General features: G+C 42.7%; 7 protein-coding genes across 11 annotated transcripts; 5 read left to right on the forward strand and 2 right to left on the reverse strand.

Moving 5' to 3' along the window:
* Positions 1-20,998: 20,998 nt before the first annotated feature.
* Positions 20,999-120,878, forward strand: C9orf72 (C9orf72-SMCR8 complex subunit). 3 transcript variants are annotated; one of them, XM_073635860.1, is made up of 10 exons: positions 20,999-21,141; positions 56,366-56,840; positions 72,097-72,192; positions 88,006-88,070; positions 92,873-92,945; positions 106,162-106,278; positions 111,850-112,085; positions 115,663-115,720; positions 118,403-118,512; positions 120,307-120,878. In XM_073635860.1, exons 2-10 carry the CDS (start codon positions 56,397-56,399, stop codon positions 120,491-120,493), a joined length of 1,386 nt encoding a protein of 461 aa, XP_073491961.1. In that variant the 5' UTR covers positions 20,999-21,141; positions 56,366-56,396; the 3' UTR covers positions 120,494-120,878. The 3 variants fall into 3 exon arrangements, with proteins under 3 accessions (XP_073491961.1, XP_073491965.1, XP_073491966.1); XM_073635864.1 differs by having other exon boundaries at positions 21,002-21,150; XM_073635865.1 differs by having other exon boundaries at positions 21,010-21,145.
* An 80,246-nt stretch (positions 120,879-201,124) lies between these two features.
* MOB3B (MOB kinase activator 3B) lies at positions 201,125-341,971 on the forward strand. Of its 3 annotated transcripts, none has more exons than XM_073635874.1 (4): positions 201,125-201,333; positions 244,476-245,007; positions 319,253-319,455; positions 340,068-341,971. In XM_073635874.1, exons 2-4 carry the CDS (start codon positions 244,590-244,592, stop codon positions 340,095-340,097), a joined length of 651 nt encoding a protein of 216 aa, XP_073491975.1. In that variant the 5' UTR covers positions 201,125-201,333; positions 244,476-244,589; the 3' UTR covers positions 340,098-341,971. The 3 variants fall into 3 exon arrangements, with proteins under 3 accessions (XP_073491975.1, XP_073491983.1, XP_073491992.1); XM_073635882.1 differs by lacking the exon at positions 201,125-201,333 and adding an exon at positions 218,458-218,599; XM_073635891.1 differs by lacking the exon at positions 201,125-201,333 and adding an exon at positions 218,570-218,591.
* Positions 341,972-379,320: 37,349 nt separating this feature from the next.
* Positions 379,321-575,405, forward strand: LOC141148420 (RNA exonuclease 1 homolog). Its single transcript, XM_073635918.1, has 16 exons — positions 379,321-379,504; positions 432,054-433,237; positions 438,162-438,269; positions 438,409-438,607; positions 452,527-452,657; positions 475,102-475,239; positions 496,070-496,178; positions 505,870-505,905; positions 538,105-538,254; positions 538,585-538,698; positions 538,777-538,850; positions 543,481-543,591; positions 545,315-545,430; positions 551,364-551,502; positions 551,851-551,971; positions 573,685-575,405. Exons 1-16 carry the CDS (start codon positions 379,321-379,323, stop codon positions 573,771-573,773), a joined length of 3,003 nt encoding a protein of 1,000 aa, XP_073492019.1. The 3' UTR covers positions 573,774-575,405.
* TEK (TEK receptor tyrosine kinase) lies at positions 575,103-726,921 on the reverse strand. The gene is made up of 23 exons (XM_073635905.1): positions 726,688-726,921; positions 662,113-662,424; positions 650,992-651,102; positions 634,824-634,976; positions 633,786-633,917; positions 633,469-633,609; positions 629,859-629,984; positions 619,811-619,965; positions 618,745-618,889; positions 608,930-609,091; positions 606,963-607,103; positions 600,437-600,724; positions 596,906-597,202; positions 594,813-594,970; positions 589,839-590,049; positions 589,640-589,750; positions 587,331-587,521; positions 586,569-586,682; positions 586,138-586,208; positions 582,749-582,789; positions 579,278-579,374; positions 576,125-576,224; positions 575,103-575,444 (listed from the first exon to the last, which is right to left on the reverse strand). Exons 1-23 carry the CDS (start codon positions 726,737-726,739, stop codon positions 575,370-575,372), a joined length of 3,384 nt encoding a protein of 1,127 aa, XP_073492006.1. The 5' UTR covers positions 726,740-726,921; the 3' UTR covers positions 575,103-575,369.
* A 13,714-nt stretch (positions 726,922-740,635) lies between these two features.
* On the reverse strand, positions 740,636-929,152 carry IFT74 (intraflagellar transport 74). Its single transcript, XM_073635941.1, has 20 exons — positions 929,030-929,152; positions 922,780-922,913; positions 918,906-919,041; positions 915,061-915,109; positions 913,148-913,246; positions 901,280-901,340; positions 884,962-885,021; positions 880,787-880,848; positions 822,108-822,246; positions 819,327-819,389; positions 809,165-809,308; positions 804,954-804,994; positions 799,678-799,757; positions 790,404-790,457; positions 774,020-774,117; positions 773,711-773,837; positions 759,205-759,368; positions 754,021-754,146; positions 742,531-742,591; positions 740,636-740,957 (listed from the first exon to the last, which is right to left on the reverse strand). The coding sequence occupies exons 2-20, from the start codon at positions 922,900-922,902 to the stop codon at positions 740,842-740,844; spliced, it is 1,803 nt and encodes a 600-aa protein (XP_073492042.1). The 5' UTR covers positions 922,903-922,913; positions 929,030-929,152; the 3' UTR covers positions 740,636-740,841.
* On the forward strand, positions 842,554-875,505 carry LRRC19 (leucine rich repeat containing 19). The gene is made up of 5 exons (XM_073635930.1): positions 842,554-842,779; positions 848,010-848,087; positions 853,495-854,011; positions 863,350-863,574; positions 873,098-875,505. Exons 2-5 carry the CDS (start codon positions 848,019-848,021, stop codon positions 873,412-873,414), a joined length of 1,128 nt encoding a protein of 375 aa, XP_073492031.1. The 5' UTR covers positions 842,554-842,779; positions 848,010-848,018; the 3' UTR covers positions 873,415-875,505.
* Positions 929,153-937,624: 8,472 nt separating the features above from the next.
* Positions 937,625-974,700, forward strand: PLAA (phospholipase A2 activating protein). Its single transcript, XM_073635938.1, has 14 exons — positions 937,625-937,860; positions 945,196-945,389; positions 947,511-947,611; positions 948,653-948,773; positions 951,102-951,269; positions 954,351-954,486; positions 955,684-955,853; positions 958,554-958,711; positions 958,992-959,211; positions 959,365-959,427; positions 962,193-962,261; positions 962,848-962,949; positions 964,635-964,799; positions 973,986-974,700. The coding sequence occupies exons 1-14, from the start codon at positions 937,712-937,714 to the stop codon at positions 974,546-974,548; spliced, it is 2,379 nt and encodes a 792-aa protein (XP_073492039.1). The 5' UTR covers positions 937,625-937,711; the 3' UTR covers positions 974,549-974,700.
* Positions 974,701-982,308: the final 7,608 nt, after the last annotated feature.

Here is a 982,308-nt window from a genome sequence, read left to right on the forward strand (position 1 = left end):
AAAAGGCATTTAGCAGTTTATATTTAGTAAAATATTTACATTTCCATGTTCTGTGTACTGTGGGAAATCATATATAGTAAATGCAGGGTTCGGGGTTTAGTAACACTTTAAAGCGTAATTCCACTTTTGTTGAGAAAAAAACATTCCCCTCTGGGTGATCTATGTACAGTGCAAGGATTTTAACAAACTTTGTTATTCTGAAGAAATCCATGTTTATTCCTCTGTACCCCTGTGCAGAGTGAGTCTAATGGGAATGGTTTCATAATTATTAATCAGCTTGCGCACCTGTAGGCCTCTAATGAGGAAAATTGCAGGGTCTGCATACCTTTAGCCGTGATTTCCTATTGAAAGTATCTCACCAAAAATTACATTTTTGTTGCAGGGGATTCTGGTTTGTATCTTAGCGCGGACTTCTGGGAAAATTGGTGAGCCAATCACACAAGCAGGAGATGATGTTTCAGGGGGGCGGTCAGTACACATTCTGTATGCAGAACCCCTCCAGGTAGCCATATTGCATTTTCAGGAAATGACAGAGCTGCAGATTGAAAAGGAAAGGTCATTTTTAATACCATTCAATTACAATATGACTTGTGTCGTAATTGTATACGCTATATTATTTTTTCTTTATCTGCTTTTGTTTCTCCTACAAAAGTGGAGTTACCCTTTAAGTACTATGGTAAATAATGTTGCAATATATATGTTTATGTTTCTCCTGCACATACAAAGCTGTAACCCTACTGCTGACATTTATTAGATGCAGAAAAAAGAATTGCTAGTTGTGAGATTTTGCAGATCTGTGGAAAACAGTAAGCTGATTTCCCCTGGCATTAAGGTACGCCATCTATGTGCCAGCCTCTATATAAGGGGATCAAAGTGTAACTATGAGAAAAATAAAAAGGCATAGTTCACCTTTACCGATCAAATGCCTGAGCAGGTAAGAGGTGCCTGTAGCTAAAAACAAACCGCTTTGACTAAAGTTTAATAATGCCCTTGCTTTAAGTGTAGGCCATTTACACACCTCCTGAAGCATGACTGAAAAATTCTTAGAGATCGCATGATCCCGTTCTGCCTTGTTGCTGGGACTTTGCTAAGAGACTCTAATCACCTCCACTATCACAGAAACAAGCTCAGAAGCAAACCTACTCACGTGCGTTTTCTATCCCCTGTGAGCTCAGCGCTTGAGAGCTTGGAGCTCAGATTGAAATTCGCCTGTTCAATTTTTGATCCATCTATGGCCAGCTTTATACTGTTCCTGTATAATGTGACATCTTAGGAATGTATTCATTCCCACTTTTAAAGTTAGAGGTCCACTTTAAAGTGTGTTATATCATCTTTTTTTTTTTTTTCAACAATAATTTTTATTTATTTTATCAAACAAATACAAATCAATTGAAGTTGCTGCATATATTATACAACATTTGTAATACAAAAAACTTAGAAGGCATAAAGTACAGTACTGATATAAACCTTGATGGCCTAGTCCAGCCTACCCCGGTTGGGTTCAAGCTGTAGGACTGGAAGGTCACCACTTGCTTCTTACAGTATAAATTATGAGTATGGAAATAATGTTGGGAAAAAGTGTGTTATATCATCTTTATACTGTATACAGAACAGACCAAAGCTCAGGTGATGCCAGATATAAAGCTAGCTCGGAGGCAATTAAAGAACACCTGACCTAACCAAAATCCTCAAGGACTCACATATCATTTTACAAGGATTCTCGTAAAAAGATCAGGTAAAGCAGTAGGTCACTACAGAGACATCAAATGTACAGAAAAAGTTTCTGCTTGTCTGATTTGATTATCAGCTTAGTCAGTCATCTGTATTCGACCTATTAAGCATGCTGGAATAGTTAACATTCTTTGATCCTAGGAGATCAACCATTTAAAATCAAAAGTGTTTTCGGCTGATGTACAAGCCACTTCTTCATGTTAAATATTCATCCTTGCCTCCCAAGAGTTGAATGATATGTGCCCTGGTTCTCAAGGGTCAGAGTTTTTCTAATAATCCGAACAAGCTTTCAGTGCTTAATTGCTGATCTTTTTACAATCCTGTTACGAGGGCAAGATCTGAACGCAGATAAGCCTGCAAGATTAGGATGAACCCTTTCATGGCGAAGGCTGACAACTGTAAAAATTAATTTAACATCTAAGGATCACTTTGTGGGCCATACACTCGTTTTCAAGTGCCGATTTGGGGCAGCTGGGTGAGGATAGAACTGTGTAGGAGTTTTCTAAGAGGTGATATTAACTTATCAGATGTGCTAATTACAGCGCACAGAGATTTTCCAACTCATTGCTGGGGCCATATATTCCTTTTTCTCTAGACAAAGGGGAACAAAAGTATTTCACTGCATATACTTTATCACCAACACCTTCAACCCAATCAAAAAGAAGATTGGCAGAGCACCAACACTTTCAAGGACAGGCAGACGTCTGACTAGTCATAATAGGATTTTAAATAATCCTATCTGTCAGCAATTTGCTCTTTCTGCTATCGCAATGCTGTTTGCCAGGTTTTTAACAGGCAAAATAGGATTTTTGTACATACCGCAAAATCATTTTATTGACGTTCATTGAGGAACATAGGAATGCAATAATTTGTGGGCATTTGGGCTATGCTGCCTCATTCATGTAGAGCTCTCCCCCATAGATAGAACCACTGAAATGTAATTCTGCCCTGCACCTGTGATGACCCATCCTTACCCGAGAATACCAACAAACCTTACACGGTTTAAATGGGTTGGTTAGACCAGCCTTTTTCAACAAGGGTGTCCAGGCACTCTGGGGCGCCATGAGGTTTCTTCAGGGGTGCCTTGGCACAATACCTAGAAATTGATCAAAAATTGTATGCAAGCCAGCAGGTGGATTAAGCCTGCCTTTTTGTTATACAAAGCCACTAGTTTTCATTATGCATTATTACAACTTTCTAGACACTGGCATCCTAACAATCAATGACGTCATCAGTTGATAAGGAGGATGTCTGTCCCCTCCACAGAGACCTTGTTTGACCCTCCTGTGCCCCTCTCCCTCAGCACTGGGGTCACATTAGCTGACTGATGGAGAGAAATTGAGGGAGAACAGAAACATTGGAATACTAGTCAGTAACAGTGTATAAAAGTAAACTATTACAATGGTTTTTTACATTTTAGAATGGGGTGCCTTGAGACTGTCCATAATTTCAAAGGGTGCCTCGAGATTGCCCATAATTTTAAAGAGTGCCTTGACTGAAAAAATGTTGAGAAACACTGGGAGTTATTTACGAAAGAAAAATCCACTTTGTACTACTAGTGCAAACTACAAGTGCAAAGTGTACTTGAAATTGCACTGAAAGTGCACTTGGAAGTGCAGTCGCTGTAGTTCCGAGGTGGACATGCAAGGTAAATAAAAAAACAGCATTTTAGCTTGCACATGATTGGATAATAAAATCAGCAGAGCTTGCCCTCATTTCAGATCTACCCCTCGGATTTACAGCGACTGTACTTCCAAGTGCACTTTGCACTTGTAGTTTGCATTTGTAGTGCAAAGTGAATTTGCCTTTAGTAAATAACCCCCACTGTGTTAGACAACAGTTTAAAATATCACAGCAATGCAGGTAACTTGTTATATGCAGTACAGGGTGATATTGATTGTTTCTCACAATTGTTTGAGAAGCAACCAGTGCAAAAACATGCACTAATTGGGCGTGGGAGAGTGATACTGGCTTGTAACACAGATAAACAATCTAACACAGTACAGCAATACAAATAGCTTTTGCTATAGTAATACAACCTACCTACTGCAGAGATCACTTGTCTAACCACTGGCCAGTGGGACAATGTAGAGTGTTTGTGTGAGATGTGTATGTCTATGTCAGAGGGAGAGCGCAAATTACCATCAGTTTATCATTTAATATAGAGAGTTTGCCAGCAATAGTGGCCTTATGTTGGAGCCCTCAAATAAATGAACAATATGGTTGCCAGAGGCCTCTCACCAAAGATGCCTCCAGCTCTGGTCCTGAGCGGTCCCTCTGTGGGAGGTGAAAGGGTCCTTCCTCTTGAGCCAGCTCTCTGTAGCAGGCGGTAGTAGCTGGAACACGTGGTGACTCTGGGTAATTGGAACACACTGGAATGGTAGCAGTCTTCCCACACTGTGAACAGTAGCTCTCAGCACAGCGGCAGCCCACTGCCTGGTTGCTGCACACAGTTCAGCATGTGATTCAGATACAGTACACCTCTCCTGGCAGAACAGATCCTCTGCCAGCAGCTCATGATCAGTATCTCACAACACCAAACAGTCCAGTGCTTTCTTTAACTGCTTACCGACCGCCTCACGACGATAAACGTCAGCAGAATGGCACGGGTGGGCAAAAGGGCGTACAGGTATGTCCCCTTTAAGAAGCACGCCCGCCGCATTTTGCGTGACCATGACCGCAGGTCCCGCGGACTCAATGTCCACCGGGTGCCCGTGATCTTGTCACGGAGAGGTAGAATGGGGAGATGCTTTTGTAAACAAGGCATTTCCCTGTTCTGCCTAGTGACAGGACAGAGATCACTGCTGCCTGTCATCGGGAGCAGTGATCGCTGTCATGTGTGTTGAAGCCCATCCCCCCCACAGTTAGAATCACTCCCTAGGACACACTTAACCCCTTCAACGCCCCCTAGTGGTTAACCCCTTCACTGCCATTGTCATTTACACAGTAATCAGTGCATTTTTATAGCACTGATCGCTGTATAAATGACAATGGTCCCAAAATAGTGTCAAAAGTGTCCAATGTGTTCACCATAATGTCACAGTCACGATAAAAAAAATCGCAGATCGCCGCCATTAATAATAAAACAAAATTAATAATAAAAATGCCATAAAATTATCCTCTAATTTGTAGACGCTATAAATTTTGCACAAACCAATCAATATACGTTTATTGCGATTTTTTTTTTTAACCAAAAATATGTAGAAGAATACATATCGGCCTAAACTGAGGGAAAAAAATGTTTTTATATATATTTTTGGGGGATATTTATTATAGCAAAAAGTTAAAAATATATATTTTTTTAAAACCTGTTGGACAGAATGTGGTCTCCTTGGATCAGCTTTATCAAAAATTCTCCCAACAGGGGTCTATGACACAGGGGCCAGGAGAAGAAAACTTCTTAACCCTTTCAGCTTCCTTATCTTTAAGTTTTACTTCCATTCTTATTTTTCTCACTTCTCATTTGTCTTCACAGTTGAAAATTCTTTTTCATATTTCTTAATGTGATACTAAAGTATTGTTTTTGTTTGCTTAAAAATAACAAACATATTATACTTACCTGCTCTGTGCAGAGGTTTTGCTATTGGATATGCTAGTATGCTAATAAGTACCTCATAGGTATATGTTGTTTCTTTCTTTCTTTCTTTCCTTCTGATAACCGATACAATGTGCTTAGTCGGAAATAACCTGTTACTGACCGCCATTCCTCCTTCTTGTTTTGTTTTGATCTGTTATATTTTGTTATGCTCTGTTTTTCTCAATTCAGGCTCAGTTTGGAGAGAGCCATGCATTGGAGTATTACCATCCACAGGTTTTGTAAACCCTTCGGGGTATGTATTTTTGGCTCCATTCAATGTATTGCTGTATTTTCTAATGTCATTTTAAATACAAAACAATGAAACAAAAACTATGGGACATGTTTTGGCCTCCTCAAATTACAGAGAAGATCAGTTTTGACAGATGTGATTTTACTTGATTTTACTGGTTCTCCAGAACACAGAGCTTTTGATGGCGAGTCCTTAAGGGTTTTCTCTCCTTTCCCAAGGCCCTACATTCATTCCCGCTTCCCCTTCAACTTCTAACTTGGTGTTCTCCCGTGGGGTTCCTCTAGTAGGTCTCTCCCAAAGTTTTTGAAGGAACCCACATTTTACCACTGTATTTTATGGATTATGAATGAAAAGTGTTACTTGAGTTGAATCTGATGTGTTTTTTTTTCCAGTTCTTAAATTTGTAATTACTATGTTTAATCTAGGGAACTCAAATAAGTCATGTTCCCAGAGAGGGCTGGGAGATATACAGCGAGACTTGTTGATGGACGGTGATGTTGTGGAACACTCTCTCGTCTCTTGCCTTTTGAACTATGCGATCTGTTGTACTCTGATACCTTGTTTTGTCTTGGTTCTGTATCAGGATATGATTACACCTGTAATGTTTTTGGTTTGTTATTTTTTCAAAAAACTTGAAAAATAAAGAATTTATAAAAAATTAAAAATAATAATAAATGGTACCCTCACAAATCAGTGTACAAGGCATGGTAAGTGAATAATAAAGAAAAGATCTACTGCAGGGACATTACATGCGATAACTGATGACTATTTCTCTGCCCTCCACTTGCTTTTTTTGGCCACAGGTTCCGCAGTCCAGGACCCCTTTAAGCTGCTATAATGAAGTATAATGGTCACTGTAAGGACACCAAGAAAAAGCAATTGTTTTCTGTGTGTCCCATTCACACTGCAATGCAGCCTGGAGTGATAAAACACAGGCATGCTGTATTTTATTGAAGTGCACTATACAAGATCACATGTCACTGTACAGCAGTGCAGCGCATTGCGTTGATGTACAGTGACAAGAATGAAGTGTACTTTCGTACACTTAAAATATAGTTAAAGTGTTACTAAACCCAGGACCCTGCATTCACTATATCTGGTCTCCCACAGTACACAGAACATGGAAATCCAATACATTTGGTAAATATAAAATGCTAAATACCTTTTCTTATCAGCAGTATATAGCAGTCTTATGACTTCTTTCAGTGTCTGGTTAAAGCTTGCAGGAGGAGTTTTCATTCTACCCTGATTGTCCTATGAAGCTGCAGGATCCCTGACCCTCTGTCTGTCTGGACAATGCTGATTGGCCCTGTGCCGATCACATGCACCCTCCCAAGAAAAAAAAAACTCTCTAGCAATATACATCATACATACATCAAACTGAGCATGTGCAGAGTGTCCCCAAGGCTCTGTTTTATTAGGAGATGGATTGGGGACTGTGGAAGAAGGGGATGATCAGAGAGGGCAGGATCAGACAGCCTTTTTACACAATGCGCAGAATTATCCCTTAGGTTCTGCAGTGAGTATAACAAGCATGCTTTACTGCATATACACACTAATTTTACTTTTGTGGGTTTAGTAACACTTTAAGTGAGGAAAAAAAAAAGAAACTGTGTATGTGCTGTATCGCACACCGCCCCCTACTGTAGCCACTGTGACCCACAATAGGTTAGTGTGCCGCTCAGGCTCGATCAACATGGTGAGTAGCACGAGTAGCTCCGCATTTATTGCGGGAGTGCCAGCGCAGGATGGAGCTCATCCCAGCTCCTGTGATCACTGAGGTGAAAAGAGAAAAAGATCCCTAGTGCCACACATCCACAAAATCCTGTAGTGGTAATGAGAGTGGCAACCTCAGCCTGGGCTCCCCCAGGCCACGCCACCTACGTGTTTCGCTCCGCCCCCGGAGCTTAGTCATGTGGATGGATACCATGCGTGTGGAAAGTATATAAGGACCATTGGTAGTCACTCAAAGTGTATAAAGAGATGGCAGCTATATGTAGTTAATCATTCTGACTGTTGAGAGAGGAATGATGGGGAAAGGTGAGAAAAAAAATTTAAGGAATGAGGTGGAATCCGGAGAAAGGTAAAATGTAGGAAAAAGAAAGTGATGTGAAAAATAAAAAACAGAAAATAAAAATAGAAATGAATGAATGATGTGGAGAATGAATGGTGAAGGATGAGCAAAAGTGATAAAAAATAGAAATAAAGATAAAAAATAAAAAATGAAAAATGCTAAAAAATGAGAAGTGAAAATGATGATAGTAAAAGAAGCAAGGAATGAAAAATGTAAATAGTAATAAAAATGATGATAATGATAATAAAAAATAAAAATGAAATATAAAGATATGGAATAATGTGTATATGTGAAATGAAAAAAAGGTGGAGTGACAATAAATAAAAAACTAATGAAAAGTAATAATGAAGTGTATGTTGATCAGTGTTGCCAACCGTTAGTATTTTTACTGGCAGCCAGTAAAAAATGGGCACTTTTCTCCTGCCAGTAAATGCCAGTGACAGGAAAAGGCTGCCAGTAAAAAATATGGCTGTGACGCTTGGCCTGGCCAAGACCATTTGAGTGCCTTCTACAGTGTGTTCAGGCAGTGCTGGCGGGTGGCTGCTCTTGTGCGAAGCAGTGCCTGAGCATTTCGTGTGATGTCATAGTGCAAGGCACCCGAGCGACTGGAACTTTGTGTGTGTGACCAAGGCAAGCTGGGAGCGGGACTGACAGTGCTCCTAAGACTGGAGTGGACTGAAAGGACCAACTGGCGTGGAGAGAGACTGTCACTGTGACTCAGGAGGGGACGTGTCAGTGAGGTGTCATCATCATCTGTGCTTCTGCACACTGCTGTCAGTTTCACTGTGAGAGTCAATTTTATGTGTGTGCGCCGACCATTCTAATTTCTTGTCCTCCTGAGTCCTGTTCCTGAGCTACTTACTTACTAGTAAATCTATCGTATTTACTATCGTAAATAAAATAAGAATTTTTTTTTTTGCCTTAATATGTACCATAAATCACATTGCTAATTGCATATTGTAATTGTTTGTAGCCTAAATACTAAAATGTGCGCTTAAAACCAATGTTGTAACTTTTGGAAATGCCAGTAAAAACGTGGCTGTGCCAGTAAATTTTGGGTGTTGTGTCAGTAATTTTCAATCTGGTAGGTTGGCAACACTGGTGTTGATGGAGGATGCAAGTGAGTGTGTATGTGTGTGGAAAGATGCATTGAGTGGAAAAATGAAAGCAGTGAGATGAAAACAGCTATTGAGAACGGAATAGAACAGCCCAAATGTATAAGAGATGAATTGAAAAACCTTAATATAGCAAAAAAAAAGCCTAGTGGCTTATACTTCCTACAGGAGCCATTAAAAGCAAAAGAGTTTATTCTATTCTACTGTAGCCACAATGGACAGCTGTCGGAGAGGAAACCACATTGGTTTACCTCCCCAGTAGCTGTATGTTGTTTGTGAACTGGCCCTTCCTGTCATGCAATAATAGTGGATTCCAGATTCCAGTCAAACCTATTTTAAAAAATCATTAAACTTTTGTCCTCACTACTATTTTTCATTGCAAATAAAAGAGAGAACATAAAATTACCTACAAGCAAGCACACATTGGTCCCTTCAGTACATCCTATTTCAGTAACATTGCTTGCTAGGGTTTTAAATCCCTTTAAATGCTTCTTAGTGCATATCCCATAATATGTCCTGCAAATAATTTTGGAAGCTGCAACGGGAAAAGAAAACCACTTGAAATGAAGGATGTACTTATGCCCATCACCAGAATATAATTATAATGTATTGTATGACAAAACGGCATTAATATAAAGCATTATTACAGAACATAAAATATTTCTACTAATAAAATAATATCAAAAACTCTCAAGCTAGGTAGTGGGTTAATAGTACAGACTGTGATTTGAATTACAGGACTTGATGTGTGAATTATAGGATTTAGAATCGGTATTATGGGATTTAAAATTGAATTACTGCCTTTGTACCCCGTGGGCCCTGCATCCATTACAGCAGGGATTTAAATGATAGTTAAAAAGACAAATAAATATAGATTCTGGAGTGGGAAAAATGTTTAAAAATAAAAGGCAATTTCACCTCGACTGTAGGGTTTGATTATCTTCTTGTCATTCATAATCATCAATCAGGTACATTCTACAGGGGTTTTCTGCAAACATTGCTAGCGCTGTTACTTTATGTAAGTAAATAAAAGGAAGGATTATAGCCTTTTGTATGCATGCAGCATACTGCCAGATTTGCATGAATGACCAATTAGTGTTGGTGGATGGTTAAACATAAGCAAGTTTATGATCTGCAAATCCTGTTGGATTCCAATAAGGGAATCAAATATTACACTGGCGCTTAGTCGTTTGTTTATAAATGTTGTCACATAAGATTCACACACTTACATCCAAGATCACAAATTTTTCTAATCGGATTCATTCAGAAAAATGTGTTTAACCGGGGTGAAAGTTGCATTATTCTTGGGTGAAAACATTTATAAACAGACCCGTTAAGGCTTGCCATGACTTGGGATCCAACTTGTGAGACCCCAAGTCGCATGACGTGAATTCCCATGTTAATCAAAGAGAGCTGTCCTAATTAGCACTACTGAAGTCGCTCCATCTTTAGAAAAGGTTCCTGTATTACTTCAAGGTGACTTCTATCCAACTTGTGCCCAAAGACTTTAATGGAAGTTGCCTCCAAGTCGGATCCTCATTTTAAAGCGGAGTTCTGCCCCCCCCCCCCCCCAGCAAAAATTAAAAGTCAGCAGCTACACATACTGTAGCTGCTGACTTTTAATATTAGGACACTTACCTGTCCTGGAATCCAGCGATGTCGGCACCCCAGCCAATGTTTCCATCAGCTGTTGGGGGCTGCCACTGCCATTTATGGTTCTACTGCACATGCTGAATGGCCGGTGGCAGGGGAAGGAGGAGGAAGCCGAACTTCCAAGCGATCTTGCAACAGCAAGATCAGGTATAAAAAGAGGTACCCGCTCCAGCGATGTCAGCACCCCAGCCAATGTTTCCATCAGCTGTTGGGGGCTGCCGCTGCCATTCATGGTTCTACTGCACATGCTGAATGGCCGGTGGCAGGGGAAGGAGGAGGAAGCCGAACTTCCAAGTGATCTCGCCACAGCAAAGATCAGGTATAAAAAGAGGTACCCGCTACACTCCCCCCCCCCCCCCCGAAAGGTGCCAAACGTGGCACTGGAGGGGGGAGGCAGATAAATGGAGCTTACACTTTTGGGTGGAACTCCGCTTTAACCACTTCAGCTCCATAGGATTTACCCCCCTTGCCATGACCAGGCCATTTTTTTCATTACGTCACTGCGTTACTTTAACTGACAAGTGTGCGGTCGTGAGATGCTGTACCAAAAAAAACATTTTTTGTCCTTTTTTTACCCACAAATAGAGCTTTCTTTTGGTGGTATTTGATCACTTCTGCGGTTTTTATTTTTTGCGCTATAAACAAAAAAGACCAACAATTTTGAGAAAAAAAACAATATTTTTTGTGTAGCAGGTACCTACCTCTCCAGGCTAATTACATCAATGAGGGAGAGAGCTGCCTGCTAGCAGCTGCTTTTCTCTCACACACACAGAGACACACAGAACTGCATGCTCTGTAGCCTCCCTATTGGAAGAGACAGACAGCCAAACCCCTAGGAAATGCAGCAAAGCATTGTGGGAGATGTAGTCTGGAGGAGGAAGTGACTCTGTTAGCTGGATCAGCCCTGAACTACAGGACAGACAATGCAAAGCGCGCAGAACTGCCTGCTGGGAGGAGTGATAAAAGGACAGGCGCGACCTGCTTTCAGCTCTCCGGATGCCATTCAACACCTGCCAGCGGGAGGTCTGTGTGTGACTAGGAGTGAGAGACTGTGGCCTATACAGCGGAGAGCCGGATTTCCCGCCTCTGAGGGATCTTGGAGGACAGCCCTGCTATTGTAGCAAGCGGAGCGGCCTGCGTTCAGAGCAACTGGAAGCCACCTGCACTTCAGTCCATCGGGAGTTGCAGCATGGCGTGGTGGCGCCATCTTCACCAGACGGAGACACCAGGAGGGGATTCAGGACGGAGCCTCACAGCCATTGGGGTCTATTGTGGTGAGAGGGCACCTGCCCATTCCAATAGGGATTACAGTATTGCTGAGTGAGTTCTTTCTGCAGACTGCTGGTGAGACTTGTAGTTCCACGGAGGTGAATCTACTTCTTCACAGGCATCATATAGCTGGACTATAGGTCAGTACTGTATTGCACTCACATGTAAAGAGGAATCTACAAGTGGTGATATTTCTTCAGTTAAACTGTCAGCAGCATATCTTTTGTTCTACAGTCAATTTCTTTCCCTTTGTCTTTGTGGATTACAAATTACAACGGTATACTGCTGTTTAAACATCAGGCTAGCTAAAGATATCTGGAGTTAAAAAAAACTTTCACCATCTTCTTCTTTTACTAAGCATTGCTGCTCTACTCATAAGTTGAACTCTGAATTATAGCCTAGGGGGAGCCATTGAGTATATGTTAGACTTTACACTGTGTTCCTGAATGTAAAGATTATATACTACATTTTGGTTTGTGTGTTGAGGCCTAAGTGGGAAGGTATTTAATATATGTTTTGAAGATATTGAGTACCCATCCCTCTGTGCACCTGTTCACATATACTCTTTAAGGTGACTATAAGGTTATAAGTTATGTATATGTGCATTAAGTGATAACAGTTGTCAATCATAACTTGTGTTTATTCATGCTCTTTATTGTATTCCATTACTTATCTCAGTAAATTTAAGAACAGAATTGTGTTGTATATTATTATCAGGTTATTCCATTAACCATCTTGCTAGGTGTGCCAGAGGGTCTGAGACAGATCTTTGGGGTTGAGAGGCAGAGTAATGGACTGAACCAATAAAAACAGCTCCTTCGGGGGTGTTGCTACATCTGTTTCTAAAAAAAATTAAAAAATATAATTTTTTTCATCAATTTAGGCCAATATGTATTCTGCTACATATGTGTATATTGATTGGTTTGCACAAAAGTTATAGCGTCTACAAACTATGGGATATTTTTCTTTCTTTTTTTTTTTACTAGTAATGGTGGTGATCAGCGACTTATAGCGGGACTGCGATATTGCAGCGGACAAATCGGACATCTGACACTTTTGACAGTTTTTGGGGACCAGTGACACTAATACAGTGATCAGTGCTAAAAAATATGCACTGTCACTGTACTAATGAGACTGGCAGGGAAGGGGTTAACATCAGGGGCGATCAAAGGGTTTAATGTGTTCCTAGGGAGTGTTTGCTAAATGTGGGGCAGGTGCTTTAACTGGGGGAAGGTAAAGATCCTTGTTCCTGCTTAGCAGAAACACAGGATCAGTACATTCTCCTATCACAGAATGGCAACTACTTACTTTACACTCTGCAGAGTTCAGTGAGAAGAGCTTGTGGGCAGAGCTTAAGGTGCCCTGAAAAACGCTTAAAAAACGCTAATTTCTCGCTCATTTTCCATTCAAGTCTATGGGGACAAAAATGCTCAAATCTGCCTGAAAAGTAGCTCATGTACTTTTTGGAGGGACATGCTACAGATAACAAAACGCTCAAATGTGAACAGGGGCCATGGAAATTAATGGGATTTTGCTTGTTGAGCATTTCTGAGTGTCCAGCTTTGAGCTGAAAAACGCTCAAGTGTGAACAGGTCTAAGGTACAACTTCAGACTTAGAAGCAGGAAAGAACTCTTGCAGTTAATGCTCTGTATTCCATGGCTGAAATCTTTACACTGATGACACTTGGACACTTTAGACGCTCTCTTTGTTAGAAAACACCACTTTCCCAGGTGTACAGCATTAAAGAGGGAGTCCCGCAAAATTTTTTTTTTTAAAAGTCAGCAGCTACAAATACTGCAGCTGCTGACTTTTAAAATAAGGACACTCACCTGTCCCCGAATCCAGCGGTGTCGGCACCCGAGGCCGAACCGTCCCTCGGTCCTCGACAGCTGCCGCCGCCATTCTTTGTGAGGGAATCAGGAAGTGAAGCATTGTGGCTTCACTTCACGATTCCCTACTGCACATGCACGAGTCGTGCTACGCGTCCTTACTGGTCCTCGCTATCTCCTGGGACCTGTGTGTGTTCCAGCAGACAGCGCGGGGGGACTGGAAGAGGCATAGACTCCCGTGGGAGTCTATGCCGGAAGTGGGTGCAAATACCTGTCTTAGACAGGTATCTGCACCCCCTCCCCCCTGAAAGGTGCCAAATGTGACACTGGAGGGGGCGGGGTTCCGAAAAGCGGAGGTTCAATTTTTGTGTGAACCTCCGCTTTAAGGACCTGCGCCGGTCTCCACCAATCCAGCAATATGTCACCTCTCTCCCAGTGACTAATCCAGTGTTGCTACTGGATACAGGAAACACTTTTTCCCTTCTTCATACTTGTTCTCTTTCTCCTGAAGTACCTCATATATCTGACTCCCATGACTCCAAGATGGGTCCCTAGGCACTCCGTGCTGCAAATCTGGTCCCAGAAAGTGGGGCACCGACTGCTAGCACTTAACTCGCTCCACTACCAGAGTACCCGTCACCTTTGTCATGTCAACCATCTCTTGGCTGATTGGTTGCTTTGCATGTGACACAGATAATGTAGTCCTTGACAACGACGCATTAGCGTCCTCTGGATAGCACTCTGTACGTTAGACCCACATACTGTATCTTCCTCTAACTCAGTCCCTTGTTGTTGTTGTTGCAAGCCCTGCTCTTTTGATACAGTGTGCATGCACTCCTTTAAGAGACTACAGACCAGGCAAAGAAGGTGAACAAATAAAGATCATTTTACTGATGTAGCTTACAGATAACAGTAACTGTTCTCAACAGACATCTTCCACGCCGTTCCAATACAAAGCTCTCTAGTGCCCCATAAAGTGACTGTGCTTTAGCAATAAAGTCCAGCACTGGCAGTTGTAAGTCCATAGGGGTCTCTGGACTCCAGACCCCATTGGGAACCCCGATTGGGCTTCCATCACCCCCCCCCCCCCCCCAAATGGGGTGATAACTCCAGCAGAGTAACAGGCTAAATTTTGGCAGTAGTCTCAGGAAGCAGACCCAGGGGCATGGATTGGGACCCTTTTACATAGTATGGCCTGTAGGGGGTGGTAAACTTGCTGAAAATGGTGGGAAAAAAGATTGTTCCCCATTCTAGCTTAGTAACCTCCAGCTCACAGATCAGCCTAAGCACACTGTGCAACATTAAGGCATTTTAACATTTTGCACTTGACTGGCCCAATTGAGGGCACGAGCACAGACAGGAAAAACAACTACACAGAAAGAAAAAAACACATTAAATCCTTTGAAGGCACCTTCCTACAAGCTAGGAGCTGATTGGAGGGAAGGGATACCCCCCTCTCCTTTATACAGCACACAAGAACAGAAATAAGGCTGTCAGTCACAGGCTCACTAAAATAAATACACCATAATTCAGATTTTTGTTGTGGTTTCTGTTGAAAAAGAAAAGCAGCCTAGTAAACACGTTTAAAGACCATACATGCACTTACACTCAATAAATACATTACATTAATACAATTACATACAATCTTTTGGGATTTTTTTTCCGTGAATAAATAAACTCTAATGCTGATTTCTAGATTTAAGAAAGGCTGTTGGGGTTAATGTGTCCTAGTGCAAATAATTAAATATTGCGCAGGTATTATTATTATTATTATACAAGATTTATATAGCGCCAACATTTTACGCAGCGCTTTACAGGTAGTCACATCATTCTTTATGGAGCTATTTTTCTGTGAATAAATGTTCTAATGTTGATTTTTAGATTTTAAAATAGCTGTTGGAATGTTGTTTTTAAATTCGGGCCTAGTACTACTGAAACACTGTGTCCATGCTGTGTACAAGGCACAGGTTATGCACAACCAGCTAGGGGCCAAGTAAGTTCTCCATCTGCAAATCTAAATAATGTGCCTAAATTGCATGATTCAGTCTTTTTCCACTTTAAGAGTAGACCCCTGGGAATATTAGGTGTTCAGTCTGAACCACTGCCCATAGCTAGCACATTACGTACTCTGTAATAAAAATGTAAATAAATAAAACCTGCCAAGTCTCTACCTGTAGGTCCCGCTCAAAGTGTAGGCACAATTTTGGGGGCTTTTTTTAAAATTACACTGTAATGTTGATCTCTACAGTACATGTTTAAATTGCTGTGCAGGGCATTCAAATTAGGAACAAGTGCAAATAACTGAATACTATAGGCACTTTTGGAGTGTCTTTATTTGAATAAGATATACTCTAATGTTGATTATGCAAATTATTGCCATAAAAAGTGTTTGGGGACCCGGGTCCTGCCCCAGGGGACATGTATCAATGCAAAAAAAAGTTTTTAAAACTGACGTTTTTTCAGGAGCAGTGATTTAAACAATAAAAATGAAATATTCCTTTAAATATCGTGCCTGGGGTGTCCCCTTAGTCTGCCTATAAAGTGGCGCATCTTTCTCAAGTGTTTTACTGTGCTGCAGCAAAATGACATTACCAAAGGAAAAAATGTCATTTAAAATTGCTCACGGCTGTATTGCTGAATCCCGGCAATATAGATAAAATCAATGAAAAAATTGGCGTGGGTCCCCCCCCAATCCATACCAGTCTCTTTGGGTCTGGTATGGATTTTAAGGGGAACTCCACGCCAAAATTTAAAAAAAATATGGCATGGAGTCCCCCCCAAAATCTATACAAGGACCTCATCACCACAACCCTGGCCATTGGTTGTGGGGGGGGTCTGCGGGCAGGGGGGCTTATCGGAATCTGAAGCCCCCTTTAACAAGGGGGCCTCATATCCCGCCCCCCCTTGTGAATGGGTACCTCTACCCTTTTACCAAAAAAAGTGAGAAAAAGGTAAAAACGACAGGAGACAGTTTTGGACAATTCCTTTATAAAAAAAAAAGTGTCCTGCGATGTCCATCCATCTTTAATCACACGCCTGGACCCGAAAAATAGAGAAAAAACAAAAAGCTCCACCTCGATGGGAGGCGTCACGCCTACCGCTGTCTCTTGGCTTTGACAGGTGTTATCTAGGCAAGGGCCCATGATGTCAGAAGGGGCAGAGTCACTCGGTTTATGTCACCAGGTGGCCCCGCCCTTGCCTATATAACAGCTGTCACAGTCAAAAGACAGCAGTCGGCGGGATGCCTCCCATCGAGGCGGAGGTTTTTAGTTTGTTTCTCTATTTTTCGCATCTGTCTGCGCCATGATTGAAGATGGATGGACATCACGGGACACTTTTTTTAAAAAGATTTTATTAATAAAGGACTTGTCAAAAACTGTGTATTGTGGTTTTTACTTTTTGACACTTTTTTTGGTGAATGGGTAGGAGTACAATGTACCCCATACCCATTCACATAGGGGGGGGCTGGGATCTGGGGGCCCTCTTGTTAAAGAAGGCTTCCAGATTCCCATAAGCCCCCCGCCCACAGACCCCCACAACCAATGGCCAGGGTTGTGGGGATGAGGCCCTTGCCCCCATCAACATGGAGACAAGGTGCTTTGGAGGGGACCCCAAAGCAACCCTCCCCATGTTAAGGGCAAGCGGCCTGGTATGGTTGAGGAGGGGGGGGGGGGCGCTCGCTTGTCCCCCCCTATCCTGGCCTGCCAGGCTGCTTGCTCGGATAAAGGTCTGGTATGGATTTTGGGGGGGGGCCTACGGCATTTTTTTTAAATTTTGGCGCGGTATGGACTGGGGGGAGGGGGGAACCCATGCCATTTTTTTCTTAATTCTGTCATACGGTTCCACTTAACCACTTCAATACACTATATTATATACTGTACACTGCACTATATACCCTGCACTGTATTATATATACTACACTGACTGCACTATATACTCTGAACTGCAGTATATATACTATACGGATTGCACTCTGTAATGGACTGCACTATGTACTATGTAACTATGATAGAGCAGATTGTAAGTTGGTAATAGTAGTGGGTAGATAGAATAATATATAAAAAAGGTAAGTGTAGGCTGATCAGAGAGGCAGCCCTGGACCCATCAATAGTTAGCTAATTGCAAAACTGCTCAAGACTAAAAATATATAAAGATATAGATCTCACCAAATGGAAAGGTATGCCAAATGTATAGTCATCATAGTGGTTGTAAATTCACTACTGAGAAATCCTGTAATCCCCTTTCTTACAGAATGATATAATGTGCACACTAAGGGGGACACAGGAACAGGTAGGATCAACCAGGTTTTTTATAACATAGAAAGGGACAAGTGACACAGCACAAGCACTATGCTGTGTATCCTGTTTTAAAGGATCAGGATCATTGTTTTTTTTAATGTTTTTTTTAGGGTTACAACTACTTTAAATACATATATAGTTTTTTTTTATATATTATCCTATCTACCTAATACTATTACCAACTTAGTCTGCTCTATTAACATAGTTATGCCCACTATTTTTATCTTCAGTGTTGTGGTGTGATCAGAACCCATTGTCTTTATAACTGACTCGCATTCATCCAGTGCAGTAAAACACAGGTTAGTGCAGTATGTGTGAACAGGGTCTTCTTAGAGGCTGGGGTGAAGGACAGAATGAACAATACTTGACTTTTCTATGAGGTCTGCATGTAGGGTGACCACATGTCCCAGATTGCCCGGGACGGTCACGCATTTTTCGGGTCTGTCCCGGGCACCTTCATTCCCAGGACAATACAGTGTCCCGGAATACATTCACTGGAGATGAGGCTTAGGGGCCGCCCGCTGTGTGTAGGGAACTATTATTTCCCTACACAATACATGTAACTGACACTGAGAAGCCGCACAGCCCTGCCCAGGACACGCCCTCCACTCACATCACCTCTACGGCTGTAGAAGAGCAACCATCCCGCTGTATGACACCAGCCCGCCACTATCATCCCCGGCCCGCCAGGCTCCAGTGCTATCCACCCCGGTGTGTGTGTATGTTGGTGCAGCACAGGCAAGCCCTCTGTTTCCACGGGGCTTCCTGAAATGGGCAGAGAGTCTGGGGTAGCAGCTTCCAGGTAAGCTGCAGCTGCACCCCTCGTGCTATCTATACACTTGGCAATTTTGTTGAATGTTTTGGAGCTGAAGATGTGACCCCCACCCCCCCAAACTAGTGGAGAACTACAGGTCTCAGCATGAACCCATGAAATCTATAGGGTCACACCCTCAGATCTCAGGGGTTAATGCTGGGACTTGTAGTCCTTCAATTTTTGGGGGGAGGTCACATATGTAGATCTCAGGGATTCATGCTGGGACTTGTAGTCCATCACTTTTGGGGAGGAGTCACATCTTTAGAGCCGGTTCACATGGGGGTGACTTGTCAGGCGACCTAGCCGCCTGACAAGTCGCCTCCCGTTCTGTACAATGGAACCGTTCTAATCGGAGCGACGCAAGTCGCTCCGACTTAGAAAAAAGGTCCCTGTACTACTTTGGGGGCGACTTGCATAGACTTCTATACAGAAGTCGTTTTGCAAGTCGCCGTGGCAGTCGTGTGCAGGTCGCCTCGGTGAGGCGATCTGCAAGTCGTGCCGCTTCTAGTGTGAACCGGCTCTGAGACATCAGGGGTTTATGCTGCGACTTGTAGTCTTCCAATTTGGAGGGGGGGGGTCACATCTTTAGATATCAGGGGTTTATGTTGGATGTGACCCACCACCCCAAAAGTGAAGGACTACAGGAAGTGCGGTCACCCTATCTGCATGCTGACAAGCGGATCCTTTGTGTACTAAAACATCTCTCTATGTAATGTCACAAAGTTAAAATAGAAGTATGTGTTTTTTTTTTTTTTTTGTGTCATACTTACTTAGGTGGATGCAGTATCGGTCTGATGTTGTATCTGTCCTCTGGCGCCTCTGCACTGAGAACCGATTGATAAAACTGATCTCTCGGTTTTCACAGCTCCCCAAGCAGAGAGCTGTTGACTGTCAGTCACGGCTCTCTGCTCATCTTCCTCCTCGCTTATTGGAGCACTGAGCTGTGGAGGGGGCAGAGCGGCTGTCTCAGGCTCTCAGTGGCTCACTGAGAGGTTGAGCCGGGTGCCGGTCCAGGGATCTGGGCGGATCCCGACTCCGTGGTCATGATGATGTCGAGCCTGGACCGACTTCTGTGACTAGAGTTGCCACCTCATCCCTTTAAACCCGAGCACATATGAATTACACAGGTTCTGAGGCTAATTTAATACAGATAGTACACCAAGTAAGTTTAATTACCACCTTAATCAGCCACAGAACTTGTGTAATTAACCACTTGCCGACCAGTTGCCATTGTTGTACGGCGGCAAGTCGGCATGTTCCCACAAATCGCCATAGGTGTACGTCAACTCCTTTAGGGAGCCGTAGCAGGCGCACACGCCTGCTGTGCAGCGGGGCACCCGATGCACGTGGCCGCAATGTCCGCTGGCCACCCACGATCGCGGTAACGAGAGCTAGAACGGGCATCTGAGATCCCTGTTCTGACAGGGCAGTTAGAGAGAGATCTGCTGTTCCTAGTGATCAGGAACAGCGATCTCTCTCCTCCTCCAGTCAGTCCCATCCCCCCACAATTAGAAACACCTCCCAGGGAACACATTTAACCACTTGATCGCCCCCTAGTGTTAAGCCCTTCCCTGCTAGTGACATTTATACAGTAATCAGTGGCTATTTTTAGCTCTGATCGCTGTATAATTGTCAGTGTTCCCAAAAAAGTGTCAGATCTGTCCGCCGCAATGTTGCAGTCCCGCTTAAAATCCCAGATCACCGCCATTACTAGTAAAAAAAAAAAAAAAAAATGCCATAAATATATCCCCTATTTTTTTGACGCTATAACTTTTGCGCAAACCAATCAATATACGCTTATTCAGATTTTTTTTAACAAAAATATGTAGAATATATATTGGCCTAGACTGATGAAGATTTTTTTTTTTAATTGGGATATTTATTATAGCAAAAAGTAAAAAATATTGTTTTTTTTTTCAAAATTGTCGCTCTTTTTTTGTTTATAGCGCAAAAAATAAAAACCACAGAGGTGATCAAATAGCGCCAAAAGAAAGCTCTATTTGTGGGGAAAAAAAGGACATCAATTTTATTTGGGTACAACGTCGCACAATTGTCAGTTAAAGCGACCCAGTGCCGTATCGCAAAAAATGGCCTGGTCATTAAGGGGGTAAATCTTCCAGTCTGTAATTAATATATGTTCGGTTTTAGAGGGATGGGGTGGCAACCCTATCTGTGACGTCGGCAGAAAGTGGACTGCTGAAAATGGGTCACAGGAGTGCAAAACGAATTGCACTCCTGTGATCCATAGGAGTCAAGTACAGCCAAACGAGCTTTGGCTATACTTCTCCTTTAGGAGGTATGTAATCCCCTATTATTTGTGAATGAACGTCACATGACTAGGTAGTAAACTGAGAACGAGGCTTGGATCACGTGAAAACGAGGCTTGGATTACACCAAGCTTCTAGTGTGGTTTGTAGTTCACGATTCCAGTCTGAAAGGGAGGCTTGGAACGCACGAGTGCAATCTGGAAGTGAGGCTTGTTTAGAGAAGGAAGAAGAATTCCTAGTACACAGGTTCGGATGGATGTTCGGTAGGTGAGGTTGGTTGCATGTTTGTTTTATAATAGAAATAGAAGAGCCAGGTTTGGTGGGAGGAGGAAATCACTGAAACAGTTTGGTGTTATGAATCCCTCTGTAGTGGGGGAGACTAGCAGTGTATTCCATGTAAATCAGGTTGACAGTCATGTGCTCACAACACATACACTATGCAGTAGTCAGGAGATAATTGTATTGGTAGAGAAGGAATTGATGTAATATTCTGATAGCTGCGTCTCCCACCTCCTTGCTGTGCAAGTTGCATCAATGGTACAATCAAAGGAGAGATAGTTACAGCCACAGGATAACATGGCTGCTAGCAATGCGCTCAGGTACGTTCAGACTAGGATCTGAACCTATGTGGGTGAGCCCCTAAGGGACTGTCGCCTGCATGGACATTCCCTGCCCTTCAGCTGTGTGTACACATACGTGGGACTGCATTGCAGGGAATGCGTGGCTGCAGATGATTGGCTCCTATAGGTGAACGCTTCCTGGCAGGCGTGCACACATTGGTTCTGATCCCAGTGTAAACGCCTCCGAGTCATCCCTCTTGGCCACCAAACATGTTAGTAAACACAGTTTGTGTTGCAGTGTAGAAAAAAATTGGACCATAGGTCACGTTCAATAAATAGCAATGCCACCAAGCATGATCCATTCAAGGGTTGCACTGGCACCACCTGTAATGCACACAGTTGTGGCACAGTACTGCAGGCTATCAAGGGTTAAAACAGGCACCCAGGAGGGGACATATTGCCTCTGAGCTGTGGGTCAGATGCCTCTGAAAAGCGATCCACCACGAATGCATATGTTTACAAGCCCTAAACCCACGTTCACATCGGGCCGTTCTGACATGCGATATTATGTGTCAAATTTTGGAGGAGGATATGTGCTGGCTAAGGATGAGCTCGGACGTGTTCGCACACTCCATGTGCAGAGCCCGCCAGGAAGTCGGCACAGCGCTAATCACAGGCAGTGAGACATTTCCGATGTGCGGCTGCAGAGATCGGGAAATGTCTCACTGCCTGTGATTAGCGCAGCGCCGTGCCGACTCCCTGGCGGACTCTGCACGTGGAGTGTGCCAACACACCCGAGCCCAACCTTAGTGCTGACGTCACCACGCTGTCTCGCTAGGAGGACGGGAGATTGTTTGTAGCCAGCCGGCTTTGTTTTTATGCGCAAATTTTAAACTACCTACATGTAAGTGCAATATTGTTTTCTACTTAATAAAATATTTAGTTAGGCAATATTACACTATGGTGGCTCTCTCTTTCTGGGTTTTACTGCTGAGTGGGTTGCTGAACTAAAGGTTCTGGATTGTGCGGTGTCATCGGTGTTTGGAGATATCTATGTAGCCATCCATCCAGAGTTCATTTCCGCGATCTTCTGTGCAAGCAAAGGCCTTGGCAGGGCTATAGCCAGATGCCTGGTTTTGCTTGCCATCTGGTAAGCGAGTTTTTCTAAAGGTGGTGACTAAGGATGAGCTCCGGCGCGTTCGCATACTCCACGTGCAGAGCCCGCCAGGAAGTCGGCGCGGTGCTGCGCTAATTACAGGCAGTGTGACATTTCCCGATGTCTGCAGCCGCACATTGGGAAAATGTCTCACTGCCTGTGATTAGCGCAGTGCCGACTTCCTGGCGGGCTCTGCATGTGGAGTATGCGAACACGCCGGAGCTCGTCCTTAGTGGTGGCACACTTTGTTGAACGATCTCACTGTGTTGTTATTACTGGAAAGTAGGGCTGGGAGATTTTCTTAAAAAAAACTCGATTCACGATTCGAATTGAGTTTTTTTTTTTTTTTACACCACACTGGTCGTGAGGAGCTGCGGGCAGGAGTTTTTAGGCGAGGCCGCGGCCTCGGCCTAGTCCGCGGCGTCTGGCCTCGCTGACTAGGCTGAAGCAGCGGTCTCACCTGAAATCTCCTGCCCGCAGCTCCTCAGGACCAGCGCGGTGAAAAAAAAAAAATCTAAAAAAATCGATTTGCTTAAATTTTGAATCAATTTGACTTCTCAACTTGATTCAAGATTTAAATCGATTTTTTTCCCCAGCCCTACTGGAAAGTCTGGTCTATTATTCCACTTTTTTTTTTACTTATACAGAGATGATGATCATTTCTACAATCAAATGTTTATAAATTGGACTTACTAGCGCGGCTTCTCCATTCTATATGTCAAATCGCCAGCTGCTGCCGGCAACGACACCGTCCACATCAGTTCAACACCGCACCGATACCCAAAAGTAGTTCCTGCACTACTTTTGGCAACTTCGGGGGCGAATTCAATAGACATCTGTGCATGAACCCGCACAGATGTCTCTGAAATCGCTCCCGAAGTCGGACTGACATGCGGGTTTAAAATCATGTGAGTTTAGCTGCCTTCGCGTGATTTCAAACCTGTATCGGTGTGAACCTGGCCTAAAGGTCACAGTACGTTCCATAAATCTTTGTACAATCAACTTTAGATTTATCAAAACCATGTAATATGAAGACCTACTAATCTATCCAGGCCCTTGTACTACATAGTTGTTGGTAGGTCTAAGGCCCCTTTCACACAAGGCGTACTCCGTCCAGCGGATCCACCTGCTCAGCGGGGGATCTCTCCACTGAGCATGCTATGCAGAGCAGACAGGGAGAAAGCCCGCTCTTCTCTATGGGTCTGTTTGTTTCCATCCAACTGTCATCTGATCCAATCAGACAGATGGGGACCGGATCCCCATCCGTCTGTTCTTGGCAGATTGGTTGCCAGCGGGTGTCAGCGGACACCCACTGAAAAACGGACAGGCGGACCCGATTGGAATGTTTGTGTGAAAGGAGATTGTACAATCAGATTGAAATGTGTGTGCTGAGGTTAAGGCTCATGACACACAGGGAACTCTGCAGCTAGCCATCCTGCCATTGGCAATATGTCAAAATCGCCAGGGGCAGGAATGCTAAGGGGCTGTCTGTTTGTCCCTGTGGAATAGCTTCCTCTGTAGCTAAGGCAGCAAGATATTGCTCCCATTGCTAGCGATCAAGATTCAGCAGCATTCAGATCAACAACAGAGCGACATCTCGCTGCATCTGGATACAAGGAGAGCAATTCCATAAGGACAGACAGGCAGCCTTTTGAGTGATCCTACAACTGGTGACTTGTTGCTAGCAACAGAATCGCTTGTGTGCCATCGGCCCAACTAAATGACCTTGTTTGCTAAATCACTACACTTTTTCTGAATAAGATACTTCTTTTTTTTTATCCATTGCATGTCAGAACATCTCCTACAACCTCTTTGCAGCCATTTTGTGTCTACACACCCTTTAGGCTGGGTTCACATTGTGTGCAGATGCTCACAGCAGGGGTCCAGTGCATCCCTGTTCTCCGTTTCAGGCCCAAATTTTTGCCTGAATTCGGACCTGTATCTGACCCAAAGACGCAAAGGACACCTGTGCAATCTGCTCTTCGGCCTTCCCAGGGATGTGTGAACCGGTTCCATTGAGAGCTGGGCACACTCTCCTGTAATGCAAATTGGATGCGGAGAAACCCACATCCAATTACTATAAGTGTGAACCCAGTCTTAGAGATGGCTGCATGACATGATGACAACAGCAGATCATGCCTTCATAATATGTTTTGTAATCTCCATCAGAAGCCCATGTGACAGAGTGTCAATGCAGGAGGCTTGGACAGAGTCTCGTTACCCTTCAACCTGTTGTCATCAGTTTTACACAAATATGTGGCAGCATGGATGGGTTTTAAAGGCCTAGTTCACCCTTTGAAATGCACTTCTATTGATGAAAGAAAAAAAATTAGCATTTTTTAAATTTTTATTTATTTTTTGCATTGGAGCCTGCAAAGCATTACAACTTCGTGTGTAAAATGCTTAGGATCCTGCAGACTATAATGCCGCGTACACACGGTCGGACTTTCCGGCGGACTTGGTCCGGCGGACCAGAGTGTGCCGGACAATCCGCCCGTGTGTAGGCGCCAGCGGACTTTTCCGGCGGACTTTTTCCCCAAAGTCCGCCGGACCAAGATTTGAAACCTGTTTTAAATTTATCCGCCGGACTCAGTTTCGGGCGGAAAGTCCGCTCGTCTGTGTGCTGGTCCGACGGAAAGTCCGCTCGTGTGTATGCTGGTCCGACGGACCAGATACGACACGAGGGCAGGGTATTGCATCTTGTGCTCGCTGCAATAGGAAAAACAGATTTTCCTATTGCGGTGAGCGCGGGGCATACCAGGCCCTTAGGTCTGGTATGGATTATAAAGGGGAACCCCCTACGCCGAAAAAACGGCGTGGGGTCCCCCCTAAAATCCATACCAGACCCCAATCCGAGCACGCAGCCCGGCCGGTCAGGAAAGGGGGTGGGGACGAGCGAGCGCCCCCCCCCCCCCTCCTAAACCGTACCAGGCCGCATGCCCTCAACATGGGGGGATGCTTTGGGGGAGGGGGGCGCCCTGCGGGGCCCCCCACCCCAAAGCACCTTGTCCCCATGTTGATGAGGACAAGGGCCTCTTCCCGACAACCCTGGCCGTTGGTTGTCGGGGTCTGCGGGCGGGGGGCTTATCGGAATTCGGGAGCCCCCTTTAATAAGAGGGCTCCCAGATCCCGCCCCCCCACCCTATGTGAATGAGTATGGGGTACATGGTACCCCTACCCATTCACCTAGGGAAAATAATAAAACACACTACACAGGTTTTTAAAATAATTTATTAAACAGCTCCGGGGGGGTCTTCCTCCAGCTTCGGGGGTTCCTCCGGTTCCTCTTCTCCCGGCGTCCGGTTGGTTCTTCTCCGCTCTCTTCTCCCGGTGTTCCAGTTCTTCGGCCGGCTCCTCTGCTGTCTTCAGGTAGCTCTCTTGCCAGCAGAGGTCCGGGCTTCTGGGCTTCTTGGCTTCTTCCCTCTTCTCTTCTCCAGATGTTGACACGACGCTCTCTCCGGCTGGACTGCTCTCTGAGGGCTCCGTTGTGACTTATATAGGCGGAGACCCCGCCCCCTAATGATGTCACAGTCCCTGGGCATGCTGGGACTGTGACGTTTTAGGGGGCGTGGTCAACATCGCCCGGTGACCACGCCCCCTAAAACGTCACAGTCCCAGCATGCCCAGGGACTGTGACATCATTAGGGGGCGGGGTCTCCGCCTATATAAGTCACAACGGAGCCCTCAGAGAGCAGTCTAGCCGGAGAGAGCGTCGTGTCAACATCTGGAGAAGAGAAGAGGGAAGAAGCCAAGAAGCCCAGAAGCCCGGACCTCTGCTGGCAATAGAGCTACCTGAAGACAGCAGAGGAGCCGGGCGAAGAACTGGAACACCGGGAGAAGAGAGCGGAGAAGAACCAACCGGACGCCGGGAGAAGAGGAACCGGAGGAAGACCCCCCCGGAGCTGTTTAATAAACTATTTTAAAAACCTGTGTAGTGTGTTTTATTATTGACACTTTTTCCCTAGGTGAATGGGTAGGGGTACCATATACCCCATACTCATTCACATAGGGTGGGGGGGCGGGATCTGGGGGCCCTCTTATTAAAGGGGGCTCCCGGATTCCGATAAGCCCCCCGCCCGCAGACCCCGACAACCAACGGCCAGGGTTGTCGGGAAGAGGCCCTTGTCCTCATCAACATGGGGACAAGGTGCTTTGGGGTGGGGGGCCCCGCAGGGCGCCCCCCTCCCTCAAAGCACCCCCCCATTTTGAGGGCATGCGGCCTGGTACGGTTTAGGAGGGGGGGGGCGCTCGCTCGTCCCCACCCCCTTTCCTGACCGGCCGGGCTGCATGCTCGGATCGGGGTCTGGTATAGATCTTTGGGGGAACCCCACGCCGTTTTTTTCGGCGTAGGGGGTTCCCCTTTGTAATCTATACCAGACCTAAGGGCCTGGTATGCCCCGCGACGGGGCTCGCAAGGTGTCAGTCTTGCCGATAAAAGCGGCAAGATTGATTTCCTTTTCTAGTCCCGTCGCACATGAGTCACGTTCAAAATGAACGGACTTGTCCGTGTGTGGGCAAGTCCGTTCATTCTGAAAGTCCGCCGTACCTCCGGCGAAAGTCCGTCGGAAAGACGGGCGGACTTAGCCCGCCGGAAAAGTCCGGTCGTGTGTGGGCAAGTCCGTCCGTTTTAAAGTCCGGCGCACCTGGCGGACAAAGTCCGTCAGAAAGTGTGCCGGACCAAGTCCGCCGGAAAGTCCGACCGTGTGTACGCGGCATTAGACTGGAGGAAGTATTCATGGACTACCAGTGCAGTGATGTCACTGCATGTGTGCTACATTGCTGTCTATTAGTCCCTCTGCTGTCTTTGTAGTCTTCTATTCACAGATGTAAATGCATGAGGCAGGTGTGCTAACAGAGCCTTGCATAGCTGAACAAATGAAAAAAAAAAAAAAAAATACAAGATGCTGGGGGAAGAAGAATCTCATGATTTAGGTGAGAATGGGACAGCTGCAAAATGTGACAATGGTTCATATTACACCCTTAATATGGGTGTAACATGAAACATGGTCAGAAAGATAGAATTACCCATTTATCGCTTGCTGACCGCATATCTCTCCTGTGTCGGGTCGCGTACCTAGTGATCCAGCACTTTCGGGTAGGGGCCGTGATTAGACACAGCACAAAACCGATTAGCACGTGCTGGTCAATGGATGTCCGCCGGCACACCGCAGGGATGTGATGGATTTTCTTTCTCTGCAAAGCAGGGAATAAAATCTATCAGATCCCTTAGTAAAAACAGCACACATAGGAGGTTATTTACTAAAGGCGAATCCACTTTGCACAAGTGCAGTCGCTGTAGATCCGAGGGGGACATGCAAGGAAAATAAAAAACAGCATTTTAGCTTCCACATGATTGGATGATAAAATCAGCAGAGCTTCCCCTCATTTCAGATCTACCCCTCAGATTTACAGCGACTGCACTTGCAGTGCAAAGTGGATTTACCTTTCGTAAATAACCCCCATAGTACACACAAACACTGGTTACATACACATTTAACCCTTTGATTGCCTTAGATGTTTAACCTCTTCCTAGCCTGTGTCATTGGTACAATGACAGTGCATATTTTTAACACTGACCACTGTATTAGTGTCACTGGTTCCCGCAAAGTGTCAAATTGTCCACCGCAATATCACAGTCCCGCTATAAGAGCCCTTTCACACTGCCAGAGGGCCGTGTTAGCAGTAAAGCGCCGCTAGTGTTAACGGCATTTTAGTGGTGCTTTTCGGCTGCTAGCAGGGCGCTTTTAACCCCCGCTAGCGGCCGAAGAAAGGATTAAATTCGCCAGAAAATCGCTGCTGCTGAATTGCTTTGCAGGGGCTTTGGCAGCGGTGCCCATTCATTTCAATGGGGTGGTGGAGGAGCGCTGTATACACTGCTCCTTAACCGCTTCAAAGATGCTGCTTGCAGGACTTTTTCTAACGTCCTGCAAGCGCACCGCTCCAGTGTGAAGGTACTCCGACTCTCACACTGGTGGCTGCAGGGGAGGCGTTTTTCAGGCGCTTTACAGACGCTACTTTTAGCCCGTTAGCATCTGAAAAACACTTCACTGTCAAATGGGTCTTAGTCGCTGAACGCCGATATTAGACCCCTTTCACACTGGGGCGTTTTTCAGGCGCTTTAGCGTTAAAAAAAGCGCCTGTAAAGCGCCTGAAAGAAGCCTCATCTGCAATCCCAATGTGAAAGCCCAAGCCCTTTCACACTGCCAGCGCACGAAAAATGCTGGTAAAGCGCCGCTTAAGAGCCTTTTCACACTGGGGCGTTTTTAAGGCGCTGGGAGTGTGAAAGGGCTCGGGCCATCAGCGCACCCAGCCCGGTGGCAAAAACACGAAATCGCTGCAAAGAAGCTGCTTGCAGGACTTTTTTTGACGCCCTGCCAGCGCAGCGCCCCAGTGTGAAACCACTCGGGCTTTCACATTGGGATTGCAGATGAGGCTTCTTTCAAGCACTTTACAGGCGCTTTTTTTAATGCTAAAGCGCCTGAAAAATGCCCCAGTGTGAAAGGGGTCTTACTAGTATAAAAAGTAAATAAAAATTCCAGTATTCAGACCCCCTTAAATTTTTCACTCCTTGCTATATTGCAGCCATTTGCTAAAATCATTTTAAGTTCATTTTTTTTCCTCATTAATGTACACACCACCCCATATTGACAGAAAAACACAGAATTGTTGACATTTTTGCAGATTTATTAAAAAAGAAAAACTCAAATATCACATGGTCCTAAGTATTCAGACCCTTTGCTCAGTATTTAGTAGAATCACCCTTTTGATCTAACACAGCCATGAGTCTTTTTGGGAAAGATGCAACAAGTTTTTCACACCTGGATTTGGGGATCCTCTGCCATTCCTCCTTGCAGATCCTCTCCAGTTCTGTCAGGTTGGATGGTAAACGTTGGTGGACAGCCGTTTTTAGGTCTCTCCAGAGATGCTCAATTGGGTTTAAGTCAGGGCTCTGGCTGGGCCATTCAAGAACATTCACAGAGTTGTTGTGAAGCCACTCCTTCATTATTTTAGCTGTGTGATTAGGGTCATTGTCTTGTTGGAAGGTAAACCTTCGGCCCAGTCTGAGGTCCTGAGCACTCTGGAGAAGGTTTTCATCCAGGATATCCCTGTACTTGGCCGCATTCATCTTTCCCTCGATTGCAACCAGTCGTCCTGTCCCTGCAGCTGAAAAACACCCAACAGCATGATGCTGCCACCACCATGCTTCACTGTTGGGACTGTATTGGACAGGTGATGAGCAGTGCCTGGTTTTCTTCACGCATACCGCTTAGAATTAAGGCCAAAAAGTTCTATCTTGGTCTCATCAGACCAGAGAATCTTATTTCTCACCATCTTTCAGTCCTTCAGGTGTTTTTTTAGCAAACTCCATGCAGGCTTTCATGTGTCTTGCACTGAGGAGAGGCTTCCGTCAGGTCACTCTGCCATAAGGCCCCAACTGGTGGAGGGCTGCAGTGATGGTTGACTTTCTACAACTTTCTCCCATCTCCCGACTGCCTCTCTGGGGCTCAGCCACAGTGATCTTTGAGTTCTTCTTTACCTCTCTCACCAAGGCTCTTCTCCCCCGATAGCTCAGTTTGGCTGGACAGCCAGCTCTAGGAAGGGTTCTGGTCATCCCAAACGCCTTCCATTTAAGGATTATGGAGGCCACTGTGCTCTTAGGAACTTTAAGTGCAGTAGAAATTTTTTGTAACCTTGGCCAGATCTGTGCCTTGCCACAATTCTGTCTCTCAGCTCTTCGGGCAGTTCCTTTGACCTCATGATTCTCATTTGCTCTGACATGCACTGTGAGCTGTAAGGTCTTATATAGACAGGTGTGTGGCTTTCCTAATCAAGTCCAATCAGTATAATCAAACCCAGCTGGACTCAAATGAAGGTGTAGAACCATCTCAAGGATGATCAGAAGAAATGGACAGCACCTGAGTTAAACATATGAGTGTCACAGCAAAGGGTCTGAATACTTAGGACCATGTGATATTTCAGTTTTTCTTTTTTAATAAATCTGCAAAAATGTCAACAATTCTGTGTTTTTCTGTCAATATGGGGTGCTGTGTGTATATTAATGAGGAAAAAAAATGAACTTAAATGATTTTAGCAAATGGCTGCAATATAACAAAGAGTGAAAAATTTAAGGGGGTCTGAATACTTTCCATCCCCACTGTATATCCCATCCCATAGTTTGTAGATGCTATAAATTTTGAGCAAACCAATCAATAAATGCTTATTGGGATTTTTTTCTTACCAAAAACATTTAGCAGAATACATATTGGCCTACATTTATAAAGAAATTCGATTTTTTTTTTTTTTTTTTTAATTTATTGGATATGTTTTATAGCAGAAAGTAAAAAATATTATTATTATTTTTTTTTTTTCAAAATTGTCTTTTTTTTTGTTTTATAGTGCAAAAAATAAAAAACAGTGGTGATCAAATACCACTAAAAGCTCTATTTGTGGGAAAAAAGGATGTCAATTTTGTTTGGGTATAATGTTGCACAACCGGGCAATTGTCAGTTAAAGTAACAAAGTGGCAAAAAGCAAAAAATGGCCTGGTCATGAAGGGGGGTAAATCCCTTCAGAAGGCAAGTGGTTAAAGTGGTTCTAAAGTAATAAGGTTCTCTACCTTTAAAGCAGTAGCAAACCGCTGCAGGATTTAAAAACAGAAAAAAAAAAAAAAACACGTCAGACAATACCATAATGTGCTAGTATGCATCGCATAGAACGAAGCCCTTACGCTGAGATGGCTGACATCTTCCCCCAGTCTTTCTTCCGGGTTTGTGGGCTCCAGCACTGTGAGTGGCTGGAGCTATGATGACGTCACTCCCCCCCCCCCCCCCCCCCCCCCCCCCCCCCATGCTCGCGAGAGCCCTCAGTTCCGGCAAGAAGCTCTGAAGGCCTGGCACGGTATGCCGGACCTTCAGAGCGTGTGCGCCGTTGACGCGTGCGCTGTCAGTGGCTGCATCCATGATGAATATCTCCTAAACGTTGCATGTTTAGGAGATATTCATTTTCTCCAGAGGTAAGCCTTATTATATGCTTATCTGTAGGTAAAAATCACAAAGTGGGCTTTACTACCGCTTTCATACATTTCAGTGCCTGATTCTCCGTCAACCCCCCCCCCAAGTACTTACTCGAGTCCTGTATCGATCCAGTGTTGTGCTCATTTGCAGGACCTCCTCTCTCCACTCCCTCACAGGCTTGGTTGAGAGCAGCAGGAGCAATTGGCCCCCACCACTATCAGTCAAATTCAATGATGAGGGGGCGAGGCTGAGTTGTGCTGTGTGTGTGTGTGTGTGTGTGTCACAGCTCAAGCGTGAGCCCGCACATGTCACAATAGGTAGCGGCTTCCTATGGTGGTACATGCAAAAGAGGAGGAACGTTCTCCTGGCAGAAAAAAATGCTAAACGCTACTAAAACGCTCCTAACAGCTTTTTTCAAGCGTTTTTTTTTTTTCTTCGTGTACTGTTAGAAAAAAAATCTAATGCTCTAGTGCAAACAAGACTTTACTGTTTAACTGTACAACAGGGGTGCTCAACCTGTGACTCATGGGCCACATGTGGCCCTCAGAGCCCTCTGTTGTGGACCTTGACTTCAAACCAGGGAAGCGCACTTCTATTATATCCTGCGAGTTCAGTGTGAAAGCAGCCTTATGGGGGCTCAGGACAGTAAGGGCTTGATTACATTTGCAGTTTTGAGGGCAGTAAAAATCCCATAGTTGAGACGTGTTTTTACTACACCCCCAACCACCCCATGCACCAGGGGGCCCTGGTCACATTCTGCTCTACACTTGGAAAGGAGGGGGGGCATTTACAGAAACCAATCCCCTCCATTTTACTCCTGCAATCGCTGAAAGCCATCTTCTCTTCTCCCTCCTGCCAGCATTCAGCGGCTGTAGGAGGAAAATGTTCATTATGTTGTTCAAAATAGAAAATTTGAAATTCTGAGGAAAAAAAAAACAATGTGGGGGGGGGGGTGGCTGAGTACCACTTTAAGCTGGCCATTCAGTATGCAAAATTTACTCCATGGTTGGCCCAGTTGCAACCCTCCTGCCTGACGTTCTTAGATTGAAAAAGGAGCCGGACAGAAAATTGCAGAGTGGCTTCATCCAATCAGATCCAGTTCCAGTTACTGTTCAAATACTCTTGACAGCTGCGGGTCAGAATACAGTAGCTACAGTAATGGGTTTCTTTATCTGCACTGTGTATGAATCTGAATTAAAAAAAATCTGTGTATGGCCAGCATTCAACCCGCTGATTGAATGAAAGAAATTTACTTTCTTACCCCATCCACACACTCGATGTGGATGGAGGAATCCCAGCCGCTGATGCTTTGTATTTTGACTGCGGACAACTGTTGAGGCTGTGGTCACCTAGCAAGGGAGGGGGGACACACGGCTTTCCAAGCACACAGGTGGCGAGAACTTGTCTCTATGCCTCTGGGGTTCTCATCCTGGGTGCTCTGTGAATGGGTGGGGGAATGAGTCACCTCTACCAGTCGGACCACCAGTGGGCTTTTTTGCACTGACTCCTCAGTTTGATGTTGTGCTCTTGGGTCTTTTCCCGGAGGTCCTGGTTGATGCAAACATCGGCACGGACAAGGTGGCGTCAATGTCACACTCTGCATCAATACACTGGGCACCGTGTAAAGAGTCACAAGTCCTTGAACTGCACACACGGTCTTTCCTCAATCTTCAGGGTGATGCTTGGCATCATTCAACCCAGAAGAGGATAACTTTTTTTTTTTTTTTTTTGGGGTCTTGATCCCTTTAAGGGGGATAAAACAAAGAACTTTTTGAAAGTACTTGGGTTCTCACCAATGCTGGGTGAGCGGTTCCAGGGTGGTCCAGTTGGAGAGGAGAAAACTGAGTTACAGTTATTTCAGGATTGGCAAGTCCTCATTTGGGACCTGGAATTTGAAGGCTTGGACTTTAGATTGCAAAGAGCTTCTAACCCTAACTATGGTGACTGGGGTTCTGAAGGGGTTAACCAGCCTGCAGGATAGGCCTGAAGGGAGCAGGAAACAGTCAGCAGGTGCCTGTGAGATGAAGTGTGGAACAGCAACAGTTACCAGAGGGCTGTGGGCTGTTGGACCCCTGAAAGGGATGAGTGTTACTGGCAGAGAGCTGTAGTTTTGTTTGTATAGCACAGGCGACTGTCTATGTTGCCTAATGCTGACCAGAAGTTATTTCAGTTTTGCTTTTACAAACTCAGCTGGCTGGTGATTCCCCATATTGCAACAGACTAAAGTCCTTGTGTACAAGACCTTAAAGTGATACTAAAGGTTTGTTTTTTTATTTTCTAAATATGTTCCTTTAAGGTAGTGTACTGTTGGTTCACTTACCTTTTCCTTCGTTTTCCTTTGTAAATGCTTTTTTTTCTATGTGTGAATTTTTAACTTCCTGTTCCTCCTCTAGAAGCTTGCCCCCATCATCCAAGCAGTTCTGGCTGGGAGTTAGTCAGCGTGCTCACCCCCTCCCCTGGGACTACATCCCTGCGGAGCGACGCTGTGTGCGTTCACAGGCATGGGAGGCAGGGGAGCAAAAAAGCGGCACTGGGCATGCGCGATGCCGCTAAGCATCAAGGGAATTGTAGTTCCTTTGAAGCCGTGACGTTGCTGCAGGGAGCACGCTCGAAAACCCAGAAGTTGAGGAGAACATACAGAGAGGAAAGGAGGAAGTGCTGATAAAGCCTATTTATCTAACAGGTAAATAAAACATTTTGTCAGAAATAACCGCTAGATTCATGATCTATATAGCATATAGATCAGATATTGCCAAAAAATTTTTTAGCTTTACAACCGCTTTAAATTAGCTGCTAGCTACTAATTACTAGATAATTGGTCATACTGTTTTAACAAATGTAGAGACCTAGTGCTTCCGTGGTCACTCACAAGGGTTACCCTCACAGGGTTTTTCAGCATCCCTCTTCCATAGTCCCAACAAAACACTTATACATATATTTTTAGATTCATGGCTTTTCATCGCAAGATCCCCAAATAATATTATGAAATCTACAGATTTAAAAATATTTGAATTACATTTTTATGTTAAAACCGATTATGAAATGTTAGTGATTGGGTTTACGTATGCTTTAAAACTCATAGACATAAACACTTTTATTTTGCTTTTTTATTTATTGCAAGAATGTTATTTTTTATTTATTGCAAGAATATATATTTCCACAAACAGAGTGGTTGTGGAGGCTTAACTCTGCGTCCTGCTTTGTGGCTGTGTTTTCTTTTGTTGTTTTCTGAGTACTCTTTTATGTAATATATTTTCAAGTAAAGTGCTGCAAAATAACTTCAAAAATGCTTTTGTGCCTGACACTGACATTTTACAGCAAGGTCATCATTACCTACAATTCAGTACACTTAAAGCTTATTCATAAACTTTTTTTTTAATAGAGAAGTCCTGTCACATATTACACATTTTCAGAGCAAGGCTTGTTTTCAGTGGAAAGCTATAAAGCAGTGTAGAAAGCTTTTCGAGTATGGCAAAAAAACAAATAATTGTGTTACAGAACAAGTCATCAGTCTTATCCCTTTCATGACTAAGCCTATTTTTGAAATTTGGTGTTTACAAGTTAAAATCCATATTTTTTGCTAGAAAATTACTTAGAACCCCCAAACATTATATATATATTTTTTAGCAGAGAATCTAGAGAATAAAATGGAGATTGTTGCAATATTTTATATCACACGGTATTTGTGCAGCAGTGTTTTAAACGCAAATTTTTGGAAAAGGGACACTTCCATGAATTTGAAAAAAATCCAAACAGTAAAGTTACCCCAATTTTTTTGTATAATGTGAAAGATGATGTTACGCCGAGTAAATAGATACCAAACATGTCACACTTTATAATTGCACGCACTCGTGGAATGGCGACAAACTATGGTAGCTATGAATTTCCATAGGCGACGCTTTAAATTTTTTTTACGGTTACCAGGTTAGAGTTACAGAGGAGGTCTAGGGCTAGAATTATTGCTCTTGCTCTGACGATTGCGGAGATACCTCACATGTGTGATTTGAACACCGTTTACATATGCGGGCGCGACTTCCGTATGCGTTTTCTTCGCTGCGCGAGCTCGCGGGAACGGGGGCGCTTTAAAAAAAATTTTTTTTTTTTTTTTTTATTTATTTTTAGATTTATAAATTGTGTTTTTAAAAAAAAATGTTTTTTTTTTTTACTTTTATTGCTGTCACAAGGAATGTAAACATCCCTTGTGACAGTAATAAGTGGTGACAGGTACTCTTTATGGAGGGATCAGGGGTCTAAAAGACCCCCGATCCCTCCTCTGCACTTCAGAGTATTCAGATCGCCAAAAACGGCGATTCTGAATACTGTATATTTTTTTTTAAATTCGGCGCCATTGGCAGCCGAGTAAACGGGAAGTGACGTCATGACGTCGCTTCCGCGTTTACATTGAGAAGGCTGGAACGAAGCCGCCCACGGCTTCGTTCCAGCCCGCCCACAGCCGCTGGAGACAGCCGATTGGACACCGGGCCTCCCGATCGGGAGGCCCGGTAAGAGCGGCGGGAGGGGGGGGATGTCCCCTCCCGCTCCTCCGGTATAACAGCCGAGCGGCTTTTAGCCGCATCGGTTGTTATAGACGGGTAGCCGATCGCCCGCTCTAAACAACGGTACCGGGATGATGCCTGCAGCTGAGGGCATCATCCCGGTATAACCCCGGAAAGCCGAGTACGCATATCTGCGTACGGTCGGCGGGAAGGGGTTATACTGCATACACACCATCCGACTTTCCGCCAACAAAACCGAAGGATGTTAGCTCCAACTTGTCTTGCATACACACGGTCACATAAATGTTGGCGAACAATTACGAACGTGGGAAAGCGGTGACGTACAACACGTATGACGAGCCGAGAAATAGGAAGTTCAATAGCCAGTGTGGCTCCTTCTGCTTGATTCTGAGCATGCGTGAATTTTTGTGCGACGGACTTGTGTACACATTTGTTGGAGGAAAGTCCGACAGCAAATGTTCGATGGAGCATACACACGGTCGGACTTTCCGACAACAAGCTCACATCCAACATTTCCCATCGGAAAATCCGACCGTGTGTACGTGGCATTACACTTGTGTGATTACGTGTTAACGCGACTGCATTAAAGTGGATGTAAACCCTCACATATACCCAGTGAAGAAAACAAGCTCAGATGATACACAGAGATGAAACCAATCACCCTATTTAAGATTTACATGTATATCTGCTGTCTTCATCTTGATATATTCTTTAGAATTTTCACTTCCTCGTTCAGCACTGGGAGTGGATTTTTGGCTTAAGCCTGGTACACATAATCAGATTGTTGGCCAACAAAGCAACAGACTTTTGTCCGAAGTGTGTGTGCCAGGAACTTGTCTTGCATACTAACGGCACACAATTGTCGGCCAATAAACACAAACACAGTGACGTACTACGAGGAATTTCAGCTCTTGAGCGCCACCCTTGGGGCACCTTCTGCTAATGTCGTGATTGGTGAGCATTGATTCTGAGCATACGTGTTTGTACTTTCAACTTTTTTGTGATGGACTTGTGCACAAACGATAGGAAAATCTGTCAACAGACCGTTGTCCGCCGAAAATTTGCTAGCCTGCCATCCAACATTTGTTGGCGGAAAGTTGGAGAACAATTGTCTGATGGAGCGTATTACCAGTCAGATTTTAGGCCAACTGTCTGTCATCACAAAATTCCCTGCCGAAAATCAGATTGTGTGTACGAGGCTTTACACTGGGAGACAGCTAGTTAGAAGAAAGGCACACACCCCCTCTGCACATAGGCAGAAGAACGAAGATACTTTAAGAGCTGTGCTGTGAAAAGACAAGCTTTCTGCTAATCTATTTATAGCAACCTCCCACGACACACATTTTCAGCTGCTTTTATCTCCCATCTCGAGAAACTTGTCAGAAGTTATCATGCTGATAACAGAGGAACGAAACAGCAGAGACACATTGGACTTAGGGCTTTGGAGAGAGATATGTTAACACTACAGATATATGTGCATAGGTAAAATTTCATGAATCGGGGCTTACATCCACTTTAATTGCTTAAGGACCGGCCGCCGACGTTTGACGGCGGCACAATGGCTCTCCTGCACTAATTGCTGTGTACGGTGACTGACACAGGCTCAGTTGCGGGCTCGCGTCGGCACACTGTGGGAGCGTGCCCGTGGGTCAGGAGGACTCGATGTCCTCTGGTGGCCCCTGTTTGCCTTGTACACAGGCAGAACAGGGAGATGCCTATGTAAATAAGGCATTTCCTCATTCTGACAGGGGACATGACAGGGATCCACTGTTCCCAGTGGTCGGGAACAGTGACCTCTGTCATGTCCCAGTAAGCCCCCCCCCCCACAGTTAGAAACACTGTTAACCCCTTGATCACCCCCTAGTGTTAACCCCTTCCCTGCCAGTGTCATTTATACAGTAATCAGTGGCTATTTTTAGCTCTGATCGCTGTATAAATGTCAGTGGTCCCAAAAAAGTGTCAAAGGTGTCCAATCTGTCTGCAACAATGTCGCAATCCCGCTAAAAATTGCTGATCACTGCCATTACTAGTAAAAAACAAAAATAATAATAAAAATGCCATAAACCTATTCCCTGTTTTGTAGACGCTAGAATTTTTGCACAAACCATTCAATATACCTTTTATTTATTTATTATATATATCTCTCTCTATCTATCTATCTATCTATCTATCGCTATCTATTATAAAAAAAACATTTTTACCAAAAATATGTAGAAGAATACATAGTGACCTAAACTGATGAAGAAATTTTGTTTTTAAAAATAAATGTGGGATATTTACTATAGCAAAAAGTAAAAAATATTGTTTTTTTTTTTTTTTTTGTTTATAGCGCAAAAAATAAAAACCGCAGAGGTGATCAAGTACCACCAAAAGAAAGCTCTATTTGTGGGGGGAAAAAAAGGACATCAATTTTGTTCTGGTACAATGTCGCACAACCGCGCAATTGTCAGTTAAAGTGACGCAGTGCCGAATCGCAAAAACTGCTCTGGCCATTAAGGGGGTAAAACCATCCAGGCCTGAAGTGGTTAAGGCAGCCTATTAGTTGAATGGACTGCTAACACAATAAAACAAACCTAAAAACTGCACTCTGTTGTTGTGCACTACAATGCAGTTGCGCTGAGCTCATGTTGGTTTGGTATGTGGAGTGCCTTTTAGAATAATTGCAATGCTTTGCAGTAATGCACATATAGGTGAAGCCGGCCTACAAATACCCATAGACGAGATGATCATCCCACAGCCCAGCTAATTAGATCAAGAAACCTGTGAATTATGTGTAACATCTGCAGCTTACCTGTGGCCAATTGACCTTAAAGTGTAAGTTTTTACCTTTTACAGAAAATCTGTAAAGTGAACTTACACTGGACCCCTTGCCCATCGCACCTGGTCCCGCTGTACCTGAGACTGGCAATCTCCCGTACTGACACATTGTATAGCCGCTTTACCGGTCCAGGGATTTGAAATCCCTGCTGCTTTCTCTCCTCTTCAGCACTGACAGGACAGGTATACGGGTTCTGATTGGTCCGCGCCGACCAATTAGAATGCCTGTTCTTTGCAGTCTAGAGCCGAGTAGGAGATGCCCAGATTCCTTCTGATGTATGCAAGATATGTCAGAAGAGGAATCTGTAATCCTGTGGCCATGCAGCGCCGAAAAAACAAAAATGATGTGTAAACCCACCAGAAACATTGCAGACAGTACACAAAACATATCTATGTTGTTAAAACATAAATTTGATTCCTGTAAAATGAACTTTGTGGGCGGGGCAAAGTTACTATTGATTGACAGTTTGTATTGCAGACTTGGGATCTTGGTATTTGGTATTTTTTAAATTATTCAAAATGATTAGCTTGTGAAAAAACATCAAAGACTGACCTGCAAGCTGCTCTCTCTCTCTCGATATTACGGTTTTATAAACAATGCAGGCTTTACTAGGAGTAAGGGGGAGGAGCAGTTTCAGGTAAACATTGTTCTCAATCAAGTCTGTACGAGAAGGGGGGGAGGGGAGGCCCTAGGAGTGAAGGAGATCGTTTTCCGACTCCTTACTATGGTGCTGACGGGGGGGGGGGGGGGGGGGGGGTGAAGACAGACATGCATTCTGACCACGGTATCTTTCTTGGCTCAGCAGCCATGATAATCGTGATCAGTTCTCAGGGAGGAAGTTAGGACCTGGTAGGATCAAACAGGTATTTTAGGAGATACAGAGAAGTAATGAAAAAACGCAAAAACACCATGCTGCAGCTTGCATATTAAAGGGACAAGAGCAGCATTTTTTTTTTTGAGGGGTTAACAAACGCTTTAAGTCGCTGGGAATTTCTGATCCCCGGACCGGTAAAGCGGCTATACGATGTGTCGTGCGGAAGATCGCCGGCTTCAGGTTCTGCGGGATCGGGTGCGATGGGGAGGGGGTCCAGTGTAAGTTCACCCTAAAGATTTTTCTGTAAAGGTGAACTTACCCTTTAAGCCCTCGTTCACACTAAAAACGGCTTTGAAATTGTGCGAGTTCGTCTGAACTCGCACAATTTCAAAGCCGCATTTGAGTCCGACTTCAGGGACAACTCAAAAGACATCTGTGCGGGTTCATGCACAGGATGGAGAGTGATTCACAATTGGATTTAGGTCTGGACTTTGGTCCATTCTAACACATGAATATGCTTTGATCTAAACCAGTGGTTCTCAAACTGGGGGTCGGGACCCCCTTGGGGGTCAAATGATGATTTGCCAGCAGTCACCAAATCCTTGGCTGTTTCTGAAGCCCGCACCGATTTCCCAGCCTTTTTGCGGCCGCCTAGCAGGGCTGTCCCTGAAGCTCGCAGCCGCCCACTCAGCCTCTTCATAGCCGCCCAGTCAGTTCACGGCATGACTAGGGGGCAGAGACTAGAGGTCAGCTGACTGGTGAGGAATGTGAAGTGGGAGGGGCAGGAGGAGACCCCATCTCCTGATTTTGGCATAGGTGTCACTGCTACGAGATACCACAAAGTCGGAGACACAGTGAGTAACACTACCTGTGATTATAGTTGCCATTAAAAGTCCCCACTACAGTTCTCAGATCAGCAGATGACCTTGATCAAGAGCACCTAAGTTGGCTGATCAGAACTCCCTGCCAACATTGCCACTCATCCCATTCCCCCCCCCCACCAAGGAGTAACAGAAGGAGTAAAAATATAGAATACATGGAAGGGTGAGGAAAAGAGGGAGAGGAACAAAGAAAAAGGGAGAGAAAGAATAAGCGAAAGAACTAGAAAGAGGGATGGGGGGAAAATAACAAGAAATTAGGATAGAGAGGGATAAAAGGGAAAGAAAGGAGAACAAAGAGAAAGAGTGGTACATCCTAAAATGTACCATTATGGGTGTTTTTAATACTGTACGAGTGGACGGGACTCATGGAGCACTAAATGTCCGTGGGTTAGGGGCGTAAATTTTTTGTCTTGCCTTGGGTGCTGACAACCCACGCTATGAAAATAATTTTACGGTTGGGGGTCTCCACAACTTGGGAAATTTTATCAAGGGGTCACGGCACTAGAGAGGTTGAGAATCACTGATCTAAACTATTCCATTGTAGCTCTGGCTGTATGTTTGGGGTCATTGTCCTGCTGGAAGGTGAACCTCTGACCCGTCTGAAGTCTTTTGCAGACTCTAACACAGGGGTAGGCAACCTCTGCACTCCAGCTGTGGTGAAACTACAAATCCCATCATGCCTCTGCCTCTAGGAGTCATGCCTGCGATTGTCAGGGTCTTGCAAGGTCTCATGGGACTTGTAGTTTCACCACAGCTGGAGGGCCGAGGTTGCCTACCCCTGCACTAACAGGTTTTCTTCTAAGATTGCCCTGTATTTGGCTTCATCCATCTTCCCATCAACTCTGATCAGCTTCCATGTACCTGTTGAGGAAGAGCATCCCCACAACATGATGCTGCCATCACCATGTTTCAAGTGGGGATGGTGTGTTCAGGGTGATGTGCAGTGTTAGTTTTCTGCCACACATAGCGTTTTGCCTTTAGGACAAAAGGTTCAATTTTGGTCTCATCTGTCCAGAGCACCTTCTTCCATATGTTTGCTTTTCCCCCACATGGTTTCTCGCAAACTGCAAACGGGACTTCTTATGGCTTTCTTTTAACAATGGCTTTCTTCTTGCCACTCTTCCATAGAGGCCAGATTTGTGTAGTGCACGACTAATAGTTGTCCTGTGGACAGATTCTCCCACCTGAGCTGTGGATCTCTTCAGCACCTCCAGACTTCTTGGCTGGTTCTCTGATTAATGCTCTCCTTTCCGACCTGTCAGTTTAGGTGGACGGCCATGTCTTGGTAGGTTTGCAGCTGTGCCATATTCTTTCCATTTTTTTGGTAACTAATTGGATAGTGCTCCGTGAGATGTTCAAAGCTTGGGATATTTTTTTATAACATAACTCTGCTTTAAACTTCTCCACAACTTTATCCCTGACCTATCTGGTGTGTTCCTTGTATTTATACTGAGATTAAATTGCACACAGGTGGTCTCTATTTACTTATTAGGTGACTTTTGAAGGCAATTGGTTAGGGGTATCAGAGTAAAGGGAGCTGAATACAAATGCAGGCCACACTTTTCAGATATTTATTTATAAAAAAAAATTGAAAACCATTTATCATTTTCCTTCCCCTTCACAATTATGTGCCACTTTGTGTTGGTCTATCACATAAAATCCCAATAAAATACATTCATATTTTTGGTTGTAACATGACAAAATGTGGAAAATTGCAAGGGGTATGAATGCTTTTTCAAGGCACTGTACACAACAACACAACACCATCAATTAAATTTTACTAAAAAATGGGGTATAATCTTGTGGTTGTACTAACATTCAATTAGGTTGTTTTTTTCTGAAAATATGTGTTTGATAAATATTTGCACAAATATTGCATGGCATAAAAAAATTGCAATTGCCACTATTTTATTCTTCAGAGTCTCTTCTTTCAGAAAATGTATAATTGTTTGGGAATTTAAAGTAATGCTAGTAGTAGCAAAAAAATGCAGATTTTATTGTGTGTGAAAAATAACCACTTTTAGTGTTACCTGTAACAGTGTTTCCAGGAGTCTTCTCCCACCCCCTCATGTTAGTAAGAAGAGAATGATCCAATCCTACAAAAACCCCAACCACTACACCATAAATATAGGAGAAAAGTCCCAGGGTGGGGAAAAAAGGACGCTGCCTTGGAAGACTCCTTGAAACACAGTTAATGGTAAAACTTACGGTGGTTTTCCCAAAGCGTCTTTCAGGACAGCTACATGAGAAGATAAAGAAGTAACACTCCTACCTTAGGGTATTTCTCCCAAATGCCAAATCTTGGTTGGAGAGTAGTTCCACGTGATAACACTTGACAAAATCCTGCTTAGTGGACCAGACCACTTCTCTTGAAATCTCCCAAGATTCTCCTGCTCTCTACCCCCATGATGCTGCCAAAGCTCTGGTTGAATGTACCCTAATACTGGAGGGAGGCTGCTGGCTTAAGCTCTTGTAAGCAGTTTCATGCAAAGGGAAGTGACTCGGCGTGATGCACACGTGAGAACGTGATGTTCCTTGTGGAGGGAGGGGCCTGACCGTGCAGCCGAGGAGGGAGCACAACGTGACCCAGGAAGAGCCAAGGGAGACATGCAGCGTGAGAGGCTAGGGTGTCTCTGTGGATGAAGACCCTGAGCTCATTTGGTACTCGGAAACTAGCGGTCAGTCAGCGTAACAGGCGGAAGACTGACGAGTGATAGACCGCCAGAAGAGTGAGACATTTTGCTGCCACGCCCCTCCCACGCGCGCTATGATCCGTGAACGGATGATATGAAATGAGTGGCAGTTGCAGAGAAGCTGTGCGGAGGATACCCAGGGTGTCCTGGTGGGAGAGAGATGAGGCGAACGGCTGAGTTAGCTGACGGAGGTGAAAGCAGGGAAAAGCAGGACGAAGAGGAGGCGGCAAATAAAGAGGTGTTACTACAATCTAATCTGTACCTGAATAGTATAAGAGCTTGTATACACCTGCTTAAATGCACATTTGCCAACCGAAGCCCTGAGCCAGTGAACTAATCATACACCCGGGAATGTTACCATTCGATATCCCCTTTGAACTGTGTGTGGAGCTACAGGCAATCTAATCTGTTCTTGGATCGTATTAGAGCCTGCATATGTATAAAGCTATTAGTCTACATCTCCGTTCTGCTGCACTTCTACTATATTGAACTGTACTGTGTTTGCCCCTGCATATACCAGCTTATCTGCATCCCTGCTTAATTGTATATCTACCAGCTGATACCATGAGTAAGTAAACTAACCATAGGCTCGGGACTGTTATTATTTGCTATCCCTCAAGTACTGAAGTGTGGAGCTATTGCAACCTGTCTCTGAACTGAAATAGAGCCTGTCTATGCATAGATCTGCTAGTTTGGATCTCTGTTTCACTGCATTTTTTCCACACTGAAGTGTATTAGACTCGGCTTATGCATATACCTGCTTGTTTACATTCCCAACTACACTCCTAATCAACTGCACATTTTATTAGCTGATGAACTGAGTAACAGATCTAGCTATATAGCCGGGACTGTGATTTTGGCTACCCTTCTAGTGCTGGGTGTGCAACCACTGCAACTTTGCTCCTGAACTGTATATGAGCTTGTTTAGGTATAAAATTGCTAGTCTACATCCCTGCTCTGCTGCTCTTCTACCATACTGGGCTGTATTAGAGACTGCTCTAGCATATACCTGCTTGCCAGCACTCCTGCTTAATTTTAAATTCTCCAGCCGATGCCCTGTATAAAGGAACTAACCATACACTTGGAGGTGTTACTCTTCATATTCCCTGAGTACTATGTGAGGAGCTATTGCAATTTAATCTGTTCTTGGACTGTACATGAGCTTGCTTAAACATAAACCTGTTAGGTTGTATCTCTTCCCAGTTGTACTTTTTCTACATCTTCTACATTGAACTGAATCAAGTCTGATTTTGCAAATAAACTGCTTGCTTACATTTTTGCTTAACTACACAAGTACCAGTCGAGGCCCTGAGATGCTGAATAAAGTATATACCTGGGACTGTAACATTGGCGATCCTCTTAGGGTTGATAGCGGAGCTATTGTAACTTACTCTGTTCCTGAATTATATTAGGGCCTGCGCATGCATAATATCTGCTAGTTTGTACCCCCGTTCAGTTGCATTTTTTTTTTCTTCCCAGTCGATTCATCAAGTACTTGAATCTACTAGAAACTTGGGATGGCTTCTTCTGGTACCCTTAATTGGGCTGGGTGAGGTACTACTGCAATTTAATCTGTACCTGAACGGTATAAGTTCGCTTGTGTATACTTTACTTTAACTGCTTGCATCCCCGCTCAGTGTACTAACACCTGCCGAATCTTTGGGTACCTGAACTAGCTGGATACTTGAGACTGTAACTTTTTGTTACTCTTCCTCGAGCGGTCCCTGGTAGCTGTGAGGAAGAGAGGACCCAGAGGAGAGAAACAACAAAATATACTACGCCCAAACACAGAAACGACACACGAATTCAGGAATTGCTAAGAATAAAAGAAAGTAAACTGGGGAAATGCAGAAGTAAGGACAAAAAAACTAGTACAAAAGGCAGAAACACGAAGGGCAGTGACCCAAAAACCCCAAAAGATAAAGCAAATACTAGTACGATTAAAAAATATCTGACTAAGGAGATAAGCCCCAAGATGTGGAAAACAACAGCAGGGAAAACAAGATAAGAAAAAAGAACCGGCAAAAAAGACAGGAGAGAACTCCGATCATTGTAGAGAAGATATAAGTACTGAGAGTGAATTGGAGATTAGAAAAATGGATGAACAGAGTGCTGGAGCCCAAATGCCAACAAAATCAGAAATGGCAGAGATGCTATTAAGACTGGAGAATGCTATAAAAGTGGAAATAAATACTCTACGAGCGGATCTGGGGCAGGTGCTGGCACGGGTAGAGGCGACAGAAGAGAGAACAGAAAAAAAGGCTCAGGAATTAAGTAAAATAAAAGAGCAAGTTAGAATAATGCATCTAAACCAGAGGAAAATCCTATACAAACTGGAAGCCCAGGAAAATCAAAATAAAAGACAAAACCTGAGAATTTGTGCATTACCAGAGGAAAGAGGGGAAGATCTGAGAAAAATTATGAACAGGATATTTAATCCTGTGTTGGATAAAGGAGTGGAAGAAGGCCTTAAGATCGAGAGAATCCATCATGTCAGGAAACCAAAAATATTGCGGAGGATTGGCCTAGCGATATAATAGTGAGATTCCAAAGATACCAAGACAAAGCCGAAATTTGGGGAAAGATGAGGGTAAGACCTCCAATAAAGTATGAAGGGGTTGACCTTCAAATCTTTACAGACCTGGCACCCGAAACACTGGCTAGGTGGTGACTACTCAAACCACTACTAGAGCAAATGCGGCCACAGAACCTCAAGTATAATTGGGGATTTCCAGCATGCCTGATAGGCCAGAAGGATGGAAGATCAATGACATTAAGGTTTCTGGAAGATTTACAGGAAATTTTTAATAAATTGGATATACAAGTCCCTATAATCTTAGGATGGACAGAAGTAGAAAATAGGTTATAGAAGGCAGACGGACATGAGTAAAAGACTTGCATAGAGTTACAGGGGAAATAAAAAAAAAAAAGAATAAAAATTGGTAACTGTATATGGCTGGGGTGGGAGAGGGAGGAGGGTGGAGAAGGGGGGGAGAGGCGTGTCTCTCACAGAAAAATGGTAAATACCCATATAGATTTTATTACCGCCAGCTAGATGGGAGTCAACAGCCCTTAGAAGGCAGCACGATGAGAGTAAGTAAAAGGAGGGTGGAGATAAAAGAATGACAACAGTAAAGTTTATAACATATAATGTTAGAGGTCTGAATACGCCAACTAAGAGACACAATCTTAAAAGAGCTCAAACATTATAGTGCTGAAGTGGTGTTTTTGCAGGAGACCCATCTGTCGCAGGAAACGCACGTAAAATTGTTCTCCAAAGATTTCCCATTATGGTATTATGGTGACTCAACAGCAAAGAGAGCCAAGGGGGTGGCAATTGGATTTGCCAGGGGGACGCAGTTCCAACTGGAGGAAAGGATTACTGACCCGGAAGGAAGATATCTCTTCTGGAAGGGAAGTGTAGGTGGAACGGTTTACACGCTGGCAAATATCTATTGCCCCAATAGGAACCCAATAAAGTATCTAAAAGAGGTTATGGGGAAGTTAACGGATTTTAAGAAAGGAAATGTGATAATGATGGGTGACCTGAACTTCAGTATGGATCCTGAGTTAGATAGCACGTCCTGTGTGCAGGGGACAAAAAACGTATTGCTGGAAATGATTAAACAGAAAATGCAATCAGTGTCAATTGGTGGACGTGTGGAGGGTCCAGCACCCGAAAATGCGAGATTATACGTTCTACTCCCCCGTACATGGGACGTACTCCAGGATCGATTATATAATGGTAGACCACACATCATTGGAATTGGTAACTGAAACAAAGATAGAAATAGCCACGCTATCCGACCACGCCCCCATGACAATGAAAATAAGAGTAACTGGTATTTAAAGACCTCCTTATTCATGGCGACTGAATGAAGCTCTAATTCAGGATAAGAAAGAAGCAAAAAGGGTTAAAAAAGAAATAGAACAATATTTTCTGATTGATGACACAAAAGAAATATCAGATGCTACCCTATGGGAGGTGCACAAGGCCTACATTAGGGGTATCCTTATTGCCATAGGAGCAGGGAAAAAAAAGAGAGAACAAAAAATATGAAATCATTCATAGAAGATATATACAGATTGGAACAAAGACATAAAAAAACATAAAGGTCAACATCAGGAAATATATCACACATTAGTAATGGAGAGATGAATTAAAAGATCTGATGGAACTGGAGACGACACGGACATTCAATAGAATCTCAAAAGAAAGATACTTATGGGGAAACAAAGCGAGTAAACATTTAGCTAGAATGTTAAAAAAGAAAAAAATCAATAAATTTCATAGAAAAAATACAAAACAGGAGGGGGGAGATGGTATATAAGGCCAAGGAGATAGCGGAAGTGTTTAAGAGCTACTATGGGGCATTGTACTCTGTAAATCAGAAGAGACAACAGGATACAGAAAAGATAAAAGATTTCTTAAAAAAAGCTTGCTTACCCCAAATAAGTGAAAGTGAAAAGGATATGTTAGAAAAACCTATAACGGAGGAAGAAATCAATAAAGCTTTACAAGAATCGGCCTCGGGTAGAAGTCCAGGATCGGATGGTTTTACAACTTTTTACTTAAAGTATAATGAGATTTTAGTCCCCAAACTATGTCATTATATGAATGGATTGGGGACAGAATTTGGGATGAGTGGAGAAGCCCTGGCGGCCTCAATAACAGTTGTTTTGAAGGAGGGGAAAGATGGCACGCTTTGTTCTAGCTACCAGCCAATATCCTTGTTAAATGCCAATACAAAATTGTATGCTAAAGTATTAGCGACAAAGATGAAGGATTTGATGAATAGCCTGGTACACACGGACCAGGTGGGGTTCATTCCAGGGAAGGAGGGGAGAGACAACGGATTGAGAACGTTGCTTCTCCTCCCAGAAAATAAAAAAAAGGGGGGGTCCCCAGTTCTAGTCCTGTCGATGGACGCCGAAAAGGCTTTCGACAGGGTAGACTGGGGATTCATGATAGAAACACTGGAATCTATGGGAGTGGGCCCAAGAATGATCCAATTGATCAAAGTACTGTATAAACAACCAACTGCGACAGTAAACATCAACGGGATGCCATCCCCCTCCTTTGAAATGAGAAATGGGACGAGACAGGGATGTCTCCTATCTCCACTTCTCTTTGTGCTGTCCCTAGAACCTCTCCTTGCTACGATCTGAAGCAACCCAGATATAAGAGGTATTAATACAGGGTAGGAAAAACATAAACTGGCAGCGTTTGCCGATTTATGTGGTGTTCTATATATCGAACCCTAGGATGACAATGCCAAATCTTTTATTAAAACAATATGGAGAGTTGTCAAACTTTAAAATAAATCTTACAAAATTATAGATCCTCAATATAAATTTAAGTAAATATAAGAACCTGCAAAAGGAATTCCAATTGCCATGGAGGAAGGAGGTAAAATATTTGGGGATACGGCTAACCCTCATTAGACGAAATTAAAAAAAAGAAATAAAAAAATAGAAATAAGACCCCTTTCCTGGATAGGGTGCATTAACACCGTAAAGATGGTTATATTACCCAAAATAATGTACAAATTCCAAATGCTGCCGATATCATTACCACAATATTATTTTAAAGCACTAAAAACTATGTTAATGAAATTTATTTGGCAAAATAAAAAAACCTAGAATCTCATTTTCTGTATTAAGCCAAGGGAAAAAACAAGGGGGCTTGGGGGTCCCTGACCTTAAATGTTATAATGCAGTGGTGCTATCACGAGTAGTTGAATGGATAAAAGGTGGGTTAAGTTAGAGAATAATATGTGTGGTGCACAACTAAGAAGTATAATATGGAACACCCCACAATACAGGGCACTGGGTGTTAACACGCATGAAATGACACGTAACGCACTTAAAATTTGGGATTTGATTCACAAGCAAAGTAAGTGGATGTACAACTCACCTTTAAGTTTGTTGAAAGAAAATGATTATTTTAAACCAGGTAAAAGAATAATAGGTGGGAACTGGATAATAAGGGATAATGCACAATTAAGAGATATAATATGAAAGGGGAAAATGAGCACATTTCAAGAGATGCAACACAGCACGGATGTAATAGTGATAAATGAATGGCGCTACATCCAGCTGAAGCACTTCGTATAGAACTTGCCTCAACCAATAAGAACAGGAGATGAACTAACGCCGCTGGAAGGGTTATGTACAGTAGTGAATAAAAGAAACAATATCTCTAAAATTTATAAAATCCTAATAGAAGTGGAAGAACTGGAGGTCCCGCCATACTTTAACAAATGGGAAAAAGAATTGGGGATACGGGGTAAAAAACACAATATTGGAAAGATTTTGACACTAACACATAGCTCCGCTGTAGATATAAGGACGGCTGAAATTAATTATAAATGCCTCGCGAGGTGGTACGCAACCCCAGATAAAACATGTAAATTTCAACCGGGAGAATCCCCGGAATGTTGGTGAGGATGTAAGGCGGTAAGAACGATGGCCCACCTGTGGTGGGAGTGCCCTAAGATCCAAAAATATTGGAAAGAGGTTTTACACCTAATAACGGAAATTACTAAAAAAGAAATCCCGGAAGAACTGTGGATATGTTTATTTCATGGAGTGGAAGGCTCCGTCAAAAAAATACAAAGAGTCAATAATTCCCCACCTGTTGAGTGCCGCGAAAAGCCTTATACCCAAAAAGTGGCAAGAAGTAGAAGGCCCTAGGATCTGGGAATGGATAAATGCTATAGAAGATACATGTAACATGGAGAAATTGGGAAGTAGCGGGGAGAGAAAAAAGTGACGAGGTGATTGATAAATGGGAAAGCTGGAAAGAGTTCAAGAAGATGTGGAAATATGTGGAGGTAATAAGTTGGAGAGAGGGAGGAGGCCTGCTTTAATGGGTGAAACAGAATAGAATCAGAGTGGTGAGAGGGGGAAAGGAGGGGAGGATGGGGGGGGGGGGTGTTGGGGAGAGGGGAATTGGTATATATTCTGATGTAAAGTACGATGTGGAATGTAAATTGTGTGGTGTTGTGTGTTTTTTTTTTTTTTTTTTTTTTTTTTTTTTTTTATGTAGTACAACTTCCTTTTGTGTATGTTAAGGATTTCGGTAAAATTAAAAAAAAAAAAAAAGTCTCATGGATCCACCTGGCTAAACAGCTTTTGGAAGTCGAAAGACCTTTATTTGGTCCGCTAAATAGAACTATCTCATGGAAATGATATGAGAATTCCAAATACTTGAGGAGACACCCTCTTGCGTCCCTAAAATGAACGGAACTTCCTTCTCATTTTTAGGAGAGTTTTATAAAATGATGGAAGAACTACTAAATTGATGAAAATCTGAAGACACCTTAGGGAGATAGGATCTGGTCTGATAATAACCCTATCTTTCAAAACACACAAATAGGGATACATAAAAATCCCCCAAATCTTCTGGCTGTAGTAATGGCTAACAAAAATGCAATCTTTAGAGTCAGAACAGCTAGACAAAGGTTCAAAAGTCTCTTTAGTTAAGGCATGCAAAACTAGGGACCGGTCCCAGGGAGCCACTGCCTTTAACACCATAGGAGTACATCCTTGCTTAGTCAACAGAAATCTTTTAACTAAGGAATTTTCTGCCAATCTAAGTGAAGAAATGTCATCCGCCCACCAAGGATTCCTCTAAAGGGTCCAAAGCTTTATTTTTGTGGTCACATGGTTAACATATGGCAATGCTTCCTAGCCACGTAGGGCCCCTTGGTCAAGCAAGTGACACTTGCCTGATGAAGGGGCCATGTGTGGCTCCGAAACATTGTTGTATGTTTACCATGTGACCATAAAAATAAAGCTTTGGTTCCTTTTTAAGGAATCTTTGGTGTGATGATGTTGTTTCTTCACTTTGATTGTCCATGGTTTCCACCAGCCTATGGTCATTACAGCACCCAGCATTACTGAACAGCCATTTTCTTGAATGTGTGCGTGGGGAATATTGCGTGTGGACTTCTGCCAATTTAAGATTCAGGAAAACTGATAAAACTGCTGCCTGCACCGTAAGGGTGCTAGGCATCAGACACTTGTCTAGGACTGTGGGAACAGAATTGTTTCCCTGATTTCTTCTTCCGGGAAGAGGAAGGTCTTCCGGACCTTGGAATAAATCTTTCTAGTGCAAAGTTTTCAGCTAATCGGAATGGTATCAATTACCTTCTCTGAGCATACCTTGTTCCTGAGGATCTTCCTCTCAGCCTCCAGGCTGTCAAACCAAAGATATGTGGATTGGGATGAATCACTGGCCCCTGAAGGAGAAGGTCCTGCCAGTCTGGAAGGGTCCATGGAGAGAAGATCAGTAGGGACATAGAAAAATGAGCTTCTCTTCGCAATCAGAACAGAGGGGAGCCAGACTGAGTGCAGTATTAATCATGAATTTTAATAAAAACAAGTAGTAACTCACAAGTAAGATGACTGAGTTCAGCATGTGGTTAAAATCTAGTCCCGGAAGCTCTAGAGAGTCCTATTAGCCTTGGGAGCCTGGAGCGCTGATGGTGTTGCATGGGTCCAGGGAGAGCTGGAAAACAACAAGCAGCTGATCACGGCCGTGACGAGCGTGAACCGCAAGATGGTACCGGACGTTGCGTCATAGGAACAGGAAATACGACTGTTCACAAGTAAAGGGGCGATAATGCCTTTCAAAGCATCAGCTCCTTCATCAGACCGTCTGGCCCCCTCTGTTCCCTTTTCAATACAGAGTCCACTGTTTCACTCTAAAGCCTCGTACACACGGTTCAATTGTTGGAAGGGGATTGTCTGTTGACAGACTGTTGTCCTAAATTCTTATCGTTAGTACGCTCCTTTAGACAATTGTTTTCCAATTTTTGGCCAACAAATGTTGGATGACAGGCTAGTAAATTTTCAGCGGACAATGGCTCCACGTCATGCATGCAAACATGCATGCTTGGAATCAATGCTTACCAAACCTGAAATTAGCAGAAGGGGCCCAAAGGGTGGCATTCAAGAGCGGAAATTCCTCATAGTATGTCACTACGTTCGTGTTATCAAACGACAATTTGCTTACTGTTAGTATGCAAGACAAGATCCTTGCACAATCCCTTTTGACAAAAATCAGACGCTCGGTTGGTCAACAATCGTACCGTGTGTACAAGGCTTAAGGGTGCTGCCTCCAGGTGCTGATAATACAAGATTACAGACTATCCATGGACTATGTGTTTTAACATATTTATGTGTGAATGTTCACACACATGATTCATGCATACCAAGTGTATATTCCAGTTGCCATATATTTTTATGCTATCGCCTTTTATCTAGCGCCGCTGTTCACCATTGTAGCTTCTCCTCGGACAATGCAGGGCGATAAGAATTTTTCCTTCCCGTAGTTACAGGAGGCGAATAGATCTGTTTCGGATGTCCCACACCTGGCCATAATTTGTGCAAAAACCTCCAGGTTCAACTCCCACTCCCTCTGTTTCACTGAAAATTGACTAAGGTAGTCTGTCAGAATGTTATCTGATCCTTTGAGGTGGACCACCTTCAGAGAACTCAAGATCTCCTGGGATAGGGCTTGCAGAGAGGGGAAAATTGTGCCTCCTTGTTTGTTCGCATATGCCACAATGGTGACATCGTCTGAAAAAAGAAGATGTCTTTCCTTTGAATAATACCTGAAAACGCCTTTAAGGCATTGCCTGCCACCAGGAGTTCCCTGTAGTTGGAAGAGGTAAATGCCAGTTTCGGACACCAGGCCCCTTGAACTTGACGAGTCCCTGAATGAGCCTTCCCAACCCCAGGTACTGGTGCCCGTAATTCGGCATGGCGCCTCCTGATCCCAGGGGTACCCTAAACCTAAATTCAGAGGATTCTTCCACCAAGAGAGTCCCAAAGAATCTCCTTCTGGAAGAGCAACTACCCTGTCCGCAGAATTCTGTCCGTGATCCCAATTGTCTAGCAAAAAAATGTTGCAGGTTGCTTGAATGTTGCTGTGTCCAGGTTACCCCTGGGATGGCCACCATCGTCAGTCCTAAAATGTGCACGATCTGTCTGATAGAGACCTGCTTGAGAGGACTGAGCTTCTGTGCCGAAGACACCAATCTGTGCAGTATTGGATTGTTGGCACATAGGGGGATAGAGGATTTAAAATGATTAGCAATTGAGCGCTGTATAACATTCGTTTGTGATACATCTGTCAACATGCCTCTCTGAGCCTGTCATAAGGAAGCTGACAGGCTCAGAGAGGCATGCTGACAGCGGGTGCATCGTGGGTTGGACAGGGACAACCAAGGAGCCTGGATGTGACCCTGCATTATTTACTTTTTTTACTTGACCATTAGGGGGAAGGGGGACACTGATGGCAGAGTAATGCCCCATACACACAGTCGGATTTTCCGACGGAAAATGTGTGATAGGACCTTGTTGTCGGAAATTCCAACCGTGTGTAGGCTTCATCACACATTTTCCATCGGATTTTCCGACACACAAAGTTTGAGAGCAGGCTATAAAATTTTCCGACAACAAAATCCGTTGTCGGAATTTCCGATCATGTGTACACAAATCCGACGCACAAAGTGCTACGCATGCTCAGAATAAATAAAGAGATGAAAGCTATTGGGTACTGCCCCGTTTATAGTCCCGACGTATGTGTTTTATGTCACTGCGTTCAGAACGATCGGATTTTCCGACAACTTTGTGTGACCGTGTGTATGCAAGACAAGTTTGAGCCAACATCCGTCGGAAAAATCCTAGGATTTTGTTGTCGGAATGTCCGATCAATGTCCGACCGTGTGTACGGGGCATAAGAGTTGACTATGACCATGAAGGTAAGAGAGGACACTGACCAGCAGAGTAAGTGGGGACATGCGCCAATCAAACACAATTTTTCCAGCTGTCCTGTTTGATAGGAGTTGAACACTAGAACGGGAATGGCCAAAGATGGATTTAAATTTGGTCGGTCCCTGCTGAACCGGCTGAATTTTAATCCATCTATGGTCAGCTTAAGTTATACACAAACTGACAGCGTGGCTGTGATTCACGCACAGAGACAATGCATCTGTTGATGTGGTGAGGAAATCATGGAGATCTACTTTAACTTTTTCCCAAAAGAAAGTTATAAATTGTTATAAATGTTATTAAATCCTTGCTCAAACAGACCAATGTTATTTTCTGACATGTTCCGATTTACATTCTGCCAACTAGCACATGTGCACTGTATGTTATCTTCCAGGCATGTCTCTGGCGATAACTGTCACTGTTGCTAAAGTATTTATGTCAACTCTTTCAAGCCTTTAGATGGCTTGTGTCATATCTATTCACAGCACCATGGCAATTGCAGGTATAAATAGAGGCTAAGATGGTGCCATCCTTGGCAAATAGAAGGGTTTAATTAGGGGCTTTAACACTTGTGAGTTTGTTTGTGATGTCCTTTACAGGACTCTAAAGCATGCTGAGTTGAAAGAAGGGGATCCTTATTATGTGACCTGACAGTCATGTAACTAACCTCTCCACTAGTCACTAGTTCTCTCAATGGTACACTGCAGGCTCCACATAGCAGCCTGCATTTTATAAATGAGGTGTGAAATGCAGGTGGTTGTGGGGATTAATGCTGCATTTATCCAACAGAGATCAGATAGCTCTTGTCTTATGAGTGTACCATTGAGGTAGTCTTATTGGACAGTAGGATGGAGATTTAAAGGAAGGGCATATCAGATCTCAGTAACAAAGTGAATCTAAATCAGATTGATAAAAATTAACACCGTGCGTTTTTATTTTGCATTAAAAATGCATGGACAGTGCTCAACATGGATTCTAATGTCCATAGTTCACACCGACACGTGCATTTCAGTGCAGTCAACAAAAGTAGAACATGATGCATTTTTTTTCTGTATGGAAATATTCTGGAATGCTGCAAAACACATCAAAAAAACATCAAAATGCAAATATCCTTAACCACTTAACAACCACCCGCCCACATCCTACCACAGGCAACTGGCCTCTGTAGGCAAATCTACGTAATGTTACGTCGCTGCCTACTTCCGGGTTTAGGATGTGGGAGCCTGTCAGCAAATCTCCCGCCAATTATTCACTGAGACATGCTGATCAGCTGTGTACATTCACACCTGAGAGCTCTGTGTTGAAATTCAACTCAGAGCTCTGTACACAGTTTCTCATCCCTGCAAAGCTGGGATGTGAAACTGAGATCATTAGTAAAAAGCAACACACTGTACACATTTTTAGCACTGATCACTGTATTATTGACACTCGTGTTGTCAGTAGCAATTCGTTTCCCCCCCAGCGTCAATGTCCGATTGTCCGCCGCAATGTTGCTTTCCCGCTTAAAAGTCGTGGATCCCTGCCATTAGTAGTATAAAAAAATCATTCTAGTTTTATATACCATTGTTTTGTAGGCACTTTAACTTTCACGCAAAACAATCAATATACACTAATTGTTTTGTTTTTGTTTTTTTGTTTTTTTTAATCAGCAGAATACATTTTGGCCATAAAATGTTATGAAGAAACTTGATTTGCTTTATTATTTAATTGTATATATTTTACAGCAGAAAGTAAAGAATATAGTTTGTTTTTGTTTTTTTTTCAAAAATGTTCGGCGTTTTTTCATTTATATCGCAAAAAATAAAAAACCCAGTGGTGATCAAATACCACCAAAAGAAAGCACTATTTGTGTGAAAAAAAATTATATATAAATTTTGTTTGGGTACAGTGTTGCATGACTGCGCAATCGCCAGTTACAGTAGTGCAGTGCAAAAAAATGGCCTGGTCAAGAAGGGGGGAATATCTTCCAGAGCTGAAGTTGTTAATTAAGATGTAAAAGAAAAGATGGGAAAAAAGGCAACGTAACGCATCAAAATTGTGCATGCAGAAATGCATCCAGAACTCAGAAATTGTGGTGTGAACCAGCCCTTAAAATAGAGGACAGGTTTCCTGGAGCAATCCCATTATCCATGACAATAGAACTTTTACTCATACTATGGAATGGGGTGGGTAGAGTAGTAACTAACAGTAGTGTTTTTTGTTTTTTTTTAATTCATCAATTAAAACTGATTTATGCTTTCCTGATGCAGGAATGAAGCTGTCTGCCAATGAGATGTGAAGATGTCAGCCCTTTGTCCTCCACCTTCTCCAGCAGTAGCCAAGACTTTAATAAGCATAGATGGCTATTCACCTCTGTTGGCTGCCACATTTGCTTACTGGGATAACATCCTAGGCCCACGAGTAAGGCACATCTGGGCCCCGAAGAATGATGAGGAAGTGCTTAGCGATGGAGAGATTACATTCCTGGCAAATCACACTTTAAACGGCGAGATTCTGAGAAATGCAGAGAGCGGGGCTATTGATGTCAAGTTTTTTGTGCTTTCAGAGAAGGGGGTAATCATTGTTTCGCTTATATTTGATGGAAACTGGAATGGCGATCGGAGCACATATGGCCTCTCTGTAATATTGCCACAAACAGAGCTGAGCTTCTACTTGCCTCTACACAGAGTCTGTGTGGCCCGCCTCACACACATCATCCGAAAAGGAAGGATATGGATGCACAAGGTATGGCCATTTTTTTTTTTTTTAATGCATACTTATGTGCACTTTAAAGGAGCAGAATGCTAATGGTCTTCACAATATGAATCTTAAAGTACCCAACTGCACAAAAACAAGATCTTTAGCTTCATATTTAGTCTAAATATATATAAATTATATTCTGCGTGTACCCAAAATATTATGTGATGAATTGTGTAAATGTGCGAATGCTGCTGCTCGAGAATCAAAATACTAATTCAAACAATATATACACAAATGAGTGCGCAATCACAGATAATAAATTCTAACAAAAATTGCAATGAAAGGGGGGGGGGGGGGGGAGTGATCCACATAAACTTTCAATAAGTGTCCTCTAAAAAAATGAATTCTGACTCTAAAGAAAAAGTGTCCATAGGTGCCTTAGACCCCTTTCACACTGGAGCGTTTTTCAGTCGCTATAGCGTTAAAAATAGCGCCTGCAAACCGCCCTAAAACAGCTGCTCCATTCACTCCAGTGTAAAAGCCCAAGGGTTTTCACACTGGAGCGGCGCACTGGTAGAGCGTCAGAAAAAGTCCTGCCTGCAGCTTCTTTGGAGCGGTGAACTCGCCGCTCCTCCACCGCTGCTCCCCATTGAAATCAATGGGGCAGCGCTGCGATACCGCCGGCAAAACGCAGCTTTGTTTTCAGTTAAAACCGCCCCCGCTAGCGGCCGAATAGCACCGCTAAAACGACGGTAAAGCGGCGCTAAAAATAGCGCCGCTTTACCGGTGGTGGCACAGTGTGAAAGAGGTCTTAGTATGGAATCTTGCAAATCCACGCTATTATACGGTGTATGACAAACAAAGCCTCTTTGTTATGCAATTATCAATAGAACTGGAAAGCACAAACTAATAAAAACATTGCCCGCAGTTTAAAAAAAAAAAGAAAAATCAGTAGGGACACGGTAATAAAAACCTGGCAGAGGCTATAACCCTTCCCCACTCCATCCAACGTGAAATAATAAAAGTTTTGGGAGGGTTTGGGCTTTAATCATTTCCACAGGTCTTTATACCTGCCAGGGGACAGTTACACATCCTGATAATGCTGGCAATTATATATTGTAACTCGGTCACAGGTAAGAGAAGAGTGAGTACGCAGCACGTCATCGAAGTCTATGGAGACATATGAGTCATACAGATGGCAGTGGTGAATACTGTGGAATCGCATTACTGTTCATTCAGTGTACATCTCTTTCTCAGAGCACTTCAGCAAAATGCTGTATAGAAATCTCTATAAAATGACTTTGTCCTTCTTCCAGGCTTCCTGTATATTTTTTTACTCTTAGCTATACAACATAACTTAAAATAATGTATTTGGCATGTTGTACCCTTTTTAAAAGGGACATTTGCCATTGTTAATCAGCATTGTTGATAAATCTTTCATTGCAGTATAACATCTTGTAAACTCCTTTTTCATTGATTTCCTGAAACTTTTTTATATGTATACAGGAATGTTATCACAATATACTTTACATAATTGACTTAGACTTTAAATTTAATGGCTCCTTAAAATGATTGTTGTCAGCAGAGGAGCTTTCTACTTATTCATGGCCTCTAAAATCAAATCACAACAGGACATGCATGGTAAATTCCTAAAAGGTTACAGGAAGCAATTATAATTTATCGATATTTGGTATAATATAACGTATGTGTTGTCTTGGCTTTGAAAATATGGAACAAAATCATAGATTTCATTCAGCTTTTGTAGAGGGTACGTGGTATTAGCCTGCAGTGAGATAATGCTGCCAAGTGCAAGCAAATCATTCATAGCATTTCCTTGCCAAGGGATCCATTTAATAAATGGCAGAGTTTTTCCTGCCATAAGGTCTATTCACCAAGCTGCAGAAGATTTTCTTCTCACGGGGTCCATTCACTAATCCATTCACCAAGGTGAAGTTCTTCCTGCCATAGGATCCAATTAGTAAGTTGTAGGCATTTTTCCTACAATAGGGTCCATTCATAAGCTGCAGGAGTATATCTACTATATAAGTACTATAACTTCGTTTGGTACAGTTTGTCATGATGATTTTTTTTCTATTGAAAACCTAAATATTATTCAGACCCGGTCACACCTGGGCGTTTGTAATCGCGGGCATAATTGCTAAAATTCTGCCCGCAATCTCAAAACGCTCTGCAAAAACTGACAAATCACACCACGCTTGTTCAGGTGTCATTCATTTTCAGTGGCAAATGAATACGGGCGTGATTCTACCTCGATAAATCACAGCAAACCTTGACGGAGCAGAAGCTTATGTTGGGCAAAGAGCTTTGCTGCGATTACAGCACGATTTATCACACGACAATCGCGTCAGAATTGCACTCAAGTTTAGGTGCCATTGAAAATGAACTGCACCTAAACAAGTGTGGTGCGATTTGTCAGTTTTCCTGAGCACTTTGGGATCGTGGGCAGAATCGCGATGATTCTGCCTGCGATTGTAGGCGCCCAGGTGTGAACGAGGCCTAAGATATGCAGTCATTATTTTTGATAGCAATTTCACTCATGTTGGCAAAATCCCTCACTGATAGTGAAAGTTAAAGTATGGCTAATGTCTCATTCACACTTGTACAATTCCAAGGTTGCATGAAAGTTGAACCAGAGTAGTGCCTGAACTACTTTGAAGTCGCACATGTTTGAATTGACTTGTCGTGCGACTTTGATGTCAAAAGTCATATGACAACTCGCACCAATGTCAGTAGGGTGTAAAGGCTCCTGTATGATTGTCTAAACAAGTACCAAATGCAGTTACGTGTGATACCTTTCCTGAGCTGAATCCTTCATTTGTCTCAGTCTCCCCCTCTCGGACACTGCAGCTCACAGTATCACCATTTCTCTGGCTCGCCTTCTTCCAGTGGTCAATTATGCACTCCCTCTCTACACCTTTTAAACTGCAGCTTTCCTCATTGGAACACTAATGCCGCATACACATGGTCAGATTTTCCAACGGGAAATGTTCGATGGGAGCTCGTTGTCGGAAATTCCAACCTGTGTAGGCTCCATCAGACATTTTCCGTCGGAATTTCCAACAAATAAAATTTAAGATCTGGATTTCAAATTTTCCGACAACAAAATCCGTTCTCGTAAATTCCGATCGTGTGTACACAATTCCGACGCACAAAGTTCCATGCATGCTCGGAATCAAACAGAAAAGCCACACTGGCTATTGAACTTAATTTTTCTCAGCTCGTATGTGTTGGCGATTGGAATTTCTGTGCAAAATAACAAATAAATAATGAATAAATATGCAAGGTGATGCAAGAATGATACAAAAAGACCACAATAAAAGTGCATATGCCACTGTGCAAAATATTGGAAAATGAATATATAAAGTAATGAAAAAATATGATGAAAAAAAGTCCGCAATAATAAAAGAGAAGCTCTAAAAAGTCTCTACTTGTGAACCATATTTCACGAACACACAATGTGACTCCACTCAATGGCTTGTGCCCCCTTCACCAAGTGCAATGCAGGCTCACCTCCAGCATAGACCCCTAGGTGTCAAATGGGCTTTTTAAACTAATACTCTGGTTCCTTAAGGCAGGAATCTTCAAACTACAGCTCTCCAGCTGTTGCGGAACTACACATCCCATGAGGCATTGTAAAACTCTGACATTCACAGACATGACTAGGCATGATGGGGATTGTAGTTCCTGAACAACTGGGGGGTCATAGTTTGAAGTCCCCTGCCTTAAGGCAATTCCCCTTTAAGGATGGCTCAACATAGGTCACCAACAGCTCCAGAATGACATGGAAAGTTAAATATGCTTCCAATAGTGCAGTACCTGAGGTTTAAGTCTGAACACACCTCCCCACCTCAGCTTCATACAATGCAATTACATTTATTGATTAAAAACAAGGCATATAACAATCATCCAGCAAGTCTCGCATATTGAGCTGATAGTCCCACCACCAGGCTCCACCTCTACGTATTACGCCACCATCCACGTGGCTTAATCTGGAGAATAAGCCGAGCTGTCTTGGCAGGGTAAATTTGTTGAGCCACCCTTTAAGGGGAATTGCACAGTGTCTTAAGGAACCAGAGTATCAGGTTATAAGCCCATTTGACCCCTAGGGGTCAGTGTTGGAGGTGAGCCTGCATTGCACTTGGTGAAGGGGGCACAAGTCACGGAGTGGAGTCACATTGGGGTTGATTTACTAAAACTGGAGAGTGCAAAATCTGGTGCAGCTGTGCATGGTAGCCAATTAGCTTCTAACTTCAGCTTGTTCAAATTAAGCTTTGACCAACCCCATTGTGTATTCAAGAAATATGGTTCACAAGTAGAGATTTTTTAGAGCTTTTATCTGTTAGAAGATTCTCTCTTATTATTGTGGACTTTTTTCTTCATATTTTTTCATCACTTTATATATTCATTTTCCAATATTTTTTTACAGTGGCACATTCACTTTTATTATGGACTTTTTGTATCATTTTTGCATCACCTTGCATATTTATTAATTTTTTGTTATTTTGCACAGTGGCTTATGCACCTTTTATGAAGTTTGATTGTATATATTATCAATTTATTTATGTTTATTTATCTAGCAGCGCTACCACATTGATATAAAAACAGATATAAAATACCTATTTGGATGTGGGAACACATTGGTGGTAGCAGCAGCTATACTTATATTCTTATCACTGGGGCAGCGCACAACCATTCAATTGTTTTTCATGTGTTAGAATGGCCCAGTCAAAGTCTAGACCTAAATCCAATTAAGAATCTGTGGCAAGACTTGAAAATTGCTGTTCACAGATACTCTCCACCCAATCTGACAGAGCTGGAGCTATTTTGCAAAGAAGAATGGGCAAAAATGTCACTTTCTAGATGTGCAAAGCTGGTAGAGACATCCCCAAAAAGACTTGCAGCTGTAATTGCAGTGAAAGGTGGTTCTACAAAGTATTGACAGGGGGGCCGAATACAAATGCACGCCACACTTTTCACATATTTATCTGTTTAAAACTTTGAAAACCATTTATGATTTTCCTTCCACTTCACAATTATAAGTAAAGATAAATACATACCGCGCTAAAGGATTACATACTTGGGAAACCAAAGCAGCAACAAAAACCATCAAATATAACTATGGTGTAAATAAAGTAATAAATAAACGGTTCTTCTAGGTATAATGGCCACCCTATACTTAGTTGACCACCACTGCACCTCGGAAAATCAACCTAAATGATGATTATCATCGGTTGGTATAGCCTATCTATAGCTGCCACTTGGTGAGTATAAACTGTGCAAAAAGTATTCAAATCTGTGACGTGACAATGGTGCACTACACCCCACGTGACGAATTTAAAACGTGGCGCTATCTCCAAAAAACTTTTGTATTCCCACCTTTTACAGTGAATTACCTAATCTAGTGAACACACTTTTACGGGTGTATATTGAACTATATATACACATGAATAAATAAATTAATGAACCAAATGAAATAAAAAACACCAAATAAAACACACTACATAAAGTGACTTAGTGTTAACGCTGCTTACAATCATATGTGTCAATCCCTATACAATTGTTAAATACACACAATGTATAGCATAAAAGCAAATAGCAATATTTAAATGTCACACAATGACTATGTGACTAAAAATAAATAAATAAAATCTGTGAAAAATACACACATGTGTACAAAATGTCCGTGATCGTGATAAAAAAAAAACATCAACTGTGCCACAGCAAGTCCTTTATATTCCTGAAGTGTATTTAATCCTTCCACCACACCTATGTGTTCAGTGCTCCCTCTCCCAATAGACAGTCTCTCACCAGCTCCTTATGCCTCCACTTTCGTATGAGGCTATAAAGCATAGAAGTTTCAAGGCTACCGGTAGGGGTTAAGTGTATTCCATCCGGAGATTCGTTCCATATATAAATGAAAGAGAACTCCCAATAGTGTGATACCGTAAAACTTTTAATAATACACTCTTCAAATTACACTCCAAAAAATCCACTCACATTGTGCAAAAAATATAAAAGCACAGCAAATTCCACGGCAATCTGTAAACAGCAATACCAACACAGCAACTTGGATAAGCCTTCCTAGGGGGTATGCGGTCACGGCGGACCCTGCCACAGCTGGCGTGTAAGAAGTCTCTCTCACCCTCTCCTCGCCTGCCTGTCCGATGGATCCACCGTCTCCCCCGATAGGTGAACCGCAGAGCTTGCTTCCTCCTGTCACTAGTACGTGGTGTTTATCCTTCGCTCGGCCACGCCCCCGACATGTTTCGCTACACCTGTAGCTTAATCATGGGATAGGCCGCTCTAGACATCAGTCTCCCTTTATACCTCCTCTCCTCTCTAATCTGTTAGGGAAGTCAAAGTGCGCATGCGCACCCTTTGTGTTCCGCGCCTGCGCTCTCAGAGTGTCCCCGTGAGCGCAAACCCCCGCTAATCGCGGATGCCGGTCACTAGTTAATAGTTATTCATGTAGCGGTATCAGACTAACGCCACCCCTCTGCTTCATCACCATTATTTATGGCAACATCCCAGAGCGGTGGATCATCCAACAGCGCTGTAACATCCTGACATGTTTATCAAAGAACTCTCAGTGTGCTTCACACATAATTATATATCAATGTGTTCCAACATATATATTATATAAAATGTTATACAAAAATTGTCAATTCGGTTATTATTAACACAACCTATTGATATTTAAAAACTAAGTATCCGCAAAATGAATATATGACCTAAAAAAATATATAAAATGATAAGATAAAATGGACAAATGGAAATGGCTGGCAAAGATTACCACATACAAAATAGAATCAGACTTCTCTAATCTAGTTTTTGGTAAACCTAACATCATTTATTTTTTCTAAAAATATTTCAAAACAAATTAATTATTATTGTATATCTTAAAAAATGAAAAGACCCTGACTCCAAATAGTGACATGTCTGTAACCCTTTGGTTCCTATGCACAAATAGCAATTTCTGGAGTACCAGCTATCATTGCTCTTCATTACTTCTACAATTATGTTATTTACACTAATTGTCATTAAAAACATTAAAAATCATGTTTAAAACAAATATCACTTTTTTGGCAAATATTAGGCTCGTATTCATTACAGAGTGTGTGCATCAATTTTAAAGAGGGATCCTACACTCATCTTCTGTCAGACCTAAAGAGATTGATTGGTCAACTAAAAATCATTAATAAAGCAATTAAGGTCTAGTTCAATGTTGAGCCCTCTCGGGGTAAGACTTTTAAAAAGGAATATCCATTCCGTTTCTCTACGTGACAGATCTCTTACCCTATTGGAGCCCCTCCAAGAGGGATATATCACATCGATGCCACAAAATTGTAGCAGAGATGGGTCCTGTTGGTGTTTATCCTTAAAATGCATGGATACACTGTGGTACTTGTACCCATTTTTGATGTTGGTCAAGTGTTCGCTGATACGGATCTTCAACTGCCTTTTAGTTCTGCCAACATAATACAAACCACAGGGACACCACATAAGGTAGACCACATGTGTGGTGGTACATGTACTAAATTCTTTAATCTCGAACCTGTCACCTTCTCTGTTGGTGACACTTGTAATACCTCTATTACTAACCTTCACTGTTTTACAACAGACACACTTCCTGCAACAGAAGAAACCTCTAAAATTAAAGGACAGAGACCTTGGGTTTGGTGGATCCAAAATCTTTTTCACTATTTGATCTCCTATGCTTGGGGCCCTCCTATATATAAATCTCGGTTGGGCTGGTAGTATTCCTCCCAAGTGTTTGTCCTTACAGAGGATGTACCAGTATTTTCTATAGATATTTTCAATCTCTTTGTACTGGCAATGGAATCCAGATATAAAACTCAATTGATGTTGGGTGTCCTCTCTTTGTACTTCTTTTTCCTTCAAACATTGTTCCCTAGGGATTTCAGCTATTTCTTGTACAATTTTGGTTAGTACATCTTCCTTATAACCATTCTGAATGAATTTCTCCTTCAGAACATTCGATTGAACCAGGAAATCTTCCGTCAAAGTACAATTCCGACGGATCCGCAATAGTTGGCCCTTCGGAATATTTTTTATCCATGATGGATGATGTCCACTGGCCACAGACAAATAGCTCTTGCGGTCCGTCGGTTTGAAGTACACCTTGGTTCTTAACGTACCATTCACTTTCTCTATAGTGACATCTAAAAAGTTGATTATTTTATCACTAATCTGGTATTCCAATTTGATATTGTTTGTATTCCTGTTTAATTGTTCCAGAAATGCTTCCAAAGACTCCTTAGATCCCTCCCATATCAACAAGATGTCATCAATAATCCTTCGATAGAAAATCAATTGGGGTCTATTGATGTTGAACACACGTCTATCCTCCCATTCAGACATAAACAGGTTGGCGAGGCTGGGGGCATATTTTGCCCCCATTGCCACGCCAACCTGCTGGGAGAAGAACTGTCCATCAAACCAGAAGTAATTGTGGGATATGCAGAAGTCTAATGCATGTCCCACAAATTTCCTCTGTATAAACGGGATGTCATCCCGCTTGCTGAGTGCCCAATTAAGGGCCAACGCCACATCCTCATGTTGTATGTTAGTGTAAAGAGAAGCCACGTCTGCTGTCACTAAGTAAGATGTTACTGCAGGGTCAAATTTCACTGGTTCCAACAGAAGTAGCAAATCCGAAGTGTCCTTCAGGTAGGCTCTGGTCTTCACACTGGGTTGGAGAAATTTGTCTAAATATTCGCCAACAAAAAACTACGGTGAAAAAGAATGAACAGGGATCTACTAGCACCACCCAGAATGGGGACAACCAAGGGAGGAACACGAATTATAATGGTGGATATGGATACTCTCCTAGACCAGCACGACAAGGAAGGGGAGATTACAACTACCAAACACCTAGACCCTCCAGAAACAATACCCCACAAAGAAGGGGGGGTTATATTTATCAATCACCATATAGAGGCGATGAATTACGAGGATACAACCCTCCACAGGAATACCATCAGTGGAGACAGCACCCCCCACCGAAGCAGTACTCGGAAATGAACAATGCAGTCCCGTTGTATAATAGATATACAGGGTTGGAAGAGGAAGGCTATTATGACCCACAGTCATACAACCATTCTTTTTTAGGACAACGGGGGAGGGGAGGGAAACGGGGTACACCGAGAGTATACCCCCGAACACAACAACAGAGAGGGGGAGGAAGGCTTGGACCCCCGCACGTGCAAAATATGAATACAATGCCCCACCAAAAGAAGGAGGGGATGCAGGGCAGGAAGATCAAAGCAACCCAAAAAAACAGCTGAGGGACATGTAAACACGGGGATTTATAATTTGAGTGGAGTCACGTTGGACCACAAGGAAATGAACATCTTAAATCTGGGTCTTAAATGTGCACCGAAAAAGAAAATGAATAAATTTCAGGTGTACATTGATACACACAAGTTCATTCGTTCGATGAACATAAAGAAACATTTTTTAAACCATCCGGTGGAGGCAAGAATGAGGGCTTCGCTGGCTCCAGTTAACATAGATAGTGGCTTAAAGAACAGATCCATTTTTAATCCCCAAATTCAAAATAATCATTATGTGGAGGTGTTTAAAAACTTGGTATTGAGAGATATATTGAGGAACTCCCGATCAAGAAAGGGGTGAACCCTCATTACATTAAGGAGGGGATAGATTCCTTGGAAAATAGGAAAAACATCATTATTCGTCCAGCCGACAAGGGTGGAGGGGTGGTAATCATGGATAAGCAATTTTATCATGAACAACTGGTGGAGTTAATGAGTGATCAAAACACATATAAGAAATTGAAATCAATCCTACAGACTCATACAGTGTTCAATTGGCTGCACTAGTGGAATGGGGATTTGGGCTGAAGGCCCTAAACCCCAAAGAAAAAAGATATCTCGTACCGAGCGCAAATCGTATACCAGTGATATATACGCTACCTAAAGTGCATAAAAATATCCAGCACCCACCTCCACGACCTATAGTAAATGGAAATGGATCAGTAACTGCAAGGCTTGGCGAATATTTAGACAAATTTCTCCAACCCAGTGTGAAGACAACGAGAGCCTACCTGAAGGACACTTCGGATTTGCTACGTCTGTTGGAACCAGTGAAATTTGACCCTGCAGTAACATCTTACTTAGTGACAGCAGACGTGGCTTCTCTTTACACTAACATACAACATGAGGATGCGGCATTGGCCCTTAATTGGGCACTCAGCAAGCGGGATGACATCCCGTTAATACAGAGGAAATTTGTGGGACATGCATTAGACTTCTGCATGTCCCACAATTACTTCTGGTTTGATGGACAGTTCTTCTCCCAGCAGGTTGGCATGGCAATGGGGGCAAAATATGCCCCCAGCCTCGCCAACCTGTTTATGTCTGAATGGGAGGATAGACGTGTGTTCAACATCAATAGACCCCAATTGATTTTCTATCGAAGGTTTATTGATGACATCTTGTTGATATGGAAGGGATCTAAGGAGTCTTTGGAAGCATTTCTGGAACAATTAAACAGGAATACAAACAATATCAAATTGGAATACCAGATTAGTGATAAAATAATCAACTTTTTAGATGTCACTATAGAGAAAGTGAATGGTACGTTAAGAACCAAGGTGTACTTCAAACCGACGGACCGCAATAGCTATTTGTCTGTGGCCAGTGGACATCATCCATCATGGATAAAAAATATTCCGAAGGGCCAACTATTGCGGATCCGTCGGAATTGTACTTTGACGGAAGATTTTCTGGTTCAATCGAATGTTCTGAAGGAGAAATTCATTCAGAAGGGTTATAAGGAAGATGTACTAACCAAAATTGTACAAGAAATAGCTGAAATCCCTAGGGAACAATGTTTGAAGGAAAAAGAAGTACAAAGAGAGGACACCCAACATCAATTGAGTTTTATATCTGGATTCCATTGCCAGTACAAAGAGATTGAAAATATCTATAGAAAATACTGGTACATCCTCTGTAAGGACAAACACTTGGGAGGAATACTACCAGCCCAACCGAGATTTATATATAGGAGGGCCCCAAGCATAGGAGATCAAATAGTGAAAAAGATTTTGGATCCACCAAACCCAAGGTCTCTGTCCTTTAATTTTAGAGGTTTCTTCTGTTGCAGGAAGTGTGTCTGTTGTAAAACAGTGAAGGTTAGTAATAGAGGTATTACAAGTGTCACCAACAGAGAAGGTGACAGGTTCGAGATTAAAGAATTTAGTACATGTACCACCACACATGTGGTCTACCTTATGTGGTGTCCCTGTGGTTTGTATTATGTTGGCAGAACTAAAAGGCAGTTGAAGATCCGTATCAGCGAACACTTGACCAACATCAAAAATGGGTACAAGTACCACAGTGTATCCATGCATTTTAAGGATAAACACCAACCGGACCCATCTCTGCTACAATTTTGTGGCATCGATGTGATATATCCCTCTTGGAGGGGCTCCAATAGGGTAAGAGATCTGTCACGTAGAGAAACGGAATGGATATTCCTTTTTAAAAGTCTTACCCCGAGAGGGCTCAACATTGAACTAGACCTTAATTGCTTTATTAATGATTTTTAGTTGACCAATCAATCTCTTTAGGTCTGACAGAAGATGAGTGTAGGATCCCTCTTTAAAATTGATGCACACACTCTGTAATGAATACGAGCCTAATATTTGCCAAAAAAGTGATATTTGTTTTAAACATGATTTTTAATGTTTTAAACACGATTTTTAATGTTTTTAATGACAATTAGTGTAAATAACATAATTGTAGAAGTAATGAAGAGCAATGATAGCTGGTACTCCAGAAATTGCTATTTGTGCATAGGAACCAAAGGGTTACAGACATGTCACTATTTGGAGTCAGGGTCTTTTCATTTTTTAAGATATACAATAATAATTAATTTGTTTTGAAATATTTTTAGAAAAAATAAATGATGTTAGGTTTACCAAAAACTAGATTAGAGAAGTCTGATTCTATTTTGTATGTGGTAATTTTTGCCAGCCATTTCCATTTGTCCATTTTATCTTATCATTTTATATATTTTTTTAGGTCATATATTCATTTTGCGGATACTTAGTTTTTAAATATCAATAGGTTGTGTTAATAATAACCGAATTGACAATTTTTGTATAACATTTTATATAATATATATGTTGGAACACATTGATATATAATTATGTGTGAAGCACACTGAGAGTTCTTTGATAAACATGTCAGGATGTTACAGCGCTGTTGGATGATCCACCGCTCTGGGATGTTGCCATAAATAATGGTGATGAAGCAGAGGGGTGGCGTTAGTCTGATACCGCTACATGAATAACTATTAACTAGTGACCGGCATCCGCGATTAGCGGGGGTTTGCGCTCACGGGGACACTCTGAGAGCGCAGGCGCGGAACACAAAGGGTGCGCATGCGCACTTTGACTTCCCTAACAGATTAGAGAGGAGAGGAGGTATAAAGGGAGACTGATGTCTAGAGCGGCCTATCCCATGATTAAGCTACAGGTGTAGCGAAACATGTCGGGGGCGTGGCCGAGCGAAGGATAAACACCACGTACTAGTGACAGGAGGAAGCAAGCTCTGCGGTTCACCTATCGGGGGAGACGGTGGATCCATCGGACAGGCAGGCGAGGAGAGGGTGAGAGAGACTTCTTACACGCCAGCTGTGGCAGGGTCCGCCGTGACCGCATACCCCCTAGGAAGGCTTATCCAAGTTGCTGTGTTGGTATTGCTGTTTACAGATTGCCGTGGAATTTGCTGTGCTTTTATATTTTTTGCACAATGTGAGTGGATTTTTTGGAGTGTAATTTGAAGAGTGTATTATTAAAAGTTTTACGGTATCACACTATTGGGAGTTCTCTTTCATTTATATATGGAACGAATCTCCGGATGGAATACACTTAACCCCTACCGGTAGCCTTGAAACTTCTATGCTTTATAGCCTCATACGAAAGTGGAGGCATAAGGAGCTGGTGAGAGACTGTCTATTGGGAGAGGGAGCACTGAACACATAGGTGTGGTGGAAGGATTAAATACACTTCAGGAATATAAAGGACTTGCTGTGGCACAGTTGATGTTTTTTTTTATCACGATCACGGACATTTTGTACACGTGTGTATTTTTCACAGATTTTATTTATTTATTTTTAGTCACATAGTCATTGTGTGACATTTAAATATTGCTATTTGCTTTTATGCTATACATTGTGTGTATTTAACAATTGTATAGGGATTGACACATATGATTGTAAGCAGCGTTAACACTAAGTCACTTAATGCACTGTGTTTTATTTGGTGTTTTTTATTTCATTTGGTTCATTAATTTATTTATTCATGTGTAAATAAAGTAATAAATAAAAGAAGTTGCGTTAAAAAAATGAGCACTCACAATTAAAGTGACACAAAGTGCAAATAACAAATACTGCAAAGAATAGTGATCTTTCAGAAGGTGTCCATGTGCACATACAGCAATGAATATATATATAACACAAAATGAGGTGAGTAAATGGAAAGATGAATAAAAGATGAACAACTAAGTCCAATTAAAGTGTAAATTCCAATATTCGTCAGTCTTCACTGGAATGAGGAGATGATGAAGAAGTGAGAAGAGATGGATCACAATCTGAAGAGAAGGAACTCGGTGAGTAGGAACCCTTACCAGATCGGGTGGACCCCCTCAAGAGCGGGGTCTTAAGCGCAGGCAAAGTAAGCCCTCTGCGGGGACTGATGGATATCTGATGCCTCCGGCGTGTTCCAGTAGTGAACCGGGATCACTCCAGCATAGTGCTATAAAAAGACCCCACAGGCAGACACTCTGATCTGAAAAGATACATTCGGACTCAAAGCCACGAGTGTAAAAAAACAAAAAAGCTCCAATCGTGAAGTAACATTTTAAAAGGGAGGAGAGCCTTTATTGCTATTAAAACAAGCAATGACAAACCGCAATGTAACAAGTACAAAATACAAATAAAACAGCCGGCAAGCTAAAAACAAGCAAACACCCGCGTTCCGGGGTGACATGTGGCGTGATGGCATCAGCGCATAGCACCGCCTTACATGTTTCATAATACCTTACGTCTTCCTGGGGCCAGGCCCCCAGGAAGACGTAAGGTATTACGAAACATGTAGGCCCCAGGAAGACGTAAGGTATTGCGAAACATGTAGGGTGGTGCTATGCGCTGACACCATCACGCCACATGTGACCCTGGAACACAGGTGTTTGCTTGTTTTTAGCTTTCCGGCTGTTTTATTTGTATTTTGTACTTGTTACATTGCGGTTTGTCATCGCTTGTTTTAATAGCAATAAAGGCTCTCCTCCCTTTTAAAACGTTACTTCACGTTTGGAGCTTTTTTGTTTCTTTACGCTCGTGGCTTTGAGTCCGAGTGAATCTTTTCAGATCAGAGTTTCTGCCTGTCGGGTCTTTTTACCGCACTATGCTGGAGTGATCCCTGTTCACTACTGGAACACGCCAGAGGCATCGGATATCCATCAGTCCCCGCAGAGGGCTTATTTTGCCTGCGCTTAAGACCCCGCCCTTGAGGAGGTCCACCCGATCTGGTAGGGTTCCTACTCACCGAGTTCCTTCTCTTCAGATTGTGATCCATCTCTTCTCACATCTTCTTCATCTCCTCATTCCTTTGAAGACTGACGAATATTGGAATTTACACTTTAATTGGATGTTGTCCATCTTTTATTCATCTTTCCATTTACTCGCCTCATTTTGTGCTGTGTGTGTGTATATATATATATATATATATATATATATTCATTGCTGTATGTGCACATGGACACCTTCTGAAAGATCACTATTCTTTGCAGTATTTGTTATTTTTACTTTGTGTCACTTTAATTGTGACTGCTCATTTTTTTAGCGCAACTTCTTTTATTTATTGCTTTACAATTATGTGCCACTTTGTGTTGGTCTATCACATAAAATCCCAATAAAACACATATACGTTTTTGGCTGTAACATGACAAAATGTGGAAAATTTCAAGGGGTATGAATTCTTTGTCAAGGAGCTGTATATATTGATCCCTTGTTTTTGGAGTCTTGAAATGTTTTGTAACAGAGTGAAGATGTGATGAAAGCCTACGGACACGTAGGCCTAGAAAGTCTAGTTTTTGATTTGACATAATTATTTGTAGTGGAATCTTATTGACTCATATATCAGAACAAACCCTACATTTTCCTCCTTTTAAATTGTGCATCATATTGAAAACAAACTGCACTTCCAGCTACCTCTGCTGTGTTTTTTCCACAGGGTCAGAGTATAATTTCCATGCTGACTGGAGAAGTTATACCTGTAATGGAGCTACTGTCATCTATGAAGTCACACGGTGTTCCTGAAGACATAGATGTAAGCTTTTAAATCGCACTTGCTTGTAAAGAATATTTGCAGGTGTCTGGCAGTACAGGGTTTGATGTATTTCGGTGTCACCTTGTTCATAAATCACAGCTGGGGTTAGATCATAAAAATGTGGCTCTCTGCCGCCCTCTACTTTGTCTGCTGAATTTTACTACAAGCCGCAACGCTTACATGACACGTGTGATATATAGAGGAATATTTGTTAGAGATATGATCACTAAAGAAAGTAGGTTTTCTGATCATTTTTCACAGTAAAATAATTACATGCTCGGTTTATTTTACTCTTGTGCTGTTACTTAGATTTATTACATGATCAAGCTTAGTTAATAAGGCAAAGACTTCCAATTGCGAAAACGAGTCATAGCCAATCACAAGCTGCTCTAAATTAGCAGACGGTGTAAAGAGTGTGCATATCAACATTGCGTTTCGTACTCCCATAAGCAAAGTAAAACCCAAATGCAGTAAATCCCTGTGTTTTATGTATGTTATATATGTATATATCCTAAGCATAATTTAGGTTCAAGTACAATTCGTTTTGGAATATTTGTTACGCATAATCAACATTGTATTCAACACTTTCATAGACAGAGTCAGAATGCAGCAAGCAAGTGATGCATTCAACTCGTTAATAAAAAACATTTTGGTCCTTTTCAATTAAAGCTCAACTCCAGGCAGTGCAAAAAAAATTGAACCCCCCCCCCAGCTGAAAAATAATCTTTTGCCTATTTTGTCAAGGGGACAGGCTACACACATTAAGATTGATTTTATCCACTTGAAGACCAGGCTTTTTCTGACACTTTTTGTTTACAAGTTTAAATCCGAAACATTAAACCTATATTTTTTTTTTTAGCAGAGACCCTAGGGAATAAAATGGCGACCATTGCAATTTTTTATGTCACAAGTATTTGCACAGCGGTTTTGCAAATGTAATTTTTTGGGGAAAAATACACTTTAACCACTTCAGCCCCGGACCATTATGCTGCCTAAGGACCAGAGGACTTTTTCCAATTTGGCACTGCGTCGCTTTAACTGCTAATTGCGCGGTCATGCAATGCTGTACCCAAACGAAATTTGCGTCCTTTTCTTCCCACAAATAGAGCTTTCTTTTGATGGTATTTGATCACCTCTGCGGTTTTTATTTTTTGCGCTATAAACGGAAAAAGACCGAAAATTTTGAAAAAAAATGATATTTTCTACTTTTTGTTATAAAAAAAATCCAATAAACTCAATTTTAGTCATACATTTAGGCCAAAATGTACTCGGCCACATGTCTTTGGTAAAAAAAATGTCAATAAGCGTATATTTATTGGTTTGCGCAAAAGTTATAGCGTCTACAAGCTAGGGTACATTTTCTAGAATTTACACAGCTTTTAGTTTATGACTGCCTATGTCATTTTTTTTGAGGTGCTAAAATGGCAGGGCAGTACAAACCCCCCCAAATGACCCCATTTTGGAAAGTAGACACCCCAAGGAAATTGCTGGGAGGCATGTTGAGCCCATTGAATATTATTTTTTTTTCCCAAGTGATTGAATAATGACAAAAAAAAAAAAAAAATTACAAAAAGTTGTCACTAAATGATATATTGCTCACACAGGCCATGGACATATGTGGATTTGCACCCCAAAATACATTCAGCTGCTTCTCCTGAGTACGGGGATACCACATGTGTGGGACTTTTTGGGAGCCTAGCCACGTAAGGGGCCCCGAAAACCAATCACCGCCTTCAGGATTTCTAAGGGCGTAAATTTTTGATTTCACTCCTCACTACCTATCACAGTTTTGAAGGCCATAAAATGCCCAGCTGGCACAAAACCCCCCCAAATGACCCCATTTTGGAAAGTAGACACCCCAAGCTATTTGCTGAGAGGCATGTTGAGTCCATGGAATATTTTATATTTTGACACAAGTTGCGGGAATGTGACACTTTTTTTTTTTTTCACAAAGTTGTCACTAAATGATATATTGCTCACACAGGCCATGGGCACATCTGGAATTGCACCCCAAAATACATTTAGCTGCTTCTCCTGAGTATGGGGATACCACATGTGTGGGACTTTTTGGGAGCCTAGCTGCGTACAGGGCCCCGAAAACCAATCACCGCCTTCAGGATTTCTAACGGTGTAAATTTTTGATTTCGCTCTTCACTGCCTATCACAGTTTTAGAGGCCATGGAATGCCCAGGTGGCACAAACCCCCCCCCCCCCCCAAATGACCCCATTTTGGAAAGTAGACACCCCAAGCTATTTGCTGAGAGGCATGGTGAGTATTTTGCAGCTCTCATTTGTTTTTGAAAATGAAGACAAGAAAAAACTTTTTTTTTTCTTTTTTCAATTTTCAAAACTTTGTGACAAAAATTGAGGTCTGCAAAATACTCACTATACCTCTCAGCAAATAGCTTGGGGTGTCTACTTTCCAAAATGGGGTCATTTGGGGGGGTTTTGTGCCACCTGGGCATTCCATGGCCTCCGAAACTGTGATAGGCATTTGAAGAGTGAAATCAAAAATTTACGCCCTTAGAAAGCCTGAAGGCGGTGATTGGTTTTCGGGGTCCCGTACGCGGCTGAGCTCTCAAAAAGTCTCACACATGTGGTATCTCCGTACTCAGGAGAAGCAGCAGAATGTATTTTGGGGTATAATTTCACATATTCCCATGGCATGTTTGAGCAATATATCATTTAGTGACAACTTTGTGCAAAAAAAAAAAAAAAAATTTGTCTCTTTCCCGCAACTTGTGTCACAATATAAAATATTCCATGGACTCGACATGACTCTCAGCAAATAGCTTGGGGTATCTACTTTCCAAAATGGGGTCATTTGGGAGGGTTTTGAACTGTCCTGGCATTTTATGCACAACATTTAGAAGCTTATGTCACACATCACCCACTCTTCTAACCACTTGAAGACAAAGCCCTTTCTGACACTTTTTGTTTACATGAAAAAATTATTTTTTTTTGCAAGAAAATTACTTTGAACCCCCAAACATTATATATTTTTTTAAAGCAAATGCCCTACAGATTAAAATGGTGGGTGTTTCATTTTTTTTTTTCACACAGTATTTGCGCAGCGATTTTTCAAACGCATTTTTTGGGGAAAAAACACACTTTTTAAAATTTTAATGCACTAAAACACACTATATTGCCCAAATGTTTGATGAAATAAAAAAGATGATTTTAGACCGAGTACATGGATACCAAACATGACATGCTTTAAAATTGCGCACAAACGTGCAGTGGCGACAAACTAAATACATTTTTAAAAGCCTTTACAGGTTAACACTTTAGATTTACAGAGGAGGTCTACTGCTAAAATTACTGCACTCTATCTGACGTTCGCGGTGACACCTCACATGCATGGTGCAATTGCTAATTACGTTTGACGCCAGACCGACGCTTGCATTTGCCTTTGCGCGAGAGCAGGGGGGGGCAGAGGTGCTTTTTTTTTTTTTTTTTCTTTATTATTTTTTTGCTTTTTTATCTTATTTTTAAACTGTTCCTTTCATTTTTTTTTTTTTAATCATTTTTATTGTTATCTCAGGGAATGTAAATATCCCCCATGATAGCAATAGGTAGTGACAGGTACTCTTTTTTGAAAAAATTGGGGTCTATTAGACCCTAGATCTCTCCTCTGCCCTCAAAGCATCTGACCACACCAAGATCGGTGTGATAAAATGCTTTCCCAATTTCCCAATGGCGCTGTTTACATCCGGCGAAATCTAAGTCATGAAATGCTCGTAGCTTCCGGTTTCTTAGGCCATAGAGATGTTTGGAGCCACTCTGGTCTCTGATCAGCTCTATGGTCAGCTGGCTGAATCACCGGCTGCATTCTCAGGTTCCCTGTTGAGACAGGAGAGCCAGAGAAAAACACGGAAGACGGTGGTGGTGGAGGGGGGGGCATTCCCTCCCACTGCTTGTAAAAGCAGTCTAGAGGCTAATTAGCTGCTAGGATTGCTTTTACATGAAAGCCGACAGCTGGCTGAAAAGAATGATACCAAGATGATACCTAAACCTGCAGGCATCATTCTGGTATAACCACTCAGTCGTGAATGGCGTACCTGAAGACAAAAAAATGGTTAACAATAAAACACAGTAAACGTTAAAGTATAAAAAATTGCATACCTGAAAAGCAAACATGGTAAAACATAATAACAATAAAACATTGCAGAATAGAATACAGTAAAAAAGAGCAGAACAATAGAGAGAGAGAACAATAAAACGACAACTATTTTTTATTTTATTTTATATATATATATATATTTTTTTTTTTTACACTTTTTTTTTGTAACTAACTTTTATAACTGTAACGGGTTCCAGGTTCGGGTCTCTCAAAATGCGATGGCATCTTGGGAGACCCTGTGAAAGTGTGCCTAGTCTGTGCAATGCTGTACCCTACGCTAATACTCAACTAGTGAATGGTAGCGTTCAAAACATTCACCAATGCAAAGACCAGGATTGTCAGGAAAGGAGGGACAATAATAGTGGGTGTCACGCCTATATCCGCGCTTGCTGCAGACACAACATATTTTTTGGGGGGGTTCGTTGGGTAGGGGTACTCGGGAGGACATAAAGAAAATGCCTCTCATGCAGCCGACTGCATTTGGTTGGGGATGTGAATGGGGGAAGTACGGGCGCTGCAGAAGTGGTGAGTTCCCAATTAGGATTGGCGAATGCAGCAGGAAGGGCATGATGGGCACGACGGGCCTGTGTTTGTCTTTTTGGTGGCAGCGGAACTCTACTTGTGCTTGCCACCTCACCAGACTGAACTGCATTTATGGGACTCGCCACGTCACCAAGTGTTACTGCAGTGCTGGTTTGACTACGACCGGGGTGTACTAGGCCGCTGGTGCTTGCCAGTTCACCAAAATGCTACCAAAAAAACTGTTAGCGATCGCAGGGATCAGGCCTGACTCTGCGAACGCTGCAGTTATGCGTTTTGTAAGTGACAGTGATCGATCGATACTGCACTTGGGTGGGCTGGGCTTGGCCGGGCGGAGTGGCAAAACGCAGGTGCTAGCAGGTATCTGGGCTGATCCTGCTAACACGGCGTTTTTGGGAACCCTAAACTGCTGGGGACGCTAGTATAGATCTGATTGGATCAGATATTGATCGGTACAGATACTATACCACTAAGGGAGGCGTATGCTGCGTGCGTGGGTGTTAGCGGTACTGGCGCTAATCTGACACTGTCTAGGGCGACGCATATCACCCCCCGGCGATCAGGGGGCTAAACCTTTATTCGGTAATAAACGGCGGGTGCCCTGACACTATAAAAAATAAACGAACTAACCAGCGTCACCCGTAACACTTATATGGTGATCAGTGGTGAAAGGGTTAACTAGGGGGCAATCAAGGGGTTAAAACATTTATTAGGTAGTATATGGGGGTCCCTGTCGCTATAAAACGCTGACGGCGAACCTAAATATTTACGTCCCTAACTAACGTCACCAGTGACACTAATACAGCGATCAGAAAAATGATCGCTTGGCGACAGGGGGTGATCAAGGGGTTAAAACTTTGTTAGGGGGGTACCCTGGACCTAACTGCCCTACCACAGTAACTGTCACAAACTGACACCATGCAGTAATCAGAAAAAAAAAAAAAAACTGCTTGGTGTCAGTGTGACAGGGGGGGGAGGGGTGATCGGGGGGCGATCGGGGGTGTTTTGTGTGCCTGGCATGTTCTACTGAGTGTGTGTGTGTGATTGTGCACTCACATTGATGTCTTCTCTCCTTGGCGCCGGAACGGAAAATACCGAGCTGAGGAGAGATGACATCATTTCCTTTAGTATACAGCAGCAAAGGAATGTTCTGATTGGCCGGCGGCGATCGCAAGGGGGGGGCCACGAATGGATGGCCTCCCCCTCACCTCCGATCGCCGGGGGACAAAAGAGGACCGCCTCGGGCACCGGGGGGGGGGGTCCGATCGGACCCCCCACCCGCGGGAGGCAGATCACGTATATGTACGTGATTCTGCCTGCCCGTGCCGCCTTGCCGACGTACATCGGCGTGAGGCGGTCCTTAAGTGGTTAATGAATTAGAAAAAAAAACAAAGCACAATATATACCCCTTTTTTTTTTAAATGTGAAAGGTGATGTTACGTCAAGTAAATAGATACCCAACACCTTACGCTTTAAAATTGCGCACGCATGTGGAATGGTGACAAACTACAGTACTTAAAAATCTCCATAGGTGATGCTTTAAACGCCTTTATAGGTTGCCTATTTAGAATTACAGGGGTCTAGCACTAGAATTGTTGTTCTCACTCTAATGTTCGCAGTGATACCTCACATGTGTTGCACAAATACCATTTACATATGTGTGCACGACTTGCATGGGGATGGAGGCGCTTACTTTTTTTTTTTTCTTATTTATTTTACTTTTTTATTTTATTTTTTACACTGTCACTTTTTGAATTTACATTTTTTTTCGTTTGATCACTTTTATTCCTATTACAACATAAAAATATATAAAATTATTAAGGTAAAATTTTTACCTTTTTAAAACAAAAGATCCAAAAAGCAATTGATCTTTTGCTTTAAAAAGCCTAGACCAGAAGTGACGTTGCTGCGGTCCTCCAAGGTCAAAGAGGATCTACTCTTTGATCACCTCTGGGACTAGCTGGCTGCACCTTTTCTTGGGTGAGCCCAAGAAACACGGCGAGCAGTGGGAGGAGGGGATGCACTGGTTTTCTCATGAAAGCATTCTGAGCAGCTCATGAGCTGTTAAAATGCTTTCAGAAGCATTCCAGTGGCTCATAAGCTGCTCAGAATGCTCTAATAAGAAAGCCAGCCACCAGCTGTAAAAATAACAATACCGGGGTAATGGCTGATATCTTCAGCCATAATCCCAGTAAACCAATTCAAAGCCGCGATGTGTATATATACAGTACATCCATGTCCCTGCAATCATCCCATTTTGCTTGCAGTGACCGGTTGGGGTTTCCTGGGCTTTCTGACAGCAAGCTTCTGTTGCAGCTTTGTAAGGCTACCAATTGGTGTTCGGCTTATACTTTCTCAAAGTTTTACCAGGTTGATGCACAGGCCTCTACAAATGCAGGCATCAGCCACAGAGTCCTTTTGGGTCCACACTGAGTTGGATATTTGACCCTTTTGTTTGGTTTGTTGGGCCTATTAAAGTGGTTGTAAACCCACTTTTTGGACTTCTACCTATAGGTAAGCCTAGAATAAGGCTTACCTATAGGTAGTGGAAATATCTCCTATACATGCGCCGTTTAGGAGATACATCACTTGTAGTCTGCTGGAAATTCCAACGGCGCATGTGCGGGGAAGAAACGAAATTAAGTGCTGTTTCTTCCCTAGCCTATGCCGTTAATCGCGGCTCCTGTGCGAATGCGCGGGAGTGACGTCACGCGGCGCCGGTGAATAACAGAGCCGGAGTCCGCGGCCCGGAAGGAAGAGGGCCAGAAGATGGATGCTGCCCACACAGGGGACATCGCTGGATTCATACTAGCGATGCATACTAGCCTATTATGCTTTTCATTTGCAGGGTGCAGCAGCGAGCAAAAGAGGAAGTAAAACCCATCAGGGTTTACTTCCTCTTTAACACTGTCCTGTTTGTCCTGTTCATCCTTCTGTTGCTTGGCGACATCACAAGGTCTATGAATATCCAGTTTCTTGTACTGTACAATGAAGATAAATGGAATTTTGCCTTGCCTGTAAATTGCATATCTTGAAGGATAGTACAGGACACAGACCACCCTCCCCACTGTTCCTGTGTTACTTTGCATTGCTTGCTAAGGACTCACAGAGTGGTGAGGGGTATTAGGAGTATGCCTAGGGGGGCATGCCCAGCAAAGTTTTTCCAGTGTTTCAGGGTCAATGAAAATTGAGCTTGTGTCCTTTTACTTTGCGGATAAGATAAATAAAATTGCCCCCCACACTGCCCGGAGTTGAGCTTTAACATAATGCATAAAGACATGGTAAATGGAATGGCTTATGTGGAGAATAGGAGAACCAGTATGGGCAGATTAATGTGAAAGAAAAAAAAATAAAATGATATAGTGTGTGTGTGTATATAGATATAGATCTATGCAGAATACTGTGAATAAAGCTGAACTCCAGGCAGATATAAACAAAACTACCAATAAATGTGGTTATGTATTTATTTTAAAAACTTACACATCCACACTCTGTCTCAGAGAGGGAGAGAAAGAACTTGGCCAGTTAGGCGTCCTGCATGAGACCAGAAGGACTGGCTCGTTAGTCTGTTGCTGTTCTTTCACTGTCAAATCACAGGCTCAGGGCAGGGAGGTGATCAACCTGTGTTGCTGCATAAAGGTGTGCTTAAACCTGTGTTTCTTAAAGTGGAGCTCCAGGCTCTAAAGTAGCTGCTGACTTTTATTAAACACCCAATCACCTGTCCCATGGTCCAGCGGTGCACTCACCCCAGTAGTGTTTTCCCTGTGTCCTCCCTCGCCAACATCTTCACTATGGGCACCCGGCTGACAGCTTGCGGCTTCAGAGCCAGGCGCCCACTGCTCATGCGCAAGCAGCGCTGCGCTCTATAACTGGTCCCGAAGTCTTCTCAGACCTGTCGCATCAAAGAAAACTTTGGGAGGGAGAAGGAAAGGAGAACTTGCAATTGCCTAAGGTGATCGAAGCGGAATTGGGAGCGGGTATCTGTCAAAATCGGTAACCAGCCCCCCCTCCCCAAAAGGACCATTTCACAAACACACTCTGGCAGGGTTGAATAATTCTTGGAACTGGTCAGACAGAAATACAAAATCCCAATGGAGGTAATATGGCTTTAAAGTATAAGGCTCCATGCACACTGAAGCTCATAAATCGACATTTTTGGGAGTTTGGGCGGTTTTTTTTTTTGGTTTTTTTTAACAGCCCATAAACTCCCCTCTGTTATGCTATGTGTCCCACACATGGACGTTTATCAGCACGGGTGTTTTATGGGCTATTGTCTGAACGCCTTAAGATCGCGTTCAAGGGCAGTCCTAAAAACGCCAGATGCCGGTAAAGGCTGTTAAACGTGGTTTAACGCTGTAAACAGAGCGTTCAGCCTTGTCAGGCTTTTCTCTGCCTCTATTCAAAATCAATGGTTCCCTATGGGAGCCTGTTGATTTGAATAGAAGTCGCACTAGAAATCGGATCATGATGATCTCACTTGCGGTGTGACTGGTGTGCTGAGGATGTTGAAAGGGAACCCTTGCAAAAATGAAACAAAATTGGCATGGGGTTCCCCCCCAGAACGATACCAGACCCTTCGGTCTGGTATAGATTTTAAGGGGAACCCCGCATGGCAAAAAAAATGGCGTGGGGTCCCCCCAAAATCCATACCAGACCCTTATCCAAGCACGCAGCCCGGCAGGTCAGGATAGGGGGAACGAACTTGTTAAAGGGGGCTCCAGATTCCGATAAGCATCCGCCGCAGACTCCAACATCCACCGGCCAGGGTTTTCTGGAAGAGGCCCTTGCCCCAAAGCACCCACGACCCCATGTATGGGCCTGTTGCCTGGTATGGTCCGGGGGGGGGGGGGGCTCGCTCATCAACCCCCCCCCCCCCATCCTGATCTGCCAGGCTGCGTGCTCAGATAAGGGTCTGGTATGGATTTTGGGGGGACCCCACTCCATTTTTCGGCGTAGGGGTTACTACTTAAAATCCATACCAGATTTTACGGTCTGGTATTGCCCGGGGGGGGGGGGACCCACGCCGATTTTTTCTCATTTTGGCAGGGGTTCCCCTTCAACATCCTCAGCACACAAGTCGCATCATCGTGATCCGACTTGTGGTGCGACTTCTATTCAAATCAATGGGCTCCCATAGGGAACCATTGATTTTGAATAGAGGCAGGGAAACGAGGCTAAAAGCTAGCACGGCTAAACGCGTATTGACGCCAATGCAAAACTCCAAAATCGCGTTTTTAAAGCGCCCTTTTCCTGCCAGCAATCTGACGTCCAGAGCGACTTTGTGCATGGAACCTAATTAGGGCAACGCTTTTTTCGTGTCCAGTTGTGAACAGAGTGGAGAGGGATTAGAATGCCTTTTATGTTTCTTTTGCTGTCTGTGCTCCCATCAGGGGGATTCACCCTCTCTGTCCTGTTTACCATTATTAAAAAAGTGAAAGCTATAAAAATGCACTGATTACTCTGTAAATGTCACTGGCAGGGAAGGGGTTAACTGTTCCCTAGGGAGTGATTTTAACTGTGGGGGGAGGGGACTGACTGGGTGAGGAGACCGATCAATGTTCTTACTTAGTATGAACAACGATCGGTCTCCTCACCCCTGACAACACGGAGATCTCTCTGTCTGTTTACATGACGGATCTCCGTTCTGTCTCTGTGTGGAGCGACCGCTGGGCACACGCATCGGCTCCGACGTCGTGCCGTGGGCATGTGCGCGCACCCCCCCAGTGGTCAAAAGGCGAACCGACGCGGAGTCACAACTGCGCGGCAGCTCATCAGGAAGAGGTTGAACACAATGTATATAGGTTGCTAAGGAGGGGGCCGGGAAGCCGGCTGCCGTGTCCTTAACAACTGATGAGTCATCAGGTTCCCCGCTGACAGCTGAATGTAAAAAAAAACAGCGTGGCCCCCCCCAGGTCCATACCAGGCCCTTCGGGTCTATTATTGATTCGGAGGGGACCCCCCACGCCAACATTTTTTTAAAAATGGCGTGGGGTTCCCCCCCCCCACAATTCATACCACACCCTTATCCGAGCATGCAGTCCGACAGGTCAGGAAAGGGTGGGGACAAGCGAGCATCCCCCCTTCTGAACCATGCCAGGCCGCATGCCCTCAACATGGGGGGGTGCTTTGGGGCAAGAGGGGCTCTGTGCCCACCCCAAAGGACCTTGTCGATGTTGATGAGGACAAGGCCTCTTCCTGACAACCCTGGTCGGTGGTTGTCGGGGTCTGTGGGCGGTGAACTTAGCAGAATCTGGGGGCCCCCTTTAACAAGGGGGCCCTGAGATACCGGGCCCCCCATGTAAATGGGTATCGGGTGCATAATACCCCCTACCCATTCACCAAAAAGGCAGTAAAATGTAAAAAAAAAGGAACCGGTTTTTGATAATACCTTTATTAATAGCTCTGTCTTCTCCCAGTGCCACCCTCTCCGCGGCTGTCTCTTCCAGCCGCTGTCTCTTCCGGACGCTGGAAAGAAGAAAGAAATGGTTGAACATCCAGGACTTCCGATTGCCTTTTATTTTGTTTCACAAAGATAACACCAAAGACACCAAACTGTGGTCACGTAGATGTGTTTCACACATACATCTTGTGCTTAATCATTCCCTCTGCTGTCTCTTCCCGCCGTCTCTCCTGGTGCCTTCTCTCTCACCGCCGTCTTCCCCTCCCGCCACCATCTCCCTTGATTGCCTTCTCTCCAACTGCCGCCTTCTTCCTCAGCGCTGGTTACCCGCTAAAAAAAATTAAAAAGCCGCTGTTCTTCAGTTGCCAGCTTTCTCCGTTGTGTTGTTCGCTGTCTGGCATCTGTTATATAGCCATGGAGTGTGCCCATCAGACGACATCACCTGGAGAGCCCACCCCCTGTGATGTCACAGGGGTGGGCTCTCCGGGTAAAGTCATTGGATAGCCACGCCATATGGCTATATAACAGATGCCAGACAGCGGACAACAACACAATGGAGGAAGACAGCAACTGAAAAACAGCGGCTTTTTTTTTTTTTTTTTTTTTTTTAGCGGGTAAACGGCGGCAAGGAAGAAGGAGGCAGCGAGAGAAGGCATCTGGGAAGACGGCAGTGGAGAGAACAGCATCGGGAGAAACTGCTATTTAATAAAGGAATTGTCAAAAACCTGTGTGTTTTTTTTTTTTACATTTCACTGCCATTTTGGTGAATAGGTAGGGGTAATATGTACCCAATACCCATTCACATGGGGGGCAGCCTGGGATCTGGGGGCCCCCCTTTAACAAACCCCTCGCCCACAGACCCCAACAACCACCAGCCAGGGTTGTCGCAGAGCTCCCCCTGCCTCAAAGCACCCACCCCCCATGTTGAGGGCATGCAGCCTGGTACAGTTCAGGTGGAGGGGGGGCGCTCACTCGTCCCCACCCCCTTTCCTGACCTGCCGGCCGTGTGCTCGGATAAGGGTCTGGCATGGATTTTGGGGGGAACCCTACGCCATTTTTTTCATGTCAGACTGAAGGGCCTGGTATGGTCTTGGAGGGGGAACCCATGTCGATGTGTTTTGTTTTGTTTTTTTTGGACGTGGAGTTCCCCTTCAAGATCTTTAGAGCATCAGTCGCATGCCAAAGGCGGATCCGTTAAAGACGGCGATCTGACTTTAATCCGACTTCAGTGATATTCAATGGGCTGAAGTAGGATCAAGGTCAGACCAAAGTAGTGCAGGGAGCATTTTCAAAGTCGGACCGACTTGTGTCCGACCAGTTAAGACGGCTCTCATAGGGAAGCATTGATTTTCACACGTCATGCGACATGAGCTCCCAATGTTGGAGCGTTTGTTGTACAAGTGTGAACCCAGCCTAAAATCTTCTATCTTTGCTGTTTTAACTCTTGGATAGTTAAACATTTTTTTTCTGCCAGTAAATTCCTTATACAGCCCACTTCCTGTTTCTTGTCTGGTCATTAGCCTAGGCTTATGACATCAGCTCTCTTTCTCTCTCACTCTAGTGAGTTTCCCAGGAAGGGAGGGGGTGAGTCATAAGAGGGCCAATGAAAGCTGCAGATGTGTCTGTGTAAATCCAGGAAGTGAACAGGCAGCATCTTCAGCTGCCCACAGTTAAAAAGGATACAGTCAGATTCAGTAGAGGGAGATTTCTGTAGTATATTTGGCAAGTGAAGAATCACAGTATATATAAAATAATATGCTTGGAGGGAAGCTACAGAATGGCAAAGATGTTTTTATTACAAATTATGTGAGCAGACTGCAGTTCCTCTTTAAGGTCTCATGTACACTGCTGCTGGTAAACAGACGTTCAGAGGCAGTTGGATGCTTTTTTCAACTGCCCCTGAACTCATCCAATGTTATCTTATGTGTACATGTACACAGGTTTGTTTAATGTCGTTTTTAGGCAGTTTCGTTTATAGCCTTTTCTTTGAAGGCAAAAAAATTAGTTCAGACGCCGAAGTTTCCGACGCCAAACATGACTAAACGCAGTAACTCCCATTTAGCCACGTTTTGTTTACAGGCATTTTTCATTTTTGGCTATTTAAAAAAAAAAAAATGCGGCTAAATGCGGCATGTAAAGGCAGCAAAACGGACGTTTTAAACGTGGATTACTATCTGTCAAGTTAAATCGTTCAGGAGAGGTTGTAAATATGTCCCATGTACAAGCCTTACAAAGAAACCTCTTCCCATTTCATGCTGTCAGCAATGGCACCATATGGAAGAGAAATGTCGCAAGGAATGAGAAAGAGAACATCATTTCTTTACACAAGAAAGGTGAAGGTTACAAGAAGATCAGCAAAGCTTTGCTTATCAGTCAGAGAATACTGTAGCAAAAGTAATACAAAAAAATTAAAAATATGGAACTGCAACCATATCACAGAGATGTCCAGGCTATCCATGGAAGATAACGACTCGACAGGAGCGTCTTCTGATGAGAAGGGTTGAAGAAAATCACCATGCAAGTTCACTGCAGTTGGCTAAAGAAGTAGAAAGCCAAACTGGGGTGATTGTTTCCGGTGACAAAATACGATGTACACTGCAGAGGTGTACATGGCTGTTATCCACGAAGTAAACTTCTCCTAAAGCCTGTGTAAAAAAGGCCACCTAGAATTTGCCAGGGCCCATGCTGAAAAGAGTGATGAGACCAAGATAAATATTTTTGCAACTAATTGCTTCAAAACTGTAGGGCGTCACAAAGGTGAAGAGTACAAAAAAAATACATGGTGCCTACAGTACAACATGGTGGTGGCAGTGTCCCTCATGTTGGGCTGTATGAGTGCTGCTGGTGTCGGGGAACTACATTTCATTGATGGTATCATAATTTCACAGATATACTGCTCTATATTGAAAGATAAGATGATACCATCACTGCGTGCCCTTGGTCATCGTGTACTTTTCCAACGTGACAATGATCCAAAAAGCCACTGTTGCATTTCTGAAGAAGAACAGGGTGAAAGTGATTCAGTGGCCAAGTATGTCTCCTGATCTGAGCCCAATCCAACACCTATGGGGAGTTCTGAAGAGACAAGTTGAGCATCACTCTCTATCCAGCGGGAATTTATAGGGTACTGAAGTTTGTCGCTGTTTCCTGGGCGCACACAATTATACGGCGTGACGTATTCGATATCTATTTACTCTGCTCAACCTCATTTCTATTTTAGCGAAAATTTTGTAATTAATTGCTTTTATATGCCCCAAAATTGACTTTAGTGTATTTTTACCTGGAATTTTGCATTTCATAAACTGTTTTGCTAACACTACCACTAGTTTATTCTCTAATGTGTCTGCTTTCGGAAAAAATATATGTTTGGAGTTTTGCTTAATCTTTGGACCAAAAATGATCTTTTGAAGGATAAGTTTACGTCAAGGAACATGTTGCACCCATATTTAAGGGTCCAGCTCCAGCCCCCTTCTCCCCCTGAACCCCTTTCCCTGTAAGGCCCCATTCACACCAATGCATTTTTTCATGCTTTTTGCAGAATTGCAGGGAATTTTTTTAACATGGGTTCCTATGGAACATGTTCACATCAGTGCATTTTTGTGCCTCTGTGTTTTTGGAAAGGGTCAGGGACTTTTTTAAATGCGAAACGCTGCTTTTTAGCTTTTTTTTTTTGGTTCAATAGATTTCAATGGAAAAGCTGCAGAAAAGCATGTAGTGCGTTTTTGCCGCGATTTGGGTTTTCAAATCTGCCTAACAACAAAACATAACCGCAAAATCACAGAAATGCAGAAAGCACTGCAAAAAGCAATGTAGAAACGCTCAAAAGCAACATGCATAGATGTGAATCAAGCCTTGCAGTGGGCAGGGGATCCCCCCCAGCCGCTGTCGCATTTAAAATTTGTTGCAGCTGTGAAGGTGCTCCGCACGAAGAGCCATGTCATAAATTCACAGACATCTGTGAATGAAGCAGCTACAAGTCCTGTCTTCCACTGCGGCCGACAAACTTGTAGTACTTAGTGTTAAGTGCAGTCCACTCACTCTTTCTCCAGCTTTAACAGCCTGTATGGAGATACAGGCAGAAAGCTGAAGGGAGAGTGTGCAGGAGCCTGATGTTGCATCTACTGATTGCAGGTGCAGTGCTTTGCAGGCTTCTGTACAAAAATAATAAATGCGCATTTTTGTTTTTGTAAAAATATGTGCATTTATAAATTTTCCCAAAGGGTGAACTTAGCCTTTAAACACGTGTGCAAAAAAAAAAAAAAAATATGCACAAATATCCCTGGCAGCGAAAGGGCTAAAAAATACATTTATTGATGCGTTAATGAACATAAGCTACATTCATTTATGTCTTTTATATCTGCCTGGAACTTGGCTTTAACAATCCTAGCATTGCATAAAGGATACTGTCACAGCAGTGGGGAAATCTATGCAGCGTACAGATCTGCAGCATCTCTAGAGGACTGAACTCTGCTCTTTTCCACCAAATACAGAATACTCTTTTAGTCCTCTGTGGAGTAATGCTATTGTAATCAATAATGTCAGCCAAACGTGAATATTGTTGGTCTCTGCTGAGAAGAAGAGGCATAGTTTTCCATGTGTTAGTCTAATTTATTGCCACAATAGTCATTTCAGCTTTGGCCTTTTTCAGCCTTCTACAGTTGCTAAAAGGAAATTAACTTCTTTTTATTTAACACAATAGTAAGCTAAAAGGTAATTTCTCACAATTGTATGTTAAATTTTTCTTTTTCAGATTGCTACTACTGTTCTTAACGATGATGACATAGGTGACAGCTGCCATGAAGGATTTCTCAGCAAGTAATATTAAATATATTTTTGCTTATAAATTTTACTTACTTTGCAATATTGGGCTTTCCATGGTTCAACTAATAGGATCAGCAGTTATACTTTTTCTATTATGCCGTGTACACACGGGCGGACTTTTGAGCATCAAACGTCCGACGGACTTTCGTCGGAGTTACGACGGACTTGCCAACGACCGGACTTAAGTCCGTTCGAAAGTCCGGTCGTCTGAAACTAGAATAGGGAGGTTCATAGCCAGTAGCTGCCCTAGCGTCCTTTTTTGTCCGTCGGACTAGCATACAGACGAACAGATTTTTCGATCGGACTCAAGTCAACATGTTCTAAATCTAAAGGCCGTCTGATTTTCGACAGAAAAAGTCCGCTGGAGGTCCGATGAAGCCCACACACGATCGGATTGTCCGCTGGATTCGTTCAGTTGGACCAGTCTGGTCGAAAAGTCCACCCGTGTGTACATGGCATTAGATTCAATTATTTAAATGAAGATTATGCCGCGTACACACGATCGGACTTTACGGCATACTTGGTCCGGCATACCGGATTTCGTCGGACAATTCGCTTGTGTGTGGGCTCCAGCGGACTTTGTTTTCTCAAAAGTTTCACGGACTTAGATTTGAAACATGTTTCAAATCTGTCCAACGGACTCGAGTCCGGTCGAAAAGTCTGCTCGTCTGTATGCTAGTCCGACGGACAAAAACCGACGCTAGGGCAGCTATTGGCTACTGGCTATGAACTTCCTTGTTTTAGTCCGGTCGTACCTCATCACATACGAATCCGTCGGACTTTGATTGTGTGTAGGCAAGTCCGTTCATTCGGAAAGTCCGCCGTAAAGTCCGTCGAAAAGTATGCCGGACAAAGTCTGCCGTAAAGTCCGGCCGTGTGTACGCGGCATTAGAATGACACCAGGATTGCTTGACAGATCCAGCAGTTTTTTTCTTTTGGTTTCTAAAAATGATTCCCCACTAATCTTCAAATTAGCAGCAAGCATTTTTGAAATCTATTTCACTTTTTCTTTTTGTGTGTAAATCGCATTTGGTTACTTCCAGTTAACAGTGTTCTGTTTTGCTTCCTTTTTAGTAGCACTGTTGTACAATCTCATTTTAGTGATTCAGTGACCGAGTGAGTGATTTACTAAAATTGGAGAGTGCAAAATTTGATGCAGCTGTGCAACTTCTAACGTCAGCTTTTTTAATTAAGCTTTGACAAAATAATCTTGAGGCTGATTGGTTTCTATGCACAGCTGCAGCAGATTTTACACTCTCCAATGTTGGTAAATCAACCCCCGGAATCTGCTATTACCAGCTGCTATATGTGTTTTAAAGCGATTTCTCACATTTTTTAAAAACAACAAACATATTATACTTACCTGCTCGGTGCAATGCTTTTGCACAGAGCAGCACCCATCCTCCTCTTCTAGGGTCCCCAGCCTGTGCTTCTGTCTGATGTTTCTGAAACAGAAGGTGAGAGGAAATCTCTAAACGGGAACACTGCTTCTACTGTCAACAATAAAAAGTGGCATTTCCCCCCTCACTTCCTGCTGTGTATTCAGGACAGGAAATGATGAAAGATCTCCCCAGCAGGGACCCCAACAGCAATAAAAAGCCATTTCTAAACTTTCTCTACTCATTGGAAAACTTTTAGCTGGAGTTTTAAACAAAATACAGTCACCTTGCTCATTCGGGTCGTAATGACAGTGCCTTTGTAAAGCCCACCACCTAATCTCTTATAATGTCTTTTTCTTGTAGTCTTCCAAGATGGAACAGCCTGTGACTTCCTCCTGCGATGCAGTCTTCTGGTTTAGCGGCTAGTTGCTAGACCTGAGCACTGTTGCATCACAGAAGGGGCTCCATCACCACTCAAAGCTCTAAGGCTGGCTATATGTTATACAATTTTCCTTTAGATTTACCTTCAACTATGTAGTGCTAGGGCCTGCCGGATTTCATACAAATTGAAAGTGTTTAAGTTTGACCTCCATATTATATGGTTTAGGTAAATATAAAGGAAAATTGTAACTTTTGGCCAGCTTTACATTGGGTATTTTGGTGGCAGCTATGATGAGAGTCCAGTTGGGGAGCACTGGAGAGGGGTGTAAAAGGCTGGTGAGTGGGCTTTACACAGACCCTATAACTTTGCCCTGAGGAGGAAATATGATATATCTCATCTATGATATATGTACCGTACATCTCTGGAATACATATACCTTTCCTCATGTTTTATTCACTTAAACATGCTGCAAGTACAGAACAGTAACTGTTGATGTGTCAGAAATCTAGTGTGCGCCTACCTTCCTCTTTGACACGACAACACAGTGTACTTTTGGCTCTGATTTTCTAAGAAAATGGTGTCAGCCCTGCCTAGTTCACCCTTTCTTGTGCAAGGCAGACAGCACAGGAAGTTATCAGCTCACATGATTTCTGGAGATATCAACAGGTATTTTTTGTACTTTTCAAACAGCTAGAACAAAGTACTTTTTAATGGTATATTTAACAGACCAAAGAGATATTTATCTTTAGCATTTACATACTCTTTAGGCACGGATGCTCTTTAAGTGCTCTGACTACATATTTAACAAGTTCACAAATCTCTTTCTGCCTTGAAACTTTTTGCCATTCTCTGGCAATCTCTCTTGGATGTGCTGAAATACTATAGCTTCTTTGATGGTCATCTGTACATTCAGAAAGCTTGCTAAGCATGGTTAGTAGTGTTTGAAAGGTTCCCTTCACAACTAGGCTTTTTTTTAAATATAATCTTTGAAAACATCTCTATCAAAATAACTAAGTGGTTCTATATTGGTGCTGGGTACATATCTACAACCAGACATTTAGCTTATGTTTCTGAGAAATTACGGTCACTTTCATGTGTATTATTTAATAAAATTTTTCTTGTGTTGCATCCTTACTAGTTGTGTCTAAAAATTAAATTAATCATGATTTACAATTGTCATTATGTAATTAACTGTTGAACCAACAGGTCATAGCTGAATGCATATACAGATCACCAGATTGGATGACAATTTAATATGTAATGAGCTACTTGAAGTCACTGCATTCTGCGACTTTTTGCTACCTGAAGACACAGTGGTTGCTGTTATCTTGTAGTGCCTACAGAGCTACTGTGAATAATAAGTGTTTAAAGTATAAGTTCATCTTTTATAAAAAAAAAAAAGAAAATAATAATAAATGCACATATTTTTGAAGCCCTGCACAGCCACGCTGTTTTTAAATTGTGACAGCAGGTGCAGGAAGAGGATCCCCTGCCCACTGTCACAGGGAGGGGGGAAGAGGAGGCAGGATCTGGTACATGTTACAAGTTCCACCCTTAAAGGTGAACATAGCCTTTATTGCAATTATTTACCTAGTCACAAGTAAATAAAATACCTCTGCAGTGTGGTGTCGGATAGTGCTTGCTCTCTTACCTTTCCAGTGTTCCCCCTGCCTCTCAGTCAAGCCATTTTCAGCCTCTTCCTGTTTACATGCACTTGCTCTACAGTGGCTTCCTGATAGTGACAACAGTGGACCTGTGTCATCACAGCTGTTTTTAATATCTACCAAGACCATATGTGACAGGGTACAGGGAAAGCACAAGTAAAGACAATTGTCACACCTTAGATTGTGGCAGGATCAATTGGTATTATTTCAATGAAAGCTGCATATTTAGAAAGATTGAAAATTGAATTTTTGAAGCAGGCTGAGGACAAAGAACTTGTCACCAGGATTACATGTGTCTCCCTACAAGCTAATCTTTCCCATATTACTGAATTATTATGTTCTGCGCTGTTGAGGAAATCATCTTGGTAGAGACAGAGTTTTGCTTCCTGTTGTCAGAGCCTCTATCAATGAGAACAGTGAGCTGCACATTAATGACATTGCCAAACTGCACTCCAGATCACCTGAGACTAGAAGTCAGAGGCAGCAGTGCCTTAGATCTCTTACCTCAGATATACAGCTATGAAGCTGTAGGCTCAGGAATGCCTAGGCACCCTCACGTGCTACTTTATACACAGCGCTGTCACCCCAGGGTGTCAAACCAGTATCAAATATGTGAAATCACAATCTACTCTATATGTGCCCGGCTTGGTTTAGTTAATACCCACTACACCCTTGTATGATTGCTGCTATTCACCAAAAAACAAATGTATGGCCTTTGTGCTACATAAACGGCCTTTATGACAGCACTGTCTAGTGATCAAATCAAATATTACCAAGTGCAATTATAATATCACAGTATAACATCAAAAGCTGTGCCAATATAAAATGACAGTCCCAAAAATGCTGAACAGTTCAGTAAGTAATATTCTTCCATAACGTGCTCCGTGCCTAAACTAGCTTCTCGGTGCTCCACAAAAGTGCTCCGTGCCAACCACTGTGCTTCTACACACTCACCAGATGTAATTGACTTTATGCTTTTCAGCAAAAAAGTCACAGCATGCATATGGAAAACCATCCTGGGCCTTTAAACAACGGAATTCTTCTTAATTCTTCCTCCTCCGAGACCTGCATTCCACAGGTCAGAAATGACGTCACTGCATGTCCCACCCAATGTACGTTTCACCCAGCCATTCAGGAGACTTTTTTATTGGCACAGGTTTTGATGTGCCAATATAATTATGATTGCATATAGTTACCCTCGCATACTTAGATATGCACTTCTGTATATCAGGAGGAATTCAAAACAAAATGTTCATTTTTCAGGGTACTGCTTAGGAACAAAGACATTTCTAGATATTCCCTATAACATAGCAGATCTTCACTTTTTAAGTTCACATTCTTAATGATGTATGTTTTGTGTTTTCTTAACAGTGCCATCAGCTCCCATTTGCAAACATGTGGCTGCTCTGTGGTAGTTGGTAGCAGCGCAGAAAAAGTGAATAAGGTAAAAAGTGGCTTATACCTTTGCATAATCTAAATTAATGTAAGATGCATGCAAGAAAATAGATTCATATGTGCTGTTAACATGAAGGTGGGAGTAGGGGATAGAGGTAAAGGATGGTGGCATTAAGTTTTATTTGAAAAAGTATGCATTTTTACAATTAGGCTACTATTTTAAATGTGGTCAATTGCAAGTACTAAATATCCATGTCTTTAGTTGTTTGATGTAAACCCCACAAAAATTATCTGTGTAACATGAGCCATCTTGTTTTTATTCTCAAACAATAGGGTTGTTTTTATTATAGAAAATTGTCGCCTTCTTCTGTTTTATCCAGTATTAGTTTGTGACTTAAACCACTTCAAATCCCAGACACGTTCTTCTTTTTATTGCTAGAAAATTACTTAGAACCCCAAACATTATATATTTTCTGAAGGCAAAGACCCTGGAGAATAAAATAATGGCTGTTGTAATTTTTTATGGCACTTTTTATGACTATTATGATCGCTGCTGTTTGCGGTCTTTTTTCATACAAAAGCCGCTGTCATCGCTCCTGCTACACAGAGTGGACCGCTGCTCTCAAACTGAATCCCAAGACCCAGAGAAACCAATGGTACAATCTGTTGAAGTGGCATGTCCATGGCCCCAACTGCTCCCTCCCTTCCCTGCAGAGCTTGTGGCAACATTGACCTGTTGTATTTTCTTTTTTTTTTTTTTAAGGAAACGGTTTCTGACTCCCTTCAGTGCTTGCCATATAAGTAAGGCTACATTCACACTATAGTGTTTTGTGAACACACAAAAGACACTTGTGTTTGCAGTGCCATTCATTGTTAATAGCATTCCAAATGCGACAAGCATATGTGTATTGTTGCATAAAACAATAAACAACAAGTGCAGCAAATCGTGCAAAGCTTGATGCTCAGAAAGATGTATGAGCTACTTTGCCGCACAGAGGGCAGCCCATTGAAATGATTGGGCTGCCCTATTCCTGTAGCATGACAATGTGCACAAAAAAGTGCCTGATGTCATGCGTGGCTGCACCCTCTATCCATAAATGAGGAATTTACCTTTTTTGCAGTCTTTTAAAGCACAACTAAACCTACTACCCTTTACAGCCAAGGAAGCTGCCATCTTAGACCCTGTTTCTGCAGTTGCATTGTGCTGCAATTGTGAGCAGTATAGACACCAGCCATAAATTGGCTTAACAGTTCGATTGAGAGCATAGGCAACTGTGACGGTTATCATTCACATCATGCCCTAAATGTAACTGCTTGGAAAACTGTCAAATTGATGGATTTAGTTAGTATAACTTTCCTAAAGCGGAACTATGTTTTGCTATAATGGTACCAAATAAAAAGATCTCTGCAATCTTAGGCTGCTTTCACACTGCAGCACAGGTTCTGTCACACTGCAGCGCTTCTAAAATGTACAATGCGTTTTTAAAAAACACATAGTGCCTTTTAAATGTGTTGCACTACAGCGCATATTGGTGAATAGCTGGTTGTTAAGAATGCCGTAGGGTACCGACTCCTTTACCATCAGCTGATTGTTGGTTGTTAAGGAGCTGGAACCCGCTGGCATCCCTAACAACCAGTGATAATGTCTCCTCCTCCTGTCTCCTCCTTAGAGAGACAGTGGAATAGCCGACACCATCAGATATAATGGGAGGGGGGGGGGGGGCGGCTGGACGGGAGGAGCTGGAGGGCTAATAAAGATTACAAAACTCCTGCGCTACCTCATCTGGGGGAAGGGGGGTATGCAGGGTGCATTTTCTGCTGTTTTTAAGGAAGCCAGCATGTGCTGGTTGTTAAAGGAGTTGTAAAGTCAGAAGGTTTTTTTTTATCTTAATGCATTCTATGCATTAAGATAAAAAGCCTTCTATGTGCAGCTGCCCCCCTTGGCCCTCCTAATACTTACCTGAGCCCCATCTGTGTCCAGCGATGTCCACATGTGTCTCGGCCATACGGGACTCTCTCTCCTGATTCGCTGAAATACAGCAGCGGCGCTATTGGCTCACACTGCTGTCAAAGTCAGTTAGCCAATCGGGAGAGGAAGGGAGCAGTGCGAACCACAGCTCCATGTCTGAATGGACACAGGGAGCTGCAGCTCGGCTCGGGTGCCCCCATAGCAAGCTGCTTGCTGTGGGGCACTCAACAGGAGAGAGGGTCCAGGAGCACAGAAGAGGGACCCGAGAAGAAGATGATCAGGGCTGCTCTGTGCAAATCCACTGCACAGAGCAGGTAAGTATGACATGTTTGTTATTTAAAGCGTAACTCTACTTTTGTTGAGAAAAAAACATTACCCTCTGGGTGATCTATGTACATTGCAAGGACTATAACAACCTTTGTTGCAGATTCCTACCATTTCTTTTTCTGAAGAAATCCATGTGTGTTTTTCTGTGCCTCTGTTCTGAGTGGGTCTAATGGGAGTGTTTTCATAATTTTTAGTAAGTTGTGGCATTCTAAATGTGGGCACAGCCGGGCACCCACTGCGCATGCGCGAGCCGCGCCACGCGCTGTCACTGGCCCCGCAATCATCTGGGGCCGGTCACGTGTCCCAGATGATTGACAAGAGGGAGGGGAGAGAGGCGATCTCCCTTCCTGCGGTGAGGGAAGTGACGTCAGGAGCCCGGCACCGAAGACAGACTACGAGGGACCCCCTAGCAACAGGCATTTAGAGGTGAGTAAAAAAAAAAAAATTTTTCTCCAAATTTTTTTTTTTTTTAAAAACATTACTATTTTTTTTTTTTGGGTTGGAACTCCACTTTAACCAGCATAGTGACCTCAAAAACAGATGCCTTGGCTGTGTGGATGTAACGCACATCCAAGCAGTAACATGCATACAGGATAGATGAACGGCTGCCCACCCACCCTCTGACAGATGCATTTGCTCAGAACTGCAATTACAGGCGTACAGCCGCAGCACCTTTCATTATGTCATTGCTTAGTAAAAGCTGCTGGTCCTGGGTGTATGCAGAAATGTGTGACTACTAGGTACAGAAATCTGATTAATTCTGGTTTACAACTCTCTACACAGCTAATGTCAAAATTGTTTTAAATGGAGTGCAGCAACGTGGTATTGCTACCGTTGCTTGCTGTTGGACTTGTCTGCTCTTTAATAGAAAACTTGACATAGCTGAATAGAGCTGTTCTGTTCTGTAGTGAGCACAAGTTCATGTAAATAACACATTTCTTGTGACAACATTGCTTGTAAAGTCGTATACCAGCAGCGCAGCACTTGATCTCTGCGAAATGTTCCCTTTATAAGAAACGATTTACAAGTGTTCTCACAAAAGAGTGATTTATTTTGTCATAGCAATCAAAGCTACACAAGCTGAGGTCTGCTAGACAGGTGAAATGACTCTTCTTGACAACTGTATTTTAGAAATGGTTCCAATAAATGATAGCAGTTTGGAGCAGCACCCATTCAAATAAATAGGGACATGACAGGCTAGACTTTACTTAAACTTCAATTACACCTTTGTTGTAGGTTTTTGTTATTGTTTTCTGGCACACTGTTTCAGTTTATTGATATTCTTATTTTTTTTTTCTTTTGGAACTAATAAGGCGTGATTGGATAATTCTTTTAGGTAGATTTCACAGAAAGCAGTAGACGTTCAGCTCTAAAAACCAACAGTCAGTGGTGCAATAAACATATATACATAATAACAATACTTCCACCCAAAAAAATAAAATGTAAAGTCCACATTATTGATAAAAGTATACCAATAACCAAATATCAAAGGATCAGAAACCTGTGCTGCTATAGCCTTCGGCAACAAATGTGCCATCACACGTAAATCCTCCACACCACCATGGTAAAAGTGGGAGCTTACCAAAAAGTTGTGACCCCCCCCCCCCCCATAAATGAAAGAGTTGTTAAATAGCGCTTGTAGTTACATCATGCATCCGTATCAAATACCCATGGTCCCATCCTGTCCGATGTACTGTATACATAGAAAAAGAGAGACAAGAAGCTTTTATTTTAGTAGTGATGCAGTCCTTGTTTTGCATATGCCTCCTTTTCTTGGCTGTCATGTCAACTGGAAGTTGTACAGAAGCAAAGAAAAATACTCCACTACAGAGAACCAAGTTACTTCATCCATCTTGGTTAACATGTTAGTTGACTTCTAAATGTCACGAATACAGTAACTGCAGTCTATAATTTGTAAACCTATTGTCATTTTCACAAAACCTGTCCCATAATTCCTATTATTTTATTAGTTTTCAAAACAAAAAATGTATTAGTTATATTCTAAGAATGATGCAAAGGGATCATATTGTATGAAACATATTAAATAGTATAAAAGTTTCCCATACAAAACACGCTAGAGGAAAAAGTAAAGACATTTTTGGTGACCATAGGAAGCCCTAATGAGCTTCTGGTCCATTGTTCCAAGGTACCGTTACATTAACTGATGCCTATCGTTCCACTATAATAGAGGTGACCCTGTTACAAAATGCAGCTGTTCATGAAATCTCGACTACTAAGGCAGGCAAAAGTCTGGAATTAAAGACCGGAATTATACGAAGTCCTATTATTTTTTTTAAGTAGAACCAATTTTTTTAGAAAAAGGCATTTTTAGTCTGAATTTACATTCTTAACCACTTCAATACTGGGCACTTTCACGCCCTTCCTAACCAGCCCAATTTTCAGCTTTCAGCGCTATCACATTTTGAATGACAATTACTCAGTCATGCTACATTGTACCAAAATTACATTTTTATCATTTTTTTTCTCATAAATAGTGCTTTCTTTTGGTGGTATTTATTCATCGCTGGGTTTTTTATTTTTGCAATATAAGCAAAAAAATGGGAAAATTAAAAAATATATATATTTTCTTCTTTGTTTTAAAAAAAATCCAATAAAATCAAATTTCGTCATAAATTTAGGCCAGAATGTATTCTGCTACATGTCTTTGGTAAAACAAATCCTGATAAGTGTATGATAATTGTTTTTTGTGAAAGTTATAGTGTCTACAAGCTATGGAACGTATCACTGAAAATTGATTAATCCTGATATACTGACTGCCTATCTCAGTTCTTGGGGCCCTAAAATGTCAGGACAGTACAAATATCCCCTGAATGACCCCTTTTTGCAAAAATGACAGTCCAATGTATTTAGCAAGAGGCATAGTGAGTTTTCTTGAAGTTGCAATTTTTTGCCCACAATTGTTTGGAAAATTAAGATTTTTTTTTTCCTAACAAAATTGTCATATTAAGTTATTTCTCACATGGCATAGGCATACTTGCAATTACACCCTAAAATATATTCTGCTACTCCTCCTGAGTATGGGGATACCACATGTGTGAGACTTTTTTTTTTTTTACAGCCTAGCCACATACAAAGGCCCAACATCCAAGTAGCACTGTCAAGCATTCTAAAGGCATAAATTACACATTTAATTTCCTGACTAACTATCACATTTTTTAAGGCCCTGGAGCACCAGGACAATGGAATTACCCACAAAATTACCCCATTTTGGAAAGCAAACTCCCCAATGTATATTATACAAAGCATATTTAGTCTTTTGAACGTGTCATTTTTTCCCACAAGTTTTTGGAAATTGTGGGGAAAATAAATGAAAATGTATTTTTTTTTTTACACCAAGTTGTAAATTTCTTTAATATTTCTAACACATGGCATGTACATACCAAGAATGGTACCCTAAAATACATTCTGCTACTCCTCCGGAGTATGACGATACCACATGTGTGAGACTTCTCCACAGCCTGGCCACACATATGCCCAACATGCAAGTAGCACCTTCTAACACATAGCATGTACAAACCAAGAATTACACCCCAAAATACTGTCCCAGCACAGGCAAAACATTGGTCCAGACAGTCAAAGGAATTGTCCAGGCAGCTGGCAGAGATATGCCAAAGTATTGGTCCTTGCAGTAGGCAAGAACATGGTTCATATGCAGACTGTTCAGCTGGCAGGCAGAAGCATGGCCATTTCAGGTGGCAGCAGGAAGAACTATAAGGCTGAGGGCCTAGGTCAGGTAAGAATTGAGGGCAGGGGTAGATGCTTCTTCCCACCCAAATCTCTTCAAAGCCTCAGTCTCCAGACCCTAATCCGAGAAAACAAAAACCCGGGGAAAGCCAAAAAAGAGTTCTACACTCGGAAAGTCTATTCTGGAGCCCCTCACATATATGTGAGACCTATGTTGTCTTGAATTCCACTAATACAGTGGCAGGGCAAAAGATCAGTTCAGGAGGCAGGGAAAAAGCATGGTCATTTATTAGGCCAAGGTCAATTCACTTGGAGGGCGGAAACGTGGTTGGCAGAGGCATAGTCGATAAACAGTCTGGGTCATACACAGAAATAGAAATAGCAGATAGTGGAAACTGGAAAAATATCTTCAATAGTGTAGTGAGATGTGATAGATCCGACAGCACTCTCCAATACAGTGGCCTGGCTCGGAGGGGTGTTGTGAATAATGGTATCGGGTGTCACAGTGAATTCCTTTACTTGAACATACACAACATTTTTTGAGGGGTTTGCAGCCTGTTTGGGTAGTATTATTATTATTATTATTATTATACAGGATTTATATAGCGCCGACAGTTTAGGCAGCGCTTTACAACATTAGGGAGGATATCGGGGAAGTGTCTTTCATGAAGTCTGGCCAATGTATCGGAGCAAATTTGTTCACGGGCATGGCCATGCAGATAGAGAAGGGCTGTAATAATGTCCTCTTTAAATTCTAGGTAGGTTAGGGATCTTTGTGTGCACTTGGAAAAGATAACATATTCATTGTAGTGGGAGACTTGTGTGGAAATTATCTACATACAGGTGCTAACTTTCCCAAACAATGGTTCTATCAGTCGCCAGACAATTTGCCACTTGCCCCCATATAGGTAGGGCATCAGCTGGCTGTCTTTTTTTTTTTTTTTTTTTTTTCCTCATAAATTTGGAAATCATAGGTATAATTGGCCCTGTCGCATGCCTTGTAGAACTAGGGAGGTATTGTTTGATGCCAAGTCTTCCAGGTGAAGTGGACTAGGGATTCATCCACACAAATATTTATATCGGGAGTAAACATTTGCTTGAAGCTAGAGCAAAATAAATTGATTAGTGGCTGAATTTTGAATAGTTTGTCATAATCGGGATGGTTTCGAGGGAGGCACTGGGCATTATTATTGAAATGTAAAAATCTCATTATCAACTCGTAATGGGTTTTGGGCATCAAAGAAGAGTAGACTGTCATATGATGGATTGGTTGGGTAGACCAGTAGGCATGAACGTCATTTTTTTTTTTCCATGTTCAGGGTTAGTCCAAGGAAAATTTTTAATTCTTCCACTGTGAGGGGTTTACACACTAATGGGCGGGCATAGGAAGAATCGGGATTGCTGGCAATGTGTTGGCTGGCGTACAGATTACACTGCTCCACAATATAATTCAGCAGATCATCCATGAAAAATTAATGGAAAAATAAATTGGGATAACATTTTCCGTTTGTGTCTGAGGGACCGGCTGGGATGTAAAAGGGGTAATTACAGGTTCTGCCGAAGTAGTGGGCAGCCATGTAGGATATAATCATACCTCTGGGAGGCTAGTATGGGCCCTGGCTCGTTGTGGATAGGACACACTGGTACTAGCACCTGGCCTATCATTTGGGAATGTTGCCCTGCTTGTACTTGTCACTGCACAAGGACTTTCAGAACTACTGGTGGATGCCTGCCTATTATGTGGGAGTGCTGCGCTGCTGGTAATTGCCACAGGATTTATTGTGCTGCTGGTGGATGCCTGCGCCCCCTCAGATCTCCTGAGCCTTTTTGTTTGGATTTTGTCATCCTCAGTTTCCATTTCAGAGCCACTGCTTTCTACTAGCTCAGTTTTTGAGTCTAACAAAGAGAGTTCCCCGCTACTCTCGTCTGACATACTCTGGAGTATATGGAAAGCCGCCTCTCTGCTGAATAATTGTTTTTAGCCATGGTGATGCTTCTGCTATTCACTGATGTCACTGGGACAGATTTTTATACTATGTGACAGATGTTGATCAATGTGTAATCACTGGGACAAATATGTTACAAATGTTGATCCCTGGGACAGATGTGCGCCAGATGTTGATCCCTGGGACAGATGTGCGCCAGATGTTGATCCCTGGGACAGATGTGCGCCAGATGTTGATCCCTGGGACAGATGTGCACCAGATGTTGATCCCTGGGACAGATGTGCACCAGATGTTGATCCCTGGGACAGATGTGCACCAGATGTTGATCCCTGGGACAGATGTGCGCCAGATGTTGATCCCTGGGACAGATGGTTTTCACTGTGTAGGGGCGCTGTGACAGGACACTGGGGACACTAGCTGAGTGATCAGTGTGTGAAAAGCTGTAAAAAAAAAATGGCTTCCCGACTGGCAGCACAGATTGTCTTCTCACTGACAGGCTCTGTGTGAGGAGAAGCAGAGCCGATCGCCTGACAACCAGCTTTATTTACATTACATGATGGCAGTGATTGGACACAGCCATCATGTGATCAGGAGGGCCAATCACAGAGCCCTCCTGCCGAGCGGTGATGCACTGTGTCCAGGATACACCGGGATCGCACAGCTGGGCACAATTAGCAGGACGTTCCTGAATGTCCACTCAGAAGGACAAAGTGCCTACTCGGCCGTTTATGTGCAGTGGCCAGGTGGGAAGAAGTTAAAGCCCATCCCTAGGGAAATTAAAAAAGTATGGCCAAAGCTCTTTTGGCCATATTTCACTTGTGGGTCACAGGAGTGCACTTATTTATGCATTACTGAGAGTCGGAAGCAGCCGACAGTGGGTAAAAGCCCTCTGTCAGCTGACCTCCCAGAACCGCTCCAGACTCTGGAGGGATCCTGGCATTAATGTTAGAATCCACCCAGATGCCTTACAGGCAGCTAGGTCAGTCCCTCAGTATGCTGCTGAGAGACACTCCCTCTCCTGCTTGGCGCTCCAGTGAGTGCTGGAGGGGCCAAACAGAGGTATGACTTTTCTTGTAGTTGGTTACCAGGTTTGCACACATCTCAGGAGAGATTTTGGTCCACTCTTCTTTACAGATCTTCTGTAAATCCTTAGGGTTTCTTAGCTGTCTCTTGGAAACTCGAAGTTTCAACTCCCTCCAAAAATTTTCTATAGGTTTAGGGTCTGGAGACTGACTAGGCCACTCCATGACCCTAAAGCTGAGTTCCACCCAAAAATGGAACTTCCGCTTTTCGGAATTCTCCCGCCCCCCCCCCGGTGTCACATTTGGCACCTTTCAGGGTGGAGGGGGGAGCCGATACCTGTCTAATACAGGTATTTTGCTCCCACTTCCGGGCATAGATAGCCAAGCCACCCGCGGGTATCTACTCCACTTCTGGTGCCTTCTCTGTCCCCCCCCGCTGTCTTCTGGGAGACACACAGGTCCCAGAAGACAGCAGGGACCAGTGGGATCGTGCATGCGCAGTAGGGAACCAGGAAGTGAAGCCGCAAGCCTGATTACCTTACCGAAGATGGCGGCCCCTCCACCCGAGGGACGGGTCGGCTTCGGGTGCCGACATCGTGGGCACCCCGGACAGGTAAGTGTCCGTATTTTAAAAGTCAGCAGCTGCAGTATTTGTAGCTGCTGACTTTAAAATAAAAATTTGGCGGAACTCCGCTTTAATGTGCTTCTTCTTGAGCCACTCCTTTGTTGTCTTGGCGGTATGTTTTGGGTCATTGTCATGCTGAAAGACCCATCCATGACACATCTTCAGTGTTCTGGCTGAGGGAAGAAGGTCCTCATCCAAGATTTTACAATACATGGTTCCGTCCAATGGCCCCTCAATAAGGTAAAGTCGGCCTGTACCTTTAGCAGAGAAACGGCCCCAAAGCATAAGGTTTCCACCTCCATGCCTGACTGTAGCGATGGTGTTCTTAGGGCCATAGTCAGCATTTTCCTCCAAAGACTGCGAGCTCCCCTCCTCAAGAAGGCACATGCACAGTCATGCCAATTAACATCTAAAATTGAGCTCTTTGGCATTAACTCGACTCACTGTGTTTGGTGGAAGAAAAATTCTGACTATGGCTCAAGAACACCTTCCCTACAGTCAAGCATGGAGGTGGAAACCTGATGCTTTGGGGCTGTTTCTCTGCTTAAAGTACAGGCTGACTTTGCCGCATTGAGGGGTCATTGGGCGGAACCATGTAATGTAAAATTTTGGATGAGAACCTTCTTTCCTCAGCCAGAACACTGAAGAAGGGTCATGGATGGGTCTTTCAGCATGACAATGACCCAAATCATACCGCCAAGGTAACAAAGGAGTCGCTCAAGAAGAAGCACATTAAGGTCATGGAGTGGCCTAGTCAGTCTCCAGACCATAATCCTATAGAAAATGTATGAAGGGAGCTGAAACTTTGAGTTTCCAAGAGACAGCTAAAGAACTCTAAGGATTTACAGTAGATCTGTAAAGAAGAGTGGACCAAAATCTCTCCTCAGATTAAAATGGCAAAGTGTGGCCCTCATGAGGTGTGCTAGAAAAACAGTATTACTGATTGTAGAATTACTGTGAGTGACAATAACCCATAAACTAAAAACGAAAGAAAAAAGGGGGGGGTAACTCCCAAAAAAGGGGGTGTTGAGTCACAGATAATATTATGCTGGTGAAAGCAAAAACAAAACTACGTGTAACCTCTAGTGATAAATTTACACTCAAGTACATCTATCTAGGTGAGTGTGAGCTCAAAACCACAAAAAATACAGATAAAAGGAATATATATGTATATTAAATAACCTAAAAACACCAAATAAAGTGAAAGTAGATAACACCATATGAATCAAACTAATATGGATGTAGTTGAGATCAACTCAACTATATAGTGTGTCCATCAAACCAATCTATTGAAGTGTAAATACACAACATAAAAAAGTGGCATAATAAAAATAATGTCCGTGCGTGGAATATAGGCTCATTCAGGTGCCACTATAACACTGTAGGTACTCCAAATCTTCATAGGGGTCTCTACAGGACTATTGGGAACATTTCGGCATATAGGGTGACATCTTCTCCAGACATAATCTCAGGTAGGTAGAAGTAAAATGCCCTTACCAGAGGAGATGGACTCAGACTCACAGGCCATCGGCGGTGAGTCGAAAGACCTTGTACCATTAAACAGTAGGGTATATCTGGTTCCAATCCCGTTGGTACGCTTGACATGGCGGATCGAGAGGCCTCAAAGATTGATGTATCCCTGGAGAAGCTGGGTTGGACACAGACGTCCTGATGGACCAACCTCGATCATCCGCTGGGTTCCACTCAATCCTCGATGGTCCCCATAGTTTGACAAGGAAATAAAAGAAGAAGCTTCCACATAGTGTGAATCCGTTTGAAAATCAGGAATTTATTGGTATAAAAATTATAAAAATTTATATTCAACAAATAATAAAATCTGGGGCGGTAAAAATAGGGTTCACTTGAACCTAACAGAGCAGTAGACGATGGCTCTGGTAAAAAACGGATCCGACGCGTTTCGTCCTCTAAGACTTCTGCTAGAGATTCCTATGAAGATTTGGAGTACTTACAGTGTTATAGTGGCACCTGAATGAGCCTATATTCCACACACGGACATTATTTTTATTATGCCACTTTTTTGTGTTGTGTATTTACACTCCAATAGATTGGTTTGATGGACACACTATATAGTTGAGTTGATCTCAACTACATCCATATTAGTTTGATTCATATGTTATCTACTTTCACTTTATTTGGTGTTTTTCTAGCACACCTCATGAGCACCACACTTTGCCATTTCACTCACATTTACAATTAGTCTGATTGTTGTGTTGGCTGCCTTTTTCCTTTTGAGTTTGGCGCGGCTTTCACCACATTTATTTGTATTTCTCTCCTGAGATGTATGCAAACCTGGTAACCAAATACAAGAAAAGTCATACCTCTCTGCTTGCCAACAAGGGTTTCTCCACCAAGTCATGTTTTGCTTGGGGGTTAAATACTTATTATACTTGCTGAACTGCAACTTAATTTATAGCATTTGTTTTATGTGTTTTTTCTGCATTTTGGTTGTTATTCTGTCTCTATCATTTAAAATACACCTATGATAAAAATTATAGACCCTTCATTTCTTTGTTAGTGGGCAAACTTAAAAAATCTGCAGGGGATCAAATAATTATTTTCCCCACTGTTTAAGACCCCTTTCACACTGAGGTGTTTTTCAAGCGCTTTTGGTCTAAAAATAGCGTCTGTAAAGCGCCTGAAAAATGGCTCCCCTGCAGTCTCAGTGTGAAAGCTGGAGGTCTTTCACACTGAGGTGATGTGCTGGCAGGCAAAAACTCCTGCAAGCAGCATCTTTGGAGCGGTGGAGGAGTGAAGTATACACCGCTCCTGCCATTGAAATGAATAGTTACTGCTGCTGAACCGCCGGCAAAGCGTCGCTGCAGCGGTGCTTTGCGGTTCGTTTTAACCCTTTTTTGGCCGCTAGCGGGGGTTAAAAGCGCCCCGCCAGTGGACAAAAACTATGGTAAAGCGCCTCTAAAAATAGCGGCGCTTTACTGCCGACGCCCCAGCGTGAAAGGGATCTAAATGAAATGTCTCCTCTGATTTGGATGAGGTGGAAAGATGACATCACGTTCTTCACCTCAGCTATTCAGAGGAAATCTTGCATTTATTCCTAAAATACAACAGTGCTTACATTTGTTTTTTTGTTTTTTGCAACTGTTCCACAATTGGTTATTGTAAGGGGAATCCTTTAAAATGTATTTTCACATTATTCTTTGTTTATTCAATTTGACCTAATTTTCTCATTTAACTAGGAAACAGCTAGATGGCCTATAACTGTTTTATAGCAGTCGTAAAACAGCACTTTGCTTGAACAACTAGTGCAATGATAATTTGAGTGGAGTTTTTTTTATTTAAAGCAGACTGAGTTCAGTATTAAGGGATGGGGGCTTTTTTTGTCTACTGATGCTTGGAGGGAGGTCACCTTTCCATGTGTCAGCATAACTGAGATGAAGGTCAAAAATTCTTGTTAAAACAAGAAATATCCTTTAAGGATTCCTGCTTGTTTTTTTTATAATTTTGTTTAGATGTGCAGTAACCTGGCATTAAGCTCATAATTAATATACGTGTCAAAACCTGACTTTGGGTACAGTTGCAGTTCCCATCTGCAATAAAGCCCACCTTACATAAAAAAAAGTGTTTTTTGAAATATTACAGATATGCATATTTTGATGCATTAGGTATTACCTTTCATTTTTATTCTCTTACAGATGGTGCGGACGCTGTGCCTTTTTCTTTCTCCTGCAGAGCGCAAGTGCTCCAGGTTGTGCAGGTCTGAGTCATCGTTCAAGTATGAATCTGGCTTGTTTGTGCAAGGCCTGCTGAAGGTCAGTACATAAAGGGATAACTGTTTCAAAGGGGCATGATTTGTGCTGGTGTCATTCATTGATCTCTCACATCTGCTGGCTTTTCATCTGCTGATAGCTCAAAAGTTCCATTTCAGAGACACAAACTATATTATATTCCTGTTTTGCAGAGTTGCTCTCTGTTATTTTTTTTAGGAGGTCACTAGATTAATGTTTATAGGATTCAGAAAATACTAGAAATTTGATATTTTTTTTCAGTAATATTTGAAAAGGGCTGTCCTTCCTGAACTGAGATTTCATGTACAGTTGGATGATAGCAAATGTAAGTCTCTGTTCACACTGGGGAGGCTTCAAAGTCGCCCGACTCTAAAGCCACCCCGTACAGCACAACTTCTGTAATAGAAGTCAATGCAAGTCGCTCTGAAGTCCCCCCCCAGATGGTACAGGAACCTTTTTCTAAGTCTTTTTCTAAGAACGGTTCCATTGTACAGAATGATGGAGCGTGACGTGTCAGGCGGCTATGTTGCTTGACAGGCTTGGTTCATACTGATGCGACCTTATTGTTTACTTGTTTCTACAAAGATGAACTTTATTTTCAACGTCAATGTTTACATGTCAGTTTACAGCATAATGTACATGAATTAGAGTATTGGTATGGTTGCAAGAAAATAATTCACAGGTAATTGCACTATCAATAACCGTCAAGCATTCAACAGAATCTGGAAGCTATGGTTAGTAGACCTCTAGCAGGAGAACTCCCTCACCCAAACCAGTGAGTTCTAAATCGTTGCGATAAAAGGGGTTTCCCCAGGGGGGAAGAGTGGTGGAGGGGGAATGAGAAGCGTGGTGAGAGGGAGAGGAAGGGCATTGGGGGGGTGGAGGGAAGGAGGGGGGAGCATACGCAAACAGTTCCTGGTTCGTGATCCGCCCCACCCCATAGGGGTAGAGCTAGAAGTCAGCTTCTGGGCTGGGTGGAGATACCTCCAATGGCAGGGATCCCCAGGAGTCTATCTACGAGGACCATATTTTGTCGAATTTACTCGGACAATTCCTGTTAATATATGTTATCTTATATAGAGGCAATACAGAATTCAGGGTATTCCTCCAGGTGGTGATGGTGGGCGGCGCCCCGGATTTCAGTCTCAACAAAATTTCCCTACGGGCATAGTAGGTAGAGTATGCCATAAACAATTTTGTGTATTTTCCCACACTAGGGTCAGTGGTCACATTCAACAACATAGTTTCGGGGCATAGTGGGATAGAAGTCCCCGCTGCCTGGTTAACGTCTGCCTGGACCTGTTCCCAGAACCCCTGCAATAGAGAACATGACCATGTCATATGTATAAAGGAGGCCTCTAGGCCTCCACATCTAGGGCAGGCTGTGGACCTGTCTGGGTAGATAGCAGCCAGCCTCCTTGGCGTGTAATAGGCCCGGTGTAAGAATTTTAACTGCAGGAAGCGGTCTCTAGCAGAGATCATGTTTGAAACATAGGAAGAGACACAGTTCTCCCAATCCTCCTCGAGAGATGGCAAATCCCGTTTCCAGCTTGCAAATGCTTTAGTTAATTTATTGGGCATGGAAGCTGATATGTGAAAGTATATTGCTGATAGGGGTGCTATCAGGATTTTGGTGGTCAACAGTCGCTCTACCAGGTCCAACTCGAGGGTGGCACCGCTGGAAAACTGATGTTGAAAGGCATCTCTCATCTGCAGAAAGTGGAGAAACATCCAGTTGGGTAGATTGTACTTGTTTTTAAGCTCCGGAAATGTGCTCAACCTACCCTCCGTTACCAAATGTTTTAACCCCACTACGCCCCTAGTTGCCCATACCTGCGGGTCTGCCACACTACGTAGGTGGGAGAGATTAGGTTTGCCCCACAAGGGTGTATGGGGAGAAATTGTATCTGGAGAGTGATAAATCGCCCTGGCTGGTTGTGCGCATTAGGGTTGTCAAGTTGGGGTGAGCCTTGACTCCAAGAAACACTAAGTTACTATGGGCGGCATATGATCCCAGGATCGCAGCTTCCAAGGTCACTGTCAGGTTGTCCCTAGGTTGTGAGAGCCACCAACGGGCCGTCACTAGTACGGCCGCCCAATAGTACTGCTGAAAGTTGGGAAGAGCCAACCCTCCCTGCCCCACTGACAACTGTAGTGTGGACATTGCCAATCTTGGCACCTTGCCCAACCACAGAAAGGAGGTGACTATGGATTTTAACTTGTTGAAATAGGACTCCGGGATCAGGAGTAGGCTGTTTTTAAAAAGATACAAAAATTTTGAGAGGAAGTCCATCTTTATTAGATTTACTCTACCCACCAGGGTCAGAGGGAGTGACCTCCAGTCTGTGCAACACTTTGAAAACTGTGCTAGCAGGGAAGTCAGATTGAGATCCATATACTTGGCCACCAGCCCACCCATACGTATCCCCAGATACTTAAAGCTGTCCACCCAAACAAGCGGACTTTGCATGGGCGGTCTGGGCCTGGCGGGGTTCAAGGGGTAGATCCGTGATTTATCCCAATTTACTCTAACTCCCGACTATGACCCAAACTCATTAACCAACTGCAAGGCTGCTGGGAGTGAGGAGGAGACATCGTTCAGGTACAGGATAGTATCATCTGCTTATAAAGATATTTTCACCTCCACCACCCCCACATGAATTCCCTGGACCGCAGACTCAGTCCGAATCCGCAATGCCAGGGGCTCCACAGCCAAAGCAAACGGCTTGGGCGAGAGTGGGCACCCCTGTCTGGTAACCCTGCCCAGCGGGAAGTCTTGCAAGAGTGAATTGTTAGTACGCACCCACGCCCTTGGAGAGGCATACATCATGCGTAGCCATTTAATAAACGTTGGCCCTTACCTAAATTTCCGGAGAACAGCCCAGAGGTACTCCCATTCAACCGAAAGACACCACCACCCCCCGGCTGTCCCCCTGGGCATTATCCATATGTGTCAGCAGTCTACGTATATTTATGTCTGTCCCTCTGCCCGGCATGAACCCGGATTGGTCAGGATGGATTAAGGCTGTAATTACTGAATTCAATCGACCGGCCAATACTTTAGCAAGTATTTTTAAGTCAACAATTAAAAGAGATATTGGCTGGTAAGAACACAATTCAGGGTTCTTGCCAGGCTTAGGGAGGACAACTACCACTGCTTCCGATCTAGAGGGGGACAGGATGCCCCTCTCGAGTGCCTTCAGAAGACCTCATGATATGTGGGCAGGAGATCGTCTGCGTACTGTTTATAGAATTCCGCTGGATACCCATTTGGGCCCGGCGTCTTCCCACTGCAGAGATTTGACCGCCACTTGGATCTCTTTAAGGGTTAGGGGGCTATCCAACCTTAATCTGGCAGCATCTTAATCTATGGCAAGTCCACCCGCTCCAGATACGTATGCATCTTTTGTTCGGTAAACTGTACCCTAGGGTTATAAAGTTCATGATAATAAGCGGCAAACTGGGTGTTAAATTGAGAAGAATCTGTTTGAATCTCCCCACTAGAAGACTGAATTCAGGATATGGACGCTGGGGAGGAGTGTTCCCTCGACAGCCAAGCCAGCAGGCGACCACTCCTCTCTCCTTGCTCAAAAATCCTCTGGCTCTGATGGAGTTTGCTTGTTTCTATTATCGCTACATTTACTTGTGATTGCGTAACAAGTAATGTATAGTAAGAGAATTGTTAAGGTTAATTGGTAAAGGTAATAGTTGGCAATAAAACAATAAGTAACATAATCGTACAATCAGCACCATGAAGACATCAAAATGTTTTTGTATCAGTACCTTCATTAAATGTAACCATATTGCTACACTTAGAGGCCCCTCTCTTCTTTTTTATACTCGGCTGCGACATGACGCTACTCTTATATCAAGACATCGCTTGTATATCAAGGCAAAATTTATTAAAACATTTTGCTTGTCTTACAAAACGTTCTCAAACCAAGTTACTCTCAAACCAAGGTTTTACTGTACTTAATTTTTTTTTACAAAAAAAAAATTAATATTACCTACAGAAAATGACCAATAAAAGCAAAAAGTTGAGTTAAAATGATCATAAAATATGAACATTTTTCATGACAGGATACAGTACGTTTTTATGTATAGGTTTATCTATTTAAAACATGAAGGATCAATGCATTTTGCAATTGACTCGCGTCTCTTAAAGGACTCCCGGTTCCCTAGCAAAATCTCCCTGCCCTGCGAGACTACTCCAGTGATGGGGGAGCAACCATTGGCTACAAAAGGAAGCCACAGTCCAGATTCCAATCATCAGTTTTCCACACACACACACACACACACACACACACACACACACACACACACACACACACACACACACGATGCAGAAATGCATTTCGAGGAAGACCTCCCCTTCATCAACTTTGCAAGCAATAAGATCTTTTCATATGTTGAGAGGGAGACAGCTTTTGAAACAGAAACAAAGATATACCTGTGCCCAAATCCCAATAGCTTGTACAAGTACTGTATGTGATCCATCAAGTGCTAACCACATGTTCACAAAGCTAGAAAGAGTATATAGCAATGTGCAGAGGGTTCACCCAGAATTTCTAGCTTCTGGAACAGGATCATCTTTGTGGTGTTAAAGGTGCTGTAAACCCTTGTGTTTTTTAGCCTTAATGCATCCTATGCATTAAGGTGAAAAAACTTCTGACAGTGAATCAGTGACAGTGAAATAATAACTTTCCTTGCGAAAGTTAAAGATCCATGTGGATTGCTAATTTAGCAATGGAGAGGTCTTTACTCGCCGTGTCCAGCGCTTTTTCTTGTGAACCTGTTATGTTTATCTGTTACTTGATTTTGCGGATTAGGATTACTGTCAGCTTCTCCATGTTCACAGTAGACTTGGTTTGAAGCATGGTACAGATTTTAGCAAGCAGGGCTGTATCACTGGCAGCCTCAGTTGGGTCGCCTGGGGAGTGCTGCATGCTGTGCAAGGAAGAGATGTCAGTAGCTTCAGGGAATAGCTGCGAAGTTGCTAGCTCCCTTGGGACTCTAACCAAAACTTTTTCAAACATTTGGTGGACATTCACTTTGTCAACCTTTATTTCTCTTTGTCCCTAAAAATGTGAGACTCCTGTCTATGGGTAATGTAACTGTTTGACCAGCTAACTTCAAAAGTCTTAGGCAGGCCATACACGGTTCTAATTGTGTATGGGCAGGCTGAATGTACCATGTTTATTGATCAACTTGGGTACAACCAGCCTGATAGATTTTACCTGTGATTATTGCTAGTGGCTGCTATAGCAATAATCATTGTCTTCTGACGGCGGGGGCAGCTCCCCCCCACCCCCCCCGCCGTGAGATGACATTGGCCCAGAAGGAGGGATTCCCGCATCAACACTGACTGTGTTGACGGGGAATCGAGTAAATTTCTTTCCTGCAACCCGTGGGTGCAGGAAAGAAATTTGCTTTGTGTATGGCTGGCCTTAAATACAGCCTTTTAATCTGGTCAGTTGACAGAATGGGGGCTTATTATCACCTTTCACTGACCTCATTTCACACAATTGTTGCGTTTGTTGTAGAGTTCTCTTTAAATGGCTGTGAATGTATATTAATATTTTTGCTTATATTTAGGACGCAACTGGAAGCTTTGTGCTTCCATTCCGCCAGGTGATGTACGCTCCTTACCCTGCCACTCACATTGACGTGGATGTAAACACAGTTAAGCAAATGCCCCCGTGTCATGAACATGCCTACAACCAGAGACGCTACATGAGAGCAGAGTTGGCGGCTCTATGGAAGGCCACGTCAGATGAAGAAATGGTGGCAGATTCAATCATCCACACAGATGAAAGTTTCACTCCTAACTTGTAAGTAGAGCTGGTGTTTCAAGTCAATTTTCCTATTAATAATCATCTTCCTCCAGAATTTCCTTTTTAATAGACAGAGTTCCTGCTGTGAAAGCTCATATTGTCAAAAAGCTACATCTCTTGTTGTCTAGAATACATTAGCTGAGTGACAACTTAAGTGTATGAAAGCTAATTTGGACATCTTGTCAAAAAGGGCTGGAAAATAGTATTAATAGAGGTATGAAAACTACAGTTAACTGCTCAGTTGAGCAGATGAATGGATGAGTGCAGCGGGGTTGCTGGCAGTAAGCGAGTGTCTTGTGAAATTCTAATTTGATTATCTGCACAGAAAATCCAATTCCTCCTGAGCTAAAGTTGTCACCTCTCCACCTTAGCTTGGATAACTGCTGGGAAAGGGTTAGATGATTTAAATGCTCATTTATTGCTTATAGTAGTTTAAATATAGAAAAACCGTAAAGGATTGAGCTCAGCAGATGCTATAAAATTAGCACCGTTTGGCTCTCATAGAATGTTTTCTCTTTAAGCTTGACTGCACAAGGTCAAATTAAAAGCCTGAACTAGTTCAGGCATTGGTTATGACAATTCCATTGCACAATATGACTGATCATAGACTCAAGGTCAGTCAAAATGTTTTACAGTGTGCTGGAAAACATTTTACGGCCACATTCCGTTTTCCAAACAAATACTTTCATTGTTCATATAGCGCCCTAAACATTACACATATTGGTTTCATTGTCTTGCCAAGCACTGCCATTAAAAAGTAGGGCAAATGTAATTTTTCAGGACAAAAAAAGTGCTGATTCCTAGCTTTTTAAAAAAAAAAAAAGCTAGCAATCAGCACTACTCTGACAGTCAATACAGTCACATTAGCTGCTACATTCTCGTACTACAGGAATGTAGATTTTTTTTTTTTTTTACTTGGAGTTTCATTCTATCAAATTATAAGACAGAAGAAATTTATCTGGCTGACATCCCAAGGTTTGAAAAAATTCTGGGGCACTCACAGGAGAGAAATGTAGCTGTGTGTGTGCCACACCAAAATCTGGCTTTGCAAAAAGTTACCTAAAACGTGAACCCACTACTGAGTGCAGGAATCACTTAGCCACTATTGGGGGATTTTGGCTCCGTACATTTTTACTAGCTCATGTGCCAAAGGTGACTGCAATGCATGTGTGTGGAGCACCCCCTTTTAAAGCCTGTGTGTATAAGGCCTTAGCATGAAATGAAGAGCCTCTTTTAAGACAGTATGTAAAAATGTTTGAGGAGGAGGTCATGCTTTTCAACTAAATGGCAGTCTGACCGATTGTACCTGGGAGGGATGCCATGAACTGTTAGAGGTTCAGGTACAGTGCATCTGGAAAGTATTCACAGCGCTTCACTTTTTCCACATTTTGTTATGTGCAGCCTTATTCCAAAATGGATTCAATTCATTATTTTCCTCAAAATTCTACAAAGAATACCCCATAATGACAACATGAAATAAGTTTGTTTGAAATCTTTGCAAATTTTTTAAAAATAAAAAATGAAAAAAAAAAATCACCTGTACATAAGTATTCACAGCCTTTGTCATGACACTCAAAATTGAGCTCAGGTGCATCCTGTTTCCATTAAAAATCCTTGAGATGTTTCTACAACTTGATGGACATGATTTGGAAAGGCACACGTCTGTCTATATAAGGTCCCACAGTTAACAGTGCATGTCAGAGCACAGACCAAGCCATGAAGTCCAAAGAATTATTTGTAGACCTCCAAGAAAGGATTGTATCTAGGCACAGATCAGGCCTGTATGGTAGAGTGGCCAGACAGAAGCCATTCCTCAGTAAAAGGGACATGACAGACCGCCAGGAGTTTGCATAAGGCACCTGAAGCACGCTCAGACCATGAAAAACAAAATTCTCTGGTCTGATGAAACAAAGATTGAACGCTTTGGCCTGAATGGCAAGTGTCATGTCTGAAGGAAACCAGGCACCGCTCATCACCTGGCCAATACCATCCCTACAGTGAAGCATGGTGGTGGCAGCATCATGCTGTGGGGATGTTTTTCAGTGGCAGGAACTGGGAGACTAGTCAGGATCGAGGGAAAGATAAATGCAGCAATGTACAGAGACATCCTTAATGAAAACCTGCTCCAGAGTGCTCTGGACCTCAGACTGGGGCGAAGGTACATCTTCCAACAGAAAAACGACCCTAAGCACATAGCCAAGATAACAAAGGAGTGGCTACAGGGGGCCAACTCTGTGAATGTCCTTGAGTGGCCCAGCCAAAGCCCACACTTGAACCTGATTGAACATCTCTAAAGAGATCTGAAAATGGCTGTGCACTGATGCTCCCCATGTAACCTGATGGAGCTTGAGAAGTCCTGCAAAGAAGAATGGGAGAAACTGCCCAAAAATAGGTGTTCCAAGCTTGTAGCATCATACTCAAAAAGACTTGAGGCTGTAATTGGTGTCAAAGGCGCTTCAACAAAGTATTGAGCAAAGGCTGTGAATACTTAATGTACATGTGATTTTTTTTTTTGTTTTTTATTTTTAATACATGTGCAAAAATTGCAAGCAAACTGCTTTCATGTTGTCATTATGGAGTATTGTTTGTAGAGTTTTGAGGAAAATAATGAATTTTATACATTTTGAAATAAGGCAGTAACATAACAAAATGTTGAAAAAGTTAAGCGCTGTGAATACTTTCCAGATACACTGTAATTCTCAGTGGTTTCTTAGGAAGGCAGTGACCACTGACTGACTGCGGTGGAGTGCAGGGAGAAGTAAGATGGGAAATGAATGAAAAAAATCCTGTGTGATCTTAAGGTAGATGGGAGCCTGGGGTACAGAGAAAAACCATGTTGCGTGTTATTTACCAGCCTCCAATAGCCTTGTCTGGATGAAGTTCTGTCACATGTATAGTGTATGTGTGTATGTATATGTATATGTATATGTATATATATATATATATATATATATATATATATATATATATATACTACCACCTAGGTACCAGCCCATTAATTGCAGCAAGAGGTTCTTCTCCAGATCACTATAATCCTTAAAGGGCAGAGCCTAGGGAGGAGGACCACATACAGTGCCCAGAACTCCATATTGGGAGGGAACTTTAACATCTCAGCCATGCACACAGCCTGGCCGTCCCTGTGGGGTTCACTCGGAGCACTCCTCCCTGCTAAGTACTCACTCTTGCTCCATCCCTAGGCAGCAGAGAAACGCGAGAAGCAGCTTTGGAACCAGAGGTACCAAGCGATGACCTGGTTCAAGAGGGTTTTTTTCTTCAATTCCCATGATAACCTGACCACCAGGGATTGTTAAGCCTAGCCTCATTTGCTTATGAAATATATCCTTAAGTGACCAGTGAATATGCCAGAAATGAAAGGCTGTGCTATGGTAGCGTCACTGAAGTAAAAGCTACTTTATTCCAAATACAAACAAGCTGCCAGAACATCCCACCTTGAATCCGTTCTGCACTAATAGGGTTTCCCCTCAATTGACTTAATTTGAGAGACCATAAATGGGCTTTGATCTGAATTTATGCATTATAGTACTCTTCTTAAATACTTTTTTTCTTTATCCAGGAATATTTTTCAAGACATCCTACACAGAGACACATTTGTCAGAAACTTCTTAGAGCAGGTAATATTTCTAAGGAACCTCTATTTGGAAAAGGGGGGTGAAGTTTCTTACTGTTATTTATTTATACAGTATAACGCCATCATCTCTTCTGATGCCTGCAAATTATTGTGTAGTTTTGCTGTAGTATCAGCTATAGATGTGAACCTGGTGTGATGTTACCCATTTCTAGGATATTTATGAAAATGAATGGTGTACTCTGCTAAGTTTACAGCTAAGACCCCTTTCACACTGTGGCCGCCTGTGGCTTCGTTTTAAATCGCCGCTCGTTTTAGTAGTGCTTTACCACTATTTAAGTGGAGCTTTTGCACCACTTTTCAGCCACTAGCAGGGTGCTTTTAACCCCACTAAAAACCTTCCGTGTTGTGGCGCTTTCAAATCGCTTTTCAGACGCTTCAGGAGCGCTGCATTGTAATGGGCAGGGGTGTTTTGGGAGCGCTGTATACAGCGCTCCCAAACTGCCCCAAAGATGCTGATTGCGGGATTTTTTCTAACGTCCCACAAGCGCACCGTCCGGGTGTGAAAGTACCCATTGCAATGGGAGGCAGTTTTCAGGCGCCTTACAGCCGCTATTTCTAGCGCGCAAATGCCTGAAAACTGCCTCTGTGTGAAAGGGGTCTTAAAATGATACTTAACACACACTGTTTAATTTACATTGTCCCTTTTATTTCTCTATGTTAATGATGGTAATGTAATTATTTTAATAAAAAAAAAAAAAGAAATCCAAGTACCATACCTTTTTTCCTAATCAATATACAGCTGTCACATGACCCAGATCTTCCCCAGCCTGTCTGTAGGGAAACAGTGGCAAGGAGGGCTTCTAGTCTTCTGCTGCTGGTCACATGTTCAAAAAAAAAAAAAGTCTCTGGAATACAGAGTAAAAATAAATAATTAATATTTTGGCATGCAAATATATATATTTGAAATCGAATCTTTCTTATTTTTTGGCAATAACATGGTGTGAGTGTATTTCTGCCATTCACAGGCTGCGTCACGCCCCTCCAGCGTGTGTCTGAGAATAAGATGGAGGTGAAGCCTCCATTAATCTACATATAACATCACGCCCCTTTTGTGTTTAGCTGGTTAGTGGGCATGGAGGAGGATGGAGGGAGTGTGCTGTCATTTACCATTGTGTATACCCCCACATGTACAACTTTTTTTACCTTTACAAACACTTTAACCGAATAGCATTTAGTTAGCTAAAGCATTGTGTATCATAACATTTTCCTTTAAAGATTGTGTTGAACCTCAGTGCCGCTTATTGTTTTGCAGCCAGTTCTTGTATACACATGGCATTTCTAAGGGCTGGTTTCCTGATGACAACAGTGGACCATATCTATGTAATTTGTGCTGAAATGGCCACTTGTAGTTTCCATCAGAAGCACATGTGACAGGGTGAAAACAGGAGCACAAACAGGAGACAGAGATGAAGCGTTGTTATCCTTTATAGAAGTGTCTGAACAGGGACCTTCATGGCAGAATCATAAGCTAGTTTAATGAAAACTGCAGGAAATCACATTAGCATATTAAAGATTATATGAGATTTTAGTGCTGTGGTTTAATAATTCCTTAATATGTCTAATCTGTGCTGTTTTAACATGAGAATGCAGCCAATTCTTTTCCTCGTTGGCAGTGCCTCATAAATAAAATGCATCATTGGGTATGCTTTTATTCTGTGCAGTTCACTAGGATATTCTAGAGAGCTTCCTTTTTATCTCCAAGGCTCTTTCTATTATTAAAATTCATTTAATTTATCTTGTCAAATTTGAATGTTGTCATAGGCTTTTCTTTACCAATGTTATTCTCAATGCATTTTGTGAGAGTTTAATCAACCCTGTCCCGAAAATGAAATAGTAAAAATCTTTTCCTCAAAAAAGAAAATGGTATTCACCTACCCCACGCCTGGGACATCAAACTCTACTCTTATATTAAAAAGAAATTGTCCAAAGAAGTCTGCTGAGAACTGACTCTTCCAGGAGCATTGATATCCTGGTCCCCCACTGAGCTCTGTGGTTTGGTTGATTTCTTGGTCATCCAAAGTGCGCAATGGTTCTTCCCACCAACTTCCACATTCATTGGGGCGTGCCGCAGGAAAGGTGACTATTTATACTTTCCTTTTTACAGGGAACAGCTTTTTTATCATTTCATTTTTGTGACAGGGTTGTTTTTTTTTTTTTTTCATCCATGCCTACATTGTATTTTGTTCACTTTTCTCTCTGCATTCCACCATTTATTTAATAAGGCAGAACTAAACTGAGAGAAGTACTCACCTCCTTATTCTTGGGATGCAGTGGCTAAACTCCTCACCAGCCATTGTTATCTTCTCCCTGGCTATTTCCTTGTTGCAGGTTTTCTCTTGATTACGTTAGTGGTGGAATGACGTCATCCCGCACATGTGTTCGGGAGTCCGTCATTCCAGCACAGCTGGAGTGTGCTGAGAAGGTATACTGAGCTGCACATTCAATAGAAGATTGCCTGCAGACAGGTAAGTATTTGTTATTTCAAGAGAGATTGCATATCTCTTCTGCAATTTTTTTATTAATTACATTTAGTTCCGCTTTAAGTGCAATGGTCTGGAGTTATGACAAAATGAATGTATTAATATATAGATGGATATATTAGATAGCTTTTATTAGTTGAAGTGGTTACATTTCACCTGGAAAAAAACGCTCTTTATTTTTCTAGGTATTCCATTTGAAACCAAACTTATCTCTAAGAAGCACATTTCTGGCACAGTTTTTGCTAATACTTCACAGAAAAGCTCTTACTCTAATAAAATATATTGAAGATGACACGTAAGTTTTCCATGTTTGTTATTGCTACTATCATAATAAAGAAAAATGTTCTTCTAACGGAGGTCCGAGTGTCCTATTGGATTGCTATGACTCCACATGATACCCTCTACATCGCAGCCTCCTGTGCATATCGCAGCCCCCCATCACAGACTGACCCCCCCCAATCACAGACTGACCCCCCCCAATCACAGACTGACCCCCCCCAATCACAGACTGACCCCCCCCAATCACAGACTGACCCCCCCAATCACAGACTGACCCCCCCCAATCACAGACTGACCCCGCCTCCATCACAGACTGACCCCCCCCCAATCACAGACTGACCCCGCCTCCATCACAGACTGACCCCGCCTCCATCACAGACTGACCCCGCCTCCATCACAGACTGACCCCGCCTCCATCACAGACTGACCCCGCCTCCATCACAGTCTGACCCCGCCTCCATCACAGTCTGACCCCGCCTCCATCACAGACTGGCCCCCATCACAGATCCCCCTTGATAGTAGACTCCTGTCCTCATAACAGTACAGACCCTCCCCACAGAACTCTACCTTATTCACACAAGACGGAAAGCATAGCAGCCCTGGACAACGGGCGTGACTTTTCATGTTTAAAGGTAAGTTATTAATTGCTGGGACCACCCTGCTGTGTAACAACCAATCACCTGCTTCTTGACTTTAAACAGTCCCACTCTTTGTCCAGAGCGGCCGTGCTTTTCAACTTGTGTGAATAAGACTGGGGGGGGCTTTAGGTATTTGACAAGTATTAAATAGATTTTTATCATCTGCTAGTAGCGTAAAAAGTGTTTTCGTTTTTTCCTCTTTTGGTCAATTTAATATAAAACATTTCAGTAGAGTTTTTATTAAAACTATGTACCAAAAGTAAAAAAAAAAATAAAAACCATTGTTTGGCATTAAAAAGTCCAACTTATTTTTATTCAACTTTTTTTTCTTATCACTATCCAGGTGATAGGGGATCACTTCTTTTCTTTTTTTAGCGCAACATTTTGTATTTAATTAAAGAAGTCCAACTGTTAGTTCTTTGTTGTTTTTGTTTTTTTATTATTTTTAATTTTTATGTAGGGTTTATTTTTTCATAATAAGATAATTTGTAATAGTGGTCTATTGTTCTCCGTTATCAGCAAACAATACAATTATTATTGCAGTGGTCTTTTTGCTGCAGGGGAAGGGCAAGGCAGAACTGGATTAGCTTTGCCATGCTACAAGGTGACCATCTGAGCTCATAGGAAATCCCAGAGATGCCACAGGGATTTCTCACTCGCTTGCAATGTGTAAGCTTCCATACTGTTTGGTAAAGGAGGAACACAGTAGATCATAAAAGGGATAGTAGAGAATGTGCAAAATTAAACAGGTATTCTGCCACTGTGTATGTCTGGTGAGCATCTGAAAAGCTTGCTTCCCTATATGCACCTGGTAAATAATACGTAGATATGGCAAGGTGGTACTTCACTGACCAGCAGACTGATATGCATCCAGTGCTAATATTGGTTTCTTGAATAAATATGCCTTTTATAAAACCACTTGTGAAATACAATATTTCTTATTTTTTTTTTAAATTACAGTATATATATATATATATATATATATATATATATATATATATATATATAATTGTTGTAAATAAGATATTGGACCAGATCTAGCAGAAAATGACATATGTTGATATTGTATAGGCCTTCATTAATAGAACACCTTTGGTACAGGGCTAGAAACACAGATGTCTGAAAGCCCTGACTCCTATTGTGTTCTGATGTTTTGTTCTTTTGTTTTCTAGACAAAAGGGGAAGAAAGTGTTCAAATCTCTGCGCAGCTTGAAAACCGATCTGGATCTGACAGCAGAGGGCGATCTCAACATAATTATGGCTTTAGCTGAAAAGATCAAACCAGGACTTCACTCGTTTATTTTTGGGAAACCTTTTCACACAAGTATGCAGGAGCGGGATGTACTAATGACATTTTAACACTGAATCTCCACTTGAAAAGACTTTTAGAATCGTGCAGTATTCTGGGAAAGCTGGCGCCATTGTCTCAAGAAAGAAGATATTTTTACTTGCTCTAAGTGGTTTATGCAGTTATGCTGCCTTATTGTTATGTAGATTTACTAGTGATTTTTAGTGTTTAAATCGAAAGCTACTATCTCATTATTTTATTTCTCTTTTGTGAAGCATGCATAGTTTTTGTTGCATCTAACACACACTTTAAAAATCTGTAAGTCTGTGCATAATGTATTTATTTAATGTGAACAAACTTTACTAAGCTGAACTCCAGGAAGATATAAACGACACACATTAATGCAGTTCTGTATTTATTAACACATCATTAAATGTGTGTCTTTTTTCGTTTCAATATATTTTATTTCGAAATATGAAGAATACATCATATGCATAGATACATCATTGGTCTACATTCCGTAGGAAATACTGAAGTTCCATTAAAGGTCGGATAGTTCCAACAAGGATAAACTAGCGTTTCACATACAGGAAGAATATCATGTGCTGACAGGCTTTAATTTGAAAAAAAAAAAAAAAAAAGAAACAGTATTCAAACATAGCTCTGTATGCAGGTAGGGTCGGCCTAGAATTCAGAGACTGGAGGAATCAACAGAGGGGAACGCTCCGCCACCCCGATAGGGAACATGCTGTGGCTGAGGCTCCGTCCTCTGCGACCCCTCTCTTCTAGCACCTCGAGGCTCTATCTGCGGCTCATAAAAAACCTAACGAGAACCATTTTAGAAACAGTCAAAAAAGAAAAAATCCTGCCTCTTTACTAGAGAACTCATGGTGAACTAGAGATACCCTATGTGTAACTAGAAGAAGCAATAACTAATACCTTGAATGATTGTTTGTATAAACGAATGTAGGAACGAAATGTTTGTCTGTAAAACCTTAGAGGTTATGCATGAGGAACCAGTTTGAGAAGGGATCCCAACTCAAAGGGGTGTTGAGTCCCGTCTCTGGAGAGATACATTGAAGAGAAGAGAAGTGATTAAAGAGTATTCCTGAGGAAAGAGGAAAAGGAAGAGAGAAAGAAAGAAAGAGATAAGATAAGGGCAGGGAAAGAGAGGAAGCGAGTGGAGGTCGACTGGGGGTGATACAGCAGCATCTCTGTATACCCAGAGGTTATCAAATGAGAGTAACGCCCACAAAGGTTGCCCAAGGTTCCCATGTGAATTTGAATTTGTCCGAGCAATCTAGTATGACACTAGCCATTTTTTCTTGATTCATAATCCAGGATATCTTTCTTTTGGCTAAGCGGGTGGAAACGGAAGGTTGTTTCCAAGCCCTGGCCAGTGTGAGTTTTGCGCCCAGAAGAATGAAATAGATGAGGCGTTGGGAACTCTTGGGAGCCCCCTGTACTGGGGAGTTTAGGAGCGCAATGAGAGGTGACATTTGAATAGATAGTGAGGTAATTTTGTTGATCCAACTAAATATCTTGTGCCAAAACTGGCGTATTCTGGGACAACCCCACCAAATATGGAGCATATCCCCTCGTATATCGCAGCCTCGGAAGCATAGAGGAGACGTGGAAGGGAAAATAGCTGCCAGTTTTGAGGGGACTAAATACCATCTGGTTAAAACTTTCACACTAGCTTCCATAATGTTGGAGTTAAGAATGCCTTTAAAGGAGCGAGAAAAATTTCGGTGCCAGGTGTCAATTTTCCAGTGGTGTGCTAGGTCCTCTTCCCATTGAAGCATATATGATGTCTTAGCTTGTGCTGATGAGATTGCCCTATAAACCACCGATATGCCCCCCCTCTGCTCATCGGCCTGGCCGCACCATGATTCGTATGCAGTGATTAGGGGTCCATTCGGGAGTGTTTTGCACTTTTTCTGTAAGAAGCTGGAGATTTGAGCGAATCGAAAGAATTCTGAGGCAGGCATCTCTAAATTACTTATACAATAAGCTTTAGTGATAGGGCCCAGAGGTCGGAGAAAGTGTCCGATTCTGTAGAGGCCTTTGTCAAGCCACCATTTGAAGGAACTGATGTTAAGACCCGGTGGGAATTCAGAGTTTTGAAAGATGTGTTTAAGAGGTTCTATGGGTGAGGAGAGCTGAGAGTTTTTCCTTAAAGTATCCCAAAGAGCTAATGAATGTGAAAGCGTAGGGGCCATGATTGGAGGTCTCAGGTTTTTGGGGCACCACATAAGATAGTCTAAAGTATGGAGGGGTACTGCCTGTCTCTCAATATTTATCCAGTCCGGACGTTCCCAATGTGAGTAAACCACCGAGATCTGTGCTAGATGGGCAGCCTGGAAGTACCAGAGTAGGTTGGGGAGGCCCAGCCCCCCTTCCTTCCTAGATCTGAACAGGATTGATTTGGAGAATCTATGTCCTCCTTTACCCCAGACAAAGTGGATGATTTTAGCTTGAAATCGTTTTAAACGTGCTTTATCAATGGGGATTGGAAGGGCTCGAAAATAATATAAAATGCGTGGAAGGAGGGTCATTTTAATTGAGTTAATTTTGCCAAGCCAGGAGAGAGAGATCTTCCTCTAATTTTTTGTATAGCTGAGGGTAGTTCGCTTGGTAGAGGAGCTCGATTTTGGGGGTTAATTTAATCCCCAGGTAGGTAATATATGAGTCATTCCAAGTGAACCGGAAGCTCTCCCTGAGCCTGGCAAGGAGTGGATCAGGAATGTTAATGTTGAGAGCGTGTGATTTGTTATAGTTCACTTTTAGGCCTGTGATCGTTCCAAAGTCATCCAGGAGGCGACAAATATTGGGAAGCGAGGTTAGGGGGGACGAAACAAAAAGTAGGATGTCATCTGCAAATAATGCACATTTGTGGTGGTGGGGGCCACATTGGATGCCCTGGATATTTGGGTTGGATCTGATGGCTATTGCAAGTGACTCAATTGCTATGGCGAAGAGCAGTGGGGAGAGGGGACAGCCCTGTCTCGTGCCTCTGGAGATGGGTAAAGACTCAGAGTAAAATCCTTGCAGACGCACTTGAGCAGAGGGGTAAGAATATAGAGCATGCATGACATTTAGGAAAGAGTCACCAAAGCCCCAACGTCGTAGGATATTGAATAAATACGACCAGTGAACAGAATCAAAGGCCTTTTGGATATCTAGGGATAACAGGCAACCCTGTATGGGAGAGCTCTTATCCCAGTTAGAGTTAATGAGGGAGATTAGATCTATCGCACGTCGTGTTTGATCAGGGCCTTGTCTCCCGGGGATGAACCCCACTTGGTCCTTATGAACATATAAACTAATAAAGGAAGCTAGGCGGTCTGCAAGGATTTTAGTCAGTATCTTAAGGTCGTTATTAATAAGGGAAATTGGCCTATAGTTGCTAACCGAGCTAGTGTCTTTATTGGGTTTGGGAATGACTCTGATGTGGGCCATGTTGAGTGAGGAATCTAATTGTCCCCCCTGTCTAAGGGCATTAAAGAAGCGGGCCATATAGGGAGCTAGCGTGTTAGAAAACGATTTATAATAGGGGACCGAGAAGCCATCAGGGCCAGGTGCAGAATGTGATTTCAAATTCTTTATGACCATGCAAACTTCTTCCGCAGATATCGGGGCATCCAGTTTTTGGCGGTGATTATCTTTTAATGTAGGTATGTGAATATCATTTAGAAAATTATCTATCGCCTGCTGAGATGGACCTTGGTCACCGCTATATAAAGATTTGTAGAAATTTTGAAATTCTCCCATAATACGATGGGGATTTTGTGATAGGGTACCTCCTTGGATTCTAATTTTAGGGAGGGCCGGAGATCTAAATTGTGGTGACAGCCTATTAGCTAACATTGATCCTATCTCATCGCCTTGACAATAGAATCTATTTCTATTCCACCGAATCCATTTTTCAGCCCTAGTCGTGAGAGCCAGATTTAGTGCCATCCTGGCAGCGTCTAGTTTAGTAATGGGAACTGATCTTGGATCCGTCTTATGTTTTTTAGCCAAAATTGAAAATTCCCTGTCAAGCTGTTCGATTTCAGCTTTATTGGACTTATTGATCTGGGAAGCTATTTGGATTAGGTGCCCTCTGAGCACTGCTTTGTGAGCAGCCCATAAACAGGAGGGGCTAACATCAGGTGTGTCGTTGATAAGAAAATAGTTTTGTATATGCCTATCGATTTCCGTTGCTCTGAGTGGATCGCTCAGTATGGATTCATTTAGTCTCCATCGTCTATCTGGGTTCTTTCCCCCCGGGCGATTGAGAGTTAGAATCACCAAGGAGTGATCTGACCAGACCACATCCCTGATAAGTGCCTTGATCGTTAAAGGAACGGAGGTTGATGAAAGGAGAATATGGTCTATCCTTGCGAACGAACCGTGGGGGCTGGAGAAGTGAGTGAAATCCTGAGCAGTAGGATTTACTTCCCTCCAAATATCGATGAGACCGTGTTGGAAAAGCAATTTGGCTATTCGGAGGCTTTGTTTGGTAGGTCTAATTTGATGTCTTCCGGGAGGTCTGGACTTGTCCAGCCCCTGGTCGAACGCAGTATTGGAATCTCCTCCAAAAATCACCGTACCTTCCAAGAGTGGGGACATTTTTGTTAACATGTGTTGAAAAAAGACTAATTGACCCCTATTAGGGGCATAGTAAGAAATGAATGTGTACGAAAGTCCGTCTAAGTCCCCTACTAGTAGTAAGTACCTGCCTTCTGGGTCTTTATGTTCTGATTTTAAGGTGAATTTGCATCTTTTAGAAAAGAAGATGCCTACACCTCTAGTTTTATTTTCAGCGTTAGCTAAGAAAAAGGAGGGGAAGTTGGGGTGTATGAAGGATGGGCGGTAATTTATTGGGAAGTGGGTCTCCTGTAATAGTAAAACGTCAACCTTTTGGGTGTGCATATATTGAAAGACTTTGCGCCTTTTGATGGGGGAATTTAGGCCCTGTACATTATGAGTCACAACCTTGAGGGGTGTTTTTACTGCAAGACTATCAGCCATTGAGCAGAGGGGGGTGACGATCAGGCAACCCAGCAGCACTTACCATCAAGTTTCCTCGATGACCAAGACGAGTCACATGCCAATGTGGAGCTTCAGAGGGCATCAGGTAGTATCCATGAGCTTCCCCCCAATCGACCTCCGAGAAGAGACTGCCTGGGGAGAGAGAGAGAAGATTAGAGGAGAAAAGAAAGGCGAAAGACAAGGGAGTCTTCCGTAGGGAGGAGGTGACAGAAACCTCCATCTAGGGGCAAAGTGAATGTTAGAGTCCCTCTAACTGACAGGGACCAAACTTGTCCAGAGGATGGAGGAACTCTATCCACCAGACAAGAGGGGGTGCATGAACACCACCCCAGCAGGAAGGCCGTTAAAACTATGTTTACCAAACCATTGAAAAAATAAGAACTATAAACGTACGCTTATTGTAGGCTCTGGGCCCTTCAGTATATTTAAGACTAGTGAGTCAGATAGCTGAGGTTAGGAGGTGGTGGCACACATAACCTGAGCACTTGTTAAGGCTAGGCGGCGAACAATCTTATACCTAAGTTATAAAAAATAGGAGAGCTGGATCCAAAAGGGGAAATTAAGCCAATGGGAAGGGGCTGAGGAAAATGAAAAATTTACTTCACTGGAGAGATATATAAATATCAAAAAAAAAAAAAAAAAAAAAAAAAAAAAAGGGGCCCCCGTGTCAGGGGAAATGTCGGGATAGAGAAGACCTGTAGGACAGGCCGCCGAGGTGATCCAAGGATCACTCCCCACGTCCTCTTCACTACCCACCACCAAGGAGAGTGATGAGGGGAGGGCGTGTGCGACCCCAGTGCACGATGAGTGCTTTGTCCGGGGGTATTCTCATTCCCGGGTGCAGGCTCATGTGAGGCCATCTCATGAGAAGCGCCGTGTGACACTAAAGGTGACTTATCTAATGAGTAGGCAGCACATGGCGGTATTCTCCCTAAATTGTCATTGGCTTAAGACATTAAGTCCCGGGAGGAAGGTGAAAATGTTAGCGTCCGTGGCGACATAAGGTTCATGGCGGAACAGCTTCTTTAGGTTTCTTAAATCTTGCCGATTCCCACACTGGAGTCAGAGGGCTGGTAGGGAGGTGTCTTTTGACGGGGTTTGCAGGTCCTCCAGATGATTGAAGGTTTGCGTCCAAGCTGATGAGGCCTAGTTGGAGCAAGAGTTTTTCTCCCTCTTGGAGTGAGCCGAAGGTGAACGATTTGCCTTTCCAAATGAATTTTAGCTGGAACGGGAAGAGCCACCAGTATTTGATTTCTTTATCCATAAGTATTTGGAGCAATGGTTTTAAAGCTCTCCTCTTTTGGATGGTAGAGGGGGACAGGTCAGCGAAGATCTGCAATTGGTGACCCTGAAAAACAATTTTGGGTAGAGACCTAGATTTCCGCATCACCTCCTCTTTGACGGAGTAGAAGTGTGGTTTGACCACAATGTCACGGGGGAGGCCATCAGTTCTAGGTGGTTTGAGAGCTCTGTGGGCCCGATCTAGCTCCAATCTGTGCTGTGGAGTGTCAGGAAGAATGTCCTTGATGAACGCTTTGACGGTTTCAGGTATGTCTTTGTAAGATTCGGGTAGTCCCCTTAGTCTGAAATTGTACCTGCGGTTTCTGTTTTCAAGGTCGTCGATTTTAGCGTGCGCCGTCTCCAGCTGATCTTGTAAAATCTGTATGCAGGCAGTGTTTTGGTTAGTTCTGGAGGTGGTGGCTTCCAGGTGAGATTCTATAATTTCCATGCGAGTTCCAATGTTTTGGAGATCTGCTTTAATATCATTCGTTATCTTGTTAGCTGTGTTGATGAGGCCCCTGTCAAGTAGCAATGCAAACTTGTTAAACAAATCAGCTACATCCACCGGCTGGAGTGGGCCTGAATCCCCGGTCTGTAGTAGCTGGAGTGTCTGGGGAGGGCCTGCAGCCATGGGGGAGAAGTCCAGGCCAGCCAGTGAGCATCCTATGAGGGACTCAGTGGAAGCAGGAGATGTGGGGTCAGTAAGCTGGTGTTGCACAGCCATGTCTTGTGGCAGTAGGGAGGGTGAGGCTGCGTCCTGCATGTCAGCGTGACTCACTGAGGTAACACAGTGAGGAGCCGTCGCCATCTTGGCCGTTCCGGGCCGGGTCTGTGTCGCTTCAAATTCTGGCCGGAGGTTACGTCTCACGGCCTCGGAGTACATCGGGGGGGGTCCCTGGGGGTTCCGCAGCTCGTGGGGGGAGATCCAGACTGTCTAGACCGTTCGGTCTGTCCGCAATGCGGCCGATGCTGCTGGGGCGGAACGGAGCTCCCGGACTAAGCGTCCATGTTAGGTGCTGCCGCGCATGCGCCCTCTAAATGTGTGTCTTTTTATATGCAGGCAGTTTTAGTATCCTGGTCTTGGCCTCCTGCAGTCCCTGTACAGCAAAGCTCAGACTGGGTGAGGTAGAAGCTGCACACTGGGCCATTTAGGTGGGTTGCAGTGCTTATATGGCAACATGAATCAATCCAGTCGGTGCAGAGAGATAGGGTCATTAACCTGCTGTTCTGTTCCTTTCACTGCCCAGTAACAGAATGGGGAAGGGCCAAGACCTGTAAGTATTGAGAACTAAAGTATAGAAAAAAATAGCCCTCCCAGGCAGTGCTATATAAATCTCTAAGGCCCCTTTCACACTGCTGCAACCTAAAAGTTGCATGATTTTACTGCAATTTCAGGGAATGCCTGTGTAAACATGAGGTCTATGGACCTCAACTCGCATAAAAGTCGGACCAAAGTAGTACAGGGACTACTTTGAAGTCAGCACATATATATATATGGTTATCATTGGAAATCATGGGGAACAACTTTGCATGCGACTTTGCAGTCCCAAGTCGCACAAATGTGAAAGGGGCCTAAAATGTATTTACAGAAATGTAAATGCTTTAGCAGGAAAAATAGATCCCATCTTTTTTTTTTTTTTTTTTTTTTTTTTATTATAAGTGATAGCATAACTTCTGTTCTCAGCTGCATATAGCGCTCAGGGAGCTGAAACAACAGTACAATAATCTTCCAAGTGAATGGCTGTGTAGAAGGAAAGGGGAGGTCAGCAGAAGCCTGATCGTTGCGTTAGCTCCAGCACAGCCAGAAAACTGACCAGGCTGCGCTCTCCTGCTTAATGTGGCCAGTTTTTGATAGGAAAGCAGAGGCACCGACAGGAACACCAGGGATTTCACATAAAGGAAGCAATACAAAGAGAACAGGATATTTTTCCATGCAAGTACATGGTACAGCAGGCACATATCAGGAATATGAAATTTTGGGTTTATGTATTCTTTAATGAAGATTATTTCTGTGAAACAAAGACTTATTTGCACTATTTCCTTTTACACATGCTACCATTGCTAACTAAAGAACTGGATGTAACTCAAATTTTGCTCAATAGGCTAGCAATCATACCAAAATAAATAAACCCACTTGTTATAAAGGGGTTACAAGCTAGATGCACTTTGTATATTTTCTCAAAGAGACCACAATTAATTTCCAAGAGAAAACCTCACAGGGTTTACTGAATACGGACCTTCTCAATAAATGTAGGGCTGGACTGCTTACTGTAGGTAGAAGTGGGTGGTGAGGCAAGTGTAACATAATGAAACAAAATAAAATTTTATATCTGCGCTAAGTGATCAAGTGATATGAGTCATATGAAATTAGCCAATTGGTGACCTGCAGCTAAGCCCTATAACCCAGATATAGGGCATAAAATAGAGATGTAATTAATAAAGTGCAGCGCTAGGTTTGAGCTCAAAATGACCCTATGCATAAAAACATATAGTCGGTACAACACAGTATTGTAAATGTGCAGTATAGCCTAAACAACATATATTCAAATAAAGTGTAACTATATAGTGCAATGTGATAATTGGTGCTGTATGCAACCAGAATAATTGTTTATAGTGCAGTCCTATGCGACAATGCAAGATGCACAGAAGTGCAAAACAATAAAAAATAAGAAAAATGTTCATATATTGCTGGAATCCAATATAGTGACTTCAAAGTGCGGCATATAACGTAGATTGAGTGCTCATCACCGTGTTTCGCATCACCTCATTAAGATAAAAGGCTCACCAGAAAGCCTGCGACATCCCTTATTCAGGGGGGTCAAACAGCGGTTTTAGTGGAATAAAAGATTCACCGATGGAAAACCTTGGTGCTCCTCTCCAGAAAGATGCATAAACATCCGATCGAGTCCCAATGGTATAAACAGCAGGATAATGAAAAAAAGAAGACTTTGAAGTGACTATATTGGATTCCAGCAATATATGAACATTTTTCTTATTTTTATTGTTTTGCACTTCTGTGCATCTTGCATTGTTGCATAGGACTGCACTATAAACAATTATTCTGGTTGCATACAGCAACATTTATCACATTGCACTGTATAGTTGCACTTTATTTGAATTTATGTTTAGGCTATATTGTACATTTACAATACTGTGTTGTACCTACTTCATATATGTTTTTATGCCCAGGGTCATTTTGTGCTCAAACCTAGCGCTGCACTTTATTACTTACAAGTGTAACATAATACTGTTCCTCACCTCTGTTCCTTCAAGCTTTTCCTTCAGGTTTTTTTCTTGCAGGGTAAATTCCTTATCTTCCATTGAGGGATACTGTATTGTAGAATTGTCTATGGTGTGGGTTATACTGCTGCCTCCTTGATGTTTGGATACTGGCAAAAAAAATGGTAAACTAAGCAAATATCCAGCACAGCATAATCCTCCAAATCTTTCCTTAAGACTGCATTCACACCTGAGCGTAGCATCTTTGAGTGTTTTTCTGGCGTTTTTTGCACAACTTGTGCGTTTCTATGCAGCGTTTTTGAGCTTTGGCTTTTTTTTTTTTTTTTTTTTTTTTGAGCCAATAGACAGAACTATCATTTGTTACTAGGCATTTCAGCTTTTTTAGTTTTTCCATTAGCTTTTACTTCTTTTTCTATTATTATTCAATTATTATTATTTTTTGTTAGGGTAAGGGGTTAGGGTAGGATTAAGAGTTGGGGGTTGGGTTTAGGATTAGGGGTTAAGGTGTCGCATACCTTGGTTGGAGGCAGAGTTGACAAGAGGCTTCCCTTGCGGCTCTGGTCCAAGCACCCTTGAATATGGTGGTTCAAGGCTCAAAGAAGCACGGGTGCCAGTAGCTTAATAGCAAGTGACTGCCACAGTCAGGGATGTTGCCAAGGTGAGCCGGGGTCATACACGGTAACAGCAGGGTGGTCATGTATCAATGCACACTGGATATTAGCCTGAGCTCGACTGTGTTGCTGGTACACATGCGCTAGCATTAGCTGTATGGGAATGAGCAGTAGCTGCAGAATAATTAGCATTAGCTCTATGAGAATTAGTATTAGCTGAACTAGCTTCCTGACAGTGTTTATTTATTCATTCATTTTTGTTTAGGTTTAGGGTGTTAATAATACTACATATAATAATAATAATACACAAATAAAAATAAATTCAATAAATGAATACTAAGTAATGGTAAATAATTAACTCTAACCCTTACAAAAATAAGTGGTGTAGTGGGTAGCACTCTCGCCTAGCAGTAAGAAGGGTCGCTGGTTCGAATCCCAACCACGACACTACCTGCCTGGAGTTTGCATGTTCTCCCTGTGCCTGCGTGGGTTTCCTCGGGGTACTCCGGTTTCCTCCCACACTCCAAAGACATGCTAGTAGGTTAATTGGATCCTGTCTAAATTGTCCCTAGTATGTATGAATGTGAGTTGGGGACCTTAGATTGTAAGCTCCTTGAGGGTAGGGACTGATGTGAAAGTACAATGTATATGTAAAACGCTGCGTAAATTGACGGTGCTATATAACTACCTGAAATAAATAAAAATTAAATAAATAATAAACAAACAAGAAAAATTATTAATAATATATTTAAGGCTAGGAGTTCATTATTATTTATATATTATTACATATCATTCATTTATTTACGATGATTTTTAGCTATTTGTGTGTCGGTATACTTTTATTGATATATTTTTGCTATTTTATTTTTTAATTTGAGCAGAAAATTGCACAAAAGTGCTTGACAAAACGTGCAAATGGAATATTTCTAATAATTTCTATGGGAATAAAAACGTGCCAAAAACGCTCAAATCTATCGAGCTACAAAAAAACGTCAGAACTTTTTTGAGTTTCAGGCGTTTTGGCTTCAGGCAACTTGGAGTGGAGATGTGAACCATCTCCATAGAGAATAATCAATGTTTTCTCCTCCAGCGTTTTGGAGCTTTGAGCCTCAAGCTAGAAAAACACTGAGGTGTGAATGGGTTTTCTCAGTTTTTCTCTTCGGTCAAGTTGTTAACCTGTGGATATTTGCTTTTGGTATCTTCAATTGAGACATCAAATATGCTGCTTGAGCTGGTCTCTTTACAACATCTAGATCAGCATACCCTCAGCAATAGCTTTTGGAGGCTGGACTCTACGAAACTTAAATGTGTAGGCTAAAAAAACCTACATTGAGAGCAAACCTGGGTAAATGAATACACTGGAAATTACTTCACAGTTGTGCATTTATTTATTTTTTTGCTTTGAATATGTTTTTTATGGGTTTTAAGTACAAAGACAACAAAGAATCAAATGTACAAAACATTGGTGAATTGTGGGAAAATAGTGCATGAGTTGTGTCATTACGTAAGATATCCACTGATAAGAAAACACTGTCTATGAAGAAAACCAATAAAATACATAAATCGACACAATTCTGGAATCTCAACTTCAGTTTAAAGTGACACCACTGTCAACTACAGAAAAAAAAGCAAGCAAGCGACAAAGGGGTGGGACTTTAAGTGAAGCACCTGGTTTGCAATTCGATGGATTGGTGGATAGATAAAATGTTTAATAAATCATACACAATAGGTAACTTACATATTGCTGATGTCCATTTAAAAAGCAGTTGCACATGGTAATAACACTGTTAACATCTGGCAAACATTATAAGGTTACAAAATCCACCAATAGCATATAGAGATATACAGTTTCTGCAAGGTAGTGCCTGCATGACCTATGGCCTCGGTATTACTGTGTGATTAATAAAGCAAACCATATATAGGTGGTGTAAAATTAAAGCATGGCATCTGGTAGCTCAACGCGTTTTGTGGCTCGGTGCCACTCATCAGGAGCAGGTGTGCAGTGCATCTGTAATTTAAAAGTATAAGGATAGTCTATCGTATATAAATCTGAAAATGGATGAGGTAGAGATAACACACCCCCCCCCCCCCCCCCCCCCCGAAATACATGTGTACTCACTGGAATCCGTATGCTGATGGTGAAGAGCCATCCGTGGACATTGTGACCGGGAGCAGAGGTGGGCAGCCCAGCGACGACAACCAACACAGGCATCATTCGGGGTGGACCCGAGACTGTAGAGCACTCTGGAGAGGTGGGTGGTGGGTAAACCACCAAAATGGGGTTTGCTGGGGGAAAAAGTGATGAATGAAATTGAAAATGGTGGATAGTGGCTGGATGGAGTAAGAAGTGAATTTGTGCAGAGGTGAGGGAACCAAAATTATAAACTAATCAATGGAAAATGATGGTGAAAAAGTACCCGCCAAATTACTAAATCCAAAAATGAAGTGATAAATTAAAGGAATGGATGTTATTTATAAAGTGCAGAGTTACCTTGTGCTAAACGGTGGAGTGCCCCAAGTGTCTGATCCCCCCAGAAGGACGCCCATATAATCCATTCCTGATTATGGTATTGTAGAACGAAGAGGTTTTTTTTGGGACTTTAAATCATGGCCTGGTAAGGCCGCGTATTTCCATTCCTGTCAATGTGACAGAAAAAAAAGCAAGCACGCGACAAAGGGGTGGGACCAGGCCATGATTTCATTTAAAGTCCCAAAAAAACCCTCTTCGCTCTACAATACCACTGTCAACTAGAAGGGGCATCCGTCATCAGTGGATCCCAATAATAATGATCCGCACAGTGTGCGAATTTCAGGCTAATACCCGAATAAAGTGGGAGGCCGAGAAAGAACAAGAAGAGTGCCAGAAAGAGAGAATAATAGCAGAGGAAACGGGAGAGAAGGGAAAACCCAGAGGACGAAGTGAGTGGCTTGGTAACCTTAGTGACCACAGCATGAAGAGCTACAACCATTAAAGAGCAATATGCACATAGTAATCCAAGAGACCTTTTGCCTTCACAGAGAAATGCTTACAATGGTCTTTTTCCATAAGTTAGCTATGGTCAACTTGGGTGCCAGGAGAACAAGAGAGAACAGTTTTGCATAGTGCGATGGACCTTCTCCATCAGTTCATTCAAGAGAGCAATACGTGGGGATTGTGGAACTAGGTCCCCTGCAACCTTTCTTAATAAAGAATAAAAATAAAAAAAAGATTTTCTTAGTGTTATAAAATTTAGCAAATAAGTAATTTTTCGTCTTCACTGATGAGCACTACTAGGCGTTACTGATGGGCACTGAAGGGGCTGCACTGATTATCGGGGCACCGATGATCAGTGCTCTGATTATTAGTGTAAACAATGTACTCACTGTGCCCTATCCGACTTGGCAGTTACCGACTCTCCTTTCCTCACACATAGAGTGTGAGGAAAGGAATGCCATTAACCGACAAGTCTATTTACATGTGACTAGCTGTGATTGGAAACCGCTGATCACATGGTGATTGGCCCTTAACCGCGATCTGTGATCTGAAGGACACAGTGGTCACAAAGCGTGCCAAATATGTGCATGTGGGAGGACATCCATGGACGTCCTTCCCCCAGACCTGGAGAACTATGCTGTAGCTGTCTTTTGGCTATAGCATGGGCTGGAAGGGGTTAAACAGCATTTTTCAAAACTGGAGAGTGTATTTTGATCTACTTGAATCCTTTTGTGTGCATAACCTATTGTACTCAGAAAGTGAACTTGGCCTTTAAGGTTTTAATTTGAGTTGTCCATCCCATATTGGGATTGACTCAGATTTATGCATCCATTTCACAGTAGATTAATTCATTTGTGAGAAACCGTTCCATCTCCAGGGCAGAGCCACAGCCCCTAGTGCTTTTGGAAAAAAATGTTTAATTTTTGTTTTCAGACGTGATAGTCTCCAACAAGCTATTATGTTTGTCTATTGCATGGGCCTAATGTCTGTTCACATGTGTTAGAGTGCTTTGGCACTGGACCTGGGAAGCTAATGATACCCTTAAAATGACTCTGAACCTATATTTTTTTACATAGCAAATATATGTTATACAGTACTTACCTGCTCCTGTGCAATGGTTTTTGTACAGAGCCCTGATTCTCGTGTCCCCCGCTGGTGCTCCTGGCCCCTCCCCCCAGGCCGAGTCCCTGCAGGCTTGATCCTGCCCATGCTCTGTGTGTCCATTGACACAAAGGGTGTGCTCTGCCCATTCCCCCCCCCCCCTTTGCTCACTGGCTATGATTAGCACCTGGAGCCAGTGGCACCCGCTGTTGCCTCTCTGTCCAGTCAGGAGAGAAAGCTGCTGCTCTTGGGCACAGCACTGGATCATGATTGGGCTCAGGTAGGTATAAGGAGGGACTGGCAAGGGAACTGCATACAGAAGGTTTTTTACCCTATTGCAGCGAATGCATTAGGTTATATCTTTCTGCCTTTAGAATCACTCCAATTATTTAATTGACTCTCCCTTCAAGTTTAGATACCTCTTTAGCTCTGTTATTTCAGACCCCTCTGGTGGTGGGCGCTTGCAACTTCCCAACGAAAGAGGATTGTAGATGGGTTGGAATGACCTTATTCTCCCACTGTTTGTACAACAGTTCCTCTGAGCGGTACAATGTTTCTTTATTATTCATCCTGGGATACAGGCTTCACATCTATTACAACGCAGTCTTAGAGACTTAGACTATGGGTGATATTTGCGCAGGCTCTGCAGAAAAATAGCTAGTTTTTCAAGATTCCATAGAGTGGTCCAGCTTCATTTCCTTTTTGGTTAGTATTGTTCCACCTGTATTTTCTTTAAGGTGGATGACTGGTTCTCCTCCACATTGCTGGTAGAGGTCATTGCTCCTTCAAGTACCAGTTTCTCTTTGGAGTTGGTCAGTCGTGTTCTAGTATACCAGGTTGATCCTAGATATCTTCCCCTGATACTGTCCTTTTCCATTTTCAGTAAATTATTCATCAGGCTTCCATTCAGTTATTGCTTGTAGTAAATTTCCACATCTGGTTTCCCTAATGACTTCACCTACTCCTACATTGGATTGCATTTGGATGTCCAACATGTGTGTCTGCAATGGAGGATAAGAAAATACGATTTTTTTACTTACTGTTAAATAAGAAGTCAGTGGAGGGATGCAGGTCCAACACCTCTGTGTTTTATGCCTTATATACTGCTTGCTTATGAAACTTGGTAAAATTGATCATCCAGGGCTGCCTTATTGGTTTTTATTTCGCCAGTATCCAAATAGTCATAGACTAGTCTAAGATTCTGTATCTTCGATTGACGCCAAGAAAAATATTTTATAGTAAGTACCAAAACCAAATTTTGGTAGTGGCACCTTTTAAGAGGAGAATGACAGGACCTGCATGAAATTTCAACTCACACTTTATTCAGTTTCAGCATAGTCTGCTAAAATGTATGCGCTTACTGTTCATATTAGTAGCATTTGTTCTACAGTTTGCAGATAACAGCCAGTTTCACAAAATATCCAGAGGCACACTTTGTAGTGTTCACCAGGCACTACACCAGCCACATGGGATTCTTGCTGAGACAGGTCGTTCTATATAACTGTTGGATATTAGCTTTCACAGAAGAGAAGGTAACCACTTCCTAGAGCTTCTGTTGATGCATTTCACGCTGAGCCCTTACAGCGATCAGCAGTCCCATTTGATTTTTTTTTTTCTCAACCTGCAAACTCATGATTTATCAGGAGTAATCTGTTGCAGAGCACACTAAGAACACCCTGTTATTGGCAGAGCCAAGAGAACTTAACCCCTGCTTCTCTTAAGCTGACTATAGACAGTACAAATCTCAACCGGTTCAGCAGGATCGATTGATCAACTTGGTTATAACCAGCCCGTCGGATTTTACAGGCAATTATTGCTAGCGGCTGTCATAGCTAGTAGCAATTATCACTTTGTTCCCCCAGAGGACAGCTTCCCTTGCCCCCCACCAGGAGAACATAATAGCTTTGGAGGTGGGATTCCCGCATCAACACTGACCCTTGGTTGCAGAGAAAGACGCTCCATCTATGGCCGGCCTTTGTATACTTTTACATCTTCATTCTCCTCTATCTGCAACTATAGTATTTCATACTACATCTGGTGATGAGTGGGAGATATGTGTACTTAGCATCTAATTAGTGTTCAGAGAAGTAATAGTTATCTTAGCCTCCAAACATGTCAGTCTCCATCAAATAAAGCAGGCAGACTATAAGAGCAGCTCTATTGGAACCAAGGGCTAGCTGCACAGAAATAAAGAAATATCTAGAGCAAATTCTCAGATTCTGTCCGTGTGTGTGTGTGTGTGTGTGTATTTATATATAGATATATATATATACACACACACACACACACACACACTATTATGAACATGTGCTACTGTTTTAGACACCATGGGGGTCATTTACTAAAGGAAAATCCACTTTGCACTGCAAGTGCACTTGGAAGTGCAGTCGCTGTAGATCCGAGGGGGACATGCAAGGGAAATAAAAAACAGCATTTTAGCTTGCACATGATTGGATGATAAAATCAGCAGAGCTTCCACTCATTTCAGATCTTCCCCTTAGATTTAGAGCGACTGCTCTCCAAAAATGCACTTTCAGAGCAAAGTGGATTTGCCTTTCGTAAATAACCCTCCTTTTTTCTATGGACGCTTTGGAATTCTAGTACATGACAGCCAAATGTTCCCATTACGTATGCTGAATCCACTAGCTGCTTAGTGTTGTTACACAATGGTTGTGCCTTTCCATCCTGTTTCTTTTAGTGCAAGTTTACTGGTCAAGTCTGACTCACTGAAAACAATGTATTATTATTATTATACAGGATTTATATAGAGCCAAGAATTTTTACGCAGTGCTTTCTTGCTGTGAAATACTGGTGTTCACTAGAGAGAGTCTGTACACGTAGTAAAATATATGAAATATGGTACACAAGCATGTAAATGTTAGCAATATGCTCTCTCGCAGGTCATATTGCTATCCGAGATTCACCTTGATAGAAAGTGTAGGAAAATCTCCAACAGGGACACAGAGAGCAATTAATATCCACCGTGGGAACCAGACTCCTAATAATCTAGTTAAAAAAACTAGGTTTTTACTGCTGGCTGTGTGCTTCTTTGAGATTTCTTACCTTTAACAAGCTTGCAGTATGTTTAGCTAAAAAAAGACTAAAGCTTCCCCTAAAATTCTTATGGTCAGGGGCTTGGAGACATGCAATACAATACAGCGACTTTAGGAAGGGAACAGGAATGTAGCTACCTGGCCCCTCTGATGACCTTTAGGCCTCGTGCACACTGGACATTTTTACAGCTGCTGTTTTTGGCTTCAGATGTTTTTTTTTCTACAGTCAATAAACTCTCCAGCATGTTATCCTATGTGTCCATGTACACATAGGCTGTTATCAACTATTTTTGGCTGTATAAAAAAAACCAACACTAGTGGGTTCTGAGAAGAGTTTTTCAGCTATAAAAATGCTCTAACATAAAAAAAAAAAAAAAAACACACAAATGCTCAAAAACATGGCTCACCAGCATTTAACATTTTTGATCCTATTGAAAATTTAAAAAACAACGCTTAAAAACGCTAAAAAAATACTGAAAAACTTACTGCAAAGCTACTGGCGTTTTTATAATGTTATTATAACGTCCAGTGTGCCCGAGGCCTTAATATTGGCATTTGCTAGTCAGCATAAAGAGCCAGTCTCCACTTTGCACTGGGATTTCAGTGCTTAAAGCAAAGTCTAAAATTGTGACTCCAGTCCTAATATCTAATATTAACCCTTAGGACTTTTGTCCTATTTAAATACAAATTCCAAGTGTAGCAAGGTCCCAGGCCTCCTTTGGTCTGATGAGAACCTCTAGGGCCAGGGATAGCTGACATCCTTCTGTATGTAGTGGGTTGTGAGGTATAGTGGGTGTAAGATGGTTAAAGTTATTGGGCGCCAGACACTTCTTGAATGCAAAAGAGGTTTTATTTATTTTAACAGTCCTTTTTGTATTTTGGGGGGGAGAGGGGGTTAGGGCCAGGACACCCTTAGGTAGTTGTAAGATTAATTGGCAGACATCGAGAGGACAGCCATGCAGGGAAAGGCATCCAGCAAGACGCCACATCTGCATGTGCAGGAATGCTGTCTCCTATGGCAACAATCTTTAACAGTTCCAAACACAAGACTTAATCATTCCTTCACTTTCAGGAAAATTGCTCCTTGTAGATCTCCAATGCACTGAGCTCCCGGTCTTTAACTAGACCCACTGATTCACTATCCCTTGAGCTCCTTCAATCTTCACCGTGGTATCTTCCTCAAGCGCTTCTCTGCTGGGGCCCTAGCTTGGCACTCTATATACCTCTCAAGCTTCACCCACGCTTGCCTGCTCAGCCCCTAGCTTGACACACAAGGCTGCTCGCAAGCGTCACCTCTGCTGGCTGGGTCCCCAGCTAGTTTGGCTGTACTTCTCCTGTGGATCACAGGAGTGCAGTTTGTTCTGTGACCCGTCTTCAGCAGACAGCGGGCAGACATCACAGAGCCAGTCCTGGCTCGGGCAAGATTGCAACCATGAAGTCGAGATCCGCCCCCATGCCTGGACCAGCACCCGGCTCAGCCTTTCAGTGCCCCCTCCACAGCCCAGTGCTCCAGTGAGCGAGGGAGGGAAGAGCAGAGAGCCGGTAACTGACAGCGTCAGAGAACCAAGCGATCGGCGATGTTTGATCACTTTGTTCTCAGAGCCGGCAGGGGACCGATGCAGCAACCACCTAGGTAAGTATGAGTATAAGTATTTTTAATTTTTTTTTTAATTCAGGCGACTTGTAGCAGAGATGTGAACCAACTCCAACTTCACGCTACAAAATGCTGAGGTGTGAATGGGGCCTCTGGCAGCATTGCCTAGTCGACAGCCGCAGAGTTTGCACTTCTAAAAACAAGTAAGCATTGGCAGTTTTCTTGCTTTATTTTGACACATTCACATTACATTTACAAACACAACATAGATGCTTTTCTATATCCTGGAAAAAATGCAATTTATTTCTGTTTGGAGGAAAAAAAGAAAGCATTTAGAACTGGTAACATAACAAGGTAATAAAACTGGGTGGGTTATGTTATCCTTCTCTTGTGCCGCTGGTTATTCTCTAGATTGCTTGTTTGGTCTTTTTCACACAAATCAGTAAGTTATTCATTAACTGTCTTGCTCGGCACATCGCATAGGCTGTTTCTTATTTGTAGGTGCTTGGCAGGATATAAAAGGTTTGCGTTTCCATTAGACTTGGATGCCTATAACACATACCAGAATCAAATAGTTCAAAGCTATTTTGACATGATGGCATAAAATGGACAATCATGCACTCTTCCGTAATCAGCTGCAAAGATATTTACTTTGAAATATTAGAAAAAGAGTAGCGCACATTGTAAATCACGTTATCCTCTATTAGTTTAATGCTACTTGTTTTTTTTTTTTCAGGGTTTACAGCTACACTTCTATGTTTATTGTACATGTAGTAGTCATTTGCCAAATGTGCCTGCAAACCCATAAGACTGTAAATTTCACTTACCTAGTAATTCCTCTTCTGCAGACCTTCGACCAACACATACCAGCCTCAGGAGTCAATTAAACTATATGGAAACATTTATGTGTTTACAAGCAATACCTGAGCTAATTATGTTTATAGTACAAACTTGATAACAAGAAATTAGGCAGACCGCTTCATAAGAAAAACCCGCCTGGAGGACTAAAGCAAATGCAATTGCTGAGGAGGTGAAATTGACACTTTCCACACAAGTCCCTGAAAAATTGAGAAGAAATGTACTCTCCAGCCTGCTGTATTGTAATTGTTCTACCCATCGAAAAAGTATATAGGGAGTTATGAAAAGCGGCGACAATGCAAAATCAGCACAAAAGTAGCTAGGACTCCTATCTTAAAGTTTTACTAAACCCAGGACCCGGCATTCATTATACCTCGCCTCCCACAGCACGCAGAACATGGAAATGCAATCATTTTAGTAAATATAAACTGCTAAATACCTTTTCTCATTGTATCACAATCACGTCATAGCAGTGGCGTAGCGTGGGTTGTCAGCATCCGGGGCAAGGCAAGTAATTTGCGCCCCCTAACATGTGGACTTTTAGCACTCCCTGAGTCCCTTCCAACAATACAATAGTACTGACCAACCTGATTCCTTTTCTGACCATTACACACTACACTGACCACTATACTATACTGACCCCTACACTGAGAACTATACTGTCCACTACACTATACTGTCCACTACACTGAGAACTATACAGTGCACCACACTGACCACTATACTATCCACTACACTGACCACTATACTGTCTACTACACTGACCACTATACTAACCACTATACTGTCCACTACACTGACCACTGTACTGTCCACTATACTGTACACTTAACTGGCCACCATACTACACACTACACTGTCCACCATACTACACTACACTGACCACCATACTACACTACACTGACCACCATACTACAATGACCACCATACTACAATGACCACCATACTACACTACACTGTCCACCATACTACACTACACTGACCACCATACTACACTACACTACACTGTCCACCATACTACACTACACTGTCCACCATACTACACTACACTGACCACCATACTACACTGACCACCATACTACACTGACCACCATACTACACTACTACTGTCCACCATACTACACTACTACTGTCCACCATACTACACTACTACTGTCCACCATACTACACTACACTGTCCACCATACTACACTACACTGACCACCATACTACACTACACTGTCCACCATACTACACTACACTGACCACCATACTACACTGACCACCATACTACACTGACCACCATACTACACTACTACTGTCCACCATACTACACTACTACTGTCCACCATACTACACTACTACTGTCCACCATACTACACTACACTGACCACCATACTACACTGACCACCATACTACACTACACTGTCCACTATACTACACTACACTGACCACCATACTACACTACACTGTCTACCATACTACACTAAACTGTCCACCATACTACACTACACTGACCACCATACTACACTACACTGACCACCATACTACACTACACTGACCACCATACTACACTGACCACCATACTACACTACACTGTCCACCATACTACACTACACTGTCCACCATATTTCACTGACCACCATACAACACTACACTGTCCACCATACTACACTGACCACCATACTACACTACACTGTCCACCATACTACACTGACCACCATACTACACTGACCACCATACTACAATGACCACCATACTACAATGACCACCATACTACAATGACCACCATACTTCACTACACTGACCACCATATTTCACTGACCACCATACAACACTACACTGTCCACCATACTACACTGACCACCATACTACACTACACTGACCACCATACTACACTACACTGTCCACCATACTACACTGACCACCATACTACACTGACCACCATACTACAATGACCACCATACTACAATGACCACCATACTTCACTACACTGACCACCATACTACACTACACTGTCCACCATACTACACTACACTGTCCACCATACTACACTGACCACCATACTACAATGACCACCATACTACACTACACTGACCACCATACTACACTGTCCACTATACTACACTACACTATCCACCATACTACACTACACTGTCCACCATACTACACTACACTGACCACCATACTACACTACACTGACCACCATACTACACTACACTGTCCACTATACTACACTACACTATCCACCATACTACACTACACTGACCACCATACTACACTACACTGACCACCATACTACACTACACTGACCACCATACTACACTACACTGACCACCATACTACACTACACTGTCTACCATACTACACTAAACTGTCCACCACACTACACTAAACTGTCCACCACACTACACTAAACTGTCCACCACACTACACTACACTGACCACCACACTACACTACACTGACCACCACACTACACTACACTGACCACCACACTACACTACACTGACCACCACACTACACTACACTGACCACCATACTACACTACACTGTCCACCATACTACACTGACCACCATACTACACTACACTGTCCACCATACTACACTGACCATCATACTACACTACACTGTCCACCATATTTCACTGACCACCATACTACACTACACTGACCACCATACTACACTGTCCACCATACTACACTGACCACCATACTACACTACACTGTCCACCATACTACACTGACCACCATACTACACTGACCACCATACTACAATGACCACCATACTACAATGACCACCATACTACACTACACTGTCCACTATACTACACTACACTATCCACCATACTACACTACACTGTCCACCATACTACACTACACTGACCACCATACTACACTACACTGACCACCATACTACACTACACTGACCACCATACTACACTACACTGTCTACCATACTACACTAAACTGTCCACCACACTACACTAAACTGTCCACCACACTACACTACACTGACCACCACACTACACTACACTGACCACCACACTACACTACACTGACCACCACACTACACTACACTGACCACCACACTACACTACACTGACCACCATACTACACTACACTGTCCACCATACTACACTGACCACCATACTACACTACACTGTCCACCATACTACACTGACCACCATACTACACTACACTGTCCACCATATTTCACTGACCACCATACTACACTACACTGACCACCATACTACACTGACCACCATACTACACTGACCACCATACTACACTACACTGTCCACCATACTACACTGACCACCATACTACACTACACTGTCCACCATACTACACTGACCACCATACTACACTGACCACCATACTACAATGACCACCATACTTCACTACACTGACCACCATACTACACTACACTGTCCACCATACTACACTACACTGTCCACCATACTACACTACACTGTCCACCATACTACACTACACTGTCCACCATACTACACTGACCACCATACTACAATGACCACCATACTACAATGACCACCATACTACAATGACCACCATACTACACTGTCCACCATACTACACTACACTGTCCACCATACTACACTACACTGTCCACCATACTACACTGACCACCATACTACACTACACTGTCCACCATACTACACTGACCACCATACTACAATAACCACCATACTACACTACACTGTCCACCATGCTACACTGACCACCATACTACAATGACTACCATACTACACTACACTGTCCACCATACTACACTACACTGACCGCCATACTAAACTACACTGACCGCCATACTAAACTACACTGACCACCATACTAAACTACACTGACCACAATACTACACTGCACTGACCACTATACTACACTACAATGACAACCATACTACACTATACTGACCACCATACTACACTGTCCACTATACTACACTACAATGACAACCATACTACACTATACTGACCACCATACTACACTGTCCATTATACTACACTACACTGACCACCATACTACACTGTCCACTATACTACACTACACTGACCACCATAGGTGTCGTTAAGGTGGTTCTATTGAGGCTGGAGCCCTGAATGTGGGGCTAATAGCCCTGGGTGTCTAAGCGCCGGGTCCTATAGTGAAGAGAAAGGGAGAGTTTACCTGTGTGATTCAGCCGTTGCGGCGCCGCCCACTGCACTGACTGACAGGCGGAGTGATATGCCGACCAGCCTGAGGAAAGCAGCAGGAGAACGCCGGCGCGGCGACGCCCCCTTCTCCCTCAACCTCCAGGGTCACGCTGAATAAGGGCTATGGTGGCTGTGACTGGGAGTGGGACAGAACAACGATTAAAGAAAAAAATAAGTGTCCTTATCGCTCTGTCTCTGTGTTTCTCTCTCTCTCCTTCTCTCTCTCCTTTTCTCTCTCTTCTCTCTCCTCTCTCCTCTCTCTCCTCTATCTCTCTCCTCTCTCTCTCTCTCCTCTCTCTCTCTCTCTCTCCTCTCTCTCTCCTCTCTCTCTTCTCTCTTTTGATGGACACAGTGGCTGCATTTGACGGGGCACAGTGGCTTCATTTGACTGCCCCTTGGCTAATTTTAAATAAATAAACTTAGGCTTTAAGGGGGCAAGGGCAGGTAGGTCAGTGTGTGTCAGCCAGGTAGGTCAGTGTGTGTCAGCCAGGTAGGTCAGTGTGTGTCAGCCAGGTAGGTCAGTGTGTGTCAGCCAGGTAGGTCAGTGTGTGTCTGCCAGGTAGGTCAGTGTGTGTCTGCCAGGTAGGTCAGTGTATGTCAGGTAGGTCAATGCATGTCAGGTAGGCCAGTGTATGTCAGCCAGGTAGGACAGTGTGTGGCTGCCAGGTAGGTCAGTGTGTGGCTGCCAGGTAGGTCAGTGTGTGGCTGCCAGGTAGGTCAGTGTATGTCAGATAGGTAGGTCAGTGTATGTCAGATAGGTGGGATGGGATTTTGTTTGGGTGCAACGTTGCAGGACCGCGCAATTGTCAGTTAAAGCGACGCAGTGCCAAATCGCAAAAAAATGGCCTGGTCATTAAGCAGCCAAATCTTCTAGAGCTGAAGTGGTTAGGAGACAATGTTGACAGACCATCTTTTCATTTTCAATATTTTTATTCAGAAAATGTTGTAAAAATCAACATTAGTAAATTAGTTGCTTGTTATAAAACCGGATATTATTTGCTAACGTCACAGAAAAGTATATGTTGATATTAAACATCATCATCCACATATTAGACTTATGTTAGAAAATCAAAAAATTTACAATAAAGAAACACTGTATAACATGTATAAAGAAGCATCAAGCGATGAGATTACATAATATTCAGTTCCACCCCCGCTTGTCTCACTAGAGATATTGAAAACTTGGGAGGGGGAGAAATCCTCCCTTGTGTAGACCAAAATCCCAGAGATCGCTGCCGGGAGCCACTGTCGTGAATGTAATGTCAGCAGCCCCAGCAGACTAAGAGCTGTCTCTCAATGACATTATACAGTACTCCCCTTTACTTCTCCAGCAGCTACATAAATGATTATGTAGGGAGGGGAGGGGCAGTGGAGTTAGGTCAGTAGAGTTAGGTCAGTAGAGTGAGTAATTAGACACCCCCATAAGAGCAGAGGGCTTTGATTGAGCCCATTGATATCATCTTAAAGCGGAGGTCCGTCCACCCCTGAAAAAATTAAAAGTCAGCAACTACATATACTGCAGCTGCTGACTTTTAATAATAGGACACTTACCTGTCCTGGAGTTCAGCCATGTCAGCACCGCAGCTGATGTTTCCATCAGCTGTCGGGTGCTGCCGCCGCCATTGCCGGTAAGGGAATCCAGTAGTGAAGCATTACGGCTTCATGTCGAGTCCCTATTGTGCATGCACGAGGCACCGGTGCGCTCTCCTACTGGTAGCGGGGGGAGGAGGTAGCCGAGCTGTGACATACTTCGCCATGGCCCAGACTCTCGGAAGTGGGAATAGGTATCCTCTCCCCCCGAAAGGTTCTAGATGTGGCACTGGACGAGGGGAGGAGACAAATGAGTGGAAGTTCCACTTTTGGGTGGAACTCCACTTTAACTGATCCAAAAAAAAAAAAAAACGGCGTGCCCCCCCAAGGCCCTTTGAGTCTGGTATGGATCTTGAGGGGGAACCCCATGCCAATTTTTTTTTTTCAATGGCATGGAGTCCCCCCCAAAATCCATACCAGACATTTATCTGAGCATGCAGCCCGGCAGGTCAGGAAACGGGGGGGGGGACAAGCAATCGACCCCCCAGACCATACCAGGCCACATGCCCTCAACATGGGGGGGTGGGTGCTTTGGGGCTCCGTGCCCCCCACCCCAAAGCACCTTGTCCCATGTTGATGAAGACAATGGCCTCTTCCCGACAACCCTGGGCAGTGGTTGTGAAGGTCTGCGGGCAGGGGGCTTATCAGAATCTGGAAGCTCCCTTTAACAAGGGGCCACCCAGATCCCGGCCCACCCTATGTGAATGAGTATGGGGTACATTGTACCCCTACCCATTCACCAAAGAAAAAATGTGTAGTGTTACTAAAAACAAGAGACAATTTTTAAAAAGTCCTTTATTAAAAATGAAGAACCTCCCCCGTTGTAGCTCTGTGTCTTCTTCCTCTGGTCTTCTCCCTCTGCTTCTTCTCCCTTCACTTCTTCTTCCAATTCTTCTCCTGGTTCTTCTCCCTCCTTCTTCTCCCGGTTCTTCTCTGTCTACCAATGACTTCTTCCTCTGCCAACTTGGTCCTTCGACGCTAGCTCCTGCTGTTGTGTCAGGTCCAGTGGCTGCTAGTTCTTATGTAGCCATGGGACGTGGCCATCCGGGGTAGTCACCCAGAGACCCCGCCCCTCATGACGTCACACTGAGACCCTGCTCCCTGTCACAAGAGGGTGGGCTCTCTCGGGTTATGTCCCCAGATGGCCACACCCCATGGCTATATAAGGACTAGCAGACACCGGACCTGACACAACAGCGGGAGCCAGCATCTGAAGAGGACAGGGTCGGCGGAGGAAGAAGTCATTGGCGGATGGAGAAGAAGCAGGAGAAGACCGAAGGAAGAAGACATGGAGCTATGACGGGGGGCATCCTTCATTTTTATCAAAGGACTTTTCGAAAACTGTATCTTGTTTTTTGCAACACTACACTTTCTTTTACATCATCAGGAGGCTCCGTCCTCTTGTGATGTCACCACCCCATCATGGCACGTGTGGTGATGTCACAAGGGGGTGGGGCCTCAGGATGATGTCACCGGGTGGGGGGATCCAGTGAGGTTTTTTTTTTAATTTTGGCGTGGGGTTCGCCCTCAAGATCCATACCAGACCCAAAAGGCCTGGTATGGTCAGATCAAAGTCGGATCCCACTCATTGAAGTCGCATAGAAGTCGGAGATGAAGTTGCAGGGCAAAGTCAGATCAGAAGGCGTACGACTTTCATGTCAGATCAATGTGAACATAGCCTAACTGGTGCACACAGAATCTGGTGCAGCTCTGCATAGTAACCAATCCGCTTCTAGGTTTTATTGTCCAACTTTAACCGCATGCTGACTAGCCGCCGCAGTTATACTGTGGCAACATGGCTCAGCTGCGCAAATTGCTGGCATGGTATGTCGGTACCACCGAAGGCCACTAGGGGGAGCGTGCACGCTGCTCACCCACGGAGCCAATGCGAGTGCCCAGCGGTCGCGATCATCGCCGGGCTCCCGCGATCGCTCGGGGCATACCGGGAACCGGGATCTGTGTGTGTAAACACACAGTTTCCGGTTCTCTGAGGGGAGAACAGATAGTCTGTTCATACAGAGTATGAAAAGACGATTTGTCATGTCCCCTACACAGTCCCCTCCCCCCTTCAGTTAGAACACGTACTAGGATAGACTTAACCCCTTCACAACCCCTTCACTGCCCCCTAGTGGTTAACCCCTTCACTGCCAGTGACATTTTTACCATAATCAATGCAATTTTATAGCATTTATTGCTGTAAAAATGCCAATGGTCCCAAAAATGTGTGAAAATTGTCCGACGTGTCCACCATAATGTCGCAGTCCCGATAAAAATCGCAGATCGCCGCCATTACTATTAAAAAAAAAATTATAATAAAAAAGCCATAAAACTATCCCCTATTTTTGACCAAACCAATCAATATACGCTTATTGCGATTTTATTTTACTAAAAATATGTAGAAGAATACGTATCGGCCTAAACTGAGGAAAAAAAAAATTTTTATATATATTTTTGGGGATATTTATTATAGCAAAAAGTAAAAAATATTGAGTTTTTTTCAAAATTGTCGCTGTTTTTTATAGCGTAAATAATAAAAACCGCAGAGGCGATCAAATACCATCAAAAGAAAGCTCTATTTGTGGGAAAAAAAGGACGTCAATTTTGTTTGGGTGCAACGTCGCACGACCGCGCAATTGTCAGTTAAAGCAACGCACTGCCGCATCACAAAAAGTGCTCTGGTCTTTGGCCAGCCAAATGGTCCGGGGCTTAAGTGGTTAATTGTACAAGCTGAAGTTCCTAGTAGATGACAGGCTCAGCAATGGCATGCAGTGCCATGCTGCTGCAAGCAAAGCCAACAGGATATTGGCATGCAAAAAAACGGGGATTTACTCCAGAGATAAAACAATAATTCTGCCACTTTGGTCTGGCTGCATCTAGAGTATGCTGTCCAGTACTGGGCACTAGTCCTCTTGAAGGATGTGCTGGAACTGGAGAGAGTTCAGAGAAGGGCAACAAAGCTAATAAATGGACTGGAGGACCTCAGTTATGTGGAACAACTACAAGCATTAAACTTATTCTCTCTGGAGAAGAGACAGACGATTGAGGGGAGATATGATAGCGATATACAATTACGTTAATGGTAACTTTAGCATAGGGAAAAAACTTTTCAGTGGGAGGGAGTTTAAAAAGACTCATTAAACTGGAAGAGTAGCGGTTTAACCTTAACCACGTCAATACAGTGCACTTACACCCCCTTCCTGCCCAGACCAATTTTCAGCCTTCAGCACTCTCACAGTTTAAATGACAATTACTCAGTCATGCAACACTGTACCCATATGAATCTTGCGTCCTTTTTTTCACACAAATAGAGCTCTCTTTTGGTGGTATTAAATCACTAGTGGGTTTTTTATTTTTTGTGTCATAAATAAAAAAAGGCCGTACATTTTGAGAAAAAAAATGCCTTTTTCTTTGTTTCTGTCATAAAATTTTGCTAATTAGTAATTTTTCTTCATAAATTTTGGCCAAAATTTATACTGCTACATATCTTTGGTAAAAATAACCCAAATTAGTGTATATTATTTGGTCTTTCTGAAAGTTATGGAGTCTACAAACTATGGTGCCAATCACTAAAAATTGATCACATCTGATCAGGCCTTCAGTACATCAGGTGAATCTCATTTCTTGAGACACTAACAAGTCAGGAAAGTACAAATACCCCCCAAATGACCCCTTTTTAGAAAGTAGACATTCCAAGGTATTAGGTAAGTAGCATGATGAGTTTTTTCAGTTGTAATTTTTTCCCACAATTCTTTGCAAAATGAAGATTTTTTTTTTTTTTTACAAAATTGTCATATTATCAGGTTATTCCTCACACACAACATATGCATACAACAAATTACACCCCAAAATACATTCTGCCACTCTTCCAGAGTATTGGCGATACCACATGTGTGAGACTTTTACACAGCCTGGCCACATGCAAAGGACCAACATTGAAGTAGCACCTTCAGGCGTTCTACGAGCATAAATGACACATCTCATTTCTCAACCACCTATTACACTTTTGAAGGCCCTGGAGCACCAGCACAATGGAAATGCCCACAAAATGACCTTATTTTGGAAAGCAAACACCCCAACGTATAATCTATGAGGCATAATGAGTTCTTTGAACGTTTCATTTTTTTCCAGAAGTTTTTAGAAAATGTGGGGAAAAAACTGAAATCACATTTTTTTTACACAAAGTTGTAAATTTATAAGACATACCACATGTGTGAGACTTTTACACAGCCTGGCCACATACAGAGGCCCAACATTGAAGTAGTACCTTCAGGCGTTTTAGGATCATAAATTACACATCTCATTTCATTCCTACCTATCACACTTTTGAAGGTCCTTGAGCACCAGTACAGTGGAATTACCCACAAAATGACCCCATTTTGGAAAGCATACACCCCAAGGTATATTCTATGAGGCATGGGCTGCAAATAGTTACTCGGTGTGACAGACCTAGCCAGGAGAGAGACTTTTGGAGGGGACTGTATGCTAGCCTCTTGCCGATCGATCATGGGCCCTGGCATTTGGGGGAACAGTGCTCTTTGTGAGCTGTATGCCTGGGGACCCTTGAGGTGGTATTACTGGGGATTCGGGTCTTGGTCCCCCAGGACACACAGACTCTGGGGACCCTGGATTTGCCATATTGGAGTGGTGACTGATTCATACCGTTGGGACTCCTACTGTTAAATGCTAATGTCATCAATTCCAGCTACCTGTCTGTTGTCTGCTAAAATGTGTATTGTTTGTGTTTAATTAACTCTGCTATTGTGATAATGTTGATTGGATTTTCTGAACTACAAGACGGCCAGTCTGGCCTAAAGGTCATGTCTGAGTCATCTAGGCTGTCTAAAGGGATTAGTTAATTAGCTCATGTTAATTAGGTTAATTAGGTTACAGCTGTATTGTTAGAGTAATATGAGTCGGAGGTATGCACCTCCACTTTTAGTGTATGAAAGAGCCTGTATATTGCAATAAAAGAGATTCCTGTTTGAACTTACATACAGCCTGCCTGGTGTTTGTTCTGAGCTATCACAACTGGGTTAGAACGGCATATAGCTGAAGTTCTAATCCCGGAGCATTGGATGATCGAACCATCAGATGTTGCAATCTGATTCAATAGCTGCAGAGGAGTGTCGGGAGAGTGGAACCGAGCGAGCAAGGGGCTCATTACACTCGGGTACTCTTATGGGCTGGAGACAGGTACTCGGGTAACTTGATGAGCTGCAGACAGGTACTCGGGTACTCTGATGGGCTGGTGACAGGTACTCGGTTACTCTGATGGCCTGGTGACAGGTACTCGGGTACTCTGATGGCCTGGTGACAGGTACTCGGGTACTCTGATGGCCTGGTGACAGGTACTCGGGTACTCTGATGGCCTGGTGACAGGTATTCAGGTACTCTGGAGGGCGGTGACAGGTACTCGGTACTCATATGGACTGTGACAGGTACTCAGGTACTCATATGGACTGTGACAGGTACTCATATGGACTGTGACAGGTACTCAGGTACTCATATTGACTGTGACAGGTACTCAGGTATTCATATGGACTGTGACAGGTACTCAGGTACTCATATGGACTGTGACAGGTACTTGGGTACTCAGATGGACTGTGACAGGTACTCGGGTACTCAGATGGACTGTGACAGGTACTGGGGTACTCTGATGGACTGTGACAGGTACTGGGGTACTCTGATGGACTGTGACAGGTGCTGGGGTACTCTGATGGACTGTGACAGGTACTCATATGGACTGACAGGTACTTAGATGAACTGTGACAGGTACTTTGATGGGTGGTGACAGGTCCTCTTTATTGGGGGGGCAATCAGTCTGATTGGTGTACACTGTAAGCGGTAACGAGATGTTACTGCAATCTCCTCCTCACACACGATCGGTGTGTGAGGAGGAGGATCCGGTAACATCTCCCAGGAACACGCTGCCACTGACGTGCACGCGCAGCTCGTTCGAGATCGCGCGCATACGCCATGTAAAGTGGGGTGGTACCCCCTGTGATCGGCCGTGACTTCATCACGGCCTATCATGTGCTAAACAGCCATACCCAATGGCTGTTCACCCCCCTCGGTGGCGAGCGGTGTCTCCGTGACACGCCGCCACCAAAGGAACAGGGATGCACGCACACGATCACGCGCATTCCCTGTTTAAATGGAGGGACGTCATATGACGCCCTCCCAGAACGAGAGCCACGACGCCTGGTCGTCATATGACAGTTGGCGGGCGGCTAGCGGTTAAAGGATAAATTCACTTTTTTGAAAAAATAATAAATGCACATTTTTTTTACAGAGCCTGTAAAGCATTACACTAGCGATCAGCAGATCACCAAGAATCCATTAACTACCATGGCGCTCCACAGTAATGTCAACAGTAAAGCTGACAGCCGCAAAGGATGTCAGAGCTTGTAGTTCATTCACACACATAGCTGAGTGAATAAATGCGGTGGGCGTGTGGGCGGAGCCCTGCACAGCAGCGCTGATTTCAAAAAGTGACAGCTAGTATGGGGATCTTCTCCCTGTACTGCTGTCATGGGGGGGGGGGGGGGTCAGCAGCTGCAGCATTGGGAACAATGTTACATAAAAACGGGTGGAACTTGTAGCATGTTCCCAAAGGTGAACTTGACCTTTAAACTGCATGGAGGGTTCTTTACTGTCAGAGCGGTAAGGATGTGGAACAAGCAGTGGTATCAGCAGAGAGTGTCGATAGTTTTTTTTACACTATTAGATGGGCATCTTATCATTCTCAACCTATAGGGTTATGGGATTTATTATTGACATAAATACACACACCACTGGTTGAACAGGATGAATTGGTGTCCTTATTCAACCTTACTAACTATGTAACTATGTGACTAGATGAAGTTAGAAGCTGATTGGTTACCATGCACAGTTGCACCACATTCTGTGTACACCAATATTAGTAAATCTCCCCAAACAAATAAAAATTTGATCATGTAAAGGATTTATGTAAAGCAATTTTTGAAGTTGGTGAGAGGGTCTATTTAACACTTAAAAGACAAATGCAGGCTTACCAACTGATGCTAACCCATCCTCCACACCCCTCCTAATGTATAATGGATGAATCCCTTTTATACAGCCATGACCCAGTGTTTACATCTTCTTCATTATTGAAATTATCATGCCTGCAAGGAGTTCCTACTGACCTGCATGGGACAGGCCAAGGCTGGGGATCCTCAGATCCTATCAATAAATGTTAAAATACCTTCTAATCCCTTCCACTAGATTTTCACCTTAACTAGGGATGAACTGAATATAGGTTTTCGAATATAACCATTTCCTTTTGTCAATGGTTGCTAAGAAAGCAGTAGGTCTTGCACCCGCGGTGTCCTTAACAACCAATGAAATCACTCAGCCTATTCATTTACAGCGTCTTGAAAAAGTATTCACACCCCTTGATATTTTCCACATTTTGTCATGTTAGAACAAAAACGTTGATGTATTTTATTGGGATTTTATGTGATAGACCAACACAAAGTGGCAACATAATTGTGTAGTGGAAGGAAAATGATAAATGGTTTTCAAAATGTTTTACAAATAAATATGTGAAAAGTGTGGCGTGCATTTGTATTCAGCCCCCTTTACTTACCTCTAAACCAAAATCTAGTGCAACCAATTGCCTTCAGAATGATGTAACAAAATCAATAGATGGTGCTGCGCTCTAAGTGGTAACACAAACAGTGTGCAAAATTAAAGTGATGAATACTACAATTAACCAGATAATAAAAACAATAAATATTGTAACGTGCCATGCAGGGCCGGATTAGCCACAAGGCCACCGAGGCCAGGCCTTGGGGCGGCAGTGGTGTAGGGGCGGCGCCGCTCCTGCAGCGACTTAGCGGCCGCCCCCCCTTTCGTGCTGCCCATTAAAGTCTATTATGGGCACCAGTGCCCATAGAAAAGATGGCCGCGAGCCGTCCACGCAACTGCGCATGCGCCGTTCCGAAGCCGGCCGGGCTCGGGAAAGCTCGTAAGCGCTCGGACGGGCGGCGCATGCGCAGTAGCATGATTGCGCCGCCCGGCGCCATTTAAAAAAAAATTGAGAGTAGCTAGTAGTGTCAGCGGTGCGGCGGCGGGGAGAGAGATGACATCTCTCATTGCCCGCACCGCTGTTCCACCCTCCTCCTTCTGATGGCAGGCAGCATGGCAACATTGGCAAGGGACATCCCCATCTGGTGGCAAGGGACATCCCCATCTGGTGGCAAGGGACATCCCCATCTGGTGGCAGGCATGGTGGCAAGTGACATCCCCATCTGGTGGCAGGCATGGTGGCAAGGGACATCCCCATCTGGTGGCAAGTGACATCCCCATCTGGTGGCAAAGGACATCCCCATCTGGTGGCAAGTGACATCCCCATCTGGTGGCAGGCATGGTGGCAAGGGACATCCCCATCTGGTGGCAAGGGACATCCCCATCTGGTGGCAAGGGACATCCCCATCTGGTGGCAAGGGACATCCCCATCTGGTGGCAGGCATGGTGGCAAGTGACATCCCCATCTGGTGGCAGGCAGCGTGGCAAGTGACATCCCCATCTGGTGGCAGGCAGCGTGGCAAGTGACATCCCCATCTGGTGGCAGGCAGCGTGGCAAGTGACATCCCCATCTGGTGGCAAGTGACATCCCCATCTGGTGGCAGGCAGCGTGCCAAATGACATCCCCATCTGGTGGCAGGCAGCGTAGCAAGTGACATCCCCATCTGGTGGCAGGCAGCGTGGAAGGTGACATCCCCATCTGGTGGCAGGCAGCGTGGAAGGTGACATCCCCATCTGGTGGCAGGCAGCGTGGAAGGTGACATCCCCATCTGGTGGCAGGCATGGTGGCAAGTGACATCCCCATCTGGTGGCAAGCAGTGTGGCAAGTGACCTCCCCATCTGGTGGCAGGCAGCGTAGCAAGTGATATCCCCATCTGGTGGCAGGCAGCGTGGCAAGTGACATCTCCATCTGGTGGCAGGCAGCGTGGCAAGTGACAACTTCATCTGGTGGCAGGCAGCGTGGCAAGTGACATCCCCATCTGGTGGCAGGCAGCGTGGAAGGTGACATCCCCATCTGGTGGCAGGCATGGTGGCAAGTGACATCCCCATCTGTTGGCAGGCATGGTGGCAAGTGACATCCCCATCTGGTGGCAGGCAGCGTGGCAAGTGACATCCCCATCTGGTGGCAGGCAGCGTGGCAAGTGACATCCCCATCTGGTGGCAAATGACATCCCCATCTGGTGGCAGGCAGCGTAGCAAGTGACATCCCCATCTGGTGGCAGGCAGCGTGGAAGGTGACATCCCCATCTGGTGGCAGGCAGCGTGGAAGGTGACATCCCCATCTGGTGGCAGGCATGGTGGCAAGTGACATCCCCATCTGGTGGCAGGCATGGTGGCAAGTGACATCCCCATCTGGTGGCAGGCAGTGTGGCAAGGGACATCCCCATCTGGTGGCAAGCAGCGTGGCAAGTGACATCCCCATCTGGTGGCAGGCAGCGTGGCAAGTGACATCTCCATCTGGTGGCAGGCAGCGTGGCAAGTGACATCTCCATCTGGTGGCAGGCAGCGTGGAAAGTGACATCCCCATCTGGTGGCAGGCAGCGTGGAAGGTGACATCCCCATCTGGTGGCAGGCATCGTGGCAAGTGACATCCCCATCTGGTGGCAGGCATGGTGGCAAGTGACATCCCCATCTGGTGGCAGGCAGCGTGGCAAGTGACATCCCCATCTGGTGGCAGGCAGCATGGCAAGTGACATCCCCATCTGGTGGCAGGCATAGTGGCAAGTGACATCCCCATCTGGTGGCAGGCATAGTGGCAAGTGACAAGAGATGGTGGCAAGTGACACGCTCAGGGCTCCCAATGATTCTGCATTATGGTGAGTTGAACTATTTCAGTTTATATTACAATGTAATGATAGAAGTAATGTGTTTCAATCATCCTGACACCATAACAACCATGGTGCTGGGGATTATTGAAGCACTAACACCAGCCATTGCCTTGAAAAATTGCCTGCGAAAAATCCTTACCCCTCGCGCGCTCACCCTGAAGTATTTTTAGTCTGTACAATTAAAGCCAGTTATTTTCAGTGTTTTCATGTGTGGAGATATGTTTTTAATTGATCTATTGTAGAAGTCATCGATAAAGGACGTGGTGTGTGTGTGTGTGTGTGTGTGTGTGTGTGTGTGTGTGTGTGTGGGGGGGGGGGGGGCGGCATTGAAAGACCCGGCCTTGGGGCGGCAAAGGGAGTAAATCCGGGCCTGGTGACATCCCCATCTGGTGGCAAGTGACATCCCCATCTGGTGGCAGGCATGGTGGCAAGGGACATCCCCATCTGGTGGCAAGTGACATCCCCATCTGGTGGCAAGGGACATCCCCATCTGGTGGCAAGGGACATCCCCATCTGGTGGCAGGCATGGTGGCAAGTGACATCCCCATCTGGTGGCAGGCAGCGTGGCAAGTGACATCCCCATCTGGTGGCAGGCAGCGTGGCAAGTGACATCCCCATCTGGTGGCAGGCAGCGTGGCAAGTGACATCCCCATCTGGTGGCAAGTGACATCCCCATCTGGTGGCAGGCAGCGTGCCAAGTGACATCCCCATCTGGTGGCAAATGACATCCCCATCTGGTGGCAGGCAGCGTAGCAAGTGACATCCCCATCTGGTGGCAGGCAGCGTGGAAGGTGACATCCCCATCTGGTGGCAGGCAGCGTGGAAGGTGACATCCCCATCTGGTGGCAGGCATGGTGGCAAGTGACATCCCCATCTGGTGGCAGGCAGCGTGGCAAGTGACATCTCCATCTGGTGGCAGGCAGCGTGGCAAGTGACATCCCCATCTGGTGGCAGGCAGCATGGAAGGTGACATCCCCATCTGGTGGCAGGCATGGTGGCAAGTGACATCCCCATCTGGTGGCAGGCATGGTGGCAAGTGACATCCCCATCTGGTGGCAGGCAGCGTGGCAAGTGACATCCCCATCTGGTGGCAGGCAGCATGGCAAGTGACATCCCCATCTGGTGGCAGGCATAGTGGCAAGTGACATCCCCATCTGGTGGCAGGCATAGTGGCAAGTGACAAGAGATGGTGGCAAGTGACACGCTCAGGGCTCCCAATGATTCTGCATTATGGTGAGTTGAACTATTTCAGTTTATATTACAATGTAATGATAGAAGTAATGTGTTTCAATCATCCTGACACCATAACAACCATGGTGCTGGGGATGATTGAAGCACTAACACCAGCCATTGCCTTGAAAAATTGCCTGCGAAAAATCCTTACCCCTCGTGCGCTTACCCTGAAGTATTTTTAGTCTGTACAATTAAAGCCAGTTATTTTCAGTGTTCTCATGTGTGGAGATATGTTTTTAATTGATCTATTGTAGAAGTCATCGATAAAGGACGTGGTGTGTGTGTGTGTGTGTGTGTGTGTGTGGGGGGGGGGGGCGGCATTGAAAGACCCGGCCTTGGGGCGGCAAAGGGAGTAAATCCGGGCCTGGTGCCATGTGCTTAAAGACAGTGGAAACCTCAATAGTCAATTCATATAAACATGACAAAATCCAAAAAATATAAGTAAATGGAAATACCAAAAGAACAGTCTTAAAAAATATTGAATAGTAGTCCCAGAAAATAAAATGTCCTTATTTGATAGTAAAAAAAAAAGTGAAAATTGTGTTAAAATTCCTCTGATGTTCTGTGCAAATAGCAATGTCAACTGTGACTTTTCCTCCGTGCAAGTGTAGCAAACTAATCTGGTGGATGACCTTCGGTGCAAATATAGCATTGTAAACGGTGACTTTTTTCAGTGTAATAACACCTCAATGAGAGTTGGCCCCTTACCTTACCGCTGTAAGGTAACAGCGTGTGTATAAAGCAAATGCAGATCCCTGGTCCCACAGTGGATCCCTCTGCCGGCTTACTGTCACTGGCGTAGCGTGGGCCCATCTAAACAGCCTTTTAAGGTGTGAATATAAATGACGTAGAAGGTTCTGCCAGATCGATCAATAAACCATATAGAGAAAGACAAGGGGGTCCCACATAGTATAGTATGTAAAGTATAAGCTTTTTTATTTAATAGATCCAACTGCAGTACTCACATTTAAAACAAGATAAAATGAAAAACACCATGAGCAGCGAGCTCACACACTGACGTCACTTCCGATGCCTGTCTGTTCCGACGCGTAGCATCACAATCACATGACTTCATCAGGGAATAAGGGCAGGCAATGGAAGTGTCTTTAAATAGCCTTAGTGTGTGATTCAATCAGCGGCCATTTTCTAGTAGTCCAATGTTAATTCATATGGTGGCCGTTTTCCTATAGATATTGTCTTAGCAGCCATTTTCTTATAGTTTATTGTTAAATGGATGGAGACATGGCCATTTTCCTGTAGATATTTCTTAGTAGCAAATCGTAAGGTCGAACTCATTTAGTCTACCATTCCTAACATATTAGTGGACATGAGATAAATGATCTAGGGCAAAAGCTAGCGAAGGGTAAATAATCTTAATTCTAAATATATTAAAAAATATAACAAAGTGATCTATGAACACAGACCGCTAAAGGTAAAAAACCCATAATTAAAAGGGTATATATCGCTCAAGATAATACTAAATACCAGACGAAGGAATACACAGGGACACCGGAAGTAATGGCAGTGACATATTGAATGAATAAACAACAAATAGAAATAAAAATGCTAAAAAAAAGCATATTGGAGTAGGTAAATAAACCCAACAAATAAAGCTATATGTATCAGATCAGTAAAGAATAGAACGGGGTTCAGTCAATGTAAATAGATAAAAGAGCAGGAGAAAAGGCAAAAGGGTTGGGGTGAGACCTCCCCATGTTAAAAACCATTGATAAAACAATTAAGGTCGAACTCGATATTTAACACCCGAGGTACAAACGTGTCCAAAATAAAAATACATTTGTATTCCAATTGGCTGAGGGTCCTCACTTTATGGCTGCCTCGCCAGTGTCTTTTGTATGATTCAATCCCCCAAAACTTCAGGTGGGTAGGATCCTTATTGTGACATACAGCAAAGTGTTTTCACTATGTTTATGGAATCCCTTCAGAATATTCTGTACACGTTCTTTAATTCGTACTGTAAAAGGTCTTTTCGTACGTCCAATATACTGTAGTCCGCAACTACATTCCAAGGCGTAGACTTCCCCCTTAGTACTGCACCCTATGTAATCTTTCACCTCATATGTATTTCCTGTACTAGTGGATGTGAAATTAAATGTTTTTCATTAGGTCGTTTAGTTTTTGTACAAGCAAAACATCGTTTACATGGAAAAAAATCTTTATCCCTACTTGTCAGTGGATCTGGTATATTCTTGACATTATTATCATGGATCGTAGATGTACTACCGGGTGATCCAAAATGTATATACAAAAGAGCCCCTACGATTGTCAAGAATTGAGGCCCCATTTGTTTTGATCTATGAATTTGCGACTCAAGCAATCTGCTAGAACATTCTCGGACCCCGGCAGATAGGCCGCTGTAAGAGAGGTGACGTTCTTTTCGGCCCATAGGAAGATTTGCCAAACCACCCTGAAGAGTGGCAGACTCCTGGTGCCACCTTGCCTGGCTACATAAGCCACTGTGGTTCTGTTGTACGAGAGAACCTTGACTGCTTGGTCTTGTAACGTCGGCTTGAACCCCAGCAGAGCGCATCGAACGGCTTCCAATTCCAGAAGATTTGAATTCTGCGCTGGAAATGCCTTCCACTGACCCTGAACGTGCTGGCCCAAACAGCTGGCATCTGTCGTCACGACTGCTGCCTCCTGGAGATTTGAGTGGTACTCCACGTGACAGATTTTGAGCAATCCTCCACCAGGCCAGCAAATGTTTTATTGGAACTGGCATGCAGACTTTCTGAACCAATGAGTGGCGATCCCACTGGTGGAGGAAATTGTATTAAATCCTTCTTCGCCATCTGGCACAGGGTACCACCGGGATTGTGGAGGACAGAAGACCCAAGTACTGCATGCATTTCCTCGCTATCAGAAACGATTTGGACATCACGGCCTTTGTCCGGCTCTGAATTTCCCGAATCTTATTGTGGGGAAGAAAGACACGGCCCTGAATCTTATTGAATTTGACTCCTAGATATTCCAAAATCTGTGTCGGCTGCATCTGACTCTTTCGATAATTAATCAACCATCCAAAGCGTCTGAGTGTGTCGCAGGTTATTGCCACATGTTCTTGCAGAAGAGGCCTTGACGGGGCTAGTAGTAGAATGTCGTCCAGGTAGTGGAATATCTGTATGCCTTTGATTCTCAAGACCGCGATGACAGCCGACAAAACTTTTGAAAACGTTCTGGGAGCCGTGCAGAGGCTGAATGGCAGACATCAAAATTGAAAATGCAAGCCTTCTATTGCAAATCAAAGGAAGCGATGGTGAGCTGCATCTATGTGCATGTGTAGCTAGGCATCTGCCAGATCGGTTAGCCAGTCCCCTTTCTTCACCACTGAAATGATTGTCTGTAAAGACTCCATCCTAAACGATGCGATCTTCATAAAGGAATTCAGGGCCTTTAGATCTAAAAGGAGCATGAAGCCCTCTGAGGACTTTGCAACCAAGAATAAAGGGGAATACACTCATTTTCCCCATTCGTGTTTCGGAACTGGTGGAATCACCTGTGCTGTTACTAATTCCTTTACATATGCTAGTAAACATTGTCTCTTCTTTGGACAGATTGGAACCTGGGTATCCACGAAAAAATATTGAGGCAGTCTCCTTTTGAACTCTAATCGATACCATCTTTGAAAGATGTCCATAATCCAGGCATCATCGTCCGCCCAGACCTCCCCAAAATGAGATAGCCTCGCTCCTACTTGAGGGGCCAGAGCAGAGACACCTTCAAAAGAGCTTGTCTGAAGCTTTCGCGGCCTGATTGGCCTTAGGTTTGGCAGCCTTCGGGAAAGATGGACCAGCTCCTTTCCATTGTCTGAAGAACGGCCTACCGGATAGATACGCAATAGCTTCTCTGAACCCCTTTTTGGTCCTTTTGGAAGAACGAAAGGACTGACGCAGCCTTCTTCTCTACTGCGAGATTAGACCTGACTTGCCACCAGAGACCCACTGAATTGTTGATTGCAGCGTCTTGCCAAATAATAGCTTTCCATCAAAGGTAACAGAGTAAAGGTTGAGTCTGGAAGCATTATCAGCCGACCAATGCTTTAACCACCTCCCACCACCTCTCCCCAAGATCCGGCCTCTAATTTCGCTACTCACACTTTAGAGCCGCTGCCCAAGTAGTAAGTGCTGTAGCCGGCCTGCAGGCCACTCCCACCACTGAATAAATTCTCTTCAAGACTGTATCTATGGTACAATCCATGGGATCTTTAAAGGAAACTGAATCTTCCAGAGGTAGCGTTATATGCCGAGCCAGTCTTTGCAACGAGGCATCCACCTTAGGAGTAGAACCCCATAACTCAGTATCTTTGGTGCGGAAAGGATACAATTTCGAGACTCTATTGTGAATGTTTAACTTCTTATCGGGCCTTGCCCATTCATCTTCCTCTATCTCTTGAATTTCAAAAATGAGAGGGAAGGAATTGACTTCTTCAAATTTGGATAATATTTGCGCTGCTTTCTAGGAGACAAGGCCTCCTCTCGCCACTTCATAGCATCTTTTACTGCCTCCACTAAGGAGGGAATCAAAGAAAAATCAAAAGCATGAGTATCTGGTTCAACGTCTGACTCTGAAGACCCAGAGTCTTCTTTCTCATTTGAATTGAAGCGGAACGATGTTCCAGGCTCTGAATCTTCTGAAGTCGATGAGAGCGAAGGATGAGCTGATTTCCTGGACACTCTTCTCATCCCTTCTTTGACCGCAGCTTTAATGTAAGACTTTACTTGACATGCATCTGCCACATTGTCCTGGGCGGCTTCCTTCAAGCAAGAAGCGCATACCAACAGGACTTTTCTTCCTCCCGTCTTGGCGAGAAGGCTCTAGAAGAGGACCTTTGCCTGTGCTTGCTTCCCAATTTGTGATTACAGTGAGGTACAGGTGAGGGCGACTTGGAGTGCCATTCTGACAGAAGCTTATCCTGCTGCATGCCACTCATCTGATCCAATTTGTCACACCTTGAGCCCTTCTTCCTTCTTTGAAGATGGTGTGACGATGTGGCGTTTAGCCCACACTGGGCTCTTCTCTCTGTCAAGAGATAGAAGGATGCGCTCTTTTAACGCACAAAACAAACAACAACAAAAAAAAAAAAATTCAATAAAAAATGAAAAAATGTGTTTCTTCAGTGCTAGAGGCAGGCAGGAGAATTAGGAAAGACCTGCAAAGACACATTCCAAAATGAGATGCCACAGCTGCTAGGTTTGCCTGGCCACCCAGTGGGATATATCATTGTCTTGAGGAGAATTAGATACACCTTCATTCCACTATATGCTTTTGTTGTTATTGGCACATGGAACTACTTCCATGTTGAATTTTATGGACTATTCAATTCACTGTTTGATCATACATTGGTATAGTTTATTTCTTACACAGTAACTAGAAGCACATTATATATATAATCCAGCACGAAACTTTGCCTCTTTTGAGGAGTTTCCTGTCTTTAAGACAAGTCTCTTTCTCCTTGTGCAGGATCACTAGTCTTGTATCCACCTCCCTGCAGCTTTCTACAGTCTGTAGTGGGTGGGTGTGTTGTGCCCATAGTTCAGTTTTAATGTCCATAGTCTGGGAACAGGTGCATTTTAACTACTTAACGACTGCGCTATAGCCGAATGATGGCTACAGCGCAGCTCGATAACTCTGGGAGGGCGTACATTGATGTCCTCCTAGAATCTTGCTCCCGCGCGCCCCCTGGGGCATGCTCCCGGGAACATCCGTGACTGCCGGGTCCGGAGGAGCGATCACTTGTAAACAAACCGGCGTCACGTCCGGTTCCTCTCTCCCTCTCTGTACAGATCGGTACAAAGAGGGGAGAGAGGAGAGATCGGATGCTGCTGCAACGCTGTAGGCTGGATGTGTAGTGCCCACAGCGCTGATTTGTGCCCACTCCAGCCATTCAGCCAGCACTGAGCCATCCATACTGAGCCATCCATACTGAACCAGCCATCCATCCATCCTGAGCCAGCCATCCATCCTCAGCCAGCCATCCATGCTCAGACAGCCATCCATCCATCCATGCTCAGCCAGCCTTCCATAATTAGCCAGCCATCGATGCTCAGCCAGCCATCCATCCATCCATGCTCAGCAATACTCATCCATGCTCAGCCATCCATCCATACACAGCAATACTCATCCATGCTCAGCTATCCATCTATACTCAGCAATACTCATCCATCCATCCTCAGCAATACTCATCCATGCTCATCCATCCATCCATACTCAGCAATACTCATCCATACTCATCCAGCCATCCATACTCAGCAATAATCATCCATGCTCATCCATCCATCCATGCTCAGCCATCCCATCCACCCCAATCCATACTCAGCAATACCCAGCCATACCCATCCGTACCCAGCCGTACTCATTCATGCTCAGCCATCCCCATCCACGGCTCATTCATGCTCATCCATGCCACTAGAGTGCCTCACAAAAGTGTAATAGGTAGTCAAATTAGATTTGACATTTATGCCCCTAGAATGCCTGACGGTGCTCCCTGCATGTTGGCCATCTCTATGTAGCCAGGCTGTGTAAGTCTCACACATGTGGTATCGCAGTACTCAGGAGGAGTAGGAGAATCTATTTTGGGGTGTAATTTTTGTACATGCTATGTGTTAGAAATATTGTATAAATGAACAACTTTGTGTAAAAAAAAATGCGTTTTCATTTTCTTTACATATTTTCCAGAAACTTGTAGATAAAAATGACATATTAAAAAGACTCGATATGCCTCATAGATTATACGTTGGGTTGTTTTCTTTCCAAAATGGGGTCATTTTGGGGGCGTTTCCATTGTCCTGGTGCTTCAGGGCCTTCAAAATTGTAAGAGGTAGTCAAGAAATGATATGTGTAATTTATGCTCCAAGAACGCCTGATGACGCTCCCTGCATGTTGGGCCTCTGTATGTGGCCACACTGTGTAAAAGTCTCACACATGTGGTATTGCCATACTCAGGAGGAGCATTAGAATGTTTTTTGCGGTGTAATTTGTGCTATGCATATGCTGTGTGTGAGAAATAACCTGCTAATATAACAATTTTGTGAAAAAAAAAAAAGAAAAAAAATCTTGATTTTGCAAAGAATTGTGGGAAAAAAATTACAAGTTAAAAAAAAACTCACCATGCATCTTACTAAATACCTTGGAATGTCTACTTTCCAAAAAGGGGTCATTTGGGGGGTATTTGTACTTTCCTGGCTTGTTAGGGTCTCAAGAAATGAGAGCCGTCAGTACATCAGGTGTGATAAATTTTCAGAGATTGGCACCATAGCTTGTGGACTCTATAACTTTCACAAAGACCAAATAATATCCACCGATTTGGGTTATTTCTACCAAAGAAATGTAGCAGTATAAATTTTGGCCAAAATTTAAGAAGAAAAATGACTAATTAGCAAAATTTTATAACGGAAACTAAGAAAAATGCATTTTTTTGGTCTTTTTTCTTTTATAGCGCAAAAAATAAAAAACCCAGAGGTGATTAAATACCACCAAAATAAAGCTCTATTTGTGTGAAAAAAAGGAGAAACATTTCATATAGGTACAGTTTTGCATGACTGAGTAATTGTCATTCAAAATGTGAGAGCACCGAAAGCTGAAAATCGGTCTGGTTAGGAAGGGGGTTTAAGTGCCCAGTGGTCAAGTGGTTAAGCATCTCTGTCATTTCCCCAGTGTGTATCAGTCATTGTAAAGAGGTTCTGCCAAAACCTGGTGGCCACTTCTAGTGCTGCTTTCTGTTTTTTAAATTGCCTTCATTATTTCAATCACCACCTGTGCTTGATCTCTGGCTACATCCTTTGTTCCTCATTGCTGCAGTGGCACGTTTAAAGCGGTGTTCCGCCCTAAAAAAAAAAAAAAAATTTAAAAGCCAGCAGCTACACATACTGATGCTGCTGGCTTTTAACAATAGGACACTTACCTGTCCTGGAGTCCAGCGATGTCGGCACCGCAGCTGATGCTTCCATCTGCCGCCGCCATTGCGGTAAGCGCCCGGCAGTGTTGCCCTATGGCTTCACGCCGGGAACCCTACTGCACATGCGCGAGGCCCCGATCCTCTCTCCTTCTGGCCCAGCGACAAGGAGAGGAGGAGGAGGGAGCCCCGCAGTGATGTCATGGGCCACAGCCCGGACTCCCGTAAGTGGGAACAGGATACCTGTCAAAGACAGGTATCCTGTCCCCCTCCCCCCCGAAAGGTGCCAATTGTGGCACTGGAGGGGGGGGGGGGAGACAAATGAGCAGAAGTTCCACTTTGGTTGGAACTTCTCTTTAAGTACAAGAAGAAGCCTCACCATCTGTTGTTTTCAGGAGGAAAATTGCCACTCTATGGCAAACTAGGGATAGGTATACAGTTGCAAGTTTCTGGAAAATTATACATTTGGATATCAGAGATATGATCCTGTAAATTCATAAATATTTTTAAATCTTTTAGAAGTGGAAGTTATGTCTTAAGAGCAAACTTCAAAGTAGCCACTTTTACCTCTATTAGCCACAAAAGCCTCTTCCCTGTGCTTCCTGTATTCACTATGCAACTAAGGGCATTGATGCTAAATCCCAGCCTTTGTAAAGCTTACCCAGCATTTACCTCCTAAGTTGCCAAAGGATGTGTTTATTGGACAGGGGTGGGTAGGGTTTAGATCTAAGGAAACTTGAGCATTTAACAAGTAAAACAAGGATCAGATGGGCACAAAAGTGGTAAAATGAACAAAGTTCTAGCTGCCATATGCAATATCAGGTTCCTCAGCTGATCACACTTTGTGTATTGGGGTTATTTACTAAAGGAACATCCACTTTGCACTGAAAGTGCACTTGGAAGTGCAGTCGCTGTAGATCCGAGGGGGACATGCAAGGAAAATAAAAAACAGCATTTTAGCTTGCACATGATTGGATGATAAAATCAGTAGAGCTTCCCCTCATTTCAGATCTACCCCTTAGATTTGGAGCGACTGCACTCCCAAGTGCACTTTCAGTGCAAAGTAGATTTGCCTTTCGTAATAACCCCCAGTGTCTCCTTTAGATTGACAAACAACTATGTAGTGTCAAGACCTACCTACACAATCTGCTCCGTTAATATCCAATCAGGTAGGCATTTCTGCTACAGCCAGTTTGTAAAATTGTAAGCATTTTACCTTTTTTTTTTTTTTTTTTTTTACATTTCTGAAAAAAAAATGCTTTAAAAGCAGTACATAGTTACATTGGTTTTGTTGTTATTTTCTTTGTTATGATCTGCACTGAAAATAGTATTTTTAAATACATTTTTTTTTTTTAATAATACGCCTGAAAACCGCCCCTAAACAGCCTCCGCTGTTTGTTCAGTGTGAAAGCCCGAGGGCTTTCACACTGAAGCGGTGCGCAGGCAGGGCGGTGAAAAAAGTCCTGCAAACTGCTTTTTTGGAGCGGTGAAGGAGCAGTGTATTCACCGCTCCTTCACCGCTCCTGCCCATTGAAATCAATGGGACAGCGCGGCTATACCGCGGTAATACCGCGGCTATAGCCGCGCTGTACGAGCGGATTTAACCCTTTTTCGGCCGCCAGCGGGGGTTAAAACCGAACCGCTAGCGGCCGAATATCACTGCAAGAACGACGGTACAGCAGCGCTAAAAATAGCGCTGTTGTACCGCCGACGCCCCCACCGCCCCAGTGTGAAAGGGGCCTTATGTAAACATGTGAACAGGTCAGTACAATGATTAATGCCTCGTACACATGATATGAATATCGGACAAATGATCATCCTTTTTTTTGCATGCTAGTCTCATATCAAAAACCAATAGGTTACTAAAGCTACTAAAAATTCTTATACGACTGAATACAACTTCGGAAGTGTAGTAATGAGCATACGTGGTCTTGGTCACATGATTTTTTTTCGTACACGTACCATACTAATTACCGGAAAATTGTTTGTTCTGTTATCGTTTTTCTTGCTTGTCCCTTCAAATATTTTCGCATGAACTGTCTTGATCGGCTCTCGAAACTGTGTACTAATCAGATTTGGTCCGATTTTCTTATCGTGTGTACTAGGTATTATTGCAGTGACTTGTCCATTATCTGAAGATTCAATCAGACAAACTATAGCCTCAAAGCAAGCATTATTAACCTTGTTGTCTCTTTAGGCAACCTTTAGTTTTCTTGGAATTGTTTGTCATGTAAAATGATACTACACCTTAAAAAATGAAAATCAATTAACCCAAGGCCATTGACAGTCTCTCTTTAAAGCTGATCTCCATGCAAGTATCAAAAAGACTTGACTGGATGCTCTTGGAAACAGTTGCACCACTTTTAAATCATGCAAGATTCTTTGCTTCACATTTCTACGCTACATATTACTATTTGTTCATAAGACAAGCTATGAAAAGAAACAGCTGCGCACAGAGGCAAAGGCTTCACCCATTGATAAATATATAGTATCTGTGCCATACAAATTCAATTGGCCTCTTAAGTAGAAAAATTCATCTCCTTGCTCAGCAAGACAGAACTAAACGGTAGAGCAGGCAGCAACCATCACATGCAAGAGCACCAGCCCAGTACTGGCTGTAATTGACTCAAAATACTGCAGAGCGTAGAAGGCAGCCGTTCCAGGCTACTGAAGCGCATAATAGGTTTTGGTTAGGATCAACATCATCTTAGACTACGGGACAACAGACACTTTATCCACTAGAAAGCGGATCAGCTGGGTGCCTGTATTATTATTTTTACTCTGCATTGTCTCAGGTGCTCTCAGCTTGTTTGTTTTCTCTGGAGATATAGGCAAACATTGTAGTACAACAAAATGTTGCAGCTGTTATGAAGCTATTATTGCGTTAGTCCTGTTAATGCTACATGATGTCTGCTCCAGTTAGCCTGTTCAACCAAGTGTCCAAAGACATTAATGCAAGGTAAAAAAAAATAAAAAACAACATTGGTTCAGAAGTTAGTCTGAATCTCAGTTCTTTTTAAAGGAACCTTTTTAGGACTTTGTTGAAAGCAAAATAAGCCCTTTGAGGTATTTAGGCCAGGGGCCTTTACTATGAACATTGGATGTGTTTGATCACATGCTAAAATAACATGATAATCATAATCCTCCCCCCTTTTATAAGTGTAGAATTTCTAATATACAAAAAGGATAAGATTGTCTTCCAAAGCTCATCAGAATATGTAGAAACTTTCCTCCCATACAATATCAAAATCTGAAAGGTAAAAAGCTTGTAGTTGTTGCAGTTATGGTTGCCACCTCATCCCTTTAAACCCAAACACATATTAATTATACAGGTTCTGTGGCTGATTAAGGTGGTAATTAAACTCACTTGCTGCCTTATCTGCATTTAATTAGCCTCAGAACCTGTGTAATTCAAAGGTGTTCGGGTTTAAAGGGATGAGGTGGCAACTCTAGTCGCAGTGCTGCTTGAACTTGATCTCAGGACCTGTGCAATGTTGGTATTTTCATGGGATTGTACACCCCATTAACACCCATCATACCATAAGAACATACCTAAAATATAAAAAAAAAAAAAAACACACACAACAAGGATTGTGGAAAAATTTAGGCTGCGACCCCTTTATTGGGTTTAAAACAATTTTAATTATGAAATTAACTTTAACCTTTAATACCAAACAGAATCGCAGGTTGACTATTAACAGACCAACATGCTTAGTCACTAAGACTCAAGCAGCAATATCGTATACCAACCAAATAACAGTTTACCAACCACTGTTCACCCACAAAGTGGGCGACATTACCCAAAAAGATGGACCTTCAATATCAAACAGAACTGTTGGTAACCAATAACAGAACAACATGCTTAGTCAGTAAGACCCAAGCAGTAATATCTTATATCAACCAAGTAACAGCGTATCAACCACTGTCCACCCACAAAGTGGGTGACATTACCCACATAAAGAGGGACCGCGACGAGGGGGAATAACAAAGGGGAAGGAGGGTGGGAGAGCAGGTCAAAAGATCCAGAAGGAAGGCTGAGGAGAATCCAGAGGTGAGTCCAGCTGACAGACCTGAGGTAAATGCTAACTCCGCTCAGTGACAGGAGAGGATATAAGTTAAAGGGTACACTCATTGGCTAGATGTTTCCCGCCAAAGGATTTGTCACAATCCAGTGCTCAGCAGCTGAGGTAAATCTTCCTAGCAACAGCAGGAAGCTTGTCACCTGAAACACAAAACAGAAAGAACCAGCAAAGCAGTCATCGAGAGACATGTACTTAACAATGATCATAGCCCTCTATTAAGAGTAAAAGTTATTTATAAAACAAATTGGTGTTAGGGGTGACAATCCAATGGGGCCACTTCTCTATTTTATTCTTTCGTGACCCTGACATTTTAACCAGAGTCTCAGCTGATACCCCCCGACTCAGGTAGCACCATCGTTTCTGATGAAACTAGAGTCTGAGTCTGACACCTGTTCTGCCTTTGTTGGTCTTTTCATTACGCCCTTTGAAGGAATAGGAACATGCCAAAACACTCTACTGTGTACCTGGCTTCATGCTTTAAAGCTCCAGTATTCCAATATGTCCAGATGACCTTATCACAATTTTCTCAGGAGCTGCTAATCAGGAATGTAAACAGTAAGGGCCAGTTCTGCATCAAAAATGCATGAAAACTAGGTTATATGGTTTTCAATGGCATAGATCACACCAGTGTGCTCCAGTTTCAGTGCACTCCAGATCCAGAAAAAAAAATAGAACATACTGCTTTTTTCCTGCACTGAACAGTACTGAAATGCTGTAAAAGGCATAAAAAATGCACTGGAACGCACCAAAACTCACTGGAACACACATGTCCTTATTTAAGGTTAAGAAAAAAGAGGGGGGGGGGGGAAATGCACTGGACTGCATCAAAAACGCACTGGAATGCATCAAAAACACGCATGCAGAAAAGCATCTGGAACGCATCAGGACTGTGTTTCTATGGTGTGAACTGGCCCTTCAGCTTTCAAGAAATTAACTGTTTTGCAGCCTTGGTGCTTCCTATGGAGTAGTGATGAGCAGACTAGATTGGATGGAGCTTACGTGTTTTACACTTTCCCCTTTATACAGATCTCCTCCCATAATATGTATATTTGAAGTATGGGTTATCTGTGGATGGATGCCATTATGCAAAATCAATTTCATAGTGGCAGCCTGACTTTTCTCCTACGGATATGCAAACTAACCTTGGACTACTACTGTACAGCTATAGTGTGTATTATTAGCCCCAAAATAACTAGAGTTTTCACTGGCAATGGTTCAGCTAACTCACACATTAGAGTATAATTTCCTCTGTTGTGATTTGATTTAGTCCACTCAGGATATTAAACAGCACAGAAGTATCCATTTCCTGCAGATTACAGAGACAACCATTTTCAATAAAGCGGAACTTAACTGCATCTGAGAATCACCAATGCAAAAGTGTGAACAAGATATGGTGAAAAATACTCCTGCGCTTGTGAGATCGTTTGCTGTAAAACAAAGGTAGTATTGTAGTCAGAGATAGGACTGGGGGAGATGATGGAGCGTGTCCCGCTGCCTTAGCTGACCAGGGGTGGTCTGGAAAGGACTGTTTAGTAGGAAGTGGATGGAAGGCGCGTGATCAGACGCTTACATCAAGAAATGTATGGTTTATTTATGTAAAAGAATACAGACATATAGTTATATAGATATAAAATCATACAAATACTACATAATTTTATTAAAAAAAAAAGGAAAAACAGGTAACAAAATAAGTACTAGGAAGTTAAAATTGGGGTGTTCCCATATTGAGGCAGGTATTTAAGAAAGGCTGACGCGTTTCGAGGAAAACCTCTTCATCAGAGCCAGGAGAACTGGCGCACAGTCTGTATGGGCCGGTAGGCCGACATGTGTACATGGGGAGAGGTGGTGTGGCTAGTAGGAGGATGTGTCCTGTGATGGACAATTGATTATTCCAAGTTCCATACCCAGGTGTTCTAGATGGGGTATAAATAAGAACAATATATACCGTACACTACAGACTGGAGACGTAAGATAAGTTTACATTGAAAAATGCATTCATAAAATGATAAAAAGTATATAATATAAATATATTAGGAATAAAAATTACCATATCAGTACAAAAAATTAATGATAGGTAGTGGGATTTTGAAGCACAGAACATGAGATTGTAGTCTAAATACATACAAATGAAAAAATCTACGCATACATAAGTGTACACACACATACTTGTGTACACATACATGCATATACATACACGTGCATAATACAAACGCATGTAAATGCATTAAAAAAAACACAAAACAAAAAAAAAACAAAAACAAAACATATATGCATATGAGGGGGGGGGCGATGGTAAATGAAGTAAAAAGTGCACTGAGACACATTGAGAGATATTGACTCTCCGCATGGTAAAACCGGTTGTGCTTTTGTCCAAAGGACATGCGCATGCGTGTAAAAACTCTGCCAGCACGTAAAACGCTGTGCTGGAACAGATATGTGGAGGTATGCCCCTGTTCAATGAAAGCAAAATTGGGGGCACAAAGATGGCCATGTGGTTTGTGCAAAAACAGAAATGTGTTCATTCAAATGGAAATCCACAAAAATATATACAAAAATGCATATATCAAATGTACATAAAAATCTAAAACGCATATGCATATATATATATATATATATATATATATATATATACACATAGATAAAGAAACAATATGCACAAAATAAATATATGTATATATTCACATAAATCTGTGCACATATATATACACATACACACATATGCACACATATATATATATATATATATATATATATATATATATATATATATATATATATATACATGCACACATATACATGTCCACATGCATACACACACATGTGGAGACCACCCCTACACAGCATGTATTGTGTCTATGTAGAACCAGTGTCATGGCGGTAGGGTGGGAATGTGTAGTTTGTGCAACGCAATAGCGGAGAGTGGCGGGAGTGGATACGTTAGGGGGATAATCTGGTGTTGGTGACCAAATATTGGAGGTGGCAGACAGGTGGGCTGATGACAGAACGCACCTACCTATGGATGTAAATAGATTGTATTTTCTTTTTGCGGTGCTGTTAGGCTGTCAGATGTGCCTGTAGTGAAACATAAGTTGAGCAGGGAAAGTAAGCAAGCTCTTATGGACACTGCTGGGTTTAACAGGATAAGGAAGTTACAAAGACCATTGTGGCTAACCTGTCTCAGGAGAAGTGTGTAGACACAGCTGCAAACTGTAGAGATCCTTTGGAGTGGAGAGCCGTGTGATCCTGGCAGCAGAAGGGGGGGGAGGAAGAAGGAGGAGGTGTCCTTGAGGCAGCTGATGCCTGGATAGAAAGCGTCTTGCTGCCTAGGGATAGGAAAGGTTTTGTGATGTGGTTGTGCTGGGGGTTTAAAAGACTCTGGGGGGCGGGTCCGAGGGCATGAATGAAAAGGCTATTATTGAATCCAATTAAGCCATATAAAGTAATGTGATATGAAAAATGTGACTATGATTTGAATAGTGAACCGGAGGTATTTTGTGCAGAACATATACATATACATATATTACACACACATACACACATACATATATATATATATATACATACATACACATATACATATATACACACATATACATATACATACATATACACATACACATACACACACATATACACACACAGGTTTATATGGGTTGTATAACAGCAGAAGTGGATAATATGAGGAGAAATGGTGTACATGAAACTGCGGGGACAGGAGAGGGTATACAGGGTTTACTGTATGGTGGAATGATGGTGATGATATGAAGGGGATCACAGGTAATAAAGGGGGGGGGATGGCTAGGATAGAGGGGGGGGCAAAGCATGATGGTGATATTATGTATCTAGATGGCCCCGTGGATATCTAGATCTTCATTCATTCCATCGGGAACCAATGACCCAAGAGTGAAAATCCAGAATGATTCTTGTTTACAGAGTCTTCTGAATCTCCTCCCATTGTCAGCGTCTTTTTTGATAGCTTCAATGCCAAACACTTTGATGCCTGTTGGATTGCTGTTATGACATTCTCTGAAATGCCTAGGTACTGAATAGCTGTGGCATTTTTTATTTTTACTCTGATGGTACGTGTTACTATTGATTATGCTGCATTTGTGTTCGCTAAATCTTGTTCTGAGTGGACGTATTGTGCGCCCAACATACAGAAGACCGCATGGACAGATAAGACCATAGACTACATAGGAGGTACCGCAATTGATGAACTGTTTGATTTTGTGGTACTGGCCGTCGGACCCCATGATTTCTTTTTTGTGGTGTGCCATGAAGGCATAGGCTCCACAGTTTTTGGTTCCACACTTGTAGTTGCCTTTCTGGTGGAAGATGGATGCCCAATTGCCAGTGGGGGTCTTGGTTTGGTTCTGAGGTTTTCGTACTCTACTCGGAGCTATTAGGCTTCTAAGATCTTTGGATTTTCGAAACACAACTACTGGTTTGGGTGGTAGAACTGGATTGAGGATGGGATCCTGCTTGAGAATGTTCCAATTTTTCTCAATGGCTCTCTGTATGTCGAATGCTTTGGTGTTATATTGTGTACTGAATCTGATGGGGTTGGAGATATTGCTGTCGGTGGTCCTTTTATTGCCGCTTGTTTTGTTAGCCTCCATTGCCATAGTGACATCCCTCTGTCACTATGGCAATGGAGGCAATGGAGGCTAACAAAACAAGCGGCAATAAAAGGACCACCGACAGCAATATCTCCAACCCCATCAGATTCAGTACACAATATAACACCAAAGCATTCGACATACAGAGAGCCATTGAGAAAAATTGGAACATTCTCAAGCAGGATCCCATCCTCAATCCAGTTCTACCACCCAAACCAGTAGTTGTGTTTCGAAAATCCAAAGATCTTAGAAGCCTAATAGCTCCGAGTAGAGTACGAAAACCTCAGAACCAAACCAAGACCCCCACTGGCAATTGGGCATCCATCTTCCACCAGAAAGGCAACTACAAGTGTGGAACCAAAAACTGTGGAGCCTGTGCCTTCATGGCACACCGCAAAAAAGAAATCATGGGGTCCGACGGCCAGTACCACAAAATCAAACAGTTCATCAATTGCGGTACCTCCTATGTAGTCTATGGTCTTATCTGTCCATGCGGTCTTCTGTATGTTGGGCGCACAATACGTCCACTCAGGACAAGATTTAGCGAACACAAATGCAGCATAATCAATAGTAACACGTACCATCAGAGTAAAAATAAAAAATGCCACAGCTATTCAGTACCTAGGCATTTCAGAGAATGTCATAACAGCAATCCAACAGGCATCAAAGTGTTTGGCATTGAAGCTATCAAAAAAGACGCTGACAATGGGAGGAGATTCAGAAGACTCTGTAAACAAGAATCATTCTGGATTTTCACTCTTGGGTCATTGGTTCCCGATGGAATGAATGAAGATCTAGATATCCACGGGGCCATCTAGATACAGAATATCACCATCATGCTTTGCCCCCCCTCTATCCTAGCCATCCCCCCCCCCCATTACCTGTGATCCCCTTCATATCATCACCATCATTCCACCATACGGTAAACCCTGTATACCCTCTCCTGTCCATCGCAGTTTCATGTACACCATTTCTCCTCATATTATCCACTTCTGCTGTTATACAACCCATATAAACCTGTGTGTGTATATGTGTGTGTATGTGTTTGTGTATATGTGTATATGTATGTATGTGTATATATGTATATGTGTATATATGTATATATGTATATATATGTATGTGTGTATGTGTGTGTAACATATGTATATGTTCTGCACAAAATACCTCCGGTTCACTATTCAAATCATAGTCACATTTTTCATATCACATTACTTTATATGGCTTAATTGGATTCAATAATAGCCTTTTCATTCATGCCCTCGGACCCGCCCCCCAGAGTCTTTTAAACCCCCAGCACAACCACATCACAAAACCTTTCCTATCCCTAGGCAGCAAGACGCTTTCTATCCAGGCATCAGCTGCCTCAAGGACACCTCCTCCTTCCTCCTCCCCCCCCCTTCTGCTGCCAGGATCACACGGCTCTCCACTCCAAAGGATCTCTACAGTTTGCAGCTGTGTCTACACACTTCTCCTGAGACAGGTTAGCCACAATGGTCTTTGTAACTTCCTTATCCTGTTAAACCCAGCAGTGTCCATAAGAGCTTGCTTACTTTCCCTGCTCAACTTATGTTTCACTACAGGCACATCTGACAGCCTAACAGCACCGCAAAAAGAAAATACAATCTATTTACATCCATAGGTAGGTGCGTTCTGTCATCAGCCCACCTGTCTGCCACCTCCAATATTTGGTCACCAACACCAGATTATCCCCCTAATGTATCCACTCCCGCCACTCTCCGCTATTGCGTTGCACAAACTACACATTCCCACCCTACCACCATGACACTGGTTCTACATAGGCACAATACATGCTGTGTAGGGGTGGTCTCCACATGTGTGTGTATGCATGTGGACATGTATATGTGTGCATGTATATATATATATATATATATATATATATATGTGTGCATATGTGTGTATGTGTATATATATATGTGTACAGATTTATGTGAATATATACATATATTTATTTTGTGCATATTGTTTCTTTATCTATGTATATATATGCATATGCGTTTTAGATTTTTATGTACATTTGATATATGCATTTTTGTATATATTTTTGTAGATTTCCATTTGAATGAACACATTTCTGTTTTTGCACAAACCACATGGCCATCTTTGTGCCCCCATTTGTGCTTTCAGTGAACAGGGGCATACCTCCACATATCTGTTCCAGCACAGCGTTTTACGTGCTGGCAGAGTTTTTACACGCATGCGCATGTCCTTTGGATAAAAGCACAACCGGTTTTACCATGCGGAGAGACAATATCTCTCAATGTGTCTCAGTGCACTTTTTACTTCATTTACCATCGCCCCCCTCCCCCCCCCCTCTCATATGCATATATGTTTTTTTTTTGTTTTTGTTTTGTGTTTTTTTAATGCATTTACATGCGTTTGTATTATGCACGTGTATGTATATGCATGTATGTGTACACGAGTATGTGTGTGTACACTTATGTATGCGTAGATTTTTTCATTTGTATATATTTAGACTACAATCTCATGTTCTGTGCTTCAAAATCCCACTACCTATCATTAATTTTTTGTACTGATATGGTAATTTTTATTTCTAATATATTTATATTATATACTTTTTATCATTTTATGAATGCATTTTTCAATGTAAACTTATCTTACGTCTCCAGTCTGTAGTGTACGGTATATATTGTTCTTATTTATACCCCATCTAGAACACCTGGGTATGGAACTTGGAATAATCAATTGTCCATCACAGGACACATCCTCCTACTAGCCACACCACCTCTCCCCATGTACACATGTCGGCCTACCGGCCCATACAGACTGTGCTCCAGTTCTCCTGGCTCTGATGAAGAGGTTTTCCTCGAAACGCGTCAGCCTTTCTTAAATACCTGCCTCAATATGGGAACACCCCAATTTTAACTTCCTAGTACTTATTTTGTTACCTGTTTTTCCTTTTTTTTTTTTTTATAAAATTATGTAGTATTTGTATGATTTTATATCTATATGACTATATGTCTGTATTCTTTTACATAAATAAACCATACATTTCTTGATGTAAGCGTCTGATCACGCGCCTTCCATCCACTTCCTACTAAACAATCTGAGAATCACCATCTGAGCACCACAAAGCAAAAATGCAATTTCTCTAGTCATCTTCCAGGACGGCACACCTGAGAGATGAGAGGCTCCTCCCCACATGAAAAACAATCAATTGAGAGTGGTTTTAAGTCCCCACCCTTCCCCTTGATCCTCAGTTTTTGATTGTGTTTCTCTCTACACAGTGAAATGTTTGTTTTTTTCTTCTAACCAGATGACCGAGGGTCGAATAGTAACCTTGAGGTAGGTATAGGCAGGCCAGGCCTGGGGCTGAAATATATCCTGCAGGCTCCGGCTTTCTCACAGGTGGCCCAGAAACTGTATCAGCAATCCGGTCACTGGGGTGTGAATCCGCTGCTGTTATACACCGCTCACCATCTCTGCCTCTCAGGCTCCTTCTGTCTTCCTCCCTAAGCAGAGGACGACGGTGCAACCCTGGGAAGGGGAAGCACTGGAGGAGACGCCGACCAGTGTGGCGGCTGAAGAGAGCCCAAAGAGGCACCAGTTCACTACGGTGGACAAGTGGTGCAGAGCATCAAGTGTCTGCCTAAACCACCTCAGATGGTAAAGAGGAAGGTAAGGCATTGCCCCCCGTGTATATACTGACTGGTACAGTGCAGGACACAGCCTAATCTTGCAGCTCCCTAAGACGTCGTCAGGAAGCAACGCCATGTATACCACCACAGGCCATGTATACCACTGAACAAGTTATTAAAGGAGGGTTGGATGTGCAGTGGTTTGCAGGAACCTGGAGGGTTCAGGAGTAAGCTCCCCTGGTCAGCTGGTGCACCAGGAAATGCGGCCCTATTAGCCCAGCTGCTAGGAATCTATAAGCTGACCTTCTAACTTTTAACGATATGGCAGGGATCAAGCTTCTGTACGGCACAGGGAAGGCACAGTAAGGGTTCTCTTGTGAACAGATCCTCCTTTTGGGTTTTTTTGCTAGGGATAACATTTCAATAAGCTCTAACCTCCTACTCCACCTTTTACACAGTGGTTATATTTACAGTGCAGAAGGTAAGAAAAACTTTTTTGTTGGTTTGGATTACAATCCACCCAGTGACAGAACTAGAAGCGATTTACCATAAATCGCTTCCTCCAACCTCTAATTGAGGATTTTCTGCGCAAACCTCCGTAAGAACTACATAAGTAAACCAGTAGTTAACCACCTCAATACAGGGCACTTACACCCCCTTCCTGCCCAGACCAATTTTCAGCTTTCAGCACTCTCACACTTTGAATGACAGTTACTCAGACATGCAACACTGTACCTGTATGAAATTTGCACACAAATAGAGCTTTCTTTTGGTGGTATTTAATCACTAGTGGGTTTTTTATTTTTTGTGCTATAAATTAAAAAAACGTACATTTTATGAAAAAAATGCCTTTTTCTTTGTTTTTGTCATACAATTTTGCAAATTAGTAATTTGTCTTCATAAATTTTGGCCAAAATTTATACTGCTACATCTCTTTGGTAAAAATAACCCAAATTAGTATATATTATTTGGTCTTTGTGAAAGTTATAGAGTCTACAAACTATGGTGCCAATCACTGAAAATTGATCACATTTGATCACACCTGATGTACGGAAGGCCTATCTCATTTCTTGAGACACCAACAAGTCAGGTAAGTACAAATACCCCCCAAATGACCCCTTTTTAGAAAGTAGACATTCCAAGGTATTAAGTAAGTAGCATGGTGAGTTTTTTAAGTTGTAATTTTTTCCCATAATTCTTTGCAAAATGAAGATTTTTTTTTTTTACAAAATTGTCATACTAACAGGTTATTTTTCTCACAGAACATATGCATACAACAAATTACACCCCAAAATACATTCTGCTACTCTTCCCAAGTATGGCGTGAGACTTTTACACAGCCTGGCCAAAAATAAAGGCCCAACATTGAAGTAGCACCTTCAGGCGTTCTATGAGCATAAATGACACATTTCATTTCTCAACCACCTATTACACTTTTGAAGGCCCTGAGGCACCAGGACAATGGAATTGCCCACAAAATGACCCCATTTTGGAAAGCAAACACCCCAAAGTATCATCTATGAGGCATAATGAGTCATTTGAACGGTTCATTTTTTTTTTCCAGATGTTTTTGGAAAATGTGGGAAAAAAATGAAAACAATTTTTTTTTTTCACAAAGTTGTCAATTTATAAAGATATTTCTAACACATAGCATGTATATAGCAAAAATCACACACCAAAACACATTCTGCTACTCATCCTGAGTATGGCGATACCACATGTGTGAGACTTTTACACAGCCTGGCCACATACAGAGGCCCAACATTGAAGTAGTACCCTCAGGCATTCTAGGAGCATAAATTACACATCTCATTTCATTCCTACCTATCACGCTTTTGAAGGTCCTTGAGCACAGGACAGTGGAATTACCCACAAAATGACCCCATTTTGGAAAGCAAACACCCCAACGTATATTCTATGAGGCATGGGCTGCAGCTAAGTACTCGGGTACTCTGATGGGCTGGTGACAGGTACTCGGTTACTCTGATGGGCTGGTGACAGGTACTCGGTTACTCTGATGGGCTGGTGACAGGTACTCGGGTACTCTGATGGGCTGGTGACAGGTACTCAGGTACTCTGATGGGCTGGTGACAGGTACTCGGGTACTCTGATGGGGTACAGATAGGTACTCGTGTACTCTGATGGGCTGGTGACTGGTACTGGAGTACTCTGATGGGTGGTGACAGGTACTTTGAAGGGCGGTGACAGGTACTCTGAAGGGCGGTGACAGGTACTCAGATGGGCTGTGACAGGTACTCAATTACTCAGATGGACTGTGACAGGTACTCGGGTACTCAGATGAACTGTGACAGGTACTCAGATAAACTATGACAGGTACTCAGGTACTCGGGTACGCATATGGACTGTGACAGGTACTTTGATGGACTGTGACAGGTACTTTGATGGGTGGTGACAGGCACTTTGATGGGTGGTGACAGGTCCTCTTTATTGGGGGGGCAATCAGTGTGATTGGTGTACACTGTAAGTGATCCTTCTCACACACGATCGGTGTGTGAGGAGGAGAACCCGGTAACATCTCGTTACCGCTCCAGGAAGTCAGCACTGCGCTAATCACTGCCTGTGATTAGTGCAGCACAGTGCCGACTTCCTGGCGGGCTCTGCACGTGGGCTGTGCAAACACGCCGGAGCTCATCCTTAGTGGTAAACAGCCGCTGGCCAATGGCTGTTTACCAGCGGTGACGAGCAGTGTTCCCGGGAACACGCTGCCAGCGACGTGCATGCGCAGCGCGCTCACGATTATGCACCATGCAAAGTGGGGAGGTACCATCTGTGATCACAGCCGATCACGTGGTAAACAGCCTTGCCCAATGGTTGTTCACCCCCCTCTGTGATGAGCGGTGTCTCCATGACACGCCACTACCGACAGTACAAGGCTGCGCACACGATCGTTTAAATGGACGGTCGTCATATGACGCCCGCCCAGAACGAGAGCCATGCCGCCCGGCTGTCATATGACGGTGGGCGGGCGGCAAGCGGTTAATGATTGCTTGTTTAAGGCCTGCAGCTGGCAGTTTACCTCCAGGCTAATTTGGTGACCACCTCTTCTAGAGGCTGTCTTAATTGGTCTCTAGGGCTGGGCTCATTAAGACTTTAGATGCTGGAAGGGTTTGATTAGCCCCACCTATGTATGAGCTGGCTATGTTTGCTCAGATTCAGGGAGTGGAGGTAAGGTAGGACAACTGCTACTATAGTAGAGGGGTGTTCAACCACTTTAGACTTTCATTTTAGAATTTGTTCCTTCACTGGTGGTGAAGGGTTAGTATCTACAGCCCAGGCTATGCCTATGAAATAATTTGCCACTGTTTGGTTATTTCATAAAGGGATACACCATGACTCCTTCTTGGCTGCTCACCAGTAGACCTCAGTAGTGAAGGTTTGTCCTTGCTGGGGTGTTTTGTGGCACAGCAGAAATACACATTGAGATTTGTGACATATCTGCTGATAAGGGGTATATTGCTGTACCTATGGGCTCCCTATGAAACTATGAAACTAATTAGTGCCAACACTTCGGAGATAAAGACAAGGAGTGATTGAGTAGTTTAGTAAAATGAAATTGGGCAGGGCTCACACAACTCAGTACACAAAGATGCTGTGTGTTGTCAGCCAGCAAAAAGAAATTAGGAGCTGAGTACAGTTCAATCCACTTAATCCTGGTTCCACTTTACTGCTACCTGGATGTTCCCTGTTCCCTAGAGAGAAGTGATGATACTGGCAGAGTCACTGAAAGTAAAATGCTTCCTTAACTGTTGGTTATGTCCACACAAAGCTGATCTTTGTGTTTTGATGGTCTACAGCAGTGTTCATTAATGCACCCAGAGTTTATGAAGGTCTCCTTGACCAGCAACCTTCCATGACCATAGAAAATGTCCCTCAACTTTTTCTGGCAAACTGTACTGTTGTGGCAACCCCAAGGAGACAGTAACATAAATGTTTATAAACGGTATGACCTGGTAATCAGTAGTGGAAAAGTAACCGACGTGAAGATGAAAAGTGTTTCCTGCAACTGCAGCCATAATGCGGGAAACATAAATTCTGAATACAATACTATATGTAGGCTGTTGCAATTATTATTGATTAGTATAATTACATTCAATGCTTTGTTGTGTCTGCTGAAATTGAATAATCACAGGGACCTTTTACTTATGTTGATGTTTAGAATCAAGAGGGTTGTATGAATGTAAAGTATATGTTTAGAGGGAATGTATAATTAAAGTAAGTTGCTATTAAATGAATGTGCACTTGTAATGTGCACAGATAATTATATACTGTATGCAACAATTATACCTTTAAAAGACATTTCTCTACATACATGTGTATCCTGCTTTTACTTGGCTGCTTCAGTCTGTTCTGTTTGTTTTGCATATTTCCCATATGCATTACTTAGGCACGCTTTAATATGCATACATTCATATTAAATTCTTAATTACCAGTTCTTGTAATATACTGGGATTTTTTTTTTTATCTGTATGAGAACAGGATAATGAAAGCAAAGAAAAACAAATATTTCATGTCTGACATTATTTTTTCACCTATTAAAAGGGAAAGCACCGTTTATTTTCAGTAAACACTTATTTTGAGCTTTTATGGATGTTCATTGTCCCAAATTTCAGTTACTGTATAACATGTAATAATTTCTTGTAGTATCTAGGTGCATTTCACTGCAGTGTCTTAGGCTACCTGTTATACAACTGCTGAGAACCCCCCCACTCCCCCCAGAGGGAATGCATAGTTTTCAGTCAGAATTGAGTAATAGAGTGCACTAAAAGAGAACATGGGAGGGTACTTAGAAATCCAAACAAAACACCCTCTGGCACCTTGAAGCACAGAGCACTTCATAGGCAGGAACATTTGGCTTGGCAGAGCGTTCTTGTTTATGTATATGGGGGGAAAGAGAAAAGGGGCACACGCAGGGGTCACCCTGGCTGCTTATCTTTTGGAGACACACTCTCTGTGGAGACAGGTTTTAGTAATTTTTTGATCAGGGCATTGCTAGGTTTGTGAAAGACTTGGGGTACCCAAAGGGGAGGGGGGTGGTATGCTCGCTATGTGAGCACGCTGAACAATGAGTTTGACCCAATTGCACTAGGATGATCTTTGGGTTTATCACAGTTCTGTGAACAGGCCAACAAACTGACTATATTTGGTCAGTTCGCCCACCCAGAGACCCACAGCTGATGTTTATAAAAACACATTAGTGGGAAGTCTTTCATTTAGTGATGGTAGCACTTCCACCACTAAATGATGTTACAGATCTTCCGCTCCTTCTAGGGATAGTGAGTGACCTCCTTAGATGTGGTCATGACCATATTTGGTCAATGATGTTACCTATCCAGCTTATTTACATACAAAATTTGTCAAGGGATCTATCATTTGCAATGGGTGTAGTGGTGGGGGCTTCGCAGCCAGTCATCATGGTGGCGGGTAAACATCATTGTGTGGCACTCATTATTCTGACTCAGATTGTTGTGAAGCGACTATCCCTTGTGAGACCTCTATGCCTGGCCTGTATAAGATATAATCACTGAAGACGATCCTCATCAGATAGTTTGAACTCACCAAATACCGATACCATCCACAAGATGCTTTTATTCTGAACATCAGGTTACAGCAGATGACAGGATACAAACAGATGAATAGGTTTAGGTATTTATGTGGTCAAAAGATGATACTGTCTGTAGCTTACTTATGCAGAATACATGAACCCATGTTACATGTGGCCTGTTAAGCTGTCTCCATTACACAGGAAGTACAAAACACAGGAAGAAGGGTGGAGCATTACACAGAAAGGAAGTGTGTCATAAATCAGACAAAGAAATAACAAATAGGTGCATTACCACAAAAGGTCACTAGATGGCAGCATGTAAATTAAACATAAACGTCCATAGAAAATGGTTAGGAAAACAGTATATATCAATTCTATGCCCTGTTGGGGCAGCACACTCATCATGTTTGACATGGGTGACGTGATTGCACATGTGTGTGGGGGGCATATAAGGGAGACTGTGGGAACTGTTATGGTGAGGGATATCCTCTGGGTCTCCAATTATTTTGGGACAATGCCTTGTTAGAAATATTAATGATTTGTCATACACTTGGTTGTAGTTATGTGATTGATATTGCCTGGTGGACACCCCTTTTGTTGTACCTTGCATTGATTCACCAAGATTTGTCTGGGAGTACTCTCAATTAAGACCTGCTGTATAGAGCTCATATTATCACCTCCAAAAAGTAGCCTTCTTCCTGACCTGCTACAGTGCCTTGGAAAAGTATTCATACCCCTTGAAAATTTTCCACATTTTGTTATGTTACAACCAAAATCATAAAATTTATTTTATGTGATAGACCAACACAAAGTGGCACATAAATTGTGAAGTGGAAGGAAAATAAATGGTTTTCAAAACTTTTTACAAATACAGTTGTGCTCATAAGTTTACATACCCTGGCAGAATGTATGATTTCTTGGCCATTTTTCAGAGAATATGAATGATAAAACAAAAACATTTCTTTCACTCATGGTTAGTGTTTGGCTGAAGCCATTTATTATCAATCTACTGCGTTTACTCTTTTTAAAATCATAATGACAACAGAAACTACCCAAATAACCCTGATCAAAAGTTTACATACCCTGGTGATTTTGGCCTAATAACATGCACACAAGTTGACACAAAGGGGTTTGAATGGCTACTAAAGGTAACCATCCTCACCTGTGATCTGTTTGACCTTTTATACACACCCAGTAATTACAAGCAATGAGTTTCTGGACTCCTGACAGACCCTTGCATCTTTCATCCAGTGTTGCACTGACGTTTCTGGATTCTGAGTCATGGGGGGCCAGCTCCTATCTCTCCACAGTGACTCACCTGTTGATGATATCCTGCTCGTCAGTCCTGCCTACCTAAGCCGTCCAGTCCAGATGATCTCTGCCTTTGTCACATCTCTAGAGATGCTCTCCTGTGTTACTGTTAAAGACTTGCTTGGCTGAAATTCCTTCTGGCTCCAGATCCTGCTTGTTATTCTACTACGCTCATCTTTGGCTCCCTGACGTTTTGGCTTGTCTGACTATCCGTTCCTGTTCCTGAACTCTGGCTATGTTTTGACTATGCTTACTATGTTTACCTTTTTTATTATTATTATTATTATTATTTTTATTATTATTCAAGTGTGATTTACTGTATTTTTTGGCATATAACACTCACTTTTTCACCATGAAAATTGGGTGCAAATAGTGCGTGCGTGTTATACGCCAATACTTCAGTTTTAGCTGCCTCGGAGGTGACGGGGGGGGGGGGGGGACGAGCACCGTCAGATTACATAAAGTGAGAATCTCCTGTTTACTTGGCGGCCTCTGTAATAGGAACTCCCGTCTCCTGGGCCTCCATTGGACCACTGTTCTGTCTATCATAGGAGATTTTCACCGTATGTAATCTGTATGTAATCTGTCGGCGCTCGTCCCGCCCCCCTCCCTGTCCCCTCTGGGCTGCAGATGGGCATCGATCAGGCTGCACTGATGGCAATGGTGAGGCTGCTGCATTGATGGCAATGGTGAGGCTGCATTGATGTGGACTTATGAGGCTGCATTGATGGCACTTGTGAGGCTGCAGATGGGCATTAATCAGGCTGCATTGATGGCAATGGTGAGGCTGCAGATGGGCACTGATCCTTATTTTGCTTCAAAGTTCCTTATTTAAAATTTAAGTTTTTTCCTGAAACTTCCCTCTTAAAATGAATGTGCGTGTTATACGCCTGTGCGTGTTATATGCCGATAAATACGGTAACTATACTTCTGTCTCAGTCCGATTCATGGTTTCTGACATGGGGAAAGCAAAATAATTGTCAAAGGTTCTGCGGGAAAAGGTAGTTGAACTGTATAAAACAGGAAAGGGATATAAAAAGATATCCAAGGAATTGAGAATGCCAATCAGCAGTGTTCAAACTCTAATCAAGAAGTGGAAAATTAGGGGTTCTGTTGAAACCAAACCAGGGTCAGGTAGACCAACAAAAATTCAGCCACAACTGCCAGGAAAATTGTTTGTTTGGGATGCAAAGAAAAACCCACAAATAACTTCAGGTGAAATATAGGACTCTCTGAAAACATGTGGTGTGGCTGTTTTAAGATGCACAATAGGGAAGTACTTGAAGAAAGATGGGCTGCATGGTCGAGTCGCCAGAAGTGTCAGGGCTGGGCTCAGCCCTTCCTTCTCTGAGCTGGCTGCTCAGCTGTCGGCTAATTGCCAGCTCCTATCTCTCCACAGTTACTCAGCTGTTGATGATATCCTGCTCGTCAGTCCTGCCTACTTCAGCCGTCCAGTCCAGAGGAAATCTGCCTTCGCCTTGGTAATCATCACAGAAACTCCTGCGATCCTGTTCAAGACTTACTTTGCTGACATCCCTTCTGGCTCCAGATCCTTCTTGCTGTTCCACTACATTGATCCCTGACTTCTGGCTTGGCTGACTATCCATTCCAGTTACTGAACTTTGGCTATGTTGTAACTACGTTTGTTCTTTTTACTTTTATTATTGAACTAGTGTGATTTAACTGTACTTCTGTCTCGGCCTGATTTCATGGTTTCTGACAAGAAGAAAGCCATTACTACACAAATGCCACAAAATATCCTACTTACAGTATGCCAAACAACACATAGACAAGCCTGAAACCTTCTGGCACAAAGTCATTTGGAGTGATGAGACCAAAATTGAGCTTTTGGGCCACAACCATACGTGAAACGTGTCAAGCTGCCCACATCCCACCGAATAACCAGCACTAAGACATGGAAATAAACACATTTGTGCAACAGTGTAAGTATAATTTGTAGCTAGTCAGTGGAATTGGAGATGCTGTATATGGAGGCTCAGGGTCCTTTCACACTGGGGCGGTTTGCAGCCGCTATTGCGCTAATAATAGCGCCTGCAAACCGACCCGAAACAGCCGCTGCTTTAATTCCAGTGTGAAAGCCCTGAGGGCTTTCACACTGGAGCGATGCGCTGGCAGGACGGTAAAAAAAGTCCTGCCAGCAGCATCTTCGGAGCGGTGAAGGAGCTCCTTTACCGTTCCTGCCCATTGAAATCAATGGGACGGCGCGGCTATACCGACGGCAAAGCGCCTCTGCAGAGGCGCTTTGCGGTGGTTTTAACCCTTTCTCGGCCGCTAGCAGGGGGGTAAAACCGCCCCCGCTAGCGGCCGCATACCGACGGTAAAGCTCCGCTTACAATAGCAGCACTTTACTGCCGACAACGCCCCCGCCCCAGTGTGAAAGGACCCTTAGTACCATGAATTCAGTCAGTCTGTGTTATGTGATCATATGATATTGTGCGGTTTTAAATCTTTTTGTGATAAATCAAAATGTGTTTTTTGTACATTATGTTGTGGTTTGGCATCTAAAAAGCCCCATTCTGTATTTGTAAAGAATCTTAAACTTCTGTATATACTCTAGGAAATCATTTTGTGAACACCAGTGCAACCTACGAAAAGGTCATCTGCTTAGAGCAAGTGAAGCATTGATATTGTGTTATAATGCCTTCCCATCTCAAATGACAAACCTAACCGCAAATACCATATCACTGTCACACTATAACAGGAGACATATGATTCATAAATAAAGATCAAATGTCTGCTTTATGCAGGTGAAGTCTTGTTTTATTGCCTTGCAAGGAGACATGTTCCTTCAAGAAAGTGTTTCTTGCTTTACAAATGATATACAAATTCTCCACCTGGAATAACATCCTAAAGGGAGTCAAATGCGTTCTTGCTTACAACTGCAGTCCCGTATGCTTTTATGTTCCTTGTTCTGTGAACCACCGTTATCCCTGCTAACACACAGATTTTTATGGTTACAGTAAATAAATACAATAACCCCATCATGATATACAGCAATACACAGCGTATCTCTACTTTAAAATTTTATGTGCATTTTTATAATGTACATATACCAAAGATCCTCTAGCTTGTTCCATTTTATATCAAAACGTGCTGGTAGGTTCATTGGATTCCTCCCTGACTGCCCCTAGTTTATGAGTGTGGTAGGGATGTTATATTGTGATCTGCCTCTGGAGACTGATGTGAATGGATCCGTTTACAATGTAAAGTACTGTCATATAAATACAGTAAATAAATGTATACTAAAATAAAAGTACCCTTTAACGGAGGTACATCAATATAGTACTTGCTAGAGCTGCCTCTATTTGGAAAAAAGCAAGCTGCCTGGGTTTGGACAGACCTGTTTTAGTTTTGTAAATAAGAAGTGCAGCGCTAAAAATATACTTGCAATATATAACAGGTGCAAAAATTACTGAAGTGCATTCAGTGCAATCAATAGTGTATGAACAATATAGAAAATCAATAGCAAAATATTGCATAAAAAGGAATATGCAGAAAATAAAACATGTACTAATTAAAGTGCAATAAGTGCCACCAACTGCGCAAAACCTAAAATCCAGCTAGAGATGAATTTCAAGCATAAACACCAGTGCAATATACAAAAAGGGTGCAGGTCTCTTCAAAAGATCATATGGGACTAAAGTCCATGTGTAAAATCCATTGCTAAAACGTGTTGAAATGATGAACACCCAGCTATGTGACTCCAATCACCAAAGTAAAAATGGAGGCTTACCAGAAAGCCTGCGACCCCCCCTTGTTCAGGGAGGTACTTGACTGGATCTCTGATCCACTGAAGAAAAGCCCAGGTACTCTCTCAGGTGTCCTTAATTGGTATACCAGAAGGCTCTCAACAGACCAGGAAGTAGTGGCAAAAACCAGCCGTAGATCAGCTAACTGAAGTATATACGGAACAAAAAACTCCATAGTGTGATACTGTATCAGCTGCAAATTTAATAAAAAGCAATGCATTTACATCAGATTAGTAGAATGCAGGCAGATACATAAATCCAAACAAATCCCTAGTAAATGGCCAGGTTAGCAATCACGCATGCAGAGTAGCATGTGTACGTATCAGTCCCGCCGATCGTTTCGTCATAAATGACATCAGGGGTATGCACACACGCCTGAATCTGCACTATAAGTATCCCATTAGGGAGACAGGGAAGTGTTACCATAGGTCAGATGGAAATGGCCTACACAGCCATTGGTGAACAAGAACTGGCCCACCATAGGTTAAAAAAGATTGACTGATGCAGCCATTGGTTAAAAATTATGCCCATCAATAATGGTGTGCAATTCTTCCCTTTCAATTGAGAGGGAACAAGAAATAAAATATAAAATAAATGCACAGCTCCATTTTGTGATTCATAATAGAAATGCCTTATATAAATCATTTAGTATGGATTTAATGGATACGATTCCTCATCAATTCAATGTACTATACAAGACATTAACTGCTTGCCGACCAGCTGCCGCAGTTTTACTGCAGCAGAATGGCACGGCTGGGCAAAACAACATTACCTTATGTTGCTTTGCCTTTTGGCCACTAGGGGCGAGCCCGGAGCCCATGCGAGTGCCCTGCGGGCGTGATGACCGCCGGGCAATCGCTCGTGACAGAGCGAGAACTGGGATCTATGTGTGTGTAAACACACAAATCCTGGTTCTTTCAGGGGAGTAGAGACAGATCGTGTATTCATACTAAGTATGAACGCCAATCTCTCTCTCTCCTCCTAAACCAGTGATGGCGAACCTTGGCACCCCAGATGTTTTGGAACTACATTTCCCATGATGCTCATGCACTCTGCAGTGTAGTTGAGCATCATGGGAAATGTAGTTCCAAAACATCTGGGATAGCAAGGTTCGCCATCACTGTCCTAGACCGTCCTATTCCCCCTACAGTTAGAACACACCTAGGGAACACAGTTAACCCCCTCGATCGCCCCCTAGTGTTAACCCCTTCCCTGCCAGTGACTTTTATACAGTAATCAGTGCATTTTTATAGCTGATCGCTGTATAATTGTCAATGGTCCCAAAAATGTGTCAAAAGTATCCAATTTGTCCGCCGCAATATCGCAGATCACCGCCATTACTAGTAAAAAAAATTTTAAAAAATAATATAATAAAAATGCCATAAATCTATCCCCTATTTTGTAGACACAATAACTTTTGCGCAAACCAATCAATATATGTTTATTGCAATTTTTTTTAACCAAAAATATGTAAAATAATACATATGGGTCTAAACTGAGGAAAAAATGTGTTTTTTTTTTTTAAATGTTGGATATTTATTATAGCAAAAAGTAAAAGATATTGGGGGTATTTACAAAAAGCAAATCCACTTTGCACTACAAGTGCACTGCAAGTGTACTTGAAAGTGCACTTGGAAGTTCAGTCACTGTAGATCTAAGGGGGACATGCAAGGAAAATAAAAAACTGCATTTTAGCTTGCACATGATTGGATGATAAAATCAGCAGAGCTTCCCCTCATTTCAGATCTTCCCCTCAGATCTACAGTGACTGCATTTCCAAGTGCACTTGCAGTGCACTTGTAGTGCAAAGTGGATTTGCCTTTCGTAAATAACCCCCATTGTGTGTTTTTTAAAATTGTCACTCTTCTTTTGTTTATAGCGCAAAAACTGAAAACCGCAGGAGGTGATCTACCACCAAAAGAAAGCTCCATTTGTGGGAAAAAAATGAAGTAAATTTTGTTTGGGTACAGCATCGCATGACCGCGCAATTGTCAGTTAAAGCGACGCAGTCCCGTGTCGCAAAAAATGGCCTGGTCATTGAGCAGCCAAATCTTCCGGGGCTGAAGTGGTTAATTAATAAAATTGATGTATTATATTTATAAAATTGATACAGTATCAATTCAATAAAAATAAAGCAATAAAACTAATGGATAATATGAACCAATGATATATAAAACCAATAATACACATATGCATGCGCCATCTATATACCCCAAAGGGCATCTAAACTTTATTTTAATCTTAAAAAAAGGGAAGTAAGAACGGAAAAGAAAAATGAAAAAATATGTATGGAAAAGAAAAAAGAAAAAAAAAAATATATATAATAATATATACACACACACACACACGTATACATACAATATAAATGGATGCTAAGAGGATTAAGTCATGACAAAGGGAACACTCCAACATAGTAGAGGGGACATCAACTATTATTAATAAAACAGTTGATTGTAGATCCAATTGGTTTCAGCTCCAGAAATATTCAGTTTGCCGTTGCTACCACGCCAGTGGGGAACATATTTTTCAAGGGCAACAAAGGTAGTGCCCTTGGGGTCTCGGTTATGTTTCAAATCATAATGCTTAGAAACATTATGTTTGTCAAAATCCTTTCAGACGTTAGCTATATGTTCCGCCAATCTGATATGTAGCATTCACGGAGTGCACCCTACATATTCCAAGCCACATGGACACCTAAGAAGGTATACAACACATTTAGTCATGCACAAAATAAAAGACTTAATCGGGTAAGTTACTCCTGTGCCCACTGAAGTAAACCCAGTCATCTTTCTCCCCCGGTATGTATTGATTCTACAGGCCTGACATTTCCCAAAAAGGTAATAGCCTTTCAGATCTCCAAAGAAGGTAGCTCTAATAGAAGGGTTTAAAACATTGAGTACTACTGTATTTCTTAGATTGGGTGCTCCCCTAAAGATGACCCGGGGTTGGTCAGGCTTTAGAGGACTAAGGACACAGTCATTCTTTATGATTGGCCAATGCCTCTTGATTATCTTCTTGATTGCCCAATGATGGCTTGAGAAGGTAGTAAAAAAAGCTGATCCAAAATCGTCCGAATTTCCACCTCGGACTGGATTATCAGTTATCAATTGCTGACGATCCCTTTTCCCGTCTTCCAGTATGATGGAATCTAAAGCTTTTTAATTATAGCCTTTGGACAAAAACCTGGTTTTAAGAATGGATTCTTCCCTCAAATAGTCATCCAGAAGGGTACAGTTGCGATTTAAATGCAAAAGCTTTCCTTTAGGAACTTCACTTAGCCAGGGGGGATGGTGACAGGAGTCTAGTGGAATGTACCCATTCCTATCTGTTGGCTTCAAGAAGGTCGAGGTAACAATTTTACCCTCTTGTATTGAGATTTTCAGATCCAGAAAATGGATCTCAATAGGACTCGCCTCATGACTAAGGACTATGCCCCTGCTGTTGCTATTCAAAAAGGTCAAAAATGAATGAACTGATTGGAGGTCACCATCCCATATGAAGAGGACATCATCGGTGAATCTTTTCCATACAATTAACTCTGAACATCTATTACATAGAACTGTGCCATCTTCCCATTTCGACGTGAATAGGTTGGCCATACTGGGGCAAATTTTGCCCCCATGGCCACACCTTTTGTTTGCAGATAAAATCCACCATCTTGCCAGAAGTAGTTGTGTGACATGGAAAAAATCAAGCAATTCTAAAATAAAATTACTTTGTGCAGGGGGAACAGTGGAGTCCCGAGAGAGAAAGAATTGGACTGCTTCATACTCCAATTTGTGTGAAATGGCTGTATACAAAGATGCAACATCCGCAGTCACTAATAGATACGTGGGCTTCCATTCAATAGTATTTAAAATATTGATAACATGTTTTGTATCCTTAAGAAAAGAAGGAGTACCCATCACCAATGGCTGCAAGTAATAATCAATATATTTGCCTACTCGGGATGTAATGGAATCAATGCCACTGATGATGGGTCGTCCTGGGGGATTTACCAAAGTTTTATGAATTTTGGGCAGCGAGTACATAGTAGGCAATCTAGGGGCCAGGGGTACCAGATGTTCCTTCTCCTTTTTATTCAAAATGCCAATATTGAAACCTGTCTCTACAAGTACCGTATTTATTGGCGTATAACACTCGCCGGCGTATAACACGCACCCCAAGTTTAGGAGGGAATTTTAAGGAAAAAAACTTTTAGGGGGGAAGTTTAAGGAAAAAAAATGACATTTAAATGCCCATCAGTGCAGCCTTATCAGTGTCCATCTGCAGCCTTGTCAGTGTCAGTGCAGCCGTGTCAGTGCAGCCTTGTCATTGCAGCCTTGTCATTGCAGCCTTGCCCCAGTGCAGCCTTGCCCCAGTGTCCATTGCAGCCTTGTCAGTGCAGCCTTGCCCCCCAGTGCAGCCTTGCCCCCAGTGTCCATTGCAGCCTTGTCATTACAGCCTTGGATGGATTTAAAATTGGCGCCGCTGGGATCGCAGGGACTCGGCAGACCGGAGCAAACACCACTGAGATCGCAAGGACTGGGCGGTGCCGAGATACACATAGCCAAGTGTACTCGGCTCTTCTCGGCTCCGCTCACAGTCACGCCCAGTCCCGCCCTATAATGGACATAACACAGGTCCAATGGCGGGACTGGGCATGACTGTGAGCAGAGCCGAGAAGAGCTGAGTACACTCGGCTATGTGTATCTCGGCGGCGATCGCTCAGCTCCGCTCACAATCAGCGGAGATCAGCGTATAACACGCACCCACGATTTTCCCCTGATCTTAAGGGGAAAAAAGTGCGTGTTGTACGCCGATAAATATGGTATTTTCAGTTCCTTTTTAAATTTCAACGTAGGGTCCATGGGTAAAGGGATATACGTATTACTATCTGATAAGAGTCTCATAATTTCTTGTTGATAGGCCTCCTTTTCCAGAATTACAATGGCCCCTCCCTTATATCTGTTTTAGTTTTGACCATGCATGCATAATCGACCAATTTGATTGATCTTGAAATAAGAGCCTCTGCCAAATTTCCACACCTTGCAAGAGACATTGTATAGGCACAATCTGTCATGACCATGTCCATGACCCAAGTTGTTCAAAGTCTGAATGGATAACCATATACCCCAGATGTAATTTTCTCCTATGACAATGATGATTCTCATGAGAAAAGTTCTTAAAGCGGGGGTCCACCTATCTATCGTTTTTTTTTTTTAGTTCATTCACAAACTTTTCTTCTCAGCATTACATACTCACATATTGTGTGTAATATGTCCGCCTGTGTCAGATTTCGTCGGAAAGAATAACTTATATTATTCACTGCAGGCGGTTTCCATCTTCATTGTGGGCATTTGAAGCCCACAAGCATTTAATTCCTGGATGTGGTGAATGCTGTGCTCCCAGCATTCACCGCTCGTTCCCACACATGCTCAGTGGCATCCTGGGAAGCCTGAGACTAGCTCCCAGGAGTCTGGGAGAGGCTAGAAACACGCCTACTCCCACGGGAGGAGAACCAGGAAGTGCAAAGAAGAATAGAAAAATAAAACGTAATTACGGCGATTTAAATTTTTTTAAACAGCATGTCAGCATCTAGGCAAGGAAGAGAATACATACAGATATTGTTCAAAATTTGGGTGGAACCCCGCTTTAAAAGGAACCCATAAATGCCACAGATTGTGATGAACAGCCACAACTGGGACATTAATAAGCTGTGTTTGGAAAATGACTGGGTGACTTCTATTGTTCTCTGTTGATTATGAAGAGATAAGCTGGTACTCCATGAATTCCTATGTTGAGAATTTGTTCAAGATGCACTATTAAGTGGCTGGGCAAGTAAAATAGAAAACCATATGAAAGGCCTCATTTAAACTGGCCATATATGAATCTAAATTAGACTGTTTCAGCAGAGACTGTCTAAATTTCGATCCATGTATGGGCAGGCTGATTGTACCAAAGTCGATCTTTCAATCAGATTTTTGGCATGCAATGACTGCCAGCAGCTATAGCTGCTAGCAGTAATTATTGGGATATGCAAGGCCAGGAAGGCCTATTTGTGCAGCATTGTTTCCTTACTTTGTGAAGTTCCTGCACAGCGCGGCCAACTCCAGTGTGGGCATCTGAAGCCACAGTGTCCCTCTTCCTGGATTCCGTGCATGTTGGCTACCCAGCATGCACACTTATTTGCGGTGCAATCTTGGTCAGCTTTACATGCCAAGCTGACCAAGATTCTCCATAGATGCCAATGTTAAATGTTAGGGGAGCCGTGCCATGCCAAGCTGACCAAGAATTTCCATAGACAGACACCAATGTTACGGGAGCAGTGCCATGCCAAGCTGACCAAGATCTCCCAGGAGCCAAATGGAAAACCGGAAATGATGTACGGTACCACGCTGGCTAAAGGACTAAGTGAATTTAGATATAGGCATAAATCAGGTAAGTGAACAGAAAAAAAAATGCCAATTCATTTTAAGGATGCACATTAGTACTGCATGGTAAGGAGTGAAAAATGTGGGTGGCACTCCGCTTTAAGTTTTCTTGGCTGGTGCTTGGCAACTTGAGGTTTCAGCTCCCTCCATAAATTTTCTATAGGATTAAGGTCTGGAGACTGGCTAGGCCACTCCATGACCTTAATGTGCTTCTTCTTGAGCCACTCTTTTGTTGCCTTGGCGGTATGTTTTGGGTCATTGTCATGCTGGAAGACCCATCCACGACTCATCTACAGTGTTCAGGCTGAGGGAAGAAGGTTCTCATCCAAGATTTTACAATATATGGCCCCTCAATGCGGCAAAGTCGGCCTGTACTTTTAGCAGAGAAACAGCCCCAAAGCATAATGTTTATACCTCCGTGCTTGACTGTAGGAATAGTGTTATTAGGGTCATAGTCAGCATTATTTCTTCCTCCAAGAAGTCCCCCTCCTCAAGAAGGCACATGTACAGGCCCATCCGAAGTTTGCCAATGACTATCTAAACAATTCAGAGAAGGTTTGCAAGAAAGTGCTGTGGTCAAATGAGACCAAAATGTACCTCTTTGACATTAACTCGACTCGCCGTGTTTGGAGGAAGAAAAATGCTGACTGACTATGACCTGAAGAACACCAGTCCTACAGTCAAGCACGGAGGTGGAGACATTATGCTTTGGAGCCGTTTTTCTCCAAAAGGTTCAGGCCGGCTTTGCCACATTCAGGGGCCAAGTATTGTAAAATCTTGGATAAGAACCTTTCTCCCTCAGCCAGAACACTGAAGATGGGTCATGGATGGTTCTTTCTTCCCGCATGACAATGACCCAAAACATACCACCAAGGGAACAAAAGAGTGGCTCAAGAAGAAGCGCATTAAGGTCATGGAGTGGCCTAACCAATCTCCAGACCTTAATCTTATAGAAAATTTATGGAGGGAGCTGAAACTTCGAATCGCCAAGCGACAGCCAAGAAACCTTAAAGTGGTTGTAAACCCACAAGAAAAAAAAAACCTGCAAGGCAAAGGCATAATGAGCTAGTATGCATAGCATACTAGCTCATTATGTAATACTCACCTGAGATCAAAGCCCCCGCTGCGGTGCCCATACACAGCACTGGCCGGCACCATTTCTCCCCGGAGTTACTTCTGGGTATCGCGGCTCCGGCGCTGTGATTGGCCAGAGCCGCAATGATGTCACTCCTGCGCATGACCGCGGAAGCCGCCAGTAACAGCACACTCACTGAAGCAAACGGTATGTACATGCCATTTCTTCAGTGCGCATGTGCCGATGACTTCTGCACATGCAGACACAGGGGATATCTCCTAAACTGTGCAGGTTTAGGAGATGTCCAGGGTAGCTACAGGTAAGCCTTATTATACAGTAGGCTTACCTGTATCAAAAAGTGAATTGTAAGGGTTTACAACCACTTTAAGGATTTAGAGAAGATCTGTAAAGAAGAGTGAACCAAAATCCCTCCTGAGATGTGTGCAAACCTGGTCACCAACTACAAGAAACATCTTACCTCTGTGCTTGCCAACAAGGGTACTAAATCATGTTTTGTGTGGGGATCAAATACTTATTTTACTCACTGAACTGCAACTCAAGTTATAACATTTGTATCATGGATTTTTGGTTGATATTCTGTCTCTATCATTTAAAATACACCAATGGTAAAGGTTAAAGACCCTTCATTTCTTTTTAAGTGGGCAAAGTTACAAAATCTGCAGGGGTACAAATAATTATTTTCCCCACCTTACCTAGGTGAATGCAGCATCTGTCCCCTGCCAACTCTAAAAGTGAGAACTGAGCGCTCAAACACAGCTGAACGTTCAGTTCTCAGTGCTCTGTGAGTCAGTCAGCAGCTCTCTGCTCTGCTTCCCCCTGCACTCACTGGAGCGTGGGGCTGTGAAGGGGGCGAGAGCGGCTGTCTCAGGCTCTCAGCAGCTTGCTGAGAGCCTGGGACAGGTGCCAGTCCAGAGATCTGGGTGGATCCAGACCATATGCTTGCGATCTTTCACCAGCCTGAACTGAAGAGAAAGCCGCCATCCATCGGCAGCATAGCCAGGGTTTAAGTGAAGATGCTAGCACAGTTTGATACACAATCAAAAGAAATCCGGAATTCACTACAACACTTCACCTTTATTGATCCTTGAGGTTATGAGTAAGTGCTAGTCACAGCGCAAAGCGCATCAACTTTTACTGTACCCCGCACTGTCTGTGATGTCTTTTACATGAAGGATCAATAAAGGTGAAATGTTGCAGTGAATTGTGGATTTCTTTTGATTTTGTTTCCCCAGCCTGGACCAGCTCTGTGATGTGAAAATAACGGGTCACGGGAGTGCAGAATGGACTGTGATTCACAGGAGAAGTGCAGACAAATGAGCTTTGGCTGTACTTTTCCTTTAACCTAGTCTACCCAATTATCACGTTTAAAAAGGAGAACTTTAGGGATATTCAGTTTTGTCAGAATACTTCAAAATAAAACATTCACTTTTCTTAATTTGGATACTGATTTTTATGTGTTAGTTTTTGTAAGGTTCACTTGCATTTGTCTAAATTATCCCTAGGGGCGTACTCTGGCATAGCATGACCAAAAGCCTTGCTAATTGATTTTCACACTTCTCCTGTGCTTCTGTTAACTCTCGATAGATTCATTTATTAACGTCAATATAGCAAAAACCACCTGCTAGCTGTATAGACATACTGGCGCTAGAGGCTAACTTTGACTTATTATAATCACCATATGCTATAGCCTTACAGATTAAGATGATAGACTTAATAACAATAACAATAGATGGAAAAATCAAAAAGGCTTCCCTTGCTGCCAATTATTAAAGACACAAGGGTATGCACCACTGGAGCTTAACATGAATAACTAGTTCCACCCAAGCCTGCCCACCAAACCTTGACATTTGCAGAACTTGTTTTTCAGTCTATTTTTGAGTTAGTATGACAGCAAAAATACAGAATTCAGTGCATGTTCTACACATTTGGGGTTGATTTACTAAAACTGGTGCACTCAGAATCTAGTGCAGCTGTGCATGGTAACCAATCAGCTTCTAACTTCACTTTGTTAATTGAGGCCGGGTTCACACTGGTGCGACAGGACAGCCGTCCTACTTTGGATCCGACTTTGCCCTGCGACTTGGAGCCGACATACATCCGATTTTCAATGAACAGGAATCCGACTTGGATCTCCGCCAACACCAGGCACTGTGTTTAGTATGAATCTTGAGGGGGAACTCCATGCCAAATTTTAAATAAAAAACTGGCAAGGGTTCCCCTCCAAGAGCATACCAGGCCCTTCGGTCTGATACGGATTTTAAGGGGAACCCCCTACACCGAAAAAACGGCGTGGAGGTCCCCCCAAAATCCATACCAGACCCTTATCCAAGCACGCAGCCCGGACAGTCAGGAAAAGGGATGGGGATGAGTGAGCGCCCCCCCTCCTGAACCATACCAGGCCACATGCCCTCAACATGGGGGATGGGTGCTTTGGGGCAGGGGGGTGCCCTGCGGCCCCCCACCCCAAAGCACCTTGTCCCCATATTGATGAGGACAAGGGCCTCTTCCCGACAAACCTGGCCGTTGGTTGTCAGGGCCTGCGGGCGGGGGGGCTTATCGGAATCCGGGAGCCCCCTTAAACAAGGGGGCTCCCCAGATCCCGACCCCCCACCCTATGTGAATGAGGTACATTGTACACCTTGGGAAAAAAAGTGTCAATGAAAAAAGAAACACACTAGACAGGTGTCTAGGTGCTCCGCTATCTTCTGCTCTTTTGCCCGCTCTTTTGCTAGCGTTGGCCCGGTCTTCTCCATCGTCTTCTTCCCTCCGGTCTTCTTCCGATGTTGACACAACGCTCTCTCCCGCTGTAATGCCGTGTGCGCGGTGCACAACGACTTTATGATGTCACGGCCCAGGGCATGATGGGGCGGTGATGTCATAAGGGGCGAGGTCACCGGGTGACAACACCCGGTGACCACGCCCCATGCCTATACAAGTTGTTGCGCACCACGCACACGGCATTACAGCGGGAGTGAGCATTGTGTCAACAGCGGAAGAAGACCGGAGGGAAGAAGACAATGGAGAAGACCAGGCCAATGCTAGCAAAAGAGCGGGCAAAAGAGCAGAAGATAGCGGAGGAGCCGGCAGAAGACACTGGAGAGCGGGAGGAGAACCGGAGACCGGGAGAAGAGGCCGGAGAGCACGGAGAAGTCAGGAGAGACCCCCCAAGTCAGAAGAAGACCCCCGGAGCTGCCTAATAAATTACTTTAAAAACCTGTCTAGTGTGTTTTTTTTTTAATTGACACTTTTTTTCCCCAGGTGAATAGGTAGGAGTCCAATGTACCCCATACTCATTCACATAGGGTGGGGGACGGGATCTGGGGGGCCCCCTTATTAAAGGGGGCTCCCAGATTCCGATAAGCCCCCCCGCCCGTAGGCCCCGACAACCAACGGCCAGGGTTGTCGGGAAGAGGCCCTTGTCCTCATCAACATGGGGAAAAGGTGCTTTGGGGTGGGGGGGGCACAGGGCGCCTCCCTGCCCCAAAGCACCCACCCCCCATGTTGAGGGCATGCGGCCTCCTACGGTTCAGGAGGGTGGGGGCGCTCGCTCGTCCCCGTCCCTTTTCCTGACCGGCCTGGATGCGTGCTCGGATAAGGGTCTGGTATAGATTTTGAGGGGACCCCCACGCCGTTTTTTCGGCGTAGGGGGTTCCCTTTAAAATCCATATCAGACCGAAGGGCCTGGTATGCTCTTGGAGGGGAAACCCATGCCGTTTTTAATTTAAAATTTGGCGCGGAGTTCCCCCTCAAGATCATCAGAGCACAAGTCGCATGCCAAAGTCGGATCATGGAAGGCGGCGATCCGACTTTGATCCTACTTCAGCCCATTGACTATCATTGAAGTCGGATGAAAGTCGGACCAAAGTAGTACAGGGAGCATTTTCAAAGTCGGACCGACTTGTGTCAGACCAGTTTAAACGGCTTCCGTAGGGAAACATTGATTTTTACACGTCATGCGACATGAGCTCCCAATGTTGGAGCGTTTGTCGCACCAGTGTAAACCCGGCCTTAAGCTTTGACAATAAAAAAAAAAACCTATACACTGATTGGTTTCTATGAAGACCTGCACCAGATTGTGTGTCCGCCAGTTTTAGTACATCTCTCACAATTTGTTTTTGTCCATTAGTACTGTACTTCATGTTTTGACTAAGTGGAAGTGGAGAGAAATCTTCCCAATGGGGCACACATAAAATAAATAAAGAACTGACTAAGGTTAATAACCCTCCCCCACTCTATCCAAAATAAAAAAGAAAAGGTTTACTTAAAAGTGGTTGTAAACCCTTACATATACTGAGTGAGGTGACTCAGGTGATACACAGAGATGAAACAAATCCTCCTACATAAGTTGTACCTGCTTATCTGCAGTCTTCTCCTCTATACATCCATTCAAAGTGCTGAATTAATAAAGCTTGTCTGAGCTGTCAGAAAAAAACAGCTAACATCACACACTGCAGATCTCAGTGAGGAGAACTCTAAGAGGTGATTGGAGGGAAGGGACACACCCCCTCACAGAGCACACAGGACTAGAGCTGAGGCTGTCAATCAGCTGCAGGTCCCCCTCTGTCACCTTTTTTCTCTTGGTGTCAGGAAAACTCGTCAGAAGTGACTTTTGCTGATAGAGGAATGAAGCAGCAGACAGAAATTACACTTATTGCTCTGGATTGAGATGAGTACACACTTGTTCATATTTCATGTCACAATCACTTTAAATTCTACTTTAATCCAGCAAATAACTGACATTTACTTTCTTTGCAGAAAATGAGGACATCACCGTGTTTGCCACATTAGAGAACGTGAAAAATTACACAATAAAAGCAATCCTGACTTCCCCAGACATGCATCAGTGCAAAGACAGTGGAAACCCAAGCAGCACTACAGAAACCACTTACTCTGAAAGTCCTACAACTGCTCTTCATCCTACTGTGAGCAACGGGAATTCTAGTACTGTAATCAATGGAACGATCACTGCACCTACTACAGGTATGCCAATAGGCCTTGCAGAACATCTACAGCTATGGGACAGGAAGTGAAGGAAAATCCCCAAATGGGACACAGATGGCAAAAAAGAAACCGACAGGGGTTATAACCCTCCATTACTCTATGCAAAATGAAAAAAGAGTTTGACGCCAAGTAGAACTAAGGACAACACTTTTTTATGTATTTTTGGATAAAGTAAGGGAGGGTTACAACCCCTGTTAGTAAAAAAAAACTATCCGCTTCCTATTGCAGAGATTTCTCTTCACTTCCTGTCCCATAGCCAAACAGGAAGTTAGGGGAAATCCCTCTAAAGTGGGGAAATCCATTGGGGCCTCCTAGGTCATCAGAACTAGTGTCCCCATTGGAAGATTTCTCCTCTATTACTTTTCTGGGAACAATCACAAAATGTGGGATTTTCTTTTACTTTGAATGATCATGGTAAACAGGACAAATAGAGGGGGGGTCTCCCTGATGGGGGGGGGCACAGACAGCAATAAAAACGTAATAGGTGTACTAATCAATCTCCACAACTAAAAAGTTTTTCCTTTAGTTATACTTTAATGTAAGCTCCAATAATCTGTGTGCTGAGTCTGCAGCTTCCTGAACTAAAGGAGAGCCGAGGAGGGAATGAGGGCAGTGACAACAAGGAAGTGGCCTTTACCTAATAGGACAGAGGATGGAGGCGTGCAGTCCCAGCGGACACCAGCAGGGGGAGCAGCCTGGAAGACGTCCTTGGCTCGCACAGTATGAATGAAGGAGCCGGAGGTATGGCATGCGTCTCACTCGGTGCGGGGGATCATCCGCTGCTGGAGTTTCCGTCCCGTCCTCATTACTGACATCTCCTGTCCGTACTTTCATTTTGGAGTAGAGGGATCGTCACCCATGGAGCGGAGGTCATGTGATCAGAGGTAGGAAAGTTCATGGAGTAGTCGCCTAGTCTTGGTATCACCTTCTTACGGGACGATCGTGGGGCGGATATACACTGAGCTCAGGAGGACCTAGTACTATCCCCGGGACACTCACTACTACACATCTCATCCTCACTACTACTTATCACACTTCTCACTCTACCCCATCTAGAAAAAAAGGACATGTTCACATATCTCCACCCATAATATTAGGACTTTGTTCGTTCACTCCACCCATATCAGGACTGTGTAAGTTCACTCCACCCATAATATCAGGACTGTGTAAGTTTACTCTGCATATAATATCAGGACTGTGTAAGTTTACTCCACCCATAATTTCAGGACTGTGTAAGTTTACTCCACCCATAATATCAGGACTGTGTAAGTTTACTCTGCATATAATATCAGGACTGTGTAAGTTTACTCCACCCATAATTTCAGGACTGTGTAAGTTTACTCCACCCATAATATCAGGACTGTGTAAGTTTACTCCGCCTATAATATCAGGACTGTGTAAGTTTACTCCACCCATTAAAGAAGGACTGTGTAAGTTCACTCCACCCATAATATCAGGACTGTGTAAGTTTACTCCACCCATAATATCAGGACTGTGTAAGTTCACTCCACCCATAATATCAGGACTGTGTAAGTTCACTCCACCCATAATATCAGGACTGTGTAAGTTCACTCCACCCATAATATCAGGACTGTGTAAGTTTACTCTGCATATAATATCAGGACTGTGTAAGTTTACTCCACCTATATCAGGACTGTGTAAGTTTACTCTGCATATAATATCAGGACTGTGTAAGTTTACTCCACCCATAATATCAGGACTGTGTAAGTTTACTCCACCTATATCAGGACTGTGTAAGTTTACTCCGCCTATAATATCAGGACTGTGTAAGTTTACTCCGCCTATAATATCAGGACTGTATAAGTTTACTCCACCCATTAAAGAAGGACTGTGTAAGTTTACTCCACCCACACTATCAGGACTGTGTAAGCTTACTCCACCCATAATAGCAGGACTGTGTAAGTTTACATCACCCCATAATATCAGTTTATTCTGTCCATAATAGTAGGAGGTTTTTAGTGTACTCCACCTGTAATATTAGGAGGTTGGGATCATAGGTGTTAATGTGGACCATGTCCTGTGTCAAGCAGCTTCTTCTTTAGTAGAGAAGTGATGTTAAAATGTGCAGGTCAGTAGTAGTAATTAGTATGATGAGGACACAGTGCGGTGTGAGGTCCAGATGTTTGGGTGAGATGTGAGGATTCCATAGGGAATCGGAAGGCCTTATCACCCATGTATTGCACTGGACAGTGGAGGGCTCCCATAGCTGGTGGTGGAGCCTGCCATGGATGTGTAGGGAGGGGAATGTGCACACTCTGCACTGCTCATCATTTTCTGCTGCTGTGGAAATTCCAGATCCCCAGAAAATACGTTTTCTGCATTGTCTGTTCTGTTCGGGGACGTCTAAACTTGGCAGGTCCTACCACTGACATACTGGAGTCATTCAGAGGTCACCTGACATGGCCAGTTTTGTCATCGTTTATGGACCAGCTGCAAAGACAGGCAATTACAAATTTGAATTAAAGTCCATATAATGGAAAAGCAATGTTTGTTTGATGCGGTCACAATACAAAAGTTGGCTGTCTCTACATGTTTCGCCATAATCATGGCTTCTTCTGGAGCTTTTGTAGGACCTTTATACAATGTTGCTAAAATAATAAACAATAAATTTTAATAAATACAAAAAAAGAGAGAAAATAGTACAAAGACGCCAAAGGGTCTGTTAAATTTACAATTCATATGTTTGCATAGTTACAACAAAATAAATAAAAAAAAATATGTGTATATATATATATATATATATATATATATATATATATATATATATGTATATTTTAGATAGATAGTCTGATAAATGCACTCTCACCCCACTTATGGGCGGCACAGTGGTGTAGTGGATAGCACTTTCACCTAGCAGTAAGAAGGGTCGCTGGTTCGAATCCCAACCACGACACTACCTGCCTGGAGTTTGCATGTTCTCCCTGTGCCTGCGTGGGTTTACTCCGGGTACTCCGGTTTCCTCCCACACTCCAAAGACATGTTGGTAGGTTAATTGGATCCTGTCTAAATTGTCCCTAGTATGTATGAATGTGAGTTAGGGACCTTAGATTGTAAGCTCCTTGAGGGTAGGGACTGATGTGAATGTAAAATGTATATGTAAAGCGCTGCGTAAATTGACGACGCTATATAAGTACCTGAAATAAATAAATACTTTAACCTACACTCTCACCTCAAGATTCCTCAGGGCCCGCCAGGATGTCTAATGAGGTAACCTCATTGGACATCCTGTAACTATGCAAATATATGAATTGTAAATTTAACAGACCCTTTGGGGTCTTTGTTTGTACTATTGTTTTCTCTCTCTTTTTTCTTTGTATTTATTAAAATTATTGTTTATTATTTTAGCGACGACATTGTATAAAGGTCCTACAAAAGCTCCAGAAGAAGCCATGATTATGGCGAAACATGTAGAGACAGCCAACTTTTGTATTGTGACCGCATGATCATTCATGTTCTGGTTTTAAAACTTTTATTGGTTTTCTAATCATGTATGTTTAAATAAAACTGAAATTTGTATTATCAATTTGATTTGATTTTTTTTTTTTTTTTGGTACCTCCAAAACTCCCAATCTTGTTTCTTGGTATTTTCTAATTTTATATTTAGGGGAGGTGGTGCCTGTAGAGAATTCTCCGATCTTTGGTAATAAATGTTATATTTTTCTCTGCAACAGGTTTTCTTCATCACCTTCCTGCTGGTGCTACACATACAATATCTCACAAAAGTGTGTACACCCCTCACATTTTTGTAAATATTTTATTATATCATTTCGTGTGACGACACTGAAGAAATGACACTTTGCTACAATGTAAAGTAGTGAGTGTACAGCTTGTATAACAGTGTAAATTTTCTGTCCCCTCAAAATAACTCAACACACAGCCATTAATGTCTAAAGCGCTGGTAACAAAAGTGAGTACATCCCTAAGTGAAAATGTCCAGATTGGGCCCAAAGTGTCAATATTTTGTGTGGCCACCATTATTTTCCAACACTGCCTTAACCCTCTTGGGCATGGAGTTCACCAGAGCTTCACAGGTTGCCACTGGAGTCCTCTTCCACTCCTCCATGATGACATCACGGAACTGGTGGATGTTAGAGACCTTGCGCTCTTCCACCTTCCATTTGAGGATGCCCCACAGATGCTCAATGGGGTTTAGGTTTGGAGATAAGCTTGGCCAGTCCATCACCTTTACCCTCAGCTTCTTTAGCAAGGCAGTGGTCGTCTTGGAGGTGTGTTTGGGGTAATTATGTTGGAATACTGCCCTGCGGCCCAGTCTCTCAAGGGAGGGGATCATGCTCTGCTACAGTATGTCACAGTACAGGTTGGCATTCATGGTTCCCTCAATGAACTGTAGCTCCCCAGTGCCGGCAGCACTCATGCAGCCCCAGACCATGACACTCCCACCACCATGCTTGACTGTAGGCAAGACACACTTGTCTTTGTACTCCTCACCAGGTTGCCACCACACACGCTTGACACCATCTGAACCAAATAAGTTTATCTTGGTCTTATCAGACCACAGGACATGGTTCCAGTAACGACAACCATGCAGACCAATTTAATGCAGTTTGCAGCGAATGGTCCGAGCACTGACAGGCTGAGACCCCCCCTCAACCTCTGCAGCAATGCTGGCAGCACTCATACGTCTATTTCCCAAAGACAACCATCTGGATATGATGCTGAGCACGTGCACTGAACTTTTGGTCAACCATGGCGAGGCCTGTTCTGAGTGGAACCTGTCCTGTTAAACCGCTGTATGGTCTTGGCCACTGTGCTGCAGCTCAGTTTCAGGGTCTTGGCAATCTTCTTATAGCCTAGGCCATCTTTATGTAGAGCAACAATTTTTCTTTTCAGATCCTCAGAGTTCTTTGCCATGAGGTGTCATGTTGAACTTCCAGTGACCAGTATGAGAGAGTGAGAGCGATTAACGCCAAATTTAACATACCTGCTCCCCATTTACACCTGAGACCTTGTAACACTAATGAGTCACATGACACCAAGAGGAAAAATGGTTAATTGGGCCCAATTTGGACATTTTCACTTAGGGGTGTACTCACTTTTGTTGCCAGCGGTTTGGACATCGATGGCTGTGTGTTGAGTTATTTTGAGGGGACAGAAAATTTACACTGTTATACAAGCTGTACACTCACTACGTTACATTGTAGCAAAGTGTCATTTCTTCAGTGTTGTCACATGAAAAGATAAAATATTTACAAACATGAGGGGGTGTACTCACTTTTGTGAGATAGTGTATATGTGTCAGCCAGCTCCACTCTTCTGTGCTGAGCAGGCGCTCATTGGTGTGCTTCCAACACAGTAACTGACCACTTGAATGGGCTGCCCTATGCGAGATTGTTGCTCCAAAGAAGCTCAGGGACCAAATTTGGGCATTGGGGCCAGGAGCAATTTTACACTTGCATTTAGTCGAACAACAACCGTGGCAAAATTGTGCCGTGTTTGGGGTGCCATTCAAGATGAACGGCACCCAAATGCACAACAAAGGATTTGCCACAATTTGGAATCACGGGCAGAATTGCAGCAATTCTGGCCGCACATCCAAATCGTGGCAAAACGCGGGACGTGCGTTTGTGTAGCGTTCATCTCAAATGGCACCCCAAACACTGCACGATTTTTATGATTCTAAATTTCCGATATGTGAACGAGGCCTTAGGCCCCATTCACACCTCCAGAAGTTTGTAGCTTGAAGCTCCAAAATGCTGGAAGAAAAAAAAAAAATGTTATTTTCTATGAAATTGGTTCACATTTCTCCTACAAGTTGCCTGAAACTCAGTTTTGGGACAGATTGGTGCATTTTTTTTTTTTTGTTCCCTAGAAATGCATGAAAATGCTTGATTCAAGTGTTTTTTCAGACTTTTTTCACACTTTTTTTGTCAGTGTGGGCACACTTTAAATCAGCCAGTGTCTACTTCAGGAAAGCCTTGCAGCATATGTGTGTGTTCAGTGTTCAGAGCGGGGCATTTTGTGCTGGGAAGCCGTCATAATTGTGGCCACACAGGATTCCCTTGTGGTTAGGAATACAGAGGCTGCCGGCATCACATCAACTGATGACGCACACCTGGTCCTATTCAGCCGCTGACCAGGAGATTCCCCAGCTGATAGCTGAAAGCCAGGAATGCTGGTGACGTCCTTAGAGTCCATTCACACAGGGGCAACACGACTTCCAGCACGACTTTGGGAGGCAACTTGGACACGACTTGAGTATGAATCACAGCACGACTTGGGGCAACTTACAACACAACTTGAAGTCGCCTCCAGGACAGGGAACTTTACAAGTGGCCAATCAGAGCTTATCAGCTGTGTGTGAGAAGGAGGGGGCTGGCTGTTTAGTAGAGGAAATTACTTTCTGTTTCTTTTCTGCTTCCTGTAAAGTTGCCTCAGTATGAACAGTGATCAGACTTGGAGGCAACTTCCATTGAAATCAATGGGTACAAGTTGCCTTCAAGTCGGATTGAAGTAGTACAGGAACCTTTTCTGAAGTCGGAGCGACTGCAGTAGTGTGCATTAAGACAGATCCATTCACTTACATTGATTTTTTCATGTAGCGTGACTTGAGGCGACTTGGGGCGACTTGAAGTCGGATCCAAAGTTGCCCCTGTGTGAATGGGCTCTTACCCAAAAAATGGCAATGGTCATTATTTGGACCATGTTTGACATTACCAGCCTCCCTGCCCCTTTGTTTACTTTCAGTTGTTGTCCAGATGGGGGATTCCCTGGCCATTAGACAATGGTTGCTCTTAGGGCTGCAACTAGCGATTATTTTCATAATCGATTAGTTGGCCAATTATTGTTTCGATTAATCGGTTTTAATAACCTTAAAAAAAAGTGTGGTGTATAATTTAGTATATATGTAAAGTTTAAAAAAAAAAGGCAATGCATTCTTAAATATCTATATGCAGTGTTAAATATAAATAACCAACTATATTGTTTAGGGAGCAAAATCTTTAATCAACTCTGAGAATAACAGACAGAAGAGATATATACTGTATATTAGAGAAGAGATGTATTGTATATACTATTAAAGTGTGAATCTGGTAAATATCATCAGACTCAAATCAAAATTTTTACTTAAAAAATGTCTTCCTTAAAAAAAAAAAATGTAATTTTAAGAACGTTCGTTCGATATTTTCTAATCGTTAGTGAGGTCAAATCGACATTCGTTTTCAACCACAGTGACGGGAAAATTTAGAAATAGAAAACTTCTTGGTCAAAGGAATTTTCAGACAGTGTATGTGGTTTTCGTTCAGAAATTACATTCATTTTAAAAACAGAAAGTTAAAAACAAGTGAAAATTTCAAACATGCTTTCATTCAGCGAATGTACAAAAATTTTTCGTCTGAAAATTGATCCATGTGGCCAGCATAGGGCTCGGTACACACCCATGCAGTTTACCTTTGATCTGTTTCTGCAGTGCAGTTTTTTGATTTTTGCACATGTGATTTTGCTGCGATTTGCGTTTTTGCATTTTTTTGGCCAATTTATTGTTGGGCAGATTAAAAAATACAAATTGCTGCCAAAACGTTTTACATGCTTTTCTGCAGCTTCTCCATTGAAGTCTGTTGAACCAAAAAAGTACCGTTTTGCGTTTTTAAAAAGTCCCTGACCCTTTCCAAGTACGCAGCGGCTCAAAAAAGCATAGATGTGAACGTGTCCCATAGGAAACCATGTAAATGAACTGTAGAGGGTTTCTGCAAAATACACCAAAAACACATAGATGTGAACCAGGTCTAAGACGTTTAGTAACATAATGGTGTTAAAAAAAAAAAAAGAGCCCTTTATCCCTTTCATGACTAAGCCTATTTTTGACATTTGGTGTTTACAAGTTTAAAATCTGTATTTTTCGCTAGAAAATTACTTGGAGCCCCCAAACATTATATATATTTTTAGCAGAGAATCTAGAGAATAAAATGGTTATTGTTGCAATATTTTTAATCACACGGTATTTGTGCAGCGGTGTTTTAAACGCAACTTTTTGGGAAAAGGGACACTTTAATGAATTAAAAAAAAAAACAAACAGTAAAATTAGCCCAATTTTATTGTATAATATTAAAGATGATGTTACTCCAAGTAAATAGATACCAAACATGTCATGCTTTATAATTGCACGCACTTGTGGAATGGCGACAAACTACGGTACCTAAAAATCTCCATAGGCGACGCTTTAAATTTTTTTTACGGTTACCAGGTTATAGTTACAGAGGAGGTCTAGTGTTAGAATCATTGCTCTCGCTCTGACGATTGCGGCGATACCTCACATGTGTAATTTGTACACCGTTTACATATGTGGGCGCGACTTCCGTATGCGTGTTCTTTGCTGCGCGAGATCGCGGGGATGGGGGCGCTTTAAACATTTTTTTTTCTTATTTATTTAAATTGTGTTTAACCACTTGACATCCATGCTATGGCTGAATGACGGCCACAGCGCGGACCTGAATTCCCGGGAGGCCGTCATATGAAGGCTTCCCATGTGAACGCACCCTACAGGGCGCGCGCCGAGCGCGCTGTGATCACTGAGTCACGGAGACTCGGGTGATCACCGATCCAAGTAAGGGGCTGGTCCTGGCCCCTTACCATGTGATCAGCTGTCAGCCAATGACAGCTGATCACATGATGTAAACAAAAGATCGGTAATCGGCTTTTTTTTTTTTCTACTCACGCTGACAGCGTGAATAGAAAAAAAAAAGGCGATCACCGGCTTGGATGCGAGGGACATCGGTCCTGAAGTGGAAGAGGCACATCTGCCTCATCTGTGCCCATATAACAGTGCCCCCTATCAGTGCCCACAAGTGCCACCTATCAGTGCCCACAACTGCCAGCTATCAATGCCCACCAGTAGTGCCACCTAGCAGTGCTGCCTATCAGTATAACTGATAGTGCCTATTATTGCCACCCATCAGTGCCCATCAATGCCGCCTATCGGTGCCCATCAGTGCCGCCTCATCAGCGTACATCAATGAAGGAGAAAAATTACCTGTTTTAAATTTTTTATAACAAAATATTACTTTTTTTTTTTTTTTAATTAGGTTTTTTTTTGCTTAAAAAATAAACCATTTTTGATCACCTTTATTGTTGTCACAAGGAATGTAACCATCCCTTGTGACAGTAATAGGTGGTGACAGGTCCTCTTTATGGTGGGATCGGGGGTCTAAAAGACCCCCGACCCCTCCTTTGCACTTCACAGTATTCAGATCGCCGCTGAGAGATCACAACACGGTCGTTACTGGAACAAAACAAACTCAGAAGTTTGTGGTAATGTGCAAGTACTCCTGCTGGACCGCAAATCCTCAGTGCTGCTATAAAAAGACTTTCAAGGGTTTTAATTTAAAGGTCACCTTTATAGAATAGGTTTTATGTTTCTTGCTGTATGCTGATACAAGTGCTCATGTGCATAAAGCCCCTTTCACGTGAGGTGGATTCTATTGCAATCAGATCTGTGAGCTGATCAGAGTGGGTGGATGAAACATCAGTGTCTGCTCAGTTTCTGCAGAGCGGACATTGACCGAGCCCAGACTTTGCTGTCTGTTTACAGCTGGTTACCTCTGATTCACTCAGCCCAAATGGAAAAAAAACCTCTTGCATTTTTTTTTTTTTTTTTTTTTTTTTTTGGAGGTCCTGGAGGTAAACGGACACCAGTCCATTTAGGCCCCTTTCACATGAACGGACTGTTCAGGTCCGCCTGTCAGTTTTTTGGCGGACCTGAACGGGCGCTCCATGTTAGCCTATGGAGCGACGGATGTCAGTGGTGACATGTCCGCTGACATCCGACCCGGTCCGATCCACTAAAATCAGACGGATGGCCCTACGTTCGCATCCGTCCCTATCGGGTCGGGTGAGATCTGATGAAAACGGACATGCTGTCTGATCTCCCCATAGCAATCAGCGGCGCTCGACAAGCCCCTCCCCGCTCAGTGAGCAGAGAGGGACCTGTCATCCGCCGTCTCAGCGGAGATCAACAGAGAGATCTCCCGCTGAGCTGGCGGACTCCGTGGCAGCGGATCTGCCTTGTGTGAATGAGGCCTTACACTTGCCTCTCCATTGGAATGCATCGACCTTCTGATTGGGGCCCCGCCCTGAAAAACTGACAGGCACACCTGATCGGAACAACCGTGTGAAATCTTTTTTTCAGTCCAGTCAATCCAATTTTACTTTTACTTGTATTTTCATTATATTGTATGATAACTTGTGACAGGAATGGCTTTAGCAGATGAACTCAGAAGACAATTTCACTTATAGTTGCCGATTATCTGTTGCTTTTGGTTTAGGCCGCTTTTTTTATTTATTTATATTTTTTACATCAGCGAGCTGCACTAATCACACCAAATTTGGCGTGCCAGATTGCCTTGTTTCCTTTATTCCACAGAACTTTAATGAAATCTCACTTGTGACATTTCAATATAGGTTTTTTTTTTTTTTTTTTTACAGCGGCAGCACTGTGATGTGGTGGTTTGCATTGCATTCTCCTGTGCTGAAAACTGTCTTGCGTTCTGTACTTTTTTTCTAGCAATGCTGTGATGCAGACTGACACCATGGGAAACAAGGTATTTTGCCTTGTTTATGCATTGGGGCTGCACTAGAAATAACAGCCTGCATAGTTGCAATGCATCTGGTGTGAATGAGCCCTTAATAATACACTTAATAAACCATTAAAAATCAAGCTCCCATTCTTAGCATTGCAGTCCGTTAACGTGTCCCCGTATGGCAGCATGAATATTTGAATAAGCTGATTTACACTCTAAAAAAAGTACATCTATTGTTTGTGGCAGCACACCGAAATGCAGGCTGTGCTCCACATACGTTCATCGGCAAGGTGTGTTGGGGAGGCACCACATTGCTCCAACAAGTAGTGTGTGCGTTCATGTGTGTTACTCAAAAGGTAGTAGTGTAATGCCCCGTACACACGGTCGGACTTTGTTCGGACATTCCGACAACAAAATCCTAGGATTTTTTCCGACGGATGTTGGCTCAAACGTGTCTTGCATACACACGGTCACACAAAGTTGTCGGAAAATCCGATCGTTCTGAACGCGGTGATGTAAAACACGTACATCGGGACTGTAAACGGGGCAGTGGTCAATAGCTGTCATCTCTTTATTTATTCTGAGCATGCGTGGCACTTTGTCCGTCGGATTTGTGTACACACGATTGGAATTTCCAACAACGAATTTTGTTGTCGGAAAATTTTATATCCTGCTCTCAAACCGATGGAAAATGTGTGATGGAGCCTACACACGGTCGGAATTTCCGACAACAAAGTCCTATCACACATTTTCCGTCGGAAAATCCGACCATGTGTACGGGGCATAAGAGGCGGTTGACAGTGCCGTGACCTGAAAGTCGGCACTTCAGGGAATTCCTGGGTAATCTTCCTGTAATGTCGGATCCAAATCACATCAATAAGATAAGGATCCAACTTGGAGGCAACTTCCATTGAAATCTATGGGTACAAGCCGGCTAGAAGTTGCCTTGAAGTAGTACAGGAACCTTTTCTGAAGTCAGAGCGACTTCAGTAGTGTACATTAAGACAGCTCTCGTTCACTTCAATAAAATTTATGTCCGGTGACTTGGGGCGCCCTGAGGTCTGAAAAGTTGGTGGATCCCAAGTCGCTGTAATGTGAACCGCCACTAAATTATCTTAAAAAGGACACATTTTACCCAACTATAGTTATAATATTATACAGGATTTATTATACAGGGTTTATATACAGTGGGGATAATTATTTGACCACCTGCAGATTTTGAATATTTGCCCACTTGCAAAGAAATGAAGGGTCTCTAATTTTTATCATAGGTGTATTTTAAATGATAGAGACAGAATATCAACCAAAAATCCAGATAAAACACATGATATAACGTTATAAATTAAGTTGCAGTTCAGTGAGTAAAATAAGTACCGTATTTGATCCCCAAGCAAAACATGACTTAGTACTTGGTGATGAAACCCTTGTTGGCAAACAGAGGTAAGACGTTTCTTGAAGTTAGTGACCAGGTTTGCTCACATCTCAGGAGGGATTTTGGTCCACTCTTCTTTACAGATCTCTAAATCCTTAAGGTTTCTTGGCTGTCACTTGACAGCTCCCTCCATACATTTTCTATAGGATTAAGGTCTGGAAACTGGCTAGGCCACTCCAAGACCTTAATGTGCTTCTTCTTGAGCCACTCCTTTGTTGCCTTGTTATGGGTCATTGTCATGCTGGAAGATTCAACCACGGCCCATCTTCAGTGTTCTGGCTGAAGGTAGAAGGCTCTCATCCAAGATTTTACAATACCCTCAATGTGGCAAAGTCGGACTGTACCTTTAGCAGAGAAACAGCCCCAAAGCATAATGTTTCCAGCTCTGTGCTAGACTGTAGGGATGGTGTTCTTCAGGTCATAGTGCAGTCAGCATTTTTCTTCCTCCAAACACTGCGAGTCGAGTTAATGCCAAAGAGCTCAATTTTGGTCTCATCTGACCACAGCACTTACTCCCAATTCTTCTCTGAATTATTTAGATGTTCATTGGCAATTTTAGACGGGCTTGTACATGTGCCTTCTTGAGAAGGGAGACCTTGCGGGCGCTGTAGGATTTTAATCCATGGTGGCGTATTGTGTTACCAATGGTTTGGTGACTGTGGTCCCAACTGCCTTGAGATCATTCACAAGCTCCTCCCGTGTAGTTCTGGGCTAATCTCTTACTTTTCTCATCCTCCTTATCCCATGAGATGAAATCTTGCATGGAGCTCCAGACTGAGGGCGATTGATGGTTATTTTGTATTTCTTCCATTTGCGAGTAATCGGTCCAACGGTCTCCTTCTCACCCAGCTTCTTGCTGATGGTCTTGTAGCCCATTCCAGCCTTGTGCGGGCCTACATTCTTGTCCCTGATGTCCTTTGACAACTCTTTGGTCTTGTCCATGATGGAAAGATAGAAGAATATAGAATTATAAGTAGAAATAGAAGAAAAAGATTCTGTGGACAGTTGTCTTTTATACACCTAACGAGTTGTTGTTAGGAGCACCTTCTTAAAATTGACCAGACTATTATGTGTACCACGTGAGCACTACTGTAGCCAGTCTGTGGGAGCCAGAATTATTGTTGGTTGGTAGGGGATCAAATACTTTTTCTACTCACTGAACTGCAACTCAATTTCAAACATTTGTATCATGTTTTTTCTGGATTTTTGGTTGATACAGTGGGGCAAAAAAGTATTTAGTCAGCCACCAATTGTGCAAGTTCTCCCACTTAAAAAGATGAGAGGCCTGTAATTGTCATCATAGTTATACCTCAACTATGAGAGACAAAATGTGGAAACAAATCCAGACAATCACATTGTCTGATTTTTGAAAGAATGTATTTGCAAATTATGGTGGAAAATAAGTATTTGGTCAATATCAAAAGTTCATCTTAATACTTTGTTATATATCCTTTGTTGGCAATGACAGAGGTCAAACGTTTTCTGTAAGTCTTCACAAGGTTGTCACACACTGTTGCTGGTATGTTGGCCCATTCCTCCATGCAGATCTCCTCTAGAGCAGTGATGTTTTGGGGCTGTCGCTGGGCAACACGGACTTTTAGCTCCCTCCAAAGGTTTTCTATGGGGTTGAGATCTGGAGACTGGCTAGGCCACTCCAGGACCTTTTGAAATGCTTCTTATGAAGCCACTCCTTTGTTGCCCGGGCGGTGTGTTTGGAATCATTGTCATGCTGAAAGACCCAGCCACGTTTCATCTTCAATGCCTTTGCTGATGGGAGGAGGTTTGCACTCAAAATCTCACGATACATGGCCCCATTCATTCTTTCATGTACACGGATCAGTCGTCCTGTTCCCTTTGCAGAGAAACAGCCCCAAAGCATGATGTTACCACACCATGCTTCACAGTAGGTATGGTGTTCTTTGGTTGCAACTCAGCATTCTCTCTCCTCTAAACACGACGTTGTGTTTCTACCAAACAGTTCTACTTTGGTTTCATCTGACCATATGACATTCTCCCAATCCTCTTCTGGATCATAGAAATTCTCTCTAGCAAACCTCAGACGGGCCCGGACATGTACTGGCTTAAGCAGGGGGACACGTCTGGCACTGCAGGATCTGAGTCCCTGGTGGTGTAATGTGTTACTGATGGTAGCTTTTCTTACGTTGGTCCCAGATCTCTGCAGGTCATTCACTAGGTCCCCCCGTGTGGTTCTGGGATTTTTGCTCACTGTTCTTGTGATCATTTTGACCCCACGGGGTGAGATCTTGTGTGGAGCCCCAGATCGAGGGAGATTATCAGTGGTCTTGTATGTCTTCCATTTTCTAATTATTGCTCCCGCAGTTTATTTCTTCACACCAAGCTGCTTGCCTATTGCAGATTCAGTCTTCCCAGCCTGGTGCAGGTCTACAATTTTGTTTCTGGTGTCCTTTGACAGCTCTTTGGTCTTCACCAAAGTGGAGATTTGAGTGTGACTGAGGTTGTGGACAGGTGTCTTTTATACTGATAACAAGTTCAGACAGGTGCCATTAATACAGGTAATGAGTGCAGGACAGATGAGCCTCTTAAAGAACAAGATACAGGTCTGTGAGAGCCAGAAATCTTGCTTGTTTGTAGGTGACAAAATACTTATTTTCCACCATAATTTGCAAATAAATTCTTTCAAAAATCAGACAATGTGATTGTCTGGATTTGTTTCCACATTTTGTCTCTCATGGTTGAGTTATACCTATGATGACAATTACAGGCCTCTCTCATCTTTTTAAGTGGGAGAACTTGCACAATTAATGGCTGACTAAATACTGTTTTGCCCCACTGTATTGTCTCTAGCATTTAAAATAGTCGTATGATAAAAATAAAGGACCCTCCATTTTTTTTTAAGCAGGCATACTTACAAAATCTGCAGGGGATCAAATAATTATTTTCCCCACTGTAGTGCCAACAAATTGTGCAGAGCTTTACAACATGAGGGCAGATGGTACAATTACAATACTATTCAATACAGGAGGAATCAGAGGGCCCTGCTCATTAGAGCTTACAATCTAGAAGACAGGGTCAGGTGATACAAAAGGTTATAGCTGTGGGGTATAAGCTGATGGAGAAAATAAACGTACAGGTGTTTAGTGCAGACAGGGTTGGCTTCTCTAAGTGTCGGTTCACACTGCCGCGACTTGGGATCCGACTTGTCACCCCAAGTCATTTGACATTGGGAATTACATTATAGTCAATGAGAGCCGTCTTAATGTACACTACTGAAGTCGCTCCGACTTCAGAAAAGGTTCCTGTACTACTTCAAGACGACTTCTAGATGACCTGTACCCATAGAATTCAATGAAAGTCGCCTCCAAGTCAGATCCTCATCTATAGTGAAACGACTTTACAGGAAAAAGAAAAGATCATGAGGGGGAACTCCACGCCAAATTTTAAATAAAAAAAAAAAACGGCATGGGTTCCCCTCCAAGAGCATATCAGGCCCTTAGGTCTGGTATGGATTTTAAGGGGAATCCCCTATGCCGAAAAAACGGTGTGGGGGTCCCCCCAAAATCCATACCGGACCCTTATCCGAGCACGCAGCCCGGCCGGTCAGGAAAGGGGGTGGGGACGAGCGAGCCCCCCCCCCCCCCGAACCGTACCAGGCCGCATGCCCTCAACATGGGGGGGTAGGTGCTTTGGGGAAGGGGGGCACCCTGAGGCCCCCTCACCCCAAAGCACCTTCTCCCCATGTTGATGAGGGCAAGGGCCTCTTCCTGACATCCTGGCCGTTGGTTGTCTGGGTCTGTGGGCGGGGGGCTTATCGGAATCTGGGAGCCCCCTTTAATAGGGTGGGGGACCGGGATCTGGGGGCCCCCTTATGTGAATGAGTAGGGGTACATTGTACCCCTACCCATTCACCTGGGGGAAAAAAGTGTCAATAAAAAAACACACTACACAGGTTTTTAATTTATTAGGCAGCTCTGGGGGTCTTCTTCTGACTTCTCTGCTCTCTCCGGCCTCTTCTCCTGGTGTCCGGTTCTTCTCCCTCTCTCCAATTCTTCTGCTGGGCTCCTCCGCTATCTTCTGCTCTTTTGCCGCTCTCTTGCTAGCGGTGGCCCGGTCTTCTCCATCGTCTTGTTCCCTCTTCTCTTCTTCCGATGTTGACACGACGCTCTCTCCCGCTGTAATGCCGTGTGCGCAATGACTTATATAGGCACGGGGCGTGGTCACCGGGTGACCCCCGCCCCTTATGACATCACAGTCCCGGGGCATGATGGGACTGATGTCATAAGGGGCGGGATCACCTGGTGACCACGCCCCATGGCTATATAAGTCGTTGCACACGACATTACAGCGGGAGAGAGCGTCGTGTCAACATCGGAAGAAGAGAAGATGGAGAAGACCGGGCCAGCGCTAGCAAAAGAGCAGAAAATAGCAGAGGAGCCCGGCAGAAGAACCGGAGAGCAGGAGAAGAGGCCAGAGAGAGCGGAGAACTCGGAAGAAACCCCCGAAGTTGGAAGAAGACCCCCGGAGCTGCCTAATAAATTACTTAAAAAACCTATGTAGTGTGGTGGTTTTTTTTATTTTATGTCACTTTTTTTTTTTCAAAGGGGGCTCCCGGATTCCGATAAGCCCCCCGCCCACAGACCCTGACAACCAACAGCCAGGGTTGTCAGGAAGAGGCCCTTGTCCACCTAATCATGGGTACAAGGTGCTTTGGGGTGGGGGGGCCGCAGGGCGTCCCCCTTCCCCAAAGCACCTACCCCCCCATGTTGAGGGCATGCAGCCTGGTACGGTTCAGGAGGGGGGGGTCTGCTATGGATTCTGGGGGGACCCCCATGCTGTTTTTTCGGTGTAGGGGGTTCCCCTTAACATCCATACCAGACCTAAGAGCCTGGTATGTTCCTGGAGGGGAATTATCGCTGCAATAGGAAAATGTGTTTTTCCTATTGCAGCGAGTGCGAGATGTACAGTACCCTGTCACCGAGAACCAGCACAATGGGATCGCCCTGGAAACACATTCTCGCGGGTAGGTACTGTATGTCACAAGAGCTCATCAGCTCTGATTGGCCGCAGGCAAAGTCGCCTGTCCTGGGGGCGACCTGAAGTCGTGTTAAGTCGCTCAAAGTCACGTTGAATTTGCCTTGCTAAGTCGCGCTGCCCCAGTGTGAACCGACCCTAAAGAGGTTTTCAGGGATCACCTAAAGGTGGACAGAGTTGGAGAGAGTCGGACAGATTGGGGTAAGGAGTTCCAGAGGATGGGAGAGGCTCAGAAATCCTGGAGGTGAGTATGAGGAGAGGATAAAGGGTATACTGATTGTGGATAATATTTCTGTTGCTCCTGAGCTAAAAACTTACCGTAATCCAATATCCTAGTTCATTTTCTGGATAAATAAATAAGATATTTAGCTTTATTTATTAAAACGTGAGGAAAAATATTTCCTATTGCACATAGGAGTTACTTGGATTGCATGGAGGAATGTGATGGAGTATGTACAGTGAGTACTAATGCCGCGTACACACGACTTTTCGACCGGACTAGTCCGACGGATCGAATCCGGCAGACGATCCGACCGTGTGTGGGCTCCATCGGACCTGCAGCGGACTTTTTCGGTCAAAAATCTGACAGACTTTAGATTTGGTACATGTTTCAAATCTTTCCGACAGACTCGAGTCCGGTCAAAAAATCCGCTCGTCTGTATGCTAGTCCGACGGACGAAAACCCACACTAGGGCAGCTATTGGCTACTGACTATCAACTTCCTTATTATAGTCTTGCCATACGTCATTGCGTACAAATCCGTCGGACTTTGGTGTGATCGTGTGTAGGCAAGTCCGTTTGTTCAGAAGTCCGTCGGAAAGACCGTCGGACCAGTCCGGTCGAAAAGTCCGCCTGTGTGTACGCGGCATAAGAGTTCTTCCTTCAGACAGGATAGGAAGGGGGGACCCATTTTGTACATTTTAGGCTTTAATGGTCTTTTTTTTTTTCTTTCAGTCTGAGAGCTGTATCATTAATGGATAGTTTGTTAGAAAGTGGAAGTGAAACTATACAAGCGTGCTGAGTCTACATTTTCTATGGGTGGGGATTTTTTACTGACGTGTATTCATTAGTTCAGAATACTGAATTCCAGACTTTGCTTGAATGTAGCCTGCTAGGGTTTAAACATGATGTGTCTGCTCCTCAGAAGGTACTATGGTGAGTTTTATTTTTGTATTTATGTATATGTGCGTTCAGTGAATGGGCAGCCCTCATTGTTTTCAGCCCAACTTGCCAGAGGTCAGACAGACTTGTACTGACACAGCTGAATGCGGGTCCTGAAAGCAAATCAAAAGAATATTCTGAGGGCGTGTATCAGCATGAATTTGGAATGAAGCATAGCACCCTTGCAGACAGGTCTGTACAGTGCCTGTGGGCTGTCTTTACCCCGTAGTAAATGGAACCAAATGTTACCACAGCTAGGGCCTTTCTATGCCTTGGTGTGTGTGTATGAATTCAGACAAAAACTCAGACCTGAACCGGTGAACAGAAATGCATCGGACCCCAGGCACAAAACTGCGGCTGCACCTATGTGAACCCTGCATGAAACTAGGCTGCCTCCTCACATCAGGCTTTGGGCACCAAATCAGCAAAAGCGGGGAAGGGAAGAGGGACGCCAAGCAGCCATATAGTGTAGGAAGTCAATTTACTAAATGAACATGTAAAAGCAATCATGAATGCACTCACAAATGGGGAATCGTGAGCATGGAATTGTGGGGAGAAGTCAAAACGGTGAATCCATAGCCTGGCAGTGTCGGCACTATAGAGATTCACTGACGCCACCATGGATAAACCAAAACTTTACACAGGATCGTCGCTGAACCCTCTTCCTACTTGTATGTAGGATGCTGGGATACACGTTTTGCGACACACATTATCCCCTTCATCAGTCTACCTAATAGTTACCCTCTGGGGATATAAATTCTGATCACGCTCAACAGGGATATAATAGATAGATAGATATGTGTGTGTGTGTAAACGCTTATAAATAATGAATTCTTAATTCAGATCAAATGTTAGATATAAAAATAGAACTATGGATTTTAATGTAATATCGCTCCTATTATACATGGACAATAGACAGTGAACACATGATATGAAATTAAATCATAGGATCTGAGTAGAACAAGAAGTCTAAAGTAACCAATGAACTGGAAATCCCAATAAAAATTAAACGGGTGAAGGATAGATGATGACTCAAAAGGGAACCTAAAAAGGGATGTTAAATCTTCTTGCTTTCCCCATGACTCAGAATCCAGAAATGTCAGTGCAGCACTTGATGAAAGATGCAAGGGTCTGTCAGGAGTCCAGAAACTCATTGACCTTTTATACACACACACACACACACACACACACTCACTAATTACAAGCAAACAGATCACAGGTGAGGATGGTTACCTTTAATAGCCATTCAAATCCCTTTGTGTCAACTTGTGTGCATGTTATCAGGCCAAAATCACCGGGGTATGTAAACTTTTGATCAGGGTCATTTGGGTAGTTTCTGTTGTCATTATGATTTAAAAAGAGTAAACGCAGTTGATTGATACTAAATGGCTTCAGCCAAACACTAACCATGAGTGAAAGAAAAGTTTTTGTGTTATTTATATTTTCTGAAAAATGGCCAAGAAATCATAAAATCTGCCAGGGTATGTAAACTTATGAGCACAACTGTATGTTCACCTTGTAACCTGGAGGACAGGTAGCAGGTACAAAGCTCCCTGGGATGAGCAGTCTTTCAGGCACAGATACCAAATCCAGTGAGGTAGTGATAAACAGTACGGTGTTTATTTGTGATATATACAAGTCTATATACAGGTGCTGTACAGGGTTCCAGAAAAACAAATCGGAAACAAAATAGGCAAACAAAAACCTAGCCATGTCTCGGCACCAACTATACAATGTTTACAGGTCCTAACTATCAGGCCAAGCAAGCCTACAACTTAATAGCTTTTACCACCCTTTTGCTCTCTTAGACAGAAGTTGTCTGGGGTTCCCAGGCCAAGAGCACGGTTTGTCTGTCTCAGGTGAGTTTAAATTGACCTGGGGGAGAGGACCAAGATCCGAACTGGGCCATGGATCAGAGATCCCTGAACGTGTATGAGAGGAGACTGGGAGATGTATAAACCCCCAACAGGACTTTTCCCGACTCTCTCGGGGTCGCTCTGCTACAACCTTTAGACCTACAAGACGTCAGATGTGCAAGCTCAGGATTTTTCTCCCTGGCTGAATGGAGAGGGAGAAGGAGAAGTGATGAGCTGGGTCTTCTTAAGCAAGACATACATTATACAATTTTCTTTCCTTCAACCACGGGTTGAAGGAAAGAAAAATTCTCAACTCCCTCCCTTGTGCAGCATTACTGTACTCTGACAGCGGGAGGTTTCCCAGCCGCCAGAATACAATGATCACTGCAGGCAGCTATAGTTACCAACAGCGAACACTTGAAAAAAAAACACAATAGGCTGGTTGTTTAACCAGCCTGCCCATACACAGATCGAAATTTGTCAAGTTCCTGCTGAACCAACAGAATTTAGATCTGTCTATAGCTGGCCTTACCTTAGTGGGAAAAATATTAATTAGAATGTTTCCTAACATAAGCAGACAATGTTCCCCCAGCACTGGCTGAATCCGTAAGGCCTCTTTCACATGGGACATTTTACTGCACCCCTAAAAGCATAGATCTGGAGGGGGCTGTACACATGCCGCAGCTGTGATGCTTTGTTTACAGGCCAAGCCAGTTTGACTCAACATGTCTAATTGACAGGCAGCACCACCTGTCAAACTTGCCTATTGATGTTAATAGGATTGTGCTGCAACCGTGAGCCAAATATTAGGATTGCTGTTGCAGCATGTTGATCCCCCAAAAAACTCTGTTCAGCAAAAAAAAAAAAAAAAAAGACTTGGCATTCACTAGGCATCAGGCATGTCTCCTGAATGCCTGACAGTGGATGTGTAGCCACTTTCTAGAAAGTGGTCCACTGCAGATCACTTTTCAGAAGCTGCCCCATATGTGAACCTAGCCCTGGTCTTTTGTATTGTGTTTATGCTTTAAGGGGCTAGTCCACTCAAAATTAAATATTTTATTTATGAAGGATCCATAAGCTGACTATAGACGGTTCAAATCTCGACTGGTTCAGCAGGGACCTGCCAAGATTCTAACCATTGATTGACTTTTGTACAACCAGCCTGTCAGATTTTACATGATTATAGCCGCTAGCAATAATCCCGATGTTCTGGCAGAGATGGCGACCCCGGAAAAGAGTACACAATGGCTCAGCCAGAGTCAGTGTGGATGGGGGAACCAAGCGATTTTCTTTCCTGCGACCCGTGATTGCATGAAAGAAAGGTTGCATAATCTATGGCCTGCCTTAGCTTTCTTTATCCCTTGCTGGCTCTCCCTATTGTTTTTTCTGTCACATATTCTCTTCCTTCCTCCTGCAATATGTATAATGTAACATGCAATAAAAGTGTAGAAGGAAATTTGTGACCTCCTTGTATTAGCCATAGCTGGTATGTAGACTCGTGAAGTCAGATGAAGAGCTTCCATCACCAAAGTCCTAACGAGAAGTAGGGATCCACTGGATGAATCAATACTGCTGGCATGTTAAAAAAAAAAAAACTGAGGTGGACTAACCTTTTTAAGGTGTTCCATTTCCCATGAGAAATATTGTAATATTGAGTATTGCATTTGGAAGACAAGTATTTACTTGGCTAAGGCAGTTTCTTCTGCTGCTGGTATATAGATAAGGTTTACAGTCTGATTCCTGTTGCTCAACAACTTCTATGGGCTAAAAGTCCTTTTATCTGTGGAATGTTGCCTGGTCACAATACCAATAGCAGAATGAAAGCAGAGGTCAGACTTGTAAGAGATGAGGGATTATTGAGGAACCTATACTAATGACAGCACAACCTTCACATTGTACTTTAGCTGTTTTTGTGACCGCAGACTGCACAGTTTGTCAAAAGGCAAAAACTTCCATGATGGAAATGGATCAGACTTATTTGTCTGTAAAGTATATTGAAGGTCATTTGTCAGCCAACCCAAAGTCACTGAAGGAAGATCCGCCCTTCTTACCCATAGCGGCCAGAGTTTGAGGGTCACAATGCCATTGCATTATAGGCGAGGCTATATTTCAAGGTTTAAGGTCCAATGACACTAGCCGCCTTGGCCAAAGCAGTCCTTAAGAACGAGGTCATTTGCCTTAGGTCCTAGTACTTCAGTTGACACCAACATGCCGATTCAGTGTCCTCTGGGGAAAAAAATGTGTTGAATTTGTGTTAAGCTTGTTCTGGTGCATTGTACTGCAGCAGGTAACAATAACATAAGAAGTTAAAAAAAATAAAGAACGCATATGAATGGATTGCAGTGCATGTTGAAGTGTTACTAGACCCACAACCCTAAAATCCTTCTGTGTATGTAGTAAAGCATGCTTGTTATACTCGCTGTGGAACCTTAGGGGTTAATCATCTGCATTGTGTAAAAAGGCAGTTTTTTTCTCTGATCCTCCCCTTCTTTCATAGTTCCCAATCCATCTCCTGATAGTACGGAGCCTTGGGGGGACTCTGCACATGCTCAGTTTGGTGTGTATTGCTAAAGTGTGTTTTTTTTTTTTTTGTCTTGAGATGGTACATGTAATCAGCACAGGGCCAATCACCACTGTCCAAACAAAGTCAGGGGGTCATGCAGCCTCATAGGACAATCAGAGCAGAATGAAAACTCCTCCTACAAGCTTTAACCAGACACTGATAGAAGTCACAAGACTGCTATATACTTATTTACTAGAATGATTGCATTTCCATGTTCTGTGTTGCACACCAGTGAATGAGCTTTGTACAAACAATATCGGGTGTGGTGTAAATGGGCCATAATGCTGCTCTAGGTTCATTGTACTTACGGGATATGTCTGTCCATTTTAATTGTCACTTCAGGGATCTAGATCAGTGGCCTGCAAACTACGGCCTTTTGCTTACCTTTATTTGGCCCTTGAGGCACAATTCCTGCCACTGGCACCAGCGATTGGGCACAATTCCTGCCACTGGCACCAGCTATTTACTCCCCCCTAATACCAAAGATCAGGAATTGTTTAATCCCACTGGGCACAGTCCAGCCCTCCTAAAGTCTTAAAGACAGTAAACTGGCCCTTTCTTTAAAAAGTCTGGAGACCACTGATCTGGAATATTGTGCATATATGGTCTGTGCAGCAGAAGTAGCCATATATGGGTGGTATACAGCGGCCGCAACTCACGTGACTGGCCTAAAGATCACCCTAAAAAGGTATTTACAAACCTTGTTTTTAGAAACGACTTACAAAGTGTGGTATGCCTCCCTATAATAGAGGGGCTGCCAGTAATTTATGAATTTGACTTAACAAACACTTTAATCTGTTCCACGACTCTGGTCGCGAGCCAAATTGGTCGCAAATTTTCCCATAGGGTTCAATGTAAATCAGGTTAATCCGTTATGAACTTTGTTTCATATTTTTGTGGTTAAAAGAAAAAAAGTACAATACAGTATGAAGAGAGAGAACACTAACCTTGCTGGAGACAACTTCTGGTGTGGAGGAACATTCTTGTCACCTGCATTTCCGCTCTGCACATTCTTGTCACCTGCATTACCGCTCTGCACATTCTTGTCACCTGCATTACCGCTCTGCACATTCTTGTCACCTGCATTTCCGCTCTGCACATTCTTGTCACCTGCATTGCCGCTCTGCACATTCTTGTCACCTGCATTACCGCTCTGCACTTTTTTTTTTTTTTTTTCCAACAACATGCTTGCTCTGAACACTCTTGCCACCTTCATTACTGCTCCGCACTTTCTTCTTACCACCATGCTTGCTCTGAATTTTCTTTGGAGCCATACTGTATGTCTGGTACAGTACAATGTGATAAAAAGCACACAAAAAAGCTTTACAGCAAGTGTGCATAGGGCTGTTCAGTACTGTACAGAATGTGCTAAAAAGCACACCAAAAAGCTTCCCAATACTGTAAGTGTCTTCACAGTACATTTTCAGTGTCTCTATGACCTTGATCTCGCCTACAAGAGGTCCCGACCACGTGTCAGAGCAGGGAAGATGTCCGCGGCTCGTGTTTGTGAACTGAAGCGGAGTTTGCGTACCGAGGCAAATTTTTGGAACTCTTCTGTTTGGGAACAGAGTTGTTTGTGAACAGAAGCGTTCATGAACCGAGGTATCACTGTACTCTGATAAAGGATAGGCCCTCTACAGATTATGTAGGCTGGCTCTCTGTTGTACATAGACCTATTTTGTACTTTATTGGTTAATGTGTCATTTTTCCAGAACTGTGTAAGAGGCCCAATTTTCATGCTTCACAATGATAGGAAGGATCAAAAAGCGACGTCGCTATGAACGCTTGGCCGCCACAAGCCAGTTATCCCTGTGGTAACTTTTCTGACACCACCTGCTTAAAACCCAAAAAGTCAGAAGGATCGTGACCGCTTATAATTGCTACTGGACATTTCAGCTTATGGGTGGCACAGTGGTGTAGTGGTTAGCACTTTTGTCTAGCAGTAAGAAGGGTTGCTGGTTCGAATCCCAACCACAACACTACCTGCTGGAGTTTGCATGTTCTCCCTGTGCCTGCGTGGGTTTCCTCCGGGTACTCCGGTTTCCTCCCACGCTCCAAAGACATGCTGGTAAGTTAATTGGATCCTGTCAAAAATTGTCCCTAGTATGTATGAATGTAACTTAGGGACCTTAGATTGTAAGCTCCTTCAGGGTAGGGACTGATGTGAATGTACAATGAATATGTAAAGCGCTGCGTAAATTGATGGCGCTATATAAGTACCTGAAATAAATAAATAAATATTGTTACATATTGTTACAACTCTTAGGCTCGATTCACACAGGGGCAACACGACTTCAACGCGACTTTGCAACGCGACTTCAACGCGACTTGTGGATCCGACTTTGCCCTGCGACATGTGTCCGACTTTCAATGAACGGGGATCCGACTTGGATCCCCGCCACTGTGTTTGGTATGAATCTTTAGGGGGAACTCTGCGCCAAATTTTAAATAAAAAACCGGCATGGGTTCCCCCTCCAGGGGCATACCAGGCCCTTGGGTCTGGTATGGACCTTGAGGGGAACCCCCTACGCCGAAAAAACGGCGTGGGGGGTCCCCCCCAATCCATACCAGACCCTTATCCGAGCACGCAGCCCGGCCGGACAGGAATGGGAGTGGGGACGAGCGAGCGCCCCCCCCCTCCTGAACCGTACCAGGCCGCATGCCCTCAACATGGGGGGGTTGGTGCCTTGGGGGAGGGGGCGCTTTGCGGGCCCCCCCCCAAAGCACCTTGTCCCCATGTTGATGAGGACAAGGGCCTCTTCCCGACAACCCTGGCCGTTGGTTGTCGGGGTCTGCGGGCGGAGGGCTTATCAGAATCCGGGAGCCCCCTTTAATAAGGGGGCCCCCAGATCCCGGCCCCCCACCCTATGTGAATGAGTATGGGTTACATCGTACCCCTACCCATTCACCTAGGGAAAAAGTGTCAATTTAAAAAAAAACACTACATAGATTTTTAAAGTATTTTATTAGACAGCTCCGGGGGTCTTCTTCCAACTTCGGGGGTCTCTCCGGTTCTTCTCCACGCTCTCCGGATCTTCCTCCGGGCTCCTCCGCTGTCTTCTGCCGCTCTTTTGCTAAAGCGGAGGAGCCCGGTCTTCCGTCTTCTGCCCTCTCCTCTTCTTCTGATGTTGACACGACGCTTTCTCCGGCTAGAATGCTCTCTGTGCGCTCTGCTCTGACTTATATAGGCGGTGACCCCGCCCCCTTATGCCGTCACAGTCCCTGGGCATGCTGGGAGTATGACTGCATAAGGGGGCGTGGTCATTGGGTGATGACCACGCCCCCTAAAACGTCACAGTCCCAGCATGCCCAGGGACTGTGACGGCATAAGGGGGCGTGGTCACCACCTATATAAGTCAGAGCGGAGCGCTCAGAGTGCATTCCAGCCCCAGAGAGCGTCGTGTCAACATCAGGAGAAGAGGGCAGAAGGCAGAAGATTGAAGACCGGGCTCCTCCGCTATAGCAAAAGAGCGGCAAAAGAGCAGAAAATAGCGGAGGAGCCCGGCAGAAGACCCGGAGAGCGCGGAGAAGAACCGGAGAGACCCCGAAGTCGGAAGAAGACCCCCGGAGCTGTCTAATAAATTACTTTAAAAATCTGTGTAGTGTTTTTTTTTAAATTGACACTTTCCCTAGGTGAATGGGTAGGGGTTCGATGTACCCCATACTCATTCACATAGGGTGGGGGGCCTGGATCTGGGGGCCCTCTTATTAAAGGGGGCTCCCGGATTCCGATAAGCCCACAGACCCCGACAACCAACGGCCAGGGTTGTCGGGAAGAGGCCCTTGTCCTCATTAACATGGGGACAAGGTGCTTTGGGGTGGGGGGGCCGCAGCGCGCCCCCCTTCCCCAAGGCACCAACCCCCCCATGTCAAGGGCATGCGGCCTGGTACGGTTCAGGATGGGGGGGGGCGCTGGCTCGTCCCCCATTCCTGTCCGGCCGGGCTGCGTGCTCGGATAAGGGTCTGGTAGGGATTGGGGGACCCCCCACGCCGCTTTTTCGGCGTAGGGGGTTCCCCTCAAGGTCCATACCAGACCCAAGGGCCTGGTATGCTCTTGGAGGGGGAACCCATGCCGGATTTTTATTTAAAATTTGGCGCGGAGTTCCCCCTCAAGATCATCTGAGCACAAGTCGCATGCCGAAGTCGGATCATGCGAGATGGCGATCCGACTTCAATGATAGTCAATAGGCTGAAGTCGGATCAAAGTCGGATCAAAGTAGTACAGGGAGTACGCTCTGAAGTCGGAGCGACTTCAGTAGTGTATATTAAGACGCTCCCATTCACTTAAATGTGAATCTCTTTCTGGGGCGACTTGGGGCGACTTGAGGGCGTACAAGTCGCATCCCAAGTCGTCCCAGTGTGAACCAACCCTTAGCAATACATGAATCGTTTTGGGGAAATGCCATACTATATTTTTATTACAAACAGTGGTGTTCTGAGCCACCAAACACCCAGTTTACAAGTGATTATTCTATTCGGAGTTCTCCTGATGGACGGTAGTTGTCATCAGTAATATCAAAGGGGTTTTCCAGCTAGTGGGGAAAAAGCACACCACAAAAAAAAAAGCCCCGCCGTTTTCCTGAATGTGGTAAAAAAACCTCTAGTTCGTTTGAATACAAAGGGTGATCACAAAAACTCCAGGGGGTTTCCTCTTCATAGGTCACATCTGATTAGTTGCTATTCCTATAAACTCTTAGTATTGTGTTTTCCTATACGGCCAATGTCTGGCTGCATGACTCTGCGCTCATCACCTCTGGATGCATTGTGTTAACATGTCTACTACAGAGAGACTTCATTGGTAGATAGACGTGTCACTGCTACGCTTAAGGTGGTTGGAAAGTCAGAATAGGATTACTGCTAGCCCCTCTATTCTACCAAGCTATACTACGTAGTGTAAATGTTTGTATAAAATGATTGTGCTAAATAACTTATTTCAGATCGTTTCTCTGCCGTCACGTGACGTTCGGCTCCTCCCCCAATCTAAGGGCTAGAGCAGGAGGGGCAGAGATCCCCCCCCTCTGACATCAGCTGGGAGGTCACATGACTGCTGTGCTGTCCGCTCAGTCCCTCCCACTGTAGTCCTTAGATCGGGGGAGGAGAGCGGCAGGAGGTCACGTGACTGCAAAGAGGCGATATGAAAGAAGGTATTTACCGGCATCATTTTAAACAAACATTTACACTGTGTATTATACCTTGGTATAATAGAGGGGCTGGCAGTAATCCTTCTCTGACTTTACTGCCAGCTACTTATAGCGTCAGGAGGGTAGGGCCAGGGAAGAGATCGCTCACACACAGGAGCTGACGGGCAGGGGGAGAGAGGAGAGCAGCGGAATGATGGAGGCACGTAAACTGACAACGGTATCAGGGAATAGCAGCTATGATTACCGTGGTCAGTTTACAAAGGGGGACACAGGAACAGGCAGGATCAACCAGGTTTTTTACAGCATAGAAAGGGACAGATTACACAGCGCAAGCATGATGCTGTTTGTTTTTTTTGTTTTGTTTTATTATTTAGGGTTACAACCATTTTAAGGAGTGTTTTATGCGGGAGTACACCACAACGCCATCTGCTATGGTGAATGAAGCCTGTGACATTTCAAGAAAAGTCACATTCATGTCTGTTGGAACGCAGGGACACAGTCGCTGCTCCCAATTTGACATCCAGCCCCACACACGGATGTATGCTTAAGTATGCTTATGTGAGCAGGGTCTAAAGCTGCATTTCAGGAAGGTATATTAAAAACACCCATTAGAGTAGAGCTATAGGCAAAACCTTTTTTTTTTTTTTTTTTTTTTTTTTTTTCATTTTGGATCGAGCCAGGGATGGTTATAACACCTTTCAGATTTTTTTTTTTCTTTCTCCATCTGTGTCCCATTGTGGAGATTTCCCTTTAAAAGGGGTTGTAAACCTTCATGTTTTTTCACCTTAATGCATCCGATGCAATAAGGTGAAAAAACACCTGTCAGTGACCGGCCCCCCAGCCCCTCCCGTTTTACTTAACTGAACCCTCAAACTTGACCCGGCGGGGATGCGCTGTCTCTCTGCCCGGGCTTCTCAGCTCTTGATCGGATAGATTGATAGCAGTACAGCCATTGGCTCCCGCTGCTGTCAATCAAATCCAATGACGCGATCGCCCAGGGGGGCGGGGCCTAGTCCTGCATTCGGCCTCTATGGACGCCGAATGCTGCACTCGGGAGCACACCCGCAAGGTGCTTCTCCGAGGGGGTTATCAGATGTGGGAAGGAGCTGCGAGAGCCGCCGGGGGACCCCAGAAGAGCAGGTTCGGGGCCACTCTGTGCAAAACGAGCTGCACAGTGGAGGTAAGTATGATATCTTTGTTATTATTTATTTTTTTTAATTTACTTTTACAATCACCTTAACTTTCTGTCCCATAACCAAACGGGAAATGAGGGGAAAGCTCTGCAAATGAAAGCGGAGTTCCACCCAAAAATGGATTTCCGCTGTCTGGATTCCTCCACCCCTCCAGTGTTACATTTGGCACCTTTCGGGGTCGGGGGGTGGGGGTGGGGAGCAGATACCTGTCTAATACAGGTATTTGCTCCCACTTCTGGTGAAAGATCGCTGCAGTATGCGCGGCGATCGTCCCCCCTGTTGTCTTCTGGGAGACACACAGGTCCCAGAAGACAGCAGGGACCACTTAGAATGCGCAGCGCGACTCGGGCATGTGTAGTAGGGAGCCAGGCTGTGAGGCCGCAAGACTTCACTTCCTGATTCCCTTACTAGCAATGCCGGCGCCTCCACCCGGAGCTGAGGGACGGGTTGGCTTCGGGTGAGGACATCGCGGGCGCCCTGGACAGGTAAGTGTCCTTTTAAAAGTCAGCAGCTGCAGTATTTGTAGCTGCTGACTTTTTTCTTTTTTTTTTTTTTTTTTTTTTTTTTTTTTAGGTGGAACTCGGCTTTAAGGGAATTCCTTGGGGGACCCCCCAGATCACCAGAACTAGTGTCCCTATAAGAAGATTTCCCCCTATTACTTTTCTGGGGACTTCCCAAAATCTGGGAGTTTTTTTTGTTTTGTTTTTTTCAACTTTCACTTTCAATGATAATAGTAAACAGAACAATTAGAGAAGGTGAATCTCCCTAATGGGGGCACAGACCGCAATAAAAACCTGCCAGCTGTTCTAATACCTCTCCACCCTATCCAAAACTAAAAAAAAAGTTTTGCCTTTTAGTTATACAGTATTTTTAATATGATTATTTACTTATTGAATGTATTTGTAGTCCAGTTGGGCATAAATGTGGTCTTATACAAGATTTCTGTAATCCATTGTTCCTCAACACTCAGATTGGTAGAGGAAAAAGGAACCCTAGAAGCAAGTAGGGCTCTGTGGTATGCATATGTGCTGACAATGAGCATGCTGACAGGAAGAGAGAGCAGGGTAATGACCTCATGATTAAGCTGCTGCTTGGTCACTGTCCACTCAACAGGCTGATGAAGGCCAAGCTGTACTGATGTGGCGGTAAAATGTAAGGCAATGGGAGAACAGAATGTGACCTTCTATAGAAGGTAAAGCAGTTACATTTAGGCAGTTTAAAGTGAAACTAAACACACACTGTTTAATTTACATTGTTCCTTCTATTTCTGTATGTCGATGATGGCACACTGTAATTATTTCATAAAAAAAACAAAAAACGAGGTATCTTTTTTCCTAATCGATATACAGCTGTCGCATGACCCAGCTCTTTCCCAGCCTGTCTACAGGGAAACATAAGCAGGAGGAGCTTCTAGTCCTCTGCTGCTTGTCACATGTTCAGAATAAAAAACAGCCCTTGAGTAAAAATAATGAATATGTAAAGTGACTGGATACCTAGAATTAGCGTTCTATGAATGAGGAATATGCAAATGAAGGTGAATAAGTCACAAAAAAGTTGGAAAAAATATATAAAAGGCTTAGCGTCACCTTTTTATATATATATATATATTTTATTTTATTTTATTTTATTTCAGGTACTTATATAGCGCCGTCAATTTACGCAGCGCTTTACATATATATTATACATTCACATCAGTCCCTATACCCTCAAGGAGCTTACAATCTAAGGTCCCTAACTCACATTCATACCTATACTAGGGCCGATTTGGACAGGATCCAATTAACCTACCAGCATGTCTTTGGAGTGTGGGAGGAAACCGGAGTACCCGGAGGAAACCCACGCAGACACAGGGAGAACATGCAAACTCCAGGCAGGTAGTGTCGTGGTTGGGATTCGAACCAGCAACCCTTCTTACTGCTAGGCGAGAGTGCTACCCACTGTGCCATATATATATATATATATATATATATATATATATATATATATATATATATATATATATATATATATATATATATATATATATATATATATATATATATATATATATATATATATATATATATATAATATATATAATATATATATTATAATTTTTTTTTTTTTTTTTTCTAAAAATAATTAATATCAATTAACTGTTTTAAATTGTCATACAAATAAGTATTTGAAATAAATTCAAATTATTACTATTTTTGGCAGTAACATGGTGTGGGCGGATTTCTGCCAGTCACAGCCTGTGTGTCAAAATAATAGGGAGGTGAAGCCTCCATCAATCTGCATGTAATATCCCTCTCCCAATGTGTTTAGCTGGTTAGTGGACATGGAGGAGGAGGGAGTGGGCTATAATTTACCATTGTGTATACACCCACACGTGTGACTCTATAGTCACATGGTCTGCTCAGATGTGATAGGGAGGAAATTCTCAGCATAGAAACTCACTGAAAACTGAGCATGTGCAGAGCTGCCAACACTGCTATGCAAAATTCCCAACTACAGTGGGGATATTGACAGGAGGGGGAGATGGTGAACAGCAGGATTAACCAGGTTTTTTGCAGAATACAGAAAATTAATCTCATAGTGAGTGAGTATGAACAGCATGTAATACAGTGTTTACTGATTTTAAAGATGTGGGTTTAAAGACACTTTAAGCATATATTTAGCCGATTGCCTGCAGTTCAGTGTTTTTTAACTCTTGTTTTAGTTGCTTTAGCCTTGATTCACACTGGTGCAGTGCAGGGAACCGCATGTGATTCGGACAGGACTCGCATCACATTCCTGTTCAAATCACATGTAATTCTTTTACAGTGCGATTTGAGCCCATTCATTTTGTTTGGCTCAAATCGCACCGCACCCGTACGAAAAAGGTGCATGCACTGGAGTCTGATCGCATTCTGCCAGTCGCACTGTGTTTTGTAAATTGTCTTTTTGGGGTGTCATTAGGTTAACATTAACACCTGCAACAGTTCGCATGAATGGAATGCGATTGTGATGCGGGAAATGCACAGGAATCCCGTGCCGCATCAGTGTGAACCAGGGCTGAAAGATATTATTTTTATCCCACCTTTCTTTTCGCCAATATTATAAGAACCAAACTTCTTTTTGCCAGAAACACTACGATTTTAGGTTCAGCAGCAAAATCTTGTGGACAGAATGGTAGGTGGTTCTGGAACAGCTGTGACAGTCTGGCAGGAACAGCAACTGCCCACCAATCTTTGCATGTATTGGCACATAAAATGGTTACCTGTTGCTAGGGGAAAGTGACTGGCCTGGAATGCAGACTGATTGCATCATAGCCTGGTTCTCACTCCCTAGATCCAGTTAACCCCTGGGTATGTGGATACATGTGACAGCCGCAGCTCAGGTCAGCCTGTCATTGCTTTGTACAGGCCGAGTGGGTGCAGCTGTCCGGAACCACCTATGATTTCACAAGAATCCACTGCTGGACCTCAAATCACCAGTGTTAATGAGGCCTTAAGCCTTGTGCACACGATCGTATTGTTGGCCGACAAAACCATGGACTTTTACTTAAAGGGCATTGGCCCAAACTTGTTTTGCATACAAACGGCAAGGAATTGTCGGCCAACAAACACGAACGTAGTGACGTACTACGTTTTTCAGCTCTTAAGCCCCACCCTTTGGACTCCTTCTGCTAATTTCGTGTTAGTAGAAGTTTGGTGAGTGTTGATTCACGCTTTTCATTTTGCGATTTTCATTTTGCGATTTTCATTTCGTGCTTTTCAGTTTGTTTCTGAACAGCCGTTCATCAACCAGACATGTTGCGAAATCGGAGGAGATAACGTGTTATTATTGGCCTTGGAGTTATTGCTTTGACATTATTTTTTTGGTTGAATAATGATTTGATTTGGTATATGTTCTATATTTTTGGATGCATAGAATGCACTTTTTGGTTAAGTTCTATTGGCAGATAGCATGTCTAATTTTATTTGTTTTCTTTTTTTAATGCACAATAAAATAATTGTGTAGAATAATACTTGGCTTTTACTTCAAATGACAGTTTGGGAGTAGGCAGTTACATTTTAAAAAATACAATGTAAAATTAACAAGGGACACCAACATAATTGTATCTTTGTTCTTAAAAACTACGAGATAATGGTGTTGTGGTAACTTGCCCAAAAAAAAAAAAAAAAAGAAAAAACATAATAATATTATTCTTGATATCACTAGAAAAAAAAAAGCCTTTGAAAATTTGTTTGCAAAAACTCCATCAGTATCACCAGTAAAGCAGCTTCATTATTATCACATTAAAGAAGAATAGAATGTGCGCTGCATTTCAAGATTTCATAATTTGCCACGTCACAAATGTTAATTCTCCATTACAAACGCTAGTTTACAAGACCGACCAATTCCGGCTCGTCCTTGCTTCCAAGCATGCGTGTTTGTACTTTGGACTTTTGTCCGACGGACTTGTGTACACACACTCGAAAAATCCGACAACAGACGTTTGTCTGCGGAAAATGTTAAAACCTGCCATTCAACGTTTGTCCGCAGAAAATCTGTCAACCACAGACGTTGCCGGGGGGGGGGGGGGGGTGCGGCTACACCGGGTGACACCCGCCAGAGGGGTGACACCTGTGGGAAGCAGCACCGTTCGCTAACACCGCACGCCGCACAGTCCTCACCCCTACACAGCGCTGCGCACAATGGAGCGGACCGAAGCCGGCTACCCCTCCTCTCTGTTTACGGAGGGGGAGGAGGAGGAGTCCGAGGGCCACATGCCGCTGTGCCTATCCTGCGCTGTTCTGAGGTCTGTAAAGTTTTTATCCTAATAGACATGTGCTGAGGGGAATGCTGAGGGACGGTGGTCTGCACTGAGGGGGGGGGTCTGCATTGATGGGGTCTGCACTGAGGGGGGTCTGCACCATGGGGGGGTCTGCACTGAGGGGGGGTGTGTGCTGATGGAGGGGGGTGGTCTGCAATGAGGGGGGTCTGCATTGATGGGGGGTCTGCACTGATGGAGGGGGGGTGGTTTGCATTGAGTGGGGCCTGCACTGATGGAGGGGGGGTCTGTATGGAGGGGAGGTCTGCACTGATGGAGGGGGGTCTACACTGGGGTCTATAGTGATAGAGGGGGGTCTATACTGATAGAGGGGGTCTGCACTGAGGGGGGTCTATACTGATAGATGGGAGTCTATGCTGATAGAGGGGGGCTATACTGATACATGGGGGGTCTGCAATGAGGGGGTCTGTACTTAGTGAGGGGGGTCTGTACTTAGTGAGGAGGATCTATACTGCGAGAGGGGGGTCTGTACTTAGTGAGGAGGATCTTTAGTGCGAGAGGGGGGTCTGTACTTAGTGAGGAGGATCTATACTGCGAGAGGGGGGTCTGTACTTAGTGAGGAGGATCTTTAGTGCGAGAGGGGGGTCTGTACTTAGTGAGGAGAATCTATACTGCGAGAGGGGGGTCTGTACTAAGTGAGGAGGATCTATAGTGCGAGAGGGGGGTTTGTACTTAGTGAGGAGGATCTATACTGCGAGAGGGGGGTCTGTACTTAGTGAGGAGGATCTTTAGTGCGAGAGGGGGGTCTGTACTTAGTGAGGAGAATCTATACTGCGAGAGGGGGGTCTGTACTAAGTGAGGAGGATCTATAGTGCGAGAGGGGGGTTTGTACTTAGTGAGGAGGATCTATACTGCGAGAGGTGGGTCTGTACTTAGTGAGGAGGATCTATACTGCGAGAGGTGAGTCTGTACTTAGTGAGGAGGATCTATAGTGCGAGAGGGGGGTTTGTACTTAGTGAGGAGGATCTATACTGCGAGAGGGGGGTTTGTACTTAGTGAGGAGGATCTATAGTGCGAGAGGGGGGTTTGTACTTAGTGAGGAGGATCTATACTGCGAGAGGGGGGTCTGTACTTAGTGAGGAGGATCTATACTGCGAGAGGGGGGTCTGTACTTAGTGAGGAGGATCTATACTGCGAGAGGTGAGTCTGTATTTAGTGAGGAGGATCTATAGTGCGAGAGGGGGGTTTGTACTTAGTGAGGAGGATCTATACTGCGAGAGGGGGGTTTGTACTTAGTGAGGAGGATCTATAGTGCGAGAGGGGGGTTTGTACTTAGTGAGGAGGATCTATAGTGCGAGAGGGGGGTCTGTACTTAGTGAGGAGGATCTATAGTGCGAGAGGTGAGTCTGTATTTAGTGAGGAGGATCTATAGTGCGAGAGGGGGGTTTGTACTTAGTGAGGAGGATCTATACTGCGAGAGGGGGGTTTGTACTTAGTGAGGAGGATCTATAGTGCGAGAGGGGGGTTTGTACTTAGTGAGGAGGATCTATACTGCGAGAGGGGGGTCTGTACTTAGTGAGGAGGATCTATACTGCGAGAGGGGGGTCTGTACTTAGTGAGGAGGATCTATACTGGGGGTCTGCAGTTAGTGGAGGGGGGTCTGTAATGAGGGGGGGCTATAGTTGGTGGAGGGGGGGTGACACCAATTTTTTCTGCACCGGGTGACACCAACCCTAGTGACGCCACTGCCGACAACAATTGTCCGATGGAGCGTACAAACGGTTGGATTTTCCGCCAACAGCCTTAGATTCAGCCATTTCTACATGGACATAGATGGCTCCAGAGACCACACCAGGACAAATTGTAAATCCCCTCCTGAAGGTCAGACACAGTAATAACCCAGCTGGCTTTTATAGCCACGCCACTGGCAAACCAATAAGTCCCATTCAAATGCAGATCTGGATCAATGGCCTTTTTAAATAGATCCCATAGACAAAGTGACACGTTTCTAGATGCATAATTGATTAGCTGTAATTAGCTTGTATATTGTGTCTTTTTCCAGCATTTTTTAGAAACTCTGCATACACATTTAGTAAAGAATTTTCCTGTTGCATTATTGATGTGATTGCTGCTATTTGATGAATAGGTTTCAGCACTGTGATATGGGTTATTTGTTTAAATGATGTCTCATCAAGTTATTCATTAACTTCTGGTGACCTCTGCACTCCACCAAGTCAGCACCATACTTCTCACCACGTTATCCAGCTAGATCCTTCATATAGCAGTAATGTCCAAGGTGTACAGCATGTGCAAAGAAGGAAAATCCTAAGGATTTTGTGTTGAAGCTGCACAAAAATATAATGAATCCATGTTACCAACGTACCTGTGACAGGTGCAGGATTGGTAAACTGTATTTGGGCCTATTCCACAATGAAGTGTAATGTACAAAGTACAAACCAAGTGATTTCATTGACATTAACATAAATCTGAATGGTTGCTCTGACTTACTGATTAATCCTGTGTACTGTATGTGTCAAATCTGCTGCACGTACCTGTGTATTAAAACTGCCCAAGCAATTAAGAGAAGCATGGCCAAAGGTTTTTTTGGTCATCAGGTCTCCTGTGACCTAGAGTCAGCCTATAGAGAGCTATTGCCTGTTGTCAGCTGACATTGTAGAGCCACTTCGGGCTCTGGAAGGATCCCAACAATAATGTCAAGATGCACCCAGCTGCCTGATTGACAGCTGGTTCCAGCTCTCAGCATAGGGCTAGGAGACAGAGCCAGCTGCTCCAGCCCGGGGCTCACAGGTTTCTGTTCAGAGCTTACTAGGAATTGAGCAATCAGTGGTCATGTGATCACTCAGGTCGTAGAGCCAAATGTGGGACAGCTGTAGTATCACACCAATGCAGCATCATGGAGGTGAGTACAGTACATGTGTTTATTATGTTTATATACTCCAAACTAATCCTTTTAAAAATACTTAAAAATATACTTAAAATACATATATGGGAGCTGTGTTTTACCTGCCAAAGGATTTGTATTTTTGTCCATCCAGTCCTTAGATTTACACAGCTCAACCTTGTCTGGAAGCACAGAAGAACTACTTTTGTCTTGGCTACATTTCAGAAATCTTTACAGGTGTTGTCCCTCTCCCAGCCTGTGACTGGGCAGTGAAAGGAGAAGCAGCAAACTGATTAGCTTATCTCTGCTCTATCCTCCAGTCAGCATGCTCCTTGTTAGCACATGAACACCGCAGCATGTTTGATTGGCTCCTTGTGCTGCTTCTCCCTTCTCCTTTCTGATGTACAGTAGACTTTAAGAGGCTGATACCAGGTCGTATTTAGGTAGTTACATTGCTTGAATTTAAAAAATGCCTTTTGAAGTTGTGCTGATACAGGGCTGCATTAGTTTTGTGTCAATAATATCCGTCCAGAGTTCAGCTAGAAACAAAATGTTCATTTTTCTAAGGACTGGCTGTTTGTGTATCAGGAGCTAAACCGCGTGACTTCTATTTTTCCGGGAAATAATTAATTGCAGTCTCTAAACTAAAGCATTATTTACAGTTCCATACACAGTAATCTAGTGTTCACCAAGAAAATCAACTAACCAGCAGAATTTCTTCATAGCTTAACTAGTTATAATTAATGTTTAATTTGTATGTAGCACCGTGGCCCTGTGAGATCCGATATTTCGTTTTACTGTATGTTCTTACGTGTAGTGGAATGACAATAAAGCTTGACTTGACTAGACTAGCTTAACCTACTCTTACCATGCGGGATACATAGGGGTTGCTATTGCTGGCTTCCTGCTGACAATGCTGACTACCTATACAGAATTACACAGTACATGGAAGTCAGTGAAAAGTCAACATTCCTTATGTGTACCTTCTGGATCAGTGGGTTTAGAATGCTGAAGACAGAATGACAGCCAGGCAACTAGCACGTCAAGAAAGAATCGGCAAGTTTAAAGCACAAGTAAACCCATCCATAAAACAGTTTCATTTCCGTCACGTGCCGGAAATGTAACACACTCCTATTGGTTGTACTCTCAACCAAACTGTCAAACCATCCAATGGTTGGTGTCATAACTGATCACATGTGCAGCATCATGGCAGTTGTAGATTAAACAGAGGCCAAGATGGCAGCTTCCTTGGCTGAAAACCATAGGGGGGTTTACTTCCACTTTAAGATGGCCATAGACCGTTCAAATCTTGGTGGGTTCAGCAGGAACTGGCTGAGATTTGAACCATAAATGGGTAAGCTAAATGTACCAGCCTGCCAGATTTTACATGTGATTATTGCTAGTGGCTGTTATAGCTGCTAGCAATAATCCTTGTGTTCTCCCGGCGGGGTAGGCTTCCCCTCACTGAGAGAACACAATGGCTGCACGGGAGGGATTCCCCCTTCGACCCATGGTAGCAGGAAAGAAAATCGCTCCGTCTATGGCCAGCCTTAGAGAATCCGCTACTGTAACTTATCTATTTAAGTGTTTCCTTAAAGCCCTCCAGGAACATAAAAAAAAAGCACCCGTGCAATGGGGCCCTTCTGCACTTCAAGGGTTAAATGGTTGTTTTGTCTGGGGGGGTAATATAAAAAAACAATGATACTATTCCTTACTTCAGGGGGTCCCTCCTGAGGCTGCACCTATCCCCCCACAGCTGCCACTACACTTATGTGAGCATGTGATGCTTGCCCAGTATATGCAAATGTCATCTAGATCATCCAATGCCTCTGTCCACTTAACCAGCTAGGAAAAGTAGTACGGACCCCTCAGCATTTTATAGTTTAAGTCCCCTTCCATTGGAGTCCACCTTCACAGCAGGGAATCTGTCCGCTGATCCCCACTGAGCAAGTGGATGACAGGTCTGTGTCCGTTTTATGCAGAGCAGACCGACACGGACACAACCCGCTCTCCTCTATGCATCGGTGGTTGGATGGAAACGGATCATCTGTCCACTTACACCCAACTGCCATCTGATCCGATCCGCCAGATGGATCCATATCCGTTTGTATTTAGCAGATTGGATTGGGTGTCAGTGGGTGTCAACAGTGTACACTCGCCTCTCCATAGGGGAGACTGGAGGGTTGGATTGGGTCCCCCTAAAAAACTGATAGGTGGACCTGATTGGTCCGCTACTAGCAGAATAAAATAAACATTCCCCAGTAAACTGTGTGCTAAAATTCTTACCCTAGCACATGCTAGTTACAACAGTGCTGTTGGCTGCTGCTTTCTCATTGCTGCTTTCCTGAACCTCCAGTCTTACATCAAAGGGTTAATAGTGAACAGTGCAAGGGAGGTGGGAGGAACAGGGGAGTGTCATGCCATCCTAGGCTATGGGGCTATGTGTTTCTTTTGATGCACACAGTGTAGGGAGGGACAACTATAATCCTGCATGCAAGGGTGGCTTTATAGGACACTGCAACAGAAGGGCGCCACTCTGAAACAGAAAAACCTAGGGCAGCAGTCAGGATATTGGATATTGATACATAGCCTAGGATTAACAGAGAACAAAGCTGCATACTCAAAAAGTGATTAAATCACATTGAGAAAGTGCCTAAAAATGGAGGTTTTAACCACTTTTCACACTTGTTAAAGTTAAAATCATTTTTTTTGCTAGAAAATTACTTAGAACCCCCAAACAGTATATATATTTTTTCAGACACCCTAGAGAATAAAATAGCGGTCGTTACAATACTTTGTTACACCGTATTTGCGCAGCGGTCTTACAAACGCAATTTTTTTGGAAAAAAGAATAAAAATAAAAAAATAAGAAAACAGTAAAGTTAGCCCAATTTGTTTTCTATATTCTGAAAGATAATGTTACACCGAGTAAATTGATACCCAACGTGTCATTCTTCAAAATTGCGCCCGTTTGTGGAATGGCCAAAAACGTTGCCACTTAAAAAATCTCCATAAGCGACATTTAAATATTTCTATAGGCTACCAGTTTTGAGTTAGAGGAGATCTTTTTCTAGAATTATTGCTCTCGCTCTAACGATCGCGGCGATACCTCACATGTGTGGTTTGAACACACTTTTCATATGTGAGCATGACTTACATATGCATTCATTTCTGCGTGCGAGCACGGAGGGACGGGACGCTTTAAATTTATTATTTTCTTATTATATTTTTTTTTTTGTTTTTACACTGTCCTTAAAAAAAAAAAAAATTTGGATCACTTTTATTCCCATTACAAGGAATGTAAACATCCCGTGTAATAGAAAAGCATGACAGGACCTCCTTTAATGTGAGATCTGGGGTCAAAAAGACCTCATATCTCACATTTACACTTTAAAAGCAATAAAAAATAAGAAAACTTTTTTTTTTTTTCCCCAATAATAATAATAATAAAAAAAAATGGTCCCTTTTTAAGGCTGCGACTTTTGACATTGCTTCCATTATCCAATGGCATTGAGTCGAGTGGGGGCCATCATTCCCTCACTCGACTTCTTGCCTAACAGGGGAGAGGATCGTATTGTCTCCGCCACTACCGACAGATCTGGTAAGTGGCGGAGACGACCGGAACGTGGTGGGAGTAGGGTGGGGGGGTGTCACCTCTCCCGCCACAAATAAAAGTGATCTTGTGGTGAATCTGCCACCGAGACCACTTTCATCACAAAGCGGATCGCCCACCATTTAAGAAAATACCAGGGTTATGGCAGCTATCTGCTGCCATAACAACGGTATTTGATGTTAAAGTAGTGACGTATATCGACGGTGGTAAGTGGTTAAAGTGATATTAAAGGCAATTTTTTTAAAATAAGAAACATGTCATACTTACCTCTGTTCTGTGTGGTTTTGCACAGAACAGCCCCGATTCTCCTCTTCTAGGGTCCTGCACTGGCGCTCCAGGCCCCTCCCTCCTGCGTGCCCCCAGAGCAAGCATCTTGCAATGGGGGCAACCAAGCAGGCTCGCTGTCCATTCTTGCACAGAGCCGCAGTTCGTCCTTGCCCCCTCTCTCTCCTCGTTGGCCTATGGGCTGTGATTGATAACAGTGGGAGCCAATGGCCTCAGCCAATGAGGAGGGAAGAGTCCCCGGAGAGCCGAGGCTCTTGTGCACATCGCTGGATCGTGATGGGGCTCAGGTATTTGGAGTTTTTTTTACCTTCATGCATTCTAAAAAAAAAAACCTTGAGCCTTTAGAACCACTTTAATATCACTTTAAAAAAAAAAAACAGACCTTCAGAAAGCAATCAGTGGTAATATGTAAGCAGAGCGGATCGAAGGAAAGGAGACCCCCGTTTGCAAAGAACCTCCATTGTAGCCCTCAATGAATAATGGAATCTGTAAATGATGTTTGTGTTCATAGTGTAGGCACATGTTTAGCCACATGAATGTAAAGCATGCAGTGTGAGATCAGTGGTCAGGATTGTTAGTTGTCATGACTTGTTTTGTTTTCTTCAAAGAAGAATCCTGCTGAGTCTATGAACATATCTGTGTACAGCAGGAGAAGAGAATCTCTACCTAGATACCAGTCATTATGGAGTTCATCCTCCAGTCACAGTGACACCGTGGTAATTAACTCCACTACGCCGTACAGAACACGTGCAGTTCCTTTAGACGCCTTTCACTGGGGAACTTGTCAACACACTGTTAGAAGCAATAAGCTTTAGTACTTGTTCAGCTATCGTGTACAAAATGTTCATTACAGATGTGGACGGGGAAGGCAGTATAAAAGATTGCAGTAAATGACTACTTGGATGAAAAGCTGGCCCTCGTGAAATCTAACGACACCAAGGAAGGAAATCATTCTGTCATCTGCTCTTCACAATAAATGTAGACAATAGTGTGCGTGTCCTAGGAAACCCAAGAAGAAGCAGCTGCTCCAAAGACATGCTGTAATTCACTTAAGGTGGCTATGACATCAATGATTTTATCACTCTACGCATTTCTATAGAACTGCTTCATACCTACTGTTACATCTTCAGACGAGACCTTAGTTACTAGTAAAACCAGATCTGGATTGTAAACCCTTCCATATACCCAGTGAATTGACTGGCCTCTGGTGATACACAGAGATGAAACAAATCCTCCTTCACAAGTTGTACCTGTTTATCTGCAGTCTTCTCTACATCTGTTCAAAGTAGGGATGCACCAAAATTTCGCCGGCCGAAAATAAACTGCCGAAAATGGTGTTTTTGGCACATTGCCAATAGGAAAATATTGCCGTTAATGGAGCCAGGCTGCATGACGGCACTGGCAGGCTGCATCTGACGGGCACTGGCGGGCTGCATCTGACGGGCACTGGTGAGGCTGCATTGATCTCTTGTATCATGTCTGCAGTCTCTGACCATCTCCTGTACTATGTCTGCAGTCTCTGACATCTCCTGTACTATGTCTGCAGTCTCTGACATCTCCTGTACCATGTCTGCAGTCTCTGACCATCTTCTGTACCATGTCTGCAGTCTCTGACCATCTCCTGTACTGTGTCTGCAGTCTCTGACCATCTTCTGTACCATGTCTGCAGTCTCTGACCATCTCCTGTACTGTGTCTGCAGTCTCTGACCATCTCCTGTACTATGTCTGCAGTCTCTGATCATCTCCTGTACTATGTCTGCAGTCTCTGACATCTCCTGTACTGTGTCTGCAGTCTCTGACCATCTTCTGTACTGTGTCTGCAGTCTCTGATCATCTCCTGTACTATGTCTGCAGTCTCTGACATCTCCTGTACTATGTCTGCTGTCTCTGACATCTCCTGTACTATGTCTGCATGGTAAAAACAGTTTTATTTTGGCATCGGTTTCGGTTTTCGGCCTACTGCTGCCTTCATTTTCTGTTTCGCCACCAAAATTTCCATTCACACAGCATGCAGGAACAGAACTGAGGCTGTCAATCAGCTGGAGGTCCCTCTCCTGTCAGCATTTTTCTCTTGGTGTCAGGAAAACTTGTCAGAAGTGATTCATGCTGAAAGCAGAGGAATGAAGAAGCAGACAGAAATTACACTTAGTGCTCTTATTTGACACAAGTACACTCTAGGGGGATATGCTTTGTTCACCTCCCGGTTTGTCCTGATGACTGTACAAAAAGTGAGCATAAATACAACGTTTTGGAGTTGTCCCCAGAACAATAGCTAAAGGCTGGTACACATGAGCTGAATATTGGCCTGTTCAACAAAAACCATCCAACATTCGACCTGTGTGTACAGCAGCCTGTCCCAAAAAAGCAGGCCTAACGTCCGACTTCTGTCGAATGGGCATGCTAGAAAACCAACAGCCGACTGGCAACCAATCAGCGCTCGCAGCCAACGGTGATGGGGAGCAGCCCCCCTGTCAGAACACAATATCTAAAAGGGAAGATCACTGTACTAACATATTGGATCGTTAGTACATTGAGCGCCTCAGTTTTTTTTTTTTTTTTTTTTTTTTTCAGCTTGCTGGGTTGAACGAAAAGAAGCTACCCGTGTGTACCAGGCTTAAGGGTAAAACTTCCAATGTGCTTACCTATTGTGGGAGCAATTAAATAACAGAAGAATTCATTTCTTTACTGTAGGCCATCGAATTCCAAACACATTTTCTTTTGAAAATCTGATATTTTGTCCATTTTGTGATCTGATGGTGCTACCATTGATTTTGAAATTTGACCAACTAAGCTTTCAATTTCCCCTCGTGGCCGGGAATTTTCTTCTTCTTTTTTTTCCTGGGAATTTTCTTTTCTTACGCACATGCGTATTTCATTTTCAATTATATTTTTCCCACGATTCTCCAATCATTGATTAGAAATGAGTTTGTTTTTCAAAAAATTTCCAACATGCCCGATCACTCAAATTCGATGGCCACATACAAATTGGCCCATTGCTGCGGCCCACTAATGGTGTAAAATTCTTAGGATGCTCAAAAGAAAATTTGTTCGGAATTCAGCCCATGTATGGCTGGCTTTAGGCTCCTTTCACACTTGTGTGACTTGAGATCCAACTTGTGAGGAGACCCCAAGTCCCAGGACATGTGAAGTTCAATGTATTTCTATGAGAGCCGTCTTCGTGACACTACAGAAGTCGCTGTGACTTTAGAAATTGCACTACTTTGGTACGACTTTTGATGTGACTTTTGTCCAGAGAATGTAGTCAGATCAAAGCCAAACCCAAAAGTCGCATCAAAGTTGCTCTGGAAATCGTACAACTTTGCTGACACGCTAATGTAAAAGGAGCTTTTCTGTTGCAGTTATTTGACATTAAAAAAGTGTGTTTCTCCCTGTTATAAGATTAAAGCGTCAGTAGATCACTGAATGATTGAACGATTCTATTAATTGTGAAGTACTTTAGAAAATATACAGTAGTTTTTTTTTTTTTTATTGAACACTTTATAAAAAAAAAAAAAAGAATAGTTTATTAGCTTATATTCAACTTTTTATGTTTTTACGCAATTTCCCTTCTTTTCCTAGGAAATGAAATAAAGTGAACCAAGACAGACCTGCGTTTTCCTTGTTGATATTCCTCCATCTTGTGCAAAACTCGATTCACTTGAAGGCTGAGGCTACATTTCAAACACAAAAGACATGTCAATAGGACTAAAGCAAGTATTTAACAAGGACAAGACATTTCGACCCAAGAGAAAGTTTGATCCGGGCACACAAAGATTTGAGTTACATAAACGGGCTCAGGCATCTCTGAGCTCCGGAGTTGACTTGAAGGCTACGGTTCAGCTGCCCAGTGGAGAGGACCTCAATGACTGGGTGGCTGTTCATGTGGTTGACTTTTTCAATAGGATTAACCTCATCTACGGTACCATTTGTGACTCCTGCACAGAGACAACGTGTCCTGTTATGTCTGGGGGTCCAAAATATGAGTATAGATGGCAAGATGACCTGAAATACAAGAAACCTACTGCCTTACCAGCACCTAAATATATGAACCTACTTATGGACTGGATTGAAGTGCAAATTAACAATGAAGATATATTCCCTACTAGCGTGGGTAAGTCTCTTTTTGGTCATCAGTTTAGCTCCCAAATATACCGGTACTTGTTTTGTTTCTTCTAATGTATCTAACTGGTGCAAGATCTGTAGTGCTGAATGTTTAATAAGTTTTTTTTTTTTAAGTTTGTAACCTTTATGTGAAAAACTTCTTATAAAAAGAATTTTCAAAAAAAAAATTTTTTTTTTGAACAAATTTAAACTAAAGGCAAAACTTTGTTTTTAGTTTTGGATAGAGTGCAGAGGGATTAAAATCTTTGTCAGTTTTTATTGCTGTCTGTGCCCCGGTTAAGGAGATTCACTGGGGTTAATTTACTAAAGGCAACTCGACTGTGCACTTTGAAAAGTGCAGTTGCACTCTGCAAGTGCAATTGCTCCAGAGCTTAGTAAATTAGGTAAAGCTTCACTTTGCAAAGAATACCCAATCACATGAGAGGAAAATGGATAAAACTGTATTTTTGCTTGCACGTGATTGGATGATGGAAGTCAGCAAAGCTTCTGCGCATTTACTAAGCTCTGGAGCAATTGCTCTTACAGAATGCAACTGCACTTTGCAAAGTGCACAGTCAATTTGCCTTTAGTAAATCAACCCGACTGTCTCTGTTTGTCCTGTTTACCATTACCCTTGCAAGTGAAAGTAAAGAAAATCTTTAATTTTGGGTTTTCCCCAGAAAAGTAACAGAAGGAGGAAAATCATCCAGTTGGGACCTGGGATTCCCCAAGGAATTCCCTTAATTTGCAGAGTTTCCCTCTCACTTCCTGTTTAGCTGTGCAACAGAAATTGAAGAGAAATCTCTGAAATGGGACACAGATGACGAAAAAAAAAAAACCTGACAGGGGTTATAACACTCGCTTGCTCTATTCAAAATTGAAAAAAAGTTTTGCCTATAGTTCTGCTTTAATATTTGTTGATGCATCTCCTATTCCCCTGACTTCAATATGCCGTCTTCCCATGTTTTTGACTGCTTTTAAAAAGCTGAAAGCAGTTTTCTAACCATCCTCCTCCTTCTTCTTTTTTTTTTTTTTTTTTTTTTTTTTTTTTCTTCTTAATTGTTTTCAGTTTTTGCTTACATATAACAGTTCTCCTAAACACATTGCATGCCATCAGTGTGCCTCTGCCTTTTTCAATGATAGAATCATTATGCCTTTAGGGGTGTTTGGCCAAAGACGTCAGAGAATGGTCAGCCCTATCATAGTCGTAATTTGACCATCCTAAAGTGTCTTTGAGGCTGAATTTGGCCACGAGGAGTTCTTGGGTCACAAGAGCTTTCCTTATGCATGGAGGAGGGGTGGGACTGTATGGTTTGCTTTACTTCATGATTGCACTTTGCACTGTTTGTTTTTAAATCAAGCAAACCTTTGTTGAGAACAGCCATTTACATACATAGCAATGCAGCTCATTAAACTCAGAGTTTGGCCCCTTTCATGTGGGCATTGTTGGTGCAGCAAAACCTGGCGGTTGAGGTGCATTTTTATGATTGAACATTTTTTATTATATGATTTTTTACATTTTACAAGGAGGAAAAAGATGGACACTTATTACTGCTTAACTGAGGCAAATGGCAAAATGAGTACAGATGTTCAGTAGGTACAGTATCTCACAAAACCCAGCACATTTTTGTAAATATTTTATTCTACCTTTTCATGTGACAAGACTGAAGAAATGTCACTTTACTACAATGTAAAGTAGTGAGTGTACAGCTTGTATAACAGTGTAAATTTGTTGTCCCCTCAAAATAACTCAACACACAGTCATTAATGTCTAAACCGCTGGCAACAAAAGTGAGTACACCCCTAAGTGAAAATGTCCAAATTGGGCCCAATTAGCCATTTTCCCTCCTTGGTGTCATGTGACTCGTTAGTGTTACAAGGTCTCAGGTGTAAATGGGGAGGAGGTGTGTTAAATTTGGTGTTATCGCTCTCACTCTCTCATACTGGTCACTGGAAGTTTAACATGGCACTTCATGGCAAAGAACTTTCTGAGGATCTGAAAAAAAGAATTGTTGCTCTACATAAAGATGGCCTAGGCTATAAGAAGATTGCCAAGACCCTGAAACTGAGCTGCAGCACGGTGGCCAAGACCATACAGCGGTTTAACAGAACAGGTTCCACTCAGAACAGTCCTTGCCATGGTTGACCAAGGAAGTCGAGTGCACGTGCTCAGCTTCATATCCAGAGGTTGTCTTTGGGAAATAGACATATGAGTGCTGCCAGCATTGCTGCAGAGGTTGAAGGGGTGGGGGTCAGCCTGCCAGTGCTCAGACCATACGCCGCACACTGCATCAAATTGGTCTGCATGGCTGTCGTCCCAGAAGGAAGCCTCTTCTAAAGCTGATGCACAAGAAAGGCCGCAAATAGTTTTCTGAAGACAAGCAGTCTAATACCAAGGGTTACTGGAACCATGTCCTTTGGTCTGATGAGACCAAGATAAACTTATTTGGTTCAGATGGTGTCAAGTGTGTGTGGCGGCAACCAGCTGAGGAGTATAAAGACAAATGTGTCTTTCCTACAGTGAAGCATGATGGTGGGAGTGTCATGGTCTGGGGCTGCATGAGTGCTGCCGGCACTGGGGAACTACAGTTCATTGAGGGAACCATGAATGCCAACATGTAATATGACATACTGAAGCAGAGCATGATCCCCCCCCCCCCCTCCCTTCGGGACTGTGCTGCAGGGCAGTATTCCAACATAATGACCCAAAACACACCTCCAAGACGACCACTGCCTTGCTAAAGAAGCTGAGGGTAAAGGTGATGGACTGGCCAAGCATGTCTCCAGACCTAAACCCTATTGAGCATCTGTGGGGCATCCTCAAACAGAAGGTGGAGGAGCGCAAGGTCTCTAACATCCACCAGCCCCATGATGTCGTCATGGAGGAGGGGAAGAGGACTCCAGTGACAACCTGTGACTCTGGTGAACTCCATGTCCAAGAGGGCTAAGGCAGTGCTGGAAAATAATGGTGGGCCCAATTTGGACATTTTCACTTAGGGGTGTACTCACTTTTGTTGCCAGCGGTTTAGACATTAATGGCTGTGTGTTGAGTTATTTTGAGGGGACAGCAAATTTACACTGTTATACAAGCTGTACACTCACTACTTTACATTGTAGCAAAGTGTCATTTCTTCAGTTTTGTCACATGAAAAGATAGAAGAAAATATTTACAAAAATGTGAGGGGTGTACTCACTTTTGTGAGATAGTGTACATTCGGTGGAAAAGGTCAATAACCGGCCGTTATTAAACAAATGTCACTGAAGACTGCATAAAATAAGGTCATGCATTGTTGTTATACCAAGTATATGGCATAGTCATAACTGACAATGTAAGTGCTGTGAGTAAGTAGGTGTGTTGAGGCGCATTTTTAATGTGCCCCAGGTTCCTGTCACAACCCAGCATTGGCTGCTGGATGGCCCTGTGCAAGTTGTCACAGCTGGGAGGCAAAAGATGTAGGGCATTTTGTGTTCAGTGGGTGATACGGCTTTCCAACATGCCCCATCAAAGTGACTAGTGCAGCAACCCTTTCAAACTGGCATGTAGGACTTGGCATATCGCCTCCGGATTTCCAGCTAAGCATGGGCTAGCTGACAAAGCATACACCACACATTGCAAGTCAACATTGCTCTTGTGAAAGGGGTCTTGACTGCAGTGATTGACTAAAAGCTTTAAGTGGTTGTAAACCCTTACATACACCCAGTGAAGTGGCTGGCTGCAGATGATACACAGGGATGAAACAAATCCTCCTATATAAGCTGTACCTCTTTATCTGCAGTATTCTCTTCTCTACATCCATTCAAAGTCCAGAATAATAAAGCTTGTCCAAGTGTTCATAAAAAAGGGGGTGGAGAGTTGAAGTGGCACTCTGCAAAGCTCAGTGAGGAGAGCTCTGAGAGCTGATTGGGAGGGAAGAGACACACCCCCTTCACACAGCACACAGTAACAGCTGAGACTGTCAATCTGCTGGAGGTCCCTCCCCTGTCACCTTTTTTCTTTTTCTGTTGGTGTCAGGAAAACTTTTTAGATGTGATTCTTGCTGATAGCAGAGGAACAAAACAGCAGACACAGAAATGACACTTAGTGCTCTGAATTGAGACCAGTACACAATATAGAAGTATATGCTTTGTTCATATTTCATGTCTGAGGTTTACAACCACTTTAAAGTGGTTGTAAAGGCTGATGTTTTTTTACCTGTATGCATTCTATGCATGAAGGAAAAGAACCGCCTGCCCCTATTGTGTTAAGTGTCCCTGTAGCAATGTGTCCCCCATCCTTGCTGAGTGCCCCCATAGCAAGCTGCTTGCTATGGGGGCACATGGCAAGGAGGAGAGGCCCAGAGCACTGGCAGGGGACCTGAGAAAAGGAGGCTCGGGGGCTGCTCTGTGCAAAACCATTGCACAGAGCAGGTAAGTATAACATGTTTTGTTAGTTTTTTTTTTTATATAAAAATTTTTCCTTTGCAATGAATTTAAGTTAAAAAGGGGGGATGAAAAGGAATAGCTAGAAATCTTCAGACCGGAACCTTCAGCAATGACAGCAGGTTCAGACTACCTTTTCTGTATTTTATGGGCTTACTCATACACTGCAGCCAATGGTCACTACTAAGAACAAGAAAACCTAATGGAGTCTGTACATGGTGCTTTGATTCATGTCATAGATCTGATGAGGGATAAAGACCAATAGAAATCCAATTTAGATGTCACATAGAGTGACAGCAGTGCAGCTATGAAGATCATGGCTATAAATCATTGGGAAGAAATGGTAGACATGTTATTTCAGTCAGTGCAGTCATTTCTTAAAGTGGACATGCTGCGTTTTTCCAGTTTAACACATTAGATGCCATCGTCCAATATTAGGAATGTTACCACAGTCATATGTTTAATGGTGTGTGTGTGTGTGTGTGTGTGTGTGTGATCACAGCACTTAACAGATGGGTTGTAAAAGTGGAATAAAATTTGTCAGGCTGGCAGTGTAGTACAATGTCCACAATCATGTTACCCTTTGATTAGAACACGGTGCAATTTGCATTCAGCTTTTCAATCATTTTCCATATTTAGGTGTTTTCATGGGGTGTGATGAACATAGCAAGAAATAATCATGGAGTAAATGATTTTTCAGCATGCTGGCAATCCCTTGCAGGCATTCCTAAAATACTTCCTTTTCAGTAAAGAAGAAATATTTGACTAACTCTACATGGAATATCCTGTGGTAACAAGCTCCTATGGAACACACAGTGCTTGTTCTATGGCCAGGCTTCCTCCTTTTGTACAAAGGACATATGGCTGACAGTTACTTGTTTCAGGACATTGTTAGGCTGTTCAGTGCACTTCTGCGGGTTGTGAAGGCTTTCTTTGGAAGCATTTTTGTGGCTTTACTGCAGCTACCCTCATGAGGAATGTTCTGGTAGGAGAAGTGTCATCCTCTGAGGGTTGGAGGAAGAGCTTTCCATCACATTATTCCTCTGTCGGTGCAGGCGAAATGAGAGTGGATTTTATTGGTTAAGCATGATTGCGCTGCTAGAGGAATCCCACTGAGCAAGTTATACGGGGTCATCCTAAACAAAAACACATTTGTTCATTGCCTCCTTTTTTTTTTTTTTTTTTCTTTTTTTTTATCCTCCTTCAACATCTGTCTCTCAAGCTGTCATTAAAATCTGGTCTTTTTAACTGTTTGCAGCAAATAAATATACAAGGTGAATTATGAAATGAACATATGGACAAGTGCAATAAAGCCACACGAATGTGGTCACTTATGGGATAGAGGTCATTAGAGCTACAATATCTCACAAAAGTGAGTACATCCCTCACATTTTTGTAACTATTTTATTATATCTTTTCAGGTGACAAGACTGAAGAAATGACACTTTGCTACAATGTAAAGTAGTGAGTGTACAGCTTGTATAACAGTGTAAATTTGCTGTCCCCTCAAAATAACTCAACACACAGCCATTAATGTCTAAACCTCAAAAGTGAGTACACCCCTAAGTGAAAATGTCCAAATTGGGCCCCCAAAGTGTCAATATTTTTGTGTGGCCACCATTTTTTTTCCTTCACTGCCTTAACCCTCTTGGGTATGGAGTTCACCAGAGCTTCACAGGTTGCCACCGGTGTCCTCCATGACGACATTACGGAGCTGGTGGATGTTAGAGACCTTGCGCTCCTCCACCTTCCCTTTTCAGGATGCCCCACAGATGCTCAATAGGGTTTAGGTCTGGAGACATGCTTGTCCAGTCCATCACCTTTACCCTCAGCTTCTTTAGCAGTGGTCGGCTTGGAGGTGTGTTTTGGGTCGTTATCATGTTGGAATACTGCCCTGTGGCCCAGTCTCCAAAGGGAAGGGATCATGCTCTGCTTCAGTATGTCGCAATACATGTTGGCATTCATGGTTCCCTCAATGAACTGTAGCTCCCCAGTGCCGGAAGCACTCATGCAGCCCCAGACCATGACACTCTCACCACCATGCTTGACTGTAGGCAAGACGCACTTGTCTTTGTAGTTCTCACCTGGTTGCCGCCACACACGCTTGACACCATCTGAACCAAATAAGTTTATCTTGGTTTAATCAGACCTTCTGGAACAACAGCCATGCAGACCAATTTTGATGCAGTGTGTGGCGTATGGTCTAAGCACTGACAGGCTGACCCCCACCCCTTCAACCTCTGCAGCAATGCTTGCAGCACTCATACACCTATTTCCCAAAGACAACATCTGGATATGACGCTGAGCACGTGCACTCAACTTCTTTGGTTGACCATGGCGAGGCCTATTCTGAGTGGAACCTGTCCTGCTAAACTGCTGTATGGTCTTGGCCACTGTGCTGCAGCTCATTTTCAGGGTCTTGACAATCTTCTTATAGCATAGGCCATCTTTATGTAGAGCAGGGGTCTCAAACTGGCGACCCTCCAACTGTTGCGAAACTACAAGTCCCATCATGCCTCTGCCTGTTGGAGTCATACTTGTAACTGTCAGCCTTGCAATAACTCATGGGACTTGTAGTTTCGCAACAGCTGGAGGGCCGCCAGTTTGACTCCCCTGATGTAGAGCAATAATTCTTTTTTTCAGATCCTCAGAGAGTTCTTTGCCATGAGGTGCCATGTTGAACTTCCAGTGGCCAGTATGAGAGAGTGAGAGCTATAACACCAAATTTAATACACCTGCTCCCCGTTCACACCTGAGACCTCATAACACTAACGAGTCACATGACACTGGGGAGGAAAAATGGCTAATTGAGCTCAATTTGGGCATTTTCACTTAGGGGTGTACTCACTTTTGTTGCTAGCGGTTTAGACATTAATGGCTGTGTATTGAGTTATTTTGAGGGGACAGAAAATTTACACTGTTATACAAGCTGTACACTCACTACTTTACATTGTAGCAAAGTGTCATTTCTTCAGTGTTGTCACATGAAATGATATAATAAAATATTTATTTACAAAAATGTGAGGGGTGTACTCACTTTTGTGAGATACTCTGTATGTGCTAGCGTTTCCTGGCTCATTTCATATCAAATGCATGGTCTTCGCATTTCTTTTTTTATCACTCAAAAGCAAACCAATAATTTGCTGGTGCTCAAATCCACATTTGCATTGGTTTTCGCTCTATTTTCATGGAATGCTGTAAATGTTTAACTGCATGTCGCACTAGCCACAGCCTTGTCCTAAGGTTTATTTTAGCATGTTAGGAGAAGATTTAGGTGATGCAATGAGGCCCAGGTCACACCTTTAATTCTGACCTTGGTAAGAACTCATTGGCAAAATGTTCACCAAAACATGTGAGAATACTCACTCTGCTTCTATAGTGTATATATACTACCGTGCCTTGAAAAAGTATTCATACCCTTTGAAATTTTCCACATTTTGTCATGTTACAACCAAAAACGTAAATGTATTTTATTGGGATTTTATATGATAGACCAACACAAAGTGGCACATAATTGTGAAGGGGAAGGAAAATGATAAATTGGGTTTCAAGCTTTTTGACAAATAATTATCTGAAAAGTGTGACGTGCATTTGTATGCAGCCCTCTTGATACCCCTAACTAAAATTTAGGGGAACCAATTGCCTTCAGAAGTCACCTAATTAGTAAATAGAGTCCACCTGTGTGTAATTAATTTAATCTCAGTATAAATACAGCTATTCTGTGAAGCGCTCAGAGGTTTGTTAGAGAACTTTAGTGAACAAAACCGCATCATGAAGGCCAAGGAACACACCAGATAGGTCAGGGATAAAGGTGTGGAGAATTTTAAGTAGGGTTAGGTTATAAAAAAATATCCCAAGCTTTGAACACCTCAGGTAGCAAGGTTTAATCCATCATCTGAAAATGGAAACAATATGGCACAACTGCAAACCTACCAGGACATGGCCGTCCACCTAAACTGACAGGCCGGGCAAGTAGAGCATAGTTGCCAACTGTCCCGGATTTCCCGGGACTTAGACTCCATTCCCGAATTTGTGGTGTCCCGGGAAATGTCCCGAGAAATCCCGTTCTCGATTTTCGCCGCCATCGCTAGAGGTCCGCGGCCGGTGGAGACATTGTCTCCGCTGGCCGCCATCTTAAAGAAGTTCAGGAAGACGGCTGGGGGGGGGCTAGACGGAGCTCCTGTATCGCCGCCCACCCTCCGCCCCGCTCCGCCTCGCCCCGCCTACCCCCCGCCCCGCTGCCAGTCTGTTATGGAAAGGGGCGGGGGTTCTAGCCATGCGGCCGGCAGACACACTAGGACACCTCTGAGGTGGGGGGGCACACCGCTGTGGGAATCTGATGTAAGGGGTGCTCCACTGGGGACACACCTAATGTGAGGGGGGGCTCCACTGGGGACACCTAATGTGAGGGGGGGCTCCACTGGGGACACCTGATGTGAGGGGGAGCTCCGCTGGGGACTCCTGATGTGAGGGGGGGCTCTGCCGGGGACACCTGATGTGAGGGGGAGCCCCGCTGGGGACACCTGATGTGAGGGGGAGCCCCGCTGGGGACACCTGATGTGAGGGGGGCTCCGCCGGGGACTCCTGATGTGAGGGGGAGCTCTGCTGGGGACACCTGATGTGAGGGGGGCTCCGCCGGGGACTCCTGGTGTGAGGAGGGGCTCCGCTGGGGACATCTGATGTAAGGGGGGCTCTGCTGGGGACACCTGATGCAAGAACGGACTCTGCTGGGACACCCGATGCAAGGACGGACTCTGCTGGGACATCTGAGGCAAGGATGGACGGCTGGTGGCAGGCGACGTGGCTAGTGACACGCTCAGGGATCCCACTGTATCTGCATTATGGTGAGTTGAATGATTTCATTTTATATTACAATGTAATAATAGAAATAATGCACTTCAATCATCCTGACACCATAACAACCATGGTGCCAGGATGATTGAAGTGCTAACACCAGGTGCTTGGAGTATCTTTATCTGCTGATTGTTAAACCTTCTAGAATACACACATTTTTATTGTGTGTGTGATCTGGGGCTGCTGTCCCGTCATTTCCCTCTCCCCCTTTCCCCCCCTTTCCCTCTCCATCCCTCTCCATCCCTCATTCATCTCAGACTCTAACCACACCCTCTTGAGCCACGTCCATTTAAGCCACGCCCACTATGTCGCATAAACCACGTCTTTTGTTCGCCGTGGCTCGCGAAGCGCGCCGCACTTGTATATTTTTCCTAAACCATGCCTACAAACGAATGCCCCGCCCCCTAATTATTGTACGGCTCCGCCTACAGCCACAAAAGTGTCCCACTTTTTTTTTTACAATGTTGGCAACTATGGTAGAGCATTAATCAGAGAAGCAGCCAAGAGGCCCATGGTAACTATGGAGGAGCTGCAGAGATCCACAGCTCAGGTGAGAGAATCTGTCCACAGGACAACTATTAGTTGTGTACTCCACAAATCTGGCCTTTATAGAAGAGTGGCAAGAAAAAAAGACATTGTTGACAGAAAGCCATAAGAAGTCCCGTTTGCGAGAAGCCATATGGGGGACACAGCAAACGTGGAAGAAGGTGCTTTGCTCAGATGAGACCAAAATTGAACTTTTCGGCCTACAAGCAAAACGGTATGTGTGGCGGAAAACTAACATTGCACATCACCCTGAACAAACCATCCTTACCATGAAACGTGGTGGCAGCATCATGGGGATGCTTTGCTTCAGCAGGGACAGGGAAGATGGATGGAGCCAAATACAGGGCAATCTTAGAAGAAAACCTGTTAGAGTATACAAAAGACTTGAGACTGGGGCGGAGGTTCACCTTCCAGCAGGACAACAACCCTAAACATACAGCCAGAGCTACAATGAAATGGTTTAGATCAAATGATATTTATGTGTTAGAATGGCCCAGTCAAAGTCCAGACCTAAATCCAATTGAGAATCTGTGGCAAGACTTGAAAATTGCTGTTCACGGATGCTCTCCATCCAATCTGACAGAGTGTGAGCTATTTTGCAAAGTAGAATGGGCAAAAATGTCACTCTCTAGATGTTCAAAGCTGGTAGAGACATCCCCAAAAGACTTACAGCTGTAATTGCAGCAAAAGGTGGTTCTACAAAGTATTGACTCAGGGGGGCTGAATACAAATGCACGCCACACTTTTCACATACCATATTTGTAAAAAAAAAAATTAAAAACTGTTTATCATTTTCCTTCCACTTCACAATTTTATGTGCCACCTTGCACCTTTAATGCACTTGGTCTATCACATAAAATTCCAATGCAATACATTTACCTTTTTGGTTGTAACATCACAAAATGTGGAAAGTTTCAAGGGGTGTGAATACTTTTTCAAGGCACTGTATATCTTCATTTCCTGGATGAGCAATGTGTCGCTCCCTCATGGAAAGAAACGTTATCCTGTCCCTGGCAAGATGTCAGGGACATCACCCTTAAAGTGGAAGTCCACCCTAACACTTAAATTCTGAAAATTTGTGCCCAAAGTGGCATGACAAGTGCAACTAGTGGAAACAGAGCCTTAAACTAATTTTGTAGCTAACTTACTCACATGTAGCTAGCTGGACATGTGCCGCACCATGTACACCGTGCCCATCACAGTGCCACACCATGTACACAGTGCCCATCACAGTGCCACACCATGTACACAGTACCCATCACAGCGCTACACCATGTACACAGTGCCATACAGAAATAACCATGTGGTTGTACACTGTAGAAAATCGGCAGCATGTTGCATTGTAATCTATTTTACTGTTTCTAACAAACAGAACATACTTCCAAAGCCTGCCCTCCCCCTCCTCACCCCTCTCAGAAGAAATTGATATCCAAAACAAGGCTATGAAGACAGGAGGAGATCTGTGAAGGAGAGGATGGATGGGGGTGGGGCTAGGCAGGTCTAGGCATGTCTGTCTAAAAAGGATTGGAGGGATGGGGGTGGGGCGTGTATCAGCGAAGGACGTTTTCAGGAAGTAAGAGGCCCCCATGCAGAATTCAGAAATAAGGAAGTAAGGTTGCCCCTGAAGAACAGGAAGAAGCTGATTGTCTAGCTTTGATTAGACTTTCTAAACTTGGCAATCGGCTATACCGAAAATGAATAATGTCAAAGATGAGGATATTTTACATATAATTAATAGAAAAATTTTCATTTTTGACTGGACTTCCAATTTAAGCCTATTGTACATGGGCCGAATTCCGGACAGCATCGGCCGGTTCAATAGAAACTGTCCGACATTCGGCATCTGTGTATGGCAGCCGGTCTGACAGAAACTGGCCATTTGTCTGGCTTCTATCGAAGGCTCATTACTGAAAATGGTCTGCCAGCCGGCTCCCGATCAGCACTCTGTCTATGGCTGGGAGTGCTGACCGGAGTGTTCTGGTGGGGGGGGGGCATCCTCCTGTCAGAACACAATAGTACACCAAGGGAGATTGCTGTCCTAACATCCTAGTTAGTTAGTACAGCGGCTCCGCTGAGTTGAACGGAAAAAACTAGTGATGTGTAGTAGGCTTTATTAAAAATGCTCTCGGGCCCCTTTCACATGGGACGGGCTCCTTTTCAATCAGCAGGGGATCTGTCCGCTGATCGGAGCAGAGCGGGTAGATGAAACATCCATGTCTGCTCAGTTTATGCAGAGCAGACATGGACAGAGCCCGCTCCGCTCTATGGGTGGTTGGAAGTAAATGGACTTTGCTGTCCACTACACCCAACTATCCCACTCCGCCTAGACAGAAGAGGACAGATCCCCTTCAGTTTGTTTTTTTTGTTTAGCCAATTGGATTGAAGGTAGGTGGGTGTAAACAGACACAAGTCTGTAGGGGGTGAATAGGGGTGAATGGAGAGTCCGATCAGGTCCGCCTGAAAAAACAGACAGGCAGACCTGATTGGACCCTAAGGCTAACATTATTAGGAAGAGTTATACTCTCAACTAGTGCTCAAATATTATCTATGGAACACAATCCCCAAAACATCAGTGATCCACCTCCGCACCTTTCATCATAGGCCTTGTTGACTCCTCTCCAAATGTAGCGTTTATGGTTGTGGCCAAAAAGCTCAATTTTGGTCTCATCACTCCAAATAACTTGGAGCCAGAAGGTTTGAGGCTTGTCTCTGTGCTGTTTGGTGTATTGTAAGTAGGATACTTTGTGGCATTTGTGTAGTACTGGCTTTCTTCTGGCAACTCGACCATGCAGACCCATCTTTCTTCAAGTGCCATCTTATTGTGCATCTTGAAACAGACACACCACATGTTTTCAGAGGTCCTGTATTTCACCTGAAGTTATTTGTGGGTTTTTCTTTGCATCCCAAACAATTTTCCTGGCAGTTGTAGCTGAAATTTTAGTTGGTCTACCTGACCGTGATTTGGTTTCAACAGAACCCCTAATTTTCCACTTCTTGATTTAGAGTTTGAACCCTGATCGACATTCTCAATTCCTTGGATAACTTTTTATATCCCTTTCCTGTTTTATGCAGTTCAACTACCTTTTCCCACAGATCCTTTTGACAATTCTTTTGCTTTCCCCATGACTCAGAATCCAGAAATGTCAGTGCAGCACTGGATGAAAGATGCAAGGGTCTGTCAGGAGTCCAGAAACTCCTTGATCTTTTATACACACACTAATTACAAGCAAACAGATCACAGGTGAGGATGGTTACCTTTTTCATAGCCATTCAAATCCCTTTGTGTCAACTTGTGTGCAGGTTATCAGGCCAAAATCACCAGGGTATGTAAACTTTTGATCAGGGTAAATTGGGTAATTTCTATTGTCGTTATGATTTAAAAAGAGTAAACACGGTTGATAATAAATGGCTTCAGCTAAACACTAACCATGAGTGAAATAGAAGTTTTTGTTATCACTCATATATAGAAATTTTCCCCTTTCGTCTTTCAGGACAGCCACCATGAGAGATAGTCTCCTCCTCTTCCTCTAGGAAACACTGCGCCAGCCCATAAATTCTTACTTCCCCCTGCCAGACCTCAGTATTAGTGTTTCCTCCGGTGGGGAGACACTGTGCAAGGAACCAGGCCATTCAGTCAGGGTGACTGCGGCTGTTTATATTTTTTGGAGCCTGTAATGGGAGCAGGGGTTTCCTAGGGCATGGGGGGACTTACCCCTCGTTCTATTGCCACCACTTCCTAGCCGAGTGCGGCTTCAGGTTGGGGGGACTCCCTATCGCAGCTACAGGGCTGCAGCAGGCAAGCATTCACCTTCCCTGTATTCCATACAGACCGCTCTCTTTTTTTCTTTTTTTTTGGAACTAGGCGGGCCGGACGACGGGCGACGTCATTTCCGGCGGAAGGGCGAGTGCTTGCCTTTGACCCACGACTTCCGGTTCCGGGTCGCGGCGCTGATAGGGAAGCCAGGCACAGGCTGGAGACGAGTCTGGGACGCGCACAGGCAGCGTGGGACTCGGTAGTAGCAACCACCTGCAAGTCATGTCGGAAGCAGATGCTCAGCCAACGGACACTACCTCCAGCCTTCCTAAGGTAAGAGTGCCCTGGGGAAGAGTACTCTTTATCTAGGATTGTCCCTCCATGTATAGTTCCTGTCATGGGGGGGCAGACACCCTGGGTGGTCAGGGGAGGGAGGCTCAGATCCCCACATATTAAGGAGGGTCTTGTGCACTCCCAGGGTTGTATCCTTGTTTTTTTGAAAAAAAAAAAAAAAAAAGTGACAAAATGTTTTTTTCTTTTCATGTATTTCAGAAAGCTACAGAGAAGTCTAGGTCTGCACATAGCTCTAAGAAGAGGTGTGCCTCTTGCAGGGACACTTTAGGGGAAACATGGACAAAGGTCTTGTGTAGGGAGTGCATAGACTCCCTTGTTAAGGAGAGGGACTCTGAACAGGAGTCAGGACTTGCAGCCTCGGTTAAGGAGCTTTCGTCCACCTTCTCTTCATTTAAAGCCTTATTTGAAAGGTTTCAGCCTCCCTTTAGTCCAGTCCCCCAGGATACAACCTCGCCTCAGGCTCAGGGCTCTGCTCCTGCCCAACCTGCAACTTCAGTTAGGGCAGTGGAAGCTCAGGGCCCTCCGTAGTGGAACAAAGACAACCAGACAGTTCCTCCTCCGATTCCCAGGATGGTTCAGAGGGAGAGGACCTGGACGGGGAGTCCAGGAAATCCTCCAGATATAAATTATCCCTGGAAGAGGTAGAGGACCTCTTAGGGGCTATTTATACAACCCTCGGTATTCAGGAAGACAGGAAACCCCTGACCCTTCATGACCAAATGTACAAGGGTTTAGGGGAACAAAGGAGGAAAGTTTTTCCAGTACATGAGGTACTGGTTGAAACTATTAAAAAGGAGTGGCAGGATCCCGAAAGGAAACCCTTTTTTTCTAGATCCTTAAAAAGGAGATTTCCATTCTCGGATGATCCTACATCTATCTGGAATAAAAGTCCCAAGTTAGATGCTGATTTCTCCCAGGTTTCCAGACACACAGACCTGGCTTTTGAGGACATGGGGGCCCGGTCGATGTCATGGATAAGAGAATAGACTCTCTTCTCAAAAAGACTTGGGATTCAACAATTGGTAATTTAAAACCTGAGTTGGCTGTCACAGTTGTGGCTCGCAATCTGGAGCACTGGCTCTCTAAGATTCAGGAGCATATTGAAGCTGGAACGGCAAAAGAAACCATTCTATCTTCTTTCCCTACGATTCTGCGGGGTATCGCCTACATAGCTGATGCCTCGGCAGAATCAGTCCGTATGTCGGCCAGATCAGCGGCTCTGGCCAATTCGGCCAGGAGAGCCCTCTGGCTAAAAACTTGGCCGGGCGATAGCGCCTCTAAGGCCAAGTTGTGCGGCATACCGTTAACGGGAGACCTTCTCTTCGGCCCAGGGTTAGAGACCGTCTTGGACCGCACAGCAGACAGGAAGAAATCCTTCCCAGTTAAGCGGAAAACCCCTACACAGACAAAGAAGGGGTTTCGTCCGCAAAAGCGTAAAGAAATTCCAAAGCCGGAAGGGCAAAAGAAATTCTGGGGTCAGAAGAAGGGCAGGGGAGGGGCGATTTTTCGCCCTCCTGAACAGCCCCGTAAAAACCAATGACTCCCCAACCAGGGTGGGGGGAAGACTGGGGGCCTTCCTCCCACAGTGGGAAGCGATATCCCCCAATCGCTTTATCCTAGGGATTATAAGAAGGGGGTACCATATCGAATTCACAAATCCTCCTCCACGGAGATTTCTTGTCACGCACCTACCCAGGTGTACGGCAAAAGCCGAGGCTCTGTTGGAAGCATTAAGAGATCTGGTAGATCAAAATGTGGTTCTCAGAGTTCCAAAGACCGAGGAGGGAGAGGGTTTCTATTCACACATCTTCGTAGTGAAGAAACCCACAGGGAAATTCAGACTGATTCTGAATTTAAAGCCCCTGAACAGGTCAGTGACGTACAGGAGATTCCGTATGGAAACAATTTTCACAGTCAGAGCCCTGTTGCCCCGCAACTGCTTCATGGTATCTCTGGACCTAAGGGACGCGTATCTACACGTTCCTATTACAGAAGCCTCGCAGAGGTTTCTTCGGCTAGCGGTAAATGTAGGTGGAACAACGGTACATCTACAGTTTCAGGCGCTGCCTTTCGGACTATCCTCCTCGCCCCGCATTTTCACCAAGGTCTTGGCGGAGGTGATGGCCTTTCTTCGACTCCAGGGAATATCAGTGATAGCATACCTGGACGACCTGCTCCTGTTTGCACCGTGTCCACTGCAGATAGTCAGAGATCTAGAACTAACAAAGAGAATTCTTACAGGTCTAGGGTGGCTAATGAACTTGGAGAAATCCAGTTTGATTCCCTCTCAGCGCATCACGTACTTAGGCTATCTGTTGGACTCAACGCTACTGAGAGTGTTTCTTCCAGCAGAAAAAGTACAAAAACTGGACAGGGCAGTGGCTGTTCTCCAGTGCAGCAGTCAGGTCTCCATAAGAGTTCTGATGTCGGTCCTGGGACTATTAACCGCTACCCTCCCAGCAGTGCAATGGGCAGGTCTGCACTTTCGTCCCTTACAGCCCTTTGTCTTAAGGGTGTGGGATCACAGTCAGAAAGATCTGGACACCTTGGTACAGGTTCCACCCCAAGTAAAGAGATCCCTCTGGTGGTGGAGGAGGGTCTCAAACTTGTCGCAGGGTCGTCTGTGGTTCATCCCAGTTTCTCAGGTGGTAACCACAGACGCAAGCGGCAAGGGTTGGGGGGCGCATCTGGGTTCCCTTTTAGCACAGGGCACCTGGGAGGGCGACGAACTAAGAAGGTCGTCCAATTGGAAGGAGCTGAGGGCAATCGGGCTAGCACTCAGGTTCTTCAAGGAGGAGCTATGGGGCCACCATGTTCAGGTGCGGTCGGACAACTCGTCCGCCGTGGCCTATGTAAACAAACAGGGCGGCACGAGAAGCGGAGTCCTGTCAGCCTTAGCATCAGACATTCTGAACTGGGCCGAGATTCACACTCTCTCACTCTCAGCAGTCTTCCTGAGAGGAGAAAAGAATGTGATAGCAGATTTTCTCAGCCGAACCAAACTGAGAGAGGGCGATTGGATCCTCAACCAGGAGGTTTTCAATCTCATTTCAGAGAAATGGGGTCCTCCAGAAGTAGATCTGTTCGCGTCAAGAAGCAACGCGAAAGCCCCTTGTTTTTTCTCCCTAAACAGAGGGGAGGGAGCGCGAGGGGTCGACGCATTGATCCAGAACTGGCATTTCAGAATCTGCTATGCCTTCCCGCCCCCAGCATTATTACCGGCAGTTCTCAGGAAGTTCCAGATGGAAAACACGTCCCTGATTCTAGTAGCACCACATTGGCCAAAGAGGGCTTGGTTCTCAGTACTCAAGCAACTAGCGGTCGAACCTCCCTTATTCCTGCCACCTCGAGAGGATCTCCTCTCACAGGGCCCAGTCCTCTGTCCACAGGTTCACCAATGGCAGTTAGCGGCCTGGCTACTGAGGAGGGTATGCTAAGAGCTAGGGGTTTTTCTGAGAAATTAATCTCCACCCTCCTCAACAGCAGGAAGAAGGAAACACGCCAGATTTATAAAAAGGTCTGGGTACGTTTCAATGAATGGTGTGCGGAAGGCTCCTTTGCGGTACACAGTCCCACAACGGTGTTGGAATTCCTTCAGTGCGGGGCAGATAGGGGTTTATCCATAAGTACCCTTAAAGGTCAGGTGTCAGCACTCAGTGCTTATTTAGAAAAGCATCTGGCCACCAACCCTTGGGTGGTCAGATTCTTTAAGGCTCTGTCTAGACAAAGACCGGTTCAGGGCCCTCCCTTTCCCAAGTGGGACCTATCTTTAGTTTTACAGGGCCTGACGGGAACCCCCTTTGAACCTTTAGAGGAATGTCAACTAAAGGATCTTACGTTAAAAACATTTTTTTTGGTAGCAGTGACAACTGCCAGGAGAGTCAGCGAGATTGAGGCCTTATCTGTTAGACCTCCCTTTTGCGTTATTTTTCCAGATCGGATCATCTTCAAGACTGATCCAGCATTTTTACCTAAGGTTGCTTCTGGTTTTCACAGAAGTCAGGAGGTAGTTCTACCCTCATTTTGTCCCAACCCCTCGGGGGAAAGGGAATTAAAATTTCATTCGTTGGACGTAAGGAGATGTATCCTTCAGTACCTAGAGCTGACCAAGAGGTTTAGAAAGTCAGACTCTTTATTTATTTTGTTTTCTGGGGCCAGAAAAGGATGCAAAGCGTCTCGACGCACTATTGCCAGATGGCTCAGAGTAGCCATTGGCCAGGCCTATACATTAGCAGGGAAAGAAATCCCAATGGGTATAAGGGCACACTCTACTAGAGCTATGGCAGCTTCTCAGGCAGAGAAGGCTGGAGCAACACCAGAGCAGATATGCAGGGCTGCAACATGGTCCAGCTATTCCACTTTCGTTAAGCACTACAGAGTGGACCTGGTGTCGGCTAGTGAGCAAGCCTTTGGGCGAAAGGTGTTGCAAGCTGTAGTCCCACCCTAACTGGTAAGTGCTCGTTCATCCTCTCATGGTGGCTGTCCTGAAAGACGAAAGGGGAAAATTAAAGTTACGTACCGGTAACGTCTTTTCCAGTAGTCTTTCAGGACAGCCCTAGTTAGCCACCCGAAATTTTGGGGTGTCTTATAAAAGACCAGAACGCAGCATGATAATGATATGGAATAGTATGTCATTAATGTGTTCTTGTGTCTCCCCAGCTGACCGGAGGTAATCTTGGAATATACTGAGGTCTGGCAGGGGGAAGTAAGAATTTATGGGCTGGCGCAGTGTTTCCTAGAGGAAGAGGAGGAGACTATCTCTCATGGTGGCTGTCCTGAAAGACTACTGGAAAAGACGTTACCGGTACGTAACTTTAATTTTTTTTTTTCTTTTTCAAAGTGTGGGAAAATCAGTTATTTCAGTTGAGGAAAATACTTGATGTTCATGCATTATTGTCTGTAGTCAACTCATGTCATCTAGATCATCCAATGAAGTTAAGAATCTTTAGGCCAGGTCCATAAAATTTATGTCGTCATTTGTACTTTACATGACCTTTTTATAAAATACAGGAATTACAAAAAAGAATCTTTAGGCCAGGGGTTAGCAACTCCTCAATTGCTATCTACCCACTACACTACCCTACTGCACTCTGTAGTACACTTACTCCTGACCCTGCACACTGCATTACATTTTTCCGAACTCTGCTTTCCTTACTCCCAACCCCTGCACTCTGTGTTACATACCACTGGCCTCTGAAATCTGCGTGCGTTACCTACTACTGACCCCTGCACTCTGTGTTACATACCACTGGCCCCTGAAATCTGCGTTACCTACTACTGACCCCTGAACTCTGTGTTACATACCACTGGCCTCTGAAATCTGCGTGCGTTACCTACTACTGACCCCTGCACTCTGTGTTACATACCACTGGCCTCTGAAATCTGCGTTACCTACTACTGACCCCTGAACTCTGTGTTGCATACTACTGACCTCAAACTCTGCATTACATACTCCCTGCACTCTGCGATACATACTGCTGACCTCTAAACTCTGGATTACTCTTCATTACATATGCCTGACCCCTCCACTCTGCAATAAATACTACTGACCTCCAAACTCCAGATTACTTACCCCTGCACTGTGAATAAAAGTGAATGCCAAGTTTCCTACTCAAGATAACCACGATAGCATACATTTTTATATATCACAGTGATTTGTATTTTTATTCAAACCTCCCTTACCTTTTCAATAGAGCATTGCTAGGTTATCTTCTTAAGTGCACCCCCCCCCTCCCTTCCCCTCCACACCTTCCTTCCTTTCCCCACTTAATGGCAGAGCTATTACGTTTTCAATTATCGCATTATTGGATAGCCGGCTTCTACTTTGAGGCCCACTAAGCCATCTGTGCCAATGTTGGGTGCACAGGAAATAACAGTTAACATCATCATTGTCTTCCATGAACTATCTGGAAGGAATTGATGACGTAGCCAGGCAGCTTGGGAGACACCAAGTACGTCACCAATGGCTGGTGGAAGTGACATAAATGTTAGTGGATTTATTTGAAAGAAATGGTTAAGTTTTTAGTGATGTCTGTAAAAAATTTAGATGCAAATGTATCTTTTACTATGAAGGGATAAAAGGTCCATTTAAGAAAAAACAAGTGCACTGCACTCCGGTGATCTATGATCTCTTTCACATAGTCCAGGTAGATCTCCACGTCTCCGAGGTTGCCTGCCCATGCTTTAGGCTCCGTCTCTTGTTCTTTGACCTGTAGCTTTCAATTGTTTGTGTACATTGTGTTTCTGACTTTCCCAAAGACCATTTGCGTGCTTTGGTTGCATTTAACGCAATTATTACCCTGAGAGCTATTGTTATTTAATCTAATCTAACAGCTGGTCATGTGGACTAGACCTCCATGGCATGGCCTCGTTTTTCATTTGTAGCCCTTATTAATGGTAAAAAGCAGATGCTTCGGGCTCATTTCATGATGCCTTGGGTGATTTGTTGCTACCATTTAAAAAAAAAAAAAAATAGCAGCAGATGTCTGTTGCTTAAATGAGCACAATAATCAAAGAACGTAGTAATATATAACAGTGGAAAGCAGACAAGCAAACAAATTAGTGCAGATTTGAAATGCAGAGGAAAGTAAGCATACAGATGTGGTGTTTGTTTTTTTTTTTTTTTTTCAATTACTGATCATTGTAATAGGCATCTATTGATTTTACAGCATTATTCCAAATGTAGGAAAATGCTGCATGTCAGTAATGTCTTGGTAAAGGGCTCATTTAATAAAGTGGCACAAAGTACACTGACACGAGGTAACCAATCAGATTTCACCCTACATTAGAGCAATCAACACATGGAAAGATGTTTGCTGACCTTGGTTACATTGTGCTGTACATTATTCAAGGATAAACGTACTGAAGGAAATGAAGCCCACCATTGCCAAGATCATCTTCTTTAAAAGGCTTGCTGCCCGGCACGCTGGCCTCAATACATTCTGAATCTATATATATTGTGTGTGTGTGGTATATAAATATAAATACATTTTATATACACAGTGGGGAAAATTTATTTTTTTGATCCCCTGCAGATTTTGTAAGTTTGCCCACTTACAAAGAAATGAAGGGTCTCTAATTTTTATCATAGGTGTATTTTAAATGATAGAGACAGAATATCAACCAAAAATCCAGATAAAACACATGATATAACGTTATAAATTAAGTTGCAGTTCAGTGAGTAAAATAAGTACCGTATTTGATCCCCAAGCAAAACATGACTTCAGCCCCTTTCACACTGGGGCGGTGGGGGCGTCGGCGGTACAACAGCGCTATTTTTAGCGCTGCTGTACCGTCGTTCTTGCAGCTGTATTCGGCCGCTAGCGGTGCGGTTTTAACCCCCGCTGGCGGCCGAAAAAGGGTTAAAATCACTCGTACAGCGCGGCTATAGCCGCGGTATAGCCGCGCTGTCCCATTGATTTCAATGGGCAGGAGCGGTTTAGGAGCGGTGAATACACACCGCTCCTTCACCGCTCCAAATAAGCGGTTTGCAGGACTTTTTTCACCGTCCTGCCAGTGCACCGCTTCAGTGTGAAAACCCTCGGGCTTTCACACTGAACAAACAGCGGAGGCTGTTTAGGGGCGGTTTGCAGGCGGTATTTTTAGCGCAATACCGCCTGCAAACCGCCTCAGTGTGAAAGGGGCCTTAGTACTTGGTGGAGAAACTCTTGTTGGCAAACAGAGGTAAGACGTTTCTTGTAGTTAGTGACCAGGTTTGCTCACATCTCAGGAGGGATTTTGGTCCACTCGTTTTTACCTCTAAATCCTCTCTAAATCCTTAAAGCGGAGGTCCACCCATAAAAATAATTTTACATAAATGTGCAGCAAATGACATTTGGAGAAATTTTTTTTTTTCTTTTTTACTTACCTTTTAATCCCTGTTGCTATGTGGTCCCTGCTAATCTTCCCCTTCCTCACCGCGGCTCCTGACGTCACTTCCCTCGGCTCCTCTGCTCACTACTGCTCCTGGGAGATGTGTGTCACCATTTCCCAGGAGTCGGTGGGAAGCGCCGAGGGCTAGGTTGCCATAACAGGGCAGGCACTTTCGCCGCCTGTTGTGATGGCAACCTGTATAGTTTACAGCGCCTCTACATGCTATTACTGCGCATGCTGGGAATACAGCAGTGCAGTATCCCGGTAGAATATGCTTGTGGGCTTCTCCTGCCCACAAGCAAGATGGGAATCCACAAGAAGGAAAAATCCTAAGGTATTTTTTAAGAAGAATACAGTGGGGACAGAAAGTATTCAGACCCCCTTAAATTTTTAACGCTTTGTTATATTGCAGCCATGTGCTAAAATCATTTAAGTTCATTTTTTAATAAATCTGCAAAAATGTCAACAATTCTGTGTTTTTCTGTAAATATGGGGTGCTGTGCGTACATTAATGAGGAAAAAAAAAAGAACTTAAATGATTTTAGCAAATGGCTGCAATATAACAGAGTGAAAAATTTAAGGGGGTCTGAATACTTTCCGTCACCCCACTGTATATAATAAAGGCAGCGCTAATGACAATAATAAGAATAGCTTGATATGCATTATGCAAGATTAATAGTAATTTAAAAAAATAAATGATGTGCGTGGAACCCGGCTTTTGTTGGCTGTAGCTTGGCAACTCAAAGTTTCAGCTCCCTCCCATACATTTTCTATGGGATTAAGGGTTGGAGACTGGCTAGGCCACTCTATGACCTAAATGTGCTTCTTCTTGAGCCACTCCTTTGTTGCCTTGGCGATATGTTTTGGGTCATTGTCATGCTGACCCATCTGTGACCCATATGCAGTGTTCTGGCTGAGGGAAGAAGGTTCTCATCCAAGATTTTACAATACATAGTTCCGTCCATTGGCCCCTCAAGGCGGCAAAGTCGGCCTGTACCTTTAGCAGCGAAACCGCCCCAAAGCATTATGGTTCCTTTTCCATGCTTGACTGTAGGGATGGTGGTCTTCTGGTCATAGTCAGCGTTTTTTTTCCTCCAAACACGACAAGTCCCCCTCCTCAAGAAGGCACGTGTAAAGTAATGCCAATGAACAGCTAAATGATTCAGAGAAGTATCAGGAGAAAGTGTTGTGGTCAGATGAGAACAAAATTGAGCTCTTTGGCATTAACTCGACTTGCCGTGTTTGGAGGAAGAAAAATGCTGACTACGACCCTAAGAACACCATCCCTACAGTCCAGCAAGGAGGTGGAAACCTTATGCTTTGGGGCTTGGGTTTCTCTGCTGAAGGTACAGGCTGACTTCACCACATTGAGGGGCCAATGGATGGGGCCATGTATTGTAATATCTTGGATGAGAACCTTCATCCCTCAGCCAGAACACTGAATATGGGTCGTGGATGGGTCTTTCAGCATGACAATGACTCAAAACATACCACCAAGGCAACAAAAGAGTGGCTCAAGAAGATGCACATTAAGGTCATGGAGTGGCTTAGTCATTCTCCAGACCTTAATCCTATAGAAAATAGTCATGTATGTTTTGCTTGGGGATCAAATACTTATTTTGCTCACTGAACTGCTATTTAATTTATAGCATTTGTTTTATGTGTTTTTCCTGGAATTTTGTTGATATTCTGTCTCTATCATTTAAAACAGGGGTCCCCAACCACTGGGCCGCGGCCCCGGAATGGGCCATGGCCTCTCTGCAGCTGGGCCGTGAGTGGTGCGGGCCGGCTGGTAAGCCAGTGAGCTGTCCGGTGAGTGAGTGGGTGGGTGAACGGGCGGGCAGGCAGGCCAGTAAGCGGGCCAGCGGGTGAGCGAGCAGAGAGATGACATCTCTCAACGTCCACCCTACATCACTGCAGTTTATCTGGTGGTAGGTGACGGTGACGAGCTGTATCTGGTGGCTGGTGACGGTGGCATGTGACGCACTCAGGGCTCCCACTGGTGAGTTGAACGATTTCATTTTATATTACAAGGTAATAATAGAAATAATGCGCATCCATCCATATCAACCATAGTGCTGTGATGATGGAAGCGCCAACACCAGCCATTGCCCCCGAGAAAACACATTAATCACTATATTCATTCACAATAGTGAATATTAATTTGCTATTCTCACACAACTGGGTGGGCTCAGGGCGCAGTGCTCTGCGTCCTGAGCCCACCCTTTTTTTAAAGACAATTAGAGCCTTAGGCTCTAAAGACCTGGATGAATGAGTTTGGGGTGGAGGAACTTGACTGGCCTGCACAGAGTCCTGACAACCCAATAGAACACCTTCGGGATGAATTAGAGCGGAGACTGCAAGCCAGACCTTCTCGTCCATCATCAGTGCCTGACCTCACAAATGCGCTTCAGGAAGAATGGTCAAACTTTCCCATAGACACACTCCTAAACCTTGTGGAGAGAAGAGATGAAGCTGTTATAGCTGCAAAGGGTGGGCCAACTCAGGTGTGCTGGAGGTGTGCCTCTGTGTGTCTGTGTAAATCCAGGAAGTGAACAGGCAGCAACTTCAGCTGCCCACAGTTAAAATGGCTGCAGCCGGACTCAGTGGAGGGAGATTTCTGCAGCATATTGAGCAAGTACAGAATCACAGTATATATAAAATAATATGCAAAGTGGTTGGAGGGAAGCTTCAGAATGGCAAAGATGTTTTTATTACAAATTATGTGAGTAGACTGAAGTTCCTCTTTAACCCTCTTGGGCATGAAGTTCACCAGAGCTTCACAGGTTGCCACTGGAGTCCTCTTCCACTCCTCCATGATGACATCACGGAACTGGTGGATGTTGGAGACCCTGCGGCCCATTCTCCAAAGGGAGGGGATCATGCTCTGCTTCAGTATGTCACAGTACATGTTGGCATTCATGGTTCCCTCAATGAACTGTAGTTCCCCAGTGCGGGCAGCACTCATGCAGCCCCAGACCATGACACTCCCACCACCATGCTTCAGTGTGGGCAAGACACTTGTCTTTATACTCCTCACCTGGTTGCCGCCAGACACCATCTGAACCAAATAAGTTTATCTTGGTCTCATCAGACCACAGGACGTGGTTCCAGTAATCCATGTCCTTAGTCTGCTTGTCTTCAGCAATCTGTTTGTGGGCTTTCTTGTTCATCATCTTTAGAAGAGGTTTCCTTCTGGGATGACAGCCATGCAGACCAATTTGATGCAGTGTGTGGCGTATGGTCTGAGCACTGACAGGCTGATCCCCCCCCCCCCCCCCTTCAACCTCTGCAGAAATGCTGGCAGCACTCATACGTCTGTTTCCCAAAGACAACCTCTGGATATGACTGAACTCCTTTGGTCGACCATAGCGAGGCCTGTTCTGAGTGGAACCTATCTTGTTAAACCGCTGTATGGTCTTGGCCACCGTGCTGCAGTTTCAGGGTCTGGACAATCTTCTTATAGCCTAGGTCAGTGATGGTGAACCTTGGCACGCCAGATGTTTTGGAACTACATTTCCCATGATGCTCATGCACTCTGCAGTATAGTTGAACATCATGGGAAATGTAGTTCCAAAACATCTGGGGTGCCAAGGTTTGCCATCACTGGGCCTAGGTCATCCTTATGTAAAGCAACAATTCTTGTTTTCAGATCCTCAGAGAGTTCTTTGCCATGATGTGCCATGTTGAATTTACAGTGACCAGTATGAGAGTGAGAGCAAAAACACCAAATTTAACACACCTGCTCCCCATTCACACCTGAGACCTTGTAACACTAATGAGTCACATGACACCGGGGAGGGAAAATTGCTAACTGGGCCCAATTTGGACATTTTCACTTAGGGGTGTACTCACTTTTGTTGCCAGCAGTTTAGACATTAATGGCTGTGTGTTGAGTTATTTTGAGGTGACAGCAAATTTACACTGTTATACAAGCTGCACACTCACTACTTTACATTGTAACAAAGTGTCATTTCTTCAGTGTTGTCACATGAAAAGATATAATAAAATATTTACAAAAATGTGTGTGTTACCATGCGTTGTGTGCTAAATCACACATGCATTAGTAAGGTGCATTGGGATGCTATTAAGAATGAATGGCACAACACACCTACAATAAAACCGTGTTTTTGTGCGTTGTGTAAATGCATGTGATTTTGCACAGATGTGAACGGGAATGACAGAAAAGATCAGGAATTCCTACTTCTTTCTGAGCACACTTGGTGCTTGCTGGTCAGGGACTGAAATGATTGAAGCCAAAGAAAGGCAGGCAGCTTCTCTTTCCGTAGGGATGAGCCCAGGCATGTGTGGATACTAGATCGAACCCACCTGACCTATCCTGCCAGGAAGTTGTGAATGCAGTTATAAGCATCTAAGCCATTCCCCGACCTGCAACTGCATGGATACAAGGAGCGTGTATACACACGGCTGCAGGGAGGAGAATGCTTTAGCTGCTTATGATTGGTGGTCCTTGGTGACCACTTCCTGACGAGAATAGCTCAGGTGGGTTCCATCTAGCTCATCCCTGGTCTCCTGTACACAAGCCGTATGGTGGCCATATATGCTTCAGTAAATAATCACTTTCTTTTCCAATTGATCTCGTACAATATGAATAATCATTCTATACTCAACAACCTGTATGATCCATATGCCACATAGGAGAGTGGATTTCAGTTGATAGTTAACATACAATCGTAAGTCATGATCATAAGTTATCCATCAACACATCATCTGTTGTCACTGTAATCTCATCATCTGATCGTGCAAAATACGATCATGTTCACGAACAAAGTATCTCAGTGCTGCTGAGATATGCAAGATAATTTTCCATCCTGGTTGATCGACTCAGTTTGAGTGAATGTGATTTAAATCGAGTGTAAATCAATCAAGAGAGGTTATAGCTACTCGGCTTCTTATGAATTCAGTCGTTTTGATCAAAGCACACATCAATCAGATAATAAACTTATGGCGTGTATGACCAGCATTAGTGCGAGTCGATTTCCTCTTCTTTTCTGCTGGGACTGCTGCTGTCTGATGTTAAGAATACTGATCTACGATACACAGCACTTTCCCAGCTGCCAGGACTCTGCTAAATAATGCATATATTGGTGTCTGCTATCCGTTCTCTTCTGGGTACGATTGTCTGTAAAATAGTAAGTCACAATAAAAAGGGTCAAGGGCTATACATATATTGAAGGCTAACCCACGCAAGTCTTGCTTTGTTAATGGAATTGGAATCAGGGCATGTCAATGTGACCTATAGAACACTTAATTTATTAGCTCTGAATTTGATCGGTGAATGACAATTTGTAGGTCCTGTCTGAAGACTATCATTTAGAAGTTTAAAGGGTAACTGCACTTTTGTGGGAAAAAAAATAGCAAATAAAGAAATAATATAGCGTATACAATTGTGACACAAGTCATATTGTAATTGAATGGTCTTAAAAATGACCTTTCCTTTTCAATCTGCAGCTCTGTCATTTTCTGAAAATGCAATGCAATATGGCTACCTGGAGGGGTTCTGTAGACAGAATGTAAGCAGAATGCCACCCAGAAACATCATTTCCTGCTTGTGTGATTGGCTCATTAATTTTCCCAGAAGTCTGTCTAAGATACAAGTCAGTTTTCAGGCATCCCCTGCAACAAAAATGTCATTTTAGGTGATATACTCCCAATAGGAAATCACGTCTAAAGGGATGCATTCCCAGCAGCTTTCCTCATTAGAGACCTGCAGGTGCTGCAGCTGATTGATAATTATGAAACCATTCCCATTAGACTCACTTTCCCACATGAATACAGACAAACACACAGGGATGTCTTCAGAATAACAAAAGGTAGGAATTTGCAACATGTTCAAATCCTTATAATGTACATAGATCACCCAGAGGAGAATGCTTTTTTTTCTCAACAAAAGTGGAGTTACGCTTTAATAAAAGAAAGCTATAGTACTTCAAGTGATTGTAAAGTCTGCTTTTTTTCCTATAAAAATAACAAACATGTTATACTTACCTGCTCTGTTGCAGTGGATTTACACAGAGCAGCCCAGATCCTCCTCTTTTCGGGTCCCTCTTCTGTGCTCCTGGCCCCTCCCTCCTGTTGAGTGTCCCCACAGCAAGCGGCTTGCTATGGGGGCACCAAAGCTGAGCTGCAGCTCCGTGTGTCCAGTCAGACATGGAGCTGCGGTTCGGCCCCGCCCTCTCTCTCCCTTGGCTAACTGACTTTGACAGCAGCAGGAGCCAATGGCGTGTGTAGTGCAGGGGATAACGTCTAAGCTTGGAATCTTCACACTTGGGGCCCTTTCACATTTCAGTTTTTCAGGCAGACTTGGTCGGACTCTCCAGTCTCCTCTGTGGAGCGGCAGATGTCAGCGGACACATGTCTGATCTGATCTTGCCCGAAAAAAAAACAGACGGATGGTGGTCCTATTTTCCACCCATCTGGCGGATGGGACAGCATTGGATGAAAATGGACAGGCAGTCCATTTCCATTCGATTTCCCCATAGAGGACTGTGTCTGCTCTGCACAGTGGAGCGGACACAGACCTGTTGTCACCCGCCTGCTTAGTGGAGCAATAACCTGTTGAGCAAGCGGATTCCCTTTGACAGAGGCATCTGTGTGAAAGGGGCCTTAGTCTGAATGAATAACTTGGAAAGTGCTGAAGCCATTGGATCATTATGACAGCCAGGGGATTAGTATTTTAGAAGCAGGGATCAACAGTATCCTCTATGCCATCTCGGTACTGGTTTCTTTTAAAGTGGAACTTCAATCTCTCAATTCAGTCAAAATGGACTATTTTTAATCCTTATCCTGCTAGCATTAGTAAATAGATATGAAAGTATATCGTATTTACTTATTTTAAACTTTTTTTTTTTTTTTACACCTTTTCTTCAGTTACTTCCTGTTTCCAGGCCTAGGCAAATTACATCATACATCCCAGAAGGGGAGGAGGGGCTTTCTCAGCTAAGCACACCCTCTTGCCTGCTTACCTGAGTTAAGGACAGATGGATTCCAGAAAGTAACTGCTACATAAATCATCTGCCCTTACTTACAGGTTAAAGACACTTAAAGATTAAAAGTCAGCAGTCACTCACCTGTCCCATGATCCACTGATGTGCTCACCCGGCCGTTTTCATCTCCTGTCGTCTGTCCTTGGCACTGACATGTTACCTGTGGGCACCTGGCTGAGACAGCTTGCAGCTTCACAGCCAGGTGCCCACTGCACGTGCGCAAACCGGGCTGCGCATTGTGATTGTTCCTGTAGTCTTCTTGGACCTGTCATGTGTCCCAGAAGACTGCGGGGAGGGAAGGGGGAGGAGAACTTCCACTCGAGTCACCTAGGCTGCCCGAGTGAAAGCGAGAGTGGGTGCCTGTCAAAAACTAGGTACCTGCCCACCCCACCCCCCAAAACAAATGACATGCCAAATGTGGCATAGAAGGGGGTGAGAAGTGCTTAAAGTGGAAATTCCACTTTGGGTGGAACTCTGCTTTAAGCTTTAAGATTGTGCCTTAGATTAGATGCTAATGTTTTTTTTGCACAAAGTTACAGTGAACCTGATGGATATTTTCTCTGATGTCTAGGACTATCTTATATAGACTTTTGTATTTACATGTCAGCTCCGTATAATTTAATTCCCCTTTTCCTGAGAGTAAACTCCATAGTTGTGCTGGCCTGTGCGAAAGCAGAAGTTCTCGCCACATGCTGTGATTAATCTTAGATTATTTTGGAGATTTAGTTATTTCCTGGGAGATTAGCAAACATCATGAGAAACCAGCCTTCTCCTCTTCTTATAGAGTGTTTTTAATATTTAACGTTGTTTGCTGCACCATTTCCATGGTGAGGATTTACGTGGGCTGGATATCAGTGTTGATCATTGTCTACTGTAAGGCAAGCCACTAGAAAATGTACAATGCTACAAGTGGAACATCAGGGAAACTGTGAAGAATAAGTAATGTGATCTGATAGACCAAAGTGATATACTACAGGAATGTCTTCCCTTTATTTAAAACAATGACAATATTAAAAGCAAATACTGATACTAATTTTATATTAATGTATACCGTAATTGGCTGAATGGTCTGACAAGGAGTTAACTGTAACTTAGTTTACTGATCGGGGCAAAGTTAGAAGCAGTAATACAAAACAGGTGCAGAATGGTAAAGAACATGCAAGCATTGCCGAATATTACAAAACAGATTATGAAAGCTGCACAGACATGGAGTCTTCACAGCAATGCCTCTGTGACTCAGGGTAAATGCAAAATCTGGTGCAGCTCTGCATTATAGCCAATCAGCAGCTAACTTCAGCTTGTTCAATTAAAGTGTTACTAAACCCACCACAGTACAATCAGTCTGTATATGCAGTAAAGCATGCTTGTTATACTCGCTGTGGAAGGGGTTAATCCTCCACATTGTGTATAAAAGCTGTTTGATCCTTTCCTCCCAGATCCTCCCCTTCTTCTACAGTCTCTAATCCATTTCCTGATATTACAAAGCCTTTGGGGCACTCTACACATGCTCAGTTTGGTGTGTATTGCTAAGGAGTTTTTTTTTTTTTTTTCTTGGGAGGGTGCATGTGATCAGCACAGGGCCAATCGGCACTGTCCAGACAGAGGGTCAGGGGTCCTACATCCTCATAGAACAATCACAGTAGAATAAAAAAAAATTCCTCATACAATCTTTAACTGGGCACTGATAGAAGTCATAAGACTGTTATATACTGCTGATGAGAAAAGGTATTTAGCCGTTTATATTGTATTTACAATAATTACATTTCCATGTTCTGTGTACTGTGGGGGACCAGATATAGTGAATGCAGGATGCTGGGTTTAGTAACACTTTAAGCTTTGACAAAAAACCTGGAAGCTGATTGGTTTCTATGCAGAGCTGCACCAGATTTTGCACTCTCCAGTTAAAGTGAACCAACCCCAAAGTCTCTCTATGGCTTTATAACAACATGGAGTCTGGCTGATAATCACTACTTCAGTGAACTTTGCAGAACACAGGTACTTATAATTATCTTCGTAAACCAAACCTGTCAATGAAGTCCAGGTTAGCTCTGGTAACACAGGCAAACAGCTGGAGGTATCCAACTTCTGAGGGCACAGAGGGTCACCCAACTGGAACTGGAGTACTCTAGTATCAATTGGGGAGATGCTCCCCCCTGGAGCTGAGTCCTCTTGAGAAGCTGAATGCCATTATGTTCCAGCTCAATTGCCTACACGCTGGATCTGACAACGGAGAGCCTCTCACCTGGCTGCAGATCACTTGCCGGTGTAGTGTCACATTTGGCGACCCATCACATTTCGCTACTCGCTGGAGTGCGCATGCGCGACGCCGCCATATGCGTTCCAACACTTTTACGACAAAACTCCACCCCTAAGTCCAGGTTAAAGCCCCACCCTCCAAGTGGACATAGCTAGAATATAATTATGCCGAGCGAAGCGAGGCCATGCCTGAAGCGTGGCGAGCGAAGCGAGCCCGCGAGGGGTGTGGAGTTTTGTCGTAAAAGTGTTTGAACACATATGGCGACGTCGTGCATGCGCACTCCAGCGGGTAGCTAAATGTGATGGGTCGCCATATGTGACACTTCACCCAGCTACCTCAGCCCCATCAAGTGTGGTCTCCCGGAGCTGCAAGGGAACTTATCTTCCCTGGGTGTGTCCAGGAACCCTGGGGATTGTAGGAAAAGGAGTTTGCAGCCTGTGTGTGCATCTGAGTATGGTGAGCAGCAAATGGGGACTCTGCTACATCTCTAACATTTAAGAGACATCATTTACTGTACATGTAACCATTTAATTCTAAAGCCCAAGCAATGGCATTTTAGCAGCAGTGAGATTCTACTCACTTTCTTGGGCTGTGGTTTAAATTCCAAGTCTATGTTGTCCAGCTTTGCCTAGGGTTGTAACCAGTGAGGATTTACATCTTGCCCTCCAGTAGTATGGTGCATTAATCATTACAGCATTGTTGTTGTGTTTGTGTGAAAGTATGTGAGATTACATTTCAGTCCAGAGGGGAAATATTTTCCTGCACTCAGCTGACTTCCTGTCATTAATCCTATTATTGAGGCCTGCAATTAGCCCTTCCTTTTCCCCACAGGGTCTGATAGGAACAGTGATAGGGGACTGCACTGTGCCAGTCGTAAATAAGGTGGGATTTCGACTGTTGTGGTGACATGCACATTTTTACAAGAAACAAAACGCATGTTGGGGCACTGTGGTGCTGTTCATTCTGCATGGCACACCAATACACCTTTGTTTCATGCATGGTAAAGAACCAACGTGTGTCATAGATTCTGTGTTGTTATAAAAGAAGCATGCACCTTTTTTGTGTGTTATAGTGCACTAGGCAGCCAAATTTAAATAAATGGGTGCCCCTAATGCAATGCAAGTTAGCCCATGCTAATGCACCACAAAGATGTATTCCTGTACCAAGTGGCACTCGCGTTCATGGACTTATACCTGTACAACATGAATTCTGCATTACAGCATCCTGCAATGACCTGTGCCTTCCGGGCACCTAAAACACCAGGAATTGATGAACCTAGACCAAAACTCTAGTGTGTACGAGGCCTAAATATTTTTTCTTTTCACTGCAAAAATAAAGGCAATACAGAAGAGTGCCTGACGTCATCCTAAAGTAAATTGATCACTAAAAATGTTTTATATTCTCACCTAATAGTGGGCACCATAATGTACCTGAACCAGTGATAACCGCTCCAAGACGGCAATACTTATACGTTGTGGCTTTGAAGCAGTTTACTGGGGTTATGGCTGGAGCTATCAGTCATAACCCTCGGTATTTATTTTTTTCAGCCAGAGATTCTCTTTCTTAGAAAAGCAATCCGAGCGTCTAATTAGCCGATGGATCGTTTTTAGAAGCAGCGGGAGAGGTCATCCCCACCCTCCCACCACTCGCTGGGGTTTGTCGGGCTTACCGTTCTCACCAGTAAGCCTGGGAAATGATCCGATGGTTCGTGCGCCTGCCCATATAGGTGAAGAGATCACCTCTATAATCTAGGAGGACCGAAGCAACTGTCCCTTCCGATCTAGGGACTCATTGTAACATCATCTTTTTAAATGTTACCAAAAATTGGATTATATATTGTGTTTTTTTGCATTAAAATCCATTTACCAAAAAACTGCATTTGAAAAACCGCTGTGCAAATACCGCGTGAAATAAAAAATTGCAACGATCACCATTCTATTCTCTAGGGTTTCTGCTACAAAATATATATGTTTGTGGGTTCTAAGTAATTTCCTAGCAAAAAATACAGATTTTTACAAAAAGTGCCAGAAAAGACCTGGTCCTTAAAGCGGACCTTCAGTCATTTTTTTTTCATCTTTCCATCTATTAAATCCTCTCACCTTGTTGTTTTAACTTTGGATAGTAACATTTTTTTTTTTCTGCTAGTAAATACCTTATACAGCCCACTTCCTGTTTCTTGTCCGGTCATTAGCCTAGGCTTATAACATCATGCACAGCTCTCTCTCTCTCATTCTCTTGAGAGTTTGCCAGCAAGGGAGGGAGGATGAGTCATAAGAGGGCCAATGAGGGCTGCAGAGCTGGAGGTGTACCTCCGTGTGTCTGTGTAAATCCAGGAAGTGAACAAGCAGCAGCTTCAGCTGCCCAAAGTTAAAATGGATGCAGCCAGACTCTGTAGAGTGAGATTTCTGCAGTATATTTGGCAAGTACAGGATCACAGTATATATATACAATTAATATGCAAAGTGGTTGGAGGGAAGCTTCAGAATGGCAAAGATGTTTTTATTACAAATTATGTGAGCAGACAGCAGTTCCTCTTTAAGTGGGTAAAATCCTGTCGGTAAGTACTATTTTGGTACCTACATTTTGACATGCCCCCTCACACAATGCAGTACCTTTTACCCATTGCAGGTTTTTTATTATTATTATTATACGCGATTTATATAGCGCCAACAGTTTACGCAGCACTTTACAATGTAGAGGGGGGACAGCACAATTACAGTACAATACAGAAGGGACAGGAGGGCCCTGCTCGTAGAGCTTACATTCTAAAGGGAGGGGGTGGTGGTACAAAAGGTTAATAGATGCAGGGAATAATTTGATGGGGGTGGCTCAGGTTTAGGGCTTGTTTACATTTGCCTTGGCACTCTGAAGAACAATCTACAGTGGATCACTCTTCAGGGGTGTTGTTACCTCCTCACTGCCTATTTTAACCCCTTGCATGATGGTTGTATTGCAGCCCCATTTCTGACAGGGGGATCATTTTTGCCAAGTCAAGTGTAGACCCCTGTACATCTACCCTTGCAGCTGGGGGGGGGGGGGTGCTCAACTGCTTATTTTTACTGCCCCTATCCCCAACAATCAGAAGTGTAAAAGGAGAGGCACAATAGTTATATTGGAGTAATGTATAAGGCACTCCAGAGATGCTGTTTGGGCACCAAGTGGGTATTCGCATCAAGCGTTGCTATGTTTGAGGGCTTGTGGGGTATTGAAGTTGCATCCCATACAGGTGAAGACAGCCCTTGGCATGGGTATATTCATATACACCTATGTGAATGAGCCCTAATTCAGACCTGCTTCTTCTATCCGCTGTAATCTGGTGGTGAAAGAAGAAAAGGTTTTTCATATGGCCAATAATCCCTTCTGTAAAGTGTGTACGCCATGAGAGTTAACCCTTGCTATAGCAGAGGTGGGAAACGCATGTGGATATATTATTTCACATACTTGTGTACCTCCACACTGACGTAAGAACACTCCGCAGCCTGTGTTTTTGTAGGAGTTGACTTTTAGCAATTTGAGGGTAACAGGCGGGTACAAATTGGCATTTAACACCATTGCCGTGTAAGTGTTCCTTTTTCTAAGCGCTGAGTGAAGGATGTGTGTGGATGTAAGATATGACTGCTAGGCTAGGTGTAAGGTTATAATCATACAGGCTGGAATGCCTTTTAAATTGCTACATGATGTGGGTAAATTGGGGCTAATGGTACTTATTATATCAGTAGTAATAGAATGTTATGAGCTGTGTGTGTAAAGGGAGCCCCTTGTAATATGTCTCTATTAGCTACAGTCCCTTTTATAAAGCCTGCTTCAGGAAGGAGCAAGCAGTGGCTAAAATATACCATTATATTTGTGGGAGTCACTTTAACTATTTTTAAACTTCTGATTTATTCATTGCTGCTGGAAAAATAAGGCAGAGACCGAAAAATAGAGCACTGAAGGAAAAAGCATATGTTGAAATAAATATTGGGAATGCTTTGAAATAAATGGAATGCAGCCAATCTGCGTGGGGTTTCATTCAGACATTGCTGTAATGCTCAAGTCCATCAGAAAACACTTTGCATTCATTCACTAACTGCAAAGTGCATTCTCTGAATTGCACTGGTTCTGAGCGGCTGACGTCCTCTGTTCAGAATGCAGCAGGGCGCCACCCAGCACGGCACCTGGAAGTAAGTGGAGATCACTGAAGTAGTGGCATACACCAGATATGACATGTACATTGTTCCTGCTTGTACCTATGGAACTATGCATAAAATATTCATACCTGAAATTCTTCTCGCCCAGTCACCGTAGAAAAACGGCCAGGCAGGACTAGCGTTGTTCTGGGAAGATGTACCTGTACGTCCTCCTAGAATTGTGCCCTCGGGTTGCATGCAGCGACGTGATCTGTGACTGCTGTGTCCATTACTTCAGTGATCTCCACTTACTTTCAGGTCCCATGTTGGGTGGCGCCCTACTTCATTGTGAACAGAGGACGTCAGCTGCTCCGAACCAGTGCCATTCAGAGAATCACAGATCAGGATACAAGGCTGGTGTGGTTTGGTTGGCCCCGGTGCTATGTGATCACTGTGACCTACTACAGCGATCACATTACCAGTGGTAAGACTAGGTTGTCATTCATTACACCATTGTTTACTACTGTGATTAGTCACAGCGATCACATGTTACAGAGCCAATCACATCGGTGACTGTGCTATGCTGTGGTGACTCTGCTCTCTTACATACTGCCACCAAAGCAAGTGCAGCGTCACTATTGTGACATTGTTCTGGTGTGACGGTGATCATGTACAGTGGCTGGCTGCTCTATCACACCAGTCAGTGTCCCTGATCAGTGAAGGCCAGCAACAGTGTCCCTGATTGTTGCCACACCTGTCCTCAGTGTCACCAGACCAGTGTAAGTCAGCAACAATATTCCTGATCACTGCCACACCATAGCAATGTTGCCTCTGCCTGCTGCCTGTACTAACCCTAGCCTGTTTATTAACCACATTTCTGCCTGCCGCCTGGACCGATACTTTACCTGTTTGCTGCCTGCCGCCAGAACTGACCTACCTGCATGTCCCACTGACTGTTCCTGCGAGACACCAGCCATCCACTGGGGACAACTACATTCCTGGAACCACAGGAGCTCTTTAGTACTTCCTATGGGAGGTATAGCAGAATGTGTTTTGGGGTGTAATTGTAAGTATGCCTATGCTGTTTGTGAGAAATAACTTCTTCAAATGGCAACTTTGTTTAAAAAAAGCTTTTATTTAATTTCTTAATTTTCCCCAAAAATGTGACAAAATATTACAATTTAGAAAAACTCACCATGCCTCTTACTAAATACCTTGGACTGTCTACTTTTTAAAAAGGGTCATTTTATGGGTATCTGTACTGTCCTGACATGTCAGGGCCTCAAGAAATTAGATAGGAAGTCAGTACAACAGGATTGATTAGTTTACAATAGTTTGCAGTGGTGGCTGGTGCTCAAAATTTTTTTGGGGGGGACGCAAACAAACTGAAAAATTCTGATCAATTGCAGCCTCACTGTGCCCATCAGTTGCAACCTCACTGTGTCCATCCATTGCAGCCACTGTGCCCATTCATTGCAGCTACTGTGACACCCCCACCCCCCCATGGCATTTAACCAGCATCCCGCCCGCCCACACGTTTTCTGACCGGCATTTACCCCATCTTGGTGGCAGGTCAGGCAGTGGCGAGCTGTGGGACAGGCGGCGGCTCCTGTGTCCGCCTTGCTTCCGCCGTTCATCTCTTCTTTCTTCCTGCTAGGCGTCCAATAGGATCGCCTGTTCTTTCAGCCAATCAAGTGATGGGTAACAGACCCGTGCTTCTTGATTGGCGGAGAGGTGGTTCAGTGTTAGAAAAGCGAATATTCATATGCTTTTCTAACTCACCGGGGTGGGCTCTGAGCGCAATGCTCTGCGCTCCGAGCTCACCCTATTATGAAGCCTATTAGAGCCCATGGCTCTAATCAGATGCTTCAAAAAACTCCCTATGCATGAATCTATCCATTAAACCTATAGGGGGTGGGGTGATAGAGGGGGCAGCGCCCTAATGGACAGGCCGCCACTGATAGTTTTTAGACATTTTAGTCCCAAGAAAGATGATTTATTTGCTAAATTTTATAACAGAAAATAAGAATAACTGTTTTTTTTCACTATTTTCAGTTACATTCCTTTTTTAGTTGGTAAAGAATTAGAAAAATAAGTCTGTGGTGATTAATACCACCAAAAGATATCTGTCTAAAAAATGTTATTTGGGTACAAAGTTGCATGACTGAGTAATTGTCATTCAAAGTGTGACATCGCTGAAATCCGAAAAATGGCCTAGGCAGGTAAGGGGTGAAAGTGTCCGGTTTTGAAATGGTTAAAAAACAAGCTAAACCTAAAGCCCCAAACTTTTTATTTATTTTATTTATTTTTTTAAATTTCCTTATCTTTAGATATTGATAGAGTAAGGAATGATCAAAGGCACAGTTATGTTGTACTTCCCCCAAACCCCCCCCCCCCCTTAAGTGGTATTCTAACCTGTCTCCAATCTAGTGAGATATTGCCCATATACGCACAGTACACACGTAAGGGCCCTTTCCCATGGGCTGTATGATCAGGTCCGCCTGTCAGTTTTTTGGGTGGACATGATTGCACCCTCCAGTCTCTTCTATGGAGCGCCGGATGTCAGTGGACACACATCCACTGACAACCGCCGCCATCTGATCCTGCCTGCAAAAAACAGAGGGATGGTGGTCCTATTTTCCATCTGTCTGGCGGATCAGATGGAAACGGACAGGCGGTCCATTTCCATCTGATTTCTCCATAGAGTAGAGTGGGACTGTGTCCGTGCCCACTCTGCACTGCAGAGGGGAGACGGACCTGTCATCCGCCTGCTCAGCAGGGATCAGCGGAGCGATTCCCCCTCTGAATAAGCAGAATCCGCTACACGGAGGTGGTGCCCGTATGAAAGGGGTTTTACTTGTACTCTGTGCTCCAGTAGACACCTGTGCTATGCAGCATTGCATTGCAAGAAGAAGAAAAAGGTTCAGGTTTATTTTTTGGTGCATGGATGTGCAATAAAGACCTATAGGGAGTGGATGGACACAAGCAGAAACACATGTACAGATACGCTTGTCAACACATCCAGAAACCCGCTACAGTGCAGGCACACACACACACACGTGTGAGTATTAAACCACAAGCCAAAATTTTAATATGTTGCAGCTTACCAATCATTAGATGTGGCTGCATTGGTTTCTTTTTTTAGGCTGTTTTTTCACCTGGTGATCTGGCCAGTAATACACCACCTCTATTAAGAGTGCCTCCACTCTGGATGAAGGAGCACAGGGGGCATCTTTTGGACAGCAGCATTGTCAGCCTGGGAGGGGAGTGTTAAATGGACTAGCAGATTTAAATACACTAACAAATTGAAGCCAAACTCCAGCTAGCACTTATAAGCAGTTACAGCAAACAGTTTTTGTTACTTTTGGGATAAGGCTGGGTTCACACTAGCTGTGACCACAGCTTGCAGCAGGGGGTTCGGTGCATCCCTGTTCTCCGTTTCAGGTGCGAATTTTGAATTTTTGCCTGAATTCAGACCTGAAGTGGAGCCACAGATGTACAGGACCCTTTTCCAGTGCAGTCTGCGGCTGTATGAACTGGCTCCATTGAGAACATCCAATTTGCATAAGTGTGAACCCAGCTTAAAGGTTTTATATAAAATAAAAGCTAATCCATGTAAGCACCCCTGTCAGTGGTCGATGGTTTGTCCTATCTCTGTAACTGACACATTCTGCTGGAGGGTTTGTTCTTTTGAAAAAACAGCTTGCTGGCTGGATCACCAGATAGAAATAAAGAAGAAAGCAATCCAAAAAGAGAAAACGAATGCAGCCATCACATCTAAGAAATGGTAAGCTGCAGTACAATAAATGTTTGTTTTTGGGGTTAATACCACTTTAAGTATGGTTATATAATGCGCACTCCGCTACACTTCATTATTTTATCTACACATAACACATTGCAGTCAGAAATCAAGGCGTCCAAAAGATATCCGGGGGGAATCTACAGCCATCAGAAGTGAACGTAATGTGCAAATGAAATCTGCCTCTGGGGATTCACTGGATATCCTGGCCTTGAAAAACACAAATCAATATTTAAGTAAGGATACGCATGCCTCTTATATTTAGACAATAAGTGCTTATCCTGAAGTTCACCTTTAAATTCAGTGCTAGCTCTTTTAAAAAAAATATATCTTTATACCATCCATGCAAACATGAAATATCACTGCAGCACTGTTGCTGTTTTTAAATTGGCAGCTTAGTTTAGTCATATTGTGCTATCGTCCAATCGGAGAACACTTTGGTGCTTACTACAGTCATTTTTGGCTTCCACGGGGTTCAGCCAGGTATGGAACATACATACATACATACATACATACATACATACTGATGTAACTATGTAAAGACATCCACACCTGTATCCCCTTTACAGTATGCCTAGGATTAAGGGCTCATGCACACGTAGGTAAATGTAGGCGTATGGGCATACAGCATAAAATACACTCGTGCTTGCAGCACCCAGGAGCCCCAGCTGGCTTTTAATTCTGCCAATAGGACTATTTTGGCAGAGAATGCAGTATGAGGGTATATGCCTATAGGACCTGCAGCCTTGCTTACCAACATTGCTGCTAGCTATGTTAACATGGGGCTTGGTGGTCGTGGGGTGGTAAAAGGTGGATAAACCACCTTTTTTACCACCCAAGTAAAGCTTATAGAGAATGGATTTTCTGGTCATGGGTAAACTGGGTATCGTGGTGAATGCTCCGAGACAGGTTTGTTTTAGGCCCCTTTCACACTGGGGCGGTGGGGGCGTCGGCGGTAAAACATCGCTATTTTTAGCGCTGTTTTACAGTCGTTTTTGCGGCGGTATTCGGCCGCTAGTGGTGCGGTTTTAACCCCCGCTGACAGGCGAAAAAGGGTTAAAACTGCTCGTACAGCACGGCTATAGCCGCAGTATTACCGCGGTATAGCCGCACTGTCCCATTGATTTCAATGGGCAGGAGCGGTTTAGGAGCGGTGAACACACTGCTCCTTCACCGCTCCAAAGATGCGGCTGACAGGACTTTTTTTACCGTCCTGCCAGCGCACCGCTTCAGTGTGAAAACCCTCGGGCTTTCACACTGAACAAACAGCGGAGGCTGTTTAGGGGCGGTTTGCAGGCGGTATTTTTAGCGCAATAACGCCTGCAAACCGCCCCAGTGTGAAAGGGGCCTTAAGGTCTTATGCACACAGGCAGAAAAATTGGCGCTGTAAGTGCCAGCTGGCATTTGTTTTACACCTCTGAAAGCAACTTTAGGTTATCTAATGTGTATATACACATTGTGTCATTTACAGGTGTATTTTAGAGCAGTGGTCTTTTCTAAATTCCCTAAACCAAAACAAGCGGTTAACCCTCTCAAGGTGGGCGTAGGGGAGATTTTTTAGGTTTCCTGTTTTTAGCTTTTTTTTTTTTTCTTTTTATTCAGTTTTATTGGAATTTTAGAGTACAACTGATACAAAACAAAGAAGACCAAAAGTGAATTTTACTCCTACAATGTGATGCATTAGTGTGGGGCTGCCAATAGAGGAACTAACATCAGAATTCCAGGGAGGATATATACATTTTGCCGCTCAAAAGTATAGAAGGAATCTTACAGTCCAGACCCAGTTTGTGTTCTCACTAACACAACAGTAGAGGATGAGGAACCAATAAGAAGGCAAAACTGCCCAGGAAAGGGGCCTTTCAAGCAGAGCGTGAGCAGCCACCATAAAGAAAGGGTGGTCAGAAAAGGTGGGCATCAGGTTAGGGTCACTGTGCTAGAATTTTCCAACCACAGAGACCAAACTTTTGTCAAGGTTGGAAATTTGGTGGGACATCTCCAGCTGTTGTAGGAAGCCTTTATAGGATGGGAGAGCAAAATTACTAAGCATCTTCCACCTACAGAGGTTCAGTGGGGCAGAGGATTTCCAAAGAAGTACAAATGCTTTTCTAAAATACAAGATACCAAGCAATATTCTTATAACTTTCCTGCGAGCCAAAAGTTCCACAAGACCTAACAAAAAAATTGGGGTATCTGACTATTAGTTACAGCTACAATTATATATAAAACCTGGGACTAGTACCAAGAAAAGGGGAAGGAAGTCCACATTTGGACAAGAGCACAGCCAGCACCTAGTACAATTCTAAGTTGAGAAAATCTCCTCACTCTTAAAAGAAAAGTACAGCCAAAGCTTGTTAGGCTGTACTTCTCCTAAGGATCACCGAAGTGCACTTCATTTTGCACTCCTGTGACCCGTTTTAAGCAGACAGCGGGCTGACGTCACAGAGCTGGTCCATGCTTGGGAAGAATCGCGACCATATGGTCGGGATCCACTGACATACCTGGATCAGAACCTGGCTCAGCCTCTCAGCAAGCCACTGAGCACCTGAGCTGGCCGCTCCCACCTCCTCCACAGGCCAGCGCTCCATTGAGCGTGGGAGGACAGAGCAGAGAGCCAGTGACGGACAGTCACCATCTCTCTGTTCACGGAGCTGTAAGAACCGAGTGGTGTTTAATCGCTCGGTTCTCAGTGTTAGAGCCAACGGGGGACAGCTAGGTAAGTATGATTCACCAAAAAAAAACTGGCAGTCCCTCTGTCAGAACACAAGAGCACAGCAGGGAGATCACTATACTAACATCGCATAGTTGGTTCGACGAGCTCCCCAGGTTTTTATTTTTTTCGTTTAGCTTGCTGGGTTGAGCAAAAAGAAAAGAAAATTAAAGTGAGTACTAGGCTTTATTGATGTGAGAAAACAGCAATAAACCATCTTAAACTAGACTAGCATGTTTATTGTGAAGACTAAATGTTGAAAAGAATAATCTCAGATATTGTCCCGGTCATCACTGTCCAAACCCAGAATGTCCATCATCTGCTTCTCTCTACATTACGTAACCCCTACGACATGGCCTCTTGCAGAGTCTTGTATAGGGGTATATGGGCTTTGGACATAGTAAGATCTCAGGAGGGATTCCAAATCAGTGATCTGAAGACTAACAGTGGTTTGCAGCTTTAAGTTCAGCTATAAACCTAATGGGAAATATGTGCCATCCATAATGTCGCTGAATGGAATATGTTGCTGCTATGTACGTACATTCGCCTAGGGTTGAAATTTCCTTTTAAAAGTCCATCCTGCTCTATGCTTGGGAAGCTAATTTGTCTGCATGTAGCTGGAGCCAGCAGCATTTCACATATTCTTTGTATTTGCGTGTGCCCTGTGACCGCAGAATTTTTGTTCAAAACCACAACTGTTTTTCCAGAACAGAAGGTTTAGACAGTCAGTATGAATCTTTAGACATCTGAGCATTTGTTTGGCTTCTGTTAAAGAGAGAAATGACTGACTTCAAATAAAGCCGACTTCTGGAACCACTTATATCGTGCTATTCTACTCCTCACTGATTTAACATATAAAAGAAATAGTAGAGTTTCAGTCTCCGACTTCTATGGACGGATTATTTTGATGTGTACATGAACTATCCGGAACTGTTGTGTATATTGCACCTTTAGTCCTGTGCCAGCGGAAGATTAGTCTGAGTCTGATTTAGTCAAATCTGAGAGATGTCCCTTTTTTGACTTAGTCCCAGTTTTTGGATCTCTAATGGGTCTGGCCAAGTAAAGATTGGTGAGGTGTTGTCCAGATGTTGGTAATCTGAGCTAAATTCATGGAGTTTGAAGGATGGTAGATGACAGTTCTATCTACAGAAAACATTGGTTTGTTTGTTGGATTTCCTCATGTTATACCTGTGCTTAGGATCCATCAAGAGTAGCACAGATTTGGATTTTCTGAACCGGTAGATAAGCGTACAACTTACTGGATGCCTAAATGGGGCAGTATGAAATGCTTAGAAGTTTTATTGCTGCTGTAATGCTGGACTCACAATATACTCACAAACGAGCTATCAAAAACGGCTTTAACAGGGGCGCAAATGCGCTGTTCTGTAGATCGAGCGCAGGAGAGTTTTCTATTGTTTTTGGACTCTACTTTTATACATGTATTGAATATAGAGCTTGGCAAAGCTGGAGATCCAGTGATCAGAAAGGAGTGGGGTTACTAGTCAGTCCCTTAGCAGCTATGGTATCTGTTTGTGGCTTCAACCCAGAGAGACATGTAAAGGGTGATATGTTAATTATAGGGACACACTGATACCGATTTTTTTTTTTTTTTTTTTTTTTTTTTTTTTTTTTTTTACGAGTACTGATCCTTTTTTTTTTTTTTGTAGTACTCGCAAATACCAGTAAGGCCCCTTTCACACTGGGGCATTTGCAGGCGTTATTGCGCTAAAAATACCGCCTGCAAACCGCCCCTAAACAGCCTCCGCTGTTTGTTCAGTGTGAAAGCCCAAGGGCTTTCACACTGAAGCGGTGCACTGGCAGGACGGTAAAAAAAAGTCCTGTCAGCCGCATCTTTGGAGCGGTGAAGGAGCGGTGTGTTCACCACTCCTAAACCGCTCCTGCCCATTGAAATCAATGGGACAGCGCGGCTATACCGCGGTAATACTGCGGCTATAGCCGCGCTGTACGAGCGGTTTTAACCCTTTTTCGGCCGCCAGCGGGGGTTAAAACTGCACCGCTAGCGGCCGAATACCGCCGCAGAAACGACGGTAAAACAGCGCTAAAAATAGCGCTGTTTTACCGCCGACGCCCCCACCGCCCCAGTGTGAAAGGGGCCTTACTGATACCTACCGCAGCTGTTTTGTTTACACTTCAGTTGTCTGCAATGGTACAAAACATTGAAAAGTTATTTACGAATAAAATATTTTTTTTTTTTTTTTTTTTGCACTTTTTTTTCCAATGTGAAACGTGTAAACTATATGTTAAAGGTGTAAAAATATTACCGAACGTCACAATACGCAGCTTAATATTCTATAACCCCACAGTGTATATTTTTGATGTACATTTTTCTGTACTCAAGTGTTTACCTGTTGTTGCCTTTAGTTTGTTCTTCATGAGTAGGGCTTCATTCTCACGAGGCGGATCTGCTGCCACGGAGTCCGCCTCTGTCCGCCAGTTCAGTGGGAGATCTCTCCATTGATCTCCGCTGAGCTGCCGGATGACAGGTCCCTCTCTGCTCACTGAGCGGGGAGGGGCTTGTTGAGCACCGCTGGTTGCTATGGAGAGATCGGATAAAAACGATGTCTGTTTTCATCAGATCTCACCCGATCCGCCAGGGACGGATGCAAACTTAGGGCCATCCGTCTGATTTTAGCGAATCGGACCGGGTTGAATGACAGCGGACATTGTCACCGCTGACATCCGTCACTTCATAGACTAGCATGGAGTGCCTGTTTAGGTCCGCCGACAAAACTGACAGGCGGACCTGAATGGTCCGACAGTGTGAAAGGGGCCTTAATCTCAACCTTGTTATATATTTGTATTCAACCTGTCTGCTTTCATTACATTTTTTTTTTTTAGATTTATTTGGGCTTTTTATGTGCACGATGTGCTTTATTTGTAATCCATAAAACCTTTAATAAAAATACAATTAAAAAAAATGATTAGTGAACAAACCCGTGCCGTTCCTTCAGAGCCCTGTGCCATGAACAGCGGCTCCCGCACACATGTGCAGGAGTAACGTTATTATGGCTCGTCCAGTCAAAGGACCGGAGCCCGCCAATCTGGAAGGAAGACCGGGTGAAGATGGAGGGCTTTGCTTTAAGGTAAGTTTCACATAATGTGCTAGTATGCGATGCATACTAGCACATTATGGCATTGCCTTGCAGGTTTACATAAAAAAAGCTGGCATTTTACTACTGCTTTAAAGCTTGTAGGAGGAGTTTTCATTCTCCACTGATTGTCCTATGAGGATGCAGGACCCCTGACCCTATGTCTGGACAGTGCTGATTTGCCCTGTGCTGATCACATGCACTTTCCCAAGGTAAAAACCAAAAACAAACTTGCAAAACACACTAAACTGAGCATGTGCAGCTTGCCCCCAAGGCTCTGTTCTATCAGGAGATGGATTAAGGACAATGAAAGAAGGGGAGGATCATAGAAGACCAGATCAAACAGTCTTTTTACACAATGCAGAGGAGTAACCCCTTAGGTTCCACAGTGAGTATAACAAGCAGGCTGTATTGCATATACACACTGATTTTACTGTTGTGGGTTTAGTAACACTTTCAATTCCAGCCAGTGAGTCCAATATGTAAAGCATGCAGCCAACACTGAGTTATAATAATTGCAAATATGACTGCAATAAGTGCAAATTTATAGCTATTGTCAATTTTTAACTTTGCATTCTGATTGCTTTTCCAGTCTTGACAATGGAGATGTAATACAAACTGGCTTTATGTCTAAGAATTTTTAACAACAATGAAAAGGATTGATACATTTGCAACGGTTTTGCTAAGTACTGGTGAAGGACACTCTTTCTAGCCTGAATAGTGTGACCATGTACAGCACTCGGCTACACAAAAAGCCCTAGAAAAAGCCATGTTTTGAATATCTACATACATAATTGGGAATGTTACTAACTTGCTTTATGTGGATTGACTTGTGTTTCACCTTCTAGAAAAGGATAGCTAGAGATTTGCAGGAAAATAGTTTTGCTCGGCAAGCCGGCTGAATGGAGCCTGTGCCATACTATAATATAATGCTACTATCACTGTATTCTGCAGCGACTGCAGAAAAGAAAATTAAAGGATCAACTTCAGCGATTTCATGCCCTGCGTTGTGCTGTTTTGAGCATTTTTCCTTTGTAAATGACACTTCCACAGATCCTAGCATGCCTCTAATTATCACCACCACAAACAGCGAAGGTTCTTTTCATTCCTTTGACACACGTAATGACACATGCCTTCTATTCTGCACATTACCCATCCAAGTTCATACTTGTTTACCTGGTCTGATACGTAGGAAATGTATTTGCCGTGCCAGATGAGGTTTTAGGTCTTTGTTCAATACCTAAGCAGAGATGCTTGTTCACGTGTCCCTGCTTGTTGAGTGTTACATTGCTCACAAAGGTTCTCATCACTTTGACATAGTTGTGAGCACAGGTATGGCTGGATCTAGTTTTCATATCATTCTTCCAGTATTGCTCTTGTAGACCATCAGACACGTAAAAGGTCCTCTATGTGAATGGAGCCAATATGATAAGAAAGGCTGATTGAAGTTTTTAAAGTGCTTCTAAAGGCTCAAGGTTTTATACCTTAAGCCCTCGTTCACACCTGTGCAATTTGTCATTTGATTTGACAGTTCCAAATCGCAGGACAAGTCGCACCTCATTGTCGGCAATGGAACTGTTCAAATTGCAGGGACTCCTGTTCCTGCATGACCTTTTACCAATTTCATTGCGACTTGCATAGACTTCTGATAAACAAAGTCGCAAGCCGCAATTAAATTGGAGGTGCAAACCGCACTGATCTGCGACTTTGAGTTCCCGCTGAAGTAGCATGATTTCAAAGCTGCACTGGTGTGAGCCAGGGCTAATGCAGAGAATGTATTAAGGTAAAAAGACCTGGGTGCAGCTCGCCCCTCCCACCTCTCCCTTATACTTACCTAAGCCCCATCTCAATCCAGTGATGTGCACCAGGGCAGCAGCTCTCATGGGTCTCTCTCTCTCTCTCTCTCTCTCTCTCTCTCTCTCTCTCTCTCTCTCTCTCTCCTCTCTCCTCTCTCCTCTCTCCTCTCTCCTCTCTCCTCTCTCCTCTCTCCTCTCTCCTCTCTCCTCTCTCCTCTCTCTCTCACAGCAGCAGTAAGAACCATTGGCTCACGCTATTGTCCATCACAGCCAGTGAGCCAATGAGGAGAGAGCAGGGCTGAGCCACGCCCCCTGGCTATTGGGGGAACTCGGCAGAAGGGAGGGGTCAGGGCCACTGGTGGGGGATGCAAAAAAGAGGATCAGGGCTGCTCTGTATAAAACCATTACACAGAGCAGGTAAGTATGACTTGTTTTTGTTTTTTTGTAAATCCTTTAGAGTCACTTTAAAGAGGAAGTAAACCCCCCTCTAATGTTTGTACCTATAGGTAAGCCTATAATAAGGCTTACCTATAGGTAATGTAAATATCTCCTAAACTTTCACCATTTAGGAGATATTTACTGTATACTGCGCAGATTACGTCATCGGCGCAGGTGCTCTGAAGGAACGGCCACTGGTGCAGTTTCTTCAGAGCCCTGTGCCGTGATCGAAGGGTTTCTGCGCGCATGCAAGCGAGTGATGTCACGTGGCTCCGGCCAGAGACCAGAGACAAGAAGAAAGATGGATGTGGCCTGCAGCGGGGACAACAAGGGCTTCATTTGCAGGTAAGTGTCACATAATGTGCTAGTATGTGATGCATACTATTATGCCTTTTACTTTGCAGGTAAAAAAAAACTCTGCTGTTTCTTTTAAGGGCTCTTGGACATGGACGCGAATTATGGCATGTATTTAGGCATTCAGGAGTTTTTCTTTTTTTACTGATCTGAAAGTACACAGGCTTGTGAATATCCATAAATTAGCGCTGCATTTGGATCAGTAAAAAAACACAAAAAGTGACGGAAATGTGTGAAAAACTTGAATAGTAGATAATATGATTTTAGTATTTGGCATTTAGGGAACTAGGATTTTTATATGCATAGACATGCGCACTATACAGACCACACTTGTGTTTTTTTGCACAGGAACATTTGTGCCAGGAAGACCCACTGTTCATGAATCAGTACCATGTGCAAGGAAGGACCCTACAATTGATACATATTGATGAATAAACAATTTGGATGAGAAATTGTCATTTACTGTACCTTTTCTGTTCAAAATAAAAGGTTTTCACATAAGACTACATGCAGATAGGTGTATTTGCCCATGCAGTGTAAGGACACATTTTTGCCGATGTCCTAGAGCTGCATGCAGCTGCCATTAGATGTGAATGTCCGAAGCGGCTGTACACTATGCTATGTGCCACTATTTGCATAAGTAGCGCATGCACACAGATGTAATGTAACAAACATGCCTTAGGACCCCCATTCACAGCACATGCAGTGCTTTTTTTCTGCATCAAAAAAGCATGGAAAGTAGGCTATATGGATTTCAATGGTATAGTTCACACCAGTATAGTGCTTTTCAGTTTCAGAAAAAAAAAAGTACAACATGCTGCTTTTTTTCTGCTCAGAACTGTACTGGAATACGGTAAAAAGCATAAAAAATGCATCAAAAACGTACCGGATCACATTACAGTGAAATAAAACAGAAAAAAAAGAAAAAAAGCATCTGGACACATAAAAAATGTATTAAAAAACACATTTAAAAAGCGCATGCAAAAACGCATCCGGAACGGATCTGGAGGACGTTTTTGTAGTGTGAACTTGCACTTAAAGTGTAGTTCCACTTTTGCATTCAGATTTGGAAAAACCCCACTGTATGTTTGTGTTCCAATTCAGACAGCAGACCTAAAAGCACTCCTTATCTTTTGTGTTTCTTGAAGCAGGCCTCTGAGCAGACTGCAAACTATTCTATATTGAAAATGAGAAATAACTCAAATCTCTCCCCAGGGAGGCAGGTTGAGTTTCCCCTCTTTAACATAAAATGCAGAATCCAGCCCTGAAATCTTTAACCTTCTATAGGTAAGACTGATGAACTCTACTTTACAACTGACAAGGAGATCTGGCAGCACAGTACAGACAGGGTTAAAAGAGAAGTAAGGGAATTTTTTATTTTTTTTGCAGATTCATACTTGCCTAGGTGGATGCAGCATTGGTCCGATGCTGCATCTGTCCCCCCACACCTCTGCACTGTAAACTGAGAGATTGAACACCGCCAATCGCTCGGTGAGCAGAGAGCTGTAGACTGTCAGTCTGCTCCTCCTCGCTCATTGGAGCGCTGGACTGTGGAGGTGGCGGAGCGGCCGTCTCAGGCTCTCAGCGGGTCACTGGGAGGGTGAGATGGGTGTCAATCCAAGAACCTGGCGGATCCAGACTTTCATTGTTAGGATGATGCGGTGCGTGGACTGATATCGGTGACAGCAGAGTGTGGACTTCAGACTGTTCTCTACTGAAAACTGGTCACGGGTGTGCAAAACGAATTGCACTCCTGTGATCCACAGGAGTCAAGTACAACCATACGAGCTTTGGCTATACTTCTCCTTTAATTATGATAAGTCTCAACTCCGCCGACCCCTACTAGGAGAAAACCTCAGTCTTTGGAGTTTTCAGAAAAGAGCTAGTAAAAATGTAAGCAGCACTTTTTATATATTCTCTTTTTTTTGTTCTCATCTGTGAAAGGGAACATGTAACAAATATTAAAGCGGAGTTCCAACCAAAAATGGAACTTCCGCTTTAAGGGAGGTGACCCCCTGACATGCCACATTTGGCGTGTCATTTTTTTTGGGGGGGAGCAGGTACCCTCTTTTTAGAGGGTTCCAGCTTCCATTTCCTCCCGGCACACCGTGGCACCGGAAGTAAGATCACCTCTCCCCCCTCCATCTCGGCAATCATCTGGGACACGTCGCAGGTCCCAGATGATTGCCCGGCCAGTCACGCGGTGCGGCTCGTACATGCGCAGTGGGTGCCCAGCTGTAAAGCCACAGCCGGGCGCCCACACTTACAATGCCGAAGCCGCAGAGAGGAGGGGTAGATCGGGAAGGGGCTTCGTTCTCCCACATCGCTGAACCCTGGGACAGGTAAGTGTCTGATTAATAAAAGTCGGCAGCTGCAGTATTTGTAGCTGCTGACTTTAATTTTTTTTTTAGCAGAACTCCGCTTTAAGTAGCTGTTATCCCGATTTGTGAAAAGTTGAAATCAGCATTAAAATGGTTCTAAAACCTTGCATACACCCAGTGAAGGGACTATCCTCAGACAATACACAGAGATGAAACAAACCTTCTACATAAGTTGTACCTGTTTATCTGCAGTCTTCTTTTCTCTACATCAGTTCAAAGTGCTGAATTAAGCTTGTCTGAGCTATCAGAAAAAAGGGGCGAGGAGCTGAAGTTACTCAGCAGAGCTCAGTGAGGAGAGCTCTGACAGTTGATAGGAAGGAAGGGACACCACCCCCCTTCAGCACACAGGAACAGAGCTGAGGTTGTCAATCAGCTAGAGGTCCCTCCCCTGTCACCATTTTTCTCTTAGGAAAAATGATCAGAAGTGATTCACGCTGACAGCAGAAATGACACTTAGTGCTTTTAATTGAAACAAGTACACACTATAGAGGGATATGCTTTGCTCATATTTCATGTCTAAGGATTACAACCACTTTAAGGCAGATAATAGAAGTGCTTGTGCTATTCAAAGTAGATGTAAAACCTAAATGACATTCAGCTTGCTAATGCAATCAAAGGTGTATTTTATACAAAATGCTATTTTTTTTAATATTAAAAATGAGTAGCGTTCCCCTTTCCTCCTACCCCAGCCCTCATTGGCCTTCACACATACCATTGTCATCCCTGTCCCAGTGCTTGCAATGACAGCGCAGAGTTAAAACCAGACAGACCTTGCTGCTAGCTTGTAACATTTTTTCTTTCCATGGGCTCTCTCTGATCGCAGTCCTGAGCATACACTGTGGGCTGTCAGTACATTAGTTCATGAACTCTTAGATGCCTATAGAGATCACCAGAGGAGGTGTAGTACTGTGCTCAGCCAGCTCAGAAAGAGCAGATGTAAACAATGTGCTAGAAGCTGCAACAAGGGCTCGTCTTGTCTGTGGCCTGCATTTCTAGGACTTGTGTACAGGAGTGTTCTTTCCTGTGTTTGAACACACACATCAAACATTTAACTCAGTGGTGTAGTGTGGATGACACTTCTCAGGCTGCATTTGACTTGCTTTACATTTATCTAGACACCGCAGGTCCTATTGAGATGCATTTGTGTTAAAAACAAAGCAAGCCAAATGCTCACTTTTTCTGTAATTTAATATTGAACACATGCGATTCAGTAATGCTGCATTCCTGATGCAATCCTATTTTTTTTTTTTTTTCATTTGTTTTCCCAAATATTTTTAAAGCCAACCAGTGCTTTGCTCATTCACCCCTCCTAACATTTAAATATGTTTGTACCCTTTTTCAGAAAAAAAATGAAAAGATGAAATAACACTGTACACCCTCTCCAGCCCTATGGTCTCTGCTGTACTTACAGTAAGGGAAAAAAGTATTTGATCCCCTCCTGATTTTCTACCACTGACAAAGAAATGATCAGTCTATAATTTTAATGGTAGCTTTTTTTTTTTTTTTTTTAATAGTGAGAGAATAACAACAAAAATATTCAGAAAAACACATTTAAAAAAAAAAAGAGTGAAATAAGTATTTGATCCCCTATTCATCAGCAAGATTTATGGCTCCCAGGTGTCTTCTATACAGGTAACGAGCTGAGATTAGGAGCACTCTTATAAAGGGAGTGCTCTTAATCTCAGCTTGTTACCTGTATAAAGGACACCTGTCCACAGAAGCATTCAATCAGATTCCAATCTTTCCACCATGGCCAAGACCAAAGAGCTGTCCAAGGATGTCAGGGACAAGATTGTAGACCCATACAAGGCTGGAATGGGCTACAAGACTATCGCCAAGCAGCTTGGTGAGAGGGTTACAACAGTTGGTCCGATTATTTGCAAATGGAAGTAACAAAATAACTGTCAATATCCCTCGATCTGGGGCTCCATGCAAGATCTCACCTCATGGAGTTTCAGTGATCATGAGGACGGTGAGGAATCAGCCCAGAACTACACGGGAGAATCTTGTCAAGGATCTCAAGGCAGCTGGGACACTAGTCGCCAAGAAAACGATTGGTAACACACTGCGCCATGAAGTGCTAAAATCCTGCAGCGCCCGCAAGGTCCCCCTGCTCAAGAAATCACATGTACAGGCCAGTCTGAAGTTTGCTAATGAAGTTCTCAATGATTCAGAGGAGAACTGGGTGAAAGTGTTGTGGTCAGATGAGACCAAAATTGAGCTCTTTGGCATCAACTCAACTTGCCGTGTTTGGAGGAGGATGCCTATGACCCCAAGAACACCATCCTCACCGTCAAACATGGAGGTGGAAACATTATGCTTTGGAGGTGTTTTGCTGCTAAGGGGGCAGGGCAACTTCACCACATCAAAGGGACGATGGACGAGGCCATGTATTGTCAAATCTTGGATGAGAACCTCCTTCCCTCAGCCAGGGCATTGAAAATGGGTCGTGGATTGGTATTCCAGCATGACAATGACCCAAAACACATGGCCAAGGTAACAAAGGAGTGGCTCAAAAAGAAGCACATTAAGGTCCTGGGGTGACCTAGCCAGTCTCCAGACCTTCATTCCATAGAAAATATGTGGAGGTAGCTGAAGGTTCGAGCTACCAAACATCAGCCTCAAAACCTTAATGACTTGGAGAGGATCTGCAAACAGTAGTGGGACAAATACCCTCTTGAGATGTGTGCAAACCTGGTGACCAACTACAAGAAATTACCTCTGTGATTGCCAACAAGGGTTTTGCCACCAAGTACTAAGTCGTTTTGTGAAGGGGTTAACTACTTATTTCACTCATTAAAATGTAAATCAATTCACAACTTTTTTGAAATGCGTTTTCCTGGATTTTTCTGTATACACCGCTCCTCTACCACCCCTGCCATTGAAATGAATGGGCAGTGCTGCCGAAGTGCCTGAAAAGCGTTTCGGCAGCGGTGCTTTTCAGGCGCTTTTATCCTTTTCTTCGGCTGCTAGCGGGGGTTAAAAGTGCCCCGCTAGTGGCTGAATAACGCCGCTAAAACCGCTAACGAGGAGTGTGAAAGGGCTCTTAGAGTCTTTTCATTGTCATCAGTTCTGTCAAAAAAATGATCTAAAAGGATTGTCTTCACGTCATTTTTTTTTTTTTTTTCACTTAACATTAGTTTGTACATCCGTCTTCATTTCAGTTCAGTTTACATCAGTATACATCCATTTTTTTTCTCATGTCGTTTTTTTAGTTGTAAGGAAAATAGTCCTAGGTGGACAAAAGTATAAACCAAAAAAATGTTTATTGCCCAAAAATGGACTGAAATAGAATGGATGTAAACAGACAACATCCCCGCAAAAACAGAAAAGGATGCAAATGTTTTGTGTTTTTTTTTTTTTCTTTGTGTGGACATAGAGATGTAAGTAGATCTTAAAGGATGTCCTGGGCTTGAAATGACCTCCTAGCAGTAGCAGGTTCAGGCTGTCTGATTCTATACACATATACTCAGGTATTCAAAGTCCCATGACCAATTTCTCTCTACAAATGTAATTAGGGATGGAAGTTTGCCACAGTCAGCTCACACTCACACTGTTTTTATAAGTTCAATATTTGGTGGAAGACACCCTGATCTCTAGTGATCTTACATACCACTATTTTTATTTTACCTGTATACATATATATATATATATACACTAAGAAGAGAAGAAAAGATTGATCGCACACTTGAATCCAAAAGATGCTGTAGACATTTCTTTATTCTCATGGCTCATGGCTCTTCTACAGCATCTTTTGGATTCAAGTGTGCGATCAATCTTTTCTTCTCTTCTTGATATTGCCTACAGTGATGAGCCGGGATTAGCACCTTGGATTGGTTGTGTCCATTTTTTGCCTGAAGGGGTGTCTGCACCCTTGTTCTGTTTCCTGATTATACATATATACTTTTTACATTTATATGAACGGTTATGTTTTCATTTCTCATTATATCATATCACAACATTTCATGGTTGGCCATTTTTTGGTTTTATATTTACCAGCTCTGATTCATCCAGGGGATGGAGGGTGCCATCCTCTGTTGGTTTCTGGGGCTGCGATTCCTGGCATTACCTCCCCTCTCTGTCCCTATCTCCGCATGTGGGCGGGCGGTGTCTTCCCACGCATCGGCGTCATGCGCACACCCCGCTCGCGGCAACTTTTGATGCTGCGATGCGAGGGCATTTGTTCTTCCATCTAGCGCCGGGGGGGGGGGGGGGATCACAAAACCCGTGTTCGCACGGGTTTTGTGATTTTACCATTCTGCCTTCCTTTCTCCCCATTGGTGTTTGCATGATGTTGGCGGGGACCCGCCCACCATCTTGGGTATTTATAGCGTCCAACGTCCAGCATTTCAATTCCCATCTCTCCACTGCAGAGACACTTTGATTTTTGTTCACTCAGGCAATAACCCTACACCAGTAAGTTTTTGTTGTAGAATTTATTGTTCACATATTATTTTATTTATTTTTCCCCTCTTTGCATTTATTATTGGGCATTTGTTCACTCCTGCTATTTACATTGCCGATTTTACTAATATACACCCACTTCAGGGATTATCACCCCCGGTATCTCATATTTATGCAATGGGGCATTTTTTCACTTGGGATTCATTCACTTGGGGAAGGACATGTTTTCAGATACAAGCACTTTGTGACGTTTACTCATTACACTTTTTATGTGTGTACATTTATATTTTTAGATTCAGAATCGGGTGTGTCCTCCCACCTTCCCCTCACATAATCACATAATGGTTATCTGGTTTGTTGCATCACTGCACCCATTCTTTGGGTGGGGGGCCCCTGCCTCAGCCCGGACCTAGCATTGTATCCGTTTCCCCTAATCAGTGGCTGGGTCGGCTTTCTGAGCTGGCATGTGAGTATGGGATTCCTTGCCCCCTTTTTTTTTGTAAACCTAGGTAACTTTTTACCAATACACTATTTTTCATTTAGATCTATATCTATTTGTGGCATTGTACTCCAGACGAGTGGACAAATCCACGAAACATGCGTAGACGGGGCAGGACTTAGGGTGGTGGGGGCCCCTGGGCTTGAGTCACTTTCAGCCCTACCTTTCTATACATATGCACAGCTCTATAAAACAGAAATAGAAAAGGACAAGGTGCGCCAGACAGTGCAGTATTAAAGAACTTCTGTTTAATTGTACAAGACCAAACAGCCAAATGGCTACTCACAAAAGTAGATAATATATAAGCGTATAAGTGGGGGATACTGTACTGATATTCGTCCTGGGTCCACGATTAATAAAAGCAATAAGAATGGATAAAATGATAATTACCGTATCTATCGGCGTATAACACGCACCCCAAGTGTCAGTGCAGCCTTGTCAGTGTTCATCTGCAGCCTTGTCAGTGTCCATCTGCAGCCTTGTCAGTGTCCATCTGCAGCCTTGTCAGTGTCCATCTGCAGCCTTGTCAGTGTCCATCTGCAGCCTTGTCAGTGTCATTGCAGCCTTGTCATTGCAGCCTTGTCAGTGCAGCCTTGTCAGTGTCCATCTGCAGCCTTGTCAGTGTCATTGCAGCCTTGTCAGTGCAGCCTTGTCAGTGTCATTGCAGCCTTGTCAGTGCAGCCTTGTCAGTGTCATTGCAGCCTTGTCAGTGCAGCCTTGTCAGTGTCATTGCAGCCTTGTCAGTGCAGCCTTGTCAGTGTCATTGCAGCCTTGTCAGTGCAGCCTTGTCAGTGTCATTGCAGCCTTGTCAGTGCAGCCTTGTCAGTGTCAGTGCAGCCTTGTCAGTGTCAGTGCAGCCTTGTCAGTGTCATTGCAGCCTTGTCAGTGCAGCCTTGTCAGTGTCAGTGCAGCCTTGTCAGTGTCATTGCAGCCTTGTCAGTGCAGCCTTGTCAGTGCAGCCTTGTCAGTGCAGCCTTGTCAGTGTCAGTGCAGCCTTGTCAGTGTCAGTGCAGCCTTGTCAGTGTCAGTGCAGCCTTGTCAGTGCAGCCTTGTCAGTGCAGCCTTGTCAGTGCAGCCTTGTCAGTGCAGACTTGTCAGTGTCAGTGCAGCCTTGTCAGTGTCAGTGCAGCCTTGTCAGTGTAGCCTTGTTCCAGTGTCATTGCTGCCTTGTCATTGCAGCCTTTCAGTTTAAAAATTGCGCCACCGAGATTCAGAGCCGGATGTCCTGTGTATCTCGGCGGCTTTCGGCCGCTCTCGGTGGCTTTCAAAACGGGCGGGGCCCGTTTCAGCTTGTAAAATAAATATTTTACTTCTGTACACCTTCTATGCGATTTACATTGTTACTTTTTCATTTGTGACACGCCTCATTCAAAGTCCCATGACCAATTTCTCTCTGCAAATACATATATAATCAGCACATCGCCCACAGTTATTACCTCTTGTATCTCTCAACCTTCCCTCTTAGATTGTAAGCTCTAAGGAGCAGGGCCCTCTGATTCCTACTGTATTAAAGTGTATTGTATTTGTACTGTCTACCCCATGCTGACCTAAAACTAGAATGTCTTTTCTCTGTCATATTCTTCCTAAAGTATTTCTCTTCATATTTTCCTGATGCTTCTATATTGCCCTAGTGGGAATGGCCCTTTAATAATACAGCAAAGTAGTGTCTGTGAAATCTGTACTTTAGACGGTAGTTTTTCTGAATAGCTGGACATAGTAAGTGAATGTCTTTTACTCCTCAGCTCTTTTAATATACTTTGAATGATTCTATAGGCAAGCTTACTAAAGACTAGACAAATTCCATTTCCAGCTCCAAAACTGCAGCCTCTGGTATTACTTTTCACAAAAGCGTGTGTCATGCTCTCTTCTCAGTTAATCAGTGTGAATCCCTGGCTCTCATTTTCACTGAATCATTGTCTGCATATAAAAACCTTAAAGGGAATGGTTCCTATTTTACCAGCCAAGCTGCCTAGACATGTTTTACAGATCCTGGTTATTCACAGCCATGTCTGCTTAAAGTGTAAGTTCACCTTTACAGAAAAATCTGTAAGGTGAACTTGCACAGGACCCCCCCCCCCCCCCCAAGAGCACAGCAATCTCCCATTCTGAGCCCCGGTATAGCCACCTCAGGGGTCTGGGGCTTAGAAATCCCCTCGGCATTCACTCTTCTTCTTCCTCACCGAGAGGACGGGCTACGCGGGTTCTGATTGGTCTGCGCCGCCCATGTGACAGCGCCGACCAATTAGAATGCTCCTAAACGTACCTCCTGACTGGGTACGTTTTAGGAGATTAGGCTCCGACGATTTCTAAGCCCCGGGGCCATGAGGGGGCTATACCGGGCTCAGAACGGGAGATTGCCGCGCTGCAGATCAGCGGGACTGGAGGGTGAGGAGGGGGTCCTGTGTAAGTTCACCTAACAGGTTTTTCTTTAAAGGTGAACTTGCCCTTTAAAGCTGAACGCTCCAATAGCTAATGTTCTCCAATAGCTACAAAGCATATAAATCGACGTGTGCATGAAATACCTTTACATACCCAGATAATGCCTTGTAAAAGTGGCAGTGACGTCGTCATATACATAGACTGTGCAGAGAGCAGAGCTGTGGGAGGGGCCCAGCAAGCTTCACCTACTACAGGAGGAGGCGGAGACCAGACCAGTCACCCTGCACAAGTGGAGAACAGCAGTGACCGGTCTGTATTACAGGAAGCTCCTGCACCGAGGTCATTTTCACATTGGGTTACTGCACAAATCTGTAAGAAATACACAAAACACACCAACATTTTTACATTATAAATGTATTTAGACAATATATGCTTATCCTGAAGTTTTGCTTCAAATAGGATTTGACCAGGCAGACAGAGAACAAAGCACTAAAATTAAATCTTGACTTTTTTTTTTTTTTTTTTTTTTAATCAAACAATACAAATTGTCTGTGTACCTCCTAGTTTTATAAATAATAGAACATATGCAAACATGGGGAGAAAACGATTTAAATATTGTAATAGAATAAAATGAGTGGACTCCAATTTTTTTTTTTTTTAATACATTAGCAAACATTATTTCAGATTCCTACTGCGTTCTCCGGATCTCTTACATTATCCTCACGTTGCTATCATTCTGCAGAAAGCATGAGGTTAGTACAGACCTAGTCTTTTCAGCATGGCAAAACAACCACTTGTCTGTTTCCCTCAGTAATAACAAGTAGGGATTAGGACTCCATGGGAATTCATTAGCAGAGAGATTCTAAACAGAGTAAAGCCCTGTACACACAGGCCAAATGTCGAGAGACATCGGCCGGTTCAATAAAAAACGTCTGACATTCAGCCTGTGTGTATGTCAGTCGGTCAGACAGAAGCTGGCCAAGCTTGCTGGAAAAGCAGCTGACCAAAGTGTTCTGGTGGGGGGCCTTCCCCAGGTCAGAACACAACAGCTCAGCGGGGGGAGATCGCTGTACTAACGTGGCTTTTACTGGAGCTGTCAGGTTTTTTTTTTTGGTTCAACCCTCGTTTAGTGTGTACCCAGCTTAAAGTGATTGTAAAGGCTCGTTTTTTTTTTTTTCCTATAAAAATAACAAACATATACTTACCTGCTCTGTGCAGTGGATTTGCACAGAGCAGCCCAGATCCTCCTCTTCTCAGGTCCCCACTTCTGTGCTCCTGGCCCCTTCCTCCTGTTTAGTGCCCCACAGCAAGCATCTTGCTATAGGGGCACCCGAGCCGAGTCACAGCTCCCTGTGTCCATTCAGACACTGAGCCCCGACCTGGCCCTGCCCCCTCTCTCCCCTGATTCACTAGCTGAGTTTGACAGCCACGGGAGCCAATGGTGCCGCTGCTGTGTCTCAGCCAATCAGGAAAGGGCTGACACACTCATGGACATCGCTGGAAAAACAGGGACCTCAGGTAAGCATTAGGGGGGCTGCTGCACACAGAAGGCCTTTTTATCTTCATGCATAGAAAGCATTAAGATAAAAAACCTTCTGACTTTACAACCCCTTTAAAGAGGAAGTAAACCCTGGTGTTTTTTTCTTCCTTTCTTCCCTGCATAGTAAAGGCATTATGCATCTCATACTAGCACATTATGTGACAACGGCAAAGGAAGCCCTCGTCATCCCCGCTGCAAGCCGCATCCATCTTCACCCCCCTTCCTTCTGGGGCTGTGGACTCCGGCTCTTTGACTGGCCAAAGTCGCGTGACGTCAATCCCACGCGCAGGAGCTGCCAGTCACGGCACACTCGCCTGAAGGAATGTCGCGGGCGGCCGTTTCTTCAGAGCGCATGCAGCAATGATATCATCGGCGCAGTAAACGGTAAATATCTTCTGAACGGCACATGTTTAGGAGATATTTATAGTACCTATAGATGAACCTTATTATAGGCTTGCCTATAGGTACAACTTCCCAGATGAGGTTTATAACATCTTTAAGGAACACTTTTATTAAAACAGCTGGCAGTAAATGTAAAGTTCATAAAACACTCCATAAAAGGTGAATACGTTTACTCTGTGATTGACTTCTATGTCAGTTGTGGTTCTAAGTATGTTATTTGCCCTGAGGCAGAGTTACTTTGCACAGGCCTCAGTTATACTGAAAACCCTTTCTATTTTTAAAGGAAGTAAAGACTGCCAAACATTGCACAGTGTTTGGTCTGCACCCAGCATGAATATTCCACGTTCTTTGTTGTTGTCCATCCACAGGATTCTATATGAGGTTCATTCAGTGTATTCTTCTCAGACCTGTGGTTAGGTTACATGCTGGTGTATGACAGAATTATCTTCACTCCTAAGTAAGCTTTGTCCAACAGTCCTAACGTGAATGTGTTTTGACAACCCTGACACTTCAGCTCTTGTGTTCTCTGTCAATCAGTCTTTCTTGGAGGATTTAACCAGCTCTAGATTATCTGGTTCAGGTGCCCATTCACCATTAATCCAGCTGTGTCCCATTCAACAAGTGGGTTCCGTATGTCTTTTCAATCCCTGTGTCTGAAATTCTGGACAGATAGCTGTACCAGTTTTTCATATTATTTGCAACAAATCTATCATTATATCTTACACACTTGTTTCCCTACTTTGAACTTTCCTGTAGTGGGTATAGGACCCACTACCCTGTCCATCATACTTCATGTGATCTCATCTGAGAAGGAGGGCTAGATTGACTAGTCTGAACTCTGTACTCTGAGCTCTTGCTTGTGTGGGGATTATGGGGAAAATGAACAAAGAGTGGCATAGGCATGAACTCTGCCCCACTCTTCTAAACAGAAACTAGAGATGATCCTGCATCAAGCCCCAAAGGACTAGGGATGATCCTGCATCAAGCCCCAAGGGAGTAGGGATGATCCTGCATCAAGCCCCAAAGGAGTAGGGATGATCCTGCATCAAGCCCCAATGGACTAGGGATGATCCTGCATCAAGCTCCAAGGGACTAGGGATGATCCTGCATCAAGCCCCAATGGACTAGGGATGATCCTGCATCAAGCCCCAAGAGAGTAGGAATGATCCTGCATCAAGCCCCAAAGGACTAGGGATGATCCTGCATCAAGCCCCAAAGGACTAGGGATGATCCTGCATCAAGCCCCAAGGGACTAGGAATGATCCTGCATCAAGCCCCAAGGGACTAGGGATGATCCTGCATCAAGCCCCAAGGGACTAGGAATGATCCTGCATCAAGCCCCAAGGGACTAGGGATGATCCTGCATCAAGCCCCAAGGGACTAGGAATGATCCTGCATCAAGCCCCAAGGGACTAGGAATGATCCTGCATCAAGCCCCAAGGGACTAGGAATGATCCTGCATCAAGCCCCAAGGGACTAGGGATGATCCTGCATCAAGCCCCAAGGGACTAGGAATGATCCTGCATCAAGCCCCAAGGGACTAGGGATGATCCTGCATCAAGCCCCAAGGGACTAGGGATGGTCCTGCATCAAGCCCCAAGGGACTAGGGATGATCCTGCATCAAGCCCCAAGGGACTAGGGATGGTCCTGCATCAAGCCCCAAGGGACTAGGGATGGTCCTGCATCAAGCCCCAAGGGACTAGGGATGGTCCTGCATCAAGCCCCAAGGGACTAGGGATGATCCTGCATCAAGCCCCAAGGGACTAGGGATGATCCTGCATCAAGGGACTCGAGCCCCTTTGTTATTTAGGAGTCATTTTCACTGTTTTCTATGCCATGTCTAGTGCAGGCTGATTTGTTTATGTGGTGCAGGGCATTCACCCCAGTTTAGGCAGAATTAAATAATGGTGGGAACAGCCAAAATTTGCTATAATGTGCAAGCATGCAAAGCATTATACACATTATAACACTTCCCTTCTGGGTTTACTCTCCTGCAGCCTTCTGGGGGAGAGCTCCCTGCATCCTCTCCATCTCCATCGGTGCCATCTTGTTATCCTTCTCTCTTGGGTCTGCATTATTCTTGCTTCACCCATTGGGCGGGTACTGATAATGTAACTGCCACACATGTGCCAGTGGCCCCTGCTGCTATCAATCTCTCTGTCCAATGGAGCTGCTGTGCTTGTGCGCATTGCTGGATCAAATAGGGCTCAGGTAAGAAAAAGTGGGGCTCTGGATGGCAGGCGCTGGAGCACAAAAGGAGCACAGAAGGTTTTTCACCTTAATGCATAGAATGCATTAAGGTGAAAAACCTTAAAGTGATTGTAAAGATTTGTGTTTTTTTTTTTTTTTAATAAGAAACATGTCATACTTACCTGCTCTGTGCAAGGGTTTTGCACAGCGCAGCTCCCATCCTCCTTTTCTGGGGTTCCTCTGGCGGTGCTCCTGGCTCCTCCTCTTCGAGTGCCCCCGCGGAGAGCCGCATTCCATGGGGGCACTTGTGCAGGCAGCAGGGTGCGCTTCCAAGTCCTGCTGCTGCATCCATTGACACAGAGAGCAGGACTCTGCCCCGCCCCCAGGCTCCTGTGTCACTGAATTTAATGAACAGCAGCGGGAGCCATTGGCTCATGCTGCTATCAGTCTATCCAATGAGGATCCGAGACAGCTGCTGGGCTCATTCTCGTCACTGAAACTATCGGGTTCCGGTAAGGAAAAAGGGGGCTAGCTGCAGCACAGAATGTTTTTCACCAGAATGCATTAAGGTGAAAAACCTTGAGACTTTTTACAACTCCTTTTAAGGCTTTACAACCACTTTACCTGCAAAAATGTTTTGCCTCTAAGCCCAGGTTCACACTGAGCTGCAGGAATGAAGCTGTGCGAGTTCAACTTCACGATTTCACCCCCGCATGTCCGTCCCAATTTCGGCTACGATTTTACAGACAACTGTGCGGGTTTCTGCACAGATGTCAATGAAAATCGCACCCAAAATCACAAAAAGTAGTACAGAAACTACTTTTTGAAATCGGTGCGGCGCTGCAAATGCAACATCGCACTCATTAGGACAGTGCCATTGTCGCCATTTTGACATGTCAAATCGCACCAATGTGAACCAGGGCTAAGAAGTTCTATGTCAGATGTGAAGCAGATCTATAAGACTCTTGTTCCAGGCTTGAGCTGTTCAACATATTAGTCTTTGAAGTGAATACAGGCGGATATAAGATTTTAAACCAATTTCCAACACTTTCCCTTGTATGTCGGCAGTAAGTTTCCAGGGATGCTGCAGACATGAATATAAACAGTTCATTTGGCTGTGCTGCGCTCTGCTTCCTACTGTGTTTGTTCTTGTAGTTAGAAGGAAAAATACAGTGTGTCAGGATCACAATCTCCTGTTCTTATTAAACAAGGGGGTTGATTTACTAAAACTGGAGAGTGCAAAATCTGGTGCAGCTCTGCATGGTAGCCAATCAACTTCTAAGTTTTTTTGTAAAAGCTTAATTGAACAACTGAAATTAGAAGGTGATTAGCTACCATGCAGAGCTGCACCAGATTTTGCCCTCTCTAGTTTTAGTAAATCAACGCCAGTGTTCTGCACGCCGGCGCATGAGATAGACGGCAACCCCTTCCATTCATTCATTTAAACTGCTGGATAAGCTTGGTGCCGGCCCATGGGCATCGGTAACATGAGTTTTTTATAGCCTTTTTTTTTTTTGCATGATTTAAAATAAACGGTTTAAGCATATTGCGCTATGAACGCTGTTTGTTTTCCATGAGGACGGATTTACTTGCTACACAGCACTGGGGACAGCACAAAGCGGATTGGTTATCCCTTAATGAACCGAGGGCCTGTATGTATTAGTATCTGGTGAGTGGCCAATTTTTATGCGGTGGTGGTTTTGGCACTGGAAGTCGCTATAATCACTAAAGAGAAATTAAAGCATAACTGTAGTGGAAAGCCCATCCAGGGATCCATGTTTTTATTGGCACACCAGCACAATTGGACTATAACTGGACTGTATTCGTTTCAACTTTTTATTTTTTTACGTATAGATTGGTAGTTTTGAGTGGTGATACGAAGTGATAATGAACAATCACTGATGTATATGTAGATGATTGATTTAGATAAGTGGTGGTTTTGATATCACATTATTGGAGGTAGCGCAGTCAACACCAGGTATATACACATTTCTTCACATGTGGGAGGAACCAGGGCCTTTAATTCAATTTAAATTTTAAGTTTTGTTTAATTTTTGTTTATTGTATTTTTACATTAAAGCACATATAAAATTGCGCTGGTGGCACACACATTATAAATGGTCCCAACCGTGACATTGAAATCGCACTACTTCACTTGAAGCCACACCATTTCAAAGTAGCATTTCGGTACTACTTCAGGTGTAACTTGGAAAACATCTGTGCAACTTCATGCACAGATGTCTATGCAAATCGCACCTGAACTTGCAAAAAGTAGTGCAGTAACTACTTTCAATATCGGTGCGATTTGAATCCGACGGAGTCACACTGATTTGACCGCTTCCAATGTGGACAGTAGGGTGTGACTTGTCATGCAATTTGAAACTGTCAAATTGCATGATAAGTTGCACTGATGTGAAAGAGGGCTCGGTGTTTCATCTTGTTAGGAAAGTAGACAGTGATTGCAGCAAAATACAGGGCTCCCTCTAGTGGATAATCTACAAATCTCTCTATTTTATACAAGTGAACAGAACTCCCTGCTCCAGGTGTTACCACTACACCCACTGGAAAACACACCAGAGTGCTAGCCCCGGCTCGCTTCCGTGATATATAGTCAATGTAAGAAACGGCTGCACCTCACGTGGGCTCCAAATAAAGTTTATTGGAACATCCAAAATGACACCAACAGGCACCAGTAGTTGTCAAGGTAGACGCGTTTCGCACAACGGAGATGCTTCCACATGTAACATTTAATGTGTATTCGTAGCCGCACCTAGGATAGTTCATTTTGGTTTTGTCAATGTGTATTTTGATAATATCTTTTCCATTTGTAACATGTTTTAATATTTATCTTTTATGTATCCATTTTGTTTTATTTGTCTTTTTCTTTATTGATTCCTTTATTCTTTTTGAATGCTTTATTTGGTAAACATTTGTTTTTATATACCTATATTTGTATGTTTTGATTTGATCATTGATCAAGGTTGTCACCTGCTTCTGATTGGTGTCTCCCCAGCATCTATATAGAACACGTATCAGTCAGGCATATCTTTGTAATGACTAAGCACATCGATGTTGTGTGAAACGTGTCTGCCTTGACCTCTACTGGTGTCTGTTGGCGTCTATTTGGATATTCCAATAAACTTTATTTGGAGCCCACGTGAGGTGCAGCCGTTTCTTACATTGACTAGATTTTATTCAATAGAATGTTTATGGAACATAAACATTTGTGAGACACATAAAATATAATGTAAAGCATAGCTTAAGGGTTAAGCAAAGGGATTCAATTCCTAGGTTCCACAAGTGTATTGTAAAATAAAGTTGGCAATTGTGACAAAATAACTGCCACTATATATTACGATACATGCATACAGACTGTATCTGTGTGTGTGTATATAACCCGTCAAGGTATGGACTTCACTAGACCTCTGAAAGTATGCTGTGGTATCTGGCACCAAGCTGTCAGTACCAGATTCTTTAAGTCCTGTAAGTTGCGAGGGGGGGGGCTCCATGGATTGTATTATTTTTCCTGCACATCTCACAGATATTCAATTGCAGATCTGGACAATTTAGAGGCCAAGTCAACACCTCAAACTCGTTGACATGCTGGTAGGTTAATTGGCTTCTCTTTAAATTGGCCCTAGTATATGAATGTGAGTTAGGGACCTTAGATTGTAAGCTCCTTGAGGGTAGGGATCGATGTGAATGTACAATGTATATGTAAAATTGACTGCGCTATATAAGTACCTTTAATAATAATAATGCCTTTTTTTGCAGCGGTCATATGCCTTCAATCCCAATCCTTGTCTCAGCGCATGTGGCTGTGGGTGATACCAAAAGCCACATTATGTTGTGTTTGTATGTATGATTGTGTTTTGCAGCTATGGGTTAAAAAATGAAATATTTTCAAGCTTCAGGTTGATGTACAACACTTGCAAATCCTCAGATTACTTTTGTTCTTGCTTTGAAGGACTTGGAACATTAAGATCCTGCACACAAGGTATAATCATGGATTAACCTGCTTCTTTATTTTTCCAAGCATACAAGTCGTTTTACTGTGTCACTGGAGCTGGTATTTGTCATTGTGAGTGGGTACTGTAAGGCAGAGCCATGTAGTGAATCTTATTTTCAGAGCATTTTAATTGATGCCGGTGGTGGGCCATGGCTTTTTTTTTTTTTTTTTTAACAGACCTGCTGACTCCGAGATTGTACTGTCTGCCTCCTACAGAAATCTGAGTACGTTTGTCATTGCTGTACAAATCAGATGTGTTCTCTTTATAACCCAAGAGTCTCATTTTGGCCTGTGGCTCTCTTTTTTTTTCCTTGGCCACAACGGCTGGATACAGAGTTTTTTTTTTTTTTTTTTTTAGCAGACTGTATTCTGTTCCCTCACCAATGTTGTCTGGATGAGAAAGACAACCCTGAACCATACATTTCTGCCCTCTCATTTATGGTCTTATCTCCTTCATATTGATTACTTTTCTCCTACAATGCATCATGTTCTGTGAATGGGTGGTGGAGATCCTGTCATTCAGCTTCTCCTTTATTCACAGATTGCAATGCATTGTGGGAGTGTAGCAATACAAGCAATGTGAATAGTGGAGAGGGCAGAAGGGGGCAGGCGGATGGCACAATTTTTCACAGTCTCAGCAGCTGCTGTTGACTCTCACAGTGCCTGAAGATGGCTGCTCTGCAGTGCTGGGAGAATGTCATCCAGTGTCCAGGGCGAAGATGCCAAATTGGACCTCTCTCCTTTATGATATGTGTGCCCAATTCTCTTACCAACATACAGTGTGCAGGGGAGTCTTTCATATGAAATCACTGCGCCCAGGACAGCTGCCCCTCCCTTGTCCCGACCCTGCTGCTCTGGGTGGTATCCAGTGACTCTAATGTCGTGTACACATGACCGGACTTCTCGTCCGCCTGAACTCCCAAGGACTTTTCCACGGAGTTCCAACTAAACGGACTTGCCTACACACGATCACACCAAAGTCCGATCGTTTTGAACGTGATGATGTACGACCAGACTAGAATAAGGAAGTTCATAGCCAGTAGCCAATAGCTGCCCTTGCGTTCTTTTTTGTCCGTCTGACTAGCATACAGACGAACGGATTTTTTGATCGGACTCAAGTCCGTTGGAAAGATTTGAAACATGTTCTATTTCTAGGTCCATCGGAATTTTTGACAGAAAGGGTCCGATGAAGCCCACACACGATCGGAATGTCCGACGGAATCGTTCAGTCTGACCTTTTCTGCCGAACAGTCGCTTGTGTTAAGAAGACCCTGCAGGGAAGATTTTTAGCAGAACAACCAACTGCAGATAATAGGACACACAAAATTACTCATCACTAACATATATAGTGTTCGACTTTTAAAGTGGTTCTAAAGGCAGACTGAACGGTATTTTACCTGAAGGCATTCTATGCCTTTAGGTAAAAAATGTTCTGCAAGCAGCACCCCTCTTATACTTACCTGAGCCCAATCTCGACACCACATAACAATCCCACTGTGTTCTGCGATTTGCTGCAGGTGTCAATTGAAAGTTAACGTATGACACCCTAAAAGCAGGTCGCAAATGCAGTGCATTTGCCTGAACCGAATCGCATTGGGTGTTGCGGAGAAAAAAAAAAAGCTGCCTGCACCTTTTTGATGCGGATGTTGTGCAATTTGAGCCATCCAAATTGATTGACCTCAAATTGCAACACATAAAATGGCATGCGATTTGCACAGAAATGCAGTGCAATTCACTTGTGGTTTACAGTGTGAACCTGGGCTCAGCGATTTGCATGAGAGCAGAGCTCACTCGCTCCTTATTGACTCAGACACAGGAATTGTCTCTTGCTGCTGTCAATCGCAGCCAGTGATGAGGGGGCAGGGCCGAGCTACGCTCTGTGTGTCTTTATGGAGCGAGCACATGAGTTCCCCCATAGCAAGCGGCTTGTTTTATGAGCACAAACAAGTAAAAGGATTGTTCCGGCAACTCTGTAGTCCATATATATATTTTGATGGTTGGTTACATGAAGTGCCAAGCAAATAAGCTGGCGCGTTTCGGCAACAGCCTTAGTCGTAGAATTGTTTTCTGAGCAATTGGCGGGGTGGGGAAGCAACCAGGAGTGCAGGCGGGGGATCCTAGAAAAGGAGGATCTGGGCTGCTCTGTGCAAAACCATTGCACAGAGCAAGTGAGTATAACATGTTTATTTAGTTAAAAAAATAAAAAATAAAAAAAATGCCTTTTACAAACATTTTTAATGGTCCTGTTTATCTTACATCTTATGTTTTCTGCTGTGATCTGTTCTCATGGGTACATACTGCATTGGGATAAGAGATCAAAGTCCTGCTTAAAGCAAAACCTAAAGCTTTTCGTTTTTTCTAATGCAAGCTCTCTTAAATTGTATGGTACAAATAGCGTATGCATTCAAAATGATGTGGCTTTTCCAGAATGTCTACCAGCTGCTGGGCAGGCACAGTGCAGGACCTGGGATCCTCTATGACCTCAGCTCTGCAAACTTCACAGCCCAGAGGCTATAGGCTTTCCACACCTCCCTACTATGTCATTATATTCCCATTTCTGCTCCCAGCCCTTCCCTGTGCTTTTTTTCTTTATTTGTTTTTCAAAAAAAAAAAAAAAAACATTTGCTGTAATAGAGCAAAAGAGCAGGGGAATAAGAGCGTGGGATATCTCAGATCATAGCACCCCCTTTATCACTTCACACTAGTGCTAATGAATGTAGTCTACAAGATGACATAAGGATAACGTAGAAGACAACACCGTTTTGCACATGCATGCACATTTTTTAACTTGCAGGTTAAAGTGGAACTTAACTCACTCTTATATCCATCCCTCTTACAGAAAAGTGAATATTATTTTTATATTATATATTTTTAATTATATTTTATTTTTATATTTTTTTTTTTTCTTTCTGTAAAGTAGCACTTTCAGGTTTCCGGCTTATGCTGGGCCCCGCTTTTTCCAGGGGTAGCTACTTCATAACTATCCCAGGATGCATTATGTTACTAAGCCATGAGAGGGCGAGTAAACCTGTTGTTCCTGAAGTTAATGTGTTGAAAGCAGAAACAATAGGCAAGCAGAAGGATTTGAGTGCCTTTGACAAGGGCTAAATTGTAGTGACTAGATGACTGGGTCTGAGCATCTAGAAAACTGAAGCTGTTGTGGGATGTTCCCAGTCTACAGTGATCAGGACCAACCAAAAGTGGTCCAAGGATGGAAAAGCAGTGACAGGGTCATGGTCAGCCAAGGTTTATTGATGCATGTTAGAAGCGAAGGCTGTAGTCCAATCCAGTAGAACTGCAGCTCAAATTGCTGAAAAAGTTAATTCTGGTTCCAATAGAAAGGAGTCAGAACACACAGCGCATTGCAGTTTGTTGCAGTTGGGGCTGCGTAGCTGCAGATCGATCATGGTGCCCATGTTGACCCAGTTTGAGGTTTTGACCTGGTCTCCAAATCCAATTGAGCATGTGTGGGATGTGTTGGGAAAACAAGTCCACAAAGGCCCCACCACGCAGGAAGGATCTGCTACTGGTTGGTGCCAGATACCACAACATACCTTCAGAGGTTAATACTGATTATGGTGGGTGGTCATAATGTGTGCATGTATGTGTAGAGGTGCAGAAAAAAGGGGGAATTGGGACTTTAAATGAGGCGCACTAGTCGCCTCCATCCCGAAATCAGGTATATATAACAGGGAGTTTGGGACTTTAAATGAAGCAATTTGAAATGCGGAGGATTAACATTGTAATTTTATTAATATTAGTAAATATATAGTAAAGGAATTTCATGTGTATATACAGACATACATATATAATTGGCACAAAATTATAGGCATATTAGAAGGAAAAGTATAAGCAGTAGAATACATAATTAGACTGGATAAGTCATGATTAAAGTAATGTTAGTATAAAAGAGCTTATAGCCTATAGGTGCCAAGGATGGCATATCCAGTAACTGATAATAAAATTGCATAGCGAGATGATATAATCATGATATTAATAAATTGGTAACATCAAGGTAACAATGGATAGAATTCTGGCATCAATTGTAGCTCGACGCGTTTCGTGGATGATTTTGTCCACTCATCAGGAGCTGATGCATAGTAATCCTGTAGGATATATACAAAAAGTCAACCTCAATCCGTATAGAGAGGAATAAAACAAAACAAAAAATGCTGGAAAGATTTTGGCCAGACAAGCACTTACCAACCCTGACACTGAGCGTGGCACATGGCAGATGGTATGGAGTGGGCCGGGGGCAACAAACCCCGTAGCGGGAGCTGAGGCAGCATGTAATGTCTGGATGACATCAGGTAATAAAATGACAATGTATAGGTAGTGAAGTGATCTCCATGTGGCAGCAATGATAAAAATGGATTGTCAAAGTAAAAATACCTGAGGATAAATGTTAAAAAATATAGTATATCAGTATTCATTCAAAACAGAATAGGTTATATTGAGTATTATATAGTATAAATAATGTATACAAAGATACTTGTATATGAAGATTACTGATGAGTAATACAATAGAAGTCATATAATAAAGGAGGTCTGATTGAGGGAATGAGTGTAACAATAATGATGGGGCATGGCTTGTCAAAAAAAATAAAAGATATCTGGGAATAAATATTGAAAATGGTGTATATTTGTATATTAATTAAAATAGAGCAAATTGCGTTGAGAAATAATATAAATGATGTGTCCAGAAATGCCCATGTATGGAAAGTGCTCGTAGATAATACCGTGAAGGTTATATAATAAAAAGGGGATCTGATAGAAGAAATAAATAGTGAAAAATCTGGGTATGTGTGAGTTAATGGGTAGGGGGAATGTAAAAAATTGTGTAAAAAAACTAGTACAAGAAACAAGGTTTGTTGCCCCCGGCCCACTCCATACCATCTGCCATGTGCCACGCTCAGTGTCAGGGTTGGTAAGTGCTTGTCTGGCCAAAATCTTTCCAGCATTTTTTGTTTTGTTTTATTCCTCTCTATACGGATTGAGGTTGACTTTTTGTATATATCCTACAGGATTACTATGCATCAGCTCCTGATGAGTGGACAAAATCATCCACGAAACGCGTCGAGCTACAATTGATGCCAGAATTCTATCCATTGTTACCTTGATGTTACCAATTTATTAATATCATGATTATATCATCTCGCTATGCAATTTTATTATCAGTTACTGGATATGCCATCCTTGGCACCTATAGGCTATAAGCTCTTTTATACTAACATTACTTTAATCATGACTTATCCAGTCTAATTATGTATTCTACTGCTTATACTTTTCCTTCTAATATGCCTATAATTTTGTGCCAATTATATATGTATGTCTGTATATACACATGAAATTCCTTTACTATATATTTACTAATATTAATAAAATTACAATGTTAATCCTCCGCATTTCAAATTGCTTCATTTAAAGTCCCAAACTCCCTGTTATATATATGTATGTGTAGAGGGGGTGTATTTCACTTCTGTATATGTTTCTGTATTCACCCTTTTTCAACTCCAAGTTTGAATTGAATTGTTTCATGGTAAATGATAAATTATAGAGCAGTTCAAAGTAATGCTTGTGTTGAAACATGTTTTCCTGTTCTTTTTCTTAGTTTTTTTTTTATTCTGCTGACCTCATCATATTTTGTTCAACATTGGAGTATTCAACTGTTAGCTCATTACTTAATATGTCATAAAATCATTCTTTTGATGTGCTTCGATTTTTCTGTTCATTTCTTCTGAAAAAGCTTGCTTCTCATAGTTTTGTGTCTGTATCCGTACTGAAAATTGTTCAACTTTGTTCCTTCAACAAATGTTAAACAAAAGATCGACTTTTGTCAAGCTGCATGTTGCCAAGAGGGCCAACCACGAATTGAATTTCAATCAATCTAGCAGAAATAGGTTATATTTCTAACTCTGTATGGCCACCTTCAGCCTGAGAATGGTTTCCAGGTTTGGAACTGTGGTCTGGTGTGACCCAGTCTCTGAAGACACATTAAGCCCTAATTCACACTGATGCAATTGTGGATTCATTCCATAATGCATGGAATCGCATGACAAGTGAAATAACATGGTTTTCTATGGTGGCTGTCCACTTATATGCAGTGTCATCGCCATGCGATTTAAAAAAAAAGTTCCTATGCGTTTTTAGAGCAGAGAGAAAGAATCTAAATCGAATGAAAAATTCTTTGGAATCGCAGCTGAACCGCATCAACTTGCACTGACGTGCTCCTTGAAATCGCACTAGAATACTTAGAGTGAACCTAGTCTAATGAGCAAGCAAGCTGTGTGGGCCAAGTACTGAGAGCTACTTTATTTATTAAAACCAATGGGCACCATTATTAGATGCCATTTTTTCCTTGTCTCCACAGAAAGGGTTAAAATGCTAAGGAATTGAGTGCTGCATCGATAGGTAAAGTGTCACGCAGGCTGTGCTCTTGTTGCTCTCCAGCATGGGGTAGCACCCTCCCACCAGTGCTGCTTTCTGCAAGAGAGACACAGTTTCAACTCTTTGGTCTAGAAGTGGTTTTCAGGGTTTCCTTCCAAGGACCTAAAACCAGCAGCCTAGAATGGAGCAGCCCCGATCAACTTCTTTTTGGGTCCCCCGCTGGCGGTTCTGGCTCCTTTAAGTCCCCCACTGCTGAGTGCCCCAATAGCAAGCCTTCACTGGATGGGTGAGTATCTGAAATGTGCAGATATCACCACCAGGTAAGTGGGGCCGAAAAACATAAAAACTGGGGAGGTTGGCCAGAGTTTCTCTTTAAAGGTTTATCATCACACATGGAGGCAAAATTTACTTGGCGCAAGGGAAAAAAACTTTCAACCTCGAAATTTTCATCCTTGGGACCAAACCCTGACATGTTCTAAATCTGGCATGGATCAACATTTGGCCCCAAAAACTATCAAAGCCCAGATAATAGCACATGTTCTTAAGATTGCTTCTTACTCTTGTGAGACCTAGGTATTTCTCATGTGGCTTTCCCTGTGCCCACCTAAGTTGTATGAGGGATCTTCCCTCTTTCCACATTCACACACGGTTGTTACTTATTGCCATCACCTGCAAGGTATGTGTCTGAACAGGCAACTTTGTTCTGTTTAAGAAAAAAAAGTTCCGCCGCCTTCCTAGAGGTGTTTTGCCTGGCCTTTCAGCTTAAACAGGACATTGCAATTTTGACCCCCCCCCCTCCGTTTAGCCCAATACATCAAAAGGAGGTTTCCCATCACACAGTCTGGACGTAGCTTGAGCTGCGCATGTCTACCTCTCGGCCAATGCCTCCATTCGAAAAACACTTCATCCCTGATCGTCTCCATACAGGAAAACCAGCTTCTTGTTCCATCATTGCTCTGTGGTTCAGACCTTCCATCATTAAAGCTTAAAGTCTTAAAGGCTCAAGGTTCCAATTTTTCCTGTCAAGGCACACTCTACTAGATGCGTGAACGCTTCTTGGCATCAGGCAGCTGTTTGCAAGACTGACACCTGATCTTCTGTTCACCTAGGTTTTATCAGGTGCCTGTTAGGCCTCTTCTGATGCTAGTTTTGGGCATAGGGTCCTTCAGGCAGCTCTTTGAGATGCAGGCAGTCCCCATTGGTTTATAGTTTGGTCTGTTAGAGTTTTGTTTGCTGTGTTTCCCACCCCTCAGTTGGTCTGCTTTTTAGTGTCCCAAATGTCTCTGAATCTTGGGTTCCTCAATAAATGAGAAAGAAAATAGGAATTTTGAACTCACCATAAAATGCTTTTCTTGGAGTTAATTAAGGGACAAAGGTCCCGTGTCTGTTTTTTATGATATTGCTCTGGGTACTACTTTATTACAGAACTCAGACATACTAGGGGTGGGAGTTGTTACACCAGGATGGTCAATGTTTTTTTGTTTACCAGTGTCCAAATCCTCCTTTAGGCGGCAGTATAGCCCAAATGTCTCTGATCCCTGTGTCCCACAATGAACTCCAAGAAAAGGAGTTTACAGGAAATGCTGTTTAATTTTGTGTATGTTACTGTATATGATCACTTTTTTTTCAAACTACTTGGTATACATAAATGATACAAAAATGTATGATTGACTTATCTAATTTATGGTTTAATAGCAATGTAACAAATCTAATTCTTAGTAGATGTATACCATTAGTACTAGTGTTGCACCGATATCGATATCAGTGCCGATACTAAGCATTTGCATGAGTACTCCAATACTAAAAGAGAGGCCTTCTGCGGAACCGGTTTGCAGTGAGATCTGTAGAAGAGTCCGGTGTGGTTTCGTTCAGCGGTTCAGGTACGATTTCAGTGCAAACTGTTATGCCCCGTACACATGGTCGGACATTGATCGGACATTCCGACAACAAAATCCTAGGATTTTTTCCGACGTATGTTGGCTCAAACTTGTCTTGCATACACACGGTCACACAAAGTTGTTGGAATATCCGATCATTCTGAACGCGGTGACGTAAAACTCGTACGTTGGGACTATAAACAGGGCAGTAGCCAATAGCTTTCATCTCTTTATTTGTTCTGAGCATGCGTGGCACTTTGTGCGTCGGATTTGTGTACACACAATCGGAATTTCCGACAATGGACTTTGTTGTCGGAAAATTTTATAGCCTGCTCTCAAACTTTGTGTGTCGGAAATTCCGATGGAAAATGTGTGATGGAACCTACACACGGTCAGAATTTCCGACAACAAGGTCCTATCACACATTTTCCGTCGGAAAATCCGACCGTGTGTACGGGGCATTAGAGTGTATGACACTGGAAATCGCGCCTGAACCGGGCTGAGAATCGTACTTGACTCTCTTAAATCGCACTGTGGCTGGCCCACACATGTGAGCAGGTTCCATAGAAAAGGATTTTGGTTCACATACCATGCAAAACTGATGTGGTTCAAAATGCATCCAAATCACATATATGCGAACCGGATCTGACACTAAAAATAGGTATCAGTAATTCGTATCGGCGAGTACTTGATAAAGTATCGGTACTATTACTCTCTTAAAAAACTGGTATAAGTATATCCCTAACAGTTTTCTATTTCATGATTATTGCTGTACTTACTTTGTTTTTCCTTTCTGTTTTGTATTGATAGGAGTTCCTTTTCCAAAGAATTTCCTGCAGATCTGCAAGAAGATACTGTGCAGACTATTCCGTGTATTCGTCCATGTCTACATTCATCACTTTGACCGTATCATAATCATGGGAGCAGAAGCACACGTCAATACCTGCTACAAACACTTTTACTACTTTGTGACGGAATTGAACCTCATAGATCGGAAGGAGCTAGAACCATTGGTAAGGAAATCAGAAAATCTACCTAATATGAAATCAGTCACTTGTTTGATTTGGCAGCACTATTTGTGGGTCCTCCTTTCCCCCATTCCCAGCAGCATAAACTTCACCACCCCAATTTTACTGCTTTTAGCAACGCAATTCTTCACCTGCCACCATAAAAAAAAAAAAAAAAAAAAATTTTACCTGCCGTGTCCACCAAAATTTTATATACTTGGCCTAAGTTTATTTTTTATTTACGTTAAGCCATTTTAATGGGAATTGTACCTCACAGAATCCTTATTTATAGATATAGCACAGTTCCTATCAGACTTTCGCTGAATTTCCCCCTGCTTTTCACTTTTAGAATGCAATCTCACTTTCAGACTGCAGCCAAACAATAGGAATAAGACTAGCCTGCTGGTCATGTTATTGGATTACAATAGGTCTGTGAGTTTAGATGGAAAAGGAAATAGTCAATTAAGAAGCAATATACTAATAACTTTTATGTGAACCCTTCTAAACTATGTAAAGTTCTCTGGACTTTTTGGTGTGCTTTTCACAAGGAGGAAGAGAGAGGGGGTGGCGAGCAGACCATAGTGCAGTAACCAAGTTTATCAGGACAAAATAAAAAACAAGTGTAAGTTGCACTCACAACCGTTAATGAGTATTAGAGTTTCTCTGTAATCAGTGTCCAGATCAAGGATCGGTGAATGTGAACGGCCAGATTTCAGCCGCCTCTTCTGGAACTGGCATCACAGGAGTAGCCTGGGAAGCAGCCACAAAGAGCACTGGAGCCTCTGCCAAGAGACCATGCAGACACCGGCGAGACACCTGTCAATTGATAGGGCTGTCAAGAATCGTGTTTCGGAGGCTTGGACCTGCCTCCTTCCCTAGTCTGTCTCACATTCCCTGTTTTTTCAAAACAAGTATTTAGTGCCAATATATCCCCGCTGCTCTTTACATGTAAATGCCATCTTTTGTCATCTACCTTCTTTGAACATTCCATTAGCATTTTGATGTAATATTTCTGGCCAGTCTGCCACATCATCGCAATATTGCCATAATGCGATTAAAACAGCGAGTGTTTGATATCGGTAGCGTTTGGGAGCATACTTGCATGCTGCAAACTGTGGTATGCTATTTGATTTTTGTAGAGAAGAAGGAAGGATCCACACTTGCCTTTTGGAGCTTTGGCCACTTTCACTGACTGTGCTTTATTTTCTGTGGGAAGGGCTTATATGTATGGCATCTACCTCCATGATTGCTGTGATATGCTACAAAATAAAAAAAATATTTGGTATAGGGTCTTCTGTGTTTGGTGGACAGCCCTTGCGCCACCTTGTGCACACCATACTCCAAGCAACATGTCAGTACCCAAATGATAAATACACGACCCTTAGGGACCAGACTGGAAACCCATTTTAGTGTTGCTCTGAACAGGCTAAGTTAGGCATGAGATCATTAAAAGGGGTTCTTTAAGTATATTTTTTCCATCCCTCTATACAGACATGTAAATGAATACGTAATTATAGTATTGTCACTGAAATGATGGTATGTTATTCTTTAATGGGAAAGTAGGCTCCTAGAAACACATTTATTGACAGGGCCAACACTGGTGATATCTGCACAACAAATACATCCACCTCTTCTACAACGAAGGACAATAGTAGGGTTATCTTTTTTGAGTTTATTGGTAAACTTGCAAGATATATTTAACTCATTTTAATTGTTGAGTCTCTAAAATAAGAAGTGCACCAGTATAATTAATTCTAGAATTGCGTTTACCAACATCAAAGTGTCTGAAGTCTTAGACAGACGAAGACGCTGTTTGTGTGAACTAAGTATTGTATCATCATTAAATTTCTCCTTGGGCTGCGTATGTGACAGGTGACAGCTTAATCAGTCATAAACCAGAACGCTCCCTAATTATTAATGAGTTCAGTCCCAGGTATAGAGAAATGCCTCTAGTCATCTGTGATGTCTTGTCTTCCTGTTCTTTCATGTGTTCTTCCTCACTGTTGTTTGTGGATAGTCTTACACAGAGTGCCGATCTCTGTATGCAGGTCATTTGTCAGGGAACAGGCTGATCTCTTCTGGTAAGTAGTGATTGGAGCATCAGAATATTTAAAATCTTTGAGACATTATTGGACAGCTGTCACTATGTACAAGAGGTGACCTATTTTTATACATACTTGGAAAGACAAGAAGGTGAAAGATAATGTGTGTCTTTAAGGATTTTTATCTGATTAGCTCACAAATTATGCCAGACACCTAATAATTATACTGTGTTACAAAATTCCATATATAAGCGTCAAATATAAGAGCCCTTTATAAATAACTATAGTAAGTAATAATTATCGTATTCTAAAAGCAATGTTGGGTCCATTTACTAAATAATGGAGACTGTCCATAAAATTAGTTGCTAACATAATGTGTTATGCCATGGCATGTATACATTTGACCACGGCAGACTCTTTAAAATGTGACCTTTTAAAATTGCCAGAAACCACAAAGGATCGCATCTGCATGCCTAATTGACAGCTTCATGCATTAACATTCATCCATGTTTATAGGGGCTTGTTTGATTTTGCCTGTATAGCAGGAGTATGGAATAGGTAGATGTGCAACCCAGTACCTGGATGATCTTGAGAGAGACAATTAAGATCAAACATTTTATTTATTTTTTTACCTGTCCAGTAAACCTGTTTCACTGAGATCAATTGACCAGCTATGTCTGCTGTTGTCTATATCCAATTAATTGTTTTACAAACCAGAGGAAGTCAGACAAATTGGGCATGTCTACAGGCATCTAAAAGATAAACATGTTCTTCCTCTCGCTATCCCATCTAACAGTACCCATGCCAGGGGTTGTTAAAAGCTCATCATTGCTCCCTTTCTCGTGTCAGAGCTCTCTATTAATCCCTAGGTAGCAGCTGTGAAACTCTGGGTCAAAATTCCATTCACATGGAACACATTTCCGGACGTGTCAAATGCCTGGATCCCAGTTGCACTCTGTAGTTCCTTCTGCCAACTCTTACACCAATAGAGGATACAGTACTGAAGTAGGGGCTGACACCTGAGACCACAGCATGGGGCACAGGCATTTTATAATGCTATTACTATTTTACTAATATTACTATTGAATATTGACAGCTGCCGGCGGTGCATGTCAAAATACCCGAACAACGTTTGCAACTTTCTATGCGACTCCTTCGATTCTTCTTCAGTTAAACGATGTCTGGCAGAAGAGAACCGACAGGGCCTTCTGCAAAGCGAATTTTAGCCAGTTCATCAGGAACGACTGAAATTTGCACAGTGTATAACCAGCATAACTGTTCTGATTTTAGTCTGTTTTCAGACTGGACACTTTTTATGTACACCTCCTGAAAACGCTGAATCGTTTTGGTTAAACGCTGATTAGGCAGTAACTTTATTTTTAGAATAATCTTAAAGACAAATGTTAGAAGCAATATAATGATTTTTTTTTATATATATACCATTGACATTTATTTTATCTTACTTTTAGCTTTTTCACTCTACTATTATCTAAATCTAGTAGTCACTGTTGGTATGTACCAGCTAACCCTGGCAACAGTAATTATTTGTCCATTCTACATTCTTCTTTTTTTCTAGTGAATATGGGCTACTCTGCCTTCAGATTTACCTTTCTAGTACTGCAAGGATCTGACAACTCAACCAGTATAATACCCATGCAATGTTTAACCGCTACTTGCAGGCAGTTGGACAAAACATCTATTTAGTGTACAAGTGCTGGTTAGTCATTGAGATAATTACAGTTTATGTTTCACATCTGGAGCTTTAATGGCAAACCAGCTGCATGTCTAGGGCAGGCGTGGCGGACTAGGTTTTTCCCCACAGCTGCTTTCTTTTCAGAGTCATTGAGTTTGAAATAATGGACACTAAATGTTACGGGCTTTCTACTAGCTCCGTTGTGTGCAGCTTTACAAAATAGCAGCTTTTTTATGGCAAGGGTCAGTAATTTTGCTTTGTTAAACCAGGGGAAATAAACAACATATGCTTCACTGCTACATCACATGTCCTTTGTGCACCGTTTGCCTCTTCAGTGGCTGCCATATGTTTGGTATGGCAGGGTATGTGTGATTGTGTGTCTGGAGGATTGTTGTTATTGTGCGCCGCAGGTAGACAGTGCAGTTTAGCGTTGTGCTCTTTTTTTTTTTTTTTTTTTCTTTTTTTTTATTGTTTATAGTGGAAATGTGTCAGTTGAAAATAAAAACAAGTGTTATGTCATGCCCAAAGCACAAGATCTTTGGAAATCTGGAGAAACCCTGTTTACTCAGTCTGTCTACACTAAGAGTGTAATTAAAAAAATAAATAAATAAAAGTAGTATAGTATATATTATATTGCAGCAGTACCAGTCCTTAGATGTGGTTGCTGCTTTTTTTTTTTTTTTTTTTTTTTTTTTTTTTTTTTTTAGGCTGTTTTTCTCTATTTTCACCTGGTGGTTCTGCCAGTAACGCTCTTCCTTTCTCTTTTTTACCTTATTTTTATGTAAATAGTTTCCACCTCTCCAATGTGGTCCTACAGCCTCTATCCATCCAAATAAGGAAGGTTCCTTTTTAGGTTACTACTACAGACCATCTGAAAAAATGTAAAAAGAGGATTGTTTAATTAAACTTTCCCGCAGGTTATTGCAGAAAAGTTCCTTAATCCTAAGGCTTCATGCACACGAGACGCCGGTGCAAAATCTGCTGAACACATGTTTTTAAAAGCTGAAACCGGCGGTTAGAAATGCCCATTTTGCTGCATTTGCATGCCGCGTTTAGCAGCGTTTTACCGCGCTTGCGTGCAGAGAATGACATTTTGCGACCCAACTTTGGGGCCCCGTATCTCAGGGCCACTTAGGTCTAGGAACCCCAAATTTGGCGTGCTAACACAGTGGAACTAATACTACAACATATCCATGTGGGGTTCCTAGCACCAAGAGATATGGGGCCCCAAAGTCGGGTCGCAAAATGTCATTCTCTGCTGCAGTTTACCATCATATTTCTGTGTTTCCTGGTCCAAAAAATAGGGTTCCTTAAAAACACTTATAAACACAAAAGCGGCTAAACGTGATACCGGCATTTAGCCGCGTTTAGCATCTGAAACATGGAAAACTTTTGCGTCTGAACCACTTTTTTTTGCTTCTGGAAAAACGAGGTTAAACACAACTGCCTAAAAACGCCAAAAAACGAGACTGTGTACATGGACACATAAGAAAAAAGTGTCCAACTGCCTCTGAACGCGCGTTTAACAGCGTCTCGTGTGCATGAGGCCTTACCCTCAGTGCTCCTTTGGTATGTCCTTCATACACCTTTTTACAAGGGCATTGTATGCCATACATGAATCCTTTTGGTGTTTCGAGTAACAAAGTCTTTGATTTTCATGGTTTTTGTTTCTATGGCTAATGGTAAATTCCTTCATCTTCCCATTATTTTTTTATTTTATTTTAGGTACTTGTATAGCTCTGTCAATTTACACAGCACTTTACATATACATTGTACATTCACATTAGTCCCTACCCTCAAGGAGCTTACAATCTAATGTCCCTAACCCACATTCATACATACTAGGGAAAATTTAGACAGGATCCAATTAACCTACCAGCATGTTTTTGGAGTGTGGGAGGAAACCGGAGTACCCGGAGGAAACCCACGCGGGCACAGAGAGAACATGCCAACTCCAGGCAGATAGTGTCGTGGTTGGGATTCGAACCAGCGAGCCTTCTTACTGCTAGGTGAAAGTGCTAACCACTACACCACAGTGCCGCCCAATTCAACCTCCCCTTCCCCCGGCATTGGTGGTCAGCGATTGGCTGTAGCAATAATGCCCACCCCCCCATGCATTGGTCGGTAGCTGGCTGTAATAATACTCCCCCCAGCACTGGTATTCAGCATTTTACTTACCTAAACACATGTTCCCACTCTGAGCTCTGTCTACCACTTGAGCCAGGACTGTATTTTAACTATAGGACAGAGATTCCGCCTTCTTTTAGTGCCAGGTCCTGGCACACTGCTGCCACTCTGCATTTTGCTACCAGCTGCATCAGAGCATCTTCTAAGTAGTGGTACCTGGTGCTGACAGCCACATCCACACCAACTAGGTTCGCCACTGCAAGTGAGCAACACCATTTTTTTTTATTCAATGCATTTTTTAAAACTAGAGGTGAGCACTAGAGGATTATGTTTTCATTTAGAATTAACGTGGAAGAAAACCCTAACTATATCTATTCTTAAAAATGTTTCCTCCCCCTTCTCCTACCTATTATGCCTGAGGCTCCATTCACACCTGAGTATATCGATTCACTGGCGTTTTTCTGGTGGTTTTTTTTTTTTGTTTTTTTTTTTTAAGCATTTTACAAGATAAAGCATTTTAGCAGTGTATTGCAGCTTCAAGCATTTTTGTTTAGCTAATAGAAAGCACTAGGGGTTGGAGAGCTGCTATTTGAGCTGAAAATGCCCAAGTCAGTCGTTTCTATTGTAGTCTATAGGGCCAAAAACACTTGTAATCTGCCAAAAGAAGCTTGTGTACTTTTTTGAGCTTCAGGCATTTTGCTTCAGGCAACAGAACACTCATATGTGAACAGGGCCACTGAAATGAAGAAGATTTGGCTTGTTGAGCATTTAAGAGCTACAAGCAGAAAATCGCTCAGGTGTGAATGGGGCCTAAAGCACAAACCAATCCCCTGCGCATACGTGTGTAGTCTGGTTCAAGTATTAGTACAGTCTCCAGTCCACAGGAATAAGCTCCAAGCCTTGCTGCCCTCTAGGACTGGGGATGTCCTGTAGCCACTACGTAAAACAAATAAAAAAGCAACATAAAATGTACTCGCAAACACATGAATAAAAATCGTTCATCAAGCTAATTGTCCATAGCCCAATAGTCACTGACTTGGCAGACTCCATGGAACAGGGGGACCTCTCCGGGATCCTAGTTAGCTGACACGTTTGGAAGGATAAAGCTCTGGTGAAGCTGGTCTATCCTTTGAAACACGTCAGTAAGTAGGATCCCAGAGAGGTCCGTTACGTGGAGCCTGCCAAGTCGGTGACTATTGGGCTATGGACAATTAGCTTGATGAACGATTTTTATTCACATGTTTATGAATACATTTTATGTTGCTTTTATGTTAATAAATGTGGGATAATGCACTAGGCTGGTTCACCCTCTTTTACCTATCGTGCCTAATCTGTATTAAAAAAGATCTGTGTTCTTGCCTATCAACACCGCTCTGCCCACGTGATCCTGCAGCTCTGTATAAGGGCGCGCTAGACAATGGCAATGAATTTCGGAAGCAATGACGTCACCCATGGCCCATTGTCGGTACTCTCTCCTGTCTCCTGTAGCAGCCACTCACTGATGTGGGGGAGCCGGAACTGTGGGATCACATGACTGGATTGGAACAAATTAAAAATGAGTAAGTACACAGATTTGTTTATTTTTTTATACAGGGTAGGCAGGATAGGTAGGCTAATGGGAGGGAACATTTTTAGGAAAACCTATAGTTAGGCTTTTCTTCCACTTTTAAAGATTATTATTTTTTTTTATTCCTACTTACCTAGGTGGATGCAGCATCAGTCTGATGCTATATCTCTCCTCTGCCGGCTGTAAGACTGAGAACCAAGCAATCAAACACCACAGATCGCTTGGTTCTCAGTGCTCCCTGAGCAGAGAGCTGGTGACTGTCAGTCACAGCGCTCCAGTCCTTGCTGACTGGAGCGCTGGGCTGAGGAGGGGGCGAGAGCGGTCGACTCAGGTTCTCAGTGGCTTTCTGAGAGGTTGAGCCAGGTGCCGGTCACACAATTTGTGTGTGAAATGCGTAAGCCGTTCCTCCCTTGCTTGTACATGTAGTGCCCCTCATGTTCTTCATGGTTTTATGTGAATAAAGGCTTTTGGATGTCAGTTTGGTGTGCAGCCATCCAGACTTTTCTTTTGCTATTGCTTCAGCTGGGACTAGGCGAGCACCCTGCAGTGAGGAGATCATGGCGCTGGAGCCTGTGGATCATTTGTGTGCCTGTCCAGGCATGTGGGTGGATCCCAACCATATGGTCGCCATCTTTCCCGAGCCTGTACCGGCTCTGACAGCAGACAGTGGGCTTTAGCCTGCTGTCTGCTGAAAATGGGTCACAGGGAGTGCAGAACGAACTGCACTCCTGTGATCAGGAGTACAGGAGGAGTACAACCAAATGAGCTTTGGCTGTACATCTCCTTTTAACTAACACCCAGCAACTACTGTACATTGGGTATACCTCCCTGTTTGTGCACCGACCAAAAATATATATTTTCTTTTGATTTTAATTCTGAATTAATTTGGGAATGTGGTTATGTCACATGTGCTGGTTAAGCATTTGGTATTACATTTGTTGTACTCGTAATATTACCTCATCTTGGCATAGGAATAAATAGTGCTCCACTGGAGGGAGGAGGGTAACGGCTCTGCTGGAAAAAAAATGAGCAGAGGCAAACTGGTGAAAAATGTTTGAAGATGTCTCTGGGCTTTTAGAATACGAGTGAATCCAGTATACAAAATGTTTGCGTGTGTTCTCCATTTTAATTTTTTTTTTTTTTTTACTTTTTTTGGGGCTGATTTACTAAAGAAGTTGAGAATCTTCACTGATGAAAATAGTGAATTTCAAAAATGCAATCATGTGAAAAGCAAATCTTGTTCACTTTGAATAACCAGTCATGTGTAAAAGCATCTACCAGATTTTTAAACTGTTCTGGAGTCATTTTGGCCAATCCTTTCAGGCAGATTTGCTTGCAGGGGATGTTCATGTTGAATGCCACTTACACTCTGCAGCTTTCAACTAGCACCATGAATCCTGAGCCTGGATTGAGGTCACACTAATGAATGAGCCATTGTAGGACATTTACCCTATTGTCACTCTTCTATTTAGATGTTAATTTGACCTGATGTTTGCCATTTCTATTCAACCATAGTGTTTGTAACGGACTGAGATGGGGTGTTTCACAGGATTTTATTATAATTTTGTGGCATCCATTTTTGTTTTTTTTAACAAGACGTCTAGTCAAATGTATACCATGTGCACAAAACTGAATTTTGGTCAGAAATGTCTTTCTTGGTCTCATCTGACTATAAAACCCTTTTTCCTAGTCCTAATTGAGTCACTCCCGTGCTGTTTGTCAAACCTCAGATGGTTTTCATCTTCTTTTGCACCTCCGGTCCATAAAGGCCAGCATTATGTAGAGTCCTCAGTATGGTTGACTGGTGCACCTTTCCAGGTCATCTGTTTGTCTGCACCAAAGAATTTTGGGTGATCACTTCTTCCACAAAGGGTCCAACTGGCATATAAATAAAAAGTATTGGAGCCTAGTCACACTTTTTTTTTTCATGTAGAAGTATTCATATATTTTACTGCATAAAAATGCATTGCAATTAGAAACCCAATGTGGCTAGTTAACATCTATAAGCTTCTGTTTAGTGATAAAGGGAACCTATGTGGACCCATTCCCATCTATGCATGCTGCATACACACAGAACAATGTGAATCCAGCCTTAAAGTTTATCTATCTATTTTCTTTTGATGGATACAGTGGTGTAAGTAGAGCCTTTAGGGCTCCAGTGCAAGAAACCATGAAGGAAGGGCCCCCCTTCCCTCTGTGCCTGGTGGCACAACGCCAGGGCCTGAGTCACATGTGCCATCTTTGTGACCCTGGCAGTTCCGCCACTGGTGTCGATAGTTTTTTAATTTTTATTTAATACTTTTTGACAATTTTTTTGGAGCATTTAGGGGTTTAAACAGACCTCTGATGTTTCACCTTTGAGACAGAGAGAGGAGATTAAGGGCACAGCCCTCAGTCTCTATCTCTGCAGCCTCAGCTGCACTGAATGATTGGACAGGGATAGCTCTGTACATTGATACATTCATAGTTGAGGCATAGTGAACTGCTTCAGTTTGTGAATGAACAGTACAGTAGGGATCACTGTCTCTCTATTCAGAAAAGAAAGGGCCGGTAAATGAAACATTTATCATACCTTGACCCACTCTTCATCCAGGCACATCCCCTGCAGCTGGTGGGAGGGGAGGGGGAAACCTGGCAAAGCTGGGGGGGGGGCGGGAAACAGCACAGGGGCTGGAGAGACCAAGGAGGGGTAGCAGAAGGGAGCTGGATAGGAGGAGGGGCGGGGACCGATGTATATACAGTATGTAGAGGAATCGATCTCTCCATACTGTATATACAGTATGTAGAGGAATCGATCTCTCCATTTTCCTCCTGCTGCTGAATTTCTTCTTTCTTCTTTCTTCTTTCTTCTTTCTTCTTTCTTCTTTCTTCTTTCTTCTTTCTTCTTTCTTCTTTCTTCTTTCTTCTTCTTTCTTCTTCTCCCTCTATATGCAGCTGCTCCCCAACAGGGGAGCCGCCTGAGGCAGGTTGCGCCCCTGTAGGTAGATCCCTGGATGGATATGTATTATAGTAACTTGCCTGAACAATGCTTGGCTAATTCCACATATGCAATATAAAACTAAAGGAACTGAATATTGGAGAGATAACAAATAAGAGTGCATCAGTCACCACCAATTTCAGCAACCAGTGCAATCACTTTTTCTATTAACCTGATTCTAAACTTTCAGGTGCATAGATGATGAAAATATTAAAAAATCATTTACTGCATACGGTTCATGGGCAAGATTTACAGTTTTTATTAAATAGAATAAAATGGAAATGGAATCCTGAAATGCCTTTTAGTTTTTTTACTGATCTCGACACGTGTGCATTTTTGTCTATGGAACATTGCACACAGCTGTGTAAAGATCGGTAATGAGTGCATAGCCAAAAACGTAAATAAAACTAAATAATGTATGCAGTAGTTTACGCACATACAGTATGTGTGCATAGAACAGGAAGAATTATTTTATGCATGTGCAGGTTTATGTGCTTTTACACAGTACATCAGTACATTATTACCTCTGTGTGCGTGAGGCCTTAAAATGAATAGGGCACTTTAACGCCCCCACCCCTGCAGCATGTACTCGCATTTACTTTGCTCCCACTCCACTACTTTTGGCCGTCAGGAGCACACTGAGTTACCTGGCAAAAGTGGGCATATGGCTCACCACCTTCCTCCTATGTGACAGTGCTAGGTGTCTCCAAGCAGGGGGGTGGCGCTACGCCCCGGGTGACACACATACACATTGGGCAGGGGGGGGGGGGTGTGAGGCCCCAGGTGCATGTGGGGCCCCTGCACTTTCCCTGTCATCACAGCTTTGTAAATGGTTGATCTGGTCAGCAGAGAGCCCAGCGGTGTGGGGTAAGCTGTCTGTAACTCCCCCCTGTCATCTCACCAAATTAGGCTGTCTCTCTGGGATGCTCATTATCTCCGGAGGCAGCCGGAGGCGGTGGGTGGGGTCAGGTGTGGCTACCTCCTCCACTCCTACAGACTCCTCCCCTCATGCAGCTAAAGAAGAAAGAGGAGAGACCACAGCAGCCCTGGAATCTTCTGACATGTTGTAAGTGACTGAGCAATGCACACTGTCACTACATGCAGACCTAGCCTGTCTCTAGGGATGGGCGAACGGTTCGGCCCGAGCATAAGTTCAGGCTGGTTGTTCGGACGTTCGGCGAATAACGAACAATATGCGGTGTTCGGAGCCAATTCGAAAGCCACGGAACCCCGTTAAAGTCTATGGGACACTAACATGAAAAATTAAAAGTGCTCATTTTATAGGCTTTTATGCAAGTTATTGTGATAAAAAGTTTTGGGACCTGGGTCCTGCCCCAGGGGACATGTATCAATGTAAAAAAAAGTTTTAAAAACGGCCGTTTTTTCAGGAGCAGTGTTTTTAATAATGCTTAAAGTGAAACAATAAAAATGAAATATTCCTTTTAAATATCCTGCCTGGGGGGTGTCTATAGTATGCCTGTAAAGTGGCACAGTTTTCCCGTGTTTAGAACAGTACCACAGCAAAATTTAAAACCAATCACGGCTGTAGTGAATTTTCGGATCCCTTCAATATAGATAAAACTCATTGAAAAAAATGACATGGGTCCCCCCCCCCCAGTCCATTACCAGGCCCTTTGGGTCTGGTGTGAATATTAAGGGGAACCCTGAACCAAAATGAAGAAAAAATTGCGTGGGGGTCCCCCCAAAATCCATACCAGACCCTTATCTGAGCACGCAACCTGGCAGGCCGCAGGAAAAGAGGGGGGACGAGCAAGCCCCCCCTCCTAACCATACCAGGCTACATGCCCTCAACATGGGGAGGATGCTTTGGAGTGGCCCCCAAAGCACCTTGTCCCCATGTTGATGGGGACAAGGACCTCATCCCCACAACCCTTGCCCGGTGGTTATGGGGGTCTACGGGTGGGGGCTTTTTGGAATCTGGAAGCCCCTTTTAACAAGGGGATCCCAGCCCCCTATATGAATTATGAATTTGTAACAGGTACATTGTACCTCTACCAATTCACAAAAACATTTTCAAAAATAGTAAAAATGACAGGAGACACTTTGGGATAAGTCCTTTATAAAAAAAAACAGTAAATACAGTATGTATTTACAAAGAAAAGGTTAATTTTGAAACGCACACCAAGATTTATACATATACATACAGTATAGGCAAATGAGCAGAACATCAAAATGGCAAGAACAGCATGACACTTGATTATGTTTTATTGCCATCCTATTTTCTTGTATTTTCTTGATGTTCTTAGCTGGTGTTTTTGAGATCCAGCTTAAGCTAATTTGGAATGTGCTCATTTAGTTATCACACACATCTACACAAAACCCATTTTATGGTTGATCTAAGTCCCACTGAGTCTTGGAATGCAGCAGACTTGCCCACAGAGATGTAGGAAGGAAAATGAAACGTTTATTGTCTCATAATTGTGTGAGTCGGAAACATTTCAGTAGGTTCATTGTAATCTGCTTCAATCTTCTGTTATCGCTATGCTTATTGTGGATAATTTACATCTGTTTCTCATACCAAGACCTATATGTACAAAGACAGTGTAAATTAGAAATATTTGTACATGTATAGTTATTATATACAATACACAGGGTAGATAAAAATCAATGATTTTTTTTTTAAATTTAATTCTGATTTTTTTTTATTTAATTCTGATTTTTTTTTTTATTTAATTCTGATTTTTTTTTTTTTTTATTTACGGTAAATCTGATTTTTTTATAAATATAATACTTTTGGAGTAAAAATCTATCTAAAGATAGTTTCCTATTAATTATACATTAATAATTTAGTTTATTCAGCATGAAATGGAGCTTAGTTATGTAGCATGAATCCAAGCTCTGCAAGCGGAGATAACATGCACTGTATTGATACATTCACACAATTTCACAGTAACCATGAGATAAAACGAAGTTCAGAAATATTCCTTTCTTCCATTGTTTTGCAAATCTATGTACTTTACAAACTGTATGATGGAATCTGTTCTGATATTGCTGTTTTACTAATCTTCTAAATATGAAACCTTCATTTTGTATGCAGATATTAAAGATTCTAACAACCAGCAAGAATAAGTCCTTACATTTAAAGAGCACCTGTCATTTCAGATCCATCATTTCAGCGCCTGTTAGTAGCCATCCACTCGCCTGCTGCCGCCACGTCCCTCACCTTGTTGTGTCACTGCCGCATCACCAGCTGTCCCATTACGGCACTGTTGGTGAGTCACCAGCGGGTCAGACGTGAAGCCGCTGCGGGACAGAGATGACATTTGCTCTTTAAAAATTATGATTTAAATCAAGCCTTTTTACTAGTGATTTAAATCATGATTTCAATTGTGAATTAAATCGACTTGATTTAAATCCAATCCACCCTGACTATACATTTAAAATTCAGGGGTCTCAAACTGGTGGCCCTTCAGCTGTTGCGGAACTACAAGGCCCATCATGCCTCTGCCTGAGAGAGTCATACTTGTAACTGTTAGCCTTGCAATGCATCATGGTTTCGCAACAGCTGGAGGGCCACCAGTTTGAGACCCTTAATTTAAAGTATAACTAAGGGTAAAACTTTTTTTTTTTTTAGTTTTAGACAATGAGGAGATTCCCAATTTGTCCTGTTTACTATCATCATTGAAAGTAAAAAGTCCCAAATTTTGGGTTGTCCCCAGAAAAGTAATAGAGGGAAAATCTTCCAATGGGGACACTAGTTCTGGTAACCTGGGGGTCCCCAAGGATCCCTCAATTTGAAGGGATTTCCTCTCACTTCCTGTGTAGCTATAGGACAGGAAGTGAAGGGAAATCTCCACAATGAAACAGATGGCAAAAAAATAAAAAAAATCTGACAGGTTATAACCCAGGAAAACAGGTTTTCCCATTACAAAATGGGGAAAAAAAAAAAGTTTTGCCTATAGTTCTACTTTAACCTCTTCAGCTCCAAAAGGATTACCCCCCTTAATGACCAGGCCATTTTTTTTGCGATACAGTACTGCGTTACTTTAACTGACAATTGCGCAGTCCTGTGACACTGTAGCCAAATAAAATTGATGTCCTTTTTTTTCCCACAACTAGATCTTTCTTTTGGTGGTATTTGATCACCTCTGCAGTTTTTATTTTTTGCGCTATAAACAAAAAAAGAGCAACAATTTTGGAAAAAAAATATATATATATTTTTTACTTTATGCTATAAAACATATCCAATAAAAAAATGTAAAAAATTTAATTTCTTCATCAACTTAGGCCAATATGTATTCTGCTATGTGTGTTTGGTAAAAAAAATAATCCCAATAAGCGTATATTTATTGATTTTGCGCAAAAGTTATAGCGTCTGCAAGCTATGGGATATATTTATGGATTTTTTTTTAAATTTTTTACTAGTAATGGCAGCGATTTATAGCCATGCTGCGACATTGTGGTGGACAGATCTGACACTAAGACCCCTTTCACACTGGGGCGTTTTTCAGGCGCTTTAGCGTTAAAAAAAGTGCCTGAAAGAAGCCTCATCTACAATCCCAATGTGAAAGCCAGAGTGCTTTCACACTGGGGCGCTGCACTGGAAGGGCATCAAAAAAAGTCCTGCAAGCAGCTTCTTGGCAGGGCTTTCGTGTTTTTGCCACCAGGCTGGGTGCGCCGATGGCCCGAGCCCTTTCACACTGCCAGCGCCCAAAAAACTCCTGAAAAATTCCCCAGTGCTTCTTGTGACAGCAATAAAAGTGATAAAAAAATAAAAAAATTTAAAAAAGGGCCGTTTAAAAATAAAATGTTTAAATCTACAGAATATTGACACCTGATATCGGTTATCGGCCTGAAAGGCAGCCGAAAAATCGGCCCTGAAAAAACTATATCGATCGACTCCCAATACAGTGGTCAGTGCTAAAAAAAAATGTACTGTCACTGTACTAATTATAAATACTAACTGGCAGGGAAGTGGTTAACATCAGGGACGCTCAAAGGGTTAATTGTGTTTCCTGGGAGTGCTTGCTAACAGTGTGGGGGATGCTTAGCAGAAACACAAGATCTCTATCTTCCCCTCTGACAAAACAGTGATCTGCCTTGTTTACATAGGCAGACTGCTGTTCTGTCTGCCTCGGTTCTACACCCGTTCTTACTTTCTTTGTTTCCAGTAGTAACAGTACGACCTGTGGCTTTGGTTGCTAAGCAGTGGGGTGCAGGTTATAGTCTTCTGTCGTTTAAAACAAAAAAACATATGCCGCCGTCTTGCTAAGGATGCAATTTTATATGTATATATGTGTGTAATATATATATATATATATATATATATATATGTGTGTGTGTGTACTACTCTAGCTAGAGATAAATGGCAGCTAGAAATCGAATCAGTTGCAATGGGAAATGCTGGCAATATTTCTTCCCTAGTTTTTATCCATGAGGTTCATTATTACAAGTATAAAAAGAGACTTTTAATCATGTATGACCAGACACGTTCTCTTACACTCATTTCCCTCATTCTGACAAGTAGGCAGTTTCTAGAGAAGTGAACAGAAATATAATGGAGGCATGCTGCTTTAAGTTATGTGTTGTGCAACCCAGCCACTCAGTTCTGTGTTAAGTGCTTATCACCGCAGTCATAATTCACTGCATGCTTGAAGAAACTGGAGATCAAAGAGAGCTCTAAAACTGCACAGCCGACTGCAGAACTATTGGGCTTCTATCAGTCAATTTAATGAGGAATAAAAAGCAGCATGCAAGATGGGCTGGCAAGAAGAGATTTGGTGCTTCTGAAAAGTGTGGGAGTAGAGGACGACATGATTACAGACATTCAGATGTGGACCGCGCTACGCACTGAACATTTGTTAACACTAATGCATGAGAGTATTAATGTTTTTAATACCACTTGCTAAGTGCTGTGGTTATACTGCCAGCCATTAAAACGCTGTCTGCCAGTTTGTCATTTTGAATGCCAGTTCCATAAAGATTTGTTTTCTAGTTGTTGCCCATTACTGAATGCTGTGCTCAAAAGCGTCTGTCTTAATTTAGTAATTAAAATGAACCTCTGGATGGCGGTTATCTTCCACAGCTGAGCCTCCTATCTAACGCTGGCACAGCCCAACATCCAGGAACAGTGCAAGTTCTAGGTGAAGCTATCCTGTGTAATATCATAAAATAGGATGTGCTCATAATGGTTTGCACCACTCTGAGGAATTGGGCAACGTTGGCCTTCAAATCTGGCCTGTAAGCCTCACCTGGGGCTGATAACACGTGTCCTCAGAGGGCTTGTTCACACTTGTAAATGGGGGGGGGGGGATAAAAATAGGTGACTGAGGTGTGGTTTTTCCACCCACCCTTAAAGGGTAGCTCCACTTTTTTGGGGGAAAAAAATAGCAAATAAAAAACTGAATGTAGCACATACAATTGCTACACAAGGCATATTGTAGTTGAATATTTAAAATGACCTTTCCTTTTCAATCTGCAGCTCTGTAATTTCTTGTAAAATGCACTGCAATATAGCTACCTGGAGGCGTTCTGTACACAGATGGTGTCATTTCTTGCTTGTGTGAGTGGCTCACTGATTTTTCCAGACGTCTGCACTAAGATACAAGTTAGATTTTAGGCATCCCCTGTAACAAAAATGTAATGTATGGTGAGATAATCCCCAATGGAAAATATGTCTACAGGGAAGCAGAACCTGCCACTTTCCTCATTGGACCCCTGTAAGTACAGCAGCTGATTGATAAATATGAAATCACTCCCATTAAATTCACTTTGCGCAATAACACAAACAGCTATTTCTTCAGAATACGAAAAGGAAGGAATCTGTAACAAAGTTTGTTAAAATCCTTGCAATGTACATAGATCACCCAGAGGGGGATGTTTTTTTTTCTCAACTAGTGGAGTTACTTTTTAACCTCGTACAAACAGCTGGACAGAATTGTACACATGCTCGAAAGAACAGGACCCATTCAAGTGAATGGGGAATGCGCTGAAACCACCCTGCAATTGTGTGCAACGCACGGAGTTGTAATGTGGTGGTGCGGGCTTTTAAGTGTTACAATTGGCAGTGTAAAGGTGCACCTATTGCCTCCCAGTGGCCTCTAAAAAGTGATCCACTGTGGTTCTGGTACTGTATAAAATGCAGGTGGTACCGTTACTAAATACCTTAGCAAAATTGAGTTGCCCTACACCCACAGGCCTTCCTCTATCCAACTTGCAGCTCACCACCTCATAGAATGGTAAGCGGTTGGTCTGGCAAGAATGGTCTTTCAGAAATCCATGTTAGTTATAACTAATGATACTATTTTAAACAGAAAAATCTTGGATATAGTCCCTTATCATTCCTTCTAATAGTTTACATGCTATTGATCTTAGGCTGACTGGTCTGTAGTTTGCAGGTATATATCTTGGCCCTTTACTGCCACCACATTTGCTTTTTGACAATCTGCTAGTACCATTCCAGTTTGTAAGTTGTCCTACAAAACTAGGAACAATAGTCTGGCTAGGAACTAGGAACTCTTGGGTGTAAGACATCTGGCCATGCTAATTTATTCACATTAAGTTTTTCTCTTTAATGGGTTTTATTGGTTTACATTAGTAAAAATACAGTATAGACATTGTAGTAAACATCAGTTTACAGTGTTATATTCTTATATACTCAATATCTCTCCAACTTCCAGCAAAAGCACACATTCTGTATACATGGGATTATGATATGCTAATGACTAAAGTCTTCATCTTGGGGAGGTTCCCTACATTCAGCAGTGTACATCCAGAAACACTCCTTCCAGAGCAATAAATCATCTTGTCCTAACCTTGTTTCTCCCTTTTCTATGATTTAATCATAATTACTCTGTGATCACTGTTGCCTAAATCATCGCTTACATCCACATCTGTAATCAGCTTGGTGTTTGAAATTCATAGGTCCAGCAGAGCATTGTCTGTAGTTGGGGCTTCCACCAGCATCACGTTCGAGAAATGACTAGCTTTAGTTGAGTGTGCACTTCTCTTTTCTATATCAATATCAGGATCATTTAAGTCCCCAATAATTATAAAATGCCTCCACCTCCCCACTAGCCGTGAAAGGAGATGCATCTCGTCCTTGTTAAAGTTAGCATGCCTATAGCATGCACCCACAATTTACCATTTGTTTTATTCCATTGAAGCTCTTGCCACAAAGACCCCAGCTTGTCATTAGTCTTGTTGGTATTCACTATGAAGTCACTCTTGGCATACAGGCACACCCCTCCCCCTTCTACCTACCCTGTCCCTCTGATACAGAGTGTATCTTCAGATAGTCACAAGCCAGTCATACTGTAAAACCATTTCTCTGATATTCCCACAAAGTCAAGTCCTCCTCAAGTATCAGATGTCCTAGTTCTTTAATGTTTTTAACCAGACTTCATTCATTATTGGACATACCTTTTCATTTTTATAGAGTGTTTCCATCAACAGAAAAATTACAATTTAGTTCACTTGACAGAAAGCAAAAGGAAACCAAAATGGCCCAAGAAAGGAAGAAAGGCTGGTCTGGGAAGGTGAATGGACAGCAGGACCTAAACTTTTGTTTGCCATTTGCCACTTATAGTTTGTGTAGTATTTGTTCTAACAATGTTCTGAGAACACAATTGCCCCTTCTCATTTTACATGCTTCCAGGTGCACATACAGTATCTGCTGTAGAGTCACTTATTTGGGAAGATCAGTGCCTGATACAGGGAGTAACATGCAACAATGTAGCCAATAATCTAAAACCCCTGATACAACTGTATGAAGCACTCTGTAGACAACCTGTCCTAAGAGTGGTCACCGTGGGGGGTTATTTACTAAAATTGGAGAGTGCAAAATCTGGTGCAGCTCTGCATAGAAACCAGTTGGCTTCCAGTTTTTTTTTTTGTCAAAGCTTAACTGAAAAAGCTGAAGTTAGAAGCTGAATGTTACCATTCACGGCTGCACCAAATTTTGAGTGCCCCAGTTCTGGTACATCTCGTCCTATGTGTCTACACAGACAGACCATGCAATTCTGTGGGCAGCTTTAGTCCATTTACTTGACTTGACACAAAATTTTATTTTAGCTTGAGACATTCAAAAACATAAGGCATCTAATATTTCCTGCTCAAACACTGTTCTGGAACATTCTTTCAGGTTTTATCTTTATACATGGCTTCATGCCAGCTTAATACTATAACATTCATACATGGCCAAAATACATCTTAAAGCATAATATATTTTAGAACATAATAAAAAAACGTTAACAAAGAGTTTGGTATTCAGCTTCTACTGATGTTTTTCATCGTTCTTCTGCTGCCACCTAGTGATTTTTTTTCAGAATGTACTGTAAAGACATAACGACATTCAAACTTTGCATTCTCCATTTGTTTTTTTCAAACAAATAAATCAGGTGTTGTATAGCTTATAGACTTTAAAGTCATATTTTTAATGATGCTTAAAGTGCGGTCAATGTCTTGGAAGATTTCTTATGATAGCAGCCGGTAGGATTTTTAGAGATTTTCCAAGGCAATTAAACCTTAGTCCTTCCAATACCTGACATCAAACACAAATAATTCATTAACACATGTTTGTTTTCTGAATAGCAAAAAGGTAAGAAAGGCAGAGAACGAATACATCTGACCTAAAATGGGGACATTGTAGAGGAAAGGGGGACGATGAAATTTGGGTGCTAAAGGAGGAAACTTGAATAATACATCTAGCACTTTTGGAGACTTTCAGTGCAGAGATGAGCATGTTAATACAGACATATTTATTGGGGAATACAGTAAATCCTCCCCAATAACCAAAACCATTTTTGTAGCTTGTGATAGAGTATAGAATGAATAAAAGGCCTGTCAGGTTTTATTTCTGCTATCTGTGTATTATTGGGGAGCTTTTTTTTAATTTTCTGCCCTAGAGGCACACCAGTAAGAAGAAATCTCCTCTTAGTTGTGACCAAAACAGTTGTTCCCATTGAAATATTTCTCCACACCTTCTGCTCTGGTGCCAACTGTAAAACATTGACTTTTCCATCACTTTCTGTCCAGGGGCAATGGCCACCAGGGCAGATATAAAGGACAATATCCACAAGGAGTGATACAGATAGCAATAAAAACCTGATAAGGGGTTCTAACAGTTCTTCCCTCCATCAGCTGTTTGTCTGTGGATACACTTTCTAGTACTTTTTGCCTCCATTATTTGCATTTTGCAACATGTAAAAAGACTTGACCTGAACCTCTGTTTTTTTTTTCATTACATTACAGAAAGAAATGACAGTGCGGATGTGCCAGTGAAGGTTGATGTTGTCTGATGTCAGAGGAACTGTCAGCTTCTTCATTATAACATATGATTAATCTGTGGATGACCTAAAGGTAACTGACAACCTGGACTGAAAAGCATACGGCTTCTTCCATTCCTGGATCTCTCCCAGTTTTTGAACTCCACCAATGCTGCTAAGACGACTCTGTGGATGGTGTTGTGGGACCATTTCACATTCTCTCCATGGATGACCCATCACAAGACCTACATCATATTGTACTATGCCCAAAAATGTTGCTGCATAGCATGACCAAACTTCAGGGTTTCACAGATGAATTTCTACTATTTTTAATTAACTGATTTTTACTAATGTCAAATTACATCTTTCTATTTTATGTAGAACACTTTTTACTACTTACAGGTCTTTTTGAATTTTTATTAAGGAACAGTGAGGTTTAATTTTATATCTCGGAAATATGGATAAAGGAGTTTCTAAATTTGAATTTAGGGGTTAGTTTAATAATCGTGTGATTACCGGTACAATGGACAGATGTAGTGTAATAAAAGCTCTCTATGTCCTTGTAGTGCCTCAGGTTCATTCTAGCGTCACATATTTTTTACTAAATGTTTTTTGTTTTGTTTTTTTAAACATTGAAACCCTGATCCCCTTGCAATCTTTCTCACATTTTGTCCTTCTCTCGGTGTAGTTTGGAAGGCAATAGTCAATCAAATGCAATTCTGGAAGGATATATAACAAAAGATGTGGAATATGTCCTAATTATGAATTACTTGTGCTCTCTAAAGGAACGCCTTTATAGCCTGAGGTGCCTAAAATTATCCTAACGTTAACTAAACCTTTTTTTTTTTTTAGTTTTGGATAGAGTGGAGAGGAATTAGAACACCTGTCAGTTTTTATTGCGGTCTGTGCCCCATTAAGGAGATTCGCCTTCTCTATTTGTCCTGTTTACCATTACCATTGAAAATTAAAGTAAAAGAAAATCCCACAATTTGGGTTGTTCCCAGAAAAGTAATAGAGGGGAAATCTTCCAATGGGGACACTAGTTCTGGTGACCTGGGGGTCCCCAAGGAACTCCCTTAATTTGCAGGGATTTCCCCTCACTTCCTGTTTGACTATGGGACAGAAAGTGAAGGGAAATCGCCGCAATGGGTCACGGATGGCGAAAAAAACCCTCACTTGCTTTATTCAAAATGAAAACAAAAAAGTTTTGGCTTTAGTTCTAAGTTTTTCTATTTGTGTGTTGCTGTTCTAAATTGAGGGATTACCACCATAACATCCAAATGCTTTTTCTGTGGAATAGGATTTTTTGTCAGAGGGGAAGATGAATGTTATAAAACTCATTGTTGTGCCATTGTATAATGTCTTCTACTGTAGTCAGAGCTGGGTTTCAGTTGTATGACCCCTAACACCATTTTCTCAAAAGACTAAGGGGGCTATTTATAATACAGTTTTATGAGAGAGTGGAGCCACATTTTATGTTCTCTGCATAAAATGCATCCTGCGTTGTCCACCACAATGTTCTCTGCATAAGGCTGCAGAAAGCATTCTGTTATAGGAGAACTAAGTCTCATGACTTTGACCAGCCAGAATGAGAATATATTCACAAAATCCTATTATCACTTAATAAGCAGTACATTGCATGCTGTTGTCAAATCGGCATAAAAATAGCTTCTAGCAGACTTTGGATTGGGCAAAAAGAGACTCAAACGGTATAAATTACATTTCTCCCTTATTTTTGTAATGTAATTAGAATGTGTAAAAAAATGACTTCTGATATAGAGAGATGTTAAAGAGCTTGCCTCATTCATGTCCGTGAGTCTGATTTTGACTTGGCATGCCAAAGTAACGTTCATCAACTTAGGAATTTTGATGTCTGTAATCAATCTCTGTCTGGTGAAAATTTAAAGCCAGTAAAAAAAATATTAAATACTAAACCAGCAAGTAGTCTTTCTCATGCAATTTTAGGTCACTTAAATACAGCAGCTCCAGAATACACTCATGCACAGAGAATGAATGCATGAACCACAAACAAGTTTTGGTTTAGATTTGAAGAAGGATATTTTATATATAAAAGTTAATTTTAAAATCATCTGAAAACCATGCATGTTAAAATATAAGACCGTTCATAATACAATCATCATACAACACCCCATTTATGTGTGAAATGTTGGAACTGTCTTGTGTTTTTAAAAGTAATAAATGAGGGCTAATTTACTTTATTCAATTTTCTGACCTACGCTAGATATTGATTCTGAGTGACAGTTGGAAATCTCTTACTAGAGACAGCAACTTCAGGCTTTCTTTGTAGATGACTACCCAGATACTTTTTTATGTAAACAAATCTCTCTGCTCATAACCTGACATGCGTACTGCTGTACCCCCAGAGCATCCAGCTACTCTAGGAAACTGTTGATTTACTCTGGCTATACTTTCTGTATGGCCAGACTAAATGTAGGTAGTAGCAGTAAGGGGCCAATTTCAACACATGCATTTTTATTGATATCAATAGGAAACACATGCTATCATATGTAAGCATCTTGCTGTCTTTTTATGTGTTTCCATAGATTTATTGGAGAATGCATGTGTCTTAAAATACATAAGCGTGAATGCAACCTTAATTTGCAAAGCAGAGAAGATACACTCCCACACCAGGAGAGAATACCAAAATGCAGTGCAATAGCAATAACCTAGATATGGCAAATTTAAACATAACAGAGAAATAGGTACCGAGTTAAAAAGAAAAAACAACGAATTAAAGCTGAATTCCAGGAAAACAGACCACAGAACGTAATAGAAATAGATATATGTGACCTGTCTAACCTTTCATGTCGGATTCAGCAGGTTTTCTGATTCTGGCACGTGCCAGAAAGTGCAGCCAGTTCCTGGGCCTCCCTGTAAAAGACAATCTTGTTCAGGACACACCCGAGTCTGCGATTGGACAGTGAAAGAGCAGCAACACACTAATGATGTCATTCCTTTGCCTTCCTCTCCTGTAAGTGCATTCACACATAGACTGACAACACCGGCAAAAGCAATAAAACCCAAGCTGGCCTTTCCCTCTTCCAGGTACGGTGTATGATCTTACAGGAGGCTGATGCCAGGACAAACTCAGGCTCTTCTGCTAGTGCTATGTAAACATTCATTTAGGGATTTTCAAATGAATACTGATCACATAACTGAATGAAAATTTTTAATTCTTCCCCGAGTTCAGTTTTATGCATTTGTATGCATGCACCGCATATGTGAACTCGATGTAGCATGGACATTTTCAGTAACTAGAAAATGAGTTTACGGGAACAAGACCCAGTAGGCATTTGCGTGTTTTACATTCAGAGATATAATTAAATTATATTGATATACAAGATTTAATCATTGAGACATTGCATTATTTTTTTTATGCGTTCCAAGGTAAACAGATCTCAGGGCCCTTTGTAATAATGTTTTCACATAAGCTGAAAGGATGCAGACAGGAAACGCATGATATAACCACTTACCAAAGTGGCCTTTTTGCCCCTATGTATATTTCCTTTTATTTACATTTCATACCTTTCATTATTAATACAGACATTCTGCATGAGAAGCACACTTCCATAAAAGCTTATATTACTAGAGATGTCAAGCAACAAATTATTCAATAATCCACAATGTCATGGAGTGTCACTTCCATTAAAGCTATAGAGTATTTATTTAAATTTAAAAAAAAAACACAACCTAAGGATGAGTTTGTGGATTTGTTTTTTTTAATTACTGCACTCACAATGACATGACAATGTATGGGCCCAATGTGCCTGTCATTGTCTCTCTTTTTTTATTGTTTAGCACAGTTGGGTTTAGGGCTGAATTTCACGGGATATTGTAATGTTGTTTTTCTGAGCAATTTAATTATCTAATTTACAACACATTGATTTCAATGAAATGCAAACAACATGCTTCAGGGTAAATAGTTCAATACTGGAATATTAAAACTGTCTCATGTAATTTAGCCCTATAGGTGCCTACAGACTTTAGAAAATGCTTTCCCAATCTGGCAGTTTATCATTATACCAAGGAACATTCATATGCTTGTGGGACAATCGATTAGCCAAGATGAATTTTCCAGACTGATCGCTAATGTGCCCCACCAAACAGGCTGGCTGTGCCCCCTTTCCTCCACAGGCATCCATGTGATCTTTGGTTAATTATATCTTTCAGTGGCCTAGTCATACAAGCACAGCCAAACATCATCTAATGTACTGTTTGTAGCCAGTTTAACTTCAGGAATTCAGCTACTTTGTAACAAGCGCAGGCATACTATGAGTTAGGTCCAGAAGGTGCATGTCACCTTCTGGACCTATCTCTATTATCTGACAGGTTTATGGGGCTCCGGGAAGACCGCTTTCGCTATAGTTCCAAGAGCTCCAACACTGGACCTTGTGGTCTCTGCTCCTTCAGCAGCAGAGTCATTTCAGCTGCCAAGCCTGCCCCTCCCCTCCTGCCCAATCACAGAAGCCTTGGTATAATATGAAGTCATTCACAAATTACAAAGGCTTCTGTGAATGGGCAGCAGAGGGGAGGGGCATGTTTCTCTTCTATCAGGGCCCAGGTTGTCTCCACTGGAAGCTCTAAAAACTTGTCAGATATGAATAATATAGAGAAGTCCAGGACGTGGCATGCACCTCATCGGACTCAACTCATACAATGCCATCACGTTTTACAAAGTGGCCAAACTCCTGGAATTCATCTTTTAAAGGCTTGAGTCAATGGGCAAATGGAGCTTGCTTTTAGATGTATTCTTGCATTTGACATCACTTTCAGATGCTTCTGAGACCATTTAAAGTTAATGGACAGGTAAAGTTGACCTCCTCCATAAACCCGTGTCAAGCTGCTGCTGCTGCATTCTTCTTGATTTCTGTAGGGAGATAAACCATGTTTTGGTTTGAAAAAAGCTCATTCCCACAGGTTCTTGGCATACATGAGTTCTTTTTTTTTAATGCAAGTGCTACCCCCTAGATAACTCAACCAAGTAGTGCAAACATTTTATTTTAGTTGTAATTGCAAATGCTAATTTATACCCCTCATCCAATAGGAAGAGGATAAAAACTGCACGGAATATATACAAGAAGAAAAATACTAGATGTAAAATACTGCCAGTATAATAGTAGTATATGTTGTGTGCTGTAAGATTCTGTGTTTTTAAAGTTCGATATGTAAGTTCTAGAGATGGTTCCCAACCATTGAATAGGTTTCCAATGAAAGCTTTGTGCAGAGGAGGCAAGGCCATTGTATTTATTTCCTGCAAGCCAAAAACTTTGTAGATGAATACATTCATTTGCAGACCATAATAACAAAAGCACAAAGCAAAAAAAATATATATATATTTATCATGGATGTTTCCTTTATACCTAAAGATCTCTTTTGAGAAATGATGTAAATGTTATATTTATTAACGTCCTAAACTAAGCAAGTCTGATATTAAAAATAATTTCCCCCAATGAAATGAAGATTTGAGAAGCTAGAGTTGCTTTCCTTCTTTTTTTTTTTTTTTTCTTCCTTTTAATAATAATACAGTGAAAGTGTTATTTATTAAGTTGATGTCATGTTACATTTTGTTAATTATATATTTTTTTTCTCTTGCAAGAATAGCTGTAGATAATTATTAGCCCGATTGCAGTAGTTTGCTATTTTGAATGCAAAGTATCTTTCCTAATGAGATCATTCTGGTCTGTTTCAAAATTTTCATCATCAAGTTTCTGTAATGAGATGTTATATAATTTTTTTTCTTCTTGGAGCTCTGTAACAGGAAAAAAAAAACTATAGATTAATGAGAATATAGGGAAGGACTAATGGTTAACAATTCTGAGACGGGAATGCGAGATTTGAATCTAATAAATTACAAAATGAAACTTGAGTGTGGAATTGTTTATTATGTATGTTGTGCGCCAGTCAAATCCAACAACAAGTATGCAATTCATAAAAGTTATGCCCTGTGCACACGGTCGGATTTTCCGACGGAAAATGTGTGATAGGACCTTGTTGTCGGAAATTCTGACCGTGTGTAGGCTCCATCACACATTTTCCATCGGAATTTCCGACACACAAAGTTTGAGAGCTTGCTATAAAATTTTCCGACAGCAAAATCCATTGTCGGAAATTCCAATTGTGTGTACACAAATCCGACACACAAAGTGCCACGCATGCTCAGAATAAATTAGCCGAAAGCTATTGGCTCCTGCCCCGTTTATAGTCCCGACGTACGTGTTTTACGTCACCGTATTCAGAATGATCGGATTTTCCGACAACTTTGTGTGACCATGTGTATGCAAGACAAGTTTGAGCCAACATCCATTGGAAAAAATCCATGGATTTTGATGTCGGAATGTCCGATCAATGTCCGACTGTGTGTACAGGGCATTAGACCTCATGAACACTGGATGTTTTTAACACTGCACTTAGGGGTGTCTAGCATTTTTTTTCTGCCTCTAAACACCCCTGCATGTTAGCTAATGTGTCCATACACACATAGGAGTTTAACCACTTGCCTACTGGGAACTTTCACCCCCTTCCTGCCCAGGTCAATTTTCATTGCTGTCACAAGTGGAATGACAATTGCAGTTTGAAACCCCTGCTTTAGTCCCTTCTCACCATAACCTTAAAATGGTTGTAAACCTCAGACATGAAATATGAACAAAGCATGTGTACTTGTCTCCATTAAGAGCACCAAGTGTCACTTTTGTTTGCTGTTTTGTTCCTCTGCTATCTACCTGAGTCATTTCTGACAAGTTTTCCTGACACCAAGAAAAAAATGGTGACAGAAGAAGGAGCTCCAGCTTATTGACAGCCTCAGCTCTGTTCCTGTGTGAAGGGGGTGTATCCCTTCAGTCAACTCTCAGAACTCTCCCCACTGAGCTCTGCAAAGTGACTTCAGCTCTCCGTCCCCTCAGACAAGCTTTATAAATTCTGGACTTTGCATGGATGTAGAAAAGAGAAGACTTCAATTAAACAGGTAAAACCTTCGTAAGGGGATTTGTTTAATCTCTATGTATAATATGAGGCCAGTCACTTCACTGGGTATATGTAAGGGTTTACAACCACTTTAATGATTATACCGTCTGCACAGATAAGGAAAGCTGAAGTTTCATTTGCTTATATTTTTCTTTCTCGTGTTTGCCCCCCCCAAATCAATATTCTTATATATTATTAAATAAATTCTTTGGTTTTTTTTTTAAGTGCAGGCAGATCGTGGCTGGTGGGAGGAGCAGGCAAGGTACTGTGATGTTTTCAGGCTACTATGTACAGCACTCTGCCTGCTCCTTCCACCAGCCATGATCTTCCTCTGTACTGCTCTCAAAAGTCTTCACCCCTGTGGGCTGGCTGTTTGGGAGGTGCTACTTGAATATCAAAATGTCATGATGGATAATGCCCACATGTGACATTGAGCCTATATGTTTTAACCCTTTCACTGCCGGGTCCATATGGCGTACAGACCTACAACACTGTCCCCAGGTGGCCAGGACCTCTTTTCTCCCTCTCCTCTATGCTCATGGTCACTTCAATGACCATAAACTTGTAGTAGAATTGTTCAGCAGACTCTGCTGAACAATTCTATAGCTCTGATCAGCGAACTACAACCTGCTGATCAGAGTTATTAACCCTAAATGTGGCCACCCCCCCTCCATGCCCCCCCCTCAGTGTAGCGCCCTGGGCGCATGCAGCGATCACTATGATCACTCCTATATGCCCACTAACATCTGACAATAGTAACCACGAGTGATACTATGTATCAAACGGTCAGTTTATGAATGAATGGAATCTCTATACAGATTCCATGCATTCATTCAAGTAAAGTGATACAGAGAAGTCACTTTCTCTTTCTCAAAAAAAAAGAGATATGGGGTCTGTTTAGACCTCTGATATCTCACCAAAGTCCCCCCCAAAAAATAAACTAAAAAATGTAACTAAAAAAAAAAACCCTGGTAAGACCTAGTGAGTTTTTTGGGGGATGGCAACCCCCCCAGGTCTGCCCGCATCCAGCCTCTCCACGGTGATGGCCCCCCTCCCGCACTCACCCATCCACAGTGACAGGCCCGCCCTCCCGCACTCACCCGTCCACAGTGACGGCCCCCCTCCCACACTCACCCCTCCACAGCGACGGTCTCCCCCCACACTCACCCCTCCACAGCGACAGTCTCCCCCCGCACTCACTCTTCCACTGTGACAGGCCCGCACTCACCCCTCCACAGTGACGGCCCCCCTCCCGCACTCACCCCTCCATGGCAATAGTCTCCCCCCGCACTCACCCCTCCACACTTACCCCCCCACAGGGACGGTCTCCTCCCACACTCACTCCTCTATTTTTATACAGTCATCAATTAATAGTAGTCCATTTTACTCTGTACATTTCATTGCTGCACCATAGTACATGCTGCAACATTTTAAACAAACTTGAGCAATTGCCCCTCTCTGACTTGTTTCACCCTGATGGGTATGATGGGTGTCTACAATTAAGCCCATCTGTTCTCAGATGGGGACATGCTGTTCATGAAAACAAAAGGAGAGACAGAGCGCACGGGCTCTTGGTGCAATATTTTATTGAATAAAAGCAAATAATAAAATCAATGCACTTACAAAGTAACAGTGTGAGCAACCGTCAAAGGTCATCAATACAGCTTCTTGGGTGGCAGGTCCCCGTGCACAGTGTCATCTAAACCAGCCAGGAACTGGATCGCAGTGTGCAGATGCCGACAAGCTGCACAAGACCACTCGGCCTCTCTGAGCTGATCGACCATGGAAGGACCGGTGCTGCCTCCTTCGTCACGTGACTCGAGGGAGAACTAGGATACGCAGGGTTGCCTGAACAACGTGTTTCAGAGGGCGCGGTCTCCTTCAGGTCTCCATGCTGTTTGTGGTTGCAAAAAGTTTTTACAAAGAAGAGACATCATCGGTGTACTGCCTGCAGTCTGTTAAAGTCTTGGTACTAAGAGCTTGGAGAGGCTGCTTTGCCGGCACCTAATGTAGACAATATGGATGAGCAGCTCGGCTTTTGCCGCGGTACCGCTTGGTTTGGTTCATCTAACAGAAGCTTGAGTGACGCTTCAAAGCACCATTTCTTGGGTCGTTCTCCATTTTAAGGGGAAAATAAATAGGTTATCTACAGTTTTAATATTTGAATTCTTGTTGGAATTATTCTCTAAACCATATAAGTTGCTGTCAAAACCTAAACTAGCTCATCATTTCTCATACTGGCACCCTGTGTTGCTTATTTCAATCACACAGTACAGGACAGAAGATCTCTAATCATAGTAATGGGTTATAGGCAGGCACCTTTGGGTAATTGGACACTGTCAAAAAAGCTGAAGGCATTTCCCCTTTAAAACCTCTCCCAGTCCCAGCTTGTTTTGCTAGTGTCTTTAGGTGATGAACATTCTCTCTCCTCCATGAACTTACTTTCCCCCTTTTTTTTAACTGGGGTTCTGTCCTGCAAGATTTTTCTACGAAATTATGGATTTTCCAAAGGCCACTGCAGCTCTTGTGTGCAACTTTCAGGGCAGCTTTTACTAATCTGAGCCTTGAAGGACTGTACCTGGACTTTGCTTGGAAGAAGATGCCGGGCTTCCCTGTAATGTTGCTTCAGGCACTGGATCTTTTGTGGATGCTCACTTTTTTATGACATGCATCACGTTGAGTTTTCTGTGGGGTTCTTTACAGGTCTATTAGCAAGTCTGTAGACCTCTTCAGGGGTATGCCTATTTTTTTTTTTTTTTTTGCATCTTTATTTTATCATGCTAAAAGCATAAATTTACATACAAAAAATAAATAACAAAGACAACATGAGTCACAGAGGCCACCGCATATATCACATATCATTTAGCATGTATCACATATCATTAGCACCACTGTTCAAGTGGTAGTCACAGTGGTGTGTTAAGTATCTTTAACATGAGACGAACATATCACCTTTTGAATTTGAGGTCATGCTGTTGGTGGGTGCATCTCCGTGAGGGGAAGAGGAATTACCAGGGACTGGCTCTAATAGCCAGCACCTCCTAGATTGCCAGCTTAAAGGGCCCACCAGGAGAAGCATCCAACAAGGACCAGCCTTTAGGCATCATGACAGCTGCCCCAGCAGGCTGGGGTACCACTGAGTGTTAAAAGAGCACATGTCATAAAAAGAGAAAGAAAAGGGGGGAGGCTATTGTCTCATGCAGTATGTAGAATCACAAAATACATGAAAGGGCATTAGCAGTAGAAGGAGAAGAAAATGAAACAAATAGGGGGGAGGGAGACAAGGAGGACATGTATGCCCAAGAGGGGAGGGGGGGGGGGGGGGGCAGTGTAAAAGGGTATGCCTATTTAGCATATACACTGCTAAAAAAAATAAAGGGATACTTTGAAAACACATCAGATCTCAATGGGAAAAATATCATGCTGGATATCTATACTGATATGGAATGGGTAATGTGTTAGGAACAAAAGGATGCCACATCCTTTAATGGAAATGAAAGTTATCAACCTACAGAGGGCTGAATTCAAAGACACCCCAAAAGTAAAGTTAAAAAATGATGCAGCAGGCTAGTCCATTTTGATAAAATTTCATTTCAGCAACTCAAAATGGTACTTAATAGTTTGTATGGCCCCCATGTGCTTGTATGTATGCTTGACAACGTTGGGGCATGCTCCTAATGAGACGACAGATGGTTGCCTGGGGTATTTCACCCCTAGATCTGGACCAGGGCATCACTGAGCTCCTGAACAAACTGAGGTGCAACCTGGTGGCGTCGGATGGACCTAAACATAATGTCCCAGAGGTGTTCTATTGGATTTAGGTCAGGCGAGCTTGGGGCCATTCAAAGGTGTCAAATCCTTCATCCTCCAGGAACTGGCTGCATATTCTCGCCACATGAGGCCGGGCATTGTTGTGCACCAGGAGGAACCCAGGACCCACTGCACCAGCAAAGGATATGACAGTGGGTCCAAGGATTTCATCCCAATACCTAATAGCAGTCAGGGTGCCATTGTCTAGCCTGTAAAGGTCTGTGTGTCCCTCCAAGGATATGCCTCCCCAGACCATCACTGACCACCACCAAACCGGTCATGCAAAATGATGTTACAGGCAGCATAACGTTCTCCACAGCTTGTCCAAACCCTTTACGTCTGTCACATGCTCAGGATGAACCTGCGCTCATCTGTAAATAGCACAGGGCGCCAGTGGAGGACCTGCCAGTTCTGGGGTTCAATGGCAAATGCCAATCAAGCTCCACAGTGTCGGGCAGTGAGCACAGGGCCCACTAGAGGAGGTCTATTTCTGATTGTTTGGTCAGAGACATTTACACCAGTGGCCTGCTGGAGGTTTTTGTAGGGCTCTGGCAGTGCTCCTTTTGTTCCTCCTTACACAAAGGAGCAGATACTGGTCCTGCTGATGGATTAAGAACCTTCTACGGCCCTGTCCAACTCTCTCTGAGTAACTGCCTCTCTCCTAGAATCTCCTCCATGCTTTTGAGACTGTGCTGGGAGACACATCAAACTTTCTGGTAATGGCGCATATTGATGTACCATCCTAGAGGAGTTGCACTGCCTGCGCAATCTCTATAGGGTGCAGGTATCACCTCTTGCTACCAGTAGTGACAACGACCCTAGCCAAATACAAAGCTAGTGAAAAACAGTCATAAAGGTGAGTAGGAAAAAAATGTCAGTGACCTCCACCTGTAAAAGCATTCCTGTTTTGGGGGTTGTTTCATTGTTGCCCATCTAGTGCACCTGTTGATAATTGCATTAACACCAAAGCAGCTGAAACTGATTAACAACCCCCACTGCTACTTAACTGACCAGATCAATATGCCAGGAGTTTAATTGACTTGATGCTATACTCTGATTAAAAAGTGTTCCTTTGATGGGCAGGAGGCGGAGCCTAGCGGAGCAGACATGCATTGTTAGAGCTCCACACCGCTGAGGAGAGAAGAGAAGGACAAAGCGGAGCCTGCAGACTCAAAAGGTATCCATTTGAACCTTTTTGCCCCAGGGAACAAACTGTGAAAGTTTGGGCAGGAAATATGGTACTGGGAGGAAACCGTGGCAGAAATAAAAATCACCTCACAAAGAGCTCACAGGCACTCACTGCAGCTGAAGCAGCTCCAGTCACCTCACAAGATACAGCATCAGGGCGCTCTCACAGACAGAAAATGTCACAGCAAGACTCTCCATTTGAGTCAGATACAGAACAAATCCTCTCACAAACTTCTCCACAAGCCTCCTCAGTATCCCCAGTAATATTATTACAATTTGAAAAGATGCTTCATAAGGCTTTAAAACAAACCTCAGACCAAATAACAAAAAGCCTAACCAAAGAAATAAGAGAGCTGGGAAACCGCACCGCAGCCTTAGAAATAAAAATGGATGAAATTGAAATTACAACCCAAGAAAATATAACAGAATTGGAACAATTAAAAAAAGAGAATTTAATACTTCAAACTAAGCTCGAAGATTACGAAAATAGAGCCAGACGTTCAAACTTGCGCATAAGGGGAATACCTGAAACTGTGACAGACCTGCAATCTACTATTACTGCTCTATTACAAGAACTAAAGCCAGATATCCCTATTGAACGTTTAGAACTGGACAGAGTACACAGAGCCCTCACAGCCAAAAAGAAAGATGGACCCCCACGTGATATAATCACAAAATTTCATTATTACAGAACGAAAGAACAAATACTAATTGCTGCAAGAGAAAAAAAAGAACTTAATTTTCATGGACACAATTATCAAATTTTTGCTGACCTATCCCAACTTACTATTACTAAAAGACGATCCATGAAACCCCAACTAATGGAACTGCAACGCCACAACATTATGTATCAATGGGGCTTCCCCTTTTCAGTCAGATTTAACTACCAAGGTACAATTTACAGAAGCAGATCAGCAGATGAACTACAACAAACCCTTTTAAAATTAAATCTGACAGAACCCACAAGCAGCAACACTCCCACACGCAGAAAAATGGCATCATCTTCACCTTCAGGCAGCACCCAGAAAATTTCAGAACAAAATGGGAATCATCATTCTCACAAAAGAGGCCGTTATGCCACATCATCCATGGACCAAGAAGATTCAATGGACTGACATCCTAATTCCTGATATCTCTTCATTTATTATGCTAAGAGATGGTTCTCTATAAAAAACCTATATTTATAACTGAATGTAACTGCATTCTGATAGTCACACACTGTGTGGGATCATGTTACATTCCAGTTATATTTCTTATTACTTCTGATTCATATAGCCTTAGAATATATAAGTGAAATAAGGAAATTCTTGTTCAGTTATATATTATCAGGTAATAACAATAGATTTATTACTTTTTAGGACAAATATGTTCAATAATCCAGAAGTAATGGAAGCTTTTTTTTTTTTTTTTTTTTTTCTTTCTTTTCTTAAAACAATTATATTTTACCTAACTAGTTCCTAGAATTATGTTTTTGTTCTAATCTGAAGCAATACAACCTCAATTTCATGAGTTAACATATCTAAACAGTTACATATGAATAAAATATGTAATTATTTACTCTAAAAGGGTTAAAATCCCAAAATAATTCAAACTATCTTCATCAATACCAAAGTTATTAACAGTACCTTTCTAACTGAATTATTTAGCCTAGGGCAAGACTAACCATATACAACCACCCTGGAATAAATAATTTCAACAAAAACTATATTCTGCACTCCAATTAATGAAACATCATTTTGATGTCTTTTGACATAGCACTTCTCTCCTGTAAGCGGAAGATCCGTGTACCCCCATTAGCCCTCCTCATTCTCCCAACCATATTATGTGGGAGTGTGACGAAGGCACTTATTCCCCTGAGAGAGATATTTATTCTCTTTCACGGGTAAATTGTGATTACTTGCAAAAAATAATTTATACAATGTATCATCTAATCTCATATGTTTTTTGTTTACTCTTTACTCCAGAATTCACTGGTTTCTTTTCTATCTATTCATCTCTTCAGTCCACACAGGTTGATCTGCGCAGTCAGCTCTGCATAACAAAAAGTAAGTCAAAACTATTTGATCTATTGCCATGGCACCACTGAATATACTTTCCCTGAATGTTCAGGGAATAAATGTCCCTCAAAAAAGGACCAAAGCCTTCCGTACTTTCCATAACAAGAAGGCTCACATAGTATGCCTCCAAGAAACACACTTCACCAAAGATTCTACTCCAAAATATATTTCTCCTTTTTATCAACAAATTTACACGGCTTCTGCCTGTACCAAGCAAAGGGGAACTCTAATTGCATTTCACCGATCCACACCATTCACCTTATCATCAGAAATTAAAGACCCAGAAGGTAGATACCTGATACTCATGGGTTATATAATGGATACAGCAATCACGGTGATTTCCTACTACGCTCCTAACAAACAACCTACACCATTCCTCTCACATATATTACAAGTGATTAATACACACAAAATAGGAACAGTGATAATGTGTGGGGATTCGAACCAGGTCCTCCTCCCATTTCTAGATAAATCACCTTTTACACCATCCAAAATAACCTCTAGATTACCTTTTTCTCAACTTCTTTCCAAATACAATCTGGTAGATTCATGGAGAGAAAGTAACCCAATGAAAAAGAAATTCACTTATTTCTCGCACCCTCATCAAACCTTCACCAGAATAGATCATATTTTTCTAACAATAGGAATGATACCAGAAATTATTGCATCAGATATAATTCCGATTCCGTGGTCTGACCATAATGCAGTATACACTACTATAGCCTCAGCCATACCAAAAGCGCATGACCCAACGTGGTACTTACCGGACATAATGCTCAAACACCCACTACATCAGATGGCCATTGAACAAGCTTTAAAGGAATACATGTCAATTAATAATACAACAGACATCTTCTAATAATAACACTAACAATAACACTGTGGGAAGCTCATAAGCCTGTCTTGCGTGGTACAATACAAAGACAAATGGCACTATTTAAACGGGAACGCAAAAATCTAGCAAAAAAACTAGAACTCAATTTTAATGCAGCCTACATATCATTTCAAGATAATCCATCTCAGAGTACAAAATCTCATCTGGAAAAATCTAGATTGGAATACGATCTATTTCTCACTGAGTCAGTTGATAAATCCCTCAAACGCTCCAAACACAATTTCTGCATGAATACAAACAAACCAGGTACATATTTGGCTCGGGCATTAAATTCAACTAACAAATCTTTCAAACCAATACGTTTGAAATTATCAAAAAATGTTTACACTTGTAATCCAGTTAAAATAGTCCATAAATTTCACTCACATCTCGCAACTTTATACAAGACAAACAATGAATTTAATCCTACAGAGGCTGAATCCTTCTTCTCAAAAATAACCTTACCTGAGTTATCTCAGAATCAAAAAAGCAGTTTGGATGAGCCTATAACTATAGATGAAGTTGCTAACGCCATAAAAGACCTAAAACTTAACAAAAGACCAGGCCCAGACGGCTACTCGGCTTTATACTATAAAACATTCTCAGAAATACTCTCTCCCATTCTCACTAAAACTTTTAACAAACTTCTAGATGGACATTCTTTTCGGCAAGAAACACTAATGGCAATTGTTTGTATGATCCCAAAACCCCTTTCTGATGATACTTCCTGTGTGAATTATCGGCCTATCTCTCTGTTAAACCTCGATATTAAATTATTAGCAAAAATAATAGCAAAACGCCTCAATAGCATTATAGGAAAATTAATACATAGAGATCAAGTAGGCTTCATGCCAAATAGACAGGCAGGTGATAATATACGCAGGGCAGTGTTATTGGCACATATTGCTAAAAAACGGAAAATCCCTTTATGTTTTCTATCTCTCGATATTAAGAGGGCATTTGACACAGTATCCTGGCAATATATGCAATATTCATTACAAAAATGGGGTTTTGGACCCCACTTTTTAACATGGATCAAAGCATTATATAATAAACCCAAAGCCTATATAAAATATGCTGGATACAAATCTGAAGCCTTTAATATCGAAAGAGGTACCCGACAGGGTTGCCCATTATCTCCCTTATTATTTGCCCTTATACTCGAACCCATGGCCCAATACATCAGAACAAACCAAACTATAACTGGCATTGAAGTAGGAGGTATTACACACAAATTATGTATATTTGCAGACGATATATTACTTTTTCTATCATCACCACAGGTCTCTGGTCCTAACTTAATACCAGCTCTTGATGGATTTGCAGCCCTATCCGGCCTTATGATTAATCCTAAGAAATGCCTAGTGCTTAATATTTCACTCACAAACATGGAATTGATCCCGGCTAGGGCTGCACTCCCATTCACATGGGCAGAAAAATCAATCCCATATCTTGGAATTCATTTAACAGCATCTCATTCTGACTTATTCTCAACCAATTATCCTCCTGTATTAAGACAGATCACAAATCTAATAAAACAATGGTCGCAACTTCCTTTATCCTGGATGGGGAAGATTAATGCAATCAAAATGACTATTCTACCCAAATTGCTTTATCTATTCAGAGTCCTCCCTATTCCAATTCCTTCCTATTTTTTGAGAATAGTACAAAAAAGAGCAACTTCGTTTATATGGGGCTCTTCTAAACCACGTATACCTATACACACACTACATCTTCCCAAAAATAAAGGAGGCCTGGGATACCCTAATTTTACTAACTACTACAGAGCAGCACATTTGGCCAGTCTGTCCAAATACCATGCAAAACAGGAAATCCCATTATGGGTATTTATAGAGGCTTCAGAAAATGACCCTCTATTAATATCATATTTATTATGGCTTGATCCTAAAGACCGCTTTAAAATTCATAATCCCATAACTAAACACTTCTTATCTCTCTGGGATAAACTAAAAACCAAATATCAGTTACAATCTCCACACAATCCTCTCCTTTCTTTTATCAGAAATCCGGCCTTTTATCCGGCATGGATCTACCCAAATTCTTTTAAAGCTTGGACAACATCAGGCATTCAGACACTAAATGACTTCATAGCATCTAAATCATTCCTTTCATTCCCATCGCTTAGAGAAAAATATGATCTACCAAACTCTGAGATATTTAGATATCTCCAAATCAAAAATTTCTATACACCATTCCTAAAGGGGGATACACCATTATCCCAATTATCCATTTTTGAATCAATCTGTACAAAAGATCCATTTGCTAAAGGTACAATTTCATCACTTTATAATCAATTATATGGAGTAGCAAATCTTAATAGACCCTCTTACGTTCAGAGGTGGGAGGAGGACCTGGGACGAACTTTAGAAGACACGGACTGGTCTAACATATGGCTCACATCTAAGTCATCTTCACCCAACATCTTAGCACTGGAGACAAATTATAAAGTCCTAACTCGCTGGTACCTTGTACCCGCTAGAGTGGCAAAATATTCACCTAATACCTCAGCTCTTTGTTTTCGAGGATGCCCAGAAATAGGCACATATTTACACATATGGTGGACGTGCCCAGTAATCCAAACCTTCTGGAAGGAAGTCTTCGTGATTGCATCTAAAATATTTCAAAAAATAATACAACCAGATCCATATTTAACTTTACTTAATCTAAAACCGGAATGGTTAACACTCTCTCAATTCAAACTAATGATCCAACTAATAACGGCTGCAAAACAAACAGTGGCCAAGGCATGGAAATCTCCTACATTGGTACTAGCAGAAACAATTCACAGAATGAATAATACAATGTCCCATGCTAAGATGGTAGCCATCGATCAAAATCAAATTCCAAAATTTGAAAAACTTTGGCATCCTTGGATAAAACAACAGTTCCTGTCAAACTTCAATGACTCTGTCCTGTTGCCATGGTAACAGATTAAATGACTTACAGAGACACCCATTCTAAGGCTTCAAAGAGAACTAAAAAGAATAATAAACTGACGAGCGGGACAACCTTGAGGACCATACCTCTACCTTTCAACCCTTTTTCTTCTTTCTCTTTCCTTTTCTCCACCTTACGATTAAAGCTCATTATCAGAATTTATTTGACCTATATACACTCTACTTGTAAACAATATGTATAGTAGGTATAAATCATTTAAATACCTACAAAAGTAACTAAGGAAATGATATATATCTTTAATTTAGGTTTACGTGAACCCAATGTTTAATATTTGAAATTTCATGATATTTACCTATATAAACCCTACTGTAAAACAATGAGCTTACTTTATAGATCCTTGTAAACTTACTTTATGTATCTTTATAACATTGTATACTCAATAAACTTCTTTTGACAAGGAAAAAAAGTGTTCCTTTAATTTTTTTTGAGCAGCGTATATCACCTCCTTACTGCCTAATTTAATCCTTAAACGCCCACACCACCATGCCACAACTGCATGCATTGCACATGGTTTGTGGGCTGGTTGCTTCACAGCCCCATTTACTTGAACACATCGGTGTGTATAATTTTTGCCATGCCATGAAGCAACCCACCGTGGCAAGTATTTAATGCCATTCAGCTGCCTTTGCAGCTTAAAGGGGGTGATTCTAAACTTAGCCCTAATGTAATCCAAAAAAAAAGGTTTCAGCAAGACAAAAATCCTGTTTTAGCAGAGACACTGTTGGTGATGGGTTACGTGAATTACTTGCAATTCATTAGGAAATGTGCACAGTTATTGTAAGCAAGCGGCACTCAAAATGCATTTTCTAAATAATGAGGGTATACTGCTGTTTAATTTAATAAAGTGTTTTCTCACAGTAAAGTAATTACTCAAGGATGAGTGAGCTGTTTAAAATTTAAAGCATTTGAAGATTGGTTGGTCAACCTTCTCATTTTAGTTTATTCTTCAGTTTAAGGAATGTTGTTAAAGTGGCATTACCAGGGATAACACTAGAAAGAAATGTGTTTTAAAATAGAATTGTAATTAAGTAATGCTATTGTAACATTCTTAGATGTGCAGGGATTAAGGCGCAAGCTTCAAATTACAAATGAAATTGTAAAAAAAAATGTTTACCAGTCAAAGTGTCTGTTTAGTTTATCTAACAAGAGAGTTCAGTTTGCCATACACATATAGATTCCTCCATCCATGATACACAGCAAGGATAGACAGTCTCCTGCTGTGGCTATTGTATTTTGACAGCTGGCCCTGCATAGGGCATAGAGATGAGGGGAGGACATCTTTCCTTCGTCCATCTCTGTGCCCAGCTGCCACCAGCGCCGGATCAGCTTTTAGGCTTCACGATCGGCCAGGTAAGCCCCGAAAACCAACGGTAAGCAGCTGGGGGGGGGGGCGGGCTTCTAAAAGTGACCCATCAGCCAATCCACCCCTCAGACCACTTTTATGAGAAAGACTGGCGCCTGAGGGAAAAAATAATACTGGGGTTATGGCATCTAGCTGCAGCCATAACCCCAGTATTTAATGTCATAGTAATGATGTATTTTCCCAGTTAGGCGGTCGGTAAGTGTCCACTTTGGCCCCTGGCCAATTCACATACAGTGGGTATAGAAAATAATCTCCCCTTTAAAATAATCACATTGTGTTGCTTTGCAGCCTGAGATGAAGACAGACAAAGTTTTTGTTTTATCCAGCTGTATTTACTAGTGCAACTTATAACATCCAAGTGAAAGATGTATCACTAACATGTCAGAAAAAAATAAAAAAACAGAATCACTGAGTTGGAAAAAGGATCACCCCCTTATGTCAGTATTTTGTTGAACCACCTTTTGCTTTAATTACGGCCTTTAGTCTGTTGGGATATGTCTCTACTAACTTTGCACATCTGGACTTTGCAATATTTGCCCACTCTTCTTTGCAGAACTCCTAAAATGTAATGGTGACCGTTTGTGGACTGCAGTCTTCAAGTCATTCCACAGATTTTCAATGGAGTTTAAGTCTGTCCTCTGACTAGGCCATGCAAGGACATTCATCTTTTTTTCTTAAACCACTGTGTGTGGTCGTTTATGCTGTGTGCTTTGGGTCATTGTCATGTTGGAAGGTAAACCTTCTTCCCATTGACAACTTTCTAGCATAGGGCAGCAGATTTTCCTCAAGAATTTGATGGTATTTTGCCCCATCCATTTTTCCTTCTATCCTGACAAGTGCTCCAGTCCTTGCTGCAGAAAAACACCCCCATAACAGGATATTACAACCTCCATGCTTTACTGTAGGAATGATGTTGTTTGGATGGTGAGACATTTTTTGCGATACAGCACTGCTTTGCTTTAACTGACAACTGCGTGGTCGTGCAACGCTGTACCCAAAAAAAATTGATGTCATTTTTTTCCCACAAATAAAGCTTTCTTTTAATGGTATTTGATCACCTCTGCAGTTTTTATTTCTTGCGATATAAACAAAAAAAGTCAATTTTGAAAAAAATATTATTTTTTACTTTCTGCTATAAAACACACCCAATACATTTAAAAAAAAAAAAATCTAATTTCTTCATCAATTTAGGCCAATATGTATTCTCTCACATATTTTGGGTAAAAAAAATCCCAATTAGTGTATGTTGACTGGTTTGCACAAAAGTTATAGCGTTTACAAACTATGGGATAAATTTATGGACTTTATTTTTTTACTGTTTTTACTAGTAATGGTGGCAATCAGCAATTTTTAGCAGGACTGCGAAACTGCGGTGGACAAATCTGACACTAAGTGACACTTTTTGGGGACCAGTGACACTAATACAGTGATCAGTGCTAAAAAAATAAATGCACTCTCACTGTATAAATGACACTGGCAGGGAAGGGGTTAACATCAGGGGCAATCAAATGGGTTAAGTGTGCTCCTAGGGCCGCCCTGCCACAGTAAATGTACGTGGGGCGATCTTTAAGTGGTTAAGGTGGTCAGATGAGACTAAAATTGAGGCCCTAGAGAATAAAATGGTTGGTGTTGAAATTTTTTATGTTACGCGGTATTTGCGCAGCGATTTTTCAAATGCAAATTTTTGATGATGTTACACAGAGTAAATAGATACCAAACATATAACGCTTTAAAATTGCACATGTCTGGGGAACGGTGAAAAAAACTACAGTGCTTTGAATTATCCATAGGCAATGCTTTAAAAGCCTTTAAAGGTTACCACTTTAGATTTACACATAAAGTCTGGTGCTAGAATTGATGCTCTCACTCTGACATTCATGGTGATACATCACGTGTGGTGCGATCGCTGTTTATGTACACGCGCGGGACTGACATGTGCGTTCGCCTTTGTGTGTGAAAACAAGGACAATTTTTATTATTATTTATTTTATACATTTATTTTTACACTGTCGCTTTAATTTTTTTTATCAACTTTATTGCTATCATAAGGGATAAACGACATTCCTTGTGATAGCAAGGGCAGTGACAGGTACTCTTTACTGAGAGATCTGGGTTTATTAGACCCCAGATCTGGTTAATGTTTAGGGAAGATAACATTCACCTTTTCTTAAACAGGGTGAATATCACAGTTAAAACCCTTTTTATATGGAAGAACTGGTGTTGCTGAATATCAGGCAATGTCCACTAATTTACCTTGATACAGTACATAGGGTGATTGTTGACTAAAGAATTTCTGATGGTCTTGCCAATTGCCCATCAAAACTTTGATACATAGACCACATACTGTATATATTAGAATTTGTTTAATTAACCAAGGTGTGTATTTAATCATCTACATTAATTGAAAGAAAGTACCAAACAGAAATAGTTATTTTACAACCACAGCTTATTTCCTAGGAAAACCAATATGCAATAAAAAGACAAATAACTGATATTTTACAAATAATGTTGTTCTATATCTAATGGAAAGTAATACAGTTATATTGTAAATTACCTAACCTATAATGAATTAACTGCAAATGACTTTATGAAAGAGGCTGTGTGTTTGTTTTCAAGGATACGTTGAGCAAATTTAACCACCTACTTATGCAGTGCGGATTATCCAGGGATAAAATGAATTGCTGTTCCAGCTTTTAAAATGAAAAAGCAATTACACCTCCATCCAATCTTATCCTTTTAGTTATCATTGCTCTAAATAGGTCTTTTCACCAGCAGTTTAAACAGGCTTATTAAACTGGATCTGCGAAGGCTTGAAAAGTCGAGTCGTTTTTCATTTCTAGAAGTCTGCCAAAGGAAATCTTGCTATCTTGGTAAAACGATGCACAGCCTTAGCAGAGGACCTCCGGTATGCGTACAACTCATCTCTGTAATTATCATGGTTTCTTTCGGCCTATACAGCATCATGAAGGGTATGGCTTTTGGCATCTTCAATTGGTGGTATGTACTTGGAACTGCCTGCATGGTGTGCACTGTCTTTGCCTCCTTCCGCATTTATGAAGTTTGCAGTCTTGTTACATGCAGAGAAACAACATCAGAGACCATCCTCAACCCATGAATCAAAGACCTCTTTGGAAATCCATGCCTCAAAGACCTCTTTGGAAACTCATGCCTCAAAGACCTCTTTGGAAATCCATGCCTCAAAGACCTCTTTGGAAGTCCATGCCTCAAAGACCTCTTTGGAAATCCATGCCTCAAAGACCTCTTTGGAAACTCATGCCTCAAAGACCTCTTTGGAAACTCATGCTTCAAAGACCTCTTTGGAAACTCATGCCTCAAAGACCTCTTTGGAAGTCCATGCCTCAAAGACCTCTTTGGAAGTCCATGCCTCAAAGACCTCTTTGGAAATTCATGCCTCAAAGATCTCTTTGGAAATCCATGCCTCAAAGATCTCTTTGGAAATCCATGCCTCAAAGACCACTTTGGAAATCATCCATGCCTCAAAGACCTCTTTGGAATCCATGACTCAAAGACCTCTTTGGCAGGACATTCAATTTGGAACATTCAGTAAAACCATGTAGCATACCCAATTTGACAAGGAAATGATTAATTTTCTGTGCTTCCCATTGGGAACAATGCAATTACACAACACCGTGCAACCTGCGATGTTTGACACAGCAAAAAACGGCACAAAGCTTTATTCAGTAATAATCAATATCTCCTTACCTGTATTCTATTAGCAGCATTTGTTAAAGTAGCAATGACTGCCTCTCGAGCTACTGTTGGACTTGGCCCATTGTTCAAAGTATATAACCAGAATGCTTTGCTTTAGAAATGTTGCAGTCATTTCTTTAAGCTTTTTTTTTAACCATTTTGATTGAAGAATAACCTAATCCAAAAATAAAAGAATACATTATGGAATTGTGAAAGAAGCTCCCTTCCACTAGACCATTAATACTTGTTACAATTTGCTGGATTTATTGAAGGGTCTTAAACTACCTGTTTATGGATTCATATGAACACTTTTTTGGTGACAACCTGAATATTGCATAGCATAACACTGCAACCAAGAATACCAAGGCATCTTATAGAACAAAATATTTATTTAGCAGATTGAAGATGTTCCTCTGATGTCCCATCCTTCTATACTTTGTATGGAGTAATAAGCCATAAGGACGATTTAAAGCTCATAAACCAAAAACTGTGCTCGCACATACAAAAAAAAGGTCTTCTGAAAGAATGCTGATTCCAAAGCGATTAGGTAGTTTTAAAAGGATTTCAACGATATTAAAAAATATATTATTTTGTGATTTTTCAAACTGCTTTCCTCATAGACATTTATTTTTAATGGATTAATTATGCAGTAACCTATGGCATTTAATTAAAATGATCTGTGTTTAGAAATGTGTGTTACATCATTGTTCATTGTAATATCCTGTATCGTGTTTGTATTTTTAACTTTTTCCTTTTGTTTGCAATTAACTTTGAGGTCTTTTTGCGCAGCACATAAAATGACTTTGCTGCTTAGTCTGACCCCCCCCTGGTTTTGCTTTCTGATAGGTTTGGCTTGTGAATCTGTTAGCATAGATAGGGTTCTAAACACAAGTACCACTCAGTACAGTGTTCAGCCCCATCCAGGCACAGCCTGCAGACAAAGTTCATTTCGTGGACAAAAATATTAACACTATTTTAGTTCACTAAAATATGACTAAAACAATATAAAATGACTAAAATAAGACTAAAACTAAAATGGCATTTAAAAAAAGACTATGACTAAAACTAAATCGAAATTTGGCATCAAAATTAACACTGCACTACCACATAAGAATAAGTAGGGGGCATCTACTAACCTGCTGAAAGAAAAACAAATTAAGAAAAAAGGCTTTAACTATCTTTTTTCTTAACTACTTCTGGACCACCCACCGCACATATACAGCGGCAGGGCAGCTTGGCTGCACAAAACAACAAAACCTGTACGTTGTTCACAACTCCTGAGTCTGGGGCGCATGAGCGCACGCCGCCAGCAACCCGCTCCTGCTGTGATTGGACACAGCGGGAGCCAATCAGCGGGTCCAGCAGCCGCGATGGCCATCGGCCACCCACGATCGTTCGGAGGAGAGACAGAGCAGGGGTCTGCCTCTGTAAACAAGGAAGCAGACAGGAAGAGAGAGATCTTGTGTTCCTGCTAATCAGGAACACAGATGTCTCTCTTCCTCGAGTAAGTCCATCCCCCACACAGTTATAAAGCATTCCCTAGGAGCACACTTAACCCTTTGATTGCCCCTGATGTTAACCCCTTTCCTGCCAATGCATTTTTTTTTTTTAGCATTGATCACTGTATTGGTGTCACTGGTCCCCAAAAATCGCTGATTGCTGCCATTACTAGTAAAAATAAAAATACCATAAAAATATCCCATAGTTTGTAGACGCGATAACTTTTGCACAAACCAATCAATATACGCTAACTGGGATTTATGTATCAGAATACATATTGGCCTAAATTGGTGAAGAAATTAGATTTTTTACATATTTTTATTGGGTATGTTTTATAAAAGAAAGTAAAAAATATTGTTTTTTTTTTTTAAATTGTTGCTCTTTTTTTGTTTATAGCGCAAAAAATAAAAAGCGCAGAAGTGATTAAATACCACCAAAAGAAAGTTCTACTTGTGGGAAAAAAAGGACATCAATTTTGTTTGGGTACATGACCGTGCAATTGTCAGTTAAAGTAACGCAGTGCCGCATCGCAAAAAGATGGCCTGGTTATTAAGGGGGTAAAACCTCTTGGGGCTGAAGTGGTTAATATTTAACCACTTGCTGACTAGGCCTTTTCTGGAACTTTTTGATTACAAGTTTAAATTAGTATTTTTTTTCCTAGAAAATTACTTAGAACCCCCAAACTTTATATATTAGCAGAGACCGTAGCTATACCGTGGCTATTGTTGCAATATTTTATGTCACACTGTATTTGCGCAGCGGTTTTTCAAACACAATTTTTTTTAGAGAAAATACACTTTAATGAATTAAAAAAAAAAAAAACATGCAATAGTTACCCCAATTTTTTTGTATATTGTGAAAGATGATGTTATGCCGAGTAAATAGATATCTAACACGTCATGCTTTAAAATTGCACACGCTCGTGGAATGGCGACAAAATGATGGTACTTTAAAATCTACATAGGCGACGCTTTTAGAAATTTTCTACAGGTTACCTGTTTAGAGTTACAGAGGAGGTTGCGTCTTATGCATGCGTTCATTTCTGCGTGCGAGCACGGGGGGCTTTGTATTTTAGATTTTTTTTCTTATTTATTTTACTTTTTATTTGTACACTGTCCCTTTAATTTTTTTTAATCACTTTTATTCCTATTGCAGGGAATGTAAACATCCCTTGTAATAGAAATAAGCATGACACAGGTAGCATTTCAGATCCAAGCTGTGTCACAGCGGGAGATTCTCCTGCTCTCCTCCCAGTGATCCCCATGTTGCATTGATGAGCACTGATGAGGCTGCACTGATAGGCACTGATAGGCTGCATTGATGGGCACTGATGAGACTGCACTGATGGGTACTAATGAGGTGACACTGATAGGCTGCATTGATGGGCACTGATAGGCACTGATAAAGATGTCGTTAATATTTATTTTTGTAACTTAATTCTGCATAAAACATTTTCCAGCGTCATTTCATGAGATAATTTACGAGGGTGGAATTAGAGGCGGGGCAGGGTAGGGGTTGGGTGGGGCAAGTGGTAACGAGTAACTCTTAGGCTCGGTTCACACATGGGCGGCACGACTTGCAGGTCGCCTCAGCGAGGCGACCTGCAAACGACTGCCGGGGCGACTTGCGAGACGACTTCTGCATAGAAGTCTATGCAAGTCGCCCCAAGTCGCCCCCAAAGTAATACAGGAACCTTTTTCTAAGTCGGAGCGACTTGCGTCGCTCCGATTAGAACGGTTCCATAGCACAGAACGGGAGGCGACTTGTCAGGCGACTAGGTCGCCTGACAAGTCGCCCCAGTGTGAACCGAGCCCTGAGGTCTGGCTAGTAGCTCAGGACTTGACATTTTGAGCCCTGCTTTATACAGATAGCAGAGGGAAGAAAGCACAAACTGAAATCACAGTAGGTGCTTTGGGTTTAGACCATAGGCGTGCGCACAGGGTGTGCCGGGTGTGCCTGGGCACACCCTAATCACCCCATGTGCATTAGCATTATCCAGGGGTGGCACCAGGTGAATGGTTGGGGTGCCGGTGGCCAGTGTAAATGCGCCCATTATATTAAAGGCTAGGTTCAACTAGGAACAAATTACACCTATACTTAGGATGCAAGGTAATATGCTCCCAATCAACTGTCTCCCACCATCAGAGCCTCCTCCCTGTGACAGCAGGTGGCGCTCATGTGTGTTTGAGCTTTGGGGTGCACACCCTAATGCAATAGGCTGTGCACACCTATGGTTGAGACAAGTACACATTAGAAAATGCTTTGTTCATTTCAGAGGTTTATAACCACTTTTGAAATCCTTTTCACATTTCACGTTTTTACAGTTGTCATCTTCCACACGTTGCTATTACATTAAAGGCTAGCTATATTTTTAATGGGGAAAAGTTAAGATTGTTTTTTTTCATCTTTGACTCCAGTGAAGCAGTTTTCCCTAAGTTCCTGTACCAATGAGGCCCACACAAAATAGGTAAGAAGTTGTCTCCAGGAAAAGGCAGCACAGATAGTAAAAATATTTTTCTACTTCTTATCCTTCCATAGTACTCTAAAAATGTAAGCAAAATTAGCTAAAGATGAGGGCAGGTGAGACACTGGTGGTCTAACCTCTGACATTTCCATAAATATGATCTGTCACCTACCCATGCTATCACACAGGGTGCTTGTGTTAGGGGTACCTTGTGATAGCAAAAGAATTCATAGAATAAGAAAAATATTCCAAAAATGGTAAATATATAAGTAAATTAATATATTAATCAATATAAATTAATAAAATTAAATAATTTTGGAACATTTAAAAGCACCCTTGTCCACACCCCAAAACAAAGCACAGTGTAGGACACACACATGTATGTAAACATAAATTTTACTACATACAGTACCTTGAAAAAGTATTCATACCCCTTGAAATTTTCCACATTTTGTCATGTTACAACCAAAAATGTAAATGTATTTTATTGGGATTTTATGTGATAGAACAACACAAAGTGGCACATAATTGTGAAGTGAAAGGAAAATGATGCAATTTAATCTCGGTATAAATACAGCTGTTCTGTGAAGCCCTCAGAAGTTTGTTGAAGAACCTTAGCGAACAAACAGCATCATGAAGGCCAAGGAACACACCAGACAGATCAGGGATAAAGTTGTGGAGAAGTTTATAAGAAGGTTAGGTTATAACAAAATATCTCACGGAGCACTGCTCAATCCATCATCCGAAAATGCAGAGTATGGCACAACTACAAACCTACCAAGACATGGCCGTCAACCTAAACTGACTGGCCGGGCAAGGAGAGCATTAATCAGAGAAGTAGCCAAGAGGTCCATGGTAACTCTGGAGGAGCTGCAGAGATCCACAGCTCAGGTGGAAGAATGTGTCTACAGGATAACTATTAGTCATGGACTCCACAAATCTGGCCTTTATGGAAGAGTGGCAAGAAAAAAGCCATTGTTGAAAGAAAGCCATAAGAAGTCCCATTTGCAGTTTGTGAGAAGCCATGTGGGGGACACAGCAAACATGTGGAAGAAGGTGCTCTGGTCAGATGAGACCAAAATTGAACTTTTTGGCCTAAAGGCAAAAAGCAAAACGTGTGACGGAAAACTAACACTGCACATCACCCTGAACACACCATCCCCACCGTGAAACATGGTGGTGGCAGCATCATATTGTGGGGATGCTTTTTTTCAGCAGGGACAGGCAAGCTGGTCAGAGTTGATGGGAAGATGGATGGAGCCAAATACAGGGCAATCTTAGAAGAAAACCTGTTATGCCGCGTACACACGACTGGCTTTGCCGTCAGAATAAACTCCAAAGGTTCCTCCGACGGAACTCAGACGGAATTCCGCTCAAGTGGTCTTGCATACACACAGTCACACCAAAGTCCGACCGTCCAGAAAGAGGTAATGTACAACACATATGACGGGACTAGAAAAAGGAAGTTCAATAGCCAGTAGCCAATAGCTTCCGTCTCGTACTTGCTTCAGAGCATGCTTCGTTTTTGGTCCGTCGTAACAGCATACAGACGAGCGGTTTTCCCGATAGGAATTGGTTCTGTCGGAAATATTTAGAACATGTTCTATTTCTAGGTCCGTCAGAATTTTCAAAAAAAAAAGTCCGATGAGGCATACACACGATCGGAATAGACGATGAAAAGCTTCCGTCAGACTTTTTCTGCCAGACATTCCGCCCGTGTGTACGCGGCTTTAGAGTCTGCAAAAGACTTGATACTGGCTGGAGGTTCACCTTCCAGCAGGACAACGAACCTAAACCTACAGCCAGAGCTACAATGGAATGGTTTAGATCAAAGCATATTCATGTGTTAGAATGACCCAGTCAAAGTCCAGACCTAAATCCAATTGAGAATCTGTGGCAAGACTTTAAAATTGCTGTTCACAGACACTCTCCATCCAATCTGACAGAACTTGAGCTATTTTGCAAAGAAGAATGGGTAAAAATTTCACTCTCTAGATATGCAAAGCTGGTAGAGACATCCCCATAAAGACTTGCAGTTGTAATTCCAGCAAAAGGTGGTTCTACAAAGTAGGGGGGCTGAATACAAATGCACGCCACCCGTTTCACATATTTATTTGTAAAAAATGTGGAAAACCATTTATCATTTTAGTTCAATCTCCTGTTGTATCTCCAGGACAGGAAGTGGAGAGGAAACTTCCCCTGCAGGAAACAGACAACAAAATATAGCATGATAGGGGTTTTTATCCGTTCCTGAATCTATCTAAAGTTTCCCCTATACACACAGTTTAAAGTGGAGCTCTTCCCAAAAGGGAAAGTTCTGCTTTAAGCACTCCTCCCCCACCCCCCTGCCACATTTGGCATGTCATTTTTTTGGGGGGGGGGGTGGGCGGGTACCTAGTTTTGACTAGGCGATCTGAGCGGAAGTTCTCCTCTCCTCTTCCCTCCCTGCAATCTTCTGGGACACGTCACAGGTCCCAGAAGATTGGCGACCATTCAGGAGGCACGGCACGACTCGCGAATGCGCAGTGTGCACCCGGCTGTGAAACTGCACGCCGTCACAGCTGGATCTTGGGACAGATGAATGTGTGTTTATTAAAAGTCAGCAGCTACACTTTTTGTAGCTGCAGACTTTTAATAAACACAAAAACGACTGTAGCTCTGCTTTAACTCTTTAACTCCGGGGCATGATGGGACTGTGACGACTTAAGGGGCGGGGTCACTGGGTGACATCACCCGGTGGCCACGCCCCGTGCCTATATAATTGGTTGCGGACCTCGCTCACGGCATTACAGTGAGAGGGATCGTCGTGTCAACATCTCTGGAAGAGGAGAGGAAAGAAGACGCCTCAGAAGACTGGGCTCCTCCGCTAGCAAAAGAGCGGCAAAAGAGCAGAAGATAGCGGAGGAGCCCGGCAGAAGGAAAAAGACAACGGAGAAGAACCAGAGAGCTTGGAGACGACACCGGAGAAAGGGAGAAGAGGCCTGAGTGACCCCCGAAGTCGGCAGAAGACCCCTGAAGTCGGAAGAAGACCCCCGGAGCTGCCTAATAAATTACTTTTAAAACCTGTGTAGTGTGTTTTTTTTATTGACACTTTTTTCCCCAGGTAAATGGGTAGGGGTACAATGTAGGGTACAGGGTGGGGGGCCGGGACCTGGGGGCCCCCTTATTAAAGGGGGCTCCCGGATTCCGATAAGCCCCCCACCGGCAGACCCCGACAACCAACGGCCAGGGTTGTTGGGAAGAGGCCCTTGTCCTCATCAACATGGGGATGAGGTGTTTTGGGGTGGGGGGGACGCAGGGCGTCCCCCTTGCCCCAAAGCACCAACCCCCCCATGTTGAGGGCATGCGGCCTGGTACGGTTAAGGAGGAGGGGGCGCTCGCTCGTCTCCACCCCCTTTCCTGACCAACCGGGCTGTGTGGAGGTAGGGGGTGTCCCTTGGGAAGGGCCTGGTATGCTCTTGGAGGGGAACCCATGCCGGATTTTTATTTAAAATTTGGCGTGGAGTTCCCCCTCAAGATTCATACCAAACAGTGCCTGGCATTGGCAGGGATCCAAGTGGGATCCCCGTGCTTGTCGCTCATTGGGAAAGGAAAAAACATTTTTCCTTTCCCGGTGAGCGAGCCAGCTCAGCGCTGCTCTCCGCAGCTGACACAGTGCACTGAGATTACCTGCGGTTATGTGCGGATAGCTGCGCTAAATCGCTCCTGGACGCAGTCAATTCTATTTTTTTTATCCGCACAAAACCGCATGTAATCAAAACGCAGCTAAACGCAGTGTGTGAATGGGGCCATAGGAAAGCATTGTGTGCGTTTAGCTGCGGTAGAAAACGCAGCTAAAAGCACAATTCTATCCATCCGTGTGAAAGGGGCCTTTCTGCTGTGGTTATCTCTGGACCTACTAATCATTTTAACAAGTGTCGATCATAGGATGTAACATAGGTATTTGTATTATTTAATCAAATGTTCATTTTCAGTAACCAAAGTTTGTAATAGATATATGTAACAAGGGCTGGTTTGCACCATGAATCGTACAGGAACACGCTGTGTGTTTCTGTGCAATTCACGTGTGATGCAGGTGCAGTGCGATTTCAGTCTGTCCATTTGAATGGGCTGAAATTACACCAGACTACACCAAAAGAAGTGCATGCACTACTTTATAACCACTGTACCATGTGATCCGGTGCGACCTGCATTTGGGGTGTAATTAAGGCTAAGTTCCCATCTGAGCGGATGTGGGAAGGCATGCGATTACAGATGCTGCAGAGATAATGTGCTGCACTGGAAGCTGCAGCACGGTTTTCCCAAACTGGGAACTGCACACAACTGCGGCCACATTTTTGGAAAAGGTGTAGGACCTTTTCCCTGTGTTTTTAGGAGGTACAGCAGCCCACTTAAATGAATGAGCTGCTATGCCCGAGCAAATGCAGACGCAGGAAACCACATAGATGGGGGTTCGTTAACATTGACACCTGCTACAGATTGCAAGTGCAGTGTGTTTTGAACGCTTTGCTGGAAACACACACAGAATGTGAACTGGCCCTAAGGCAATGTAACCTTTTGTTTTCTATTGCCAAGTATTCAGTGATGGGAGCAAAAATTCAACAAGTAAAAGATGTTCACATTTTGTAACATTTATTTCAAAATACTTCAAGTACAGTTACAATCCATTTTGAAAGAGAAACTCAACAGTAGCAGACATTTGTACATGGTTTCAGTATACTTTACAAGACTGCGATCTTATGTAACCTTTAACAAATGCAATTTAAAAGAAACCAGTAGAAAAAAAATATAACCCAATGATATATAAAGACACTCTTACATGCATCTTTTGTTGCTACTTTTTGTATCCTCTGTCCAAGATTTGGCATTTCCAGGTATAGTGTATGTGTATCTACTCCCTCTAGCCGCCAGCAATGGGGTGCCCAGGGCCTAGGAAACCATTTGCCAAGGGGCATGTCAAGCAAAATGTAACCACCAACCATGGAGTTTGACCAGTCATAGTACTGGTTATTAAGACTTAATTTACGCGGGCATATGTGTATTTTCTGCACAGAATGCAGGTACCTACTGGCAGAGCCAGCAGAAGATCCTGCATAAAAATGACACACCTAAAATACTTGCGTTTAGACACTTGAAATTTTAGACATGTACAGTTCTTCTAATGGCTTTATACATATACAGTGCTTTGAAAAAGTATTCATACCCCTTGAAATTTTCCACATTTTGTCATGTTACAACCAAAAACGTGAATGTATTTTACTGGGATTTTATGTGATAGACCAACACAAAGTGGCAACATAATTGTGAAGTGGGAGGAAAATGAGAAATGTTTTTCCAAATTTTTTAGAAATAAATATGTGAAAAGTGTGGCGTGCATTTGTATTCAGCCCCCCTGAGTCAATACTTTGTAGAACCACCTTTCGCTGCAATTACAGCTGCAAGTCTTTTTGGGGATGTCTAGAGAGTGAAATTTTTGCCCATTCTTCTTTGCAAAATAGCTTAAGCTCTGTCAGGTTGGATGGAGAGTGTCTGTGAACATCAATTTTCAATTCTTGCCACAGATTCTCAATTGGATTTAGGTCTGGACTTTGACTGGGTCATTCTAACACATGAATATGCTTTGATCTAAACCAGGTATATGCAATTAGCTAACCTCCAGCTGTTGCTGGAGTTCTGACTTGTAGTTCTGCAACAGCTGGAGGTCCATTAATTCCATATCCCTGATCAAAACCATTCCATTGTAGCTCTGGTTGTATGTTTAGGGTCATTGTCCTCCTGGAAGGTGAACCTCCACCCAGTCTCAAGTCTTTTGCCGACTCCAACAGGTTTTCTTCTAAGATTGCCCTGTATTTGGCTCCATCCATCTTCCCATCAACTCTGACAAGCTTCCCTGTCTCTGTTGAAGAAAAACATGTTTCACAGTGGGGATGGTGTGTTTAGGGTGATGTACAGTGTTAGTTTTCCGCCACACATAGCGTTTTACTTTTAGGCCAAAAAGTTCCATTTTGGTCTAATCTGACCAGAGCACCTTCTTCAACATGTTTGCAGTGTCCTCCACATGGCTTTTTCGCAAACTGCAAATGGGACTTCTTATGGCTTTTTTTCAACAATGGCTTTCTTCTTGCCACTCTCCCATAAAGGCCAGATTTGTGGAGTGCACAACTAATAGTTGTCCTATGGACAGATTCTCCCACCTGAGCTATGGATCTCTACAGCTCCTCCAGAATTACCATGGGCCTCTTATGATTAATGCTGTCCTTGCCCGGTCTGTCAGTTTAGGTGGACAGCCATGTCTTGGTAGGTTTGCAATTGTGCCATACTCTTTCCATTTTCGGATGATGGATTGAACAGTGCTCCATGAGATGTTCAAAGCTTGGGATATTTTATGGGGATTCCAGTAGTGATGTGGACTGTACGCAGAAGTGTCTATAATTAAGGGTGTAAACCCTCACATATACCCAAGTGATGCGACTGGCCTCAGGTGATCCACAGAGATTAAAAAAATCTTCCTACATAAGTTGTACCTGTTTATGTATAACCGTGTGTCCCCTACATCCATTAAAAGTGCAGAATTTACACAGGATTGCTCAGCTCTGAAAAGCAGGGGGCAGTGAGCCGAATTTACATCAGTGAGGAGAGCAACGAGAGCTGATTGAAGAGAGATACACCCCCTTCACACAGCACACAGGAACAGAGCTGAGGCTGTCAATCACAGGCTGTGCCCTCCCCGTCACCATTTTTATCTTAGTGTCAGGAAAACGTGTCAGAAGTGACTTATAGCAGAGGAACGAGGCAGTGAGCATAAATTACACTTAGTGCTCTGGATTAAGACACTATAGAGCAGTGGTTCTCAACTCCTGTCCTCAGGACCCACTAACAGGCCAGGTTTTCAAGATAACTGAAATACCTCGCAGATGATATAATTTGCTGCTCAGTGATTGCAGTATTTTAGTCTGTATCTCCCCAAAGTAATACTTAAAATCTGGCCTGTTAGTGGGTCCTGAGGACAGGAGTTGAGAACCACTGCTATAGAGGGATATGCTTTGTTCATAGTATTCATGGCTGAGGTTTACAACCACTTTAAAACCATGTCATGAAACATTAAGCATGTAAAGCAGGGGTCTCAAACTGGCGGTCCTCCAGCTGTTGCAGAACTACAAGTCCCATCATGCCTCTGTCTGTGGGAGTCATGCTTGTAACTGTCAGCCTTGCAATGTCTCATGGGACTTGTAGTTCTGCAACAGCTGGAGGGCCGCCAGTTTGAGACCCCTGATGTAAAGGGTCATTTTAAAAGATAAATACCCAGTATCCCCTCCTTTGCCACCAGTCTTCACTCCCTTGTAAAGACACAACTGCTGTTAGATTCTTCAGCATCCAGCACTTCCAAGTGTGTCAGATAGCGGGGTCTCCCCACTACATGTAGGGTTGCCTCTGCTGGCTGCGTAATCACCAGTGTCTGAGGATGGGAGGAAAGTGCTGCATAGAGACGCAGGCATTCAACAAATGCGGAAGTGTTGGATGTTGTAGATTCTAGCAGCGGCTACAGCTCTGCTGCAAAGAGATGGCTGACCGCAATGGCTGGGAAAATAGATAGAAGCACACCAATAGATTCCAAAGCAACTTCTTTACCGATGCATATTGGTAAAGGCGAGCAGTAACTTCTAATACCTGTATGTTTCACGCACACAGGTGCGTAGTTTTAGAACCTAAATAATCTGAGATAAACAGCGTTATGGAGCAAAAATGAATTGTGAATGTATGAACCAAAACTCAAAATGAACAAAAGTATAATAAACTGGTTTGCAACCACTACAAAAGTGTCCTTGTGATTCTTATCCGTACAGTAGTCCGTGATGTATCATCTACCACGTATACATAGTACACACTTAATAAAAAAGTAAGTATATAGTCCCTTTATATTGTAATCAATCTTCTTAGTGCCTGTGACTTAAAGATTCCAACAAATCATGCTTACGCCGCACCCCCAGCACACCATGCACTCACCAGAGCTTGTGGAATGAATGACAGCCTTCGCCATCCTTCCTTCAAACAAGCATCACCTCTCCTTACTCCACTTTTATCTCCCAATCCAGAGGTCCCTCAATACTGTATGCAAGGAAATCATAAAAAAAAAATCATAAAACTCCATACCATGCCCCCCACAATATTGCACTCACATCTATTGTGCCTTGGATCTGCACTCAATATTTCCAGCAACAAAGCATTGTATGAAGCACTGCTTTTCCGGTCCCCTGGAACCAGCGTTCCACTAACCAGAAGTGTTATCACCGGACGAGAGTGTCCTAGTCCCGCCTCTACGTGTTTCACCCAATGGGGCGTCTTCAGGCCTGAAGTTATACGTGCAGAGGAGGGACTAGGACTCTGATGTCACATCTGGTGACGTCCTTTCCAGTTAGTGGAACAATTTACCATTCCTAAATACCATCTCCTCAACACAGAGTTGCATTGGTTCAGCTGATATTAATCATATCGTGTTTTGAAGGTGTTTTTTTTTTAATAAATTTTTTATTATTTTCCAAGAAAATTACAAAATAATATATAATCAAACACAAAATAAAATGAAAGGGTTTTCAATAAATGTTGGTGCATTTTCTGGATTCCTGACTCACATCTGTGAAACTTGGACTAAAAAACACACCAAAAATGAACCATGGGTGCGTTTTTGATGCGTTTTTGGTACCTTTCCTATAGAAATCAATGGCAGGCGCATTTTTGATGCATTTTTGAAACAGGGCACCAAAGATGCAGCATGCAGGACTTTACAAAATGCAGCACACTGGTGTAAAGAGTTCCATGGGATTTAAGGGGAAATATTTTTATTGCGTTTTTCTTACACTTTTCAGCAAGAAAGAGCCCTAATTTAAAACTTGTGTTAACACAATGCATGCTAATATAACAAGCTGGCTGTGGTGTGTTCTGGTGCCATTCAGTTTGAACAAAACCCAAAAGCATCTACATGGCACACCACACTGCACAATGCACACTTCAGCAACAAAAAAAAATCCTGCAGGGGCCTTTTTTTTTTAATTTTAGGCCCCAGTCACACCTGAGCATTCTGGGAATGCACACAAAAACGTGTGTTTCTGCTTGCGTTCCCGGAACATGCAAAAAGAAACGCACCAAAATGCGCTTCATGCTTGCAGTGCCATTCATTCTTAAAGGCACCCCAAACGTGGCTAGCAACTGTGTATTTTGTCAAAACGCACTAAAACGTCCGGTAATAAAATAAGTCAATCTCTGAACCCAAAAGGGTGCAGAAGCTTCTCTGACATGTTTTCGAGTAAACAGGTTTCCCTATGCTGTCACGTAAAAGTGTAAAAAAAAAAAACACGCATTAGTGCAACGCACAGATATGAATGGGGCCTGACTGTTTTTTTCCTGCGTTGGGGCCACATTAAGGCTAAGTTTACATTTGTAGTTTTAGAGAGCGGTAAAAACAGGCAGTTCCCCTAAGGCCTCATGAAGACTGGACGTCTTTAATGCTGCTGTATGGGCATCTGCTGTTTGTTTTTCTTCTGCCTCCAAATGCCCCTACATGTTATCCTATATGTCCATGCACACATAGGGGTTTAGAGGCTGAAAATAAAAACACTGCCAGCAGCAGCGTTTTGGCAGAAAAAATTTATGGTGCATGTAAACACTTCTAAACACGCGTTAACACTAGGCAAATTTAGTGCTTGAGCGTTAATTCATTTCAGTGGCCAGAATAAATTATTATTCTGACCATCTAAATGAATTCATGCCCAAGCGCTTGACGTGCCTAAATGCGTTTACACGCATGGAGCGTCTTTTTTTCCCAAAATGCTGCTTCCAGGAGGAAAAGGTCAGGAAGAGATGGCCAAACTTCCTGTGGGCATGAGGCCTTAGGCTGCAAAGGCAGCTGGATGGGGTTGTATACTGTACTTGCCGTGGCTGCAATTGTTTGCAACACAGCAATAAATATACCCACTGCTGTCTTCTACGGGCAGTACCACCCAATGAAAATGGCCTATGCAAGTGAATAGGGCTGTGGTGTAAACGTATTGCAACCTTGTGCCAGTGCATGCGGTTCCAATGCAGTGGTGCAGGCTTTCGGGGGTTAAAGCAGGCAGTAAGGAGGCGACATAGTGCCTTTCAGCCACCCGTGGATCGCTCTTCAATGGGCAATGTTAATATGAGTTAGCCCAAACACAGTGTGTCTTAAAGTGGAGTTCCACCCAAAAGTGGAACTTCTGCTCATCTGTCTCCTCTTTGACAGGTATCCTGTTCCCACTTCCAGGAGTCCAGCCGCAGCCCGTGACATCACTACGGGGGAGAGAAGCTCCCTGTCCCCGAGCCAGTAGGAGAGAGGAGCGGGGCCTTGCGCATGCGCAGTAGGGTTCCCGGCGTGAAGCCGTAAGGCTACACTGCTGGGTACCCTTACCCATAATGGCAGCGGCAGCACCCGACAGCTGATGGAAACATCAGCTGCAGTGCCGACATCGCTGGACTCCAGGACAGGTAAGGTTCCTATTGTTAAAAGCCAGCAGCATCAGTATGTGTAGCTGCTGTCTTTTCATTTTTTTTGTTTGGGCGGAACACCGTCCTAATGTAATAAACAAAATAAGCAAACAAAAGAGGCTCTGTAAAAATAAAATAAAAAAGGAAACATAATTTTAGGGGCTAGTTCACACCAGTGCTTTTTTTTCTGCATCCAAAACGCATAGAAAGTAGATTACTTGGTTTTCAATGGCAAAGTTCACACCAGTTCCAGTGCGTTCCAGTTCCAGCAAAAAAAAGTAGAACAGGCTGCATTTTTTCTGCACAGAACTGTACCAGAACGAGGTACAATGCATCAAAAATACACCGGAACGCACCTAAATGCGTCAAAGACACATCGGACCCCAGTACAGTGAAAAAACAGGAAAAAAGAAAAGAAAGCATCTATAATGCCTAAACACCCAAGAATGCATCAAAAACGCGCATGCAGAAATGCATCTGGAAGGGATCTGGGGGATGTTTTTGGGGGATGTAGCTCCTGCCCCTTTTTGGCCAACAAGCTGCACGTGGTTGGTTTGCAGCGATTGCACAGTAATCGCAGCAAAACTGCACCACATTTAAGTTGCCATTGAAAATGAATGGCACCCGAACATGCGTTTTGCAACTGGAGCGCGATTTGATATCACTGCAATTCTGCCCGAGATCCCCAAACGCCAAATGTGAATGGAGCCTTAAAGTTAGGCTGCCTTCACACCTGCATGTTTTGGGAATGTGTGGTTCGGCACGGGTTTCAGGAACATGTAAAAAATGGGAGTCGCACTTGTGGTGCCATTAATTGTTAATGGCACCCCAATCACCTGTTTTTTTGTGCACAAAACATGCAAAGCTCAATGCCAGGAAAGGTCCTGGAGCATCCTTTGGTACCTTTTGCCACATGAAGGGTCGGTCATTCAAATGACTGTATTCCCCTAAGCCGCAATTGGAAAAGCATGCAAAAAATGTGCTACAAATGTGATGCGGTGGTGTGAATGGGGCCTTATGGAAAATCCAAAATTATATTTTGCTACCAGAAAAGTAATAGAAGGGAGAACTTTCAATGGGGACACCTGCTACAGTGACAACTGTCACTTTGAATCTTTGTCCTTTCACACCTTGCTAAAAAAAAAAAACGCAGGAAAAATATTTGCCGTTTAAATCTTATGGGACTCTTCACACCACTCTGCTGCAGGTGCGGTGTGCTTTGAAAAGTCCTGTGGTGCATCTTTGGTGCGGTTTTCAAAACTGCACCAAAAAACACAGGAGAAACAAATAGAAAACGCACCAGCATTGTGTTTTTGGTGCATTTTTTTGAGTCACGTGTCCTAGTTTCACAGGTGCATGCTGGGTAATAGTCACCAGAAACGCACTGGAAAGGCATCAAAAACCCAGCAAAAACGCATGTGTGCATTTTTTCAGTGGAGCAGTGTGAAAGCAGACTATAGGGGCAGCGAGTGAAGGGAAATCTTCCACAAATGGCACACAATTAGCAATAAAACAGACAACAAAAAATAGACAGAAATCATTTCCAAAAAAACTGCTTTTGATTTTTTTTCTTTTTTTGGTCGTGTTTCTTTATTATATGTTCATTCTGGAACCCTGATATTCCAATTATTATACATGCTAAACATATATAATATACAAATGCCTATGTCACATGACATGTAATAACAAATATCCTAACAAAACACACCCCATGTTTTTTTTTTTCTGCCATTTTCTGATTGGTCCATGACGTGAGCCAATAAAAAGTGGTGAAGTGAGACATGCCCAGTGTTTGTTTGGGGAGAGTGGGTGATGTTGTATTCTGCAGGGTTCTTCCAGCAGCTCCCCTGTCCATATATCAGGGGCTCAGGGGAATGTGTTCGGCCACACTGCCACTTCCAGCATGTGCCACCTGAGGTGCCAGGAGAGCAAAGTGATGACACCAGTCCCAGTGACTTGCCTGCCAAGACAGTGGGGTCACCTAAAGAAGCCCTGGGTGAGCCATGTTTTATGTACTTACACCACTACACTGAGTGCTGCCCTATATACAGAGCCCACCTGATGGGTAGTGCAATGTTCTTTCCATACATATGTGTTTTGGGTTCTTTTGGACTTTATGGAGTTCTTGTTGATCTCAGTGAATGTTTCCAACAAATGTGTTATTAAATCCAATGTAGGTGTAGCAGGTTGATTTCTAAAGCTGGCTGAAGTGTTGTAGCAATTGGACCCCCAGTCTACACACAAGCAGGTTCATTTGGGGATAATTGATTGCTGATTGTGTTAGTTGGTGAACACATGTGGTTGTCTCATTGAATACATCCCTATCCGACTAATGCCTGCTACACACTATAAGGCCTGATTCACACCTATGCATTTTCTGTGCTTTTTGCATTTTGCACTACAGAAGTGTTTCATAGGAAACCATGTTAAATGGACTGTAGTGCAAAAAGCACTAAAAATGCATAGGTGTGAATCAGGCCTAAGAGCCCTTTCACATGATAGAAATGTAAACAAACCCTAACAAGGTAGCTGCCAAAATCAAGGTGTTCTCACACTAATCAGTAAAAATAACAATAAAAAGGGGGATGTGGTACTTACCAAAGAACTAAAAATTAAAGTGCTTCTAAGTCACAATAAGGCTGAAATAACTACTAAAATAAAAAAGTAAATATTTGGACATTCCAGAGGGCTAAATCCAAATAAAAAAGCGCCTTAAAATGAATCTCTCATCAAGATTGTATAGCCAAAGGTTAGTCAGCCAATGCTATAACAAATAAATGAATGAATAATGTTCACCCTCCAAATGCGATCCATTCTAAGCCTTTTTAGAATTGTTTGTGGATCGCATTTGGAGGGGGAACATTATTCATTCATTCATTTATTTGTTATAGCATTGGCTGACTAACCTTTGGCTATACAATCTTGATGAGAGATTCATTTTAAGGCGCTTTTTTATTTGGATTTGTCCCTCTGGAACTTCCAAATATGTATATATTTACTTTTTTATTTTAGTAGTTAGCGCTAAAGCGCCGCTCGTTTTAGCAGCGCTTTTTGGCTGCTAGCGGGGCGCTTTTAACCCCAAAGAAGGGATTAAAAGCTCCCGTGTTGCCGCGCTGCCCATTCATTCCAATGAGCAGGGCATTTTGGGAGCGCTAAATGCAGCTCTCCCAAACCGCCCCAAAGATGCTGATTACAGGACTTTTCAGGAACGTCTCGCAAGCGCACCGCCCCAGTGTGAAAGGTCACACTTGAATGAATGGGAGGTGGTTTTCAGGCGCTTAGCAGAGGCTATTTCCAGCGCTAAAGTGCCTGAAAACCGCCCCAGTGTGGAAGGGGTCTAAGAAAATGGGGCAATGATTTTTTGTCAGAGGAACGATCGTATGATTGTTTGTGTTTGCGCAACTTTCAACAGCCAATTCCAACCTTCCGAACAAAACTTTCTGAAGGGACAAACTCCAAAATTTTTCTCGTACGGGAACAGCACAAACTATTTTTGTTTAATGTGAACTGATTTCATAAGAAAAATCGGATACAAATCACTGCGCATGATCGAAAGCTGTTAATGACCTGGAAGAACCTGAAGAAAATAAACGCCACAGAATAATCGTATGCATAATGGCCATTATAAAAAAAATTATTGTTGGTAAATGTTGGTGTTAACCCCCCCCCCCCCCCCAAAAAAAATATTTTTATATGTACAGTATCTCTATAGCTATATCCTGAAAAGACTGACCGTGTGGGGGGGAGGGGCCATGGCTGGGAAAATGTCTGAAACCTGAGGAGAGGTTGGGAAAACAATGGGAATACAGGAGTGCTTACAGTGGGAACCTTTAATTCACATGGATTGAATTTAAAAAAAAAAAAAAAAAAAAATTATGCTGTAAGTAGCTAAACGCAGGCTGTTCTAGTCAGCTCAAATGGCTTGACCTGCATCCTAATAGGACCCTTGCATCAGAAATGTAAACGGTCACTCACACAGTATATCTGAGGTGAATGGAAACCTGCTCAGGTGCATTTCCAAAACCGGTTAACAATGCTTGTGTGTACAGACCATTAGGGCAGCGGTGGAACCTTTTTGGCACCTGGAACTGGTTTGGTGGAAGAGGAAGACCATTTTTCCACAGACTGGGGCGGCAGGTGGTTGGATCGTGTGGGGCTAATTCACACACTGTGCCGTGACTGCTGTTCTACTGCAATGTAAAATGTCTGTCACCACAAGGACATGCAGGAAACCATTGTTTCCTATGTGTCCCGTGCACACTGCAACACAGACTATGGCTGCACTAAAATTCATACATGCTGCATTTTATCACAGTACCAAATTGCATGGTAATTTACATCACCATGAAAGAAGCGTGTGTTTGTTTTTTTTTTTTGTTTTTTTTTCTATGCTTCATATAAAGTATGTAAAAAAGGAGCTGTGTGGCGTGTTGGTTTGCGCACAGCACTGCCCTCCTACCGCAGCTGGGTTCAAACAGCTGCCAGAGCGGTAAAGCACTCCAGCAGCTGTGTCCTATGTCTAGACACTTTTGCTAATAGATGCCCCTTGTTCCCATCTCAAAAAGTTGGGCGGTATGGTTCAGTGTAGTTCATGTGAAATGGCCCCAAAGGAAACCTGCCTGTTCAGTCTTCTGTTGAATATACACTGAACTGCATACACCGTGCTGTGGAGGGACCTAGGCATTCGACGTGGAAGTGTTGCATGGTGAAGATTCTATTAGCAACTGTAGCGCTGCAATGGAGGCATTATTGGTATTCTAACTAGCACTTAAAGTGATTATAAACCATTTGCAACCACTTTTTGCTACAGGTAAGCCTATAATAAGGCTTACCTGTAGCTACCCCGGATATCTCCTAAACCTGCACAGATTAGGAGATATCCCCTGTATCATGCACACTGAAGTTTGTGCCATTGCTTCGGCTAGTGTGCTGTAATCGGTAGCTCATGCGCGGGAGTTGCGTCACCGTGGCTCCGGCCAATCAGTGCCGGAGCCCGCGATACCCGGAAGTGACTCCGGGAGCAATGTCACAGGAGCGGTGTAGAGGGGCTTCGATCTAAGGTGAGTTTTTCATAATGAGCTAGTATGCTATGCATACTAGCTCATTATGCCTTTGTCTTGCAGGTGTTTTTTCTCGAATCGTCTTCCAGGGCAGCATCCGAGAGATAGGCTCCTCCTCCCTAAAACAGGAAACACATTAGTCCACCATTATAAATTTCACACTCTTACCTGTGTGCCTCAGTTGTTTGTGTTTCCTCCGGACCCACAGGAGCTGCAAGAACGTTTGTTATTTTATTTTCACCTGTCTCTGTGCTTGTTGCAGGAGACCCCCTGCCAGCATCCCATACAGCCCAAGGGGCTTTGGGAGGGCGAGCAGGCGCAGCACTGGGCAACATTGCTCAAAGCCTGAGATTTCGCCCCTACTGAGGGGTCTGCAATCATCCCCCCAGGCTGCAGGAGGACTCTGTCATCCCCACCCCATGCCGCTGTTAGGCCTGTGTATGCTTCCGCAAGCACCCCCCTCTGGCTTTCCGCAGAATCTGGAGCCCGCCAGGGGGGATGGATACATGCATAGATGGGCGCCCCCCCCCCGCCGCCGCCGCCGACCGCTGCCGAAAACCTCAGCAGCAGAGGGTCTAGCAGGGAGGGTTTTGCACCTTCTAAATTAGGTCCCTGGTGGCTGCGGCTGTCCCCCCAAACGAATCCACCGCTCTCCGGGCGGCGCAGCAGCGTCCTCACCGCCACAGGCCGCTACAGGAAGTCGGGTGTACCAAGATGGCGCAGAGGAAGTTCCGCTTCCGGTTGGCGGCCATTTTCCCGTAGTCTATCTACTGCGGAGATAGAGCAGGGACACCTAGGGGCGGGAAGTTTAAAAAAAAAAAAAAAAAAAAAGAGAAAGAAAACAGAATACAAATAGCAAATTTGTTCAATGCTACCCTTCACTACCAGCACAGTTACTCTACAATACAGCGGCATGTGCAGGTGTGTCCACCAACCTGCACGGGGTCAGCCGGGGGCGGGGCCGGAGCTTATGCAGGAAGCAGATAAAAAGGCCTCTAAGCAGAGGATCCTGGTGGCTGATCATGTCTGACGCTTCCCCACCCTGCCCTGCAGATCCTGCAAATCAGGACAGCTCCAAGGTAAGCCAGAATATTCTTGAATTATCTCTGTCTTAACCTCTTTACTGCCTATCTACAGGCAGTTCCTTTGACCACCTAAACTCACGGGGTTTTTTTGTTCTCTATGCTCGCTTGCAGGCAAAGACCCCTGAGGAAAGGAAGGCTAAAGGCAAAACATGTGCCTCATGCAGCCACAGGCTTTCCCCAGATTGGAAAAAGCCCCTGTGTCAGAAATGCTTAGACAAAATGGTGGCAAAAGAATCACAGGGATTTTTGAAAGACCTGCTCAATTCTTTTAAGAAAGAAATTCAGAGCACCATGGCACCACTACGCTCAGCTATAGAGAAATTAGAAACGCCAGCAAGTGTCGCTCAGGCCAGTATCCCATCTACCAGCGGAACACACATTCCAAGGGAGAACAAGGTACAGGCAGAACAAGAGGTGGATTCAGATGAATCTGAACAATCTGAATCAGAAGACGGTATCTGTTCAGACTCAGAGGAGGAAGGGCATGGGAAGCAGGGGCGGCAAATCTAAATCCGGCTATTGCTTCCACCTGCACAGCCCGAACCTTGCTAATCTGGCTAACCCAGCTGCAAGATCTATTGGAGAACGACACACCCAGGGAGGAACTAATTAAAACCATCCCCACACTAACTAGAGCGGCAGCTTTCTTGGCAGATGCTTCAGCAGAAACTGTCAGAATATCCTCTAGGACCACGGCACTACTAAACTCGGCCCGCAGAGCCCTGTGGTTAAAATCCTGGGGGGGGGGATGCACCTTCCAAGAACCGTTTATGTGGCATACCATTCACTGGAGACCTACTGTTTGGTCCCGAACTAGAAACAGTCCTGGATAGGACTACAGCAAAAAATAAGGGGTTCCCTCAAACCAAGAAGAGACAAGGGAAGACGCCCTTTCGGCATTTCAAGAAATTCAATAAGCCAGGGGCAAAAAAGCACTGGGGTCAACAAAACAAGAAAGGCAAAGGTGAATTCATCCTCAAGCCTAATACCCAAAAGAACAAAAAACTGCCTTCAGGTGGGGGGCAGATTGGCGGCTTTCTCCCACCAATGGGAGGAGATAACAGAAAACAAATTCATACTGCGCACCATAGCGGACGGTTACGCAATAGAATTCTCCAACCGCCCCCCAACCAAATACTTAGCGACCATGCTACCCAAGGACAGCAATCAAGCAAAGGTGTTTCTAGAATCCCTACAGAAACTATTAGATCAGAAGGTGATTTGTCACGTTCCCCAAGAGGAGGAACAAAAGGGCTTCTACTCACACATCTTCGCAAAAAGAAAACCATCAGGCAAACTAAGGCTGATACTAAACCTCAAACCACTCAACCGAGGAATAAGATACAAGAGATTCAGAATGGAATCTATCTATTCAATTAGGAACATCCTACCGCAGGAGACATTCATGGCAACACTAGACTTACAGGATGCCTACCTACATGTCCCCATAAGGAAGGATCACCAAAAGTTTCTAAGGTTCGCAATCCAGGGGCCAGCAGCTACGCTGCACCTACAGTACACAGCTCTCCCCTTCGGAATCTCCTCAGCTCCAAGAATATTCTCAAAAATAATGGCGGAAGCGCTAAAAGGTCTAAGACAGGAGGGTATTGGAATAATACCATACTTAGACGACCTCCTGTTCTTTGCGGACTCAGCAGCAATCCTAGAAAACAACCTGCGCAAGAGTATGATCTATCTGCAAAACCTGGGATGGTTAATAAACGCAGAGAAATCGCAAATGATCCCAAGCCAGAGAGTAGTGTACCTGGGATACGTGCTGGACTCCAGACTGTCAAAAATTTTCTTAACAAAGGAAAAAGACGTAAAAATGACACAAGCAATTACGTCCCTGCTAAGGAACCATTCCACAACGATCAGGCACGGAATGTCCGTACTAGGACTGATGACGTCTTCCATTCCAGCCATCACCTGGGCACAAATTCACATGCGACCCTTACAGAACTACATTCTGTCCCAATGGGATGGCAGGCAAGCATCCCTAGAAAAATCCATTCCCGTCCCCGCCACAGTCAAACAAACACTCTACTGGTGGCTCAACCCACTTCGGGTCATCGAGGGGCGCAGATGGGCTCAAGTCAATCCAGTCAGCATCACCACCGATGCAAGCGCCCTAGGATGGGGAGCCCACATGGAAGGGCGGTTCTCGCAAGGGAAATGGACACCCAAATGGGCACAAGCCTCCTCAAACTTGAGAGAGCTGAAAGCTGTGGGGGAAGCGCTAAAAACCTTCAAGCCAGCATTACAGGGGAAGGATGTAAAGATACAATCAGACAACGCAGCGACAGTCGCATACCTAAACAGACAAGGGGGCACAAAATCCCAAAAACTGATGAGACTGACACAATCTATCCTACTGTGGACAGAAGTGAACATAAGATCGATATCCGGTATTCATCTAAAAGGAACAGACAATACAGTGGCAGATTTCCTGAGCCGGAAAACGATAAAACACACGGAATGGTCGCTAAACCAAACAACCTTCACTCAAATCACCCAGAAGTGGGGAATACCCGAAGTAGACCTATTTGCTTCCAGGGCGAACGCAAAATCTCCGATATTTTTCTCCCTGGACCCTACAGATGGCAACAGCGGGGTGGATGCTTTCAACCAAAACTGGAAATGGCATCTGTGCTATGCATTCCCTCCAACTGCCATAATCCCAAAAGTAATCCAAAAAATCAAGGCAGAGAAAACAACAGTGATACTAATAGCACCACACTGGCCCCAGAGAGCATGGTTCAGTCATTTAAAAAATCTCAGCATACAACCTCAGCTGACACTGACGGACCGCCCGGATCTACTGTCACAAGGCCCAGTCAACCATCCGAACCACAAAATCTTGAAGCTCTAGGCTTGGTTACTGAGAGGGTAAAACTCCAGAACAAAGGCCTGTCAGACACAGTAATCAACACCATCTTAAACAGCAGAAAGCCGGTAACGAGAGCCATCTATGAGAAAATAAGGAAAAAATTTGCTTCTTGGTACGAAGACAGACCAATCTCCAACGGTGGGATAATTCCAATAGTTTTGGACTTCCTACAAGATGGTGCAGACAAAAACATATCACCAAGTACCCTGAAAGTACAGGTTGCAGCACTTTCCTCGGTCATGGATACTAGACTAGCGGAAGACCCGCTGATAAGACGATTCCTCATAGCTCTTAAAAGATCCAAACCAGCCAAATTGTACAAAACTCCCACCTGGGACATGGGCACAGTACTTAAGGGCTTTCTTTCCCCTCCGTTTGAACCTATCGAGGACAGCTCAGACAAAAACCTCACGTTAAAAACTGCGCTCCTTCTGGCCTTAGTATCCGCCAGAAGAGTGAGTGAGATCCAAGCTCTATCTTCAATAGAACCATACTGTCTAATACATCTGAACAAGATAATTCTCTCTCCAGATCCGGCCTTTCTACCCAAGGTCTCTTCTACATTTCACAGAACCCAAAACATCGTCATACCCTCACTTCCAACAACCATGGATAGTAGGAAAAGAAACATTTACAGCAAACTTGATGTAAGGAACACGCTCATAGCGTATCTCGAAAGAACAAAAGAATGGCGTAGAACGACCTCCCTCTTCATCCTCTATGCAGGAATCAACAGAGGGAAACAAGCTTCAAAAAGCACCATCAGCAGATGGATAAGGATGGCCATACAGATTACCTATAAGGCACAGAATCTCACTCCACCTAGTGAAATCAGAGCGCACTCAACTAGAGCCTGGGCAACCTCGGCCGCAGAGAAAGCAGGGGCAACTCCGGAGCAGATCTGCAGGGCAGCGACATGGTCGAGCTTCAGTACTTTCGCTAAGCACTACCGCATAGACCAGCTGTCTGACCAAGACCAAGCATTTGGTCGTAAAGTGCTCCAGTCTCTAACCCCACCCTAGTAAGTATTGCTTGATATATCCTCTCGGATGCTGCCCTGGAAGACGATTCGAGAAAACAGAGTTAGGTACCTGGTAACTCTTTTTCTAAGAAGTCTTCCAGGGCAGCACTAGTTCCCACCCTTGAAACAACAAAAACCAGGTACAGAGGGGGAGCTTGCAGCTTACAGGGAATTCCTTCGGTGCTTTAACATAACTGAGGCACACAGGTAAGAGTGTGAAATTTATAATGGTGGACTAATGTGTTTCCTGTTTTAGGGAGGAGGAGCCTATCTCTCGGATGCTGCCCTGGAAGACTTCTTAGAAAAAGAGTTACCAGGTACCTAACTCTGTTTTTTTTTTTTTTTTTTTATGGGTTTACAACCACTTTAAAGTGCTTCTGAGTAGGGAGGAAGTGTAGAGCAGAGCGCTGGATCAAGATTGGGCTCAGGTAAGTATGAAGGGTGGGCTGCACTCGGGTTATTTACCTTAACTACTTGCTGACCGCCCCTTAGCAGATTTACTGCTACAGGGCAGCTGCGCTGTGCAGCATCACATATATATATATGAGATTCTGCACTTCTGGGTTTTGGGTCGCTCGCTCCCACACTGATTTTACACAGCGAGAGCTGATCAGTGGGTCCCACAGACCTGATGTCAGCCGGCACCCACTGATCATTCTGTACACTGACAGAATGGCAGTCTATTTATGTAAACAAGGCAGACTGTCATTCTGTCTGTACAGAAGACATGGATCCATGCCTTTCACTAGTAAAAGCACCTCCCCCACTACACTGAAACATTAGCTAGGCACACAGTTAACCCTTTGATCGCCCCTGATGTTAACCTCTTCCCTGCCAGTGTCATTAGTACAGTGACAGTGCATATTTTTAGCACTGATTGCTGTAATAATGTCACTGGTCCCCAAAAAAGTGTCAGGTGTCTGATTTTGTCTGCTGCAATATTGCAGTCCTGCTAGAAGTTGCTGATCGTGGGTATTACTTTAAAAAAAAAAAAAATGAATAAAAATATCCCATAGTTTTGTAGACGTGATAACTTTTGCACAAACCAATCAATGTACGCTTATTGGGATTTTTTACCAAAAATATGTAGCAGAATGTTTGGTTTAAATTGAACAATTTATTTTTTATTATTTTGCCTTTTGTGGATTGGATGTGTTTTAGAGCAGAAAGTAAAAAACATTTTTTTTTTTTTTTAAATTGTCAGTCGTTCTTGGTTTTTAGAGCAAAAAATAAAAACTGCAGAGGTGATTAAACGCCATCAAAAAGTTCTATTTGTGGGGAAAAAAGGACACAAATTTTATTTTGGTACCGCGATGCATGTTCGCGCTATTGTCAGTTAAACTAACGCAGTGCCACATTACAAAAAATGGCCTGGTCAGGAAGGGGGAGTAAACCTTCCGGATGTGAAGTGATTCCAGTGGTTGTTTGCTTCAGACACAAAACATGAACAAAGCATGTGTACATGTCTCAACTAAGAGCATGAAGTGTCATTTCTGTCTGCTGCTTCGTTCCTCTGCTATCAGCATGAATCACTTCTGACAAGTTTTCCTGACCTCAAGTAAAAATGGTGACAAGGGAGGTACCTTCAGCTGATTGACAGCCTTAGTTCTTTTCCTGTGTGCTGTGAATCATCTCTCAGAGCTTTCCTCACTGAGCTCTGCAGAGTAACATCAGCTCTCTGCCCCTTTTTTCTGACAGTCAACCTGTATAAATTCTGGACTTTGAATAAATGTAGAGAGACGACAGCAGATAAACAGGTACCACTTGTGTAGAAGGATTTGTTTAATCTCTATCGCCTGAGGCCAGTCACTTCACTGGGTATATTTAAGGGTTTACTACCACTAAGGTATATAAAAAAAAAAAAAAAAAAAAAAAATGGCCTATAGAACCACTTTAAATGGTGAGGGGTTAGGACCTATGCTAGGTTTCTATTGCTGTCTGTATCCCTGTCCTGATTGGCAGTGTGCAGTTTCTATAAACTTGTGTGTTTTAGGGTTTTTTTTTGTTGAAGGTCCATGGAATGTTGCATTTACAATGGCTAGAACCTATATGATTAGGTTCCTAAAGTTTTTTTTTTTTTAGACACCACATCCCTAATTTATGTAGTACAAATACACTCTGGCACAATATGGGACATTAAAGGGCTTGTAAACCCTTGTGTTTTTTTTTCACCTGAATACATCTGAGAAAACACCTGGCAGTGACTGCCCCTCCGCCCCCCCCCCCCCCATTTTACTTACCTGAGTCCTGGAATTTCACCCAGTGGGGACTCGCTCTTCCTCTGCCCAGGGTTCTCGGCTCTTGATTGAATAGCTAGCAGCACAGCCATTGGCTGCTGTCAATCAAATCCAATGACGCGGGCGCCGGGGGGGGTGGTGGGGCCAAGTCCAGCATTTGTGTCTATGGACACCGAATGCTGGACTCGGGAGCGCACCCGCAATGTAACCCCCCTGCCCCTGACATGTTTATTTAAAAAAAAAAAAAAAAACTCTAACCTTTACAATCCCTTTTAAGGGCGTCATTTAAAAAATGAATGTGTAAAAAATGTATTAATTACAATCAAAATATACTAGAACAGAACTTCCATGATGTGTTACAGTACGTAGACTATGCTCGAGGCTGTTAGTACCTTTATTCTGAGGAGAGAAAGGCTTCTTCCTTCCAGAATAGTGCTGACGATGCATTTTCTTCATGGCTTTCTCAGAATAAATCTGCTTCCACAGAAGTACAGGGAATACTATGAATAAGTATTGTATCATATTCATGCATCATATTGTCATGACATTTTCAAACATAAACCTCATACAGCTATACAATTGCAATGAATCTTTATATCCCTCAGACTATATAAAGCTGGATGGGGGTACTAGTAGATGGGAGTATATTTTATCTGTGTATTGTATAGCATCATGGGATGCCTTAAAGGGTAACTCCACTTTCATGGGGGGAAGAAATAGAAAAAAAAATAGCATGTGCTATTGCAACACAAGCTGTATTGTAAGTTTAATAAAAAGTTACCTTTCCTTTTCAATCTGAGGCTGTAAAATTTGATCCAATATGGTAACTCGGAGGCATTCTGTACACAGTGGATGTAGAGAGCACCCCCTGGCTTGTGATTTGCTCGCTGGTATTCCCAGAAGTACTGCACCAAAATACAAGTCAGATTTTTTTTTTTTTCTACCAGCATTGGTGCCACAATATTGCAGTGTGCCAAAATCCAGGCCTTGCTGCCCATGGAGCCATTTGATTCTCAGGCAGCACTTATAGGGGCACAGTGGGGAGTCAGCCCTGATTTTAGGAGTTACTATACTGGACATTCTGTTTTCAGTGCATGTTTTGCTCTGTATATACAGTACAGTATCTCACAAGTGAGTAAATCCCTCACATTTTTGTAAATATTTTATATCTTTTTTCATGTGACAACACTGAAGAAATGACACTTTGCTACAATGTAAAGTAGTGAGCATACAGCTTGTATAACAGTGTAAATCTGCTGTCCCCAGGGGTGGACTGACAACTCATGGGGCCCCCTGGGCAATAGGAGATTTTGGGGGCCCTCAGCAAGCTGCATGTTGTGGGGACACTCCATAGGAGAGAGGGGCCAGGAGCAGCTAAGAGGGACCCAAGAAGAGGAGGATCTGGGCTGCTCTGCAAAACCAACTGCACAGAGGAGGCAAGTATGACATGCTTGTTTAAAAATACAAAAACAAGACTTTACACAATCCCTTTAATTAAAACCAGCAGCTGTTGAGACAACACCTTGGTCAGGTCTATGTACAGTATAATGTACAGAGTACGTGGGTCAGGAGTAAGAAACAAAACATATAGAGTACAGCAGTTGGGATGAGCGCCACACTCACATCAGAGTCCTCCCTTACACCAAAATCACAACATTCTCCCTATAATCACAGTCCGCAGAGTCAGTCCACCCTTACATCAGCCCCCACAGTGGCACCCTATGGCAGAGCTCCCTGAGTCCCACCTTACAGCAGAGCCCCCAGAATGTCACTATTTATCGGTGTCCCTTTACACACACCTTTGCACCTTAGTGCTTGGTGTGGTAGGCACCTGGCGGGAAAAGGCTTTAAAAAAAAAATCCACTTGTTGCAGCCTCTGAACTGCGCAAGTGAGTCATGGAGCCAGCTGAATAGTGAACTGCTGTGGTTGGCCACAGATTGGCCATTGAGGCATGTGAATAAAAGCCATGCTTGATGTGTGCCATGATGTCACTGCACAGGTGTGTACCCAGGCATGCTGCCAGATCCGAGGCCGAGCTCAGCAGTTCACCAATCAAATGGCACGCACACAGTATACACAGGTACGCGCGCACACGGTATACACACAGTATACACACGGTATACAGACACACGGACACACGGACACACGGACACACGGACACACAGTATACACACGGTATACAGACACACGGACACACAGTATACACACGGTATACAGACACACGGACACACATACAGCATACATACAGTATATACACAAACACAGTATACAGACACACAGTATACATACAGTATACAGGCGCGTGCCCCTATACCCCTTAAAGCGCCTGCTGTACAGCTGCGGTGATTTGCGCAGGGGAGCCAACCTGCCGTATGATGGCGGCTGGTCAGCAACTGGTTAATGTCTAAACCGCTGGCAACAAAAGTGAGTACACCCCTAAGTGAAAATGTCCAAATTGGGAGCAATTAGCCCTTTTCCCTCTCCGGTGTCATGTGACTCGTTGGTTTTACAAGGTCTCAGGTGTGAATGGGGAGCAGGTGTGTTAAATTTGGTGTTATCGCTCTCTCTCTCATACCGGTCACTGGAAGTTAAATATGGCACCTCATGGCAAAGAACTCTCTGAGGATATGAAAACAAGAATTGTTGCTCTACATAAAGAAGGGCTATGCTATAAGATTTCGAAGACCCTGAAACTGAGCCGCAGCATGGTGGCCAAGACCATACAATGGTTTAACACCGGTTCCACTCAGAACAGGCCTCGCCATGGTTGACCAAAGAAGTTGAGTGCATGTGCTCAGCGTCATATCCAGAGGTTGTCTTTAGGAAATATACGTATGAGTGCTGCTAGCATTGCTGCAGAGGTTGAAGGGGTGGGGGGGTCAGCCTGTCAGTGCTCAGTTCATACGCTGCACACGACATCAAATTGGTCTGCATTGGTATCTTCCCAGAAGGAAGCCTCTTCTAAAGATGATGCCCAAGAAAGCCTGCAAACAGTTTGAAGACAAGTAGACTAAGGACATGGATTACTGGAACCATGTCCTGTGGTCTGATGAGACCAAGATAAACGTATTTGGTTCAAATGGTGTCAAGTATGTGTGGCGGCAACCAGGTGGGGAGGAGTACAAAGATAAGTATGTCTTGCCTACAGTCAAGCATGGTGGTGGGAGTCTCATGGTCTGGGGCTGCATGAGTGCTGCCGACACTGGGGAGCTACAGTTCATTGAGGGAACCATGAATGCCAACATGTACTGTGACATACTGAATCCTTCGGAAACTGGGCCACAGGGCAGTATCCAACATAACGACCCCAAACACAACTCCAAGACTACCACTGCCTTGCTAAAGAACCTGAGGGTAAAGGTGATGGACTGGCCAAGCATGTCTCCAGACCTAAACCCTATTGAGCATCTGTGGGGGATCCTCAAACGGAAGGTGTATGAGCGCAAGGTCTCGAGTATCCACCAGCTCCGTGATGTCGTCATGGAGGAGTGGAAGAGAACTCAGTGCCAACCTGAGAAGCTCTGATGAACTCCATGCCCAAGAGGGTTAAGGCAATGCTGGAAAATAGTGGCCACGCATAATGACACTTTGGGCCCAATTTGGACATTTTCACTTAGGGGTGTACTCATTTTTTTGCTAGCAGTTTAGACCTTAATGGCTGTGTGTTTGAGTTATTTATTTATTTTTAATGTTAAGAATTTTCAGTCAGAAGGAGTAACATTTTATATGTATATGGAATGCTAGGGGGGAGTGGATTCTGGTGATAAAACATTTCAAGGCCTTAGTGTTTGGTAAGTGTCCAGCTTTTCCATGAGAAATAGGGGTTGTAGCGCATGTTTTAATGAGGCAATATGAGGCGGGGTGGGATGAATCCAGGCCTGCATGAGGACTCTACGAGCTATCAGAAGGCAAATATGGACCCAATGTTGGAGTGAGGCACAGGTAGATGAAGAGGAAGGGGCCATCATAGCTAAAAAGGCAAAACAAAGACTCTTTAGGGAGGAGCCCATGATGCATCATGTTGATATATTGAAGTACCTGGTTCCAGAAGTTGGAGGTAGCTTGGTAAGTCCACAGTCTATGAAACAGACGGTCGAGAGGTGTTACACCAGGGGCACATAGAGAGGGAGGGATCTACTTTGCTATGTCAAAATGGGATATATGCACAGTGAGCAGTGTCCTGGGGCGTCTTGGATGTCAAGGATGGATGCCCAGGAATTAAAAGGAAGGATACGGTACTTGGAGGCCTGGTGAGTGACGAGACACAAGGGGAGAGGCGCCTCTGGGTGTAGATATAGGACAATTTTAATGTAAATAAAAAATACACAGGCAGCTCACATTTGTGAAGTCATAAGCATTGGTCCCAGCATAGGGTTATCATCAGTGTAGTCAGTCCATTCCTGCTTTGTGGGCGCTCTTGGCTCGCTACAGACACCGCTGGATGGTCATCGGCCGGCTGCAGTGGAAGTTTACTCAGAACGAGACTTGAGGCGCAGATGGTTTGCAGGTGAGGAAGGATGATGTCACTGGAAAGCGACCTGTTTCCTGAGCGTACAGGCTGCGAGTGACGTGGCAGCCGTGGTCCTCCTTCAAGCTAATTAATAGGATACAATATACAGTATAAAAACGGGTTTTACAAATATTAAAAGGCAATGATAAGCAATCACAAATATAGAATAAAATGCATAACAATTAACACTGTAAAACAGCAGGTTGAAGAAGGGATAAAGCCACCTCATGTAAAAGGTAGATGGGACGGACACTAATAAATGATAAAACATTATAGTATGCACAATCAAATAATCACTGATGAATTACTAAATTATGAATAGTTCAATAATATAGTGTGTACATAAATGTTGTGTGTAAAGGTCACACTTAAGATACTACACCACCACGTATAAAATCAATTGATGAGGTCTATCACAACAGATTCAAATTGATATTGTGAGAATAGAGGGTAGCCACTTAATGATGTTTTCTATATTGGTAGTGGTAAGGGATAATTGGTAATTCTATTCATTCATGTATGGGAAACTAGGTAGTAAAGGGAATGGGTATGATATCACGATTTTGTGATGTGAGGTAAAAGATTTGTCTAGCTATTCAGATATAAGAGGATGGTAATGGAGATGCAACATACTGTGTGACATGTACAGAATACACCCTGTACATTGAGTGGTATATCAGGAGCTGACATATAGGGTAAATATCACTTAAGTGCAAGAAGTAGTACTAAATAAAGGGGAGGGTTAGGAACTTGGAGTATAACCATACTTGCGCGTACCCGCCACCCCCATAAAAGAGAAGACCCACCTAAAAAAACTATATAGATATATGGTATGTGGCGTAATTGGCCTAAAGTGCAAAAAAGCATTTATAACTATAAATGGATCTAAGCAAAAGATAAACTGATATGATTACATTAGAGAATGGTAGCTATTTCTATACCTTCATTGATACCCCCTGGTGAGAGGGCATCTAAACTGTATATCCAGTAGGTCTCTCTGGCACAGTTTTTTTTTAATCTTTCGGTTACAGAGAGATCTACAGATCTGTTTGACCCATACTTTTAGTCCCACAGTAGATTTATGGTGGGCCTCTGCAAAATGTCTTGGGACACTGTGTGGGTCTGTACCACCCTCAATGAACCATCTGTGTTCACTGAATCTTTGACTTAGGGCTTGAATTGTTCGGCCCACATAGATTAGATCACAGGGGCAAGTGAGGCCATAGACAACATAATCAGATGAACGGTTATCTAACTCTTTTAGTAAATAGGTTTTTTTTTCTTTTGGTGCTGAATAATTTTTGACCATGCTGTACAAATTTGCTGGTCTTGCATAGTGCTTTCCGGCACTGATACATGCCCACTATGGGTATTAAAATAGGTACAGATGATGAAGCTATGGTTGATTTGATTTTTTATTTGGGGCAATTTTGTTCTTCAGATTTGGGGCCCTACGTTATGTAACTCTCGGTCCTGCTGTAGAATATCCCTATGGTTTGACAATCTTTTCCATCTTTTTGTGTTTTAGAATGGAAAGTAGTTATAAACCTGGTTGAACAGTCTTTTGGGGGTTGGCTGTTTTTTTGGATGTTTTCCATGGAGGTACAATTCATATGTTTCTTTTACCAGGCTTTCGGGGTACTGCTTATCAAGAAATGTTCACTTCAAGTTGGCACTCAGTTCAACATAATCGGTGTCTCTAGTACAATTCTGTCTAAGATGACAGAATTGGCCTTTCGGAATATTTTGGATCCATTTCGGATAATGGCAACTCTTGATATGTAGATAAGAGTTGACGTCCGTGGGTTTTAAATAGATCTTTGCATAGATGGTCTGGCCATCATGTCCTAATTCTAGGTCCAGAGAGGCCAATGAAGTCGGGTTGGTTACAAATGTGAATGACAACCCATATGTGTTACAATATTGAACAATTGAGGTAATGAGATCGGGGGGCACCATCCCAGATAATGAGGTTATCTCTGTACCTCCCGAAGCTAACAATGTTAGCTGAAAAGGGATTGTTTTTGTGGATGTGGTGGTTTTTTTTTTTTGTTTTTTTTTTTTTGTTTTTTTTTTTTTCCCCCAAAAACCCATGGCCAGGTTAGCATATGAGGGAGTGAAATTTGCTCTCATGGCAGTGCCTTGTTGTAATAATAATCTCCATTAACCACTTAGCAACCGGCCCATAGCCGAATGACGGCTACAGGGCGGTTGCTTAACCCCGGGAGGGCGTACAGCGACGTCCTCCCAGAATCCTGCTCTTGCACGCGCCCCCGAGAACATCCGTGACTGCCAGCTGATCGCCGAGCTGATCGCGGCCGTTTACCATGTGATCGCTCCATCAAATGACGGAGCGATGTCATGTCATGACGCCGGTCCCTCTCTCCCCTCTATACCAATTGGTACAGTGTGAGCGGTGAGAGGGCGGATGGCAGCAGCGCTGTGGGCTGGATCTGTAGTGCCCATAGCGCTGCTCTGTGACAAATGCAGTCACATCCATCCATCTATGCTCTGCCATGCTCTGCCGTACTCGGCCTCTGTATGTGGCCAGGCTGTGTAAGTCTCACATGTGGTATCGCCATACTCGGGAGTAATGGCAGAATGTGTTTTGGGGTGTAATTTGTGGTATGCATATGCGCTGTGTGAGAAATAAACTGCTAATATTATTTTGTGAAAAAAAAAAAAAAAAAAAATCATGATTTTGCAAAGAATTGTGGGAAAAAATGACAACTTCAAAAAACTCATCATGCATCTTTCTAAATACCTTGGAATGTCTTCTTTCCAAAAAGGGGTCATTTGGGGTGTATTTGTACTTTTCTGGCATGTTAGGGTCTCAAGAAATTAGATAGGCCGTCAGTACTTCGGGTGTGATCAATTTTCAGATATTGGCACCATAGCTTTTGGACTCTCTAACTTTCACAAACACCAAATAATATACACCGATTGGGTTATTTTTTACCAAAGATATGTAGCGGTATAAGTTACAGGCATCAGGCATCATTCAGATATCAGCGGTATAAGTTACAGGCTACAGGCATCATTCAGATATCAGCTTTGTCAGCTGGCGATTCCCTACACCATAAGCATGATCACAGAGGCTGTTCCACTGCTTGATCATTCTTACGGGAGGCGAGAGGGGACGCCCCCCCTTCCCGTCGCCCTCAGGTGCTTCTACCGACTCACCGCTACGATCGAAGCCAGGATAGTATTTTTTTTTTAATTATTTTTATTTCAGGCTTCCCAGCATAGAGGTGAGATGTGGGGTCTTATTCACCCCATATCTCACTGTAAAGGGGACCTATCATGCCATATTCCTATTACAAGGGATGTTAACATTCCTTGTAATAGGAATATGGCATGATAGGTCCCCATTACAAGGGATGTTAACATTCCTTGTAATAGGAATAAAAATGATCAAAAAATTATTTTTGGGGAAAAAAGCCTCAATCCAAAATAAAGTAAAATGAACAATAAAGAAGAAAATAAATAAATGTTTTAAAGCGCCCCTGTCTCCGTTTGCTTGCATGCAGAAGCGAGCGCTTACGTAAGTCCTGCCCACATATGAAGATGGTGTTCAAACCACACATGAGATATCACTACGATCGGTAGAGCAAGAGCAATAATTTTGGCCCTAGACCTCCTCTGTAACTCAAAACATGTAACCAGTAAAAAATTTTAAACCGTCGCCTATGGGGATTTTTAAGTAGCGACGTTTGCCGCCATTCCACGAGCGTGTGCAATTTTGAAGGGTGACATGTTGGGTATCTATTTACTCTGCATAACTTCATCTTTCACATTATGCAAAAACATTGGGCTAACTTTACTGTTTGTTTTTTTTTTTTTTTTTTTTAAAGCACAAAACTGTTTTTTTTTTTCCAAAAAAAAGCGTTTGAAAAATTGCTGCACAAATACCGTGCGAGATAAAAAGTTGCAACGACCGCCATTGTATTCTCTAGGGTCTCTGCTAAAAAAACATATATAATATTTTGGGGTTCTATGTAATTTTCTAGCAAATGATGATTTTTACATGTAGGAGAGAAATGTCAGAATTGGCCTGGGTGTTCCAGAACGCCTGAAGGTGCTCCCCTGCATGTTGGGCCTCTGTATGTGGCCACGCTGTGTAAAAGTCTCACACGTGGTATCGCCATACTCGGGAGTAATAGCAGAATGTGTTTTGGGGTGTAATTTGTGGTATGCATATGCGCTTTGTGAGAAATAAACTGCTAATATTATTATTTTGTGGGGGGGGGGGGGGGGGAATCTTGATTTTTCAAAATTGTGGGAAAAAATGACAACTTCAAAAAATTCATCGTGCATCTTTCTAAATACATTGGAATGTCTTCTTTCCAAAAAGGGGTCATTTGGGGGGAATTTTGTACTTTTCTGGCATGTTAGGGTCTCAAGAAATTAGATAGGCCGTCAGTAATTCAGGTGTCATCAATTTTCAGATATTGGCACCATAGCTTTTGGACTCTCTAACTTTCACAAACACCAAATAATATACACCGATTGGGTTATTTTTACCAAAGATATGTAGCGGTATAAGTTTTGGCCAAAATGTATGAAGAAAAATTACTAATTTGCAAAATTTTATAACAAACGAAGAAAAATGCTTTTTTTTTTTTTTTTGTTTACAGAATTTTCGGTCTTTTTTTCTTTTATAGCGCAAAAAAATCAAGAACCCAGCGGTGATTAAATACCACCAAAAGAAAGCTCTATTTGTGTGAAAAAAAGGACAAAAATGTCATATAGGTACAGTGTTGCATGACTGAGTAATTGTCATTCAAAATGTGAGAGTACCGAAAGCTGAAAAATGGTCTGGTTATTAAGGGGGTTTAAGTGCCCAGTGGTTAAAGGTAAAATAGGTGTCAGTCAAAATTTAGAGCAGGGGTCTTCAAACTGCGGCCCTCCAGGTGTTCACGAACTACAATTCCCATCATGCCTAGCCATGTCTGTGAATGTCAGAGTTTTACAATGCCTCAAGGGATGTGTAGTTCTGCAACAGCTGGAGGGCTGTAGTTTGAGGATCCCTGATTTAGAGGCTTCCACAATTAAAGTTGCCTGGCAAGGGTTAATGAGTGGATCCATGGCCAGAAATTGTTCCAAGGCCATTAGGCCAAAACTGTGGGGGATGGAGGTATAGAGAGCTAACGTCAAGTAAGAGTGTCCTAAACCAGACCAGAACTGTGTGACTGCGACAGAGTGCACCAGACATAAATAGGTGTAAGTAAGTTTATTAACCGCTTCAGCCCCAGAAGATTTTACCCCCTTCCTGACCAGAGCGTTTTTTGCGATTCGGCACTGCGTCGCTTTAACTGACAATTGCGCGGTCGTGCGACGTGGCTTCCAAACAAGATTGACGTCCTTTTTTTTTTCCCACAAATAGAGCTTTCTTTTGGTGGTATTTGATCACCTCTGCAATTTTTATTTTTTACGCTATAAACAAAATAAGAGCGACAATTTTGAAAAAAAAGCATTTTTTTTTTTTACATTTTGCTATAATAAATATCCCCCAAAAATATATAAAAAAAACATTTTTTTTATCCTCAGTTTAGGCCGATACGTATTCTTCTACATATTTTTGGTAAAAAAAAATCGCAATAAGCGTTTGGTTTGCGCAAAAGTTATAGCGTTCACTAAATAGGGGATAGTTTTATGGCATTTTTATTTATTTTTTTTTTTTTACTAGCAATGGCGGCGATCAGCAATTTTTTTTTTTTTTTGTGACTGCGACGTTATGGCGGACATTTTTGACACATTTTCGGGACCATTGTCATTTATACAGTGATCAGTGCGATTAAAAATGCACTGATTACTGTGTAAATGACACTGGCAGTAAAGGGGTTTAACCACTAGGGGGAGGGGTTAAGTGTGTCCTAGGGGAGTGATTACTAACTGTAGGGGGATGGGCTGGCAGTGTCATTACTCTGATCACAGCTCCCGATGACGGAGCTGTCATCTGTGACACTTGTTACTAGGCAGAACGGGGAGATGCTGTTTACATCAGCATCTCCCCGTTCGTCCTCTCTGTGAGCCGATCGCGGGTATCCCCACGGCGATCGAGTCCGCGGGCCCTACGACCCGACTCACGGAGCTCCCGGCCGCCGGTGCGCACGCAATGGCACGGCGGGGAATTCAAATGGACGTACAGGTATGCCCATTTGCCCAGCTGTGCCATTCTGCCGACGTACATCAGCGTGCGCCAATCAGGAACCGGTTAAAGTAAATGCATATAAATGTGAACACACCACCAATACAGAGTACGCCCATTTGCCCAGCCGTGCCATTCTGCCGACGTACATCAGCGTGCGCCAATCAGGAACCGGTTAAAGTAAATGCATATAAATGTGAACACACCACCAATACAGAGTACGCCCATTTGCCCAGCCGTGCCATTCTGCCGACGTACATCAGCGTGCGCCAATCAGGAACCGGTTAAAGTAAATGCATATAAATGTGAACACACCACCAATACAGAGTGAACAAACTGAACAACCAAACCGTGATAATAAATCTCTCCTCTTTTTCTCTCTTTTTCTCTCTTTTTCTCTCTTTTTCTCTCTTTTTCTCTCTTTTTCTCTCTTTTTCTCTCTTTTTCTCTCTTTGTCTCTCTTTTTCTCTCTTTTTCTCTCTTTGTCTCTCTTTGTCTCTCTTTGTCTCTCTTTGTCTCTCTTTTTCTCTCTTTTTCTCTCTTTGTCTCTCTTTGTCTCTCTTTTTCTCTCTTTTTCTCTCTTTTTCTCTCTTTTTCTCTCTTTTTCTCTCTTTTTCTCTCTTTTTCTCTCTTTTTCTCTCTTTTTCTCTCTTTCTGTCTCTGTCTCTGTCTCTGTCTCTGTCTTTCTCTCCTGCCTTTTCATAAGTAACTCTGTTTTAGTGATTATGCCTTCCAGAAAGGCAGTCGAGATCAGAGTGTCGGCTTCTTTGGCAAGATCAGCCGTGGAATTTTTTTTTTTTTTTTTCAGCTTAATGTATATTGCTTTGTCTGGTGGCAGTCTGATCGCTTCTTCTACATAGTCAGTCTTGTGTATATTTATTTATTGAGGCCATTATATTTTTTATTTTTTTCATGCTTTTTTGGGGGAAAAAAATACTTTAATGAATTTTACTGCACACAAATGCAATGTAATACCTACTTTTTTGGTAAAATATAAAAGATGTTGCGCTGAGTAAGTAGATACCAAACATGTCTTTAAAATTGTATTGGAATGACGACGAAATACAGTACAATAAATTATCCATAGGCGATACTTTTAAAAGCCTTTACAGGTTATCACTTAGTTACATAGGGGGTCTGGTGCTAGAATTATTGCTCTCGCTCTGAGGTTTGCGGTGATACCTCACATGTGTGGTGCGATCGCTCTTGATATATGCATGCAGAACCAATGTTCACCTTTACGGGGGATGGGGCGCTTTAAAAAAATATATATATTCTATTATAATATTTCTCCTTTTCATCTTCCAGGACACCCTCTGAGACATAGGGCTCCTCCCTTCGGGACAGGAAACGCGTTCACGAAAATTGTTTAAAGGCAGGCCTCCCTCTTCCGTATTTTTTTTTTTTTTTTTTTTTTTGCTGCCAGATGGGAAGGGATCATGTTGGGAACCTTGGGAGCTCAATGTTATAGGGCTGTCCCGAGTGACCCCCTGACGTTGCCTTCTCCTCTGCCTACAAGCGCCCCTCGGTCCAGCTAGGGAGGAGTAGGGCTGCTGGTCCCACCGCTGCCATGAACTCAGAGTTGGACCCCTGGAGGATGTGGGCCCCATCGCCATGAAACCACTTTGCCCTAAGTGTGTCAGTAGTCTGGTCAAGGTTGATTCAATGTGGGCATGTCGTCATAAAATCCTTGCGTCCTTTAAGGATGAGATTGCAACAATGTTCCAGTCCTTTAAAGGGATGATGGATAGGATGCAGGGTCCCTCTATGTCCCTATCCAGGGCAGTGAGTATGCCTTCCCTGTCAGAACCGAGTCAGAAAGAGGAGGGGGATAGGGATTGGGAACCCAGGTTGCTCGCCTCCTCTCAGGCAGACACTGCGTCTGACTTGGAGGGAGAGGTGGATTCCTCCAGCGGGTCCAGGTACAGGTTGTTGCTGGATGTGGGGACTTGCTCAAGGCAATCTGACACCTTGGAAATCTGGGAGGAGGTGGTACAACTCTCAAAGCACGACCTCATGTACCAAGGGTCTAGTGCGCAGAAGGCCAGGGTTTTCCAGTGCATAAGTCTCTTGTGGAGTCGATCTTGCTGGAGTGGGAGCATCCAGAAAAGAGACCGTTCTTCTCAGTTAGCCTCAAGCGTAGGTTCCCTTTCGAGAAGGACACTGCCCATCCTTGGAATAAGGTCCCAAGTTGGATGCACTGCTGGCCAAGGTCTCTAAAAAGACCGCTTTGGATTTTGACGACCTGGGGTCACTTAGAGACCCCATGGACAAAAGGGAGGACGTGCTGTTAAGAAGGGCTTGGGACGCCTCTTCTAATGAGTTAAAGCCAGCCCTAGCAGCTACATGCATCGCCTGAAACTTGGAATGCTGGTTAACGCAACTGCAGTCTCACATTTCGGCAGGCACGTCCAGGCAGCAACTACTTATATTTTCCATTGTTATTTATGTAGCACCCTGATGTTTAGGCAGGGTTACTCTTAAATTTATTTGTCAGTGATGGTTGCCTTGGTCAATTGTTAGGTCAACTGACTTCACCCTAATTCTGGAATTGCTGCACTTCTCATCTGCCACTAGGTGGCTGGGTACCTGGTGGTATTAGATAAGACAAGGCGTTGCAAGGACAGATTAGGAGTATATGGGGTAGCTCAGCCAATGGGCAGGGATTTTCTTGAGTCCCTTGGCCTGCTGGGAGAGCCTATTTATTTGGGTGGAGTCAGGTGATCGGGGTTTTGTGCCATCTAGACGGCTGTCTGGGTGGACGTGTGTTTTTTTTTTTTGTTTTTTTTTTGCCCCGGAGTCTGAGGCCTATCCTGGGGGCATCTGGCTGCAAGGCTGTCTGAGGAGCCTATCCAGAAGCAAGAGAGCAGAGGGATGGGGCTGCGGCTTGCAGTCCAACCAGAAGTGATGGTTCTGCTGGCCGGAAAACCTGTTGTGGTCGGAGGTAGAGGGGAAGCTGTCACCACTAAGGGACCTTCCACCTTATTACCAGGGACCACTATGAGTAGCTGAAGCAAGTACCAGAGCAGCGTTCTTACCAACCGGGGACGGTGAAGAATTGGCAAACTTCAGCAGATGCCAAGCCAGGGACCCAGCCAGTGGAGGTGATGCTTGCAGAGCTGTGTGTGTGTGTGTGTGTGTGTGTGTGTGTGTGTGTGTGTGTGTGTGTGTGTGTAAAGCCAGGGACCGAGCAGGCCAGCGGGGGGACCCTTAAGGAGTATCTGAGTGCCAAGCTAGGGACCCAGCAGGGACACAGGGGTGACGCTTGAGGAAGATACTGAGCGAGAAGATTGGAAGAGCTCAGGGGATCCAGTGGCAGTGGATCAGCAAGTCTAGTGAGAGGCTGGGAGCTCAGCTGAGTGAAGATCTACAAGCGGAGATTGTATTTGTGAGAGTCGTTAGAACTTGTGATAGAAACTGTTACAAGACTGTTGCTATAGGAGACAGTGTGCCTACTCATGCAGATGTGGTGTCTTGCTGGATGCCTTTCCCTGCATGGCTGTCTACCTGTAGAAGTCTTGGAGTCTGCCAATTAACGTTGCAACTGCTAAAGGGTGTCCTGTCCCTAACCCTCTCTCCCACAGTTCTTGAATGCAAAGATTTATTGTCTCAAACAGAAGTGTCTGGCACCCATTAATCTACCTAGCATTGCACCCACCTTGCCTCGTAACCCACTCTGCTTAGGATGTCAGCTGTCCCTGACTCTGGAGGTCACCATTAGGCCTGGAGAGGCTCGGGACTTGGCTAAATTTTAAGACAGTTGGCTTCTTGGCAGATGCCTTAGCAGAATCGGTGAAGCTGGCAGCCAGGTCGGCAGTACTGGTGAATGCCACAAGAAGGGCTGTGTGGTTGAAGGCTTGGATGGGTGATTCTGCATCTAAGTTTAAACTTTGGATTACCTTTTTCAGGTGATCACCTTTTTGGTCCTGGTCTCCAGGAGGCACTAGAGCGAAGACAAGAAAAAAGCGTTCCCAGAAAAGGTGGAGGGTAAACTTTTTTCGAGGCCACAGACAGCAGGAGAGAGATGGCCACCCTAAAAAGCACTGGACAGGACACAAGGAGCGAGGAAGAGGAATCTTATTCAATCCTCCTCAGACCACATCAAAGCCCCAATGACTCCTGTGTCCCAGTGGGAGGGAGACTAGGGGGCTTCCTTCCACAATGGACCGCGGCAACTTCAAGTCCGTTCATATTAGAGATGATAAAGAACAAGTTGGCATTCAGGTCAATTTCTCCTTCCAGTTTCTGGTCACCCTGCTACCCAGAGATTGAGGAAAAAGCAGGGGCTCTGAGTCTGCTGTTGGGGAAACTAGTAGATCAGCAAGTCCTCATGCAGGAGCCTCAGAATGAATGCTGCCAGGGAGTATATTCCCATATGTTCGCAAGTTATGTTACGCAAGTTCAGATTAATCTTTGTCCTCTAAACAGATTTTTGAAGTACAAACGCTTCAGGATGGAGTCCATTTTCACAATTACAAATCTCCTGTTTCCTGATTGCTATATGGCAACAATCGATCTCAGGAATGCATACCTGCATATCCCAATACATCGATTTTCAGAAGTTTTTCAGGCTGGCAGTCAGGTGCTTCTTTTCTCAGTTCCGGGCACTGCCATTCGGACTAGCATCCTCTCCGTGGATTTTTACGAAAGTAGTGGCAGAGGCTTTAGCCCCGCTACGAATCAGGGCCATTACTGTAATCCCCCTACTTGGACAATCTGCTGTTCGTCACCCAATCCTTTCAGCAACTGGAGGAGAACTTGCAGGAAGCACAGGAAATACCATGCAAGACCCACTTGAGGCTGACATGAATTGTAATATTCTAGATCTGATTGAAGATGAGAACTAAGTAAAAACTTGAAACAAACCTTGAAACCAAGAAAAACCTTTTTTGTTTTGGTCACCCACCCAAAGAACGGTAAAAAAAAAATTCTGGTTGATCGAAGCTGTCCAACTACAGATCTAGAGTATGACCCCTTAATTATACCGCAGGGTTTTTTAGTTCTACCTCTAAAGAAAATGAAAACAAGACAATGAAACCGAAATGTGAAGAGGTGTTGGACTTTACTGTAATCCCCTAATTTGACGATCTGCTGTTCGTTGCCCAATCCTTTCGGCAACTGGAGGAGGACTTGCAGGAAGCACAGGTTTTCTTGCGGTCCCTTGTTTGGTTGCTCAACCTGGACTAGTCCCAGCACAGGAGGTGCAGTATTTGGGTTACAGAATCTCCAATAGAGTCGAAGATCTTTCTCCCTTCGGAGAAGATGGGGCCGGCAGTGACACAGCTTCAGACCAATCAGGAAGTCCAGATCAGAGGGGTCATGAGGGTGATGGGTTTGACGTCCTCTTTCCCAGCAGTCCCCTGGGCAAGACTTGACCAGTGTTCACTGCAAGGTCTTGTGCTATGTTGCTGGGATTATGACCAGCCTATATGCCTACCAACCAGAGTCAAGAGGGCGCTGTGGTGGTGGCGAGCCCTTCACAATCTAGACAGTGATCTTTTGTGGTCCAGTCAGCCCTTTTGATGACGACAGATGCCAGTTCTTTCGGGTGGGGATCCCACTTGGAGGAAGCTTTAGCTCAGGGAACTTGGTCTCCAGCGGAAGAGACCTTCCAGTCATGGATAAAGGGGCAGCACCTGTAGATGGACAATGCGGCAGCAGTCGCGTATATAAACAAGCAGAGGGGGAGACAAGGAGCCCTGCCCCACAATTAATAGCAGGTGAGATTTTCAGTTGGGCTGAACTAACTTTTTCTAGGAGTCTTCCAGGACAGCCTGGTTTTCCACCCAGTGTTTTTTTGACTGGTGTTGGAGGTATGTACTGATGTTGTGCCAGTGTGTTGTCTTTTAGGGCCTTCCAGCGGTTCTTCTGGAACCTGAAGGGGGAGACCTTGAGGACCGCCTTTAAACCATTTGGGTGAAAGTGTTTCCTGTCCCGGAGGGAGGAGCCCTATGTCTGAGGCTGTCCTGGAAGACTCCTAGAAAGAAAAAGTAGCAGAAAGGGCGAGACTTTGTATGAAGTGTGTGAGGGACAAAAATGGCAGTAATTAACAAATCTCTAGTGTATGATGTTATATATTGTATTCTATTTAATAATTTGTACATAAGTAACTCTATTGACAGATCATGTAGATAGATGTATATCTGCATGATAAAAAATATATTTATATTCTACTCCCCAAACATTGGGAGAGATGAGACAGTATACAAAAAATAAATGACAGTTTTACTTACAAAAATGATGCATAAGTACCAGCTATGATTTTTTTTTTTCTCCTGTTCTCAATATATGAATGTACTTGTTTAGCCTAAAATGTCTGTCATTGCAGAGATACAATACACATATTCTCCTGATGAGCAACAATAAGTCACGAAATGCGTGGAGCCAACAGATATCGTGTTTTACTATGTGTCCTACCAACTATAGTGCACCTACCTTTTTTCTTGTACAAATTTTGTGGACTGTATCATGATCATTCTATATTTGTTTACCCCTGGCATAGATTTTTAACTATGTATCATTTTTTGTACAGCAAAGCTGTCATTTATATTTTTGTATACTGTCTCATCTCTCCCACTGTTTGGGGATTAGAATATAAATATATTTTTTATCATGCAGATATCTATCCACATGTGTATATATGATCTTTCATTAAAATAGTTATTTATGTACAAATTATTAAATAGAATACAATATATAACCTCATACACTAGAGATGTTAATTACTGCCGTTTTTGCTCCTCACACATAGGGATGAGCTTCGTGTTCGCGTCAAACTCCTGTTCGACTTGAACATTGGCTGTTCGGCTGTTTGCTGAATTTCGAACATTATGGGTGCCGTTCGCGCCAAATTCGAATGGCGTGTCACAGCCCATAATTCACTGCAGCATCGCAGTGCATTGCTGGCTGATGATTGGCCAAGCATGATATATATATATATATATATATATATATATATATATATATATATATATATATATATATATATATATATATACACTCTATATCTCTCTCTCTCTCTCTCTCTATATATATATATATATATATATATATATATATATATATATATATATATATATATATATATTCTCTATCTATCCCAGGAGTTGTATTCCTAATAATACAGGCAGTTGATTGAGCTAAGCTGCAGTTTATTAAGTCAGTGTACTGTATACTGGGCACAGTGTGCAGCTAAAGCTGACTGCAGACAATTCCTTGTGTACCTATTACAATACATCAAAGACAGTATGTCTGGAAGGCCAACAAGGAGAGGCAGACACACAGGCTAATAAAAGAGGGCAAGCAGGCTCTGTGTCTAGAGGCAACAGTGCTGGTCGTGGACACGGTGCATCCTCAGGACGTGGGGCAAGCTTGTCCTTTTATTCGGCAGCTGGCCCTGTTGAGCCGCAACATGCAGAAGAGTTGGTAGAGTGGATGACCAAGCCGTCCTCATCCTCTCACACCCAGGCTCGGTGTACTGTCTGCCAAAGCAGCTGCCAAAGCGGCCTCTTCCCTCAGCTCAATGGCATCGGTCACTTCTTCCCTAGCCCCACCATCTCCTGAGGAGTCCCCCAAACTGTTTGACCACAGCGTTGGGTACATGCTGCAGGAGGATGCACAGCGTTTTGAGGGCTCCAATGATGATACCCAGCTTGAGGAAGGCAGTTACGTGAGCCCAGAGAGAGGGAGTGCCTAAGGACAGCAATCTGGCAGTCATGTTCCCCCAGCTGCAGCATACTGCCAGGTTTGCTCCAGTGATGAGGAGGGAGGGGATGATGAGGTCACTGATTCTACATGGGTGCCTGATAGAGAGGAGGAGGCACATCTCCAACGAGGCAGGATACCCTCCAGCTTAAGGGCAGGCAACCAGCTGCATCAAACCGCAGAGCTCAGCATGTGCAGGGCACTGCTGTCTCTGCGCATTATTCCAAAAGTTCTTTGGTGTTGGCCTTTTCTGAGACGTGTGCAGCAGATCGCACCGTTGCTATTCGCAACATTTGGCCATGCGAGATACGCTTCAGACATAACAGCAGCCGCTTGGGCACCACATGCTTGACCAGACATATGTCGACCTGCCATGCAGTCCATTGGCAAGCGTACATAAAAGACCCACACCAAAGAACAAAGCAGGCCTCTCCTTGCTCCTCATCAGCTGGGATCTCCAACCCCACTTCTACCTTCAGCCCTCTCAGCAACATGCACTGAGAGGAGTGAAGGTGTAGAATTAGGTGTGTCACTGCCAAGTACTTGCGGGCAATCTGCTATCGGTACACCAACGTCTGCTTGTACCAGGCAAATTTCCCTGCCCCAGCTCCTGCACCACCGAAAGAAGTTTGCTCCCAGCCATCCACATGCATAGTGGTTGAATGCTAGCTTGGCTAAATTGCTAGCACTTCAACTGCTGCCTTTTCAGTTGGTAGACTCTGCCCCCTTCCGTGAGTTTGTGGAATGTGCGGTTCCTCAGTGGCAGGTTCCCAAACGCCACTGTTTTTCACGGAAGGCGATTCTGGCTCTCTACCGGCATGTGGAAGGCAATGTCTTGGCCTCGCTGGGCAGGGAGGTCAGCGGTAAGGTGCATATTACCGCTGACTCATGGTCCAGCAGGCATGGACAGGGACGTTGCCCATTTTTCATGGCCCACTGGGTGACTCTGCTGGCAGCTGGGAAGGATGCAGGACAGGGTGCAGTAGTGTTGGAGGTTGTTCCGCCACCACCCCTCCAAAATGCTACTAGTGGTGATTCTGACACACCTCTCTCCTCCACCCCCTCTTCCTCCATGGACTCTTCCTGTGCAGATTTGTCCTCGGAACCAGATGTTCAAGGGGCTACGCAAGTATGCAGGCAAAAAGATGCCATGCGGTGCTTGAGCTGGTGTGCTTGGGGGACAGGAGCCACACTGGGGCAGAGATTCTGTCAGCTCTGCAGGGGCAGGCTCAGATGTGGTTGATGCCACGCCAGCTTAAGCCAGGAATGGTGGTTTGTGACAATGGCACCAACCTCCTCTCCACCCTCCAACAGGGACACCTGACCCATGTGCCCTGTTTGGCTCATGTCCTTAACTTGGTGGAGCAATGGTTCTTGTTCAGGTACCTGGGCTTACAGGATCTCCTGAGGCAGGCCAGGAAAGTCTGTCTGCATTTCGGCCGGTCATATAATGCCAGTGCTCGGCTGGCTGATCTCCAAAAGGAAATTAACCTGCCCATAAACTGCCTGATCTGTGACATGCCCACCAGGTGGAACTCAACATTAGTCATGCTGCAGTGGCTGCACACGCAGCAGAGGGCCATCAATGAGTACCTGTGCGTCTATGGCACCAGGACAGGGTCAGGGGAGCTTGGGTGTTTTTTTTTTTTTTTTTTTTCCCCCCCACACCAGTGGGTCATGATCAGGGATGCATGCACTGTCCTGTCACCATTTGAGGAGGCAACAAGGATGGTGAGCAGTGACAGTGCATGCATCATTGACACTGTCCCTCTTGTCCACCTGTTGGAGCACACGCTGAGTGGAATAATGGACAGGGCACTTGAGGCAGTACAGAGGAGGAAGAGGAGGACTTCCTTACCTCTCAAGGCCCCCTTTATCCAGACAGTGTTCCTGCTGGCCTGCCGATCTCACAGGAAGAGGACGAGGTGGAGGAGGAGGATTGTGTCAGCATGGAGGTGGAGCCTAGCACTCAGCATCAGCAGCAGTCTTCAAGGGATCATTTACAGTCCCAAGAAACCCATGGACTTGTACGTGGCTGGGAGGAAGTGACTGCAGATTATGTCGTCCATAGTGACCCAGAGGACTCCGGACCGAATGCCTCAGCAAACCTATGCTGCATGGCCTCCCTGATCCTGCAAAGCCTGCGGGAAGGGTCCTTGTATCTTGCCGTCGCAGAGGGAGCAGAGGATGAAACTTCGGGGGGTCTTGCAGAAAGGTTTGTGCAACGCGTTTCCAGAGCCTGTGAGGTTACAAATTCCTGGTCCTGGACAATGTGTTGCTGAGGCTTCGGTCAGTCACAGAAGGTGCGGTGGAGAAGGTGGCCATCTGACCGATGCGTTCAGACAATTTTTTTTAGTCCGCAGCCCCAAGGTATGATCGGTTTCAGCAACCATCGCCAGCATCTGATTTATGTGGTGCAGGAATACCTAGGGGCAAGATCAGACTTGGAGACCTTTCTCACCGAAAATCTCTGGGTTACTGCGTCTTGCGAATGGATCATTGGCCAGAGCTTGCACAGTATGCAATTGAGCTACTGGCCTGTCCTGTATCCAGTGGTCCTTCGGAACGCACATTCAGTGCTGCTGGAGGCTTTGTAACTGATCACAGGGTGCGCCTGTCCACCGAATTGGTCGATCGGCTGACCCTCATAACAATGAATCAGTCTTGGATCACCAGTTACCAAGCACCTGATGCTGATGTAACCGAATACATTTTTTTTTTTTTATGTGAGATCCCTTTAAGACTGCCTATGCTGATGCTGAGTTACTATCCCGTTATGCTGAGTGACTATCCTCTTCCTCCTCAATTTTCATACTAATAGCTTGTAAGAACATGTTTGGTTCTGGGCACCGTCACCAGTGGCTAAGGCCCATTTTTTCCGCCCCTGTTTAACAGGGGTGTATAATTACAATTTTTGATGCAATACTTTGAAGCGGGGCTCCTTCCTGCGTTCCAACTTTAGTATCTGTGAGGGGTTGCAGTGTTCTGGCACCAGTGGCTAAGGCCCAATTTTTCTGCCCTTGTTCAACAGGGGCATGTAATTACAATTCTTGATCTAACATTTCACAGCAGGGCCCGTTCCTGCGCCCACCAAGAGTAACTGCGAGGGCTTACAGTGTTGTGGCAACACCAACACCTAAGGCCCAAATTTCTGCAGAGTATATAGGGCAGGCCCCTACTTTCAAACATCCAACTTACAAGCGACTCCTACTTTCAAACAGGAGACAACAGGAAGTGAGAGGAAATCTACCCCTAGGAAGGGAGATTCTCTTCTGTAAGAGTCCTTGTTTTACTAAAAACCCAAAATTTTCAAAATCCAATTGTCATTGGGACAGGAAAGTGAGGTGAAATCTTCTGAAAAGGTGCGCAGACAGCAAAACAAAGGTTAAAGGAGATAACCCTTCCCTATGTTTTCCACAAAGCTTAAAAATAGATTTTCTCTAGTCATCTTCCAGGACGGCATAACCTGAGAGATGACTGGTCCACCTGACAGGAAACAATCAACACACAAGGTTAAAAGGCCCCTCCCTTCCCCCTGCACCTCAGTTCTTGATTGTGTTTCCCGGCAGCGAAACGTTTGTTGTTTTTTCTCAGACCTGAAGCTGGTAGCGGATGGTCCCCCCCCTGAGGGCTGGATGCCAAAGCCGGGGAGGGTGGCGGGTCCAGCCATGGCCCTGTCCTTTTCAGGGGGTCCCCCCAATGGCCGGGGGAGAGAGTCTTCCCCGGCAAGGAGCCTCCCGGGTACAGAGGGGTATCCCGGAACTCCTGTGAGCACATACCTCATGCTCTTTCCTTTCACCCAGTCAGGTACGGAGGTGATGAAGGAACTGGAGCTCAGGCTGGTGCCTAGGCCGCAGAGGGGGTAGAGGACGCTAGCCAGGTCGGTACATTGGTGCCTGGAGGGCTGGTGGAGGTCCTGGACTTCATAGGGAATGCTGAAGCTCCTGTGTATGGAGCTGGCATCCCAGGGTGGAGTAAGATGGCGGCGTCTCCGGTTCCGGGCGCTGGAACTTCCGACTTCCGGTCTATGCCAAAATGGCGGATTCTGACACTAGAGGCCAAAATCCTCCCTCAGACAGACAGCGGCTCTCCAACAAAATGGCGCCGATCATCGGTGTATAGGAGATAGACACTCAGCGCTCCAGGGAAAAGCAGGAGGCCTCACGATACTCCTCTCTTGGGGTTGGAAAACCTCGCAAAGCAGCAGATATGGATGGAGAGGAGGTAACAGCTGCAACCTTAGCCCAGGAAGAGGCCAGTGGTGGTGAGTCCTCTTCCGTTTTGAATGTGGTGAAGTAAGAGGGGTCTTGCCTACACCATTGGGGGGGGGGGGGGAGAGAGACAGAAAGTCTTAGGTAACTGGTTAAAGTTTGGACTTTGTCTTTTTTGTCTCCCTAGATCCTGGCGGCTCTGCTCAGGGGGCTCACTAGATGAAGGGCAAAAATCCCCCTCCTCCCAGGTCAAAGAGGTGGGAGCTGTGATAAGCTCCCACAGGACCATGTGAAACCTTTTTGCTATAGGTGCATACAGAAACTGTCTAGTAAGGAAACCTCACAGGTTATGAGGGACTTCCTTGCGGTACAGTCGGAGATGCTTTCTACCCTCCAGTCTATTAAGACTGCTATAGCACCTAAAGCGGAGGATAGAGAAATCCTGTCCTCTAGAGAAGGCACTTCCTCTCAGGAAGGTTTTTCAGACAGGGGTCAGAAAACCTCGCAAGGACCCCCTTCCTCTGTCACTTCGGGAGTTGAGGAGTTTGAGGACCCAGAGGAGTCAGAGGAGGACTCATTAGAGGAAGGTGTAGACACAGACGCTGACAGCCAGGATAGTGACAGTCCTAGAGCTAGTAGCCACCTCTTTCCCGTGGAAGACATGGGGCAGTTACCTAGGGCGATCTATGCCTCTGAGGATATCCCAGAACCTCCGGTTCAGGCGTCGGCCCGGGACAAGATGTACAGGGGTTTGGGAAAGCCTCAGTCCAGGGTGTTCCCAGTTCATCAGGCCCTAAAAGAGGTGATTTTGAGAGAGTGGAAAGACCCAGAAAGAAAGGTTCTTAGACTCAAAACTTGGAAGAGAAGGTTTCCTTTTGGGGAGGAAGAAGAGCAGAAATTCTTTAAAACCCCTAAATTAGACGCAGCTCTGACGCAGGTTTCTAAAAAATCTGACTTTTCTTTTGAGGATTCAGGGAACCTAAAAGACCAAATGGACAGAAGGGCGGAGGTGCTTTTGCGCAGAGCATGGGATTCCAATGCGGCTGCCATGACTCCTGCTTTGGCGTCAGCATGCGTGGCAAAAAACGTGGACCCATGGCTAGGCAGACTTTCCAACCATGTTTCTAAAGGCAGTGATTCCAAAGAAATCCGACTCGTTAAAAATAATAGGTAAGGCTGTGGCATATTTGGCAGATGCGGCTGTGGAGTCTGTCAGGAACACAGCCAAATCTGCGGCCCACCTTAACGCCGCAAGAAGGGCAGTCTGGGTCAAATCATGGGAAGGGGGGGCGTAGCTTGACTATGGAGGAGTGAGGACATGCTGAGCCCGAGCTCCGTCCAGTCCGAAGCTACAATAGCAGCTACAGGGGTGATTACCCCCCGATTTCAACCCAGGGCATGTCACAACGGCGGCGGGCTTCTTCTCAGCCAAAAAAAGCCCACTCTCTCGGCCAGGGATCGCTGGATTCCTTCCCTGCAGATACCCCTCGTCAGCAGAGGAGAAAATCCAAGATGGTGCCAGAACGAACGGCCACGCTGCAGCAACAGGAGACTCAGCCTGCACCTCCAGCGCTGTCTCCCATCTCCTCTCCCAGGCTGGTAAGCGACTTCATCCCCCCGCTCCACATCCTCACAAGACAGGGGCACAGATTTGGCAGACCTAACAGAGGACAGAGACATCAGACAGCACCTATGGTCTCTCCCCACTAAAGAGGACCTAGAGCGTTTTACCAGCAGGATAGAAAGGGCCTTCAAGCAGGATATTGAGCAATTACAAGCAGACACCACTGAGCTGGGTCACAGGGTAGAGACTTTGGAACAGAAATCTGATGACACCATACCCGCCCAGCTCAGAGAACAGACTGTAACCCATAGTCACCAAATTGAGGCCCTCCTGTGCCAATTAGATGACATGGAGCACCGCAGCAGGCGAGCGAATATTCGCATACGAGGCCTTCCAGAAGCCACTGCGCCTAAAGATATTGTTCCCACGTTGCAGGGTATATTCCGTGAAATTCTGAGTCTGCCTCCGTCGGTGCCGATTGAGATAGACAAAGCTCACAGGGCACTCAGGCCCCCATCAGAGGACCCGACAACCCCAGAGATGTGATTTGCAAGCGGCACAATTTTACATTAAAGGATCGCATAATGCAAAAGATGCGCAACAGAGCAGTCTTTGACTTTGATGGAGCTCAGCTGTCCTTTTATCAAGACCTCTCAAGGCGCACCTTGATGCAGCGACGGGCCTTGCGCCCACTCCTGGCAGAAATCCAATCGGCAGGCCTCACATACCGTTGGGGCTTCCCATTTAGCCTCCAGGCGTCCAGAAATGGCCTTTGGGCTATATTGCGCACGAAAGATGACCTCCCACGCTTCTTACATACCTTGGAACTTAAGCCTGTGGATTTCCCGGATTGGCGCGCCACACCGGACATCCCGATACCCCAGTTACCTCAGCCATGGATCCAGGCGGCTGGAAGCAGGCGTTCCCGCGGTCGCAACAGGCAGGCAGATGACCCAGGCACCTCCGCAACCAGCGACTGAACAAGCTACTGCCATCCCCTTCTTTTTTTTTTTTTTTTTTTTTTTTTTTTCTAACTTCTTGACGTGACCCCCTTTTCATCGCCGGGACTCTGGGCCCAATAGACGCTCTGCTTTAACATTATGCCTTTAACATTATGCCTTTTTCTGCAGGACACTGAGCATTGGGTCCCTTGTACTACTACCCAACTTTGAGCTATACCTTATGCACCGTGATGGGCTGGGGGATCTGTTGCTCAGCTCTCTGCCTGGCTGCCTTGTTTTTTGCACTTTTTGGGAGTTCGAATTCCATACTCTTTTTTTTTTTGTTGTTTTTTTTTCTTTTTTGCACATCATTTTTTCACCCTGTTTGTGATGTAATGGACTGGGCGGGGTGATAGGCTACTCGTCCCCTTGGTGGTTTCCCACGTACCCCACTTAGGCCTCACCTTACTAGGTGATAGTCCCTAGAGGGACTCCGAGTTTTCACCCGGGTGGTTTTCGGGTTGATACCCCCCTCACGGGTGAGCTCTGTAGTTCATCACGGTGTAATACACCGGACCTATTAGACACGGTTCGGCCCCTGTGGTGCTGTTGTTTTATTTTCCTCTTCTTTCCCTCCTTCCCTTTTCCTTCCCTACCCTCCCCCCATCCCTTCCTAAATTCTTCCCTCCCCCCATCCCTTCCTAAATTCCTCCATCCCTCTCTCCCTACCCTATCTTAATCTCCCCCCCCCCCCTTTTTTTACCACTACTGTGCCTTATATTGTTCTTGAGAGTTAACATTTATTGCTTTGATCTTCAGGTTGCCTCTTGATCAACTGAACCATGCGCAGAAGACCTAAAGGGGGTGAGACTGACCAGTTATCATCAAACTCAGGTACGCCATCACTAAAGGTACTGTCTTATAATGTCAGGGGGCTCTGCTCTCCACACAAGCGCAACAGGCTCTGGCTGGAGTTGAAGCGTCTGGGGGCTCAGGTAGTTTTCCTGCAGGAGACTCATTTTAGACAACAATGCCTCCCCAAGATACCCACACACCTTTACACCCAACTCCCCGGTGGCTAAATCACGGGGTACTGCCATTGCATTTCACAAATCGTGCCCATTCCAACTTTCAGAGAGTCAGGTTGACCCACAGGGCAGATACGTCTTCGTGAAGGGGGTCTTGGCCAACACAAAATTTACATTTGCTACTCTCTACGTGCCTAATGCTCAACAACTCCCCTTCATAGATTCTGTGCTAGACAAGCTGAACGAATTTAGGGAGGGCCATCTAATTCTCGGAGGGGACTTTAACGTGAGCCCCGACCCGCTAATAGACACGTCCCGTGGCCGCCCCACTCACTCCCAAGCCTTCCTCAAGCATTTTTGTAAGTCACTGCAGAATAGTCTCCTTATAGACACGTGGAGAGCTCTTCACGCGTCGGACAGGGACTACAGCTACTACTCGGGGGGTGCATGATGTATATACGCGCATTGATCTCTTGTGTGTGGATCATGACACCCTTGAGCTATTACAGTCAGCTGAAATAGGCAATATCACTATTTCAGATTATGCCCCAGTGTGGGCTGTGCTGAAGGTTCCAGATGGATCGCCGAGGGCCTGGTCCTGGAGGCTCAATGAAAACCTCCTGGACGATGCCTCTGTGGTAGCTAAGGTCTCTGAGACCATCACGCACTTTTTTGCAGAGAATGTATCTGAGGATATGGCAGACGGAGTTGTGTGGGAAAGTCATAAGGCGGTACTCAGGGGAGAATTGACCTCCTGGGCTCTAAACTAAAAAGGGAAAGACAGATGGACCTCAAGAGGGTACTGACAGCCTTACAGGAAGAAGAACTTAGACGCAAACGTCAGGGAGATGCTAAGGCTAGCGAACGGTTGAGGGAGCTGTTTTCACGCCTCCTCGATCGTCGTGCGCGTAGACAACTACGCTACCTATCACATAAATATTACAAACAGGGCAATAAGTGTGGCAGAATGTTAGCTAGAGCGCTTCGGAAGCGACGACTGACAGCCCATGTACACTCCCTTAGGTCACCCGACGGCATGACAACTTTACACTCCTCTGGGATTGCCTCCATCTTCCGAGATTACTATGCAGATTTATATCACCTAGATAAGGATATCTCCCACTCTGGGCGGGTGGCCAAACTGAAAGCCATTGGCGACTACCTCGCCTCGGCCGGACTCCCTTCTCTGACAGCCGAGCAGCAGCTAGACCTTGACTCCCCCGTCTCCCCTCAGGAGATTATCGCGACAGTGAAGGCTTTGCCTAACGGGAAGAGCCCTGGCCCGGATGGATATTCCAAAGCGTATTATGTGAAATTTCTTCCCTTGCTACAAAACCATATGTGCAGATATTTTAATTCTTTAGCCACAAACCACCAGATTCCCCCTGAGGCATTGCTGGCCCACATCACTGTACTTCCTAAGGAGGGCAAGGACCCCACTCTCCCACAAAGCTATCGACCAATAACGCTACTTAATGTCGATATAAAAATCTTTGCTAAGATTATGGCAAATCGACTTAAACATGTCTTGCCCTCCTTTATTCACCCTGATCAAACGGGATTCATCTCGGGTAGAGAAGCTAGGGATAATTCCATCCGGGCCATGCAGCTCATACAGTGGGCCTGTTCCCACAGGGATTCCACCCCCTACCTCATTCTGTCCACGGATGCCGAAAAGGCTTTTGACAGAATAGATTGGTCATACCTTAAGGCGGTTCTGGAGGCTTTGGGATTGGGGCCTCATATGCTCCAATGGATTATGGCACTCTACACGACCCCCAGTGCGAAGGTCAAGGTAAATGGCCACTTGTCCTTGGGGTTCCCCATACGGAATGGCACGAGACAAGGGTGCCCCCTCTCCCCCCCTTTTGTTCGCTCTAGCCATGGAGCCCCTGCTTAGAACAATACGGGCAAACGCTGACATTAGAGGGGTGACAGTAGGGTCCACGGAACACAAATTGTCGGCTTATACCGACGACGTGCTCTTTCGTTTGACCGAGCCTTTGGTGTCGTTGCCAAACCTTATGAGGGAACTTAAAACTTTTGGACAAGTGTCAAATTTCAAGATAAACTTTTCGAAGTCCGAAATTCTACCCATCACCATTCCTGCAAAGGTGGCCACTGATCTACAACAAGCTTTCCCATTTAGCTGGGCTAGAACCTCTATTAAGTATTTGGGTATCCAACTTACAAACCAATTTGCTAATTTCCCTACCCTTTTGAGCATGGTGCGTAGAGACTTGCAGAACTGGGCCAGGACCTCCTTTACATGGCTAGGCAAACTTGGCATACTCAAGATGAACATTCTCCCTAGAGTGCTCTTTTATTTGCAGATGTTACCCATACCCCTCCCCAGGAGCTTTTTCACACAGCTTCAAAGCCTAATGATCAACTTCATTTGGCATGGTAAAAAACCAAGACTGGCCGTGTCCCTTCTGCAGAGATCCAAAGAGATGGGGGGCTTGGGCCTCCCAGATATACGGCGTTATTACAGGGCCATTGCGATCCAACATATCCTTAATTGGCGCCATCACAGGGGTTCAAAATTGTGGGTTACCTTAGAGAAGAGCTTAGCCGGCCGCGACTTGTCATACACCCCCTGGTTACCTCGCGCATACAGGGGACTCTCAGACGTCTTCCCCGTTAACAACTCACACCCTACGGGTCTGGGATCGCACCAATGCTCTATACGCTTTGGCGCCCCCGGGCTCCCCACTGGCACCGCTGGGGGGATTCAGGTGGTTCCTTCCTGGGGAACAGAGGACCTTTTTTGGTACTTGGGTCAACAATGGCAATTATAGTTACGGCAAATTTATGGATAAGGGGAAATTGATTCCCCTGGACGCTTTGCGGACCAGCCATGGCAGATTCCCCATGGATTGGTGGAGGCACCAGCAACTTCAACATTTCATCATGACAAAGAGGGCCTCGATGAGAGGGTTGGACTCTATCACCACGCTGGAAAGATTGTTCATAGAGGAAGAACCCACTCCTCATCTGATTTCTGAGCTTTATAGGCTCCTGGGATCAGTTTCCACCGTCAGCAAGCCGGCTTTTATACGGGAATGGGAACGGGACCTAGGGGTAGAATTCACACCGGAACAATGTTTGCACATGTACAAACTAACACACACACACACACACACACACACACACACTCCAGCTCCATAGTCTAGAACGCAAGAAACTAATTACAAGCTTCTGACTTGCTGGTATCGCGTACCAGCTGCCATATCACGTATTTACCCCTTGGTTTCTGACCGTTGCTGGCAGGGTTGCGGTCAGAAAGGCACCCTCCTTCATGTTTGGTGGGAATGCCCAGCAATCAAGCCTTTTTGGATGGAAATACATACTTCCATTAAAAATGCTTTGCAGATCGAGCTCCCGTTCTCACCTACATGCTTCCTCTTGCACCTCCCTGCCTTTCCTCTGAGCCAGTATAAAAAAAGCACCCTTCCTCGTTTACTAAATGCCGCTAAACGGCTCATACCTCTTTATTGGAAGCATCCGCAGATCCCTACTTTAACAGAATGGCTTCGGAAGGTGGGCGACATCGGAGAGGCGGAGGAGTGGGTGGCGAGGTGCAAAGATAGGAGTGAGCGTTTCAATGGTATTTGGGCCCAGTGGCGGAAGTATACTGCTGAAGCTAACCCTGTGTCATCTAGCCTGGATGTCGCGCTACTGGAGCTAGCAGAGCCTTCCCTGAAACTAAGGAGGCCTGTGAATGGTGATGTGCGTACCTGATTATCATGTCTCACTGCCCTGATGGTAGCCCAATGTTTATATTCTTCCTTTTCCTTTACGTGGTTTATAAGGTCTATAGTTGACAGATATTTTGAGGCGCTATACACTGCTAGTGATCTAAGGCTTGTTTTTATTTATCTCTCCTTAATTGTTACTGTGTCGCTACCTGTCTAGATGTATTGGATGGGGGTTCCGCCTGGTGGCCTCGGCACCTTAGTGAAATCAGCAGCTGAGTTGGCCTTGTGGTAGGCCCGGAGGGTGCTTCCCTCCCACTGGAGGTTAGTTGGAGGCTTGTGGCCCCCCTCCTGAGGGATCCACCCAACGGGTCTCTGATGGCCATGAGGCTGAGCCGTACCCCCCCAATACATGGATGGGGGGTGGGAAAGATAGGAACAGGCCGGGGCCGCTGGGACGGGACCCCCTTTATGACCTAATGTGACTTTTTGAGGGTTTGAAATGGCGTGGATATAACCTAATCCCTTATTCCCCTTCCTTCCCTTCCCTTGCTCCTCTATTTTATATTCTGTTTTTGTCTAAACTTTTAGGTCTATATTGTACAGTATGCACTGTTCTATGGAAATACTAAGTATAGACTATGTGTTTGTATGTTCTATATAAAATAAAGATTACATAAAAAAAATCATGGGAAGGGGACCATATGTCTAGATCAAGGCTATGTGGTTTGCCCTTTGAAGGTTCACAACTCTTTGGACCTGGCCTGGATCAGGTGCTGTCAAGGTCAGCAGAAAAGGGGAAAAAAGTTCCCGGTTAAAGCTAAAGGAGAAAGGGGCAGGAAGTTTTTTCGCCCCTCCTCTAACCAGGGTCAATTCAAAGGAAAAAAGGATGCGAATAGAAGGTGGGGAAAGGGAAAGAGTGCACAAAAAGGTAGTCTGCTCTTTTCTGGACCTAAAGACGCCACCAAGCAGTCTAAGTGACGCCAGCATCAGGGTAGGGGGGAGAGTATCCCACTTTGTCCCTCAGTGGAAGAGGATCTCTGAAAGCCCCTATATCTTGCAGATTGTAACAGAGGGATATCGTCTGGAACTTCTCTCCCCTCCCCCTCAACTTTTTTCTGACCCGTCTCCCCAAGGAAACTTCAAAAGCTGCAGGGCTGTTGGACAGCTTGCAGGGATTGGTATTCCAGGAGGCGATCATCCCCGTTCCACCGGAAGAGCTTTACCAAGGGTTTTACTCCCATGTATTTGTTCAAAAACCGTCAGAGAAATTTCGCCTGATATTAAATCTCAGGAAGTTGAACAGGTTTTTGCGACAAAAGAGCTTCTGGATGGAGAGTATATACACGGTGCGCAGGCATCTATTAAGGGGTGTGTTCTTAGCCATGATAGATCTAAGGGATGCTTACCTTCATATCCCGATCACCAGGGAACACCAGTCCCTACTGAGATTCGCAGTCCTTACGAGCACAGGGATTCAACTTTGGCAATTCTGAGCTCTTCCCTTTTGGATTAGCTGCAAGCCCAAGGATCTTCACAAAGGTCCTGGCGGAGGTTGTAGCTTACCTACACCTACAGGGGGTGTCCCTTATACCCTACCTAGACGACCTTTTGGTATACGGGCAATCCCTAGAGCAGGTGGAAGTAGACGCAGGCAGAGTGATTTTCACTCTGGAGTCCTTGGGCTGGATAGTAAACAGAGAGAAATCTTCTCTGGCACTGTCCCAAATAAAAGTGTTTCTGGGATATCTGGTGGATACAGAGGCTCAGAAACTGTTTCTTCCAGAGGAAAAAAGGTTAAAGGTGGTTACAGCAGTATCCTCTTTAAAAAGCCAGGGATTGCTCTCGCAGGCATATCATGAGGGTTCTAGGTCTAATGACCTCGTGTATTCCAGCGGTTCCTTGGGCTCAGCTCCACTCCAGGGAGCTGCAGTTCTTCCTTTTGTCCTCCTGGGACAAAAGGAGAGAGTCATTGGATGCAAGGGTGTCTATTCCAACAAGAGTAAGGACCTCACTAGATTGGTGGCTGGATCAGGACAAGCTCAGGGTGGGTCTACCCTGGGACCAGTGGAATCCCACAAGAATCACTACCGATGCAAGCGCTTGGGGTGCTCACCTGGGGAACATCCAGGCACAGGGGGCATCTGCCAACCACAGGGAACTCCTGGCGGTGGGCCAGGTGTTAGTATCCTTTGGAGACAGGATTCAGGGCTTAGAGATCCAAGTCCTGTCAGACAATGTGACAACGGTCTCTTACCTGAATCGTCAGGGGGGCACCAGATCCAGGAAACTACTGAGTCTAGTCCTGAACATCTTAAACTGGGCCGAAGAGAATCTTCAGTCCATATCGGCGGTTCACATAAGAGGAACCGCCAATGTGGTGGCAGACTTCTTAAGTCGGCAACCAATCCTCCAAGGGGAATGGAAGTTAAATCAGGAGGTCTTTCTCCAGATAAGTCAGAAGTTCGGGACTCCGGATATAGATCTTTTTGCCCACAGAGGGAACAAAAAAGTGGATCGTTTTTTCTCTCTCAACAGAGAAGGGGGATCCCAGGAAGTGGACGCTCTGTCTCACGACTAGGACTTCCATCTAGCATACGCCTTTCCCCCACTAGTCTTAATATTACGGGTCTTACAAAAATTGGCCCGCTCAGATTGCGGACTGATCCTTATAGCCCCATGGTGGCCAAAAAGGACCTGGTTTGCCACTCTGAAAAAGTGGTCAATTTCTCCTCCACTCCGTCTTCCAATCAGACGAGATCTTCTCCTACAGGGACCAGTCCTCCACCCCAACCCGGGGTTCCTCAAACTGACGGCATGGTTCTTGAGGAGGGGATCCTTAGGGGCAAGGGGTGCTCTGATAGGGTAATTGAGACCCTCTTGGGCAGCAGGAAGCTGGTCACCAGGAGGATCTACTCCAAGGTGTGGAATTGCTTCTCACAGTGGTGCCGTGAAAAGGAGGCGTCTTACCCTTCAGTACCAGTGGTACTGGAATTTTTGCAAGCAGGGGTGGATCAGGGGATTTCCCCGAACACCTTGAGAGTACAGATAGCAGCGTTATCTGTATTTTTGGATCAGAGGCTTGCACTAGAACCTCCTGATTAAGAGATTTCTTCTGGCAAGGGAGAGGGTAACCCCTGTCAGGGTGAATGTATTTCCTCCATGGAATTTATCTCTGGTTTTGGAGGCGCTGACGAAAGCACCCTTCGAACCAGCACAAGAGATTTCAGTTAAGTTTTTGACTCTTAAGTTAGCGTTTCTGTTGGCCATAACCACGGCCAGAAGGGTGAGCGACCTACAGGCCCTGTCAGTTAAGGAGCCTTTTCTGTTGATTCTGGAGGATAGAGTGGTTCTTAGACAGGACCCACTATATCTTCCCAAGGTCGCATCTAAGTTTAATAGATCTCAGAAGATCACTTTTACCCTCCTTCTGTGATAATCCAAAAAATGAGAAGGAGAGGAAGTTTAATTAGATGTCTGGAAATGTTTATTGACATATCTAGATAGAGTAAAGGACTACAGAAAGTCAAATCATCTTTTAGTTTTGTTTAGCGGCCCTAGAAAGGGAGGGCAGGCATCTAAATCTACTGTGGCTAGCTGGATTAGGCAGACAATAACATTGGCCTATGAGCAGACCAGTTCCCCAGTGCCAGGGAACCTTAAGGCCCACTCAAGATCCTTGGCGGCTTCTTGGGCAGAGAGAGCTGGGGCCTCGATAGAACAGGTCTGTCGCACAGCCACTTGGGCGAAGCAGGATACCTTTTTGAAACACTATAGAGTGGAACTGCTGTCACCCCAGGATCTGACATTTGGAAAAAAGGTGCTACAAGCGGTGGTCCCGCCCTGAGGTAGGCCTTTAACTCCTTGTCCATCCTCTCAGGTTATGCCGTCCTGGAAGATGACTAGAGAAAATTGACAGTTACTTACCGATAACTGTTTTTTCTAGGATATCTTCCAGGACGGCAGGCCTACTTCCCACCCATGTTTTAATATAAATACTACGGGAAGAGTTTCTCTCTGTCACCCGGATAACCTATTACTTTGGGAGAACTGAGGTGCAGGAGGAAGGGAGGGGCCTTTTAACCTTGTATGTTGATTGTGTTTCCTGTCAGGTGGACCAGTCATCTCTCAGGTTATGCCATCCTGGAAGATATCCTAGAAAATCAGTTATCGGTAAGTAACTGTCAATTTTTTGGTTGGAGCTACACTTTAAAAATGTACCAGTTCAAAATTACAAACAGATTCTACTTAAGAACAAACCTGCATTCCCTGTCTGGTTTGGACCGCCTGTATACTGCTGTTCAGAGTATATAGGGCCTGGGGGCCCCACGCTTTTCCTTTTTTTAAATTTGGGTGCGGGGTTCCCCTTAATATCCATACAAGACCCAAAGGGGCTGGTAATGGGCTGGGGGGGGGGGGGGAGGTGGTACCCATGCCTTTTTTTTTTTTTTCTCAATGATTTTCATCCACATTACAGGGACCAGACATTACATTAAAGCCGCAAGCCGTTTTTAAATGACTTTTATTCCTTTTAGAAATGTCATTTTGTGCAGGGACAGTTCTAAACACGGAAAACGCGTGCCACTTTACAGGCATACTATAGACACCCCCCAGGCACGATATTTAAAGGAATATTTTACTTTTATTTTTTCACTTTAAGCACCAGTAAAATCACTGCTCCTGAAAAAACGGCTGTTTTCAAAACTTTTTTTTGCATTAATACATGTACCCTGGGGCAGAACCCGGGTCTCCAAACCCTTTTTATGACAATAACTTGCATATTTGCACTTTTGATTTCTCACATTTCGAGTCCCCTAGACTTTTTTTTTTTTTTCTTTTTTTTTTTTTTTAAAAGGTGTTTATTTTCAGTTTCAAACCACAAAAGGAAAAGTACAGACTGTCAATACATATATAAATATTGCAATCAGCAACTTAATTTGGATAATGAATAAATCACAATTGGGACGTCTGGATAAAACATTTATACCCCAAAAAAGAAAAGAACTAAACCATTCACACACACACTTTCATACACATAGCACCCGCGACCTTATTACTGCAGTATATTTCCAGAAACCCCAAGGTAGTAAACTGTTAAATGCACACAGGAGTCTCCATCCACATGTGTCTATCTATCTATTCCCAACATCATACCACTTTACTGAGATAACTGAAGAGAGGACATCCCACCCCCAGAAGTCCTCCGACGTCCAGCCACGGCTGCCGTATTTTGGTGAACTTCTTAGGGCAGGCCCTACTTTTATATATCAATTTGAATTTGGGGAGGGTCCCATGAACAATGCGGAAGAAAGCATGGGCCAAAAGGGGAGTAGTATCTTTCCAATGTAGTAAAATTGTTTTGTGTGCATAAAATAACAATATACGTATCAAAGTTCCATGAGTGCGAGGAACATGGACATTCAAAACTCCCAAAAGGCCAACCTCAGGGGTATGAGGCACCGGCAGATGCAGTTTACGGTTGAATAAAGCAAACAAGTCCTTCCAGCAGGTTGCAAGTCCAGAGCATGTCCAGAACATATGAAAGAAATCGGCAGCATACATGTTGCATCTAGCACGTGCAATGTCTCAACCCAGGCCCATTTTAACCAACCTAGCAGGTGTATAATGTAAGTGATGTATAAAATTAAACTGTATCAGGATATCAGCCGTGCTAATGATATCCTGAAAACATATTTCCACTGCCTCTTCCCAATCCTCCTCAGAAAGCTCAGGCATAAACATCTGCCATTTATGTTGAGAATTCTGAAAGGGATCCGCTCCCACAACCTGGAGGCGTCCATAAAAGGTAGTCACCAGTTCGTTTATTTATGGGAACGACAGAAGGTCCTCCATAGAAGACTCCGTGTGCTCTATGGTCAACAAGCCAAACTGTGCCTGAAGGGCATGTCGTAATAAAAGATACTTGAAAAAGAATTTATTGTTGAGGCCATATTTAAGTCTGATGGCCCGTACACACGGTCGGATTTTCCGATGGAAAGTGTCCGATCGGAGCGTGTTGTCGAAAATTCCGACCGTGTGTGGGCTCCATCGGACATTTTCCATTGGATTTTCCAACACACAAAGTTGGAAAGCAGGAGATAAAATTTTCCGTCAACAAAATCCGTTGTCGGAAATTCCGATCGTGTGTACACAAATCCGACGGACAAAGTGCCACGCATGCTCAGAATAAATAAAGAGATGAAAGCTATTGGCCACTGCCCCGTTTATAGTCCCGACGTACGTGTTTTACGTCACCGCGTTTAGAACGATCGGATTTTCCGACAACTTTGTGTGACCGTGTGTATGCAAGACAAGTTTGAGCCAACATCCGTCGGAAAAAATCCTAGGATTTTGTTGTCGGAATGTCCGAACAAATTCCGACCGTGTGTACGCCCTATAAGAGATTCAAAAGACAGTAGGGTATTCTCCTTGAATATATGAAAAAGGTGTGTGATTCCAAAACGGGCCCACCACTTCGAGTCCGGATGGCCAGAGAGCTCAGGAATATTTGGATTTCGCCACAGGGGAGCCTGTGGCGAAACATCCGCTATGGACCATGTCAGTGTCCCCCTCCCCCCCCCCCCCCCTCCAAGCCATAAAACAAACCTCAACGGGGGAGAATCTGGAGCCACCAGTCCTCCTCGATCTATGCAATTCATCCCTCCAAGGAGGTAGGCAATTCAAATAAGGTCAAAAGAGAGGCAGTGGCAGGAGTTTGGGGATCAGAGTGCAACCAGTCATGGATATAGGTGAGCTGGGAGGAGAGGAAATAATTTCTTAAGTTCGGGCAAGCCAATCCGCCTATGGCCTTAGCCGCTTGTAGGAAGGATTTGGCTATACGAGGTTGGCACCCGTTCCATATAAAAGTGAAAAGGGCAGCGTCAAGTTTTGCAAAGAATTTTTTGGTAAGGAAAATCGTGAAGGCCCTAAAGAAATAAAGACATTTCGGTAAAAAAATCATTTTAAATATATTTATGCGACCAACTAGATTGAGGGACAACGACGACCAGGTATGGAATTAATCTGCCATTTGATGAACTATAGGGGCGATATTGAGTTCTTCATATCTAGGGAGGTCAGCATGTATCTGAACACCTAGGTACTTAAAGGAGGGTGTTATTTGGATACATGATCTCTGTAGATAGTCATAAGGAGAAGGGGGACCAATAGTAAAGGCCTTGGATTTTTCCCAGCCCACCCAGAGCCCCGAGACCGCACCAAACTCCTCCACAACTTGTAGTAATTTAGAAAAAGAGCTCTCCCTACCATCCAAATATACCAGGGCATCATCTGCGTATAGAGATCGTTTCTTCCAGCGGGCAGGAGCGGACACCCCCAATCTCAGACGTCTGCCGCACCGTCAGAGCCAGTGGCTCAATGGCCACTGCGAACAGCAGTGGAGAGAGAGAGAGAGGGCATCCCTGCTGAGTACCCCTGTTCAAAGAAAATGGTGCAGCGATATCCTTATTTGTGCGGACTCTAGCCCTTGGGTCAGCATATAGTAATCGAACCCATTGGAAAAAGTATGGGCCAATACCCATCCGTGCCATAGCTTCCCATAGGAAAGACCAGCTCACAGTGTCAAAGGCTTTTAATACGTCCAGGGACAGGACTAATCCAGAGCGTTTCGTACGTGCTGCATCATGGACATGCAAATACAATCTACGGATATTATCAAATGTACTCCTGCCAGGCATAAAACTGGATTGGTCCGGTGGTATGAGGGATAGGATGACCGTCTGAAGTCTAAGGGCAAGTATCTTCTCTAGAATTTTTGCATCATTGCTCAGGAGTGAGATAGACCGGTAGGATCCACATTGTTGTCTATCCTTACCAGGCTTGGGTATAACGAGTGCCTCATTCATAGCATCCGGAACCTTCCCCAACTTAAGGGAGTCTTGAAACGTTTTGAAGAGCCTAGGAGCCAGCTCTTCCACATGTGTTTGATACCACTCTGAGGGGAGTCCATCCAGGCCAGGAGTTTTATTAGAAGGTAGGAGGCGTATGGCCTTGGTGACCTCCTCCAGTGTAATGGGCTAATCTAGAAGGGATTGCTGAGTTACTAAGTGCCGGGAGGTCAAGGGATTCGAAGAAGCCCATAAAGTCTGTTTCTGAAGGGATATCCGTACCCTTGTATAATGTGGCATAGAAATCTGCAAAAGTTTTCTTAAGTCAGTGCGTCAGATGTAGTCAAACCGTCTGGTAACTGAATTGTGGCAATCGAGGCATCTTGACAGTCCGCGTATGCAAGGAGCCTGCCATTTTTCCCTCCATGCTCGTGAATGCGAGCCGAGAGGTACAACTGCTGTTTCCTGGTCAAGTCTACCATATGCAGCTGCAGAGCCCTATGGGCATCCATCGGCATACCCCGAGTCTCAGAGGATGGAGTGCCTGAATGACGGGCACGAGCCTCCTCCAATGCTTTTCGGAGAGCCTCCTGTGTCAACCGTCCGGTGGACATGTAACGCTTAATTCTGGAGATGTAGGAACCCCTGACCACAGCCTTAAAGGTATCCCAGACAGGGACCACAGCAGCAGAGTCAGTGCTGAGGGACCAGTAGTTGGCCATGTCAGTCGGGATGACCTCAGATATCTCCGGCGTGGAGATCCAGAGATGGCTGAGTCTCCAGGTTCAGAACGCTGGTCCGTGGCCCATAGTCAAACCCACCTGTGTCATAGAATGATCAGGCTCCGTCTGGGGCAGATACGTTATGGACCGAACGTTAGGTAAAAAGTCCTTCATGGCCAGGGCATAATCAATTCTAGAAAGAGCTGCATAGGACCTAGACTGGCAGGAGTACACCTTGGCACTGGGGAATTTCCGGCGCCACAGATCCACATATCCATAAGTATTACACCATGCACGAAACAACTTGGATTCGAATTGTAGAGGTTTTAGTCTATCCAAGTCAGGTTGCAAGACCGAATTGAAATCCCCAAGGATAAGCAAAGGACAATTAGGCAGGGTGGCAAAATGGATATTGGGGGGGCAGCTAGACCGTGACCACAATATGGGATGTTCCATGAACTGATATATATATATATATATATATATATATATATATATATATATATATATATATATATATATATATATATATATATATATATATATATATATATATATATATATATATATATATATATATATATATATATATATATATACATACATACATACATACATACATACATACATACATACATACATACATACATACATACATACATACATACATACATACATACATACATACATACATACATACATACATACATACATACATACATACATACATACATGACATACTGCCCCTTAGGATCTAGGATAGCTTGATGACACATGAACGGTAACCCCTTACGGATTAGGATTGCAACCCCCCGGGCATAATTTGAGTAGGTAGATTGATAGTGACTGGCCACCCAGTGTTTAAGTGCCATCACTTTGGACCCCATAAGGTGAGTTTCCTGGAGGCATAGGATGTGCGGTTTACTATGTTTCAGGACCTCAAAGATAGATGCTCTTTTAAATTTAGAGCTCAGTCCGCGTACATTCCACAAACGTTTACGTCAGACATGGGATTGGTATGATAAGTGCTGGGTTGGGGGGGGGGGGGAGGACAGTTACAGGGGTCCCGGAGGGCTCCCCATCCCCGGTCACAGCTCCATAGGAAAACAAGGGCCGCAGTGCTAAACATACAACCATCCATACATACACCATACACACAACAACAAAACTAAGTACATTAGCATATTCATTAGCCAACAAGGGCAATAAATTCCCTGCCCAGCTCCAAAAAAGGGGAGTGAGCCTATACCCAGAACTTGTACCATGCATGGGGCGCATGGCCCGGAGCAGGAAAAAAGTTCGAAAAACAAAAAAATAGTCAGTGTTCTACCTCAAAATTCCAAAAAAGTGTGGGATTATACCCAAAGGCAGCTCGGGCTCGGTTAAGGACCGAGATTAGGCACTCTCCCTCTGGAGACATGTATGATCATCCAAAGTCAGCACATGTTTGAGCAACAACTAAACATCACAGCGATGAATAACAAAAAATTAAATTCAAACACAGAGAACTAGAAGGAGGGAGGAAACTTCAGTTTCAGCAATGAGACCATCAGGATGTGGAGATCCGCATCAGGCAGGAGGCTTAGGAGGGCGGGGTAGTGATTCCCACCAGGACATGGCATCTTGTGGGGACTGAAAGAAATGGGCTTTCCCATGGTATGTGATCCAGAAGGTAGCAGGGAATAGCATGGAATATTGGATGTCCTGCTTCCGGAGCTTCTGCTTGACACGCTGGTAACTGGCTCTACAGTTGCGAACTGAGGCAGAGTAGTCCAGGAATAGGGACACCACAGCATTATTCATGCGGAGACTTCCTTTCCTCCTGGCAGCCCCCAAGATGGAGTCACGGTCTCTGTAGTTGAGGAGACGGATCACCACCGTACGCAGGGGGTGACCTTCAGGAAGGTGGTGTCCCTCGACTCAGTGGGCCCTCTCAATCACAAAGCAGGGGGATAGCTGCTCACGAGCAAATTCTTGTTCGAGCCAACTCTCCAGGAAGGCTACAGGGTCAGACCACTCCACTAGCTCCAGGAAGCCCAACCAGGCGCAGGTTATTTCTGCTTAGGCGATTTTAGGTCACTGACCTTATCCTCCAGAGATGCAATCTTTCCCCCATACGCATTGAGTTTAGGCAGGATGGGAGTGACAGTATCCTCCAAATCACTAATACGTTGCTCAGTTTCAGTAACAGGCCACGTAGTTTGTGCATGTCCTGCCGCATAATAGTGAGATCAATCTTAAGCCCATCCACCTTCCCCACAAGGTCCACATGGTTTACCTTGATAATGGCTAGGACCTCCGCCAGGGTGGGTTCCTTATCGCCATCCGTGACCGCCGAGCCCGTGGTCACTAGCAGGGGCACAGCTGCAAGGTCCGGAATCCCAGGGGAGGGTGGTGGGGACATGTCCTGGCTGTCTCCAAAGAGACCTAAAGTGGAGGCTGGTGAAGAGCTGGGCCCATGGACAGTGTTGCAGCGGCCATCTTGGCAGGAGTAAGTGGTGAAGCTCATCTTTACCGGGGGTTGCTTCTTCCCTCGCCGCTTTCCTATCCACCAAAATGCCCCCCGATGATGCAGGAGACACACCGGGAGGGATTAGGTAAAAAAGAAATTGGCTGCTGACAAAGGCTGATCAGGATTACATAGGGAGAGACCGGAGCTACACAGGAACATGTCCGATCACATCCTGAGCCAGGCCACGCCCCGAGTCCCATAGACTTTAACGGGGTTCGAAAGTTTGCGTGAACTATCGGTCCGTTCGCAAGTTCTGGTGCGAACTGAACTGGGGGGGTGTTCGGCTCATCCCTACTCACACACTTCATACAAATTCCCCCCCATTTATGCTACTTTTTCTATACAAATATAGGGATGGAGGTTAATGGTGCCATTTACTGCATATAAAGTCCCACCAAATATTTATCCTTATTTTTATACCTAGAAAGTGTTACCTGTAAGTCTAACTTTTTTTTTATTGACCAGGGATGAACAACATCCTTTGAATTAGCATGGGCATTGACGGGCACTCTTTTTACTAAGAGATCTGGGGTCTATTAGAACCCTTATCCCTCCTGACCTTAAGCATTCGCTCAGAGAGCCGATGCTTTCACAGGCCGGTAACTGTCTGTTTACATTAGACCGAAACAAGAAGTGATTAAATACTTGTCGCTATTATCTTAGACCATAGACCTGATCCAGGACATTTTGGTCCTCTGTCATCTCCTATGGCCAGCCGGTGTAACCACCGGCTTCACGCCCAGGCTCCCAAGTGGGACAGAAGAGACTGTGAAAGGGTAGTGGGTCCCCTTCTGCTGCTTGTAAAAGTGATCCAGCGGCTAATTGACCACTAGTATCACGATTACATAAAACCTGCATTGCAAGCTAAAAAAAATGTATAGTGGGATGGTGCCTGTAGCTGCAGGCATCATCCTGGTAAAACCCCCTTCAACGTTGTAACGTACGGGAACCTCCACCGTGCTTCAATGTTGGCTGCAGACATGCATTATTATTCTGCTCTCTAGCCCTTCCGCAAAAAAACTTCCTCCTGCTACAGCCAAATATTTAATGTTTTGTCTCATCAGTCCAATGTTTTTGTGCTTAGTTGAGTCGCTTCTAATTAGTACAGTTTTCGTCTGAAGATACAATACAAATATTACATCACTTCTGATTTTTTTTTTTTTTTTCCCTTTCTGTCGTATTTAGACTAGAATGCAAAAAAGGCGATCATCCGATTAATCTCATCGTGTGTACGAGGCTTAATGTTAACAGATGTTCCTCATTTTTTTTTGGTGGTTTTATTTTATTTTTATGTAAATTTAAAAACCTATTGCTAAATTGCTTACTTTTTTTTTTTGTTTTTTTGTTTTTTTTTTTGTTTTAGGTAAAAAAATTAGTGAACTGGAGAGGCTTAAGAAAGCAATTGAGACTGTAAAAAATGAGGTAGAAGAGAGCCAGAAAAAGTTATTACAGTATACAAATGGGCCAAATACCATGCAAGACCCAATTGAGGCTGACGTGAATTGTAATATTCTAGATCCCATTGAAGATGAGAAAACGACAACAAAGAAAAACCTTGATGTTTTGGTCACCCGCCCAAAAAACAGTAAAAAAAAATATGTGGTTGATCGAAGCTGTCCAGCTACAGATCTAGAGTATGACCCCTTACTTAATTATACTGCAGGTTTTTTTAGTTCCACCTCTAAAGAAAATGAAAACAAGACCATGAAACTGAAATGTGAAGAGGTGTTGGACAACCCTCAAAAGAAGCCTAAAATCGTATCTCCAATAAGGCTTGAAATAAAACTTCAAGAATCTGATGATGAAGATATGCTTGTCATTGATGCACCACCACTAGAAATTGTTTCAAAAAGAAAAAGGCCAAGTAAAGTTTGTGACTCTGTAGGGAAATACGTGGCATTGGTTGAAGCTGATGTATCCTCTGAAGAAACCGTATCTAGTATGGAATATGAGACTTTGGCTCCAAATGACGACCATTCCGATGAAAATGGCACTTCTGAAGCAAATGAATCAGAAGCTTCTCATAATTTACTAACTAGCTGTACGTACGATGGTGTTCAGCAACATGAAAATCACTGTAATGCCCAGATTAAATCAGAAGAAAATACAACTTGTAGTAGTATAAATGACTCTAAAAATGTTGAGACAGATGTTTCAGTAAGTGGTAGAGAAACTGATGAAGAGCAAGCAAACTTGATAGAAAATGTAATTAAAAAGGATTCCTCTCATCTAGTTTCTGAGAAGTCTTTGGATTTTTGTGACCGTGAAGTTTTTCCTAACTCATCAGCAGACTTTGAAATCATTGAGGTTGCTGCTACCACAGCCTTGGATAAAACTGCTGTTGATAACTTTCTTAATGAGCAAAAATCCCAGCCAGAGATCTCGTATATGCCAAAAAAAGGAGAGAAAGTCATTGTTGTGAATTCGTCAACTGATAATGACAGCTCAGAAGAGGACACTGTGTCAGATTCAGAAGACCCCACGGAAGAATGTTTGCGCATTTTTAATGAATTTGCTGAAAGTGAAGCAAAGAAAAATGCAAGCCAGGTATTCATTTCATGCAAAATAATACTTACTTTTTGGAATATAATTTACAATCAGACGTTTTGCATAGCATAAATGTTTACACAATGTGTTAATGAAATGAGGAAACCTGGGACACACAACCCACATACCCCCCACAGAGTGTCAGCACTAAGTATCCATGGCTTTTCCCCAAAAGAATAAGGTTGCAGCTGTAAGTCAGTGAGGCTACCTAAAGCAAGCCTGCTGGGTAGTATAGCACTGAAATGCCGCCAGCAAAACAGAGCTTTTTGTTGGAAAATGCGACCGTGTGTATGCTCCATCAGTCTTTTGCTGGCGGAATTCCAGCCAGCAAAAGATTGGGGTCATGTTCTCTATTTTTCGGTTGGGAAAAGTTCCTATCCGAAAATGCGTTCGTCTGTAAGCATTTCGGATGCGCAAAAAATCACGCTTGCTCAGAAACAATTTGAAGCATTGAACTTCATTTTCTCGCCTCGTCGTAGTGTTGTACGTCACCGCGTTCTTGATGGTCGAAAGTTCAGAGAACTTTTGTGTGACCGTGTGTGTATGCAAGGCAAGCTTGAGCGGAATTCCATCGGAAAAACCATCCAAGTTTTTTCTGACGGAAATGTGTACGTGGCATAAGATGGTCTTTTGGCCCCACCATTCCCCACAACCTTCACCTTCCTGTTGGTCAGTGCAGTCACTTAGGCTAATTGTGATTAAAACCAGTACTGCTCAAAGGAAAGATAATCTGTTACAGGCCATGATTTGGCATTTGGCTTGTTGGGCTTTCTTTCTTTCTTTTTGGTTTAAAGGAATGGTGTTCTCTTGGTCTGGTTGTCCAATGCACTCTTTTCTGGCTGGATTTGATAACTGCTTATCTTAGGACATGTGCACATATAAAGGGATAAGATGGACACCTGGTGTAAAGACTGCAAAATGCTTGGTTTTAGATATATTCTCACTGTCTAGAGGCAAACTAATTTCTTTGAACTGAGAATTGTGCAATATACTTACTATACTTAAAGTATAACTATAGGCAAAAACGCTTTTAGTTTTGGCTAGAGTGCAGAGGGATTGGAAGGCTTGCCAGTTTTTATTGCGGTCTTTACCCCCATTATGGAGATTCGCCTCTTTGTCCTGTTTACGATTCTCCTTGAAAGTGAAAGTAAAGTGCCCACATTTTAGATTGTCCCCAGAAAAGTAAGAGGGGACATCTTCCATAGGGGACACTAGTTCTGGTGACCTGGCACGGCCCCCCAAGGAATTCCCTTAATTTGCAGGAATTTCCTTTCACTTCCTGTTTGGCTTTTGGACAGGAAGTGAAGGGAAATCTTTGCAATTGGACACAGACGGTGAAAAATCTGATAGGGGTTATAACCCTTACTTGCTCTATCCAAAATAAAAAATGTTTTGACTGTACATTAAGTCCCCTACATACAAACGGTAACTTGCTAGCTTTCAAAGGTGCCAACATGTGTTTGCATGTCCAATTGTGTAAAGCTAGGTACACACACTCAATCAACTCTGCAGGCCGAGCGTTAAAACAATCTCAGATCATCGTAACACAAGCAATGTTGGTGCAGCAATCTTCCCTTCTGTGCCATTGTGTTCTGACAGGGAAACTCTCCCACCAGAGCACACTGATCAGCACTCACAGCCATTGTCTGCAAGCGCTGTTCTTTGGACTTGCAAACGAGCTCCTGGAATAGAACTTGTTGGTAAGGAACTTACTGTAGTTCATCTTTAAGTCTACTAACAAGAGCCATATAATTTATTGAAACCTATTTGGTGAAATTGCTTATTTTTGGCATATGACAATCTAGGCACTTAAGTCTGGGGAAAACTGAGCAATGGTACCTTATGTATTTGATTAAAATGTGCAAGCACTTAGGGGCTACCGTACATAGGCTTTTGAGTTCTATTAAGATTAGTTGTGCATTACATTTTTTTTTTTTTTTTTCTTCTTCACACACATCAATGTGAATGTAGAACAAATGCATGTTAAAATGTATCACTAGCATAGACTGAGAGAATAGTAGATGTATTTGGCTCATGATGAACTATATGAAATATAATCTGTGATTACTGATTTAGTTAAGGTGATTGAGCATTGACTTGTTCTCGAATGTAGCCAGACCAATAAGTGTGCAAGTGATACTTGAGCATTGCTTAGATTTTTTTTTTTTGTGCCATTTGTTCTGTGAAGTGGAGTCAAGAATGTACAACTCTGCATTTAGTTGTGTGAAAACACCGTGACATTTGTGTAAGGACAGACTGTTGTCTCCCTGCCCACTACCTTTTGTGTCTAATAGTTTTTAAAAAGCAAGTATTTCCAGATTTTTGGCTGGCTTAATGAGCAACCATTCATTGGTGCTTTGACAAGGGCAATCCAGATATTTAAGTGTGTGTGTGTTTGTGTGTGTTTGTGTGTGTTTGTGTGTTTTTTTTTTTTTTTTTTTTTTTTTTTTGATAAAGTAGCATATGATGGCTTCTGGAATAGTTTCCATTCTGTCCAGGGACTCTATTTGCCTATAAAAAGCACACCATGCACGTTGGGATTTGATATTAACATAATATCCTGTGTCTCTTTAGAGACCTTATGACTAAGGCGGAGCAGGTGTGTCAACTCTTTGGTGTACATGATATGTTGGTGTAATAGGATGATACAAGTACTTGAGGAGTCTTTTAGTGTTCATCTGACCAAGGTATACCATGTTTCAAGTCTTTGATATGGTTTCCATATTTAAGTCGCTCAGCTACTTGTAAAAGGCAGAGCTGATTCTGTTTAGACATTCATGGCTGAGATGAGCACTGACTTAATGTAAATCTGAGTTAGGAAAATGATACTTCAGTGCTTCAGCTTGTGTGGTCAAGGCAAAGTTCTTTTGCTAAATGCCTTGAATATGGCTGAGCCATTTCTAGCAATAGCATAGGCAGGTGTTTCACAAGTCCAAAAGCTGCTTGCTATCAGTATAAGGTAAAGCAGGTACTTCTAGCCTTTGGTATGGTTGGCATATTAAAGCATTATTAAACCCCAAATATTTTTTTCATATTGCAGCTTGCCAATTAATGTGGTGGCTGCATTACTTATTCTCTTGTCTTTTTCCTAATTTTCGCCTGGTGATGCAGCCAATAAATCTTTTATTTTTCAACTTTCTTTAACAGACCAAGCTGTCCAGCAGAAGTGGCAGTGTTTACCACTTCAATACCGTGCCATAGCCGAAAGACGGCCACAACGTGGCTCTGTTCTGGAAGGGTGTCCATTGACGTCCTCCCAGAACACGCCTGCCACATGCTCCCTGGGGCACATATCGGATGCACTCCGTGTGTGTCAGCCAGACACAGCTAATCAGATTGAAGTAAAGAGCCAATTACAGCAGCCCTTTACTATGTGATCACATAAAAAACAAATTTGCCGGTTATTGGCATTCCTTTCCTCATGCGCTGTCACAGCACGAGGAAAGGAGAGCCGATAACCGGCAAGTGTGACAGACATTTACACTGATAATCAGGACACTGTTTATCAATGCAGCCGAAATATTGCTTATTTGCTCAAATTTTATAACCAAAATTAAGACTTTTTTTTTTTTTCAAAAACCCAGTGGTGACTAAATGCCACCAAAAGAGAGCTCAAATTGTGTTTAAAAAAAAAAAATCACGTGGGTACAGTGTTGCATGACTGTGCAATTGTCATTCAAAGTGTGACAATGCTGAAAATTGGCCTGGGCAGGAAAGGGGTGAAAGTGCCCAGTATTGAAGTGTTTAAAGACAAACCACTTAACAATGACGGGGGTGCTTGCAATGGTAAGTTTTTATTCATATATGTAAAAACTTTATCCCAAAAGGACAGCAAGCTGTTGCTGTACCTGCTTATAAAGTGTTAGCTGGAGTTTGGCTTTAATTTTAGTAAAGTCCATCTAAATCTTCTAGTCTTAACACTACCCGCTCCACAGACTGACTATGCTGCGGCCCAAAGGTGTCTCCATTGCGCCTCCATAGTGTGGAAACACCCTTAGGAAGTGTCATTGGCTAAATCAAAGAGGGGGAAGCCTAAAAGAAAACTAATAGTCAACTCCTCTAAAGGATTGGAAATTACAATATATTGGTTTGGGGGTTTAATACCGAACCGGACAAGCATCTACAGAGAGAAGTTTGGGGCTAATGTGTGTGGAAAAGCCACAAGCGGTGGTACAAATTTGATGTTTGGTGTTTAATACTACTTTAAACAGCAGTTTGGCACATGTCTGTAGGCAAGCAAATACTTTAGTATGAAGAGCAACATAATCAACGGATTCCACAACTTTTTTTTATTTGAGTTTTCTTTTAAACTTATACCAAGAGCTAGAACATGGTGGCTAGACCAATAGAAGGTGCCATTTCTAAAAGTGTTGTCATTAAAGATCAATATAAAAGGTTACTGGGTAAGGTTGTAGTGTGTGTGGGGTTTTTTTTTTTTTTTTTTTTTTTTTTTTTTTTGTAGATTTTTGGTGCTTCAGCTGTATCTCCTTGCCTTTAAACAGACTGATGTTGCATGTTAATTCAAATGCTGGCAATTGGTGCTTTAAGGCCAGCTCTACACTAACATGAATTGTCATGCATTCTGAATGATTCTGACGAGGATAACTGTACAGAGTATTGATCATTGGGACTTTGGACAAGCAGAATAGAAAATCTAAGTGACTGTTTTTAATTCTTTGCTGGTTAACAATAAAATGGTGCTATTTATCTCTGTGGAAAAGTATTCCAGTCATGGAGCAATCGAGAGCCTTTATGTACGAGAAATGTAAGTTGGGAGATGTGCTATCTGCTGGTGCAATTTTTGCAGAAAGCTGCTAATTGAATTAAGAACTGTAGAACACATGATGAAGCAGGTTTAGATTCTAGCTTGCAATATTTTTTTCCTTTTATACAAAAAGCCTTTTTACCAGGAATTCTGTTTTAGGCAGTTCATTGTGAGGAAGATCAGCCTGATGCAGAACTACAGATTAAAGGAAATGAGCTGCTACCAGGACAAAAGAAAAGAATTGCACATCCGTCAGCAAAATGTGATGTAAGCATTTTATAATCATTACTCCTATGAATTATTGCAGTACACATTTTATCTACTAAGAAACTAAAAGTTGAACTTGTTCACTTCAGTTGTGAAAGGTCTAAATGCATTTTGGTAATGACATTTTTTTGTTTTTTAGGCCAAGGAAAACAGCTCGATTCTTGTTCCTTTCAGAAGATCTGCTCCACACCAAATACCACCCCAAAGGATAGTGCAGATTCAGCAGCAAGCAGTGCAGATTAGTTCTGCAGTGAAAGGTGGACAAGCCTTCGTAGCTTCCTCACAGAAGAGACTTGCCGGTAGGATTACACCAGGATTTCACTCATTTGGTCAGATGGGTGAGAAGTTTTCATTTGAGTGAAATACTGAGCAACTGTTTGCTTTATTCTGTTAAGCTAACTTTACACAATGTAATAGAACATCACCACCAGGTTATGAAGATTTGCTTTACTAGTTCAGATTTGCTTAAAGTGATAACTTCTGTAATGAAAAACTAACAGCGCAAACCCTTCTATCGTGTGCCAAGCCTCAGTCCAAAGCACGGAATGTGATTCTGTCTCCTCTCCTCCTCGGCTATCTGCAATAGTCACTTCTGACAAGTTATCTTGACACCACAGCAGCACACACCTGACACCACCCAAGCAAGCACACATAAAATGATTGACCACCTCAGATGTGCATGTTCCCCCTATGAAATTGTGCCGGTTCCTTCACGCATGTCTCAGATTACACTCTGCTCCCGGCTCTTTAATGTGCAGTGTGTGTGATGTCCAATCCCCCGACTTCTGAGAAAAAGACTTTGATATGTGTGTTTTTAGAAGGCTGTAGAGAAGATAGCTGAAGCTAAAGAGGTACAAACTTTGTAGTAGGATTTGTTTCAGCTATGTGCATTATCTGCAGGAGGATTTGCTTCATCTGCTTCACCTGGGCGAGTAACTTTAACTGGTCCCTAGATTTTACCACCTGGGTTACAAACAATTCAAACTCCAGATTTTTAGATAAACTCTAATCATTATTATTCCTTTCTTCTACTGATGTCCAGTGCCATCTTAAGAGCATTATAGGCTCCTGGGTAATACAGTGCACTGGGGCCCTGTCTACACAATCATGTATGATTGCCCATCAAATGCAGCTTTACTGTGCCCACCATTGCAGCCTCACTGTGCTCATGTCGAAGCAGAGCTAAACTCGAGAGCAAAAAAATCTAGTATATTGCAATTATCAATCCTTGGGTATGGTGGCTGCATTAGTTTTTACTTTTATTCAGTCTGAGAACATTTTCAGCAAATGCAGAGAATACCTGTTCATCTTGCCAGAAATGCAGTATTCTTTTAAAGTGGTTGTAGACCCTTACAACACGCCTTTTGCTACAGGTAAGCCTATAATAAGGCTTACCTGTAGCTACCATGGATATCTCCTAAACCTGAACGGTTTAGGAGATATCCCCTGTGTTTGCATGTGCCGACGTCATCGGCACATGCGCACTGAAGCAACGCATGTACGCGAGTGTGCTGTTACTGGCAGCTCCAGCCAATCGCGGTGCCGGAGCCCGCAATACCTGAAAGTAACTCCGGGAGCACTGTCGGCTGCCGGAGCAGTGTACAGGGATGGCTACAGGGGCTTAGATCTCAGGTAAGTAATGCATAATGAGCTAGTATGCTATGCTTACTAGCTCATTATGCCTTTTGTCTTGCAGGTTTTTTTTTTTTTTTCGTCCTAGGGTTTACAAACACTTCTACTTTTTATAAAATGAGCTAAAGGAATAATCCATAATTGGTCTTTAAACTACTAATCTCCCCTCTCCCCTGTGTAATAGAGATGAACAATGTGTTTGCATTTATTCATGGGTGGTAACTAGGTAAGAGGTAAAAGTTCAGTCTGAACAGATCCATTGCTTGTTCGGGTACTTTGCTTCTGCAGGGGCGGGGGGGGTTTAAGAGCTGCACGATTAATCGTCAAGAATCGTTATCGCGATCTTGACTAAAGTGTTTCACAATTCTTGCTATGCAAAGAATTCTCTCTGCTCTTCTGAAGCCATAGCCAGCTGTCTAAAGAAAGGAAGGAAAAGACCAGGCAGTCTGCCAGCATTCTTTATCAGTTGAACTGAACTATAAACATTGTAACAATTTGTCAATGGAATAGACTTGTGTATAAGTGAAAAAAGTTTAACCACTTAAACACTAAGGGTCCTTTCACACGGGGTGGATCCGTGATGATCCACCCCGTGAACATCCGCTTGCTCAGTGGGGATCGCCCCGCCGATCCCCGCTGAGCAGGCAGATGACAGGTCCGTCGCTGCACACTGTGCAGCGACGGACCTGTCAGAGCGCCGCTCTCCCCTATGGGGGATCGGATGACGACGGACCGTAGAGTCCGTCGTCACCCGATCCGATCACGGAAGGAAAAGTAGGTTTTTCCGCCGTTACACTTTTTCGGATCGGAGCGGGTCGGATGTCAGCGGACATGTCACCGCTGACATCCGACGCTCCATAGAGGTCTATGGAGGGTCCGTTCAGGTCCGCCTAAAAAACTGACAGGCGGACCTGAACGGATCGTTCATGTGAAAGAGGCCTAAACCTTTTTCTGACATTTTGTTGGTTTCAAGTCAAATTTTTTTTTTTTTTGCGAGAAAATTACTTACAACCCCCAAACATATATATATATATATATATATATATATATATATATATATATATATATATATATATATATATATATATATATATATATATATATATATATATATATATATATATATATATATATATATATATATATATATATATATATAGTCGGGCAAAAAAGTATTTATTCAGCCACCAATTGTGCAAGTTCTCCCACTTAAAAAGATGAGGCCTGTAATCGTCATCATGGGTATACCTCAACTATGAGAGACAAAATGTGGAAACGAATCCAGACAATCACATTGCAAATAAATTCTTACAAAAATCAGACAAATTATGGTGGAAAATAAGTATTTTGTCAATATCAAAAGTTCATCTCAAAACTTTATTATATATCCTTTGTTGGCAATGACAGAGGTCAAAAATTTTCTGCAAGTCTTCACAAGGTTGTCACTCACTGTTGCTGGTATGTTGGCCCATTCCTCCATGCAGATCTCCTCTAGAGCAGTGATGTTTTGGAGCTGTTGCTGGGCAACACGGACTTTCAACTCCCTCCAAAGGTTTTCTATGGGGTTGAGATCTGGAGACTGGCTAGGCCACTCCAGGACCTTGAAATGCTTCTTATGAAGCCACTCCTTCGTTGCCCGGGCGGTGTGTTTGGGATCATTGTCATGCTGAAAGACCCAGCCACGTTTCATCTTCAATGCCCTTGCTGATGGGAGGAGGTTTGCACTCAAAATCTCACGATACATGGCCCCATTCATTCTTTCATGTACACGGATCAGTTGTCCTGTTCCCTTTGCAGAGAAACAGCCCCAAAGCATGATGTTGCCACCCCCATGCTTCACAGTAGGCATGGTGCTCTTTGGTTGCAACTCAGCATTCTCTCTGCTCCAAACATGACGAGTTGTGCTTCTACCAAACAGTTCTACTTTGGTTTCATCTGACCATATGACATTTTCCCAATCCTCTTCTGGATCATCCAAATGCTCTCTAGCAAACCTCAGACGGGCCTGGACATGTACTGGCTTAAGCAGGGGGACACGTCTGGTACTGCAGGATCTGAGTCCCTGGCGGCGTAGTGTTTTACTGATGGTAGCCTTTTTTTTACGTTGGTCCCAGCTCTCTGCAGGTCATTCACTAGGTCCCCCCGTGTGGTTCTGGGATTTTTGCTCACCGTTCTTGTGATCATTTTGACCCCATGAGGTGAGATCTTGCGTGGAGCCCCAGATCGAGGGAGATTATCAGTGGTCTTGTATGTCTTCCATTTTCTAATTATTGCTCCCACAGTTGATTTCTTCACACCAAGCTGCTTGCCTATTGCAGATTCAGTCTTCCCAGCCTGGTGCAGGTCTACAATTTTGTTTCTGGTGTCCTTTGACAGCTCTTTGGTCTTCACCATAGTGGAGTTTGGAGTGTGACTGTTTGAGGTTGTGGACAGGTGTCCTTTATACTGATAACAAGTTTGAACAGGTGCCATTAATACAGGTAATGAGTGGAGGACAGAGGAGCCTCTTAAAGAAGAAGATACAGGTCTGTGAGAGCCAGAAATCTTGCTTGTTTGTAGGTGACCAAATACTTATTTTCCACCATAATTTGCAAATTCTTTCAAAAATCAGACAATGTGTTTGTCTGGATTTGATTCCACATTTTGTCTCTCATAGTTGAGGTATACCTATGATGAAATCACAGGCCTCTCTCCTTTTTAAGTGGGAGAACTTGCACAATTGGTGGCTGACTTATATATATATATATATATATATATATATATATATATATATATATATATATATATATATATATATTACACATTATACACAATTTTTTTGCTTAGAATAAGAACGATTCTCGCAACATAATTGTTCACTTTATACAAAAAAAATTCAAAAAAAAAGTAACTACCTATTATTTTTTTTTTTTTTTTTTTTTTTTTTTAAATTGCATTTGAAAGACCGCTGCACAAATACAAAAAATATTGCAACAACCACCATTTTATTCTCTAGGGTAAAAAAAAAAGGTAAAGTACTGTTTTTATTTATTTTTTTGTATAAAGTGAACGATTTTACGTTGCGAGAATCGTTCTTATTCTAAGCAAAAAATTGTGATTCTCATTTTGGCCAGAATTGTGCAGCTCACACACACTACTTTCACTCATGGTTAGTGTTTGGCTGAAGCCATTTATTATAAATCAACTGTTTACTCATTTTAAATCATGACAACTGGGGGCGTGGCCTGGACATGGCTGTGTGAAGACGTGTGTCTGAGGAGCTCCCGGCCCGTCCTTAACGGCTTTAAAGCAGTACTTTCTCGCTTAGACAAATCGGCATGTACTCTGCTGGAAAGCGGAGAGGCAGACACACAAAACAAACAACTCCAAAGACACGACGGAGTGCAGACATCCAACAATTTCTACTAAACAACTCCGGTGCCTCCCCGGGTCTCAAGATGGCGGACGCCACGAGGCCTGACTCTCATGGAGACCGTTTGCCACTGATCGCCTCCACATCTGCCCAGACAGCGACACAGACTACCCCCAACATGGACTTCACCATACCTGCAATGTTCCGGTCGGGAACACAAGAACTCTCACAGGCACCGCTGACCCTGAGAGCGGATGCCGAATTGAAAGCGATCCTGCAGGCTCTCCCAACCAGGAACGACATAGAATAAATAGTGAACAAGCTGGAGGCATCCCACAGACAGGAGATAGTGGTAGTACGGCAGGAGGTACAGGTCTTGCATGACCGGATGGACACAGGAGAAACATCGGTGGCAGTGCTGGAGAGAAGGATCTCTGCAGTTGAAGCCTCATGTACCACCCAGGCAAACACAATTCTTAACCAGCAACTCCAGTTGGAGGAAATGGAGGACCGCAGCAGTCGAAACAATCTGCGTCTGCGAGGTCTTCCAGAGGCTACGGGCATGGAGGACCTGACAGCTACAATCATGGCGATCTTCCGAGACCTGATGGGGGAACTATATCCAAACAGCCTCTCCTTCGATAGAATACACAGAGCCCTAGGACCCCGATCGACAGACCTGGAGAGACCGAGGGACGTCATATGCAGGATCCATCAATATGCCCAAAAAGAGATGATACTTCGGGCAGCCTGGGAGAAGGGCAACATGGAGTTTGATGGAGCCTGCATAAGGATCATGCCGGACCTGTCTAGACCGACGCTGCAGAGAAGAGCTCTCTTGACCGGTACTGGAAGCAGCTAGACGGTCTGGGGCTACCTATCGCTGGGGATTCCCCATCTCAGTAATTGTTAAAAAGGCACAACATTCGTTCACCTTACGGAACCCCACAGATCTTCCGGCTCTCTTTACATTTTTGGAGATCGAACCAGTTGAAGTACCCGACTGGCTCCAGATGCTTCAGCCGTACAATTCCCACACCGGACCATCGCACCAGAGGAGAGCACGGTCACCGAGGCCGCAGAGGAACCGGAACAGACCGAGATACAGCTCTGCAGAGGCACCAAGAGAGGACTGAATAACCGCGACTGACGGGTAAGCTGAGAGGACTTGCCTCCCTATGGTAATAACCCCATCCATGATTGATATACACCCACAGGTTTCCTCCGTCCTTATCTAACTCTACCAAACTGTGTCTATCATTGAGTTTTTCTACTTCAAAATTTTCATAATTTTTTATTATTTCACTGGGTTTAACTTTACCGAGTGGGGGTGATTCTCGTACGGCGGAGACTGATTCCTCCAGAACTGTTCACCGGACAGTGGGAGGCATGGGGGAGGGGGAGTCACCATTGAAATGTGACGCTATACAGCCAAGAGGCACGGCCCCATGTATACAGACACAGAGAATAAAGGGCGGGGAAAGGACCTCCGAGAACAACCTCCTGACCTCTTCTCTGCGCGGTCTCCTGCATACAGTACACTGATGAACGCATTGAGCCAGTGAAGGAACAGAAAAAGGTATGGAGGAGGGATGATGCCCTGCCCTATCTGCATTATGCCTCGGGTGAGCCATACACGGATAGGCTCTCTTGATTGTCCCCCCCATGTATCCCACGAGACTTCTACCGGATCTAAGCCCTTATCCACCTTCTGCTTTGTTGCTTTCCCTGCTATACTGGGGGGGTGCATAAACATTGACCAACGCAGAAACTGTAAACAAGAAAAATAGTAGAGTGATAAGATAATGACCTGGCAATATTGTCGTACATTGCGCTGCAGTTATAGAAGATACTTACCGGGCGCTAGACAAAAGTATTTTTACAGGAACCTGGTCACTCTTTTTAACCTAGTTGATTGACTGTGTTGTATGGTTGAAATAATGTTTAATGCTTAAAGTTGCTCTACACAAGGGAATTCTCTTACACATATAGAGTACAGGTGAACTCACCCTAGCGAGTAGAGCAAACAACCAGAATAAAATCTAGGACACATACTCATGGAGGGGCTCTATTCCAGTTTCACTAGAAATTGAGCAACTTAACGGGAAGCAGACTCTAGAAGTAGAGGAGAGAAGACTGAACCCTCACTACATCACAGTCAACACAGGATCACCTTATTACACACATAGAGATGCAGGTTCTCCAGTAATAGGGGGATGCAGACAAACTATCACGGGATAACGGGCAGGTACTGGATAAGCTAGCCCCCCATACCTCACAGACCATGATTGACTAGAAACCTTAGATAAATACAAGATTCACAGAACAGATAGGGATTAGGAAAGGAGGAACTGAGGGGAAACGTTACTTGACATGGGAGAGGCAATCTCAGCGATACTGTTATGTTTTCCCTTTTTCTGTTTATAAGGTTACATGTTTTGTTATACTTACTAAGATTTACATGTCTACTGAGAATAGATAACTTGCGTTATCAGGCTGGGGGGGATGGGTAGTGCCGGGAGGGCCTCTCCCGGTCATCTCTTACCTCTTCCCCAATAGGACGAAGCACGTCTTGTGGTACATACCAGAGAAAGCTTCAATACACACGGTTTGGGTATTTGTATTTTTTTAAACGGACAGGATAGTTGTACTATCTGACACTTGCCGTTCCTTCTTTGACGGCATTTACTTTTTGTCTTAAATTATCTTTTCCTCCCTTTTCTCCTCTGCATCTTGCTAACTTTCTCTTTTCTTACTCTACCCCACTCCCCCCCTTCCATTTATCTGTGGTTTTCTCACTCTCATTAGCCACAGTCAGGGAGAATATGGACTCTTTAAACATTCATTCCATAAACGCGAGGGGCCTAAACATACCTGAAAAGCGATGAATGCTCCTAAATGACCTTAAAAGGGCACACACTGACATAGCGCTCATACAGGAGACACATTTCAGAACAAACAAACTCATCTACCTCAAAAGTCGTCCATTCCCCCATGTATACCACGCAACGAACGCGACCACTAAATCAAAAGGGGTGTCAATACTTATTGCAGGGACTGTGCCGTGGACATGTAGTGACGTACGTGCAGACCCGGAAGGGCGGTACGTATTTGTCAAGGGAACATTAAGGAATACACGGGTCACCGTGGCCACGGTATATGCCCCCAATGACAGACAGGACGCATTCCTACACCGTACATTGAAGCTGCTTTCGGACTTTCAGGAAGGTCAATTGATTCTAGGGGGAGACTTTAATACGCCTCTCAATCCTGCAGTTTTTACCTCCTCAAATGTCTCCTCTATGCGAGCGAGTAATCTTAAGAGGATAACGAAAGACCTTCATAATGCCCAACTGATAGACATCTGGAGACTGACTCACTCAGGGGAAAGACTATACTTTTTACTCGACTCCACATAAAGTATATTCAAGACTGGACTACTTTTTTATTCCCCATAGACAGTTAGAGGCTATCCAAGCAGTGGAAATAGGCAGCGCCACCTGGTCAGACCACGCTCCTATCACCATGCGCTACTGCCTATCGTCCAATTGGAACACTAGATCCAGATTCTGGAGACTTAATGAAAGTCTACTGCAAACACCAGAAGTCCTGACAGATATTGAGAAGGAACTGCAACACTTTTTCCAGACAAATGACATTGACAACTGTGACCCGGGTATCTTATGGGAGGTGCACAAAGCCGTAATGAGGGGAGTGTTCATCAAACACGGAGCGCGTATCAAAAAAGAAAGAGAACACTTGTTACTGGAACTTCTTAAGAAGATCCAGGTCACAGAAACAAAGCACAAGATAACACCGACCACATCCCTAGAGACAGAACTGATGACACTAAGAAAACAAATTTTGGAGCTACTACAATATAGGGCCAAAGCAGCACTACAGAGGTGTCGTAAACTCTCCTATGAATCAGGGAATAAATGTGGGAAATTGCTTGCCAATGCGGTACGAAATCTAAGACTTAACACATATATACTCCAGATAATAGACCAATCAGGACAGAAGAAGAATACACCGACACAGATAGCGGGGGAATTTAGAGATTTTTACACCTCCCTTTATAATCTTCCTGTTAGACTGCCCAATGACACAAAAATAAAGGAATACCTCTCTGCATCTCAGATCCCCCAACTGACGCCAGAGAACAGCGCAGAACTAGAAGAACCCATCACCTTAGAAGATATACAGCAGGTAGTGAAAGGCATGAAACCAGGCAAAGCCCCGGGCCCAGATGGACTCACCCTGCAGTATTATCAAATCCTACAACCTATCCAAGGCCCTTATATGGTACGACTATTTAATGGCCTAAACAATGGAGTCTCCTTTCCTAGAGATACGCTTAGGGCACACATTTCTATAATACTAAAAGAAGGCAAAGACCCAACTGCCTGCGGCAGCTATAGGCCCATATCCCTTCTAAATGTGGATCTTAAAGTATTCGCAAAAGTGTTAGCCAATAGATTAACTCAGTTTATGCCTGATCTAATTCATGTCGACCAAGTAGGATTTATCCCTGCAAGAGAGGCACGGGATAACACTACAAAAGTACTAAATCTTATTCACGTAGCTACCCAACAGAAGACCCCATGCGTCTTTCTCAGCACAGACGCTGAGAAAGCGTTTGACCGTGTCAATTGGGGATTCATGTCAGCAGTCCTCAAACAAATAGGCTTAGGGAATAAAATGATACAGTGGATCTCGAGTATTTACACTATACCTACGGCTCAGGTCAAGGCAAATGGGATTTTGTCAGACCCCTTTACAATAGCTAATGGTACCAGACAGGGCTGCCCATTATCGCCGTTGCTATTTGCCCTAACACTTGAGCCATTTTTGTGCATGGTCCGCTCGAACCCAGACATAACCGGGGTAACGGTGAAGGGCACTCAATACAAAATCTCTGCGTACGCAGACGACCTCATGTTCACCCTATCCAATCCAATGATCTCAATACCAAACCTACTCAAAGAGTTCAACAGATATGGAGCCCTGACTAATTTAAAAATAAACTTTGACAAATCGGCCGCGATGGGAATAAATATCCCACCGGGCAGAGTGGACTCATTGAAGTCGCAATTTAAATTCAAATGGTCAACGGACTTTCTTAAATATCTCGGCACCCAAATTCCGAATGACTTAAAACGTACCTTTGACCTCAACTTTCCACCCTTACTGACTGAGACCCGGTTACTACTGCAAGACTGGCGAAAGGGACTTCACTCATGGTTTGGCAGGTGTAACCTGCTTAAAATGTCGATACTCCCGAAATTCTTGTACCTGTTCCAGGCCCTCCCAATTAAAATCCCACCTAAATATTTTGAACAAATACACTCATTATTTACCCGATTTATTTGGGCACACTCTAAACCTAGGCTACGTAGAAACTTCTTAACATTACCCAAAAATATGGGAGGAATTGCCCTCCCAGATCTGAAAAAGTACTACACAGCGGTCCACTTGGGTAGAATAATAGACTGGAACCGTCATTATAAAAACAAACTGTGGACACAATTGGAGCAGGCACAGTCCGAAATTACACTAAAAGGAGCAATCTGGTGTTATGACCAGATCTCCTCACAGTTAAAGTCTCACCCGGTCATCGGTGCCACCCTTCGGATTGGAGGGTCTGTGATTTCCGCAAACCTCTTATCCACCAATGACTCCCCTCTTTATCCCATACTGGGCAACCCTGCTTTTATGCCTGGCCTGGGAAGGGAGGGGTATAAGACATTGACATCAGCAGGAAAAGACAGAGCAGCACATTTTTTAATAGATAATGCCTGGCCGTCCCTACAATCCCTTACGGATGTTAGAGGACAATTCAAACTGTCGTTTTGGGAAGCCTTAAAACTGCACCACTTTCTACACTCAATCCCTAATCCAATGCACTTCAGTAGAGACTTGACGACCTTTGAAGACTATTGCAGAGATGAGGGAGTTTTACCCCAAGTTCTATCTAAAATGTATATCTTGCTTAATACCCCGGTGGAACTACCAGACTTGACACACATAAAAAAATGGGAAACAGACTTAAAATGCCAGTTTACGGACACCCAAAAACTAACGATAATTAGGTTTTCTCTGAAATCATCCATGTGTACAAAGACGCAGGAACTCAATTACAAAATATTGACCAGATGGTATTATACCCCTGTCAGACTTCACAAGATGTTTCCTCGTTCCTCAGAGGGATGCTAGAGATGCCACTCTGCCAAAGGAACACTCCTCCACATTTTTTGGTCCTGCCCTCTGTTGCAGCACTTTTGGACAACAGTCCGAACGATTTCTCAGAAATTTACGGAATACCCGATGAATGACAATCCAGCTTTTATACTGCTGCATGTCTCCTCTATTCCGCCAAAGAAATATAAGAAATCAATAATACGACATTTACTAAATGCAGCTAAATCCTGCATCCCACTATTGTGGAAAAAAACTTCACCCCCGACGGTGGGAATGTGGCTGCGCAGAGTGGAGGAGATCAGGAGATTGGAGGACTTAGTCCTCACGGCACAGAATAAGCAGGAACAACATCTCAACACCTGGACGCACTAGAATATATTTATATGTTCAGATGAAGGGCAGGCTATGCTAGCGACTTGACCATATACTATTGGATCAATACTCCATCTGAGGAACCTGGAGACGCTAATTCCACAGACCACCCTTATACTACCCCCCCCCCCCCCCCCCACTTCCCTTCCCAGCTTGTACTCACCTCTATGACTGCTTCTCCCTCTCCCTGTCTCTCCTTCTTTTCTCTTCGTTAGTTTTTTCTTTTTCTTTTTCTTTCCGTGGGAATTCTGGTGATCCTAGACTGAGATCATTACGTATCTATGTGTTGAGCTCGACTGAAAGGAACACGGGATTCAACCAGACATAAAAGAATACAGAAACAAGGTTCAGAATTGGTTGTAGAATGCTCGATTACAGTTACCACACGTGTATACCTTCTAGTGTACGAGAATTATTGTTGTGAGATACTGTAACATGTCTTATATTTTGACTTTCTGTTTAAGAAAATAATAACATTTATATTTGAAAAAAATAAATCATGACAACTGAAAGTACCCAAATGACCCTGATCAAAAGTTTACATACCCCAGTTCTTAATACCATGTATTACCCCCCCCTTTAACATCAAAGACAGCTTGAAGTCTTTTGTGGTATTTGTGGACGAGGCTCTTTAGCTTCTCAGATGGGAAACCTGCCCATTCCTCTTGGCAAAAAGCCTCCAGTTCCTGTAAATTCTTGGGCTGTCTTGAATGAACTGCATGTTTGAGATCTCCCCAGAGTGGCTCAATGATATTGAGGTCAGGAGACTGAGATGGCCATTCCAGAACCTTTGCTTTATTCATCTGTAGCCAATGACAGGTCAACTTGGCCTTGTGTTTTGGATCATTGTCATGTTGGAATGTCCAGGTATGTCCCATGCGCAGCTTCCTGGCTGATGAATGCAAATGTTCCTTTGGTATTTTTTGATAACATACTGCATTCATCTTGCCATCAATTTTGACAAAATTTCCTGTGCCTTTGTAAAAATTTCCCCAAAACATCAGCGATCCACCTCTGTGTTTCACAGTAGGATTGGTGTACCTTTTCATCATAGGCCTTGTTGACTTCTCTCCCAAATGTAGCATTTATGGTTGTGGCCAAAAAGCTCAATTTTGGTCTCATCACTCCAAATGACTGTCAGAAGGTTTGAGGCTTGTCTTTGTGCTATTTGGCATATTGTAAGTGGGAAACTTTGTGGCATTTGCATAGTAATGGCTTTCTTCTGGTGACTCGACCATGCAGCCCATCTTTCTTCAAGTGCCTCCTTATTGTGCATCTTGAAACAGCCACACCACATGTTTTCAGAGTCCTGTATTTCACCTGAAGTTATTTGTGGGTTTTTCTTTGCATCCCAAACCATTTTCCTCGTAGTTGTGGCTGAAATTTTAGTTGGTCTACCTGACCATGGTTTGGTTTCAACAGAACCCCTAATTTTCCACTTCTTGCTTAGAGTTTTAACACTGCTGATTGGCATTTTCAATTCCTTGGTTATCTTTTTATATCCCTTTTCCTGTTTTATACAGTTCATCTACCTTTTCCCGCAGATCCTTTGACAATTCTTTTTGCTTTCCCCATGAGTCAGAATCCAAAAATGTCAGTGCAGCACTAGATGAAAGATGCAAGGGTTTGTCAGGAGTCCAGAAACTCATTGACCTTTTTTACACACATACTAATTACAAGCAACAGATCACAGGTGAGGATGGTTACCTTTTTTATACAGCCATTCAAACCCCTTTGTGTCAACTTGTGTGCATGTTATCAGACCAAAATCACCAGGGCATGGAAACTTCTGATCACGGTCATTTTGGGTTGTTTCTGTTGCCATTAAAAAATCTTTATCATTCATATATTCTGCCAAAGTATGTAAATTTTATGAGCACAACTGTATGTACAGTCAGGTCCATAAATATTGGGACATCGACTCAATTCTAAACATTTTTTGGCTCTATACACCACCACAATGGATTTGAAATGAAACAAACAAGATGTGCTTTAACTGCAGACTTTCAGCTTTAATTTGAGGGTATTTACATCCAAATCAGGTGAACAATGATTTGAAACGTTTCATTTCAAATCCATTGTGGTGGGGTATAGAGCCAAAAAGATTAGAATTGTCGATGTCCCAATATTTATGGACTTGACTGTACGTGTGTTATATTATATTTTCTATATCTCTATCCCGCTGCACCCTTGGCAGTCAACCAGTGACATCACCAGACCCCAGTAGATGTGGGAGCAGAAGTTCAAAATGTTCTTTCATAATTTGGGCTTACTTGGGTAGGCAGGGCCAAAATTGCTTATATTGAGCCTGTTAGTGCGCTTTTCTCAACTAGGGTTCCTCTAAAGGTTTTTTTGGGTTGGTTGAGCAATAGGCAACTTCTGCCTTTCAGATAAGTAACCAATGGCAACATTGATCTTTTTAGCTATCTGTAAGTGGGTAATACTTCCCAATGACCACAAATGTAAAGTGTTTTATAGTAACCATTACAGTAATGTACTGTGAGCTGCAGATGTAGTAACTATTAGCGATTCCCCCTGAGCCCAGAAAGTTTATTCAAGGGTTCTACTGATGGGAAATGTGAGTACACTAATTACACTCAAGGAAATTGTGTGAGGGCAGACATGTTTTTTTAAATGACAGATCTGTCAGTAAGCAAACTACTGTAATTATGTAAATTTTAACTAAATTGCTTTCCTCAGTTTGTGTTAACTTAGTCGAGGTGCAGCCGATTCTTCCATCTAGAAGTCAGATAAGTGGACAAGGAAGTACACTCTTAACTACAGTAAAATCTGGTTGCCCTCAAAGAAGAACACTGCCAACCCCAGCAAAGGTAACACATTTCATTAAAATTATGACAAAGTGAAACTAGCTTGAAATTGTCTTTTAATCAAAACTTTTTTTGGATGAAGTAGGGAATTGACTGTCCTGTTGATTTTTTTTTTTTTTTTTTTCTTACTCCCTGTCCTGAAGACGCAATGGGAGGTGAGTGGAAATACCCTCAGTGGCTCAGGTGTACCATTAGAAGATAATCCCTCCTGTTCTAAAAGCAACTAAAGTTTTGAGGACAATTGTCACCAGGACGAATCAAGGATTGCCCTGCCTAGTAGGGTCACAAACCAAAATAACCTGACCGAGCTTGTAACTATTCCCTTCGCTACCCAAACTGTAACAATGTTTTATCCAGATACAGTAGTAAACATTTAGAACTTCTATCAGGCTGTTATTGTCTTGTTCCCAATAAGGCGATTCTTCATTCTATTTGGTCTAAAGTGAGAAGTAATAACCCTTAAAGTGGACCTTGTAGTACAAAGCAAGGTCTGCTTTTGTCCATGCCCCCCTCTCCCTGTTAAAACACTGGCTGACAGTATTTCCAAAATGTACTGGTAGAGCAGTGAAGAAAGTTAGATTATATAGTTTGCTTAACCCTGGTCTTCTGCATTGCTGGACATCATGCCACTATCCTTCCTGGAAAATTATTGGGAATAATGTGTACCCTAAATCTCATGAGAAAATACTCCAGTCCAGCGTAAGTATAACTTCTTATAAGATCTGAGCTCCTCTACTCTCCACATGAGGCCACTCTTGCCTTTGTGCCACAGGTGGAAGACTGACTTGAGGCAATGTGTTTTTTTTTTTTTTTCCCCCTTTCGTCTTTCAGGACAGCCACCTTTTTGAGAGACCTCTGCGTCTCCCTTCTCAGGGAACACCACCACCACTAGAGATTTAAGCCACTTGCCGTTGGCTCCCGGTCAAGTCCCCCTTTTTTGGTGCTCGGAGGGGAGGCTTTGTACGTCTGAGATCCTGGGGGGGGGGGACGACTGTATTGCAGTGGCAGGCAGGTATGCAGGTATTCGTGGCTGTGTCTTGGGGATCTTTTTGTCATTTCAGGGCAAAGCCACAGAAAAGTCTAGATCCCCACACAGCTCCAAGAGGAGGTGCCCAGCATGCAGGACCACTATGGGGGATTCCTTGGCCCAAGATGCTTTGTAGGGAGTGCATTGAAGCCTTAGTGAAGGAGCATTCAGCAGAGCAGGGTTTGGACTTGGCAGCTTCCGTTAAGGAGCTTTCTAGCACCTTTAAATAGCTGTTTGCAAGCTTCCAGCCTCCGCAACCCCCCGCTAATCCTCCGCCAGTGCAGCAGAGCATCGCACCTGGTCCACTGGCGGTTCCCTCCAGCAGTAAAGGGTTACCCGGGGACACCAAAGAGGTACTAGAGGAAGATCCTGACAGCGTGTCCTCAGCCTCCCTAGGGGAGTCAGAGGGAGAGTGGGTGGATGGTAAATCCACTAGAACCTGGGGGGCGTGGCCGGGATGTAAGAGAGAGGACGTGTGGAGACTGAGCTCCGCTCCAACATCCATCCTGATCACTTTTCCAGCGCCGATTCTTCTGAGATCCGGCACCCTGGGGTCCAGAAAGGCTCACGGAACACCGCGGGGTCCCCCCATATCCCCGGGTAAGCTCCGGTCCTCCTCTTCTTCCAGCGCCGCCAAGTCCGCAGCCGCCATCTTGCCCACGAGGCCTCCTGCAGGAAAAATGTCAGTCGGCACACAGACGCTCCCCGACTCTGCCTCCTCATCTGCAGCCTCTCATGCTGAGCTGCTGGCGGCAATCAAGGCAGGGAACGACCTGGTAATGGTCAAAATAGATCATCTGGCCACAGATATCAGCCTAATCCGGCATGATATGGACAAATTCAGATCCCGCTTTGCAGAGGCTGAAGGCCGGATATCACAGCTAGAGGATGGAACTAGGTCAGATTCCAGGGACCTCCGTGCACTACAACTGCAAGTAAAGGCTCTGCAGGAGAAATCTGTGGACACAGAAAACCGCCTGAGGAGAAACAACATAAGGATTATTGGCCTCCCTGAGAAAACAGAAGGAAATAAACCTGCTGAATTTGCAGAATCCTTCCTTATTTCATTGTTGGATCTACCTGCCATGCCTCCCACTTTTGTGGTAGAAAGGGCACACAGAGTCCTGCCAACCCCTCCAATCCCTGGTAACCCTCCCAGGCCGTTTCTGCTAAGGCTTCTGAACTACAGAGACAGATAGGATCCTGGCAGCAGCTAGAGATAAACAGGAACTGCGATTCAACAATGCAAAAATCATGTTTCCTGACTATTCCCCTGAGGTTCAGCAGCGACGCCGGTCCTTCACAGAGGTCAGAAGACAGCCAAGGGACAAGGGCCTCAAGTTCAGCTTACTATATCCCAGCAAGCTCCGAGTCGTGGATGGCGACCGTGCACACTTCTTCATTGATCCGGAGGCTGCCATGTCTTGGCTAGATGGTCGTAAGTGACGCATGCAATGCTGTTAATATCGCTACCATTTACAGTCTCCCTGGTATGGCCCATCCAGTGCCTTTTTTGTTCTTACCGTTACTTTCACGTTTTACTACATGCAACACCCTGGATGAATGCCTCTCAGCCAGGAGGATTACAGCTTGTTATGCTGTTTTCTATAATCTGAGGGGCTGATTTGTAAACCGATGCCTTGCACACATATACACTGTCCGTTATCTGCCATTACCCGCACACTCCTCTTCTTCCTACCTCTCTTTTGACCAAATAAACGCACTTTATTTGGAGTCGGACAGCCCAGTCTCTTGGACACTGAGTGCCTCATCACACCGAGAGTCAAGCCAGAATCCAAATCCAAATTCATCACCTTGATCCTCGCCCCCCTCCCCCCCTTTTTTTCTTTTGTGTTTTTTTGTGGTGGATGGGTCAAAGGACAAACACCCATACCCACCTAGTTGCAAGGTGCTTGGACTCATTGAAGCCTGATATCCCCTCCTAGGGGCATATCTACAGTTTGTAGTTTGTTGTTGTTTTTGGGTAAAACTATTCCCAACTCTCCTCTCTGGTCTTCCCTTTTTTGGCGAGGAGATGGGATTTAGTAGGATAAGCACTCAGTGCTTGGGCATTTTACGTTTTATTTTGTTTTGTTTTTGTTTTAGCTTGTATAAGGTTGCTGCAAAGATTTAATACTGCTGGTACACGCTGGTATAACCCAGAGATTTTGCTGCCTGTGAGTTGCTCCAAATTATGTTCCTCCTGCCATCCTTTGTGGTTATGGCTCCCTAAACCTACATGGCTACCTCCCCTAGCTGAATAATTCAGTCCTCTCATGGATTGTCAGAGGCCTCAATTCCAAATTTAAATGCGCGCTGCTGACAAGATATCTAAAATCCCATTCCCCACATCCCATTCCCCACATCTCATTCTTCTACAAGAAACTCACCTTACAGGCAGCAAGGTCCTAACCCTTAAAAAAAACCCTGGATCCAGAGGGCCATACACGCTACGTACTCTTCTTATGCCAGGGGGGTCTCAATTTTAATACATAAGAAATTTCCTTGTACGATTGAGGAAGTGTGCACAGACCCCCAAGGCAAATTTGCTATCGTGGTGTTTAAACATTGGTCTCAAAGGTATATTATTATTAATGTTTATATTCCCCCACCCTTTTCACCTGATTTGCTGTATAAGGTCTTGGAAAGGGCTGCACCCTTTTGTCCGGGGAAATTATTAGTAACTGGTGACTTCAATGCTGTTATCTCCCCGGACTTAGATAGACCTGTCCCACCTAAGAATCATAGTGCTGAACTATTTACTTGGGCCCAGGCTATGGGTCTAGAGGAGATATGGAGATGGAAACACCCTGCCATTAGAGCATATTCATGCTTCTCGGCTTCCCACAAGACTGCCTCGCGAATTGATTTGGCCTTTTCTAACCCGGTTTTGCTGGCGGATGTAATAGAAGCCACGTACTTACATAGTGGGCTGTTCGATCATAGCCCATTGGCTATAGAGTTTCGCTCTCCCGCATACCGTGATGCGGCCTTGTGGAGGCTGGGGGCACAGTGGATCTCTCACCCTGAGGTGGCTGACACTATTCCACCCAGGTTGGCAGAGTTTTGGGATCATAATGAGGGCTCCTCATCCCCGCAGGTGGTTTGGGATACGTTCAAGGCCTATACTAGAGGGCAATACATTTCAATTATTGCGAGTGTCAAGAGGCAGCAAGGCCAGGAAACCCATTCACTACAACAGTCTGGTAGATCAAGCAGCGACATATAGCGCAGACCCCACACCAGCTCACTTCGATTCGCTAAGTGCTGCTCAGAGCTCACTAAATTTACATTTGACAGAGGTCACAAGACTAGATATGCATAAAGGAAGGCAGTGTTTTTTTGAGCAGGGAGGCAAAAATGGTCGTTTTTTGGCCATGTTGGCGCAGCATGAACATCCATTTACAGTGGTTTCTAGTCTGCGGTCTCCTGCTGGGGACACGGTGACTTCTCAGACGTAAATTCTACAATTGTTCAATGCCTTCTATGAAACGCTTTACGCCTCCACTCTCCCCCCCGATTTCCAGCCCGAGTCATTGCAAAATCTCTTAGACCCGTTGGCACTTGGCTGGCTATCAGATGAGCGAGAGTCGCTAGTCCGACCATTTACGGCATTAGAGGTTCTTAATGTCATCCGGTCCTTTCCCGGGGCTGGATGGCCTACCAATAGATTTCTATAGAACACATGCTGAACTATTAGCACCCATATTAGCCCAATTGTACACTGTCTGTCTGTCCAACGGTGATTTGCCCCATCAATGCATCAGGCCTACCTTACCCTAATCTATAAGGACCCCAAGGACCCAGAGTTGTGTGCCTCATATAGACCGATTGCTTTATTAAATAACGATCTCAAAATTTTAACTAAACTGTTCTGTTGGCCACCCGTTTATACCCACTGCTACCCACGGTTATTGATCCCGATCAAACAGGATTTATGCCCAAAAAGTCCACTGACGTCAATCTTAGGAGACTCTTCACTAACATCCATGCCCAACACCACAACTCCGGGACAAGGGCCATAGCCTTATTAGATATAGAAAAGGCGTTTGATACAGTAGAGTGGCCCTTCCTGTGGGAGACCCTATGTAGAATGGGTTTTCCATTGCGGTTCATTTCATGGTTGCAGGTGATATACAAGTGTCCTACCTCATCGATACGCCTGGGCTCTAGACTATCGTCTCCATTCCGACTTTTCAGGGGAACTAGACAGGGCTGCCCTCTTTCTCCGGCTTTATTTGCTCTAGCCATAGAGCCGGTTGCAGAGGCCCTGCGTACATCACCTCACATCAAGGGGCTTAGTATTGGTATGCTGAAGGAGAGGGTAGCCCTGTACGCTGATGATATGGTCCTTTTTCTCGGGGATGCTGGCCCATCACTCCAAGATGCATTGTCAGTCCTTAATACATTCTCCGCAGTAACGGGCCTTTGGGTCAATTGGTCAAAATCCACTTTATTCCCAATAGACCAGGCAGCCGGAGCCACATCCTCCCTAGACAGCCCGTTGAAATGGGTTGAAACCTTTAAATACCTGGGGGTCCATGTCTCCGCTCAAGCCTCAGATTTCCTCCAAATTAAATTTAGATCCGGTGGTGGGGGATATGAAAGTAAAACTTAAAGCATGGAGTAACTTGCCCCTATCCATTTGGGGCAGAGTTAATCTCCTCAAAATGAAGGTCATCCCCAAATTCACTTACCTATTTCGCCATTCTCCGCAGTGGATTCCCAAATCCTTCTTTACTAAACTCAACCAACAATTTTCAGAGTTTCTTTGGGGCCCTTCCCCACCCAGATACCGGTTGTCGACCCTGATGAGACCAATGTCGCAAGGTGGCATGGCTTTCCCGGACTGCCAAAAATATTTTTTGGCAGCACAGCAGGTGACTGTGGTATGGTGGTTAAACCCTGACAAAATCAACGCGGCTTCTGCTTTGGAGGCCACGGTGGTAGGTTCTTGGGAAACCCTCCAATTTCTAAGTTATAGAGGCCCACATGCCCCTTACCCACTAACCCCTTCCATGCTTACCACCCTGCGGGCCTGGAGAATGGGCCTAATTATCGAAAAACACAACCAGTCAAATTTCCCCCAATGCCCCCTTATGGCTAAAACCCAATTTACCACATCTTAACTCACAGACCCTCAGGTATGGACCAGATACGGCATAAAATTAATTTCGCAGGTGGTGTCACAGGCTTCATTGCTTTCCTTTTCCCAGCTCTCCTCTCAGTACAACCTGCCAAAACACTACCAGTTCCGTTATTTCCAACTATTGCACGCATTCATGGCTCAATTCCCATGCTCTTCCTGCATCCTAACCCAGTCCGGGCTAGAGAAGACGCTTAGATCTGGTTGTACTGAGAAACCCACATCGCGCTTATATGCGCATCTGGTTTATGTGTCTTTGCCACCTCTGGACGGCCTCTGGTCCCGTTGGCAACGCGATATTCCCACGTTGGATGACGACGACTGGGATGATGTCTGGGACTTCCCCTTCAGGTCGCTAGTTTCTATACGTGACAGATTAGTACAATTTTTAAAATAGTGCACAGGGCTTACTTTACCCCACACAGACTTCATCTGATGAACCCTGCCCACTCTCCCGAGTGTTGGAGATGTGGAATAACCCCAGGAGACTTCTCTCATTTTCTGGCACTGCCCAAAGATACAACAATTTTGGGGGGAGGTGCTTGCTCTAACGAACAGTCGCATCGACTAACTTACCACTGTCAATGGAAATTTGCCTGTTGGGCCTAATAGAAAACCTTGTTCCCACAATAGCTAAACGCACGATGATTGGGTTGTTATTATTTTATGCTAGGAAAATCATTGCACTGCAGTGGAAAAATTCCAATCCCCCTTCCAGTGCTCAGTGGAAACGTCTGCTCAAAGAGTCTTCCGCTATACAAAGATACTTATGATAACAGAGGTTGCCCGTCGAAATTTGATAAAGTCTGGTGTAAGTGGATGGAGGAATTGAATATCGCCCAGTGAATATTGATTGGTTACAGATACTTTTGTTATAGGGTTAATAAGTATACATAGCTCTTAGATACAAGTAATCTGTCCTGTAGGCCCCTTTTTGATTAATAACCGGAATACTACTTCTAGTAGGAGGACAGTGATATACATACCCTGTCTATGCGTTGTGGTTAGTAACTCATTCTGAATACTGGATGTATAATTTCGGCTGTTATACTTGTACAATATAAGCAACCAAGTTGTATGTGTTTTGTGTGTTTTAAAATTGAATAAAAATAAATAAAAAAAAAAAAAAAAAACAATCCACTAGAACCTCTCGGTATATGTCCTGGGAGCCATCCATACCACTTTGGAGATCCAGGAGGAGAAAAAATCGATGTCTCTCCACGACCAAATGTACGAAGGTCTGGGAGAACAGAAGAGGAAGGTCTTTCCAGTCCTTTCTTTTCCAGGGCCCTAAAACAGATTTCCCTTTTGGGGAGGATGAAGCAGCAGTCTGGAACAAATCTCGGCTGGACGCAGCCTTCTCACAGGTGTCCAGGCAAACTGACCTGGCTTTTGAGAACATGGGGGTGCTTGCTGACCCCATGGACAAAAGGAGACCCTCTCTCCTAAAGAAGACCTAGGACTCGTCCCTGGGAAATCTTAAGCCTGCCATGGCAGTCACAGTGGTGGCTCGCAACATGGAGTATTGGCTGACGCATATAAAGGCGCATATTGAGTCTGGGACCTCAAAAGAAACAATATGGTCTTTTCCTATGCTTTTGAAAGGGGTTGCGTACATCGAAGATGCCTCAGCGGAGTCAGTATGTATGTTCGCAAGATCTTCCGCCCTGGCCAACTCTGCCAGAAGAGCGCACTGGCCTAAAACTTGTCAGGGGGATATTGCATCCAAGGTAAAACACTTCGGAGTACCCCTGTCAGGAGATTTGCTGTTCAGTTCAGATTTGTAGGCCATTCTAGATCAGACAGCTGACAAAGGCCTTTGCCATAAAGTTTGGGGAACATTCTAAACATTTCACCCACAAAAGTAATTTGTGACCCTAAGAGGTGAGGCTCAGAAGAAGGGTTGTGGCCACAAGGGCAGATGTGGGGGTACGATTTTTCGTCCTCCTGCACAGCCCCGAAAGAACCAATGGCGGGGTGACAACGGTGGGAGAGACTGGGGCAATAAGGGTGGACGTGCTCTCTGAGCTGGCATTTTACCAAGTGTTATGACCCCCCACCTCCTGTACTGTAGCCACAGTGCTGAGGAAATTCCAGACAGAAGACACGACCATGATCCTAATAATGCCACACTGGCTCAGGAGGCCGTGGTTTTCAGTTCTGAGAGATCTGGCTGTGGAGCCCCCCCTGGGGGTTGTTGGTTCGGGAATACCACCTCTCTCAAGGTCTGATCTGTTATCTCCAGGTGGAGAGGTGGAATCTAGCAGCCTGGTTACTAAGGAAGAGATGCTGAATTTGCAGGAAAAAGGAAACGCACGCTGTTTACCTAGAAGTCTGGAAAAGGTTTAATACTTGGTGTGCATAGTTACATAGTAGGTAAAGCTGAAAAGACACAAGTCCATCAAGTCCAACCTATGTGTGTGGTTGTATGTCAGTAATGCATTGTATATTGTGGTCTTCAGGTGCTTATCTAAGTTTTTTGAAACTATTGATGGCCCCCACTGGGACCACCGCCTGTAGAAGGGAATTCCACATCCTTGCCGCTCTTACAGTAAAGAACCCTCTACGTCAGGCATGTCCAAAGTCTGGCCAACGGTCCGGTTTTATACAGCCCCTATGTGTGTATGTGTGTATGTATGTGATTGTTATGTTATGTTATATTATATTTATCATGGCTGAGCTCATCCGTGCCCTGAGCGGAGCTTGGGGATTTGTTGGGGGGCCAAAGAGGAGATGGATATAGAGATCTCTATTCATTCATAGACTCTTCACCACAAAGGTAGGAGGGTTCTTTTTGGGCATTGTATTAGTGCTCAGATGAACACACTTAGACCAAAACCTCTGGCACTGCGCTCACATGTCCCTTCCTCTTCTGGTCATTTTCTAAAATTGTGACTAAACAAGAGAAGGAAAGTTGCCGGTGAGGGCTTCCGCTTCCAGAACAAGTGGAAAGTGGAATATTTCTTCACTGAAATACAGAATCACGGTGTTTGTGTGATATGCCAAGAGACTGTGGCTGTTTATAAGTAATTTTAATGTCAAGAGACACTACCAGTCGCGACATAACACATACGACACGCTAACAGGGTGCGACTGCAGTGAAAAGTTGAAGCTGTTTTTAACCTCACAACTTTTTTTTTTTTTTTTCTCCCCACGAGTTAGGGAGTCAAATGAAAATGCCACAAAGGCGAACTATGAGGTGGCAACATTAATTGGTAAATATTGAAAATCTTTTTCTGAGGATGACTTTATCAAAGAATACGTTATGAAAATGGTTGAATATCTGTCCCGAGAAGAAGCAAGAGTTTGCCTGGCTCGTAACACTGTAGCACGGGGAATTGAAGAGATTTCATCAGATATTAAGAGACAGTTGACGTCCAAAGGAGTGGATTTTGACGTCTTTTCAGTAGCCTGTGATGAAAGCACGGACCTATCTGATATATCTCCAGTTGCTGATTTTTATGAGAACGGTGGACAATGAAATGAATGTGACTGAATAGCTATTAGAGCCTCTAGAGCCTTACGGACCAAACAAGAGGAAAATATTTGTTTCTGTTCCGCCATAGATGACATGAAACTGCCTTGGAACAAAGTTACTGGGATTATTACTGATGGGGCACCTGCCATGGCTGGTGAACGAAGTGGATTATCAACCCTAATCTGTAACAAGGTGATCGGAGAAGGAGGCAAAGCTATTAAACTCTATTGCATCATTTATCAACAAGTTCTCTGTGCTAAACATCTCAAATATGACCATGTTATGAAACCGGTGGTAAAGACTATTTCTTTATCGTACATCATGGGACACAGAGCCTTAAGTAATTAATGGGTTATAGCCTACCGTCAGCTGTTGACACTGGTAAACCCTTATTAAGGAAGTTTACTCCCCTATATAACCCCCTCCTCCTTCCAGGAGCACTTCAGTTTTTTTCACCAGTGTCTAAGGTGTTGGTCACAAATTAAGAAGTGCTCTGAGGAGCTCCAGGAGGGATCCATGCTGGATTTAAATTCCTCCATAAAAAGAAACTAGATCCATCCCGAAGTGCCACTGAGGCCTGAATGATACCTGGGACCTCATATACAAAGCACAAGGTTTTTCCTGTAATGCCTTTTTAGTAGGGCTGGACCCCAGGGACCCATGGCTTAGGTCTTGTTACATTACCTCAAGCTTCCTGATGTGGGGTGCTATACAAGGCCCAAGGCAGTTGAACCCCGTTTTTAACAGATCCAGTCCTTGAAGGTTTGTTAAACGTAACCTGTCGTGATGGGTGAAAGCTGGATTTTCTGTTAAATCAGCAAAATCTTGCGGTGAGAACAAGGTAAGGAAAGAGACTTGGATATTAAAAACATCTATACATTTCTTTCATTGAAGGAAAAATATTGTCATGCCTTCATCTCCACTAGATGAAGTCTAGGCACATACCTTACTCTGTTTGCTCAGTTCCGTGCCTGGCTGTACAGCATGTGGAAGCAGATTTTTGCAAGGTAGGAAAAGCTGCAAAAAATTTTTTTTTTCTTCCCCTGATGGGATCAGAGGTTTAGGGGGACAGCAGTGCGTGGGTGAGACGGAGGGTCCCGCTATTAAACCGCTGAAAGTTTGTCACTGTGGCTGTTTTTTTTTTTTTTTTTTTTACACAGGTCTGTGCCTCACTGCAGAAGGCTCTGCCGCTCCCCCCCATCTTCCCTTATGTTGGGTCTGGGGAGGGGGCGGGGCCTAATGCAGGTGCCATGAAACGTCCACTGACGAACGGCGGGCTAATAGCGGATAAATACAGCTGTGTCAGTCTCTCCTCTGCTGATGAGGAGGAAACAAGCTGCCTGCACACAGGGACGCACAAACTGGGACACTTATGGGTTGCAAAACTGGCATTTCCTGATTCAGGAAGGACACCCTTTTCCAGCACTAAGCTGAACTGTATAGCAATTTTAAAAGTTTTGACGATTTTCAGTGATTTAGTGCAATGTGTATAGCGCTTCTGTTTTTGTACTCGGGAATATGCCTGCCAAAAGAGTAAAGGTTTCACCCCCAGGCATTGGGATTTCAAGCTGTATTTCCATGCTGTCTTCCTCGCCCGAATTACAAATCATGGCAACTCAGGTTGAGCCAATAGAGCAAATTGTTGGTGCAGCTGCCTCTCACATCTCAGCACCTGCAAATGTGACTGAAGAAACCCTTTCCTCCTCACTCCAGGGTCTGGAAGAAAGACTAGCGGCTTTAATCGCATCCTCCAGTCAAATGGATAGGAAACGTACTAGGTCCCCCTCCCCCACTTCAGCTTTACAAGGGGAACAGTGGGCACACTATGAGGTTCTACCCTCAATCAAGAGCTTACCGATGATTCTTCTACTGAGGAAATAGCAGTAGATGAACCTTTTTCAGCGTCTCAATCTGAAAAATTGCTGATACAAACTCTTACAGAGATGGTTTGTTCCTCTTTCATGCTGCCTCTATCAGAGTCTCATGAAAACGTGGCCTCTTCCTTAGGTTCCTTAATACCTTCCCATCCTTTGCATGCATTTCCTGCGCACGCATTACTTGAACAGCTTATTTTTTCCGAATGGGATAAACCATTTTCTCCCTCCTAAGAGGGTTTTCAATTCTCCATCCTCTGGAGGAGAAATTCTCAAAAAAATGGAAAGTCTGCTTGTTCCATAGCAGGTGCCGTCACCCAGCCCACAGTCTACCTAAGGCATTGTTTTGGCATAGATGCCATCAAAGACTCTATTCACCAGGCATCCCGCCTCACGTTTATGCTTATACATATGTGCAGAATCCTGTGGTTGAAAAATTGGTCAGCTGAAGCGCCATGTAAAAAACCTACTAATTGGGTTCCCCTTTCATGGGGAGCGACTGTTTGGAGAAGACTTGGATAAATATATCAAGACGATTTCTGCTGGGAAAAGTACCTTTATATTTTCTTTTGACTGGTAAAAAAAAAAAAAAAAAAAAAAAAACGCCCTGCATTTAAACGGACTCTTTCCCCTGCGCCAGGGGCTTCCGCCTCCTAGGCAGTGGTAATGGCCTCCGCCGTCAGGGTCAGACCCAGGCTCAAAAGAAGCCCTGGGTTAGGAAATCTGCAAAACAGAATCCTAAAGCCTCCTCATAAAGAGGCAACGCCCCTCACCAAGGTGGGTGGGGGGGGGGAGACTTCTGCAATTTTTAGAAGTCTGGAAAAAGGAAATTCAGGACAGATGAGTCATTTCCACTGTAACGCAGGGGTACAAGCTGGAATTCCTGGACTTTCCACCGTCTCACTTCTTGAGGTCAAGTGTTCCCAAAGATCCAGAGAAAAAACAGTGTTTCAGGCACTAAACCGATTTTAATATCTCAAGGGGTGATCATACAGATACCCACAAAAGAGCAAGGCCTGGGATTTTATTCAAACCTTTTTATGGTACCAAAGCCAAATGGAGATGTCAGGTCCATTCTAGATTTAAGAAAGGTAAATAAATTCCTGAAGATCTGCTCCTTTTGCGTGGAGACAATCTGGTCGGTAGTCTCTATCCTTTTTAGGAAGAGAACTTCTGGCATCAATCGACATCAGGGATGCATATCTGCATGTCCATATATTTCCTGCTCATCAAAGGTTTCTGTGGTTCGAGTTAGAACAGCAGCATTTTCAATTTGTAGCCCTGCCCTTTGGGCTAGCCACAGCACCTCGGGTGCTCACCAAAGTGCTGGCCCCAACTCTAGCCAGGTTAAGGGTACAGGGCATAACAATCATAGCGTACCTAGACGATCTATTACTTATAGATCAATTCGGCGACTTGTCTGGAGCAAAGCGTACACACTACAACCAACTATCTGAAAAGTTTGGGTTGGATTCTCAATCTAGAGAAATCTTCCTTAATACCTTGAACCTTTGGGACTTAAACTTTGGTTTTGTCTGGTTACAAAAACAGCCATTTGAACCAATACAACAGATTCCCCCTAGTCCTTCTGACAAGGAAGTTGGTATTTTTGGTTGCTATATCCTCAGCAAGGAGGGTTTCAGAATTGGCTGTTCCTTTTTGTAAAGAGCCATATTTGATTTTTCATGAGGACAGAGTGGTGTTTTGCCCTCGTCCAGTCTTTTTGGCAAAAGTCATTTCAGGTTTTCACCTGAACCAGGATATTGTCCTGCCATTGTTTTTTCCAAAACCATGTTCCAGGGGAGAAAAGTCACTACAATGTCTTGATGTGGTGAGAGCAGTGAAAATCTATTTAAAGAAAACTGCTCAGATTTGTAAGACCGATGTCTTATTTATTCTTCCGGAGGGTCCTAAGAAGGGACAGGCAGCGTCGAAATCCACTGTTGCTAAGTGGATTCGGTAAGTGATAATTCAAACTTATGATTTAAGGGGTAAAATTCCCCTGTTTTAAGGAGCATTCTACCAGGTCGGTTAGTGCTTCTTGGGCAGTGCGTCATCAGGCCTCCATGGCTCAGATCTGTAAGGCCGCAACTTGGTCTTCAGTGCATACATTCACAAAATTTTATCAGGTGGATGTAAGGAGGTATGAGGCTATCGCCTTCGGGCGCAGTGTGCTGCAAGCAGCAGTATGTATCCTCAAGTCTGGTTGTACCCTGCGGGTTGTTTTCTCCCACCCGTCATGTTGCATTGCTATGGGACATCCCATTAAGTAAGTAATTAAGGCTCTGTGTCCCATGATGTATGATAAAGAAAATAGGATTTTTATAACGGCTTACCTGTAAAATCCTTTTCTTGAAGTACATCATGGGACACAGAGGTCCCTCCCCTCTTTTTTGGGATAAAAGTATATTGCTTTGCTACAAAAACTGATGTGCTCCTGGGAGGAGGAGGGGTTATAGAGGGGAGTAAACTTCCTTAGATTAGGGTTTACCAGAGTCAACACCTGATGGTAGGCTATAACCCATTAAGTCATTACTTCGAGTAGGTCCACCAAAAACAAAAAAAATTAAAAGCCAGCAGCTACAAATACTGCAGCTGCTGACTTTTAATAAATGGACACTTACCTGTCCAGGGTGCCCGTGATGTCAGCAGCCGCCATCCTCGGTGAGGGAATCGGGAACTGAACCATTGCGGCTTCACTTCCCAGTTCCCTACTGCGCATGTGAGTCATGCTGCTCATCCTAACTGGTCCCCGCTATCTCCTGGGACCTGTGTTTCCCAGGAGACAGTGGGGCGATGGGAAGGGGCATGACTTCCGTGGGAGTCTATTCCTGGAAGTGGGTGCAAATACCTGTATTTTACAGGTATCTGCACCCCCCCTAAAAGGTGCCAAATGTGACACCGGAGGGGGGGAGGGTTCTGAAAATCAGAGGTTCCATTTTTGTGTGGAACTCCGCTTTAAGGCTCTGTGTCCCATGATGTACTCCTAGAAAAGGATTTTACAGGTAAGCTGTTCTAAAAAATCCTATTTTTATTCGCTCTAAAGCCCTGTGCCACCGCCAGTTTAAACAGTTTCTACTGGACATCCAGGCTGAATACGAAGATGTTTTATATCACAACGATATAAGATGGCTCAGTCGAGGATCAGCACTGCAGCGTTTCTACTCTCAAAGGAAATCAGAGAATTCTTGGAAACAAAGGGACAACTGATGCGAGAGCTATCTGATCCTAATTGGCTGTCTAATTTGGGGTTTCTAGTTGATATAACAAAGCATCTGAATGTACTAAACACGAGTCTTCAGGGGAAAGATGCAGCGGTGAACCAGCTTTATTCACACCTCAAAGCCTTTGTAACAAAAATGCAACTTTTCATTAGGCAGTTGTCACACAGCCCAATCTCATACATTTTTCAGCGTTGCAGGAAGTAATTAACAGTTTTCCACAGGACAATATCGGTGCACAAACTAACAGATATGCAGCAGACATCACATCTCTGGCTGGGGAGTTTAACCGGTTCCCGACCGGCACACGCCGACCGGGAGCTCCGTGAGTCGGGTCACCTGATTAGATTTGTCATCCATGTGACTAAAATTAAGTTTGTCATTTGTTAGTTTAAGGTTAAACCTCTTTTTTCTTTGCATTTTAATGAGTGGCCACGTGTCTTGTTATACTCCCTTCTGCTAAAGTTTTATCCCTATTGTGGGGTCACCAGTATGGTATTTGTAAACTTTTAAAATCATATCCCCTCTCAAGCATCTTTTCTCCAGAGAGAATAAGTTCAGTGCTTGCAAACTTCCTTCATAACTAAGGTCCTCCAGACCCTTTATTAGCTTTGTTGCTCTTCTTTGTACACTCTCTCCATTTCCAGTAAATCCTTCCTGAGGACTGGTGCCCAGAACTGGACAGCATACTCTAGGTGCGGCCGGACCAGTGTCTTGTAGAGTGGGAGAGTTATTGCTTTATCCCTGGAGTTAATCTTTTTTCATGCATGCCAATGTTCTACTTGCTTTGTTGGCAGCAGCTTGGCATTGCATGCCATTGCTGAGCCAATCATCTACTAAAACCCCCAGGTCCTTTTTCCTTTCTAGAGTCCCCCAGAGGTTACATTGTTACATAGTTACATAGTAGGTGAGGTTGAAAAAAGACACAAGTCCATCAAGTCCAACCTATGTGTGTGATTATGTGTCAGTATTGCATTGTATATCCCTGTATGTTGTGGTCATTCAGGTGCTTATCTAATAGTTTCTTGAAGCTATCAATGCTTCCCGCTGAGACCACTGCCTGTGGAAGGGAATTCCATATCCTTGCCACTCTTACAGTAAAGAACCCTCTACGTAGTTTAAGGTTAAACCTCTTTTCTTCTAATTTTAATGAGTGGCCACGAGTCTTGGTAAACTCTCTTCTGCGAAAAAGTTTTATCCCTATTGTGGGGTCACCAGTCCGGTATTTGTAAATTGAAATCATATCCCCTCTCAAGCGTCTCTTCTCCAGAGAGAATAAGTTCAGTGCTCGCAACCTTTCCTCATAACTAAGATCCTCTAGACCCTTTATTAGCTTTGTTGCCCTTCTTTGTACTCGCTCCATTTCCAGTACATCCTTCCTGAGGACTGGTGCCCAGAACTGGACCGCATACTCTAGGTGCGGCCGGACCAGAGTCTTGTAGAGCGGTAGAATTATCATTTTATCTCTGGAGTTGATCCCCCTTTTAATGCATGCCAATATTCTGTTTGCTTTGTTAGCAGCAGCTTGGCATTGCCTGCCATTGCTGAGCCTATCATCTACTAGGACCCCCAGGTCCTTTTCCATCCTAGATTCCCCCAGAGGTTCTCCCCCCAGTGTATAGATTGCATTCATATTTTTGCCACCCAAATGCATTATTTTACATTTTTCTACATTGAACCTCATTTGCCATGTAGTCGCCCACCCCATTAATTTGTTCAGGTCTTTTTGCAAGGTTTCCACGTCCTGTGGAGAAGTTATTGCCCTGCTTAGCTTAGTATCGTCTGCAAATACAGAGATTGAACTGTTTATCCCATCCTCCAGATCGTTTATGAACAAATTAAATAGGATTGGTCCCAGCACAGAACCCTGGGGAACCCCACTACCCACCCCTGACCATTCTGAGTACTCCCCATTTATCACCACCCTCTGAACACGCCCTTGTAGCCAGTTTTCAATCCATGTACTCACCCTATGGTCCATGCCAACTGACCTTATTTTGTACAGTAAACGTTTATGGGGAACTGTGTCAAATGCTTTTGCAAAATCCAGATACACCACGTCTACAGGCCTTCCTTTATCTAGATGGCAACTCACCTCCTCATAGAAGGTTAATAGATTGGTTTGGCAAGAATGATTCTTCATGAATCCATGCTGATTACTGCTAATGATATCGTTCGTATTACTAAAATCCTGTATATAGTCCCTTATCATCCCCTCCAAGAGTTTACATACTATCGATGTTAGGCTAACTGGTCTGTAATTCCCAGGGATGTATTTTGGGCCGTTTTTAAATATTGGTGCTACATTGGCTTTTCTCCAATCAGCTGGTACCATTCCAGTCAGTAGACTATCTGTAAAAATTAGGAACAACGGTCTGGCAATCACTTGACTGAGTTCCCTAAGTACCCTCGGATGCAAGCCATCTGGTCCCGGTGATTTATTAATGTTAAGTTTCTCAAGTCTGTCCTCTGTTAACCATGGAGGTGCTTCCTGTGTTGTGTCATGAGGATAAACACTGCAGTTTTGGTTACTGAAGCCCCCCGATTCACTCGTGAAGACTGAGGAGAAGAATAAATTCAATACCTTCGCCATCTCCCCATCCTTTGTAACCAGAGGTTCTCCCCCTAGTGTATAAGTTGCATTCATTTTTGCCACCCAAATGCATTATTTTACATTTTTCTACATTAAACCTCATTTGCCATGTTTCCCACCCCATTCATTTGTTCAAATCTTCTTGCAAAGTTTCCACCTTCTTCTTTCTCATTCTTTATGGGGCCAATATGGTCTTTTTTGTGTGTGTGTGTGTGTGTGTGTGTGTGTTGTGTGTGGTTTTTTTTTTTTTTTTTTTTTCTGTTTACATACTTTCAAGAATTTTTGGGGATTTTTTTTTTGCTCTCCTCCGTTTATGTGTCTTTCGTGTTCGTAGCCGCTCTAATTACACCCTTACATTTCTTGTTGCATTCTTTATAAAGTTTGAATGCTGATGACCCCTCAACCTTGTGTTTTTTTTTTTTTTTTTTTTTTTTTGAAGGCCTTTTTTTGCTTTTATATGCATTTTTACATTGGCATTAAGCCATCCAGGACTTCGCTCTTTTGATTTCATTACCCAATGGGATGCACTGGCTAATGCCCTTATTTAATATGCTCTTAAAGTGAACCCATCTCTCCTCTGTTCTTTGTTCCTAAGATTTTATCCCAATTTATATTTTCTAGCAAGGTTCGTAGTTTAGGGAAGTTGGCTCTTTTTTTAATTCAGTGTCTTTCCCTTATGTTTCCTATTTGTGTGATTTATACCAAAGCCAATTGACCTGTGATCGCTGTTTAAAAAAAAAAAAAAACCTCGTATTTCCACAGCCATGATCAGGTCTGTATATTTGGTAATCAGTAGATCTAGTAACACTTTATTTCTAGTTGGTGTGTCTACCATCTGACCCATGAAATTGTCCTGTAAGGCATTTAGGAACTGGCGAGCCTTAGACAAATGCGTAGTTCCCTCTGTTCAGTCCATGTCTGGATAATTAAAATCCCCCATTATAACACTTCCCATCCTTGCTGCTAATCCAAATTGTGATAGGAGGGCCGCCTCCCCCCTCCTCCCTTAGGTTAGGGGGCCTATAGCATACTCCCCAGTATTTTCCCCTTAGCTTCATCCCTTTGGAGCTTTACCCATAAGGATTCCACCTCCTCCCTAGCTCCCTTTAGTGATGTCATCTCACATTCACTTGTACAATGTTCTTGATATACAGGCATACCCCTCACCCTTTTTTTTTACCCTCTATCCCTACGATAAAGGGTATACCCTTGAATGGTTGCCAGCCAATCATGAGAGCTGTTGAACCAAGTCTCTGAAATTCCCACAAAATCCAAATCATCCTCGTACAACAGTATCTCTAGTTCACCCATCTTATCTGCCAGGCTCCTGGCATTGGTGAACATGCCATGTAGTTTAGACCGGTTGCATACTATGCTCTTATTGTATATAGTGTTCTGAGATGGCAACTAGCACATGTTACTACACTTACCTTGGGTTAATGTGCTTTAGTCAACCTACCACTAATGCCCCCAATACTACCCTCTGGACTTTGTTTTGCGCTGACTATCCCTACCTCTAGACCCTCCCCTAAGGCCCCCCCCCCCACCGTCACCTAGTTTAAAAACCTCTCTAACTTTTTAGTTATTTTTACTCCCAGCCCATCTGCACCCTCATTTAAGTACAGTCTGTCCCTTCTATAGTACTGATGAATAACTGAGAAGGCGGCTCAGTCCTCTAGGAACCCAAACCCCTCCTTACTACACCAGCTCCTCAGCCACTTGTTTACTTTCCCAATCTCTCTGCCTTTCTGGTGTGGCTCGATGTACTGGTAGTATTCCTGATACTGCCTGGGAGGTCCTTTTTTCTCAATTTGGCTACCAAGTCCCTAAAACCGTTCCTTAGGACGCTCCATCTGCCTCTGACTTTGTCATTGGTGCCAATGTGCACCATGACAGCTGGGTTTTCCCCAGCCCCTCACAGTAATCTGTCCACGAGAGCAGTAATGTGCTGAACCCGAGCGCCCGGTAGACGGCATACAGTTCGGCGCTTCAGGTCTTTGTCACAGACTGCCCTCTGTCCTTCTAAGAATTAGAGTTCCCTTCGCTTCCCCCCTCCACTCTTACTGGAGGAATTCTTCCCCTGGCAGCTAGGAGAGTCTCACCAATGTCACTTATTGGGAGGCTCTAGCCCAGGATCAGCCTCCTGGCACTTCCCCCTCTATCTTTCCTGACTTTCACCCATCTACTCTTTCAGGTGCCTGCACCTCTTTGTCTCCACCCGCCTCTGCTGGCCCCTGCCGGGTACGCTCCCGACTCTCCTTTAGTATGGCGGGTCTTCTCAGTGCTGACAGTTGCTTCCCTAGAATCAGAACCTGAACTTCCAGGGAAACAATGTGCTTACATTTTGCACACCCTTATTCTCCCTCAATCAAATAATCAAGGAACGCATACATGCCGCAAGATGTACACCGAGTCGCATCTTCACATACGCCGGACATCGTACCTACCAATTTAATGAGGATTCGGATTATACCCTGTCCAAATTGTCTAACTAGCTTCCTGACACTACTACTCAACAATACACAGGTACTCAACAATACAATGCACGTGCACTCGCAGCCCACGTGCACTCGCGATACGCAGAAAGCTCCTTTAACATACACAACCCAGTAACAGTACTGGAGTTCCTGTAGAGTGGGGCAGACAAGGGGCTGGCCCTTAGCACTTTGAAAGGCCAGGTTGAGGTTCTTTAAAGCCCTAAGCAGACAAAGACCAGTTAGATCCCACCCTTTCCCTGTAGGATCTTTCTCGTGTTACAGGCTCTTACAGGGGAATAAGGATGAGCTCAGGCGCGTTCGCAACCCGCACGTGCTAAGCCCGCCAGGAAGTCGGCACTGCATAGTGCTAATCGCAGGCAGTGAGTCATTTTCCCAATCCGCGGCTACAGAGATCGAGAAATGTCTCGCTGCCTGTGATTAGCGATGTGCAGTGCCGACTTCCTGGTGGGCTGTGTGGGTTGCGAACACTCCTGAGCTCATCCTTAGAGGGGAGCCCTTTGAGTCAATAGTCTTGTGCAGTCAAGTTGCTAACTCTCAAAACTGTTTTTTTTTAGTAGCAATCACTACCACAAGGAGGGTTAGTGAGCTGGAAGCCCTTTCGCTTAGGGCACAGTTTCTTCAAATTTTTCCGTATCGGGTAGTGTTTAAAACCAATCCGGCTTTTTTGCCAAAAATTACTTCTAAATTTCATAGAAACCAAGAAATCATTTTGCCTACTTTTTTGTTCAAATCCTGTGAGGGAACAGGAGCATATTTTTAACAGGCAAGATGTTCTAGGGTACTTGAATAGTACGGCACAATTCAGAAAGTCTGATTCCTTTTTTTGTTTCCTTTTTAGGGGCATGGGGGGGGGGGGGTTTCCAAAGCCTCTAGGCGTACAATAACTTGATGGCTCAAGTTGGCTATTAGTCAGGCATATGTAGTCAAGGGGGTGGAGGTCCCGGAAAGGTATTGGGGCCCATTCCACTAGGGCTATGGCAACATTGCAGGCAGTGGGCTGGTGCAAATCCTGTAGAGCGGCGACATGGTCAAGCTTTACCACCTTCGTTAAGCACTACAGGCTGGATTTGTTATCTGCCAAAGACCAGGCCTTCGGGCGTAAAGTTCTTCAAGCAGGGTAAGTGCTCGTTTATACTCTCAAAGGTGGCTGTCCTGAAAGACGAAAGGGGGAAAATCTAAATTACTTACAGGCTATGTCTTTTCCCGGTTACGTCTTTTCCAAGAGTCTTTCAGGACAGCACTGGGACGTGGGAGCATCAGGAAAGTGAAGGTTGGTATATGTTCGTGTCTCCCTAGACTGGCCAGAGGTTCTCGTAGAAAACTGAAGGGCTGGTTGGTGGCGAGTGGCTTAAAGCTCTAGTGGAGGTGGTATTTCCTGAGAAGGGAGGAGCCGAGGTCTCAAAGGTGGCTGTCCTGAAAAACTCTTGGAAAAGACCTTACCGGTAAGTAACTTCGATGTGTTTTATTTATTTTTTTTCTGTATGTATATTCTGGAAATACTGACGGCGATCTTTTACAGTCTGCTTAAAAAAAAAAAAAAAAACTTACAAAAAACACAAACCTAATTACCTAGGTGGATGCAGCATTGGTCTCCTGCTACCTCCAAGACCAGGAGCTGAGCGATTAATCATTGATTACTCAGTTCTTGGTCTTCAATGAGTCTGTCACTGAGCTCTGCCCCTTCAGCACTTCCTGGAGCACCGGACTGTGAAGGGGGCGAGAGCAGCTAGCTCAAGCTCTCAGCGGCTTGGTGAGAGGCTGAGTCAGCTGCCGGTCAGGCTTCTAGGTGGATCCCCACATTAAAGTGATATTAAATAGCAGCCCTGATCATCCTCTTCTCGGGCTCGCTGTTGGCGATCCTGGCCCCTCCCTCCCTGCTGAATGCTCCTATAGCAAGCCTTTTGCTATGGGGGCACTCATGTATGCTCACTCCTGAGCCCTGCTGTGTCTACAAGATGCACAGAACAGGGCTCGGCCCTGCCTCTTGCTCCCTCCTCACTGGCTGTGATTGACAGCAGTGGGAGGCAGAGAGCTGGGAGAGCAGCTGCTCTTGTGCACATTGCTACATCTAGATCAAGCTTAGGTAAGTTTTAAGGGAGGTTGGAGCTGCACACTAAAGGTTTTTAGCTTCGTGCTTATAATGCATGAATGTAAAAAACGTACACTTTTTTTTTAGAATTTCTGTAAAGTCAAGAGCTCTCCAGGGTCTGGACCGGCTAAGTGACATCAGCTGACAGCGGACTTGAACCCGCTGTTAGCTGAATACAAGTCAGTACAGGGATACAGAATAAAGTACACTCCTGTGACCCACAAGTAGGGTCAAAAGCACTTTGGCCCTACTCTAAGTGCCCAGACCAGGATAAAGTTGATGGCTCTGGAGCTTTTATTTTTGAAAAAAGGTAATCCGTGACCATTTCTGCATTTTCCCTGACAGGGTTCCTGGTGTTTGTTTTTTTTTCATGCTGATCTGTACCAAAATAAGCTAATAAGCTATCTTCGTGTGTAAACCTTTTTTGTTTCTCTTCTCAAATTTGTGCATATTTTAGTATTCGAAAGCTAATGCAAACTATTTTCATCTTGGTTATATTGGTGTTTTGTGTTTGTGCTTAGATATCATGCCGCAGAAAGGCATCGGTTATTCCTGAAAGCAGTTCTAAAGTGCCTCATGAAACAAGGCAGCGATATGTTAACTCTTTTGTGGAAGAGTTTTTGAAAGAGTCTGCATCCGTCCAGGAAGCCTTTGATAAGGTATTCAGCCATCATCTACACAGACATTCAGCTTTTATAAATGCGAGCCCAAAAAGTACTTTTCTTTTCCTGAAGAAGTGAATGAGTAGATTAAAGCACTTTTCTGTTCTGTAAATTATACATAGCCTAGGATATTTTTCAGGGGCATATGTTTATATCCACTGAATGGTCAGTCATTTTAGTGAAGTGTGCAGACTGGTGGCAGTCAGCCCTAGATTTTTGTTTTGGATAATCCAACCGTACAATCTTCTAGTTATAATTTGCAAATGTGCCCAGCACTGTGTTTAGCATCTCCTGTTGTATTTGTATCTTTTAAATTCTACAGGGATCCCTGGAACACCCATATAATTGTATCAGCAGTACTGCAGATCCTGGCGCACAAGTGGTTGTAAACCCCTAAACTAAACAAAGCATATCCTTCTATAGTGTGTACTTGCCTAAACCCAAAGCACCTAGTGTGATTTCTGCTTGCTCGATCATTCATTTGCGATCTGCACAAGTCACTTCTGACAGTCTATGCGGACACCAGACAATCCCTGGAAAGGATACCCTTGCAGCATTATAGAACACGATTGACAGCCTCAGCTGTGCATGTTTCTCCATAAGACTGTAGAGGAGGCGTATCCATTTCCTACCCCTCAGGTCTCAAACTACACTCTGCTCCCTGCTCTGTTGTGCAGTGTGACATTCGATCCCTGCCTTCTGGAGCTGAGAAATGCTAGGTAAATTCTTTGAATGTCTGTAGAGAAGAGTGCTACAGATAAATAAGGGTACAACTTATGTAGGGAGTGTTTTTTTTTTTTTTTCAATCTATCACCAGAGGCTAATCTCCTCCTCTTCACGGGGGTATATGTAAGGATTTACAAAATACTGATCTCTCCTCACAGGAAATCCCTGAGGCCATATGCATGTTTATGCATTGCTGTAATGCAAGCTAACATTTGCAAGGTAAAGCACTGTATGCAATTGTCATTCATTTTTGAATGCATCCCAACTCTCGCTGAGGGTCAGTTCACACCAAAGAAATGCAATTTAAATGCATTTCAGCATGCATACTTTTGATGCCTTCTGGTGTGCTTTTTAATTTTGTTTTCAACGTGTTTCCCCTCTTTGCTATAATGCATTTTTATGCTTTTAGATGCATTGTGGTGTGTTTTTGATGCGGTTTTCCACATTTCAGTACTGTTCTGTACAGAAAAAATGCAGCATGTAGTATATTTCTTTCTGCACTGGAACTGACTGCACTGATGTGAACTAGGCCATTGGAACCCATATAATCTAATGTTCATGAGTTTTTGATGCAGAAAAAAACCTCTGGACTGCATCTGGTGTGAATTGGCCCTTAAGTAAAGAAACAAATTACCTGTACTATAGTCTACCACAATGCAGATGTTAAAGCTGTGCTTTGATAATGCTACATTGCCAAAAATCAGTGCAGGTGTGTTTAGGCATATTGACAGCTCATTTAAAGGAAGACTGTTTCTATAATGCAACACGCAGAAACCTAAGCACTTCTCAAGTGTATATGCAGTAAAGGTGTGACTGGGCTCAAGAGAAATAAGACCTTTTTCCATGAAACTAAAAAAACAAAGGATGACGCTGCCCCTTTAGATCAAATGTGTGCATACATACAAAAATCAATACAGCAATTGTATATGAAATGTGTGATTGAATATATTAGCTTAAAACAAATCCTTGACTTAAAAGTCCATATATGGTAAAGTGTAACCAAACCCTGCTTCTTCAAAGGTGATAGTGTCCGAAATCCTACAAATCTTGTGCGCCACCAGTTGATGAAAACTAATTAATATATGCACTCACCAGAACATTTTTACCACCAAGTGACCGTCAAGCAGAAAACAGATCTACTTCTCAATAGACCTATGTTCACTTCTCCGCCAGGCTTCTCTCTCCTCTCTCCCGTTGTATACTACTACAATAGTAAAAGCTCCAGGAGGGACCACAAATGTGTTTACCCCTGCTGGTCGATAGGGGTGAACAGACTGTCCAATCAGGTCCACCTGATCAGCAGCGCCAGGTGTAGCACTACCATTGTTGGACCTTTATGTTGAGGATTTGTTTTAAGCTAATGTATTGCCTATTGTTCACATTATTTCATATAAAGTACTGTAGAGATTTTTGTATGCATGTTTGAAAGGGGAAACGCCAGTCCTTTTTTCTTCTTTTTTTTTTTTTTTTTTTCCTCCTTTTTCTTTCACTATAGTGCAATCACACCATTAAAGGGGCAGCAGCCTTATATTACATAAACACTAGGGGCGGTAGGTGTCTTCACATTTGTCTTTTTTTTTTTTTTTTTCCAAATAACATTTTTATTATTTTCCATTTTTGCAGTACAATATGCAATAACAGTTGGCGTTTGTGACAGTAGTACAGTAGTGTTGAATTCTTGTACACAGTATCAATAATCAAATGCCATGTTCCAATATTAAAGTTTTACAAAATGCCAGCTTAGTGTCATCGTCTTCCATGTACTATATTTACTGGCAAGTTTATAATCTTACTGTAAAAGCAGAATCAAAACTTAGTTATCTGTTGCTAAGAAGTTGCAGGTATGTATAACATAAAGAAAAAGAGGTGGGTAGTGGAGAGAGAGGGGATTAGAGAGGGGGGGTATAGTAGGTATATCAACGGTGGTGTTACCTGGTCATGGTGGGTCCTCCCGGAGGTGCCATAGCTCCCAGACCCTGTTATGTGCTTCCAATGTATCCTGTATTCTAGCTGTCATCTTTTCCATCACTTCTATGTCCTTTATTCTAGTGTACAGGTCCTCGGCAGAGGGGGGTGAGGAACGCTTCCAATGTAATGCTATAAGGCATCTTGCCGCCGTCAGTATGTGACATACCAGTTTTTTATATGGGGTGGGAAATTTAGGCGGCGGTAGGCCCAGGAGGAAGAATTTTGGGGAAGCCTGGATTTGTATGTCCAGGAGGCGTTCCAGTAGTTGCTGGACCGTGGACCAATAAGGAGTCAACAATGGGCAGCTCCAGTATATATGTAGGAAGGTGCCCCTCGCTCCCTGGCATCTCCAGCATCTATCGGAACTATTGGGGAATATGGTATGGAGAACATCTGGGGTCATATACCACAGCAAGAGGATTTTATAGGAGTTTTCTTTATATAAAGAACACATTGAACTCTTCGCTGTTTGATTCCAGATTATCTGCCATTGCGAGATAGGGAGTTCCTCCCCAAGGATCCCCTCCCATTTAGTCATATACAGGTGTTTACCCTGGCTGTCCTCTGAGAAGACGTTCAAAATCTTGTATATGCTCGATATAAGCCCCCTCTGATTATTGCCCGCCAAGATTGTTGTTTCAAACGCTGATGGTGGTGAAAATTGTAGGGTGGGTGTAATAGTGAGTGCGTAGTGCCGAATTTGTAGATACCCGTAAAGTGCCTGTCTGGGGAGGTCATGTTTAGTTTGTAGTTCGCTGAATGGCAGCAGTTTCCTTGTTCTGGGGTCCACCAGGTTTCCATAGTGGAACAAGTTCCGGGCTGTCCAATGATGTGACATTTGGTAGGTTAGACTATCCGGCACTTTGGGGTTACAAATAAAAGAGGTCAGGAGCGATCTATCTGAGGAGAGATTATGTTTGGGGGCCAGGGTGCGCCACAGCCGTCTCAAGTGGGACATGGGACCCAGCATACGCTCAGGGGCTACGTCCACATTCGCACTCCACAGCAGATTATTTGGATGTATGGGAGCAAGCCATAGTTTTTCGATTTCGGTCCATTTGTTATAAGATTTGTGGGTATACCAGGAGGCTATCGCTCGTAATTGAGCTGCGTGATAATATTTAATAATCTTAGGGAACGCCAAATCCCCCTTCATTGCGGGATGCCATCAGTACCGACCTCGGGACCCTGTGCCTTTTGTAATTCCATGTGAACTGTAATAGATCGGATTGGAGTTTTTTCAGATGGGCAATCGGGATTGGTATAGGTAGTGTTTGGAAGAGATATAAAAGCCTTGGGAGGATAGTCATTTTTATTGAGGCTATTCTACCTAGTAGAGAGATGTGGTGTTTTTTCCATTGAGTCAGTGAGGATCTTATAGATCGAAACAGTGATGGGAAATTTTCTTGGTATATGGTACTAAATTTGGGTGTAATAAATATGCCTAGATATTTCAGGGAATTTGTTTTCCATGTGAATGGAAAATTAGTTTTTAAAAGTGAGACCTCGTTAGGAGGAATGTTAATTGGGAGGGCCTCTGATTTTGATGCATTTATCTTATACCCTGATAATGCGCGAAAGCGATCTAGTTCTGTTTGCAGAATTGGAAGAGTGATATGAGGTTGAGTCACTGAGAGTATGATATCATCTGCAAAAAGGGAGATTTTAAACTCCCTCCCTCTAACTGATATTCCTCGTATGTCTGGGTTTCTCCTAATGGATGCGGCTAGGGGTTCGACGCAGAGTGCAAATAGCAGGGGCGAGAGTGGGCATCCCTGCCTGGTCCCGTTCGCCACTGAGAATGTAGGGGATAATGCAAAGGGGGTCCTGACTTGGGATGTTGGGCCTGTGTATAAATGTCTGATTGCTTGTAGGAAGGGGCCTCGAAAGCCCATGAATTGTAGAGTGGCAAATAGAAAGGGCCATCCCAAGCGATCAAACGCTTTTTCTGCGTCTAAACTGAGCAACAGTGCCGCCTGGTGTTCTCTATTCACCACCTCCACCAGGTCTATGATTTTTCTGGTATTGTCTCCAGCCTGACGCATCGGGACGAACCCTACCTGGTCTTTATGGACCAGTGAGGGGAGAATCTGGTTTAGGCGATTGGAAAGTAGTTTGGTGAAAATTTTAAGGTCGGAGTTCAGTAATGCAATGGGTCTGTAATTGGTACATAGGGAGGGGTCTTTGTCTGGTTTAGGAATTAAGGTGATAAAAGAACGGTGCATGTCCGGTGGTATATCGGCCTTGTGAAGAAAGGCATGGAAGACCTTGCTCATATGTGGAAGCAGTGTGGGGAGAAATGTCTTATAATATTCATATGGGAATCCGTCGGGTCCCGGGGCTTTATGGGACGGGAGGGATTTAATGGTCATCTCTATCTCCTCATCTGTAATCTGTGTGTTCAAGGTTAGTAGGTCGGAGGGTGTTAAGTGGGGGACTCCACTGCGTTCTAAGTATTCTCGCATTTTATAAGACAGGTCGGGGGAAGGGGGATTGCTAGGTATGTCTGGGTTATTGTATAAGTGTTTATAGAAGTCCGCAAAAACTTGAGCTATTTCTTTGGGGTGGGAGACTATATGTCCCGACTTTTTTTTAATCTGATGTGGTGTCTGCATGTGGAATTTGTCCCGCAGTTTGTTAGCTAAAAGGGAATGTGCTTTGTTACCTTTATCGTAGTATATTTGCTTTAGTCTTGTCAGTGCTTTTTCTACCTGGCCTAGTGCGAAGGCTAATGACCTTCCGGAGCAAGGGTATGGAAGGGGTGGCTTGAAGTTTGCGTTCAGACACTCTAAGGTCCTGTTCAGTTTTTAGCTTTGCGGCTAGGGAATCTTTTTTCATTGCGGAGGACAAGGCTATGCATTTGCCGCGTAGGACTGCCTTGTGGGCCTCCCAGAGGGTGGTTGGCGATATATCTGGTGTGTTGTTTTCAATGAAGTAGTGTTTTAAGGTGGTATTTAGTTCGACCTGGGAAGGGAGGTGCTGAAGGAGAAATGAGTTAAGCCTCCAGTTGTAGGGTTTACGGTTGGGATTATCTAGTTCTAGCTCTAGTAGAATCGGGGCATGATCCGACCACGAGATGGGGAGTATTTGAGCTTTTCGTGTAAGTCTGAGTGTATGGTTGTTAACAAAGAAATAATCTATTCGGGAGTGTGTATGGTGGGGGGCGGAGTAAAATGTAAACTGCCGATCTCCCGGGTGAAGGGCCCTCCAGGCATCAAAGAGCGCATAGCGTCTGGAGATTTGTCGAAACAGTCTAGAGCCCCGGAGGACACCTGGTGGAGATACCCTGGAGCCCACCACCTGGCGATCGACAGCTGCTGATTGTACAAGATTGAAATCTCCCCCCACCACTAAGATCCCGGGGGCTGACTTGAAAAGACGCTTGTATATTTTAGAGAGGAGATTGTGTTGTTTAGTGTTAGGCGCGTATATCGCGCACAGCATAATAGGTTGTGTATGCCAGTGCCCCTGTAGAATAATAAAGTGGCCCTTAGGGTCGGAGTAATGGTTTGTGCAAGTGAAGGGGGTTCCCTTTTTGAATAATATAGCCACTCCTGCTTTTTTTTGGGTGCCAGATGAGAGATAGACCTTTGGGAAGTATTTGGAGGCGAATGCGAACGAGCCTTCCTTATTGAAATGTGTCTCCTGTACCATTACGATATCAGCTCCCGACTGTCTGAACTCCCGCAGTGCCAAATGCCTTTTTCTGTTAGAGTTCAGGCCGTGTACATTTAGGGATAGTAACTTTGCCATCTAATTACATGTGGGTGGGTGTGTGTTTGCTTACCTAGTGATGGAGCACCAGGGCCTGGGGATAAAGGACCAGGATCCGACACCATCCGGGAGGAAACCAGGGCCTTTCACCCGCACCGCTGCGGGAGGTTGATTCCTACAGTAAGGGGAAGAGGAGGGAGAGGGCTGGGAGAGAAGAAGAAGGTTAAGTAAGACCAGGTGGTGATAGAACGCACACATTAGCAAACTATAAGTGGCCAATAGGCCTAAGTAACACGGAATTCCAAGTGTCCGTCCGCCGGTCGCCCTATTGGGGCGGCCGGGGGGGGGCCACCAGGGGATCCGTAACCAATGTAGAAATATAAAACACTTATTTAACTTCCTGAACTAAAAATCAGGAACGGGGGGGGGAGGAGACGAACGGCAATGCGTCTACTCTCCTGGAGCTCGATCATAGCAAGCCCTTGGTATTTATGTGAACTGTGGCGTAGGGGCAATTTGGGGGGTACTAAGCTAGTATGTTTGACCAAACGTTTAGTCCTGAACATGAAAAGTCAATACGTTGAGTTAATCACGTCTTGCAGTTTGGTGTGGACTGTGGTAGAGCAGTGACGTTGATCAGCGTCTGGGTTTGGCAGGTTTGCGGGGTACTTCTGGGTTTCGAGGCCGGTTTGAGGAAGATACTTTCTGCCATACTGTAGGCGGTGATGGGGAGATGGTTACTAAGTCCCATTCCGGCAGCTGTGGAGGTTGTATTTCCAGGGTATTGCAGAATACTCGGAGATCTTCGGGGTATCGCAGAACTGCGGAGGTTCCCTGTAGTTTTGCTGTGAGAGTGAAGGGGAAACCCCATCTATAGGGGATTGCTTTGTTTTGCAGCTCTTGTAGTAGTGGTTGAAGAAGTCTTCGTTTCTGTAGGGTGATCCAGGACAGGTCAGGGTAAAGCTGAATTTGTGTCCCAGCAAAGGTGATTTTGCGTGTTATTCGTGCTTGTTTCATGATGGATTCTTTAAGGGGATAAGAAGTGATTCTGCAAATGATATCCCTTGGTTTTGATGCAGGGCCTTTAGGTCGCAGTGCTCGATGGGCTCTGTCCATCTCTATATGTTTCGTAAAGGGTTCTCCCAGTAAGTTGTTGAAAATGGTTTGCAAGGTGGTTTGCAGGTCTTCGCTGCCCTCTGGCTCTGGGACACCTCTTATTCGGATGTTGTTGCGGCGCCCCCTGTTGTCCAGGTCCTCTGTGTCTTTGCATATCTCTAAGGAGAGAACGGTGCTCCGCTCCCTGGAGCTGTGTTCTGTGGACTGCTAACTTGGTTTCTTGGATCTCCTCTTCCGCCATTTCCACTCTATCTGCTAAATGTTTGAGTCCCGTTTGGAGGACCTGGATTTCAGAACGGCAGGTTGATTTGACATCCTCTATGAGTTGTTTGAAATCTTGTTTGGTGGGCATCTCTTGAAAATAAGCGTGCCATGGGGGTGGTATATATTGGTCATGTATATGGCCCACTCGGTGGTCTGGCGAGGCTGGTGCCGGAGGGGGGGAGCGTGGGCTAAGTGAGCCCGCCTCGGGTGGCCGATGGGATCCTGTAACAGGGGGGTCCCACGGTTCATTCCACATCAGGGCCTGCGGCATTTGGAGGGGTCCCTCATGATGGGTAGCTGTTGAGGAGCCTGGGGGGGTGCTGGCCTTTTGTGCGTATGTGAGGATATTAGAGGGCAGCTGTTTAGAGACACCATTGTCTCCGGATCTGGAAAGTCTCTGCGTCTTGGGTGGGGGGGGGGACGCTGCCATGGCCCATAGTGTCCCATCCTCTCCCCCTGGTGTGAGATGCAGATCCGCTGATGGGCGAGCGGGACCTGGAAGGGGTGGAAAGTCCTGGGAGAGAGCTGATGGTGTTGGAGATAGAGGAGACTGGTCCTGGAGGTAGGGGTCTGAAGCCGCGCGTAGCAGCCGTGGAAATGCCGCCGAGCACTGAGTATAGTGCTGTGAGGAGGTGGGTGGTCCGGATGGCTGCGGCGCATGTGTCTGCCAGGCCTGGGGGTCGGGGGAGGTAGATGGACTCACCGGTCCTGTGTGATAAGGCTCTTTAGGAAATTAGAACAACTAATGTCTAAAGAGATTAGAGCCTATTGGGACATTACTTTTCTTACAGAATATGTATCAATACTGCACATTCCTCGAGGACTAAGAATCAAAAAATTTCCTACCTCAGATTTATTTGATGAAGATTTCAAAAAACAGTGGACAGACACTTTAGACACCTGTTCCTTTAAACTCATGGAGATTTTGATCGCCTCAAAGAAAAAAGAAACAGAGAAGTTACAACTGGATATTTCCACAATACAAAAAGATCTTACCACTTCTCAAGCGATTAAAGGTTTCTCTGAACTCGATGAAAGGTTAAACAAGAAACTAGATCGAATGGAAAGAGCAGTAATTGATACCAAGAAAGGCAAAATGGCCCGGGATAAGGATGATTATCAAGGAAATAAGGTCTACACCTGGCACAAGCCACTTTACAAGTCCAACAGATCCCGCAAAAACCGAGGTAAACGAGTAAGTTTCTCAGACCATGAAGGGGAGTCGGCCGACAACACTCTAGCACGTACCATGTCAAACTCATCACTTGACAGATCTCCAACCCCACCAGAATCCATCAGATCCACCAACAGCCGCTCCCCTGGAAACCCTCACAGGTCCAGACAAACCAAGAAAAAGAAACCCTCCACAAAAAGACAAGAAGAGGTGGTAGGAAACACAAACGCCACGAACAACACACGCTATATGCTGCGGGAGAAGACGCCGAAGACGCCGAGGAAGTAAAACACAGTGTGATTAATTTGTCCAAAAAACAACTGAGCACAGAAGAGGTCAGCCTGTTGGCCAAAGGTTTGAACTTTTGTCCTAGCAGACATTTCAACCTTTTTGAAACAATTTTGGACATTAATAAATTCTCAAGGACTTTAACTCTTAGGAAACATTTTTTTGATTGTGCAGTGGATGAGCCCAATGTGTCTGTAGACAGCTGTGACACAGGTGAGTCCCCTTCTTCACCCATACTATTCATTGATAACTGTGCTCTACAGGATTTAACTGATTTGGCACATGAGTCAGATCCTTGTCCTCTAAATCCCACGGATGTACATATTGAAATCTCCAGGGGTAGATCAGATTTTTATCCGGTGGCGGCCAGAGGTAAGAATCTTGACTCATTCCAAAAACTGGTGGAGGGGGACTTGGTACACCTGGCTCACAGCTACAACAGAAAGAAATTTACACAGGACAATCTGTCCGTCAAGGAGAGACAAGCCTTTAAGAGGCTCTCCGCAGACGACCAGATTGTCATCAGAAACGCAGATAAGGGGGGTATGGTGGCGGTTTTAGATGTAGAAGTCTACAAAAAAGAAGCTCTGCGTCAACTATCTGACACACACACATACCAGAAACTACCCTCCAACCCCACTATTGCTTTCAAAAACACGCTCTCCACACTCATAGATAGAGCCACACAAATGGGTATATTCACTCCTAGGGAGAAAGAATTTCTTATTCCAGAATGCCCCATAACACCAATATTCCACCACCTACCAAAGATCCACAAGGGGTTAAATCCCCTTACAGGTCGACCTATAGTGGCGGGGATAGGCTCTTTAAATGAACGCCTAGGAGAGTGGGTAGACTCTCATTTACAGCCAATAGCCACCAGTCTCCCTGGTTACATAAAAGACACGAACGATTTATTGAACAAACTGCAAGACATTAAATGGGAAGACAATTATAGATGGATCAGCTGTGATGTATCTAGTTTGTACTCTAGTATCCCACATCATCTGGGGATCCAGGCAGTCACTTATTTTCTTAGAAAAACAGGCAAACTCTCTTTGATTTTACAAGAGTTCATTGTACAAGCCCTGGAGTACCTTTTAACACACAATTTTTTTATGTTTGATGGGGACTATTTTCTCCAGAAATGCGGGGCCTCTATGGGAGCCAAATTTTCCCCCTCACTGGCCAATATTTATATGGGCTGGTGGGAGAGGTCCCGCATCTTTGGACCAAATAGTCCCCGCCGCAAAGATACGGTCTTTTTCTGTCGCTTTATAGACGACCTGTTATTTATTACATCAGATAGAGAAGCTAATTTGGATATCTGGCTGGCATATTTCAATGACAATTCATTAAACTTAAAATTTACGGGAAATCTGCAATCCAGATCCATAGAATTCCTTGATGTGCAACTGGTGGGGTCCGGTGATGCGATTCAATCCAGTCTGTACAGAAAACCTCTCAGTGGCAACACTCTACTTAGAGCTGACTCTGCACACCCTAAACACACCATCAGAGGCATTCCATATAGCCAGTTTTTAAGGTTAAAGCGCCTATGTAGCTCTCCTGATGCTTTTGAGGCTGAAGCCAAAAGCATGGCAAACAGGTTTAAAGCTCGTGGCTATAAAGAAACATCAATACAAAAAGCACTCAACACAGTAAGATCCATCCCAAGACCTTCACTTGTAAAGAAAAAAACAGCTAGAAACATTCAACAGAGAAGGGACATGTCCCCTAGAATCCCGGTATTCTCTACTCCATACAGCTCAGAATTTAATACAATCAAGAAAATTATCATGAAACACCTTCCTGTTTTGTATAATGACCCTATATATAGTAACATCCTTTCTAAAGGGATCAAGGTTGTATCCCGCAGAGCACCCACATTGGGACGTTCACTGTCTCCCAGTTTGTTCTCAACCAACCGAACAAAATCCAATTGGCTCAATTTCACAGGTAATTTCAAGTGTGGAATAAAAACTTGTAATTACTGCAGGTACATTAAAACGGGTCAACTCATAAAATCATGCAGCAATCAAAAAGAATTCTCGATCCCCGTGTTTATTAATTGTAACACCAAATTTGTGGTATATGTTATCACATGCACCAGTTGCCAGGTACAATATGTTGGACGCACAACACGGCGTCTCAGAGACAGGCTACATGATCACCTGTACAACATTGAGAAAGAGATCTTAACCAATGTATCAAAGCACTGGGTTTACACACACCACAAAGACACTTCCAGTTTAACTATTCAGGGCATTGAGAAAATCATCACACCGGTGAGAGGAGGTGACAGATTCCAGTTACTGTGCAAACGAGAAGTCCTTTGGATATTCTCGTTAGACACCAGGATTCCACGGGGGTTAAACTTTGAGTGGGACGTTTCACATTTCTATGAATAAAACAACATTGAAGCTATATCCCCGAGCAATACATCTGTAACCCTTTCCTCCCAACTTTTTCCTTGATTACACATCCACATTCCTTTTTTGGTGGATGATGGAGCAAAAAAACATATAGGGACACATATCAATATATCAGTTCCCTTTTTTACACATATCCCCAGTAACCGATACATTTTATTGGGCTACACACACTCCAATCCATACGAGCAAATGACTAGTGATATGCATATATGTTTTCATTTAAAAGAAACAATTTACTATATCTTTTGCATTCACTGTCACTTGAATCTCGTTTCTAATTAGACATTATTGTTTGATGGTAGCTGCAGGTAGACCATAACACTAAAGCTGGCCATACACCATGCAATTTTCTTGTTCAATTTTCTTTGGATTTGCCTTCAGCTGTGTGGTAGAAGGGCCTGCCTGATTGCATACAAGTTGAGGGTGTTTGGGTTTGGCCTCCTATTGTATGGTTTTGGTGAATCTGGACCAGAGTTGCACGGGAGAATTGTATGGTGTATGGCTAGCCTAACTTTGCACAAATGTTTTTTACCACATGTGTACATGGTTCATTACCTTTTTTGCAAGGTTCCCATGTGTTTTGAGTTGATTTAAGAGTTGTGGTCTTCAAAGAGGTAGACCAGTTGTTTATTTCACATAGTAATTGGTTTAGTGAGATTGTTACTTATCTATTGATATAAACACATATATTGGAAGAACCTGTCATATGGTCACTGCCAATATTATACTATGTATAGAAAGAATAGAGACAGGTGCATAAACACTGCATTTTGTCCCATTTTTATCTACCTCATATAGTTCTGCCCATACACTTGAAGACAACTCATCGAGAGATGTGATTGCTTCAAAGAAAGACGTTCAGCAACGTTAATGTTGTTACCTGATTGGGATTAATGCATCCCATACGGAGTGATGCAAGGTTTTAAATGAGCACTTTTGTGAAGCTGGAGTGGCGGGGTTATCAGAGAGTGATAAGTTTCACAATCCTTTATATGTTGCAAAGAATAATATTCACACATGTAGGAATTGAAGCAAAAGCATTTATTCACACATAGACTCCTGTAAATCAGGAGACTTTTGGTCGCATTATTGCGACAGGACGCCAGTTTTCTGCCCAGCTTCCAATTCACATATGTCACCACGTCTTTTGAAAGTTGAAATCATCATGTATATACACATACACACACATATAAAGAATTGCTTTTCATCATTATTTTTATCTTTATGTCGTTAAAAATTTTTGCATATATTTATGCACCATACACACATATTTAGTCTTTTCTTGTAGACACTGATAGTGGTGTTGGATGCACATCTTTTTATCACATGCATATAGACCCAATTCCAATTCTTATCCTATACACCGTTTACATTATACCGCAGCCACCAGCTCACATAGTTTGCCCATACTTGCGCCTATCCGTATGATAATTTATACGTTTGAACGTCAAATTCCAGCACCCATCTCATTATTGTGGTTTTGAAAAATAACAAACATGTTTTTCAAAAACCTTGAATAGAATTTTTTATTATTTATATATGTTGACATTTGCCAATATGAATACATTTCATTTATATATTCATGTCTTCATTAGTGATTCCACTATAGGACGCACATCCAATCACATCTATGCCAAAAAGATCCCACACAGACTAACGATCAGCTGTTTCAAATCAGATAATCAATATGTAGTCATGTGGTAGATAAATTATGTGTATATAAGTGGTGATCACTTTCGTACAAACCAGCTATGAGTAAGCGCTCTATGGGAGCGTGAAACGCGTTAGCGGTTAAGCTGCATTATCCCAACAAAGCCATGTACGGATTTTAATCATGTTATTACTTTTTCAATAAAGAGGATTTTATTTTTCACTTTTCCAATCCGGAGTGCGGCTGTCCAGATTTTTCCATCACACATCTATCTGCTAAATGTTTGAGTCCCGTTTGGAGGACCTGGATTTCAGAACGGCAGGTTGATTTGACATCCTCTATGAGTTGTTTGAAATCTTGTTTGGTGGGCATCTCTTGAAAATAAGCGTGCCATGGGGGTGGTATATATTGGTCATGTATATGGCCCACTCGGTGGTCTGGCGAGGCTGGTGCCGGAGGGGGGGAGCGTGGGCTAAGTGAGCCCGCCTCGGGTGGCCGATGGGATCCTGTAACAGGGGGGTCCCACGGTTCATTCCACATCAGGGCCTGCGGCATTTGGAGGGGTCCCTCATGATGGGTAGCTGTTGAGGAGCCTGGGGGGGTGCTGGCCTTTTGTGCGTATGTGAGGATATTAGAGGGCAGCTGTTTAGAGACACCATTGTCTCCGGATCTGGAAAGTCTCTGCGTCTTGGGTGGGGGGGGGGACGCTGCCATGGCCCATAGTGTCCCATCCTCTCCCCCTGGTGTGAGATGCAGATCCGCTGATGGGCGAGCGGGACCTGGAAGGGGTGGAAAGTCCTGGGAGAGAGCTGATGGTGTTGGAGATAGAGGAGACTGGTCCTGGAGGTAGGGGTCTGAAGCCGCGCGTAGCAGCCGTGGAAATGCCGCCGAGCACTGAGTATAGTGCTGTGAGGAGGTGGGTGGTCCGGATGGCTGCGGCGCATGTGTCTGCCAGGCCTGGGGGTCGGGGGAGGTAGATGGACTCACCGGTCCTGTGTGTGTTGCTGGAGAGACCGAGCCTGTCATCGCTGGAGAGGATTCGGCGTGCACTCGCTGCTGTGTGGGCTGCGGCAGTTGGTCTCGTGGAGAGCTCCGTCCTCCCTGTGCCTGTGTGATCGGCGCCATCTTGGATCCTCCGGCCGGGATGTTCTCTGGCTGGAGAAAGAAGGAGCGGAGGTCCGTAGAGGTCCCCGGAGGGGGTTGAGATGTACCTCTGCACCGTGAGGATCGGGTGGTCCGCGATCTGCCCATGTGGGGATGAGTTTTCGACCCCCAAATTGCCAATATTGCTGCGGGCTGCAGGAGCTAGGAGATCAAGCGTCCATTAAGGTCGGCTTCCGGTCACGCCCTCTTCACATTTGTCTTTAAAGACTTTTTCCATAACTGGTGCCCGCAAGAAGCACACTTGACACCTATATTAATTTTGTCAGATTATTATACTTTCCAGACATTGGACTTATACATTGTGTCAACAGACTTTTGATCACTTAGAGTAACTTCACTTTTGAGGGAAAAAAAACATTCCCCTTTGGGTGATCTATGTACATTGCAAGGATTTTAACAAACTTTGTTGAAAATTCCTACACCTCCTTCTTTTTTTTTTTTTTTTTTTTTTTTGAAGGAATAGCTGTTTGTTTCTCTGTGTCCATGAAGCTCGGTTCACACTGTTGCGACTTCCTTCCGACTTGGATGCTATTTAGGAGCCTGTACAAGGGCTGAAATCACACTTAAGTCAGACCAAGGTAATGCAAGAACCTTTTCCAAAGACGAGCGACTTGTGTAGTATCGTTTTAAGACTGCTTTCATGGGGAAACATTAAATTTGACATGTCATGCGACTTGGGGTCTTACAAGTCAGATCCCTTGTCGCAGCAATGTGAACCGAGCCTGAATCTATATGGGAGTGGTTTTATCATTCAGTCAGCTGCTTCACCTGCAGGTTTCTGAGGAAAGTGGAAGGGTCCACATCCCTTTACACGTGATTTCCCTTTGGTAGTATCTCACCAAAAACTTTGCTCAAAATTTACATTTATCCCAGTGCAGACTCCTGGGAAAATCAGTAAACCAATCACACAAGGACATTGCCTATCTGGGGGCTTTCTGTACATCTGTGTACAGAATGCCTCCATGTAGCCATATTGCATTTTACAGAAAATGACAGAGCTGCAGATTGAAAAGGAAAGAATTTTTAATAACATTCAATTACAGTATGACTTGTGTCGCAATTATATGCTATAAATCCCAGCCCCCACACACACACTAAAAAGTCTATGCATTTCTACAAATCTCTATGGGAATGTGGGGCCCACATGAAGTAGGTCAAATGTGCCTGTCAATGAATCCAGAATGTTCTCAGAAGCATCTCAAACTGATGCCATCAACACAGGCCCTTGATTATAACTTGCTTTCAAGGCATGGTCACTTTGTTAGCAGCTGAATGGGTGTCCAGATGTAGAGTATGGCTGCCTGGAAGCTTTATACTGTAAATATAACATTCATTCTCCAGCAATATGTACAGAACTGGAGCTGCACTACAGTTTTCGGAAAGGTAGCCAGACAAACATCTGGCTTGGTGCTCCTGCACATGGGCTAACATTTCATGGCAGAAGACATGTAGCTTGACCTTTTTGCTTCTCTGATGGAGAAGATGGCCTCTATCCACATTGTATTGTAAACCAGGCTGTTTTATATAAAAAAAGGTGTAGCTACTAAAAAAAAAAAAAAAAAAAAAAAAAAAAATAGAGCTATTAGTCATGTGAAACAGCATCTCCTAGATTGTAAGCTCTAATGAGCAGGGCCCTCTGATTCCTCCTGTATTGAATTGTATTGTACTTGTACTGTCTGCCCTAATGTTGTAAAGCGCTGCGTAAACTGTCGGCGATCTATAAATCCTGTATAATAATATACAGATGTTAGGCTATTTTTTTTTTTTTCTCCAAATCAAATGTGTGATTTGGACAGTTTCTGCATTATGGCCACTAGATGGATCTGGCAATCATGGTAAATAAGTATTGTGATTGTTAGCTCCATCTAGTGGTCAAAATGCAATTATTCCCTGATGCACACATTTGATCTGGAGAAAAAGCCTAATTTATACAGGATTTCTATAGCACCAGTGGTTTGGGCAGTATGTTACAAAATGGGGGAAGAGTACAGTGTCAGTATAATTCAACCTGCTGGTGAAAAAAATGGATTAATGTATGGCCTGTCTTAAGACTGATGTTTTAAAGATTTGTTAGGGGACAAAATGAGCTCTATAAGCAGGTATGCTATGGCTTGGGCTATATAATACCACTAACAAAGATTGATGGCCACTAAGATGCATCATTATTGCTACACATCCATGTTGCAGCTGTAGTCTGTTCTTTGTAGTATGTTGGCTGCTCTTAGGGCTCATTCACCCAGGCTGAAGAAATGCTGCATGTAGATGCATATTTTCAGCATTAAAGAGAGGTCCTGCATAATTTGTGGCTAAAATCGGCAGATCTATGTAGTTTAGTCACTTGTGACTGAACGCAGCACACTTTTGTATGTAGATGCAGCTGTGTATGGGCTAATTTATTACTATAGTGCTGGATATAGATGCGTACAAAACTTTCTGCCATATACATCTAAATACAGTTTTTTATTTTCTGCCTTTTGCAGGACCATCTTCTAGTAGCATGGGCATAAACAGGTGTTGCGTGCATCCCTATGCTGGCGTACAATTGTTATCTATTGGGACAGGTAGTTGCATGGACATTGCCGCTGTGTCTATGATGTGCACCCATACAAACAAATGGCCACTGGCCTTCGCAGCAAGGGGCAAATGGAAGGGTCAGGCATGTCAAACAGAACCAAAGAAAATTCCCAGCTCAACTCACCAACCAGCCTGCAAACAACCAAATTACCCTGTCTAACAGTTTGCGTTAAAAACAGGGCTTAGTTTGCACACATTTGCAAATAGATGCATGTAGCGGTACCCCCATAAGGGCTGCTGGTAGTTGTGATCCATCTGTCATCCTCCCCAGCCAGGCACACAATTTTCAGTCACTCCGACAGAAAACAGTCCTTTCACTTGTTTTTGTTAAGGGAATTCAACTTGGATGGGAATAGGGTAATTATTGCAGTTTATTGCAGAAACATATAGGGACTTGTGTGTGTGTGTGTGTGTGTATATATGTATATATGTATATATGTATGTATGTATGTATATATATATATATATATATATATATATATATATATATATATATATATATATATATATATATATATATATATATATATATATATATATATATATATATATATAATTTTATTTATTACACTTCCTCTCTTCCTCCAGCACAAAGCTTGCTTGTAGACCATCACTCCCAGGACCAGCTAGCACTGATTTGCAGGGACTCAAGGACTCAAGCCCAAAGCGCAATGCCCTTTGCAGGCAGGGACTTCAGGCCCCTATGGTGTAGCAAAAAAAATTATAGCTGGTCCCAATGCTAGCTGTCCACGTGGCTACTGATCCCAGCACCACCTCTTCAGGCCCTGCCAGCCCTCCTTGCTGCAGCTGCCTCTCTCCACTACCTGTGCCACCGCAGTTCACTCTACTGGCTCTGGACCCAGTCCTCCTGACTGTCTCACTCACCAGCCCTCCTGCCTGCATCTTGTAGTTCCTCCTGGAGACTTGCTGGGCAGTGCTCTCCTGCTGTCCTCTCCTTGCTCCCGTGCCGCCTGTCCAGGACACCTCCGTGTGACTTGAAAGGGTCCTGTCCGCACCGGAGACCAGACCCAAGGTCACCCCCCAGACTGGGGAGCTCCCTCAAAGGCCATGACAGCCTAGCACTCCATCTTCAGCTTCCACCCAACTACTCCTCCCCAACTGGGCTGACCCAAAGTATTTAAGGAGGCCTGCCCCCTGCCAATCCAGGTTGGGGATTGGTCAGGGCTCCTCAGAACACTCCAGGCAGCTCCACCTCTCCTCTCGTCCTTCCTTACCAGAAGATTTCAGCATGTTCTGGAAAGAAGTGGGAGGTCTCATCGATGCTGCCTGGGAGTCACCCGGCTCTGCCAGTCACTTTCAGCCCAGATCAAAACACAGGCTTGGCTGCCAGCTAAACCTGAAATTTTACCTACTCTAACAATTAGGGGTGTTGAATCCGTGATTCGGCATCGATGCTGCGCCCAAAATCTATTTTGAGATGACGTCATCTGCGTGCCGCGCTGTGCCCTGCCTCTCCAAACTGAGCCGAAATGTGGTGTGAGTGTTGACCACACCCTCTTTTCCTGCTGATGTCACCCCCAGATGCCCGGCGTCCCTGTGTGTTTAGCTGGCTGCTACAGGAGAGGAGATGTGGAGTGAGTGTCCCCGACTCCTGATCTCCAGAGAGTCCTCCTTTCTCGGCTCACTGTAACACAGGCTGCTGCGGGAGACCTGAGCGAGCATCCCCCGCTTGTCATCCTCACAACAGGCTGCTACAGGAAACCAGTGCACACTGTCAGGTACTTAAGTCAGACACCTATTTGATGCACTATTATGTGCAAATTTGCCAAATTATGACTGTATTAAAATAAACTTGATGGTGGACCTAAAACCTTAAAGTGGCCATGCCATTTCATTAATTATGGTTTTATGTAGGTCTTGTCTTAGTGATTGATTCACAACTTCATTGATTCCTTTTTTTGTATGACTTATGGTTTTGCTCATCACCGACCCCACACATGCAGCCATGCATTGCCTGTGTTGGGCAGTGATGAGCAAAACCATAAATCATAAAAAAAAATTAATTTAAGTTATGATGTGAATCAATCACTAAGACAATAAGACCTACATAAACCATAATTAATGAATTAGCATACGTTATAGTTTGGGGGGATGTTATGGGGACATTGTCTTCAGTCTCTGACCCTCTCTTGTATCATGTCTGCAGTCTCTGACCCTCTTTTGTAGTAGTTTGGGGGCAGTCAGTCTGGAGATCCTCTTTAAGTTGTCCGCTGTGTTTACACTTTGCTACATGCAGGGAGTGTTGCGTTTGCATTTATTTATTTTAAGAACAGATAAAATAAAAGGGGAGTTCTTCTGACTGCATGAATTTTTTTGGCTGAAAACCATGCGCAGTAATCGTGATGCATCGCGGAATCACATTGTGAGGCCAGTGAAGATGCGCACCCCTAATAACAATCTATATGCACTTCTAGCACACTAGAGGGTGCTACATGCGTAAGCTGCAGAGCCACTTCACCCCAGTATTTGCTTTCCTAACTCTATAAATGTTTGAGTCTCCACAGTGGAAGCGCATGCATAATAATGGATAGATGGAGGGCAGGTAAGCCTGGAGGGAGCCCTCCTTCAAAGGCATAGGGGCGCACTGGACACCCAGCAATGGCAGAAAAGGTGTCCAGTGCGATCCCCTCACTGGAGAGTGGTGAATGAAGGGTATTTCACATGGTTTAAGATTTCATATATAAAGACAGATAATTTCATAATGGGCACACAACAAACCGTGTTTATGGTCGTCATCCCCCCACCATGTGACATGATCCCTTCAGGCCAGTACACTGCATCCTGGAAGTAAGAGAAGGTCACATGCTCCCCAGGTATTGGTTGATGCAGGAGCGGTCTGTTAAAAGAACCTGTCACTTTGCTTTAGGCCTCTATTATAGTTTAAGCCCCCTTTTTAAAAAAAAAAGGGTTTTAAACCTTAAAGCAAAAATGTAATATTGCAGCTTACCAATTCTTAGATGTGATGGCTGCATTCGTTTCTATTTTCACCTGTTGTACCAGACAGGCAAGTCAGATTTAATTTTTCAACTTTCCTTAGCCAAACTTTCAGAAAAGGTGTCAGAGGGTTGCGACAAATTATCTACCACTTGTCAGCTTTTATTTATGTAAAACCTTTATCTCCAAAAGGGAAAAAAGTTGCTGTAACCGCTTGGTGTTAGCTGGAGTTCCTCTAAATTTGCTAATCTAACACGAACCTTCCCCAGACTGACAATGCTGCTGTGCAAAAGTGTCACCGTTGCACCTCAACTGGTGTGGAACCCTCACCACCACTACCAAGTTGTTACTGGTTGGGTCATCAGGTGAAAATTTAGAAGAAAAGGCCTAAAAGAAAACAAGTGTAGACTCTACATTAGGCATTGGCAAGCTGCAATGTATTCATTTTGTGGCTTAAATACTAAAATGTGAACTGTTCGTTTTATCTTTCTTCCTCCCTCCTTTCTTCCTCCCTCCTTTCTTCCTCCCTCCTTTCTTCCTCCCTCCTTTCTTCCTCCCTCCTTTCTTCCCCCTTCCTTTCTTCCCCCTTCCTTTCTTCCTCCCTCCTTTCTTCCTCCCTCATTTCTTCCTTCTTCCTGGAGCAGAAGTGATGCAAACTCTGTGGCCTCCATGGAGGCGTTTTCATAACCTTGGTGGTGTAGAAATTGGGATAAAAGGGTTGGCAGAAAATTCCAGCTATGTCTCAGGGGAGAGCAGTTGCCAAGCTTGCGCTGATAGTTTTCTATTCTGTTTTTCTAGGCTTTAACAGAAGAAAAGGCTATTTATGACCGTTGTGGGAGTAAGAACATGTATCTTAGCATAGCTGTTAATAGCCTTAAAAAGCTCCGAGATCAACGCACTATTAATGGTAGGAGAATCTTTCACATTGTGCCTTTTCAAAATGTAAAAAAATCATCTTTTTGTATCCTGAACTACTGATCAATATACTGTATCTTGTCACTCTTTATTTCTAGGTGATTTTTTTCCCAAAAGCTTAATAGGTGCATGTGGTGTTTTTTTGTTTTTTGTTTTTTTTTTGTTTTTTTAACTAAACTTGTGTGACAAGTGATGGCAGTTTTTCTAGATGTGCCTAGCACTGAAAATGCACATAGATTTTCAATTAAGATAGCGGTATGTACGCACTCTTGTCTGCTCATATCATCTTATCATTGGATAGTTCCAATTGCTGTAGGCTCATTCACAGAAGTGTTGCTTGTTTTGCAGGACAACATAAAAAAAACATCATATGAAAATAAGAGTAACATGAAAATTGCCATTGCAATAACTGTCAAAGAACTGCTTATGCAAGGACTTCAAACACACCTGATTTGCATACTTGCTCCAGATCAGGGACGCTCTTCACTGCCATCAATGTAGGGCTTGCAGCGGCAGACTTCTGACTGCTATAGCAAAGCAGAGAATTCCCTTCTGCCTTTTAGAACCATTTTAAAGAGAACCTGGCACTTCCACTGTGTTATTACTTAGTGGGGGTTGCCGTTAATGAAGTAAAGTTGAAAAAAAAAAAACAGCCCAAACATGGGCGCATTTCCCAATGCAGAGTAAAGACACGGTTTGTTTTCCTGGATGTCTACAGTGGTCTTTATACATTAATGGGTGAAGGAGGCTATACACCGGTTTTTGCATGTAGTGTATGCACATAAATGTAATGTATTGCATGCACCTTGGATGTGTTTAATGCATTCCGTTTGTACACGAGCACTACTTTACGCAAATAGCGTAATAGAGTATTAATTCTAGTGCCATCATTCATGGGGTAACCCTAAACTGACCTGTAATGATTATGGACAATTTTAGGCACCATAGCTTGTCAGTTTCACAGGCCCACACAATTTTAAGGTTTGATATATTTGCTATCTATTTAATTGACACAACCCCCTCTTATATATTTTACAATAATATGAAGTGGATTGTCCTTGATGGAGCCTGAGGATGCACGTGGTTTTAGTAGTGCTTGCATAGTGCATAGTAGTGCAAGCTAACCGCAAAATGCATTGATGAAACTACTCATTAAGCTCTACAGATATATTTTCTTTGTTATTAACCTACTGGACACCTATGTTTCAGCAATGGTACACCTCAGTTGGTTTTATAATGGATTATAATATAGGATATTTTGTTGTAATAAAGCATTTTTTTTTTTTCTTGTCAAAGAATTTTATTTATTTTTGAGCAAACGAGATAAAGTTGGTACATTAACATATGAGAGCCGTCTTACATTGTGCAAGAGAGATATCAAACATTTGATCATACACTTCCTCATAGTAGATGCAAAGAAAGATAGCGTTACAAAATAAGGGTATACATTTTATACAAGTACCAGTGTATTTTGCAAAATAAAAATTATACAGTGGTGTTGTAGGTGGATAAACTTTTTTTACCAAATTATTATAGCTTAAAACTGAAAGGCGAAGTCCCATTTAGATGATACGGATATTTGGAAACGTACCATTGGGGAAAAAAGGAGGAGTGAGAGAGAAAATTTGGGGTATGAGCTAATCTCGCGTCCGAGAACGTTTATATCCATTTTAAGCTCATAGCCCAAAGAACAGACAAAGAAAAGGTAAAGAGCAAGTGTAGATGGGGGGGGGGGGGGGCGCTCACAGAACAGTAGTGCGGCATCCCTGCAGGATATGATTCCAGAGAGTAAAAGCAGATTCTCATTTACCAAGGCAATAATAGGGATTTGTCGAAGTCAGGGGGAAAGCAGTTTTTGACCCAAGGTTGCCAAAACTTTTCAAATTTCTGTATCTTGTCGTTTTCCACAGCTGTCATTTTAGCAAATACAAGGCCTCTATTCATTCCGTTTAGCTTCAGCCACAACCAAAGTCTGGGCCTTCCATGCCTTGGTTATGGTTTGCTTGGCTGCTGTTTTGAGTTGTAAGAATAATTAGAACTGAGAGTCTATAAGCTCAGTGGGTTTAAGAGAGCCGTCGCTGGATCAAGTTGAACAGCTGTCTCTAGGGCTCTAGAGGCCATATTAAAGATATTCCCCCAGAATTCTTGGACAACTGGGCAGTGCCACCAAATGTGCATATGTGTGCCTGGAGCTGAGCAGCCTCGAAAGCAGCTCCCTGATTATGAGGGGGCATATTTAGCTATCCTTGCAGGCACCTGGTACCAGTGTGTTAGGACCTTCTTAGTTTTGATTGCTAAGACGTTCGGTGAGGAGCATTTAGTTGCCTTCTATATATTAGCCCAGTCTGCGATCTCAGTTGTGCGTTCCAGACTCTAGATAGGTATAGGAATTTGGGCAGTATTGACATTTTGATAGCATTAGATGTACCCAACCAGGATAAGGGATAAAGAGGACCATTGGGTCATGAGCCTTGTCACCTGCTTTACCAGGGGAAAGTAATTGACAGAAAATAGATCAGTGGGTGAGGTAGTGAGTTGAACTCCTAAGTACGGTAGATGGTGTGACTCCCATGTAAATGGCAAAGAGGTCATGGCTTGGTGACATTCTGTCAGTGTTAAGGATATATTAAGCGCTTTCAATTTGTTAGGGTTAACAATTAGGCCGGAGATGTGGGCGAAGCTTCCTAATATATAGAGAGCAGTTTGGGGGCTGAAATGTGTGGATAGGATAAGATTAGTATATCGTCCGCAAAGACAAATTGTGTTGATGACCTCCCAATTCTATCCCCTTGACATCAGGATCTGATCTAATCAGCTGTGTCAAAGGTTCGATGAGTAAGGCGAACAGTGGGGATAGGGGACAGCCTTGTCTGGTGCCTCTAATTCCAATGTCAAACGTGGCAGATTTGTAGCCTGCATATTTGATGTATGCCTCTGAGTTATACAAGGAGGAAATCAAAGTCAGGAAATGAGTCCCAAAGCCCCAACGCTGAAGGGTTTAATTAAGATATGTCCAGGTGAAAGTCAAAAGCCTTCCTAATGTCAAGGGACAGAAAGCATGAAGGTATTCATCTATTTTTGGCTGCCTGGCAGAGTAAGAGGGCGCGTCTGATATTGTCCCCCGCTTGGCGGATTGGAACAAAACTGGTTTGGGCACGGTATATTAATGTACAAATATTAGTATTTAAGCGTGTGGCAAGGATCTTGACTAACAATTTGTCAAGGTTTAGTAGGGAGATGGGATCTGATCGAGGTTTGGAAGTTAGTGTTTCAGATCTAAATGTATGTCCTGTGAGCAGGGAATTGAAGGCACTTGTGAGCATAGGTACCAATATAGGTGCAAAGTGTTTGTAATAAGCTGCCAAGAACCAGTCAGGACCTGGTCTTTTATGTGGTTTCAAAGCTTTAATGGCTGCCGTCACTTCCAAGTCTGTGATGGGACACTCAAGTGAATCCTGCTGTTCTCGTTTAAGTGAAGGGAGGGTCATATGGGAGAAGGGAGCGTCGGCCTCAGCGGTGTCAAAGTTTTTTGTGAATATAGTTTGGCGAGATTGGAGCGGAATACTTCCAAGATTTTAACAGGGTTACTTGTATGAGTATTACGGGCAGTTTTTAGTCTTACCAATGCTGTGGAGTGGTGGATCACCTGCGGTGTCCGTGCCATGTGCGGGTCTGGTTTATTAGCCTTGAAAATAAAATATATATGTTGGCTTTTGCGAGTGGTTTTGTCAGCAGAACCGGTAAGGAACAAGCCCAAATTGAGTCGGGCCTTATCGAGATGTGAATTGGTAGTGGGTTTGGGGTCTGATTGGAAAGCAGTGTGACATGCATGAAAGTTTTGCCTCTAGCTTTTGGAAGAGGGTCTTGCGTTCGCGCTTAAGGGTCGTCGCCTGTGAATCAATCTACCTCGTATAACTGATTTATGAGGCTCCCACAGTGTCGGTGCTTAAATATCATCTGTATCATTATTTGAAATACTTGAGTGCTGTTTCAATGTCTAAGCGGTGAGAGGGGTGTGTAAGTGTGGTATCATTAATACACCAAGAGGTATCTTGTGTCCTGGGGATTTGGGAAGCTATAGTGGTGCACACTGCACAGTGATCTGTCCACGAAAAAGGGGGATGATGACAAAGGATAGGATCTCTGGGATCACACCGGTTGCTAAGAAAATATGGTCGATGCGGGAAAAGGATTTGTGTGGGTAGGAGTAGCGGGTATAATGCTTGCTGGCTGGATTGGCCTCTCGCCAAGTGTCTACCAAGTTGTTTGGAAAGTAGGTGTTGGAATGTCAACTTGACTGGGCTAGAGGACAGTGGAGATTTGTCAAGGAACGGGAAAATTACTTGATTAGAGTCCCCACATAGGACGACCGTTCCGAACTTATGTTTATCCACGACCTAGGAACAGATGTGAGAGGCTGCCGGGCGTTTATTAGGAGCGTAATATGCTACGATTGTGATCTCCGTGTCTGTTAGATGCTCAGTAAGGATTAGATATCTGCCTTCAGGATCTTTAATTTGGGATTTAAGGGTGAAAGGTGATGAACGGTGAAATCCGATCAGGGTTCCTCTGGTTGTGGCTGAAGCTGTGTAAAATTGTGGATAGGAGGCACTGAGAAATTTGGGGGTGGATTTGTCAAGTTTCCTGCAAGCATGAGCTTTGGCAGCTGCAAAGGTGCGTAGCGCCTTGGTTGGTTTGTGTGGGGGTGTTAAAGCCCTGAACATTCAAAGAGAATGTTTAAGGGCGCCATTTGTGCATGTTGGTGGCCACTGTGATGAGAACACATCCTAAACATAGAACCGCATCTACTATGATGATAAAGGAACACTATCAGTGGGAACAGATAAGAGTCTATCAACCCTGTTACAAGTGATAACGTTAAATCGGAGCTGTACAGTAGGGTGCAGGAGCGTACTAGGGGAGCGACAAGCGCTCCGAAGCTACCATCAGGAACCTGCATAAATGGGGTAGGGTTTTGAGGGCAGTAGACTGGGGGAGCAAGGAGTTCCAACGGGGTAACACTGGGGGGGTAAAGAGAGGCTCATAAACATATACATATAATTAGCTTGGCATTGCAATAAATGAAGGTCAACTGTTAAACACCCCTGATAAGCTGTACCATGGGTAAAGCTTAGATCTAGATTCCAACTGATTGTCTCCCATTGCCTCACATCGGAGGGAGTTGCCTAGAAGTTCAGGGTATACCAAAATACTAACATTCGTATAAGAAAAGGAAACCCAAACCGTAAAAAAAAAAAAAAACCTACTTGGGTCCAACATACATGTGAAGCAACGGCGCTTCTGTATTGGTGCTCAAATGCAACTGTAGCTTAAACTAGGGGGAGGGAGACGAATAAACAAAAAACGGAGAGGGACTTGGTCATTGGCTTAGTTGCAAGGGGCGGCACGGGAGGGGTTGTAGTAACAGGTTACATGCCTTCCAAAGGGATTTGTTGGCCAGGGGAGGCCTAAAGACTAAGACCCAAGCATGGAGGGATTTTAGTTCATCCCAAGTTGGGCTCGCTTGGATGGTGGTACAAGAAATCCAGTTCTTATGGGAGAGAGTGTTCAAGGCTATTGTAACACATGTACATCTGTCCAGGGGGACAGTAAGGGGGATGAATTGTCATGTGGGAGACATAGGTGGAAAGTCGGTCCAAGTCCTCAGCGGGTGCTGCAAGGCTATCAAAATGGCCTAGTTTGTAAAGGTTTTGACGTGAGTGACCTGTACGGTCATTGTTCGCTGTTGATTATTTCTGGGGGAGTGGGAGGCTGATCGTCTGCGGGATGCAATGTTATGCGGTGTCTGATCAAGCAGACCTAGGTCTTGTAGGGCAGTCTGCAGTTCAGCAGGTGTACGACAGATTTATTTGGTTTCCAGGTGAGTAAAGCGTACCGAGAAGGGGAAACCCCAGTGGTATGTGATCTGGTTAATTTGAAGAATCTGAGGGTGAGTCTTGAGAGCACGTCTTTGCAACTGTTAGGCTCGATTCACACCTATGCATGTTGCTTTTGAGCGTTTTTGGAGGGTTTTTTTCATGCTTGCCACGTTTTTGAGCCGCGTTTTTGCCGCGTTTTTGCGGCGTTTTTGCCGCGATTTGCGTTTTGCGTTTTTTTTTTTTTTTTTTTTTTTCATTTTTTTTTACAGTCTTAAAAAAAAATTAAAAAAAAAAAAAAAAAAACGGCAAAAACGCTGCAAAAACGCTGCACTTGCGTTTTTGATGCTTGTCCATTGAAAACCATTACATGCAAAACGCTGCTTTTTGCATGAAAAAAAGTCCCCGACCCTTTCCAAAAACGCAGAGATACAAAAAAGCATTGATGTGAACATGTTCCATAGGAACCCATGTTAAAAAATTCCCGTGCATTTCTGCAAAATGCAAAATGCATCAAAAAACGCGCTAGTGTGAATGGGGCCTCAGAGAGGAAAGGTCCTTAAATAGCTGGTATCTGTGACCTTGGAAGGATAGGAATTATTTGCCCCTGGCTGCTGCAAGTAGCTGCTCCTTTGTGCAATAATAATGGAACTTGGCTATAATGTCCCTTGGCGGACCGTTAGATTTGCATGCGGACAGGGCCTTGTGTACCCTGTCCATTTCTAATCTTTCAGCAGGGATGCCAGGTTGCAGTTCCTGAAACAGGGCTAGCATAGTGGCTTGTAGATTAAGCACTGTTTCAGGGATCCCCCTGATCTGTAGATTAGAGCGCCTGTCCCTATTCTCCTGGTCTTCTATTTGTGATTGTAGCACAAGGTTCTCTTCCTTGAGATTCTCCATTTCAGCAGTATAGTCCTGAGTGTTATTCTCCAGCTCATCCACCCTCTCTTCTAGCTCAGCTGTTCTGTGCCCCAGCTCCCTAAGCTCGCGAGTTAATTTGTCAGTTATTTGGTCTGAAGTCTGTTTCAGGGCTCTCTGTAGCATATGTTCAAACTGCTGGAATATGCCTGACTGTGTCTGAGGTGCCTGCATCTGAATCAGACTCACCGTTATCCTCCTGCAGAGACTGTGTGGCGCTGGGTCTTGGCTGAGTGCGGCGTGCTGGGCTGTGAGGAGGGGGCTGGCACTTTCTTGGCTGATGAGTGGGCCATTGCGTCCTTGATGTTTCCAGGCAGGGGTGTCAAACTTTTTTTTTTTCCAAGATGGCCAGATTTGATTAAGTGAACATGCGTGAGGGCCGACCATTTTGCCTGACATTCTTTGAACCGTTAAAATTTGGTCTAAGTGTGTTTGTCCAAGCACTTATACACTACCCAGCAAGAATTATCTTGCCTTTGTGACTGTGTGTGGTAAAGAGATGAGCTTGGGTGTGTTATTTGGATATATATCTAACTTTTGTGGCCCCAACGAATCCCAGAGTGCCACGAAGGATGAGCTCAGGTGTGTTATTTGGATATACCGTATTTATCGGCCTATAACACGCACCTTCACTTTAAGAGGGAAGTTTCAGGAAAAGATAAAATTTTAAATAAAGAACTGTGAATCAAAATAAGGGTCAGTGCCCATCTTTAGCCTCACCGTGTGCCATGGCAGCCTCAGAGGGGGCGGGACGAGCACCAACAGATTACATACAGGAGAATCTCCTGTTTACTTGGCCTCTATAATACAAAGTCCCACCTCCCTATGATGGACAGAACAGTCATCCAATGGCAACCCAGGAGACGGGACTTCCTATTAGATGCCGCCAAATAAACAGGAGATTCTCCTGTATGTAATCTGACGGCGCTCGTCCCGCCCCCTGCCTGTCCCCTCCAAGGCAGCACTGATAAATACGCTATATATCTTTTGTGGCCCCTGGGGCCACAAAAGATGTATAGAGATAGAGATCTCTCTATCCAAATTGCCAGGGGGGCCATGTTAAACTGAAACGTGGGCCACAATTTGGACATGCCTGGTTTATGGGAAATACAGAGGCTCTATAGGTGTCGAACATTGCTAAAAGTTTCTTGAGGAAGCAATGCGGTTTGACCACTTAGTCGGCACTAAACAAAGTTGACCAATAACCTGAGAACTCTTTTTTTTTTTTTTTTTTTTTTTTTTTTTTTTTTTTTTTTGGCAGTATGTGAACAGGCCCAAGTTGTTCAAGGATTCTAAAATATTTGACTGTTCTGAAACTTAAAATTCAAAGCCAGGATGCCAAATTGCTTTGCCTAAAATGGTTTGAATAAAAGATTTCTGCTAGACAGAAAATAGTTTGTGTCAATTCAGATATTCCAGTTAGAGGCTTGACTGTATTAGAATCTTTGAGGTCCATTTAGGGATTGTAGAATTTGGGCAAATTGTAATTCCTTAATGTCTATAAAAGCTACAACGAAGGACATTCAGTTTGAAATGGGTCATCTAAAATGCATTCTATCTGGAAGTGACTTTTTTTTTTTTTCTTTTTTTTTTTAAACCCTGGAAATGTAAGTTATGTCACCTAGTTGCAGCATGGAATGAGGAGTACTGCTTTGCACTTGTGCATCTTGAGAGAAGATGGTTTGAGCAGTTCAACCTTGCATCATACTAGGTCTCATACTTTTTTTTTTTTTGTTTTTTTGTTTTTCCTTTTTCACAATGAAATGTAATTTTGTCATAATCCTTGTGCTGGATAGAGGGCAGAGGGATTAGAACACCTGTCGGGGCTCCCAAGAGATTCCCCTGATTTGCAGGCATTTCCTCTCACCTCCTGTTTGAAGGTAAATCTCCCTAATGGGACACAGCTAGTAAAAAACCTTACAGGGGTTACTCTATCCAAAATGGGGGGGGGGGGGGTTATGCCTATAGGTCTACTTTAAGTGGTTCATCAAGCATCTTCCGACAGTTTTATTCCTGCAAAGCTCTCAAATCTTTTAAAAGTTACCAAGCATTTTATCACCACCTTGCTAGTGCTTACTCATTGCTCAGTGCAGGGCTTTTTTTTCCTCAGAGGATAGGTGCAGGAACTCACCTTTTCCAACTCGCCCCTTGTCCCTGTCCCATACTCACCTCCTGAGCACTGTTCCTTGGTTCCACCCCCACCCCACCTCCCAGTACCGCCCCTTTTTACAGAATACAGAACCAAGAATCATTTTATGATGCTAAGTAATTTTGTATGGAATTTGTTAATGACAACAAGAAAGACAGTAAAATAGATTCCCTGTAGCTAGCAACAATGGACCTTCCAGCAACAATAGATCCACCCCAGCAACGTTGGACTCCCAACAGCCAGCATCAATAGACCCTCCAGCAGCCAGCAACAATAGACCTCTGTCTCAACAGTAGATCCCTCCCAGCAACGACTGATGCCCCCCAGCAGCATAAGACCCACCCCCAGCAACAATAGATCCTTCCCCAGTAGACCTCCCCCCCCCCCCTGCAAAAATAAATCTCCTCCAGTGACAATTGATTCCTCAGCAGCTAGCATCAATAGAACCTCCAGCACACCCCCAGCACCCCTTGACATTACATACATTCAGTGCTGGAGGTGCCGGAATTGCGTTCCCGCTGAAAAAAAGCCCTGGTTGAGTGGTAATTAAATTTTGAATCTCCCTTTTGGTGTTTCGGTTTCTAGAAGTGGTGTACAGTATCTTATTTTTAAAAAGACTTTTTTTTTTTTTCCTGTTTTCAGCTTAGTGGAGGCTATAGATGTGGCTTTCCTGGAAAAAGTTTATGGTACAAACTAATGCTCATAACCTAATTCTCATAATTTCTGTATCAACATTCTAGATTCGCAACGTTCAAGGAAACAAGATGATAAAAATGGTAGGTTACCTTAACACTATATCTTGTCCACTGTCTTAAAGTAAATTTTTAAATTTGAGGAGGGTGTATACATTTTTGGTGAAGGGGGGGGGGGGGGGGGAATGTACATATACAGTATCTCACAAAAGTGAGTACACCTCACAAACTGAAGAAATTACACTTTAATACAATGCAAAGTAGTGAGTGTACAGCTTTTATAACCGTGTAAATTTACTGTCCCCTTAAAATTACTCAACACAGCCATTAATGCCTAAACCGATGTCAACAAAAGTGAGTACACCCCTAAGTGAAAATGTCCAAATTGGGCCCAGTTGACCATTTTCAATCACTGGTGTCATGTGACTTGTTGATGTTACAAGGTTTCAGGTGTGAATGGGGAGAAGGTGTTAAATTTGGTGTTATCGTGCTCACTCTCTCATACTGGTCACTGGAAGTTCAACATGGCATCTCATGGCAAAGAACTCCTCTGAGGGTCTGAAAAAAAGAATTGTTGCTCTACATAAAGATGACCTAGGCTATAAGGAGGTTGCCAAGATCCTGAAACTGAGCTGCAGTGTGGTGGCCAAGACCATACAGCGGTTTAACAGGACGGGCCTCGCCAAGTTGAGAGTGAGTACTCCGTGTCATATCCAGAGGTTGTCTTTGGGAAATAGACATATGAGTGCTGCCAGCATTGAGGTTGAAGGTCAGCCTATCGGTGCTCAGACCATACGCCGCACACTGCATCAGATTGGTAAACCCCATAGAAATATTAAATAGGAGTAGGGGAAAAACTAAGAACTTGCACTACAAAGGGAATTCCCATTCACATGGGTGAAAAGTTACCATATTTAGTAATTAAATTGACCCCTACTGCCGACAAGTTATACCTGGCAAATTATATCCTGTTGCTGAATGAGATCAAATCGGAATTAAAGAGAGACTTATTGCAATCCATATCGTGGATAGGAAGGATAAATATGTTTAAAATGGTGATCCTTCCTAAAATATATAAATTCCAAATGTTACCAATAGCTATACCACAGAGTTTTTTCAGAATAATAAAAACAATGATGATAAAATATATATGGCAAAATAAAAAACCAAGACTAAAATTTGTACTAATTAGTAGGAAAAAAAAAACATGGAGCTCTAACAACCCCAGACATAAACAGATATTATAAGTTGGTAAATATTTCATGGATGGTAGAATGGGTTAATGAAAAAGTGAAAAAAAGTGGATTAAGATTGAAAATATGTTAAGTAAAACACTGCACAAAAACATTTTGGATACCACGTAAGCACAGAACACTAGTCTTGGAGGTACACGATCTGACTACAAACGCTTTTAAAATTTGGGCTACAGGCCGCATGCACCTCAGGGGCGCACTTGTGGGAGACGGGGTTCCTTTCGGCCCTTTACTGGACTCTTCATCGGGATTGCAGGGGGGAGTATGTTTGTCTGGGAGGGAGTGACAGTTGTTCTGCGGTCTCACCACTTATGAGGACACAGAGATTAATACCGTCCAGGAGCTGGAACTGGGCCATACTTTGGGGACTGTGGTCAGAGACCATCTACGCCCAGCACTGGGTGGGTCTGGGGCCCACTGATATCTCCCCTTTCTACTGAATGCCGGGGGACACCCGTTGTTGCGGTCACTGGGCATCCAGGGGTGAGAATATAGAGACCCAGAGAATTATCTGGATGGGTAGTAATATCACAGCCTTATTCAATGCTCACAGAACTGTTTAGGGGTATGTACATAACGGAAGTTTGTTTTATTACGGGAGTAACACCCCCTTTTTTTGTTTTCCTTGTTCTATACTCTTATGTTTTAGAGTAGCTGTCTAATTCATGTTATCAAGCTGGGGGAGGCTGGGTTGGACTGGGAGGGCCTCTCTCGGTCTACTCTAACCTCTTCCCCATTAGATCAAAGCATCTCCCCTGGTGTGAACTGGGGTGTGCTTCTTTGCAAACAGATTTATTTGCACTTATTAATCGGACAGAAAGTTTACACTGTCCATTACCTTCTTTTTTGGATTGATCTTACATTCACCTATTTCACTTCTCTCTCCTATATTCTCACCTCCATTTCTCCATTCTAACCCCCCCTCCCCCCTTCTCCCCCCCCCCCCTTCTCCCCCATCTACCTCCCCTAGACCCTCTTAAGACCTGGTGACAATGGATACCATCAATATCTTCTCACTGAATGCGAAAGGTCTAAATGTACCCGAAAAGTGCTGCATGCTGTTGAGTGATCTTTAAAGGGCCCATGCTGATGTAGCGTTCATTTAGGAAAAACACTTCAGAACCGGTAGTCCTCCATGCCTTCAAAACTGATTCTTCCTGTTCTCTCACCACGCCACTAATGTAGCAGCTAAATCTAAAGGAGTGTCTATACTCCTCTCAGGGATCGTACCCTGGATATGTAGTGACACATTGGTAGACACTGTGGGTCGCTATGTGTTTATTAAAGGATCAATTGGGGGCATGAAGGTGACATTGGCTACTATGTACGCTCCTAACGATCGACAAGATGCCTTTCTCCACCGTATGTTGAACCTACTTATCAAATTTATGGAGGGTCAGTTGGTTGTGGGGGGTGACATTAATGTACCTCTAGCCCCCCTCGGTTGACACCTCATCGGGCAGATCCTCATTACGCTCTGGCACCCATAAACTCATAACTCGGGACCTCCACAACGCCCAACTGATAGATGTCTGGAGACTGCATCACTCTGGGGAAAGGATTACACTTTTTACTCATCCCCACACAAAGTGTACTCGAGAATAGATTATTTCTTTATCCCACACAGCCAGAGGTGGTCCACATCTCTGAGGCGCATGGTCTGACCATGTGATATTGCCTATCACCATGCGCTATAATCTGTCACCAACCTTGACCACCAGAACTAAGTTCTGGAGATTAAATGAAAGCCTATTGCAGAAACCGGCAGTTATGACTGACTTCACGAATGAGCTGAAGCATTACTTTCAAACTAACACTGACAAATGTGACCCAGGTATTTTATGGGAGGCTCATAAGACTGTAATGAGGGGTGCTAATTAAACATGGCGAACGTATCAAAAGAGAACAATTACTACTCCAACTCCTCCATAAGATACACGAAGTAGAATCAAAACACAAACACTGGTTGCCTCATTAGAAGCTGAACTAATGTCTCTTAGGACTACTACTCTTCTCTAGATAACCTCCCAGTACGGCCCCCTAATGAAACGAAAATAAGACTACCTTGCATCATCCCAAATCCCCAAACTAACGGAAGAAATAGGCGCAGAATTGGACGACCCCATCACCATGGAGGAGCTGCAACGAGCGGTAGGAGGGATGAAACCTGGCAAAGCACCAGGCCCTGATGTGTTTACCCTACAGTACTACCACTCCCTCCTGCCACTTCTAGGTTTTATTCCCGCCCGAGAGGCGAGGGATATCACCACCAAAGTACTTAATCTTATACATGTGGCTACCGCGACTAAAACCCCATGTGTCTTCCTTGGCACAGAGGCGGAGAAGGCGTTTGATCACGTCAATTGGGTATTTATGTCCTTCGTCCTTAAACAGATTGGTCTGGGGCATAAAATGCTAAAATAGATTTTCAGTACCTACTCCACACCAACAGCTCAGGTCAAAGCCAATGGAATCCTCTCGGATTCATTCCCTATAACAAATGGTACCAGACAGGGATGCCCGCTCTCACCCCTCCTCCTTGTCCTGGACCTAGAATCCCTTTTATGCACCATACGTTCAAACTCAGATATCTTGGGAGTGACCATAGGTGATGCTCAATACAAGATTTCGGGTTATGCGGATGATCTTGTTTTTTCCAACCAATCCGGTGGTGTCATTGCCAAATCTCCTCAGAGTATGATAGGTACAGGAATCTCTCCAACCTAAAAATTCATTTTGCTAAATCGGCGGCAGTGGGGATTAATATAACACCAAATAGACTGAGTTCCCTAAAATCCCAGTTCAGATTTAAATGGTCGGACGGCTCTCAAATATTTGGGAATCTTGATCCTAAGTGACTTGAAGCGCATCTTCGACCTTAACTTCCCACCCCTATTGACCAAGACTCGATTACTACTGGAGGAATGGAATAGAGGACTCCACTCCTGGTTCGGCAGGTGTAATCTCCTTTAAAATGTCTATACCCAAAATGTTTATATTTCTTCCAAGCACTACTAAGATCACACCCCAATATTTCAAACCAGTATATTCCCTCTTTGTTAAATTCATTTGGGCAAACTCAAAACCTAGGTTATGTAGGCGTTAATGTTGCCTAAACATTATGGAGGACTGGCCCTCCCAGATCTATGGAATTATTATTTGGCAGTTCACCTTGGTAGAATCATGGACTGAAATCGACATTTACAAGAGCAAATTTTGGACCCACTTAGAACAAGCCCAGTCAAATGTGCCACTCGAGGGTGCGGCTTGGTGCTTTGACGTTGGCGTATGAGATGCTTACATCGACTGGTAGGGACCGTGCCTCACATTTCGTAGAAGACAATCATTGGCCTTCCGTTCAATCCCTGACTAATGAATGTTGTCATCTTCGACTGCTGTTCTGAAAAGCAATGCAATTTACACCACTTCTTACACTTGATCGCCAACCCGGCACAATTTAATTGCAAATTGACGACTTTTGAGGACTACTGCAGGGACGAGGGCGTTTTATCTCAAGTACTATCTAAAACCTACGATATGTTCAACTCCCCTTCGGAGCAACCCGACCTGACCTCCATACAGACATGGGAGACCTACAGCGCTCGTTTACCAACGCCCTAAAACAAACTATAATCAGATTCTCCTTTAAAAACATCCATTTGCACAAAAATACAGGAACTTAATTATAAGATCTTGACCAGGTGGTATTACACACTTCAGATGCTGCACAAGTGCTTCCCAGTCACAACAGACAAATGCTGACTATGTCAGACAGACAAAGGGACACTTCTCCACATCTTCTGGTCTTGCCCTCTGCTGCAACATATCTGGACGACAGTCCGGATGGTCACTCAATAATTTACAGACTACACGATAAGTAACGATCCAGCTTTTATCCTGCTAAATGCCACAATTCCGGCACAGAGCTATAAAAAAATCGATAGTACGACATCTACTGAATGCAGCTAAATTCTGCATTCCCCTTATGTGGAAGAAAAGCTCACTCCGACTGTTGGATTGTGGCTACGCAGAGTGGAGGGGAACAGGAGATTGGAGGACTTAGTCCTCACAGCACAAAACAAACAATAGAAACACTCTAAGCCATGGAGGCTCTGGAATATATTTATTCTATTTGACGAAGTGTCCCTGCTTACCACTTGAATAGCAAATTGCAGCAGGCCTGAAGATGAAATAACCATTACTCCCGGGTCAACACCCCCCCCCCGTTGACTTTTTTCCCCCCTTTCCACTTTCTCAGGAACTTCTATGTTCCCCCTTCTTGGTCTCTGTCTTTTCTGATTTCCCTTGTACTCGTTGGACAGCGCAACTAGATCTAAGTATGGAAATGAGGTAATATTTCTTCAATAACCCTATATGTTAATAGTGAATGTTGGCTACGGGTGCTGAATATTTCACCATAAGTCTTATTGATTGTTTCATGCTACAAATGCTGAATAGGTTACCGGCTTCTTTCAAATGTACTTATCTGTGAACATCTTCTTTCATTGTTGGCATTGTACTGTACTTTCCCTGATTTTTTTTTTTTTTTTTTTTTTTTTCCTGAAAACAATAAAATTTATATTTGAGGAAAAAAAAATTTGGGATACACTATACAAGCAAAAAAATTGGGCATATGACTCACCATGAATTGCACTCACTGGAACAAATTTTTTTTTGCCCAAGAAAGGGAACACTTTTAGGTGAGAATAGGGAATGCACAAATAAGGAATATTGCTATACACTGGAAGATAAGGACGCTATCGGAATTAAAAGAGGGAAAAAAAAAGATGGAAGATAAGTGACTGGGAATACCTTCAATTAAAACATTTTGGTAAATTCATTACCCCAACCAGTCGGGGTTGGGAAGAATTTAGCCCCACTGGAAAAACTCTGTGGGGTATAAACTCCATCGAAACATGGTATATCTAAAGTATATGGAATATTGACAGAATTGGAAGGACAAGAGTCACCCCTATATAGGGAAATGTGGGGGGGGGGGGGGGGGGGAGAGAAATGGGGACGAAATTAGAGGATAAACAAGTTGAGAAAATTATAGCAGTATACAGTTACACAACAGACATAAACACAATGGAAATGAACTACTGGCAAGATGGTACCTGATCCCGGACAAAATACATAAATATCAACCCGACAAATCCCCACACTGTTGGAGAGAATGTAACCAGAGGGCCACAATGACACATCTGGTGGGAATGCCTGAAAATTAAACAATATTGGCAAATCTTAGAATACATAAAAGATAACTGGAGAAAAGAGAACCAACAGCCTACAGACATGCCTATTTCATGTATCAAAAACTCCAAATATACAATATGAGAAAACAACCCCAATATTGCTGAATGCTGCAAAAGGTCAAATTCCAAAGAAATGGTTAAGTACAGAAAAAACAGATGTAAGAAAATGGTTTGAGCGAATAGAATACTACAGCAGAATGGAATACCCAAACAGCAGAGAGTGCAAACAGGAAGATCTAATAGTATCTGGGGAAAATGGAAAACTTTTTAAAACCTCCTGAGAAATGCTTAGAAAGTCCGGTAGGGTTTAAGTAGGCCTAGAAACAAGAAATTGGGCCAAGAGCAGACCAAAGGGGAGGGGGGAGGGGGGCTGGTGGGTGAAAGGGAGAGCAGTAGCCAGGAGGAAGAAAATATGGGAAATGAAAGAATAGAATTTTTATAGTAGACTGATATAAAGTAATGTTGGCAAGTAAAATTTTAATACATTTCATATTAGAAGAAAACTCCTGTGAAAACACTACACTGTGAAACCGAGAAGGAGACAAATGAATGTAAAGCTGAATAAGTCTCTTGACAGTATTTACTGAAGTGATTATATGGCTGTCGTCCCAGAAGGAAGCCTCTTGTAAAGATGGTGCACAAGAAAGCCGGCAAACAGTTTGCTGAAGACAAGCAGACTAAGGACATGAATTACTGGAACCATGTCCTGTGGTCTGATGAGACCAAGATAAACTTATTTGGTTCAAATGGTGTCAAGCATGTGTGGCGGCAACCAGGTGAGGAGTACAAAGACAAGTGTGTCTTGCCTACAGTCAAGCATGGTGGTGGGAGTAATAATGAAAGGAAAGTCTGGTTGGCTGCACACCAAAATGAGATCCAAACGCCTTTATTCACATAAAACCGTGAAGAACATGAGGAGCACTACATGTACAAGCAAGGGAGACAGTTTACATGTTTCGCACACGAATTGTGCTTTATCAAAGCCCATTTCATCTATGAACTGGTAATCTTATACTTAGCCAGACCCTTCCTGTGGGGTTGTCAGCAGGTTAATAAATTCAATACCATGTTCTTATCATTAACAATCAAACTTGTGTTTCAAAAACATAACGAAATGTAAAAATAATACAAAAATATATATAAAATATGCAAGATAAAAACATATGAAATGGTACAGCCAGACCTAAATGACTATATAATCTATTTATATATTCATACTTTATTTATTACTATGGATGTAAGGTAAATTCAAAAAACAAGAATACTAAAGAGAGAAACTGCCCAGGTAACCACATAAAAGAGCCTCTAATAAAAGGGGAAGGGGGGAAGAAGAAAAAAAATTGCTCTGCATGCCGGACAAAAAAGCACAAAAGAACACCAAGAATAGAAAAAATATGGCAATAGAGGATTACCAATAGCTGAAAATATGAACATTCCAAAAACAAATTACCATGTTGATGCATATATTATCACTGTGATCCATATAGACATACATGTTATAACAAAAATATTCATTAAATGGATCACAATTCTTGTAGTACGTCAATCATAGTAATGGGTGAGATCCCATTTAAAATGGAATTCTGTTTTGAACGTGAAATATCCAGAACACCTCTCGTTTGCAGAGGCTTCTGAACCACTTCTTCTAGGGACTACAAATTTTTCAATGCCCTTTATTTGTTTAGGCAAAGATATCGCCCCTATGAGCATTATTGAAATGTCTCGCCACATTGGCACCATGTTCCTTTTCTTTATTGTATAAATGGTCCTTGTAGCGATCTCTCAGCCTTCGCGTAGTCCTGCCAAAATATTGAATAGAGCATATTCTACAGGTAATTATATGTATAACATTCCTGGTATTTATAAATTTCTTAATGGTAAATTCTCTAGTGATTTGTAGATCAAAATTTATCTCCCTTTTTAGTATGCAGGGGCAACATGGACAGTTGTTAACCCCACACTTATAATTTCCTGTAAAATCCAACCAGGTTCTCCTCTGTCTTAGATTGAAAATCACTGGGAAATCTACCTAGAGAGGGAGCCCAGCGAGAAACTATCCTAATACCCCTGGATAATATCTTAGCATAGGTTTAATCCTCATATAGTATTTGAATACTTCTCTATTGTAATTTTTATCTTTTTGTGTTCCAGACTATAAGGGGTGGACAGTACTGGCAATGTTTTAGACACCTTTCCATTCCTTTTATTTTGCAATAACTGCTCTCTACTGATCTAGCCATATTAACAGCCCTTTTAAGAACTCCTTCTTTGTAGTACCGAGACCTAAACCTGTTGCACATTTCATTGGTTTCTCTAGACACCCCCCTCTTCACTACAAATCCTCCGTAACCTGAGCAATTGTCCAACGGGTATGCCTCTGGTCACATGACCTGGAGGGCCAGAATCTGCTTGGAGGTATTGCCAGACAGGGGTTTCCTGTAGAGACCAGAAATAATGCGACCATCCTTTCCCTGCAGAGTGACATCCAAGAAGGGGGTAATATCGTGGCTGAATTGTCCAGTGAACTTTAAGCTGATTGTCATTTAAAGAATCCAGGAATCTGTTAAAATTGTCAATTCGACCAGTGTAAATAGGTCATCTATATAACGACGGTAGAATTTTATCATGGACCTAGATTTGCAAGTGATGTGGGGCAGCAATGGGGACTAGTTTTTCCCCATTTCTGGAGGTAAAAATCATCAAAAGAAGAAAAATTTAGTTAATCTAAACTTTCAAAAATGTACTCTCTATGGATAGAAGTATAATTACTGTAATGGTCCAGAAAAAATTTCACCGCTGTAAGTCCTAATTTGTTTTGTATAGATGAGCACAAGCTGGACACATCACTATGTAATCCAAATGTTATCTTCCCAGGTCATATTAGTACATACATTGAGTAGTTGTCTAGTATCTTTTAAGTAACTAGGTAAATCTTGCACTAATGGCTGTAATTGGCAGTCCACCCAATAACTTAACCGTTCATTTAATGACCCAATACCAGCCACAATGGGTCGGCCCAAAAGTGGGTCTAAACCCTTGTGGGTCTTAGGGAGGTGATGAAACACATGCAAAATAGGTGCCTCAGGCACCAGGCTCTCTCCCTCTTCTTCTTTTTTTTTTTTTTTTTTTTTTTCGGATACCCAAATTTAATACCTTTTTTATTGACCAGTGCAATGAGAATCTTTTTTTTTTTTTTTTTTTTTTATATATACTGGTGGGGTTCTTTTTTAATTTACAGTAAGTATCCTTGTCTAATTGCCTCTCTTTCTGGTATGTATCTGAATCATCTAAAACACCACTGTCAGAAATGGTGTTCAGAGAATAGGCCGTAGAAGTATTGGCAATCTTGCCAGTAGAAGAAATGGACGCCGTAGGTGCATCATGTGATAGATGGTTCCCCCCTGCTGGCCTATAAAAGGCTGCCCCTGTCTGACCCAAGTTGCTGAATTGTCTTCAGCTCTTCCCTGTTCCTGTGTTCTACTTTGAAGTGACTCCTGTTGTGACCTCGGCTTGCCTCCTGATCTGCTCTGATCTCCTCTCCAGTGTTTGACCCCCTGGCTTGGCTCACGGACTGATTACCAGTGTTTGGCCCCCAGCTTGGCTTATCACTTACCTGTGATTGACCCTCAGCTGGCCTCACCACAGCCTCCAATCTGCTCTCCTGTGTTCTACCCTCATCCAGGCTTTTACTATTATCCAGGTTACTCCTTGTCTCAAGCAAAGTCTCCAAGTGATCATCAGCTCAAGCCTTCTCAACTTGCTGGCAATCCGTGCTTCTTTGAGCCCTATACCTCCTGTACCATCTTCAGGGGTATACTGTGCTTGGCCGCAAGGGGAGCCTCTCTCAGCATCTTAGCCTCGGAAAAGGTACCTGACAGTACAATCCAGCCATGTCAGAGGCTGACAGAGTTGGCTCCCCAATCGAGGCTCTGTGCCAGCAGGCCACCACCCTCACTCAGGCAGTACAAAGACTCCTGGAAGGCTACTTCCAATTGGAGGGTCATCTGCAGCACCTGACGGTCTCGCCTGCTCCTGTAGATTCAGGTCCATATTCCAATACAGCATCCTCCTCTTCCCCACAAGGCCGGGCAAGCTCAACTTCCGCAGTAACGGTGGCACCCCCTGAACCAAGAGTTCCTACAGCTGAACGCTTCCTGGGAAATTCCGAGCCTTCAAAAATGCTTGCTTGTTCTATCTAGCCCTCCAGCCCATAACCTTCCTCTGATTCTGTAAAGGTGGGGTTCATCATCTCCCTGCTATGCGAGGAACCCCAAGCATGGGCCCATAACTTGCTTGAACAAAAGAGACCTGTATTGAACTCTGTAGACACCTTATTCGAAGCAATGGCACAGCTCTGACAATCCACAGCGCTCAGTAATGGCAGAAGCCTCTCTGCATACCTTGCTTCAGGGTAAACTACCGGTAGAAGATTATACCATTGACTTTCGAAGATGGTCTGCTGACACTGGGTGGAACGAGGCTGCTCTCAAATGCCAATACCGACAAGGTTTCTCAGAAATCCTCCAAAGATGAACTGGCCCGATTCGAGCCACCCGCCACCCTAGAAGGCCTAATTCAACTTTCCATAACTTGACAGGCGCCTGCGGGAGCGGCAGTCTGAACGCTTTCAAACCTCTCGTCTTACTTGGATGTTACCCAGGATTCCACCTTTTCGTTCTCCCTGGCCTAGTTCTTCCATTCCTGTCTCAGAAGGTGAACCTATGCAGTTGGGTCTGGTCTGCTCTCCACTCACGCCCGATGAGAAACAACGCAGTCGACAGGCCAATCTTTGTCTATACTGTGGAGGAGCCTGCCACTTTCTATGTAACTGTCCTGTGAGGCCTAGTAAGTCGCACCAACCACTTCCAATAAACTTTCAGGTTGTTGGTCCTTTCTCTTCTCACCTTATCCTCTGTCTCCCTACAGGTGGCGGAAGAGGTGGTCCGGCTCTTGGCCATCATTGATTCAGGGGCATGCAGCTGCTTCTTAGACTTTTCCCTGGCCAAAAGACTCTGTATCCCCCTCCAGGGCAAGAAGCAAAGCCTTCGAGTCCATTTAGCCGATGGTTCCTTACCCTGTTCTGGACCCATTACTCAGGAAACCAGACCCATCCTCACCATCACAGATTCTGGTCACCAAGAGTTCATCTGTTTTGATGTTATATGCTCACCCATGTTCCCCATCATTCTGGGACTTCCATGGCTACAGGCCCATAATCCTCAAATTGGATAAAGAAAGAAATATCCTTTCCCTCTCTTACAGCATTGCTTTGTCCCAGCAACTCGGCCAACTGTTTGACTGTTCAGTCAATACCAAATACTCATCAGAATGTCTCCACAGCTTACCAAGAATTTCTGGATGTTTTTGATCAGAAAAAAGCAGACCATCTTCCACCCCATCGAGCTTATGACTATCCAATCGAACTGCTACCAGGAACTGAGATTCCGTTTTGGCCGGATATTCCCTCTATTAGAAATCGAGTTGGATGCCTTACGAGAATATAGCGATGAAAACTTTTAAGGGGTACATCCACCCTTCTTCCCCAGCTGGAGCTGGTATATTCTTTGTTGAGAAGAAAGATGGTACTCTCAGACTTTGTGTGGATTATAGGGATCTTAATAAGATCACCATTAAAAATCGTTACCCACTACCTCTTGTCCCAGAGATTCCGAACTGCTCGGATCTTTACTAAGCTGGATCTATGTGGAGCCTACAATCTTGTTTGAATTTGAGAGGGAGATGAGTGGAAGACTGCTTTCAGATCACGGTTTGGTCATTTTGAGTACCTTATGCCATTTGGATTATGCAACGCTCCGGCTACCTTCTAACACCTGGTAAATGACATCTTTTGAAAATTCCTTGACAACTTTGTTATAGTCTATCTACACGACATCCTCCTTTTTTTTTTTTTCTGTCACATTGGAACTCCACCGAACCCACGTAAAGAAAGTACTTGCAACTCTCAGGGAGCATGAACTTTACGCCAAGGCAGAAAAGTGCGACTTTGAGTAAACAGTCATGCCGTTTTTGGGATTTGTTATATCCACTGAAGGAATCGCAGTGGATCCACAAAAAGTAAAGGCAATTCTGGAATGGCCAGCCCCTGTAGACAGTGTCCAGCGATTCGTGGGCTTTGCTAATTTTTTATAGGAGGTTCGTGAAGGGGTTTTCCGCTATAATTTTGCCCATTACCCAGTTGACTCGCCAGCAGTTTTGGTTTCGGTGGTCTCGAGGCGCAAATAGCCTTTGATAAATTGAAAAATCTGTTCACTTCTGCTCCACTACTACAGCACCCAGATCTGGCCTTACCCTATGTTTTGGAGGTAGATGCCTCGGTGATAACTACAGGAACAGTCTTGTCCTAACACTAAGGACCTAAAGGCTCTCCTCCACCCTGTAGCCTTTGCCTCTCAGACGACTCCAGAGAGGAATTATGACGTGGGCGACCGTAAATTATTGGCCATCAAATTTGCTTTGGCGGTATTTGCTGGAGGGGGGCTGCTCACCCTATCATGATTTTCACGGATCATAAGAACCTGAAATACCTCAGAACAGCAAAACTGAAATGTCTAAGAAGCCCTTTCCCAACTGTTTCCAGATGCCCCTGAGACAACTGAGCCCAGTACCATTTTATCTGCACAAAACTTTGCTCATCCAACCTGATCTGAAGACAGAAATCGGACAAGCCTCCAGCCAGTGCACTGAACCTGAAGTCTCCTCCCTGAAGAATCAAGATGGGTTGCTATGGTTTCAGGACAAGATTTTCATTCCTCAACAAGTGAGACTCCAAGTCTTTTTCAGAACCTTCCATGACCACAAGCTTGCAGGTCATTTTGGGGTACAGAAAACATCGGACCTTATACAGCGCTCCTTTTGGTGGCCCAGTTGGAAGCAGGATTGTAAGAATTATGTCAGTTCCTGTACCACGTGCTAATGCAACAAAGGGTCCAATGCCAAGTCCTGGGGTCTATTATGGCCTTTGCCCATTCCAGAACAGCCTTGGAGGAAGATCTCCATGGACTTTATTGTTGACTTGCCTCCTTCTGAGGGATTCACTACCATCCTGGTGGTAGTGGACCGCATCTCAAAGATGGCACATTTTTTACCAATGGTTGGCAGGCACAGGAAATATTTTTATCAAAGATCATTAGATTGCATGGGATTTCCGACACCATTGTTTCCGACGGAGTACAATATACAATATACCTCCAGGTTTTGGAGAGATCTTTGCAAATCCTTGGCAATAGAAGTATCTTTCATCAGCATACCACCAAAGAGCAATGGCCAAAGAACAAATCAAACCTTTGAGCACTACCTACAGTGTTTTTGTACCTGTTTACACACGGAAGAAGGGACACCTAGTCTTGCGGAGTTTGCCTATAATTCCTTGCATACTGCCACCAACCAATCCCCCCCCCGGGCAAATTATGGGTTCCATCCCTCCTTTTTACCCAATTCTATACCAAAAGCTTCGGTACTTGTGGTCCAGGATCAGATAAACTTCCTCCAGACCAATTGCCAGCAACTCCGGAAAGCCATGCAACAGGCCCAAGAAAATTATAAAAGATACTACGACAAAGAGACAACCCTTTTTTCAAAGTAGGAGATGAAGTATGGCTGTCTGTAAATCTTAAAATCTCCTGCCCATCACAGAAATTAGGACCATAATTCATCGGGCCTTTCAAGAGAATGATAAATCCAGTGGCCTTTGAATTATCGCTACCTGCCTCTGTAAATCTTAAAATCTCCTGCCCATCACAGAAATTAGGACCATAATTCATCGGGCCTTTCAAGAGAATGATAAATCCAGTGGCCTTTGAATTATCGCTACCTGCCTCTTACAAGTGTCAACCAGTTTTTTTTTGTTTGTTTTTTTTTTTGTCTCGCTACTAAAAATGGTGGTCCCTGTGACAGACTCACCCGGGATTGAATGCAATCCTCTTGCCGACCGATTTTATGGGCCCTGGCATTTGGGGGAATGGTGCTCTTTGTGAGCTGAATGCCTGGGAACCCTTGAGGTGGTATTACTGTGGATTCGGGTCCTGGTCCCCCAGGACACAGACTCTGGGGACCCTGGATTTGCCATATTAGAAATAGTGGCTGATTCATAATGCTGGGACAGATACTGTTAGGTGGCTGGAATTGACATTAGCATCTCCTGTCTGTCTGTTGCCTTCTAGAATGTGTTTATTGTAAATAAGTCTGGTATGGGATCTAAGAGTCATTAGATCCCCATTGTTTGTGCTAATTAACTCTGCTATTGTGTGAAGAAGAGTTCTGTGTTGATTTGTGATAATGTTGATTGTGTTTTCTGAGCTACAAGATGGCCAGTCTGGCCTAAAGGTCATGACTGAGTCATCTAGGCTGTCTAAAGGGATTAGTTAATTAGCCCATGTTAGGTTTCTGGTCACAGGTATATGTTCAGAGTAATATGAGCAGGCATGCACCTCCTCTTTTACTGTATAAAAGAGCCTGTATTCCTTTCAATAACAGAGATTCCTGTTTGAACTTACATACAGCCTGCCTGGTGTTTTTGTTCTGAGCTTTCACAACTGGATTAGAACGGCACATAGCTGTAGTTCGAATCCTGGAGCATCGGATGACCGAACCATCAAGCGTTGCGATCTGCAATCTGATTCAATAGCCGCAGAGGAGTGTCGGGAAAGTGGAATCGAGCGAGCAGGGGCTCGTTACAGTCTCAAGTCCCTTTACCAGGATGGAAGAATTGCCACCACCTCCAGTTCTGGTAGAAGGTGAGGCGGAGTTTGAAGTGGGAGCCATTATGGACATTAAGTACAATGCCTCATTAAATGGAAGGGGTATCCCCCCAGAAAATTCCAGGGAGCTCTCTCGCAATGTGCATGCTCCACGTCTTATACAAGCCTTCCACAACAGACATCCAAGAAAGATGGCTAGTTTGGGCATCTGGAGGCTGCCCCTTGGGGGGGGGGGGCACTGTCAAAGTGTTCAGAGGCCGTAGGAGTACTGCCAATCTTGCCAGTAGAAGAAATGGGTGCCATAGGAGCATAGTGTGATAGATGGTTCCCCCCCGCTGGCCTATAAAAGGCTGCCTCTGTCTGATCTGACCCAAGTTGCTGGATTGTCTTCAGCTCTTCCCTGTTCCTGTGTTATACTTTGAAGTGATTCCTGCTGTGACCTCAGTTTGCCTCCTGACCTGCTCTGATCTCCTCTCCAGTGTTTGACCCCCCCCCCCCCCCCCCCGCGGCTTGGCTCACAGACTTTGCTATACTTGCACCTCATGATTACCAGTGTTTGACCCCTGGCTTGACTTATCACTTACCTTTGACCCTCAGCTGGCCTCACCACAGCCTCCAATCTGCTCTCCTGTGTTCTACCCTCAGCCAGGCTTTTACTAGGGTCCAGATTACGCCTTGTCTTCTCAAGTAAAGTCTCCAAGTGATCATCAGCTCAAGCCTTCTCAACCTGCTGGCAACCTGTGCTTCTTTGAGCCCTATACCTCTTGTACCACCTTCAGGGGTATACTGCGCTTAGCTGCAAGGGGAGCCTCTCTCAGCATCTTGGCTTCGGAAAAGGTACCCGACAAACACCAAGCCACCCTCATCAGAGTTTCTAATGATGGAAGAGTACTCTTTAAGGGTATCTAAAGCATCCCATTCTAATGCTATAAGGTTATCCACATGGACGTTAATGGAACCTCTATTAGGGCCCTGTGCTAATCTAGAAAGTTCTTTTTCTACCATCTTTTGAAATTGAACGAGGGCTTTAACTCTGGCGTTAATGGGATAAAAATCTGATTGCTGTCTGAAGGGCACACATACAGACGATGTACACTCCTCCCCAACAGCAGAACCAGATTCCTCCCACAACTCCTTTAGATCATTGACAGCACATAGTTCATGGAAACCTGTAGATGCACTACATGGAGGGCTGGCGGACATGGGTGTGTCCTCTACCTCATCTACATTGTCCTGAAAATGTTTACGTAATGTCAAATTTCTTGCAAATGTATTAATATCTAATATGGTTTCAAATAAACAAATGTCTTACAGGACAAATTAAGACTCTTAGACAATGACAATTCAGATTCCGTTAGTCCTGCTAGATAAAATAAGGACATTGTGTATCATTTGTGTTTCTGACTCCTCAAATTGTAAAGACTTCTTCCTCCCCCTGCGCCTCTTTCCTCCTCTCCTGGTCCTTTTTTGATTTTTTTTTTTTTTTTTTTTTTCTTTTTTACTTTCTTTTTTTTTCTCTTGTAGAGCCACACGTCCCCCATTTAAACAGGGTTCAAAGGCATGCCCAGAACTTACACCAACATTGTCATCACCCAGGGATGAATCCGAGGCAAATCTAGCCAGGGTATAGTCAATGATTGCATTCTCTGTATTGGAGAAAGCTACATGTCTTCCAGAGGTGCCAGACTGTGAAGGCTTCCTACATCTATATGAAAACTGGGTTTTTTTCCCAAATATAAACAATTTGATTCATAATCAAAACTATCCCTAAGTAGCTTCTTTCTTTGAAATGATCTTTCTCCATGTGATCCAATTTGTCACTCAATTTCATGTCCAAAGTTCATAGTCCAGCATGCAGGGCTCTCCTCCTTCCCCTTTCATTAGTGGCTTTTATGTTACTTGGGCTGTTTATCTCTCTAGTATTCTAATTTTTTTAATTTGCCTTACATCCATATTTATAAAGTAGGAATATATAATTATATTGTCATTTAGGTCTGGCTGTACCATATGTTTTTATCTTGCATATTTTGTGTGTGTATGTGTGTATAATTTATTATTTGAAACTGAGCCAGAGATAAGGGGATTATTGGGGTGCCAAAAGAAAACTAAAGTATATAGAATATAAAAGTATAATGTTTTATTAACACATTTAAAAAGATTTGTACAATATTACATATCAAAAGGTGTGCACCAAACTGGGGAAAATTAAAAACCATTTGTAGCAATCTTACAAGACCTAGCCTAAGAGTGTGGTGAATGGACGGAAAAATCATAGTATATAATAGCGTTAGCATGGTGTCCTGAAGTCCCCAGCGGGATGCTATTATATACTATGATTTTTCCGTCCATTCCCTGGCATTATCCAATTGTCATTTTTGAAGATATTATTCCAGCCTATTGGGTGTCCTGCCTTTCTCCTTCTTTTTTGAGAATTATACACATTGTCCTCTTATTTGCCCCCTGCAGCCTCATATTGTGCCTTGATACCCTGGAGTTGCTCCAGGATCCCTCCACGCCTGCCCCTGGTGACCAGCAGAGTTTACAGTAGCGATACAGGTACAACCAACTGTCCCTGAGGAAGCCATTTCAGGCCAAACATGTAGGACTTCTGATTACCTGCTTACAAGATTGGCCACCACGCTCTTAGGCTAGGTCTTGTAAGATTGCTACAAATTGTTTTTAATTTTCCCCAGTTTGGTGCACACCTTTTGATATGTAATATTGTACAAATCTTTTTAAATTTGTTAATAAAACATTATACTTTTATATTCTATGTACTTTAGTTTTCTTTTGGCACCCCAATAATCCCCTTATCTCTGGCTCAGTTTCAAATAATAATTATATATACACACACTATATATATATATATATATATATATATATATATATATATATATATATATATATATATATATATATATATATATATATATATATATATATATATACATTTTGTATTACTTTTACTTCGTTATTTGTCTTTGAAACGCAAGATTTTGATTGTTTTTAATAAGAACATGGTATTGAATTGGTTTATTAACCACCTGTCGCCCCCATGGGGGAGGGTCTGGCTAGGTATAAATTACCAGTTCATAGATGAAACAAATGGGCTTTGATAAGGCACAATTCGTGTGCGAAACATGTAAGCCGTGTCTCCCTTGCTTGTACATGTAGTGCTCCTCATGTTCTTCATGGTTTTATGTGAATAAAGGCATGCAGCCATCCGGACTTTCCTTTCATTGTTGCTTCAGCTGCATCTGGGTGAGCACCCTGCGGTGAGGAGATTATACGGTTGGAGCCGGCTCACCTGTGAGCAACGTGGACCTCTTGTATGGTGGTGGGAGTGTCATGGTCTGGGGCTGCATGAGTGCTGCCGGCACTGGGGAGCTACAGTTTACTGAGGGAACCATGAATGCCAACATGTGCTGTGACATACTGAAGCGGAGCATGATCCTCTCCCTTCGGAGACTGGGCCGCAGGGCAATATTCCAACATAACAACCCCAAACACACCTCCAAGATGACCAATGCCTTGCTAAAGAAGGGAGACCTATATAAAAGGGACCAAAAAAGCTGCGCACCCCAAAATAGATTTAACTAAAGGATTTTGGATTCCCCAGTGGGGCTTTAAAACAGCAAAGTACAGCATTGTGAGAATCATAGATATTGTGAAAACCGTTTATTGACAGTGTCCAGTAAAGTCATGTTTATATAAAGTCTAATCCAATGATAAGTTCATACTCCATAAAACGTCAAAAGTACATTTATAATCCGTAAAACTGCATTAACACATCATTACATTACATAGTGTAGTAAAATGCCGAAGCCCCGACGCGTTTCAACCTATATGCGGTCTCTTCAGGGGGCACATCTGAATCTATAAAATAGTACAAATATTCAGAATTATAAATATTTTCTAGAAAAATGTCACATTAAATGAGTCGTGATGATGGATTTTACCATTAGGATGAAGTGAATGTTGTCTGATAGGAGCATTAGGAGCCATTGAGGTCCGAGTGGTACGCAGGCCATCCCCACCTCCCCAGACGGGGAGAGAGCCAGCCCTAAGGGGCTTACAAGGAGCCACACTAATACACACCCCCCCAGGGGGGGCGAAGGAGTGCACACCTGCAACAGACATCCATAGATAGCCATTAATAAAGTAATATACTAGTATTTAAGTCATCATTGTAAGTATTAATTTGTGTGAAATAAGGTGATGTGATTCAAGGGAATTGATGTTTTACCCTGTGCTGTGTCATAACCCGTATAGGTTGTATGAAGTATATAGAGCTTGCTGGCTAACAGAAACCAGGCTGCAGTTATTGGGGAAAAAAGTGCCGTCTGTCCTGGCCTGCATGGGAATTCTGTTTAATTGGTAAACATTAGGTCTCTTATATACTTGGGCTAAGGCTAATGGGATAATCCTATGCAGGTGCAAGGCTCCCCCACTCTCCCAGGATCATGACGTATGGGCCGCCAGCGGCAGCCCGCGTGTGGCTCCCTCGGCGTCCCGGAAGACCCAGAGGTCCCGACCACCGTCGTCATCTCCGTCGCAAAGCATGTGACATCATGACGGCGTGCGCACGCCGGGCCCTCGCGCACGTGCACACTGCCATAAACACTCCGGAGGTGAACACGGGACGCCGCAGGCAGGGTGAGGCTAGCCTTGGCGTCTGGTGACAGAAGCCAAGTGGAGCATGCATAGGGGCACATGGAAATTCCATACGCCCCCACCCTGCCAGGAAGTCCCAAAGGAGCCAGGCTCCTCCCCGAGGGGGGGAGGTACAACTGCACCCACCGGAACTTGCAAAAGTACCCTCGAGCACTCATAAAACACATTTAAAAAAACATCTTAAATGGTCATGGGATGTACCAAAAGGAACAATAAATGTTCAGTGTTACGGACAGGAGCAGAGTGCCAAGGCCATAACTCCAGATTCCTGCATGAAGTCCAATGGAGTTTAGTCACAAACTGCAGTGTGAGGCATTTGAGTATCATGCAATACAGGGGTCTATTCCTCCTGGTGCATGGAAAGGGAAAGGATTGGATCTCAATTTGGTTCCCCATAAGGGAATGGGTATGTCATCCCAAACTTGGGTTTACCCATTAACAACCTTAATAAGGACAATTCAAGTATGTTCAAGAGTTATGTATATACTAAAATTTGCAAATGCAGGAATCTGAAGGTGGCAAGAGACACACTGCTCCTGTTTTGATCTCTGATCTGTCAAAGCGGGGAAGGGGTATTTAACCACCCAAATAAAATTGGAACTAAAGGGAGACATATATAAAAGGGACCAAAAAAGCTGCGCACCCCAAAATAGATTTAACTAAAGGATTTTGGATTCCCCAGTGGGGCTTTAAAACAGCAAAGTACAGCATTGCAAGAATCATAGATATAGATATTGTGAAAACAGTTTATTGACAGTGTCCAGTGAAGTCATATGTTTTATATAAAGTCTAATCCAATGATAAGTTCATATTCCATAAAACGGCAAACTATCAGACAACATTCACTTCATCCTAACAGTAAAATCCATCATCATGACTCATTTAATGTGACATTTTTCTAGAAAATATTTATAATTCTGAATATTTGTACTATTTTATAGATTCAGATGTGCCCCCTGAAGAGACCGCATATAGGTTGAAACACGTCGGGGCTTCGGCATTTTACTACACTATGTAATGTAATGATGTGTTAATGCATTTTTACCATTTTACGGATTATAAATGTACTTTTGCCGTTTTATGGAATATGAACTTATCATTGGATTAGACTTTATATAAACATATGACTTTACTGGACACTTTGTCAATAAACTGTTTTCACAATATCTATATTTATGATTCTCGCAATGCTGTACTTTGCTGTTTTAAAGCCCCACTGGGGAATCCAAAATCCTTTTGTTAAGCCTTGCTAAAGAAGCTGAGGGCAAAGGTGATGGACTGGCCAAACATGTCACCAGACCTAAACCCTATTGAGCATCTGTGGGGCATCCTCCAGCAGAAGGTGGAGGAGCGCAAGGTCTCTAACATAAACCAGCTCCGTGATGTCATCATAGTGGATTGGAAGAGGACTCCAGTGGCAATCTGTGAAGCTCTGGTGAACTCCATGCCCAAGAAGGGTTAAGGCAGTATTGTAAAATGATGGGGGGGGGGGAAGAGAATATCAGGTTGAGATCAGGACTCTGTGCAGGCTAGTCCAGTTCCTTCACCCCAAACTTGTTCATCCATGTCTTTGTGGACCTTTTTTGTGCAGTCTTGTTAGAACAGGAAGGGGCCATCCCCAAACTGTTCCCACAAAGTTGGGAGCATGAAAGTGTTAAATGTCTTGGTATGCGCTTCTGGAAGAATGGTCAAACATTTCCATAGACACTCTTAAACCTTGTAGACAGCCTTCCCATAAGAGTTGACGCTGTTATAGTTGCAAAGGGTGGGCCAACCCAATATTGAACCCTACGGACTAAGACGCCATTAAAATTCATGTACATGTAAAGGCAGATGTCCCAATACTTTTGGTAAGTGTGTGTGTGTGTGGTGGTGCTGTTGGCGCGAAAATCCGAATCAGCAGAGCGGTGTCCGAGAACAGCGTGTGTGACTGCTTGGGGGTGTGAGTGCGGACACAAATGGGAAACATAAGGGGAATACAAAGACACTGAATTTCAAAAGGGCCAACTTTCCTAAACTATGATCCTTGCTAGAGGATAAAAATTGGGATAAAATCTTAGGAACAAAAAAAACAGAGGTAAAATGGGTATGCTTTTAAGAGCATATTAAATAGGGGCATTAGCCAGTGCATCTCGATGGGAAATACATTTAAAAGAGCTAATAAGTCCTGGGTGGCTTAACTCCAACGTAAAAATGCATATAAAAGCGAAGAAGGCCTTCAAGAAATACAAGGCTGAGGGATCATCAGCATTCCTACATTACAAAGAGTGCAACAAATGTAAGGGTGAAATCAGGCCGGCTAAGAACATGAAAGGCAGATAGCGGAGGAAAGTAAAAAAAAAAAAAATCCCAAGAAATTCTTTAAGTACATAAATAGTAAGAAAGGGAGGTCAGATCATATTGGTCCCAGGATGATGAAGGGAATCTGGTTACTAAGGATGGAGAGATGGCGAAGGTTTTAAATTTATTCTTTTTTTCAAATATAAGTTTATTCAGACATGAGAAAGGGCATTGCCCCAGAGTATTACATTTATTCTCCTCGGTCTGCACGAGGGAATTGGGGCGGGGGGGGGGGGGCTTCAGTAACCAAAACTGCAATGTTTATTCTCATGACATGTCACAGGAAGCACCCTCATGGCTAACAAAGGACAAAATTAGAAACCGCCTTGAAAAACATAATATTAAGTCACCGAGACCAGATGGAGGGTCATTAAGGAACTCAGTCAAGTAATTGCCAGACCATTGTTCCTAATTTTTACCAATAGTCTACTGACTGGAATGAGAGCTGCTGATTGGAGACAAGCCAAGGTAGCACTAGTATTTAAAAAAGGGGCAAGATGCATCCCTGGGAATAAGACCAGTTAGCCTAACATCAATTGTATGCAAGCTCTTGGAGGTGATAAAGGACCATATACAAGATTTTAGTAATGCCATGCGGTAATGTTGGCAGTAATCGGCGTGGATTCATGAAGTGGATTCTTGCCAAACCAACCTATTAACCTTCTAATGAGGTGAGCTGCCATCTAGATAAAGGAAGACCCGTAGACGTGGTGTATCTGGATTTTGCAAAAGCATTTGATAGTTACCCCATAAAAATTTACTGTACAAAGTAAGGTCCGTGGGCATGGACCATAGGGTGACTACTAGGATTGAAAACTGGCTACAGGGACAAGTTCAGAGGGTAGTGATAAATGGAGAGTACTCGGAACGGTCTGGGGTGGAAAGTGGGGTCCCACAGGGCTCTGTCCTGGGACCAATCCGATGTAATTTATTCATAAACGATCTGGAGGATGAGATAAACGGCTCAATCTCGGTATTTGCAGGCACTACTAAGCTTAGCAGGGTAATCATTTCTCTGCAGGATGTGAAAACCTCGCAAGATCTGAACAAACTAATGGGGTGGGCAAGTACATGGCAAATGAGGTTTAGAAAAATGTAAAATAATGCATTTGGGTGGCAAAAATATGAATGCAATCTACTCTCTAGGGAGAACTTGAGAGGAGACGCTTGAGAGGGGATATGATTTCAATGTACAAATACCATACTGGTGACCCAACAATGGGGATAAAGCTTTTCTGCAAAAGGGAATTTTACAAGACATATGGCCATTCACTAAAATTAGAAGAAAAGCGGTTTAACGTTAAACTGCGTAGAGGGTTCTTTACTGTAAGAGCGGCCAGGATGTGTAATTCTCTTCCACATGCAGTGGTTTCAGCGGGGAGCATTGATAATTTCAAAAAACTATTAGATAAGCACCTGAACGACCACAACATACAGGCATATGCAATGGAATATATATATATATATATATATATATATATATATATATATATATATATATATATATATATATATATATATATATATATATACATACATACATACATACATACATACATACATACATACATACATACATACATACATACATACATACATACATTGCCTTGAAAAAGTATTCATATCCCTTGAAATTTTCCACATTCATTTTTGTCATGTTACAACCAAAAACGTAAATGTATTTTATTGGGATTTTGTGATGGACCAACACAAAGTGGCACGTAATTGTGAAGTGGAAGGAAAATGTATACTTTTTTTTTCTTTATTTTTTACAAATATCTGAAAAGTGTGGCATGCATTTGTATTCAGCCCCTTTACTCTTATACCCCTAACTGAAATCTAGTGGAACCAATTGCCTTCAGAAGTCGCCTAATTAGTAAATAGTCTACCTGTGTGTAATTTAATCTTGATATAAACAAAGCTGTCCTGTGAAGTCCTCAGAGGTTTGTTAGAGAACCTTGGTGAATAAACAGCATCATGAAGGCCAAGAAACACATCAGACTGGTCACTTTATGGGAAGATGAATGGAGCCAAATACAGGGCAATCTTAGAAGAAAACCTGTTGGCGTCTGCAAAAGACTTGGGGCAAAGATTCACCTTCCAGCAGGACAACAATCCTAAACGTAGAGCCAGAGCTACAATAGATTGTTTTTGATCAAAGCATATTCAGGTGTTAGAATGGCCCAGTCAAAGTTCAGAACTAAATCCCATTGAGAATCTGTGGCAAGACTTGAATTGCTGTTCACAGATGCTCTCCATCCAATCTGACAGAGCTTAAGCCATTTTGCAAAGAAGAATGGGCAAAAATGTCACTCTCTAGATGTGCAAATCTGGTAGAGACATCCCCAAAAAGACTGCAGCTGTAATTGCAGCGAAATGTGGTTATATAAAGTATTGACTCAGGGGGGCTGAATACAAATGCACAACAACTTTTCAAATTTTTTTGTAAAAAAATGTAACTATCATTTTCCTTCCACGTCACACTTATGTGCCATGTTGTCTTGGTCTATCACATAACATCCCAATAAAATACATTTTGTTTTTGGTTGAAACATGACAATGTGGAAAATTTCAAGGGGTATGAACTTTTTCAAGTATGTATGTCTACACACTCCTGTTTAAAAATGTCAGGTTTCTGTGATGTAAAAAAAAAAACTAGATAAAGATAAATCATTTCAGAACTTTTTCCACCTTTTTTTAATGTGACCTATAACCTGTACAACTGAAATACAAACTGAAATCTTTAAGGTGGAGGGAAGTAAAAATTAAACCTAAAATAACATGAATGTGAACACCCTTAACCACTTCCCTACTGCCCATAGACATATGACGTCTGCAGGTGGGATCTCCCATCCTGGGTGGGCGTCATATGACGTCCTCTGCTTCCCGGCGGTATAGGGGGCACGTGCATGCCGCTGGAGCACTCGGGAGCCGATGCGTGTACCCGGCGGCTGCAATGTCTGCCGGGCACCCGTGACTTCTGGTGACAGAACAGGAACATGGATCTGTGTGTGTAAAGGCACAGATCCACGTCCTGTCAGGGGAGAGGACAAATTGTGTGTTCCTAGTATATATGAACGCCAATCGGTCTCCTCCCCTACTAAGTTCCCCCCCCCACAGTTAGAATCACTCCCTAGGTAACACATTTAACCCCTTGATCGCCCCCTAGTGTTAACTCCTTCCCTGCCTGTGGCATTTATACAGTAATCAGTGCATATTTGTAGCACTGATCACTGTATAAGTGTCACTGGTCCCAAAATAGTGTCAAGTGTTCGATCTGTCCGCCACAATGTCGGTCACGATAAAAATCGCAGATCACCGCCATTACTAGTAAAAAAAAATTAATAATAAAAATGCCATAAATCTTGCGATTATTTTTGGTTAAAAATTTAGAAGAATACATATCAGCCTAAACTGAGGCAAGTGGGTTTTTTTGTTTGTTTTTTTTTTATTGGGATATTTATTTATAGCAAAAGTAAAAAATATTCCTAAAAAAAAATACAAATTTTGGTACAGTGTTGCATGACCACGCAATTGGCATTCAAATTGTTACAGTGCTGAAAATTGGCTTGGGCAGGAAAGGGGTGAAAATGCCCTGTATTGAAGTGGTTAAACGAATACTTTGTTGAAGCACTTTTTTTGATTTTATTACAGCACTTAGTCTTTTTTGGGTATGAGTCTTTCAATATGTGCCATTCTTGACTTGGCAATATTTGCCCACTCTTCTTTGCAAAAACACTCCAAATCTGTCTGAGGGCATCTCCTGTTCACAGCCCTCTTCAGATCACCCCACAGATTTTCAATCGGATTAAAGTGTAGGCTCTGGCTGGGCCATTCCAAAGCTTTAATCTTCTGGTGAAGCCATTCTTTTTTGTTGCTTTTGGATGTATGCTTTGGGTCGTTGTCATGCTGAAAGATGTTCCTCTTCATGTTCAGCTTTCTAGCAGAAGCCTGAAGGTTTAATGCCAATATTGACTGGTATTTGGAACGGTTCATAATTCTCTCTACCTTGACTAAGGCCCCTCTTCCAGCTGAAGAAAAAAAGCCTCAAAGCATGATGCTGCCACCACAATGCTTCACGGTGGGTATGGTCTTCTTTTGGTGCTGTGCAGTGTTTTTGTGCCAAACATATATCTTTTGGTATTCTGGTCTGATGAAACCAAGGTTGAAATTTGTGCCTTAACCCATTTTCCCACATACTTTTGGGAGACTTCAGATGTGTTTTTGCAAAGTGTAGCCAGGCTTGGGTGTTTTTCCTCATAAGAAAAGGCTTTCGTCTTGCCGCTCTACCCCCTAGGGCAGACATATGAAGAATACAGGAGATTATCACATGTATCACACAGCCAGTACTTGCCAGATATTCCTGCAGCTCCTTTAATGTTGATATAGGCCTCATCTTTCTTTTTGTCCTCATTGATTTTGGAGGGACGTCCAGACATTGGTAATGTCACTGTTGTGCCATATTTTCTCCACTTGATGACTGTCTTCATTGTGTTCCATGGTATAGTTAATGCCTTGGAAATTCTTTTGTACCCTTCTCCTGACTGATGCCTTTTAACAATGAGATCCCTCTGATGCTTTGGAAGCTCTCTGTGGACCATGGCTTTTGCTGTAGGATGCAACTAAAAATGTCAGGAAAGACCTACTAGAACAGCTGAACTTTATTTGGGGTTAATCAGAGGCACTTTAAAGTGGTTGTAAACCCTCCTTGAGAAGTTTTCCCAGATGTAATCAATAAGCACTGTACACATTGCTCTTTATGGATTGATCCTAACCTGCTCAGTTTGCTTGTAATCTGTCAGGTTAATTTTCATGACATCAGTGCCGCATGCGCATATTCCCCCTCATTAATGGGCGCGCTCATTGTGCCGTCAGTCCATTCATAAATGTGCATCTTCTCTCTGCGGCACTGTTCAGAGATCTCACAAGATTAGTGTCATTCAGTTCCTGAAACACCCCATGTGACTAGCAATGTCACGGGGGGGTGTAAACATCAGCACATTACAAAGCATCCCAGAGCAAGAAGATTAGTCTGATTATATAATCAATTGCATTTTACAGGATTAAAAAAGCCCTACACAGTTATCAAGTGCTGAAATATTTGCCCACTTGTCCGTGCCTCGATAAGCAGGAGATGGTTGCTATAGCAATCTCGAGTGAAAATGAGGCTTGGCTGCAACATAACAGAGCATGTGCGAGATAACAGCAGAGAAGAACGGGAAGGGCGGAAGTAATCTACACTGCAGCCTCGGAAGACAGTAGCTGAGATGGTGCTGGCTGCTATAAGGAAGCATGATTTTACAACCACCTGGGAAAACGATATCAAACATCTGAAGGGGCAAAGAGTAATACAGAATGTTATGGGAATCTGTAGCAGACTGGTTTTTTTGAGGAGCATTTGAGGTGCTGAGTTTACTTCCTCTTTAAATGATGGCAGGTGTGTACTGACTCCGATTTAGCATGAATTTGAATGCGATTCCTTAATTCTGAACACGGCTGCATCCCCAATTATAAGAGGGTTGCACACTTATGCAACCGCATTTTAGTATTCTAACTTCCCACCCCCAAACGATTTCAGTTTGTTTTTCAATTTGGTTCTACAGTTTATCCCTTTCATGACTAAGCCTATTTTTGAAATTTGGTGTTTACAAGTTAAAATCCGTATTTTTTGCTAGAAAATTACTTAGAACCCCCAAACATTATATATATTTTTTTAGCAGAGAATCTAGAGAATAAAATGACGATTGTTGCAATATTTTTTATCACACGGTATTTATGCAGCAGTGTTTTAAACGCAAATTTTTGGAAAAGTGACACTTTCATGAATTTTAAAAAATCCAAACAGTAAAGTTACCCCAATTTTTTTGTATAATGTGAAAGATGATGTTACGCCGAGTAAATAGATACCAAACATGTCACCCTTTATAATTGCACGCACTCGTGGAATGGCGACGAACTACGGTACCTTTGAATTTCCATAGGCGACGCTTTAAAATTTTTTTACGGTTACCAGGTTTGAGCTACAGAGGAGGTCTAGGGCTAGAATTATTGCTCTCGCTCTGACGATCGTGGCGATACCTCACATGTGTGGTTTGAACACCGTTTACATATGCGGGCGCGACTTCCGTATGCGTTTTCTTCGCTGCGCGAGCTCGCGGGGACAGGGGCACTTTAAAAATTTTTTTTTTTTTTTTTTATTTTATTTATTTTTGTACTTTATAAATTGTGTTTTAAAATTTTTTTTTTTTTTTTTTTTTTTTTTTTTACTTTTATTGCTGTCACAAGCAATGTAAACATCCCTTGTGACAGTAATATGTGGTGACAGGTACTCTTTATGGAGGGATGGGGGGTCTAAAAGACCCCCCATCCCTCCTTTACACTTCAAAGTATTCAGATCGCCGAAAACGGCGATTCTGAATACTGTGTACTTTTTTAAATTTGGCGCCATTGGCAGCCGAGTAAACGGGAAGTGACGTCATGACGTCGCTTCCGCATTTACAAGAAGAAGGCTGGAACGAAGCCACTCGCAGCTTCGTCCCAGTCCGCCCCCAGCCGCCGAAGGCAGCGGAACGGACACCGGGCCTCCCGATCGCACGGGAGGCCCGGTAACAGCGGCGGGAGGCGGCGGGAGGGGGGGGATGTCCCCTCCCGCTCCTCCGGTATAACAACCGAGCGGCTTTTAGCCGCATCGGTTGTTATACTCGGGTAGCCGATCGCCCGCTGAAAACAACGGTACCGGGATGATGCCTGCAGCTGCGGGCATCATCCCGGTATAACCCCGGAAAGCCGAGTACGCATATATGCGTTCGGTCGGTCGGCGGGAAGGGGTTATAGGTCACATTAAAGGTGAAAAAAGTTCTGAAGTGATTTCTTTGTAAATTTTTTTTTTTTTTTTTTTTTTTTTATATCCACTGTATTTATGAATGTAATATTTTATTCATAAACCTTTCGGACCCCCTTCACTTTTTTTTGTTCAACTTGTTATGTTGCAGGCTGATACCACAGATTAACCTTTTTGCTGCCGGGCCCTGTGCTCCACTTCTAAACGCGCGTCACCAGACAATTTTTCCCTTACAGCTTTCAGAGTTTGTAAAAGACCCCCCCCCCCCCCGCAATACTTAAATGTTTATCAAAACAATATTTTCGCTAAAGATACACTAAAATCATCATTAGCAGATACATACACTAAATATAAAAGCTTAACCTGTATTGAGTTAATACAACAAAAAGATAGCAGCGTGGGATACAATTATTCAACAATAAAACAGTACATTTACATGTTAAAATCTTGACATCCATCATAGATTGTAGAAAAACTACTGCAGAGCTGTCAGTGCATGTCAGCAGTACATAAAACTCTAGCCGGCAAGACAGAGACCTGATTCTGACAGCTGTCAGAGAAGCTGCCAATCCTGCTTAATGCACTGGGTATCGTGGAACCCCCTACGTGCTTGTAAAAGATGGGGGGGGGGGGGGGGGGGGGTTAGGGGCAGAAACCTGTTTCGGAGGTACAATGCACCTATGTAAAGAGTGTGGATATATACAGTGGGTATAGAAAAGAATCTCCCCCTTTTTAATATGATCACATTTTGTTGCGTTGCAGCCTGAAATGAAGACACCGTTTTTGTTTTATCTAGCTGTAGTTACTCAGTGCAACTTAGGACATTCAAGTGAAAGATATAACACCAACATGTCAGAAAAAAAATGTAAAAATTCAAAAACAGAATCGTGGAGTTGGTCAAAGGATCACCCCACTTATGTCAGTATTTTGCTGAACCACCTTTTACTTTAACTGCAGCCTTTAGTCTGTTAGGATATGTCTCTACTAACTTTGCACATGTAGACTTTTGCAATACTTGCACACTCTTGCGGGACTGCTCAAGTTCAGTTAAATTTGAAGGCGACCGTTTGTAGACTGCAGTCTTCAACTCATTCCACAGATTTTTAATGTGGTTTAAATCTGGGCTCTGCTTTAAAGGGGTTGTAAACCCTAATGTTTTTTCACAGTAATGCATTCTATGCATTAAGGTGAAAAACCTTCTGTAGTGCTGCAGCCCCCCCCCCCCCGTTTTACTTACCTGAACGCTGTCATCTTCCGGCCGGGAACGAGCACTCCAGCTAGCTGGTGTCTCATGTCCTGATTGGATAGATTGATAGCAGCGCAGCTATGGGCTCCCGCTGCTGTCAATCAAATCCAATTATGCAGCACTGGGGGGGGGGGGGTGAGGCTCAGGAGCACGCCCGCATGGGTGTCCACCTTAGGAGAGCCTTCTCTAACGTGGACACTTGATGTGGGGAGGAGCCACCAGCGCCACTGAGGGACCCCAGAAGAGGACCGGGGCCACTCTGTGCAAAACGAACTGACGTTTAAAAAAAAATAAATAAAATAAACAAGGGTTTACAACTCCTTTTTAGGACATTCACCCTTTTTTTTTTTTTTTTTTTTTTTTTTTTTTTCTCCAACCACTGCGTGGTCATTTTTTAATGTGTGCTTTGGGTCATTGTCATGTTGGAAGGTAAACCACCTTCCCATTGACGATTTTCTGGCAGAGGGCAGCACCTTTTCTTCAAGCATTTGATATTTTGCCCCAACCATATTTCTTCTATCCTGACAAGTGCTCCAGTCCCTGCTGCAGAGAAACACCCCCATAACAAGATATTACCACCTCCGTGCTTCACTGTAGGAATGATGCTATATGGATGGTGAGCTGTATTGGATTTCTGACAGACATATCGTTTGGTGGCCAAAGAATTGCATTTTAGTCTCATCTGACCAGAACAGCCTTTTCCATGTGACCTGATAATTTTCAAGGTGCGTTTAAGGTGGTCAGATGAGAATGAAATTGAAATATTTTGGCTTCAACACCAAACAATATGTCTGGGGGAAATCCAATACAGCTCACCATACAAATGGAAGAAATATTTGAAGGTGAGTATTTCAGCAAAGTAAAAAATGTATACTGCGCTGTGAAAAAATACAAAAATAGCAGCCAGCACAGCTGTAGACAAATAAGCAATGTGTATATGTGGAAAAGTGCAGCGCTAATTCTGTAAAATAAACTTTTAGAAAAAAAAGCTATATTGGTGACTAAATAGCAGAAAAACAATAATTCAAAAACAATACATTTCTTTACACTGTATGTGAAATACAGAGAATATTGCTGTATAAATTTAAGAGTCCACATCACTCAAGTGTGGAGAGCAATCCACATCGACAAGTGGGTGTGCGACCCACTTTGATACGTTTAAGCTTCTTTTATTTTATATATGCTATGCGGTACCGAACCTCTGCCCTCTAAGTGAAAGTCTGATTTACACCTTCTACAATCTGATGTTTCGGCCCGTTGATGTGGATTAATTGTCTCGGATCCAGGACTAGTTGCATCTATCAGGTTACCGACTAACAAGCCTGTGTGACTTGGGCGGTGTAAGCCTTCTCAAGTCAACATTCTCTGGTAAGCCTCCTTCGAATAAACGGTGGCGGTGTTTCTGGCTATCCTTCAATATTTAAAGGGTCACATCGGTGGTTACACTTTCCTGTTTGGAGTTTTACGGATTATACTTTTCATCATTTTACTTTTGGACTTTAATATTTTTTTATGATTGCTTTCCACACTTGTCAATGATGTGGATTGCTCTCCACATTTGTGAGTGATGTGGACTCTTAAATTTATACAGCGATATTCTGTGTATTTCACATAAGGTGTAAAGAAATGTATTGGTTTTGAGCTATTGTTTTTCTGCTATTTAGTCACCAATATAGCTTTTTTCTAAAAGTTTATTTTTATTTTACAGAATTAGCGCTGCACTTTTCCACATATACACCTTGAGTATTTCAGCAAAAGCTGGTATTTCTTTTTCTTCATTTTTATCCTGCCATTTTCGGCTGTGGCTTGATTTTAAATGATTTTCGTCTGCTTCAGATCGCTGAATCGGTCCAGGTTCTGGCTTTGCATTATGAATAGGTGGTCCTAAAACCGCAGATGTAAAAGATAGCATGCGTTAGGTTTTTAATTACCGTATGTTGACATGATTTCTTTACAGAATTGACAGGGCACGCTCTTTACAACTTCCTTAAAGAATACCTCTTGTCTGAGGATCAGTTGATAGAAAATGGATATCCCCGACCAAACCCTGAGAAGCCTGGCAGTGCTTTATTACAGAATGCTGGAGGGAAAAATATAAACAATGATGGTATGTAACTGCGCACATAATTTTTTTTTTTTTTATATATATACCACTTAGTCCCTAGTGATTAAATGATGGACTGCATACTCGGTCCAGGTCAGTGACTTAAAGTACTGACATCACTCTGTCAGTATTACAAGAAGGAATCTGGTATTTTTTGTTAGATGAGAAGGGTTGCTCCTGGTCAGGAAGCAGGGGTACAATGTAGATGTGTTAAATCTGAGAGATATTATATTATATTATATTATATTATATTATATTATATTATTTTAATAAAGGAGTATAAAATAGGGCGGTAAAAAAAAGTTTCTAGTCTTAATTCTAATGCTTTATTAGCTCTGAGAAGAGTTTGCTGTCGCTGTGGAGAAATCTATGCAGTGACATTGCAAGGAAAGCATGTACGTAAAGAAGAATGCACATATCACTCTGGTAGAGTTCGTAAACACAGAGGTAAGTACACTTTACATATTGTAATAAATTCGTTTTGCTCCTAAGCTACAGAAATCTACTCATGCATTTTCTTTTTAGTCCCAGGTGGAATGGAAACGCGCTACAGTTGTTGTGAAGCAGCAGTAGGAGCCCCAGGATGCCAAATTGCAAAGGTTGGATAAGCAATATGTCAACTGTAAAAATTGCAAAGGAAGAGATTGGGTCCACATACTTTGTGTATATGGGCTATTTAATACAGTTGGAGCCCTGTCCAAATGTGTACAAGGTGAACAGGATGGAATGGAGTGATATCCTGGATAAGTTTGGATTGTGTATTATAGTTGGAAGTTATGCTATTCACAGATACAGTGTAAAACTGCATTTTTGGTTGTGAAGATATTTATCAGAAAGCTTATCTTGTAAATGAAAGTATAATTTCATATACTAAAACATTACCTTATATTTTTATATTGGTATTAAACACTTGACCGGCCTATGTAGATTTACTGCTACAGGGCGGCCGCTCTGCACAGTCGTGTATATGTACTGTACATGATTCTGCATAATTTCTGGGTAGAGGGCAAGTGCCAGCTGTGCTGTGATTATGATTAGACACCACACAAGCCGGTCAGCGGCTACCAGACAGTGGATGACTGCCGGCACTCGCTGATCAGCAAGGAGGAAGACCGGACAGAGTTCTGCATATGTGAACAATGTAAAGCCCTGTCCTGTCAGTGGGGATGTGGTGATTTGTGTTTCCCTGTGTTGAAACCAACACATCCCCTAGTAAAAGCACCTTACAGTAAACGCACAAACACTGGTTAGGCACACATTTTAACCCTTTGATCGCCCTAAATGTTTAACCCCTTCCCAGCCATATTTTTAGCACTGATAAATATTACTGTCACTGGCTCCACAAAGTGTCAGACTATCAGTCCTAATAATATAATTAGTTCACTGTTCTTACTGGTATAAAAAAATTGATTACAAATTCCAGTGTATATATACCATAAGGTAAAAAAATGAAGAAAAAAAGGGGATATAAAATGGCGCTGCCTAGATGTGGTATGTAATGTTGAAAAGTAAAGATATTGAATAATGTATACTGTCTCTTTAACCACTTCAGCCCCGGAAGATTTGGCTGCTCAATGACGAGGCCATTTTTTGCGATACAGCACTGCGTCGCTTTAACTCACAATTACACGTTCGTGCGACGTTGTACCCAGACAAAATTTGTCCTTTTTTTTTCCCACCACAAATATAGCTTTCTTTTGGTGGTATTTGATCACCTCTGCGGTTTTTATTTTTTGCGCTATAAACAAAAAAGCGACAATTTAAAAAAGAAATATATCTATATATCTATATCTCTCTCTTTTACTTTTTGCTATAATAAATATCCCAATGTAAAAAAAAAAAAAAAAGAAAAAAAAATTTTCCTCAGTTTAGGCTATGTATTTGTCTACATATTTTTGGTAAAAAAACCCGCAATAAGTGTAAATTGGTGGGTCTGCGCAAAAGTTATAGAGTCTGCAAAATAGGGAATAGATTTATGGCATTTTTGTTTTATTTCACTAGTAATGGCTGTGATCTTCTATCTATCTATCTATCTATCTATCTATCTATCTATCTATCTATCTATCTATCTATCTATCTATCTATCTATATCAGGACTGCGATATTGCAGCAGACAAATCGGACACTTTTTGCTATAAAAATGCACTGATTACTGTATAAATGACACTGGCAGGTAAGGGGTTAACACTAGGGGCGATCAAGGGGTTAACTGTGTTCCCTGACTGTGTGTTCTAACTGTAGGGGGGATGGGACTGACTAGGAAGAGAGATCGGTGTTCATACTTAGTATGAACACACAATCTGTCTCCTCTCCCCTGAGAGAACCAGGATTTGTGTGTTTCACTCGCATCAGCTCTGGGAACACGCTTCGGAGGTGTCTTAAAGAGCCGACGTACAGAGCCAACCTGCCGCAGTATAACTGCGGTGGCTGGTCCAGAGCGGTTAAATTTCAAAACACAATTCTTAGTGCAAAATACTATAAAGTGTACAATATCAATTGTACTACATCTACAACAATGGATGGCTAGTGAAATTTAGATCAGTTAAAAGGGAAATGCATAATATGTCATGGAAACTATAATAAAGTGCAAAATGTCCATATAACTTAAATCAATCTGTATAAAAACAGTTAGTCTAAAAATGCACTCCCAATGGTGCTGCGGGGTCAGTACATTTGTGCATTCCACAAACTAGGATCTCCGAAACCTGACGTGATGTAATGGCACTACCAAGCTCTGCCCTTTTCACCTTATCCCACTTTGGGATTTTTGGGGTAGGCAGCAGCCACTTTTTTTTACCACCGTAGCACCGAATATAACATTTAATTATTATTTAATGTATATATTTAATGATAAAATATTTAATGTATATCTTTATTATAGGTAGATGGATATCTCTCCATCATAGTTTGTAGATAAACCAATCAATATACGCTTATTGGGTGTTTGTTGTTTTTGTTTTTTTTTTTTTGTTTTTTTTTGTTTTGTTTTTTCCAGAATATATATTGGCCTAAATTTGACAATTATTTTTTCTTTATTATTAAAAATTGTTTTTTATAGCAGAAAGTAAAAATTTTGTTTTTCAAAATTTTCAGGTTTTTTTTATTTTTTTTATAGTGCAAAAAATAAACCCAGTGGCGATCAAATACCACCAAAAAGCCATTTTTGTGGGAAAAATGATATACATTTTGTTTGAGTACAGCGTTGCATAACCGTGCAGTTGTCAGTTAACCAGTTCCCACCTGGCCTATAACAAAATGATGCCCGGACGGGCCTTTCTTCGATCCGGGTTAACGTCCTAGGACAGTGATGGCGAACCTTGGCACCCCAGATGTTTTGGAACTACATTTCCCATGATGCTCATCTACCCTGCAGAGTGCATGAGCATCATGGCAAATGTAGTTCCAAAACCTCTGGCGTGCCAAGGTTCGCCATCACTGTCCTAGGACATCCTCCCAGGTTGTACCACGCTGTGGTGTGACCCGTCACTGGCTGCGTCTATCACACAGCCAATAACCAGTGTACCCACTCGCTGCCAATACAATTTGCCCAATCACAGCAGGTCAAATGACAGTTGCAAACAATGGATGGCATCCTTTCATGCCATCCATTGTGTACTATTGTGTTGCTAGTTGTAATTGGTCAATGTGATCACATGGTACAGACAGGGCCAGCCCATCTGTACCATGTGAATACCTCACGCTAATCGCAACAAAATACGCAATCCATTTCATTCATTAAAATGCTTACTAGCCATTAAATTCACTGCTATAAAAAATCGTGTATATAAAAAATAAAATAAAAAAAATACTGACCACTTCCCCAGAGTAGTACAATGTTACTACAGTGTTTTAAAAAAAAATCGTACAAAAAATTTTTTTTTTTTTCATACTGTCACCAGTTCGTGTCCCTGATTACCGCCACACCAGTTATGATGCTGTACCACACTAGTGACTTTTTTTTTTTTTTTTTTTTTTTTATGTATTTTTCCAAAAAATAACAAATTGCAACTTAACCCACTTGCCGTCCAGCCACCATACTGCGGCAGGTTGGCTCTATTGCACGAATAGCCATTGCTGTATGTCTGTGCAATAGATACGATGGCCATGCGCCAGAGGTATGGTGCAGGAGCCGATGCGGGTGACCGGCGGCCGCGATCGCTTCACAGAGCCAGAATGGGGATCTGTCAATGTAAACAGATTCCCATTTTTACAGGGGAGTAGAGAGATAGTCTGTTCCTAGTGATCAGTAATGGCGATTTCTCTCCTCCTCCAGTCAGTACACTCCCCCACAGTTAAACACCTCCCAGGGAACACATCACCACTAGTGTTAACCTCTTCCCTGCCAGTGTCATTTATACAGCAATCGGAGCATTTTTATAGCACTGATCACTGTAAACAAGTCACTGGTCCCAAAAATGTGTCCAATCTTTCCGCCGCAATGTCGCAGTCCCACTAAAAATGCCATAAATCTGCCCCCTATTTTGTAAACCCTAACTTTTGCGCAAGTCAATATAACGACACAGTGCCGTATCGCAAAAAATTGCCTGGTCATTAAGGAGGTAAATCCTTCTGGTCCTTAAGTGGTTAAACTCACCATGCCTCTTGCTACATACCTTGGATTGTCTACTTTCCAAAAAGTGGTCATTTGGGGGATTTCTGTACTGTCCCGACATTTTTGGGCCTCAACTGAGATGGGCCCGTCCGTACATCAGGATATATCAGTTTTCAGATATACACTATAGTTTGTGGCCTTTAACTTTCCTACAGACTAAATAATATACACTGATTTGTGTTATTTTCACCAAAGAAATGTAGCAGAATAGATTTTGCCCTAAATCCATAAAGAACAATTATTTGCAAAAGTTTATAACCAAGAAAAATGTGTGTTTTTGTTTTTGTTTGTGTTTTTTTTGTTTTTCGGAATTTTCTGTTTTATTTTTTTTTTCGTTAGCAAAAACATAGTGGTGAATAAATAACACCAAAAATCTCTAGTTGTGTGAACAAAATGCTAAAAAATCTTGTTTGGGTACTGTGTAGCTTGACCGCGCAATTGTCATTCAAAGTGTGACAGCACTTAAAGCTGAAAACTGGCTTGAAGGAGGTAAAAGTGCCCAGGATTGAAGTGGTTAAAGTAACACAGTGCCAAAAAGCAAAGGGCCTGGTCTTCTGGAGGGCAAGTGGTTTAATGCGGGTATGTTGAATTTTTAGGTTATTTTTGTTTACTTTCAGCTCCATGTTCATGAGGGTCATAAGGAAAATCTTGATGGATTTATAGGGACTTTCCCAAAGCTCCAGCATTCTGATGAAAATCCTGGAATATTTTCTGTGGACTGCGAAATGGTAATGATTTTGCTGGTACTTAAAAATAGGCAAAAGAGCAATGTTTTACCTCTACTAAAAGTTACTACCATCAAAAACTGATATTGGGCACTGATGAATGGAATAGTGTAATGACTTGTCTTAAGAATTCAATAGTGGAAGTTCCCATTGGCATTTTTCCCACAAAGCCCTAAGCCCCAATTCACACCGGAGCGACTTGTTGCACCCTATTGGTAATGGCACTGTTCAAATCGCTGCAACAGCGACTTTGTGATGTTGCATCATTTTGAAAAAGTAGTTCCTGCACTACTTTTGAGGATTTCGGGTGCAACTTGCATAGACATCGGTGCATGAAGCTGAACAGATGTCTTCCAAGTCGCACTCTAATGTGGCTTTGAAATTTGTACGATTTCAGATGAAGTTGCACGATTTCAAAGCTGTATTCAAAGTGAACGAGGGCTAAAGCATCTGTGAGGATAATGTTATGCCACTCTTCCAGACTTGGGGGATTTTATTCTAATACTATTGTTACTGTCACTAACCTGAACATGTGGGCTGCCAATGAAGGATGGAAGGTAATGAGAGTTCATTCTGTATGCTTGTAGAGGTTTGTGACTGGTTGGAACACACAGAGCGGGTAAGTATAATGTGTGGTGTGTTTTCTAAAAAAAAAAAAAAATTCTTAGCTTTAGAATCACAGATTCATAGAAGAAATGTGTCAATATAGTAGGCCTGTGTGTCATAATATTTTCAAATTATGACCATGATGTATCCTTCTGCATTAACAGGCAGCATATTGTTTCTGCATAGGTTCCTTTTAGGGCCAGTTCACACCACATGCAGTCCAGTGCTTTTTTTTTTTTTTTTTTTTTTTTTTTTTTTTTTCTGCATCAAAAACACATAGAAAGTAGGTTATATGGTTTTCAATGGCAAAGTTCACACCAGTGCCTGCAGTTCCAGTGCCAGAAAAAAAGTAGAACATGCTGCATTTTTCCTGGACTGTACTGCAACGTTGTAAAAAGCATAAAAAACTCACGGGAACGCAACTAACGCACTGGAACACCCATGTTCTTATTTAGGGTTAAGGAAAAAAATGAGGGAAAAATGCGCTGGAACGCATCAAAAACGCGCATGCAAGAAAGCATCTGGAGCGCATTTTATGGTGTGAACCGGCCCTTAAAGTGGTTGGTTCTAAAGTCAGGACATTTTTTTTTTTTTTTTTTTTTTTAACCCTGATGCAATCCTTGCATGAAGGTAAAAATGTCCCAGTATTTGTATCACCCCTGCATCAACAAATACCTGAGCCCAGTCTTGCTCCAGCGCTGTGCCTGAGTGCAGCTGCGCTGCTCTTTCTCTTCTAACAGGACTCTGTGAGAACGGTGGGAGCCATTGGCTTCTGCTGCTGTCAATAAAATCCCGTGAAGAGGATGCAGTCCCAAGCCATACCGTGTCTGTAGACACACAGAGCCTGACTTGGCAGCAAGCCTGCAAGTGCGCCTCCATATGAAGTGGCTTCCTATGGTGGCTCACTGAGAAGAGGAGGAGCATAGAGCGCTAATGGGGGATTCCAGAAATGGAGGTTTGGGGTCGCTCTGTGCAATCCATTGCACAGAGCAGGTAGGTGTAACGTTTTATTTTAGAAAAAAAATATATAAGCTTTGGAACTACTTTAATATCCTGTCTAAAAGGGCCTACAGTGATTTTGTTTTTTTATTTAACACTTAAAACTACTTTATGCATTTAGTGCTACACCACACATGGTCTGGAACTTACAAGAGTCACAGTGGTCAGTCACAGCTTACAGGTGGTTTATGATACTTTTGTGAAGCCGGGCAATGAAATCATAGATTATAATACCAGGTATGTATAGCTTTAAATTTTTTTTTTTTTTTTTTTTTTTTTTTTTTTTAATGCATAATTTCTACAGTGATGGGTTAGTGTACCTTGTGATCAATCATATAGGCTATCTTCTGTATATAAAAAGGGCCAAATGGGAGATTATTAACTCGGTATATAAAGAAGGTAAAAGCTACCCTTTAAGCTTTTTCCCGTGATGAGCAAATGTTGTTCATTGATTTAAAAATGGAAAATATTGCATCTAACCACTAAATGGTGTTTATTATAGGAAATTCCTATTTATAATTGGCCCTATCTAGTGGCCAAACACAGTAATTTTCAGTTTTTATCCATAAAAAAACATTTGTTCAGAACAGGAAATGGCCAAATTACTTTTTCATGAAGGCAAATGTACGTGTACTGCACTGGGCAAACGGATATGCACATTTTTTAGAAAACACACCCCCATGTGTCCTTTGTATTTTTTCTAGTTCTGTTCTTTAATCCCCAAAGACTGGTCCCTGCTGCTCTCCTTGTGCTGGTTGATACCTTGTGTCCACCCCCCTGTAACATTCTCCAGCCTTGTACGGGTGACAGTATTGCAATAGATTATCTGGTATAATAGTGTTCACTTAGTTTATACTCCAAGGCACGTTTCCAAAGCCTTACTAAAAACATTGTTTACACTGAAGTATTGTGAGGCACTTCATAACCCACATAACTAATGACATTTAAACTTCATAACCCTGTTTGTTGCATCTAAATTGGCTCATGTGGAGGCTGTTGCTATAGCACTGAACTGCAGGTGATCATTTTGAGATCAGTCCGTAGACTGCAATGTATTGTGATAAAAATGTAACTAGTTTAGAAAGTGTCACAGAAGCACAGCAAGTTAACACGGAGCTGTATTTTCATAAAAGGAGAAATTACTTTGTAAAGCTGTAAAGGTGTTATTTAATACAGTTATACCCACACAGCTAGGCCTATAAACATTTGGAAAAGATTGATCTACTAAGTCTGTAAATATGATATTTTGCTTGTGTTCCAGTGCCTGCCTATCCCTGTGATAGAATGTCAGGTTATAGTTTGGTTTACCTTGGAAGACCCTTTCAGTGTGTTTTGGGGTCTTGTTTGCAAAATTGTCTAAACTCCTATCCAACTGGTGACTTGTGCATCTGTCTTTTGTGCCTTTTGTGAGTACAACAGCCAGGATGTAGACTGGCAGCAGGATTTTGAGTGTTGGCCTGTTATCTGCAGTCCAGCACCCAGCAGTACCTGCTGGGTGGCGTATTTTCCTGTCTGACAGTGAAAATATAGTTCTGGCTTGACGAAGGTAGTAGAAAGCAGCATGGGAGCACAGTACCACTGAACTCCAATGAAGGAGGGGTAGAGCCAGTTACTGACACAAAACACCATTGAAGAGGCAGGGGGTTTACTGCCACTTAACACCAATAAAGGGCAAGGGCTTACTGCCACCAATAAAGAGGTTGGGTGATATTATTTATACCCCTGACACCAATGAAGGAAGGGGGGTTATTGCTTACAAAGACATCAGTGAAGAGGGTTTATTGCTGCTACCAACACTAATGAAGGGTCTGACTCTACTACTCAGTTGAACACCACATCTCAAAAAAACCCATGTCTTTGACAGCACATTACTTCTGTACAGGCTGGGAAGTGGGGGAATACAGCAACAGTACCCAGGTGAGTGGAGAAGCCCTTGAGCACAATGTATCGCGATCACCTGTTATCATTGATATCTTTAAATTGGAAATTTACAGTAAAAAGTTGATGGCGGTACAGACCTCCACTACAAATATGGTTGGATACCACTGCCTTAGATGGTGACACTGGAAGGGTTTTTTGTATTATGAATAGTGTAGTTTGGATAATTCAAGTAGACTGTCATAGTCAACCACAACGGTAAGCATTTCAACACTGACGTGGCAGAAGTTTAAAGTGAACTGCACTCAAATTTTGTTACCGCAAGGAAAGGTTTGGTACAATTGTATTTTTTATTTTCTTCGGAACAATAAATCACGGATTTCATTTTGTTTTTACGCTGATCAACAGACTTTCAGGTCTTTGAAAATGATCTATTAAATAATTTACAAAAGAGAAAAAACAAAATAACTGCATTAATATACATCCCTTTAACACCCTTAAATTATCGGTGCAGGGAACTATTTTCCAAAATAGAAATAATCGGAGATCACCTGTGTAGTTAAGGGGGTTTCATGTGATAACGTGTATCTGGAAGGTCCAACTTCGTGTATCCAGGAGGTTTAACTTCTGAAAAGTTAGTATTGTGACACAACCTGTACAATAAAGATAAAGGAACACTCCAAGCAACTCTTTTGAAAAGGTGATCATACTCTAAAGAATTAAAAAGGCAAAAGAAAATTACCAAATTACCAAAAATAGAATGTGGCACAGTTGTAAATCTGACAAGAACATGCTATGCCCTGAGTCACTGTTCAAGGAGGAGACTGAAGCCACCAAGAGACCTATGACAACTTTGAGGGAAATACAAGTCTCAGTGGATACTATAGATGTTATCCCCTGTGCTTCACCAGACCCTGCTTTGAGAAAGTGTCAAAGGAAAGCACTGTTAACTAAAATTCACATATCTTTCAAATTCACATGACCTGCAAGACTCTGAAATTAATTAGGACATTTTTTAAGACTAAAGTTAAACTTTTGGGAAATCATACCAGGTTTAACCAAACCTTGCATGCATAGTATTCTAAAAACCTTCACACAGACACCATAAAAACACGGGCTGGGAAAGATTTGTCTTCCAGCAATACATTAAAGGAGTTGTAAAATCTCAAGGTTTTTCACCTTGATGCATTCTAGTGAATTTGTACTTTGGAAAGGAGTTTTCCCAGGGCTTAAAGTTTTTTGTGATATTTTACATTGCATAAAATACCCAATCGCATGCAAGAAGAAAAAACTAACTTGCACATGATTGGATGATGGAAGCCAGCAGAGCTTCACCTCATTCCCTAATGCAGGAAATGGTACTGGCCAGATCACCAGGTGAAAACAGAGGTGGAAAAAGCCTAAAAGAAAACTAATGCAGCCATCTATGGTAAGCTGCACTATATTACATCTTTAGTTTTGGGTTTAATAACGCTTTAAAGTAAAAATTATACATGTACTGCTATAAACTATTGTGCTAACCGATGTTAAAAATGTAACTTGCCATGGGGTGGGGGGTGTATTCAGTTCTACTGTTTCTACACAATAAAATGCAAAACATGAACACAAAGTCCTCCTGTCGATGCAGTTACATTTTACATGATGTGCAACATTGTAAAGGAAGCACCTTTTCTGAAGATTTTACAGTCTTATGCCCCGTACAAGCGGTCGGATTTTCCGACGGAAAATGTGTGATAGGACCTTGTTGTCGGACATTCCGACCGTGTGTAGGCTCCATCACACATTTTCCATCGGATTTTCCAACACAAAGTTTGAGAGCAAGATATAAAATTTTCCGACAACAAAATCCTTTGTCGGAAATTCCGATCGTGTGTACACAAATCCGACGGACAAAGTGCCACGCATGCTCAGAATAAATAAAGAGATGAAAGCTATTGGCCACTGCCCCGTTTATAGTCCCGACGTACGTGTTTTACGTCACCGCGTTTAGAACGATCGGATTTTCTGACAACTTTGTGTGACTGTGTATGCAAGACAAGTTTGAGCCAACATCCGTCGGAAAAAAATCCTAGGATTTTGTTGTCGGAATGTCTGAACAAAGTCCGACCGTGTGTACGGGGCATAAGACTTGAGAACCTTGCCCATCTCCCTAGGGAGAGACGGACAGCAAGGGTTGTAGGGGGGGATTTGGAGGATTAGTAGAAATATAAAAACCTAGGATTTGAGCAGAAATTTCCCTTTTGATTAAGGTTGGTTTGAATAGGGAATCTGGCAATTAGGCGTTTTTTTTTTTTTTTTGGTATGTTACTTGTGGAGGGTAGAATTTCATCGTATAGATCAGAATGCTGATGAAGTCAACATTAATTCAATAAAACCTTTCAGATATCCCCTTTAAGGGGTGGAGTCAGATCTTCCATGGCCACAATAACATTTACTCTTGCAATCCAGTGCACAATCATGGGAGGCAATTATATTAGTGACTTTTGCTGCTGAATAAATGTTTTTTTTTTTTGTTTTGTTTTTTTTTTTGTTCTTTTTTGTTGGTTGCGTTGCCAGCATTGGTCTGGTAATGGAGATTTTTTGAAAAATGTAGATGCCATGTGAAGCACATTATTATGCATTAAATTCTTTTTTACCTTATGGACCAATTTGTATCTTTTATTACAGAAACTTGAATAGGTTTATTTGTGTGACAACCACTCAATCTTCCATACAGTATCTCCTATGCAATATTGTTGGGGAAAGCGTGAGGACATGGTGGGAAATAAATGGAATAAGTAAACAGATTTCCAAAAATCTGGGGTTTTATTCAGTATTGGAGTTTTTTTTTTATTTTTTTTGTCATTCGTGGATTGGAAGTGGAAATATAAAAAGCTCTTCCCTTTTCTAGTCTCAAACAATGGAACGATCCCTTCTCCAGAGTAAAAAAGAATTTGTAATGAACCAATACAGGTAAAGGAAGGCTGTTGGGAAATTTTTTGTTGTAAAAAATGTGAAGTTGGTGAGCATACATCCTAGTAACCAGCATTAAAGAGGGACATATGAGAAAAGCCTGGAGAATTTGTGTAGGGGGGATGTCAGCACTTTCCATTTCAAAACCTTGAATGAAGTATGTTGACACCAGTCTACAATTCTCCACAAATCTGGCATGCCCAGACCTCCCTTTTAATAGTAGGGATGTTTGGGTCTATTAGGCTGCCTGGATGGTAAGTAGGACCATAGAAAATTGGTAAACTCCACTCTTATGTTTTTGAAAAAGGATTGGCAGCATAGCTATTATTGAGGATTATAGTCAATAAAGCAGGTGTGGCATTAAAAATCCTTTAGTCTAAAATATCTCTGAAACCCGGAAATATTTCCTTTCTATCTTTTGAAGGCCATTTTAAAATATAGTGGTAAAGTTTGAGCTACCTACTTGCTGAACTACAAAGAAATCTGTTCATGTACTCTGACCGCCATGGCTAACCTAAAGGGAAGGCTGTAAGATTGAATACTTGATTCCATGGTAAAGTTTATAATGGCCTTTCATTTCTGGATGTTTTATTTTGAAATTTGAGAAAGGCCCTGTAAGTTAGTCCTGAAATCAGGACTCGTAAAGTGGTTTCTGTTTTACATTACAAAAATGTAAACATAAGTGTATGCGTCTGCTTTATGCAATAGATAATCCACATTTGCTTGACTTGGTCTTACCAGGAGTAAGGGTATAAAAATGGATTGGGACTCTTTCCCTCCCGTTTCTAACTTGGTGGTTCTCTCTGCCCATGCAGGCAATCTTCTTCTATTTTTTTTTTTTTCCCCGAACTATGTCTACTCTGTATGCTAATCACTTCAGTTGACTTGTACACATTGGAAATCTTGACACAACCAGCTACACTATGTAGTTACTGAAAACATGAATGTAGTGGAATGTTTTTCTATATTGGGGGAAAATTCTCTTTTGCAGTCTATAATAGCAGTTCTGCTGTTGTAATTGGCTTGTTAATTTTCCAGGCACAAAACTTAAAATCAAATGGGCACTGCCACTATGTATTTGTTAGAACTCTGCATGTGAACATATGGTAGATGTCTGCAAGTGATAAGTGACTTGATATTACTAGAGTTAAATCTAAGGTGCTGCAAATATATTCGTTAGTTAGGCGAGCATGTGTAAATACCTTGGTTCCTGCAAGGAAACGCTGTGAATGATTATTGAAAATCATTCAGAGTTGTAGCAATACAGCAAATGTTAAAGACCCAAATTATCTGTTGAAAAAAATGTGTAATTTAGTATGTAAATCTCCATCTCTTCATAGGTTATCTGGTATCACAGAGGAAAGTCTGAGGAATATCACAACATCCATTAGAGATGTACAGGCCATCATGCTTAACTTATTCAGTGCTGATACAATTCTAATTGGACATAGTTTGGAAAATGATTTAATTGCACTTAAGGTAAGTTGCGCTAAGCAAACTCTTGTGTAGGATTTAAATGTAATATACGGTAGTTGAAATCTGTTTTACTTGTGAAAACAACCTTTATTCTGTGCAATGCATGGCATGCCCCTAGGTGAAGGTAAGAGTATATGGTAATGAAGGGCCTTTTAAATGCAGCTTCCTGTCCCATTTGGTTGGAGGATATATTCTTTAGTAAAGGGTGTCATGAAGGATTCCTGGAAAAAATTACTAGTATATTAGAACATCTGTCTTTACTCTAAAAGTTTGTGAGTTATGGTGTTGGCATCTTTAGAATTTGATCATTGCCATTTAACATTTTTTCTTGTTTGTTTTGTCTTCCTTTAGCTCATTCATGATATGGTTGTTGATACTTCAATAGTGTTTCCACACAGACTAGGTTTACCTCATAAAAGAGCACTGAGATATTTAATTGCGGACTACCTCAGACGAATCATCCAGGATAATGGTAAGAAACTCTTTAAAGCACCAGAGAATTCTGAGTGGATTAGAAATTTGAAGGTGTGACATTTTAAAGAAGTATTAAATGGGATGGGGGGGGGGGGATAAATGGACCTTTTCCTAATAGATGGAAGACTGTAAAAATACAAAGCTGAATTAAGCTAGTCTTTGGCAGTGACCAGTATTTTCAATTTTCCATTGTGGTTTTCCACAATATTTTGTATGTGCCACTATACATCAACGGTCTGTACAGATTGTCATATACATGATAAAGAGAAATTGGTTTTCAAGTACTCCCAATTGTTTATAGAGATTTTATAGATATCCAATTTTAAATTAAAAAAACTACTCCTCCCTTACCCTTATGATAAATGAAACCGTATTCATGCTGTCACAGCAACTTGTTCTAGTACCACTTTGGGTTTGGATATGTACCTGTTTTCCTTGGTTAATTAGGCTAGCTCTCTAGCTAAAATCTCCCAGCCACTTCTTCGACAAATAGTTTTTACTTTACCCATTAGTAAATGGGCCTTTACAGAGTGAGAAGGCTTGTGATTCCATAATTCCTTTCTCACTTTACAAATTCTAGAAAACATGCTTTATGATCCAAAGGGAAAAAACCTTGAAGTCAATATAGTTTATCTTGAGGAGTTGAATTTGCTGTGGCTCTTGTCAAGTCAGCAAGTTGCCTTACTGTGTATAAAGACTTAGTCTAAAGAAATTGTCTTTTACACAAAGCGATGTTTGAAACAGAACCGTATTGTCAAACGGCAGGTGATTCACAATGGGGTCCCCAGTATCTGGCCTGACAACTTGTAGGTAGCTTTAAACATCCTTGAACAATGGACATAGTTACAAATATCCAGTAGTATGATTATCCCACAGGGAATAACAAATTGGGCAAGTTCAGTTCTCAGGTTTGCAAACCCTTCACACAGCATCAAGATTTGGGGAATCTATGCTTGCTATTTCTGGCCTTTTTCCAAGGATAATCTGGAAATTACTGTTTTGACATGGGTAACTGGGCACTACCATGGTGAATGTTACCCTGAAAAATCTATATTTAAGATTTTTCATATCTCATAGATATGAGGTGGGTTAAATAAGAGTTCTTTTTGACGAAGAGTGAAAGCTTAAAATATAATAACATTTATTAGGAAGCAGTTGGAAGTCTAGCTATTACACAATCATCTGTCTATCGCCTTACACCAAGGAAGAAAATATTAGGTTGAAATAAAGTATTTACATTAAGGAATACAGGGTATATTCCTCAATACAGTAATCTACACACATATTTAGTTACAAGTAAAAGGGCATTCCTTTCCCATAATTACCCATCCTTACCAAAGCTCCTTTCAGCTTGCTGGTCATCAGAGAGAGAGAGCCTAGCTCCCCCTTGGCTCTGAGTATATCAAACCAAGCTGATGTCTCATTGGTTGGCCTAGCTTGGATCATGATTGGAGGGCTTACTCCATAAGTCGGCCCCCTTTCATGCAAATCCTTGTGACTATGTTGGCCAAGTGTGTCAATTGTATTTCCCCAGGAAGTTAGGTCCATTGTATATCCCAGCATGGCACCCTTTCAAAGGAGTAGGTATAGAACAATGGAATTGGCTCTCCCTTGTTTGCATATACAAGCCTTGGCCCACATTGTCAGCTCTTAGCAAAAACTTAAATGAAACCCTTTTTGAAATATATTCATTATTACAATATTTTACAGTTATTAATGGAGATTTCACACAAACTTATAAGGCAACAGTGAACATGTACAGTTCAGAAGGGAGAGGGTCTTCATGTGGCTTAAAGGGTAACATTGAAAATACACAAATCCTTTTTAGGTACACTGCAAGGATTTTAACACATTTTGTAGCAGATCCGGCCTGTTTCTGTTAAGGAAAAGCTGTATGTTCCAAGGACACTTGGAAGGCTGATTCCTGATTGGTAGTGTCCATGTTCATTCTAATCAGCTAATGTACTTGCAATGCTCTAATGAGGAAAGTTGCAGTATCTGCATGCCTTTAGACGTAATCCTTGGGTAAATTGGTTGCATAAAATTTGACTTGCCTTACTGTAGACTTCTGGGAAAATCAGTGAGCCAATCACACAAACAGGAAATTATATTTCTGGGGAAATTCTGTATACCAACTGTGTACAGAAGGCCTCCAGATTGCCATATTGCATTGAATTGCACAGAAAATTACAGCAGCTGTAGATTGAAAAGAAAAAATAATCTTTCAATTGCAATATTGCTTGTGTATCAATTGTGTATGCTACTTTTATTTTCTTAATTTTTTATTTGCTATTTTTTTGTCATGAAATTGGAGTTACACTTTAGATGACATGTTTTGTCATTTAAAAAGTAACCTGTTCAAAAAAGCAATATAGAGAACATTTTTCCCCTAATATGTAATTAAAATAGTTTGAACATAAATGTAAAAAAGTTACACCCAAGCTCCTAAATATCCCCCCCCCCCCCCCAAAAAAAAAAAAAATTAATATTGAGAGCACACAAGTAAACGTGTAGTTGGGGGGGGGCATATGAATGCAAATGTCTATTGTGCTACACACATTCATATTGCCCATTGAAGTGAGTGCAGTCATCCTGGGCTCATTGTTCAGTTACTCTGCAGTGATGCCCTGTAGGCGCTTTTAAGGCGTCCGCTGTGGAAAATTTAGGACTGTGGTTTCAACCAGGTGCCTTAGCAAAATGCCTAAAAACTGCCCAAAAATTGTACTCAAGCCTGCCTTTTAGTTACACAAAGCCACTGGTTTTCATTGTGCATAATTACAACCACCTAGGTGCCTGCATCCCAACAACCAATAACTTCATGGGTTAATAAGGAGGACATCAGATGCCTGCATAGCATCCTTTGTTTGCCCCCCCCCCCCCCCACACTGCTCTCCATCAGCACTGGGGTCCCATTAGCTGAGTGAGGGCAACTGAAGAGAAGCATTAGAATACTGGTCAGTTCCAGTTTGCAAAGGTATTTGCTTTGGAAGAATAAATCGCCTCTACGTTGTCTGTGGATGTGGCTGCACTAGTAAGATTATCTTAAGTTTTTTTACTTACCCTTTTAGAATGAAGTGCTTTGAGATTAAAGGATGACTTGACTGAAAAGCAAGAGACACTGATCTAGGACAGCCTTTTTCAACTAGGGTGCCTTCAGGTTTCTTCAGGGGTGTCTTGGTAAAATGCCTAATCATTACCCAAAAATTGTATTCAAGCCTTGCTGTGTGCAAAGGTGTATATGCTTTGGAAGAATAAGCCACGTTGGGTGTCCTGCATGTGTGAAAGTTGCTATGTTGGTAAAACTATTCATTGTACATTTTAGAATGGGGTGCCTCCAGATTGTACACTGTTTTTAAATGGTGCCTTGACTGACGGGGGTTTCTCAACCTCTCATCTTGACTGCTAAAGTTTTTCTTAATAGATACCAAGCATGACATGGAATTCTCTCAATTCAGAGCAACCCAATTTTTATATTTTACCAAAAATTGGGTAATACTGTATTTTGTGATTGTGTACCCTAAAATTGAGTATTTTTACAGAATTTTTGTGCTTAAACTGTTATGCTAATATTGAGTGTCAAAAATTGATACCATCACTTTATATTTTCCAGGGTCTCTGCTTTCAGAAAATGTTTTAAGGCCTAAAATTGTTTTTTAAACATTTGTGCATGAATTGGCTCCAGACAGAAAAGGGTTAAACAATAAGGAGGTGACATGCAAGGGGGTGGATGATAAAGACCCCTCCTTGCTTGGCACCTTTTCTCCATGTTAAGGGGACAAGGGCCACTTCTCATCTCGGTCTTCAAGAGTTAGGGGTTTGTGGGTGTGGCTGGGGGGAGGATTATTAAAATCTGGAAGCAGTTTTAGTATCAGGAGGCTCAAGTTATCTGCCCACCCCCCAGGCAAATGAGTAGAGGGTACATTATTACCCCTTATACGTGTTCCCAAAGAATGTAAATGCACACACTGACCTACCAAAAAAAAGTAAACCTGTTAGTCATGTACTCCAGTTATGCAAGTCCACCGTCATTACCACCTGGTGAGGATTCCCTGTTGCTAGATTGTTACCCCGCTACTGCCACTAAATGAAAGAATGCCTATTGCTGCTGGAATGTAAATCACACCAGAGAACCCTAGGGACATCATTGAGCATATTTGGTTAAAATTGTCTCCCATGCTTCTGGATGGTTTGTTTCCAAATGGCAGCTGGAGATTCGTGTAGGCGAACTGGCCAAAGATGGTCCCAAGCCCGAAGCACATCCTAACGTAGAAGAAGCATAATAAACTATACAGATCTCAATCTAAAAGGACTCTGTCCATCAATCCTCAAGCAACTTTATTACATGCCAAGTCACAAAGAGTTATGTTATCATGCTCCTAATCCATTTTCACTAGTGTCTTGTTTAACCACTTGAGTGCTGGAAAGTTTTACCCCCTTCATGAACAGGACATTTTTTGCTATTTAGCACAATGCTACTTTAACTGGCAATTTCGTGGTCATTTAACACCGTACAGAAATTACGTTTTTATATAGGGTTTTTTTTTTTTTTTTTTTTTCACACATCATTTTCTTTTGCTGGTATTTTATCACCACTGGGTTTTTTTTTCTTGTATAAATGAAAAAAGATTGAAAATTTAAAAAAAAAAAAAAAAAATCTTAAATTTAGGCCAAAATGTATTCTGCTACTTGTCTTTGGTAAAAAAAAAAAAAAAAAAAAATCCCAATTGCATATTGGTTTGTGTGAAAGCTATAGCATTTACAGACTATGGTGTGTGGTTGTACAGTGGCTTGAAAAAGTATTCATACCCCTTGAAATTTTCCACATTTTGTCATGTTACAACCAAAAACCTACCAAAAACCTAAATGTATTTTAATGGGATTTTATGTGATAGACCAACACAAAATGACACATAATTGGAAAGTGGAAGGAAAATGATAAATGGTTTTCCAAATATCTGTAAAGTGTGGCATGCATCTGTATTCAGCCTCCTTTACTTATATCCCTAACTAAAATCTAGTGGAACCAATTGCCTTCACAATTTACCTAATTAGTAAATATTGTCCACCTGTGTGTTTAATCTCAGTATAAATCCAGCCATTCAGAGGCCAAGGAACACACCAGACAGGCAGGGATAGAGTTGTGGAGAAGTTTAAAGCAGAATTGGGTTATTAAAAAAACAAAATCAAAAACTAAGCTTTGAACATATCATGGTGTACTGTGCAATCCATCATCTGAAACTGACAGGCCGGGTAAGGAGAGGCCCATGGTAACTCTGGAGGAGCTGCAGAGATCCACAGCTCAGGTGGGAGAATCTGTCCACAGGACAGCTATTAGTCGTGCACTACACAAATCTGGCCTTTTATGGAAGAGTGGCAAGATGAAAGCCATAAGGAGTCCCATTTACAGTTTGCGAGAAGCCATGTGGGGAACGCAGCAAATATGTGGAAGAAGGTGCTCCTAGTCAAGTGAGACCAAAATTGAACTTTTTGGCGTAAAAGCAAAACACTGTGTGGCAGAAAACAAACACTGCACATCACCCTAAACACACCAGCCCCACTGTGAAACATGGTGGTGGCAGCATCGTGTTGTGAGGATGCTTTTCTTTAGCAGGGACAGGGAAGCTGGTCAGAGTTGATAAGTTGGATGGAGCCAAATACAGGGCAATCTTAGAAGATAACTTGTCTGCAAAAGACTTGCGACTGGGGCAGAGGTTCAGATCAAATGGAATGGTTTAGATTAAAACATATTCATGTGTTAGAATGGCCAAGTGAAAGTCCAGACCTAAATCCAATTGAGAAGCTGTGGCAAGACTTGAAAATTGCTGTTCAGAGGCTCTTCATTCAATCCGACAGAGCTTGAGCTATTTTGCAAGGGAGAATGGGCAACAAATTCAGTCTCCCTAGATGTGCAAAGCTCGTAGAGACATATCCAAAAAGACTTGTGTGACAGACCTAGCCAGAACAGAGGCTGTTGGAGAGGACTGTATGCAAGCCTGTTGCCTTTTGATTATGGGCCCTGTATTTTCAATGGAACAATACTCTTTGTGAAGTGAATTAAAAATCCAGTCTGAACTGTACTAATCGGACTCCGTCGTGTATATATTGTATGGGGACTCCTTACTGTAGATTTGTGTCCCTGAAGAGGGAGGGGGGATTCCTCCAGCAGCCCCCTGCTGATAAGACTGATTCATTCTGTTGGGACACATCCTGTGAGGAGATGCTGGTGTCATTAATTCCAACTACCTGTGTTTATGTTAATTGAATGAGCTGATGACATTGTCCTCTATACAATGTAGGAGACGGGACGACTCCTATTGGAGCTGCTATTGTGAGAAATGTCCTGTGATAATTTAACTCAGTCTGGGCAATAGGTCATATCTCAGTCACCTAGGCTGTATAAAGGATTAGTTAATTAGCTCATATCAATTATGTTAATTAGGTTACAGTTCTATTGTTAGAGGAGGTTCCAACGGCATATAAAGTCTTGTAAATTTGAGTCTAAATAAACAGTTCTTGGTAGCAACAAGCAAGTGTCGCCTTGTTTTGTGCTCAGAGAGGTTGGGATATCTGTATACAGACTGGGAGGAAGTGGTATATGACGGAAGCACTCAAGCGGAGTGTGGGACGTTCCGTGACAACTTGCATCTGTAATTGCAGCGAAAGGTGGTTTTACAAAGCATTGACTCAGGGAGGCTGAATACAAATGCAGGCCACACGTTTCAGATATTTATTTGTAAAAAAAAATGTGAAAACCATGTATCGTTTTCCTTTCACTTCACAATTATGTGCCACTATCACATAAAATCCCAATCAAATCTAATTCAAGGGGTATGAATACTTTTGCAAGTGTGTGTATGTATTATACACTGCTCAAAATAATTAAAGGAACACTTTGAAAACACATCAGATCTCAATGGGGGAAAAATATCATGCTGGATATCCATACTGATATGGACTGGGTAATGTGTTAGGAACAAAGGGATGCCACATCGTTTGATGGAAATTAAGTTTATCAACCTACATACAAAGGACTGAATTTAAAGACATCCCAAAAATCAAAGTGAAAAAATTATGCAGCAGGCTAGTCTATTTTGCTGAAATTTCATTGCAGCAACTCAAAATGGTACTGGTAGCTTGTATGGCCCCCACGTGTTTGTATGCGTGCCTGACAACGTTGGAGCATGCTCCTAATGAAATGATGGCTGGTGTCCTGGGGTATTTCCTCCCAGATCTGGACCAGGGCATCACTGAGCTCCTGAACAGACTGAGGTGCAACCTTGCGGTGTCAGATGGACCGAAACCTAATGTCCCAGAGGTGTTCTATTGGATTTAGGTCAGGCGAGCATGGGCGCCATTCAATGGTAGCAATTCCTTCGTCCTCTAGGAACTGGCTGCATACTTTCGCCACATGAGGCCGGGCATTGTCCTGCACCAAGAGAAACCCAGGATCAACTTCACCATCGTAGGGTCTGACAATGGGTCCAAGGATTTCATCCCGATGCCAAATGGCAGTCAGGGTGCCCTTGTCTAGCCAGTAGAGGTATGTGCGTCCTCCATGGATATGCCTCCCCAGACAATCACTAACCTGCCACCAAACTGGTCATACTGAACGATGTTACAGGCAGAATTACATTCTCCATAGCTTCTCTTGACCCTTTCACGTCTGTCACATGTGCTCAGGGTGAACCTGCTCTCATCTGTGAAAAGCACAGGGTGCCAGTGGAGGACCTGCCAATTCTGGTGTTCAATGGCAAATGCTAATCAAGCTCCATGATGCCAGGCAGTGAGCACAGGGCCCACTAAAAGACGTTGGATCCTCAGGCCACCCTCATGAAGTCTTTCTGATTGTTTGGTCAGACATTCAGAGCAGTGGCCTGCTGGAGGTCAATTTGTAGGGCTCTGGCAGTGCTCATCCTGTTCCTCCTTGCACAAAGGGGCAGATACCGGTCCTGCTGATGGGTTAAGGACCTTCTATGGCCCTGTCCAGCTCTCCTAGAATAACTGCCTGTGTCCTGAAATTTCCATGCTCTTGAGACTGTGATGGGAGACACAGCAAACCACCTGGCAATGGCACGTATTGATGTACCATCCTGGATGAGTTGGATTGCCTGTACAACCTCCTATAGGGTCCATGTATCGCCTCATGCTACCAGTAGTGACCCTGATCCTAGCCAAATGCAAAACTAGTGAAAAACAGTCAGAAAAGATGAGTAGGGAAAAAAGTCAGTGTCCACCTGTAAAATAATTCCTGTTTTGGAGGTTGTCTCATTGTTGCCCATCTAGTGCACCTGTTAATCGGTTCTAGCAGCTTTGGGGTTAGCGATATTAACAACCTCCTATATTGTATTTTTCTAAAATTGAAAAATACTTAAAGTTGTTGTAAATATCAGCCAAAATATGAGAAGTTGATACTTCTAATCTATACTGTGTATTTGTCTTTCTCCAAAGCACTGAATGTAATTCCTTGCTGCTGCCCTGTTATCCATTATGAGTCACTTCTGGCAGCTTTTCCCGACGCAAAGCGTTTTAAAATGGTGATGGGGAAGGAGCTACAGCACTCGACTTGTAACCACAGCTGTGTTTGTTCTCAGTACTGTGTGAAGGAGGGTGTGTCCTTTACCTCCAATCAGGGCTGTCGGATGTGTGAATACTTTAGATCCCTACCCCTTCCTCCTAGAAAACTAGAGAAACCCTTTTGTTTTTAGAATGATCTACAGAAGAAATGCCTGCAGATGCAGCTACAACTTATGTAGGCGGATTTGTTTCATCTGTGTATTGCCTAATGCTAGTCACTTCACTGGGTACGTGGGAGGGTTTACAACATGCGTGCTCAATGTGTGGCCCTCCTGCTGTTGCGGAACTACAAATCTCTTTAGGCATTGCAAGCTTGTCCGTTACAAGCATGACTACCAAAGGCAGAGGCATGATGGGAGTTGTAGTTTTGCAACAGCTGGTGGGCCACAGGTTGAGCACTTATGGTTTACAATCACTTTAAATGCTTTTTCTTCTATACATTTTTCATGAAGTTGTCTCATTTTGCACAGAAGGGGGTGGAATAACTGACACGGAAACATGGGGTTCTTTCACATGGGTGTCGTCTTCACACTTTTTGCTAAAGCCTTGTTCACACAGGTTGATTAAATCCATGCCTTATGCTGGGCCATGTTTTGTCACCCCAGAAATGCAAAGGTGTTGCGTTCATTCCCAAGCTGACAGTCACTCTGTCCATTGGGATGCAGTGGTTGCACGAACACAGCAGCTGCTCCCAATATGACATCTGTGCTCGTACACAGCCCCAAATGCACCCAGGGTGACACATACCCACATAGATATCACATTGGACAACAGTGGGACTACTGGCATGGATGTAATCGCCCCTTGTGAACGAGGTTTAAGAAAAAAAATTGAATATGGTCTCGGGTTAGGAAGAAAACAGGGCTGCACACCACAGGAACCTTCCAACGATTTTATTCCAAAAATAGCAAATGACAGCCAGCAAAGACAGTGTAAAATCGTTGGGACGTTCCTGTGGTGTGCAGCCATTCTTTTCTTCCTATTGATCATTGGTGAGCCATGGCTTGCACCCGGACTGTAGTGAATGCTCACCTGGAGTGTCGTCTTCCTTGTTTGAATCTATGGTCCTGGGTTAGTTTGCACACCCCTCTTCAGTTCACATCCATTTGCACTTTAAACAAAAATGTTTCTTGCATAAAACAGACAGCATCCATTTAGATCTGTCTTAAAGAAAGCGCCATTTTTTTCTTTAGATAAGTTTGTTTTTTTTTTTTTTTTTTTTTTTAATTATTAAAAAAGACTTGAATGGACAAGAATGTCAGTGGCTGATCGTTTGTTTACATCTATAAGCCCTTAGGAATGAATTTCTGTCAGTTTTCAGATGAAAAAATGGACATACAGAATGCCCATGTGAATGGCCCTTAAAGTGATTGTGAAGGTACATCCCTTTTTGTTTAAAAAAAAACAAACAAAAAAAACCTTTTGCCATTTTGCCAATTTCTTTAAAGTAGAATTGGGAAGCCCAGTGATCATTCTATTTCCTTTCCACCCCGCACTATTGTGTTCTGCCAGCCTGGAAGGAACAAACCCCCACCACCACCACCGGTAGAACAAATTTATTACTGCTAGCAGCTATAGCCACAAGTAAATCGCATGCCAAAAATCTGAGGGGCTCGTTGTACCAAAGTCGATCGATGGCTTGACTTGAGCACAATAAGCCTGCCCATACATGTATTGAAATTCAGCCGGTCCCTGCTGAACCAACCAAATTTAAATCCATGCATGGCTGGCTTTAAACCTACCGCTTTTAACGATTTCCTAAACAATTACATTCAAGGCATGCCTAGAAATGTAACGGTTATGGTTACTAGTGTGGTTTTGTGCGCCACTGAACTGAAATGTCAGCTATCAAATGGCTGGTGATGTAGCTGATCACAGCTGAAGCAGCATGGCAACTGCAGATCAAACAGGGGCTAAGATGGCAGCTTCCTTGGCTATAAAGGATAGTAGGGCTTGGTTCTTTATTAGGATATGCGTGATCCCACAACAGAATGCATTTAAAAGCAGAAAAAAATATTGCAACAACCTTGTGCAGCTAAAGCGTTCTACTATAACCAGTTACCAACCGGCCCATAGCCAAATGACGGCTGCAGGGTGGTTGGATAACTCTGTGAGGACGTACCATGATGTGATCCCGGAAAAACGTTCCCGTGCACTCCCCGGGGCGCGCACATGGTAACATCCGTGACTGCTGGGTCCTCTGGATCATCACGGTAAACGCCCGCTGATCGCGGCCGTTTACCATGTGATCGCTCCGTCAAATGACTAAGCGATCACATGTAGACAAACCAGCATCATGTCAGGATGCTGGTTCCTCTCTCCCCTCTTTGTACCGATCGATACAGAGGGGGAGGGATCGGATGGCAGCAGCACTGTGGACTGGATGTGTAGTGCCCACAGTGCTGCTCTGTGACGTGCAGTCACATCCATGGAAGTCTCACACGTGTGGTATCGCCGTACTCAGGAGGAGTAGGAGAATCTATTTTGGGGTGTCATTTTTGGTATGTACATGCTATGTGTTAGAAATATTGTATAAATGGAAATTTTGTCTTAAAAAAAAAAAGCGTTTTAACCACTTCCCGCCCGCTGGCCGTCATACAACATCCTTGACTTTGTGCGAACAACTGCAGCTACAGGCATCATTCAGATATCAGCTTTTTCAGCCAGCGCTTCCCTACACCATAAGAACGATCATAGCGGCTGTTCCACTGCTTGATCATTCTTACGGGAGGCGAGTGCCTCAGGTGCTTCTACCGACTCAGTTACGATCGAAGCCAGGATTTTTTATTTTTTTTTATTTCAGGCTTCCCAGCCTAGAGGTGAGATGTGGGGTCTTATTGACCCCATATCCAGGCATGTACTGGCCATTGGGACTACCGGGAGTTTTCCGGTGGGCCGATGGCTCAGTGGGCCGGTTTCAGTGACAGCCTAGGGGGTGGCTTTTGGGGCTATTGCCCTGAATCTGGGGTCCAAAACCCTGAGTCCCAGGGTTTCCCAATCACAGGGCCACGGACCACTACCAGGCAGTGGCCTCTCTGCAGCGGTGCGGCGGGCAGTACGGGAGAGAGATGACCTCATCTCTGACCGCCCGCCCTGCATCACCGCTGTTCCGCCCTCACTGTGCTGCCGCGGGCAGCAGAGAGATTACTTCATCTCTCCCTCTCTCTGGTGACCCTGATGTAAGGGGGAGGCTCTCTAGCGAACCTGATGTAAGGGGGAGGTTCTCTGGGGACCCTGATGTAAGGGGGGCTCTCTGGGGACCCTGATGTAAGGGGGGCTCTCTGGGGACCCTGATGTAAGGGGGGCTCTCTGGGGACCCTGATGTAAGGAGGGGCTCTCTGGAGACCCTGATGTAAAGGGAAGGCTCTCTGGGGACCCTGATGCAAGAATGAGGCTCTCTGGGGACTCTGATGTAAGGGGGGCTCTCTGGGGACCCTGATGTATGGCAGAGGCTTTTTTGCGCAATTGCGTATAGTTTATACACTGTTTTTGTGCGTGTTTGCAAAATTAAAGTGGGCTGGTCTGAACGAAGTCCAGGGCCAAATTTTTGTCCCAGTCCAGCCCTGCCCATATCTCACTGTAGAGAGGACCTGTCATGCCATATTCCTATTACAAGGGATGTTTACATTCCTTGTAATAGGAATAAAAGTGATCAAAACATTTATTTTTTTGGACAAAAAAATTTTGTCCCCGTGTGCTCACATGCAGAAGCGAATGCATACGTAAGTCCTGCCCACATATGAAAATGGTGTTTAAACCACACATGCAAGGTATCGCTGCGATCGGTAGAGTGAGAGCAATAATTTTGGCTCTAGACCTCCTCTGTAACTCAAAACATGTAACCAGTAAAAAAATTTTAAAGCGTCGCCTATGGGGTTTTTAAGTAGCGAAGTTTGGTGCCATTCCAAGAGCGTGTGCAATTTTGAAGGGTGACATGTTGGGTATCTATTTACATAACTTCATCTTTCACATTATGCAAAAATTGGGCTAACTTTACCATTTTTTGTTTTTTGGGGGGTTTTTTGCTGCGCAAATACCGTGCGAGATAAAAAGTTGCAACGACCGTCATTGTATTCTCTAGGGTCTTTGCTAAAAAAACATATATAATGTTTTGGGGTTCTATGTAATTTTCTAGCAAATAAATGATGATTTTTACATGTAGGAGAGAAATGTCAGAATTGGCCTGGGTGTTCCAGAACGCCTGAAGGTGCTCCGTGCATGTTGGACCTCTGTATGTGGCCACGCTGTGTAAATGTCTCACACTTGGTATCGCTGTACTCAGTAGTAATAGCAGAATGTGTTGTTTTGGGGTGTAATTTGTGGTATGCGTATGCTGTGTGTGATAAAAAAAATAACCTGCTAATATGACAATTTTGTGAAGAAGGAAGAGAAAAAAAAAAGGAAGAAAAAGAAAAATCTTGATTTTTGCAAAGAATTGTGGGAAAAAATGACAACTTCAAAAAACTCATCAAGCATCTTTCTAAATACCTTGGAATGTCTTCTTTACAAAAAGGGGTCATTTGGGGGGTATTTGTACTTTTCTGGCATGTTAGGGTCTCAATAAATTAGATAGGTCGTCAGTACAGGTCAATTAGTTTCAGTATAAATCACACAAATAGGAGACATCAAGGGAACACAAAGACACTGAATTTCAAAAGAGCCAACTTCCCTAAACTACAAACCTTGCTAAAAGGCATAAATTGGGATAAAATATTAGGAACAAAGAATACAGAGGAGAGATGGGTTTGCTTTAAGAGCATATTAAATAAGGGCATTAGCCAATGTATCCCATTGGGTAATAAATTTAAAAGAGCAAACAAACATCCTGGATGGCTTAACTCCAATGTAAAAATGCATATAAAAGCAAAGGAGAAGGCCTTCAAAAAATACAAGGTTGAGGGATCATCCACAGCATTCAGAATTTATAAAGAATGCAATAAGAAATGTAAGGGTGCAATTAGGATGGCTAAGATAGAACATGAAAGACACATAGCGGAGGAGAGCAAAAAAAATCCCAAGAAATTCTTTAAGTATGTAAACAGTAAAAAAGGGAGGACAGACCATATTGGCCCCATAAAGAATGAGGAAGGACATCTGGTTACAAAGGATGGGGAGATGGCAGAGGTATTGAATTTATTCTTCTCCTCAGTATTCACGAGTGAATCGGGGGGCTTCAGTAACCAAAACTGCAGTGTTTATCCTCATGACACAACACAGGAAGCACCTACATGGTTAACAGAGGACGGAATTAAAATTAGACTTGAGAAACTTAACATTAATAAATCACCGGGACCAGATGGCTTGCATCCGAGGGTACTTAGGGAACTCAGTCAGGTGATTGCCAGACCGTTGTTCCTAATTTTTACAGACAGTCTATTGACTGGAATGGTGCCAGCTGATTGGAGAAAAGCCAATGTAGCACCAATATTTAAAAAGGGCCCAAAAAACATCCCTGGGAATTACAGACCAGTTAGCCTAACATCAATAGTATGTAAACTCTTGGAGGGGATGATAAGGGACTATATACAAGATTTTAGTAATAAGAATGATATCATTAGCAGTAATCAGCATGGATTCATGAAGAATCGTTCTTGCCAAACCAATCTATTAACCTTCTATGAGGAGGTGAGTTGCCATCTAGATAAAGGAAGGCCCGTAGACGTGGTGTATCTGGATTTTGCAAAAGCATTTGACACAGTTCCCCATAAACGTTTACTGTACAAAATAAGGTGCGTTGGCATGGACCATAGGGTGAGTACATGGATTGAAAACTGGCTACAAGGGCGTGTTCAGAGGGTGGTGATAAATGGGGAGTACTCAGAATGGTCAGGGGTGGGTAGTGGGGTCCCCCAGGGTTCTGTGCTGGGACCAATCCTATTTAATTTGTTCATAAATGACCTGGAGGATGGGATAAACAGTTCCATCTCTGTATTTGCAGACGATACTAAGCTAAGCAGGGCAATAACTTCTCCGCAGGATGTGGAAATCTTGCAAAAAGACCTGAACAAATTAATGGGGTGGGCGACTACATGGCAAATGAGGTTCAATGTAGAAAAATGTAAAATAATGCATTTGGGTGTCAAAAATATGAATGCAATCTATACACTGGGTGGAGAACCTCTGGGGGAATCTAGGATGGAAAAGGACTTGGGGGTCCTAGTGGATGATAGGCTCAGCAACGGCATGCAATGCCAAGCTGCTGCTAATAAAGCAAACAGAATATTGGCATGCATTAAAAGGGGGATCAACTGCAGAGATAAAACGATAATTCTCCCGCTCTACAAGACTCTGGTCCGCCCGCACCTGGAGTATGCTGTCCAGTTCTGGGCACCAGTCCTCAGGAGGGACGTACTGGAAATGGAGCGAGTACAAAGAAGGGCAACAAAGCTAATAAAGGGTCTGGAGGATCTTAGTTATGAGGAAAGGTTGCGAGCACTGAACTTATTCTCTCTGGAGAAGAGACGCTTGAGAGGGGATATGATTTCAATTTACAAATACTGTACTGGTGACCCCACAATAGGGATAAAACTTTTTCGCAGAAGAGAGTTTAATAAGACTCGTGGCCACTCATTGCAATTAGAGGAAAAGAGGTTTAACCTTAAACTACGTAGAGGGTTCTTTACTGTAAGAGCGGCAAGGATGTGGAATTCCCTTCCACAGGCGGTGGTCTCAGCGGGGAGCATTGATAGCTTCAAGAAACTATTAGATAATCACCTGAATGACCGCAATATACAGGGATATGTAATGTAATACTGACACATAATCACACACATAGGTTGGACTTGATGGACTTGTGTCTTTTTTTCAACCTCACCTACTATGTAACTATGTAACTTCAGGTGTGATCAATTTTCGGATATTGGCACCATAGCTTTTGGATTCTATAACTTTCATAAAGACCAAATACACCGATTTGGGTTATTTTTACTAAAGATATGTCGTGGTATAAATTTTGGCCAAAATATATGAAGAAAAATTACTAATATGCAAAATTTTATAACAAACGAAGAAAAATGTTGTTTTTTTTTTTTATTTACAGAATTTTCAGTCTTTATTTTTTATTTTTTTTTGTGCTATATAAAAAAAAAGAACCCAGCGGTGATTAAATACAACCAAAAGAAAGCTCTATTTGTGTGGGGGAAAAAAGGACAAAAATTTCATATAGGTACAGTGTTGCATGACTGAGTAATTGTCATTCAAAATGTAAGAGCACCGAAAGCTGAAAATTGGTCTGCTTATTAAGGGGGTTTAAGTGCCCAGTGGTTAATAGGCTGCGTGTAATGAAGAAGCTCCAAACCGTCTCCACACATGGAAGCAGAGGACCCGGCAGGAGTTAATATAGGAGAAATACAGTGGCATCTACTTGGGGTACTTTTAGGAATAAAAGCAATAAATGGGATTGGCAAGATATCCAAATGTAATGCAACACTTGCACATGATTAAAAATTCCTCATGTAGATAAACCAAGATGAAAAAAGCTACTACAAAAGTTACGTCTTGCTGCTGGCCACAGAGGGTTGCCAATGATCCCTTAGTTACAGGCTTTTCTATATGTGCAACTTCATAACTTGTGAGTGGAATACTGCAGGGCTTTTTTTCCTCAGCGAATAGGTGCAGGAACTCACCCTCTCTGTCCAACTCTCCGCCCCAACCATGCCCAAACTCTGCCCTGGCCAAACCCCACCCCCCCGCCACACTTTAGAGGAGAGAATTACAGCGGCACCAAAAAATTGTAATGAGTTAAGGCTTAGAACTGTGTATCACATAAGGCAAATCCAACCCCCCCAGCTCTCCTCATCACAAATCCCCCCCCCCCCACCGAAGCTCTCCTCTCATCACAAATCCCCCCCCCCCCGAAGCTCTCCTCTCATCACAAATCCCCCCCCCCGAAGCTCTCCTCTCATCACAAATCCCCCCCCCCCCCCCCCCCCGAAGCTCTCCTCTCATCACAAATCCCCTTATCACAAATCATCCCCCCTCAGCTCCCTTCTCATCACAAATTCCCCCCCTACACACACACATACTTTCCCAGGTTTCCTCTCTGCACAAATCCCCCCAACTCCCCTCTGCTAAACGCACACAAACTTTACCTCTCTGCACATATTCCCCCTCCCCCACACACTTTCACATTGCACTCCTCTCTGAATGACTAAGGATTAACGTCCAAAACGTGTAGGCTGTTTTAGAGCTCTGTACATGTATTTAATAAAGGAATATTATTTTGGATGTCATCCTGAGTACCTTACTCCTCTCTGAATGAACTCAGTCTATGTAAACGTTCTCCCTAATTTTCACAGTGACAGATCCCTCAACTCTTCCACCGTCACCGCTCTCCATGGTATGTGCAGGCTCTTTTTTTTTTTTCCCCCCAGCACACTACAGTGGATCGGAGAGCTCCCCCTACTGTAGCACAGAGGTGAGGAGGTGTTTCTGAGCTCCTCGGCTCCATGCTACAAAGTCTGATTAGCGGCAGCAAGCAGGCAGGAATGGAAGCTTCCTCCCAAATCACTGCAGCAGCTGAAAGTTGGGACCTGACCAGTGATCGAGGGAGGCAACAGCCCTGAGTACGCAGTGCTAGCACAGAGAAGCCAGTAGAGGAAGTGAGCTGTGCAGAAAAGTTCCTCTACTGGCTTCAGTATTAAATGACAGGCTGGAGAGGAGAGGGCTGCCAATTGTGCCGGAAGAAAAAAAAAAAAGGCCTGGAATACTGTATTAAAGTGTGATAATATTCTTCCACAAGGTTGTTGAGCTGCATTTTCTGCTTTATGTTTGCAAATTTAGAAAAGTGAATGTTGGTAAATGAGAAGCTCTGTTCGCTTTAAAAACCCAGTGGTGATTGGGGGGGGGGGGGGAGAAAAGCAGGAACTTTAACAATAACTGTTATCGGTAAACAAAAGAACATACATTCCACATTAATAATTATGGTAGCTAAATTAGGGTGTGCTGCAACTTCTCCAGCATTACTTCTGTTTCATCTTGCTGGAGGTGGCCATTTTGTTGAAGCACAGAGCAGTCGCTTCCTTGGAGAACTCTTCCCCTTTCCTTGGTCTCAAAAACCTTCACTTTCTGTAATTTAAAATGTGTGCATTTTCAACCTTGATTGTATTGTATGTATTGGCTTAGCTAGAGGGGAAGGCTGACAGAAGTTTTACAGTGGTGAAGTTTCATAGGACAGTAGCTTCTGAGGCAGAAAAGAGATAAGATCGGACCCTAGCTTGTAAGTTTTTTTTTTTTTTTTTTTTTTTTTTTTTTAATTCTTTTGTCTCCTTGGCAGCAGAGTTTGTTCTGTCACCGGTCCTGCTTTTCTTTTCTCTCCCTAATCTGTATTCCCTTGGCACAGTTTGTGCTATTCCTGATGCTTCCCGCCCCCTCCCCTCAAGCAGTAAATCTTTAGGCTGGCAGTAGATTTACCTCTAGTGTCTCACTGATTGCTGGCACAGTGCTGAGAAAACGGGAAACGGTGCAGAACATGGTGAGATGAGCCTTACTGGATTTTAAACGTATAGGCACTAATTTTATATAGCCGTGCTTGCTAAAGGGGTCAGCATGCAGTGATCTATCAGAGCTTAAAGTGGAACCTTAGTCAGAAAACTTGTTCATCTGCATGCAAAAACGCATCACACACACACTACCTCTTGACATCACCTGCCCATATGCATTCACACTTTCATAATAAGCGTAATGCCTTAGTCTGTTGCCATGTGATTCTCCACCGTGACTTTCCTGGTGGGAAGACTGGTGATCGGATGAACATTTTTGTTGCTGCCCCTTGTTGTTGTCGTCAAACCACCACTGGAAGTCGTCAGGACTCACAAATGGATATCTTTGTCAGACAATTGTCCATGTCAGTGGGGAGTGATGTGGAAGGACCCTCCCACTCCACAGTCCAGAAAAAGAAGAATTTGGTACTGATGTGTCCACAGTTTCTAGTTCAATACTTTTTTTATTTATTTAAAATAAAGTAACAAGGTAAAGCACCAGATCCACCCATGCAGGGGCTAGAACTGACAGCATGGGTACAGTAAGGCTTAGGCGGTGCAAATAAAGAGTGGAAAAATCATCAGTATTCAAGCATAATAAATATGAACACCAGGAAGGGGAGGTCAAGGAAAGCTCCATGTAGCTAGTAAGCATAAACCTCAACATACAAAGTAGCAGACAACTATGCAATAGGCTCATGTAAAAACCAAGAGAGGGGAGCAGAGTCCCATCAAGAAAAAAGGAGAAGGAAGCAAAAGAAACAAGAGGCAAAGACAAGGGGGGGGAAAAGGAGAGACGGGCTCTGGATCACCAGGGACGTCAATCATGGACGTCCCACACTATTCAGAGGGAGAGTAGGAAAGGCATACATCCACCATTCCTGAAGCTTTAAAAACTTGGCTTGGGAATGTGTTCAGATTCAAGAACATATTTGGGTCATGTAGGTATTTTTAAGCTTTTAGAATAAATATGGTGGGTGAATTTTTTTTTTTTTTTTTTTATACCCCAGTTCCCCTGCTCACAGAGCACTTTTTTCTAGCATGTTTGGATATTCACAGTGAACATAGGTTCACTTTATTTACCAACATTTGCTGTAAGTGTAACGTTTGCTCTGCTTCCTTATAGATCGCAGAGCTGATTTACTAAGCACTACACAATGCTATCATAAACAAAAAAAAAATACATATTACAAAAACTGTTTCATTGTAATTGCGTTCAGGGAAACAACCATCGCCATCCTAATGTGTGTTTAGGCTTACATAATCGAGAAGAAATGCCATGATGGGGAGTATCTGTGTTTTACATGAGTTTGTGGGTTTTCAGTGGTAGGTGGACTATAGCTTGTACTGGGGGGAGTTAAACCCTAACTTTTTTCATTGAGTACACAGAAGGTGGACTTTGAAAACCTGAGCTTTGTATTACATTTTTTGAAGACTTTAGTAGCACATTACTTTTAATGTAAGCTTCTACATCCAAGAAACTATAGTAGTATAACTGATCTTCAAGGTTCAACACATCAACCATTATGTATCCTCTGTTCACCTTCGTAGACTTCATAGAGTGGCAGCGTAATCGCACAACGTTCTAATTTTAAACTACAAGGCTAGGCTCACACCTATGCAGTTTTGAGGTGCGTTTTGCATTTTTAAACACGTTTTTCATGTGTTATGTGTTTTTTTTTTTTCCCCCTCCTTAACAAACTGAGTAGCCAGTTGTTAAGGATGCGGCAGCTGCCTGCTCCTTAACAACCGATGAGTCCTCAGCTGTCAGTGAGATTCCCCACTGACAGCTGAATGTAAAAAAAAAAAAAAAAATAGCTTGGCAAGAAAAAAAAATGGCAGGGGGGGGCAACCCCCAAAGTCTATACCAGATCCGAGCATGCAGCCTGGCAGGCTAGGGGGCAGGGCAAGCGGGTGGCCCATCTCCCCTCCTGAACTATACCAGGCCACATGCCCTCAACGTGGGACACCTTGTCCCCATAACCCTGGCTGGTGGTTGTTGGGGTGTTTGGGGGGGGGGGGGGGGGTTTTATCAGAATCTGAACCATACCAGGCCACATGCTCTCAAAATGGGGGAGGTGCTTTGGAGTTCTGCCACCCCCCCCCACACCAAAACACCTTGTCCTTGGAGAGGGCCTCTTCCCGACAATCCTGGGTGGTGGTTGTGGGGATCTGAGGTAAGGGGGCTTATTGGAAACTGGAAACCCCTTTTAACAAGGGCCCCCCCCCGCTCCCTCATGTACATACCCCTACTCATTCACCAAAAAAAGTGTCAAAATAAACACAGGAGGCAGTTTTTAACAATTCCTTTATTAATAAAATTAAACAACAATGTCCCCTGATTGTAGATGCACCCAAAAGGGGAGGCTCCACTTGTCTTCCACCGTCTGGGATCATTATGCATTTCATTAGGTTGTGTATTACCATACTAATGCCAAACTATCTCAAGGTCATTGGGAGTCCCCTACCCCAGCACAGAGTGTGACAGAAAAATGACTGCATGTTCAGCACAGGCTGTTGCTCTGATTTCAGGTATCAATTATTCTCTTGCAACGTCCTCCTATGCAAGCAATTTCATAAAAACATGATTAACTGCAAACTGAAATAACTACAATATCAGTCTCCTTTATTTTCTGTGGAAGCACAGAGTAACCCTTTAGGTAGGACTACTAATTGGCTAGATCTACCTTGGCCTTTTTCACCCAAATGTCTCTGGCTACAAGTGCATCACCAAAGCAATTGGTAAGATGTGAGACACTGGACCAGAGCAATGCTTTTCAAAGTGTATTTATTATCTTTTAATGACTAGATTTCAGCAGAAGTGTAGCATTTATAACTTGCATATTCATACTATGTAATGTGCTTGGTATATTTTAATAATTTCTGGGATATAGAGAATTGTGAATTTAACACTAAGACAGATTTCAGGTGTGAAATGGTGTGCCAGAACTGTGATGTTTATTAAACTTTACATCCTAGCCTACACCAAAACTGCCTTGCATTAGCCCACCAAAAGCAATCTACACTGGACCTAAAGTAAATCTATTCAGTAAGAAATATGGGGGCTGTTATTTCACCTGCTTTTAAAAATGCTAGCTGCATAGCTATTTTACAACCTCCACTTTTTGAGTCACTGACAAGGAACCAGTATGCAGCAGGCAACCACGCTGCTTACCAGGTTAGCAACGTAATGAAGCCATTTAATCACAATGACAGCCAGGCTTCTCCCCTTTCATAAATGGCAGTTGAGCTAGTCCCAATGTTGCACAATATATCACTGTTGGTATAATGGACAATAAAGATTCTAATTGTGGCTTTTTAAAAAAACTAAAAATGGAATGTTTTTAAATTATTCAAAACACATTTACTTGGGGTAGATGATAAATTATTGAAGAGGGGCAAGATTTGTTTCCTTTTTAAGGATCCCTTTTTTTTTTAATGCTGGTCGTAGATGTGTATTAATCATGCTGGGAAAGGTGAGGCTTCTATTTCAACTTACTGCCTAAGAATGCTGCACATGCATAAAGAAACTATGCATACACAGTCCCTTCCTAATAAACCCCAACACGGTAATTAACTGTAGTCCTGAAATTTTGTAGCATCACCTACAGCTGTCTAATGTGTGTTTGTTTTTTGTCCCCCCTCTCTTCTCCTTTAGTTGCTGGTCATGATTCTGTTGAAGATGCTACTGCATGCATGGAATTAATGCTCTGGAAAGTAAAAGAGGACACTAAAGGGCGGCGATAGAAATCCTACATCTGTTTATGTAAAAATTAAAAGCATTTCTGTATACTATGATAATTGTCAACATTTGATATGCCTATTCTGCTGGTATCTTTAAATTGTTTATATCTGTGAGCTTTGCACTAGCACTTGTCTTGTCTCCTTGCATCCTTTTTCTCCCTAATCTAGATGCCGTATGTAGATGTATGAACATTTCAACGACTGCTTTCTCAGTCAGCCTACTCAAAGCTAAAGTTCAAGTTTTTGGTAGCTAAAGCTTTAAGCTACTAGTTTGTTTTTTTTTTTTGTGGAAATTGTACCTAAATGAGAAATGCAAGGGTGCTGTAGCAGTTTTGATGGGAAGTATGCTACCAGTGAACTCAAATAACTGCTTCCTATTTCAAAATAAATATTTAAGCACGTGTGAATTTATTTGGACTATGGTATAATAGACTGTACCTGGACAAAGTCTAGTAAATGATGCCCAGTAGAAGGCTTTTGTTAGGCACTTTTATCTGATCCCTCCCTGGTATTTCTGGATGACTTCTGGTACTTGTTAAATACAATGCAAAACTGCCTTGGGGCCCATTTACACCATTTGTGGTGTGGTAACACATTAAACACATTTTACATGTGGTGGTGCCATTCAGTGTAAATAACACCTTAACGCATCTTCAAAATGTACATGTGCTGTAATGCAGCACACGGTATGGTGTCCTGTGTGTTGAACTGTGAAAATGCATCCTGCACCAGGTTTTTGTGCTTGATGGTGCAATGCAGCCATTTGCCACAATGGGTATCAAAAATAGATTAAGATGGCCATAGCAGCATACCGTGTTCTGGTGTGAATGGGCCCTTAACCCTGGAAGGAAAAAAAAATAATAAATATTGGCCTCCTTTTGCATTGTTTTAGGATTCTTGAGATGGTGGGGTTACAAAGGGAAAGTTGAATTCTCAGTGTTAAAAGGCCTCTTTTGTGGCATAACATCTGCCCATTAGTTACAGTTATTAACATTAAACTGAGAAAAAAAAACTACATTAAACACTAAAAGTCACAGACTTTTCTTTTATAAAGAAGCAAGCTTCAGATAGAATTAGTGTAATGAAGAGGAATCTTGACTTGTACCACTTGTGATGTTACAATGGTTGCGTGTCATGCCTTGCTCTTTCTCCAAGTTGCAAAATCCAGCAATTGCAATTTTACATTTAACCTGTAGGTCAAAGCTACTAATGGCTTTCATGCTGTTATTATAGACCGTATCTTCATGGCATTATTTAGACCACTGTAGTAATTTTGTTTCTGTTAACGTGAATAATCTTATGCCTTTCGGGCTATAGAAATATTGCCACAGATGCAGTTTTTGTATAATTCTTTAATAATTATAAACATAGATCTATAGTGTTAGCTGTAACAGAAAAATTGTATCCCTAATACAATGTTTTTTCTATTACCATGAGTTACTATGCATTTTAGTTAATTTGAAAAGAAAACCTATTTACACAGCTCTATAAAAAAATTTACAGGTGTAGTACAAAAAAATATATTCTAGAGACATTGTCAGACAAAACACAATATTGCACACCCAAATCCTGTTTCAGTTGAGAGAAGACACTGGTCGTTTATGCAGCTTCTTCGGCTGAGCAATCAATGCCAGCGTAGGCAAACTTCTCGTATAGTGTTGTATTCACATAGGTCTGCAAAAATAAAGTATTCACAAATATATATAAAAACCATTTATAAACACATAAAAAGCAATAAACTGTTTGAAAATAAAACTGGTGAAATTGTTATCTTCCGTAGTAAGGTGGACCTATCCTTCAAATTTACACTTCATATTAAATTGGAATATGTAAGATGGACATTCAGCACCTGACAGCTAAACCTAATAAAAGCTTGTTCTACAGCCTTGTGTGCATTAAAGAGAGGGAGGGGAGGACTGTGGGTGCTTACTGTCTTGAGGGAAACAGCAGTGAGCGCCTAGAATGGAATGACTTTCTTCCAAATTGGCTGGGGAATTGTGGCCAGGGTTGTTGCGGTGTCTACAAACGTTTTCTATTCTGACCATAAACTATTGGTTTATCTACGCAGGTCAGAAGTTCAACTGCAGGTTATATGCACCTGTCAATTCTGAATGATTTCAGCAGTGTGCTAAACTGATGTAATCAAAACTAGCTCAAAGTAAGTTGCCAATGTCACAAGCTCTATGGCAAGCAAGCATCTGTTCATAGTCTGTTGTTTTGATTAGCAGAACAATGAAGTACACAAGGTTTCATCCCATATATGTAGAAAATTACAAACTGTAGTATACAATTAAATTTGATACTTTTTTTTTTTAAGATGTGTACTTTATGTACAGTTTTGAATTCGCATTTACCTTTCTTTCCTCTAGCATTCGTGTCAGAGACATCAGAATTTTGGCAAATGACGGTCGTTCATATGGCTTCTCACGCCAGCATTGTCGCATAAGATCATGCCTTCAAAATATATTTGAAAAAAATTACAGATTATTTGGCATATTGGTTACACATGTATTTTTCTGTGCTAGCCATTGAAAATTAATGGATTTTTACAGTGATCAAAATATGGTTAATATATGAAAGGTTAGCCAAAATCATTGAGAGATCTTTGGTTGTAAGACCCTACTCCTTGGAAATTCTAGTAAACTAAATGATAGTGTGAGAGTATATCTTGCACAAGAGGAACATGGTATTATATAGCGATTTCAGATTTACACAAATTAGTGTTATTAACCAGTTGCGGAATACGGGTGTGTGAAATGTACAGGACACACGCCCTGTCCCTCTCTCCCTGCTACCACTCCCCTGCTGCTCTTGCCAGATGTCAAAATGACAGCTTGGACTTAAGCCTCATATACACACACACACTTAGATTTTCGGACAACCGAGCTTCCATTTTTTGTGGCATGCTAGTCTCATGTCGAAAGTGAAGAGGTTACTCACAATACGAAATTTTTTTTTACAATAGAATACAACTTCAGAAGTGACGTAATGTGTTAAATAGTTTTTTATGTATTCTTTTTGTTTCTGAGCATGCGTAGTCTTGCTCTTATGATTTTTTTTTTTTCATTTGAAAACTACTAATGAAATGAAAATCGGACGTTGAGTTCACATCCGACAAAAATTTTATAGTCTGCAGATCCAGCTTTTGTCTGACGAAAATGTGAAATCGGCTGTCGAAAGCGCGGTACTAACGATCTGAAAATCATCAGACAGCTCGTCGTACAAATTTTTCCATCCGATTTTCGTATCCTGTGTATGGGCCTTTACTCTGCATCACAGTCCTAAACAATGGATTGAACACTGTTCAGAAGCTCTGCAGGCACTGTTGTTACATAGTTATTCTGGTTGAACTAGATGCACTTGTGTCTTTTTTCAACCAGACTAACTATATAAATATGTAACAGTGGCTGCAGAGCTTCTGAACAGTGTTCAATACATTGTTTAGGACTGTCAGAAAGACAGCGGGCTCCATTCACAGAACCAGATCACACGTGGTATGTAATGGCCGGACACATTTTGCCTAAATATCACATGCAATCTTGAAACTGTCAATTTGCTATACCATTTTGCTGTATTTACGACAAAACACAGAATATACTCAGTGAATATTGCATGAAAAGGCGATTAACTCAATTCACAGAAAGGAAGAAAGAAATGTATGCGGTAAATAAGTAGTGGTCCTGGCATATGATAGTTAAGGAACCAGCACCTGCCGGCATCCTTCAGAACCAGTAAACAACATGGTTGCTCGGGAGCAGACGACCTCCACATCCTTAACAACCGATGAGTCATCAGCTAGCAGTGGGGTTCCCTGCTGACAACTGCATGTAAAAAGAATTGCTGGAAAAATTAAGAAAAAAAAATGGCGTGGGGTCCCCCCCAATCCATACCAGGCCCTATGGGTCTTGTATGGATTTTGAGGGGAACCCCCATGCCAAAATTAAAAAAAAAAAAAAAACATAACAGGCCACATTCCCTCAACATGGGGGGGGGGTGCTTTGGGGCAGGGCCCCTCCCCAAATCCTCTTGTACTCAAGGGCCTCTTCCCCACAACCTTGCTCATGGGAGTCTGCAGGCAGGGGGCTTATCAGAATCTGGAAGACCTCTTTAACAAGGGCCCCCAGATCCCGCCCCTTCATGTGAATAAGTACTCATTCGCCCCCCAAAAAATGTGTAGTGTAAATAAACATAGGAGGCAGTTTAAACGTTTTCTTTTTTTCTAATTTTTTAGTGTCTCAGAGCTCAAAAATGGAAAAAAAAAAAAAAAAAAAAAAGTATACGAAATACCTTTGCAATGCAAAGAAAATATCTACTAGAACTAAAACCCTGCTCAATGTCTAAAAGCACCCTTATGAAAAAAACATTTGAGCTGTATCCCATTAACAAGCTCAACAAAAGCCACTGTGTATACAACATAGATACTCTTTTGTGATATTATTTATGATGGATTGGAACTGGCTAAATCTTTGTCACAGCAAGGTCTTTGAGATACCATACATGTATTGTCCACACCCACTACTTCTCCATTTCACCAGTAGGTGTCAGCACACTATTTAACAGAATAATGCTTGAGAAATGTAAATTCTAATTTGCACATCTGAATGCAAGAAGGCAAATATGGTGACCAGTTCTAAACATCAACATCAAATGTTGAGGTGCTGACTGAGTGATTAATTAGTGGCATTTCTTTTAATAAATATGGTGACCAGTTGTGATGTATAATTTTAAAAGCAGATTCCAGTTCTGTGGTATAAACTGGTCTTGGAGATAAGTGACATATGGCCATTATGTATTGAGGAAACATGGAAGCTGTCATGATAATCCAAAGGTTTCAGCACTCAGAGTTACAGAGCCGCAACAGGTATAGAGCTCTGAATTTCCTAATCTGCATGCTTATTAAAGCGGAGTTCCACCCAAAAGTGGAACTTCCACTTTAAGCACTCCTCGCCCCCTTACATGCCATATTACATATTTGGCATGTAATTTTTTTGTGAGGATTGGGTACCTTGTTTTGAGAGGGACTTCCTGTCCAACGTCCTGCTTCCATCTCTTGGCCACCTAGGGGATCCTCCTCTCCCCCTAAGCGGCCCCTCCCTCTCTGCAATCTTCTGGGACATGTCACAGGCTGACTTTTAATAAACTAAAAAACAAGTGGAACTCCGCTTTAAGTGGAATAGTGACTTATAATGTTTGAACCTGAGACAGCAAAGAAACTGACATTCTTTGGAGATCTCCTGTTTAATTATTGAAGTGTATATTATTTTCTGGTTCACAAATTTTATAGCATGCTGAGGAGGAGGAACCTAATAGTTAGAGAAATAAGAACACCATTAAGACTATTTTTCCCAGCAAGATTTGTTATACTGTGGTATTTTTGCTAGTTTGGATGCAAATAGTGCTTTTAGGGGTTCCCGAAACCACATTGTAGTAAAAAGGGATTTCCAGAAATGAACACATTTACAGTAATAACTTATAAAGCAATACTCAGAATATCATGCTTTTCTTACACTTCATCATCGCAGTTGAGAGGTTTTTCAAGTCTGTACCCTTGAGGTAACTTCTCATAGAGTTCTGCACATGTCATGCCACAATATGGAGTCCCACCTGCAGGTAGGGAACAGGTTCTGTTAATAGATATATAATATCAGCACTTTAAAACCACTATAGAAACCCCGATATTAATATATTATCTCTGGGTCTACTAAACATTCTGCTTTAGCTTTTTCCTTAATCGTTTTATTAATTTCCATTGGTGATCTGTTTACTTTATAAACATAATTTAGGAATTGTAAAAATATATAGGCAAGTCTTATTAATCACAACCTGAATAAGTAAGAAAAAAATATGCTCAAGCAAGAAAGTTTAAAAAAAATAGGATATGTCTGCAATTCCTTATGAATGTTTCCCATGAATGTGATCAGTTAATTACGTAACAAGTCTTATTTGTCAAATAGAACACACTGGAGGGGGTTTACTAAAACGAGATCACTCAGAGTATGGTGCAGCTGTGCATGATATCTGATATGCAATTACGGTAGCTTCTAACTTTAGCTTGTTCTATTAAGCTTTGACAATAAAGCCTGGTACACACTATGGGGTTGATTTACTATAACTTGAAAGTGCAAAATCTGGTGCAGCTTTAAGGAGAAACCAATCAGCTTCCGGGTTTTATTGTCAAAGCTTAATTGAACAAGCTGAAGTTAGAAGCTGATTGGCTACCATACACAGCTGCACCAGATTCTAAATGCTCCACTTTTCTTCCCATATGAGTATATTTCCGTTCAACCTGGCTGGTTGAACGAAAAAAAAACTTGTCAACTCTGGTCGGAGCCACTGTACTAATGATCCAATGTTAGTACAGCGATCTTCCCTCGTTAGCTGTTGCGTCCTGACAGGGGGGCGCCCCCCCCGCAAGAACACTCCGATCAGCGCTTTTAGCCATTGGCTGAGATCGCTGATCGGGGAGCCGGTCGGCTGCTGGTTTTCCAGCATGCTTGTCCAACAAGGCTGCCATACACATGGGCCAAATGTTGGACAGTTTTTATTGAACCGGCTGATGACACCTCTCATTTGGCCCATGTGTATGGGGCTTAATAACTGGAAGCTGATTGGTTTCTTTGCAGAGCTTCACTAGATTTTGCACTCTCCAGTTTTAGTAAATCACCCCCACAATGATATACAATGACATCTTTAATAAAATAATGATTTAAACAATCACGGTAATTGATGGAAAGAGCATGTGGTAATGACATTTTGAAAAAGGGGCATTCAAATCAGGTATTCTACTTGATATGTTAGGGATCAGGTCACACAGCTCATTCCAGCAGAATGTTGGTGGGCAATATAGCCTTATCAATATAGATTTCAGAATGCCTCTAATAAAGAGTTGTTAAAACTTGCAAGAATGAAAAGAATCACCAACATATTTCTGAAAACTAGGGCTCCCATCAGGCAGTGTAGAAATGGAAAAAATGTACAATGTTTATACTCTTCGCAAGCATAGGTGTTCTAAAGAGATTAGTGCAAGGATACAGTACAGTTCTCAAAAAGCTTAGTGTGATGGAGATCTGTTGGCATCTCTTGCACTTGATAACATTTGTGTTCATGAATCTACTAATAGCGCTATAAAAGTGTAGTGATCAGGCAGGGTTACAATGAGGAAAGCCATTGCACTAAATAGTGCTGTCCATCCCAAGTTTGCCACCTGGATGTTCAAAGCATTACTGGAACAACACTCATACACTGACTATATCCTTAAGCCAAATGTGTGTGATGGAGAAAGTATGATGTTATGGGGCTGCTTTTCTATCTTAGTACCTAAACAGCTTACAGTTACTATGGATCCAAATCATCTCAACATTCTACATAGGGCCCCTTTCAGACGGGGCGGATCCGCTCAGCGGACTCCGCTAGCTCAGCGGGGATCGCTCCGTTGATCCCCCCTGAGCAGGCAGATGACAGGTCTGTCTCTGCTCACTGTGCAGGGACAGACCTGTCAGAGCTTTGCTGTCCTTTATGGGGAGATGGGATGAAAATGGACAGCCTGTCCGTTTTCATTCAATCCGATTCACTGGACGGATGGCAAACGTATCGCTATCCGTCTGTTTTGAGTGGATCTCATCTAGTCGGATGGCAGGTGGGTGTCAACGGACACATCTCCACTGACATCCGCCTGCCCATACAAGTCAATGGGTGGCCCGCTCAGATCTGCCTGAAAAATGGACGGATCTTTGCAGGTCGATCGTGTGTAAGGGGCCTTAGAATAACTGTTTGGCCTTGATTTAAAACTTTAAGTTGGGTCATGCAATATAACAGTGAGCTGAAATGTGGCAGCAAATCAACAAAAGAGTTTTAGTAGGAATGTAGGATTTTAAAATAGCCAGGTAATAATCCTAATTTGAAAGCCACTGAAATGGGGTGTGATTCTGAAAATACAGTTTTGTATTTGGCAAAGGGCCAGGATACTTTCTAACCACTGCATATGCCTGATTAATAGGTACTAATAGACTTTAGCTGCGGTTATTAGTAAAAAAGGGGGTTCTGCTAGTCACAAGATGAGATGAGAGTCACTTGTTTAAACTATTTGCTCCAAACAAATACTGTAAGGTAAAATCTGTGTGATCAACAGGGAATGCAGGGACTTCCAATTCCAAAACAGCTAAAGGTTCCCACTCTGGGGTTTATTTACTAAAGCTGGAGAGTGCAAAATCTGGTGCAACCCCTCATAGAAACCAATCATCTTCCAGGTTTTATTATCAAAGCTTAATTGAACAAGCTGAAGTTAGAAGCTGATTGGCTACCATGCACAGCTGCACCTGATTTTGAGTGCACCAGTTTTAGTAAATCCCCCCATTGTCGATCACTATAGATCAGTGGTTCTCAACCTCAGTCCTCAAGTACCCCCAACAGGCCATGTTTGCAGGTTTTCCTTTATCTTGCACAGGTGCTTTAAATCAGAGACAATGGCTTGGTATTTTGGACAGCTATTTTATCTAAGAGAAATTCCCAAAACATGGCCTGTAGGGTGTACTTGAGGACTAAGTTTGAGAACCACTGCTATAGATATTGGGGTGTACTTACTAAAGGCAAATCCACTTTGCACTGCAAGTGCACTTGGAATTGCACTTGGAAGTCCAGTCGCTTTAGATCTGAGGGGAAAATCTGAAACCAGGGGAAGCTCTGCTGATTTTATCATCCAATCATGTACAAACAAAAATGTGTTTTTTTTATTTTCCTTGTATGCCCCCCTCGGATCTACAGCAACTGCACTTCCAAGAGCAATTCCAAGTGCACTTGCAGTGCAAAGTAGATTTGCCTTTAGTAAATAAACCCCAGTATATCGCTACTGCAACACATTTGAACTAAAACTATGACATACAGAATGTTATGCAACTATATAAATACAAAGCATATACAGGTAAAAACTATCTATTTTACATTCAGGCATCCTTGTGCTATGTTAAAGCTGTTATACCTACCCAAACTGACAATTTCCCATAATAAAACACCAAATGACCATCTATAAAAGAAAAAAAACATGAAGATTGTTGGTCAAATAAGTTAAAATATGTAAAATCATTGTCTAAAATGTATCTACTGCACATCTTGTTTATGCAACATCCATTTAGAAGATGATCTATTAAAGCAATTACATTCAAATATCAATTGTGAAAATAATGCTAACAAATCACAATGACATTTGGGTTGTTTTTTTGATAATCATTAGTTTGGCTGATCTTGATTATCTGCAACTGCTTGAAGTACACTATTTAGCAGCCCTTATTTAGGCTTGATTTACATCTATGCATGTTGCTTCTGAGTGTTTCTGCATTGCTTTTTGCGGTGCTTGCCGCGTTTTTGGACACGCGTTTTTACCGTGCTTTTTCCACAATTTGCTTTTTTTTTACACTGTATATAGCTGCTTGCTAAGGAGGGGGCCGGGAAGCCAGCTGCCGCGTCCTTAACAACCGATGAGTCATCAGCTGTCAGCGGGCTTCCCTGCTGACAGCTCAATGTAAAAAAAAAAAAAAAAAAGAATTGGCGGCTAAAAAAAATTGTGAAAAAAAAACAAAAGAAACAAAAACAGCTTGGGGTCCCCCCCAGGTCCATACCAGGCCCTTGGGTCTAGAATAGATTCGCAGAGGTCCCCCCATGCCAAAATTGAAAAAAAAATGTTGTGGAGTCCCCCCCAGAACTATACAAGTCCACATGTCCTGAATATGGGGGTTGGGTGTTTTGGGGCAGTGGGGGCTCTGCGCCCCCCACCTCAAAGCACCTTGCCCCCATGTTCATGGGGACAAGGGCCTCTTCCTGACAACCCTGGCCATTGGTTGTTGAGGTCTACTGGCACGAGGGCTTATTGGAATCTGGAATCCCCCTTTAACAAGGAGGCCCCCAGATCCCAGCCTCCCCCCCTATGGAAATGGATATCGGGTAAATCGTACCCCTACCCATTCACCAAAAAAAGTAGTGTAGTGTGACAAAACACAATAGACAGTTTTTGACAAGTCCTTTATTAAAAATGTCTTCTTCTTCCCTGCTTCTTCCTCCTCCGGGCTTCTCCCACTTCTTCCTCCAGTCTTCTCCTTCTCACGCTTCTTCTTCCGGAGGCACCGCCCCCTTGTGACTTTACCGTCCGGTGCATGATGGGTCAGTGACATCACAAGGGCGTGGGGCCTCCGGATGATGTCATCCGATGGCCATGCCCCATAGTTATCTAAGAAATGCTTAACATTGACGCGGACAGGACCGTGGGACACAGCATCGGAGGAGGGTCATCGGCGGGAGCGGCGGTGGAGGAAGAAGAACAACACCGGACAAAAAAGACAGGAGAAAGAAGAAGATGAAGGAAAAAGCAGGAGAAGGAGAAGACTGGAGGAAGAAGCAGGGAAGAAGAAGACATTTTTAATAAAGGACTTGTCAAAAACTGTCTTTTATCTTTTGTCACACCACACTACTTTTTGTCGGTGAATGGGTAGGGGTACAATGTACAATCCATTCACATAGGGGGGAGGCCGGGATCTGGGGGCCCCGTTGTTAAAGGGGGCTTCCAAATTCCGATAACCCCGCCTTCAGACCCCAACAACCAAAGGCCAGGGTTGTCGGGAAGATGCCCTTGCCCCATCAACATGGGGGCAAGGTGTTTTGAGGGGGGCAGAGCCCCCTACCCCAAAGCACCCTCCCCCTCATGTTGAGGGCATGTGGACTGGTATGGTTTAGGAGGGGGGAGGGGGCACTCGCTCGTCCCCTCCCTTTCCTGACCTGCCGGGCGGCATGCTCAGATAAGGGTCTGGCAAGGATTTTGGGGGGGATCCCACGCCATTTTTTTTCCAATTTTGGCGTGTGGGTGTTCCCTCCGAATTCATACTAGACCCAAGGGCCTAGTATGGACCTGGGGGGGACCCCACGCTGTTTTTTTTCACAATTTTTTTTTTAGCCATCAAATCTTTTTTTTTTACATTCAGCTGTCAGCGGGGAGGCCCGCTGACAGCTGATGACTCGTTGGTTGATAAGGACGCAGCGGCCGGCTTCCCGTCCCTCTCCTTAGCAACCAGCTATATACAGTGTAAAAAAAAAAAGCAAATTGTGGCAAAATCACGGTGAAAACTATGTAAAAACACGGTATTTGCGTTTAGGATGCGGGTCTATTGAAGTCTATTACATGTAAAACACTGCATTTTGTGGGAAAAAAAGTCCCCGGCCCTTTCCAAAAATGCATAAGCACAAAAATGCATTGATGTGAACATGTTTCATAGGAAGCCATGTTAAAAAAATTCCTTGCATTTCTGCAAAATGCATCAAAAAACGCATTAGTGTGAATCAAGCTTTAGTATGACAGTGAAAGGAGTTATGTGCAAAGTGCAGTTCTAAAGCAAGCAAAATTAATCCCTTATGTGTTTCATGAAGTGAACACTGAAATGGGATACTACATTTTGCGTTCAATGCTTTGCTTCCTGCAATATTTATTGAAAAGAGCCTGGTAGAGGTGGTTTTAATGTACTTTGAGTTACTGACCCAGAACAAGTCTGAGGTGGACCAGCATTTTCAACCTTGTTAAACTCCAAGGTTTTATAGGAGTGTTTCCAAACAACAAAGGGTTTGGTAACATTATTGCGCAGAGTAAAGCAGAGCAAGATATTTTATATATTTATACCCTTTACAGAAGGTGGAGAGCAAAGGTCTTTGGGAGAGTTCCTCCTTCAACAAAATTAAAGGATTTAAAGTACAACTTTACAGTACAACCGTGCCCCCGTTAGGGAGATTCACCTTCTCTATTTGTCCTGTTTACCATTATCATTGAAAGTGAAAGTAAAAGAAAATCCTACATTTTGGGTTGTCCCCAGAAAAAGTAATAGCGGGGAAATATTCTGATGGGGACACTAGTTTTGGTGAACTGGGGGTCCCCTGAGGATTCCCTTAATTTGTAGGGATTTCTCCTCACTTCCTGTTTTGGGACACAGAGGGCAAAAAATAAACTGACAAGGGTTATGACCTTCCCTTTTTCTATCCAAAAGGAAAAAAAAGGTTTTGTTTATAGTTCTACTTTTAAGAAGTCTTAACAGGGGTTCCTAGTTATGCTTTTCTTTTACAGGTATGCTTGTTCTTCATTGATGATCTCCTTATTTTCTCATCAGGTGCCATTATATCTGAAGAACAAGGCTGTGCTATTAGTAGCACTGCCTCCAATTTTGAGGTCAAGCCCCCTTATTCCAGGAAAATGGGCTTTATACAGGTTTCAGAAAAAAAAGTACAGGAGGGGATCCAATTTGTATCTGTCTCAAAAATCTCTCTATTTAATACTACATGAAACCTCCTTATGCTAAAATAAAGCAGAATATACAACTGACTAGAATTAAAATGTACTCACACATCACTGTTTGTTGTATAAACACTGTAGTTCAAAGATTCAATTGCCATCCATCGAACTGGGAGCCGTCCCTAAATAAGATATATTCAAATATAGTATGCCATGCATATACATCTTGCTTTAGGGGAAATATAAAGTATAGTAAGAAGGGGAGGAGGGTTCTGTCCTAGGGTATATTATTTTAAAATGCACCTATCCTTGAATTATAGCATATCTGGTTCAAAATCTCTCAAAATTGCAGAAGCCAATTTATAATTACACTTACCTCGGATAGAACTATGCTATAATCTCCAATGATTGCATTCATCTCTCTAAATACATTTTTGTATAACACAGGTAGGGTTAACTTCACAGAAGAAATACTGTGCATGTAAATAACATTTTTAAGCTTTTTTAGGTTAAAAAAAAAAAAAAACTTTAAAGATATTTACCATTGTCTTTTTTACATACACCTCTTGCCCTCGAGATAACCCAAAGTCAGCAATTTTCGCATTGTAGCTTTCACCAACCAAAATATTTCTGGCTGCTAAATCTCGATGTATGAACTAGCAAAAGACAAATGTAATGATTACCTGATACATTAAATAAAGAAATATATATATATATGTATATGGCAAATGTGGATGTTCAGCTTTGGTATAAATGCTAAAAATCAGAGAGATATCCCTTCCAGGGTCCTTCAGGAACCTTGGCCAAATTGACCAACAGCAGATCCATATAAAAACACTTCCTTCAAATTCCTAATTATACATAGGTTCTTTTTTTAATAATGCTTTAAAACTACAACATTATCTCAGACTCATGTGGTAATGCCTAGAGTCTGTTTTATGAGAACATTTATCTATAGTGTAAAATAATCGTAACGGTTCATTTGCTACAGTCTGTGATGATAGTTTATCTAGACAGTTAACAGGGATGATGATCCATGATCCAGCAATTTAATGGTAGACTCTTTGCTAATCTATTTGAATTTGTGCATGCCAACTCACAATAGGCACATGAATATTTAAGAAATGTGAATTCTGATTTACCTGTGTACTATTGGATTGACAAATCTACCAATAAATAATATAATAAAAATAAAAGAATTTGTTATACACATATTGGAATCTGCTTTTCCAGAGCTTTATAAACTGCCTATTCTCAATATACTGTACTTCTTTAATAAATGTTGAAATATGCACTGTGCCAACCTGTTTTTGGCTCAGGTAATCCATGCCTCGGGCTACATCTGCCGCAAACTGGAGAAGCTGCTGGGATGACAAGGTTGATGCTGTACTGTTAGCTATTGCAAATGCTGGATCTGTCTCCAGTACTCTACTTTTCCGAAGAAAATCAAGTAGGTTGCCATGTGGAGCATATTCTATTGCCAAGTATAAGTAGCCTGTAGAAAAGTAATGACAACACATTTGGAACAGTAAGATATTTAGGGCATTGCAAACAAACAAATCATAATTTAGGATGAAAGATATAAGAATCTCCTTTCACTAGCAGAACTCCCGCAATAGTGGGGTGCCCTTCCATGGTTCTGAAAGTACATAATTGCATCTATTTGTAACCCAATTCCCAATAATCACTTTTATTTTTGAGTAAACCCACTTAATATCATGATGTGTACTATTTATTAACTGTGCTCATAGATAACATGAAGAAAGACTGGAACATTGGGCTTCTTCATTTTGTAGTTCTCTGAGGCCTGTATTTCACATGAGAGTCTGATATACACTATATTACCAAAGGTATTGGGACGCCTGCCTTTACACGCACATGAACTTTAATGGCATCCCAGTCTTAGTCCGTAGGGTTCAATATTGAGTAGGCCCATTCTTTGCAGCTATAAAAGCTTCAACTCTTCTGGGAAGGCTGTCCACAATGTTTAGGAGTGTGTCTATGGGAATGTTTGACCATTCTTCAAGAAGCGCATATGTGAGGTCAGTCACTGATGTGGACGAGAGAGCCTGGCTTGCAGTCTCAGCTCTAATTCATCTCAAAAGGTGTTCTATTTGGTTGAGGTCAGGACTCTGTGCAGGCCAGTCAAGTTCCTCCACCCCAAACTCGCTCATCCATGTCTTTATGGACCTTGCTTTGTGCACTGATGCGCAGACATGTTGGAACAGGAAGGGTCCATCCCCAAACTGTACTCACAAAGTTGGGAGCATGAAATTGTCCAAAATGTCTTGGTATGCTGACGCCTTAAGAGTTCCCTTCACTGGAACTAAAGGGCCAAGCCCAACCCCTGAAAAACAACCCCGCACCATAATCTTCCCTCCACTAAATGATTTGGACCAGTGCACAAAGCAACCTGTGTAGGTATCCTGCGGGTACTCCGGCTTCCTCCCACGCTCCAAAGACATGTTGGTAGGTTAATTGGCTCCTGTCTAAATTGGCCCTAGTAAGTGTATGAATGTGAGATAGGGACCTTATAATGTAAGCTCCTTGAGGTCAGAGACTGATGTGATTGTACAATATATATGTAAAGCACTGCGTAAATTGACAGCGATATGTAAGTATGCGTAATAAATAAATAAGTCAAACTTTAGATCCTGATGCCATAGGTCTTGAAGCAACTGCTACCTCTGCTTTCCCTTCTGGTAAACATGTGGGACACAACATAGCAGAGTACCTGATTCTTCCCAACAAATGTACCTACCACATTGGTCTACACACAGTGTGGTACCGAGTTAACCTAGCAGTAGTATATTGGATTGGAGTAGAACCCACACAAACACTGGGAGAACACACAACATTCATGCAGATGTATAAGAGATAACAATGCATGTTAAACCAGCAAATTATCTAAATCATTTTGAAGATCAGGAAGTATTTTTTTCCTGTTAAAACAAAGTGGACAATGCTTTCCTCTGGCTTGCACTGCTTTGTTTGTCTTAGATATTTCAACCTAACTGACCATGTAGTTAGCTAATAGTATCCTTACTGTCAGTTGATCCAAGCAATAGTAAGGCAATAAATATTACTGACCACTAAGCAATCATACTGCCATGCTGGTTGATATTTTCATTGTGTACATTTAAGTTCTGGGAAAAAAAAGTCTACAACTAACTAATCCCATCACCAGTAAAGAGGAAAAAATGAAACATAAGTGAGATGTTATCAGTACTAAAAATATGCAAAAGAAGATATTAAAATATGTTAATATTCAAGCTTTTTTGCAAATTATAAGTTGTATCAAAAAATATACACTAAAAGCCCAGAGATCAGTTTTTAGATGTATAAGACACAAAAATGATCAGAGCAAATTTTAGCAAAGATCGAAGTATGTTGCCATTTTAAAAGAATACGATTTTTATCATGTTTAACCTGCATCCTTCTAGACATGTCATGGAATTGAATACCACTTGGAGAGCAGAAATTACTATAATTTGTGTCTTATTTAAAAAAAAAAAAAATTAAGTCAGTCCATGTGCAAGATCATGGCTGATATATGATCATGTGTGTTGCAGCAATGGAAGTAGAGAAAATCATTTTCAGCCTATATACTCACCTCGATGCTCACAGGCTCCGAGGAGATTAATAATATTTGGGTGACTACCGAGTTTACACAGCACTTCTAGCTCTCCGGCAAAATCCCTGTGATCATCTTTAGATGCATACTCTAATTACAAAAACAGAAAAAAGTATTGTTATAACCACATTGTTGGTCACACACCTGCATACAGACCCACAGATACTATGCGCTGTACCTTTCATTCTTTTAATGGCGGCATCCATGCGTAAGCCATCTTTTTTGATACGGGCCTTGAGAACTTGCCCAAAATTCCCCTCTCCAATCACATCCTGGAACTTAATATCATGCCATTCCAAGACGGGGTATTCTACAGGATCAGGGCTGTTCTTAGCTTTTCTTAAATGATTGAGTGTTGTAGCATTGAACTGCACTATTGGTTCTTCTCTCTGAACAAGAGAACACTAAGTTAAATCAATTTATTTTCAAATGTGCTGCTCATAAATGTACCTTATTACTTGTATTTAGTTTCACAGAAAAAAACACATTTGCAGTGAAAACATTCTTTTTTATTATGACAGAGTGGGTAAAGGTCAGTGTATCTATAAAGTATTTACTGCTTTAACCCCACTGGAGCGATTTTCCCTTATGGGTTACAGACAATGATAAAAATTCTAATTTGGGGGGTGCTGACAGACAGATCCACCTGGGTGCAGAGCAGAGAGTGGACTAATTGCTGTGTGTGACTGGATGGTGAGCTACAAAATTGCTGGGATTGGTGAGCTGCTGCTGCAGGGATTTACCATCTCCTGCTAGAGAGACTGAGCCCTTTAGAAACTAACTATACAGCCATCTTGTAGCCTTATTGCTGCCTGCAGGCTTGACTGGGACTATTCTCATGGGCACCAACTATACAATTGAGCCCCAGTGTTAGCTGGCTGAAGAGGTAGGGCTAAAGACTGTTCCTTTACAGCTGCTAGACATAGACCTTTACCTAGTATGTATGCTAAGATGTACCTCTCAGGGGACATTGCACTATATCCTAGCCATTCTCCTAGAGCGCACTCTAGTTATAGTATTATTTTTCACATTGCAAATAGTGCTTATATGCACTGTGTTTTGCTGAACCATAAGTAAGATAAAGTCTAGTGGTACAGAACTCTATTCTTAGTTACCTAGACATAGTGATTTTATGGTCTAGCAGATTGTGTCTGAACCTACCTTCTGTGTGTTGATTTATGCTCAAACTACCATTTATTCTAACCTGTACCAACACATTGAGTTTTTTTAAATTTTTTTTCTAAATGGTCTTATGCAGTGGCAGATGGTGGGGTTTTTTGGGGTCAGGGGCAGCAAACAGCCCCACCGGCGGCACACTCCCCCACCACCACCCGCTGTCCTTAACTTGGATGCTGGCGGTAAAAGTGCGGCTGGTTCGGGGAAAGCTGCTCTGGTGTCCTCTCCTGGAGCAGCTTCTGCTGTGTCTCCTCTCTCCTCCTCCCAGCGCTAGGCATCCAATAGGATCGCCCGACATTTTGGTCAATCGGGAAACAGGTTTCATACCTGCTTCCCGATTGGCCGGGAGGAGGATACGTGTTGCAACAGCGAACTTTCATTCACTGTTGCAACACACCTGGGTGGGCTCCAGACGCAATGCTCTGCGTCCTGAGTTCACCATATTTTGAAACCTATTTGAGCCTATGGCGGAGTTGGTGGAGTGGATACAAAGCCGTCAACAAAGCCGTCCTCATCCTCCTCATCCTCTGTCACCCAGGTTCAGAGTAGCTTGCCTTCCAGCACAGCTGCCAAAGTGGCCTATTCTACCAACTCCTTGTCCACAGTATCTCCTTCCGTAGCCCCACCATCATGCACGGAGGAGTCCCCAGAATTATTCGACCACAGTGTCGGGTACATGCTGCTGGAGGATGCGCAGCGATTTGAAGGCTGTGATGTTGGTTCCCATGTTGAGGAAGGGAGTAACATGAGCCTAGAGAGAGGGGGTGCCCAAGAAGGACAAGAAACTGGCAGTCATGTTCCCCCAGCTGCAGCCTACTGCCAAGTTTGCTCCAGTGATGAGGAGAGAGGGGATGATGAGGTTACTTGGGTGCCTGAGAGAAGAGAGGAAGAGGCACAACTCCAACGAGGCAGGATGTCCTCTAGGGGGCAGCTTAAGGGTAGCCAGCCTATTGCATCACACCGCAGAGCTTCGCAGGTGCAGGGCGCTGCTGACTCCCCACTGACTTTTAAAAGTTTCTTGGTGTGGGCCTTTTTCGACATGTGTGCAGTAGATCACACTGTTGCTGTTTGCAACCAATGTCTGAAGCGGATCAAGTGTGGCCAGAACAGCAGCTGCTTGGGCACCACATGCTTGACCAGACATATGACGACCTTCCATGTAGTCCATTGGCAACAGCACTTGAAAGACCCACATCAAAGAAAAAGGCAGACTTCTCCTTGCTCCTCATCTGGGATCTCCAACCCTACTATACCTCCAGTCCTCTCAAAAACCTGCACTGAGAGGAATGGAGGTATAGCAGTAGGTGTCCCAAGCACTTGCAGCCAATCTGCTAGCAGTACACCACCATCTAATTTTAGCAGGCAAATTTCCCTAACCCAGTTGCTGATCCGTAAAAAGAAATTCGGTCCCAGCCATCCACATGCTCAGCGTTTAAATGCTAGCTTGGCCAAATTGCTAGCAGTGCAACTAGACTCCCCCTTACGTGACTTTGTGGAATGTGCTGCACCTCAGTGGTAGGTTCCAAAACACTATTTCTTTGCATGGAAGGCCATTCCGGCTTTCTACCGGCATGTGGAAGGCAGTGTTTTGGCCTCATTGGACAGGGCGGTCAGCAGTAAGGTGCATATTACCACTGACTCATGGTCCAGCAGGCATGTGCAGGTACGTTACCTTTCCTTCACGATGCACTGGGACAGGGTTCAGTGTTGTTGGAGCTTGTTCCACCACCATGCCTCCAAAATGCTTGTGGTGATTCTTCCACAGCTCTCTCCTCCACCTCCTCCTCTTCCTCTTCCTCTATGTCCTCTTCTCCAGATTTGTCCTCTGAACCAGCGGTGCTCCATAAGCGTTCAAGGAGCTACGCAAGCAGTCAGGCTAAAAGATGCCATGTGGTGCTTGAGTTGGTCTGCCTAGGATACAGGAGCCACACTGGGGCAGAGATTCTGTCATCTCTGTAGGGGCAGGCTCAGAGGTGGTTGATGCCACACCAGCTTCAGCCAGGAATGGTTGTATGCGACAATGGCACCAACCTTCTCTCCGCCCTCCGACAGGGACACTTGACCCATATTCCATGTTTAAACAAATATATTCTAAATATATAAACTCGCCCTAGTGGTGTCACAAATATATAGCGGGGTAGCAAATATTTCAAACTCTAAAATAAAGTTAAAACAAAAATAACAAGTGCAGCTGCTGTACACAATGTGCTAACCACTTGACCAAAATAATAATAATATGAATTTACAGCGCTAGCAAACACAACATTAGTGAAAATTGAAAGAAAAGGGACTGATAGTGAAGTACCTTGTTGGTAAAGAGATGATTGCGCATAAAATTGGATACTTACAAGAAGTAGGATAAAACCAGGCATAAAAAACATGGAGCTGTGAGTACAAAAACGCAGTTCCTTTTAATTTTGGGTACCTGTTATCCTGGCTGAGTATCCTTAACAAGGGAAATCTACTTGATGATCTGATGTTCAAACTGCCATTCCTGGCCATCACTATTAAGCATGAAGTGACCCCTAGACTGAAAAGCTGAGGGTCTACTCTATTTGGTGAGTGGGGACACAGGAGGGGGTGTTGTGGTACACCTTGAAAACTCTGGAGCACTTTGCCCTTTTTTTGCATTGGAGCACATCAGTCACTTTACATGGACTTTCACTTTTTGTTATTAATGAATTGTTTTTTCTTTCACTAATGTTGTGTTTGCTAGCACTGTAAATTCATATATTCAATATTATTATCATATTCCATGTTTGGCACACGTTCTGAATTTGGTGGTGCAGCGATTCTTAAAGCAGGTACCCAAGCTTACAGGATCTCCTGAGGCAGGCCACAAAAGTCTGTGGTCATTTCCTCCAATCATACAATGCCAGTGCTCGGCTGGCTGACATTCAAAGGGAATGCATCCTACCCATCAACCGCCTCATTTGTGACACACCCACCAGGTGGAACTCAATGTTGGCAATGCTGCAGCGGCTGCACACACAGCAGAGGGCCATCAATGAGCACCTGTGTGAGTATGGCACCAGGACAGGGTCAGGGGAGCTTGGCTTCTTTTCGCTATGCCAGTGGTTAGTGATCAAGGATGCATGCACTGTCCTGTCACCATTTGAGGAGGCCACAAGGATGGCGAGCCTCTAGTCTTCCTGTTGGAGCACATGGTTCGTGGAATCATGGACAGGGCACTTGAAGCAGAACAGCGGGAGGAAGAGGGGGACTTCCTTACCTCTCAAGGCCCCCTTTTCCAGACTGCATTCCTTCGGGCCCGCCAAACACACTGGAAGAAGAGGGGGAGGAGGAGGATTGTGTCAGCACGGATATAGAGGATAACACTCAGCAGCAGTCTTCAAGGGATTGTTTTCAGTCCCCAGAAACCCAAGGAGTTGTACGCGGCTCGGAGGAGGTAGTTACAGATCATGTGATCCTTAGTGACCCAGAGGACTGAGAATCGAATGCCTCTGCAAACTTACGTTGCATGGTCGACAAACACTTTTTATAGCAATAACTTGCATATAAGCCTTTAAAATTAGCACTTTTGATTTTTCATGTTTGTGTTCGAACAAATTTTTTGCCTGTTCGCATGTTCTGCTGCGAACCGAACCGGAGAGTGTTCGGCTCATCCCTAATATCTGAATACCTTATGTTTTTTTTCTGCCAGCTAACCCTCATATCTTTCTTGTGTTGGTAGAAATTAAAAGAAGTCTGCACTAAAAGAAATATAAAGCCATTCATTGGTGGCTTTCTTCTGGTCCGTGACTGAGAAAGTGTTAAAGCCAGTACATGAACATGACAGCCAGGAAACTAGTATTTTCAGAAGGCAATGACAATAATCTTCCATACAGGTTTCCTTTAACCTACAAGTGTTGTGTATATGACCACCAAGGCATTTAGAATCATCTGTATTGTCAGAATTTATCAGGGTTATTCTCTCTGTAATCAACATACAAAACATACTGTTGAGAACACGTACCACTCCATTCTGAAAAGCTTGTGCCATTCTGTGCTGGAAATTGGCTCTCTTCAGCTGCAGCATAATTAGAAATGCAAGTAATATTGTCAGACAGGTCATACCAGCAGAGCCCAAAATAGCAATGAGGAGCATATTGCTGTCTTTTGATTCATAAGCACCTGAGTGAAAAGAAAACGTCTTACTTATTAAAGTGACTAAAAAAAGGCTAATTATACAGTATTTACAGCCAATACAGTAATAAGCAATCTTTAAAACAATCCACTATAAGGGCTCATGCACAGGGGCTTAAAAAAATGCTGCTTCTACAGTAGAAGAGTTTAGCATTTTGCCTGTAAAAGCAGCTAATGTTATCCTATGTGTTCATGCACATTAGGATATATTTTAAGCTTGGTGTTTAGAGGCAGAAAAAAAAGCTTTCTGGTTTATGTTTTTGAGAGCAGTTTTCTGGCAGAAAAAAACAGTAGACGCTCTCACATTTTTATCTGCCAAAAGAACTGGTGTTTTTCCTTCTTTTTTTCTTCTGGGTAATCACGGACGTCACTTCCTGTCATGGACACGTACCAGATCGAGGATTGGAACGCACACCGAACTCAAGGAACAAAACGGCGTAGCGGAACCCTAAAACAAACTGCTGAAAAGACTTAGTGCCGGTCCTAAGGCACTTTAAATTGTGAGTGCACATTTTACACATTCTGGATATTAATTTATTGGTCAAAATAAATTTTATTTAAATATGTTGCGCGATGATGGATGTTTAATTCCTATGAGATACCAAGACTGACATGGAGATATGAGGAGCACCTAGTGGTTAACTAGTTGGAGAAATGCCAGGAAAGTGGAGTGGTTATCCCAATATGAACCAAAGGCAAAACTTTTTCTAGGCTCTGGTGAGTGCCCATTTCAGAAGGTGGTGGTGGCACATGAAGTGGTAAAAAGTTCCTGTTATAGAGCACGGATGAAAATTATATTACATAATATGCACATTGAATGTATATGATAAATGTAAGTGGACTTTGGGGATTATTATAAAATACCTATGTGCTAGGTTGTGATACTTTGCACTTTATAATTTGCACTCTATATTGATCTATTGACATGTTGCACTTTATAGTTTATAGTTTCTTACTGTTGAGGCTGGCATATAAGGTATAGACACCGTATCAGTGGTAATATTGCACTAGCACTTTTTGGATCAGCGCAGTTACATTTTTTTAATACATTTTTCTCCTCCTAACCATGCACTTTTTGCTTCCCAGCTCTGCCTCCAGCTTCTTTTTTGTGAGGAGCACTAGGTAAGGGGGGTGCACTGTGATGTAAGGGAGGGTGGGGGACTCGACTACTGATAGTAGGGAGGCTCTTGACATCTGGACATCTAGTCCAAGCAAATACAACCGGCCCTTTGAAGGCAACCATATAGATGATGCTGCTCTATATCAAGCAGGTTGACCATCACTGGCCTAGCCATTTCAATCTGCTTAAAATGGCTAGGCCAGTGTCTATAAAATGTATGCATGTGTGGACAATCTTTAGACCACCATCAACTTGATCCAATGTCACAAAGCGTTCTTTCATTTTTCATGTGGTTGTAGTGTGTGTGGTATTCTAAAGTTTTGTTTTTTTTTTTTTTTTTTTATTCAGTATTAGAAACAAAACTGGTTATTAGATAAAAGCAGCTGTCACCTTTATGATTCCAAACTGAGTTTGTATCTAATGGAACTAAACAGTAAAATTCATATGTCTATAACAACAAAAAAAATACTGCAATAGAAAATTCTAATTGAAAGTAAAAACAAACTATGATTAAAATTGTTCTAATGCAGTCAGCATTACAGAAACTAGTTAACTTTGTTTTAGGTAAATGTTGCACAATGTTTTGCAGTTACCATTAGGTACTCAGTACATCTATATCTGCCTTACACAAGATGACATATCCACCAGTGACTAATGTTGGTAAATTATTAGGTTAAAACCATATTACATTTGTACCTCATAAAGAATTATGATCACAAATTAGCATTTATGATTATTATTTAAATTATTTGCAATTCCTTTTTCATTTTTTAAGAAATGTATTTTAATTCTGACAGTCTCACCTTTGACTTCTTGACGGGTTCTGACATCTCGGATTGGATTGGAAATGCTTTGCCCAACATTGTTCTCAGTACATAGTTCAATCTGATAAATTGTGTCAGCTTCGAGTCCCTTCAGCTGGTATTGAGTAATGGTTATATTTCTGATCTTAATGTCATGATTGTACCCTGTGTCATCAAAGATCTTATAGCGGATAATGACAGTTGTGATCGAATGACCTTCTTGAATGGACCAGGTGATAATGGCTGTTGAATCCGTGACATTTAATACATTAATATTTGAGGCTGTTGGTGGAATCTCTGTAAACATATAAAATATAATAAATAAAATATAATCTAAAATAATAATAGTAGATTAAAGAGGAACCACTCAAAGTACAGAAAACCAACAACAGCTTTATAATGTAACAATACATATATGGAAATCATTCTGTAACAGGTTAAAATAATGTGACATATTTATGGGAATATCTAATTTTAGAAAGGCATAAATATGTTTAAAGAAATCTGTACAGAACACTATTGTCTCTTTTTATATTACTCCTGAAATGTCTACCTGTCAGAATAAGGCTTTCGCAACACTAATGTGATCACCATATTATCTCCTGTTCCTAAAACCCTGAATCTCCATGACAAACAAAGGCCAGTTATAGGTGGGAGCAGGGGCCATTTGTTTGTTATTGGTATATATTGGTCCGGGGACACACTGTACACCTTTGCTGCCATTGTGCTCTTGCTGGGTGTCCAGTGTGCTCCTGTTCCTTTAAGGGGGATTGGGCTGCCTCCAGGCCCACCTACCCCTCATCTATCCATTTAATGCATGTGCTTCCATTGTGGAGACACTTATAAATTCGTGAAGAGGCCTTGCAGCTTATGCATGTATTTGAAAATGCGTGCTAACTAAACCCCTGTTTTTAACGCAGACTGTTGGACAGGTTTACTTGGTCAGTTGGCAGACTGGTTGGTGAGTTGAGCTATGGAATGTTCTGTTTTTGTCTTTCATCTGAATCCCCATGACCCTTCCTTGCAGCAAACCTCCTCCTTCCATAAACCTCTATATCTTAAACAGTATGCCCTTTCTTCTCCAGAACAAGGGTTTTAGCCACACGCTAGAAAACAAGGTGATGGTGATGAAAGGACACTTGAATATGGCCTTATGAGAACCCAAAGAGCAGCCTCAGGCTCTGCTTTCTGTATTTCTACAACACTTAAGCCGCGTACACACGATCGGACTTTCCGACAACAAAACCGTGGATTTTTGCTCGAAGGGTGTTGGCTCCAACTTGTCTTGCATACACATGGTCACACAAATGTTGGCCAACAATTACGAATGTAGGGACGTACAAGACGTACGTCGAGCCAATAAAAAGGAAGTTCAATAGTCATGTGCCACCCTTTGGGCACCTTCTGCTAATGTTGTGTTTGGTGAACATTGATTCCAAGCATGCGTGATTGTATTTTGGACTTTTGTCCGACGGACTTGTGTACACACAATCGGAAAGTCCGACAACACACATTTGTTGGCGGAAAATTTGAGAGCATGCTAGGCAACATTTTAGGGCTGCAACTAACGATTATTTTCATAATCGATCAGTTGGCCGATAATTGATTAATCGATTAATTGGTTAATAACTTAACTTGAAAAGTGTGGTGTATAATTTAGTTAATATGTAATGTTTTAAAAAAAGGCAATTTATTCTTAAAAATTTCTATGCAGTGGTAAAAATAAATAACCAACTATATGGTTAGGGAGCAAAATATCTAATCCACTCTGAGAATAACAGACAGAAGAGATATATACTGTATATACTATTAGAGGAGATATATTGTATATACTATTAGAGGAGATATACTGTATATACTATTAAAGGGTAAATCTGGTAAATATCAGACTCAGAGATCATTTTTTTTAATTTAAAAACAAACAAACAATGTTGTCCTTAAAAAAAAAAAATTTAATTTTAAGGACGTTCGTTCGATTTCCTAATCGTTAGTGGGGTCAAATCGACGTTCATTTTCAACCACAGTGACGGGAAAATTTGGAAATAGAAAACTTCTTTGTTAAACGCAATTTTCAGACAGTGTATGTGGTTTCGTTCAGAAATTACATTCATTTTAAAAACAGAATATTAAAAACAAGTGAAAATTTCAAACATTCTTTAATTCAGCGAATGTACAAAGATTTTTCGTCTGAATATTCTTGTTTGAAAATTGATCCATGTGGCCAGCATAAGGCTCGGTACACACCTATGCAGTTTGCTTTTGATCTCTTTCTGCAGTGCTTTTTGCTGTGTGTTTTGATTTTTGCACACGTGATTTTGCTGCAATTTGTGTTTTTGCATTTTTTTTTGGTGAATTTGTTGTTGGGCAGGTTAAAAGACACAAATTGCTGAAAAAACGCAATACATGCTTTTCTGTAGCTTCTCCATTGAAGTATATTGAACCAAAAAAGCACCGGCTTGCATTAAAGAAAAAGTCCCTGACCCTTTCCAAATACGCAGTGGCTGAAAAAAGCATAGATGTGAACGTGTCCCATAGGAAACCATGTAAATGAACTGTAGTGCGTTTCTGCAAAAAGCACCAAAAAACACATAGATGTGAACCAGGTCTAAGACGTTTAGTAACATAATTGGCTTAAACTAAAATTAGCCCTTTTATAGTACAAAAAAAAGCAGATAATCACTACTGTAAGAGCCCTTTCACACTGGGGCGGTTTGCAGGCGCTATTGCGCTAATAATAGCGCCTGCAAACCGACCCGAAAGTGCCGCTGCATGTATTCCTGTGTGAAAGCCCCAAGGGCTTTCACACTGGAGCGATGCACTGGCAGGACGGTAAAAAAAGTCCTGCCAGCAGCATCTTCGGAGCGGTGAAGGAGCGGTGTGTATACCGCTCCTTTACCGCTCCTGCCCATTGAAATCAATGGGACAGCGCGGCTATACCGCCGGCAAAGCGCCTCTGCAGAGGCACTTTGCGGTGGTATTTAACCCTTTCTCGGCCGCTAGCGGGGGGTAAAACCGCCCCGCTAGTGGCCGCATACCGACGGTAAAACGCCGCTAATAATAGCGGCGTTTTACCGCCGACGCCGCCCCCCGCCCCAGTGTGAAAGGGCTCTTAGGGGTTCATTTTTTTACTGTAGAACTGTGAAAGTAATATTTAGAGTAGCGATTATTTGCTCATTTTGTACTATAAAGGGCTCATTGTTTTTTTTTTTTTTACCCCATTATGTTACTGGCCGATTAATCGATTATTAAAATAGTAATCGATTAATTTCATAATCGATTAGTTGTCGATTAATCGATTAGTTGTTTCAACCCTACAACGTTTGTTGGCGAAAAGTCTGACCACAAATGTCTGATGGAACATACACATGGTCGGACTTACCGCCAACAAGCTCACATCCAACATTTCCCGTCGGAAAATCCAATCGTGTGTACGGGCCTTAAGTGCACTGTACTTAAAAAAACACAATATTTTGCAAGAAACTGTTCTTCATCTTATAGGTAAGAAATGTATTCAGAGACTGTGGAACTTACGGTCACTGTATGTCCATGCAAACATTGGTTCACTCCATTCACCTTGGGGCTTTGTGTTTACTCTCACCCTACACTGATATAATGTCTTTGGCTTGAGGCCATCTATAATAATTCCGGTTACATTTCCTGGAGCTGTTTTATAAAAAGTGGTTTCAGGATTGTCTGGACTGAAGCATTCAGCCTGACTGACATGTTCTTCTTCAGAGCCTTCCCAGTTGGGCAGCCAAGTCAAGCCTAGAGATGTCTGGCTGTTAGGTGTCAGACTGAGATCTTTTGGAGGGGGAAGACCTACAGAAGATATTGTAATACAAAAACAGTGTTAGCAAATAATTACTAATTCACAAACGCTGACAAACATTGTCAACAATGGAGATCTAAACTTTAGATTAGAACAATAAATCGTAAATAACTTAACCAAAAAAACCATCCTAAGAGTGTTAGTTATCATTGAATGACATAAACAAACTTTGTGTCAGAATGTGTTTAAGAAGCAATATTTCTAATTAATAGATCAAGATATTCAGGAAAGAAAAACTAGTGTAAAGCCTAGTACACACTATCAGTTTTTTTTACATTGAACCCAGAGGGCTGAACGGAGAAAAAAAAAAGTGAGGAGCTCGGGAGGAGATCCTGTACTACCAATCTGATGTTAGTACAGTGACCTTCCTTGCTGAGCTATTGTGTTCTGACAGGGGATACCCCCCTCCCCCCGCCTGAACACACCTGCCATACACAGGGGCCGATGTTGTCCGGTTTCTATTGAACTGGCCAATAGTGCCCGATATTCGGCTTGTGTGTACAGACCTTAAGGCATTTGTTACCCCAGCACCCCATATTCCTGATATGTGCCTGATGTAGACATGTGCACTGCCAAAAAATGAGTTAGTTTTTGTTTCATTCGTTTTTTTCTTTTCGTTTTTCGTGTCATTCATTATGATCGAAATTCGTAATTTCGAATAAATTCATAAATTCAAAAATTCGGAAATTCAAAAATATGGAAATTCAAAAATCCGAAAATTCATAAATTAGAAAATTCAGAAATTCTAAATCCGAAAATTTGGAAATTGGAAAACTCGGATATTCAAAAATTCAGAAATTCGATAATCCGGGAATTCCAAAATTTGAATATCTGAAAATAAGAGGGAAAATCTAAAAATTCGAAAGAACGAAAATAAGAATGAAAATCTGAAAATTAAAAAATCCAAAAATTTGAAAATCTGAATTAATAATGAACTGACTAACTAATAATAACTAACTATTAAATTATAGGTATTGGAATTTCCTTTCAGACCTAATGAATACGAATTTATCTGAAGTTACGAATTATACGAAATAACAAATGCCGCATCTAAACGAATGGAACATAATGAATTAATAATAATAAATAATAATAAAAAAAAGTTTTTATTATTATTATTTATTTTTATTAGTTTGTTATGTTCCATTCATTTAGATACGGCATTCGTTATTTCAGGTAACTTTGGATAAATTCGTATTTATTACGTTCACTAACAGCCAAATTTGAAAGGAAATTCCAATACCTATAATTTAATAGTTAGTAATAGTTATTATTAGTTAGTTATTATTTCAGATTTTCTAATCTTCGGATTTTCGGATTTCTGAATTTTCAATTTTCGAATTTTCAATTATTCAAATTTCCAAACTTTAGATTTTCAAATTTCCAAATTTCGGAATCTTCGTATTTCCGAATTTTCAAATTTTCGATTCTCGGATTTTCAAATTTCCGAATTTTCAAATTTTTGATTTTCGTATTTTCAAATTTCCGGATTTTCGATTCTTCATATTTCGAAGAAATTCATTAAACGGGTTTTCGTTAATTCAAATATTTCCAAATTAAATTAATGTCAACTTTTGTGGAAAAATGAATTTGGTACGAATGTCTAGCCTGATGTACCATGTACTTGCATGAGAAAGTATCCTGTTCTCTTTATATTGCTTCCTTTATGGGAAATTCCTGGTGTTCCTGCCAGTCCCTCTGCTTTCCTATTAAAAACGTACCCACCCCTGCCGCACAGCCATTCACTGGAAAACTCAGTGTACTGCTGCTTCTCCTCCCCCAGCTCTTATACAGCTGAGAACAGAGGGAATGTGATGATTTATAAAAAAAAAAAAAAAAAAAAGGGAAAAAAGGTATTTATAATGTTTTTTTTTTTTTTATATCCATACAAAAATGTTTCAGCTTTCATTTCTATTTTAAACTGAATGAGTTGTTCTACAAGGTGATCGTTTACAATCACTTTAACCACTTAATGACCAGGCTGGCTCCCCAGGCGAATCCCCGTAGCTGTACGTCCAACGCTTTGAGACCACTAGGGACTGCGATGTCTGCCGGGCACTCGCGATCGCTCCTGAGAGAGACAGAACGGAGATTTGTCAATGTAAACAGACAGATCTCCATTCTGTCAGGAGAGAGGAGATAGATCTGCTGTTCATACTGATTATGAACAGCGATCGGTCTCCGCCTCCAGGCAGTCCTTCCCCCCACATTAAGAAACACTCCCTAGGACACACATTTACCCATTGATCGCTCGTGTTAACCCCTTCTCTGCCAATGACATTTATACAGTAATCAGTGGCTATTTTTAGCTCTGATCGCTGTATAAATGTCACTGGTCCCAAAAAGTGTCAAAAGTGTCCATTCTGTCTGCCGCAATGTCGCAGTCCCGCTAAAAATCACTGATCACTGCCATTACTAGTATAATAAAAATTGATAATAAAAATGACATAAATATATCCCCTATTCTGTAGACGCAATAACTTTTGCGCAAACCAATCAATATACGCTTATTGCGATTTTTTTTAACCAAAAATATGTAGAAGAATACATATCGGCCTAAACTGAGGATTTTTTGGATATTTATTATAGCAAAAAGTAAAAAGTAGTTTTTTTTCAAAATTGTCGGTCTTTTTTTGTTTACAGCGCAAAAAAGAAAAAACGCAGAGGTGATCAAATACCACCCAAAGAAAGCTCTATTTGTGGGCAAAAAAAAGGACACAAATTTTGTTTGGGTACAACGTTGCATGACCGCGCAATTGTCAGCTAAAGAGATGCAGTGCCGTATCGCAAAAAATGGCCTGGTCATTAAGGGGGAAAATCCTTACCTGTCTTTAAAGTGGGGTTCCGGCCGCAATATTTTTTTTTTTTTAAGTCAGCAGCTACAAACACTGTAGCTGCTGACTTTTAATAAGGACACTTACCTGTCCAGCGAGCCCGCGATGTCGGCCTCCCGAGGCCAATCCGTCCATCGGATCGGCCGCTGGCACCTCCATCTTAGCGAAGGGAAACAGGCAGTGGAGCCTTGCGGCTTCACTGCCCATTTCCTACTGCACATGCGCGAGTTGCACGGCGCTTTGTGAATGGCCCCGTGGTTTTCTGGCAACGGGGCCGCTCGCCGAAGAGGAGGAAGCACCGCGGAATAGGAAGAGGCAGATTAGGAAGACTACCTAGCAACAAGGGTTTCAGGTAAGTTAAAAAAATGTTTTTTTTTCAAATTTTTTTTTTTTTATTTTTTAAGATTTTTGATGCAATTTTTTTTTAGTGTGGCTCTCCACTTTAAGTGGTTAAAACTCAGTAGTAAGGTCTTAAACCATAGAATCCAGTATTTAGTTTAACCACTTGATGTCCGGGCCATAGCTGAATGACAGCCACAGCGCAGACCTCAATTTCCTGGGAGACTGTCATATGACGTCCTCCCCTGTGCACGCACCCCGCGTGCACCCTGCAGGGCGCGCGGTGCGTGTGCTGTGATGACTGAGTCACGGAGACTCGGATGATCACAGATCTGAGTAACGGGCCAATCCCGGCCTCTTACCATGTGATCAGCTGTCAGCCAATGACAGCTAATCACATGATGTAAACAAAAGCTCGGTAATAGTTTTTTCTTCTCCTCGCGCTGACAGCGTGAGGAGAAAAAAAAGCTGATCACCGGCTTATGTTAAAGAGACATTGGTCCCGAAGAGGAAGGAGGCACATATGCCTCATCTGTGCCTGCCAGTGCCACCTGCCATTGCCACCTGCTAGTGCACACAGTGCCCGGCAGTGCCACCTATCAATGCCCACAAGTGCCACCTATCAATGCCCACAAGTGCCACCTATCAATGCCCACCAGTGGTGCCAATCAGTGCCACCTAGCAGTGCTGCTATCAGTGTAAGCAATCTGTGCCCATTATTACCACCCATCAGTGCCCATCACTGCCACCTATCGGTGCCCATCAGTGCCGCCTCATCAGCGTACATCAATAAAGGAGAAAAATTACCTGTTTACAAAATTTTATAACAAAATATAAAAAAAATATAATTTTTTTTTTTTAAATTCGGTCTTTTTCAATTTTTTTAACAAAAAATAAAAACTGCGGAGGTGATCAAATACCACCAAAAGAAAGCTCTATTTGTGGGGAAAAAATGATAAAAATTTCATTTGAGTACAGTGTTGTATGACCGCGCAATTGTGATTCAAAGTGCAACAGCGCTAAAAGCTGAAAATTGGTCTGGACAGGAGGGGGGTTTAGGTGCCCAGTAAGCAAGTGGTTAAAGGAATATGTATATATTAAATTTTCTTGGAAAACCAGGCACACAAGTAAGTGAAAACACCCTGCCTCATTGATATCAGTTTGGGGAGTAGTAAGGCCTCATGCACACAGGATGCCAAAAATGCCACTTTTTTTCTGTCTCTGAATGCCCCTCTATGTTAGGCTACGTGTACTTTTACAAGCATTTAGAGGAAAAAGAAAAACTCACCAAAATCACCCAATGCGCCTAAATGCATGTAAATGGACTTGAGCATTCATTAATTTCTATGGCCAGAATAAATTTATATGGTGGACAATGGAATGAATGAATGCCCAAGCGCTAAATGCATCTGCAAAATGTGGCTTTAGGAGCGTTTTTAACACTGCTTTTTTCCTCCCCTGACCAAAGGGGAGGAAAAAAAAGTCCTGCATGCGCGAGGCCAAAGAAACACATTCAGATGTTGGATGGAATGATGGGGGAAGGTGTCGGTGTCAGCTAATTTTTAAAAGGGGTGTTGGTGATCCTGCGAGCAGGAATTTGCAGCAGACCCAGGAGGTTGAAGTGTTGTCACCTATCCAAATTAAAATGTGGATTCAGGGTGCCTTACATGAAACACCAATTTGGTGCCTGCCAATTTTATCAGGTTTAGGCCTCCTAAGTGACTTCTCCTATACTTTAAGGCTGGGTTCACACTAGTGCGATGACAGACATCGCATGTGATTTGCACCACATTGCTGTGCACATTACATGCAATGTCTGTGCGATGCAAATTCAGCCATACAGATTGTATGGCTAAAATTTCTTCACATTCGCACCAAAATGGCGCAGGACCCTTTTTTTATCTGCACTGGAATCGGAAACACCCTTGCGATCCGAATCCTGTATGATTTCACTGTTTGCACTGCGATCTGCAAACTGATTTGGGGGTGTTATTAACTTTACATTGACACCCGCAGCGGTTCGCAGATGTCAGTGTGAATCGCCTGTGATTCAGGAGCGATGCGGGAACCCGCACAGGAATCGCGCTGGTTCCCCCATTGCACAAGTGTGAACCGGGACTAAAAGGATATACTGTAAAATAATATGTTTGCTGTGTGCTCTTAGGCCATTGTGAAGCTATTAAATCAGTTTCCTTTATAAGTGGTTAAATCCTCATTTATCAAATGCGCAAAAAAAGTAACTGCAAATCCATCCGTTGGCCCATTTGCTTCCAAAGAATAAAATGATCATTTGTAATACACGCACCAATTGAACACTGCATAGTAAGGCTGACGAAATAGCAATTCCCTCTTTCAGTTTTGCAGATTACTCTAATGCCTCGTACACACGATCGGACTTTCCGACAACAAAACTGTGGATTTTTGTTAGAAGGTTGTTGGCTCCAACTTGTCTTGCATACACACGGTCACACAAATGTTAGCCAACAATTACGAACGTAGGGACGTACAATGAGCCGTTAAAAAGGAAGTTCAATAGTCATGTGATATCTCCATTACGAACGCTACTTTTACAAGACCGAGCGCTTCCGGCTCGTACTTGATTCCGAGCATGCGTGGACTTTTGTGCGTCTGACTTGTGTACACACGATCGGAAAGTCCAACAACAAAGTTTTGTTGGCGGGAAAATTTGAGAACCTGCTAGCCAACATTTGTTAGCGTAAAGTCCAACAACAAATGTTCGATGGAGCATACACACAGTCGTACTCTCAGCCAACAAGCTCACATCCAACATCGAAAAGTCAGATCGTGTGTACGCGACATACAACTTACCTGCTCACTGGACAACAAATTCAGTGGATGCTGTGAACTAGCAATACTTGGTTAGTAGATAACAGAAGGAAAATAGCCACATAAAACAAAACTTGAAAACTTGTATGATGTTAGAAGATGCCAAATAATGAATTTGAGGAGATCACATATAGTATGATTAGAAGGCTCATTAATATGTGGAATTTATTGGAAGCCATTTAAAAGAAATAGTCTGATAATATCGTACCAAATGCCTCTGTGGTGAAGAGACTTTCAGGTCCTGGATGACCAACACCTACATCTCCTTTGCGACCTAGCTGAACACAGACCTTATATTCAGTCCTTGGCTCCAGATTTTCAAGTTTTGCAATTTTATCAGTTATGGGAACTAAAAGAAAACACACCATCATTATAGTGGGAATTAAACCCGTAATGCAGCCAACTGACTGTACAAGCAAAAAACTACAGATCAATTATAATTATTCAGTAACCCATAGTTACCACTGGCTGAAGGAAGATAAAATGAATGTGAATGTACAATATGTAAAGTACTGCACACATTGAAGGGGCTATATAAACTCCTGTAATAATAACAATAATAATGTCTGAACAGCAGACTACACATAGCTAATCTATTTTACTGAATTTGTCTTATAGGGGTGTAGTCTTTTGTTGTCACTTTTTACATAGACTACTACTACTACATACCTCAATTTTTTGGACTACCTCAACCACTAATACCTAGAATCATGTGGCACATATATCTCATACCTCCCAACCTTTTGAGATGGCAATGAGGGACACCTATCAGCAAAAGTATGCAGGCATAGGACACACCTCTTGTCACGCCCCCTTAAAGGAGAATTGTACAAAAATACTAAATTTGTTAAACTCACAAGTGTTTTTTTTACTACTACTATTCCTTTATATTGGCTTTTGGAATTTACAAAAACAGCAATTTAGAAATCAGATGAAAGGTTTAGCACTGGAAAACACTTTGATAGATAAAAGGTGCAATATATATACATCTATATAAATTAGACCAAAATGAGGGACAAATGAGGAGGAATGAGGGACAGAGGGACATTGCTCCAAATCAGGGACAGTCCCTCCAAATCAGGGACAGTTGGGAGCTATGCATATAATGTTCATACAAGATGTTTTGGTAATGCTATTCCACCTCCTATAACCTGTCTTGTAGACTCAACAAACCAACGTCATATGTATATAACATAAGAACTGTCTGCCATTGCTAGACACATTTATTTGATTGTACAAAGGTTATCTATATAAAATACCCTGATAAATAATAAAGTCACCAAACTACAAAAGTCCCTTTTACTTCCCATAGAGACGACACAATGTATACATATGGCATATCAATGTGGGAATATCATATTTATTCTACAGATGGAGTAACAAACCACTCAAATAAGGTTTTCCAGTTTTAAAATGGCAGTAGAACAAATAGCCACTGTCCCTCTTCCATTTACATAGTATCTTGGACTCAAGTGGTGAACATCATATTGGTAGCTCTCTAAGGCTCGGTTCACACTAGGGGCGGCACGACTTCAGGTCGCCTCACCGAGGCGACCTGCACACGACTGCCACGGCGACTTGCAAAACGACTTCTGTATAGAAGTCTATGCCGCCCCAAAACGCCCCCAAAGTAGTACAGGAACCTTTTTCTAAGTCGGAGCGACTTGCGTCGCTCCGATTAGAACGGTTCCATTGTACAGAACGCCTGACAAGTCGCCCCCGTGTGAACCGGCACTAAATGTTCATAAGACTTGAAACATCTGTTCACGAAGATGTAGCATATCACCAAATGTCCAAGTGTTCTGTTGTGTAACGCAAGCTGTATTACACTTATTTAAAGGTTATGTTCACCTTTGGGGAAAAAATAATATATGCACATACATTTGCATAAAAAAAAAGTGCATTTATTATTTTTTTCCCCAGGGGCCTGCAAAGCATTGCACCCGTGATCAGTAAATTGCCAGTGCAATATCAGGCTCCAGCAGACACGCCCTCCAGTTTTGTGCCCATACCTCTGTACAGGCTTTCAGTTAACCTGGTGGAAGTGTGAAGGAACTATGAGGGTGATAATCGGGACCCTCACAGATCACTGAGAGCTACAAGCCATCTGCAGCAAAAGTTCAAACATCCTGTTTCATTGCAATGTGATTAATAATCAAGTTTAGTTTTTCTTACCAACTAAGATATTCCATGGTGTAGGTTTCTTAGATGGTTTGTATAGTACGGTAACTCTGGCTATCGGACCATCTCCTCCATAAGAGTCAATATTAACATCGATATTAAGATAGTTAGGTCCACTTTTGTTTAGCTTCGGTCCGCACTGTGGATAGGGAGCAACTGAACAGAATAATACAAGGATGACAAATATATATATATATATATAGAACAGAAATACAAAATGTAAAAGTATTTGGAGAAATATCATCAACCATTAGGGTTGATTTAGTAAAAAGGTAGAAATTTTCACTTTCTAAAGTAAATGTTCTTTTAGGTTAGTAAATAAAGTGAAGTCATGTTCATTTCAATTATCCAATCACATGCATGCAATATTAAATCAGGATTTTTGCTTGCACATAAAGATTAAAATGAACACTGGTTCATCTTAGTTATTTAGCTAAGTGAACCTTCATTTTACTTTCATTACTCCTTTAGTAAATCAACCCGGCTGCATCAAAATGTAGCAAATATCAAAGCAAGAGCAAGTGGAAAATCTGCTCTTATATTGCCTGTATTTAGCAATATCAGAAAAAAAAAATCTAATTAATTTTGTAAAGAAAAAAAAACACAATTTTATCATGCTCAGTTGTTTATTTTTATTCTATATTATTATATAGATTTTTTTATTTTTATACAGATTTTTAGATAATATTTTCCTCATATTAAAGTAGAATTTGGAAAGCAAACTTTAGACTTTTTGTTTTAGTAGTTCTCTCTTGACATGGGGGTTTCAGCAATAAAAATGTTGGAACATTACTCAGTCACTCAAAATGTCTGTTATCTCCAACCCATCTGTAACTTTTACCCTGATTCCAACTATTCATCTGAACACTTAAAGTACACTATATTGTCAACAGTATTGAGACACTTGCCTTTACACGCACATGAACTTTAATGGCATCCCAGTCTCAGTCCATAGGGTTCAATATTGAGTTGGCCTACCCTTTGCAGCTAAAACAGCTTCAACTCTTATGGGAAGGCTGCCCACAAGGTTTAGAAGTTCGTCTATGGGAATGTTTGACCATTCTTCCAGAAGCACATTTGTGAAATCAGGCACTGATGTGAACAAGAAGGCCTGGCTCACAGTCTCTGCTCTAATTCATCCCAAAGGTGTTCTATGGGGTTGCGGTCAGGAATCTGTGCAGGCCAGTCAAATTCCTCCACCCCAAACTCTCTCATCCATGTCTTTATGGACCTTGCTTTGTGCACTGGTGTGCAGTCATGTTGGATTAGGAAGGGACCTTCCCCAAACTGTCCCAACAAAGTTGGGAGCATGAAATCGTCCAAAATATCTTGATATGCTGATGCCTTAAGAGTTCCCTTTACTGGAACTAAGGGGCCTAGCCCAACCCGTGAAAAAAAAAAGAGTGGGCCAATATTGAACACTACAGACCAAGACTGGGATGCCATTAAGGTTCATGTGCGTGTAAAGGCAGGTGTCCCAATACTTTTGACAATATAGTGTGTATATAAAAACCCAAGAACAAAAATGTAATATACTGTAGCTTACAAGTACTTAGTAGATGTGGTAGCTAAATTAGGTTTTTGGGTTTTTTTTAGGGCTAAGTACTTTTTCTGCAAGTACAGAAATAAATACCTGTAGATCATGTCATCTTAAACAATGCTGTAGCCCACAGGTGTCAAACACAAGGCCCGCGGGCTGAATCCGGCCCTCCAGGCCATTTCATGTGGCCCTCACACCTCTCCTGCAGCTGCACGAGAGCTCCAGTCCTCCTCTGGTCCTCCTCCAGACCACTAATTTCTGCTTTCAAGCAATGCATCCAGCTACTTCCCAGCAGCAGCAGCATAAGGAAAGGGGGTGCACTGTGATGCTAGGGAGAGTAGGGGACTCAACTTCTGATGGTGGGTGGCTCTTGACATCTAATGTAAGGGGAGGGGGTGCGCTGGACATCTAATCTTACAGATACAACTGGCCCTTTTGAGGACAATCATAATGCTGATGCGGCCCACGATGAAATTGAGTTTGACACCCCTGCTGTAGCCTCTGAGCTATCTTCTGTAAGCTACAAAGCAACAGCCCTCTATGAAATTGAGATGGGAAACTTAGATTGTGTATGTAGCCTAAATCAGGAGAGCAGCCCAGGGTGACAACCTGTTTCACTATATATAAAGAGCAGTCAGTGAATGTTGGACAGGAAGTAAAAATAAAGATAATATAAAAGAAAACTAATGCAGACATCAAATCTAAAAATGGTAAGCTGCAATACCTAACACTCAGCCTAAAAGTGGCCTCCCCCACTTAATAAACCACCAACATTAATGAGCTAATAACATGGCAAGAAACAGTATAAACAATAACAAACCATGCTACATATTGTACAGCCCATGCACAAGAACTGGTACACACAGACCTCATCCGTGGACCAGCAAACAAAACTGTGAAAAGAAGCCAGCCACCAATGACATATTGTTAAAACAGTAGCACCATTTTCAGAGGAAGGAAATAAGAGACCAGTGAGATAGAGCAGGCCTGGAACAGGATGTCCAGCATTTAAGTGGAGGGCCTACATGACTGTGTTTGCAGTCTAGGCTGTAGCTAGGTAGGTTTAGAGGCCTACCTGATTGGACGGTAGCAGGGTGTGTTTGGGTGTGGCAGGGCAGGGTCATTAGGGGTCTAATGAGAAATGGATGTTGACTGATGCCGCGTACACACGAGCGGACTTTACGGCAGACTTTGCTCGGCGGACTTTTCGATGGACTTTACAACAAACTTTCTGAATGAACAGACTTGCCTACACACAATCCACCAAAGTCCGTCGAATTCGTACGTGATGACGTATGACCGGACTAAAACAAGGAAGTTCATAGCCAGTAGCCAATAGCTGCCCTAGCGTGGCTTTTTGTCCGTCGAACTAGCATACAGACGAGCGGACTTTTCGACCGGACTCGATTTCGACGGATTAATTTAAAACATGTTTCAAATCTAAGTCCGTCCAACTTTTGAGAAAACAAAGTCCGCTGGAGCCCATACACGATCGAATTGTCCGACCAAATCCCGTCCGCCGGGCAAAGTCTGCCGTAAAGTCCGCTCATGTGTACGTGGCATTAGGGTCAGTCAGAGTTTGGTCAGTTGAGGAGAAACTTTTGGAGGAATTTGGAGTCACTTTTCAGGTCTGTGCTGTAAGGACACTACTATGGCAGACATTGAGACCTCTCAGGGGCAGCTGTGGTAGCGAATGGCCCCCAGTGGCTGGAGTCTCAGATGACCGACATGCTGCAGGGGTCAGGGTAGGGTCCTGCTACACCTGCACCCCAGCTATCATGGGCTAGGAGGTCTAGGCTTCCTGTGCACCTCAGTCCAGAGGTGACCCCTAGAGTTTGCCGCTGCAAAAAGAGACCAACCCAGGACGCTTCAGCCCCAAAGGCAAAAAGGGTGCCTCCTCATTCTGCTGGCTGGGCTGGAAGGAATCCTCTCCAAAGGCGGGACCCGGGCGGGAGATCATATACAGCCACCTACTCCTGATCCCTTTCTACTAGAGCCTGGGACCATGCGGCCGGCTCAGCAGGGCCTCCCCCGGAAGTGAGAGAGAAGATCTGAAAGGAGGAATGTGTCGAGATATTGTTTCCCTTCTGCCAAGTTTAATCTGGACAAAGTAAAGCCGGACGAAAGTAAAAAGGAAGAAGAGGAAAAGCGGCGTTACCACCTGATTCCCAGGATGTTCGGGAATTGGCTTCAGGCTTTCAATATCCTGTCCAGTGTGTTAGGTGAGAATTGCTCTGCTCTTTTTTGCTACCTGGACTCTATTAGTGAGGCCCAGCGCGTGTACGGGGGAGTGGCCTGGTTGACCTATGATGAGCAGTTCAGGCAGCGTAAGGCGGTTAGGCCCTCGCTTTGGTGGGACCACAACGACATAAGCTTGTAGATGAAACTGATGACCCAAGCTAGGGCCGTTACCCATCCCTTTCGGGGGGGGCAGGGGTGCAGCTACCACCTCAGGGCCATCGGCCACACAAAGAAAGGGGTACTGCTGGCAGTTTAACGACGGGACCTGCAGATTCAGGGGTTCCTGCCATTATCGTCACGCATGCTCTGGATGCGGGGGCTCTCACCCCTTGTCAAAATGTTTTAAGCAAGGAAAGGGTAAGTCGACCAACGCTGGAAAGGGGGAAAATTCTGATTCGGGTGGAAAAACTGGCGCCCTTTCTCTGTAGGTATTCTGACAAGGCCGCTGCACAGTTTTTGTTGCGGGGGTTTACTGTTGGTTTTCGAATTCCCTGTACAATGTCTAGTGCCCCTTTGGTGGTGGCTAACTTGCACTCTGCGCATTTGAATTTTAAGGTGGTTTCTGTAAAATTGGCTAAGAAAGTGTCCTTGGGATAGATGGCTGGCCCATTTTCTTTCCCGCCGCTAGCCGACTTAGTGGGTTCTCCTCTCGGGGTGGTCCCCAAGAAGCAACACAGTAAATTTTGCCTTATCCACCATCTATCCCACCCTTCGGGGTGGTTCGGTCAATGACGCAATTGATCCCAACCTGTGTGCGGTGTCCTATGACTCTTTTACAATGCCACTGCATGGGTGCGCAAGTTTGGCAAGGGCGCGCTGCTGGCCAAAACTGACATCGAGGCGGCCTTCCGATTGCTGCCTGTCCACCCACAGAGTTTCCATCTGTTGGGTTGCGTGTGGCAGGATCAATATTTTGTTGATTATTGTTTGCCGATGGGTTGCGCCATTTCATGTTCCTTTTTCAAAATTTTCAGTTCCTTTCTTGAATGGGTGGTATGGGATTTGTCTGGTTTGCAGTCCATTATTCATTATTTGGACGATTTTTTTGGACTCAGACTTGCCAGATTTTGTTGGCCACAGTCCAGGACCACTTTGAGGTTTTTGGGGTGCCTTTGGCACTGGAAAAAACTGAAGGCCCAATTGAGGAACTGAAATTTTTGGGTATCATTGATACGATTTGGAATGGAAAGTCGGCTACCCGTGGATAAGCTGGAAGATCTTCGGGGGTCAGTTATCGGTGCTCGCCATTGCAAAAAATTGCAATTACGTTCCCTGCAGTCTCTTCTGGGCAAGTTCAATTTCGCATGCCACATCATGCCTATGGGTCGAGTGTTTTGCCGGTGGCTGGCGGCGGCCACTGCTGGGACAAACTCCCCACAATTTTGTGAGACTAAACAAGGAACATCGAGATGATCTGCTCGTCTGGGAGATGTTCCTTGACAAGTACAATGGGCAATCCTTGTGGATGGAGGTGGCGGTGTCCAACTTAGATTTGGACCTCTATACGGATGCGGCAGGTTCAGTGGGCTATGCGGCCTATTTTAGGGGCCAGTAGAGTATGGATCGATGCCCAGAGGCATGGAGTAATTCTGACTTCATCCGCAACCTTGTGCTATTTGAATTGTTTTCCATAGTGTTGGCTGTCGAAATATGGGGCCAGGAATTCCAGAACAAGTGTGTCCGGTTTCACTGCGATAACCTGAGGGTAGTGAATGCCAATAACACCATTACAGTTTTTTCTCCACCTGTTGTGCGGTTGCTTAGGCATTTAGTTCTACACTGTCTGAGTTTAAATGCTTTTGTGTATGCTGTCCATGTGCCGGGGGTGACTAATACAGTGGCTGATGCCCTTTCTCGCCTGCAGTGGGAAAAATTCCATCAGTTTGCCCCGGAGGCGGAGCAACTCGGAATTCCGTGCCCCAGTCATTTGTGGAACGTCACCTTGCCATCATAGCAGGTTTGATTCAGCAGTTGGTTTGTCCTTCCATGTGGACAGCATACGACAGGGTCTGGCTGGAATGGCACAAGTTGGTAAGTTTGGTGGGTGGGTGCTTTCAGGGGGGAGGACCGGTTGCATGTTTTGTTATATTTCATTGGCAAGAACTTCGAGGAAGGAGTCTCTATTTCCTCGTTGAATCGCAAAATGGGGGGCCTGGCATTTCTGTTTCGGCTTTCAAGGTTGGCAGATGTCACAAAATCTTTTTTGGTTAAAAAAGCTCTGCGGGGTTACAGGAAGGGTAGGTGTGTTCTGGATTCTCGTCGTCCTGTTTCCTTCGAAATGTTGGGAGTACTCTTGGAGCATTTGCCTAAGGTTTGCTCTTTTTCTTTCAAATCGGTTCTTTTTAGGACCGCTTTCGTTCTGGCCTTTTTCAGGGCCCTCCGAGTGGGTGAACTGGTCAGTCCTTCTATATGTGTCGGGGGAGGTTTGGGGGCTTCAGACGTCACAATTCATGGTGACAAGGTTTCTTTTATTCCAGTGGTTCTCAACTCTGGTGCTCAGGACCCACTAACAGACCAGATTTTATGTATTACCTTGGGGAGATGCAGACTAGAATACTGCAATCACTGAGCAGCAAATGATATCACCTGTGATGTGTTTTAGTTATCTTACAAACCTGGCCTGTTAGTGGGTCCTGAAGACAGGAGTTGAGAACTACTGGTTTATTCAGAGGTCAAAGACTGATCAAATGGGCAGAGGGTCTAATGTTGAGCTTGGATGGGTTCCCCATTTCCAGTGGCGGAATTTTCAGGGTCGCAGCAGTCGCACTTGCGACTCGGCCCTCTAGTTCTGCCACTGTGGGGGGGCCCAAAAGCCCGGGATACGGCTCCAGGGTTCTCTCTCACACTGCAGTGCACAGACCCCGTACTTGCTGACAGCCCACCCTCCCTCCTCGCAGGGACAGGAGAGGAAAGAGATAGAGTGAGCAGGCTCTTCTCCTCCTCCCGTGTGTGTGTGTGTGTGTGTGTGTGTGTGTGTGTGTGTGTGTGTGTGCACCCATGGCTCCGCCCACATTCCAATCCCCGGCAACTCTGTGCCTTTCAAATGGAAAGTTCAACAGTCGGCAAGCTACTAGATCGTGGAGGGAAGGACAGCTTGTACCATGGATGCTGCAAACCTCCACAGGGGATCCACAGCTCTCCAGGACAGCCTTCCTTCCTAATCAAACATCTCAGTGGTTGAAAACAAAGCAGCACACAGGTGGGTCAGTCAATGAGGGGACTGAATAGAGAGAGTGTTGTCACCTCCAGAGCCCCTCTACCAACACAGCAGCCCACTGGGGTTTCCCTGGTGTGGTGCACTACAAGCCCCAGCATGCTCTGCCAGCCTGTGTGTATGTATAGCACAGGCTAGTAGGCCTTGCTTGCTGACCACAGTACTGGCAGAACTCCAGGGCCCAAGCCTCCATTTATGTTGAGTGAAGTGTCCCTCCCTTTCTCTCTGCTCTCTCCACCCTCTGAGCACACCAATGTAAGTGAGAGCTCTGTGGACTGTAATGTAAAGGGGGACTCTGATGTAAGTGGGGCTTTGGTGAGCAGAGATCCCCCTACATCAGGGTTCCCAGAGCACCCCTTACATCAGAGTTCCCCTTTACATTACAATCCACAGAGCTCCCCCTTAGGGCCCTTTTACAAAGGCGGACCTGCCTGCTCAGCAGGGGATCTCTCCGCTGATCCCCACTGAGCAGGCGAATGACAGGTCCGTGTATGCTCCACTTGTACAGAGAAGACAGGGACGCAGCTCACTGTTCTCTATGGGCCAGTCTGACTGTCATCCAATCCACTAGACAGATGGTGAATGGATCTCCATCCATCTGTTCTCATTGGATCAGATCCAGGCAGGTGTAAATGTAAACATATTCATTTACATCCACCTCCCCATAGAGAACAATGGGTGGAAAATGGAAATTCTGCAGACTCTTAAGTAACAGGGGCTCTGGGAACCCTGACTAAAAGGGGAATGCTGGGGACATTGATGTAAGTGGGGGCTCCAGTTACCAAGGACCCCCTTATATCAGAGTTCTCACTGTTCTTCCTTAAATCAAAGTCTCCAGAGTTCTCCCTTATATCAGAGTCTGTACAGTAAGGGGGGACCCTTACAGTGTAGGGGAACTCTGCAAGTTCAGATGTAAATGGGAAACTCTGCATATTCAGATGTAAAGGGGAACTCTGTGGATTTAAATATATGCAATTAGAATTGTTATTTAATCACAAAATACATGTATAGTGTATACTACAAAAAGGAATTTGCTGTGCGCTGCAACCCTACCAAGATGTCAGGAAGGGGTCCTGCTGCAGGACCATAATCAAGGGCCCCGCAGTGCTAGAAAGGGACCCCAGAATCATTGGTAAGGGCCCCGGGACCAAAGGTCAGGGGGGCCCTTCATGGTTCCTTGCACCGGGGCCCTGAAGGTTCTAGTTACGCCCCTGCCCATTCCTCTTCTTGCCCGGGCACTGGTCAATTGGTTGAAGCTCAGGCCGAATGGGTCTGGGCTTTTTTTGCCACATACCGACAGTTCGGCATTGTCGCGGTTTTAGTTTATCTCAGTTTTTCGGAAGTGCTTATTGTCTGCGGAGTTTACTCCTACGGACTTTGCTCCATTCTTTCAGGATTGGGGCTGCCACGGAGGCTGCTAAATGGGGAATGGGTGATCGGGTTTTGCAGTAGATTGGGCGCTGGGAATCCCAGCGTTTCAGTTTCCTCATCTCTTATAAGTTTGCATGTTGTTCCGTTTGTCTGCCATTGTTCTGGTCGAATCTTTGTTTGTCTTTGTCTGTTTTATGTTCTGGTCGTTATGTGTTGCTCGTGATGCCTACAATTTTATGTTTTTCAGGCAGAGAATGTTTGGTATGGATACTCGGTCACTCCTACATTTTTTGGGGTGCCAAGAGGGCTGCAGTCAGACCAGAGGGCAGGCAGTTGGGGTTTCCACGGAGTACAGCCAGTGTGAGGTGGATTGGTGTCCCAGACATGCTGTGGTCCTGGGTGTTGCTGGAAGTCCATTGGTATGCCAGATTGGATTGGCCCCCAGGCATATTGCTTTTGCGTGTTGGGGGTAACGATCCTGGGCTCCGGGCAGCACGGGAATTGATCCTGGACACTACACTTGATTTCCTGCACTTGAGATCATTTTTCCCAGACACCATTTTGGTTTGGTCAGACATTGTGGCCAAATCCGCCTGGCGCATGGCCCGCTTCATGGATAAGCTCAGTAAGGCTCAGATAAAAGTGAACAAGGAAGTGGCAACATTTTTTGTCATGAACGGTGGCCTGGCGGTGCGCCATCTGAAGTTGGAAGGGGATAACTGGATCTATTCGAGGGGGGATGGGGTTCACCTGAACGCCATCGGCATAGATATGTGGTTCCTGAGTTTACAGGAGGGTATTCAGAGGGCTTTTCCTCTGTGGCAGGCCGCCAAACGTGAGGTGTCACACCTGGGAATCGGTGGCAGGGGTTTCAGGCGTGGTCATGAAGGTGGGCATGGTCAAAATTGTCTGTGGAGAATGATGGGTTGGCCCCATCTTTGGTATGGGTACCTTCCCGTAGATGTGACGTCAGTATGGCGATATCGGTATTGGGGCTGTATTGGGTGGTAATGTGGTAACTAATTGTCCCGAGACGGTCTAATTTCGACTGGGGGGCCGTGGTAAGGAACTTGGTGCTTGATACAGCCGATTTGGTAAAACATGCTTGCCTCCAAATACCTGGATTTAAGAGAGTCGGTATTATACATTAGTGGGTAAAGTTTATCTTTCATGGAATGTAATAAAAGATATATTTGTTGAATTGTGTTTTGTTAATAAAAAGGCTGCTATGGCTATTTAAAATCCATTCTAAGGTGGTCGTGCCTTATTTACATAAGGTGGGTAAGGTGGGAAGTATGGTTTGGTTTTGGCAGCCAAAAATCAGCAATACATCAGTCATGGGAAAATACAAAACTAAAAAGGCATGTAAGAGTAAGCAGGTTGACTGTTTTCATAGTCACATACTTCTACTTGTTGTAGAGAACAATATTAGTACCTTCTTACCTTTTACTGAGATATATACTTGCTTGTCAGTCATCCCTGCTTCAGTTTTTACACTGTAGATCCAATACCCCGTGTCTCGAGGTAGAATTTTTCCTACTGAAAACTGGGCAATTGTCTGCTGATTACTTTCATTTGTTGACACGGCCTTTATTAAAGAAAAATGTCCACAAGCATTATAAAGATTTATCAATATCTATGACCTTTATAGGTAGATAGGATAGTCTTAATAGGAAGACTTCACATAATATTTATTCACATAAAATGATATGATATGAGATCTGCCAAAAGTGTTTTAGTAACAAAGATCAGTGGCAAGTATCAGTAAACCTGGCATCCCAACAGTTACTGCAGCTTTAAAATGAAAGGAGAAGCAGAAGACTGATTCGCTCATATCACTTTTACTTTGCTCTCTCCTCCTCTGTCTGTCACACTGCTTTCTTCTCCTTGCCCCTTGTGCTTTTTCTCCCCCCCCTCAGTCTGAGCTCCGCTGTACACTGGATTGCAAGAGGTTTAAACTAAATCGAAATTCAAACATTTACACTGCTGACTTTAAATTAATGATGTATCGATTAATTACAGAGTTGTAATAATTTGTACCTTTTTATGTCTGCCTCACATTCAACTTTAGCATTAATTAATACCTGCCCATACAAAAGGAATACAGTGTGCAAAAACCTCCCCTTGACTTCCATGAGATCTACCCCCCAGCCTTCCTGCCCTTTGGACTCAGCCCAAAGAAATCTATGGAAAGCAACTGTGCGCTACAATGTTGTCTCACTAAAGACTAGTATACGTGAAATAGCATCTCACTGGATATTGCAGCAACACTTGTTTGCGCTGGCTACACCTGCAATGTCCAGTGAGATGCTATTTCACGTATACTAGTTTTTAGCAAGACAACATCATAGTGATTCATACTAATTACAGTATGTACAGATGAGACAGTAAGTGATTGCTGATATATCCTGAACTACCACATTTCTATTAGGGTGATTAAAAAAAAGAGCCTGGATCTATCTTGTGTTAGCTTATGCAACTGTTTTTTAATAGTAATGAGATATCCTACCTCAAAGACAGTGCCATCTTCTTTAAAAAGATGAAAATCTTGTGCAGATGGTGCTGGGTTGCCACTAACTCTGCAAGTAGGTTTAAAATCTAACCCAGAGTTTAACTCTAATGTTGTTTCCATTTCTTGTATCTGTGGTGGAATGTGCGGCGGACCTGCAGGAAAAAAACAATTTATCGATATGACATGTGACAATTATATAAAAAACACTGAGAATAAAAGAAGTTGTTTGTCCATTAAAACGGCATGATCTATACCTAAAGGCTTTGGCAAACATTTAAAACATGCTTCACTTTTCTTCTATATTTTCTTATATGTAGACTAAAAAAGGAATATTTCACTTACGTGTCATTGCTAGTAAAGGAATTTAAAATGTTGGTATCGTGTTTCTCTCAGAGGCTTTAGTGCTTGGATGTGCCCAGCAAAATTCATAATTGCTAAACTCCATAATGTTTAACAAATAAATTATTGATCCATCTTTTGGCAATGGGAAAAATACCCCCAACTTTAGAGTCTCTCAGAGAGACAGATTGCTGATCCAACAGTTTTGTTTGGAGATGACTTGTAATTGGAATGCTTACTTCTGTAAATTATAATAAATATTAACTGTCCTGTGAACATATTGTTGTGATTGTGTTGAAGGCTCAGTTCTGTCCCAGTCTTCCAAGCCATTATAATTTACCAGCAGTTGTATTTTCCAACCTAATTTAAGAATGAGTCCAAATGTTAATATACAACGAGTGTTGCTGGTGAGTGTGATCGCCCAATGCTTTTTTTATTTATCAGAACTATGGTTATTAGAGTGGCCAAGATATGCTCATCTCTTTGATGGCTGGGCCTTACTATTTCAGCTGGATTTTATTGCTGCTTTTTTTTTATCATGGAGAGTGAGACAACTGGTGTTAGGGAAGAATGAATAAGAGTCTAAGATGAAGGAGCAGAGCTGAATACCTAATGCCGCCAACACACGACCGTTTTTTTCGTCGGAATAAACTCTGACGTTTTTTTCGACGGAGTTCCGACGGAGTTTCGCTGAAACGGACTTGCCTACACACGATCACACCAAAGTCCGATCGTTTAGAACGTGATGACGTACGATGGGACTAGAAAAAGGAAGTTCAATAGCCAGTAGCCAATAGCTGCCCTTGCGTCGTTTTTGGTCCGTCGGAACAGCATACAGACAAGCGGTTTTCCCGATAGGAACTGATTCCGTCGGGAAGATTTGAAACATTTTCTATTTTTAGGTCCGTCATAATTTTCGAAAGAAAAAGTTCGATGAAGCCCACACATGATCGGAATGTCCGATGGAATGATTCCGTCTGACCTTTTCTGCAAAAAAGTCCGGTCGTGTGTACGCGGCATAAGAATACCTTACAATTTGCTCCAGCAGGGGGAAAAAATCCAGAGTTAGACTTACTGGTGAGCTCCTTTTTAATGAGTCTTCCAGGACAGCACAAAAGACACATGCACCCCCCAACAGAAACAGGAAACATAACACCAAAGACACCCCAACCTCTTATGCCGCGTACACACGATCGGAATTTCCAACATCCGAAGGATGTTGGCTCAAACTTGTTTGGCATACACTTGGTCGCACAAATGTTGTCGGAAATTCCGAACGTGAGATTGCGGTGACGTACAAGACGTACAACGAGCCGAGAAAAAGGAAGTTCAATAGCCAGTGCGGCTCCTTCTGCTTGATTCCAAGCATGCGTGAGCTTTTGTACGACGAACTGTACACACGATCTGACTTTGCGACAACAAGTGAAGTTGGCGGAAAATTTGAGAACCTGCTCTCAAACATTGGTGTGCGGAAATTCTGACAGCAAATGTTTGATGGAGCACACACACAGTCAGACTTTCCGGCAACAAGCTCATATCGAACATTTCCCGTCGGAAAGTTCGACCGTGTGTACGCGGCATTAGAGTTGTCTAACCCATTAAGATGTGTATGCGTGAACAAGGAGTGATTTAAACCTGAAATAAATTGCACATCTAGGGAGTGACATTTTTGCCCATTCTTCCTTGCAAAATAGCTCAAGCTCTGTCAGATTGGATGGAGAGCGTCTGTAAACAGCAATTTTCAAGTCTTTCCACAGATTCTCAATTGGATTTAGGTTTGGACTTTGACTGGGCCATTCTAACACATGAATATGCTTTGATCTAAACCATTCCATTATAGCTCTGGCTGTATGTTTAGGCTCATTGTCCTGCTGGAATGTGAACCTCTGCCCCAGTCTCAAGCCTTTTTTAAGACTCTAATGCCGCATACACATGAGCGGACTTTCCGGAAGACTTGGTCCGTCGGACCGGACTCCGGCGGACCGGACTCCGGCGGACAATTCGATCGTGTGTGGGCTCCAGCGGACTTTTTTTCCCCAAAAGTCCGACGGACATAGAAATAAAACATGTTTCAAATCTTTCCGGTGGACTCGAGTCCGGTCGAAAAATCCGCTTGTCTGTATGCTAGTCCGATGGACAAAACCCGACGCTAGGGCAGCTATTGACTACTGGCTATCAACTTCCTTATTTTAGTCTGGTCGTACGTCATCATGTACGAATCTGTTGGACTTTGGTTGATCGTGTGTAGGCAAGTCCGTTCGTTCGAAAATCCGTCGGAAAGTCCGTCGGAAAGTCCGTCGGACCAGTCGGGTTGAAAAGTCCGCCCGTGTGTATGCGGCATTACAAATTTTTTTGTAAGATTTCCCTGTATTTGGCTCCATCCATCTTCCCATCATCTCTGACCAGCTTCCCTGTCCCTGCTGAAGAAAAGCAACCCCACAACATGATGCTGAGAACACCATGTCTCATGGTGGGGATGGTGTGTTCAGGGTGATATGCAGTGTTAGTTTTCCGCTACACATAGCAATTTGCTTTTAGGCCAAAAAGTGCAATTTTGATCTCATCTGACCAGGCACCTTCTTCCACATGTTTGCTGTGTCCCCCACATGGCTTCTCGCAAATTGCAAAGGGACTTCTTATGGCTTTCTTTCAACAATGGCTTTCTTCTTGCCACTCTTCCATAAAGGCCAGATTTGTGGAGTGCACGACTAATAGTTGTCCTGTGGACAGATTCTCCCACCTGAGATATGCATCTCTGCAGCTCCTCCAAAGTTACCATGGGCCTCTTGGCTGCTTCTTTGATTAATGCTTTCTTTGCCCAGCCTGTTTAGGTAGATGACCATGTCTTCATAGGTTTGCAGTTGTGCCATACTCTTTCCATTTTCTGATGATGGATTGAACAGTGCTCTGTGAGATGTTCGAAGCTTGGAATTTTTTTTATAACCTAACCCTAAGCTTTAAACTTCTCCAAAACTTTATCCCTGACCTGTTTGGTGTGTTCCTTGGCCTTCATGATGCTGTTTGTTCACTAATGTTCTCTAACAAACCCCCGAGGGCTTCACAGAAAAGCTGTATTTATATTATAGCTGTATATTATATTAAATTACACACAGGTGGACTATATTTACTAATTAGGTGACTTCTGAAGGCAATTGGTTCCACTAGATTTTAGTTAGGGGTATCAGAGTAAAGGGGGCTGAATACAAATGCTTGCCACACTTTTCAGGTATTTATTTGTAAAACATTTTGAAAACCATTTATCATTCTCCTTCCACTTCACAATTATGTGCCATTTTGTGTTGGTCTATCACATCAAATCCCAAAATATTACATTTACGTTTTTGGTTCATGATAAAATGTGGAAAATTTCAAACGGTATAAATACCTTTTCAAGGCACTATACAGTACACACACTAGGGCCAATTTAGACAGGAGTTAATTAACCTACCAGCATGTCTTTGGAGTGTGGGAGGAAACCAGAGTACCAGAGGAAACCCACACAAGAACAGGGAGAACATGCATACTCCAGGCAGGTAGTGCTGTGGTTGGGATTCGAACCAACAACCCTAGTGCTGCTAGGTGAAAGTGCTAAACAATTATCCACTGTACTGCTGATTATACCTATTACACTAAAGACATACTAAATGGAGTTAAAAAAAAAACATACTAGCCTCAAAAATACTTCTGCGTGTTTATTACCAGCTAACTTGAATACAGCTACTTTAACAGAATAGGCAATTGACCAATTGATCAGACAGAGAATAACTTTCACTTGCAGTTTACTGAACCGGTGCAAAGGTAAATGCAATAATGTAAAACAGGATGGAAAAATGACATGCATACAATGCAAAATAATGAAAGCTGCACAAAAATATGAAAGCTACATAAACATGGACTCTTCACAGTAATGTCTCTGTGAGTCGGTGTAACATATGGCTGCATAGAATAGTCTCAATAAGACTCTATAACAACAAAGATCAAAGCTGATAATCTCTACTTCAGTAAAACAGTACTTGCAATTATTCTCATAGACATTGTCCCTTACAGTGAAGTCCAGGGTGGCTCTGCTAACACAGGTAAACAGCTGGAGGGCCCAACCACAAAGGTCCACCCAACTGCAACTAGAGTACTCTGGTAGCAACTGGGGAGGTGCTTCCCATGGTGTCTGGATCTTCCATAGAAGCTGAGTGCTATTAGGCTTTGGCCAGGCTGCCCACATGCTGGTTCTGACAGTGGAGAGCCTCTCACCCAGCTACAAATCGCTTGTCTAGCTACCTTTGCCTCATCAGGTGTGGCTTCTCTAAGCTGCCAACAAAAGGAGGGGATTTATACTCCCTTAGCATGTCCAGGAAAGTGGGGAATTGTTGCAAATTGATATTAAATGGACCTGTGTCTGCATCTGAGCAGACTGATGAGACACTCTGGTAAATGGCCACGCTGTTGCACTACTATATTATATTACTGTTACTATAATACTATTGCTATAAGCTTCTGATACTTTTTTCAAAAGATAAAGAACCATTTACACAATAAACAACAGACTTATAAATAAGATTGTACCAAGACTAATGATGATTTGCAACATGCAGTAACTCATACTAACCATTCTTCTTTACATTGCTCTGCCTCCTGAAAAGTTTAATGTGTATTCAAACCTATAAACAAACATGTAATATATTGCAGCTTACCAGTCCTTAGATGAGGTACAGTGGGGATGGAAAGTATTCAGACCCCCTTAAATTTTTCACTCTTTGTTATATTGCAGCCATTTGCTAAAATCATTTAAGTTAATTTTTTTCCTCATTAATGTATACACAGCACCCCATATTGACAGAAAAACACAGAATTGTTGACATTTTTGCAGATTTATTAAAAAAGAAAAACTGAAATATCACATGGTCCTAAGTATTCAGACCCTTTGCTCAGTATTTAGTAGAAGCACCCTTTTGATCTAATACAGCCATGAGTCTTTTTGGGAAAGATGCAACAAGTTTTTCACACCTAGATTTGGGGATCCTCTCCTATTCCTCCTTGCAGATCCTCTCCAGTTCTGTCAGGTTGGATGGTAAACATTGGTGGACAGCCATTTTTAGGTCTCTCCAGAGATGCTCAATTGGGTTTAAGCCCAGTCTGAGGTCCTGAACACTCCGGAGAAGGTTTTCGTCCAGGATATCCCTGTACTTGGCCGCATTCATCTTTCCCTCGATTGCAACCAGTCGTCCTGTCCCTGCAGCTGAAAAACACCCCCATACAGCATGATGCTGCCACCACCATGCTTCACTGTTGAGACTGTATTGGACAGGTGATGAGCAGTGCCTGGTTTTCTCCACACATACCACTTAGAATTAAGGCCAAAAAGGTCTATCTTGGTCTCATCAGACCAGAGAATCTTATTTCTCACCATCTTGGAGTCCTTCAGGTGTTTTTTAGCAAACTCCATGCAGGCTTTCATGTGTCTTGCACTAAGGAGAGGCTTCCGTCGGGCCACTCTGCCATAAGGCCCCGACTGGTGGAGGGCTGCAGTGATGGTTGACTTTCTACAACTTTCTCCTATCTCCCGACTGCATCTCTGGAGCTCAACCACAGTGATCTTTGGGTTCTTCTTTACCTCTCTCACCAAGGCTCTTCTCCCCGGATAGCTCAGTTTTGCCAGGCAGCCAGCTTTAGGAAGGGTTCTGGTCATCCCAAAAGTCTTCCATTTAAGGATTATGGAGGCCACTGTGCTCTTAGGAACCTTAAGTGCAACAGAAATTTTTTTGTAACCTTGGCCAGATCTGTGCCTTGCCACAATTCTGTCTCTGAGCTCTTTAGGCAGTTCCTTTGACCTCATGATTTTCATTTGCTCTGACATGCACTGTGAGCTGTAAGGTCTTATATAGACAGGTGTGTGGCTTTCCTAATCAAGTCCAATCAGTATAATCAAACACAGCTGGACTCAAATGAAGGTGTAGAACCATCTCAAGGATGATCAGAAGAAATGGACAGCACCTGAGTTAAATATATTAGTGTCACAGCAAAGGGTCTGAATACTTAGGACCATGTGATATTTCAGTTTTGCTTTCTTAATAAATCTGCAAAAATGTCAACAAGTCTGTGTTTTTCTGTCAATATGGGGTGCTGTGTGTACATTAATGAGGAATAAAAATGACCTTAAATGATTTTAGCAAATGGCTGCAATATAACAAAGAGTGAAAAATTTAAGGGGGTCTGAATACTTTCCCCACTGTAGCTGCCATCTTCTTTTTTTTTGTCAGGCCTTTTTCCTTTGTTGTCACCTGGTGATTCTACAAATAAAACACTTCCTGTCCCTTCATGTCTATGCTTTTGTCTCCACTGTATCTATGGGACAGCCATGACTGTTACCTAGGCTGGACTTCAATGTCTGCCTTTGTTCATTTCCATCTCATAGTGGATTGATGGGACTACAGTTTACACATAAAAAATAAGGTTGTTTTTGCTTTCATTTACACTCACAGGAAGTTGGAGAGATATTGTATTTCTAGAAAGATTAACAGTTCTTTTCTGTACTTGCCAAATACAACTTTAGCCTGAAAAGTGAAAATGAATGCGGCAAATACATCTAAGGAGCAGTAAACTAAAAATTTAACATTTTTGTATTTTTGGTTTGAGCAGGTTTTAATCTGAAAGGTTACTTTCAATGACTGCGCTTTGTAAATCGCCATTGATCTATATGGTGTTCTTGCATAAACGTTTAAACGTGTTATTTAGTATACATTTAAGTTTTTGTTTGGACCTTATCAAGATTTTGCTTTTGATCTAATTGTTTTTCCTGTTTTTCCACCCTGCTTTTCCTAAGAGCCATGCACTGTAGTTACGTTAACATTATGCACAGTGTATTAGAACTTTATATAGCATGTTCCCATGGTCTGAGAACCTATGCTTTATGCTATATATACAAGCAAGTCTAATACTATTCACACCACTTTTTTGATGTTTATATTGGGTGCTGTGAGTGGACATTATCGAACTGCAAAGTGTGTCCCATATGTTTAGTACCAAAGACATTGTTTTTAAAAATTAAAAATGATGTTTGTTTTCCTATTTAGGATTGTATTTACATGGGCCAGTGGTTTGGGTGTTAATAGTTTATTTTTATCAATTAACAAAATGTAAAGTAAACAAACAAAAGAGAAATCCAAATTGAAGCATCATTTCTTCTAGGTACACTTGTACACAGTTTTTGAAGGAATTCAAAAGGTAGGTTGTTCCAGACATCTTGGAGAACCACCCACAGATCGTCTGCGGATGTAGGCTGCCTCAAGTCCTTGTGTTTCTTCATGTAATCCCAGACAGACTGTGGCACTGCTTGACATCTTCTGATGTCAAGAGTAAGTAAGCATGATGTGTATTTCATCTGCTGCAATAAGTTTCCTTGGCCGACCACTGTGTCTATGGTCCTCAACGTTGCCCATTTTTTGCGCTTCTACAAAAGAGCTTAAACAGCACATCTTGAAACCTCAGTCTGCTTTGAAATCTATGCCTGGGAGAGACCTTGCTGATGCAGTATAACTACCTAGTGTCTTGTTGCTATACTAAGTCTTGTCATGATGTATGACCTGGGACACGGAACTGTGTTCCACAAACTCACCTTAGTAGCAGAGTTTGGCTGTTCCTCGCCCAGTTTAACCCTCTCATACAGCTTTTTCTGTTTCAGTTAATAACTGTGTTTCAACCTACATATGAAATTGATGATCATTAGCGGCTGCTTGGTATAATTGGTTAATCATACACCTGACTTTAGGGTCCTACAAAATTAGTCCTACAAAATCTCTGACTTTGTGCAAGTCTACAAAGCGTGCAAGTGTAAGAATTGATGCTGGTTTCAAGCCAAAGGGAAGTCACACCAAATAATGATTTAGATTTTTCTTCTGTTCGCTCACTTTGCATTTTGTAAATTGATAAATAAAAAACAATTAAAACAAAAAAATTGTAAAAGCATTCTTCCTATACAGCATTTCTTCACACATGCCTAAAACTTTTGCACAGTACTGTAAGGAGGGCTGAGGACACTGATATGACAAGAGGGTGATGTAAATAGAGGGGCCAGATGATGTGACTCTATCACGAAACGGCGCGTTGGGCAGAGCGACGTGTTTTCTTTTTCACCTCCCATTGCTGCTGTTGTTTCCAGTAGGACGGGCTGTCTGTGAGCTTCCGGAAGGCGCTCCAGACTACACTACGTGCCTACTATTGTCTACTAACATGTGAGTTTAACCTTTTACTTATCCAGTAAAGTCAATGATTTTATACTATATGGAGCCTTTTTTTCCTTCTATGACCGTATCTGCAATGCTGTGGGCTGATGTCTGAGTACCTGTCAGTGTGAACATCTTTAGCCTGACCCTGCAGTCTTTGATGTCCCATCTCAGTATAAGGTCTCTGATCCATTGGTTGTGGTTCGAAGCAGTATTAACAGACAGCTTTCTCTGATCCTCTGTAACGGGGGATCATGAGTTTCTGGTAAGCGGCCAGTCTGATTTCACGGTGGTGGAGCAAGCACGCTTTTTTCTTCTCACAGCAAGAATTTATGTTTTTTGGAACTTTTTTAAAATACTTTCATATCACTTGGGTGATTTATTTTTTATACATGGACTTTTTATTATCACTTTGAACATTTTATTTTTGGATTGATTATTCATTTGACATGTGTTTTGTATATTATGTATACACTAAAGGGGAACTCTTCACTTAGATCTAAATATTTGGTTTGGTGATGATGTGTATGATCACCAATCTGTTTTAGCACGATTCAACCCCCCTTTTTTCTTATTGAATAATTACATCACCAACAACTAAGTGATTGGGAGAAAAATATTTTAGCCAATCTAGCTGGGGTTAAATAAATTATGTGAAAAAATTTATATTGAACAAGGTGGCCTCTAGCAGACACCAGTCTAGTGAAAGAGGAGTTTCATGGAATTAGATTTGTATTGACTAGACCTTCATGAAATTTAAGTCTATACCCCTGGTATAAAATAATAAGCTGCAATTCAGCATATTGGAACATCACTACATCAAAGTCTCCAACAACTCAATATCCTATTAGTCAACTGCCATGGCAATACACACATATCAGAACTCAACAGTTCTGACCTCACTATTAGATTTGACAATTCCCAGTCAGTGACTCACACATTATTGAAGGTAAAGACAGAGAGGAACCTAATATTCCCAGAAGTATGTCAGCAAAAGCAGCATCCATTTTTCTCTTCTTATAGGTAGTGTGATAAAGATGACGTACTGTAGCAGGACATCTATGAATAGATCTTTTGGGAGCCTCTTTACTAAAAGATCACTAAATTACTAAAATCACACATTACAAAAAATTGTCAGTATGTACCATGACTGTGAAAGTCACAAATTCAAGACTTTGCTGAACTATCTACCAGAAACACTGGATTTCACTGCTACCTAATAAAAGTCTTGGTTCCATCCAAATAATAAACGTCACCAAATTATCATATGTGATGCTGACTCTCTCATATAAACTTAGGCCATTGATAGCAATAGTCCATGGAATAGCAAGCTCACTTTATAAAATATGCACTGTCAGATAATTTCCTGAAAATGTCAGTTTGCTGTAGAGATTGAGCTGAGGCTGCACAAAAGCACAATAGGAAAATATTATATCTGCGTGTGTCCTGCAGCCACCAATATATAACAATACAGTGTTACCTTGCTTTACCTTCATTTTCACAGCGAAGCCCACGCCATCCTTGGGGACAAAGGCAACCTTTGAACCTATCACAGGCTCCTCTGGCACAAAGACACTTCATCTTACAGTCAGGTCCATAGAAACCATCTGGACAAGCTGAAAAAGATGTACATTACTACAAAGTATACCTAAATGTCAAGAGAAAAACTCACCCAAGCTCTACCGCTATATGGTATAGTTGGTGTGTAGAGTAGTCAGTGCTCTGGCTAATTAAGCTCATAAAAGATCCATAGAAAGTACAGGCCAGCAACTCGACAGCTTCTCAATAGAAAATATTTATTTGAGCATTACAGCAGTAACATCATCCAAAAATACTGACAGGTTTTGGACTTAGGCCTTCATCAAAAGAGTTGCCGGCCTGTACTTTCTATACCTAAATGTCAGACACTGGCTGCTCAAAGGAACAATGTGTGCAATTACATATAAAATCTCCTAAACTGAGAAAAAGTAAAATACACAATGTGAAAAGTAACTGACCCATTGTCACGTATTTTTTTGTTCTATGTAACTCTATATATCTGTTAAGAAAGAAGAAAGGAAGAAAGAAAAAAAGAAGGAAGCGAGTTGAGGAATACACTAAACCATGCTGATGGCAGGTGATTATATTAATTTCAAATCAGATATGCCTGGGCACACCATAATCACACCATGTAGCACAGATCCCCTCTGCTACTCGAGCCCCCCCCGTGCCCACTCCGGCTTTCCTCCTCTCCTCTCCCACCAGCTGCTGCTGCAGGCACAGGGGGATGTTTCAGAATGGAGAGCAGGGAAGGGGCCAATAAAAATGTTATTTACTGGCCCCTTCCTTTTCTGAATGAACACAGTGAGTGATTGTGTCCATTCATTACTGAAGCATAGTAAACGGCACTTACTATGCTTCCATTTGTGAATGAACAGAAGTCCGTTCAGCACATTTCCTATTCATTCACTGTCCAGTGCAGCTAAGGGTGCAGAGAAAGGGACTGGGGAATCTCTGTCTGTCTTAAAGTGAAACATCAGAGGTCTGTTTAGATCCCTAATATTGCACTAAGGCCCCCCAATGGGGCTCCTAAAAAAATTGTAAAATAATAATAAAAAATAATATTGTAAAAAATATTAAAAAATTTAAATATTAACAATAAAAAACTACTGACATCATCCACTGCCCTACTGACACCACCCTCTGCCCTACTGACACATTCACTTTCCTACTGACATCACCCTCTGTCCTACTGACTTATCCACTTTCCTACTGACACCAACCTCTGTCCTACTGACACATCCACTTTCCTACTGACACCAACCTCTGTCCTACTGACACATCCACTTTCCTACTGACACCAACCTCTGCCCTACTGACACATCCACTTTCCTACTGACACCAACCTCTGCCCTACTGACTCATCCACTTTCCTACTGATACCACCCTCTGTCTTACTGACACATCCACTTTCTTACTGACACCACCCTCTGCCCTACTGACACATCCACTTTCCTACTCACACCACCCTCTGTCCTACTGACACATCCACTTTCCTACTGACACCACCCTCTGCCCTACTGACTCATCCACTTTCCTACTGACACCACCCTCTGTCCTATTGACACATCCACTTTCCTACTGACACCACCCTCTGCCCTGCTGACTCATCCACTTTCCTACTGACACCAACCTCTGCCCTACTGACACGTCCACTGCTCTACTGATACCATGCTCTGCTCTACTGACACCGTCCACTGCTCTACTGACTGACACATCCACTGTCCTACTGACACCAACCTCTGCCCTACTGACACATCCACTGTCCTACTGACACCAACCTCTGCCCTACTGACACATCCACTGTCCTACTGACACATCCACGGTCCTACTGACACCAACCTCTGCCATACTGACACATCCACTGTCCTACTGACACATCCAATGTCCTACTGACACATCCACTGTCCTACTGACACCAACCTCTGCCCTACTGACACATCCAGTGTCTTACTGACACATCCACTGTCCTACTGACACTAACCTCTGCCCTACTGACACATCCACTGTCCTACTGATACATCCACTGTCCTACTGACACCAACCTCTGCTCTACTGACACATCCAGTGTCTTACTGACACATCCACTGTCCTACTGACACTAACCTCTGCCCTACTGACACATCCACTGTCCTACTGACACATCCACTGTCCTACTGACACCAACCTCTGCCTTACTGACACATGCACTGTCCTACTGACACCAACCTCTGCCCTAATGACACCACCCATGTTTAATACATTTGAAACTGTTTGTTTACATTTGTTTCTAAGAAAGAGTGTGTATCTGTGTGTGTGGTGTGTGTATGAGTATATATATATATATATATATATATATGTATGTTTGAGCTTTGGGGTACACACCCTAATGCAATAGGCTGCGTACACCTACTGTATGTGCACTACTTAGACTGTTTATCCAACAATAAACAAAGGGAGAACAAAGGTAAGAATAAAGGTAAGTTGTGCACATACTGCTATTTGACTATTTGCTATTTGACTATACTGTGAGACCAAGGGTCAATTACTACTGACCTCTGAACACTGCGTCACTTACCACTGATCTCTGCATCACTACTGACCTCCGAACTCTGTCATTTACTCATGCCCCTGAACTCTACATAAATTACTTTGACCTCTGAACTCTATAGTAAGTGATGCAGAGGTCAGTGGTGATTTCAGGGTCAGTATTAAGTGATGAAGAAGTCAGGGGCCAGTAGTAAATGACACAGAGTTCAGAGGTCAGTAGTGACTCAGAGGTCAGTAGCAAGTGACCCAGAGGTCAGGGGTTAGTAGTAAGTGTTCCAGAGCTCAGGAGTCAGTAGTGAGTGATGCAAATTGGCTGATTATGAGCATGGTCAACATCAGTGCCGGGACAAGGTCATCCAGTGCCCGGAGCAAAGATGCCAAACTGACCCCCCAGTCATGATGTACAAGGTTAGGGGGTCCTACGCCCAGCAGCCTTTCACTTGTCAAAATCACTGCCGCTGTCACTACTCCTGTCAGCCTTGTAACAGAAGGAAGGCGTCCCCATGCCTACAGTTAATCATTGTGCCAAGGGTGACTGCCCCGCCCACCCACCCCTTGTCTCGGCCCTGGTCAACATATAAAAAGCACATGGTTACAGACAGACTTTTCAACCTCTATGTCACACGTTAAGCATCTCCCTATAGCACGCCCAATATCCTCCCAGATGATATAGCAACTTCATCTCAGTACACCAATATATCTTACTACCAATATATCTATTCCAACAACACCCCACCATGTATTCATTCTATTGTCAATGTCCTAAACAGGGGCTTCTATTCAAATTTAGTTCTGCTGGGTGGTAGACAACCAATCAGAATCCACCTTTTTTCTCACACACAAAAATAAATGGTGTTGGGGATAGACTTCACATATCACCAGTACGCATTTTATTGTCCAATAAAATAAGTTTGAACATTTATTATCTTCCAGCAAGTAGCTCAGAGACAGTCGAGGACATAAAAAAGTAATTTTGTCTTTCCTGGACTCTAGTGGATTATTGAATATTTTTTTTTCATGTATGTATCTTACCTTCATCACACATAAGTCCTTTCCAGCCAGAAGCACAAGAACAGCCATATGGGTCCTTTAGGCAGAACATGTACCCTTTGCAGCTTTCTTTGTTTTCACAGGTCTCTCTGCAGGTCGTGCCAAATTTGTGCTCACCACATGCTGCAAAAGAGGGATTAGCACACATTTAGGGCTGATTTGTGATATTTTGATAATGTGTGTGCAAAAGTGGGCATCAGTTCACTGTCCATGTTCAGCACTGCAGTGATGTATGGCTAATAACGGTACAAGGCGATTTGATGTTATAGATTGCATTGCAGAGATAAGTCCTTACTTACCCATTAAACATGTTGTTCCCATGAAGCCAGGAGGGCAAATACATTCCCCTGTGTCTTCATGGCAGACTCCACCATTATGGCAATCTGGGCATGTCTTATTGCATTGTGGTCCCCACTTTTGTGCTCCACATCCTGTGAAGTAAAATGAGACATCCAAAATAAATCATTTATTATGTATGAGAGAATCGAAGAGTACAGTTACATTTGTGTTGCTGTTCGTGTATTAGTGTATACAAAGCTCCTCTTATTTAAAGGGTACTAGAAAGCAATGCTGTTAAAGACATTAATCTGATTGTAAAAGATCACCTTGTAAAACAACCCATTCAGTTTAAAATAGAAATGAAAGACAAAACATTTTTGTGTAGATCTAAAAATACATTATAAATACCTTTTTTCCCTTTTTTATAAATGATCAAATGTCCTCTGTTCTCAGCTGCATAAGAGCTGGAGGGAGGAGAAACAGCAGCACACTGAGCTTTCCAGCGAATGGCTGTGCAGTGGGGGCGTGTCAGGACAAGTCTGATCATTGGAGGAGAGTACACTGAGTTCCCAGCATAGCTAGAAGACTGAGGGACTCCCGGGATTCTGTGGGGTCAGCATAGACTGTCAGAAGTCTATCTAGGCAAAGGATTCTTGCTTCAGCCTTTTATGTATAAACTACAAATTGTTTTACTGTGTTTTTTTGTTGTTTTTGTTTTAGTTCTCTTCCTTTCCTCCTAAATCAACAGTAGATCGGATTTATGCCAATTAGTTGAACTTAATGGTTATTTTAACCAAGATTACTATGATTCTGTATACGTTCAGTATATGTAGAGCACTTTGAATCACTCACCATATAAAGAGCCATTCCGACCATGTTGTCACAATTCTATTACAGTCAGATTTCTATTATGGCCAGTTGATGTTGGACAACACCAAGAACACCTTCCACATATTGTTCACTACACAATTATAGTTTTGATCCATACTTTTGATTTGATATTCATGCCCCTTTGTAGAGCTAGCAATAGGATAGTAACCATAAAACACTGAACTTACGTCTGACAATAAGCCTGGTGATAGCGGTATTAAAATGGTTGCCTCCAATGTAACGCACTAAGTACACACTTGCATCCTTGGGCTGCACATTTATGATGGTGTGCTCTAGGAGGTTTGGCACTTCATGCTTTGGTACAGAGTGAAAGAAGGAATCTGGAATACATAAACAGGAATATAACACAATGTAGGTAACGTTTTCTTTTGAAAGATATACAGATTTGATTGTTCTTATATGGCATTCAAGAACGTAATAGAATACATTATTTTAAAACTGTCCCCTACAGGGCTGAAAATATAGCTGAATATTAAACTATCCTCTCAGTCACTCTAAAGCCGCGTACACACGAGCGGAATGTCCGACAGAAAAAGTCAGACGGAAGCTTTTCATCGTCTATTACGATCGTATGTATGCCTCATCAGACTTTTTTTTTCTAAAATTCTGATGGACCTAGAAATAGAACATGCTCGGGAAAACCGCTCGTCTGTATGCTGTTCCGACGGACCAAAAACGACGCATGCTCTGAAGTAAGTACGAGATGGAAGCTATTGGCTACTGGCTATTGAACTTCCTTTTTCTAGTCCCATCATACGTGTTGTACGTCACCGCGTTCTGGACGGTCGGACTTTGGTTTGACCGCGTGTAGACAAGACCGCTTGAATGGGATTCCGTCGGAGTTCAGTCGGAGAAACTTTCGGAGTTTATTCCGACGGCTAAACCGGTCGTGTGTACGCAGCATAAGTGGGAAAGCCTGCCTGTTATAGTCACACAATCAGTTGAAATGTTATAAAGGGGCACCGCACTATCCCTGCAGACATGGAATACTTTTAGCAAGCATCTCACCAAAGATGAAATCCTTAGGCTTTGTTTACACAGGCAGCTAGGGGGTTGTAATATAGGCTGTTAAGTCAGGAATTTACCACTCTCTGACAATCCAGTCACATGTTAGCATGGCCAACAGCCCTGTTAGCACACACTGCCAAGGTTACAGCGTAGCAACATTTATGCAACAGGTCATGTTCGGCAGGCAGTACCACCACCAAACATGACCCGTTCAAATGAATTGAGCTAAAGCGCAAACATGAGCCAAACACTTGGCTTGCAGCGCAGTATTACTATTTAAAATTGCCATTCAGTTGGAAATCTGGCAAACTGAAAATCTGATTTTTGGGAATATTCTGTACACAAAAAATGTACTGAATGCCCACAGTGTAGCCATTACAGTAAAACCTTGGTTTAAGAGTAACTTGGTTCGAGATCGTTTTGCAAGACAAGCTAAATTTTGAAATAAATTTTGACTTGATATACAAGCGATGTCTTGATATACAAGTAGCGTTATGTCACAACAGGGTATAAAAGAGAAGAGAGGCACCTCTAAGTGTAGCAATATGGTTACATTTAATGAAGGTACAACTTTTAGCAACATATTGCTACACTTAGAGGCGCCTCTCTTCTCTTTTATACCCTGTAGCTACTGCTGGATTTTGCTTCTAATCCCCTTGTGGAGGCTTCTATTTGTGGATGGGCTTTTTATGGTTACACAACCTGGTCACATTGCTATAATCTTTTTATATGGACTATAAACTGAAGGACCTGTGAATAAATGGTTGTGGAACGAATCATTTGAGTGGGAAAATTTGCTTTGATATACAAGTGCTTTGGATTACAAGCATGTTTCTGGAACAAATTATGCTCGCAATGCAAGGTTTTACTGTATTACCATTGTTTGAATGAAATGCCAGTTTTAGAAATTCCAAAAATGGCTTGTGCGTCAATACATTATAGTTCAAAACACACAAACAATGACCTGATGTATACTTATATTTAGGGTTGTCCTGATACCGATACTAGTATCGGTATCGGCACCGATACCGTGCATTTGCCCAAGTACTTGTACTCGGGCAAATGCTCCCGATGCTTCCCCCGATACCTGTACAGTCAGCGGTGATCGGCGCATGGGGAGTTACAAGCTTCTCCCCCCACGGCTTTTGACATTGATCGGTGCTTGTAACTCCCCCACACGCGATCACCGCTGACTGTCACTGCATCCTCCTCCATGCCCCCTCCGTTCCTCTGTCCCCCTCAGCTGTCCCCCTCCGTTCCTCGGTCCCCCTCAGCTGTCCCCCTCCGTTCCACCGTTCACCTCTCCTTCTCTGTCCCCTCCGTTCTGTTGTGCCTCTCCGCTGTCCCCTCCGTTCCGCCGTTCCGCCGTTCCCCTCTACTTCTCTGTCCCCTCAGTTCTGCTGTGCCTCTCCGCTGTCCCCTCTGTTCCGCCGTTCCGCTGTCCCCCTCTCCTTCTCTGTCCCCTCCATTCTGCTGTGCCTCTCCGCTGTCCCCTCCGTTCCACTGTCCCCTCTCCTTCTCTGTCCCCTCCGTTCTGCTGTGCCTCTCCGCTGTCCCCTCCGTTCTGCTGTCCCCTCTCCGCTGTCCCCTCCGTTCCGCCGTTCCGCTGTCCCCCTCTCCTTCTCTGTCCCCTCCGTTCTGCTGTGCCTCTCCGCTGTCCCCTCCGTTCCGCTGTCCCCCTCTCCTTCTCTGTCCCCTCCGTTCTGCTGTGCCTCTCCGCTGTCCCCTCCGTTCCGCTGTCCCCTTTCCTTCTCTGTCCCCTCCGTTCTGCTGTGCCTCTCCGCTGTCCCCTCCGTTCTGCTGTGCCTCTCCGCTGTCCCCTCCGTTCCGCCGTTCCGCTGTCCCCCTCTCCTTCTCTGTCCCCTCCGTTCTGCTGTGCCTCTCCGCTGTCCCCTCCGTTCCGCTGTCCCCCTCTCCTTCTCTGTCCCCTCCATTCTGCTGTGCCTCTCCACTGTCCCCTCCGTTCCGCTGTCCCCTTTCCTTCTCTGTCCCCTCCTTTCTGCTGTGCCTCTCCGCTGTCCCCTCCGTTCTGCTGTGCCTCTCCGCTGTCCCCTCCGTTCCGCTGTTCCGCTGTCCCCCTCTCCTTCTCTGTTCCCTCCGTTCTGCTGTGCCTCTCCACTGTCCCCTCCGTTCCGCTGTCCCCTTTCCTTCTCTGTCCCCTCCGTTCTGCTGTGCCTCTCCGCTGTCCCCTCCGTTCTGCTGTGCCTCTCCGCTGTCCCCTCCGTTCCGCTGTCCCCCTCTCCTTCTCTGTCCCCTCCGTTCTGCTGTGCCTCTCCACTGTCCCCTCCGTTCCGCTGTCCCCTTTCCTTCTCTGTCCCCTCCGTTCTGCTGTGCCTCTCCGCTGTCCCCTCCGTTCTGCTGTGCCTCTCCGCTGTCCCCTCCGTTCCGCCTTTCCGCTGTCCCCCCTCCTTCTCTGTTCCCTCCGTTCTGCTGTGCCTCTCCGCTGTCCCCTCCGTTCCGCTGTCCCCCTCTCCTTCTCTGTCCCCTCCGTTCTTCTGTGCCTCTCCACTGTCCCCTCCGTTCCGCTGTCCCCTTTCCTTCTCTGTCCCCTCCGTTCTGCTGTGCCTCTCCGCTGTCCCCTCCGTTCTGCTGTGCCTCTCCGCTGTCCCCTCTGTTCCGCCGTTCCGCTGTCCCCCTCTCCTTCTCTGTCCCCTCCGTTCTGCTGTGCCTCTCCGCTGTCCCCTCCGTTCCACTGTCCCCCTCTCCTTCTCTGTCCCCTCCGTTCTGCTGTGCCTCTCCGCTGTCCCCTCTGTTCTGCTGTGCCTCTCCGCTGTCCCCTCAGTTCTGCTGTCCCCCTCTCCTTCTCTGTCCCCTCCGTTCTGCTGTGCCTCTCCGCTGTCACCGTTCCGCTGTCCCCCTCTCCTTCTCTGTCCCCTCCGTTCTGCTGTGCCTCTCCGCTGTCCCCTCCGTTCCGCTGTCCCCCTCTCCTTCTCTGTCCCCTCCGTTCTGCTGTGCCTCTCCGCTGTCCCCTCCGTTCCGCTGTCCCCCTCTCCTTCTCTGTCCCCTCCGTTCTGCTGTGCCTCTCCGCTGTCCCCTCCGTTCTGCTGTCCCCCTCTCCTTCTCTGTCCCCTCCGTTCTGCTGTGCCTCTCCGCTGTCTCCTCCATTCCGCTGTCCCCCTCTCCTTCTCTGTCCCCTCCGTTCTGCTGTGCCTCTCCGCTGTCCCCTCCGTTCTGCTGTGCCTCTCCACTGTCCCCTCCGTTCTGCTGTGCCTCTCCGCTGTCCCCTCCGTTCTGCTGTGCCTCTCCGCTGTCCCCTCAGTTCTGCTGTCCTCCTCCTTCCTTTGTGAATGGACAGAGTCAGCTGACTCTGTCCATTCACATAACTGAAACATTGTAATCTCCTGTGATTACGATGTCTCAGTTTATGAATGGAGAGGAGCTGCTGTCTTCTCTCCATTAATTCTCAGTGCAGTTGAGGCTGCAGAGAAAGGGACTGGGAAATCTCTATCCTCTGTCTCTTTCTCTGTCTCAAGGGGGAGATATCAGAGGTCTGTTAAGACCCCTGATATCTCACCAAAGCCCCCCAACAGGGCTGATTAAAAAAAAAAAAAAAAAAAAACACATATTGCAATAAAGAACAAAAAAAATATTATTGTAAAAATGTAAAATTGTAAATAAAAAAAACAAAACACACAGACACCGTTCATCCCCCCCCCCCCCCCCCCCAAAAAAGAAAGCATTGTTAAAAAAAAAACAAAAAAACCCACTGTCACGTGACATTAAAAAATAAAGTATCGGTAATCGGTATCGGCAAGTACTTGAAAAAAAGTATCGGTACTTGTACTCGGTCCTAAAAAAGTGGTATCGGGACAACCCTACTTATATTGTAACATTGGTCTTTATGTGGCAAATATTAATAGAGAAACAACAGCAGGGTGTGCTATACCCATGTACCAAACCCACTAAAACTTTTATTCATAGCTGTCTAGAACTCATAATGAAGAAAATGAAGGGAATGCAGAATTAGTGCCCTATAAGTTTATACACTTGGCATCCTTATGACTTCCTTTCATTTTCTACATTATGAGTGTTATATAGTTTTGAATAAAAATAGTGGGTATAGTGCACCCCTGCTGTTGTTTCTCAATCGATGCGTTATAGACATTTTACTGAATATGGGGTTTACCATTAAAAACCATGTTCATATTTAAAAGGGTTTACCTATATAGTACAACGTATTAAACTTGTCCCATTAGAAATATGGAGGCTGCCATGGTGATCAAATCAATTCCATACTTTGAGTCATTGACCCAGGGCATACAAATCAAGAGTTTTGATATCGATCTGATTTTAAAACTGATCTACAGCCAGTTATATGTTAATGTTGTTGACAAACATTTTTAGCCTATGTCTAGTGTTGGTTCTATGCAGCAACAGAACCTGTCCTAGACTTTAAAATCTTTTTTTGTGTAGTTATAACAGAAAGCAATTACAAACATGACAGGCTCATGAAATGTACTCATGTACTGGGGTGTACTAGGGTGTGATCTAAACTTTGAACTTTTCGCTATTGTTATTACTGTTACTGTACTGCGTTCATGGAAAACAATAATCTGCAAGTTCTTCCAAAAATGATGTTAGTTTTGCAACAATTTATCCTGGCTCAGAATGTGTGACCATGGGATTAACAATGTGGTTATATACTTGCCAGATTCTAACTAAAACCCAATGAATTATCATATCTTTTTATCTCTATACATAACTGCGCCCCACCATGCTATTAGTTGTTACTGATTTTTTGCTTCAAAGTCATATCCATTAGCTATCCTGGGCAAATTTGTAATTTTTCACATACGCTAGAAAAATAAAAAAATGCACTTCATACGATACGCATGCTAGTCATTTATCAGACACATAACACATATTAAAAATACATTTGCATGAATTTTTGTGCACACAAATGCAATATAATATCCAATTTTTTAGTAAAATATAAAATATGATGTTGTGTCAAGTAAAGAGATAACAAACATGTCAAGATTTAAAATTGCATATGCCTTTGAAATGATGACAAACTACAGTACCTAAGTAGTAGTGGGTTTATGGTAGTAAACCCAAAACCCAAATCATAATATACTGCAGCTTAGCAGTCATTAGACATGGTGTTAGATGTACTAGCAGATTTAAATACACTAACTAATTGAAACCAAACTCTGGTTAACACTTTTTAAGCAGTTACAACAAACAGTTTTTCCCGTTTAGGATAAAAGTTTTCCATAAATAAATAAAACTGATCATCGTAAGTACCTCTGCCAGTGTTGAATAGCTTGTCTCATCCATGTAATTGATACATCTGCAAAAGGGCTTGTTCTTTTGAAAAACAACAGACTTACTGACCAGATCACCAGATGAAAATAGAAAGAAAGCATAAAACTAATGCAGCCATCACATCTAAGAATTGGTAAGCTGCAATATAATAAATGTTTGCATTTTGGCTTATTAATGCTTTAAACATGAACACTGGCACTAGAATTATTTCTCTCCAACGTTCACGACCATACCTCACATATGTGGTGAAATCACCATATACAGTTGTGCTCCTAAGTTTACATACCCTGGCAGAATTTATGATTTCTTGGCCATTTTTCAGGAGAATATGAATGATAACACAAAACCTTTTCTTTCACTCATGGTTAGTGTTTGGCTGAAGTCATTTATTATCAATCAACTGTGTTTACTCTTTTTAAATCATAATGGCAACAGAAACTATCCAAATGACCCTGATCAAAAGTTTACATACCCTTGTGATTTTGGCCTGATAACATGAACACAAGTTGACACAAAGGGATTTGAATGGCTATTAAAGGTTAGACATGTGCACACTGAAATATTTTGTTTCGGAATTTCGTTTTCGTCCAAAAAATAAATAAATATTTATTTAAATTTATTTAGTTACTCCTGAAATTTGTTTTTATATATTTTGTTTCGTTAAAAAATGCATTCGTACGAAAATCTAAAATAATTAAGGTCGAATCTGTCATTGAAGGCTTGTGGTGTCTGTTGAATGTTCTAAGAAGATTCGACGGAGCAGCTAAACTGTACACTGACGCAATCGTACATTTCCGGTCGAATGTTCCGCCTACAAGCTATAGTAGAATTCTAATGTTGTATGACACTAGTAATAATTATATTTATTAATTATTATTACTCTTCAAACAACATTAGAATTCTTCTATAGCCTATGGGTGGAGCATTTGACCATAAATCGAATCTTCATGTGGAATCTTTTCTCTCTATGTCGAATAATCTTGGACTAATAGAGTTAGGTTAGGCACATTCGACCTTTTTTGCTATTGTCTCTATAATGTTGAATCTTTTCTCTCTATATCGAATCTTTTCTCTCTATGTAGAATAATCTTGGACTAATAGAGCTAAGGTTAGGCACATTCGTCCACAGGTTCGATGGACACAGATCACTATTGTCAGCGTCATGTCGAATCTTCTATGTGTATCGAACTGTTGTCGCAACGAAAACGAAAATAAAGCATTTGTTTATGTTGGATCTTTCAGTTTTTGGATTCTGCACGTTCGTTATCATTTGTTAAAACGATAACGAAAATACCTGAAATTCGGACGAAAACGAATGCACATGTCTATTAAAGGTAACCATCCTCACCTGTGATCTGTTTGCTTGTAATTAGTGTGTCTGTATAAAAGGTCAATGAGCTTCTGGACTCCTGACAGACACTTGCATCTTTGTGTTGCACTGACTTTTCTGGATTCTGAGTCATGGGGAAAGCAAAAGAATTGTCAAAGGATCTGCGGGAAAAGGTAGTTGAACTTTATAAAACAGGAAAGGGATATAAAAAGATATCCAATGAATTAAGAATGCCAATCAGCAGTGTTCAAACTCTAATCAAGTAGTGGAAAATGAGGGGTTCTGCTGAAACCAACCCACAGTCAGGTAGACCAACTAAAATTTCAGCCGCAACTGCCAGGAAAATTGTCCGAGATGCAACGAAAAACCCACAAATAACTTCAGGTGAAATTCAGGACTCTCTGAAAACATGTGATGTGCCTGTTTCAAGATGCACAATAAGGAGGCACTTGAAGAAAGATGGGCTACATGGTCGAGTCACCAGAAAATTTTCTACGTAAATGCCACAAAGTATCCCGCTTACAATACGCGAAACAGCACAGAGACAAGCCTCAAACCTTCTGGCACAAAGTCATTTGGAGTGATGAGACCAATATTGAGGTTTTTCCCCACAACCATAAACGCTTCATTTGGAGAGGAGTCAACAAGGCCTATGATGAAAGGTACACCATTTCTACTGTGAAACATGGAGGTGGATCGCTGATGTTTTGAGGATGTGTGAGCTACACAGGCACAGGAAATTTGGTCAAAACTGATGGCAAGATGAATGCAGTATGTTATCTAAAAATAGTGGAGGAACATTTGCATTCATCAGCCAGGAAGCTGTGCATGGGACGTACTTGGACATTCCAACATGTCAATGATCCAAAACACAAGGCCAAGTTGACCTGTCATTGGCTACAGCAGAATAAAGTGAAGGTTCTGGAGTGGCCATCTCAGTCTCCAGACCTTAATATCACTGAGCCACTCTGGGGAGATCTCAAACTTGCAGTTCATGCAAAACAGCCCAAGAATTTACAGGAACTGGAGGCTTTTTGCCAAGAGGAATGGGCAGCTTTACCATCTGAGAAGATAAAGAGCCTCATCCACAAATACCACAAAAGACTTCAAGCTGTCATTGATGTTAAAGTGGGCAATACATGGTATTAATAACTGGGGTATGTAAACTTTTGATGAGGGTCATTTGGGTAGTTTCTGTTGTCATTATATAGTAGGTGAGGTTGAAAAAAGACACAAGTCCATCAAGTCCAACCTATGTGTGTGATTATGTGTCAGTATTACATTACATATCCCTGTATATTGCGGTCATTCAGGTGATTATCTAATAGTTTCTTGAAGCTATCAATGCTCCCCGCTGAGACCACCGCCTGTGGAAGGGAATTCCACATCCTTGCCGCTCTTACAGTAAAGAACCCTCTACGTAGTTTAAGGTTAAACCTCTTTTCTTCTAATTGTAATGAGTGGCCACGAGTCTTATTAAACTCTCTTCTGCGAAAAAGTTGTATCCCTATTGTGGGGTCACCAGTACAGTATTTGTAAATTGAAATCATATCCCCTCTCAAGCGTCTCTTCTCCAGAGAGAATAAGTTCAGTGCTCGCAACCTTTCCTCATAACTAAGATCCTCCAGACCCTTTATTAGCTTTGTTGCCCTTCTTTGTACTCGCTCCATTTCCAGTACGTCCCTCCTGAGGACTGGTGCCCAGAACTGGACAGCATACTCCAGGTGCAGCCGGACCAGAGTCTTGTAGAGCGGGAGAATTATCGTTTTATCTCTGCAGTTGATCCCCCTTTTAATGCATGCCAATATTCTGTTTTATTAGCAGCAGCTTGGCATTGCATGCCATTGCTGAGCCTATCATCCACTAGGACCCCCAGGTCCTTTTCCATCCTAGATTCCCCCAGAGGTTCTCCCCCAGTGTATAGATTGCATTCATATTTTTGCCACCCAAATGCATTATTTTACATTTTTCTACATTGAACCTCATTTGCCATGTAGTCGCCCACCCCATTAATTTGTTCAGGTCTTTTTGCAAGATTTCCACATCCTGCGGAGAAGTTATTGCCCTGCTTAGCTTAGTATCGTCTGCAAATACAGAGATTGAACTGTTTATCCCATCCTCCAGGTCGTTTATGAACAAATTAAATAGGATTGGTCCCAGCACAGAACCCTGGGGAACCCCACTACCCACCCCTGACCATTCTGAGTACTCCCCATTTATCACCACCCTCTGAACACGCCCTTGTAGCCAGTTTTCAATCCATGTACTCACTCTATGGTCCATGCCAACGCACCTTATTTTGTACAGTAAACGTTTATGGCGAACTGTGTCAAATGCTTTTGCAAAATCCAGATACACCACGTCTACGGGCCTTCCTTTATCTAGATGGCAACTCACCTCCTCATAGAAGGTTAATAGATTGGTTTGGCAAGAACGATTCTTCATGAATCCATGCTGATTACTGCTAATGATATCATTCTTATTACTAAAATCTTGTATATAGTCCCTTATCATCCCCTCCAAGAGTTTACATACTATTGATGTTAGGTAACTGGTCTGTAATTCCCAGGGATGTTTTTTGGGCCCTTTTTAAATATTGGTGCTACATTGGCTTTTCTCCAATCAGCTGGTACCATTCCAGTCAATAGACTGTCTGTAAAAATTAGGAACAACGGTCTGGCAATCACCTGACTGAGTTCCCTAAGTACCCTCGGATGCAAGCCATCTGGTCCCGGTGATTTATTAATGTTAAGTTTCTCAAGTCTAATTTTAATTCCGTCCTCTGTTAACCATGTAGGTGCTTCCTGTGTTGTGTCATGAGGATAAACACTGCAGTTTTGGTTACTGAAGCCCCCCGATTCACTCGTGAAGACTGAGGAGAAGAATAAATTCAATACCTTTGCCATCTCCCCATCCTTTGTAACCAGATGTCCTTCCTCATTCTTTATGGGGCCAATATGGTCTGTCCTCCCTTTTTTACTGTTTACATACTTAAAGAATTTCTTGGGATTTTTTTTGCTCTCCTCCGCTATGTGTCTTTCATGTTCTATCTTAGCCATCCTAATTGCACCCTTACATTTCTTATTGCATTCTTTATAAATTCTGAATGCTGTGGATGATCCCTCAACCTTGTATTTTTTGAAGGCCTTCTCCTTTGCTTTTATATGCATTTTTACATTGGAGTTAAGCCATCCAGGATGTTTGTTCGCTCTTTTAAATTTATTACCCAATGGGATACATTGGCTAATGCCCTTATTTAATATGCTCTTAAAGCAAACCCATCTCTCCTCCGTATTCTTTGTTCCTAATATTTTATCCCAATTTATGCCTTTTAGCAAGGTTTGTAGTTTAGGGAAGTTGGCTCTTTTGAAATTCAGTGTCTTTGTGTTCCCTTCATGTCTCCTATTTGTGTGATTTATACTGAAACTAATTGACCTGTGATCACTGTTACCTAAATTGCCCCGTATTTCCACATCTGTTATCAGGTCTGTATTGTTGGTAATCAGTAGATCTGGTAATGTTTTATTTCTAGTTGGTGCATCTACCATCTGACCCATAAAATTGTCCTGCAAGACACTAAGGAACTGGCGAGCCTTAACTGAATGCGCGGTTCCCTCCGCCCAGTCTATGTCTGGATAATTAAAATCCCCCATTATGATAACACTTCTCATCCTTGCTGCTAATCCAATTTGTAATAGGAGATCCGTCTCCACTTCCTCCCTCAGGTTAGGGGGCCTATAGCATACTCCCAGTATTATTTTCCCCTTAGCTTCATCCCTTTGGAGCTCTACCCATAAAGATTCCACCTCCTCCCTAGCCCCCTCAGTGATGTCATCTCTCACATTCACTTGTACATTATTCTTGATATATAGGCATACCCCTCCCCCTTTTTTACCCTCTCTGTCCTTGCGGTATAGGGTATACCCTTGAATGTTTGCCAGCCAATCATGAGAGCTGTTGAACCAGGTCTCTGAAATTCCCACAAAATCCAAATCCTCCTTGTACAACAGTATCTCTAGTTCACCCATCTTGTCCGCCAGGCTCCTGGCATTGGTGAACATGCCACATAGTTTAGACCGGTCGCATATTGTCCTCGTATTGGGTGTTTCAAGATTGCAACTTGGACTTGCTACTATACTCACCTTGTGTTTTTGTGCTTTGGTTAACCTACCACTAATGCCCCCAATACTACCCTCTGGAATATCTTCCGCGCTGGCTATCACTGTCTCTGGACCCTCCCCCCCATCGCCTAGTTTAAAAACCCCTCTAACTTTTTGGCCATATTCATTCCCAGCAGATCTGCACCCTCCTCATTTAGGTGCAGTCCGTCCCTTCTATAGTACCGGTTACCGACTGAGAAGTCGGCCCAGTCCTCCAAGAACCCAAACCCCTCCTTACTACACCAGCTCTTCAGCCACTTGTTTACTTCCCTAATCTCCCTCTGCCTCTCTGGTGTGGCTCGATGTACCGGTAGTATTCCTGAGAACACTACCTTGGAGGTCCTTTTCCTCAATTTAGCTCCTAAGTCCCTAAAATCGTTCTTTAGGACACTCCATCTGCCTCTGACTTTGTCATTGGTGCCAACGTGCACCATGACAGCCGGGTCTTCCCCAGCCCCTCCCAGTAATCTGTCCACAAGATCCGTGATGTGCCGAACCCGAGCGCCCGGTAGACAACATACTGTTCGGCGCTTCAGGTCTTGGTTACAGATTGCCCTCTCTGTCCTTCTAAGAATTGAGTCCCCTACCACCAGAATCTGTCTTTCCTTTCCCTTTGCTGCCCCCCCACTCTCACTGGAGGAGTTCTTCCCCTGGCAGCTAGGAGAGTCCCTCATCTCCAGCAGTGCTGGTCCCTGACTGGTTACACCAATGTCACTCAATGGAGCGTACTTATTGGGATGCTCCAGTCCTGGATCGGCCTCCCTGGCACTTCCCCCTCTACCCCTCCTGACTGTCACCCATCTACTCTTTGCTAGTGCCTGCACCTCTTTGTCTCCACCCGCCTCTGTGCTGGCCCCTGCCGGCACCTGCCGTGTACGTTCCTGGCTCACCTTTAGTATGGAGGGACTTCTCAGTGCTGACAGTTGCTTCCCCAGATTCAGAACCTGGGCTTCCAGGGAAACAATGTGCTTACATTTTGCACAGCAGTATTCGCCCTCGATCGGATGATCAAGGAACGCATACATGCGGCAAGATGTACAAAGAGTCGCCTCTCCACACCCGCCGGGCATCGTACCTATTAAATTTGGTGAGGATTTGGGGATTTTACCCTGTCCAAATTACCTAACAACTAGCTTCCTGGCACTAATACTCAAGACAATACACAGGTACACGACAAGACAATACACAGGTACACAATACACAAGTACTAACGATCCACACATACTACTCAGACGACACTCAGATACTCACACTACACAGGTACTATGACCCCTGTTATAACCTCCTGTTTTAAACTCTTGTTTTTAACTCCCACTTAATCCAGCTCCACTTACACCAAGCTCCACAGCTTCAAACTGAGCACGCTCAGACTGAGTCCTACAACAAGTTAAATAGGCACCTGTGAGCAATTAACCACACCCCTTAATTGATAGACTGATGAAACAAGAAAAAAAAAAAAAAAAAAAGCTATTTAAAAAGTGACAGCAAAAGGCAAATTAAAAACTAAAAGGAAAAGTCCCCAAAATGCAACCCAGCAAACACCAACAGACAGCAAACACACACCAACAGACAGCAACACACACCAACAGACAGCAACACACACCAACAGACAGCAAGACTTGTATACTCTAACTCTTGTTTTTAACTCCCACTTAATCCAGCTCCACTTACACCAAGCTCCACAGCTTCAAACTGAGCACGCTCAGACTGAGTCCTACAACAAGTTAAATAGGCACCTGTGAGCAATTAACCACACCCCTTAATTGATAGACTGATGAAACAAGAAAAAAAAAAAAAGCTATTTAAAAAGTGACAGCAAAAGGCAAATTAAAAACTAAAAGGAAAAGTCCCCAAAATGCAACCCAGCAAACACCAACAGACAGCAAACACACACCAACAGACAGCAACACACACCAACAGACAGCAACACACACCAACAGACAGCAAGACTTGTATACTCTAACTCTTGTTTTTAACTCCCACTTAATCCAGCTCCACTTACACCAAGCTCCACAGCTTCAAACTGAGCACGCTCAGACTGAGTCCTACAACAAGTTAAATAGGCACCTGTGAGCAATTAACCACACCCCTTAATTGATAGACTGATGAAACAAGAAAAAAAAAAAAAAGCTATTTAAAAAGTGACAGCAAAAGGCAAATTAAAAACTAAAAGGAAAAGTCCCCAAAATGCAACCCAGCAAACACCAACAGACAGCAAACACACACCAACAGACAGCAACACACACCAACAGACAGCAACACACATTATGATTTAAAAAGAGTAAACACAGTTGATTGGTAATAAATGGCTTCAGCCAAACACTAACCATGAGTGAGAGAAAAGTTTCTGTGTTATCATTCATATTCTCTGCAAAATGGCCAAGAAATCATAAATTCTGCCAGGGTAAGTAAACCTATGAGCACAACTGTACATATGTTTGCTGGATCTAGGTGTGTCTTTGCATTTGTGTGCGAGCACAGAGGGATGTGAGTGCTTTTAAAGTTTTTTAAGTTATTTTTATGTATTTTATTTTGCATGTTTTAAACATTTTAAACATTTTTAATGAAGGATGCAGTGGACAATAACAATTCAACAGAGGGTCTAACCTTTCCCCATGTCAACCAAAAAGCTTTTCCTAGACATACACTTTAATGATTACAGAGCTGCATGGATTTGTGTCTTTTAACCACTTGCCGACCACCGTAGTGCCAATATACGGCCTCAGCATAGCTCCCTAGTTCTGGGAGGGTGTCCCTGGACATCCTCCCATGTGTGCGACTCCTCGGCGCCTCCTTGAGTGTGCATCGGGAGCACTCTGTGACCGCTGTGTGCCTTGGACAGACCGCGTATGAGGAAAGGAGAGCTGATCTATGCGGGATCACAGAATGTATTTACATACTGTGATTTTTACACAGAATGTAAGCACACAGTGCAGCCACATCAGAGCCCTTATCAGTCACCAGTCATCCACACCACTGCAGCCTCATCAGTGTCCTGATCAGCCACACTAATACAGCCACCCCATAGCAGCCTCATCAGTGTTCTGATCAGTCACACTAATACAGCCACGCCATAGCAGCCTCATCGGTGTCCTGATCAGCCACGCCAGTGCAGTCACGCCAATGTAGCTTCATTAGTGCCCTGATCAGTCAGGCAAGTGCAGCCATGCCAATGCAGATTTATTAGTGTCCTGATCAGCCATTCCAGTGCAGCCACACATGTGTTATCACCATACTCAAGAGGAATAGCAGAATGTGTTTTAGGGTGGAATTCTTAGTATGTTCATACTGTGTGTTAGAAATATCTTATAAATTGACAACTTTGTGTAAACCAAAAAATAATTATTTTCTTTTCACATTTTCCAAAAACTTGTGGCAAAAAATGACATGTTCAAAAGACTCATTATGCCTCATAGAAAATACCTTGGGGTGTTTGCTTTCCAAAATGTGTTTTTTGTATATCTTCCCACTGCCCTGGTGCTCCAGGACCTTAACAAAATGTAATAGGTAGTCAGGAAATTAGATGTGTAATTTATGCTCCTTGAAAGCCCAAAGGTGCTTCTTGGATTTTGGACCCCTCTATGAATCTAGGCTGTGAAAAAGTCTCACCCATGTGGTATCCCTTTTTCGGGAGGGGTAGCAGAATGTGTTTTGGACTGTAGCTGCAAATATGCCTATGATGTGTGTGGGAAATAACTTGTTAAAATTACAATTTTGTGGAAAAAATATTTTATGTAAATTCTTTATTTTCCAAAGAACTGTGGGAAAAAATTACAATTTTGTAAAGCCTTCAAAAAAGCCTCATACTAAATGCCTTGGCATTTTAGGGCCTCAAGAAATGAGAACGACAATCAGTATTAATACAGACTAAATAGAATACACCAATTGAGGTTATTTTTACCAAAGAAATTAAGCAGAAGAAACGTTGCCCTACATTTTTGAAGAAAGATTATGTATTTGCAAAATTTTATAACAGAAAAAAAGAAAAGTGTTTTTTTTTTTTTATCAAAAATGTTAGTATGTTTTCATTTATTTAGCAAAAAAACCCAAAAAACTCAGTATTGATTAAATACCACCAAAATAAAGCTCTATCTGTTTTAAAAAAAAATTGATAAAAAATTAAATTTGAGTACAGTGTTGCATGTCTGAGTAATTCAAATTGTGACAGCGCTGAAATCTGAAAATTGGCCTTGGCAGGAAGGGGGTAAAAGTGTCCGGTATTGAAGTGATAAAGAAAAAAATGAATAGGGTTCAACCTCACCTTTGATATTCCAATTTAAAATTCAGTATGAAAGTTACACTTTTTAGCTACATATATGATTTGCCCACTTGTGTCTTTGCCATTTCTTACTCTTAATTTTCCTTTTGCATAAACAGAAATATGGGTCCAGTACGGACCCAATATAAACAGCATTGATGTCCCAAAGAAAACAACCATGCATTCAGAAATGGATAAGGATAAGCTAGAAATCCACAGTTTGATATACTTATCTGGAGGATGCCAGTTGAAATAATGCTTAGCGTAAGTTCTCTAGCCAAATAAGAAATGAACAGGATTCTACCACTTACTGTTCTTGTAAAATACTGCATCTTCATCAGTCGGAACCTTCTTTACAAAACTGAGGGTGATATTGTCCCCTATACTTCCAGTGACTGTTAATGAAGTTGGGATAAATGAAGCTGCAAAATAAAGAAAACAGTCATATTAAATCTAAATTCCAGACAAACAGCTAAATGCAGAGATGAAATACAATCAAATGGATTTCTCCTGGTGTTAATTGTAATATCTCCCTTTTGTCAATAAGTGGCACTGTTACCTTTGGCATCAGTGTGATGAATTATAGTGGATTCAGGTTATGAGTGTATATATACTTCTCTCAGCCAATCAGCAGAAGTTTATTTGACCGCCGAGGATCCTGGAAAAAAGTATTTATTCGTAGAAGGCCAGGTGATCAGGGTTCTTTCCACACGGGCTGCGGCCTGGGTGGATGTGTGTAGAGCAGCAGTGGAGGTGAAGGCCTGAAGCCTGGGGCCTTGCCACGTGTGTCAGGGGCTCTGTCCAAGACAGCCTGGTCATTGCTGGGAGGCATGGCAGAGGAAGTTGCCAGAGGGTCAACCACTCTTGTTGCCGGAGGCATGTGTAAAGGGATGGAGTTCTGAAGGTGGACCAGAGGAGACTCTTCATCAGCCGGGGACTGTGAAGTGGCTGGGAAAGCTTCAGGAGAGAACTCATCCAAGGAATCAAGCGGGTAACTTGAGTTGAGCTTGAGGAATTCAGCGGGTAGCAGTCAGCGGAGCTTTTTGCTATAGGAGTGTCAGGGCTGGGCTCAGCCCTTCCTTCTCTGAGCTGGCCGCTCAGCTGTCGGCTAATTGCCAGTCCCTATCTCTCCACAGTGACTCACCTGTTGATGATCCTGCTCGTCGGTCCTGCCTACTTAAGCCATCCACTCCAGATGATCTCTGCCTTCGCCTTGGTCACATCTCTAGGTGCACTCTCCTGTGTTCCTGTTAAAGACTTGCTTGGCTGATATTCCTTCTGGGTCCCTGATGTTTTGGCTTGTCTGACTATCCGTTCCAGGTTCCTGAACTCTGACTATGTTTTGACTACATTTACTCTGTTTACCTTTTTTATATTATTATTAGACAAGTTTGATTTAACTGTACTTCTGTCTCAGTCTGATTCATGGTTTCTGACAAGGAGACAGCAGTTGCCACGAAATACAGATTGCTGAATTCAGCTTAAAGGCCCTTTTTCTGTATATCGCAAAAAGGGGAGGAAGAAAAAAAGATTAATTCATCAAGGAGGAACAGGCAATGGTCAAAATAATGGAAATGCTATTTATTGAAAAAAATCACTTAAACACCTATCAGAAAAATATACTGTTTAAAACAGGTACCACCACCGATATTAAAATTGACAACGTTGTCATTAACAAACACAGATGGCCACCATGCACATATACCAAGAACACCTCCTATTCTTGAATACAGGATGATATCTATGATGGTTCATCTAACCAAGAGCTGATGGTCATAATAAGTTGCAGGATAACAGCTGGTAATGGATAGGAGGGGAAGAGGAGGGGGTTGGATGGCCGTGCAACAACCCTGGAAATAGCGTCCTCTGTGTGGAAGTGACCGCAGGGGGGGGGGAGGGGGGGAGAGGGGAAGGGGAAAGGCCTGACGGTGACCCACTTGCTGCTGGGGCACTGGACACTGTTATCCTTATCTGTGAAGTCCACCCTGAATGTTACTATACCAAAGGGCACTGATAGCGGGGAAGGAGAGTTCCTGAGTGTGAAAGGTGATGAGCCATGGAGGGTTGGATCGAGCTGAGCTGTGTTGTGTAGCTGGCTTGGTGAGTCGCAAGTGCTGAGGGGTGGAATGCAGCTCTCAGATAGAAATAACAGTCCCGTACTCGGGATACAAAAAGGTAGGATCTCAACCGGTATAAGCACTGTGATGCAGCGATTCACGTCAGGAAGCCGGTTCTAGCTCAGGTCACCTCCAGTCAACAAATCAGGCTATCTTCCGTGTACCTGCATGTGATCAGCAGTACAGCCCCAGTGGTAAATAGCATTTCAATAAATAGCATTTACATTATTTTGACCATTGCCTGTTCCTCCTTGATGAATTAATCTTTTTTTCTCCCTCCCCTTTTTGCGATATGCCTTGATAATTCAGAGGAACGCACCTTAACCACGGCTCTTATGCCATAGGTGTAAGCAATCGTCCCTAAATTTATACGGGCTTGGACATCACCATATTATCAAGCAGAGCCCCTGGTTCTCTTTTTTATCCATGTGTTAGTTTCCTTTTTCTGTATAGCTGTCTGCCTAGTTCTATTTTTGTCTAAGGAGTATGCCAATTTGCTATTGCATTTGCCTAAGGGTGTCCTGTGCCCTACCCCTTTCTCCCACCACTCCTGTTAAGAGAAATAAAATCTCTTTTGGTCATTTTTAAAGTGACTGGTGCCCATCTTTTCACCTTGCACAACACCCACCATGCCTAGGAACCTGCAACCTGAGGAAGAATGTCAGCCCTTACGGCCTCTGGGGGTCCCCACCAGGCCCTTGGAGGTTGGGGAGGGCGCTACATTTACCTTCTCAGACTTAGCCAAATCATCATTCATTTGTGTCTCAAATACTGTCCCTCCCAAACACTGCAGCTCATAGAGAGGGGGTTAGGGGGATTCAGAAGCGGTGCTGTCAATCCAGAATGCAGTGGGCAGGACTGGGTAGCCAAGTGCTGATTGACACCGTAGTATAAGCAAGCATTGAGAGCGACAACTCCGCTCTGAATTCAGGGGCAGTGCAGCATCATTACTTTACTAACAGGATCAACAGGTATCTATGGGAATTCACAAAGATACTAAGTGAAAACTGTACAGTCAGATGCCTTTATATTTAAAGCAGTATTAAACCAAAAAGCAAATATTTATTATATTGTAGCTTATTAATTCTTAGAGGTGGTGGTTACATTCGTTTTTGGTTACATTCGTTTTCTTTTTTAGGCTTTCTTTATTTTATTTTCACTTGGTGATCCTGCCAAATAGTCTGTTGTTTTTCAACAGAATTAGCTGTCCTGCAGAGCTAGCAGTTAGGTGGTTGAGACAAACTACTTACCACTGACAGGGGTGCTTAAAATGATCATCTTTTATTTATTTTTATAAAACCTTTATCCCAAAAGGAAAAAACTGTTGCTGTAACTGCTTATAAAGTATTATCTGGAGTTTGGATTCAATTTGTTAGTGTATCTAAATCTGCTAGTGCATCTAACACTCCCCTTCCCCCAGACTGGCAATGCTGCTGTTTAACGCCTCATGCACTCTGGACGTTATAAAAATGCCAGTGGCGTTAGCTGTAGAAAGCTGTAGCTGTAGAATGAGTTTTGCCGCGTTTTTGCCGTATCGTTTTTCGGCGTTTTTTTAGCTGTGGTGTTTTAAGCTTTTTTTTTAGCAAAGCTCTACTCCCATAAAAGCTTATGGCTCAAAAACACTGATAAACAGCTCAAAAACGCCTCTAAAAACTCACTAGTTCTGGGTTTTTTCCAGCCAGAAAATGCCCCTGCCTAAAAACGCTGATAACAGCCTATGGGAGAACATGCTGGAAAGTTTCCTGGCTGCAGATAAAAATGTCTGAAGCCAAAAACAGCAACTGTAAAAACTTCCAGGCCTTAAAGGTGCCCCCTGTGCTCCCTCATCCAGAGTGCAGGCACTCTAATACATGCGGTATATTACTGACAAGGTCACTAGGTGAACACAATGGAAAAAAAGCACTAAAAGGAAAATGAATGCAGGCACCACATCTATTGCTTGGTAAACTGCATTTTATAATATATTTTGTTTTGGGTTTAACACCGCTTTAAGTGGTGCAGCACATATATTCATAATAGGAAGCCATAGCTATGGGCGTCCGCAAGGGGGGCAAGTGCCCCCCTGGAATCAGGGATTGGATCAGGGGTTCCCCACTCATACTAGCCAAGTGGCCGACCCTGCTCACACCTGTACACAATTTAGCAGGGCCGGGGACACCATCAGGCAGCCGCCTTAGGGCGCTCAGCTGGCAAGGGCTGGATCAATGAAACTCATGGAGCTGGAGGTTCCTGGTCTGGTAACAGCTGGTGCGAGGAGCGGGACAGCAAAGGAGAGCAGCAAGACCTCCAAAGATGCCAGGAACAGCAGGCACAGTGTCCCCGGTGCCTCCCAGAGCCTGGAACCCCTGGACTCCTTAAACTTCCTCAGGCAGGCAGGGACCACTCCATGTCACATCATAGATCCGGTGGAAGGAACAGAGCATCTCCTGTCCTCACCCAGAATGAAAATGGGTCTTGCCAGCTGCTGGCCATCATAGACATCCTACTGGCATGCAAGGTATTAAGAAAATAAAAGTCGCGCTAATAAAAAAGTGGTGAAACTCAAAATGTTAAGTGCCACAAATCATAATAATATGGTATGTTAAATAAAGTGTTAGGATGCAAAATACAAAACTAAAAATAATCAAAACAATTGTAATCAAACAAGCGTGCAAGTGTAAGGAGAGTTCTGTTCAAAAATGTCCACATATTGAATACAAAAAAATGGGAATTTAAATAAATATTAATTGATGAAATAAAAAAAAGTCCATGTTGTAAAAAGCAAATCCCAAGTAACACGTAGTGAAAATTCACACTGTAGCGACAAGTGCAAAAATGAGACCTCCACCACAGGAAAACACTGCCGCTTACCGGAAAGCGATGGTCCCTTATTACAGGGGACCACGCTGAGCAGATGGCTGTAACCCCAGCCCGGGATCTCACAGGCAGGCACTGGATATCACAGCGTCAGTGGGGATCGTCACCATAAATCTCAGCAGAGTGATATATTCACCAGAAAAAAACACACAAAGTGCTCCACATAGCGTAAATCCTTTCACATTTAATGAAATAATAAAAGCCAAATGAACACTTACAAATCGGTGAAAATGTATAGGCAAAACAGTATGGGAAAGCCGGCCGGCTTCAAATCAGCCCGTAGCTTCCGGGACTGGACGTGCAGCGGTGACGTCAGGACGTGGCTCCTCCTCCCTACGTCGTTTTGTCACTAGAGGACGTGGTCACTGGCATGCAAGGTACCATACTGAGCATTACACACATCACTGGGACAAAGGGGCACTAGAGGGACTGCAAACAGGGCTTGGGGTTTCTCTCTCTGACCCCCCTCCTCTCTCTCACCCCCTCTCTCTCTCTGTCACCCCCCCTTTCCCTCTCTCATCCCCTCTCCCTCTCACCCCCTCTCTCTCTCTCTCTCACCCCCTCTTTCTCTCTGTCACCCCTCTGTCTTTCACACCCCCCTCTCTCGCTTTCTGTCACCCCCTCTCTTCCTTTCTGTCACCTTGTGTCATGTATGCAGTCTCTGATCATCTCTTGTGCATGTATGCAGTCTTGGATCATCTCTTGTACCATGTATGCAGTCTTGGATCATCTCTTGTGCCATGTATGCAGTCTTGGATCATCTCTTGTGCCATGTATGCAGTCTCTGACAGTCTCTTGTACCATGTATGCAGTCTCTGACAGCCTCTTGTACCATGTATGCATTCTCTGATTGTCTCTTGTGCCATGTATGCAGTCTCCGATCTTCTCTTGTGCCATGTATGCAGTCTTGGATTGTCACTTGTGTCATGTATGCAGTCTCTGACAGACTCTTGTGCCATGTTTGTAGTCTCTGATCATCTCTTGTGTCATGTATGCAGTCTCTGACCGTCTCCTGTACCATGTCCACAGCCTCTGACCGTCCCTTGTGCCATGTATGCAGTCTCTGATCATCTCTTGTGTCGTGTATGCAGTCTCTGACCGTCTCCTGTACCATGTCCACAGTCTCTGAACATCCCTTGTGCCATGTATGCAGTCTCTGACAGTCTCCTGTACCATGTATGCAGTCTCTGACAGTCTCTTGTCTCTTGTGCCATGTATGCAGTCTCTGACCATCTCCTGTACCATGTCCACAGTCCCTGACCATCTCCTGTACCATGTCCACAGTCCCTGACCGTCTGCTGTACCCTTTCTGCAGTCTCTGACCATCACCTGTACTATGTCTGCAGTCTCTGACCATGATAGTGTGATAATGACATTGTTGAAAAGGGGTGGAGCATGGGTGACCTTAAAATGATACCTTCCCTGAAAAAAGTTTTGTGGATGCCCATGGCCATAGCTTAACTTGGATAGTCGATGATACAGAACCACTTTGAGCTTGCATTGCTGCCTGTGTCCCTGGACAATTGGAGGAAGGGCTATCACCTCTTATTTCCTGCTTTGTCTCTGTAGCAGGAAGTGAAAGGAAATGTTGCCAATAGGACACAGACAGTAAGTGCCGGTTCACACAGGGGCGACTTGTCAGGCGACCTAGCCGCCTGACAAGTCGCCTCCCGTTCTGTACAATGGAACCGTTCTAATAGGAGCGATGCAAGTCGCTCCGACTTAGAAAAAGGTTCCTGTACAACTTTGGGGGCGACTTGGGGCGACTTGCATAGACTTCTATACAGAAGTCGTTTTGCAAGTCATCGTAGCAGTCGTGTGCAGGTCGCCTCGGTGAGGCGACCTGCAAGTCGTGCCGCCCCTGTGAGAACTGGGGCTAAAAAATAAAAACGCAGATGAGTATTAAAAAATACCAAGTTGCAATAATTTGTGTCTGATTGGAGTTCAGCTTTAAAATAACTTAAATACACATTGTGGTTGATTTACTAAAGGCAAATATACTGTGCACTGCAAGTGCATTTGCTTTAGATCCGAGGAAAATCTCTGATATGAGGGAAAGCTCTTCTGATTTCTATCATCCAATCATGTACAAGCAAAAATGCAGTTTTTTGCCTTTAGTAAATCAACCCCGTTACAGTATATAATAAAGTATCTTTGGAAAATATGTTGACTAGTTGAAGTTGCCACATCGTATTAGTGGGTTAATGGGGAATTATAGTTTTTTTGGAAGTGCCTCTTCCTCTAGTAATTCCTTCCTGTAGTGACAAGGACTATGCTTAACTTTCAGAGGTCCTCTTCTTTATGAGGAGAAAGAAATAATAAGGTTGACTTATTGAGCAAATAGGCTGTTTACTATGCAAGGGAATTTTCCCTAGAGTTTAGTGAATGTGGTGTAATTTCAGTTTGCATGTGGTGAAATTTCCCTTTGCAAAGAATACCCAATCACATGCAAGGAAAATGAAAAAAAAAAAAAAAAAAGCATTTTTACACGCACATGATGGGATGATAGAACTCAGTGGAGCTTCACCCCATTCACTAAGCTCCTGGGAAAATTCTCTTGGAAAATTAAGCTTCCCTTGCAAAGTGAACAGTCTATTTGTTTTTAGTAAATGAACACAGTGGCTAAGTGTTTAGAACTTCTGCCTAGCAGCACTATGGTCTTCGATTCAAACCCCAACCACGGCACTACCAGCCTGGAGTTTGCACGTTCTCCCTGTGTAGGTTTCCTCCAGGTACTTCAGTTTCCTCCCACACTCCAAAGACATGCTGGTAGGTTAATTGGCTTCTGTCTAAATTGGCCCTAATATGTGCATGTATGAATGTGAGTTAGGGACCTTTAGATTGTAAGCTCCTTGATGGCAGGGACTGATGTGAATGTACAATAGATATGTAAAGCACTGCGTAAATTGATGGCGCTATATAAGTACCTACAATAAATAAATAATAATCCCACCATTCCATAATCCACCTACTCTGCAGTGTATTGGTGGAATATGACTTTGAAGTTGCCCTGTCATGAGATAAAACAATTCAAGAGAAAAACAGACTGCCAGAGTAAAAAGGCAATTTCCTTTAAAAAAAAAACAAAACATTCAATACATAGGCAAATTTTACCATGTAAATTGAATGCTTTGCTGAGAATTAATAATAAAGCTACAATAATTGCTTGATGAAATTGCAGACGCAGTTAAAATAAATCACATACAGCAGCTTAGTGAATTTCCCCTGAATTGATTTACTACTCCTCATGTAAGTGAGCAAGGTGATGGTTTTAGTTCTGTCAATAAAGTTTCATCTTCCTTTTTAAGTGGCTTATCTTGTAATTGACTTTCTTACAGCAGTATTTCATTGCATGTATTGATTGCACTGACATACAAACAAGTATTTGAGGAAAGAGATATAAATCTTTTGCTGAAATAAGATGCTGAAATAATTCTGATCAAGAAAAAAAATATATAAAAGTAACACAAAAATTACTTTCAGGGAAACTTACTGAACATAAATGATAAATCCTATTTATACCTCTCTTTTTCCTAAAGTGTACTTCCACTTTTGCGGCCAAATTGGGATAACACCTTCTTGATATGTTATCATTCACATAGCTGACTTAAAGTGGTTCTAATGTCTCTGCATTAAGCTAAAAAAACGGCCACCACTACCTGTCCTATCCACCATCATCCCTATACACTTACCTGACTCCTCTCACCGCTCCAGCACTGTTTCGCCTGCCGCAGCGCTCCTCTCTCTTTTTGGTCTCACAGGAGATACTGGGAGCAGTGTGGAGGGAATGGCGGCGTGGTTTATCGGCACTGTGTGTGTCTATGGACACACACAGCTCGGCTGAGGAGCACGCATTCATGGGTGCCTCGTTATCACCCATCTTGCTAAGAAGGCACCCGAAGGAAGGAGAAGCTGACAGTGCCAGTGGGGGACTGCCAGAAGAAGAACGTAAGTAACAAAAAATAACAACTGTAGCGGTACCCCCATAGGGGCTGCTGGTAGTTGTTGTTCTGTCTCTCACCCTGCACAGCCAGGCACACGAATTCCCAGCACAGACTTCCTTGTAGAACTACAATGCCCAGGACCAGCTAGCACTGAATTGCAGGCCTGACACTGGCTCAGCCAGGCACACAGTAAAATGCCCTTTGCAGGCAAGGACCACAGACCCCTATGGTGTAGCAAAATATGTTCCATGGGGCTACTGATCCCAGTACCACCTCTTCAGGCCCTGTCAGCCCTTCTGGCTGCAGCTGCCTCTATCCCTTGCCCGTGTCACCACAGTCCACCTTACTGGCTCTGCACCCATCACAGACTGCCTGCTCCCAGTCCTTCCAGGCATGCCTTCCAGTCCTCCTGATTGTGTGTCACTCACCAGCCCTCTTGGCTGCACCTTGTTGTTCCTCCTGAAGACTTGCCTGGCAGTGCTCTCCTGCTGTCTTCTCCTTGCTCCCGTGCTTCCTGTCCAGGACACCTCAGTTAGTTGTAGGAAGGTCCCGTCTGCACCCGAGCCCAGGCCCAAGGTCAAACCCCCCCCCCCAGACTGGGGAGCTCCCTCAAAGGCCACGACAGCCTAACACTTCATCCCCAGCTTCCACCTGAACAACTCCTCCCCAGCTGGGCTGACCCTGAGTATTTTATTTGAAGAGGCCTGCCCCCTGCCAATCCAAGTTGGGGATTGGTCAGTGCTCCTCAGAATACTCTAGGCAGCTCCACCTTACCTTCCCTCCCACATCTTTCTAGAAGGTTCCAGTGCATTCCAGAAAGAGAGAGGAGGTCTCAGTGATGCTGTATGTGAGTCATCCAGCTCTCCTTGGATTTCTGCCAACCCAGGAAACAAAAACAGACAGGCTTGGCTGCCAGCCAAGCCTGCATAAATTTACCTGTGTTAAAAACAAAAACCCTGTTTCTACTTCTAGCACTAGAGGGTGCTACACAACCTTTAGTATCACTTAAAAAATATATTTGAAAATTGCAGCTTACCTTTTTCTTAGATTTTCTGTTCTAGGAAATTCTAGCACTGTAAAATCCTACTAGTTCTCTTTGTTTATGAGGGGGGATGGCTGACTATTTGCCATAATTAACCATTTGCTGACTTCCCTATAGCAGTTTTACTGCTACAGGATGGCAGTTGTGTGCAGGATTGCATATATATATATATATATATATATATATATATATATATATATATATATACACAATTCTGCATTTCCACTGTAGGTGGAGCGCACACGCTGCCGTCGGGCCGCTTCTGCTTTGACTACTCACAGCAGAAGCCAATCTGCGGGTTCTGGGCACCCGCCAGTTGTTGGTAAACAACACAGAACAGTTATCTGCCTATGTAAGCAAGGCATATTGCCATTCTGATAGGGGGGAAGGAATGGATTCTGTGTTTCTGCAAAGCAGGGACTAGAATCCGTTTATTCCCCTAGTAAAAACAGCACACTGTGTACACAAAAACACTGGCTAGGCAGACAGTTAACCCTTTGATTGCCCTAGATTTTCAACTCCTGCCCAGCCAGTGTCATTAGTACAGTGACAGTGCATATTTTTAGAACTGATCACTGTATTAGTGTCACTGGTTCCCACAAAGTGTCAAAAGTGTCACTTAGTGTCCGATTGGCCACCGCAATATCGCAGTCCTGCTATAAGTCGCTGATCGCCACCATTAATAGTATAAAAAATGTATCCCATAGTTTGTAGATGCTATAACATTCGCTATAACGTTTGCGTAAACCAATCAATATGCACTTATTGGGTTTTTTTTTACCAAAAACATAGCAGAATACCTATTCTGGCCTAAACTTATGAAGTAAGATTTTTTTTATTAGATATGTTTTATAGCAGAAAGTAAAAAACATTGGGTTTTTTTTCAAAATTGTTGGTCTTTTTTTGTTTATAGAGCAAAAAAATAAAATGCTGTGGTGGTTATCAAATACGAAAGAAAGCTCTATTTGTGGGAAAAAAATTAAATAAAAATCAATAAAAAATAAATAAAATAAATCAATTTTATTTGGGTATAGAGTTGCATGACTGCGCTATTGTCAGTTAAAGTAATGCAATGTCGTATCGCAAAAAAGTGGCCTGGTCATGAAGGGGGTAAATCTTCCAGAGGTCAAGTGGTTAACCCTGTATGTACTGTGCTGGCAGATCTCATTATTGTTGTAAACTAGATTTAAAGACTGGGCTGGAAGCTGGGCAAGGAAAGGAGGAGATCCTGTCTGGCCTTGACAGACTCAATCTAGCATAGCTCAAAAAATACTTGTAGTCAACCATGAGACCTGCGCCTAAGAAATATCTAAAAAGTGAGAATTATTAAAACTTTTTTTTTGGTATGCTGTGTGGGTGGGGACACACAAAAACATACAGAGGAGTTTTCTCAAATTTGGCTGAAAAAGCAGAAATACAATTTAATAAAAAAAATGATAGATCAGGGAATGATGTGGTAACAGTGCATTTTACCTTGTGCTGACATCTTCATAGTCCGTATTCTGGTTACTGTAGCTCGAGACTTCCATTCACAGTAATAGGCTCCAATAGCCTCACTGGTCTTTTCTTTTTTCCATAACACCCTTTTGACACCTCTTCGTGTTTCATTCTGAGTAACATCCAATGGATCCCGCAGCGTATTTACAATGGCATCAAAGTCTCTAACAATAGAGATGGTCTCCGGGGTACTCCATTCAGGTGCAATACAAATCATAGAGGTGTCCGAATTGGAAATTAAGGGAAGCGAATTCAACAGAATCAGGTCTCTTACAGCTTCCACTCTGTCTAAAAATCAGATCACATTGTAGGTTTCTGTTATTACATAGAATCATGAAACATACATTATTATTTAGGAAGAACAAAAATAGGTTGAAATGAAACTCTAGCCAAAACTTTTTGTAGATTTCGGTAGAATAAGGACGTGTTAGAAACATTGTGAGGATTTTGTTGATGCGTATGTCCCCGTTTTTGGACATGCACTTTCACTTTCTGTCCTGCCAACCTTGTTTCTTGGACAGCCCAGAAGTGTCACTGCAACAGATGTGAAAGGGAAATCTCCAAATAGGGGTAATTCTTCTGGTGGGTAATTTTAAATACATGATTTCTCCTTTCTTTTTTGGTTGATTTACAAAAGGTAACGGACTATCCACTTTACAAGTCAAGTTGTACTTTGCAAAGGGAATTTTTCCCAAGAGCTTAGTGAATGAAGATGAAGCTCTGCTGGCTTCCATGATCCAATCATGTGCAAGCAAAAATGCTGTTCTTTATTTTCCTTGTACATGATCGAGCATTCTTTGAAAAGTTGAATTTCACCACATTCATTAAGCTCTGGTGGAAATTCCCTTGCAAAGTGTATGGTCTTTTTGCATTTGGTAAATCAACTGTCTCACTTTCTGTTGTGTTTCAGAGAAAGAAAGTAAAGGGATATTGTCCTAGTGGGGATACCCCCCACCCCCACCCCCCAGATATTTGAATCCTTCCCACATAAATCTAGGAAAAGATTTTCAATTTTTACTGTTTAACATAGAACTTTTGTCAGTAAATTAAGTCCTGATAAATGACTTTAGGCTGGCCCCTTTAGCAGGTATAGCGATGTAAAACATTAAAAAATAAGTGCCTATACTGTTTAAAATCTAGTAATGCTCACCCTGCTCTGCACATGCTCAGTTGCATTCTATTCTTGGCTCTTTGCATAAATACAGAACCACTAGAGGTCGATCAGCTGACAGCTTTAAGATTTACTGTTGCTGAAGGGGGAAGAAAGCAACAGGAGTGACACAGCCTGTGCAGAGGGAACACAGATTAGGGAGAGAGAAAAGAAAAGCAGGAGAGGTGACAGGACAAACTCTTCTGCCAGGGAGACACAAAAGAGTTAAACTTACATTGATACGGTCTTATCTTATCTCCATGCCATTCTCTCCTTCTCCCACATAGGCAGCCTCTGAACTTCAGCACTGTAAAGCTTCTGTCAGCATTCCTCTCTAACTGAGCCAAGACATACAATCAAGAGTGGAAATGTACTGAAGAAAGTGACATATCGTTTTTGAGACTGAGGAGAGGAGGAGAGTTTCCAGCAAGGAAGTCAATGCTCTGGGCTTCAACAAAATGGCAGCCTTCAGCAAGAAGAAACAGGAGTAATATTCAGCACGCACAACTTTTGGTAGCATAATTATTAATGTGGAATGTTGGTTATTTTGTTAAAGAACAGTAATTGTTATCAAACTGTTATATTGATGCATAATAGAACACCAAAGCTACATTTCATTCCATGTGTAGTACCATATTCACTTTGAATGAAGAGAGTACAGCCAATATACTCCCTAGGGCTTAACTTCATCCAAAATAGCTTTGTTTGGATAGAGCAGCCACTCTCAACCTTTTTACCCAGAAGAACCCCTATAATAAATTTCAGGTCTTGGGGAACCCTTACTAAAATCAATTTTTGGGGGTCAATGGAAAATAAGTCTCTTACATTGATGGTTAGTAGAAAGAAAAAAAAGCCTTGCAGACAGCTAAAAAGATCATTGGTGTCTTGGAGCTAGTTTTACCAAGTGGCATTTGCCCTGGAACTCCCATTTGATGCTGACCCCATCAAATGGGAGGCCAATCAGCCACAGCTCAAGGTACTCCTAGCTAACTCTTTGGGGAACCCTGGGATTCCATGGAACCCTGTTGAGAATGGCTGGGTAAGAGTCTTGAAGCAGTAAGTGATGAGAAACCTTTCCAATGGTGATATAGACAAATGTAAAAACACATTTTGTACAAGAGAAAGGAACTGGGAACTTCTGATAATGTTTTTTATTGCCGTTGGTGCTTTTCTTTCCTGGTGACTACCACATCCCTCCTTTTTTAGGTATTACAGGGACAGGAAGGGTGTGGGGGGAATCTCCTCAATGGCTTTGCAGACAGAACTAAAAACTTAATGGAACATTAAATTATTCTCACTCTACTCTGCTTTCTGTTCCTGTTGGGGATGATCACTCCCAATCAGACTACATTTACACGGGCAGTGGGGGAGCAGATAGTCTGCTGCATTCATAGGCATCTAAAAGCCATCTCTGGACACATCTGCACTCTGTACATACAAACTGGTTGATTACCTGTGATCAGTTGATGTGCGTCCAGAAACTCAGAAATGCTGTCCCTGGATGCACACTGTCTGCATCCAGGGTCAGTTGAAGACTATACATGCATGTAAATTCTCAGATGAGCGGTTAGCCACAAACAGCAGTGGAGTTGAACATTGATTTATATAGAGTGCAAATCAGATAGCTGTTGCTGTTTGCACTGTGTGCATGCAGCGTTTAGATCCTCCAGCAAGAATTTACTGATTCTCACCAGTGTCTGCCTCTGCCCACCCATATGTGCCCATGTGAATGTAGCCTTATTGTCCTAAACTGTCATAAGAATTAAAATGAGGGTACATCCAAATGTTTACTTTCCATCAGACTGGGAATAGAGGGAAAATCTTACAATAGGGATACAACTGTCTGAGAGGGATTTTTCCTAGACACAGATGGCAAAGAAAAAAGTTCACCACAGTTTTAACCCTGCCTTACACAATCCAAAATGAAATTTCAATTTATTTACTAACTACATTTTTTAGTTTTATTGAATATACATATAGTAATGCATCAAAATTCGAAAATTGCTATTTGTGGTGTTGTTGCTGTTTTTTTTTTTTAAGCTGCTCAATTGTTTAAATTGACTTTAAAGTGTAACTGTGGCCAGGCTGTGAACATTCAAATATTTACATCTTAAAGTGGTTTTAAAGTCAGAAGGTTTTTATCTTAATGCATTCTATGCATTATAATAAAAAAAAAGCCTTCTATGTGCAGCAGCCCCCTCAGTCCCCCTAATACTTACCTGAGTCCCATCTCTATCCAGCAATGTGCAGGAGTGCCTCAGCTGTCTGGGACTCTCCCTCCTGATTTTCTGGCGTTATTGGGTGAAACGCGGCTGCCGGCTCCGTGTCTGAATGGACACACAGAGTTGCGGCTTGACTCGGTTGCCCCCATAGCAAGCTGCTTGCTGTGGGGCAATCGGCAGGAGGGAGGGGCCAAGAGTGCCAATCAGGGACCCGAGAAGAGGAGGATCTGGACTGCTCTGTGCAAAACCACTGCACAGAGCAGGTAAGTATAACAGGTTTGTTATTTTAATAGAAAAAAAACAAGACTTTAATATCACTTTAACAAGCAAGCTTTTCACTGCCAGAGACTTTTTCACACACATGATAAAATACACATTTCAGGCCTGATGATTAGTTAAAAGTCCCAATCATTATATAATAATTGAAAGCAGAAGCCCTGGAGAATAAAATGGTGGTGATTCCAACTTTTTATGTCACATGGTTTTAAAACAACAGTTTATCAAACACATATTTTCAGTAAAAATACAATAACATTAAGTACTGTAAATAGATGCAAAACATGTCACGTCTTAAAATTGTACGTGCTAGTGAAATGGCAAGAAAATTTGGTACAGAAAAATTTCTATAGGCAACAATTTAAAAGTGATCAATTTAGAGCTGACCATAAATGATGGCCCTAGAATTATTGTTATCACTCGTGGGTGCATGGTGATATATAACATGTAAAGTGCAACTGACATTTTCATAAACAGCATGTGTTTATATTCATATGTGTGTGTACTTGGCGGTGGGGGAGCTTTATATATATCTATATTTTTTGCTTGGGTATAACTGTAACTTTTTACTCTTTTTCAGCTAGCTTTATTGTTATCACATGGGAGAGTTTGTAATATATTTTATTTTTGTAATTATAATGTACATAGAGCAAGGGGAAAAAGAGAGGTTTGGGAGCTCACAAAGGGCATTACAAGGAGGCAGAAAAACACAGTAAAAAACCATTACTTGAAAAATAGATTACAGACCATTAAGTAGTAGAACAAGGGAACACTTTTAGCACAAAGCATGTGGGACATAGCCACCCCCCCTGCAAAAACAAACACACAAAAAGCATTCCCTTATTTACTTGGACCACAAATAATACACAAAAAAATGGTTTAAGCCACAACTATTTTTTTTTACTACTCCTTTTTCTTTATGCTGGCTTTCCAAAAAAGCAAACACAATGATTGTGTGGTTGGACGAAAGGTTTAGTAAATAATAACAAAAGAGCTTAGCCCTGCCACCTGCTCTCTGCTCATTGATTTGATTGCTGCTGTCTCTGTGAGCAGAGAGAAGAGAGCCACGCCAGGCACAGCACTGGATTTAGATAGGACTCTACATCAGGCCAAAAAAAAAAAAGGACAACTAAAAAGGAACGGTAGATGGAGGGATCTTATTCCAAAAGAGGCACAGTTCCTCCACATATGAGACAGGTGGGGGCTATGGCTAAAGTGAAGGCTTGTTTTAAAGCTCATTTACTGCTTGTTAGGAATATTTAAATACTTCACTGTCCATATCCTGGCCATAGATCTGGTTTCACATTTTCAAAAATAAATTTGTCAAGCATATCCCATAAGTGCATTTTTGTCCAAGTACAACATAAATGTTTCTTTGCTGCTGGGCTGCTCATGATCTGATACTGAGCTAATTTTGCTCTCATTGCTACTGAGGTTCTGCCAGTCTGAATGACACCCAGCCCCTTTCATAGTGGCCTGGCTGTCAGGGACACTCCCCCAAGGGAGCGAGTGATAAATAATTATTTAAAACTGGTAATTGTTTTCTGCTCACAAACACGCTTCCCACATGCATTTTATATATTTATATATCTATTAAGACCAAAAAGTAACGGACAATTTTAATCAAGACAAAAGACAAACAAATGTACCCATAACCCTAATGCCCCGTACACACGATCGGACTTTCGGACAACAAAACCAAGGAATTTTGTTCGAAGGGTGTTGGCTCCAACTTGTTTTGCATAAACACGGTCACACATATGTTGGCCAACAATTACGAAGGGTGACGTACAAGACTTACGGCGAGACGATGAAAAGGAAGTTCAATAGTCATGTGATATCTCCATTACGAATGCTAGTTTTACAAGACTGAGCGCTTTCGGCTCGTCCTTGATTCCGAGCATGCGTGTTTGTACTTTGGACTTTTGTCCGATGGACTCGCGTACACACGATTAGAAAGTCCGACAACACACATTTGTTGGCGGAAAATTTGAGAGCATACTAGCCAACATTTGTTGGCGGAAAGTCCGACAACAAATGTTCGATGGAGCATACACACGGTCGGACTTTCAGCCAACAAGCTCACATCCAACATTTCCCGTCGGAAAATCCGATGCGGCATAACCCTATCACCAGCCAACTCTACCCTAGCTCTAACAATACCTACAAAGAAAGTTACCTATAAATATAAGACAAAGCTTGTCAGACTTTCATGTAAACCATCTTTACAAAAACAATGAAGATTATATTTACCGAAAATATATTTTTATTCAGAAAACAACCATGCAATGAAATCAGATAAGAAATTATATTTTTTCTAATATAAAAAGAAAAAATGCATTGTGTACAGTTGATTGACTTAGATGAAAACGCATCAATGTAAAAAGATAATTTGTCCAACAGAAATCAGCTCAATGGATCAATTGTTCTGGTAACATTTATCATTTGTTCAAATGGTGTTTCTTACGTGAAATAACATTTGACTCAAAATTAACCATTTCTTCAGACCTAGCCCCAACCCTAACAAAACAAAACAGAAAAAAGATAAAGAAAGGAAACAACAAGGACATCAAGAAAGCAGGCTACTTAGTAGCCTGCTTTAACATGTTATCTCTCTTTCCATTCAGAGCACTCTGCTGAGTGGCTGTGTACAGTATCTCCAAGACAGAGGCTGTTAGTAACTGGCTAATTATTGTGCTAGAAGAATGTGTAGGAGCAGGTATCCTGGAAGGTAGCTTAGGTAGCAAATCTTGGTACTTTTTTAGGGAACACTTTGCAGAATAGACCATGGACATACTGCCTTTGGTTGCTAGGGGTTAATAAGTGAATTCCTGCCTGTTATAACATTTTAGGTAACCGAAAGTACATGCAGTCATTGGTACATTAAAGCGGTTGAATGCCTTGACCAAAAAAAAACCCAAAACTGTAAAGCAAAGACATAATGAGCTAGTATGCACTGCATACTGCTCATCATGAAATACTTACCTTAGAACGAAGCACCCGCACCGCCTCCCGGTCACAGCTGAGGGAGCTGACACGTTGCCTCTGCGTTTCTTCTGGGTTCGCGGCGCCGGCGCTGTGAGTGGTTGGAGCTGCAAAGACGTCACTCCCGCGGATGCACGGGAGTCCTCCGTTCCGGGCAACGAGCTCTGATTTTCCGTCAGCATCCACCGGACCTTCAGAGCGCATGTGTTGCTGACGTCAGCGGCTGTATGTAAGGTGAATATCTCTTAAACCGTACAGGTTTAGGAGATATTCATTTTACCTACAGGTAAGCCTTCTTATAGTATGGTATAATGACACCGTATAAACTCTCTAAAATCTTCCCATCCGCCTCCCCTATCTGTTGGAGATGCAATGACCAAACAGGCACATTATATCACACACTCTGAACTGCAAAACTCTTTCCAGCTTTTGGATCAAGGTATAATCATTTTTTGCATCACTTACAGGTAATCAAATCCCTTTCACACCTGCAATGGCCCTACTGGGACTCAACCTCGACATATACCCAATTAGCTATATAACTGTTGTTGCCAATATCCTAATAGCAGCAATGCTCACCATAGCTAAGCTATGGAAATCCAATGCTGCTCCCAATCTCTCTGAGGTCATCCTGAGATTAAATACGCAGGCTCGTTATGAACTGATGCTAGCTAACAAGAACCTTATCACCACAAAATATAAAAAGATATGGCAAGCATGGCTGGTAAACCCAGAGCTTCTAACTACCTGAAAGACTTTTAAAAGTGTTGAGTACACAATCTACACGTTTTATTACGAAAAGCAGCTTCCTTATCCCATATCTTTGTGTTTCCCCTTCCCCCTATAAGGAAAGGAACAATCCCTGTCACAGTATGGTCCCAATGGAGTCAATAGGGCCTTATTGTTCCTATCATCAAGTACCTATTTCAGCATAAGCCTGTGATTATTGAAATGTTTATTACTCTTATGCCTGCATGTTCTGTTTATACATGTTCTCTATTCTTGTATCTGATGATACTTGATTTGATTGTAGCCGTATTAGTGCAATTGTGACAGAGAAAATTGAGTACTGTCCGTGATACTTATTTTATTTGCACTAACATACAATTTTTCAGGACAAGCTTTCGGGGTATGTCCCCTTCTTCAAGGTCCAAGAAGGGACCTTGAAGAAGGGGACATACCCCGAAAGCTTGTCCTGAAAAATTGTATGTTAGTGCAAATAAAAAAAAGTATCACGGACAGTACTCAATTTTCTCTGTATCTCATGACAATGTAACAAGAAACGTGTTATATTTTTGATACTTTATTAAAAGATTTTAATAAAAAAATCATACTAACATGATTTGGATTTTATAAGGATTTTTAATTTGACTTTTTTTTCCACTGAGTATTAAGTTAAAGTGGTTGTAAACAATTGCATACAACAACAAATGAGATTAAACAAATCCTCCTACTTGCACCTGTTTATCTGCAGCCTTCTCTTCTATGCATCTGTTTAAAGTGAAAGTTCAGACTATTAGAAACTAAGCTTAAACCTGCTCTCACCCTAAATGCCATTTTATAAATGCTATTCTAACTACAACGTAGAAGGAAGATGCATATACCGTACTTACCTTTTCTCAGGGTACTCCGGTCCAGTCACATGATCTCCTCAGAGGCAGGCTTCAGGGGAAAGGAGAGATTGCAGACAATGGCTGTGTTCCTTCAGATTAGAAGGCCCATCAGATTTCGCAAAGGAAGTGACGTTCTGTCACGGCCATTTTTGTACACCCCGCACTCACCCACACTAAACCTACAGTCAGAAGTCGGCAAGCGGACATTTTTTTACACCCACCGAAGTCTTGCATTTCACATTTATTTTTACCAGTAACTGAGCTTATATCATGAAATACAGTATTTAGAACAGTATTTAGTTATACGTCGGCCGCTTAAGACCACTAGGGGGCATGTGCGCATGCCCGCGGCGCGATGACCGAACCTGATACGCGTGGCCGGCAGCCACAATGTCCACCGGCAACCCTCGATCTCTCCTGAGAGAGACAGAATGGAAATCTGTCAATCGAAGCAGACAGATCCTCGTTCTGTCAGGGGAGGATAGACAGGTCGTCTGTTCCTAATGATTAGGAACAGCGATCTGTCTCTTCCTCCAGTCACTACACTGCCCCCGCAGTTAGAAACACCTCCCTAGGGAATACTTAACCCCTTGATCGCCCTCTAGTGTTAACCCCTTCCCTGCCAGTGACATTTATACAGTAAACAGTGGCTATTTTTAGCTCTGATCGCTGTATAAATGTCAATGGTCCCAAAAAAGTGTCAAAAGTGTCCGATCTGTCCGCTGCAATGTCCCGCTAAAAATCGCTGATCACTGCCATTACTAGTAAAAAAAAATTTATAATAAAAATGCCATAAATCTATCCCCTATCTTGTAGACACTATAACTTTTGCGCACAGCAATCAATATATGCTTATTGCAATTTTTTTTACCAAAAATGTGTAGAAGAATAAAACTGATGAAGAAATTGTTTTTTTTACATTTTTTGGGGGATATTTAATATAGCAAAAAGTATATTTATTATTTATATAATTTATATAATTTGTTATTTATTATAATTTTTTTTTTTTCAAAATTGTCGGTCTTTTTTTTGTTTATAGCGCAAAAAAAAAAAAACCTGCAGAGGTCAAATACCACCAAAAGAAAGCTCCATTTTTTGGGAAAAAAAGGACATACATTTTGTTTGGGTACAGCGTTGCATGACCGCGCAAATGTCAGTTAAAGCGACGCAGTGCCGCATCGCAAAAAAATGGCCTGGTCATTAAGGGGGCAAATCCTTCCGGTCCTTAAGTGGTTAAAAGCAGCGGCAAGCCTGCTGATCTCACACATTTGCTAATCTGACAGAGGACCACTGCTTTTAAAATTCAACATCAAAACAGTGTCATGGACTTCTAAATACTGTATTTCATTATATAAGCTCAGTTTAGTGGTAAAAATAAGTGTGAAATGCAGAACTTCGGTGGGTGTATAAAGATGTCTGCTTGGCGACTTCAGACTGTAGGCTTACTGCGGCTGAGTGTGGGGTGTACCAAGAAGGCCGTGACGGAACATCACAAGAATCTGACGGAACAGCTGCAATGCCTGGGCGGTGACATCACCCATAGAATTACTATGGGACATCCATTGTTGGCTGCCCTTCCTCTCCCCTTAAGCTGCCACTGGGATCCATTCATGTGACCAGCCCAGAACACCCTTAGAATAGGAAACTGTAAGCATCTTCCTTCTACAGGGTATTTAGAATGGGATTTAGAAGGGAGTGGGAGCAGGTTTAAGCTTAGAAAGTAATAGCCTGGACTTCCACTTTAAAGTACAGAATTTACACAGCTTTTGTGAGCTTCCAGAGGCAGGGGGCAGGGTTTGATGTCACTGCACAGCTCAGAGAGGATAGTGTGAGACCTGAGTAAAGGGAGGGAACACACTCTTCTCTTTACAATCTCATACGAAAACATACACAGCTGACGCTATTAATCACAGTTTGTGTGCTGGAGGCCTCCTACGCGTTCCCCCCCATCCCTTGGAGCGGGTACAACTTATCAGAATTGACTCATGCAAATAGCAGAGGAAGGAGGGCTCAGACAGAAATCACACTCAGTGCTTTGGTTTGAGGCAAGTACAGATTATAGATGTGTAGCCTTCTTATGACGAATGGCCCTCCCCAAACAGGAAATTAAACTGACGTGGACTCACCACAGGGCTAACCAACCCCCACTTCACAAGAGTTAGAGCAAAATGTGGTGATGTCTGTACTGTGCAGCTCACTGTTCTCCTTGCAGGAGACTCTGAACATGATGCAGCAAAGCCCTGCCTGTACCAAAATGGCCATCTCCATACAGATACACAGTACAGGACAAGAAATGGTAAGTAAGCAATAAAGGAAGATCAGTTAGAGGGAGACCACAGACAATACTGCTGCCTAGTGCTTTGCCCTCTGCCTGCCTTTTTCGGGGCATAGCCTCAGAAGTTCAGTCCTATTTGAAGTACTACATAAGGGCTAGTCTGTTCTGTTGGATAGGCTCATTAATGAAACCAAGAATTTAGAGGTCAGAAGAGTGTGTAGAGCCTGTAGCTATGGGAATGTTTGATTGGACTAGACTGATGCTGAATTGCTATGTTTGAGTACCATTGTCTTTTCTAAAACAACCATTAGATTAGAAAACCTCAGTCCTTAAAGTGGTTGAAAACCCTATCTCCTCTACATCAGTTCAAAGTCCAGAATTCATACAACTTTTCTGAGCCTCCAGAGGCAGGGGACAGGAATTTAATGTCACACACTGCACAGCTCAGAGAGTATAGTTAAGCGTAATCTGAGGGGAGACCTGAGGGGAGGGAAGGGACAACCCCCCCTACATAATTTCATAGGGAAACATCCACAGCTGAAGCTGTCAATCACATAAATGAGGCTGGGAGAAATCAACCTCAGAGCTTTAGATTGAGACAAGTACACAACTTAGAAAACATGTCAACCAGAAGGCCCGTGGGCTGAATCTGGTCCACCAGGCCCTCGCACCCTTTTTATTCAGCTGGAACGCTGTTCCGCCGCCTCTGGCATTCGCCCTCCACTCCCTGCTCACCACTGTAACAAAGAAGCCTTCTGTGCTTACAAGGACAGCTTTCCACTCAGCAGCTTTTACATATCCCTGCCTGCTCTGCGGGGGGCAAGGGAGATGCAAATGCAGGTGCAGTGTGGGATGGGGCTTGATCTCTTTGCAAGTGAGAGAGAGGCAGAGCCACCTACACTGCCGGGAGGTACTAAAGCCAGGCCAGGTAGGTGAGATGCGAGGAAGGTTTTGGGGAGGGGGGAGAGATGAGGGCTGTGGATGGAGATTTGTGCAGAGGTGGGGGACAGGGCCGTTTTTAAGGCAGGGCAAAAGGGGCAGCTGCCCTGGGCCCTGTCATTGTTGTGGGGCCCAACGCAGCTGCCTCATACTTGCCAACTATCCTGGTTTAAATTCCCTTGTCCCTTGAGGTTTTAGTCCTGTGCTGTGTCCCAATATCTCAGTGTGAAGTGCTGCTACTAATGCTGCCCAGCTCTGCCCTATTGTTGTGTAAAGATGACTCACCCGCAGACCCTGTGTTTACATGTAAATTACTGGTATTCATATGTAAATAGCGGTGGACGGCGGCATTGATATGTATATCATGTCCCCCTGAGGTCATATCCACAGTAATCTCTAGCAATCAATCAACAAGCAGAAATCATGTGCTGTAACCTCTAGCAACTAATCAGTGAGTCGTAATGTCTACTGTAACCTCTAGCAACCAGTCAGTGAGCGGTAATGATACACTGTAACCTCTGGCAACCAATCGCAATAGCTGACCGATCTGATTCAGTAAACTGATTTTGAGTCTAGCTGCTATTTATTGTATGTCTCAGAGCAGGTGGAGAGCAAAACTGCATGGGGGGGGGGCAAAAAAAGTTTTGCCCAGGGTCCAGTCAATATTAAAGATTGCCCTGGTGGGGGTTGGAGGAGAATGGTACAGAGGTCAGAGCCAAGGAGAGGTGAAATCGAGATGTGGACAGTCTGTGAAAGAGGGCTGAACCCCCTGCACACTGTGCATAGCACACCCCTAAACCCTGCACTTTGTGTGTAACCACTACTCACCTGTCCACTCTGTACACAGCACACCCCTGAAACTGCACTCTGTACACAGCACACCCCTGAAACTGCACTCTGTACATAGCGCACCCCTGAACTCTGCACTGGATATGTAGCACCCCACTGAACTCTGTAGTATGTGCATAGCACAGATACAACTATCCCTTTGAGGTCAACCATAAAGCTGATGAGGCCTGCGATGAAGCTGAGTTTGACACCACTGCTTTAGAAGGTAGTGCTTTGTTCATATTTCATGTCAGACATATACAATCACTTTAACAACTAAAAGGAAGGTTTCAAATGAATCTGCATAAATCACATATATTCGTGATGCAATGTAACACCCTTCATTAAAGAATATATGGAGATTTCGTATAGATATATGTTATATAAGGAGGAAACACTATACAAATAATATCATCTTTATATAAAAAAAACTGCTGTGCTACACAAACATGATAGTTTTCCCCATGTGTAAAATGTATGTCAGTAATAAATAATTCCTGTCTAAAGAACTTGGAGCCAATTTTCTGAAGGAATACAGCTCTTAACTTAGTAAATAAAATGATTACTTTAAAGTGTATGCTTATTTTGCGTTTTTTTTTTGTTTTTTTTAAGGTGAGCAAATAAGGTGAAACTGCGTTGACTTTAAGTTTTTAATCACACACTCTCCAATTTCTTTTTCATGATTTTCCTTGTCACACGATTGAGTATTAAAAGTGAACACAGCTTTACCATATTTACTGTAATAAGCCAAGTGAGCATTCACTTTGTTAAGTGAACAGGCTCAACCCTTTTGAGTGTAATGCCCTGTACACACGGTCGGACATTGATCGGACATTCCGACAACAAAATCCATGGATTTTTTCCGACGGATGTTGGCTCGAACTTCTCTTGCATACACACGGTCACACAAAGTTGTCGGAAAATCCGATCGTTCTGAACGTGGTGACGTAAAACACGTACATCCGGACTATGAACGGGGCAGTAGCCAATAGCTTTCGTTTTTTAATTTATTCTGAGCATGCGTGGCATTTTGTGTGTCGGATTTGTGTACACACGATCGGAATTTCCGACAACTGATTCTGTTGTCGGAAAATTTTATAGCAAGCTCTCAAACTTTGTGTGTCAGAAATTCCTATGGAAAATGTTTGATGGAGCCTACACACGGTTGGAATTTCCGACAACAAGGTCCTATCACACATTTTCCATCGGAAAATCCTATCGTGTGTACAGGGCATAACTGTTTTAGCAAGAGGAGCGAGACTCCATGATGAGAGGGAATTCAGCTGAGAACTATGTAAGAGAGTTCTCACTGCTGGAGCACCCGAGAAATGAGAGAATATGGTGGCTCACGTTAAATGAAACATCATGTTTGAATTAGGTGACACAAAGCTACCATTTGCAATCATTTGAATTTGTCGTGAATACCACATTACCATTGCTCCTTGCTTTTTTTTATTATATATGTGAGATTCTGCCTGTGCACAGAAGCATTGTCCACAGTTTTATTAAAATGTTGATGCTCAGTGGAATTTACTTCCTTATAGATAAAAATATGCACTCTTCAGTACTGATGTTTCCAAGAACTGAACTTTCACTGGAACCCTGTGAGCACTTGGCCTAAGGGACTTTCTTACCTTAGGCAGCAGCCTAACTTTTGTCCAGAACTCAGTGATAAGTGTAGCATCCAAAGGAAAGCAACCTTTATCCGAGTCAACAAAACCCTAAACAGTGGCCACACATTTCATGTTTATTCAATTAACAGTTAGACCCCTTTCACACGGGTGGACCGTATGTCCGTTTTTCATCCATCCGTTTTCGGATGAAAAACGGACATACATGTATCCCTATTAGGAATGAGCCGAACACCCCCTGGTTCGGTTCGCAGCAGAACATGCAAACAGGCAAAAAATTCATTTGAACATGCGAACACCGTTAAAGTCTATGGGACACGAACATAAAAAATCAAAAGTGCTAATTTTAAGGGTAAATATGCAAGTAATTGTCATAAAAAGTGTTTGGAGACCCGGGTCCTGCCCCAGGGGACATGTATCAATGCAAAAATAAAGTTTTATAAACGGCCGTTTTTCCAGGAGCAGTGATTTTAATAATGCTTAAAGTGAAACAATAAAAGTGAAATATTCCTTTAAATTTCGTACCTGGGGGGTGTCTATAGTATGCCTGTAAAGTGGTACATTTTTCCCGTGTTTAGAACAGTCCCTGCACAAAATGACATTTCTAAAGGAAAAAAAGTCATTTAAAACTACTAGCGGCTATAATGAATTGTCGGGTCTCAGGAATACAGATAAAAGTCATTGAAAAAAACAACATGGGGGTCCCCCCAAATTCCATAACAGGCCCTTCAGGTTTTGTATGGATATTAAGGGAAACCCTGCGCCAAATTTTTTTTTAAAAATGGCGTAGGGGTCCCTCTCAAAATCCATACCAGGCCCTTCAGGTTTGGTATGCATTTTAAGGGGAACCCCGTGCCAAAATTTTTAAAAAATGGCGTGGGGGTCCACCCAAAAATCCATACCAGACCCTTATCCGAGCATGCAACCTGGCAGGCCGCAGGAAAAGAGGGGAGGATGAGAGAGTCCCCCTCCTGAACCGTACCAGACCACATGCCCTCAACATGGGGAGGGTGCTTTGGGGTAGCCCCCCAAAGCACCTTGTCCCCATGTTGATGGGGACAAGAGCCTCATCCTCACAACCCTTGTGGTTGTGGGGGTCTGTGGGTGGGGGGCTTATCGGAATCTGGAAGCCCCCTTTACAAGGAGACCCCCAGATCCCTGCCCCCCGTTTGAAATGGTAATGGTACATTGTACTCCTGCCATTTCACAAAAAAGTGTCAAAATGTTAAAAAACGTCCTTTATTAAAAAATAAAAAAATTAAAATGTCCCACGAAGTCCATTCACCTTCTTCTCTCACTCCGCCGACGGACTGGAAAAAAACAAAAAAAAACCAGCACGCCGCCACCGATCCTCCTCCATGGGAGGCACCCGCCATAATGACCGTCCTCTCAGGTGACAGTTCATTTATAACTGAGGGCGGGGCCACACGGTGACGTACCCGGGTGACCCCGGCCCCTCTGACACACGGGGACTTCCCAATGGCTTCCCCGTGGCGTCGGGGGGGGGGTGGGGCCACCCGTTTATGTACCCGGGTGACCCCGCCCCCCTCTAACGCACGGGGACTTCCCAATGGCTTCCCCGTGGCGTCAGAAGGGGGCGGGGCCATTTATAAGCCTTTAAAATTAGCACTTTTGATTTCTCCCATATACTTTTAAAGGGTGTTCCGCGGCTTTCGAATTTTCAGCAAACACCCCAAATTGTTCGCTATTCGGCGAACAGATGAACACCCGATGTTCGAGTCGAACTTGCGTTCGACTCGAACATCAGCTCATCCCTATTCCCTATGGGATAGCGGATATCAGCGGATGAATATCTGATGACATCAGTCTCCGCTAGGCTCCGTTTCTGATGACGGAGGAAAACCCTACTTTTCCATCCGTCTGCAGATTGGATTAGATAAAAAACGACTCTAGGGTCTGTCTTCATCCGATCCCCCATAGAGGAGAGCGGCGCTCTGACAGGTCGGTCCCTGCACGGTGTGCAGAGACCGACCTGTCACCCGCCTGCTCAGCGGGGATCGTACACAGACACGTCCATGTGAAAGGGTCCTTAAAAATTCCTTAATGAGTAAGCAAAGAGCATAGGATGAATATACACTGCTAACAAAACAATGAAAGGAACACTTTTTAGAGTATAGCATCAAAACAATTAAACTCCTGGTATATTGATCTGGTCAGTTAAGTAGCAGTGGGGGTTGTTAATCAGTTTCAGCTGCTTTGGTGTTAATGAAATTAACAACAGGTGCACTAGATGGGCAACAATGAGACGACGTCCAAAACAGGAACTGTTTTACAGGTGGAGGCCACTGAAATTTTTTTTTCCTACTCATCTTTTCTGACTGTTTTTCACTAGTTTTGCATTTGGCTAGGGTCAATGTCACTACTGGTAACATGAGGCGATACCTGGACCCTATAGAGGTAGCACAGGCAGTCCAACTCCTCCAGGATGGCACATCAATACGTGCCATTGCCAGGTTAGCTGTGTCTTCCAGCACAGTCTCAAGAGCATGGAGGAGATTCCAGAAGACAGCCAGTTACTCTAGGAGAGCTAGACAGGGCTGTAGAAGGTCCTTAACCTATCACCAGGACTGGTATCTGCTCCTTTGTGCAAGGAGGAACAGGATGAGCACTGCCAGAGCCCTACAAAATGACATCCTGCAGGCCACTGGTGTGAATATCTCTGACCAAACAATCAGAAACAGACTTCATGAGGGTGGACCGAGGGCCCGACACCCTCTAGTGGGCCCTGTGCTCACTGCCCGCCACCATGGAGCTCGATTGGCACATGCCAATCACCAGAATTGGCAGGTCTGCCACTGGCACCCTGTGCTTTTCACTGATGAGAGCAGGTTCACCCTGAGCACATGTGACAGACGTGAAAGGGTCTGGAGAAGCCGTGGAGAATGTTTTGCTCCCTGTAACATCATTCAGCATGACCGGTATTGGGTCAGTGATGGTCTGGGGAGGCATATCCATGGAGGGACGCACAGACCTCTGCAGGCTAGACAATGGCACCCTGCATGCCATTAGGTATCAGGATGAAATCCTTGGACCCATTGTCAGATCCTACACTGGTGCAGTGGGTTCAAGGTTCCTCCCGGTGCACAACAATCCTTCATGTGGTGAGAGTATGCAGCCAATTCCTGGAGGATGAAGTATTGGATACCATTGAATGGTCCCCACGCTCGCCTGACCTAAATCCAATAGAACACCTCTGGGACATTATGTTTTGGTTCATCCAACGCTGCCAGATTGCACCTCAGTCTGTTCAGGGGCTCAGCGATGCTCTGTTCCAGATCTCTGAGGAATTACTCCAGGACACTATTCATTGTCTCGATAGGAGCATGCCCTGATGTTGTCAGGCATGCATACAAGCATGTGGGGGCCATACAAACCACTGAGTACAATTTTGAGTTGCTGCAATTAAATTACAGCAAAATGGACTAGCCTGCTGCATAATTTTTTCACTTTGATTTTCAGGGTGTCTTTGAATTCAGCCCTCTCTAGGTTGATCATTTTCATTTCCTTCAAACGATGTGGCATCCTTTCGTTCCTAACACATTACCCAGTCCATATCAGTATAGATATCCAGCATGATATTTTTCCCCATTGAGATCTGATGTGTTTTTAAAGTGTTTCTTTAATTTTTTTGAGCAGTGTATATTGCATGGTTTAAGTATCGCTATCAGTATTCAGGCAGTCATTATATGGGTAGCAATATGCTTTTTTTTAACTGTTTCATTGGTTGCAATATTATTTTGGCACATTAAAATATTCTCTTTGAATTTAAAATAACGTGCTAATATAGCAATAGCTGAGACTAGCATCTGCTTTTTGAATCACACCACCCGCTGGAACTGAGGGATGGATATTTGCAACACCAGGCTAAGATGGTAACAACAAACACAGAGTCTAAAAAAAAAAAATGCAGAAATTTTAGAAGTGTTTGGAAACATTTTGGATACCTAACTTGGGCTTTTGTTAAAACATCCATCAAGTCAAGCATAAGCATGGAATCACTGAACAGAGGAGAGGAGCAGAACACATAAAGTAATATAGCCATTCCAAGTGTGGTTGAAGTTTCAGAAAAACTCAGAAGGATTTTAACAAGCTTTGCATTTCCATGTTTTTGAAGTCCAACAACAAACAGACATGGAACTTCGTACATCAAAAAACACCCAAACACAAGAAAACTAACTTGCTATAGACAGTCCACTGTACTGAGGAATGCAAATCCCTGTACACTGGGGAGACAAAACAACCTCTCAGTCTTTCTACACTTTAAAGAAAAGGGGCATTTTTTCAAGGACAGTGAGAAGAACAGAAGGGACTACTGGTTTTGAAGGGACATGAAAGGTCGTCTATGTTAAAACGGAAACAATCATCCTAAAACAGGGGTGGGAGTCGTCAACACCATCTGTTACTGATATATAATGCATTTTTACCATCTCTACCCCAGTGATTTGTCAACAGTTTACACCTTCAGCCATGCAAATCAAAGAATAAACACCTGTCCTAGACTTTCCTGACCACAAACTCTCACATGTCCTATCCTTTTTTTGGAAAACCAACAATTCCATGGTGTTGGGATTATGGTGACTGAGTTACCTGTGTTGCTATAAATGCTGGGGTATGTTTCTTAAATTCATTAGGTTTTAAAAAGCTGCTTGGATACATTACAGAATGAGTCCAGCCAAATTTAACTTACTACTAGCTGGGGACTAGGGAAGCTTATTTTAAGTTTAAGTTCAAGGCAATTAGGCAAATGAGAGTATGAATGCTTATATCAACAATATTGAAACCTCCTGCAGACATTCAAGAAATGTCCTCCTCCTATAGGATGGTAGTGAGAGGGATCTGACTGAATTTATAAGTTACGTAAATACCAACTACAGGGGGATCCACTTGAACCACGAGGCAAATCGTGTGGAGATCAGTTTTTTGGACCTCAAGATTTCTGTCAAGAGAGGTAGATTTGTCACTTCGACGTATTTTAAACCCACTGATAGAAATTCTTATATTCCGGTGGACAGTTGCCACCATGGTTCTTGGCTTAGGTCGGTACCTAAGGGTCAATATATGAGACTTAAGCACAATTGCACTGAGCCTAATGAGTTCTTGACACAAGCAGATGTTCTCACTAACAGGTTTGTTGAAAAGGGTTATTCTTTGGAGTCATTGCAGGTCACTCTGGGCCAGGTTGCCCAGATGAACAGGGCAGATCTACTGAGTGATAGACCCCCAGATGAGAGGAGAGATACTCCTCCTACTGTTCCCTTTATTACTACCTTTTCTACACAACATTTTAATACTAAAAATCTGATACAAAAACATTGCCATATCTTGTGCAATGACAAAAAGCGCTTAAAGATATAGTCCTCAAGGCGATGAATCCTCAAAGCAGTCCTTTAAGATGTACTTGCACTTGGTCAGGAAAGAGGGAGAGACACCACCGTCACCCAACACCCAGCCAGGGATGTAAATAGTATCCTTAATCGCAGCACACCACGTTCAATCAAGCCAGGTAAGATGGACATAGGTAACCAGGTCTCCACAAGCCATTCCCATTATTCAGAGCAGCGTTATAACACCAGCGTACATCCCAAGGAAACATAAAAGTACAAGCCTCATGGTGCAGTAACCTTAATCACAATTTATTGTAGAAAAAAGGAATTGCACTCACATCTTAGTAGATTAAAAATCGCTCTAGTTATGGTCTCATAACATGTGAACCTCCAACAAGATGGCCGCCGTGTCCCAGCCTACATGAGCTCTACGTCTGGTCACAAACTCCTCCCTACACATTTCATCATGAACTGACGTTGTCTCCAGACCTAAACGCCCCTGACAAAACACGTATGGAGGTGTTTGTGACCAGACATGGAGCTCGTGTAGGCCGGGACGCGGTGGCCATTCTTGTTGGAGGTTCACATGTTATGAGACCATAACTAGCATTATCCATCCTGTCCCGCTATATGGAATTTTGACAAATTAGTTAATCCCGAAATTTCAGAATTTATGAATTTCCAATTTCCGAATTTCTAATTTTCAAATTTCTGAAATTTTAAATTTTCAGAAATTCAAAAATTCGGAAATTCAAAATATCAGAAATTCTAAATTTTGGAAATTTGAAATTTCGTAAATTCGTAAATTCGAAAATTCGTAAATCCGATAATTTGGAAATTGAAAAATTCGTAAATTTGAAAATTTAGGAATGAACTAATTTGGCAAAATTCGTTAAAAAACGAATTTGGAACTAAACGAATTGTACATGTCTACATTTTGCCTATCAAACCTCGAGTGGTCTTTAGAGGGGCTCCTTCCCCTAAGGCATAAGTTAGCTCCTAAAGTCCTTAATACCCCTTTGGAGAGACCCAGTTTTTTTCAACACCTCACTAGGTACTATCAATGTAGAAAATGTCAAGTTTGCTCCATTAATAGGTGTAGAACTAGGAGGACTAATAGCTTAATATCAACAAGCACTTCGGTCAGATTTGAGATTGAACCTTTTATTACATGTTCTACTTTAGGTGTGGTCTACCTACTGCAGTGCCCATGTGGGCTACAATATGTGGGTAAAATGAAACGCCCCCTCCAGGTCCATCTCAATGAGCATATTAACATTATTAGAAAGGGTTTTAGAAATCACTCTGTATCAAAACACTACCTAGCGGTGCATAACAGAGACCCAACAAATACAATTTTTCTAGGGATAGTCAGGTATAGCCCCCATTGGGAAGTTCTATGGAAAAAGAGATTTCTAAGTGTGAGATGTCCCTTTAGGGCTAAATGTTGACGTAGACGTCAATGCTTTAATCGACAATTCTTAAGCCTCGTACACACAAACGGATTGTTGGCCAACAAAACAGTGGACTTTTGTCCGAAGGCCGTTGGCCTAAACTTGTCTTGCATAGAAACGGCAAGGAATTGTCGGCTAACAAACACAAACCTACTGACGTACTACGTAGTTTTTCAACTCTTTAGTGCCACCCTTTGGACTCCTTCTGCTAACTTCGTGCTAGTAGAAGTTTGGTGAGTGTTGATTCACACTTTTCATTTTGCGCTTTTCATTTAGCGCTTTTCAGTTTGCGCTTTTCATTTCGTGCTTTTCAGTTTGTTTCTAAACGGCCGTTTGTCAACCAGACTTGTTGCGGAATCGGAGGAGATAACGTGTTATTTATTATTGGCCTTGGAGTTATTGCATTGACATTATTTTTTTGGTTGAATAATGATTTGATTTTGGATGCATAGAATGCACTTTTTGGTTAAGTTTTATTGGCAGATAGCATGTCTAATTTTATTTGTTTTCTTTTTTAATGCACAATAAAAAAATTGTGTAGAATAATACTTGGCTGTGTGTTTTACTTCAAATGACAGTTTGGGAGTAGGCAGTTACATTTAAAAAAATACAATGTAAAATTGACAAGGGACACCAACGTAGTTGTATCTTTGATCTTAAAAACTATGGGATAATGGTGTTGTGGTAACTTGCCCAAAAAAAGAAAAAAAGAAAAAAGCATAATAATATTATTGTTGATATCACTAGAAAAAAAAAGCCTCTGAAAATTTGTTTGAAAAAACTCCATCAGTATTACCAGTAAAGCAGCTTCATTATTATCCCGTTAAAGAAGAAGAGAATTGTGCGCTGCATTTGGAGATTTCATAATTTGCCACGTCACAAATGTTAACTCTCCATTACAAACGCTAGTTTACAAGACCGACCGCTTCTGACTCGTCCTTGCTTCTGAGCATGCGTGTTTGTACATTGGACTTTTATCCGACGGACTTGTGTACACACGCTCGGAAAATCCGACAACAGACATTTGTCCGCAGAAAATTTTAAAACCTGCTCTCCAACATTTGTCCACGGAAAATCCAACAGTTGTCCGATGGAGCATACACACGGTCGGATTTTCCACCAATAGCCTGTCATCGTACATTTCCCGTCAGAAAATCCGATCGTGTGTATGAGGCTTTAGAGTTTACTGTTTAATATAATATGAATGTAAACTCGGTTTGAGTTTTGGGTAGTGGACCAACTTATTTGACCGTTTGATTTATTTGCATTAATTTTGGGTAATAGTTAGGTATGACCTTTAGAAATATTCTTTAAATGATTGCTATTTAGTGCCTTTTTTTGTATTTTTTGTCTAAATCTGTTTGGTAAATTATGGTGCTATCTAATTTGACCATTAGATGTTGCTGCAATTACAGAGGACTGTGACTCCTTAGAGAGGTATTAAGCTTTTATCCGGTTTTCCGTTCGATTTAGGTGCTTATATTTTTAGTTGGCAGTTCATTGAGATCCTTATAGGTATCCTTCAATATTATGAGTATCATCCGGTGCCTTTGTTAGGATTACCAGATATAGGTTTTTTTCCCTACTTGCCCCTTTAACTGTGTTAGGGAGTTGTTGATATTATGACCACTAGATGCTGCTGCTGTTTATATAGAACGGTGACCCCAAAGAGAGATATCAACACCATTTCCGGTTTCTATCTGACTCTGAGGTTTCTTATTGGTTGGTTTATCAACTAAACTGAAGATACCTGTCTTTGTATTCATAGCTCCTTTGGAGCTGGTGGATGGTGCCATGATGTAGATGTGATGTTGGTCACATCTATATTGTTGTCACATTTTTGATATAATGTAATAGCGTGAGAGGGGACCGTCTTTTGTACCTATTTATTTTTTGTGAGCTCCTTCCAATTTACAAGTGAGGTAGATATTTGTTGGGTTTGGGATGATATATCATTTGTTTTGATTAGCGGCGGTTGGACAAGATTTAGGGCATAGTGTTTTTTTTTCTAAGTTCGTATAGCGGGACAGGATGGATAATGCTGTTGATTAGTTATATGGTAGATTTTCCCCAATTGTAATATTAGCCATTCCTATAAGTACATTTTCTAAATTTGATCATTCAAAGGTAAATTTACCTTAGTTGGGACTTGATTGCCATATCAAAAATGGAAATTTATGGACAGATTACCCGAGGCTCAGACCGAGGCATGGTTTCAATTGAGTATATCTAGCGGTGAATCAGCACACTGCTCATGCCCCAGGACGACGTCATCTTGTGAGGAATTGCTTTGGGAGGAGCGATTTGTGTGGAGTGCCCTGAACCCTGTCTCCTTTTCCGAGTTCAGCCGTGCCCTGGTCCCTGAAATATAGGCTTGGTGAGAGATGCCATTTATATATCCCCTCACTGGTTAAAGGCACTGGCTGGGTATTAGCCACAAGTGTCTGTGACCTTCCGTAATAGGAGGTCCCCATCCTTTGTAAGGACACTTTACGAATTTGGAAGGACAATCATTTCAATTTGGACTATTTTTTGCTATATAAATTATTTCAATAATTTAATGATTTTGGTTCTTGCACGATTAATAAGTATTTTTATTTTTATTTCATTTTCATTAGCACTACCTAAATAATTATCCTTAGCGCAGCCTTATTTACTATTATATTTAGACATTCAAGTGTGCAATATAGGCAAATAAACAAGTCCTTCAGAAGTGTTAGTACAGTCATTGGGTATCATTCTTACCTCCATGGCATTAAAATGCACACTGGCCAAAGCCAGAGTAGAAGAGTCTTGGAACCTCTGTCAGGTTTAAATGCTAATCTGGGACTTTTTAGAAAAAGCTTAAAGTAGAACTCCTATTGAACGCCCATATTTTGGGAAAACAAAAAAAATCTTCATTAAAAAAAAAAAAAGTCCTTATTTTATTAGTCTAAACGACCACATTCATTAAAGGAAGAAGACACACCTTTATAGAGCTCCTTTATCTTTAATAATCCAGATGTATTTTATACAGTAAAATGGGCTTCATTCATGAAGCAGTATTTCCTTTTTAAAATGTGTGTTAAAATAGCTCATGGTGTTTTTCAAAAAATTCTTTGCAATTCACAAAAGAACGCCTACTCTCACCCTGGATCGCATCCTGCTTAGGCCTGCATCCCACGGACCTAAGCAGGAAGGGGGAGCTCTTCTTACCATCTTGCCCACTCAGTCGGCAGGATCAGCTATCCCACTAACAGCGGAGGTCCTAGATGCCAAGCTGCAGTCCCTGCTCCAGAACTTGACCCACAATATCTCCCGAGAGATGGGGAAGATCGCTCAGGAACTGAGAGAGCTGAGATTATACAGTTAGGAGAGCATACTGACAAGCTGGAAACTGAATTTGACAAACTGGTCTTAGAGAAAGATAATGCAGCTTTAAAATACACAGTCACCCAGCTCCAAACACAACAGGAGGATTTGTAGGATAGGGAGCGCAGACAAAATCTGCGGATTTAGGGTGTGCCTAAATCAGCTAGAGATCAGGATATCCATCCATATCTCTTGAGCCTGTTCAACACAGTGGCCCCTCTTATCCCCAATATAGATGGGCGCCTAGATAGAGCTCACAGATCGCTGGCTCCTAAACCTCCTGCTGGAGCCAATCCCAGAGATATAATTGTTCGCTTTCACTATTACGACAGTAAGGAGGCAGTAAGGCAGTAAGGAGCTGGCAGGGACCCGCCCAGGGCCAGAGTATATCAGCTGGGACCGACAGACTGACGGTTCACTCCCTCACTGTGCTTCACTGGGAAAGGACCGCTCTGTTAAGCAGCCACTATTCAACACATGGGTAATTAATATATATTTTTTACATCTTTTTTTCTGCTTACAGTACACATATTCCCATCCTCTCACCTATTTACCCAGTGCAGGACATCCTCTATCTTCACACATTCCTTATGGGTTTCTTTACCTATCCTTTTTCATGTGCACTTTCATGCATCCATTTCATTTCCCCTTATTACCCTATTTTTTTACACATTTACTTTTTTATATGCACCAAGCACATATTTCTTTCAGTCATTTCATTCATCCAACACTTTCTACTCCAGTTTTACTTCCCTTGACACACCATATTTTTTTCAATTTTCTGCAGATTTTCCCATTTACAACTCATTGACCAATATACTGAGGGCTCAGGAATCAGTCGGCTGTGGTCTCTCCTGGCCCACCCTCCAATTACTTTGGAAGGATGGTCGGTGCCCTGCCTCAACCCCGGTTGAGACGGTTATATCTCACACCCTAACAGATCCCATTGCTGGTGACCCCTCTTGACTTTTGGGCTATTTTTGTAAGTAGCTTTTCCGTTCAAAGTAGACAATTTGGACATTTCTGATACGATTTTCTCTATTGGCCGGAGGTTCCACATGTATCAATATTTATGATATTCTTTTGTTTTCCTCAGTTAAATTATGCATCCCACCCCTGATGACTGGCAAGAAGCCAAGAAACGCGTCGGGTTCGCAAACTAAGGATGCCCTATCAAGCCTAAATCATATCCCTGACATTTATCAATTTTTTATTGAGTTTTCTCATTCATGCGATTTTGTGATTTTGATTGGCGATTTTAATTTATGTACTTCTGCTATGAATTGCATATATGTATGTCCATTGATTTGTTTACACTACTGAGTTTCCTTGATTGTTACTGCTAAATATGCGTTTATATCAATTCATGCGATTATGTCTGTATTTATACTACTTTATTGGTACTGTATGCATCAAAATCATGGACTTGACTATCAATTAAATCCAATAATTTTACCTACTCACATGTATTTATTATTATACTTTCAATTGACATGCTTCATTTAAAGTCCCACTTGCCCCTCTCTTTTTTTCTTGTATATCCCACTAACAGCGGAGGTCCTAGATGCCAAGCTGCAGTCCCTGCTCCAGAACTTGACCCACAATATCTCCCGAGAGATGGGGAAGATCGCTCAGGAACTGAGAGAGCTGAGATTATACAGTTAGGAGAGCATACTGACAAGCTGGAAACTGAATTTGACAAACTGGTCTTAGAGAAAGATAATGCAGCTTTAAAATACACAGTCACCCAGCTCCAAACACAACAGGAGGATTTGTAGGATAGGGAGCGCAGACAAAATCTGCGGATTTAGGGTGTGCCTAAATCAGCTAGAGATCAGGATATCCATCCATATCTCTTGAGCCTGTTCAACACAGTGGCCCCTCTTATCCCCAATATAGATGGGCGCCTAGATAGAGCTCACAGATCGCTGGCTCCTAAACCTCCTGCTGGAGCCAATCCCAGAGATATAATTGTTCGCTTTCACTATTACGACAGTAAGGAGGCCCTCACTGTGGCTACTCACAACAAGACCAGGCTGGACTTCAAGGGGGCCAAGATACAGATTTTTAGTCATCTGTCATCCATAACCCTTGCTAAACGTCGAAGCCTTCACCCTGTGAAAGCCCATTTACAGAATCATAAAGTCACTTATCGCTGGGACTTCCCTTTCTGCCTATCTGCCTCTCGGGATGGCATTCAGTACTCCATGTGTAATCTTCAAGAGAGTGAGGCTTTTCTACATAACCTGGGCCTTCCATCTCTTACAGAAAAAGACCTCCTGCCCTTACCCTCAATGCCTAAACCACCATTTGCTCCAAGTCAGATCTGGAACACTGTCCGGCAACGGCAATAGCAGTCTCTTTCTCTTACACCTCAAAGATGTTCCTCATCCAGACACCTGACTTGAAGGTACCTTGTAAACCGGCTACATGGGGCACACCTATAGCCATGTCTCCCGAACCTGGGATACCCTCCCATACCCATGGGATGAATCTTTTTGATTATACATTTCACTGGTTTGAGTTTACGCCTTAGACTTTTCTTACCAGAAGACGTTGGGGGCCTCTCCCTGCCAGAGTTTGGAGGTCTCCATGCACCTCTTTTGTGTCCAAGGCCTTAGCCCTGGTTTCCTAAACATCATCGGCCCTTCAGGTTTTTTTCTCCTATATTTGTTTTTTTTTTTTCAGGTCTCTTTTTGACCTGTTTCAGGTTTACCAATTGGACTGTTTGGACGTTTTATGTGCTGCCTTCTTGTCTACCTTTTTATATTTTTTTATGCTCTTCACATATTTAGTACACCATGGACATCCTTGTTTTCTTTTTTTTTCTTTTCTTTTTATTACGACTTATATCATTTGTTTTATGAGATTGCCTTGTTATTATGGCTTTAAGGTTTATTACCTACAACATTAAGGGCTTAAACTCTGTTCAAAAGAGGTGGTTACCATTGAAAGAGTTTAGATCCTCAACAGCTGATATAATCATGGTCCAGGAAACTCACTTCCGTACACGAGGGTCCTTTAAATTTGCAGCTTAACACTTCCTTACTGCATATATGGCCTCCGACTCTTCCAGGAAGGCACCTGTGGTGATTCTGGTAAATTGCTCTTGTTTTCTACAAATTAAATCTTCATACTTAGACCCCTTCAGCAGGTTTATCTTCCTGGACTGTGATTATTTGAAGTGCTCTCTTACAATTGTCAACGTGTATGTTCCTAACTTCAGTCCAATACAATTCCTTACAGCAATGTTTGAGAAGCTAGAAAAGTTCTCTCAACCCTTTATGGTTATAGGAGGTGATTTTAATATAACTGTCACCTGGCAAGGATAGGAGTATGCTATTCCCATCTACCCCAGCTGCTAAAGTGAACCACCTGTCCACCTCCTTTCGTAACTTTATCAGAGCTCATAATCTTTTTGACATGCAGAATTAAACACCCTACACATAAGAAATTTACGTTCTATTCACCCACCCATAAATTATACTCTAGACTGGATCATTTTTTCATAACTTCCCCCTAGCCTCTGAAATTAACCCTATCACTTAGTAAGATCATCACCTCCGTTCCTCTAGATATTGCTTTTAATTCATCCTCCCCTAAGACGTGTCACTGGCTTCTCAATGAATCCTTGCTTAATATCCCAGCTATTAGAGACCAATTGTCTTGAGACCTAACTGAATTTTTTCATTTCAATGAGTCCTCCACCTTGTGGGAAGCGCATAAAGCATATTTCCAAGGTCAATGCATATCTGCTGGCTCTCGTCTGAAGAGGGGGACAGCTCTTCAGTGGTCATCCCTCTTATCTAAACTATGCAAAGCTGAAAAGTTATTGCTTTCTTCCCCTACGGTGGCTCGCCTACGCACTATCACTTCTCTTCTAAATCAGCTCAAATTTTTGGATATGAATAAAGTTGCCAAATCTCTGTTATGGGCTAAACAAAAATTTTACGAATACTCAAATAAGCCTGACAGGATGTTGGTGAATAGACTCAAGCCCCATCCGTTCTACTCATTTCCAGATCTCCTTATGCAACCTAATGGATCCCCTACGTATTACTCGCATACTATGGCTAAACCTTTTGGAGATTTTTATCATCACTTGCATAACTGTTTAAATTCTGATCCCAAATACCACTTTTCACAGACCAAGTTCGACTCCTTCTTTGCCTCGTTACACTTACCTCACCTCGCCCAGCACACCTCTCTTCATTAAATTCCGCTGTTACCTCTGAAGAGCTAGCCGAGGTTGCAAAAACATACCAAATTGCAAATCCTGATGACCAGACGGCTTACCATATTCCTATTATAAAACATTTCTCCTGTTCTTAAGCCCTTCTCTACTTGATTTGTCTTTATTGAAAGGAACCACTTCACATTCTCAGTTTCTTCATGCCCATATAACAGTTATCCCGAAACCCGGGAAAAATCCCTCCCTTCCTGACAATTACCAACCTGTAGCTCTACTTAACTCTGACTAAAATCCTGGCTAATAGGCTTACCCATATATTTTCTAGACTCATACATAAGGACCAGGTGGGTTTTGTACCGACCAGACATGCTGGGGACAACACGAGACATACTATAGACCTCATTGACTTGCTCAATAAGACCACCCCCTGGCTCTTATACTGAGCTTAGATGCCCAGAAAGCTTTTGATATACTTAATTGGCCTTTTATCTTTGCCACCCTTTCCAGATAAGGAATAATGGGCCCATTCATAGAGGCACTCCACGCTTTGTCCTCCCAGCCATCCTCCCAAGTACAACTGTTTTCTTTTCTGTCGCCATCATTCCCCACGAGAAAAGATTGTCCTTTGTCACCCTTGCTTTTTATACTATGTTTAGAACCCTTGGCTGAGGCCATTCCCTCTCATTCTGATATTCATGGGGTTTTTTTTGCGACAGAGGGAATATAAGTTGTCTCTTTTCGCTGATTCTACATTCTTCTGACATCTTCTAATCTGCATAATTTATTGATAAATTTTGGTCTACTTTCAGAAGGTTAAGGTTAACACAAGCAAAACAGATGCTTTACTGTTACATATCCTTACCACTTTGCAACAGAATTTTCCATATCACTGGTGTTCCCAGTCCCTTAAGTACCTGGGGATTCACCTCACCTTTTCATATTCTAATCTTCATCAAGCCAATTATCCCCCTCTTTTTAGGGACATTAGTAGCCTCCTTCGCCAATGGGATAATTATCCTCTCTCCCTTCTAGGACGGATCAATGTCCTTAAAATGTTGATACTACTGAAACTTCTATACCTATTTGAAACATTACCAATCCCTATCCCCATGACGCAGCTAAAATTTGTACAGTGATCATTTCTTAATTTTATGTGGCACAATAAATCTCATTGCATAGTTAGCTCTGTGGTATTTGCCCACCATTCTAGAGGTGGTTTAGGCGCTCCTGATATCATCAAATACTATTACGCCGCTTACCTCAGGGCAACTGCCACATGGTCAACCAGACTGGCGTCTAGCAGATGGTCAGAAATTGAAATGAGTATCACTTGCCCAGTACATCCCTGTGCAATGCAGTTCTCTCTCTCTTCTCCATGCCCACCTCTACTAAATGTGCTTTTTAACCCAGATATTCCTGATAGCCTATTCTATAGCTGAATGTACCCTTGGTCGCAAGCCGGGATCTTCCAGCTTTGAAATATGGTTCATGCACTCACCCGCAGACTTTATTCTTTTGCGGAGATCCAACACAGATACTAGGTCTCGAAGCAACTCTCGTACTCCTATCTCCAATTTAAACATTATTTTGCTTCTAAATCTTTGTCACTAGCTGTAGATATGCCCACTGCGTTTGAACTCTTATGTGCCCAAGGTCCCTATCAAACCCACCTAATATCGTCTATTTATAAAATCCTTCACGATACTAATCTGCTTAATGATTCTTACCATCCCTATATGCAAAAATGGTCTCAAATTATTCAACGACCATCTCTCTCCCACAATGGCAGAAGATTTGGGACTCGGTTTCTAGGGCTTCGAGATGCATGGAGCAGAGAGAGACAGGCTATAAGGCATTACGTTTCTGGTATAGAACTCCAGAGGTTCTTCACAGGTATAGCCCTAAGGTTTCCCGGCTGTGCGGGAGGTGCCATGGTGACGTGGGTTCACATTATCACATTTTTTGGGACTGTCCTGTTATCTGACCTTTTTGGTCCTCAATTGAGTCTCTTCTACAAAACCTACGAATCTTCCCCTGGACTCAGTCCACTTCCTTTTAGGACTACCTATCCCTGGCATCTGCAAACACGCCAAGAAATTAGCTGCATTCATTTTATTACCTGCTAAATGGGTTATACCCCTAGGATGGTTGTCTTCTTAACCCCCCCCCCCACAGCTGTGGTACATGATTCCATGCCCCAATTCTTGAAAATGTGGGATTTATGGGGATAACTCTGAGCTTAACCCGAAATTGTTGTCCTGAACCCCTGAATAATTACCTCGTATTCTACAATATTTAATTACCCATATCTCCATTTTTCTCTCCTTATTTACCATGGTGGTGTAAATAGTATCAAAAGTTAAAGTTACACAAATATATAAATACCCTTCTTCCAACAATAATAAAATACAACATTCTCTTTTTTATTGGCGGAAGAAGGGTATTTACTGTGTATATGTGTGTAATTTTTTTTATACTATTTTCCCCTGGTAACATTTGGAGGAACCCTTGGCTTCCATGGAACTCTAGTTGAGAAACCCTGCTAATTTTAGCTGTGATATTTGGCATTGCTATATCTTTGGCAGGTCTGTTTTTTCTTGGTAAAGAATAACCATTGTCATTCTCTGATGTTCTTGAAAGTGTCCCTCTGGTATCCATCTGTCAAAACTTCAAATTAATGACACCCCTCTCCTAACAGCGCCAGTTCCACACCTTTGTAAGAATACTTGTCTATTCATAATCCCATTCTGTCTTGTGAATATTTGCGCCAAAGATATCTCTAAAAATAATTGTGAATAAGTAAAGTATCCCTACTACGTATGACATATGTTCTAACAAGGGATTAGATCATTGTGGTATGCATGTACATTGTATTATGTTCTAATGACATATGTTCTAACAAGGGATTAGATCATTGTGGTATGCATGTACATTGTATTATGTTCTAATGACATATGTTCTAACAAAGGGATTCAGGGGTGGCCAAACTTTTTTCAAAGAGGGCCAGATTTGATGAAGTGAACATGCGTGAGGGCGGACCATTTTGCCTGACATTCTTTGAACCATTAAAATTCGGTTTAAGTGTGTTTGTCCGCGCACTAATACACTGCCCAACAAGAATTATCTTGCCTTTGCGGCTGTGTGTGGTGAAGAGATGAGCTCGGGCGTGTTATTTGGATATACTGTAGTTATCGGCGTATAACACACACCTTCACTTTAAGATGGAAGTTTCAGGAAAAAAACTAAAATTTTAAATAAAGAAATGTGAAGCAAAATAAGGGTCAGTGCCCATCAATGCAACCTAATCAGTGCCCATCTGCAGCCTTACCATTGCCATGAATGCAGCCCCACCATTGCCATGAATGCAGCCCCACCATTGCCATGAATGCAGCACCCCCATTGCCATGAATGCAGCCTCACAATTACCATGAATGCAGCCTCACCATTGCCATGAATGCAGCACCCCCATTGACATGAATGCAGCACCCCCATTGCCATGAATGCAGCACCACCATTTCCATAAATGAAGCACCCCCACTGACATGAATGCAGCACCCCCATTGCCATGAATGCAGCTCCCCCATTGCCATGAATGCTGACTCATCATTGCCATGAATGCAGCACCACCATTCCCATGAATGCAGCACCCCCATTGCCATGAATGCAGCACCACCATTGCCATGAATGCAGCATCCCTATTGCCATAAATGCAAACTCACCATTGCCATCAGTGCAGCCTGATCAATGTCCATCTGCAGCCTCAGAGGGGACAGGGAGGGGGCGGGTTGAGCTCCAACAGATTACATATAGGAGAGTCTGTTTTCTCGGCGGCCTCTTTAATACAAAGTCCCGCCTCCTATGATGGACAGTCGTCCAATGGCAGCGCAAGAGACCGGACTTCCTATTATAGAGGCCGCCATGTAAACAGGAAATTCTCCTGTATGTACGGCACTTGTCCCGCCCCCTCCTTGTCCCCTCCAATCTTTTGTGGCCCACAGCGCTCCGGGATTTGTTGGGGGCCACAAAAGTTATACATGTCCAAATTACCAGGTGGGTCGTTCAAAATCGGAATGCGGGCCGCAGTTGGCCTGGAGGCCAGACTTTGGACATTCCTGGATTAAATTATTTTGGTATGCATGTACATTGTATTATGTCCGGAGTGATTGGGAGGTTTGCAGCAAATTATGTATATGCTTATGTATACACAAAAAAGTCTCCAAATATCTGGTGAAATGACCAAAGAAAATAGATACATTTCACTACATGTAATGGGGTGGATTTACTAAATGTAATGGGGTTGATTTACTGAAGACACATATACCGAGGACTTTGCAAGTGCAGTAACTCCAGAGCTTAGTAAATAAGAGGGAGCAGTCCTGACTTCCATCATCCAACCATGTGCGAGCAAAAAATGCATTTTTTTCTTTATTTTCTTTGCATGTGATTGGGTATTCCTTGTAAAGTGAAACTTTACCTAATTTATTAAGCTCTGGAGCAACTTGCAAATTGCACAGTCTATCTGCCTTAAAGCCTTAAAGCAGAACTACAGGCACAACTCTTTTTTGCATTTTGGATAGAGTAAGAAAGGGTTATAACCCATGTCAGTTTTTTTTGTTTGTTTTTTTGTCCCATTGGAAGATTTCCCTTCTATTACTTTTCTGGGGACAACCCAAAATTTGTCACTTTCTTTTACTTTCAATGAGAATAGTAAACAGGACAAATATAGAGAGGGTGAATCTACGGGTGCACAGACAGCAATAAAAACCTGCCAGGTGTTCTAATCCCCCTCCACTGTATCCAAAACTAAAAAAAAAAAAAAAAAACATTTTTCCTTTAGTTATACTTTAAATAAATCAACCCAATGATTTCTATATTTCCATATTTAGGTTCCCATGCATTACTGTTGAGAGAACTGATCCAAAAAGGCAGAGACTACTCAAAATTGCTATTATATTTTTACATATAACTTAAACACTGCAAGTATCTTTTTGTCCTTTGGATGCCATACACACTATGATAAATTTTCAATTTCTTTTACAATCAATCTCTTAAGATAGGAACTATCAGTCTATAGTCGACAACCTATTCAATCAATGTGTCAAACACAGGGAAGTGGCCTTCAATAGATAGTTAAGATAGGATTGTAATTTATGATCGTAAATAGGTCACATCTCTGTAATCTCAAACTCTGATCAATCAAAATGCGATCATATTTCTGAGCGCAGTATCTGCTGTATCTGAGGGAAGCTGCTGTATATTTTGCGAGGCCTTGCACACTCTTGGTCCAAACCCAGTCCATAGGAGAGTTCCATAATCCAGTGGGCCCTAATGTTGGGACCCTGCCACTTAGAAGGGTAGACTATACAGCCACCAATCCACCCCTCCAATGGACGCTCCATCACTGGCCACCACCACATCTATTTCCAAGCGGTCTGCTCCTCCTTCCCTTTACTTTTCACTCTCCATCATCCTGAAGGTTAACATGAAGGTTTGCACTCCGTTCCTCATTCCTATTCACTGTAGGAACATATTCTTATGCTCTTCATAAGAAATTCAGACCAGACGTTGTTACAAAAAAGCAGAACTTCTGAATAAAATGGTATAAAAAGGCAATTTATTAGCATCTTCACATTACAGTTCTCCAATAGTTATATGGGCAACACAACTTGCTAGCAAACATAATGGTACTCCTTTTCTCTTCTTTTCACTACATGCTGGACTTGGCTGTGGTGCTCGTGGTAGTTTTCAAATGGCACTGCTTTGGCTCTAAAAATACAGTCCCACTTCAGGGTCCTGCCATGGGGTAACCCCACTCTAGATGCAACTTTACATCTCCACGTGTATGGTCTTTCCAACTTCCATGACCAACCAATCTGACCCAGTCCCCTATCACTATAAATATCCCAACTGCAGGAAGCACCACAGGCCACAGCACATTAACCTCTCAGACACCAGTCATTAACCCATTAGTAAAGATCATAACTTACATTTTCAGCACCTGCTTACAAGCTGCTAATGGTATAAAATGCCACTAACATAATTAGCTCATCCCATGTAATACAATGTAGGATATGTATTTGGTGCTTAAAGCATACACAAGTAAAGGGTTAAATATGCCTTCCCACTGAATGCTTGTCTTATTTAAGAACAATACAAAGGAATGTAAGTCTGTAGATGTTAAAGCAAACAATAACAATACTTGTTTTGCTAGAGAAAATTAGGAGAGAAGGGGGCAGGAAGAAAGATATCAGACTAGGAAGTACATAAAGACATGATTCCTCAGCAAGATTTGAGTGACCCCATTAAGAATGCCATCATCTACCACAACATTATCTGTGACTTTTTAGCAAGAGAACAAGAAAAAAACTAAATCTGGCATGACCCACATGCCCATGTTTTTAATGCATGGCCATGACGCATATTTTTTAAATAAAGTAACAGTGTCCCAACTTCCATATATCTAATTGTACATATTATTTTATTTTATGTTTCTATTTATAGTGTATATCAATTTTTATTTTATTTATTTTTTTTACGTTTCCGTTTCTTTTTTAATTTAGCATTATCTATCCTTATTCTTCATTGTTTTGATCTCTTATGCTATCTCCTTTTGCCATTTTTTTTTTGTTACACTTACATAATTAGTCAAGTTGGAAAAAGTGAATCTAGTTTAACCAACAGAAAAAAAAATTGTTATTTATTTCCATTGTGAAGAACTTCTAAAGGCTGTTAAAGTGTAATTAAACCTGATAATAAAATTCATAAAACACCAGTTTACCAATTCTATATGCAAACAAAAATTTAAAAAAGGAAAAAAAAAATAAAAAAAGAAAATGGGCAGACTCGATGGACTACTTTGTCTTTTTCTGCCGTCACTTTTCTATGTTTCTATGTTTCAATTTAATGCTTTCAATTAAAATTTAATAAAAAATACACTTACTTCCCAGAGCTTTTTCACCACTGCTCAGGGGGTGGTAAAAGCAGGTGGCTGATCCCAGCTGTAGCACTTCTCCCTTCAAAATGTGTCAAACTCTTACTCATATACATGACCAGTGTGGATATTATAACTGGTCACATATATGACTAAGAGTTTGACACTGGAAGACCATGTATTGATGTTTTTTTTTATTGATTTTAAGTTTTTCTGGGGGGTTTTTTGTGAGCGTATAACATTTTGAAGGGAGAAGCGCTTCATTATTGACACTCATATAGAATTTTTAACTTGGGATGAAGGGTTTGAGAGGTGGCACCGCCTGTCAAACTCACCCGTTCAGATCAGTGGGGCCACGCAGCAACTGGAAGCAAAATACTTGGGGGGAAAAAACATACATCAAGAGATAGCATTAGTGCCTCCTAAATGTTTGCCAGCTGCTGCTATACTGCCCTCTGAAAAGTGATTCACCTCAGATTGCTTTTCAGAGGGCAGTAAGCTTACCACCTGTCTGCAGGAGTCCTTAAAGATTTTAGGCCTCTTTGCCTGGTCTCCAGAAATCCAAATTTCCTCCGGTTTCTTTTTCCACTGTGCACTTGCTCCAAGGCCAAACTCTATGATGATGTGGTGCTGCTGTATATTAAGGATTGTTTTCCAATGGTTGTATATCCTGTCCTGTATTAATATTTACCCATTGACACCTGTGTTCTTAAAGTGATACTAAACACACACTGTTTAATTTATATTGTCCCTTCTATTTATGTATGTGGATGATGGCACTTTAATTATTTTAATAAAAAAAAACCATCTAAGTACCTTTTTCCTTATCAATATACAGCTGTCACATGACCCAGATCTTCCCCAGCCTGTCTGCAGGAAGCATAAGCAGGAGGAGCTTCTAGTCCTTTGCTGCTTGTCACATGTTCAAAATAAAAAAACAGCTTCGTAATACAGAGTAAAAATAAATAATATTATTAACCGCCTGCCGACCGCCGGCCGTCAATTGACGGCCAGGCGGCGCAGCTCTCGTTGCGGGCGGACGTCATATGACGCCCTCGCTTTCTTAGGCCACCAGGAGGCGCGCGCGCGCCGCCGCCGGCGATCACGCGCGTCCGCCGTGTCACTAGGCACCCGATGCGCGTGCCCGGCGGCCGCGATGTCCGCCGGGCACCCGCGATTACCGGTAACACAGCAGGACCGTGGATCTGTGTGTGTAAACACACAGATCCACGGTCCTGTCAGAGGAGAGGAGACCGATGGTGTGTTCCCAGTACAGAGGAACACCGATCGGTCTCCTCCCCTAGTGAGTCCCCGCCCCCTAACAGTTAGAATCACTCCCCTAGCAACACAGTTAACCCCTAGATCACCACCCAGTGTTAACCCCTTCACTGCCTGTCACATTTATACAGTAATCAATGCATTTTTATAGCACGGATCGCTGTATAAATGTGAATGGTCCCAAATATGTGTCAAAAGTGTCCGATGTGTCCGCCGCAATATCGCAGTCACAATAAAAATCGCAGATCGCCGCCATTACTAGTAAAAAAATAAAAAAAAATAAAAAATGTTATAAAACTATCCCCTATTTTGTAGACGCTATAACTTTTGTGCAAACCAATCTATATACGCTTATTGCGATTTTTTTTTACCAAAAATATGTACAAGAATACATATTGGCCTAAACTAAAAAAAAATTTGTTTTAAAGAAAAAAAATTGGATATTTATTATCGCAAAAGGTAAAAATTATTGTGTTTTTTTTTTAACTTGTCACTCTTCTTTTGTTTATAGCGCAAAAAATAAAAACCGCAGAGGTGATCAAATACCACTAAAAGAAAGCTCTATTTGTGGGGAAAAAATGATAACAATTTCATTTGGGTCGAGTGTTGTATGACCACGAAATTGTCATTCAAAGTGCGACAGCGCTGAAAGCTGAATAATGGCTTGGGCAGGAAGGGGGCGAAAATGCACTGTATTGAGGTGGTTAAACTGTTTTAAATTGTCATACAAATATATATTTGAAATCAAATCTTTAGGCAATAAAATGGTGTAAGCAGAGTTCTGCTAGTCCCAGGCTTTGTCACATCCCTCTAGCCTGTGTCTTAGAATAACAGGGAGGTGAAGCCTGAATCAATCTACATGTAATATCTCGCCCCCATTATGTTTAGCTGGTTAGTGGACATGGAGGTGGAGGGTGTGAGTGGGTTGTTTACTACTATGTATACTCCCACATATTACTCTATAGTCACATGGACTGCTCAGATGTGATAGGGAGGAAATGCTCAGCATTGAAACTCACTGAAAACTGAGCATGTGCAGAGCTGCCAACACAGCTCTGCAAAATCCCCAACTGCATCAGGGACATGAATAGAAGGGGGGGACAGAGAGCAGCAGAATACACCATTTTTTTTCAAATTACAGAAAAAGAATCTCATAGTGACTGAGTGAGTATGAACAGCATGTAATACACCATTTACTGATAGTTTTTTTTTTTATGTGTGTTTAGTGACACTTTAAAAAGAATCTTTTTAATCATAAAAAATAAAAATAAATTGTAACTATATAGAAGGGAAATTTGTGACTTGTGATTGAAAATCAAGATCAAGGTCATGAACCGGCAAACATGGTTTTGCCAATTTACTAATTTTTGAAAGTTCCTAAATAACGTTTTTAATCATCACCTTGCATTTTATTTCAGTGTACATAACTGAGTGTGGATGTCCATACAAAGCAAAGACAAAACAAATGTACAGCTGTCTGATTTTGTACCATATTGTTAATTGCATTTCTATTATCCTGGGAAAAATGCCAGCAAAATTAATAATCGTTTCCAGGCAGATGTTTTTCTTGTTTTGGTATAATTGATCTGCAACAATTGCAGTAATAGAATTATTCTTTTTTGTCTCCTTTAAATTTTATAATCTCATTGTATTGTATCCAAAGTCTAGGAGGTCATATGGCCTTGTAAATTGTTATTAGGCATGTATTTTTAAATCAGGACAGAATAAAAAGATTTAAAAAATCCATACCAGGGTTCAGCATTAAAGCAGTAGTAAACTCAAAAGCAAGCATTTACTATATTGCAGCTTACCAATTTTTAGATGTAGGGCTGAAATATTATTTTTTTTTAGGCTCTCTTTCTTTTCTTTTCATCTGATCTAGCCAGTAAGGCTTCATGTACATGGGACGTTGTTCAACCTCTCCTGAACGATTTGACAGCTAGAAACCGGCGTCTAAAAACAGCCGTTTAGCTGCGTTTAGTAAATGTTTATGTAAGATAACATAGAGGAGAGTTCAGGAGAGTTCAGGAGCAGTTCAGGAGCAGTTGAAAAAAATGCCCAACTGCTCCTTAAAGTCTGTTTACCAGCAGCAGTGTACATGAGGCCTAAGTCTGTTTTTCAACAGAACAAGCTGTCCTGCAGATGTAACAGAGGGTTAAGACAAACAATGTACCAATGACAGGGGTGCTTACAATAATCAGCTTTTATTTATTTATGTAAAACCTTTATCCTAAAAAGGAAAAAACTGTTGCTGTATCTGTGTCAGGGTCTGGATCTGAATCTGTGATTTCTGCAGTGTCTGGCTGTAGCTCTTCTCACTGTGCCATTTGAGACACTAGACAGCTCCCTGTAGACCTTAGGGCAGGGGTAGGCAACCTCGGCCCTCCAGCTGTGGTGAAACTACAAATCCCACCATGCCTCTACCATGCCTGTGATTGTTAGGGTTCTGCAATGTCTCATGGGACTTGTCGTTTCAGCTGGAGGGCCTAGGTTGCCTACCCCTGCCTTAGGACAATCTTGCCTTGTCTCTTGTTTCTGGTGAACCTCAAACTCTTAGATCCTCCCATGGACTTCCTGATTTAGGCCATGCCTCTGCACTTGCTGTTTGCCAGATTTTTGTGCTCTCTCTGCCAATATCTTGCTCCTTTGCGGACCTGCAACTGTCCTTATCTTCACTACCACCTGTTACTGACCTTTGGCTTGTTCCTTAACTATGACCAACGTGCGACCATTTGTTATCGACCTCCCCTCCCCCTGACTACTGCCTATCAAAGCTGTCAGTGTTGCTCCTCCATCCAGAATGTAGGCACCCTAATACAGGGGGTGTGTTACTGACTGCTAGGTAAAAACCGAGGGGGAAAAAAGACTAAAAAATACGAATGCAGCTGCCATTTTGGTTTTAAGTTTATTACAAATTTAAAAATGACCTGCACAATGAGAATGTAATATGTTAATAAAGTGCATGTAAAGTCAAAGTTTCTTTTTTTTAGATAGAGTAGGGAAAGGTTACAACCTGTGTCCCCTTATCCCTTATTTTTTTGTTGTTTGTGTTCTGTTAGGGTGATCTCTCTTCACTTCCTGTCCTAAAAACACAACAGGAAGTAAAAGGAAATCTCTAAAGGTAATTTTCCTTTTTGACAGGTTTCACTAGAATAGGTGCCCCTATTGTAATATTTACCTTACCTTTTGTTCTGGTAGCAATTCTAAACAAAGGATCTACACTTATTTCTGGTTGTAAACCCCTTTATGACCTTCACTGAGAAAATCTAAAAATGTGAGCTCTTCCAAAGTAGACACTTGAACTGCTGACAACTGTCTAATAAAAGATTTCCCCGACTTTGGAGAGATCTCCTCTCACTTCCTGTTGTGAGCCAATGGTTCCCGCTGCTGTCTTAGTAAATTAGGAGAGGGAGTCCTCGTGCACATCGCTGGATCAAGAGGGAGCTCAGATGAGTATAAGGGGGGGGGGGGGGGGGAGCAACACAGAAGGTTTTTTACCTTAATGCAAAGAATGCATGAAGGTAAAAAAACTTCAGCTTTTACAACCACTTTAAATGCAGAGAAACAGATGTATGGAAATGTTAGGTCTCAGGTCCTATCACTGTTTCTTTACTGCTCTATTACAACAGAAAGCCAAGTGTCTCCAGACACCACCAACAGTAAATATAGACAAAACGGTTCATCTTTTTATGCAGGTAGTAATAATGGTTTATTTAATGTAGATTAGAGCTCTGCTTTACCAGTTATTTGGTTGTACAAAGTCACAATTAAAATGTATCAAGCTTAATATGGGTGTAATTAGTGGGACTGCTTTAGCAGTCCCACTATTGTTATTCGTTTTTTTATTTATTTTTAATTTTAATTTTAATTGTAATTTTATTATTCCGTACGTTTTTTAGCTCTGCGTAACTTCTGCATACTTTTAGCTATTAAAACCATTCAACTATTAAAATGTTCGTCTCTTTCAGCTGATGATGGGACTTTTTCAACTTTTTTTCTACCATTTATACTTTTTAAAATATTACGCTTTTTAACGCTTTTTTTAGCATTGAAGTCAATGAGAGCATGCTTCAGATCCTTAAAATCTTCTTCCGCTCCCAAAAGTTTCAGCTCCTTCATACTTACACCTACAGACGCCAAACAAACTTTAAAATGTTCACAAAATGTTCCGCTATCTGGCTATATCTTTTCAGTTTGATATCTTTTACAGTTTTTGTGAAAAAGCTGTTTGTTTAGTGGTCATTTCAGGAAATTTTAGCTATTAAAAAGAGTGTATTGTGTTGCTTTTGTTGCCATGGTTACCAAAGCTTCTGTTATACACAGGGGGGGGGTGGCTGGAGCATCTCAGCTCTGATTACAGAGCCTGGGGGAGGGGACAGACGCACCATGTACTGATTTATAATAGAGGAATATGATGGGGCAATTCTGATGGGGCAGTTTTGATGGGGGCAGTTTTGATGATGGCAATATGATGGGGCAGTTTTGATGGGACATTTCTGATGGGGCAGTTTTGATGGTGGCAATATGATGGGGCAATTTTGATAGGGCAATTTTGATGGGGCAGTTTTGATGGGGCAATTCTGGTGGGGCAGTTTTGATGGGGGCAGTTTTGATGGGGGCAATATGATGGGGACAATTTTGATGGGGCAGTTTTGATGGGGCAGTTATGATGGCAATATGATGGGGGCAGTTTTGATGGGGCAATTCTGATGGGGCAGTTTTGATGGTGGCAATATGATGGGGCAGTTTTCATGGGGACAATTTTGATGGTGGCAATTCTGATGAGGCAGTTTTGATGGCAGTATGATGGGGGCAGTTTTGATGGGGGCCGTTTTAGCAATTCAGCTATTCAGCATTCCCACGCATTTTCCCCAGGAAATGCATTTTCTAGTTATATATGTTTTTTTATACTACTGTAAAAATTCAGAATAATCCCTAGTATTCATCTTAAAATATACCATACATGGTATATATCATATTATACAAAAGTGAAAAAAGGACTTATGTATTTTGACTAGTGAAACTAATGCAACTATTTGAATGTTATTATGTTTAAACTGAAGGATCTGATCAATACAATACATTAAAAAATCATGTAATGGGCTTTTACTGTATATATTTTGTATGGTGAATGAAAGCTTGTACTGCTCTGTAAGGAAATAAGGAAACAATATGCAAGTATTTACATTTCCCAAAACATACTTAAAGTGGAACTTTAGTCAGAAAATTTACTATTAAGCCCTGCTAGATGACTTCATGCTGGCCCTATGTAAAACATTAAAAATAAGTACCTATACTGTTTAAAATCCAGTAATGCATGTCTTATCCTGCTCTCTGCACAGCCTCAGTTGTTCTCTATTCTCAGCACTGTGTCGAAAATCAGAGCCACTAGAGGCCAATGTGCTCACAGTCTAAACATTTACTGCTGCTCAAGGGCTCTTGGCTTCAGCAAAATTACAGCCTCCAGCAAGACAAAATAGGAGCAATGGTGGAAGCAATTTACAGCACACCCTGATTTTGGTAGCATAATTATTCATGTGGAATGTATGTTCCTTATTAAAGAACAGTTTTTTATTAAGAAATTCTAACACAGTATACCCTACAACAGTTTGCGCTAAACTTTGGGGGAATTCGTTTTAGGTGTACCAGCCCCTGTGTGCCTAGGTCAAACTGTTTGCCTCCAGCTCCTGCATGCCTATGGTGGCTATGACTTCCAGTCTGTTTATTGTAATACTAATGTGAACCATTTGGTTGGGGTAGAAGGTAGGTGGCACAAGACATTTGGCCTACTGTTACATACTGATTTGCAGCATTAGAACTTGAAGCTGAAATCCAGCCTTAAGCCAGGCATACACAGAGAGATCTTCTTTCCTGCACCCACAGACAGTGTTGATGGGGGAATCCCTCCCATGGAGCCAGTGTGTTCTCCCGGCAGGGGTGGGGTGGGGGAAACTGTCCCCTCTGGGCGAACACAGTGATTACTGCTATAATAGCTGCTAACAATAATCACATGTAAAATCTGACAGGCTGGTTGTACCCAAGTTGATCGATTAACTTGGGTACATTCAGCCTGCCCAAACATGGTTTGAATCTCGGTCGGTTGAACCGTCTATGGCCAGCTTTACTCTTTGTTTTCCAACACTTGTAGCAAGTCCTCTCTTGTGTTCAAATGGATTAGTCTCGATTCCCTGCAAACTTGTATCTCCACAAAAAGACCCTTTGAGGCTGCAGGAGCTTTCAGCCCACCCTTATTTCCTGTCTGAATAGCATCTGTAATTATCAATCCCCTGCATCCACTGATAAGATGCTTTAAGTCCTTGTCTGGATGACTTTTTTCACACATTTAAATGTACTATTTTGCTGATCATTGTACAAGCAACACTTACATAGAAGAGTGACAGTAGAAAAAGACATCAAGACTGCCCTATTTTCTTTTTTTTTGTTTGTATATAGATATAGGTTTGCCCCAAGCATGTTTGAAACCATATACTGTTGAGTGACTCACTACCTCTACTGGAAGTCTGTTCCAAGCATCAACTAGCTATGAGTAAGCACTTAGTATAAGTGTGAAACGCGTCAGTTTTCCCTGTATCGTTCTGCTGTGACTTGTACGTTGTACCTTCTGGTCCCTATCTACAATAAAAGGCATATGAAATTTTCTTCGGAGTGCGGCTGTCCAGAGTTTTTCCGTTCATTTCCATTTGTATATGCATTAGCCAGCACCTGGGGCTCTTCTCTCTCTGGAGGTGAAGGACACATTCTGGTGGATCTACGTGGAGTGGTGGTGTCTTTCTCCCTCCAAGCATCAATAAAAAAAAAATCTAAGCTTAGTTTTGAACTTTCCTTCTGCTAATTTGAGGTCACGTCCCTGTGTTCTTGGCGTCATATTGAAAATACTACCTTCTTGAACCTTATTCACCCCCTTAATGTATTTAAAGGTTTCAATCATATCTACCCTTTCCCTGCTTTTCTCCAGACTGTACATATTAGGTTCCTGTACATATAAGTCTCTTATCTTTCAGAACTCGACAAAGTATTTTAAATGAGGTCTAACTAAAGATCTATATAGAGAAATCAGGACCTCCTTCCTCCTGCTGGTGACTCCTTTAATGATGCATCCTAGAATTGTATTTACTTTTTCCACTGCATGGCACACTGTTTGCTTATTTTGCAATCATCTGAAATAAGTTCCCCCAAATTCTCTGTAGTGCTGGCCTACACTGTACCCCCAATATTGTACTCTACCAAGGCATTCTTTATCCCTAGGTGGCTTTTTATCACGTAAAACACAAATGCCAAGTTTCTTATTATAAATAGACAGTAATTAGGAAAGAATTCTTATGCCACATACACATGGGCAGACTTTTTGACCGGACTGGTCCGACAAACTTTCTAGTGGACTTTCGACGGACTTCCGACGGACTTTCTAAAGAACGGACTTGCCTACACACGATCTCACCAAAGTCCAACAGATTCATATGTGATGACGTACACCGGACTAAAATAAGGAAGTTGATAGCCAGTAGCCAATAGCTGCCCTAGCGTCGTCTTTTGTCCGTCGGACTAGCATACAGACGAGCGGATTTCTGGGTCTGGCGGAGTTACGGCGTAAAGATTTGAAGCATGTTCCAAATCTAAAGTCCGTCTGATTTGCGACTGGAAAAGTCCGCTGAAGGTCTGGTGAAGTCCACACACTATCGGATTGTCCGCCGGATTTGGTCTGTCGGCGTCCGTCAGACCAGTACGGTCGAAAAGTCCGACCGTGTGTACGCCCCATTAGTATATACTGTACTGCAGAGGTGAAACATAAGCTGGTGACCTAGTTCAGAATATAACCTTTACTCTGTCTGCATATAGAATTATGTGTTACAGTACACAATAATGGTCTGGTTCATGGAACGATTATCAAGATCTGTGCCACTATAACAGGCTCATAGAGCATTAATCAAAAACATAATGTGTGCCTGTTACATGACTAAAAAAAGTTTTGTCTTCTGAAATAGTTCCAAAGTACAAAATACTTTGTAAACTAGTAACAAGAGCAGTCAAAACAAAGGTGGAGTTTACTTGGCATTTGAAGCCACGGTGAACACCCAGACTGCCAGCTTAGTAAAAGGGTAATGCTGTCCTCTCTGTGCCCTTTTTACTTCCTTTGCCTGCATTAAATGTCAAGATTGCTTTTGTGACCTTACCGAGAACTTAGCATTGTCTTTCTGCAAGCCAGTAGGAAGCATGAAATCACTATGTAACAAAAGAAGGAAAACTAACATGGCCGGCGAGATGGGTAGAAGATTTAAGTTTGTATAAAAGTCAAATCCCTGTAACACTATCAAACTGAAATGCAAAATAGCAACTTAAAGTTCCATTTTCAGTTTGATAATGTACTTTGTCTAGTTTGATTCCAAAGAGACACAGTGAGGGAGCAAAAGAACAGTAATAAGAGCATTACTGAACAATTATTGGGCAAAGATTCAAACAACACTAAGAACAACATCCATACCTGCCAACATTCCGGGATCAAATATCTGAACAAACTAGTTACAGTTTATGAAAACGTTCTTCAAAAGCACACAAATCCTGCTTTCAAATGTCATAGCTTGGCATTTATGGGAAATTTCAGCCACTGATCTCTCTAGTATCTAGAGCTGTGGGCAAGTAAGCATAATTATCTAAACTGCTGGTGACACGTGGCGAGGTGATCACACCAACCCAAGAGCTTCAAAATCTGACTGCTCCACTCCATAAGGTAAAGCATATTCTGCTCCTCATTATCTCTATGCTTTTCTGATAAATCACCAGGTTTTAGTCAAATATGTATCAGGAAGGGCTTTCCTATATGGTCTGGTGTTTTAACCACAAAACTGGTGGAAATTTGAATTCCATTAGAGGCTGATGTTGGATGGTACATGCAAAACATAGGTTTTAGTATTTGTTAGATGCTGCAAATTTTGCAGTCAACTCCATTGTTCACCTACAGCCACTACACAGGGGTTTAGAACCACAAATGTAGTAGAAAATTCAATTCCATAATTAGAGGCTGATGGGGCATCCAAAACAGAGGTTTTTGCTAGATGCTGGCTATGTGAATGGCAATTCAACTATTTTAGCTTTCCAATGCTCAAGTGGTGACTATTTGTGATATATGTACATGTGTAAATCTTCTAGGATGTAAGCTCTAATGAGCAGGACCCTCTGATCCCTCGTGTATTGATTTGTATTGTAAGTGTACTGTCTGCCCTCATGCTGTAAAGTGCTGCGTAAACTGTTGGCGCTATATAAATCCTGTATAATAATAATAATAATCTGGCAGTCAAGTTCAATGACCTTGCTTTATCTCCTGCAGTCATTAAACAGAGGTTCACAGGCCTTACTTTTTTGTTGGTTTGTTTGTTTTATATGATAGAAAACACAGTATTGGAGGGAAGAAAATTAGGTTTTACTTTATTTCACGAAAAGACAACTTACCACCACTGGAGTCCCAAAAAGCCCCTACAATATGATTGATTTAGGTATGAGATGACCATTCATCTTTACCTAACCTTTTGTGAGAGCTGTAGTGAGAGCCTCTGTAGAAAAGTGTATACTCTTATACTTTGCTGCATCAAGAGGTGGAAAAGCTACAAAAATGTTATCAGCTATTAAACAAATTCAGAATAAAAAAAACATATTCAGAATGGGTCTTGTTATTCTAACCTATAGCAGGATCACAAAAAGAAATAAGAGAGGAGCACCCAGAGCTTAGGGTACAAAATAGTTGTGCCCTCTTGCCCTAGCAATTTTAATCTGAACACCAGGAATGCATGTGGCGCTGAAACTTTTTATTGATTTGTCATAGTAGGCAAAAATATAAAGGATCAGGGATTGCCATTTTTGCTAGAAATATTAGAAAGACGGTTATGTCTAGTAAAATGTTTTTGTAGTTTTCACTTTCTTGCCTCAAAAGTCTCAGCGTTTGATTTACTAAAACAAATAGTCTGTTCACTTCACAAGGAAATTTCCCTTCGCTTAGAGTGAGTGAATGTGATGAAAATCCTGAATTCCCCTCCACATACAAGTAAAATAAAATTAAAAAAACAGCTAATTTGCTTGCACATGATTGGATAATGGAGGTCAGCAGAGGTTCACCTCTTTCACCAAGCTAAAGAAAAATTCCCATGCAAATTAAACATTTACATGCAAAGTAAGCAACCTAATTGCCTTTAGTGAATTAACCCAATATTCTCCTGTTCTACTAAACATATCAAACCTGAACATGCAGATCTATCCTTCCAACATGTGAATAGTGGACTGACACAGTTGTCTAAAACTGGTGTCACCATAGATTGTAAGCTCTAAGTGAGCAGGGCCCTCTGATTCCTACTGTATCAAATTGTATTGTATTTGTACTGTCTACCCTCAAGTTGTAAAGCGCTACGTAAACTGTTGGCGCTATATAAATATTGTATAATAATAATAATAATAGCAGCCTATTCTAACATGCATTAACTCTGCACATGGTTTTCACACATAAACAACCTCTTCATGTATGTACATATCCCCTTTCTCAGGGTAGACCTCTGATAATGAAGAGACACTAAGAAGTCCCAAAGCCCCTGGCTAAGGGTTTTGCAGTTGTAAGTGTGTCCTAGTGTATAATGTCTGACTTTCCAGTGGACTCAACACAGATTTCTCAAGTTGGCCCTGACCCAAAAATTTGTCCCCCGGAAACATGATAGACAAACAGAGATGACTACTGTTTTAGTGTTAAGGCAGACTACACAGGCATTAGTGTGTTTTACAACTGCCCAAGGCTAATGGGTATAATGCCCCCTTGGTAGATGATGCCTCCAAGTATATGCCAAAGTGCAGCTGGAACTGGAATTCATCAGTTCAGATGTTTTTTCCAGTCATCAGTCTTTCAGTGATTTACTGCCAATAGGAGATATTGCTCTAGTATACCTTATGCATCTAAGGGTGTGCATTCTGATATTGGTATTTTTATTTATTTTTACTACAGTTATATTGTAAAGCTAACTATTATACTGAATACTGTTAATTTGACATTATAACCCATGTCATCAAGTCATCCATGCCATATGTTCCATGACATGCCTACTTTGAAAAAGGCTAGCAACTCAGTGGTCCCTCTCTTTTCAAAGCTTATTTTTATTAGGGCAACATTAGGTCAGTTCTCAGTCACCGTCACATGCAATATACAGTACTGTACAAACATTTTAGGCAGGTGTGAAGAAATGCTATAAAGTAAGAATGCTTTTAAAAATATATGTTTTAATTGTTTATTTTGTATCTATTTACAAATTGCAAAGTGAGTGAACAGAAAAAAGATCTAAATCAAATCAATATTTGGTGTGACTACCCTTTGGCTTCAAACCAGCATAAATTCTTACACTTGCACACTTTGTACACTTGCACAGGGATTTTGTAGGATTAGAGTTAAGTGTATGATTGACCAGTTATACCAAGCAGGTGCAAATGATCATCAATTTCATAAGTAGGTTTAAACACAGGCATTAACTGATACAGAAATAGCTGTGTAGGAGTCTTAAAACTAGGTGAGGAACAGCGAAACTCTGCTACTAAGGTGAGATAGTGAAAGACAGTTTCAAATCACAGGTCATACACCATGGCAAGACTGAGAACACAAGGTAGTTATACTGCATCAGAAAGGTCTCTCCCAGGCAAAGATTTCAAAGCAGACTGGGGTTTCAAGATGTGCCGTTCAAGCTCTTTTGAAGGCGTACAAAGAAACAGGCAACAATAAGGATCATAGACGCGGTGGTCTGCTAAGGAAACCTAATGCAGCAGATGAAAGACACATCATGCTTACTTCCCATTGACATTGGAAGATGTCTAGCAGTGCCATCAGCACAGGACTTGTAGAAAACAGTGGGGTCCAGGTACACCCATCTACTTCCCAGAGAAGTCTAGTCAGAAGCAGAGGCGTATCTAGTGAAAATGGCGCCTATGGCAAGAAAACTGAAACTGCGCCCCTGTCCAGCACCCAAAAATGCGGTAACATCAGCACCCATAAATACAGTAACATCAGCACCCATAAATACAGTAACATCAGCACCCATAAATGCGGCCTTACCAGCACCCAAAAATGCAGTAACATCAGCACCCAAAAATGCGGCCTCACCAGCACCCAAAAATGCGGTAACATCAGCACCCATAAATACAGTAACATCAGCACCCATAAATGTGGCCTTACCAGCACCCATAAAATGCGGCCTTACCAGCACCCATAAATACGGCCTTACCAGCACCCATAAATGCAGCCTTACCAGCACCCAAAAATGTGGTAACATCAGCACCCATAAATGCGGCCTCACCAGCACCCAAAATTCGGTAACATCAGCACCCATAAATACAGTAACATCAGCACCCATAAATGCGGCCTTACCAACAACTAAAAAAAGCAGTAACATGAGCACCCATAAATGTGGCCTAACCAGCACCCAAAAATGCGGTAACATCAGCACCCATAAATACAGTAACATCAGCACCCATAAATGCGGTAACATCAGCACCAATAAATACAGTAACATCAGCACCCATAAATACAGTAACATCAGCACCTATAAATACAGTAACATCAGCACCCATAAATACAGTAACATCAGCACCAATAAATACAGTAACATCAGCACCCATAAATACAGTAACATCAGCACCTATAAATACAGTAACATCAGCACCCATAAATACAGTAACATCAGCACCAATAAATGCAGTACCATCAGCACCCATAAACGCGGCCTTACCAGCACCCAAAAATGCTGTGCCATCGCCTCTGACACTGTACAGAGGTAGAAAGGGAGTAGGATCACCAGCAGCCGGGTGCTCTAGGCTGCCTAGTTTGCCTAGTGGTAGCGCCGGCCCAGTCTGCTTGGCACACACGCAGAATCGCCCATGATGACTTTAAGACCCCTTTCACACTGGAGGCATTTTTCAGGTGCTACAGCGCTAAAAATAGCACCAGCATAGTGCCTGAAAAAAGCCTCAGCTGCAAACCCAGTGTGAAAGCCTGAGTGCTTTCACACTGGGGGCGCTGCGCTGGCAGGATGTCACAAAAAGTCCTGCCAGCAGCTTCTTTGCAGCGGTGGAGGAGCGGTGAATACACCGCTCCTCCACCGCTCCTGCCCATTGAAAACAATGGGGCAGCGCTGCCATACCGCCGGCAAAGCGCTGCTGCAGCGGCATTTTGTGAGTGGATTTAACCCTTTTGGCCGCTAGCGGGGGTTAAAACCGCCCCCGCTAGCAGCCGAATAGTGCTGCTAAAACAACGGTAAAGCGGCACTACAATAGCGCTGCTTTACCGCTGACGCCCGGGGCGGCTCAGTGTGAAAGGGGTCTAAGTCATCATCATGTGCGTGTGTGTGTGTGTGTATGCCAGGCCCAAGCAGAAGCAAGCAGCCAATCAAATATAGTGCTCAATATGGATTAAATAAATATGCTTAGCCATAGATATCATAAATAAAGTGTAATAAAGTGATTTGTGCAAAAGCAGGTACTACTAACACAAATCACTTTTTTATACTTTATGATATCTATGGCTAAGCATATTTATTTAATCCAAATTGTTTGAGCACTATATTTGATTGCTTGCTTTGAAGTTGGTGCTGGTTCCTGGTACACATGCACAAGATGATCAATATCATGGTGACAGGTGCTGTACAGTACTAGTACCTGCTGCTGCTGCCTGGGGGGGGTTCCAATTGGTTTTCTACTCTCTGATGTCTCTTTCTTCTCCTGGTCGCCAGCCTCCATGTTCCCCTATAGAGTCCGTTGCTGACCACGTCAGAGCACCGGGCGTCAGCACGTCACAAAGACCCGACCCGGCCCGTAAGACCCACCAGAAGAGAAGCCGAAGCAGCTGCGCAGAGGAGGGTAGGCGGAGCATTAGGCTCCGCCTCCGCCAGTTACTCTATCTCTACGTAGATGACCCAGGGGCGGTCACTCTGGCCAGACCAACTCATCGGCCGTCAGGGGGGGCGCCTGTCACTGGCTTCCCTCCTGGCCTCCTCACTTGCCAATTTGCTGTGCCGGTGCTGCGCTCCAGCAGGCCGGTCGTGGCGCCGGGGACAAGAATATAGCGGGAGGCGGCCTCGAGAGGACGGGTGGTGGGACTTTATTTTTTGTGCTTTTTTGCCGCCCCCCCCTATGGCGCCCATGGCACTTGCCATGGCTGCCATACCCTAGATAAACCTCTGGTCAGAAGTAGTCTTCATGGAAGAATTGGGATAAAAAATCCATACCACTGATGTGCACAAAAACTTTGGAACTGGGGTGCAGAAAAATGGCAGCAGGTACTCTGGACTGATGAGTCAAAAGTTGAAATATTGGCTGTTTGCTCCTTGAAGGGCTGGAGAGTGGTACAATGAGTGTCGGCAGGCAACAGTGAAGCATGGTGAAGGTTCCTTGCAAGTTTGGGGCTGCATTTCTGCAAATGGAGTTGGAGATTTGATCAGGATCATTGGTGACCTCAATGCTGAGAAATACAAGCAGATATTTTTCCATCATGCCATACCATCAGGGAGGTATGTGATTGACCCCTAATTTATTCTGCAGCAGGACAACAACCCCAAACATACAGCCAATGTAATTAAGAACTATTTTCAGCGCAAAGAAGAACAAGGAGTCCTGGAAGTAATGGTTTGGCCTCCATAGAGCCCTAATCTTAACATCATGGCGTCTGTCTGGGATTACATGAGGAGACATAATGATTAGAGGCAGCCTACATCCACAGATGATCTGTGATTATTTCTCCAAGAAATTGGAACAACCTACCGAGTTCCTTCAAAAACTGTGTGCAAATGTACCTAGAAGAATTGATACTGTTTTGAAGGCAAAGGGTTGTCACACCAAATATTAATTGGATTTTGATTTTTCTGCTGTTCATTCACTTTCCATTTTGTTAATTAATAAAATAAACTAACACGTCTATTTCTGTAAACCTAATTTACAGCATTTTTCACACCCGCCGAAAACCTTTGCACAGTACTGTATACTGTGTATATATATATATATATATATATATATATATATATATATATATATATATACTGTATATAGAGAGAAAGAGAGAGAAATTGTTGGTCGAGAACTATTGTAAATGATTCAGGTGTCATCATCACTCTGGGCCAACTGTGGATGTCAGCTTTACAGCGTATGTAAACCCAAAGCCAAAAATATACTGTGGTTTACAGTACTAGTCCTTGGTGTGATTGCTGCATTCAGTTTCTTTTTTTTAGGCTGCTTTTGTTTTTTTCATCTGGTAATCCTGCAAATAATACACTTCCTGTCCCTAAATGGCTACGTCACTTCTTTACTGTGTCTATGGAGAAAGCCATGGTTGTCACCCTAGGTTACTATTCTGATGATGGACTACAAACATGTCTATATCTCAATCTGCATTACAAGGAGGCACAGGACAGTTGGTAGTTTACAGAGGATAGCTAGAAAGAAAGATTTTACATAGTAGGTAAGGTTGAATAAAGACAACAGTCCATTGAGTTCAACCTGTGTATGTATACATGAGTCAGTGTTGATAATCATTTCCCACATCCCTGTATATTGTGTTCTTTAAGATGCATCTTCAAGAGTCTATAAATATCAAGAGTCTATAAATATCAATACTCTCCGCTGACACCACCAATTGTGGAAGAGTTCCACATCCCTATTGCCCTGACAGTGAAAAACCCCCTGCGCAGCTTAAGGGTAAACCTTTTCTCCTCCAATCTCATTGTGTGGCCCCATGTCCTCTTACACCCCCTGAGATTGAATAGCTTTTTTTCCTATGCTGGAATCACCATTAAGGTATTTGTAAATCGCTATCATGTCCCCTCTCAATCGCCTTTTCTCCAGCGAGAATAAATATAGTGCTAGTCGCTCGGTCAGCCTGTCCATTGGTCCTGGGCTTGGAGGTCTTTTGAGCTCTTCTCCCAGCACCAGGGAAATTGGTTCTGGCCGCCCTCACGGCTCTTCATCCCCCCCACCTCCTGGAGCCCTCAGCCGGGTGCTGTCCCGCTGCCTTGACCTGCTGACACTCAGTCTGCATGTTCACCCATGAGTGAGTACACTTTATTTATTACTGCCCTTTGGACGCGCCCCTGTAACCGGGTTTCTATCCAAGGACAAACCTTATGGTCCATGCCTGCAGACCTCAGCTTGTAGATTATAGTAGCGTTCCAGCCTGCGTGAAATTTCTTGGGTGAAAAAGTCAGCAGCTACAAATACCGCAATGTCGGCACACGAAGACGACCCGTCCATTGGCTCTGGGTGCAGGCGCCGGCATCCTTACTAAGGGAAACAGGAAGTGTTTCAAGCTTCACAGCCTGTTCCCTACTGCGCATGCACGAGTTGCGCAGCATTTTCTTAATGGTCCCGTTGTTTTCTGGGGGATACACAGGTCTCAGAAGATGATGGGGGAAGGAGGAAAGCACTGTGAAAGTGATGTACCTCGGCGCGGCACTGTGGGACGGAAGTCTAAAATAGAATTAACGAAAAAGGTATAAAAAAAAATCCAAAAACGAGGGGAGGGGGGGTTGTCTGCTTATGTTTTCATAGGAGTTCAATTTTTTCCTGGAACTCCACTGTAAGCGTTTATGGGGAACTGTATCAAATGCTTTTGCAAAATCCAGATACACCACATCCACAGGCCTACTTTTTCTAGATGGCAGCTGGCAAGAATGACCTTTCGTAAACCCATGCTGATTACCACTAATGATACTGTGTTCATCAGCAAATTCTCGGATATAGTCCCTTATTATCCCCTCCAATAATTTACCTACTATTGATGTTAGGCTGACCGGCCTGTAGTTCCCCCGAATATGTCTATGCCATTTTTTGAATACTGGTACCACATTGGCTTTTCTCCAATCAGCTGGTACAATTCCTGTCAGTGTGCTCTACATAAAAATTAGGAACCATGGTCTAGCTATAACCCGACTGAGTTCTTTGAGGACAGTCGGGTGTAAGTCATCCGGTCCTGGTGATTTATTTGTGTTAAGCTTATCTAGTCTTGTCTTGACTCCGGCCTCTGTTAGCCATGAGAGTATATCATGTGATGTGTTACTAACAATACTGTCCTGGTCAATACACCCCTCATTTTCCTGTGTAAAAATTGAGGAGAAGAAAGCATTTAGTACAGTTGCCTTCTCTGTGTCATCTGTAACCATCCTCCCATCATTGTCTTTTATGGGGCCAATGTGCTCTGATTTTGCTTTTTTTTTACTGTTAATATATCTGCTATATGTCTCTTGTAGTCTTTTTTAGCCACCCTGATTCCGTTCTTACACTTCTTATTGCATTCCTTGTAGTGTATAGCTCACAGGAAGTGACAAGGACACTGCATTTCTGGCAGGATTAGCAGGTATTTAAAAAAAAACTAATACAGCCAGCACATCTATGGGCTGTGAGCTGCAGTATATTATATTTTTGGTTATGGGTCTAGCTATTCTTTAAATGGAATATAACAATATATGTTAGTAAATTGAGCTAGTACTGACTTTTTTACCATGAAAAAATGAATAAAATACGTGATAAAGTTAGAAACTCTGTCATGTTCTATTGGAGATTTAGCGGAAAGATTTCCCCTAACATGTTCTCCCTCTGACAATGTCTTATCAGACAGGCAGTAAGGGGATGTCTCCAACAGCAACACAGACAGAAATTAAAATGCTGTTTTTTTTAATTACAACCTGGACATAGAAACAAGTTTTTTTTTTTTTAAACATTTTACAGCTACAGATATTTGATAAGTATTGAAATACTACTGTGGGTTCATCTAACCCCACTTAATTTGTTTGCTCTTGGACTCCGCCCAGACCCATTGTGTGTGAGATGAAAGGGAGCTAATGGGGACCTGATTCATCTTCTTTGGCGGTGCCCAAAGTTGCACCGCTTTTGGACTGGCATATTAAACACCATCAACTATACTTTTCAAGTAACCGTCTCTCTTGACCATAAACCATGCTTATTGGGTATACTGGATGAGGTTATAACGGACAAAGATGTCAGAGAGGCGGTGTCCAGAGCACTGCTCCAAGCTCGAAAGCTGATCTTGTAACATTGGATCTCTCAAACCTCTTCAACTTTAGAGATGTGGTTAACCAATATGGGATTAACTTTGAGATATGAGCGCTTGATATATCAGCATAGAGGCAGCCTGACCCAGTTCAATAAGATCTGGGGATGCTGGCTAGCTACCCCTGGCTTGGCTCCATTAGACCTAATTCTTGAAAGGCTATTGATGTAACATGGGAACTCAACCACTCAGTGTGTCCTCACCCTTGGAGTGAGTTTAATTTAAAGTACTGGGGAAGAGATATGATGAGAATGACTTCCTAAACCATATATAGGGATGCATACACTGTGAGATATAATGACTAATGACATCTCAGTTCATTCTGTTTTATAAACATGCTTTGGCTATTTACAAGAACATTATTCTTTGTATTATGTGACAGTATTGTAAAAATGTAATACTTTGGAATGTGCATTGTTTATTGTACTGTTAAAAGTTGTTGTTAATAAACGTTATTCTGATTAAAAAAAAAAAAAATACTACCGTAGTTATTCCCTTCAAATTGACCTTGTCAGGAATAAAATGCTAAAGGGAAGTATCTGCTGTTATAGTCTCCCCTACAGCAGCCCGTGTCTCCTACCTTCCCTGCAGGCAGCACTGCAGTCTAATTTGTTTCTGGTATTGGAAACTTCTGGTAGTGTTGTGGTTCCATCCTCTGACCCCTACATCACTATTGTGTCTAATCACATAGGGGGTCAGAGGATTGGACACTCTCAGAAGTGTAGAATGCAGAAGAGCCTTAAAGTGGTTGTAAACCCATTACAACCACTTTAACCTACAGGTAAGCCTAGATTAAGGCTTAGCTGTAGGTGCAAGAAATATCTCCCAAACCTAAAAGGTTTAGGAGATATTTGCAGGAGTGGCGACACCGATGTCTACGGCGCATGCGCCGTAGACATCGGGCGCAAGTGCACTGGGCGTGCCGTTTCTAACGGCGATCATGCCGTTAGTGGCGGCACCAGCGCGTATGTGCGGGAGTGACGTTATTCCGGGTATCGCGGCTCCGGCGCTGTGACTGTCCGGAGCCACGATACCCGGAAGTCATTCCGGGATAGATGGCGGCGTCGGAGGAGGCGAACGAGGGCCGATCCTGGGGATTCGATCTCAGGTAAGTAATTCATAATGAGCTAGTATGCTCAGAAGAAGTCCAGGAAGTGACAAAACGTTAGGGACGTGTCGCACAGGAAGTGACGCATGCGCTCCACCAACCGAGGAACCAGGAAGCGTGTGACTGTGGTTACACACAGGGAGCGCTTCTGACAGCTTTTCACGACTGGAGGACGCAATCAGGCACAGTGCACTTTGTTATCTTTGCTCAATGTTTATTAAATTTTGGTACGCATGGTTTTAAAGGAAAGTATCACGCTATGTGAGCATTCTTGTTTCTTCTACATATCCTATTGGAACTACTGGGAATAATACTGACATCTGGTGGTCGCTTTGGATATTGATGCAGATTTACTACTATTAATCAAGGCTTTTATTGATCTGATTTCTGGTGAGTGAGTTTTCATTGGGGACCCCAGCACGTGGTGTATCGCTTGGTGAAAGGATTACTACCCTCACAGAATACATCTTGATTATTTATTGGTGGGACTCTGGCTATCAGATCCGTGTTTGAACTTTCTGAAATAGATTAAGAAAGAGACCCTGTTTAATTGGGGTGCACAGCGCTGCTGCAATACTGAAGAGACACTTTATATATTTATAATTGTGTATTTATATATTTATCTAATTTAATTGATTCATTATTGCCTATATACATATGCTATGCATACTAGCTCATTATGCCTTTGCCTTGCAGGGTGTATTTTTTTTTTTACTTCCTCTTTAAAAGCAGAGCTAAAGTTCTGCTGTTATTTACTGCAAGCAGTTTTTAGTTGCGCTTTAAAGCAACTCTGAACTCCACAAACATTTACCCCTTCTTCAAAATTGTGACATCCCCAGCCAGCACTGACACCTTTGTTCTTTTGGATGCCATGGTGGGCCGAGAATGTACACTGAGCTGTGCACGTGGGGATGGCAAACAGGTTGGTATATTTTGAAAAGCTGCCAGTCACAACCAGCAGTCAATTCTTAGTACAGATCACAGATTATAGGGGATTGCAGCACAAAATATACTGTATACCTAAGAGCAGCCAGTGAAGGTCTCTCAGTGTTAAGACCTGCAAAACAGAAGATGAAGCAATCCTCTTTTTAGACTAGAGTAAGCATAGGTGTGCGCAGCCTATTGCATTACTGTGTGCACCCCAAAACTCAAGCACACATGCCTTTCTCTGCAGCCTCTCTGCAAAGAATTTGCTCCGCCCACCTATGGGGCAGGGGCAGACTACATGTTAAAAAAATGACAGCTATTTAGTACATTTTTAAATAAAATTTTTAAATATTATGGGCTAAAAGGCAGGTCACATGTTAAGGTGGCACGAGCTAGCCCATATATAAGGAATTAATACTGCGTAGGAACAACAGACAGCGGAGGATCAGCTGAGAAGAAGAAGCATCCCACCCTCCCTCCCATCGTCGAGACCCTTGTTATGTGGTTTGGTCCTTTTCTCAAGAAAAGGGACAGTTATGGGACTATTGAACATGTCTTGGTATTAACTTGAGCTGTCATGGCTGAGTTATAGTGATAGTTTACAGTAAAAATAAATGAGTGTTGTGTTTTAACCACTAGGCGCCCGCGCTATAGCCGAAAGACGGCTACAGCGCGGACTCCAATTGCCGGAAGGGCGTCCCTGGACGTCCTCCTGTTTACTTCCGCATTGCGCGCTCCCGCGGGCGCGCATCGCGGAAGTTTTGTGCTGGCCGTGTCCCTCGGACACAGATCGCCGTAAACGGCCAATGACAGCGGCCGTTTACAGTGCGATCGCTCTACCAATGAGAGAGGATCTCATATATAAACATATGAGATCATCTCTCATCGCCGGCTCTCCCTCCTCACACAGAGACAGCGTGTGAGGAGGGAGAGCGAACCGCTGCTGCGGTAAGTGTAAAAAAAAAAAAAAAAAAAGAAAAATAAAAGTGTCCCCACTGTTATCTGTCCTGCCATCTGCCCCTGCCAACTGTCCTGCCATCTGTCCTGCCATCTGCCATCTGCCCCTGCCATCTGTCCTGCCATCTGCCCCTGCCATCTGTCCTGCCATCTGCCCCTGCCATCTGTCCTGCCATCTGCCCCTGCCATCTGCCCCCAGTGCCATGTATAAATGCCATCTGTCATTAGTGCCACATAGTGCCATTTGTCATCAGTGCAACCTGTCAGTGTCACGAGCCATCTGTCATCAGTGTCACGTGTCATCAGTGCCACGTATCAGTGCCATCTGTCATCAGTGCCACGTATCAGTGCCATCTGTCATCAGTGTCATCAGTGCCACGTATCAGTGCCATCTGTCATCAGTGCCACGTATTAGTGCCATCTGTCATCAGTGCCATGTATTAGTGCCATCTTTCATTAGTGCCACGTGTCATCAGTGCCACATATTAGTGCCATCTGTCATCAGTGCCATTTGTCATCAGCGCCACATGTCATCAGTGCCACATATTAGTGCCATCCGTCATCAGTGTCACGTGTCATCAGTGCCACGTATTAGTGCCATCTGTCAGTGCCACGTGTTAGTGCCATCTGTCAGTGCCACATATTAGTGCCATCTGTCATCAGTGTCACGTATTAGTGCCATCTGTCATCAGTGCCATGTATTAGTGCCATCTGTCATCAGTGCCACATCAGTGTCAGTGCCACGTATCAGTGCCATTTGTCATCAGTGCCACGTCAGTGTCACATGTCATTGTCCTGGTTCTCCAGGGCCTTCAAAAGTGTAATAGGTAGTCAACAAGTCAGATGTGTAATTTATGCTCCTAGAACACCTGATGGTGCTCCCTGCATGTTGGGCCTCTCTATGTGGCCAGGCTGTGAAAAAGTCCCACACATGTGGTATCGTAATACTCAGGAGGAGTAGCAGAATGTATTTTGGGGTGTCATTTGTGGTATACACATGCCATGTGAGAGAAATAACCTATTACAATGACAATTTTGTGGGGAAAAAAAAAAAAAAATCTTCATTTTGCAAAGAATTGTGGGAAAAAATTGCAACATCAAAAACCTCACCATGCATCTTACTAAATACCTTAGAATGTCTACTTTCAAAAAAGGGGTCATTTGGGGGGTATTTGTACTTTCCTGACTTGTTCGGGTGGCAAGAAATGAGATAGGCCACCAGTACTTCAGATGTGATCAATTTTTTATGATTTGCACCATAACTTGTAGACTCTCTAACTTTCACAAAGACCAAATAATATCCACTAATTTGGGTTATTTTTACCAAAGATATGTAGCAGTATAAATTGTGGCCAAAATATATGAAGAAAAATTACGGTCTTTTTTCATTTATAGCGCAAAAAATAAAAAACCCAGAGGTGATCAAATACCACCAAAATAAAGCTCTATTTGTATGAAAAAAAGGACAAAAAATTCATTTGGGTACAGTATTACATGACTGAGTAATTGTCATTCAAAGTGTGAGAGCGCTGAAAGCTGAAAATTGGTCTGGTCACGAGGGGGGTTTAAGTGCCCAGTTGTCAAGTGGTTAAAGAAAATGGACATGTTTATTATTGTTATAAGTTGGTAAATAAAATATAATACCAATAATAAAGGGCCCGGCCATTCAAATCCATTGTAGTATTGGTTTATTATTGATTAATTATTATAATTGTAAATGTAATTGTTCTGCATTCGGTCCCATTGAATGGGAAGTGTTCTGTGCTGGGCAGCTTCCTGTTCATTCACAAATTGAGGCATATTAAACACAGTTTACTATGCTTCAGTTATGACTGAACGCAGTGAGTCTGTTCACTGTGTTTCTTTAGAAAAGGAATGGGCTGGTCAATGACATATTGACTAGCCCCTTCTCCCACTCTCCATCCTGAAACATCCCCCGCAGCAGCCGGGGGGAGCGGAGGGAAGCCAAGAGCACTGCAGGTGGGGGGGGGGGCAACACGGGGGGGAAGCGCAGGCAGTAGGGGGAATCAGCACCCCCTGCGCATGCCTATGAGAGTATGTGACACTGGGGGCACATTAGGGGTCTTTCAGATTGAAAGCAGTGTCTACTGCCCTCTAAAAAGGGCAGGGCAAATGGCAATACAGCAGTGGCTGCCAAGCATTCAGAAGGGAGGGGGGATTATGGGGAGCTCCCATTGACCTTAATGGGTGCTGCAAAGCATCTTGGCTGTAGAATGTGTGAGCTGGGTGGTCGGGATTGGTAAAAGCGTGACTAATGCCGTGTACACACGACAGGACTTTTCGACAGTAAAGGTCCGACAGAACGAATACGCCGGACAATTTGATTGTGTGTGGGCTTCATTGGATCTTTGCTGTCGAAAAATCAGACGGACTTTAGAAATAGAACATGTTTCATATCTTTCCAACGGACTCGAGTCCGGTCGAAAAATCAGTTCGTCTGTATGCTAGTCCGACGGACAACGACGATGCTAGGGCAGCTATTGGCTACTGGCTATCAACTTCCTTATTCTAGTCCGGTCGTACCTCATCACGTTCAAATCAGTCGGACTTTGGTGTGATCGTGTGTAGGCAAGGCCGTTGCGTCAGAACTCTGTCAAAAAGTCCTTCGGGGTTCAGTCCGTCGAAAGTCCGCTCGTGTGTACACGGTATAAGTCGCCTGTTTTTACCGCTCATGTGAAAGAGCCCTTAGGAATCTATTTACATACAACTGAGTGATCCTACTAAAAGCATGTCCTTATGTTCTATATTAATTACCAGGTTCTGTAACATATTATTTTAATCAGTATTTTAACTATACTGCATTTTGTTGTGGGTGTCAAGCTTTTCCCAAGTATTTGGTGGTTAACATATTGTAAATGTACCACCGCAATTCCAAAAAGTTGGGATGTTGTGTAAAATCTACATAAAAACAAAATGCTGGCCTTTCTCATAAATGCATATTTTATTCCCAATAGAAAATAAAAAATATATCAAATGTTTAAACTGGGAATCTGGGTTTTCTCAGGGTAAGCAGACCTGACATGATAGGTCCATTTTTATAATACATGTTTTTTCAGTCCTCCTAAACAAGTATTCATTATTCTGGAAGTACGCAGGAAAGGGTGACAACACTGCAGATGTACTGAGTAAGCGTTGCAACTCTAGTTAAGGAAGTGTTTGAGGTTACACCTTGCTGGTATGATATAATTAAAAGCAAGACATAAAAAAGTATTTCATTTTTTGACATTACATACAGTATAGAACATATTTGGTTTAAATCATTGGGATTCTCTTTAAAGCCCTGATCCAGCATACCTTTTTTTGGTTTTAGATTTAGACTTATGAAGGTTTAGAACCTCTGTTGGGTTATTTATTGCTAATTCCATCACTTTTGAGGAGACTTCCTCTCATTTCCTGAACTTGATGATTTCCTAAAAAAAACCATGACACTTATTGTGTCACCATAAAAGGTAGTGTGGGAAAATCTTCCCATTGAGTACCCAGACATTAATATCTCACATTAATTCTAACGTTTCAGCACTCTATTGTAACTTTGTGTTAATGTACAAAAATGCATGTTGTGTGTCTTGTGTTGCAGTGCATTTGTTCCTAATGGTATCCCAACCACCTGCTTGAAGTACACCACGACACAAGGTAACACACTACTGTGCATTATAGTGCATTGCGTTACTAAAAATAGTGCATACACCTTTTTGGTGTGTTTTGATACAGGTAGGCTACACACAAGCAAGGTCCATAAAGACACGGATGAGCGAGTTTGGGGTGGAGGAACTAGACTGGCCAGCACAGAGTCCTGACCTCAAGCCGGTAGAACACCTGTAAGATGAATTAGAGCAAAGACGTAGAACCAGGTCTTCTTGTCCAACATCAATGTCTGATCTCACAAATGCACTTCTGGAAGAATAGTCAAACATTCCCATAGAAACACTCCTAAACCTTGTGGACAGCCTTCCCAGAAGAGTTGAAGCTGTTATAGCTACAAAGGGTGGGTCAACTCAATATTGAACCCTACAGACTAATGCCCCGTACACACGGTCGGATTTTCCGATGGAAAATGTCTGATCAGAGCGTGTTGTCGGAAATTCCGACCGTGTGTGGGCTCCATCGGACATTTTCCATCGGATTTTCCGACACACAAAGTTTGAGAGCAGGAGATAAAATTTTCCGACAACAAAATCCGTTGTCGGAAATTCCGATCGTGTGTACACAAATCCGACAGACAAAGTGCCACGCATGCTCAGAATAAATAAAGAGATGAAAGCTATTGGCCACTGCCCCGTTTATAGTCCCGACGTACGTGTTTTACGTCACCGTGCTCAGAACGATCGGATTTTCCGACAACTTTGTGCGACCGTGTGTATGCAAGACAAGTTTGAGCCAACATCCGTCGGAAAAAATCCTAGGATTTTGTTGTCGGAATTTCCGAACAAAGTCCGACCGTGTGTACGCCCTATAAGACTGGGATGCCATTAAAGTTCATGTGCGTGTAAAGGCAGGCGTCCCAATACTTTTGCCAATATAGTGTAAGTAGCAATAAAACTTAAAAACATAAAAGAAAAAGTTTTGGCCTGTTTGTTTTTCTTAGTTTAACTGCTTGCCGAGCAGCCACCGTCATTATACTGCGGCAGGTTGGCTTGGCTGTGCAAATCGCTGTAGGTCTACGTTGGCCGCTTTAAGAGCAATAGGAGGCGTGCCTGCGGCGCAAAACCGGAGCCGATGAGCATGGCCGGCGGCCACAGAGAGCAAGAATGTGGATCTGTCAATGTAAACAAACAGATCCCCATTCTGACAGAGGAGAGAGAGATCTGCTGTTCCTAGTGATCAGGAACAGCGATCTCTCTCTACTCCCAGTCAGTCCACTCCTCCCCCCAGTTAGGAACACCTCCCTAGGGAACACTTAACCCCTTGGTCCCCCCTAGTGTTAACCCCTTCCCTGCCAATGCAATTTATACAGTGATCAGTGGCTATTTTTAGCTCTGATAGCTGTATAAATGTCACTGGTCCCAAAAAAGTGTCAAAAGATCTGTCTGCTGCAATGTCGCAGTCCCGCTAAAAATCGCTGATCACCTCCATTACTAGTAAAAAGAAAAAATTATAATAAAAATGCCATAAAAACTATCCCCTATTTTGTAGACGCTATAACTTCTGCGCAAACCAATCAATATACACTTATTGCAATTTTTTTACCAAAAATATGCAGAAGAATACATATTGGCCTAAACTGATAAAGAAATTAGTTTTATAATTTTTTTTTATTATTATAGCAAAAAAAATTGATTTTTGTTTCAAAATTTACGGTCTTTTTTTGTTTATAGCGCAAAAAATTAAAACCGCAGAGGTGATCAAATACCACCAAAAGAAAGCTCTATTTGTGGGGAAAAAATGAAAATAAATTTTGTTTGTGTACAATGTCGCATGACTGCACAATTGTCAGTTAAAGCGACACAGTGCCATATCACAAAAAATGGCCTGGTCATTAAGGGGGTAAATCCTTTTGGGGCTGAAGTGGTTAATGAAACGTATACTAGCATATGAACGCATTATCACACAAGCTATAGTTAAAAGATCTTTGCTTGTGCAAATAGAATTGTCTTAAAAAAGTAATCACAGTCTTTACATGAACTTCCGCAGTTTAATAATGTACCAGTAAACGCACATTTATCGCTGTAACATAACATGAAAATCGAGACAAAAAACTATGCAGTTTTACAATAGTGGGTCAAAACATGTTTTATAGGCCATTGTTTTTTACTACCAAAATAGGTCCTCAGTGTAACTCATGGGTGCTAACGGGAACATTTCGGAAACAGATTCTTTGTTTCATTTTTAGCTCTGCCATGCATAAACTACATTGGAGAGCTGATAGGCAACATGTTATTTTCTTGTTAGCACGCTTTTCATACATAAGCCTTCCATGTTCACAGAATTGCAGCTTAAAGCAGTATGAAAGTTAAAAAGCAATATTTTGCAGCTACCGAATCTTAAATGTGATGACTGCATTGGTTTTCTTTTTTAGGCTTGTTTCTTTCATTTTCACCGGTGATCTGCCCAGTAACACACTTCCTGTCTTAGGGTGTCTCCAATCTGGATGGAAGAGCAATGGAGACACCCTTGGACAGCAGCATTTTCAATCATGAGAGGGGGTAGCATTGGATTTACTCGCAGATTTAGATGAATTTGACTAACAAAGTAAAATAAACTCCAGCTAGCATGTTTTAAGCAGTTACAGAAACAGCCTTTTTTCCTTTAGCGATAAAGGTTTTACATAAATGAATTAAAAAAAACAAAAAAAAACGACTAAACTATCTAAGCACCCCTGTCAGTAAATAGTTTGTTTCAATCCTCTAACTGCCACTTTTGCCTGAACAGATGGGCATGTTAAAGGAAGCTGAACATAACAGACTTACTGGCCGGATCACCAGGTGACAATAAGGAAAAAAAAAAGTCGAAAAAAAAAAATGAATATAGCCACCACATTTGTGTTAACGTGCAAAAATGCATGTTGTGTGTCTTGTTGTGTTGCAGTGCATTTATTCCTAATGGTACTCCAATTCACCTGGTGAATATCAATATTATTTTCTCTTGGGGGGGGGGGGGGGGGGGTAAAACCATTTAAAATAACTAATGTAGCACCAAACTGAATAATTACACCAGTGCTATTAACTGGAAATGTGATAAATATAACTTGTCATGACTTGTGGCACACAACGGTGACGTTTACTTCAGACATCATATGTGAAACACAGATCAGTAGTTAATAGTACCGTAATTTAATATACACTTTCTATAGCATCTGAAATGATCCTTGGCATTAACCATGAACTATCTGTTAACGTTATGCCTACTTGTCCTAGTTTTGGTTGTTTTGGAGACCCCAGTATAAAATAAGCCTGTGTTACATACCATAAATACTGTGTATATATATATATATATATATATATATATATATATATACACACAAAATAGTACGCTTTTCTTACCTGAGGCCATCAATCCAGATAAACAGAGAGCAAAAAATGCTAAAAAATCCATGCTTTCCAGAATATATCCATCCAATTTCCACAGGCGTTCATAGAAAGAGTGCCGCTCACATACTATCAATGCTTGTTGTGGGTTTGTGTGCTGTGCTCTAACATGCAGTAGTTTTTCCCTGCTTTCCCATGGACACTGCTCTACTACTGTCTCGCTGCTGCCTAAGCACAGGGAGTTTAAGTTCCTTTTTCCTGTTTCCTTTTTAGATTAGGATGTGAAAGGCAGGATCTTTAAGGTATTTTGTACTAGAAAATCTGACAGTATGTGGAAAATATAGTCAGTAGAGTAAGGCAGGAGAAGAGATAAGAAGCTATAGCAAGCCATTAATGAGTTTTGCTAGCAGCAAATCGGTGGAAATTAAAAAAAAAAAAGGGAACTGTAAAAGACTACAATAACAACAAAAACACAAATGGCTCAGTTCTCTAGAATGACTCCGTTTTGGCATTACATCACATTTCTCTTAAAAATGTTCAGTGGGTATAGCTGGAGCATGGAAAAAACCCTCTGTTTCTCTCACTCACACTGTAATGCCCCGTACACACGGTCGGAATTTCCGACAGAAAAGTCCGATGGGGGCTTTTCATCGTATATTCCATGTGTATGCCCCATCGGACTTTTTATGTAGAAAATTCAGACGGACTTAGAGAACATGTTCTATATTTTTCCAACGGAACAAATTCCTATTGGGAAAACCGCTCGTCTATATGCTGTTCCGACGTACCAAAAATGACGCATGCTCTGGAGCAAGTACGAGACGTCGTACGTGTTGTCCCGTCGTACGTGTTGTACGTCACCATGTTCTTGACGGTGAGAATTTGGTGTGACCATGTGTATGCAAGACAGCTTGAGCAGAATTCTGTCGGAAAAACCTTCTGAGTTTTTTCCAACGGCAAAACCAGTTGTGTGTGCGCAGCATTAGAGCTCTTGGATCATGATGCACGAAAAACTAGTCACCATAGTTCTGATAAAAAAAAACAAACAACAATTTGAGATTACATGGGACCCTCAGACTTAATATTTACAATTCTGTAAACAATTTGCTGAAGCTTTTAAAGTACCATTCAAACCCAGTTTGTAAATGTTGAACACAGAACCTAATAGATGCGTTGATTGCCGCTTTAAGCATGCTGCTAGCAGGCTTTCAACAAGCTTGAAGAAGTACTGAAGCAGCTTGTTTAAAGTGGCTACCAGCACTCCCATAAGAATCAACATGTTTAACATTTACAAACTCGAGTTTTATGGTACTTTAAAAGCTTCAACAAAGCTTGCTGAAAGCTCTGCAAATGTTTTGTCAAAGCTTGGTGTTCAGACTACTCCTATACAAGCTGAAGCCTGTGTGAAACAGGCCTTACTTTGCCTTCTCTCTTTTATGTTCCTTTCTTTTTATCCATGATCTACAGTATCTCACAAAAGTGAGTACACCCCATACATTTTTGTAAATATTTTATTATATCTTTTCATGTGACAACACTGAAGAAATGACACCTTGCTACAATGTAAAGTAGTGAGTGTACAGCTTGTATAACAGTGTAAATTTGCTGTCCCCTCAAAATAACTTAATACACAGCCATTAATATCTAAACCGCTGGGGCAACAAAAGTGAGTACACCCCTAAGTGAAAATGTCCAAAGTGTCAATATTTTGTGTGGCCACCATTATTTTCCAGCACTGCCTTAACCCTCTTGAGCATGGAGTTCACCAGAGCTTCACAGGTTGCCACTGGAGTCCTGCGAGCCAGGCCTTCTTGTCCACATCAGTGCCTAACCTCACAAATGTGCTTCTGGAAGAATGGTCAAACATTCCCATAGACACACTCCTAAACCTTGTGGACAGCCTTCCCAGAAGTGTTGAAGCTGTTATAGCTGCAAAGGGTGGGTCAACTCAATATTGAACCCTACAGACTAATGCCCTGTACACACGGTCGGACATTGATCGGACATTCCGACAACAAAATTCATGGATTTTTTCTGACGGATGTTGGCTCAAACTTGTCTTGCATACACACGGTCACACAAAGTTGTCGGAAAATCCGATAGTTCTGAACGCGGTGACATAAAGCACGTACGTCGGGACTATAAACGGGGCAGTAGCCAATAGCTTTCGTCTCTTTATTTATTCTGAGCATGCGTGGCACTTTGTCTGTCGGATTTGTCTACACACGATCGGAATTTAAAGGATCGGATTTTGTTGTCGGAAAATTTTATAGCTTACTCTCAAACTTTGTGTGTCGGAAATTCCGATGGAAAAAGTCCGATGGAGCCCACACATGGTCGGAATTTCCGACAACAAGCTCCGATCGCACGTATTCCGTCGGAAAGTCCGACCCTGTGTACAGGGCATAAGACTGGGATGCCAGTAAAGTTTATGTGCGTGTAAAGGCAGACGTCCCAATACTTTTGGTAATATGTGTATAGTCTGAAGTGAGACATTACCAGTGCGGGGAACTGTATCCTTAACCCAAAGTATCATCCTCTCCATATAATATAGACCTGTAACTTTGTAACAAGTAATGTAACTACTAAACATTATCTTGATATTTTGAATACTATTTGCATAGCAGCTTTCCTACAAATAAAAATATCGAACAATGTCCATTGCACAAACATAAATATTACTTTGATGTGAAATTATTTTTTGCATTAGGGCTGAACTAAAGTAAAAACGTTGTATGTCTCTTCTCCTAAAAATCTTCATCTGTAAAATGCCAACAACAAAATGTTGGTAAGGGAATAGAGCTGGGCGTTGGGGTAACCAATGCTCAGGAGTTATAGAGAGGAAAAAAAAGATAAAGGGTGATGACAATGAAGTCACATGTAGAACATAGACCTTTCATCGATAGAAGAGGCCAAATTGGAAGATAAGTTTACCACAAGTATACCCATTATGGCAAGAGCCCCTAAGCAACTTGGGTTATACTTTAAAAAGGCATTGAACTGTTGAGAGCCTTATTTTCTCTGTTCTGAATACATATACAACTTATCACCTGCAAGAAACTAGTGGTATGATAGGCAGCGATAACCTATTTAAAAATATTTGTCAAAATCACCAGGCTCCCCCCCTCGATTTTCCTCTCTTTCTTCCTTATTTCTTTGCCGTTACCCACCTCTCCTGGGTTGGTTTCTTGACCTACTAGAGAGTGGTCTTCATGTTTCCTTCCACTACCCGTCGCACATACATGCTATCTATTATGAGGAACAATGGTTGTAAGCTGTGATAGCTTGAGATATCTATTTTTATCTCAATGTGGACGCAGCTGATGGAAAATAGTTTCAGGCCCATAGGTGCATACTCAACACGTCTCTTACTTTTGTTGTCTGGCAGAACTCAAATAAGATAGTATAGCCACCAACTGTACAATGGCTCATTGCCAATTTTTTGTTACTGCAACTTCACTGTGGGTTTCTTTCGCACGCTAAGCTGTTTTTCTATACCAATAATTACTTGCTGTTACCATGTTCTTATTTTTTGGCTGTAAAATCAATTAAAAATTTTATGAAACTAAAAAATGGCTGTTGGTTTAGATGCATGGCAATCTGGTCAAGGACCTGCAGATTAATCATTTTTCACCCCCATCAAATCATTCCCCACATCAATTACCTTTTATACCACCACCTCCTCCCTTTAGAATGTAAGCTCTACGAGCAGTGCCCTCCTGTCCCTTCTGTATTGAACTGTACTGTAATTGTGCTGTCCCCCCTCTACATTGTAAAGCACTGCGTAAACTGTTGGCACTATATAAATCGTGTATAATAATAATAAATATGATAGGCTATTTGCTTGTAAGTGGTCATACAGTAAAGATACCCAAGAGCTGAAGGGCTGGTTTTGGCAAAATGAAGACTAATCACAGAAATAGGTTCCCTTAGGATGTATATATTAAGCTTTTAGCTCGGGTTGCCTGCGCTTATTTAATAATGTTCATTTATTTGGATGATCCAACCTTTCAAAGATAATTACAGGCAGCTCCTGACTTAACAAAGGATATGAATTTAGGGCCAAGTTTATGGACAGAGTTGGGTGGGTGAATTCCACCTGCACAACTGCTTCATGTTTTAGGACAGTGTGGCGAAAGTTTGGAATCTCTTAAAGGTTTTATTGATGTGTGTGACCCCACTGCTGGGACTTCCCATAAATTTCTGTCCCTAGAGCATCCAACCAATCTTCAAGAGAGGGGTCATTTCTCTAATGAGAGGTTCTAACTCATCCCTACCTTAAAAAAAAAGTTTTGTTTGTTTTTTTTTGGGGAGAGCTACAATCACTTTGCATCCTGTGGCCATCCCTCCAAAATATTGAGTAAACTGAACAACAGAATACAGTACTACAGTATTTATGCTCCAGCATACCAAGACATTTTAGATCAATGTATGCATCCAACAAAGCCAGGCCCATAAAGGCACAATGGATGAGTTTGGTATAGAGGAATTCAAGTGGCCTACACAGAGCCCTGACTTCAATCCTATTGAACACATTTGGAACACTAATTTGCCATTTTGGGCAACCTCAGTGCCTGACTTAATAGATTCTTTTTTGGCTGAATAGGCAAGGATTCCCATAGACACATTCCAAAATATTGTGGAAAGAAAAGTGTAAGATATATATATATATATATATATACATACATATATATATACATACATATACATATACACACAGTGGGTATAAAAAAGTCTATTCACCCCTGTTAAAATGTCAGGTTTCTGTGATGTAAAAAAAATGAGACATAGATAAATAATTTCAGAACTTTTTCCACCTTTAATGTGACTTATAAACTGTACAACCCAATTGGAAAACAAACTAAAATATTTTAGGGGGGTAGTAAAAATAAAAGTTAAAAAAAGTGATTGCATTAAAGTGTGCACACCCTCTTATAACTGGGGATGTAACTGTTTCAGAATTAAGCAATCACATTCAAACCCATGTTAATTAGGAGTCAGTACACACCTGCCATCATTTAAAGTGCCTCTGATTAACCCCAAATAAAGTTCAGCTGTTCTAGTAGGTCTTTCCTGACATTTTCTTAGTCGCATCCTACAGCAAAAGCCATGGTCCGCAAAGAGCTTCCAAAGCATCAGAGGGATCTCACTGTTAAAAGATATCACTCAGGAGAAGGGGACAAAATAATTTCCAAGGCATTAGATATACCATGGAACACAGTGAAGACAATCATCATTAAGTGGAGAAAATATGGCACAAAAGTGACATTACCAAGCACTGGATGTCACCCCAAAATTGATTAAAAGATGAGAAAAACTGGTCAGGGAGGCTGCCAAGAGGCCTACAGCAACATTAAAGAAGCTGCAGGAATATCTGGCAAGTACTGGCTGTGTGGTACATGTGACAACAATCTCCCGTATTCTTCATATGTCTGGGCTATGGGGAGGGGTGACAAGATGGAAGCCTTTTCTTATGAAGAAAAACATCCAAGCCCAGCTAAATTTTGCAAAAACACATCTGTATTCTCCCAAAAGCATGTGGGAAAATGTATTATGGTCTGATGAAATCAAGGTTGAACTTTTTGGCCACAATTCCAAAAGTTATGTTTGGCGCAAAAACAACATTGCACATCACTAAAAGAACACCATACCCACCATGAAGCATAGTGGTGGCATCATCATGCTTTGGGGCTGTTTTTCTTCAGCTGGAACAGGGGCCTTAGTCAGGGTAGAGGGAATTATGAACAGTTCCAAATACCAGTCAATATTGGCACAAAACCTTCAGGCTTCTGCTAGAAAGCTGAACATGAAGCAGAGCTTCATCTTTCAGCATGACAATGACCCAAAGCATACATCCAAATCAACAAAAGAATGGCTTCACCAGAAGAAGATTAAAGTTTTGGAATGGCCCAGCCAGAGCCCAGACCTGAATCTGATTGAAAATCTGTGGGGTGATCTGAAGAGGGCTGTGCACAGGAGATGCCCTCGCAATCTGACATATTTGGAGTATTTCTGCAAAGAAGAGTGGGCAAATATTGCCAAGTTAAGATGTGCCATGCTGATAGACTCATACCAAAAAAGACTGAGTGCTGTAATAAAATCAAAAGGTGCTTCAACAAAGCACAGGAGGTCCCCTAGTTACAAACATCCGACTTACAAACGACTCCTACTTACAAACAGAGGGAGACAACAGGAAATGAGATGAAATCTACCGCTAGGAAGGGAAATTCTCTCCTGTAAGAATTATTATGGGAAAAGGGTACGTCCACTGATGCTTTATCACTGAGGCTTGTTTCCAAAACAACCCAAAATCTTCAAAATCCAATTGTCATTGGGACAGAAAGTGAGGTGAAATATTCTGAACAGGGGCACAGACAACCGAACATTACAGGGGTGTTAACCCTTCCCTATGCTATCCAAAAAGCTTAAAAATATTTTTTTTTGGCTGGAGCTACACTTAAAAAATGTACCTGTTCTGACTTACAAACAGATTCGACTTAAGAACAAACCTACAGACCGTATCTCGTTTGTAACCCGGGCACCGCCTGTATTAGTTTAAGGGCGTGCACACTTATGCAACCATATTATTATTATTATTTTTTTTTTTACTTCCCTCCACCTAAAAGATTTCATTTTATTGTTCAACTGAGTTGCAAAGTTTATAGGTCACATTAAAGGTGGAAAAAGTTCTGAAATGATTTATCTTTGTCTCTTTTTTTACATCACAGAAACCTGACATTTTAACAGGGGTGTGTGGACTTTTTATATCCACTATATAGTTCAATAAACTCAAAACTAAAGGAAACGTCATTATGTTAAAAAACAAATATGAAGTTTTAGTTTATATGAACATACGCGTGTCACAACTGTTTATTTCTCAAAACTATTAATTTAGAAAATCCCAACAAATGCTTGAAAGTACAGTATCATGCTGACCACCATAAATACTTCTGTCCATCTGGATCCTGATAATACCCAAAAGGAAAGTCACAGTAACACAGAAAGCATGCCAGAACCCATCCACCCTCATGGTTAACCTAATATCAGTTTGTATTTGGCAAATTTTTCAAAGACTTGACAGGCATGCATGTGTTACAACATCCTCAGCATTCTACTGTCTCTCCCTTTACATTAGGTTTCCCATTTCCACTTCCTCCACTCAGGAACGATCTCTGCCCTGGTCACTCCTTTTCCTGATTACACCCTGCAAAGTGATCAAACCCATTTCATACCTCACAGCATTCACACCTAGCAGGCTTCTAGTCAAATTAACTCATCCTCTCTCTTATTGCTGATACAGCACTGCTTTCCCTTAACAGTAACACTTGGAGCTATGACAATAGAACTGCCAAGCTTAAAATAGAAAGCTCTGGAGCTCCAGGCATACATATAATGTAAGTTATCTGATGGCATAATTAGGATTTCATTTAGATGAAAAACAATCCAACGGGGAGAGGGAGAAACTCACAACCCTGAAATCTTTGACTGATATAAGAAGCAGGAGGGTGGCAGTGTAAGCTAGCATCTACCTTTAGCAGAAATAAAGTTTAGGGTATATTAACCACTCCCTTAATGACCAGAGCAGTTTTTGCCAGTCGGCACTGCGTCGCCTTGACTGACAATTGCGCGGTCGTGCAACGTTGTACCCAAACAAAATTGACGTCCTTTTTTCCCACATATAGAGCTTTCTTTTGGTGGTATTTTTTTTTTTTTTTTGCGCAATAAACAAAAAAAAAGCGTCAATTTTGAAAAAAAAAAAAAGCAAAAATGTTTTACTTTTTGCTATAATAAATATCCCCAAAAAAGAAATAAAGAAAAAACTAATTTCTAGGGCTGAAACAACTAATCGATTAATCGACAACTAATCGATTATGAAATTAATCGATTACTATTTTCATAATCGATTAATCGGCCAGTAACATAATGGGGTTAAAAATAATAAAATAAGCCCTTTATAGTACAAAAAGAGCAAATAATCGCTACTGTAAATATTACTTTCACAGTTCTACAGTTAAAAAATGAACCACTTACAGTAGCGATTATTTGCTTTTTTTGTACTATAAAGGGCTCATTTTAGGTTTTTTTAACCCCGTTATGTTACTAAACGTCTTAAACCTGGTTCACATCTTTGTGTTTTTTGGTGCTTTTTGTAGAAACGCACTACAGTTCATTTAACATGGTTTTCTATGGGACACGTTCACATCTATGCTTTTTTTCAGCCGCTGTGTATTTGGAAAGGGTCAAGGACTTTTTTTTTTTTTTAACGCAAAACTGTGCTTTTTTGGTTCCATATACTTCAATGGAGAAGCTGCAGAAAAGCATGTAATGCGTTTTTGCAGCATTTTGTATTTTTTAATGTGCCCAACAACAAATTGGACAAAAAACTGTATTTCTCTTCTAATAGTGTATACAGTATATCTCTTCTTCCTGTTATTCTCAGAGTGGATTCAATATTTTGCTCCCTAACCATACAGTTGGTTGTTTATATTTACCACTGCATAGAGATATATAAGAATAAATAGCTTTTTTTTAAAAAAAACTTTACATATTAACTAAATTATACACCACACTTTTTTTTTTAAGGTTATTAACCGATTAATCGAAACAATAATCGACCAACTAATCGATTATGAAAATAATCGTTAGTTGCAGCCCTACTAATTTCTTTCTCAGTATAGGCCGATATGTATTCTTCTACATGTTTATGGCAAAAAAAAAAAATCGCAATAAGTGTATATTGATTGGTTTACGCAAAAGTTATAGTGTCTACAAAAAAGGGGATAGATTTACGGCATTTTTATCATTATTATTTTTTTTTATTAATAATGGCGGTGATCTGGGACTGTGACATTTCAGCAGACAGATCGGACACTTTTGACACTATTTTGGGACCACTGCCATTTATACAGCGATCAGAGCTAAAAATAGCCACTGATTACTATATAAATGTCACTGTCAGGGAAAGGGTTAAACACTAGGGGCGATCAATGGGTTAAACGTGTTCCCTCAGCATGTTCTAACTGTAGGGGGGATGGGCTATCACTGACATGACAGAGATCACTGCTCCCGATGACAGGGAGCAGTAGATCCCTGTCATGTCACTAGGCAGGACAGGGAATTGCCTTGTTTGCATAGGCATCTCTCCACCACGATCGCGGGCCGCCGGCCGACAGAGTCCGCGGACACCCGCCCGCTAGCTGGGGATTATGAAGGGATGTACGGGTATGCCCTTTTGCGCACCCGTTCTGCCAACGTACATTGGCGTGCGGTGGTCGGGAAGCGGTTAAAGTCTTTAACTGTGACCTAGAAGTTCTATAAAAACAACATAATTTCAATGTCCTAGTTGACTGTCATTTGTACTGAAGCTAGCCTTAAATTAAAGAAAACCTTTTATATAGAGGATGCCATTATTAATTTTGACATTTTCTGAAAAACTATTCGCTAGGCTAATATGCTGTCCCTCTGTCTTGGAGGCTTCATGCATACTGGGCATAAAAAAAATGTCTGTTCTCTTGGGAGTAAAAAACGCTCATATAGAGCATTTTTTGTACAAAGTTTAGATGAGTTTAGAAGAGTTTTACATTTTTTTTTGCCAGTGAGCTCCAATCAGAAGCGCGAACCAGAAGGGTTTTTTCCCTGCCTCTAAATGTTGAACTCAAAATATGCCTGTAAATGTCCTAATGTGCGTGGACACATAGGATAACATTGAGCTGCTTCTACAGGCAGAACAGAAAACTCCTGTAGAAGCTATGTTTTTTAAGCCAGTGTGCATAGAGCCTAATGCCGTGTACACACGGGCGGACTTTCTGGCATCAAAAGGTCCGACAGTCTTTCCGACGGACTTTCGGCGGACTTCCAACGGACTTTCGAATGAACGGACTTGCCTACACACGATCACACCAAAGTCCGACGGATTCGTACGTGATGATGTACGACCAGACTAAAATAAGGAAGTTGATAGCCAGTAGCCAATAGCTGCCCTAGTGTCGGTATTCGTTCGTCGGACTAGCATACAGACGAGCGGATTTTTCGACCAGACTCGAGTCCGTCGGAAAGATTTGAAGCATGTTCCAAATCTAAAGTCCGCCTGATTTTCGAGTGAAAAAGTCCACTGCAGGTCCGATGAAGCCCACACATGGTTGGATTGTCCGACGGATTCATTCCGTCGGAGCAGTCTAGTCGAAAAGTCCACCCATGTGTACACGGCATAATACTTTCAGAGGCACTGATCAAGAACAGGGAGGCAGAACAGGAAAGTCTGAGTAAATTCAGCAATCCTGCTATGTCTTTTATTCTGGGTTGGTAACTAGAAGTACTAAATCCAGGAGATCAGTATGACAATAAGGCACTTGTTTTTTGTATTAATCACTAAATTAGTCTACAGCAGGGATATGCAATTAGCGGACCTCCAGCTGTTGCAAAACTACAAGTCCCATCATGCCTCTGCCTCTAGGTGTCATGCTTGTGGCTGTCAGAGTCTTGCTATGCCTCATGGGACTTGTAGTTCTGCAACAGCTGTAGGTCCGCTAATTGCATATCCCTGGTTTACAGTATCAGCACAGAGAAGCTGAAAGCATATTCCTTGTTATGGTTTATGCACATGACTCTTTGTAGGCATTTTATATGCCTAGTAAAAACCTCCAAGTGATTTCCCATGCCCGGGGAGCTTCAGCTGGCATGTACAGCCTGCCACGTAATTGAATGGCTGTACACGGCTGTACTGCTGTATATGCTGATGCTTCTTTGCATTGATGTTTACCCAAGTATAGGTTTACGATGCATTTCCCGAACACAAAACTTCATTGTTCTAAAAATGTCAAACGCGCAGGTAAATACCGATGCAAAGACGCATGGCCATTTGCAAGTACAACTGTGTACTTTAATGGCAGACTGTACGTGGCAGCTGTGGCTCCCTGGGCATGAGAAAGCACAGGGAATTGTAATCCCTACAGATGTCCATGTGAATGAACCCTTAAAGCCCAGGTCCTGAATAAAAGTAGCCTCCTGTTACTAATCGCTGGGTTAGAAAAAACATGAACTATTGAAATCCCCGTTTTCACCTACCTTAACCACTTGACTTCCGGAAGGTTTTACCCCTTTCATGACCAGACCATTTTTTATATTCAGCACTATGTTTTTTTAACTGCCAATTGCTTGGTCATGCAACGCTGTACTCAAATGAAATATATATCGTTATTTCACACAAATCAAACTTTCTTTTGGTGTTTTTTGATCACCGCTGATCCAATAACATGATTATCTTTTATAAAACATATCCAATAAAATGTAATTTCTTCATTAATTTGGGCCAAAATGTATTCTGCTACATGTCTTTGGTAAAAAAAAAAAAAAAAAAAAATATATATATATATATATATATATATATCCCAATAAGTAATAGTAAAAATTCAAAAAGTGAAATTCTGCCCGCGTGCCCTGTGATTATCCTAGGGACTTGGTTGATCACAGATCGGAGTAAAGAGCCAATCACGGCCCTTTACCCCATGATCAGCTGTCAGCCAATGACAGCTGATCACATGATGTAAACAGAAGCCGGTCATAGGATTTTTTTTTTCTCGCACTGACAGCATGAGGAGAAAGGAATAAAGCCAATTACCGGCTTCTGTAAGAGGGACATCAGTCCCACACAGTGACCACCAGTGCTGCAAATTAGTGCCCACCAGTGCTGCTAACTAGTGTCCATCAGTGCCAACTACCAGTGCCCGTCAGTACTGCTAATCAGTGCCCATCGGTGCCTCATCATCAGTGCCACCTATCAGTACCGCCTATCAGTGCCACCTCTCAGTGCAGCCCATCAGTGCCACCTATCAGTGCGGCCTATCAGTGACCATCAGTGCCACCTATCAGTGCAGCCTCACCAGCGTACATCAATGAAGGAGAAAAATCACCTGTTTGGAAAATTTTATATCAAAACTATGAAAACTTTTTTTGTTTGGAAAAAAAAAATTAAAAACCCAGAGGTGATTAAATGCCACCAAAAGAAAGCTTTATTTGTGTGGGGGAAAAAAAATGTCACACGGGTACAGTGTAGCACGAGCGCGCAATTGTCATTCAAAGTGTGACAGTGCTGAAAGCTGAAAATTGGCCTGGGCAGCTATTGGTAATTTTGGCAGTGTGGTTAGGTGCCAAGTCCAGCTGGAAAATGAAATCAGCATCTCCCTGTAAAGCTGGTTAGCAGAGGGAAGCATGAAGTACTCTAGAATTTCCTGGTAGAGGGCTGCACTGACTTTTGACTTGATAAAACACAGCGGACTAACACCAGCAGATGAAATGGTTCTCTAAATAATCACTGACCTGATGATGTCTTTATTGAAGTGTTTTTTTACACACAAGAGGATACATTCATTCATGGGGATTTTTGTTATTGTTTTTGGTTACTAACATTTTACACAGTAACCACTGGACTTCTGTTGATTAGGTTTGAATGTTTAATTATGAGAACTATTTGCTTGCATTACAATGGCGTGTTAGCAATTTGTAATGAGTAATCATCTGCACAATAACATGTCATTTATTTGCAAGGGATAGTTATCTGCACGACAACACATATACATTATTTTTATTTTGGTTTGGGATGTGCAAATGTATGAGGATTACTAGGGGTAATCATCTGCGCAAAAGCATGTGCATTTTTTTTGCATTTTGGTTTGGAATGTGTAAATGTATTCGCCTTGCGAATTTTACTAGAGCACATTAGCACTTTATTAGCATGTTTTTCGTTCTGTAAAAAGTTTTAAGTACTCTTATTTTTGACACAGCACTGTTACCCCACACATATTTTACAGCCAAAATCATTGGCCGAGAGCCTGACAAAGCACAAGAGGCAGGGGTGCGCGCATGTACACCAGGAAGTTTCCCCGTGACATACGGGTATGTCCTGGGGGAAAAACAAAGTCACTGGCTATTAGTGTATGTTAAACTGCTGGTCAGTAAGTAGTTAAGTTGTGGCCATATTATTACCCAGGTTCTTCTTTCTGTTTACTTCCTGAATGGTTCCATTATCTGGGTGTCCACATCACTGCCTGCATGATGTAAACAATTTCTAATAGCCAGGAAGCTTCAGGGCTCTCATAGGAGCTAGAAGAGTTCTTACTTTGGATTGATGGGAGTGAAGGGGAGCAGGTGGTAAGGGTTAACAAGCGCTGCTTCCCCACCAGAAGAAACCAAGGGATCTGGATGGGGGAATTCAGGTGAGTATAACTGGCTCCGTCAGGTAAAGAAAACTTTACATAGGCCAGGATGAATTAGTGAGGGGTTAGAGGGATATATACAAATATATCTAATGGCAAAATATTTTTTTTTAGTTTTAAAAAGTTTCAAAAAGAGTTGGAAAGTTTTAGAACCCATCGGTCCGTGTCCACATTAGGTAGATTCATTCTCTCTATTTGTCCTGGTGACCACTGTCACTGGGACTGAAAATTTTTAAATTTTAGAGTTGTCACCAGAGTAGGAATACAGGGGAAATCTTATAGTGGGGACACTTGTACCTATGACAACTGTCTTAAATGAGATTTCCTTCAATTTGAAGAGATTTCCTCTAATTTCCAGTTGTGTCTTTAGGACAGGAAGTGAAGAAAAATTGCTCAAATGGCAAAAAAAAAAAACCTTACAAGAGTATTAGCCCTTTCCTACTCTATCCAAAATGAAAAAAAAAAAAAAACAACATTGTGGCTTTAGATATATTTTGAATAATTGAGATTACACTGTTACACCCATTCTATGTATCTACCCTAGAGCTCTTCAGCAATGAAAGAAAAGACTACGATATTTGCTTAGTATTGCTTGCAATCATTATTTGCATGGCATTTTTAAGGCAAGTAGTAAGTGCAATAATCCATTGCAACCTCTGTGTAACTGAAGTGGTTAGTGGTTACTCCCAACACTGCACTGCAATAATAAAAAGAAAATGACTGCTACTGAAAAAAAATGGAGAAAACTAATATAGCACTCAATTATAAATACAACTTTTATTTTTCAGTTTATAACACAGCAAACATTACTAAATATTGTATATGAATATATAAATATGTGTTACGCATATGAGGTTGAACTGTTACAGTTGTACTTGAATGTCAGTGACGAGATGACACTGATCACTTTGTCTATATGCTGAACTTGCTGGTGTGCAGGAAGGAAGAGCTGAATGGTTCAGTTCCTGGAGTTCTGCAGTGCATCTATGAGAACTTTATTGTACTCTGCAATCTGTTTCGTTACATTCTTCATCACTTGCCTGTAGTCACTTTCCTGACTCTTTGTAGCTATAACTGGACAGAGCAGTCAAGGAAATTCATTAACAAATACTATGTTTATACCACAAACAAATATCCACATCATTTATCCCAAAATATAATATACTCTATTACAGGTCTGCTGATTTTAATTAAAAAGCAACTTTAGGCAACAATTCGATGTGAAAATAAAAGAGTCTACAGCCAAGCTTTCATCTCTACCTTTAACAATTCACTATGGCTGCTTGTAGAGACCCCATATCAGCAACTTCAAAAAGAAGTGCAAGAATTAAAAAAAACATTTACACTCACTTGGATGGCTGCAGCATCGATCTGATGCTGCATATTCTGTGAGCCCTTCCCCCTCCTTTTTATTGTACAATTAAGAACTAAGCAATCAAAGACGCTGATCCTTCACTTCTCAGGTCAGCTAAGAGCACAAAGCGGTGACTGTCAGTTACAGCCCTGTGCTCTGCCCATCCAGCACTCGTGGAACACTGGACTGTGGAGGGGGTAGACGCAGCTAGCTCAGGCTCTTAGCAGCTCACTTGGAGGCTGAGCTAGCTGTTGATCAGGCATGTGTGCAGATCCTGACATTGTCAGGATCCCTGCAGAGCCTGGACCGGCTCTGTGACGTCAGCCGACAGTAGGCTTTAGCCCGCAGTCGGCTGAATATGACTCACAGGAGTGCAGAACTAAGTGCATTCCTGTGATCCACAAGAGAAGTATGGCTAAAATAGCTTTGGCCATACTTCTCCTTTAAAAAAACTACAAGTAAAAGCAGAGAAAGGCAAGTATTTTAAATGCTTACCTGCAGCAATTTCCACTTCCATATTTTTTTTATTGACTTGCAATGAGCCCTTAGACTTGCTAAAAAAATGTCTACCCAATTCCCTTGAGCAGCCTCTTCCTACTTGCACCTTATAGCACTTGTTTCTTTCTGGAAATGTCTATTTACTGTTTGTGCTGGCCAAGGTCCTCTGCACCTTCCTCCACCTACCTACATTACATTTTACACAGCTGCTGGGTGGTGGCGCCAAGGGGGATACTTGAGTGAGCCTGCTGGGGCTGCCAACATCACATGCAAAATGGCCGCACCCAGCTGTAGTCTTGGGGCTTTTGGATGTCTTCACAAGAGAGACTTTTACAGGTTAATAACATGTATAAAATACATTAAATGTACATAAAATCTTATTTATGGAAGGACTTTTGTTAAAATAAATGATCTGGCAACAGGGTCTCTAAGAACAGAGAGCGCAATAACTTATGACTGTCACAAAAAGTGCTGCTGTGTCTTTTACTTGTGCCTTTGTCACTGTTTGGGAGAATCACATTCACTTACTGCTCTGGCTGATTGTGTTACTGGAAAAGGAGTAAAGGGGGAAATCTCCCAAGAAGTGGGGTTTCCCATAACTTTGGAAAGATAAATACTCTTACCTTCTGTTGTGTCTCTGGGGCAGAAAGTGAGATGAAATATTTCAAACTGAGACACCATCAACAAAAACATGCAGGTGTGTTAACTTGTTTCAACTTTAACCAAAGCTTTAAAAAAGTTTTGGCTTATAAAATAGGTAGTCTTGCTGGCAATTAATATTAATTTGAAGGATACATTCTTTCATCACAAAGTTATTTTGTTCATGCTGCTGCCACTTTCTTTCCAGGTTTGTGAGCTGTGCATAAAAACAAATATTAGAAACTGAATTCAAACCATCATGATATTCGTTTTTACAAAGGTATAGGTAAAAATCTCTAGATCACATCAGAGTAAAAATCTATTTCTTGAAGTCCATTGAAGAACACAGAAAATCAGAAACAGTCATGTATCACCTACAGGAAGCTTAGGGCACCGGGGAATAAAAAAGCAATACTCCTTTGCCCAGCATACCTCTGTTTTGTACAAAAAAAGAAAAAAAAAAAAAGCAGTACCAAAGCAGTAGCAAGCAAAAAACATAAAAAAGGGACATGTGTCCCTCATTAGGGCTCAAGAAATAGATTTTACCGTAAGTACAAAGATACTTTTTTCTTTCTTGTCCATTGAGGGGTAGAGGAATTCAGATGGGACATCTTAAAGCAGTCCAACTGAGGGGTAGGCAAGGGTCGCTGACAGATGCAAGAAGAAACTAGAAAGTTACTGCAACTTAGATCTATGCCCACATTTGAACCAGATGAGCTTAAGCTCCCTCCCAATCAGGGGAAGCTGGCAGCGATCAAGGAAAGGCCACTGAGGATCAGCAGAGGCTCCAGCTGCAGGATTAGTGAGCCTGAATCAAACAAAAACAACATAACTACTTGAAAAAAAAAAAAAAAAAAGAATAGTCCAACAACTTGATGTAGTTAACAAAAGAACACTGGGACAAGTCCCCAAGGGAACAGGTCCCGAGAGGGATTTTTTTTTGGACAAAAGAAGTCCACAAAAGACGACCATAATACTAAAATCAATTAGCGCAACCACAATATACACACACATATCCTGTGCTGAAATATCTGAAATAATAACAATTCTGCCAGCTGACACTAATTAAGTGAAATCACAACACTTATCAATACCATAAATAAATAGAAAACAGTGCAACGCAAAAAAAATAAATCTTGTGTACTAAATATCAACACCAAAGTATCAACAAAAGTGCTACACACGTCTAGTACAATTATAATGTGCAACAAATATGATAGTCCGCAAATAGTGTAAATGAAAGTCCAATCAGTATATGCAATCACCACTGTGATCCAAATAATAGAAGTGCTCCGTGTTCCACCACCACACTAACTGGCTGCTGACCTCAAAACCATGACCTCTGCATTACCAGATGGTCCAAGTAAATGGTGTTCCCCTAAAGCAGGCATGTCCAAAGTCTGGCCCATGTTCTGGTTTAATGTGGCCCCACTGGCAATTTGGATATATATCTTTTGTGGCCCCCAACGAATCGAAAGAAAGAAATGGCTGCACATCCAGAACTTCTGATTGCCTTTTATTTTGTTTCACAAAGATAACACCAGAGACACCAAACTGTGGTCATGTAGACGCGTTTCAAACATACACCTTGTGCTTAATTATTACAATGATGGAGACAACTGATAGATCTTAAATAGACCGCCACAATAGCTACAGGTGTTCTGGGGGCGGTGATAATCAGTGATGAGAACACAGCTCAATCAATCACCAAACCTCAGCCCCAAAGAGCATGCGGCTAGAAACTTGGGTAAAAGCTCACACTGAAGGTCCATGTTCCCATGCATACCAAAAAATCTTGCATACTCATAGGAACATGGACCAACAGTCACATGTAAACATTTATAAATAATACCATAAACCAATAAAAACATTTGAAAAAGGAAAAAAATCTTCATGTGCCCCCATACATGTACACAAGGGACGTGCATATGAAATCATTTGCTAATCCATACTGGACCAATGAAAAATCCACAACGAAATGCATGTGTGTCCACATATGTAAGCATGCATATATACATCAAAGGAAGCTGCCTCCATTATAGGATCCATAAAAAAAGCACCATATCCCAGGATAAATGCAGACACAGTGCGACACCCGACTATTGGATCCATACATATGTGACATGCATTTACCAAGATAAATCCAGATACAATGCATCTACATAAAAACACCTGCAATAGGAAATGGTGAGGACTACTCTGAGATGCACATAGAAAAATAATAATAATAATTTTATATATATATATATATATATATATATATATATATATAAAGTGTAATAGTATATATATGTGCCAGCCCGAAAGTAGAACCCAACCAAAGCATGGAGTCCGCTATAAAGTTGGCAAACCAAAGTAAAGCGGATCCTAAACAGCCCAACAACCATCCGACAGAGTCCATACATAAGCCAATAGCGATCGCATGATAGCACAATAACCACGCTGTGTTGAGTATGACAGGGTCAATGTATATCTCACATGGGGGTCATAAAGATAGAAGATACTTGGCACAATAAAAAGCTGGCAAGGCGAATAATGGAATATGGGGACATATATTGAAAAATATATAACAAATCAAGTAAATAAATAAACAAAAAAGACTGTCGTTCTCGATGTATGGAGAGAAGTATAAATAAATCACTCACAAAAATGACTAACATCCCACTCAAAGTTGAGCCCGAGTGGGATTCGAGTCTGGAGGTGAAAAATCCAGAAAACTTCCCTCCGACAAAGGGACCCCCTCATCTTGATACTTTGACCTTTTCAATAACCCTAACCCGCATAGCTGTTTTGTCCCCATGGTGACACCTGCTGAAATGTTTGGCCACATTAGTGGACAAATCCTTGTCCACACTGTAAATGTGTTCCTAGAACCGATCTCTCAGCCGTCTTGTAGTCCTTCCCACATATTGCATGTTAAAAATCGCACATGTGATTAAATAAACTATGTTGCTAGTATTGCAGTTGATAAAGGACCCAATGTTGTATATTTTGTGGTTGAAGAGCTGAAGGTGTTACCACCCTGGATGTGACTACAGCAGTTGCATCCTGCTGCACCACATCTGTAGTTACCCTTACAATATAACCAAGTAACCGATCCGGGAGCTTTGGTGTGAAAAAAGCTAGGTGACAGCGAACACCCCAGAGAGGGGGCTCTATGTGAGACAAAATGTGAGATTAAAGATCTGTTTAATCACATTAAATTCACTGCTGAAGGGGGTGGACAGTGTTAGTTGATTACTTATTTTGTTCCTACTGTATATCCTCTGAGGGGTCACTCTACTTATACGTTCAGATCTCCTTTTATGTCTGGCTATAGTGAGTGCTCTGTCGAGCATCTACCTGGGATACCCTCGCTGCAAAAACCTCCCATATAGAGACCTTGCCTCCTTTTCGAATTAGTCGTTGTCACTGCAAATGCACCTCACATGTAAAAATTGGCCAACAGGGATGCCCCTGATAGTGTGTCTTGGGTGCCCAGACTGGGCAAGTAAGAGAGAGTTGCCTGAGAACGGTTTCCTGTAGAGGGTAGAACATACCTTGCCATCAATGCCTGTCAGACTGACATCTAAAAAACACATGGACCTGTTGTCAGCAGCGCCAGTGAATGACAGATTAAGATCATTATCATTAAGGTATGCAAGCATAGATGACATGAGATCCACTCCCCCACATACAACCAGCAAGAGGTCATCAATGAATAGGTAAACGACAATCTTGGCTCTATAGGGATTTCCACCTCCAAAGATGCAGGACCGCTCCCACGAACCCATGTAAAGGTTGACTAACGAGGGCAAACATGTTGTGCCCATAGCTGCCCCGCACCACTGGAGGTATAAATCCCCATCAAAAACAAAGAAATTATGTGACAGAAGATATTCCAGCACGTCAGCACTGAGAGATCGGTTCCAGGAACACATTTACAGAGTGGACAAGGATTTGTCCACTAATGTGGCCAAACATTTTAGCAGGTGTCACCATGAGGACAAAACAACTATGCGGGTTCAGGTTGTAGAAAAGGTCAAGGTATCAAGATGAGGGGGTGATGCATTCCGGTCCCGGAGGGAAGTTTTCTGGATTTTTCACCTCCAGACTCGAATCCCACTCGGGCTCAACTTTGAGTGGGATGTTAGTAATTTTTGTGAGTGATTTATTCATACTTCTCTCCATAAATCGAGACCGACAGTCTGTTTGGTTTATTTAATTATTTATTTGATTTGTTATATATTTTTCAATATATGTCCCCATATTCCATTATTCGCCTTGCCAGCTTTTTATTGTGCCAAGTACCTTCTATCGTTATGACCCCCATGTGAGATATACATTGACCGCCTCATACAGAACACAGCGTGGTTATTGTGCTATCGCTATTGGCTTATGTATGGACTCTGTCGGATGGTTGTTGGGCTGTTTAGGGTCCGCTTTACTTTGGCTTGCCAACTTTATAGCGGACTCCAGACTCCATGCTTTAGTTGGGTTCTGCTTTCAAGATGGCACATCACACATATATATATATATATATATATATATATATATACTATTACATGTTTTTTTATATATTATATATATATATATATATATATATATATATATATATATATTGCAGGTGTTTTTATGTAGATGCATTGTATTTGGATTCATCTTGGTAAATGTCACATGTGTATCGATCCAACAGTCGGGTGTCGCACATGTATACACGTCTATATGGGATGATTGGTTTATTGTCATATATGTGCATATGTGTCTATCATTATTTTTCATTAAGTCGATTGTTTTTCACGTTTTATGTATGTATATTTATTTTTTGTTTTTATTGGTTTAAGGTATTATTTATAAATGTTTACATGTGAGTGTTGGTCCATGTTCCTATGTGTAAGATTTTTTGTTATGCATGGAAACATGGACCTTCAGTTTGAGCTTTTACCCAAGTTTCTAGCCGCCATCATTGTGAAAAAAAAGTTTCTAGCCGCATGCTCTTTGGGGCTGAGGTTTGGTGATTGATCGAGCTGTGTTCTCATCACTGATTATTACTGTCCCCAGAATACCTGTAGCTATTGGGGCGGTCTATTTAAGATCTATCGGTTGTCTCAGTCATTGTAGTGATTAAGCACAAGATGTATGTGTGAAACGCGTCTACGTGACCACAGTTTGGTATCTCTGGTGTTATCTTTGTTAAATAAAATAAAAGGCAATCGGAAGTTCTGGATGTGCAGCCATTTCTTTCTTCTTTCCAAACAATATTTTGTGGTGGACTCTATGTATATATATGATCACTCCATATAGGGCGGCACAGTGGTGTAGTGGATAGCACTTTCACCTAGCAGTAAGAAGGGTTGCTGGTTCGAATCCCAACCACAACACTACCTGCCTGGAGTTTGCATGTTCTCCCTGTGCCTGCGTGGGTTTCCTCCGGGTACTCCAGTTTCCTCCCACACTCCAAAGACATGCTAGTAGGTTAATTGGTTCCTGTCTAAATTTTCCCTAGTATGTATGAATGTGTGTTAGGGACCTTAGATTGTAAGCTCCTTGAGGGTAGGGACTGATGTGAATGTACAATGTATATGTAAAGCGCTGCGTAAATTGATGGCGCTATATAAGTACCTGAAATAAATTAAAAAAAAAAAAGAAATATATGTTTACCATAGGACTGTTTCACCTTTGGAACTTTCTCACCTGTGTTTCTAATCATTATATACATGTTCTGTTTTATATTCATTATATTTGAGATTGATTTTTATCACAAAGTTTTTATTATTTACACACAATACTTGATATATTGTATTGTTCAATGTTTATTGTTTTATACTTTTAGGGCTACATTTTTCACCGATCTTTTGCATTGAATTTTTGTCACATTCTTATATATAGCAGCTGTTCATTCTTCTTCACTAATTGAGTTAGCGCAGTAATATCCCCTATCCACATTTTACATACAGGAGAATCTCCTATTTACTCAGCGGCTTCTGTAATAGGAAGTCCCGTCTCCTGGGCTGGCTTTGGACGACTATTCTATCTATCATAGGAGGCGGGACTTTGTATTAAAGAGGCCGCTGAGTAAACAGGAGATTCTTCTGTATGTAATCTGTTGGCGCTTGTCCCGCCCCCTTCCCTGTCCTCTCTGAGGCTGCAGATGGGCATCGATCAGGCTTCACTGATGGTAATGGTGAGGCTGCATTTAGAGGCTGCATTCATGGCAATGGTGAAGCTGCATTCATGGCAATGGTGAGGTTGCATTCATGGCAATGGTGAGGCTGCGGTCGGGCACTGACCCTTATTTTGCTTCACAGTTCTGTATTTAAAATTTAAGTTTTTTCCTGAAACGTCCATCTTAAAGTGAAGGTGCGTGTTATACCCTGATAAATACGGTGTATCCAAATAACGCGCCCAAGCTCATCCTTAGACTCTTCACCACACACAGCCTCAAAGGCAAGATAATTCTTGTTGGACTGTGTATTAGTTAATTTGCATTTAATTTTAAAGCTTCAAAGAATGTCAGGCAAAATGGTCGGCCCTCACGCATGTTCACTTCATCAAGTTTGGACCCCCCTGCCCTAAAGGTTATTAGCTCTGACAGAGTCTTGGCAGATCCTCACTTTTCTTTTCCCATAAGAAGGGTGCACAGGTCCTCAGGCACTCAGGAATACCCAATGTATATAGGAAGAAAAGGGAAGCACACAAGATCTAATTCTCTCAGTTTAAAAAGTTTAATAAATAAAAGAATATTGCACTTACAAAATAGAGCACTGCCGCCGGTGATAGCTCAAATGCACGTATCAAACACATATCCTGACTCTCGGCTCAATGGTAAGATGGCCGTGGGATGACGCGACACCCAATGCTCCCTCTATATGCATTACGTCCAAAGCAAGGAGCTTCTTCAGTAGGAGTCCCTTTTCTTACCATATACATCGTTTGTTCCTGAGTGCCTGAGGACCTGTGTACCCTTCCTATGGGAAAAGAGAAGTGAGAATCTGCCAAGAATCTGTCAGAGCTATTATAGTGTTCCTGAGGGGAACACTGCTTACTTTGACCTTCTGGTAAGGCCAGGGGTCATGGCATCGAGGTGAGTGGCTAGTTTGTATGGTGATGAAACTTCTATTATTTGAATCACAGTGGTGATTGCATATACTGATTGGACTTTAATTTACACTATTTGTGGACTATCATATTTGTTGCACATTAGATTTATATTAGATGTATATAGCAATTTTTGTTGATACTTTGGTGTTGATATTTAGTACAAGAGACTTATTTTTGTTTCCTTATGTGTGACTTATTTTGTTTCCTTATTCTCACTAACGACGACCAGCTAGTTTACATGTAAAAAGCCTAAGCCTTACATTTTATCCCTTAGGATACAGGGAATGAAAATTATATGATAAGAGGAAGGTTGCCTGGCCAGGATACAGAGAAAATCATCACAGCATGATATCCCATAAGGATAGCCAAAGTAGCCCCTGAGTCGGACAGAGAATTCAAGGGGAACCAACATAAATGTCAACCTGAATATGAAAGGGAATAGGGTGCGCAAGAGGTAACCCACAAATGAAGGTATACCACAATAAATATAAATAAAGGTAAAAAAAAAATGGTAAATGAAGGTAAACCACAACCCCAGACTTGTGCATGTGAACTAATTAGCAAGAGGATAAGCAAAATCCATCCCCTTTCAACACTTAGAGGCATCTCTGGGTCCTGGCAGAGGAAGCCAACAGGACCTGCCTAACTTTGATGCAGAACATTGTTCTAAGAACCATCTGACCTGTCCCAGTCAAGCAAAGTATCCGCAGCTAAGAACATTGATTCGATTAGGGACAGAGCCAAGAAAGGGATCTGAAGGAATTTTCTTCAAGAGACTTCGGATAAGCCATGGAAGGAGGACCTCTCTCTAGGTGATCAGATCCCATGAAAGCTTCTTGATGTACCCTATCCCCAAAAGGAGCATCTGCGGCAGGATCCCAGGGTGTTCTGTCTGCTGACAACCCAGGAGAGGACAGGACCAGCCAGCAATGGTTTCTTCCTGCCCATAGGACATGAGAAGCTTAAAGGTGCACAAACATCTCCCTCCGTAGTGGATACTACCAGTTGGGGAGAGTCAATGCAGCATAAGAAAATGACCACTTTTCCTGTCTCAAGGAGAACTCCAAAATCTTTCTGGAGGTAAAGGTTCTACAACACCTAAATGATGTCCACCAGAGTCTAGGTTTGAAAGCGGACTTACAGCGAATTCCCCTGCCAAAGTGAGAACCACCTGGGTGTTCATCTGAGTGCTCTATAATGGGGATGCCAGGAAAAAAGCACTAAGGTGGACATAAGGTCCAGACTTTTCAAGAAATAGCAGGTGCCTCTGAAGGACATTGAAGGGTCAGGTCTTTGTTAGGAAAGGGAGCTGTAGGAACTGAACCCATCAGTCCTTGTAGGTCAGAGGTCCCTCTGGACAGGACGAATGCGGAGGAGTACCAAGTGCCATGAGTATCCTAGGATATAGAATTCTCCCAGGAAAGGAAATGTAAGTTCATTTGTGCCTTTTCAAGTCTTCCTACTTGAAGAGGAACAAATGGTCCAAGAGTGCAGGAAACTCAGAAAGACCTGGGAAGATGCACTGCCGTGTGCAGTAGCACAACAAAAAAGATGACAAGCAGCTGAAAGAAATACTCAGCCTGTTGGTTTGATAGTGACCTCGGATACCAAATGCTGGCAAAGAAAACTACCAGATGATCCCCTTGGATGTACAAACAGCTCCCAATTGCAGAAGTGTGGGCAGAGTCATGTAGAAGGCTTATAAGAGGTTGTAGCTGACCTCTGGTTTCCAGCCCTATGGGCTGAGTGGGATTTGGGCTTTGAAGTTCTACGAGTACCTGCTGCAGAAGTAGTTAAAGGCAAATGGTGCAATTCCTACTACCTTTCTACAGACCTCCAGAGTCAAGACGGGAGCATACCCTGGCCACCTGTAGCATTTCAAATGATGGTGTCAAGAGTGTTAAAATGTTGCAACTACTGTCAGTAGTTGGCAACTACAAAGATCACATCCAAAGGGAAGATATCTCTTGAAGGTTTATCAAGTCAGATACTCCTTGTATCATCAGTGTTCCAAGCTAGTAGCCAGAGTGCCCTCTGCAATTGTATGTACTTCACATCCCAAGTGAAAAATAAATTTACATTTGCTCCAGCCGCTCTGTAATCTGGGGCCTACCCCAGCAAACGAGAAGAGAGAATCTACACCTTATGCATGGTTTGACAGATTAGAGTTACTATCAGCATGTGACGGAGAGCCACAACAATTAATTCACCCTGGGATTTATAGAGGGAATCTAGCTGCATAGAGCTTTGCACCCACTCAGCAAGCCTAGTGGTCTTCCTGTTAAGGTGGGTCACTGGTGTATTAACGATTGGAAAAGAACCAAGTTTATAAATTACCAAGACGCATGTCCTGAAATAGCAGGCTGATCCTCTGGAAGCAGTGTAATAGGTTTGAAGCATTGCTCTAAATCTGAGTCAATGATGAAATACAGCACCTCAAAAAAGTCCCTTTACAGATTGTTGGGAATCTGAATCTGAGTCTGAGATGATGACAGGGGCTTCAGGCGTGGTTTGAAGGAAGGGCTCAGGAGGTTCAGAGACACACTCTGCAGGGGATGTCACTGTAATGCCCCAGTAACTGAGCACAGTCAGGTCCACAGTGGACATGGAGTTCCCTGTTGACATAGGGGAAGCCTCAGCCTTATGTGATGGCGCAACAGAGACTCAGATACTACCCTACAACAATATGGGACCGAGATTTTAGATGAGACACATCAGGCCCTTCTGTGGAAACCAAGTAAACGCCCCCGAAACCTCTAGGGAAGTAAAGTATGGCCTAAAGTCAAAAGTAGCAGCAGCACTGTCCTCTGTGTCTTACAAAGACATGGTTCTTCTGCAGAGAGATCTTGAACTAGGCCAAAATAAGGCAAGATCTCAGGTACTTACAATCCCAGGCAGTTGGTGGCAATGAGGGTTTGTGCCCAGGTCACTGTGAGTGAGCAGTCTAAATAGTCCAGAGATGCATGTGGGTGCTTCAGGGGCAGCAGCAATTTGGTAGTTCCTTAAGACTAAATGGCAGGAAGGAGAGCATGGAATGTTCATGCATTGTTTCACCCAATAGATGACATCAGCACTCAGTCACTTGCTATTGCTAGTAAAGCCAGCAAAAGCAAGACATTTGAAAGGATGCTCTACAGTGCAAACAGAGTGGTAGTTCCCAGGGCTTTCATCACAAATAACCTTACTCACAAAGTAAGTCTTCAGAAACAGGGTCACATCAGGGCTGTGCCATGACTCTAGACCTGGAAAGCGTTTTACAGCTAACCAACACAATAATGCACTCTGGTCTGGAAAATTTCACAATGCAATGCCCATGACCCAAAGGTCATATCCCATGCTACTTTTGCACATCAAGTCCAGTGGGGTCCAGGTACAATGTCTAAAGCTAGGCTGGGGAAACACCACTATGCAAGGTTTGCTATATAAAGATGAGCTCAAGCAGCGGTGTCAGCAAAGAATCCCGATTGAAGTCACCTGAGAAAAAATGTCTGCAAATTAGGGAGCACTAGCAAAAAAAAGTTACACTTCTCAGTGGAACTGAGGAAAAAGCATCCAACTTCCGAGGACATTAGCAAAAAACTGAGCCATGCTAGGTAGAGGATGGGTTATACACAGACTGGCTTTTTTAGGCTTGTGTTTTGTTTGCCAATGTCCTGAACCTCCTGTAGTCAGATAGTAGAACCAGACAATTCAGGTGCCAATTCAAAGGAGAAAAGATACAGTAACATACCAGCAGGGAGTTTCAAAATATACATTCACTAAAACATCAGAAGGGAAAGGTCTTCATATATTATTTCACTATACGTGTACCTAGTGGGTTAAAAATACATTTGAAAGTGCAATTTGATTTGCTGCTGATTAGCAAATATACGTATTGACAGGGACTGAATCGTCTTTTCTTTATTTTAAATCAATGTGTAAAAGAGATCAGCTTGATGTAGATAATCTTATTAATCTTTGTTGATGTTTCAAAACCTTTTTCTAGGTAATGTTGTAATAGCAAATACACCGGGGCAGCTACATTTGCCCATTTCACACTCTGCTCTGCTTCCTGCTTAGTAGTGCTACACATTGGTTGTACGTTACTGTTCCTTCTCCTTCGCATGAGTTGACAGACTCATTGAAAACAAGAGGAAATACAGGGGCTTAGGGGTCCTTGCTATGTGGTACTAGTGTCCGTTTAGTATATTTTTGTTTTAAGGTACACGTTAAACTACTTCAATTAGAAGGCTCTATGAATCCACTGTAAGAGGGAGACATCAATGGCTGCAAGTCACTTTGCCAGGGCGATAGGCCCCCTATTTTTGGGCTGCTGCAATATCTTTCTAGTCAGTTCTTTGGTTTTAACATAATCTATCAAATAGGTTAACACAAATTAGAGGGAGTAAATGGGCTATAGATTAGTTTACCACATTTTTAGCTATTTTATATATAGTAAATTGTATTTCGTGCTTTTAGGACTTTCATGTATTGAAATGCACAGTATAATGTAACACCAAGCAACTGCTAAACTAACAATCAGTTTGCTACATTTGTGTTCATATGCATCATATGCATTAAGGTTACCTGAGAGTGAGTTTCATTGTCCTGTAGCTGTGATTTCAATTTTTCATTTTCAGAATTTAGCTGTATGTTGATCTTCTTAAAGTTATCCCTGCGTTTGGTTAAAATGATCTTATCCTCTTGAAGTTTCTGAGTACAAAAAAAAATACACATCCAACATCCACTGGCTTGTTTTTAATATTCAAACTTTATTCTTAAAATAAAAATACGGCAGGATAAATGTAGAATAACAAGATTTCTATAGGTTCTTTAAAAGCACTGCTATTACCTGATAGGAGACTTTACTTAGCTAACCACAACAATTTTATTTCCAGGAACGTTACAGATCACTTTATGAATGTCGATCTGGAAGATTTTTTCATGCTTTCCTCCACTTAAATAGAAAAGCACGACTCGTGTGAGAATAGGATGAACTGAGATGACCTTGGAAAAGACCTTGGATCTGCAGAATTCCAAGGGTACCACTTTCCTTCAGGAAGGGACAGATAGACTGTGTAATTGAAGTGTCTTGGTAACCACTTAAACTAGGCTCACCATGACCTTCTTCTGACACGTGAAGAATGCATCTGACATTTTCCCCTTGTTAAAGGAATGAGAGAAATTGGCCGCAGAATCCTATGTAGCGGCAGAAACAGCACATGGGTGGGATTCCCAAGACCAGACTGGTCTAAGACCTTAGAAATCTAAAGCCTGTTTCACACCAGTGGCGGAAATATAGGGGTCCCTGAGGTCGCCATGGCGACCGGGTCCCATGCTGGGGGCCCCTGTATACCTCAATAGGAGGAGCGGCAAGGGCGACTGAGACCGAGCTCCCTGATCCTCAGCCGAACTGTAATCGGCACTGTGCAGGGAGCTCGTCACATTTATTACAACTAAAGTGAAAGCATAGAGTGTGCTGTGCTCTTTGTCTCCCCCTACAGTGAAGTACCCAGCAGAAAGAGGTAAGGTAAAGCACTGACGATTTTTAACCACTTCAGCCCCGGAAGAATTTACCCCCTTCCTGACCAGAGCACTGCGTCGCTTTAACTGACAATTGCGCGGTCGTGCTCCCAAACAAAATTGACATCCTTTTTTCCCCACAAATAGAGCTTTCTTTTGGTGGTATTTGATTGCCTCTCCGGTTTTTATTTTTTGCGCTATAAAAAAAAAAAAAAACGACAATTTTGAAAAAAAACGCATTATTTTTTTTACTTTTTGCTATAATAAATATCCCCTTACTTGTTCGTAGTACCAGCAAAAAAATGCTGTTCCTCTGAAAAGTGATCCATGCTCAGATCGCTTTTCAGAGGCATTTGACAGCCGGTAAAGAGGCAATATGTTGCCTCCTGACCGCCCGTTTAAACCCCTTAAATGCATCATCACAATGCTGCAAGTGCATGCAATGCACACAGTTGCGGGGTGGTTGCAGTGCAGCCCCATTCACTTAGGGGTATACTTCAAGGGTGCCCTGACTACAAAAAGATTGAGAAACACTGGCATAGAGGAACCGATCTCTCCATTTTCCTCCTGCAGCTGCTGAATGTCTGCGGGAGGGAGAGGAGGGGAGAAATGGAGAAATCGGTTCCTTTATATGCAGCCACCCACTTATGACCGGGCCCTGTTGTTCCGCCACTGGGCTTGGAGGAAAGGGCCTTGTCCGGGGGTCCCTTCATGTGGCCCTGAAGGTTCTAGTTACGCCACTGTTTCACATGTTAAGTGTACTGTAAGCTGTACTTTTGTGTTCTGACAAGGGTCCAGCCTCTCCTGCTGTTGAGGTCATTGCCTGCAAGCACTGATTGGATGTTGGTTCTCAATAATGCTTGTTCGATAAGCCTCACCTGGTCCCTGTCTCTGTGAGTTCCGGTCTGACATAACTTTTGGTTGCCGTGCGTTCCAATGCTAACGCATCTCATCCTCGCGAGAGCTCACAAGCCCTTTGAGAAAATCGCAAGGATGAAACACGTTAGGGTCAGACTGCACGGCAACCAGAAGTTATGTCAGACCCTAACCCAGAAGTAATGTACTGGAACTCATGGAGACGGGGACCGAGTGAGTCACTGAGTGTTTGGCACACTGGCGGGGGGTGAGGAGTCTGGCGATATGTTTTATAGTGTTTGATGGGCAATATGTTTGTTACATTTATGTTTGTTTGGATCCTATCTTGAAGATTTTTTACCAGCTGCCTATAGACTAGATTTTTGTTGATTTTATTATTGACCCGATTATAATTTTATCTATTTCACTGTGTCCTCAAGTGCTTGGTGTGTGTGGGCCCCTTTGCACGATTTTTTTTATGTTTGTGAGAAGATTTTAACTGGGCTAAAAATAATTTTTTTTCGTGATGGCATTACACTATCGGAGTATTCTTTGTTTTTGATTTGGGCTGCTTGGTGGACCTTCTAAAGGGGAACGGAGGCTGGGGGTTTTACTTCAGACAAAGATTGGAAGTGACATCTTGAAAGCTGTGTTTGCCGAGGCAATATGAGTTGGTGAGTGAGACTGAACGCTGGGGAGAGGCTGAGCACCTGTCACGTGGTGGATTGGAGGAGCTTTTTACAGAATTGTCATATATGCAATTTGATGCAATATTGGTGTGAAGCACTTTGTACTTTTCACTGGTGCCTTTGGACATTTTAATTCATATGGACACTTTATTTATTGCAGTTTAATGATCTTCATATTTTATATATATATTTTTGTATAAGTTGAATTCACATCGTTGCCTCATATCTGTTTCATGTTATCTGATGCAGATGGGATTTAATATATTTAGATTTGAATTAAGGTAGCAGCAGAGAATTTTTGGTTTATTATTATTCATTTATTTAATTTTTAAGTACGCCGGGAATATTTTGGATAAATGAATTCCCTATTGGCGCAGTAGTTTGGGTTATTTGAAGATACGTTTTTTGTGTGAGGTTTTCTTAAAAATGACAAAAGTCGATAGACGCTTTAAGGTCACAAACGGCACAAGCAGAGAACCAGCTATGTTGTGGAAAGCTAGCAGCTGCGTGATGACCAGTCCTTACAGTGCAAAACACGGTTCACAAAATTTCCACTGTAGTGACAGAATGCAGGGCTGACACAGTGAATCACCAAAGCCCTCTTCCATATGTAATGGGTTTAATATTGGTGTTTATTAAATGGCTAGGTTAATAGTCAGGGTTAAGTGTTAGTGACAGGTTAAAAAAGTCTGTGTGTATGCATTTTTTTTTTTTATCACATTTGTGTTCAGCACCAAAAAGCCTTTGAAAGAAACAAACAAATGTGTCAGGCTCCCATACCTGACTTTCACTATAATGCACCGTAGATGACAGCTATTTGGAAAATATATTGTATTTGATCTATATGAATCCACACATAAATAATTTGATTACAATTGTTTTTAGATCTATTTCCCTACTTGCCTCACTGTTCTCTTTTGCTAAAGATCACATGTTTGCCACAGTTATACTTTTATATATATATATATATATATATATATATATATATATATATATATATATATATATATATATATATATATATATATATATATATATAAAATATACATACACGGTATCTCACAAAAGTGAGTACACCTCTCACATTTTTGTAAATATCTTATTATATCTTTTCATGTGACAACACTGAAGAAATTACATTTTGCTACAATGTAAAGTAGTGAGTGTACAGCTTGTATAACAGTGTAAATTTGCTGTCCCCTCAAAATAACTCAATACACAGCCATTAATGTTTAAACCGCTGGCAACAAAAGTGAGTACACCACTAAGTGAAAATGTCCAAATTGGGCCCAATTAGCCATTTTCCCTCCTCGGTGTCATGTGACTCGTTCGTGTTATAAAGTCCAGGTATGAATGGGGAGCAGGTGTGTTAAATTTGGTGTTATCACTCTACTCTCTCATACTGGTCACTAGAAGTTCAACATGGCACCTGATGGCAAATAACTCTCTGAGGATCTGAATAAAAGAATTGTTGGTCTACATAAAGATGGCCTAGGCTATAAGAAGATTGCAAAGACCCTGAAACTGAGCTGCAGCACGGTGGCGTTATATCCAGAGGTTGTCTTTGGGAATAAACGTATGAGTGCTGCCAGCATTACTGCAGAGGTTGAAGGGTTGGGGGGTCAGCCTGTCAGTGCTCAGACTATACAGCGCACACTGCATCAAATTGGTCTGCATGGCCGTCGTCCTAGAAGGAAGACCCTTTTAAAGATGATGCACAAAAAAGCCCGTAAACAGTTTGCTGTAGGCAAGCAAACTAAGGGCATGGATTACTGGAACCATGTCCTGTGGTCTGATGAGACCAAGATAAACTTATTTGGTTCAGATGGTGTAAAGCGTGCGTGGGGGCAACCAGGTAAGGAGTACAAAGACAAGTGAGTCTTGCCTACAGTCAAGCATGGTGGTGGGAGTGTGATGGTCTGGGGCTGCATGAATGCTGCCGGCACTGGGGAACTACAGTTCATTGAGGGAATCATGAAGCCCAACATGTACTGTGACATACTGAAGCAGAGCATGATCCCCTCTCTTCGGAGACTGGGCCGCAGGGCAGTATTCCAACATGATAACGCCCCCAAGCACGCCTCCAAGATGACCACTGCCTTGCTAAAGAAGCTGAGGGTAAAGGTGATGGACTGGCCAAGCATGTCTCCAGACCTAAACCCTATTGAGCATTTGTGGGGCATCCTCAAACGGAAGGTGGAGGAGCGCAAGATCGCCAACATCCACCAGCCACGTGATGTCATCATGGAGGAGTGGAAGAGGACTCCAGTTGCAACCTGTGAAGCTCTGGTAAACTCTATGCCCAAGAGGGTTAGGGCAGTGCTGGAAAATAATGGCGGCCACACAAAATATTGAAACTTTGGGCCCAATTTGGAAATTTTCACTTAGGGGTGTACTCACTTTTGTTGCCAGAGGTTTAGACATTAATAGCTGTGTGTTGGGTTATTTTGAGGGGGCAGCAAGTTTACACTGTTATACCAGATGTACACTCACTACTTTACATTGTAGCAAAGTGTCCTTTCTTCAATGTTGTCACATGAAAAGATATAATAAAATATTTACAAAAATGTGAGGGGTGTACTTTTGTGAGATACTGTATATATATATATTTTTTATTTTTTTTATTTAATACAACTATGATCATACAGATATACATCACCAATTTCCATTAAAGTGGCCAGACCACAACAAAATTATAATTTACCTTTTTCTTTTCTTCTGCAGATGCTCTAAGGGCATCCAAATTACTGTACGTCTTTAATCCTTCAGACATTTGCTGGATTTTGTCCTTAAGAGATGTCAGCTCACTGTTTATCTTGGTTTCCAGCTGCTCTACTTTTTGAAGGTCCTGTTGTAAACGCTGGCTCTCTGAGAACACACACATACATAATGCATAAAATTTAATATAAAATCTAACCATTAGTGTAAACTGTTCCAGTACCTCTTTCTGGAAAGGTATGATGAAAACTAAAGCTGACCATAGATGGAGCAATTTTCTTCAGTGCTATTTTATATGCCAGATTATAGCTGCTGGCAATAATCATAAGTTAATCAATCGATCAACTTGGGTACATTCAGCCTACCCATGCACGGATCGATCATGCATGCAGACAATCCCTGCTGAGCCAGCTTTAGCCTACAATAATTAAACTGTATTCTGTAAACATTTGAAAAAAGGCACTTTAAGTGGGACACATTGCTTTTTTAGTGCAAGTTGCTTTTTTTTTTTTTTTTTAACAACAAGGTTGGTCTTTATTAGAAAAAATCAAGTTGCAGTACATTATAAGTCACTCGAGCATTGCAGTGTACACATCCATGGAACAAGAGCAGTACATATGCAGTATGCAATGGGGGGGGGGGGGGGGGGGGGGAAGGGGGGGGGGCAGAAGGAGGGGAGCATCAATAAATACAGCTCAATCTAATATAGTGCAGCATAAACCTATAGGGTGGGGACTGCAGAAGAGGATAGTATATAGCAGCATCACAGGGGTCGGTCCATGGCTGCCAGACCCTCTCAAATTTACGAGGACAACCTCTACTTATGTATGTAAGTTTATACATTGGGAGGATAGCATTGATTGAGTTTTCCCATGACCTTATAGTAGGTGGTGAAGGAGACGTCCATCTAAGGAGGATCTCTTTTTTGGCATAAAAAAGTAGCAATGAAAGTAACAGTTTAGTATATCGAGGCCTTTGGTCATCGTCCTGTATGCCCAGTAGGGCCAGTTCAGCCGATAGGGGGGATCTCCAGCTGGAGACGTACATTAATAAACTCGAAGATATCAGCCCAGTAACGGTTGAGCTTCGGGCATATCCAGAACATGTGCATATAATCACTTTCCAAAGACTGACATCTTGGGCAGTTCGGGAGTTTCAGCGGGTAGATTCTGTGCAGCCTCTGAGGCGTAAAGTAGATCCTATGCAGGAATTTCATTTGTATTAGTTTGTCCCTAGAGGATATCACTAGCTGCGAGGAATTTTCAAAGCATTCTTCCCAAGTCTCTCTATCCAAGGATGGGATATCTGCCTTCCATTTGTCCCACAATACATCCATTTTTTTAGAATCTGTGCTGAGTAATGTCAAGTATAGCGTCGATAGGGGCTTAACCAGGGACTCCTGCGCCAATAGTTCCTCAACCCCATCCGTCAGCAGGTCGGGTGGTGTCGGGAACTGCGCCCGGAAAGCATGACGCAGCTGATAGTAGCGGAACAGCATCCCCTCTGGAAGACCACATCCCACCACCAGATCCTGAAAGGAAACCAGGATCCCAGGTGAGATAATATCCCCCAGAACCTTGATTCCATACCGGGCCCACACTTGAGGATCAGGAACAGTCTTAAAATGCGGGAGATTAGGGTTTCCCCATAGTGGGCAATAAGGAGACCATCTATTTGGAACTAAAAACCGCTTCCTAGCCACCCCCCATACACGCAGAGTGGTTCGAGTGGGATCGGCGAGGGCAAGACCGGAGGAGGCCCCACGATACACCAAGTTCGCGAGTTCTTTAAGGGAGCCCACCATAGCCGCTTCCAAACAAACCGCCGCGTTGGCCCTAGACTGTTCAAACCACCATCTAACCGTGACCAGCACAGCTGCCCAGTAGTACACTAGTAGGTTAGGTAAGGCCAAACCCCCACATCTGACGGGAAGCTGGAGAGTTGACCTGGCTATACGAGGGGAGGATCCCCGCCATAGGAAGGCTCCAATGCAGACATCTATCTCTTTGAAAAACTTCTGGGGTATCCATGTGGGGCAATTACGAAAGATATAATTTAGTTTAGGGAGATAAATCATTTTCAATATATTTATACGCCCTAGCAGATTAAGGGGAAGATTAGTCCATCTAGAGCAGTGATCCTTGAGACATGTAACGATAGGCCGCAGATTGAGACGTTGAAATGCCCTAAAATCTCGCGATATCTTTATCCCCAGGTATGTAAATACCTCCACCCACCTCAGTGCAGGTTGATTCACTAGATCTTTAGCCTTATCATCTAAAGGGAAAAGTATTGATTTCGACCAATTAATGCGAACTCCCGAAAACCGTCCGAATTCGTCAAATATTTCTAACGCCGCTTGTAATGAAGTATCTGCATCCTGTAAGTAGAGTAGTGCATCGTCGGCATATAGGGATATCTTCTCCTCAAGAGGGCCAACCCGCAGTCCCACAATGCGGCTAGATTCACGCACCAGAGTCGCCAGAGGCTCTAAGGCCAAGGCAAACAAAGTGGGGGACAAAGGACATCCCTGTCTGGTCCCCCTCCGGAGGAGAAAACTATCAGAGAGGGAGTCGTTTACCCTAATCCTTGCACTGGGGGCCCTATACAGCAGGCCCAACCAGTGGAGAAACTTGGGACCTACCCCAAATCTCCTCAGCACTTCCCATAAATATTCCCATTCCACAGAGTCAAAAGCCTTCTCCGCGTCCAGAGAGGCTATGACCCGTGTTCCTCCGTTATCATGGGTGGCAGCCAAGTTCAGGAACAAGCGACGTATATTGATATCGGTGCCCTTCCCCGGCATGAACCCGGTTTGGTCCACATGAACAAGGTCCTCTATCACCTTTCCAAGTCTCCTAGACAAAATTTTTGCCAGTAATTTGGCGTTTGCGTTAATAAGGGAGATAGGTCGATAGGAGGCACATTCTTCAGGGTCCTTACCGGGTTTGGGCACCAACACCACCACCGCTTCCGAAAAAGATTCAGGCAGGGCGTTCAGAGTAGAGGATTGCTGCATCAATGAGGTAAATCTAGGCGCAAGGAGCTCCTGATATACAGCATAAAGTTCAATGGGTATCCCATCTGGTCCCGGGGCCTTCCCCTGCTGCATGGATCCCAGGGCCTCCTGAACCTCCTCCAGGGAAATATCCTTCTCCATTTCTTCCCGCTTTCCTGACTCTAGAGAAGGGAGGGAGACTCGGTCGAGATATGCAAGCAGCTGAGAATGGTCGTAATCAGTTCTAGAAGAGTAAAGGGTTTTATAGAAGCCTAGGAATCTTGCACTAATATCCGCCGGCGCCGTCAATAGGCAGCCATCTAGATCTTTTAATCTGCCAATATGAGTAGCAGTATGCTGCCCCCTTGCGAGCCAGGCCAACAACCTACCGTTTTTGTCCCCAAACTCAAATACCCTCTGGGCACTATCCAGCATTGACTTCTTAGTGAGTTCAACCCTGCAAAGAGACAACTCTCTGAGGACATCTTGCCAATGCACATAATGTGCTTGGTCAGGAGTTCGGACATACTCCGCCTCCTTCAGCCTAGCCTGCTCCTCCAGTACCCTCAGAGACTGCACAGATGCCCTCTTTTTCACAGATATACGGGTCATATATTCTCCCCTAAGCCAGGCCTTAAACGCATCCCACTGTACCAAGGGTCCAGTAGAACCCGCGTTGTTAATCCAAAAACCGCACAGTGCCTCCGGTATCTCCTCTTGGATCTCCGGCTCCATAATCCAGTACTTGGACAACCTCCACATCCTCACACCCACCTCCATAGAGAGCTTGATGTTTACAGACACCGGAGCATGGTCCGAGATTCCACGGGAAAGAATCTCCACTGAGATCAACCTCCTCAGAAGACTAGGGGAGGCATATGCTAAATCAATTCGAGACATGGTCCGGTGTGTAGTGGAGAGGCAAGTGAACTCTCTATCAGTGGGATGGAAATGGCGCCATGCATCTGTCATATGAAAGGCAGATGCCCAGCGGGAAAGGTCCTGCTGCTGAGGGCCCACCGCCTGCATCCTGTCCAGCTCCCTGTTTGGAGTCAGATTAAAGTCACCTAGAAACAGGACATTGTCTACATTGTACAATGTGGCCTGTTGCATCAGGTCATGAAGTAACCCTACGTCCGCCGGAGGAGGCAGGTATATCCCCACAATAACGACAGGGATCTCTTCGATCAGGGAGTGTAGTAAAATATACCTGCCTCCTGGGTCTAGACGAATATCCAATAGTTGAAAATGCAGGGACTTATGGACTAGCACACTGACCCCCCTGGCATAGTTGGAATATGTCGCGTGGTAATGTGTGCCAATCCATGCCCGCTTTAAACTAAGGATGCGGGAGCCCATCAGATGCGTCTCCTGAAGGATACACACCTGTGGGCGGAGTTTGCGTAAGTAATTGAGCACCAAGGATCGCTTCACAGCAGAGTTTAAGCCTCGCACATTCCATGATACCACTAAGCACCCAGCCATGGCAGCAACTCTACAATATCAAAAGGGCCCTGTTCTGATGAGGATGCCCACCTCCAGTCGCTCGGGGGGGAAAAAATTTTCCCACATCCGGCCACATCGGGAACACGCATCACCACACACTGCAAAAGCTTACTGCATACCTTATACCTAAAAATGAGGACAAATATATGACCTGGTAGACCAACTTGAACCTGAAAATAAAAAAGGGTTAGCATAAACAACCAACCACAACCATCCCTGAACAGTCCCATCCCCCGCCCCCCACCCCGCACCCCCCAAAACATTGAGGAGCACATAAGTCCCAAAAATTTCCCTTTAGAACTGGTAACTTAAGTTGAGGTCGTGTAACCGGAACGGGTCCTCATCATACCATCATTAAGTATGGGAACTAGATGTATGTGTAACAGTACGTATCCCAGAGCTGGTGGAGTGATAGTAGGAGAGAATAAAATGTTCTGTCCATCACCTGACTAAGCAGGGGCACCTTCTTCTTGTTCGTTGCAAAAAAAAAAAAAAATTGAAAAAATAAAGAAAATAAACTTCCAGAGTAAAACTGTCCTCCAGGAACCTCCAAGAGGAGCATATATAGAAGGGGCATGTGTCTTTTAGCACCAGTTAGGGCCTGCTCTGCAGGGGTAAGCAATCCTTTCCTCTGGCAACAGACCTCTAGGAACAGTTCCTAAGCATGGCTTAATCCATAAAGGAAGAGATGTGACAAAGGGGGCTGAGATGCAGCCACAGTATACATTAGGAGACTTGTATGTTTATCTGTTCCTAGATAAATATAGCAGATGATTCTGCACAACATGCCCTCAATATGCAACAAGATTGTTAGACTTACGGGGGGAGAGTCTCCAGCCAGGCAGACGCATCCTTGGGGTTAGTAAAAAATCTAACCGTTTCACCGTCCACCACTCGCATTTTTGCAGGAAACAAGATGCTATATTTCAGGCCTCTTCTCCGCAGGGCAGCTTTAACCGAATCGAAGGAGCGGCGTTGGCGCTGTGTTTCCATGGTGTAATCCGGGAATAGCAGGAGTTTAACATTTCTGTAAGGCAATTCCCCTGCAACTCGTGAGGCTCTAAGCAATTCATCCCTGTCACGAAAGTTTAATAAACGGAGGATAAAAGTGCGAGGGGGGGATCCCTCAGGCCCCGGCCGGGGCGGTACTCGGTGGGCCCTCTCCACCACAAAATAAGGGGAAAGCTGAGCCGCTGGGAGCATGGAGCGCAGCAACTCCTCTGCAAACTGGGCTGGGGCTCGGCCTTCAACCCCCTCCGGAAGACCCACGATCCGGAGGTTGTTCCTCCTGCTCCGGTTCTCGGCGTCTTCCGCACGGTATTCCAGTGCCCGTACCTTCGTTTGAAGGGCGCGGATGGAGGTATCATGGTCCGCGATGTTGTCCTCCGCCTCTCCTATTCTCCGTTCAGCCTCCGAGACCCTGGACCGGATTTTGTCCAAGTCCTGCCGAACTATTCCCACATTTAGCTGGACCTCTTCTATTTTTGAGGCCAAGGTCGTTTGACACGAAGTTACAGCAGACTGGCAGGAGGTAATAGCCGCCATAAGCTCCGTCAGTCCCGGAGGGGTCAGAATAGGATCCTCTTCGTGGTCCGTCTGTGACGCCATATTGCTATGGCGCGCAGGAGATCTCGTAGAGCAGGGGGTTGATCCGTCCTCTTCTGGGATGTTAGGAGGAAACTTTAACTTCTTGCCCCTCTTCCTGTAGCTGGGGGTTCTGGAAGACATCCAACAGGCTCAGAGTACCTTTAAGCGGTGCAGCGGGACAGTACGGATAGTTTTTTAGGATCACACTCCTGGAGAGCTCAGAGCACACGTCCGCTCAGTCCGCCATCTTGGCCACGCCCCCCGCAAGTTGCTTTTAGTATGGGATTTGGACCTTAAACCCTTAAAAAAATAGTTGACAGGTTTGCACTGATGCATAACCTACAATGGGGACGGAAAGTATTCAGACCCCCTTAAATTTTTCACTCTTTGTTATATTGCAGCCATTTGCTAAAATCATTTAAGTTCATTTTTTTCCTCATGAATGTACACAAAGCACCCCATATTGACAGAAAAACACAGAACTGTTGACATTTTTGCAGATTTATTAAAAAAGAAAAAACTGAAATATCACATGGTCCTAAGTATTCAGACCCTTTGCTCAGTATTTAGCAGAAGCACCCTTTTGATCTAATACAGCCATGATTCTTTTTGGGAAAGATGCAACAAGTTTTTCACACCTGGATTTGGGGATCCTCTGCCATTCCTCCTTGCAGATCCTCTCCAGTTCTGTCAGGTTGGATGGTAAACGTTGGTAGGCAGCCATTTTTAGGTCTCTCCAGAGATGCTCAATTGGGTTTAAGCCCAGTCTGAGGTCCTGAGCACTCTGGAGAAGGTTTTCGTCCAGGATATCCCTGTACTTGGCCGCATTCATCTTTCCCTCAATTGCAACCAGTCGTCCTGTCCCTGCAGCTGAAAAACACCCCCACACAGCATGATGCTGCCACCACCATGCTTCACTGTTGAGACTGTATTGGACAGGTGATGAGCAGTGCCTGGTTTTCTCCACACATACTGCTTAGAATTAAGGCCAAAAAGGTCTATCTTGGTCTCATCAGACCAGAGAATCTTATTTCTCACCATCTTGGAGTCCTTCAGGTGTTTTTTTAGCAAACTCCATGCGGGCTTTCATGTGTCTTGTACTGAGAAGAGGCTTCCGTCGGGCCACTCTGCCATAAAGCCCCAACTGGTGGAGGGCTGCAGTGATGGTTGACTTTCTACAACTTTCTCCCATCTCCTGACTGCATCTCTGGAGCTCAGCCACAGTGATCTTTGGGTTCTTCTTTACCTCTCTCACCAAGGCTATTCTCCCCCGATAGCTCAGTTTGGCCAGATGGCCAGCTCTAGGAAGGATTCTGGTCGTCCCAAACATCTTCCATTCAAGGATTATGGAGGCCACTGTGCTCTTAGGAACATTAAGTGCAGCAGAAATTTTTTTGTAACCTTGGCCAGATCTGTGCCTTGCCACAATTCTGTCTCTGAGCTCTTCAGGCAGTTCCTTTGACCTCATGATTCTCATTTGCTCTGACATGCACTTTGAGCTGTAAGGTCCTATATAGACAGGTGTGTGGCTTTCCTAATCAAGTCCAATCAGTATAATCAAACCCAGCTGGACTCAAATGAAGGTGTAGAACCATCTCAAGGATGATCAGAAGAAATGGACAGCACCTGAGTTAAATATATGAGTGTCACAGCAAAGGGTCTGAATACTTAGGACCATGTGATATTTCAGTTTTTCTTTTTTAATAAATCTGCAAAAATGTCAACAATTCTGTGTTTTTCTGTCAATATGGGGTGCTGTGTGTACATTAATGAGAAACAAATGAACTCAAATGATTTTAGCAAATGGCTGCAATATAACAAAGTAAAAAATTTAAGGGGGTCTGAATACTTTCCGTCCCCACTGTAAATCTTTAAGCAAACGTGTCAGAAAAATAAAACGTGAACCCACTTACTTCATGCAAAAATTCCCCTATTGCAGACCCCCTGCAGTTCTAATCTCCAATAAAAATTGTGGTACGTTATGGGGGAGCATGACATGTCTACATTCTGCCAAAAATGCAGCTTTTGGGGACTGAACAGACAATTGCCACATGTACTGTCACATGTTGACAAAAAGTGTGCTAAGGTGTGTGCAAATATCATCAAATATTATGAGTAGTTATCATTGATTGCCAGAAACATTTCAGGTGATGGTGGACATCAAAACAAAAGAGATGCTGCAGGATGATTCAGGCACTGGGTTGTGCACAGCACAGAATAGAGGAAGGTTTTCGTTTTGGAAAGTTTGCTTTAACATAATCCTCAAATTAAACTTAACACTGAATCCTAAATTTTAAGTACTGTATTACTATTTTTACCTAATCTGGTAACCCCTTACAGTTAGGCCTGTCTCTTGACTTTAATGCTAAACTAGCCTTTAACACTAAATTAAGTCCTAAAACTAAACACCTATTGGGAACCATGACCATAGGTGTCAAGATCTACCAGCACTAATATCTAAGTAGCAAGAAACATTTTTGCTTTAAATGTTTTCTTAGACTAGCATTGCTATTGTGGTACTACCCCAGGAGGAGCAACTAGATTGTTTGGGTCCTTCTACCCAACTGCAGTGATTCTCCAACTTTTGCAGAACCATATACTTCAGGTGCTTGTTGTAGAAGTCTTGAATCAGCAAAGTCACTTGGGCACTTGAATAAAGTAGAGCTCTGGTTGTAAAGGCACCACAGGTGAAGGGCCTATCAGCTTGACAGGGACGTTGGTAGAAGTATTTGAAGTAGTAGGCCTAGATAACTGGACCTTTCTTCTAAGGCTTTTAAAACTATGCTTCCAACAATGTTTTGAAGGTCAGCAGGCAACTCTCTTTTAAACAGCATAATTCAATACAATGCATCTTCAACTGTCTCTTTGAAGTGTAGGGAGAAGATCTATTTAAAGCGTTTGTTACCCCAACACTTCATATTCCTGATATGTGCCTGTTGTACCATGTACTTGTATGAGAAAGTATCTTGTTCTCCTTATATTGCTTCCTTCATGTGAAATCCCCGGTGTTCCTGCCAGTCTTTCTGCTTTCCTATTAAAAACTGACCACACTAAACAGGAGAGCACCTTGTTGTCAGTTCTCTAGCTATGGGAACTGAGTGTGCTGCTGCCTCTCCTCCCCCCAGTTCTTATACAGCTGAGAACAGGGGGAATGTGATCACTTATGAAAAAGGGAAAAAAAAAAGAAAAAAGGTATTTATAATGCTTTTTTATATCTATACATAAGTGTTTTGCCTTTCATTTCTATTTTAAACTGAATGAGTTGTTTCACAGGGTCATCGTTTACAATCACTTTAAATGCTTAGGCTTTCCCCTTCTTCTCTTGCTTCACATATTACATGGGAGATAGCTAAGGTGGTCTGATATCTGAGCGTCTCTTAACCTGGGTCCTCTAAATTTCCTCTGTTACTTCTGCAAGTTTTCCATCTTCTATGACAAACTTGGGCAAACTCACTTTAAATTGCATACACCAACAATTGTAACACACCACTACACCTGGTAAATTCTTAAAGGGGGAAGCTTGTGAAATCTCTTCAAGTTGTGCCATGGCCATTTCAGAATAGATGACAGTTGCACTTATTGGCTTAACTACCACAGACAGTTTCTTTACCTCTCACAACCTGGCAAAGGTGACTGAGCCCATCTTGGTAACATGACTGGCTGGTTCCACACAGACAAGCTTAACTGTGCCTGAACTACTGGCACAAAGAAATATCAGACAGTAGCACAATGACAAAAGAAATTGATCAACCTATCTATGAATCCCAATCTCTGAGAAGTCCATGGCTAGAGGAGAATATTTATTAATCAGTCCTATTGATGTTGGAGCCCTTAATGTTTGATGGAGCACTTTCTCTCAACCATTTGTAAACCTTAGCAATATTAACACTGGATGTTCAATAGGCTACCGCTATGGCACTTTGGTGAAGAGGTCTTAAATGCAGTCTTTTCTTGTGATGATCGCTATCACACTCAGGATGGAGGTAAATCAAAACTAAGCCACAGATCCTGACTAGGATCAGGCCAAAGGTAGCTGGCCATGCTGGGGCCTACCCCTCCAGCCTATGCCTCTTGGTCTCAACACTAGAAAGGTAGTGCAGAACACAGCAGAAAAGTCCCATGTCCTCTCCCTGGAAATGAATCCAGGGAGAGGACTTGGTACCTAGAATGACGGCAGATATGAAACAGCAGTACATGGCTCACATACAGCAAAAGCCTCATGTTCCAACCACTCTCTCAGCACAGCACATGGCTCTGGGCTCACTAGCACACAGACCAGCCACAGCTTGCACGGCTTCAGCTTCCTCTGTGGAGGCCTTCACTCCCTCTTCCCAGCAAAGGAAACCTAGTATCATCAAAGTCCTTGATAGCAAAATGCAGCAATGTCTCTCTGCTGCCCTGCTTCTCCTACAGTTTCTCAGCAGTAGCCTTAGCCCTTGTTTTCTGGGCTCCTGGACGCACGTGTCCCTCTGCTTAGCAAGCAGGTCCCAGCTCCACTACCTGCAGCTCAGCAACTCCCGTGGGTGTAACTGTAACAGGGTCATGGCGGTGGTCAATGGGAATCCGTCCCTGTCCTGTTGCCAGGAATGGGCTTAGTCCAGGCTGCACTGCAGCCATTGAATGTCCTCTCCTGCATTTCTGGTCTGCCTCTGCTCTGTCTCTACACAGGTGAGGGAGCAACATGCTGCTGATGGAGAAGGAATGCTCTGCCAGGTGGAAAAGGGCTATCAACGGCCCTATGATTTATCTATTTCACTGGATTTACATAGCAGTGCTTTTTCTTTAAAAAAAAAAAAACACACATACTGAATATATAGTTTGTGTTTTTTTTTTCCAACGGTATGATTGTTATATGGCCGCCTTTAGCTACAACATGGTAAGAGCTGGGAATATCTAAAGGAATTCAGGCAGAGGGCAAAATGATTAGTCACCAGTATTGCCCATGATCCCCACGCAGATGATTTTTCTCCATTATGGATTTATAATGCCTTGTTCTGTACTGTGTTTCAGCATAGAGACGCTGATCTTGGTAAAGGCAGGGCTTTGCGTCTCTATGTCAGAGGTTTCAGAAAGGAGAATAATTAGCAGCACAGTGGTGCATTTACCAAATCTCACTCCAAATCCACTAAAAATAGCAGTCAAAGGCATCAATGTGTTAGATCTCACATCGCAGTTACAGCTACTGTATGAGGCTTCAGGCACAGAAGTGTACATTCACACACCAGAAAGTGTTCTGCTATTTTTCAGAAGGAATTCAAGAGAAAAGATCCTTTTTGGGTGGAACAGTTTAAAACACAATACTGCTAGACATTCCCATTAACGCAAAACTTAACTTATGGGTTTAGGTCTACATTAAAGTAATAGGCTAAATTCTCTAGACTGCAATGTTGGTGTTTTTTGCCTAAAGGATCCCTATTTTAGCCATATGACCATTATTTTTAACTTCCAGTGGCCATCATTGCTGAACATACCTGTCAATATGGCAATTAACAATAGTTATGGATTAAGCCTAAAGTGTGAAAAACATAAAAACAGTTTCCTATTTTGATTTGCTTGTAAGGCATCTACTGGTGTGGGCAGCCCCTAATCAATCTGACTTCCCCTTTTCCTTTTGGGAAAGGCTTCATTGATATTTGCATGCCAGTGTTCTGCTTGACCCTGTGTGTTTCTTGCACTGGTTTACACGAGGCTGCCTTCTGCTGTTTTTTTTCCGAATTCTTTTTTATATATTTTCAACTGCATCTTTTTGGCTGTATCCCTGTTGTTTTTCGTAGCCGCTTTATACATTTTAGTTTCTCCATCTTATGTGGTGTCTGTTGGCTATTCAGGTCTGTACAATATGCTTAAAGCCAATAAACCTTTTGTTAAATAAATCCTGTAAGTCTTTTCAAGTCTATCTGTTGTTTCACACTACCAAACATTTTTTGACTGCAAAAAAAGCACTTTGCTGCAGTGCTGTCACTGCTTCCTAGGCAAAATATACAATGCACAATTGTAAGTACTGGTTCAGCCCAAAAATGGCTTCCTCAATTGTGAATTGTTGACACTCTTAGCCAGTGCAATTTTTATAGCCATTTTCTTTGATTATTATAAACATTCACTGCATGCTTCTCCTCTGACTAGATGGAGAAATTGGACAGGACAGCTCTATAATTTATCTTCTTCTAACAGTGTGAGTAGAGAAACTGCTGCAAAAGGAAAAAAAATAAATAAGAGCTGTAGTCAGGAAGAGGATACAGGCCGGTTCCTTTAGATATGCACTCAAGTGGCAGAAGGTGTGTACAAAGCAATTCAGCCTGAGACCAAACTTCTTGACCCTTGAACAAATATCTGAGAAACAATAGCATTAGTGAAATTGTTTACGCTGGGTAGTTTCCTCTTTCTCCAGCAGCAATGCTGATGGTTTTTTTCTTAGGCATCTCAAGCTATTAAAAATAAGCCTTGACTCAATTTCATAATTTATGCTGGCCAGTAAAATTAAGACTATATAGCCAATACAATAGTAAGTTTAGTATCTATAATCTTTGTATATATGGGTAATGTATAATTACAACATCTTTACAATTACAGGAAGAGTAAAAAGATTCTAACATACAGTATGTCTGCCCAATAAATGAACAAATTCAGCAGGAAAATCTATGCTCTACAACCATTAAGTTAAAATAGATCTAAACTTAAAAACAGAAAATTAAGGGCTTGCCAGCCCTTAGATGTGGCTACATTAGTTATAATTTTTTTCGGAATAGGATAATTTTCCTTTAACATTACAGAAAATACCTGTTAATATTGCCAGAAATGTAGTGTCCTTGTCATTTCCTGTAACCTTAAAGAGGAACTTTGCCCTGTTAAAATTCTCCTCCTGATGCCTTTTTTGTTGGGCCACCATTTTGAAATATTCCTGGCATGCGCAGATGTGCTACAGGTCTTTGTCAGGTATTTAGGATGTGCTCCTCAGTAAAACACTGCCTCCTAGGATGTGTGACATGGATATCCTAGAAGGCAGTGGAAACCCCTATGCCATTCTCGTCTAGGCAAGGAAGCAGGAGGTGTTGGACTGCAGCACAAAAAAAGGAATAAAGGTTTCCAAAAAATGCTGAAATATGTTCTACTATTGTGTAAGACGGGCCGGGTAAAAAACAGGAGTGAAAAAGCTCTTTTATGGAAACTTGCACACAGGGCGTCTAGACACTTTGTGTCCAATCCCGGCATTTCAGTGTTCCTGGGAGGTACAGGTGCAGCATTTAGCCCTGGTGCTTACAACCTGTCTATAACAGGCTGCGTGACATGGTACTCACATTCCGGGCATTTGTCCCTGAACACATAGGGACTTAAACATGAGTACGGCTTGGTACAGCGTTTAGTGCTGTCAACCCGCAGCATATTTCAGCCTGCCATAGACTTTGACAGGCTGCAGGCAGTGGGGGTTGACGCTGCACCAAAATTGACAGAACTGGATACACATGGTCTAAACGCTCAAATGTGCAAGTAGCCAGTAGAAGATCCACTTTGAAAAAAAGCACAAATAACCAAATCTTTTTTGTGTCAACTGCTAGCCCCATCAGTTCATCGTGTAACCAAGATGAACAAAGGCAGACATGTTTGTCCAGTCTGTGTGACACACATAGCTCCTTCCACAGATACAAATAAATGAGTGTATTCACAAAGAAACAAAGTTTGTTATTTGCAAGATAACAGGTGAAAATAAAGCAAAACTAATGCAGTCACTAAATGTAAGGACTGGTAAGCTTCAATATATTATATTTTTGTTAAGGGGTCTATATACACTTTAATTGCCATTATCATATAGTGTATATTTTGTTTTTATAATGGTTACTTTGATAAGCCCGAATTACAAAAAAATAGTCCTTCGTAAAATGCTACATCTTTTTAGGATTGTTCAGCCACCAACAGTCCCTTACCATCAGAGTTGCTGTTCATGTTCTGTTGTGTGGTTAATATTATATATGGATTTTTTTTATATGGCTAGCATTTGCTATTTGGAAACACAACCTTTTCTACCACGGTAGTATAACATTCATGTAATCATGTAAATAGGAATAATTATACATCTGTTATATCTTTATCTTCTACAGCTATAAGTAGCTCTAAGATGCAGTAATCACTAATGTATTACCAGTAATGTCTGATAATCAAGGTGTTAAGGTGTTTACATTAGGAGAGGGAGCAGTTCAAACCTCAAACTGCTGGGGTGCCTTGCAAAAAGCAGGGGATTGCAGATCATAACATCTGCCCCACGCAAAAAAAAAAAAAAAAAAAAAAAAAAAAGTATCCAGTCTATTTCCCTTTTTTTTTTTCATTTTTAGCAATAACGTTTTAGTCTCAAACTGCACAGTAAAAACAAGCAACGCATTATTGTAATGTTCAAATGGATTATTCTTACCAGTTGTCAAATTCTTTGATGTGCTCTGTGATTTGTGCATTTCAGTTTCCTTAAAACTAAGATCTTCTTGCATAATTTTAAGTTCTTGAGCAGTGACAGAAGAAATTTGTTTCATCCTATTTATATTCTGTGTGAAAGTAAAGTAATGCCAACATTAATAAAGCATCAACTGGAAACAAAAGTATCATGGCAAAAACTAAGAACTAAGACAAACCCAAACATACACACTATTCAAAGTAAGTGCCTTAGTACACTACATTCTTAGTGCCCTATAACAAAGGATATAATTGCTTCTGAAAACGACCTCACCCTGCTTGAGTGTTCCAGCAGCGTGACAATGGTTGCTTCTATCTCTGATTTCCGTTCCATCTCCTGATTCTTATTTTCTTCAAAAGTGGCAAAAAAGTCTGAAATAAAAATTATAGACCTGTGAGGAATGCTAAAAAACAAAGCAAGTTGAGCCGCTTTAAATATTACCCTATATATAGCTTTATTATTAGTACCAGTGCAGGACTCAGCTTTCCATCCCAGCCTGTGTAGCAGGAGTGCTAAGAGCGGCTCCTGTGTGGGTGAACAGTGTAAACAGTTGTAATGCACTTCATTCATAATAAATACAATGAATAATATTGTTACACTGCATTCTGTTGCAGTTTTTACAAGCAGAATAAAGACTCCCACTGATCCACATCTGTGGGTTTCTGTAAAAAAATACAGATTTAAAAAAAAAATAATTATTGAGTTTGTAGTTCACCTTTAAACTCATTTTCCTGTGGTACATCACAGGGCACAGGGTATTTTCAAATTAATTACTATAGAATTCAGCTGCCACCTTCAGGTGACTGGACACTGGCAAAAAAAAGACAGGACATCTCTGCCTAGGCACAACCCCTTCCAGCTAGGCATAGCTTCAGTTTTGTAGTAAGCCATGAAACAGTTAAGGATGAGGGGTGGGTTCCCTGTGTCCTGTGATGTACACCAAGAAAAGGATTTTACAGGTAAACCAAAAATCAAATTTTCTTTATCGTACATGCAAGGACACAAGGTATCTTCATATCCATTACAATAGAGCTGTCCCAAAGCACAGAACGTGAGGCGAGGGCAACACGGCAAAAAGCCAACAGACCCCAAACAACCAAACAAGAACAGGTAAGAATTTCATGTAGCAGCCTGCAATATCACACAACCAAAGGTTGCATCCCCAGAGGCTGGATGTCCACCAGGTGAAACTTTGTGAAAGTATGACTGAACGGCAGGTAGCAGCCTTGCAAACCCGACCTACCAAAGCTTGATGCTGTGCAGCCCAGAATGCACCAACCTTCCTGGTAGCATGAGCTGTCATCGAGAACAGCGTCACTTTGCCTTTTAGACCATAAGCTTGAGAAATAAGCTGATGAATCCAACGAGAAATGGTAGATTTCAAAGCTGTATGACCCTTCTGTGCCCCTTTAGAATGTACAAAGAGGGAATCCGACTGATGAATTACAGCAGTTGCCTTCAGGTAAACCTTGACTACAGAAATCACATCCAATGCATGAAGAGCCTTGTGTTCCCTGGCATCTGAGGCTTAGGGTAGAAAGAAGGCAACACAATACCCTGGTTAAGATGCAATAAGGAAAACACACTAAGTAGAAAGGATACCAGAGGGCGCAAAACCACCTTATCACGATTGATCACCAGGAATAGTTCCTTACATGCAAAAGCAGCCACTTCAGGAACTCTGCAAGCTGAAGTAATGGTAACCATAAAAATAACTTTCCATGTCAGGTGGATTAAGGCTACATTCAAACTGGAGAAGCGGCCACACCTAGCCACTGCGAGCTGCAGCAGGAAATTGACAGTGTAAATGAAGCATAAGGGAATATCCTGCATGGGTTAAAACCGAGATTTCTGTAAAACAAAAAGTTCCAAGTTAGGATCCCATGGGGTCAACAGAGTCCTGACTGGTGAAACAATACGTGTGACATCTTGTACAAAGGCATGCACCAAGGAACCCAAACCAGTAGGTCTCTGAAAAAGGACCACAAAGGCCGAAATCTAAATCTTGATGGTACTTAACGCCCGGCCCTGGTCAATTCCAGAAAGGAGAAATGCCAGAATGCATAAATGAATAAAGCCCCCAAGGGTCACACTAATCAAAATAAGACTTCCAAGCCCAATGCTAAATCTTCAGTGAAGTCACCTTCCTAGCATTCAGAAAGGAAGGAATAACCAAATCAGATACCCCCTGTCTCTCAAGATCCTAGCTTCAACAGCTATGCCATTAAACCCAGGGACTGTAAAGAAGGAAGGTCAGACACTGAAACACAGGAGGTTGGGTTGATCCGGCAGGGTCCAAGGTTCACTCACTGACAGGTTTACAATCTCAGAGTACTAAGTTCTCTTGGCCCAAGCTGGGGTGATCAGGATTACCAGATTGCCTTCCACCCAAATCCTGTGATGCAGACAAGGTAGAAGCTGTAACGGCAGAAGGGCATACATTAGGGAGAAATGGTACTATGGTGTCACCAAGGCATCTACTGTGAACACTTAGGGATCCTTGGTCCTGGATACAAACCTGTCCAGCATCACATTATTATTATACAGGATTTATATATCATCAACAGATTGCGTAGTGCTTTATAATATAAATGGAGTACAGTACAGTTACAATACAAGAAGGTTAAGAGGGCCGGGCGCATAAGTTCTTACAATATAATAGGGTGGTGCAAGTGATACAAAAAGTAAAAACTGTGAGAAATGAGCTAATGGAAGAATTAAAACTTCAGTTTTAGGTGGAAGCAGGATAGGCTTCCATGATGCAATGATTTTTTTAGGGATCGCCTAAAGGTGGACAGAGTAGGAGATAGCAGACCAGATTGCATTAGAGAGTTCCAGAGGATGGGAGAAGCTCTGGAGAAGTCCTGCAGATGAACAAGGGAGGAGGAGAACAGAGAGTTAGAGAGTAGGAGGTCTTGGGAGAAGCGGAGAGGATGGTTTGGTTGATATTTTGAGACAAAATTGGTGATGTAGCTTGGGGCAGATTTGTGAATGGCTTTCTATGTTGTTAGTATTTGGAAATTTGCATTGAACCTGCATTGAATGGAGCCTTGTGGGAACATGAGGCACCGGAAGTGACGTGGGGGAGCTTGCAGCTCGTTTCTTATATGCCTGTTTGATACTTCTTATTGTGAGTACCTTGCTTTTACTTCTATTGTTTGCCAATAAACATTTGAAAATACTACACTATCGTGCATCCCTTTTTCCATCCCCCCATGTCCCACTGTGAGGCTTATGCAGACACACCAGGGACAAAAAGGGGACTCTGATTTCAGACTAGAGACACACACCAGCGGAGCCGGATACGCCAGACTGGGAGGTTGCCAGGATACATATTGAGATATACCCACATGCTATTACCTTACAGCGGTAAGGTAAGGATACATCTATACATTACGTTGCACAGGAGCCAGGAAGTCACCCATTACCAGCACTTTCCGTTAGAGAATTGCCACCAACATTTTGTCATTTCTTGTGGACACTGCTAATATACAGTCACAGTACTCATTTTTGCACTTTATATGGACACTATTCATCCTTTTTGATCCACCTATAAGAACATTTGTGCCATTTATCTATATGGAAATATTTGTATGTGCATTTTTAGGATTTACCCATTCTTTTAGGATTTATTTTAGGAATTACTATTTTAGTGAACCTTTTACTAAGTACTGTTTTTTTCACTTCATTTGCACATCATATGGATATATATATTTTTAAATATCTTTTAACTGTTTTATGAAGAATTATCTGAACATGTGACACGCTTATTATCATATTTTTGCTGTTTTATATAGAAACTGCAGGGCATGCGACTCGTTTCTATAGTACCTAGGATTTGTTATATATTGACCTAGATTATTGCCTATCTTGTACTGAGCACTTTTGCACCTATTTTTGCACATCATTTAGGTTCATAGGGCACCACTACCTTTACTTTATATACATAAATCAGTGAGAACGGATTCCACGGGAACACTAAGTCATCTGTTCCGCATGCTAGTGGATCCCTTGTTCTTGACACAAAGTTGTCGATTTTCTTGTTGAACCTGGACACAAACAGATCTACGTCTGGGATCCCTCATCTTCGGCATATTGCCAGGAAGATATCGGGTTGAATGGAACATTCTCCCGGGAACAACTGCTGGAGACTCAAGTAGTCTGCCTACCAATTTTCTATTCCCAGAATGAAGACTGCCGATAGGCAAGGTACATTGTTCTCTGCCCAAGTTAAGATATGATTCACTTCTATGGGTCGCACGACTTTTAGTGCCCCCTTTGTGATTGATATAGGCCACTGCTGTGGCATTGTCGGATTGGTTCCTGACAGGACAATTCCGTGACCTGAACGTCCAGGCCCTCAGGGCCAAGCTCGCTGCCCGGGTCTCTAGAATGGTGATGGGCAAGGTCATTTTTGATCTGGACTATTTTCCTTGGACAGTCGCCTCTTCCAGGACTGCTCCCCAACTCGAAAGGCTGGCATCTGTTGTTACCATCTTCCAGGTAGCTGGTAGGAAAGATTTTCTCTTCTGCAGATTCTTGGTTATCAACCACCAACTGAGGCTTCGGCACACCTTGGAGACAGACACATTGGGAAATCTAGAGCTTGGACCTTCTTGTTACTGTTTTGCAGCAGCCTCAAATGAAACTGAGCATAAGAAATGGCCTCGAATGAAGCCACCATCTTTCCCAACAACCTCATGCAAAGTCGAACAGAGGATTCTGCTTTGCCTTGACCATCTGAATCAGTTCCTTTATGGCACTGAACTTCGCCTGGGGCAAGAATACCTTTTTCTGGGCTGTATCCATAATTAGACCCAAGTATTCCAATCCCTTTGATAGTTTTTTTAAGGAGGATTTCTCTCGGTTGAGAATCCAACCTAGGTATTCCAGGTAGTTGACTGTAGATCATACTTTGGTCTAAGTGGGCTACCGAATGGTCTATCAAGAGCAGATCGTCTAGGTAAGCTATAATCGTTATACCTTGGGGCCTTAATCCGGCTACAGGAGGGACCTGGACCTTTGTAAATACTCGAGGTGCAGTAGCTAGACCGAAAGAACTTCTTATCTGTTGGATCCCTAAGCATTTGAGCATTGTCTATTGGACAAGTCAAACTTTCAGTCCTAGAGGATATAGCAGCGACAATTGCTGGTATCTCCCACCTTTTAATGAATTTTTCCTCCATAGGATAAAGTATTAAAACTTTATAGGAGGAAAAAAATGCTTATCTGGGTGATCCTACTCAGAATACATAAGCATTTCCAGCAATGAATGGACAGGAAAGGCATGCGCAGCCTGAGGAGGCTTTAGTGAACCCAAACAAAAAGTGGGCATATCAACCAACTCAATGAAGAGTAGCAAAAATGTGGAGCGGACAAATTCAGTAAGAATTGCACCATCAAGATTTCAGATTGTGAAGCTGATCCCCCCGCATTTGACCCCTCAGAAGAGGAGTCATCAGCCTTTTCATGGTCCCCTAAGGGAAATTCATCTTCTCCCACCCCCCGATCCTCAGTTTGAGGGTCCTGGTTAATGGAAAGGGACCAGTCGCTTTGTATCCCATTCTAGGATGCGATTAAAGCCGCTAGCCAAGCCTATCATGGCTTGAGGAATCGCTTACCCTGACCGGCCACCCCAGAACTCTCAGGGGAGGATGCCATTGTAGAGATGAGTTTAGGCTGTTTAGAGCTTGAAGGAGTCCTTTTAAGCCCTTTTTGGGGTGTTTCTACCTCCCCTTCTGACCATAGCCCGATACGCAAATGCAGAGGTACTACCAGAAGAAATCACATTCACTGCTTGAGCAAATAGTCCAGCAACTGTCGCTGCTATTAACGTCAGCCTGATGCTTCAGTAAATGTGCCAAAGAAATGCCTGTGTCACCACTTACATGCCCCTTTTTTTTTTGCTTTTGTGTCTCTCCGACAGCTACAGTCAGCAAAAATGGAGCCTTTTAAAAGTACTCTGGCACTGGACGTTGCTGCTCCATGCCAACGCCATGCCACGCCCGCTTCATATTCCCACCGCGTCCCCCCTCTTTTCAAAAAAGAGTGGGCCTCCAATCCAACGGGATCTGCGCGCGCGTGTCTGTGGGGGGGAGAGCCGTGACAAACCGCCGTACAGAGGCGTTGGAGAATGGAGCGGCATCCGCTGATCATTCTGGCTTCTCCCTCTACTCAGGGAGAGAATGAAAGCTTTTGTCCAGGTGGGGGGTATTTTTAGGAAAAATCCCCCCCCCCACCCCAACATCTTACAGGAGTCCTGTGACTGTTAGCCGGAGAGAAGTCTGTCAGCGTCTGCTGACACAGCATGATCTGAGAAAGCATGACAAGGTATGTGCTCTATACAGCCCCCAGTGGTGACTTTTAGGCATGACAACATTTACTTTTCAAAGGAGACAATTCATAAGAAACTTAAAAATTCCTTAGAAATCTCCACTTACCTTTCCCGCTGCAGGGATTTCTGTGGTAAAACCAACAGACCCAATCTTCACCCCTCACGGTGGGCTCCATTTAAAAACCTTCAGGAATCGGGGCCCCTTTTTATTGGGGGATCCATACTCTTGAACCCGTAAAAAACCCGAACAAAAAAACCTTATGGCTGAAAAAAAACAAAAGTACTGGATCCTGGGGTCCAGCTCTCTAAAAAGAGACACTTTACGGGCTAAACCTCGTTTCTTCTGCCACGAGGCCCAGGTACCATTCAATTTGGCCTAAAAAGACACTTTGAATGGATCCAGCTGCATAGTTAGCCCCAGCAAGGATTGCTCCAGTGAAGCTCAGCACAGCACATCTTTACTCGTGACCAACACCTAAGACACTGGCGAACAAAATGAGGTACTCCCTGTAGTGGGAGGGGTTATATGGGAGTGGACTTCCTGTTTAGGGTGTGCCAGTGTCCATTACCTGAAGGAGGCCTATAACCTACATAGTAATTACTATGGCTCTGTGTCCCGTGATGTAAGAAATTACGTTGGCAAAGTGGTTGCGATATCCTGACCGGATGTCATATGACATTGTCAGGATATCAAGCCGCTGTTCGCGGTGATCGTTGTTGCAGCGTGTCAGTCGGACACAGCGCAACGCTGATCTAGGTAACGAGTTTCTGACAGAGACTCTTTACCACGTGATCAGCCATGTCCAATCACGGCTGATCACAGTGTAAACAGGAAGAGCCGTTGATTGGCTTTTCCTCACTCGCGTCTGACAGATGCGAGTAGAGGAGAGCCGATCGGCTGCTCTCCTGACAGGGGGGTCTGTGCTGATTGTTTATCAGCGCAGCCCCCCCAGGACCGCCAGGACCACCTGGTATGCCACCCTAGACCACCAGGGAAATGCCAATCAGTGCCCAGGCAGCTGCCAATGAAAAATTCCTGCCAGTGCCACCAGTGATGCCCATCAGTATATCAGTGCCAGCCATCAGTGCCCATCAATGCCCATCAGTGCCACCTTTCATTGCCCATCAGTACCGTCTATCAGTGCCACCCATAAGTACCCATTAGTGCAGCCTTTCAGTGCCCATCAGTGCCCACCAGTGCCACCTATGAGTACCCATCAGTGCTGCCTATCAGTGCCCATCAGTGCTGCCTATCAGTGCCCATCGTCAGTGCCTATCGGTGTCACCTCATCAGTGCCATCTCATTGGTGTCACCTCATCGGTACCGCCTTATCAGTGCAGCTTATCAGTGCCCATCAGAGAAGGGGAAAACTTACTTATTTACAAAATTTTATAACAAAAACAAAGAAAATTTTGTTGTTTTTTTTTCAAAATTCAATATTTCAAAATACCACCAAAAGAAAGTTTTATTTGTCGGAACAAAATGATAAAAAATTTAGTTTGGGTACAGAGTAGCATGACTGCGCAATTGTCATTTAAAAAGTGACAGCACTGAAAGCTGAAAATTGGCCTGGGCAGGAAGGTGCGAAAGTGCCCTGTATTGAAGTGGTTAAACAATTGCCCTTCAAATATTTTAAGGCCCCTTTCACATGGGCACCTCCACTAAGCGGAATCCGCTTACTCAGCAGGGGTTCCCTCTGCTGATCCCCACTGAACAGGCGGGTGACAGGTCCGTATCCGCTCTGCTATGCAGAGCAGACACAGTCCCGCTCGCCTCTATGGGGCAAATGGATGGAAAAAGACCACCTATTTGTTTCCATCCGATGCCATCCAACCTGATCCACTGGACGGATGGGGAAATAGGACCACCATCCGTCTGTTTTTGGATAAGATCAGATGGCGGCAGGTGTCAGCAGACATCCGCTGCTCCACAGAACAGACTGGAGGGTTCGATCATGTTCACCTAAAAAAAGGACATGATGAGTACTGCGGCATCAGCGATGGACGTATTTTCTAATGCTGAGGTAAATAAAACAGGATTCAGCATTAAGCCCTTGCTAAGAAGAGTTTGGCATTTATAAGTGGACCCTTACATTATGTTTTAAGGAGGTGCATGAATTGTATTATAACTTGGGCAATTGACTTAGGCATCCAAGCACCATCTATGACAGCTTTATGTCTCAAGTCCAGCATTCAACTCTATCATCTATTCAGATTAATGCGAAGACTACACTTGTGATTACTGTAAATATCTTGCAACTGAAAGATTTAAACATTCATCAACAGTAACTGCATCTGTGCAACACACTAAAATCAATGTGATGATAACAGGATGATTGCCAATGAGTAGTTAAATCTCAGCACCTCTTAGGACTTACACTGCACACCAGCTAGCATCTCTTGCTCATTTTTTTTTATTAGGTTAAAGTGTAACTTTAGGGTGCCCAATGACAACAGATGACAAAACTGTGTGACAGTACAATATCGAACAACAGAAAATGACAACCCAGAATGAGTGTTCTCAGGGAAAAAATAATCAGGTCTCCATCCTCCTATCCAGTAAACTGCCCTGGACCTTGAGAGGCTCCATGATAGACGGAGAGGGATGTTTTGCATTTATCAAAGGCCTCAAAGGTGACGTACAATTGACACTAGCAATCAATATACTCCCTGAATGACCATCGGGATACTTTTATCCGCCATACTCTAGCCAAACTCTCAGACTTCCATGAAGGCCAACAGATTCTGGGAGGGGATCTTAACGTCCCCCTGACCCCCACAGTAGACACGTTCTCTGGCTCTTACTCTGTCCCCATGGGCTCTCGCAAGCGGATTGCACAGGCTCTGCACGGAGCCCAACTGGTTGACGTGTGGCACCTTCAACAGTCAGGGGAGAGGGACTATATGTTCTCTCCCCCCCCACAAAATCTATACGAGAATAGATTATTTCCTTATCCCCCTTGGCCAGCTTCAGGCAGTATGCACTTCCTTCATCAGACAAAGGACATGGTCCGATTATGCCCCCATCTCGTTGACTTATGCACTTTCTGACGCCCCCTCCCAGAGGACACGCTTCTGGCGGCTAAATGAAAGCCTCCTACAGAAACCGGAGGTCCTAGAGGAGGTGACCAGGGAATTACTCTTCTATTTCCAAACAAAAACGACAGCAGACTGCAACCCGGGAATAGTGTGGGAGACTCACAAACCTGTCATTAGAGATATCCTTATAAAACACGGTGCTCCGATAAAGAGGGCAAGGGAAAGGCAACTAGAGCTGCTCCTTTCCAAACTTCACACCGTCGAGTCCCAACATAAATGCCCCCCACCCCAGACGCTGAACTTACCTCCCTTTGTGCCCAAATCAATGACCTCCTCTGCTACAGGACCAAGGCAGCACTACAAAAATTTCCGCCTTACAACGTATGAATCTGGAGACAAGTGCGGAAAACTCTAGCCAGAACGGTCAGGGATAATAAATTACTAACATATATCCCCCAAATCAAAATACCAACTGACCCGAAGATTAGCTTACCTACCCAAATCACCAAGGCGTTTCGGGATTTCTACACGTCTCTGTATAACTTACCGGCCCCAACAGGTTTCCAAACTCGGATAGATGAATACATATCATCCGCTCAGATCCCTACACTATCAACGGAATGTAGAGATGAACTAGATGCCCCGATAACTTCACAGGAACTGGCACAAGCTCTTGGCTCGACCAAGCCGGGTAAGGCCTTACCCTTCAATATTATAAGACCTTACTCCCGATAAGAAGTCCTCGAATGGTAAATTTCTTCAATGACCTGGTTACGGAGGCAGCCTTGCCCAGTGACACCCTAAGGGCGCATATCTCCGTCATCCCGAAGGAAGGCAAGGACCCGACATTATGTAGCAGCTATAGACCCATCTCCCTCCTAAACACTGACCTCAAGTTGTTCACCAAGATCCTAGGGACCCGCCTCAACAGACATCTCCAAGACCTGATCCATTAGATCAAGTGGGATTTATTCCCACTAGGGAAGCTAGGGACAGTACAATTCAAGAACCTGCTACACATTGCTAAATCAGACCCACACGCCCTCTGTGTTTTTTAGCACCGATGCAGAGAAGGCATTTGATTGCGTCGACTGGAAATTCATGTTTGCGGTCCTTAGACAGGTCGGGCCAGGGGAAACCATAATTAGTTGGATCGCTCAAGTCTACTCAACCCCTAAAGCGCAGGTCAAGGCCAACGGACTACTCACAGACCCCTTCCCAATCACGAATGATACTAGACAGGGCTGCCCTCTGTCGCTCCTTTTATTTGCCCTCTCCCTGGAGCTGTTCCTTTATAAAGTCAGACTGAACCCAGACATCCAAGGCCTCACAGTCGGGGAAACCCAATACAAATTTTCAGCATACGTAGACAACTTATGCCCTGTACACATGATCGGACATTGATCGGACATTCAGACAACAAAATCCATGGATTTTTTCTGACTGATGCTGGCTCAAACTTGTCTTGCATACACATGGTCGCACAAAGTTGTCGGAAAATCCAATCGTTCTGAACGCGGTGACATAAAACACGTACGTCGGGACTATAAATGGGGCAGTAGCCAATAGCTTTCGTCTCTTAATTTATTCTGAGCATGCGTGGCACTTTGTGCGTCGGATTTGTGTACACACGATCGGAAATTTAACCGATCGGATTTTGTTGTCGGAAAATTTAATAGCCTGCTCTCAAACCTTGTGTGTCGGAAATTCCGACTGAAAAAGTCCGATGGAGCTCACACACGATCGGAATTTCCGACAACACAATCTGATCGCACTTTTTCCGTCGGAAAATCCGACCGTGTGTACAGGGCATTACTCTTCTCCCTAATGAACCCCTCCATCTCACTCCCAAACCTCCTTCGCAAATTCGAACTCTATGGAACTATATCCAACCTGAAGATAAACTACAGCAAATCAGAAGCCATGAGTGTAGAATTGCCGCCTGCCCTTATGTCATCGCTTCGCTCTAATTTCAATTTTAAATGGACAAATACTGCCCTGAAATACTTGGGCACTTTTGTACCAGCTGACCTGTCCCGTGCCTTTGCACTAAACTTTCCACCATTACTAACTAAAACCAGCACCCTGTTGGAACCCTGGCACAAGGGTCTTCACTGGTTCGGTAGGTGTAACCTGATTAAGATGTGTATTCTGCCCAAGTTCCTCTACCTGCTCCAGGCACTTCCTATTCGAATCCCTCTTCAGTATTTTACATAGGTACATACTCGGTAACTAGATTCATCTAGGCGAACAAGATGTCTCGCCTACCCCGCTACCTTATGTCTCTTCCCAAGCTCAGGGGTGGCCTGGCAATAAAGAAATATTACCAAGCTACCCATCTTGGTAGGGTCATTGATTGGTGCAGCCATCATGACTCCAAGCTCTGGACGCATCTGGAACAAGCCCAAACACAAGTGCCGTTAAAAGGAGCCATCTGGTGCTCTGACCACCTACCAGGATTGCTGAAAAAGCATCCCTTACTAGGTACGACGCTCTGTGTAGGCTCCCAAGCCTGCCTTAAACACTCTCTGTCCACACCCGACTCACCACTGTTCCCCATTATAGAAAATCCTCAGTTCCCTCCCAGGCTGGACCCCCGTGTTAGTGCAACACTCAATGCGGCAAACCGTACCCAGGCACAACACTTCCTGGTAAAGGATTCATGGCCCACTCTGGAGACACTGAGGAGCGACACGGGTCCATTCAAGCTTCCTTTCTGGACTGCCCTGCAATTACACTACCTCACATTTAAAATCTTCCATCTGCACAAAAGTACAGGAGACAAATTACAAGCTCTTGACCAGGTGGAATTTTACCCCCACGTACTACAGAAATACTATCCAGGCACGTCCTCACTCTGCTGGAGATGTCAAGGGGACAGGGGAGCGCTACTGCACGTATTCTGGTCCTGCCCGAAACTATTCCACTTCTGGTCCACAGTCTGAACGACCATTCAGAAATTCACAGAATACACTGTTCCGGATGGCCCGGCCTTCTTCTTACTACATGTCTCCACCATCTCGGCTAAGTTATACAAAAGATCCATTGTGCGTCATCTATTGAATGCCACCAAATCGTGTATCCCACTTAACTGAAAGAAGCAATCCCCACCAACTATAGCCAGTGTGCTCCGGAAGGTGGAAGATATTAACAAGCTGAAAGACCTAGTTCTTACTGCACGACACCAACAGGAAAAATACTCCAAGACGTGGGCGCTATGGAATCAGTTCATTCTCTTCCCAGAGGGTGTTGCCCTTCTGGCCCCCAGACAGCGCAGACATGTCTGCAAGTCCGCGCGATACGACCTCCCTGAGCCAACCAGGGTCCCACCCAATCCACTCTGGCCTTACATCCTCTACTCGTCCTATTTTTCTTCTCCCCCCTCTACTCCTTTTCTCTTCCCCTTTCCATCTCACTTTGCTTGCTGTCTATAGTTATTATATCTACCTGTTCTTCTTGTTTTTTAGTAACAAGAAAACCGTAAGATGAGATTCATGGAATAACACTTTATTTTATCATCACATATACAGAAATGCTATCATAGGAGGTAGAATACATACTATCCCTAGGGCACCTATACACCTAGAAGGTTTGTCGTGCCAGAAAATGCTAGGAGATACATCTAATCCCTGTCAATGAGCACACCTCTTCTGTATTATTACAAACTATTGTGTTGTGTATCACCATCTGCGCTCACAGATTATAATATGCCTCTGTATCTTCATTTTGTTGACCCTGTGGGTCTTGTCTTTTTGACTAAATAAAAAATTTGAAAAAAAAGAAGTAATCAGGCAGGTTATTTACCTTATTTGCCCACTGCCAGTACTGTTGCCCAGCACTCTTCCTTTACTACCCCTACTATCACACTTTGCACAACTATAGCAATTCTGTTTAGGCAAAGTGACTTGGGCAAATAAGTCATACATGTCTGGCTATACACCAATGTCTTTAGAGTATTAGGTGTTTGATTAGCTCCATGTGCCCTAAGGCATCTGATCAAAAATACTTGCCCAAGGAGAAGCTCACAGCTCTATATTCTTCCTTTTTGGTACAACTTATTTTAAGAGGTTCTTCTCCCAAAACGAGAAATGTTTTGTTTTCTTAACACATATAATGGTCAGATATGAAAAATTATTATATTATTAATGCAGCAATATATTTTATTTCAATTTATTTAAAAATTCTAGCTTGGAAATTAGTTTATAGAATTCTGTGCTTTACTGGATAACGTTAAAACCCCTTGGAGATGCAATTTTATTTGTTTAAGGACCATATAAATATTGGATTGTGGATGTAGAAAATTTCAGGAAACAAAGAAACTTAAATTTCCTGCCAAGCTATTTCTTCCTTTAAAAGAAATCCCAACTCTCAGCGGAAGCCATATAGGTAAACAAGTGCATTGTGTGCAAGACAAATTTTGACATAGTACTCTTATTTTCAAAAGTGAATTTCCTATTTAAAATAAAATAAATTGTACACATAGGAACAAAACAGAAAACACAATGCAGTGCAGCGATGAAAAATGTATGCACTAGTAAAACTGAGCTACAGACAATAAAAACTTTTTTCTGTACATTTAAAATGCTGGCACCTAGCTTTTTCCTATTTTTCAGTAAATTCTTAAGTTACAAATGCATCCTGCAGATGAAAAATAAACTTAACAAGAAAGAGAAACGGGGACTTGCCTGCCAAAGTTTATCTCATAAGAACTCTGCACTATTCCATAGCAAACCATGAGATTTAAACATTCAATCTTAATGTGGCAAAATTAGGCAACAGAAAGACAGAAAGCCTTTACACTGTCTGGTATTGTCCAAAGCTGCAGATGTAATGCATATTGTGCTGTAGAGAGAGACTATAGGGGGACCCCATGGGATTTCTTAGGTTGACACCTGACACTTAGCAGAACCAAACTAAAGTAGCAAAGCAAGAAGCTGAAACTAAACTAGGGAAAGCTGGAGCTCATTGCTGGAAATTTTAACCCAAAAACAGTCCAAGGGAAGAAGTAGCATATATCAAGGAAAAGCCAGGAGACAAATGCAGAAAATAATCTTGTTTGTAATGAGTAAAATAGGTCTGAGGTTCTCAAATGCAACCTACCAGGTGAAGATACAGATACCTATGATTGGGTAGTTGTTGAGTGCTCTGCTCTTAGTTTCAATACCACCTATTGAGGACAGGTGTACAGCTACAGTAGAACCAAGCCACAGTTCAGAATATGTTCCATTAGATAGCAGGCCAGATCTGACCACCTTAGGAAGACTGCAACAGGCTAAACAGAGTTACTATGAAAATAACTTTGATGAATGAGTGCCTATGACTGAATTTAATAGGGTGCTTATGGCAAACACAGTTTCTTAAAAAAGTGCTGTCATGAGAGAAGAAAGAACAGAGGCTGTCACTGCTGCTGTCCTTATAAAAATCCTTGTCGCCTGGCTTCATTACTTTTGATTCCAGGAACAAGCATGTTGTAAATAATTATTATATTATTATTATTATTATACAGTATTTATATAGCGCCAACAGTTTACGTAGCGCTTTACAACTTGAGGGTAGACAGTACAAGTACAATACAATTTGATACAGTAGGAATCAGAGGGCCCTGCTCCTTAGAGCTTACAATCTAAGAGAAATATACTGTATAACCTGCTAGTCATAAGGCACTTAGTCATAAGCCTTATGACGAAGACTTTCAGTGTGAAACGCATAAAGAGGTTCGTACACTGCTGTTACTATTGTGATCTCTCTTTATGAATAAACCTCCTGTTTTTCGACTTGCGGCATGGACCTGTCTTATAGCATTCTCAGAAAGAAAGCTCAGCAATAACAGTCTATATGGTTCTCTGGTGACAGGTGTAGTTTACACTTTCCTGAATAAGGATGATGACCCTTAAAAAAGAACCTTTCACAATTTACATATCACCCTCTTTGTTCAATGTGCAGTAGGAGAACAACAATGCAACTTGCTAGTAACGTTTGCACAGTATACTGATCAAATTGTTTTCGGCAGGATGGAGACACAAACTCATGTATATGAGCATCTACTCCCGCTCTGCAGCTGACAGATTTTAGGGAAAAAGCAACCTGAAAAGTTAGACAATCTTGACCAATAAATTATGTTATGCCCCTGGTAAGCCAGCATTGAGAATGCTTCCTCTTTCTCTTCCTAAAAGGAACACTTGTACGTCAAGAGAATTTATGTTTACAGCAGAACTTCACCCAAAGTCACGGTCAGTTTCCCAAAGTTAAGATGCCGATGCCTGGACCCAAAGACTGACAAAGGGCCAGGTCGAGTGAGGACATTGATGGATCCTGGGACAGGTAAAAGTGTGTTTTTTTTTTTTAATTCAGCAGCTACAGTGTTTGTAGCTGCTGACTTTTACATTTTGGTTTACAGGGTGATGATCCTCTTTAAGCTTGCTGCATAGCAAAGAAAGGTAATCATCACTAAGCATATGATTCTGTAATGTTGATAGTTTTATTGTGAAAACATATGTTTTAAAAGTGTTCAGTTTTCTTTAATTTTGTAGATGTTCCTTAAAACTGGTCATGTTATTCATGCACAATAAGTCCTTAATGACCATCTGATTCTTGAAAGGGCAGTTATGAAATAATAACCCCCAGGCTCCTATCAAAGCTTTAGGCTAGTACACAAGCCAACACTACAGGAGGTAACGTGTGGTATTCTAATTTGCTGAAAAGGTCAATTCATTTGCATGCTGATGACTTCTGATGATGACTTCTCATTAAGCTAATAGAAATATAGAAGTTCTAGAACGAGAAGTATACGTATACCTTGGGACTTGTTTAAAACAAGCAGTACACTGGACAAAACATCTGTATTGACCAAAGCAAACAATCTCATGTTGGCTTTCATCTTCTGGAAACACTTTCCTCCAATGAGTTTGGGGCTAATTAAGACCCCTTTCACATTGAGGCAGTTTTCAGGCATTTTAGCACCTGAAAACTGCCTGCCATTCTGTGCCTTTTTATTAAGGTAAAAACCATCCCACTAACGGCCAAAAAGGTGCCGCTAAAACACCGCTAAAGAGTCACAAAAAGGAGCGACACTTTAGCGCTAATGGCACGACGCTGCAGTGTGAAAGCCCGCTAACTCCTTTGTAAGGCACAAAATTAATAGAATTTATAAGCAGAGACAGCTTAGATGCTAAGTGAAAAGCAGCCTGTCAATGTTGATGTAATGGCATTGTTGTGAGTACTGTTCTTCTGTGATGCTGCATTAAAAGGTCAGTCTCGGAAAGATATAACTGGAATGTCACTTACTGTCCAAGCTTTCCTCTTTTTTCTTCAGCTCTTTGTACTTTTGCTTCTTCTCTCCTAAAACATAAAAAGTAAAGCTGTTATTGGGCATCCATGTAAATCAAAAATGAAAGTGTTTGTTAACCCACACTGATATCTTCATATAATCTTCTTTGTCTGCTAATGATAGGTGCTCCTGTCTGTGTTTTTTAAAAAAATGCTGTTTTATACATGATTTCAGAGTGGCACTCAGCGCTCACGTGACCGTCTCTCTCCTCGTCTCACAACTGCAGCAGGCGGGGCTGAGATTCCCTGCTGATGTCAGTCAGGACGAGCGGAGGAGAGAGTCGGCCGGTCACGTGAGCACTGATCGGCGCTCTAAAATAAGGTATAAACTGCATATTTTAAAATAAAACACAGACAGGAGCACCTATAAGCAAGCAAATTGGATTACATAAGAAATTAAAAGTTGGTTGTGAGAGGTTACTGCACATTATTACTGCTCACTGATTGGTTCCTAGAGGTTACTGCATATCCTTACCGCTCAATGATTGGTTGCAAGAGGTTAGTGCACAGCATTACTGCTCACTGATTGGTTGCTAAAGGTTACAGCACATCATCTCCTCACGGCCTGCACACCATGGACTGGGGAGGTGGGCGGGGACCCATCAATTGACAGAAAACTCCTAATCGTAGGACTCCTGGGATCAGTGGCAATGCTGGGGGGGTGGGTGGGGGTAGTGGGATCAGTGGCAATGCTGGGGGGTTGATGGGATCAGTGGCAGTGGTGGGAGTATCGGATTAGTTTGAAGGCACTACGCTGACAAATTCTGAATCATGTAGAGCAAAGCTGGAAATCTTTGGCAAGTATATAGTGGTGGATTGCACCAATGTAATGGGGAATTTACAATGACCATCAATGTGAGGGAGAATTTGCACCGATCACCATGTAATGGGCGATTTTACGCCACCCACCAATAGAAAAGAGGGATTTCTACACTGACACTTATGTAATAAGAGCAATTACACCAACCACCAGCGTAAGGGGAAATATACAATGACCCCCATGTAAGGGGAAATTTACACTGACAACCATTGTCGAGGAGATTTGTACTGACCACCAATGTAAGGTGACACTTCTACACCAATCACCAATGTTAGGGGGTATTTACACTGACCAACAATGTAAAGGGGGATTTACACTGAGCACCAGTGTAAGGGCAATTCTGCACTTACCACCAATGTAAAGGGGAATGTACACTGATCACCAATGTTATGAAGAATTTACACTGACAACCAATGTAATGGGGGATTTCACATCAACAGCCAACAAAGGGGGATTTATACACTGGACACCAATGTTAGGGGGATTTACACTGACCACCAATTTAAAGGGGGCTTCTACATGGACCACCAATGTAAGTGAGGACTCGAAACTGACCACAGATGCAAGTTTGGATTTTTTAACGATTACCAATATAAAGAGGAGTTTCTACACTGGCCACCAATGTAATGGGGATTTACACTGACCACCAATGTAAGGGGGACCTTCACACTGGCCACTAGTGTGAATGAAAGGATTGTACATTAAGCCTCAACGTAATGAGAAGATTTACACTGACCACCAATGTAACTGAGTCCTTTAGCCTGCGCTCACATTTGTGTGCATTGAGAATACATGCAAAATCGCTTTCCTGACACCACAGAAACATGCTGCCCTTTAGCAGATACACAGAAGTGCCATTAATTGTTAATGACACCCTCATGCATCAGCTGAGATGTGCATATTCACATGCACCAAAATTCAGGGTGCTGTGGCACCATGTTCTTTTGAAGAAGGGTTCCACCTCCAATTTGCTTACCTTTTGCAGAACAGGTTGACGTTAGGCTTAATGACCACAGTTGTAGGCAGGACTTTCAAGCACGCCCCTTTACCTCCCCAGTGGGCAGCATTCAGCAGAAGTGATGGTATATATGACCTCAGGGGGACATGATATACATAAGAATGCCGCCTCTATTTACATATCAATGTTGTGGCCTGGGACTATTTACATATTAATGCCACCACTATTTACATATCAATGCAGGTTATTTACATATAAACACAGGGTCTGCAGGTGAGTTATCTCTACATGACAATAGGGCAGAGCTGGGCAGCAACAGAACTTTACACTGAGATATCGGGACACAGCACGGGACTAAACCTTCAAGGGATAAGGGAATTTAAACTGGGATAGTTGGCAATTATGAAACAGCTGCTTTGGGCCCCACAATGATAGGGTCCAGGACAGCTGCCCCTTTTGCCCTGCCTTAAAAAATGGTCCTGCTTTAGAGTCATAGGTAATGATGTTGGTGCCAGATCAACAGGTACATAGCTGAAATGTAAAACGCGGCCTGGTCCATTAGGGTTGAAAAAACATAAGACTCGAAGTGAGCAGCTATAGTCTTAATTTTTTTTCCAGATTAACATTTGTGTCCATGTGTGATGATGTGTTACAATCTTAGTTGCTATGTGTTATTTGTAACTATCTATAGTATGGGGGCAGCCATATTTGCTCAAACATATGTAGGCTCTGCTTCCTTTGTGTTTTGCTGATCCTCTTTTTTCACTGCAAGTCTACAAGAGTGTGTCTGTCTAAGACTAAAACAAACACAAAGTTCCTTGAGCGTTAGGAGTTTTCAGCCATATAAATGGATGTACGGGCAGCCAGAGTATGGTAAAAAGAGGTAGTTGATCTGCATTTTTATGGCTCCTCAACCCCTCACCCCCGATCAATCACCACCACTGCAGCAGCTTGTCAAACCCACCCATTGAAATAAATTGTACAGCAACTGCACGCCAAACACAGCTATGGCAGTTGAAATGCTTTAGTTCAATGTAAAATCCCCCATTGAGAAGGTAAAAATCCCCCTTGGGATACAAAATAGGTGTGCAGGAGGCAGTAGTATTGCCTCCTGAATGCCTGTAAACCAGCTCCAAACTGCTTCTCAAAAAACAATATACAGCATATCGCTTTTTATCGCCCTAAATGATTCCTCAAAGGAACAATAGACTATTTGCATTTTTTATGGATTGGTAGCCATAGGCCATGTGATCTAGACTGCCTAGGTTGGGAGCAGCAGAATTGTATTCATGGCAAGAAAGATGAACATTTTATATTCACAATGCTTGCGCTAATTGCTAATGCTGACATTCTCAGCTGAATATCTTGGAATATGAATTATAATGATAGGCTGCCTGCCATTTGAGTGAGGAGATCTAATACACTCCACAGACTTATTCAACAGACCTCACACCTCACATCACAAAAGTTATTTATGATAGGGATAAAAACATTAGCATTTGACAGAGACAATAGTTTACAATAAAATCTGTATTTAACAGCCGATTTCATTTCACCAGCGTGTTTTTTTTTCTTATTCTGTCACATCTCACTTGAAAAATCATGTGCTAATGAAATGCTGAAAAAGCACTTTGGCCAAATGGGATTGCATCCGCATCCTCTTTCCTTAATTTATTGAATAAAACAATAAGACATTCCAGTGGGACTCACAGCAAAGATTTCCTTGCAGCTGTAGGATGTCTTGCCGGCTTCCCTTCTAGCCATGCAAAAATTAGGAAGATTCCTGCATTTCCCCTCCCTTTCCTTAATCCCAACAGAATAATAATACAAAAAAATAAAAAAATAAAAACACTAAATGACTGTCGTTATCTGGCAAATAGCTTCTCTTGTTGTTTTACTGTATATGGCACCATCAAAAACCCTATAGAACATGAAAAGTATACAGACCATTTACATCGGCCCCTTTACCTGAAGGAGCTGATATTCTTGTATCTCTACCACACGCTTACAAAACACACACATACCAATGTTGGTAGAAGCTAATTAAACCAACTGTATGTTCTTGGATTGTCATAATAAACAATGAGAACACCGGAATCCAATGAAAACAGGCAATTATAAAATCCCTTCAGATAGTATTGCTGGTGGGCCTGAACACAGGGTGCTTCAAGGCAACAGTCCTTACCGCTAAGGTACCATGCTGCCTTATAGCACAGAGCTGCTGAGGTTGATTTACTAAAAGATTTAGGGATTTGGGAATTATCCAGTCTTCATTTTATTATTTTTATTTTTTTAACTTTAAATTTGTATTAGCTTTATAAAGAGCAATCCAAGGAGTATGAACATTCTTAGTTACAGTAAGTATGTTATGGTTAACATTATTAACAACAAACAACTGTAAATTTATAATTAAAATAGTAAACCATCGTACGGTACAAGCTCTTGCAGTGAAATAAGTTTGTATGATGTCCTTTGATCCGTCTACCCCAATGGGTGCTAACTGTAGACGGATCCAATTCCACTCTTGATAAAGGTGACTAATTATCCAGTCTTTAAAGAAAATCCTTGTTTACCTGTTTCAGCTGCACATAATTGGATAGTTAACGTGAACACTCACACAACTTATTTTGTAAATATTCTCAAATCCTTTAGTATAGGGATTGCCAGACTATGGCCCTCCAGCTGTTGCAGAACTACACGTCCCATGAGGCATTGTAAAACTGACATTCACAGATATGACTAGGCATGATGGGAATTGGAGTTCCTGAACAACTGAAGGGCCATAGTTTGACCCCTGCTTTAGTAAATTAGCCTCAGCAGCTCTGTGCTATTAAAGCAACATGGTGATATAGTGGTAAGGACTCTACCCTTGTACTACCTCTTTTTAACGAGAGGTGTCAATTGTAAAAAAAAATTCTCCTCACCGTAAAGACATTTTACAGCTTTACATCTTTCACATATCGTCAATAATACTATATGTGAGAGATTATATTTAACCTAACAGGGTTGCTTTAATGTAGATGAAAGTAAAATTGGGGCCTGAAGCACCAAAATGGAGGGATAGTAGGTGAAATGGGCCAGTGGAGAGGTGAGCTCTTCTACTGCAAGGATACTCATCTGCATTTTTTAAAAATCCTGATAGGGTTGCTTTAAAGTGTATGTGCAGCATTTTTTGGTTTTGGCCATATAGGGTTAGCTAGCAGGCTGAAAAAAAAAAAAAAGAAAAACCTAACAGATACCTCCTTCCACCAAAATTAGGTGGATGGGGGAAACCCTGTGCTGGGACATTGTAATCTGACAGTAGCACCCGCTGATTGGCTACAGCTGCCAATCAAGGGATCATTTTTCAACCTGAAGTCGACCGAAGTCAAATAATCAATTCACCTTCTGTTGAACAGGATAGCCCACACATTATGCCAAATTTCGATCAGTGTATAGCCAGCTTTAAAAGAATTTACCTTAAGGTGGCCATAGATGGATCGAGATTTGGACAGTTTTGATACATGTGTGGCTGCTGCAGCTGAGCAGAAGTCGATTTATTGATCGCCTGCCCCCCCCCATTTATCCACCCTGTCAGATAAAAGATGCTTGATCAGGGCATGCAGCCAATGGCTACATCATTGATCTGTGTATTCTGAAGTGAATCTCCCCACTGTGAAGATACAATAGTGCAAAGGGGAGGTATGTGGATGGGGGTATCGGTTATTTTTTTTTGCTTAAACCGTTGACTGAATGAAAAAACTGAATCACGTATGGCCAGCTTTACTGCTTTGGTGAAAGTGGTGGTTTGAGGGAATCAGTAGAAAACACCAATGACAACATGGGCAGCAAAAAAAGCTGACAGGGTTTGAACTTTCCCTCCTCTACTTTAAAAAAAAACTATTTTATTGTTGTCTGTCCCGGTTGAAGATTTTCCATCACTTTTTATTTAGTGAAACTATTGTTAGCACAGCAAATGAGGGATGATCTGGACAGCAGTTTAAAACAGACAGGGGTTCTAATCCGTCCCTACATTTTAATTATACAATTCTTCTTTTCCAGCTAAATTAACAAAGAGATTTTAATTTGGCATGAAACAAGGCCACACAATCGGTAAAAGTGTCAAACTGCCAGGCAGTGCAGGGGAAATATGGTTTAGTTGGAAGTGGCTATTACTATACAGATAATTAGTAAAGGGTTTCTTGACCAAAGAATCTGTATTTTTGAAAAAGACAGCTAATCTCATAGGTCTTCGTACTGACTAGCACATTAGGATCTCAAAATGGCAGAATGAAAAATGCAACGAGCAAAGCAGAAAATTATTTGACAAAGCACAGTCAATGGAAATTTTAAGAATGCTAATGCTTGAAAATATATTTAAGCAAAAAGAAAGCCAAAACTGTAAAATAAAAAAAGGGACAAAGGAGGACAGAAATACGTAAACAGCCAAATAGATCTTTCTAAACGGGAGTCATTTCTATGTTTTCTAGTTGGCAGTATCTCAACATCATATAGTTCTACAAACACAAGAGATTCTCACCTTCTAAATAGTAATCCAAAGAAAAGACAGGGATATAAAAAACAATTACAAATGAAAGGAAAATGTAAGGAAAAAAGTGAGTTAAAAGCAATAAAAGCAACAACGAGTGACATTAGAATAGAATTACTGTCTGCTGAGATAATTATGTCTGCTATAATTATTGCATGGTGTGTAGGCAAGAGGTGCTTCTCAAGGTACCCCTGTCATCAGACAAGTGGGGGGCTGCCACTAATGGTGTTTTCTGAAAATGCCTTCAATACATATTGAATCAGAAACGGAACATACTGTGAACATGCTGTGAATGTGTGTCAGAATTCCTTAAAGTGGAACTAAACCCATCGGTTTAACTCATTACCAAAATAGTTACATTTTGATCCCTTTCATACACACAGCGCGGCCACGTTAGCGCTAAAGCACCGCTAAATCTAGCAGCTCTTTATCGACATTTTAGCGGCCCTTTTCTGCGGCTAGCGGGGCGCTTTTAACCCCCGCTAGTGGCCGAAGAAAGCGTTGAATGCGCGCGAAAAGTGCCGCTGCCGAAGTGCTTTGCAGGCGCTATGGCAGCGATGCTCATTCATTTCAATGGGCAGGAGTGGTGTATACACCGCTCCAAAGATGCTGCTTGCAGGACTTTTTCTAACCTTTTTCACACTGGAGTTGCAGGGGAGGCATTTTTTAGGCACTTTACAGGCACTATTTTTAGCCCTTTAGCGCCTGAAAAACGCCTCCAGCATGAAGTGGGTCTTAAAGTGGAAGTAAACCCACCTATCGTTTTTAGCCAGGGAAGCTGCCATCTTGGCCTCTGTTTAATCTTTAACTGCCATGAAGCTGCACATGTGATCCGTATAGCCATTGGATGGTTTGACAGTTTGGTTGAGAGCACAACCAATGTGACAGTTACATTCCTGGCACGTGCCGGAAATGTAACTGTTTTTTGAATCTGTTAAATCAATGGGTTTACTTCCCCTTTAAGGCATGCCATGATTGATAACTGTCACAGCTGCTTCTGCTGTCAACCAAACTGTCAAGCCATAAAATGTCTGTCGTTATAACTGATCACATGTGAAGCACCACTGCAACTGCAGATCAAACAGAGGATAAGATGGCAGCTTCCTCGGCTGTAAAGGATAGGAGGATTTAGTTCTCCTTTGACCTTTGTATTTGTCCCTGGTCAGTGACTCAGAGACAAGTGTCAGAATTACACTTACAGGCCTGTGATTGAAAAAGACCAGACCAGCCAAATCACCAGCGTGACTGAAATGAAACTAAAAATCTCAAGTGGCGACACAATAATATCTGTCTTTATTCTCTCATGACAGAGCTCTGCTAATTTCTACACAAATCCATATGGCCACATATCAAACGCTGCCAGGGTTTGATCCACCAGTTATGCTCCACAACCATTTGCTCCTTTCTATGTTTCTATGGGAAATAAGTTGTTATTATTATAATATAATGGGCAAAAACAAGGCTTTTCTTTGGTAGTATTGACTTTCAAGTATATTTTATGTAGGTTTTTTAAACGTGTTAAAGAAAAAAAAAAACTGCATAACAATATAACAAAAAAACAAGCTAAGTAGGACATTACCCATCCTAAAATTTAAGTCCTAAAAATTTGAAACATTACCAAAACATCCTGGGAAAGCTGAGGATCCCAAACTGTGTGAAAAGGCACTACTGTCAGTAAGTGCTGAATGGGCTGCCCTACATGCGGCAGGTTGCAGGTTGCACAATTTGCCACGTTTGTCGCTCGTTTTTTCACGTGGCACAATGAGTGTTTGCTTCTGCATTTGGGGTGCCATTAATAATAAATAGCCCTGATAGCACGACAAGTTCATTTTCGGTCTATAGACATATACTATAAAATCTGATTGTATAATTTCTGTACAATCTCCTTAAAGCGAACCTTCAGTATTTTTTTCCACTTTCCACCTATTAAATCTTCTGCCCTTTTTTTTTTTTTTACCTTTGGATAGTAAAACATTTTTTTCTGCCAGTAAATACCTTATACAGCCCACTTCCTGTTTCTTGTCTGGTAATTAGTCTATCATGTACAGCTATCTCTCTCTCGCTCTCTCTCTCTCGTGAGAGTTTGCCAGAAAGGGAAGTGGGATGAGTCATAAGAGGGCCAATGAAAGCTGCAGGGCTGCAGACCTGGAGGTGTGCCTCTGTGTCTGTGTAAATCCAAGAAGTGAACAGGCAGCGGCTTCAGCTGCCCACAGTTAAGATGGCTGCAGCCAGACTTAGTGGAGGGAGATTTCTGGAGCATTACTGGCAAGTACAGAATCACGGTAAATATATAAAATATGCAAAGTGGTTGGAGGGAAGCTTCAGAATGGCAAAGATGTTTTTGTTACAAATTATGTGAGCAGACTGCAGTTCCTCTTTAAGATTTACCAAAACTATATAATAGGAACCAAAACATATCTATCCAATCACTCTGTAGCCATTTAGGCTGGCTCTTGCACTACATAGTTGATGGTAGATGTAAAGGAGATTGTACAATCAGATTGTATAGTGTATGGTGAGCTTTACAGATTTCCAGGGGCATATTTCTTCTGTTTTCAATACTACAGCTCTGTCCCACATAGGCGGTTATGTGATTGCTCAGCTACTGCACACTCTGCCAAATGAAGGACCTATGAAAGAAGAAGGTATGATACAAAACGATTGATCAGTAGAGAAAGACACTGGCTGCGTATTCAAGGAAAAATTGCTTACTGATAATAACTGCATGTAACTGCAGAGGTGGGCGGGAGCAATCGCCTGGAGGGGGAAGGCCAGGTGCAGGGTGTGTGTTAATGAGGTCATCTGGTGAAGTACTTTCCTTATTAGCATGGCAACACCAATACACAAAGTAACTGGCAATACAGAACTTATTTTACCATAGTCTAGTGTATACACGTTCTGAATAAATATTAGAATAAAATGGTACCCTGGTGCTCTTCCAAGTCCATATCCAGCCTTCCCAATTCTTCACTGAGCTGCTTAGCCCGTTCCTTTATATCTGTTAACCTGTTAACAGGAGTGTAAAAAAAAAGAAACATTCATAACCAAAAACTAATTATGTAATAAATGTAAAAATTTTATAGACCTTATGGCATATACTGAAAAAAAAACTCTTTTGTTACCAATGACACGAATAGGCTATATATATTGCTCATACTCTTTGTATTTAATTTTCCAGTGTTTTATTCCCTCTGCTTTCTTCCTGAAGAAGAGGGCGACCGCAAAACATGTCAAGGTAATTGGCCTATACACAAATATCTTCTGTGAAGTAACTTCCCAGGTAGAAGTGACCCCGATACATGGGGGGTGTAGTAGCCATCAATTTTTTATTTCTTGTTGTTTTTGTCCTATGACGGTACCAATAAAATCCTGCTGCCCCACTTCCAAAAATGAAAAATAACTGTGCTGTATGCAACAACTAACAAAGTAGACACTAAGGTTTAATCGTCCTAGAAGTAATCTATTTTCAGGTTAAAATTGTTAAGCTATTTTAATTTAAAGCGGTAGTAATCCGCTACAGAATAAAAAAAAAAAAAAAAACACCTGTAAGACAATTGCATAATGTGCTAGTATGCATCGCATACTAGCACATTATAAGATATTTACCTTAGAACAAAGCCCCTCCAGTGGCACACAGTCACTGCTGAGAGGGCCGATATATTTCCCTGGCCTTTCTTCCGGGTTCACGGGCTCCGGAGCGGTGAGTGGCCAGAGCCGCGATGACGTCACACCTGCGCATGCGAGCCCTTGGTTCCAGCAAGAAGCTCTGAAAGTCTAGCGCGGTATGCCGGACCTTCAAAGTGCATGCGCCATTGACATCATCGGCTGCATGCAGGGTGAATATCTCCTAAACGGTGCATGTTTAGGAGATATTCATTTTACCTACAGGTAAGCCTGTGATTATCATACACATCCTATACATAGCCTATACATAGCCTTATAGATCCCGGAGAGGACCGTTTTGCCACATCTCCTCAAATAGTCCACTTTCCATAGGGATCTGTGTATGCTCGAGCCTCACGCCCCCGGTGGTCAGATTTAGTTAGTTAATTACGCCCTGCAATTGCGCTCTCCATTACAATACAGATATTAACAAGTAAAACTCAAAAACTGGTCCTGTTGTTATAATTCTATATGATTTAGCCTTACCAGACAGCTAAATGGTACATATCCTACATTTATTATTACCACACAGACATTGTCAAACAAAGGCCAGCAGTATTCTAATGACTTACATAGAGGGAAATTTACAACTCCTTCAGAGGAAAAAGACATATGTTTGTATTTACATGTATCTCATTGATTGATGGTTCTATTATTATACATACAACACCCCTAGTAATATTGTGCATGTTTTACATATAAGTACCCGACAACCAGTCTCCCTACATGTGTTGTAACTATATGCCCTAATCTAATCCTCCAATCTCCTCAGCACATCTATTTATCATTTGTAGAGTATGATTCATAGTTATATAAAATAGGGTCTGTCATATCTATTTATTTCCGATGAAGAAAAAAAGACCTGATATGAAGAGAAACAACCAACATGAAACTACCTATCTTAGGACACCATTCCAAGATATAACATCCCTACAAATAATAGGTTCTCTCCCCTGGGGAGGGGGGTCAGCACACCCCCTATCGCAATTTCCAACAGAGGAGAGAATTTAGGGAAGAAAGGGATTTTCACAGGGGAGGGCAGCGAGGAAGACTTCCAGGAAGATGTAATACGCACGTCCCATACAGGACCCCAAGTTGCAGGGGACGATATGGGAACAGAGGAGGTGCTCAGAAATGGGAAGAACGTTCCAGGGATATGGAGAGAGATCAAGGGCCCTTAGGATACCACAGACGTCCACCTTATCAGAGACAAGAGACAGACACATGAGGAATGGATGGATCAACAATCAAGAAAGGGAGATTGGATAAACACAAAGAAATATGGAAAGAGGAAACAGACAAGAGGAAAGAGAGGAGGGAAGAAGAAAAAGGCGACAAGAATATTAGGAAATGGAATATATAATTTGAGCAGCGCCCATTTCACAAAGAAATGCAAGTTCTGGATTTGGGCCTGAAATTTGCACCTGCCAAAACATCCGATAAAATTGAGGCGTATATTGACCCTCAGAAGGAACTGTCGGTGGAACGGTGGAAGACTTTGAAACACAAGCCAACATTCTCATTATAAGATTTCAGGAAAAAGGCTATCAAGAAAAGAACCTAGTTAAACTGAAATAAAGAAAGTGGATAGAAGTGCACTACTATTCAAAAAAGACAAAACATGTCAAAATACTCTCAGAAATGAAGGGATTCTATAGATGCCAAAAATGCCTTCCATGTAAAGTGAGCAAGAAGCAACCGCGGAAAAGACAGTAATTTAAGTAATTTAGGGTTTTCAATAAGGAATACCAAATAAGGGAGCTGATTATATGCAACAGCACCCATGTCACCTACGTCATTGAATGTCTGTGTCACCTCCAATATGTAGGTAGGACTACTCGGCCCCCATGTGTGAGAATTAGGGTACACATTAACAACATAAGAAAGGGGTTCCTAAAACACAGCCTTTCCAGACATTTCAGGGAAGTACATCACAGGGACCCCACAGGATTGATATTCTATGGAATAGATCAAATCAAGGACCACTGGAGAGGGGGCAATAAAAAAATGTTGGTTTCACAGAATTAGACTAAGTGGATATATAGATTGGGGTCTTTGGCGCCTTGGGGCCTTAATCTCGACATAGACCTCAATTGTTTTATATCCAACTTCTAAAATATGAATCCTACTACATTCCCTAAACAGTGCTGCTTATTATTATTATTTTTTTTCTTCATAGGAAATAAATAGATATGACAGAGCCTATTTTATATAACCATGAATCATACTCTACAAATGATAAATAGAAGTGCATGAGGAGATTGGAGGATTAGATTAGGGGATCTAGTCACAACACATGTAGGGGGACTGGTTGTCGGGTACTTGTAAAACATGCACAATATTACTAGGGTTATTGTAAATATAATAATAATAATAATAGATCAATGAGATACATGTATATACACACGTCTTTTTCCTCTGAAGGAGTTGTAAATTTCCCTCTATGTAGGTCATTAGAATACTGCTGGCCTTGCCTGACAATGTCTGTGTGGTAATAATAAATGCAGGATATGTACCACTCAGCTGTCTGGTAAGGCTAATGCATATAGAATTATACCAACAGAACCATCAGTAATAATACTCTTTCCTTTTGATTTAGGTACATTGTGATTTTAGAATGATTTAGAATTTTTAGACGTTTTTGAGTTTTACTTATTAATATCTGTATTGTAATGGAGAGCGCAATTGCAGGGAGTAAATACTAAATCTGAATACCGGGGGGCGTAAGGCTCGAGCATACACAGATCCCTATGGAGAGAGGACTATTTGAGGAGAAGTGGCAAAACGGTCCTCTCCGGGATCTATAAGGCTATGTATAGGATATGTATGATAATCAGGCACAGGGGTGCATAATATACACACAGCAACTAAATATCCTGATTTGTGAACCTGCCTACAAGGGGTGGACCCTGCAAGACCGCTCACTATAATAGACGTGAGGTGCACCAAGATGGCACCGCCTCAGACGAAGTCTTATAACGAAAGCGTAAGGCGGAGCTTGGTACGCACTCAAGCCACTTCCGGTTGGTGGAACGCACGCTGGTTCGAAGCTCCTGTACTGCAAGCAAGCTATGCTAGCTTACGCACGTGACTGTGTCAAGTGGTGTTTTTAAACTTTAATTTTTAATAAAATCACCCAGATTTACACTACGAGTACCCATCACTTTTGTCCATGAGGATAACCTGTGGTTTACCACGGAGGAGGTAACTACTGCAACTTAATCTATTGGGAAGAGCTTACCCCCGGAGGGGCACAAGGATCTGGATACCCCATCACTTGCTGAGCTATGGAGGAGGTGAATGCCCTGAGGACTGCAACTACACTCACTGCATGCGATTTACCCCTGCAGGGGTGCAGAGATCTGGTGAGTGGGGGACTGAAGGGGAGCATGGAAGTCACCTAAATGGCTACATAGGCAGAAGTCACTTGAAACCTTGCCATTTTTGCACTACTAAAGACTGAACTTAAACTCAATTATTAACCACTAATTTTTTATACATCTTTTTTACGGAAAAACTCCTTTTAATAGAATGTGTTAACGTACTCATTTTTGAACACTAATGATTTGGATACAAATAATTCATGCTGCACTTTTATGATATAGTTGTTGGGATGAATTGTTTAGGATGAAATCTTGTTAAAATTGCTGATTGGGTGAAAACACTCACTATCACACTCAGCACATTCACTTTCATACTGCAGGGTGATACACCAGTTTGCAATTAGCACAACTAATAGGGCTTTAATTGTATAAACTCGTCTCAAGCACAGGGTGAGAACACCCATTATGATATGTATTTTATTTGTGATTAACCACACTATTTAGCACTCACTACCAATTCTTGAAAGAGTGACCCATCGCGGAGGAGCACTCTTCAGGTGACAGGCAGCGCCACCCACCCCTATAGTCATATCATTTTTACATTTGCTACAATGTTTACAATTCTCCTGTAGAGCACTTTTATTTACTCACACACTGGGGCTTCATTTTACAGTAGAGTTCCTTCCTTCGAAGTAGGTTTGCTTTTCACTAATATTTATTTCATAGCAAGACTCTGTAAACATCTTTGCATGCAGGTGTAAGTTTTAGATTCCTTCGGTTCTGTTACTGTTCTCTGAGACTGCAGAGAGATGGGCGCAAATATTATGAGCTCCGGAGAGATCAATGATCTCACTTGAAGCTTCAATCTCTTTTTTATCTCCAAAAGCAAAACTACATCAGAGGTGAGATGAGATGTATACAGACTCTAAATACATTTTTATGTTCAGACATAAATAAAACGTTGTGCTGAATCATTCTATGTTCAGGAACAGCAGCACCCTGTGGTTTTACAACACGAGGTAATTGGAATTTGACAGCACTTCTTTAAGAGCAGCTTGCCTACATGCAGTTCACGAACCAGAACTGCCTATAATATAGCATATTTATTTACACATGGCTAGAGCTGGCAATTAAAATAATATCACAGTCTGGAAACTGCTAAAATTACAATATCTTATATCAACTTGCAGATGATGCAAAAATATAAAACACTTACTGCCGCTCCATGCTCGCCATCTCCTGATTGTCTTCTTTGACCTATGAAAAACAATTTCATTAAACTAAAATTACAATTGGTACATTTGTATTAATGTATTTACATAAGATAATAGCAACTTAAAGAGGATCTAAACCCTCTCTAAAAAAACAAAAAAAAAAACCACCATGCAAGACAAAGGCATAATGAGCTAGTATGCATAGCATACTAGCTCATTATAAATTACTTACCTGAGATCGAAGCCCCCGCAGCGGTCCTCAGTCACCTCCTCCATGATACCTGGAGTGATTTCCATGTATTGCGGCTCCGGCGCTGTGACTGGCCGGAGCCGCGATGACGTCACTCCCGCATATGCGCGCGGGAGCCGTCAGTGACGGTACGATCCCATTTGGGGGGCACACCCTAAAAGATGCATTAAAGATGGTGCAGCCATAAGACCGTACAGTAAAGAAAATATTATAGCGCACACATGCAAAAAAGACATTTACCTCCAGCAAGGCTAGTTTAAAACACCTAAACATTTTCAAAAATACATTATAAAAAATATGGGGATTTGGTCACACCATATTGCTATATGGTGCTAAGCCCACTTACTGCGGCAAAGTTTAGAGAAGCAGTGCCAATCTATGGATAGTGTAGGACCCACTAATCATGGGGTACTTTGTTGCAGTAAGTGGGCTTAGCACCATATAGCAATATGTTGTGACCAAATCCCCATATTTTTTGATAATGTTTTTTTGAAAATGTTTAGGTGTTTTAAACTAGCCTTGCTGGAGGTAAATGTCTTTTTTGCATGTGTGCGCTGTAATATTTTCTTCCCATTTAATAAACGGCACGCTCAGTGTGCCTGCGCCTTTGTCTACGGCGCACATGCGCCGTAAACATTGGTGCCGCCTTTCTTGCAAATATCTCCTTAACCGTATAGGTTAAGGAGATATTTCTTGCACCTACAGGTAAGCCTAAATCTAGGCTTGTGAAAAAAGAGGGGATAGGTATGGCGCTGCTCTTATTAAGAGGTGACCTACAACCTCTAAATACTTGAAGGGTGTGTGTCACGGGTGCATTTAGTGCAAAAAGTGACAATAAAAGTGCAGAAAATAAATATTTGTATATTCAAAAAAAAATCCTACTGTGTAAACTACCTAACCGCTTATATATAATGCATATTGTTATGTTCAAATGAAAGCACAATCCTGTGCAAAACCTGCAATTCAAGGTGACATTTCTGTGCAGAAAAATCCAATATATATGACTGGTGTATATTGTTGCTGTGAAACTGGGTTCAGAAATATGCATAAACCGTCCTTAAACCCTGGTGTATAAAAAAGTCCAATAAAGTGACAATGTGCTCCATCAAATTGTTCTGTGCTTCATGGAAAACAGCGCCCCATAAGAAACGCACTCACCGCTATTATTCACCCCACAAGGAGGTATTTCACCTTCACAGTATGAGCCACTGTGCAGCCTGTGGAGTGGGAGGAAACTTCCTGTCCTGTGTTCTCCAAGTGCCTCCTTGTCTGTGATGTAAGTGGTCTCCTCACTGTTAACCTCTTAGATGTTGCCCACATGTAGAGAGGAAAGAGACTCCATAGTGTGATACCATACAAATATCCAAACATTTATTAATAATACTGATGGGTACTCACATTTATTAAAAATCATTAAAAGCGAAAACAGTATTTAAAAACAGGAAACTGGAGCGATCTGCGCTCCTTGGGCTCGAAACCGGAAGTGATGCAATGACGCTGTATAGTCCGGGACTAGGGCGGGACTATACAGCATCTTTGCATCACTTCCGGTTTCGAGCCGTGGAGCGCAGATCCCTCCAGTTTCCTGTTTTTAAATACTGTTTTCGCTTTTAATGATTTTTAATAAATGTGAGTACCCATCAGTATTATTAATAAATGTTTGGATATTTGTACGGTATCACACTATGGAGTCTCTTTCCTCTCTACATGTGGGCAACATCTAAGAGGTTAACAGTGAGCAGACCACTTACATCGCAGACAAGGAGACATTCCGCACAAGCTGGCTAGTGCTGACCGCCGCCATGTGTGATATTGTGTTTACTTTCCTGGTTTTAATCTGCTTAATTGTAAGTGTAAACTGTGCTTTTAATAAATGTTTTTTTTTTAAATTATTACACTACTAGATCTTCCTTTTTTCTCTGTATATATTGGGAGTAATTGTCAGCTGACTTACTAATACCTGACACCGTTGAGTTATTATTGTGAGCTGCAGTGGAATAAATATCCTTTTCAGTTTGGCTGCCGAGTCCTACTGGATAAACCAAAGTGGGCGTGATCTCTAGAATTTGAGATCCATGATCTCTGATAAGAGGCGTGCAGTATATGTGGTGAAGGGATCAGTTGAGCAATGTTTTGTCCGGTTTGATCTATGACATATATACACAGTGGAATCCTGTTACCGGATCAGATATTCGTTTTCAAAAATTTACTTCAGAAATGTCACTTATGAACTTTTTTTTGAAAAAGGACACTTTGTTAAAAGATTATTAACAAAGTTATTTATTTATTTGAATTTGTAACATTCGCCTATTATTAAAATGGAAGTGTCCTTCGCGCTACTTATGAGTAAATGCAGTGAATGTCCACAGTGTAAAGAAATGTGTGATGCTATCTATAAAGATAGCAGCAAAATCTAAAAGTGTTCACACTACACGTGTATAAAGTGCATAACAATAAATGACATCACAATCAAGTGGATATAAAAAATAAAAACAAGTCGCCCTCTGATGAAAGTGATGACAGAAACGCATCCGCGTCAGGGCGTTGCTACGCAGCTATCTACAGTGTCGGCTTATCCTCGTCCGTCCTTCCCAGGAACACCGTGGGAGCGGTGAGAGGTTAGAGGGGAATGAACGACTGACATAGTATTGATGTTACATGCTCTAATATTATGCAAACATTGTGAGTGTTTTTTGTGGGATAATTTTAAATTAATAAATAATTATTGTACTGGATTACACTATGTGGAATTTATCTATTGCTTGCAATGAGCAAAATACAGATGAAAAGTGTCCAGTGAACAGCGATTATCCCTTTGATTGATAAGCGTGTTAATCAGCAGGGTCTGCATTCTGTGCTGTATTGGGAGCAGAGAGGAAATTACTAAAGCCGTAGTGAATGGACGAGGACTATCTGGGCTTCATTCTGACGCTGTACACAGATCTACAAACAGATGCCAAGTAGCGATGCTTGTTTTATTACCTATTAAGGTGAGAGTTCTGAGAGACTGATGTTATCAAGAGATTTTTTATGAGGACAACTATGAACTTTGGTCAGCTTATTTATTTCTTCACTAAGTCACTTTATGCAGTTTTTTATGGCTAGAACTGGGCCCTCTACTTATTGTGTTTTGGATTTTTCACTCTCATTGCACCGATAGAGAGCACCTCTAGATCGATTTTTACATTTTCCTCACCACTTGTTTTTATTTTTTTATATCCACTTGATTGTGATGTCATTTATTGTTATGCACTTTATACACGTTCAAGCTACTTTATTATGTGTGAATAGATTTGATTGCGCGAGATCACTTTTATCTAGTATTTGCTTATTATTATTATTATTTACGTTCATTTAATTTATGTTTGAACTATGTGATTAGGGCACCAATTTTCTTGTTTTATTGTTTATGTGGGTCTGGTGTTCGGACTTGTTTGGTTGCAGCTTTTCTAATAATTTGCAGTCACAGTTTTGTTTATTGGTTGATTGATTCATTTAATTGAAAAGTGGTTGGATAAGCGCAGGATTTATTTCAAATGTATTACTCTTGGAAAAAAAAATGCCTGATGCCCATAGAAGCAGCTGCAAAACGCCCAGTGTGCATGAGGCCTACTACTTGTGGGTCTCAAGCAGCAAACCCTTTACAGTACAAACGAGCATTTATTTATCATTGTATCTGACAGAGAAAGAAGTAAAAAAAAAATAGAGAGTGTGAATGCACCTTTAATGGGAACCATTTTTAATGATATATTATCAACAGGAGCTTTCCTACAAACGCAAACCATACATTTTGATGTTCTGAATCATAACCTAATAAAGCTGTTGCTTGATGCTTAATAAAAGTGCCATTTCAGTTCAGAGCTCCATGTCGGCATTATTAATCTTAGCAGTATTTCATAAAATTGTGTTTTGTGACTTTGTTACATTAAACTACTGTAGTTACAAAAGGTTTTTTTGGAATACCTGTTTTAGTAACTTCTCCCTCTCTTCTTGTGGAGTTCCCATGCCTTTGTCTTCTGCAATGGCTTGGTCCCGACGCGCCTCCAAATTGTGCAGCTTTTCATAAAGCTGTACTGCCTCCTGTTTAATATAGGAATGTGCAATTTCCTAGAGAAAATAGATAGCATTTTGCTTTAAATTAAATAATTGCAGGTGACAATGACAACTGATAAATAGCAGGTTTAAAAATTAAAGAAAACATAAAAGGAAGAAAACGTGATGGCTTCAGTGATGTGTTATTACAAACCACAACATCTGAGAAATTTGTATACAAATTAGCTGAACATAAAAATAATTAGTGGGCTTAAAGCATTAAATAATTCCATATAGAGAGAATTGTTAACATGATAAAATAGTATACTGGTCAGAGACCCCTGTTTTTGTTTAGGGAGGAGCTTAATCTTTTATGTCACAAGGGCAGAATAAAGCTACCCTTTGCATCTTGTGTTCACCCTGGACACTCATTCAGTGAAAATGTAAAAACTGGTAAAGACAGTCACTATCAATGAATTGGAGATAGAAACTGGCTACCAATGCTGGACATTGAGACAGGTTACCAATGAAGATAGGGAGTGACCGCCATTGGACACAGGGATTGACCACTACTGGTTATACAGACTGACAACCACTGGGTGCAAGAAACGATGAACTACAACCCCAAGGGTAGACCACAACTGCAGTCAAACCACTACAGCTAGTGATGACCAACACATTAAATTCACTGAAGTTAGGGAATGCATACCGCCTTAATACCACTACAGCCAAGAAATGAGTAGAGTAGCATTATAATCACCACCAGTCCCAGACAATGACCACAATGGTATTTGACCTAGAAAGCATCATCTAAACATTTCTGTTGAGCACCACTCTAATTTTCTGGCCTCCAGCTTTAAAAGCTTGCCAGGCATTGGGTATCAGCACAACAGACATGCAGTAAGATAAAAAAAAAAAAAATAGACTAAATTGAAGTGCACTAAATTGCTGAACACACATCCAAAATACAAATGTGTGAACTGTTTCACCAACTAAAATATTTCCAATTCTTTGCAGTCACTTTTATGACAAATATTCCCTTCCACGCTACCAGGTACAGCAGGCCCTGCATTATGATAGAATACATAAAAAAAAAAAAAATATATAAATCTGTTTAAAAGTTACATTATAACAGGTCAAAACTACTACTGTCACTGATATTCCTTGTATTTTTCTGTGTCGTTTAGTCTGCAACAGTTGTATTTGTGTAGACTGAACAGAGATTCCTCTCTTTTGCACATTCTAATGCCGCGTACACACGATCGGATTTTCCGACAACAAATGTTGGATGTGAGCTTGTTGGCTGAAAGTCCAAACGTTTGTATGCTCCATCGAACATTTGTTGGCGAACTTTCCACCAACAAATGTTGGCTAGCAGGTTCTCAAATTTTCCACCAACAGAACTTTGCTGTTGGAATTTCCGATCGTGTGTACACAAGTCCGATACACAAAAGTTCACGCATGCTCGGAAACAAGCAGAAGGAGCCACACTGGCTATTGAACTTCCTTTTTCTCAGCTCGTTGTACGTCTTGTTCGTCACCACGTTCCTAATTGTTGGCCAACATTTGTGTGACCGTGTGTATGCAAGACAAGTTGGAGCCAACATCCTTCGAACAAAAATCCACGATTTTCTTGGCTGAAAGTCCGATAGTGTGTACAGGGCATAAAGGTTTTTGAGGCTTCACACTCATCACTACAGCCCAGTGGTGGGTAAGAGGGAGATAGCAGACATCACATAAACAGCAAAGGATATTTTCAGGATGTGAACTGAGTTACCAGCTTGGCATGTCAAGGTGACTCACTGAATGAGATGGGCTGTACCAGGTTATCTACAAATAACATAATTTTTCACTTGTTATAATGACTTTACAAAGTTAAGTAGGCTATATTAGATTGTTGGTTTCCATTTAATGTTACCTTGAAGGGCCCATTCACACCTTTTTCATTTGTTGCCATGCATTTTGAACTATTTTATATGCAGTTTCCATAATACAAATGGAAAGGATCCTGTAAACTTTACAAAAATGCAGTTGTCAAAATCTCTTTTTAAAACAACCTTCCAAAAATTCAAAAGCTGAAAAGCTAAATTACAGTATACCTGAAGTCAGATAAAAGCTGGTAAAGCTCCATTAGTACACCCCCAGCAGGCACCTCCTGGTGCTAAGTGTGTCTGTTCAGAGTGACAAAACCCATCATGGTATGCAAATTATCGGAGGCCCGTACAGCCACCAATTAAGCTAATGGACCAACAGTAAATGGGAGAGGGCAAAGCCAAGCTCTCAATCAGGCAGCATACGTGAGCACTTTACGTTTGATAAATCTTAATTTCTCTTCTTAGCAAGAAAGCCGAAAAAAAAAACAGAAACCTGGAAGTACCTACAATGGCTTTAAATGAGTTTTGGTATACATTTTTTAGCACTATTACATTTAATACTTCTTGCTCTTTGTGCACACATAACAACGTTCTAGCAAATTAAAGTGGATGTAAACCCACTCTCATCATTTCTAAATTACTTCGATAGTGCTTATCTATAAGGATATATATGCCTCCTGCATGTATACTCACGTGTCAAATATCTCCCCTTTAGCTGTTTGGAGCTTCGCAATATTCCAGATTCTGTGGACAGGTCTGTTGTCTGGAGCTCGATGGGTGGAGTCGTGATGTCAGTAGTATCCCGCCCACCTCTACACCCACCTTGGCCAGGCATCGATATTTCTTACTCTGAACTTCTGCTGGTCTTGTGGATTATGCCCCATGATCACTAACATCCAGTCAAAACCCAGGAAAGTCACTACATGACTTCAGCATGCCCAATCACGGTGAGGTGTTGAGCAACCAATCCTGGGAGAGCTGGAGAAGAAAGGAGGTGGGATGTGAAGTACACAGAATGCCTCTCTCACACTGGTGCATGAGATAAGGAAATCACCTGTCACCCACAGCAAGGGGGAAGAAACTGTTTTTATCTTACTGAAAAAAGATAAGAGGATTGCTCAGAGCTGGATTAACTCTTCGTTGCAAGACTGGGCACAGATGACATGAAATCCTATACTCTACAAAGTACAAGCATTAATTAAAAACATTTTTTGGTGTTTTAGTCCACTTTAAGTGTAACTTAATAATACCAGTAGGGTTGTCCTGACACCTCTTTTTTAAGACCGAGTACAAGTATCTATACTTTTTTTCAAGTACTCGCCGATACGGATTACCAATACTTTTTGTTATGTGACAGTTTTCAAAGCAAAATACAGATTAGGCAGCACTGACGGGATTAGGTGGCACTGATATGCAGCACTGATAGATGGTGGGCACTGATAGATAGCACTTATGGGCATTGGGCACTTAGGTGGCATTTATGGGCACTGATGGGCAGGCACTCTCATGCCATGAGGAAAGGCTGCCTGCGACGCCCATCTTGGTACTCCTTGCACTCAGCCACATTAAAAGCAGCAGCGGCCATCTTGTTACACCCAGCCCGAACTATAATGTAGATGCACGCTGCTGGCTTACTGCGGCCGAGTGCAGGGTGTACCAAGATGGGCGTCAGGATGTCCAACCGCTAAGGTCTACACGGAGCGTCACTTCCGTTGTTCCACCCGCAGACTTCAGGTTGCGCTGAGTCACTTTATTCATCTCTCCCAGGTATCGGATCTGGCATCGGGAGCATTTGTGCAAGTACAAGTACTTGCTCAAATGCTCGATATCAGTCCCGATACCGATACTAGTATTGGTATCGGGAAAACCCTAAATATCAGGTGGGATTTTTATTGCAAATGGAAAGCAAAAAGAAATAAATAAAATTGTAATAAAGTTGATTTACACATTAAAATAACAGATACAATTAAGGCTTGGTTCACACTGCTGCGACTTGGGATCCGACTTGTGAGACCCCAAGTCACGTGACATGTGAAATCCCATGTTAGTCAATGAGAGCAGTCCTAATTAGCACTACTGAAGTCACTCTGACTTTAGAAAAGGTTCCTGTACTACTTCAAGGCGACGTCTATCCGACTTGTGCCTCAAAGAAGTCTCCTGGCAAAGTCTCCCCTTAAGTCGTGCCATTTTTAGGTCCCTGCAGTATGAACCGAACCTAAATGTATTTTCATTTCATTGTTTTTCTTCTAGTGGCTACAGGGGCCTTAAATATGCAACTTTAAAGAGCAGCTCTAGTGGAAACTTTTTTTCTTGGTTTTAGAGACAGTAGTTAAGGGTTAGCACCAATGCCAGGTATTCAGTTATGTATGCAGCTGTATGTATGCAGCTGCACGCATCACCCCGGTACAGTTTTTTTTTTTTTTTTAGAGCCAGCGGTCGGCTTCTTAGTGATAACAACCGCTATCCTAAGGAGCGGGAGGGGAAGTCCCCTCCCACGGCTCGCCCAGGCTCTCCTGTCCCACCGGGAGGCCTGAGCGACAAGCCGACACATCTGCCGGCTGGCCGAAGACCCGAATGAAGCCAGAATCGGGTCTCCGATCAAGTAACCCGGAAGCAATGTCATGACATCACTTCCGGTTTACTCGGCTACCAATGGAGCCGATTTTAAGAAACACCTAGTATTCTAAAATGCAGATTTTGGTATTTTGAATACTTTACTTGAAGTGCAAAGGAGGGATTTGAGGCCTTAGAGACCCCAGATCCCTCCATAAAGAGTACCTATCAGTGACTATTACTGTCACAAGGGATGTTTACATTCCTTGAGACAGCAATAAAAATTATCAGAATTTTTTTTATAAAGAGACAGTGTTAAAAAAAAAAAAAAAAATCTAATTAGGCGCGCTGTCCCTCATACGCAAGTCGCGCCCGCAAATGTAAACGGTGTCAGAGCGAGAGCAATAGCACAGGACCTCCTCTGTAACTCTAAACTGGTAATCTGTACAAATTTTTAAAGCATCGCCTATGGGGACTTTTAAGTATCGTAGTTTGTCGTCAATTCACAAGTGTGCGCACTTTCAAAGCATGACATGTTAGGCATCTATTTACTCGGTGTAACATCATCTTTCACATTATACAAAAAAATTGGTGTTGTGCTAACTTTACTGTTTTTTTTTTTTTTTTTTTTTAGAGCCCTTTCACACACAGCGTGGCTGCTAGTTTTATAGGCACTTTACCATTGTTTTAGCGGCGCTTTTCGGCCGCTAGTAGGGCGTTTTTAACCCACGCAGGCACTTTGCAGCGGGTTAAAAGGTGCTTTGCAGGCACTTCGGCAGCGGTGCCCATTGATTTCAACTGGCACGGGCGCTGGAGGAGCGGTGTATACACCGCTCCAAAGATGCTGCTTGCAGGTCTTTTTCTAATGTCCTGCAAGCGCACCTCCCCAGTGTGAAAGCATTTGGGCTTCCACACTGGGGCTGCAGAGAAGACATTTTTCAGGCGTTATTTTTACCCCTTTAGCACCTGAAAAACGCCTTCAGTGTGAAGGGGTCTAAATGAATGTAAGTGTCTTTTTTTCCCCAAAACTTGCGTTTGAAAGACTGCTGCGCAAATACCCTGTGACAAACGATCGCCATTTTATTCTCTAGGGTCTCTGCTAAAAAAATATATACAGTACACCCCTCACATCTTTGTAAATATTTTATTATATCATTTCATGTGACAACACTGAAGAAATGACACTTTGCTACAATGTAAAGTAGTGAGTGTACAGCTTGTATAACAGTGTAAATTTGCTGTCCCCTCAAAATAACTCAACACACAGTCTAAACCGCTGTCAACAAAAGTGAGTACACCCCTAAGCGAAAATGTCCAAACTGGGCTTAATTAGCCATTTTCCCTGCCCAGTGTCATGTGACTCATTAGTGTTACAAGGTCTCAGGTGAGAATGGGGAGCAGGTGTGTTAAATTTGGTGTTATCGCTCTCACTCTCTCATACTGGTCACTGGAAGTTCAACATGGCACCTAATGGCAAAGAACTCTCTGAGGATCTCAAAAAAAAGGATTCTTGTTCTACATAAAAGATGGCCTAGGCTATAATAAGGTGGCCAAGACCTTGAAACTGAGCTGCAGCACAGTGGCCAAGACCATACAGTGGTTTAACAGGACAAGTTCCACTCAGAACAGGCCTTCCCATGGTTGACCAAAGAAGTTGAGTACACATGCTCAGCGTCATATCCAGAGGTTGTCTTTGGAAAATAGACGTATGAGTGCTGCCAGCATTAGTGCAGAGGTTGAAGGGGTGGGGGGTCAGCCTATAAGTGCTCAGACCATACGCCGCACAGTGCATAAAATTGGTCTGCGTGGCTGTTGTCCCAGAAGACAGCCTCTTCTAAAGATGATGCACAAGAAAGCCCGCAAACAGTTTGCTGAATACAAGCAGACTAATGGATTACTGGAACCACGTCCTGTGGTCTGATGAGACCAAGATAAACTTATTTGGTTCAGATGGTGTCAACCAGGTAAGGAGTACAAAGACAAGTGTGTCATGTCTACAGTCAAGCATGGTGGTGGGAGTGTCATGATCTGGGGCTGCTCGAGTGCTGCTGGCACTGGGGAGCTACAGTTCATTGTGGGAACCAAAAATGGCAACATGTACTGTGACATACTGAAGCAGAGCATTATACCCTTCCTTTGAAAACTGGACCGCTGGGCAGTATTCCAACATGATAACGACCCCAAACACACCGCCAAGACGACCACTGCCTTAGTAAAGTAGCTGAGGGTAAAGGTGATGGACTGACCAAGCATGTCTCCAGAACTAAACCCTATTGAGCATCTGGGGGGCATCCTCAAACGGAAGGTGGAGGAGCTCAAGGTCTCTACCATCCACCAGCTCCATGAATTTGTCATGGAGGAGTGGAAGGGGACTCCAGTGGCAACCTGTGAAGCTCTGGTGAACTCCATGCCCAAGAGGGTTAAGGTAGTGCTGGAAAATAATGGTGGCCACACAATATATTGACACTTTGGGCCCAATTTGGACATTTTCACTTAGGGGTGTACTCACTTTTGTTTCCAGCGGTTTAGACATGAATCGCTGTGTTTTGAATTATTTTGAGGGGCAGCAAATTTACATTGTTATACAAGCTGTACACTCACTACTTTACATTGTAGCAAAGTGTAATTTCTTCAGTGTTGTCACATAAAAAGATATAATAAAATATGTACAAAAATGTGAGGGGTGTACTGACTTTTGTGAGATACTGTATAATGTTTGGGGGTTCTAAGTAATTTTCTAGCAAAAAAAAAAAAAAAAAAAAAAAAAAAAAAACAGATTTTAACTTGTAAGCAACAAATGTCAGAAACAGGCTTAGGCATGAAAGGGTTAAGGACCCAGGCAGACTGCAGCGCCCCCCCAAAAAAAGCTCTTTTGCACATTTTTCTTGAGCTTATTTGAGCTCAAGCATTTTTTTCCACAAACCCACCCCTCAGCTAATTTTTCCCTTTTTTAGTGCGTTTTTTGCAGCAATTTTGCGCACTTGGGTGGCTTTTCTGCTCGAAAGCTCCTCTCAAAAACATGAGTTTGGTGGGGGTTGTTTTTTCTGCCTGTAAGAGCATATGCCTGTAAACTCCTGAAAAAGCCATAGCATGCATGGACACATTGGCTAACATGGAGGGGAGTTTCCAGGCAGAAAAAAATGAGAGCTCAAAAAATCTCAAAAGCCTGTAGGAGCCGCTTCTTTGAGATGCAGTGTGCATGAGCCCTAGAACTGATCAGAAAACCTCTTAGTTTAATAATATAGCACAGGGCATTTATTCAACTTTGCTTACCTTTATTTCGGCCCTCCATCCAACTATACAGGTTTATCCAGAAATTTTTGCAACTATGGTGGTTAGGTCTACTTAGTTGATTTTAATCTGAGGTTTCATAATCCTCTTATATGTGTTTCTTTAAAGCTGTTAAAGGTGCTGCTGAATGGGGCTCCAGCCTCATGTCTTATGATTCTGAACAACTTCCCTGTACATACTTATTAACCACTTCCCGCCCGCCCTATAGCGGATTGACGTCCAGGAAGTGGTTCTGTTATCCTGACTGGGCGTCATATGACGTCCAGCAGGATAACATGCCGCCGCGCGCCCCCCCGGGGGCGCGCATCGCGGCGATCGGTGGAGCGGTGTGTCAGCCTGACACACCGCTCCACCGATCTTGGTAAAGAGCCTCTGGCGGAGGCTCTTTACCACGTGATCAGCCGTGTCCAATCACGGCTGATCACGCTGTCAATGGGAAGAGCCGTTGATCGGCTCTTCCTCACTCGCGTCTGACAGACGCGAGTACAGGAGAGCCGATCGGCGGCTCTCCTGGCAGGGGGGTCTGCGCTGATTGTTTATCAGCGCAGCCCCCCCTCAGATCACCACACTGGACCACCAGGGATTGCCATCGGTGCCACCTGTCATTGCCCATCGGTGCCACCTGTCAGTGTCCATCTGTGCCCACCTATCAGTGCCCATCAGTGCCACACATCAGTACTACCCATAAGTACCCATCAGTGCCACCCATATGTATCAATCAATGCCACCTACGAGTGCCCATCAGTGCCACCTACGAGTGCCCATCAGTGCCGCCTATGAGTGCCCATCAGTGCCGCCTATGAGTGCCCATCAGTGCCGCATACCAGTGCCACCTATCAGTGCCCATCAGTGCCGCCTATCAGTGCCCATCATCAGTGTCCGTCAGTGCCACCTCATCAGTGCCACCTCATCGGTGCCCATCAGTGCTGCCGTATCAGTGCCCGTCAGTGCAGCCATATCTGTACCCATCATTGAAGGAGAAAACGTACTTATTTACAAAAAATGTTAACAGAAACAAAGAAAAACTTGTTTTTTTTTCGAAATTTTCGGTCTTTTTTTATTTGTTGCGCAAAAAATAAAAACCGCAGAGGTGATCAAATACCACCAAAAGAAAGCTCTATTTGTGGGAACAAAATGATAAAAAATTTGTTTGGGTACAGTGATGGATGACCGCGCAATTGTCATTCAAATTGCGACAGCACTGAAAGCTGAAAATTGGCCTGGGCGGGAAGGTGTCTAAGTGCCTGGTATTGAAGTGGTTAAACAAGTCAGGGCAGCTCAACAAAGAAAAAAAAATAGGGGGAACTAATGCAATAAGTGTGGTATTGGAACACCCTGACACATTGCACACTTTGAGAAAGGGCATTATGACCAAGGGCTCATTCACTCTAGCAGTTGAGGAGCTGTAAAACCAAATGGTTGAGCTACGTTTTTATCCCCACCCCCCAATTGCTCCCTTTTAGTTGCAGAGGCAGCGGTCGGGGGCGTACATGTGCCATGGCAGGAATAATATCCACTGTCACATTTTAGCGCAAACCATGGGGTTGATCTGCATGTGCCCTACAACCACGGGGATTGAGAGGTTAAAGCAGGTGGTGAGGAGACCATACAACGCCTCCTTACCGCCTGTCAAATGCAATCTAAACGCAGTTTGCTCTTCAGAGACTTTCAGAGCTTCGTATGTCAATGTGTTTTAACACCACTGTTATTGTCAGTTCAATAAATCTCTCAGTATTCTTCAAATGGCCATGCGGACCCCTTATTTAGGGATTGTGTACAGGTTGAGTCTTGCGGTGCTGTGGTGTCAGCATTTTTTCAAGTGTGGATGCAAGCTGGATTCCCTGGTGGCAGCGTGAATTTTGATGTTTAGGTTCTCTTTATGTGCAAGACAAAGAGCCAGAATGATGGAGAATGGAAATACCTGGCCAGTGTGTTTAAAGTGTTCACAGTCCCAAGGCCATTTTAAAGTGGGGTGGCATGGTGCACCACAGGGATACTTACCGTAGTTAAAAGCCAAAAGCTTTGATAGGGTAGTCTGTGTTCCCAGTACGCATTTCAGATCTTCATTTCCAAATAGATATTGTCAGGTTTCAGAACAATTTAACTGTTCATCTTAACATAATTCTATGACTTTATATATATATAAAAAAAACAGCAGGCTAAATTATCAGTTTTGAAAAGCACAGGTTTGGTTTGAATGAATGCACTGAATCTTTTTGATGAACACAGCCACCATGTTGTCAAGTTCTGCTCTTATGGTAATATGAACGTCTTGTGGTTGTGCAAATGGGTACTGTTGTGCCCTCTGGTGGTTATAACTCCATAAATAAACGAATCAGCTTTCAAAAAGCATTTGCTTCTAATTCAATACTTACAGCCTCCAGAGTCGCCTCCTTTTCAGTCAATGAATCAAGTTCTTCCTGTTGAATCTCTAGCTCCTACAGAGAACAAACAAATCATATTTTCCTTAAGTATATCAGCTACAAAACATTCTAACACTATAAAATGTTAATAAACTACCTTAATATGAGCAATATGATCAAACAGGCATTGATTTCTATAGCATTTTCTAGATAGCGGACTGTAAATCTGTGGTTACTTTTAAGCTACAGTACATATTGCTGAATCTGTTTCTTCAATCTGCAAATAGACGCTTACAGTCAGGGCTGTCTTAATGAGTGGGCACACCCGGGCACTGCCCAGGGGCCCCAGCTGCATGGGGGGGACCTGCACTTTCCACAAAGAAGCTAGTCCTTGAGCCCACGCTGCCCCAAAATTGGGGGGCCCATGATGGCACTGAGAGTGAAGGATACACAGGGGAGGCAGGCTGGCAGCGGTGCGCTGTGCCTTACAGAACGATACCTATTATTTTACAGACAGCAGGGAGGGGCAGGGAGGAGCGTCAGTAATGCTCTGACCCCTCCCCATGCAGCTTGAATGCTCGGGACTCGAAGGCAGTGGGGTAGGAGCTGGAGTGGGAGCTGCTGAGTCGGCAACACTGAGAGCCCACCTGCGGAAGTAGCATTGTGGATGGTGTCATGGTGAGCCCAGCTGTCCACCACCGTTTGCACCGAAGGGTTTGGAATGCCCGGAGAGATGCTCCCTCCTCCGTCCCTCCTTCTGCCTGCTTGATTGGTATAGGCGAGTCCAGTGCTGGAGGTGGGCACAAAGCCAAAAGTTTACATGCACTTTATCTCCACTGGAAAAGGGGGTACTACATGGATGGAATAATGGTGCTGGGGGATATCAAGGGTGTATGGGGGAAAACAATGCTGAGGGGGGATCTGGAGGTAGCAATGCTTGGGGTAGCTTGGGTGGCTATAGTGCTAGAGATATCAGGGATGTAGAGAGGCCACAGTGTAGGGGGTAGCAGGGATGTAGTGGGGTCACAATACAAGAGGTATCTTATGGTATATGGTAACAGTGCTGGGGGGAATATCTAGGGTGTATATGGGTCAGAGTGCTGGGGGGATATCTAGGGAGTAGAGGGATCAGAGTGCTGGGGGGATATCTGGGGTGTAGAGGGGTCAGAGTGCTGGGGGGATATCTGGGGTGTAGAGGGGTCAGTGTGCTGGGGGGATATCTGGGATGTGAGGGGTCAGAGTGCTGGGGGGATATCTGGGATGTGAGGGGTCAGAGTGCTGGGGGGATATCTGTGGTGTAGAGGGGTCAGAGTGCTGGGGGGATATCTGGGGTGTAGAGGGGTCAGAGTGCTGGGGGGATATCTGTGGTGTAGAGGGGTCAGAGTGCTGGGGGGATATCTGGAGGTGTAGAGGGATCAGAGTTCTGGTTGGATATCTGGGGTGTAGAGGGGCCATAGTGCTGGGGAGGCAACAATCTAGCAGATATATTATATGCACAGGACAGATTTGTTTCTTTATGTATGTAGTATTTTCCCACTGTTTCTTTACTGTACAGAATGATTGTTCATGTAGTTAATGCGGAGATCCACCCAAAAGGGGAAGCTCCACTTGTCTGCCTCCTACCTACTTGATGTCTGTTTACCTGCGCTGTCTCCATTGTAGGGGCCCCAGAGCATTACTTTGCCCAGGGGCTCATGATGCTATTAAGACAGCCCTGCTTACAGTAAGCTTTTGATACAAAAATAATATTCAAGATATATTTCTAAACACCACAAACCTATTGCTGTGCCTAATGTATAAGTATAATAATATATTTATTCTGAGCAATAGTACTAAAATCTCTTATCAAATACAAATGTTATAGTATTTTCTTTACCAAATAAGCAGAAGAGTATATCCAACAACAATTGTTTAAAGCCCACCTACAAGCTAGAATTTTTTTATAATTGTCTTCAACCAGGTTTTAAAATAATTGAGCACATCTGAAGAACTGTATACACATTCATGTATTTGCCAATGATATATTGAATGAAATGATAACTACTGTGAATGGAAAGGTTAGAATGACTTCATTAGATGTAAATAAATGGTTAAACTTGCTATGCTCATAATAATCATACATTACATTGCCGTAAATAATTTTGTTGGCGAACTTGCTGAACCAACTGGATTGGTCACTGGTCCTGAGTGGGTATTCGTGTGGGCAAAAAGTAAGGAATGCCTTCCGGTGGATAGTGGCAATGGTCCCTCTCGGCGATTGGGCTGCTGCCTTTTCTGTGCGACCTTGAGGTCATTTCAGCATGCAGACTTAAATAAGAAAGGAGATCCCGGTGTCCAGAGAATTGCAACTTCTAAAATATGGTTCGTAGACATTTATTAAAATATAGCAACATGTTCAGAAACCAAGATGGCAGGATTTCAGCTTTAATTGTATAGGCACCATAAAGCCGGCATTCTGCCATCCTGGTTTCTGAAACCTTGATCCAACATGACCACTCATGGAAAAGTGTTCCCACCAAATAGTACGCAGCAACAGCCCTGAAAAAGGAGTCGTCTATCCCCCCCGAAATGCGCTGGCTTGATGTACATGTTGCTATATTTTATTAAACATCTATGAACCATATTTTAGCGGATGCATTTCTCTGGACACTGGGTGCTCCTTTCTTTTTACTTTGATAAGTAAATCATTTTGTAGATTGCACGAAGGAATTCCTACATGTGTGACCAGCTCGGGATCAATTCTAACAATAATATATCTTGCTGAATAAATAGTTTTTATTGTAGGGGTTGCACCTTTAGAAGCTGCTCATTCTTTGCTTTCATGGAAAAATAAGCAGTCTGTTTCTCCTCTGGCATATTTTTAATAATGTTTTCAGCTGCTCGCTTCTCATGTTCAATGTCTTTCTCCACACCTCGAACAAGGTCTTCTTTCCTGCAGCACAAGAACATATGAAGTTTATGTACCGCTAAGGTGAACAACAATTATGTTAACCGAAATCTATGGTCACAGCACACACTCTTTATATCAGCATTGTGATAACATTACAAACAATAGTTATATTTGACAATCCAACATAAGCTTACTTGAAAAATCTCATTTTAGGTTTTGAGTTCTTCCTGTCTGCTGGCTATCTCTTTCCTGCATGATTTGCAGCTTCTCCTCTGCTAACTTTTCTAAGGACTAAATATCCCATGGTAACTTCCTTTAGTGACTCCGCCTCCTGAAACTCCTCCTCTCAGCACCTCTGTAGTTCAGAAGGCAGACTCTTTGAAATGTGTGACACAGCAGTGCCTACTCCCAAGGGATAGTGAATATGTGTCACAGAATTCACAGAAGTAAATGTGTGGGGATTTTTCACAAAGTAAGTTTACAAACTTCAAGATCATTCGTGATTGATAGGAGTAGAATAAAAATAATAGGGTTTATAAAAAAAAAAATAATCATTTTATATTTTCGCTTTAACTTTGATGATTTTCTGATATAGTCAGACACCTTAAAATAGCAAACAAATTGTCTGCTAGCATTCATTTAAATGACCACTAATGTTTACTAAAAAATACATGCATGTTACCGGTTTATGAAAAGCAAGGTATTGTTTGGCTGGCCATAAATGTCCTGATCTGATGCCCAATTTAAAGCTTGGATGAGTATTATGCAATTAAAAGGGTCCACTTTCTTGGTACAAACTATTGCTTTTGATGTCAGTAGATTGTTAGAAAAATTCTGAGCAACCCATATGATCCTTATCTTAGAAGTCATAAGACACGCATTTACAGCTTCAATCTGCTGGGCAGGTATAGCAGCATCTAGGTTGAGTTGCCAGCCAAACATGGAGGAGGGGTGCTATGGTTATTAAGTGCCGCAGGGCTGGGCCAATTTATGGTCATGGGGGTAATTTTTGCTGCTTGTGCTTCTTTTAAAGAGATTAATGACAGGTTTTTGTTCAATTGTCAGAGAAATAAGAAGTAAAGGGAAAATGCCCCAAATGGGACACACATAGCAATAAATATATGGAAGAGATTCTAGTCCTTTTCAGCTCTATATAAAAAGGCCCATTGGGCTTTAAAGGAGAAGTACATCCAAAGCTTGTCTGGCTGTACTCCGCCTACGGATCACAGGAGTGCAGTTCGTTCTGTACTCCTGTGACCAGTTTTCAGCAGAGAGCGGGCTAAAGTCCGCTCTCTGCTGACGTCACAGAGCCGGTCTAGGCTCGGGCAAGATCATACCAATGGAGTTGCCCACATGCCTGTACCAGCACCCAGTTCAGCCTCTCAGTGAGCTAATGAGAGCCTAAGCCGGCCGCTATGATTTTATATTGTATTAATGATTACAGAGCTGCAGTATATTGTGTCCCTTATATCTACCTAGTGTTCAGCTTTAAAGTGTATGTAAATCAAAAATGTATATTAGTATGTTTGGCAGCATGCCTGACTAAATGCAGTTAAAAAAAGTTTTTTTTAATCTGTTGTAAAATGTACCTTTTGAATAAAACAAACTATGTAGTCAGGGGGCCCCAGTAGGTTTAAAAAAAACTGTGCAGCTTAGGAAGACTGTTTAGTTTTAATGCCATACCTGTAGGCCATGAACATCACCTTGCTGGAAAACTCCCTGCTCACCTTCCTTCTGTAGCAGCTGTTGCTCAGTACTGCTGCTATAAGTGGAGGGAGAATGCATTGCACATGCATGGGTTTTAAAGGACGAAGAACTCTGATTTTGAAGGCTCAGTGCATGGTGCTTCCTAGCTTCTAGGAAGGATAAGGCTAATTGCTTACAATAGGAGTTTTTAGGCCAGTCGTAGTCTACAGGTATAACATTTAAGCCAAACCCATTCTTTCCAAGCTGTAGAATGGTTTTTAACCTACTGGTACCCATTTACTGCACAATCAATGTTATTTACTAGGTGAACTTAGCCTTGAAACTGTATAAAAGTGTGATTTTTTTGGTATGCCACCTATCTTCCTTTTTTCTTACTTCTTACTTTTAACTCTTACTTTTCTTACTTCACAGCCTAAATATTATATATTTACTTTAGAACAATCTTTTTCAACTCATTTCCAGCTGCCCTGTGACCATATTAGAATAGCAGTGCGCAAAATTTGAGAATTTGGGATATGTATAGCCCATACAACACAGATGGGTATCTGGTGACTCCGCAGCATACTGGTATTCAACCATGGATTGTGCTCTAATGATTTATATACAGTACCAAGAGTATGTGAACCGCTTAGTAGAAGTTGGGTGATGCAGGAGGACAACGATCCTAAGCATTCAAATAAATCTACCACACACTGGCTTCAGAAAAAAAATATGCACCTTTTGGAGTGGTCCAGTCAGAGCCCAGATCTTAACCCCAAAGGGATGATGCGGAGTGACCTCAAGAGAGCTGTTCACGCTAGACATCCTACAAATGTGTCTGAGCTGAAGCAGTTTTGTAAAGGGGAATGGTCAAAAATTCCTCCTGAATGTTGTGCAAGTCTGATCCAGAGCTACAGAAAATACTTGCTTGAAGTCATTGCTGCCAAAGGAGGTTCAACCAGTTAATAACTCCAAGGATTCACTTACTTTTTTCCCAAAAATGTAAATGTGTGTTTTTTTGGGGGATTTGATGTGATAGACCAACACAAAGTGGCACATAATTGTGAAGCAGAAGTAACATGATAAATGGTTATCAACCTTTTTTACAAATAAATATCTGAAAAGTGTGCCGTGCATTTGTATTCAGCCCCCTTCACTCTGATACCCCTAACTAAAATCTAATGTAACCAATTGCCTTCAGAAGTCACCTAATTAGTAAATAGAGTCCACCTGTGTGTAATTTAATCTCAGTATAAATACAGCTGTCCTGTGAAGCCCTTGCAGGTTTGTTAGAGAACCTTAGTGAACAAACAGCATCATGAAGGCCAAGGAACACACCAGACAGGTCAGAGATGAAGTCTTGGAGAAGTTTAAAGCAGGGTTAGGTTAGAAAAAAATATCCCAAGCTTTGAACATCTCACGGAGCACTGTTCAATCCATCATCCAAAAACAGAAAGAGTATGGCACAACTGCAAATCTACCAAAACATGGCCGTCCACCTAAACTGACAGGCCGGGCAAGGAGAGCATTAATCAAAGAAGCAGCCAAGAGGCCCATGGTAACTCTGGAGATCCACAGCTCAGGTGGGAGAATCTCTCCACAGGACAACTATTAGTTGTGCACTCCACAAATCTGGCCTTTATAGAAGAGTGGCAAGAAGAAAGACATTGTCGAAAGAAAGCCATAAGAAGTCCCGTTTGCAGTTTGTGAGAAGCCATGTGGGGGACACAGCAAACATGTTGAAGAAGGCGCTCTGGTCAGATGAGACCAAAATTTAACTTTTTGGCCTAAAAGCCATGTGTATGTGTGGCAGAAAACTAACACAGCACATCACCCTGAACACACCATACCCACCATGAAACATGGTGGTGGCAGCATCATGTTGTGGGGATGCTTTTCTTCAGCATGGAGAGGGAAGCTGGTCAGAGTTGATGGGAAGATGGATAGAGCAAAATACAGGGCAATCTTAGAAAAAAGACTATTAGAGTCTGCAAAAGACTTGAGACGGGGCAGAGGTTCACCTTCCAGCAGGACAACGACCCTAAACATACAGCCAGAGCTACAATGGAATGGTTTAGATCAAAGCATATTCATGTGGTAGAAAGGCCCAGTCAAAGTCCAGACCTAAATCCAATTGAGAATCTGTGGAAAGACTTGAAAATTGCTGTTCACAGACGCTCTCCATTCAATATGACAGAGCTTGAGCTATTTTGCAAAGAAGAATGGGCAGAAATGTCACGCTCTAGATGTGCAAAGCTGGTAGAGACATCCCCATAAAGACTTGCAGCTGTAATTGCAGTGAAAGGTGATTCTACAAAGTGTTGACTCAGGGGGGCTGAATACAAATGTACGCCACACTTTTCATATATTTGTAAAAAAATGTGAAAACCATTTATCATTTTCCTTCCACTTCACAATTATGTGCCACTTTGTGTTGGTCGATCACATAAATTCCCCCCCAAAAAATTTACATTTTTGGTTGTAACATATGTTACATGTGGAAAATTTCAAGGGGTATGAATACTTTTTCAAAGCACTGTAACAAGATTTATATAACATGCGGATTCGACCAAAGAAGCATATATTTTTTTTAGCTTGCTTTAAATCTTAACTATATGTTTCTGTAATATTATGATGAAATATGATAATTAAAGAGTTGTTTTCTATATATTTTGATATTATAAATTACACTTTTATAACTCTTAAGAAAGATCTAATTTTGAGGGGAAATGTTCTGTTTAATCCAATTATGAGAGTTTTCCGTTCCCAGATTTGGTTTAGTATTTTATAAATAATTATTTTTGTTCTGTGGATTTGTGTTTATATCACACTGTGATGATGCATGTAGTGTTTGGGAAAATGTAAAGCCCTGGCATCCACACGATGTTTATTATTGGTAATTAAATTTAGTTGTGCACTGTTGGCATGCTTGAGTGGGAGTCTGTGGTTGCAAAGATACACCTGATATAACTGTTGACAGCGAACAAAATAAGGAGAGTAACTTTAAATACTTGTTTTTTTTAAGTTGCAAAAAAATTATGTAATAAATCGAAAATAAGATGGAGGAATAAAATATACTCAGAGACATACTATATATAAAAAGTGATATTTGCCTTTAGGGTCTACGTTTGCAAGTTTCCCGAATATTACATTTAAGGATAAATGGTAGACTGACTTTAATATTTGTAGCAAGAATATGATGATCTTGCTTTGCCAATATTAAAACAGCAAATTCGCTAGCCTGAAAACTGAGATCAATATGCTGGATATGAAATTGCCGTAGATGTTTTTGAACAATCTAAGAAAGATATAACTAAATATATAGAAAAATTCAACAGGGAGTTGGTAGATAAAAAAGATCATAGTTTTGAACAGGATAAAGCAGCTTTCCAAAATGGCTATGCAGATATATGGGAAAGAAAGAGGTTCCTTGAGAAGGGAGAACAGATCCTCATATGTAGAAGTTACCTTTAGGGAGGATTTTTCCTCCAATAGTACTAAAACAATTATATTGTCTACTGGAGGACCGAACACAGGGTGAAACAGGATGAAGAGAGTTTTTTCACCAGATTGAAAACCAATAGGGGTGGATAGAATAAGAAACCTCTAAAGAGTCAGGAGTATAGCCTTGCTGGTAGCCAAGTAGTTAAAGAAAAGAGATGTTTTAAGCAAAAAAGTATTCTGGCAATTTAAATGTTCCAATGTCAAGTAACCAGGGGGCATCTAGTACGGCTCAAGCTGTTGACTGATTTTTTTCTAGAGGTGGGTCAAAATCAGAATATAGTAAAATCTGTAGGGGCCAACAAGGGACGACAGAAAGAAAAAGAACCAAGTTAACAGTGAATCATTCCCCCAAAACAATAATACATTTAGAACAGGGGTGTCTGAACCTTTTAAAGTGGAGCTCCACCCAAAAGGGAAAGCTCCACTTATCTGCCTCCCCCCCCCCCCTCTCAGCTGCCACATTTGGCAGCTTTCGAGGGGAAGGGGGGGGGGGGACGGGTACATGGTTTTGACAGGTACCCGTCCCCACTTCCGAGAGACCTCACCATGGCGAGATCTCTTGGAAGATCGCCCACCCCCTCCTCCTTCCCCCGCAGCTAGGCCATTCAGAGAGCGCTTTGTGCATGCGCAGTAGGGAACCGGCTGTGATGCTGCACGTCTTCACTGCCAGTTTGCCTTACAGGCAAACCGGTACTGAGAGCCGATGGAAGCATCGGCTGAGGTGCCGACATCACTGGATTCCAGGACAGGTAAGTGTCCTACAGTATTTGTAGCTGCTGACTTTTAATTTTTCCTAGGGAAACTGGACCTCCTCTTTAAGCACAGGACCAGTTTACTGTCCTTTAGGCCTGGGGGGGGGCAGACTGTGGCTAGAAAGAGTAAAAAATGCCCCCAGCATCAGTGCCCCATCATTGGTTCAAATGGGAGGAATAGTGCCCCTTTGTTGATGTCAATGAGAAGAATAGTGCCCCATTGATGGTGTCAGTAGGGGAAATGGTGCTCCATAATTTTCGTCAGTTGGTGGGACAATGCCCCATGGGCCAGATAAAGGCAAGCAGAGAGACACATCCGTCACCTGGCCAGTTTGGAGACCATTGATTTAGAACAGTATTAATCAAGAGTTCTAAAAAGTAAGCAATATAAAACATCAAGTAGATTTTGCGCAAAATTTTCAAGACACACATCTACATGTTCTTAATTTAGCTCCATTGGCATTTTTTGAAAGTGAACTTCAGGTTATAGCTAAGGGGGCTGAGTTTTTTGCCCAGAAGCTAATAGATAAATTTGGTGAAAAAAAAAAAAAAAAGCACATTCATTTATTTGCTAGGAAATTTCTACTAAAGGTGATTCATGACAAGAAGAGTAAACCTTTACAATGAAAACTTTACAAGAAAAGATTTCGGACTGGAAGGATTTATCTAGCAAGGAATTTAGAGCATTGAATTACGAATTATGGGAGGAAGGCCAAACGTCCGATAAGGATGAAAAGTTTGGTCTCATTGGAAAAAAAAAACATTTCAATAGAGACAACAGGTTTAAGAGGCGATCAAAAATCCTGAGGTTCCCCCAAATACCTTATTAGTAGGATTGGATGTTGGGGCATTATACAGGTCATACATAATTAGAAGATTTTTAGAGGTGTTGGTTATTGCTGAATATGGCCAAAATTAAGTTTTATTGGCAATCTTAATTTCCTATTGAAGTGTTTCCGTTTGATAGGTATCACTACCTTCATGTACATGGGACTGCGATTTACATATCTTTTGCTTTTTCAAATGCTAACCTGTATCTGGGGGGGGGGTAGGAACAACACATATGGTCTAGAGATGACTTCTCTATGTACCTGTGCCATATGTTGTTATTATTATTTCAGGTACCTATATAGCGCTGTCAATTTAGGCAGCGCTTTTACATGACAACACGTACATTCACATCGATCCCTACCCTCAAGGAGCTTACAATCTAAGGTCCCTAACTCACATTCATATACTAGGACTAATTTAGACAGGATAAAATTAACCTACCAGCATGTCTTTGGAGTTTGGGAGGAAACCAGAGTACCCGGAGGAAACCCACGCAGGCACAGGGAGAACATGCAAAGTCTAGGCAGGTAGTGTCGTGGTTGGGATTCGAACCAGAGACCCTTTTACTGCTAGGCGAAAGGGCTAACCACTATGCCGCAGTATAATATGTTGTCATGTCACAGGTATATTGATGAGATTTTCATCCTTTAGTCTGGTACTGATGCGTTAAAGAAATTTGTTAGCAGCATTGAATATTGAATATAAATGACAATTTAAAATTATCCTTGAGATGAATGATGTGCTTCCATTGTTACAGTTAAACATATTTAAGGATAATTAAAGGAAATTGTATACCTAATTTTTTCAGGAAAAAAAAAAAAAGAATAGCAGGGAATACCATTCTTGAGGCAAGTAGTGATAATCCTATATCACTTTTTAAAAGTATCCCATATGATTAATATTTGAGGATATGCAGATATTGTAGCCAGGATGAAGATTTTCGAGATTTTTGAGGTACTTTGTAATAAAAACATCTTTGCCATTCTGAAGCTTCCCTCCAACCACTTTGCATATTATTTTATATATTCTGTGATTCTGTACTTGCGAAATATGCTGCAGAAATCTCCACCCACTGAGTCTGGCTGCAACCATTTTAACTGTGGGCAGCTGAAGCTGCTGGATGTTCACTTCCTGGATTTACACAGACACATAGAGGCACACCTCCAGCTCTGCAGCTCTCATTGGCCCTCTTATGACTGCCCCACCTCCCTTGCTTCCTGGCAAACTCTCACAAGAGTGAGAGAGAGAGAGAGAGAGAGAGAGAGAGAGAGAGAGAGAGAGAGAGAGCTGTGCATGATGTCATAAGCCTAGACTAATGACCAGACAAGAAACTGGAAGTGGGCTGTATAAGGTATTTACTGGCAGAAAATATCACTTGTAAATACGCAAGCCAAAGTGTACTTTTTGTAAATCCTTATAGAGAGATAATGCAGATGGATTTACCAGTTTTTTTTTTTTTTTAGGAGATGGTGATATGGTTTGAATGTGTCACTATGTGTCTTTTTTTGTCTGACCCCAGGATCCGCACTCTTTATTATCTGGCCAGGGATTGCATGATTGCGGTTACCATGGGCAACTTATATGGTTAGGTTTGGCCTTCCAAACATTACATGGTGTTTCACATGGATGCTATTAGTAAATGGAGGAAGTTGGTATATGGCAGAATATTAATCTAATTTAGATTGTATTCTTTTGAATATGTTTAGGATTTTTCGGTGAGGGATCAAAATAATATTCAGGGCGCATTTATATGCATACATTTATCTCAATTTAGTTCGTCCATGTGATTTCACCAGGTTTTGCTTTGGTAAGCCGTGTATTTTGTATGATATATGATTTTGGATAATTTAGTTTATAATAATGTGATTTTGAAGCTTGGTTAAATAGTATTCAGCATATGCATTATAACTGTAAGCTGAGCGCAGCTTATCCTGATCTGTCATGGGTTTCCTCTCTCTCTATGCAGGTGACCTTCTGCTGTACATTACTATTTACATGACTTGGTATTTTTTTTCATGGAGTATGGTTTCAATCTTTGGTATTCTCATGCAGATATTTACCAAGGTGATTGCAGCTGATTAAATGGAGGAGGTCACTCTACCCAGCGAGGAGGACCATAATGTACTGGATTAATGTTGGATGTACTGCTCAGTTATTTAGGCCATGCCTCCTCCTAGGAAGTCCCTTTGGGCTTTACAGGTCTAGGGCCCATGCTGCAAATGGCTGACATAAGTTTCTATGTAGTACACCAGTACTATCTAAAAATGTGATGACGGTCATGGTTACACGTCCGGCCAGCACTGGATGGAAGAGTCTTCATATCATTATCCACTCTGCACCAACGGGTTTGGTATACCATGCAGGCTTTTATGCATCACGTTTATGTGGCCAACAGCGCACAGACGTCTACAGAGATATTTAGAGAACATTATTTTCAGTTGCCCTGTGACTGTATTAGATTGGCAGTGTGCAAATTTGAGCATTTGGGATCTGTATAGCCCAAAAAACACAGATGAATATAAGGTGTCTCCGCTGCATATTGGTATTAGACCATGTATTGTGCGTATTCAAGGACAGATCCCTGTACGTGTGTATATATATATATATACACATATACATATATATATATCTATCTATATCTATAGATATAGATATAGATATATCTATATCTATAGATATATATATAGTATGTACTTCTATATCCAGTTATGAGAGTTTTCTGTTCTCAGCTGTGATTTATTTATTTTATAAAAGATAATTTTTGTTCTGTGTATTCTTGTTTACATCACATTGTGATGATGCTTAACCCCAACTGCCAATGCATCTTTTTAACAGAGAGAATAGTTATCCTGGAATACACAATACTCTACCTATGAGCTATGAAACTGACTTACAGTAAGACTATTATTGGATTTTTGCTAATCCCGGATTTCCACAGGGAGGGTTGATACCATATCTGGCTGTTACTTTCATGCTTCTGTTCAACTGTGCACACATCAGGGTTGCCCCTCTAATCCATACTTTTTGCACTTGCTACTGAGTCTTTAACACTAGCAATCAAGAACAATCCTATTATAAAGGTTACACTAAAGGACAAACAAAATTTAAATTTGAAATCCAGTCAAACAGCAGAATAAGAAAGGTGAAAAAAAAATTATATATATATTTTTTTTTATATTATAGTACAGTACAAAAGTGAGTACACCCCTCACATTTTTGTAATATTTTATTATATCTTTTCATGTGACAACACTGAAGAAATGACACTTTGCTACAATGTAAAGTAGTGAGTGTACAGCTTGTATAACTGTAAATTTTCTGTCTCCTCAAAATAACAACACACAGCCATTAATGACTAAACCGCTGGAAACAAAAGTAAGTACACCCCTAAGTGAAAATGTCCAAATTGGGCCCAAAGTGTCAATATTTTGTGTGGCCATCATTATTTGCCAGCACTGCTGTAACCCTCTTGGGCATGAAGTTCACCAGAGTTTCACAGGTTGCCACTGGAGTCCTCTTCCACTCCTCCATGATGACATCACGGAGCTGGTGAAGGTTAGAGACCTTGTGTTCCTCCACCTTCCGTTTGAGGATGCCCAAAAGATGCTCAATAGGGTTTAGGGCTGGAGACATGCTTGGCCAGTACATCATTTTACCCTCAGCTTCTTTAGCAAGGCAGTGGTTGTCTTGGAGGTGTGTTTGGGGTCGTTATGTTGGAATACTGCCCTGCGGCCCAGGCTCCGAAGGGAGGGGATCGCGCTCTGCTTCAGTATATCACAGTACATGTTGGCATTCATGGTTTCCTCAATGAACTGTAGCTCCCCAGTGCCGGCAGCACTCATGCAGCCCCAGGCCATGACACTCCCACAACCATGCTTGACTGTCTTTGTACTGGTGGTGTACTTTGTACTCCTCGCCTGGTTGCTGCCGCACACGCTTGACACCATCTGAACCAAATAAATTTATCTTGGTCTCATTAGACCACAGGACATGATTCCAGTAATCCATGTCTAATAGAGAAGAGAGCCAAGCCACTCCAGGTGAGAACAATCCTTGATCTTCAACCTTCTGGTGCAGGTCCAGTCTGCAAACTGGATAAGGAACAACTGGAACAGGAAAAGGTTGACCGCACTCACAGGTGTGAAGCAAAAGTAATCACTTTATTGAAGATAAAAATCCACCAAAATTACATCATAGACACCTATGTAGACCTGGCAGAGATTAACGCGTTTCACGCGCTTCACACCTGTGATTGCGGTCAACCTTTTCCTGTTCCAATTGTTCCAGTAACCCATGTCCTTAGTCTGCTTGTCTTCAGCAAACTGTTTGCGGGCTTTCTTGTGCATCATCTTTAGGAGAGGCTTCTTTCTGGGATGACAGCTATGCAGACCAATTTGATGCAGTGTGCCGCGTATGGTCTGAGCACTGACAGGCTGACCCCCCAACCCTTCAACCTCTGCAGCAATGCGGGCAGCACTCATACGTCTATTTCCCAAAGGCCACCTCTGGATATGATGCTGAGAACGTGCACTCAACTTCTTTGGTCGACCATGGCGAGGCCTGTTCTGAGTGGAACCTGTCCTGTTAAACTGCTGTATGGTCTTGGCCACTGTGCTGCAGCTCATTTTCAGGGTCTTGGCAATCTTCTTATAGCCAAGGCCATCTTTATGTAGAGCAACAGTTCTTTTTTTCAGATCCTCAGAGAATTATTTGCCATGAGGTGTCATGTTGAACTTCCAGTAACCAGTATGAGAGAGTGAGAGCGATAACACCAAATTTAACACCCCCATTCACACCTGAGATAATAGTAACGAGTTACATGACACTGGGGAGGGAAAATGGCTAATTGGGCCCAATTTGGACATTTTCACTTGGGGTGTACTCACTTTTGTTGCCAGCGGTTTAGACATTAATGGTTGTGTGTTGAGTTATTTTGAGAAGACAGCAAATTTACACTGTTATACAAGCTGTACACTCACTACTTTACATTGTAGCAAAGTGTAATTTCTTCAGTGTCGTCACATGAAAAGATATAATAAAATATTTTTAAAAAATGTGAGGGGTGTACTCACTTTTGTGAGATACTGTGTGTGTGTGTGTGTGTGTGTGTGTGTGTGTGTGTGTGTGTGTGTGTGTATATAGCAAAGTTGGTGGCCTGATATTGCTATACTGCACTTACTGCCTAACTGTATCTTTTTTTTTTTTTTTAACTGTACTATTTTTTAATCTTTCTATGTTAAACTCCCCTTCACTGGGAGCAAGCTGGAGATGCGGAATGCTACACTATGTGTAAGACCAGTGATTTATCTCCAGCAGCCCCAAACAACTACTACACAGTAACAAATACAAACACCAACACTCACTTCTTGCCTTGTTGAAGGTCCCTACTTAATGCTCAATTTCTTGCAATGAGTTTTTCATTACTCCTCCTACATCAGGGCCGATACCGATTTTTTGGCTGTCTTTCAGGCCAATAGCTGATATCAGGTGCCGATATTCTGTAGATTTAAACTTTTTATTTTTACACCGCCCTTTTAAATGTATTTTCTTTTTTATCACTGTTATTGCTGTGACAAGGAACGTTAACCCCCCTTGCGGTATTCCCAAGTCTGGCTCTGGGTGGATTTTCAGTACCAAAAGCGGTAACCCCGAGCCAGACTCGGGAGCGCATCGCAGGATCCATGTAGAGGTTACTTATCTTGTCCCCTGGATCCTGCGATGTCTCCCCGCTGTGATCTGCCAGCCACCGTGTCTCGCTCGATTCACAGTGCCAAGCTCCTTTCCCTGCGAGCGTTGCAACGCACGGGGACGGAGTTCGGCGCCAAATTTAAAAAGTAAAAAGTAAAAAACACAGTATAGATACAGTATACTGTAATCTTACAGATTACAGTACTGTATCAAATAATTACACATCCCCTTTGTCCCTAGTGCTTTCTCCAGTGCCCTGCATGCAGTTTTATATTATAAAAACTGTTCTTTCTGCCTGGAAACTGAAGATTGTCCATAGCAACCAAAACCTTCCCTTTACATCAAAAGTGGTTTTAGACCAGCTAGAAAACAGCGATAATAAATTAGAATCACTTGCAGAATTGAGTGATAGTGATTTGTGGGGAGATCCGTCATCAAACACTGAAAAGTAACGACAGCGACAATTCTGCAACTGAGCAAATTTCAGTGTTTTTGATTTGATTACATTATATTATTATATTATTTGGTATAATTATTTATAGTTATTTATTATATTATAATTCATGATTTCGTTTTTCAAACTTTATCATACCCGGGATGTCTACTAGACTCTTGTTTGGATAGATTTAAGTGAATTATTCCTAAGAATTACAGGCCTACAATATAAAATGCCAAATTTCCATGCAAAATAATTGTACCGCTTTCAGCACATAAAATCTGAAATAATCATACCGCCAGGGAGGTTAACATCCCTTGTGACAGTAATAGGCAGCGACAGGTACTCTTTATGGACTCTTCTGCACTTGAAAGTATTCAAAACGTCAAGAACTGCATTGATGAATACTTTCTATTTTTTATTAAAACTGGCACCTTTAGGATGCCAGTAATCCAGAAGTGATGGTATGACATTGCTTCTGGGTTACTAGATCCGAGACCCGAACAAAGCCGATCTGGCCCCCCAAAAAACAAGAAAAAAAGTCAGTTTGCACTGAAAGCTCCCACCGTCTGACAGTTCCTAAATAAGGGGCAGTTCTCCACTCCCTTGTGACATTATCGGCCCAGTATGCCCTTGATGAAGTCACAAGGGGGTGGGGCCACCGGGTGACCCTGCCCCTTAGTTAGTTAAGAACTGTCAGATGGTGGGAGCCTTCTTTGGTGCGAGAGGACTTTTTTTTGGGGGGGTGGAGCTCTCTTTTTGAGATGATTAATGTTGGACCTACACCGGGGTCCAATTTTTATTTCTTAATAAAGGACAGAAACAAGGGAGAGAGGGAACAAGGGGACAGTGGCTGATGTTGGCCCCATAACATTCCCACCCTAAGAGTGGCTGGACTATATCGGTACAGATAGACAACAATGAACCAATTAAGTAAAAAAAATTATTACAAAAAAGGAAATACATAGTATACTTATTAAAATTGCAAAATAGAGGCTCGGGATTCCCCAAGGGATATCTGTTGTTACAAGGTATAGAATGGTCTGGTTCTCGACTAGTTTCGCGGTATTACCATTTTCCTCAGGAGGACCAATCTATAAGACAGATAATACAATATAATACAAGCATAATAAATACAATGATCGTAATGCAGCATATAGAGAAAATAGCCTAAGAAGTAAATACAGGATTGGCTTACCCTATAACTAGGTGAACATGTGCGGCACCCAGCTGCCCAATAAAATCTCCCCCGCGGCGGACAAGGGGGATTGTGCGAAGTTCCCTGAATGAATGACATATAGCAATTAAGGGGTCTAGTAAATGAGCTGGTTACGGGTAAAATAGATTAGCCTTTAGCATAGGAGGGGGGGACGAGGATAGAAAGGAAGGAACGGGAAAAAAAGAAGGGAGGAGAAAGGGATTAGGATAGGGAGAAGGGAAATAAGGGGAGGAATGGTTAGAAATGGGGAGGGAAGAAAAGAGGGAAAGGGAGAGGGACAGGGAAGAAGGGGGAGGGAGAGACAGGAAAAAAGGTGGGGAGGAAGGGGAAAAGGGGGGGGGGGGAGAAAGACCTAGGGAAAGAGAAGGACAAGGGGGGACAGGAGGTGGGGGGGCGGAAGGGGAGGGGAAAGAAAGGATAGAAAGAGGTGGTCGGGAGAGAGGAGTGAGGGGAGGGGGGAAAAAGTGAGAGAAAGAAGGAGAGGGGAAAGCAAGATAGGACAAACAAAACACAAAAACAGGGAATGAAAAGGGGGATAAGGTTACCCGCACCCTCGCTAGTGAATAATGAGGCACATGGTATAGCTTACCATAGATGTTAACCAAAAGGTGATAAGGGTACCAAGCCACATGGAGGCTTCTTGGTGACGCAGAGGTCGGATGGCCCGTAGGAAACAGGAACACCAGCTGTGTCCACCGAGTGGGGCATCAAAGAGGGTACAAAGGTGTGGGAGCCCAGCAATGTGGGGGGGTACCCACAGGGTAACATAGGAGTCTGTCAACGAAATAGTATCAAATATAACACAAGATACAGGATAGTATCCATGAAACGGTATCAATTATGGATAACGTGGGGTAAAGGATAGTATCCAGAGGTAAAAATGATGAAAAACGTACCCATATGTGTCCCCGGTGAGACAATAAAGGCGTCCCTTCCATCCGAGCCCCACGTGTACAGACCTTCAGTAGAGAGAACCGCACTGCTCACTGGGAACCGCACTGGGGTGATCACTAGACTACGGACACATTCTGGGTAATAAGAGATGGGTGTAAAGAACAAAATGGAAAGATGATGAGGTGAATGGGGTTGTGAGGAAAGTGGAACAGTGAACAAGAGGGGGGCCATGTCAATTAGAATTAAGGTTACACCTTTAACCTTAATTCTAATTGACATGGCCCCCCTCTTGTGGGTTGTCACCAACACCACATCACCGTCATTATTCCGTACACTAACTACACACATTCTCTACCAACAGTGCACTTGTCACAAGTTCACTGTTCCACTTTCCTCACAACCCCATTCACCTCATCCTCATCTTTCCATTTTGTTCTTTACACCCATCTCTTATTACCCAGAATGTGTCCGTAGTCTAGTGATCACCCTGGCTGCGGTTCCCTATTTTGGTACACCCCCTTCACTTTCACTACTTACCAACAACCAGTCCTAGTTCACTACCTCCTTTCACACTACATCATGGGCTCTCTTTAGTGGGTCCCCCTTGTATTCTGAATCGTCTATGGGTGTCAATTCCCTTTGTGTTTACCAACACAGTAATTGTTTATTGTGGCATTTACACTGCCACCCATACCAATTTTCTATATAATTTTCTATATATTATTATTTTTCATTTCTACACTGTTTAATTGTTATCCTTATTGTTCTGGCGATCCCTGGGTGCCTGGTGCGGTTCGTGGCTGCCTATGCCTCCCATAGCGGCGGACTTGTGGTTCTCCTGGCAGGTATAACTCACACTCGGTCATCTCCTGCTTGCTCTCTTCGAGCCCAGGGCCCCCCGCCCACGGGCTCATCCTGAACGCACTTGCACAGTAGCATTGGCCGCGCACCTGCGCAGTGCAGAGAAACTGACCCGGTGACGTCAGATGCCGCCGGGCGGCGGCGTCTCCGGGTTGGGGAGCTCACTTAATGGGCCCTCGGGCCTTTGAGTGAGCAGTGCGGTTCTCTCTACTGAAGGTCTGTACACGTGGGGCTCGGATGGAAGGGACGCCTTCATTGTCTCACCGGGGACACATATGGGTACGTTTTTCATCATTTTTACCCCTGGATACTATCCTTTACCCCACGTTATCCATAATTGATACCGTTTCATGGATAGTATCCTGTATCTTATGTTATATTTGATACTATTTCGTTGACAGACTCCTATGTTACCCTGTGGGTATCCCCCCACATTGCTGGGCTCCCACACCTTTGTACCCTCTTTGATGCCCCACTCGGTGGACACAGCTGGTGTTCCTGTTTCCTACGGGCCATCCGACCTCTGCATCACCAAGAAGCCTCCATGTGGCTTGGTACCCTTATCACCTTTTGGTTAACATCTATGGAAAGCTATACCATATGCCTCATTATTCACTAGCGAGGGTGCGGGTAACCTTATCCCCCTTTCCATTCCCTGTTTTTGTGTTTTGTCTGTCCTATCTTGCTTTCCCCTCTCCTTCTTTCCCTCCCATTTTCCCCCCTCCCCTCACTCCTCTCTCCCGACCACCTCTTTCTGTTCTCTCTTTCCCCTCCCCTTCCGCCCCCCCACCTCCTGTCCCCCCTTGTCCTTCTCTTTCCCTAGGTCTCCCTCCCCACCTTTTTTCCTGTCTCTCCCTCCCCCTTCTTCCCTGTCCCTCTCCCTTTCCCTCTTTTCTTCCCTCCCCATTTCTAACCATTCCTCCCCTTATTTCCCTTCTCCCTATCCTAATCCTTTTCTCCTCCCTTCTTTTTTTCCTGTTCCTTCCTTTCTATCCTCCTCCCCCCTCCCCCCCTCCTATGCTAAAGGCTAATCTATTTTACCCGTAACCAGCTCATTTACTAGACCCCTTAATTGCTATATGTCATTCATTCAGGGAACTTCGCACAATCCCCCTTGTCCGCCCCGGGGGAGATTTTATTGGGCAGCTGGGTGCCGCACATGTTCACCTAGTTATAGGGTAAGCCAATCCTGTATTTACTTCTTAGGCTATTTTCTCTATATGCTGCATTACGATCATTGTATTTATTATGCTTGTATTATATTGTATTATCTGTCTTATAGATTGGTCCTCCTGAGGAAGCGGTAATACCGCGAAACTAGTCGAGAACCAGACCATTCTATACCTTGTAACAACAGATATCCCTTGGGGAATCCCGAGCCTCTGTTTTGCAATTTTAATAAGTAAACTATGTATTTCCTTTTTTGTAATAATTTTTTTTACTTAATTGGTTCATTGTTGTCTATCTGTACCGATATAGTCCAGCCACTCTTAGGGTGGGAATGTTATGGGGCCAACATCAGCCACTGTCCCCTTGTTCCCTCTCTCCCTTGTTTCTGTATATTAATTTGGATGATGGTACGTTTGAAGACCTGTTATCTTTGATTACATGAGGCTATACTCAAAATCCTTGCATTTTTAATAAAGGACTTTAAAACTGCCTCTTTATTTACACTATGCTTTTTTTTTTAATGTGAATATGTAACTCCATACTCATTCACATGGGGGTGGGGGGCAGGATCTGGGGGACACCATGTTAAACCCATCAACATAGGGACAAAGTGCTTTGGGGGGGGGGGGCGACAGGGGAATAGAGCCCCAAAGCACCCTCCCCATGTTGAGCCCTGGTATGGTTGGGGGGTGGGTGGCCTGCCAGGCTGCATGCTTGGATAAGGGTTTGGTATGGATTTTGGGGGGACCCCACGCCATTTTTTTCTCATTGTTGACATGGCGTTCTAGGGGTGCTGAAATGAATCGCTGCATCAATGCATCGCGATTCGGGTGTCCCCGATGCGGCATTGATGCATACGACCAGAAGATCGATTGCCGGGTGACGTCATCCCGACTTTACCCGCCCCTCCTGGGAGAGCGCTCCGAGCATATTAGTAAAATGACTGTTTTTATAAATCCCGTGTTACAACGAATGAAGTGCCCCGCTGTATATGCTTTTTGAAAAATATAGAACTTCATACCGAATTTCACAGTACAATACATGCCACTCATGTGAGTGCCCTGCCCGGCCCACCTCTCTCGTCTCACGTCTCATGTCTCTCCTGAGTCCTGACGTCAACGGGGAATTCTCGGCCCTACCCGCCTCTCTTCTGATCTGATAGCTACAGTCAGCGGGCGGGGCTGAGAATTCCCCGTTGACGTCAGGACTCAGGAGAGACATAAGATGTGAGAGGAGAGAGGCGGGCTGGGCAGGGCACTCACATGAGCGGCATGTATTGTACTGTGAAATTCGGTATGAGGTTCCATATTTTTTTAAAAAGCACATACAGCAGGGCACTTCATTCATTGTAACACCGGATTTATTAAAACACAGTAATTTTAACAACAGTTAGTAGAGTACAAATGTGTTTGTACTCTACCTACACCTAGTACACGCTCCGTGCTGACAGTTCCCTGGGTTCCCTTTTGTATCTTCCACTGTGTTAACTCCTAATGTGCTGGAAGGTGTAAACAGGAACACCAGGAAACTGTCAGCACCAGTGGCGGCCCGTGCATTCTGGAGCGGTTAGTGAAGTGATGGCTGCATTTGATTGGCACAAGTGGCTGCATTTGATGGGCACAAGTGGCTGCATTTGATGGGCACAAGTGGCTGCATTTGATGGGCACAAGTGACTGCATTTGATGGGCACAAGTGGCTGCATTTGATGGGCACAAGTGGCTGCATTTGATGGGCACAGTGAGGCTGCGTTTGATGGGCACAGTGAGGCTGCGTTTGATGGGCACAGTGAGGCTGCGTTTGATGGGCACAGTGAGGCTGCGTTTGATGGGCACAGTGAGGCTGCGTTTGATGGGCACAGTGAGGCTGCGTTTGATGGGCACAGTGAGGCTGCGTTTGATGGTCACAGTGAGGCTGAGTTTGACGGGCACAAGTGGCTGCATATGACAGGCACAAGTGGCTGCATTTGATGGGCACAGTGAGGTTGCATCTCATGGGCACAGTGAGACTGCAATTAATGGGGGAGGTTCAGTATTTTTCAGTTTGTTTACGCCCCCCCAAAAATTTTGACCACCAGCTGCCACTGGTCAGCACAGAGACAGTACAGGGAGCTTCACGGGGCTGTTCATCAGCTGTGGATTGTAATCCCTCCTGAACTCCCAGCAGCAGTGTGTGTGAACGTCTGTACCCTGTAGTGCACTGGAGTGGTGCACTTTTTAAGGGAGTGAGGTTATTTTCAATTCAAAGCGGAGTTCCAGTCAATTTTTTTGTTTATTAAAAGTCAGCAGCTAGATCTTCTGACTTTTAATAAAGACACTCACCTGTCCCACAATCCAGCGACGTGGCCACCCAAACCCTCCCATCTCTCGCCCCCGCCTGTCCACGGCGCTGGAAATACTACTGTGGGCATCCGGCTGTGACAGCTTGCAGCTTCACAGCCGGGTGCGCATGTCTCACTGCGCTGTCCTGCATATCTTTTGAGACCTGTGACGTGTCCCAGAAGATTGCAGGGAGGGCCCAAGTGGAAGTGGGAGCTCGTCAGTAATTGTGATGCATCGCGGAATCGCATCGTTGACCAGATAATCGTAATCGCATTGAATCGTGAGACCAGTGAAGATGTGCACCTCTATGGGGTTCCCCTCATATTTTTACCAGACCTGAAAGGGCCTGGTATGGAGTGGGGGGAGAGACCCGCTGTTTTGCTTACTATTTTTTTTTTTTTTTTATTGCCGGCAATTGTTTGAGTGTGATAGCTGAGGAGTCATTCTTTGTTAAGGACGCAGCAGTTGGCTTCCCGACTTCCCGGCCCGCTCTTTAACAACCAGCTATACACTGGCTGTTAAGGACACTAGGTAAGAAAAAAAAAAAAACATTGGAAACCGGTGCTTAGTAGCCATTAAGAGAGTTTTTTTCTGCTTGAAAAACGCTCCAAAAACTTTTTTTTTTTTCCTTCTCCTAGATGCTGAAGCTTAAAAAATGCTAAGAGCCTAAAGCAGTGTGCATGGACACATAGGATAACACTATGTAGTTTCTAAGAGCAGAAAAAAAATGCTAGTGTGCATGGAGCCTGAAGGTTCAGAAAGTACACATATTTCTGTTACTTTATTTCTGTGTTAAGAAGTTAGAATTAGATAACTTTAGAAATCCTTTCCAGGAAATAGTCAATCCATAGCAAGGAATATTATAGAATATAGCTGAATACTGTTGAATTAAACATTTTGTATAACTGCATGGATTGAGCACCACTATAAACATAGATGCCACTAAACTGATTTGTCTACAGAGGTCAGGAAGCGAAAGATCTAATCATGTTGCTCTCTTACTTCCTCATTGCCTGAAGATTGGATTAAGCCCAGCAACGGACAAGAAGAACCTAGTCAATCTTTTGCTGAAGAAGAAGTGTTAACACCTGTTGTCGAGTACAAAGGTTAAAGCGGAACAAGGTGTTGTTATGCTGCTGCATTACTCCTTGCCCATGTAGGTCAGTGCTGTAATCCACACAAACAAGCTTGGCGCACGGGCTAGAATTCCCCGAAGGTAGGAGAACATAATCACAAATTGGACATTGTGTTGCTTGTTTCTTTTAGAAATAGATCTGAAAATTCTGTCTATTTTTTCCCCAACTGTCATTCTGTATGTTTTTCATTCATGTGATATAATTCATTAAAAAAGGAAAGTAAGACAATTGCTAACATTTATGAGAAGAGCCGGGGAAAAAAAAAAAAAAAGATTGCTGCTAAGGAAATGACACTTATTTAGACGTGGCTGATTTTGCTTGTAATGACGCAGTGTAGACAGCTTTTCATAAGCCTCTTTCTAAAATAATCACACATAATTACACTGCATCTACCTTTATACCAACTGCAAATCCAATATCTAAGATTTTGAGTTAATATAAGTGGGAACTTTTAGCTACGTGTCTGTAATTGACAATGGTTTTAGTATTAGTCCTTTAAGCTTTTACAGTCCATAATGGTTCTAAGTACAAGCTTAAAAATCGTTTTTTTGGCTGGAGCTACACTTAAAAAAATGTACCTGTTCCAACTTACAAACAGATTCAACTTAAGAACAAACCTACAGACCCGATCTTGTTTGTAACCCGGGGACCGCCTGTATACAGTATCTGATTCATACTTTTATGTTAAAACATACATTACTATGTATTTCTTACAAAGTCTGTGAATGATGCATACAAGTGTGACTGTATTTATTGCAAAGATTCATGTTAACACATTTGCATGACTTGTATGACCAATTATTATGTTATAATCACACTAACCTTATAAAGGTACATTCTAAACTAAAAGCACTGACTCCTATATCCTCATAAATCTGCCTATTCATGAACAGAACACTGCATACATACGCAGATCCCAGTAGTGTAAAGTTCATACTATATGGTGCATAGTGCTACAAAGGATAACGCTGCTGTAAAATGATAGTAATAATAGTAATAGTAATAATAATATATACAGTAACATTAAAAGGAATGTAGCTTGTCTATATTGCAACAGTATAACCAGAAAATGAGCTGAAAATTCATCTATTGTGGTTAGTCTAGCATGTCTGTTTAACTTGCGAACACCTCTATCTTGGATAAAATGATGACAATCAGGAATGTTTGAATTGTATTGCCCACATACATGACAATTTGTTATGTAGCTTTAAATCACCAAACTGACAAAAGCCTCGTACACACAATCGGATTTTCCGACAGGGATTGTGTGATGACAGGCTGTTGGCGGAAAATCTGACTGTTTGTACGGTCCATCGGACAATTGTTGTCGGATTTTCCACGGACAAATGATGGATGGCAGGCTTATAAATTTTCCGCTGACAAATATGTGTACACAAGTCCGTTGGAAAAATGTCCAAAGTACAAACATGCATGCTCGGAAGCAAGGACGAGCCAGAAGTGGTCAGTCTTGTAAACCAAGTTCACTATATGGACCATATATGTATTTATACATGTTGATCATATCCCCCCTTAATCTTCTCTTCTCAAGAGAGAATAAATTCCATTCCTCTAATCTTTCCTCATAGCTGAGCTCCTCCATGCCTCGTATCAGTTTGGTTGCCCTTCTATGCACTTTCTCAAGTTCCCTGATATCCTTTTTGTGAACTGGTGCCCAAAACTGAACTCCATATTCCAGATGAGTTCTTACTAATGATTTGTACAGGGGCAAAATGATCTCTCTTTCTGGAGTCTTAGGCCCCTTTCACACCGTCGGACCGTTCAGGTCCGCCTGTCAGTTTTGTCAGCGGACCTGAACCTGCTAGTCTATGAAGTGACGGATGTCAGCGGTGAAAATGTCCGCTGACATCCGACCCCGTCCGATCCGCTAAAATCAGACGGATGGCCCTACGTTCGCATCCGTCCCTGGCGGATCGGGTGAGATCTGATGAAAACGGACATGCTGTCCATTTTCGTCCGATCTCTCCATAGCAACCAGCGGCACTCGACAAGCCCCTCCCCGCACAGTGAGCAGAGAGGGACCTGTCATCCGCCGGCTCAGCGGAGATCAACAGAGAGATCTCCCACTGAGCTGGCGGACAGAGGCGGACTCCGTGGCAGCGGATCCGCCTCGTGGGAATGATGCCTAAGGCCCCTTTTACACAGGAGGATAGAATTCAGCTTTTAGCTGCGGATAGATGAAGTTATCTACCGTTCCTAAACTCACACAATGCTGTGTTTAGCGTCGGTTTCGTTAAATGGGGTCTTGAGCGGTTAGAAAAAATACATTTGACTGCGTCCAGGACCGATTTAGCGCAGCTATCTGAACATAACCACAGGTAATCGCAGTATACTATTTCACCTGCGGATAGCAGCAGCAAAAAGGAAAGAAAACAGGAAGCACATCAGAAATGGCAAGAATGTTCCACCGCAGCTAAACGCAGCCGCTTGTAATCGCTGCTAATCTCAATGTACAACTGCAAGTGATCGCTGTGCCTGGAGTCTTGGAATTTCAAAATAACAAAACATGCTTTTAACAGCGGCAGAACACTGTCCCGTGTGAAAAAGGCCTAATATTTATCTCGCTGGAATCTAGTTCAGGTGGCCTGGGGGTCCCCAAAGGATTCCGTTAATTTGCAGGGATTTCTTCTCATTTCCTGTTTTGGCTATGGGACTGGAAGTGAAGGGAAATCTCTGCAATGGGACACTGATGGTGAGAAAAAGAATCTGACAGGGCTTATACCCCTCCCTTACTCTATCCAAAATGAAAAAAAAAAAAAATCTATAAATTCTACTTTAAAGCAGAAGTAAACCCATCTATAAAACAGTTTCATTTCGGTCACGTACCATAAATGTAACACTATTAGGCCTCATGTACACTGCTGCTGGTAAACGGACGTTCAGAGGCAGTTGGATGCTTTTTTCAGCTGCCCCTGAACTTATTCAATGTTATCTTATGTGTACATGTACACAGGTTCGTTTAATGTCGTTTCTAGGCAGTTGCCTTTAGAGGCTTTTCTTTGAAGGCAAAAAACGGAGTTCAGACACCGAAGTTTCCAACGTTTTAGATGCCAAACGCGGTACCGGCATTTAGCCGCGTTTCGTTTACAGGTCATTTTCATTTTTAGCTATTTGAAAAAAAATAAAATATATATATATATATATACACCTGGGAGGGGATTTACTAAAACTGGGGAGTGCAAAATTTGGCAAAGCTTTGAATAGAAATCAATCAGCTTCCAGGTTTTATTGTCAAAACTTAAAGTGTAAGTAAACCCCCTATCATTTTCTGTGGAGCTGCACATGTGATCAGTTTAGACACCAGCCATTGGATGGCTTGACAGTTTGGTTGAGAGCACAACCAATAAGGCTTAATGTACACGGAACATTTTTACAATCTCTCCTGAATGATTTAACTTGACAGATAAAAACCCACATTTAAAACCTCCGTTTTGCCGTGTTTACATGCCGCGTTTGCATTTAGAAGCGTTTAAAATATATATATATATATATTAAACGCCGTGCGGCTTCACTTCCCGGTTCCCTACTGCGCATGTGCGAGTCGCGCAGCGCAATACGGATGGTCCCTGCTGTCTCTGGGACCCGTGTGTTTCCCAGCAGGCAGCGGGGAGGGAGCAGGAAGTGGCGTAAATAAAGGCAGAATCTGCGGCTATCTATGCCGGAAGTGGGTACAGATACCTGTAATATACAGGTATCTGCACCCCCCTCCCCCCTGAAAGGTGCCAACTGTGTCACCGGAGGGGGGGGAGGAATCTGATGAGTGGAAGTTCCACTTTTGGGTGGAACTCCATTTTAACCCCATGGAAGATGTGTATTGCTGTGTATTGATGAATAAACACAAGGATTGCCCAAAACCATATAATGGAAAGCTGCTAAGCTTTCTGAAAACACTAGTAACAGCAGATCTTCATCTAACCAGTGAATATGTACATTTACAAACTTATTTTAACCTGGCAAAATATTTGCAGTTCCATTTACTGTTCACAGTTTGCTACAACCAATTTTATCAAGTGCTAGGAAATATATTCGATCACTGCAAAACACTGGATGCAAAAGGAGTTGGAAATTTACTGAAAGGATGGAGATCCTTCTGCAAGGGGCTCTAAATACCCTTCAGAAAGGTCAAACCATATAATGTTTACCCAAAATAGAATTATGAGTTTTAGGTGAAACTAATGCTGGCCATACACTATACGAAAAATCGGCTGAAATGTGGTCATTTAGACAGTTGTTCGGCCAGTTAATGGGCCCAAAATTGATAATCATTGGGACGTTTTTGAGCTGAAAAAAACGAAGGACAAGTTTGGAAATTTTCTGGCGAACGAACTTTAAATTGAAAGGTATATAGTGTTTCCTGTCCGAACTGTCTGCACTAGGTATATGTAAAAAAATAAACAAAAAATGCATTAATTTATGTCCACTGTCAACGATTTATCGGTCATTACATGAGGGCACTATCGTTTGCGCTCACGGCCGAATGTTCGTTTTTCGAAAATGGGTTCAGCCGATTTTTCGTATAGTGTATTGCCAGGATAAGTGTCATTATATAAGATACTAGAATTATTACACACAATTTGGGAGCATATGCTGTAAAACTGAAAAACTAGATTATTGGTAAGAGAAAGCATGGGGAAGGAAGGGAAACAATTTGGACTTTATATGAAGCATGCAGTCTCGGGGACAACCAGCTATTAATGATATCATTGCTTAAATATATACAGTAGGACCATAGTAAGTAAAATAAAAAATGAGTGGTGATGGTCGTAAAACCCTTCAGGATCCCAAATACACCTACGCATTTATAAGGTACATAGTCTCAGGAAAAGCCAGACATCAATAATATAGATATAGAAATTTACTGAAACACAATAGAACCATGATTGATAGTGTAAAAGCAATAATTAATAGCGGTAGTATGACCCACAATTTCATCTATATACACATACATGTTATTGGTCCACATAATAAAACAGTGTTTACAATGGTGGGAATGTCCTCCAGACTAACTAGTCTGCCAAGTGTGTTATCTAGATTATTGGTAAACTTGTACTGCTAGAAAAGGAAACATTATAATAAGGACTCATGCAGAAAGATCGTAATAGGCCCAGCATCAAATTCCATGCCCTGTGGCTCTCTGGGCATGGGAAAACACCCTGAATATGATACTGGCATAGTTTCAGCCTCTCACTATACGTGTTGATGAGGCCTAGTAGTTTTATGTTTGTGTTCTTTGTTTTGAAACCAAAAGAAAATGTTACAAATTTACCATTAATAGTATGCTGTTCATTCCAGGAAATAAAGATGCATATGATAATTCTACTTTTGATGATGTGCGGAAGTGTGTATGCCGAGTTTAATTGTGTGAACAAGGTAAGAACTAACTTTTAAGTCAAAGATATATATTTAACTTGACCAGATAGCATAGACTTAGGATTTATTATGTTCCTCTATGTTCTTTTGGTTTTTATGAACACACTTGTTCTGTTTTATATATTACACTCCTTTTTAATAACCTTGTACGTAAAAAAAAAAAAAAAAAAGTTTAAAGCGGAGCTCCGCTTATCTGCCTCTTCTCCCCCTCTGCTGCCACATTTGCCACCTTTCGGGGGGGGGGGGCAGGGCGAGATCATCCTGGCCCCCCCTCCTCCTTTGTCCGCCGCCAGGCCATTCAGAAAGCACAGCACGCATGCACAGTAGGGAACCAGCTGTGAAGCCACAAGGCTTCAATGCTGGTTTCCCTTACAAGCAATGGTGGTGGCTGCACTCGAAAGCTGATGGAAAAATCGGCTGGGGTGAAAGCACCGTGGGATCCAGGGACAGGTAAGTGTCGTAATAATAAAAGTCAGCAGCTACAGTATTTGTAGCTGCTGACTTTTAATTTTTTCGGAAGGAGCCTGGAGCTCCGCTTTAAAGTTACAATTCTGGCCAATTCACACGGAACAAAAGATAAAGAAACGCAAAACCAGTCACCATCTTGACTGAGAAACAATCAATAGATCCAGAGATATAAACAACTGCAGTTACAGTATAAATTAGAGCTGCGCAATTAATCATTAAATTTGCGATCTCGATTCAACCCCCCTCTCGATCTTAACTGGCATTATCCAATTCTATGTAAACAGTACAGAGCCACAGCTGTCAAAAAAAAAAAAAAAAAAAAAAAAAGCCGGCAAAAGCTTATCAACATTCCTCAGCGCAGAGAGATAGAGAAGAGAAGAGATACAATGTATCTCTCGGTTCTTTTAGAAAGATCAAAAGGGATAAACTTTGGTCTGTAAATAATTATTATCACTATTTTTTTTTAGCAGAGACCCTAGAGAATAAAATGGCGGTCACTGCAATATTTTATGTCACACTGTGTTTGCACAGTGGTCTTTCAAACACATTTTTTGGGGAAAAATTACACTTCAGTGAACTAAAAACATAAATAAATAAAAAAACAGTAAAGTTAGCCCAATTTTTTTGTATAATGTGAAATATGATGTTACGCCGCAAGAATCGTGATCTTTATTCTAAGCACAAAAATCGTGATTCTCATTTTATCCAGAATTGTGCAGCTCTTGTATAAACACATTTCGATTTTTCTGCCAATTTTAAGCTTATCCTCACCCTTTCCTACCTCGCGAGCCTCTATTTTTGCCCTCAAACGTGAGTGTCAGCCTCAGTTACTAAATGGGAAATTTGGAAGGGAAACGGAGATGCAACTAGTTTGTCAGGTCTGCTGCAGATGCAGTTGTACATTACTTCTGTAATTGCCTAAATTGTGATAGTTGTCATTCAGACATAAAGAAATGGAGTTCTAAACTGGACAACAGAAACCAGGCACCCTAAAGAGGAGGACTGGTGGCAAATGAAGTCAGGGTTGAGCTAAAGGTCAGGGCCAGTTCTGCTGATTGAAGTCAGGTGTGCAGCTGCAGCAGGACCACACTGCAGTGTCATTTAAATTGGGAAAAAATAAAAAATAAAATGTACAATTTTTATCTACAGTAACTGTAACAAGAATAATGGGTCTCATCTGAGGGTACCATAGAGGAAAGAGGGACAGATGAACAGATACCCCTGCAGACAGAAGGGGTTATTAGCCACCAGAAGTAACCTCAAGCTAAAACTATTGTCTCCTGCCTGTGTACCTACATTTCTGAAGCCCAAATGGAGCTGAAAAAAATCTCCTAAGATCTGCTTCTAATAGTGGGCACACAGCTCCAAACAGCAGAACATGGTAGGAAATGTGCTAGGACAACTGTCAAAGTCTGGCCATGTGCAGGCAGGGTAATAAAGCTGCATCACAGGAGAAAAAGAACAGAGCCAGTCTAAAGGTCACTTATAGTGGAGTTCCGCCTAATTTTTTTTTTTAAAGTCAACAGCTACAAATACTGCAGCTGCTGTCTTTTAAAATATGGGACACTTACCTGTCCAGGGCGCCCACGATGTCGGCACCCGAAGCCGATCTGTTTGGCGCCGCCATCTTCGGTAAGGGAATCAGGAAGAGAAGCCGCAGCCTGGTTCCCTACTGCGCATGTGTGAGTTGCGCTGCACGATCCCACTGGTCCCTGCTGTCTTCTGGGACCTGTGTGTCTCCTAGAAGACAGCGGGGGGGGGGGGGGTGTCTCTTTATGGTATAGATAGCTGCAGATACTGCGGCTATCTATGTCCGGAAGTGGGAGCAAATACCTGGATTAGACAGGTATCTGCTCCCCCCTCCCCCCTGAAAGGTGCCAAATGTGACACCGGAGGGGGGAGGATTGCGAAAAGCGGAAGTTCCATTTTTGGGTGGAACTCCGCTTTAAAGGGTAGAATAGGGATGGCTAGGAGTTACAAAAAAAGGGGATAGATATAAAGGCCCATTCCTCACCTATCAGTACTACAATGAGACAGCTAAATTTAGGTGGGAAATGCAGCACCCCTGCTTTACTTGCTTTGGAAGAGCATATCCCCGAAGGGGTCTTCAGGAACTAGGTCATACCTTTATGGATTGCTACTGCCCCGGACCTGTACAGCATACTGCTTGCATTGCATATGTGCCAATGAGGTGTGCCTAATGCAAGATTCAGTGTTCAAACTGACTTTACAGGCTGGCCCTGCGTCCATCTCCAAAGTGGGTCCAGGTACGGTCTCAGTAACATACCTGGGGAACCAATCTGGAAGCTACGCAAATAGCCAGGAAAAGGCTGGTGCACAGCCAAGTTGATGCAGGAAGTGAAAAAACAAAACAAAAAAACCAACAACCCATAGCTGCAGCCTTGATCCCGAGCCGTGCTGTCTGCATCTATAGACACAGACCGCAAAACCTGCCCCCGCCCCCCGCTCTATCATAACAGGATTTGATTGACAGCAGTAAAAAACAACCATTCCAAGTGAACAGTTTCTACTTCTAAAGTAAATTAACCCTAAGTTCTATAAACATGTATCTTTGATGTCTATTGGGACAAAAACTCCTTTTAAAAATAAAAAAGCTAATTGATTAGAAGGTATACAGTGTGCAAGCAGCTGAGCGCTGAAATGTGAACAGGCACAGTTACGAACAATGCGATTCTACATGTTGAACAGTCACGTGTAGGGAAACACATTAGAAAATGCTTAGGTGTGAACAGAGGCTCAATGTGGTAGCTGCACTTATTTGTTCAGGCTTTTTTCTTTATTTATATCTGGTAATCCAGTCAGTAACACATTTACTGTCTTAGGGTGGCTCCAGTCTATGAAAGAGCAACAGAGCCACCCTTGGACAGCAGCACTTTCAACATGTGGTGTGGGTAGTGTTAGATGTACTAGCAGATTGGCCATTGCAAGCACCCTTGTCAGTGTTAAATGGTTTGTCTCAACCCTCTAACTGTCACTTTTGCTGGACAGCCTGGTCTGCTAAAGGAAGTTGCAAAATAACAGACTTACTGGCTGGATCACCATGTAACATACATAGTAACATAGTAGGTGAGGTTGAAAAAAGACACAAGTCCATCAAGTCCAACCTATGTGTGTGATAATGTGTCAGTATTACATTGTATATCCCTGTATGTTGCGGTCGTTCAGGTGCTTATCTAATAGTTTCTTGAAGCTATCGATGCTCCCCGCTGAGACCACCGCCTGTGGAAGGGAATTCCACATCCTTGCCGCTCTTACAGTAAAGAACCCTCTACGTAGTTTAAGGTTGAACCTCTTTTCTTCTAATTTTAATGAGTTGCCAGTTGAATGTGAAGTTGAAACAGCTGGCTATGTCAGAAGGAGACTACGGAGCTGATTTACTAAGGGCAAATAAGTGAATTCCCTTGCAAAGTGAACAACCTAGCAAGGAATACCTGATCACAAGCAAGAAAAAAAAAAAGTATTTTTGCTTGATGATGGAAGCCACCAGAGCTCACCCTCGTTTAATAAGCTAAAGGAAAATTGCCTTGCAAAGTGAACAATCTATTTGCTTTTAGTAAATAAACCCTTATATCTCTACTTGCAAAAGAAAAATCACAAGATGAACCAACAATAAATAAAATAAAAACCTGTAAAAAAAAAAATACTAAACGTTCCTTATATATAAAAGAACTTTAACCACTTAAGGATCGAGCCTCTTTTTTAGATGTGTTTACAAGTTAAAAACAGTTTTTTTGCTAGAAAATTACTAAGAACCCCAAACATTATACATTTTTTTTCTAACACCCTAGAGAATAAAATGGCGGTTGTTGCAATACTTTCTGTCACACCGTATTTTCTGTCAAAAAAATACACTTTTTTGAATTAAAAAAAAAGACAAAAGTAAAGTTAGCACAATTTTTTTTAATATTGTGAAAGATAATGTTACGCCGAGAACATTGATACCAAACATGTCATGCTTCAAAATTGCGCCGGCTCATTGAATGGCGACAAACTTTTACCCTTAAAAATCTCCATAGGCGACGTTTAAAAAATTCTACAGGTTGCATGTTTTGAGTTACAGAGGAGGTCTAGGGCTAGAATTACTGCTCTTGCTCTACCAATCGCGGCGATACCTCACATGTGTGGTTTGAACACCGTTTTCATATGCAGGCGCTACTCACGTATGCGTTCGCTTCAGCATGCAAGCCCAGCGGGACAAGGCGCGTTTACATTTTTTTTTCTTTTTCCTTATTTATTTTACCTTTTTATTTTTTATTCCTACACTGTTTTTTGAAAAAAAAAAAAAATTGTGTCACTTTTATTCCTATTACAAGGAATGTAAACATTTTAACAACATGTAAAAAAAGCATGACAGGACCTCTTAAATAAGAGATCTGGGTTCAAAAAGACCTCAGATCTCATATTTACACAAAAATGCAATAAAAAAAATTAAAATAAAAGATTTGTCATTTAAAAAAAGAATTAAAAAAAATGGCCCTTTAAGAGCTATGGGTGGAAGTGACGTCGTTTTCGCCCCGCAATGTCATGGAGACGGGTGGGGGCCATCTTCCAATCACTCGTCTCCATGCCAAGGAAGGCACAGCATCCGATCGCCTCTGCCACAGCCAACGGCTCCGGAGCTTGGCAGGAGGGGGGTGGCCCCTCTGCTGCCACCGATAAAAGTGATCTTGCGGCGAATCCGCCAGAGAGACCACTTTTATTTTGAAGCGGAACGCCGGCCGAACAAGAGGATACCGGGGTTATGGCGGCTAGCTGCTGACATAACAGCGATATCCTCCTTCAAAATAAGGACGTATACCGGTGTGCGGCGGTCCGGAAGTGGTTAAGAACCAAGTGGATCATGGGAGGCTTGTTTCTGCTCAAAGTGATAATATAGATCTTCACAATGTAATTATTGTCTGTTTACTTTCACCTACAGGAATGTTCGTTGGTTAAACTTAACCTCACAGAAATCCCTCAAAACATATCAGTAGATATTATAAAACTCAACTTGGCTGAAAACACGATTAATTTAGACGGATTAAGTAAAGATCTACAACATTACCCTAATCTTACAGAACTGAATCTGAGTAACAACACCATTAAAAGCCTCCCAAATGGCACGTTTTCTGGACTTACCAAACTTGAAGTTTTAATCCTCAAAGATAATTTTATTACAGCCGTTGATGAATTTTCCTTTAAAGGACTAGACAACTTGAAGATTTTGGATCTCAGCAACAATCAAATTCTAGAACTACCTACAAATATTCTGTTATTACTTAAGCAGCTAGAAAAATTAAACCTCGAAAACAACAATATGACAAACGTGGATATTAAAGATGCACTAAAGGACTGGAAAACACCTCTAAATATAACACTGCATGGAAACCCATGGAACTGTAGCTGTTCTCTTATAAATCTGTCAGAGTGGTTAAATAACAGCACAGTAATTCTAGGTAAGTTTTTTTTTTTTTTTTTTTTTTTTTTAAAGGAAAAGAAGCTTCCTTTGGCAAATGGTTAATGTATGATAGTGTTCCTTCTATGGTAAGGAAAACTGTTGTTTAAATATTTTACAAGAAAAAAAAAAAAAATGAGGCTTCCTCTGTTAAAGGCTGTTTAAAAAACGATGTAGCATTTATCATTTTAAAGCCTTTTTACCATGTGAGAGGGAGGTTATAAAGCTGCGGTTATTGAACTCCTGTACAATGCTAAGAAAAATAAGAAAATAAGGGAGTTTGAACCAGTCTTCTACAGCATATTTATCATAAGTGATTTGCAGTCTGTGGCCGTTTTATTAGGTAAATCTGCTGACTGATACAAATAGCCAAACTACCCATCATTAGGCTACAACTACAATACAGGCTCTCCTCACTTAACAACCAGGTTGCGTTCCAACGACCAGGTCGTTAAACGAATTGGTCATTAACCGCTTGCCGACCAGCGCACCCCGATTTACGTCGGCAGAATGGCACTGGTGGGCAAAAGGGCATACAGCAGGGGTGCCCAACCTTTTGAGGCGCGAGGGCCACTTTAGCGACATGGTAACAGGTCGCGGGCCACAATGAGCGTAGCAGGCAGATGGCAGGTCTGTGTCCACTCTGCATATGTAGAGCAGACACAGATGCAGCCCGCTCTACACGAAGGGCCCTCTGATCTGCCCAGACAGAAGATCCCCTTGTTTTTTTTTAAACAGATCGGATTGCAGATAGGCAGGTGTAAGCAGACACGAGTCTCTTTACATCTGCAGCTCTATAGAGGTGAATGGAGGGTCTGATTGGGTCCACCTGAAAAACAGACAGGCAGACCCGATCGGACCGATTGTGTGAAAGGGGCCTAAGGCTGCTTTCACACTGATGCACAGTGGTTTACCTGCATCTCAACTGACCTTGATCTTCACTTCTTCCTCAAGATTCCTGCAGCTGGTTGCTGCTGTCCCCCAGGTAGTTATAAACTGGTGGCTGCTTCTGGCTGTCCTGCAGGGCTGGTACTGCTGTTGGGTACTGCGGACAGGTGCTGGTACTGCTGGCTGGTACTGCTGGCAGGTACAGGAACTGCTGGCGGCTACTGGTACTGCTGGCGGGTACTGATACTGTTGACGGGTACTAGTACTGCTGGCTGGTACTGCTGGTGGGTACTGATACTGCTGGCGGGTACTGCTGGCTGGTACTGGTGGCTGGTACTGGTGTGCTGGTACTGGCAACTGGTACTGCTGGCTCTGGAGGGGGCCGCGGGCCAGCAGTTGGGCACCCCTGGCGTACAGGTACGTCCCCTTTAAGAAGTGGTGCTCGATGTCGGTTGCCCGCGATCGTGTCACGGAGAGGTAGAACGGGGAGATGCTTTTGTAAACAAAGCATTTCCCTGTTCTGCCTAGTGACAGGACAGAGATCACTGCTCCCTGTCATCGGGAGCAGTGATCGCTGTCATGTGAGGTGTAGCCCCTCCCCCCCAGTTAGAATCACTCCCTAGGACACAATTAACCCCTTCACCACCCCCTAGTGGTTAATCCCTTCACTGCCATTGTCATTTACACAGTAATCAATGCATTTTTATAGCACGGATTGCTATATAAATGACAATGGTCCCAAAATAGTGTCAAAAGTGTCAAATCTGTCTGCCATAATGTAGCAGTCCCGATAAAAATCGCAGATCGCCGTCAATACTAATAAAAAAATATAAAAATAAAAATGCCATAAAACTATCCCCTATTTTGCAGATGCTATAAATTTTGTATCAAAAACATGCACAAAATATAAAAAAAAGAGAGAGTGCCCTTTCGTGTCCATTTCTATAAATTTTGTGCAAACCAATCAATATAGGCTTATTGCGATTTTTTTTTTTTTTTTTTTAACCAAAAATATGTAGAAGAATACATATCGACCTAAACGGAGGAAAAAAAGTTTTTTTTTATATATTTTGCGGGATATTTATTATAGCAAAAAATAATGCGTTTTTTTTCAAAATCGTTGCTCTTTTTTTGTTTATAGCACAAAAAATAAACACTGCAGAGGCGATCAAATACCACCAAAAGAAAGCTCTATTTGTGGGAAAAAAAAGGACGTCAATTTTGTTTGGGTACAACGTTCCACGACCGAGCAATTGTCAGTTAAAGCGACGCAGTGCCGTATAGCGCGGGGGGGGGGGTAAATCCTTCCGGGGCTGAAGTGGTTAAACGAGGAGCCACAAGTAATCAATATTTTAAGCATTCTTATTTACTGCACTGTATTGTGAACAAAAAGGTCTAAACAGAAAAAAACTCTAGCTCAATAACGTTGTTTTACTTTGCATAAGTACAGAACACAAATGAAAATTCTATACTGTACAATACAATGATGTAGAGCGCATCGTTCGGGTGGGGAGAGCTGGTTTTAAGTCTGAGTGGTCAGTCGTTAAACGAGGAGTATCTATACACGAAGCATGATGAGATTCAGTTGTTCAGCTAAACATTAGATTGTCAATGTGTGATCTAAGCAACACTGAACTATAGAAGGATGGCGAGAACCAAATGTGGATGTAGTATCCTATAAACTAAAAACATCCTGGTATATTAGTATGCTACAGTAAAAAAATTGGAAAGGAAAGACATCCAGTAAGTATCCGTTTTATTGCCATAAACACCTTGTTATTGAGAAAGTTCAGAGGAGAGTGTCCAAACTTGTTGAACCTTACAGGAAGTAGACAACTACCCAAATAATATTTTTTTTTTTTTACAAAATGGGTGTTCAGAAGAGCATATCTGAAAGCATTTATTGGGCTCCATTCACAAAGCTTTAACACAAGGTAAACTATCTTTATTTTAGCCATGTGACTAATTTTCAAATCTCATTGGCCCAATTCAAAAATAACCAGGAATTTGAGAAGAAAAAAAAAAAAAACATACCTATCGTTCTGTGTTATATTTGTGAATTGAGCCTACTGACCCTTGAAAATGAAGACTTATAGCAGCAGAACACAAAAGGGCCCACTATTATCAACTGAGAATGGGAAAAATGAAGCTTCAGTGGACACAAGACCACCAAAACTGTTATGCCCCATGCACACGGTCGGACATTGATCGGACATTCCGACAACAAAATCCTAGGAATTTTTTCCGACGTATGTTGGCTCAAACTTGTCTTGCATACACACGGTCACACAAAGTTGTCGGAAAATCCGATCATTCTGAACGCGGTGACGTAAAACACGTACGTCAGGACTATAAACGGGGCAGTAGCCAATAGCTTTCATCTCTTTATTTATTCTGAGCATGCGTGGCACTTTGTGCGTCGGATTTGTGTACACACGATCGGAAATTCCGACAACGGATTTTGTTGTCGGAAAATTTTATAGCCTGCTCTCAAACTTTGTGTGTCGGAAAATCCGATGGAAAATGTGTGATGGAGCCTAAACACGGTCGGAATTTCAGACAACAAGGTCCTATTACACATTTTCCGTCGGAAAATCCGACTGTGTGTACAGGGCATAAGACTTAAAGATGAACTCTGGGCACAAAAAAATAATTTAAAAGAGAAGTTCTGCATTTCTTTTTTTTCTTAAAGAATCATACTTACCTAGGTGGATGCAGCATGGATTTGATGCTGCATTCAACGCTGGCTCTAAGACTGAGAACCGAGCAATCAAACAACGCTGATTGCTTGGTTCTCAGAGCAATGTGAACTGAAGTGCTGGATTGTGGAGGGTGCGGGAGCAGCTGGCTCAGGCTCTCACATGCTCACTGAGAGACTGAGCAAGTTTCCGATCCAGTTGTGTTGGCAGATCCCGACCATGTTGTTGCAATCTTGCCCCAGCCTAGACTGGCTCTGTGAAGTCAGCCGACAGCGGGCTTTAGCCCACTGCTTGCTGAAAACGGGTCACAGGAGAGCAGAACGATCTGCACTCCTGTGATCCACAGGAGAAGTGCATCCAAATGAGCTTTGGCTGTACTTCTCCTTTAAATATATTCTTTTATAGCCAGAATGGATATAAATCCACTTTGTGTGCACCAATTGCCTTTACAAACCCAGATATTGCCTTATAAAAGCAGTAGTGACATCAGCAGTGTGCTGTACATATCCTGTGCAGACAGCAGAGCTACAGGAGGGGCCTAGCAGGGCTACCTATTACAGAAAACTACAGGAGATGGAGGAGACAAGACCAGTCACCCTACAAAATGAGAAAGGGCAGCAGTGACCGGTCTTTTTTACAGAAAATTCTACACTGGATTACTGCACAGATCTGGAAGAAATACACAAATCATACCAAGGTTCAAGTAATAATGCACATGCTTCTTGCATTAAGAAATCTTCCAATGGGGACACTAGTTCTGGTGACCTGGGGGTCCCCAAGAAATTCACTTAATTTGCAGGGATTTAATGTCACTTCCTGTTTGGCTATGGGACAGGAAGTGAAAGGAAATCTCTGCAATGGGACACAGATGGCAAAAAAAAAAAAAAAAACCTGACAGAGGTTTATAAGCCTCCCTTGCTCTATCCAAAATGAAAAAAAAAAAAGTTTTGCCTATAGTTCTTTAGGGTTAAACTGCCCCTCCATCTGACAAATCTAGATTTATGCTGCCAGATGCAAATATTAGGCTTCAGATTTGATACATATTTAAATGATTTATGGATCCATCCTGTCTTGTATCTACCGTTCACCCTGCTGATGGTATAATGGTATGGGTAATGTATACATTTTACCTAGTGATGGTATAATGGTATGGGAAATGTATACAATTTACCTAGTAATGGTATAATGCTATGGGGAATGTATCCATTTCACCCTACTGATGGTATTGGTATGGGTAATGTATACATTTCACCTAATGATGGTATAATGGTATGGAGAATGTATACATTTCACACTAGCAATGGTATAATGGTATGGGGAATGTATCCATTTTACCCTTGTGATGGTATAATGGCATGGGGAATGTATACATTTCACCCTTGTGATGGTATAATGGTATGGGGAATGTATACATTTCACCCTAGCGATGGTATAATGGTATGGCAAATGTATCCATTTCACCCTACTGATGGTATAATGGTATGGGGAATGTACACATTCACCCTTGTGATGGTATAATGGTATGGGGAATGTATACATTTCACACTAGTGATGATATAATGGTATGGGGGAATGTATACATTTCACCCTACTGATGGTGTAAATAGGATGGGGAATGTATCCATTTCACCCTACTGATGGTATAATGGGATGGGGAATGTACACATTTCACCCTAGTGATGATATAATGGTATGGGGGAATGTATACATTTCACCCTACTGATGGTATAAATGGGATGGGGAATGTATACATTTCACCCTACTGATGGTATAAATGGGATGGGGAATGTATCCATTTCACCCTACTGATGGTATAATGGGATGGGGAATGTACACATTTCACCCTAGTGATGATATAATGGTATGGGGGAATGTATACATTTCACCCTACTGATGGTATAAATGGGATGGGGAATGTATACATTTCACCCTACTGATGGTATAAATGGGATGGGGAATGTATACATTTCACCATTGTGATGGTATAATGGTATGGGGAATGTACACATTTCACCCTAGTGATGATATAATGGTATGGGGGAATGTATACATTTCACCCTACTGATGGTATAAATGGGATGGGGAATGTATACATTTCACCCTACTGATGGTATAAATGGGATGGGGAATGTATACATTTTACCCTACTGATGGTATAAATGGGATGGGGAATGTATACATTTCACCCTACTGATGGTATAATGGTATGGGGAATGTACACATTTCACCCTTGTGATGGTATAATGGTATGGGGAATGTATACATTTCACACTAGTGATGATATAATGGTATGGGGAATGTACACATTTCACCCTTGTGATGATATAATGGTATGGGGAATGTATACATTTCACACGAGTGATGATATAATAGTATGGGGAATGTATACATTTCACACTAGTGATGATATAATGGGATGGGGAATGTACACATTTCACCCTCGTGATGATATAATGGTATGGGGAATGTATACATTTTACCCTACTGATGGTATAAATGGGATGGGGAATGTACACATTTCACCATTGTGATGGTATAATGGTATGGGGAATGTACACATTTCACCATTGTGATGGTATAATGGTATGGGGAATGTATACATTTCACCCTTGTGATGGTATAATGGTATGGGGAATGTACACATTTCACCATTGTGATGGTATAATGGTATGGGGAATGTATACATTTCACCCTTGTGATGGTATAATGGTATGGGAAATAGCATATTCATTAGAGTTAGCATTAATTTATGCCTGCATACATATAATTTTATATTGATGTAGTATAATAAGTAATCAGTGAAGAGAAGCAGTGTTGCTATTGGAGGGGAGAGATAACAACACAGTTTAAAAACATACTGTATTTGGTTTTATTAGTCTGGGCTGGAAATGTAGATGTCAGTGGACTCCCCAGGCACTGCAGACCCCCCCTTTAAAACCCTCTTTACACATCTAATTGAATATATGTCAGCTTGCTCAAGTTAAGGGGCAGGCGACATAGGCAGAAGCAAAATAAACTCCCACTTATTATTTGCAGAGCTTTAAAATCTGGGACTTTGAAATGTTGCGGTTACACATCTGGTGAAATCATCCATTTCACTGGACCATGGAAAAGCTCTATTAAATTAAATGATCTGTATACAAATTGTTTATAAATAATCACACAGCAGCTAATTAAACTATTATGCCGTGTACACACGAACGGACTTTCCGGCAGAAAAGGTCTGACGGAATGATTCAGATCGTGTGTGGGCTTCATCTGACTTTTTCTTTCTAAAATTCTGACGGACCTAGTAATAGAACATGTTTCAAATCTTTCCGAAGGACTCAATTCCTATCGGGAAAACCGTTCATCTGTATGCTAGTCCGACGGACCAAAAACGACGCAAGGGCAGCTTTTGTCTATTGAACTTCCTTTTTCTAGTCCCATCGTACATCATCACGTTCTAAACGACTTTGGTGTGATCGTGTGTAGGCAAGTCCATTGCAGCGGAACTCCGTCAGAAAGACCGCCAGAATCTACTCGTGTGTACGCAGCATTAGAAAATAGTGGAAATCACCTATTCGCAAATTTTTTAGAAGTTATAAAGAGTTCGAAAAATTGACAACCCTTTTGAAAGATAAGTGGAAAGCTGTTCGAATCCTTGGTTACAATATCCCCATCCTAAGGGAATTCACTGGTTCCTGCACTACTTATACAGTTCCTTGATTTTTCTTTTCCACATTTCAAAGATCCCACAAGCAATTTTAATTATTTTTCTCTTTTCACGCCTCCTTATTTACAAAGGCTTGTACATTGTTGGTTCTCTTTTCTTGCTTTTATGGATTCCACTAGTTTTACTGATAGGTCTACATATAACCCTCATTCTTTTTGAAGCATGCTATTCCTTGCTCGATATGTAATTAGCAAAACTTTTGTACGAAAAATAATTTTCCCCATGAGACACAAACCCTAATGTCAGTGATTGGTCTACAGCAGTTACAATCTTAGCACCTAGCATTGTACTAACTATTCATTTACACAGAAACATTACATTTGTGCATACTGCTCTGTCATTCTTTTTCAGGTCGTATAAATTTATTTCCTTACAGGTGCAGTTAATGTCCTATTATAACTTAATATGCGCTATCTCTGTACGATGTATTTGTAGCTTTTTGTTTTGTCCAAAATTTCCTTCATCCAATCATATTTTTAAGGCCCTGTTCACACCAGGGTGTAGCAGAAATGCAGGCAGAAACCAGTGTTCCTGCCTACATTTCTGCAAACGTGCCAAAATACAAGATGCACTTGTGGTACCATTATTTCTTAAAGGCACCCCAAACGTGGGTAGCAGTCGCACGTTTTCCATGCGAAAAACACGCAACGCAAAACAGGCTTGGCTCACGTCCAAAATTTGGTGCATGAGCTTCTTTAGCATGAGAGGCCCATTCAAATGTATGGTACCACTCCAAAAACACGCTAAAAAAAACGCAAGAAAATACTCAATAAACGCAACACGCTAGCATCACTCAACCGTGAACGAGACTTAAATGTTCAACTTGTACAGCGACATAGGTGGACCAATGGCAACAGTAACAATCCGCTTTTCTACACTGTTATGCCGCGTACACACGGTCGGAATTTCTGACAACAAATGTTCCATGGAAGCTTGTTGTCAGAAATTCCGACCGTGTGTAGGCTCCATTGGACATTTTCCGTCGGAATTTCAACAAACAAAATTTGAGCTCTGGATCTCAAATTTTCCGGACAACAAAATCCGTTGTCGTAAATTACGATTGTGTGTACACAATTCCGACGCACAAAATTCCATGCATGCTCAGAATCAAGCAGAAGAGCCGCACTGGCTATTGAACTTCATTTTTCTCGGCTCATTGTATGTGTTGTACATCACCGCGTTCTTGATGATCGGAATTTCCGACATTTGTGTGACCGTGTGTATGCAAGACAAGTTTGAGCCAACATCTGTCGGGGAAAAAAAAAAAAGATGGATTTTGTTGTCGGAATGTGCTATCGTGTGTACGCGGCATTACTGTGATTTTGTCTTCCAAGCATGTAGTACATATGTCTTTAGAAACATTACAATAAAATAAATAGAGGATTAAAACGCCTGTCAATTTTTATTGCTTTCTGTGCCCCCATTAAGGAGATTCTCCCTCTCCCCTTGTCCTGTTTACCATTATCACTGAAAGTGAAAAAAAGTTTTGGGTTGTCCCAGAACAGCAAGGTGGGGAAATCTTCCAATGGAAACACTACTTCAGGTGACCCTGGTGACACCCAGAGATTTGTGGAAAATAGATAAAAACAGAGGGCGCACTGGCATTGTGCATTATCCAACATAAATGTATTGAAGATAAATAAAATATAACCACTCACAAGTGTTGGTATTAAACTCGCTCATCAAGCCACTGCAAGTGGCTGCAATTTCCCAACTTTGCCAAATCCTCTAGCTCAAGGAGGACCTCACCAGGGTCCCTGCCGGCTGACATGTTTCGCTTTGTTGCTGCTGTTGATAACCAGAGATTCCCTCACTTTGGAGAGATTTCATCCCACTTTCTGTTTTGGCTAAGGGACAGGAAGTGAAGGCAGATCTCTCCAATGAGACACAGATAACTTAAAAAACTGACAGGGGTTTAAACCCTCCTTAACTCTATTCAAAAAAAAAAAAAATGTAAAAAAAAGTTTACCTTTAGTTCTACTTTAATCCCACAAGTAACTGACATTTAGTTAATTTATCAAATTATTTTCTTTGCAGAAGATGAGGACATCAGCAAGTGTGCTACACCAGAGAACATGAAAAATTACACAATAAAAGCAATCCTGACTTCCCCAGACATGCATCAGTGCAAAGACAGTGGAAACCCAAGCAGCACTACAGAAACCACTTACTCTGAAAGTCCTACAACTGCTCTTCATCCTACTGTGAGCAACGGGAATTCTAGTACTGTAATCAATGGAACGATCACTGCACCTACTACAGGTATGCCAATAGGCCTTGCAGAACATCCTATAGGTTGCATACCAGAAAGAGGCTCTAAGAATCATAATCAGTTTACACCAACAACATCAGATATTTTGTTATGTGTGTGTTTTTACAAATCAGCACTCTAAATTAATGGCCGTGACACTGTGGGGGTTATTTACAAAAGGCAAATCCACTTTGCACGGAAAGTGCACTTGGGAGTACAGTCGCTCTAAATCTAAGGGGTAGATCTAAAATGAGGGGAAGCTCTGCTGATTTTATCATCCAATCATGTGCAAGTTAAAATGCTGTTTTTTATTTTCCTTGCATGTCCCCCTCGGATCTACAGTGACTTTACTTCCAAGTGCACTTGCAGTGCAAAGTGGATTTTCCTTTAGTAAATAACCCCCTGTGTGTCATACAGAATTTACTTTAGCCAGTGTTATATATATAATTATTCACAGTATATGTTCTATCAATTACCGCATTTATCGGTATATAACGCGCACTTTTTTCCCCCTGAAAATCGGGGGGCAAAGCAGGGGTGCGTATTATACGCTGACAACGTACCTCACCAAGCCGCCATCTCCTCTCCACTTGGCTCTCACGTCACACACACAGTCCCCCCTCTGCCACCGGCATTGGACCAGTGTTCTGCCTATCACAGGAACTGGTCCAATGCTGATGGTGGAGGCAGGACTGTGTGTGTGTAACGTTATGGAGAGGAGAGGAGATGACGGCTCTGTGATTTCCTGATTCAGGCTGCTGGTGAGGGAGATGATGGGGCTGCAAATGATGGTAGTTTAAAAAAGGCATTAATCAAAAAAAAAAAAAAAAAAAAAAAAAAAAAGGCATTAATCAGGCAGCATTGAGGACAATAATCAGACTGCATTGAGGACAATAATCAGGCTGCATTGATGCACTGATCAGGCTGCATTGTGGACAATAATCAGGCTGCATTGATCAGGCTGCATTGATGCATTGATAAGGCTGCATTGTGGACAATAATCAGGCTGCATTGATCAGGCTGCATTGATGCATTGATCAGGCTGCATTGTGGACAATAATCAGGCTGCATTGAGGACAATAATCAGGCTGCATTGAGGACAATAATCAGGCTGCATTGAGGATAATAATCAGGCTGCATTGAGGACAATAATCAGGCTGCATCGAGGACAATAATAAAGCTGCATTGATCAGGCTGCATTGAGGACAATAATCAGGCTGCATTGATGCATTGATCAGGCTGCATTGAGGACTTTATTTGGGCTGCATTGAGGACAATAATCAGGCTGCATTGATGCACTGATCAGGCTGCATTGTGGACAATAATCAGGCTGCATTGATCAGGCTGCATTGATGCATTGATAAGGCTGCATTGTGGACAATAATCAGGCTGCATTGATCAGGCTGCATTGATGCATTGATCAGGCTGCATTGTGGACAATAATCAGGCTGCATTGAGGACAATAATCAGGCTGCATTGAGGACAATAATCAGGCTGCATTGAGGATAATAATCAGGCTGCATTGAGGACAATAATCAGGCTGCATCGAGGACAATAATAAAGCTGCATTGATCAGGCTGCATTGAGGACAATAATCAGGCTGCATTGATGCATTGAGGACTTTATTTGGGCTGCATTGAGGACAATAATCAGGCTGCATTGATGCATTGATCAGGCTGCATTGAGGACAATAATAAGGCTGCATTGATCAGGCTGCATTGAGGACAATAATCAGGCTGCATTGATGCATTGATCAGGCTGCATTGAGGACAATAATAAGGCTGCATTGATCAGGCTGCATTGAGGACAATAATCAGGCTGCATTGATGCATTGATTAGGCTGCATTGAGGACTTTATTTGGGCTGCATTGAGGACAATAATCAGGCTGCATTAAGGACAATAATCAGGCTGCATTGATGTATTGATCAGGCTGCATTGAGGACTTTATTTGGGCTGCATTGAGGACAATAATCAGGCTGCATTGATGCATTGATCAGGCTGCATTGAGGACTTTATTTGGGCTGCATTGAGGACAATAATCAGGCTGCATTGATGCATTGATCAGGCTGCATTGAGGACTTTATTTGGGCTGCATTGAGGACATTAATCAGGCTGCAGATGGACATTGATGGGCACTGACCCTGAATTTGCTTCAATGTTCTTTATTCTAAAAATATGTTTTTTTCCTGAAACTTACCTCTTAAAATTAGGGTGCGTTATACACCAATAAATACGGTATATTATATAATGAAGTACATTTTGTTTTCCCCTGATTTACTCAATTCACCCTAAAGTTAGACAGTATTTGTTAATTTAAGAAAAGTGTAGGTGTAGGAGCAAGGGGCAGGGAAAAATGTCCCTGTGTTGTTACTGGAAGGAAAAAAATGTCCCTGTTTAGGTGGTGTCACTGGAAGAAAAAAAATTCCCTGAAAAATTGCCCCTGTATTAGTGTCAGTGGGGAAAAAAATATCCCTGCATCAGTGGTGTCACTGAGGGAAAAATGTCCATGCATTGGTGGGGTCAATAGAATGAAAAATGTCCTTGTGTTTGTGGTGTCACTGAAAGGAAAAATGCCCCTATCTTGTTGGTGTCAGTGGAAGGAAAAATGTCCCTGAATTGTTGGTGTCACTGAAAGGAAAAAAAATGTCCTTACATCTGTGGTTTCACTGGAATAAAAAAATGCAAATTCAATAGAATGAAAAATGTCCCTTTATTGGTTTTGTCACTGAAAGGGAAAAATGCCCCTTCATCGGTTGTTGTTATTCTGAGAAGTAATCCGTAAGTGGAATGAAAGAGGGGAGGTAAGCTGGGAGGTGGGTTCTGTGAGGTGCATGAAACTAAAGGGATCTGGGGGCTCTTGGAGGATCAGGGAGAACAGGGCAGCCAAAGCTACCCATGCACCACCCCCCCTTCACATATCAATGATGGCCCCTGGGCAACCTACCTCTGTTGGTTAAAGGTCTCTAGGGGCTGGTCTCAGTTATTTGCCCCTAGTGTCCAATCTTTTGCAGGGGGCAGTTCATAAATATAGAACACTTTCTCACTCAATGAACAATAAGAAATATCTTCTAGTGTACATTCTGCTGTTCTCAGTAGGTAAGCAAAAAATATCCTGGAGGTCAATGTACCAGTAAAAAACTAGGTGCTCTTGTGCAACTCACATCTTTGTTTTATAGTCAGTATGGTTGGGTAACATTTCACAATCCGTGGCTGCATGTTGTGTGAACAGGTTTGTTAGACCCAACCCATCCTTATCAGGGCAGAAAATAAAGATAAGGAAAGAAGGGAGTAGTTCACAGATTTTTTTCAGTCTTCAATGACACAGTACAAATGAAAATAACCCATAGTTTACTAGACATAAAAAATACATTAAGGATAATGTATCCGGTAAATTTAACATTTTTAAAAGGACACTCACTTGGCCTTTTCTACCTAACCATGCATTCACAACTGTGATCTGAGACTGTAGTTACAGTGCCACCTGGTGGTCTATCTGGGTAAAAGAAGCAGCAATTCAAGTTCATGATCCAATTTGATCCATTATCTGCTCCACCTCCACTATCTCCAAAATGATTTACCGTACTTACAATGAATAATGTTTAAAAAAAAGGGAGGGTTGCCTTAGACAGATTTTGCATGCACAACATACTATCAAAAGTAACACTCCTGGGAAGGTGTGATTAGCAGGTTGATGGAAGGACAGAAAGTTCTGGATAGGACAGACCAACAATTGTTTTCTTAAAATCACATATGTTACATTTTTATGAGAAAAAAAAATTTGCTATTTATCTTTAAACTTGAACACTTTGCCAAATTTTAAAAGGCATAAAAAACCTTCCTAAGGCTTCATGTACACTTGGCCTAAATTTACAGTGGCCGAGCCACGATTTGCGTATTCCCCTGCTCCCTCCTCACAGGATTTGACTAAAAGCAGCAGGAGCCTATGGTTCGCGGTGGGCCAAAGTCTCCTTTTAGACCAGGAGGTAAAGGGAGTAGACCTACAGCTGGGCAACAGCACTGGATAAGCTCGGGTAAGTGTTTTTGGGGGTGGTAGGGGGAACAGTTAGTGGAAAGTTTTTTACTGTAATGCGAGGAATGCATTAAACTAGTTGTAAACCCTCACATATACCAAGTGAAGTGACTAGTCTCAGGTGATACAGAGATGAAACAAATCTTCCTACATAAGTTGTACCTGTTTATCTGCAGTCTACTCTCCTCTACAGCCTTCAAAACATTTTACACTGCATCTCTCAGCAAAATAGGGAGCGGGGATCTAAAGTCACAAACCACAGAGCTCAGTGAGGAGAGCTTTGAGCTCTGATCGGAAGATACATCCCTTCTCATAGCACACAGAAACATGCACAGCTGTGGCTGTCAATCAAAGGCCTCCCTCCTCACTAAATATCTATTGGAGTCACAAAAAGCTGTCTAAAGTGACTCAGGCAGATAACAGATATGAGGCAACAGAGAGAAATCACACCCAGCTTTGGCTAGACATAAGTACACAGTATAAAAGGATGTGTTTGTTCATATTTCAGGTTTGAGGTTTAGAACCACTTTAAGAGAAAAAAAAAAAACCTCAGACTTTATAACCACTTCAACCGCCCCAGAAAATTTGGCTGCTCAATGACCAGGCCATTTTTTTGCGATTCGGCACTGCGTTGCTTTAACTGCCAATTGCACGGTCGTGTGCCGCCGCTATACCCAGACAAAATTGACGTTTTTTTTTCCCACAAATAGAGCTTTCTTTTGGTGGTATTTGATCACCTCTGCAGTTTTTATTTTTTGTTCTATAAACAAAAGAAGAGCAACAATTTTGAAAAAAAACAAACAATATATGTTTTACTTTTTGCTATAATAAATATCCCACATTTTTTTATCAAAAAAACTCATTTTTTTCCTCAGGTTAGGCCGATATGTATCCTTCGACATATTTTTGGTATATTGATTGGTTTGCGCAAAAGTTATAGCATCTACAAAATAGGAGATAGATTTATGGCATTTGCAGTTTTATTATTATTATTATTTTTTTTTTACTAGTAATGGCGGCAATCTGTGATTTTTATCAGGACTGCGACATTATGGTGGACACATCGGACACTTTTGACACATTTTTGAAACCATTGACAATTATACAGCGATCAGTGCTATAAAAATGCACTGATTACTGTGTAAATGTCATTGGCAGGGAAGGGGTCAACACTAGGGGGCGATCAAGGGGTTAACTGTGTTCTCTAGGTGTGTTCTAACTGTAGGGGGGATGGGACTGACTAGGAGAGAGAGATTGGGGTTCATACTTTGTATGAACATAGTATGAACACACGATCTGTCTCCTCTCCCCTGAAAGAACTGGGATCTGTGTGTTTACACACACAGATCCCGGTTCTCCCTCTGTCACAAACGATCGCGGGAGCCCGGCGGTCAACGCGCCTGCCAGGCACTTGCCGTGGGCGCGCGCCCCTCCAGCGCCGTGCATGCCCCTAGTGACCAAAAGGCGAAACGTTGTTTCGCCCAGCCGTACCATTCTGCCGCAATAAAACTGCGGCGGCTGGTGGGCAAGCGGTTAAGTTTCCCACACACATTATAATTTGATTGCACAATCTCCTTTTGAATATTTCAACAGTTATATGTTGCAATGGCATGTCTGACTGGATACAGCTGAATTGGATAGTTTAGGTAGGTTTTCATAATACATCATTCGGGTAAAGCTAAAGTTGATTGAACAGTCAGATTATAATGTGTATAGTGACCTTTAGAAGCAGTATACACCCTGCAAAAGAAAGCAATACAGAAGTGTTTTCTGGCTAACAGAGGTAATAGCAAGGACCTCAGTGGTAAGGTCTTTACTTTTAAAAGGTTTATTCTCTGCATATTTAAAGCCCCTGCACCAGGGAAATTATTGTTTTTGGTGTTTTTTAGATGTTTATTAGATATACACAATCAACTTAAAGATGAACTCCAGGTTACTGTCAGATTTCACCTTGCAGTGTACTTACTCCTATCACCTAGAGTGACCAGGGGTCTCCAAATGATGGCCCTCCAGTTGTTCAGGAACTACAATTCCCATTATGCCTAGTCATGTCTATGAATGTCGGAATTTTACAATTCCTCATGAGATGTGTAGTTCTGCAACAGCTGGAGGGCCTTAGTTTAGAGATCCCTAAACTAAACAAGAATGTAACCCTTGCAGTGTGGTTGGGACATTAATATTAAGAGCGAATATATTTGTGCTCATAAAAATAAGCACATTCAGCAATTTCACTTGTTTGACAAACAGTTTCAGTCTACATTGACTGAATAGAGTCCTTCAGCAACAGGCATGCTTTCACACTTTTTAAGTTGGCCATAGATGACGTGTATTTTTTTTTGTTCAACCTGCCAAGCTGATCAGATTCCCCTATCCACACATTCGAGGTGGGTGGAGGAATCCTCCCTAATGTGCTACTGTATTCTGACAGCAGGGTTCCTCCGCTGTCAGAATACATCGATCAGTGCTGCAGCCGATTGGCTGTATGCGCTAATCGATGGAAAGTTTTCCAACATTACAGTTTGACAGAAGCCGATTGTTAGATCAGCTATGCTCTAGCGGGAACAGCCATTGATGGATCGAAGTTCAGCCAGTCCCTGCTGACCCGGCCGAATTTCAATCCATCTATGGGCAGTGTATAGTATATCTAAAGTCAAACCGTTTTTAGATTTTAAATACATGATTAAACCCATGTAGTTTTTTTTCCTCACATTGGTGAAAGCTCCATTCACTTCCTCCCCTGAACACACAACAGAATTGGAGAGGATATCCCCTCAAACCATCCGATTCCTTTTAGGCAGTTGTAACAGGAACAGGTGTCCTCATTGAAAAATTCCATTCCATTTCTGTTCCAATTCCATCCCTTTCGGTTCCAGAAACAATGGTTGACAGGACAGAAATATAAATCTGACAGGCACTCCAATCTTCCCCACTCTATCCAAAACTAAAAAAAAAAGCATTTGGACTTTAAAAACTTTAAAAACTTTAGCATGCTGAAACTGCACTGAACAGGCTGCATTAGTGCAAATGTTAAACCGAGGCCTGTTGCTTCTTCTCTACTCCTTTGGGCCCCGTTCATACGAGAGACGCTGCTGCATTGTGAGGGGTTTTTTTGCCCAATTTTGTGGTGCGTTTTTGAAAAGGTACTACTCATTTTGAGTAGGCTTCCCTCCTTTCCAAAAACACGCCAAAGAGGCTCATGTACTCAAATTTTGGCACTTGCGTGTTTTGTCATGATTTGTGTGCATTTTGTTGCGTGACAATCGAGGCAAAAATCACACCACATATGGGGTACTATTATCTGCATACCCCAGCCGCCTCCCACGTTTTGCTGCAATTCTGCCTGGGATTCCAATTCGCTCAGGTGTGAAGGAAGCCTTAAAAACCCTTAGGCAGTGGTTCTCAACCTTTCGAGGTCCGTGACCCCTTGAGAAAATTTCCCAAGTTGTGGGGACCTCTAACAGTAAAATTATTATTTTTTCCGTAGTGTGGGTTGTCAGCACCCAAGGCAAGACAAGTAATTTGTGCCCCTAACCCGCGGACATTTAGCACTCCCTGAGTCCCTTCCACTCGTACAATATTTAAACCCCTTATAGTACATTTTAGGATGTACCACTCTTTCTCTTTGTTCTCCTTTCTTTCTCTTTTATCCCTCTCTATCCTAATTTCTTGTTTTTTTTTCCCATCCCTCTCTCTAGCCATCTTTCTTGTTCTTTATCTCCCCTTTTCTTTTCTCCTCCCCTGTTTTCCTCTCCGTTCCATGTATTCTCTATTTTTATTCCTTCTCTTACTCTCTTTTATCCCTCTCTATCCTAATTTCTTTTTTTGTTTTTTTTCCCCATCCCTCTCTCTAGCCATCTTTCTTGTTCTTTATCTCCCTTTTTCTTTTCTCCTCCCCTGTTTTCCTCTCCGTTCCATGTATTCTCTATTTTTATTCCTTCTCTTACTCCTTGGGGGGGGGGGAATGGGATGAGTGGCAGTGCTGGGGGAGTTCTGATCAGCCAACTTAGGTGCTCTTGATCAAGGTCATATGCTGATCTGAGAACTGTAGTGGGAACTTTTAATGGCCACTATAATCAGAGGTAGTGTTACTCACTGTCTCCCTGGCTTCACTGTGTCTCCAACTTTGTGGTATCTCGTAACAGTGACACCTATGCCGAAATCAGGAGATAGGGTCTCCTCCAGCCCCTCCCACTTCACATTCCTCACCAGTCAGCTGTCCTTTAGTCTCTGCCCCACACCCATGCTGTGAACTGAATGGGTGGCTGAGAATAGGCTGAGTGGGCAGCCACAGGCCCCAAGAACAGCCCAGCTGGGCGGCCACGGGCTCCAGGAACAGGCCTCCTGGGTGGCTGCAAAAAGGCAAGCAAAAGCAGTGCGGGCTTTAGGAACAGCCCATGATTTGGTGACCCCTGACAAATCATCATTCGACCCCTGAAGGGGTCCCGACACCCAGGTTGAGAACCACTGCCCTAAGGGCTAGTTTACACTTGCTTCCAAATATGGCTTCGGAAAAGGCTTTGTTAAAGCTCTCTGAACGCCAGTCAAATCTCCTGTCACTAAATATAATGGTAAGCTTACAGTGCTGTTTACACCTGCTTTTGCTTGGTGCTTCGATGAGGCTTCATGAAGCTTTGGTAGGGCTTCAGTGGAGCTTCAGTGAGGCTTTGGTGGGGCTTCAATCGAGCTTTGCCATAGACTTCTATGGAGGCTTTGAAGCACCACTGAAGCTACATGGGGTATAATTTTTAAAGCGAAGCCGAAGCGAAGCAAAGCAAGAGCAGGTGTAAACAGGACTGTAAGCTAACCATTTTATTTAGTGACAGGAGCTTTGACTAGCATTCAGAGAGCTTTAACAAAGCCAGTCTGAAGCCTTGTTGAAGCCGAAGCAAGTATAAATGAGCTCTTTTTTTTCAATAAGTTTTTTTTTTCAATTCAAAAAAATCATGCGAGTAAATGAGCCCTAAGGGCTAGCTTCAAAACATGGCTTCGGACACGAATTGTTAAAGCTCTCTGAACAACAGTCAAAGCTCCTGTCACTAAATAAAATGGTTAGCTTACAGTTCTGTTTACACCTTGCTTTTGCTTGGTGCGTCGATAAAGGCTTCGGTGAGGATTCAAGCGAGCTTTGCCATAGACTTCTATGGAGGCTTTGAAGATGCTTTGAAGCACCACTGAAGCTGCATGGGTATAATTTTTTAAGCAAAGCCAAAGCAAAGCAAAAGTAAGGTGTAAACAGGACTGTAAGCTAACCATTTTATTTAGTGACAGGAGCTTTGACTAGCGTTCAGAGAGCTTTAACAAAGCGTGTCCAAAGCCTTGTTTTGAAGCAAGTGTAAACTAGCTGTTATTGTGTGTTGAAGCTGAAGCAAGTGTAAATGAGTCCTTACAAAGAATTTTCAATAAAATCGAAATAATTGTGGCAAATGCTTATATTGTACACTGTATAAATGAAGTCAATCCCATTTCTCAGATATATATATATATAAATATTTTCCTTTATTAGGAAACAGTTGGAGATTCCTTGTGGGAGTGGTGGTTGTTGGGATTGTCACCATACTACTGATAATAGCTGCAATCAAGTTCCCCAGATGGTATGACTTCTTACTAAGTTACAATCACCATCGTCTGAAGGAAGAAGAACCCTACATGTTTGAGGAAGAATTCAACGTAGACTTTGACATGAGCACAAATGATAAACGCCGAGATGAAGACGAAACTGTGGTGGTCTTCGAACAAACACACTCCTTTGTGCCCGAAGATGATGGATTTATAGAGGATAAATACATTGATGAAAAGGATATGAGACTAGAGTTGAGTTAAAATGAGATCATACACTACAGGGATTTTGTACATACACGACAAATGCTTCCTTGTCAAGAAGTATATAAAAATAGCAGATTTTAATATATTGTTATCCCTCAAAAAAAAAATACGGTTATTTTCTCTGGTCTATGGCCCAATGGCTTCCTGGGAGTTTATTATCCATCAGCCATTTTTCATGCTTTAATACAATTATACTTTCTTTTCTATAAACTGAGAACAGGACCTTTGAGACTTTTTTTACTGCAAGTCATTGAGGAAATCAAACAGATGAAAAAGATTGCTTATTCATGAAAAACGCCTTATCACAAACCACAAAATATGTTGGCAAACACTGTATTAATGCAGCAGTGCCTGTTTCTTATGTATAATATATAACCAGGTAGCTTTGCACTTGTAACTAACTTTGAAAAAAAAAAAAAAGGGGGGAGAAATAAAGTTTATTCAAGTATATAAAAAGGTGTACATGATAATGTAAAAGTATAAGCACAGGTGGATCACTTGAAAACATAATAAAAAAAAAAAAAACTTTGTCAGCAGGGACAAACTCCCTTATCTTTTTTATTATATTTATAATTCCTAACGCTGAACTTCAGACGCAAAAACGTTTAAATACATTCCTCAATAGCCAAAAGGGAAATAAAACTATTTTGTGTGCACCAAATGCCCTTGCAAGCCCAGATATACCTTTTAAATGTAGTAGTGACATCATCATTGTGCTGTACATGGCTGATTCAGCAGACCCACCCACAACAGGCTGACAAGTCACCCTGCACATAGAGAGAGGTGCAATGACCACTCCTTATTAGAGGAAACTCTTGCACAAAGGCAAAGTTTCTTGCTTGTTTACTACACAAATCTGGAAGAAATTCTGAAAGTGTTACTAAACCAACAACAGTAAAAGCAGCCTGTATATGCAGTAAAGCACGCTCATTATACTCACTGTGGGATCTAAGGGGTTAATCCTCTGCATTTTGTAAAAAGGCTGTTTGATCCTCTCTTCCCTGATCCTCCCCTTTTTTTTTTACTGTCCCCAATCCATCTCCCGATAGCACAGAGACTTTGGAGTGACTCTGCACATACTCAGTTTGGTGTGTATTGACAGAGTTTTTTTTCTTGGGAGGGTGCATGTGATCATCACAGTGCCAATCAGCACTGTCCAGACAGAGGGTCCGGGATCCTGTAGCCTCATAGGACAGTCAGAGTAGAATGAAAACTTCTACAAGCTTTAACCAGACACTGATAGAAGTTACAAGACTGCTATATACTGCTGATGAGAAAAGGGTATTTAGCAGTTTATATTTACCAAAATAATTGCATTTCCATGTTCTGTGTACTGTGGGAGACCAGATATAGTGAATGCAGGGTCCTGGGTTTAGTAAATGCACATGCCTCCTACAGCTGGCTATTCAATGTGCAAATTTTGGCCAATTTGCAAATGTCAAAAGTTAATCATTTGATCAGTTTGTGTTGACGAAGCCCACTGAAAAATTTTCCACCAAAACACAATCACAGTGGGAGATTCGTTCATCTGTGCCGTTTAGCGTTGCTAGAGGAATCTGTTTGTTTGTTTTTTTTTCAGGATGAAGTATCCATGTATGACCTGCTGAAAGCGTTTTTTTCTTAAAATAATATATATGTTATACTTATCTGGTATTGCACAAAACAGTCTTCTACCTTCTCTTCTGGGGTCCCCCACCAGCGCTCTCTGCTCCTTCTCTTCTCCCAGTGCCCCCATAGCAAGATGTGTGGGCATACCTGAGCCAGGCTGTGTGCGTCCACAGACACACACAGCCCTGCTCGATCCCACCCCTAGCACACTCTTCACATAAATTGACAGCAGCAGGAGCCGATGGCTCCCGCTGCTGCCTCTGTGTCCTGTGAGAAGAGGGAAAGAGAGCGCAGCACTGCTGCACATATGCACAGCGCTGGATATAAAGAGGACACATGTAAGTGTGTAAAGGGGGAGCTGATATTGGAAGGTGTTTTTACCTTAATGTAAATTATAAACAAATATATACCGCGCTGTCTATAAAAGAAATCAAACAAAAATTGAAAAAAAAAAAAACAAAAAAAACAAAACAAACTAAAGCAGCCAGCACAGCAGTGGATAAAGTTGTAAAAATGACAAATTGGGTGAAATGTGCAGCGCTTATGTGATCATATAAACCATAACAAATAATATGAGGGAATGTAAAGGATGTGCTCAAAAATACTCCAAGCAGTCCTCTATTATGACATGTGATGTCTATAAACAGAGGAACTTGGACATGTGATGTCCAAAAAAAAGTCAATGACAAGCTTCAATCATGTGTGATGATAATCCTCAACCACATATATGGATATAATATAGTGACAGTCTTTAACTTCAAATATGTATGATGTAATAACAGTTGATAGTAGAGCCACCACCAAAGACACCAGAAGCTGCTTACCAGAGGGATTGAACTCAAATAGGTGTACACCTAGTGAGTCAATCAAGCTTTGTGGTATAATATACCAAGGGGATCAGATGCTCTATCCAGATATGACCTCCAGATGGACCTCTGAACATGTGTAAGGTATGGATGGGCTCAGTAGATATAGGCAGTCAGCCCCACCATTAAAAGAAAGAGGAAGGCATATATAACGTAACTCCGTATGGAAATTTTAATACATGAAAAGCAAAGGAAATACACTCACGTCTTTAGCAGTAAAATCAAGCGCTTGTATAAAAAAAAGACAGTGGTCTCAGCATATCCTACCGCCACGTTTCGACTTAGAAGTCATCATCTGGGGTGACCAGATGGGGATATGCTGAGACCACTGTCTTCTTTTATACAAGCGCTTGATTTTACTGCTAAACACGTGAGTGTATTTCCTTTGCTTTTCATGTATTAAAATTTCCATACGGAGTTACGCTATATGCCTTCCTCTTTCTTTTAATGGTGGGGCTGACTGCCTATATCTACTGAGTCCATTTACCTTAATGTAGAAAATGCATTACCCCTTTACGCCGACAGAACGCATATATACAGTCTCACTGCACTGGACTTTTTTTTTTACATGGGGCCACATATATGTATTTCTCCCAGAACAGAGACCGGGGTCTCACCGAGAGCCCCGGATCTCCCCATTCCAAGTCACCTGATCGCTGTGGTAGCCTCTGATTGGCTACCACAGTGATCAGTCAGTGTTTTTTTCTGTCTGTGATTGGAACAGAAGGATACAATGCATCTTTCTGGTTCCTTGCGGAAAGAAAAAAAAACTGTTTGTAAAAAAAAAAAACAAAAAAACAAAAAAAAAAAAACTAAAATTAAATAATCAACGTGTGAGAACGTTTGATCTAGCTCAGTGCCAGGGTTAGTGTTTGGGTCAAGGTCAGTATATTTTGGGCAGGATTTTTTTTTTAATCATCATCAGTGTCAGTTAGTGTCGGCCTGTTTTAGGTAGGACAAACAAAAAAACAAACAAAAGAAACAAAATGTGTACTATTGCTTCTGGGCTGTACTAAGGGTACAAACAACTAATAACATACACATGGTATCTTTGTGATCATCAGGAGTAGGAAAATTTATTTTGGGTTGTTTTGTTGGTGTTAGGTTATGGTGTAGTAACAAGAAATATACAGCTAAAATAAAAAAATATATATATATTTTTTTACTATTTTGGGGCAGTTTCTTTTGATAACAAAGAAAATAAAAAAAATCAAGGAGATATCCATAACTATTTACTACCAAATAAAAGTCCAATTTGTCCTGAAAAAAACAAGGCATAACCCATCTTGATGCACAAAGTAGTTGTGATGATATGCACGGTTTTACTAACACATGTCGAAATTGCAAAATTGAGCTTAGGCATTAAGATTTTATTTTACCCTTAGGTGTGAAGGGATTTTTTTTTTCAGATTCATACTAACCTAGGTGGATGAGTAATCACTCTGATGCTGCATCTGTCTCCCAGCGCCTCTACACTGATAACCGAGTGATCGAACATCGCAGATCGCTCGGTTTTCAGAGCTCCCCTTGCGGAGAGCTGTAGACTGTCAGTCACAGCTCTCTGCTTTGCCCCCTCCTCGCTCATTGGAGCACTGGGTTGTGGAGGGGTGGCTAGCTCAGTCTCTCAGTGGATCGCTGAGAGTCTGAGACGGGTGTCAATCCAGGAACCTGGCGGATCCAGACTCAGGATGATGCGGTGCGTGGACGGACATCCGTGACTGCAGATAGCAGACATCAGCCTGCTCTCTACTGAAAACGGGTCACAGGAGTGCAAAACGAACTGCACGCCTGTGATCCACAGGAGAAGTACAGCCAAATGAGCTTTGGCTATACTTCTCCTTTGAAGGTAAAAAAGCCTTATGCCTTTAGAACCACTTTAAGAACACTGGCATTTCTCCTGCATTAAAAGTGTAGTAGATGCCCATATTGCTGCCTTGTGGTGATTGCACAGTTTGCCAATACATGCAGAGTTGTGTAGGGATGCTCCTTTTCAGTCCATTTCTATCTTTTTGAGGAGACATGAGCCAGAAGCTTCCCTGCACAGCTCTACACTTGTAAGCAAGGTTTTATGTCACAATACACCTTAAGGGAGGAAAGCTAGTCACACAGTAGTCACTCTCTGACAATTCATTATACCAGGGCTGTCCCTTACATGGCATGCCCTCTGGTGGTAGGCCAGAGTTGGCAGTTGCAAGAGCTGTTTGCTACTTGCATATCAGAGTGCTCAGGTTTTCAGTCTCCACAAGAACTCTACAAGACATTTAACCAATGTGCAGGCATTGCAGTGTGCCTAGTTTACTAACTACTGTAAGCTAGTTTACCATCATCGCAGTGTGCCTAGTTTACTATCTACTGTAAGCCCTTTCACACTGTGCCGCCCGGGCGTCAGCGGTAAAGCGGCGCTATTTTTAGCGCCGCTTTACATCATTTTAGCTGCGACATTTGGCCGCTAGTGGGGCGCCTTTAACCCCCCCACTAGCGGCTGAAAAGGGCTTAAATCCACCCGTAAAACACTGCTGCAGCAGCGTTTTGCCGGCGGTATAGCAGCGCTGCCCCATTGTTTTCAATGGGCAGGGGCGCTTTAGGAGCGGTGAGATTACCGCTCCTAATGCGCTGCAAAGAAGCTGCTTGCAGGACTTTTTCTGACGCCCTGCCAGTGCAGCGCCCCAGTGTGAAAGCACTCGGGCTTTCACACTGGGTTTGCAGCTGAGGCTTCTTTCAGGTGCTTTACAGGCGTTATTTTTAGCGCTAAATTGCCTGAAAAACGCCTCAGTGTGAAAGGGGTCTAAATGTATTCAGCTTGTACGGCCAGTTTAAAGCAAAACCATCAGTCTAGAGCTGCAGAATTCTGGCCAAAATGAGAATCACGATTTTTTTGCTTAGGATAAAAAGATCACGATTCTCATGACGTGAAATCTTTCACATTATACAAAAAAATGGGCTAACTTTACTGGTTAGTTTTTTTTTTTTTTTTAATTCAATAAAGTAATTTAAAAAAAAAAAATTGCATTTGAAAGACCGCTACGCAAATACAGTGTGACATAAAATATTGCAACAACCACCATTTTATTCTCTAGGGTGTCTACTAAAAAAATATATAGAATGTTTGGGGGTTCCAAGTAACTTTCTAGAAAAAAAAAAGGTTTTAACTTGAAACCAACAAATGTCAGAAAAAGGTTTAGTGTTTAAGTGGTTAAACTTTTTTCACTTAGAGCCCTTTCACACCAAGCCAGGGTGGTGTCTATTCCATTGACAAATTGTTACAATGTTTATACTTAAATTCAACTGATAAAGAATGTTTTGATTCTTGGCAGACTGCCCAGTTTTTCTCTTCCTTTCTTTTGACCACTGTGGCTTCAGAAGAGCAGAGAGAATTCTTTGCATAGAAAGAATTGTGAAACACTTTAGTCAAGATCGCGATAACGATTCTTGATGATTAATCGTGCAGCTCTACATCAGTCATAGTCACAATATAAGTAATGAGGTGTGTGTTATTAGCCAGGGACAGAAAGGAGAGACCTTACAACAACAAAGGCAACAACCAACACTCAAGGAGCCCATAGGTTTGAGACTGTGATCATTAACACATTCCTACTTTAATTGCCTTCTAGGAAAGCTAAGTGCAGAATGAAGAAGTGAAAAGAAACTAAATCTTGACAACAATGTGATTGTAATGTCAAAGCCAAGGAGCCACTAGAACTGAACAAATGTGTTTCCAGTTTGCAAACCTCCAGATTTTCAGGCACAAGCATTACTTTCATATTAATTAGTAACACACTAATGTTTTCACATTTGAGTCTGTGTAGAGATTTGGCAAATTCACAGTGCTGTGTATTGCCACTGATAGAGAGAACTAAAAAAGCACAGGACTTTACAAAGTACCCTGTTTGCCCTATGCCCAAGCATACACAGTAATAACTTTAAGAAATTGTAAAACTGTACTGGTCTGCTAAATACTCAGTACTGTGATATTTCATATAAAACCCAGTAACCCAGTAAATTAGCCCATCCTAGTCTGACAATGCAACACACTGCTATTATTATTATTATTATACAGGATTTATATAGCGCCAACAGTTTGTGCAGCGCTTTACAACATGAATACTCTTTTCTAGCCAGAGCAGGAGCAGTGTGAATGTAGCCTTTTAGTGTTCTCACAAGTTTTAGCCTTTAAGTTAAAGTAGAATTATAGCAAAACTTTTTCTTTCTATTTTGGATAGAGCAAGGAGAGATTTCCCTTCACTTCCTGTCCCATAGCCTAAACAGGAAGTGAGAGGAAATCCCTGCAAATTAACAGAATCTATTAAAGCTCACCAGGTTACCAGCACTAGTGTCCCCATTGGAAGATTTCCCCTCTATTACTCTTCTGGGCACAACCCAAAATGTTAGATTTTCTTTTACTTCTAATGATAGGCACAGACAGCAATAAACAACTTAATAGGCGTTCCAATCCATCTCCACTTTGTCCAAAACTTAGTGCAGGCTGGCCAGTGATATTGCATGCAACATTTTAGTATTGTAATTTAACATCATAAACAAAAATGCAAATATCTAAACCAGGGGTCTCAAACTGACGGCCCTCCAGCTGTTACGAAACTACAAGTCCCATGAGGCATTGCAAGGCTGACAGTTACAAGCATGACTCTCACAGGCCGCCAGTTTGAGACCCCAGGTCTAAACCATCTGAAAATACAGGATCAGTCTGCTAAATAAAGAGAGCTAATCTCAGTATCTATTAAAACTTGTTAAAAAAAAACTAAACTAAGAAGTACATCACATTGCAATTGAACAGCCATTTCCTGTTATATGAGAAACCTTTATTCCATTTACATAATGTCTCCCAGCTAATCAATCTGCATTCCTTTTTTTTCCAGAAATCTTATTAGAGTACTCACGCTTGGCGCTCTGTGAAAATAATATCGATACTTTGGGATTCTCGATCATTCTGAGCTTTCAGCTATAAAGACAGAAAGTTTGTTATACATCAGGATTTAAAACAACACAGAACTAAAAATGATTAAACTGTTTTAATAAAAAAAATAGTGTGAGAATCCAGTAAAACAGAATAACAAAGTGCTGTGATTGAGGCTGCATTCACACATGATCGAATAGCTACAAAACGCGGGACGCGGTTCCGTTACCTATAAGGGTGCCCCAAACGTGCCACGATTGTTGCACGGTAAATCGTGCTGAGCATGAGCTTCTTTTGAACGACAGCGTCGCATGTTGCGATTTGCAACGATTTACCAAGAAACTGGGGTGCCATTAGAAGTAATGGCATTGCAATCGTGTCCCGCATTCTGCAGCCATTTGAAATTGCAGTGCAGAATCATGGAGGTTCCGCCTGCGATCATGTGTGGATACAGCCTAATACATATACTGAAGTGAGTGAGACTAGACATTTAACCCGGTGACAGAAGCAGATAGACTCTGCTCTAACTGAAGTGACAGAGGAATGAAATCTTAAAGCATATCTAAACCCAGGAAGAAATAGGTAATTATTTGTAATTGTAATGGAATTTGTTTTCATTTTTCAGGCCAAGAACATGTTCGACAAGTAGAGAAAATTCCTGATGATCTTGCCAGAAATAAAGTGTCCTTGTTACTTCTTGTGAGCTGAATTAAATCAATAAACAATGTTATCTTCCTTCTTAGCCGTTTTCCATAAACTACTAATCCCCACAGCCCCATGTGATGGAGATGGAGAGGAACACATGATTGAACTCAGAACATGAGTGACAGCCAAGGCTCCCATCATAGATACAGTGAAGTTAACGTAGCCACCTTAGGAAGGAACAGTCTTAATTAGAGGATTAAGAAAATTATTGAAGCTACCACATTTAAGTGCTTGTAAGCTTCTACATGTTTAGATATATAGTATTTTAATATTAGCAGGTGAAAAGCCTAATATGTCCTGGCACTTTGCCATAAAGCCAACATTTCAAACTAGTGTTTTATGGGCTGCAAGCATTTCTCCTGCCCAGCTTTGTTACACGTTCTTATGTAATTTTTGCAGCTAAAATCTTCAGGAAATGTTTTATGGCTCCTATCTCCAAAATTAAACACTCACTATAATAAGGAACAATAAACAGCATAGTGCTTCTGCAGTGTCATTTGTCCCATTCTATGCTGTAAAGTACCCGGTAGATTGTGCCTGTTCCTGTGTCCCACTAGGTGTGCTGACCACAGTAATCACGGCTAATCCATAAAAGCGTGGACAGCTTCTCCCCCCCCCCCGCCTGTCAGCTCAATAGTCTGTGCTGTGAGAGGCGATCTCCTCCCCTCCCACCACTATTTTGTGTGGCTGGTTGACTGAGCACAATTACTGGTATCCCCTCTGTTATAGCAAGCTATATTGTATACTGTGTGTCTGTGTATTTTTTTTAATTATGAAGGTAAATACCTTATTTCACAGCGCTGCTGTGCGGTCATTTGACCTCCCTGCTGACGTCAGAGGGGAATCTCAGCTCCTTCCGCTGTAGTCCTTATATCGGGGGAAGGAGAGCGGGGAATTCACATAAACAAAAGTAAAAGGAACTTATCTGCAGCCATGTGTAGTATGCTAGAGAAAAATCTGCCTAGGAGAACCACATGTAGGGGCTGACAGCATGAAGTCAGTAGATAGAAAGCCAAGTCCACCGATCCCTGAAGTCAGAACAACCACCCTGGAGCGCAGAAACGGATATGATGTCACACCGTAGACAGATTTGTTGCTATTGTAATGTGTTTCAAAGCTTCTATTGGCTTCTGAATTGAGAGGATCAAATCTTTAAAGTAGTTGTAAAGTAAGTGAGGACAATTACTGGAATCCCCTCTGTTATAGTAACAGCTGCAGATAAGCTCCTTTTACTTTTGTTTATGTGAATTTGCAATTGGCTTTTTAACACCATTTAAGAAACTCATTGATATTGCACTTAGGTGGCGCCCCCTTGTGTTGTCTTTTAATCCTCTCAGTTCAGCCCACTGTTTCATCAGGGTTTGACATACAGTACCTGCCATAAAGGAATACATGCTTCCCTGAAAACTATGGAAGGGGGGATGCAGAGTGTAAAAGGAAGCTGGGTGCCGCTTTCCAACTAAGCTTGCCATCTGTTTAAAATGAATCGAATATGAATGAAACACACTCTTGGGCTAATTAATACAGATAAAGCACTAAGTAAATTAACTATATTCATCAGTAACATAAACATACATAAAATGTATATGTGTTAAGTTTTAGAGGGATGAGGTGGCAACCCTATTGCTGGCACCATGACACACTCACAGGGTATTATTATAATACAGGATTTACATAGCACCAACAGTTTGCACAGCGCTTAACAAAATGAAGGCAGACATTACAGTTACATTACAATTTGGTAAAAGAGGAATCAGAGGACCCTGTTCATTATAGCTTACAATCTAGGAGGGTCAATTGATACAAAAAGGTAAAAGCTGTGGGGGATGAGCTGATGGAGGAAGTAAAACAGTGTATTAGTTAAAAGCAGGATAGGCTTCTTTAACCACTTGCCGACCAGCCACCGCAGTTTTACTGCGGCAGAATGGGATGGCTGGGTGAAACGTTATGCAACGTTGCTTTGTCCTGTGGCCACAAGGGGCGCGCGCGTGCCCGCTGCTCGCTCCCCGAGCCGATGCGAGTGCCCGGCGTTCACGATCACCGCCGGTCTCCCGCGATTGCTGCTGACACACGGAGAAACGGGATCTGTGTGTGTAAACACACAGTTTCCGGTTCTCTGAGGGGAGAAGTGACAGATCGCCTGTTCATACAAAGTATGAACAGCGATCTATCTCTTCCCCTACACAGTCCACTCCCCCCTTCAGTTAGAACATAAACTAGGGAACACAATTAACCCCTTGATCGCCCCCTAGTGTTAAGCCCTTCACTGCCAGTGACATTTTTTACAGTAATCAATGCATTTTTTTTAGCACTGATCGCTGTATAAATGACAATGGTCCCAAAAATGTGTCAAAATTGGCCGATGTCTCCGCCATAATGTCAAAGTCTCGATAAAAATCACAGATTGCCGCCATTACTAGTAAAAAAGAAATAATAATAAAAATGCCATAAGAACTATCCCCTATTTTGTAGACGCTATAACTTGTGTGCAAACCAATCAATATATGCTTATTGCGATTTTTTTACCAAAAATATGTAGAAGAATACATATCGGCCTAAACTGATGAAAAAATTTTTTTTTTTATATCTTTTGGGGATATTATAGCAAAAAAGTAAAAAATCTTGCATTTTTTTCAAAATTGTCGCTCTTTTTTTGTTTATAACGCAAAAAACAAACAAAAGAAAGCTCTATTTGTGGGAAAAAAAGGACGTAAATTTTGTTTGGGTGCAACGTCGCACGACCGCGCAATTGTCAGTTAAAGTGATGCAGTGCCTTATCGCAAAAAGTGATCTGGTCAGGAAGGGGGTAAAATCTTCTGGGGCTGAAGCAGTTAGAGAAGGGTTTTCAGGGATCGTCTAAAGATGGATAGATTAGGGGACAATCGGACAGATTGGGGTAGGGAGTTCCAAAGGATGGGAGAAGCCCTGGAGAAATTCATTGTATTGCTCTGAGCCTACTCTAAATCTCCAAAGTCCTTCTTTTTGGTGCTGTGATCTGACTTCCGAGGGTGGCTACGTTCATTCTTCATGGTCCCACTGTAAGTAAGAATGGAGCCACGCTCTCTTGTTCACTCCTGGGTCGGATAGGGGACTATGGGATTTGTAGTGTGTATAGAGCAGTACACATGGCCACAAATAAAGTGCACTGCTCATTCCAAACAGAAGTGACGGGAAAAAGGAAACTCACAAAGGAGGCAGAAAAACACAGGAACGATTTCAAGAAAAATAGATTACATGAAAAGTAGTAGATATGTATTGATTATTTTTGGAGAATAAAGATATTGTTTAGTGTCACTTTATGGCCATGACATCCCTGTTCTCATAGGACTTTTTTCAGTAACTATGACTTGGAGACCAGCATTTGTACAACACTGTGGTACATTAATAGTTGGGTATATTGACAGGAGATTAAAGTATAAATAAAAGTAAACAGTTACCATTGGCATGACTTACTATATTGTATTCATGCAGCACATCTTCCATATCTGTGTTTGTATTCAGTTTGTCAACCAGCTAAAAAAATTTCAAAAAATAAGACACAAAATATTATATGGCTGCAAATGATCAAATAGCATCTCAGACCATACATGTTTTTTCAAAAAAGGATATGTTTGTTGAATATGTCTTACACTCAAAGATAAAAACATGCTCTACTATAAACTCTAAGTTTTGAACCTTCTTTTCTTTATTGTATATCACAGGACACAGAGCCAGTTATATTCATAACTATTTGGGTTATACTCCACACATAGGTGAATGGACACTGGTAGATCTATATAACCCCTCCTATACAGGAAGTACTTCTGTTTTTTGCCAGTGTCTGTAAGGTGGTGGTCAGTGATGAGCTACATGTGCTCTTGGAGCATACTTGGAGGTCTAGAAAGGTTCTACTGAGAATCAAGGACTTTATTCGGATCCATTCGAAAAAGCGGTCAGCCAAAATGGATGGTACCCGAGCCTCATTGGATAGGAGAGACGAATCCTCGAGGTTTGCCTGTAATTCAGACCTACGGCGCTGGACCCTGTGTAATGGAACCCTGTGCAGTGTTTGTTCTGACCAAGGTGCTTTCCTGCAGGGTGCTATACAGGTCCAGGGGAGAGGACCCCAGATTAAGGGGGACCCAGTTCCTGAAGGTGTTATGACAGAACCCACCATGATGGGTGAAGGTCTTTGTCTCATCAGACCACAGGACATGGTTCCAGTAATCCATATCCTTAGTTTGCTTGTATTCAGCAAACTGTTTGCGGGCTTTCTTGTGCATCATATTTAGAAGAGGCTTCCTTCTGGGACAACAGCCATGCAGACCAATTTGATGCAGTGTGCGGCGTACAGTCTGAGCACTGACAGGCGGACCCCCTACCCCTTCAACCTCTGCACCAATGCTGACAGTTCTCAGGCGTCCATTTCCCAAAGACAACCTCTGGATATGACGCTGAGCACGTGCACTCAACTTCTTTGGTCGACCATGGCGAGGCCTGTTCTAAGTGGAACCTGTCTTGTTAAACCGCTGTATGGTCTTGGCCACCGTGCTGCAGCTCAGTTTCAAGGTCTTGGCAACCTTATTATAGCCTAGGTCATATTATGCTGGCCTCCTGTTATGACTCAGAGTCCTGCAGCAGGAATGGAATGGTAAGTCTGCATTTTGCAGTTTCTCTTTTAAAAAAAAATAAACAAATAAAAGGATCTGACCGTATGGTTGGTCTTTCTCCCAGTGGCCACTGGAGGTAGTGTGCTGTTTGATCATGCTCTGTGTACGTCTCAGGAAGTGTTGGGTTGCAGTTTATCCTCCAGCCACTAGAGGGCATGGGTTCGCTCATTATGGCCTATTTCTGTATAGGCAGGAAGTAGAAGGGCGGTCATTTTTTTTTACCATGTGGCCTGAAGGTTCAGCAAGGCCTCTTGAGACATAACAGCAGTCCATGAATATTAATGAAGTGTGAGTACTTACTAACAGAGAGCTGTGGGACCAGACAAGTCATAATTACAATTGGGTTCATAAGTTTACATACCCTGGCAGAATTTATGATTTCTTGGCCATTTTTCAGAAAATATGAATGAGAACACAAACATTTTTCTTTCACTCATGGTTAGTGTTTGGCTGAAGCCATTTATTATCAATCAACTGTGTTTACTCTTTTTAAATCATAATGACAACAGAAACTACCCAAATGAACCTAATCAAAAGTTTATATACCCCAGTTCTTTTTAATCCAATAAGTTTTTTAAAGATTTTTTTTGTTTTTTTGTTTTTTTACACGCACAAATGTACAATACATTTCATACATACATTCCAGATACAGATACAAGCAAATAAACAAAAGACACAAAACAAACAAAAAAAAAAAAACACGACTAGTTCAACATAAAGTCTCTCTCCCTCTCCCCTCTAAGCCCTTGTTTATTATGATCCACCTTCCATATCCAGGCCAAAATCAACTAGCCACCTTCTCCATATAGTCTCGAACTTCCCTGTGCAGCCTCGATTCAAAAACACATACTTCTCTTTTAACAAACTTTCCCTAATTTGTGTTCTCCAATCCTCCATTGATAGGGGGTATATCAAGATCCATTTCTGAGCTATTAACTTACGCGCCTGAAACAGGCTTCTTAATATGGTAATATAATTGCCATTCGAGATCCAAGATTGTTCCATCATGTTTATCAGACACAAACCAGGATCCAGTGGCAACTCTATTCCTAACAAGCTATTAATGGTCTCTATTACCCCCCGCCAATACCCGTGGAGTTTGGGACAATTCCATAACATATGAATGAGATTTGCGGGTCCGCCCTTACATGGAGGACAGATAGGGGTGTCCCTTAGTTTCCATTTGAATAATTTCTCAGGAGTATGATACACCCTATGCAAAATAAATAATTGTGTTAACTTTTGCGTGGTAGATAAAGATATGTCAGGAATTGTAGATAAGACCATTGATCATCTGATATTGGACCCAAATCCCATGCCCAATGAGCCCTTGATGGAATGACAACTGAATCTTGAAATTTGTTAAACAATACTCCATATAATCGTGATACAAGTCCTTTTTTATGTATCTTAGGATCTAATAACGAAACTTTTATTGACTTATTTAATTTTAATTCACAGGAACGGGACTGTGCTTTTATAGCATGCCTAAGCTGGATGTATTAAAAAAAAAAACTATTCTTTGGGATTTAATATTCTGCCATTATTTGAGTAAAGGATTTTAAACTGTGCGGCACAGTGGCGTAGTGGGTAGCACTCTCGCCTAGCAGTAAAAAGGGTCTCTGGTTCGAATCCCAACCACGACACTACCTGCCTGGAGTTTGCATGTTCTCCCTGTGCCTGTGTGGGTTTCCTCCATGTACTCTGGTTTCCTCCCACACTCCAAAGACATGCTGGTAGGTTAATTGGCTTCTGTCCAAAATTGGCCCTAGTATATGAATGTGAGTTGGGGACCTTGGTTTTTGGGCTCCTTGAGGGTAGGGATCGATGTGAGTGTGCGATGTATGTGTGGAGTGCTGCGTAAATTGACGGCGCTATATGGGTACCTCAAATAAATAATAATATAATAGCTGAGCATCTTAATGAGACACAATGTACAGGGATAGGGACAATTGTAGACATACACCCACACTCACTCAGGTTGAACTGGATGGACTGATGTCTTTATTCAATCTTACTAACTATGTAACTATGTAAAGTATCCTCCTGAAATAATTGCATCAAATACCTTAAGTGTTTTTGACATAAATCGAATCCTTCCAGTTTCCCCAATTCCTCATAGTTTGCATTTCCCCATATTGGGGTATGGGATATATTTATATATGTATTTTTCATTTCTTGCCATACTCTATGAAATAACTTGCCCGTCATAAACCCTTTTACCAATTGCAAATTCCCGGTCTCCAATAAGGCGACAAGTGAATAATCCCTACTTAACGGCAACAACAGGCCCTGTATAGAATCAGACTCCGATATTTCCGTCCAACCAGAAAATTGCTGTAATTGCGAGGCTAAAAAGTAACTTTTTATATGTGGAATTGCAAGCCCTCCTGCATTTTTAGCTAGCATTAGGGATGTTAGTTTTATGTGAGATTGTTTTTTCCACCAAGGTCTCGAAAAAGAGATTCTATCCTCCAGAACCAGTGCGATGTAATCCAAACAGGGGAATTATGAAGGATATAAAGTAGCTGTGGGATCCAGATAATCTTAACAAGATTTGCTCTGCCTACCACTGTCAGTGGGAGTTTACACCAGTTTCGACATTTATCCCGAAATTTAAGCAATAATGGTTTAAGACTTCAGTCAATAGAATCCTTCACATTTCTAGTAACCTCGATCCCCAAATATTTAAACATGTTGGATTTGGATTTGTGAGGCCTGGTCTGGCAGAAAAATTTCTATATCGTCCAATGGCAACAATGTTGATTTCTTCCAGTTGATCTGGAAGCCAGAGAATTTCCCAAATGCAGAAATTAGTGTCATTAGTTCTATTAATGAGCCTGAGGTATCCCCCCCCCCCAAAAAAAAAAAAAAATCAAAGCATCGCCTGCGTAAAGGGCAATTTTGTCCTCCCTGCCTGAACAACAGAACCCAGCTATCCCATCTGACTGTCTGATGGCGACAGCCAAAGGCTCTATTGCCAATGCAAACAGCATAGGAGAAAGAGGGCAGCCCTGTCTGGTTACTCTAGATAATGGAAAAAATGGGGACATTGTATTATTTATTCTCAACCTTGCCTTTGGATCCTTGTACAGCAATCTCAGTCAAGTTAAGATTCCTGGACCAATTCCAAAGGCGGACAATACAGTCCATAAATATTCCCATTCTACCATATCAAAAGCCTTCTGGGCATCTAAACACAATATGGCACTAGTGCCTCCGCTATCCCTAGGTAATTGCATGTTCAAGAAAAGTCTGCAAATATTTATTGAGGCTGCTCTAGTGGGGATAAACCCTGTTTGGTCCTTATGAACCAAAGTGTTAATATAAATAGTCTATTTGCAAGTACCCTGGCTAAAATCTTAACATCAGAGGTAAGTAGAGAAATAGGATGATAACAATCTGGTTTTAATGGGTCATTATCTGGTTTTAGATTTACAGTAATTATTGTTTCTTGTATTGATTTAGGGCGTTATATGCTTCATTTAACACTTCAAGGAGTTCTGGAAGCAAAATCTGGACATATTTTTTTGTAAATTTCAGGTACCCCAGTTCTTAATACCGTGTATTGCCCCCTTTAACATCAATGACAGCTTGAAGTCTTTTGTGGTATTTGTGGATGAGGCTCTTTATCTTCTCAGATGATAAAGCTGTCCATTCCTCTTGGCAAAAATCCTTCAGTTCCTGTAAATTCTTGGGCTGTCTTGCATGAACTGCACGTTTGAGATCTCCCCAGAGTGCCTCAATGATTTTGAGGTCAGGAGACTGAGACGGCCACTCCAGAACCTTTACTCTATTTTGCTGTAGCCAATGACAGGTCGACTTGGCCTTGTGTTTTGGATCATTGTCATGTTGGAATGTCCAAGTACGTCCCGTGTGCAGCTTCCTGGCTGATGAATGCAAACTTTCCTCCAGTATTTTTTGATAACATACTGCATTCATCTTGCCAACAATTTTGACAATATTTCCTGTGCCTTTGTAGCTCACACATGCCCAAAACATCAGTGATCCACCTCCGTACCTTTCATCATATGCCTTGTTGACTCCTCTCCAAATGTAGCGTTTATGATTGTGGCCAAAAAGCTAAAATTTTGGTCTCATCACTCTAAATGACTTTGTACCAGAAGGTTTGAGGCTTGTCTCTGTGCTGTTTGGTGTATTGTAAGCAGCACACTTTGTGGCATTTGCATAGTAATGGCTTTCTTCTGGTGACTCGACCATGCAGCCCATCTTTCTTCAAGTGCCTCCTTATTGTGCATCTTGAAACAGCCACACCACATGTTTTTAGAGAGTCCTGTATTTCACCTGAAGTTATTTATGGGTTTTTCTTTGCATCCCGAACAATTTTCCTGGCAGTTGTGGCTGAAATTTCAGTAGGACTACCTGACCGTGGTTTGGTTTCAACAGAACCCCTCATTTTCCACTTCTTGATTAGATTTTGAACACTGCCGATTGGCATTCTCAATTCCTTGGATATCTTTTTATATCCCTTTTCTGTTTTATACAGTTCAACTACCTTTTCCCACAGATCCTTTGACAATTCTTTTGCTTTCCCCATGATTCAGAATCCAGAAACATCAGTGCATCACTGGATGAAAGATTCAAGGGCCTGTCAGGAGTCCAGAAACTCACTGACCTTTTACACACACACTAATTACAAGCAAACAGATCACAGGTGAGGATGGTTACCTTGAATAGCCATTCAAACCCCTTTGTGTTAACTTGTGTGCATGTTATCAGGCCAAAATCACCAGGGTATGTAAACTTTTGATCAGGGTCATTTGGGTAGTTTTTGTAGTCATTATGATTTAAAAAGAGTAAACACAGTTGATTGATAATAAAAGGCTTTAGCCAAAACACTAACCATGAGTGAAAGAAATGTTTTTGTTTTATCATTCGTATTCTCTGAAAAATGGCCAAGAAATCATAAATTCTGCCAAGGTATGTAAACTTATGAGCAGAACTGTATATACTTGTGCAAAGGTATACTTGTATACTTACTGCTGATCTGGGGGGGCTTGTACAACTGTCGGTCGAAACACCCCTGTACGGGTATCAGTGCACTTTAAGGAGTTGTGTCTCCAGAATTTAGTCTGCAGGAGCTTACTTTTAGGTTGCTCTGAAGCAGCATAGAGGGTGCATGCTAATCCTGCAAAACTAGTATGGGGCCAAGTGCAGTTGGGTAGGTGCAGCATAGTATACATGCATGCAAACTTGTCGCATAAATGCATTCTTGCTAGCTGGCATAAACGCATGCTTGTTTAAACACGTTTGCGTAAACAGGTTTGCGTAAACACATATTTGCATAGATACATGTTGCATAAACAAATGTTGCATAAACAAATGTTGCATAGACACATTTGCATAGACACATGTTGCATAAATACATGTTTGCACAAACATATGTTGCATAAACCCATGCTTGCATAGACACATGTTGCATAGACACATGTATTGCATAGACACGTTTGTGTAAACGCATGTTGCATAGATACATGTTTGCATCGACACGTTTGCAACACATGTTTGCATACTTGCATAAATGCATATTGCATAAATGCTGGCATATTTTCATTTGTAAGGCATACATATGTGCTTATTTGCCTTGAACTGCGCACATACATGCATGAACTTAGACACCTACATAATGGCATACCTGGGTACCTATGTACTTACATAACTACAGGATTGCATGGGGATAGATCAACGTTGTTTTAGGCCTGCACCTGCATCTTTGGGGGACTGCATATGAGGTTTTGGCTAATATAGTTGCTACATTATTAACCTGTTATACCAGCTAAATTACTCCAGCAGGGAGAGGCAGCCGTGGGAGGCAGGTCCCCACCACTCTCAGATTCAATGATCTGACGGTATCCACATCTCCTGATGGACCAGTGGTGTCAGGTGCATCTGAGCCACTGTGGTGTTTTGCATTGCAGTGTTTCCTGACACATTCTTTTTTTGCCAGATGGATTGCGGCCCCATCACCCTGATCGTCGTTGATCGGAGCCCAAACAGGAATAAGCCTGGTTATTATTTGGATGGGATGCCTGGAAATACCAGGTGCGGTAAGCTTTTTCCCTCCTAAGTGAGGGAGGCATCTGAGGCTGCTGTGTTTTGAGAGTATCTCAGGCCAGAGGATTTTAGGGCAGTCTCTGAGGTGGTTTGCTCCGCCTTTATCCGACAGAAGCCTGATAGGATAAGTACACCTCTTGGGACCTTCTGGGTCTGCCACAGAGTTGCCAGTCTTATGCTTTGCATTAATTCTTGGGGCAGAAGTTATGGGCTCATTATTGTAAAATACTCGGCCGGTAGTGGTTACAAAACCAAATGGGGACATGAGGTCTATCTTAAGATCTCAACCCGCTGGACATCCTTCTGTTTAAGACTCTGTCTGTTCAATGATGACCTCTCTGCAAGAGGTAGATTTCGGAGTCCATAGTCATCAATGACGCAAATCTTCATGTGCCGCTTTTTTCCAGGGTCATTAAAAGGTTTCAGCAATTGCAGTGCCAGGTTGTCTTTTTTCATTTGCGACTCTGCTCTTCGGGCTTCCCTAGGGTTCACAAAAGCACCTAGCCCGTTGCTTGGCTTGCTGAAGACGCGGGGGGGGGGTTTCAATCTCAGTATACCTCAATCTTTGCTCAGGAAGCAGTCGGTCCCAGATTTTCCTTAGATACACTTCCTCCTGCAGAAATGTATCGAAGTCGAAGCTTGTTCCCTACGTCCAGTCCTACTCTAGGTCCTTTGTAGAGGATGAATCTCTGCCTGGAACATTAAGATGCATGCATTGGATTGCCGGAGGTGAAGAGCTCAAATTGGTGGTTTATGGTTCGGAATCTGGAGAAGGAGAAATTCTTCCTTTCAGGAGTTTGGAAGATAATAACCACTGATGCCAACCTCTCCAGTGTGTTTGAAGGTGGCTACAGTTCAGTGGACTTGGTCTCCACAGGAGAAAATACTGCCCATCAATATCTTGAAACTTTTGGCCAGTACACATTGCTCTGGATTATTGGATGAACCAGTTCTAGGATCAATCCGACAATGCCTTTACAGTGGTACATATCAACCACCAGGGCGGCACCAGGAGTCGTGCGGCTCAGGAAGGTGAACCACATTCTGTCTGGAGCACAGCAACAGGTGCAGTCTCTCTCGCCAGTACATATCCTAGGTACAGAAAAATGGAAGGGGGGGTTTTCCAGTCATCAGCGACTAATGCCAGGACCAGGTTGCGTCCGGGAAGAGAGTCCCACTCGCAATAGGGGTAGATGCACTGGTAACACCTTAGTTACCAGTTCTCCCTAATGGACGCCTTCCTTCTGTTTCAACTACTGCAGCATCTTTTGCAAAGAATCCGGGAGGTGGTAACACTGATAATAGTCATGAAGCTTGGAATGCTGAAGTATTTCTCCTTTGATTCTATTACACAGTGGGGGGGGTCTTCTGCCCTGTTTTAAGGCTAACCTCCTCCAGACGGCTCCATGGTCTGGAAGGAAGGCATTGTTCTGTGTTTGACTGTTTGTTTATGTACTTTAATTACCCCCTGGGGCTTCTCTGTGTCATTACACATATCAGTCCTCCTATTCAAGCTATCGGACCAATTCCTGCTGACCTTGTTTCAAGTCCTCATTTGCATGGCCAAGAGGACCTAATTGAAGACTAAAGTGTACTTTACAATTGACCAATAGGAAAGTGGTTGTTGGGGGTGGGGTGTTCAAACTGCTGTGTATAAAATTGTGTTGTGTGCATCCAATAAAAGTGAGATTCCTGTTTGAACTTACATACAGCCTGCCTGGTGTTTGTTCTGAGCTATCACAACTGGATTCGATCGGCACATAGCTGTAGTTCGAATCCCGGAGCATTGGATGACCGAACCATCAGATGTTGCGATCTGCAATCTGATTCTATAGCTGCAGAGGAGTGTCAGAAGAGTGGAATCGAGCGAGCAGGGGCTCGTTACATTGGTTGGCAGCCGTGGGATTTGCTCTCCAGTTACTGGGACACTCCAAACCAGCCTGCAGGAGAGCCACGCTGAAAGACTTACTTGAGAGCCGGGAGGGACCGGTGGGATTGTGCTTCCTTGTCGTGAACACATCCAAACCATCACCTGGATCCAAGGTCCAGATAGCAGGAGAGGAGAGGTACAGATACCAGCCACCATTGAAGAGGAATTCAGAAGGAGGTTGCGAGAGATGCAGATACAGCACAGAGGACCAGTATCAGAGCAGGTACTGCTGGGATGGTTTGATTCTATCCGCTGCGAACTCTGGAAGGAAGCGCTAGCCTGTGAGCAGCAAAACCAGGGAAAAGTCCTCCCCTCCATCCATGTAAGGTACTGGTCGCAGTATGAAGTGCGAATGCTGTTATTGGGGGAACAACCGAACCAGGAGTGGACAGCTGAGTTAAGCAGGCTGATCCGGGCAGAAATGCGGTTGGATGAGAGCTACAGAGCCCTCCAGTTGTATGTAGCCCAAGTGTGCCCGTGGACAGCGGATGACAGCCCCACGGAAGGCTTTGACTACGATAGCCTGGGATTGTTGTACTGGAGGCTGTCCAGGGACCCTGACTTTGGGAGTGATCAGGAGTGGCGTTTGGAGGAAATAATGGAGCACAGAGAGCAAAGACTGAATGTCTCGGAAGTGCACTGGGCACAGGAAGATTTGTAGTTTCTGGCCGTTCAGGAATGGGAGCTAGAGATCGCCTACAGACAGCTGCTAGACTCTGCTCAGCAGCAGGGTGGGGCTCCCTTTGCCTGGGACTATCAGGAAATACCAGTTGACAACTCTGAAATCCTAGCTGAAGAGTCGACAATGAGTAACAGTGTGCTTTGCCAACCTGCCCCCGCAGCTATGGACGCAGAGGTCTTATGGCGGATGGAGCAAGTGCTGACTGACCTTGATGAACCTGTTTCTGCACTGGATGATCTTGAATGGAGGAATGTACCTGTCCAGCAGAATGCCAGAGAATCGGCAGTGGAAAATCTGGAGATCGCTATCCCCAAAGCTAAAGTGCTGACAACAGGGCAGAGCTCTGCTAACCTCTGCCCAGCACTGATAGCATCTTCTGGGTTCCACGGACAGGAGATGGTGAACCTTTATTCCCCAGACACCAGTTGCAGAGACAGGGGATTTGATAGACTTTTCTGCTGAGGAAGAACAACCTGGTGAGCCTCCAGCAGAAGAAGAGCTGTTTTTAGGGCCAAACTTCACTGTGCTCTGCCCAGCACCAACAGCAGTATCTGTGGAGTGACAAGGAACTTCCCCAGCTGAAGCGCTGGTCACTGGACAGAGGTTCCAAGACCTCTGCCCCACATCTCTGGCAGTTCCGGAGGCTCAGGGTGAGAAGGAGGTGGTCACTTCCCAGCAGCAGATCAGGATAGAGGGGGAGAAGGGAGAGGAGGTGTTCTTCGTCCCTCCCCAACAGTTGGTCAGGGTGGAGGAAGCAGTCTTTCCTCCTCAGCAAAGATCCGTGCACCTGGGAGACAGTACCACAGACATATCGTCCCAACATCCAGATGAGGGAATGAAAAAGGAAGCAGCCGGCTCACCTCCCCAATGGCAGTTACACAGTTTGGGAGTGGAGGAAGCCAGCCTACTGCCCCAACGGTTAGCCAGAGTGGAGGATGTGGAGTCCCCAGCAGAAGTGCTGGCAAGAGGGCAGAGCGCTGCTGGCCTCTGCCCTCAACTAACAGAAGAGGGAGTTCCTGTGGTAACTAACTTCGGAGTAAATCCGTCTGGGGACTCCTCCTGTGTTATTCATCTGTCGACAAGGGAGAAATGTGACAGACCTAGCCGGGACAGAGGCTTTTGGAGGGGACTGAATGCTAGCCTCTTGCCGACTGATCGTGGGCCCTGGCATTTGGGGGAACGGTGCTCTTTGTGAGCTGTATGCCTGAGGACCCTTGAGGTGGTGTTACTTTGGATTCAGGTCCATATCCCCCAAAGAGACACAGACTCTGGGAACCCTGTATTTGCCATATTACAAAGAGTGACCGATTCATACTGTTGGAACCTTAAGACTACTTTTCCAACATCCTCGGGTTGACCAGTTCGGGGTTCCACTGTGGCTGTTGGACTGTTTTCCAGGGGGGAGTATTGTCATGAAGCTTGGAATGCTGAAGTATTTCTCCTTTGATTCTATTACACAGTGGGGGGGGGGGGGGGGGGTATTCTGCCCTGTTTTAAGGCTAACCTCCTCCAGATGGCTCCATGGTCTGGAAGGAAGGCATTGTTCTGTGTTTGACTGTTTGTTTATGTACTTTAATTACCCCCTGGGGCTTCTCTGTGTCATTACACATCAGTCCTTCTATTCAAGCTATCCGACCAATCCCTGCTGACCCTGTTTCAAGTCCTCATTTGCATGGCCAAGAGGACCTAATTGAAGACTAAAGTTTACTTTACAATTGACCAATAGGAAAGTGGTTGCTGGGGGCGGGGTGTTCAAACTGCTGTGTATAAAATTGTGTTGTGTGCTTCCAATAAAAGTGAGATTCCTGTTTGAACTTACATACAGCCTGCCTGGTGTTTGTTCTGAGCTATCACAACTGGATTCGATCGGCACATAGCTGTAGTTCGAATCCCAGAGCATTGGATGACCGAACCATCAGATGTTGCGATCTGCAATCTGATTCTATAGCTGCAGAGGAGTGTCAGGAGAGTGGAATCGAGCGAGCAGGGGCTCGTTACAATAGTGTTAACCGAATTAGCCCAGAAGGGCTTGGTACACTAACCTAGATAATCTTGCGGAGGCGCTCCTTGGACACTTGCAGTCCAGCCAGACCTAATGGTCTTGGGTCCTGTTATCTCCACACTTTTGAGCGCCTGGAAGCCACCTTCAGGAAGCTTCAATTATAGGACTTGGAGATATTTTATGCCTGGGGTGAAGCCAGGAAGTGGCACCTGCAGAAATATGTGAGTGGGAGCTTTTTTTCTTTCTCCAATCAGAAAGGGAAGTGAGATTGGCCTTAAGTACCATTAAGGGTCAGATTCGTCCCTATCCATTTTTTTCCAGAGGCTGTTGTTTCTCACTTCTTGATTCATACTTCATACAGGGTGTAACCTGAACAGTCCCAGCTGTCAGGCCACCCTTGTGTCCCTGGGACTTGAATTTGTTCTTTACTGTCCTTGGAGAGGCCACCTTTTGAACCAATTTAAGAAACTCTGTTAGTTCTTTGACTTGGAAGGTGGCTTCTCTGGTTCCTATCACTTCAGCAAGCGGAGTGTCAGAGCTGGCGACTCTTTCTTATTAGGAGCCGTTCTTGGTCTTGCATCATAAGATGATATTGCATTCTCATCCATCTTTATTGCCTAGAGTGGTTTCTAGTTTTCACTTGAATCAGGACAGCTTCTTGCCTTTATTTTTCTTCTAATCCACATTCGGCAGGAGAAAGATCGCTACATACTCTGGAGCTAGTTCAGGCGCTCAGGATTTACTTGAGTTGTTAGCGCATGTCAGGAATCCTGGTTGTGCTGCCAGAAGAGTCCAGAAAGGACAGACGGCATCCAGGTCAACTATTTGTCATTGGATCTGCCAGTTTATCATTTATAGCCTAAGGTTGGAAAGAGCAAAATCCAACCTTTTCTGGGGAGAGCTTCTCTACCAGATGTGTGGACGCATCTTGGGCTATCCACCATCAGGCATCAGTGGCTCAGGTTTGCAAGACCACTACTTGGTCTTTACCAGGTGAATGTCAAAACTGTGGGAGATACTGCCTTTGGCCTCAGTATATTACAAACAGCAAGATAGTTCCTTCTCTGGTGGCAGTTTTCTGGGATGGTGTCTCCCTCCCCTCAAGGGCATTGCTTTAGGACATACCAAACAGTTATGAATATAACCAGCTCTGTGTCCTGTGATGTACGATAAAGAAAATTGGATTTTTTCCTACATCTTACCTGTAAAATCCTTTTCTTGGAGTACATCACAGGACACAGAGGTCCCTCCCCTCATTATGGGAATTTATTGCTTGCTACAAAACTGAAGTACTTCCTGTTTAGGAGGGGATTATATAGGGGAGGACTTCCTGTTTGATTGATCTACCAGTGTCCATTCACCTATAGGTTGCCTATAACCCAAGTAGTTATGAATATAACCAGCTCTGTGTCCTGTGATGTACTCCAAGAAAAGGATTTTACAGGTAAGATGTAGGAAAAATCCAATTATTTCAAAGGGAATCTGCAATGTCAGAAATGTAGAAGTCTTCACTGGCGACTTGTTTTAACACCTGTAACTTATGAGCCATCACCTAAATCACCTAGTAACACTACATAGTAAATCACTGAACTGAGACAGAAAGCCAGTAAAGTCATAACTCCAAAAAGAGTTCTAGGTTAGTGACCAACTAACTGTTGGAGACAGAGGATGGAACAAAAACTTGAACATTGTTAAAAAAAAAAAAAAAAAAAAAAAAAACAGACTGGGCAATGGTTGCTTGCATATTTCAATGCAGACTGATTCCCTTTAAAACCAAATGTTGATATTTTTCGTTTGTGGGATTCCTAAATGTGGTGTACAGCAGAACATATAGTATATGTAGGATATTTTCAGTATTTGCAAGAAGTTTCAGCTACTTCTTTCTCCCATTTCTCCAGTTCAAAGTCATCTGTGTATATCAGATTCACACCAGAAAGAGCAGCTCTTGAGCCCATATTTGGAGATGTCACCTTTCATTTAGAAACCCAAAATGGATAACACATTCACTCTGATAGGGAGCATGTGTAAGAAAATGCACATTTTACTAGGTAAAATATGTTCCATAAAATTTCAAGGTCTGTTCTACTAAAATACTATTTAAAAAAAATATATATTTTTTACTCTGAAAACAAAGTCTTAAAGGATAATTTCACCTTTTTTTTTTAGGGTGGAACCTGTAACATGAAGTAGATATTTGCCAGCACACCATGGATCGACAAAAAGTAGGGTCCAAACTGATTATTTATTGCATGATCACAATGCTTCGGCGGCCGTGTTTCTTTCTACTCACTCACGCTCTTCACGTTCACTTTTCTTCTCCATTCCCCTTGTTCTTGATCAGACGCAACCTGCATAGATGGGCAGGGTCTGCCAACGTCACACGTTTCCATGACATCGGCGGCCCCAGCTCTGCAGCGTCCCTCGTTGCTTAGTTACCACTGGCGCATGCGCAGCCGGCGATCATTGTTGTGATCCAAGCCGACCTGCAACTATTGATCCCTGCACTGGCGCTGATCTGTGTCTAGATCGTGCGCTGTATACAGATGGGCAGGGTCCGCTGACATCACACATTTCCATGACATCGGTGGCCCCAGCACTGCGGCGTCCCCCGTTGCTCAGTTACCACTGACGCATGAGCGGCCGGTGATCGCTTTTGTGATCCAAGCCGACCTGCAACTATTGATCCCCGCACTGGCACTGATCTATATCCAGATCGTGTGCTGTATACAGATGCTCTCTAGCAATAGGTCCGTTCTCACAGTCACTAAGGATCCACATTATCATCATGTCCATCTTGACAACACACAGGTCAGTAATAGTATGTTATTTGGCAACCCCCTTTTCTCATATGTTTTTCTTAAATCTGTGTTATTGTGCTCATCTTCCTAAGCCATTGGCGGGACTTGTGACGTCATACCTGTTAAGGGGTGGGTGGAGCTTTGTTTTTTTGCTCTTTTCTGATTGGTTAATGGTTATTTAAATGCTTTTCACTGTTACCCCACGTTTATCACATGCCTGATGAAAGGGTCCTGCGTGACTCCAAAACGTTTGCACTGTCCTTGTGTTGTGATCATGCAATAAATAATCCGTTTGGGCGCTACTTTGTGTCGATCCATGGTGTGGTGGCAAATATCTACTTTGTGACTTGAACCAGTATCTAGCTGGTTGTTGCTGCAGCACGCAAACTTTGAGAGCTTATCCAGGAACGTGTGCGATGGGAATATGAGATAGAATCTGTAACACGTTGCTGTGGTAGTTCATCGATTCTTCCTGTCAGATTGTATTTGCTTGCCCGTATTGGATGTCCACACACAGATACACTGACAGATCTGCAGGTGACCTGCGGTGATCTACTGATCGCTGGTGAAATCCTTTACAGGCTCCAAAAAACAAATAAATGAAAATTTTTTTGTTTGTAAAAAAATGTGCATTTTTTTTGTTTTTTTTAGAAAAATATACTAAAAGAACTTATCTTTTAAATCATAGGATAAAATATGTGCGGCAGACGACTATGCCACCTCTTTGCATCTGCCACTAATGCTATCTTTTATCAACTGGATCTGGAGGATTTCTTTGCAAATACCCCGTATTTATCGGCGTATAACACGCACTTTTTTCCCCTAAAAACAGAGGGTAAATCGTGCCTGCGTGTAATACGCCGATATTTTTTTTTTTTCCCAATGGGGGGGCGGGGATCGGGCGGTCTGCCTCATTGGGAGGGTGTCGGGCTGGCCGCCCCGCCCTTCCTGGCCCTGGTTCAATAAATAACACTGCCAGCCCCCTCCCACACACCGCCCCCCACCACGTCACCCCCAATGCCTGTACCTGTAAACAAGAGCCTAAGCAACGCCACTCGTTTTGGCCACTCTCCTCCTCCCGCTCCACCTCCTCCTCGATTGTAGATTTTGATTGGAGGAGGCGGCTTCTGTATGCCTCAATTGAGCTTTCTCGTGGACGCGGTCATGTGACTCTCCTCTGCTCATTGATGGTCACATGACCGCTCTCCTCCCGCTCCGCCTCCTCGATTGTAGCTTTTGATTGGAGGCGGAGAGCGGTCATGTGACCATCAATGAAACAGAAGAGGAGAGTCACATGACTGGCTCCACGAGAGACCAGCGTTAATTGAGGCACACAGAAGCCCCCATCCACAATTAGCGTGACACAGGAGGAGCTTCTCAACCCCTAAAGGTATGATGGCAGCGCTGTCCCAGGAGGCTTGTACTGTGCAGGGATGCTGTGTGCTGTGCAGGGATGCTGTGTAGGGATGCTGTGTGCTGTGCAGGGGGTCCATGTGCTGTGCAAAGTTACTTTTAATGAAAAGTCCCTCTTAAATCAGGGTGCGTGTTATACGCAGATAAATACGGTACTTTGTCTAATTGGCATGTTCATATATTTGTTTCACAGTTACAAACTTTTAATTTCTCAAAATATACCATGTTGTAGTCTGCAAGCTGTCCCTGTTGTTCCTTAATTTCATGAGCAAGCTCTTCGGCTCTAAGGACAGAACAAATATTTACAATCAGACATTTACAAAGACAAGTTTAAATATACAGCAGCCAAGTAAAGCAAACGGCTTGAACTTATGTGAAACGAGGACAACAGCTAGCAAGATAAAATATATGAAGCGTTGCACTATATTATCCATAAAAGTATGAGCACTTTTGGGCAAAACAACAAAAGCAAAGGAGGATAACTATAATGGTAATGTAAATGACTGTAGACTTTCAAGGAACAATGCCTTCTTTGTCAGGCTGATTACAAAACGCAGAAGAGATGTAATTTTTAAAGTGAAAGTATATTTTGCCCATGTAAAGAAATAGTAACAGGTAACTGAAATGCCACATACCAGCACATACAGTATCTCACAAAAAGTGAGTACACCCCTCACATTGTAAATATTTTATTATATCTTTTCTTGTGACAACACTGAAGAAAGGACACTTTGCTACAATGTAAAGTAGTGAGTGCACAGCTTGTATAACAGTGTACATTGGCTGTCCCCTCAGAATAACACAGCTATTAATGTCTAAACCACTGGCAACAAAAGCGAGTACACCCCTAAGTAAAAATGTCCAAATTGGGCCCAAAGTGTCAATATTTTGTGTGTCCACCATTATTTTCCAGCACTGCCTTAAAGTGGTTGTAAAACCCTAGAAAAAAATAAAAATAAAACCTGAAAGACAAAAGGCATAATGAGCTAGTATGCATTGCATACTAGCTCATTATGAAATCCTTACCTTAGAACGAAGCTGTTGCCGGGATCTCCATACACCGCTGTGATGGGCGACATGTCTCTGGAATGTTACTTCCAGATTCGCAGGCTCTGGCGCTGTGATTTGCTGGAGCTGCGATGACATCACTCCCGCACATGTGCGCGGGAGCTGAAAGTAACGCTACAGTAGCTGAACAAACGCCACGTACGAGCCGCCGGCACATGAGTATACACTGAATATCTCCTAAACTGTTTAGGAGAAATTCACAGGACCTAAAGGTAAGCCTTATTACAGGCTTACCTGTAGGCAAAAGTGGTTGTAAAGGATTTACAACCACTTTAACCCCCTTGGGCATGGAGTTCACCAGAGCTTCACAGGTTGCCACCGGAGTCCTCTTCCACTCCTCCATGATGACATCACGGAGCTGGTGGATGTTAGAGACCTTGCGCACCTCCACCTTCTGTATGAGGATGCCCCACAGATGCTCAATAGGGTTTAGTTCTGGAGACATGCTCGGCCAGTCCATCACCTTTACCCTCAGCTTCTTTAGCAAGGCAGTGGTAGTCTTGGAGGTGTGTTTGGGGTCATTATGTTGGAATACTGCCCTGCGGCCCAGTCTCTGAAGGGAGGGGATCATGCTCTGCTTCAGTATGTCACAGTACATGTTGGCATTCATGGTTCCCTCAATGAACTGTAGCTCCCCAGTGCCGGCAGCACTTATGCTGCCCCAGACCATGACACTCCCACCACCATGCTTGACTGTAGGCAAGACACACTTGTCTTTGTACTCCTCACCTGGTTGCCACCACACACGCTTGACACCATCTAAACCAAATAAGTTTATCTTGGTCTCATCAGACCACAGGACAAGGTTCCAATATTCCATGTCCTTAGTCTGCTTGTCTTCAGCAAACTGTTTGCGGGCTTTCTTGTGCATCATCTTTAGAAGAGGCCTCCTTTTGGAACAATAGCCATGCAGATCAATTTGATACATTGTGCAGTGTATTGTCTGAGCACTGACAGGCTGACCCCCCACCCCTTCAACCGCTGCAGCAATGTTGGCAGCACTCATACATCTATTTCCCACAGACAACCTCTGGATATGACGCTGTGCATGTGCACTCAACTTCTTTGGTCAACCATGGCGAGGCCTGTTCTGAGTGGAACCTGTCCTGTTAAACCGCTATATGGTCTTGACCACCGTGCTGCAGCTCAGTTTCAGGGTCTTGGCAATCTTCTCATAGCCTAGGCCATCTTTATGTAGAGCAACTTTTTTTTAGATCCTCAGAGAGTTCTTTGCCATAAGGTGCCATGTTAACCTTCCAGTGACCAGTATGAGAAAGCGAGACCAAATTTAACACACCTGCTCCCCATTCACACCTGAGACCTTGTAACACTAACAAGTCACTTGACAACGGGGAGGGAAAATGGCTTATCCCCGTACACACGGTCGGACTTTGTTCGGACATTCCGACAACAAAATCCTAGGATTTTTTCCGACGGATGTTGGCTCAAACTTGTCTTGCATACACATGGTCACACAAAGTTGTCGGAAAATCCGATTGTTCTGAACGCGGTGACGTAAAACACGTACGTCGGGACTATAAACGGGGCAGTGGCCAATAGCTTTCATCTCTTTATTTATTCTGAGCATGCATGGCACTTTGTCCGTCGGATTTGTGTACACACGATCGGAATTTCCGAACAACGGATTTTGTTGTCGGAAAATTTTATATCCTGCTCTCAAACTTTGTGTGTCGGAAAATCCGATGGAAAATGTGTGATGGAGCCTACACACGGTCGGAATTTCCGACAACAGGGTCCTATCACACATTTTCCATCGGAAAATCTGACCGTGTGTACGGGGCATAACTGTGCACAATTTGGACATTTTCACTTAGGGGTGTACTCACTTTTGTTGCTAGCGGTTTAGACATTAATGGCTGTGTGTTGAGTTATTTTGAGGGGACAGCAAATTTACACTGTTATACAAGCTGTGCACTCACTATTTTATATTGTAGTAAAGTGTAATTTCATCAGTGTTGTCACAATGGTGTGGGGCACTATTCCTTCCCCCTGACACCACCAATGATGGGGCACTATTCCTCCCACTGATACCAATGATGGGGCATTCTTTAATCTCATTGACACCAACAATGGGGCACTATTCTTCCCACTGGCACCAATGATGGGCACTATTCCTCCCACTGACACCAACTGCAATGCCCTATTCCTCCCGCTGACACCATTTGCTACTCACAATGTCCGAAGGACAGTAAATTGGCCCTTTGTTCAGAAAGTTTGGAGACCCCTGGTATAGTGACTCATGGCAGTGCTAGTGCTTGGCAATTGGCCCCCCAAGGAACCACAGACTCGGTTCCCACTGGGCTTCATCTCTTAGGTGAAGGAATGTTGGGATAGAAAGTATAAGATGCTGTGGGAGCCAGCTTGAAATTTAGGCCCCATGAACCCAGGACATGTATTTAACTCTCCTAGAAGACAGCAGCGTTTTTTGCAGAAAAAAAAGCGTGACTCTTGTTAAAGTGTCTAAAAGCTTTTTTTTTTTTTTTTTTTTTTTTTTTTTTTTAGGAGCTTTTACAGGCGTCAAGCTCTTGGTTAAGGCCTCATGCACATGCAGTCTTTTTTACAGTTTAAAAAAGCCTCTCCGTGTTATTCTATGTTTCCATGCACACATAGGCTTAGGAGCTGTAAGTGGCATATGTGTTTTCAAGCTGCAAAAAAACCCAGGTCCAGTGCGTTCTGGAACAGCAGCGTTACAGCTGTAAAAAACGCTTGACGCTGCTAAACACGTGTTAACGCTGTATACAGCGTTAAGCCACGGCAAGCGTTTTTAAGCTGTAGTAACTGGATTTAGGAGAGTAAAATAGAAGAGGGCAGAGAAACACTGCTTAACGCCAATGCAAAGCGATACTAAAAGCGGGTTTTTACAGACACTTTTTCTTGACGCCCTATGTACATGAGAAACTGGACTATATAACTATTCAAATTGACACTTTAGACCATTTTTAATTTACACTGGTTTTTGTTCTCTCTATACGCAATTACCTGCATCAGTTTCACTGGCTTATGACTGGATTGCAAGACTTTTAGCTATTAGAAAGCGGACTTGCATTCATAAGCATCCATAAAAATGATGTACAGCGCTGCGTTTAAACCAAAAAGAGAAGGTAGGATAGCAGCCAACACACCTATAGACTTAGGCAAAAGATAACATCAAAAGAAATATAAAAGTGTAGCGCTATATTACACATCCATGAACGTGTGTATCACATTACATTAGTGCTTATATAAAGTGAATGTATATAACCAAAAAATATGGATAATATCAGATAATAATACAATTAAGCAGTGTTGACCACCGAGAAAAATTATATAAAGCAGTGAAAAATACCTTATTAGCAAATACTGTATTTATTGGCATATAACACTCACTTTTTTACCATGAAAATCGGGTGCAAATAGCGTGTGCGTGTTATACGCCAATACTTCAATTTTAGATGCCTCGGAGGGGACAAGGAGGGGGGCCGGACGAGCGCTGTCAGATTACATACAGCGAGAATCTCCTGTTTACTTGGCAGCCTCTGTAATAGGAAGTCCTGTCTCCTGGGCCGCCATTGGACCACTGTTCTGTCTATCATAGGACATTCTCACTGTATGTAATCTGTCAGCACTCGTCCCGCCCCCTCCCTGTCCCCTCTAGGCTGCAGGTGGACGTCAATCAGGCTGCACTGTTGGCAATGGTGATGCTGCTGCATTGAAGGCAATCGTGAGGCTGTATTGATGTGGATTGATGAGGCTGCAGATGGGCACTGACCCTTATTTTGCTCCAAAGTTCCTTATTTAAAATTTTAGTTTTTTTCCTGAAACTTCCCTCTTAAAATGAATGTGCGTGTTATACGCCTGTGCGTGTTATACGCCGATAAATACGGTATACCAGTGACTAGTAATAAAGTGCTCGTGCTGGTTCTATAAACTAAACACAAAAATTATAAAACATAACAGTCCATTTTAAAATTGTGAAAAAAAATTTCCTTATGGTGGAGAGAACATCACAAGAAAAGTCTGTGGGGGTAATAAATGGCCAGAGATGGAAAAAAACTCCCAAATGCACAGATGAATGATTTCACCAGATCTAGCGGATACGTGGAAAATAAGAAGACCACAAACGTGCAGAGGTTTTACATCATTGCCGGGGCCATCACCAGGAGTAGAGGAGGCTTACCAGAGCAATATGACCTGAAATAGCGTACGCCAGACAAGTCGGAAAGGCTTAATATCACGCAGTTGTGAAGGGGTACGTCTGGTCAGATGTCATCAGCATGAAATGGAGACAAAGGAAACAGCACGACTTCCTCACCCATGGACAATCCAGTATAAGCCAAACGTGTTAAGCAAAGAAAACTCACATAGCGTGATAACGTTTCAAAACACTAATTTATTAAAATATTAAAAAACAAACTCACATTTTGAAGATCAAGAATAAGCTCAAATATCATATAGCGGCGATCGTGAGGGGTCCACCCGACATGTTTCAGCTAAGGAGTCGTCATCTGGGGTATGGACCACCCTCACCTCACCGCTCTATAAAGAAGAAATTACCCCCACTGGGAGTGTCTCCATACCGGAAGTGCAAAGAATGAGAATCACTTCCAGTTTTGAGGGTCATATGGTAAATGGTTTAATAACTATAATATGACCATTTATAAGGCAAGGATCTAAATACCACATATAATAAAGAAATAAAGCTGTACACTTAGAAACAGGGAGTATTATAAACTAGATAAACTAGATAAGCTATGTTCTGGATCGGTCCGTCTAACAGGAAACGGCCAGAGCACAAACCAAGCCTCACTTTCAATAGTAAGGAGGCACTTCCTGTAAGGGCACTGAGATGAGCCAAAAGGCGCTTCCTGTGTGGGCACAACGGTATACGTCATGTCCATAAGCCGTCGTGACGTCACATCACACATCGCGGCGGCGTCGATGCTCTCCAGCTTGCTACCCAAGCCTCACTTCCATATCAACGGCGTTTCCTCATCTCATAAAGAGGGGAAAGTGCTGCTGCGCTCCACAGGGTGGAACCAAGCCTCAGTCTAAGGCAGGCTACAACCAGTTGAGTGTCAGCAAAGAAGGACTATAGCTAAATAGATTAAAAAAAGGACACTTTTGATGATTATAGGAAGTATAAAAAATATAAAAAAATATAAAAAAAATAATAGAAACGGTACAAAAGGCTAATGTCCGAAATACCATGGCTTTTAAAAGGGTAAGGTGATACAGAGGTATCTTTTAAACATCAATTGATGTTAATATTAAATTAATAAATCGAAATACTGGAATGACACTGCCAATGGGGGGCATCAAATACATACATGTCCAAAAATATATACCACACATTAAGATAGGGAAAGGTAACCCTTAACTCCATATAATATATCAAATCGGCCAAAAATGAATTAAGATAGTAAAGATATATCAATGCTGTATAATAATTAAATTATAAAGGGGAGATCATAATTAAACTTAAGCTTGATTGACAAAAGAGTTAATGTCCCACTCCACGTTAATACCCTGCGGAAAGTGGAACCTCAACTCATCATATCCAATATGTCTCTAAACGCGAGACACCCCTAAGAGTCGACCCACCCCGCCAATGGGGCATGTACCTATCAATGATGAGGAACTGGGTCCTCGCAGGGTTCCGATCATGTACTTCCCTATAGTGCCTAGGGTCAGTGTGTTTAGTGCTGCTCAAATTGTTATCGAATGTTTCCCACTCTGGTGACCTCATCATGGCCACTGCGGACGTCGCGTCCCTTTATACCTGCATTCCACACTGTAATGGTGTGGATGCGGTTCATCATTTTCTAAATAGGGACGCCTCCCTTGCTTCACCCCAGATAGACTTTATCATTGATTTAATTGAGTTCGCAATGCAACACAATTATTTCTGGTTCGATGGTAGATTCTATCGCCAACATAAAGGGGTGGCTATGGGAGCAAAATTTGCTCCCAGCCTGGCCAACCTGTTCATGGCCAAGTGGGAGGAGGATGTCGTCTATGCCATGGAGAACCCACACCTTCTGTTGTGGGCCCGGTACATAGACGACATCCTCCTCCTGTGGACAGGTAGCCATGATGGTTTGGTCGATTTCTTTACAACCTTGAATAACAACGATAGGGGCATTGCCTTATCTTTCGAAACTAGTACCACCTCCATTCACTTTCTAGATCTTGATATTAAAAGAAGTGAACATACATTTACATTCAGCACCTGCTTTAAATCCACCGACAGGAACGGGTACATATCGACCGATAGTTGCCATCACAGTTCCTGGATTCGATCGGTACCTAAGAGTCAGTTTTTACGATTACGTAGGAACTGTACTGACCTTGACACTTTCAGGGTTCAGGCCGTAACACTGAAAGATAGGTTTTTGGAGAAGGGCTATGACTCAGTGGACCTTGACAAAGAGGTTGAAAATGCTTGTGCAATGGATCGTCAGATATTATTGGGAGGACAGACCTCGACAATCAAATGACGAATTTAAATGGTCTTTTCTGACGTCTTTTTCCATGCAGCACAAACATGTTAAGAAAATCTTTGAAAACTACTGGGATGTTCTAAAAACAGACAAAATTCTGGGACCTTTGTTGTCCAGAACCCCTAAGGTGGTTTTCAGGGGTGTCCCTTCTCTTCGTAATAGACAGGCACCTAATGTTATTAATCCACCAGTGAGACCAACCTTTTTTCATGATTTGATTGGATTTTATCCTTGTAAAAAATGTTTGGTCTGCCAGTTTAACACCTGTGGCAGAAAGGCCAGTCATAGTTTTTCGTCTACTATAACCGGCCGTACATACAAGATTAAACAATTCTGTACGCGTGCCACCACTGGAATAGTTTACCTCCTGACTTGCCCCTGTGGCAAGCAATATGTTGGCCGGACCATTAGATCTTTCACTATACGTGTCTCGGAACATATAAATCTCATCAAAGCGGGCAGCATTAAATACACTGTCCCTAGGCACTATAGGGAAGTACATGATCGGAACCCTGCGGGGACCCAGTTCCTCATCATTGATAGGTATATGTCCCCTTGGCGGGGTGGGTCGACTCTTAGGGGTGTCTCGCGTTTAGAGACATATTGGATATATGAGTTGAGGTCCCACTTTCCGCAGGGTATTAACGTGGAGTGGGACATTAACTCTTTTATCAATCAAGCTTAAGTTTAATTATGATCTCCCCTTTATAATTTAATTATTATACAGCACTGATATATCTTTACTATCTTAATTCATTTTTGGCCGATTTGATATATTATATGGAGTTAAGGGTTACCTTTCCCTATCTCAATGTGTGGTATATATTTTTGGACATGTATTTGATGCCCCCCATTGGAAGTGTCATTCCAGTATTTCGATTTATTAGTTTAATATTAACATCAATTGATGTTTAAAAGATACCTCTGTATCACCTTACCCTTTTAAAAGCCATGGTATTTCGGGCATTAGCCTTTTGTACCGTTTCTATTATTTTTTAATATTTTTTATACTTCCTATAATCATCAAAAGTGTTCTTTTTTAATCTATTAACTATAGTCCTTCTTTGCTGACACTCAGCTGGTTGTAGCCTGCCCCAGACTGAGGCTCGGTTCCACCCTGTGGAGCGCAGCAGCGCTTTCCCCTCTTTATGAGATGAGGAAACGCCGTTGATATGGAAGTGAGGCTTGGGTAGCAAGCTGGAGAGCATGACTTCCGGACATGACGTATACCGTTGTGCCCACACAGGAAGAGCCTTCTGGCTCATCTCAGTGCCCTTACAGGAAGTGCCTCCTTACTATTGAAAGTGAGGCTTGGTTTGTGCTCTGGCCGTTTCCTGTTAGACGGACCGATCCAGAACATAGCTTATCTAGTTTATAATACTCCCTGTTTCTAAGGGTACAGCTTTATTTCTGTTATATGTGGTATTTAGATCCTTGCCTTATAAATGGTCATATTATAGTTATTAAACCATTTACCATATGACCCTCAAAACCGGAAGTGATTCTCATTCTTTGCACTTCCGGTATGGAGACACTCCCAGTGGGGGTCATTTCTTCTTTATAGAGCGGTGAGGTGAGGGTGGTCCATACCCCAGATGACGGCTCCTTAGCTGAAACATGTCGGGTGGACCCCTCACGATCGCCGCTATATGATATTTGAGCTTATTCTTGATCTTCAAAATGTGAGTTTGTTTTTTAATATTTTAATAAATTAGTGTTTTGAAACGTTATCACGCTATGTGAGTTTTCTTTGCTCAACACGTTTGGCTTATACTGGATTGTCCATGAGTGAGGAAGTCGTGCTGTTTCCTTTGTCTCCATTTCATGCTGATGACATCTGATCAGACGTACCCTTTCACAACTGTGTGATATTAAGCCTTTCCGACTTGTCTGGCGTACGCCATTTCAGGTCATATTGCTCTGGTAAGCCTCCTCTACTCCTGGTGATGGCCCCGGCACTGATGTAAAACCTCTGCACGTTTGTGGTCTTCTTATTTTCCACGTATCCGCTAGATCTGGTGAAATCATTCATCTGTGCATTTGGGAGTTTTTTTCCATTTCTGGCCATTTATTACCCCCACAGACTTTTCTTGTGATGTTCTCTCCACCATAAGGAAAATTTTTTTTCACAATTTTAAAATGGACTGTTATGGTTTATAGTTTTTGTGTTTAGTTTAGAAAACCAGCACGAGCACTTTATTACTAGTCACTGGTATATTTGCTAATAAGGTATTTTTCACTGCTTTATATAATTTTTCTCGGTGGTCAACACTGCTTAATTGTATAATTATCTGATATTATCCATATTTTTTGGTTATATACATTCACTTTATATAAGCACTTATGTAATGTGATACACACGTTCATGGATGTGTAATATAGCGCTACACTTTTTTATATATTTTTTGATTCATAAGCATCCCCCTTTTTTACCTTTTGATTTATATCTCTACAGGATCCAACTGATTATATCCTGGACTCCTGGTGTATTATACTGTTGTACCAATTCTCACTAGCACTTTCTAAGTCATTGTAACGGGATGCTTTTCCAACCACTTCTACACCAATATATTTGTTGGTTGTTGCCTGTTAACATCTTATTTGTGCAAAATCAATAAACAAATTTGACAAGGAAACAATACATGTAATGCCAGTTTTTAGCACAAACTACTAATATTGTTACAGTACTGTAAGACATCCAACAATAATAGCTACATATTTGGTAAACCGGAATATTAAGACACAGGTCCAGGGAGACTTGCACTGTATGAAGAATTTCTTAAAGTGGTTCTAAAAAGGTACAAGGTTTTTTACCCAAATGCATTATTTGCATTAAGGATAAGAACCTTCTGCAGGCAGCATCCCCCTTCCCCAGCCCCCCTAAATACTTACCTGAGCCTGATCTTGATCCGGCGATGTGCACAAGAGTAGCGTCTCTTCCAGCTCTCTCTCTTCATTGGGCAGAGAGGCAGCAACGGAGCTATTGGCTCATGCTGCTGTCAATCAAAGCCAGTGAGGAGGGAACAGGGGTGAGACCAAGGCCACACGACTTCTCTCATAGCAAGCGGCTTGCTATGGGGGCATGTGCTTCCACTGTGGAGACACTTATAAATTTTGTAGTGTTAGGACTGCAAGCAACACAGGGTGCGTGACGAGGCCTTGCAGCTTTTGCATGCATTTGCAAATGTGTGCTAACTAAACCTCTGCTTTTAACAGACGGTTAGACAGCCCAATTTGGTTGGTTAGCAGACTGGTTAGTGAGTTGAGCTATGGAATTGTTTTTGTCTTACATGTATATGGCCCTCCATGTGCTCCTTGCTGTGAAGGCCAGTTATGTGTCTGGGCAGTGGCCAGTTTTTTGTTACTGTTTGTATATATGGGTCGGGGACACACTGGACACCTTCGCTGCCACTGTGCTCTTGCTGGGTGTCCAGTGTGCTCCTGTTCCTTTAAGGGGGATTGGGCAGCCTCCAGGCTCACCTGTCCCACACACACATCTATCCATTCCATGCATGCGCTTCCACTGTGGAGACACTTATAAATTTTGTAGTGTTAGGACTGCAAGCAACACAGGGTGCCGTGACGAGGGCTTGCAGCTTTCACATGCATTTGCAAATGTGTGCTAACTAAACCCCTGCTTTTAACAGATGGTTAGACAGGCCAATTTGGTTGGTTAGCAGACTGGTTGGTGAGTTGAGCTATGGAATTGTTTTTGTCTTACTTGCTATGGGGGCACTCACAGGGAGGAGGACCCAGGAGCACCGTGTCACAGTCTGGAATCAGGCTCGGAGGCCAGTAGCTATAGCAGTGGAGCAGCACCCACCGACAAGTGGGACAGATATACACGCAGGTCACCCTGGCTGATGACACTGGTTCACCTGAGGTATGGGGTCTGAATACTAACCAGTATTCACCAGAGCTCTTGGTGGTGGAGATTTGCGGTGTTGCACACTTTGCTGTGTGTTAGGTCCTGGTCCTCAGGATTTCCACGCTAGGAGGTGAGCAAGCTGGAGTCCAGTAACAGATATAGCAGGTAAGGATCAAGCAGAAGCTTAGTTGAGGAACAAGCCAAAAGGTTGGTACTGAATAGTTGCAGGTTGGGATTAAGCAGAAGCGTAGTCGAGGAACAAGCCAAAAGTTGGTAACGAGTGGTAGCAAAGATATGGACGGCAGAAGGGGAGACAAAAGTGAAATATTGGCTGGAGGGAGCACAATAATCTGGCAAAACAGGGAGTGCAGAGGCATGGCTTAAATAAGGAAGTCCATGGGAGGAGCAAAGGGTTCAAGATTCAAGACAAAGCAGGGGTCCCAGGTTCATGTCCAGGCCCTGACACATTGGCAGGGGACGCGGGAAGAAGAGGATCAGGGCTGCTTTGTGCAAAACTATTGCACAGAGCAGGTAAGTATAACATGTTTGTTATTTTTTTTAATTTTTACCTTTAGAATCACTTTAAAACCATATTCTTATGCAGGAATTGAAGCTATCACACTATACAACAAATGATCTTAAACAATAACTTACTTTTTCTCATATGACAAAAATACTGAATTCTCTTGATTATACGTATCAATTTCTTTCTTCAGCTTTGCCATTTCGGTTGTAAGCTCGTTCAATTTACTCCTAAAGGTTGACAATGATGTTTAGAGGGGTTACAGAGAATAAGACAGAATCAATAGAAATGGATCCCAATTTTCAGCAGCATCATTGTTGTATAAAATGCCATATATATCAAGATCTACTTGGTCTTGTTTCATACATAACCCCTTTGTGACTGCAGTACAACTTTTTAGGTCCAAATGTAAAATGCCCCTTACTGCGAGAATGTTAAAGTGTCACTAAACTCACATCATAAAAAAAATTTAATAAATGGTGTATTAAAGTATATGCTGTTGATACTCATTCAGACACTATGGGATTTGTATTCTACAAAAAACCTGGTTGATCCTGCTGCTCTCTATCTCCACCTTCTGTTCATGTCCCCAATGCAGCTAGGGATTTGGCAGCTGTGGTGGCAACTCTGCACATGCTCAGTTTTCAGTGAGTTTCTACGCTGAGCATTTCCTCCCTATCACATCTGAGCAGACCATGTGACTATAGAGTCACATGTGTGAGTGTATAACACAGTGGTAAAGGACAGCCTACTCCCTCCCTCCTCCTCCATGCCCACTAACCAGCTAAACACAATGCGAGTGGGATATTATATGTAGATTGATGGAGGGTTCACCTCCCTCTTATTCTAAAACACACACTGGAGGGGCATGACACAGCCTGTGACTGGCAGAAATCTGCCCATACCACGTTTTTGCCAAAAAATACAAAACCACCACAACAAACTACCTCAACCACCCCACACGGCGGCGGCAATATTTATTCACTATTGTCACACAACTGGGTGGCCTCAGGGGGTAGTTCTCTGCGTCCCAAGCCCACCCTTTTTTGAAGCCAATTAGAGCCTCAGGCTCTAATCACATGCTTAAAAAAAATTAAAAACCCAATTGGAATCCATGCGTCAGGCTCCCCGCATGTAGATTAGGGGGCTGGATGAATGGATAGGGGGGGCGGTGCCCCCGCGCCCCTTATAGACGAGCCTCCACTGACTAAATGAGTATTGTTATACACAAAAAAAACCTAGCTTTACATATATGCTTGAGGACTTTTAGGAAGCAAAGAAGAAAGAAGAAAATATATATCTATATATAAAGACAGAATGTCATAATGAGGAGGTAAATTCCCCCATTATCAAATGCGCATACATACATGAAATCTTCCTCTATGCAAGCTTCACATAGACATTGGAGGCAAATTTGCATGTATATGGAGCACTCTGCAGCATTCAGGAGCTGTTATCTTTAGGGTGGTTGGATCATGTATATATATACCAAATACACAAAGTTCTAAAGAGCACGGATTAAACTTGCAAGATCAGCTCTGCAAGTTTCCTGACCTACCAAACTGATCTTACCCTAGAGAGCCATTAGCTGGCAGGCATGTCTCCCTCTATACTCATATGTGGCTTCCAATTTCACCATCAATGCTCACGTGGTAGAACAGGCCTATCAAAGTCTTGTTACCACCATGGTGAGCCCTGCAGCATTTTCAGCCCTACAATGCCATGTAATCCGATTTACATTTCAAGGGTAATACAATTCTTGCAGGGAATTACAAATCATGTTTCAAATGTCAGGACAGGAATCATAACACTTAAACAAAAGCAAATGTCAGATTCAGAAAGTGAGCTTTACTGAACTTCTAACTGGAAGGTGACACTAGAACTGCTGATTGAGAAGTTGTTACTAATGATATGTGGCAGTGATATAACAAAACGTTCTTTGAAAAAGTTTGAATCAGTTGGCTGAACTGTATAGCTGCCAAATGTACAAACATATAGGGGGTCCTGAATAGGCACTACACATTGTAAAAGTTTATCAACATACCGAAGCAGACCAAGAAAGTAGGATTTGTCCAGAATCTGTCTCTGAGGACCTGAAAAGTGGAATAAACCTTATTATCAGCACTGATATCTATAGGCTCATATTATTGTTACTTACATACAGTCTGACACAAAACATTTTGTACTGCAGAGAGCACAGAAACGGTAAAAATAAAAATTAACAAAACAAAAGACAGAAAAATTAGGAGGATAATTTGAGGTTTGCAACCTTTGCAGGTTCCCTTAGCTATGGTCATGGAAGTCATTGCCACTACAAAAAACATGAAAATACGCAAATACAGAATACTGTATACTGTATAATAAAGCATTCCCTAAAAAGCCCTTTGGTTTTTTTGGGGAAAACTACTCCTGCCCTGCAAGGGTTAACCACTCATTTTTTCTTCTCCAGTGGAATTTCCCTTTGCATCATCATGTCCAATGCAGAGATATAGACTTTGCATCAGTCTTGATAACGTAAGAGGACCATAGACTGCTGGAGCATAGGGGAGAAGATGCTACAATGACCGGTCTAGCAGAGCAGTGGATCATAAGTAAATATTCTATATGCCCCCTGACCTAAACAAGCAGCTTAAGCAGTATTAAACCCAAAAGCAAACATTTATTATATTGCAGCTTACCAATTCTTAGATGTGGTGGCTGCATTAGTTTTCTATTTAGACTTTCTTTCTTCTATTTTAATTTGGTGATCCAACAGAACGGCTCGCTAGCAGGTACAGGGTGGAGACAAACCATTTAACACTGACAGGTGATTAAAATGATCAGCTTTTTTTATTTATGCACTGTAAATCCTTTTTGGCAAAAGGGAAAAAAATGGTTTGCTGTAACTGATTTGGTAATTACAGTGAAGTTTGGCTTCAGTTTGTTAGCTTATTTAAATTTGCTATTCCATCTAACATTTTTAAATGTGCCTCCTGTGCTCATTCATCTAGAGTGGTGTCTGTATAATACAGGAGGTGTGTTGCCGGCAAGTGAAAAGACAGGTGGAAAAAAGCCTAAAAAAATAAAACTAATTTTATTTTATAACATTTAATGATTGGTAAGCTGCAATATATTACAATTTTGGATTTGTGTTTAATATCGCTTTAAACCTTGCAATGTGGGCACGGCCTCATTGCAAGGAAGAATTTTCAAGCCTAACACAACTGAGGACACCTCCATCAAATTTTACTAGCTCACAAACGCTTCAAAATCAATATCTAAGAACTAAAACAATACCTAATACAAGGCAGTCAGCAATAACCTGTATCCCAGGGGTGCCCAACCACTGGGCTGTGCGGCGCCCTCTGATGTAGCCTGCCCCCAACTGCTTGCCTCCTGTTCCAAGCCCAGATTGTGGGTTCCCAACCTGGCATCCCCAAGCATCAGTGTGAAGAACAGAGCCAGCGCTAGGGGAAGCATGCAGCTGCAGTAGAGAGCAGAGCCGATGCTTCTGGCATAGTGCCAGGTCCTGTCAAAGATCGAGTGATTCCAAATGCACGCCACCTGAGACAGAAGCTACCAGCGATGCACGTCAGCTGTACCCTCTAGCAGTATGCACTTGCCATACCCACTCAGGGGGACAGCCAGCAGTACCTGCCAGCCATACACACCCTAGGGGACAGCCTGCAGCAGCATCTAGCCATACTCATCCTGGGGGAGAGCCAGCAGCAGCTGCCAGCCATACCCTTCCTGGGGGAGAGCCAGCAGCAGCTGCCAGCCATACCCGCCCTGGGGGACAGCCAGCAGCAGCCCCCAGCCATACCTGCCCTGGGGGACAGCCAGCAGCAGCATCTAGCCATACTCATCCTGGGGGAGAGCCAGCAGCAGCTGCCAGCCATACCCAACCTGGGGGGACAGCCAGCAGCAGCCCCCAGCCATACCCAACCTGGGGGACCGCCAGCAGCAGCCCCCAGCCATACCCAACCTGGGGGACCGCCAGCAGCAGCCCCCAGCCATACCCAACCTGGGGGACCGCCAGCAGCAGCCCCCCCAGCCATACCCAACCTGGGGGACCGCCAGCAGCAGCCCCCAGCCATACCCAACCTGGGGGACCGCCAGCAGCAGCTCCCAGCCATACCCAACCTGGGGGACCGCCAGCAGCAGCCCCCAGCCATACCCAACCTGGGGGACCGCCAGCAGCAGCTCCCAGCCATACCCAACCTGGGGGACCGCCAGCAGCAGCCCCCAGCCATACCCAACCTGGGGGACCGCCAGCAGCAGCCCCCAGCCATACCCAACCTGGGAGACCGCCAGCAGCAGCCCCCAGCCATACCCAACCTGGGAGACAGCCAGCGGTACCTGCCAGCCATTCCCACCCTGGGGGACACCAGCAGCCACCAGCCATACCCGCAGCCAGCGATACCTGCAGGAATCCTGAGAAAAAAGTTAAGATTGAGGTCAGTTTTTGAAAAAAATCAAACAGCAATAGGCATAACTGTTCTTTACACTGGTACACTAGCTACACTGGGCTGCTTTCAAACTGATCCGCAGGTGCAGTGTGCCTGCGGGTTACCTGCACTGAGCCAGACTTCTGGTATTAGCTGCAGGTATGGTGCGCTTTCAGAAAGTCCACCACACCTGCAAGATATTATAGAATTCTATGGCAAAGTGCAGCTAACCCCAAGTAAACTGCAGTGCATCAGTGTGAAAGTAGCCTTAGGCCCCTTTCACACAATCAGTTCAATCGGGTCTACCTGTTTTTCAGGCAGACCCAATCGGACCCTCCATTCACCTCTATGGAGTGGCAGATGTAAATGGTATTGTATCGTTTACAACCGCCTACCTCCAATCCAATCCGCTTTAAAAAAAAAAAACAAAAAAAAATAAAAAACAGATGGGGATCCGTCCCCTTCCGTCTGGGCGGATAGGATTGGTGGGCTCATAGAGTAGAGTGTGCTGTGTCCCTGTCTGCTCATTGTGGCCCGTGACCGGTTACCAGGTTGCTTAAGTGGCCCTTGCTCTTCAAACGGTTGGGCACCCCTGCTGTATTCTTACCATCAATATATTCCTGACATAAACGGTAAACTGATTATTAAAAAGCAAATTTGTAATGCTGATCTAAGGGAACTGCGTCAGGCACACATGGGTTTTATTGCTGGAGGAGTTCCTCTGATGAAAGCAAGCATAAATCCAACATGAATCTCCATTTGGTTCTGTTACCTATGCTAATGTACAGTGTGTTCTCTGTTCCTATAACACAGCTTAATATTACATTTGTTCAAAGAATTAGTCCCAGGACTTACTATTAAAGTGTTAATAGTAAGAGACGAGGAGGATCTGGGCTGCTCTGTGCAAAACCACTGCAACAGAGCAGGTAAATAAAACATGTTTGTTATTTAAAAAAAACAAGGGCTTTAATACCACTTGAAATCACTGCTGTTAAAAAGGTTGCCCTCTGCTGTTAGATTTGTATAATCACAGAAAATTGTCATTTTCATTTCCTGGCTCCGAGTCATGTCAGCACATATAGGGGAGGAGCTGATCTGTAGTGTGCAAACTTGACTCACCATCAGGAAAACAAAAAAATTGCTTTCATATACTTACCGTAATTTTTTTTTTTTTTTGGCTCTGCCTCATGTAGGCACACAACAGGTCCACTTCTTTTTGCTGTTTGCTGACATAATGCAAAGCCAGGAAAAGCATTAAAAAAAAAAAGCAACAAACAGTGCACCAGCAATGCAGAACATGTAAGTCATAGCTTTAACCCATCTGTTGAGCAGAACTATAAACATATAGAAGACTGTAGAAATAATAACAATTATCATTTTTTTTAATATTATTTCTATAAGTGCTATTATTATTATTGCTACTACTAATACATTTTTGTTGTTTATACAAAGTAATTTCTACCTTTTATCCCAGTTTTCATTCCACTCAAGCCTTGCTGAGTAACAGGTCGGTCTGCTACTCTTATCTGTGCTGTAAGTACTCCACTTGTACCCTGTGGCCCACCACGTGTCCCAGGTCTGGCAGTACCAGGCAGCATCTACAGAAACAAAATCAATAATAAAATCTACGATGGAACATAGGGCTGATTCAGTCTCACAGGTTAAGTACACCAACATTTAACTAGACTGTAATAATATCAACTAATGGTACATTCATAGAATTAAAAAAAAAAAAAAAAAAAAAGGGAGGTTGTTGAACACACATTTTCTCCAAATTGAGTCAAAATTTCTAAAATAATTTCAAACAAAATCCATAAAAATACTAATGTCACACTGAAATTATGGATAGAAATAATTTTTCTGTAGTACAAAATTTTCTTCAAGCTAGCTGCTGCCATAACAACGATATCCACCAACAAACTTTGGACGTACATCGGCGTGCGGCGGTTGGCAAGTGGTTCAGGACTGTACGTTTATATGAGGCCTTTAGGCCCGTTTTGACAAATGGTAACTTTTTAGGCTCCAACTGTGTTATATGGAGCATTTCGTACAATTTGATCAATTGATTTTTAAAAGAGAAGTTTGGGAATGGGTTTTTGCAGAATCATACTTACCTAGCTGGATGCTGCATCTGTCCCCCGCCAGCTCTAACACTGAGAACCGAGCAATCAAACACCGCCAATTGCTCAGTTCTCACAGTTGTGAGCAGAGGGCTGGTGGCTGTCAGTCAGCGGCTCTCTGCTCTATCCCCCCTCCCCCTGTGTACTTACTGGTGCGCTGGGCTGTGGAAGGGGCGGAATTGGCCAGGTCATGCTCTCAGCAGCTCGCTGAGAGGCTAAGCCACGTGTCAGTCCAGGCATGTGGGCAGATCCCGACCATATGGGCTCTGTGACATCAGCAGACAGCGGAGGTCAGACCTCTGTCTGCTGAAAACGGGTCACAGGAGTGCAGAAGGAAATGCACTCTTGTGATCCATAGAAGTAGTACAGCCAAACGAGCTTTGGCTATACTTCTCCTTTAATGCCTTCTTTGTTCCCCCTGTTTCTCTTGGCTTTTGTGCTGAAAAAGTATATCTAAAGAATGCAAGAAAAAATAAAATGAACAAAGGACTGGTCTGTCACACTGACAGCCCAGCAGATTACATTGGGAGAGCCACTTTCTTCTAGTGTAAATATCTGAGTTTTCCCTCCCACTTTAAAAGCTAAACCCTCTAAATAACAGCAGTGTTAAAGCTATTGACACATAGTTGGCAGCTCTAAAAACTGACAGCTGAGCTTTGATGATTACACTGGGAGAGACGTGCTCTCCCAGTGTAATCTAGGGGACTGAGCTCTGTTTGACTGCTGAGTGACTCATCCACTCAATGTCCTAGTAAGATGAAACTAAAAGGAAATCCAACATTTTAGGGCTTGTCCGCACTGTGTTCAGCTGGGCTGATTTGTGTGGATTAACACTTACTCAACACAATAGCCATTACATTAATTGTTCTCTATGCACCCTGTTCACATATTTGTGATTGTAAAAATGCAGCATCTCTGCATTTTTTTTTTTAAGCAGTACCACGCAGCACGCCATAGTAAACACACCTACAGAATCTACACCAGCATGCATGCATTTTAGCTGGTGGGAAAAAGCCTAAAGGCATTTTTTTTTTTTCGAGTGCAGATGGAATAGAACATCTTTCAGTTTTTATTGCTGTCTGTGTCCCCTTTAAGGATATTCTCTCTCTCTCTATGTGTCCTGTTTACCATAATTATTTAAAGTGAAAATAAAAGAAAATCCCAAATTTTGGGTTGTCCCCAGAAAAGTAAGAGAGGAAATCTAATGGGTACATTAGTTGTGGTAACCTGGGGGTCCCCAAGGAATTCCCTTAAAGTGGTTGTAACCCTTAGCCCCGGTTCACACAGGGGCGGCACGACTTGCACGTCGCCTCACCGAGGCGACCTGCACACGACTGCCACGGCGACTTGCAAAACGACTTCTGTATAGAAGTCTATGCAAGTCACCCCCAAAGTAGTACAGGAACCTTTTTCTAAGTCGGAGCGACTTGCGTCGCTCTGATTAGAACGGTTCCATTGTACAGAACGGGACGCTACGGGTCAGGCGACTAGGTCGCCTGACAAGTCGTCCCAGTGTGAACCGGGGCTTAAGCCTCATACACACGATCAAATTTTCGGCAGGGAATTGTGTGATGACAGACTGTTGGCCTAAAATCCGACCGTTAGTACGCTCCATCAGACAATCGTTGTCCAACTTTCCGCCAACAAATGTTGGATGGCAGGCTAGAAAATTTTCACCAGTCAACGGTCAGTTGTCAGATTTTCGTATCGTCTGTACACAAAGTCCGTCACACAAAAGTCCAAAGTACAAACACGTATGCTCGGAATCAGTGCTCACCAAACACGACATTAGCAGAAGGTGCCCAAAGGGTGGCGCTCAAGAGCTGAAATTAGACGTAGTACGTCACTACGTTCGTGTTTGTTGGCCGACAATTGTGTGCCATTAGTATGCAAGACAAGTTCCTGGCACACACCCTTTGGATAAAAGTCTGACGCTCTGTTGGCCAACAATCTGATCGTGTGTACGAGGCTTTAGTCATGAAATCTGAACAAAGCACATACAGTATATCTGTAGTGTTTACTTATCTCTCTACAAAGCTCTAAGTGTCATTTCTCTCTGGTGCTTTGTTCCTCTGTTATCAGCATGTGTTACTTTTGAGAAGTTTTCCCGATACATGAGATAAATTTGTGGCGGGGAGGAGAGCTCAGCACACAGCTTGTCTATTCAGAACTAGGGATGGGCTTAGGTGTGTTCGGATTGTAGTCTCAACCCACCTGAGCAATCACGCCAGGAAGCCCTCACTGCACACCGCCAATCATAGGCAGTGAGGCATTTTCTGGCCCGCAGCTGCACATACACATGCTGCCTATGATTGGCGGTGTGCAGTGACGGCTTCCTGGCACAATTGCTCAGGTGGGTTGGGACTACGAGCCGAACACAACTGAGCTCATCCCTATTCAGAAGACACAGCTCTGTCTGCATCATTCCTTTGTTCCTGTGCCCTGTGTCTAATCCCTTTCCTCCAATCAGCTCTCACACAGTGTACAATTGCTCTAACTGCAGCTCTCCGCCTCCTCCTCTGTGCTCCTGACAGATAAAGAAGGATTTTATCTAAATTCTGCACTTTTGAAGGGACGTATGGAAGAGAAGATTGCAGATAAACAGTAAATCTTATGTAGGAGGATTTGTTTAATCTCTGTGTATCACCTGAGACCAGTTACTTCACCTCATATATGAGAGGGTTTACACCACTTTAATTTTCAAGGATTTACTCTCACTTCCTGTTTGGCTATGAGCCAGGACGTAAGGGGAAATCTTTGCGACAGGACACAGATTTAAAGAAAAATCTGACAGGTGTTATAACCCTCCCTTGCTCTATCCAAAATGAAAGAAAAAATGTTTTGCCTATACTTCTACTTTAACCCTACTTTGGAGAGATTTTTATTTCATGGACAAGAAGTAAGAAGACACAGACAGCAGTGATGATCAGTAATATATGTACAATGCTTTTATTCCCTATACCTGCTCCATGTTTTATGTACCTTGAAGAACTATCAAATAAAAAGGAGACAATAAATGTAATCTTTACAGGCTCCCCAACCAAAAAAGGCTTCCGAAGGCTACAGGAACGTTTAGGGTGCAGATGAGAACATACAGTTTCTGGGCCAACATTCCGGTATCGGTACAGTACTGATGTTTCTTCAGCTTTTCACAACAGAATTGATACCAGAGTACCCTAGAGTATTTTCATATGGAGAGTCATAGGGAGTACTTACAGCAGTTGAAAGCCTGCTTGCTGTGGGTGGGGCTCTCATTCCAGTTGGAGGTCTGTTTGGAATAGAGCCAATACCTCCCCTTGACATGGGACGAGCTGATGGTGGCCGTTGACTGCTCGCCATGTTTAGTGATGCTAAAAGGAAAAATAAAGAAAACATAAAAATAATGGCTAATATAATACAGTGAGTTTCATGTCAGTAAAGTTATGAGGAATACTGACTATTCTGATTCCTGTATAAGCCCAAATGTAGTGGGTTCTAGTTTAGCAGCTCATCAACTTTAAAAGGTAGAGTTACCTATGAAGGCATATTCTAATATAGCATATAACGGGTTTTAAAATCTGCCTATTTGTAAGATTACCCTCCCCCCACACCTGACATGAAGAGCCAGTCAGTAGGTATGGAGGACACCAACAGACAATAGATCATTGCCTGAATAGTTCAGAACAGTCATGCCTGTGGAAACCCTATTTAATAAAGAAGTGCAAATAACTACAACAAACTTCAGTCAAACTCCTCCTTAAGCTCACCGTTCATGTTACAATCTGATTGAACATGAATCTCCTTGGCTGCTCTCACACTGAAAGCGCCAGCTGTTAGCGCTAAAGTGCTGCTCGTTTTAGCGGCACTTTAGCAATGTTTAATCAGCGCTTTTACGCTACTCGTATTAGTGGCACTTTTCGGCCACTAGCAGGGTGCTTTTTACCCCCCAAAAAAGGGTAAAAAGTCCAGTTTTGTGGCTCTTTCAAAAGCGCTTTTCAAGCGCTGCCCATTCATTCCAATGGGCAGGGCGTCTTGGGAGCGCTAAATACATCACTCTTTACCCGCCCCAAAGATGCTGCTTGCAGGACTTTTCGGAACGTCCCGCAAGCGCACCACCCGAGTGTGAAAAGACACACTGCAATGAATGGGAGGCGGTTTTCAGGCACTTAGCAGAGGCTATTTCCAGCGCTAAAGCGCCTGAAGACCGCCCCAGTGTGAAGCTGGTCTAACATCTACTAACAACTATGTAGTACAGGGGCCTGCCTAATTGGATAGATTCAGTAGGTCCTGATTAAGGATGGGCTTGAGTGTGTTTGGAGACTGAACCATCTGGTTCCTTCTAACACCCGGTCCAGGTTGCAGGTGTCTAGAGACACGGTTCCACTTGCTGGGGCACTGATAAGCCTTTTTATAACGTTCGTTTGAGTATTACTCTTGTTGTTACATTTTTTAATAAATTTTATCTTTGGTAATGCACAAGGTCGGTGCGCCCTCCTTTTCTTTCTATATGTTTCATTTCTCATGATACCCATTGTTCTGAGGAGGGCAGCAAGACCTTTGACATTCCATAGTTTATCCGAAAGGTTGGCTACACCACCTACTCATAGACTAAGCTCCTGAGCGCAGGAGATTGTGTTGTGTTGTTTGGAGTCTGAACCTGCCTGGGCTATCCCTGCAGACAGCCAATCATAAGTAGCCAAGGCATTGTCTGCCCTGCAGCTGCAAGTATACAAGGGGCGAATATACATGCAGCTGAGAATGCCTCAGTTGCTTATGATTGGCTGTCTGCAGTGACAGCTTCCCGAGGGGATAGCACAGGCGGGTTTGGACTCATGTCACCTGATCACCTGATCTCATCCCTAGTCCTCAGATTACAAAGATTTGGTAAATCTAAAGGTAATTCTAAAAATATCATCTGATTGGATTGTAAGGTGTTTGGTGACAATTGCTAGCTTTGCGTCAATCAAAACATCAAATGATAAATGTTATTTGACTGCCTTGGGAGAGTGATTTTTGTTCTCTCCTTTTTTAATATATTAGGATTTTCCTTGGCCTTTAATCACTTCAATACTCGCCCATAGTAATATGACGCCCACAGATGGGATCTCCCATCCTGGGTGGACGTCATATGACGTCCTGGGCCTCCCGGCCGTCTAGGGGGCGCGCGATAGTGTGTTCCCAGTACAGGGGAACACCGATCGGTCTCCTCCCCTTGTGAGTCCCCTCCCCCTACAGTTAGAAACACTCCCTAGCAAACACAGTTAACCCCTCGATCACTAACTAGTGTTAACCCCTTCCCTGCCTGTCACATTTACACAGTAATCAGTGCAATTTTATAGAACTGATCGCTGTATAAATGTGAATGGTCCCAAAATAATATCAAAAGTGTCCGAAGTGTCCGCCATAATGTCGTAGTCACGAAAAAAAAAAAATTGCAGATCACCGCCATTACTAGTAAAAAAAAAAAAAAAAAAAAAATGCCATAAATCTATCCCCTATTTTGTAGACGCTATAACTTTTGCGCAAAACCAATCAATATACGCTTATTGCGATTTTTTTTTTTTTTTAAATTGGGATATTTATTATAGCAAAAAGTAAAAAATATTGTGTTTTTTTTTTTTTTTTTCAAAATTGTCGCTCTTATTTTGTTTATAGTGCAAAAAATAAAAAATGCAGAGGTGATCAAATACCACCAAAAAAAAAGCTCTATTTGTGGGGAAAAAAGGACGTCAATTTTGTTTGTGTATACAGTGTAGCACGACCACGCAATTGTCATTCAAAGTGCGACAGCGCTGAAAACTAAAAATTGGTCTGGGCAGGAAGGGGGTGAAAATGACCTGTACTGAAGTGGTTAAATAAAACAGATGATCAGATTCCCACTAATCATAATAAAATGAACATGCCACAGTCATCTGTGGGCTCATTCACAAAGCTGTTAAGGACTGTAGACTGTCAAGATCAGCGTCCTTCTGCGATGGTTACAGCTGGGTGTTTGCATTTAAGAAGCCTGTATTAATCAATGACAGGCTGATGTGTTAGGGAGAGAAGAGCAGCCCTGTATGCAGATAGTTTGGATCAAGATCCGCTCATGTGTCCCTAACAGCAGCAGGGCCAGATCTAGCCTGTCTGATTTGGTGTTGAAGTACAAAAAAAAGTCAGGGGGGGCAGAATGTCAACATACTATCATTTTATCCTCTTCTAGTTCCCTACATCTCTATGTGGCTACAATGAAAAGCACATGTAATAAGCCAGCATTTCTCAAATTTTTTTTTTTTTTTTTTGTGTCATGGCACATTTTAAAAGTATGCAAAATCACGAGACACCCCAGTCCCTAATTGTATATATTGGGCAGAAGGACATTGGCATCAGCAGTGGATGATGATGTCACCCATTCCTTGGCACCATGTGGGGGAGTTCCCCTAATACATCAGTGTTACCCCTTCACATCAGATTTAGCCCCCTTTACATAACTGCACTCCCCCCCCTCCAATTAAAATCATCTTCTTCAAATCAGTCATGCCCTTCCTATTGAAGTCCCCATCACAGTAGAGTTCCCCCATCACAACATAGTCCTCCCTTCACAAATAGCAACAAATGATGCCTTACATCCTGGTACGCCCCCCTTGTGCCATGGAAACAAAGGATGTGGTGCTGTGGATAGGGGAAGGGCACTGTGCAGTCATGCCAACTTAGCACTGCTGAAGTTGTGCACTACCCCCAGCCATTCTTTACTGATATTAATGTCGCTGGTCCTGGGGTCGTCACCAATGAAAGCTCATCCCAGCACCCCCTAGGTCCGGCCCCCTCAGATAGCAAGGATAACTTGCCACATATTTGTGGCAGTGTATAATTGTAAGTCTGTTAACTTGCTGCACATTTTCACTGGCAAGTTGTGCAACAGAGATGGGCTCGGGCTTGTTTGAAAATCCCACATGCTCGATCCCACCAGGAAGCTAACACTTCACAGCGCTAATCACAGGCAGTGAGACATGTCCCGATCTGTGTAGCTGCAGACAGGGAAATGTCTCACTAACTGTGATTAGCGCTGTGCAGTGTCGGCTTCCTGGAGGGATCGGGCATGTGGGATTTTTGAACACACCTGAGCCCAACTCTATCGTATACTTGCAAAGCACTTGAAGCACAAGTTCTTGTTGACATTTTTTCCAATTTGTAGCAAATTTGCGTGGCAAGTTTCTAGCAAGAGCAAAGTTGCAGTAGTGAGTCTACAGCAAGGGTCTTCAAACTATGGCCCTCCAGTTGTTCAAGAACTACAACTCCTATCATGGCTTGCCATGTCTGTGAATGTCAGAGTTTTACAAAGCCTCATGGGATGTGTAGTTCCGCAACAGCTGGAGGGCCATAGTTTGAGGATCCCTGGTCTACAGCAAGAGCTCTGCTAGTCTACAGCATGAAATTTCAGCCACAGTGACCCCTGTGGTGGGATGACTATTGCACAACATAACTGAACCAGAACTTGCAGAAGACTTGCAGAATGTTTGCAAAGAAAGTTGATCTGGAGTCATGCAATGCAGACTTGCTGCAATTGTGCAACAAACCTGTGAAGCCTGGCAAGTCTAGCAATAGCTTAGCAAGTCCATTTTCAAATTTGCAGCACAATTGCTCGCTATCTGAGCCCGAACCACAAATAAGTGCTCCATACATGATTACATGTAGACAGCTGTGGAGCCTGTCATTGATTTGTCGCCCAAGGTACGTCATATGTCCTGGGCTTTGAGTGGGGATATCTGAATGATGCCTTCAGCTACAGGCATCATCCAGATATCATCTTTTTCAGCCGGCGATTCCCTGCACCGTAAGAACAATCAAAGAGGCAGTTCAGCTGCTTGATCGTTCTTGCAGGCGACAGGAGGGGACGTCCCCTGCCTCCTGCTGCCCTCTGGTGCTTCTACTGGCTCGCCTGTGTGATCAGTGAGCTGGAGAAGGAATCCACAGGAGCCAGAAGTTGAGAATAGAGATTGCCGGGGACCAGATGGTCCCCGGCAATCTCTATGACCTTCGGAGGCCAGGGCACGACATTCTTTCCTGTCTGGAGGAGAGATGTGGGGTCTTATAGACCTCACATCTCTCCATATAGAAGACCTGTCACGCACCATTCCTATTACAAGGGATGTTTACATTCCTTGTAATAGGAATGAAAGTGATAAAAAAAAAAACATTTTAAAAGGGAAAGTGTAAAAATAAAAAAAATTCAAATAAAATAGACAATAAATAAAAAAATATTTTTAAAGTGTCCCCGCGCTTGCACACAGAAGTGAACACATATGTAAGTTGGGCCCACATATATAAATGGTGTTCAAACCAGACGCGAGGTGTCGAAGCGAACGTTAGAGCGAGAGCAATAATTCTAGCACTAGACCTCCTCTGTAACTCTAAACAGGTAACCTGTAAAAAAAAAAAAAAAAAAAAAAAAAAAATTTAAAGCATCGCCTATGGAGATTTTTAAGTACCAAAGTTTGGCGCCATACCACGAGCGTGTGCAATTTTAAAGAGTGACATGTTAGGTATCTCCTTACTTGGCATAAAATCATCTTTCACATTATATAGAAAAATTGGGCTAACTGTTTTGTTTTTTTCAATTCATGAAACACGTTTGAAAAATCACTGCGCAAATACTGCGTGACATAAAATGTTGCAACAACCGCCATTTTATTCCTTAGGACAGTGATGGCGAACCTTGGCACCCCAGATGTTCCGGAACCACATTTCCAATGACGCTCATGCACTCTGCGGTGTAGTTTGAGCATCATTGGAAATGTAGTTCCAAAACATCTGAGGTGCCAAGGTTCACCATCACTGCCCTAGGGTCTCTGCTATAAAAAAAAAAAAAAAAATAACGTTTGGGGGTTCTGAGTAATTTTCTAGAAAAAAAAAATGATGACATATAGGAGCGAAGTGCCAGAATTGGCCTGGATTCAGTGGTTACATGGAGCCTGTCATTGATTTGCACAGGTTTCAGAACTGCAGCCAATGGTGACAACTGTCTGTCCCCACTGCAGAATTACCGATCCGAGTGGTGAACGGTCCTGGACTGATGCCCGAGTGAGCCCTTTGACCCTGGGCTTATGAGATCACTCAGATACGACAGGTGCATTTCACCTGCAGCTGACCTCCCTCTGATCGCCTTCAAACGGATTCCACACTCTCATAGACTTGTATGGAAATAAAAAGCGTTAATAAGGAAGGCAGTTGGTTTTTAAAGATGACACGTGATCAGGAGAAGTAAAGATTGTTTACATTCTTAATCACGTGTTCCATGAAGCAGCACATAACCTGTGTATGTAAATCTACTGTAGAACTAAGAGTCCCAGCATATCCTACAATAGCACACTGCTTGGTGAGCTGATCCTCACTGTCACCAGTCCGGTATTTAGACATGTATCCCCGCTTCTGTCGTCACACACTAAATGATGTCTATGGATCACACTATAGGAGAGAGAAGAACGGCACACACACAGCAAACACTCACATCTCTCCAGTCTCCTCCGCTTTCTGCGGCCTCACGGTTTCTTAGCAACTGGAGCCACGTGGGTTCGTTTACCCAATCCGTGGAGCGCTAAGTTCTCGCGAGCGGCCACACAGCACTGGCAATGTTAGTGCACGTTAGATGACGTAATGAGGGCAGGATTGCCGTGCGTGAGAAGACAGACGTAGAGTGAGGGGTGACAGGGGGTTACGTTCTGTAGATGGACTTGTACTTAGTTCTGATTACAAGGTGGTCAAAGAGTTATAGTCAGTGCTTGCTTCCTCTATGGATCACCCAATCCTTCCACCACAAGTGACCCTAGAACATAGCTCCCAACTGTCCCTGATTTGGAGCAATGTCCCTCTGTCCCTCTTTCCTCCTCATTTGTCCCTCATTTTGGTCTGATCTATATATATATATATATATATATATATATATATATATATATATATATATATATATATATATATATATATATATATATATATATAAAATGTGCCTTTTATTTATCAAAAAGTGTTTCCCAGTGCTAAGCCTGTCATCCGATTTCTAAATTACTGTATTTGTACATTTTAAAAGCCAATATAAAGGAATAGTGATTAAAAAAAAGTCCTTGTGGATTTAATTAACCTTTTTTTTTGGTTAATTCTCCTTTAAGGGGGTGTGGCAGGGGGCGTGTCCTATGCCTACATACATTTGGTAGTAGGTGTCCCTCATTCCCATCTCAAAATGTTGGGAGGTATGCCCTAGAAGAACAACCTAGAGGAGGAGTACTTACCTATCTGGTGGGCGGTGAGGTCAATTCTTACCCTCTTTATGAGCTGCCTGGTACTTCTGGGTATGTTGGATAGTCTGTTCCCCAGCTGCACTCAGTGGTTTCTTCCACCAAGCCATACTTCACTACAGGGCACAGGTGACATTGGAAGGAACCACTGATTGAAATAAGGGACATGCTATCCAATCTCAACCAGAAGTGTCAGGAAGCTGATGAAGACAACCAGGATTAACCTCACCACCCACCAAAATAGGCAAGTATTTCTTCTCTTGGCTTACATGGTTGTTCTTCTCAAACTTCTGCAGACATCCCAACCTGCAAAAACTCATTTCAGGGAGGTGACGCAACGCGACCCCCCCCCCCCCCCCGACACGTTAGTATATGTGCGAACATTTTCTGTGTGTGTGTATAATGTCACTCACGTGCAGCCTACAGGAGATGGTCAGAGAATGAGGACATGATACAGAAGATAGTCAGAGACTGCAGACATGATACAGGAGATGGTCAGAGACGGCAGACATGATACAAGAGATGATTAGAGACTGCAGACATGGTACAGGAGATGGTCAGAGACTGCTGACATGATACAAGAGATGGTCAGAGACTGCAGACATGATACAAGAGATGGTCAGGGACTGCAGATATCATACAAGAGATGGTCATAGACTGCAGACATGATACAGGGGATGGTCAGAGACTGCAGACGTGATACAAGAAATGGTCAGAGACTGCAGATGTGATACAAGAGATGGTCAGAGACTGCTGACATGATACAAGAGAGGGTCAGAGACTGCAGCTATCATACAAGAGATGGTCAGAGACTGCAGACATGATACAGGAGATAGTCAGAGACTGCAGACATGATACAAGAGATGGTCAGAGACTGCTGACATGATACAAGAGATGGTCATAGACTGCAGCTATCATACAAGAGATGGTCAGAGACTGCAGACATGATACAGGGGGTGGTCAGAGAATGCAGACATGACACAGGAGATGGTCAGAGACTGCAGACATGATACAAGAGATGGTCAGAGACTGCTGACATGATACAGGGGATGGTCAGAGACTGCAGACGTGATACAAGAGATGGTCAGAGACTGCAGCTATCATACAAGAGATGGTCAGAGACTGCAGACATGATACAGGGGGTGGTCAGAGAATGCAGACATGACACAGGAGATGGTCAGAGACTGCAGACATGACACAGGAGATGGTCAGAGACTGCAGACATGATACAGGGGATGGTCAGAGACTGCAGACATAGCACAAGATATGTAACCCCCCTGTGCAATCCCCCTAATGTATCCCCCCTGTTCAATCCCCCTAATGTAACCCCCCCGTGCAATCCCCCTACTGTATCCCCCCTGTGCAATCCCCCTAATGTAACCCCCCCGTGCAATCCCCCTACTGTATCCCCCCTGTTCAATCCCCCTAATGTAACCCCCCCGTGCAATCCCCCTACTGTATCCCCCCTGTGCAATCCCCCTAATGTAACGCCCCCTGTGCAATCCCACTAATGTAACCCCCCCTGTGCAATCCCACTAATGTAACCCCCCCGTGCAATCCCCCTAATGTATCCCCCCGTGCAATCCCCCTAATGTAACCTCCCCCCTGTGCAATCCCCCTAATGTAACCTCCCCCCTGTGCAATCCCCCTAATGTAACCTCCCCCCGTGCAATCCCCCTAATGTATCCCCGCCTGTGCAATCCCCCTAATGTATCCCCGCCTGTGCAATCCCCCTAATGTAGCCCCCCATATATGTCCCCTCCCTACAGTCACAGACCTCAGTTTAGCATGCTCTCCACACGGATGTTCCTCCTCCTCCTAGGCTCCTCCTCCTGATGTGGATGTACTGTCAGTGTGGAGGAGGAGCCTAGGCTCCGTCGGTCTGAAGAGTGTAATTGTTTTGATAGGCAGCTGGCACCGACAATTGCAGTTCCGGTTCCCAGAAGACATGCGGGTGCCGTGCACTGGGCTATGGCACTCCGGATGGAGCTGTCTGCCTCACAACACAATTCTTACTCCTCCTCCCTCCCCGAACATCGCGGGGAGTGAGGGAGATACCGGAGTGCGCAGGGGAAAGCCGTGGCGCCTCTCTCGATCCAGCAAGATCCCTCTGAGTGACAGGCTCAGCCAGGAGATTGCCTGGCACAAGCAGGTGTCAGGGAGCCCGCAGTCAAATGTGGGAGACTCCCGCAAGTCGCGGGAGACTTGATATGTCTGCTTCTGTGATAGGGTCACTCTAAGATGTCCAGGCTAGAGATAACTGAGGTGAAACCGGTTAGGTAAGAGGAAAAAAAAAAAAACAAGTTTCCACCGGCAAAGTAATTTTATAATGAGCTAGTATGCATTGCATACAAGCACCTTATGAAAGACTTGCCTTAAAAGGAAGTCCTCCAGCGGTAGCTGTCACCGCTGCAGAGGCTTCCATCTTCCCCTGGTCTTCCTTCTGGGTTTGGGGACTCCTGCTGTCTGATTGGCTGAGCCACGATTACATCGCTCCCGGCTGTTGCTCGCTAGATCAGTGTTTCTCAACTCCAGTCCTCAAGGCGCCCCAACAGGTCATGTTTTCAGGCTGCCCAATATTTTGCACAGGTGATTTGATCATTTTTACTGCCTTAGTAATTACCACAGCTGTTTCATCTGAGGGGAATCCTGAAAACATGACCTGGTAGGGCGCCATGAGGACTGGAGTGTGAGAAAACACCGCGCTAGAATATCTCCTAAACCAGGGGTCTCCAAACTACGGCCCTCAAGTTGTTCAGGAACTCCAATTCCCATCATGGCTAGTCATGTCTGTGAATGTCAGAGTTTTACAATGCCATGTAGTTCTGCAGCAAATGGAGGGCCTTAGTTTGAAGAGCCCTGTCCTAAATGGTGCACGTTTAGGAGATATTCATTTTACCTACAGGTACGCTTTATTATGAGCTTACCTGTAGGTACAAATTTAAGAAAAAGAGTTTACTACCACTTGAAACCTCCTCTTCTTCATACCATGCTAACTACCCTGTAAGAGAAGGATGCTTATACTTAATTATTCTCAGGGCACTCTAGTCTGGTCACATGATCTTCACAGTGGCGGCTTCAGGGTAGAGGGGGGACAGCTGACAATGGATGCCCCATAGTAAGCCAATGGCATCTCCCAGGCATCCCAGCTGTTGGTGCTCTCTCCATTCTCTAAAGTCTGCTTCTCTGGAGATCACGTGACTGGATCATTCTGAGAATAGGTAAGCATAAGCATCTTCCTTTTACAGGGCAGTTAGTATAAGATTTAGAAGGGGGGTGGGAGTCCTTTAAAGTATAGTTAGTTCTAGCCTTGACTTCTCCTTTAAAGTGGAACTAAACCCTCCTATCATTTTCAGCCAAGGAAGCTGCCATCTTGGTCTCTGATCTGCAACTGCCATGATGCTGCACATGTGATCAGTTATGACAGCAAGTTCGGGGCATGCATGTGCGCGCCCACTGCTGTCACTGGGTACAGCGCAGTTTTGTCAGCATGTCCTAGCCAATGATTCTGGCCATGGACCTGCCGATTGGCTGGAGCCAATCGTGGAACAGGGTCCTGTGTTTACAAACCCTAATAAACACAGAGCAGAGATCTGGCTGGTTCTTCTCCCTGAGAAGAGGAGAAAAAACTGCCAGATCTGTAAGTAAAACCAGCACATATTACAAATTGTTAGGCTCACAGTCAACACCCTGATTTCCCCTAGATGTTAACCCTTTCCCAGCCAGTGTCATTATTATAGTGTTAGTGTACAATATTATATCTGATAACTGTATTAGTGTCACTCACAACGTTAGTGTATCAGTTAGTGACCCTCCCAAATAGTGTCTGTTAGCACAAGATTGCCTGCCACTGTATCACAGTCCCACTATAAATTGCTGATCACCGCCATTACCATTATAGTGTCATACCTGTATAAATACCATAGTTTGTAGATGCTATACCTTTCACACACACCAATCAATATACCATTGTTGGGATTTTTTTTTTTTTCACCAAAGACATATAGCAGAATACATATCGGCCTAAATTTATGAAAAAAATAGATTTTATTGGATTTGTTTTATAACAGAAAATATCTGGGTTTTTTTTCAATGTTGTTGGTCTTTTTTAATTTATATAATAATAAAAATAAAAACCACAGAGGTGATCAAATAACACCAAATGAAAGCTCTATTTGTGTGAAGAAAATGATATACATTTCATTTGGGTACAGTATTGCATGACAACGCCGGTTAAAGTAGCACAGTGTTGAATAGCAAAAAAAAAAACAAATGCCCTGGTTATGAAGAGGGTAAAACCCTCCGGAGCTCAAGTGGTTAACCGTATTTTTTCATGAAAGTTTGTATTTGATAAATGGCTGCGCAAATATCGTGTGACATAAAAAATTGCACTGACCATCATTTTATTCTCCAGGGACTCTTCTTTCAAAAAATAATAATGATTGGGAGTTCTAAGTCATTTTCTAGCAAAAAAAAATTCTGATTTCAATGTCTATGTTAGAATTGTCAGAATTGTGCCGGACAGTAAGTGGTTAACCACTTCCTGATTAGCCGCCGCAGTTATACTGCGGGAGGTTGGCTCGGCTGCACGAATCACGGTACTGGTACGGTGGTCCCTTTAAAGGCTATAGCAGACCAGCATCGCCGGAGCCAATGCGCCTGGCCGGAGGCCGCGATGTCCACCGGCCACCCCGCGATCGCTCCAGAGAGACAGAATGGGGATCTGTCAATGTAAACCAACAGATCCTCGTTCTGACAGGGGAGTAGAGAGTGATTGTCTGCTCCTAGTGATTAGGAACAGCGATCTCTGTACTTTCAGTCAGTACACTGCCCCCACAGTTAGAAACACCTCCCAGGGAACACTTAAAAGAGAAGTATGTTTTCTTTTTGCAGATTAATACTCACCTAGGTGGATGCAGCATCAGACCAATGCTGCATCTGTCCCCTGGCACCTCAACACTGAGAACCGAGCCACCAAACATCGCCGATGGCTCGGTTCTCTTACCTCCCCGAGCGGAGAGTTGCTGCCTGTCAGGCAGCATCTCTCCTGCTCTGCTCCTCCACGCTCATTGGAGCACTGAGCTGTGGAGGGGCGGGGAGTGGCTGTCTCAGCGGCTCACTGAGAGTTCAGGCAGCTGGCGGATCCAGACTTCCAGAGTCGGGATGACGCGCTGCCTCGACTGATTGCAGTGACGTCAGCAGAAAGTGGACTTCAGACCGCTCTCCGCTGAAAATGGGTCACAGGAGTGCAGAACGAATTTCACTCCTCTAACCCATAGAAGCTCAGCCTAAAAAGCTCAGGCTGGACTTCACCTTTAACTCCTTGATCGCCCCCTAGTGTTAACCCCTTCCCTGCGCTTATCCTGAGTGTAACGGTCTGTAGGTGTTGATCTTTGAGGACAAAAGATCAACACCTACAGACCGTTACACTCAGGATAAGCGCTTACCTGCCGACTACGTCAGAGTCCGTTTGGGTTCAGCCTCTCCCAGCACGCAGTCCCACATCTTAGGCTGCTAAATGCACCAACAAGGATCATGGCTGGTGAGTCGTATCCTGGATTCCTATTGGACACCAAAGAAGGAGTTGGAGTACCCCATCTTTGGAGTTCCATTCATGCCTACTGCATCCACGTCTATTTGATTCACCGCCGCTGGCATGTGGATCCACTACTCAGGGTAAGAGTACCGAATCCCCCTATTCCCAGAAGGTGGAGGCACAATCCCGGGTGTTGTCATAAGGGCTGATCGTTTTTTGATTTTTTTCTAAGATCATTAGACATCTACATGAAGCATAGACATCACCCCTAGAAGACTATTTTGAATGTCTGTTGTGCCATCTCTTGTATGTTGTGTCAGTTTTATTTGTTTTTGGTGTATTGGCACTGTTGATTTTTACCTTTACTGTTTTTCCTTTGTATGCATCATTGTTTGTGTTATGAACACCTAATTTTAAATGTACGCCTGCATGGTTTATATTTAGGATACATTCATTTGTACATCACTTGTTCACGTCATTACACTGTATCACATTTTGCACACAGCGTGGATATTGATTATGGTGTCCGTTTATGAAGCAGTGATCAGCGGTGATCCCAAGGATCGCCACTGATCACAGTCCATAAACAGTTTATGAAAGAGAGATAATGGGGGGAGAAGTGTTTGAACATGTTCTCCCCCGATGATCTCTGCACATGGAGAATCCTCATTGAATGACACAGTAACGGCCAGTTTATTAAGCTGGGATCTCAGCGCTTCACTGGTGAGCCGTGTAAGAATTCACACTCCCCGATTCACCAGCTCAGAGGTGGAGAATTGGGGAGTGAAGAGAGAATCTCGGGGGATCTGAGGGGGAAGGAGGAAGATTTTTAACTTCCTTCTACCTTGTTCAGACCCCCCAACACTGTAACCATGTCCCCTTGTCATATTTATGTGTGTGTATATATATATATATATATATATATATATATATATATATATATATATAATGTGTGTGTGTGTGTGTGTGTGTGTGTATATATATATATATATATATACATATATATATAAATAAAATGTAGGGGGACTCCTTATTTTTTTAACATTAACCACACCGTCTGTCAGTGTATTGAGTGTTGATAATTTATCACTGCTTAATAAACTGACATCTCTGTATTTCTGGTGCTGTAATCTCGTAAAGTCTCACGAGATTCCAGTATCAGGGGCCGTTCTCCACTGTTGGAAGCGTTTGTAGATCTCTTCACTCCTCTGAAGGTGAAGCGATCTACTCCGCTTCATAAACTGGCACACAGAGGAGAAAGATCTTCACTGTGAATGCCAGAGAACGAAGCAGTGAATAGATTTCACTGTTTCATAAAAGGACACCTATATGTTAGTATATGATCATTTATCCATCTTCATTTTTTCCCTTTTGCACTTTTTTAGTGTGTACATACTTTTGACATGTTAACGTAGTTCCCAACTGTCCCCGATTTGGAGCAATATCCCTCTGTCCTCCTCATTTGTCCCTCATTTTGGTCTGATCTATATACATGTATATTAAATGCACTTTCAGTGTTTCCCAGTGCTAAACCTTTCATCTGATTTCTGAATTGCTGCATTTGTAAATTCCAAAAGCCAGTATAAAGGAATAGTAGTGGTAAAAAAAGCACTTGTGGGTTTAACCCATCTTGTTTTTTTGTACAATTCTCCTTCGAGTGGGCATGGCAAGGGGTGTGTCCTATGCCTGCATACTTTTGCTGATAGGTGTCCCTCATTGCCATCTCAAAAAGTTAGGAGGTATGAGTTAATTTGCGATATTTGTATCGCATATGGTTTCATCACCTGCATCTATATGTACACTATTTTTAATTATACGTAATTTTATTGCATACCAGTGATAGATCACCGTATTCACTGATCGCATTTGTCTCCTGATTATCACCAATATCAGGTGACCACGATCAAGACATACTTTTAGCGCTACACATTTATTCCACAAAAAAATAAAAACCGCAGAGGTGATCAAATACCACCAAAAGAAAACTCTATTTGGGGGGGGGACGGGGACATCAACTTTGTTTGGGTACAACGTCGCACGACCGTGCAATTGTCAGTTAAAGTAACGCAAAAAGTGGCCTGGTCATTAAGGGGGCAAATCCTTCCAGGGCCTAAGTGGTTAAAGATGTGCCTAGAACAAGTGGAGGAAAGGCCCTGCTCTGGGCTGTACTGGATGAGAAGGAGCTAGGGAAGAAGCATGCACTTCCTGCAATGACATGGAGCAGTCTGGGACAGCCCTGAGCGGCGCTCCTTTCCGTGCGGGGGAGGGCAAGACTCTCCCCCTCTATGCCGTCACTTCCGATGGTGCCCCGGGTTTTGCGTTCCGCCGCATCATTTCCGTCACATTGTAAAGCGGCTGCTGTGTCATGGCTGAGGCCGGCTGTTACCGGCTCCGCTGCTCTCTGGCCGGACATGAGCTGGACGTTCGGGGGGTGACTCAGTGCCCGCTGCCCCCAGGTGAGGGCTTCGTCTCCGTGTCACGTGACAGGAGTGCCCGCCTCTGGGTGCCGGACAGGTGAGTGAGAGGGGGGACTGTAAGTGAGCTGGGCTGCCAGCCGTTCTTATCTACCTCAGTGTTTAACCTCTTCACTACCAGCCTGCTGTCACCCCTCTGTGATTGACAGCTACTCCCTCCAGCACCGGACCCAAAGGAAAGTCCTATGGTTTTGTGCTAGAGCTTTCTTTATGGAGATATTTATCAACCACCGGGATTTTATTTTGCTCTATATAAAGGGAAAATACACCAAATATTAAAAAATAAATAGGTAAAAACCCATCACCCTTTCCCTTTTTAGAAGGTCCCTTTTACACCGAAATGCGGTGCAAGAAACCTACGTTCTTCTGTGTGTGTTTCCTGCACCACATTCAAAACGCACTGCTGTGGGTGTCGATATTTTAAAGCGGAGGTCCGCCAATTTTTTTTCTTTTTTTTTTTTTTAAAGTCAGCAGATACAAATATTGCAGCTGATGACCTTTAAAATAAGGACACTTACCTGTCCAGGGCGCCCGCGATGTCGGCACCCGAAGCCGATCTCTCCCTTGGTCCTCGGATGCTGCCGCTGCCATCTTTGATAAGGGAATCAGGAAGTGAAGTCTTGCAGCTTCACTTCCTGGTCCCTTCTGCGCATGCGCAAGTCACACTGTGCAATCCGAATGGTCCCTGTTGTCTCTGGGACCCGTGTGTCTCCCAGCAGACAGCGGGGCGGGACGGGAAGTGGCGTAGACCTCCCCCCCCCCCGGGGGTCTATGCCCGGAAGTGGGTGCAAATACCTGGATTAGACAGGTATCTGCACCCCCCTCCCCCTGAAAGATGCCAAATGTGACACCGGAGGGGGGGGGGGATTCCAAAAGCGTAAATTCCATTTTTGTGTGAAACTCCGCTTTAACCACTTGCCAACCAGGCTTTTTCTGTCACTCATTGTTTACAAGTTTAAATCGGTATTTTTTTTTTCTAGAAAATGACTTAGAACCCAACAAATATTTTATATTATTTATTTTGCAATTTTTTTTTTCTACATCGGCAACGCTTTAAACGCCTTCACAGGTTACCTGTTTAGAGTTACAGGGGAGGTTCAGCACTAGAATTATTGTTCTTGCTTTAACGTTCGTGGCAATATCTCACATGTGTGGTGCGAACACCGTCTAGATACGCGCACGTGACTTACATATGTGTTTGCTTCTGCATGTAAGCACAGAGGAATGGGGGGTGCTTTAGGTTCGGTTCACACTTGTGCAATGTGGGAACCCTGAAAATCCACTGCGGGTTCCCGCATTGCACCCGACTCGCACAGCAGTTCATGCTGCCATATGGAAACTGCCAGGAGTGTCAATACATTGTTAAAGCGGAGTTCTACCCAAAAATGGAACTTCTGCTTTAAGGGAGGTGACCCCCTGACATGCCACATTTGGCATGTCTTTTTTTTTGGGGGGGGAGCAGGTACCCTCTTTTCAGAGGGTCCCAGCTCCTGGCGCACCACGGCACCGAAAGTAAGTTCACCTCTCCCTCTCAGCAATCATCTGGGACACGTCACAGGTCCCAGATGATTGCCCAACCAGTCGCGGCTCGTGCATGTGCATGTGCAGTGGGTGCCCAGCTGTGAAGCCACAGCCGAGCGCCCACACTTACAATGTCGGTGCCGCAGAGAGGAGGGGGAGATCGGGACGGGGCTTCGTTCCCCCACATCGCGGGACCCTGGGACAGGTAAGTGTCCGATTAATAAAAGTCAGCAGCTGCAGTATATATAGCTGCTGACTTTTATTTATTTATTTTTTTTTAGCAGAACTCTGCTTTAATGACACCCCCATTTCAGCTTGCATATCGCACTGCGAACTGACAGTTTGGACATGAATTGGATCGCATGGGTGTGAGCAAAGACAGACACAGAATGGGAGATGACAGGCAGGAAGGAGGGGGGGGGGTCAGGGGGGAGAGAAGAGAGCAGTGGGGACAGCGGTGTATGATGCAGGGACGTACTCTGACCACGGTGGTTAGGGCTCAGCAGCTCTGATTTCTGTGGTCAGCGCAGAGAGGGCATACAGGAAGTGACAGGTTAACTGAAGTTTTTTTAAAGTTTAGCGGGGGGCAGATTACACAGCACGAGCACTGTGCTGTTTAATCTGCTTTAAGGGACCAGGATCTGTATCTGTGTTTAGTTTTGTTTGGGTTAACAAATACTTTAACCTATAAGATAAACGTTCATGTCTACCGATCATCATGTCTAAAATAAGGAGCATAGTAACAGTACACACAAGAAACATATAACTATCAAGATAGGCCATCCATTTTTATATACCCATTTTTGTTTTTCTGGGACTGTTCCCTGAAAAAAAATAAATGAAGAAAAATGGAGACCAAAATAATTCAATAATAAAATCAATTTGTTGTTCAAAAATCAGTGATTACATGATGGCAATATCATTTGCTCTCTTGACCGTGTGTTTGTGTTTTGAAAATGCCTTTGGACGATTTTTTGACTGGTGTATGGCTAGCATTATCGTTTATTTACCTGGGCTGGTTGGGAGTAGCGGCAATCCTTTCCTCTTTACATGACACTTGAAATAAAGTTAGAAAAAAAAAAAAGTAAGCAGTGTGATGTGCTGAAAAACACATTGCACTGTCCCCTGCCAGAACCTGCATAGTGAAATGCTGCTAGTGTAAAGTAGCCTAAATGGTACAGGTCATACACAGAGGAGGAGACAAAGGGATAGATGATGCTGATATCCCAGGAATCAATGGGACTTGCTCAATGATGTCATCGCCTAGGTGTCCGGGACAGGAAAAAAGGGTGCAACTCCGCTTTAATGTGAGATTGTTTCATTTAATCCCCTCTAATGTACATCTCATTCCCATCCTTTCTCTTTAGGTGTGTAGTAACCCTTTATATCTCTTATCCTAAATATTAACCTACTCATCTTCATCCTCCCACTGTATGTGATCTGTACATGTTTTCCGACAAACCAAGCGGGATCTGGGAAAGGTAGGGGATTTAGGGCGGGGGAGTCAAAAAGTGAAGATGCACTTAGCGTTAGGGTTAAAGTTCATAGGTCAAAGTTCAGTTGGGGTTAGGGTTTCCCTTGAACAAGGTTAGGACTCAGGGATGGAATAGGGACCGCCTCCTAAGGCCAGCAGGCGTGTCCCCAGGGGTCAAAGGTCAAGAGGCGTAGCTGACCCACCCCCACCAAAGTGTTCCGCCTACCGGGACTATCGGGGAATGAACAAGTCGGGGAAAGCCAGGAGTCTTCAGGAAGCTTAATGGTTAAATCTCGTGGTATTTGAAGACCGGAAATGACGTGATCTGGAGGAGTTCGGAGCCTCCCGGGTTGTCCTTTGACAGGTTGCCATAACCGGGGGGCGGGAACTTCCGCCATTGCTATGGCAACCTGTGATGAACAAACTGCGCTAGCGTGAGATTGGAACATGCATGCTGGGTAGCCAGCTGCACCTAATCCTTGAAATGCACACGAGCAGGCTTCAGATGCCCACATGCTCGATGGCCCCTGCCTGCTTATGAGATCAGGTAAAATATATTAAAGATTTAAAAGTAACAAGCATGAAGACGGTTCTAACAGTATCCAAATATTACTGTACAAGTAGTAACAATCACAGGGGAGCTTTTATTTAAAAAAAAAAAAAAAAAAAAAAATGATTATGGGGACTGAAGCTCCGCTTTAACCACTTCAGCCCCGGACCATTTGGCTGACCAAAGACCAGAGCACTTTTTGCGATATGGCACTGCGTCGCTTTAACTGACAATTGCGCGGTCGTGCGACATGGCTCCCAAACAAAATTAACGTCCTTTTTTTCCCCACAAATAGAGCTTTCTTTTGGTGGTATTTGATCACCTCTTCGGTTTCAATTTTTTGCGCTATGAACAAAAAAAGCAACAATTTAAAAAAAAAAAAAAGCAATATTTTTTACTTTTTGCTATAATAAATATCCCCAAAAAATATATAAAAAAACAAATTTTTTCCTCAGCTTAGGCCGATATGTATGCGTCTACATATTTTTGGTAAAAAAAATCGCAATAAGCGTTGATCAATTGGTTTGCGCAAAAGTTATAGCGTCTACAAAATAGGGGATAGTTTTATGGCATTTTTATTAATAATTTTTTTTTTTTTTTACTAGTAATGGCAGCGATAAACGATTATTTTTTTTTTTTTTATCGTGACTGCAACATTATGGCGGACACATCGGACACTTTTGGCGCTATTTTGGGACCATTCACATTTATACAGCGATTAAAAACGCACTGATTACTGTGTAAATGTGACTGACAGTGAAGGGGTTAACCAGGAGGGGGCACTACAGGGGTTAAGTGTGTCCTAGGGAGTGATTCTAACTGTAGGGGGATGGGCTATGTGTGACACGACACTGATCACCGCTCCCGATTACAGGGAGCGATGATCAGCGTCCTGTCACTAGGCAGAACGGGGAAGTGCTTGTTTAGATTAGCATTTCCCCATTCTTCGTCTCCGTGAGATGATCGTGGGTATCCCCACGGACAACGAATCCACGGGACCTGCGGTTGGACTCACGGAGCTCGCGCCTGCTATCCGAAACCTTGCGAGATCATGTACAGTAACGTGATTTAGCGGAGCCATCCTTCCGCAGTAAAACTGCGGCGGCTGGTCCGCAAGCGGTTAAATTAAATCAAATTAATTAGGGATGCATTGATACCGAAACAAGTATTTTCACGAGCACTGAAAATGCTTCAGAAACTGATACTTTGCAGTGCAAATTGCGCCCATACAAAAGGAATAGGCGCAATTCACACTGCAAAGAATTGCTGAAGATTCCTGCGCTGCTCCTGTGTGATCCCAGGCTGAAATCACTATGACAAGCTTGGGATCACACAAGAGAGCAGTGGGGGAAACCACTTGTGATTGGACAGAAATCTCACCCCTGAAAATTCTTCAGAAACCAATACTTTGCAGTGCGAATTGCGCCCATACAAAAGGAATAGGCGCAAATCACACTGCAAAGAATTGCTGAAGATTCCTGCCCGAATCGTATGCGGTTTCCTGCTCTGCTCCTGTGTGATCCCAGGCTAAAATTATTATAACAAGCCTGGGTTCACACAGAACGTTGGGGGAAACTTGTGCAGTATCGCCAAGTTCGAGAGCGAGAGCAATAATTGTAGTAGTAGACCTCTGTAACCCTAAACAGGTAACCTATAAAATCATTTAAATCGTCACCTATGGAGATTCTTAAGTATCAAAGTTTATGGCCATTCCACGAGTGTGCACAATTTTAAAGTGTGACATGTTGGGTATCTGTTTACTCAGCGTAACATCATATATTATATTTTAGAAAAAAATCGGGTTATGTATTGTGGTTTATTTGCATTCAAATTAAAAAAAATGTATTTAAAAAAAAAAACAGCATTTGAAAAACTGCTGCACAAATGTGACATAAATTGCATCTCTTGCCATTTTATTCTCTAGGGTCTCTGCTAAAAAAGAAAAAGAAATAATTTTTGGAGATTCTAAGTTTAATTTTGTAGCAAAAAATACTGTTTTAAACGTGTAAACAAAAAGTGACAGAAAAGGCCTTGTCAGCAAGTGGTTATAGATACCCCAAAAACGGATTATTTGCCTTGACTATTGAACACACCTGTAACTATAAACCATTTCACCAAAGTATACACTGTCTGGGTAATACATTCTAATGCCCCGTACACACGATCGGATTTTCTGACAACAAATGTTGGATGTGAGCATGTTGGCTGAAAGTCCGACCGTGTGTATGCTCCATCGAACATTTGTTGTCGGACTTTCCTCCAGCAAATGTTGGCTAGCAGGTTCTCAAATTTTCCGCCAACAAAACTTTGTCGAAATTTCCGATCGTGTGTACACAAGTCCGTCACACAAAAGTTTACGCATGCTTGGAATCGGGCAGAAGGAGCTGCACTGGCTATTGAACTTCCTTTTTCTTGGCTCGTCGTATGTCTTGTACGTCACCACGTTCCCACGTTCGTAATTGTTGGCCAACATTTGTGTGACCGTGTGTATGCAAGACAAGTTGGAGCCAACAACCTTCGAACAAAAATCCACAGTTTTGTTTGGCGGAAAGTCCGATCGTGTGTAACGGGCATTAGACCTCATTCACACTGGCACTGAGAAACCTGGGTTTAGAGGACATTTTTAAACACATAATTACATGTCATGATTTTTTAGTGTTGCTATTCACAATGGGCATTTTACCTATGTTTACAGAAAACAGAATTTTGTCCATCTGGGATCCAATTAGACACCTAAACACATATAAATGTGACTAAGTCTGAACATCTGAATGCAAGAAAAATGATCAGGGGGGCATAAAAGTTTTTAGAAAGGCTAAACACCGGCGTGTCAGTGCGAATGAGGCCTTAGAATTTATTTCTGGCTAACATTGTTCGACAGAGCTTCATTTTTTTTTTTTTTCTGCATCCACCTTCAAAGACATGTTTTTTTGAAATCCAACTAATTTCTGCCCTGTGAAAGTTGAGGATTTGTAACTTGCAAGAAATAATGACTGTTATGGGCTGTCTTTTTTTTCAGATCTTTTTATATTAAAGTGGATGTAAACCCAATGTCATCCTTTCTAAACTATTGCCATAGGGGTTATCTATAAGGATATACATGCCTCCTGCATGTATCTTTACCTGTCAAATGTCTCCCCTCTGTCTGTTGTTATTAGACCCGAAAAACTGCATATTCCGTGGGTGGGTCTGTTGTCTGGAGCTCGGGTGGAGTCGTGATGTCAGTGGACTCCCCGCCCACCTCTACACTCCCCTTGTCAATATGCATTTTCTCCTGTTTATTTCTAACACTGAACTTCTGCTGAACTTCTGCTATGATCTCTAACATCCAGTGAAAAGACAGGAAAGTAACCACATGACTTCAGCATGCCAAATCATGCTGAGGTGTGGAACAGCCAATCCTTGCAGAGCTGCTGAAGAAAGGAGTGGGGAAGGGAATTAAAAAATAATGCCTGTGTCTTAGGCTGTCACTCACAGCAAGGGGGAGTATTTGACAGTTTTTCTCAGTTTGTCAAGATTTTTCTCACTGAACAATAAAATAGGATTGCTCAGAGATGGATTAACTCTGTGTGGCAACACTGGGCTCAAATGATAGGAAATCTTATATTCTACAGTATATTAAAAAAAACTAAAAAATTTTTTTTCGGGTTTACATCCACTTTAAACACCAGATGTCCAATGCTTTAGTTCTTTCTTTGGAACATTTCTGTTCTACTCGACTCAATATTTTTTTCTATTAGTTGAAGCAGATTGACTTGTCTCTTTTTTTTTTTTTTTTTTTAACCTGACTAATTATGTAACTGTGTTCACTTTGTTTTCTTATTATTTAGTCCCACCAGAAGCTTTGTTGAATTGCATCGTATGAAGGGACATTCCAACTTTGTCTCCACTGTATGCTTTATACCTCCAAGTGAAACCTACCCACGTGGATTAATTGCAACTGGTGGAAATGACAATAACATATGTGTGTTCAGCCTGGATAGCGAAAGTCCCCTTTATGTTTTAAAAGGTCATAAGAACACAGGTGAGTCAAGCCTGTTCATGTGCACATTAGGCTACGTACATACTAATAATTCCGCTGTCGCAATATTTTTATGCTTTCCAGGATGCCTTCGGGTGCCGTGCCCCCGCACAGATGTCATATTGGAAACAGCGGCTGTGCCCGTGCTTTTTCTACTTCTTAATTGGCAGCAATAGGACTGCACAGTAGAGCTGCACGATTCTGGATAAAATGAGAATCACAATTTTTTTGCTTAGAATAAAGGTCACTATTGTCGGCGTAACATCAGCTTTTACATTATACATTACATTTTTTTTTTTTTTTTTTTTTATTAATTGAAGTGTATGTTTTCCAAAAAAAATTGTTTGAAAGACCGCTGCGCAAATACAGTGTGACATAAAATATTGCAACGACCGCCATTTTATTCTCTAGGGCAGTGATGGCGAACCTTGGCACCCCAGATGTTTTGGAACTACATTTTCCATGATGCTCATGCACTCTGCAGTGTAGATGAGCATCATGGGAAATGTAGTTCCAAAACATCTGGGGTGCCAAGGTTCGCCATCACTGCTCTAGGGTCTCTGCGATAAAAAATATATAATATTTGGGGGTTCTAAATAATCTTCTATAAAAAATACTTATTTTAATTTGTAAGCAACAAGTGTCAGAAAAAGGCTTAGTCTTTAAGTGGTTAAACTGACCTCATTTGCAGACCGAAGATCATCCCTTTTATCCGTAAATGAAACGACAGTGAGAGAGATTTACTATAACTGGAGCACTCAAAATCCTGGTGCAGCTGTGCATTGTAACCAATAAGATTCAAACTTCAGTTTGTTCAATAGGAACAAGACAATAAAACCTGGAAGCTGATTGGTTTCTATGCAGAGCTGCACCTGATTTTACACTCTCCAGTTTTAGTAAAACCCCCCCCCCATGTTTTTTTTTTTTTTTTTTTTTTATCTCTCCTTCAGCGCATTTACGGCTGCTTTTTTTTTATATTCTTTTTTTTTTTTAAAGCTTTGACAGCTGTGAGCAAGGGACAGCTCTGCACTTGTTACATAAATCGTGGAAATGCTGGATTAAGATCAGGTGGGGGGGTTGATTCGAGGTCGCAATTTTTTTAACGATTAATCGTGCAGCTCTACTGCACAGGTATGCACAGAGCACCTGTGTATCCCCTTGCAGGTAAACATGGCCCTCCACAGAAGTCTGGCTATGTATGCCCTGTGTGAACAAGGTCTTATTCTGGGTTAGTAACTTAAAGAATTAAGTTCCCGGTCACATTAGTGCAATTTCTACTGTCTCTGCTGTTGCACTGTAATGCACAATAGAAATCACATTATTCTCTATGATGCCCAGTCACATCAATGCAACATGGTGCAGTGTGATTTTTGAAGAGGTGTATATGTTTGTTTTGGTGCAGCATAGTGCATTTTTGGTCTTCTAGTTTATACTGGGAGTGCATGTTTAGCAGGGTTTTGTGTTTTAACAATTCTCCTCCTCCTACAAAACAATGCATGAAGCATGACAATGCATCATGAATGAGTTCTAAAAATGCACTGAAAAGACTCCTGACTATGCAGCAGCACTAGTGTGAATCTAGGCTGAAAACAAAAGGTCATTGTAACAGTCTGACAGATTGAACAGTTGTGACAGATTTCCTTTAAAGCGGTTGTCTCTAACACTTAAAAAAAAAAAAAAAAAAAAGTATGTTATAATAGATGCTCTGTGCAATGGTATTGCACAGAACGACCCCAAACTTCCTTTTTCAGGGGTCCCCCACCAGCACTGTCCATTCCTTCTCTTCTGTATCTGCCCTGTAGCAAATTGTTCCCAAGCTGGGCTGTGTGTGTCCATAAATACAGTGGCTCAACCCCCATCCTGTACAACCCCCCCCCCCTCCACTTCCTCCTCACAGGAGTTGATTAACAGCAGCAGGAGCCAATGGCTCTTGCTGCTGCCTCTTTCCTGTGAATGCAGGTACCAGTATTTTCTGGATTTTTTAAATTAAACATAAAGTACTACATTTTTTTTAATGCTTTTACGGGCTTTTTTTTTTCTTCATGCTGTTATTTATAACAAGTGTATTTATTTAAATCAATAAATAATGCTACATTATGAAAATATTTTTTTTTTTTGTTTTAGTATGCAGTCTTTCTTCTGGCAAGTTTGGCACCATATTAAGTGGATCATGGGACACAACTGGAAAAGTGTGGCTGAATGAGAAGTGCATGATGACCTTACAGGTGATGGCCTGTTCCTGTCTAGATTTACATTTTGTTAGTAAAATGTTCATGTGCTAGTAAAAGGAGTCATTCTTAGCAACAGACAAATAACAAACCCTCTTGCTTCCTTTACTAATATTGTGCTCCTTCTGTAAAAATCGGAATGTTAAAGGGATGTGTGCATTGCTTAATATAGAGTACAAATTGCTAGATAGTAAGCAAGCCCTTTATTACCTATTAGACCCCTTTTCACACTGGGGTGCTCTTCAGGCGTTTTAGCACAAAAAATAGCGCGTTTAAAGCGCCTCTCAAGCCTCCCCAGTGTGAAAGCCCAAGTGCTTTCACATTGGGGTGGTGCACTTGCAGGACGGGAAAAAAAAGTCCTGCAAGCAGCATCTGTGGGGTGGTGTGGGAGAGGTGCATACACCACTCCTAAACCACCCGTCACTGAAATCAGTGGGCAGCGCTGCCGAAGCGCCAGCAAAGTGCTTCGGCAGCGGCGATTTGCGGTTGCTTTTAATCCTTTATTTGGCTGATAGCGGGAGCTAAAAGCTCCCCGCTACCGGCCGAAAAGCGCCACTATAACAGCGGTAAAGTGCCGCTAAAACTAGCGCCGCTTTACCGCTAACGCCCCAGTGTGAAAGTAGCCTTAAAGTCTTGTTGAAATGCAGAAATTTGTTTGTCCGGGGTGATTTCTGGTGCTGTTTCACATGTCCTGCTCTGGGATCCTGTCACCCAGAAGTGGCCTCATCCATTGGTCAGAGATCAGCATTGCTGTTGAAAGAGTGCCGAGTCATCGATCAGTGGTGAGAGAAGATCCCAGGGATACACTGAGGAGGGGGCGAGTACTCGGGGAAGACCACGGACAAACAGATCCTGAGACATGGAGAACCTGTGTACTGATGCCTAAGGGATATCTCTGTTTCCAGCGGTGGAATTTCACCTATACAAGCACTATTTGACTTCCCATTAATATGCAGAATGGTAAATCATTTGCCTTTTTAAATTTGTGATTTAGAAAGCAGGCCCAAGGTATAACATTTTTATTTATTTTTTTCGTAGGGCCATACAGCTGCTGTATGGGCTGTGAAGATTTTGCCTGAACAAGGTTTAATGTTGACTGGATCAGCTGACAAATCCATCAAGCTGTGGAAAGCAGGGCGGTGTGAGAGGACATTCCTAGGTGTGTTAAGATGAACATTAGAGACCTGCAATTGCCTCATTTATATACCAAATGCCTATAACCTTCAAACGGATTTATCCATAACCCTTTTATATGCACAGGAAAATGTCAAAAGGCAACGTTTTCTGCTTCAGATTTTCTGTATGCATAGCACAGGGTGGTTAGTTGAGCACATTGGTTACAGGTCTGTGGTAGGTAAGCAGAGCTGTTGCAGGTCTCTAAGGAAAAGCACTCTTCTTGCAAATACAGTGACTCACAATTTTATCAATTAAGCAATGTAAGAAGGACTATTTGATATCTTTACGTATCACCCAACCTAAATGAGTCTTTTTTTTTTTTTTTTTGTATACCACCTGCAGGGTGATTGGCTTGAGGCATCATTGACTTTTGGCTGTTCATAGACCTTACACGTCATGTAAAGCAGAGACATTTTAATTGCAGTTGTTGATCTGTTATCTCTTACATGCCAACAAACAATCAATTAGTAATAAAGGGACCTATGTAGCTTTAGAACATCTTATACTGATGGCGTGAGTAGGTCACATGACAGTTCTGTATATTAGCAGTTAAGGAATTTTTTAAAGCTACAGGTCATAAAATGGCTCCTTGTTTGTCATTGTTATATAAAATTTGTTCCACGTGATATAAAGAATGTTATGGTATGCTAGTTTTTCAATGTTTGCTTATTTGAAAACAGAGCAATATAATTGATATCCCTTTTCAGTTAACCAGAATTAGAGGTTACGTTCAAACTGCTTCAAACTTGGTTTCAAGGAGGATACCCACAATTTGCGTTTGTGCCTGATTCTGAACTCTTGCCAATAAGTTTGTGTCAGAAATGAAGAATAACCCATAATGCACCACTCAGCCTTTGCCCCTGGTCAGTCACAGGGGCCAATAATCTAAAGGACTATTTAACCCTGCCTTCTTACTATAAAAGGGTGGGGTACACAGCAGCCATATTGTCAGTATGTGTTGGTGCTGTTCAGGAATTATGACAATTCAGTAGATAAAGAGTTACTGTGCATACAGTGGAATAAAGTGAAGGGCTGCATATCATTTGGAACCTTGTTCCACTGCACCAGGTTCAGCTTTAAGGCACGTCTCAAGCCTGTAATTGAAAGTACCGTATATACTCGAGTATAAGCTGAATTTTTCAGCACATTTTTTATTAGTGAGGGTGCCCATCTGCAGCTGTACCTTCTTGATACAATGCTGGGAAACCGTATCAGTGTACCATCTATCACGGACGAGGAGGTGGCGGGGCTTTGTTACAATAGACGGCCGCCGAAAAGACTGAATGACACAGCGGGAGACACCCGCTGTTTTAGTTATCACAGGTACTGCTGCAGATGGGCACAGTGAGGCTGCAGATGGGCACTGATGATACAGGTTGGCACAGTGAGGCTAAAAAGACAAAAAGAGGGCGCACCGACCTAGTGCATTACCACAAAAAGCGTTTATTAAAAAGATAAAACAACAAAAGATGGATACTCACAAACGAGCATGTACGTTAAACATGAACAATAGCTGCAGGTACGCAGTAGTGGACATCAAAACGTAATCGGGACCTGGACATCCAATTGATGGGGCGATGGCTGACGCGTTTCTGGGGTAATTTTTTTTGTGGTAATGCACTAGGTCGGTGCGCCCTCTTTTTGTCTTTTTATCCTCTTGTAGTCCATGAATAACCCAATGTTCTGAAGAGGGCTGCAAGACGGCAGATATCACAGAAGCTTTTTGGCCTTATCTTCATTGAGGTTTCAGTCACTCAAGCGCAGGAGAGAGTTTTTTCTGTTTGTGTTTTGGCACAGTGAGGCTGCAGATGGGCATTATTTACCCAGTAGCTGCTGCATTTCCCACCCTAGGCTTATACGCCAGTCAATACATTTTCCCAGTTTCTTTGTGGTAAAAATAGGTGCCTCGGCTTATATTCGGGTCGGCCTATACTCGAGTATATACGGTATTTGTCTATTTTCAATGTTGTCCCAGAAGTTGCATGAAAAGGCCTTCTCACCGCTACAATATTTTTCAAAAGCAATGCTGAGTTACATTCTTTCTGGCAATATCTCGCTTATTAGTCCTACATATGGGCAGAGTTGCATAGCAAGGTTTCCCACAACCTTTAGGTTTGCCAAATTTTGAATAAGATTTTCAAACCTTGCTAATCGAATCAAAGTATGTTCAATCATTGTTCTATTTTTTTTGTGTTTAGATGATCTGCAAAAATAATTATATCTATATCTAACAGCGTCTGCATTAAATACCATGGATCTTATTTCTTTCCTTCCTCCCTTTTTTTTTTTTTTTTTTTAACCATGTTTTTAGGACACGAGGACTGTGTACGAGGATTGGCAACAGTGAATGAGACTGAATTTCTGTCTTGTTCCAATGATTCCTCTGTGAGGAGGTGGCTGATTACTGGTGAATGCCTACAGGTCTACTACAGTCACACCAATTATATTTATAGCATATGCCTCTTTCCAAATACTAGAGGTAAGAAACAAATCTGTTTAGCAGTTGTACATGACTACATGGGTTTACCTTAACTATTCATAGATGATGAAACCTTTCACCTCATAATTGTTTATAGGATTAAAACCAGAAAAACATAATGCATATGCATAAATTAGATATTAATTTGGACTGTCAGAAAACAGTCCATAAAGAGATTATCAGTATTATTGTAGAGGTGATTTCCAGGAGTCTGTCAAGTTAAACTTTCCCCCCTCCCACTCCATTGAAGCTTTGATTTTCATATTGTGCACTTACTGTATGATGGCCAGCTAGTGTGAAACAGATGTGTGCAGTTTGGAATAAGTAACTTAAAGTGGAATTCCACCTAAAAGGGGGAAGTTCCGCTTTAAGTCCTCCTTCCCTGCCACATTTGGCATGTCATCTTTTTTTTGGGGGGGGGGAGAGTACCAAGTTTTGACAGGTACCCACTCCCACTTCTGCTCGGAGCAGAGCACATCTGGCTGCCCACAGTTATGATGCCGGTGCCAGGAACCGGAAGGCTAGTGAAGAACTAAGCCAGGTGAGGATGGTGCTGGATCCCTGGACAGGTAAGTGTCCTTTTTATTAAAAGTGAGCAGCTACAGCATTTGTAGCTGCTGATTTTTTATTTCTTTTTTTTTCAGACTTTTTTTTTTGGCTGTAACTGTGCTATGAACAAGTTAGTTCTGGTTGTAGAACTGCCTCTGGGGCATAAAAGATTGCTATGGATACCTCCTGTTCTCTGTCATTAAATGAAGAATAAACCGCTTATGAGATGTTGAATATTTGAGATGTAAATACATTGTTTAAGGAAGACTCTACGACTAATGCCCTGTACACACGGTCAGATTTTCCGACGGAAAAAGTGCGATCGGATTGTGTTGTCGGAAATTTTGATCGTGTGTGGGCTCCATCGGACTTTTTCCGTCGGAATTTCCGACACACAAAGTTTGAGAGCAGGCTATAAAATTTTCCGACAACCAAATCCGATCAGTTAAATTCCGATCGTGTGTACACAAATCCGACACACAAAGTGCCACGCATGCTCAGAATAAATTAAGAGACGAAAGCTATTGGCTACTGCCCCGTTTATAGTCCCGACGTACGTGTTTTACTCCACCGCCTTCAGAACAATCGGATTTTCCGACAACTTTGTGTGACCGTGTGTATGCAAGACAAGTTTGAGCCAACATCCGTCGGGAAAAAATCCATGGATTTTGTTTTCGGAATGTCCGATCAATTTCCGACCGTGTGTACGGGGCATAAGAGTCCTGCTTAAGTTTGGTTAAATCTTCCAGCTGTGGTGCAGCCATAGCATATTTTGGTCCTGGGGAAGAATAATGGGAATCCAGGCTACAATGCACTGTAAATAAAAGTCGGTCAGGATCTTTGGAGGGAATCGGGTGTATCTATGCAGGGTTTTCTAGCCATCTTTAATTTTCCCAATAACTTTTGTTTGCATTCACAGAAATTGTTGATGTCCTTTAGGGGCATTTCACTTGAGCAACACCGTTTAGGGGAAGGGTATTATGCATAGCTTTTGGTTCCCCATTTTCAAAGTATGAAGTGTCTGCACAGGCAAGGCAAACAGAAATTTTAAAAAGAAAATTATTGAAAGGAAAATGGTATCCAGCAAGTTCATCTGCAGGCAGGGGATGGTATGGTACCTTTTGGTTGGGCCGTGATAGATCACACTAAACAGAGCCTAGCTCTGCTCATAAAAAAATAAAAATGACACTAGCCATCACAACTAAAAATGTAAATGGTGGTTAAATTATTAATTATAATTGAATAAATTATTAATTACAGCAAAATATAACCAATTTTAGTATCTGGTTTTGTGTAAAATTAAAACAAGGTAGCAATAGAAAAAATGGTATATTTACAGCAAGGGTATTGAATTAAAATCCACGGAGGTCCGATCAGTAAAACTTTCATCCAGCAGAGGTCTGAATTATTCTTGATCCTTCACATCACAGCCCCCCTCATGTTATGTTATATCACAGCCCTGTTCTTACTTTGGTGTCCTCAGTCCACCCTGCATATCACAATCCCCCCTTTACAGTACATTACAGCTCCCCCCCCCCCCACAGTAGTGTCCTCGACCCCCCTTAGCCCCTTTTACATCACCTCCCCCCACAGTAGTGTCCTCTGCTCGTCTTATTAAACCCCCACAGTAGTGCTTTCTGCCCTCTTCACAGTAGTGTTATCTGCCCCTTTACATCAGCAACCCCCTACCCCCCCCCCCCGTAGAGTTCCCTGTACATTCACATCAAACATCCCCTGCTCCCCAATCCTTCAGAGCAAAGTCCTCTACCCCCTCACTACTACCTTACACAGGGGGAAGCAGGACAGACAGGGAGACGGAGAGCAAGGGACACAGTAGCACTGGATGGAGGGTGGGAGCGGGAGCTGCCGCAGTGAACTTTGCATATTAACTGTTAATTGGTTACCAGGATACAGAGCAGTCCTCCCAACCAATCACCTGCTGGTTAATCTGGAAAGTTATCTCGGGAAGTTCCTGATCCCGCCCTCCGTTCAGTGCTACTGTGCTTCTTGCTCTCCGTCTGTGATGATGGCAGAGGCAGGAAGACAGAACTGGCTACTAAATGGCATGACCGGGTTTGGATCCGGACACGGTCCGCAAGTTAGTGATGCCTGACTTATAGGATATAAGTAGTTGGTAACACAAAGGAAAGAAAATCACAGAAAAGATGGATAGTGATTTGAAAGAGTACCTAAGAGAGCGAGGGATTAAAAAAAAAAGGGTAGACTAGAATTGGATAACTTTGTTCAGAAGGCAAGGGCCCTTCAAGACTGTCTTCTTAAAAGAAGGAGGTACTGCATACATACCAAAGCAAATTTAAAATTACCTTATGTACTGAAAATACATGCTGTCTCTGAAAACCTATAAAAGAGTGTAACAACATGGCAGTTAGAATAAGAGTAAACAGATATACTGTGCCCTAACTGGTGGTGACCATTGAAAATTAAATTCACCAATGTATATTTGCATTCAGGGAACTGAAGTGATGATTTTTTTTCTCTGTAAAAATAATGATGTGCTTGTTTACCATTTAGATTTTGTGACTGCAGGAGAGGATAGATCCATGAGGATTTGGAGGGGTGGTGAATGCACTCAGACGGTCCGCTTGCCTGCCCAGTCTGTATGGTGCTGCTGCATCTTAGATAATGGAGACATTGTTGTGGGAGCCAGGTATGATTCTTACTGAAATACAACCTCCAGTTAAAATACTGAGCTGTTATGTGAACTCATTATCTGCACTGTAAATAATGTATGTAGTTTAGAGTAGATACCACAACATACCAATGGTTACCTTTGCAAGCCATAAAGCCTGCTCGATGTGCTCCTCTGATCTCAGTTTCACTTTGTTATTTGACCTTTCTGTCCCAATGGCAGCACCCTTTTTGGTCATTGAGCCTTTTTCATTGGGCAGGTTATGATGGGTTGGCAGAAATTACCACCAGGTGTGGGACATAATCAAAACTTTAGAAACAATGTAAAACTGGAACATGATTGGCTGTTACTATTAAATCTAAAAATAGCTAAAAGGTTTGCTTTCAGTCCAATATCTGATGTGAGCATTGTGTGTAACTTACTGTCATTGTGTTTTATTGATTCAAAAAATAAATAACTTCCAAAAATAAAAGAAGACTCATATCACTGTTGGGTTGGATTCAGTGAGTAAAAGCAGTTTTTTTTTTTTTTTTTTTTTTTTTTCACATGCTGATCCAGCCTGTAGTCCCAATTTATTTACTCCTAGTAAGAGTAGCAGTTCTTTCATGACTTCATAACTTGTTTTTCAAAGCCTATTAAAGCTGAACTTTAGGCACGCAGCTAAATAAATGATATACTGTACATATAAGGGAGCTTTTTTTGCTGCCAAACATTTTGTATTTTTGTCCATCCAGTCCTGTGGTTTACACATCACTGCCACACAGCAAGACCCTGTCTGGCAGTACAGGAGACCTCATTTTTTTCTGCTGCAGTTAAGTACTTGCAGATCTTGCCCCTTCTTCAGCTTGTAACCGGACAGTGAAAGAAGCAGCAGCAGATGGATGAGCTAATCTTTCTGTCACTACGCTTTCTCCTAACAACCTTTTCCTTGTAAGCACCTGAACACAGAAGCACACATGATTGGCGGCTTCTTCCGCTTACTCCATCTTCCAGTCTTAGCACTGCTGTACAGTACTGCACAGAGGCTGATACTAGGACAAATTAAGGCTCACTGCTTGTATTTATAAAAAAAATACATGTAGTGATGTCTAATAAATATGGAGCTGCTTTGTGTCTTTTTAATATCTGCATAGAGTCCAGTTTTAATGTGAGGCACATTATTTGCTTGACAAAAAACAATTATGCAAATAAAAAACCTGTATATTTTCTGTTTAGTGATGGTATTATCCGAGTGTTTACAGAGAGCCAAGAGCGCATGGCTAGTGCTGAGGAATTGCAAGCATTTGAAGATGAACTGTCCCAAGCAACTATAGATCCAAAAACTGGTGACTTGGGGGACATCAAAATAGAGGATCTTCCAGGGAAGGAGCACCTAAGTGAACCAGGTGAGTTCAGTTGAATGCACATGTATATGGGTCTCAGTATGTTAAGTCAATATACATTTTGAGTTGTTGTTCGAGCCCTTTCACGCTGCAGCCGCGGCCATGTTAGCAGTAAAGCGATGCTAGTTTTAGCGGCGCTTTTCAGACGCTAGTGGGGCACTTTTAACCCCCGTTAGCAGCCGAGGAAAGGGTTAATAGCGCCCGTGTAGCAGCACTTCAGCAGCAGTGCCCATTCATTTAAACGAGCAGGAGCAGTGGAGGAGCGCTGTATACACTGCTGCAAGCAGCATCTTTGGGGCAGTGGAGGAGGACTTCTTTTAACATCCTGCCAGCGCAGCAACCCAGTGTGAAAGTACTCGGGCTTTCACACTGGGACTGCAGATGAGGCATTTTTCAGGTGCTTTACAGGTGCTATTTTTAACGCTAAAGCGCCTGAAAAACGCCTCTCAGTGTTAAAGGGGTCCTAAAGCAGGTACCTAAAAGTAATTGAATTGTTTACTTTAAATAAACCCTGCTGTGTTTAAAAAAAAAAAAAAAAAAAAAGATTAAAAACCCCTTCAAAAAAAGACAATTTTTACTCACCTGTTCCATTATTTGATCTTTACTCTGTTCAAGACCTACGGTCTCTATCAGAATTGTTATATTCAACACTTCTGGAGTTGTCAGATGCCTGCGTCCCCCACTACATGCTGGTATTCCATCCGCTGGCCCCTACATCACTACTATGTCCTTTTTAGTAGTACTGATATATGAGGCAATGAAAAGGACCACAGCATGCAGTGGGGGATGTGGACATCTGACAGTCCTGGAAGTGCGTTAATGCAAAGAGAGTTCAGATCAGAGGAAAGCGTGGTGGGACAAAAGAGTAAAGGTCTTAGTTTGCAGGTGGAGTATAGTAAGAAAATAAAAAGTGTCAGAGCCACTTTTTGCTTGCTTGTTCCATGTTGAGAGTTTTAGATTTAATATACAGAAACATAAACACTCCCCTTAGTGCCCGTTCACACAGGGGCGACTTGTCATGCGACCTAGCCGCCTGACAAGTCGCCTCCCGTTCTGTTCTACGGAACCGTTCTAATAGGAGCGACGCAAGTCGCTCCGACTTGGAAAAAGGTTCCTGTAGTATTTCTGGGGCGACTTCAGGCGACTTGCATTGACTTCTATACAGAAGTCGTTTTGCAAGTCGCCGCTGAAGTCGTGTGCACGTCGCCTCGGCGACCTGCAAGTTGTGCCGCCCCTGTGTGAACCGGCACTTAGTAGTCAATCATATATCAAGGAATGCAATTAAGTATTGCATGCTTAACCACTTGACCTCTGAAAGATTTACCACCCTTCGTGACCAGGCCATTTTTTGCTATACGACAATTACTGACAATTGCGCAGTCATACAACTTTTGTATATAAATGAAATTTGTCATTTTTTTCCCCACAAATAGAGCTTTTTTGGTGGTATTTGATCACCACTGGGTTTTTTTATTGTTGCGCTTTAAACAAAAAAAAAAAAAGACAATTTTGAAAAAAATATATATTTTTTACTTTTCTGCTATAAAACCTCTCCAATAAAAAAAATTTAAAAAATCGAATTTCTTTATAAATTTAGGCTAGCATGTATTCTGTTACATATTTTTGGTAAAAAAAAATCCCAATAGGGGTATATTGGTTTGCGCAAAAGTTCTAGCGCCTACAAACTATGGTGTGTGTATACTGGAATTTTTTTTTTTTTTTTTTTTTTTTTTTATATACTAGTAATAGTGGCAATCAGCGACTTATAGCGGGACTGCAATATTGCAATGGGCAATCTGTCACTAACTGATACTTTTGACACTTTGTGTTAGTGACTAAAAATATACACTGTCGCTGTACTAATGACACTGGCTGGGAAGGGAAAAAACATCTAGGGCAATCAAAGGTTTAACTGTGTGCCTAGCCAGTGTCTATGTGTGTACTGTGTGGTGCTCTCACTAAGGGATGTGCTGGTTTTTATTCCCTGCTGACAGGACAGAGCTCCTGTCTTGTTTATTGTCTTTCTCCTCGCTGATCAGCGGGTGCCGGCAGTCATCCATTGGACGACACCCGCTGATCTGCTTGTGTTGTGACTAATCACAGCACAAGTGGCACATGTGCATCCTGCCTGAAGGAACAGATTCGCGTGTATACAGTATATACGTGATTCTGCGCAGCCAGCCCATACTGTAGCAGTAAAGCTACAGTGCACAGTCAGCAACTGGTTAAGAACAGCTGACATAAGATCAGTTGGTATAAGAGAGAATCTATTATAGAGGGCATTAAGCTTGCTCTTAGAGAGATCAGCAGTGGAGCAAAGTCACAATGCAGGTCTCCAAAGCAAAGAGTAGAGCCTACATATGAAATGAGCAAATCTAGCTGCCCTGTGTGCAAATATGTTTATAACCTGTACACAGAACCTAGGATTGTAAAACATTGACAGTCAGTAATAAGGTTGTATACATTGTTCTATATATCTAATGAAAATATAAAAAGAGCATGGTTTCTTTTCAATGGAGTTTGTCAAAATATTCAAATTTTATTGAAATTTTAATTCTTGGTGGTTTATTGTTGTTAAACATCATAGGATCTTCGATTTCAATGGCAAGAGACTCATACATTCAGGTGTATTTAGTTCTTATGAAACCATCTCTTTTTACCAAAGCTTACAGTAATCGTTTTGTCTGTTTGTTTTTTTTATAGGTACTAAAGAAGGACAGACCCGTTTAGTTAATGAAAATGGTAAAGTGGAAGCATATCAATGGAGTGTTAGTGAGGGACGCTGGATCAAGATTGGAGATGTAGTTGGTTCTTCAGGAGCTACTCAGCAAACTTCTGGGAAAGTCCTGTTTGAAGGAAAAGTATGAACCTTCTTTGTTTTGCATAAAATAGCTTTACAGAGAACTTGTCAACATACAGCTTGCTATGCAGCTAGTATAGCCTAAGAATTGTATAAGGGTTTCCTCACCAGTGATTTCACCCAGCTATTTAGGTACCATTCCAAGTGCTTATATGTTCACATCTGACACATTCTCTAGCTTTTCTAGGTCTTCTGTAATGACTTAATTCTATGTTCTTGTTTTGCATAAAGCAGGCTTTTTGTATAGGTAGAAAGTCTAAACAGTATTTTTGTTTTCTCAGGAGTATGATTATGTTTTCACAATTGATGTAAATGAGAGTGGGCCTTCATTCAAGCTGCCATACAACATTACTGAGGATCCATGGCTTGTGGCACACAATTTTCTGGAAAGAAATGACCTGAATCCAATGTTTTTGGATCAAGTTGCCAAATTCATCATTGATAACACTGGTGGACAGACCATATCTGCTACACCTTCTGGATTCTCTGATCCCTTTACAGGTAAAGGTGACTAGAGACATCGTTTAGGCACTGAAGTGTTCATCATGAGTAATAATAAGAGGTTTTCAGCTTTTCAGAGAAAGTGAACTGCGGTCTCCACTGTGTAAGTTGTCTGTCCATTCATCTATAAAGGCATTATGCACTCTTTTGTAGGTGGTGGTCGTTACATCCCTGGAAGTTCTTCTGCGTCTGCTTCTGCGGCTGATCCATTCACAGGTAAATTAAAAACGTGTAACTCATTTCCAACCCATAATCTGTTTATTAACATTCCCCAGCAGATACCTCATGGCAGGGATGCATTATTAAACATCCCCCATTTGAGAGCCAGCCTCCAACAGTACATGAAAGATAGCTCTCAATTCCAGTTGTCACTGACAGCTGGGGTCCCTGCTGACAATCAAGATCCAGTCAAAATAGTGCCTGATCGTGTTATTGTCAGTTAAAACATGGCAGTCACATGTATGGTAAAGACTTTTGTTTCTCTTACATTTTGCACATTTGTCAGCCTATAATAACAGTAGAGCGTTTTTTTTTTTGTTTGTTTTTTTTTTGTGTACAAACCTTTTTATATGTCCTTAAAAAATCTGAGCATCTAGGCATTAATGACCACTATTCACCAAAGGTGATACATATATTATAAAAGCAAGCAGTTTACAGCTACACAATTCCTGCACTATATTTTGGGATAAAAGCTCTTCTAACGCGCTTCTTAACATGCTCTTCTATTAAAGCTGAAGTTGAACAATGAACCTCTGCCGCACTGCAGCTTAGACAGAATAATGGTGCTTATTGGCACTTTTAAGCTGTGTTGCTTATCAGGAAAACTGTGTGCTTGTATAAGGCTGGCTATACACTGTGGGAATTTCTTTCCTGCAACAAGCAATTTGCACAATCCCCCCATCAACACAGGCAGTTTTGACAGGGGGATCAGCAATTGTCTTCTCCCAGCAGGGAGGGGGGGGGGCGGGCGGGGAAAGCCACCCCCGACGGGAGAAGACTGTGATTAATGCTAGCGGCTATAGCAGCTGCTAGCTATAATTGCAAGAGAATCCAGCAGGCTGGTTGTACCCAAGTTGATCGATTGGTACATTGAGCCTGCCCATAATAGTTTGAATCTTGAACTGGCCAAAATTCGAACTGTATATGGCCGGCCTAAGAGAAAAATAATATTATGAACTGTAGTTTGCAGCTTTGAGTAGTGGTGTAGAATGTTTCTCTATATGAAGCAGATAAGACTTCCTTAGCATATAGTCTGTACCTGTGTACCCATGTAACAAATAAAGTACTTTTATTTAAGAGCATCCGAGTTGCCAGCCTTCCTGATTCAAGATAAGACTTCCTAGCTTACTTTTAGGCCGGCCATAGATGCTTCGAATTCTTCTGAACCAGCCAAGATTTGAACCATGTATGGGCAAGCTGAATGTACCCAAGTTGACTGATCAATCAACTTGGGTAAAACCAGCATATCGGATTTTACATGTGATTATTGCTAGCAGCTGGCTCTGTGTGAGAGATTTCCCCCATCAACACTGACTGTTAGGTGAAAACAAGCATTTTTATTTTTTTTCAAGCAGGAGAAAATTGCTCAGCTTAAAGCAGGTCATAGAGGTTAAAATTTCTTTCCGGCAACCATGGGTTGCTGGAAAGAAATTTGCACGATTTCCCCATCAACACAGACAGTGCTGACAGGGAAATCCCTCCTGCCGAGACATTGTCTTCTCCCAGCGAGGGAAGCAAGAACCACAAGTTAAATCAGACAGGCTGGTTGTACCCAAGTTGATCGATCAACTCTGTACATTCAGCCCGCCCATATACACGGTTCGAATCTTGCCTGGTTTCTGCTGAACCGTCTGAGACTTGAACAGTCTATGGCTGGCCTTAGTTTTTTACTGACATGCAGCATGGTTTTATATTGTTTTCTTCTGTCTCTCATTGTCTAATTATCTTTAAGATATCTTGTGAAAAAGTTTTGAAGGATGTGTGCACTTTTAGGCAAAATGCAGGTGTCATTTTTTTAACCCCACATGCATAGTTAACTTGACCTGTAGCTCTCAACAATGTCTTGTCTGCACAGTTCAGTCCCTATAGGACTTTCCTGTGTGTCTTCTAAACGCAGGATGGTTGCGAGTATGCATCTGCAGTGGGGATGGGACAAAAAATAATCAGTGCGCTGTGTCTAAAAGTGCGATTTATCCTTTTTTTTTTTTTTTTTTTTTTTATGACATCCACTAGAAAAATCTGAAAACCTGAAGGAGCTATTGCCTGTGGTAGTTTAAAGATAATAACAATAAAGTAAATGAACTTTATCCTTTTCACTACTTACCGTATATACGCGAGTATAAGCTGAGTTTTTCAGCACATTCTTTGTTTGCTGAAAATGCCCCCCCATGGGTTATACTCGAGTCTGTGTCCATCTGCAGCCTCGTGCGCCTGATCTCCCGGCGCTGTGACGTCAGTCTAGGCAACGGCCGTGCAGTGTAACAAAGTCCCGCCTCCACCTCGTCCATGATAGGCGGAACACTGACTCACTCCTGGGAAACCAAGTCAATGTTCCGTCACGGACGAGGAGGAGGCGGCACTTTGGTACACTGCATGTCCGCCGACTAGACTGACTGACTGCATGTCACCGCGCTGGTAGATCGTAAGGCTGCAGATGGACACAGTGCCGGAGATCAGGTAGGGAGATTGGGCACAGTGACCGTGAGGCATGCAGATGGACACCCTAGGCTTAGACTCGAGTCAATAAGTTTTCGCAGTTTTCTGTGGTAAAATTAGGTGCCTCGCCTTATACTTGAGTATATACGGTATGTGGGTTTGTTTGTTTGGTTTTTTTTTTTGGTTTTTTTTTTAATTGCTTGTGACATACTGTATCTGGTTAATTCATGGGTAAATTTTAGCTTTCAATGAAATTGCTATCCTGGAACCTATTTTACGAGAATGTTAGGAAGCTAGTAGTAAAGCCTGAAATTTGTGCATTACAGGTGGTAGCCGTTATGTGCCTGGCTCCTCATCAAATTTGGTCCCCTCAGCTGTAGCAGATCCATTTACAGGTAACCATCCTCACCAAACATGTATAAAGCTGTTGCTACAAATTTGATTTTTAGACTGGATTCATACTTTTGCCGTGTGTAAGTGCATGCATATAATTTTGAATGGGCTGTCAATGCACAACCGCACCGGTTTCCAATGCAATGCACTACAATGCACAGATAAATTACATCTGTGCTATGTGATTTGTTAAAAAGTAGAGTTGTTGGAGGGGTTCAAAAAAGGCAGTGCAAAAAGGTAATTTTTTTCAAATTCCCTGGTTGCTCCCACATTCACGGAGTGCTATTAAACTATTCTAAGGATAGATTTTATATAGCACAAATCAACCAACAGGCTTGCAAATGGGCGAATAATCGTCATCTTCCCTTCCAAGTCTGTGGAAGTCCTTTATTCTTATTGCCCTCTGCCACAAGACTGAAGTGTGCAATTTTGTGATCTATGTCGAAATGTCTTGTGTATGAGTTATTTTATGATTTATCGCCACAAGATTTAATCGCATGATTTGATGGCTAAATTCTAATTCTTCTTGTATGTACAATGTTTCACAGGTGGTTGATATAAAATGTTGTCCGGTGTAATTTCTTTCAGGGAGGAATGCATACAAATCAGCTGCTGCCCAAATTCCAAATACCTACTTCCCAAAGAGAGAGCCTGTCACCTTTGACCAAGCAAACCCAGGACAGATTTTGGGTGAGTGTTTGGTTACAGATTCAGCTATAGTTTTTGTGAGGTTACATATTTAGCCAATTAGCCACAGATATTATATAACAGTTGTCCAACTCTGACATTTTGTTTAGTACTGACAGTTATTGGAATGTTCATATAGTACCTCAGTTGATGTATATTTAAATCTCTGGGGGTATATCTATAGCTCCCAGAAAACAACCCCAAAAGATTGCTTTCAGAGAATAATGAATTGGCCTTAAAAAAGATTAAATCTTTCTACTTGCCAGCCTTGCAAAGGCGATTACTTCTTCATCTTGGTACTCAAATATCAATGAGCTTTTTTAAAAAATGCTTGTGTGCAACCAATGCGTGTTAATTTATTGTCCTAAAGGATAGCTGTACTTTTATATAAAAATTATTGCTAAATAATCCCTCCCACATTTTAAGCTAAACATATTCTAAGGGCTTGTTTACACTTGACTGAAAATAATGATTCTTAACAAAACGCACATTGAGCGTTAATAGGTGCGTTTGACTCACTTTTAACAAGCGTTAAAAAAACGCTCCACCAAATGTCCTATGCAAGTTTTGACTCACAAACACTTATTATTACTGTAATGTTAACACGCCCCAAATGCATGCCGGTGCGTTTGCGGCACGTTACCATAGACTTGAATGGAAGGAGTTAGAAGGTTAGAATTAGAATGCTTCAACTCCTTCAAACTCAACGTGAAGCTTCAATTTTGAAGCAAAGCGATGCTAACGCTTCACGCTTTGATAATGTGTATGGCACTGTGCGCTGTCCATATTATCAATTGCATAGAAGTTTGAGGAGAATTAAAAACGTACCTTAAACTCCTGCTTTCAAAGCCAATGTGAACAGGGCTTAAGGAAGATCAAATCTTTGGAATACAGCCCTATTTAAAGTGGTTGTAAAGGCTCAAGGTTTTTTAACTTCATGCATTCTATTCTTGAAGGTAAAAAAAATCTTCTGTGTGCAGCAGCCCCCCTCATACTTACCTGAGCCCAATCTTTCTCCAGCAATGTGCATGAGAGCCTCAGCTCTTTGGGGACTCTCCCTCCTCATTGGTTAAGACAGCCAGTGAGCTAATGAGGAAAGCGAGGGGGTGGGCCGAATTGGCACAGAGCAGCAGCTTGGGTGCCCCCATTGCAAGCTGCTTGCTCTAGGTGCACTCGGCAGGAGCCAAGAGCGCAGACAGAAACCCAAGAAGAGGAGGATCGGAGCTGCTCTGTGCAAAATTTCTGCACAGAGCAGGTAAGTATAACCTGTTTGTTATTTAAAAGAAAAAAAAGACTCTTTAATATCACCTTAAGTCAATGGAGACCCATTGTGCATTTACAGCCACATAAGTAGATTTTCGTCTGACGAGCTGTAAACACTGGAGGAAGTTGCAGCTCTGGAACTAAAGTCAGTAGGCATTTGGGTGGGGGGTTAGTAAAGTTTTGCAGTTTTAGCACTGGTTGATATAAAGGTACACTTTTCCGTAAAACAAAGGACAGAAAGAAATTATGTATTGTGTGCTTCTTTGACTCGCTGTATAACTTTGATGGTGATTTATATTGCCCAGTGAAGAATTTTTTTTACTTTTGCGGTAATCTATTTATTAACAGTCTTATACTTATTAGAAGTATTATACATTTGACATCTGTCTTTCTCTGCTGTTAATCGTATTCTTGTCTATGTATAGGTAAACTAAAAGAACTGAATGAGAAGGCTCCTGAAGAACACAAGCTGTCTGAGGATGATCTGATGAGACTTGACAAGCTCCTGTCTGTGGTTGTTAATCCCTCTGGAGAAACTGCAACTGCTCAACAAGTGGACACATTATGGAAAACAGTCAAATGGCCTGAAGGTGCAAAATATGCTTGCTTTTCTTCCATTTAGGAACTTGGCCTTATCTCTTTACATAGCCGTTTGGCATGTTGCATCATTTTTGATTAACAAATTGCTTATACTTTTTTGCTATTACGAACAGGCGCGCCACTCAAATTCTATACATATTTATGTTTTGCGTATTTCTTAGAAATCGTGATAGTGCCCAAGTGTAGCCTCAGTGGTTTTGTTTTGGCTAGAGAGGATGATTTGAGGTTTTTACCTCTACAGTATTTGTGAGCCAGTATGGAATATTTCCCCGCGCTTTTCATCCCTGTGACACCAGTACAAAAAAAGAAGGAAAAATGGAGTCACCAGGATGGGAAAGTACAGATAGGAATAAAAAAGTTTTTTTTTTTCTGCTGTATCAGTCCACTGTTACATCTTTTTTTTTTTTTTTTTTTCCCCTGTGACACCCTGTCACCTGGACAGAAAGTAAGGGGAAATATCTCAAGTAGGCATAGTAGCAAAGATCCCAACCTTTCCTCACTAACCATTTTGACTAAAGTTGGGCTTTAGGATGTGTTGTATCAATATTCTAAAAATAAGGTAACCACTGCTGGCGTAAAGAGATTTTCTATTTAACCACACTAGCATGCCAGACTGCACACATAGCCGAAGAATATTAATCAACTGTATCCTGGTTAGGATTCACAATTAACTGTGTTGGATGGTGCTAATTCTTTGTCACGTGTCAGGTGCAGACTGGAAGTGGAAGCTCAAAAGCAGAACCAAGGAATAGTGTTGCACCTGCCACACTCTAATCCGGCAGAAGAGCTGTTGTAGAAAGAAGAAATATGTTCACTATAGCAAGGCTAGAGGCACTTTAAAATTGATGGACTATTGCTCAGCGAGTTGTGCATTTACTTAGTGCCTCTGCTTTTGTACTCAGCACTATGGCTTCCAAAAAAGACACCACAAAGGTACCAAAAATCCCACCCCCAGGCGCTGGGAACTCGTCGTGTCTCCACACTGTCATCCTCTCCTAAAATACCAGATATGGCAAGCCAGGGTGAGTCATTGGAACCAATTGGTGGTGCAGCTGCTTCTCACATCTCGGCCCCTGTATATGTGACTGAAGATGCATTTTCCTCCGCCCTGCAGGGCCTAGAAGGAAGATTAGCGGCTTTAATCGTATCCTCCATCCGAAAGGATAGGAAGCGTGTTAGACCCCACCTCAAACCCTTTACCAAGGGAACAGTGGGTAGAGGATGAGGTGTTACCCTCAGGTGATCGGGAGGAAAGGCAAACTGATTACTCCTCTGCAGAGGAGACAACGGTTGATGAACCTTTTTCAGCCTCGCAATCTGAGAAATTGCTGGTACAATCTCTTACGGAGATGGTTCGTTCCACTTTCAAGCTACCCCTAACAGAGTCAGCTGAAAGTTCTGTTTCTTCCTGAAGCTGGCCATACACCTATAGATTATTTGCAGATTTTCTATGGTTAAATGGAAAAAGTGCAACAGATTTCTCCATGTATGCTAAACTGTGTGGATGGAGGAATCTCCCACTGAGCCAAGCTTAAGTATCTTGCTAGTCGGCCCCACTGGCTCTCAACCTAAACAATGCCTGCACTCAATCAGAATGTTCAGGTATTGTGAGAGCCAGCGGGGCCGACTAGCAAGATATGGAAGCTTGGGCCGTGGCAGATTCTTCCATCCACACAGTTCAGCGTACATGGAGGAATCTGTTCCACTTTTTCCATCTGACCATAGAAAATCGGCAGATAATCTATAGGTGTATGGCCAGTCTTAGGTTCCTTAAAACCTTCACAGCCTTTGCATACGTTTCCTATCCATGCATTACTAGAACAGCTTATTTATGCTGAATGGGATCACCCAGACAAGCATTTTCTCCCTCCAAAGAGATTCACAGCACTCTATCCCATGGAGGAGAAATTCACCAAAAAGTTAAATGTACCAGCAGTTGACGCTGCCATTTCCAGTGTGAATAAGTAGACCATGCACAAATGCTTAAATTGGATGTAAACCCAATGTCAACCTTTCTAAACTACTGCCATAGGGGTTATCTATAAGGATATACAAGCCTCCTGCATGTATCTTTACCTGTCAAATGTCTCCCCTCTGTCTGTTATTAGACCCGAAAAACTGCATATTCCGTGGGTGGGTCTGTTGTCTGGAGCTCCGGTGGAGTCGTGATGTCAGTGGACTCCCCGCCCACCTCTACACTCCCCTTGTCAATATGCATTTTCTCCTGTTTATTTCTAACACTGAACTTCTGCTATTATCTCTAACATCCAGTGAAAAGACAGGAAAGTAACCACATGACTTCAGCATGCCAAATCATGCTGAGGTGTGGAACAGCCAATCCTTGCAAGAAGAAAGGCTTGGGAGGGAATTAAAAAATACTGCATGTCTCTTAGGCTAGTGCAGAGATATGTAAATCACCTGTCACTTACAGCAAGGGGGAGTATTTGACAAAGTTTTTCTCAGTTTGTCAAGTTTTATCTCACTGAACAATAAAAGAGGATTGCTCAGAGATGGATTAACTCTGTGTGGCAAGACTGGGCTCAAATGATAGGAAATCTTATACTCTACAGTATGATTTAAAAAAAAAAAATTCAGGTTTACATCCACTTTAAGGATCCAACAGATAAAAAGTTGGAATTCCTGTTAAAATCCTCCTTTTCCTTGGCAGGTGTCGTTACTCAGCCTGCAGTCTCTGCAATATGCATCTGTCAGTCCTTAAAGGACCAGTTTAGACAGGCCCTTAAAAAAGGTTCCTGCACAACAAGCCCAGGATTTGACAAAGCTACCAAAAGCATTATGTTTTGCCATAGACGCCATGAAAGATTCTATTCACCAGGTGTCCCGCCTCGCGCTTGTGCTAGTACACATGCGTAGGATCCCCCGGTTAAAAAATTGGTCAGCTGAAGCATCATGCAAAAGGCTCCTGACTGATTTTCCTTTTCATGGGGATCAGCTACTTGGGGATGATTTGGACAAATACATCCAAATGATTTCTAGTGGGTAAAGTACTCTTTTGACAGTCAAAAGAAAGTATAAACGCCCTTCATTTAAGTGGACTCTTTCTCCTGCACCAGGGGCATCTGCCTCTAGGCAGTGGCGACAGCCTCCGCCGTCAGACTTTAGAGGAAAGTCTCAGGGTCAGGCCCAGGCACAAAAGAAGTCCTGGGGGCGGAAACCTGCAAAACAAAATTCCAAAGCCTCATCATGAAGGGGCACCCCCCCTCGCCAGAGTGGGGGGAAGACTTCTGCAATACTCAGAAGTCTGGCAAGAAGAAATTCAGGACAGATGGGTCATCTCCACGGTGTCTCTAGGGTACAAACTAGAATTTCAGGAGTTTCCATTGTCTTGTTTTCTGAGGTCAAACGTTCCCAAAGATCCAGGGTAAAGGCACTCTGTTTCGGGCACTAGACCGATTACTAGCTCAGGGGGTGATCATAAAAATCCCCATAGAAGAGCAAGGTTTGGGGTTTTATTCAAACCTCTTTATGGTACCAAAACCAAATGGAGATGTCAGACCCATTCTAGATCTAAAGAATCTAAATCAGTTCCTGAAGATCCGCTCCTTTCGCATTGAGTCGATCAGGTCAGTGGTGTCTATGCTACTAGGAGGAGAACTTCTGGCGTCTATTGACATCAGGGATGCATATCTGCATGTCCCTATATTTCCCACTCACCAAAGGTTTCTGTGGTTCGAAGTAGAACAGCAGCATTTCCAGTTTGTAGCCTTACCCTTCGGGCTAGCTACAGCACCCCACGTGTTTACAAAAGTCCTAGGCCCCACCTATAGCCAGGTTAAGGGCACAAGGTATAACAGTCTTGGCGTACCTAGGCGATCTATTGCTAATAGACCAGTCGGTGGCTCGTTTGGTGCAAAGCGTGCGCATTACAACCAGTTACCTGGAAAGTTTGGGTTGGAATCTCAACCTAGAGAAGTCTTCCTTAAAACCGCTAAAAAGGCTGGAGTACTTGGGTCTGATCATAGACACAGCCCAGAAAAAGGTGTTCTTGCCTCAGGCAAAGATCAACTCTATAAGAGCTGATGCAGATGGTCAGGTCAAAAGGAGATCCCTCCATTCACCTTTGCACGAGGTTGCTAGAAAAGATGGTGGCTTCATTCGAATTGATTGCAAAACAGTATCCTATCTGCTTGGAATAAAACTATTCAAGCTTTAGACTTGCCAATGCCGCTGTCCCCAAGGGTGTCCCAAAGCCTCAGTTGGTGGTTATTAACCCAGAATCTGCTGAAAGGAAAATCCTTCAAACCTGTTATCTGGAAAGTGGTAACAACAGATGCCAACCTTTCAGGCTAGGGAGCAGTACTAGAGAAGACAACTGTCCAGGGACAGTTGTCAAGAGCCGAAAGAACCTTGCCCATCAATATCCTAGAGATTCCGGCAGTGCGTCTGGCTCTGAAGGCCTGGACTTTCAGGCTACCAGATTTTCCTGTCAGGATCCAATCCGACAATGCCACAGCTGTGGCCTATATCAATCCCCAAGGGGGCACCAAGAGTCTCGCAGCGCAGACAGAGGTGAACCATATTTTAACTTGGGCAGAAAGGAATGTTCCGTGCCGGTCGGCAGTCTTCATTCCGGGAGTAGAGAATTGGCAGGCGGACTGAGTCGCCAGCAGTTATTCCTGGGGGAATGGTCCCTTCACCCCGACATTTTTCAGGCTGTTTGCCAGAGATGGGGGACTTGGGACGTAGATATTCTAGCGTCCAGGTTCAGCATGAAGTTGGTCAACTTTGTGTCCAGGACAAGGGATCCACTCGCATGCGGAACAGATGCGTTGGTGACCCCGTGGAATCAGTTCTCACTGATTTATGCATTTCCCCCTATTCAGTTGCTGCCACAACTTCTTTGCAGGATCAAGCTGGAAAGAAAGCCGGTAATTCTGGTAGCCCCAGCGTGGCCCAGAAGGTCCTGGTATGCAGAAATCGTAAAGATGGTGGTGGAGGATCCATGGTCCCTTCCACTACGGCCAGACCTACATTCACAGGAGGCGATATTCCATCCTACCTTACGAACGCTAAATTTAACGGCTTGGCTATTGAAATCAACATTCTGAAAAAACATAGGCTTTCCGCGTTAGTTATATCTACCTTGATTAACCACTTCGCATCCAGGCCATTTCTGACACTTCGCTCCTACATGTCAAAAATCATAATTTCTTTGCTATAAAATTACATAGAACCCCCAAACATTATATATGTTTTTTTAGCAGAGACCCTAGAGAATACAATGGCGGTCATTGCAACTTTTTATCTTGCACGGTATTTGCGCAGCAATTTTTCAAACGCGTTTTTAAAAAAAAAAAAAACAGTTTCATGCTTTAAAAAAAAACAAAACAGCAAAGTTAGCCAAATTTTTTTGCATTGTGTGAAAGATGAAGTCACGCCGAGTAAATAGATACCTAACATGTCATGCTTCAAAATTGCACACGCTCGTGGAATGGCGCCAAATTTTGGTACTTAAAAATCCCCATAGGCGACGCTTTAAAATTTTTTACTGGTTACATGTTTTGAGTTACAGAGGAGGGCCAAAATTATTGCTCTCGCTCTAACGTTCGCGGCGATACCTCACATGTGTGGTTTGAACACCGTTTTCATATGTGGGCGGGACTTACGTATGCGTTCGCTTCTGCGTGCGAGCTCACGGGGACAGGGGCGCTTTAAAATTTTTTTTTTTTTTTTTTTTAATTGTTAATTTTACTTAAAAATTTTTATTTTTACACTTTAAAAAAATTTTTTTTTTTTTGATCACTTTTATTCCTATTACAAGGAATGTAAACATCCCTTGTAATAGGAATATGACACGATCAGTCCTCCTTACAGTGAGATATGGGGTCAATAAGACCCCACATCTCACCTCTAGGCTGGGAAGCCTAAAATAAAAAAAAAAAAATAAAACGATCGCCGCTTCACAACCGAAGCGGCGCCGTTTTTTTGAATGCAGAGGCCGGGCGTGACGTCATAACATCGCGCCCGGCCTCCGAACGATCATAGAGACTCCGGCGACCATCTGGTCCGCCGGAAATCTCTATGGTGAACATCTGGCGCCGGCGGATCCGCTGTCCGACTCACCGATCGCCGAGGTGAGTTGGTAGAAGCACGGGAGGGGTGGGGATGTCCCCTCCCGCCGCCCGTAAGAACGATCAAGCGGCGGAACAGCCGCTATGATCGTTCTTATGGTGTACGGAATCGCCGGCTGAAAATGCCGGTATCTGAATGATGTCTGTAGCCTCAGACATCATTCAGATATAAGCCCCGAAAGTCGAGGACGTCATATGACGTCCTCCGGATGCCAAGCGGTTAATGCAAGGAAGCCAGCTTCCTGGACTATATATATTATAGAGTTTGGAGGGCTTATGTTTCCTGGTGTGAATCCAAGGGTTGGCACCCTCGGACGTATATCATAGGCAGAATTCTTGCCTTTCTACAATTAGGGGTAGAGATGAAGTTGGCCTTGATTACTATTAAGGGCCAAGCCTCAGCTTTATCGGTCTTATTTCAAAGACCGCTTGCTACACATTCTTTAGTCCGGGGTTTTATGCAAAGGGTGATGCAGCTTAATCCTCCAGTTAAATCACCTTTGAACCCTTGGGACTTGTCAGTGTTACAAAAACAGCCATTTGAACCGATACAGCATATTCCCTTAGTCCTTCTGACAAGGAAGTTAATGTTCTTGGTTGCTATATCCTCAGCAATATCCTCAGCAAGGAGGATTTCATAATTGGCTGCTCTTTCTTGTAAAGAGCCATACTTGATTATTCATGAGGACAGAGTGGTGTTGTGCCCTCATCCAGATTTTCTACCAAAAGTGGTCTCAGGTTTTCACCTGAACCAAGATATTGTGCTACCATCATTTTTTCCAAAACCATGTTCTAGGGAAGAGAAGTCACTACATTGTCTTGATGTAGCGAGAGCGGTCAAAGTCTATTTAAAGACAACTGCTCAGATACGGAAGATGGATGTCTTATTTGTACTGTCAGAGGGTCCTAAGAAAGGACAGGCAGCGTTGAAATCCACTGTCGCTAAGTGGATTTGGCAAGTTATAATTCAGACTTATGATTTAAGGGGTAAGATTCCTCCTTTTCAAGTCAAAGCGCACTCTACCAGGGTGGTTAGTGCTTCTTAGGCAGTGCGTTACCAGGCCTCCATGGCTCAGATCTGTAAGGCCGCAACTTGGTCTTCAGTGCATACATTCACCAAGTTTTATCAGGTGGATGTGAGTAGGCATGAGGATATCGCCTTTGGGTGCAGTGTGCTGCAGGCAGCAGCATAGGTCCTAAAGTCTGGGGGTGCCCTACGGGTTGTGTCTCCCTCCCATCAAATAGCATTGCTATGGGACATCCCACATAGTGATTACTATGGTGCTCTGTGTCTCGTGATGTACGATAAAGAAAATAGGATTTTTACAGCTTACCTGTAAAATCCTTTTCTTGAAGTACATCACGGGACATAGAGGTCCCGCCCCTCTTTCTGGGGTTTAAGTATATTGCAAAAACTGCGGTACTCCTGATAGGAAGAGGGGTTATATAGGGAGTTAACTTCCTGTATTGGGTATAGTGTCCATCACCTGAAGGTGCCTATATACCCACATAGTGATTACTATGGTGCTCTGTGTCCCGTGATGTACTCCAAGAAAAGGATTTTACAAGTAGACGGTTATAAAAATCCTATTTTCCCAAGGTTCTTATCTGGAAAATGACTCCTATGGATGGACATTTCAAACTATATGCAGAACATAAGTTTTTAGTGTTTCAGCATTCTTGTTCTCACCACATTAAGGGGTCCTTGTATTGCTACAGATAGAACATACAGTGTAACAACTGGGCATACAGATATCCATTTTGTCTTTAACCAACAACCTTCTACAGTGCAGGAGACACAAGAATAGGTGAACAGAATTTTAACCACTTGCCGACCACATTATAGCCGAAACACAGCTACAGCATGGTCCTCCAGTTTTGAGAGGGCATCTATTGATGCGCTCCCTTGTGTCCAATCACAGCTCATCACCTGCAAACAAATGCCGGTTATTGGCATTTCCTTTCCTCAGCACTGTCACTGTGTAAAGAAAGGAAAGCCAATAAATGACTATCCTAGGACAGGGGACATTTACATTGATCATCAGTTCCCTGAATATCCGTGCAGCCCCATCGTTGCTGCCTCATCAGTACACATCAGTCAGGAAGAAAAATTATTTATTTGCAAAATTATATAACCGAAATGAAGAAAGGGGTTATTTTGTTTTTTTCATAATTTTCAGTCTTTTTTGTTTACAAAAAATACAAAACCCATTGGTGATTAAATACCATCAAAAGAGAGCTCTGTCTCCAAAAAGATACAAATTTCATATGAGTACAGTGTTGCATGATCGCAAAATTGTTATTCAAAGTGTGACAGTGCTCAAAGCTGAAAATTGGCCTGGGCAGGAAGGGGGTGAAAGTGTCCGAAGGCAAGTGGTAAAGCTTGGACTCCCTGTAATATTTTTTCTGTCTTCATTTCTGGATTTTGAATTTGATTTATATTGTGCATAACATTTCTTGGGTAGTAACAGTGCTGAAGGCCAGGAACTATGTTAATCTTGCATGTATCAGTGTTAAAGTGGAACTTCCGCTCATTGTACTCCTTCCCCCCCTCTGGTGCCATGTTTGGCACCATTCAGGGGGTGGGGGGACAGGATACCTGTCTCTGACCGGTCTCTCTCAGCCGTGGATATTTGCGTCACCGCTCAGGCTCTCTTCTCCTTCCCTGGGCCAGTAGGAGAGAGGAGCGGAGCCTCGCGCAATAGGGTTCCCAGCATGAAGCCGTAAGGCTTACTCGCAATGGAGGCGGCAGCTAAGCCCTGCCCTTGTCATCCAACTGTCAAGTGCTAGAGCCTCTACTCACTGATGTGCTGCCATTTAACAGAAGCAAGGCTTTATCTCAACTTGGGCAAAGGTTGACCCCTATTTATAGCTTGGACCTAGGAACCAAAGGGTAACCGAGTGATTTGAAGACTAGCACTTGCTAACAGTAACAGCATTGTCACCTTAGAAACTCTTTAGACGAGCATAGGTTCACTTCAATAAAAAGACTAAACCAAGATCTAAATGATTTTAATTCTGTAGATGTTACGTAATATGTATGCAATAACCTAATATTTCTTTTTTCTCTCCTCTTGCTTCCAGAAATTGTATTCCCAGCACTAGATGTTCTTCGAATAGCTGTCAAAATCCCTACTATCAATGAAATGTTTTGCAGTGAAAATGGCAATCAGTTCATCAACTACCTCTTCCAAATAATGCGTCCAAGTGGCAGACAAGCCAACCAACTGCTTGTACTTCGGGCATTCTGTAACTGCTTTGCCTGTGAGGCAGGTGAAAGACTTATGATGTCTCAGAGGGATACTGTCATAAATAAAGCCTTAGAACTAAAGGCAGTAAATAATAAGAATATCCATACTGCGCTGGCCACACTGATGCTGAACTATTGCACCTGTTTACATAAAGCCAGTGACTTGGAGGGGAAGGCTCAATGCTTGTCGGCCATCAGCACAGTTATGGAAGTTGTACAAGATCTTGAAGCTAGTTTCAGGTTACTTGTGGCTCTTGGGACACTGGTCAGCAATGATTTAAACGCTGTGCAGCTAGCCAAGTCCTTGGGAGTTGATGCACAAATTAAGAAATACATGTCTGTCTCAGAACCCGCCAAAGTTCACGAGTGCTGCAAGCTCCTTTTGAGTAATCTATAAAAATATTTTCGTTACTACTGGCAGAAAATCTTGCTATGTAGTAACTTCCTACCATGTTGTACTACAAATAAACTGAAGGTAAATTGCAGTGGGTTGAATGCTGAAAGCCTGTCTTGTCTTTATATAGCCCCAATTAAATTTTTTGCACTGAACATCTATTGAGAGTTTTAAAATGTTTGCTTCAGGCATATGTGCACAGAAGTACACTTTTGTCATAGAACACCACAAGAAATCAAAGATAATTTGTAGTTTTGTTGGGTTATGTGCAACTTTTTTACAGTTTGTATTAGAATGAATATTCTTGTTAGTGTAAAAAGAAGAGGCATTGTGGAAGTGTTTAAAACAGGGGTGTCCAACCTTTTGTCTTCCTGGGCCACATTGGAAGAAAATGAATTGTTTTAGGCCACACATAAAATACACGAACAATAAGGATAGCTGATGAGCAGAACAAGTTGGGCAGATCAGACGTTAACAATCACGGATGTAGATAATGTAACCTGAGTAATTAAACTTTTTTTTTTTTTTGCAATATTCATTATTCTAAAAGTAAAACTAGTGCGATATTTGACACTGTTTTTGATAAACTAATGCATCAATATCTGGATCGATGGATGTAGTAGCAATTCTCAAGGTGCTCGTCCTTGCTTTTCATGTGCTTCATCTTTTAAAAATGGTGGCTCACAAATAAAAGGTGTTGCCAAAAACTGATGACATGAAAAATGTGTGATTGTGAAGAGTGGAAGATTTTTCTTTGAGAAGATAAAACTTATAAAATCCAGTAAAGAGACCCTGTCAAATTTCTCTTCGGTCACATGTGTTTGCTAAGTGTAAAACGCATTTTTGCCAAGAATTCCCCCCCCAAAAATTAAAATTTTTAGGTAAGTTTTTAATTTAGTGTTGGCTCTCGTTCTTGGCCACCTTGGGCCGCAGGTTGGACACCCTTGGTTTAAAGTTTACCTCTGATTGTCACCAACTAAGAAAACTTAATATGCAGGCTCTTCAGGGTCAACAAAGGTAAAACATTAAATTACATGCTTGGAAATGTAGCCCAGCAAACTGTAAAAAAAAAAAAAAAAAACACATAGGGAGATAAATCACAAGATGGATTACTGAGGAAGAAGAAAATGGATCCACTGAAATACATAACTACAAGTAGTGCTTTGTAAATAAACTCATACCTGCTCTTTTTGTTATCTGCCTAAGCATGGTCAGTTTAAAGGAGAATTTTACCTTTGGGAACATGTCACATGTTCCACCCATGCCAGAAGTACAGGGAGAAGATCCCTGTATTAGCTGTCATTTTTTAGATCCACGCAACTGTGCGGAGCTCCACCTGCACGGCTGCATCATTCATTCACAGAGTGCTGTGAATGAATGAATGAATGAACTACAAGTACCGACATCCTTTGCAGATGTTGGCTTGTAGTTCTTAATGAACTACCATGGCGCTGTGGAGAGCCATTGGTAGCTCATTGATATTCTTCTTATCGGTATATCTGCTTGTCTGTATGGGATGTACAACACACAGATACAGTGACAGGTCTGCAGGAGACCTGCATGGCACCATGTGCAGTGTGATTTGCAGAACTGGATTGCATGGGTGTGCTCTCTGCTTCTGGTGCAGACAAAAAAATAGGGTTCTCCACAAGTTTGGTGTGGATGTTGGTGCAATCTGAGGCAAATCCATAGCTCAAACCGCACCGCAGAGACACGGCATGTAATTTGCACAGGGATGTGCTGCGATCAGTGTGAACCCGGTCTGAAAACAGAGCTTCAATTCGCACTGCACGTGTGTGAACCCAGCCTAAGCCAGGATGTGTGTTGCTGGCTTGATCGCTAGGTGAAAAATAAAGCAAAAAAAAAAGAATAATAAAATAAAAACTAATGCAGCCACCACATTTAAGGATTAGTAAATTGCAATATATTACATTTGTTTTGGGGTTTAATTCTGCTTTCAGCCTTTCTCGTGTAGCTTTGGCTTTATGTGCCTTTGTCTTGCTGGAGCACAAACCTCATGAACCTCAGCTGCTTGCAGCCCGAAAGGCCTAAAAGCTCCCCTCTCTAGTCTCTTGGTTACTCACTTTTGCAGTGTTAATTTTTATGTCAAATTTCGATTTAGTGTCAGTCATAGTCTGACTAAAATTACGTTTTTATCCTATTTTTAGTTATCTGAATTGTTTTAGTCGTATTTAATTAACTAAAATCTCCAGTATATTTTGGTTGACTAAAATCTAATGGGTTTAGTTAAATTGTAATGCATTAATTAAGCATTTCTTTAGAATTGCCAAACTCTTTATATACTCCTGGAGTAAAAATCGAATAACATATTATTTATGGTATTAAGGTTTGAACATGCACTACAGACACAGATTTAGTCATTGAGATATATAACCTGTGTTCATTTTGACATCAAATTTAGTTTGTCATAGTCTTGACTAAAATGCCCTTTTTAGTTTTAGGCTGGGTTCACACTATTGCGAATTGGATGTGGGTTTCTCCACAGCCAATTCGCATGACAGGAGAGTGTAGATGGCTCTCAATAGAGCTCGTTCACACATTTCCGGGACGGCCGTGGAGCGCATATCAGAAGGGTCCTGTGCGTCTTTGGGTTAGTTTCAGGTCCGAATTCAGCCAAAAATTCTGAGCTAAAACGGGGATGCACAGGACCCCCTGCTGTGCATTGCCGCAGCACACAGTGTGAACCCAGCCTCAATCATATTTTAGTCATGTGAATAGTTTTAGTCGTATTTCAGTCAATGAAATTAACACTGCACTTTTGGAAGCAGGCCTTTCCTTTTTGCTAGATTTACAGATACACTATGCATTTCATTTCTTAATAATTGGATTTAACTGGGCTATTCTGTGACTTGGAAATGTTCTTGTATCCATACTGTTATTTATGCTCTGCAATCAAAAAATTTTTATGAAGTTGCTTGGAGAGTTTTTTTGTCATCACAAGGTTCGGAGTCGGCCGTCATTTGAGTAATAAAATAAAAAAGGTGTACTGTGACGGTCTATTGACACCACTCGCGCCAAAAGAAAAACTCTTCAAAAGGGATGATATTAACTACATAGCACTAAATCTTAGCCACTATGTTAAATAAGATAAATAAAACCAAATATCTTATATTAGTTGTATCAGCAGCTACTATAAAAAAAAAAAAAAAATGCAAGTAAAACTAATAACATTTTAAAAGTCCAATACATCTTATGTCCTTTTAAAATGCCATAGTAGCGTTCATGTCAGTCCAGCCACATGTGGCAAGCTTTTATATGATTCTACATATAAGAAAAAGATGAAATAACTTCTTTAGATGGGTGAAGCTCGTTACAGTGATCCTAGTTGTTATCACTCGTGCACCACATACCCAGAACACCACCACACGAGTCACACTCCCCAGATGTTAATATTTCATACGCCTTAAGGTAATCCTTTGCTGTCACTTTAAAGGCAAGTCATCCACTAATTCTGTTGGGGTGGAGTTATAGATGGCTCCAATGTAGCAGGATCATATAGGAAAGTAAAAATGCCACATATATCTTAATCCAGCTTTTAAAATTTTATTGTAGCCAAATGCCCCCCATACAGAATGTATGTACTAGCTTGTAAAAACAATAGCGCAATATGGGGGGATTTTAAGGCAAATTTAATTCACTCATGGCAACAGGCATCGCCAACCAATAAAGATATGGAGAAGAATCCATTATCAACACACCCTATGAGAGCCCAATAGGGCTCCACCTTTAGCACGAATATGAGCATATAGATGTGGATGAGGTGACTCAAACTAACTCCGCTGTGACTCACTCTGCTCCCATTAGAAGGGATAAGAGCCAGGGAAAAGGGATGAGAGGAAGGGGTGGTCAAATGAGAAATTACCATCACTCACCTTATCAAATCCCGGTACATAAGTTTCAACCTCTGTGGGAATATCAGGACAAGAATGAATTTCCACCCCCTCGTTCTTTTTTAGGGAGGAGAGGACGGGGATATCCACCCCGCAGAGGGAGACCCCCCACACACACACCCCAGTCAGCGCCCTATCACAGGGAGCCACAGTGGAAAGAACAATACCATTGGGAGAGAGACCATGTACAACAGGGTTCAAGGAAAGAAGGTCACGGGGATGCAGGGCCTGACGAAGGACCCCAAAAAAAAAAAAAAAAAAAAAAAAAAATGGAGGAAGTGGATTAGGAGGGATATACAATTTAAGTGACGTGAGCCAGACACATAAAGAGACAACTATATTAAATCTTGGTTTAAAATGTGGCCCAAAAAGGTCCATCAGTAAATTTGACATGTATACAGATGTACATAAGGAAGCTTGATATTAAAAAATATTTTTTATCGTACATCACGGGACACAGAGCCATAGTACTTACTATGTGTTTAATAGGCCACCTTCAGGTGCTGTACACTGGCATGCCCTAAATTAAAAAGTGCCCTCCCTATATAACCCTCAGTATTTTGCCAGTGTCTAAGGTGTTGGTCACGAGTGAAGATGTGCTGTGCTGAGCTCCACTGGAGCAATCCTTGCTGGGGCTAGCCATGCTGACCGGATCCATTCAAAGTGTCTTTTTTGGCCAAATTGAATGGAACCCGGGCCTCATATCCGAAGAAACAAGGTTTTGCCTGTGAATGCTTCTCTTTTAGAGAGCTGGACCCTGGGATCCAGTACGTTTTGGTAGTAAGGCCATAAAGTTTTACTGGCAGGGTGCGGTTGTAGGTCCAGGATAGTGGGTTTCCTCTAGGATCCCCAGCTCCTGAAGGTTTAACGGAACCCACCGTCAAGGGTGAAGATTGGGTCTGTTGATTTACCACAGAAAACCCTGCGGCGGGAAAGGTAAGTGGAGTTTTCTAAGAAATTTTCAAAATTTTCTTATGAATGTCTCCTTTAAAAAAAAAGGCACCATTGTGTGTGTTCATGCTGCTGGAGGGACACAGGAGCAGAGGTGGTTTTTAAAAGGTTTGGTGACACAGGCATTCCCTTTGACACATTTACAGCATCAGGCTGAGCATTAATAGCAGCGATTAAGCGGGACTATTGATCATGCAGTTGATGCACTCCTTCTGGTAGTACCTCTGCTTTGTGCATCGGCTATGAGCAGAAGGGGGGTAAAAAACACATCAAAAGGGGGCTCTAGTAAGACTACTACAGTCACACGGCAGCCTAGAAACATCTAAAAAAAGATGGCATCATCCCCTGAGAGTGATATGGCTGATCAGAGTGAGCCATCAGGAGGGGCAAGTGTTGCCGCTGCTCTTGACACTGCAGCCCCTATGTATATTACCCAGGAGGTTTTTTCTTCAACCATTTTAAGCTTGGAGCAAAAAATTGATGCTTTATTTGCATTCCAGCCTGGGGCTAAGCGTAGCAGGTGCCAGTCCATTGCTCAGGACCCTCATTCTGGAGGAGCAAGAGAACGATTTGCCTTCTCAAGGACCAGGAAGAGACGAACGTCTCTGCATCTGAGGAACCTGATACGGATATATCAGGTTCGCAGGAAAGATTGTTGGTAAAATCTCTCAATGGGTTGGTCCGCTCTACTTTTTTGCTGCCAGCAGCGCAGTCAGTTAATGAGCCAACGTCTGGTTTGGGTTCACTAAAGCCTCCCCAATCTGATCATTCTTTTCCTATCGATTCGTGGCTAAGGAAGCTTATGTATTTTGAATGGGAGCACCCAGATAAACAGTTTTTCCCTCCAAAAAAGTTTTCTATACGTTATCCTATGGAGGAAGGCTTTTATAAGAAATGGGGAATTCTAGCAATTGACACTGCTATATCCTCTGTTAATAAAAACCTGACTTGTCCAGTTGACAATGCTCAGATGTTAAAGGATCCAACAGATAAGAAGTTGGAGTTCCTTTTTAAGAACTATATTTCACTCGCAGGTTCAGTCATTCAACCTGCGCTGGCAGCGATCGGAGTATCTCAGTCCTTAATGGACCAGTTTACAGATGTACTCAAAGTTATTCCTGATCGGCAGGCCCAGGATTTGGCCGGTATATCAGAAGCATTGTGTTTCACAGTAGACGCTATGAGAGATTCTATTCTCCAGGCCTCACGGCTTATGCTAGGGCTGGTACATGTGCGTAGAATCCTATGGTTGAAAAATCGGTCAGCCGAAGCTTCATGCAAAAAGCTCTTGGCCAGTTTCCCTTTTTCATGGTGAACGATTGTTTGGAGATGATCTGGATAAGTAAATCCAAAGAACTTCTAATGGAAAAAGTCCCCTTTTACCGGTTAAGAAAAAGATTAAACATTTTACTTTTAAACGTACTACTTCAGTGCCAGGGGCAGCTGCCTCTAGGCAGTCTCGACGGCTTCCACCGTCAGATTCTAGAGGAAAACCTCTCGGTCAGTTCCAGGGCCAAAAGAGGACCTGGGGGAGGAAGCCCAGAAAACAAAAATACTAAAGCCTCCTTATGATGGGACGCCTCCGCTTGCTCGAGTGGGGGGAAGGCTTCTGCAGTTTTCAAGAGTCTGGCAGGAACAGACAGATGGGTGGCTTCCTCAATTTCTCTAGGTTACAAACTAGAGTTCTGAGAGTTCCCGTATCCTCGTTTTGTCAGATCAAACGTTCCCAAAAGATCCAATGAAAAAAGTCTCTTTCTAGCTCTGGATCATCTCTTATCTCAAGGAGTGATATCGGAGGTCCCTTTTGGAAGAGCGAGGTTTGGGTTTTTATTAAAACCTGTTCATAGTTCCAAAACCAAACGGGGATGTCAGACCCATTTTAGATCTCAAACATCTAAACCGGTTTTTAACCACTTGCTTACTGGGCACTTAAACCCCCCCTCCTGCCCAGACCAATTTTCAGCTTTCAGCGCTGACGCACTTTGAATGACAACTGCACGGTCATACAACACTGTACCCAAATTAAATTTTTATCATTTTTTTCCCCACAAATAGAGCTTTCTTTTGGTGGTATTTAATCACAGCTGGGATTTTTATTTTTTGCTAAACAAAAAAAAAAAAAAAAATATGGAAAATTAAGAAAAAAAAAAAAAAAAAAAATCATGTTTAATAGTTTGTTATAAAATTTTGCAAACAGGTAATTTTTCTCCTTCATTGATATGCGCTGATGAGGCGGCACAGATAGGCACAGTTAAGGTGGCACTGATGGGGACAGATAAGGCAGTACTGATGGCCACTGATGGGTGGCACGGATGGGCAGCACTGTTGTTGCACTGATGTGGGCACTGATAGGCAGCACTGCTGCCTATTGCTGTGTCACTGGCAGGGGGCAGATGATCGCCATGAGCGGGACTGATATCCCGCTCACAGCCGCCGGTGATCGGGTTTTTTTTTTCCTCCTCACGCTGTCAGCGCAAGGAGGAAAAATAGCCGATTACCGGCTCGGTTTGCATCACATGATCAGCTGTCATTGGCTGACAGCTGATCATGTGGTAAGGAGTCGGGACTGACCCCTTACTCTGATCTGTGAACAGGCGAGTCTCAGACTCGCCGATCACCGAGCACACCCTGCAGGGGGCGGGCAGACCGCTCGTGCACGGGACGACGTCAATAGATGTCGTCCCGGCAATGTAGGTCCGCGCTGTTGCCGTCATTTGGCAATAGCGTGGATCTGAAGAGGTTAAACATCCGTTCCTTTCGCATGAAGTCAATCCGATCTGTAGTCTTCTTCCTACAAGGGGGAGAACTTCTGGCGTCAATCGACATCAAGGATGCTTATCTCCATGTGCCGATTTTCCCCGCTCATCAGAAATTTCTTCGCTTCGAGGTGGAAAATTGTCA

This window comes from Aquarana catesbeiana, linkage group LG01 (assembly GCF_042186555.1).
Source record: "Aquarana catesbeiana isolate 2022-GZ linkage group LG01, ASM4218655v1, whole genome shotgun sequence".
Classification (NCBI taxonomy): Eukaryota; Metazoa; Chordata; class Amphibia; order Anura; family Ranidae; genus Aquarana; species Aquarana catesbeiana.

Excerpts from the sequence above, each read along its gene's own strand:
- C9orf72 (XM_073635860.1), top strand. The coding sequence starts at position 56,397 with ATGTCAGCCCTTTGTCCTCCACCTTCTCCAGCAGTAGCCAAGACTTTA. Across the intron at positions 88,071-92,872 it reads CATGAAGGATTTCTCAGCAA|TGCCATCAGCTCCCATTTGC; the intron begins GTAATATTAAAT and ends TTTTCTTAACAG. Across the intron at positions 92,946-106,161 it reads GCGCAGAAAAAGTGAATAAG|ATGGTGCGGACGCTGTGCCT; the intron begins GTAAAAAGTGGC and ends ATTCTCTTACAG.
- MOB3B (XM_073635874.1), top strand. The coding sequence starts at position 244,590 with ATGTCAATAGGACTAAAGCAAGTATTTAACAAGGACAAGACATTTCGA. Across the intron at positions 245,008-319,252 it reads TATATTCCCTACTAGCGTGG|GAGTTCCTTTTCCAAAGAAT; the intron begins GTAAGTCTCTTT and ends TTGTATTGATAG. Across the intron at positions 319,456-340,067 it reads GGAAGGAGCTAGAACCATTG|AAAGAAATGACAGTGCGGAT; the intron begins GTAAGGAAATCA and ends ATTACATTACAG.
- LOC141148420 (XM_073635918.1), top strand. The coding sequence starts at position 379,321 with ATGTTGTATTCTGCAGGGTTCTTCCAGCAGCTCCCCTGTCCATATATC. Across the intron at positions 438,270-438,408 it reads ATCCGTCAGCAAAATGTGAT|GCCAAGGAAAACAGCTCGAT; the intron begins GTAAGCATTTTA and ends TTTGTTTTTTAG. Across the intron at positions 496,179-505,869 it reads AGATCAACGCACTATTAATG|ATTCGCAACGTTCAAGGAAA; the intron begins GTAGGAGAATCT and ends TCAACATTCTAG.
- TEK (XM_073635905.1), bottom strand. The coding sequence starts at position 726,739 with ATGGATTTTTTAGCATTTTTTGCTCTCTGTTTATCTGGATTGATGGCC. Across the intron at positions 651,103-662,112 it reads TATGAAGATGTCAGCACAAG|CTTCATTTATCCCAACTTCA; the intron begins GTAAAATGCACT and ends TTTATTTTGCAG. Across the intron at positions 594,971-596,905 it reads AACCCGTCAAGAAGTCAAAG|GTGCTTATGAATCAAAAGAC; the intron begins GTGAGACTGTCA and ends CTTTTCACTCAG.
- LRRC19 (XM_073635930.1), top strand. The coding sequence starts at position 848,019 with ATGCATATGATAATTCTACTTTTGATGATGTGCGGAAGTGTGTATGCC. Across the intron at positions 848,088-853,494 it reads AGTTTAATTGTGTGAACAAG|GAATGTTCGTTGGTTAAACT; the intron begins GTAAGAACTAAC and ends TTTCACCTACAG. Across the intron at positions 863,575-873,097 it reads GATCACTGCACCTACTACAG|GAAACAGTTGGAGATTCCTT; the intron begins GTATGCCAATAG and ends TTCCTTTATTAG.
- IFT74 (XM_073635941.1), bottom strand. The coding sequence starts at position 922,902 with ATGGCGAGCAGTCAACGGCCACCATCAGCTCGTCCCATGTCAAGGGGA. Across the intron at positions 819,390-822,107 it reads AGAATGAGCAGCTTCTAAAG|GAGCTAGAGATTCAACAGGA; the intron begins GTGCAACCCCTA and ends TGTTCTCTGTAG. Across the intron at positions 799,758-804,953 it reads ATGGCGAGCATGGAGCGGCA|GTTAACAGATATAAAGGAAC; the intron begins GTAAGTGTTTTA and ends TCCTGTTAACAG.
- PLAA (XM_073635938.1), top strand. The coding sequence starts at position 937,712 with ATGGCTGAGGCCGGCTGTTACCGGCTCCGCTGCTCTCTGGCCGGACAT. Across the intron at positions 945,390-947,510 it reads AAAAGGTCATAAGAACACAG|TATGCAGTCTTTCTTCTGGC; the intron begins GTGAGTCAAGCC and ends TTTTTGTTTTAG. Across the intron at positions 951,270-954,350 it reads CCTCTTTCCAAATACTAGAG|ATTTTGTGACTGCAGGAGAG; the intron begins GTAAGAAACAAA and ends TTTACCATTTAG.